The 1,100,792-nt window shown below is 37.6% G+C and overlaps 3 protein-coding genes, 1 long non-coding RNA gene, 1 other non-coding gene and 1 pseudogene across 7 annotated transcripts; 2 read left to right on the top strand and 4 right to left on the bottom strand.

Annotated features, from left to right (window-relative positions):
- The first annotated feature begins 31,497 nt into the window (after positions 1–31,497).
- Positions 31,498–50,586, top strand: Slc35b4 (solute carrier family 35 member B4). The gene is made up of 10 exons (XM_005331084.5): positions 31,498–31,825; positions 37,773–37,886; positions 40,420–40,522; positions 42,160–42,209; positions 43,276–43,357; positions 43,583–43,643; positions 45,215–45,324; positions 46,543–46,618; positions 47,848–47,923; positions 48,781–50,586. The coding sequence occupies exons 1-10, from the start codon at positions 31,749–31,751 to the stop codon at positions 49,025–49,027; spliced, it is 996 nt and encodes a 331-aa protein (XP_005331141.1). The 5' UTR covers positions 31,498–31,748; the 3' UTR covers positions 49,028–50,586.
- Positions 50,587–68,907: 18,321 nt separating this feature from the next.
- On the bottom strand, positions 68,908–172,262 carry Lrguk (leucine rich repeats and guanylate kinase domain containing). Of its 2 annotated transcripts, XM_005331129.4 has the most exons (20): positions 171,640–172,242; positions 165,786–165,893; positions 163,511–163,592; positions 160,205–160,305; positions 156,796–156,877; positions 147,426–147,550; positions 142,692–142,835; positions 133,287–133,367; positions 131,474–131,560; positions 130,053–130,159; positions 125,325–125,444; positions 118,318–118,414; positions 114,258–114,371; positions 112,067–112,268; positions 110,338–110,433; positions 90,005–90,144; positions 75,206–75,294; positions 73,522–73,665; positions 71,387–71,532; positions 68,908–69,694 (listed from the first exon to the last, which is right to left on the bottom strand). In XM_005331129.4, the coding sequence occupies exons 1-20, from the start codon at positions 171,943–171,945 to the stop codon at positions 69,564–69,566; spliced, it is 2,502 nt and encodes an 833-aa protein (XP_005331186.1). In that variant the 5' UTR covers positions 171,946–172,242; the 3' UTR covers positions 68,908–69,563. The 2 variants fall into 2 exon arrangements, with proteins under 2 accessions (XP_005331186.1, XP_040147343.2); XM_040291409.2 differs by lacking the exons at positions 68,908–69,694; positions 71,387–71,532; positions 73,522–73,665; positions 75,206–75,294; positions 90,005–90,144 and adding an exon at positions 98,359–103,735 and having other exon boundaries at positions 171,640–172,262.
- On the bottom strand, positions 123,259–123,418 carry LOC120892064 (U1 spliceosomal RNA). The gene has a single exon (XR_005736735.1). It is a non-coding gene; the product is annotated as a U1 spliceosomal RNA (small nuclear RNA).
- A 15,869-nt stretch (positions 172,263–188,131) lies between the features above and the next one.
- On the bottom strand, positions 188,132–193,476 carry LOC144370333 (uncharacterized). Its single transcript, XR_013430316.1, has 3 exons — positions 192,089–193,476; positions 190,747–191,591; positions 188,132–188,402 (listed from the first exon to the last, which is right to left on the bottom strand). It is a non-coding gene; the product is annotated as an uncharacterized LOC144370333 (long non-coding RNA).
- Positions 193,477–219,432: 25,956 nt separating this feature from the next.
- On the bottom strand, positions 219,433–1,002,090 carry Exoc4 (exocyst complex component 4). Of its 2 annotated transcripts, none has more exons than XM_078040565.1 (18): positions 1,001,933–1,002,090; positions 981,775–981,964; positions 970,670–970,864; positions 937,665–937,849; positions 927,014–927,123; positions 901,908–902,151; positions 883,298–883,472; positions 784,997–785,142; positions 774,324–774,412; positions 645,379–645,475; positions 455,835–456,054; positions 391,836–391,972; positions 371,372–371,527; positions 340,840–341,018; positions 286,068–286,209; positions 277,266–277,444; positions 275,179–275,338; positions 219,433–220,847 (listed from the first exon to the last, which is right to left on the bottom strand). In XM_078040565.1, exons 1-18 carry the CDS (start codon positions 1,002,016–1,002,018, stop codon positions 220,610–220,612), a joined length of 2,928 nt encoding a protein of 975 aa, XP_077896691.1. In that variant the 5' UTR covers positions 1,002,019–1,002,090; the 3' UTR covers positions 219,433–220,609. The 2 variants fall into 2 exon arrangements, with proteins under 2 accessions (XP_077896691.1, XP_077896692.1); XM_078040566.1 differs by lacking the exon at positions 1,001,933–1,002,090 and adding an exon at positions 985,407–985,526.
- Positions 402,988–404,428, top strand: LOC101960113 (origin recognition complex subunit 2 pseudogene; annotated as a pseudogene).
- Positions 1,002,091–1,100,792: the final 98,702 nt, after the last annotated feature.

Below are 1,100,792 nucleotides of genomic sequence, written 5' to 3'. Positions count from 1 at the left end.
CATTCCTTCCATTTTATCTTGCATCCTAATTAGTTGCTTATATAGATGCCTCCTTCACTAGACCTCTTTGAGGAGAGATGTTTTCACTTATTTTTATAACCACCTTCCTCCTCCATCCCTGACTCCACGCACAGCACTTTGTGCCCATTAGATTTGCAATGGTTGAAGGAAAAGGTAAAAAAAAAAAAAAAAAAAAAAAAGAACAAGGAAAACTAGACCAATAGTAGGGACTTGGGTTATAGGAAAATACTTTGGCAGCTGTGCAAACACCAGAGCTTGGAACAAGTGTCCAAAGGAGCCGTGGTCACCCAGTTAGGCAAGTCCCTTTAACACCAACTTTACTTACCAGAGGGCTGAAATGTGTCTGCAGGTCTGCAGATGGTGCTGCCACCAGATATTTGAAACAAGAAGAACCTGCTCAGCTTGTCTACTGAGTTCTTATTGTCCAGAAAGGTTCTGGATCACCTGGCATTGTCCAGTCTGTGGTCCTGGCAGAGGATGGAAGGGTGAGGTGGGGGAGAACATGTTGTCCCCAAACGTCCACATGGTTTCCCAACTCTGACTCTCAGGTTGGGGAATGTGCTTGAGCCTCCAAGTATCTGAGACTAGAGGGAACTCAGGGCTGATTTCCAATGAAGCATCTTCCGTTAGCCTATCTACCTGCCAATATACCCCATCTTTCAATGGCCTCCAAGTTTTCTAGGTGTTGAGGCTCAGAAAAATGATATCCTGAAATGAAGATCTCAGTAGCAGCCTCAGAAGAAAGGTTTTTCTCTGCCCTTCTCCTGCTTCCCTGTCTCTCACCCCTCAGAATCCCTAAAACACTTCATAGAAACCAGAACCCCCTTTCCCCAAAGCCGGCCATAAAACCTAAAAATACTACTCCACCTTTCCCCCAAATTTTATGCATAAAAATTACCCATAAACAAATTATCTGACCTGCCTTGTTTGAGTGTATGCCATAAGACCCTCCATTCCAGAGAGGGTCCTGCCCCATACCCAAGGGGAAGAGAAACCCACAACTAAGGGGTGGGAAGAATCTGAACACACAGGACTTGCTGGGCTCCCCCAGCCCTCAGTTTATTTCCTTTAGATGAAACCCTTCCTGTGTGATCATGTTTCTGTGCAGCTTTATTAAACCTGAGCATAAAAATATGTGGTTCACGCTGAGTTTTTGGATCTTCAATCTGAGGCTCTGTGTCATGTTAAATGATGATCAAATAAATTGTTCTGCTTTTCTCTTTTTAACTTTTGTTATATGTGTGTAAGCTTTAACCCTTTATGATGGGCAGGAAAGGGGTGACCCTTTTCCATAAAAATAATTACATTACTCTTCTTAAAAATGAGTACATCTAAATTCCAAGCCATGTTTTCCCCACTATTATAAATATCTATATCAATATCTATAGAGATATTACTATATCTCTCTATATATATGAATAGATATACTTTATTACAATGTGTTATTCTAGAAAATAACATTCCAGACATCTTTTAATATGCACTTGGTTAATATTGTCTTATTTTAGAAAAGATATACTTTTTACTTACTAATGCATCTTAAATGCTAGTCTCCCCTAGCAACTGTCCTTGTCAATAGATGCACATTGCCACCATTTTTAATGCTTGAAGTTAGTTCTATCCTATTAGTGTAGCATAGTTGGCTTAGCAAGCTTTGTTGTTGACATTTAAACCATTTCCAATTTTTCACTGTTTTGTTCAGCCACTGCTGAAAACCATGGCTACCAAAAGAAAAGTAAAGTCTCTTCATGGCTCATAGTTTACATCCACCTTAACATAGCTCACATCATATCCTTCTAAACACCCAGTGTGGTAGATGTTTTTAGGATAGGGAGATTTAGAAATGTTACAACATGCCCAGGCTGGGTAGGGAAATTGTGTCTCTAATTTCAAGATTTCTAACTCCCAACTCGTGCAGACAATATGGGTACAAAACATAATTTGACTGAAAATTATCTTGCTTGTTGGTGGTTTTATCAGATTGTAGGATTATTTCATGAACTTTTCCAGTTTTAGGGAATGCTGTCAATTTCAGAGTTCTTCCACATTTTCACTCTTTACTTATGATTTATTCCCTATGATTTCCAAATTGTCTTATTTGTACTTGGAAAATGTTGTAACAAACAAAATGCCCAACCCCAGAGGATGTGTCGGATCCACTTCACCACCGTGGTCTCCCTGATAGAGTGGCTGTTCACTCCCTGAACATTCTGGAAGGTGAGTTCCCACGTTGCCCTCAGTCTTCAGCCTCTCATCCAGGCTGGGCAGAGTCCACGGGCCACATGACATGGAGTGACCAACCCTCTGCTGTGAACTGCTCCTCCTCAGGGACCCATGGGGTAGCAGCCACTTGGTAGCATGTGTCACTCACACCAAATCCTGAGGGCCACATGATGTGCTAATAATAAAATTATAAAATAACAAAAGCATCCATCGCCTTCCCATTCCTAACTTCAGATGTAGACCAAGGTGATCTTCTTTATTCTAAGCCTGAATGTGATTCAATGGATCTTTCCTTCTCTCCTCTCCTATCCCTGCCCTATTTTATGTATGCGTTGCATGAACGCACATGTGATCTCTTTCTCTGCCTCTCTCTTACACACACACACACATACACACACACACATACACCACACACACACACACTACACACACACACACACCACACACACACACACACACACACACACTACACACACACACACACACACACACACACACTACACACACACTTCTGAGATCCGATCTTCACATAGTCAAATGGATTTAAAATGAAAAAAAGATGGGGATGGAAAGAAGAAAAAGAAACAAGCTGGCTGGATGGATGTACCTCTAAATCTCAGAGGTAATGGCGGGTGTTAGTGTAGCTTGGAGACTGCTTAGTCATTTAATGAAACAGAGAAGAGAGAGAAGCTTTTGCTATTCTAAAAAAACCACAAGTCAGTGAATGCAAATGTGCCCTATTCAGAAAACCAAATTAAAGGAACTTCTGGGAATTCTCTGCATAGTAAGCAGAACCCCCCTCCCTCCACCTTTAAGGCCATGTTTACCCTTCAGAAATCACAGGCCCTTAAGCTTGAAGCCTACAAATACATCATTTCCAGGAGGGATGTGTTGCATTAGCTGGGACCTGTCCTTCAGATGAAGAAGAGCAAAATCCATCATTGCTCTAGACAGTTACTGTCACGGTGTTGCAGCCGCAAAGAGAAAACGGGATCCAGGGCTTACAGCTCACTGCAGCGAGGTGGCAGGTGTCTGGAGCAGTCAGAGCCTAGACCTTGCTCTAGCCCACAGGGTACTCCAGCATGAAGGCAGCTCAAGAGATGGTAGACTGGGGAAAATCCTTACAAAGCCAAGGAGAGGTAACAGGTAAACGATCATCACAGGAAGCCTGCAGGGTCTGGTTCCTAAATTTGTCAATGGGTCAAATGCAAGCAGTTATTCAGGATGTATATAGCCTTGGCTTGAATTGCTGAAGAAAATCCTTCCCCTTGTTCTACCTGCAACGAGGCCCTTGGTTCTACCGCCAGCAGGGCCATATTGGTTTCAGGTTATAGAAATGAAACTGCCTTTTCCAAACTAAAAAAGGGATTTGTATGAGAAATCTGAGACCTCATAAGGAGGAAAAAAAAATGAGAGTGGGCAAGGAAGGCCAGGTCTGCTCCTCGGGCTCTTGTCCCTGTGCCCTCCTCTTCCTCTCCAGCTCTGGCTTGTGTCTCTCCAGTGTGGGTTTCTCCTCTTGCCTTCTCCATTCTCTGCTCTGGCAGGAGACCCCAGAGCTCTGGGTGGGACTTGTCTTCAATACAGCCTCAATCAGCAGAGACCGACTCATCCCGATTCTCAGTTCCTGATTCCAAGACAATAGAAACTTGTCAACCAAAGAACACACCTTCTGCCTTTATGGAATGATAATTGAGTGTAGAGAAAAGGACACGACCACAAATAGACACATAAGTAGGAAAATCACAAAATGAGGGCTGGTTCCAAGAGGCCCAACGAGACTGCTGAATAACAGTGTGTGTGGAGGGGCCAAGGAAATGTAGATTGGGGGTGCCAGGGAGTGCCATCCATAGGGAGTGGCACTTTTAGGTGAACCCTGACCCAAGGAGTAGGACTTAGCCATTCAGAGGGAGGGAGAAGAACATTCCAGACTGGACACCCTATGAACATAGCCCCAGGGAGGGAAAGAGCTGAGCTCATCTGAGACTTTCTGTACCAGCGTGGCCGAGTGTGTGAAGGAGGCAGAGGGTGAACTGGGTTGAGTTGGAAAGACTGTCAGGAGCCAGACCTTGCTGGATCTTGTAGACAGGTTAGGGGTTTGTGGTTTTATTGGGCTCGTATTGGGAAGCTAGGAAAGAATTTTGAGCAAGTCCATCATTTTTTGTTTGTTTGCTTTAAAAAGTCATTCTGTTCCTAGAGTGAACTGGTGTAATGATCATCACAGGAAAACTGGGAAACAATGATGGACATAGGGAGGTCAGTTGGAGCCCATTTGAAGGATGCAGAGGAGAACCCACACTGGCTTCTTTGTCCATGGTTACATGTCACAGTAGTGGGGAATGAAAAAAAAAAAAGAAGAAGGATTCAAGATAAATTTGGGAACTAGAAATGACCAGTGTTGGGGATGGATTCTGTGGATGTGTGTGGACATGGGTGGTGGCTGCAGGTGCCAGCCAGGCAGGGGAGGCCCTGGAGCAGAAGCAGATGCGGCAGAGGGGGAAACTGCTCTCTTTGGGACATATTACGCTTCAACCACCTCGGAGACATCAAAGCAGAATTCAAGAGCTGGTAATTGTACAGAAGATTTTAGCTCTCAGCAGAGAGGTCTGGCCAAGAATAATAAATCTGAGAGCCACAGGATAGAGTTTTTAAATCATGGGGATGGATGAGATCACCCATGAGAGAGTGCAGGGTGAAATGAAGGGAGCCTAGGATTGAGCCTGCACAACTTCAACATTTAGATCTCACACAGAGGAAAATCAGCTTGGAAGTCTTAGAGGGAACGGCTGGAGAGAAATAAGGGGAACAGGACACGTAAGACAGGTAGCTGGAACAAAAGCTGCTGGGAGGCTTTGTTGTTGTTGTTTAATTCAAGTCAAGGCTCACTCCTTGAGGAGTGGGGCTGGGCTTTGCCCAGGAACGTGTCTGTAATGGTTTGGGTCTTGAAAGTTCCCCAAAGGCCATGTGCAGAAGGCTTGGTAGCTAACCTTCAGCACTATTGGGAGAAACAAAAATGGAGCCAAGTGACCACGGACCAAAACCTCGGAAACTGTGAGCCAGAAGAAATATTCCTTCTCTAAGTTGATTCATTGTAGTGTATTTTGTCATAGCACTGGAAAGCCATCTAACACAGTGTCGACTAGGCATAGTTAATGATGGCCACTGTCCCTGTTTTCCTTCCATTTCCCTTATGCTTTATAACTAGTTCTGGTGATCTTTTTTTACTCCACACTCTAATTCTAAACTCAAACATAGATCCATCCATCCATCCATCCATCCATCCATCCATCCATCCATCCATCCAGGTCCCAGACTTCCCACTGAGGTGCAGGGCACACAAACATACACAAGAGGGAGCCCTCACCCCTTTCCTTTCCCTTTCCTTTCCCTTCCCTGCTGGTTTTGTTTTCTAGGTGTGAGGAAATTGTGCAAGATTTGCTTCACGCGCACAGAATGATATCCACTCTGGAATTTGGTCTTGTAAAGCGCCTCAGATCCCAGTTTAATTATGTTGAGTTAGTAGTAGTAATGATAGCAATAATAGCAAGACCATGATTGGAACAATCTTCCTTTTAATGAAGAGAAGGAATATTTCCAGCTTCCAAATCACCTGCACTGTTTTCACAGTCTAGAAGGCCTCTAACTCATTTAAGTCTACTTCTGCTCAGTTAATTTGGTTTCTTTCAACATTTGCATTCTTTTCCAGGCTGCCAGCATGAAAAACTCTTATGTAGCAATGCCTTAAAGGTCAGGGTAATGCCATCACAAAGACTGATGAGACCATTTTCTCAAAAGACAAGCCTGTTGTGTGATACTTGATAGCGAACCTCATTCTCCTCCTGCAGCTGACGCCCCACCCTGCTTACCCAGCCTTCCTGCCTCCTGCCACGGCTAGAAGCACGTGTTCTTCTTTCTCTGAGAGTTCCCTTTTTCGTGCTACTATTGGGACTTACCTTTTATATACCACTGATCCATCCAGCTTTGGAAAGACAGTCATTCCATTGGAGCCTCCCTACATAGATTTACGTATTACTGATTAACCCTCGCAGCCCGGGTCATAAACCAAGATGTTACCATCCTTCCTCAAATCTTCTGCTGGGTCTCCACCTTTTTCCCCTTTCTCTCCCTAATTGGTTTCAAAGTGACTTGCTAGCAGTTCCTTGGCTGTGCTGGAGCTGCAGCCTCTGGGCCTCTCTCCTCTCTGTTCCTTGCTCTGTTCCCACTGTCTTCAGCCCCGCCCAGCTTTCCACACACCTCCACCCGATCCCAGGTCACCTTTGATCTTTTTTCAGGGTGGAACATCACACTGCACACTGCTTTTTTATATATATTCTCTTTTTCCTAAACTCAAGCCAACTGTATCAGCGGATTGCCTCACAACCATTGTGGAGATAAGTAGGAGCATAAATCCTCAGTAAACAGAGACAGTCAGCTCGTGTTTGCTGTGACAGGTGATGAATTAGGGGGATGCAACTTCTAGCCGGTGAGAGCGGTTAACCCTGCACTGCTCTACCAAAAGATGGCTTGTGGAATGTCTTTCCCTGGGGATCCTTTAAAATAAGACGAACCTGCTCTGATGATGGAGGGAGACAGGTGAGATGACTCCTTCCAGTGCTGAGTCTCTCCTATTCCTATCTCCCTGACTTGGCCCTCTGATTTCAGGAAAAATTGTGTCGCGATGGGCCATACCCACCTTTTCCACCTGGTGGACCTGGTTTTATTGATGGGGTAAGGTGGGCTTCTTATAAATCTATCAGAAGTGATCTGAAATAGTCTTTGGAGTACATATTCAGTCTAGGAACTTGACAGTCTTTTGTTTCTGCCCCTGAATAACAATTGTGACTGTGTCTTGGGTTTGACGATTTTCTTGGCTTGTGTTCGTTCATCTTTCCAAGTTTTGAGTTCATGGGCACTTGCTTCTCAGAGTTATTGAAAGTATCCAGAGAAATAACTAGGCTGTGAACTTCTTCATTGGAGAGGGCAACTGTGAACCCAGAAGCCTATTCTTGTGAAGCCTCCTGAATTTTTTTTTAATATTTAATTTTCAGTTGTAGTCGGACACAATACCTTTATTTATTTATTTTTATATGGTGCTGAGGATCGAACCCAGGGCCTTGCATATGCTAGGTGAGCGCTCTACCACTGAGCCACAACCCCAGCCCCAGCCTCCTGAATTTAAAAGCAAAGAGGATGGACCTTGCCCTCTTGCTTGGCATAGGCATAGGGGCATGGTATGCATTAGGGAGGTGCTTGCTACTCAAGCCACTTACCTGCTCCACAAAGCTCCCACTATGTGCTAAATCCCCTAGTGGAGAGACTCCCAAGGCCATTGCACAGTATTGGTGGCATAGTGGTAAGTATGTCTGCCTTCCATAGGCACAGCACACTCCTCAACAGAGGAGGGAGAGGTCCAGAAAGGAGAGTGAGATCTGGGCTTCTGGACTCAGGCAGACCTGGGCTTCTACTCAACCCCAGCACCACTGCCTCACACTGTGTGACCTCACACGCTACTGCCCCTCTCCCCAGCTTTGCTTTCCTCCCCTGGGAAATGGTGTTACAAGTAAGACTGTTACAAGGGCTGAGTGAATGAACATGACGCTTTCAACCAGTGTCCAGAGCATGTTAAACAGGTATCAACTACTCCCCTGGATTTAGCTGGGCAGTTTTGTTTAAGGCACGTCTCAGGACATGGCTGTGTTCAAAAGAAGCACAATTTCTCCCACAGAAAGCTTTAAAACAAATACCTTGTCTGAAAGTGTCATAAAGAGGTGGAGAAGACATTGCATGACAGTAGTACCCCTTATCTGTGGTTTCAATTTCTGCAGCTTCAGTCAACCATGGTTCAAAAACATAAAATGGAAAATTCTGGAAATAAGCAATTCATAAGTCTGAAATTGAGTGCAATTCTGAGTAGCATGATGAAATCTTGAGCCATCCTGCTCCTATTCACCATTGATGTGAGTCAACCTTTGTCCAAAGTATCCATGCTGTATATACTACTTGCCCTTTCATCACTTAGACACACTGATTTAGCCTTACTTCATAGCTATATCTGTTATCAGATTGACTGTTGAGGTATCACAGTGCTTGTGTTCAAGTAGCTTTATTTTACTTAATGATAGTCCCAAAGTGTAAGAGTAGTGATGTTGGCAAAGTGAAAGAGTAATGATGCTGGAAATTTAGATATGCCAAGAGAGGCCGTAAAGTGCTTCTTTCAAGTGAAAAGATTGAAGTATGTTAAGACATTTTGGGGGAACAGACCCAGAGAGAAAACATTTGCATAACTTCTATTATAGTATATTATTATGTCTTAATTTAATATCAGATTACTGTTATTAATCTCTTACTGTGATTAATTTATAAATCAAACTGTATCAGAGAAACGGAAAGTCTAGGAAAAAACATAATACATAGAAAAGTCAGCGTCAGGCATCCACTGAAGGTAATGGAATGAATCCATTTATAACGGGGACTATTAGATACAATTGAGAGAAAGTGAGCTCCCCACCGTTCTCTTTACTCCTCTCCCTACTCCAAAATCCACTCCTCATGCAATGATCCCACCTTTCTTATCCTAAATCCTTCCCAATCTTTATCTTTGGGCCTCATTCCCAAACCACCACCAACAGACTTCATCCCACTTTCCCATAACCAAGAAGCCTCCCATAGGAGGATGTTCTGGTTGTTTATAAGCCATGCAAGGCATTTGTTAGCATCTCTAAGGATTGTGGAAGCCGTTAGTTGATAGAAATGATTTTCCCCACTTGTATTAAAAAAAAAAAAAAAAGCTGAAGTTCAAGGAGAAAATCTGAAAGAATGGAGGAGGAAGCAGAAGAAAGTGAAAGTGAATATAACTTTCAGTATATTCACCATGGAAGGAAGGAAGGAAGGGAGGGGGGAGGAGGGAGGGAAGAATGTTAATGGCATGCATTTCAGTTATCAAGAGTCTATGGTTCTTCTCCCCATTAAATCTGTGAGATCAGGGCTTTCTACAGAAGTTCTAAAAATGCAGTGAAGCAGCCTGACCCTCCCTCCACCACAAAACTCAGAAGGGTCATATCCCTTACACAGCCAGCAAATGCAAAAGAGCCCTATGTAGAGTGCTGTGGTTGCTCATCCTGCCTCTGTAATCTCAGGACTGGCTCACTTCCTCTAAGTCACATGACATCTCCAAAGAGGGACAAAGCAATCAAGGACCTGAATTCAAATTGAAGTTGAGAAGAACCAAGTAGAAAAAAAGCTTTTCAGCTCATGGTGGGGGTCAGGAAGCTGAGGGAGATGGTATGTGAAGTGATGGATATGTTAATTAGCTTGATTTAATCAGTCTACAGTGTAAACACATAGGGAAACATCACACTGTACCCTAAATACATACAATTATAGTTTTTCAATTAAAACTAATATTAAATTTAAAAATCATTTTTGTAGAAAAAAAGTCACGTACCCACTTAATTAAAATAATCAATCAACACACTGCTCAAAAAAGTTCACACATCAGGCCATTTTCAATCTCTGGTTTTATTTATTTCCTGGGCTTGTTTGTGACATCTGACATACAAATGAGGTAGATATATATTCTTGCAAACAGAGGAGGAAGTTGTCATTGAGATCATCATGGTCCAGTTTCACTTCTGCCCAGGCCCAGAACAGTTAAGGTAGCAGCAATGCCCAAGTTCTGCTGAACAATTATGCATTCAAATGCTGTCATTCACCATTTGTGCAGCCAAAATAAATAAATCCACTTGTATAAACTTTGTTTACAAAGTGTAGGATCTGCTAAATGCAATTTGCACAAGGCCACTATTTTGGACTAGCCTCTGGTACTGGGCCCTAGAAGGCCAGCCCAAACCAGAATAGAGTCACTCATGCCAGGCACCACTTAGTCAAGCTGAAAGCTGAAATAGGCCAGATTTAAAAAGCAAACAAAACAGGAGACTCACAGCAGCCAATTAAAAGGGGTCTAGTTGGCCTGATAAAGAAGTCCCCTATATTTAAAGCTTAGAAGGAAAATAATGTTGAAGCAACCAGTTCACTTTCTGTTCTATTTCTGCCTTCCTCAGTCCTTCCCTGTCTATAATCAACCTCCTCTGCTCAATTCATGAGAACGCTCTAAGTGTTGCCTGATTCTCAACTTGCAAATAAAAGCCAATTAATACCTTTAAACCAAATTTGTTGTGATATAGTGTTTTGACAAGTCATAGCAAATGAACCTATTTCCCTCCACTCTAAAACACTTTGCCCAAATGTGCTCCCTTCATTCAGTGAGTTAATGACTTTCTCTTTGGCCCTTCACTGCCAAGTGAAGGGCCAAAGAGAAAGAGAAAATTCTTTGATTAACAAGAAAGAAGAGGGGCCAGCCACTTCATTGTGATCCACCTGTCGGGAAACCCTGTTCAGTGGCCACGGTGGGCTATCTTAATGCTTTTTTTCCAGAAGGACATTTCTTAACTGGCATCTATCTTTTGTTCTTACGTTTCTAATTTGGGCATTTGGGTCTCTGAGGAGATGGAGGTGGGGTGGGGGAGTGACTCAAAGAGAGGGGATCAATGCAAATAGAGGGAAGCCCATGGGCTCCAGCATCATTGGTTTTTTGACCATTTCTTCTGCAGCTCTCAGCTATAAGGAGGACTGAGAGGGCTGACCTCCTTGCTGAGCTGTGGGATGGAATAAAGCTGTCTGCAAAAAAAAAAAAAAAAAATTAGGCAAAACATCAACTCCAAACTTGCAATGTGCCATGCAGGCCTCATGGTGTCCCTGGTCCATCCTGCATTACCCTTGGCCAAATGGTCAACCCTGAACTTCCCACCAATGAATCAAGTGCCCCCCCACACACAGAGAGAGAGACTAGCACCTCAGGACAACAACAGTGGTTGCATGTTGTTCAGCTTCTCTCACCTCCTGTGAAAATTCTCTTATGCCAAGGCCTCTGACCAAGGCCTGTATCTGCCTCCTCCTAGTCCCCATATTGCTCTCTGGCATATAGTTGGCTCTGTATGAATGACTAAAATTTAAATTATGCTAATACCAGCCAATAAGGGAGCTAGAGATGTAGGGGGGTGGGAATCTCTGGATCCTCTTGATGTGTCTGTAAATTGTAAGTTGAAGACAGTCAGTGAAAACTTTGGTTGGAAAACACATTACCAACCATGTATGTGGCCATTAAGGATCTTAACCAGATGGAAGGCAGAAAAAGCCCAGCAGTAAAGCCCCTCCTCTGCTCTCCCAGCTACTTGGAACAGCAAAGCTCACAACCAATCCGAGTCTATATTGTGCAAACAACCTGTGCCAGAGGCGTCAGGTATCTGTAATTAGTGGCCTAGGGGAGTTGGCCCAGATTTATAGATTTTCCTATAATGAGATCATTACTTTCTACACTTATCCAATTCTGCATGAATAGTTTCTTTACAGTCTCTTTATGACTTTCTACAAGTTTGTGCAGAGCAAGGAACGTATAGATATAAAATCTGGTAAGTGATGCCCAAGGACCAAAGAAAGCTCTGAGAACTCTGGAGCTCTGGATGTGATCTGGCGCCTGCTGGGTCTGTTTTTCTCAAGTTGTAGTTCTGTGCCTCACTTTTCCTCTGTTAACTGGCAAGAGAGCACTAGTGTATACCATAGAAGTGTTGAAAGTGCAAGAATGTTGAGATTAAAAACCACACTACAGACAAAAGGCACAGGTGCAATTCATAAGGTCTTTTTTATATGAGAAGCCCAAGGTACAACAGGTAAGTTCACATTGTTAATATTTACTGAGCATGCTCTATAGGGGGCCAGGAAGTGAGGTAGGACTGGTGATGTAGCAGTGAACGTGCTATGGTTTTGTTGTGAGGTGTCCCCCAAAAGCTCACCTGTGAGACAGTGCAAGAAGATTCAGAGGAGAAATGATTGGGTTGTGAGAGTCTTAACCCAATCAGTGAATTAATCCCCTGATAGAGATTAACTGAGAGGTAACTGAAAGCCAGTAGGGTGTTGCTGGAGGAGGTGGCATTGGGGACGTGGCATTAGGGAATACATTTGTTATCTGGCGAGTGGAGTCTCTCTCTGCTTCCTGATCACCATGTGAGCCACTTCTCTCCGCTGCACTCTTCTACCATGATGTTCAGCCTCATGTGAAGCCCTGAGGAATGGAGCCAGCCTTCTATGGACTGAGACCTCTGAAACTGTGAGCTCCCGAGTAAACATTTCCTCCTCTGAAATCATTCTGCTCAGATATTTTAGTCACAGCAGCAAAAAAGCTGACTAAAACGGAACAGAACCAACAGAGTCCCTGTCCTTCAGGTGCATGCTTCAAGTCAGAGAAGAAACATTAATATAATAAACATGTAATAATTTCAGGTAATGGGAAGAACACCTTAACAACAACAACAAAAAGGAGTAAGGGTCTTGAGAGTGGTGGACGTAGGAGGGTGCTGCTGCTTTAAGCAGAGGGGCCAGGTATAGTCCCTCTCGTGACTTGGGCTGGGGATGTAGCTCAGTGGTTGAGCCCTTGCCTAGCACACAGTGGGCTCTGGGTTCTGGGTGCTGGGTTCCCCAGCACTGCAAAAACAAAACAACAACAGAAAAAAAAAAAACAAGTTGTCATTTGAGCAGATCTGAATGAAGAAGTGAGAGATGTGGCTGAGGAAGGAACATTCCAAGCAGAGGGAAGAGCAAAAGCAGACCCACCCATCCTTAGTCTCATAATCAGAAAAGGGACAAAGATTTGCTTCCTCAAGCAGAGGCTGACAAAGGATGACCGTGGCAAATCCAGTTTCACAACCTGCACAGCACAGGAGCAGGGTGAAGACATGGGAGGTCTGGCTGCAGTCCCCCTACTCCATCAGTGCAATGGCCTTAATGTCTGTGTACCCCCCACCCTGCTCATATGGTCTTAGAAGGTGTGGTCTTTGGAAGATGGGGCCATGGGGACTGAGTCCTTGTAGTTGGATTAGTGTCCTTAGGAAAGAGTTTGGAGAGAGTGCCTTTGCCCCTTCTACCCTGTGAGGACTCATGAGAAGATGTCATCTATGAGAAAGCTTGCCCTTGCAAGACACCAAATCTGCTAGTGCCTTGGTCTTGGGTTTCCAGCCTCCAGAACTGTGAGCAGCATGAGTCTGCTGTCTATAACCTGCCTAGTTATGGTATATTTTTATAGCAGCACAAATCACCTAAGTCTGACAGCTGAAAACCCAAGACTGGGTTAAGAGCTAAGCTATGGCAGCCTTTGCTGTTTTCTTTGACCTGTGTTTTCCCTGAATTTAAACATCGTTTTGCTTTTTTTCTATAAGATGGAGGTTGAATTGTGTGTGCCTCAGAAAACTTCAAAAGAGGTATATTTATACAAAACAACTTCACCACACCGTGCCTGAGAGTGGGGCAGTAGACAAAACAAAACCCTTTCCCTGTTCTTTACACAAAGTGCCATTTACCCCTCACTAAATATTATTATTTTTCAAAGGCATAAGTGAAATTACAAGCCACTTTACAGTCTGAATACACCCTGTTGTAGCGTGTATATTATACTTAGTCATAAAATGTTTTGAGGTTGCTGGGGTTGGGAATAGGTACAAAATTACAGTCCATTATCATCATAAATTTCTTTTCATTACTCTTTGTTATATTTCTTAGCTCTCACCAAAATAATTCTTACTCTGCTGACTGTTTACAGTCTTCAGATAGAAGGAGATGGTCCCCGAGTTCCTCCACATCATCATTTACTGAGCTCCACCTATTCAGCTCTTCTAATCTTTCTTCACAAATCAAGTCGTCCTTTCCATCACTCTGGTCACTTTTCCCCAAACACTCAGCCCATTTGTCTGTACCTGGCTGGTAATTAGGTGCCCTGAGCCTTCCAGGTGGGTCTCAGCAGAGTCATCTGTTGCTCCAAGTATTACTGAGCAGATCCATTTCCACTTCCTCCTGGGCCCCACATTTCACTCTAGACAGAAGCAAGCCACAACACAAAGGAGAAGAACAGATTACGCAGACCCAGCAAGCAGCGCCTAGGAGGAAGACAAAGCCAGAATGTGTCCTAAGAAGAGCCCGGAGGCAGTCAAAGGAAAACATGGCATGGAGAGGGCAGGGATTCACTTTCTCCTCCATCTTCAGTAACCTTGAGAGAACAGCTCTGATGCCACGGTAGAGACATTTTGTCTTAAATATCAGGAAAACCTGCATAGATGGAGCCTTTTAGAATCTCTATCCTTCTGGAAGTCACTAGAAGCCTCCTCAACAATGAGTGGACAAACTAGGGCCTCTCATCCCACAAGCATGCTGAGGTCACAGACCAGCAACTGCTCCTTCTTGCCCACGTTTCCTCACCGCCAGGCATGCATCTCTTCCCCAAGTCACAAAAAGGGGCTCCTTCCTAGCTAGGCACCCACAGGGAGCAGGAATTGATTCCTTTTCTCACTAGCAGGTCTATTGTAGGGGAGAAAACCATAAGAAGATAGCTTGAATGGGTTCATGTGGACCTGTAGCACTACTGGCAATTTGTCAGCTTAGGTTTTGCTCTTTTTGGATGCCCTTTTCAGCCTCTTACACATTTGTCATGGAGTAGGCATCTGATAGACACTTGGAAGATGTCCCAAAACAGTGAGTTACCGTTTCTAAACCATCTTGTTCCTGGAACCAAAAGAATTGGATGGCTTTGAAGCTTATTGCCTTGTTCTCCTATCAGCTGTGTGATTTGGAGCAGGTTACCCAACCATGGTAGGCCTCCTTTTCCTCATACAGGAGACATCTCATTGTCACACACAGGCAAGAGGGTATCAGCAAAGCTCTGATGTGTAACAGACCTTTATACAATGTAGCATTTTTCCCCAAGGGGAGAACCCATAATGGCAGCTGGCTCTGGTAGACCTCACAAGCTCTGGTGCTTACAAAATTTCTGCAATCATCTCTATGATAGGATAGTTAGTGTTTGGAGGAAAAAAATTCAAAGAATGCAGTTAGTCTAATCCATTAGCAAGACGTCATAGAAGTTCATAACCTAGCTTTGATCTGCAATTTGGAGGAAAAAGTTTCCAAATACTTGAGGGAGCATTTCTCCCCCTTGATGTGATGTTGGAATTTAACTCCCATTAACCATAACAGGCATAATGAGTCGGCAGCTGGGGGAAACATACCCTCTAGTGCTTAATGAACACAAAATAAAACATTTCCTTTTATCTTCAACATCTACCAGGGTAATTTGAATAATGATATTCATATTCATGACGCATAAGACCCTTCCATCGGCTCAGTATTGTCACTAAGGCTCCTACAGAATGCCAATAAGTATGTAGGGAATTTTTGATGATGTTGTGGCATGGAAGACGCTCCTACAGATGAAGCATGGGATCCCAGATCCATGAGGTGCAGATTAAGTAAAGGACTTTCCACAGTAGCTGCATCTTGTCCCTCGAACCAAAAGAATTGGATGGCTTTGAAGCGATAACTTCCAAATAGAACACATGTCAACAAAGTAGGGACACTACTATGTGATTGGACAACAATGGGGTGAAGACAAAAATGAAGGCCATTCCCCTTAATGTAAGTTTCTGCAGTTTTCCCAGCTGGGTCTAGAAGGGATAGTCTCGGGAGTTTGAAAAGGAATGGGCAGGGTGGAGGGGGGCAGTCATAAGGGTTTGAGCTTCACTATTATCCCAAGTTAAACACTAAAAAATCTCAGGAGTGGTTCCATCTCTCTCCTCCATCATATCTGTGGGTTCCTTGAGGCAAAAGACTATGTCTTATGAGTCTTTCCCTTCCCACCTCTTGGTGTAGGACTTGACACATAGAGGGCTCAGATGTGAACAGATTACTCTGTGCCAGGACTTGGGTGAAGCATTTTATTTACATCATCTATTCTTATCATATTCATTCCCCACTACAAGCCTATGAAGACAGAGAGATGGTATTATTTGTTTTTTGTTTATTGTTTGTTAATGGAGTAAGAAGGATTTTGGTTCAGAGAATTCTAAAACCTTGTCCAAGGCCTCTCAGTGTCAGAGCTGAGATTTGAACTCAAGTCTGTCTTTCCCTATAGCCTATAATTTGATGCTCAATAAAATGTTTGCTTGATGGCACTGGCCTCTGAGACAGGGTCGGTACAGTCAAAAGTTGTGTGACTACACACATCTGTGGGAACAAAAGCAATACAGTCAGGGAGTAAGTCTAGAGGAGGTTCATGTGGTTCTACCACAGGGTTTGGCAAACTGTTCTGAAAAGCATCAAATGGTAAATATTTTAGTCTTTGTCATGATGACTCTGCCGCTTTTGTGTAAAGTCATCGTAGATAATCTGTGCAGAAATGGACAAGGATGAGGACCAATAAAACTTTATTTACAAAACAGGCATGGGCAGATGTGTGTCGTACCCACCCTCCATATTGTTCCAACCCATGCTGTACAGTGTGGACCCTAGAAAAGACAGTATAGAATTCAACCCTGTGTCAGTCCGAGTATCAAAACAGATGATACACTCAAAAAAGTTAATTGAAGAGATTTTTATGAAGGGACTCTCTACAGAAATGTGTCCAGAATTTAGAGAACCAACCAAGGGCAGTGAAAGATCCAGTGTCTGATAATGACAGGAAATGGTTCAAACCCTAGGCCTGAAGGGACAGTAGGGAGGGAACGTTATGATTGATGTGAGTTATATAAATGGGAGAAAAGCCTTCTTCAGCTATTATGGTCCAGGGGAGAAGCAGCCGTCACCAGAACTGATCATTCAAGAGGGTCCATGGTTCAAGGAGCAGGGGAACAAAGACCCGAGCTCTCTCTCTGCCCCTCTGACCTCTGACCTTCTGACTGGTGCCTCTGTTTACCAATCTCAGCCGGAAGCCAGAAACCAAGGGCGCCTGGGTGGTGTGTTCCATGGAGGTGGGATTCTCAGGGATCAATGGAGGACAGACAAAGGTGACAATGGCTCTGGAGGGAAAATGAAGAGTGAACTGTTCAGTTTTCTGTGACAAGATGAAGAGTTGCTCTTCCACTGCGCTGCTGACTAGTTTTTATGAGTCAATGTTCTTTTAAATCTTCTACCTTTTGGGGGCCCAAGAAACTAAAGAAGAGCCATTTCCTGAACAAACTAGTAGTCCTACAGAGAGTCAGAGGGTGGCCTTGCAGTTAGTTCTTTGTCAGTTTTGTTGCAAAGAGCACCTGTTCACAGCTCCCCAGCTGCCCTGTTCCTGTCTGCTGAGTACAACTTTCAGCTATGTCATGAATACCGGAGAAGGGTTCATAATGCTACCCAAAGTCAAGATGCTGGAGAACTACCATCCCTCAATGATGGGAGGACAGGTGATTTTTAGGTTTTTTCCTTGATACTTTTGTGTATTTTCATTTTATTCTGTGTTTAACAGGAGAAAGCACCCCAACAGTAAAGTTAAAAAAGAAAGAAAGAAAAAGAAGGAGAGACATAGGTCCTAATAACACACTTTATGGTTCAGGTGGATGTCAAAGTTTGCAGCTCCAAGCACTCCTAAGGATGTGTCGCCACTAGCCCACACAGTCACTGGTTCATTCAATCAGCAAGTTTTTTTTTTTTTAAATTTAATGTTTGTTTTTTGTCTTGTATATATTTTTTCTTTTTCAATCAGAAAGTTTTATTGAGCGTCTGCTATGAGTCAATTATTTTGCTAGGATCAATAAGGTTCAGAGTCCTTGTCCTAGAAGTCTCCCTAGTTCAGATACTGAGCATTCAAGAGGGCAATTGCTGTGGGGGAGAAAGGCAGGGGAGGCTGTGAGAACCCAAGGGTGCCTCGCCTGGTCTGGCTTCAGGGAAGGGCTCTGAGAAGAGGCAATGCCTGAACTCACCCCAGAGAACCTAACAGCTCCTCAGGACAGGAAGAAAGGAAAGGGCAGTCCAGGCAGAGGGAACAAAGAGGTAGCAAAGGCACAGAGGCATAAGCAGTTCCAGTCTTTTAACATGTCAGAAGGGAGGAGGTGGTGTAGATGCCTCTAGAGTAGCGCTGCCCAATAGGACTTTCTGCAAAGAGGGAAATGCTTCATAAGTGCGCATTGTCAAAGCAGCAGATCTATAAGATGAACAAGTCTGGGGGCCCGAGGGACAACATGAGAACAGCAGATGATCAGATTGTACTGTACACGGAGCTCTTGCTACATGGGAGATTTTAGGTGCTCTTGCCATAAACAAAAATAAAATGGGCAACTGAGATGATAGATATGTTAATTAGCTTCACTATAGAAACCTTTTTGCTATCTACTGTATCCCATTACATCCTGCTGTAATATACAAATTAATTTTTTTAAAAACAGCACTACTGGGCTGGGGATGTGGCTCAAGCGGTAGCACGCTTGCCTGGCATGTGTGCTGCCCGGGTTCGATCCTCAGCACCACATACCAACAAAAGATGTTGTGTCCGCCGAGAACTAAAAAATAAATATTAAAAAAAAAAAACAGCACTACCATGGAAATCACTAGACTTAGGTGAGTAGTGAGTACTTGAATTGTGGCTCCCATGACTACTGAATTTTTTTCATTTTATTAGCTTTCAATGCTTTAAACAGCCACGTGGGGCCAGTGGCTACCAAATTGGACAATGCAGTTCCAGAAGTAAAGTTTGGGGGAGGGCTCTACAGCAAGAGGACCAGGTGTTGGATGCCACAGTTCCATTCAGACTTTGCACCTTGATTCTGTGCACCATAGGAAGCCACTGAAGAGTGTGTCTGGAAATCACAGTCAGGTTGAGTTTGTGGTGAGTGGAGATGCATGAAGCACAGAAGCCACTTAAGATACAGCTACAACTTGGGGTGGGCCTGAGGGGACATCTCACCCTACCTGAGCAGAATTTGAAAAAATGAGCAGACGCTTCCTACATGGTCCTAAAGGGAAGGCATCAGAGATGTAATCAAGAACAGATGCAAAGCCCCAGGACAGAATGACAGGGCCATATGCAGGGAGGCCCCCGCAGCTCTGCACAGCCAAGTCCAGGAAACGGAAGGAAGTTAGTTTTTACTTCCCATAAAGATAACAAAGATCAATAAAGGCTTTTAAGTAAGTGAATCTTAAGTGTCTGACCTTGGGTTAATCGTGCTTCTCCTCCATGTTGGGGGAAACTGAGGATTGTAGATAATGACACTCCCCTCCTGGGTCTGTGTGAGGCCCTCTGTATTTCCTGCTGCTGGTTAATTGCATGGTGAATGTGGGTTCCCTGGGGTCCTCCCAGCTGCCTCATCAAGACTTGGCCCCTTGTGAGCATGAGGAGAGTTCCCCTCTCTTCAGCTGTCACCACCACTCATGCTGTCTTCCCAGCCACCCACCCTCTTCCTCCGTAACCATCCCCATCTCTTTCATGTTTGGGGCATGAGGGGGAAAGCCTGCGCAGACTCCATAGCAACAGCAAAGCATTTGTTAATTTAGAAAATTACCAAGACTTCTTTTACTTTTAGTTATTACAACTATGTATACTTTTTAATTTGTAATTGACAAATAGTTGTGTGAATGGATGAAGTACAATGTGATGCTTTGATCTATGTGTGCATTCTAGTACTCTCACTTCTCCAACTTGTCATTTTGTCTATTTTTAATTGAGATAACTATTGTGCATATTTATGTGACACAACATAATGATCATGTAATTGGTATATCCATCACCTCAATCATTTTTTAAATTAGAATGTTAAAAATTTACTTAAGCAATTTGGAAATATATATTTGTTACTAACTGTGGGCACCATGCAGTGCAACAGGTACACTAAAACTTACTCCTCCAATCTAACCAACGTTTGTTTGCTTGGGTCAACATCTTCCTATTCCTTCCCCTTCCCCTCCAGCCTCTGCAAAACTTTCAGAATAAAAATGCAGATCACCACATTGATGCTTCATTGAAAACAGAGAAACTATTAATTCTGAGTTGTTTCCTTTGGCAGGAAAGAATGCTTTCCTTCTGTCCTTCCTTTCAAAACAAGCTAAAGTGAACCAGGTGAGTTTGTCCAAGTACCTTCCAGGTTCCCCATTCTGAGGATGCTGATCCTGCAAAAGAGCTCAGCCACTCTGGCCACTCTTGGAGCACATGATGTAACTCTAGCCATCAGAGCAGCTTAGGGAAAAAGGACTGCAAACACTGCACTTGGAAAAAAAAAAAAAAACCTGTTGACACATCATTGGAAACTTTGGAAAACTTTCTGCATAGGAAGAAGCTGTCCTGTGCCAGTGAGGTAGGCTGAACATAAAATCTTCCCTACCTCCATGTTCCCCACTCTCCCTGTTAATACTAACAAAGTTTTTTTTTGTTCCTGTAAACCATCTGTCATGGTTGGAGAAAAGTAGGGGATTAGAAAGATCCCAAATAAAATCTGATCCTGGATAGTTGGACTGTGCTCCATATCCTGACCTATATCATGCTGTGGGAGCTAGGCTGCAGCTTGAAACCCCAGAATCCAGTTTTCTTCTCTGCCTATTAGAACTTATTGATACACCTTCAATAAGAGATGATGGAAACGACTTGCCATATGAAACTTTGGATATATACACTGCAGCTCTGCTTGAAAAATAAATACAAGCAGAGTGAATTCCCAGTACATAATTCATAGCAAGAAAACCCATGGACTGTATCAGACTATGGTCCAGATCCCTGCTCAGCTACTAACTGTCCAGAGCATGTTATTCAAGCTCTCTGAACTCGATTTCCTTATCTAGGTTTGTAAAATTAAAATAAAATAATATACCTTTCTCTTAGGAGCATAGCAAAGTAATATATGAGCTACCATAATGTAAAACATCTGGCCAAATGCCCAGCACAGAACTGCTGTTCAATACATGTCAGTTATCTTAAAGAACACTGACATATAAGAAATGTATTTGTTCATGTGACAGGTATGTATTGAGTACTACTGTGTGCCGGGCACTGTTCTAGACACCAGGGGCACACACAAAGTCCCTAGCTTCCTGTAGTTTAACTATTGAGTGGAAGAGGCAGTAATAAAAACTAAATATAAAGATGATAATTGATATTCTGTTAGGTAATGGTAAAATATGAAAGATAAAGAAGGGTAAGATCAGATTTAATGGCAGGGGGTGCTATTTTAGATAAGGTGATCAGGAAAGGTTTCTCTGAGGAAGTAACATGTAAGCACAGAACTGACTGAAAGGAAAAAGGAAGCCATGGATTCTCCTGGGGGAAGAGTATTTGAGGCAGAGGCAAAAGCCAGTGCAAAGGTCCTGGGTCAGGAAGAAGTTCAATATGCTTCCACAACAGAAAGAAGCCGAGTGTGGCTGGGGAGCAGGTTGCATAAGAAGAGTGGGAGATGAGCAGATAGGTACCAGGGACCAGGCCACAGGCTGGCATACTTTGAGAAGGCCTGGTGATTTCACATGTTTATCTTGCCTCTTTGATCAAACTTAAAGACTTCTGGGTCTGTGGAGTAGAGCAGTTATGACTGCAGACCCTAGAATCAAAAAAGATCTGGGTGTTATGTTCTCAACCTCATATCACCTTAATCTCTAGAAGCCTCAATTTCCTGATCTATAAAAAAGGAGGTAATGGTGGTGCCTAACTCACTGGATTTTTATGAAGATTAAGTGAGATAATTTAGTTCGGTGCCTGGCATTGCATTAGGCTATTATTATTGAAGGCAACAGAAATAAGCTCTTTTGCCTATCAATAAATACACATTAGGCTCTTAACATGTGCAAGTATTGTGGTGTACAGTTCCACACTTCCCAGCATTGTGTCAGATGAATAACCAGACTCTTAATGAATTTTTGCAGATTTACAAAACAGCAGAGACTTTTAAACCCAGTGATCAGCGGATTGACGACTCAATTCAGAACACAAGAGCCATGAGGGAAACAAAATATGTCTTTGAACTCCCAAGCTACCTTTCAGCAAGATTACACACTAAAGCTATAAACTTGAGTTATGGAGCAGCCTCCATTTCTTACTCAGGTTTAAGTTCAATCTTCTATGCTTAGTCCATCAGGTTGCTCAGCCACAGAGGGCCAGAAGGAGCCAAAGGTCAACATGCTGAAGATAAAAACAGCAACAGTGTGAAAGAAGAAAAACCAAACAAAAAGGCAAGGAAAACTCCATGAAAGAATGAATATGGGATGCTCTCCATTCTCTCCTTCCAATATCTGTGGGTGGCCATTGCATAATGGTTACTATGTCATAATTCAGCTACAGCTGACCATTATTAGGAGCTGAATATACGAAAGTGACAAGAACATCGTCTTTGACCTCACAGAACTTACGACAGGTTGGGGGTGAGAGGCAAGAGAAAGATTTCAGTCATGTTGATGGACCAGAAGTGAGTGGCAGGCACTAGAGGGCGCTGGAGGAGCACCGATCAGCTTTCAGCCACCAGAGAGGTTTCCTGAAGGAAGCGGGGCCAGTGTCAGGGCTTGTGGACCCTGGTTCAGTGGCTGAGTAAGAATCAGCACAATTAGGATAGACGCTCAAACCACAATGTGGAGTACAGGAGACGAGGACAGTCAATGGTCAGTGTACTGTATTTGATAAAGCAGGGGATTGCGTGAAAATTCCCATTCAAAATTATTTCAGTACAACAAAGTTAAGTTCTAAAATGCATTTGCTATCTGGAAATTCTTGCACACTTAGAATTAGGAATTTTCTAGTGATCATGAGTAATTATTGTTAGGCTATAGTTTTTAGATAATACATGAAATATATAATATTAATATTTTGTACATATGTATTAAAGTACTTGCTTTTTTTTTTTTTCTTTTTAGCATCTGGTCATAGAAAGAAGATTTAGAAAGAACTATCCTTGGCTACAGGAGTCCTTTGAAAGCTAGTACTATAATAATATTTATAAATATAAAAACATAAATCAGAAAAAAATCTAATTCTTTAATAAAAAAAAAACAAGTCAGTAAACTTGATTGTCTCATAACTAAATAATGGCTTGTTGCCCTTCTATTTTTAGTTTATTCAAAAACCCAAGCCACATGTATGAACATATCACAATGAATCCCATTATTATGTAAATTTATAATGCATCAATAAAAAATATTTTTTTAACAAAAACCACACGCCAGTGTTATCTAATGTGGTGCTGTTTATTTCAGCAACAGATTAGAAACAAACTAAACATCCACAACAAAGGACTAGTGAAATAAAAAATGCCACATCCATAAGTGGAATACTACACAATCATTAGACAGAAAAACACAGGGCTAATATATAACATTTTTTAAGATCTATTCAGGAGAAAACATTGCGTGAGGAAAAAAAAAAAAAAACCCTAATAGGACAATGCACAAATCTAGCAACAATGGTAGCCTCCAAGTTGGGGTTACTGGGGTTGAGGAGAGAGAAGGAAAATTATTTCACCCTGGTATCCTTTTTGCCTTTTGAATCTGTAGCACTGGTATGCATTAAAATTTAAAATCAAACCTTGGATAAAATTTTTTAATGAAAACAAAAGTGACATGAATCGCAAAGGGAATATATTGGTCATACAATGGTGGAGCAAGTTGAGCAGATGTCAGAGGAGGGGTGTCCCAAGGCTGCTGTCTCCTTTTCTGGCTCTGTTGCCTAGAGTATGATCAGGAGTCAGACTACAGAAGGAATCTGGCTCAAAGATTATTGTACACCATGCTTTATAGATGTGAATTTGAAGAACTTGAGTAGAAAGAAGACCTACACGTGGCCAATAAGCTCCTGAGAAGATGATTAACATCACTGATCATTAGGGAGATGAAAATCAAAACCAGAATAAGATACCATACTCATCACAAAGACCATAAAGAATAATAAGAAAGAAAATAGTACGTGTTGGCAAGGGTTGAGTATTGGCAAGAATGTGGATAAACTGGAACCCTTGTCACTGTTAATGGAAATATAAAAGGGTACAGCAGCTGTGGAAAACACGATGGAGGTTTCTCAAAAAATTAAACAGAATTACAATATGATTTAAGAATTCCACTTCTAGGTATCCCTCCAACACAAACTGGAAGCAATCTTGAAGTGATATTTGGATAGCCATGTTCATAACATTATTCCACAATCACCAAATGATAGAAGTAACTGAACTGCCCACTGATTGGTTGTATTATTCCATTTGCTATTGCTTTAACAAGATACCTGAGGCTGGGTACTTGGTAAATTAAAGAGGTTTTTCTGTTCTAATGCCTGGAGGATCAAAACAGCATGGTACCAGGATCCTAGTGAAGCCCCACCTGGCTGTGTCACTACATGGCAGAGAAACAATATGAACCAACAGCTCACAGCAGGTGCCAAATGCTTGGGGTAGCCTCGCTTTATAACAATCCCTCTTGCACTTCTCCCACAAGAATGAGAACGCTCTCCCTCAAGAGAAACAGTAGTCCCACTTAAAGGTATAATCACCTCCCGTCAAGCACCACTTCTGAAAGATTCTACTTCTCAACACCACCACACTGGGGACCAAGCACACAAACTTTTGGGGGACACATTTAAATTCTCTAAACCAGAGCAATGGGTGAATGGATCAACACACAAAGTATACATAAAGTGGAATATCATTCAGTCTTACAAAGGAAGGAGATTCTGAAACATGCTACAACATGGATGCACCTTAAGAATTATAGTAAGGGAAACTAGCCGGTCAAAAAGGGCACCTAGAGTAATCAAGTTCATTGAGGCAGAAAGTAGAATGGAGTTTGCCAGGAACTAATAGGACAAAGTCCTTGAAGTTTTCCTTCTTAGCCCAAACTGCATGTTCCTTAACTACAGTGATCTGAAAAAGACCATCCATCTTTGAATCATGCCCTTGAAGAAGTTAAAGTACATAAATCTACCAATACATCGGAGCTTTGTTTGACTGGGACCATGAAACAAGCAACAAGATTATTTTGACTTTATAAATAATACCTTAAGTATATTTATAGTGTGCCTCTCCTGTGCACAGCTCCAAGCATCTCAGGATTTATGTGATGGAGAGATGAGAAAATCATCCTCATGTGATAGACATGGAAAATAGGCTTTAAAAAAAATCAAATGACAGATCTCCGTAGGATTCTCAACTTGAGACTTATCAAGCAGTGTCCCACAGGAGTCATCTTACTTAATTTTTTGTCAACAACTTGCTTAAGTGGATTTTATAAATGATTCAAAATCTGTCTGAGTGACTGGAACTAGAAGTAAAAGTGGCTTTTAGAACAACCTTGTCAGTTTATCCCTTGGAGAACACCAGGGCAAGGATGCCTAATGTTCCCAAGTGAAAGGTCCCTCTTCACAGGTTAAGAGGACTGTCCAGAGGTTTGAACACAGGGAGCCCTATTGCTATCTGAGAAGCTGCTATTCATTCAAAGATGTTAGAATTTTGAATTTGTGGGGAAAAGGTCAGAGAGAGAAAGTCATAACTACACTTTATAACTCTGATTTTATAATGTTTCAATGAAAATGGTGGAGTTGACATGACTCCTAAGAAATCTCCTGAATGTTCCAGTTGTCAGCTTGCAGCCCATTAGTTCCAGATTCACCCTTCACAGTCCTGCCTGAGATGCTGGAGCTGGACCTTTGGGCATTTCTCTCCCACCAAGTGGTACAATGTGGGGCTTTGTCATGGAAGATCCTGCAGGGACACTGGAAGATGAGGTTGTTTCTCTTCCAGTTTCTGGTGTTCTCTCCTCTTTTCTTGTGCCTGAAGTGCTCACTCAGCATGTAGGACACCCTGAGACAGTCACCCTAGTGAGTGCAGTGGTATCCTTACAGGTGGTTTCCAGAAGGTTCTGCCAGGGGCCCAGTCAGCCTTCTAGCAGGTACATCACTCTCACCAGCTTTCCAGTAAGACTGGTCAGTGGCCCAGAGGACCCAGAAGGCAGCTCCTAGCAAGTCAGTATTTCACTGAATTTCTCTGTTGGCCCAAGGGCTACAAATACACCCTCTTCAAATAAGGCATGAATATTAATTTAGGGATGTGGGAAGAATGTCTGTTTCCAAATTCATTCCTGCCTCAGGTAGTCTTCCTGGACTTAGGAAATAACTTCTCCCAGTGTCTGCTATTCCTATATCTTGAGAATTTTCTTAGCAATTATGGTAGCTGATACTCTGATACTAGTTGATAATTCTTTATATTAAAATTTCTCTGTCCAAATTATTGTGTGATCCCTGTATCCTGACTGAATCTAGGTTGATATACAAATGACCAACAGAAATGAGTTCATGAGCAGATACACAACCTCATTCCTAATGTCATCATCAGGAGAACAAATGAATGAATTGTGGTATATTCACACAAGAAAATGCTATACAGCAATAATAATAAATAAACCACCAATTCGCACAATAACCTAGATGGACAAACACACAATGTTGAATGAATGAAGCAGAAACAAAAGAAAATGTACTGTATGATTCCATTTATATAAAGTTTAAAAACAAGAAAAAAATATCTGATGCTAGAAAGTCAAAACAGAGGTTCAACTAGGAGCAGGTGAGTAACTGGAAGGGGATACGAGGAGCTCCTGGAATCCTAGCAATGCTCTGTTTCCTGACACGAGTGTTAGTTATGTATCATTGTTTGTGCAAATTCATTCAGCAGTACATTTTTGATGTTTACAAGGAAAACACTATCACCACATATTTATGAGGTATGAATTATTTGTCTGAGTCAATTCATTCATTCATTCATGCAGTCAACACAAGATACATGCACATATTATGTGTCAGTCACCATGTAAGATGCTGAAGATCTACAGATAAATTTGTTTCTCATGACTCCTGTCCATGAGGTCAAAGTCCAGAAAGGGAGATGAACAGGAAAACTACAATGCAACGTGATTAACGGGTTGGTGGATTAATTAACGTGATTAATGGTTTTGGAGGGAGCTGTGGATGTACAGAGAAGAGAGACATGAGTGGTACACTGAAAAGCTACACACAGAAAGTGACATGTGACCTTGGAACTCCCCCATCCCATGGAATGCAGAGATATTTACCCACTCCACTGTCCTCGATTGTCATAAAAATATAGCCAAAGAGAAAAGGGAATTCCAAGCAGATAGGACAATATATGTACAGGCACAGATTTTGAAAGCCATTTTAAACTCAGAGAAAAGAGAGTGTTTGCTGTGGCTGGACTCCAGGTAGCACTGAGAAGAATGACAGAAGATGAAACTAGAGAGGCCAACTAAGGTTTGATTGTGATGTTTGTATGCCTTCTACTCTGTGTGGATTCTATACCACGAAGAGCCAAAGAACATTGTCTAGCTGAAGATCTACAAGGAAGCCCTCTCACACACGCACACATACCAATGCCTTTGTTAGTCTCCTCCCACAATGAATCTGGTTTAGTCCTTTGAAATCAGAATGTGGCTAAGATGGCACAGTGTGACTTCTGAGGTCACCATAGTGTCTGCTTTGACAACTTATGAGGCTTGTTCCAAGAAAGCCAGTTGCCATTTAAGAAGTACAACTATCTTGAGTCTGCCATGTTGTGAGGAAGGGCAGCATTGAGAGAGACCATGTGCAGACAGCTGTTCCAGACATCCTGAGCGTCAACCCAGTTGAACCTTCAGATGATTCCAGCACCCTCTAATATTTGACTGCAACTGCATGAGAAACTCCAATAGAGAGTGGGCTAGGCTGAGCAAGGTCAACATATAGGACTATAAAAGAGAAAAAAAGGTGGGGTTTTAAAATTGTTATTTGTTTTCTTTTTGTTTTGCTTTGAACTGGTACATTTTGAGGTACTTCATTACATGGTACTAGATAAATTGGAACAGACATCTTGGAATAGCAGTGGGACACAAAGAATTTGGGTTTGTTTTGGGGAACAAAGTCTGGAGGCATCATAGAGAATGGTTTGAAAAAGGCAGAGGCTAAAGGTACTGAGATGGGAGGAGATCTTTATAGGAAGATAAGCAGATATCGATGGAAGTAGGAAAGACGGACTGGAATCTATAGATATTTCTGAGGTAGAATTGACAGAATGTAAAGAATAAATAAATGTGTGGTGGCAAGAAAAGAAAGACCGAAAGTCAGATTTTTTTTTCCCAAAAGGAAGAGGTGGTGGGTCATGCCCTCAATAGAAAGAAAGGCCTATAAATTAGGGTACATAATTAAATGTGTATAGAGGGTGAGGGATTTACAAAGAAATATCAGTAAAGATGACAAAAAAGTTGGAAAGTTTGAGCTAGGACACAGGGAGATTAGGTCAACATACTTGTATATTACATATACACATAGTTAACATGTATGATGGTAGAGATCTCAGAAATGATCTCACTAATACAAAGTGTGCAGGATAAGAGGAGGGGACAAATGGTAGAATTCAGAAAAGAGAACTCAGTGGTCAGGAAAGTTTTCAGTTTGTGCAAAGGCAACTGAAAAGAGTAATAGAAAAAGAAAGAGAAGACTCTTAGAAACAGAGGGACAATAGAAGGTTAGGAAGTATAAGGCTTTCATTGTCAGAAGCTATTGTGAGTTCAAGTAAGATGAGACTGTGGTTCTGACAATTAAAAAGTCATTAAGACTCTCTATGAGACTACTTTTAATAATATGGCTTTGATCAGAGTAGTTTAAGAAGCTGATTGGAGGCTTAAAAAGCAGACTATACATATAAATTACTCTTCAGAGATATTTGGGGTTAAGATAAAGGATGAAGAAAAGTTTGTTTCTCTGAGCATGAAGGTAGGTTAAGGGGGAGCATAAGGGCAGGCTTGCTAGCATGAGTTCTCTGAATCAATGACAGGAGAAGATACAGAGGTCTCTAGAGCAAACTAGTTTATAGGCTTCTGCTTTTCTAAGTGTGGTCACAGAATAGCAGCTTAGGGAATCTACTTAAAAATTCAGAATCTCAGGCCACACCTCAGTGGTAATGAATCAGAATCCATATTTTTAACAAGATCCCAGGTAACTAATATGCACATTAAATTAATATGCTCTGGGGTAGGTCAAAACAGAAATATGGAGGAAGGAAGAAAGACACAGAATATATGCAGACATTATGGCATTTTGGCCATTTTTTTGTTCAATCACTTAGAAATATTTTGATTTTTTTCTGAGATTTAATAAGAGACATTTAGAACAACTTTTTGGTGCTCTCAAATTTGGGGAGTATACAAAAAATTAAGTTTTGTGCTACGAGAAATCATCTCTAGTGAAATTAGAGGAAAAAGTTCTCTCTGTTCAGCTTTCCTCTAGGTAGGATTACCTACAGTGGGGTTGGGGATATTGTCACTGCTTGAGCCTTACTCTCAAATATTCTGCTTTATTTATTAAAAAGTTTTTTAAAGCTCCTTATGTGACTATTATGCAGCCAGGATTGATGATTATTAAAGTAAGGTAACCTTGACTGTATATTAGAATTGCCTGGGAGAGTTTGAAAGCTATCAGATACCTGAGTTCCACCCCAAATGATTTTGATTCAATCAGACTGAGATGAGCCTTAAAAATGACCTATTGATGTTGTCCCTAATCCCAGCCTTTTAAGGCATTCATTTCCTTTACTTTAACAGTTCTCAGCCTTAGCTGCACAGATTATCTAGGGAACTTCAAGAACGACCAATTTCCAGGCACTTCTGTCAAAAAGCCAGATGAAAGGAGGTTCATTTCCCTCTTTTTCCAACTAAACTCTCATAGCATTTACAATCTGAGCTTTCCAATAGGTGCAGGACAGGCTGAACTAAGTTGTCTGCAGGGCAGGCTGAACAAACGTTAGCTGCAGGATAACCTACACACCCCAACCCCCCCACTGTCTGGTTCTTTATCACCTGTTTGCGTCAAGGCTGAACACTCAACCCCACTCAAGGCTGAACACTCGACCCCCACCGGTACGGTGCAACAGAAACCCACATCTGACCCCTGCCCCATCTGCCTGAAGGCAGAAGATGATACCCTTAGCAACTACTGTGTGATCCAATCATTGTACTCCAACAAGGCAACTTGCAGACCCAGAGATTCCATTAGATTTTGGCTATAAAAACTCCCTCCTGCAGGGCCCCTCTCTCTTGCTCTATCTCCCTCTCTTGCTCTTGCTCTGTCTCCCTCTCTTGCTTTTGCTCTCCCTTGCTCTCTCTTTCTTCTTTCTTTCTCTCTTTTTCTCCTCTTTTGCACTGCTTCAATAAAGATCTCTTGGTGGCTCTAAGTGTTCTGATCACTTTTCTTTCATCCAACATAGCACTTATTCAGTCATCAACAACAGCAACCAATAGTGTTTGTTGAGCACTGACTAAGTACACAGGATAGTGCCACACTATTCTTTATTTGTAAAATGTGTATATAGCTCCTCATCCTCCCAGCAAGACAGTCTTTTTGATAGAAGCCATATATTTATACTTGCTTTTTGTTCCCAGTTCCTAGTATAAAATGTTAGTCCTACTCTTTAGTATTTTATCACATCATATATTTAGGTTATAATTAAATAAAAGAGCAATAGCAAAGTCAAAGTATCTGGTTGGGAATAAGTAGGATTTTGGAATGTAATAATGTTTTTATTTCTTGGGAAACACGAAAGTCTGAAGTCTTCCTCAAGATCCACAACATATTTTAAAATGCCCCTCCCCCAGCATTTTGTGGCCTGGAAACCACAAGAGAATCATCTGGTTATTAGTGCAGATTACTGGGTTCCATTTTAGACCTAATATATCAGAATCCCTGTGCATGGGTTCTAGAAATCTATATTTTAAATAACTATCCCACACAATACTAATTGCAGTGTAAAATCTGCACACAGCTGATGAGTAGAGACAAGAATTAATGTGAATAGACTGCTTACTACAAGTTCAATATTTGATGAGCACACACCTTGAGCTGGCACAACGTGGGCACCTGACCACACTGAACTGGAGGAAGACCTTACCCTAGAAGGGTCAACAGGGTCAATTAGCGTACTGGGTGTCTCGCCAATAATCATAATGTAAAGCAATAAACTTAACGAGCTAGGCTTTTCATAGTGCACATCTTTTACCTCTCACATCAACCAGGCAGGACAGGCGTAAGTTACTGTCCCATCTTTACCAAGGGTGAGGGTGAGGCTCTGAGAGTTTGCTTGGGATAGCACCACTGATGAGCCAAGATTCCAACCCCAGAACTAATGCTTTTCTAGAGACCAATTTCTACTTTCATCCTGTTTTGGAGAATTGTTTCAGATGCTCGAACACCTCTAATGAGCAGTCACAGGTCTGTGGTTTTAGTGCAGCGGCTGCGAGTTTTTGTGACAGTGGTGAATCCCCTTTTGAGTTCTTGGGTCTCCCAGGAAGCATCGACGGCGTGGAGACTTCACTTCCCGGCAGGCCCCGAGGCCGCTGATCTCGCGAGGCTTTCGTGGCACTTTCCCTTTGCTCCTCTCTGGCGGAACGACCCGTCCCGCCCCGCGTAAGGGCGCGCGGGATGCTGGGATATGTAGTCTGGCCGGGACTTGGACGCCCCCTCGGATGAATGGGGCCTGGGCTGACTGAGAACTACAGCTCCTCGGCTGGCAGCGTGGGTGGCGGCCTCAGGGGAAGGGGGAACCGCCTCGGCCCCGGGCAAGAGCCGCGCTCCCGGACCGCGGGCATGTCCACTGCCGCCTTCCTGGGGTAGCAGCATAGGCGGGCTCCTCCTCCGCGCTCGCTCCCCTGCCCCCGCACCGGCCATGCGCCCGGCCTTCGCGGTGGGCCTGGTATTCGCAGGCTGCTGCAGTAACGTGATCTTCCTAGAGCTGCTGGCCCGGTGAGTGACCTCTCGGGCCGCACCCGGGCTCCCGGGCTGGTCGGAGGAGAGGCGTCTCTGCGCGCCGCCTGGGGCCGCATCTCTGCCCACTCCCCACCCCGCCTTGAGCGGTGCCGGGGCGGGAATGCATGAGCCCGGTCCCGCGTGGGCAGCCTGGGACCCCTTTGGACCCACTACTCTGTTTCTGGTCCTGCACACTGCCGGCTATCCCGCCTAATAAAGTCTGACAGCATCCCGGTGAGGGGACGGACTGAGGGTGTTGGAGTCGTCACCCAGTTTCCGCACCCTGGGGGTTGGAAGCCTGCGGAGTTTTTTAAGTGACTGGTCCAAGATGGGCAGGGAGCAGATTCCTTCGTCCAGCCACTCTCTCCCCTACTTCCCCTTCAGCTCCAGCTCATTTCTTCGCCCAGTCAGTGGCATATCCCAAGTTGAGCAAAGCGTTCTGACTTACAAAGCGTTCTGGTTTTGTACACACCGCACAGTTTCATCTTTATTATTGGCCCCAGAGTTGCCTGTGACTATTTTGCCCAAACATACATCTCAATGATGTAGAACAGGTAATTATTTATGTGGAAGATCAGTCCAAGTGACCTGAGAGAGCATTTCCAGCTTTATATTATCATAGGTTTTAAATTGGGAAACATGCATTTTGAAAATATAAAATGAGAAAGGCTATGACACTTTCCCAAAGGTTACTAGACTAGCTTTATTGAGGTAGCTAGCAAATAGCGTTGAGAAACAGTGTGCAAAGTTCAGTGGACAGAACTGTTGCTGAAGAGACAACAGGTGGAATGGAAAAGGCTCTGGATTAAAAAGCTCAAAGTTATGAATTTCAGTCTTGACTTTGCCATCCCCTGACTGTGTGCCCTTTTCAAGTCACTTAGCCTCTCTGGGCCTCCTTTCCCCTGTTGTAAAATAATATCTGTGGTGCCATCTAGTTTCCTGTTTCTAAATTCTCCATTTATCTTCCAACTAATCCTGTTGTCAAGAATTCACCGTTTTGCTGACAGTGAATAGGTGGTCTTTCACTACTTGTAAGTGGCAGAGCAAGATCTGTAGTCCAAGATGTCTAAATTCCTAATTTAATACCCTTTTTCACCTTCCAGTTAATTTTGAACTTGAGCAGCAGATAGATCTTGGTCATCCAATTCTTCATGTGATGCCTGCAAGAGATGTATTTTATTTGAAACCATTGATTAAATCATTCTGAAGCAACCAGTTAAGTTAAACTTTATGAAGAGTTCATTTTTGCTCTTACGGAGCTTAACATTTTATTATACAGCAAGTGCTGATAAAGATCTGTTATTTGTCTTGGGAGTAGGTGGTGAAGGATATGAAAATGAAAAAAAAAAAAACCAACACCTGTATCCGGCTATAATCTGATACACTTCAAAGGAAGGCCACTTTGGAAATTGACATATAGTTTATATCTATATTTTTTTAAAATAAAAAAGTGATGTAATTAGGTAGTCCATGGAAGCGAAGGTCAGAAAATAATAGTGCAATATTTATATTATATATGCTGTTAAATTAAATCTTGCCAAAAGGCTGTATGATGCCAGAATATGCTAGCTACTGAAGCCTCTTTTTACTAGTTTGTGAGTCCTTGGCCAAATAACTTGATTCCAAATGACTTGATACCTGCCAAAGAGGGTAATGGTTCCATCAGGCTCACAAGTTTTAAAGGATTAAATGAGATGCATGTAGAAAACTTGAAGCACACTGGTGGTTGACTTCCATTACTCTTAAAATTTTATTTCAATTGTTTTATGAGATGTTCAGAAAAGTTATGGACAAATCTAACTTTATAAAATATTTCCATAGGAGCTTCTATTTAGAATACTTGACTAATTTATAAACAAGTCATCCCTCCTTCTTTTTCTTTTTCTTTTCTTTTTTTGAATATCTGCATTTTTGCATACAACAGTGGGTTTTCATTAAGTGGTGAGAAAGTATATTTGTTAAAATAATCAGTGATATGTGATGTACCAGACCAAATAGCTGCCTTTTCCTAACTTGGTTGGGTAAGTCACAATTTTTGTGACAAATCAGTAAAATAGAACCTACTTAGGCCACATAGTCATTGAGGTCCATTCTAGATATGATCTTGGAATTCACTGCTTTATCTGGGAACATCTCAGTGGAAAGCTCATGAATTTTTTTTAGAGCAGGAGCTGCACTTTTTCATGACTTCTTTATATAACATTTAGGCATCATAGCAAATGGCAAATTTACTCTTAAATGTAAACACTAAAGTTGACCTTTTGGGAAAAAAAGAATTTTTTAAACCGTTTTTCCCAAATTGGGAAATAAATTCAGTTTGTTCTTTCTGATTTGTGTACCTATATTTGGGACCAGTAGTAAAATATAAACATATTGCACTGAGCGGATCCGTAGTAATGAATAAGTACCTGCTTCCCCTCCTTTAAGAAGCTCCTTCCTACCTAGGAAACAAAATATTCAAGTATCAACTAACAAGTTGATAGGCAAGGTATTGTATGTCTTACATTAGGAAAACAATCTGAAACATTTTCTTTTTCCCATTGAATTTTTCAATTAAAGGCCTAATGTTGAATTAAATAAGGAAGTTTTCTGTATCTAGAAAAAGAAAAAATATGAACTATCTGATCAATTCATTCTCTTCAAAGTTGCTTTTTTTAAAAAATAAAAATTTGGATTCTTGCCAAAGAGAATTCAAAGTAAGAGAAGTTGTTGGCAGTTAATGATTATAATTCTTGGGGAGTAAATTTCAAAAGAACAAAAGATTTAGGGAAAGAATTAAGTTTTTACTCAGAAGTTTTTAAGATGAATTACTCCAGTTAAATATATAGAATTCCACTGAGAGATATACAATAATATGTGTTCCTAAAAAGCCAAGTAGATTTAGAAAGAAACTTGAGTTATATGAGTACATTAGGGAGATTTAAAAATTATATGGAAATAGAGACCACAAAAGTAGATTATGAGTTGTCAAAGGACCTGGGGTAAAGAAGAGAGGGCGAGGAGTCACTCATATGCATACAGGATTTCCTCTGGGGAATGTCCTAAAATTAGCTAATGGCAAGGTTGCAAGACTAAAAAGCCACTGTTAAGAAGAAGAATAAGGATATATGCAAACCCTGTTACTTTGCCTTGAGGCCCTGAGAAACTTATTCAGCTCAGCTGTGTGGCCCTCAGTGTCTTGGGCAATAAAATGGGCATGCTACTACTTTAACTCAATAAAATAAAGGTAAAATGAAAACATGATGGCCTTTAAAAAATCATAAGGGGTCTTAGTGATAGAGCCTTTGTGAGGCCCTGGGTGTGAGGGCCTAGGTTTGGCTCCTCAGCCCTTTAACAACAACAAGATATTTTAAAAAATCACCTGGAGAATACACTTGTAAAGTGAATCTTTTTTTAAAAAAAAATAAACTACCTTTTAAAAAATCTTTTGTACATATGCTAATATTCTAGATCACTCTTGTTAAAGTGAGCCATTCCTACATTCATTGGCTTATTTGAGTGAAGGCTGTGATTGGGGCTCAAAGATGGGTGGGATACGTCTATCCTCCAACATTCCCACTGTGGCACTGGGTTCTCACTGTCCATACTTCCTCTTTGGCTCCCTAAGCTGCTGTTGTCTTCCAGAGGGCAAGGATCAGTTGTCATTCATATTGGGAACTCCCTCTAAGCTAGCACCTAAATGTGCATAATTGGTTTTTGATAATGTTCATTAACTGACTTGAGCTTTCCATAGAGAGAAGATAGACAGGAAAGCAAGTTTTGAGCTTTTGGGCTCAGTCTTGTGCTTGGCACTTCATTTGTATTTTCTCATTGAATTATCAATATACTAACAATACATCATTTTCATTGAAGACCTTTCAATATGCAAGACCCTAAGCACTGGTCATCACTGGTGGTTCTGTTTGCCTTTGTCACTCTGGCAGGCACTGTGTTAAGTACTTTTTAGGGAGAGGCTCATTTACTCCCAAGATGAGCAACTAATAGGTTCCCATTTTAAAGATGAGAAAACAGGATTTAGATGGTATGTGATGAAAGTGAATCTTGCATGTTAGTCTATACTTTTAACCACTATGGAGCATAGTAGTCTCCAATCCCATGTAAGGGGTCAAGCGTCTTACACATGCATGGCCATATGCACATTCATGCACACTTCAACTCTGGCTGCACATTAGGATCAAGGAAAAATATTTTTTTTAGTACTGGGGATTTAACTCAGGGGCATTTAACCACTGAGTCACATCCCCAGCCCTTTTTATTTTTGAGACAGGATCTTACTAAGTTGCTTAGAGCCTGGTTGCATTGCTGAGGCTGGTTTTGAACTTGCCATCTTCCTGCTGCAGCCTCCCAAGCCACTGGGATTGTAGGTATGCACCACTATGCCCAGCCAAGGAAAACTTTTGAAAGTAGATTCTTAGGGTCCAATCCTAGACCAATGGAATCAGAAGTAGGAGAGTGAGCCTCTTAAGGCACATGGATTTATAAACAGTGGTGGGCTGGAGGGAGTTTGGAAGCACTGTACCATTGACCATCTAGGTTAGAATTCCTTCTTGGGGCTCTCATATATAAGATAGTGGTTTTAATTAGCTTCTTGAATGAGATAATGATCTTACATACTCATTTATGGATTCCTGCCATGCAATGTTTGGCCTTGTCCTTTGCTATGAAAAATGCTGAAAGAGACATTGTTGAATGGCATCTAAAACTGGAGATTTCAAGGAAGCCTTCTTAGGCAGTCCAGCTTAGAGCAGTGACAGGTCTCTTCAGATGGTAAGCCTGACTTGCTGTAAGAATGGCTTATGCCTTAGCTTGTCTATTTTTGTGCCTGATGGATATCTTTAAGAGTTTGTATATCTTGTTTAATATTATGCTACCAATAGAAAATGGAGTTTTGATAAATAGCAATGTATTAATATGTAACAATACAGTTAAATCCTATTCACTGGCTTTAGGTAAATATCTTTAATCAGGATGAAGAGAAGAATATGAAGTGGTGATTAATGGTAGTTAGGGAAATCTAGATGCTATTTACTTGGTACTTTTTCCAGTGATCAAGCAGAGCTGAATAGACAAGCTCAAGAAAAACATTAGCATAGCACGTTACTAGTTTTCAGAATGCCTCCAGCTGGCTGTTAGAAGGAATTTTTCTACTTTGTAAATCTGTTCCCAATGGTCACTGTGGAAGATTCCCCAACTGTTACATAGATCACTGAAGAGGATCAATTGAATTCCACAGACATTTCTTGATGCCTAATAGGTTTGAAATGCTGTGTAAGGATTGTGGTGAAAGGAACTACAATAGTCTTTCGCAGTTTTATTGTCTCGGACACTAGAACCCTTTTTAGACATTTTTTCTAAATCACCCCTTCATAGATATACTATATTCTGGTTTATGCACAGGTGTGTTTTACTGTGCCTTATACTTAAAAGGGGTAAGATCCCTCCCCCTTTCCAAGAACTAGTTTTTACCCCCTTGGAGACATATCTAAAATAATGTCCTTATCATCACCTGATCCGATGATTCCCAGTCAGGAGGGTATATAAACATTCCAGGAGAAAATTCAGCCCCTTTCTGTCCTTGGGTTTTGCTACCTGTACTGACTCAGCTCCTGGCGACAGGCCTTTTGGATCTCCACCAGAACATATAACCAGTCTCCTGCCAAGTACCAGGAAAGCTGTGTCACAGTTCTGGCAATGAGTAGGGCAGAGCAAATCTCACTCATGGCCTGCTACACCTGGGGATGAATAAATAAGAAAATTTTACACTTTCTGTGAGGTATAATGCTAAAGGTGTGTGATCCATGGCCTCTGAGAGCCAAGGTAAGGAAAGACAGTGGATAATAGGAATCTATCCTTCCTGCTGTTTTGGAATTATAAATATAAGACTTTAGTGCTCTTTATCTCGGTCTTTGTGCCTTATTTTTCCTTTCTGTTACTCATCACCCAGGAAGCATCCAGGATGTGGGAACATCGTGACATTTGCACAGTTCTTATTTATTGCTGTGGAAGGCTTCCTCTTTGAAGCTGACTTGGGAAGGAAGCCTCCAGCTATCCCAATAAGGTATGACACATAAAAGTCTCTTTGTTTTGGGTCTTTTTAAAAAGTTAGAGAGATGGAACCCATAGAAAAGGAGTATAAGACATTCTTTTCTGAGATATATATCAAAGATATCAGTAGAATAATTCATTTTTTGGGTTTAACACATTGCAAAACTCTGGGGAGTCTATTTTTAGGATAAAATTCCTGCCACAACACTTTACATAACTGTGAGGAAGACAGTAGTGTGTGCACTTATGTTTGTGTGTGACTGTCCCTTTCTAAAACTGATTAACTTTGGGGACTATATAGAGGTATACACAATTTTGTAAGTGTACTAAATTCCCCTGAATTGTTCACTTTAAAATGGTCAATATTATGTTACATGAATTTCACCTGAAAATGAATAGCAAGCGAAGTCAGAATTGTTGATGCCAGACCTTTGTCCACTATTCCACACTTGCATAACTGTACTCCTGAGGCCAGGTAGAACCCAGGGCAGTTCTTACAATAAACAGTGTGTTGAAGACTCAGCCTTCTTGATGAGAGACTTGAGTGTTATCCATCCAGTTTTGAGTGTTAGAAGAACGGTGTCACTTAACCCATGGAGAGCAACATTCCCATGTGACTATATCCAGGTACTCAGGTTCACCCTTGTTGCTGTTGTTTTGCAGCATTCCTGAACAGTGCACACAGAAAAACTGGCTGAATTGTGTTATATTAAATATCATACCTTTAAATTTCTTGGTGTGGGATGCTGTTTTAGTCAGCTTTTTTACTGCTGTGACTGAAAGATAGACAAGAACAAATTTAGAGGAGGAAGAATTTATTTGGGGGCTCATAGTTTCAGAGGTCTCAGTCCCTAGACAGCAGGCCCCATTCCTTGGAGCATGAGGTGAGGCAGAACATCATGGTGAAAGAATGTGGTGGAGGAAAGCGGCACAGTGTGCCGATCAGGAAGCAGAGAGAGAGTTCCCTTACCAGGGCGAAATATATACCCAAAAGGCATGACCCACCTCCCCCAGCCACACCCTACTGTTATCCACAGTTAATCCTTACCAAGGAATTAATCACTGGGTGAAGGCTCTCAGAACTCAATCATCTCACCTCAACTTTCTTACCTTGTCTTACACATGAGCTTTGGAGGGACACCCCATATCTAAACCATAACAGATGGTAAATATTCGGAATATATTTCTTTTTTTTTTGCGTTGGCTTTAATATCTTCATAACGCTTCTGTTCCTGCAGGCCAGCATTTACCCTGCACTAGGAGCCCCAGTGACTTTTTACTTCTTTGGCCTTTCCTGCCTCCTCCCACTGTCTCTTCCCATCACCTCAGCCATTTGCGTGGATTAGGAGCGTATTCCGTGTCACCATAACTTTTAAGTATCCAGCTGACTGATCTCCCTTCCGCCCACTTTTGTTTATTCCTGTTTTACTTGTACCATTTCATTGTGGCACTTCTTGCTCAGTGGTTGTCATGATGTTCAGAATGAATTTCAACCTCCCCAGCCTGTCCTTGAGACTCCCATGATCTTCCCCCAACAACCACACTCCCATGTGTGTCCTGTTGGTGATAGCTATTTTATTTTCGGTTGTGAAACCATAATCAAAGTTTTACTCATGTAATTCATCCTCATAAGTGATTTCTAGGCAGTGCTAGGTCAGCAGCCATGTGGAATAATTGAGTTAATTATCCTGAAACACCTTGATGAACTCTTCTTGCCTCCCAAAGGCATCTCTTTAAGACAAGACTGAGAAAATTGTACAAGAAGCCTTGCAAAATCACTAATATATTATATATATAGTATTAAAAGGTTGTGAAGAAACAATGGCTAGTGATTTTGTGTGTATGTGACAGTGTGCTCTACATTCATTGTTAAGCTCCTCAAACTTTCCAGGCTATGTTAATTTAGCCTTGGACTTTACTGCCTATTGTGATGTATAAAGAGCTCCATATCTAACCAGCAATACATAATAGGTTCTTGTCAGAGAAGATAACTTGGAACAACTCTCTGTTGTTATATCTCCACATGTGCAGAGGTAGAAATGGACAACATTTCATGAAGAACATGGAATCACTTATTTACCTTTGCCATGCATTCTTTAGTCAATGATTTTAAATATTTCTCTTATTGAAATTGCTGATGTTCAACCCTTTTTGAATTACAAAAAAAACCATGGCAATTTAATATGGTTTAACCTAATATATATATGAAAGTTATATACAGTGAACCAATACAGTAATATTTATCTATTCACTTCGAAAAAACCTATTGATATCTATTAACATTTTAAAAGTTTAGTTTTAAATGGCCATGTATACTTGAAAAAATAATTTCTTTAAACATATTCAGTAATTCAAACTTTTCCCATGTTAGTCTGACTTTGTATTTTTATATATACATAATATTTGACTTCAGATGATAATAGTGATAGTCTTTTAATGCAAAGGAAACAAATAAAATTCTTTTTAGACTAAAATATAGATTTCCTTCTGTACTTGATTTCTGGAAATAACAGATTCTGTGATTTGCTGTTCTTTCTGTATTTCAGGTACTATGCCGTGATGGTAACCATGTTCTTTACTGTCAGCGTGGTGAACAACTATGCCCTGAATCTCAACATTGCCATGCCCTTGCACATGATATTTAGATCTGTAAGTGCTGCCATGTGCATGTTCCTCTGAAAAGCATAAAAAAGTAGCAGACTGACTATGTAGCAAAAGTAGAAAGGTCTTGTAATAAGTCTTTGGTCTTGGGTATAAGAGAGTAGGTTTGTGAATGTGTGAGCAAGGATGGCTTTCACCAGAGAAGGAAGGCAAAAAGAAAGAAATGTGAAAGTGGACAGTTAACTTATTTATTTGAAGTCTAATGGGTGATTATTTAAAAAAAAATTAAAATTTCCCTGGGAATCAGATTTTACCTTCAATTTTCTTCATCTGGTTGATTTTATATTCAAACTTACTATTAATGTTATTTAACTTATTTCTTTTTTATCACTTAGTTTTTTTTTCTTTTTCTTTTTTTTAAATATATATTTATTTTTAGTTGTAGTTGGACGCCATACCTTTATTTTTTACTTATTTTTATGTGATGCTGAGTATCAAACCCAAGGCCTCGAACATGCTAGGCAAATGCTCCACTGCTGAGCCACAACTCCAGCCTTAGTGGTTTTTTTTTTTTTCCCATTAAAAAAAATTACATTTACTTCTGTTACATGAAACAGATACAGATTGAGTATACCTTACCCAAAATGCTTGTGACCACTAGTGTTTCCAGGTTTGCAATATTTGCATATACCTAAAGAGATATTGTAGGTTGTGGAACTCAAGTCTAACCACATAATTTACTTATGTTTCATATGTACCTTATACACATAGTCTAAAGGAAATTTTATACAATACATTTAATGATTTTGTACATGAAACAAGGTTTGGGGCATGGGATTATCTACTTGTGGCATCATGTCAGCACTTAAAAAGTTTTGGATTTTAGAACAGTTCAGATTTTCAGATCAGGAATGCTCAAATTGTACTTCTTTTCTAATTTTTTTTTTCATCAAAAACTTGAGCTAATAAAGGAAAATTTTTGACAAATGGAATTTTTCCCAAAGTAGTACAAGTTTTCTTCTTTTCCTATGTATGGTGGGAGATCCATGTGTGGTTTGTATATAGATAAGAACAGAGTATGCCCAGAAGAGAAGGGAAGACTTCAAGGGTCATGTAGGTAGGATTGCAAAAGAATGCAGGATGGGTGGTGATAACTGGAAGGATAGCATTTCTGGGTGGCCTGAGATTTTTGTGACACTGAATGTGCTATTCCTGAATGTAATTATTAATTATAGTTATTAAGATGAACTTTAACACATAGTAGACTTTAATAAACACTTGCTGATTGATTGACATCTTTCCAGAGAGGGAGAGAGAGATCCTTGTTTGACTTCTTTCATTAAAACTGCAGGTGAGGAGAAGCTTATTAAAAGTCTTAGAAATTAGATGGAAAATTGGACAAAAAGAAGTCTATTAAATCATTTATTCCTATTAGTCATAACTTCTGAGACCAGTTATTGAGAATTGATCATTTTTGTTCTCATTATTAGCTGGTTACTGTTTAACATGAGAGATCGTTGTGCTCTATACTTTTTGCTGCCATAGAACATCTGGACCTTATTCATGTTTATCCATCCTCCTTCATTCCATGTTTCCCATCTTGTACACATTCATATTCATTTTGAGTTGTTTTCTTTCCCTGGTGTTCTAAGACTCTTTTTGTTATTCTTGTTTCCTTTTTATAGGGGTCCCTAATTGCCAACATGATTCTGGGAATTATCATTTTAAAGAAAAGGTAAACAACACACTTTCGTATTTTATGTATAGAAGTGATATGCTAAGCCACCATCCCTGGGCTTATCATCTGGATTCTTTTTCCCTTTGTGGATGTAAGTTTGCTTTTGGCCATCTACCTTTTTTCTTAGTTCTTTTTCTAAAAATGGTGCACAATGATATAGTTTCCTGAGGCAGTTGGCCAGGTGAGTGGGCTTATCTGTGATTTTGGAGTAGTATCTTCTCTGAGTTGATTAACTCTTGTCATGACTAAATCTATGGTACCATATGTACCTATTAAACCAATAGAGCTTCACTGTGTAGTATGGTTACCAGTAGTCATCTGTGACTATTTACACTTAACATCTAAATTTAATTTTTATTTATTACACTTATTTTATTTATTACATTTCATTTTAATTTTTTTTAATCCTTCCCTGAAGCTTTTTGCTCGATCACCAAAAATCTGAAAGGGATAATAATGATGCTATTTTAGTTAATGTGAAATGTCGCTATTACTATCGCTCATTGTTCTATAAATTGAAAATTCTCTTTGTCCAAGTATGCCAACATTCAAAAGCAACATTTAAGTTATTCAGAAAATTTAAAAATAATACCATCCTCAGAGAATTTAATTTAATCATTTTAATTAATCAATTTAATCATTTTCTGAGCATTGAATGCTGCTACTGGTACCTGATGGTCTGTTCTTCCTCTTTGGTGGTGTGTGTCTTAGGACTCAGGTTTGAGTTCTGTAAAGACAGGGAAAGCCACCGAACCCAGTTAAGACTGGCCAGGCTCCCTATGGACTCTCAAGAGCAGAATGCAGTGTCATGCCTGGTCTGTGTCTGTTTCTATTTTTGTTTCCTGATGCAGCAATCTGTTTATCAACAAACTGTTGGAAACAAATTATTTTAACCACCCCAGGGAAAATGTTTAGAAACCAGTCAGTACCCTGATTCCTTCATGTACCTGCCTGTGTGGACTCTGCTGGAAGGTCACATTTTAGTGATTTGTACTTACATACCCCATTGACTATAAATGTCATTTGGAAATGTGTTTTCCTATGTTTTGTTTTTATTTTGCAGATACAGTATTTTCAAGTATACCTCCATTGCCCTGGTGTCTGCAGGGATTTTTCTTTGCACTTTCATGTCAGCAAAGCAGGTGGTAAGAATCAGCTCACAAATCATTTATATTCACTACTTGCCATTGGGGCCTGGTTACCAGACACTCATTAATAATAAAACAAATTAAAACTTTTGTAATGTAAGGATTTGAGTCTCTGCAAGAGAGGAATGGAGGGAAATGGATAGCATAAATACTTCCCTTGTCTCTCTTGCATGTTGCATGTGATTCTGGTCTCTGTATCTAGTGTATTTTCTTATTTCCTAGACTTCCCAGTCCAGTGTGGGTGAAAATGATGGATTCCAGGCCTTTGCATGGTGGTTACTAGGCAAGTACAGTAATTACAATAAAGCTAATTGCCTCTGAAGTTATGTTTGCTTAGTTTTCTCCTAAGGGAAGTGTTTCTTGGCAAGAAGCTTCAGCTAAAAAAATTATGCCCTGGAAGAGAGGGGATCCTGCATCTCTAAACCTTAGCATTCAAGAAATGAAAAAAAAAAGTCCATATTTGTGGCAGAGTGCTGGACAACATGGATCTATATGTTTCTTGGTTGCCACTGGCCTTGAAAGAAAAGTGTGTCTACTTGCCTGCCTAGCATGCTCTGAGAGCAGCGCGTGGGCTGTCATCCATTTTTTCATGATCCATCTGCTGAGTAAAAGCATCTGCAAAAGAAGGGCACATTAACCAGTTGACTCTTCAAATTTCCAAGGGACCCATTTCTAAATCTTAGATTTATATTCTTCATAGGTTAGCTGTTCCAGATGGCAGTGTTCCCGAATCTAACTGATCATCATAATCTCCTGGGAATTTTTTTTTTCTTAAATACAAGTATCTCTTTGTAGAATTAATTAGAGAACTCCTAGAGAGCCTTGTTCTCACACTGTCTGATTTGGAGGGAAATTCTTTCCAGGTACTTTCAGTAATAACAAGAACAGATTGAGACTGACATCGTGGAAGGGAAGTAGCAATAAAAGACTGTGGTTCTCTTTTCTTTGAATTTTATCCCTTTAGGTTGCTATTCTTAACATAGAAAGATCTGTATGAACTATGAGAAAAATACTTCACCTAATGAGAAAAGTTTGCAAAGGACATGAGTATACAATTCATGGGGAAAATTAATAAATGATAATTTTATGTTAAGCTTCACTAGTTCGTTCATCAAAGAAATGAAAATTAAAACTAAAATACAATACCTTTTTACTTTGTCCTGTCATATTGGCAAAATGATAAATGATTATTTTCATTGCTGCGAGGGTATAGAATGACAAAACCATTTTCATATAAATGATTAGTTTAAATTGACACAGCCTTTCTGGAAAAATATTGTATATTAAGTTTTTAAAATGTCTTCAACCTTTGATTCGGTAATTCCATTTATAAGTTTATTCTAAGGAAATAATCAAAATGTTTAAAGGTTTGTGTACAATGATACATATTGATTTCAGTGATGAGGTAATTGGAAATAATCTAACCATTCTCCCTGAAAGACATTTAAGGGAGAATGGTTAGATTATTTCTAATTAGATTAGATGGTTAGATTATATCCAACCATGTGGTAGAATAATATACAGTCATTAAATCACAATTTTGAAAAAAATTAATGAAGGACTTGAAGAAAAATGTGAGAAAACATCCCAAGAAAAGCAAGATATAAAATCGTGCATGCAATCTCATCCCATCTTAGTATAAAAATATATGCATTAGATATAGAGAGATGTAGAAAATAAAAGGTTAGACGGTGATATTGTGGTTGATTTTTACCTATTTTTAAAATGTTGTACATGTTCTACATTTAGTTTATAATATCCGTAGAACTGTAAACAAGCAATAAATGTTCTTTGAGGAAACACCTGAAAATGAACAAATGCAGGCCGTCTTGTAACCCAGTGTTTGTGTCTTAGGCATCGGGGCACTGACTTTTGCTCTTCTAATGTCAGCAAGGATGGGTATATTCCAAGAGACTCTCTACAAACAATTTGGGAAGCACTCCAAGGAGGCCTTATTTTATAACGTAAGCAACTTCTTATAGGTGGGGAAGGTAGAAATTCCTGCATTATAGTGTGTTATTTCAAGTGAAAGGTGCCATCCTTCTGATGTCATTAAAAAGCCTTGAGACCCAGAGACTGAAGTGCTTTTGTGAGGGAGCTAGTGCACATTCTGAGCCACAGTTGCCTACCTAAGACAATCCTTATCAGCCAATGTGAATGAAACATCTGTTAGGCAGGAGCAACCTCCAGGGACAAAGCACCCTAACCTGCAACATTCTTGTAGATGAAATCAAGTTAAAAGCAGTATGGAAATCCTGAAAAGGAAAACCAAGTTCCAAGAGCAACAGGCAAGGGAATTTGTGCAGGCAGACATCTGTGGTGTAGTTTGGGGAGGATGGGGTAGAGAGGCATAAGCCCCCCAGGTGGGTTTTATTCACTTAATAGTTTAATTATTATATGTGCTTTGTTTTGAACTGTCACTTCCTCTAACTTTCCTCCTCTTCTTCCCTCTTCACTATTGAGATACCCTCAGAGCACAGCCAGTCCCTTAAGCTGAGGGTGAGGCAGTTGCCCTCATGCAGGTAGCCAGGGATTCTTTCACGGCTGACTTTTTGTACTGAAGTTGCAACCAAACATTTTGAGATATTTAATTGGAGCCAGGGTACATGGCTGGGAATTTTAAAACTTAAACATTGTGTTTGGTTCATATCTCCAATGCCAGGCATATGGTAACTGCTCAGTGAGTGTTAGGTGTGACTCGTCATTAATGCTGGGCAGAGTGGGGGCTGTTGTCGAGCACCTTTGTCATTGTTGGCCTATCATATCCTTTTCTCTCTTCAGCCCCTTCTTATTTTTACCTTCATTTATTTTCCCCTGATTTTGGATTGTCCGCAAATCTCTTTCCTACTAGCTTTCTGAATTCCCTGAAATCTGCCTCTGTATTCTTTATAATTCTTAGATCCATCGTTTGCTTAACTTTCTCAAAAAATAAATAAATAAATGTGTCAAATCCTTTTGGACTGTTTTAAAGTTTCCCCCTTCCCTTTTGTTGAGGAAAGGATGCTGGCTCCTTTGCTTTGCTCTGTGCATGATGCCAGATAATGTCAAGTGGAGGCACTGAAACATTTAACTTAGTCTAACTTGCTTTTCTTTATATTACTTATCAAACAATTTGTACAACTTTCAATTACTGTTTTGTATGTTCTTGCACTTAACTTTATATGACCCATTTCTTCCCACAGCACGCCCTTCCACTTCCTGGTTTCATCTTCTTGGCCTCTGATATTTATGACCATGCAGTTCTATTCAATAAGTCTGGTGAGTTTAGGATTATATGATAGAATTACATACCAGTTTCTGAGGCAGAGTCTCAGTTTTGCTTTTGATTTGACCATAATTTTTTTCATTATTATTTAAATCATCCGTCCCTTCCAAAACTATCTTCCTCCAACCTTTCAGGAATATAAATGGTACTATTAATTACTAGTTGTAGCAGCAATAGCTTTCTGTAGGCACTTCTCCATTTTTTGCAAATTAAGTAAGAAAATATCTTCACGTTTCTATTTTGCTTTGGAATTTGTGTGTTTGCCTTTGAATCGAGAGGTTTTGGGAATACAAACAACTAGTAGCCACACAGAATAGAGATCTGCACCCTGCAGAGTTGGGCAGCAGTCCAGCTCTCTCTGGTGCTGCTCATCCTTTTCTACTATGAATGGCAGAGCTGCTCATGGATGCAGGCTGCCTTGGTGCCATGCAAGATGGGCGTAGGATGGTGGCAGGGCTTGTTTCCTAGTGACCAGTTAGATAGGCAACAAGAATAAGCAAATTAGTTTCAAGTGTCTACAGTATGAATGTAAAGTGGCCATTTGATTAATTAGCTATAAATTGTCAGTCAACTTAAAGGAAACTACTGTATGATCTGATTATCTGCTAGTGATATCATCTTACAGACAAATGAGCACACAGGGAACAAACGGCATTTAAAATCAGGCTTTATGTTGCATATACCTCGAATGGTAAGTGCATTCTATAGCCTGGCCTTAGGGTCTCATCAGAGCATGAGTTCTAAAATTAGGTCTGCTCTCTGCATGACAGTGTTATAACTGTGTTATCTCTCTCATTTGGCCAAATATATATAAGATATAGGTAATATATATATATATATGATAAAGGTAATAGTATATAAGAAAGTTGGAAAGTTTCTGAATAAGAGAACCACTTCCGATTATTAACAACATAGTTTTGAAGACCTCTGAGAGTCACCTCAGAGCAATAACTCTTGTGGCTGTTATTAACCATTAGAATCAAGGTAGGTAAATTGATGGGAGGTCCAAACCTATTGGCAAGTGAAATAATGCTGCTATTTCTATAATCATTTATTTATATTGCCTTTTTGAAAGATGAAAAGTTTAGCTATCAAAAAGTGATCTTGGGGTTAGGTGTGTAGCCTAGCTAGCATGCCCAAAGCCCTGGGTTTCCAGTACCACAAAAAAAAAAAAAAAAGAAAAAGAAAAACTAGTGTGACCATATCCTCTCAATCTTTGCAGAACTCTATCAAGTTCCAGTTGTCGGTGTGACAGTGCCCATCATGTGGTTCTACCTCCTCATGAATGTTATTACTCAGTATCCTTTTGATTTCCTGTATATATATATATATGGTTTCTTCATGTTATTTTGGCATAGAATGTTTATTCTTCTCTTCTAACAGGTGTGGACACATGAGTTTGGTTTTTTCCCTTGATTTCTTCCTGTAGGGAACGGGAAGCAGAGAGACATAGTCAGGGAGTTTCTTTGCAAAGGGCAAAGGGACAGTGGTGCAATGGATCATTAAGTCTCAGGGAGCAGGGAGGAATGCGCTGGTGGAATGAAGGAGCCTGCTGGATAAACACTAGTCTATGGCATGGACAGTTTGTGATTTTTTGCCCGGGCTTTTCTAGTATTCCAAGATATTTCCAATTATCACAAGTACCACGAGCTTTGAAAGAAATTTCAAATTAGTCAAGACTCAGTTTTTTTAAGTAGTCATTTTTAATGACCTTAAGTTCCTTTTAAAATCTGTTAACTCTTTGAAGTAGTGAAACAGTTTGATTTGACCTCAATCCTCTGAAATCCTAAAGTTCCTTTTTGGAGGAGGGTGCACAGAAGCTGAGGACAAGACAAAATAAAGGGAGATGGGATCAACCTTACTGAGAACTTTGCCCTTTTGTTATCTCAGAGGCAACCTTGGTTGTAAACCACAGGAAACATCCAGAATAATAATGGGAGATCTTGAGGTAGTTTCCAACTGAGATCTATAAATGGAATGGCAGAACAGGAACTCTGCAGGATGTTCTGCCGAGGAGGGGGAGGGGCCGTAGAGTGCTGTGGTAGACCCTCCTATTTTCTTAGAAGGTGAAAATTTAAGCCAAGAGCCATGCAGAAGTTCCCCCCACTGGCCTCCCAAGTGCAGTTTACAGAAAATGACCTTAACTCCATTTCAGGTATGTGTGCATCCGGGGCGTGTTCATCCTCACAACAGAGTGTGCCTCCCTCACCGTCACGCTTGTTGTGACTCTACGCAAGTTCGTGAGCCTCATCTTTTCCATCCTGTACTTCCAGAACCCTTTCACTCTGTGGCACTGGCTGGGCACCTTGTTTGTCTTCATTGGGACCTTAATGTACACAGAAGTGTGGAACAATCTAGGAACCACAAAAAGTCAGCAGCAGAAGGCCGACAAGAAGAACTGATGTCTGCCTGGAAGATGACCAGTGTTGTGTGCAGGAGGCCTCTGCCCTTTTGCTTGGGTTAACACTGAATCACCCCCAGGAAGGAACCAGTCATACCCCAGGGATTACTGAGAAGGAGGGGACCGTTTTCCGTTTCTCATGGCTATCCAAACAAAGTGTGTAGACTCTGAATAGACATCCCTTAACCCTAAAATTAGGAAAAAGAGTAGTTCTGTATTATCACACAGATCATTCGTTATTTGTTTTTGTTTACCAGGATATTCAGAACTGTGCTTGTTTGTTAAATTCCAAGTCCCTAGAGCTGTGAGTCTTATATCTGTCATCTCAGACAGGATCATGCCTTTGTTACTGTTCTGACATTCTCTGCCATAATAATCATTTGTTATCCCATCCCCTTTTTCTCCTGCCACCCCCTCCCCTATTCTTCAGCAGCACTTTGCAGTTTGTTAGGTACTCCAGGCACCATCTTCCACTGACCAACTGAGTGGCCCAGCAAACTCTGAGCCCTGGTGACACTGGAGCATACTGGAAGACCCCCTTTACTACATTTTGCTTTTTTTCCCCATACGTAAACACCTGTTGCAGCCCGACAGCGTCTCATGTCTATTTCTCTCAGTGCAAATACCTCTGCTGGTCTTATTATTATAGGATATTTACGGACAGATACCAGGTCAGAGCACAACAAAATGAGTGCTCAGAAAGCTGAAGGCCTGCGTTGTGTGAGCTGGGTTTTCTCTCTGGCGGTTGGATATAAGGAAATAGATAAAACAGCTACCAGTTAATACTATTTAAAAATAATTTATTACCCTTAGTTAACTGATTTTTCAATCCAGGTTGAAACTTTTTTTCAACCTTTATTAAAAGGGCGAATAAACCATTTTATAGAACATTAGACTCATTTAACAGGAGGAGACATCTCTTAAATGCCTTTCTCATTGTCTGTCAGGACTATATAATTTGTGCTTCAGAGAAACATAGTTTGTTTATAAAAATAATTTAGTGTTTAAGATATTCATAACTCTACCCCAAAGCACAAATCAGATGGCAAAGGACACTAGCCAGACCGTGTAAGGTGTGGCGCCTGCGTGCTCCTATAGCAGCTTGCCTGGTATAATAGATGAGTAATAGGAGACGTGGTCTTGGGATTATACTAATACCTGCATATCCTTTACCAAGACTCTGTTACATTATAAATGCTGTCTTTTTTTATTGTTTTTGTAATTTATTTTTTATCCTTGGATCAAACCCAGGCCTTGTCCATATTTTTTACTTTATTTTTCATCCAACTAAACCATGAATACACTTGATGAGTTTATGTCTGTTCTAATGTGTTCAGACACAATCCCAGCAGTCAATGCTTTCTTGTTTTTGTTTTTGTTTTCCCTTTCCCTTCTTCCTACCCAGTTGACTAAAATGAAATGCTGCAGCACTTTAATTTGGTCAGTGCTAGAAGTGAGGAAAGCAAGGACAGCTGAGCTGATCCATGCCACCTGTAAGCCACCTCTTGTAGGAAGATGATGTGGTATTTTTACAGGATTCTAATAAATGTCTTGTGGTCATTTGCTGAGCACGTTCTTCTCATTTTTTTTTTCATTCACTTTCTACTTTCCAGTTTCTTCACTGAAGCCCCTTTCACATGTGTTTTCTACTGAGCAATACTTATAACTGCATATCTATTTATGCCTCTGCCTCTATTTTGGGAGGCCTCTGAGTGTTTTTGTAGATTTTTACAGGGTATTTCTACCTGGGTAGCGTGTATTTTGTTATGCATTCTTATTTTTTTAAGGAAAGGCATCTGTACAGGTGAGAAGCTGGCAAGATATATGATTGTAGATAAGTACAAACTTGAAGGTTAGTGTGGAAATGTTTGCATGCTCAGAGTGGGGCTGAGATCTTGACCAGCAGACAGAGGCTATCTTTGGAAAACAATAGTTTTATTTGGCTCCTTTTACCCTAAACTTTGGCTGGCCTCACTCAACAGGATCAGAATTGTGGAGAGGAGAAGTGAAAACTATTTGACTAGGAATAACCCTCAACCAGTGAATTGGCTTTGGATGTGGGTCTGTTCGCCAGTGGTCCAGTTGGCATTGACCTGAACAAATACACAAATGCACATGGAGAAGAACCACATTATGGACATCCAAAAGCAAGATCCTGAATTTGTTGTAGTTTGTGTGTCTTTGGCCTGGAGCGAATAGAATTATGAGAATTTTGCCATTATTAGATAATCAAAGCATTTTGGTCTCAGTGGCTTTCTGCTAAAAAATGTGACTGACTCTTACTGAAGGCATTTCACTGTTAGATTGAGAGAACTGTCAGTATAGATAAAATGCATTCTGTATTACTCTTGATTGGAGTGATATTTGAAAATGAATATAAGCAGTATTTGTAACCACAGGAACTATTCATAAGCCTTAGAATATGTTAGATATGTCCTTAGAATATGTTGGATGTGTCCAGAGCTGGGACAGGAGCGTGGCCTTCTCAGCCTTGTTGTGTGTTCTTTCTTTCCAGCATCTTCCTCACTGAAGATATTCCAGGGCTGGGAGAGGCCTGTGATCTGATTCACTCCTGTATTGCCAGCCCCTGGCATAGGGTCTGACTTGTATGATATTCATTCATTCAATGAAGGCTTGTTGAGATCTCTTCCTCAAGTTTTGAGAAACAGTTCCTGATGCTTGCTCCACTCTTCAGCTCGTTGGGAAGTAAGACTGTAAGGGAAAACATTCCAGAGGTTTGAGCAGAGAAAGGAAGGAGGGATATTGGGAGATTATATAGCACGTAGCCTGCTACCCAGCCTTTTGCTCTCTTGAATGCCTGGTGGTAAGAGGGAGAGCAATATATATCTAGCACCTTACATATCTGGTGCTCAGGAAGAAAGTAAGAAGATACCTAGCAGAGCAGTAAAGGTTGCTGAGGTTTTGAGTGGTTGCCTTGGGTAATCAGCCCCGCCTCACGTCACCTCCCCTGGTGCAGTGTGTATTGGCTGCCACTAGTAGAGCATCTTTATCTGTCTATTCTTGGTGTCATGCTGAGACTTTTCCTGCTTAAACCACTATCCAAAGGCAGGCTGCAAGGGAACCAAGTACAGGAGCAAAAAGAAAGTTTGACCTGCCTTAAAAGAAACAAGGCCCAGAATTAAGAGTCATAATGATTCCTTTGACACACAGAATTATTTATATATTTTAAGATGTAGTGAAGATCCTGTGAACCAAAGAGGGTGGCAGCAGTTATTCCCCTGCATCCTAAAAAAAAAAAAAAAAAAATCTTTGTCACATTCACAAGTCATTTCATTGCTGTGCTAGTTGCTTTCCTTCCGGAGGATGGCCTCATCCTCCAAAGAGGATGATTAGACCTACACTCTTCCTTATGAACTACAGGGTGGGGAGGGCCAGCAAAGATTTTCTGTGATCAGCCTCTGAGCCCTTCATCGATGTTACATCTTCAGAACAAAGATCAGGGTGGGGGTGGCAGCTGAGTTTGTACAGCAGCCAAAAGACATTAGTGCGTATTCAGACTTGGAGCTGTGTAAATAGCAAACGTCGCTCCCAGCCTTGCCAGCTATTTGAACAGAGAGCTACGGAGGAAAGGGAAAGTTTGTGAATAAAATGTTTTGCCAAACTGAATGAGTCTTTTTACCATCAATTATTGTAAAGGGCCTTTTTTTTTTTTAACCTTCTGAAACAACTCATCAGACATTTGGTTTTTATCTTGGATTGTATGAGCATTGTTTCTTAATAAAAGTGCTACATTTCCTGCAGGTGTTTCCAATCACGATTACTTTTCAAGGGCCCACAGACGCTTTCAAGGACTCTCCAGATTTTACCTTGTAAGGTGGTGGCAGAATTTTTACTGTGAGCCATTGTCAACAGCCTGTCTTCCTAAGGCATTGTGGCACAGCTGGATTGATAAGAGGTCACTTCTCCAGCTACACTTCTGTTTCTGCTTCAGAAATTTCAAGTAGATCAGCCTACTTTTTTGGATTTCTAGAGGTTCACAGTAGTAAGTTTCTTGTAGCCGGTCTCTCCAAACTGCTTTGAGTAGGCCTGTAGGTTGATTTTTATAGTGCAACAGTGGCCAGCTCTATTTTAATATGCCACTATTGCACACAAAAGCCACTCTTAAAGCAGTTTTCCACACCATTTATTTTTAATTATGGTTTACTATAGCCTCCATGTACAGAACAGGAAGAGAGAAAAATAAATGAAACATCTTGCACTAGCTGTAGCAAAATTAAAATTCATCTCTTTAAGAATTGCAACACACTTATCAGAAGGACAGGGCTGGATCCTAAGCAGCACTGAGCCTGCAATTGCAAGGTGGAATGGTCTCCAATTCTTGAGTCAGGCCTGTTGGGCTTTAAAATGTTACGGATTGCAAGCCTGAAGAAAGGTGAGAGGCCAAGTTATGGCTGAGTTCAACTCTTTAGCAAATTGTGTAATCTCATCAGTGGAGCAGTGATCTGGTATCTGCAACAAAATACTATTGCAGATAATGCAACAATATCTCCACCCAAGATACCTTTCTTTAATAAAAGCTATAAAATGTTGGTGAGTATCAGCAAAGATCCGATTTCTTTGTACTCTTCAAGCACCCATCAAAAATGAGTACAGATCAGTAACTTGAATATGTGTGCATGTCAAAATTTTTCTTTTAAAAAGGAAAAACAAACATCTGGCTATGCAAATATTTGTTAATAATCAAAGCTTTTCAGTGATGTTCTTTATCTTAAAATTAATAAAATCGTCTCATTAAAATTAAGTTATTTTAATGTCTAGTTGTTTCTTAATCAGCACTTCAAGGATCTGGCATATGGCTCCATTATTACATATGACTCCATGATGCACAAATGCATTCTGAAGCTAAATAAGCTTATGATTATAATCACTGGAATTTATTATTTCCTGTAATAGCTCTGAATGAAGCTTACAGCATGAACACACTCCTTTCATGAAGGCCGTACATCTGTATTCGTTTCCCAGAATCTTTACCATTGTTAAAATAATCTGGTTCATTCCAGAATTGAATGAAATGATACAGTAATAATAGTAAATATACATTTACTGTGTGCAAGGCGTTTCACTTAATATTAACTTATTTCACCCTTCAAATTCTTGATGTAAGGGAATTATCCTGTTTTATAGATGAGACTGAACACAGAGGAGATACCTAACTTGCTCAGTGGCTCATAAATTCTAGCGCTGGGATTTGAACCTTCAAAGATGATTCCAGAATTTGTAATCACTGTGTGATGCTACCCCTAAAATCTCCTTAATGACACTATGCCATCTTCCTTTCCTTTTCCCTGTGTGGTGTAGGTGTATGTCGAATGTCATTATGAAGTCTTGGATGTATCTTCTTACCATATTGTTTCCAAAGAGCTAGTGAAGAAAAGAAACCCCAGAAAATTGATAGCAAAACGACTCAGAACCAGTTGTGGCTCTTAGATGTTCACATCAGAATGTGAACATTACGCCTGGTAACTGGAGCATGGCTTTCAGGTTAATCAACAATATCAAATGTATAGTATGGAAAGAAATAATTACATCCCAAAGCCTTTATCAATGATTTGCTTAAGTAGCTGTAATTTACAGCATGTTTAAAGTATGTCTTTACTGTTCTTGTAGTGTCTCCAAGTTCTGTCCCAGAAAACATTTAAATTCTGTTCTCTTATCTACTTGGATAAATGCCATCTCTAAATTATACTTTGATAATAAACCTTCAATGTTATGCAAGGATAAATCCTTGCGGTGATTCAGTATCTTTGGCACAAATGGGGTTTAATGCATTATCCATTATTCACTAGATTGCCTAATATCCTCCATTCAAACAAGAGTCAATGTTATAGTTCTGCTCAAATTTTAGTTCTAGAATGTCTCTGCAGATGTGTTTGCATATGTAATCTTGTCACAAAATGAAAACTGTTGACCCTTTTATACAAATTTTATTGGGATTATGTTGAACTGCATGTAGTGGAAACCCAAGCTTAGTCACTTAACCTAATAGTTTATTTTTCACAGGAGGAAGGCAGATTGGGGCTGTTCAGCCACTCAAGGAAGTTGTCAAGGAAAACAAGTGGAAGCTAAAATGGCACATCTGCAAAAGGCCACATGTGTGTGCCCGCTAGTGCCAGGGGAGCAGTCAGATGGCTTCTGCTTCATTTCTGCCTTCCAAATCTCACAAGTACCTGCCATTAGAGGAATCTATCCAAGAACTCTGCTGGTAAAGATTATGGGCAATGTGGATTCCATTTCCAGACCTCTGGTATAGGGAAGATGGGGAAAGAGGTCTGAACCACCAACAGGCTTGCCCCTGTGGCTGGGCTATTGGACAATAATATTTAACTTCCAAGCAAAAAGCTAAAGTTAAAAGCAGCAGGCTTCTACCTAATAGGATACTATAATTTGAGTGGGTCCCCCCAAAGGTTAATCAGTCCCTGGTGTAGCAATGTTGAGGTGGTGGAACCTTTAAAATGTGGGGCCTTTTGGGAGGTGCTTAGGTCATTGAGGGTGCCACACTCAGAAGGGATTAGTGACGTTTTCACTAATTAGTTTCCCAGTTTCTAACCTCTAAAAGTAGAAAAAAAAAGAGCAAGCCTGGCGTTTGAATCTTTCTGGCTTCCTGTCTCACCATATGATCCCTTCTGCATGTGGCCAGTTCCATTTGTTTCTCCTCCATATTATGACACAGCCACGAGAGCCTTGCCAGGACACTGGCACCTTACTCTTGAACCTCCAGAATTATGAGCCACATAAACCTCTTTCCCTTACAAAGTACCAATTTTCAGGTATTTGTTGTAGCAACAGAAAACAGACTAATACATATGATTTGACTATTCCTTTGACTAATGAAAGTGCTATTGTTCTTTCCCTAGAGACCCAATGTCCCTTAGGTCACTATATCCAGCTCTAATTCAGTTGCAACCCCTTTGATTTCCTAAAACCTAAAGCCAAAAGTTTAAAAAGTTAAGCACACTTCTTATATAAAATAGAAAGGGGGATTTGTTGCTGATAATAAAGTCAATTTGCTAATGTTAAAGTACTAATAAATTCATAACACAAGGAATAAATATACATAGTCATTATAGTCCTCATTTCAGCAACTGTTCTTGAGGCCATTGTTAGTATTTATAATGCTCTCACTCCACTTCTCATTCTGTGTTCCCTTATCCTGCCACTCCAGGTGGGCATGGGTCTTGACCTTGTGGAATGACCCAAACCTTCATGCCTGGTGAGTCTAATCTTCTTCCTCTTCCTAGTGGTATTGTCTTCATTGACTTTTGCCTCTAGATATGTAAGTACTGAGAAAGGTACCTGGGGTAGCCTCAATCAAACAGTACTTATCCTCAGAACGTAGCAGGAATCCTATTTTCCCTTGAGAGCCAGGATCGATTCCCCAGCAGTGACCATAATTTTTCTCTTTTCCTGTTGTGTCAGTGGCATAGAAGGCAGATGAGACCAGATGATAGTCTCAATTCCCTTCTCAAATGAACCCTCACTGCATTCCTGGGTGATGGATGGTGTTCCTCCCTTGAGAACTGAAGTTTCTAGACAATCAGCAATTCAAGCTGTGGACACGAGAAATAATAGTTTTTCACCTGAGTTATTGGGGGCAGCAGCAAGAAGCCACTTGACTCCTACCTCCTAATTCTTGGACCCCGTTTTCTCTATAGGGTGGAAAGTTCCTATCTTTCTGCTGCCATTGTAGCCATATTTTGTAAGGCAGCAAATTTTCATTGACCTTAAGGTTCACCCACATTCAGAAAGAACCTGGCAAACCAGGATACATCAACTTTTGTCAACTTACCAGCATCTTTTTTTTTTTCCTGACTGCTACATGAACAAGGCCTCAGGTGTTTGTTACTGGTTTAATACAACCTGAACGGCATAATAAGATCTAGCTTAGCTTAATCCTTCTATAATGTCTTCTTTAAACACTGCTTTCATACATGCAAATGGAACACACATACATTAGCAGTGTTTCTGCTGCAAATCCTGAAAGCTATATTTTTTCTCTTGCTTGCTTTCTTTTGTGGGCCCATCTTACGTGTGTTAAATCTTGGAAAAGATGTTAGTGAAAGGAGAAAACCAGGTGGGGAAGAAAGAGATGAAAACACTCTCTGACAGTTCACTCCTGTCTTGCAGCTGTGAGAGCTGCGGGTTGGAATGTGTTACTGCTCTCACCAGGCTAATTAATTCTCTCTTTTTAAAAGAGCCACGTCTCCTTCCTTCAATCAGTGTCAACAGCCAATTACAATCTTTCATCACCCAAAGTGTAATAATGCAAATGTTATCAAGAAAGAAAACAGTTGGACTGACAAGATTAGCAATTCGCTCCTTCTTTCTTAATCTTGTAATCGCATGGTACGCAGCAGTTCACAATAATACACGCCCAAGTTTGCTGGTAAATTACTCTAGAAAGGCCTAGTGTAAATTCCCCATCATGTCATGGCTACGCTTGGTGCAGAAGCGCATGTCTTCTTGTAGGAGACACGGGATGAATTAAGATCACCTCCTCAGAGAGTTTTCTCCTCCTCCATTATCCACTGCAGACGGTTATTAATTATGTAAAGCGAGGCATACTTGGAGAATACATAACCGTGGCTTGCTTTTCAGGGCTACCGAAATCCGAGACAGCTGACAGTGACAGAAGGTATTTCGCCAATGCTAAGATTAACACTTTGCTGTCATCTGCTGCAAGACAAAAAGCTTCTTGCCTTATGGGGGTCAAGTATTTGTTGATATCACTTGGAATTTGTCCCTAAAGTCTTCTGGAAGCCCAACTTTGTTATCAGTAGTCAAGAATCACACTCCCCACCCAACCACCACCCCTGAGGGTGTGAGTGTTTGAGTCTGCCTTGCAGACCACAAACTGGATTGTGATGGAAATGACACATATAATTGATATTGATATAGAGAAATTGATTTAAAAACTGCTTCTCAGCCCATGTTCTGCCAGGCTAGTGGAGCTCTCAAGCTCCATCTTGGCACAGCCCCTTTATCTCCCTGGGCTGGAACAAAAACCCAGGAGGCTTGTGTGATTTTTAGAAAATGAATGAGGGGTTCTGAATTTCTGCCTGTTCTTAGTTACTGGGCCCCAAAGCCTGGAGACCCTGCAGCTCCAGTGCCTGTCCCTGAAACACTGCCTTGACTTCCCCCTGGGTTCAAACCCTGCAGACAAAAGCACCAGATTGACCAGAGTGGGGCAGTCAAAGCCAGGCAAAGAGCTTTGAGGGAAGAAAAAGGATGGGAAGGAAGGCAGGGACCTTGTTCTCCTGCCGTGGGCAGGAAAGGAGCTGGAGCCTGGTTCAGAGCTCTCTGTCCACCTGGTGTTACTGTCCTAGTTTCCAAGAGGAGTTACCACCACCACCACCACCTCCTCTGTGAAGGAGATGGTGCTGCGTGTGCCCCATGTGACCTGTGGGCTCCCCTGCCTCTGCTGCTGCACCTGCACCCATTCCTTGACTTGAGACCCTAAAGGAGAATTTCTTCTCCGTGAGTGGCCTCAGACTTTCAGTCAATCTTGAAGTTCTTATCAGAGAGCAAGCACATTTCTGTCAGAACCTTCCATCAAGGAACACATCCCCAGTTTCCTACAGTCCCTTTCGTCATTTCTGCCAGGGCATCTCTAGGAAGCCACTCAAGGTGGAAACTGCTACAAGTCCTCCCATTGGGTGCACCTGCACCCATTCCTTGACTCATGACCCTGTAAGGAAATACCACAGAGAAGCAGGATCATCGGGCTCTGCAGTAGCCTCCACTGGAGTTGCACATGGTCAACACAGGAACAGACCTTGGCAGACAGTAGCTCATGTGGCAAAATCAGAATATTTCTTAATGAAAAAGTGTCCCCAAATCCCCAAATCATCCTTAAGTAGCCTAAATGTACTCATGGCAGGTACTTTATGAGAGATATTACTGAGCTCATTAAGCTTCCTGCTGTGTGTTTGACAATCTCCTGCCAAGGCAGAATGAAACAAAACCAAACCACACATGCTGGGATGAGGACCCTGCAGTCCAAACCACACGGCTAAGGTGTCCAGGGCACACACGCATCATCATAATAGTCTACAGGTGTCCAAAGTGCCTGTGAAAGCACATTATGAACCTCTCTCATTTCCAGTATCCAGAATGCCCTCAGGGGATGAAGCTAACTTCGTTTTGCAAAAAAGAAAATATGATGACAAATTGTGATTTAGAATTTATGAATAATGACAGGTTATTGATAATGAGCTATGAAGAATTCAGGATTCTTCTTAGTTTTTAAATGTGCTATTCTGCTTAACTGTGGCATACCACCGTTCACAGACATCTCTAAGATATAGAAATACCAAGCTGAAAAATTGGGTGCTAATTTCAAGGCACTTGTAATCAATGTAATAATTACACTTATCAGTGATTCCTGTTACCCAGGAACAACTACTGAGAAATATTGATTTATTTATTTCAAACTTTTGCTAGGCCAAAACTAGGATACAGGGGCTGGGAATGTGGCTCAAGCAGTAGCGTACTTGCCTGGCATGCATGGGGCGCTGGGTTCGATCCTCAGCACCACATAAAAATAAAATAAAGATGTTGTGTCCACCGAAAACTAAAAAAATAAATATTAAAAAAATTCTCTCTCTCTCTCTCTCAAAAAAAAAACACTAGGATACAAATATGCACTTTTGCACTATTTAGTTCATTATTTAAGGTTGCTTTATATGCACTTTTTATATTCTTTGAAAATGTAAGTTGACTTCGTGACAATTTATTATGTGACTATTCCATGGTTGCTTAAATAGATTCATTATTGTTGAACATTTAGCACTTTGTGTTCAAACTTTATTATAAAGAAGGTTCCCATGAACATCTTTTTGCATAAATCTGTCTGCATTTATCAAACTTATCTCTTAGAATAAATGTAAATGTATTGGCCTACCACATATGAAGATTTTAAAATTCTTAAAAATATATGGTCAATGGGGCTGGGGCTGTAGCTAAGTGGTAGAGCACTTGCCTAGCATAGGTGAGGCACTGGGTTTGATCCTCAGCACCGCATAAAAAAAATAAAAGTTATAAAAAAAAATTTTAGAAAAATATATGGCCAAAATTTTGTAGAGCTATACTTTACATAATTAACTAGTCCAGTATTTATTGAGCAAGCTACTATGAATCAGATAAGGTACTAGGAAGGTGCTGGAGGCCAAATCAATGGGGTCCCTATTCTCACAGAACTTATCAAGAACATCAATTAAAAACAAGAATCTTTGTATATTTAAAGTTAAATTTCATGCCAAATTAAAAATTTTGGTTAAGGAAAAGGAATGAAAAGAAAGCTTTGACTCTCAGAACACCATTTATGCAAATAATTCCAACAAACAAATGGTATTAAAATTTGCTAAGCAACATAGCAGCTGTCAAATTGCCCATAAATTATGCATTGTGTTCAGTTAGTTAAAGTTATGAAGGAATATTAGAAATTGGTTTAAATACAAATGGTACTACAAGGGAGAAATAAAAAATAATTATTTTACTTCCTAATTTAAAAACAAAAATGAATAATTCATATACCAAAGGGATTATCCATTTATTTTTTCAGTTATCTTGGAAAAACTGCCCAAAATTCTAGGAATGGGAAAACTTATGGGGAAGGAAGAGACTATTAGAAATTTCTATATATGTGATTGGTTGAGCTGACATGAATAGCTCCCCTTTTGTTCCAAATCCACACACTGCCGAAAAGTGTACTGAGGAAGGAAGGGAGGAAGAAAAGGCGGAAGGAGGAAAACCAGGCACAAGCTAAGAGAGCAGATTATATCTGTAGAACTGGTAAGGCTGGATACTCAGCCTCTATTTAAAAACTCTTAAAAGCAATAAGGAAATGACAACCAAATTAAAAAACAGGCAAAAAAAAAAAAACAAAAAACATGGATTGTGTCTCACAAAAATAGCTATTTCACAGAATTGAAGGGAAAAAAAAAAACAAACCTCATTGATCACCAAACATAAGAGAATACTCAATCTCACAGGTAAATAGGCAGATGCAGCCTGTATCCAGAGTGATATAACATATCACATCATGGCCCAAGCCAAAAAGTTACCAAGTGTTAAGGACTGTATCAACAAGAGCTTTGTATACACTATGGTGGAGTGCAAATTGGTAATCCTGACTTGGAAAATAATTTGATATTATCCCTAGAGGCTGAAGATGCAACTAACCTGTGGACAAAATTCCTCTTCTGGCTCTGTCAAGAATCTTGCCTGTGCGCCCAACCAGGCACATCACATTCAAGAATATTCATAACAGAACTGCTTTTTTTTTGAAAAACAAAACAAAACAAACAAACCTGAAAAGACCAAAATTGCCATTGACAAGAGCATGAAAAAAGGGGAAATGAATGAATGAACTACAGCTTCACTCATAAGCAAAAATGACTCTCAAAAATCAAAGTTGGATGTGAAAATCCATTCTCAGAAGACCATAGACAGAATGGTAGTGTTTTCATAAAGCTCAAAAAAATAGCAACTTTAAACACTATGTCCTGTTAAGAAAACTGAAGGTAACAGCCATCTGGAAACTCAGGACTGTGGTTATGTCTACCTTCCTGGGCTTACATTTTAAGAGAGGAACACAGTAAACATGCTAAATAATTAAATGGCAGAGAGTCCCAGTGCTCTGAGACAAATGAGGCAGGGGAAGGGTACAGGTGGCATCGAGGTGGGATCTGTAGAGAGATTTTAAACAGGATGATTAGGAAGGACCTGAGACAATGATGTGAGCCCAGATCTGACAAGGAGAGGTGGGGAGCCCTGTGGTTTTGTGGGCCAAGCGTGCTGGGGAGAGTTACAGGAAGTGTGTGCTCTCTATTCGCAGCTTAATTACATCCGGAAAGGTCAGCTGTCAGCGCTGGTGCAAAAGAAGCCTCCAGTATCCTTCACCTTACATTACCTTGCCGTTCCTGTTTCTTTTCCCTCCTTCATCTGGCTTTCTGAATCACATACAGTATTGATTGGGTCTTTAAGGACCTGCCCCAAGAACAAGCATGTGTAGTTATTCTTTAGGTAAACTTATTGGCGCAAGCAAAATCATTATTTTGAATTCAGTTATATCAGGAATTTTGCTACAATTTTAGGGAAAATAGATTAGATCACTACACCTAAGCTCAATAATCCAGTCAATGTAAAATTTAAATATTCCACAGTGGCAAAATGAGAATATTTTCGATTTACAATTGGTAGAAAGTACTGTTTCTTATAAGAGTTAGAGCATTAGAGACATGCATTAGGATAATAGAATTTTCAAGAGAACCTTATAAACTAGGGTGAAAATTAGATTTGGGGCTTTAGTGGCTAGGATTCTAATTTAACATGCTGTGGAATTCACCTCATCAAATTGCTAAACTAATCTCTCATGCCAACAACAGCCTGGGTTAATAAAAAAAAAAAAAAACCTGAAGCTTTTTGTATGTTAATAAATAAAAGAAAATATAAAACGGCAGAACTTTCTCCTTCTTAAATGCAAGCAAATTGTATGTGACCTTGGTGGTGCCACTTTGATTTGATGGAGGCCTTCTAATTAGTGGATCAAATTGCTTTCATTTTTCATAGTTCTTGTTCAACAAAACTTGCTGCATATGCTTTTTAAAACTGTGATACCATAGATTTTGTCTGGTGCTAGGCTGATTATTGTACTGAGTAACTGTTCTTCATGTGTTGATTTCATCATCTTTTTAAACAGCACCCTCTACTATCAACAGGGTTTGGGATGGGACTGTTTTCACTAATTAAACGTTTTGTGGAAGAGTTTTCACAGATGACCACTATTCAAAAAAGGATGAACACAACAGTGCTTATGCATTCAGAAATCTAAGCAGCACATATGCAAATATGCACACAGTATCTCATCAACACTGTTTTGAAAAGTCTTTGTATTTTGTTTATTTTTTTGTTGTTGTTTTGTTTTGAGAGGAGATCTTGCTGAGTGGCTTCAGGTCTCACTTAGCTAGAGCTAAGTCTAGCCTTGAATTTGTAATCCTCCTGCCTCAGCCTTGGGTCATGCTTCTTCTGAATGCCTGGGATTACAGGCCTGCACCACCACCACACCCAGCTGAAAAGTCTTCAAGTGGCTTGATGTGGTTTAGGAGAAGAGGTAATTCTCCCTGAGCCCTCTCACTTTTTCTCCTGCAGAGGCAGTGCTTGGGCCTGGCACTGAGAGACCATCTCACCACAGAATTCTAAGAGCTGTTGTTACTCACAGACTTACAGCTAAGGTCTATTTTTCCCATTTTTCTTTCTAGTTTATTATGCATATATCGATATACGATAAATGTAAATATATATGTATGTTATACAGATGTATGTATTATTTTAATGAGTTTTTCCTCATTTTTATTCTTTTGTTTTCAACTTATATTCATTCATAAATTTAACTATTCAATCTCTTTATTTTGTCCTTTAAGATTTGTTATTATATGTCTTTATTTAACTATTTAATACTAATTTTGAACTTTGAGAAATTCATGTTTTATTTAATAAGTCTACTATGGAACTTTTTTACACTATGGTATGCCTTTTTTAACTTGGATTTTTATTCTTGATTTCTTGTTTTTAAGCTTTTAAGTATCTTGACTAGTTCAATTTTTCTATTCCATAAATTATTTGCTTTCTTACATGCATGAATATAAACAGAAAGATTGACTCCATATGACCTACCCATGGAATGACGAATTATTATGTATGCTATAATGCTTCTGAGAGTGAAAGAGAGCCTTGTTAATAATTTTGCTGGGACAAGAGGCATAAACTGGGACAGCCCCAAGCACACCAGGGTGCAGGATCACTCAACCCACAAGGGAATTTTTAGGTCCTCCCCTGCCCCAGCGTTCCCAAGCATCATGAAATGGAGTAGCATTTCTCATTCCCCTAATAGATCTTTCACATTTTCCCAGTCTGTCTCGCCAGACACACTTATAAAAATAGCCAATGACCATTTATCATTTTCATAAGGGCTTTACGTGGACAATTCTGGGAGGAATGGGGCATAAACTTCCCTTGAATATAAATGTGACCTTTTCCCAAACTATGGGATGGGGTAGCTCTTCATAGTGGGGCCCCTGCGCTATTATGAGTTTCTGTGTGTTCAGAATCCAGTGGTCTCTGCTATCCTTCTCAGTGGACTTGGGACCAAGTCCCAACAAGGTGCCATCACTCAGGAGGGAATAGAAAGGAATTATTGGCAATGGTCTCTCGGGGATCCTGGATGACTTGGTGAAAAAAATACACATCCATAGGGAAATGGCACTGAGGGGACCTTGGCAGGCTGCTTTCCGCTTCCTTCTAAAATGCACACTCTGACATTTTTACGTGTATTTGGGGCTTTGACTTTTCTCCCTAGACAACAGGGGTTTCCTGGTCTATGCAGTTTTCTCTTCTTTCTATCATTATGGGGACCTAAGAAAAGTGGCTAAGGCTAGAGTTAGTTGTAGTTTCTTTTTAAAATGGGAGAGCCATGCTTCTACTGAATGCCTTCTTGTCCAACAGAACCCTCAGAGATTGCCAGAACTTTAAAGGGATCCATACGATCTCCTCAAAGAGACCTTGGCTGCCTCTGAGGAGCAGCAGTTCCCTTGTAATCATTATTGCTACCATGTTTTGTTGAATTGAGAATGTTATAACATATAGCATCATTTTATATTCCACCAAGAAAGAAAAACAATGCTGCCAATTCAACTGTGGCATGCCATCAATTTAAAAATGTGCCCTGATTTTTACAGATATTAAAGTGTGAAAAATGTGTTTCATAGAATCAATAGAATAATTTTTTTTCCTTCCCTTTTCCACCACTTGATTATTAATTTCTCTTCCAAGACCCAGCCACAAGGGGTTGGACAACTGAAGCTAGAGACCTGCCTCCTGTTCTTCAGCCTGATTCATTACGTGACTCCACCAGTCCCTTAGCCCCTACACTTCAGTGAAATGACAGCAGTCCCTCCATGATTGAGTGCTGACCAAATTAATTAAAATAAGACTCCTGGCAAATGACTGAACCAGGATTTGAACTCAGGGATTCTCATGCAGGTGACTTATATTCTAGTGTCTCCCTACTTGTTTAGAGCTTCTCCAATAATTGTTTTGGTGGGCAGGGATGGGGAGAATTGTGAATTTTGTATTATGTAGTCTATATTGGAAGACATTACAACAAAAGGCCTCCTTAAATCAAGATGGTATTTGATGGTTATAAGCTATTGAGAATGGGGTCCCCACATTCATAGAGCACCCCCTTTGGGACAACTGGAAAAGAAATGTCTCTGAAGTCTTGTCATCAAGAATAGCAGTGCTGCTACTGAGCAACTATTATTCAACTTTAAGGTTATCATGAATCTTGAAACGGTGGAAGGTATCATGCTTCCTTCTTTGGTGGGGCAATTAGGACTTGTTTTTCTCATCCACCTCTAGCAACAAGGGCTTGCATTTGATACATTAAACATCATCTTTTTGTTGTTGTTGTTTTATTTTTTTCCTCTTTGCCCAATATCTTTCCCTTTTCATGTTACTAATGGAATTGAATTTACTACTGTAAGTATCCTCAAACCTTTTTGGAATGAGATGGTATGCCAGTATGTACACACACACACACATACATACATCTTTATGAACTTTTGAAATCTTAATGCTTCCCAGAATTTGAAGTTTTAGGTTAATATGGCAGCATATTAGCAACTACCTAACTTAACTTTCCATTCAATGAGTGATGAAATGAATTAGTGGTGTTTCTACTGAGCATAACATCCTGGATATAACGTAAAGAAAATATATCCTGAGAATAGAATAAATGTTAAAAACGAACAAATAAAAACCCCAGTTACCTGTTCCGTTTCATCTTTCAAGGTGGAATAGAGAAATCAAGTGGACTTCTCCTTACTGTAGAACTATTCAGATATGCTCTGCTTTCTTCACTTCCCCTTCTGGCTTTAACATTGGACAATGAGAAAGGTATCATAAAATAATTGATAGTAAACACTGAAACTGCTAAAAATGTAGAGAGCGGCAAAATAATACAAATATTGTACTTAAGCCAAAACAGCCCTTAAAGATTTATTTTGTAAAAAAAAAAATGGTGAAGTTCTATAAACTAAGTCTATAATTTTTAATTAAATTTATAGTTGTGGGAATGGGAAAGACAGGAGAAATAAAAATAATTTAAATTATAGATATACATATATTATAGATATACATTTGTAAGATATATATATCTTACAAATTAGTACAAAGGAAAAGAGCAAAATATATAGCAAGAGACATAAACCAATCAGTGAAATGGCAAAAAAAGTCTCAAATTCATCAGAAAATATAAACAAAGTGATAGAAATAGGACTCAGTAAACTCAGGCATTATTAGAGTTATTAATACTAAATAAAAATAGTTTTGCTCCTTAAATGAAGTACAAGGCAGATTCAGATGGGGTTAAAGAAGAACAATGAGACCAAAATTAAATTACATAGAAAGAATAAGATTAAAAGGATAGGTGTATCAGGCAAATAAAAATAATCACAGGTGGCACCAATATTATCAAAGAGAAGTTCAAAGCAAAACAATTTAATAGAACAATGAACAAAAGGACTCTTTTATATTGAAACAAGATGAAATCTATAATTATGATAATAGCCCTCAGTATTTATGAGCTGATTAACATAACATCAAAATTTATATAGCAAAAAACTATTTGATATATAAGAAGAAAGATACAAAAACATAATTATAGTGTGATATTAAAATGCAATATCATCTATTCCAGAACAAGTTGGCAAAAATAAGAAGCTGTCTCTAGGTAGTTTAAATAGCACAATTGGTAAAACTTAATTGGTAGATGTAGCAAAAAATTTTTAAAGTTTTTTTTATTTCTTCTTTTTAGACATACATGACAGTAGAGTGTATTTTGACATATTATACATACATGGAGTTTAACTTATTCTGCTTCAGCAGGCCTTCTCTTACACAATGCTAGTGGAGGAAGAAGAAAGTAAATCATTATTGTTGGGGCCAGGTAGAAGTCTAAGTTCTGCATTTGACCTTTGTAGACATTCAGGGTGGAAAGGAGAAGAGGGTATATCACTAAAGCTGGGTGGGAGTGGAAATTTAGGGTGCCTAATTGGTGTACAATGGTACCAACAGTTAAGGTTGGGATGTGAGGTGTTCCCCAAAAGCTCATGTTGGAGACAATGCAATAAAGTTTGGAGGAGAAATGATTGTGTTATAGCCTTAATCTAATCGGTGAATTAATCCCCTGATAGGGATTAACTGAGGGGTAAATAAAGTGGTCGGGTGTGGCTAGAGGAGGTGGGAACTGGGGCGTAGCTTTGGGGTATATATTATATCTGGCAAGTGGAGATACACTTGCTGTCTGATCACCATGTGAGCTGCTTCCCTCTGCCACACTCTTCCTCCATGATGTCCTGCCTCACCTGGAGCTTGAAGAAATGAAGCAGGCCTTCAATGGACTAAGGCCTCTGAAACTGTGAGCCCCCAAATAAACACTTCCTCCTCTACAATTGTTCTGGTCAGGTCCTTTAGTCACAGCAGTGAAAAGGCTGACTAAAACACTACCCTAGAAGAGATGGGGAGGGGTACTTCATTACTGCAAAGAGGAGGGTCAGTGGGGGAAGTCCTGGCTCTCCACGAGATCTTCTCTCACTCTCCAGTGGGAAGGAAGAGAAGTATTCATTACTACCCATAGTTTAATAAAGATCAGCTCCCCAAGTGACCTTCGATGAAAGATTATTGTGAATATTGGGCAGTGGCCAAAGTCCTGGCTATCCACAAGACCTTCTCTGACATTACCGTAGCAGAGAGGAGGAACACTGGTAACAACCAGAAGGCAAAAGCCTTTGTGCCAGGTGTGGGAAGGGAGGGTGGGCCATGGTATTTTCCCGGGGTGCCCCTTTCCTATTCTTGTGACTAGAGAGAACAAGCTTTAGTTTGGGATTTGTACACATTCGTGTTTGGGGATTATAGTTTACTTAGCACTCAGTTCAGGATATATGAGGCACAAAGGAAACCAGAAGTTCATGAGATGCTTGGCTTCTCCGCCTTCTTTCCACCCCTCAGGGTCTTTTTATGCTTGTTTTATATATGATTTCCAAAGTATGAGCTGTATTTAGAGGGAGAAATAGGAAAAAAATAAATCTTCACGTTGTCTGAAATTGGAACTATTATTTTTATATCTTCAAGTATATCTAAAATATCTCATAATAATTTTGAAAAGGTTAGATGATGTCTGTGAACGTCAAATTATTTCTTATAGATGCTTGGGACACTGTGGCCCACCCTCTGCCTCCCCACTTCTCCAGAAAAGATCGACTCTCTTTCTCCTGCTTGCTCTTGTTCTCTCCTCCAAGTCCCCGGACCCCTTCTTCTCAACTTAAGGAAAAAAACTTTAACCAGCTCCTACTTGAGAAGGGGACTATGTGGAAGAAATAAGTCAGTAGCAATCACGTCATACCCAAGTATAAGTTACCGAGAAGAGTGTTGTTAAAGAGGGGCTAATATTTTAAAAGGGAAAGTCAAGGGCTGGGAGGCAGCTTAGTGGTAGGGCACTTGCAGAGGATGTACATGCGCAGGTTTTGAGCCCAAGTACTATAGAAATGAATAAAGAAAAGAAAAGGGGGAGTTGCTAGAAGATTCTAATAATTGAAATATTTAAGAATTAGTGTAGTATGATATGGACACTCTATTCCCACTAGTCATCATGCATGGAGGACGCAGAGAAGACACCACTTAATAGTCCACAAGGATGTGCTTCTGTGTTTTAGCAATGGAGATAAGTTTACTGGCACATATTTACTCAATGATATTTTTTTTTTCCTGCAAAAGGCAGGGAGTGAAATAACAAGATGGTGAAAGTTGTTTTAAAATATTTTTAATGACAAAGCAGTACATAATCAGAGTCTGGAAAAGGTGAAATAAAAAAATTACCTGATACTCTTTAGTCCCTCATATTGCTAAAGGAAGTTAAGAACTCACCAAAATTACATTAATTAATTCCCTTCGAGAGGTACAGTTGACATGTTGGCCACAAATTAAATGGAACTCTACGGTTCTTTCATAATTAAAACAAAATAATTCAATTCTCTAGCCTACCCACTTAAGTTATAAATGGATACATTAAAATCTTCATCGGATGATCCCCATTGGATATATCCAAAAATCACTACACACATAGCAATGCAGAAACCTTGGGAGATTTTGACATCTGATATTTCAGAGCAGGAAGCAGCTGGAAAAATCATTTATAGCTATGGGAAAAACTGAAAAGGCATTTTTAAAAGCTAAGAATAACATTTTAAAACAAGAAAAATAATAAAAGATAAAATAAATAAAAAACGCAATTCAGAGAATCATAACAGAAATTGATTGAGGAAATTAAGGCAGGTGGAACATTCTTTAGTAGGTTGGTGGTTGAGGGAGAAACGGCTGAGAGCCATGGCCTGGTAAGACACAGGGATTGGACATTTTCAAAGCCAGTTTTCCAGGTTAAAGATCAGATGTCAAGTGCTCGTCTATTTGTAGCCCTGAGGAATTGGAGGGAGGACAGGTTTGGTGTTGGAACCTGGGCGAACTGTAACTGTACCAGAGTGTCTTTTGGGTTGGAAAGTCCTTTTATCAAATGAAGATGACTGTTTATGCAGTGCTGGAAAACATTAAAGAGAAAAGATCCAGTAATACAGTTAATCCTTTGGTACACTAAACAAAGAAAATAAGCATTGTATGTTGTAAGCAAGCATTAGAATGAGTTTTAGGATTTATTTATGACAAACTATATTGAATAAATTACATTGAAAAAGAAAAAATAGGTGAAGAGGTCAGATATATCATGTGGAAAATTGGACAAGCTTTACATTGTGTAGACTTGCCCAGGGACCAGAAGGCTTTTCAGGCAGCAATTTCTCAGCTCCTCTTCCACCTTACTTACACCCTCTGTAACAATGTCCCATGTCATATTCTTTCATGACCAAGTACATGCAGCCAAGAGAATGCTCAATCAGTAAAAAGCCATATTTACAATGGAGGGAAATTCTATGTTGTTTCATTCACCCTTACCTAACTACCTCCCTAGCACACCATAGTGTGGTCAGGGGAAATGCCGTCATGTCCTAGTACTTTTCTGTGAACCAGAGAGAGTAGAGCATACCTATTTTATAATGTTCTAACCTGTCTGGAGGCTGTCTGATTGGTCTCTGTGTCACCTAATGAAAAAATTCATATATTCCAAAGAGGCACAACTGGGATCTTAAACTATGGAAAGTCACAGGAAACAGTAGGAATGGCTCATGGAAACCACACGAGAAATCAAGGAATATAATTATAGAGCTAACGTCCAAAGAAGAAGCAGAAATACAACCCTTAGGAAAATAAGACTTTTAAAAGCAGCTCTGTATACTGGGGAATTGGGGAAAAGCCAATAAATAGGCACCAGGGGAAATGCATACCCAGAAAAGTCCTAAAAGTTAAGCTTTCATGCATTTTGGACACATTCTGATAATTGATGAAGGTGTTGCCCTGCACTCAGCCAGTGTGCAAGATGGCTGGTTTTTCAAATGCCCAATTTTCAACAAAAGATTATAAGGTATACAAAGAAACAGGAAAACATGGCTCATTCCAAGAAACATGCAAACACACTTACACACACACACACACACACACACACACACATACACACACACCCCACATCTACAAACCATCTCTGAAAAAAACTAGCAAAATCTTCTGCTACATGTATAAAAATTTCTAATTACGATAAATAACAAGTATCTAGTATTTTACTTCTTTCTTCTTATACCATATCTCATCTAGCCCTATGTTATATATATTACACTATACTATACATACGTATAATAATATGTAAGACCATAGTATAGAATAGATATTATTATTCACAAAGTTCAATTATTAACTTATTTGCCCAACATTATGAAACTAGAACTCAGGTCTTGTGATTCCTAATCTAATGCTCTTTCTACTGTACCATACCATAGAAAACAGCCCCACTTTGCTTTGGCCATACTGTTTAAAAAGCTGTGTGTTCTCTGAGTATATGTGATACTCCAAGTATCCTATTTAAAGAACAGTGAGAGAAAATGAGGTGGGGAAGATCTGGGAACACCGTCCTTTGGAAAGCCAGAATCTTGATGTACGTGCTTTGTCCAGGCTTCTGGGTCCCCTCAGGCCCTAGAGTAGCAGGTCACAGCTTTTAAGAAGTGAGAACATTTCTCACTTTCCTTTAAGAGGACTAAAAGTCTATTCATTGACTTCATTTAAAACAATCAGGACCAGTCAGAAAGATGGCAAAAAACATATGAATATAACATACTCATACATATACCTTTTAAGGCCTGATCCATTTCACCGTCACTTGTTCCTGATCCTGGGCGTGAGGAAATACTGCCCTCTGGGGGCTGAAAAGACCATTCTTTTGACCACAGATAAGAGTGAAGTGCAGAATACTTCTTGGAGTAAGTAGTCTTGCCACTGGGGGGAAAAAAAAATGAACACTCTTTTTGAGATGCAAAATTACTGATGGTCATATGATCTATCCTAACGACTTCACTGGGTAACCTTTGTTAAGTCATGACGGTAGTTTATAATATGTCTCTATTAGGCTTGTCTTAAATGGTATCTGCAGCAAGCGCTGTATAGCAGCTGACATGGCTGATGGTAGTAGGTACTAGACACATAGCACAAACTCCTCTTCTATCATACAAAACACAACTTAGCACTTACTATGAACTTGGTATTGCAATAGGTGCTGGAGTGTAAAACAAGATTAGTAAGGTACAAACCCTAATCTCTGGGACTTCAGAATCAAGTGTTAATTTATAAATGGCAGTACTTTCAAGGATAGAGCAAATTAAATGTTAAGTGACTTGATCTGGACCCAACATTGGGTATATCAAATGCTTGTTTGGGGGGCACTATCCTTTTGCTCCCTTTTTTAAAGATGAGGTTGTATGATCTGGTGCCTAAATTCTGTTTGTGAGCCAATGCACAGTCCTACTGCCTGGTTCCTCTCCTATGGGATTCACCAGTTTCCTGGTTTCCTTCACCATTCTACCTATGTTGACCATCTGTAAAATATTGTAAAGTAGCTGAGCTTTGTTCTCAGTCCTTGGGTCTCATAGTTTTGGATTCTTCACTCCTACAATTGTGCCTCATTTCTACTAAGTTTGCTGTCATTAAAGAATCAAATTGATCACTTGAAATTGGCCCATACTTAAACCATTACTTTTTGGAAAAATCTTGCCTTTTAACTCAGGCCAGAGTCTTGGGGGAATAAAGGAGAATAACTCTCATGGCAGTTGTTTAGGCACAATCAGAGGGTGGAGAACATTTACTCAGTGAATTTTCCTCACTAAATATCAATGTCATGCATGAAAAGTCCCTGATTCACTAAAGGGAACAGCTTTGATCCTGCCTGACTGATAGACACACCATTCTCTTCTCCTTGACCCATGCACCCCACCCCCTAATGTAATACTCTGAAATTTGCTTAAGCTCATGACCTTTTCCTGTTATTCATTTATCAAGGCATTCATATGCCAGCACTGAGAACTTCAGGGGATCCACCATGAATGAGAGACTTGGACCTGTCCTCATACAGCTTAGCAATTTACTAGCCTATGGAATCACACACACATCATTAAAATTGTGTAAGTGACACGAAGGGGAACATAGGATACTAGAAGATCATACACTAGTAATTCCAGGACAGATCTCCATGAAGTAGTGACATTTAAGACCTGAGGGATTTATTAGCCAGTCAGAGTGGGAAAGTGGGGTGGAGGTTGGAACTGGGGGTCAGGGCGGGGGAGAATGTTCTTAGCCGAGCTTTGTGTCTCATGGTCCTAGCTGGGGGCCAAGTTTCCCTTCTGCAACTTAATGTTCTGGTTTGCTTATGGGACAAGGTAAAATATATGCATATGTATGATATCAGTTAATAAACATTTTGAAATAGAGCATTGTGCTAATCAGAGATATTGGGTGCAAATTTCAATCATCAACTCTAGCTAATCTGAATATTAAAAAGGGAGTTACTGGAAAGCTATTGATTAGTGTATAGAATTAATAAAAATCAGGAACCAGGTTCTGGACAGGAACCAAGGTAAGCTAGGTGTCAAAATATATAGGAATAGATGAGCAGAACATAGCTTGTATTATCACAATGGATGCCTGAACCGTTCCTCTGGATTCTTGTTTCTTCTTCTACTGGTGACCTGAATGTCTCTAACTGCCTCTAGCTGTTTGTGTTCCTCCCTCAAGATTCAAAGTCCCAGATTTATGAACCTACATTGTATAACTGTGCCCTCTTTAAAGGGGCAGGGTCTACTTTCTTCAAATTCCCTAGTGGAGAGGGGCCCTGCTTCTCAGTTTTAGAGTTTCTCTGAAGGCTAGGGATGAAGATCATGATTTTTAACTAACCAGCAGAAAACAAACAATTCCATTCAACAAAACTCAGCTCACCTCTTTTCAGCATATGGTCCAAAAGGAAATTTAAAATAATCTTCAGAAAGCTCAAAACTTTTATGTAGGTCCTCTAAAGCTGTAAAATATTGTAGGCCATTGAAATATTGTAGACCATTGATCGCAGGTGCTGGTACTGAACCCCTAAAATTAGAATTTTTTTTAAAACAAAGGATTTTATGGTGTTTATTAAGCATACACACACACACAATACCCAAATATTGACCATTATATCTCACAAAAATGTAAATGCCAATAAAATCTATTCGGGATAATGTAGCATACCCACTCAGAGCTTATCTTAGACATTGGCATCATTACATCCTAATCTGAAGATTTTGTACATCTGTACTATTGCGGATATTCCTTGTCCATTAGGTCATTAATACAGGCATATTATCTTTCCGTGATTTGCATATACTCTGTTATAAGCCCTAGTCCATTTGTCATAAAAAGCCTAGCAATATACCAACTGCTACAAAAATTGAAATAGATATTTTCCACTTTTGTTTATAATCTAATGCTTTAAGATGGCACTCCAGTGAAATGTTTCTGAAAATTTTAATAATATACTCTGAACGAAGCTCTAGTATAAAATATTCATTTTTCATCTGTTTATGTATATGGAATGCATATGCCTGTTCCCTCAGAGTGACTGCAGAGAAAAAGAATTGTTAACCATTTTCAGTGAATAAACTCTGCTGCAATTCAGCTCCGACTTGCTGCTGTTGCTATGTGCAAAGCAGTCCAATTGCATGTAAGTGCATGCAAATTCAAAGCATCTATCTGCCGAGTGATGATCCATTTGAAGCTCATATTTAAAACTGCTTAGTTTTTCTGTCCACAGTGTTTGAGTAGGCACGACACCCTGGTGGGCACACAATCCCCAACTTTAGCTGCTCTGGGAATACAGTCTACTTCCTGATCCCCACCCTCCCAATGTCCCAGTAGAATTTTGCATTTACACATAGCCTGCATTTTTTAATAAGACTATCCAAAGAAAGCCTACTAACATTAATGAGAAATAACATGCAAATGTTACATAATCATCCTAGGATGATTATGTTTGCATATTATTCATTTTCAGGGAAACTTAAAACCTAAAGTCTTACCTCATCATGTATAATTATTAACAGAACAATAATTATTGTAGCTACTAATATCTGTGAAGCCTTCACTATGTGGCAGGTCCTAGTAAAACATTTCATACCAAGGACTAAGAATTCATGAATTAATAAAGATATAACAGCCCTTATCCCCGTGGAATTTCCAGTCTAATATGGAAAGGAGACACTTAACAAATGACCCCACACACAATTACCATCGTTTTGAGAGTCTGACAGACAAGAACAGGGAAATCAACAGGATATAATTAACCCTCAGTCGTGAACAGTCTTGGTGAAGCCTGGTACTTAGATTCCAACACCACTGGAAACATTATTCTTTGCAGTCAGCAAAATACCATCAGTTTCTAGAAGCTATGAGCATATTGTACCTTTTAAAACAATATATAAATGACAAGGAGATACAGCTTCTAGAACTGGGTTTGCCACTAAATCATAAGGTCCATTTTAGTGCAGAGGTCTCTGTTTCTGTTGATGATTTAGGATGCATTTGGTATAAATGGACACCAGCAAATCAATCTAAGATGGCTGGGCTATCAATAAATGTGATAAACTTCTACCTTTGAAATAGGAGTGTATGACCAGGAGGCGTCTTTCCCATCAGCGCCTGCCGGGCTGCCTCGTGCTGTCTGTGCACAGAATCTCTTTCCTAAGCAAGACATGTGATCAGAAAATTATATCAATGTTAAAAATATGCCAGATGATCAAAATAGCTATAATAATTCTCTTCTTACTAGAAGTTGCCAAATATGTGGAAAGAAAAAGGAGGGGGAAACAGGCATTAAAATAAAACAATTGATATCACTCAGTGGAAAGATGATAAGCTTTATAAATAAACCCCAAATATTTTATAAAGACTTCAATTTAACATATACATTTTGTTTAATATCCAAATGATAATGTGACAGTTTTCATTAACATTTTATGTTTGTTTTTTAATCTAATGAGACTATGGACATCTCAAGGGTACAGACTATTAATGTTTTCTTAGTCTGCCTGAAACATAGCACACAGAATGGCTAACAGAGTGAATGGACATATCCAAGCATGATCCCAAAAGAAAAAACCAGAAGGACTTCTTCCATATTAAACCCTCGTCACCACCACTATGGTTACTTGTTAAGAACTCAGTAGTCCAGAGGATTTTGCACTCAGGAAATAAGAAAAAAAAAACTTTTGCATTCGAAAGGTTTATAATCTGGTGAGAAAGGGGGACAGAATAAAGGAACAAAACAATTTAGCATGTGTTGCTTTGTGAAGAATACAAACGTTGGTACTCAGATGATGACAAAGACATGTTTAGCAACTGGCCATGTGCTGGATTTCCCCACTTGAAGCAAACCTAATATATAAAATTCTTAACTTCCAAAAAAGATAAATTAGCAAGTGCTCATTTGTTTTTCATAAAAGACTCCATCATTTACAGAGATGTATAACATTGATTTAAACAGCAAGTACATTTAAAACACACTAATCTTTGCTTGCAGTCACAATGTGAAACAAGCCTGGCTGTTTTGATTTTTATGTCATTAGAAGCAGGCTCCATTATGAGTTGGCATTTGCTTAAAATTGCATAGAAAATAACAATAAACAAGCCCTCTAGGAAAAGGAGACATGCTATACTTAGTGGCATTAAGCCACAACTCCAGGCTCACCACCTGCTTAGCCTTGGGGACTAGCATTATTTCAAGTGTTTGCATGTCTTTAGGGGAAATATTTTAAGAAAAAATTTTTGAGAATTAAGTTGATGTGATTCTAAAAATATTTTTGCTTTACAAAAACTTATCTGCAGGAGTGACTGCTTAATAACGATGCCAAGACTAGCACACCGAGCATCTCTGGAAAATGAGTCCTGACCCTGAACAGAAGTCCCTTGGGTCTCTGCTGCATCCCCTGTACATAGCATATGCACCTTGGCATAAAGCAGGAGCTTGGCAAGTCCTTTAATGTACAACAGTATAGATTTGGGGGGATAACATAAAGAATAAATAATATTTGCCACTCTTTATAACCTGCACTAAAACTTGCTATCAACTGTTCCTAGCTTGAAAAAGTCTAGGTCAAGTTTTAAAATTGTTTCTTGGAAATCATGACACATGAGAGCTAATGTGGACTCATTGAACAGAGACTCTCAGGTGGATATTCCATTACGGAGACCATTCTACCATTTCTACCCTTTCCCTGTGATTCTCTGCCAGCAGGAGGGAGAGAAAATATGTGTTGAGAGGTCAGGGAAGGCTGTAATGAGATGAGAAAGGAACAACCCATTTAAATTTTGCCATTTAAAACCCATATATTTAAGCAACTCCATAAATATAATCTAAATAGCTTTACTTTACTATAAAATAACCACATATGAACCAAACCTGCTGTGAACTTATTATTTTGTTTGTGTTTTTTATTCATTCTCATGCAAGCTCTCTATTATTTTACAACATTTACTACTGTGATTTCATTTATATCATCCTTATTTTTTTCTCAATTGATGCTTGATTTAAATTATATCACAACTGGGAAGATGACAGTGGTGGTGGACAGTGGTGGTAGCTGAATAGTTTTTGGTTCTTTCAGAATCTCGTCCGCAAAATAGAGCAACCAAATAGCAAAAATGAAACTCATATTGAAATGTTTACAACAAAACTAGGTGACAAAATATCCCCTCAAAGCCCAACATACAGGTGAGACTAACAGCTGCAGCTCCTGCATGGTATCCATGTCTATGCAGGAGGAAGCCAAAGGAACCAAGTGGTGCCTGGGAGATATGAGGACGAGAATGTGAAGACACTCAAAATAGTCACAGGAAAGCACTGGGAACCACAGCTGAACACAGGACAGGTGTTCCAGCTCCATCAATGGGGGAGCACAGAGGTCCACATACGTTCTAGGAGAAGTGAAGTCATGTAAGTGAACCGCTCGCTGGGCCTCCCTCCTAGGACAGGTGACACTAAGAGAAACCAATGAGAGTAGAATAAAAATTTATTAAGAGACAAAGGAAAGATAAGGTTTCGACCAAAGGAGGAAGGGGACAAGGGACAGGAAATCTCAGGAAGGCACCACCATGGTCCCTTCTAAAAGTGTGAGAAAATTAATATCACATAAAAACGAGTAATAGTATCCAATCACATTTTATACCTACTTGTGATAAGAAAAAAGAGAAAAAGGAACAAACAACACCCCCATCATGAAAACTTGCATGTAAAACGGGTAAAATCTGTAATCTACTATTTCAAAATAAACAAAGACATTAAGACAATGACACAGAGGCTGCAGGTAGAACTCAGTGGTAGAGGGCCAGCCTTGCAGGTACAAGGCCCTGGTTTCTATCCCTAGCACCACAAGATAAAAAGAAAAAAGGAAGAACAAGAAAAAAAGAAAATGACACAAAACATTAAGGAACAAATACTATGTTGTTTGTTGTTTTTTTTTTAAATTCATAAATGAGGCAGCAGAACTCAGGAAAGAATAAGAAATATAAGGAAAAATCAATACAGAAATGAAAACTAGACAAGCAATACAACAACAAATAAATGTAAGAAATAATGGCATGAAAAACAGAAAGTGAGTCAAGGAAAAAATTTTTAAAACCAAAAAGAAATAAAGAAAGGTTAAAAATAGATTCATGAGAAAATGATAAATATTTAAGATAAAGAAGATACAACATACAAACAATAAAAGTACTTGATAAGATAAACAAAACAAGCAAATTGACAAATAATAAAAAAGTACAATTCAGGTATAAATTTTAACACTACAACAGATTGTTATCAACACACAAGAACTCAGGAAATATTGTTCCTTTGCCTTTTCAATTTCTAGTAGAGAATAAATTTAGACAACAAAACAACAAGACCCATATTGATGTAGGGTCTAATGATGAGTATTAAGTATGTACATATTTGAGAACTAAAACAAAAAAAGAGTTAAAAGAAGAAAGTATATAAGGATACTATGCTCTGATAGTATAGTTATAACCATGAATAATGGAGGAAGATCATTTGTTTAAAATTGGTAACTGTTTTTGGTTTTCCTAACAAGATCTGATAGTATTGTTATTCTGAGTCATTGAATGGGACTTTGTAATTCCATCATGTCCTATGTCTTTGAAAAGCAGGATTTTCTGTGCATTTGAATAGGAAATATTCATTTGAACTCAAGAAATATTTTATCTTTCCACAGAAAAGTTCTAGAAACAATGAACACCTGATAGCTCTGAGCATCTCAAATGCAATGTGTTCCTGTGCCACCATTTCCCACTTAAAGAAACCCAGAATTCTCAGAGAAGAGACTAATTCAAGGTCTGAGTCAGGTAGACTACACGATAGTATGAAATGTCTTGTCACATCAGATTGCAAGATGGCTATCAAAAACTACATGGGCCAAGTTAAAAGGACATGAGAGCCAACTTGGAAGAGACTCCACTAGCCAAAGGTAGGATAATTTGTGTTTCAATAAAGATTAAAAACGTAGTGGATAAATGGCCTTCAAAGATGCATAAATTCAAATTATAATGATTACCAATGATACTTTAAAATTAATTGATCACCTCCAGAGAATAAGAGGAAACCAATCTATTATCTTAAACAAATTAAAAAAATTAAAAAAAAAAAGCTTTGAGACTGCTGATCCTATGTCAACTGTACCATTTTCCCAAGTGGCAGATGAGAGAAGCCTCTCTTGCTGGTATTATTCCATCTAATAAATGAAAATGAAATCATGGAATTCTAAAATCGTCATTTTTCAATTCCCCAGGATTTTAAAAAAATCCTAGATATTGAGCAACAATAACTATTAACATCACAAAAAGAGAATACCAGGTAGCATGAGCCCTTTAATGAAAGAATAGAGAACCTCTTATTGCCTTGCTAAAGAAACGGGCCTTGAGTTGGACAAACTTCTGGATCCAGCTGTCAATTTGCAGGAAATCTAGGGGCAGGAGACCATGATGAATGGTACCATAAGAAGCCAACCAGCAAACCCCAAAGTGTGGAAAACCTTACGGATCAGACGGAGTTCTTTAACAGATAATTGTCAAGAAAACAAAGGAATGGGTGGAGAACCTGTCATTAAAAGATATTAATATTCATTTGAAAACAGAAAAGACCAAACTGTTGGCATAATTACAGCCATCTTCCTCTCCCCACCCTCACTTTATGAATACTCCATAAATTTAATCTAAATAGCTTTACATTACTATAAAATAACTACATATGAACCACACCTGCTATGAACTTATTATTTTGTGTTTTTTATTCATTCTCATGAAAAATGGCTATTATTTTACCCTGCATCACTCTGAGCTAGTACAAAACACAACATTCACTATTGTGATTTCGTTTATATCATCCTGATTTTTTTCCTCAATCGATGCTTGATTTAAATTATATCACAACTGGAAAGAAAACAGGGGCAGTGGCAGTTCTTATTCTGTTCTTACTCTCAAGAAATAGAAACTAGCCCAAGAAAAAAACTTACTGGCCTGGAGACGTGCTGGTTTCTCTGTTCTCTCTTTGGGAGAGAAAAGATCTGCCGGTCTCTGTTCGCAAGGGACAGAAACTTGCCTTCTGCAAAATCAGGAGATGCTTGCTATACCAGTCACAAAGGTTCAACCCACCCCCAACAGGCAGCTATGATTCTGACCTGTAAAAAATGCTCAAGGTGGGGGGGTTACTGCTGCTCTCCCTCTTGCTGCTCTCTCTGCACAAGACAGCCTGTATAGTTGGTGCGCCTGTGGTCAGTTCTGCTCCACTTTTCTTTCACAAAGTAGAATCCAAGAAGAAATATAAGGAGTTGGTATGGTCAAAGTCAGGGTGGTAATGACGTTTGGAGGGAGCAGGAGTAGGATGGGGTGGAGGAGGGACTTCTGGAGTGACTGGCAAAGTTCCATGTCTCAGCCTGGGCCGTCTCAACACAATGGAGTTTGCCTTAGAATAATCCTTACATTTGCTTTGTGTTTTTTTAATCGTATAATAAAAGAGGTTACACAAATGCACTGTACCATGATAACAGGAGTTGAATAAGATGTGGGCAGAATATTGGAATGTGAGGAAAAACAAGAATGTCACTGTTGTTCTTACCTGGTAAAATCTTATGATTGAGAAAATATGTGGTGTCTTCCTGTGCTCATAATATTTACTCTAGCACTGCCTTGCTCTAGTGGTTAAAATATAATAATAACACAGAGCACTTTTGAAGTGTCAGGAAATTTATATCCATTAACTCTTCTAATCATTTTAACAACCTAGCTCTTTATCACCATTATCTCTGTGGATAAGAAAACTAAGCATCAGAAAAGATGTATGATTTGCCCAAGGGGCAGTGTTCTAAATTATACTACCTCCTATCCATTCATCCATTGAGTATAAACTGAGCACCTACCATGTGCCTGGCTATGTACTACTACTACTAGGTACTAAATAATCAGAATACAAGAACAAACATAATTAGAAAGCAAATAATATAATATGTTAGAGGGTAGTATGGAGGTTTTTGGTGTTTTTTTTTTGTTTGTTTGTTTGTTTTAAGTATTACAGGAAAAGGGGATTAGGGAGACCCAGGAAGGGGACAGAGTGTGGGTTGCAGGTTGCGGTACTAATTATTTTGTCAGGGCAGGAGTGTTGGTGAGTTAGAGAAATAAGACAGCAGTGTGCGTGGGGCTGAGGTGGGGAGAGGAGGAGGAGGAATGGGATCAAAGACACCCAGAGGACCAGGCCATGCAGAGCCTTGCAGGAAACCAAAGACAAGGTAGGCGGCTTCGGGTATCTGATCAGAGGGCACTCGCGGCCTGACTTAGGTTTGTAACCGACCACTGTGTTCTGTGTTCTGTGTTTGTGAACAGCAAAGGCCAACATGGAGAGACCACCTGGGAGGTGACCACAGTGATCAGTAGATACAGGATGGCAGAGCACACCAGGGCAGCAGCTGTATAGCTGGGAAGAAGAGTCTAGATTCCAGATACAATCCGAAAGTAGAGTCCATGGGACTTCCTGGGATAATAGACTGGATACCAGGTAGGAGAGGAAGGACCACAAAGTTTCTGTCCTGATACCTGAAAATAAGAAGTTACCATCAATTAGGGTGGGGAAGGTTATAGATGACTTAGGGAAAAGGTCAGGGTTTCAGTTTTGGAGGAAGTGAGAGTAGATAAGGAAAAGAAGGGAAGAGAAAGGGGCAGAGGAATCCTGAGGTGCACTAGTATTAAGTTGGGGAGGAAAAAAATAGACAAGGAGACTGAGAGAGGACAGCCAGGAAGGTAGGAGGAAAGCCAAGATTGAATCAAGTGGCTCAGATAAGAAATCTGTCCCTATAAAAACAAATTGATCATGAGAAGGAATATGGTATGGATTTTGGGAAGAACAGAGAGTAGATATAGTCTCCCACTCAGCGAATAATGGGGAATGAGGAGTCAAAACAAAACTCGGGGTGGGGGGAGGATTCTAGTGTGTCACCTCACTCATCCCTCCTTCCTTTGTCCACTCATTGGTTCAGCAAATATTTATCAACACCCTGTAGAGGTCAAACAACCACACCAGGAACTGGGACTCCATCTAGAACCAAGATGCCTATCTCAACTCAAGTCAGCGCATGAGATGGCCGAGAGGCTGGGAACTGGGGTGCGCTGTGGTAAGGGCTAAGTAGGGGGTGATGTAATAATTAGAAAAGGGGGACACACTGAGAACAGGCCCCACGGAGGGCTGGGGAACACCTGAGATGGTAATTCAGCATACCCTGTGGAGCCAAATAAGTCTTTTTCATGACAAAAGAAAAGTTGAAAGTGAAATAGTGAACAGTCATGAGGATCCTGAGTTCAAATGGAACATCTTCATGGAACAGGGAAAACTCTGGGGACGAACTTTATTCTCCCAGGATTCACACTGGTTTGTCCACACTGAGAAATGCACCTAAATAAAAGAAAGAATATTTTGGGGGGATCAAAATAGGATTTCTGAAGCTTTGTAATCTTGGGCAAGCAGCCTTCCTTCCTGAGCTGAGTGGCTGCAGAGCTCTGAAAGGAAGGGGTGTTTGGAGGAGGGAGGTGCCCAGAGCTCTGTCCCTGCAGAGTCACGTTCTCACTGGCCTCAGACAGATAGGTACCTTATAGGACTGAACTGGCCTTATATGCTCTACACACACATTTGCCCTCAAACCACTGTTCACTTGCTATTTTCCCCCTGGAGAAGTGGCTTTGGTGACTTGGCCTACCATGGGAGTAGATGTCCCCTACAGAGTTTGGAGGAGCTGAAGAGACTGAAGTACAGAAAGTCATTCTGCTTCTTCTAGAAGGCAAAGGCTTGGTCATAACAATTCTGGAGGGAAAAAAATATTGTCTAAGTCAGCACAGCTTCTGTACTTTCCAGAGAGCTGACCTTGCAAAAGGGGGCTGGGTACTACCAGGGAGGGGGCTGAAACAACCTCACTGGGTAGCATTTGTAAGACACCTTTTTCAGCCTTAAGAAAAAAAGCTGTGAATTTGTTTAAAAAATAAAATCTAAAGAGAAAAATTGTGTTTAAGAAGTAAGGTTGATTAAAATTATATTTACAGTTCTCCAAGAATCTTTTAGAGATGTTCAAATTAACGTGCTTTGGGAATCATTCTGAAAAGTAAATACCATTTAAGATAGAGAGGGAGGAAAAATAAAGCAATAAAGGATTGTAAGAGCAAGGAATGAGAAAATTGAATATCTTATTTATTAAATTATCTAAATTTAATAATATCTTTGATTCATTTTCAGTTTGGAACAATAAGCAATAATTTTCCTTCATTGGGTGTGGTGAGGCATGTCTGAAATTCCAGCTACTGAGAAGACTGAGACAGGAGGATTTTAAGTTTGAGGCCAGCTTGAACAACTTAATGAAACCAGGTCTCAAAATAAAAAGGGATAGGGATATAGCTCAGAGGTAGAACACTCCCAAGTTCAATCACCAGTACCACACACACATACACAAGGTAGAATCCTACCCATTCTACTGCTGATGGACATTTGAATTTTCAGTTTAGGACTACTGTGAACAATGCTATTATAAAAATCTTTGTACCTATCTTTTGATGTACATGTCTCTTTTTCTGATATATAGATATATATCTCTAAATACTCAGGAATATCATGGTTGTTGCATAATGTATGTATGTGAATGTGTGTGTGTTATTCAATTTCAGTAAGAAAGGCCCAATTATTTTCTAAAGCATACCAATTAACCTCCCATAAATTGGCTTATAAAAATTATAATTGTCCCATGTTAAGTCTGTCCGTATAGTTTTAGTATCTTTTCATGTGTGCATAGGTTTGTTTCTGGACTCTTACTCAGTCTATTAGTTTATTTTATGATACCAGTATTTCCATGTAAATATTAAGATGATATGAATTTCCAAAAAGAATTTATAGGGATTTTTTTTACTGGATTGCATTGAATTTATAGTTTTATTTGGAGAGAGCTGACATTTGTATGTTATTGATTCTTGCAGTTTATGAACATGATCTTCCCTACAATTATTTAGTTTTTCAAATTTCCTAAATAATATGTTTGATATCTTTCTGTGTGAAAGCATTACTTATCCTTTATTAGATTTATCCTTAAATATTTGATTTTTGAACACTGTTGAAAGTATGTTTAAATTTTTAAAAATACCTTTAAAATCATTGCAATTTTATTGAAGTTCAATAAATAATACTAATATTATATATCATAGCTTTGTCAAGTGCATTTATTAACTGTTACAAACTTTACACTATTTATTACTTATTCATGCTTTATCACTCTGGCTACTGTTGCTGACACAAGGTTGAATTATTTATTTTTCTACTTCTGCCCCCAGTTAAGATTAAAAATCGTACATTTATTAATCTTTTAGGATATCATAGAGGTTAAAATGTATTCTTGACACATCTCGGTGTAACAGACTGATATTAATTATTATATTTACCTTCCTAAACTTCAGATGCCAGGATTCTAGGGCATTTCATCTCCTCTTATAATGTTCTTGACTTTTGTAATTGTTGTATGTTTTCATTTTTATATTTTAATGTCATATATTCTAATTCTATTTATAACCAACGACATATATAGTCAACATCTCTTTTGACTCACTAACATATTTTCATTTTCTCTTGCTCTTTATTCTTTCCTGTGTCTCTAAATTTTAGATCATTTTCATGCTGCCTAAAGAAAATTCCCTATAGTCTCCTTTTTTGTAGGTTTTCTGTGACAAATTCTCTGTTCCTTTGTCTAGAAATATCTTTGATTCATTTTCAGTTTGGAACAATAAGCAATAATTTTTCCTTCATCACTTTTTTCTCTGTCTTCTAACTTGCATGATTTCTTTTGGAAAATCACCTGTCAGCCTAATATTACTCCTTGAAAAGCAGTCTCCCCCCAACCCCCACCAATTGTTTTTTAGATGATTTTCTTTTAGTTCAATATGATTTCACAACAAATGTGTACTAAATTGAGTTTTAAAGATTTCTTCAATCTGATTAATGACTTTCATCAGGATTATAACATTTCATCACTTGCCTCTGAAATCTGGCTTCTGTTCCATTTTTTCTCTTCTTTCTTTTTAGGGTTCAATAACACGTTAGACCTTCTTGTTTACTTTGTGAATCTTCCCCTTTTCACAGTATTGTTTATCATCTAAGATTTATTTTTCCTACTAATTTTCCTGTCCACTAATTCGAAGGTGTGTCTAATTGGGTTTTAATCTTAGTTATTGTTTCCCCCTTCTCATAGGCTTTATAATTCCATATAGTTGTTTTTTTTAATCATCTCTAATTTTTGATTAAATTTCCAGTATAATCCTGTACCTTGGATATTTAAGTACAAACATATTAAAAATTGGGTTTAAGAATCAATACTTGGAAATTTCAAAATGTGTGTTTGATTCCACCAATATCTAGAAGATCTGTAGGCCTATTTCCATTACCTGTTAATTGTTATTTTTAGTTCATGTTTTCTCGTCTCCTTGTATGTTTTGTTATTTTTTATTGTGAACTAGACATAATATTGTCAAAATTGCTTATGAAAATCTTTCTCTGTTGGATATCTGGAAACATCTTGTTGGAGACAAACAAATGGAATTTCAGGAATTAGAGTACTTAAACTGTTGTTCCCATGAAGCCCCAAATACTTCTTGTTCACCCCCACTTGCAAGGTTGCAGCCCTTCACTCACCAACCCAAAGCAAGCACACCTGATTTTTGTATTTCCACAAGATGTCAGAAGTGTTACTTCAGCTTCAATCCCGCCTATCTCTGGTACCAGGCTCATCTCTCAGGATCATTTTCCCTGAATTCCTGGTCAGATAATTTTCTACTTGTCTCTTTGCTCTCTGATCAATCTTCCAGTAGATTTTTTTTATCTTGTTTTTTTAGTAGTCTTCAGAGGGGATTGGTCCAAAGTGCTAAATCTGCCATTGGTAGAAGTCCAATGAGCCACTTTTCATGGATTTGAAGGTTCTTGGTGATACTGAGATATGATGAGCCCCCAAAGTAGAGCTGCTATTCTTGAACATAAAAAGTACAGCGAAAGGTCTGAACTCTTCCCCACTTCCTGCCAATCATCACCATCACCATCACTATAGCAACAACTAACATTTATTTTAAAATCAATAATTTACAAAAGAGTTTAATACAAAGATATTGTCAAGTAGATATCTCTATTTTGCAGAAGGAAATGGTACTGCATAGCAGAAAAGTGACTTTTTTAAGATTACCCAGTACAAGAATACCACAGAGTGCATTTTTCCTCCTGAGTCAAAGAGCCAATAGTCAAATGGAGATAGAAACAAGCATAGACAAAAAACACGTAACAAACATATTCTCAATCATTTAGTTATAACATGTGCTATGTGTCTACCAAGGACTAAGACTGGATTCTAAAAGTCATACAATATCTTTGAGCTGGCCTCATTATTCTGTAATTACACCTTGACACACTGTGGCCAAGGAAGAAGCAGAATATTAGATGAGAGGCGTTGTGCTCCAAAACCTCATTACATGGTGAGTTTTGAGGTGGGATTGAGGAGCAGAGAGAGAATGCAATCTTAAGTGGGATGTATGTTCCGGAGAAACAGAACCTCAGGGAAGATATTACAGATGGGAATTTCTGCTTTTTACATCACTTACTTAATAATTCTCAAAGGAAAATAGGAACACATTAAATCTACAGATAAGATACCAAAAAAGAAAAAAAAGTCTACATTTTTCCCTTTTAGACAACTTATCACTTGTTTATTTTGGCAGAGAAAGTTGTAATTCCTTTATCAATTCCACTAGAACACTACAAAGTGGAACAAGGAAAATAGCATCTCCTTAGAACTGCAGTGAGGAATACATAAATAATCAAGTGAAAGCCCTATCTAAATTATAAATGCTGTATACAGGCAATTATGTTCCCTTAACATAACACTGTAACGTTTCACTGAACCTTCTGTTGCAATCATTAAAAAGTATGTTGCTTATTTTGTGGTATTATCCCTGCAGTGCAAAGACTAATCATCTGGGAGATCTCCTACATTTTGATAAATATTTGCAAATTTCAAAATAGAATTGAATTCATAATTTTTATGAATAATTTTTTGAAGTTTTCATTTTTTTCCATATTTTTTGGTACACTATAGTTGCATGTAATGGTGAAATTTGTTGAAATTCATAATCTTTAAAAGAAAAGTGAGGCATCCAAAATCAGATAAATGTACCCATATATAGGACAACAATTCAGTATGACATTTAGACTGATTTCTCAAGTAAATTGTCAATTCTTGGAGAATCTGATTGGCTTTTCTGTAAAATCACCCTGTTACATTGTAACTCCATCTATACTACCAGCCTGACAGGCAAAGGCACCCAACCTCTTGGGCATTGTTATCAGTATGGATCAGTATCCGCCAATCCTGACACCTGTCACAACAGACATTTCAGTTCAATACGGAGCTCTGGATGACCTGGATTACAGATGCTAAACAGCTTCTCAGTGAGAGCATTGCAGGTACAGAGTAATCTGGCATGTGAAAAGTTCGTGAGACTTTTTGACCCCGGGTGATCTATGTCACCTGCTTCTTCTCCCCCATCTATCACCATCTAGGTAGCCCCTTCTACTTTCATGTTTCTTATCACACCCTCTCACTCTTTGGGTTTCTCCATACTGTTTGCTAATCTTATATTAAAATTTTAAGAGATGAATCACAGTTAAGAGCAGAGTGTGGGTTTTGCCATTTGTGCTTCCCAGTCCCCAACTCCAGGTATCTTAGTGCCCTTGACCAGAGAAAAACTGTCTTTAATGAGGCCTGCAAGTTTTCTCACAGATAAATAAAGCATGGCATACCCATTTGCAGAAGGGTGCCACCAAACAATGATACGTGCTTCTGCCTGTCTATGTGGTAGGACAACCTAACTGGGAAAGAACTGGATCTGGTTGTCAGGCACAGGCTTATCAGGAAGGAGTAAAGGTGGTCAGGATTTTGTGGTCTGGAGATCTGAACTCTGGACACCCATGTTCCAGATGGAGATTCAAGAACTTGTATTCGAAAGGCTAAGCTCTTTGAAGCGTCAAGCCATACCATCTAAGGAGGCCAGGGCTGATGAGGAGACTTAGACTAACCTGGGAAGACCTGAATTTCCCAGCCCTGCAATTGACAGAGGGTAATGGGTTCTCCAAGTGCAAGAGGGTTTACCTGTTCACCTCTGTTGGCTTCCCAGAGTTTCACAAGATTGAAGGGGCAGAGTAGAAAAAAACTACTACAAGTAGAGAAGATACAAAAAATGCCAGAGTCACTGGCTTAAAATAGAAAATTTAGAATATTACACAAGGAACAACCCCAAGATAACTGTGGTGGCTGGGAGACCACAGGCCCTTCTGTAATTTTCCAGAATATTGTTAAGTCTTAGAATTCTTAATTTAAAATGATTATGGGGAGGGATCCCCATTTCTAATGACTAATATTTGATCTCCCACAAATCCTGGTAGATGCAAATAATTCTAGACTTCATTCATTTTGGACAAATAAGCATGCATTTCCCACACTCAAAATGTTTACAGTGTACCCACCCACTGTGCTTCCAAGACCCAGCATCCTCCAAGGAGGCCTTGCTCTTGCCCTGCCACAGGGGTCTGTACAAGTGTTCTAATAGGACCTGTGTGGCGTGGCTTGAAAAGTGGGACGAGTGAATTATCCTGTTTTCAGCAATATGAATTAAAGAGACAGAGGAAGTTGCTGCAAGTGTGGGCACAGAACCAAGAGGTCGTAGAGAGTCGGCTGGACCATGATGAGAGAGCACGTATGTGGAAGGAAGGCTGGGAGTGGAAGGTGGAGGAGGCCCGCCAGCCGAGAGGAGATCAAGAATACACAGGACATAAACGCAGAGACACTGCTTCCTGCCCCCAGAACGCCCGACAACTAGTATGGCTTAGAATAGAATGCATAGCTCTGTCTGTGTGTGGCATAGCCTGAGCCTTTCTGTTGGAAGAGACCAGTAATCAGTCTGGTGCTTTGGGCCACTGCCTGTGGCTCTGACTCTGGAAGATGCTGTAATTATCTGAACAGACCGGGCTTAAGGAAACACAAGCACAGAGTTGACAATGAAAACAAAAGTTCTGCCACGGCTGCAACTGCAACTTTTTAAGTCTCTCTGCATTCCCAGATCACCACAGAAAAACAATTACAAAAGAAAAATGAGCAACCTAATCTGCATATAGGGCCCATTTTATATTTGACACTCTCGCGCATGCTGATTTCTTAAGTTCCCAGAGAATTGAGTTAGAACCAAGTTACGTGACTGATTTACATAGTACTATGTGATAAAAATGGAAGTGAGATCAGTAGGAGTAGAGGAAAGGGACCAGGGGAAGAAGGGGAGGTGGAGGGGACATATTGGGGAGTGATACTGGTCAAATTATATGGTGTATTAGTCATTACGTGTATGTGCAAATGTATATTAGCAAATTCCACTATTATGTACAACTATAATGGTCCTCTAGAAATATGGAAGAAAAAAACAGTACTGTCATAGAACACAGATTCTTTGAATGGACTCCCTTTTCAGGCTCAGCTCCACAATATTCAAAATTATATCCCAGTGAGAGAGCAAGTTTTCTCTTGAAATACATATTTTTCTGCATCAATTTTATTGTAGTGTTTTTCTATTCTCACAAAATAGAAGAACTGAGTGTCAGAGTTTGGATATTCTGTTTTTTAGAATCAGTATCTACTCTTAAAGATGTACAAAGAGCAGGAAAAAGTCCTGTCTTTGGCTCACACGGGTAAGAAAATAATTTGGGGGGAATTCATTCATCCCCAAATATCAAATCCTCTTTCTGCCTGACACCACATAGGGCTCAGTTGCCACTTCACCCCTTCAGTCCCTCCCTTACCACTGGTGTTTTTCTGGCTGAAAGTTTGGCCCATAATTTAGCAAAGTAGTTTCTGTCTGTGGGATCCCGGAAGTCAAATATATTCGAAGCAGTAGACTTCCTGGGAGCGTCTTCAGATTCCAGGTGGGATGTCTGAACATCTGGCAGGAAAAAAGTAAGATTTAAAATAAAAGGCACAAAATAGGATAAGAGAACTTTCTGAAGCAACAGAAATGTTTACATTTGTATTTGCCCAAACACAAGATATTATATAAAGTTCAACTAGAAAATAAAGTTAAAATGTATATTTATAATAAAGCAATAATTAATAAAATTAATAATAAAGTCTGTTGGTAACATGTAGGAGTCATATCCTGGGAGTACACCTAATACTCAATCAATGTAGGTTTATGAATGGAATTTAGGACATAGAACATGTCAAAAACACTGGCTTCTAGATACTTAATGGAAAAGTCACCCATATAATTACTTTCTTTTTTTTTCTAAAAAAAGTAACATTTTAATGAGCATCAAAATTAAAAACATAGTAAGATCAAGTTCTGGCAGCAAAGATGCAGCAATAGAAATATGTTAATGAGTTTAGTTTACTCTGTATATGGAGGAGGTCAGTGAAGAATGATCTCAGATATATTGTAATTCACAATTTAAGAAGTTCTTTTATAGAATATAAAAGAATAATCTGTCAAGACTCTCCAAATAGAAAATTTAAAATGTCCCATAAAACATCTTACTTTTCCTCATATCTTTGTTGAGCTATAATTTCTTTTTTTTTCTTTTTTAATTTTGTTTTAATTAGTAACACATGACAGTACAATGATCTTGACATATCACACATTTGAATCAGATGGGGTATAATTTCTCATTTTTCTGAGTGTACAGGTTGCAGAATTACATTGGCCATGCAGTCACGTATACACCCACAGCAATAATAATGTCTATTTTATTCTGCTGTCCTTCCATTCCCCCCTCCCCTCCCCTCCCATCACTTCTCTCTACCCAATCTAATATGACATACTTTTTTTTCTTTTTCCTCACTTCATCATACATGTATTCTGTATAACCATGAGGGTCTCTTTCCATCTTCCGTGCAATTCCCCTTCTCCCTCCTTTTCCCTCCCACTTCTCTTCCTTATTTAGTGATAATCTTCTTCTCATGCTCTTCCTCCCTACCCCATTTTAAGTCACCCCCCTTATATCAGAGAAGACATTCGGCATTTGTTTTTAGGGATTGGCTAACTTCACTTAGCTTAATCTGCTCTAATGCCATCCATTTCCCTGCAAATGCCATGATCTTGTTATTTTTTAGTGCTAAGTAATACTCCATTGTGTATATATGCCACATATTTTTAATCCATTCATCCATTGAAGGGCATCTAGGTTGGTTCCACATTCTAGCTATTGTGAATTGTGCTGCTATAAACAGTGATGTGGCTGTTTCCCTGTAGTATGCTGTTTTTAGGTCTTTGGGGTATAGTCCAAGAAGAGGAATAGCTGGGCCAAATGGTAGTTCCATTCCCAGCTTTCCAAGGAATCTCCATACTGCTTTCCAAATTGGCTGCACCAATTTGCAGTCCCACCAGCAATGTATGAGTGTACATTTTTCCCCCGAATCCTCGCCAGCACTTATTGTTGTTTGACTTCATAATGGCTGCCATTCTTACTGGAATGGGATGGTATCTTAGAGTAGTTTTAATTTGCATTTCTCTGATTGCTAGAGATGGAGAGCATTTTTTCGTGTATTTGTTGATTGATTGTATATCCTTTTCTGAGAAGTGTCTGTTCAGGTCCTTGGCCCATTTGTTGTTTGGGTTATTGTTTTTTTTTGTTGTTGTTGTTGTTGTTGTTGTTGTTGAGTTCTTTATATACCCTAGAGATTAGAGCTCTATTTGATGTGTGAGGGGTAAAAATTTGTTCCCAGGATGTAGGCTCCCTATACACCTCACATATTATCTCTCTTGCTGAGAAAATACTTTTTAGTTTGAATTTGCCCCATTTGTTGATTCTTAGTTTTAACTCTTGTGTTATAGGTGTCTTATTAAGGAATTTGGGGCCTGACCCCATGTGATGGAGATTAGGGCTAACTTTTTCTTCTTTTTCTTCTAACTTTTTCTTCTAATCAAACGCAGAGTCTCTGGTTTGATTCCTAGATCCTTGATCCATTTTGAGTTAACTTTTGTGCATGGTGAAAGAGAGGAATTCAATTTCATTTTGTTGCATATGGATTTCCAGTTTTCCCAGCACCATTTGTTGAAGATGCTATCCTTTCTCCATTGCATGCTTTTAGCACCTTTGTCTAGTATAAGGTAGTTGCAATTTTGGGTTGGTCTCTGGGTCCTCTATTCTGTACCACTGCTCTACCAGCCTGTTTTGGTGCCATAATTACTTTTCATTTAACAAAATTATTCCCAAGGGCTTAAAGGAAAACAAACCATGCAATGCTAAGAAGAAACTTTGAGATCAAATAGAATGGATGGTGAGGTGGCTGTTTAACATGACATATTTATAAATAATATATAACATTCCCTTTAAAAACATTAGAATGTCTAAAGACCTAGAATGCAAGAATATTAATTTAGTATTGCTCATCTATAGAAGGCCAGGAATAAATACCTATAGCTATTTAGGAACATCAATCCTTTCAGGAATGTTGCTTTAAAAATGCTAAAATAAATAATTTACATGTATACCTTAGTCAATATAATTAAGCAGATGTAGGAAGTTACCCCCATCCAAAGAAAAAAAGTATTACTAATCTGTAACAGAAATTTAGTTTATTTTAATATAATAGAGATCCAGGCTGAAATCAAGACAGATAACCTTCCACCTGTGACAAGTGAAGTGAAGGCTCTAAGTCAGAAGAGTGGGGACTGAGGTTGACAGGTCAGAGGTATCAGGGCTGAGGCTTGAAAACCTGTCCTGAATAGGCAGGCCCCTGTCCCTGTCCCTGTGTGCCTTGCTGTCAAGACTCAAGTGCTTTGATAAGGTGAAAAGTTGGAAAGGAGGAGTCTGAATCTCAGCCCACAGATGCAAGGACTTATCTGAGCAGAGTCTCAGGTAGCCTGAGGCCAGGAATCCTTATAGGAGATCGAATCCCTGTTCTGTGCAGTTTGCTGCTCTGTAATCTGAATTTAAACTCCGACAACAATCCCAAACCAATAATAGAAGGTGAAAGCTGTTGCAGATAAGTAAAAGGATTTAATTAAGGCAGGAAAGTCTAGAGCTCCACAACCTAGCACCTGACTTGAGACAGAGCAGAGAGATTTGACACAGGCAACACACGGTCAAGTCCTACGTCCAAGGAGCTCTGAGTAACAGAGGAACCTGAAAAGGAACAATGGAGTAAACGAGTTTATCACAACCAACGGGATGAAAGGAGACAACTGACTGCAGGACCATTCTTCATTAAATCTCCAGAGAAAGAGGTCATTTCACCCGTATTAATTGATCACCTACCCTGTGCTGACTTCTGGATGACCGGCATGTAGCAATGAGCTGAAAGTCCTGAGAGGAAGACCTTCTTACGTTAGAGATAGACCAATAACACATTTTAAAAATATCAGTGAAGCCAGGTAAGGGAACAGAGTGAGAGATGGCATGGCAGTCAACAGAAGTCCTCTGGAAGGTGGTGATATCTGAACAGAAACTTTAAAACAAAGAAATATCGGGGCAGGGGGCATTCAAATATCTGGGGAGAATAAATATCAGGCAGTGAAAGTGGTTTGTATAAGGAGCCAAATACACGCTTAACCTGACTATTACCACTGTTAAGAATTCTGTGTAGCTAATACAGAAAAACAGGAACAGTGGGTGTGCAGTGGGGAGAGAGAGAAGATGGAAGGGCTAGACCCTGTGTTCATTAGTTCTTAAGAAAACACTTGTTTTAACAGAGCATCATGAAAAAGACCAGAAATCTGAACAGACTGCAATAAGATAAAAATTAACGAAGATTTTTCATTGATATAATTTTCATAGAAAGATCCTATGCCTGTTAAAATGTATTTGAGATACAATTTTTGGGGTCAGAGTTTCTTTTTCTAACCTAAAATATAAGCCATCTGAACTACGGCGAAAATAAGTCAGGTTCCATCTGATGATACAAGGCAGCCATAATTCCAGCAATTTAATGTCTTAATGGTTTCTCAGCAACAAAACATTTTGGGTAAAAGATAATGTGTTCAGATTACTATTAAACCACATTTTAATGCCACCACTTTAATGACTTGAACTCCAATAATAAAGAGTTTCAAACAGTTCCTAATTTATTTTCTAATGTCTTGATACATTGATAGGCAAAAGATCTTACTTTCCAGTTTAAAAAAAAAAAAGCAATTATCAATGTTATTATACCCTGCCACAAAGTTTCTTAATGCGATCTTATTCAAAGTATCTAAATTAAAGTCAACTAGAGACAACATTTTAAAATTACACACACACACACAACTTTATAATCCACAAAAGAAGCAAATTCTTTAGTATATAGGCCAGTTAAATTTATTTAAACCCCTACAATGAAGCATAAAAGAATTTAATGATGCATGGCAGACTTTAAAGTCATTTTATGGATTGGTATCATTACCAAATGCAGGAAGCTATAAATGAAGTATCTGGCACAACTGGTACTGCATCTCAAAAACAATTCTAAATGGCTCAGACATTTATTTTGGCTTACATCCCTTTGAAGTCAAATGAGTTAAATGCTACTTGAAGAAATATTTTAAAAGAATAATCATAGACTCCAACCTAGATAACAAATGCAGGAGATATAATTACATAAGTATAAAGCATTTGCATATATATTTGATATCATCACACAGGCTAAATAGGGCCTTTTACTGCGTAAAAGTGAAAATAAAAGATATTGATGATCTGTTATTATACACATACATTCAAGTTAATAATTTGTAAAAAAAAAATGCCATTTGTGGGTCAGGTTGAAAATATTTTGAAAAACAAAAATTCCTATTTTAATGACCAGTGTTTCCACGTCCATCAGATTACTTGTATAGCAAACCAATTTAGTTGTTCTCCTGTCCAAAAACATGACACTAATCACTTTCCAATATGAACTTTTAAAAACATTTAAATAAAACCTTGCAAAAATAAATGTATCCACACTCGAGTTTATTTTCTTTGGAAGCATTTGGAAATGAATGACTTGAATAAGACTTTCATTTTCAGACAAAATTCTTCAGATGCCCAAATGACTTTGAAATCATTCATTTTTTTCTCCACTGAAAGGAGGGTTTAAAAAACATGTGATAAGGGATGGGTGTGTGTGTGTGTGTGTGTGTGTGTGTGTGTGTGTGTTTACAACTAATAAGAGTAACTTATAGCTACCATGATTAAATGCATATACATATATAAAATGTAAATACCTATAAAATCCTAAAAAAGAGTCTCTATACTGAAATATGTCGCCATGAAAAGGGTTTTAAACAAATTAAAACACAGCAATCTTCTTTAGAATTTAAGATATTTATTTCTAATAGAATAGTCACATAATTTATATTGAAAAATTAAAGAAAATATTTAGTTCATCAAGAACTGCTATTACAAAACCAAAGGTACATAAAAGAAGCTGTTCTTCCAGGACAGATTATATCTTAAAAGCTTTGCTATTTGTGCTTCTAAGAAAGGAATGATAGAAATTAGAAAAATAATAATTTCACATAGTATCCATGATAACTTTTCATAGCAAAATAAACTACTGCAGTAGAAATTCACCATGTAAGTCCATGGAAATAGTAATAATGTTCATGGTTCTATGATAAAGTGAATATATTTATTAAACTATTATAACTGTAAAGTGCTATAGTCTTCAGTCCAGTCAAAGGAATAATCAGTTACTTAATCAGAAGCTATTTCTATACCAAGAAAAAGGAAAGTTCATGAAAACACATTCACATACAGAGAAAATGAGTTACAAAAACATTTATTTCTACTAAGCTTCATAATTTGTAATGTCTTCTGTAGCATTGAATTAACATGACAACATTTGAGCACGGCATCCAGAATGGTTCAATTAAAACATAATACTACAGGACTTGGGATATAGCTAAGTTGGTAGAGTGCTTGCCTTGCATGCACAAGGCCCAGGGTTCAACCCCCCACACCACAAAAAACAATTGAACAAAAAAATAGTACTACTATCCAGGATTTTTAAAAATGAATGAGTTTATCACAAAATAACTAGTCAACACTTTGAAGAAGATAAAACATAGAGCAGGCAAATTTCAAGAGAGGAAACTTGCTATCTAAGATCTGTATTATATAGGAAAAATTGGAAAAGGGGAAGACATTGTTATAGGTATTTTTCAATATATTAACTCAATTAATCCTCACAGCAATCCTAGTATTGCCTCCATTTAATACATGAAAACTTTCTAACTTGCCAAGTTCACAGGGTGACATTGTAGTGGAACTGGAATTTCCAAGGATTACTTTGACTCTTGAAGTCATTCACAGTCATGTATTTCTAAGGTTACAATCTTTAATAAAAAAAAAAAAAGCTTTATCTTTTGCTATGCAGGATTGCCCTTTTATAATCACCTTTAAGATTAGAGGTTTAGTCTTCTAATGTTTATTTATCTATCTTCAACACAAATAAAAGGGTAGACTCTTCTCTGAATGCCTGATCAACACGTAAAAGTGATTTCTAGAATTGCATCTTTCAAATTGAACTAAGCAATTGAATTCATTTATGGACATACTGTGCTAGTTACTATATCAATAGTGAGGATCTTTTATGGTAACAAGATTATTTTCAGGGTTGTCACAGAACAAAAATCAGAGGAGTCAGTTAAGAACTTAGTAGAGGAAACACTATTGATGGAGATCATGTGCTGTGTTTATCAAGAAGTATTTTTTAAGCTTTACATAAAGAACTTATAATTATGCATACGAATTTTGGATATATCTTCTCCTGAGCTCCAACATTGACAAAGGTCATATCTTCCACTACACAGGTCATTTCAGAGAATTCAGCATAAATGAGGGGGTGACATTCAACCTCACCTGATGGCAGCCAGACAGGCAGATGACCCCGTAAATGAGCCTCCAAAGATGGCACCCAAGCAAAGCCTAGAGGGTTCAGTGCAGGGCTTTTAAACTGCATGTTGCAAATCAAATTGTGAAATCAATGCAGCAGGCTATAGGCTACATTTAGAAAGCTAAAATTCAGCACACAGAAAACATCAGAGTTGTATCACTATAGTAATGGAGCTTTATGACGCTTTGCTTCCCATGTAAAATGTATTTCAAGTTATGAATCTTGGTCAAAAATGTTGAAAAGCCAGTGATCTAGTGAATACTAAGTGTGCTCTGTTCTACTACTAAGCACGATATTTAATAAAACAGACAGCTGGATTCCTCAGGGCCAAGAAGTAGAGCTAGTCATAACAAATGGATCATAGATCATTAAAGGATATTTAAATTTCATCTACTCCAACAAATCACCCAACAGATGGAGACTTTTTGTGAGATTTCCACAAAGGAGCATCTAACTTCTGGAGAAGTCTGTTTGTTTCTCTGCAAATCACCTCTAACTCTTAGAAAGTTCTTTATTATGCCAAATTGAAATAGACCATAAGGCTGTTGCTTTCACATGACAAGCTCTTCAATGTATGTTTGTGACAGAGAATTTAATTCTATTTACTTTTTTGAATAAACATAAATTGCAGAAAATTTAGAAAATACTAAAAAACATAAATAAGAAAAATTATTCATAACTTTTTTACTGCTGTTATTGATTATCTTAATATATAAAGAAAATTTTTAATTTTTAAATAGAGACTATAAATATTTAACATTGTCATTATCCAATCTACATTTAGAAGCCAAGTTCGTATCACTTCCATTTGATGTTTCTCAGCAAGGTGATCTTTAGAGGGGAAAACAATCCAGACATAACAACTGAAGCCATGCTAGCTATGTCTTCCTAAACTTTATCTTTAATATATAGTGAATATCCTCTAAGTAAATACTCTACAATATGATTATAATTACAACATAGCAATCTAGCATATGGCTGCATCATAACTTATTTTTTAAAATCCCTTTAGAGGACTAAATTATTTCTAGCTATTATAAAAAATTGATATGAATATCCATGCACATAAATGATTTTCTCCTGATAACTCTTGGATTTAAATTATTAGACTAAAGGTTAGGTCTTTGACAGATATTAGAAAATTGTCCCCCAGAAAATGTGTGTCAGTTTACTTTCTTGCTGTGACACAAAGATCTCCCCCAAATAAGCATTAACCTGTTTTTTTCATCTTTGCTAACTTGATATTTTTTAACATATAATGAAACTAAATATTTTTGACATATTTATTGGACATTTTTACTTCCTCTTTTGTGAAATTTTAATCATGTGCTTCCTTCCTTCCTTCCCTCCCTCCCTCCTTCCTTCCTTCCTTGAACCCAGGGCCTTGTGCATTTGAGGCAAGTACTCTACCAACTGAGCTAAGACCCCAGCCCTTCAATCATGCCTTTCTCCAATTAACTTTTGAGGTTTTGAAAATAATTGATTAGTTCTTAAATATCTGAAGAAGATTCTCAAGTCTAGTGAAACTACTATCTTTGTTAATTTGAATGCTGGGTACCAGACTTTAAGAAGCCAAAGACATTACTAATTATTGTGACTTTAAGTCTCCAATGTTTTTTTCCCCATCCAAAAATCACTTTGCTGAGAAACATATCAAATGAAAATAATATAAACTTGGCTTCTAAATGTAGACTGGAAAATGACAATGTTGAATATATATAGTCTCCATTTAAAAACCTAAACTTTCCCTTACATCAAGACAATAACAGCAGTAAAAACCTGTGATGAGTTGACAATCTATTCTACTGCTTTGCTTCAACCACAAATTGTCATCCACAAAATAAGAATCCAGCATTGAATCTGAGACATTAAAAACTCACAGTACACCAAAGCAAAACAATCAAAAACTTCTATTACCATTAAGAATTTCAAGGAAGGGAAGCTGGAGCTTCCCCCAAGTCAGGTGGAAAGTGTGCTTTAGCTACCCATTGAACACTAACACAACTCAGAAACAGGGGCAGAGGGCACCGTAGGTACCTTTCTGAAGTTCTTCGCCTAGGTGAGGCATGAGCACCTCTAAAGTGCCCCATGCACAACTCATGGAAAACCTTTATTTTCTTCTTTCTTCATAATCTACCTGACCCTACACCCAGTATAATGCTGACTGGATCTGACCATTCCTGCCGCCACTGCCTTACCAGGCCCTCGCTGTTGTCCCAACCTTTGCCATCACGTGCCAGCCATTCCTCCTGCCTCTTGCATTACCCTTCTGAAGTTTATCCTCCATTTCACCTCCAGAAAGATACCTCTAAGGTACAAAATTGACCATCCACCGTGCCCCTATTTTGTTACAAGATCAAGATTCCAGGTTCCTCAGCACAGCACAAAAGGCCCTTTGGGCTCTACACAGATCTAAGCTCTCCTGGCATCCGGGTACACAGAAGATGCTAACTGCTCACGCCTCTGGGTGAAGCACATGCTGTACATGCACATGCATCAGCCTACTAGCTAATTCTGCAACCCTGAATACTCAGCAGAAGGATGACCTTCTCTTGGAAGTGTTTCCTGATCCCATTTTCCTACAGGCTGAATTCAATGTCCTTCCTTGGTGTTCTTAGGAGAGTCTGGAAAAGTAAATAAACGGGTTTTCTGTTTGTGGGATGCCAAATACAGCTGAGCATGCTACAGGGCCCCTAGCTACCCTAAGTACCTAGTGTTGAAATTAACCCTCTTGTCTGTCTTCCTTGATGACAGAGAGTGCTCTTGAAGGGTCCTTATCGTCCCACTATATCTAGCAACTATCAGAGTATCTGGCACACAGGAAACGCTCAACAAATGCTTATTGGATGAATGACTTAATAAGTATAAAATTATGATATGTTTTTAAAGTTACCCTATAACTTTTATCTTGAACAAACCAGATAAGTCAGAAGAAAATTACCAACATTATATACTTACAAGAGGATTCTTAGCTTATAAGAGGATTCCAAATCCTGGATTTTTTAAAATATCAATTTCCTCTACTGCTCTTGAAATAACATTTGCTACTCATACTGTTTTATGGACACATATCTTTTGTATAAGACATACCGGCATTTGGTCATCAGTTACATTTTTTAAATACAGAATGCCAGACATTGCTTAGCACATTGCATATGCATACAGTAATTACATAACAAATATCCTGTAAGTGTTCAACAGTGAGATCTTGGGTTTGCTGCCTGGATCACAATTATTCTCTCTTCTTGGGGGGAATTCAGTTTCCATACACAGGGATGGTTTATGTCAAAGGTAACAGAGATTGGTTCAAAAATGAAATGCCTGATTGGAGATGGATTGTTTTTAATCTTAAAATTGAGGAAACATTCAATTCAAGTTAATCCTTTTATAGTAGCAAGAACTACCAGAGGTAAAACCAGATATAAACTTGACGGCTGTTGATAGCCATGTTCCCTGCCATGTGCAGAAATGGACACACAGTCATTTGTAGTCCAGAGAATGAAGCCAACATGGAGAAAGAGACAGATATGAGATGATGTGAGTCCCAAATAAGAGTCCAGAAGATGACAAGAGTCCTGGTGATGCTCAGTAACTGGTCCCCTATCTCTTTGAGAACCTATTGCACCTCTGCCCTTCCCATAGTTGTGTGATAAACTCCACTTCCTTCTAAACACATTCACTTGGGCTGGCCCTGGTTGGACTTACATCATTTACAGCAGTAGAAGAGAATAGACATAAATAGATAAATGAAAAACGGATTCACCTGATTTTCTTTCCCACTAATTCTTTTAACTAATTCTACCAGATGGTTTGGCATAATGATAGCATGGGCTAATTTACATGAGATTCCTATTCCGAGAGAGAAGGAAGGTATTCGTTTTAAAATACATTTCAAATAAAAGTTCCAAGCAACATATGCCAAAGCAAATCTGAGGTGCCTGATCATAGCTACATGTGTGAAAAGATGTGTCCTCTCCCCTACAGAAGATTCCCACAAATCAACTCTAGGTAGAGTTTTCCAGAAACAACAAGATTTCCTTTTTCAGAGTTCTTTATGCTTTGGGTTCCCTGGATAATGCAACAGGTATGAGAGAATTTTCTAGAAGTGAATTTTCCTAATTCAGAGAGCAAAATTTAATGGCTCTCAGGCACTGACTGCTTCGGCCAAGTTGGAGTCCACGTTGGAATCCGCTGGAATCCGTGTCTGGACACAGATTGTCCATCCCTGGCAGCAACTGACCCAGCTGTCTTTCCTGCTGCTCTCTCCCTCTGCAATGGCTGCTCTTCCCACCAAGAAATGGTGAGCCAGGTAAGGGGCACAGAAGTTACAAAGACTGACCACCTTCTGGGCCCCCAGGGCAGGCCAGCATGGGGTGGCCCCTCCACCTGTGCTGACCTGTGGTGGCAGAAGGAAGCCTGTGTGTGACTCGTGGTGCCCTGGCCTTGGCTTTCCATTCTGAGTCAGTGCAGCTTGATGAGGTTTAGTGATCTGGTGGCTTGAGGGAGCACTTAAACCTTGGTGCTCTGACTGCCCCTGGCACGCAGTCTTCCTGTCCGGCTGGCCTTCTCCTCAGAGGACACCTGATTTGGGGGAGCAGCAGGGCTTTTGTCCTGTGTTGCACCCACATTTTTTCGGGTTTGTCTCTCTTTGGTTTGCTGCTTGGAAGCAAGAGCATTGTCCCTTTGGATGGGGATCTCTGTGATCTGACGGGTGCCTTTAGGGGCTAGTGTCTCTCCGACAGGCTGCTGGGCAAGGGCCACGCCCTCATGCTCTGGGGGGTCCAACACACTCTCTCTCTTCTGAGGTCTTTCCTTTTTCTGAGCCTGCTCCCTTCTCTCTGGGTCCTGGATTGGCTCTGCAGGGACCTTTGCATTTCCAAGGGGTCTGCTGGGTGGGGGCCGCACTTCTTGGGTTGGCTGGTCACCCCTGAGGGCAGTATCATTTTCTTGAGATAATCCTTCAGAAATCGGTGCTTTCAAAGAGGGTCTCTTTTTGGATACACCGACCTCTGGGACCAGGTAACGTGGGGGAAGGTTGGTCGGGGCCTTTTTTCTGGAATGACGCACATTCCCTCTTTTCTCTTCCTGTGATTTGGGATCTCTCGGTGATGGTTCAGAAATTCCTGGGGTGTGGACTGGCTCCCTCTGGTTCCCCTGGGGGCTGGGGGGAGGGATGGGGTCAGGATGGTGGGGCACCTCTGCGGGTCCTGGCTCACTCTGGGATCCCAGCCGCGAGTCTCTCTGGGCGCTTCTGGGAGGTGCCTTTCTCGGAGGCGCTGTCTTTCCTTGGATAGGGAGTTTTTTTTTCCTAGCTCCCTTCTGCGGCAGGGAATCTGGGCCTTGGCCGTGGGGCGGGGCCTGCACATCTGGAACCTTCCTGCTGGAGGAAGGGGCTGCTTGGGGAGCTCTCCTTTCCTTTGCAGGCTTTGCCTCAGGTCGAGGGCCTGTGCCCTGAGGCAGCTGAGGTTCTGTGACAGGAGAAGGAATGTGCGGGAGCCTGACGGTGGGCGCCTCCTCCTCCAGGGAGGCACTGGGGCTGCGCTGCTGCGAGGCCTGCTCCTGGAAGGGGGGGCTGATAGGAGGGAGCCTCACCTCGCTGGCTTTCCCTTCCTGGCCTTGCTGGGCACTGTGGGCTGCCTGGGGGCTCAGATTTGGGGGCGGTTTGGAACTGGGAGGGCTGATGGGAGGAAGCTTACTAGGGTCCCCTTCCTGAGTGGGTACAGGCCTGGGAGAGGGGGTCACGTTTTGATGTGAGCTTGTCCCCGCAGCCTCTTCCCTGCTGGGTGACAGGAGCTTGGGTGTGGGCCTCCTGCTCTGCAGGGGAGCCAGTGTCTGAGGCTGGGGCAGCCTCGTGGGAGCCAGACGACTCCTAGGGAGCCAAGTCACTGGGTGTTCCCTGTCCTGGGTCTGTTTTGTGTTTGTCCTTGAGTCTTGGGGAGGTGGCAGTTCTGGGTAGGGGGTACTGGCCCGGACAACTTCTGATTTGGGGGTTTCCCCCTTTAGGGGAGGTGGGTCAGGGTGGGTGGGCTCTTCTGGAAGATTATGCCGGGAACCTTGGGCCAGAGGTTTGGCTGACTCAGCTTCTTGGATTTCCCGAGGGCTGGGAGCAGATGGGCCAGGTCCCTGAGGTGGTTCAGACAGCGGAGGGCTGCTGGGGGCCACCCTGGCCTCCCCGGATTCCTCATCCTGGTCTGGCTGAGGGCCGTGGGGTGGAGAAGGGCTGGAGTGTTGGGGTGGTGCTTGAGAAGCAGTGGTGTGGGACTGCCCCACTTCACCGGCTTTCATCTCAGACGGCCCGGCGTCATTTTTAGGGACATCTGGCTGAGTGGTTGTTCTTTTTGGAGAAAGATCTGACTGTTGAACATCCCCTTCCACCGGGTTTGGAGATTTGTCTGGGGTCTGCTGAGGAGCCCCAGGTGCTGATGAGTCGAGCTGCTGAGGAGGCTCTGAATTGCGGAGGCTGGTGGAAGAAGGCTCCTTCTTATGGGTTTCTCCCTCCTGAGTCAGCTCTTGATGCTGGGAGGGAACTGGGTTCTGATTGTCAGGAACCTTTCCATGAATCTGCACTCCGGAGAGATGCTCTGGTACCTGGCCATCTGCTTGCAGTCTCGCCAGGCGCCTGGGGGAAGGAACCAGGTGTGCTGGCACCCCAGAGACAGTCTTCCTGCTAGAGGGAGCTCCTGCTTCAATACAAAAACAAGTTAGCTCAAAATGGTCTTGACCGCCTAGAAATCAATGACAAAAACTTCTCCCTCTTTTGTGATGCACACAGATCCTCAAAAAGAATAGAATCACATAGAGGAGAACTCAATCTTCCTTCTCCTCCCAGACACTAAGTTTCTACAATTTTCTTATTTAGTAGAACTTAGGACAATTTTAATCGACTGAACACATGAACTCTAACGAGTAAACATAAAGAGGATAGCTCAGGAGCCCAGTTTGGGTCTTTGGGTGGTGAAGAAATTTTCCACATGAATGAGATCTGAAATTTTGACCTTAGCAATCAAGGCTGTTTTTGACTAGAGAAACTAGAGGATGGACATCAAGTCAGATGACCTTGCACTTATCTGTTCCTTTGTTTAACGGTGGTCCCCTTAAATACACTGTGTGAGCCCTGTGAAGAGTCCTGTCTGTTTACCAACACCTGTTTACCAATACCAGTACCAATACCTGACCATCTGCACCATGGTCAGCAGAAACTCAGTAAATAAGTGATGAATGAAACAAGGGAGTGAAGAAAGTGTCCACTGAAATCCCCAGGCACCAAGGCTCAGAGAAGCTGCTCCTGAGAATCTGCACTCTGAGCTGCTCCCACAGGCCCACCCTCATCCCCCGATCTCCTCTTTTCCCACCAAGTCTACCCTGGCTTCACAATAGCTCTCAGAGGCCACCAACGATGTTGGACATTGACATTGTAGAAAAGAACTCCTCCATCACGTGGGCCCTGTACCTAGTGCAGTGGGCAGAAGTGGAGCATCAGTCTGGAACTGGAGGAAACTTGTCTCTGTTCACTTCGGGAGAGACCTGATCCTCAGAGATTCCAAATCCCAAAAGACCTCTAAGGTATCCCAGAGGGACAGACCTGTCCCCCACAGCAAACCACACTCCCAGCCACCATTCCCAGCAGAGGGCTTGAGCTGCTCTGGGTTACACTGAGCCTCCTACACGGGAAGCCCCTTGCATCTGGTCAAACCAGATGTCTCTTGGGAGGGAGAGGGAACAAGTAGAAACGAGGACAAGCTTACTTCCTGGGAGGATGCCCTGTCCATCATTTTTATGGTCCTAGTATATAACAATATAAACTAAAATACTACCTTACGCAAGAAACAAGGTTAAATTAAAATAGAAAACAATGAAAATATCTAAAATAGGCAAATTCACAGAGAACAGAAAGTAGATTAGAGATTACCAAGGATTAGGAGGAGTTATTGTTTAGTGGGTATAGAGTTTCTGTTTTGGGTAATGGAAAATTTAGCAATATCTAGAAACAGGAAGTGGTGACGGCCATGCAACATTAGGAATGCTATTAAGGCTGATTAATTTAACAGTTAAGTAACTCTACATATATAAATACATATATATATATACATACATGTAATATGTACATAATAAAACATATATGGTTTATACACATATGTGTGTATATAGATGTATTAAATTAAAAAGGTAATTTAAAGGGAGAAAAATATAAGAACAGTAAAACCTGGTGCTAAAGGTTTTTTTCCCTCCTTAATCCTCTTGGTTTCCTACAGTCAGACATACAGAATTTCTTTTCCTACTTTTACAACTTAGGAATTCACATAATTTGGCAAATGACTCCATGCCCTTCATTAATGATAAGGGCACCACTTTGCAGGCCAGTAAATTGCTCAGTTTTCCTCTGTTTGACTCATCATTACCATCATCATTTTCTTCTGCCATTAGTCAGAATTCTTCATAATGATTTGCAAATAGAATTTCATTTCGTGATCTTTTTAGCAAAAACTCGGGATGATAGTTGGTTCGGCTTTCTAAAAGCTTTATTGGAAGCACCAACTACCTAGAAATAGGCTGTCTCTAGACAAATGGAGGGCAAGACATCCCTCACCCTGAGTTGAGAATATAGTATTTCTTGATTTTATAGAAAAGGTAGTGTTTAATCAACTTTTTTAGGTCTTTGTGCTTTAGAGACAAATATTTTTGTCTTATTATGAGGAAAAAAACCAAGATAATTCTATACACAAACTGCAATACTGTATATTAATTAGACACCTAAATATTTCAAGGGTTTATCATCTGGACCTAAAGCTACTATTTCACACATGCATTAAATAAAAATTAAACTAAACTATCCACTGGTGAAGGTTCACATTTCTAGGTCTAGGCTGACAGATGCTGTACTCAGAAATGACAGCCCCTGGCTTACTTTTCATCTCTTTGTTTCACTCCCATTTTTAAAAGCAGACATTATAATTGCATTCTCAGTTACAAATTAGCAGCATGCAATCACTAAAGATAAAGCTATGTAACTTCAAATATTTGGGAATTATCTTTAGTTTGCATTGACACAGGATTACCTCTTTTAGAAAGACAATGCTGTTTGACTATAAGATTTCTGTTTGTACTGAAGCCTAAATACATAGATGGTCTAATTCAACTGGGGAAAACCTCAGCTTGGGAAGGCCAGATTCTAATAATGGCCATAAAATTATACACAGTTTTCTTAAGAAAATAATTATTTTCAAAATAATTTCTTAAATCAAATTAATGATGACTGGATAAATCTAGAATAAAAATGTGAGACTTCTTATTTTCAGTACAGTTTTCTAATGGTTCAGACCAGTATTTCACAGAATCTTAAATTTTTTTATTTCAATTTCTTTCCTTGGACAACTCCATTAACCAAAAAATAATTCCATTCCATTATTATTATCATTATTATTTGTTATTATTATTATTTCTAGGAATCTCATTTAGATAAGTAATGTGTTTGGGTAAATGTACCTAAACTGTAGAACTTTAATTTAGAGTACCTAGTTTAGTGCAGAGGCAAAGATGTGAGTACCAACCAGGCCCAGGACAGTGGCTTACTGGGTCAAGACCCTTTCTCAGGCATTTTTGACCATTTGTTTAGGGAATTATAGTTGAAAACTGTTTTCTTACACTGAGTTTCATTCTTATCTGGCCCTTTTCCCTTGGTGTAGACTTCACAGTCCTTAACTGAGCCACTGGTCCTAATTCTTGGGCCACTGGAGATGCCATCAAAGCTTATTAATAAGGATTGTGGCTGTTAGGATTTTTTAAATACTCCATTGAATAATGTCTGGTCTCTACAGTTTCACTTTATGTGCAAGTTTATCCTTAAAATTAATGTCAACTAAAAAAACATAGCTCATAGGAAAGTTAGCAGAATACAACAATTACTAATTGGGCATTATGTAAAATTGTGGATGTATTCTGCAATCTGCATTTGGGGTAAAATTGGGAGTTCATAACCCACTTCAATCTAATGTATGAAATATGATATGTCAAGAGCTTTGTAATGTTGTGAACAACCAATAAAAAAATAAAAAATTAAAAAAAAATGTAAAAAAAAAATAAATAAAAAAACATAGCTCCCTCCACAAATTAACTATATAAATAAGGAAATACAATCTCAGCTTAAGAAAATACAATCTTTTCCAAAATATTAAACCTGCCAGAAAAGCAAAGTTCTATTGAAGCTAGGAATGTTATATATTAATTGCAATCTCTCCCTGTCTACTTCTTCAAGCTAGAATTCTGTTAGTCAATAACTGGATGGCTGGGTTTCAGTTATTAAATGTATCTGAGAGTGGTAACATTTTTACAAATTCTGTAATTCATACCTTTCATTAAATCAGACAGGCCTAACCTAATTAGTCCAAACAAATACAATTTAATTATACCCTTTAAAAAGGGAGTCCATTTTCCTATGAACACATTATCTGGTCTATTAATTTGCCAAATGGCAAATGCACCCAATAATCAGTGTTCCTTATCATTGTAGAATAAGGAAAATACAAAATACAGAGGGAATCCTGCCAGATGTGGAAGCTGCTTTGCTCATACGCCTCTGTTCAGAGGCACGGATACAGAAATGCACATTTCTCAGTTACGCAGAACTGGTCAGCCTCAGGGGACTGACTTGTGTTTTTAAAATCACAAGAGACTAACATGAAAGCCAGCATACCAATTTATTAATTTACAGTGGGAGATGGACCCAGCTTGGGGATCAGGGGAGGGTACGCTAACGTAAGGCATAGTCCCCACAGGAACAGTCTACTCTGGGGACCAAATTAAAGATCACAGGTTGCTGGGATAGCCCAGAACCAAAGCAACAGGATCCAGATTTCCTCAAGAGAAAGTTCTGTGGCCTATGGAAGCCTCATTAGGTACCCTAAAGGCCGTGGCTTTGTAAAGAACTAGTGCTTGATGTGGAGAATCGATCAGGGTTGGATAGATATGCCGACATGCTCCTGATTTAATATCCCCACCTCCCACTTTGTAGATGGAACCCAGCCTTCCAGTTCTCCATTACTGCCTCCGTTAATTTTTAGACAGGTCAAACTTTCTTCATATACTTCTCGGGCAGCAGGTCATGCTTTGGTCACTTTATCTCCTACACATATGTAGAAGAAAATTCTCATCTGTTTTCTGTTGATTTTTACCAGTTTCACAGTGACCTCATTCCAAAATACTAGGGGCACGTGACCTGGGGAAAGCAGGCAAAGTGCACAATGGCACAGTTGGTTTGAACTCTGGCAAAATCATGACCTGGCCTCCCTCAGCCTGCCAGAATGCAATCAGTCAAACAAAATCATGTTTGGGCAAGAGTCACGGAGTTGTAACCACAAAGCTGCACAGCATCTACAAAGTGGCAAGAGCCTCAGTTTAACATTTTGCAAAACGTGACCTATGAATAAAGTTCAGTCCATTGAAGGGCCTTTTTTTTTTTTTTTTAATGTTCTGGGGGCATGGAACCCAGGGGTAGTTAACCACTGAGCCACATCCCCAGCCCTTTTTATATTTTATCTCGAGACAGAGTCTTGCTAAGTTGCTTAGGGCCTCACTAAGTTGCTGAGGCTAGCTTTGAACTTGCGATCCTCCTGCCTCAGCTTCCCAAGCCACTAGGTTTACAGGCATGCACCACTGCACCCCACAAGGGACATTTTAAAAACTAAATACTGATTGTAGTAAAACACACATAAAATTTAGCATTTTAACCAGTTTTTGGCCTACGGCTCAGTGGCACTAAGTACATTCACATTGTTGTTAAACCAACACCATCCTCTTTCTCTCTTCATCTCCCCAGTGGAAACTCTGGACATGTTAAATAATAACACTCCTTTCTCCCCTTCCCTCAGCCCCTGCCAACCACCCTTCTTTGTATCCCTATGAATCTGACTACCCTAAGTACCTCACATTAGTAGAATCATATAGTATTTGCTTTTTCCTGACTGGCTTATTTACTTAGCATATCTTCAAAGTTCATTCATATTGTAGCATGTATCAGAATTTCTTTCCTTTGGAAGACTGAATAATATTCCACTGTAGGTATACAGCACATTTTGTTTATCCATTCATCTGTCCATGGGCACTTCATTTGCTTCCATCTTTTGGCTAAAGTAAATGCTTCTATAAACAAGGAGGTGTAACTATCTCTTCATGTTCTTGCTTTCAATTGTTTGGAGTATATATCTGCAAGTGGAATTGCTGGATCATATGGTAGTCTATTTCTTTTTCTGGGTACCGGGCATTGAACTCAGGGGTGCTAGACCACTGAGCCATATCTGCAGCCCTTTTTTGTATTTTATTTAGAGACAGGGTCTCACTGAGTTGCTTAGTACTTTGCTGTTGCTGAAGCTGGCTTTGAACACGTGATCCTTCTGCCTCAACCACTAGGATTGCAGATGTGTGCCCTGTGCCTGGCCTGGTAGTTCTATTTTTAATTTTTATGGGGAACCACCATGCTATCTCCAAAACAGCTGTACCATTTTACATTCCCACCAACAGTGCACATCCTCACCAACACTTGCTGTTTCCTATTTTTTGGTTGTTGTTGTTTTGTTTTATTCTGTTGCTAGAGTAGCTATCCTAATTTGGAGGAGAATTTGGGAAAATCTTTTAAATACATCTCAAAATACTTATGCACCAAAATTCTAAGAGAGGGCTTTCAAATTCCTAAATTCCAAGGAGATGCCCTCTTATATGTCTTACATCATTTGCTGCTGCTGATGGAGCAGGAATGAGGGGAACAAGAAATCCATTTAGCAAGAGAGTAAACCTAAACTCAGAACATCAAAGAAGCTTGCCCAGGGGAGTAGAGAGCCAGGATGAGGGCCACCTGGCTAGGGCCCTGCCCCTGTATTCTGCAGTACAACACTTGAAGTCTGGGGCCATCTGAAGGGGAAAGAAAACTCTTGGACTGAAACTCTTGGGCTACATGTCAACCTGGTGAGTAGAACAACACCTCAGCCCACCAGGGAAAACAATTCTGGAAGGTTGAGATCTGAACCATGAGGCTAACCCTTATCTGCTGTCCACTCTCCCGAAGGTGAGTGCCTGAGTTCTACTGTGGTCTTGGAGACAAGAGGAGTCATAGATCCAGGGTGCTAATCCTTAAAGCTCCTTTGTGGGAACAATTACCGCAGGAGAACTAGAGGCATTAAAGAGTTAGAACCAGCTACACCCTGGTTGATGGGTACCCACACAATAACTCAAAGACTTGCTTTCTTTTCCATAACAATAATTTTAAAATGGGCGCACAAGAGAGAGAGGATGGTACCTGCAGTCGGAGCCAAGCTCGTGGCAGGTTCCGCAGTCAATCCCAGGTATTCTCTAATGAGCTCACTCAGCCTTTGGTAGGCAACTTCCAGATCATCTACGGTCAATGAGATAAGAACTTTAAAGCAACAGCATCAGGTTAAAATACAGTTAGTGCTCGACTGCTGGCGGTACTGATTTGGGTACTATGTTTCGTTTTATATATTGTGGTATCAAAGTTTTAAGATGGCTCTGATGATACTTCGCCCTTGTATGGTCTCCTCCCCTTAAGTGTGGGCAGAACCTACTGTGGTAACATCATTCCCAGGGTTATATTATGTTATATGGCAAACAGGGTTTTTTGCAGATGTAAACTCATGAGTCTGAGCCCATCAAAACGGAGGTTATCCACATGGTTCCATGCAGTCACAGAAGGTCTACAAAAGGAGAGTGAATTCTCTGGCTGGTGGCAGAAGAGAAAACTGGAGACTGGAAGCACAGGTAGGATTTCATGTTCTGTTGCTGGCTAGTAGATGGTGGACACCACGTGCATAGGACCTGGGAGCAAGCTCTAGGGAATGAGGACAGCCCCTGGCAGACAGCCAACAAGAAAACAGGGTCCTTAACCCCAAGAGACCGCACTGGGCCAACAAGTAAGAACTTTGGAGCGGGTTTTCCCCCAGAGCCTTTAGATGAAATCTCAGCCCAGCTGACACCTTTGCCTCAGCCTCCTGATACCCCTGATACCCCAGGCAGAGAACACAGTCATGCCGTACCCGACTCCTACTGAACCTGAGCCTATAAACAGGCATGGTTTTAAGCTGTAAGTGTGATTATTCTTATTCAACAAAAGAAGTCCAATATGCATAGGAAATTCATTAACAGGTTGCAGAGAGCTAAACTATTAAGTGAAACCGTATCAAATTATTGTTCTCATAGGTTGAAATAGGTGAATTGGCAATTTCATATAGTTAAATTTAATGTCCCCGCTATCCAGTTTCCCTCTGAAAAGATATCAATGTTATTAATTTCTTGAGGATTCTTCCATATACTTTTATGTAGTACAAGAAAAATACAAAATATATAGAAAAAAATAGAAAATACAACTATATAATGCTTTTTATTTCTTTTTTTAAACATAAATGATGGCATACTATATGTAAGGTTATGAACCTGGCCTTTTAAAAATAACAATATGGATTAAAGATATTTCTTTAGCTACATACAGAGTGTTTTCTCATTCTCTTTTATAGCTATATAAAAACATATAGAAATATAAAAAACATATAAAAACATATAGAAATATCTATATTTTGAGAAATTCTCTTACTTCAAATAAATAGCCATGTCTAAAGGAATACTTGAAAATGTTTCCCACGGATATTTAATGGTTATGATATTTATAGTAGTTGGGTTTTTAACCGGAGGTAGATTATAATAAAATTGAGTATCATTTGCCTTCCTAAAAATTTAAATGTGTATTTCAAATGATGTATCATCTAACTTAGTTCTCACAATGTCCCCGAGGAAGGAACCTATTTTAGGGTCCATTTCACACCCAATCTTATTAGTTAAGACCTGAAGGATTAATAAAAATAATAAACACTCTGATTAAAAGAATAGAAGGTTAAAGCTCATGGATTCCTACCCCTTTCAACAGCTCTTTGCAATTTAGAAGTTTATTTCCATAAAACAGACTCTAACCTAGTGACCTCATACTTCAAAAGTAACACTCTGCTGAGAGTACTGACCTGCATTGATTACTGCATCAAAATACCCTGGAAAGTTCTGATTAATTTTAATATAAAGGTCCACTCTGGAGACAGCAAATTCAATTTCTGCACGGCTGAATAATCCTTTTCTCCGCAAATGTCCCTCATATTTTTCCTTGTTCATGGGCACCACCAAGATATAGCGAGGCTCAAAATAGGAGTATTTCAAACTTCTTACACCCTAGGCGTTTAAAGAAAAGATAATAAGGTGGAAACATAGGCATGATTTAGAGATCATTTTGGAGACATCTGACAATAGAGTGTATAATAAGTAGTATTATATTGAAGAATTTATCTGTAGAATTAGCCACTATTTTCCCACAAATATTTCAAGATTCAATGACTTTTCTCTCTTCATCAAATATTAAATTGTCATTAGAAATATTAGATAGAATTCATTCCACCTGGTTTTTCTCTAATTAATCATTTTAATGAATATGACTGCTAAAAAGGAAAATGGCTGGATATAAAATAGGTAATTCACTTTATTACTGTAAAGTAATTTCAATTCTGTCTTTAAAAACGCATCCATATAGCACCAGAAGAGAGCCCTTACGAAGAGAAAGCTCCTTTTTCACCCTTGTCAATACATTGTGGGACCTTTCCTGCCAGCAGCCTGTGTGGGCCAGTTCCAGTGACATCCTACAGGCTCTGTCCAGAGCCCAGAAGGCTGAGCTCAGGGTAAGCTGCTCATCACAGCACAAGGCAGCCTCAGTACAGTTTGTGAACCCAGCGAGCTTGGCTGTGACCACAGCTCCCACAAAGCCCCCAGCTCCCTACACATTATTCCCAAAGGATCTTAAAGTCCCTTTCGTCTCAATTCTATCAACATCAGTTGAACTCAAGTTCAAAATCTTTGTTTTAAAATTTTGGTAGGAAGGAATCCAAGCTCTTTTTAAATAATTTCTGGAAGAGTCAATGACAACCATAGTTTGGAAAAATACATCAGTTGGAGAGAACCAAGGGAATAAAACATGGTTTATAGACTCAACCTTCTGGAAATGAGTAGGAGTAAGCTCTCAGGGAGGAAAAAGTAAATCAGGAGCCATCACTCAGATAACTGTTCAAGTGGAAAAAGGTAGACACAAAGAGGATGGAGTATTTCTGCACTCAAAAACACATTCGTTTTTGTTTCTGCCTTGTCCAAAGAAGAAAATGTTTTTTAGAACTGGTCTTTTTTAAAAAAATAATTAGCATAGGAACAAAAAATAACCCTCTTTAAGATACAAAACCAGTCAACTGCAGAAAGATAAGAATGCAAGGATTGTGCAGAAAGTTAAGAGGTGGAAGAAACGGGAGTGATTTTGCTGAAGCTAGGGAACACTTAAACCCATACAAGGGGCTGAAAGGGAGTTGCAGTCTCTTGTCTGTGGTGTTACAGAAGGAAACACAGAAAGGATTCAGAGTCTACAGAAAATACTAGACTTTCCTACGCTTTGTTTTCTGGAAGTTTGGTCTACTTGAGCCATTTTTTGCCCCCTGATTACAAAAGTGTTATACTGCTCAATGGAAGTAACTTGAGAAAAATTACTATCTTTGAAGTAATTTTTATATAATGAAGTTATATATTTTTTAAACTCTGGATCTTAATTTTATAAAAAAACTCTGGATACTCCAATTTGAGAAGATAGCTGGGGAAAGATGGCATATGGAGGCAGAGAGAAAAGTCAAACTTGCAAAGCCTAAATTGCTGGAAGTATAAAAATACTGCACCCGGTGAACATGTGGAGCCACAAGATGCATAGCCCAACTGTCTGCAGAGACTCAAGGAACAAGGGATACCACTCAGGGCTGCCATTGTCCTGAGGGGGCGAGGAGCCAGGACCACACTTGGCAGTAACTGGACTTTATCTAACATGTCTTTGTATAAACAGACCAAGTTGTAAAAAGAAAAATAATAATAATATAGGGAGGAAATAAAAGAAAATAAATTTTGAGTGGTAGTTTTCCTCCTACTATATGTACAATTTCTTGTATTTTAATCAAAATGCTGTCTCTTTGCACCTGCTTCCTTATTAACTACAAATGGAACACCTCACGCTTTGGCATGCATTTCTCTTGGGCCTGGCAGCATGCTATCTGCCCCACACTGTAGACCCGACCTCAAACACACACACACACACACACACACACACACACACACACAATTGATTGAATAAACAACACTTACTTCTATTTCCATATGAATACAGCTTGCTAATCCATCTCTTGCGATACCTTCTACGGTGTCCCTATTTAATCCATAATTGTGATTACCATAATTAAATGTTAGAATGAATTTCCCCTGGAATTTGAGAAGCACAAAGATTTTGTGTGTATAAGTAACCATAATAGAATTTAACATATGTAAAATAATTTGATGTCTTAGTTTTATATAATTCTATAAAACTTCCAAATATGAGAAAATATGTAAGAGTGACAAATTAACAATGAGTTTATGAAGCTTAATATCAAACTTTGTGATAGAGAAATTTATTCAGAATTCTTAGCTGACCCAAAAATAGGTTTTTGGAAATAATCCATAGAGAGAAGGATCAAGGACTGGAGTTTATGGTAGGACAGACCATTTTGCCTACTTACCTACTTCCTGCCAAATCCACACCACAAACCTTCACTATTGAGAGCAAAACTAATAGCTTGCCCTTTCCTGCCGCCATTTCAGCTTCGCCAGCATTCAAGGGAATCCAAAATACACTCCCATTTCCCAAAACCTTGCATTCCAAGATAAGCCATGAGTTATGGATAATTCCTAATGGCCATGAATTACAGTGACATCCCAAAAGCTTTGAAAAATAGGCCCATCCTGCTTTTCCTCATAAAGATAGCATTTTATTGAAACTACCCCAAATCGCTGCCTGCCCTAGAGTCATTTGAACTATAAATACTGCCCTCTCTCTGCATTCTGGAAAATTGGTTTCTCTGACAGCTGTATTCCTTTCCAAAAAATACAAGTGAAGTAAAAAAAAAAAAAATACAATTTTGAGAGCAAAACTGTGACTTTTTCTGGACAATATTCATCTAAACTGGGAGGCTGGTAACAACAGAAGGAATAAAAATGTGGGTAATCTTGGGATGTGTGACATCTCACACACATGACTTTAAAATAAATAATGAAGCAAGAGCTTCCAGGGCTGCGCTGAATCCCATCGAATGGCAGCACCATTAAGAACAGCAAGCAGTTAAGAGCCCACTGCTCCCCTCCTGGCCCCAGGTGTTCTAGAGATATGGGTGGAAGGGGAAAGGGCTGTCTCAGGGGACAGGACTAGGCAGGAGACACAGGGTGCCTCTAGGGCTTGGGTGAGTCTCTGGAGGATGTGTCTGCTGCAGATGATGAGGAAAATCTGTCTCCCCCACAATCAAAAGAAGGTTCTGTGATGGATTCTAAAGTTAAAAAGTCAACAATAAATATCCTTAAAATTTTACTCCTTCAATGTCATACTCTCTGTTCTTTGAAAAAAAAAAATTCTTTATAGATAGATAGGTAGGTATCCGGCTCTCCTTTTAGGCATATACTCGATCCTGTTTACTGTGTGTGATGGTTAATTTTGTGTGTCAACTTGCAGAATGTTGGGGAGGAGATTAACATTTTAATTGTTGCGTTTGGAGGAAGGGGATTCCCCTCCATAATGTGGGTGGGTCTCTCTGAATTAGCTGAAGGCCTGCACAGAAAATAAAGGTCAGTCTTTGCACATCATCTACACCTCTGACTCTCCTGGGTCTCCAGGCTGCTGACCCACATTACAGGTTTGGCTTTGCCAATCTCAATAACCATGTGAGCCCATTTCTTATACTAAATCTCTTTCTACACACATACACACAACTACTGGTTCTGTTTCTCTGAAGAACCCTGACTAATACCCTGTTACCCCGTTTTCAAAATGTGTACATATTTGGATTATTTTCAGATATATAAGTTCATTCATTTGTGTGTACAAGGACCTTCCTCTGCAGATCCCAAAAAACGTTTTCTGGAAGGATGCAGGGTTGGGGGAAATCTTGCGTTGTGGATACATATAAAAGATATTGCATTGGACTGATTTGTTAGTAATTGAGTTGTAGTCCCCACGCCCCATAGTTTGGGTTGGTGATACTCCTCTCATTTCTTTCTGCATGTGGATTACCTAATAAGTAGCAATCATTTTATTTCCAAATACTCCAGGTCTGTGGTTTTGATTCCACAAGAGAGGGGCAGTGTCTGTGGGTAAGTGACTGTGTGTGCTCCTGTTAAAGGGTTCATGTGTCAACGGGCACGTGTAGGAATGACGTATGGGTTGGGCAGGTGTTTGTTGGGGGAGGCATGTAAATGTAGGAGGGTGCACAGGCCCTTGTGTTGTACCTGTCACGGCAAATAGATGTGACTGCTCATATAGGTGCATGGGGATGGGGTATGCCAGGGTGTCTGTCAAAGGGGACCAGGGTAGGTGTTATGTGGAAAAGGGGTCTATGTACACAGGGCAGAGTATGGGGGCCTGGTTGGCAAATCTGACAATGTGTCATGAATTTATTATCTCTAGGTTTCTCTCTCTTCATTAGACAGTCTCCCATGTTAAAGAAAAGGAGATCAGAGGCAAAATTCAGGTGGAAGAAAATTACATTATATTGAAGTAATGCAGATAGCAAAAACAGTAAAAAGGAGTAATTCTCAAACACAGAGGATTTTTGTAGAGGCAGTAAACTATAAGGCTAAATATAGCAGAGGAGTTTCTTAGGCTAGGAATGGAACCAGACCAACTTGATCATAAACCTATAACGTGTGGAACCTCAGGAGAGCATTGGAGTACTGAGCGCAGGTGAACTGCACTAAGGCAAAAATGCCTCCAACAGGAGACATTAGCATTAATTTAGGGAACTAGCTGTCTTTCACCCTAGAGTCCTAGGAGAACGCTTCTTACTAAAACTCCTCTATTAAAGCTCTGAGAAATATGAAATTCCAGAATTCTCTTAATAAATCAAATGATACTGCCAAAATACAGGCTAGGAGAGAAAATCATAATGTCCATGATATTTATTTTATTTTTATTTTTTTAGTTGTAGCTGGACACAATACCTTTATTTTATTTATTGGTGCTGAGGATCGAACCCAGGGCCTTGAATGTGCTAGGCGAGCGCTGTACCACTGAGCCACAACCCCAGCCCTGGCCAAGCTATTTCTGTGACAAGGTTGGAGGGAAAGCTGCCCTTGCAGTATAGATAGGACTTTCTCACATGTTTCTCTGAGTGTAAGAGAAGTCCTGAAAACACATGCCATTCAAATTAAACTAATGGAAACTGTGTGATTCTATCTATACACTGCAGATGTGAGCCAGGTCTATTATTTGGGGGTGAAGTCAGAGGAAAGAGTGGGGGAAAGGAGGTGGGAGGGCTGTAGCTGTAGCAGTAGTGCTGGTTGGGAGGTGATTTTATTTTAATTTTATTTTTTTAATTGGAGCATTATAATTTACATACCAGTGGAATTATTGTGCCATATTTGTACATGTGTATAACATAACTTGATCATTATCCATCCCCTTTTTCCTCCCCTCCTGGTCTGCCTGCTCTGTTCTACTCATCTCCCTTCTGTTATTGTAAGTATTACTTTAACTAATGCATTATAATTATATATAAGCAGGATTCAATGTGGCCTATCTGTACATGATCGTAGCATCCTTTGGTAGATTTCCCTCCAGTACTAGCCCTGCCCTCTGCTCCTCCCTCCCCTTCCTCTGCTCTCCTAGGCTCCTGGAAGGTGATTTTTCATAGGCAAAAACATTCAGTTTTTCAGTAGACTTTAGAAGAAATAAGAAGTGGTGTAGGAGTCACTGGCCAAGGAAAGAATGATAATATAAACAAAAATAAGAAAAACATAGATTTACATATTCATTCGTTGTAATGAGGATACATCACACTCTCAGTTTAACTGAAGCCCCCGGTGGCTGTGGAGTATGAAAGTATTTACTTTCAAAAATAAAACACAGTAGGGTTGTGAGGATTCCCTTTGCATGGGAAGGCCAAGAGGGAAGGAGTACATTCTTTTTAAGACAATGAATTAAAACACAACAGTGTCATGCTCTACCACCAGTGACTAGAGTAGCAGGTTTTTTTGGTCCAAACAAAAACAGAAAGATACAAATTGAACCAGATTTAAAACAAGCACAAAATTAAATTTTTCTCTTCTTTCAAATCACTATTTCCTATTATTTCCAACGGAGAACAGACGTTATACAATTAAAAACAAAGGAAACCAGTCTTACCATGTTCAGCATTTCATCAAAAACTTCTTGAGAAATAAAATGATAGTCAACTCGATCCCCTTCTCCAAAGTAAGGTGGTCTTGTTGTGTGGCAGGCCCTGAAATCATAAAATAAGTAACCTAGTCTATTTCTATTAACTTTGAATTCAAAATGAGTAAGATCTCAGTATAAAGAATGTTTTTGAAAATAAAATTGATCCATAAATCAGAAAGCAATAGAATTGTGGAAACACCATGGTTCTGAAGTGCTAGGTTACTTTCAATCACCAGAGTCTTCAAGGATCACACGAATCTTGGATTATCAGGATCAACTTTTTGCACACTGCTATTGGTCACTTACTGGATCATCCCCTCTGAAGATGATATTTTTACTCTCCCACGTGCTTTCCCGTTCTCTCTGCTCTAGTAGCCTGTTCTGCAGGCCCCTCTCCTGTCCCTCCACGTGCCTGGCCACTTGTTTTCAGGACTGGGTTTAAGCATCACTCCCCCACCCCCGCCAGTGTTCTTCCCCACCTCCCAGGGCTGCATTATGCACCTCTTTATTCTCTCATAGACTCAGCCTATGCCAATTGCATTCCAGTACTTTGGGGGGCTCCCCCAGACCCCACCCTGACTTGAAGACAGAGTCATCTCGTCCACCCTGTGCTGCACTGATTCTAGTGCTGAATGGAATCCTTAACTCAACCTTTTCTATCCCCTGCCAGAAAGGGCCCCCCACCCACCACACCCCAATTACTCTCTATGACCAGAACTGCCTCTTTCACACAGTGAGCTGATTTTTCCTCTCTTCCCCAGCAGAACATATAAATCACGAGGGGAGGAATTTGTCTGGCTCAGCATATTCACCACTGCATTCCAAACGCCTGGCTCACAGCAGGTATCCCCTAATTGTTTGTAAAATGGATTAAAATTTACATGTGTGAAGTACATAAGAAGAGCTCCATTGTAAGGATGATTATAAAAGTGACTTGTCCTAGGTCACACTGCAGGCGGGTATCAGAACTAGACTATGATGGTCCCAATTACCCAAGACTCTAGATTACCTATCACCCCACCTTCCCCATGTTAAGCTTGGGGATGCAAATGGATTTTTGGATTAGCCTGTAATTTTAAAACACGAGATGTGAACAGCTAGACGCTTGACATTGATCCCTCACAAAACCTATCAGGCAGGTATTCCTATTTTTATTCTATAGATGGTGAAACTGAGTCACAGTTACTATGGACCTTGCTAAGCAGCAATGCCAGGATGCCTCCAAATCAATTCTTTAAAAAAAAAATATACATATATATATACATATATATATATATATATATATTTACTTGTAGTTGGTCACAGTACCTTTCTTTCTTTCTTTCTTTCTTTCTTTCTTTCTTTCTTTCTTTCTTTCTTTCTTTCTTTATTTTTATGTGGTACTGAGGATTGAAGCCAGGGCCTCTCACGTGCTGGGTAAGCGCGCTACTGCTGAGCCACATCCCCAATCCCAAATCAATTCTTTTTAAGATCACAGTAATGAAGAGGGTAAAGTCGAAACCACAAGAGTCTCTCCATTTCAAAGGCAAAGATAAAAAAAATCCAAGCACTGCTCCTCTTCTATTTTAATGAAGAACAAACTATACCAGGAAGTTTTCAGGTCCTAATAATATTTCCCATTGTACACTAGGGAGAGACTGTGCATTCTTGGAGGAGACTGTCAAAACACCTTGGCGTTTGTTCTGTTGTTCGAATGCGCTGGTGTTTCTTCCCATGCTTGGCAGGGACCTGAGACCCTCCGTCTACTGGTGTCCCTGACAGAGAAGATAAACCTGTGGCCCTGCACCCTGTGCCACAAACCCTCAGCATAGTCTTCAAAGGCTACGCGGGATTTACATTTCCCAACAGAGAAATTGAGCGGCACAGATTTTTTTCAGAGTTTCTAAAAGGAAGACAAAACAAAGAAGCGTTTGAAGCATCAGACAGGTAAAGAGCCGGCTGCTGTGATGTGGAGGATGCTCACCACAGGTTTGTGGCGGAACTTTCTTTGGAGGAGCACTTGATGACCTGCGGTGCTTGTGTCTGTCACCCAATTTTTACACACAGAAGCGTTCACTGTAGAGCATGCAGCCCAAATGTGAACATCTTACAAGGAAAACACTTCACAGGGAAAGCCATGTTTCCCAAACTTACTTTGAAAAAATGATGCCAGATTTTAGACAAACAAATCCGCTTGGACCATCGCTTTCAATATCCCTCCTCTCCTCCACCTAAATATGTCCATGGGTTTGTTATTTACTGATTAATTTACCGGCTAAGTCATGGTCCATAACAGGAGCTACACTCTTGTTAGTTCCACTTAACAGAGGAAAGGATTGAGGTGGGACTGACCCCAGACAGTGTCTCCGGCGGTAAAAGCCCAAGGTTGAGCTTAGCCATTCTAAGGACAGACATGGAGACCACAGAAAGCAGGGGACAGGAAGGAAAAGAATCATCTGGATGGCCAGGCCAAATTAGTGGAAAAGAAAGTATCCAGGGAAATTTAATGGGAAGAACAGATGTCTGAGAAGAGCTAGCAGGTGGATAAGGAAGTAGACTTCTTTTTTTTTTTTTTTTTTTTTTTCAGTGTGATTCAGAAGCCTGCAGATTTAGAATCTAATTCTGGACCAGATTGCCTCAGGAAATAATGACTTCTTGCTGCTCCCAGTGTTTAGGCAGAGGCTTGGCTGGGAGCACATCTGAATTCAAGCACATTAGAACATGCTGTGTAGAGCTGGTGAGTGGGCACTTCCAATGTACGCCCTCAAATGCCCAGGTGTCCAGCCAAATCCATCAGGTAGGTAAGTTACGCTGGTCCTCACATCCAATGCAAATATTCGTCATCGAATGTGGGACACACTCTAGGGATCATGAGCGCAGGGATTCCAGCACACACTGTGTCTGAGGGTCAGATTCCACAAAAGCCACGACTCTGTCATGTTCCAGTAGCTGTTCATCACCTTAGAATGCCTGCCATCGTCATATTCTAGCTGGTCTTCTTGGGTCCAGCCTTCCTTTCCTGAGCCCTGTCCCAAATTTCCCACAGGGTATGCTTTCCAAAACACAACTGGGAACTGTTTAGAAACCCTTGGTGATCAGACCTCCGTCAGTCTGTCCCGTCTTGTCTTCTGTCACTGTCCTTCACAGCTCAGGCTTAGCCATGCCACAACCTGTACTCTCAGTTAATGCACCACGCCTGCTGTTCTCAGCGGTGCAGCTCAACGCCAGCCCAGCACCCGCTCTCTCTTCCACTTCTATTAGAGGCTCTTTACTTCCTCAGAATAGTACCCATCAAACCATCCTGTAAGAGAATTTCCCATTTAAACCCCATACTAGACTGAACGGAAACTGCCAGGAGGACAAGACTCATGTCTGTTCGTTTCAGCTTTATCACCAACACATGACACACGGATGGCACTCAATGAATACTGAGCGAATGAATAAATGAGCCGTTTTACAAGTTTGCCACATTTGTAGAAATGGACACATTAGATTAGAAACCGCATCTACGTTGCTATACCTCAGACCATCTCATGCAATGAAAGAGCTGTGGTCTTTTACTTTATTATAATGGTAAAAATAAAATAGATTTAGTAGTCAACACCATGAGAAGGTTATAATGGTTATGAAAATAGAGATTGCTATAAAATAGAGATGTAAAGGAGAATAAAGTTTTTCTTCCCAGACTATTCAGATCACTAAAGTGGTCTTAAATCTAGAAGATAAACAGGCTTGCTGGTGTTGTTCTGTGGTACCTTCATGATTTGGCACTCTTCCAGGAAGTCAGTGATTTGTGCGGCAATATAGAGCCAGAAATAAATAGACAGACTTTGAAGGCAACCAGCGAATATCTCCAGGCCCCTTATAACTAAAACAGGTAAAGAAAAGACATCCAACTTATTTCTAAAACCAAGAACAAATAGTAAAATCAAACATCAAAACCTAAGACCAGAGCAGACTCTTCATCCACACCATTTGTTATAGGACTGAATTGTTTTTTTTATTTGTTTATCTGGACATGCAACTTAGCTTGTGAAAACTTTGCTGAACACCTTGATCTTGAGTGAATGTGATTTGAAAAGAAAGTAAAATACAGGAGAAAATGGAATACATAACAGGGAGAGAAAAGATTCAAGCCAAATGGCAGGGAAAGTGCCTTTGCAAATGCTTTCAAGTTTCACAGAGAGACTGTATTCATGCCTGCTTTCGTTTAATTAAAAACCAATAAAACTTATGTTGGATAAAGAATAAAAGAAAAGAAAATCTAAACAAGAGAAAGGACTTGCCCTGAAGATGTGCTTTGGTTTTATCTCCTTTTAATTAGAAAGTTGCTGTGTATAATAGTGGAGCTATCTTACTTTCTCAATGGAGGAAATGGCTAGCCATATAATATCCTCTTTTATCCAATAACATGGTCTTTGATCTGGGCATTGATGAAATTCTCAGGACGATTTGCCACTGAACAAGCCCTGGTCTCTGCCTCCAGGAGGATGACAATGAGCCTGTGAGGGAGGCGAGTGAGTGAGTTGGTGGGGGCAGTGAGGAGTCTCTCCACTCACCACTAATTCCATTGAGAGGAGAACAATCACAGTGGCAGCAATACAGGACATGAAATTTATTTTAGAATTTTGTTTTGCCATCTTGTGCTGCCACACAAATTTTATATCATACCAATTATCTGAGTTCCCCACCAGACTACAAATTTCCTGGAGACTTGGACCTCCTCAGTCTGATTAACACTCCATCTTCAGGGGCTATCATATGGGAGAAACTCAAAAATACCTACTGATTGAATGAACTCATCCATTTCTCCATATCTATTAGGAAATCATCTATGCTTTTATCATAGTCATTTCCACTAAATATTAGGTACATTACTATGAATCAAGCCTTCCATTCACTCACCCAGTCATTTCTTTTTTTTTTTTTTGAGAGTGTGAATGCAGTCCCCCCACTACCACAAATTATGCAGTAGAGGTTCCTGCATTTGGGGAAATCACGGGGTCAGCACATCCGGAGTGCAATGGATAAGCCTCACCCTGGGAAAACCACCTTCATGATCAAGGTATCTCCCCTGCCAGGTAAGTATCGCCCAGTCATTTAACACTCAGTGCCAGGCCATATGCTGAGCACTGAGAACTCAGCAGTGAACAAAGCTGACATGGCCCCTACCCACATTGGGCTTGCAGACAAGCAGAGAAAACAAACATTAAATAAATCAATTGAAATGTGGAGGATAAGCATTCTAACAAGGGAAATACAAGATTTGGGGGAATTGAGTCATTGGGGGTGCTAAGCCAGCTAAGAATGTGGGGGTGACAGGACCAGAGTCTTGATGGTAGTCAACAAACACTCCAGGCACACAGGGACCAGCATGCTTCAGCAACAGCACATCACAAATGCAAAGCTCTGGGCAACACAATTGGTATAGAGACGTGAAAGGAACCAGAGAAAGCCTGGCTCCCTAGGTCGCTTTGGTTTGCTAAAAGGTTCCAAACTTACACATTAGCACAACAGTTCAGCATATGCCCTTTGTCCCAGTTTGACTTCGCATTCACTGTGTTCAACTTATCTTTTAGGACAGGTTCAGTACCTTCATAATGACACTTTCTGCTTTTTATTCTAATATTAGCTTTTAATTTATTTTGTTACTTTAGAATATTAAAATATATTAATCAAATCATTCTGTAGCATGTATGTCTTAAAGTTGTTGAGATGCAGATTGCAATTTAAAATATTTAAATAAGTTGACCTGTTTAAAATAGTATTTACATTATTTGAACTTGTGTAGCTTAAGGGGAAGGAATTTTTTTGTAAGAGCCTAAGTTTGCATTTATTTTTTCTTGCTGTCCTATATATCTTTGTAGTCACATCCTCAGCTCATCAACACACACCACTAATCTAAAAGTAATTTCTTTACTATAATAAAAAATAAAGAGGAAAACTGCTGAAGAGACCACAGCAGCAATTCTAAATCGCATTCACAGGAACCTTTAAAACATCGTAAACCCAGCTGGATGGTTTTCTTGGATGGTTCTAGTTTTTCGAGATATATCTTCTATTTTAACTGGGCCATTAGGGAATCAGTCACCAAATATTTGCTCCAGAAGAGAGTCTATCGAGTGCTAACCTAAAGGGAAGGACAGGAGATGTTTTTGCTGCCTCTTTTCTGTCCTTGTTGCTGCTGAAAGGTGCCCCAGAAGAGGAAGACCAAGCTCACGAGCTGCCAGCACATGTCCCAAGCAAGCAAGCTGGGGCCGCTGAGCCCTGGAGCACAGCCCACCCAACACTGTGATTCACGGCTGCACCTCGAGGCAACGGGAGGAGCCTGCCTTCAAGCGCCATCCTGATCAGTTATAAAGAAGAGCACTCTCAAGCTCTGGAGAGTGATTTGGGCTGGCATTGAATCAAGTTAAACATCTGGAGGATTAAAATTTTAAAAGTACATGTATACTACAGTACAATAAATGGCAGAGAAGCCAGTGGACCTTTCATGGAAGAGGCATCTAATGGCCTGGATGTACCACTGATTGATTGCTTCAGGGAGTGATCACAGCTATGTGCTTACTGTCTGTTTCACAAAAGACCAAATCTTCTTGCTACTTGTTAAGTTCCATAACTAGGAAGTATGCTTTAACAATCATCTCGACCACGTCTACTAGCATGGCATAAGAATCAAGATTCCTAGTCTTTCCAAAATCAGTTAACAACACTGATTCAATTTTATTTTTTAAAAAAAATTACTTTCAAAAACTTACACTCTCAGGGTACTCTGTCCTTCCCAAGAGTTCATGTCTGTGGAACATTGAGTTTACTTACCACTTCTAGCTTTGCTGTAAATATAACATGAAAAAGGTGATTATGCACTTTTATGAAGGCGCTTAAAATTAATAGCCAAAATCAGCCATATCTGAGATCTGAGTAGAAAGGAACGACTGATACTTGCATCAACTTGGAAGAATTTCCAAGTCTTATAAGCCAATAAACACACTTACCCATATCTGAAGTAAGTACTAAACTGTCTGCAGAGGCGGTGAGCAAGTTCTCGTTTCCCGCAAGCTTGAGGACCAGCAAGTATCAACATGGGATAAGGAGCGTCCAGACTGGGAAGAGTGCTGCGACACAGGACCAGAGCAAATTACTGTCCTACACCCATTAGAGATGCAGCATATTAACTACATCCATTAGGAAAAACCCCCATGTCATCATTACAATAATGAGCACTTATATACATAGACACTATAAACATAAACAGAAGGATGGTCCAGAAACAAGTTGAAATATAATATCCAAAGCATAGATTATTAACCAGGTAAAATACAAATTTATGTAAATTTACTAAGCTTTTTTAAAGGAAAAATATGGTAAGATACAGTAGTTATTAATTGCTCAGATATTCCCTCCAGAACTTGTCAATGAAAGAAATGACTGCCCTCTGAGACTGAGTTGTAACACAGGTAGGCAAAGCAGACTTTATAGAAATGACAGAAATTGACCTGAGCAATGTCTCTGTGCTGGGCACTATTCTAGGAGTTTCTAGGTGGTGATTCTAGCATAGCACCTCATTGGATCATCACAAGAAGCTAAGGAAGATGTTACTGTCATCATTCCCCTCTAACACATGAAGAAACTGAAGTGCAGAAAGGTTAATAAACTCGCTCAAAGGAAAGAGGAGTTGATAAATGACTCTAGGTTTGGCTTCTGGACATGAAGACTGGACTAAAGGCTGAATTTATCGATGAAATCTCCTGCGACATGCACAGCAGTGTGGATTCATGAAACAAATCGTAGAAGTACAGAACAAAATAAAATGTTGGAAATACACAGCTGAAGTATGGGTTCAACGAAAATTCTGTGAAGGCGATGAAGCAGCATCCTGTTCTAATCTCTTTGAATGGCCACATCAGACAAGTGTAAGAGCAAAGGCTCATGGAAAACCCGTGTAACAAAACAAACACACACCCACAAAAGCTGTAGCGTGCTGGAGTCTGTGCAGGAGGGAGGAAGAAGTAATGGGCACAGCTGGGGAGATCTGAGGACAGGGAACCCCACAGCCACCAGGCTGCAGCTGTCGCACTCGTGCAAAAGGCTGATCATTATGTACACAGCGACTTTATTAGTAGTGGCCAGAAGCCGGAATTAGTCCACATTTCCTCCAACAGGTAAACTGTGTGATACTCTGTACTGTGGAACACCACTCAGCACTAAAAAAGAGGAATTATTGACACATACAACAACTTGGATGAATTTCTAAGGCACTGTACTGGGGGGGGGGATCCCTGAAAGTTATGCTGTATGACTGCACTGACATAACATTCTTGAAGTGACATTACAGAGATGGGGAAAGATTAGTGATTGCTAGGGGAGAGCGAGGGAGGTACTGTGGCTGTGGAAGTCCTTGTGATGAAACTGCTCTGTACTTGCTGCAGTGGTGCTCAGATGAATCTACAGGTGATAGAATTGCATCAAACTAAATAGTTAAGACACACATGAGGACAGGCCCAGCTGCTGAAATCCAATTTCCGGGCCAATTTCCGGGCCAATTTCCTGGGTTTGATGCCCTACCAAAGCTATGTGAGATATCACAATTGGGGGAAATTGGGGGAAATGTATACAGATTTTCTTGCTATTGTTTCTTATAATTACATGTGAATATATAATTACCTCAAAATACATTTCTTTTAGAAAAGTGTCTAAAGAGAAAAAATGTATTTGAGACGGATTGACAAATGCTGAAAATAGACAAAGAAGATCTTCCTGAAGAAGCAACGAAAACAAAGGAATAGGAAACATAGTAAAGACTTTGAATTCAAGAAAATTTTCCTGACATTACAAAACAAAACAGATAACTACACACTTTATACCTATAAATAGCCAGAACAACCAGTACCGAGATACAATAGAGTAAAATTACTGGGCTTTAAAGAAAAAGGGAAAACATAGTTAAACTAGAAAAAGAGAGCACATGACTTATAAAGGAAAACAGTAGATTTGGGCAGCAATGTTTTATGCCAAAACGAAGTGGAGTAACATCTTCCATGTATTCAAGGGGAAAACTGTGAGCAACCAATTTTATATTTAGCAGAAATGACCTTCAAGTGTGAAGGGCACAACTGTTACCAACATGCCAGAACTCAAAGGACAATGATCCCACAGTCCTTCCTAAGGAATCTACTAGAAAACAAGCCTCATACAACCCAAATGACTCAAGAGACACCAGTAAAAGGACTGGTAGTGAGCAATAAATATGTAGTTGCTCAAGACTAATGAGAACTAAGACTAAAAGCGCATAAATGAGAACAAAGAAGGAGAAAGTACTATATGTGGCAACTGTATGTTCTAACCAGAAATATGCAGTATGCTACTTTAAAAATGGGGTTGTTGATACTTCTAGGAAATATATGGAGTAGGCAAGTTCATGGAGACAGAAAGAAGGTGAGCGATTTCTAGGGACTGGAGAAGGGGAGAATGAGGAGTTACTGCTCAGTGGGTATAGAGTTTCTGTTTGGGGTGATGAAGATATTTTGAGAATAGATGGGAGTGAAGGCTATACAACATGGTGAGTATTTAGGTCCCTGCACTGTCTGCTTAAAAATGGTTCAAGTAGCTGGGAATATATCTCAGTTGGGAGAGTGCTTGCCTTGCATGCACAAGGCCCTGGGTTTAATCCTCAGCACCAACCACACACACACACACACACACACACACACACACACACACACACACACATGCAAAAATGGTTAAAGTAGGAATTTTATGCTGTAGATATTTTACCACAAGAAAAAATGGGGCAAAGTTAAATGGGTGCAGCATAGGCAAAAAAAAAAATGCTTTCAATGTCTTTCAGGACTCATTGGCCATAGCATTTTACAATTTTAAAAATGAGTAATCACGAGATTTTGTCATTCTGCGCTCTTCTCTGTCCTTGAGAATCAGGATTATGGGTGGGGGAGAAAAGTAAATGCAGATGTAATGGAAAGGAGAAGAAATGAACACTTAACTGTAGTCTTGAAATTTAATTTTAAGTATCGCTCTGAATTGACAAGTTACTTAACCCATGGATCTGGAGGTACATGCAGATAGAGCCGTCTATAGAGAGACACAGTCGGATTGAATGGATGTAGATGGACACGCGCAGATAAAGATGGATGGATGGATGGAAAGAAAGCTGTTACCAGCTCTTTCCACTAAAAAACCTAGAAACAATGACCAACCCAGAAGCTATGAGTATCTCTAGCACCATTTTAGGACAGAGAAGTACCATTTCTCACCAACACTGGGGCTTCATGGAAAAATGACTAATTCCAGATTTGGGACAAGCATGCACAAGACTGGGGAAGTTTGTCATTTCAAATAAGAAAGCTACCAATGACTACCAGGCCAGAGTCAATGTTTGGCCGTGTCATTTGAATACGGTATCCTCTCCTTGGTCATGCCAGGAGAGGGGGACAAGGATTCTCCGATAATGCAACATTCATTTCCCAGGGCCAAGAGTCAGGGCTCCCCTCCTGGGCCTGACTTCTGGTGCTGGCGCCCAGCGGAAAGGGCAAAGGCGGGCCAGTACACCAGCTGCTGAGCTAGCACCAGGAACACTGCTTCATCCTGGACATCCGGCCTGCTGGGCCTTGGCTCTTATTTTCCTGACAGTCAGAAATGATCAAGAAATACATGTTTATCAAACATGCTGCAAATTTTTGATACATGTTTTTATATAAATGTCCCCTAAAGCATGAAATAAGTAGCAATATTATAAACTGGAAAAAAAATACAATGAGGACATAAATGCCCACCTTTTAAATCAAATGTGCTTTTCCAGATGTGTACAAATAACGATAGATCATTTCACCTAGAGGGCTCCCATACACACAGACACTGTCAATGCCCACATTATTAAATTCCACGTAAAAATCATGTCCTGGGTTGCAAAATAAAACATTTTGCTCTCTGTGGGAAACCAGCCATGTGAAATACAGAAGCAAATATCACAAGAAAGGCCATTTATACCCAAGAGTTTTACAAGTATTTTTAAAATGCCTTTGGGTATTGATAGGATTTCTGCATTATACTTACAGCATAAATGGCCATCTGCTCCAACAGATTGTTTAAAAAGAAATGGAGAAACCGTGGTAAATCTGTCTTGGAATTTAGAGGTGAGAGACTCTATTCATGCGCCCAACCAAGCTGGGCGACTCCTCCCTGCTGGGTAGATTGCAACTCAGGAAAGATATTTCAGGTCTCCCTTAGGCTAGCTGTGCTTCCTTCTAGGGACTCCCTAATAATCTGAATTCACAGAAGGCTCTGTGGCAGGAGTATTTAGTATTAATTCACAGCAAAGGAAAGATTTACAATGGATATAAATGATCACAATTTTCCATTAATGAGACTAGGGACTAGGTTCTGATCCTTAGGCAGAAGAATTGACAACCCTTTTTTATTTTTTTATTTCGGTGTCATATGGCTCAGGCTAGCCGACATACAAGGAGTCTGATGAAAGAGTAAAGATGAACCAGTGAGTCCCCCTGCTTGAGAGCAGCAGGCTGAAGTATGATAGGCCATAACTGAGACAGTACGGTCTATTAGAAAACACTTGCCCCTTCCCTCAGAGAAAGTCACATGTCTAGGAAATGAACTGGTCGCAAAATAGAGGGCTGGGGAAAATGATGAGCTTGTCGTCTGCTTGCCCATCCTGAGTTCTACCCTGGAGAGTCCACATAAATAAATACCTGTCAAAGATCCTCTGTGGCTGCAGGACGCTGTTGACAACGTGAGTCAGGTGATCTTGGGCTGCGACCACTTCAGGGGGAGGGTCATATTTATTCACTGCTGAAACCTTTTCCAGAATTAGAGAAGTAAAAGGGAAAATGTTTGGTTTCTAAAATGAAGACAAGGCTTGGAGTTTCTTTAATGAATTATTCTAGACATGCAACCAGGTATGCAAACTAATCTAACCCATGCCCGTGATTAGTTTTCATGTCAACTCTTACGTTCCTAAAATCTAAATAATGATAATTATTTTTAAATGTTGAGTAGAATCCTTTGATCTCGTACTTTTTATATCCCTGGGTTTGGGAGGGGCAGAAGGAAAAAAAAAAAAAAAACAAGACCTCTGAAGTCTATGCTTGCTTTTACTATGGCAAAGATTGCAATTTTTAGTACAAGAAGAATAATAAAATTTGTAGTTCTAGATTACAGCAGTAGATGCTGGGGAATTTTTTTCTAATGCCATGTCACCCAGAATTATTTCACACTCTCACGTTCTACCCAAACTTCCTCCTTTAGTAGAGCTTTCTCCATTGAAAAATATGGTCTTTTCTTCCTAATGAGCTGCTCCCTATCTCATCTTTACCATCTTCCAAACAGTCTCGTCTGCCATACTTTTAGTTAATCATGATTTTAAATTTTATTCCTTTTGCAAAATAGTAAAGGAAAAGAGAAATCTACTAAGTGCCTTTCAGCATGAGAATAATAATAGGGACCATCTATAACTATTTTTAGACAAGATTACAGAAGGGCACATCTGAGATGGAATATGTGCCTCTCCACCCATTTACACCTGTCTTCAGTCCTGTCTCAAATTCACATCCAATGTGGGAAAGGCCTCACTAGTAGAGATCTCTACTCTGGTGATGGTAGGGAGGGAGGCAGGTGTTAGCATTCAAGACTGGCTGCTCTGGAATTGTATGACCAGATAAATCATTCTTTTAAAGAGCAGAATTAAAGGATTAAAAATATCAGAGAAGCTATTTATTTGAATACCTTTTGATTATATAGTAGGATGACATTATAGTACATTTTATTATTAAATTAATATTTAAAGTAACCTAGATAGGATGGTATCCTCTCCGAACAGGATAGTTTTCAAACTGCTAATCTGCCACAATGTGGCCTAGATAAGAAGAGTGTCTTTTCTGCTTCTCATAGCTAAGCTTTCCACCGGACCAATGGAAGCCTGCATTTGATGATGCCAAGCTCTGCAGAGGGTTTGACTGACAGATCCTGGGACAGGGAAACAGTCCCTAAGTAAAGAATTAATTTACGTATTAGTCTGCATCTCAAAGATTGATTATACTGGTCCTACAGCAGACAGTGAAAGCTTTTGAACACATTAACCCATAAACACATGAAATGATAATGATTTACATACCTTTTCTTCTACTTTAATCTTCTTCTGATCTAATTCTGTGAGTCGAAGTAGCATAAATATTACAAATAACCAGTAATCTGGGTTTTCCTATGTAAAATATCAAGAGGACCATTCAATTGCTTTCCTTTCCCCAAGTCGGCAAGCACCGCAGTCTTCTCATGAGCTCAGGCCTTTGGCCTGCCACCCCTGCCATCCCCAGACCCCCTCCTAAGACTCCCCAGGCCCCATGTATTAACAATCAGATGCAGGCTGCGCCTTGTCATTTTTAAAGCTCTTCAAATGTGCAGATCTTATTAATCTCCATGTGAGATAAGCAGGGTAGGCAGGATTATCCTCATTTCTAAAGAAAAAAACAACTAAGCCTCAGAGAGGGAAAACATCTCATCTAAGATTCCAAGGCCAGTAGCTCAAACCTTGTTTTCCAATGTCAAAGAGTTTCATTACTGCAAAGAATTAAATTTTGCGATTTATTATTATTTTATTGTCTATTTGCATTTTTGTATTGATTTGTATCATTTGTTATTAATTTCTCGTAACAATAATAATTTAATATTCACTTATAAAACAAATTCTTTATTACCCCCTACCATCTGTTCTATTAGGATTATCTGCTTTTTAAAATGTCATTTTGTCTTTTGTATAAAGAAGCTACATCGCTTTGAAAGGCAAGATAATAGTGGATGGTACCTTTTATAGAAGAGAATTCACGTGACTAAATATACAAAGGTATCTTTGACTGAGCTTCCCAACACAAAGGAATGAGGAGATGAAAATGCTAATTACCCTGATTTAATCATTGTATACATGTACTGAATATCACACCATATCCCATAAATAAGTACATATGTCAATTAGAAATGTTAAGCTTTCTTTGATGTATACCACGTGTGAACGTTGTGGAGAGGGTGTGCACCCAGCATTCTCACCAGGGCATGTGGTGTTTCTTTATGGACATGTGTAAATGCAGTTTAAGGATCTGCAACTGGGACATGCCGGCCACTTGAAGTCCCACTCCTCACTTTCCCAGAGATGCTTTTAAACTCTCTCTCACTAGTCCCTCAACAAGGGAAATCTTCCTTATTTATTTTTCTATTTTGCAGTTCACTTGCCCAGGCATATTCATCTACTACATACAAGAAGAAAGGCACCTGGGGATGCACACAGGCAAGAGTCTATGGAAGCTAATGTGAAGGATGAGGTATAAAACTGGATGAAGGACAAGTGGACAGGAGGGAAGGAGGGAGGCCAGGAGAATGGATCTATCAATGGAGAAAAAAAAGAAACCCAAAAACCTGAGCTTTGCATCTCAGAGGTTAAGAAACCCTAGGAGATAACTCCATACATATATACATATAGTTTTATAATAATTCTTATAACCACACCAATTTCATGGCTATATCCAAGCAAATCACTTCAGGTATTTAATCTCACAGTTTCTCCAACTCTTTTACAAAATAGGAACCATGTTCTGTCTATACTTGCGGGGTCTTGTGTTCTCTGATGTGAAAGAACACTGCTCTCCAGTATCACTTGTTCTCCTACAATCCTAGTGCCACCCTAGGGCCACAAATGACCCTGCAAGGCAAGTGAATGACATTCAGTTCTGGACTTGACTTTTACTGATAGTGTTGCTGTGCAAACAGCTTTTAGTCACAAAAATCTAATTTCTAGAAAAGCAGGTCATTTTAGGTGCCACGTTACTTATCCCCACTAATTTTTTTCACATTCCCGATGTTCTTTATCAGAAGTACTTCCTGAAGAGGAAAAATTTTAAGGTCCTCCTCCACCTCCCCTCATATAAATGAGCTCTCACCTGAATTGGATTTCTTAGAAGATTGAGAATTCGGAGAATAGGAAGATTTTCAATGTATTCTATTTCATTCAGCTCAGCAATCTGTTTAATCAAAGCAAAAATATTAATAGACAATGCACAAAGGCAATAGGAAAAACAATATAATGGAGTCCAGTTTGGATTCTTAAATTTATTTTTTAATATTGCCCTGTTTGAATATCCAGCTTTTTAACAAGAATTTCACAAAACTACACAGACATGGGAATTACCTCTTCAATAAATGTGAACACACAACCACCTTTTCTTCTTTTTCTCAAGTTAGAGAACCGTTGGCTTCCTTCTCTCATCCATGTTTATTTTAAATGGAAATAAAAGAGTACAAAAATAACAGTACAAAAACTGCACACAAGGCTGGCCTGACTCCCCACCTGTCCCCACACCTACTGAGCCCTCCAGCCCCTCAGCCTCCCTCCCTAGCCCTGCTCCTTGTGACTGGCTAAGCCCTCTTACTCCGTATGAACTATTTTAGGAAAGGTAAAAACTGAATAGGCATGACATATTTCTTGATGAGTATCCACTCTTTGCCTTAATTTTTTTTTTTGCTAATATACTGTACATTTATTTTTCACACATTTCACAACTTTAAAAAGTAAAGGGAAAAAGATTACCTGGCAGATCCTTAATTTAACCAACTTGGGTTGAAACAGGCCTGAATCCTCCACTAAAGACAAATACTTTACATTTTCTACAATTAGACAAATTACAACTTTATTGGTATAGATATTGGAGTTTTCAATAATCATTTTTTCATTTCTATTTTTTCCAAAATATTTCTGCACATGCTGCAAAAGCATTCCAATAGCAGGGTCTCAGTAACCCTGAGTTCTGCAACCACAAAATGCACTAAAATGTAAATTAGTCCCAAAGCTAAGTTAGGAGATGAACATATGCATCATGTTCAAAGGGTGCCATTTTCAAAAATGTAATATGAAAGGCAAACTCTAAAGTTGCAATATACAACCTGCACACATCAATCTGGCTAGAGCAATGTTTGGCTACTATACACATGTTTTTCCATAGGATACTAGGCAGTCCATCATTAGATGGATCATCTACAAGAAAAAAAAGAGATGAATTTTTTAATATTGTGTCATTCAAGAAGATAGAATATAAACTTGGTTCATACTGCTCCACAGAACTTTTGAGTGGTGGATAACTCCCCTCTAGCATGGAATTCTTGTCCTTGAACCTAAAACAAATATTAAGAGGAAATGTGTTCCTGCACTCACCACATCTCACCAATAAGTCTTAGCCACATGCACTTGTAGAATAGAAATGTGTATATTCTTTCTCTAGGGGAATCTGATGTATTGCATATGTGTTTAAGCTATGAATGAGCTATCCTACTTCAAGAGGTTTCTGATGGAGATCATTAGACAGGCAAAATTAGATATAAGAACATTTAGTCTAATGTTATTAGTAAAAGTAAAAAGTTTCTAATTTCTCAAGAACTCTATTATTATATCATTATGTCATTGAGTCATAATACAGTCCCATAGTAGGAACACTATGTATTCATTTTAGACAATCATGATGTCTACAGTGATTGACATGGAAAGATCTTTTTTTAATTTTTATTCTTTTTTTTAGCTGTCGATGGACCTTTGTTTTATTTATTTTATGTGGTGCTGAGAGTCAAACCCAGTGCCTCACACATGCTAAGCAAGCACTCTGCCACTTAGTCACAGTCCCAGGCCCAGAAAAATCTTGATATGTTGCAAACACTATGAATAGAATGATCATGGACTGTATGAAATTATATCACCAGTAAAATATCAGCTGGGATCAGTGAATCTTTGAGAGTCAAATGCAAGGGATACAACTTTCCTCCCAGTCCTTCCAAGGGTCTGATGTGGTTGGGAAGAAGGAAGCAACCATGGGGTAGCCTGGCTTCAAGTCTCCACTTCTGCTAAATTAGCAAATGTCACAGATACCCATTACTCTGCATGTGTCCCTGTCTCCTGCACAGCCTCACTCAGCAGCCGACACCACCACCCTCCATCTTTTCTCCAAAAGGCCACAGACCCAAGGCTATGCATATACCAAGCTTTTACAGGAGTGTAGAAGGCTCAACAGCATCCCAAATGACTGAAAGTAAAAACTGTCAGAGAGGTTAGACTCTTATGAGCTATCTGCTGGCAAGAATGTCCTGCCAGCCCCTTCTCTAACCTACTTGACCCTTGGTGACCACTGCCCAATCCAGAAGTACACCAACTTCTTTTTTATGCCATTTCCTTCCTGGTCATGCTCTCCAAGCACCATCATCCAGCACTAAAGGGATCTATTAAAGCCTTTTCTTTAAAAATATCTTAATATATATATTATATTCTCTCTCTCCCCCTCCCCCCTCTCTCTCTTTCACACACACACACACACACACACACACACACACACACACACACACACACCTCCTTAGGAGACCATTAGGTGCAATGATTAAATTTTTTCCACTGCTATGTATACATCCATCTGTGCAGAAAAGCAGTGTTTTTCAAACTACAGACTCTATCAATTAGATGATGGTGGTGGTGATGATGATGATGATGGTGATAAATACATTACTGCATTAAAAGTCAACAGATGGACCAATGGAATAGAATATTTTAAAAAGTGGACCACAGATCAGTGAGAAAATTATTCAGAAAAGGTACTGGTTAAATGTATTAATGAATGAGAATTATTGAGCATAATATTGGGCATACAGTGAGCACTCCATAAATGATAGCTGTTATCATCATATTCCTATTAGATATTGGGGAAAAAGAGAAAATTTAAATTTTTGTTTCAATTATACCACAAAATAAACTATAGATTAAAAGTTGAAGAAAAATAGACGAAAAAGCTTTGGTGAACGTGTACCAGATTTAGAATGAAAAAAGACTTCACAAAAATTATAAAAAGAATAAAGGGAAGCAAAGGAATATATTGATTATACTTCATAAATTACTTTATCTTTAAAATTTTTTTAGTTATACAGATGGACACAATACCTTTTTTTTTTTTAAATGTGGTGCTGAGGATAGAGCCCAAGGATCTGTTGAGTCATAACACTCCTATAGTAGGAACACTGTATATTGGAATCCAATCCTGATGTGCTTCATCACTTTGGCAAATACTTTTTTGAGCTTTCAGATCAAGGCCAACCACCTCCTCTCTGCCTGTGGCCTCACACTTAGTGCATACCTCATGGTAATGAGTTTGGCTCCAAGTATGTGCCTCCCACATTCGAGGTAAATGCTCTATCACTGAGCTACAACCCCAGCCCCTTCATAAATTATTTTAATATGTATATCAAAAGCACCTTAAGCACAATGAAAAGCAAAAGAAAAACTGTCATAAAATAATTAGTAATTATAATAATCATAAAATAATTATTGTTTTAGAAAAGATAATTTCTAAAACAGAAATCAAAAGGTTAACAAACACACAAAAATATTTAACCTCAAAGATATTCCTAACAAAGAGAATACAAAACACCATTTTCCTCTACCAGACTGACATAATTTTAAAATGACATTTTTAAATGACATATACTACGGCAGAGGTCTTTTTTTTTGTCACTATAATTTGGTAACTTATATTTATTTATTTATTTTTTAAATATCAGAAATTTATTAGTTGCTCAAAACATTACATTGATCTTGATTTTTTTTTTGGTCACTATAATTTGGTAACTTTATTTATTTATTTATTTTAAACATCAGAAATTTATTAGTTGCTCAAACAGCAGAGGGTCTTAATTAGTATGAACCTTCAGAAAATATATCAATCGTATTTTATTTATTTAGTTAGTTGTTGATGGACACAATACCTTTATTTATTTATTTGTTTGTATGTTTGTTTGTTTGTTTGTTTTTATGTGGTGCTGAGGATTGAACTCAGAGCCTCATACATGCCAGAAAAATGTGGTACTACTGAGCCACAACCCCAGCCCATTAATAGTATTTTAAATGCCCATACCCAGGAATTCCAGGAATCTAGCCTCATAATAAAACATGCACATAAGGAATACACACTACAACACTATGTTTAATAGCAAATTACAGACATAACAAATTTCAGTGAGTGAATGACTTGGTAAATCCTGATGTATCATATCCATTCGGTAAAATATCTTTACTATGAAATCAGATTTTTGAAATGCCTCTTTTTTTTTTTATCCACAATCACTCTAGAATCTCATCACGTGCACCTTAAACGCCAACCAAGCACTTGCGAGGCGAGAGGCAAATCTGAGCGCTCTTGAGGGCTCCTGAGAGCCCTGCATTCAGTCAACAAATACTCTTCAGTGCCAACTACGAACCAGACAGTGCACAAAGTGAACAAGATAAAATCCCTGAGCTCATGAAGCTAACAGTATAGTGGGAAAGACAAAACTCTTCAAGATGTAACGACAGAATACATGACACACTAGAATCTCAGACAGAAATAAGTGCTAGTGAGAAATAAAGCAGGGTAGAGACACAGAGAAAACAGAGCTGGAGAGGCCTGAGGTGGTCAGAGAATGTTTCTGAGGGCTTGACAGAAGCCAACATTAACAAACATGTAAACGGTTTTGAAATTTGGGGGAAAACTCCTAGTGGAGATGCCAGGTAGGCAAAGCCCCTGAGGTGGAAGTGAGCTTGGTTTGCATGAAGATCGGAAGGAAACACCAGCAACTTGGAATTCTCACCCTCTTCTGCAAGAGCGTCTCACTCCACACGCTGCCCCTGGGATGCTCTCTCCACGCCCAGTGATGCGAAAAGGCCACGACAGGCCTCAGTCCTGAACTGCTGGCTACAGCAAGCTGACTCCAACTCCATGGAGCCAAACTCAGCACCATGAGGTATGCACTAGGTATATGGGGCCATGGGCAGAGAGGGAAGGGGTTGGCCTTGATCTGAAAGCTCAGAAAGGTATTTGCCAAAGTGATGAAGCACATCAGGATTGGAATCCAAGTGTGTGCCTCTCAGGGCTTTATGCCACAGCTACCAGTAGAGAGAGACACCGGGACAGTTTCTATTGTCTTGGAAGTATATGGAAGCTCAGGTTACCTAGGCTTGGCCAACCCTCCTGAATACAAAGAGGCCAAAGGCCTCCGAAGCAGGCCTCCTTCCTGTTTGCATCCCGAGGCAGGAGTACCTTGGCCAGGTGGAATGGGAACTGAATTTAGCAGCAGATCTGATCATGCCTGCATCTCCTATACCCAGCTCAGGTGACTGCAGCAATGTTGTCAGTCCCTGAAGGCCCCAAGGACCCCAAGGAGTCCAACCCCTCTCTTCTCAGGTCTAACAAATGTGAATCACAGGAGAGACCAAGTTGACTTAGGAGCCAGACTGTCTTCAATCCCCCAAACTCCTTTTGTCCACAGACATAAACAGAAACATGAGCCAGGAACCAATGAAGATTTGAGCATTGCTTGCCTGAGACAAATGGTATGCATCTCTGAACAACAAGAAGCAAGAAATCTTCCATGAAGAACTTCTAATCTGTTTGAGGTGTCACAAAAATAAAAGGTAAAAATGTGGTCTTCAGCTGTCTCCCTGAGCACTCTGGGAGAAAGGCCAGGACACTCAAACAACAAAGACTAAGAGCTTCGGGGAGCACCACTGTCACTCAGGATCGCAGTTCTTTCCTTGCTTGTATTGCTTTATGAGAATTATCTTGTTAATCCTTACAAAGACTCAGAAGAAAAAATATTTGGGATAAACCATGTGAAATGGCCCCACTAAGACTTAGGGAAGTACCCCAGCATTCTCTAAGTCACTCCCGAGAAACATCCCACTGCTGGAAGAAAGGTCAGGGGCTACCTAATAGAGAGAACAGATTTGATCAGGTTTTAAATGCTAGACATGGTTTAAAATCTAACAAGGTCTGCAGCATGGATGGTGACAGAGGTCCCCATGTCACCAGCAGACAGTAAACATGTGTCAAGGACAGTAATTCAAATGAAGCTGGGTAGGAGCTACCATGTTTCAACGGCCAAACAAGGAAAAAATCTTGATGCAAGTCCTTCCCAACAAAACTGTGCTCCTAACCCCAAATTCATCAGATGAGAAGCAGAGACTCTGCTGTGTTTCTTTTACATGATAAATTTTCCATCCCTGATACACAGAATTCTCAGTTGTCCTGGAGAAATCTCTGAGGAACTCTTCAGATGGCTCCACGAATGTTTCAAAGTACCATCTGTTGCTCCCCAACCTACCCAGCGGGGAGCCAGGGAATCCTGTTATTGTCAAGGACCCAGTTGTTACCAAAGGAGCTCCTTTGGGGACATGTAGCCACTTTTCTTTTTAATAGAATCTCTTTAACACTTGAAAATTATAAACTCCTGTCTTCGCTTGAGGATAGCTCTTTTTTCTTTAAACTATTCTGAATGTAATGTGAAAAGTCTCTTGAAATGGAAGAGAACTACATACTGCTTGAGAGGTGTCTGCAGACTTGCATTCCCCAATATGGTAGTCACCAGCCACATGTAGTTACTTAGCACTTGCACTACTGCCAGAGTGAACAGAGATGTCATCTAAGCATAGAACATATATCCAATGTCAAAACTCAGTATGAGACAACAGAAGGCAAAATAGCTGATAATTTTATATGTAGATTATGTGCTAAAAATATCATATTTTAGCTATATTAAGTAAAATATATCATTAAAGTTGATTTCACTTGTTTCTTTTTTCCATTTATTGTGACTACTAGAGAATTTTAAATGATACCCGTGACTCATTTCTGTGGCTCACATTGTATTTCTAGAAAAAAATCACTGTTCTCTGGCATTACACCACACCTAGTTCTCAAAGTGGTGGTGGGGGGGAGGCATTGGCATTTCATTTACTGTGTTATCTTGCAGAGGGTAAGCACATTGACTCAGGAGGCAAAGCATTCTCTACTTGAGTCCTGATTCTGCTTTTTGCTATATAGAACTTTGGGAAAATTACTTAATTTTTCTGTGCCCTAGTTTCTTCATCTACAAAACAGCAATAATAACAGGGTTGTAATAAGGATTAAATGAGATATGTAAAGTGCTTAGACTAGTGCCTGGTGTATAAGTACTCAGCAGATATGTCTAGATAATTTTATGACTGTAATTTTTACTATCATTACCATTGCTCCTTTTCCTAAATCATGAGATGCCCCGAGTTGACATATAATGAGCTTATTCCAACTTTTCAAAACCCCCGGCTATATGTGAGAACCATTTTAAGCAGGAATTTAAAAAAAAAAACAGTCTTCAATGGTAATTGTGTAAAAAGGAAAAAATAACATGAAATAGAGATCATGCTGACGTCCTAAGAAACACAGTGCAATGAACAAAGTTCATCCACTAGAACTGAGAAGTGATCAAAACAACTTGATATACAAATCAAGTAAGATGCAGATGAACAGTTTTTCTATGCTTAAAAATTCACTTATTCCCAGACTTTAATAACTAACTTTGACTTTTAGCAACTTAACAGATGATATAAATTTGTCAGAGAAAGGGTCAGACCTAACTGATAAGCAGCATCCCAGCAAGACAGAGCAAGTCTCCACAGCATCACACATTACTCCACTGAGCATAGACTGTCTCAAGCTTTGACCAACTTTTCATCCTCAAGAAGAAATAAACAAGTTGGGCATGGTGGCACATGCCTGTAATCCAAGTGGCTCAGGAGGCTGAGGTAGAAGGATTGAGAGTTCAAAGCCAGCCGCAGCAATTTAGTGAGACCCTAAGCAGCTCAGTGAGACCCTGTCTCTAAATCAAATATTTAAAAAAGGGGATGGGGATGTGGCTCAGTCATTAAGCACCCCTGAGTTCAATTCCTGGTACAAAAAACAAAAGAGAGACAGAGAGAGAGAGAGAGAGAGAGAGAGAGAGAGAGAGAGAGAGAGAGAGAGAGAGAGAGAGAGAGAGGGGAAGAAGAAATAAATGAAGTACTCAATATGAATAAAATCACTTTATAGAGATCTCATTGCTTATGAAGTTGGCTACAGGTGCCAACTTAATAGATCACGACTAGGAGCGCAAATGCTTTATTAAAAATAAAATGCAATTAAGAGTGAAAATCAGTTTATATAATTTTTGCAATATATATTAAACCAGATTTCAAATTTTGAATATGCCCAATTCTCAACCCATTATACAGATTAGGGTCATACCCTATTGTTGCCAACAGGATATAAGAAGTCACTTTCCATGCCTCTTCTCTGCATTTATTTTTTTCACCCCTTTCCTGGGGTGTTCACATTTTTAAAGTTTTTTTATAAAATTATATGTATCCATCATGTGTAACATGATGTTTTGAAATATATATAAATTGTCAAAGGGCTAAATCTAGCTGATTAACATATGTATTACCTCACCAAGTTATTGTTTTATGGTAGAAAACATTTAAAATCTACCATCTTGGCATTTTTCAAAAATATGATATATTATTATTAATTTTAGTAACTATGCTGTGCAATAGATCTTTTGAATTTATTCCTCCTATCAAACCAGAATGTTATATGCTTTGGCCAATGTTTTGGTCAGCCTTTTCAAAAACTGCTGCAACTGAAAGACCCGACCAGATCTACTGTAGAGGAAGAAAGAGTTATTTAAGGGCTCACAGTTTCAGAGGTCCCAGTCCACAGACAGCGGGCTCCATTTCTCAGAGCTCAAGATGAGGCAGGCATCATGGTGGAAGAGTGTGGCAAAGGGAAGCATCTCACATGACGTTCCAGAAGCAGAGAGAGAGAGAGAGACTCCACTCTCCAGATGCAAATTATATAGGGACATCTCCAATTCCCACCTCCTTTAGCCACACAAAACCTCTTCAGTTACCACTCACTTAATCTCTATCAGAGGATTAATTCACTGATTGGGTTAAGACTCTCACAACCCAATCATTTCTCCTCTGAACTTTCTTGCACAGTCTCACACGTGAGCTTTTGTGGGACAACTCACATCCAAACCATAACAGCCAACATCTCCCAAGTCCCTCCTCTGACATAATACTGGCACAGTCTTCTCTTTGAATGCAGGCAAGAGTAATACCAGCCTGAGGCTAGTCTCATACTCCACTCCCCTTGATCTGACAGTTCAGATATTTCTAATGCCATCTTTCTACACAAAATGTTGCATGAGCACATTTACTCCAGAAAATTATACACACATGATTGCAGTTTAAACCTTTAAAACAGTGCAATTAGTAAGCATCAACTTTTCAAAACTCATGAACTGTAAATATTTATTTTAAAAAACAGTGCTTCTGGAACTACTGCTCTAATAAATTTGCTAGAATAACATTTCCAAACTGGCATTTCATGTGACAGGTATTGAAAAGCCAATAAAGGGTGTCTGTGTTAACTCTCTAATGTGTCTTCTTAGGTAGATGCAGACACCAAGACTTGGGAGCATCTTACCTTATTATCCTCCAGGTTGATCACTTCCAGGAGGTCATGATTCTCTAGGCCTTGGAGGCTGCATATCTGATTATGGGACAGATCTAGGTTCTGCAGGGCTTTCAGATTCTCTAAACCCGTGATGGTCTCAATGCAGTTATTGCTCTAAAATGAACAAAATATATGTAATATTTTAAATTCTTCTCATAAGAAAAGTTGTAATAGCAAATTTTTATTTTGGGTACTTCCCCAAATCTTCTTTAAAAAAAAAAAAGAAAAGAAAAGAAAGAAAGAAAAACAGGAAGTCATTCTTCGCACCCCACATACCTATTTTCATCATTTACTCTTTGAAACACCCCAGAGAGTAATCCTAGTTTTTCAACTGAAAGATTGGAATATATCATCTTCATTTTAAAGATGAGTATTCAATCAATAGGAAAGACAAAAGGTAGGTAATATGAGCTTGTAACTGCACAGCTTAAGCCTAATGGCAGTATAACTCCATCCAGATCTCGAGAAATACAAACTAAATACAATTCTTTCAACCTATCACAATAAACCTCTAGAATATTATAAGTCCCACGTATACTTTGTTTTCAGAAATACTCTAAATATAATAACATTATATTTAATGTGATAGTGTGCTGTGTGCTGTGTGGCAGTGGTAGTGTGCTGCTTTGGTATCCTCCAATGAATCTTGTCCCTAGTAATTCATACTGTGTACAATTCCCTTTTCTTAAATATAGGCTAGCCTATAACTTCCCATAGCCAAAAGAGTACGACAAAAATGTGCCAGTTTCAAGCTTAAGACTTAGAAGGCTGGAAAGCTTTGCTTTGGGTTTGGGGGAGCCCTGAGATATCATGTAAAAATTCCAGCTACTCTATTGCAGATAACTTGAAGACAGGCCACCTAGAGAAAAGGAAATCACATGGCAGAGTTCCTGGGACTAAAAAGAAAGAAAACTTAGCCATCCCAGCATCCCAGCTAAGTCAAGTCCCAACCAATATGCCAGATGGATGCAGCAAGCCCAGCAGAAGAACCACCCTGCAGAACCCAGCTCAGACTAGGGAACTGTCAGCTAATCAAAGTTATTTCTCCAAGTCATTACAATTGAGGTGGCCTGTTATGCAATGACAGGTAGCAAACTAAGTTCTTCAATAATTCACACATGAGTATCTTCTCAGTCAGACTATAACAAAGATTTCAGACTCAAATATTTTCTTTCCCAACCTCCATGTACTCATAATAACAAGAGGGATAAAAATAATTCTATTTTCTTGCTGGGTTCAGTGGCACACACCTGTCTGTAATCCCAGAGGCTTGGGAGGCTGAGACAGGAGGATCATGAATTCAAAGCAAACCTCAGCAAAAAGTGAGGTGCTAAGCAACTCAGTGAGACCTTGTCTCTAAATAAAATACTAAATAGGGTTGGGGTGTGACTCAGTGATCTAGTGCCCCTGAGTTCATTCCCTGGTACTCCTCCCCCCAATTAATAATAATTATTTTTCTTGTATGTTTTCCAACACATTCTTTGTTTCTTGATTTCCTTAGCCTTTAGGTATAAGAAATAGTATAATGAAGTAAAATTAAAATTTTAGTTTGAGTTGAAAATTATAATAAAGAGTAATTTTGAGGTTCAGTGAATGACCTACTCTACCCATCCTTAAACTTTCAAAACTTTTAATGAGCATTTAAAAAATGAAATTCTGGTGGTTCTTCTGCTGGGCTTGCTGCATTCATCTGGCATATTGGTTGGGACTTGACTCAGTTGGGATGCTGGGATGGTTAGGTTTTCTTTCTTTTTTAGTCCCAGGGACTCTGCCATGTGATTTCCTTTTCTCTAGGTGGCTTCTCTACAAGTTCTCTGCATTTTTTTCCACCTACAATATTTTCACTAATATGGGTTTCCTGGTACATTTAATAGCAAAAGCTCATTGTCATCCTATTTTTCATAAAACTTCACTTCAATAATGAGTTGGATTTGTGTTCATTAATGTAATTCTATGACTCCTTAAAACATGTTAATAGGATGTTAATAATCTATAAAGCTGTTAAAGTGCATGAGGGCTTATTGTACTATTCTTTTTATTTTTATGTTTTAAAAATGCAATAATGGAAAGGAAAAAATATTCATAATCCCATTTGCCAAAATGAAATCAAATTTCCTTCTGTTCACACTTCAAAAAAGTTATAAAAAGCATAATAGAAAAAGGAAAGAAAAAAACTAAGCTTAGTATCACATCCATATAAATTTAATGTATTGAAATAAGACCTCAATATCCTATTCAAAAAATGCCCACACATCAAATTTATATACAATGCATTTTCCCCCAAAGAACTTTGAAGAGCTTTCGATATGTTAGATAGACAGTAATTCTTCTTCCCAGTGTCTCTGATGGCTTTCAAAGTGGTAGATGATATGAGCAGAGTGATGCATAGAAAAATTTAATTAGATAGCCTGTGGTCATAAAAGAAACCAGAACTGAGAAAATTTCAGAATTGCAAAATTTCTGAAGTGAGCGTCAGCTAGTCAAAGCCTTTACCCACCGCTGAAAAACTGACCTTCCCACTAGAAAGGGACAGCAGCTTCTGCACGGATGGTTCTTCCTGATTGTTTTGTGATGATTAGCAAAGATAACACTTTTAGAGAAAAATAAGTAAAAAACATTCTTAGTCTTATCGATTTGGGAGGGAAAAACCAAGTGGCTCTTAAGTGTGGAATGTGCTGTCATTACTTGCTAAGAAAAGCTGGGTGACAGAACAGCCCATTAGCGAACCACATTTTCCACTTTTCAACTTTTACATTTATCATAAAAGTCGAAGGTTGAGAATTAGCTCTAAACTATAAAATGAATTCTTTTCAATAGTAACAAAAGCAACTGGTTTTCTGGTTCCATGAATTAAAAACAAAAGCATTAAAAATGGTAGAAGTAAATATGTGTCATTTTATGGTATAAATCTATTTTTAAATATTTATTTTTTAGTTGCAGTTGGATACAATACTTCTATTTTATTTATTTTTATGTGGTGTTGAGGATTGAACCCAGGGCTTTGCACGGCTAGGTGAACGCTCTACCACTGAGCCACAACCCCAGCCCCATACAGTATAAAACTTTTTAAAAATAGAAAAAGTAAACCTTCTTATTCTCAAAATTTTTAAGGACAATAAAAGATAGCATGTTGTATATTTTGTAGCTCATTTTGGGTGATGGGAGCTGGAGTTGGATTGATCTCTTTGCAAAAAATATAAATACTTCATGCTTTTTCTAAAAACTGGTTGAGACAGACCTGTAAACATGGATTATTTATGTAGTTAATGAAACAAACTCTGAGGATGAAAGTGTTGTGTGTCATTCTCAATAATGGATTCGATTCTCATTTCCTTCCATATCTCTTTCCACTTAAAGTTCCACTTAAAAATAGTGGGAATGTTAATGCAGATGAAATATGCATAGAAAAGGAAAAGATTCTAAGAATCTAGGAAATGAGTAGTACAATATTGCTAATAATCCTTCAGATGATCATAACTTTGAAACATGACTTTCTTTTTGAATTTAAAATTTTCAATACCATTTATCAAATTCATTTTCATATGCTTTGTGAACAAACCCTAGTAGGCAGAAAACACGAAGTCCCAGGTAAATTATTAAACCTTTTGTCTGGTTCTGGAATGTTAGTATTTACCCTCACCTAACTCACTGTAGAGATGCTCTAAGCTCAGGGCAAGGGAAGTTTTCACAAAGGCAACCTTCAGTGATCTGTGGTTAATAAGACAGGAATAGTATATCTCATATGTCAGAAATCTGCAGATAGCCCAAGATGTCATTTCAGACAACAGTTCAACATCCTCCTGTGGGACAGTTCACATACAAAATTGATAAGCTACAAGCTCCAGGGCTGGAAGCGCTTCCTGCCCACCCTGTGACACATGTAACAAAGAACAGCAAAGCCATCTAAGGGTAGGAGGGAGGAGGAAAGGAAGCAAAAGAAATCTGGATATGCCAACAAACAGAATTATGGGCACCCCACATTCGTGAGCTATAGTGTTATTTTTAAGATATCGTGTATATCTCTGGGACTACCATGATCCTGCCGATGTTTTTGGTAAATGAACTCTATTTTCACTGAATCATAGTCACACTGCATGTCATATGGCTTAAAAAGGATGCTCTCCATGGGAAAAACCAATCAAATTGAACACTCTGGTTGGAATTGTTCTGTTATTGTCAGCATGATTTCTGATTTTCTAGAATGAGAGACTAGAATGTACCAATATAAAAGAACAACCAAAGTTCAATGCCTAGAAACATCGTACAGTTCATTTGAAGGCGATAAAGTGTGAACCACAATAACTACTATGCTTAAATAAGGTTTAATATTATTTTCCCAAATAAAATACTGTTAAATACTTTTCATAACTGATAAAAGACATCTTTCTTTCCCAGTATATAAAGTAAACCTTTTTAAAAAGTTGGTTAACAAATTAGAAAATCATTTTACATTTTCACGGATTACCAATATTGCATGCATGTGCACATATACACTCACACACATACACACACACACACACACATACACACACACACACACACACACACACACACAGAGCCCAGATATGGAATGAAGCAAACAAGGAGAAGACAATGACATTTCATGAAGGAACTTGCTCTTTATCTACTTGAAAAATTCTAAGTAGTCATAATTCATAGATTTATTAAGCATTAATTGCTACTTCTACAAAGAATGACACTTACCAGACAAAGTATTTTGATGGGTAATGAGTTTAGGCCACTAATTGTCATGATCCTGTTGTTGGACAAACTAAGGTGGGTGAGGCTACTGCACATATCTAGTCCTCTAATTTCCTCTATCTCATTGTCTGTATATCACAAAGGTTTAAGGAAAATGTCATTGAAAGCATTTTGAAGATAAAAAGAATTAGTGTTAAATCATCACTAGAAAAATCAGACAACAGTTGAAATAAAGATTATATGCCCAATATAAGATGAACACTAGATCCTGAGATATATTTTTCATATGGCATTCTATATGAAATTAAAAGTTTAAAAAATGCTCAGTAGTATTTGCATTCACATGTGACTCATTCCAATGGTATAAAAGAACTCCCAGTTTCAGAGCTGCCTCCTTGGCAACGTCTTCCCTTGGTTGGTTAATGATCTATGAAGCTATGTGCTTCCCCCTGGCTAGGACTTCTGAATGTGGGGTGGCCCTGAAGAGGGCACAGGTGCCACGGTTTTTCATCTCTGTAACTAGAGTGACAGCCTGGGACATGCCCTCTGTAGCAAATGGGTGGCCCAAAGACTAGCACCTGGCACAGAGAGGGACATCCCTTTCTGCTTGTATTGGTTTCTCCCTTTAAAATAAAAGAGGCGTAAACTCGGCTTTCTTCTGTCAATTAAATTTATTACATTTATGGCTAAAATGTCAACATTTTATCTTGTGTCCCCTCCTTGTAGTCCCCTAAAGCTGCAATCGCAAAGTCACCAGCTCAGTCTCTCTGATCAGTTCCAGGATTTAATGTCATTGCCTCACCCAAGCTCAGTGTTCCCTTTCAAGTACCCTTGACATCACCAGTTCTCAGCTATTCATAATCGGCATGACATCCCATTAATCACTAAGACCTGGCATTTTTGCCTTAAAATGTCTCTTTCATCATTCCCTGCCTTTTTATTCACTCCTCTGCCAACTGAACCCACCTTCAGCACTCACCTCCAACACTACTGCTATATTCATCATTCCTGCCTTTAAGTCCCCTACACACTGTAGGCAGAGGTTAATTTTTTCAAAATGTTGATTGGATATCTTATTTCAATTTAAAAATTCTCTTAGGATGAATTTCAAAGTGCTCACTGACATTTAAGACCCTTCACAAAACCTACTTATCCTATTTCATCTCCATTATAACCCATTGAGGGTTCTCCATTTCTCCCATGTTCTCCAATTCTCTCAATTGTTCTGGAATGGACCAGGAGCTTTCTTACTTGGCAGAGTATTTTTTAAAATCCATTTTGCTTTCCTATTACTTTCTAAACCCTATTCTTTTTTAATATATTTTTTTAGTTGTAGTTGGACAAAATACCTTTATTTTATTTATTAATTTTACGTGGTGCTGAGGATCGAACCCAGGGCCTTGCACGTGCGAGGCAAGCGCTCTACTGCTGAGCCAGCCCTAAACCCTATTCTTTAGGATATAACTCCATATTCCATAGTTTTTTCTCTTTCTTTCTCTTAAACATTCACATTACACTGATATCTCAAGTTTTATTTTTGATAATCCTCATTTTCTTATTTCTTTTTTATTACTTTTTAATTATACAAGCAAGTAGAAAGGATAGCCTAGGGGGGCAAATTCACACTACGTGTAATAGATAAAAGACTACTACCTAGGACACATAAAATATTACAACAAATCTAGGGGGGAGGACAAACCAACTCAATATAATATGGACAAAGAATATGATCAAGCAATTTCCAGAAAATAATACCCAAGTGACTAATAAACATTTAAAAGATGTTCTACTTCACCTGAAGTCAGGAGAATGCAAACCAAGATGCCATTCTTCACCATCCAATTAGCAAATATCATAAAATAAAAGGTTTTGAGGAGCATAGATTTTTACATTACTGGATGAGTGGGTCTGTTATGATAGAGCCACTCTGCAGGCAAGCTGGTAATGCCCATCATACTTGCAAATACGTTATAGCACATCCACTTCTTGGTATCCATTCTAGAGGAGCCATATCTTTCTCAAGGCCTTTTCTGGTCAACTTCTAACCCCTTGCTATCCTCTTCCATCCATTGGAAAACAGAGAACTTTGTAGATAGGAAGGAAGGGATCATAAATATCATAAAGACATGTTTTGCCTCAGAATGACTTGGAATTATCCTAACTCTAGGATTTACTGGTTTTGTGAATTCACTGCGCTCTGCTCAGATTTTTCATTTGTAAAATGGGGACATCAAGTTGCCATTAGGCCAAATGTTAGGATGTCAATGAGCCATACCTCAGACTTATAAGGCACTGATCTCATTTACTAAATTACAATCACATGAGGCCAAGGAATCTTGTCCTGCACCTCTTGGCCAATAGCATGGAAATGGGAGATTCAAGGATGGGATTAAATCAAAAAAGAGCTAGGCCAGAAAAAAAAGGTCAATAAGGAAACTAGATATGAATATGTTGCTAAATATACAGAAATTCCTAGGTTTTCCTCACTGGCTTCAGATCCAATCTTTGGGCTGAAATCCAGCTCTGTAAGGTCAATATGTATTTTCAGATTGACTTCCAAGAAGCTCCCGCTAGAACATTCTCACACACAGATATTTGTGCTCACAAACACTATCTTTTCTGCTTCTGATTTCTTTGTGCTGTTCAAATAATTATTCTAAAACTAGAATAAAGACCAGATCTTTGAAAATATGAATTATAACAAAAGATGGATATAAAATGTAGGAAAGAGGAAATTAAACTATCTCACACAGCTACGGATGAAATAAAATACTCTTTAAAGAGGTAATCTTTGACAACAAAAACTAGGCTATGAAACTTCAAGTGGCCACCTTCTTTAGCTATTTCAGGAGCACTAGTATCCTGGTAGCTCTTTTATAACCAAGATGAAGATGCTTTCTGAATCATGGCAGAGCAATACAGGTGCTTGTGAGTAGCTGGGTAGGGTCCCATGGGAAACAGGCAAGGATCAGAAAACTAGAAGACAGGAATCCTGATATTAGGAACTGAAAGTTTGTTTATTGGGTCCACAGTCATTTTCCCAGACATTCGAGGATACCACAGCCCCCTTGGTACACCCAGCTCCCTATCAAGTTCTCCAGTAAGTCCTGTAAGGATAGAAAGAAAGCAGAACGCAGATGTCTTACTTCAATCCAGCATGGCTCCTGCAGGTCTCACCACCATCTCTCACAGTCCTGGGAGAAAGAGTAAGGCACTGACTAAACATCTCTGCTCAGAAATATGCTCATCTCAGAAAAACTATCTCCTCCAGTTTCCCAATTCTTCACTCCAGGCACTGGAAATTAGTCAGGTTGTTGGGTAAGAGCACAGCTGGCCCACCAAACACACAGGGTCCACGTCCTCATATTCCACCAGCCAAGGGTTGAAAATATTGTATAAAAACAAAATTACATTGTAAGTATAGACTTCCTTCATTGCTTTGTTCTCAACAATACAGAACAACTATTGAGTATTATAAGTATTCTAGGGATGAATTAAAATTACAGGTGCATGTGCCTAGACTATAGGCAAACGCTAGGCCACTGTACATAAGGGATTCGAGCATCTATCAATTTTGGCGTCTGAGGGGGGGTTCTGAAACCAATGCCCCATGGATACTTTAGTGTGACTGTACTTATAGCAGTGGTATTCCAGGGCCCCTCTAATTATTCTAACAGTCACATCACACCTGGCTCCCAGCAACAGTAACAGTCGACATGCCAGACTAGGCCTGAGAGAGCTCTTGGTTGGCAGTTTGCTTTCAGGAGCACCTTTATCTCTTCAATCTCCTGCTTTCTTATTTTAAGAACCTTCACAGAATGTAACTTGCCCTTCTTCCTAACATTATTCTTTCATGTTCTTTCTTAGGTCTTAGGAGTTTCTGATAAGAAAAGGAATAATCTGATAAATCACTAAACTATTACAATGAATTAGCTTACTGGGCTAATCCTCTTAGGTATATTATAATTTTAAAAGATGGTATCAGGTAAGAGAGACTCCAGGAACTCAAAATCATCATACTGCATTCCAGCGCTAAAGTTTTGCCATTCTGTGAATAAATCTCTTGCAGGGGAATTTTAGATCCTTGTGGAAACCGAGTGGAGAACCCTGTAGCACTTTAGCATAACTTTACAAGGAGGGAAAAATCCCAACAATATATTTTTACATTTTGGCAGTGCTGTCAGTACTTCTCAAATGCTTGACATGAATTATTCACTAGTTCAGTATTTGCTCTTATTCATTTGTCTACAATCATAAAATATGGTTCAGGTGTACAGAAAACAGTTACTGAGAAATACGTAGGAAATCCATCACAATTCTCTTAGTGGAGAAGACCACAATGATGGCTTTAATCAAAACTAATCCTGAAAGATCTACATCACCTTACCAGTGAAAAATGAGCTTTATGATAGGAGTGAATCTAAGAAAAGAAACATGCGTATGAGGTAAATAGCTATGGAATAAAAGTAATAATTACTCAGCAGATTGCAACATGGGAAAAACAACTGAATTCTGAAGACTCATCTCAGTTCAAGCATTTACCAGATGATTCTGGGCAAGTTCTTGACCCTCAATGAGTCTCAGACTCCTTTTTCATTAAATATATAAATAAAATAATGGTAAGCACTAGATGGTCTCTAAAATCCTATCTAGATTTAAATCTTTATGAATCATTTTTTTTAATTCCATGATCCATAATCCTAAAATGCAGCCTAATCAATAACCACTCAATGCTTACAGGTAAAAAAATATAAACTGTAACCTTGTATAATAATAAGTACATCTACTTTACCTTAGCAAAATTTCTTATCTTGCAATTTAGGGTGATTATCAATTAATCATCAGTTATCCATCAGTTAAAAGTTAGGACAAAATAGCCTAAAATAAGTTAAATTTTAAAATTGAGCCTTTAGAGTTTACAATTCACTCTGAGTTATTGATATAATCTACTATAATCACATTGTCAGTATCAATAGCTTGTTTAACTGATGTTTTAGATCATTATTCTCAACTAAATTAATTCAGATATTTGGGATTCTTAAATTTTTATTTAGAATTAAGCTAATTAAGTTAATCTTAATACTTGATTTATTAGTGGCCATGGATGGCCTTTTATATTCTTCCAAAAATAATAGGGGGTAGGATGTAGCTCAGTTGTAGAGCACCTCCTAGCAGGCTTGAGGCCCTGGGTTCAACCTGAAGCCACACACACACACATAAAATGAACATTCATGAAACTACTCTCATCCCAGCCCAAGAGTAGAATACCAGCAACAACTTAAACCTGCCTCTGCACACTGTTCCTGTTGAATCCTGTATCTGAGATCTGGCAGAGATCATCATTATGCTGGATTGTCTCTTTCCTCTTCCCTTTCCTCCTCCCTGTAGTTTCATACCTAAATTATATTTGTTTTTATCAAGATTCATCTTTATTGCTTCACGGAGGTATATTTTACTCATTGTAACTACTGTATGATACGTTATTGTGAGAATACAGTATAATTTGTGCTTTCCATTATCAATGAACATTTGGATTGTTCCAATTTTTGCTATGATGAGCAATATCAGTATGGACATTCTTACACACGTCTCCAGGTGCATGTTAAACTTTGCACATGAGGAATGAAAGTGTTAGGTCATAGTGAATTTGGATGTTCAACTTTATGAGATAATACGAAGTTATTTTTCAGAGATGTCATACCTACTAACAAGGTAAAAAAGAAATCCTCTTGCTCCCCATGTTCTGTACAACATAGCCTGTATTTGAACAGATGCCCAGACAATTTGAGTGGACACTAAACCCTAAGAAGCATTGGTCTAGAAATCAGTTTCCTTCCTAATCCCCTGCTTTCCAGAAGGGCCTCAGCATCCAGAGCCCCTTCCCAGCCTTCAGAGTACTCAGACATGACAGTGTGGAGTTTGATATAGAGAGCGCTGTTCTCCAACATTTGCTTGGTATTTTTAGATTTCTTAAATTTTGCCAATGAAATGGATATAATACAATGTCAAGTAGTTTTCAGTTTCATTCCTTTGAAAGAAAATAAGGCTTATCTAATTTGTTTTCTATAAGATTCATTTTACATCTTTGCACATCTTCTTATCCAGGGTCATGGGATATATTTCTCTATAAATCTTCAATACCCTTCAAGAAAGTTTTATTATGAACCCCCCCACACACTTATTTATCCTTAATAAGATTCATGTTTTTGCTCTTATAAGTGGTGTCTCTTTGTGTTTTCCAATTCCTTGCTTCTGATAAAGAGAAATGTGATTGTTTTCTGGTTATTGAAGTCATATCTAGCCACCTCGCTGAACTCTCAAAACTATTATTTCAAGTGCAAGCTCTTGTTTATATTCTCTGTAGCTATACATGTCATTTGCAAAGAATGACTTATTTTTTTTTCAGTCTCAATTTTATACATCTAATTTCTTTCCCTTGGTTTAGGGTATTGGATAAGACCTCCAAAACAACAAGGGGAAAAGTTGCAATGGTGGGTATCCTTGCCTTGTTCCCGATTTTAAAGAAGAATGCATAGGATCCCCAATCGCCCAACTAGGATAAAGTTTGAAACAATTTTGTAGACATTTTGTAACAAGAAAAGCCCCTGTTACTAGTTTACTGGGAGTTCTATTGTGAATAAGTGCTGTGTTTTATTAAATTTAACTTATCTATTCAGCTTCTTTAAGGACTATAAGGCTTATTTTCCTTAATCTGTTAATATACTTAGTTAATTTATAGATTTTCTAATATTAAACTACTCTTACATTCCTAAGATAAACTCATGTTCACAGCTTATCATCATTTTTAATACTTTATCAAATTCAGGTGCTACTAATTTGTTTAGGATTTCTACATTTATATCACAGTTGAAATAAAGCTGTCCTTATTCTTTCTCTTGTAATTCCTCGTCTGGAGTGGCGATCAACGTACCTCATCAGAATGAATTGTGAATACGTTTTCTATTTTTAATGTTTGAAAGAAATTATTCATTATTGGAAGGTCTATTCTTAAAATTATGGGTAAAGTGAAATGTTTTTGTAGGAAGATTTTTAATCTAATTAATTTTAATTTGTAAGAACTATGTTTTTAATGAATTACTTTTATAGCTATAGGACTACTTGGGGTTTCTAATTCCAAATGAATGTTTTGACTTAAAATAATTTCTGGGCATTTGTCCATTTCATCTAAGTTTTCAAATGTACTACCATAAAACAAAATTATCTTTTTAATCTCAAAGTAGTTTAGTCATTTAAGAAATAATCTAATCCGGTTCATTTCTCCTCCAAATAGATTAATCTATAATCTTACCAAATGCATATTTTAGTTTCAACTTCCAAGCCCCACCAGCTGCACCATGTGCAATATGATTATTGAAAGAACAAGAGGCATAAAATCGAGTACTGTTTAGAAAACAGCCTACTAGCTTTTCAAAACTGTAAGATATTTAAGTTTATTTCATTAGTAGTCCATGAAGAGTAGTTTGTTTTGACTACTTTGCATTTTTTTTTTCAAACCAGGTGACTCATGGTACCATGCTATGCTTTAATCAGATGCCCATATTCTGGATTTTGATTGGTTCTGATATAATAAATATAGTTGATGCCTTTCAGTGATAAAACTCGATTGCTACTTCTGATGTAAAGTTAAACAAAAACAACAACAACAACAACAAAAAATAACTCCTTTCTTTATGAAAGTTGACATTTGCAGAGTCATAACACTTTAATTTTATTACATGGAAATCTAAATGGAAATTTAAGATTCTCATGCTTTAATATGTGTTCCCCATTTTGACTCCAGAATAATAGGAAGTTATTTTCTCTGACAATTCCAGACTGCGTAAAAAGAATGATTTGGGGGGAAACAGTGCTTTCCATATCAAACCCCACACTGTCATGTCTGGGTACGCTGAAGGCTGGGAAGGGGCTCTGGATGCTCAGGCCCTTCTGGAAGGCAGGAGTTTAGGAAGGAAGCTGATTTCTAGACCAGTGCCTCTCAGGCTTTAGTGTCCACTCAAATTGTCTGGGCATCTGTTCAAATACAGGCTGTTTGTATAATTCTGGGGTGGAGCCCAAGAACCTGCTAAGACATTGCAGGTGATGCTGACTCTAGTCTCCCTGGGAAGCATGCTTCCATATGGCCTGAGATGACTGGATTTCTTAGCCACACGGCTTCTAAGCTGTCAGACTCATTTTCTTTGAGAATTTTATACATATGATACTCAAGCATTAAATGAAGGTTTTATGGAGACATGCTGCTAATGGGTATTTCTAATTTGTCAATGGCACATTCCATTTGGATCACTATTTGATTTCTCTATTAGGCTACAATCAGGAGAGCATGCTCACGTCAAGAGCACATCTCAGCGTCCATTTATTGCTTGTTGTCACATACAAGTTCTAAAGGGATGGGACTACGCTCTAGCCTTCCATGATATATGAATAAAAGGTTTCTTTACAAAATATGTTTTCAAAAAAATATACCTTCTGTAATCTCAGCCTTAATACAAACAAGCTGCTGCCATATCCCTGGAATGAGGTACCCAGGGGCAATCAACTCATGCTCCATTCTGTCCTGAAGAACCTCAGGTGGGTAGAAAGATACCTGGAGAGAAGTCACTGCTCCTTATTACCCAGAGAACATCGGTCTCTGGTGTAAGGAGGAAGCTCAAGCTCATTAAACTCACGGATCTCCAATTAACTAACCTGTTAGGTCCCAGAAGTTGCTTTAGAACTTTAGGAGTTCTGTCTGCATGGGAGCCTGGTTCATGCAAGAGGTATGCTCCCAAAGTTGGTTGTAAATCAAAAGGTTTTTTTGTTTTGTTTTTGTTTTTGGTGAAAGCATATTTAAATATACTAGAGGGGTTGGGGGCATAGCTCAAAGGTAGAGCCCCTGCCTAGCATACTCAAGGCCAGGTTTGATCCTCAACCCTGCAAACAAACTAGAAGGATTTGCTTTACTTAAAGGAAATCTAATTTGAATTCTCTTGTAAAATAAATAACACTCATTTTCCTTATGAAAATATCTGGATTTTCAAATGCTGAATTTATATAAAACTGGGCACGAATTTAAGAAAATTTGAAGAAATTCATTCACTCTGGCTCTGGAATTAAGAATAAGCCTACAATCCTCAGAAGGACTACCTTACTTCTCAAGAGCATGCTCTTGGAAAGCTCTAACTTGCAGTTTTATTCCTTAGTAAATAAAATATCTTTACTCATTTTGTGCATATCAAGTTTGAATCATTGAAACGAGTCACATCTCTAGTAAATTACACATCTGCTATTATTCCATCTAATCTGCTACACATTCTTTGATGGAGCTAGTAGTAGCTATTAACCAAATTTTCCCCTTTACTCATTCAAAGGATACTATCCAAAATCAGTTTAGTGAGAGCATGGTATGCCGACAAATTACACATTTCAGAGATTTGATTGCTGGAAAAATCCACCATCTGGAGAGAAAAAGAGAACATGTTACCCATCATTTTTCATTCGTATTCATCACAGTAATTAATTGCATGAGAAGGTATTTCTGTCATTTCTGCACAGCTCTAGTTAGAATATGTTACTGAAAGAACACCAAGGCTAAAGCATTCAGGTGTCTCCAATTAAGTTTCCTCAACGTGCCCTCTTCTGTTGACTTTGAGGGACAGGAGGTGGGAGAGACCTTCTGTCATGGCCACCTCCCCACAACCCACAGGTTTTACGTCTGCAGCTGCGCTCTTCTGTCCAGCGTTGGTTTCAAACTTCCTCGGTCTCCTGCAGGCTTCCCTCAGCTGCACCCTGACACCGTGACTTTGGTCTTCTCCAACACCCAGTGAACCATATCCACTTCATTTATGTGTCGTCCTGTTTCCCTTCCCCTCGCCTCTTCCTTTCCTATGACAGCATATTCTCCCATGTCACCTCCTAATTGCCAAAATAGTCTTTTCTCTTCATCCCTCAGGCCGCCCTTTCAACTCTACAACCTTTTTCAAAATTGACAATTTTAGGTAAGCATTTTCAGCAACATCTGTTGTTCCTGGTCAAAAATATGAGCCTAGGGGCTGGGGGTGCAGCTCAGTGGCAGACATTTGACTCCCATGAGAGGTTCTGTGTTCCAACCCCAGGACCCCCCCTCCCCCAACTCAAAAAGACAAAAGTAGGAGACTAAAAATGACATTTACTTTGTTTAATTATTCACCTACCATCAAAGACTATATATATTTTTTAATAAACTCCAAATTCTTTTAAACATTGCTTTGATAAGTTGCTGGGCAGACTAAAATCATTTTCTGAAAAACTATCAAGCAATTTATGTAATGAGTACTATCCTTAAGTTCTTATGCCCTTTAAAGCCATGATGCCACCCCCAATTTCACTAATATTTTTTTAGCAATGCACTGAATACTAAATATTTTCCATACTCAAATTTTTTATACTAAACACTAGAAAAATTAGTACTCAAATACAAGAGTAGAAAACTGATTAAATCAATTACCAGATAATGATAGGATTATAGTCAATAAAACACAAGTGTGTAGGCCGTGTGAAAAAATAGAAATGTGCAAATAAAACATTAAATTAAAATTCTGACCACAAATTTGTACCTAGAGGAATGGCGGATACATAAAAGGCATACTATGAAGCAAGTCAGCTTCGCATGATGTAAATGGAGTTCAATGTGCACTTTTTTCTTCTATATAATAATCTCTATAATAATTCTTCTATAATAATTTCTTCTATTTAATAATAATATAATTATTGGAAGTAAACATCATTGTCTGGGCTTACCTGCATTTGACACTTTCACTTTTGTGCTGTAGCACGCCATCTAACCACATCTCTGTCAGGACTGTCTGCCAACACTATGCCCTCTATGCACCTGTGATGTTAGGTTTGTTGAGAGACTTTGAAGGGGTCATGATAGGGCTCTGACTCTCATTGGAAACTAGAACTTACAGGAAGTACCCATCAAATCAAATTAATGGTTTTTTCCACCTACTAAAAGCAAAATCATTCTATAAATACAAAAAGAGTACATGCTCTTTATAAAGGAAATGTATGCTTTCTATTTGGCACACAAAGCTCATAGAAATGAAATGAAAAAGAAGTAATCCTCTCAAGAGGGGGGAACATAGTTCTACCCAAGCCTGATTTTCAGGGGAAAAAAATGGGCTGTGGAATCTCAGGCACTGAGCTCAATCTCAGTTCCCTACTTCCCAGTAATGGCTGATACTTAACCTTTCTGAACTTGAGTGTCCAAATCTATAAAATGAGACAGAATCAGCTGGCTCACAGCTTCATTGGGAGGGTCAAATAAGAAGATGCATTGATAACACTGGAAGGTCCTCAACCATTCCTTCCCAGGTCTGCACAGAGCTCACACAGGGTTGATAGCCCTGGTCAGGGCACTCTGGCACTTGGCAAACATGTCTCTGAAGTCACCAATATGTTTGCTCTTAATGCTCAAGGAAGTTGGAAGCTTAAAGATGGGGCATATGGTTTGTTTTTGTTGGTTTGTGGAGTCTTTTGTAGGGGGTGGGGGCAAGGTAGGACGTGAATGGAGGAACAGCCTGGTGCTGCCATGATTGATTTTCCTGGGCTCACAGCAAGGTGAGTGGGGCAGCTGAGGAGAACCAAAGCAGTTCTGCAAACACACTTCTCGATGACCTCAAGACCCGCGTTCTCAGTACTGAGTACTAAAACGCACCTAACGTGGCTTATCTGGACAAAGGAATGGCTCCCTAGGAATAACTACAATTTCAAAGCAGGAAAATGTACTACTGACAAAAACGGAGTGATATGAAGCAAAGACGAAAATCAAGGAGTCTCACTGACAAGGACAACGTCAGATTATTCATTTAGAACATTTTCCTGTTTGTGCATGCCTCAGAACACTTGAGATCTAATTGAATTTGTAAATAAAATGGCATGAACAGATTTAAAAAGGCAATAGCTGATGTCCATTTTTTAAGATTTTTTTTCATTAAATACTAAAGTTCAATAGAAGAAAATTAATCACAAGTTCTGTGGCAGTGACTCCCAAATTTGTCAGCACAGTCTCTGGCAGGGGACACAGGCTTTGGTAGTTCTTAAAACTCCCCTAGGTGACTCTAATGGGCAGAAAAGTTCGGGAACCACCACTCTGACAGTATCTAAGTAGGGTCCGTGGATCAGCAGTGCCTGAAAGGGGGCTAGAAATCACAGTCGCAGGTCCCACTCCCCAACTGCCAGGTCAGAATCTCATCTTCACAAGAACCACAGGAGACTTGGGTACACATGCAAGCAGGAAACACGCCCTTCTACGGCAGAGCAAACTGTCCCCAGACCACAGAGAGTTCATTTCTGCTTTAGAAGTACAAGAGCAAGTCCAGAGAACAAGAAGGAAGGTCTGAAAGCATTCTTTTTCAAAAAAAGTGAATGTTGGATAAATAAATAGGGAAATGTTGGAGCCCCAAGGAAATTTGTAAAGATACAAAATTTTTCATATTAAAAAAATTACTTGCTATAATGAAATGCAATGACAATTATCTAAAAAAGGGCAAGAGGAAAACAGAAGTAAGTTAGTCCTTTGAACACTAGGTTTTAGCAAAGCTTCCTTAAAAAACTCTCTTTTTGATAGTCCATCCCCCTTTTGCAAAATAAATGATTCACAAATATTTCATTTTTATATCAATTCAGACATACTACTTCTACATCATATTATTTTCAAATGCTCTATTTTAGTGCTATTTTGCTTATTTAATGTATTTTGCAAACCATGCAACATATGTAATTAGTGTATTGATAAAGGGTACCTTGAGGTTTTTGGGTGGCTTGAAATTGAAGAATGAAGTCAGTTTATTTTGAGAAGCATTAAGTTCTAGAAGATAAGGCATGCAACTCACACAAGACAAATCTGGGGGAAATAGATACAGAATAGGTAAGCCAACAGAATAAGGAGAAAAAGTCATTAAAAACAGTGATGTTACTTGAGAATATTTTTTAATTATGCTCATCGTAAGCACATCTTAAATACTACAGATGAATGAAATGGGTAAAACCAGGAGTGTGTGAAATTTTTTTTAAAAAAGTGTGGAAATTCTATGCAGCAACAATTTAACCTTTTTTTCCCAGGGCTGGTCTACCTCTTCCATTCTCCCTGCTTCCAGGATCACCAATGGCCAAGGCCTCAAGCATGTTCCTGCTCATTCTCCCACAATCTGCTTATGCCTACGTGCTTCAAAAAATTTCCAGCCTTTGAGGAAACAATGAGAAACTAAAGCCTTAGATAATCCTCTTGATAATTAGCCCCCAAATAACTGAATTAGGTCTTTTCAGAAGATTGGAAATGCCACAATTAGGAAACTCTCTTTGTTGTAAATTCAATTTTGTTTTAGTGGGACTTAATCCTAAATCTCATTAATTATTTGAAGTTATTTAAAAGCATTATTGCTATTATTTTTTTATTCTGGATTGTTTCAAAATTACATCTAAATTTTGCATTTTTTCCCAAGCTAATATCCTCAAACTTAAATACAGAGTAAAGGACTCTATGTGGATAGAGACTTTAATGGAAATTAGATATAAAACATACTGGTTGTTTTGCCGTTCGCTGCCATTTTGTGACAGATGCACTCAGGGTAGCAGAATGAATTAGAGAAGGAAGAGCTCTAGAAGAATCCCAATAAGGGTTATGGGCTTGTGGACACCAGTAATTCATTTCTCCACATGAAAATGGTACCAAGAACAGCGACTCCTGTCCCTCTCCTTCAGAAGTACAGAAGGCGCTGTTACAACCCTCAGAGCATGGCTCCCAGTGGGAGAATGGAACCTCTACACCAAAGCCACATGAAGTGCTTCTGCCCTTCACCAGGTGGCACAGACACAGGCAGAGACAGGGACTGGGTAGAACAATGGGGCAGCGGGCCTTTCCCAGAAGCATATGGGCAGCAGTGTGAGAGGGCCTCCTGCCATCTTTCCTTCTCAAGAGGCACTGAAACGAGAAAATATCCACCAATTTCTACTTCATTTCTCTGGACTAAACCATCCCCCAAATGTAAATGGTTCTAAGAGAGATGGTACACTAGGACATAAACACTTGGTTAGAAATTTATCAATCAACCAGGGAAGGCTGCCTGTGAGAGGAAACCTAAGGAGTAACTAACTGCTCTGTGATATGCATCTACCTGTCCGTTCTGAGCCCAGATGCATGTCAGGAATGGTCTCACCTCTATGAACTTCTACGGGGCCCCAGACTCCTGTTGGAGCAGATCTTTTTGTGGGCAAGTAAATGCTACCAGTGAGATATGTCTTAAAGCAGAATCAGCATCAAGTACTTAAATATACACAAAGAGATGATGAGGACATTTCCTACTCTGGAGAGAGTCAATGTTTCAAAATCATTGTGGCAGAAATAATGCCTGGTCAGGAGCAGGCTGAGAGGTCCCTACTCGGTGCAGTGACCTCCTTGTCCACCAGATGGCAGGAGCACCTCATGTCTACATCAGTGGTTCTCAAAGTCTGATCTAGGACCAGCAGGTCTGGTCTCACAGGGGAGCTTAGTCCAAATGCGGATTCTCAGATCCCACCCCAAATCTACTATATCTGAGGGTAGGGCCCAGTAATCTGTATTTTAACAGACCCCCCTCTCCCAGATGATTCTGATAAAAGCTGAAATTTAATAAACATCATCATAGAAAAATATACTATAGGTTGACACATAGTGGGATCTCAAACAATGGATGAATGTCAAATGGTCACATGGGAATAATGAAGGGGCTGTACAGGATCAAAGAAGACTGGTCTAGATGAAGAGGAAGGTCTCAACTGTGGACTTCTGCTCAAATGGCTAGGATACGAAGCCAAGTCTCTTCCCTTGCTGAAAAGCCAAGTACGTTCCTATGGCCAAAGCCTCCCCCTACTCTGTGATTTCTTATCTAGAAAATGAAATCAATCTTGGAAATATGGGGTAGGTGGAGCACTCCTGTCCATAACACAAAAAGTCCTTCTGATGATATGATTAATCATCATCTGGGATTTACTTTAACATAACCCTGGGAAGGGGGACAGGGAGGTATAGATGAAACAAGATTGGCCATGGGCTGATAACTACTGAACCTCAATACTCAATCCAATGTTCTATTTATGCACCTGTTTGTAATTTTCCACAATAGTTTTATAAAGACTGAAGAAGAATATTGAAAAGTCTTCTTAAAACAATAGCATTTTAAAAATTAAAAGAGGCTGGAATATTTCTTAGCCCTTGAAAGGGGTGGATTTTAATTATTAGAATCACACGTGGGGTTAACAAAGAAAGAACATGAAACAGAGAAGACCACATCAGGAACATTCTAATTGTCATTTTTAAAAAAGAAGGCAAGAGAAGCAAGTACAAAGAAAATCAGTGGAGAAAGCAGGTCAGAAATAATGATTTGCTTACTTCTCTAGGAGTTTAAAGGAAAAAGCGCACACTGTTAACATCAAATAAGATCAGAAAATCAGAAAGGAGGATCAAGCGTTGAAAATATATGACAACTGTAGTACTAATTTCATTAAATGTGAACAAGGTATCATAACAAATATATAGAACTACAAATGATGGAGTTGAAAGAATCAATAAACACAGAGAGACAGCCAAAAGAGAGAGAAAATACATTTATGAATCCCCAGGGCTCAAATAATAACAAAAGTAGCTAGCCAGGATTAAAATATCAATGCAAAAAGCAAAGTAAAGAAAATAATGTATTAGAGGGAAGAAAATATGAATTCATGGGTACTAAATTACTAAGAGAAGTAAAGAACAGAGAATCATCAAGCATACAGGAAGTATTGAAGAGGTAATGATCAACCTCTTACAAGGATAAAAGTGAACATTCCACTTCATTCTCTAAAGCATCACTGAGTGCATCTCAACCCTATCTTAATATTGCAGATTTTAGCCTTTTTCTTCATTCTCAGTCATTGATGCCTGGGGTGGGGGACGTGGAAAGCAAAGGATCAACATGTCAACTGAGCTACAATTTACTATATCAAGCTTAGTGTTATTAAACTATATTGCATACTGCAACATTTACATTTTCAAATAATTTAGTAATCAATCTACAAGAATGACAATCACATACCTCCAATTTTATTCGCTGAAATATCCAACTTCTGTAGGTGAACGTAGCCACATAGAATACTAATGTCGATTAAATCACAGCCCTGAGGAAATCAAAGGTAAAAAAGACTTTAATAGGTTAGTTCTTGGCCTTCCAAATTTCTTTCAAAAGTATGGAAGAAATGTGCAATCAAAATCTGAGGTCTACTATTAATAGGATCTTAAAAAAGACAACAGACCCTATTTAAAAAAAATAAGACTACATTCCTCTGAAAAAAATAATAGCTTAGGAAAACAGTGGTATTAGCAAGAACGAATACAACATGAAAAGGCAAATTAAAGCAGTGTTCGTGGAGACCTTTAGCACAGAGTTTTATATTTAAAAAAATAGCAATAAAGACAAAGCTTTTATCTAGTAGAAGAAAAAGCAATGCCTAGAATTAAAATTAAGTTTTAAAGAGAGTTCACGTCTAATCGGAAGATCATTAATAACAATACTACCTACATTTTCACAGGTTCATTTTCAAAGCTCTTTCCCAATAATCTCAAGGATGAAACACATCTCTGAGATCTGAAGGGCAGATTACTGTCAATTTAGAGATGAGGAATAAAAGGTACAAAGAGGTATGCAAGTAACCTGAAATTACAAAGCAAGGCAGAAAGAAGCAGCATTCCAGTTTTCTGAGTCCTGGCACAAAATTGGATCTAGGAAACTGGTGTTTCTAGGGAACTCCAAGTGAGATTAGGGAATTTGATCCTGTGGAACAATGATTTACACTTTTGGTTTATGTCATATCATCAATCAGAAAAAAAAAAAAAAACAAGCAATGAAGTCATTGTAAGCAAATTCTCATGTAGAATAATAATTGTTTAAGGAAGGCTGCTCCACAAGTAATAAATAAATACTGAATGGTTACTATGTGTAAGACATCATTGTGGGGAACTGGCATGATGAGAAATGGAATAGAGCTACATTGGGCCCTGAAGAAATGTATGATTTGGGCAGGAGAGAAGATATGTACACAAGTAACAGGAGAAAGCGAAAAATAATGTGTGACCTAAGTGAGACTTGGGGGTGGTGAAGAATCACTGAACCAGAAAGTGTATTCAGCAAGACAGGTTATTAAGGCCAAGTAATTCACATGCAATATCTCAAATGTAAGGAGGTCAGTGGCAAAATAAGTTAAACTTCAGTCCCTTCAGTTGAAATAAGATTTAAAGGATTGCCTTTTTTTTTTTCTTGGTAGATCAATTTAAGGCATGGCACTACATACATAAGGAGAATATTGATTGAAAGGGACCCGTGGGGGGAGGTAATGGCTGCTGGAACCATGCCATTGCAGTGCCTAACAATGCGAGAAGCCTAGGGTGCTCCCCATATGTTATTGCCTGGCTGGCTGAGTCTTACATAAATGTTATAAAGTGACAAGAGTAAAAGATTACAGCCTTAATAGGCTGACCTCGAAGGACACGCCATGAAATGAGCACAGGTGAAAACAGCTTAACAGTCTTTAGTTTTACTAATTCAAATCCAAGACAGAGCGGCCTTGCAATGAGTGAGCCGGCCAGGGCGCTGAAGTCAACTGTCAAGGTGCTGTCTTCACCTACCATCTGTATTTACTCTGCGGATCTCCAAGGAATAGCTAATGCTTTATCACATAAGGAAGCAAAAAGAGCGAGATTCCTAGGATTGTGGCAAAAGGATGAGAAAAGAGGCTGAACTCTGAGCAGTCTGCTCCCACAGCCCCTCTTAGGATGAATCTGGAGCCAAGACTCTGGGCCACTCTATGAGTACGGTTGAAATCTTGAAAAGTGATGAATAAGAATAGATTTTTTTTTCTTCAATGATAGGTATTTTGGGAGAAGTAAAATATAGCTCAAAGCTACTTATTTCTTGACATGCTTAGGAGGGGAAGTCAATATCAAAATCCTTGGTTCCTGTGGATTCAGATATAAATTTTAATGCTTCTTTCACTGATCAGAGAGAAAATTCTTAAAGATTCTGGTTTTACAGAATCAAATTCAACTTCTTGGAAAGAAATCATTGATTACTATAACACAGGCTACTTAAGATGAAAGAAATAGAGAGTGAAGAGATTGGAAATGAAGGAATTGGGGAGCTAATGCCTGACCTGACCAGTACTCTTTGAAGTCTAATATTTACATAATTATCTCATCATTCATCTTCATCAAATGCTAAGCCCTGAGATTTTCTGTCACCATCACATCTATGAGCACCAAAGAAAATGGACCTGGTCTCGGCAGTGTCATGCCAGTGACCATCCCATCACACTCACTGATAAAGTCAGGTTGAGGTAGACCTGCTCGGTCCCCGGGCCTGAGCGCCCCAATTCATGGAGGGCCTTGGCCACAGCCTCCTCTCTCAGGACCCCATCAAATTCCTCCTGCAAAATGACAAAGAGGCAGACAAAGAAAGGATTCTCATTAGAAAAGAAACAATTTGTCTTGCCATAGCTAAAATTTATTTAGCATATTATATAGCCAGTCCTGTGCCCTCTATAACCTACCACCCCCAAAGAAAATTCTATGTTGAACCCATACACATACTAGGTATAATTAAATACATATCTACCAGATTAATATTTTTATTGCCACTGATTTTTCAGGTGTTCTCTTGTACTAGGCATTCAAAGTTGAGTGAAAACACAGTGGGCTGTAGAAGCACCACCATCAGTAGTAATGGCAGCCACTGAGAGAGTGGTCCCCAATGCAGGCACTGTGTGTGAGTTCAGTCACCCTTCCATTAATCCTCAGGCAGGTATTCTTACCTCCATCTAACAGATGAAGAAACTGAGGTTCAGAGGTTACCTTGCATGAAACTGTAGACAGTATGCAACAGAGCTGAAATGACCTAAATCTGTCTGACCCCAGGCAATTCTATACTTAACTACCTAAGTATAGAATTAGGTAGTTAATTTGATGTAACCATTCTTTGGGGTGTGGGTTACATCACAAAGAATGGTTACATCAAATGAAGTAAAGTATTTCTCTAAATTTGGTATTCTTACTGTAGAAAGCAGGTCCTCAGTTCACTTCCCACTGGCCAATTTTGCTAGATTAATATAATTTGCAAGATATATTAAAAGGTATATTAAAGGATGACAATCCTTTTCATAAGGAGGTTGATCCTTGATCCATACACATCTCATGGACCAAATGGTAGCCAGAAATGCCTTTACCCCAATAATGACAACAGAAGAGCTAACATGTAGGTCAGAGTCATGTTTGTGCTGACTTCAATTCCATAATGACCAATGCATTAACATTGAGCAAAGCACAACAGAAAATACAGTAACCATGTAAGTCACACTGATGTACCTATGAGTAGCATATTAACCACAATAGCAAAATATCCTTTTTCTGGGTCTTCCATTTAATTCAGGAGCCCACAGTGCAGCTGAGGCTGGGAATACTGAGGACAAGAGAATAGGTCCATGCACATATTGCCCATGTGAAGACAGCACACGAGCTTTGTAACTGGGCAGGTGTGGCCAAACCACAGTACTGCCATTTTGGATATGTGACTTTGGGGAGGTCAAGTTTTCGCAGAGTTTTATGTCTTCATTTATTAGTAGGAAGTGTTATTTTCTTTGAAGGAGTTCTGGACATGCCACTCCAAAGTATGCTGCTTTGGTATATGGATTGTTTGGAGCTAAAGGTGCTTGAAAAACAGCACAGGCAAGGAGGGGCGCTCTCCAAATTCCTTTTATCTACTAAAGACAGATCCTCCCGAAGGAACTCAATTGTCATGAATCCCTCCCTGGGAGTTGCACCAACCAGAGAAGACTGACCCTTCTCACAGGAGAGAAGAAGAGAGCTGACACCACACTTTGTCACAGCTAGCTTACCTCCTGGGTTCTGCGAGAGCCCCTGCAGCTTTCTGGAAAAGCATTCACTCTCCTCTAAGTGGCCTACAGCCTCCCTCCCCTTCCCCTGTAAACACGGCATTTAAACTCTCAAATCTCACTGTTTGGGGGAGGGTATTCCCTTTGGTTAGTTCCTATGATGCCTCCACACATGTAATATTAAAATTGATAAATCTATATGCTGATTTCCAGTTCATCTACCTGTTGTCAGCTTATCTCATAGGCCCTGCTATCAAACCTGGAAGGTAGGAGGGAAAGCTTTTCCTCTCCTGTGTCTAGTGTTTGGGGGAGAATGAAAAAAGAACATATAAAACATTCTTAGTGTAGTGCCTGGAACCCAGCAAGTGTCCCCATTAAATGACAGCTGCTGTATTTGGTTGATGTCAGAAATTCCACATCTTAATATTTCACTCATCCATACCAACCAACCTGTTCACAGAAAGAAGCTATTTCTTTCTAAATAAAGTGGCAATGTCTTCTGTAAGGCCCAGGAAGGAATGGAGACAGGAGAATGTTAACTCCTGTCCCAAACTTTCTACCTGGATGCTTAAGTTCACCTGTCCCATCATACCCCCATTCCCTGAAAATGGGATGCCACTCCATCCTTCCTACAGTAGGTAGATGCCTGTCTTTTGAAGTCACTGTGACAGGGAGATGGGCCACTCTGTAGGCATTTCCCCAGATTCCCCAGGCAAGACTGCCCAGCAACCTCCTCGCATGTCCTTTGAGGTTCCCATAATTTGGCCCTACCATGCTTTCCTCAGATAAGCAAAGAGAATGAGAACTCTGCCGGTCTCTTCCCACATAATCCATCAGTGGCAGAACCTACGTCCACGTTCCTGAGACTCCTCCTTGCCTTGGTTCCCCATTATACAGCTCTTCTTTCTTCTCCTACTTCTCTGACCAGCCTTTTCCACTTTCACTCCTTGATTCTTCTTCCTCTGCCTGTCACTAAAATTACTATAGCCCTAAGATTCTGTTCCTGGTCATTCCTTCCCTTCCCTTGTCTTCCCTGATGACCTCTTAGGCTTCCATGTAAAATGTCCCCAAGTCATCTACTCTGAGACCACTCCCCTGATTTTCAGTCATTTGGCTCCTAGATCTACCTCCTTAATGCACAGCTCCACCTGTCCCTGATTCCTATGGTGATGGTGACCCGTAGGCCCAGCACTCATCCCAGACCACTGACATTCAATTAGTAACTATCCCAGCTTAAATATCTTACAACCTTTCATCTTTATCTTCCTTTGCATTCCCACTGCCATTGCCTTAATCCAGACTCTTCTAGACACTGCTAGAATCTTCTTATCGTCTTACCAACCTCTCATCTAACTCCAACTGGCCATCAGAGCAGTTCCCCACTGCTTAGAGTATCAAGTCTGTGCAACAGCAGAGAGCCCTCCACACTGGCCCTGCCACAGCTGCTGCATCTGCTCTCACCTGGAACTCCTCAATAGGAAGCTGCTCCGCGCACACCTTTCACCAAACAGGAGATATGGTGTGTGATCCAACAGAGGCTGAGTGCTAGGATTCACTCACATGCTCACCTCACTTCCAGAGCAGAGATCATGTATGTCCTCCATCATTTTCTCACCTTCCTCTACCATTACTGTTGCTATTATTTACTGCATCTTTTAATTTCTTGAGATCCTATGCTATATACTTTATTGTTTATATTTATTATATTTTGTTATAGTTAATTATGTTGTATCATATTTAATAGAGTCTCTCATTAAATTTGGTGTTCATAACTATCCCATGAGTAGGCATTGTTACCCACATTCAGTTACAGACAAAGTGTGGTTTTCATGCATCAGATTTGGGGACCTGACATTTCTGCTTTACACAGTCAGAGGGCTTCTTATATAGCAATCATCTCATTGATGTTTGTTCGATGAAGTCAAACTCATTAAAACCTTGGGCTGGGGATACAGCTTAGTTGGTAGAGTGCTTATGTCACATGCACAAGGCCCTGGGTTCAATCCCCAGCACCACACACACAACCTCTTAATAGACTCTACTAAGTAGATAAAAACATGTAAAACTTTATTCTATTTACAAAGTATAAGTGATACATTAGGTTAAGCATTTTACAGATAGCATCTCACTTAATTCTCACAATTCCCTTAATATAATCCTCATGTTATGCATGAGTCAGAAACAGGTTAAGTAACTTGGTCAAGATCTCACACTAACAAAACACTAAACCAAACCTCAAACACAAATCTGTCATTCCAAAAGCACTGCTTTGAGCAGCTGGACTGCACTGCTTCCCTTAAATTCATAAGGACTTCTGAAATTTGAGGCTAATTGCAATGATAGGCACTCAATAGTCATTGTGACCATGTTAGCATTACAACTCAATCAGGCTAAGACATGGAAAATAAATCACAGAGAATGAATGGCCAAATGTTTCTTTTTAAAACTTTTTAGTTCATTCAGCACATTAAAATTTAAACAATACTATGAAAAGTCAAAATAGAATGTGAGGACCCAAAATAAATATTAATGCTTCGAACATAAATGGGAGAAATAATGAACTTTTTCTAAACACATTCTACAAGCCCAAAAGAAATAACTAGTTCAAGTCAACTCCTTCTATGGCTTGTTAATGGCATACTGAAGACAGATTAACATTGGTACTAATGAACCCCATAGCTGAAGAGCATGTGTTAATTAGAATAATAAAGTATACTGGTGGTTCATTTGTGAATTCCTCTGGGATGGAAGCTGGTGGAAACCATACAAACATTTCAAAGTTGCAAAAACACTGCTATAGTTTTGCAACAGTTATTGTTAAAGGTGGCAAACAAAGTAAATCAACAAAATATGAACAAAGTAATAACTTTCTACAATCAATTTATTTAAGCAAGAGTAAAGTGCTAACTAGCATAAGTAGAAGGAAGTAGAAGAAGAAAAATAAAACGGGGGATTAAAGTTGGAAAACACTGCCAATTGTTCAAAGTGAATAGAAAAAGGACATTACTAAAGAAGAGGAACCCAAGTGAAGGAAGAATATGAACAGTTAATAGTAGAATCAGTAATATGCAGGCTAGAGAGGGGAGAATGAGAAGAAATAAGACAAAGGAAGGAGTTTGTGAAAGGGAACAGTCATTAACAGAGAAACACGTTTAGCTCCAAGGAAGAACAGTGACTAGGGAAAGATACAAAGATGCTAAGAGGGAAAGCAAGAAGAATACACAGAATGGAGATATTGGAAACATTCTATTTCCAATTATTATGTGTACTTCTAAAAAGAATCTGAAGCACTTTATATTATGAAGAAAGAGGAAAAGGGAAAGAAAATTATTGAAATTAGGAAAAATATTGATTCTGGGTCTCCTGGTAGCCAAAACCAAAAGGGGAAACCTAACTGTGTATTGAAAAGAAAACAAATCCATTTGTTTTCGAAAAAAAAAAGTAAAGAATTTATTAGAAGCCAAGAGAAGAAAATGATCTGATGAGAAATGAAAAGGAACAAGAAGGCTAAGAGGGGAACAGGAAGCTAGTGGAAGAAAGAAACTGGGAGATGGACAAAAGAAGACTTGTAGAGAAGGGAATTTGTATTGATGTGAAAGGTGAAGCCACCGCTCCAAGTAATACAGGTGAAAATGTTGGGAAGGCTCTGCACATTGGTGAAATACGCCCCAGTAAGCTGGATGTTTGAACATTCTACACTTTTCACCTCTCTCCCCCCACCCCCGCCTCATTCACTCACATAAGGCATATGTCCCTGGCAGTAATACATGAAAGTTTTAAGTCGTTTAAAGTCACTTAGTGTTTGAGGGAGCACTTAGATTACTTCAAGAGAGTAACCCCACAACCCGGGGGAAAGTGCGAGCGTACTTCACACAGTCCCGGGAAACAGGTCAGCTGCTGGGGAAGCCAGAGATGAATTCTGCCTGTTCACAATAAGGCAATCATTTTGTCCAGGTGTGATTTTGAAAACGTTAAAGCCCTAACCCTCATTCAAATGCATACTTCTTTTCCTAACGATGCTATATGTAACTTGACTCCTAAGAAATCAAATACGTCAACGAAAAAGAAAGATGTTTGGTGATAGTTCACGCAGCGGGTGGAGAAACGGGTAACAGAAATGAGAAGCGAAGAGCGGGACTCTGCGCGGTCCTGAAGGGGCGCTGGAGCCCGGGAGCACGGCCGAGCCCGGGGCTGGTGAGGGGTGCGCGGGGAGCCGCCGAGGCAGCGGCGGGGCCTGACGGCTGGAGAGGGAGGCAGGGAGGGAGGGGCAGGGGAGAAGGCACACCTCCAAATTCAGCATTTCGGACTCGGAGGACTCCTCGGATTCCCCTTCTCCCTCGGGCTCGCCCTGGTAGTCTTCTCCTTCCGCCTCCGACTCCTGGTAGCGGTGAATGAGCTGCTGGAGAAGGTAGGAGGAGTCTTTGCTGAAAGTGCTTTTCTGTTTCTGCCCCATGGGGAAAGAAGACCAACAAGGATAGCGCTCTTTTTCTGAGTGCAGCATCACCGACGGGGATCCAGTTCGTAAACTGTTGAAGGCTCTCTGGAGAGAAGGCGCTCTCGGTCCCTGGGGACCTCCCTCGGAGGCCGCCATCTTGTTTGGCGGAGTTGCCTAGGAGACTAACGCCGGGGGCGCGGCGCCGCAAGGGATCCTGGGGGCTGTAGTCCCCGCGCTACCGCGCGTGCTCGCCTTCCTCCCGCGCGGCTGCTCGCCTTGCTTTTGATTGAGTTCTTTTTATCTGCATTTTTCTATTATTCTTCTCTTTTTAGCCCGTTCAGTTCAGTCACTGGCTTTGTTTCTTTTTGTGTGTCTCCTCTTTTCGCCACCCTCCTCCTTTTGTCTCCACCTGTCTCTCTTCCCTCCTAGAAGCCCCTTCAGAGCTTTTTTTCACATCTCACATTTGATCACACGTGGGCCTCTTGTCCCGCTTGGTTCACAAAGGGCCCTTTCTTCAGGATCTTACTTTAGAAGGCTTTGATGTCCCTATATCACTAAAATTTAACCGTGTGCACAGTGTGGGGCGAGGAGATGAGGGTGTGCATTAGTGGAATCGAAGGCATGACTCCTGTTCGTATGGTTTAATTGTGGATAATAAAGAGAAACTACCAGCAGACTTCTGAGAACTAACTTGCAATTAATTTAATCTCCCCAACCTCAAATGATAAGCTCTGTCTGTCCTTGGGGAGAAAAACTGGTAGTGGTCTGGCAATCCAAACAGAGAGAGGAAAAAGAATGGCTGTCAAATTGAGGCTGAATCTGAGAGCCTCCGAAAAGCTATTAGCATCCCATAAATAATTGTATTAGTCAAGTGACCTGCATTGGTAATTATTTGATTCTTGTTGCATAGTATCCCTTTGCAGTTTTATAAAATACTCTTGCAAGATTACAAAGCATGCTTCTGTGCTAGCGTGATTTTATGTGACCCAAATCCCATAGCCTTAAGCTCCACAAAGTAGACACTCCATAGAAAAGCAGGATGAAAATTATAGTAACCATTATTGCCATAGTGATGACAATAGAGATCCTTGCAGGGAAGTTGCCCTCATCCTCCTGGCCTTACAGGGCCTTTTCTCCACGCTTCAGTGACAGCAGTTGCAAATACAAAATGATCCTGTCAATGGCTGTCAGGGGAGAAGGAGAAAAAATCCTTATGGACACCATCCATTGACTATTATCTTTCTCAGTGCTTGAGGGACCGTTAAAACTGACATAAAGCTTTCAGAATTACCTTCCTTCATTATCTTGCTAGTCATAAATGTAAAGGCCACAGTGAAAGTATCTCTACTAGGCTCATCTTGCTTCTTGCTTATTTTTTCTTTCTGGTAGTAAAGATTCCTCCAAGGGATTTCTCTCTACCCTCTCCCCCAAACTGACACAGGGAAAAGGGGAGCAGAAAGTATAAAAATACAAACCTTTTGTTGTTGTTGTTGTTGTTGTTTTCTGCAACAATCAGCATTTCTAGCAAACCAGCTTTGCAGTTTCCATCTATCAGGAAAGGTGTCTTAAGGTAGAGCTAGTTATGTCGTGTCAAAGAATAATTTCAAAAAGTAAAAAAAAAAAACGATTCTCATATAAAAGATAGAATAAAACACATATGAAAGATTCTGTATAACTCATTAAATAATGAGGGAATGAGATGGTAATGGTACTCAGAATCCACCAGGAAAGACATTCTGAAATGATCTGGCTAAGTTACAAAATTTGTTAATGCCCTACAGCACCAGAAAACAGCATTTGCGTAATATATTTCTAGGTGTTTGATTTCTTTTCAGCTTCATATCTTCCTCGTTTTTTTTTTTTTTCCCATTTTGATAGATGAAGTCGTAAAGGCTCAGGGAGTTAAATTACTGACCCAAAACCACATGATGGTGCTGAAATCCAGAGCTAGAGTGACAAACTCCACAAACTTTGTAGGTGGAAAAAAAAATGTGAGGCAAGATAGAGCTAGTGGTCTCAGAAGAAAACGAAAAAAAAACAGTCAAGGTTCTTAAGAACAAATAAAATAATTTACTTCACACTTTTTTTTTTTTAGTACAGAGGATTGAACAACTGAGGGGCACTTGTCCACTGAGCCACATCCCCAGCCCTATTTTGTATTTTATTTAGTGACAGAGTATCACTGAAATGCTTAGCTGAGGCTGGCTTTGAACTCGCGATCCTCCTGTCTCAGCCTCCAGAGCCCCTGGGATTAGAGGCATGTGCCGTTGCACCCAGTGCAGAATCACTTTTTCGTATAGATTAGATCATGTAAGAATCGAAAGGAATCTATAAGTCCATCTTAAAACCAAGTCTTTCTTTTACAGAAGAAATTGATGGCCCTTGAGGGACAATGACGTGCCCCAAATTGCCTGACTTGTTAGCCACAGAGTACTATTAGAGTCTAGACTGTTTGCCTTCTGTCTTCATTCTTGGTAGTTCACCAATATGTTCCAGAGGTTGGAATGTTTCTATAAGAATTCTGACTTTGGAATATTGTACATGAAAATAGAAGGCTTATGTCTCTATAAAGCAACTTATTTTACCAGGTAGAGAAGAAAAATAGGCAGAGGGAAAGAAGGTGAGCAGAGAGCGAGTGTTAGTGTAAAACATCAATCATCTTTTTCATTTATTCATTGCTTACTTAGCCTTGCTAAGTGCTGTGTACATGTCTCATTTAATTATTCCAACTATCCTATGAAATAAGAATTGATATACCCTCTTTTAAAGAATGAGGCTTAAAGATGTTACATGAGTTAACCAGGCATAGTGGTGCATGCCTGTAATCACAGTGGCTCAGGAGGCTGAGGCAGGAGGATAGTGAATTCAAAGTCAGCCTTAGCAATGGCAAGACATTAAGCAACTCAGTGAGACCCTGTCTCTAAATAAAATACAAAAAGAGGGCTGGGGATGTGGCTCAGTGGTCAAGTGCCCCTGAGTTCAATCCTTAGTATCAAAAAAAAATGTTACATGAGTTGCCTAGTCACACAACATGTGTCTACACTGAAATTCCAACTCAGATCTTACTGGATCCCAAACCCCTGATATTAAACATAATGGTTTACTTTCTCCAAGAACATTAATTAGTGTCTCAGGAATTTATTGTGAGAGACAGACACCTGGTCCTGCTGTGTGTGTGTGTGTGTGTGTGTGTGTGTGTGTGTGTGTGTCCAGGCAGGAAGATCCCAGGTTTCAGGGCCAGGGAGGTGGAATAGGGAAGGCAGTCACTGGGCTGTGATCACCCAGCAGAGCAGGGTCTTCTGTGATGGCTCTGGGTCCTTAGCACCTTAGGTGGAAGAAAGGAGAAAGTGGAGGAATGGCACTGTGACACTTAGTAGTGTTCCTTAGAGGGCATCCAGAACAGTAGCTGGCAGAAGAGGATCAAGGAGTGTAATGATTTGGATGTGAGGGGTCCTCCAAAAGCTCACGTATATGACAATGCAAGAAAGTTCAGAGGAGAATTGATTGGGTTATGAGAGTCTTCACTCAATCTGTGAATTGACCCCTGATGGGATTAACTGAGTAGTAACTGAGTGGGCTGGGTGTGCCTGGAGGAGGAGGGTCCCTAGGGGTGTGCCTTTGGGGCTTATATTTTGTATCTGGCCAGTGGAGTCTCCCTCTGCTTCCCGATCATTGATGAACCCAGCCTAATTCCACTTTAAGATTGGGAACCATCTCATCACAAAGTCATGAAAAGTTAATTTCTCTTTTACTCTAAATTTACTGAGGTTTCTACACTTGTCTGGAATTCCTGCCCATGCTCAGAACTCACCCATGCCTGGCTCTCCTTGACTAGATAACAACCCTCCCTAAAAACTCAGGGGCACCTCATAAATTCTGATATTGGAATCTCAATTTACTCCCTACCTTGAAATGTTAAGCCTGTAGATTATTAACCTGCTTCTGCCTTTGTATTATGCTTGCCAGAATCCTGTTAGCTGTAAGTTTCAGAGACACCCCCCCTCTGTAACTCTTTGTGCCATAAAACCTTTTACCTGGAGAGCTGGGCTGCTACTCTCTAGCCCAGCTTTGGGAGAGACAGTCGCTGGCCAGCTTTTGTGTTCACAGTATAAGTTTGCTTTAATTTGATTTAAAATTGGAGTCAGTGGTCTTCTCTTTGCGTTGTGGATCAACAGTCATCACTAAGCTGCTTCCTTCCACCACACTTTTCTGCCCTAACATTCTGTCTCACGTCGAGCCCCGAGGAATGGAGCAGGCTGTCCATGGACTGAGACCTCTGAAGATGTGAGCCCTCAAAATAAATTTTCCTCCTTAAAATTGTTCTTTTCAGGGCTCTTAGTCACAGTGGCCAAAAAGCTGACTAAAACAAGAAGACAAAAAGCTGAAGTTGGGGAGGGTAGTGACCACCAGCTTCAGGTACTTTTCCTCAGTGCTATCCTTGACTTTTCGTCTTCACTTTTTTATGTACAACTAAGTCTTCTGCTAGTCTGGAACCTCACCCTGATGTAAGACCTTTCCTCACTGAAAATGGAAGAAAAAGGCAGAAGAAAAAGGGGGTTCGATCCCCAGCACCGCATAAAAATAAATAAAATAAAGGTATTGTGTCCATCTACAACTAAAAAAAAATATTTTAAAAAAAGAAAAAAAAATTCACAACCATTCTTGGTGCAGTAGCACATGCTTGTAATCCCAGTGGCTCAGGAGGCTGAGGCAGGAGGATCGTGAGTTCAAAACCAGTCTTAGCAACTCAGTGAGGTCCCCAGCAACTTAGTGAGACACTGTCTCTAAATAAAATGTTTTTTAAAAGGCTATGGATATTTCTCAGTGATTAAGCACCCTTGGGGTTCAATCCATGGTATTTAAAAAACAAAACAAAATTCGATCACAACTAATGTTATGAGTAACAACTACATTCCAGGCAACGTTCTGAATGCTTCACGTACACTAATTCATTTAATTGTATAGGAACCCTGCAAGGTAAAGATTCATATGAGTCTACTCAGGATATTGAGCTAAGTTTGAGATCAGTATGGGCAACTTAGTGACAGCCTGTCTCAAAATAAAAAATAATAATTAAAAAAAGAATTGGGGATGAAGCTCAGTGCTTGTAGAGTGCTTCCTGGCTCTGACCTGAGGCCTGAATTTGATTCCCCAGTAGTGAAAAAAAAAAAAAAAATCACATTACTATTTCCTTGTATTAACTATTTAACTCACTGAACCCACTTTGTCAATCAAGACCCATCCTACACCTTTGATCAAAACACTGCTTTTCTCGGGCTGGGGTTGTGGCTCAGCAGTGGAGCACTCACCTAGCACATATGAGGCCCTGGGTTGATCCTCAGCACCACATAAAAATAAATTTAAAAAATAAAGGTATTGTGTCCATCTACAACTAAAAAATAAATATTAAAAAAAACACACTACTTCTCAACTGCTTTAGTAAAACTTCATGGAAGAAAACTCTATATTTGAGATAACTATTATCCTTTTGTGTTTTAATATACCTTTATATGAAGAAGGGATGATTCTTCACAAGAAAGCTTTTTTTTTTTAAAGAGAGAGTGAGAGAGGAGAGAGAGAATTTTTAATATTTATTTTTTAGTTCTCGGTGGACACAGCATCTTTTGTTGGTATGTGGTGCTGAGGATCGAACCTGGGCCGCACGCATGCCAGGCGAGCGCGCTACCGCTTGAGCCATATCCCCAGCCCCACAAGAAAGCTTTTTATCTAATAGATATCTGGTGGGTCCATAAACATTAAACAATTATATACACAAATAATCATTTTGTTTTAATTGTCCCAGGGCTAAAAAGGAAGCATATAGGAGCTGTGAGAATATCACTTGGGACGTTGATCCAATATGGCAGGGAGGGGTCCTTCAAAATGTCACACAGCCACTTACACCTCATAATGCTTATCAAGGAAGTTGGAAAGACAATAAGGCAAATGAGGACTATTTTTATTGTCCTTGCAGAACTCGACTATATTCAGTTTCTTACTGTCATAATTAATTGTGCTAATAGGACTTTGAGTCAAATTATATTTGTTTTAGAAGATATCAAAGGCACAGGGGGAGGCGTCCCCACTCATAGAAAATGTGGATGAGACAATTTTAAGATCAAAGATAAAAATTGAAGTCTAGGAAAAGTTCATCTTGAGAGCTCAAAGACTAAAGCAGAAAAGTCAAGCCCAGTGAAGAATTCTGCAAAGGAATTGCCAAGTGTCAAGTCTGAATGAAATCTGAGCCAAGGACTAAAGGGGATTCCTGGGAATTTCTAGCTCAGATTACTTTAGCCCACAGAAATATTTCTCTCTCACACATACATGGATTTCATCAGGGAAGTCATCAAGACTTAAGGTCAAAATGACTAGAAATATTTGGGATGAAGACTTGAGGTGGTGCACGCCTATAAACCCAGTGGTTCAGTGGCTGAGGCAGGAGAATCACAAGTTCATAGCCAGCCACAGCAACTTAGTGAGGCCCTAAGCAACTCAAGGAAACCCTGTCTCTAAATAAACTATATTAAAAAGGCTGGGATGTGGCTTAGTGGCAAAGCACCCCCAGGATCAAACCCTGGTTACACACCACACACATACACACACACACACACACACACACACGGACTTGAGGATGTCATGCTAGGACATTCAGAAGATTTCAAAAGAAAATATTACAGGAGGTGGTAGGAAATAGAGCTTGAGACACACCAGGTTGCATAACCAAAGCATCAATGACACTGAATATTAAAAACAGAAGGAAGAGCAAACAGAAGACAGGAAAATGAAATGGGCAAGAAATTCCATCAAAGCCCATCCACTTTGGAAATAGCGATGTACTGCATCTGGTTAAGAGCAAATGTGAAACGGTGGTGCTCTGTGGAAGAGCAAGTCAGACAGCCTTAGTATGAAGCATGGGGACACACCCACATCACCATTATCACATCACCACCTGGTGACAACTAGGAAAGCCCTACTTATATAGAGCAGCTTGTTTTTGTACCTGTGGATACAAAAACCATTAAAGCCTGGGTCTAAAGAGACCAGGGGATTTGCATTATCCAAGGGATTTGCATCATGGTTGGGCCACAGGATACAGACTTCAAAACATAAATTTAAAAAATACTCAAGATGAGATAAGTTCCCCTTGGTTGGTCTGCAGTTCTGTTAAGGCTCTCAGGGAGGGACTGACTTGGGGACAGCCTGTAAGCCACCACTCCCCTCTGTAAAGAAACTTGGGCCTACTGGCTGATAAGAGGCCCAGTCAATTCAAAGAACCATGGGCTAAGCATAGGGTCATTTAAAGCCACTGAGTTCTGGCAAGGGTCAAAATGCAGCAGCAATCAACTTACACATATGGAACACCTGCATGCCCCGCCACCCCAAGCTGTTTACTAACAGCCTGAGGTTAGAATCTTTATTTTCTGATTCTATCTGAAGGGAGGGTTTGCAGATTAGCCTTTAATAACTGTAGGTACTATTTTCCTTGATAAACATACCTGTGCTGCTATTGAGGCTTCAGATCTTTCCCAAAATGTAAATGTGTTAGTAGTCAGGGTTCTCCAGAAAAATAGAAGCAGTAGTGTGTGCATGTGTGTGTGTATGTGTGTGCACGCGCTCACACATGTGAGCATGTGTGCCTATGAGTGAGAGATAAACATATACATCATAGATATTTAGATATTATCTAGCTCTGCAGTTCTGAAGGCTAAGAAGTTCATAACCTGCAGTTGGCAAGCTGCAGATCCAGGAAAGCAGGTGGGGCACTTCAGGTACAAATCTTGCAGGCCTAAGAATCAGGAGAGCTGATGATGTCAGTTCTAGGCCAAGGGCAGGGAAAAATCAAATTCCCAGCTCAAGCGGTCAGCTGAAGTTCTCTCTTACTCCGCCTTTTTGTTTTATTGAAGTCTTCAATGATTGGATGAAGCTCCGCACTCAGGAGGGTTATCTGCTTCCCTCTGTCCACCAATTCATATTTTCATCTCATCCCCAAACACCCTCACAGACACACCCAGAATGACATTTTTTCATTTTTTTCATTTTTCCAGTTGTCATATAAAATTCACTATCTCAGCAAGTAACACTTAATGGGAAGTCACCAAGTAAGTGACAGAAAGAAAGCCTGTGGAGTCTATGAAGTTCTTTGGAATTGATGACAGAGAAAAAAAAAACCATCTTTTTCATGCACCATTGTCTGGGTAGCACTCCTGCCTTCCCTAAGGTCTGTGACATTGCAAATCTAAGAGTATTAAAAAGTCTTGGTTGCACACCCAAATAATAATAATGATGATGATGATGGGAGCCACACTTACATGAAAAAAGTACAAGTAGACCAGAAGCAGCTTTGAAATTCTTTTCCTTCAAATCAAACATTAGAATTTCAAAGATAAAAGTGGATGGTCAGGAGAGAAATCACCCCCAGAGTCATGTCACGGGGCCTTTAGGTGAGTGAGGACATTACAATGGCAACATATATTTTTGTAGAACAAAAATCCGTGACCATCAGAAGAATCAGATGGAACTTGGCCTTTGCCCCTCACTGCCCTGTGATCCCAGGTGAGCAAATTTGTATTTGAATTATTTATCTGATTTATAAAAGTCTTGCACATACAAAAAGCTTTATGTATGCATGTTTTCATTAAAAATAGCTAGAAGCTTAGGGCATTTTTCGAAGTTCATTAATTATTGAGGTCCTCTTAAGCGGCTCTCTTTGTTTTGATTTTTGTTCTTGACCCAATCAAGCTACTCAAAAGTCCATCTTGACTATGAGTCCATCCAGAAAGTGGTTTATGGCTTTGGAAAAATTCTTTTGAATGCAAATTATTTAGGGGAAAATTGATTTTACCTTTTTAGATATCGAGTTGCTTTTAAAAAATTATAAAACACACATAATGTATCATGTACCGTAAAACAATGGTTAAGTGCACAGTTGAGTGGCAGGAGGGACATCACGCTGCTGCACAGCTATGTCACCAGCCATCTCCTGAACCTTTTCATCTTGCAAAACTGAAATTCTGTATCCGTTAAGAAATACCCTTCCATCTTCCTCCTTCTCCTTTCTTCCTCTATCAATTTGACTAGGTACTTCATATAAGTGGAATCATACAATATTTGTCTTTTTGTGACTGGCTTATTTCAATCAGCATAATAGTCTGTAAGGTTCAACCATGTTGCCCTATGTGTCCCAATTCTCTTCCTTTCCAAGGCTGAATACTATTCCATTGCATGTCTGTACTATTTTGCCTATCCACTCGCCTACCAATGGACACTGGAATTGCTTCTATCTTTTTGGTTGTGAGTAACAGAGCTATGAACATGGGTGTGCAAATATCTCTTCAAGATCTTGCTTTTAGGGATGGAGTTGTAGATCAGTGATAGATCACTTGCCTAGCATGTGTGAGGCACTGGGTTCGATCCTCAGCACCACATAAAAATAAATAAATAAAGATATTGTGTCATGTACAACTAAAAAATGTTTTTTTAAAAAAAGATCTTGCTTTTAACTTTGGGGATTAGGAGGTTATATATCCAGAAGCAGAATTGCTAGATCATATGGTAATTCTATATTTATTTATAGTTTCTTTTAGAAATCACCAATTTTTCCATAGTGGCCGCACCATTTTATATTCCCACCAACTCTGCCCAAAGTTCCATTTTCTCTACATCCTCATCAGTCCTTGTTATTCTGCTTTTTGATAGTAACCATCCCAGTGGCATAAGGTTTGATCTCATTGTAGTTTCGGTTTGCATTTCCCTAGTGATTACTGATAACGAGCATCTTTTCATATGCTTATTGCACATTTGTATACCTTCTTTGGAAAAATATCTATCCAAGTCCTTACCTATTTTTAAATTGACCTGTTTATTTTTTCTTTTACATTGTAGGAATTCTTTGTGTATTTTATATATTAACCTCTTATCAGATCTATGGTTTGCAAGCACTTTCTCTTATTCCAAATCCTTTAACCATTCTTATCCCAGAGTTTTTGTTCTCTTGATTGTGACCTTTGAGACTCAGAAGTTTTTAATTTTGATGTACTACAACTTATCTCTTTTTAATCTGTTGCCTGTACTTTTACTATCATATCCACAAAATCAGTGCAAATCCAAGGCCATGAAGCTTTCACCCTGTTTTTTTTCCAGCTTTACTCCAGTATAATAGGTGTAAATTATGTCTAGTTCAGTATAAAACTTGATGTTTTGATAGAAGTATACATTGTGAATTGATCATCATAATCAATCTTATTAACATATCTGCCGCTTCAGTTTGAAAACCATTTTCCTTCTTTTTTTGGTTTGGATGTGGGTATTTGTGTGCTGAGAATCTTGGCAAATTTAAATACACAACACAATATTGTTAACTATGTCATTATGCTATATATTAAACCTCTAGAATTTATTCATTTGGCCTAAAAATTTGTAACCTTTGACCAATATCTTGATTCCATTTATCCCTCCCCAAAGCCTCTGAATCCTACCATTCTAATCAGTTACTATGAGTTTAACTTTTTACAAGATTCTCCATATGAGATCACATGAGATCTATATGAGATCATATTTGTCTTTCAGTGTTTGGATTATTTCCTTTAGTATAATGTTCAGGTTCATTCACTGCATTGTAAATAGCAGGATTTTCCTTCTTTTAAAAAACCGAATAAGGGGCTGGGATTGTGGCTCAGTGGCAGAGTGCTCACCTAGCACATGTGAGGTGCTGGGTTCAATCCTCAGCACCACATTCAAGATAAATAAATAAATAACTAAATAAATAAATAAATAAATAAATAAAAAGGTATTGTGCCAAACTACTAAATTTTTTTTAAAAACTGAATAATATTCATGTACACTCACATATAATAGTCATATATACCTATATAAGTATACATATATATGAATTTCTGTTTTTAAATACAGATGCTTATTTTATTTAAAAAATATGTTTAAACATATTTTAAATGTTTGTTTATTTAAAAATAGAAATCCATGTATCTATGTATACACATATTCATACATGCATATATATCACATTTTTCTTTATCCATTCAACTATTATTGTGCATTTATGTTTTTTCTCTACCTTTGGTTATTGTAATAGTGCTGCAATGAGCATGGCACTATCCTGATCTCATTTCCTTTGGATATGCATTCAGAAGTGGGATTGCCTAAGTAAACATCATACTGTTGTCCATACTGTTAGCCATACCAGGGTCCTGCAAGGAATCAAACCCGTGCTCAGACAGTAGCTCCGCCAGGCCAACTTCACTTCTGCAGAAGGGTGTGCTACCGAACAGAGCCTGGCATGCAAGCACACCAGGGCAGGCAGCCCGCCTGTTCTTATCCCTGATGCGGCACAGCCCCTTGCTCTGATAGGAGGAGCTTAGGGTCACAATCTACGTGACTGGCTAATTTTAAAATTGGGAGGGCAAATGGAAGGGCTATGGGATCTTACATCCCAATTAAAGCTAAATACTATATTCTGAAACTGGACTTTTTATTTCTTATAATGATGACTGTACCGATTTACTCCCCAACAGTATACAAGGACTCCTTTTCTCCCATCTTTGCCAACACTTGTTTTCCTGATGGCTGGTGATGTCAAACACCTTTCCATGTATCTGTTGGCCATTTGTAGGTCTTCTTTGGAAAAATACCTAATTCAGATTCTTGGTCCATTGTTTAATTAAATTGGTTTTTGTTGTTGCTCTTTTGTTTGTTTTTGCTACTGAGTTGTCTGAATTCCTTATATATTTTGGATATTACCCCATTGTTGGCTAAATAGTCTGCACATGTTTTCTTCCCTTTGCTCTGTTGATTGTTTCCCTTTCGGTGCAGAAGCGTTTTAGTTTGATACAATGCCACTTGTCTGTCTTTGCTTTTGTTGCCTGCTCTCTTGGTCCATCTGAAAAATTATGCCAAGACCAATGTCAAGAACATTATCTCCGAGGTTTTCTTCTAGCGGTTTTACAGTATTTGGCCTTAGGTTTAAGTCTCAACCCATTTTGTGTTGATTTTTATACACAGCGTGAGATCAGGGTCCCATTTCATTCTTCTTCATGTAGATGTTGCCATCATTGTGTGCTGAAAAGACACCACTGCCTTTTAAAAAATACTGTCTGCTCCCCTTGATCCTTCCTCTTCCCACAGCGGCTAGGCCCTGGATACCTCAACATCCTTTGTTAGTTCCTCCAACCCTGACCATACCTCTGAAAGTGTCCCTTAGTTAAATCTCTACAGAATTCTGAGTGGGCTCAAGTTTCCTCCAGGGCCCCTGCTGACAGCAATGGTAGATGGATACAGACACAACCATTTGAAAGGAGCCGTGAAACTAATTAGTCCAGAGAGATACTTGCCTCAGGGCCTAACTTCCCCTGTGGTAGCTGCAGGTTGAGGGAGAGAGACCCAGAAGTCACCTCTTTTGCCTTTTTTCTTTCAGATTTTTTTTCTTGGTATGGAGGAGGGAGAAGCTTGGGAAGAGGGATTTTACATTGTCAGCACCTTAAAGTAACCAAAAGGGGTTTTAAAGACTCCCCAAACCCAGTCAAGAAGTTAAGCACTGGCCTGGGAGTGTGGCTCAGTGGTAGAATGCTTTCCTAGCATACACAAGGCCCTGGGTTTAACGCCCAGCATGGCCAAAAAAAAAAAAAAAAAAACCCAAGCATCGTTTATGTACTACTCAGCCACAGAAATATGTTCATAATTCAGGAATAAAAAACAGATCCAGGACTGAATTACATTAAGCAAAAAATTTATCATTCTGGAAGTTAATGGCATCAATTTGGGACTGCCAAGTACTCTATTTCTTTTAATCTTATTCTTTTAGGCCTCTCTCACAGGGATTATATCTTCTCCTGGCTAATTTCTCTTCTATACATTTGAACCTATTCATTGGGAAAACCCCATTCACACTCAGCCCTGCCTCGATTATGTACCAATCTGAGTCTAGAAGATCCCTCTGCTATCTAACAAAACTTGTATTAAGTAATTATTGATAATACTCAGGCTGGGCGCAGTGGTACATGCCTGTAATCCCAGTGGTTCAGGAGGCTGAGGCAGGAAAATCAAGAGTTCAAAGCCAGTCTCAGCAAAAGTGAGGCACTAAGTAATTCAGTGAGGCCCTGTCTCTAAATAAAATACAAAATAGGGCTGGGGATGTGGCTCAGTGGTCGAGTGCCCCTGAGTTCAATCTCCGGTGCTACTACTACTACTACTACTACTACTACTACTAATAATAATAATAATAATAATAATAATAATAAAATACTCAGAATCTTATACCCTAGAGGTGAAGCCTGAGCACACATGAGGTCAGAGTCACTGCACTTCCCTAGCCCTGGGGCAACCCCCATTGCTGATTCAATCATAACATGCTGCTTCTTCCCTTATAAACATGCCCACTACTGAAGGGGCACCCCCTTTCTCCACAGAAAAGCCCTCTTCACCATGGCTGATTTTAGGACTGTCAGCAAAAGAGTCCAAGTAGATAAACTTCCTATTTTCGTGTCACCCTGTTTACTTGGCCACTGGCCGAGAAGATACCAGCACTCCAGGTGCTGGACACCCCCTTACTAGTTTTCACTAACGTATCCAGTATAGTACTTTGAAGAAATGTGCAAACAAGGCCTCTGGCCTTGAGCTGGGCTTCACAGAGATGTCTACATTTTTAAGATAAGTTACAAATGGGCTCCACGGTAACAGCTGGAGGGGGAGGAAATAAAGGGGAGAAGCAGCTCTCCCCTTCTCAGGTGTTGTCCTTGAAGAGTTGCCCAAAACAGTGAAAGAAAAAGCTGCTTTATGTGAACTTCTGCAGACTGTGAACGTCTGAGCTCCTCCCCTTACATGCTGGGTATAAAACTCTGAAACTCCCTGAACTCGGGGTTCAGGGCATTGATTACAACAAAGGCTGTGCCCTCTGGACCTGGCTGCAGCCAAATAAAACTGTTTCCTGCTGTCTTTGGTGCCTTGCCTCGTTTGTCCCTACAACACTACCACCCAACTTCAGCTATCAGGATTATAGATAGGGGTAGATTTAAGCCTCAGATGGAAACACTCTGTATGGGGGATTTTGTAAACCCAACTTGGCCCAAGGCCAACAACCATCATGATGGTGTTATGGTTTGGAACTAAAAGGTCCCCAAAGAATCATGGATTAATTCCTTGATGAACTCATGAATTAACAGGATATTAGCAGGTGGAAGAAACTTTAGGAGATGTGGCCTCGTTGCAGGAATTAGGCCATTGGGGGTGTATCTTTGAAAGGTATATTTTATCCCTGGCCCTTTCCTCTCTCCCTCCCTGAGCCTTCTGATCACTATGAGGTGAGCGGCTTTGCTCCACCACATCCTCCCTCCCATGATGTTCTGCCTCACCACAGACGCAGAAGCAATGAAACCAAGTGACCATGGACTGAACCTTCTGAATCTGTGAACCAAAATAAACCTTTCATCCTTTTGTTTATCTCAGGTATTTTGTCATGGCAACAGAAAGCTGACTAACACACACCACTCATTCCTAACCTTTTGACACCTCAAGAATTACTCTTCATGCTAATTTTGTTTTAAATGGATATGAATCACATTTTAAAATATAGATAGTAGAGCTGAACACAGTGGTGCACCCTATAATCCCACTGGCTCAGGAGGCTGAGGTAGGAGAGTCACAAGTTCAAAGCTAACTTCAGCAACTTAGTGAAGCCCTAAGCCCTGTCTCAAAATAAAAAAATAAAAAGAACTGGGGATATGGTTCAGTGGTTAAGTGCCCTGGGTTCAATCCCTGGTACCAAAAAATACATAGAGAGATCCTCTCCCTAATCAATCAGCTCCTATTTATTTAAAATAATGACTTAAGCAAGGAGAGAAGACTTTCAAATTGATTCATATCTCCCCATTCAACCATTTCTCAAAGAAACCGCCACATCTTCTTAAGATAAATCCTAAACAATATTTTATATTTTCATTATGCTTGTTTTTAAAAATGAAAGTAAAAAGAGAAAGTATTTCTCACCCTGGCAATAAACCTGCACAGGCAGAGAATTAGATGTCAGAATCTTTAGTAGCAGCCACATTATTTAGCTGATGAATTAATAGGAATTCGTGGAAGAGGAGGTAGGATTTAAAGTTGAAGCTGAATAACAATTAGGTTTTAGTGTCATTAAAATTCCACTTTCAGCTGCTTCTAATTTTCTTTTGACCACAAAAGACATTCGTTTTTCTGAGTAAAGAGGAAAGAGATCTACATTGTTTTACAACAGTATCCAGAAAAAAAAAAAAAAAGGCAGCACTGTAGTAGAGGTTATCATTTGAATTGGCGACAGGAATAGATGAATGGGAGGGGAAAGATGGGAAAGATAAGAATGTGCTGTGGGGTTGGGTTAGAATCTGGAATGCATCAGCAAACTCAGCTATACTGTTTCCAGTGGTAAGAAAACAGATAAGGGAGAGTAATAGAAAGGCAGAGGCTAGAAGTTGGATCAGGGAGCAGAGAGCACTGGACCTGATGGGGGGGGCAGGGGTCAGATATTATCAAGAAAAGGATAGGATGTTTTGGAAGGGAAGGTTGTGGGTGGCATGCAAGACCAAAGAAAAGTCTCCTCAACTCCAAGTGACAGTGAGGCAATAGCTTTAAACCATCACTGAGCCATTGGTTTGTTTTGAGAACTTCCTTGGGGATGAAGGGTTTTAGGACATAATACCCCAAAATCTGACAACTTGGTATACTGCATATTTTAAGATGAAGAGATTTGAGAAAACTATTGAACCAGGAAGGTGATCAGATGATCTCTCCCTACCTCTCCCCCACCCAGGAAGGATTCTCTGGTCTTCCCTGAAGCAGGTTCTAAGACCCTCATTGGAGAGGTGCTCTCCCTGTATTAGGAGGAAATGAACTTCAGAGAAGAGGCCAAGAAGTATCTGCACAGACCTTGCTGCTCCCAGGGCAGACCCTGTTCACCTTGTCACTTTCTACTTTTAATCAAGTCTAGCATTAAAAAAACAAACACAAAAACAAAAACAAAAACAAAAAAACCAAAATACTAAAATTGATCCACTTCTTTGAGTCTTCATTTCCTTATGAAGACTCTTGTGTCACATAAAACATTAAATCCATGTGCATGTTTTCTCTTCTTAACCTGTCTTTCGGGAACCCTGGCTAACGAACTTACAGGTAGAAGGGAAAGATACCTTCCCCCTCTTCTAGGGCACAGGACATGGGTTTGCCACGCAATTATGTTTTACCACCCAGCCCTCCCTCCCCTCCCCTTCCCCAAATAAATGCTGGGCATCTGTTAGTGTCACCAGGGTCATCAACCCACCTAATTCCTGATTGCAGATACTACAGACAGCAACTGAAAACATTTCATTGTTAAGCAGACCCATGATGTATTAATTAGACCAAAAGAATATGAGCATTTTAATTGCAGGACAAGCTGTAGAATCTGAGCTCTAGACCATCGAAGCTACAATTCTGAGCTCAGCCATTTAAAAACCGAAGCATCAAAAAGGAGGAAATATCACAGCATGAGGAATGTGTGGAAATCCCAAATAAAACCGGGCCACCAGGGCTAAAACTCAAGGCCATTATTAGAAAACGAGTTCTTCTGAAAGCCAGTCTGGTAAACGCAGCTCCTGGAGAAAAGCACAAATTGAAGAAAGCCGAGTCAATAAAATTTGAGCCACTCTACTAGAATAGAGGAGCAAGAACTCCCTCTCAAAGAACAAGATAAAAAGAGATCTGCCAAGAGAGGCTGAGATAAAAAAGCAATGACTCAGCAACAAGATGGCGGTCCCCTTAAAAAAAATGAAATGTGGGTCAGAGGCTCAGCCCTCCCCTGCCTTCCTAATGGCTCCTCCAATGGTAACTCTGTTAACTTTGCAGCCATCCCTTAAAGACATGAGGAAATGGGCACCTGTGACCTCATCACAGAACTAAAAGGGGTCAGAATTAGTTGGAAAATGGCAGTCTCTCTTTGTAATTTACATACTAAACAGAAGCTTCTAGATTCCTGGCATTTCCCTTAGGAAGACAGAATAAAAAAGAATCTGTACTTAGGCCAACTCATGATCTAGTAGGAGAAGCTGCACTAAGTCCAGATGATTCTTAAGACTGGTGGGTGCTCGAATACTCGATGAATGCTAAAAAAAAGTCTATGGAACGAGTGCTTGAAAAACCAGCCTCTACCTCAGAGCAAAGCCTGTCCAAGGAAGGGACATCACCTTTGTCCTTGGAAAGACCCACAGAGCACTCCTAGGCACATTCTCACCCTGCTGAGTTGTTTGTCTACAAATACCAGGAGAGATCTGCTGCACCAGGTGTCCCTGACTCAGGATAGGTGAGGACCCATAGCAACCCCCTAGCAGCCACCAATCAGCATGAGACAGGGAAATACCTGGGATGCCAGATAACCCTCCCAGTGGTTTATGGTGGTTGATAACTAGTTGGGAAACCATGTAGTTCAGCACGAACACCCCTCTTGGCTTAAACCAATCAGTTCAAATAAATCCCCCTCTTGTAGTAACCAATCACCCCTACCCACCTTGTTCCCACCAGTGAATGGGCTAATCATGTTTTAGTTGTTATTCAATTTTCCCACGGTGTGTGATGATTTGCTAAGAGATGCTATGATGTATGTGAGGGTCCCTGCCTTCCCCAAAGAATGTATAAAACTAATGCAAACCCTGGGCTCGGGGCCTCTCAGCGTCACCAGTTGCTGTGTGTGTGCGCACAGAGGACCGAGCTAGCTTGCAATAAATACCTCTTTGCTGTTTACATCGATCTTGGTCTCGGGTGGTCTTTTGGGGGTCCTGAATTTGAGCATAACATGCTTAGGGAAAACAAGATGGTGGGACTAGAGAACCAAGTTCTTCTGGACTCAACAACTCTTGCCATGGGCTGGGGATGTGGCTCAAGCGGTAGCGCGCTCGCCTGGCATGCGTGCGGCCCGGGTTCGATCCTCAGCACCACATACCAACAATGATGTTGTGTCCGCCGAGAACTAAAAAATAAATGTTGGAAATTCTCTCTCTCTCTCTCTCTCTCTCTCCTCTCTCCTCTCACTCTCTCTTTAAAAAAAAAAAAAAAAAAAACTCTTGCCATACAGCCCAGTGAACAAGTGGAGTTCTACTCCTGGAGATGAGAAAATGAGCAGCCCACTGTTTGAATCCACTGATTTGCTAGACTGGTTACACACACATCCACCCTCAGAATTTATGAGAAATATCTCATTCTACACCAGTTTTCTCTGTGGATTCTACAGAATGGTAAATTATTTAAAGTGTTCCCTCTGAAAACAAATCTGAGACGTCAACCTACTAGCAAATTAATAAACAACTAGTGCCACAGTCTGGCTGGGCACAAGATCACGAGCCACTCACAGCTTTGTAGATTCAAACAGCAATTCTTTATTCCCGAACTCACACTGGCCCTCTACAAACACGTTCTGGGGAAATCCAAGTTCTGTCGCTCAATTCACGTACTCCACCAGGCTTTTTATCCTATTCCCAGGAATAACCTTAAACCTGGAACTGCCCTAAACCCAGATTGTCTTAAATTGGGAACGCCCTAAACCCAAGGAACGGGATACTTCCTAAAACCTGCAGGATACACCCTAAACCTGGATCCACCCTGGTCCTTGAGCAGGGTCACCTTTCTCAAACACACATGCAATGTCACAGCGAATGTCCAAGGCAAGTCCATTTCCACGAGTCCTTCCTCTAAGCAACATGGGGTACGCTGGCAAGGAAATTTCGATGCGTTATTCCTACTTGGCAAAGGCCCTCAGCAAACTAGCCCATAGGGTACTGCCACTGTTTCAAATATAGGTGGAATAAAGGGACTGAATGGACACCTGTTGTATTCCAGACCCTGTGCTGAGTTCTTTACATACTTTCTGTTTCTTGATGCTCACAGGTGGTAATTATTATCTCCATTTTGCAATAGAGAAAACAGGATTTAGGAGGTTAGACGACTTACCTACAAGCACATATGCTACTTGGCACAGTAAAAAATCTGAATCCAGTTACTCTCCATCCATCCCAAAGTCCATGTTCTCTCTACCAGATTTAGGGCATCCCACAAAACACTGAAATACAATCAAGTACACTGAAATTTCTTAAAGCAAAAAAAAAAAAAGCTGAGATATCATTAGTTTAACAAATGGAATTAAATATTGAGTTATGAGAAACTCAAGCTGGAGCATAGCCAATATTTGATAACCTAATTTCTATGTTCCCCACCTCTTCCCAGCAAAAAAGCTCAGTTCCCTTCAGGAATGGGGACTTCCAGAGGCTCCCCCCCAAGCCACAGCCCCTTGACTGATTATCAGCCAATCAGAGTGTTGTTCTTTGCTAGTGATGGGCTTAGGATGGTCACATGGAACTTGTCTGGCCACTGAAGTCTATGCTGGTGAGGTTTCTGGGAATGATTTCCCTTCACTTTTTAAAAGAAAGGTCCCCAGGGAAGCCAGAATTAAAAACAGGCAGTGTTGGGACCTTTTACCTCCCTTGGGACCGCGGTCATTATTGGGTGTTGGCTGAGGTGGCCTCATGGGTTCTTCCATAGCATTTCCCTGTGGTTGGCTCATCTCCCGACTTGGTGTGATTCTGGGCCAGGTTGGGTGGTGGGCCAGGTTGCGACACTTACCCTCTCGCTCAGCCCCGGAGACACTAGCTAGTCTAGTGCACTTCACTACCTCTGTTGGAGGGTGGTTCCAACAGCTGGTGCCTCGGAGTGGACAGGCTGATCCTGCCTGTCTCCCACCTACCCTTGTCCCAGGGAGCGACAAGGCAGTCAACACAGATAGGTGGTCCCCGTCAGATCTGGAGAAGGAAGACCAGTTTGGAGACCACATGAGGAATTGAACTGTTAATGCCTCCAGAGCCCTTCCTCCACCCTTATTCAGACAACCTGCCCCTGTTCCAACCTGTTGCTGAGGCAACCTTCCCCAGGACTGTCCCTCCCTACAGGGAGTTATAAAAGGGCACCCTTCCCACCTGATCACTCCACCTTGGCCCCCTCCAACCCATCTCCTTCTCACCTTTTGACCATCCCTCAGGAGCATCTCCTGGGCTGGATCACATTCACAAGAAATAGAGAGAGAAGTAGGAGGAGAGGAGGAGAACTTAGAATATCTAGGATGTACAAAAGTGGCAGAACACCCTCACTTCTTGGGATACCGGGATACCAGCTATGCCCCCTTCTCCTTCCCAGGAAAAGTCTGTATTATCCCTTTTTAAATAAATCCTGCTTTATATGCTTGCCCCTGCATGCTTCTCTAATGTCATTCTTCAACATGTCAGGGAGCAGGACTCCTCACCAATTTCCAGCGGTATCATCAGGAAAAAAATCTTGAATCTTGAATAGATTGGTGACACTTCCACATAGGGCTCTTGGGACTGTGCCAGCTTCTTTGAGGTTCCAAGTTAGGCTGGCATGTCAGGATGACGTGGTGGCCCAAAACAACATACCCAAACCTGTGTATTTGGACATACGCTGAGCTTGTGCGTTCCAGCCCTGGGGCTGGGATTGTGGGACTTTGTGTTATAAACATGAATCCTCTCCTTCGCTGGTAGAGCTGTTGGACATTAGAGCCTTGCCATCTGTTTGCTGTGGCCCTGTACTTTGTTCTCTTTTCCTGAAAAGGGGGTTGATACCTGCTCTCCAGCCGTCTATGCTCTGCGGGTCAAAGGGCTTTGAGATTACCAAGGAAACTCAGGAGAAATTACCAATCAACTTGAAAATGGTGAGGCTCCCTTCCTAGAGGGGTTTTTCAAAGGCAGGTTGGAGCCTGAAGGCTCTGGTTCAGAAATGTGGATTTTCAGCTTCTGAAAATCACCAGCCTTCTTAGTCAGCAGGATGTCACCGGGGTCTGTGGGAGGGGACCTGGTGTTCTGAAAATGGCTGCCTTCTGCCCAGATCAAGATCCAGCTTGGGTCTTTCATTATTTTCATTGTTTTCCTTGATGTGTCCAATGGTTAAATGGTTACTTGAGATCTTTTGCCCCCCCTTCCATTTTTGTAAAATCTGGGGCAGTTAATCACTTCACATTCACTTCCCATTTGTCTTTTAGAGAGTTCTCTCTGTGAAATGCAGAGCAATTTCACAGGAAGCGGCAGGAAACTTCTCTCCCTGTGTTCCTTCCTAACATCAAACAGGTATCTGTCAACAAAGGGCAGTCCTCCTGTGCTGCAGCTCTTTAATGTGATAATGAGATAATGTTGGTCTAGGATTTCTCCTGGACTCTTCAAGGGTCTCAAGCTGCACCCTGCCTACACCTCTTCTCCCAATTCATCCCCTGAGGGCGTTCTCCTCCACTCTTGTCTCTCAATACCAATGATTTTCTCAAAGTCTGTGTTCTTTGCCCCCTCAGCTCCTTTACTTCACAACCTTGAGTTCACAGGACATGCCAGATTTTTGTCATTTAATTCACTAAGTGGAGTGTCTACTATGTGCAAAGCACAGCGATAAGTGTGTACAAGAATATACCAGAAAGAAAGTCACGTGCCCACCCTCGGTTAACTTGGACTCTAGTAAGAGAAATGAGGCAGAGTAAAGTAGGGGAAGCGGAGATTACAAATCAGGGTTCCATTTTTGACTGTCAGAGGCAGAAAGGGCAGGTGAGACTGAGGGAGGGAGGGGCAGAAAGGGTGAATCAGCTCCTGCCACCCCCTTGACTGGTCGGCAGATCAGCTGCAGGCCCAGTCCCATGCCCCCCACCAGATTTTCTACTGCTCCCTTTTCTTGACCTCTCTTCTTAACCAGTCAGTCCATTATCCCTTTTTGTTGCCCTGCTGCCTGGGCTCTCCAATAAGTGGCTCTCTTCAACCACTTTTATAAATTTATCGTTAACTGCTGTTGCCTGCTGCCTCCTTTTCCTCCCTTAAGCTGTGCATTTCCTGGGATCTTCTAAGACTGAGCATGAAGAAGGGCTCACTCCAAGAGGCTGATTTGTTGTAGGGACAGAGGAGGCAAGGCACCGAAGACAGCAGGAAACAGTTTTACTTGGCTGCAGCCAGGTTCAGAGGGCACAGCTTTTGCTGTAATCAATTAATCCTCTGAACCCCGAGTTCAGGGAGTTTCAGAGTTTTATACCCAGCGTGGAAGGGGAGGGGCTCAGAAGTTCACAGTCTGCAGAAGTTCACATAAAAGCAGCTTTTTCTTTCACTGTTCTGGGCAAGTTAACGCTTCAAGGACAACACCTGAGAAGGGGAGAGCTTCTTCTCCCCTTTATTTCCTCCCCCTGCCAGCTGTTACCATGGAGCCCAATTGTAACTTATCTTAAAAATGTAGACATCTCTGTGAAGCCCAGCTCAAGGCCACAGGCCTTGTTTGCACATTTCTACAAACTACTATACTGGATGTTTGTGAAAAACTAATAAGGGGTGTCCAGCACCTGGAGTGCTGGTGTCTTCTCTGCCAGTGGCCAAGTAAAACAGGGTGACATGAAAATAGGAAGTTTATCTACATTGGACTCTTTTGCAGACACTCTTTTGCTGACAGTCCTAAAATCAGCCATGGGTGAAGATTTCTGGAGAGCCCAGTTAAGACTTTTCAGTGGAGAAAGGGGGTGCCACTTCAGATCAAGCCAGCTCTCATCCTTCAGCCCATGAGACAAGAATTTAATAGTAGAGGAGGGACTAGGATTTGTCAGGACGGGGTTGGGCAGCCAGCTTAGCCTCAGTCTCAGTCGAACATTCCCTGTTTGTCCTTCTACTAGAATTGTAGGGCAGAGGTCCCAACACACACAGTTTGGGGACCCATTCCAAAATACCAGCGAAAGAGATGAATCAAAGAGGAACTATAAAGGGCAGGAAAGGAGATTTAATAAGCGTGGCAATGCCAAGAAGGACAGATTTCAGTGACCTAAGATCTGTCTTCAAGGGTCTGACAAGAACTTTGAGATTTTATAGAAAAGGGGAACAAAAGCAGGGGTTGGGGGCATGGCATGACTGGGGGTGGGGCTTGGCATGGCTGGCAGAGCTGGGAATCTTGGTCAGGCCATTTTCTGGTTGATTATTATCTCAGGACTGGTTCTGTGCAGTTCTTAGAAAGTTGTCCTTGCTCAAGGGGGTGATTTGGTTGCCAGGATGAGATGACTGCTCCTGCTTATGGGGCAACCTTGGTTCCATGGTTCCCATGATGGGGTAACTGCATCCCCTAGCAGGGCAGTCTCATCATGGGGTGATTTGTTATAATAGGCTCATTGTTGCTTGGAGATAGTTTTTTGTATCTTCCATAAAGGTGTTTACCAACCAGACTTATTGTTTCCTGGAATCTAAGAGAAGAGAGTGCTCAGAAGGGGGGTAAAGTCTGAAGAGGCAAATGCGGAAAAAAATGGAGGAAAATAAATGGAGTTGCTTAGGTCAACGACTGGGACCTAACCAACTCCATTTAGTCCCTCCTTCCTCCCCCTATCAGGAGATCTTGGTGGCTTCAGTCCCTCCTTCCTCCCCCTATCAGGAGATCTTGGTGGCTTCAGTGTGTGCTGGGCAGGGTCTGCATGGTGCTACATGTGTTAACGTGAGGGGAGGTGGATGGGATGGGTCCAACGTCCACCTGCCTTAATAAGAATGTGTGACAGTTTGGATGGCCACATAACCTGCCTTCGTGCTCACTCAATGCAAGAGAAAAGGAAAACCATCAAGGACCTTGGCTAGTAGACCATTACTTAGAACTAAAAGGACCATTAATATTGAACATTAGACCTTTGAACGGTGACACTTACCAGCTGTTGTTGCAACATGTACTTGGACAAGATATTTAGACAATTTTATATTCAGTTTTCTCATCTGAATAGAAAACAATTGTAAATGTTAGTGTTCTTTCTCCCCAATGCCTTTCCATAAAAACTTGAGATTCTAGTTTGCTTTTGCACTGTAGGGTAGGAAAAATATCTTCCCCTCAACCACAGCTAGGCTCCCTATAACAAAAGACAGATTGATAAGAGAAAAGCACACACATTTGTTTAATGGAAATTTTAGTGACATGGGAGCCTTCATAAGGAAATGAAGATCCAAAGAAGAAATGAAATTACTATATTTTTAATCCTAAATTTGATGAAGAACAGACAATCATAGAGCAATATAAGGACAAAAGGGGGATGGTCTAATGATAATAAACCAGGGTAGGGGGTGGATCCTAGGAGGGCCTATTGGCTCAGACTCCTCTGTGTGTCCTTGTGTTTTCAAAGATGAGGATGTTCCTTCCCTCCAGGTGAAGGGAAGGCACTTCAATGAAGGCCTCATGACCTTCTTCAAGGAAGGTCACAAAATCCTCTCTAAGTTTTATGACCTGTTTCAGGGAGCAAAGACAGAAGGCTAGTGAGTAACACTTCTGCTTCTCTGGTTTTCTCAAGTTCCTTTAGCCTAAAATAGTCAATATGCTAATGTTCCATATTTTTTGATGGGGTGGTAATTAGGCTAGAGTGTCTTTAAGTTTCTGCAGAAGCAAAGCAAAGCCCAATGTAAACAGTAAAACAAAATTAGAGATTCCACCAGTCAGAAACCATCACCTAACCTCTAACTAGGACCTTTCCACTCTAACTGGTTAAATAGATTCTTTTTGACTATTTCTGCTTATAAAAGCTCATTGCCCAGGCTGCAGCAGCAATGGGCCTCTCTGAACCTCTTTGGTTCTGAGTGCTGCCTGATTCATGAATTGTTCTTTGCACAAATAAACTCTGTTGAATTTATTTTTTTAAAGCCTTTCTCTTTATCAGAAGTAAAAAAATAAAAATGAAAAAGCAAGTCAGACATAAGTGGTGCATGCCTGTAGTCCCAGAGGCTCTTGAGGCTGAGGCAGGAGGATTGCAAATTCAAAGCCAGCCTCGGCAACTTAGTGAGACCCTGTCTCCAAATAAAAAGGGGTGGGGATGTGATTCAGTGGTTAAGCACTTCTGGATTCAATTCCTTGTACAATAAGTAAATAAACATAAAAACAAGAGGTTAAAAATTTTGAAAATGAGGCAGAAAGCCTTAACTAGAGAACTGATATGTACGAATAACTTAGCAAGAGAGGAAATCTGTTCAGAGGAAAGAATGCTTTCCACTAAGGTGATCGTCATTAAGGAGGCTATTGAACACTTGAAATGTGGCTTGTTGGTTGAGAAATGCTTTAAATATAAAATATACTCTGAATTTTGAAGACTTTATACTGTTACAGAGCTAGGGTTCTCCAAGAAACTGAGGCCATTTGAAGACCCACCCTTCAAACCCTGATTCTTGTTATCAGGTCAGACAGATTTCAGACACGTTGCTCAGAGTATCAGGCATGAGTTTATGGAAGGGATAGGAAAAGGGAAAGGGGACATTCTCAAGGGAGAGAGTGGGTCCTCTCAGAGAGGAGAGGGACAGCTGCCTCTCCTGCTCTCCGGTTTGTTTGTTTGTTTTAATATTTTTAGTTGTAGATGGACAACACCTTTATTTATTCATCTTTATGTGGGGCTGAGGATCAAACCCAGTGCCTCACCGGTGCCAGGTGAGTGCTTTACTACTGAGCCACAACCTAGCCCTGCACTCCAGTTTTATTGGGGATCTCAGAGAAGTTTCCAGAGAGTCCTGCCCAGGTCCACCTCTTGACTTTTGACTGACAGCAAATGACACCAGACTTTCAAGTCTCCACTGCCGTGACAACACTGTGTCACCCTGGCCTATGCTAATTGGTTCTAGTTGGATTTTTAACCATGCATTTTTAACCATGACTGCTTGCCTGTCATTTGGCTAAGGGGCATTTGAGTTCATCTTACCATGCATGGATTTTTAACCATGCATGGTAAGAGGAGGAATTATTCTTTTATTATTATTATTATTATTATTATTATTATTATTTTGTACCAGAGATTGAACTCAGGGGCACTCCACTGAGCCACATCCCCAGCCCTATTTTGTAGTTTATTTAGAGACAGGTCTCAACTGAGTTGCTTAGTGCCTGGCAGTTGCTGAGTCTGGCTTTGAACTCGCAATTTTCCTGTCTCAGCCTCCTAAACTGCTGGGATTACAGGCATGCGCCACTGTGCCAGGCTAGGAGGAATTATTTTAATCTTCCAAAATCTGGTCTGTGAAAAGGGTCACAAAAGTGTCTCCCTTCCAAATAACCTGAGTTCCTCTAATCCCTGTCATTTCCTTACAGATAACAGGTAGTTTGCTGAAGAATGTGACATATCCTGTCCACTTAGGCTGGGCAGGGCTGCAGGTAAATTGCTTTTCTGCAAAGAAAACATGTGGGAGTCAGCACAATGGGCCCATTTTATAGAATTATGAATTATTCCCTTAGCCTCGAATTCCTACCATCCTCTTCTGTCCCCTAACAATACAAGGAAACAAAGAAAAAGTGAACTATGGTTGTGTATTGAATGTATTAGGTTAAGTGAGATCATAGTTAAAATTAATTTTACCGGTTACCTGTTCCTTTTTGCCTTTTAATGTGGTTATTTTAGAAATTTCTAAGTTACATGTGGCTCACATTCTAGTTTATTGGACAACACTGAGGCAGTGAGTGGTTTTGGTGACAAGTCATTCTGTGTGATCTTATTCACTGTTATTTGGCTTAACAGGCTTTGGTGACAAGAGGCCACGGGAGATAATATTCACTTGTACCTGGCTTAATAAATACTTCAGAACAGAAGGAGTGGTGCTGGGTATCAGTATGCTTTGGGCTCTTCACTGTTTAACTTAACCTAGGCTCTTTTTACTCCACTATAGAGAAAGGAATCTTATTGTGGTGCTAAAAGCATCCAAGGTCTTCCCAAGGCTGCTTCTTTTGTCCCTTTCTGCAGATGCGTCAATTAAGGATGCTTTGATAACCTGAGCTTTCTCGGACAGAGAGCTCCTTGCTCACTTGCTAATTAACTCTCCAAAGAAAGCACAGGAGGGGCCTCATCTCAGAGGATTCCACTTCTGCTTCCTGTGCCTCCAGACTGCAGGGCTCCAGGCTCACAGACCAGCTGGAGTTCAAGCTTTTGTTTTTCAGGCAGGAGAGACTTTCCCTGACAAACTAGAGCATTCTCTGCAGGATGTCATTCCTCCTAAAAGCAGTGCCTAGACCTCTTCTTTGCCAACAGTACTTGAATACCAACAGCACACATTCCAATAGACAGACAACCTTTAAATGGATTAAGAGAGTGAGTCTTCCTGCCCCACTTCACTTCATTTCCTGTGGAGTGGAACAGGTTTTTCAGCTGGTGACAAAATGTCACTTCTTGAGATGAATGATACTCACCCACTTGGAGGCTCCAGGGACACCTCAGAGTCAGTGCGTGCACAACCAACTCAAGGGCACCACCCCAGGACCCTCTCTGTTCCTCACTAAATCTGCTCATGGCACTATAGTCCCCCAGTCACCAGACTCAAGAGGTTGAGTGCCCCTTTCTCCCACGTTCCTCACTCCAAGTTTTGCCAGGTCAATCCATCATCTTACCTCTAGTCCTTGACCCCTTCTTCTCTGATTGGCCACCATTTTCCCTGTTTAGATTTTCCTTGCTTCTTCTTTAGATGAAGGCCATGGCTTCTTACCTCGACTGCTTGCCTGTCATTTGGCTAAGGGGCATTTGAGTTCATCTTCCTGTGGAGGCTCTGATCAAGTCACTTCCTAGCACCCAACCTGGTTCCCTGTGGCCTTGCTAAGGCCAGCTACCTCCAAAACATTTTGGGGGGCCAAATTGGACCACTCTGGATTTTGAAGACTTCATATCAAAAAAAAAAAAAAAAAAAGGAAATATTGTGTATTGAAGGGGTAGTATTTTTGGATTTTTAGGTTAAATGAATTATAGGTAAAAATCAATTTTTACCTGCTCCTTTTTATCTTTTAATGTGGCTATTAGAACGTTTTACATACACATGGCTCACATTCTAGTTTATTGGCCAGCACTGAGGCAGTGGGTAGTCTTGGTGACAAGACATCCTGTGTGACTGTTATTTGGCAAATAAGCAAACTCCATAAAATTAAAAGGTAAGTGTTTCCCCAGTGTTGGAAGCCATCTATGGCTTGGTTAAAACACTCTTCCCACAATGCCTCTTCAACTTGTGATTCTAGTGGAACCCCCTGTCGCTATGTAGGGACATCTTTTCAACCTACTCACCTTATGCTCATCCCTATACCCGAGGCTCTTTATAAATATAGACCCTACCAATGTGAATTCATTCGCTATGGCTGCTATTTTAAGCCACAAACTGGTGGCTTGAAACAAGAGAAATGTTCTGCCTCATAGCTCCGGAGGCCAGAAGTCTGAAATCAGGATGGCACCCTACTGAGCTCCTCCAGAGGTGCCAGAGGCGGCTTGGTTCCAGCCCTCTCTTCTAGCTGCTGCTAGTCCTGAGGCTGTGGCAGCATGGCTCCAGTCCTCACATAGCATCTCCCTTTGTGTGTATGTCTCCAAGTGTCCTCTCGTAGGGGAGAAAAGTAATGTCTTCCTCATCCTGGCACAGATCATGGCTGAGACTCCTATAGCCAAAGAGATTAACAATAGAGGAGTACACACATTGATTCAACATCAGTTTTATGTGACGCAAGAACCTTCATAAATAAATATCCAAAGGGGACATCTACGCATTTGTATGGACTGTGTGCAGAGGTAAGATTGGAGGACAAAAGGGTTTTGGGGGACTTGGCAAGCTTGCTTGTTCTGACACTTCGAAGCGCCCCTGTGTGACATTCCTTCCCTCCAGTATAGGTGAGAACACTTGTCCCAAGGTCTTCAGAGGTGAATGGGGACAGAAGGCAGAGAGTAACCTTCCTACGTTTTAGGAATAAAAACTTCCCCTGCTTTGGGAATAAAGGATGAGGGGAACAGGAGAGTGGCCTTCCTGCTTCCACTATTTTCTCAATGGCAAGGTGCCACACAGGGGGTAGCATGTTCTGAATCCCATCTTTTGTATAAGGACAGCACTTTCATAGGATTAGAGACCACCTTACTCCAGTATGGCATCATCCTACCTATTTACATCCATAGGATCCTGTTTCTATATAATCATTTCTGAGTTACTAGGGTTTATGACTTCATTATACAAAATTTAGGAGGACACAATTCCACCCATCCATGACACCATCTTAAGCCAAGCCCAAATGCTCTCTAGTTCTGAAAACAACCCTTTCCTCATTTCCCTATCACCAGCCTGACATAATCTCTACCCCTCCCGACACCTCAGGCCCGCAGCTTTATGGCACACAGCACTGGCTTTGCATCTGATTCAGATATTCAAGTTGGCTCCTGGCTACTTTCTGAAGGGAATGTTGACCCTGGGCCTGCAGGGTCTCAAAATCTCACTCCAGTGTCTCCTCTCTTGGGGACAGAGAACAGGAAGCGTAGCTGCTTCAATAAGAGTGCTCCTTGTCCCTGGCACCTCCTGGGTACAACAAGGTGTGTCCTCGTGGGAGTTCTCTGCCACACCAGTTGTTCCCAGAACAGCAATGCAGTTCTGAAGACATTCCTAAGGACTTTCTCACCTCAGCCACTGAAGGCTGCATCTCCAATGGCTACCTCTGAAGAGCAGGCTGTTCTGAACCATCCCCACCCCAGTCAGCAACTTTCCTGTCCAGAGCAGTTCATCTGCTGTTTAAGATGCAGATCTCGATTTCTTTCCACAGCCGGCTCAGCCACGTTTTGTGGTTTTGATTAGGAGATAGCGCCCTGTGCGCAAGAATTGGGTCAGGTCACACCATTTAATAAAGCTATCATGACTGATGTGAGCGGTACACACAAAAGGGAACAGGAGTCGCACAGCTGTACTCTTTGTGGCATGAAATCGTGCAGCTTGCACTTGGGTAGGGACCCTTTTGATGTCACAGGGCGAGGGATTAAGTCATAATTATGTAGATCTAAATTACCTTCCAGCAAACCCACTGGCTGTTCTTCATTAACATCACAGCAGGCTGCGATTCCAGCCTAAGACTGATCATCCTTCAGCTGCCTGACATCCAGCCTGTCGAATATGTTGGGAATTAAGCAGGGACCTTCCTCGAAAAGAACATCAGGTGCTGTTTCTCTCCTTTTGTCTCAGACTTTATGTTGATGGATACGTGGGAGCCCTCCTTCCCCTGGATTGCCTGAGACATGTGTGCTGGTTTCTGTAACAGTGGTCCACTTTATGCTTTGAATATAACCCTTACTGCTCTGCCACTGTGACTTATTTTTGAAATGGACATATTTCTTTCTCATCTCCTCTCCCAGCTTCTCCCCCATCTCTCCCCATCCCTAATCTCAAGGGAAACAGAATCACCTTTCTTCCCCATTTTAGGCACAGTTATCTCCTTGAGCACATATCCATCATGGAACAGAAGTAATTCAGAGTTTGGGGATTGCACCAGAAGATCTCAGAAATGACTAGCTCTCAAATTAACAAGTGAATCACAGCTCTGGACAGAGCACACGTGGAAGGTAGCCTTTGAATCCCTTCTTTACAAACCCCCTGTTCCCCTTGATGGGCAGAATCACACCCTCTGGGATAAGAGTCCCCTGTGCTTCTCCTTTGCTAGCAAAGCAATGAACTTTTTTCCTTTTTTTCTCAAAACCGTGTCCTCATTATTGGATTGGTATTGGGGACAAGGACTGAGATTTCAGTATCAGTAACATCTTCATGTCTCTCCCTAGGAGGGCTCAGATGACCAGTTTATGGACAAAAAGGAACCTCTGGTGGCTTGGGTGCTTGAATGCCACATCAGGTTATGGAGATAGATCCCCGGTCAAGGGGGACAGGAAACCTTGTTTTGCCTTCACCCAGACCTTTGTCTTATAAGGATCGTCTATGAGCCAAAATTAAGTCTTCCACCTTCCATTTGGGTAAACTGAAGAGACTGCTCCCCAAATTACACAGAACAAAACAGCCTTACTTCAGGGCATGGCAGGCATCCCCTGGGAACAACAGAGTCCATTAAGGAGGGAGCTAGAACCTTCTCACGCCTGCTTTCTGGGATCCTCTGTCCATGGGTTTATTTTCTATTCAAAACAAGGAATATTCAACTTACTTTACATGGAGTAGTGCTTAGATCCTCACAAATGCACAAAGGAGATGATAAGTTTGGAGGGATAGTCAGAGTCAGCAGAATTAGTGAGGGGGCTTAAAAGAAAATATATTACCTGGTTCCTCTCCAGGCTTAAGTGAATTAACATTTCCAGTGTTTAGGAGCTGGATTTCTTTCTTAAGTTTCCATGAGCCTTCATTTTAATTGTTGAAACTCTCTAATTCTTCTATGTGGTCTTTGATCTCTATTTTTCACTTTTTTTATTCTGAGCATTGTCTCACTCTGTTGCAGAGGGTGATCTCAAACTTCTGGGCTCAGTGATCTTCCTGCTTGTGCTTCCCAAATGCTAGGTCTACAGGTTTGGGCCACTACGCACAGCTCATTTTTACATTTCCTTATGAGTATGACTCATGATTCCAGACTACTTCAAATTCTTTCTGAAAAAAGATGGTGGTATGTCAAATTGCAAGGAAATTTGAAAACAGAGCTCATCTCTGTCGAAAAACTCCTCTAGACACCAGAGAAGAAAACCACGTTCATTCTCCATGAAAAGTGGCCACCTATCATTGGTTGAAATCTTGAAGTATCAAGTCACATACTACTTTACAATGAAACCTAGTCCAGCCCAGCGTGGTGGCACATACCTGTAATCCCAGCAGCTCAGGAGGCTGAGACAGGAGGATCACAAGTTCAAGGATGGCCTCAGAAACTTAGTGAGACCATGACTCAAAAAATAAAAAGGGCTGGGAGTGTGGCTCAGTGGCAGAGTGCCCCTGGGTTCAGCCCCAGTACCAGAAATATACAAATACATAAATAAAATGTGACCTATTCCCTGTGGGCTGCTCTCACTATGTAAAGTTCTTCCTGAATTAAAACAAAGTTAGCATGGTAACATTTCCCTATTTGTTTTAATTCTTTCCTTGATTAGAGAATTTTTCTTTTTAGCATGTACTAGTTACTGTTGCTGCATACCAAATTATTCTAAAATTTAGCAACTTAAACAACAAACATGGTTTGTGTGAGAGTCATAATTCTGAGGGTCAGGAAAAAGAGCAAATGACTTGGGTGGTCCAGCTCGTGGTCTCTCCTGAGGGCGAGATGCCGGTTGGCAGGGCTTGGCTACACTGAGGACCTGCTTCCCAGATGACCCACTCACCTGGTTGTTGGAAGAAGGCCTCTCAGTTCTTTGCTGGCTTCTGGCAGGAGGCCTCTGGTCCTTGCCATGTGGCTTTCTCCAAAGCCTGCTCGAGTGTCCCGCAGTTGGCCCCCGCAGAGGAGTGATCTGAGAAAGAAAGGAGAAGCCTCCATGTTGTTATGACTGATGTGGCCCCACACCATCACCCTGCCATATTCCACCCAAGAGAACTCAGTGGCTAACTGCAGTCCAGCTCAAGTGGGAAGGGAATTAAAAATCAATCTCTACTTCTTTTACTTATTTTTACAATAATTTCTCTCATTTATATTCTCTGTTTGGTGAGGATTATTCATATACTTTCTTTTAATTCCTTATACATGATCCTTTTGTTCTTTGTGTAAAGGTAAAATTTCTAAGCTGACTCTAAGCTGCAAGAGTCTGAGTTAAAGTGTAAAAGACCGGGCATTGTAAAGTTTCTAAATTGAAAGGCTTGGGCTAAAAAAAAAAAATAATAGGCCAGGTATTGTTAAAATTCCTCTGCTACCCCCAGAACCTGTAATCTCTGTAGTTGTTAGGACAATACCTGAACTGCCCAGTAAATATTTCCATTGATTCCCTGGTTGTTTATTAGCTAAGGGCTCCAAGTAGCTTGGCACGTAAGCTTCCAGGCTCCAAAACCAATCAGTTTAAATGTGTACCCCGCTTAGGAGTGACCAATCACCCCTGCCCAGACTGTTCCCGCCAATGAATGTACTAATCCTGTCTCAGAGTTGTTGTTCAATTTTCCCGTGCCTCATGATGATTTGTTCTGATGTATGCAAAGCCCCCGCCCTCTCCAAAAAGTGTACTTAAGCTCTGCTTGACCTCTGCTCTGGGCTGCTCTCTTTTCTTGAGTGGGCACAGAGCCCCAGCATGCTGGTTCAATAAAACTTCCCCCTGCTTATTGCATGAGGCTGGTCTCTTGTGGTCTCTTTCTCCGACGCTCTGCCGGACCCTTACATTTGGACATACATTATATTAGCTGGCTGAAAGTTTTGTATTATAAGCCCAACATCTGGGCTTCCTTGGAGACACTTTCTATTGACTTTCCTTTTCCTCTTGTGTATCAGCCATACTCTTCTATTTCTTTGTGCATCTCAATTTTTTTTTTTTGATACCAGGGATTGAACCCAGGGATGCTTAAACTAAGCCACATCCCCAGCCCTTTTTACTTTTATTTTTTTGAGACAAGTTCTCACTAAGTTGCTTAGGGCCTCATTAAGTTGTTGAGGCTGGCTTTGAATTTGTGATTCTCTTGCCTCAGCTTCCCATGTCACTGGGATTGCAGGCATGTACCACTGCACATGAGGGTCTTGATTTTTTATTGTTGAAAACTGGACACTTATTTCTTAAATATTTTTTGAGATATGTCACATACTTTAATATTCACACTTTTGGAAGTATACATACAATTCAACGGACTTCAGTATACTCACAGAGTGTACAAAAATCACCACTCTTGTATTTTTCTCACTCTAAAAAGAAAGCTTAAAAGAAACCTTGGAGCTCCGATGGCACAATTGGTTAGCATGTGGTACTTATAACAAGAAACCCCATACTTAGTACTTGAAAAGTAGAAATTTAGAATAATGTAATGTTGTTCCTCTGGAAACCAGATAGCTTCCTCTACCCAGGGTCTGTTGTTGCTGTTTTGTTGATGACATTGATCTTTGTTTAGTAACTTTTCTGGACAAATTTTGTAGTCTATTCCCTGTTATGACCAAAGCCTCTGCTCGGTTAACTTAGTGGTCAGCTAATGATGAAGCAGAGGATTTCCTTAAATGCCTTGAACCAGAAAGTCTCCAACCTTTGCTAGGAGATGCTGTTTGTTGCATGTTGGGGTGCACCGTCAGTGCTCCCACAGATTAAAGCTTCCTGCTTATAGAAGGCGCAGAGATCAGCCAGCAGGGAAAGGCTACCCTGTGGGTCTTTCCTGAGCAGGCAAGTCCTGCAGGGCGTATATAATGCACACACACACATGTGAGTGGCCTTCTAGATCTCCAGGGATGTGTTGGAGCTTTTCAAAGCCCACTAAGACCATCTTGTTTGCAAGATCTTTGCTTTAAATACTTGACCAGACTCACATTTGCCCCAACTGCTACTGTAGCCTTAGGCAACCAAATGTTGAAAATTTTCTATTGATTGTTTTTGACAAATGCCCTGGGGATGAGACCTTTCTCTTCCTCTCCTAACCCAGAAAGCTCTGAATGTAGTCATATGACATCATCCTGGGTGTGAGGCTTTTCCAGAGGCTGCAGGATAGCTTACACTAATGACAATTATATGGGATATGCAGTTTGAAAAGCTCTAGACCCAGTGTATCTTTCCAGAGGCCACAGCACTGCTTATTTGCACAGTTAACCATGATTACAGAGCTACTGTTTTTTTAAGGCCACCACAGAGTCAGGGTGAGAAGAATAGCATAAGTTAAAACACCTATTGCTATTATTATGCAGCAGTTTTTCTTGAATAAATAATCTATATGTTGTTGCGTGCTTGTGGTAAATTTTCAGAGTTTGGAAAAGTAGATTTTTCCTCTTTGGATCAGTATTCTTATTGCTTTTCTAAAGAAGCACACTTTCAAAAGATCTTTAGCTCACCATTCTAGAAGTCTCCAAGCTCCACTTTTTGAAGGGAGAAGCACCAAAGAATTTGTCAACATATTTTACAGCCCCCACACTCACCTGTACTGAGAACTGAAATTCAAGGTCTCACCTGAACCTGGCCACGAGCTGCCATTAGCAGTTACAGGATACAGCAGGTGAATTAAGCGGGTGGGGAGATTAGGTGAATGCTTTCTCTAAAGTCAAACTGGAAACTTTTGCAGAAGAGCTCATTCCCTCTTTGACCACTTGGAAAGTCTGTGTCCTCTATAAAACCACCTGCCAGCTTTGCAAGGTGGGGAGGGATTTACATTCAGAGAAAGCTGCCCCAGATCCTTCTGATAGCAAGATAATCCAAGGGGAGCTCAGATGTCAACCTGAGATAGGAGCATTTGCCAGCTTTTGAGGACCTTCTTTCCAATCAGCTTTCCTAGCCTGGCTCCCCAGTGCTTCTGGAGCTCTTCTTCTCTGGATGGTGCCAGCAATTGGTAGCCGCATTCTTACCGTTGATCACTCCAATGTATTCATGGTGTATTCATGGTGTGCTAATAGGAGATTGGATGCTTTCTGTAACACTGCAAGAGGCAAGTCTCTGCTGTTGAATAAATAAGGGAGTGCCCGGCTCAGTGGTGCACATTCCCAGAGGCTCAGGAAACAGAGGCGGCAGGATCATGAGTTCAAAGCCAGCTTTAGCAACTTAGCAAGGACCTAAGCAACTCAGTGAGACCCTGTCTCTAAATAAAATACCAAAAAGGACTGGTGATGTGACTCAGTAGTTAAGCGCCTCTGGGTTCAATCTCAGTACCAAAAAGAAAAAAAAAAAAAAAAAAAGAAGACATACTGTCAAGTTGTAGTCCAGAAAAGTGCTATCATTTTCTACTTCCTTCCAAAGGCTAAAGTGCTTGCTCTGTGCTCCCTCAAGAATACTGGCTGCTGTCAAGGGTGGTAGTACCAGTGACCTTACCAGTAATGCTGTGTATCTGCTTGACATCAGTTCACACATCTTTGTACCCACCATGCCTGACATAGTGTCTAGAACAACTAGAATAATCATAAACATTTTTTGAATCACAATAAATATTTTGCAAAATCTATTCCTCTAGTCCACTGCTCTCTCCTGTCTTGTCCTAGATATCCCACAGGTGACTCAAGTTTATTACACATCTCCTGCTTCAACTCCACCCTGCCCCTCTCCTTCTGCATGGTATTTCTCCATATCATGAATGGTAACCCTCACACCCTGTTAACCGAGCTAGAAACCTGGGACCTTCTTCCCTTGGTCCTTGATTTACCGCTTCATCTTGCCCCACCCCACCCAACCCATGATCATATCCTGTCAACTCCATTCATCCTCAACCTATCACTCCTCCATCCTCCACCCTCCCAATACCAGCTGATAATTTGAAGGTCAAAACCTGCTTCCCCTCTCTTGCTTGAAACCCCTTGGTGGTTACTCCACACTCCTCAAAGTAAAAAATGCAAGCTCATTAAATAATGTCTCCCACAAGCTCCTGAGTCCTTCTCCAACCGTGTCTCCTCCAAGTCCCCACTCAGGGCCACAGCTGTAAGCACAGAGCTGAATTCTAAGAACCTTCTTAAACTCCTTTCTTCTCATTCCATAAAGGAAACAAAGGAAGTTTGTTTTTGCTGTCAAAAAATTATTTTTAGTTTAATATATACTTTAGAGAAACTGGCTCCTTTTAAAAGAGCCATTCATTCAGAAAGGGTAGGTTTTATGACAGGACGAAACTTTCTAATCATGAAGGTAAGAGCTAATCATGCAGATGAGCGATGTTGGCAGCTTAACTAAGTCAGGAGCTGCAGCTATACATTATTAATAAGCCGAGGGCTGGTGGCGTGGCCCTGGCTATTGATAGCATGAGCTAGCTGGACCCAGTCTTGACATGATAAGAGTACAAAGCTGTGTACCTTCAGGGAGTACCTATCACATGGCAATGGGGGTTAGGTTTGGTGGGGTATTTGCACAGGTACCTCTCTGACTCAGACTTCCTGATTGAAGGTGCGTTAGGGTTCTCTAGAGGAACAGAGCCAATAGGAGGTATGACTATAAGAAGGGGATTCATTAGATTGGCTTATACAAGCAGAAGCTGGATAGTCCACAATGGCCGTCTGCAGGCTGGAGAGTTGGAGGCACCAGTAGCTGCACAGTCCAACAGGCTGAAGCCTCCGAACAAGAGGGATCAATGATGCTACTCCAGTCTGAGACCAAAGGCTTCTGGAAACTCCCTGGAGAATCACTGGCAGAGTCTGTTTTGGAAGAGTGGAGGAGCCTGAGTCTGATATCCTCAGGTGATTGTAGCAGCAATCAAGAACCCATTCAAGAAGAATGCAGCTAGCATCTGTGGCTGCTTCCCTGTTCTCCCAAGTGTTATTCCACTCAAGCCACCTTCCTATTGGATGGTGCTGCACTTCAGTTCGCTATCCCATATGCCAATCATTCCTAGACATACCCTCACCCCAGAAGCCTGTGAATCTTAGGTATCTCTTAATTTAATCAAGTTGGCTGTTCAATTGAGCTGTTACAGAAGGTGACTGTAGAGCACTGGGCCCCTGGGGTGACTGTCAGAGGAGCACTGGGCCAGGGGGGCCAAGCACAACCTTGTGTCTGGCAGAGCTTCACGCTCTGAGGCAGACGGGGGCTACACCCTGGATCTTGCCATGCCAATCTGAGTTATAATTCCTAAGGCTGTGTGGACAGCTCAGTACAAATTCATGCCCCAAACTAAGAAGGTGACAATTAGTAGATGTCCTATTGCAGATTAGAGGAACTGACACTGCATCTGAAGGTTGGGATGTTCATGAGGGACAGGACAGCCCATGCTGATAGCTCCCTGGTCGGGAACTAGAAAGAAATTCTCCTTCAAAGATTAGCCTGACAGCCCCCTGGGAGACATGCTGCCCTGAAGGCATCCTGCAGCTACCTATCTCCCTGGAACACCTTGCGGTTATCAGGATCATCAGACATCTTGCAGCTGGCAGTTTTACCCACCCACATCCAGCAATTGCGAAGAGCTTCCCCATCCCCAGCATATAAATACCCCTGTGTGAACAATAAAAGTTTGCAGCTTGATCAGAACTTTTGTCTTGCTGTCACCTTTCGTGTCTCTTGTCCCTTCATTCCTCCCCATCTAGGTTCGCCGCCCACGTTGATGTGTCCTGCCGGACGGGACACTCCCTGAGAAAGGTTGTCCTTAAAGACCACTCAGGGGCATTCTTCTAGAAACTGCTCTCCAGAGGTGGCCACAGAGATATCTCCAGGATTGCCATCTAAATTGGAGTAGTACCAGAAAGTTGGTTAATTAGCATTGTTATGCTCAAATTTGGGACCCCCAAAAGACCACTAGAGACCGATGTAAACATCAAAGAAGTGCTTGCTTATTGCGAGCTAGCTCGGTCCTCCGTGCGCGCACACAGCAACTGGTGATGCTGAGAGGTCCTGAGCCCAGGGTTTGCAGCAGTTTCATACATTCTTTGGAGAAGGCAGGGACTTCACATACATCATAGCATCTCTTAGCAAATCATCACACACCGTGGGAAAATCAAATAACAACTCTAAAACATGATTAGCACATTCACTGGCGGGAACAAGTTGGGTAGGGGTGATTGGTCAGTACAAAAGGGGTATTCATTTGAACTGATTGGTTTAAGCCAAGAGGGGTGTATGTGCTGAACTACAGGTTTCCCAACATGTTATCAACCACCATAAACCACTGGGAGGGTTATCTGGTATCCCAGGTATTTCCCTGTCTCATGCTGATTGGTGGCTGCTAGGGGGTTGCTATGGATCCCCACCTAGCCTGACTGAGTCAGGGACACCTGGTGCAGCAGATCTCTCCTGTTATTTGTAGATAAACAACTTAGCAGGGTGGGAATGTGCCTAGGAGTGCTCTGTGGGTCTTTCCAAGGATAAAGGTGATGTCCCTTCCTTGGACAGGCTTTGCTCTGAGGCAGAGGCTGGTTTTTCAGCATAAGAGGGCTGGAAATGAATGGTGAAATGTATTTAAGATGTGTGGTTGGCTGGTAACTTCTCTGGGCTTTTGTGAATATAGTTAAGAATAAAAAAACCCAGTACTTGACAGCCATGGAGCCACAATCCCAGACCCTGGTCTTCTATAATGAACTCTGTCTCCAGTTCTGTCTAGATGGTGGGTCTGATCCTGTTGGCAGAGTGTCTTGGTTTGCCCTGGAGTAAACATTCCAATAAAGTACTAGCCAGAAAGTGGGGACATCACCCAACTCACAGAGCATCTTGGAAGGTGACTTCCATACTTTCTTGCTAATAAGGTTAGGGCTGACTTTAAGCTTTAACAACAGCTAATTATTATAGAGAGCAGCTTTTTCTATTTTTATATTGGATTTCCATAGAAGGTTTCCTATGAATAGTCAGAAACACTGAACCTATGTATATAGACTCACAAACAATATTTGAGTTAAAATAAAGGAAGGAGACAGAGAAAGCAAAAGATGTAAACGAGCTGAGGGGACCCAAGGTCACACCTTGTGATGGTAAATTGTATGTGACCCCTTGACTGGGCTAGAGAATGCCCAGATAGCTGGCAAAACATAATTTCTGAGCCCCTCTGTGAAGATGTTTGTGGTAGAGACTAGCATTTGAATCAGTGAACTAAGTAAGGAGGATCTGCCTTCACCAATGTGGGAGGCCAACAGCCAATCTGTTGAGGGTCCCCAGAGGAAAAAAAGTCGGAGGAAAGATGAATTCTCTCTCTTCTCATGCCCTTTGAAATTGGAGCTCCTAGTTCTCAGGCCTTTGTACTTTAGGGCTCATATCCCTTGGTTGGAAGTTATACCCTCACTGGTCCCCTAATTCTCTGCCCTTCACACTGAGACTGAACTGTACCACCAGTTTTCCTGTTCTCCAATTTTCAGATGGCAGATCATGGGACTTCTTAGTCTCCAGAATCATATGAGCCAATTCTCAAAATGACTCTGTCTCTGATTCTCTGTCTCTGTCTCTGTCTCTGTCTCTCTCTCTCTCTCTCTCTCTCTCTGTCTCTCTCTCTCTCTCTCTCTCTGTCTCTGTCTCTCTCTCTCTATATATATATATATAATTTGTATGAGCCTTCATAATATGTGTTCTCTGTCTCTTCTTTTTTTCCCTTCTTCCTTCTACCATGTGATGACACAGCAGGAAGGCCCTCACCTGATTCCAGCACCTTGATCTTGGACTTTCCATTCTCCAGAAACTGTGAGAAATAAACTTCTGTTCTTTATAAATTTCCTAGTCTCAGGTATTCTATAATAGTGACACACACACACAAGTGGCAAGTTTTCATGAGTGTACCTGCTGATCCTTCTTATACTTGGATGGTTCTTTGATTCATTTTCATACTTTCTTTTTTTTTTAACTATGGAGTTTGTTAAAATGCCTCCCTTCATCTCAAGTCCCCCCACCAATGCCCTAGCTCTACATTTTCATTAAGACCATTGTCCAATATACCTCCTTCATTAAGTAACAATAGTTTACAGATTGTTATCCCCTTTTCTGAATTCCTCCAGTATCCCGGAATGATATTCCACTGGCAGGCTGGCTTAAAACACTCCATAGTTAATTCACGTGCACTGTCCTGTTCTTTCTATAAGGTGGTCATGCTTTTGCACTCGGGGCCGGGCCTTCTACCCCTCCACTTGGCAGCCTACAGTGTGAGACCCAGGCCTGGACTCTCTCAAATGCAGAGTCCCTGGAGTGTGCTGGTTTAGAGACCTGGATGCCAGTCCTGGCTGGGTCATTAACTGGATGTCTCTCCTGCCTTCTTTTGGACTTCCTCATTTTGCTGCTCTGAAAAGTTTGGTGGTTAGGATGAAAGCTCTCTAAAGTTCCACCCAGCTCTATGTAACCACCACAGGGTAATTTACTGCTAGAGCTTGGATCTGAAATGTCCTCCGAAACCCGTGTGTTAAAATTGTGGTCCTCAGCTGGCACAACTGGAAAACTGAAACCTGTAAGAAGTTAGGTCACGAGGGGGGGAGGCGGGGGAGGGGGGGAGGCGGGGGAGGGGGGTGGGGGGTGCGCGGGGAGGGCTTCCCTTGAAGCGGTGTTAGGCCTCTCCTCTCTGGCTCTCTGTTTTTTTGCTTCCTGGCTGTCATGAGGTGAACAGGCCTCCTCTGCCATGATTTATTGTGCCACCACAGGCCCAAAGCAACATGAGCCAAAATAAACCTTTCCTTCATGTAAAGTGGCTTATCTCAGGTGCATGTCACAGTTAGTCACATGATTAACAAAGTTACTGAAAAATTAGTTTATGTAAAAACCTTACCCTAGATTAGAATAAAAAAGAATATCCCCACCTCCTGGTCCCTTCATAGGGAAGGTTATCTCGGGTTTGCTCTTGTAGTCCAAGCTCCCTTTACCTCAAGGTTATGGTCCATAAACATCCTGTTTGTGGTTGATAAGCAACCTGTAATCCCAGTGCCTCCAGAGGAGGCCAAGGCAGGAGGATCCAGAGTTCAAAACCAGCCTCAGTAAATTAGCAAGGCCCCTAAGAAACTCAGTGAGACCCTATCTGTAAGTCAAATACAAAAAAGGGCTGGGGATGGGGCTCAGTGGTCAAGTGCCTCTGAGTTTAAACCTTGGTACCAACCAACCAGTATGTTTCAGGGGATTACAAAAAAGGAGGTAGAAGGAAGAGGAGAGGAGGGGGAGAGGAGAGGGGAGGGGAGGGAAGGGGAGGAGGGAGGGACATACCTTTATTTGAGGAATCCCTGCAGAAGGCTTTTGTTCTGGAAGGCTTAGGTTAACAGAGGGAGTCCTGATCTCTCAGTGCAGAAAGGAAAAGGGGTGTATGTACTGGGGACACTGAAGAGGATTCCACGGGAAGAGCAGCACAGCTTGGGGAGAGCAGGCATCTAGAGTCCTCACTGGTCACAGGAGGAGCAGGGTGACCAAGGGACCAGGATGCCCTGACAATATTGTCTTTACCCCATCTTCCTGCCCTGCTTCAGCAGTGATGTTGGCACAACTGGAAGGAAGGAAAGCATCCCTTTGGGGAGGAAGCCACAAAAAACGACCGAAGGTGGACCTCTGCTGAGAATGTTAAGTGGGAGCTCAGCTAGATTTGATTTAGGAAAATTAAAAAAAACAAAAGAATGTGACATTTTTTCACCTCAATTTCATACAGCATTTTGAGAAAACCTATTAGAAATCCATGCTCTGACGTCCTTCAGCACAGGTGGGAAGAGAACTGCAACCCAAGCCCCGGCAGAAGGCCAGGAAAGGGGGGAAGCCTGGCCCCTGAAGGGCACTGAGGCTCCTGAGTTAATGAGATGCGCATATAAAAACCCTGGCAGGCCCGGGAGAGGCAAAACGGGGCTCTAACAGATAGAAAGGAAGACCCAGGAGCCAGACATAGGGGGCAGTCATCTTGTGTGGGGCACCACAAGAGGCAGGGCTGAAACAATCACGTAACAAAATCAGAATGTCTGATTCTGGTTCTGTCCTAGATCCCTGGGGCATCCAAACACAGCAGGCAGAGCTGTCTGGGACCCTCCTGCCATAACCCAGGCTTGGGCAGGGTGGCTGTCCTCTGAAGCCACCTGCAAAGAGCAAGTTGTCTCAGAATTGGGTTAAAAGGTCCTCGAAGAAATGGGCAAACAATGATCTTATTACTGGTCACGTATGTTTATTACACGGCAGGCAGGGAACACTTCGCCTATTGAGAGAGCAGTGCTGTAGGGTGGAAGCTATTATTATCATCCCGTGTCACAGATGAGGAAACTGAGAAGTTGTGCATTTAATAACTTGTATAATATCAAGGCACCTGTAAAATGGGGTCGAGTTCAGTGCACACGACCCCCAAATCCCGCACCCTGGCATCCTGCCTGCTCAGAGCTGAAGGCTTCAGGAGGGTCTCTGCCCTTCCCCTCCTTGTCCCCCACAACAGGTCATAGAACCTTGGCAGGCATTTCTGGCCTTCCCCTAAAGCAGGTCTTGAGACCCCTAGGTGAAGTACCTCTCTCCACCTGAGGAAGGCACTCCTTTATCTCTGAAGATGAAGGTGTGCGACACGAAGCCCACAGAAGGCCCTGCCTGTTTCCCGGCCAGCTCATGCCCAGCGTCCTCTCATTTCCATGATCTACTCTTACCAAGTCTACAAAACACTGCTGAATTGCTTCGGTGGACCTTCTGGGACTCGGCCCTGCAGCTTCGGCGGCTTGTTTCCAGGGTTCCTGTAGATGCACCGCCACAGGGTGGGCTCAGGCAGCCGAGGCCAAGGAGGGTGGAGAGGGGCAGCTTCACATTTGGTCCAGGATGGCTCCTTCGAGGGGCCACAGGAGAGGACAGAGGAAACAGGGAGTCAGCTTTCAGAGAACATCAGCTGCAGCTCAGGGAGACACACAAGTTTGGCTCAGAACAGAGAACACAGAGAGGGACTCTGAGCTTGAACTCTGGTACTGGGCAGAACATGGCCGCTTACTGGATGTGGGGCGAGGTCCTTAACATGAGCCTTGGTTTCCTCGGATCTCCATCACAGGCTCATGGTGGGGAGGAAATGAAATGATGTGATAGATTTAGCACAGCATCTGACACTCAATTGTTCAAGAACTGGTGCTTAAAATAATATAATGGCAATTATAAAATAAAACCAATAACCAAACCTGGCTGCTAATGGTTTCCTGATCTCTCACAGTAAATAAATCCTGGGAAAGAGAACTCAGCCTGGCTTTTCTGTTCGGAGTCAGGTTTCTCCTAGAGTGTTGCTAAGTCAGCAGGAATCTCAGGCCACATTTCTAAATGGGATCATGTGTAATGGGAACTCCACTCACCTGAAAGCACCTTGACTTGTTATTTTTTTCAGTTGTGTGTACACACATGAGCTGTATATTCATTTAAAAAAAGCAGGGATTGGCTTTTACAGGTCATTACATTCTTGGGATCCCAGGAGCTCCTGCTGCAGGTGTGTGAATGTCCTGGCGATATTTTTAATCACAGACGCATCTTTGGCTCAGGTATGTTACAGCTCCCCATCCCCACCCGGCACGTCCTGTGCATTCCATCACAGTCTCGCCTGCCTCGCTCCCTTAGCAGAAAGTCTTTTCTGGTGTTTGCATCTTAGTTCACTTTTAAAGAAACTTCCAGCTCAGCTCCAATGGCTTTTGCGTCTCATTGCACTCTTGATAATTAGCTCTATCTCATTACACTCCAGCCCAGTTGGAATAGGATTAGCTGGTTCAGGTGTAAACCTGTGGCGTGCATCTTACTACATCTCTTCAAAATCCCAGGCAGGCCTTCTGCCGCAGCCAAATTAGGACAACTGCTTCCAGCTGTGTACAGTTCATTACCACTTCTATTTCAGGAAAAAAAAAAAAACCGCTGTATTTCACATCTGGTCATATGCTTATTAATTATGTACTTCTTATAACAACTGTGCCTAATTAGGACAGAGTTGAGACCTTTGCCGAGCCTAGTGATTCTTTATGTTTTCTTGTTCTCCGTACCTCATTACCCTCCCTCCAAATTATGCCCAATTTGTTTTACATCCCTGCCACATTAAGGCGATTGCTCTCAGGTGTGCATATTTCAACACTTTGCTTTTCAAGCAAGATTCTGTTGACCAGGACTCTCCTTGTGTTTATATCCTACTAGGACAGTCACCTTTTGGGGTCTTTTGATCACATTTACCCTAAATGGAGTAAATCTAGCTTGGGCTTGCTAGCCCTGGGGGTGGACTCTGTTCTCCTTCATTATTTCCTGGGAAATTTCTGTGTCCTGATCCTGGGGAGGCAGCAGTAGTTATGCCTCAGTGCAAGAATCTTGGATGCAGTGGCCTTGGTCCATTCATAGAGCCTATGAGGTGGAGATCCATTTGCTTTACCAAGGAATGGTAAAGGGTGAAATGCCAGGCTGTGCTAGCCTGCAAGGGCACATGAATAGTGACAGTCCCAAGCTTATAGAAAAGCAGAGCTCAGAAGAGAGCAGCAGGAGGTTAGGCTGAACATTTCAGTCAATCCTATGAAATATCTTGCTAAATGAAAGGGCAGTCTTTGAGAATATGAATTCTGTAAGAGGTGGCTTGAAGAAGCAGATGGAAGTATATAAGCTCCATGTCACAAGGCCTGTCTCATTGGCTTGCGACTGCATGAATCCCACACCACCTGAGCTGTAACAGGCAATTATATCTTCCTGACTTACTGAATGAATGCATCAGTGCTAAGAAATCTGTGCATATGACTTGACAGCAGGAGTCATTAGGGTTTGGTTGCCAATTCAGTTTGACTGTTGTTTTTCCTCCCAAACTGTTTGAAGCACGAGATTGTGACTGTGAGGTGCTGAAAACATTTAGTAAGAAGGCAGTCCTGGAGAGGGGCTGGGGCTTCTGTCAATTGGGTCACTCTGCTGAATGCAGTGACTCAGGATGAGGGTCCCACCACTCATTCTGTGAATGCCTGTCTCAAGAGCATGGGCTGTAGGAGCTCAGGCCTGGCCCTCGCCCTTAATCTGAGCTGATTTGGATCCACTCAGAAACAAACTTGTCTTTCAGGGCTTGGAAGCAGGAATTGTCTGCTTCAGGCAAGGGCAACTTGAGGAAGGTACACTTGTCCAATCAGCAGGGACATTAGCGTGAAGGGGAGAAAGTTCTAATTGGGAAATAAGATTTAAGATTTTGATGTAGCTGTAAAAATACTGCACAAGGATCAAAGCCCTGGAAGTATCTGTGTTCATAGGCCAGGTATTTTCAAGGAGTGCTCATGGGGTAAAGGGCACAATAGCACCAAAGCGTAATTTTGTTTATAAATTAAAAGGGGGTACTGACAGGTGATAATAAGACGGCTAAAAGTAACAAGAAAAAAAACCCCACAAAACCCTGCAGCAGCAACTACTACCTGCAGTTCCGAGAACACAATTTGCCAGTTAAGAACTGCATCTAATCTGTTAAATTGGTTTTTCTTTTTTTAAAGAAATTTATTCTAAAGGTAGCTAAGTTGAGAGAGAAGCTTCTAGTAGTTTCTGATCCCTTGGGTATGATAGAAAGGAAAGTATTATTTAGGTCACAGGTTTGTTGTGGGGACAAAATGAAAAACTTGTGAAGCACTGTAGAGTAGACAATAGTGACCAGAGAAGTTAGTTTTCTCAAACTACTGTTGTATCACCACCAGGCTGGGTGATACAACCAAAGCCTTCCTTCTTTCATGGTTATGTCTATGGCCATCTCAGGACCCTGCCTAGTCACGGGAGCCTTCTCCATGATCTGTGACTAGTGCTATAGACAGTGTTCCCCTTGTAGTAATCCCTTTATATCTGCAAGAGGTTGGTTCTAGGGCCCCTCTCTCTGGATGCCCAAATCTGAAGACATTCCAGTAAGTTGGTATGGAGTGGCTTTATTATCCTATAACCTACAAACATCCTCCCATAAACTTTAAACCATCTCCAGATTACTTGTATACCTAATGTGATGTGAATAACATGTAAACAGTGGTACGGTTTTGTTTAGGGAATAATGACGGGACAAGAAGTCTGTCCTGTTTGTACACATGTGTTTTTTTTCCCCCTGAGTATTTTCAGTCCACAGTTGTCTGAATCCCTAGATTTGGAACCTGAGCACTGTTTGGGCCAGCTGTATATTGTTCTACTTGTCCCTTCTGTGTAGGGAGAAAGTGGAGCTGGGTGTGGTGGTGACTGCCTGCAGTCCCAGCACTTGGGAGGTTGGGGGGGGTGGGGGGGGGAGAACACTCAAATCCAGGAGTTTGAGACCAGCCTGGGTGACACAGTGACACCTTTTCTCAATACATGCAGACATACATAAAAAGAAAAAGGAAAAAGAAAACCAGGAATGAGAATATGGTTTATTTTTGGTGCCCCTTTGGTGAGGACTATTTTGTTGATCTTTTTAGCTGCAACTGCACATCTAGAGGGTGGCCTTCCTGGGAGAATGTGACTCTTGTGGTTACATGTCAGTGTGTGTATATGTTGAGGCTTGTCCTTGGTGGACTCTGGCTCTCTGGAGCACTTTTCAGTCATAGCTGTGAACAGTGCAAAACCTGTCTCACAAATACCTCCGAAGCGGGGCCATAACATGATTAAACCTTCACTGTCCCTAGTGATGGCAGATTTAAGACACTCCTGCCATCTCCAGCTGTATCCATTCAACCAGCCCCTGAATGCATCACTGGGGATTCTTAACCTTTTGAAGAATAAAGACTGATGTTCCAACCTTCAAGAAATTTGTGTCTGGAATGTCTTGCACAAAGATCACCGAACTCCCTTTTCTGTTCAGAATTGACACGTTTCAATTGCATCATTATTGTAAGCACAGTAAGGGTTCCACTTCCCTAAATGCTGCCCTGAAGCAGCTCTGTGGCCGTTTTTCTGCTGGCTCTCAGTGTTTTTGGCATTCTACTCAATCGACCCAAACGTCTGTCTCTCCCCACATCCAGGGAGGCTCTCCTAGGCGCTCCCCAGTCCTCCCCTGGCTCTTCTGGCAACACTCAGGTTCTCCCCCTAGAGAGGACAGGAAAGAGAAGAGAAGGCATAGAGGGAGGCCACTACAAACAAAAGTGGCCCACTCCACTGGCCTCCTCCTTCCTGGGGACACCAATGCCAATGACCTTGTGGAGGACCCTGTTTTCCCACAGCTTTCTCCTACACAGATTCAACTTGTTTCCAGCCAGGCCTCTGAACTACAGAGCTCTGTCACATTCCTTCCCTGAGAAGCCTGTGGAAGGCCACCATGCAGTCTGCATCTGGGTCCCTGCAGAGCTGCTGCACTGGCAGGCCTTGTTTCTGGCTTAGTCTTGAGCAGAGGTTGGTGGGATCTGAGTGAGTGCAGCTCCTACACTCTGCCATAATAAGGATGTCCTCTTTATATATGTGCCCAGGGCCCGGTGGCTTGACACATACCTGGCCTTCAGGGAATGTTTGCTGAGTGAACAATATAAGAAAAGCAACACACAACATTTAAGCTTCTCAAACCATCTTTTAATTTTCTGTTTATTCCATCAAGACCAAAGTTGTTACAAACAGGCATAAAGCTCCCCACGCCAGGGCACAAGGTGAGAGACCCTGCACATTCAAGTCCTTCTGGCTCTTATGTGTTCAATATGCACCCAGTCAGTGACTGTGGCCTCTGGTGACACACGAGGCATGGGCAGGCAGAAGATTTGGGAGCCTGGGGACAATGGTAAGGTCTGGTCCAGTGGGCCAGGAACACAGGGAGTGCCCACCCATGCCACAGAACAGCAATTAGAAACAGGCTCAGGTGGCTGCACAGAGGAGAAAGGTCACAGCTGTCTCATGGTCCTGGCACTCAGCTGAGCAGACCTGGGCTGCTTTCTGAGGTGAGAAAGACTGAGGTGCTGGCAGGAGGACAAGTGAGGACCTCAGGATCACTATCCCCCAAATTTTGAGTGAGAAGGAACATTCTCTAACCCTTATTTTCTCTTGGAAATTAGAGGAGAAAACCAGGCAGAGGGTTGAATTGCCTTTCATTCTTCCAGATTTGTCACTAATTTTATGGTTTTTTTTTAATAAAATAAAAGAAAAAGGCAACAAACCAACCAATACCCCGTGTACAAGCTACAGCATACAAGTTTGCTCAGCCATGTGGATAAAGGGCATTTGTTTCTAACCCTGGAGAGTTCCTGTTTGGGTGGGGGAAATTTGTTGGAAGTCACAGCCAGCTGAGAAGCCACTTATTTAATTTTGGCAACAGAGTCAGAAAGCAGTGAGCATACACTTATTTCATCAGGCTCTAAAGGGGATAAAAATCTTTTTGTTCATGTCGGAGAACCCCATTAAGTGGTTGTAGAAAGGGACTAAAACTTAGGTGGCAGTCTACTTCCCAAGGTGGAAGTTTACATGCTGGTAATCAGACATTACTGAGTGTCACAAATTCATTCTTTTGTTTTTCAGCTTGTAACAGCTTGATGTGCCCTCCCCCTGTCCCTCCCCAGCCCCTGCAGAACAGAATGCGTTAAAATCCCTGTTACCTGGCGACATGGGTACTGCAAACTTCCTTTGGAGTTCCTGTGGAAAACCAAGACTAAAGAAAAAGCCCTCAGCCCGGCTTCTGCTAGCTCTCAGTGAGGACAAACTAAGCTGAAGGGGGCGCGGGTCTGGCGGAGGGAAGGGCCCCTACACCGTGGTTATTTTCTTGTCCTTGGTGGCCTGCTTGATGGCCGCCTGCTCGCAGATGATCTCCTTGAGCCGCTGCAGCCGCGTGTTCTGGGTGCTCTGGTCCCCGACGCCGGTCTGACTGCGGTGCAGCAGGGTGAGGGCGTGGATGTACTCGAGCTCCGTGTACTTGACGCCCTGGTCCACCACCAGGTTCAGGAGCTCGTCGGCCGTGTTGTAGAGCATCTCGTAGTACTGCCTGCGGGACAGGACGGGGTGGTGACATGAGACTGGAATGTGGGGGGTGTTAATGCTTATTATTCCGCAGCAGTGACTCGTCCCTGGCAGGCAGGTTTGGTCCCATTCAACCCCCCTTCGTTCACTTGCTCATTCATTCATTTCTGGACGCTCTAGGAACTACTTGTTTTTTCCTCCATACAGGGGTCTAATAGTAGTATCTACCTTTTAGGGTTATTGGAAGAATTAAATTAATGCATAGAATGGTGATACTTGATGAAGAGGAGCTCTTATTAGGAATGAAACAATGATGTGTCAATAGCTAGAAGTAATAGCCATGAGCAAGAAAGGGCCCCTTTCCTTAAGTAGCTCAGAGGAAAGGTAAAGAGAAGAGAAATAATGACATTGCTGTTGACTGAGTTCCTTCCTGTCCAACCCTTGATGCACCCAGGAAGCTGTAACTCCCATTTCTCAGAAAAGGAAACGGAGTCCAAGAGAAGTTAGCGGACTCGCTCAATATCACTAAGACAGTGAGTTCCTGCACCAGGATATGAACCCAGGATGCCGACTCCAAACCCATTAGTATTTCTTCACAGACACAGAAAACTCAAAAGAAGAATGTTCATGTGCCATGAGTGAGGTGTACACAGACTGAATTGACAGCAGAGGAAGGAAAAGTCACACTGTTGAGAGGAGGGTGTGGGACCAGGGGGACAACTCACAGGCCTAGGCTTTGGTCAGACACGGCTTCTGGGAGGAAATTCCAGATGGAGGAGAGAGCAGGAGCAAGGGGTCATTGGCTGGATGTTGGAGAAAGAGCAACCCTGCATTCAAGTGCCACACATCTTCTCCACCCCAAAGAGAGGGTGAAGGCGGGAGTGTGAGAAGGTGAAGAGAGTCGCCATTCCTAAAATGGACATTACCACCACTATACCCCAATGCATCTGGGGGACTCTAAGCATGGTCACTCCAAACTACCCAGGAGGAGCCATTTGGCACAGGCTCCGAGCCACCTCTGCCACCATAGCTTCTTAGCAAAGGACCTGAGAGCCTTCCCAGGTCTGGATCTCCTTCTCTCTTCCTGACACAAAGGGCTGGAGCTTTGCCAGGGTCATAGGGACAGACCAGGGAGCAGGCCCAAGGTAACTCCTGCCGGTAAAGGGGTCTCACAAATCTTATCAGGGTCACTGGCTTGGAAATCCTGTATTGTTGGAATAAGGACCTATGATTTGTTTCTTTTTCATCAAGAACATTTTGAAAAAATAATCTAGGTATATGTCTATATCCTAAGGAAAGATTAGGCCATCCTGGCTAGAGAATATATTCAAGGAGCTTTATAATTTCAAAAATTACACAATGGGATTGTAATCAAGAAGAGTTCTGGTGTCTTTTCATATGATGTTTTTTTCCTGCTTTCCTTACTCTACTTTTCTAACTAATGTACTATTTAAAAATGACAGCCTATAATCCCAGCAGTTTAGGAGGCTGAGGCTGGAGGATCTTGAGTTCAAAGCCATCCTCAGCAAAAGTGAGGGCTATTAAGCAACTCAATGAGACCCCGTCTGCTGAGGGCCATTGCCAAGTAGGATTGACGCATCGAAATTTCCTTGCCAGCGTACCCCATGTTGCTTAGAGGACATTCGCTGGGACATTGCATGTATGCTTTAGTAAGGTGACCTTGCTCAAGGACCAGGGCGGATCCGGGTTTAGAGCTGATCAGGTTTTAGGGAGTATCCCGTCCTTGGGCTTAAGGCATTCCAGGTTTAAGACAAGTTTAAGGCGTTCCCTGTTTAAGACTATATAGGTTTTAAGGAAGTTCCAGGTTTAAGTTTATTGCTGCTGGGAATAGGGCGTTCCTGCTGCTTGAGTTCTCCTTGAGTTCTCGTGAGATTCAAAAAGGATTTGGAAAAAAGCTTTTTTTTTTTTTTTTGTGGAGTAGGTGAATTGTGCGGGCAGAACTGAGATTTCCCCTGAACGTGTGTGGAGGCCGGTGTGAATTCGGGAATAAAGAATTGCTGTTTGAATCTACAAAGCTGTGAGTGGCTTATGATTCAGTGCCAAGCCGAGACATTGGCACCTGTCTCTAAATAAAATACAAAATAGGGCTGGGGATGTGGCTCAATGTTAAGTGCCCCTGAGTTCAATTCTGATTAAAAAAAAAAAAAAAAGAAAGAAAGAAAGAAAAAGAAGAAAAATTAGGAGAAGAGAAATAACACTTTTTTTTTTTTTGAGAAAGGGTCTTACCCAGGCTGGCCTTGAATTTGCCCCCCTCCTTCCGAGTAACTGGGATTATAGTGTGCACCACTGTGCCCTGCAAAATAATTCTCTTTTGTGAACATTCCTAAAATGTGGCAGGAATGAAAGTGCTCATTTTACTGAGTGTCTCCTGGGAGCAGACTGTTCAGCATTGCCTTCGTAGAGGGTCCTCTTCAGACTAATTTTCTGTAGTGGTTTCTAAAGTGTATTCATTTTAATCCCATGGAACCTGATGTGCAGGAACCCCTGGTCAAGGGTAACATTGAACGTGACAAAAGCATTTCTGGTAGAAGAGCAGAATGAACTAACCTCCAGGCCCGGGGTCTGGGAACCATATTAGCTACAGTTAGGACACCTTTTAAAGTTACATGTTTAGCATAATACCCATGTGAGCTTTGCACCCACTCCTCAGTACACCTCTTGTAATTTTAAAATATTTGACAATAACATTTACAAATAATATTTTAGAGAAAATCTTATGCTGTAGGAAGATGCACCATTTTTGTCCTGTCTTCACAGGTTCCCTGGCACACAATGGCCTCCTCCCTGACACTGGCTTTTGTTTTAAGAAATGAGAGCCTGTATCATTTAATGTGCTTTCCCGTAGCTATACCTGTGAGGAACAGAGCTGTCTGTTTAGGAAACTTCCTAAGAATAGGCATGCAAAAAATTGCCTGAGAATAACTTATGTACAAATCAAGGTTTACAAATAGAATGAGAATTTGGGGCTTATGATGCTTCTGAAGCTTGAAGGGACTTGAAATCTGCAGTTTCTAGACTAGCAGTTCTTGAATTTCAGAGGGCCTCACTAATAGTTACCTGGGGAGTTTCTTAAAGGTGCAGAGTGCAGAGACACTGACACAGATACTGTGACTGTCAAAGGTTCTGAGCCAGCCAGGACTCTTTGGTAGGGGAACAAATACAAAACCATCCCCATCTTCTCCTGCCAGCCATAAAAGCCTTAGGGAAGGCCACAGAAGCCTGCTGTTAAAGGGTTTGTGATGCTTTTCACTGAGACTAAACCAAAAGAATTGGAATTCTTTGCATTATAATGTTGATATTTTTCTCATTTATCTTAAGAAGTAACACTGAACCCATCAGCCTGGATGAAATTGGATTTCTTTTGAAAAGTCTGATGAATTGTTTCTAGGGATACTGGCTGGTTTTCTACAGAGACTGCTCTTTTCTGCTGGGAGCAAACAACAAGATAAAGATGCCTGGATTGCTAGTCCTGGATCTTCTGGGTGACAGTGACGAAGGGCATGCCACTTAAGTCCTTAATGTTTCAATATCCTCTGTGCAATGAAGACCTTTATAAATCCCAGATTGACACTTCGAAGTGGACTGAGAGACTGAGAGAGTTCTCAACAGCTTCAGATGAACAGTGTGCCAGAATTGCAAAGCCAAGTTATTAAACAAAATTGACAGGTAACTGATGGTGTATTTTTCTATAGTTAGGGAAAAAATTCCCCTATAACCATGATGATATATTAGATTATAAAGAAACATAAATATTTAAAGACAGAATGAAATTCATTTATCTTTCAGAAAGGTACCCAGTAGCAGAGACTAATAAATCGGCATAGCAACAGTTAGACGTGGAGGGGGGGAAAGGGTGCTGTGAGGTGCCCTAAAGAGAAAATAGGAAAACGCCCCAAACTATGCAATTAGAGTGAGCCTCCGTGATAAACACTGGCAGACTGAAATGAAATTATGTCACCCAACAGGGATAAATAATTGATCAGTATTTATTGAGGCCCCAGGAAAAGCAAAACTTGGTCTCCAACAGCAAGCAGCTGTTACAGGAGCAGCCACGGCTTCCCGGGCACCACATTTTACACTAGATGGCGCTTTACTGAGCTGCCTGGGCAGGGTCAGTGACATTTTGTAGCTCATGACCTGTAGAGCAAGTCTCTTCAGAGCCCATGATATTCAGGGGTCACTTACTAGATGTGGACCCAACACCCTAATCTAAAGACCCAAGAGTTCCGCATCAGCCTGGTGGACGGCAGTCTGTGAGAAGGGTGTGCCTTCCGGAGTGGCTTCTCTTATTCTTTGCTGTGCCTTTGGGCAGCAGTTCCCAAAGTATCACCAATGGGGGGGGGGGGGGCAAAGGGGGAGTGGTAGAGAAGCAGCGTGTGATGGCGTGATGTCACACAGTCTGGCCCTCGTGGGCACAGTCTATAACACACAGCATTGACATTTTGTTCTGGGGCAAACAGATCATTTTCTCTTATCTTCCTCAGGTTTGCTTTAGTGGTAGACTGTTCTGCCCCGGCCTTTTCTTTCCTTTCCATACATTTTTTTTTTTTTTTTGGTGCTGGGGACAGAACTCAGGGCCTCACACATTCCAGGTGAGCACTCTATCACTGAGCTGCACCCCAAGCCCCTGACTTTATCTAATGGCATTGCCCAGCAACGCTTCCCCTCAGAGATTCTGTCTGAAAACATTCAAACCATTTATAATGATATGAAGGCCATTTGATAGGGTGGGCATATCTTTTTAAAGTTTTGTAATGAATTTGTATCTCTCTGGAACTTAATACACATACCATATAGAATATATGGAACATACAGAAAAAGATTACTCATATAATTCCATCATAAAGAGATACCACAGTTTGGCATATTTTCTGGTAGCTCCTCCACCCACTACCATGTAGTGTTCCAATCAATTTCTTTCTTATAGTTGAAATATTTAGGTTGAAGCACAATTGGACACTTTGGTTGTTTCCAATTATACAAGACTTTCTCTCCTGAGGGTAGATTCTAAAAGCAGAATTAGTCCAAAGGTAAGCATATTGTTTCGAATACTAGGCAGTGCTGCTGGGTTGCTTTTTGATTTTCAATGTATATAAACAAACTGTTGATATCTGTTTTACTTTTGAGTATTCTGATCTTTCTTTAAGAGCTTTTCATGCGTTTTCATAGCTAAGACACCAGGATAGTTTTAGTCTCTCATCCCTTGCTCTATCTCCCACCTTGGCCAACTCGGCATAGAAGTTACTACTGCATCTCTGGAAGTTATTGCAAATATTACAAAAAAAATCCTTTTTTTTTTTTTTTGTAAATTGAGGGAACAAGGCACCACTAAAACACCTACTTCTACCCAGGGCAACTCTCCTTCTTGTACCTGTGGGCTTTGGGTGTAGGGGTGACAGGAAGGCCCTGACTACAGAACTGTCCAAAATCTCTAGATAAAGCTTTGCCATTTGCCTTAGTGAGATTCAGAGTCTAGATCCCTGAATGGAAACTGTGCTTTTAAATACAAGTTGTCCTTAAGTATCTGGGAGGGGCTGATTCCAGGATCCCCAGGCTCAAGTCCCATATATAAAATGGCATATAGTTTGCAGATAATCTATATACACCCTCCCATATTCTAAATCATTTCTAATTATCTGTACTACCTAATATAATGTAAATGCAATACAAATAGTTGTTATACTCTATTGTTTAGGGAATAACAAGAACAAAATCTGTACATTTAATATTTTTTCTTAATATTTTTGATTCTTGGGTGTTGGAATCCATGGACAGAGAGCCCATGAATAAGGCTGGCTGGCAGTGCAGCTATGTCTCATGCTGGTTTTTAGAATCTGTCTTTATTTTTATAACGTTAACAATAATGTTCAACTTTTAGATATATCAACAGAGTAAAAACTTTGAAACAGTTACAACTATCCACATTTTACAGATGAGCAAACTAAGATATAGAGTACAAATGATTTATCTAAGGCCTCAAAGTGAAGTACTTTGAGCTCTGTACTCATTCCAAAGCCACATAATATACATATCTGAAACTGTAAAAAGCAAATGTACTAATTTCAAAGAATATTTGTATAGCTAATTCAGTTTTAGCCCTGATTTTGGAAATATAAATTAAATAAAATTCCTGTACTAACTCTTTGGAATGAGCCAGTAAAGAAGAAAGTCAGAATTCATTTATACAAACTTTGTAGTTCAATTTAAAAACACTGGCTTAGACCTGGGAATTAAGTGATACAAACTTAAACAGTGCATAATTAAGGAGTTACAGAAAGAGTTTTGACTATTTCATTTTATTACCTTTCTTTATTCCTTCTTTGCTACTCAAAGCTAAAAGTTCATGGATGAGTAACTTTTTCCCCCTTTTTAAAGTTGACTGCTCTTCTGATTCATTACTTCTGAGTAATCAAAGCGTTTTCATTGTAAAGACTTTATCTGAAGGGAAACTCTTATACACTGTTGGTGGGAATATATATTAGCAGAAAACAGCATGAAGATTTCTTAAAAACCTAAAACAGCATGAAGATTTCTTAAAAACCTAAAGAGAACTACTGTATGATCCAAACGATCACTGTGTACATATTTAAAGGAAATAAAATCATTAAAAGAGAAACTGCCTTGTCATGTTTATGGCAGTACTATTCACAAGAGCCAAGATAAGAAAACAACTGCAGTATCTACAGATGCATAAAAAAGGAAAATGTGACACATATATATATATACACACATACACACAATGGAGTATTAATTGATCATAAAAATAGTGAAATCCTGTTATTTGCAGCCACATAGATGAAGCTGGATGAAGGGTCATTATGTTAAGTGAAATAAGCCAGAGGCACAGAAAGACAAATGCACATGTTTGCACACATTTATAAAAAGCAAAATGTTGATTTAGAGAAAAATGGAGTGGAATAGTGGTTACTAGCCACTGAAAGGAGCACAGGGAGGACACAAAAGAAGTCAGATAAGGGCACCAAAACACAGTTAAATAGGAGGAATTAGTTCTGGTTTTCTAGAGTGCATTAGGGTAACAACTGTTGGTGGAAGGAGATGGAAGTGCTTATTACCCTCATTTCACCATTACACACTACACACATGTATTCAATTATCATACCATAACCCAGAAATCCATGCAAATATTATGTCTCAATAAAAAAGAGGTTCTCTTTAATCCTTCCTGAGATAAAACTATATTGGTGTCAACAAGAGAATTAAGTGCTGATTTCTGAAATACAAGTTTAAGAGGGACCTGTATATACTTAGTAGCTCCCCAAATTACTTTTTAGCCAATACTTGCTGAATATTCTTTATCTGAAATGCTTGGGACTAGAACTGCTTTGGATTTCAGATATATATTTTTTTCACCAAATTTTAGAATATTTGCATATATATGAGATATCTTGGGGTTGAGAGCCAATCTAAATATGAAATTCATTTGCTTCATATATATACTGTGGTTTGAATGTGTTTTGAGCGTTCCTACAAAGGCACATGGGTTAGGAGGCTTGGTCCCCAAGGTAGCAGTATTAGGAGGTGGAGGGGCCTTTAAAAGGGGAGTCTGGTGGTGGGTTCTTGAGTTTTGGGGGATGCTACCCCTATCTTATGAGGGAAATACTACTTTCCTGGAGGAAGTTCTTTTGAGAACCAGTTGTTAGAAAATCCTGGAGCTGACCCCTGAGTTGTTCTCTGGTTTCCTGAATCAAGATGTGATCTCTCACTCCTCCAACACTCCCACTATTGCCATTTGCTATGATGTGATCCAGCCGAGGGCCCCTCATCAGAGCTGAGCAGATTCAGCTACCATGCCCTTGAACTTCCACAACTGTGAGCAAAATAACCTCCTGTGTTCATAAGTAGCTTGCCTCAGGTACTTTGTGATAGTAATGAAAAGCTGATTAACAACATCTTACATACATAACCTGAAAGTGCATTTATACAATATTTTTAGTGAGCTTGCATTTTGACTGCAACTAGTTGGGTGAGGAAGTTTCCACTTTCAGTATCATGTTGGTGGTTAAAAATTTTTTGGATTTTGGAGCATTTCAGATTTTAATTTTCAGATTAGGGATGCTCAACCTGTTACTGGAATATTTCAAGCATTTTAGTAAAACCTCAGGGGTAAAAGGGCCACTACATCAAGTGAAACATTGAAAACATCCCTGTTTTCTCTGCCTACCCAATGGTACATATGATAATAAGCAGGAAAATGGAAAGAAAGGAACTGAATAATCCATAAACTAGATAATCATCCCATAAATAATTGAGAGGTGGTTACAACAGAAAGACTTTGAGAGGTAATACTCAAGAGATCAACTAAACCCAGACTCTGGTTTTGTTGCTCATTCCCCCTGACTAGCTACATGACCTTGGGCAAACGATGTCAGCTCTTTGGACATCTGTTTTCCATGTGGAAACTGGAGAGGTTATAGGTGCAGCTTAAATACCGCTGGCCTTTTTGGATTTTACAACCTTTATGGCTTTCCCTGCTGGGTCCTTTAACATCATGGGGCTTCCATTGGAATCAGCTGATGCTGATTTTCACCAAGCAATGGTAAGCAAATGTATTAGCAATTGATTTGGAAATACTCGGAACAAGTGTAGTCTTAGCTCTGATGTATTTTCCAGACCAATAATAAAATGTATGGTAATACTATGTGTCATAACAATAAATTAGTTTATTAAAAAATAGAATATAATTGCTCTTATTTGTTTTCCCTTTCAAAGAGCTTAGAGTTTATTACAGACATGATTGAACATTCTAATTTGAAATGAATTGGTAGTTATTTCCATTTCAAGAATAAGAACACTAAAGTAGAGAAAAGCTGAGGAATTTTCAGGCAGTTAATGGCAGATTTAGATGAATAAAGGGGAAGAGAACCCGAAAGTGTATGGTTTTACCTACATTGTCTTTATATAAGGTGACACCCCATTTAAGTATGGCATTATATTTACAATGGCCATTGCCAGGCTGGGAATATAGCTCAGTGTTTAGCATGTGGAGGTGCTGGGTTTGACTTCCTGCACCACCAAAGGAAAAAAAATGACAATTACCTTTTGGCCCAGTTCTGATGAATGCCATGCTCTATCAGTACTGTGGGTGTTTCTCCTGGGAATGCTTTAAAAGTTAAAGTCAGTTGTGTCCATTCCTTTCAGGAACATAAGATCTTGTCATTTTTGACAGCAACAGCCAGAGCCTGGATTTATGTCTCTTCAGAAAATATAATTGCTCAAAACAAAGGAATCCCCCACGATGTCCCCATCACTGTTGAGATGGCACACTTCCCCAAGCTTGGTTAGTCACTGGAATGGGGAGAAAATGTCTTCTCGTTCCCTTAGCTAACAACTTTGCTCTCTTTCCACCTTTGGAATACATTCTAAGTTCATAAATATCTATGGTTAAATGTCCTCTTCAACACTTAAGGATTCATATGTCACTCTCTGCTACATCAGATAATTTTTTAAATTAAGTTTTCTACAGCAGGGCTGGAGGAAGATCTGCATTTTAAATTCGGTACAATTAAAACTGTGTCTCTTTGGTCTGGCGCTGCCTTTGGTCAAAGCCCATTTATATGAATAATTATTCAGTCCATTAAGAAGTCTGCTCAACTCCTTCTCCCATTTTGAAGGTTTTAATAAATATTGATCAGGCACATTTCTGTTTGCACTTGCCAAAGCAATTTTGATGGATTCATCTTCTGATGTTATCAAATAATGAAATATGAAAGAGTGAATAGAATTACCCTCTTGTTCTGTGATTTTTTATTTAGGTCCTTCATTTTACTTTCATAATTGTGTTTGTCTCATACTTCTGTAAATGCTCTTTTGATTATCAAAAGGTGAGCCCGGGTTAAGGAGAGCTATGCTGTGCTGAATATCACTTCAGAGTCTTTTCAATTAAAAAAAAATTGTTTATCGAATATCACTTTGGAGAGTCTTTTCAATTTTTAAAAATTATTTGTCTAATATCACTTTGGAGAGTCTTTTCAATTTTTAAAAATTATTTATCTAATATCACATGTTGATAAAAAAGGACCCAGAATATATGATGCATTTTGGTGGCCAGAAAGTACACAGTCTCCCCCTCTCTCTCTATACACACACACAAACACACACACACACACACACACACACACACACGTATGTATGTATTTCTTTTAATCGATCTGCATGGGCCTCTTATACTGTGTATTATCTATATTTCCCTGCTTAGAGATCTGGAAAAACCACTGCTGAGGTATGCTGACTAAAAACAATTCAGAGGCCCTATGGCTTTTTCGGTTTTTAGTAATGAAATGGAATTATTAACTTTTCAATAAATAATGCATAGTACTTCTTCAAAGGGAAACCTAATATTATTATTATTAATGCTTAGGAAGTTCCAATAACATTTTAAATGATAACATAACATAAAAATGTATACTCCTTAACTTTAAGAGGCTTATTTAATTTACTCTTTAAAAAAAAAAATCCAGTCCAGGCCCAGATCAAAGGTACTCAAGGCATAATGCAAATGTTTTAATTTAAAGTAAAACAAGGCTTTCCAGTCTGCCTGTGGTCCATTCTGCTCCATTTCTTGTTTTGTGAGATAGAATAAAAGTGTTGGAAGACCCTAGAAAGTGATGACTGGAGTTAGTAATGGGCTTTAGGCTTCTTCACTCATTCATTCATTTATTTATTTTCTGTGCTGTTGATCAAACCTTGGGTCTCACACAAGCTAGGTAAGTATTCTACTACACTACACACCCGCCCAGTTTCTGCATTTAAAATATAAACACTTCTACCTAGAAGTGTTTGGAGAGAATGATCAGTGGGAATAGGCGTGGATCGCATGGTTTTGATGGGAAAATACTCCCACCGGAGCATCATGCCAAAGAGGCCAAGGTCATGAATTGGTTCTAATAGGTGCCGGTAGTTCTAGTCTGTGGCCACTGACTGTGCCTCTAGCCAGTTGCCTCACAACTGTGTCCAGACAGGGGCCAAGTGAGGTCAAATGGATTCTTTACTGCACCCCATTGTGGCTGTTGGGCTGGAATGGAATTATAGATAATGGAAATATAGATAACACACAGTATAAGAGGCCCATGCAGATTGGTTAAAAGAAATACATACATATGAGTGTGTGTGTGTGTGTGTGTGTGTGTGTGTGTGTATATGTATTCTGGGTCTTTTTTTTAATCAACCTGTGGTATTAGATAAATTATTTTTAAAAATTGCAAAGAGTCTTTCAAAGTGATATTCAATGAACAATTTTTTTTTTTTTAATTGAAAAGCCTCTGAAGTGATATTCAGCACAGCATAGCTCTCCTTAACTAAAGCTCACTTATCATTTGCCCGAGTCCCTTAAACACTGACTGGACCTTGTGGATCTACTTAGTGATCCTGGGTACACTTCTCAAAATTGTTAGGGGATTTCTCATTTTGCTGAGAGAAAAGAATGCATCTTTTAGGACTGAAAGCCAGAAGGGAAAAAAGGTTTGGCAGAGGAACCAAAAAAAGTCAGTGGATCATTTGAAAGCGTGAGCATATGCAAATCAGCCAGTCCCAATAGTAGAGGCTTGAGGGTGTATTAACTAAAGCCTTAGGTTATTTATGAAAGAGAGAAAAACTAAATAAACCAAAGCTACAAAATGAGCCACCTGAGATTCAAGGACATGTGACTCAGAATGGATGTCAATTAGAAAAATAATGGACTAAATAGGAAGGAGCTAATGGAAATATGTACAGTATCCAGCAGGGTTTAATTAAGGGCCCAAAGACTCTGCCAAATGTGATGGATAGCTGTGGAGCAATGTGAATTTGGGGGATGAAAAGACCATTGTGGCTGATACATATTCGGATGTCAGTGAACCATTTGATACAGTGCTGCTAAAAAAATATAACTAGCAAAATGAATTTATTCTGAATGGCTACCCCTGATAGGACACAGGCTGAAAAACAAACAAAGGGAAATGATAAAAGCAAATCAACAATTTCAAAGGAGAAAGCATCTAGTGAATACTAAGGACCCTGGCTTTACCACTGATCTCACTTAATACCTTAATTATAGCTCAGGAAGATACAGAGTGGTAGAGAGGGTAAATGTTAGGAAGTGGGAAGGGCTGTGCACATTGACAAAGAAATAACATGAAGGACTCCAGAGAGCTTAGAACTATGGGAAGCAAATAATGAAAAGAATTTCATCATAGAAAAACCCATGTGAATATGTCTAGAAGAAATTCTAACTTCCTATATCAAATAGCCGAGAGAAACGTTAGAACTGTACTGGGTGAAATGGACCCGCTGTGTGTGTGCTGGGGGAGGAATGGAGGAACTAGGGCATTTTCTTACTTCCTGTAAACAAAAGGACTGGAGATAGGGCAAGGAAGTGGTGTAATCTCTGCCTTTGCTGTTCTTTACAATAATTTTTTTCCTTTATAACAGAAGACAATTGAAAGGATATTCCAAAAGAACATCAAATGGGATTAAAAGGATAAAGAGTTGGGAGAAAATACAAAATTCAGTCCAATTTGTTTAAATGGCAGGTTGTCAACCAGTGGGGTCTTCCCTATTATCTTATTAAAAGGATGCCTGCCCCATTCTCATCCAACTGTCCTTCTATAGAACTTTTCTTCCCAGTTTCACTTCCATCTAACAAGCTATATGCTTTCAAAATATATTTTAAGCTGTACATTTAAGTATAGGCATGTAGAGAGATGCAGCTTAGGACAGCAGTTAAGATCCTGGACCCAAGCAGCAGTGGCCCGGGTGCCAGTCTCCACTGTGCTTCTTATTATTTGTATGATTTTGAGTGATTCATTAATTTCTCTGTATCTTATTTTCTTCATCTGAGAAAAAGAAATAGTACTATGGGGTTGTTGCAAATCATAAATAAGAGCAGAGACTGGGTGGGTTAAAGTTAGAGAAGCATCAATAAATACCTGCCTCCTGCTCCTAGAATGTAGGCCCTCTGAGAACACAGCTGGACTCTGTATCCCTCCTTGCTCCCCCAGGGGCCTGTGAGGAGGGTGTCTCAGAGGGCTAAATAAGTGTACAGGAATAAATGAATATGAGCTATAATCATATTCATTGATACTGAGAGGGAAGATCTATGAATAGAAAACAGTTGAACTATGTAAAATGCAAAGGACTATTCTCTTGTAACACAGAGAGACATGGTTGGGTCAGCTGGTTGTCAATGGAAAGGGGAAAGATATGGTCAGAAGTGATATTTTTGGCTAATGATCTGTAATCCTCTCTATTCTTTAATTCTCTGGCAGAGAATTAGATGTGAATCCCTGTCTTTCATTAAGATGTATGACCTTGGAAATTTCTTAACCTACCTGAACTTCAGTTTCTTCAATTACAGAATGTGATAAGTAGTATGACATCACAGGTTAGATGTGAAGATTAAATCAAATAACATGTAAAAATAATGACTGACTTACTGAACACTACAGGTTGAGTCTCTACTACCTGAAATGCTGGGATCAGAAGTCTTTCCGATTGGGGGTTTTAGAATATTTGCATATACATAATGAGATATCTTGGAGACGGGACCCAAGTATAAATACAAAATTCATTCATGCTTCATACATTTATACTCAGGGCCTGCAATGAATTTTATACAGTATTTAAAATAATCTAGTTCTTAAAACAAGTGTGTATGATGAACTGTGTATGTGGTGTCATTTTGGAAGTGTGTGTGTCAGACTGTGTATGTGGTGTCATTTTGGAACTCAAAAAAGTTTTGCATTTTGGAACATATCAGATTTTCAAACTAGGGATGCTTAACCTGTAGGACATGGTTTTCACCTGCACTGTTCATGTGTAGATTATTTCTTTGGTTCTTCACTTTACCACAATTGTATAAGGGACTGTATCCTCCATACTGAAATGTCAGAGAGAATGCGGGTGCGTGCGCGCGTATGTGTGTATGCATGTGTGTGTGTGTGTGTGTGTGTGTGTGTGTGTGAGAGAGAGAGAGAGAGAGAGAGAGAGAGATCCCTCCCTCTTGATTCAGAAAGAGGAGTATCTTTTCTTCCTTTGTCCAGCATCAGCCCTGTGTTTTGGATCCCAGCCCCTCCCAATGCTTTCAGGACCTGCAGGGCATTGTTTTGAGTTAAACTCTTGTGTTTGGTATTTCCTGTTCCATTGGTTCTTTCATGTCTGCCTTCAAACATCCTATGTTTCTCTTATTTTGGAAAAACAACAAGAACAACAAACCCCACGGCCCATGTCCACTCCATTTCTACTCTGTGTCTTTTTTCCCTTTCACTGTTGAATTTCTTGAACAAGCAACTGTATTCATGGTCTTTCCAAAGCTTCCATTTTGTGTTTGAAAAGGGTCACCAGTGACATCTTGGTGAACAGACACAATGGCCCTTACTTACTCCTCTTTTCCTTGGTAGCCTTCCATCTTAAACTGACTCTGCTTGTGTCGTGTTTTTTTTAGGTGTTGCTCTTAGCTCCCTCTCAGGTCCTTCTCTGATGTAGTGGCTCTGACTCTGCCCACTGCAGGCATTCCTCCTCCCAGTCAGGTCCTTTCTCTGCTTCCCAAAGTCTTATCTGCGCTTGTGATGCTTGGGTCTCTTTTTCTCAAGATCTGGCCTCTCATTTTAATAATAATAATAATTAGTAGTAGTAGTATTTGTATGGTACTGAGAATTGAACCCAGGGATGGTCTATCACTAAGCCACACCCCTAGGCCCTTTATTTTTTATTTTGAGACAGGGTCTCACTAAGTTGCTGAAGCTGGCCTTGAACTTGCAATCCTCCTGACTCAGCCTCTGAGTTAGTGGGATTACAGGGTTTACTACTGTGCCTGACTTGGTCTCTCCATAGATCAAAGCTTCATTCTCACTGTTCTCCAACATTTCTACTAGAAACCCTTATCAGGTAACCTCCCTGACTCCTGAATTTTACTGACTCTTCACTCCTTCATTTCTTCTGCCTGATTAGCACCAGGTCTATCAATATAACATCTTTCATGTTCATTTCCTCTTTCCAATCTCATGATCACTGATCCTAGGCACTTCTCACTGTATTTTTATCTACGATTGCAGACAGGAGGAGCTGCATGTGTCTCAGAGCAGTCAGAAGGTTTATTGGAGGAAACAATAATGACCAGGCAAATATGAGGGGAGAAAATCCTCCAGTTCCACAGGAAATGGAACGTGTGAACTGGGTGGGAAAATAAGAAGAGTGTGGTATTTGGGGGAAACTGTGAGAGGTTTATTTCTCACTGAGTGCAATGGGGGGAAAGCAGGGAAAACACTAGCCAAGGTAAACTGGGGCCAGACTGTACCAGACCTGGGTCATGCTGAGGACTGAGGACTTTCATGGATGGTGGAAGGGGAGGAAGGGTAGGCTGCCTTAAGAGTTGTTAATATTTTACTTTGCCCAGGTTATTACAAGAAAACAATTACCATTTATTATTTCCAGGATTTAATAAAAGAAGGTATGTGAACACTCCTCAAGTAGAAAGAAAATAATGTCAAAACGAAAGGTTCCATGTTTTATTTTCTGAGAAACTTAACTCACTACTTGGTCATGATTTTTCTAATTCTCCTGTGTGTGAGGACTGCCCTGCTTTGGTACAAACCCCTGGCACCTGGGAACTGATGCTTTAGTAGATGGGGGGGGGGTGGGGAAGAAAACTGAAGACAGGCCATTTTGGGAAGAAGTCATACTGGATGGCCACTGTGCTTCAGAGAGATCTCTTCAGCTACAGCACAGAGTGGGTCTGAGGGTAGGAGAACTTCAGATCATTGGGCAATCCAGCTCTAGCCTGGGTTCCTTAACTTCTTTTCTCCAATCAGACTGTTAGGTAGGAGTTCAGGGACAACATGATGAAGAAGACAGGAGGACAAGACAGGGAAATGAGTCCTGTCCCTGTTACAATAAATCCCATTCCATGACGAGTCCTGCCAGCAAGGACTTCTCACCTTGACAATTCCTGCCATAGTTGGGTATTTTATATATATATATATATATATATATATATATATATATATATATATATATATATATATATATTTTGTTTTGTTTTGTTTTTTAGGTGGACATAATATCTTTATTTATTTTTATGTGGTGCTGAGGATCCAACCCAGTATCTTACACATGCCAGGCGAGCACACTACCACTTGAGCCACAACCCCAGCCCACAGTTGGGTATTTTTTTTTTTCTAGAAAGAGGAGAGAGAGAGAGAGAGAGAGAGAGAGAGAGAGAGAGAGAGAGAGAGAGAACGAGAACTTTCTTTTTGATATTTATTTTTCAGTTTTTGGAGGACACAACATCTTTGTTTGTATGTGGTGCTGAGGATCGAACCCGGGCCGCACGCATGCCAGGCGAGCGCGCTACCGATTGAGCCACATCTCCAGCCCATTGAGCCACATCTCCAGCCCCCACAGTTGGGTATTTTAAAATGACCAATGTGGGTAAAATGGGTAGTATTCTAATTAAGTTTTCTAAAGTAACCAATGGAGGGAAATTGGACAAAAATTAAAAACTGATATTCTAATCAGTTACCATAAGGAAACCACTGGGGGCCAAGGGGATAAGGTCTTCCATCAGGTCCATACAGGGAGGAGACTGCCCCACATCTCAGCATGTGAGACACTAAGTTCCAGAGACTGGGGCCTTGAGCTCCTCTCTCTTGCTCAGTCCACTCTGCTCCACCTAACAGAGTGCTACTTCACCTTCACCTTCAATAAGTCTGCACTTTGCCCGTTACTTTGTATGTCTTGTTCATTTTTTTGTTCGGGACACCAAGGACCTGGACCCCAATTGGAGTCCCTGATGATAACAAGACCATATCAGTCTCCTGAAAAACTGCCTTACAGTTCTACATTCCCAGGTTGGGAACTTGACAAAATCAATCTCAAAGAGACAGAAGAGTGCTGCCACCTGAGTAGAGGACGACAACAACAACAACCAGAAAAACTCCAGGTCTCTAATCTTTTACCTTTCGTTCAGGTCAGCACTGGGCTGGGACTTTCAGGATACAAACACCTGGACTGAGAAGAGGCAGGGGGCTGGGAGGAAAGGAGGGCTGGCAGGAAGAACACAACAGAAGAGATGCCTTTTACTCAAAAGGTCCTCTCACCCCTAGTCTCCAACTGGTCAGGCTGAAGTGTGTGGAGGGCAACTAAGATGCAGGGTATGCATTAGGAGTTACATAGCTATCTCATGTAATCACTGAAAATCTTATAACAAAGGTTTGATAACCACGACTTGGTAGGCAAATAAAGGGTCAGAAAGGTTCACAAAGTCTTCACATGAATTCAGTCCTTGGATGATCTGATCCCAAAGCTCAAGCTCCAAGGTTCTTCCGGGCGCTAATGGACACACTGGTAACTCCAAGCACCAATATCACACAGTGAGAACGTCCACTAGAATTTAGAATTGGGATTTGAGTCTGGGGAGGTTGTCTCAAGGGAAATGAGATATAGTTGGATAAAACTAACCATAGGAAATACATTCTGAGAGTCAGCAGAGAAAAATCAGGCATTAAGAAAGAGAATAGCAATTTTTTAAAAAATGGCCCTTCCCATGAAAAAAACAAACACTGAGACTGCTCTACAATACCACTCTCCTAAATCTACCTATAAAGAAAAGGGTCTTTGATGGGAAAAATTTATATAGCATTTGCAGTCTTCATTTAGAAAGAAAAAGTATCTGATTTGAAGAAAGCCCTCAGAAAGGGCAAGGTCTTTGAGTAAGTTTACTGCCTCTATTTAAATGCTAATGCTAACCTATGGCTCTGAACCACAGAAAAACTAAAGTTTTTCAAAGATGGTAAAGTGAATTTAAAGTGAAACTTAATTTCTTTAAGAAATGCTTTTTTATTTGTGAAGATCAAACTAGTCCATGGATTTTCATAAGAGGGATACCACTCTGATCTGTTAAGTGAGCCTGTGACAAGGCAGGGAGGTGGTGGCAGAGACTCGCCCCCCAGGTTTCCCCTCCACGGACTGGTCACACCCAGCAATTGATGGGGGATGGAGGTTGGTGTCCCTCCCATGCTCCAACCGTTTCTTGTGGTGACCAGTGCCCAGAGAGTGCTAGCATCTGGGAGGAAAGCTGGGGACAAAAGCAAGGAGGAGACACAAAGGCCCAAGAGTCACTTGGTTCAGAACAGCAGAAGGACAGGAGTGCACCTGGAGGGGCTCTGAGTGGCAACACACAGCTTTTATTTCTCCAGGGAACCAACATCAATGAATGCAGGCAGCTGAGGCTGGAGTGTTGGAAAGGGCTGCGTCTAGTCGGAACCCTGCAGCTAGGGCTCCGCAGGCTGCACAGGGTGTGGACGTGCAAACAAGGACATCACAGGCTGGGGCTGGGGCTCAGTGGCAGAGCACTTGCTTAGCACGTGTGAGGCATTGGGCTCGATCCTCAGCACCACATAAAAGTAAATGAATAAAATAAAGGTATTGTGCCATCTACCACTAAAAGCATTTAAGGAAAAAGGAGGTAATCACAATAAACCAGGAGATATCTGGGGGCAGGGGGATGACCGTGGGGAACAAAAGGAAGCTTTGGGGTGATTTTAAGATTCAAAATTTTTACCTTGGTGATATTTAACAAGAATGCATTCACTTTTTAAGAAGTAATCATGCTATATACTTAAGATTAATGCAGTTTACTGTATGTGTATTTCAATAAAACACACTACTCATCCCTCCATCAAAAAAAAAAAAAAAAGAAAAGAAAAAGAAAAAAGAAGGAGGAGGAGGAGGAGGAGGAGAAAGAAAGCAAGAAAGTGAGCAAGTGGTGGCCCAGGTGTTGGGGTAGTGACCTGAATATACCTTTTTAACTCGGTCTCATATCTTACCGTTAATAAATGTTAATTTCATGAATATTGAAATTTTTATGCTAACAGAAAGAAGCTAGTTACAAAAGACCACATACTGCATAATTCCATTTATGTGATCTGTCCAGAAGAGAGAGGGAGTAATTAGTGGCTGCCAGGGGGAGGGCTTGTGGAGGAACAGGGAGTGATTGCTAATGGACACGAGGTTTCTTTGAGGGGCAATGAAAATGTTCTAAAATTAGCTGGTGATGATGGCTCTACAACTCTGTGACTACACTAAAACCCAATGAACTGCACACTTTAAAAGGGTTAGTGTGTATGGTTTGCAAATTATAACTCTATAAAGCTATTATTAAGATGCAAATTTTATGAGCTAGAACCCTGGCTTAGGTTTACAGAGGACATCCAGCCACAGCCACACTCTTGTGAAGATTCATCTGTTAATCAGGACATTTGCTTCAGTTCAGTGTTCCCCGGTGATGATTGTGGAAAAGAATCTCTAAGCTGACAGGAAAACATTTTCACTAGGTGCCCCGAAAATGGACTAAAGCCATTTCTCAGGACTCCACACTTCTGCAGATTAGGTGACCCCCAGAATTTTGCTGTAAATGTTTCGAACTCACTCTATCCCTATATAGTATTCTCAAGAAAAATTTATGGCACCTAATAATGATTAATCCGAATTAGAAAAATAGGTTAGAATTGAAAATACTTCTAGGTATACAACTACAGAGTAACTGAGCCAAAGATTCACTAATATTGCATTGATGTTTATTATTAAGAAGGACAATAATTAAAGGGAACAATTATCATTTAACATATAATAGGTGCCTGGTGCTTCATGGGTATACCTGATTGAGTCCTTGTAACTAAGGCTCAAAAAGGCTGAACACTTGCCTACAGTCACATGTCATGATTGAATTATTTTTATTTTTAGGACTGGATTTTGACTACATAATGACACACTATATTGCCTTATCTCCCCTAGACCACTCCAGGAAAACAGCTGAGTTGGGCCATGAGAAGACAAACTAGAGCTTGGGTTTACTCATCAGGAGGCCCACTGAAATCATATTTGTGGCAGCCTTAGGGAAACCTTAAAGTACTCTGCGAGTATGCATCAGGCAGGAGCATATTAGTGGGTACTGGATGGGGAGATTGGACACCATGGTGCAGCTGACTGCTCAAAGTATAAGTGTGACGCCCACTTGTTAAGTTAAAGGGGGTGATGAGGCGTCTTGCAATCGCTGGCTCTCCTGCACAGTTGACCTCAGATTTTTATTTGAAGTCATGAATGACCATTCACAATTGAGTAGAAGAGAGAGAGAGGAAGGTGCAGACGGGATGGCCTAGGATCAGCAGATACAGATTTTAAAGAAAATATATGGTGATCCCTACTAGGAAAAGTAGAAGTCATCCAAAATGCAGCAGAAATACCCTGGAAGCCCAACCTAACATTTCTCAGATCCTGCAGAAGAGGGTGGCAGGCAGGATGGAGCCCAAAGGGCTTCTTCCATCCACTTCCTTCACTCTTAATACCTCCAGAATCAGACTCCCATAATATTCATGCTTTCAAAAGCCTACTGAATTTACATAGGTGCTTCACATGTTCCAGTGGGGAGGTGACTTTCTGCTCATTTCCCTGTGACCTGGAGGAAATGCCGCTCTCATGACTTCTGTGTTAGTGGAAAGAAACAACATGGGAGGAAGCAGGTGACAAACCACCTCAACCAGACATTGGTCAGGGGCCTTTGAGCCTCTTTGCCACTGGGCCTTGTCCTGTGCAGGCTGGATTACTTGAGGTTATCCATGGGTCAGAGGTAAAGTCAAGATTCAACCTGAACTTCAAGTTGCTCGTCTCATCCCTAGATCATGCTGTGTGCAGAGCAGGCCATGCTACTAAGCAAGATTCTTCTAAATCCCCTGCTTCAAATTAATGTTACTTACTATGTTGCAGCTGCAGAGGCCATGTTGTGAAGGAGGAGAAAAAGGAGGAATCAAGTTAGCCTCAGTCTGCGCCACTCTACGGTAGACTACTCGGCCTATGTCTTGCCTCCTCCCTTCACAGTTCCTACTCCATAAACACTCCAAATTCCCAGCCTGAGGAGAGGACTCACCTGCCACCTGCAAAACTCACCTGAAACCACAACACCACTCAATATATTTATTATAGTTTAAAGTCAAAGAATGTCAAAGAAGTCTAAGGTGATGCTGGGAGATGCCATCGTTCCTTAGTGACAGGACAACCACAAAAGTCGATGCATCAGCAATGTCGCATCATGCGTGCACGGTCACATGCAGTTCTGGAAGAACTGCTATGCTAGAAGTCCCTGGATGTCCCAAACCATGTTGCTGGGGATACCCCTTCCATTCCTTACTTATGCTGCTGCTGGAATCTGTTTTACTGACAAACATTTCTAATGTTTTCAAAGGGAAACATTTCAAATGTGGTGGTGAAACAAATACTAGTTTGTGACCCAAATGTTTCTGCAAATGTTTTCTCAGGCTGGGTGCGGGAGGATGGAAATGTTTACAAACCATTTGGGCAGGAAAACTGCAGTGATGTGTTTTAGTAATAGTTGCTTGGGGGGGAAATCCCAACGCTACCTAATGCAGCCAGAATGTCATTAAGAGAATGCCTTAATGCTTCTGAACTCACTCCATTCCTGCATAATGCACTGTTACATAGCATGTGACCGTGTAGGCGTGATGCGACATTGCTGATGCATCGACTCCTGTCGTTGTCCTGTCATTAGCTAACTAGTGATCATGGTCGTGCTTCTCAATCCTACTGTACCTCAGTTTCCATGTCTGGAAAACTAAATGGAAAAGGCTAGAACAGATGACATCTAAAAGCCATCCCAACCCACGTGGGAGCCCGGAGTCAAGGGAAGGGGCAGTATTATTAATATTACTTCCATTTTCCAGAAAATGCAATTTGGACTTGGAGAGATGGAGAGATTAGGCCCCAGGTCACACAGCTAATCAGCAGCAGAGCTTTGACTTAAATCTGCATCTCCTGAGCCCAAAGCCTGTAACCTTTCTATTATCCTACACAGGCTTTCGACAATTTATCTGGTTCCCTGGCTTCCTCCGGGCCTCTGTGCTAAACCACAGTGTACCCATTGATGGTCCACATTTGTTATTTGTCCTTTCACTTTCATTATTTTGCTAGCCTGCATTGTATCACTCCATCTGCACTAAAAAAAAAAAAAAAATGCTTTATGCTTTTCACAAGAGCATAGAGTGAGTGCACTGGGAAATGTGGTTGATGCAGCTTTATTTCAGTGTATATTCAATTGAATGTAATAGCAGCTTCATTGCAATAAAAAGCTTTATTGTGCTTTGTAATGAAGACACAAAGCACTTAGTTGAAATCACAGTCTTTTAAGCTAATCTGCTTTATACCCCATTGCAGAGATGTAGATACAGGGAATTCAAAAGCGGTTTCTACAAAGTGATTCACTCAAAGTAGGCAGATCTCTGAGTGGGCACCTCAGTTTTTCCTAGGGCTTCTTTGCTCAGGGTTGGATCAGGGTTTCTTATCTTTTTTCTGTTGATGTCAGATGCTCCCTGATCTTTCTCAACCTTTATTCTACTTGTGAGGACTGATGACTTCCCAGCAAACACCACTACATATTACTCCATCTCTGGGCGTTCTTCCTTCCCGTGCACACGCACACTCAGACATGCACACCACAACAGAAGAAAGCTAGCTCAAGGGAGGAGAGGGAAATGAGGAGTTTAAAGCCTTTAAATAAAGATCGTAACTGTTGTTAGACTCCACAAAGATACAAAGTAATTAAAAAGCTCTTCAAAGGATGGAATAAGACCATTAAATCCAGTTAAATAATTTTTCAGAAACACTGCAAGAGATACTTCTTGCTGTTTCGTTCTCTCACAATGAACCAAAGGAAGAATATCTCATTTTCCAAATGGAACTTTATGGAGTTTTCAATAAGACCCCTCAGCACTTATCTAAATCTTTAATTAGTTCTATAATATACTGATGATATCAAGCCTAATTAAATTTATATAGATAAGGCGCAATGAAATTCTAACCAAGTGAGCTGGAAAGCATATATTAAATAGTAAATTTAATGGTTCAAGCTGATAACTACAATTTTATATCAAAAAATTAAATTCAATTTACATGTTGTATTCAAATTGATTTTGAGTGTGCAAATTATTGGAAAAATCTCTTAAATATATCAGTAAAATTGCTAATCCAGCCTGTTTAAATATCAATTATTAATGTCTGCATTTGCAAATAAGCCACACACATTTGCATTTTTACTGCATATAGTAAAAAATTATCTAAACCTTATTGCTGTTTTATTAAGAATACTAAGTGATTTTTTTTTTTGGCTTCATGCATAAATTAGGGAGGAAAGAAATGACTATTGGATCTAAAGAAGAGTCAGCAATTCAATATAGAGCAAGACAAATATGATACATATATTTGCTGACTAAAGCAGTTTGTTCTTCTTTGGGAACAGTAATTACAATGGAAAAATTTGCCCTTATTTAGGACCAACTGGAACAGAAACCATCTATAAACATCTGATGCCATAGTCACAGGGAGATCTAGACATATGCAAATTCAGTGGTGTTTACTATCAGCTTAGGGAGGGAAGGGGAAATGCATAATTACATTTTACAGAGGTTAAAAGTAAACAGCTCACTACATTTCACCAGTCAACCAGGGAGTAGGTTGGGGAGACTACATTAAATAGTCACCTGATTAGTTAAAGAAAAGGCCCAATCACTGATACTATACTATTTGATCAATAATAACACCACGCTACAGGTGACAGACTGCCCTTCAGAAGCATTAGCCTTAAACATTCTTAAATCTTTTTCTTTGCTGACCTCAAAATTAGCTGCATATTGGTAAAAATCTGGCAGTGACTACTCTGCCATAATTATCACATGCTTTCCCCTAGACAAAACTTTATTACCCTTGGATTCCATTTATTGAAAAATAATCTTTGAAATGATCAAATATTTATTAATATCTATTATAATCTCTGCATTATGCAAATACAAATAATATGTTAAGGACCTTAGAAAATAGAAACATGAGGATCAACTGAAATTAGCCAATCATTCTAGAGAAGGGGTAGAGGTGCCATGAGTTTTGGATGGTGGGAATTTTAAGAATCAAGCAGCAGAATGGCAGAGCAAAGGCATGGGGGTTGGACCACAGGTCACATGTAAGGAGGACTGTGAGATCAGTGGGAACAGATGATTCCAGTATAAATAATGAGAGAACAAGCCAGCTAATTAAAAAAGGACAATTATTATCTGAGCATCTATTTTTTATTTGAGTATCAATAGTATGGGCTAGGTGGAATATATATAAAGATGTCACTCTAAAGACTGTGCAAAAAATTAGTTTAAGGGGAGCAGAATTGAAAATGATCAGGCCAACAATATCACAAAGGATGACTGAAGGGAAGAGAATGAAGAACATGAATATCAGCTGAGAGACTGCTGCTTCATTCCACATGTGATGTGGTAGTGAAGATGAGAAAAGTAAAACAGGAAGAAACTGAGAACCATTTAGAAAAGGAGATAATGAAACTGTGTGTTTAACTGGATGTAAGAGGGTGACAAGACAGACAGATAAACCACAGAGAGGTGTTAGCAATTGAAATGTGAAATCTAAGGCGAAGGGATGGGATGTGGAGCTAAGGTTCAGATTGGCAGATGGTGAGACGACCAATATATAGCTAATTCTGAGGTCACTGAAACTCAGTAATATTATAGAGAAACAAAACCAAGCGAATGAACATGTTTGTCAGCTATCAAATGCCCGAACACTAGGACCAAATACGTGTAAGGAAACAACATCAGGAGGCAGCCACTATGCGAGACTTCCCTCCGGAATGAGAATGCTGTCAAGGTTAGAAACTGGAACTTGTTTTGTGAGTGTTGCTGAGCTCTTTTTGATGTAAACTCTCCAGTGAAGTGAAAACCCTTGCATTGTACAACTGTATTCCACAGTGTTCACTCTTTTGGGGCAACTGAACAAAACTGGATAGCGTGATCAGTTGTGAATGGAGGACTATGGGAGACACAGAGGGAGATGATACTAGTGGGCCCAGCATGGTTACCTCTTGTCCAAGTGGAATGTCTGTTCTGATTCCCAGCTTTGTGTTCAGAATGCCAAGAACGAGAGCAAATACCAAGAGAAGGAACTTAGAATCTCATAGCACCTTTTGAAAATTTGGTAAAATCATGAATTACCCTGTCAGAGAAAATTTTCACATCTACATAAACAAAGCTTTTGATATAATTTTAAGGTGTTTTTGTACCTCTGAAGCTCCATCATGCACTCAGGATTACATGGTTTATACTTTACACTGCACATGTACACATGTGTACACACACGTTCATTTATCTAGAGACACTTCTTTACAACATAAACCATGCCTATGTGAGTGCTTATATAGTTATCATCCATCTTCCTACTGATCTATCTACTATTAAGGTCTCACACAGCACTTTCTCATGCGTTCCTATTTCCAATTAATCAGCAAAAGGAAGCAGAAGACAAAGCAATGTAAATGTGGGTGGATCTTTCTACATCACAGCAAGGCAAATGAAGGCAGAAACCTCAGTGTTTCTGGAAGTAGGACCACAGGTTATAGCATTTATTATGTAGAGACACATATGTATCTTTTCACATGTATTTTGAGTGCTTTGAGACTACAGTGTAAGCAAATGTACAATTATTTTGTTTCACAGCATCCTTACCTAGACCCAGTCAAGCCCTAGGACAATCTTGTCCTAGAGATCATCCAGATCATCCAAGAGATGATCCTAGAGATCATCGAGAGATCATCCAAGAGCCCCTAGATACTGTGGATGGAAACCAATGCAGATCTCAGCAGCTTGTGCTATGCCTTGCTTGGCTGGGCCTAGGCTCACACTGCTCTTTGGGAAGAACCTCTGGCATCAGGGCCAGGAGGAGAGCAAAAGAAAGTAAGGTAAGAAATCAGGGAAGAAGTAGCACAGAGATGAGAATGTGTTAGAAGGCAGAAACGGGACTGAGATGTGGAGCAAAAGGAAGCCATGGAGAATGGACAAGTGAATTCTCAAAAAAGATGAATTTGCCAACATAATTAAGCTCTGCACTCTACGACAATTTAAAGCATATGTAAAACAAATTAGAGAGGCCACCAACTCCAATACCTAACTCCATGGAGTGGTTCCCAGAGAGTATCAATGTAACTATAGATGCCCAGAGTATCAACGTAACACTTTTGGAAAATATTTTTATTCTATAATGCTTAACATATCCCCAAACTAATAAAGGATTTAAATCTTTTTATGTGTTTGCTAGATCTGCAGGGAGGTGTCAGGCTGCTACATCTTGGGCTGCATGTTAAGATCCTGCATCTGCCATGTGAAAGTTCAGCAGTGCAAATTTCCTGGTGCAGACTCCCCTCATCCAATGAGTTCAGACAGCCCCCATCTGCCAGATATGCTAATCCTTCCACAATCGATACTGCAACCCCTCAGCTGGTGCTACTCAGCCCTGCTGCAGAAAATGTGATGTCTGTTCTACTATGTGGGCCACGGGAGGCAAAGAAGGCCTAAAATGCACTGGATTTTGTTTCCATCTTGACCTTCTAAAGTTAGATGGTGGAAAGAAAAGCTACCTGTTTTGGTGTCTTGTTATTTATTTGTAGTTTACGAATTCTGAAAAGAACCCCCTAGGTTTAGAAGCAGAGAAAACCTGAGCTGGTATGTAGTGAGATGCTGAGGATTACTATTTTATAATTGGAATACTGGAAATAAAAACATGCTTTGTAAAGAACTCCTGAATTATCACTGGGGAATAAGAACTTGTGAAAAGTCACAGGAAGTCTTCAGTTTGTTTTCTTGCAGCACTCCATTCTGCAAATTGTTTGAACCTAGAGCGACTGTTCTAAGGGCATTCACAGAAGAAACTGGAAATATGATTCTCAGGACCAAGAAAGTCTCCCAGGAGGGATGGGGATAATCCACTTCTGAATCATGCCTGAAATGTTTGTTGCAAAGTTTATCAAGCCACAGATGAAAAAGTGTTCCAGTCTCATGGCCTTGGTGGGAACAGAAGAACAGAGGACCTAACCCCAGGCCCTCATCTCTACCGATGAATGCGTTGTGATTAACTGAGATGATACATTTGAACTTATTTGTGTCTCCCCACCAGGGACAAATGCTAGAGAATTTCAATGATTACTGAATCCTAATCCCATAACATATTTTACTCATCAATCATGCTTTCTGATCATCTGATTTCTTTTTATAATTCAAAGTGTTTCAGTGAAGAGATAAGGTTGCCCGGATCTCCTCCTGTGAGGGAACAGTTCCACTGAAACAGCTTCAGTGGGGCTCTGTAGGAGCCAGCTCGGGGCTAGGTGACAGCAGCTCGCAGACTTTGAGAGAACGTAGTTGAAATCACTGGAGTTTTCTCCCTTTGGTCTTTACCCTTGCTGCTTTTCATCTCTTTTCTTGTTGTTATAGTTATGAGAGCTAAATTCCCCTGCCTTGCCCCCTAATTTGACTCACTTTTCAATAATATCAACCTACTAGGAAAAATATGAAAACTGGCTCAAAAAATATAAAAACCAGGAATCCAAGAGCTAGACATCCTTTTTTGGGGGGAGGATGGGAGGACAGGGATTGAACCCAAGGATGCTTAACCACTGAGCCACATCCCCAGCCTATTTATTTATTTATCTTTGAGACAGACTTTTATGAAGTTGTTCAGGGACTGGCTAAGTTGCTGAGGCTGGCCTTCAACTTGCAATCCTCCTGCCTCACTCAGCCTCTAGAGCCGCTGAGATTACAGGCATATGTCACTGCACCTAGCTGGACAACCTCTTGCATGTTACAATCTTAAGAAAAAGAGTGAACAATTTCTGACGTCCCCCTTTTATTTGTAGCTGATACTTCTGATACTTTTAATCCTTACGGCCCTCTAAAATGTGAGTACACCATCTCCATTTTATAGGGAAGGTTAACTAAAGTATTAAAAGAACAAGGAAGTTTTGAGAAGAGACACAGAATCCTTCTGTCTTTATAGAATCTACATATTATGTAAAACTTAGAGATTACATAGAGATGAAGGATCTTTTAGCATCTTGAATTATATGAAGCTATTTAGTCAAAGAAAAAATTCACTTAACCGCTTTGAGGATCCTAACCTTTCATATTAGTTAGAAAGAAGGAAAGACCATTTGTATATCTCAAGACAGAATTTCTGAACAAGGGAAACAGTGACAGTGACCATGGCCTTTCTGAATGATGTCTGTAATGGATGTGAGTACAGGGATACTGCGGGTATCTTTTCTTAGTAGGTCTGTTGGTGTGAGCACATACTAATTAAGAGACGAGATGAAGAGATGATTTGCCTATGTCTTAGGCTCATGCTGAGACACAAATTACCCTTTCCAGGGACCTTCCTCTGAATTCAATGTGCTGAGGAGTGGCTGCAAGGTAGCAACTTTCCATTTTTGTTTCCAGTGACTGCTTTAGGTGTGTGGTGTGGGTGTGTGTGTGTGGTGTCATAAAATTTTGACCAATAAGACACAAGAGAAAGTAAGCTGAGAGACTGCAAAATGTTTCTGTGATGACAAGAATAAAGCACTGGATGAGGAAATGCTCCTCTGTGGAAATCCAGCAGCCATCCCTGGACCACAGAATGCTGTGGAGGATGAAGCCAGTTTACCTTGAGGAAGAAAGAGTAGAGATGGCAGTGCCTGGGCTCTTGGTGACTTCCAGAGGCCATAGAGTCAGCCACCTTATCTTGGGATTTCATATTATTTCAGAAAAAAAAATCTTAAAAAAATGTTTTAGTAGAGTGTGGTGGTGTGCACCTGTAGGCCCAGCTGCTTGGGAGGCTGAGGCAGGACCAGTTGTGTCCAGGAGTTCAAGGCCAGCTGTGAACCTACACAGTGATTCCCATCACAGAAAACCCCTCTCAAGTCAGGGTTTCTTTTTCCCTTCCCCTCCTTCCTCTCTCTCTTCTTTCCTTCCTTTCTTTCTACCTTCCCTCCCTCTCTCATTCTTTTTTTTCTTGATGCTGGGAATTGAACTTGGGGCCTCAAGAAAACTCAGGACTTTCTGTTACAGGTAGTCTGAAGTATCCTAATAGAGAGATCTCCTGATGTGAGAAACAAAGATATGGCTCACCTATAATACTGCTCTTCTTCTAATATTTTATAGGAAAATGCTGTTCTTTGTTATTTAAATTAACCACCCAAGCCACTATTTTTACTTCATCACATCTCTTGCCTGCTCCTTTGAATGACTTTTTAAAATCTTTCTTCCTACCTCTACCTGTGCCCACCTTCTATTCCTCTCAGGTACATTTTCATGTTGCTATGTGAAGGCAAACATTTACAAACTGTCCTGCAAACACATGGAGTCTTTCACACTTTGTCTGCAGGATGATTCACCAAACCAATAAAAAGGGTTCTTGCCACTGTGCCTATGTGTCCATAAACACTGGTCCATGCTCAGCCAGGATCCCTGCCTCCTTATGAGGCAGTCAGGATCTTCAGAAGGGATGCTTCTAGAAGTTTTTTTTTTAAAAAATAGATCTTTTATTTGATTAATTTATTTATTTATATGCAGTGCTGAGGATTGAACCCAGGGCCTCACATGCCAGGCATGTGCTCTACCACTGAGCCACAACCCTAGCCTTAAAAGTTTGTTTTGTATGAATTTCTTATGTAGTTTTTTCCCTGAACATTTTGAATTGACTTTCCTTTCTTCTGCGCTATTTGTATTTATTCTAAGTTTTTTCCAACCTGTCGATTATACTGCCTATTGTTTTTCTTTTTTTCCTGCCCTCATTATATTTATTTCCCCCCTGGCAAATCATTATTATTTATTTGTTCTAATTAGTTATGACAGTAGAGTGCATTTTGACACATCATACATAGATGGAGTATAACTTCTCATTCTTGTATATCATGTAGAATTACACTGGTACTGTAATCATCTACGCAATAGAGTAATAATGTCCTATTCATTCTACTATCATTTCTACCCCATTTTTTTTCCCCTGCTGGGAGGCCTCTCCCCAAGGGAACTCTATCTTATTGCTCCAATTTGGATGGATTCTTCTCTAAGCCTGCTTCATGGCTACCCTTTCCCTGTCCTTCCATGTAGAATCAAGTATTTTTTTTTTTTTTTGTATCAAGGATTGAACTCAGGGCCACTCAACTACTGAGTCACACCCTCAGCCTGATTTTCTATTTTATTTAGAGACAGGTTCTCACTGAGCTCCTAAGCACCTTGCTATTGCTGAGGCTGGCTTTGAACTCATGATCCTCCTATCTCAGCCTCTTGAGCTGCTGGGATTATAGGCGTGTACCACTGTGCCTGACTCAAGTGTTTTTGTTTTACACATTATGTTTTCTAATTTTTTTGTTTATTTCCTACTTTTGCTTGAATACATCTTCAATTAGTTCTCTAGAAAGAAGACAGGAGAAGTAAGCTGTCCTTATACATCTGGAAGGATCTATCTTGCCCTCAGAATTGGCTAATACATGGGCTGGGATTGCAGCTCAGTGGTTGAACGCTTGCTTTGCATATATGAGACACTGGGTTTGATCCTCAGCATCACATTAACAAATAAATAAATAAAACAAAGATATTGTATTCATCTACAACTAAAAAATGCATAAAAAAGGAGAAACTTTATTTTTGGCATTCTGAGAATTTGTGAAGCTGGGTTAGGTGTTGCGATTTTTTCATTCACTGCCCTGGGCACCAGTAAGCTCTTAATATGAAGACCTGTGTCCTTGTCAGGTTTAGGAAAGAATTTCTACTATTCTTCAGTAATTTCCTTCCCCTTCATTTTCTGTTCTCTTTTCTTGGGGCTCTGGTTGAATACAAGTTTTCTATGTATGGGCAGAATCCTGTTCCTAAAAACAGTGCAGTGCCTGGGTGACGTGGGGTGGTGCAGAAGGTGCCAACAGGTAGGTTTCTCTTTTGGGGGAGCAGATGGGATGCCAACTGTCAGATAGGGAACCTCTTCCTCCAATCTCAGAATTAAGAGGTTTCACTCCAACATTCCCACCAGAATTCTTGACTATCTTTAAGTATTTCCTAAAACGGCTCTTCTAAAAATAAATTCTCCAACATTTTAGAGGGGACAATGAAAGAGAGCTACATGATATATTTCTACGCATCCTTTTCTTCTGGTTTCTGTTGGCACTCCCAAGGACTGTTGATTATGAGTTTGGAACTTCTCCGAGGTGGTCACTACATACTCTAAGGATTCCTCCACTTATTTACCAGTGTCCCTTATTCTTCCTGTCTTCTAGAAATCTGTTGATATCTTTTGTTCATTGGTAAGTAACCTCCAATTTGTTCTCAGCTATGGATTCATTCTTTTTCATTTCTCTGTGAAAGTTCAGTAGTGGTCTGCCACATTGTGTCCTACCTATTATTTAAGCCTCATGGGATATGTTAAAAAGATTAAAGATGATGCAGGACACTGTCCGCTTTCAACGTTATTGGCATCAACCTCTCTCTACGCTGTGGTCATGGATGAACAGAGTACTGCCTACCTACGGTACCTGCACAGACACAAGGTGAGGAGGAGGCTGGTGAAGCTGAGCCCTGAGCCACAGAGAGCAGTTCCCAATTGCTTTCTTCTCCAGAAACCAATAAACACAAGACCTGATAGGGATTGCTTTGACAACCCCAGAATTTTTTGAGTTCCTAGGTCCCATCTCACTAAGGGCTCACCTGCTTCCATAGGTAGCAAGGCGGCCACTGCAGTCACTTCACCCGTGAGGCCTCCCGCTCAGCTGGGGTAGTCCCAGTTGGTGTATTGTTGGGAGGGTGATAATGAGCAGTGGCAGTCAAGGGTGTCAGATGGCTCTGAGCCTGGCAGGGTGACAGCATATGCACCTTGATATGGCATGGAGAGGTGCCAGTCAGTCCCATTAGCAGCAGGAAGATGGTGGCAGGGGCAACAGCTTGTGTGTGATGGTGATGACAGCAGCAACAGTGAGATCAGGCTGGCAGCTGCCACAGACACCAGAGGAGCAGCCACTGGACAGTGACAGCAGCTACAACTGCAGGAGAAGGTGTTGACAGACACAGGGCTACACACATCTAATACTTTAATATAATTGTTTCCAGAACATAGCATACTGATTTCTAGTTAATGTGGTTAAAAGAAAAGACTTCAGTATGTTTAAAGATGCTATGACAGGGGGTCTCTTTCTGATGCCAGGGTCAGAGGACCCTTTGTCATCATCTCTTATCAATGATTCCAAATTTCATCTACCAAGAAGTTAATTTATTTCTAGAAAGGCTAGTATTTCCAGGGGGGCTGTACTCTTTGTTGTCATCAGGTGGCAATAAAGAGTCATAATTTATACTCCCGGATGATTGGGGTTCCTGTGGAGATCAGACATGTAGTATTTTACATCATGACTTTCTAAATTCACTGTCTACTTATTATAATAATTACAACCAAAGGATTCAGCAACAAAACGTATGGAGCAAAAATTTTCATTGTAAATACAAAACAATTCTGTCATATTTCTTTAGCTGTTCTGAACTTAATGGATCTATAATAGAGTCCTCAAGTCATTTGCACAGAAGTTTCCTTCTCTGCTTGAGATGTATTCATCCTGACATTGGAATTGCTATATCTTCAGTAGCTTATTGCAGCACAAATCCTCTTCTAGGATAAGAAAGTCTTCCAGCTGGGTGGAGCTGTGCGTCAGATTTGGGACCAGTAATATGTGTCTGTTCCCCCCTAAGTACAATCTACCCTTTTTTTTCTAGCTGGTTCCTTAATACCAATTAGTTCCACAATCAATTCTTAATCATAGAAATAATAAAAATCACCAGGACTACTAAAAACATTCCCTTACTTCCAGAGGCGATGTTGCAAACTTTGTGTCTGTTTTTCATCAACCATAAAGGATTTTTTTTTCCCTTTTAGAGGAGCACACTGTGGGGAAGCTCCCTACCATTCTCAATTTTTGCTCTTATTGAATTTTTGTTTTTAAAAAACAACTTTCTTGAGATATAATTCACATACCGTACAACTCATTCATATAAAGTACACAATCAATGTCTTTTAATAATCATTTACAAATCTGGAAAACTATCATCACTGTGAATTTCAGACTATTTTCATTACTTCAAAAAAAAAAACTCCCAACAATACTATGTCCTTTAGCTACTATCATCCTGTCCCCTCTATTTCCCACCCACCCCAAATCAAAAAATAATTTTCCTCCCTCCCTTTCTTCCTTGGTTCCTCTGGGGATATAACCCAGGGGTGCTCTCATTCAATAATATTCCCAGCCTTTTTTATTATTATTAGTTTTTGAGACAGGGTTTTGCTAAATTGCTGAGGCTGGCTTGAACTTGGGATCCTCCTGCCTCGTAGCTGGGATTACAGGTAGGTACTATTGTGTCTGATTCTATTTTCTGTTTGGATTTTCTAATTCTATGTTGATATGAATAGACTCAGATAATGTGTAGTCTTTCTGATTGTCATCTTTTACTTAGCATAATGTTTTCATAGTTTCTCCATATGTATATAGCATGTTTCAGTTCTTTGATCTTATTAGAGTCAAATAATATTCCATTTTATGGATATGCCAAGCTTTCTTCATTCATTCAACAAGGTATATGGCTTGTTTTCACCTTTAGACCATTATCAATAATGCTGCTAAAAACAATTGTGTACAAATTTCTGTGTGAGCATATCTTTGCATTTCTCTTGGGTATATAGCTAGGAATGAATCTTGTGAGGTTTAATATCCTTTCTTATCTCAATCCTCTCTCTTAATTCTCATCACACTGCCTTGCTCATATTACTGAGCCTCCCATGACACACTACATGCAGGAACCACATATTTGTACCTATAGCTACAGGAATTATACTGATTATCTTTCACATATCTTTAATAGATAGTTGATATATGAATGAAATTACCGACCCCTCGACAATCTGTCACAACCACCTCAAGCAAGAAACTTCTTTTAGAAATGCTTCAGATATTGAAATGGTTTAAAATATATGCTTTATGCTTATACATGGCTATACTTAGTAAACAAATCTGTGGTAAGAAGCCACCATTCATAGATAGTTCCATAGATACTTCAAAAGGACCACGAATATCCTAAAACTGGGGATGAGGCTTAATGTACAGTCAATGAGAAAGAATCAATACATGTTGGAGAAAGAGGACACGTCACCCCTCAACATAAGAAGGCCAACTTACTGGGTGAACACCTTGGCCTAGCCACAAAGAGAAAATCAGTAGGTGCATGTCCTATGATCCCTCCTAACTCCTTAGAAAGACCACTGGATCTCTCACATCTATGTTAGACACACCAACATAACTGAGAAAATTCTTTCAAGACAGTCAGCAGACATCTAGACTAGACCGGGGGAACATAAGAATTTGAAGATCATGTGTGAGTGGCCTCAATACTATACCTCTGCTCTTCTCCAAACTGGTCAGGGGTTTAGATTCTCCCTTTCATCTGACATTTTAAGGGTACATTCCTACACTCTGATCACGAACTATGGGGCTCAGGAAAAGAAAGTGTGCACCCTGGAGAGAAATCTTCGCTGGAGGAAAGAGACAAGCAGCAGGTCAGCACTTGGCAAGGCAAATCATCACCCAAGCTGGAGCAGTGACCCTGTGCCCACTGGTGGCAAGAGATGAGCCTAGCCATCCTCCACACTGGGATGACCTAAGAACTCTGTGTTCTATAAAGATTTAACTTTCTGTTCCTTAGCATCAGAAAAGTCTCCTATGATCTCTCATTCTCTCTGTTTTGACTAACCGTTTAGGAGAATTTAGATAGTAATTGATTATGTTATAGTTTCTATTTTAATTTCCTTAATAAATTAATGTAGGTACAGCAGATATTTATAGTTGAGAGAATACAGCAATATCAATATCAAAAGCTAATAAAACTAATAATCTGTCTGCATTTGCTTAGTAATAAGGATGTGAGTAAGTGTACACAGTGAGTAGAAGTCATAATTATGGCCTTGTAGGAGTCTTTATAAGGAAGTGCCTGCAGCTATACTACCGTAGTAGTAGACAGCCGACAGTGGTTGGTGAGGGAACATGACACCCTTAGGACTGTATTATGGGTATAACACCCCTTCCCAGAGGATGTTAGCAACTCCTCCTCCTCAGGCTGCCTCTCACTGGTCCATGGTGTCACTGTTTGTGAGGAGAACGTGAACAGGGTGAGAGCTTCTGCCGTCAGTCTGCAGGAAGCGTTGGGACTTTCAGGAGGGAGCCCTAGATGAGGAGGCAGGAAAGCTAGGTTCCAGACCTGCCAGGATCATTACTGACAGCTATTCCATCTCTCAGAGCCAGCTTCCTGCCTGTGAAAAGAAGGGGCCAGATGGCGCCATCTCAAAGGCCCTGTCTAATGAAGTCCTTGTAGGTTTTGGGCCATATGACGTAAGTAATCCCAGGCACAGGAACTTTGCTTACCAGATCTACACTTTTCTCAGCCTTCCACTGCTTTCTCCTCACCCCCTGGAAGCTGTTAAGTCAGCTTAGCTGACTCAGTTTTTGTTCCTTTGCTCTTCATATTCTTGGTCCTTTTTTGCTACTTTTCTCAGAGAGACTGAAGTGGTTGGGAGAGAGAGAGATGGTGGTGGGGGGGAGCCAGTTCACTCTTTTTCTTAACTCATGAGAGTGCTACTAAATTAATCCACATTCACTGATGCCTTCAGCATCACAGGAGGATAGACACAGGTCACTATTATTTCTGGTAATTTCAGCATGTAATGGTAGTCAAAGTGGCAGAGGAGATTAATATACATTTTAGAAAGGGTTTTCTTTTCTTTAATACCAATGACCTTGAAAATGTTATTTTTGTATAAGCCCATAAACACTGAGACACCTACTAATCACATGTAGGGTTAAAATTTGTCTTAGAATCAATCAAATTTGAAACTATATAGTACAACATACCTAGAGTCAATAAAGTCTTGCTTTTCTTAGAGGTCTAGTTTCAGGAGAGAAGCAGCATTCTAAATTATATTTTGTAACCTTTTAAAGGTCATTTAAATAGCATTTGGTTTTTGAGAAGGTAACCTTTCCTCTTCATATGATGTCCTCCTTTCTTTTAAATCTTACCTCTTTCCAAGTACAGCTCAAAAACTGCTTCTTCAACATGTTCTCTAATTATGTCAACCCACTTTCAATAATGACCCAGCTGCATCTCTAACTCTACCCATAAAAATGTCTTTCCAGAAAATAATTGTTTTAAAATGTCTATCTTCTTTGACACATCACAAACTCAGGACGTCATTGTCTGCACCACTCATTTATTACTTAAACTGTTTTCCTGAAGCAAATTGCTATTGGGAGTAGTGGTTACCTCTTGTTTCTGTTTACCTGTCTCTCTCCTTTTGAGAACCAAGTTTTCCTCATCTCTGGAAAGTGTTCTATGAGGTCCTAATTAACCCTTCAGGACAGTTGGGGACAGGTGATTTGGGTTTAGTAGAATGCTCCATTCTTCTTGACCACAGCAGCTGGCTCAGAAATGGACAGACTCCAACAAGAGTCCTGCCATGAGACTTGTTCTATGCTTTTGGAAGAAAGAGTGTCTCTTCTTCCTTAAGATTTCCAGATGAGTATGATTTAAGTGTGTGCTCTCTTTTGCCACCATGTAGAGACAGGCTACGTAATAATAATAAAGTCTAAGTAGATGTAGGTAATGTAAAAGATGGAGGAAGAAAAGAAGTTCTGCTGATGTGGTTTGAATCTAAGTCTAGAGCCAGCTTTCTCTTGAAAGTCTTAGTCTCATGATTTCAAAAAATTTCTTATTTTGGCTTAAACTAGTTTGGATTAGGTTTCTGTTCCTTGAAACTGTAAGAGTCTTAAAAAATACATTGGCTGTCTACTGTATCACACACTGAATTAAATGCATCTAACCTAAAGCCTATCCAAAAGAAGACATCCCCTAATAAGCCATGACTCCCATTATTCAGGCCTTCATATAGTCCTCTCCTGTGCTAAATCTGACTAGCCTTGTGACTTGCTTAAAGGATGTGACACTGGTGATAATTGTGCCAGTCCTGAGTCTAAGTCTTAAAAGGGCGTAGTAGCTTCTACTTTCATGCTTTGGGGAGTCCTCAGTCACCATGTAAGAAGTGTGGCAACCCCGATGTCAAGGCCACATGGAAAGGCTACAGGGAGAAGGAAAAACTCTGAGAGTTCATAGAGAGGTGAGGACTCTAGCTACCTCTGCATCCCAGCTGAGCCCAGCCTTCCAGCTCTCTCTACTAGGGCACAGACGTGTGAGGTAAGTTGTGTTGGATGTTCCAGTCCCGGCTGTCAGCAGCTTACAGCTATGCGAGAGACCCCAAGCAGTCTAGAGAAGAGCCTTGCAGCTAATCCCAAGACATAGTGTTTTTTTTTTTTTATAAATTGATTAAAAAATTTTAAAAAGGAAAGAAAGCAAGAAGATATGTCTTTTTGTTCTATCAACAGAAAATCAAGTCCTTTCAAAAAAAACTAGTGACATATGACATATTTTGGCTACCTAGCTTCTAAATATATATGGGGGGCTCCCCATCACCTGGAATTGGAAGGAGGCAGTTCACCTTCCATCAAAAAACACAGAAGTCCAGGCCTGCTGACTGTGTGGAGGACAGCCTGGACCAATCAAATGCAGCCACTCCGAGCTCTCATCTGGGAGCTGGGGCCTTGGAATACAGAAAATGGAGAACCACGAGAGGCAGTGGCATGGCAGTGACAGCTTCCACTGACCTAAGGCTGTGGCAGCAACAGTTGTCATGGCATAGCCAACATCCAGTCCTGCTGGCAGCAGAGTGAGATGTGGTGATCTGTGTTTAGCAGCAGCGGTGGTGCTATCTTCATGAAAATATCATTGAGGAGTGATTCTGGAGTGCTTTGGCTGTGATCCCAGCTGCTGCCTAGCTTACTTCATTCTTGCTCACTTTCCAAATCTCATTCTCCTGGAACTAGGAGTTACCCAGTACTTTTTCAATAATTCCTTCTCTGCAAATTCAAACCCAGACTGCTGCATACATACATATAGACATGGATAGAAAATCTAGCATTTGTTATTTGCATGATTAAACTTTTGACCCACATCCTCTTTATCTTGGTCAATTATATAACATACTTAAATAACTATCAAGAATTGATTTTCTATTGATAAAACAAAAAGACATAACTTCTTTCTTTCTTCTCCTTTTTGAATGCTTTCACCAAGTTATACAAAAACACACTAGCTTTTAAAGACAACTTCATTGGTCATCATATTACAACCATCTGCACAAGTTCTAAATACTCTGGGATCACAGTGGCAGACCCCACTCTGTTCCAGTTTTATTCACTGATTTGCACACCCTTTAACTCTGCTGCCATGCCAAGTCTCTGTGATGCCCCACACCCCTTCATGCCTCGTTTGGGTCTGTCAATGATTGTGGTCACCCATGGACAGATCTTGGCTGCTGTGCTAAACTCCTTTCTCATAATCTTTTTGTTTTCTTTTGTTTATCCCTGCAGGTTTACTAAGCAACATGGCCTTTCAGTTTCTCTCAGGGATGATAAAAAAACTGTCATACATACCCTCTTCCTTTAAGCCCTTTCATCTAGGAACACCACATCACCGCTGTTTAATAGAGTCAATAAAAATAATGAGGCCATGGTATATCTTCTTGGAATATATATTGTCATAAACATTATACTGTCATAAACTGCACAGCAGGATGGCTAAACTGCAGATAGACCTGGCTTCGGAGCAAGTCCTCTCATTTACTTGTGTAGACCTTGGGTTACTTAAACTTTCAGAGACTCCATTTTCTCATTTGTAAAATAAAAATGCAAACACCTATACACACTAGGTTAGTGTGAGGATTAAGACAAAGAGTGTTTGTAAATTGCATTAGGATAATTCCTTGTACAAAGTAATACACAATATCATTAACATTAATAATATATTATATTAATAAAATATTAAATAATTATTTTAAGTAATTTCTTGTTACCACCTAGTCTTATAGAAAAAATGAAAGGATTATATGAAAATGATAGAATTATAGAGATAGAAAAGCTCCATAATGCCATATGGAAAGAAAACGAGGGGTCAGAGTTAATCAGACATTTTTGGTGATTCTGAGACATCATACTGAATCACCTTTTTAAAAGACCGAACACAGTGAAATTTATATAATGCTATAACCATCCTAAATGCAGCAGTATTCCGCATGACAGACGGGATCTTCCACACTCAGTGGCAAACATCACGAACCCCAAGTACAGAAGTCCTGGTCAGTATGATTTTCCATAGAGAAGAATTATTGGTAAAAATTCCCACTATTTTTATACCTGGTTCTGAATGTAAGCAATAGTCTAAAGGAAAAAATTAGTACTGGGAAGGGAAGAACAACTATTCCTTTAGGACAGGAACAGCTTGGTCTTGGAGATTAAGCAAACGTTTGAAGTTGGGATTTATAATCGCTCACTGATCAGGAATGGACAAGACAGATTAGACAGAATAGGAAAACATAGAATTAATATTAATTAGTTGAATTGAAAAGAAATATGAATATGTAAAGTTCATATTTTTAGAGGTGGGCCAGCCTCAGCTCAAGCAGCATTACCTTCGTGATAACGCGTCAAGCTGGCCCTTGCATATGCCTCGCTATGTATCCAGCTGGTGAGGCTCCCTCTTGAGAGTTGCCAGAAGGAGACTTCCCTGTCTTTGTTCAGGTAAGCAAACACAGAGGTCTGTATGACCCAAGCAGATCTGCACAGGTCCCATCGGAAGGAAGGAGCCCCGGGAAAGGAGCAGTAGCTGTTATGGGAAAACCGTACATTTGTTTTTGCTTTTGTTGTTTTAATTTTAAAAAGGGGAAAGGAGCTATTACAGACTATGGCTTGAGGGCCCATAATTTAAACATGCCTTTGGTGAGAAGGAGTCTCACAATGCCCGAGAGCCAATTCTCCCCTCTGTACAACACACAGTAAATATTTAAGGCTCATTAGAGGAACTGGCAAATCACTGATAGCCAATAGCTACGGAACTTAACTAAGGCAATCAGCTCCCTGGCAGACATATGCTTCTCTTGTTCAAATGTTGGTTATGTGTCATCATCATTTCAATACTTACATCCCTGGAGAACTACCAAGCCAGGAAATGAAAAAAGGCAAATTTCTGAAAACCGAAAAATACAAATCCTCCTATGCTCTATAATTAAGGTTAACAAAAGAATCAGACAGAAACACATACATGAAACCCAGAGAAGCCGAAGCTTCAAATGACTGATCTATCCCTGCAAGTAATTACTTCATGTTTTTCACAAACATTTGAAACCTATTATTACTTTCCCAGCAGCACACGTCAACAGAAGACTGTCACCTGAGGGAGAAACGGGGAACCGGGCTGTAATTAATTTCTGGTCAAATATATCATGAAGCCTTTAATGTTGTCAATAAATGGCTGTAGCCACTAAAAATTCCCGATCTCTCCCTCCCTCCTCTGTCCCTAGTACCACCAAAATGTTTAATCAGCGTCTTTGTGAAGCCGATTGCCTGAAGGAGAATGAGATGCAGTGCTAATGCCTGCTGGAAGGTTGGCGCCATTGATCTGCTCCTTCCCGGCCGTGCATATCGAGAGAGAGAAGTCAATCAAGAGCCAGACTCTCCTACCCCCACTTGGTTTTCTTTCTTGTTTGACTCCATCTACAACTGAGAAAAATAGAAGGTGCACAATGCTTTGGAAGAATTTAAACATGTAGATGCTGGGCAATGGAAATCATTATGGCAGCAACTGAAGCCTATATCTTTAAAGGTTAGAACATAAAGATTAAGAGTGCCTCCAGGAAAAAGTAAAATGGCTGATCTGAATACAACCTTTCCATCAACTGGAAAAGCATAGCACAGCAAAGGAGATGAAGAGCTACAGCAGATGTGACATTTATGTTTTTGAGTACCTACATGTTTATTTTTTGAATTACTATTCAGAGCCTTAGAAGACCTTTATAGGTCAGGCACAAGCAGTAGCCAGCTTCTATCTCTATCTGTCTGTCTTACTCTCCTGCACGTGCAGTGAGCAAATGCTATAAACACGATCTTGACTATGAAAAGAAATGAGCCCATGTCACTTCCTTCTTCATTCATCCATTCTCACACACACATTAGTTGTGTGGCCAATCAACAAATACTAAAGTGCATTCTTAGGTACTGTGTATTTCAGAAATCTTTACAGTATGGATTGTAGCTACTTTCCTTCCTTTTGAAAGCCTTTCCTGTGAGACTGTCTTTTGAATGGTAGAGGTGAGGTAGAGCACCAGTCCTCTCAACCCCATCTCTGGCACTACATCGTGGGACTCTGGGCAAGTCAAATTTGCAAAAAGCCTTATGGTTGATGTTCTATTCCAACTTATTCTATACATTTAAACTTGTTATATACTTTAGCCAAGAGAGCTAAAGTGATTTGCTCAAGTCCATGTAATGAATGAGGGTGGAGTTTGTGGCTCAGCCATCCACTAGGCAAATGAAATACAGATGCTCCTTGCCTTATAATGTTATGTCCTGATAAACCCATAGTAAACTGAAAATTATTGTAAGTTGAAAGTATTTAATACACCGAACCTATGGAACATTATAGCTTACATTAACATGTTCAGAATGCTTATATTAAGCTACAGTTAGACACAATCATCTCATACAAAGCCTATATAATACTGAAGTGTCAAATATCTCATATACTTTATTGAATACTTTCTTGAAAGTGAAAACCAGAATTGCTGAAAACATGAAGCTCTAGGTTCAATCCCTAGCATCAAAATGCCAAATCACACCAACCAACCAAAGGTAGAATTGTTGGTTGGGTATACTTCCTCACCATCATAAAGTTGAAATATGTCAGTCAAACCATTATAAGTCAAGGACTTTTACAGTATTTTGTTTGTTTACAGTGCTGGGGATCAAATCCAGGGCCTTGTGCCTGCTGGGTAAGTGCTCTACCACTGAGCTGGCTATCCAGCTGGGGATTTGTAGTTTGTTTTTTTTTTTTTTTTTTTTTAGTTATCAGCGGACACAACATCTTTGTTTGTATGTGGTGCTGAGGATCGAACCCGGGCCGCACGCATGCCAGGCGAGCGCGCTACCGCTTGAGCCACATCCCCAGCCCAAGGGGATTTGTAGTTTATACCAGACTTCCAAGAATACAAGTCGACTCTGCCAGAATTTCTACATATGTAAACTAAAAATAATAATGATGACTGATTTGCCCAGTAGTTTTAATGATGACTCAATCAATACAGAAAAGTTCTTTCGGGTTATTCTTTCGCTGGCTGTAGCAGGAGAGAAAGCAAGAGTGAGGTATCTGAAGGAGAACAAGAGGCTGGAAGCACAATGGCCTGGATACTGTGTAATCCCAAAGTCTGACAGTCAGGCCTGTATTTCTCCAAGAGTGTCCACTACCGACCAGCCATCAGGATCTCCTGGGCATCTGTCAAATTGCAGTGACCAGACCACACTTTCAACCTTGTAAATTAGAACTTTTAGGGATAGAGTCAGAGTTTCTGCTTAAATCAAGTTCCCCAGGAAATTATTATACCCTGGTTCCTTTGGGAACCACTTGGGTAAGCTGCTTATTGTCTTAAAAGCACAGGTATGTGCAGCTGGGCATGGTGGTGCATGCCTGTAATCCCAGTGGCTCAGGAGACTGAGATAAGAGAATCCTGAATTCAAAGCCAACCTCAGCAAAAGTGAGGTGCTAAGCAACTCAGTGAGACCCTGTCTCTAAATAAAATACAAAATAGGGCTGGAGATTTGACTTAGTGGTCATATGTCCCTGAGTTTAATCCATAGTACCAAAAAAAAAAAAAAAAAAAAAAAAAAAAAAAAGCACAGGTATGTGAATTTGGAGGGATGCTGAAATCTGCCAGTGATGGGGATGAGCAAGTGCTACCTCTAGTCGTGGCTCTAGTGGGTGGGAGGTAAATGCTACTACTCTACAACTGTTGTGTACAAGGTCAGCAAAGATCAACAAGCAGCACAGAGCACCTGATGGTTGTGCAAAACTAACCCCACAACACAGGCCAGGGTAGCAGGAATCTGTAGAGCCCTCTATATACTGCTAGGTTAGTTAAAACTCTGCCAGCCATCGGAGTGCAATGGAAATCAAGGAGGTAGACACATAACAACAAGAAAAACAAAGGGAAAAAATATTTAAGATCTAAGAGTCTAATTGAATAGTGAGATTATATCTGAGTTAAACAAAGCAAAATAAAGACCAAATATTTACCAAAATAATAGTCTTACTTCACATGGGTAAGAGCATGTATGACTTTGGGCTTCAAGTGACCTAACTTTGAATCCTGACTCTGCTATGATATAAATTGGGAATTTATTAAACTTCTCTCAACTATTGCTTTTTCAACCATACAATAAGAAAATTACAGCTGCAGATGACAGACTTTCAAGGAGGATTCAAGTGAACCAATGTAGATTGTAACTGAGCTCAATTATATAATAGTAATCACTTTTATATTATAATGATAATATATCATCATCAAAGAAAATACCAGTTTAGGCCTCTAGGATAATGTACATTAAGGTCACTTGTCTTCTAGGAATTGTCCTTATTTTAAAGAAAGCAGTTTAGAGTCCAAGTTTATAAGGCTAGGTACAAAAATGATTTCTTGGTAACCTATTTAACCTATTTGTATTGAGTTAAGGATGTTATCTGAAACACATGGAAATTTCTACATATCAACATACTTTGAAGCCCAAATTACACTCATAGTACTTTAGATTGTTATGAAAAAGAAAGCCTAGAAAACACCCAGAAACCAAAATGCAATCATAACTAGTCATAAGGGTTTATAATAAAGTGGGGAGGGAGGACATGCTAATAAAACTGAGAGCAATAAAAAGATGGGAACAAATGAAGAATGATTTAGCATATGATGAATGAGGTATTAATTTCAGAATATAGAAAAGTAGGAAAAAAGTGTAATAAAGAGAGAAACTCATGTGGGTAGACACACTGGGGAAGGGCTGGGGGAGTGGAAGGGACTGGGGCTGAGAGTGGCCCACTGTGTTCCAGTGGCCTTGTTCTCTGTAGAGGGCAAAGGCTGTTATGTGAAGCAGGAGGGAGGCCTAGAGGAGGACTCTTCTGTATTCTCTGGGCAAGACAAGGCAGGAGCCAGGTAGAAAGCCTGCTCTGCAAGGGTTGGCAGCTCTGCTTTACAACTGTCACAGCTGAGCCTATTTCCTACTTTTAAGCAGCCAAATTTCAACACTACATCTTTATTTAGGAAACTAGAAAGGGCAGATTCTAGCCTCAAATTTTTCAGTACAAATTTTAATAGAGTCAGTAAATGATGAGTCTTGGGCTTTAGTCACAGTACAAGTTTAATGTCTTTTCAGTACAATGCAATCCTTTCTTGGCAGAAAAAATGGCCTCACTGGGTAAGTTAATTTAATTTCCTAACTATGATGACTACAGAGGTATTGCAGGATATATAAATAGCACAACTTGAGGAAATTTTGGACAAGTCACTTCTGATTTCTGTTTCTCAGAATCTTTATTGGATAATAATAGCACCTGCCATCTATGCTAATCTCTAAATCATTCCAATTCCAGCAAATGTGCTACAAAGGAAAGACCGCCATGTCTGCCAGTGATCTTGAGAAACCCTAAATTATACATTGGTACTATATATGTACAAGGTATGGTGACATTAATTGAGTATAATCAAAAAAATCTTTCTTAATGAGATATGTTTATAAGAAATCAAACACCAATTACAGACATGCATTTTCCTGAGACACTTGTAAGTATTCATTATTCTAGGACTAGATATGTAGACTAGCAAGGCACACTCACCTGCATTTGAAAATCCCTAATTAAATAATTAATTAGAATCCAATTAATTGTTACAATGTATAGGATCTACTTTGAGTATACTAAAAATAGAAAAGGGATATGGAAGGATATCAGGTTGAAATGCCATAGCAAAGTCAAATTAGGGTTTAATCAGATGTAATATTATTGAAATTGGTTTACAAAAGGTCTTTAAGAAAATTCTATCAGATTTAGTCATACACATTTTAGTTTTATTACTAAATTTTATTAACTGGTATATTTCCATCTACCAGGGAGCAGAAGCTATGTGTCTCATCATATTTGCCAGTTTACTCTGGGCCCTATGAAAATTAGGGCTAGCTTTTTATCACCATTTATCAGATTTTCTAGGGGCATCATCATTAAAAGACTTTTTTTTTTTTTTTTTTTTGCATCAGGTGAATCTGTCCTATGAAACTAATCACAAATCCACATGGTTAATTAACTTGAGTCAGGAATCTGGAGTATTACAAGTCAGGCTTGGAAAAGGGACAGGTTATCCTAGAATGGAAAGGCAGGTAAGACCAACGGCAGAAATAAAGGCAGGAAAACAATAAACCGAGAAAAGGATATAGAAAATATTTTTGATTCTTTTCTCTGGAACAAAACCACTCTTCTGCAAGGCAGTCAAAGAAAATTACATCTGATGGGTGGGGGCATTTCATATTTTCTGCTAAGTCACCTTTGAAGTCTACTTCAGGGGCAGTACCCATCTTTGATTCAGACAAGATGGGGATTCAGACCACAGATACTCATCTGTCTGGATGTTGGTGGGTGTTCCAGTAGGTGGCAGCATGTCATTGCTAATCCCACTCTCAAGCTATGCCCTGGTCACTCCAAATAGGAAAACACATAACCTTTCCTGCAAATAACAAAAGTAATGCTCCTGTGCAATAGGTTTGTAGGAAAGAAGTGAACATGAACAGCTCCCCTGGGAGGAACTGGACACTCTCAGCCAGGCCAGAGATCATTCCTGGCCTTTGAGGAGACACAAGGTCAAGGATAAAGGCTGGCTTCACCACTCACTTTATCACCTAGAAGAAGGCATTTGGACAGCTGACCTCCAAAAGGAGTTAGAGAAGTTAAAATGAGAAAATGCTTTCATTTATTGGGAAGAAATTTGCTACAATAGTTTATGGGGTAAGTAGCACTTGGGCCCAGGCAGCAATGGGCCATACACTCTGGTCTTCAGACACTTCCCCTTCTGGGCCTTGTTCTAATAGTGCCTTTCCTCCTCAGGATTCCTCTTCCTTCTCATGCCCTTCAAGGTTGGGTCTGTTCTAGAGGATTCTTCTATGTCACTGTGTTCATCTTCCTTAATGGGTTTAAATTAGACTATGCTGATGATTGACAAGATCTTCTGTTGTATCCTGGCCTCTCCCTCAAGCTTCCAGCTTGTGTTTCCAGTTGCCTATTACACATCTCAGAAGTTCCCCAGGCATCTTGCACGCACACAGCCCTGATGATCAAACCTACTGCTCCTTTCTCCTGCGGCCTGTCTTCCTTGACATACTGTGGCCCAGGTCAGACACTGGAGAGTAAACCCATTCTGACTTCTCTTCCTCTACCCTCGCTGTTCAATCGCTCTTCAAATCCTACCAGATTGTAGCTTCTTCACAATTCTGAAATCTGTGTCCTACTTCTCTGCCAACATTGGCTTGATTCAGGTCCTATAAATCATTCTCTTAAGAACTACTTTCCAGTTGGGCCTCAGATCCATGCCCTCAATAGCTGCTGAAAATGACTCAGTTGGAATACAAACATGACTGTTTCACTCCCCTGCTTAAAAACCTTTGGTCACCTACAAAATCTAGTCTGAATAACTGCATCACTTCACCAGTGGTCACTGAATTCTACTACATGCTGGATGCTGGTCCAGGGCCCAGGACTCTCACAATGAACCAAAAGAAAAGAGCCTATGCCTGCAGGGCTCCCATTCTACAGTGGGTTTAGACAAATAAAGGAACAGATACATAAGTAAATATAAAATATATTAGATATGTGATAAGAATAAATAAACAAAGTAAGGAGAATAGGGAGTGCTGGTGGGGGAGGGCGGTGTGTCTTAAAATTGCAGGAGATGTAGCATTTGTGGCTGCCCTAAGCTAGCCCTGACTTCACCTCAGGCTCATGCTTACCAATTTCTTCCTTGAACATCTGTCCCAGTCCCTCTGAGTGGTTTTGGTTTGAAATGGCTCTTCTCCCACCCTTGATAATTCCATTTAGAATTAGTATTCAACATCACCTCCTTCTCCAAAAAATTCTTTCTTGGTTGCCTAACTCTCAGGATGGCTTAGGGAAATTAAAAAATGAGCTAGATATTTTCATTTTCTTTACAAATTCCCCACACCCCCTGCCCATTAATATCACTATAAAGCTTTGGCTACTCATTTGCGGACACATAATTTAGTTTGTTTTTTTTTTTAAGTTGTAGTTGGACACAATACCTTTGTTTTATTTATTTATTTCTATGTGGTGCTGAGGATTGAACCCAGCGCCTCCCAAGTGCTAGGTGAGTGCTCTACCACTAAGCCACAACCCCAGCCCCAAAATTTAGGATATTTAAGCTCAGCATTTTTTAGAACAAGTTATTGCAATATAATCCATACGTTTAAAGTATATAATTCAAGGTTGTAGTGTATTTATGGGTCATGTAACCATCAACAATCTTTTATAGAACATGTTCATCACCTCCCAAATAAATCCTGGATCCATTTCCCCATTTCTGTTCAAGCCCCCACTCTAAGAAACCACCAACCTATTGTCTATCTCTATAAATTCACCAATTTTGAGTATTTAATATAAATAGAAGCATGCAACATATAGTCTTTCTTGATTAGCTTCTTAAATATAATATAATGTTTCAAGGTTTGTCCACGTTGTGTTGTGTGACTTCATCTCTTTTTATGGTCAAATAATATTCATTGTTTGGTGTACACATTTTATTCCTCCATCGGTGATGGATACCTAGAATGTTTCTATTTTTTGGCTATCATCAATAATGCTGCTATGAGTATTTGCATGCAAATTTCTTATATATGTATGTTTTCATTTTCCTTGGGTCTAAAAGTGAGACTGCTGAATCATATAACTCTATGTTCAATGTTTTGAGAAACTGATAAACTGTTTTCCAAAGCAGCTATACCATTTACATTCCCACTAGCAACAAATGAAGACTCCAGTTGTTTGTTTTGATCATTGCAATCCTGGAGGCTGTAGAAAGACATCTATTGTGGTTTTGATTTTTATTTCCCTAATGACAAATGATATCAAGCGTCTTTTTAGGCTCAGTGTGAGTTACCAATCTGTATATCTTCCTTTTGGATAATGTCTATTCAAATCTCTTGCCTAATTTCTATTCATAGACTTTAATTTTTAGAATAGTTCAAGATTCACAAAAAATTGAAAAGAAAGTATGAAGATTCTACATATTTCACACTCACTTTCCTTGTTATTAACATTCTACATTAGTATGGTACATTGATCACAACTAATGGACCAATATTAACACGTTATTAATACCTAAAGTCCATGGTTTATTTGGCATCATTAGTTTTTACCTAATGCTCTTTTTCTGTTCCAGGACTCGAGCCTGGAGACCACATTACACTTGGTTGTCATGTCTCCTTGGCTTTTCTTGGCTGTGACAATTTCCTAAACTTCTTGATGACTTTGACAGTTTGGAAGATCCCTGATCAGGTATTTTATAGGATGTCTCTATCGGAATCTTTCTGAAGTCTCTCTCATGATTAAACTGGATTTTGGAAAAGATGGTCATAGAGGTAAAGTTCCATTTTTATCACGTATCAAGGGAACATACTCTCAAAATGGTTCCTGCATGCTGATGCTGACCTTGAAAAAAGAGCTGCCGCCAATATGGTCTTATACATTTCACACTACAAACACTCTAATCCCATTTTTGTTTGCTCTAATCACATCAGACCCTACTACTTAATTGAGGAGTGAGAGTCCTGCTTCTAAACATACCATTTGAAGCTTATTCCTGTTTTACATAAGTTGTGAAGGGAAGATGAAGGGATGCATTTCAAATGCTTGTCAGAGCTCATGAAGCCCAACACCAGACAGTTCTCTCTTTCTCTTTCTCTTTTTTGTTTTTAAATTTTTTACAACCAGTCAGCGCTCTCTCTCTCTCTCTCTCTCTCTCTCTCTCTCTCTCTCTCTTTTGTTTTTAAATATTTTTTTTAGTTGTTGACTGACCTGTATTTATTTATATGTGATGCTGAGAACTGAACCTCAGCCCCAGCCCACCAATTCTCTGTCTTGAACTAATTTAATCCAGCAGCAGCATTTGACACAGGAGAAGACCCTGGCCTCACCTCCTGCCCTCAGTGTTTCAAATCCTCCACTGGGCTTCCGGGTGTGACCCTCCCCCCTAATCTTCCCACTCACTGGCTATGTCCCCTCCAATCCCTAGGATGGTCCTTCCTCAGGGCTCCAGCATCTCAGCAGCAGGGCACGGAGACCCATCTCCTAGCTTCTCTTCTTCCTCTCCTTGTACTGTCACCTTTCCTCCTTTCTCATGGCTTGAAGTTTGCTTCCCAAACTCATATATCTCTAGCCAGACTTCTCTTCTGAACTCTATAGTTTTAGATCCAGTTCTCTCCCTTTTTAAAAAAATCTTTTTTGATGTCTAAAAAGCTTATCAGACTTAATGTAAACGGAAACTCTTCCATATCTCCTCCCTATCTGTCCCCCTGCCCTTCATACACTCAGCTGGCCTCACCCATGATCTGGCTCATTTCCATTTCAGTACATCAAAATCTCAAGCTTTGGGCTGGGGCTGGGGCTCAGTGGTAGAGCACTTGCCTAGCACGTGTGAGGCATTGGGTTTGATCCTCAGCACCATTTAAAACAAATAAATAAAATAAAGTTATTGTGTCCATCTACAACTAAAAATATTAAAAAAGAAAAACAGAAACAAAAAATAAACCCTAAGCTTTGAACTGCTCAGATAAAAAACCTTGGAGCCATTGGTTCACTTTGAATCTGTTAGCAAACCCTATCAGTTCTACTTTTAAAACATACCTATGCTGACCTGCTTCTAAAAACACCTCTTCTCCTCTCCACTGCTGTCATCTTGGTTTGATCACCACTATCTTTCACCTGGAAGATCACTGCCATAGTCTTCCAATGGATCCTTCTGTTTCTGTCCTTGCCTATAACCCTTCTTCTCCCAGGGGTCTGTTTATTCAGTGTAGCAGCCAAAGTGATTCAGATTAGGGTTTTCTTCTGCCTCAAACCCTCAGAATAGCTTACTATAGAGTAAAAGTCAATGTCAGTACAATGGTCTTCAAGATTTAACCCCTTGGATTAAGCATCTGACCTCATCTATCAGTCTTCTTTGCTTACTCATCTACATTAGCCTGCCTACTGCTTCAAAAGTCAAGGATTCTCCTCCCCCTGGGTCTTCACCCTTAGAGACTGTTTCCTGGTATGCTCCTCCCTAGATATCCTCACAACTCACTCCTACTCTTCCTGTTGTTTTTTCCTCCAATGTTACCATCTCATTAAGGATGTCCACAAACACTCCAAATTTCAGGTTATCTTGATTAGACCCTGGCACTCTCCAGTCTCCTTCCCATGCCTAGCTTTTCATTATTGCTTATATCATCATCTGACATATTTTACATTTTACTTATTAATCAGATTGCATACCCCAAATGATATTGAAGGAATGGAATAAAAGGATGAGGAAACTTTCTTGTGTGTTAGAACTTGTCTCCTGGGGCTGGGGATATAGCTCAGGATTCTAATCCCCAACACCATACACACACACACACACACACACACACACACACACACACACACACACAGAACTTGTCTCCTTACCACTCTCTGAAACTTAACCTTTCATTTCTTTATCTTTGTCAGATTTAAAAATGAGAGACAGCCGTCTAAAGAAGTACTAAATGAGGAGGGAAATTCAAGGAGCAATGAAACCTTAAAGAAGCAAGTCAGGAGGCAGAGCGACAGGATAGAGGAAGAATGCCTGGCAAATTAAAAGGGTCACAGATACAAAAGGGAGGATGGGGGAGAGAAGGAAGATGAGAAGAGAATTCTGGGGATGTTCCTTTTGAATAGGTAGTTGGTTCACTTCAATTACAAAGACTGCCAGATACACCTTGAGGCCTTAATACCCATCCAGACCTCTGTTGTTTCATATTCATCATTGCAAATCTTTGGGGCTTTTAGTGTTTCTTACATTTTGAAACACACATAAAAGCTCAAGATGATCTGTCTGGCACCGTGGTGCATGGTTGTAATCCTAGTAGCTCCGGGGGCTGAGGCAGGAGGATAGCAAGTTGAAAGTCAGTTTCAGCAGCTTAGTGAGGCCCTAAGCAACCTAGTGAGACCCTGTCTCTAAATAAAATACAAAAACAGAATAGGGATGTTGCTCAGTGGTTAAGCGTCCCTAGGTTCAATACCTGATTACAAAAAAAAAAAAAAAAAAAAAAAATCTGTGAAGGAAGGAACTGAAAATGAGGCACACTTATGTATAAAGCCCTTCCACTTTCTAGTTAATTTACAGCGATCTTCCTGGATAAAGGATATTTTTGAGTATGACCTGTACAATAACTGTGTGGTTGTACAGGTCAAAAATATAGCAGTGCTTAAGCAATCATTGCCATAAAGGATCGAAGTTCAGAAATTCTGGTAACAGTATAGACTGTCTTGATCCTTTGCGCAGCAAAGATTGTTGTCTATGAAAAACAGACAACAATGCCACAATCATAAGAGTCAACACAAAGGGAATCAATCACTCCAGCTCCCTCATTTCTTTTCTCTCCCTCCAGTCCCCCTTCTCTTCCTCCTTCTTGTTTTTCAGGGCTGAGGATTGAGCCCAGGGCCTTGAGCATGCTACACAAGTGCTCTACCACTGAGCTGCTCCCCCAGCTCCAGTCCTAGATCCCTCATTTCTTGAGTACAGAAAGGTATTATATCTCCCACTGGCCAGAAAGGCTATGGAAGTAAAAAACTACAATCACTGTGCAACTTCTTGTTAAATAAGTTTTCTGACACATGGCAACCAGTGATTAATTACTGTGTTAGAAGATAACATTTCTATAGAGATTTGCTGGAAATACAGATGCCGTCCATGCTTGATTAGACATTGCTTAAGGAATGCTGAGGCACACTGCTGCAGTCTATTATTTCTGGCTATTTTGGTACTGCTGTTAAATTTATTTTACATAGCTTCAAATTTGGTAGAATTGATGGAGCCCATTTCACAAAACCTGTCCCTACCAAAAGCAAGATGGGAAAAAAAGTAAGGCTATAAAGTGTGTCTCTATGAGAGTAAGAGAAAATGAGAGAAAGAGATGATGAATTATTACATTATTAGTTTTTGTAATGCTTTCTGCTCTAAAAGAAAGAAGTGTAAGGGGGGTGCTTTGTTTTTTATCAGCTTATAAGGAAACTGACCATATCAGCTGGTTAAAATAAAACCTTCAGAGTATTAAAGATAAACTAAGCTGTCATTATCCAAGCCCTGCATCAACAGCAAAACATACCTCCATGTGATATTTAGTCATTTAGTCAAGACACACAGTGATCACCTACCCTGGTCCAGGCATTGAAGAAACAGTATTGGCCTCCTGGACATAATCTGCAATGTGTTCATGCTAACCTACTTCTTTTACAATCCATTTAAGAATAAGGAGAAAGAGTAGAAGAAACTCTCCCAGGTGGTCACTTCAGCTTTTACCTACTTCCTTGGACATAATTCACAAGTCCAACTGTGAAAGACGTGAGTTGGGTGCCCTCTGATTATGTCCTGAACAGACGCTTCGTTGGAACACAGCCACTCATGCCAACCTTAATACTGCCCCGTCAGCACTGCATGATTCAGACAACAGTGTTTTCAGCACGCGTTTGGGCCCCACACTGTCTGCCAAGAACTGTGTTAATTTACTTATTTCAGCTAAATAAAAAAAATCATTTAAAAAAGGATGATTGAATTTAGGAATTATATTCCTCAGAGAATTAGTAATGGTTCTCTGTATCCCTCAGGCCTCCATGTTCTTAACTTCCCCTTGTCAATGTTATTATGAATAGACTAATTCAATAATGAGATCATTTCCCATAAGAGCAGCCAAATAAATGCAGCATTCAGTCACACCTGGTTTCCCTAATCTGAGCAAGGAAGGCTTTCCACCAAATTTACCTAGAACAGGGAGTTTAATACATACACACACACACACACACACACACACACACACACACACACTTACATACTCTCTTTCCTGGCAAATAAGAGGAAAAAGACAGGGAAGGAGGAGGAGAGAGAAGCATAGGAATGGATGGCAATGCAGTAAATGAAATAAAAGGAGTAATAAGGGCAGAAAGGTTAAAAATGAACATGTGTGGTTCATTTTCAAAACAAAGATAATAGAAAATATGTCTTCATAATTGTCAAAGTAACAAAATGTTTTATGATCCCCTTAAATAACTCAATAATTGTTTTAATTTATCCTGAATTTTTCAAGGAATCAAAAATCAAATGAAAAGAAACAGAAGTAATAGTCAGGAACATTCTGGACTATTAAAAATAAGTAACTTCTAACCATAATGGCTTTTGGAAAATGAAGGAGTTTATGGAATGATCCACCTAGGTATAAATAGCAACAGAGCGTGGGGGGTACCTTAATTATCATCCATCTGCTTCAATACTGCTTCAACTTTCATTAAAGTACCAAAGGTTTGATTGTTTAAGATACAGTGTTAAGACCAAATGAAAAGAAAATTAACTCTCAAATTTAAAAGTGTATCTTATAAGAAAAGTATCAAAAAAAAAAATTGAGATCAGCAAACCTGAAGAGAAAGGCCAGTGGTGAATAACTATTATTCTCTGGTGGAAACAAGAGGAGATGAGTTTCAGTTGCACCAAGACAGAAGAGATAAAGAAATAGGTTCTTATAAAGATACATTTGATAGTTGTAATTTACTATGAGAGAAAGGAGGTAAAAAATTCAAATGTCCAAATAATCGCACACTAATTAAAAAAGAAATCATGATTTTTTATACTATGAAATATTTGTTTAGGTATTATGTTTTCAAGAAGTATTAATGAATGTTGAAAAGATTATAGTATCAAAGAACATTATTGATATGGAAAAGTGCAAATAAATTAACATAAAATTATATTAACATAGCTCTGATTTTGCAAAAAGAGAAATAACATGCAGTTATGTGTGTGAAAAGTTGTATATGCATACAGCATGTGCAACAAAAGCCAAGAGGGGGTGCACCAAGGATTGTGGCCCCTGGATCAGAAATTTGTGACAAATGTTGATATTCTTCTTTGCATATTAGCTTATTTATTTTATGCAATGAGCATATGTGACTTTTATTTAAAAAAAATAAGTTGCTAAAGATTTATAGTAAGAACTTAGGTTAGACAGGAAAAATGATCTGTCCAAGGAATGTTAAACATTAAACAAAATTGTGGAATTGTTTTCTTGATCAGCTAAGAACATCTATCTTCCCTTCCCCATTTTTAACAAAACCATTTTACATATCGAGAATCCATTTAAAAGGTTATTTTCCAGGTAGTGAGCCTTGGCTTTGGTACAAGAAGTTGATTCCAATCTTCCCTCCTACCTTGCAAAATCCAGGTCTGCCTCCCGGGACATGGTGATATTGGTCAGATTCTGCTGAAGAACAAAAATGTTCCTGCACATTTTCTTGATGCCAGACTCACTGATACGCCTGAAGTACTGGGCTCCATTAATGAGAATGCAGGAAATGAGGTGTCCCAGGCCTGGGGGTCAGCAGGGCAGTGGGGAGAAAAGAGAAGACAGATTAGGGCATCTCTTCTAAATCTCCATAAATTGAAATGAACAAAGAAACACTTCTGATGGCTGTGCTGGCTCATCTTACAATCATGTCAGAACATTTCTACATTGTCCTAGTATGCTGTCAAGAAAACCTGGTTATATCTATAGTTCCTGCACTGCCACATTCACTTACAGCCACCATGTCAAGGCTTAAGGAATATGTCAGATGGTGACAAACTATTAATGAGCATTTATGTACAGATAGTAAATTCAAGTGATCTGTTTTGGTCTCTTTTTCCCCATAAAACAGGAAGGGGAACAATTTGGCTTAAAATTGACTGGGAACCTACATAAGTAAAAATATTCCAATACAAAATTGGGCATTGATAATATTGTGAAATAAACCTCAATATCAACAAGTAAGAAAATCAATCAATTAAAAAATGTGTTAGGGTTAAGGATGAAGCTCAGTGGTACAGCAATTGCCTAGCATGTACGACACTCTGGGTTTAATCCCCAGTACCTCAAAAAGGGGTTGGGGAGGTTTACTGGCAATAATGCTTATTAATACACCTCAGCATTGGCAATGGGTACATCTCTAAAGTAGTACTAGGAGTGATGTGATCAGAAACAAAGTACAAAGGAAAAGCAGATCATGAGCTAGCTGTTGAGTTCCCACAAGATGACTGTGAACATTTCTGGGGGCCCATAAGTGGGGGTTTGTTCTTAATTTTAAGTATTGTCTTATAGTCTATGAAATTTGGTCGAGGGCAGCCTAGGACATCAACAAACTAATAGGTCTCCTACAGGGAGATATAAGGGCAAATCTTGGTGCTCCCATGTGCTTCAGTTGAGGAATACCAGTTGAGAACAATGTGGGGCACATACAGATTACTGTATCTAAAAGTTAGATTTAATTATGCACACTTAGAACTAAGTAAATGTTTCTTCCTTCACTTTTTCTTGTTTTTGCAAAGATGGCCCCAAAAGCTCATGTGTTAAAGGCTCGGTTCCCAGCCTGGCACTATTAGGAGGTGTTGGAGTCTTAAGCAGGTGGGGCCTAGTGGGAGGTCCTTGAGTCAGTGGGGAGGAAATTGACCTCTCCTTCTTACTCTTTTGTTTCCTGGCCATGAGTTGAACCATTTGTTCTGCCGCTTACTCCCTGTCATTACCACCTAGGACCCCTACCAGAGGCCTAAGAGAAATGGGTCGATTCAGTCATGGGTGGGAACCTGTAAAGCTATGAACCAAAATAAACCTTTGATCTTCATAAGTTAAGTATCTTAGAGGTATTTTATTACAGTGACAGGGTTCTATGAGTGGAATTCAGCCTGAAAAAGTTTTTGGCTGGCACCATGTTTTTAAAAATTTTGAAGGTCAGTGTCTTTAGATGGTACTGCCTCTCATCCTTCTTCTGCCTGCTCCTTCAAATGCATGTATGCATGCTGTTTTCCTCATTATTGCTGCATTATAATCACGGGCTTCTGTTCTTTTCCTGCGATGATGCAACTGTGAGAGAAAACTTCTTCCTCCAATGATAATTTTAGCCAATAAAAGATTTTTTTAGGGTGCTCTCCTCATTGAGTTTTTCTTTTCTTTCTTCCTTGTTTTTTTTTTTTTTTTTAATGGGCTGCTCTCTAGTTAATTCATGGTCCAACCAAATCTCATGAGTGGTCTGTCAAGGTGGACAGCAGGCAGCCATCTGCATTACCTTGGATTAAATCTCCCTGTCAATCAGGAGCAGATGGCAGCCGTATTATTTACCTACTTGTACAGGGAATGGCTGGGTTCTGAAGCTCTCATCCAAGCAAACTAGCAAAATACCTGTTTCTACAATTTTTCACTTCAGTAATAAAGAATATCAGGAAAACCTTCACCCTTCCTTCCCCCCTAACTCCCAGAGAAAGAGACCTTCAAAGATATACTGGAACTTGTGCTGCTGAAGGCTGGCGCTCATGGCCTCTTCGATGGCACTTATGTCTTTGTTGAGCTTGACCACCAGAGGGTCATAATCCATACTCTCCACGTTGGCGACAATGGCATAGTTCCCCTCCTTTGCCAGAGGGATGAGATAGTGGAAACAGTGAACTCTGAAAAAGAGAAAGATGAGAGTAGCTAATAATAAATCTTTCCAGTGAAGACAATGATCTTGTGACAGAGTACCAAAATATTTGAAGCGACAGTGGCTTCATAAATTTTTATGTACTTCCCTGCCAACCTTTTTTTTTTTTGCCAGAAAGCAATTTTAGTTTTTCTGTAGAATAGCTGAATGATCTGGAGCAAAGTGGGCTTCTAAGGTCTTTACTGATCCATACAGTGTTGATAAGGAATAAAGGAGTTCTGCAAGTCTTTTCAATGCTAGGATTGCATGTGAAATGTGGAAAGCATTATATTTGTCAGTACAGGTTGAAATGGAAATGTCAGAGGTCACAGATCCCCAAGTGTAGGTTTTGTTGGGAAACTACTGGTTTTGATACCCAGTTCCAACATTTGCTGACTTTAGGCAAGTTACTTTATCTCCCTACGCCTCGGTTTCCTTATCTGTGAAATGGGGATGATAACCCCTACTTCACGGGGTACTACATATAAAGTATACAGCACAGTGCTGGGAATGAGGGAAACGCATAGTGAAGTCTTGGCTATCATCACTAGCTGTATGTTTATCATTGCTAATGTGTTATTTAAATACCTGCTTACTGGGCATCTATGAACTTGTTAGAAATTGAGCTAGGCCCCTGGGAACACAAAGCAGTTTGTGTCCTTAAACACACCACAGCCTACTGAGGCAGAAGAAGAAGAAAAAAATGCCTCATAGGGGACACATGTCATTGAAAGCCCATCAACCTGAGGTGCCACAGAAAGTGACCCTGGGGTACCAGGAAAGGGTCACAACAGGAAGAAATACCTGAGTCTCAAAATATGTCTGAGTGAGCCTGGGAAGAAGGGTATTTCTTGGCTGAGCTGGTCTGAGTCAGTTTGGACATGGATATCCTTAGCTTCTTTTGGCTGATGATAGTGACAGTTGGAGATATCTGAGGTGGGTGAGGACTGGCTCTGTCCCTTAGCCTACTTAAATTGTAATGAAAGCAAGTGCCATTGGATTCTGCCTCACACACAGGAATTTCTTTTGAATAAACTAAAACACCAAATCCAATCCGTCCCCCAAAACCCCCCAAATCAATGCCACGCATTGGCAGTATAGTTTAAACAGTCTGCTTCTGTAAATTCAGAAAGTCCTAACTCTCCACTGCATTAGGTGCTTTTTCTGATCCTTCATGATCTTGTTGGCTGGAAGTGACATGAGGTTAAACCAGAGTTAGGCTGCCATGACCCAGGGATTTGGCATCAGATATAAGAAGCATTCCTAATGAAATGGTGGCAAAAGCCCAGGAAATCATTCCCAAAGATACAACTGTAGGCTTTGCCTGTCATATTTCTTCTTTAAAAAAAATTTTTTTTAGTTGTAGAGGACATAATACCTTTATTTTATTTCTTCATTTTTGTGGTGCTGAGGACTGAACCCAGTGCCTCACACGTGTGAGGAAAACGCTCTACCACTGAGCCATAACTCCAACCCCATCTTTCTTTTTAAAGGTTTATTGAGAAATAATTTACAGTAAATTTCCCTTTCAGTGTACAGTTGTATGAGTTTTGACAAATGCATCTAGTAGCATAAGTACCACCATACAAATTCCCTCTGTCCCTTCGCATGTAATTCCTACTCAGACACCACTGCTCTATGTTCTGTACCTGTGGTTTTGTCTTCCTCAGAATGCAGTCAGGCAGCATGTAGCCTTTGAGTTCGGCTTCTTTCATTATGCACAGAGCATTTATTATGGTTTGGATGTGAGGTGTTCCTGAAAAGTTCACATGTGAGACAGTGTAAGAAGGTTCAGAGGAGAAATGATTGGGTTGGAAGAGTCTTTACCCTATCAGTGATTTAATCCCCTGACAGGGATGACTGAGTGGTAACTAAAGTGGTGGGGTGTGGCTGGAGGAGGTGGGAGCTGGGGCATAGACATAAATTTGTATCTGGAGAGTGGAGTCTCTCAGCTTTCTGATCGCCACATAAGCCTTTTCCCTCTGCCACACTTTCCGCCATGTTGTTCCTGTCTCACCTGGAGCCCTGAAGAATGGAGCCTGCTGTCTACAGATTGACACCTCTGAAACTGTGAGCCTCAGATAAATTCTTCCTCCTCTACACTTGTGCTGGTCGGGTCATTTAGTCACAGCTGCAACAAAGCTGACTGAAACAGCATTTGTGATTTATCTTGCTGTGTTCACTCATTGTCATTGCTGAGCAGTCTTGCACTGAATGGCAGGAGGTATATCCATTCACTAGGTGACACCGAGATTATTTCCAGCTTGGGACGGTCATAAATAAATCTACCTAATGTACAGGTTTTGTGTAAATATAAATTTTCATTTCTCTTGTTGCACAGCCAACACCAAAATGCAGTTCCAGCTGCTCTGCAACCTCGCCAGCACTCAGTGTGTCAGTTTTTAAACATTTTTTTTCAGTCATTCTAATAGATGCACTGTGGAATCTCTTTGTGGCATTTATTTGCATTATCCTAATGACTAATGATGTTGAGCACTTTTTATGTACTGATTTTTCATCCAATTATCTTTGGCAAATTACATATTCACATCCCTTGACCATTTTTTTTTTTTTAAGTTGGGCTGTTTGCTATTAAGTTTTGAGGCTTCTTTATATATTCTGGAAACAAATCTCTTATGAAGTGTGCATTTTGCAAATATTTTCTCCCAGTCTTTGGCTTGTCTTTTCATCTTAAAAATGTCTTTCAAGGAATGGTTCTTGGGCTGGGGATGTGGCTCAAGCGGTAGTGCACTCGCCTGCCCGAGTTCGATTCTCAGCACCATATACAAACAAAGATGTTGTGTCCACTGAGAACTAAAAAATAAATATTAAAATTCTCTTTCTCTCTCTCTCTCTCTCTCTTTCTCTTAAAAAAAAAGGAATGGTTATTAAATTTGATAAAGCTTGACTTACCATTTTTATTTTATATGTGGTTCTTCTGGTGTCATATTTGAGAAATCTTTGCCTAAACATGTTCACAAAACTTTTCTCCTATGTTTTCTTCTAGAAGTTTTAGGTTTTACATTCAGTTTAGACCCCTCCCCCTATTGAGGGGTGCTGGGGATCAAATCCAGGGCATTGTGCATATTAGGCACATGTTTTACCACTGAGCTCCACCCCCAGTCTCTAGAATTCATTTGAGGTAAGTTTTGTGTGACATTCTTATATCCTATTCAGGCAAGGGAATCTAAATATCCTGATAAACTACTGTTCATTTTCACTTACAGGTGCTCATCAAAACAACTGCTAATTAAGTAATGACTAGTTTCATCAATAAAAACTCATCCTGACATTCATGTGCTAATTGACAAAGAGTACAGTTCTGATAAAAATGCCAGTAATGGTACTGGTCAGAGCCCCCTCTCAAATGTGACCTTTCTTATACAATGAAAAGTGAACAACCCTGGGATTCATGATTAGGGCAACGGATCACTACTGCAGTAGAAACTTCAAGGAAGTAGGACTTAGTTGAAATCAAAGCATGTCTGCTAAGGTATTTTTAAATTAAATTACAGTTGGCATAAAGCCAGTCAACAGGAAGACTGTGTTAAGAAGGCATGAAACAGTAGGCAGAGGATGGTTCTGAGCAATGGTGAGTGGTTCTTTCTTGCTTCACTGAGATCATGACTGAGGCATGAGATAAATCGGGAGAAAAGGACAGGAGGTCATCACAGGGTTTGGAGACCAGCTAGAGAGTCTGACTTTATTAGAAGCCACAGGGAGCCTTAGGAGAATTTTAAGAGATAAAATGGTATTATCAGATATGAGCTTTGGTAAGGCAACTCATGCATAGTATAAGAATGTGTTGATGATAGAGAATGGAACCAATCAAAAGTAGAGATACTGGTCAGGGAAGAATTGGAGGTGAGAATTTATCAGATCCTAAAGTGGTGGCAGAGAGAGAGAACCATTGTTCAAGGTATACATTTCTTCTTCCCAAATGATTAGAGGTGAAGAAATTAAAATAGTCATCAGTCAAATTCAAATAAAGGTTTTTTTTTTTCCTTTAAATTCTGGCATGTTGTCGCTAACCTTAACATGACTTTGGCATTAGGTTTTCTGCAAACACTGCTGATTACACAGCAGGATGGTTGATTTTCAGAAAGTGCACACTTAGGGTGCCAACAGTGATGGGCAGTTGCTGCTGAACCCACTCAGAGCCCTCTGGATAGTGAGGGAAATCAGCTAGTAAAGGTGACATTCTTGGCATCTTGGGCTCAAATGACAACTTAATTTTCTTCTTCTAAACTTCAAATGGGAAACAAAATTTTAACATTTTTTAATGGCTGCACTACATCCTTCAACTCTGGGGGGTGTCATCTCCCTTATGCCTCAAACTGTGGAAAGGGGCTATTTGGTGCTTAAATGTGACCCACAGTAACACAGATAAAAGTTCGAATGCTCTTTGGATGGGTTCTTTCACACAGCACTTGCTGGATTTGAGAACGTTTTTTGGTTTGAATTTTAAAATACTAAAGAAAAATATGGGCTATAGATATAAAGATTTTGGGGAGAATAAGAATAATTTTTGGCATTTGAAGTTGTTCTATATTTTTTGATGGCATATCCCATCACTTTATTTTTTTTACATGAATCTTTTTTTTTTTTTTCCTTCCTTTCTATTCTTTCTGTGCTCTTTTATTACAGTGGCTTCTTGGCTAAAAGTGCCAGAGACAGAATCCAATGAGCCACTTCATCACACTAGCTCCTGGACAACAGGGCCAAGTGTTGATTCTCTTTCACAGGGTGATGGAAACAGCAAACATTAGCAGTACTGCACTCTCTTAAATACGAGCAAGGGACTTGCCAGTGGACAACTGTCTGAAAACAGAATCTATAAGTCAATTCATTTCCTTTAAAGAGCAGCAAATTTTGTTTGGGGAATTAGAACTTATTTTGTGTGGTTTCAAAACAGATAATTCTTAAAAATCATTCATACTTTTACTGAGCACCTAATATGCAAGAAGACTGATTCAGGTTCTGGGGCCGTCCACAATGGTGGATGAACTGATGGTCTCTCCCACAGCCTTGCACTCTGGGTCCCCAAGGAGCTTAGCAGATGCCTGTGTTCTGGCGTTATCACACAAGAGTGGTAGTGTAGGATTTGTCTTATTCATTTTGTATAACCAGTGTACAACCCCCCTCATTGCTAATGTGGTAGGATAAAGTGTGTTAACATTTACTGTCTGAGCCACACATGGAGTAATTTCCTAGCTTAATAAACCATAGTTTAAAAGGAACAAAGAAAAATGGAACAATAAAATAAAATAAAATAAATAATAAATAAAATAAAAATAAAATAAAAAATGGAAAAATAAAAACAATCTGAATGTTGAAATCATGTTATAAGAGGAAATGTGTAAATTTAATTTAGAAAAAATAAATATGTGTAGTGTTTGCAAAGTCAAGGAAAGACAATTCTGCATTCAGGATTCTAAAATCCAGTCTTTTTTGTTATTCAGCCTAAAATTGCGTTTCTCTGTTTTTAAACTAAAGTTGAAGGAGATACGGCAGAGTGTTATAGCACTATATGGTTTCTTGTAAAGTTAATAAATAATGGCTAACACATGTTCAGCATTATAGGAATAGTATTGCCAAGATGTACAGAAACAAAAAGGACAGAATAGAGGTTAAGGATTTAAAAGATTTCACTCAAACGTGTTGAAAATATCCCACTTGGAATTAACTACACTTCAAGTAAGAAATTCAGAATGTAGAACACGTCCCGCCACCACACAATCAATAGCATAAATTCCAGGAGTTGTGAGAATAATTAATTTGGTGTTCCCTTGTTTTTCTTTGTAACTCAGGTAACAGAGGCATCAGAACATTACTGGGTGTTTTTATCCCCCTTTGACTATTGCATTTATCTATTCATAGAAAATGCCTGACTTACTTCACTATCAGCATGAAAATAAATAGAAAACAAATCTAAAAATTATCATAAAATAAATCAAAAAACATATAGCAAGAGCTTTTATTTCTCAACAGGTTAAAGTAAAAAATAAAATCAGAAATAATGCTGGGTAAAATAGATCCCAAATCTGCAATGCTACTTCTTTTGTTCCACTCACAAGTTGCTTATAAACAATAAAGGAGTAAGTCATTGGCGAGATAATGAAGAATAAAAAAAGCAAGTGGCACAAAAAAGAAGTGATAGGAACACATCTGAAAGACACCCAAGGTATAATTTGAGTCTAAGCATATTCCAAAGATGTTACTATGAACCAAAGTCCTGTTTACATTTTTAAAACCTAAATCTAGTAAGACTTCAAATAAAAAGAAAATATTCTATTGATTTTAATAATGCTCCAAAGTAAACAGAAGAAAAAGTATCACCCTACAGTGTACTTTCTGGTCCTCTGAGGTTTTTGATCCTGAAGTTTCACAAGTATGCATCTGTCTACTTGACACTGTCACCTGTTTAATGAGCGTCTCAAACTGAGTATCTTGAGAAAGGAATTCTTGGTATCATCCCTCCCCCACCCTTTCTCCTTCTTTGGTCTTTCACTTCAGGTAATGGCTTTGGCATCCACAATATTGCCAGGCCCCACACTGGTGGTTTTCCGCGAAACCTTCCTTTCTCCTGCTGCTACCAGCAACTCAACCCAACCCAATCAATCGTCAATAAGTCTTTAGTATATGTTCCAAATCCAACACCTCTTACAACTCTACCTCTGCCACTTCAGTTCTCTTAACGGGTCCCAACTGGCCACCTTACTTCCATTCATATTTCTCCCTCTAATATCTTTTCCAAACAATAGCCAGAGTGATTTTCTGTTTGTTTTGGTACTGGATATGGAACCCAGGGTCTTGCACATGCTAGGCAAGCTTTCTATCTCTTTTAAACATGTTAATGAATTAACATCTCTCCCCTGCTTAAAACTCTCCTGTGGCTTTTTAGTACCCGCAGAATAAAATCTGAATAATTTACTTGGCCTATAAGCTGAGGGTGAGGTTCTGTGATCCCATAGGGTCAGGTTCCAGCCTGTCACTTGGACCTTATTCTTCATCATTCTACAAACATGTTGGGCTTCTCTCTGTTTCTCAAAATGGCCAAGCTTGATTTTGTCTCAGGACCTTTGTAAACGTTATTCTGTACTCTGTCTGAAATTTTCTTCCCCTAAGTTTTTGTTCGAATGGCTTTTTCTTGTCACTTTGTCACATTTCCTCTGACTACTTAATCTAAAGAAAAAAATTCTCTTTCTACTCAACCTTGTAATTTTGCAACATCCAGTCTGCTCTGGCCACATGTGATCACCGAGCACCTGAAATGTGACTAAAATTGTAATATGCTACAAATGCAAAGTATGCAGATTCCAAAGCCTTAGTACAAAAAATGCACAATAACTTATTAATCATTTTATGTTAATTACATGTCAAAATACATTGGATATAGTGGGTTAAATTAAATATATGATTATAATTAATTTTACCTATTTCTCTCTGTTATTTAAATGTGACTACACGTTGAGTATTTCTTATCTGAAATGCTTGGGACCAAAAGATTTTTGGGTTTTGGAATATTTGCATAGACTTTACCAGTTGAGCATTGCTAATTTGAAAATCCAGGATATGAAATGTTCCAAAATCAAAGGAGAATTTTGCATTCTGTATTTCTGCATTGAGGATGCTCAACTTCATTAGAAAATTTAAAATTATCTATGTAGCTCACATCTTAGTTCGTATCATCTTTTTGTTGAATAGTACTGATTTATCCCATTATGTTATTTTATGACTATAGTAGCACTTATTTGAAATTGTCTTTTTAATCTAATCTTGACTGTTTCCCCTGTCAGAATGTAGTTCTATGAGAAGGAACCTTGAGTTTTATCCATTGCTGTAACCAATTTTTAGAACACTGCTTGGCACAAAGAAAGCACTCAATAGATACCTGTTCAACAAATAAAAAACAACTGAAGACTTCTTAGTCCTCCTTCCTCCCACTTCTATATGCCTAAAAATAGAGGCTGCCAAAGTCAATCAGAGTATTCCTCACTTCAGGGGGAAGAACAGGGACAAGAATATACCATATTCGAAATAATATTCTTCAATTATTATTTAACTTAATCTCTGCATTTGGATTTTAAGTACCTTCAAGAAGTAGATCATAGTTCCTGATTCTGTAACTTCCTTCATGACTCTCCCCTTCAGGAAAAATATCAATGATAATATAGTCACCCTAAATGCAAAGCTACCACATTTGGAGCACTTCCTGTGTAGCAGGCATTCTGCTCAGTATGTATTATTTTGCTCAGAAAATCTCTCTAGATTAGGAATTACCATTTCCAGTTTTAGGAAGAGAAAACTGAGGGTTTGTAAAGTTAACTAGCTGACATGAGATCACCTACCCAGGTGGCACTGACATTCAAATCTGAATGTCAGATTTCTGACTATATGGGCCACGCCGATGTTGGAACATCATACAATACAGCATGTGGTCAGTTAACTTCAAAGTGACTGAATAACACTAAAAATCATATTCATCATCAAAAAAAGGACAACATCAACATAAGAACCACAAATTATGGTGATACCCCACCTGAAACACACAAGTGATTATAAATAATAATGTACTGCCACGGCAAAGTCCTACGTTTGGCTGGCCATACCTCACTTCCAGATGCAAGACTAGCAAGCAGCGGTCGGCCATATCCTGGAAGGACTTGGCGAGTTCACTTAGAGTCTGCATGATCTGCTCGGACACTGGGGGAAGGTCCATGTTCACGTGACTCTCTTGAGCAGGAGAAAGCACTGGAAGAAGAGGTGAGGACAAAACATTAATGGTCTCATTAGATGTCTACAGATGTTTCTGGAATATATCTTCCTTTGTTGTTCATATTCTTGTTTTTACTAATTTGGCGACTGTTAGTTTTGAGAGCAACAGAAGCCCAAGATATACTAGACTATTTCTGTACTTGGTTAAACATAGAAACTATTAAACACAGAAGCCACTGTCTCCTATCAGTTCATAGAATAATAGAAACAGGATCTCAGAGTTGGAAGTGGCCTTACTGGTTGTGTGGATGGACCCATGGTTTGTACTGTGTTTTCTGTACCTCTTCAAGTGGCTGACCAGCTTCTGGCTGCAGGCTCACACAAATGTTTGTGCAAAAAAACTCAATACTTTCTGTAGTAGCCTATTGCACCTCTGAAATATCTGATTATCTAACAACAAACCAAAATATGTCCTCATTAACTTTTCATCTTTGGCTCTGATTCCATCTTTTTACAATCCATGTCAGTGCTTCAAGTATTGAAAATCTCTCTTTTGACTTCTTGAAGTCTTCTTCCCTATTCTAGGTTAAATGTCCCCAGTTTTTCAGTCATTCGTCAAATGACCGAATCACATTATAATTCTCAAATTTTACTGACAAAAACTTTCTAGTAGATCTATATCTCCCTTGAAATGTGGGACTCAGGATCAAGCACGATAAATTCCATAGATGGGCATGACCTGCCTAGACAGAATTATCAATTCTCTTCTGAGATGCCTTGCCACTTGTACTGATGCCTAAAATCTGGGGAGGGAAACTCATATAGCTTATGGCCAACTAAGGTCTTCAAAAGATCTTTTTGGAAACATTGGTAGAGCTACCTTCTAGATCTTTCCACAATAATTTATGAAAATATTTAACCGCATTTGAACATTTTCTTCAGGAACATAAATCCAGAAGTGTGAAGTATATTTATTTCCAAAGTTCACTTGTATTTCCAGCTCCTCTCAATTTCTCAAAGATCACCAACAATAATCTGGCAATTATTCAAATTATCCTTTGCAAATTTCTCTTACTTCTCTGGAGCTTCAAAGGTTGGTTTTGAATCCTGTCTCTACTACTCTCTTTATATAACCAAAACATAATTACTTACATTCTCTCTGCCTTAGTTTCTTTTGTAAAATGGGGAAAATAGTACCTATGTTATAGGGTTAAATGGATTAATATAGGTAAAATATGTAATAGCATATAAAACTTACACCATATTGAAATAATTCAGAAAAATAAGCAATTATCATTCTCTATCCTGTTATTTCTCCAGATCATATTAAAATGAATTTTAGCTACAAATTCCTTACAAAATAATTCCATCTGTCTTGAAGTTCAATTCCCATCAAAATTTTTTGATTTTCTCTCTGAAAATCTTCTATATCAGAGGATGTGAAGTCCTTTGGAAGACGGGCTCCCTGGACCAAGGACACATGGGATCTGGTGAGCCATCACTGACTAATTGGACAGTAGCTTCACCTCACAGGGAAGGGAGCCACCCTCTGGCTATCACAGTGAGAACTGTCATGGCCCTTCAGTGCTGTCTCTATTCCTAGAATGGGCCAGGTCCAGACAAGGGCCTGGATAGATAATCCAGATGTATAACTTATAAAGCTAAATTATCTCCCATGGAACCAGACTCTAAATCTAAATAAATCAAAATTATATGGAAAACACAAAAAAGTGAACATTGTTCAAGGGAGCTGTAGGGAAGAAGGAATGTAGCAATGTGGATTTTAAATTATTCCCAGGCTTGGTTTCATCCTAGATATTCACTAACTCTACCCGCTGGAAACTGGATAGGAAAGACACTGCATCCCCCCTCTCTTAGGTCAACATTGTTCACGTCTGATTATAAGGCAGGATCACTGCCTTCACGATGTTTCATGTGGCAGGCAAGGCAAAAGCAACTGTAAATAACATTGTTGTAATATTTCAAGGCATGAGACAGCCTTTCAAACCCTGGATTCCTCTGTCATGTGACACTAAGATGTGACACTAACTGGGGCATGTAGAGTTAGTTACCTAAGTATCAGTAAGAAGAGGCAGAAATCAGACCCTGCAGTTTCACTTGTGGTCTGAGGTCCAAAGCTATACTAATTGATCAGACTCTATCAAAGATAACCTGAACAAAACCTAAGTAGAAACTAAAACATTTCCCTTTCCTACAACAGAAAGATGTAATTTCATCATGTGGCAATTGACTACTGCCAAACTACAAATATAAGAAAAATCCAAGTGGAGTAAGTCAACAGCATGTTTAGCTGCCAAGGTAATTAACTGATTTGCAATGAGCAAGGTAAGAGCAGTTTTGAATAGAGGCACTACATTTCATTTGACTGTAATCTACAGCAAAAATAAAACATTTTATTAAAGCAACACAAAAAATTATGCCCAGAGCTCTATTGAAAAGCTGGTTTATGAATTCCTGAGGGCTTACTGAAATTTACGAAGGGTTCTTAATAAGAAGGAATATACTGAGCAAAGAAATGCTGAGCATGGCAAATAAAGACAACACAAAATAATTAACTAGTTCTTAAATGTCAAATGGAAAGCTACAAAAAGGCAATGCTGACAGAATCTGGGAGATTACAGTCAAAAAATGAGATTAGTGGATATACACACACATCACATACACATACACACACACACACACACATAATTGCACATATCCTTTTAGCAGCTACATGATTCCATATTTATCTCAGGGATTGATCTTCACATCAGCATAGTCCATATATATTAAGTTATGAATATATTAGCACATGATTTTTTAAAAGACATGCACATAGAGTAACTTTTCTAATATTGGGGATGGGTGACATCAGATCATTCATATCATTAGTCTTTTTACAATCACTGAATTCAAGCTAGTTGTTCATGGCAAGGTACTATGGCTTCCTGTACTAAATTGATTGGTTTATACGAGGAGGCTGAACCTTGGTCTCTGAAGCAGACATTTCTTTTTGGGGGAAACAACAGGGCATTTCCAATTCCCTTCTCTCTTGCTCACTCTACTTTAGCCTCTGGCAAGTGTACTATTCCCATTGTCATCCCTGTTTGTAGAAGTTACAGAAAACTCTACTTAGATAACTAGCTAGACTGTGACATGTGGTCACTTCTAGCTAGTGATCTAAGTAGAGCTTTCTGTAACTTCTAGAAAGAGGACCCCCATCCTTGGGGCTGGGGATTAACCCCTCTACCACTATCACCACTTGAGTGTTCTACTACATTTCCAGCCTTTTAAAAATAATTTTTTAAGTTTTGAGACAGAGTCTCATTAAGTTGCTCAGGCTGGCCTTGACCTTGTGCTTCTACTGCCTCTGCCTCCTGAGTACTGGGATTACAAGCCTATGCCATGGCACCTGGCTAGGAAGGTTTTTGTTTTTCTTGATAAGAGGAGAGAACTGAGGCTGGTGCTACTCCTTTCTCTCCTGCTTTTCATTTTTCTGACTGAGAGGGAAAGACCGATAATCAGAAAGGTGCAGGTCTTATTGCTGAACCATTGGCCAAGCCTAGTCAACTGCTCACCTTCAGATTGCTTGTTCTATTAGGAAAACAAACACCTCTTAAAACTACTGCAAGTTCAAAAAGAAACAAAACAGTAATTTGCTGCCAAGTGAAATCTTGTTTTTGCCTCTGAAATTTTAAGTACTAGGATCATATTCTGAGATGAAAACCTCCTTTTCAAGCTCTCTCATACCTCGTTTCCACTATCTCTGCTGTTCAACTTGAACTCTGTAATCCCCCCATTTTCTCCTGGTAGATGAGGTCCCTCTGTGGGTCCTCATCATGGAGAGCTTGGCTGATCCTCTGTGCTGCTCTTTTATCAACTCCCCTGAATCCTCTCCTTTCACATAAATGCCCTAAAACTCCATTTAACCCTGGGTCAGTTCTACAACTAACTTCTGACAGGAAAACCAAAGTACAGAGTTTTGCCAATAAGATGTTTTGGGTTTCAATCTCGACAAAGGGTTTCCACATCACTTGCCAGTCCTCTCACCATTGCTTGGCCGCATCTCCCTTTCTCACTAATCTTTCTACATTCAGGCTGTTCTCCTCAGGCCCTCCCCTTCACTTCTCTCATGAGAACCTCAGACTCATAGTAAGACTTCAAAAGAATTGTCAGCACTGGCTTTCTCCACAGTCCGCCTTTCTATTAACTGCTCTGTGTGCCACATTATCTGATTTTGATCTCTACCTCTTTCTGAAAAAAAAAAAAAAAAAAAAAAACTACTGATAGTGCTTGTTAGGGTTTGGATCTGAAATGCCCCCCAAAGCTTATGTGGCTTGGTTCCCCAATACCCCAATGTCTAGAGGTGGTTTGGGGAAAGTGATTAGAAGTGATTAGATCTTAAGGGCTCTGACTTCATTGGTGGATTAATCCACTGATAGCTTAATGGTCGGCCGGGAAGTGGTGGAAACTATAGGCGGGTAGGGCACAGCTGCAGGAAGTAGGTCACTGGGGGCTTGTCTCTGGGGACTATACCTTGTCTCTGGCCCCTTCCCCTCTCTTTCTGTCTCTGCTTCCTGGCTGCCATGAGCTGAGCAGCTTCCCTCTGCTGCTCCCTTCCTTCGTGATATCTGGCCTAATCTTAGGCACAAAGCAAGGGAGCTGGCTGACCATGAACCGAATCCTGTGAAAGTGTGAGCCAAAGTTAAATGTTCCACCTTTAAGTTGTTATGTCAGGCATTTTGGTCATGTTAAAGAAAAACTGACTACCACAATAATCAAGGATGTTCTAATTGCAAAACGGGGTGTTTTCCAGTCCTAGTCTCTTAAAAGCTCTCTGCTACATGTGACATCACTGGCCATTTGCTTCTTGAAATTGTCTTATTTTGACTTATTTGGCTGTTCTTTGACTTCTCTGACATTTCCTTTATAGTCTCCTTCACTGAATGACCTTCCCTTTCATTTGCCCATAAATACTGGTGTTTAGGGGGAATTTCCCCCTATATGGGTCCTCCTTATTTCCCAATATGCTCTGGGTGAGCTCATCAATTTTCATCATTTGCACTATTATCTATGACAGGATGACTCCTAAGTCTCTGTTTGCAAAATTTCTGTACCTGTGCATCCCTTAGGCATCTCGAATGCAATGCGTTCAAAGCTAAACTCATTATCTTTCTTTGGCATCTGTTCTTTATCCTGAATTCCCCTTCTAATAGTGATATATCAGTCTAGGAATTTAAGCTGAATTTAAATGTGAGTAGGATCTTTGACTCATTTCCAGCAAAGGCTAATTTTATTTGCTAAACATTAAACATTATCTAAACCTTTTCTTAATATATGTTATCTCTTTTCTATACTACTTCCACTCTGTTGGTTTAGACCTTATCTTTTCCATGGACAACTGGAATCATCTCCCAACTGGTGTCTTTGCCTCTTTGCATGTAATTAAGTATGAGTTATCCAAAATATGTGTTATCCAAAACACAAATTTGACTATGTTAATTCCTTGTATAAACTGTATCAGTGTCTTCTACTCTCACATGATCAAGTCCAAGCTCCTTATCAAGGCTTTCCTGGCTTTCCTATTTCTCCCCAACCTTACAGCACTACATTTTTCACCAGTCTCCTTTCTAACTTATCCCTTCCCCAATACTGGCTCTCTGACCTATCACCCTTTTAAAGCAAATTTCCCAATTATTTCATGCTGTTTCATAATCTTACACATTTGCATGCTCTTGTAAAATTATTCACTCTTTCCAGGATAAGGTCAGTGGTGCTTCCAAGTGTTTTCAGCTGACACAATTCTAGCACGAAAATTGTCATATTCATTAACATTATCTGCTTATCAGCATGTCTCCCTTCTTGATCGCTAACTTTTTCAGGGTGCAGAAATATACATTTCATTTTCAAAACCAGCAGAATAACTCTGAGGCACTATGGGGGCTCAATCCACTCCTTGTTAACTAAAGTGAACTAATGATTTTAATTGACCAGTGTAATATGATGAAATATTCACATAACACATTGATAAAGATCAGAAAAAAAAGAAGGAACAGTTTGCCATTTACAACTGTAACTTTCTTCTTAGTTTTTTCTGGGATTGATCTAGGGAGAGAGTGAAGATGATTTCTTACCACTGATTTCCTGGGCTATTCAGGATGCTTACTGCATGCAATTCTGCTTAATCCCTACAGCCTGAGCACTTTCCTATAGATGGGGTTGCCTTTTGAAGACTCTTTAATTTCAGAGACTCAGTCCACCTTGCTGCATCAAGACTTGGAGTCTTTCTTCTCTATTGACAAAATCCTTGGCATGTCAAAGAACCAGCATCTCTCAAGGAAAACCAACATATTAACTGTCATGGAGAAGCAATCAGTTGAGGACATTAAGATGTCTCAAGTGGTTCCATATCCTAATATTAACCAGACTGAAATTTGTGTAGGCCTTAAAATTAGTCAAAATTGGATTCATTCAGACCCAGAAGAGCATCTGTTTTCAAGGATGCAGCTGCTACACTTTCAATGGCAACTTACTGTGACTTCTTTAATTGATTCATATGAGGATGTCCTTGTGCATCTGCAATATTCTCTAAAACTGTTACAATATTAGCTTAGCCTGCTATCAGCTGTCACGAAAGTGATAAATTGAAAAGGGAAAGATAGTTATTATGGCAGAAAAAGAAAGGTTAACCCTGTGAATTCGAACTTTTTGGAAGATAGAAAAAGACATTGAAGAATGATCTCATGAGACTTTCTTGCTGGAAACATTTTAGATCAAATTTGGGTGCAATAATTATTTCTGAATCCTCTATTCGTACAGAGGCCATAGACCCCAACATAATGATCTTTGCTCTAACCTGGGATGAAATTATTTAATTTCCAATCTTCCATATTCCTGTTTAGAAAACTGTGGTAACAGCATCTTCTTAGCTCCTATGGCAATGTGTTATTAGGTCTTGTAAAGGATTTTGAGATCCTTTGATGTTGTTACCAGGCTAAGCACCTTGTTTTAAAAAACTAAAAATAGAAATATGATGAGGTCTGTGACATTAAGAATCCATAGGACTCACAGAGTCATTGGGGACAGTGACAGCAGTCCCTCCACCTAGCTTCTTTTCTCTCCCTAAATGCCTACAGGATATGTGACTAGCAAGCTCAGCACTGAGGGAGGGTGTGAAAGTGTCAGACATTATAATACCACAGCTCCAAGCTGCAACTTTAGTGCCACCTAACTCTACCCTTAGTCTTCCTCATTTCTTTATACCACTAGCTTTACTTTTTATTCATTCGCTTGAATTATTTTCAAAGGTACAGCAGGCATCTTCTCCCACTCTGGTACACTGTAGGAAGTTAATAAATGCTTTTTAAATAAATTTTTTACCTATATGTGAAGCCGCCTACTGACTTCTGGAAAGGACAGGTGGTCTTCACTGAAGTATCTCCCGTCTTATTAACATCTAATTTGAGTTAGGATAGAGATGTCCTTTCCTCTTTAATTACTCTAAGCTAAATTTTCTTCCTAACTTTCCCCAGACACATTTTCCAATACTCCCAACAGATCTCAGCTTCTGTTACTATTATCAATTCATTTGTTTAATTGCTCTTTCTTACCTTCCAAACCATCTGTAATCTAGTTTTGAGGTTTTTGTTTGTTTCTACATGAGGATGGGATCTAAGAAATAAGTTTGTGAAGTCTCTTCATTTTACTTCCTATTTCAGAAGCAGTGGTTCTTCCATCCCCAGAGAATAACTACTGAACCAGCAATGTTAATTGATTTTGAAAACCAACATGCAGGTTCTTAACAAGGATTCTGATTTCTAAATGATGGGGAAACATTACCCATCACTCAGATTACACTCTATACACACATACACAAGTATATGACTGTTTCTGCAGAGAGAGCCTACTATGTGAGACACAACTCCCAACCTCTGATTTCTTCTGCATCAAAGAACTGTGCACAAGAACTACCAGCCTTGGCACTGCTGGGAGGGGAGCTCTTCTTTGTCCCCTCTGATAAGGAAGAGGGGCAAATGGAAGGTACTTTTTAAAAAGGAGAGTGGGAAAGAGTAGGAAAATTCATTACCAGGAAGAAAAAAAATAAATAAGTTTTGAGAACTGGAAGACCAGGGGAAGCTATATTATTTCTATTTGCTTTCCTACAGTTTAGTTGCTTAACTAATAATATATTTATGCTAAAAATAGGTGCAACCTAAGTATGAAGGGAACACTTCATACATGGGTATAGGAGGTAGAGATCAACTTGCTCTTCTGTGGTACTATCTGTTATTTAAATGACCGTGTATTACATCTCTCATCACTACTGGTTATAAGACTATGGGCAATATGGCTTCTAAGCATTCCATAGCTTGCCTCCTCTGAACTGTCACATATTACCCTTTGGGGAAGAAAGGATATGCCTGTCCCACTCACTGCCCAGCTTAATGTCTCAGATATTTAATAATATTTATCTAACCATGTATTACTATAATCCCCACCTTCCCTCCAAAAAGACCAAATACCAGGCTCTTATACAAAGTTGCATTGATTTAAAGGATACCACTTAGGAGTAATTTTCATCTCTAGGAAGCCATACTCCTTTGTGCTACTTCCCAGAAAATATAATGTATTCACTTTTTATTACCTCTAGAACAAAGTCCTTAACAATTCTAAGCCTCAGTTTCCCAATACACACAACTTATTGCGTGCACAAAAGTGGGAATGGGACACTTGGTGCTATGCCTGCTGCAGAGCCAAGGGCCACACTTGGACCTCTAGTAATGCTCTGCCTCTCTTCTGTCGACTTGGAACATTTTACTTTGTACTTTTTTTCCACCTATAGTATCTCTCACAGGCTATAAGACTCATGGCAACATATATAACTTGTTCTTCCTGGCCTCTGTCATACTATACAGCTCCTGCTTACACTCAGCAGACTGCCAATAATCTTTGCTGAATTTAACATTTAAGGACAAATCAAACTGTTTTTCTCCCCATTTTACAAATTATACCTCACAGTACTTTTACCCTAAGGTCTTCCAAATAGTTCACTAACCTAGAACAGAATTCCATTTCAGGGTAATAAACTGAAGCTCCAAAAAGGGTATGAGCATCTGAAACAGAAAAACTATTCCAAATATGAGCTACATAGAAAGAACAAAGGCAAATCATGTAAGGCCCATTCTGAAAAGCAAAACAGAAATAAGAGCCAAGTTACAGACAGATAGTTGTTCCCTTAGGCTACCACGGGATAAGAGACCAATTCTGAGCCAACAGAACACACTGCACTCTGCACAGCTCTGTAGAGAAACGATCTCATCCAGTCACTCATGAAATAGTGCTCGATGGTAACAGGTCTGGGCAAGCCCCAGGTCCTCCAAGAATTTAGCTTCAGGGTCCTATCTACATACAGTGCAAACCAGCCCCAACATGTGCTTTACGTGTCTTGTGATTGACAGGGCAGACCTCAGTCTCTTTTAGTCCCAGGGAGAAATAGTAAGATTGATTTTTTCCCCCTTTATTCCAAATAATCCTCCCGGAGGCTTGATAGAAACCTCATCATCTACTGAAAAGGACTGTGGTGTGGCCAATGCAGCTCTGACAGATGTGGAAAGGAGTGTGGGGGAGCTTAATGAGTGGTTCCTGTCCTGCTGAAGAGTGCTGCCCTGTCCATGGCTTTGTGAGCCCTTCATACCTCTGCAACACCCCATGTCGGGGATCGTCTTAGACTGTTAAACACACAATCAGACTTTAGTTGAATAAATGACATGGATTTTAGTTTTAAGATAATTTTTGAGGCAAAAATATTAAATAGCAGGAAGAAAACATTTATCTACATGTTCAAATGGGATGGTTTATTCGATGGGTAAATGAAAAACAGTAGGTTCATTTATGAATGGTAAAGTTGAACTATAATGGAGTCAAACAGCAATAAAGCATGTTTCCCAAGATGGCCAGCAAGGAAGTGTCACAATGGGGAAGCACTCCTCAGTGGCGGAACCAGAGTGAACTGAGAGTCCCGGCTGGGAGACTAACATTTCATTGTTTTCCAGTTGCCTTTTTCAGGGGTTTCCTTTTCAGGCAGCTGCATCACTCATAAATTTGGGCCTGGGTTGAGAAATGATCATTACCTTCTGGACTGACAGCAGACACAACCTCATTCTTATCTTTGATCTCCAGCATATAATGTTTCTGGAACCAGAAAGTACCAAGTACAGTGAATGAGAAAATGCTCTTCGGAGGTAGACAGACCCAAGTTCAAATTCTGATTTTCTCATATACTATTTTTATGAGCTTCTTTGTAACAGATTCTTCATTGCCAAAAAGGATTACTATACCTACTCACAGGATTCTGATGGTCAAATAAGAAAATATATAAAGAATTGAAAAAAGTGTACAATACACATAGAGTTTTACTACATGGAAACAGAATCCCAGATGCTTGGCTGCTCAGTACTATTGTTACATAGACAATGTAGAGACAACTGGTTTATCTGGAAGAATGAACTGTCCCTTTCACCAGGCACATGACTATGTATTTGGAAGGGCTCCTTTGAAGAATGTTGGAAGAAAGAAAATACACAGAGAATCAACTTACTGACACACAGTATAGAATCTTCAGGTATAAATCTTGCTAAGATAATTTTTCCTCAGTGAGGACAAATAAGGCCTTCTCCCATATGTGGGAAAGATAATGGATGAATGCTTCCCCTTTAATCTCTTGTGTAAGATATTTAACCTGTATAGGTTAAATTGATGTGCTGGTACCATACACATATTGACTAATGCCTTGTGAAGGTTAGTAATTCACGGCCATATTTCTGTCTTTATATCTTAGTAACACATGAACACTGTTCACACATTCAAGTTTTGCCATATAATCCCTCGAATAATTTTTTTTAAAAGAGAGAGTGAGAGAGGAGAGACAGAGAGAGAGAGAGAGAGAGAGAGAGAGAGAGAGAGAGAGAGAGAGAGAGTTTTTAATATTTATTTTTTTTTAGTTCTTGGCGGACACAACATCTTTGTTGGTATGTGGTGCTGAGAATTGAACCCGGGCAGCATGCATGCCAGGTGAGCGCGCTACCACCTTATGAGTGGTATAAGCCACATTCCCAGCCCTCCCTCGAATAATTAACAGCTCATATAGATGCTTCCAGAATCAACTTCCCTAAAAAGAAAAAATATTCCTAATCTGTGTTTATATCCCTCATAGAGAATTATCATTGTATCTATCAGCTGATTACACAATTTCAGGATATTGCCTCAAAATCTAAATAACTTTATCTACGTAAAAGGAAGTGAGTGTTCTCATATTAACTATGAACCGAATTCTTTCATCTACAACAAAAACATTTTCTTTTTTGATTGACTATTTTTATTTTTAGAATGGCCCAGAAAGCAGTGGTTATGTTCCACTTCAACCACTTACTAATTGAATAACCTTGGGAAAATTGTTCAGCTTGTGAATCAAATGACAATATTTTCAGCTTCTATTTCAGCTTAGATTCACTGAGCGCTTACTATGTGCTTAGTGTGTATTTTTAGCATGTATTTTTAATCAAATACACGCTAAGCACATAGTAAGCGCTCAGTGAATCTAAGCTAGTATGTGAATGTCCTGATGGGAACCTGGAAGAGTGAGGTTCCGAGATCGACTTCTTACTCACCAAAAACTCTCTGAAAAACCTGAGAGCTGTGGACTTAGTTGTTTACATGGTTGATGGTCAGAAAGAAAATGATATGTAGACACACTTAAGACATTTACACCGGGTAAAACCACGACTTTGAACTTAAAATAAGGAGTTACAGAAATACGAGACCAAGATAGAAGTCAAGCAATGTTGAAACCAGTAGACATGCAGGAAAAAATAGGAATTGGCCTAAAATTTATCTTTTCATCCATGAAAGGGAAGAGCAACTTTCTCTGGAGTTGCCAACTTAGGAGTAGAGATGGCATTTCACTCAGGCATGAGGTTAGTGGCAGTCTGGGGACAGAAAGGAATGACACTCAGAAGTGGCTCTGGAAGAAATAAAAAGGGTGTTCCTTACATTATTTTGAAGGTCATTCTCATTCCTTGGAAGGGTCAAGCTTGCCAAAGAAAGGATGTGTAGAGATTTCCTTTGTTTAGCAAACAGAAGTTAGGAGTTATTTTAGGAATTCAAAAGAATATTCAACAATGCTTTAAAACTCTTCACATGTTTGAGAGATCGGTCCATCTCACTCACATAGGACCTGAAAGGTTGAGCTTATATTTATTTTGAATCAGCATTTACATCATGACCACAGTTTACTTCTCTTCTACCAAAGGTGTGATGAGGAAAGAAGAAAAAGAATACACATGGGTGTGGTTCTGCATGGTACGATAAGGGGGTGATGATTATTAACCTAATAGCCATTATGGTCACATACACACTTTTGACATGAAATGACAGAAACTGAGTTATTTTTACCTGAAGAGACTAAAATTGGGTTATAAATTAGTTTAATATGCACATAAAGACACTGACAAATCAGGCCTTCTATTAAGGCTTAAAACAGCTGAATCAGGATTACTTGGGTAATGTGCTTATCTGTTTACTACACAGGTGTCTTGTTATGTTATTTGCTTTCTTGGAAATACGTTCCCCTTCATATTACCCTAGACTAAATCTACTGTAGGAAGTGAAGTGGGAATTACCTTTGTGTCCTTACCTGCCATCACCATGGTACCCTCCCCAGCTGCTCTGTTGGAAGCATGAGGACATTCTCCAACATTTGTCCAGCAGGATTTAGATCCTGCCACTGGGTGGTGCTCCCCAAAGATGTGAAAGGCAAAAAAATAAAAAAAGGAAGCATCATCTCCACTTGTAGTAGCAGAAAGATGTGCAGGCAGCTGGCAAATGAGAGGCTTGCTGCAGCTTCCCAAGAGCGCCTGCAAACAGCTGCTTTCTCACTGCAGGTAGGCGAAACCCAGGGTTGCACTTCCTGATTTTCCTGAAAGCCAGCAGCAACTTTCCTTGCTTTTTGCTTCCTTCCAACTGTTTTCTAAGCCCTTTCAGCAATTTTAAAGCATCTAATTCCCCGTATTCGATTTCTTCTTACCAGTTAAACATTTTAACTGGTTTCTGTGTTCTTGACTGAGCCTTGATGAGTGAATACAACCTTCCGCCCAGGAGAGAGTTCTGAACTATGGCATCTGGAGTCTCAGAGAACATTTGGAGAGGAGGAGTGGCATGAAGAGTCACCAACAACCACTCTTTAATGGAAGGTGGTAAACCCCAAGGCAAGGGTTTGCAGAAGGTGCTCAGAGTCCCTAACCTCCATTCTCTCAATCTTGCTCTTCCCCACCTTAATCAGGGATGCTCCATATTTATTTGTTACCTAATTAAAATTTGCCCATAAAATTCTGCTGAAAGAAAGGGTTTTGCTGCTGCTGTTTTTTCTTTTTCTAAAGGTCTTTACAAACCATTGCTGTTGAAAAGGAAGGATCTGGTTACAAACAAACACATTTCCACTGCATTCCAGCCAACTAGAATTGAAAGTCGAACATTTAAATTAGAGCACAACTCCTACAGGCCAAGGATGAGTTCCAGGAAAATCTATATAAATAATATTCATTAGGAATAAGTGACCAGCTTTCTCCTTTTTCTTTATTATTTAGTTATATGATCTCTAGTGTCTTATTTTTTGTATTTACTACAGAACAGATTACAAATTGCTGGTTTTTGATAACACATTCCAAGATTCCCTTTCAAAGCAGATTTGAGCTTTCCCTTCAGAAAATATTTTACAGAACAATTTTGCTTTCTAATTTTTCAGAAAATTGTGCCATGTTATAATATTTTCTAAATAAACCTTAACTGGGACCTAGGTCAATCCCATATCTTGGTTTTGTGAATAGTGCTGCAATAAACATGCACATGAAAATGTTGATTTCATTTCCTTTGAATATATACCCAGAAGTAAGATGGCTGTATCATGTGGAAGATCTGTTTCTAGTTTTTTGAGCAACTTCCATACTGGTTGAATAGATTTTTTAAAACAATTTGATATACATATATATACACAGTGGAATATTATTCAGCCATAGAGAAGGAAATTTTGTCATTTGTTGTAAAATGGATAAAACTGGAGGGCATTATATTAAGTGAAATAAGCCAGACAAGTGCCAAATGTTCTCTTTCAGTTTAGAAGGAATAAATTCTAGTGTTCTATACCACAGTGGGGTGACCATAGTTCTTAATAACCTCGTGTATATTTTATGAAGAGTTGGAAGAGAAGAGCTTGATGCTCCAAATATAAATAAATGACAAGGAGATGGAAATGCTAGTTATCTCAATTTGATCAGTACATGCTTTGTATATACACTTGCTGAAATGTCACACTGTGACTGTGCCCTATATGATTATTGCATGTTAATACATAAGAGACATAGACCTTACAAAACAGATTTCTTAGTAAGGTCACTCAATTTTGAGTTGCTTTCAATCATTCTATGAAAGCTCAGATTAATACTGACTGTACCTTCCAAACAGACACCTTGTTCATGAACACATTGTGTCACAGCTTCTGAGCTCCACAGTTTTAGACCATCTGTCTTTTTGCAGCTAATTTAAAGGCATAAATTAATCAAGAATCACTTATTGAGGAAGAAGAGCTTAGTTCTTGTTCTCAGGCCCATTGTGTAGAATCCTCACTTTGAAAGAATGAACATTGGTTGCATATCTCTTATCCAAAAGACTTGGTACCAGAAGTGTTTCAGATTTCGGATCTTTAATGGATTCTAGAATATTTGCATATACTTTACTAGTTGAGCATCCCTATTCTGAAAACCCCAAATCACATATATTCCAAAATCTGAAGCTGCATGAAATGTTACCTATCATTTGAGATTTTGGATTATTCGTTTAGGGAAGCTCAGCCTGGACTCTTAAATTTTTGCATCTTCCTCTGGTAGATTGACTAAGTAGATTTGGTTTGATAGGATGCAAATGTTAATTTAAAAACACATTAAAATATATTTGAATATTAAATATAAATATTTTAAATTCTTTACTGATTTTTTAAAAAATACACGACAGCAGAATGCATTACAATTCTTATTATACATATAGAGCACAATTTTTCATATCTCTAGTTGTATATAAAGTATGTTCACACCAATTTGTGTCTTCCACATACTTTGGATAGTGATGTCCATCACATTCCACCATCCTTGCTAACCCCCTGCCCTCTCCCTTCCCATCTCAACCCTCTGCCCTATCTAGAGTTCATCTATTCTTCCCATGCTCCCCCTCCCTATCCCACTATGAGTCAGGCTACTTATATAAGAGATAACATTCCGCATTTTTTTGGGGGTTGGATTGACTAACTTCACTTAGCATTATCTTCTTCAATGCCATCCATTTACCTGCAAATGCCATGATTTTATTCTCTTTTATTGCTGAGTAATATTCCATTGTATATATATGCCACATTTTTTTTTATCCATTCATCTACTGAAAGGCATCTAGGTTGGTTCCACAGTTTTAGCTATTGTAAATTGTGCTGCTATAAACATTGATGTGGCTATGTCACTGTAGTATGCTGTTTTTAAGTCCTTTGGGTATAGACTGAGGAGAGGGATAGCTGGGTCAAATGGTGGTTCCATTCCCACGTTTCCAAGGAATCTCCATACTGCTTTCCAAATTGGCTGCACCAATTTGCAGTCCCACCAGCAATGTATGAGTGTGCCCTTTGCCTCATATCCTCACCAACACTTATTGTTGTTTGTGTTCTTAATAACTGCCATTCTGACTGCAGTGAGATGAAATCTTAGAGTAGTTTTGATTTGCATTTCTCTAATTGCTAGAGATGATGAGCATTTTTTCATATATTTGTTGATTGATTATATATCATCTTCTGAGAAGTGTCTGTTCAGGTCCTTGGACCACTTATTAATTGGATTATTTGTTTTTTTGGTGTTTTGCTCTTTGAGTTCTTTAAATACTCTAGAGATTAGAGCTCTAACTGATGTGTGAGGGGTAAAAATTTGCTCCTAAGATGTAGGTTTCTCTGTTCACTTCACAGATTGTTTCTTTTGCTGAGAAGAAACTTTTTAGTTTGAATCCATCCCATTTATTGATTCTTGGTTTCAATTTTTGCACTATATTAGTCTCATTAAGGAAGTAGGGGCCTAATCCCACATGATTAAGATTAGGGCCTACTTTTTCTTCTATTAGAAGCAGAGTCTCTGGTCTAATTTCTAGGTCCTTGATCCATTTTGAGTTAAGTTTTGTGCCTAGTGAGAGATAGGGGTTTAATTTCATTTTATTGCATATGGATTTCCAGTTTTCTAAGCACCATTTGTTGAATAGGCTATCTTTTCTCCAATGCATGTTTTCGGCACCTTTGTCTAATATAAGATAATTGTAGTTTTATGGGTTAGTCTCTGTGTCATCTATTCTCTACCATTAGTCTACCAGTCTGTTATGGTGCCAATCCATTCTGTTTTTGTTAAACATAAATATTGAGAATGTGGCAAGTCTTGGTCTCTGATCACCAATGATAAAAATATATATGAATATATACATATATTTCACTAATCATAAGGATACACATTGTCTTTTTCAACTAATCTCTTTCTGTGGTCGTTGGCCTCTTTTGATACTTTCCCTCTGGTTAACCCCTATTATTGGCTCTTGACATTCATTCCATTCTTTTTTTTTTTTTTGTACTAGGGATTCAACCCAGGGGCATTCAACCACTGAGTCATGTCCCCATCCCTTTTTACATTTTTTATTTTGAGACTGAGACTTGCTACTTGCATGGGACCTTGCTAAATTTGCTGAGGCTGGCCTCGACCTTGCAATCTTCCTGCCTCAGCCCCCAGGTCACTGGGATTATAGGTATGCACCAACACACCAGGTTCCCTTGTTTTCTGTGTGCTAACAATCACAATGATTTTAGGGCTCATGGTCTAACTTGAGGCTGCATAGTCTGTAGTTTCTAGAATTTCTTCTTTTATTGTTTTGAGAATAGAAATATTTGCGATAATCTGGTGTTTAGTCATCTTTTACGAAATCCACAACTTTTCAACTTCACTAAATGTTCATAAGATCTTCAGTTTTGATCCATTTGAGCTCTACTTTAAAGAAGCCAGGTGCCATCTGGTACTTTCCTCACAACTGTTATATACCATGACTTGTCCTGTTCTTTTATCTGGAGAATAGTTTCCTTCCTAAAGAAGACAGAAACAAGCAGGAGAGAGTGGTTCGGCTTTCTACTAATGGCATACTCTCCACTTGACTCATTGGCAGATCTGTTCCACGTTGTTTCTGTGCCCAGCACTGCCACATTCTGCAGCAGCTGAGGACAACAAAATGACCACCAAGTCATTCTGTGCTTTAGTTTGCCTGATAGCGCACCAAAGGCTCACCTTCATGTCGTGTGCCAGCTCTGTGCTCATCTGTGATGGGTCCAAGAGTCCCCAAACAGACTGTGTGGGGAAATCCAACTTGCTGTGAACTACTGATAAAGGATTTGCAAAAGTATCCATCACCTTAGGACATGGAAATCGTGAGACTAGTGTATGGGCTCATCATCTAACGTGAGGGATGCTGAGAGAATGGAAAGTACAACATGTGAGGAAGAGAAGGGGAAGTAGGGTAAACTCTAAAAGGAGATGTAATAAAAATGAACGGCTCTCAGATCAGGATCCCAACTCTATCACTGGCTAAGTATAGATACCTTTCAGGCTTCAGGTTTTTCATGTGTAAAACGGGAATAAAGATGTTAGCTTCTCATGAGCTCAGAAAGTGGCTGTGAGGAACAGTCCACGGATGACTACAGCATAAGGTACAAATGGAAGGCCAGGAAGGTTCTGCATCTAGACCTTGACACCTTAGGAAGTCAAAGAGAAAGGGAACAAAATTTAAAAATGGACACAATAACCTCAAATTTTCCCGGGGCACCCTGGATTGTGGTTTCAAGGAGGAGAGCAGGAATGCCCACTGAAGCTCTGAAAGTGATGCAAACTCATTTGAGATGAGGCTGTGATAAGCAGGCTTGACCACAGTCCCATCGGCTCAGTAAACACAAAGGACAGAGACAGTGCAGACTGCCACCGGTGATAAAGAGCCAGCTAGACACTCAATTAGTTTTTCATTTTGTGAATTAATGTCCTTCATGGAGTGTGTACACTAACCACTAATGAATTGTCTCTTTCCAACTGCCTGGGGTACTCCATACTGACTCTGCAAGAAGGCATACATTTCACATGGAAATGAGCACTTTTAAGGAAGCAATCAGTCCTTTAAAAGTGGTTTGTTTTCCATTAGTTCTTGCAAACATCCTGCCTTAAGAAAATCTGCCTCTTTATAAATTATCTAATTTATTTGATAAAGATCAAAGATAGCAGGCAAAACAAATCTTCATAAAAATCCATCCATCCATCTGTCCATCCGTCCGATGTAAGGATTCAGATATAAGCTAAGAACATTTTTAAAAACCCAACAACTCTTAAGTCCTATTAGTTTTCCATGACAATATAGAGAAATCAATGTCTCCCTAGTTGAGTCTTAAACATTAACCCTGATGATTAAGTTTTTCTCCTTTTGCCAAGGTCCTAAGCCCTTCTCTCCTCCTGCAGAATTAAGCCAGTCATGCCTGGGCCTCAGACACTTCATTTCTCTGGGGTTAGGACCTCGGTGACTTACAAAGGACTGCAGTTAAGACTGAGGTTTTCTTCTCAGCTTCTCTGTGGGTTCTTCATTTGGAAGACATTTCTTAAAGTTGCAGAAGTAATCAGGGAATCATTTTAAGGTCTAAGGAGAACTTAGTAGAGGAAGAAAAGGAAGGTGGATCTGGAGAAGGTGGTTCAGAAATTGGAGTCTCCTGGTGGTAGTCATTTTCTCTACCAGACAGAAAACTATGTTTAAAAACCTGAGAGAAAAATATGGTTGGCCCTTCAACTTAGCTGGCTTTCCCATTTCTTTTTCTTTTCTTTTTTTAGTATAAAAAGGTATGGTATAAAGAACTAGATGAGGAGCCAGGAGGTCTGAATTCTATGACTGGTTCTTTTCCTCATTTTTCTAAGAGGGTTTGGGATTTATTTTTCTCCCCAAAGATTTATACGCTGCCTATTTTCCTAAGAACTTGAAGTTCTTTCTCATATATTACCTCTTATTAGTCTTTCAGATTTTAATTAAAAAGATTTCACAAGGGCATACATACATAATAAAAACATTCTCATAAAATATATAAGACAAGTTCCCACTTCTATACTTAACATTCTTAATATTCATCCTCTCAAGATAAACTACCCCTTTCTTCTTCATGCCACAACCTTCAGTATTTCCTAGGTAACTGTGTTAAAAATAAAACAAGAATTTCTGCATTGATTTAACTCATGTCTTATGTAGATAATGGCCCCTTAGGTGACAAGCCCCAAAGTGGCCAGGGCCATGTGTCTGTGGTTCACCCTGCAGTCCCCGAGCCTAACACTGTCCTTGGCATAGAGCAGGCTGAACAGGAAGAATGAAGGAGTACTATCCTTTCTTGCTCTGTGCCAATTTAATCTTCCTTGCTCCTGTCATGGGACTTCTCATCTCTTTCCTTTTTGACACTTTAATATCATGGATTACAGTGCACCAATTTAAATATAAAATCAGTCTTTTCCCCAAATGCTTGGCCCTGCAGTTGTCCCGTGGCTCTGGGGCCCTCCACCTCTAGTACTGTGTCACTTTCCTCTTAGTCCTGGCCTCACTTGTCAGAAGCACCCCTGTGGGCTGGCACTCCTTTTGCCCTGTGCTGTCTCCCATCTGTGGAGAAGTTCCTAAGAGTTCAGAATTCCTGTGTGCTACCAGGGAATGTATTTTCTAGTTTATATGACAATGGTACTTAAGTGAGGCTGCTGGTTGGGTTGCTGGTCAATTGGTGTTTATTAAGTACATGTAGACTCTACAATGCCCAAAAGCATTCATTTTTTAAAAAAATGTTTGAGTGGTTCAAAGTTATGAGCACTTTATATGGGTATCTCCTTTCTCCCAAGCTAAAACAGAAATAGGAGCCCCACAACCACCTTCTGTGGTATCTGATCTGGAGGACGAGAAGCAGCACCACTGCAGCAGGAATTTAGCTGAGGCCACTTGGCCAAATGAAGAGCCATGAAAGGGAGCCCCAGGCTGCAGTGTGCCCTCTGGGATTAACACTCTGTTTTCCTGATGCCTGCCACCCTCATATCTCAAAGGCATTTCTACATGTACAGCATGTGAAAACATATTGAAATCCTCTTCAGATCACAATACATCTGTTCTAAGAGGCTGAATGAGAGATGCCAGGGGAACATTAACTCAGAATTTCCTAACTTGAGTGCAATTAAAATCTCAGCCACAGTGTGGAATTAATGTAGCCCTTTGCATGTTAAATACATATTATAATTAAATGACACCCATCTGTAGAATATGAGACTGCATTTTTATTGAGGATTTCAAATGATATAATCTGTTCCTATGAAGCGTAAATGGCTTGGTTCATGTTTCCAAAAACCTCAAAAGAATTATACAGACCTGGCATACCCGCACGTGGTGACACTCAATTTTGCTTAAATTTAAATCTGTTTAACTTGCGTGATAAGTGATGTTTGTATGATATGATCGAGACTGTGTATGAGAGTGACAGAAAACAGGGGCACAGCCTTTTAAACGTCTTGGGTTGTGTCTCCACGGAGGATGTCAGAGGGAACCAGAGGGTCAAGGCAACACATCTCGCCCTGACTAGAGCCAAGTAGTGACAGCAATCCACTTTGAACAAATTTAACCTAAGGAGACTGTCATTTAAGGTAAAGGTATGTTAATGAGCCCAGCTAACAAAATACAGACACGACAGTCACTTGGGAGTTGCACAATTTCTTTTTATAGAAAGATTTCAGGTATGTACAAAATTCCTCGGGAAAACTGAACCACACTAACAAAAAGGAGAGAGCAAACGCATCATTTGGTATTTAGGGCTGTTATTTAGAATCTTTGCTCAACGTGGCATTTCCACGTTAACTATGTGCTTCAAGCAGATAAAACAGCAGTTTTAAATCCTGCCTTTGCCACTTTCAGCCTCAATTTCCTCCTCTGAGAAATGAAGGCCCTCACCTCCTGCTTCATAGGTTGCAGTAAGGACTACACAAGATGTCACACTAGAGGGCACAGACCAGAGCCTGCCTTCTGCTTTGTTAGTGTTCAATAAATGCCAGCTACTGTTGCAACTGAAAGAGTCTTGGCTGGGAGGCACGTGGTTCTAGGTTTCAGTTCTGGGGATTAGAGTGAGGGCATTTTTGGCCACCATTTTGCCTAATATGCTTACCCTGACAGAGTTGTGGAAATTAGAGAAGACATTGTAAAACCCTCTGTGTAGTGTCTTGGGCATAATAAATTCTCAGTAAGTAACAGTGCTCCTCATTGGAGCTGACTAGTGGCTAAGACCTATGAAACTTGGAAGATCTTGTCATTTTGTAGCTAAATGATTTGCTCATAATTTTATGTTTTCATCCAAAGGAGGTAGAGTCTAAGTCCTGACTGTGTAACTGTAACATTTGTCTATGAATAGACAGAATATTATAACAAAATTATATTTGGCTCTCTGGTTGATCTGTTGATAGTAATTTGAGGCAAGTTAAATCTCTTAACAGGATTATTACATCTCTGGGGAAACTGTTTTAAAAAACTCTATCAAATAATTTACATAAAATAGCCACACAATAGCAAATTGTGTATACTATTACTTATGTGGAGTATAATGATATGTCTCTAAATATTAAACATATTTGCATTTTTTCCCAATTTTTCACATGTGTATTTATACAGATAGGTTTAAAATCTTTTACTATACCTGAAAAAAAAAAAAAAAAAACCAAAGTCAAAATCTTAGGGTCCTCCCTCCCGTATGTCTTGGAAGTACTTAATGCTATTAGCAGGACCAGGTTCATCTATTCTGGTAGACATCCTACAGAATGGAAGAACATGCTATTGGTTTTAGTTATCTAACCAGTAAACATCTTGGCTAAGAGTGTGTGTCCATGACAAAGACAGAATATAGCAGAATCCATGTGGGGTCTACCAGACAGTAGCTTTTATCCTTTCACACAAATCCAAGCAAATAAATTATTCTGGTCAGATTTGGGTTTGGTGGTCAGTACTAGGAATGGGGTCTCATTATATAGTCACTCCTATTAAATTTCACAGGAAAAACTATGAAAGTCCATATTCTAACAGGTATTTGAAAGGTCTGTTTTTCTCTAGTTTTAGATCTCAGGAGGACTGACTGGAACTTTGTGGACAACAATCTCTTCCTTGATTGGGCCCATCGGTATATTTTCACGTAGTAGGTGTTAAAAGAATTGATCACAAACTTAAAAAGTGAAGATTAGAGAGGACTATTACACTAAAATAACTTTAAAAAAATATTTTTAGTTGGAGATGGACACAATGCCTTTATTTTATTTATTTATTTTTATGTGGTGCTGAGGATCAAACCCAGAGCCTCATATTTGCTAGGCAAGTGCTTTACCACTGAGCCACAACCCCAGCCTTTGAAATCACTTTTTAGTTCACTCTTTACTTTATTCAAATCTAGATACTCATATAAATTAGAATCAAGTAGATTTCATAAGTTTTTTGTTTTTTGCTAGAAAAGCACTTTCCAGTCGAATTCATTGGTTCTTCCCCTGCATAGAACTTGACTATCATAGTACTGTATGTTGTTGCCTTCCCACCATGAAGAATAAGGATTTCATTCCCCTTGACATACTGTGTCCATTACCCTCTCAGGACAGAGTCCTTCTAACTTTGGTTAAATCAACATCTTGTGTTTGTGTGGTTGTGGCTGGGTAAATGCCATCAACATCTAAAGAATATTGTGTCCAATAATTTTTCTCCTCACAACATGTCTGTTTTCTCTGGTGTTTCTAGCAGTCATATTAGTTGTTTGCTTAGTTTCCTAAGTACTGAGGGATCCTCCAACCTAGACTTCTTCCCAAGTTGAACAATTCTCCTTCCAATACATCTGAACAATCTGGATATTCTTTTCTTGGGGGGTGGTGGTGGGGAGATGCGGTGGGTAACGAGATTGAAGTCAGGGACCCTGGACCACTGAACCACATCCCAGCCTTATTTTGTACTTTATTTAGAGCAGGGTCTAACTGAACTGCTTAGTGCCTTGCTTTTGCTGAGGCTGGCTTTGAACCTGAGCTCTTATCCTCATTGTTTTCCTGAGCTCTCCTGAGACCTGAGGTCCTCCTTCTGGGCTAGTTCCTCTGTAAGCCTGTGGCAGAGCTGTTATCCTGGCATCTCCCATCCTCATCCCAGGGAGTTTTCTAGAATTCTCATTTCTTATAGCCTGTGTCTTCCTATCTTTATATGGTCTCCTTCAGTTTGGCAGATTGTGGGGAAGACTGTATAGAGAGTAAATTTGTTGAGATCTCAGATCTCAAAATGTGTGTATTCTCCTCTCACACTGAGTTAGTGGTATGTTTAGATATATAACCCAGGCTTGGAAGCAATTGTTCCTACAATCCTAAAGGATTTTCTATTGTTGGCTAGGTTTCTGTATTAGTTTTGACAAGTCACTTTATTTCTTTTTGGTCTTCTCTAGAAAAACTTACCTTTTTTTTTTAGTTAAAAAAAAAACAGTTGTAGAAATTTCTCTTTATCCTAAAGGATTATATTTTGTGATACCTATATTGGTGAGACTGTCCACTCAATTTGGAATATTTTGAATATCCTTTCAATTTAAAAATTCATGTTTTTCCTTTAGGAAGTTTTCTTACATTTTGAATGAACCTCGCTCCTTTATTTTCTCTTTGTGGTCCTATTACTCAGTTGTTCAACATCCTGGAGTGTTCCACAAGGCGCTTTTTTTTCTTCTTTTCCTCCTCCTCCCCCTTCCTCTCCTCCTCTTTCTTCTTCTTCTCCCTCTCCTTCTTCTTTTTTTCTTTTTAGATATTTCTTCAACTCTATCTTCTAACCTTACTTCTGAGATTTTATTTTGCTTTCTTTTTATTTCTCAGGTTTCTTGTATTCCGAGTGTGTTCCCTTCATACAGTAAGCTCTTCTTGTTTCATGGATACAATACCTTATTTATTCTAGGGATATTAATTACAATTTTTCTCAAAAAATTTTTTCTTTCTTGATAATCCCTATTTCCTGTAAGGCACATTTCCGTTTGCTGTGGTCTCTGTGCCTCATAGTAAGAGAGTTCTGTAAATATCTACTATCTTTGGCTGCCTGCTCATATTTAAGAGGGGCTGAGTAGTTTTGTGTCTGGGGAGGGGTGGATGGATTCTAGTCATCCTGGTAGATGATCTGACTGACCTCTTTTATTAGGGAACTACTGATGTTAAGGTCTTTGTTCCCCCTTCTCTGGGGGATGACCAGATTCTTCTAGTTTTTTGCCTGAACATGTATACCTAGATACTAGCCAATGGGGGAAAGAGGGGAGGTCTTAATAGTCGCACAAACATTGGTTAATTCTGGTATGGAAGGCCCCACACTCAGTCATGACTTATATCCTCCAGTCCAGGGAATCTCTCTCTTCCCAGCCAGTTGTTATGGTTTGGATATCAGGTTTGGATATCAGGTTTGGATATCAGGTGTCCCCCGGAGCTCCTTATTAATGCAGGTCTGCCTGGAGTGAAATGATTGGGGCATGAGAGCTGTACCCTGATCAGGTCAACTTGGTTTTCAATCTTTCAGGACTGGGTTACTGCAGGCAGTTGGGGTGTGGCTGAAAGAGTCAGGTCACTGGGAGTGTGCCCTGGAAAGTTTCATCTTTCCTACAGTCCCCTCTCGTTCCTTTCGCACTCTTTGCTTCCCAGATACCATGTCCTGACAGGTTTCTCAACCATGCCCTTCTGCCACCATGTGCTGCCTCACCTTGGGCCCAGAGCAAGGGATTCAGCCAACCAGGGATGGAACTTCTGAACAGTGAGCCCAAATAAACTTTCCCTCCTCTAAGTTGTTCTTCTTGGATACTCGGGTCATAGTGACGCAAAGCTAATAGGCCAGTTTTATTTATTTATTGTTCTATTTATTCATTTATGTTTTATTTGTTGTTTTTACATAATCATGACAGTAGGGTGTATTTTGACATATTATACATACAAAAAGAGTGGCACATTCCAATTTCATCCCATTCTTGTGGTTGTACATGATATGGAGTTACACTGGTTGTGTATTCATATATGAGCAGAGTAAAGTTATGTCCAATTCATTCTACTGACTTTCCTATTCCCATCCCCCTTCCTTCCCTTCAATCTCCTTTGTCTAATCCAATGAATTTATATTCCTTCACTCCCTAGCCTCTTTTGTTATGGGTTAGCATCCACATGTCAGGTAGAACTGTCTTATTTCACTTAGCATGATATTCTCCAGTTCCATCCATTTATTGGCAAATGCCATATTTCATTATGGCTGAGTAATATTCTATTGTGTATATATACCATATTTTCTTTATCATCTGTTGAAGTGTACCTAGGTTGGTTTCATAGCTTATCTATTGTGAAGTGAGCTTCTATAAATATTGATGTGGCTGCATCACTGTAGTATGCTTATTTTAGTCCTTTGGGTATAAGTGGAGGAGGGGGATAACTGGGTCAAATAGTGGATCCATTCCAAGTTTTCTAAGGAATCTCCATATTGCTTTCCAGAGTGGTTGTAACAATTTGCAGTCCCACAGCAATGCATGAGTAAACCTTTTCCCCACATCCTCAAGAGCATTTATTATTACTTGCATTCTTGATAATTGCTATTCTGACTAGGGTGAGATAGAATCTCAGTGTAGTTTTAATTTGCATTTCCCTAATTGCTATTGATATTGAACTTGTTTTTTCATATATTTTTTGGCCATTTATATTTCTTCTTCTGTGAAGTGTCTGTTCAGTTCCCTTTTCCATTTATTGATTGGGTTATTTATTTTTTGGTGTTAAATTTTTTGAGTTCTTTGTATATCCTGGAAATTAATGCTCTACCTGAGGTGTAGGCTGTAAAGATTTCCTCCCATCCTGTAGCCTCTCTGCTCACATACTTTATTGTTTCCTTTGCTGTGAAGAGGGTTCTTAGTTTGATGCCATCCTATTTATTGATTCTTGATTTTGTTTCTTCTGCTTTAGGAATCTTACTGAGAAAGTCCGTTCTTAAGCCAACATGATGGATAATTTGGCCTACTTTTTATTCTAGTAGGTGCAGGGCCTCTGGTCCAATAGACCAGTTTTAGATACTAAACATTTAGTACTCTATGATTTTGATAGAAACAGTGGCATCTGGGTAAAACGGGGGAGAAATTCTGAGGTTGCATATCCCCTAAACAGATTTACAACAAGTTTTTCTGTTTTTAGCTTCATCAGCACTTACTCTTTCTTTCAATGGTAATTAGCTATGCCAATTCCCTAACTTTTGGGTGAAAAAAGAACTTTAGGAACATAATATATATATTACTCAGTGAGTGAGTATTTGTGCCCAATAAGTACTAAAGGACAAATTTGTATAAAAAGAAAAGACAAGTCAAAGAAAGTCAGAACATTTTCAGTAAATAAAATGTAACTTTAGGAATGGATAAAATATGCATACAATTAAATATATTGCTTTAAATAAGGAATTAAATTACTCCCGTATTATGGAAATTCAAAGGTAATCATACCGTTTAAACCTAGGAGAAATTCATAACAGAGAAAAATGCATGACCAGAAAAGAACCTTCTTCCTGTACTACAATTGTTACTATTAGTTGGGAAATATGAGGAGGAAGAAAAGAAAGAATCATTGCTACAAAAGAAGAAAATAAGAAAAAGGGTTGGCCACATCAAAGTTTATAGCAGCACAATTCACAATAACTACACTGTGGAACCAACCTAGATGCCCTTCAGTAGATGATAGATAAAGAAAATGTGCTATATATACATATAATGGAATACTATTCAGCATTGAAAGAGAATAAAATCATGGCATCTGCACATAAACGGATGGAGCTGGAGAATATAATGCTAAGTGAAATTAGCCAATCCCCTCAAACCAAATGCCAAATGATTTCTCTGATTTAAGGATGCTGATTCATACATACTATGCTGCAGGCCTGGGGGAAGATGGGAGGATCAAATGAACTCTAGATAGAGCAAAGGGGAAAAGGGGAGGGAGGGGCAGGGAGGAAGCATGGGGTGGAATGCGATGGTCATCATTACCCTAAGTACATGTATGAAAACACAAAGGATGTGACTCTACTTTGTGTACAACCAGAAATATAAAAATTTGTGCTCTCTATATGTAATATGAATCGTAATGCATTCTGTTGTTATATAAAACAAATTAAAATTTAAAAAAAATTACAAAAAGGGTCGGTTCATTTAATTTAGCGGCCAGTTCTGAAAATGTGAGCAAGGTAGTAGATAACAGGCTCTCACTGGAAGCATTTTTTGTTAAGTTAGTTCAATTGAATAAAACATTTACTCAGTACCTGCTATGTTCAAGAAATTATACCACAAACAGAATTTATTATTGACACTGACAAAGCATATTGGCTCTGTTAACATCCAGATCAACAGGAATACTTCCTGCTGTACCACTGGGCCCCATGCAGCACATCAGGGTGTGGGTACTGTTGGTTTACAGTCTAAGTCAACATGAAGTACTAGTGAGGAAAAGGAATCTTAGTGCTAACTGATCTGACAGCAGCAGTGGGGTTGTCAAGTAATTCACGTGTCTACTTCTAGGAGGAAAGCAGAAAATTAAATAAATTGCAACATGGGTAATTGAGCCCTAATGAATTCAAGCTAAATGGCTATTTCACTATTCTTGTTTCCTAGCCTTTCGAGTATATTACTAGAATGCTAGAATGTACTTCTCAGCTATTCAGATGTTTCAAATAGTTCTGCTGAAGCTAATAAAAACCTCTGGCAGTACTGTCTCATGATGTAGGTAAAATCTTAAGGAATGATCCCTAGTAAAGGGCTGATATACACAGGAATTTTATATATTATGAATAATTTATTATCTAAATAGAGGACCCAGAAACTATCTCATTAACATTTTGAATTTTGATTTCCTAAAGGCCAAAGTGGCTTGAATTTCTTGGACACTTATAAGAAAAGTCCTAACTTTGTCTAATTTAAGCTTTTCCATCAGGAATTTATTAAAGACTAAAGACTCTACTTATTCAAAAGTTATGGTAGATTTTGAAAATAATGCATATTTATTTATTTATTCACTTACCTTTTATATATAAAATCAGTGCATATTTACTTTAAAAATTCAGTATATATAACATTATTGGCCTGTCAGTTCTTAGTATACCTTCCTAGGTCTATTAAGGGTCACTCATATGCTGAAAAGTATACAATTATTCTGTCTACCTAAAATAAAACTATTTATGAGAGGCCTAAATGAAAAAATCTCTATGAGCAATCCTTCTAATGAGACATGTTAATAAATTAATCTCTAATGAAGAAAGGAAGAAAAGATTTGACTTTAGGGAAATACACTTGCATTGAAAACTTAATTCAGTTAATTCTAAGCCATGAATATAAAGACCATTTTGAGTATGACATTGAGGAATACTAAAAAGACGTATCATTTTAATTGTGCATTTCAGTCTCTCTCTATAGTCTTTATACTAAGAAAATCAAGAGTACTGTGAGTTCAAAAATATAATAATTTTTTTAAATATAAGGAAATGCACAGAAAACATGTTTTTTGAATAGGCCCAACTGATTTATTAAAAATAAGTGATATCTTTTTCTGGTATTATTTCCTCAGAATTAAATATGGTAACATTTCTTGCTGTTTTCCCCTTAGGAAGTAGAGTCTTTTCTCTACCTCTTGAATCTCCACCGGCCTTCTGACTCACTTTGGCTCACAGGATGTGATTGAGGTCATGTTAGATAGGTTCCAGAACCTAGGATTGAGTATTACAGCACCTGCCTTTTTGGAACTGCCAGAGACTTCTGTGCATGGGAGAAGCCCAGGTTGAAAGACCTCATGAGGGGAGGGGCCCTGCTAACCCAGATGAGGCAGCTCTCAGCTGAGGTGCTAGCCTAGCCCAGCTGTTCAGGGAGCTCTGGCAAGGAAAGGTGTCCAGTCACATCACTGAATTGTGAGAAATACTTGGGTGGTTTGTTTTATAGTAACAGATAACTGAAAGACTAAGTTTCTGTACACTCCAGTAACACCTTCTTTTTTTTTTTTTTTTGACCATGACAGTTTCATTTTGCAATGACTGAAATAGAGCTGAGAGCTTCCATAAGGGAAAACTGTTGTTAATCTCTGTTTTTCCATCAAAATACCCTTTCCTATTTGAGTCACTTCTATCCTTTACCACTTACTTTATGTGGAAAAAAACCTGGAAGCTGCTAAAGTTCTAATTATGTCATATTTTCAGAGACAATTCACAGTGCTCATTTAATAAAAATAAAAACCAAAAGAATGCAAAGCAATAATGGTAATGCTGTCCCTGTGGCCCCATAACAGCTCCATCTGAAGACAATACTCTCTAGGTATTGATGATCTCCGAATTCCTTTGATTACAACAGCAAAACATTTTTGAGCCCAGACCATCAGTATATGTACATTTAGTTATTTATCAATTCTACAATTTTTTTTTACTATATATACACTTTACATAACCAGCAAAGAAATCAATAACAGATAAGCTAAGATGGAATAAACAATGTTCTTAAATGTCTTCTTTATCATGATTGCTTCAAACTGATGGCAGTGAATATCCTGAAGTACATACACACCTAGGGCAAGGTTTGTGTTCATGATTTCAGATATAAATCCATATTACAAATAATACTCTTGACAATTTCAACTTCTTTTTGCCAATTTCCAGTTATCTGATTAGACTGTAATTACTCCTCAGATATATTATAATGCAACTGATGAAAAGCCTTCCAGCAGAGTGATATCAGTTCTGCCATTTTCTTGTTGCTCACTCTTGTTTTTATCTTTAATGCTTGTTTTTTATTTTTTTAGTTTTTATTTTTTGCAGTACTAGAGGTTGAACCCAGGGCCTGGTGCATTGGTGCATGGTAGCAAACACTCTGCCATTGAGCTAATCCCCAGTCCCCTTGCTTATATATTTAATCCTTGGTTTCCCTTTTAAGCCATTAATCCATTTTGTGAAGGTGAGTTTAGTTAAAAACTAGAAAGTATAATCCATAAATCCATTTCACCAGTCACTCTGTACAAAATGTTGAAAATGAAAAAAATGGCAGAGATGTCAAAGTTAGCCTTCTTTGTTGTGTAATCTTTAGAATTCCCTTCCAGATGCCACCTACACAGTATCTGACATATAGCCCAAATGAGTGATTCCATGTCATTTCTTATAGTAAATAAACGTCAGTACATTGTTTATGATTTTTTTAGATTTCAAAATATAAATAGAAGATCTAATGTTCTCTTATGCTCCAATGTTTTACAGACTCCGGGGTGTGTGTGTGTGTGTGTGTGTGTGTGTGTGTGTGGGGTGGTGGTGCATATAGTCCCCATTGAAAGCAACCTATCTAAAGAACAGAACAGTAAGCTTAATTTTCAGTGGTAAATTTAAAATTCCCCAGAAATGAAAAGAAGGCGATATCTAGGGATTTTAGAATTTTTATTTTGTATTTTGAGAGTGTTTAGGAATAATGAAGGCAGCGGGGTTGTGATGGAAAGAGACATGAGCCCTGATTTACTCAAATGTGAGTGTGTATTAACTCTACCACTCACCAGCAGAACCATGAATTAATGGGTCACAGGCATAAAGTCTAGATGGAATAAGATATACAGCTTGGAATACATTAATATAATCATCATTATTATCATATCTGAAAAAATGCTGAATCTTTCTTCCAAAGACATCTTGAATATAAGCAATCAAGGGCTTAGTAAGTACTAAGTGGAAAAACAAATGAAGTTTATCTTGCCTCAAAATACTAATATTCACAATTCCATTCCAGGGTACATGCCCAAAAGAACTCAAACAGAAGGAGGAACTCAAACAGATACTTTTATACGCATGTTCACAGAAGCATTATTCAAAATGGGCAAAAGATGGAAGCAACCTCTCCATTCATTAATATATGAATACGAAAATAAAATGTGGTATATCCATATAATAGAATATTATGCAGCCTTAAAAGAAGACAGATATTTTGACACATGCTATGGCATAGAGGAACCTGAAGACATCATATAAATGAAATAAGGCAGTATGAAATGACATACATTGTATAATACCTATTTTATAAAGAGTTAACAAAAATAGTCAAATTCATAGACACAGCAAATAGAAGGGTGGCTGCCAGAGGCTGAAGGGAATGAGGAGTGAGGAACTATTGTTAATGATTACAGAATTTCAGTTTGGGAAGATAAAAAACATTCTGCAGATTCATGATGGTTATATAATAATGTGAGTGTACTTACTGCTGTGGAGCTGTCCATTTGAAGATGGTTAAAATGGTAGAGGGAAAAAAAGCTAATTTCCATTCTAGGTAATACTCCTAAAGTGTGAGCAAAATTGGGACCTCAGAACTCCCCTGAGTGTTTTATTATCGCAGAGGTGGCAGAGAAGGGGCAAGCAGCTAACCAGATCATATAGCTTGGGTATTATAATGGGAGCTATTTCATGAGCCTAGTTCAATGCAGACAGAATCCCTTGACATTAAAAGGCCCAAGAGCAGGGCTGGGGTTGTGGCTCAGTGGTAGAGCGCTTGCCTAGCACATGTGAGGCACTGGGTTTGAAACCTAGCACCACATAGAACTAAATAAATACATATTAACAACAACAACAAAAGCAGACCCAAGAGCTCCAGAGCTACTAGTGGCTCTGAAATTAGATGTCCACCATTTTGTTATAGTCTTCACTGAAGCCACAACCCAGCGGCGTCTTCAGTTCCATATCTCCTAATACAATAAAGTTCATGTTTACAGAGAAAGTCATTTCATGGGAGCTGGAGGTTTAACCTTAAGTTTCATTCATTTGGTCCTGAATAAATACAATCTTACCCTGCACCTCAGTTCCAAGGCCACATGGGATTATGGAAGGCTGTTAAATTTAAGAGTTCAAAATCTAATTTCAAATGCAATACATCAAAGATCCCTTGACAGTGAAATTAAAGTATTAAATAGAATGGCCCAGCTATCAACAGGAAGGATGGAGGACAGGAAAGTAAACAGAAGGCACCCCTAGGCATTTCACACTGCGTGTTACTGTACTCAACTACTGGCAGCAAATGGGAGAGTCAAAAATAAGATAGTCCCAGGATGGCTAAGAATGAGGCAAAGAACTTTAAAAAGCAGTAGGAGAAGAAACTATTATGGATCAAGTCCACCGCCAGGCACTGTATCAGGAGTTGTGTATACATCAGATCACTAGACCCACCAGGAAATCCTATGGGGGGTTTCTTACACAGGACACCTCCAGTGATGTTAAGTTCCTTTGTCCACTCCTCTGCTGAGTTATGTTGGTGCTGAGGAATAGCAAGAAGATAGGAGTGTAGTGTGACATTAGATGTTGAGTTGGCCTCAGTGCTCCAAGGGCAGGGTTGGGCCAAGAGAATGTGAACCTGGGCACAGTGTTAAAGGAATGCACCTCTCCCTGCTTGTTTTTCAGGAATGGGAGCTGGTGGGTGGAGTTTCTGGCCACAGGCAGTGCTAATGACAGCCATCTGTCTGTCAGTGACCCATGCTCTGCTTCTCAGAGAGAGGCAGATACAGCAGCATATGCAAACTCTTGTGGGGGTGTTTCTCTAGCACACTTCCAAGATTTCCGTGAAAAGCTAAAAGGCTGTTGGCTTGAACAAATGCGTTAATTGGCTTGTGGTACCTTTAAACAAATAATACGATGGCAGATTCTTAGTCATACTCCCTCTTTTAGAAGCACAAGTTCTAATCATCTCTCTCTGGGAAAAGTTTGAACAAATATTTTTCTTCATAAAGCCAATCCTAAAGGGCAACCCTTACTATTAGTGTTATAAGAAAGATTCCAGTTTTCTTCTATAGATACTCATAAATCTTAAAGTTAATATTTTAGTGGGATTATTCTCTCCAGCAAAATCTTTTTTCAGTATTTTGACATCACTACTGAAAAATTGTACCACAAGAGACCAAGATCTTGTCATCAAACTTTTTGAATGAAGTTCTATTATTTCCCTAAAAAAACGTGCCACTGTTTTAGATAGAATGGACAGATCCTCAGGAGGCCAAAGGACAGAGTTCCCAGTGAAACCAGAAATATGTCTCTTTTATTCTGTTCCTTTGTTCAGGCTGTCGCACCCAAATCTCCCAGGGATTCTCATTTTCTTTTCTTTCTTTTTTCTTTTTTTTTTATTGGTTGTTCAAAACATTACACAGTTCTTGATATATCATATTTCACACTTTGATTCAAGTGGGTTATGAACTCCCATTTTTACCCCGTATACAGATTGCAGAATCATATCAGTTACACTTCCATTGATTTACATATTGACATACTCATGTCTGTTGTATTCTGCTGCCTTTCCTATCCTCTGCTATCCCCCCTCCCCTCCCCTCCCCTCCCCGCTTCTCTCTCTACCCCCTCTACTGTAATTCATTTCTCCCCCTTGTATTATTTTTCCCTTTCCCCTCACTTCCTCTTGTATGTAATTTTGTATAACCCTGAGGGTCTCCTTCCATTTCCATGCAATTTCCCTTCTCTCTTGCTTTCCCTCCCACCTCTCATCCCTGTTTAATGTTAATCTTCTCATGCTCTTCTTCCCTACTCTGTTCTTAGTTACTCTCCTTATATCAAAGAAGACATTTGGCATTTGTTTTTTAGGGATTGGCTGGCTTCACTTAGCATAATCTGCTCTAATGCCATCCATTTCCCTCCAAATTCTATGATTTTGTCATTGTTTAATGCAGAGTAATACTCCATTGTGTATAAATGCCACATTTTTTTAATCCATTTGTCTATTGAAGGGCATCTAGGTTGCTTCCACAGTCTTGCTATTGTGAATTGTGCTGCTATGAACATCGATGTAGCAGTGCCCCTGTAGCATGCTCTTTTTAGGTCTTTAAGGAATAGACCCAGAAGGGGAATAGCTGGGTCAAATGGTGGTTCCATAGGGATTCTCATTTTAAAGAGACTGAGTTTTTTTTTTATTGGTTGTTCAAAACATTACAGAGCTCATGATATATCATCTTTCATACATTTGACTCAATTGGGTTATGAACTCCCATTTTTACCCCAAATACAAATTGCAGAATCACATCAGTTACACATTCACATTTTTACATAACGGCATATTAGTGACTACTGTATTCTGCTACCTTTCCTATCCACTACTATCCCCCTCCCCTCCCCACCCATCATCCCTCTCTACCTCATCTGCTCTTGTTCAATTCTCTCCCTTGTCCCCCCACCCTTTCCTCTCACATCCTCTTCTATGTAATTTTGTGTAACATTGAGGGTATCCTACCATTTCCATATGCTTTCCCTTCTCTCTCCCTTTCTCTCCCCCCACTCGTCTTTGTTTCATGTTAATCTTTTCCTCGTGCTCCTCCTCCCTGTTCTGTTCTTAGTTGCTCTCTTTATATCAAAGAAGACATTTGGCATTTGTTTTTTAAGGATTGGCTAGCTTCGCTTAGCATAATCTGCTCTAATGCCATCCATTTCCCTGCAAATTCTATGATTTTGTCATTTTTTATTGCTGCATAGTACTCCGTTGTGTATAGATGCCACATTTTTTTTTTTATCCATTCATCTATTGAAGGGCATTTAGGTTGGTTCCACAGTCTAGCTATTGTGAATTGTGCCGCTATGATCATTGATGTGGCAGTATCCCTATAGTACACTCTTTTAAGATCCTCAGGGAATAGTCTGAGGAGGGTGATAGCTGGGTCAAATGGTGGATCCATTCCCAGCTTTCCCAGGTATCTCCATACTGCTTTCCAAATTGGCCTTACTAATTTGAAGTCCCACCAGTAGTGTACAAGTGTACCCTTTTCCCCACATCCTCGCCAACACTTATTGTTGTTTGACTTCATAATGGCTGCCAATCTTACTGGAGTGAGATGGTATCTTAGGGTGGTTTTGATTTGCATTTCTCTGACTGATAGAGATGGTGAGCATTTTTTCATGTACTTGTTGATTGATTGTATGTCCTCCTCTGTGAAGTGTCTGTTCAGGTCCTTGGCCCATTTGTTGATTGGGTTATTTGTTATCTTATTGTTTAATTTTTTGAGTTCTTTGTATATTCTGGATATTAGGGCTCTATCTGAAGTGTGAGGGGTAAAAATTTGTTCCCAGGATGTAGGCTCTCTATTCACCTCTTTTATTGTTTCTCTTGCTGAGAAAAAACTTTTTAGTTTTAAGTAAGTCCCATTTATTTATTCTTGTTATTAACTCTTGGGCTATGGGCGTCCTATTAAGGAATTTGGAGCCCGACCCCACAGTATGTAGATCGGAGCCAACTTTTTCTTCTATCAGACGCAGAGTCTCTGATTTGATATCTAGCTCCTTGATCCACTTTGAGTTAACTTTTGTGCATGGCGAGAGAAGGGAATTCAGTTTCATTTTATTGCATATGGATTTCCAATTTCCCCAGCACCATTTGTTGAAGATGCTATCCTTCCTCCATTGCATGCTTTTAGCCCCTTTATCAAATATAAGAAAGTTGTAATTTTGTGGATTGGTCTCTGTGTCCTCTATTCTGTACCATTGGTCCACCCGCCTGTTTTGGTATCAGTACCATGCTGTTTTTGTTACTATTGCTTTGTAGTACAGTTTGAACTCTGGTATCGCTATACCTCCAGATTCACACTTCCTGCTTAGAATTGCTTTTGCTATTCTGGGTCTTTTGTTTTTCCATATGAATTTCATGATTGCTTTATCTAGATTTACAAGAAATGCTTTTGTGATTTTAATTGGCATCGCATTAAACCTGTAGAGAACTTTTGGTAATATCGCCATTTTGATGATGTTAGTTCTGCCTATCCATGAACAGGGTACATTTTTCCATCTTCTAAGATCTTTTTCTATCTCTCTCTTTAGGGTTCTGTAGTTTTCATTGTATAAATCTTTCACCTCTTTTGTTAGGTTGATTCCCAAGTATTTTATTTTCTTTGAGGATATTGTGAATGGAGTGGTTTTCCTCATTTCCATTTCAGAAGTTTTGTTGCTGATATACAGGAATGCCTTTGATTTATGCGTGTTGATCTTATATCCTGCCACTTTGCTGGATTCATTTATTAACTCTAGCAGTTTCTTTGTAGACCCTTTTGGGTCTGTTAAATATATTATCATGTCATCCGCAAATAGCAATAAATAATTTAAGTTCTTCTTTTCCTATTTTTATGCCTTTAATTTCTTTGTCTGTCTAATTGCTCTGACTAGTATTTCAAGAACTAAATTGAATAGAAGTGGTGATAGAGGGCATCCCTGTCTTGTTCCAGATTTTGGAGGGAATGCCTTCAGTTTTTCTCCATTTAGGATGATGCTAGCCTGAGGTTTAGCATATATAGCTTTTACAATATTGAGGTAAGTTCCTGTTATCCCTAGTTTTTCTAGTGTTTTGAACATAAAGGGATGCTGTACTTTGTCAAATGCTTTTTCTGCATCTATCGAGATGATCATATGGTTCTTGTCTTTAAGTCTATTGATATGGTGAATAGTATTTATTGATTTCAGTATATTGAACCAGCCTTGCATCCCAGGGATGAATCCTACTTGATCATAGTGTACAATTTTTTTGATATGCTTTTGTATTTGATTTGCCAGGATTTTATTGAGAATTTTTGCATCCAAGTTCATTAGAGATATTGGTCTTTCTTTGAAGTGTCTTTGTCTGGTTTCGGGATCAGGGTGATGTTGGCCTCATAGAATGAATTTGGAAGAGCTCCTTCTTTTTCTATTTCTTGAAATAGCTTGAAAAGTATTGGTATTATTTCTTCTTTGAAGGTTTTGTAAAACTCCACTGTATACCCATCCGGTCCAGGGCTTTTTTTGGTTGGTAGTCTTTTGATGGCTTCTTCAATTTCTTCCTTTGTTATTGGTCTGTTTAAATTGTGTGTGTCTTCCTGACTCAATCTGGGCAGATCATATGACTTAAGAAATTTATTGATATCTTCACTATCTTCTATTTTATTGGAATATAGGGTTTCAAAATACTTTCTAATTATCTTCTGTATTTCTGTAGTGTCTGTTGTGATATTGCCTTTTTCATCCCGTATGTTAGTAATTTGAGTTCTCTCTCTTCTCTTTGTTAGCATGGCTAAGGGCCTGTCGATCTTATTTATTTTTTCAAAGAACCAACTTTTAGTTTTTTCAATGTTTTTTTTTGTTTCAATTTCGTTGATTTCTGCTCTAATTTTAATTATTTCTTGTCTTCTACTACATTTGCTGTTGTTTTGCTCTTCCTTTTCTAGGTTTTTGAGGTGTAGTGTAAGTTCATTTATTTGTTGGTTTTTTTTCTTTTTTTGAGGAAAGAACTCCAAGAAATGAATTTCCCTCTTAAAACTGCTTTCATTGTGTCCCATAGATTCCTGTATGTTGTGTCTGTATTGTCATTTGTCTCTATGAATTTTTTTTATATCCTCCTTTATGTCTTCTGTAACTCTTTGATCATTCAGTAACATATTGTTTATTTTCCATGTGATGTAGAATTTTTCCTTCCTTCTTTTATCATTGATTTCCAGTTTCATTCCATTATGATCAGATATGGTGCATGGTATTATCTCCACGCCTTTATATTTACTAAGAGTTGCCCTATGGCATAATATATGGTCTATCTTTGAGTAGGATCCATGTGCTGCTGAGAAGAATGTGTATCCACTTGATGATGGTTGATATATTCTATATATGTCGATTAAGTCTAGGTTATTGATTGTGCTATTGAGTTCAATAGTTTCTTTATTCAGCTTTTGTCTAGAGGATCTGTCTAATGGTGAGAGCGGTGTGTTGAAGTCCCCCATAATTATTGTGTTGTAGTCTATTTGACTCTTGAACTTGAGGAGAGTTTGTTTTATGAATGTTGCAGCTCTATTGTTTGGTGCATACAAATTGATAATTGTTATGTCTTATTGGTGGATGGTTCCTTTTAACAGTATATAGTGTCCTTCTTCATCCCTTTTGATTAACTTAGGTTTGAAGTTGATTTTATTCGATATGAGTATGGCCATTCCTGCTTGCTTCTGAGGGCCATGTGAGTGATATGATTTTTCCCAACCTTTTACCTTCAGCCTGTGTATGTCTTTTCCTATCATATGGGTCTTCTGAAGACAGCATATTGTTGGATTTGTTTTTTTGATCCAGGTTACTAGCCTATGTCTCTTGATTTGTGAGTTTAGGCCATTAACATTTAAGGTTACAATTGAAATATGATTTGTACTTCCAGTCATGTTTATTTATTTATTTATTTTAGTTTGGCTAGTTTTTACTTTTTTGGTTATTTTCCTCCCCCTCTACTGAGATACCTCCTGCTGTTAGTTTTGGGCACTATTTTTCAATTCCTCTTCTTGTAGTATTTTGCTCAAAATACTTTGCAGTGCTGGTTTTCTGGCTGCAAATTCTTTTAGCTTTTGTTTATTGTGAAAGATTTTAATTTCATTGTCAAATCTGAAGCTTAATTTTGCTGGATACAGTATTCTTGGTTGGAAACCATTATTTTTCAGCGTTTGAAATACATTGTTCCAGGATCTTCTCGCTTTTAAAGTCTGTGATGAAAAATCAGTCGTTAACCTAATTGGTTTACCCCTGAATGTAATCTGCCTCCTTTCTCTCGCAGCTTTTAATATTCTCTCCTTGTTCTGTATGTTGGCTATCTTCATAATTATGTGTCTTGGAGTCGGTCTCTTACGGTTTTGAATGTTTGGGGTCCTGTAGGCTTCCAGGATTTGGCAATCCACTCCATCTTTCATCTCTGGGAAGTTTTCTAGAATTATTTCATTTAATAGGTTGTCCATTCCTTTGGTTTGATTCTCTACGCCTTCTTCTATCCCGATGACTCTCAAATTTGGTTTTTTATGACATCTCATATTTCTTGAATAGATTGCTTGCGGGATTTAAGCATCTTTTCTGTGTTGACTATATTCTTTTCAAGTTGATATACTTTGTCTTCATTATCTGATGTTCTGACTTCTACTTGATCTAGTCTATTTGTAATATTCTCGTTTGAGTTCTTAATTTGGTTTATAGTTTCCTGCATTTCTAGGATTACTATTTGTTTTTTTAAAGATCTCTATCTCCTGGTAAAGCTCGTTCTTTGCCATTTGAATTTGTTTGTTTAATTCATTTTCAAAATATACTTTTATTGCTTAAACTTGCTGTCTCATGTCTTCTCTAATATTCCTTTCCATCTGAGTTAGGTATGCCTTGAGTTCTTTCCCTATCCCTGTTTCTGATGCCTCTAGGTCCTCCTGAAGAATTAAGTTGTCCTGCATTGTTTGTAATCCTTTTTTCCCTTGTTTTTTCATGATGTTCACGCTACTTTCCAGCTCTATTTGATTGCTGTGTTTCTGCTCTCTTCTATAAATTTGTTTTGTTTTTTTATATCTCTGTTATCTCTCCTTTGTGTTGGTAGACTATGCCTGCTAAAGTGGATTCTGCTGGGAAGGAATTCCGAAGGCCGAGCTCCAGTGACGTCACCTCTCTGCTATGGTGGGCCCCAGGCTCCTTGCCGGGGTGTCTGAATGGGGGGGGTGGGACTGGACTGTCTCTGGTTGGTTTCAGCTCCTGGACGCTGGCAGCCAGGCAGTCTCCAGCCGCCCAGTCGTGCGGGCGATTGGTCGCCAGCAGGCGTGCAGTTTCCAGCTGCTCAGTCGCAGGGGCATTGGGCCAGCTGTTACTGGTGGGCAGGCGGTCTCCAGCTGCCCGGTCACGTGGGCAGCCGGCGGGCGATTGGTCACGTGGGCAGCCGGCGGGCGATTGGTCACCCTCGGGCGTGCGGTCTCCAGCCACCAAGTCACAGGGGCAATGGGCTGGCTGTCGCTGGTGGGCGGGCAATCTCTAGCTGCCCAGTCGTGCGGTCGGTTGCCACCGGGGGCAGACTCCAGTCGCGCGGGCGGTGGGTGGAGTTTCGATGGTGGGGGTGCGTTCTCCGGCCGCCCAGTCACGAGGGCCTGGCCTTTAGTCCCCTGGTTTCTCCTGCTAGTCCTGGTTTCTCCTGCTAGAACAGACTTCCCCTGAGTGATGCCTCTTGGCAGTTCAAACTGTACTCTGGGCCTGCCGTTTGTTGGGTGTGGAGGGTGGCTATTGAGAACCTCCCAGGCACTCTATTGTTTTGATTTTTTCTGCTTGCCCCTCCCCATGCGCTGGCAATACAGGTTTCCTTTTCCCCGGCTGATGGGAGGGGGAGTTGAAGGTCGGGTGTCTCTAGTTTTCCCCGCATCTTTATGCAGGCTTGCTGTGATAATCCGTCCCCCGGAGAGCCCAGGAGAGATTTTATGCGAATTCCCTGCTGTATGGGAGATGCGCTGAGTAACACGCACCTGTTTTATTGTTGCAATCTGTCAGAGAGTGGCGGTGGTTACTTCAGCTCTCCAAGATGGTGGCCGCTGGTTTCCTTGGTGGAGTTTCTTTCCCCGTCTGAAATCCCGTCTGAAATCCCGAACTCAGCCCGGGGCTCTGTGAATGCTCAGGCGGCAGGATTCCACAGAATCTCCCTGCTTGCCGGTCACTTCTCGGCGGCTCCCCGCCGTCTGTAGCTGCAGGGTGGGCCTCGCGGATCAGTCAGCCCGGATCTCTGGTCGCACCGAGACTGGGTTTTAACTAGAAAAGAGCCTTGTTCTAGGAGAGTGCTCAAGAAAAAAATCCAGAATAAAAGGTAAACACCTAAATGTATGTGTTCTGGGTCAGGTCCAAAGCTTAGGTAAGGTTTATAGATCTTTTCAAAGAATCCTTCCAGAACTACAGGTAGAACTTTTCAAAACAGTTCAAATTCTCAGTAATGACCTGTGGATAGAAAGAAATGTTGTTTGCATTGGGGCCTCCTTCTCCCACATTTCTAGCTAATGACTTTATCATTTTCCTTTCAGGACATTTCTCATATAAAGACAGTCTTTATTTATAGAGAGAGCCACTTACATCACTTATCATCACCTACTGAGGTTCTAGAATATAATAACTTTGATAATACCCTCCTCACCTTGCCTTTTAACCACATCAGGCTTCATAATATCTCATTTATGCCATATACTGTGTATTTTAGCAGAATGGCGTGGGCGGGGGGGTTTCGAAGACTTCTAAAATACGCATAAATTGGAAAATGAAAAGAATGAAAAAGGAGAGGGAAAAACCCCAACTGCAATTAAAATGCAATGGTCCTCCACTGCGTGTCCCAGTGCTAGTTAACACAGACATTTCCAATAACTTTAATCTTCAAGTGGTGATTGCTGAAAAAAGAAATCAAGTTTGCGTTTCTTAAAAGACAAGAGGGAAGAAAATGACTTGTCATATCTGACTGGTTTGGAAATATAAAATCCAATTCTGAAGGAGTCGAGATAAGAAAAGTGTGGTGGAAGTGCCATCAGCTTAGCAAACACTAAATAATGAACAATGCAGAGACTGTCCAGCCTGATAAAGCACTCTATTAGAGGGACTGTTTTTAAATGAGTGATAATTGTGGCACATCCACAGTGAAAGGTTATTGAATTTTTATCTATAGGAGAAGCTTTTGACAGACTTGCTAAAAAAGTCACCTATAAATAGTACTTCCTTTAGATGAATTTGACCAAAGGGGTTTCCCAGCATGTAACATCTTTCTGACATTTACAGGATTTTTGCTTCCTTAAGAATCAGATCAGATATTCTTGGTTTCTATAAAGACACTTAGGTTTTTTTCATCAGTCTTACAGAAAAGTCTCCATTTATTCTTCTTTTCATAAAAATTGGATTAAGTTGTTAGTTAAGAGCCTAGTCAAAACCACCTAGGATTCAACGACCAGAGCTCAAAGATGTTAGTGCACAGAATTAACCGCCATTAATAAGCAACCCAGTACCTTGAAGTCTGACATCTGATATACCTGTTCCTCATATGAAGAGGAGGTCTTTTACATTTTTATTCCATAACATATGATGTTTAAAATTAATTCCAGTATTGGATTTAAGATAATGAAATATAGAATTTTCCCCTGATACATGACTACCAGAGTTGGCTTCAAAATAGGTCCTTTGGGGGCTGGGGTTGTGGCTCCATGGTAGCGCGCTCACCTCGCATGTGAAAGGCACTGGGTTTGATCCTCAGCACCACATAAAAATAAAAAATAAAGGTATTGTACCCATCTACAACTAAGAAAATATTTTTTTAAAAAAAGGTCCTTTGGGGCCAGAGAGCTATAATGCTTCAGCTTCTCAAAGTGAAGAAAATATTTTTTTAAAAAAAGGTCCTTTGGGGCCAGAGAGCTATAATGCTTCAGCTTCTCAAAGTGGGTGAAATACTGTCAAGATCACCTTCCTTCACTGTTTTTAGTATATCCAGTGTTTTTCATGCAGTGACATGGCATGGCATTCATCTTGCCACTGTCTTTTGGCAAGATGAAAGAACAGCTATGTCTGTTTCTGTAGGGACCCAGTGGCATGCTGGCTTAATATTTGGAGGCAGCCTTATAACAGGTGAGTATATATTTTTTCCAGATGCTGTGGTGTACATTCTGAGAACAGTTATATTTCATCTAGATTTTGTCACTGACTCATTTTGACCTTGCCAAATGGTCAATCTTCTGTTTCGTGACCATGCTTTGTAAATCTAGGAGAATAAAGGCAGGCAACTGAAGCTTGAGGCAGGGAGAAGTAATTAAGAATTAATGATTGTAGAGGTCCTTGAAAGTATGAAATGTAATCTGTTGAGTGCAAATACCATCATCCTTTGGGACGGTTACATGCACACACAATCATTTATATATATATATATATATATATATATATATATATATCCCTCTGCTACACTTTCTTGATGTTGGCAGTGTAGAAAAAGTCTTTATGCACCATTGAGGAATAAGCACTGAAAAAGCATATCCAGTATACATTTAGAAAATTTTTTCTCAATTCAATCCCACCAAGGAAGAGATTTCTTCCATGAAACCTCAGCCAATCCTTCAGCCTCTTTCTGGTTTCTCTGTTAGGATTTGTCTCCCTTTACCCACTCACTACCTTTTGTAACATACCTAAACTTAGTTTTAAGGGTGATGAAATTAAAAGTGAGGAGTTTATTAATCATGATTTCATGTTGGTGCAGGGCTTATCTCAAGTTTTAAAGCATCTAACTGACTACTGGCTTTCCAGATGGTAGTGTAGATTTAATAGTACGTGGTGCCTTCAGGTACAATCTTTCACTACTTCTCATTGTAAGATGTCCCTCTATTTCCCAGCTAAATCAGTCTCCTCAGATTTCTTATTCAAGTCACGCTGCCACAGTAGCCATTCTTCCTCAATGCTATGCAGGGTGCCAGCTCAGGCCAGGCAACTCTGCATTTCCAACATCTTCTCTGTCTGGCTCTGCAATTTCAGCATGTCACTAAAGAGCTGCCTTTTGTTTTCCACCTTCTTCTGCCTCCTCTCTTTCCTTGAGATTTTAATTTACATTTATTCTTCCTGTAACCATTTTATAGTTTTGTTTACAGATACAGTCATTCATCTGGAAGCTCCCCCACCACACACTTGAACATCCATGATATGATCATATTTTAATAAAATATTTCCCTTATGAATACAGATGTTGGCACTTGTAAAGAAATAGTCACATGATTCTTTATGGGCAGATACTCAGAACTCCATCATTACACTGGAAAGCTCACAGCACAAGTCTTCTGCTCTTCAGTTAATAATCACCTTGCAGAGTGGGGGCTGTCCTGATCAGGACTTGGCAGAGGATAATGAACTCTACAGATGACCAGCTGATCAGAGGAAGGGAACTGGATTTGGCTCCGGCATGTTTTTGAATAATGGTTGGGCCTTCTCAGAATTTTGTAGAACAGAAAGGGGCCCTGGCTTCTCAGACAGTCACTTGTAGCCTCTCAGATGCAGATACACTCTCAAGACATATTCCTATGACCTCAGACACATTTGGAAACTGGTGATTTACTAGAATGATTCATAAGCACATATATTAACATGTTTTAAAAACCACCATACAATTTGAGATAACAGAGAAGCCTCTGAAGAGGTATGGAAGGTAAAAAACCCAGTACAATGAAAGAGAGATCTTCAGTGATAAGATTTCACAGTAGGAAGCGCAGGAATCTATTATTGCTCACTCACTGTGTGTCAGACACTGTTAAGAACTCCAAGTTCACATTTCATTTATTGGATACAGCAACATCATTATTTCTACTTAATCGGTGAGGAAACCTATTTGGCTTATAAAGGTAAATAATTTCCTCCTGTTAATATAATAATCTGGTTATTTGTTCTCAAGTGTGACTAACTTCAGAGTCAAGTATGCCCAATGTGCCTCCTCCACCAAGGAAGAAAAATGGGGAAGATTCTACAGATTAAAAGGACATAGACGTATGGAGAGAGACACAATCAACCATAATTAGGGAGCTATGAGAGGGTGCTCAATGAGAAAAGACAAAACAATAGAGAAGGAGTGCTTAAACAGGAGAGCTTCCATTGTGCACTAGCATTTATAATGTGCTCAAAGCAAATGAATTGGGGACCCCACTGGGGTTAGTCTGAAGCTTGGATGATAGTGGATATTCACCATGTGCAGCACATCACTGTGGAGGAGATAGGGGTCCAGGTGGTATTTCTTATGAAATGGAAATAGCCCAGACTCCATTCCTTGTAACAACCTAAGTTTCAGAAGAATCTAAGAACAACCAGGTGAATACCCAGAGCACAGCAGCTTCCACACAATCCTTTCCTTATTATGATAAATGTTAATGGGTTTATAAATATCAACAGAGTACAGTTAAGACTGAAAATGGACAAAAATGAAATCATCATAAAATGATTGTTGGTATTTCTACTCCTACAAAACCTGATTAACTGTGAAATTGGTATAATATGGAAATACATTTGGACATTATTTTAATAAGAGAGAAAGGCTCATACAGAAGTAGAGCAGTCTAAATTAGATAATACCAAAACAAATTCTGAGTTGGACCGCGGGTGGGAAGCTCCTAAGCAAAATATAATACCAATGGTAATTTAATTTTCTTAGTAAACAGCATGACTGTGAAATTAACCAACGCCAATGAATTTGAAAAGTTTCACCAGTAAAAGAAGAGGAATGATAGGAATGAGTCCGCTTAAGAAAATGACAGCCACTAAGAACAAAAACTGATGACGAGTATTTTAGTGAGCCTTTTCAATGCTGTGACAAAAAGACCTGACAAAACAATTTTAGAGGAAGAAAAGTTTATTTTGGTGCTCACGGTTTCATAGATCTCAGCGCACAGAAGATGGCTCCATGCCTCAGGGCTCAAGGGGAGGCAGAACATCATGGCAGAAAGATGTGGAGGAGGAAAGCAGCTGAGAACATGGCACCAGGAAGCTGAGACAGAGAAGTCCCCTCTGTAAGGACACAATACCAGGGACTCATCTCCAGCCACACCCTACCTGTCTGTAGTTCCCACCCAGCTAATTCTTATCAGGGGATTAATGCACTGATTAGCTTAAGGCTTTCCTAACCCAATTATTTAATTTCTGAATTTTCTTGCCCTGGGTCACATATGAGCTTTTAGGGGACACCTAATATCTAAACAGTGGGTGAGGAAGAGACAAGAAAAGCCTAAGCACAGAAAGATGATTAGAGAAATGAAATATGCAGCAGAAGGCTAAGCATGCTGAGGAGGAGCTGTCTGATAACAGTCTACAAATATTTGAAACTTGTAAATGCTGAAGCGGAAGAGGAATTACCATACAGAGCATCCTAATTAAAAAGAATCAGATGAAATTATGACAAGGAAAACTCTGGCTTAATAGTTTGACAAAAGCAAAGCTGAAACAGGACAGTGTCCCATGAGATCTTGGCTAGAGAAATTTTTATTCTCATTTTTGCCAAGGCAGAGATTCGCATTTTAGTTTTCTTTTACCATCAAGGCACAAAAAGTCCAAGATAGTAAATTCTAGCATAAGAGAATTCAAATTCCATCTTCAGAAAATGTAAAATCATAGTAGGCAACGCGTGCAAACATCCTAGCATGCCACACAGCCAGGTACTCAGAGATGGCTGGGCAGCCACCTGGACCTTGTCCACCTTTAGTTTTAATGATAAGCACATTTCCACATTCATCTCAAGGGTGGCAATTGTCTTTTGAGTCAAGCCCTGATTCTTTGTGTCCTTCTCATTTAGCTAGTTTGAAAGGATAAGAGGAATGTTTTATTTGTGGTTGGATTTGGGTGACAGATGGGCTATATATCTATTGGTAAGCAGAAGTGGGTTATTATGCTGATTCTGGCATAGACACAAAATATGGTATCTCAGTGCCCTTTTTTTTTGTTCATAAAATGGAAAATCATGTCAATCCTATGCATCTGAGAATAGAAGAACTGGCAAAACAACTGCAAAGCATTTCCAAAATATAAAGAACTATAGAAATTGAAGAAGAAATTTTTAGGGGTTCTTAACCCCTGGCTGTTTGTTGAAATCTCCTGAGGAGATTTCAGGGGTGTTATGATAAGAGTCAAAGTTGAGAATTACTCCTTTAGAACTGTTGTTCTCAGCCTGATTTGGCTGGTTTGGGTACAGCCTAAAGAGTGACCCCAGGTAAGAAAAAACTGTTTCCTCCACATGGAGTCTTTCTGACCCTTAGGATTATAAGCTATATTGATTGTATAATTATTTAAGGTGGATAACCACATTTTGCAAGTATTCAACTTGTCCATTTTGCAAGCATTCAAAGGCACACATCAGCCAAATATATTATGATATCCCAGATGAGCTCCTACTGAAAAGGGGCACTAGACAAAAACCAAGAAAATTTAAATAAAGTATAGGCTTTGGTTAATAATAATGTACAAATATTCGTTCATTAATTGTGACAAACCTACTGTACTAAAGTAAGATGTTAACAATAGAGAAAACTGGATGTGAGATACATGAGAATTCGCTGCAGTGTCTTTGCAACTTCATTCTAAATCTAAATGTATTGTGAAATCAATTTGATTTTAAAAAAGTCAATTCTGCAAGACTGTCAATAAATATACTAGCATTCCTCTGTGAACTGAGGTGTGATATTAGGATACTGCAGCTAGAATTTTTGAGAACTCTGAGAAAAATGCAGTCTGGAAAAGGGTCAGTATAGCAGCCAAGCTGGAAACAAACCAAAAGGGAACCATGGTCATTTTGTATTGGGTGACTTGAACATTTCTAAAAATAATTAAACAAATAAAATCATCAAATAACCAGATTTCAAGAGAAGTTATCTGATGTTGTGCAAATTTGTCAGCAATATGACATTAAGTTTTGGTAACAGTGGAACATCTGTGCCTTACAGTATTGGGAGAAATAAAAGACACAGAACAAATTATATAAATATAGCACTGGACTGTGTGGCTTAGAATCATATTAAGGGGAAAAAAGACCTGTGAGATGCTCTGAAACAAGAGAATTCTATTAAAAAATAAACCAAAGAAACACTGCTATAATTACCTGGGTGGGTGAGGAAGAGACAAGAAAATAATTTAAAAAACATAGGTTTAGGGTTTAGACTTATACTGAATATTCTTGTCCTAACTGTTTCTCAAGTCTATTTGATCACTGCACCTTTTCCCTTTAGCATCTATCAACATCAATATAAACAAAATTGGCTAATGCTCGGCTTAAAACATGTATCTATGTACAGGCATATGAGTGATTTGGAGGCTGGGCAGTTAAGGTAGTTATCCATGTTTTGACATAACTAGGTGGATGCTTGGAGTATGCTTCAAGGACTAAGTATGTAACTGGTAACCTTTTAAACCTTTACCAATGACCTATGTGGTAATCTATGGCAATGTAAAACAGAACATTCTGTGATAATGAAAGTCTCTATTTGTGTGCTACTACAGTAGCCACGGAACATTTAAAAAGTGGCTAATATAACAGAAAATCTGAAATTTTAATTTAAATAGACTCAAAGTAGTGGCTACTATTTATAGGATCATACAATATCTAGAATATATTGTATAGCATAATAAAACATTGTGAATAACTTACAAAACACTTCTATGTTTTAATTTTGTTTTAGCTATTATGGGTTGAACCCAGGGCACTTAACCACTGAGGCACATTCCCAGCCCTTTTTAGTTTTTAAAAATTCGCATAAAGGGTCTTGCTAAGTTGCTTAGGTCTTTGCTGGCTAAGTTCCTGAGGCTGACATTGAAGTTGCTTCCTGCCTCAGTCTCTAGAGCTGCTGGGATTATAGGCACATGCCACTATACCCAGCACAAAATACTTTTAACACAAAAATAGAGGGGGGGAATTTAGAGAAATGTTTTATTGTAAGTCAGATGAAATTTAAAAGAAATTTATGCAATAATTCCATCTACTTAGGGCATAAAAATTCTGACAAGGCAAAAGAAAATGATAATCAGAAGTGATCATGAGTAAACTGTAGGTATTGGAGTGTTTCAATTAAAATAAAATATGTCCACCCTGCTGAAATGGTTTAATAGGAATATGGTGTGAAACACCAGCTAGTGGTTCTAATGCTGGTATTCGTTAAGACAGTGAAGTGGCTGAAAGGAAATTAGACTGAGAATTTGAAGACTTGCTTTTGTCCCAGGTCAGCATAGTCACACAGAGTGTGACAATCCTGAAGCCTTAATTTCCTCATGTTTAAAACAACTGAGTTGTAGCAGATAATTTTTTATCCTTAACAATAATTCTATTTTAAGAAATAAGTACATAAATAACTTTATAATGAATACTGCAATTCCTGAAACAATCCCAGGAATCAATATTATGAGATTACCTGCCCTGGAGGTTAGAGGGAATTGTGATTGCTGAGACTGAAAAAGACTAGAGCATGATATTATTATTTTTTTATTACCCACATGTAAGGGCTCAGCAAGATCTTCAGCAATGGGAACTGAGTGAGAGGGCGGGAGATGAGTCTGGTGTCAAAGGAGTCTAAACAGCTCACAAAACCCAACAGCAAAATCACAGAGCAAGAACATGTATGTAAGTGAACTTGGGCCTGATATGGGCTTCAAATCCCACTAGGTTTTGGGCATCCTTGACTCAGACTGGGACCTCCAGGCTAAAAGTCTTTAAAATGGGCAGGTATGGGATGAGGAAAATGTTCTCAGAAACATTTCAAGAAAAAAATAATCAACATTTAATTTCTGAAACTACCATAACATATGAAAAATGTTTAGAATGAGGCAAAGGGGTTTTAATAATAATTTTTAAAAAGAAGATGACCTCACCAAGGATTGAACTCAGGGGCACTCAGCAACTGAGCCACATCCCATCCTTTTATATTTGTATCCTTGAATCTAAATGGTATCTCTGACAGTATATAGTTGTACCTCATTTTTTGTTTGCTTTGATTCAGTTGGTTAATCCATTCATGTTTAATGTTCTTTTGATATAAGCTGGATTTACGTGGCCATTTTAATGGTTGTTTCCTGTCTCATGTCTTTTTGGTCTTCTATTGTTCCTTTACTGTTTTCTCTAGTATTAAGTGAACATTTTGTAATGAAGCATTTAAATTCTTTGATTTTTTTGTCACTATTTGGTGGGTTTTTAAATGGTTTTTTTCTTCTTGAGGCTTCCTGTACACATCTTAACTAGTCAGATTCAATTTCACATTTATACTAACCATTCCAATAAGATACAGAAATGTCACTTCTATATATTCACCACACCCCTATCTCTTTTGGCTTTATTCTTATACATATTATGTCTCTTAATGTTACAAATGAAATAATACATTGCTATAATTGTTATTTTATCATCTATAGTCATTTATGTAGCTCAATAAATGTTGGTTGCAACCATCAAAAAAGAAAAAAAAAAGATGACCTCTTAAATAGTAAGGTTTAAAAGTAAAGGACAGTATAGACTGTAGAAAGTTGTGGATTGGAATCCTATAGATTTTAACAAACTTTAAGATAGAAAGGAGGGCCTCTTTGAGAGCAATGCAGGCAAAACCAGCCCTGGAACTTCCTTTCAGCTTTATGAAGCACGATTCTAAAAGCAACACATCTTGTGGTGAGTATAGAAATAAGCCCATGCATTTACAGCCAACTGATTTTCAACAAAGGTGCTAACACATGGTGGAGAAAGTACAGCCTTTTTTAATAAATTGGGCTGGGAAAATTGGATACCCACATGCAGAAGAATAAAAGGAGACCCTTATCTCTCACCAGTTGCAAAAATCAACTTTAAATGGATTGAAGACTTAAATGTGAGCTCTGAAACTGTTCAGAGAAAATAGATGGAATGCTTCAGGATATTAGAATGGGCAAGGATTTATTGAACAAGACCCCCAAAACACAAATAACAAGTGAGGTCATATTAAAGAAAAAGCTTCTGAATAGCAACAGAGACAATCAACAGAGTGAAGACACGATCTACAAACTAACCCTATAATGAGGAATTAATATCTAGATAGATATGAAACTAAAATAACTCAATAGCAAAAAAGCCAAATAACCCAATTAAAAATGGGCAATAGGCCTAAATACATATTTAACAAAAGATACAAATGACCAAAAGATACATAGAGAATATCAATAATGATCAATATCATTAATCATCAGGGAAATGCAAGTCAAAACAAGATATCACCTCATCCTAGTAAGAATGACTATTGTCACAAAGACAAAAGATAGCAAGTACTGGCTAGAAGGCAGAAATAAGAAAACCCTGCACACTATTGGTGGGAATATAAATTAATAGAGCCATATGGAAACCAGTGTGGACATTACTTGAAAAATCAGAACCAGAACCACCATATGTCCTAGCAGTCAATCCCACTCCTGGGTGTACATCCAAAGGAAATGGGACCTGAAGGTTGAAAAGACATCTGTACTCTCACATTCACTGCAGAGCCAAGAAAAAAAAATGGATCACCTGATGAGTGGATGAACAAAGGTACTACATATATAATATGAAATACTGTTCAGCCATAAAAAATAATGAAACCCTGTCATCGGCAACAATGTGGATAGAGCTATAGATCATTAAGTGAAATTAGCCAGGCACAGAAAGATCACTTGATCTCACTCTATATGGACTCTAAAAACATTGATTCCATAGGAGTTGAGAGTAGAATTGTGGTTACCAGAGGCTGGGGAGAAAGGGGAGGAGGGCGAGATGGGGAAAAGTTGATCAGTGGTACTAAGGTACAATAAGTTAGAATAAAGTTCTGGTGTGCTATTGCATGGTAGGCTGACTACAGAAAATTATAATATATTATGTTTTTGAAAAAGCTAGAAGAAATGATTTTGAAAGTTTTCACCAATGATAATTTTTAAGGAGATAGATATATATAACATGATCTAAACGTGACACACATGCATGTATTGAAACATCACATGGTACCCCATAAATGTTTTTTGTTTGATGTATTAGTTAAAAATGAAATAAAATAAATAAAAGCAACATATCCTTAAAACAAAAGGGTAAGTATAAAAGAAAGTAATTAATAGTAAATCGAAATATAATCCAGGAATTTTTATGTAGGTGGTAATCTACCCTCAGAACTTCCTTAATCAGAACAATTTCAAAGTCACTACTTAGAATTTTTACAAACAGCAGATATTTTGAAGAGCAGATACTATTTGGTACCTTCACTACATGGTTGAAATTGTGATAAATGGGGGAAAATATGTATAAACATAGATTATGATTACTCAATGCTGAATGTGATCCTGCTCAACTTCTTTGCACCAAAATCATGGGTATTAAAACAGATCCTGAAAATTAAGGTATTCTATGGATGGGAATGGCAGATAGACATTTAGTTAAGGTTGGGAAGAAAGTCAGAAAACAAGACAAATAAACCAACAAAGAAAATCTGCTACTGACATGCAATAGTTTCTTCAGCATGATATGTAATCCTTCAGGTGGGCGAGAATCCTGCTGTACTCTCTGAAGAGATATTCTGCCATGGAAACAATATTCTGCAAACTTTCTCTAATCTATTGTATTTATAGCTTCTTAAATTTAATAAAATATGATGTTTACTGTGTCAAATAGTTAACTGGATGTAAAACAACAAATAAATCCAAAATCTTTTTGACTTGACTTGATTTTTTCCCTTGTCCTTCTGAGAATCTGTGAGTACAGGATAAAAGGCCAGCATTTTCTTCATGCAATCTCTTCCCCAGATGTGGAAATGCTTAGCTGGAGTAATCATTGGGTTCACTTTTCAAAAGAATAATAAAGAGCTGCCCCTTATTCCCTCCATAGAGTCACACTGACATGGAGCAATCAAAGTAACCTATTATCAGAGAATCCCCTGCTTTGTTCAAATTATAAACATCAATGGGCATCTCTCCTGGGACCTCAGAGAGCATGCAAGTGTGGGTGAGGTAGGCTGGGTGTTAGCAGGATAAACTAAGTTTGCTTGACGCTTTGTTTTAGCAAAGACACCAGAAAGTGTTATTACGGTTCACTTGGGTTTTGCACTGATCATCAAAATGCTGACAGTCACTTAAATCACTCACTGGGTGGAATAATCATCCTGAAAGGAATTGAGAGGGTACAGCTTATATTATAAAATGGAATTGAGCACATGAGACAAGAGTATTAATGGGTGTGGCAGAAGAGATCTTTCTCAGAGTTACAGAGATGATTAAAGACGTGAATCAGACATCATCTCCACCAGGTACTCTTAGTGACATGAACACAACAGCTAAATTGCACAATTACAAAGTTAAGCATAACTCAGAGAGCATCTTTCTCTTTTTGAAGCAATTGATGCCAAGTTAGCCTGTTTGAATCACTCAGTGTTTTGCCTTAGAGATGGTGAGGGATCTTGCCTGTGCAGTCCTTTGAGACTGCATAGGATAGAAATCTGGAATGCTATGCCAATGGAAACAAGATCATATTACAATTAGACACTGCTGGCCACCACATGAGAGGATCCCTTGTAAACATCACTAAGAAACCTTCCCAAGCAGCCCTGCATTTGCAGGAGCCACAAGAAGTCAAGAGGCATGTGGTTCCTTTTATAGAGCTGTTCATTTTGATATCAGTAAACAGAAAATTAGCCCTTTATGACTGGGGGTGGGGAGAGTGGGCTTGTCTGGGAGATAAAATGGACAATTTCAACTACTGCTTGTGATAGAACTGCCTGCTATTATGAGGTTCTAAAGTTGGAGGACCTTTTAAGTATATCTCCTCACAGAGTCAGCTCAAATGCAATACTATATTTACTAGGCATATGCATTTTTTATTTTTATGGATTTCTGAGAATAAGTGTATAATTTTTCCATCAGATAAAATATTTTAAATTAAAGTATAAAAATTATGTTATAAAAATAAAAGTATTAAAGAATAATATTTTAAGAAGATTTCTAAAATAGATGACAAAATCTCCCTTAGAAGCCCACTCCCTCTGTCCCTTCTACCTGCCCTTGTTGGCCCTCAGAGTAGGGACGTAATCAGCATGAGACTGCAGGCAGAGTGAGCGTTCAAAGAAGGTCTCGGACTCAGCTATGGATCCTGTATTTCAGGGAATAATTTACAAATTCATCCACTCCTTTTCTATCTCCAGGCTGGAATCATGGTTAATCAAATAGGAACTCATCAAACGACAGTGATGGTAACTCAAGAGTCTACAGTCCAAACAACATCAGCATTTTCTAATAATCATCTGAGAGTTAACCCTAAAGTGAAATACAGAGCTGATTTTGCTGCTTTCTTCCTCCTGCTGCTATGTGCTTTTTGCTGTCTTGTTTTTGTTTCTCCATTCATACATCTAAACCTGCCTTTTACTTTATTCCTTCTTCACATCAGTTTTTCTTGGTCTCTATTTTAACTACATCTTACATACATACTCTTAAAGCAATGCTGTAGAAAAAGTATTTATTTTATCACCATTAAAAGTTTATGTGCCCTAAAGTTTTCAAATTATTTTTTTCTGAGTCATTGGTCCTCGAGAAAGTTTTCCCATTCTTATTTCACACTCTATTCTTTAATTTCCTTGAAATCTATAATTGTTATCTCTCAGCCATCTCTTTTCCAGAATAATTGCTGTCCTCATTACCTCTATTTTCTAGCACCTTAATTGCTTCTATTATTCTCTTTTTAGACAGTTTTTATTAGCTTTATATCAAGTTAAAATGAGAACGTAGCCATGCACTCAACCCTGAGCTCTGAGACAATTTCTGCCCTTGAGAAGCTATTATAAGGAGGACCACAGGTACTGCTTTCTGTTCCTGAGACACAGTGGTTCAGTCTGACATGATTTTATGTTTCTAGGGCTTAATATAAACCCTGTTAACATGAGCCTTTCCTGACTGTCCACACCCAACTCAGGGAAATTAGATTAGCTCCTTTCCAGAATTACAAAGTAGTGGAGATCAGTACAGATGGAATTCAGAGATCTAATAGGATCTTCTGACACTCTTTTCTTTTTGTTTGCTTGTTTGTTTCATTTTTTGAAGTGCTAGGAAATTACACCCTGGGCCTTGTGTGCGCCAGGCAGGTGCTCTACCATCCCCAGTCTCAGATCTTCTGACAATATGGCACACGCCCTGTCCCCATATTGTGACAGAAAGACACATTTCAAACAACAGCACTCAGACTAGTTTCTCCACAGTCCTCACAATCTTGTCCTACTAGAGACTTACTCTGGGATGTAGACAGATTGGAGAAAGCTGACTTTGTTCGGCCTGCCAACCATTCCAGGCTTTCATGCATGTTTGCCAAGGCTTTGAGGTCACTGACGTCACGCAGAATGTCTTGTGGAGGGATTAACTTATCACCCAGGTTCCCAATGAGAACTTCGGACTCCTTGCCAAAGGCGGCCCTGAAAAACAAATGAGGAACACATTTCACCCACAGCACAGCGAAGGCAGAGATGTGTGACGCTTTTGAAGGCGTACTGGTGCAGTCACTATTTCACTTTGTGCTGTGTCCTAGGCTTAACTTCGTGACAGAATGGTCATGTACTGGCTTATAATTATTTGTGGGAAAAAGAGTTCTTGGAAGAAGAAAGAGGTAACCCCACTGGTTGCAACTTTAGGAGGAACCAGTATGGGCCTTGTGACAGTGACAGCCCCCACGGATGGTTCTTGTGCTACTCTCTTGTGGGGTCTTTCCTTACTGCTTCTCCAGCTGTGGAAGAGGCACCTGGAGTTTTCTCTGAGTCCCCCAAATGAACAGCTTAGGGTGCCAAATATGATTAGTGTTTCATCGTAAACAAAACCAAACAAAAGACCAAGTTAATCCAGTGGCTAGAAAACACTTTAAAATGTTCAAAAGCAAAGAGGACCCGGCTCTTTGAGGGAGCAGGTTATATCTGAGAAGGATGACTGGTCTTATTCATTTACTTATTCTAAAATATCTGATGCAAATAAACTGTAAGCATCACTTGGAAAGAGAAACCTATAAAAACCAATGCCAAGTTCCTTTACTAACTGAAACGATATAATCAGGTAGGTTTCACACAGAGCCCAATATCTTCAAAATGTTTTCAGGGGTGGAAAAATCAAGTTACATAGGGTTACAGAGAATAGATCTGGAAGGGACCCTGGAGACCACATGTCATAACCACCGCAGAGATGAAGAAACGGGGACTGAGAAAGTGAACTGCTTTGTCTAGGTGACACATGAGCGGCAACGCTGGGCTCACGTTGCCTGGTTTCAATAGCTCTCTTTCTTTCCAATACAGAAAGGGCTAAAATAAGAAAAGATGACTGAGGATAGTGGAAAGAAAAACTATGTTTTTTCAGGAAAATTACACAGGGCAGGTAAGCAGAGTTGATGCTTGGGGAGGTAGGAAGAGGCATCAGGAGCTTTCTCTAAGTCCCACGGCTTTTAAAACACAGAACACCTTAAGTGAGAAGATGCAAGGGCTTTATTTAAGTAGAACAAGGTGAATTAAGTTTCAAGCAAGCAATGAGTAACAACAGGCAAACTATAGTCAGAAGGTGTTTAACTGACAAATAGATCCTAAGAGCCCAGCACTATAGCACTCAATGCTGAAACTACTACCATGATTAGATGTCTATTAAAAATGCTTATCTACCAAGCAGTGACTCATGATTAACCTTATTTCAACAGAGGACTGCCTTTTTAAATGGAAAAGTCATAGATGATTGACTGATTTGAGTAAGTCCTGGTTTTAGGGACAATAAAGTACCATGGACTGAGCACATGAAATTTGAGTGTACCAACAAATCTTATCTGGGATCTTATAAAAGGTCTTGTTGTGGGACCCCAAATGCTGAATTTCTAACTAGGTTCCAGGTGATTCCCAGGCTATTTAGTCTGAGAAGCAAAAGTTAAATTGCAGTCTTCCTTAAATTGCAGTTTGAATCCTGAGTCTGCTACTAGTTGTATTGTAGGATGCTGCTTAATGTCCCTGAGCATGAAGTAATGCAACAATCAGAAAAGGTGATTTTTTAAACTTTCTTCTTCTTTTTTTAATGGTACTGGAGACTGAATCCAGGGATGCTCTACCATTGAGCTTTGTTCCTAGTCCTTTTTATCTTTTGAGATAGGGTCTTGCTAAGTTGCTGAGGTGACCTCAAACTTGCAATCTTTCTGCCTCAGTTTCCTGAGTAGTTGGGATTCCAGGCATGTGCCAATACTGTACCCAGCAATTTTTGACTCTTTTTATTGGGAAAATTTTAATTTCAGAGAGAAGAGTATTACAAACCCCAAGTACCCATATTCCAGTTCAACTGTTAGAAACTCAACATGGAATTTACTGTCCTCACCTCCTCTCCCTCTTGGAATACGTCAACAAAAATCATTCAAGTGATGCTTTTAAGAGTGTATCACAGTGCTTAGAACTCGGTAAAGCTCGTCAGTTGAAGCTATTACTATTCTTAGGTCTGCTGAGATGGCTAGTTATTTAGAGTCAGCCCAAGGCATGTGATGATGAATAAATTAAACAGGTAAGAGTGAGCAACAGGAAATAAATTAGTTCTCATTTAACAAATGGAACCTCATGACACTATAGCATGTGTCCCTGTATCTCACAGAATCTTTAAGAGGTAAATTATTGTGACAGAAATCACTACCCTACCCAATACTCAATATCCCATGTCTTTCTGGTAAGAGAAGCCTGGTATTGTTAGCAATAAACCTCAATTAAACTGAAAATGAACCAAAACAAAAAGTCCACTAAATTTCCCTGTCCCTCTTGTGGATGTGATGACCTGTGACATGTAAACTGAAATCAGATGGGCTTCTAGAAAGCTCTTTCTCTGTTAATCTTAGTTGGCAGGGACCTCTTTTGCCTTCCCACTTTCTGGAATGCAGCCATAGCAACTGAGCTCTTCTCAAACATCAGGTGACCTTGAGTGTGGAAGTAAGTGCTGTGGTAATGGAGCAGAAAGATAAGAGGATGCAGGCACTGATGACATCATGGAGCTGCAAATCTCCCAGACAATATGCTTTTGGGCTTCATGTCATTGCAGAGCAATAGAAACCTTCTTTGTTTAAGTCACTGATATTTCAAGTTTCTGTTACTAGCTGCTAAATGTAATTTCTAACTGACACATCATCTGATTAGCATAAATGATGTCATCCTCAGAAAACTTACTCTGTATGTGTATATCCCTAAAATCCATTTATTGGGAAAGCAAAACCATGTCCCTTCTGTGACTGAGTCCAGAAGACATTTCTAATATCTTCCCCTTGGCTGTCACCCAGTCAAATTGTAAATATTTAGTTTTCTTAATCTGTTCTTATATATCAACTCTTCCAGCCCTTAATCATCTTTGATAGATATAACACAAAGAATGCCTGCAAGCTGGGTGGTTAAAAAGCAACAGGGGAGGCAAACAGCTTTGAAAGCCAGGCTTGAAGCCATTTTTATGCATGTAGGTATAACCCTGGGTGGAATGTGACAATCAAGACGAATGTTAAATTTATGTAGAAGGCTAATCTGTGAGAGGGCTCTGTGGGCCCCAGGCATGTCTGCTGTGCTTCCAGCGCTGGATGCCTGTCCCATTTCCCTTTGGCTCACCCAGATTTGCTTAACCTCTTTAGATGGGAGAGCAATAGACTGAGAAAAATACAAACTGCCTCATGTTGAATACATAGTAGACATCTCATTTGACAGGAATCCATAATCGCCCCCTAAGAACCTGGAATGAGCACAGAAGCCATGGCATGGAGGATAACTGATTGACAGCTGTAACCATCTCACACAAAAACCATTCCTTCGAGGATTTGTGGGTATGAGAGAGCTTGGTGGAAGGTTTTTATGTGTAACAATAACCTTAGAGGGCTGGCTTTAGCTGCCTGACTACAGATTTTTCCCTAAACCCTCTGATTTATTAAATTATAGTATATCTATGCTATGAAAACTTATGGAGTGATTAGAAATTACATAGTACAGAATACTTGATATCATAGGAAAATGTTTGGTATTACTTATTTCTAGCCATGATATGTAGTTGAGTAAATAAATTATTATTAAAATGTATACACTGTATAATAATACAAAATAATTATATATATAAACTGGAAAAAGGATTGGATATCTAGATACTGAAAGTATTAACTATGTGACTGAATCATGCTTTTTGCTCTTCTGTACTTTCCTTATTTCTTCAAGAAACATGTTATTTTTAATTAAAGGAAATACCGAGGGCTGGGGTTGTGGCTCAGTGGTAGACCACTTGCCTAGCATGTGTGAGGTGCTGGGTTTGATCCTCAGCTCCACATAATAATAAACGAGGCCTGCACTGCTACCGCCATTGCTGCTGCCTCTACTTCCACTGCTGTCAGCCTGAGGTCACCTGGAGGTCTTCTTTCTGGGTGCTGCTGCCACAGAAGAAACCACTGCCCTGGATGCAACTGAAGCTGACACTGCTGCTGACCTGCTGCCTGCTGTCAACAACCACCACTGCCACCCCAGCCTAGAGGACTGTTTCGGAGGAGACTCCAGGTTTGGTTGCACGTGGCTGCATATAGTTTGGGACACCAGCCAAAGCTTGAGGCCTGGGTGCCAGCAGGTTTACCACCACAAGAGCTTCTGACTAGGGATTCCAGCTAAGACCACAGGTCCAGTGTGGGGGTGCCTGCAGGTTTGGAGGAGCCTGGGTGGGGTCTTCCTGCTGAGAGTGCTGGTGGCCCTTGTCTTGCTGCCGCATCTCCTGGTTGCTCCTTTGCATGAGTGTATCCCTGGTGATCTCTCTGCAAGTAGGAGCAGCATTGAGATCTTGGGACTGCAGTGTAGCCAACCCTGAGGTATATGAAGCTCAGATTGGTGGGATAGGACTGGGTTTGAAAGGGCTAATCTGGGTTTGGTGGTCCCAAGAGACATTAGAGACAGGGCTGAGAAACTGTTGAACACTGACAGAGACAGTTCCACTTTCCAGCAAGATTTATTTTATTTTTTTGATTCACTAATCTCTCTACCATATTTGGAACAGGATGTTTTTATGCATCAGTTTGTGGAGGATCATGATATATGAATGGTGTTTTGCATTTTTGTTGTATTCTTATGTCTTTAATTGTTCTCTTTGTTCGTATTCTTTCTCTCTCTTGTCTATTTTGTTTCCAATTTTTTTCCAACCAACAACCAATCTATTTCAGCTCCTCTTCCACTCTTCCTGTGAATTTTTACTTCTAACTTCTCTCTTCCTCCTTTGTGAATACTGCATATTATACTATCTCTGTTCTCTCATCTACCATTTGAAATTGTAAATCATTTTTACAAATATTCTCTTTGTACTGTAGATAGCAAATATACTTTCTTCTCAGCAGCATTCTCATTTCAGAACTCATCATTTTGGTTCAATGTGAGAAAGCAGTAGACGCCTTAGTGGGAGCTATTAGGTTTAACGCTCTATATTGTGTACATTGGGTGCTGTTGATATTGGTCTCACCAGTAAAGGTGAAGCGCTGGAAACCTTCAGGGACATAATAGATCTACAGGGTAGAATTTATCCTGCCTTAGATCCATACTTTTAGATGGGAAAACACACTAACAACATGAAAAAACAAGGGAATAAAGTGCCCCAAACAAACCAAGATGTTTCAACAACAGAAGCCACTGACAACACAGTAGAAGAAATGTCCAAGAAAGAGTTCAGAATGTAAATAGTGAAATTGATATGTGACATAAAGGATAGTATAAGGAGTGAAATCAAAGAAAAAAATACAGGAAGTGAAAGACCACTTCAATAAAGAGTTAGAAATCATGGAAAAAAAACAAGCAGAAATCCTTGAAATGAAGGAATCAGTACACTAAAGTATAAATTAAATAGAAAGCATCACCAACAGACTAGACAACTTGGAAGACAGAACCTCAGACAATGAAGACAAAATACATAATCCTGAAAGGAGAGTGGAACATGCGCAGAAGATGGTAAGAATATATGAACAGAACATCCAAGAATTATGGGATAACATGAAAAGACCAAATTTAAGAATTATTGGAATAGATGAAGAAGCAGAGATACAAATCAAAGGAATACAAATCTTTTCAATGAAAAAATAGCATATAATTTCCCAAACCTAAAGAATGAAATGCAAAATCAAATACAAGAGGCTTACAGGACCCCAAATGTACAAAATTACAGTAGTCCCACACCAAGACACATTATAATGAGAATCACTAACACACAGAACAAAGATAAATTCTTAAAGACTGTGAGAGAAAAAAATCAAGTTATGCAAGGGGGAAACCAATTTGGATCTCAACTGATTTCTCAACCCAGACCCTCAAAGGTAGGAGGTCCTAGAATAATATATTTCGAGCTCTGAAAGAAAATCGATGACAACCAAGAATTTTATATACAGCAAAATTAAGTTTCAGATTTGAAGATGAATTAAAACATTCCACGATAAACAAAAATTAAAAGAATTCACAATTAGAAGAACAGAGCATTATTCTCAGCAAAATATTCCATGAGGATGAAGTGAAAAAAAAGAGTGAAAACAAGCAAAGGAAGGCTCTACATTAAAGGGACATTTAACCAAATGAGAAACTGAGACAAATCAAAATCCAAAAATAAATCAAAATGACAGGAAATACAAATCATATCTCAAAAATAACCTTGAATGTTAATGGCCTAAACTCATCAATCAAAAGACACAGACTGGCAGACTGAATTAAAAAGCAAGACCCAACAATATGCTGTCTTCAAGAGATGGGCAAAGCATCCAGAGGTTGAAGGTGAAAGGATGGGAAAAAATTTATCACTCATATGGATTGCATAAACAAGCAGGGGTTTCCATTCTCATTTCAGATAAAGTGGATTTCAAACCACAGGTAATCAGAAGAGACAAAAGCATTTCATATTTCTTAAGGTAAGTATATATAAACATAACAATTATGACTATTTATGCCCCAAACAATGGAGCATCTATGTATATCAAACAAACTCTTCTCAATTTTAAGATTCAAATAGACCACAATACAATAATACTGGGTGACTTTAACACACCTTTTTCACTACTGGACAGATCTTCCAAATAAAAACTAAAGAACTAAAGAATACAGTCAATGATTTAGACTTAATAGACATATTTAGAATCTTTCATCCATCAATGAGCAAATATACTTTCTTCTCAGCAGTACATGGCTCCTTCTCTAAAATAGACCATATCTTATACCACAAAGCAACTCTTAGTAAATACAAAAAAACAGAGATGAAAAAACATTCTTAGAGGTAAATGACAACACTGATACAACATATCAAAATCTCTGGGACACTATGAAGACAGTACTAAGAGGAAACATTACTGCATTGAGTGCATTCATCAAAAGAATAAAAAGTCAACAAATAAATGACCTAACACTATATCTCAAAGCCCTAGAAAAAGAAGAAAAAATCAACACCAAAAACAGGAGAAGACAGAATATAATTAAAATCAGGGATGAAATCAATGAAATCTAAACAAAAGAAACAACTGAAAAAGTTGACAAACAAAAAGTTGGCTCTTTGAAAAAATAAATAAAATAGAAAAACCCCTGGCCATGCTAATAAAGAAAAAAAGAGAAAAAACTCAAATTACTAAAATACAAGATGAAGAAGGAAATCTCACAACAGACACATCTGAAATAGAGAAGATAAGTAGAAACTATTTTGAAAATTTTTACTCTAAAAAATAGAAAATATTAAAGACACTGACAAAGTTCTAGAGACATATGACCTACCAAACTGAATAAGGACGTCATACATGATTTAAAAAGATCATTTCAAGTAATGAAATAGAAAATGCCATCAAAAGCCTACCAACCAAGAAAAGCCCAGGACCAGATGGATTCTCAGCCTAGTTCTACAAGTTTTTCAAAGAGGAATGAGCACCAATACTCCTCAAAGTATTCCATGAAATAGAAAAGGAGGGAACCCTTCCAAGCTCATTCTATGAGGCTAGCATCATGCTGATACCAAAATCAGACAAAGACACATCAAAGAAAGAAAACTTCAGACCAATATCCCTGATGAACACAGATGTAAAAATTCTCAATAAAATTCTGGAAAATCTCATACAAAAACATATTTAAAAGATAGTGCAACACAATCAAGTGGGATTTATCCCAGGGGTGCAGGGTTGGTTCAACATACAGAAATCAATAAATGTAACTCATCATATTAATAGACTTAAATATAAGAACCATAAGATCATCTCAATAGATGCAGAAAAAGTATTTGATAAGATACAGCATACCTTCATGTTCAAAACACTAGAAAAACTAGGGATACCAGGAACATACCTCAACATTGTAAAAGCTATATATGCTAAACCCAACACCAGCATCATTCTAAATGGAGAAAATTTGAAAGCATTCCTGCTAAAAACTGGAATGAGACAAGGATGTCCTCTTTCAGTACTTTTATTCAACATTATCCTTGAAACTCTAAGCAGAGCAACTAGACAAAAGAAAGAAATTAAAGGGATACGAATAGATAAAGAAGAACTCAAACTATCACTATTTGCTGATGACATGATTCTATATCTAGAAGATCCAAAAAATTCCAACAGAAAACTTCTAGAACTAATAAATGAATTCAGCAAAGTAGTAGGATATAAAATCAATACCCACAAATCAAATGCATTCCTATACACCAGTGATGAATCCACTGAAAGAGAAATTAGGAAAAATACTCCATTCACAATAGCCTCAAAAAAATAATTAAAAAAAAAAACAACCCTGGGAATCAACCTAACAAGAGAGGTGAAAGACCTCTACAATGAAAACTACAGAACACTAAAGAAAGAAGTTGAAGAAAACCTCAGAAGATGGAAAGACCTCCCATGCTCCTGGAGAGGCAGAATTAATATTATCAAAATGGCCATACTACCAAAAGTGTTATACAGATTTAATGCAATTCCTATTAAAATCCCAATGACATTCTTCATAGAAATAGAAATTTATTTGGAAAATTAAAAGAGACCCAAAACAGCTACAGCAATCCTTAGTAAGAAAAGTGAAGAAGGAGACATCACAATACAGCCTTTATACTACAGAACTATGGTAACAAAAATGGCAATACCAAAATACCAAAATAGACTTGTAGACCAATGGTACAGAATAGAGGACACAAAGACAACCCCCCCCCAAAAAAAATACTAGACAAGGGTGCCAAAAACATTCACTGAAGAAAAGAGAGCTTATTCAACAAATGGTGTTGGCAAAACTGGAAATCCATATGTAGCAAAATGAAATTAAACCTCTATCCTTCACCCTGCACAAAAAATCAACTCAAAGTGGATCAAAGACTTAGACACTAGAACAGATGAACCTAATAGAAGAAAAAGTAGGCACAACTCTCTCCAATATGTCAGCTTAAGAACTGAAATCTTCAACAAGACTCCTAAAGTAAAAGTAAAATCAAGAATCAATACAAGGGATGGATTCAAATTAAAAAGCTTCTTCTCAGCAAAGAAAACAATTGATAATATGAGGAGAGAGCCTACAAATTGGGAGAAAATCTTTACCATGTGTACCTCCAATAAAGCATTAATCTCTAGGATATATAAAGGTATGATAAATTGTGGTATAAAGGTGTATTAAGAATTGTATGCAAAAAAAGAGAGCTCATGTATAATGACATAATTTGGTGCAAACATACTTTATATACAGAGTTATGAAAAATTGTGCTGTGAATGGATAATTATGAATGTAATGCACAACATCTAGCTGATTGGCTCCTCTGCAGTGATGTTCATTGGGCTGTTTCCCTGCCCTTCAGACTGCCAGCTGATGACTGGCTCACAGCGGCCCCAGCAACATCTAGCTGATTGGCTCCTCCACGGAGCTGCTCATTGGGGGACTTCTTTGGCTCTGCCCACGAAACCCAGCCAATCAGCCTCAAGAGCAGGAGGATTGTGGGAGGTGGAGAAGCTTGTGTGGGTGAGAGGCTTGTGGAAGCCGGTGGTGGCAGTTGGGCTCTGAGGGTTTTTTCCTGAGGAGCTGTTTTGCTTGGCGTTTGTAGTTCTAAAAATAAAGTTAGTTTCTTTTGACAAGTGTCTCCTGAATTGTGCCCAGCCAGACTGCGGCATTTGGTGACCCGTACAGGGAATGAACCTGCGATCTTGGCGTTATCAGCACCAACGATTCGCTTGGTCATAAGCCAGTTGTTTTATTAATGGCATTGCTTGTTCTGTATTCCCAAAAATTTTGGTAGCTGTTTGAATAAGCCTATCTACAAATTCAGCATAAGGTTCATTAGCTCCTTGTATTACCTTAGATAATTGACCCTGTAAACCTCCATGTCCTTGTAAAGTCTTCCATGCCCTAATCGCCTCTGCAGCAATTTGTGCGTATACGCCAGGATCATATGCAATTTGTTGCTGCTGATCCTCATAAGGTCCCTTTCCTAACAACATATCTAGATTTCTCTGAGGATAACCAGCTTCTGCATTTCGCCTAGCCGTCTCCTTGCAAAATTCCTCATTGGCAACCTTCCATAACAGGTATTGACCTCCATTTAGCACAGCTTTACACATTTTAGCCCAATCTGCTGGCGTCATGTTCAAGTTGTTAATGGATTCGACCAAGCTCACAGTGAAGGGTTGTTACAGCCTCTTTTAGCTCCTTCACTGTTTTGAAAATTAAACCCTGGTAAATTTGCTGCCCTCCTACCTCAAATACAGGGCATACTTGAGATCCTGTCTCAGGATCCCAACTATCAACTGCGGGGGTTGGGAGCCTCCTAGCATATGGAGGTGGTGCTGTTGATTGGACACTTATGCTCTCTGGTGATAGAATGCTGTTAGTAGCAGTCTCCTGTAGAGGTGGTGCTGTTGGTTGGACACTTATGCCCTCTGATAGAAAGGTGTTATTAGCAGTCTCCTGTTGTAACTTTTCCCTTGATGGCTTTTTCTGCTCTAAACTTCCTTCCTCTGTCTCACTAGCTCGAAAGACCTTCTCTTTTACTTGAATCTTTTCCTCTTTCTGACTAACTTGAGAGACCTTCTCTTTTACTTGACTCAATATGTCTTCTCCTTCCTCTACCTTTGTCTGAACTGAAGGCTTTGGACTAAGCAAACCAGATACGTTCGTCCACAATGGCAATGTGCCAACTGGCAGAGTCCCTGGGTTGTTCTTTTCTATTCTTTTTAAATCTTCACCATGATGGTCCCACTGTGATATATTTAACAACTCCTCCTTAAAAATCCATGGGCTACATTTTTGTATTGTATCAACGTATGCCCTGATTGTTCTTGATTTTACTGAGATGCTTCCTTCCTCTAACAATTTACTTAACAGTCTTTCGGTTTGTTTTTTACTAATTGCTGATCCTGTATTTCTACTATAATACAACCCAACAAGATAACACCAAACAAAACCGAGACAGAATCCAATAAAAATGGAACAACAAAAATTCATTATAGCCTTTCTATCTTCCTGACATGTGCATCCGTCCTTTCTCCCTATCTGTTCCTCAGACTCAAATAGTTTTTCCTCAGATGTGAGCAGCTTTTCTCACTCATCTCCAGGGACAGGCAACTTAAAACAAAAATGAAGCAAAACAAAAGAGGAATCTTAAAATGGCTACCCATCCTCTCGCCCTGCCCTCAGGGGCGAGCAGTTTAGTTACCCTCAGTCGCTCCCCGTGCGAGCCACCAAATGCCGCAGTCTGGCTGGGCACAATTCAGGAGCCACTTGTCAAAAGAAACTAACTTTATTTTTAGAACTACAAACGCCACACAAAACAGCTCCTTAGGAAAAAACCCTCAGAGCCCAACTGCCACCACCGGTTTCCACAAGCCTCTTACCCACACAAGCCTCTCCACCACTCACAATCCTCCTGCTCTTGAGGCCGATTGGCTGGGTTTCGTGGGTGGAGCCAATCAACTAGATGTTGCTGGGGCCGCTGTGAGCCAATCATCAGCTGCCAGTCTGAAGGGCAGGGAAACAGCCCAATGAACATCACCGCAGAGGAGCCAATCAGCTAGATGTTGCTGGGGCCGCTGTGAGCCAATCATCAGCTGGCAGCTGGAAGTTTGCTGGCAGCTGGAAGTTTGCTGGGACCCCTTTGGCTGTGGCTCTCAACAGATAATTATGAATGTAATGCACTCCACTATTGTCATGTATGTAAGAAATAAAAAATAAAATAAAATAAAATAAATGAGTGTTACTAAAAGAAATTCAAAAACTTAACACAAAAACCCAAATAACCCAATCAATAAATGGCCTAACAAACTGAACAGATACTTCACAAAAGAAAAAATACAATCAATCAACAAATATTGAAAAAGCATTCAACATCTCTAGGAATTAGAAAAATGCAAATCAAAACAACACTAAGATTTCATCTCACTCCTGTGAGAATGGCAATCATCAAGAATAAAGTCAACAATAAATGTTGGCGAGAATGTGGTGAAAAAGGTACACTGGTACATTGCCCGTGGGACTGCAAATTGGTGCAACCACTATGGAAAGCATTGTGGAGATTCTGCAGAAAACTGGGAATGGAAACACCATTTGTCCCAGCTATCCCACACTTTGGTTTATACCCAAAGGACTTAAAAATCAGCATAATATAGTGACACAGCCACAATGTTTATAGCACCTCAATTCATATTAAGGTGTATTAAGTTAGACTATGGAACCAACCTAAGTGTCCCTCAATAGATGAATGGATAAAGAAAATGTGATATATATTTTTTTTCAATGAAATATTACTTAGATTTAAAGAAGAGTGAAATTATGGCATTTGCCAGTAAATGGTTGGAGTTGAGAATATCATGCTTGAGAATATCATGCTAAAAGAAATAAGCCAATCCCACAAAATCAAAGGCCGAATGTTTTCTCTAATATGTGGATGCTAATTCACTATAAGGCAGTGGGTAGGCACTAGGGAAGAACAGTGTTACCTTAGATTAGGTAGAGGGAAGTGATGGGAGGGGAGGGAAGGGTTGTGGGATAGGAAAGATAGTAGAATGAAACAGACATTATTACTATATGTATATATGTGATTATATGACCAACATGATTCTGTAACATGTACACTCAGAAAAATGAGAAATTATATCCCATCTATGCTTGATATATCAAAGCACATAAATGCATTCTACTATCTGACTTCTTAAAAGAAATAAAGATGGTAGAGTTTGATGATCGTTATTATCCAAAGCTACACGTATGAAGACAGGAATTGGTATGAACATACTTTGTATACAATTAGGAAAAAAAAAAACCCTAGAGAAAAAGATTTTGAAAGTTTTCACTGTAAAGAAGTGATACATATTTGAGATAAATGTGCTTAATCTGACTTAAACATTATACAATGTATACATATATTGAAGCATCATAATGTACTATATTAATATGTATGAATTTAATAGTTTTATGAATCACTTTAAATTAAAAATCATATAAGGTATTCTTTACTTTTCATTAAAATCTTTTTATAATTAAAAAAATAAATGAATAAAATAAAGATATTGTGTTCAACTACAACTAAAAAAAGAAAAAGAAAAAAAAAGAGAAAAAGTACTGAAAATCCTCATCAAAAATGAGAAAACAAATGGGCATGTCAAGGATCCCGGAATGGCAAACAGGAAGAAGTGGGTATAAAGGTATCAGAGCCAAACTTGGAGACAATGAGTGACTGGCCTGGGGCTGTTCTGTCCTTGTGCACCATCCCCAGCAGAATGTCTCAGTGCCACAGTGATCACCCAGCATCTGTAGCAGAACTATTTCCTCTTTCTAGATCTGAATTGTTACATAGTCTTCATCTTCTGCTTATTATGAAAATAGGCTACTTAATGAGGGCATTACATAATTTTGAGTGTTGTGGGCAAAAGAATAATCACTACGCTGAGAAGGCAAAGTAACAAACTCAGAAGAAACAGGCACTCATCACCATCCAGGGATCATCTGACATAGCCAGAAGAGAAGGCAGAACTCAGAATGTGCAGGTCTTAGGTAGTAAACTGCACAGGAAGAGTCCCCTTCACAATCAGCTGGCCAATGAGCTCACACAGTAGCTTATGAAACTGAAGAAGGGCATTAAACCTGTTAAAGCTTAATTTTAACCACACAATATTTTTTAATCTTTAAAGAGCCTGATCTGACAGGAATCCATTTAAAAGAATTTTGCCAAGAGTGCTAAACCTGTTTAACTTAATTTTACCACACAATTATAATCTTTAAAGAAGACTATCTGACAAGAATTCATTTAAGAGAATGTTACCAAAGATGCACAAAATTATCTCCATTTAGTCTTTAAATAATTCTGTTATTCACTGAAAGGAAGGCAAAAAATCTGCATTTTCAGCAGACTAAATGAAACCATGAAAAAAAATCATAAATGGCTTCAAAGTGATTGATTTGCATATATGTTGTTATATCTGATCAAGAGAAAATACACTTAGATCCAGCCCTCTCTCCCCAAGTCCCCATCCCAATTCTTATACCACTGCTTCCTACTGCTGAGCCCAGCCCTGACATGGCACAAGAGTCTCATACACAGGACAGTTGGGAAGGACGAAGAATGGTTCAAGTGGATGGACAGATTTCTCATATATCGAAGGGACAGTTTGGAATTGCCTTCCTTGCTTGAAAAAATTCTGCCAACACCATTGCTGAGAGATGTACTCAAAGTCATATTCACGATCATGGTATCCCATTCAATAATGCTGCTGACCAGAAACTTGTAGCAAAACAAGTGAGGTGGGGGCCCCAACTCCTGGAATTTTCCTCTCAAATTGTACACCCAATTGTTCAGATAGAGGTGGCCTGACACAGGGGTTGAAGTGGCTTAGGCAGAATTTAGCCATGGCACCAGGAAAAATACTTAAAAGGCAGGAGTGCTGGAATACTGTGATTCAGAGACCAGTGTATAAAAGCCCTCCCTCCACCGATCCAAGAACAAGAAAATGTTAACTTAGGAGTACAAATGATCCTCTGTTCAGCACTACTACACATGGTGTCATACTCTTTCCCCTGCAGCTTGGGGCCAAGTTAATCTATCGACGTTCAGGAAGGGATACTTCCATTGAAAATACAATGACTGCATTGAATTGGAGGGAGAAGTTGTCACCTGATTATTTGACACTTCTCACATTACTGAACCAGGCAGAGAATGTGTTGGACTCACTGGGTCCTCTCTTCCTTGTCCATAGTAGAAGTTATGGAAAAAACATGGTAGCCCAATAAAGGCAAGCCGACTAGGAAGTCAGGTCTTCAGGGAACAAAGGCTGCATTCAGCACAAACAGGTAAAGAACTCTGACCAGCTGCAGTGTTGGCCAAGGACAAGGGCAACATGGGATGCTGAAGTAAATATATCCCACTGCCTGTGACCAGTAATAGAAAGGACTGCAGCAGCCTTACATAGTTTGTATTGATTGATGCTTTCTGTTTTTCACTTCTCCATAAATTTTTCATTATATGAAAGTATATAAATGCATATGACATCATTACATATTAAGATGTTTTAAAGGTACAATTCATTGTCAACAAGCAGATCTTCAACATTGAGCAACCAACATTTTCCAGATCTATAACCCCCAATAGAAACTGTGTCCATTGAAAAGTAACTTTCCATTCCTTCCTCTCCCTGCTGCAGTCCCTAGTTACTATATTTTACTTTGTGTCTGTGAATTTGCCTATTTTAGATACCTCATATAAGTGGAGTCCTACAATACATGTTCTTTTGTATATGACTTATTTCACTTAGCATACTGCTTTTGAGATTTATCTCAGTTATACATCAGATTTCCTTCTTTTTCCAAGGCTGAATATTCTATCATATGTCCATTACCACATTTTATTTATCCATTCACCTTTGGTGGACAGCTGGATTGTTGATACCTTTTGGCTTCTCTAAATAATGCTCCTATGAACATTGGTGTACAAAATATCTATGCTGCTTAAAATTGTTTTGAGTATATACCTAGGAGTGGAATTGCTGGATCATATGGTAACTATTTTTTTGAGGAATAACCAAACTGTTTTCTAAAGTGACTGAAACTTTTATATTCCTGCAAACAGTGCATAAGAGCTAATTTCTCCATGTCCTTGACAACTGATTTGCTATTTTCTACTTTTTGTTTGATTTTTAAAACATAACAGCCATGGGCATGGGTATGAAGTGGTATTTCCTCTTCTATTTTACATGAGCAGCACTGGCAGTGATAAACTTTCCAATTAGTTCAGAGGTCACCCAATACGAGGATGCAGATCTGACCTGAAATGGAGGCCTGTCGAGGTCCTAGACTTGAAATGAATGGAATGACTGATGGAATTTGAGTCTATCTTGCTGAAAGAATACTTTTCTTTATATGTGATGAACAGGAACTGTGAATTAAGCAGAAATGCAAACCCCTAAGATAAGTCTAGGGTGAGAATGGATTCACAAACATCCCAGGCTGCTTTTCTCTAAGATTCACCATTCCCCACCTTTCCCCTGCTCTGATCTGTACTGAGGGGAGAGGGATCTGACTCTTTTTGATTGGCTTCCAAGCTCTCAGCTGAGTCCTGAAAATGGGAATCCCTGGTGGGAAACTGAAGGGCAAAAAGAGAAGAGAAGCCAGGACATTATGCCCCTTGCTCATATCTCTAGCAATGGCAGCATCTCCTCCATGGCTCTGGTTCCGACCACGCCCCAGCTTCCTTCTGTTGCTTTGTGCTCCGCTGACTTGCCTGTCTGGTTGGTATTACAGCTGGGGGGCAGTGGGGTCATGATGGTCATGGCAGGGATAATGGCTCCTTGCTCTTGCTATCATGTGGGTTATCTTAATATCCTCTGCTTGGGGCTCAGAACCTCATTAACCTATGTAAACAATTTCCTGTGTTAAATACTCTCTGAGGTAAATACCTGGAGTGACTTTGTTTTCATGGTAGACCTTGACTTATCATGATATTTCACTATTTTTAATACTAATCATGATATTTCACTATATTTAATACTATTTGGAATTGATTAAAGTTCTCAGCAAAGGGATCAGTAGTTCTGTCACTTAGATAGAGAACCTGAAACATGTTAAGGTGACCTATTAAAAATCACTCAGGCAGGGCTGGGTCAGTGTTTGCCTAGCATTCATGAGTCCCTGGGTTTGATCCCAGCACTGTGAAGAAAAAGGAATCACTTAAGAATTATCTGATAAAGCTGAGACTGATAAAGGTAATAAAAAAGTTGAGGTCACCTTCTTAGATTCCTAATAATGCTGACTGATTCTTATGAGATGTGACAATGACACTTCCATTTAATTCTTCTACTTTTCACAACTACTCAATTTTCAGCCCTTTCAAAACCTTCCTAATTTGTCCATGTCAAAAATAATGGGGGTACTACTATTCTGATGAGTTATTTAATCAGTTTTTCAAAAATTGTTTTTCTAAAATGATCTTTGCTAAACCCTCACAAATAGAAAGTAATAAAACTGTCTAGCTATCTTGATTAAAATTTAATTTTTCCTCCTAGGAATGCTCCTTCTCATCACTAAGTTGATCCTTCAGTGGTTTTCATGCATGTGCATGTCATTACACGCTGTCATCTGCATAGCTACTTTTTGTATTTAATAAGTAATTGCTCCTTCTTTAGTGATCATGTTCAAGGATTTTTCATTTGTTTTATCAACTTTTCTTCTACCATTTAAAAATCTGCAATGCATTTGATGAGATGTGGCCTTACAGTCCCACAGTGCACAGAGCCCATTGGGAAGAAGTGTGTTCTTTGTAATCAAGTTGCATAAGGAGAGAGATCAGCAACGTTTCTTCCCCTGCTTCCTGTTCAATACTCACAACAATGTTCATTTAATTTTTTTTCTAGTTGAAGGGAAATTAAGGCTTCTGGATTTCTGCTCACTTAGAAAATAGCCATAGAAATTCACCATGTCTGTAATTAAGGTGTGGGTAGGTGGGTGAGGGAATCAACTTGTCCCCTGTGCCTTTAAATCAGTTTATTCCCTGGGACAGGCACAGAACATTACACTTAGGGATTTAACTAAGCTCTGTCCTAGATCCTGTGGTGAATTCAAGGCACATGTTAGTAATAAGCATACTTAATGCTAAAATCTTAGTTTCTAAATAACATTCCCCAGTAAAGGAAACCAGGATTCTTAGGAGAAATGGCTGGCTTCAGATTTGGGAAGTAAAAATACAAGATGAACTTAGATCATTTTGTTGTACTAGAAGTGATCAAAGATGAAAGTGGTCATGCCAACAGAAAAAAGGATTATCCCTGGTTATATCTGGGACAATCTGAATCTCCTCAAACTAAAAGTAATAATGACTTCCATTTTCAGTCATGATAGAGGAACTGGTATTGAATCAGCTCTCCTACTATGGGCCAACCATAAAACTGGATAAATAATTAAATGTTCAGATGTTAAGCAACAGGCAGCATGAAACAGTAACCTCCTGGGAGAAGGAAAACAATGAAGTAAATTCCATCCCAGTTTGCCATATGGTGGCATTATTTGACTTCAATACAGACCATATCAATGTGTATATATGTAAATATATGTATGCAAAATATATATCTGCAGTATATACACATGCACTATGTATATGTGTGTATATATATATATCTTAATATAGCACTGAACTAGTAATAAGCATTTGTTTCTAATAATAAATAATAATTCATTACAATTATACCTGGAAGAGTAATCAAGTTAGATTATCTTCTTGGCCATTATACCATATTTTGGGCCCCACTTTTTTTACCTTTACTTTATTTATTTATGTATTTATTTATATGCAGTGCTGAGGATGGAACCCAGGGCCTCAAACATGTAAGGTGAGAGTTCTATCGATGAGCCACAACCCCAGCCCGAGCCCCATTATTATAACAAATACAGTAAATTTTATAATAATTATTATAAAATAAGTTTTAAAATAAATTTTACTTCTGTAACTTAAACGAACAAATTCCTTAAAGTTTAAATTTGAAAACAAATAGAAAAAGTAATAGAAAATGTAAACTGCTACATTAAAGAAATCAAAATAAGAAAAAGCTTCTAAAAAAGAAAAATACAGGTCCAGATTGCCTTGCTGTTGAATTCTATCAATTCTATCAAGCATTTAAGAAAGAAATAAAACCAGTCTTTCATGAACTTTTAGAGAAAATAAGAAAACAGAACAAAATGCTGTTAAGGATGTGAAGGAGTTTAGCAGTTTAGCAGTTTCATATGCCTAACCTATGGCACAGCAATTCTACTTCTATGCCATTGTCAAAAGAACAAAAGCATACAAAGACAGCCATTTAATAGTAATTAATGAACAACACAGCATCATTAACAGCAGTTTTATTTATCACAAATGAAACTGGACACAACCCAAATGCCCATTAACAGGACAACTGAAAAAAATGAATTGTAGCATATCCATACAGTGGAAACCGCTCAAGAATAAATAGAAAGTACTGATAAAGGGATGATATGGTATGATAATAGGGTTGAAGCTCAGACCGTTATTCTGAATAAAGGAAGTCAGACACAAAAGGGCATTACTGTATGATTCTGTTACTGTGGAATTCTAGAATAGGTAAAACTGTAGCAGAGATATCAGAGCAGTGGTTGCCTCCAGGTGGAGAGGCAAAAGAAATCTTTCTGGTGGTAGTGAGTGTGTTCTCTATACTGACTGGGGTGCAGATTATATGTGTGTATGAATCTGCCAAACTCAAGCAATTGATCACTGAGATCTGTTGTATTACATTGTAAGTAAATTATACCTCAATATTAAATATAAATGAAAAGATCGAGAGAGAAAGGAGAGGGAAATGTAGAAGGTAGAGAGTCAGAGGAAAAGCTCTTTATAAATAAAATAATGACAATGTTTCAGACAAGGGTTATCAATGGATGCTGAAACTATGTAAAGTTGTTAGAGGAGAGGAAAATCACATTGTATCAGAGTGCCACCCCACAGAGAATATTAATTAACCTCTTTTATTAATTAATAACAAAGGAAATAAACCTTGACCAAAAGGAGATCTGGCAGTACTACCTTGCCCAAATGGTCAGGCTTGGCTTTCCTCCATGCAGCATAGCCAGGCTTCACGAGAGGGCTGCAGGTAGAAAATATCACGTATCTGGTGTTCCTGACAGAAACAGTCAGGCTGAATATAATCACAAAGAAACTGGTAGATGAATTCAGACTTCTGCTTGACATCATCCTAGACTCCATCCAAAGATTCCAAGTTACAAATAAATCGAGGGAGTTGATGAGACTGTTGTACATTAGTGAAAACTGAGGTGATAAAACACAATATGTGAACCTTGAGTGAATCCTGGATTTAAAAAAAAATGTAAGTGACATTTTTGAGGGGCAACTGGGAAAATATGACTGTAGATATATGCTGGATAAAGTTTTGAAAGGTGTGGCATGGTAAGTAGAATCATGGCCCTGCAAAGAAGTTCTAATTGCAGGGACTGTGATTATGTTACTTCAGTAAAAAAGAACTTTACAGATGAGATTAAGGTTAAACACCACATTGAGATGGGGAGATTATCCTGGATTGTCTGGGTGTATTAAATCTAATTACATGGTCCTTAAAAACAGAGTACTTCAAGTGACTGGTCAGTGAGTGAGAAGTGATCATGGAAGAAAGGTCCGAGAGAGGCTGTGTTGCTCACTTGAAAGATGGAGGGAGATCACAGACCAAAGTGTGATGCTGGTCTCTAGAAGATAGAGAGGCAAGGAAATGGATTTTCCCCCAAACCTCCATAAAAGAAAGACAGCCCTGCAGAAACCTCTCTTTTATCTTGTTGAGACTTAGGTTGGAATTCTGACCTACAGAACTGTAAGGACAGATTTGTGTTTTAAGCCATTAATTTTTGAGTAATTTGTTAGGGCAGAAACATAAAACTAATACATACTGTAAGGAAGTAGATATTGAAGAGGGGGTCTTTGTTCTTGGGAGATGCATGCTGAAGTTCAAGGGAGAATGGTCACTGTGTTTGTAGCCTACTTTTGGAAGGCTTGGCAGGAAGGAAGTGTATGTGTATTTAGAGAGAAAGAAGAATGTACATGACAAATAGTAACAGCAAATCCAAGTCAGGGTACAGTATATATGTATTCATTGGATTATTATTTCACAGTTTTTGAGGGTTAAAAATTTTTCAATTTTTTAAAAAACAAAAAAGTCTAAGCTCAGGAGAAAACTAAGAAGTGAGAAACAGGGCAATGGTTGGGCTTTTCAAAATTAGTTTCTCCCTTATCTCTAAGTTTCTAACCAGTGTTGAGTTTCTAGAAATGAAGGTTTTATATAAGGTATAATATAACATGTGTGATAAGAAGGCAATGCAACAAATTAAAAACTTGAACAATATTATTAAAGCCATCAGAACTCTTGCAAACTCTTTTTGTTGTTCTCATTTCAGGTCCAGAGAGATAATATTTAGAATGACAGTCAGTTATGTTTTCACATGCTTAATTTATGAATGCATAAATGCATACTGTCTTATTTTTCTTTTCTTTCTTTTCTTATTGGGTGGTGCTGGGGATGCTAAGCACCTGTGCATGCTAAGCAGATGCTCTACCTACTAAGCTACATCTCCAACCCTGTCTTTTTCTTCTCTCGGCCTCCTTCTTCTTCTCCTCTTCCTCCTCCTCCTGCTCCTCCTTTTTGTCTTTATATAAGTATTTTTGAGCACTTTATATGTTATGTTCCTATTAGGGAGCACAGAAAAAATAATATGCACAACCAAGTCTTTTCTTGAAGAAAAAAGGGCTAGAGCTACCAAGGCTGTGGCAGGGCAAAGGTCTAGAAATTAAATTGCAGGCACCATTCTGCTAGGGGCAGCTTTGCCACCTCTTGGGGTCCTTATCTAAAAGAAAAGACACAAAAGCATCATTCTGACAGAGATTATCTGGTAGCAAAAGATTGGGGTTCAAAGAACTGGTCTCCAATTAGAGGCTAAGATTTTAATCACAGGTCAATGTAGGTAACTGTGTGATAAGTTCAAATGCATTATTATGGGAGATTCATTATAGTTAAAAAAAAACTTTTCCTACTTGAATCAGATCTGCATAATTTATATAAGAAGAAATTCTTTAACACTTCTCTATAATTTTATTTTTAATTTAAGCTGCTTTTCTAGCAGCATAACTTTGTCCCTTTGTCTGTATTATTAATGTATTCTATATATTATGTTAAACAGTTAACTTAAAAATCTCCAATTGCTAATGGAAAACTAGAGCTCAGATTTTAGGTAAATAGTATCCACACTCAAAGATTCAACACTATCCTTTTTCTTATTTAACTCCACTATTTGTATAACAAGGAGTACAAGAAGGCAGGCCTGTGTGCATTCAACAAGCATATATTGAGCAAGTACTGTGTGACTCATTCTGTTATTCAAACCAAAATTCTAGAGCAATGACTCACTCTAATCGTTTGCATTACACTTCTGATATCAGTGTTGAATCCTGAATTGATCTGGGAACTTGATGGTTTCAAAACCTATTACAAGCAGTCTCTGCTTTTGTGCAGTGTTTTGCTGAAAACTTCATTGGCCAGTAAACATCAGAGAATTAACCAAAGTTTCTTATAAAACAGCATTATAATTGAAGGTTGTTTTTCTGAGGCATCAAATAAATGATGAATGTTTGCAAATATATGCCATGAATGTAAACATACTAAAACCAGAACTCTAATTAATAACTAAAAATAGTAAAATTATATTCAAAGTTTGACAAAATGGGCAGAATGCACTAGGTGTACTCATTATACAAGGAGTTCCAATCTATTCCAGATTGTAAATCCAAAACATAAAAACACAACATAAATAAGACCTAATACGTCAGTTAAAATAAATACACGTGCGTGTATGCACACATACACACTCACACACACACACATTCAGGCTCACTATTTTTGAAAAATGACCAATAAATCTAGACTTACTGATTGTGGTTGGCAGATGACGAGATGGAGGTGCAGAGGAATGAGGAGACACATAGCAAATTAGAGGCAGAATGGGGCAGGAACTAAGGCTCAGTATCACGAGTTTCTCTACATTTTTAAAAATATCCCTTTTTGGAACAAGAGTTCACTGATATATTCGTGGGTAAAGAAAGTGAAAAATGCCATGAAAATTGATGCTGCTAACAATAAGCAAAGAGCTGATTGCAAAGCAGCATTTTAGAGACTGTAGCACCAGCCCAGAGTTATGTTGTGGAAACTAAACTAGGAATAAAGTTGCATTGACTTGCTTTGTTAGCTAAGAACAAGAACACATCTTTTTAAAGAAAAGCCAATAAAACAAGCTTGGCCACTAAGTTTCCTTCATAGATGTTGTTGAGCAACACTCGACATAAACAATTAAGCACAAGCTATTTCTTTAGCTGCTGGAACTTCCAGGGGGTGCAGGTTTTCTACAGCACTCACACAAATAGTAATAGTTTCCCATCAAGAACATGTTTTGAGCTGAGAGACGTTATCAGTGTATGATTAAAATAATCGACTACCACTTATAATTTGAACATAATATACTTTGGCTTTTCGACTACATAGAATGATGATGTTTAAAAGCTGAAATTTATATAGCATTGAATACTTCCTCCAAGTATTCTTCTAAATCTGTTCAAAGTAGAGACACTAAACAATTGATCTTAAGCCAGGGTACCCAAGCATCAGATCTTCAAGTGAGTCTCTTAGACTAGAGAGAAGAGATGAGAAACAGGATGTGGTCTTAGGAGAAAGATACACACACACACACACACACACACACACACACACACACACACACACACACATAAACACACACACACACATAGATGGGAACTTTGGTGGCAATGTATTCTCAGTACAGAAGAGTGAATGTTTTGTATAAAATTGGTGAAAAATAAAGATAAATGAAGACAAAGTTTTTTTTTTTTTTCAGGGATAAAATTGTTAGAATGACAGTGTATTTTGGAGAATTAGTGAACTAGAAGCAAATAGTGACAGGGTTTGATGATGTATGGAGTTTTTTTAAGCAAGTAAAAATTTTAAACCAAAGTAATAATTACCCATGGTTAAATGATGAGCACTGGCCCCCATCCCACTCCTCCCCAGCTTCTGACCTGTGCCCCAAGAAAAAAATGCAGAGGTTTTGAAAAATAGTTTCTTTCTCTCAGTTCTTCTAGTGATCATATTCATCTAGCTAAGTAATCTATTAAAACTGCTTCTTGTTGATGTGTTGATTTTAGAGATTTTATTCTGATCTCCTGCTTGATGGAGGAGACTTAGCTTAAGTAAAGACTTAGCTTACTTGGGTCCCCTCCTCTTGGCCCCAGTGACATCCCCCACTCCTTCCTAACATATAACGAGTTTTAGCTTTTACTAGTCTCTTCTTCATATGTTTACACATAGCTTTACCTTAAGGGGCAACAGATATCCCCCCCGAAAGTGTCTGCTCATTTGTATGACTCTCTCCAGACTGGGAGCTCCTAGCCCAATGCGAAGCCCTGTGGCTTGCAGGAGGGGAGAGGGCTGCTGGGAGAAGATGCTGGAGGAGTTGATCCCTGAGTTGAATCTTGAAGCCAAGCTGTGCAGGTATAAGAGGTACGGTGGGATGATCAGAGGGCATTCCAGGAAGGAGGAATGGGAATAGGAGATGATGAGGGGTGGAAAAGCAACGCAGACTGAAAACCGTAAAAATTTCAACAGGAAAAGGCAGATATGAGGAGGTGAGTGGCCCTTCATCATCTGGCAGGGACTTTCAGCCTTCATTGGAGACAGAGTTGGGGAAGCTAGCAGAAGGCACAGGCCTTGCAACAATGATTTTGCAAGTCTCACTGCCTGCCCTGTCCTGCTCACCTTCCAGGGCCCCATCCTGCACATCCTGTCCACCATTGTGATGGCAAGATGATCACTATCAGCCTCAAGGGCTAAGGTGGACTAAATTTGAAGGATGACAGTTTTTTCCTTTTTCTAAGACTGCAAATGAGAAAAAGAGAAATAGGATTAAATGCACACCTAATGAAAAATATTAAATAATTCCATGAACTGAAATTAAATAAAAAATGCAGAGAATATCAAATTAGTGGTTTTTTAATAATACTAACAGGATTGTACTTGCCAAATAATTGCCTAGAGAGACTAGCACTTATGCAACTTGTAGGGGAGATTTTAAGTTTGTTTTCTCCTCTCTCTGCCTCATTTACTACCAATCTTTTGACAACAAGAACTGGATCACTAAGAAAAAAAAAAGAACTTTGATGTAATAACAAAGCGCCTAATTCGATCATCTTGAATATTAATTAATATGTTTGTTGCAGTCTCTAGTTAATGGCCTGTCTTTTTTGTTTTATTTTGGGATGTAAGTCTGCTTTCTCATCCTGACTTACATCTATCCATGATGTTTGTCTGATTTAATGAAGGTAGGAAAAGGGAACATTTTAGCAAAACATTTTCTACTCTTGCACTTATTTGATATGGTCATGTTTTTAGATTCATTTTTCCTTTTATAAATATATTTTTTAAAGTCATATTAAGCACCCAGAGGTAGTGAAATCAATGTCAGCATCCACTGAACATTTTCTTCAAGGTAGCTAAAGTCTTTTTCTTGCATCTCTTTCATTTGCTTCCTAAAATTTATCTAAAGATTTTGAATAGTTGTAGTTAGCTAGTACGTGTTAATAGCCATTGCTTACGTTATACTAGGGACCTTTTAAATTTTTGAGTGGAACTTTTCAGAAAATTATTAATGCTCTACTTTATCCATGCAATTTCTATATCAAAATGTAATCCTACCTGTGCTAGATTTCTGCTTCTCTTAAAATTGTCTAATTTGAACTGGATAAAGAAACAGAACAGATATAAAGACCCACAAAGGAAAACAAAGCAAACTAGGTAGAGTCAATGCTGAGGACCAGATTCAGGCCCATGAAGCTTCCAAAGGGAAAATGTTTCTATGTGTGTAACTTTCAGGAGTCCACTCAAAGCACCATCTTATAGTTTAAAACATCCCTATTACTCACATTTTATGATTTTTAATTGAAGAATGGCCGACTTTTCCAGTTTTTAAAATTCATTTTATTCATTCAACATCTTAAAGGACCTAGGGATTCCACAGAAGTCAGGTAAAGGTGTTTTCTGCTTTTATTCAGACTCTTTTTTTCATTACTCACATAAATTATCATAATCAACCAGTTGATCATTGAAAACAATATTTTGTGATTATTTAATCATTTTAACTAATAATTTCATAAAACAACAAAAATGAGTCTTGATGAGCATCCACTCGTTTGATTCCCCAAGTTGTAAAAGATACCTTCTAAATAACTAAATAGCTACAAATGGCTTCTTTTCCATATTCAGGACTGCATCACCCTCTATTCCAAAACTACACACTTTAGTTTTATAATTTTATATTTCATTCCTTTTGTGTCCTCCTTCCCTTTTCAACAATGGTTATTTCTATTTTCTTTGCTTTGACTAGGGAAAGTTATGACACAGAGGAAAATAAAAGAAGCATTTTTAATGCACCTATAGACTTGGTTTCAATACATTATTCTCCCTATATATAGCTGGATATGTGCTGTTTTAAGTCTGTTTTTGGAAGGAATACATATATCAAATATAACAGTGAATGTCAAAATATCAAACAAATCTAGTCAAAGTGCCAATGTGATAAAGCTTTTGACCTTATCAGAAAATGATGACTATCAGTCAAGATTATGATGGTGAATGAAAATAAAGAAATGACTCAAAAGTTCAAAAATGTAAATTCCGGATCCATTTTTAGGCGGCTGACTCCAGTGTGGTGGCTCAGGGAGCCAGGTGACCTGGATTCACATTCTAGCTCTGTCACTTGATAGCTCTGTAAACTTGGGTAAGTTGCTAATTTCTCTGTGCCTCAGTCTCCTCATTTGTTGAATGGGAGTAACAATTCTTGGAAACTCATAACATCACTGTACGGTGGGTGCCAGGCTCTGTTAGCTCTTAGTATTTTGATCATTGTAATCGATTGTACAATCTGTCCTTAGACTTAATTTTTTATCATTCATCTCTCTACCTGCTATAGTTCAAGACTAGTTTTTCGGTTTTTATGTAATGTTTGTCTCTTATAACCTGAAAAATCCAGTCCTCATCCCACCAATCCCATTTAAGAATTTTCAAACCTGGTTCTAGAGGAATGATACCTATTCTTTGAAATTCAGGGACCCTGAATGGGGAGCTGGTTTGGGGGGACTTTTTCTAATACACCTGGCCTCCCCACCTCCTACACAGCCCTTCCCTACCTCCTTTACTCCTCCATACCCTCTTCCTTCTGTTAATTACACCTCCAGCAAGCAGGGCTGCCTTTTATCAGTGGATACTCCCTGATATCAAAAGGATAAATATATACATATACATGACAGGTGCAAAGACAATCGGGCTAAAGAACCTGCTTTCAGCTTCCTTGGGAATAGAAGGGTATTTGCTATTTTTCTTTTCTATTAAAGCCCTGGCTTGACCTAATTTTTTCCCCCTCTATTCAAAATTAAACCTGGAAATAATACATTTTATTTTTTAGTTAAAAAACAAGAATAGAAAAGGGCTTTGTTTAGTAATGAAGGGAATGTAACCTTTATTGGATGCAAAGGGCACTGGATTCTATATTCATCTGGGTGCCAAATACCCTTCTGAGCTTTAAAAACTAATTATAGGAGGAGAATGTGACTTTTCAGTCCTTTTGGCTCAAGCCATGTTCTCTGGCGCTCTAATGTGCTGCTTAAGGCTCTCCGTCAGCTCAACCACAATGAATAGCAATGAAGAGCATCCTTTCCTCCTGACTTGCTTTCAACTTCTAATCCAGAAGAGAATGTGACAGTTTAAAAGGAAAGAATCAATCAACATACAAAACAAAACAGATCGAAAAATGTAGTTCTCTTCTGTTAAAGGAAATATAATTTGTTTTCCAAGTCATGTCTACCAGCAAAAACATGAGCAAATCTTTGAGGCTTGTTCAGGAAAAACAAACACAAAAATAGAACCAGACACTATGATGAAATGTATGTAAAATTTAAAGACAGACAAAAGTAAGCTATGAATATAGAAATCAGAATAGTAGTTGCTTTGAGGGAAGGAAGGCTGTTTGAGAACAGTAAAAAATTCCATATTTTAATCTGGGAGGGGGTTACAAGGGTATAATCATATTTATGTATTTCAGTGTGTTATACAATTAAAACTATACTTTACTTCATGTCTTCATGTAGATCACACCAAGAAAGCTAAGAAATGTTAACATAATTTGTTTTTCCTCCAAGTTTAAGATGAAAAGTGATACAATTCTTTCATAAATTCAAGAGGAAAAAAAAGGGTCTTATTCGTAGCTTTTCTAAATCAAAAAAGTGAGGCATACACAGACGTTCATCTCTGGCTCAGCAGTCTCTTCTAAAATAGAGCTAGAAACTGTTTCCTTTAACTCTATGCTATTGAAGATAACTAACACACCTGATTAAAAACCATTTGCAAGTATAAAATCCAATTCAAAAACTATAGAACAATAAGCTGAGGAACAAGAAAAAGGCACATATTTACTTAAAGAATCCTGCAAAGTTGGGAGAAATTGCTTCAGAAATAGCTTCTTAAAAACTATTAATGCTAACGGATATGGTTATATGAATATACTTAAAGAAAAGGGTGAGAATATGTTTGCCCTAGACCTTTTAAGAATCTGGGAAGGCTAATATGAAGGTAATTCAGTGAAGGAGTGGACCCTGTGCCTGGTCTGGCTTCTGTCTTAGGGGCTCAAGTTGATCAATCTCTTAATCCTCCTCACCTCTCCTGACAGAAAAAAAAATCAGGAGGATACACTCTCCTACTAAAACCATGATAATGTGATCTAAATTAAGGGAAGTATAGAGTGCAAGAATACAAAATTAAAAATTTTAGAATTTTAATTGATTTCAGAAGCTGAGATTTGGATATATATTCAACACAATGGAAGTTTTAAAGGAAAACATCTATGTGACTTTTGTATAAGCAAAGGTTTCTTAGTAGGGTACAAATGGCATGTCCATAAAAGGATTAATAGACTAGACTTACTGAAACTTTTAAAAGTTTGTTTAGTAAAAGACATTGTTAGAATAACAAGGCAACATGTCAAGTGGGAGAAGACTGATCCATCCATAACAGAGTTTCACCTGATGTATGAATAACTCCCCAGAGTCTCTAGGGAGCAGACAGACAACCTATTTAGAAATTACTAGGAAATTATCTGAAACAACATATTATGAAAGAAATATCCAAATGGCCAAGAAATACATAAAAATAAATTGAAAGTTCATCTGTGAGAGAAATGCAAATTAAATAATAATGAGAGGTTTGGGATTGTGGCTTAGAGGTAGAGCACTTGCCTTTCACCTGTGAGGCACTAGTTTAATCCACAGCACCATATAAAAAATAAATTAATAAACAAAGATAATATGTGTCCATCTACAACTAAAAAATATTAATAATAAATAAATAAATAAATAACAATGAGATACTGCTACAAACCTACCCGAATGGATACAACTTAAAAGAATGAAAATGGCAAGTGTTAATGAAATGTGGAACAACTGGCACTTTCATATATCACTGGGAGAATGTAAATTCTTACGACCAATTTTCTTTGGAAAACTGTTTGACAGTACGAACTAAAACTCAACCAGCAATTCTTCTATTGGCATATACCCATGGTCACCAAAAGACACAGCAGAATATTTATAGCAAACTACTTGTTATTGCTCCAAAATGAAAGCTAAACAATGCTCACCAACTGTAGAATGAATAAATATACATATACATATTTCTGTACCTATGTGTATATACATACCACCACACACATATATAGTCATACATACACATAATAAAATATTTTCTAAAAAACCTGTAGTGCTTACTACAAACAGTGGTCTATTCAAAGTAAAGAGAACCTATACACAATATGGATAAATCTTGCCAACATAAGGTGGAACATAAGAAGCCTGTCATAAAAGAGTACATAACTGCATGATTCCATTTATATAAGGTCCAAAACCAGATTAAACTAGTCTATGTAGTTAGAAATCACATAAGAATAACTTGGAGTTCTCAAGTTGCTATGTTTCATCTCTTGTTGGTAATGTTGTGTTTCTTTTCTTCTTCTTCTTCTTTTTTTTTTTTTTTTTTGGTACCAGGGATTGAATCCACGGGTGCTCCACCACTGAGCAATGATGCCCTTTATAAAATTTATTTAAAAGTTTTGAGACAGACTCTTACTATGTTGCTTAGGGCCTTGCTAAGTTGCTGAGGTTGACTTTGAACTCAGCCTCCCGAGTTGCTGGGATTATAGATGTGTGCCTCTGCTCCTTCCTTAAGTTCTGTTTGATTTGGATATTAGTTACAAACACATTCTGTTTCATCACCATGTTCACTAAACTGGCTTTGATATATGTACATTTCTATACATTTATTATGCCTCATACTTTTGTGTGTACATGTATATATGTGTGTGGTATACATACTCACATACACACATGTATATGTGTGTGTGTATATATATATTTATATATATATATAGAGAGAGAGAGAGAGAGAGATACATATATACATTTATATTTTTCTCAGTATATTGTATTAAATAAAAAGTAAACCATAGGTATATAAGAAGAGATAACATACTAAGAAATGATCAAGAGGAAATATAAGAAATCAAAAACACCCTAACCAGACTCCACAGGGCCAAGGAAAGAATCATGACCTTGAGGAGCTAAACATGTGTACTTTCCTCCATATGTTTATATCACTTAGAAAATAGATCTTAAAAAAAAAGATCTTAAAAAAATAGATCTTTACCTTATGAAATCTTCTTCCTCTTCTCTCTTTGGCCTCAGCTGTTTGGGCTGAGCCATATTGATCCAGTTTGGTAGTGATTTCAAGAGTCTGCTGATATCATCATCTTTTGCCCAAGATGCACTGATGACAAGTTTTTCTTCTGACTGGACAATGCCCCTAAAAATAGCCCATAAAAAGGTGCTTTAGCACAATGCCTGGTATTCAGTTAGCTTTTTTTTTTTTTTTTCCGTTTACCTTAGCCGCAGAAAAAGATATCACATCCATCTCTCTTATTAACATAATCCATTATCTGAGTAGGAAGCAGAAGCATCCATTAATAGGTCACATTATTGGGAGACATCATTTCTAGATTTCATTCTTAGTTTTTGAATTGTTGAGTAATCATGAAAGCAGATCATACTAATTAGTACTTCTTATCATAGTTAATCCCTTAGGATAAATAAATTGTGTGGTAGGTTAGGGAGTATCTTTCAAGAATATGTTCAATAAATAAAATAGGGATGATTGTATTTTTAAAAAATGCTGCTAAATGACAACATGAGCAGTACCTGAAAGGTGACAGAAGTGTTACAAAACATTATTATCTGACTTCTTGGTTTAAACTATCTATTAGTTCTACTTTAAGATTTTTTTTTTTTAACTATAGACACTCCTTTATTCAAAACAAATCTACCAACATAGATCTTTCTGTTGGGAGACAGAAAGAGCCTTTGATTATTGCTATCTCCAGTGGGCTTTATCTAGTGACCCAGAGTTGACAGGTTTTTAATAAGCCCTTTAATAGGCCACTGGGTTCACTAGTAACACTGCTTTTACCAGAGTGTACCTGAAAATTCACCTTAAATATTCCATTTCAACTTAATTAAAAAGCTTCTTTTTCTGTCACTAAGACTGATTTCAATGGCCTAAAAATCCTTATCAGTAATACTAGTGTTAGAAATGACATTTATTTATGAAGGAAGTGCTAATTAGCTGGATGCCCCCTGGAAGATGACCAAGGTTCCAGGAGGTTTCCCCATCCCAGGCAGAGATATCTTTTGTTGTAAGTGTCAACCTGGGAACATTATGCATTTTCAAGTAAATATATATATAATGTATTTACATATGCTAAAACTTCCTTGACCCAATAAACAATTTAAGGTTTGAAGACAAGAGAAGTTGAAGCCTCCAAACCTTGACTTAATTACAGCTTGACTTAAGGTAATGCAATAGTGCCCTGATTCTCTTAAGATAAGCTAGGATAAATAAGAGAACTGTATGTGATTTCTAGAATTTTTCTAACTCACTATAATTGAATGGTTTCTATTAGTTACTGTGGCCAGAGATAAAAATTTTGAGTATAGAACCTTCTTCCCTCTATTCTCCCAAATTACTCTCTGGGTGTTACCTTTTATTCCCTCTTTTCTCTTGTTATTTTCTGGCATCTTTCTGCAACATTAAAGGATTAATTCAAAAATCTAACTTTAATGAATTTTATAATCATACTTGCATTGCTGGGTAAAGAATGGTACCACCGCAGATCTCTGATATCTCATTGCAGGTGGACCCTCATTCTTTTTATGTGTCTCTGTTCAGCTTCCTCTCTCCGTTTCTATAATGGATTTATAAACAGACAGCCATTTTGTTCTTTCTGAATCTCCACATTGCTTATTCTCCTTATCCTTCCTATCTGACAGAGAAGAGGGGACCTACTAAATATTGCTAAATATTCTGCCTCCCATCTCCAACAGATAATATGTTCAAATTTGTTCCTCATTTATTTCAAGTAATTTCTCTACTTAGGCTCTGAGGATCTATAATTATCCCCTTTCCCTCCTATATTTTCAGTATTTTTTCAATATTTTCTTAAAAAAAAAAAAGATTTTTTTCCCTTGATCCAACATTCTGCTCTACCAAAGCTCTTCTCTCTCCTTCAGATACTCATCAAATGGGCAGCCTGGGAACCCAGAGTTTTCCTGGTTCCATTCATGGTTAGAACAGTTCCACTGCATAACTCTCCACAAATAAAGCTCCCTCTCTCCCTGTCTTGGAAGTGTTAAAATGCCAGTCCCTGATTGACCTCCCTATATGATCTAATACCTTTGTGGCCTCTCAACTTCAACACTTGTTTCTATGGCCTCTAATCCCTCTTTTGTTCATGACATCTGGAGAATTCTTTCTTCCTTTTAAATTTGGTTAGAGTTGGTTAGCTATTTGAAACACTTCTAAAGTTACACATTTTTATCTACTTTACATATAAAAGGAGCAGGAAAAGGGCTTCCTAAAACTATTCACTCCAAATTTTGACAAGAAGTTAAAATTCAGTCTTAAACCAACTGTAAAAAGGGCTTTATAACCCAATTCCAGTGATGCTCCTTTACTAACCCACAGGCATGTTTTAATCTTCATACTCTTGACCATTCTGAAGCATCCAATATTTTTTTATCGTTCTTTTCCTAAAACATTATTCCTTTGCTTCCTATAATATCATTTCCTCCTGGTTGTATTCCTGCCATCCTAACCCCTTTCTTAGCTAAACTGATGACTCTTTTCCTGTATCTATACTTCAAATGTTGTGTTTTGCAGATTCTGCATTCCTCACTTGGGCAATCTCATCTTCCTGCCAGATGTGACCAAGCTGTATTCTGACAAATAAATTAATATCTCCAGGGCAGCCCTCTCTTCTAAGTCTGCATATCCAAAGGTTTACTGGAAAACTCTGCTTGGTAGTCCCACCAGCATTTCAAATTAAAATGAGTCAAAGGAACTCATTTGCTTTCTACTCCTTTCTCTCCCACTAAACACCTGGTATCCCCTATTCAAGCCATGCTGTTGTTCAAGCCAGAAACACAGAGGCATCCTAATCACCCACAGTGATTACATCCTGCCAATTCCACCTCCTTACTATCTCATAAATCTGTCATTTCCTGTCCAGGTTCACTGCCATTAACCTATATTTAAACCTTCATCATTTCTCACTTGGATTTGGCAATAACCTTGTAATTGGGCTTTTTGCCTGAAGTACAAGACCATCAGTCCAACTCACCACACAGGTTGGAAGAATCTTATGTCTAAACTACAAATATAATAATTGTATTCATCTTCTCAGAACTCTCCAGTGACTCCTAATTCCATGTAAGACCAAGACCACACTTAGCAAGCATGAACATCTATCTTTCTGGAGGTACCTGCTGCTACTGCTTTCCTCCTTTGTCTTTGTTTACTGCTCCAAGCTTCTGTGCACGTTGGGTGGACATGCTGTATATCATTTCCTGCTTCTCTGTATTATCACTGCCAGGGAGGCTTTTTCCTCAACCCCCTTCTTTGCCTCTGCTTATCAAGCACTACCTTGACTATGAGATAGGGATTCAGTAGAAAGATAGACAGAGCCTTAAAGGAAATACCTATAAGCCATCAAGATGCATCAAGATGCATATAAGTGCCCAGGAAGAATTGCAATTCCTGAGATACATGTCCTGGGCCCACACCCTTGACCCATGCCTGTGTAACATGAGCAAAACATGCACGCACAGGAAAAACTAGAGTGAAAATGTGTACCTCTACCCTGCTTCATCTTTATTCCAGCCCCTAGGACCAGCCCTCTATAAATATAAACACCCCACACCAATGGGGTGCTTTTCTCCCTCTGAAGTTAACCTGCAATCTCCCTTGAGTATTTATTGCTCTACCCCAAAGGCCCCTCTCTAGATTGCCTCCACTGTCCCTTGAATGTGTATCTACCTTCCTAAATAAACCTCTGTCTATGCCTTTGACTGGAGCGTTCTGAAATTCTTTTCCTTCACATATGCCAAGAAACCCTGCAGGCCCTAAGTCAAGTTCCCCCTCTGTCTAGGAACTCTATGGACCCTTCTTTGGAGACTGCTCTCCTGTGACAGTTCCTACCTTGCTACAGCTGAGTCCTCCCTTCTCTGTATGCCCCATCACTCTTACACCAGAGGTTTTCAACCTTGACTGCACCTAAGAACTACCTGGGGAAAACTTTCAAAAACTAGGCACCCAGGCCATACCAGACCAAGCAAATCATAATCTCTGGGGGCGGGGGCAACAAAAGGTTTTCATTTCCCAGTAGATCCAAATGTGCACCCAAGGGTGACAATCACCACCCTACACATTCTCTCACTGGCCCTGCTACACATTTTTACAAGTTTGGAGAGTTGATTTCTTATTAGTTTTTGTATCCTCGGTGCCCAAAACAATACCTGGTATTTGGAAGGTATATAAGAACTAAACTGGAGATAAAAATAAGCCATCCTCAATTTTAGGAGTCTAGATAACTTACTAAATTTAAACTATTTTAGTGGGTTCCCTTTGTTTCTTTGCAGTAAATGACTCAGATGAGCTACTAAGTCACTTGGTGTTCAACAGCAGATCATTCTGTGCCTCTTTGAATTTAATACAAATAAGAATAGCAGCCTAGATGCAATGAAAGAGAATGAAATCATGGCATTTACAGGTAAATAGATGAAGTTGGAGAATATAATGAATGAGTGAAATAAGCCAATCCCCAAACACCAAATGCCGAATGTTTTCTCTGATATAAGGAGGCTGATTCATAGTGGATTGGAAGGGGAAGCATGTGAAGATTAGACAAACCGTAGATAGGGCAAAGGGAAGAAAGGGAACAAGGGGGTAAAAAAGATGGTGGAAGGAGATGGACATCACTAAGTATAGGTATGAAGAAATGGTGTGAATATACTTTATATACAAGTAGAGAGATGAAAAATTGTGCTCTATATAGGTAATATGAATTGTAATGCATTTTGCTGTCATATATAACAAATTAGTATTAAAAAGAAAAAAATACAAATAAGAATAATAAATCAATATAGGTGTGTCTCTCTCTGAAAAAAATTAAATAGAAAAAATCCTGACTCACAAAAGAAGTGAACCAAGGATTGATGACAATCCTTTCTACTATTAAAAAACTTCCTCAAAAACTCACTTTTTCTGAATAATCTGTTGGTATGACAGCCTACAATGATCTCTCCTTTGGAAAGGAAACAAAACTCTATCACTTTACAATTGGTATTTTGTCCTACACAGTGGGTAGGCAGACTATGACCTGTGAATCTTGTCTATCCACCAGCTGACCTGTATTATGTCCTGTAAGCTAAAAAGAGTGTTGACATTTTTGAATGGTTTGTAAAAAAAAATTAAAATAATAATAATATTTTGTGCCATATATAAATTATGTGAAACTTAAATTTCAGTGTCAGAATTTTGGTTGGATGCTTCAATTCCTTTTAAAGCCACATTATAGGCTGAATTCTGCTCTGCAGTTAGAAGCCCAAAATCTGACCCAAAGCATTTAAATCTTTGGGTCAGAGATGGTTTTCTCCAACCCCACCCCTGCCCCCAAGCTTGGGATACAGTTTCAATAAGTGTGAGATGGTATTATACACATCGGGGGTTATAATTTTCCATTTTAGCATTTGATGGAATAAAACATTATCTTAGTGGGACACTATGTTAAAGGTACACATTTTTTACTTAGGTATTTTTTAAACACCGAATTAATTCAAAAATTCAATATTATGTTACTACCTAACATTCATGGATCCAATTTTACTAAAGGATAGTAATCTGAATGAATTAAAATACTACTACATCCTGCTCTTAACAATAAATATGTTAATTCATATTGGAATGAATACCAATCCCAAAAGCAATTCCAAATATTCTAATTTGAAATACTGGCATCAATTAGCATACAATTACCATAGAGGAAATTTTTTTTTCATTCAAGTGGCAAAGTTTCCACCCTGACCAATTGCCTTGATTAGTTTTTGGTTTTTCGACAAACAGGATCATGTGGGTTACAAAATTCCAGGACATATCCAAATAGCCTTAAAAAAGAACACTGCATTCCTAACAATTATTCTCTAAGAGAAGTAGGGTTAATCATCTCTACCAGAACCATCATCTACTAATTAATTCACAGCTCAGTGGGCCACAGACAGAGCCATCTGTGAAACTATTTGTACCCGTTCCCAGGAGGAAGAGAAGATAGGTATACCTCTGGAAACAGGTGATAAGGCTGCCACAAGAAGGGTCCACCCTCTAGACACGGTTGAGTGGGTTTCATTCAGAAAACATCTGCTGGTGTCAACTCGCTCTGATGTGCATTGCTTCTGCATTGGAGCAGTTGGGATGTGCAAGTGTGCATGGTCCCTGGACACAGCTGGGGCGCTGAGTCTTTCATTAGGTAAACAACCAGGGGCAGGTGGGGCTAATTGGATTCAACTGCTTGGTGACAACCAGGGCATGATGCTTACTTTACCAGACTGAATCTTTCAGACACTTCAAAAACTAGGAGCCAAGCTAGACAAATGAACCCTGGACAAAACTGCTCCAAATTAAACAGCTGTAGTCCAATTTAGACTGTGAATGACTGGGCCTGCAGCAGGTCAAACTGCAGAGCAGTGCCCAGAAACACAAATGATAATGACAATGAGAGATGCAAAGTAAGAGTCAGTATTATGCTACTGCTGAAGAAAATGCAACAAAACCAACAGGCAACCCAAACCAAGATCCCTCAAGATAAGATGGAACAGAATACATAAGAGGAGAGAAACATCAGATTATCTTTGATATCAATACCCCATGCTGGTCACACCCTATGGTGGTACATTTGTACCCAGAGGTTAGGAAACATTTGATAATTCTGGAGATGGTTCATGGGAAACAATTCAAGAGGACCCTAGGGAAGGAGGATTTGGAATCTGAGAGTTTATACAAGGTAACTCATAGAGATAATTTAATAGCGATCTTCAAATAGACAAGTTGTCATATGAAGAGTCATAATTGTTGGATATTTAAAAGCCCCAGAAAAAATAGAATTATATTGTAGCATAGACAGTGGACCAATGATTAATATAAAATCTGTCTCAACTGTCATTGATCAGACTTTTCTTGTGCTAAGCAAATTTAAACACATTCTGTGTTTGTATATCCTTAAGATCTTTATATAAACAGATGTTAGACCAGGTAGCTCTCTGTTTAAACCTTACATGTCTTCCTATTGCACTTAGAGTAAAATTTATATCCTCTGGTCTCAAGGTCCTTCATTAGTGATTCTTAAATCTGGCTGCATGTTAAACACCTGAGAAGTATTTTAAGAATATATCAATTTCACATGCTGAAGTGGGGCTCAGACCTGGTATTTTTAAAGCTCCCACATAATTCTCACAAGTAGCCTGAAAAATACCCAAATGATCTGACTTCTGCACCTGTCTAACCTCATTCAGTATTCAATCTTTGCTCACTCTATTCTGTTTAATTTACCTGAGTTCACATAAGCTGTGAGGTAGATCCTATACTCTGTCTGTTCCTTCCTTCTCCTCTCTGTGGCTCCTTCTCATCCTTCAGAATTGAGCTCAAACATCACATTCTCAGTGAGGCCTTTCTGGAAGCTGCCTCTCATTCAGAAACTCTTTTTTGTTGTTGTTATTTAAATCACACTATCCTCAATCCTGATAAATCTATTTTGTTCTTTCATTTGACAACTGATTATTATTCATCTCCCTCTATTAGAATGTAAAATCCAGGAAGGCAAGACCTTGCTAGCTGATTCAGTTTTCTACTCCAGCCCTCAATAAATAATTGTGTATTTATTTAAAAATTTTATTCTTAAATTGTAAATCAACAAATTATATCCAATATATATTTATGGGATACAAAGTAATGTTATGATTTATGACTATAATGTGAAAAATTAAATCAATCTAATGTGTCATTACAGATACTAGTTTTGTGTTGAGAAAGTTAGAAACTTATTGATTCTGAACATACATTATTATTTACTGTACTTACCACATTGCAATACACTAAAACAAAAAAAGTCTTCTTCCCCTGTCTAATAGCAGCTATGTACCTGTGCCTCCCATCTCTTCATCTCCTTTTCCCAACCATCTGGTAACCACCATTCTCCCCTCTGCTTCTTTGAGTTTGATTGTTTTAGATTGTACAGATAGGTGAGGACATGAAGTTTTTGTCTTCCTATGTCTGCTTTATTTCACTTAACATAATGTTTGTAAATTTCATGCATGTTTTCACAAAGGATGAATTTTCATTTTTAAAGCCGAAGCATATTCCATCATGTACATATAACATATTTCCTTTTTTATTGCTGTATTATAATTAGGCATAATAATGGAATTCATTGTTACATATTCATACATGCACAAAACAGTATAATTTGGTCAATTTCCCTGTATAACCACATTTTCTTTATCCATTCACCTACTGATGGAGGTTTATGGTTGACTTCATAATATGGCTACTGTGAACAGTGCCGCAGTGATCATGACACTTTTTGACATAATGATTTCATACAGAGTATGACATCTTTTTGACATACTGATTTCAGATGCTTTGGGTAAACATCCAAGAGTGAAACTGTTTTATTATGTAGTAATTCTATTTGTAATTTTTTTGAGGAACCCCAATCTTGAGTTTCCCATAATGGCTGTACTAATTTATATTCTCACAACACTGTACAGGAATCCCTTTTCTCTACATCCTTGACAACACTTATCTTCCATCTTTTTAGTAATAGTCACTGTGAAAGGTGTGAGGTAATATCCCTTTGTGATTTTAATTTGCAATTCCTTATGATTAGTGATGTTGAGTTTTTTTCTCCATAATCTGCTGGTCATTTGTATGTCCTCTTTTGAAAAATGTCTATTTAGGTCCTTGCATATTTCTTTTTTCATTTTGGTGCCGGGGATTGAACCCAGGTCCTCATGCATGCTAAGCATCATTCTATCACCGAGTTATATCCCAAGCCCCCACTGCCCATTTTTAATTGGAGTAATTGTTTTCTTTGTATAGAGTTGTTTGCGTTCCTTATATCTTTTGGATATTATCGACTTATCAGATGTGTGGGTTGTACATGTTTTCTCTCAATTTATAGGTTGTGTCTTCAGTCTTTTGTTTCCTTTCTTGTGAAGAACCTTTTTATTTTGATGTAATCTCATCTATTTTTGCTTTTGTTGTCTCCGTGTTGGTCAAATGTATATTTGCCTAGAGCAATGCCAAATTTTCTTCTTGTAGTTTTACAGTTTCAGATCTCACTTAAGTCTTTCATCCATTTTGAGTTGATTTTTGTACATGGTGTGAGATAAGAATCCAGTTTCATTTGTCTGCATATGAATATCCAGTTTTCCAAACAACACTGTTCAAAATATACTCCTTTCCTCAATGTTTATTCTTAGAAACTTTGTCAAAAACAGAGGGTTCATTTCTGGGCTCTCTATTGTATTCGTTGGTTGATGAATTTACTTCTATGCCAGTACTATACTGTTTTATACTGTAGTTTTGTAGTATGGCAGTGTGATGCCTCCTCCTTTGTTCTTTTAGTCCATGATTGCCTTGGCTATTCAGGGTCTTCTATGGTTCCCTAAGAATTTTAGGATTGTTTTCTATCACTATGAAAAACAAGAATTTGGGTAGGGATTGCACTGAATCTGTCTGTGGATCACTGTGGGAAGTATGAACATATTCATGGTATTTATTTCTTCTATCCATGAGCAGAGGTTAACTATCTACTTACTTGTGTCTTCTCCAGTCTCTTTCATTAATGTTTTAGTCTTCAGTGTGTAGGACTTTTATTGCCTTGGTTAAATTTATTCCTAAGTATTTTTAAAAGTAGTTACTATAAATGGGATTGTATTCTTGATTGCTTTTCCAGAACATGCATTATTAGTGTATAGAAATACTACTTGTTTTTATATGTAGATTTTGTACCCTGAAACTTCACCATATTGTTTCATCAGTTCAAATGTTTTTTGTTTTTGTTTTTGTTTTTGGTGGAATCTATAGAGTTTTCTGTCTGTATGATCATGTCATCAGCAAACAGCAACAGTTTTTCATTTTATTTCTTCCTTTTGCCTAATTTCCCAGAACTTCCAATATTATGTTAAATGGAAGCGACGAGAGTGGGCATCCTTGTCTTGATCTTCTAGATCTTCAAAGAAAGAGTTTCAATTGTTCACCACTGAGCATGAGATTAGCTGTGAGCATATCATGTCTGGCCTACACACCATTAAAGTATATTCCTTCTATACCTCATTCATTAGATTTTTTTTTTTGTCAAAAGTACTGTATTTTGTCAAATGCTTTTTCTGTACCTATTGAGATGATAAGATTTTTGTCCTTCACTCTGTGAATGTGATTAACAATATTCATTGATTTGTGTATGTTGAAGCATCTTTTCTTCCAAGGAATAAATCCCACTTGAACGAGGTGAATGATCCTTTTAATGTGTTGTAGAATTTGATGTGCTAGTTATTTTGCTGAGGATTCCTGAGTCTATGTTCATCAAGAATACTGGCCAGTAGGTTTCTTTTCTTGTGATTTCCTTGTCTTATTTTAGGATCAATGGTTGTTAAGTAATAGATGGAATGAGGGAATGACACAACTGAAGCACAAAACACCAGCAAAATAACAGAAGTCACAAGAATACTCTTCTTGTGACATCTTATTGGCAATTATCAACAATACTACCAATGAAACTACTTTCAAAGTATAAAACAATAAAAACACCACAAAGAGCAAGAGCAATAATAATACTTGCCAACACATTATTTACCACAAACTAGGTAGGGGTTCTTCTAAGCACATTATGTCTATTAACTCTTATGATCCTTACAACAATCTCTGCAGTAGACACTATCGTTATTCCTATTTGGTGGATGAAAGTCACAGGCACAGAGGTCAGGGAACTTTCCTATGGCCAACTGGATGGTGAGGTTGAGTTTGAAGTGGGCCCATAGCCATTATTCTGGAGTTTGTGCTTCTTACTATTATACTGTCTCTCTAAACCACTTGAAGCATTTTTCAGGTTTCTTTTTTCTTCTAGAATTCCATTGACTCTTCTTTGGACTTCATAGTAGACAGACTTAGCTTCTAACGCACGTACTATGACTTTCATACTCTATGACCTTTGCCACATTATTAACCTTTTTGAACCTCTGCTTTCTCATCTCTAAGGTAAGAAAAATCCAATTTAACAGAATGGTTGTGAACGACTAGATAAAGCTAATGACTAAAAAGTCCCTTGCACAGAGACCAAGTACATTACTGAGTGTTTATTTCCATTCTCATCCAGGTCCTCATTACTGCACATCAAGGTCAGTGCTGCAAGAGACTCCTATCTGATCTTGCCAGGCTGAGACATGAGGACTAGCTGCTTGCTATGAAATTCCTAAGACATGTTTTAGGGAGACACATTTGTATTGGGCCAGGAGAGCAGCCAGTGTGCACTGCCAAAGTCAAGTGAAGGTCACTTGATCAATAAACACACGTGGAAGCCCATATAGAGACACCATGCTACATAATGGAGGAAAAACTGTGTAAAACCTCATAATAAACTTCTCAGAGCTGAGATATGCCACAGTGATTTCTAACCAGAAAGAGAAGAGTCACTTTGGGGACATTTTAAAACCATACTTCCCCAGGTCTGTCAGTGGGCCTAATGTGGAAAAGCCAGTAAGTTATCTGATATTATAACTCACATCGTTATAACTCTGATGTGAACCAATGGTTGAAAAATAATGTTCTAGAGAGAGGAACACATAACTGATCAAATAATACATAAAAATTTAAATTTCAGTACAATGGAATAAATATCAGAATGGAGTTATACAAAATAAATTACAGAAGCACATAAAAGCTCACTTGCTGAATGCCCTCTATGAAAGAGATACTGTACATATTTTATAATGTTCATTTGTATCTAATCAATATTTAATAAAAGTGAATCTATATATATCAGTGGGAGTTGAGCTAAAAAGGTAGGGGAGAAAGTCGTAACAGGCAGATCAGAATTCAAGTTTCTGCGGAGCTTGCAGAAGGTTTCCCTGGCATTTGACCTCAGCTCTTCTGATGTTCAGAGTGAGTCAGGTGAGTAGAGCCTGCAAGGGAAGCTCAGCGGGCTCTCATTCCTGTACCTTCTGGTTACACAGGGAACCTGGAGGGCTTCACCAGAACTTCTGGCATCCAGTTCCTGCTCGTTAGCACAGTGGGACCAGAGAGATCTTCAAACTGTGTGGTAATTGATCACATTATCCTCCTGGTGAAACCTGTGACAGCATCCTTTTACCTTACAGGGGGAACTTTCAAAACTCCCCTTTCTGACCCGTTGCCACCCAACCGCACTAGTCATTCCAGTCACTTGGATTTCTCAGCCTTTTCCCATGTATCTTGTCCCTGGATACTGCTCTGCTGCTAGCTCACCCTGCTCAGTCTGGAAGCAAATTCCTATTTATTCAACAAGCAAATTAAGGGCCGACCAGCTGCCCAGTCCTGGTCCAGACATATCTCATTATCCTTATCTTTTTTTCAGGCTCCACCATGGGTTCTAGCTCTCCTAGAAGTGGTGAAAGGTGAGCTGTGAGGATGATGATATCATCCCTCCAAAATACCTGCCTGTGTCTTATATCAGTTGAACTTCTGAGAGTGCAGTTTTTATTTGTATTCTTTACTAGGTCCAGTTATTGGGTGGGATTCTCTCTCAGACCTGAAAAAAATTAATGAACTGATGCTAAGTCAGAACAGATAGAAACTTCAGAAAACTGTGATTCCAATCATGAAATTACTACTTTGGGACGACGCATAAGCTGCTGCTTGTGTCACAGGGCAAAGAGGACAAGCAAAGGGAGAGAAGTGTTCAACTTAGAAGCAGCAGAGTAATGGACCAACTTCCTGATTACTAATGCAGTGCAGAATTCACAGCTGAGTTTTCTTTTAAGCTCCAAGGGGTGTGACTAATTAAGAAAAAGACATTTAGTGCTCATTTCCCTCTTAGGGAAACTTCTTTATCCAAAGCCTGTGACATGACATCATTATAGAGTACAGTCCACCTCTCCGGAGTGAGGTGCTCTCAGGAAGGTAGATTTTTCTGACCTTCCTCGGATCTCTAAACTCCCAGTGGCTGCCAGGTTCTTGCAGCAAATGGAAAAGAAACCAAATCTCAGCAGAGGGCATTGTGAGCTTATGGATTTGATCACTTCTGTGAAAGATATCTGCTGAGAATCACGGGGGAGAAAATCAGATTGCAATGTTTCCTGCTCCCTTCCTCCTTCCCCAATGTTATATCATTTTGGATCATTTGAATTGTATATGGCTTTCTATTTAAATCAGTCATTTGCTGGCAGCAAAACTAGAACATTTCCTGTTTTTCCTCTCACTGTAATCAGAATTTGGCTGTCCAAATTAGGACTGCCCTAATTACTCCTCAGCAGGTGCCAATCCGGGGGAGAGCAATAAATGAAAAGAGAGGAAGTGAGGACACCTCGAATCTTCAGACCCATACAACAAGAAAACATTTTCTCTCTAGACCTGGAAAACCTGATTAAGAAACAAGCAATGTGCACCATGGGGCCGTGTGTTGTGTGTGCGTGTGTGTGTGACTGTGCACTGCTGTATAACAAGCATAGAGATGATTTTCTATTTATTCCCCTTCAACTCTTCACGGATTATTTTTCCAGACCCTGAGATAAATTCAACCTAGACCTGTAGTTCAGCAGCCATGGCATATCATCTCAGGCACCCCCCTATTTGTGGGGTACTCTGGGAATGAGTACTAAAAAGTGGACACCACTCCAGAAATTATGGCCTGGAAAGATGTTAACGGGGTCTAGTCTCTTGGAAAGAAATCAGGATAATCTAGAGAACCATGATATGCTAATAACCAAAAGAACTGTGTTCTAGCAGATAGTACAAAAGGCAGAAGCTTCATGCTTGAACAAAATGGTGAATAGAAATGAGAGAAGCAACTCAATTCCTATGGGCAGAATAGACCACAGTGAATAAAATTATTCTTGTTTTTGCCTAAAACCATCACTCCAATTGTGCATGAGATTCCATACTTGCTTACCCAGTGACAAGCACAGTTTCAGTAATTCTCCCTATTTTCCTACCACCAATTTTCTCTTTCCCCAATCATTTTCTTAACATATAGATATGCATTTACTTCTCCTATTTAAAATAACATTTCATATAACAACAACAACAATAAAACAAACAATCAAAAAAACAACCCTTTATGTGGGCTCACTTCTCCCACCACTACCCCATTTCTGTGTTTTCTTGGCAGCAAAACTCATAAAAGGTTTGCTTATATTTACAACTTCTCTACTTCCCCTTCCATCCTTCCATATCTATCTCTATGTCTCTCTCTCTCTCTCCTGAAATAGCTCTCATGATGGTCACTAATGGCCTCCATGCAGTCCATTCTCAGTTCTAATGATGACCTAATAGGAGTATTTGACCCAACTGATCACCTCCCTCTTCACTTGGTTTCTACAACACCAGATTCTCTTGACTTCTCTCCTATTCCCTTGTTGTTCTTCTTAGTGTCCTTTGTTGTTTCTTCATTCTACAACCTTCTGTTTTTTTTTTTCTGTGCCATATATATACTCACTCCTGTGGAGATTTCATCTAGTAACATGGCTTTAAATATCCCATATATAGTAGGTATATGTCGATGTCTGGCAAATATCTATCTTCAGGCCATAGCTCCCTCTATTTGATTCAACTCTCTACTCCATTTCTCCAAGTGGATATAACAGGCCCTCCAAATTTAAATCTTGGCCTACTTGATCCTAAACTTGCAGTGTCCTCCACTTTAATAGCTGGCAACTTATCGTTTCACAATGGAAATAGTCCTAAGAGTCATTTTGCCACCTTTCTTTCTCTCATACCCTATGTCCAATCTGGCAGGGAACTTTGTTCACTGTTACTTGATTTCTTATCTTGATCACCACAATCAACCAATTGGTCCCCTTGCTTCCAATCCTGTCTCCCTATAGTCCATTTTCAGTACTTATATTTTAAGTGTAAGTAAGAGCATGCTGCTCCTAGCACAATTCCTGCAATGGCACCCACTTCACTGAGTAAACTTCACATCACAACAGTGGGCTGGCCTTGTCCTCATGGCCGTCCTCTAATACCACTTCCTTACTGCCTCTGTGATTCTGGCTACCTTGCTGTTCTTGAAAAGGGTCATGCAGAGTTCTGCCTTAGGGCCTCGTCCTCTGCCAGGGTACTCGTTTTCCAGATACCTTGCCTAACTCTCCAGCCTTTCCTCAACTCGACTCTACAGGGCCTCCTTGGAATACTGACTAAACTTCTAACTACATTCTCCCACACTCCTGAGTTATGTACCTTATTCCACTTCTTTTCGCCACAGTACTTATTATCTTCTGAAATTCCTTATGTTTATGGATTATATTTACTTATTATTTACCTCCTCTCTCCCATCCCAACAGATGTAAGCCACATAAAGGCAGATGTTTAATCTGCTTTTTCACCACTGTATCTACAAACTCTCTTATGAGTACTCCATAAACATTTGTTGAATGAATGAAATCCAAGAAATGAAGTAAATAATTGTTTTAAGGATGAAATAATAAACTGTGTTAATAATTACTGAGATGAAAGAATATTCTGACAAATTTAGGCAATTTATCTTGGGATACTGAAATAATTAAACATGGAATCATAGAACTACTGGAGATATCTTGACAGAAATGGAGAAACACTGAGAACAAATCCCCGAGGTTCAAAAAAAGAAAAGGAAATTAAATTAAAGAAATGGAGTGAATTTGGAATCATGGACAAGATTCTGAAGAGATTATAAAAGGCAGTTTGTGAACAGTGAGAAAGTGGTCCTCTCCAGGAGCTAGGAAGATCTTTCAAAGAACAAGACACATGACTTTGTTCTTTTCCTGATTGACATGAAGAAATGACAAATTTGGCTTTTGGTTGTTTTGACTTTGTTCTCAAGATCTGACTGTGTTAGTTTGCCTTTCATCACTGTGACCAAAATAGACAAGAACGTCTTGGAGAAGGAAACATTTATTTGGGGCTCATGATTGTGTTGGTCTCCATCTGTAGATTGTCAACTCCATTGTTCTTGGCCCAGGTAAGGGCCTTCATGGGGGAAGGGCCCAGCAGAGGAATGCTGCTCATGGTGAGCAGTTCATGGTGAGACCAGAAAGAAGGGGCAGGGGCAGAAGGGGAGGGAGAAGGGCCACAGGAAAGATACATCCTTCCAGGGCATTTCCCCAATGACCCATCTGCTCCAGCCATGTCCCACTTCCCTACAGTTACCATCCAGTCACTCAAACTAGGATGGAGTGATAACGTCACAACTCCCATAATATAATCACTGTACCTCTGCACATTCTTACATTAACACAGGGGTTCTTTTTGGGGGGAAGGGCACCTCATATCCAACCCATAACACTGATATTTTCATCTCTGAACATTTCTGTATTGTCTAACATGAGACTTTTTGGGGACACCTCCTATCCAAACACAGCCTAAAATGAGAATTCCTAAGGAACATTTCAGTAGAGCAGGAGAAGTAGGTCCTGAAAGTGAAGGGTTGGGAAGATTCCTGAACAAATACTTGGAGTATTGTCCACAGCTGGCTTTTACATGCACATTTTAGGGAGACACGTAAGCGGGATACTGTTTGCCTTAAAAGTATTATAATTGGGAGATATAGGAAAGAAACCTGATACAATCTCTTGTAGGGCAGAAGATGAAAAATATCGGTGCCCCAGGTGGTAGTCAAGGCAGCCATCACCACCACACACTGCTATCAACAAAACAGGAGCTCATCTTTGTGTGAGGGGGGACATACTATTTTACTTAAAAACTATTTTTTTTTTAAAGTTAGTATTTTTTAAAAACCCCTTGAGAAAAGAAAAGAACTATCATTATCCCTTTTTGCAGATGAGGAAGTTAAGACAGAGAGACTAGTTCATATAACTAGTAGGCAGAAAGCTGGTATTCACACTTGGGCTGCAGGGCCTGCTCTTGACCTAAAGTACACCTTCTTAGTTACAAAACCAAAGGGGCTCCTGAAGTATTGAGTGATACATAGTTGTCTTAAGAAGTAGATTCCAAAATTCCTATTAGGGTTGAACTTCTTGTTTTTTTCTTTTCAGGACATTTATAAAGAAGCTAAAAGATTGCTTCTAAAATCAAGAATGACATGGAATTTGGAAGAATAGCTTAAGATTTTTTGATGACAGAATGAAGATTTAAAAATACCTTAAAAGACTTCAATAAGGAGTTAAAAATAACATTACATTTAATGGGTAAATGTAAGATCTTAGATTTATGTTTTAAAAAAAATCCATAGTGGAGCTGGGGTTGTGGCTCAGTGGTAGAGCACTCACCTAGTAAGTGCGAGGCAGTGGGTTCAATCCTCAGCACCACATATAAATAAATAAAATAAAAATATTGTGTCCAACAACAACTAAAAAAAAAAAAAAAAAAACACAGCAATAGAAAAGATAATGCTAATTTCAACCAGTGTTTCTTCCTAACGTTTCCTTACTCTCTGTAGCCAACTAATGGTCAAATCTAAAAATTTTACCTCTTTAATTCCTCTTGAGCTGTCTACTTCCCCTCCATTATCCCTCTCTTTCCCCCAATTCAGGGACTTAATCTCTCTCCCCTCTACTTGCCCACTCTCACTTTTCTAGTCCACCTTACAAAATACTCAGGAAATCTCCCTGAAGCACAGGCCTGTGCCTGGTGCTGTCTACCTACACCCAGTCCGTGGCTGTCCACTACCTAGTTTTAAAAGTCCCCGCTCCTGGAGCTTGGCATTCAAGATCCTGCAGTTTGACTGCAGCGTTCCTTTCAAAGCCTGCACATTCATTCACTTGTTCTTCCCGTCCCGACGAACCCCCAGTCCTTGACATTGCTCAGGTTCCTTTCTTCCCCTGCCTAAGACTCTCTAAATCCTCCTCTTTTTCCAGAAGCCTGGTTCATATCCTTCCCTCAGTGATTTCTTCCTCCTGGAACACGGCATCTTCCCTTACCTTACCATATTTCCTGTCATAAATTAGTGGTATGAAGATTACATATAAAATTATGATCATTTGTCTCATATTCCCCTTTCTATCCTTTATAATATAAGTTCATTAGAGGTAGAATCAGTCACCAGTTAAGTTCTTTCTTCCCACACACTTACACAGTGTCTTGGCACATGCTCAGTAAATAGCTAACAGATGCTTGAACACACTCTGTGCTATTTTGGCTGAGGTCCAAAGCCATGGGATCATCTGATTTTTGACTGAGCCATCCCGAATGGCGAACCAAAATAATCCTTTTCTCTATATAAGCTAATTGGCTCAAGCATTTTGTTATAGTATCATAAAGCAAACGAATACACATAGGTTCCAGTCATATCTCATGTTGAGAGGCAGGATCAAAAACTACGAAAAAAAGAGCACCTGTGATGAATAATGTTGCAAGAATTTTAAAATTTTCTGTCAAAATATTATGAATAACAATATTATAAAAATGACTACAAGAGGCATTTAGATTCTAGAGTCAACTTTACCTTATTATAGTCAGGTTATATAACTTCTTCATTATAATTAACATTCAACATTATTATTTGTGAGAAATTATTGGGTACTCATAATCAGATGTAAGAAAAAGAGGGCAGAACTTGCCTTTTAAAAAGTTTTAAATTTAATGGAAGTTCAACATAGTCATAAAAGTAAAATTAAAATGCAATGCTTTTAAAATGTCATTATTTAAAGACATTTTTACTATTTATGTTTTAATATTTAAAATATGCTATTAGATTCTCATTTGGTATGTGACACATTGGTACAACTTTTTAACTGCTTTGGAATTAGGTTTTGTGCAACTGAAAAAACAATATGTATGGCTCAGAAATTCCGATCTCAGACAGATATCCTAAGTTCGTGTCTTTCACAGGTGTTATTTGTAATTTTATGCCCTCCATTAAAATATAGATGGAAAAGGCTCTTTTTTAACAGTTGGATGTATTTTCTTTTCTTTTTGAATATTATTTCTATTTCACATCCTCAATGAATTTTATCCTAATGGGATATGTGGAATTTTCTGCAAAAAATATTTATACGAATTTGAATCTAAAAAATATAAATTTAAGATTTCTGTTAACACAACAATATACTTTTTAGCCCTTTTATCTGAATTACTACAGTAAATATTTTTTAAATAATCTATTATAAGTTATTCGTTATATGTATAATTTTAACCCAAAAATAACTTTTGATGAATTAATCATTGAATGAAAAAAATAAAATATTATTGGGAGTGCATCTCAGTAAAGTGGTTGGGTTTCTTTAACTGGTTCACGTAGGTGTGCACAAATATCACTTATGGCTGGAAAGAGGAAGGTTGAGCATTCATCTATACTGTATTACTCTGTCTGATTAATCTCCCCTAAACACTGCTTTTGGATTCACTTATTATTTACTGTACAATGTTTATATTTCCAAGCCTCATTTTTTAAAAAGACCATGTTGGTTGGTCTTACTCTTTCTATTCAACATTATCTCCTACTACCTTCCATTGAGAGCTCTATTCCAGTCAAACTTCCTCCACATAGGACCCTCCAAATGCAAGGCAACTATGCTAGTGCTTCCCCTCGGCCCCTGCTGAGCTGCACCTCCCCATATCCCTCCTTCTGCAAAGTCACTCCTGGCTGCCACCATCTTTTTCTAGTCTTGCTCATGTTTTGCTCTTTCTGCCCGAAGAGTACGTCTTATTCAGTTATCACCTTTGCAGTACAGTTACTATGTTCTGTACCTCTCTATCCTTAGTTATATATCACATACATGTTAGAATATTACCCCACACATTCCTATTTTGTGTGTGTGTATGAGTGTGTGTGTGAGTGTGTGTGTGGTGCTGGGGACTGAACTCCAGCCTTGTACACGTGAGTCAAGCACTCTATCAACTGCACCATGTCCCCAGCCCACATTCCTTTCTTTGATAATTGTCCTATGTCTTGCCAACCAGACCATCATTTGTTCCTAAATTTGTTTTCCGTGAGAAGGACTATGATCTCTTCCATAAGCCCAGAAAGGTTTTTCAACCCAAAGAAAATATATCAGAGGTATAAATAACCATTTTCAAGTTTGTAACATTAGTTTTTCATTTCTAGTGATGTTGAAAACATCACCACAAAACTGTCCTTTTGTGAAGGTAGGAAGCTTATAGATCAAACATCAGGGAGAATACATTTGTAAGGATGAAAAAGAAGTACTTTATAGATTATTAAGAGTTTCAAATTGCTCTACTTAAAGGATCTTTTCACTCACCAGATGGACTAATCAAGGTTTGAAATTTACTTGAGGATGGAAAACCTTACAATTCTAGAGTCTCATGAAAATCAAGGCTGATACCCTCAGCTGAGCCACTCCAGGGAAGTCTCATGTGTCTCTGATTCTTGGTCCGTTTCATTCCCTCAGTCAGGGTGACTATGGAAGAATCTAAGAGCCTATTTCTGTGAAACATGTTCTATCAGGCCCCCTGAAAAATTCAGGAGTGATCTTTTTTCTTAAGGTGGAAGTTAGGCAACAAAGATAGTATCACTAATCAGAGCCACCCCCGGGGTTCTAAAGTGACTTTGCTTAGGCCCTAGCAGAAGCTCTACCTGTAGGCTGCAGAGCAGGTGTCCTTGTACTCCTGGAGCTTCACACACACCATGTTGAGGAACTGATCTGAATATGCACTCAAGTCATGCATCAGGTTCATGAGGTCTTGCACTGTCTTCTCCACGATGATAGTGCTCTGGAAATGAATGAAAAAGAGGACACAGAAACTCATGAGATTTCCATGCTCAGGTAATGTGTAGGACAAGGAAGGACAAATGAAGGGATATAATAATTGAAGACACTTGAACTTTCCTGAAGGATGTGACATTTAAAAACATGGACTAAAATCAAGAACAAAATTAGTATCTTACATCCTACTGGGTCTTCCAAAGACCTGTGAAGGTATTTTCTCTGGAATGACATAGGATAAGGATTTGCAAACTGATTTTGAGGAGTTCTTGGCAGTCACAAGATATCTCTTTGTTTTTTAAGAAAGAAAATGCATATTCAGTTGGAGCCTGATTTACAACCTTCAGAGTTCTACTTTGAGAGGAGTGACCTATGATAAGCAGCATAAAGAAAAAGCCTTCCATGGTTTATTTTGAAAGTCTCAAAACTATCAATATATTAACAACAACATTTGTATTGTCTTAAAGCTTGTAGAACGTTTTCACATGCACAGCATGTTTTCTCACTCGAGACTCACATAATCATCATGACTATCATGAACATTTATGGGGTTCTTGCAAGTGCAGGGTACAGTGCTAAGCACTTTGCATACATCAGCTCATTTATTCCTCTCGACACCCCTTCCTATCACCTAAAATCACCCCTAGTCAAAAGAAGTGTAAAGAAACTTAGAAAGATGAAGCAAATAAAGCAGGGGCTCCAGGCTTTGCTCTCTTCACCAAACCATTTTGTCTCAGCGATAGTCCTGAGTTCTGCTCACAGCTCAAACATTTTCCCATGATCAGAGTATATTACTGTGTTAGTCAACTCTCCAGTATTGTAACAAATAACTCAGATAATCAATTTATAAAGAGAAAAGGTTTATTTTGGCTCATAGTTTGAAGGTTTCGGTCTGTGACTAACTGGCTTTGTGGTTTTGGGACTATGGCAAGGGCATCATGGCAGAAGTGCACAGCAGAGCAGAACTGCTCACCTAATGGCCAGCAGCAGGAGGAGGAGGAGGAAGGGCTGGGGTTCCAAAACCTCCTTCAAGGGCATGCCCCCAGTGGCCTGAAGACCTCCCAGTAGACCCTACTCTCTTGGGGGTTCTCTCCAACTTCCCAACAGCACCCCTCTGGGGAACAGGCCTTTAACATAACACCCGGGCCTCTGGTGACATTTCAAATCCAAACTGTAACAACATCATTGTCACCATTACAGGAACAGGATCCAAACAGACTCAGACATATTTTAAAACTGAATTAAAGAACTATCCAAAGGGAAAAATAATAAGCCCACTTTAAAGTCGGATAGATAGTACTGTGCAACAAATCAGTGTTATATCTGAAAAGAGGCATATTCAATAAGCTGTAAGTCTCTGATTAAGAAAAAGACTGAGTCTTTAAAACCATTAGTTCATGTCTCTTTCAAAAGGAGCAGAATTACATGGGAGTAAATATTAATCACATGCTTAGCAGCCTGGAATCCTTTGGTCAATAACAAGTGTGTTGAATATTTATTTGTGTAAAATCACATAGGCTATAGTAGACTTAGGCATAAAAGTAAACATTAAAAACATTTTTCTAGTGACCTATGAAGGAATAAAAGGCATTTTATTATGCTTAAATACAGGCTATAGGATACAGGGTTTTGACTATTTTTTTTTTAATAAAGAATGGATAAAAGTGTATAGCTTTTCTCAACACAAAGGAGGATTAGCTTGAATTATGACACATTTGCATGCTTATTCAAGATGATTTGGTTGTAGAGGTTTCTGTCTTTTTTCCCCTTCCCCTCCTCTTTCCATTCTCAGTAAAATAATTAGAAGGAGAGAAGAAAGGAACAGTTCTATTCTGTAAGGCAAACCTCTTAGGAAACCAAATTACAGTCTCTATAGAATCCCCACAAGTTCAACTTCCTTTTCTGTATTGATTTTAAGATTAAAGCACTGCAGCTTCACCCTGATCCATAATCCCATTCCTCTGTATTTGTGAGTGAGTGACAGGAATTGATTCTGCCTGGCTACATGTGCCCATGCGTAGAAACATCTAAAATTCTCATCTTGATTCAGAACACAGGGTATCCTAAGACATGTGGACAGCAATTAATAAAGGAGAGAGGAGTCTGCCATCCTAACGGAGCCCACTTAATATCTAAAGCATTGCAGGGAAAATGAGATTACTCATTATTATTAAGAGAAAGAGCCTGATTCTATTCCCAATCACAGTATTGGTAATCATGTCTGGGGTAGCTTGGGTAGCCCCTTCCTTTCTTCTGATTCAGTTTAGTACTCTAATAACCAAGGATAATTTGATCACTCTCATGACTCATGTATTCAATTTGCTCATCATTACATTACTTTGACATTGGCTGGATCACAGTGTAACAGTTCACAAGTCATCACAGGTACGTGTGGCCTTCCTGACTATACTGCGGAATTCTCAGGAGGATCTTTCTCCTTTCCTTTTTGTTCAGCTCCCATTATTCCTTTTCTCTCCTTGTTTATAGTTTATCAGGACCTTCGGGATTATACTACTAATAAAAGAATGTTAATGAACGTCTCTCTGAATGTCTATATGTGAGGGATGTTTGATACAGATGTCTCTGCATTTTGAAATCTCTTGCTGTGAAGTAGGTTTGTACTGTATTTACCACAGTGCATCTGGATGACAAGAACTGCACTGATGACATCTGTAGGGGCAGGGGTGACTGCAAGCATCTCTGCCCATTCCCTGGAGGTTCATGTTCGGGGGGTGAGAAGGATGGACAGCAGGGAATGATCAGAATGGCATGGCTTAATTCTAATGGCTGTGCTCAGCACACACCTAGGTGATGCTATATGATTACATACAATTTTCCAGCTATTTGGTTGGTTTACCTTGTCATGGCAGCACTCTGGATAATCAATCACTACATTCTCTTCAAGGAAAATGACACTGCAGTTTGCAAAATGATGGGGATTTTTACAGGAAAAACATGTTCCCATTTTTTGAGAATTTATAACAATTTCCAAATCAGTGGCTCTGACAGGTAAATATTGAAAATATTAAATTTTTAACAAAGTTAATTCTGTTTTTATTTATTTGATCTCTTTAGCATCATAATGACGATTAATTTTGAGGTTTGCCAATGCAGAATATGAAGACTTTATAATAAGTAAAATCCTAACTTTATTCATTATAATTTCTATTAAATACATTATAAATGATTGATATTTGTTTAGCAACAGCTCAATTCACATTTCTTGCAACTCAATAGAAGGTCATATGGTCTGAGCATGATATAAAAAATGAGGAGAAAAGGACAGGTGAGGCAATTAAAAAAAAAGTTGCTATGAAAAATAAACAGCCAAAGTTGATGACAAGGACACAAAGTGACCTAAGAAGTAAATCTATAAGAACCAGCTCTTTAGTCCTGCACATTGGAGAGGTATCACTGAGGATGGAGGGTGAAGCTTGATGGTGGAACACTTGAAGGGCATGTGCCATCCTCAGCTCCACCAACACAAACAAAACAGGAAATGAAGATGTTTGGACCATGGATTCTGTTTGTCAAAATGGGCCTCCACAGCATGACACTAATATAGAAAACTGACTCCAAGCTCGAAAAACTCGAAAAAAAATGGTGAGTTAAAACTAAAGTAGTTCCTTTACTAGAAGACTTTGAAAACCTTTAATATGCTCTCAATTGTGAATTTTGAAGAATATAGTATATATAGTATTCAATCTGCTCCTTAACTACTGAAATATTTTTTTTTTCTTGTGGCCCATCTTTTTATATCTACTAGAACAAAGTTCTAGAACATGGTTTGGAAATGTCTCTTTCCTGGTTGCTCTGTCGAGGACACTAAAGACCAATGACATGCTTGAGAGGTATTACTACCAGTGTTCTTCATAGTGAAGAAATCAGGTCTGTTTCTTCTTGGCCTACACTCTGTCCTACATACCAGCCTCTTAAGCTCTGACCCTGTCTACCTATCTAGCCTTCTTTCCATCTCTACTGAGCACCTGCTCTAACCACACTGAGTCACTAGCAGGTGCTTGCTTGCACCAGGATAATCCCTGCTTCTGTCCCTTTGTGCCTCCTGATCTCTATGCCTGGGATGGTCTTCCTTCCTCATGACTCTTATCCTGGAAGATTCACCAAAGGATTAGTTGGTCTAAAGTAAATGCCAGTCTTCTGTGCTACCAGAACTCCCTGACTAAATAATTTCAGCCTAGTCTTTAAATGGTCTATGGTATCCATTGGTTCATTTGGCTGTCTCTTCCACTATACTGTAAATTCTTTTTGACCAGTGACTCTATCCTAGCTATGTATCTGACACACTGCAGGTGCTCAATAATTGTTTATTAAATAAGTTGATGCACTGCACATTCAGAAGAGGGTGAAAAGATAAATTTGGAATACAATTATAATGCTCAGTAGTGGGTCAAAAACCTGACTGAGTAAAGTGGACCATAGCCTACTTGCTACTGTTATGACGGCATCTTGATTCCCAAGGACTTAACATTTATTGTAACTGAAGGTCTTAGATAGTTCTGCAAAACATTTAATTTCATCCAAATATCTTAGTTTCTATAACACATTGATACATAAACCAAAATATGCTAATTAGAGATTTAAAGATATATAAATAAATTCACAATTAGAAAAGCAAACAAAACCACTTTGGTTTGAAGGATGCTGTCTCTATGTGTGCTGTTCTAGTTCCTGTGCATCGATGGTTCAGAGATGATGAAAGAACCTAGGATTCTGGGAAACTGCTTTAGAAGAAATGGAAGGAAAATATGGTCATAAAAATCCACTCACTACCGCAGGTACACACGCTGCATCCCCATGACACATACAGGAAGCTGTGGAATGAGAGGGTCTCACAAATTCTTGATGATGACAATAATGGTGGTTAATTGAGGCATATTCAACTACAAGTTAGCGAAACACATCATACCACACTGTCCTTCCAGTTACTATCAGTAAGAAATAGTAATTGGCTACTAAACAATGACATTACCTACAAACACAACAGTGACAGAGGCCAAAAGGAAACCTGCCTTCTGTTTTTTGGTCCATGTTGTGATTTGTGTGACATTTCAACTGTTCTGAATGGGTCTGCTCCTTTACTGAACCAGCTGGTAAAAGGCCACAAGTTCAGAAATTGGTTCCTGAGGAACTGCCACTGCTATTCCACTAAATCATCTTTTAAAAAATTTTATCTCTCTCTGAAATGTGTGCTCCTATTCATCAAATGACAAGAGTACACACATTCATAACAATTGTATTTAAAATGGTCAGAAAGAAGAGCAAGCTTCAGATCTATTAATAGGTGTGGGCAAATAAATTGTGGTATATTCATTCAATGAATACTGCAGAGCAATGATAAAGGACAAATGTACACAATGACAGGGATGAGTCATACAGAACTTCTGCTTAGTTAAAAGTGATCAGACATAAGAAGTATAAGTGTAGGATTTTATTATTATTGTAGTTTAAAAACAGGCAAAAGAAATCTCTGGAGAAGTCAGAATACTGGCTTCCCGGGGAAGGGGCAAGACCTGAAGGGGAAGAAAGAACCTTCTTCAAGAAAGAACCTGCTGCCAGGCATGGTGGTGCATACTGTAATCCCAGTGGCTTGGGAGGCTGTGACAGAAGGATCGAGAGTTCAAAGCCAGCCTCAGCAAAAGCAAGGCACTAAGCAACTCAGTTGCTAAATAAAATACAAAATAGGGCTGGGGATGTGGCTCAGTGGTTGAGTGCCCCTGAGTTCAATCTGAGGTCCACCTACCCCTCCCCCAAAAAAAGGAAAAAAAAAAAAGGAACACTCAACTTCTAGCTCAGTGATACAGCACTTGCCTAAAATATTTGAGACCCTACGTTTGATCCCCAGTAGCAAAAAAAAAAAAAAAAAAAAAAAAGAACCTGGAAGTATCCTGACTGGGTAGCTGTTCCTTTAACTTCTTTGTTATAATATTTTGTGTACTTTTAATCGCCTCCCCACTGTTCCATAAGATTCCTTAAAAGAGGGAAAATTATATAGAACTAGGCACATAAAAGGCACTTTCTATGTAAAGATCATTGCATTACCTGTCAGCGGAAGGAGGAGAAAGAATAAAAAGCAGGTCACTGAAGATTGCTCTATAGTCTGGTTCCCAAAGAAAATCTCAAGGCTAAGCTAAAAACTGGAAATAACTCAAATGTCCATTGACAGTAGAACAGAAAGTAAAATTCTGAAACAGCCATATAATTAGATATTGCTGAGCAATGCAAAACAACAAACTAGTGGTGCACACAAGAATTCTCATGCATGAACATCACAGACATAATGCTGAAGCAGCCAGTAGTCACCAAAGAGTATGTATACCATTAGATTCCATTTATGTGAAGCTCAAAATAAGGCAAAGAGAGTTTATGGTGGCAGAAGTCAGAATAGAGTTATTTTTGCTGGAGCCAGGGGAGACTGGCTCCAGCAAAAATAATATTATAATACATACTATTATAATCCCAGTGGATACTGACTAGGAAGGGCATCTGGCTGGTGGCTGTGGGAGGGGCATTTAAACCTCAATTTTAAATAACTCATTGTACAAATAACCCATTGTACAAATAGGCACCCCTTCAGAAACTTTTCAGAACTCCATCTATATGTATCCTATCATAATGGTTTTTACTTAGGGAGTATTTAAAACTGTGACTATGTAGCAGTGTTGCTGGCCATAACCACCAGCTGAATACTAATCTAAAGAGGATCAGAAGAAAAATAACTGATTGAGAAGAAAATGATTTATTAAGTAAATATGGTCTCTGTGCCAAATATTAGACAAACTTTAGGAGATGCAAAGCCAAACAAGACATGGTTCCTGCCTTTCAACAATCTTAGATGAAAAGACAAATGGGTTCACAAATAAAGACAATAAAATATCGGTGCTATGATGGGAACTGTATATTATGCAGGAGAGGCACAGAAGAAAGAGTTAATGGGGCTGTGGTGGAAGGCTAGAGAAAATGGTGAGAAGGAAAATTTCACAATTGAACTGAGTTCTAAAATATAAATAGCGATTTGCAGGCTGAACAAAGATGAAAGAAAAGTACTTCAGGTTGATGCAATAGTGTGAACGTGACATAGCATGGGACTCAGAGAATTGCAAGTCGTTCTTTGTGGTTGGGTTGAAGGCTGTGTGTGTGTTTGTGTGTGTGTGTGTGTGTGTGTGTGTGTGTCTGTTTGTGTGTGAAGAAAGAGAAAGAAAGAAAGATCAACTTGGAGGGCAGGCTGAGAGGCTGTCAGAAGTCAAATAATGAAAGTCCTTTTATAATACGTACTATTATAATCCCAGTGGATATATCCCAGTGGAACATTTCGAATATCCTTATTTTTCAGCAAGAAATCCAAAAAATTAATCTAATCTGATGACTCTAGTCACTAAGTGACCCACTTCAAGTGCAGGAGGGTACTCTCGCAAAGTTCTACTGCTCAGAAAAGATGAATATACTTATATAGCAGACATGGAAAAATATTCTGAGGCTCTTTCATCAGGTTCAAGAGTAAGGGAGAATTTACAAATAGGCTCAAACAAAGAAAATATGAAGTCAAATTTTGGATATTTAGAAAAAAGTATATCCCTTTAGGATCCATGTTTCTTTTTTCTTTTTTGCTAGTACTGGGGATTGAATCCAGGATCTCATGCACACCAGCAAATACTCTACCATGAGCCACATCTCCAGCCTTAGAATTCATAAAAGTGATTATAAAGTTCATTTGCCAGTTAAAAACTTGGAAACATATGTGATATAAATTACTGATAATGTATTTTTAAGAATTTTGGGTAGATAATCACTTATGTTTGAATAAAATCTATGCCTAACATATCTTACAAGCACAGCCGTCTGAGTTTATTTGGGATTTGTGATTTCATCTTCAAAACAAAGCAAAACAAAATAGCAGGAAAGGGGAATGGAACAAAAAGCATCAACAGTATGCTCAATTAGACTGTGAGCTCCTAGGGGGCAACTTCCTTTCTCTGGATAATATTAGGTAATAAGAAATGTCTGTTGACTTCTATTTATATCAGTGTAATGCTATGGCTAAGTTATCAATTTCCTTGGATATATAATAAAATACAGAGAGTAGAAAGAGTAGAAAATATCCTCAACATATATTTTCTCTCTCTCTCTGTCTTTCAATAGTACCTTACAGTTGCTACTTAGCAAAATAGAAAGCACTATATGTTAGGAAACTTGTGGATTATGTAACATTAGTAGCTATTGTATTTCTTTTGTGTCAAGAAATATTCTTAGTTAAAAAATATAGATTCTTCTTTCTGAGGGTGATGCTAATCTAGTTAGGCTAACATCACTCAGAATAGAAAAAGGTGAAATTCCAATAGCAGATGAAAATATGTGCAAAAAGACAACTTAGGGAACAGAAGCAAAAAGTTAGGGGAGGCTGGTCTGGGATGTGGAGGATGGGTGAGTTGGATGCTTGGAGAGCTGAGGCAAGGGATTGCAGGCAAGAAAAGGGTGCAGGCAAAGGCTGGGGATAAGGGATGAGCTGGTCTTGTGTAGCAAACAGGAGAGAAATGTGACTGGAGGAAGGGATTCCCACAGAGAAATCAGGGGAGCTGGGGCTGATTGGAGAAGAGGAACCAGTTTGTGGAAAGCCTGATGATAGGCAGGCTGAGGGTCTCCTGCACCTCGAGAGCAGCAAGGCAGTGTACGAGATAGTGGAGCTTGGAGTCCTAATTCTAGAGCTGAAAGCAATCCTTGTTCTCCAGTTGAAAAATAAGAGTCATAATAAATACAAATCTTAGAGGATCTGGCAACATGCATAGATAGATAGCTCAGCTCATGATATTTCAAAAGCTAAAGTCCGAGTCTCTCAATTCCCTTTGGCCAAAGCTGATGATAAAAGCATCAAAAAAAGAAAAAAAATATTGAATTGGTTATGTTTACTGAAAAATACATGAAAAACAAAAGAAGAAATAAAATCAGAAAAAGACTTATTTGTCACAATTCGCGATGACAAATCAAATCTCCTTTGAAAAATGGGCAAAGAGAAAGTATTGAGCATTTGCTTGATCTTTTCAGTAGAAACTGTATTTTTGTATTACCAAATAGGGAAAAGACTACTTTAAGAATGCCAGCTAATACATGGAGATGTAACTGAATTAGAAAATCATTTTGTAGCCAAACAATGGGTTCAGGTAAAAGCTAGCCATTGGTACTGAAACAAACAAGAGACTGACCGAGAAATGAACATTCCTTGTACCAAAGTTAACACCACATGGATTACTTTATGATCAGACAAAGAAAACCACACATGGGCTAGAGGTCAGAGGGATATAGGCCTCATCCAGGCATCAACTCCAGCATCACTCTCATGAAAGGACCTAAACAGAACCTGGAAGACTGGCTGAGTCCAGGAGACAGAATTTGAAGTTGGGGGAGACCAAGGCGGCTAGAGTTTTGTGAGGAAAAATACTGGAGAAGAGGTAGCTGCACAAATAGAGGGAGAGACAAAGATGATGTGAGGAAGTGAAAGGGAGGGGCAGAGGGAAATGGCCAGGAGGAGGGGGAGGGAAAAAGGGAGGAAGAATGAGAGAGAGAGAGAGACAGACATGAGAGCAGGCATGAGAGAGTGCAGGCAATCCTGGAGCTCTTCAGGAGGGTCCCTTTAAACCTTCAGCTGAGTATTGATCTATGTCAAGGAAACCACTAGAGCCAGAGAGAAGTGTTTGAAAGAAGCAGGAAGAACAGTCTCCAGAGTTCACCCAGTTCAGGAATGGCCCATGGTCCCACTGGCTAGGGCGGAAGAACCTCCTAACAAATCGGTGTGGGCAAAACCTCAGAAAAGAAATGTGACAGTAAGGGGTTCAAACTGGTCTCAGACTAAAGACTGCTCTAGAAAAATCTGGCAAAGCTCAGAAGCATGGCATGATCAAAACAATCTCCCCCAATTTATATGTGTTCCCAGAGTTCATCAATATTCAAAGGGCTATAACAAAATTCAGCATTTAACAATGTAAAAATAAAACTACATGTCATGCATCTCTCAAAATTTACTTGGCATGGAAGAATATGGGAAAATACCCAAGAAGAAAGAAAATTAATCAAAAGAGATACAGTAGTGACACAAATAATAAAATCAGTAGAAAGAAGGTTGAAATAGCTATGATAAATGTGATTCTATGCTTCAAAATGTAAAGGATTATATGAACATGATAAGAAGAGAAATGAAAAACATAGCAAAAGAAACTATTCAAACTAAAACACACACAGAGAAATGGATGATAAAATAGAACAGCTAGTGAACTGTGGGACAATGTCAAGCAATCTAATACACACGCATCTTTAGTTTCCAAGGGAGGTAGGGGACAATGAGAAGGAAAGGAGATAGAATGGCTGCAAACTTTCCAATGGATGAAAAATACAAGCTCACGGATTCCAGAAGTTCAATAAACCTCAAGTAGAAGATAACAAAAACAATAGCAAGGTCCACTATAGCCAAATTGCTGAAAACTAGAGATAAACAGAAAATCAAAAACAGAGGTGGGTGGGAAAGGATGGAGGAAATAAGATTGGGAAAGAAAAAATAAGTCAGGCCTTCTGATTTCCAGGTCAGTGTTATCTTTACTAGCCCCTACTGTACCCCCTCCTGGGAAAAGGGTGTTAGACATAGATGAACCTGGCAGGCACACTGGGCATAGTCTAAAGAAGGGAGAGCCCTGGCAGGAGACTAGAATGGCTTGGACAGTCATGGCATGAGGTAAAGAAGATTAATAGAGAATAAAGAACAGAGCTATAGACAAAAAGAAGGAGGAAGAAGAGCAGAGGAGGAGAAGGAGAGGAAGGGGAGGAGAGAACAACCTTTGACAGAAGCGAAGGAAAAGGGCTTGGGCTTCCTGTCTCACCATGTGGTCTTTCTAGCTGGGCCTCATGCTCCTTCCCTACCCCCCCCCCCCACACACACTCCATCACCATGTGATGCAGCCTTGGGGCTCTTCATGGGAGCTAGCTGATGCTGGCACCATGCCCTAGAGCCTCCACCACTAATTTCTGAAAAATGGTTCTGCTACAAATGATGGGAATATTATTTTTTTCCTTTTAGAATAGAAAACACTTTGAGAAGAAGCCTATATTGACTTAAGAACCAGCAAACACACCAAGAAATAGTGTTCAATTCAATTTGAAGAATGATTTTGAAATCATGATAAATATTTTCCTCAAAGTAGCAAGGGCCATTCGGCTTCAAAGTTCAGCTGAAGAACAATGACAAAAGTGAATTTCTGTCAATGCTACCTTGTAGTCTAAGGAAAGATTAATAGTTCCAAGGTCTCATTCTGACAGTGAAAGTGAATATTTTGCTTTCAATTTAAAGGATGATGAAGAGCTTTCTCAGAATACGAAGATGAGACTAATGCAGTCATAGCCAAAAGATTCAAGCCTAAAATAGAGTTTCAGCTCTTGTTTGAAAAGAAACACCTTCAAAGAAAATTAAAAAAGATAAAACAAGCAACTTAGCAGAGTATTTTGAGACTCACAGCAGTTTAAAAGTTTTCACCTCTGATAGAACACTGCAGAAACCAAAGAGAGCTAACCTGGATCTGCCAACTCTGCATAATCTATTCCGTAAGGTTTCTCCTTCCTTTTCTAAGGAACTTGAACAATTCTATGAGGAACTTAGTCATATGAACAATGGTTTCATGAATGGATGCTGCAGTTACTCCTTGAGTTGTGCTTGATGGTTTGGGTTCTAAGATTTACTATAAAGGTTTTGAAGCACTGTGCTGCAGGACTTTACTCTGGGTTCTTTCCTGAAACCAATGTGAAATTAGTCCTTAATTTTATAACTGAAGAACTCCTTGATCATATTGGGACTTTATGACATTGCGGGGATCGACTAGACTAGATAACAAGCCAATGTAAAGTAGATTCATCTTTAGAACTATACTTCCCATCCACATTTGGATGTTGAGAGGAGATGACAGCCAGCAAATTATTGGACAGTAATCATCTTTGTGTAATATACACATTATAGCATCTACTGACTACCTCATTGCTTTTCTCAGTGGGATCATGTAAAAGAGAGTTGTTTTAACAGGCTCTGGTCTAAAGCAACTACATCTAATCCTTATACTAAAGAACATCCTATGGAAATTCTCTTATGGATAAACAGTCTGGATCTCTACCTCTTAGTTCCCTGACTCATATCTCACAAACTCTTATTCCTAATATAAGATGGATGTTCAGGCTACTAATAAAGTATCAGTGGATAACTAGATAACTTTTCCTACAATGGACTTTCTTTTCTAGATGTTTACTAGCAGTGTTGGGGGCATTCCTAGTCAGTAGTAATCTGACACTCCAAGATCAGTTAACTGAATTTAGCTATGATAAACTTATAAATACCCAGGAGGGAATTGATGGAGTGAAGTATTTATTGATTTCTTGGAAAAGGAAGAAGAGGAGACTTGAAGCTGTCCTTTATTCTTGAACTTTCCGTGAAAGGGTTGTTAAACCCCACCTGCCTTTCCTCCGGTCAAAAGTGCTGTGTTTACATCTAACATCAGATTATTTTCCCAACATATGACATTTAATATTGGTCAGAGGAGATGGCATCAATTAGAATCCCTGATTGGCCTAGCTGTTATATGATCTCTAGCTTAATGCAGTGGTATTCAACTTGGAAAAATGTGCCTTCCATTCGCTACCTCTGTGCACTTCTTGCTGGAACAGTGTGCGCAGGAGCTATTTGGAACTGGATGTTTTAAAATTCTTTTATACTAAAAATACTATTCTTAATTTCTGAGGGCCTTTTAGTACTTCTGGAGTTGATTGTTTGCAAGCATACACATTCCAGAGTATAGAAATACAGGTACAGCCATTACATAAATCTGCTTTATTTGCTGTTGTATATGTCAGGACCAGTGAGTGTGATGGAGAAGGCAGAGCATCTCTCGCTGTTTCTGAGACAACTTAACAAAAGGTGTAGATTGAAAAGTCAGTGCTGCTGTTTTCTTCTTTAGGCGAGTAGGTAGAGGTATTATACTACTCAATTGGGATAGTAAGAAAAGCACAGGAAGTACACAGGTATAGACCCAACACACCACATAAACAATAGGTCATGATATTTGGAACGATGAATATCTGTGCCTTGACTTTGACCTTCATGATACAAGTGAGAAATCAGTTTAGAGAAGTAAAATAAATTGATTTCTAAGTATTTTCAAGATAATAGAAAATAAAAACATTTAATTATTCTTATAAATTGATGTATTTTTCTTTTCCTGAGTGGTGAATGGTATATTATTGGCTGGCTATGAATCAATCTTGAGTTTTCTGTCAAGTAGACGTAAAACTCACTGTAAGACATCTCATTTTTTTTTTTAAGTGACAATTTCAAGGCTTCTAAGTATTTACACAAGCCTTCTTAACCAGGGAAAAAAATAGATAACCTTGGCTACTGTTATCAGTTTATAGTCTTTACATACTCCCTGAAATATTTCATACTTGGAAATGAAATTCTTCATTAAAGTATCAGTGTAATAAAATATGTACTGCATCAGCAGTTTTAACTTAAAAAAAAAAGGATGCAGGAAAAGGGATAGTGTAAGGGCATCTGACTTTTAAATAACAAAACCAACCACTCATGAAATCCCAGGGAAGAAAGAAGAAACTGGGAGGATTTATTCCATCTAATAGTGTTCCTGGGAATTTTACTTCCCTATTGTATATTTCTAAATGTTCTCTTTCTGCTTAAAGAGACCCAAATTATTCTATGTGTTAAAGGTTAGGTATACACATTTAAAAAAATACCTTCATTCTTTTCCTTAACAAAACCAATACAAGTTCTCTTAAAAAGGCAATTTACTTAAAAGAAGAAATTAAGAACAAGAAGTAGTATAAAAGTAAAAAGAATTAAAAGGATCAAAGATAAATGAGGTTACAAAGAATAGAAGGATATTTAAAGATAACTTTATTCTAACTCTTATTGATCTTGATTGAACAAAGTAAGATTCCCAAGGTTTCCTTTCTCAAGTTTTGGATATAAACATAAAGAGTTTACATTGTAATATAAATGTGAATGTTAAAATGAGCTGCCTACCTACCATTTATCCACCAATCCATCCAATTTTTACTGGAGTGGCATCCATTATGTGCCTGGCCCTGCCACTATGCTTTTCTTTGGGAACATAAGAGTACAACAGTACACACACACACACACACACACACACACACACACACACACACATTTTCTGCCTCCTGATGTTTATAGTTTAGATAAATAAACAAAACAGGAGATTGTAATAAAATGTGGCATAATAGGTCCAAGTACTTTATATGCATTATCTTATTTAACTCACTGTAAATCTTACTTAAATTTATTTAAAATAGTTCCTATTGTTACCCCTGTTTTACAGTTGAGAAAACAAAAGTACCAAGAGGTGAAAAAGTTGTCCATGATCACACAACTAGAAAGAAATAGTTACATAGAGAATCGGAACTTAAGCAGCCTGATCCCAGAGTCCATTTCCTAGTCAGTATTTTTGTTGCTTTTGGTAAATACACAAACACCGCGTAAGTGATGCGTTCTAGCTATCCAGGCAGTCTACAGTGTCTGGTGTAGCAAGGTCAAAATGAAAAAGGACTAACAGAGGAAGAAGCTTACTGCACCTTAAGACAACAGTTACAATGGTGGGGTTGTTAGACCAAAATCAGGTTTGTGGACAGCTTAGTATATGCGAGGGGAGAGAGACGGTCACCTGAGATGTGTCAGTGAAAGGGAGATGTGAGGAACTCAGCCAGTGGACAAGACAGAGGCAGTTCTGCTTGATCAGGCTTCTGGAGGCAGAGGCCACTCCAGGCCAGCAGCCCATGGTCTACTCCTGGGCAGTTTTGAGCCAGCATGGGCAACTCTTCTTGCTTTCCTGAAACCCTGGCCTCAAATCACACCAAACTGATACCTAAGACCAAAGGACAGACCAGAAGGATGCAGGACAACTGCACAGGCTCAGACTAGTAATCCAACCTGTCTTAAAACTTGTTTCTGAGATTGTGCCTTAGCATAATTTTTCATGTCCCGCTAACAACAGTGCCATAGCATTTTGTAATGCTCTTCTTCCTGTTCCCGAGAACTCAGAGTACTTTGCAAATATCTCAGTTAGTATCCTAACAGCTTGTGAGAAAGTGGAGCAGTCATTATCTCCCTATTTTATAGCAAGTCTAACACTTAGAGCAGCTTCCAGGAACAAGCATAACACTTAGAAAGAGGTTTTCAAAGAACATCAGAACATCAAGCTGCCACCAAAGGTGATCGGAAATGCTGTTACTTCTTTACATTCAAAAATTCTCATGCTCCTCGACAGATTTCTGTCATGTCACAAAGCACCTGCAGTACAGCAGCCCCTTTCTTGATGTGGCAACATTATTCCAGCATTTTATGTGATTATTTTGTCCTTTTAGAGATTACATGTTCTCAGCCACTCCCTTTAGAGCCAACAAACAAATGCAAAAATTCACAGAGCAGAACCTCTGCTATTCTTTTTGCTCATAGAAGCAGGTTACTCACCAGGAGGCTGCAATGACCAACAGTGGGGCAGGATTCATTAGGGAAGAGCTACAAATAATATAAATCAACATGTCAGAGGAGGAAGTCCAGTTGGACCCAGTGGGAGATACACACTACATACACATTTGTTCCGCTCTGTGCTGGCTCACCTGTCTTTGGTGGCTCACGCCATATAATAATCAATTATGCTGACAAGTTTCCCTACAAATTGTTTCAGCCTCAGTTACTCAGGCACCTCAGAGGTGAGATCTGGAGTCCTCTGAGGAGGAGAATGAGCAGGGAGCTTGGCTTCCAGTAAAACAGAACATATGGAACTGTTTGGGGGAGAGAGTGTGCGAGCAGCATGCAAGAATGCACAGGCAAGGGAGAATTTGTTCAAGGGTAGAGGTACAATTCGGATATGCCTCACACTGGGAGTCACGATAACATCTGAGAACTAATGACTTTTAAAAAATAGGTTTTTTTTTTAAAAAAACTGGCAGTTGTAAACCCAGCATTCTAGCTCATTCCAGGAATAAAGTTAACTGCTCTATATGTTCTTTCCATGCTGAGCAAAGCAGAATGCACTGCAGGTACAAAATCAAACAAGCCCACAAGAGAAGTGGGCTCTGAACATCATTTTAATACTCACTGACTTTGGGATGTTAAGCATCTATGTTGGCAAGGGGCGAGATAATCTTCGTGAACTATGGTGACATCTGTAGCCTGCCCACCATAAAGTAAACTTGGGCTTTAGCTCATCTTTCCAAGACATGAGTCATCCACACTTTTCTTTCCTAGATTTTAGTTATTGAGGCACATTATTTATGAGGAGATAGGCCAAGATGAGATTGGAAATCCCTATAATGCATTCTAATGAACTAAACTCCAGGGCATCGTGCCAAAGTTAGTGTGAAAGAACAGTAATAGAACCACCCACACGCTGCCCAGGGAGGCAGCTTTTCTCTCAAGTACAAAAATAGTTAGTGGTTAAAAATCAGAATATTGAAGCTTTGATGTATTTCCTTCTAAGACAATCTCTTCACACAGGAAACACCTACGCCCTTGGGAAGGATACAGCCAATACTTAGAATCTACAATTACTTCCAGACTTTAGGATTTCACCAACCAGAAGGAAAAGGAGACCAGCATAGATATGACCTTTAATCTTATTAAGATGCTTGAACCAAAACAAGAAGATCACCTATATTGTCACTGTTTTCACAAAATTGTGACTGCTTTAACATAAAAAAGGAAAGAAATAATATCAGAAAAAACAATGGCAGTCCCCCAAAGAAAGTAAACTTGAAATCTTCACACAGATCACACCTCCCATGCACATGCATACACTACCAGCTTTGGTGGAATACATGCTAGTGGTGGCCTAGCTTTGTGGGCCATCCTTCTACAAGGGGAAGTAACAAAATTCATGTTTTGCAGATCACTATGCCTACTGAGACCTAGGCCAGAGGACAAAGGTCAAATATTCTGATTGTCTTCAACCTTGAATAGTATGGGAGAGTGCTTGCTTTTAAGTGGGAAGCCATCATTATACCAAATGAGGGCTTCATATAGTCACTATAGATGAGAATAAAGACAGCCTCCACTGATTTAAAAAGGAGGAGAAATAAAATACACAAAGACTCAGCTGTCATGATTTTATCTCTGGGTTGTTAAGTATAAATTTTTTAAAATGCAAAATTAGCACAAAATTCAAAAGCATTAAATGAAATTGTTCAACAGCCTCTTACTGTGGGTAACTTAGGAGGCACTTTAAGAACATGCAGATATAATTTGGAAAGAAAACTCTAATGATTCATAAAATTACCACAGTTCCCATGTAACAGAAAACAATAGAGCCCACCACAAAATATAGAGAGAGCATTCAAATCATTTTAATGGTTTTTCATTTTTTTTTCTTTTAAACTCTATGCTCCTTTTATCACTAAGATTTTTTTTAAATGAAAAGTACAATGTCCCTGCTGCCCATTTTCTTCTTTTATTGTCTCCCTTTTGTTCTAAAAATGAGGGTAAAATTAAGTGCCTAGATCACTAGAGATTTCCAGATGGTCAAACAAACGAGTACTCTGGCTTCTGGGCCTGCATTTTTTTTATAGATATGGACACTCTTCTCACTCTGTCTCTGTGGCTCTTGTTCAATACATGTTTGATTTAGCTTAAGTACCTTAAATATATGACAACCAAATTTCTGTCTTGAATGAAGGCTGAAATTGATTTAATTGCTAAAATAAAAATGGAAATTTTCTATACAGTTAGAAAAATGTGCCTTTATTTTCCTGGTATTCTTGTTTAAAAGAAAATATTAAAAGTCTCTTTTATATATTTTGTAATTTTTGTAGGTTGTTCTGAAATATTACTGTTTTTACTTTCTCTTACCTCCCTCCCTGCTGGGACCCCTCCTCTGGTTTATTTCGCCCACCTTTCCCCTAGTTTCCTAGAGCTATCATTTTCAGGTGCATCTCCAGGCCATTTGGCCTCTTTTATCTTCATGTGTCCCTCTACTACTACTTGGTCTTGAACACTGCCACATAAGCCTGTAGGAGAGGACTAGGTAGTTGTTTTTTTGTAGCAGTGGCCAAGACACCTGACAAGAACAATCTAGAGGAGGAAGAGCTTATCAGGGGTTCGAGGTTTCAGTGCACAGATGGCCGACTGTGCTGCTCTGGGCCAAGGTGAGGCAGCACATTACAGAAGGGCACAGCAGAGGAAAGTCACTCCACTGATGGCAGCAAGGAAGCAGAGGGGGTGGGGGCGGGATGGGGGAAGGGGACCCCGGGGACCCCGGGGACCCCGGGAAGATATGCTCTTCCTGGATAAGCCCCTCTCGCTCCAATGACCAACCTCCTCCAGTCACGCCTCACAGGCCTACAGGTACCACACAGTTCACTCAAACTAGGATGGTGAAGTTCCAGTGCTCCAGTGCAGTCATTTCACATTCCTACATTAGCACAGGAATGTGTTAGGGGACACTCATTTGCAAACCATAACAGTCACAGGTGTTTGTTTTAATAAATAAACATGTGCCTATTGCTTACTATGTGCCAGGCAGTGTTCTAGGTGATTTAAAATCATTAATTCATTTAAGCCCCATAAAAATTGTGAGGTAAATACTATTATTATCTCCAACTCACACATAATAAACCCAAGGCAGAAAAAGTAACACCACCTGTTAATGGTGGATTCAGATTCTGAGCCATTCAGTCAGGTGGGCTTCAGAGGCCCTGCTCTTAATCACTGGTAGAGAAAGAATATGAAGGAGAAGGAAGGGGAAGGGAATTGAAGGTAGAAATAGAAGAAGGAAAGGATAAATGAATGACTGGTTCATTGGTGATAAACAGGAAGGAAGGAGGAGCAGGGTAGGAGTGCTCATGAATCCAGAGTAGAAATCTGTTCACTCAGGCTTTGGGGCAAAAGACAGGTTTGACTAGCTTAGTGGGAGAATTGGCCACCTTGAAGATAAACGGTAACTGTGGTGGCTCAAGGTCATTGGCAACTGGTAGTAGTAGAAGAAAAGAACATGACTGGCAGTTTGACAACTGGCTCTCCAGAGAGATGAAGAAGTTCAATTTGTAGTGTTTTCTGGTTACTTTAGTAACGTAAATAGTTCTACCATGGCCAATTTTAAACAGTAAATGTAATGCCATCAAACTCAGAGCTGGGAAGAGATGCACATAGCGATATATAGTATTGCTACAATGGATGGAAATTAACTCAAGGGCAGGGATAATAGTAAAATGTAGTAAAATAATTAAGAACTGATGAATTTGAGTATTTATTACCTTTGTTTTTAATATTATGGAATCTATTTTTATTAATGGTTGTGTTTATTAATCAGCTCACAAAATTCCTAAAAATATCAGACCATCTCTCAGGAACCTCAGGAGTATGACTACCCAAATACATCCATTCTCAAATATATGGATAATAATCTGGATGTTTGATCTAATAATTCACCACAACTAGAAAATAAGTTCAGGAAGAGAGTGACAAAAAAAGAATGATAGAGTTTATGAAAAACAGAATATGCACTGTAATCCAATGAGTAGAACAGAGGTCAAGTGTGAAAAAGGAAGTTTGAGAAGGTAAGTCCAGTGCATGGCTAAGTCTTCGTGCTCTACCATGCTATAGGCTACCATGCTCTCAACTCCTTAAGCAAGTTCTTGTATCTTCTTTCTGTGTCCTGCAGAAACTTTTAATTCATGGGAAATAATCACAGCTCAAGCCATAATGATAAAAAGAGAGTGCAACAGATGAATTTAATGAAGACAATCTATGCATAAAGATGGATCTGGCACTAATAAAAGTCTCATGGAAAGCTCTGATGCCATTAAATATCACAAGCAACTAGTAACCTTTGGAAAAAGATGGTCTGTTTCACTGACCAAGGTTTCCCCAGAGTTAAGCAGAGTCCACTACAATCATTTTTCAGGAATAATTTTCCACTAAATGGTTACACTAAATGGATTTCCATGATATCTCTTCCATAAAGTCTTTGAAACTCTTTTCACTTGAATACAAAGGGTGTGTATGAAAGAAAAAACATTTTTTTTAAAAATAGAGAACATTCTACATTTTTCATTATTGCTTAAGATTCTATTGGAAAATTCATGAGTTCACAAAGGAATGCACATTTAAATTTCTGACCTCCAGCTCTTTCTGTAATTTTTACTAGGTATGCACAATATAGAATTTTATGTACAAAGCACTTATCAAATGCTTGTCGAATTGAAAGATTAGGGCAAGATCCATCTCATTACTCCAAACTGCCAAATAATGGGCTGTTTTGCTAATTGACACCTGAACATATAATTATAACTGGCAACTCTACATAGCAGAGTGCCTTAGGTCAAAGAATCAGCTAGCTTCCAGATCCCAAGTGGCAAGCTGTGGACTGAATTGGAAGTTAGTTAACACAGTTCTCACTTTTATAATTGCAAACAGGAAGCACAGCTGTAAGCTTCAGGTTGACTCTGGTAAAGCCAATACCGAGACTGAGGCCTTTTCAGTTTTACTGAACACTGTTTCTGCTCCCCTGGTGCCCTAAGAATTTCCTGCCATAACATTCTATGGACATTAGTTGTGCCACAACTGATGTGACACAGCTTGGACAAAGTACAGTAACTATGTCTAATGAAGAATCTCTACTAAGCTCTTTTTTCCAGAAAAATCATTTACTGAATATTTCTTGAGCTCTACTATCAAGGAAGCACTGTGCCAAGGAGATAGAATTTGTATTCAACACCTCCTCTATGCCAGAGGTTACACTGAGCAGGGCCACAGGCTTCATGTCATGCAGTCCTCACATAGCTCATTTACAGATGAAGACAGAGAGCTACAGAAAGGTTAAGTTAAACGTCCATGAAAACATAGCTGGAAAGTGGTGGAGCCCAGATCAGCCCCCAGGCTGTCCTATTCAAGGCTGCTCTTTTCAATTGATCATATTGCCACTTCCATCACAAATTATCAGACAAGGCTCTAGCATGAAGAAAATGTAATTGAGTTTCAGTGTTCTGAAAGATGAAGGAAAAGATGAATATGCAAAAACTCAGACACACACATGACGTATATATGGATACTCTTCATTACAGCCTGGGATGCTTACAGTAGTTTCACAGACAAACCAAGAAATAAGCTGGGCCTTTATGGGGTGTAAGTGGAGAAACTGGACCTCAATAGCATGGGTAGGAAGAGAAGAAAGGGACATATTTCTCCTCAGATGCCTGTCATGAATGGCAGGCACAGCTCTGAGTAAAGACACAGGTATGAGGAATAGAGAGATGCAATGAGGAAAGAGTTTACTTCCAGGTAAAGAAAGCTGACTGAACATGCAGATGGATTCTCTGTCACACAAATCCCTCCTGAAATGACAGTAAAAGAGATTATTTCTTTTCTAAGACATAAACCTACATGGGTAAGGAGAACAAGAGGGAGAAAACAAAAACAAGCCAATTTTGGAAGCTGGAAAGTAGATTACAGTGGCAAGCGACTCTAAATTAGACTCCAGAAAACAGAATCCTATGGCAGTAGTGGGGAAAGTTGAAAAGCAACCCACTTCAAATTCCTATCAGCTCCAGGCCTATCTGATGCAGGAGCAAAAGGGCTAATAAAAGTGGCTAATAAAAGGATTGCTTATTGGTCTATTTCAGTACTCAGACCTCCAGATCTCCTCCCCAGCTGAACAACTGTCTCTCTTCCACTTTAACAAAAACCTGAAGGTTTATTCTCTGGAAAGAATAAAATAAAGGGTATCTGGACTAGGCGGTGGCATGAATAATTAAGGGTGAGAGAAAATCGTGGGCATTAGGTGAATTGACACATATTAGATGACAAGAATCACCAGCCCACTGCCACTTTGTTTGCATTTGGTTTCTTTGATGTTGGCAGCCAGGCTTTAGTCTCCAGAAAGCAGTTTAGAGAATCTTCCACTGTGGAATCTGCTCCAAAAGGAATGACCTAAAGATTTGAACACTGGAGATCTTCAAATAAATGGCCTAGTCAAATCTTCACAATTCTATGACCCCTATCCAAGCCATGAAGTTTGATCAGAAGGATAAAAAAAGCTAAAGAACCCTTCCTCTTAAAATAAAATAAAATTTGAAAAAAGGGAAGAATCTCTTTGAGTCATATTCCACATAAAACTCTTACTAAAGACAGTTTATAGTATTTTAACTTATAAAAGAAAATTCTTATTTTTCACCTTCTGTATTCTTGGTGATTATTTGATTACCAAATTGATGAAATAATGTCAAATGCATGCAGGGCTAAAAGAGAAGGCCATTAGCACACATGCTTTAAACAGTCCTTGGAAGCATACAGTAGTCAAGAGAACACACGGAGTGCAGTGCACAAGTTATAATCTTCCTTTAATTAAGTGAATCAATACACATTTGCTCAGGGTTCTGCAGAAAGACCTGGTCTTTTTACATATGCATGTCCACTTCTGAGGCATTGAAAAATTGGTCTTTGCAGGTTTAAGGAAGTGACGAGGGTATTCCACTGTTATTCTACGGGTCACCCTAAATGTCACTTATTTATTTATTTATTTGTTTGTTTGTTTGTTTGTTTGTTTATTTATTTATTTATTTATTTATTTTTATTGTTGGTCGTTCAAAACATTACACAGTTCTTAATACATCATCTTTCACAGTTTGATTCAAGTGGGTTATGAACTCCCAACTTTACCCCGTATACAGATTGCTGTATCACATCAGTTACCCTTCCATTGATTGACATATTGCTTTTCTAGTGTCTGATGTATTCTGCTGTCAGTCCTATTCTCTACTATCCCCCCTCCCCTCCCCTCCCCTCCCCTTTTCTCTCTCTACCCCTTCTACTGTAAATCATTTCTTCCATTTGTATTATCTTGTCTTACCCCTCTAAATGTCACTTTTAAGTGAATATGGCAGGGAAATTTGAGAGACTAATTCTGTTATAGCCAATAAAGAAATGGCTGGGGGAAACCCCCCAAATACATTTTTCTCCTTCCCTGACTGCATGTGAAAGAATAATCATCTTTTTTTTTTCCCCCAGGAAAAGTTTAACAGCTTGTAAGGAGACCTGACCTGCATTGGTCAGGCTGCTCAAAGAGAAGGTTGGGATATTGCCCTCCGTGGGAAGGGGCAGAAGGTTCTGTATGCTCTGAAAGGGTTGAGGTCAATGATGACAATGACAATACGGCATGTTAGCTGAGTGCTGATCACTACTTCAGAGAGCGTTCATAGGACACATATTAGAAATTTACAAACAGTTTACTTAGTCCTTTCAATAATCTTGTGAAGAAGGTGCTATTATTGCAAAGCAAAAAACTGAGGCAGAGGGGGTAGGAAATTTTCCCAAGGCTACCCAGGTAGTAAGTGGCAGAGCCACAACTTGAACCCAAGCAGTCTGGCTCCAGAGCCTACTGGCTTAATCACTTCTGGTGGATCCCTGGAGCCTGGCAATGCCTGGACTGAGTAGTAGCAGCTTCCATAAGTGGCAGAATCCTCTATTATAGTGCCCAAGGTCACTGATAGGTGGTGTGTGGCTGTCTGGGAGCCCAATACTACACTACAACCAGGCAAGTTCCAGGGGTTGAGTTTTGTTGGTTTGCATAGAGAGAATGCAGGGCAAAGGAGAGATAAATGTTTTCAAATCAACCAAAGGGACAAATGAGCCTTTCAATGAAAACTAGGATGGACTGAATCCATTTCAGCAAAGGGAGCATGCACACTTCTGTCTTTATTAGAAGCTATACAAGTCCTGCAAAGCTCTAAAACTCAAAGCTTCAAAGAGTGAGTATATGAAGCAATGCATGTACTAATTAGCTTGATTGTGGTAATCATTTCACAATGTATACATATATCAAATCATCAGTTCTACACCTTAACTATGTAGAAATTTTATTTGTAAATTATACTTCAACTTGGGATGGGGGAACCACCTCCAAGCTTCAGAGCACACAGGCTCTCAGATCCAGAGATGAATCAAAATGAGTTCTACTTTGTAACATAGATAAATAATTAAATAGGAGGGCAGATGTCAGAGTTTAGCAGGAAGAGGAAGCTGCAGTGCCTCAGATTAACCAAATCCCCGCTGCCCAGCCCGTGTGGCTGAGTACTCTCGCCAGTAACAGGACAGCAGCCTTACCAGCACGGTCTCTCCAGTTGGCCTCATCTCTTGCCTATTTCCTCTGGCACTGCTTGCACTGAAGAGCACACCTGCACCCCTCTTCTTTAGTCCCTGCCCCAAACCCAACTAAACCTTGAGACACACGGGGGCCTGCACACCCTGAGCAGCCATTCAGTGTCTGATACCCAGTAAGCCAGATGCTTGAGGGAAGATGTGTAGCAAGGAGAGCAAAGTGTGGGATTCACTGCTAACTCTATAGTAACTTGCTCTGTGACCCTGAGAAGTCACTTAGTTTCCCTTGATTTAAAGTATTCACTTCAGAGGATTATTGCAAAGATTAAATAAGATTATATTTACAAAAAGCACTTAGTGCAATAAATGGTGGTTTTATAGACCCCATTCATAAATGTTGACCAAATTAAGTTTAGTTCACCTGCAAAAATACTCAAGACATGAATATAAAGAAAAATATTCACAGCAAAATAGATGCCTTTGCATTCATTTGGTCATCAAAATGTATCTTGAGAAATCAATTAATTAAAAAACAAGTATCCCTACAGGAATGAATAAAAATAAACATGACAGTGCAACAATGGGATTATAATTAAATGTTCAGAATATCAGTATAATTTAGAGAAAACTTTTGGCATACACTGAATTTATGTCATTTGTAAGTAGATTATATGACTCCTAGAGGTTTTCATCACAAGCTACTTGTTTTCACCTGTTTCAATGCACTGCCAATGAATTTCTTAATTTTCATTTCTTTTGACACAAGGTTGCCATTTTTTAAGAGAATGGAAATAAGAAATTCAGTAAAAATAAAAATGCTAAAAATCACTTTAAATCTGATTGGGAAGATGAAATTAGTCAAAATAACAACTCTGTTACATGAAATTTGTTTAAGCAAATTAAAAACTATTAGATAACTGTAAATATCATTGAAATTACATGCATAATAGGGTGGGGTTATAGCTCAGTGGCAGAGTGCTTGCCTTGCAAGCATGAGGCACTGGGTTGATCCTCAGCACCACATAAAAAATAAATACATAAATAAATATATTTTAATATATTAAATGCATAATATATACATGCATAATAATCCTTTACTACTCACTTACCTTTTTAGAAAAAGACTTACCAAATAAAATCCCAATTCCTAATAAGTAGTTTACCTGTTTTAATATAATATTTAATAAATCAAACTTCCAGTATAAACAAACACTTTAATGATTTATATAATTTCTTACACTCCAGTCTTTGATGATTTTTCTAAAATATATTCATGCTGCCCTGCCTTTTGTAGTGAAATCCATAGATCTTAATGTAACCACATAATGACTCATTATGAATTAATGGTTTTTTGTTATCACAATTAACCTCTCTGTTCAGCAACAAAGCCATGCCCTCAAAAGGTACTGTGGCAGAGAAAGCAGTTTGTGTCCCACTTAAATAGTTGCAAATCAGCATGTAGTTTAATGATTTCATGGTTTTCCTTATAGAGACTGGCAGCTATTAAATCTTAATGCTTTGAATAAAAAAAATAGTAGTAGACCCTTACTATTTTCAGTTCCTGAAATACTAGTATGCTGCTTTTTAAAAATAATGTGAACCAGAGGCTGGAGATGTAGTTCAGCAGCAGAGCACTTGCTTAGCATGTGAGAGGTCCTGGGTTCAATCCCCAACACCAAAACTAATTAATAACAATGTTAGTCAGAAAATCAAATAGCTGAAATTTTCTAGAATAACTAGATTAGACTAAGGGTCTGTGGGTAAGTACACGAACTTTGGTATCTAGGTTAAGATCACTAGTTATGAACTCAGAAGCTTCCATTTTATTTATACTAATCTACTTTTACTGTTAATTTCTTAAAGCAATCAAGTACTTTAAGTGCAAGAGCATCACTATCATTTCCCAAGTCAGGTGTGCAAAAAGTACCATGAATACTTTGATGAGGAAGACAGAATTCATCATACAAATGTATTTTTCATATACCTAAGTTAAAATTTAAGTTTCCTGAAACAAAGCCTGGTCCTGATCCTTCTTGAATATCTCAGAGCACCTGAGTGAGTTTATGCCTGTGCAAAACTAGTGATCAATTATTTCCTAAAATCACCACGGGAATAAAAGGAAATAAACTTTGGTATTTCATGAAGTGTAGCAATTGCCTCCAATAAGAATGAAAACAATACCTATGGACACACCACCCCTTTGGAACACAGAATGGGGAAGGGGGCAGAGCAACAATAGGACTAGGCCAAGAAGGTGAGAAGGAACCCAGGCGCTGACCACCCAGGACTGGAGAAGATAAATACTCAGAAAGGACCTCTCCTTCCCCTTGTCCCCAGGCTATCAAATGTTCTCAGGGCTTCAGTTTCTGTTCTTAGGGCTCCTGGTCTAGGAAACTTGGTCTTCGGGACTCCTGTATTTTCACTTCTTATCATGTAAGACTACGAGGTCCAGATAGGCCATAGCAGGACAAAGTTTAGTTCCCACTTCTGATACACAAATTTACTCAGGAGTTCTACCTCTTATTCCATAATTATCCTTCATCATTCAATCCCTCTTCCTTTTGTAGTACAGTGAAAGTTTTAAAAACCAGAAGGAAATGATTTAAGAATTTACTACTAAGCAATATTCTCTAGATTGTTATTTGGTAAATTATTAAATATCAATAGTTATTGGAAAAGATTGGGAGCCAGCAAGATCATCTAATAATTCCTACCAACCTTTGTAAATTGAAGACCCCTTATGCCTTCCTAATTCAGGAAAGGAAGCAGAGTAAGAAGAACACAAAATTAGAAGAATTAAAGAGTGGATCCTGATCTCACACACTCTAATTGTGCTACAGTAACAGAGTTAGACAAGTTTCTTCTATGCAAAATAGAAGAAATAACCTCTTTCAAGATGGTTGTGCACATGATATACACAAAGGCAACAAATGAAATGCCATCCAAATTGCACTGATAGCACCCATTTCCACAAATAGATTAGTGGGTCTAGTCAAATCAAACTTCAGAACCTGTGAATAAATAACCACCGTGGGCACACGATGCTCTGCACTATTTCATTACAGTTGTTTATGTGAAGTAGCCATTAGCAGCAGAGACACAGCCAGCAATCATCAAAATATTAACTGATGATGGTGATGAGAATAAGTCTTAGGTGTGGAAAGAACACATTCCAGAATCAAGATATACTTATTATTGCTACTAATACCATCCTAAACAGATGCAAGAAAACAAATAACTCAAGGGCCACTTATTGCCTTTTATGAAATCTACTTTTATAACTATTTGGTCAGTAGATTCCAGTAGAATTGTTGAATGTCACAACTATCAGTCACTAGTGCAGAGTTGTAAAGTTGGGAGTTTTTCCAAACAAGAAAGCTGTTCCAAACTAGATGGCATCCTCTAACACAGTCTTTGTTTTCTTGGCAAAAACGTTTCAATGAAATACATTTACAGGCTACAAAACAATTACCTATATTGACAAATTATTCAGATTGATAGATCCTTGCAATAACACAGAGATCCTTGACCTGGTAACAGTTGCTTTATATGTTAATTTTTAAATGTTTTTCATTATATATCACCAAATGCAAGTATATGGGGAAAATGTTTTTCCTACATAATGCCCACCTCAGTTTTTTGTTTTGGGCAGTGCTAGGGTTTGAACCTAGGACCTCACTCATGCAAGACACGTGCTCTACCACCAAGTGTTGTCTCCAGACCTTCAGTTTTTAAACAAGAAACATCCCTCTCCTTGGTCTATACCCAAGGACTTAAAAACAGCATATTACAGGGACACAGCCACATCAATGTTTGTAGCAGCACAATTCACAATAGTTAAACTGTGGAACCAACTTAGATGCCCTTCAGTAGATGAGTGGATTAAAAAATGTGGCATATATACACAATGGAATATTACTCAGCAATAAAAGAGATGGCATTTGCAGGTAAATGTAAATGAAATAGTACAGAATTAGAAAAGATAATGCTAAGTGAAGTTAGCCAATCCCAAAAAACCAAATGCTGAATGTTTTTTTTTCTGATATCAGGAGGCTGATTCATAATGGGGTAGGGAGAAGGAGCATGGGAGGAATAGAGGAACTCTAGATAGGACAGAGGGGTGGGAGGGGAAGGGAGGGGGCATGGGGTAATTAATGATGGTGGAATGTGATGACCATTATAATCCAAAGTACATGTATGAAGACACAAATTGGTGTGAATATACTTTGTATACAACCAGAGATATGAAAAAATTGTGCTTTACATGTGCAATAAGAATTGTAATGCATTCTGCTGTAATATATAAATAAAAAAAAGAAATATATCTGGGTTGGGGGATGCAGCTCAGTGGTAGAATATTCCTCTAGAATATGTGAGGCCTTGGGTTCAATCCCTGTATTATTAAAAAAAAAAAGAAGAAGAAGAAGAAGAAAGAAGAAATATGAATGTATCTATCTTTGACTTAAAGAACATCCTTGACTTCCTGAAGATGTCCCTGGAAATCTTAGAAAGAGCCATACATGAGCTTCACAGCTGGAAGCAATGATTTAGTTTAACTAAGGTGATCCCTTCTATCCCTTCTGCTATAATTAGTACTTCTGTCAATCAATCAATCAATTGATCAACCAAAGAAATAAAATGCCCTGAAAATAAAGCTTTTTTTTTTTTTTAAAAAAAAAACTGAACTAAATAAAGAAAGATAAAAACAACTAAAGATCTGAAGCACTGGAGCCAGAATTGATGTATGCCTTAGCACTTTATTGGACTGTTTCTAAAGCTACATAATGTAACCACCTGCTGACCAAATACCTTGTCTCATGACTTTTAATTGTAATCACCATTCCGCTGTCATATATAAATAATAATAATAATAAAAAAACATTTACCCAAAGTTGCATTGCAGATATGGTGGGGTTTCTTCTTTTATTACATAGTTTCTTCTTCCCTCTCATAAACTGCCAAATAAACACATTTCTGGCATCACCAGAATTTAAAAAAAAATATTGCCAAATACATTTTAGGAATGAGGAATTGCTGGCTGTTTTACTTGGTTCCTCAGAACCTGTAGTTTGGTGATCGCTATCTCATGCTGTTGTTAACTGTAATATGCAGGAATGCTGAGGAAAAGGAGGCTTAAAAGTGGGAAGAGAGCTGTCCAATGCTAGCAGGTCTGTGTTCCCAAGATGTTCCCCAGCATAGAGACTCTGTCATTTTTCTGACACACAGTTAATACCTTAGGGTTGGGCTCCTGTCAAGGACAAACAGGCCTTGGCCTCTAGGCTTTGGGTGTTTTCAGAGAGGGAAACTCATACCTACAGTACTCTGTTGGCTTTTATAACTGTATCTAAAAAGCCCAAACTACATAGTTTGAACCTGCAAGAAATTGCCAAGATTTGACCTTACTGACCAACAAAAGTGTCAATTTCATAATCTAACAGAAACATTCTAGATGTGCCCTAAAAGTTTTGTAGTCTGCATCCTGGCTCTGCTTTTTTGGAAGATAAGAGTACTAGTTGTCACAAAATTTCCTGCATTTTAAAGAGCTTTAAGGATATAAAACGTTAGCAACATTGACTATTATACTTAAAAGTACTAGAGAAATTTCCATCCAGCATCTTATTTTATCTTTACAATCTTTGCATTGAAGAAACACAAAAAAATGCCATCCATTCTTTTCCCACTCTTAAAAGTCAGAGATGAACTTCTTATGTTAGGCTATTTGTTCTACTTCTACAAGGATTTTGTGAATCCATTCTCTAAAAGAAAATCCAACCAACCAACCAACCAAGCAACCAAGTTGTCCTAGCTGAACAAGGATGGCATAAAAGCAGCTCTCCAGACCTTGTCTTCAATATCATTTCCTTCCCATGCTAATGACTGTAAGCCACTATCCCGTGAATAAACCCATTTAGGTCTCCTAACTCCAGCTGCAAGTAGGAAATTAAAGCAAATGGAAAGCCAGGCGCTACAGCAGTTCCAGTGTGGGTACCAGGATCCAAGAGACACTCATCCATTAACCAAACAGCAGCACTTTCAAACCCAGCGGGAACCAGCGACTCCCTGCTGAGAAACAGAAATTAACTTTTCGAGGAGATAATTCGTCTTTAGATGGTTGTCATATTCAGAAAAGCTCTCTGGGTGAGATGGTAGGAACAGAGGGAGCAAAGCTCCTGACAACATAGCCATACATAAAACAAAAGCTTATCAGGGAGCCAGGTGGCGCTGAAGATTGATGCTCTGTCTCACTACCTTTGGGACATTGTGCTTGAAATGTAGCAGGAACTGTGGTGCCATTTGCCTCTAATGGACGCTTGGAAAAACTAAGACTGCACAAGCAATGGCTGTGGATTTAACTCAACTGAAAAGAAATGGTAAGAAAAGCAGAATCAGTTTTTTAAAAAATTAAATAGGTGCCACTGGGTGTGGTTTGGCAAAGTTTGAAGGGCAAGGTACCAAGAGGGTATCAACAAAAGAGACTTGAAAGAGTGCAACACTGTCACAAAATAAGTGACTGGAAGTTGAGATGCATTCTGGAATTAGGGAGCAAGCTGCAACAAGATGCCACTTGCTGTTCAAACCAAATGAAGCGTAAGAGGTGCCCAAGACTGTGACATATTTTGACTAACTTGAAAATAACTTAATACAGGTTTGGACTAACTGTCGTGGAGTAAAGGTATAAGAAAACTGTGATGTCTGCAAACTGAACAGAACACCAGTCTTAGAATCAACTGAGTATCTGCACAAAGCCACACGCAAGGAGTTTCTAAGACATTTGATTCCCAAAGGCATACAGAGTATCTTCCTCAGGGCCATTTGGCAGATAAAAGTATGTGTGTTTAGTCCCAGGTACTAAGGCAATCATCCAGGTAGAGCAGGTGGAGGTATTATTTTTAAAAATGTTTTAAGCCAAGTATGGTAGCACATGCCTATGATCTCAGTTACAAGGGAGGCTAAGGCAGGAAGATCACAAGTTCAAAGCCAGCCTGGGCAACTTGGTGAGAACTTATCTCAAAATATAATAACAATGATGACAATGTCAATAATAATAACAACAACTGCAATAGCAGCAGCAACAACAGAGAGCCAGTGATGTGGCTCAGTGGTAGAGCACCACTGGGTTCAATCTTCAGTACCTCAAGAAGAGTGTCCTATTTCTCTTTAGCACTCTGGTTTCAAATGAGATCCTATCAAGCAAGAAACTTGAATTGAAAGCCATCAATAAGCCTGAAGATGGACAGGAGCAATTTTGTAGATTGCACATCAACTGTATTAATTGGTCATTGTCCTACTAATTCCAATCTATTGCCACTTTTCAACTGTGAATGATATCTTATGAGAAACCATAGCATAAAAAGTATTGTAGATCATAAAAACCACACATTTCCTCATTCAACAGACTTTTCCTGAGATACTACACTGGGAGCTGCTCATGTAGTCTCCCTATACTCAAAAATAATCTAACGTGGGGTGGCAAAGAATTAAACAAGCAATTACAGAACAGGTGATGTCCCTCTGTGAGTAAACACCAGTGCCAGGAATCAGGCCTAGGGAGAGTGCTACATGTGCTTAACTGTTACAAAGCTCTCTCACAACTTAGTAAAGCATCCATATATTTTTTTATTTACAATTGCACCAATAACTTTATCTGTACAGGTCTTACATTCTTTTACATGCATTACAATTTATCCACATACTGGAGTATCAAGAGATGGGTTAGTATTATTTCTAACTTATAGGAAACTAGGGCTCAAGGAAGCTAGGCTTCCTATGAAAGTTCACACAGCCAGTAACAGCAGGTTGGAATCTGATTCCATATCTAATATCAAAGCCCATTCTTGTCTACTGATAAGGACCAGTTTCTTAAAATTAATATTCCTGTAGGATCTCACTTTACACAGTTACAGTTCTTCTATAGGTTCCAGATCATTCAATCTCCTGATAATGCTGTGGAGTAAATGCCTCAGATCACAGGCAAGAAAATTGAGGCTTGGAGCCTTGGTGTGTTGAGGGATGAGACCTGTTTACATGGCTAAAAGGGATAAGATTAAAGACTTACAGCCAGGGGCCAGATCTAAACCAGCTCTCCCCTTAAAGTCTATATACATAGACATAATAATTGTAGATAAGTCTTACAGTTATGTAATAATTGTTCACTAAATTTCTTGACTATAAAGGGGAATGCAGAGTTAACTACTTTGACTGGTAGACAGAACATAGGGAATGGATGTAAGAACCACTTTCCTACCCATAGTTGCTTCTACCCTCTCCCAAAAGAAATGGGACGTGCTATGCTTTTCAGAACCATTTATTATTCTATATTAAAAGTACTCTTACATCACAACTTGGGCATAGGGTAAGAAAGTGGATTTGAAGGTAAACTATGGACCCAAGGATCCTAGAATAAAAACCACATTATTTCCAAATACATTTGTGTTGGTATCTTGAGAACTGAGATAAAAGTCCTTAAAAAAAAATCCGGGGGCTTGGGCTGTGGCTGTGGCTCAGCGGTAGAGTGCTTGCCTAGTACATGCGAGGTGCTGGGTTCGATCCTTAGCACCACATAAAAATAAATAAAATAAAGGTATTGTGTCCAACTTTAACAACAAAAACTTTGAAAAAATATGACTGCCTGCTCAATAAATGGAAGAAATATGAACATGGCTATTTATATATTTTATTTTCATATCTTATTAGAAGAAATCTTGAAGGTACCTGCTATGGGTACCTACAGGTGGAACTAAATTGGTTTTCTGGTTTAGATCATTGGGTTCCAGGAAGGATGGTGGTTCAGTAGGGTTGAGAGAACTGTTTAAGGTAGAAGAGGTTCTCTTTACTAGATGCCTTGGATAAGCCATACATGAGGACTATATCCACTTCTCTAACTTGGCAGTGCCACATATGGAACTCTAACCAGCTGGAAGGCAGCACCTTGCTATCTACTGTAAATGGGAACAACAGGGCCATATTAAGAGGATATTATGCAGCACGAATCTCTACCTGGTGGTCTAGATCACAAAGCATCTTCCTTATTTAATTAATGCCAACAGACAAGTTCTTCCTCTCTCTTTTTTTAATTGGCTTCTAGGAAGCAAGGGAAAGAGGGGGTGAGGAGGATACACTAAGCAGAAGAAATGGATAAGAGGGACCATTTGAAGGTAGGGATGGGATGGGGAGTTAAGAGGGCTCAAAAGTTTAAAGTGCCTTAGGGTCCCATACAGCCTTTCAATTTTGCTGATGGCTGGCTGTGCTTATGTTTTAAAAATAAAATATCTGCTGAGTGGATTAAAGCAGTGAATTGAATTCCCGAGGCTCCGATTACCTTTCCCTTTGCCAGTTTTTATCAGCAACAATCAGTAAGACTGTCAGGTCTGATGTAAACTTCTTTCCTCTTGCACTGCTTTTAGCTTCACAGCATGTGAAATACAGGATTAGAACTCTGTGTGTGTGTGTGTGTGTGTGTGTGTGCGCACACACGCGCACGCACATGTCCTAACAGTTGAGCCCAGTTGAGAAGACTGCTAATGACAAATACCTACAAACCAAGAGATCATCAGAAGGGACAAGCAAGTGCGCAGGAACAGCATCTTCAGTTTTGAACAGCCGTGACCTCCCTCAGTCCCTGGAGGAGTCTGTGTGCAGAGTTCTACCTTAGTCTGGTGCTGAGAAACAGGAGGCTGGGTGGCCAGGGGAGAGGCAAATGTAAAATAACACTGCTGATGTGTCACTACAAACAGTCTGCCCACAGGCAAATGGGATGGACCATTTGACCCAGCCCTTCCAATGTGAGCACTGATTCTCTGATGAAGTGAAGGCTGCTTCTTCTGGGCACCACAGCTCCTTGAAGGTGAAATGCCCTAATTCTGGAAGACAAATGGAAACACAGTCCAACATCTTTGAATCAAGCAGGGCCTGTGAACTGCCAGAACTTTGTTCATGAGGAGCTCTATACCTACAAGACACACCAACAGAAGAATGCACCTGGAAAGAGGTGCTGCTCAGCTAACGTGAACAAAACTGCTGCTCAGCTTCGTGAACCAGCAGGTTCTTTGGGGGGCAGAAGAGGTGAGAAATGTCTCTAGAACAGAATCTCTGTGCTCCCACAGATGAATACAAATGCAAGTACATGCTAAAGGTTGCATATACAGCTGTTGAACTGTATCAAGCTGAATTAGGATGACTGGGGACTGGCAACACCTGTGAATAGTTTTTGGTTCCTCAGGGGTGCATAGGCTTCGTACTGAGCAACTCAGATAACGGAGCAAAGGAAGATTTTCTTTCCCTGTGAAACAGAGGTGGTGATGGTCAAAACGATGGAGGAAATCTCAACAGTAAGGCTATTAAGAGAGAGGTGAATGGTGTGAAAACCTAGCTAGCTACGTGAAGCAGGTGTTCTTGCTGGTAAATAAGTGCACAGTCACCCTTAGTGTCAAGCTAAAGAATGGCACTGTTCCAAAGAAGCCTAAGACAATCTTGATTGTCTACACACCATCAAATTGTACTTTAATGGGTACTTTTCTACCTGAGGCTAGAACCATTTACTGCATTCTGAACATTAGGAACAAAAAGACAGGTAATTGACTAAATCTAGCTTCCAGGGACTTAACCCATTTCAGATTCTGCCAGGCCTTCAAGGAATACTTAAGAGCAAAGATACTTATCTATTTGTTTATTATTTTGGTGTGTGTTTTTCACAAATCTTTGGTCCCTTTGTCACTTTTGGAGTACTCAATAAATTCACTATGCGTGCCCTCATACGGGCATGGATTTTAAGAGACAACAGATGTTGCCAGTATTCCTTTTCCTTAGAAAAAGTGCTTTTTTTTTTTTTTCCTAATTCCATAAGAGTTTTGTTTGCATTCAATCTCTGTCCCAGCCTGGAGTAAGGGAGATACTGTGCATATTTTTAAAAAGAGGAAAGGATGCAATTTAGAAACTATTGATTAAATTTCTATCATCTCTTATGTTATGAAAGTTTAGACAAAGAAGTTTTATCACCCAGGTACATTGATTTTTTCTTTTCTTACAGAACTTGTAGACAAAATTTTCTGTAAGTCTTAAAATATCTTGAGATAAAAATGTAGGATGGATGACAATTCATGGAGTAAAAAGTGTTAGCAGGTGGCTGAGATGCTACACTGAAGAGAATTTGCTCAGTGGAGTATTTTCAACTTAAAGGGTATCCCTCACAGACTACAGTGCTCAGACATGTCCTGCACAGAAAATGTATTGATAATTTTGAATAAAGACTTTTATTGTTTACTTATTAAACTTGATAAAACCAGAAAGCTGAGAATGCTCTAATACCACTAATGACGTGGTCAGGATTCAACATGATTCTGATAAGCATGAAACCAAATTTATGAAATTTAGGAGCAAGAAATGTTTTTTTACCTGGATTCCAAATTGCTGGCTTTGTCAACATCTTAAGAAGAAGAAGAATGACAACAATGACAAAAATATCTAGACATTTTAATTTGTTGAAAATCAATAAGAATTAGAAATTTGATCAGGTTCTTAGAAAAACAACAATAACAACCAAAAATCTTGGCCTGGATTCCCAGCAATATAATGTAGCAGGATGGCTCATGGGCAAATCAAACTGACTGATATTATTATCTTTTATAAGTTTGTGTCATTATGTTGCTTAAATCTTTCAATGGCCACTGACGATGTTTAAAACCTACACTTCCCTGAGCAGTGGTAACACAGCTGTCCCTCCTTAACTAGTCTGGCTGCTGCCTTCTTCTCTGAAGTCACCTCAAGTTATTCTCCTCTCCTTATTATACTTCCTGAAAGAGCTCTGTTTCTATTGACAAGACTTGTGTCCACCATTAAGCCTGCCCTTTCCCACTTCCTCTGCCCGGAATGCACTGCCTCAGAACCTCACACACTCTGAATCTCTCAGGAACAGTTCAAATGGCACCCTAAGAGGCCTTCCGTCACCACCAACCTAAAATAAGCCACCTCTCCGTAAACTCCCTCTATTGCATTATCCTCTTATTTTCTTCAAAACTCTTTTGACCATCTTGCTTATTTATGTTCCTTTATTTGCCTTTCCCATCACTAGACTGAGCTCCATGAAAGCTATGACATTGCCTATGCAGGAAACCAGAACATGCCATTCCCAAATATGCCAATTTGGTATACTGAGAATGTTGAGCTGAGGGCACTTGAGAAACAGCAGCTGTAGAAAGTACTATCTGATCTGCCCTTTTCTTCTGTAGCAAGCCATAAAAATTCTTATGGGAAAGATGCCTTCCCTGCACCAAGACAAACTAGATAACTCTCATAAGCTCAGAGACAGCATCAGAGGAAACTACAAACAAACCCAACTCTATTGATTTCTTCCCATATATTTACCTCCCCATAGTTTCCCACCTCTGGAAACCTAAAACTGCTTTCTTTTGTCTTGTCACTTTTGTAAAATTTATTATTCTTTTTTGAAGATGCTATGTAAGCCAGAGTTCTAAGCCACTGCTCTGAGTTACCTTTCATAGAGGTTTCTCCAGTGTGATGTGCACTCACATATTAATAAATGTGTTTTTTTCTTGTTAATCTGTCTTTTGTTACAGAGGTATGTCCCAGCTATGAATTTAAAAGGGTTGTGGAAAAATTACATTTCCTACTCAACACCTGTCTTATTGCCTGCAGTATTCCCTGCATCTAGAATAGTGCCCAAGATAGAATAGTGGCTCCAGAAGTATTTGTTGAATAAAATGTTAAACATTTGTGCATTGCAGATTGTAGCAGACTGTGTTTAATTCTAGATATCTCACTCAGAGAAACTGGACATTATCCAGAGGAAAGTAAGCAGGATGGTGAAATTCTAGAAACTTCCACTTTCGAGAAAGAGTTGAAGAAGCTAGGAATATTCAATTCAAAGAAGAGAAGGATAATAGAAAACATGACAGTCATAATGTAGAAAAGAAAGCAAGCTCGTTTTGCCCACAGTCCAAATGGCGAAACAAGAAGGAATGGTAAGTTACAGGGAAACAGATTTTTGGTTCAATTATGAGAAAGAACTATGTTTAAAAAAAGAACGGAGGTCAGTGATAGAGTAGATTGCTTTTTGGAGTAGTAAGTTTCCTGCTAAGGTTTGTATTCAGCAGAGGTCCAATGGCCATCTGTAGGGTGTGCTGTAAAGTGGATTCTGACATGGGTGGCTGTGCAGAGGGCGGGGAAATAACCTAGAATACCTTTGAGCTTCCTCGATTCTGAACATTATATGATTCCATAAGTCTGTTCACACATAAACGTAATATTTCCGTGATGTTCTTTTGAATTTGTGTTGTGTGCCTGTGTGTGTGTATGGGGGGGGGTTAATTGGGAAACAGTATATACTGTACCCTTTCTGTTATGTGTTACTGAAAGAAACCTAGTTTGTCCTTGCAACCAGTTCTAACACAGTACCTATTAAAAAACCTACACAGCTGGATCTAATGAAACACATTTTAGGAAAAGTTAGCCTACACTATGGAAAGAGGATTCTTCTTAGACTGACCTTTTTTTAATTTATTTTTTATTATTATTAGTTGTTCAAAACATTACAAAGCTCTTGACATATCATATTTCATACATTTGATTCAAGCAGATTATGAACTCCCATTTTGACCCCGTATACATAGGGGGGATAGTAGAGGATAGGAAGGGCAGCAGAATACAACAGATACTAGTATAGCAGTATGTAAAAAAGTGGATGTGTAACCGATGTGAATCTTAGACTGACTTTAACTGCAAAAATGCTAGAATTTCTATTTCTACATTTGGGTCAGCACCAAAGCTTTAGGTTGAGAACATGAAAGACGTACAGTACCCCAAAATTTAAAAAACAAAAACTTTCTGCAATTTCATAAAGACAAATTATACATTATAGGAATTGGCAGTGTCTTATTGATTTAAAAGAACACAACGAACTCAAAAGACATCAACATTCTGCTGAAAAATAGGTCCTGAACATATTTACATTAAGAGTTACTTCTTTGAACACTATACACATGAATAACTCACATATGCTTAGTTGCAAGATATTGAAAACATTAATATTTCATATGTTGGAATGCTTAGAGATGGACATTCATAGTATATGTTGGAGTTAAACCGAAAGAAGAAAATGTGATTTTCAGAAAAAAAGACCCTTTTCCTTTATTTTAGGTTTAATTTGAGAAGAATGAAAATACTACACTGATTCATTCAGTCAACAAATACTTGGGTATCTAGTATATGTTCATCATTAGAGATGTAATAAAGACATTACCCCTCTTTTCAGGAAGCTCATTATTTAGGAAAGAAGGCAGACAGTTAAAAAAGCTATTATAATAAACTGATAACAACAGTGATGTGCTGGGCCTGGCTCCTATCAGCTCCCAATGTTACATTGTTAAGACTTTTATAAGCCAGTTATTAACCATAAACATCATTAACATATTATGTAAGTTATAATTAAATACATTTTATTAAAAACAAGGATAATAAAACTTAATACTTCCCAGCTATTTTGCATTTGCCTCCTTGGTGCTCTGGAGACGGTTTATGGCTACTGAACCTGATGTGATGGAGACTCTACATAATGGTGTGATATAATGTGTGTGTCTTCCCAAGACTGATTCAGCACCCTCTTGGCTTTTAGAATTGACAATAGTATTTATAACATGGAAATTGTAAATACTACAAATCAGAGTTTTATTTATTAATTTTCCTCCTCAGTCTACTTCTCCCCCTTCCCCAGAAAGTTGGTTGCTAAAAGTTTACCAGAACACTGTTGGATAAGAACTGCCTTCAATTTCCAAGACTTCAGGTTAACATAGATGAGGCCTCCATTAAAAATAGAAACTACCAAAGACTGTTTTTATATTCTGGTATTCCTGGCTTCAGAAAGGTGTTTTTTTGTTGTTGTTTTTTTAAATTTTTATACTAGTGATTGAACCAAGAAATACTTTTACCACTGAGCTACATTCCCAGCCCCTTTTATTTTTTTTATTTTGAGACAGGGTTCCTGCCTTAGTCTCTCCAGTCACTGGGATTACAGCCATACTTCTATACCAAAAAAGTCTTTACTTTTGCTTAAACACATTTTTACCCAATCAGTAGTTATTAAAAAACCTATTATACCCAACACTCTGAGATGGATGCAGAATTAGATTAGAAAGAGTCTCAGATTTCAGAAAATTTACAATCTCATTGAGAAGAATGAAAAGATAAGAAATAATAAAATGAGCAATCTCTAACTTTTCATTGATGGTCCGGACAGCCAGTATTATTACAATACTGAGAACAATACTTCACATCCCAGAGAAGAAGTGAGGTATATTTGTAGACAGGATCTGACAGTTGAAGGAAAGTATAAAGACTGTTTAGGTAGAGGGCAGAGTTGTGCAAGAGTAAGGGGTCAAAGAATGCCATGCATGCTTTTGAGGACAGTGCCTGATCAATTAGAAGATCTTAGTTATATAAAATATACTGTTCTATATAAGATAGAATTATTTTCCATAGTTGCCCTTTATGGGACATGTTTGCAGATTGGCTTCATTAGTGTTAAAGACACACAAACTGGAAAATTTTAGCAGCAAAATGTGAGTATAACAAATCCTTGGCAAGCCTGAAATCTTCACAAGGGAAGACTCAGAAGGAAGAGGGATGAGCTGCAATACTTACCAGCCGCTGACTGCCACAGCTGATGTAAAAAACACCACTGGCTCTAGGGCATCCCTCTGCTCCTCTGTGTGCTTCCTGAAACTGTGTACTCAGGCAAAAGGGGCCATTTCTAATTTCTTCCCTAGCAGAGGGAGCACACGAGGGAATATGCTAGGTGCTATGCTACTGTGTTTCAAATCAGAATCAAGTTCACATGAACATTTCCAGGTGCAGTTTGCCTCCCAGTGTTCTGTTGCCACCCCTGAAACTACAAGTTCCAACATACTGTTATGGTTGTGGGGAATTAAAAATGAGTCCTAATCCTGCCTTTATTGCTGCTAATAATACTTATTAGGAAAAAAGACTATGTTTACACAGTACTTCACAGTGAAAAAATCCTAGTCACCTGAATTATCCCATTCAACTAAGGGAGTTGTAAGAAATGACATTGCTACAAACTTTACAAATAAATATAAAAGCAACAAGACTCACTTAAGACGAAATTGGGATGATTATAGGTCTCAAAACCCAGTTCAAAATCCAGGATTCTTGTAATTTTAGCAGGGGTCAGCAAGCTATCGTCTGTGTGCCAAATCTAATGGAACCCAGCTACATGGGTTCATTTATGTATTGTCCAAGCTATTTTCCTGCTACAAAGGCAGAGTTGAGTATAGATACTCTTCAACTTATGATGGGGTTACATCTTGAAGGACCATAATAAATTGAAAATACTGCAAGTGGAAAATGTATTTAATGTACCTAAACTACTGACCATCAGAGGTTAGCAACACAGCAAGAACAGGGTATCAGGTGCTCTCCTTCACGATCATGTGGCTGTCTGGAGCTTAGATTCATGCTCCTTCCCAAGTATATCAGAACCACCACTGGTAGGCTAGGAAAGGATAAAAATTAGAATTCAAAATAAGCTTTTCAGTATGGAGATTCCTCAGAAAACTTGGAATGGACCCACCATTTGACCCAGTTATCTTACTCTTTGATATATACCCAAAGGACTTAAAATCAGCATAGTACAGTGATGCAGTCACATCAATGTTCATAGCAGCTCAATTCAGAATAGCTAAGCTATCTAGGTGCCCTTCAATAGAAGAATGGATAAAGAAAATGAGGTATATATACACAGTGGAATATTACTCAGAAATAAAGAAGAATGAAATTATGGCATTTGTCAGTAAATGGACAAAAGTGAAGACTATATGTTAAGTGAAATAAGCCATTCCCCCAAACCAAAGGCTTTATATTCCCCTGATATGTGGATGCTAACACACAATAAGGGAAGCAGGGAGGAAAAAATAGAAGTTCACTGGATTAGACAAAGGAGAATGAAGGGAAGGGAGGAGGGACAGGGAAATAGGAAAGACAGCAGAATGAATTAGATATAACTTTCCTATGTTTGTATAGAATACATGACCAGTGAAATTCCACGTCATGTACAACCACAACAATGGGATCCTAATAAGAATAAGTTATACTCCATGGATTTATGTCAAAAAACATTCTACTATCACATATATCTAAAAAACAAATAAAACACAAAGTACAGCTTCTATTTAATGTGTATCACTTTCATACCATGATGTAGTAAAAAATTGGTATATGGAATCATCAAAGTTGGGATTTATCTGTAGTTATGTCGGTAGCGATATTGGTCACATAGCTGTAAACAAATTTGCTGACCCCTACAGTACTATACCATATTGCCCTAGTTGAATAGTTCTAAATTTCTGGGAACAAAATATGGACTCCTTCAGTTCAGCCTATAGTAGAGGTCCCGGAAAGGGAACCTCTAAGCCACAATGCCAAGACATGATAAACACCACCTACATATCAACCACAGACTCAACAAGCCAGAGTGCCAACTATGGGATGCCTGGCACCAACACACAACTCAGTTAAGGGCGGGGAAAGGGCTATGGTTACAAGGTACTAAGTAACTTCAGATTGGCCTATGGTTTTTATGTTAGCATTTTTTTAGGTTTCCAAGAAACTGAAGAAAAAGAATGAAGTAGAAAGATGGAACCAAAGATTTAAGAGATTAAATGAAAGCCTAAGGTAATGAAGCAAGCAGCTGACAGGCTAGAAATGGATTTTATGAAATTCCAGTCTCAGCTTGCTGCTTGCATTGCCTTTTCTCAAATTTCCTTTCACTTTATCCCCTATTTCTTTGCTTGATTGAAGACTAACTTCATAGATATAAAATAAATGTGACTTTCACTTTTGGGGGCTATAAATTAAAAATTTCCTGTGTGTGTGTATATGAATGCGCACATATGTGTATAGTAGAGTGGAAAGATGGCAGTTATCACAGAATTCATTGTAAAGTTTGCTGGTTTATTATAGTGAACAAATGCTTGCCTTTTATATTTGTTCATATCTTGCAAGACTGAAGAGTTTATCCAGTCAACCAGAGACACTTCATTTCCCCCCACAAAAGAGGAGTGCATTATCAGCACTGAGATGCCACCACCGAACCCAAAGTCCAGAATATTGTGTCTTTTGTTCATGACATGATTATAAAATAAACTGTAACCCATTAGAGTAAGCAAAGCTCCCTTTAACTCACTGCATGCAATGCAAAGTGTGGAGTTTGGTTTAAATCAAACTCTAAAATGATACCAAGAAAGATGCAATTTGCTAGGTGAGAGGGAGTCCTCAGGGATGAAATGCAAGGTAGGAGCTACAAGCTGGAGAGTGACATATGTAAAGTGCTTCTGTCAGGAAGGAAGCCCACCACGCCACACATCAATGTTTTTTGACTTTCTTAGAGAATCAGACAGCAGATGGTTTGGGAAGAGTTTAACCCACAGGTATTTTGAGTAAGGTCAAAGGGCAGAGGCTATATTCCTAACCTGGCTCTCCATCTTTGCTAGCTGGCCCACACGGGGAGCTCAGAACACTTCAACTGAATAGACCCTTCCCAGTGGGCCATTTGTTGTAGGAGGGACTAGGAACAGGATGTATGTGGAACATGCAAGTCCAGGTGCTATGCTAGGAAAACAACACAAAGCATACGACAACCTCGTTAGAGTAGGCCCCATATCATCTTTTTAAGTAGATAACAGGATTTATTCATTCTATTTCAAACAAAGGGAAAACAAAGCAATAAAAACCCAGCATAGAGGCCATTTATTCCCACACATTTCAATGTCAAGAGATAGGTTTGAATTTTAAGACTTTAGTTAATGAAAGGCCTTTCTAAATTAAAAAAAAATCCACATTTGATAGAAGGAAACCTATTACAAAGTAGAAAATCTAGTGTGGCCTTCAATAGATACAGACATTTTGGGGTAGTAGTTCATGGAGGGCCTAAATGATCTGTTTGGGGTAGGAATGGGGTTTTGAAGGGGATTTCAAGTTTGGTCATAAAAACTGAGTTGGATCTCAAGAAAAGGATGTAGTGATGTTGTTCTGCCTACGGAAGCAGATCAGGGAGGTCTGGGTAAGGGTGTGGAAAAGAGAGTGAGCAGTAAGGACTGTACCTGTCAAACTGAGACGAACAGAATGTTTGGTGCAGGGAAGGCTCATGGGAATTAAATGGGTTAGGTAAAAACGTGTGAGAGAACACCACTAGCTTGAAGGGATCGTGGGAGTTGTGTCTGCATCAACGGCCGAAGATGGCCAACTGAGCAGTTTTCTTGGCAGGTCTGAGGTGGAAGGGGTAAGTGACTATTCCAAACTGAAGAAGCAGGTATGAAAAGTAACCTTTCTGTGGAATAAGAATTGGTCTAAAAGGAAAGGAAAGCTGTGTCAGAAAAGTCCCTGCCCGTTGTGCAAACTTCTTTCCCTATCTCTGCAAAGGCCAGTTTCTAGTCACTAAGTTAAAAACCTGGGCATCATGGTGGACGTTGGTGTTCCACCCCCGGGGAAGCAGTGGCCATGTGGCTCTACCACCTGACCCCCTTTACAACCACAATGGATTGAAGGTTTAAGATAGCCCCCATTCATATGTTGAGATTCTAACCCTCACGGGCTTTGAGAGCTGACTAGGTCACAAGGACAGATGATCTATGACTGACTTCTCAATCTCCAAAAAACATTTCTGTTTTTTTCCTTAGCCACACAACACAGTTTGTGATATTTTGCTATAACATCCTGAAGAGACTAGGACAATTCCTCTTCTTCCATTTTCTACTAATTTACTTTAGATTTTTATCTTCTTAAAATAATTCTATTTAAACATTAACATACACACATGCGCACACACACATACACATGCACACTGCTATGGTTTGGATATGCTTTGTGTGTGTCCCCCAAGGTCTTCTGTGCTGGAAGGCAAGTCCCCAGTATGGCAATATTGACAGGTGATGGGACCATAAGGGGTGGGGGTCCTATGGGTGTTAGTGAGGTTACTGGGAGCATCACTCCTGGAAGGGATTAACAGAGTTGTTGCAGGACTCTGGTAATTCTCCCAAGAATCAGTTGTCATAAAAACTGCAAGTCTGACCCCCCAAATTTCTCATTTCCTGTTTCATCCTGTGATCTCTTCCATGTATATTACTGTATACTGTATACTGTATACATTACTGTATCATTGTAGGGCCACCCAATCTTTGATCTTCAGCCCCTGAAACTATGAACCAAATAAGCCTCTTTACTTTATAAAGTACCCAGTCTCAGGTATTTTGTCATAGCAGCAGAAAACTAACATGTGTATACAAAACCAGCTTATAGAATGAATTTACATCTCAAGCATCATATAAGAAACACCCAGTGGAACCAAAAATCTGGTAAAGGATCAAAACTTGCCAGTATCTTAAATGCTTCCCTGTTCTACTCAATACCTTCTCCCTCCTACCTGAGGTAAACTTTGTACCAATCCTTGGCTAATCTTTATGATTTTACCACTTAACATATGTATCCCTAAACTATATATATTAATTTGGCCTGTTACAAATGGAATCATATTTTACATATTCTTTTGTATGTTGCTTCTTTCCACAAAGCTTGTTAGGTTCACCCAGGCCATGTGCAATATGTAATTCATTCATTCATTTTCACTTCCTTGGAGGATTCCCTTATAGTGGTTGTGCTAGTCAGCTTTCTGGTGCTAAGACAAACTGAGACAAAAAATTTAAAAGGAGGAAAATATTGATTTTAATGAATGCCTTCAGTCCATGGTTTTTGGCTTGGTTGTTTCTGGACCTCTGGTGAGGGAGAACACCATGGCTGACTGTGTGTGGTGAAGCAAAGCTGCTCACCTCATGGAAGCCAAGAAGCGAAGGAAGGGACAGGGATAAAAATATCAGATTGTAGGGCACATCGCCTCCAAGGACCCACTCCCTCTAACTAGGCTCCTAAATTTCTACCATTTCCCAATAGTCCATTAATTTATGAATCTATCAATGGATTAATCCATTGATGTGGATTAATGATTGGATTCTTCATGATCCAACAGCCTTTCAAAGACCCCACCTATGGACACTGCTCCCTTGGGGACAAAGCCTTTAATGCATAAGTTTTGGGGGACCATTTCAGATTACAGCAGTTATAGGTATCTATGGTATGTGTCTTTTAACCTCACAGTTATGCCTCACTTGTTACACCTTTGCTAATGCTTTTTCCTGTACAAGGAACATTCTCCTACCTTTCTAGATTCAGCTTACATATAAACTCTCATATTAAAAAGTCTTTCTTGAATAATTTCAAAGTAGAAATGACCACTATCTCCCAAGCTCCCAATGCACCATGTACAGTTATAGATGATGGCAGATATAACCCTGATCTGTCAGTATGTATGGCTCTCTCTAATGAACAGCAAACTTGAGGGCAAGACTCTGATTTCTTCATCTCTGTTGTTCTAGTGTCTTCCACTGTGCTATGTATTGAGTATGCACACAAGATATGTGTTGGATACTGCTTAAAAGTTAGACAGTCTTCAAGCATAGCACTTAAAATATCAAAGAAACAAAGTACATGTGATTTACAATAACAGATAGATTAAAAAGGTGCATCTGGTATATAAGCCTGAGGTTCGTAAATCTGGATTTCAACATCCCATAAAGTACTTGCCACTATAGCATTTGGGTATTAGCACAAGTCCTCTATGGCTGATATCCTAAAGCTCAATAACCCTCTTAAATGAGTACTAGCTTTGGTCTTTGTTATTGACTGACAACTTGTATGACCACTTTCCTATTACTGGTAGACAGACAAATGCTAAATAAGCTTGCCAAGGAAAATACAGTGAAAATGAATTTATTAAGAGCTTACATTTTTCACCAGAGCACAATCTTCAAAGCAATATGCTGCACTGTCATTATCTCATTACAGTAATTTCAACACTTGCTCCTGTTAACTTATTAAAAAACATTTTAAATCATTTTCTTCATTGCAGGCACAACAAACTATCTCATTACCCAAATATGGATCACTGCCAAATGATATGGCAAGGGATGTTATAAAAGAAATGCACACACACAGGAAAAAGTCAGAGTTCAGAGAAAGGCATGCACAGAACAATATATAACCGTAAAACACTACTTGCCAGAAAGGGAGTGATTTTTCAAAATGTTGGCACTATTATTCCACAAGAGGGCTAAGACATTACTCATCTCACCAAGTCCTCTATGGGGAAGAAAAATCTTAAAAAGCTTAAAATTTGTCTTATATAATATCTAGGTAGAGCATAAATTAACCTCTCACATATTCTATATTTATACATACCACCTCAAAACAACCTTATGGAAACATTTGGATGGAGACCTTTAAGTCAAAACAACAATAATAAATGATTCCAAACACACTATCTAAAGCAGAGGTTTGGCAAACTACAACCTACAAGCCAAATTCAGCTGCATTATATGTTTGTAAATAAAGCAGGTTTATTTTTGTAAATAAAGTTTTATTAGAACACAGCCATGCTTAGTCATTTACTTATTGTCTCTCGTTGCCTTTAAACTATGAAGGCACAGTTATTCAAACAGAAATGAGTCACATGGCTAAAAATCTTACCACGTCTTTATAGAAGAAGGTACACAACCTTGCTCCTGGACTCCTGCACCAGCTGCATCAGCATTATCTGAGTGTTTTCTCAAAATGCAGAACAGCAGGACTTACTCAGACTAACTGGATCAGATTGCACCTATTAAAAGTCACCCCCCCATGATGAACATAAATATTAAAATTTTAGAAGCACTAGGCTAAAGAACATAGTCCTAAAGAGAAACAAAACTCCCCAAAAGGAATGGGCTTATTTCTAAATTCATAATATTTTATTACTAGACAAAAGAGGTGAAGGCTGCTCATAAATACTTTTATAATGATGAAGAAGGGCAAAAAAAAGAAGGTAGATGGCAAATTATGGAAAACATTGATATTGTACACAAAGAGGGAGAGATTTCTAGCACCAATTTATACCCTTAGAGAATATGGGACATGTGCAAATTATGTTAGCCCAGATGGCTACTTTTGTTTTGTTGTTGTTTTTCCATAAAAGAACTCTTAGTATTGTATTGAAGCTGGTTTAGGCCCCAGTATCACCTTCCCCAGTACAAAAACAAGAAGTAAGTAAGAAACAAATTTGCTGATTCCAACCGAGTACATTTAGTTGTCATATTCATTTCCTTTTTAAATACTCCATTTTCCCTGTGTAACAGGAAAATTGTTTTTCCAATAAGGCAAATGGGTTATGATTTGCTCTCTGAAAATAAACATGTTATAAAATCCACTCTAAATCTCTATTTTATCATGCGTTATTTGTGTTCCATTTGTAACAGGCTATCTACTGTCATTTTGAGTTTACTTTATCCAACACCATAAGGATCTGACAGAGATGAATAACATGACTTAAAGTTACAGAGCCTACTCTGCTATTTTTTATATTTAATATCTTTAAGTTTTCAAGTTGGCAAGTTTTACCCCATCCACATTCAATACCTCTAAAGAGAAAAGAACCATTTTATGATCTTTCTTCTAACCAATGGACAGAGAAAATTTTGATTTGTAAAAAATCATGTTAAAAATCACATGTGGGAATTGCTTGGAAAACAGCTTTGTGAGCTAGTAAAAATGATGTTATGTAAGAATTTGATAGAGGAGTTATCATTCCTTTAATAATAACTTTCTGTTGCTTAGACAATGTTTCCTCTGTCCCTAAACAGAATACTAAACTTAATAGGTAGAAAATATATTTTAAAAAGAAAAGAAAAAAAATCATTTGTCTAAGTGCTTTCAAATTGGACCTTGTTCAATTTCAAGATGACACGCTGACTTCTGTCATAGAAAATGCATACCTTTTACCATTCCTCACTCTCCCAGTTAAATATGACAAAGAAGGAATGTAGTTATTACTTTATGAACTTTTTTTGGAATGTCACCAAATGTTACAGGTAGGAGGAAATTCTGAAGAGGCCCAGCTGCCTCTGTGTGGAGATGAGGGGTTGAGGCCCAGAAGTTAAGTACACTGCTCAAAGTCATGTCACAGGTAGATGGAGGCTCCTGGAGGATAGTTTTTTTTTTCCCTTCATTCTTTTTAAATCTTTGTACTTCCTAATCCTTAGTCCTGTGCCTGGTACACAGCAGGCATTCAGAAATTATTTATTCAATGGACTATAGACCCCTGAATTCTAGCCTCCAGTTTTTCCCATTGTACCCTGCCTGTTCATATTTAACAATGGATTAATCTCTCTTTTATCTTCCAAAAGAATCAGAAGTCACATTTCAAATTATGCTTTTACACAGGTATAATTAAATCTTTAAAAGGTGGGATGGCAAAGAAATTAGAGGCTAGAGTATAACAGGCATTTTACAACCTGCAGATGCCAACAGCAGGCAGCTCCCGCCCCACTCCGCCCCCTCTTCCCCCACAGTATAACGGCAATTATATTCCAGGGTGAATAATATAATTATCTAAATGAAACCAGAAAGAAAAAAAAAGCATACAACATAAAAGGATTAGCTGCTCAAGGACTTGTGGTTGGGGGAGGCAGGAGGATGGATCCAGGCTGACAATTTCATAAAGTAGCCATCAATTATTTAAATGATTGTGACTTTTCAGACAGCATTCTGGACAGCAAGGGAAAAAAAAACACTATAAAAATTTGAAAACCATAAATTAGGAGAGAGACGCTTGTTATTTGGTTTTGGAGTGAAACGTGCTCTGCCTAGAGAAAGAAGCAAAAAGAAAGGCAAAGTCACCCTAAATAGGAGGTGATTTAAAATGTTACTTTTCCTAAAGTTCAGCAGAACAAAATATTTTTCTTATAGTACAGTGTTGTGCTGTTAAAATCCAGTACGAATGAAGCACTCAGCCCATGAGAGGAGCAGATTTTACACAGTACTACAAGTAGAACAGAAAGAGAATTGGGCCAGGAGAGGGACCTGGATTCTACCAGTGGAGCTGCCATTTAGCAGACCTTAGCAGAGCCTTGTCACCTTAGACAAGGCTTTTAACGTGCTGAGCCTGACCCCAGTGATGGACATGGACTACTTTCTAAAGTATATTTTAGCTTTGACAATTCTACTGAAGTCAAGTTTTCAGATCATAGACTACCAATATCAGCTGGGAAAAATTCATAACTCAGGTTTATACAAAAATCAGGCTTTTATTAAAAGAGCTATAATTTAGAAATAATATTTGCCCCATATGTATGAGTTTAGATACGACATTACCTATTGCTTTCTTATATTGCCACCATATAAATAAATCGGTCCGTGAGTATATGTTTGGGATTTAAAAGAAATAAGGAAATAGAATTAAATGAGCCTAAACTGTTTGCTATTACTTGAAGTATCTGTACCTGCTAAGCTAAATCTAAAGCAATCGATTATTTCTACCCAGGTAGAAGATCTGCAATTGGGTTAAATACACATGAGGTATCTGACCAGTAGTTTCATGAGCCAATTAGCTTGGTTTTCTCTGGATTTAACTAGTTAAGAGTAAAAATAGCTTTCAACTCAGTCACTTATGCTAATTTCTATAAAATGATTATATATTTTCCATAAAAAGCAGATATTATAAATATGTAACTAATCATATAAATATTTAACTCATGCATTTTAAACAAACATAGAGACTTTATATTCAGATGTCCAAGATTTAAAAAAAAAACAGTTACCTAGGGACTAATTAAAAACATTCACCCACTAAATAATAGCATTATAAATTACAATTTATTTTTTTTCACTCTAAGAAAAATCTTTATTTTTTTTCTTATTTATGTTTTATGCATCAAAAAGCTTTTGATCACTCTCTGCTTACGAATTTCTTGTCATGTTGACTGTTGAGAAAGTGCTTTCTGCACTCACACTTTGACCCCTCTGCCTATAGTCCCACATTATTAACTCTTCTCTAAATGATAGATACATGATACCATGCATTTGTCAAAACCCACAGAACTTCAAGACAAAGTGAATACTAATGTATGCAAATTTAAAAAGATCACTTAGGATGCCATGGGATCTCAGGATAGAATGTAGAATTAACAAAACCAATCATATTCCAAATGTATAAAATAACTTCTATGAAGGGAATGGGAAAAAAAGGTGCTGCCCAAATCATTTTGGAGATTAGTTTTAGACTCTGTAAGACCCGTGGCAAAAGAAAATGTACATAAGCATGGTATACTGGTTGCTAAGGATGCTTTTCACGAGGATATAGGTTAAAAAATCTGATATTGCTATACATGCATACTGGAATGTAATAGTTAAAAAATGGGGGGGAAAAAAGGAAAATGGACGGAGAGATGTGAGGGGAGCCAGGTTCCCACCATTAAGCAAGAGAGGAGGCTAGAATGATCCACGTGGTAATGAATGAGAGTTGGATACATCAGCAGTTACATACAGAAAGATTTTTAGATATAGATACAAATATATACAAGGGTTAGAATACATATATATACTTCTTCCTTATTTCAGCTGAGAGGGACTAGAAATAACATCCAAGTGGAACTAGAAATACCAGAAATAATGATAAACTCAAGCAGCAAGAAGCCTACCAAATCCCCAGATTTTGAATTCTAATACCATTCTCCAATAATCAAGCAAACATACATACTGGGTTTTTTTAAAAAAAATAGATGACTTTCAGATCAGGACAGGAACCTTAGAAGCCTGGAACATCTTTCAGTGCTAATAAGCAAGGAAGTGCTTCAAATACAGAAAACAACAAAACAGCCAAAACCAATGATGTGGACATAGGCGATATAAAAGTCAACTGAAAGAACTCCTGATGTTCAAAACAGGAACAATTAGAGCAACAAACTGAAGTAACACTTAATTATAACCCAAAATACGATTCATGAGTCCATGTTGGTATAAATAAATGATTGAATGAATACAAAGATGGAGAAGAAATGACAAATCTCTTAAGTAGAAGCATTCCAAATAATTTTTGCAGATACTCCACCTTCAAGAAGTGGGGCATACATACCTCCCTGCTCTCCGATGGGTAAACTGGCTTCCCTCTAAACAGTACAGTATGTAAAGGGAGGAAGAAAAAAAGAGTTACTTTATAGTGAAAAAAATCTGATAAGCATGGCCAAAGATAAGTGACCAAGGCACTCAGCCATCCCTATAGTCTACACCCCTAGGATGGTGTCCAAAAGCACATAATCCCAGTGAGACCATGAGAAAAACATCAGATAATCCCATACTGAGGACATACTACAAGATACTTAACCAGATTTCCTTAAAACTATCAAGTCATCAAAGAAGGAAAAGCAGAAAACTTTTACATCCAAGAGAATCTAAGGAGACATAAAAATTAAATGTCATGTGGTATTGTGGATGACAGTCTGGAATTTAAAAAGAATATTAGGTTAAAAATCAAAAGAAAACAATAAAAAAAACCAACAAGGCAGTATAAGTAAAGCATGGGCTTTAGTTAATAATAATGTATCAATATTGGTTCATTAATTGTAATAAATGAACCATAGATGTTAATAATAGGGAAACTGTATGTGGGGCATATGGGGACTCTGTATTATCTTTGCAACTTTTCTGTAAATCAAAACTTTTCCTAAATGGAAAGTTTAATTTTTTTTTTAAAAAAATTTGTAATGGTACTTTCCTTGCAAACAAAATAGGTTAATTTTTATATACTCTTATATACTTTTATATACTTATATACTCCTTAAATATGTAAACCAGAGAATACCCTTTGACATACTGTTGGTAATTTCCATTTTATTCATTCAACAAGGTATTCCTACTATGAGCCAAAAAAAATTTTTTTTCTATTGGCTCTAAAGACAAACTTTGAAAGGACTGAGGAAAAGGGTACTCTGGTTTGGGAGGTAAGAGATTTACTGCCAATCCAGCCCTGTCTGCTCAGGCAGGCTCCTCAGTCTGGTAAAGCTTTGGAAACCATGGGCAAACACAGCCAGCAAGGTCTCCAAAGCATGTATGCAAGCACCGGATAGGCAGCCTTGACCTTGGTATGACCAAGGGGACAACCAATTCAGAAATGCTTTGTGGAACAAAAAGGAGAAAGCAATTAAGCTCTTGTGGGTTGAAACAGGGCAAAAAGAAGTAGTGTGTGTCCAACGAGGGGAGGTAGAGAATGGCTCTCATTTAAGTGCAGTTATCTGAATTTGACTTTGTAGCTATTTGCAAGTGAATGCTCAGGGTATTCTGGCCTCCACAGATATGAGCATCCATCATGGGAATAGCTGTAACTATGGTAGGGAGAAGAGTAGATAAAAATGAGGAAGAAAAGGAAAGGGAAACCAGAAGCCTACATGATTTTTTTTCCCTCAAAAGACTATTTCTAATATGCACAATCCAAAAGGACATAATGATATAGATAACCTGCTAATAAGCGAGCTGCATGTTGCCTTTTCCCCACGGCAGGACTTTAACTGACAGAGCTTCTGTGTGTCTAGAAAGGTAATAAATGAGAAATGTACAGCTTAATCTTTAAACAAATATGAATGTGTTACAGCTAAATGGTGCTTCCTGCAGACACAGAGGTGATGACGAACTTCATCTAGATGATGATGGCCTTTGAGGCACAGGAAGAAAAACCTGATGGAGATTTATGAGTACAATATTTATTCCAGAAAGTCAGTCTATTGGGTTTGTTTGGTTGATTAGGATAATCAATCAAAAGAATGACTTCAAATGCTGAGCTCAGCAAAATCTGGGGCTTACCATATCGAGCAGCCTTGAGGTCATTACCCAAAGCTTCAGCCTAGAGTGAAACAAAATACTCATAGGAAACTCTCTCCTTCAGCCCTGGATCACTGAAGGCTGCCTTTGCTGCCTCTGTGAGCCCAGCTCTCTGTCCTCTACTGGGTCCGTCCATGGTAAGCCCACTCTTCCTTCAAAGCACATCCATGTGAGCAGGTCCATTCTCTTACACCTTTCATGACGATATATCTTCCCAATTAGTTGGTATGCTCAAAATCTCAGATATTTGCTATAGTTTTGTGTCCCTGATAACCTGAATTCTCACTCTCCATCCATTCCTTCACTCAGCTGGATCACTCTCCCTCTTTATGACAGCACGATGGCTAGTTCTACCTTCTTTGTCCCATGTTTGGACGCCTTCTCCATCTCTGCACATCCTATAACACCCAAGGATCCACTTCTTGCCTAAGGTCTGGTCTCTCTTGAATCCTCCAGCATTCAGTGTGCCCCTCCCCAACTTCTACAGTGTGAATCTTCTGAATCACCATATTCCGTGCTCAATTATAAACTGCCCAGTACTGTTTTTGGATTTTTAGGTGAGAGGAATTCTGATTTCCTAGTTGGCTGATTTCCTTCCAAACTGCTGAGAAGTGACAGTCCTGCTTTAAATTCATCTGGTATTTCTGTATAACATTGTCCAGTGATAGCACAAAGCAAATGTTTAATAAATAAATATTAATTATTTAGCTTTATTAGAATTTCAACCATTGAAATTACTGAACTATGCCATGTCACTCTTGTTCTAGGGCTTAAACCAAGCTATCTTAGATGCCTATACCAAGATTAGATGCACACAGGTTCTGAGTAGGACAGGATCCTTGAAAAGCATAAAGAAAAACAGCTGCTTTCCTTGAACAGTTCATCTGGCAGAGCCATTTAACTTTCAAGCTGAGACAGTCTTCTTTTTCTCTCTTCATTTTCTCACTAGAACATCTCTAAGCCAGAGCTGCAACATCCAGTCAGGGCAAAAAAGACTTAGGATAAGAACCTCAAAAATTCCCTAGGTACAGCAGTTCTCCGTCTCCACTCATCTGGCTCAGACCAGTAATCCTGCCAGATCAGCAATTCTGCTGCTCCCGAGAATGATGACTATCATTTGCCTGGGCTGTTGAGCCAGGCTTTTCTCTCTTCTGAGTATCTTTTGATGGGACACTCTTCCTCTTCTCTAACATTTAAGGAAAAGAAATAAATCTGAAGATGCCTTTGTTAGCAAGTAAAGTCAAATATATTTCAGGCAAAGGCAGCTCTCTAAAGATCTGAGTGACAGAGTGTTAATGTAGTTCGGTTCCTGTCAGCAGATCTGTCATAAGTCATTACCTTCTCTCCTGCTTATCCACCAAGGAGTGGGCTGAGGCAAGATCAAAATGGACAGCAGCCAATCAACGTCTCAAAATATTTATCTCAAATGAGTCCAGTTTCATAGAGCAGTCCAGGTGACAACTAAGCTGGCCATCAGTGGACCTACCTTTACTCATGATAGAAAGTAAATTCAGAGTCCTAGTTTAAAGGCAGAGCTTATCCCCATACTGATGTCATTCTCAAACAGGCTCGCGCTCAAACTAGTTTCTTAGAACCAAGCAAAGCTGGTAAACAAGTGTCACCAGCTGTAATTACTTTTCTGTTCAGCTGTCCCTTGTGACTAAAGCCTTCCAGCTTGTTCTTTTGAAGCTGACCCCTTAACCCAGATGTAGTAGATGGATTTTTGAAAAAATGCATCTAAATTAAAATCTGTTCCAAATACAGTGTTTGAGATGATGGATTGCTGAAGAAAACATTTTGGAACAATGATTGACCCCAAAAAACAAAAAAATTGAGATCATAAGGATCCTTACAAAATATACAAGGCTAGCAGCAGATGATTCTCTGCAGACAAAAGAAAAAAAAAAACAATGCTTATTTCTAGTCCCTTTGGTATTACTCCAAATGCCTAGCTAGCTATCGTCTATATAAGTTGGTTTAAATATAGTTAATTTTTCTCTCTCCTGGCTCGCATAAAGCTACTTATAAAAATCTTGTTATCCAGGAACTTCTCTAAGAAAACCAGACAGATGAGATCCTATTTCTTTTTCTTTCAGAGATAAGACTGTAAGTTAAAGACATTTATAAAAATTGAAGACAATTGTATAATGTGCCTGGACTGGCTATGTATAAAATCATTTCTCACCATCCCAGTTCACAACCTTCTTCATCAACAGTTAAGGGGACAAGTTCCTTTGTAATAAAATATTTATAAAGGCCTTATTTGTAGATGAATCATAAGCATGAGCTGGTCAATTTCCTGTTCTACCATACTATTTAAAGGAGACATCTGGATGAGTTCTTTTAGAAGTTGAACACATTCAACAAAGCAACTACTTTCTCATGTTCAAATTTTCTACGTAAGATATTAAAATCCTGTGAATAGCATCTTGATAAACTGCTTAGGGAGTGGTTGGAAATTCATTTCTGGGATAAAGGAATTAAGATGACCAGGTTCAGTTGTGGTATATGTATAATAAATATAGAAGAGTATCGATTGTAGAATCTGGGTGGTGACGATGTGGGTGTTCACTGGACATTTTTCCAGCTTTTATGTATGTGTGAAATATTTTCATGATAAAGTGTTCTTAAAATAATTTCATGATTGTCAGGTTCTTATGATGGTTTTCTAGTCATATGAAAAAAACTGTTGGTAAAGACTAGTGAAGCTTTTCATTTAAGAGAGAAATTTTTTATTTCTGCTGGTGTTTTAGCACCATTCTCTTTAATGCTAAAGGATTTTTCTGAACGGAGCAATTATGTGAGCATGTGGACCAATACCAGTAAATATCAGAGAATACCTCAATATCTAGAGCACCTCCCCAAGTCCTGCTGAATACCTTATCCCATTGTACTTCTCGCCCTAGTCTGATGAAGCAGTTTGGGTAAGTATCATTCTCATTTTAGAGATGAGGGATGGGAGTTCAGGGAAGGCAGCTGCCTGGCTTGTCTTTGGCTGCTACAGAGACCAGATTCATGCTTTAGTTGCTTTTCCCACCCCACCATGATGAAACTTAGCAGTAATTACTTTAAAAGATGGCTCTGGATCTTTTAAAGATCACAACAAAAATTCTACACAGTTAAAATGTATGAAATCAACAGGAGAGTTAACAACAGTAGCACAACTTGATGAAATGATCTGAACACAGATGAATGTCAAAAGATCCTGAAAGTCCCCTGGGTAATGAAAGATTTAATTTGTTTAGCTGTCATAGAAGTGAACAGGTGAGTGTTGAAAGCAATGGTGACAATCTAAACAAAGACAGGAACAAAGGGCCTCTTCTAGTACTCCACAAGTGGCTGCTATTTGTCATGAAGAGGCCACACAATACAGCTAATGAATAAATAAAATTATGGGTAAAACTCAAAATAAAACTGAGTGGTAAGTTGTGTTTCTTTAGGTATAGATCCAAGTGAAGAAAGAGATTAGATCCCAAGACACGCTGGTTCTTTGGCCTATTTTAGCACAGTGAGACCATCAGCACCATCTCTCTGAGCTTACAAGGGGGATAAATCAATTGATCAGCTCCCTTTTCGATTTAATGATTTTCGTGATGACTTCCAGGAGACCTAAATGGGACTAATCTAGTTACGCTAATAAAAGCTGAATCTATTCCATACCAGAAAGTGGAACGGCAACAACTGGCTGTGGTGCAAATGCCACTCAAAGGCAGCATTCCTCATATTAACATAATCTGATATGATGAAAACAATATGCTGTTACCGCTGGCCACACTCCTTGGGAAAACAGAAGAGGTTACTGGCAGTGCATAGGCTTAGCTGGGGAGATAATAGGTTTGGGAATTGGTGTAATTATCTCTAGCAAATTATTATACTGTAAGCAGCTGTGTCCACCAACCTTCAATATGGCTCAACTAGAGCTTCAGCAATTACTCAGCCTCCTCAGATTGTTCGTTCATTTTAAACTTAGTGTCTAGATTTTATACCATCCTGGGCATGTTACTTGAAAGCAATATTTCTACACTGTTTTCTGACAGACGGTCTTGAGGGAAAATGTTGCAAATTGAGTTTACTGTATTCTAAGTAACTTGCTTCTAGTTAATGACTGCAGTGAACTGGACAGTGTTGCTACCCAAGATTCTACATGGAACCTCAGATTGGAAAAATGAGAACAGAGTCTTTGTGGATGTAGCTAAGGTAAAAACTGGAATGAGACCATCAGTGTTAGGGTTAGGATGGATCCTAAATCCAATGCAAATGGCTTTATACTGGCCAGAAAAGGACAAATGAAGACACAGAAGAGACCATGTCGGGACTGAGGCAGAAACTGGAGTTATTCTGCCAGAGCTAACAAATACCAGAAGCCACCTGAAACTGGAAGAGGCAAGGAAGAGTCCTCCTCTAGAACTTTGGAAAGACTATGGCTTCAGAACTGTGATGGAATAAATTTCTGTTGTTTGAAGCCATCAAGTGTGTGGTAATTTGTTATGTCAGCCCAAGGAAACTAACCCACTAATCATCAATACTGTGTGCTGCTTCTGCTGCTATAAATGATCAGTAGACAAACTCCAGGAAAGGGAGAAAGGAGGTCAGAAAATACGATTTCTTGTGTCAGGCCAGAGTAGTGGGGGCCTGGAAAGAAAAGTGACTAGGTGGGTGCTAGAGTACAAAGAGCAAGCAGTGGGTAAACAGCAAGTCAGGATAAGGAGATGCAAAATGAAATCCAGGGAGATGGCAGGGTTTGGGTAGCCATCGGTAGAGGTCAGAGGTCAAAAGCCATAACAGTGAGATTAAGGAGCAGGCAGGTAACATAGGAGAGCAGCCAATGCTGAAATCCAAGCCCATGTGACATGGAATAGAAAGAAGAGGGCATGCTTTACAATTGCTCCAGTTCACCACTGGAGTCTTCTTATGATATTTTATTATTCCCATCTTTAGAGAAAGAATGAGGTACAGAGAGGTTAAGCAATTTGATCATGAAAAGATACTGAAATTTAAATCCATTTATGCCTGAATCCAAAACTTCTATACAAAGTCTGGTTCAATGTTATCCAACAGAGTACCCTGTTATATATTGGACTGAAGAAAGCCTCAACTATACTTTTTTATGTTCTCTTTCTCTGGGCAATAACAGATTCCGTGAAGTAGAAACTTTAGGCCAGTGGTACTAATTCTGCCTGCATGTTGGGATCTTCTGAGCATTCTACAAAACACTGATGCCAAGGCAGAACCCAGCAGGTCAACTGATTGGAAGTGGGCAGAGGTATTTACAGGAAGCTCCTGGGTGATTCTAATGGAGCTGAGAATCTGCCATGACGAGCCCGCAGGTGTAAGTGGGAAGTGTAGCTGGCTGAGGAGGAGGTGAGAGTGTGGTGTTTGCAGGCAGACTAGCTGTTTCACTTCTCAAAAGAGACTCTGACAAATACTAGGGCAGTGAGGAAAATGAAAATATGCTTTAAATGTTTCAAGACTGCTTAAAATTTTACTTGCACAGCTTATGTTTGTTCTTACAGGGATGTGGGAATTTGAGCCTGAGCATTAGGAAAGCTGCCTCTGTCTCGAATTGCCTTACAGGAGCCAGAAAATGTGGGTTCTTCCTGCCTTTGAAAAGAACTTAGCAAAATTCAGAAATGTGCTAGACTAGGAAGTGGCTTCTGCTGCCACGACAAATATTGTTTTTACAATGTCTGGGCCTGTGTGAAACAAAGCGGAAAACTTATTTTTAGTGACTACTGTTGTTCACCACAAGGTTAAGAGCTCAGAACACCAGATCCTATTTGTTAACCTCAGGCCAGGCATGATGCTGCTGTATTAAGGACATGAACCTACAACCTCAGAGTGTATCAAAATCACCTGGAAGGCTGGTTACTTCAAAGATTCAATGAGGTTCAGTAATCTGTAGTTCTCACAAGCTCCCAGAGATGCCAACACTACAGTCCACGGCCCGTGCTTTGTGTTGTCCTGATCTAAGGCAATGCTTCTCAAACATTAATGGGCAGATAAATCAGCTGGTGACACCAGACATGCGCAGACTCTGATTCAGAGGTCTGGTGCTCTTGTTCACAGATTGCCCTTTAAGTGCCACTGGAGGTAGGACAGGTAACTTGTCTAGGGCCATTGTTCACAAATAGTTGCCCATTCATCAGTTTGAAAGGTAAAGAATAAAAATATTAAGCATTAGTCCCTTGACTCTTTAAAAACAACAACATAGAGGTACCAAAGAAGAAATAATCCCCAAACCCATGATAAACTAAAGAAAAAAAGTGATTACTCCAATTTTTCCTCATGTCTTATGAACAATTTGTAGACTATGAGAGACATATAAGGTCTTCCTAAAGTGACTGTTCCCAAAATCCATTGTCTAGAATGCCAAACATGGAGTGCCCAAATCCCATGTCCAGAATATGACTCAGGGAAAATGAATTTCTCCTAAGAGGTGTCCTTGGTTTAATTTGAATCCTATGCTTTACTTTACAAGGATGGAAACCATTTTCCAGAAAAAGGGATGGGTATACAGGGCTCTCAGATGGTCAGCCCATGGCCAGAACTAGTCCTGACTTCATGCTATCAGCATGAGAAGCTTAAGAACTGTGCCATTTTAACTTAAGCAGTATTTAGAATCTTAAATTCAGTATCATAAACTTCATATCATGGAGGAAAATAGACACACACATCCTTGTACTAAGGAAGCAATCATTCATTCATCCATCACTCATTCATTAACTATTGAGTGCTTCCTCAATATTCAAGTTATTTTAAGAGTCTTCAAGGAACTGGAGAGAACCAACTATGGCAAATATCCAAGCTCTTCTGTGTGTTATAAAGTGCTTCAGATGCTGGGGAAAGAGATGGTTTGGTGCTTTACTTCTTTGTGAGTCAGTACAAAAAGAGTAAATGATTTAGAGCTGTGCTTTTCAACATGGTGAAAGTCTAGTTTGTTCCCTCAATATATTTCAGATAGGCACCTTTGTGAAATGCAATAAAAATAAATTACTAGAAAAGAAAAATTTAAAACTCACAAAAATGTACAAAACATTAAGTCCCTCTGTTTTTGTCTTGACAATGTCAAATTGCGTACACACACACACACACACACACACTTACCTTCAAATTCTCTGTGTCTGAGATACCTGTAACATATAACTTGCAGATAAACATGATCCTTACTACAATTTGAGTAGAACAGGCTTATAGCATAGATTCCAGGGTTATATTGCCTGGGTGTGAATTATAATTTCACTTTTGCTAGCTATATGATGATGGACTAATTATTTAATTTCTTAGTTTCTCACTTTTCTAACTATAATAAGATCCTCACAGAAGTTCCTGCCATACAATCAAAGCACTTATAAGTTAACAGACATAAAGCACTCAGCATAGTTCCAGCTCATGGAAAATGCTACTGAAGTGATATCTGCTAACATTACCAATTACCTACTATTAAGATTGCTGCCATTACTAGTATTACTTCTATTATTTCTACCAGTACTACTTTGCTGTATCATTTTGGGCCAATACTTGCATAGCTGTTTCAGTTATAAAATTATATTTGTATTCTCTTCCTTCCTCTTGACTTCCTTCCTTCCCTTCTGTGGGATCTGCGATGGCAGGTGAAATCATTGGTGGGAAAGCATGCTAGCACCCATGGAGATGCCCGCCCATAATATGAGTTCTGTAATGCCCAGAAGCCATCTCAGAGGCATAGGAACAGTGGTGCTCTCTTCACAGGGCACCCATGCACTGCATCTGCCTATCATTAAACAGATAAAACAGCATTAAGACATCTGTCCTTCCTCTTCCCTGAGGAATCGGGCTGGGCTGACGACAGATGACACTGGGTGCTTGCCTCAAGGAAAAGGCATGTCCTCCCTTCTATTCTTTGACCAAACATCCGTCTAGTAGAGGGCATAACTGTAAAGGACATTTTTATGCTTCATGTAATTGAATTCTTAACCCACCTGCATCTTTCACATAAGCATATATTTTCCCAATTCCCTTCTTAACTTTTGTTTTGGATTCTCAGTTCACATTTCTGAGAATTATTTCTTACTTTTTCTCCCAGACTAGTTACCTATGATTATTTGAGAATAAAAACATAAAGAGACACAGAAACAGTGAAACATGAGCATGGGAAATCATGATAGAAGACAATTTATAAGGCAAGAGAAGTTCTCAGCATGGGAAAGGAAAAATAAGCATCTCCTCATTTGCTTTTTAAATCTTGTAACTCTGAGAATATTAAACAAATGTATTATCTGCACCTCCAGCACCTTGCATTTTCATAAAATAAAATTTGGATTGAAAAAAGAGAGAGGGCAACAAAATAACTCAATAACAAAGCAGGTGTTTTTATCTCCAAAAACAAATTTAGAGGCTAATAGCTTGAATGGCCTTAGTCTCAAGATTTACTTACTTACATATAATTATATCCTGACAAGGTCAAAGACAGAACAGGTGAAATGGAGTTTTTCCCGAGTCTCTGAACAGAGTAATTGATTTAAAGGACAAGAGGCGCAGTTACACATACAAAATGGCTGGTGACGAGGTTGGGAGTGATCTGACAGGCACATCAGTGCACTGCCCAGAGATGACACTCAGATGGCAGCACATGGCCTGACACAGCCCAGATTGCAGTCAGCTAGTGATAAGTTTTAATGTGTCCTTGCTATTCAAGCTGAAAACAATCATGTTTAATAAACCAGAATCTCTAGTTCACAGATCCCCTGGTAGTGCCTTTTGCCTTTTTCCCCTCTCAATCTCAGTACACGAAGCATGTTCAAGTTGCTCTATGTGGCATATAGCACAACACTTCAGGGAAATAACTAACGAATGGGTTTCTCATGAAGGAGACTAACATGGCCAGACAAAGCAGGACAGTAAACATGTTTTTGCCATTATCTCTCATTTTCCCATTCTGACTCTGCAGGTATTTATGACTCTCAAAACTTACTTATTGTGTCCATCCATCTACCCATGCATGCATGAATGCATTCAAGAAATTATTTATTGAGCATTTTCCTGCTGTCTGATACTCTATTATGCTTTTGCAGCTTACCTTTTAGTGGGGGAAAAACCCAGAAATTAAACAAGTTAGCAAAATTAATAAATACAGTCATTATAAATGTTGAGGACAAAAACAAAAACAACCTATGTTGGGGTTGGGGATGTAGATCAGTGGTAGATACCTAGCCTAGGGTGTGCTGGGCCTTGAGTTCAATCCCCAGCACTGCATGCATAAATAAATAAATAAACAAACAAACAAACAAACAAATAAATAAATAAATAACCAAATACAATAAAAAACCCAAAGTGTTAAAACAGTGATCGAGGAGACTCCTTTGGGGTTCTGACACAAAGAGTATTTGATTCAGATGATTCAAATGAAGAGAGATTAATGAAGAGAGAACTCACAGAGGCATGGGCAGGGTGGAACAAAGCATCAAGGGACAGTGAGGCATTCGGAGACCAGTAACAGCAGAAAGCTGCAATCAAGGGACAAGGAAGAAATGGTGTCAAGAGACCAGTGAAAGCCAAGCTATGAAGGAAATGTCACCTGGTGGGACCTCGGGTTATGGAGGGATGCACCCACATCCAGGACCATGATCCAAAGTGGGGAGGAAAGGGAGAAGAACAGACTCAACCTTGTTCTCCTCATCCTCCACCTCAGCTGGGGTTTCTTATTGAAAGAACCTGATCACAGCCATGTGGCAAGTGACACAGACCATAGGGTTTAGCTGTAGTATTGAAAACACACGGGAGGTGAAGAATGGATGAAAATCAGGAAAGGGGAGCTACTTAGGTGGAGCAGTTAAGAAAGACCTCTCAGTGGAGGTGGCATGTCAAATAAGATGCAGAAGTTCCCCACTATGCAAAGAACCATTATAGAGTAATCCACAGATGGAGCAGTGAACACACTCCTTTGCCATTTCCCCTTCTCCACACCCAAGACACAGTCTAGGTCCTTCATCAGGAGCATATCGAACACAGGCCCAGATAATCCAAATGAGCATCTTCCTAAGTGTGAGGCCTCTGTTCAAAATTCTTTGTATCATAGAAAAGTTTGCATATAAAAAATGCTCATAACTAGGATAATTCCCTAAGATCCCACAGGTAATTGAAGCAAGTAAAACTCCCCTCCAGCTTCTCCTGAAGAACTTGAGTCTTCTGTACCTTGAATATCACCACATTGTGTAATTTCTGTAAACATGGGCTTTATGCCCATTGTTCCTTTAAATGAAGAAACCCTTTATAAAGTTACAAGGTAATAAAAGTCAAACTTCACCCATATTTTAAAATTGTTCTAATCTTCTATTAGTTTTATATTCATCTCCAAGTCACCAGCCAAAATGTGTATAATATATATATATTTCAAATTTATTAATCAAAAGTATCTATTTACAGATTGTTTAATTCCTACTGCTCCCACACCATTTTTTTATGAAGTCAAAGTAGAACTTTCAAAGTTAATGAGATCATTACTTGAATTAAATGGTCTCACTTGTAAAAGTCAGTTTACTGGTTCAAATTCACCATGAACTAGTCAAGTTATTTACAGCAAGTCTGCTGTCAAATGGTGCAGAGGGTTTCCGGCTGGTAATTGAGGTTAGGTAGGGTGACTGAATTCCTTCCTGTTAATCCTTCATACTCTGGGATGCATTTACAAATAGAAAGAGAAGGCCTTTCAAGGACAAATTCCAGCAGATAATGAAGGGCTGACTTTGTGTGAATGAGACTCAATATTTCCCACAAAGTTAACCAGTTTTTTTCTTAAAGATCTTAAGGAAATTCCAACTATGTTAGACCTAAATTTCCCTAGTGCCTGTTTAATTTATTTCCTCTTGTTTTGTCCCTGCTGAATATGGAAACAGATGGTAATCCTTCTTCTTTAATTCACAACTCTTGCCAAGCCAATAAAAATTGCTGATAAAAGCAGTAAATTCTGGAAGATTATTACCTGTAGGAGAGGCCGCTGCACCCCCAACACCTTCATGGTGTCTGCATTAGCGAGGATCTTCAAGGGGTCAGATGTTTTAGTGACTCCTTCAATCTCCTTGTTGATCTCAGCCAAGACCTGACTGAGGAAGATGTTTTTGATGTACATGGTGAGAAACTCTCGAAGAGGGCACTGTTTGGCTGGGCCAAGCCCCAGGGCATGCTCAATCTCCTGAATAAATCTGGAAGACAGAGTAAAAAGGTTGTTAAATATATCAGAAAAATATTTATATAAACATGACACCACAACACATGTCCATGGAGAGAGGTCAGCACTCTAGCATTCATCTAGGCATGATTTTCCTTAAAAAATATTTCACTTATTAAATAGAAATAGGATGAAATAGAAAAACATGACTTCTAAACTAGAGTAGAAAGAGGAGAGAACTAAGGCCACATGTGGCAAAGGAAGAGCATGATAAACAGAAATCAAACTGATGACACAAATCAAAGAGCACACCTACAAATAGTATATATTGCTCACTGAAGCCATCACAGGAACACCTATAAACATTAAGAGAGAGAGCAGGCAGGGTTAGGGGAGAGGATAAAGGATACTCTTGTGTGTGTGTGTGTGTGTGTGTGTGTGTGCGCGCGCCGCGCCCGTGCCCATTGCTGGAGATTGAACCCAGGGTCTTGTGCATACAAGGCAAGCACTCTACTAACTGACTATGTCCTCAGCTCAAAAGATACTCTTTAAATTCATGATGATAAATCAGTTTGGAGGTTGAGGAGGGGAATACGATGGGAATTGCAGGGCAAAGAATATAAAATTTATTTTTAATGTTTTATTTCCTTTATTAAAAACACTCGATGCATACACAACAAAATGTTAATAATGGTCAAGTCTCAGAGATGAGTATGCGGAGTTTTTTTACATTATTCTTATACTTTTTTAAATAGAGGCAGCCCTTGCATTGTGTGGTTTGATATGCACAAATTTAACTTACTATGGTTTCCTTAGATAGTATCATTGCCCTGACATGATTTAAATTCCATAGTATCACAGTATAGTTACCACAGTATATTAAGTCTGAGTAATTGCATAAAGTCAAAACTATGTTGCCAGCTCTTCTGAATTCTCTAAGTAATAGCCTTGCATCATGATCGGTGAACAATCACATGACTTTTTCCAAGTCTACTGGTAACTGGTCATGGCAAGACAGCCTCATGACACAGTGCATAGGGCTCCACTTGAGCATGGAAAATGCATTGGCTATTCTGTTCATGTGCAGGCAGCCAAGTGTGTAGTTGTCTCTTTGTCTCCCAGTGATAAGCCCATGTGACATTTTATAAAAATGGATAATTGAAAGAGGGAATTGGAGAACAAAGATAAAAGCACAGCAACAAAACTAAAAGTGATGGCATTTGAAGTGAAATCTGAACTGAATGTAAATAGAGCTATAGAAGACACAGATGATTGAGGGGATGTTGACACTGCTGCCATTGGAGGGACACATGTTGCCAGAACAAAGGGGAGTTTCTCAACATCAGTGAGGAAAGTGCTTGTGATGAAAGGACGGAAGAGGATGAAGAAGGATGGGATGCCAGAGGAAGGGACGCTGGCAAAAAGCTTCATATTAGAATTCGTGTGGATATTTCACAACAACAAAAAAGGATCAAATGCTGGCAGCTGATCCAAATGTAGACGGATATGACAGTTTTCCAAGACATGGAAAAGACTCTCACCCTGTCTCACTAAGTAATGAGATGAAGGTGGAAACCCTGTTCAAACTACTCTCGCTAAGGTTGTCAAGAAGAAATGAAACACTTTAATTCTCGTTTTGGTTTAGATCTGGAATGCCCCCAAAAGCTCAGGTGGCAAAGGCTTGGTCCTCAAGCTTCAGAGGTGGGGATCTGGGGAAGTGATTGCATACGAGGGCTCTGACTTCATCAATGAATTAATCCTTGAGGAATTCACAATTTGATGGCTTTATTGAGACATAAATGAAACTCTAGGAGGTACGGCCTAGTGGGAAGAAGTGGGTGACTAGGGGTGTGCACTGGAAGGGTTTATTTCTCTCTAGTCCCAACTCTTCTCTTTTTGTACTTTGCGATGTCCATGAGGTAATCAGTCTGCTCCACCATGTTAATACAATGGAGACAAAAAAATCATGGATGGAAGCCTCTGAAACCATGAGCCAAAACAAATCTTTCCTACTCTAAAAGTAGATTTTCAGGGATGAGGATGTGGCTCAAGTGGTAGCCTGCTCGCCTAGCATGCATGAGGCACTAGGTTTGATTCTCAGCACCACAAAAAAATAAAGATATTGTGTCAACCTAAAACTCTAAATAAATAAATATTAAAGAAATAAATAAATGAATAAAGGTAGATTTTCTCAAGTATTTGTTACAGTGATAAGAAGCTGTCTAACATAATTCTCAATGTTTCTAATGTTATAGTATACTAAATATATCTTAGTTTTCTTATTTTTCATTCCTCTATTCACTTATAAATATCAGTTTACGAGTCCTTAGTGTTTTGACCAAATTTTTTAAACTACTGTGATTTTTCTCATTGCTTCACATGGTTTTCACTGGCTTGGTCATTTTTAGCATTCTACAATGCTGTGTAAAGCAAGGGCTGCCTTTAAACTTTCCTTACAAAGGAGAAGGAGGAAAATGAAATGAAATAGAGACAGGTGTGGCAGCACACACCTGTAATCCCAGTGACTCAGGAGGCTGAGGCAGGAGAATTGCAAATTCAAGGCCCTTCTCAGAAACTTAGGGAGACCCTGCCTCAAAATGAAAAATAAACAGGGCTGGGAGTGCAGCTCAGTATAGTACAGCACTCTTTGGGTTCCATCCCTCATATTGAAAAAAAAGGACAAGATGAGTAACCAACTGGGAAGATGCATGTCCAACTCATATTATAGATGGTGGCTAGAAATCAAAATGAAAACCCTACACAACTTAGTAGAAAACTGAAGAAAGGACATGAAAATACCATTAATAATAAAAGAAATACAGTGGCCAGTAAACATAAAAAGATGCTTAGCCTCATTCATAACAAGAAAAATGCAAAGTAAGCCACACTGAGATACCAATTTTTACACCCATGCAATTGTCCAAATTCCAAAAATTTCAAAATATCCTTTATTGGTGCAAATGCAGAGGAAAAGGTATGCTTATGTAACATTGATGGGAGGGAAACATGGCATAGCACTAATACAGGGCAGTTGATACTACCATCTTTCAAAATTACAAATACATTTCCTTTTGACCCAGAAATACCACTTCTGGGAAATTCTTCGGACAGCTATATCTGAATAAGGACACTCAACATTTAACATTGTTTTTATGGCAAAAGACTAGAAACATCCCCAAAGTCCATCAATTAGGGGAAAATGAAACTATGGTGTACTACATAGTAATACAAAAGCTTTTGATGAACCATGTGAAAAGATCTCCAGGATATATTGTTAAGTGGGGGGGGGGGAAAGTAAGTGGAGATCAATAGCTATTTGGGAATGTTTACTATAATAACCTCTATATAAAAATTATATATCCTCATTTGTTTACTTTAGCATAAAGACACCCAGGGTCGTTTTACAAAACATGAAGGGGCAGGGGTGAAGTCTGGAGGAGGAGTGGGAATGAGACTTTCAATTATAACTTTTAAAAATCATTTAATTGTTAAAAGTTGTGAATGTATTAGTTGCTTGATTAAAAATTAAATTAGAAAGTTAAAAAATTACCTACACATATCAAAGACTATATTTCATAAATTGCTATGTAATTAGATCACATTTAAAGTTTGGTGTATAAATAATTCTTTAAGTTAGCTTTCAACCTAATAGTTTCTTCTACTTATTATATTAACAAATTACAGATAATCTTGCATACCATCAGTTAAATACTCTACTAGCCCTGGTGTGTGTGAGTGTGTGTGTGTGTGCGTGCATGTGTGTGAGCGTGCATGTGTGGAAAGGGGGTGGCATAGTATTTATTGGATCATCATAATTAAAATAATCAACCCAAAAATTCTGAAAAGAAAGTAGGAATTGAGAAGCAAGAGAAACAACAATAAGACTTCTTACTTGATGTTATCAACATGGAAAAGGAAGTAAAAAGCTTGACCTTGAACAAGAGCTCATGATTCTTTCAGAAAAGGGTGAATTGAAGAAGGCAGAGGAAAATGGAGAAATAAAAGTAGTTAACCAGGGCCATAATTTTAAGTTCTTCCAACCCCATATCCTGCAGGCTAACCCCTTCTGATCTCATCTAACTCCCAGAGAAATCCCTGCATCCAGGTCTCCTTGGTCGGCTTCCAAACGATAACTGCTCTTATTAATTTGCTAATGAGTAAATACATCAAAATTCCCTTTATTAATTCTAGAATTCCTATTTATTTTCTTCAAACAACTTAGAATGAGTTTTCTAAGCAGAAAGTACTGGTTATATTTTCAAAAAGTTCTTATACATTAGAATACATATTTTCCTAGTCAACCTGTTTCTAACAGACTAATGAAGTCTCTAAACTATCTACATTTTCTTTTTTTCTAGTGTCTATTTGTCTTTGGTGTCCCTACAATATGTGACTGCTCCAAGCGCCACAGACAAAGGGGCCCCATCACTTGCTGCTGAGTGATTTTTTTCAAATAAAAATCATTCATTTCCTAAAGCACACTCATCAGTCTCCAAAGACACTTCCAGGTTGATATTGTCATCTCTAACTGGAGGGGACCTATTCAACATGTTTCCAAATCTGCTTTCAGAACCCTGAGAGACCTCAAAGTGCAGAAAGCGTGAAACATGGGTGTGTGTGTGTGTGTGTGTGGCGGGGGTGGGGGGAGGTAGTGCGGAGAATGAAAGAAAAAAAATAGGGCTGTCTCACCGCCCCTTCTTTAGTCAGAGTGGGTAGAAGGATGGGTACTAGTGGCTGGGTCGGGGCAGGGTGTTGGTGGGGGTGTTGATCAAAGGAGACATTGTTTTAGTTAAGGAATAAATTGAAGAACTCTATTGTATAAAATAGTTAATAATAAAATATATTTGAAAATCACAGAGAATGTAGTTAAATTTTAAGTATTCTTCCTAAAAAATGGTAAATATATGAATGATGACTCTGTTAATTAGCTCAGTTTAGCCATTAGAAATGTATATTTGAAAACATTGTGCTACAAACTATATATAAAAAACTTTGTCAGTTTCATTATAATAAATAAAAATTACAATAATAAATTTTAAAAATGAGAAGCTATTTGGGCAAACTGCCCTTTCTTGGGCAGAAAAAACATGGAAAATGAGCTTTTATAGCCATCTGAGAGGCAAACCTCACTCACTGTACCCACTGTCACAGTAGCAAGGAACAATGTAGGGAAGCAGAATGTTAACAGCACAGAACTCAAAGTAGGTACTCCAGAGTCTGGATCTGGAAGAAACCATCTTGGGCAGATCACTTAGCATCTCTTAGCTTTACTTTTCTAGTCTGTAAAAAGGATATAACAATACTTATCCTATAAGATTGCTCTGATGATTCAATGAAGAAATAAAAATTAAGCATTCAGAATGGAGGATGACAACTGCTAAGTAAATGATGGCTGCTGCTATTTTTATAATTTCTATTATTACTATTATGTAGGACCCAATGAGACTAGATATTAATGTGTGACATTTGATGATTGTTTTCACCTTGATCCTTTACTTTTCCATATGAGCAGCCATAACCAGCAACTGACATGATTAGAGTGATACTTTAATATTTAAGTAATAGATGAAGGAATAACCAAGTCCCCAAGTGCACAGAGGCCAAGTGTAAACTGCTCCCTTTATCCTTAGTAATCAGTAAGTTCCAGAAAGTATTTGTTGAAAAAAAAATTGAATAAAATAAAGAATATATCTTTATACTTATAGTGATTTATATCCATAGTTTCTGAAACTAGGACATGACCTACCTGAAAACTAAATCCCTACTCCCAAGAATTTGGAGAAGTTCAAATAGAAGATATAAAAAGAAGGAAAAAAAATTATGACACATCTCCACCACTTCAATGTTAACTGGTATCTGTTTTGACAAGAGTATTATCTGGTCACTGTCTGCATTCCACATTGTTCTTAATCGTTTTGTGCAATATGTTTGTCCATACTACTTTTTTTTTTTTTTTTACTCTTTGAGAATATTTAAACTCATTCCATGGTGCTAACGAATATGACATTATTAAACCAAACATGTATTAGGCAACATCAATGCTGCCTCCAGATTTTTTAAAATAGATAAGCTCACAGTGAATATCTTCATTTTGCTGCTGTTGAATTATTTCCATAAGTTAAAATGTAGGCAGTTCCTCAACTTTTTTGATGAGCAAATCTACATTTTACTTTCCCCCAAATTCCCACAATAAACTGCCTGGGTTCTTTCACCTAGCAAGTACTTTTTAAATGATCTGTTGAGTGGGAGATAGGAGGGATGGGTAATTATGTAGAGGAGAATCATCAAAAAAGTCCAGTTTTTCCAACAAGGCTCTTAACTCTATGGAAGTAGGAAAGCATTGAATTTTTAACAGTGAAAAGAATCTCATTAGGAAAGAAAATACTTCACTTCAAAGTTAAGCTAGAACACAGATGGAACCCTGTCAAAAGGGTAAGAGCTCATCTCCAGCAGTGTTTTCACACTGGGGACTAGCCCTGCAAGTGGTGAATGGCAGACACCAAGGAAAGGTACATCTGTGCATATGGGAAAGAGACCATGGGAATTAAGAAAAGGATCTGTATAAGGCTGTATGTGGAACATCTAATTGCAGGATTTTTAAAGAACATTATCCAAATCAGCTTCCTAAACCTAAGGTTGTAAAGTAGGATAAACCACAAAATAAATAACCAACTTATGCAAGCTAATTCATCATATTTGATTTGAAAAGCATGGGTTTTATTTCCTCAATTCTAATATTGGTAGATGTAAATATTTAACCAGAAGTTTTCTTTTTAGATCATCAGTAGGGAATTTCTAAAAGCATATACATATGTAATACCTGCATTTTAAAATTGACTTTCTTATAGCAAGTTATGCACTTTGGGGAATGCACAAATGAGCATGCACTATCAACATTTCACCCAGTATTCTCAAAATTTTTATCTTGATATGATTTCTATCCAGGTAAGTTATAAATTAAATAAAATTTCACTCGAGTTTCCCAAGCCCCTTGCTTAGTTCAGCCTCCTTATCACAAATTATGTTTTAGCGTAAAGCTCCATTTTTTTTCCATTTCCTGTCAGCCAAGAATTGTGGCTGCTAACAGCTGTAAGTATCCTTGAACACAGAGGGCCTACACTGTATTGTAGAAGGTGTGATGGAAACAGGTTTAATTATTCATCTGAATAAAAAACAGCTCTTGATAGTGGACTGAGAATACAGTATATTCAAAATCCCTTCCATGTTTGATTTGTATGGGAAAAAAAATCCCTAGAAACCACAATAGACTCTACTGCCTGACATGAGCCCATTCTTATACAAAGGATGACCAGCTGGTTGTACTAAAGTTAAGTGTGATTTCAGAATCAAACCCAAGTAAGGTCATGCAAAAGAACAGAAATGGCTCAGCTGCAGAAAGAGGCAGCCTGGCAAATGTGGCTCCTTTTAAGACATGTTTCTTACTTCCTTGACTGCTTCCAGATATGACATTTAAGGCACAGAGCAAACTGGAAAACAACTTGGGCAGGGAGGAAAAGAAGATCAGAGGAATTGATTTGCAATATATTCAACTTACTTGTATTATCTGAGTCGAAAAAGATCGTTTAGGAATGATTTACAAGGGACTCATTCAGAAACAGCAGCAACAGGCATATTTAAGACCATAAATCAGTGGAACATGAAAACCAAAGAAAAATCCATAAAGGTTAATGCACTTTGGAGCACATTTGCCTCTTAATTCATGGGAGTAAGCCATTGGCACATCAGGAAGAGCCTCTCCCCCAACAGGCTGTAATTGTTCATGCTGAGTCTAACTACTGTCTGTGCTTTTGTAGAGAAAGATTTTCTGGGTAAAAGTGCAAAATAAGCTCATCATTGCAAAGTCCAATCATGTCCTCGGCCCACACCCCTAGGAGACAATTGCAGAAGTAATGAAATAAAAAGGAATTGGGCACTCTTATTTATAATGAGTGAAATTTATGTGTAAGACTATAGAAGAGAAGAGGTAAAAATCGTTAGGAAAAGGGAGAAAAGAATATTATCTACAAAATTTGGACTCTGCAGGCTTACAAACAAATTTAACTTTTAAAACTCTTACGATGGGTATATTGCAAGAGATTCGCAACTGCATTTAAGTGTTCCCTTCAGACTGAAAAGCACTTTAGGTAAAACGAAGTAAGGCTCTTTAAAATGACAGCTGTTAAGTTTTTTAAGCATGTAATTTGGAAATTGAAGTGACTTAAACTCTAACCCTTAATATCAAGAAATCTTTTTTTAAACACCTTAAAATGCACATGAATAAATAAATAAATAAATAAATAAGGCCTATGAATATAAAACTCAAAGGCAAAATTATCCTGTTTTTCTGGTAGGTTTGAAGTTCTATTTTTATCTTTTCAGTTTACTTTACTTACAGTAAAATAACCTCCCCTTTATATTTTTTTAAATAAAAGATAAAGCTGTCAAAAATTTTTCCAAGAAAAAAAAAGCAACTTATTACAAAATGACTATCATCACCTGGAAAGTTATGTGTGAAATTATACTCTACTCTAGGTGCTCCAGATCAGGCTGGGCTTCAGTTATTCTAATGCAAGACACAGGGGAATCTGGCAAGTCTTACCTGTTGCTGTGTCAGTAGAAGCTGTGTTAACAATTGCTCACACCTATGGAGCTCTTACCATGTCCTGATTTAAGAGCTTTATGTGGAGTATTTCATGTAACTTTGACAATTACTCCAGAGGACTGCACTATTCCTAGCTCCATTTTTCCTAGGATGAAACTGAGCAACTGAAAAAATAACAGTAGCATTAATAGCTGACAGTTATATTGTTCTTATTATATGCCAGAACTGTTTTAAGGCAATCATGCTCTGCTTCATCTACTCCTTACAACACTATGAAATAAGGTACTTCTGTAACTGCCATTTGCAAGAGGAAAGAAAGGCATAGAAATGTTACATCATCTTCCCAAGGTCATATAACTAGTAAGAGTTGGGAATAAAATTTATCTTGGACATTTTGGCCCCAGAGACCACGCAGGAGGCAAGTCTACTATCTCACATACACCTCTGACATCACTGCCTCTAGAATGTTCACCCCTAGGGTTAGGACTCTTGAGGTGGGCAGGCGAGTAGGGAACAGCCAACAGTCACAAGTCCATGCTGAAAACACCAGTGAGGTCCCTAACGGGATCTTGTGTGGGTGAAGAAGTCTAAGAATTGCTGAATACAAATACTTTAATATATGAAAGACCACAATATGGCGAATCATATCTAACACTTTTTGTTTGTGATCTGCAATTTCAATCACTTATTAGATAATTTCAATTGAATGTCCTCTTGATAATTCAAATTACGCCTAACACGGAACTCATCACCAATGCCCTCCAATTGTTATTTCAATTCTCTCTTTGCTCTCTATTTTTGTACCATCATCAAGCTTAAAAACCATTTTTTACTTTTTCCTCAGCTTTCTATTCATGTAAGAAGCTTCCAGACTTAGAGACATCAGTTTTATATAATCTCTTTTGTTAATGCTTATATTCATTAGTTCATGACTTCATTTATATAGGCAATGTTTATGGTGTGTCCACCTCATGCTCCATACTGCTGTAGGTGCTCAGGCATCCACAGTGAAAGAACAAGTAATGGTTCCAAGGGCTGTCATTCACACAGCAAATAATATGAATGGAACCAACTCAGGCAGATACTCCTGTGCCTCCAATTCTAACAGTCACTCCCTAATTCAGGTTCTTATTAAATGAGGTATGTAGATGGATGAACAGAACTTGTAAGCTTTCTCAGGCTTTCCTAAAACAATTTCCTAACTGGTTTTCCTATCTTCAGCCCCTGCTTCCTGCAATTTTTCGAAGAGACAGTTATATCATATTAATCTCAAAAAAGTACAGAATATATAACTACTGGAAATTTTGTACATGTATCCTGCCCTCCCTCGCCTCCGGGTCTTTACACATGCTGAAGCATTTACCTAGAATATTCCTGAATGGCATGTGTCTTACAGACACTAATTTAGGTGTCACTTAATCCTATATGTGTATGTTGAATGACCTTTTTCTATGTGACCGCATCATTCTACCTACAAAGATTACTCCTGTTGAGGGGTCTGTAGCCTAGTAGGTTTTAAGTTCCTTGAAAAGAGGAAATATGTCTTATTCATTGTAAATAGTGCGTGGGGCCATGAAGGAACATAAGCCATAAGTCTGACATTATTTCCACTTTTATGCATTAGCAAACTTCACTTAATGTGTACTCTGTGCACTGAAAGAAAAAGAATTCCATGCCTTTTCTCACAATGTCCATGTGGTCTACTTATGGTATACGCTACATTTTATAAATTGTGGCATATCAGAGTGGAGGTTTGAAAAATTATTATTTTCACTGAAGCTTTCCTTTAAGGACTAATTCAAAACTGACTTGCTCTTTAAACCTCATTAAACTGCTTTACTTTACTTATTTATTCGAATTTCTTTATTTCATTACATCATAGAATTAGTCATTTTTCTACCTATGTTTTTCTCTCTCATAACAGAATTAAACTCCTTCAGAGCAGCAGTTATATTTTGTACATCTCTGAATCATACTGAAGCACCTAACAGAACATTAAGTACACTGGACACAGCAAACAAGCATTTTAATAAATAATATTAAATTATTATTACAACTTACTTAGACTTGATGTTAAAGGCCAGGACTTTTTAAAGGTTAGAATACAATGCACAGATTATTTTAAGGCTATTTTAGGGAATAACTAGGGCTGGATAAAAATATGATAAAATAATTGAGATGGTGAAAGAAAATATAAAGAAGGTTATAAAATGAAATGATGCAGGCATTAAGTTAAATGTGTCAAAATGAGGCATTTTAAAGACAAATTATCAGCAAATTTAAACTTAGTCCTTTTCTGTAATGTAAACTTCAGTGAATCTTTCCTAAGTCAAACACTACTCAGGCTTTAGTAACAGAAGTCCATAGTGACATAGTCATACCAATGTTTATAGCAGCTGAATTCACAATAGCTAAACAGTGGAACTAAGCTAGATGCCCATCAATACATGAATGGATAAAGAAACTGTGGTATATATACACAATGGAATATTACTCAGCATTAAAAAAGAACAAAATTATGTCATTTGCAGGTAAATGGATGGAGTTGGAGAATATTATGCTAAGTAAAAAGCTAATCCCCCCAAAATAAAGGATGAATATTTTCTCTGATTAGTGGATGATGATCTATGGTGGAGGATGGGCATGGGAAGAATGGAGGGACTTTGGATTGAGCAAAGGGGAGGGTGGGAAGGGGTTAGTGGGGAAGGAAAGATGGTGGAAAGAGATGGATATCATTACCCTAGGTACATGTATGATTGCATGAATGGTGTCTACATTGTATACAACCAGAGAACTGAAGTGTTATGCTCCATTTGTTTACAATGAATTAAAATCCATTCTGCGGTCATGTACAACTAAGTAGGAAAAAAAAAAAAGACATGGCTTGTGAACCTATTGGGATAAAATTACAGTATCCTGTTGTGGAAGAGACAGGCAGGCTACTCAGTTCTCTCCTCCATGGTTGCTCAATGGGATGGATTTTGTTATGTTTAACAAATGAGCTTTGGAAACTCATCTTGAATGATCTCTAATGAGCCTATTTGTCAGCTGACCTTGCTCCTGAACTTAACTTATGATTATTTTGTACCACCCCACCCTTCTGTTTCTTGTCACTTGACTACCTGCCAACCCGAATGAAAAGTGCTCTGAGAAAAAAGTACCTATCAAGTAGTAAGTGATCCTCTAGTCAGCAAATAGGACACGAAGTACAGACAGACAATAACAATTATGATATGAGTCTTGACCCTTACACTTTTCTACTTACATATTCATTTATTTGCATACTTGATTATTTCAGTTAAAAAATAATAATTTCTTATCATTGCTGGTTTCATTCTCTGCTACTATAACCCCACTTTCCCAGGCCAATGTATAACACATATTATATCTAATTATCTTGCAACAATATTCCCAAAGTTATTATTATATAGTGGTTCAAAGTACTTCTCAAATTTACTTTCTACAGAGTCCATTCCTACTTGAAAAGAGTCTCACTTTTTAGATTCATTTTTGGCCATGTATTGACAAACTATACTCTCAGGGTTTCAACATGACAAATTGGGCTGGTGTAAAACCAGTTTAATATCAGAAGTGAACTAAGCTAAATATCCTGTGTTTGACTTACTAGACAGGAATTAAAGAATGATTATTCCTCTTGGGTAAAGGATACATGAGATCTCTCTATTATTTCTTATCACTACACTTAAATATATAATTATCTAAATATAAAAAGTTTAATTAAGAAAATATTCTATTTTGATCATTATGATATATACATGTATTAAAAGAGCACACTTTACCCCATAAATATATATGACTATTATGTGTCAATCAAAAACAAAATAAAACATCAGCCAATCTAAAAAAAAAGAATTATTATTTCTAAAGTTCCATTTTATTTGTTTTCATATTCTCTGTAAAGCTATACTAGAGTTAAAATTCTGCTCACAAATCTGAGATGTAGGAAAGTATAGATTATTACATTGTATACTGAATAAGACAGAAAAAGAATAGTCTCCTGTGTGGCTGGGAACTTCCAGGTGACTATGAATCAACTGTGAAGGCATTAAAATGACGGAACATACAGCATTTCTAAAGAAAAACTAGCCCCCATAAGAGAATCACAATATTATCAGTTTCTGCAGAACTGATATTCTTTTGGATTATGCTGATGACAAATACCTAAAAAAAACACAGCAGACAAAACAGCTGTCCAAGAGTGGACCTCTGCAATCAGGTGACTTTTTTCAATGTGTGACATTCTTGGGCTGATTGTTGCTCTTAACTACAGAAGAACATGCAGGAAACAGAATGGCCTATAGAAGTTGTTTGTATATGAAAATTTATTTTAAAAATTCCAGCCATCATATCGGCAGCCAGGTCCCTTTAACACCGTTTATTTTCAGTATGATAGTAAACATAAAATTGTTCATTTTTATGAGATCCACAATGAAAAATTATGGCCGCAGGCATGATAACTACAAGCTCAGGAGTTAGTTCTGCACTATTTATGCATTCAGGTTGTTACTACATCACATTCTTACTTATTAATATCTTTAAGTGTTTTTATGTCACTTTTCATAAGCATACTTTGTTTTGGAAGTGACATAAGCCCTTCTTGGACAGAAGGTATTCAATGTATTTTCTCTCTTTTCTAAAAAGAAAATCTGTTTATTTTTGACAAATTCTAAGCAATAATGCTTCACATAAGATCCCAGCAGCACCTGGGCATGGTGGCACAGGACTGTAATCCCAGCTACTCAGGTGGGGCTGAGGTAGAACTGCAATTTTGAGACCAGTCTGGGCAACTCAGCAAGACCCTGTCTCAAAATTAAAAAAAAAAAAAATTGAAGAGTGGTGGTGATGTACCTCAGTGCAAGAGTACCCCTAGGTTCAAATCCCGATGCCACCAACAAAACAAAACAAAACAAACAAACAAAAACCCAAAACCAAACAAAAATTTCAGCAACAATCTGAAACATCATATTAAACCTCCAAAACATAAAACTAGTATCTACTGACTATGAACAAGCTGTGCTCTAGGAGCTAGGGATGCCACATTATATAGTGCAAATGGATGCATGAGGACATCTCATACCTGTAGTGTGTGTCAATGCTTACAAAGGACTTTTTCATACTTGAACTTCATTCTGCTTTGGGGGCTATTTGGATATTGATAATTATTTCCGGTTTACATATGACAAAACTATAGTTCAGATAAGTAATTTGCTGAAGGTCACACTGCTATCAAGTTTTAAGACTGTCTAGAGCCCTGATCTGGCTGCTAATCAGTTCATTATTTTTCTTCCAAATCACATCCTAAAAATGGCTACCCCTATGCACACAAGGTTATAAGAATGTAAATTATATGGTTACAGATTCAATGATTCTAGGAAACTCCCCAATGAGTAGAAATATGGTAATGAAGATTTGCATAACTAAATTTTGGACATTTTGGTAGTTTGGAACTTTCTGTTACACTAACATATTCTAAACAGCTTTAAAACCTTGGTGAGTTCTGATGTGCATAATTTTTTTGGAAAAGTAAGGAGGTAAAATGCATATATAAAAAGGAGCAGTGTGACAGGATTTAATATTACTGTTGTGTTTATAGGAAAGGATCCCAGTATGTAGGACATAACACACATGCAGTTCACAGGAAGTGTGAGAACTGGGATTTTCCAACACTCGAGACTCTAGGCCAAAGCACAGAATCCCTGCATCTTTTGCCTCTTAGTTCAATGCTCTATTCTCCAATGACAAGAGTGGAAGCGTAATTAGACTATGTGGGTTCTCTTTAACCTGGTTGGCCATTTCCCCTAGCAGCACAATTACCCTGCTAATGAGATTAAATTTGGTTTAACTGAAGGATTATTTCACTGCAGAGCCCCTGCTGACTCTGACTCCCACAGGACCCATGGCTCTGTTGATGCACCCATCTAACATTCATTTGCCTTAATGAAAGCCAGACTTAGGAATCGGCCTGCACAGTGGTGAAAAACACAAGGGCTTTTGTTTATATTGAAAAAGAGCCTCATTTAGTCAATCTGATTCTTCCTAATACCCAGTGAAATATTTATTAATGAGCATCAGCACAGCAAGCCAGGAAGTCTTATTTGCATTAATTTAAACCATAAATAATTGAAGGTAGATTTCATTCCTTAAGTCATGGTTTCAGAAAAATCCTCAACAGCATGCTGAATAAAAGAGACCATTAGTGAGATGCAATGTGTTAAAAGTTGAGGGTGGTACATGTTTTCGCCTACCCTTACACTAAATGGATGGTTTCCCAATATTACAGAATTCATTATCCTTTTACATTCGCTTCAGTAGAGGTGACAGAAGGAAACACTGGCATTTTTTTCTTATTTCTCTAGGTCAGGATCATAGGGAACATATCTGTGCCATTCATCAGGTTTGACCAAAAATTGGTTGTAAGGAGATTTGGGTATCTATGAAAATTGAGTGTGCTTACCACACCTCAAGTATGACTGGATGATGAAAATTGGAAAATGAACACAATACAGAACCTGTGTCAGTATAGCTCAGGTAAAACCATGCTGAGTGCAAACCACACCTCATGCTATATTAATGTCATGAAACAAAGAGTTGCAGATAGTATGGTGGTGAGGGAAAAGGAGGGGGAGGAGAGAGGAAGACTGAACAGGATAGGAAATATTAGAGTGTATTACATTTATTAATAGTAAACCATGCATAATTTTTCTAAACATATATTTATTTTATTTTACACACATATAGGATGTACCACACTACAATTCTTAATGTGGGTTGAAAAACAAAACAAAACAACCCACTGATTCACAGAAGAAAAGAGTTTCAGAATTATACTTTAGACAGGCCAAGAGCACCAACTGTTAGGATCCACTCTTTGACTTGTTTACAGACCTTATAGCGCCCTAGGCTTTAGTTCCTTTGAGGGTAGGGTGTGGGTTAGATTTACCATTACCTTCCCCACAGTGCCAAGCATATCGCCCTGGCAGATGCTCAGTGCAAACATCCTGCATAAAGTGGGAAGTTAAGCCAGCTGTGAGAGTGGCCATGGAGCAAACCAGCTACCCGGGGCTATGTTTAGCTGAGCATATGTGAAAAAATATATATTCATTTGCTGTCGGCCAGTTTTTATGATCATTTTTATGCTTGTATCCCTCTCCCATGACAATTAGACCTAACTTCATTTGTGCTAGCTCTAATTAATTTATATTTCTGAGACTCTACTTCAGGAAGGATTCAGGAATTATAAACAATATTGCTGCTAGGACAAATTTGAGTGGAGGGGAGGAGGAGAGGAGTGGGCCTCCTGATTATTCATAAAGAGAAAACATAACATACTTGCCCAACAACAGAATATAAACTAGGGGAAAGCCAGTAAATAATGTTGAACTCACAGCCAACAAGAAGAAAATTCTTTTCCAGTGAAACTTTCCATGCTCTCCTCCCTTCACAGCCTTAGAAATGGGCAGGGGAGTAGAAGGCATCTCTAGGAGAGCAGTCAGGGCCGGAAGGGAGCTGCCTTCATGCTCTCTCATTACCCTGGTCCCTGTTGACACCAGGTTCCAGTATCTGGTAGCTGTCTGTCGTGCAGGTTGTAGCTCTTGGCCAGTTGCCATGTAACAATTCTTTTATTCAGTTAGGAAAGGATGGGCTTAATCAACTTCAATGGTAATACTGAGCCACTCTATTCCCCAAGATAATTTATGTAAGTAAAATGCTGGAAGGGAACAAAAGCATGAGATGATCTTAAAAATTTCATATCTTGCTCTCAGACTTGAGAAGTTATATTTGCTTGACACTTTTTAGTATTGTTATTAGAAAAGAGAAGACGCTTGCCTGCTAGGTTTCCCAATAGGAAAAGAAAATTATAATTAGATGTCAACACTGTCAGTTACTTCAGTCAACTAAACTCTGAAAGCAATGACCAGGGGATCACCATGAATATTTCCGTAAATGAACTTTTTTGGATGCCATTCGTAAGGTTATTTGGCCTTTTGTAACCCAAAGAAAGAAAACCTTATTATCAGAAGATCGAAAATACAGTGCTTAACATGACTGTCCTTAATACTGTCTAATGAGAACAAAAAAAGAAATCTTATTAAAACAGAAGAGGAAAATTGTTATTCTTAGAGTTCCAAATGTTTCATTAAGAGCATCATAGAGAAAACCAAAGTGATAATTCTAGGTCTTGATAGAAGAAAGAAAAAGTCTTCCTTTTTGATCAATTAGTTCTCTAGGAGATGCTGTCATAAAAATGCAATAGGAATCAGAATAGTTAGGAACTAGATCATTGAATGATACACAGTATGTATTTTGAAATATACAAGCAATATGTAATCTTTATTAAATATGATTTTAAGAGAATCCAAAAGGAATGACAACTAAACAATAAAATTAATCTTACCATTTCAAATATGTTTTCAGAATTGTTGAGTTATTTTCACATTCATCACCTAATTAACTGCCACCAACATCTTATGGTGCTATGCTGGGACTTTTATCTGGGGAAGGAATGTGTTTGTAACCAAATATTTAGAGAGGAAGGAAAGAAGATTGGATGGATGGGTGGATGAAAAAATACATTCTAAAAAGTTACAGCTAGCTGAGTCACCAAATTCTTGGGATTGAATAATAATGTGCATTATTATTTCCTTTAAACTGTTTTAATGAGATCAAGTAAGATGAAAAGAAAATAAAGTTATCTCCAAATAAGTTCCATCTCTATGGTTGGTCAATACTTCCTTTATACCACTTCTTTTCCTAGCTTATTATAATGCCTTTACACTGGTTTTTATCTGTTTCTATTTTACTACCTATCCTACATTTTTTCAGCAGATTAATCTGCAAAACATATCTATTCCACAGTGATATTCCATTTCTCAAAAACCTGCAATTATTTCTACTTCCAACATGTGACTCCTGAGCTGTCTCTGGTTTTCAAGGCTATCCTATGATCTGGCCCCATTGCTCTCCCATCTCTCTGCAGGACGCTCATTTGCATATTATCTCATCAGAATCCAAAATTATTTTCACCCTTGACTTTTGGCTACTGTTTTTCTTTTTTTCTCAAATAGAACATGTCCTATTTCAGTAAGGTTTCAGAATATTCATATTTAACTTATATACAATCAATAATGCAAGGGCTGAGAGAAAGGGCGCAACATAAATACAACAAGACATTTAGCCTGCCATCCCACTGAAGGAAATATACCCCAGGGTGAATAGGACAGGGAGACACAAATCCTCTATCAGGTGCAGCTCCTGGCTGCCTTTCATGTCAGTGTCCAGAAACTCTGAATACAACTGTGTCATCTAGTATTTTAAAATACGATTTTTAAAGTGTAATATAATGCCTATTATTTATAAGGTAAATACTTCTTTTGGAGCTTAACCAAAGCGGGGACAACTAGAGAAAAATCTAGCTGCACTGTATTTATTTATCATATTGAGAGACAGTAGTTCATCTCTAGCTGGCTAAGTAATTTTCACGGGTAATCATCATATTCGATTTTCACCCTAAGTACAGAAGTGGATTCCAACACCCCTATCTGATTGGAACTCTATGACCTGACCTACCTAATTTCTACCTGTCTTTCAAAAGCTCAGCTTCAGGCCTATTGTCTGCAGTCTACATTAATCTCCCTCTTTCATGGTCCTAGGAATGCAATTATGTGTTTATACCTCATCTTTCACTGTCCTCTGTTATTTCTCTTGTAATTATCTCCCCCCAACAGTATTTTCATTTCTCTGAACACAGGACTTTGGCTTTTCTTTTCCCCACATTTCCCATGGTTCCTAACATGTCTGCCACTCACCTAAGAACTTGGAGGGCCCATCTTTTGGGCAACATGGTACAAAGAAGAGAGTACAGGGTTTAGTGTCAGACAGGCATAGGATGGAATCTCAGCTCTCCTGGATTTAACAGGGGACCTTCCCTGACCACCCACGCACCTAATGTATGAAATGGAGAAATAATACATTCCCTGGAGGATTATAATAAAGTTGGTAGTTTCCCAATAATGCTATACAGCCCCTCAATATATATAAGTATAGTTCCTGAAATATGGTAGCATTCATTTTACGGTAGGTGATACTTCTAATAATTGATTTGTTTATTTATTTATTTGTAAATGTGCCAATCAAATTAATAATAGAATATTTGTGTCATAAATTTATGTCACCATAAATTCAGTGTATTTAGAAAGAAATTCCTTCAAAAATTTGTAATGGCTCAATTTACAATAATGGAGTTCTCTAGAGCTTACTAACACTATCATATAAAACTATCATATATTTATATATTATTTAGAGTTTATAGTTCCCTAATTCCAAAATTTCAGACTATCAAAGTTGGGGACTATTACAAAGCAAAGGAAGCTGGCTGTAACATGGAGAAAAAACATTTATAATAACTTTGGCTGAAAATGCTGCCTTTCTGTTGGATGCTGCTCTTTCTCAAGACAGTCACAGGACTCACTCTGTCATTGTAGTCTGCATAATGTCCCCTTCTGAAGATATTCAGGGAAGGCCTGACATTTAAAATACTGCCTTAAGCACTATCTCCTTCCATTGACTCTCCCCACCACCCCTAATACTGAAGATTAAACCAAGGACCCAGGGGGCACTCTGCCACTGGGTAGTGTCTTTTTTTTTTTTTTTTTTTTTAAATTGAGACAGGGTCTCACTAAGTTGCTAAGCCTGGACATGAGCTTGTGATCTTTCTGCCTCAGCCTCCCAAGTTGCTGTGATGACAGATGTGCACCAGTGTACCCAGTGTTTTATTTTGCTTTACAGAACTTGTCACAGTCAATAGAACATCTATGGATTTGCTTGCTTATTATGTTCCATCTGCCTCACTGGAACATAAGCCCCCTGAGGGCAAAGCCATTGGTTGATTCATAGCTGTATACCTAAGACCTAGGAAAGTGCCTTGCACACTACAGGTGCTCTTTAGATACTGTTGAATAAACATAAGCTTGATGGACTCCTGTCTCCTCTCTCCATGAGCTCCAAAGATAAGAAACTCCAGGAATTCCAATGAGCAGGGTTCTGGCTCTCACTGAACTGATTAGTGAAGGAAGGGGGACAATGTCTTTACTACCTCCTCCCCATCAGATCCAGCCAGCCACAACTGGCCAGTGAATAAAGCACCAAATCCAGTGCTGGTTCCAAACCCTCATTGTATCTTGTCCATCCCATACTCCCTGATCTCCAGTGGTACCCAGGAATAAAACTAAAACCTCAGAAAGCAAAAAGTGTGGGTAAATAACACTGCTCTAGACCTTGTCACCCTTTTCTAATGCCTAATCAAGATTGTTGTTTGACAATTACACCTGACAATGAAAAAGTACGAGTCTAATGACATCACTTGGGAAGAATAGCTTCATTTTTTAAAAAATTTAAATTATCACCAGTAGCACATTCTTGCATGTTCAAATCCTGCAGCTCTCAATCTGGACCCCTGTAAAAAGTAGCATATGCTCACAATAAATCTTTAAAATGGCTCTATTAATAGAGTGGCTGTGGTGACAGTTTTATAAATGGGCCCCATCTTTATGCAAACTGTGTTTTATTAGATTACATTATAATGATTTGTAATAAGAATACAGAGATGAATTCTGAGAAAAGGAACTCCAAATGCTCCTAAGCTGGTCAGGGGCTTCAAAGCCCGTATATTCTGTGTGGAGAACTATGCATTTTGGGAACAACAGACATCATCAGATTAGTTTTGCTACAGTTGTATGCTTCTCTGTCTGCTTTTTTTTCCCAATCAGATAATAACAGTCTAATAACTGGCTTTGTGTCTGTCAATCCAATTACTTCCTATTTGGGATATGCTGACACTCTATTAAATTGGCAGACAGATGGCAGGGTCTTTCATTACCCTCCGACTGAATAATTAGCTTTCTAGGCACATAACTGGGGAAGGAGCCCATCTATGAAGTCAGGTGTCTTCCAAATAAAACCAAAGACATAGATCACTAAAAATAATCTTGTTAACCCAATGTTATGTTAATGTCATGCCTGTAACAGACAAAGCCATCTACTCCACCCTCAGTCAACTGAGATACTTCCTCAGCAACGTTGATTGGGAACAGTGGCTCCCTGGCCATCTTTCGAATACAGCCCTTTCCCCCATATGTTTGATTGGTACCCAGCCCAGAAAAGATACAGCCTTAGTCTGGGATCCAAATGATGTCACCTTGGGCAACTAAAACAGTTCTTTCATCTGACCTAATCTCACTTAGAAATTTAAAGAGTAAAATGAACTTTGTATAGAGAAAGTTAAAGGGAATTTAACTGAAAAACTTTAAGATTAGATGAATTCAATTAGGAAAAAATAACTTAAAAAGGGAGGAGCACATGTTTTCCATATTCCCCAACCTGGGTAACCTAATGATTAGCATGTAACGGGTATTCTATAAACTCTGTTGATAAACTTAAGAATGTTTTATAAAGAAGTTATTAAAAATAAGAAGAATAATTTTAAGAGGAAAATATATGATATAGTTGGTAAAATTATTCCTCAAAATATAACTAGTGTTTACTTCAAAGAACCAACATAGTTATAGGAACGCTTTTCCACTCCATAGTCCTTGATAGTTGTCACAGATGTCACACCACCATGGCCAAATACTAGCTAGATATTTGGCATTTCATGTCTTCCCTGGTTTAGAACCTTAGGAAGGGAAAAGACAAATTAATATGGAGATAGCATGATGTCATGGAAAGAACAAGGCCTGGGAAATCAAAAGACCAGAATTCTGACATGGCTACACTATTTATAACTATGGAACTCTGGGTCTCAGTTTAATCACTGGATCCTTTCAATACAGCCTCATTCATTCTGTGGTTCAATATGGGATGCTGACATGATTTGGCCTTTTTCTTGGCTTTCCTAGTTGCTAGGAAGTCATTCCCTCAGGGCCCTAAAAGGGATCTGAGTCATTGTGGCTATCTCATTATGAATATTCATTCCCAAAGGCCACAAAGACTAATAAACTCCCAGCTGCAGGGAACAGAGGGTCAACACACTAAAAGAGCACTAAAAGCAAGGAGACATTAGCCGCTGAACTGCTAGGCTGACAACTTACAGTCCTTTAATGAGGATTATATTTTCTTGGTTGTGGTTTGAGGGAAAAGCAGATCCATTAACCATTGTTCTGTCCTTTTAAAGTATCTTCATTTCTTATTTATTAAGGATAATAGTTTATTCAACAATGGTGATATATGAACTTGCTTGGGTAATAATTTTTGTAAAAATAATGAATACGTAGCATCTTCAATTTAGCATTTTAAGAAAATATGCACAGCAAGTAACATTTAAGAAAATATGCAGAGTGATTAAACTGGGAGACGCTTCCTCAGTGAGGCCAAAGGGCACTCTCCTGAAGAGAAAGTGATCAGTGGTCATCATCTGTGATACATTCAGGCCATTAGCAGCAGCCAGGACAGCTTGCAAGGACCTAATATAAAGTTGGAAGGAACATCTGGGCTGAAAGAGTTGAAGGTAATATCTTTCAGGTGCTAAGTGAGAGATGGGATAGCCAAGGAAGTTCAAAATTGAGAAAAGGGTGATTTAATTTTGAGATTGCACAAACACTGACAAGAACACCAATGTAGAAGACACAGGCTCTGCTCCTGGGCTTGGCACGTAGGCCAGGTAGCATCCATGTCACCAGGAGGAGGAGCTAGGCTGCCAGAGGCTTTCTGAAGTAATTCACCTTGAAACTGGGAGAGGCACTTAGGCTATGACTTGATTTTGACAGCAAAGATGAAAAGATCACCTATTTACTCAAGTCTCCTGAGGGAGTACAGCTTTTAAAAAATATATATACATTTTTTAGTTGTTGGTGGACCTTTATTTATTTTTCTGTAGTGCCGAGAATTGAACACAGCGCCTCACACAGGCTAGGCAAGCGCTCTACCTCAGAGCCACAACCCCTGCCCCAACATGGTTTCTTGAAAAGTTATTTCTTCAGCTAGGAGACAAGAGCTTTTAAAAGCCTCAGAAAGGATTCAAAGTTGAAAACAGAAACTGGAAAAAGCCCACAAACCACACTGTAGCAAAATAACAACCGGAATATATGAAGAGAAATGGCTTAAATGGCTTCTCTATGCATGAGGTCCTCACATCCGTCTCTTCCATCAGTTTCTCGCTGTATCAGGGGGACTGATGGAGGAAAAGACCTTCTATAAATGCAAGGGAGGCCTCTTCATTGTTGTGAAAAGGGCAACATGTGGCCGAAGGTCCTCTTGTGGCTGTATATCTAAGACCCACAGTTCAAAAGTTACATGAGGCTCCTGATGAACAAAGTTGAGATTAACAGAGTATGATCACCTCTGGGAGAGCCTCTTCAAATCACTAGGATTAAAAGTCTTAATGAAGATGAGAAAATGAAGTTAAAAGGCTCCCAGCTAAAGCTGCTCTTTGCATATTTTTTAAATAAAGAATTTAACCTTCATTTTATTTATTTGTTTTTATGTGGTGCTGAGGATCAAACCCAGGGCCTCACCCATGCAAGGCAAGCACTCTACCATTAAGCTACAACCTGAGCCCTGTCTTTGCAGATTTTGAGACTCCGTTTTTATAAAATGTTTTCATTTGCTAATTAAAAACACTGAGCTTGCTTTCCCAATAATTGGCTTATTTTCATAGGGAAAGAAAAAGATGGTAAGGGAGAAAAATGCCTCAGCAAAGCCAAGGTGAGTGTCTACATTCACCTTCCTGTCTCACAATGGTCCTGCTGACGTTCCAAAGGAAGAACACCGGGAAAGAGGCCTCGCCACGTGGCCCTCTCTGTACTGATGAGCCTCCAGATCCATTCAGACAGCTGCAGCTGACTGCTCTCTTCCACGACCTGACACTCGAGGAACTACAAATGCATACTATTTTATATACTTTTCCCCGAATATTAGTCTGTTTTTACAGGTCCATTTTCATTTTGCGATAAAAATGCATAATTTACAATAGCTCCTCTATGGCTTCATCATGGTGTAGTGATTTAGATTTTTGCTCTTTGTGAACAATTTTCTTCTACAGCAGGTTTTATTTTTGATATTTTAAAAAATGAAAATGCCTGAGTTGTAAAGGAAGTAATCAGCTTCTAAGGACAAGTACATTCTGGGGCATTTAAAATAATGAAACAGTATGGGCTATTTAACTGATCAGAGTAGAAGCTCATCAATTCTTTTTTTTTTTTTTTTTTTTACAGTAGAATATACTTTGAAGTACAACTTGTTACAATTAGGATCCCATTATAGTGGTTGTACATGTTGTGGAGTGACATTGGCCATCTATTCATATATGCAGATAGGAAACATATGTCCAATCCATTCTTCTGTCTTTCCTGTTCATATCCCTCTTCCCTTCTCTTCATTCCCCTTGACTAGTCCAATGAACCCCTCCCTTGTTGTGGGTCAGTATCAGAGAAAGCACTTGACCTTTCTTTTGGGGGGACTGGCTTATTTCATGTAGTATGATAGTTTCCAGTTCCACCCATTTACTGGCAAATGCCATAATTTCATTTTCCTTTATGGCAGAGTAATATTCCATTGTATATATGTACCACATTTTCTTCATCCATTCTTCTATTGTAGGGTACCTAGGCTGGTTTCATAGCTTGGCTATTGTGAATTGAACTGCAATAAACATTGAAGTCACCATAGTATGCTGACTTTTAAACCCTTTGGTTATAAACCAAGAAATGGGATAATAGGGTCAAATCGTGTTTCTGTTTCAAGTTTTCCAAGGAACCTCCATATTGGGAAGTTCATCAGTTCTGAAAGGAACATCCCAAACCACAGGAGGAACATAGGAATGGTGGCAGGTTCCCTAAATCAGGATCCTTAACCTGGGGTCTATGAACTGCTTAATGCAAGAAGCACACAGGTGTTTCTTCAGAGCTGTCACCAGCTGTAATCCCCAACATGTCTCAAGACCACAAAGTTCCTTTAGATAGAGCCTGGTCTAGAGCCTGGTCTTCATATGAAAAACAGCATTAATTTTACACACTCACAAAATGTAAGAATAAAAGTGAGAAGAAACGGAAGAGATAAGCTGTACTTACGGCAGTGGATTTTGCATTTCTAAATCTTAGGAAAGGTATATTTAACTGAAGGAACCTGGAGTAGTTTGGGAATAAAGTTCTTAGCAGGAAGACTATGATATCTTCCCTTAATCTACTATTTCTAAATCTTAAATAGGGAGACAATCTAGCTCTAGTCATGGAGGGTGAATGATATGAAGGATTTGCCTAATCATTTATTTTTCAAATAGAATGGATATAGCCACCCCCAAAATACAAATCATATGAAATAGGACTAATGTGAACTTGCTTTTGCTATACATGTCTTGCTTGGAGTAACTTCTCTGTTGGTGAGTTTGCAGCCATTCTGAGAACACTCATACACAAGAACACATTGGGGAAAAAATCTCATCAACTTCACTGATTTCTAGGAATTGGGACCCCTGAGCAGGCTGCTGCTGAGACCAGCTGCCAGATTCCTTTTACTTCTACCACGTTAAGATTCCACCATTCCCAGTGGAGAAGATCCACAATTCAATACCAGTCCCTGATCTGCAGCCCTAATAAAAAGGATACTTCAATGATTAAAGCATTCCACATCCCCCCAATCTACATAAATGTCTTCTTTCACTAAAACCTAATTATGTCTACAACTAAAGTAGATATTTAAACTGATAATTCAATCCATGTAATGTACATCTCCCTCCATGCTTCAGAGAGTTGAGTTTAAATGCCTTTTTTGATTACTAATTATTTTCTAAGTGAGTTTAATGCTTGTGAAAGCTATTGAGACCACATGCCTGAGAATAAATGTTCTCTGTTTATTTGACAAGCAGGCTCCTCAAAGCCCCCACCGCACACAGCATGAAACTACCTGCAAATCCTGTCTGGACAGGCTTGTTTTTCCACCCTGATATCTTCCCTTAAGCTACTATTTCTAAATCTTAAATAGGGAGACAATCTAGCTCTCGTCATGGAGGGTGAATGACATGAAGGATTTGCCTAATCATTTATTTTTCAAATCGAATGGATATAGCCACCCCCAAAATACAAACCATATGAAATAGGACTAATGTGAACTTGTGACGGAGGCAAATAGCTTCCATGATTTTCTATCAATTGTCTAAGTTCCATCACTTTTGAGATTTGAGGTCTTACAGTAATCACCCCACAGTTCCAGAGGACTGAATCATGCTTCTGCATCATTTGTTTCAGCCTCCTCAGTGCTCAGCAATATGTGTGTGCTCCCAATGGGATGGGCAGAGACTCATTAGCAGCGTAAAGCGTTAGGACTATTAAGCAATCTCAGGTGAAGACATCTCTCAGACTTTTCCAGTGGAAATCAATTCATCAAATTCCTTTCCTGTCTACATTCCAGTGCATGCTCTATTGCTCCTTAGGAAAAAAAAAAAAAAAGCCTGTTTCTCCCCCAGCTGGGGAACTGCAGTTTACTCAGCAACCACTGACTCATTGACCATTCTGAGCACTGGGAAGGGGGCTGATGTTTATTTCTGCTGGGAAGATCAGGTTGTGTTAGTTATGTGCTCATTATTTACAAGGCTGGAGGCAGATTCTGACTCCCTCAGGAGCTGCCTAACACTAATGGTGTCAGGTTTGTTACATGAGAATATATATTTCATCTAATTATGTGGTCAATGGGCTGAAGATCTCACTATCCAGACAAAGTAGCAAGCCCTTGGACACTTTAAACAGGATGGTCAATATGTTGACTACATCTAAGATGGAGCATTAGAAACTAAGTCAGTACAAGATGGTCGTGGTGGTTCAATGCACAATTTACATGTTAAGTCTATCCACTACTTGTAACAATGGTATGTCTTTGAAACCTAAATGGAAAGGAGAAAGTCTCTTTTCACCATGCCTACAATTTCTCTTGAAATGGATGAATTAGATTGATTAGTAAACCTACAATTATTACAATGGTAACGAAATCTTATAACCAAAAACAGTCATTGAAGTATAGCTTTTCATAATTTGACAAAATATATAGCTAGCATCAGCAATGGGCCTAGAACTCAATCGTAGTGTCTTGATTATATACAAATTTTATTCAATTTCTCTTCCCTCTAAAAATGTACCTAAACTATGATATTTCATAATGGTTAGGAACACAAGCATAGGGAAGAAGTATCTAGGTCATACAGCTACTATATTGACCTTGAACAAGTTGTTTAACCTCTAGGAGTGCTATGGATTGAATTGTGTCCCTCTGACCCCAAATTCTGATGTTGAGGCCCTAACTTTAGCCCTCGGCCAGCACGGGCTTCATAGGTGAAGGTTGGGCTATGTGAGAAATCCAAAGGGAGTTTGAATTAAAGAGAGAGACAGACTCTAATTACCTTTAAACCAGCTCCAGGACAGCTTCTCGTACCCCCAGCCTCAAGCTACCTATTAGTGTAGGGAGGTTTACTGAAGAGGCGATCGAGAGAGAAGGAACACGCCAGGGAGTAAATTTTTATTGGGAAACAGAACATTCTGGGGAAAATGTCATCCAGTGAAGATTAAGGGGGGCAGTGTCCCAAGGTCAGGTGAGACAATTGGGTCTTCAGGGGCTGTGGTCAGGCATTCCTCCACATGGACAAGCCCTGGGACCCGAGAAGGGTAGGGAAAGCTCTGAACACAAAGATGTGTCTAAGCGCCTCTGGCCCAGCCAGGGAGGTGACTCAAATCACTAACCCTGTGCAAGGATGACCTCCCACACCTAACTCCCACTGTGATGGTATTAGCAGGTGGGGCGTTTGGGAGGTAATTAGGTTTAAATGGGGTCAGGAAGATGTAGACCTCAAAGTGGAATTCAATTTGTGTCCTCATAAGAAGAGACACTAGGGGGCTAGCTAGCTCTCTCCCATGACACCATGTGAAGACAACTAAGAAAGCAGCTGTCTGTCTGGCCAGGTGCAGTGGCACATGCCTATAATCCCAGGGGCTCAGAAGGCTGAGGCAGAAGGATTATAAGGGTAATGTCAATCTGGGCGACTTAATGAGACCCTATCAAAAATTAAAAAAAAAAAAAAGCAGATGTAGCTCAGTGGTAAAGCATCCCGGGTTTAATCCCAGTATCACAATAAAACAATAAAACAAAAAGAAAAAGAAAAGAGAAAGCAAGTGAGCACCTCTCTGTAAGCCAGAAAGAATGCTGACCAGAACAGTCAAATTGACTCTCTGATTTCAGACTTTAGCCTCCAGACTATGAGAAATAAATGTTTGAAATTTAAGCCACCCAGTGTATGGTATTTTGATTTAGCAGCTCAAGATGACTAAGACAATGACCCTGTCTCTTTGGAGGATTACAGGACTTAACCCATAAAAAGTGTTCAATATAGTACCTGACAAAAAATATTCAATAAATGTTACAACATTATCATTGTTATTCATGAATCCTTCCTCTTTTATGCCTAAAGCACTTACCATCTATAAACTGATCATTTGGAATTTATTTATAACCTCAAAGCATAATTTTAACTACTTCTGTATTATGTCTTACATTTCCAACTAAAGTATAAGAATCAGAAATGGTTTCAACTTCCTTATATTTTTAACAATTCTGGTTCAATAGTATAAACATAGTAGATACTGAACACTAATGTATTAGTGGAATAATACACTATGGCAGAGCAGAATAGAATCTGGGTCTTTCATTTTTTTTTACTTTATTCTCTAATTGCCTAGATGCTTAGGAGGGAACACATACTATGAGATTTATAAACCATAAGTTTTCTAATAGGCAGGATGATAAAGTCATCACCATTGAATCTTACATGGCCTCTTCTTGGATTGGAAAGAAATGGCAAATAATTGAATAAAGGTCATAAAAAATGCAAGCTGACATATGGAGAGTATAGACCTTCTAGGTGGCCTTGAGCCTGAGGGAATATCCTTTTCTGACCTATTGCTTCCTATTCCTGAGAAGGTACTGAAAGAACTCCTTGAACTTCTTACTTTTTGATGTTCTAAATTCTCCTATAAGCCCTTCCTTAACTCTGGTTACAACAACATGGATGCTTTTTGGATGACACTTTCTGGTACCTTCTCATTGAAGGATCTATAAACCCAGAAAGATAGATCCTTTGAGATTATATATATATATATATATATATATATATATATATATATATATATATTGTGTGTGTGTGTGTGTGTGTGTGTGTGTGTGTGTGTGTGTGTGTTTCCCTGCTGCATGGCCCTATTGTTGATCTATGTGCATTCCACAGTATCAAGAGGTAACTGGCCTAAGTGAGAGACCTGGGATTTAGGAGTTGATAACAAAAAGGGCCTGTGATGGTAGTCCAAAAGAGAGAAAAGCCATAGATTCATTTTGTTGAGGTCCCCTATGCTGCTTGGTTTCCATTCTTCCAAAGGGTTGGCCCCAATGAGATAGTATAGTATAGTGTCCTTCTAAAATATTATATTTTTTGCTTAAAATTTACTTTTTAAAAATTGGTTACTTTTATATACAATCAAAAAAAAACCCTTAATTGTATATATGACATATAAAAAAGGAGTTGGGATGTTAAGTAAGAAGACTCATCAATGTTTTAAAGGAAAACCAAGAAGTTAATACATGTGTTGATTTCTGTCTTCCATTCTTCCTTTAAACTCATTTTGGTGGCTGAAATAATGGCATTATCAAGTGGTGAAGAAGGAAGGAGCCAGGCAGTTTAGAGAAAGTATTTAGGGGAAGAATGAATATGGGCAGGTTTTGTTCAAGTCTTCCCTATAGTAAACAGTAATTAAAAAATAAAATTCTTAATTATGACAGTATACTAAATGTTTTTCATCATGATATAGTGTAACAAACCAGATATACATAGAAATAAAAAAATCAACTGAAAAAATCTCTCAATTGTATGGAAGAGTCAGAGAAAATAGTTTATGAAAAGTTATGACTTGATATAATGCCTATAGTTATTTTTATACTTAAAAAGAAGCATCATAGCTGATAATGTACAAGTAATTTCACTGATTCTAGAAATCAGTGAAATTACTTGTACATCTAAGTCAAATAGGCCTAGGAGACATAATTCTAACCTCTAAAAGAGGTTCTTTTTCCCAGGTCCCCTTTTGCTGTGAGGCAGGAATTGGGAAATGCCTAAATAGGGTTGGGGAATATGATATCTGGTGATTTAACTTAGTGAAGTTAGTTGACCTTATGAGAACTAAACTCATGGCCTTGTCCTTGCCTAACTGTGCTCTAATGACCACAGTATACTATTCTGCCCTCATGGAGCTACAGGTATCACCTGCAGGGCCTGGAATAGTACAGCTGTTAGTAGTAAAGCCAGCAGTTAAGTAGTTAACTGCATTTGGGAAAGCAAAAGACATTTTTTTAATGGTTTCTTTTTTTAAAAGTTAGCCTGAGTGCAGCTGCGATTCTTGAACAGCTTGTTCTGAGCCACATGGCCTTCCAGCCCCCCAATCTTTCCTCTCCATTCCATGCTCAACTGGCTTTCAACAGCTTTCCTGAAGCAACTCTTCAGCATACTAAACTTGGGATTCTTTAACACCGAGTAACACTTTTCTCTCTTTAATGGGATAATTTAGCCTTCTGACTTTCACAGCAGATGCATTTAAGACTCAGTGATGTCATTTAATTACAGACTCTGAAGAAATCTGAAAGCATCATTATAACTACCCTCTGCTGTCAGCTCCCTGATGGAGCCCACCAACAACGCCATGCATGAGAAGAATGGACTCCAGGGAGGAAGAAAGAAGAGAAAAAGACACAGGTCAAGGCCTGTGCTCCATTGCATGAATATTGATGTCCAGGGCTCTTCATATATCACCTAGTTAAGTGGAGATAAAATTCAGAAAGGCAGAGACTGAGGGTCCAAATTAGAAGGCAAATGAATGATCAGGTCAATATACCTACTGAATAATTATTAAGGTGTTTTTTTTCTCAATTAGAGTGATCAAATTAAGATATCAAAGGTGCATTTTTCCATCCTCTTAAATGGTCTCTTGAAGTCTTAACCACAAGAGTTCAATAACTGTTATGCACCATTATAAGCACTTCCACTTGACCTTTGCCTAGTGAGAGATGAAGAAGAAGAAAAAAAGGGGCAAAGAGAAGACTGTGTGTTAACCACACGAGAAAGTGCTTTAAGAAAAAAAAATTAAGTGGCATAATTATAATTTTTATTGACTTAAATTAACACAGTTAATAATATTAAGATTGAAAATGAAAGGATAGAAAAAAATGAGTGTTTTGTTGTTGTTTTGCAGTGCTGGGGATCAAGTCCAGGGCCTAATGCATGCTAGGCAAATGCTCCACCACTGAGCCCAGGCCCAATGTGGAAGTTTTTAAATTAATGGTTCCTATTCTTTAAGAGCATAAGGATGGGGGTGTGAATTACTTATCACATTTAAGTTGTCCAAAGAGAGCAAAACAAACTGCATCCAAAATAAACATGTACTTCATTTAAAGAATATAACTTTCTCTTTGTGCTGGCAACTAAGTGTCTGAGCAATTAAACTGTATAAAAGAATTTAGCAACGTTTGAAAGCCTCACATCCCCAAGTCTGTGCTAAATCCTGTGTTTTGAGAACACATACTTTTGCTGTATTGTAAGTGAAGATAAAAGAACTAAGCTAGCCAGTGTGGTAGCACTCACCTGTAATCTCAGAGACTTAGAGAGACTGAGGCAGGAAGATAGCAAGTTCAAGGTCAGCCTCAGCAATTTGGTGAGGCCTAAGAAACTTAGTAAGGCCCTGTCTCAAAGTAAAAAAAAAAAAAAAAAAAAAGAGGGGGGCTTGGAATATAGCTCAGTAGTTAAGGGTCCCTTGGTTTGGTCCCTGGTACCCAAACCAACCAACCAACCAAACAAAAACCCCAACAACTAAGTTATTTTTGTAAATTGTTAAAGTCTGAAAGTGTAAACCTTCCTGCTTTCCAAATCATTTACAACTTTTTGAAACTACCTACAAGCAATGATCCCATACACTAAATGCATGATCCCATCACTGCATGCATGTTTTATTATATGTCAGCATAACAGAGTTCAAGAGCATAAAGATGGATGAGCAATCTGGCATGGTGAATGAGATGAACATTCTGGCCCTCTGCCACTAGAGATCATATAAAATTCATTGTTCATAAAAGCAGTTATGTCCTAAGGGAACCACAACAGGACAATGGCCTGGGCCATGCCTTGATATGATGTCACATTATAGTGCTCATATGTAAGCATCAAAATTCACAGGAGTACATGACTATGATGCACTCTTCCCACAATCAAGCACAGCCGATCCTTGGTCTTGGTCTCTGAATATGTGCAGCTAGAGCTAGTTCTGACAACCTGAACAGCAATGAGACTTAAGGATGCTCTGTAGATGTGATGACCCTTAGGTTCCTTGGCTAAAAAGAATAAAGTTTTCAAGGAATGCAAAGGCTCAACTTCACACAATACAATCAGCCTTCGACATGACATCCCTCTCCCCACATGTGTAATATAATTATAAATATGTACCCAGGTCCTGGGAAAAGTTAATCAAAGGCAACAATCATTCTGGCATTAATTTAACCAGATATTTTTGTACTAAATAAAGTATTTCAGGAGCCCATTACAGTATGATTAGCCCCAGACTCCACTTCTACTATGGGTGATGCTTTGAAGAAGGGGATCATTTTTCTGCCCTTATTTGAAACTATTTTGACGGCTTTCAGCCTGCATGATCTAAGTCTCATCTGTTCAAGCAGATTATTGCAAAAGAGACTCCTTGCCTAGTGAAATCAACATGCAGGGAGCATCAGATAATTTCTAATTGAATTTTGCATCACTTTGACTAATGTTAATGCCCCCAAGACCCCAAGGATAGGTGCATTTGTGTGATTTGAAATAATCTAACATTTTTATAAAACCAAGGAAGGATATTTGCTTATTGTAAGCCTAGAGGCCCAAGTATCTAAGCAGTATGGATTCCAAAATGATTGCATGCCCTCAGAGGTTACATTTATTTTAGTAAAGCTGGATATGTATAAACATAACATTTCCTCTGTAGCATTTTGACAAATAACTGGGAAGGTCTGGATTGATGACTTCCTCTGAGCTAAGAAAGCTAACATGGCTTTAATGAAAGTTTCCAAGATACTACTGGTAGCAGACAATCCAGCAACCCAGGACATCATGTCACTCAGCAACCTTTTTATACTGACCCAACCTGTTTGTTTTCATCCCCCCAAACAAATTAGGTAGAAAAGTTCATATAACTGGTCATATATTGGTACCAATACCAAAATAGACATGTAGACCAAGAATACAAAATAGAAGACATGAGACAAATCCACATAAATATGGTTATCTCATACTAGACAAAGGTGCCATAAACATACAATGGAGCAAAGATAGCCTATTCAACAAATGGTGCTGGGAAAACTGGAAATCCATATGTAGCAAAATGAAATTAAACCTCTATCTCTCACCCTACACAAAAATCAACTCAAAGTGGATCAAAGACTTAGATACTAGAATAGAGACCCTGCATCTAATAGAAGAAAAAGTAGGCCCAAATCATCTTTATCCTGCTGGCTTAGGACCTGACTTCCTGAACAAGACCCCTAAAGAAGTAAAATCAAGAATCAATAAATGGGATAAATTCAAACTAAAAAGCTTCTTCTCAGCAAAGAAAACAATTAGTAATGTGATGAGAGAGCCTACAGAATGGGGAAAAATCTTTATCCACACGAACCTCAGATAGAGCCCTAATCACCAGAATATATATAAAGAACTCAAAAAACTTTACATCAAGAAAACAAATAACCCAATCAATAAATGGGCTAAGGAACTGAACAGACACTTCACAGAATACAATCAATCAACAAACACATGAAAAAATTTTGTTCAACATCTCTAGCAATTAGACAAATGCAAATCAAAACTAAGATGTCATCTTACTCTAGTCATAATGGCAATTATCAATAATACAGGCAATAATAAGCATTGGCAAGGATATCAGGGGGAAAGGTACATTCATACATTGCTGGGAGACTGCAAATTGGTGCAACCACCATGGAAAGCAGTATGGAGATACTTCAGAAAACTTGAAATAGATCCACCATTTGATCCAACTATCCCAGTCCTTGGTTTATACCCAAAGGGCTTAAAATCAGCACATTATAGTGACTCAGCCACATCAATGTTTATAGCAGCTCAGTTCCCAATAGTTAAATTATGGAACCAACCTAGATTCCCTTCAACAGATGAATGGATAAAGAAATATTCCATTGTATATATGATACATATATACAATGGAATATTATTCAGCCTTAGAGAAGAATGAAAGCATGGCATTTTCGGGTAAATGGATGGAACTAGAAAATATCATGCTAAGTGAAATAAGCCAATCTCCAGGATGGAACTAGAAAACATCATGCTAAGTGAAATAAGCCAATCTCCAAAAAGCCAAAAGCTGAATGTTTTCTCTGATAAGCAGATGCTGATCCATAGTAGGGCAGGGGATAGGAAAGAATGAGTGAACTTTGTGTAGAGGGGAGTGGGTGGGGCTGTGGGGATGGGAAAGATGGTGGAATGAGACAGACATTATTACTCTATAGACATGTATAACTACACTAGTGGAGTGACTCTGCAGCATGTACAGACAGAGGAATGAGAAGTTGTGCTCCATTTGCATACAATGTCAAAATGCATTCTACTGTAAAATAAATTAATTATAAAAAAAGAAAAGCTCATATAAGCTAGAACTGAAAAGGAATTTTTTTTTTAATTAGAAGGCACAAAGTAATGATTAAAATGCAAAGTGGTCAGTTTTCACAGAACAAAAGCTTTTCTATGTTATCCCTCATTGATAACACACTCAATGGAAGAAAGCATTATTTGTATTTTGCAGCTGGTGAAACTAAAGATACGTTAGACAAGTTGCCAAAATGCACAAGAGCTATGAGTAAGCCAAGAACACAATTGGGAAATGAGGCTCTGAGCCCCACTCTCCACTGACCAGGAGGAGTCAATGCTGCATCCCATATGGAAAACTTACGGAAATGAAGATGGCCCAACATCAGGCAGAGTCTGGAGACATATCAATCTCTGCCACAAGCTCCAGTTTGTGGGTGGCTGGGTATCCAGGGCCACAGTTACCTGGATTTAACCCAGACACTTACAGAGTCACTGGTTTTTAGAAATGGAAAGGATAGCTTCATTCACTGATATTCCAGATGTTGCCATCCATAGACAAAGAAAACCTACAAAGAATAAGTGATAAACCCTCAAGGGAAGGCACCCAGTAGGTGGCAGAGCCAGATCTCAAACTCAGGTTTACCAGTTGCTAACCCATTGTTTCATTACCATCCTTTGAATTTAGAATCTACAGAAAGCTGGTTTATTTTCAGAGTGAATCTAGAAATACCAAGAAGTCTGGTCTGATCTTGAGTTGAATGGCCACCCTAGGAGAAAAACAAAAGAACCAGACAACTTAGAAAAGCCCTTAAAAGTTTTCAGCTGTCAACAGCCTTCTTCACACACTGTTTTGAATACTATACAAGTTACTTCTTTCTTGATCCTGTGTATTTCCCTTATATGGAAAAACAGCCTATCCACAAGTTGGCTTTATCCCCTCCCTCCAAGAATCAAAGTACTGGAGAGAATCTAGGCCATATTAGGCCTCTTGCTATGGGGGCTGCTGACTCACTAATCAGGGCATCAGGCTTCCAAAGAGTAATTAAAGGTCATCTGTCCACTTTTGTGATGAGTCACCATGAAGCGCAGCATGTAATAAGAGCTATCTTTAGTAGAACCAATACTCACTACATTTGAGGAGGGACAAATGCACAGTTCTTCATTTAAAAGCCACCACCATACTACCAGGAGTTGTGATAGCCATGGAGGTGTCCCTCTTGGATCTCTGGTCCACATAATCTGCTTCGGGGACCAAGCTGATTGCTTATTAGTGCACATCTTTGGATTCTACAGTCTTGTTTCAGTTTGTCCCTAGTCAATGATTGCATGTGGTAAGCATACTTGAAGTCCACTCTGGCCCAATGTGTGATTCTCTGTATTTTAATTGTGGTACCTAGGGATAGAACCCAAGACCTGAGGCATGCTAAGCAGGTTCTTTTTATGTTTATTTTTAGACAGGATCATACTAAGCTCCCTAGGTCTCAAACTTCCTCAGGCCTCAAACTTGGGATCCTCTTGCCTCAGCCTCTCTGCTCACTGGGATTACAGATGTGAATCACCACACCCAGCTCCAGGGTAGGTTTCTTTATGAAACTACCATACTGCCAACACAAAAAGAAACATTGCTCTCAGGAATTATTTGTACAAAAAATAATTTTGGTAGACTCAAGGTGAGTCTAGTAGAGTTGTTAAGTCAATCAAGAGCCTGTCTCTATTAATATAAAAGACAATTAAGAGCCTATATATGTGTGTGTGCAAGAAGAAGCCGAGTTAATGACAAGCTCTTAACAGTATGCTTTGAGCTCCTGGTCTAACACGTCGCTGAGGCTGCTAACAGCATTGATGCCTCCCTTTCCAGATTTAGAAAAACAAAACAAAACAAAACAAAATGCTTTTATTGACTTGGCAATACTGTCAAATAAAATGCTAAAAGTGTGATTTTTAAAAGATTCTTAGAAAGCAATTATAGGAAGAAAAAAGTATTTCAAATATAAAGAGACGTTTTTAAAAATGCTTATTAACTATGGATCTAAAGCATTTAGGACATTTGCTTGATGAATATAAATGAAAATACAGCTACTTGTCAAAAACTGTTAGTGGCCATTAGTTTTATGGTAATATTACTTGCTAAGTAAACTCCATCCCTCCGGCCTCTAATTCCTGCTCTTCTAACCACCCAGAACACACAGCCCAGCTCTCCAACAAATCATCAGGATATGTCCTCTGACCTAAGCATCAAGAAATCAATAACTGGAATTTCCCAAATGATCCAAAGGCCTAGCTGAGTTCTGAAAAGTTTCAAGGAGCACAGTTTCTAAGACAGTTGAATTGTTCTTTCTCTCTTTCTCTTTTCTACTCTTTGCATTTTATAGTATCATAAATTCACACTTTTCACCTAGCACTGCAGCAAAAATAAGAGTTAGTAGTATTGAGAAAGCCATTAAAAAGAAAAAACCCTCACTTTTATAGACAAGGGCATTAAATGCATAGTATTTAAACCTCTTACTTATACAATGCAGATGGCAAGTAGATATAAATTTTACGGTATCTCAAAGCAAAACCCTGTGGCCTACCCAAACAAAATTACCTTTCCAATATGACTCTACAAGGGAAATTTAAATTCCAAAGGTAATTTTGCATCTAAGATGCTCACTGATGGATGAATTATGCTCACAGAAATGAATCAATAGAATCTGTTTGATTGCTTTATCATCCCTCCATTATATCAAATCTTCTTAAGGCGGCAGGAGAGATCAGAGGATGTTTGAGGATTGCTTATTTGAAGATACAGAGGAGGCCAAATCCTACCATATCTATTAAGGAATGGAGCCTGACCATGAAATTTTAATTAACACTGTAATAATTTACTTAAAAATCTCTGATGCAGCCCATGTGAGTCTAAATCAGAAGGGAAATGTTGTTAGCATTTTGGTAGAATTAAATTAAAAGAGAAAACAACATGACAGAGGTCATATTATAGACTAATAAGGGATTAGATTAAGTAATTATTGCCTGGGTATTGTTTCTGCTATGTGATAGAAAGAAGGGGAAAAGAGTTCTGAAAGTTTGGTTAGACTCTGCTAACTTCTGAATGAGGAATGGTAGGAACACAGTGGCCATTGCCTGCTGATTCTGTCAGCACCCTGCAAACAGTGGGGTCTAAGACGAGAGTGTCTTAGATCAAGTCCCACTTGACAGTTAACAAGAGATTCAGGAAGAACTTGGTTTACATTTTGTCCTCATTAATTGCCCCCCTGGGATCAGAATCTAGAGATGCAGCAGAATAGATAGCAACTTTTAATCCTTTGGACATTTCATTTGTCTCAATTATGGCAGTGTCCTGGTTAACATGTAAATATTCTTGGGAGAACGCCTTCAAGTCTCATCAATTGAGTAGACTTTCATAAACCTTTCAGAGATACTCTTTAAAAAAAGAGAGAGCGGAAATGTTAGTAGGCACCTAGGCTGAAAATAGCACAGGAACACAGAGAGAATAGAATATTAGCAGGGAAGGCATGGTACCAAGACAAACTTCATACTGGCTCATAAGAATAGGCCAGACATTATATACATGCCATATATGCTAGCTATATACCAGAGACTTGTAAGAATTAACAAGCTTGATCCTCATAAAAGTTCTCACCATCACTTTCATCTCTGTGTACTAGATGACATAACTGAAGCACAGGTGGGTTTAGCAACTTTCTGAAGTTTATACATTTAGTAAGTGATTGGGCTGCAATTTGAATCTAGAAAGTCTGCTTTTAAAGCCTGCATTCCCAAGTATATACTACTATATATCATCTATTTTATTTAACCACTCCCTGCTACAATTACAAACCAGGACATTTCTGATTCCACAAATAATCATAATATGCCTTTTTCTACAGAAATGCATGAAGAATGTGACAACACTTCTCAGCTCTAGAAGAAAAACTTCTTATATGACCTTCTACAGGAAGTATTTCTACCATGAATTGTGAATTGTGATCCAAAATTTGACTGTTAGACTGTATTAATCAGACCTGGTATAGAACAAGGTTTTATGATAATTCCTTCGGCAAATGTAGCTAATGAAATAGAATTTAATTGATATACAAACACATTCTTTCTCTCTCTCTCTCAGGTGTGCGCATACACACACACACACACACACACACACACATACACACACAGGCTGAGAAGAAAGAATAAAGTGTATACCGTTTTCAATCTCAATAGAAATTCTGATAAGGACCATGGTTAAAGAATTCACCTTCACAGTGAATAAGAATCATTAAAGATCATGGTAAAGTTTACTTTACCATGTAATCTTAGTAGTCTAATTAAGTATCTACAACAAAATGTATTTACGAAATAATGTCTGAAAATATAAATTAAATAATTTGTTGGCCCTCAGGCTACCCCATATTTTGTTTTCACTTCAGTTACTTCCAGAAGGCTAAAAGGGTCTCTCATTCCAGGGCAGCTTTGTTTAGTGTCTTAAGCATGGAAGTAAACTATAGATAAGTATCTTAGATACAAGGACTTAGGAGTTTATCTGTAAAGCAGGTGACAAATTCAAGGCCCATAACCTGCAATAAAGAAATACAGAACATCACATTTTGTTAAGAACATTCACTTGAAGACCCAAATCAATATGTTTCTGAACTTAATCCAAATTATTTGGCATATGAATAGGCTTACTCTGGGCCAAATGTTAGCTCTTGAACATTCGATAACTCTTAAAAAATAATGTTGATGATTTAAGAGGACACAAATCAAACACGAATTGAATTTTTCATAAATTACACATGAACTTAAAAATTACAGAAGAATAAATAAATCATGTCCACATTCACAAAGGACCTCAATTCATCATTCACATTTTGAAATCCTTCATTCACAAAAAGGTCAATTAGCTTTCTTTGGCATTCCCTTTTTCCATATAAAGGAATTGAGCTTGGGACAACACCTGCCAAATGTCTGGAACAAGAGACAAGATGTTCAATTAACGATTGAAAGATGATTGAATAGAAATTAAGATAGAAGTGAAGTTAAGGTCCAAATCGTTGTGATTGCCTTTAACAGGCATCAGAATGGGGGAGGAAAGGTAGCCTTTGAGGAAGATACTGTGCTGGAGTTTTATTGAATAACAATACAGAGATAACATCATTGGTATTCTTATAAATAAAGGGTGGAGTTACAAAATAGATTCATGACAGTCAAGAGACAGGGTAAAAGGCAACGGGAAAACTCAGTTTCCTCAAGGAGCTAACTTAGACTTTAAAACCAAATACTTGTAGCTTGAAGTTCCCATCTCCTTTAAGCACTCTAATCCAACTAGAAAAATATAAATACTTCATTTTACCTCTTTTTAAATTTAAGAGTACTATTTTTCTATAGAATAGCCAGGATTTTCCACAGGAATTAAGTCCATTAAGACTGTAAGCAAAAAGAAGGTGGATGCAATTCCTTGTAGAGAATTGATGATGTGGTTTTTTTCTAGCACCAAGCCTAATTACACATTTCCCATCCTTTTCTGAAGCCTCAAGAACATCATGTTTCAATGCTTATTTGCAGATACCAGAACATCACAAAGGGTCACAGCTATGATTTATCTGTATTAAAGGTGCCAGTCATATCAGTCTCACTAGCTCCTATGTTTTTGTGCAATTAGGACACACAACTGAAGAGTGAATGGAAAGGTTTGTGAGATTTATGGATACCTTGCAGAAGATGTGGACAAGGAAAAGGATTTCACATACATTCCTAGTCATTTTGATGTCTTATCCATGTACTTTGGTTTGAATAATGCTCCCCCAAAAGTCCGTGTAGTAAAGGCTTGGTCCTCAGGGTGGTGCTACTGGGAGATACTGTGGACCTTCAGGAAGTGAGATCTTGTGGGAGGCCTTGAGGTCACTGGAGTCATGCTGTTAAAGAAGATGGTGAGACCACTGTCTCTTCCTCCTTCTCTAAGCTTCTTGGTTCATGATGTAAGTCTGTGTTCTATTACATGCTCCCAACCATGAGGTCCAGGGCTGCTTGGTCTTAGACTAGAACTTCCAAAACCAAGAGTCAAAATATTAACTTCTTCACTTTATAAGTTAAATGCTTTAGGTATTTCATTGTAGTGACAGCTAACTAGTATGCTATGTTACAGTCCTCTGTATTATTCTAAATCTCTGTGAAAACTGTACGGAGAGTATATCCCAGATAGCATCAGTGTAGCTGTGTACGGTCTTCTGGATAAGCCTGCTACAATTCATTTAACCCCCTGTCTACCTCATTAAAGACAACAAACTACAAAACAGGTTATGAGGACAATGCTACCTTGTGTACTCAGATGAGAACACTAGGTTTCTGCACATCGCCTTGTGGGATTGTCAAATTGATGACTTTACTGAATGGCCTAACAGGTGGCTTGAAGTCATTTTTCCATGACACAAGCTGTGAATGATCAATGGACACTCTTTAATTGATATGAAAGCCTAACACACGGAGGCTGTGCATTTCATCCATGTTGATTTCTGCTCTTTTTCCCTGAAGGATAGGCATAATGCAGATTAAAGCCATTAAGAAAATTTGGCATGTGACATTACACAGTAAAGAATTTAGGAGGAAAAATACAATTCTTCACTTCTGACAAGACAAACTAAGAAAAAAAACATGCAAAATATTGTCTACCTTTTTGAAAAATTGCCACAATTATGGCTCCATAGGGAGTTAAATCCATTTAAAAGCCCTAGACTTGGAGCCCCAGGGGTAAAGGCAGGCTCCATTCTACTGCCATATATCTGGGTCACTGCTAGAGGCAACAGACTTTAGTCAGGTTAACCATGTTTTCCTCCTTATTTATTCAACTAATAAAGTGGTGTGGGGGCGAGTTGAGTGGAAGATTAGAGTCCTTAGGGAAAAATAATCATAAACTTTGAATTGACATTGTGAATTATCCATAAGCCAGGGATGAGTTGCATACAGCCCATTTAATTCACCTCAAAACATCTAATTCACTAAACCCAATGGAAATATAAACTCAGAGCTAATGTCCATAAGTTAAGGACCATATACTATAACACACACAAAAAGAGTAAGAACGTAGGCTTGAATGAAGTAGATTAAAAAAAAATATCAAGTTAAATGCCTTCAGCTTTCTATGCTTAATATCCATGGTCAATATGCCACTGAGTATCAGCAATAACTTCAGTTAAAAAGTGATGGCATTAGAGTAATAGTAATGACCTCAAGTAGAGCCACCATGTATTAAAAGCTTATTATGTGCCAGGTTCTGCTAAACTTTCACATATATTATCTTATTATCCTTGACTACCTTGTTTTTCCAATATCTTTATTCAATGTCATCCTTCTTCTTTACTGGAGCATCTTTAAACCTTTATAAATAATAAGGGTCTACAGCTGGTAAGGAGGTTGCATTCATTAGAAAGCAAGTAAACCATGACAGCTTCACATATGGAATTGGCTGTGTATACACTGCTCATGCTTGAATGTAATTTAAGACATCAGCCTGGATCTTCAGAGACATTAAAGGCCTACAATCCTGCACCTTCCCAAATCTGCCCTGGTTGGTTAGTTTATTGGGCAGAGAATCACACAATGTAGTCAAGGCTAGGGCTTAATCCAATACCAATTTCTTTTGCATAGAGAATAATTATTCAAGGCCATATACTTTATCCTTGATCTCAGCTATATGTTTTGAAAATATGTGTTTTTGATCATGAGAGAATCACATATAAGAGACAGTGACTTAATACAAGCCCAGCTCACTTATTAGGGTGGTGGGTTTGAAGTTAAAAGTATCACCATAAAACAAAACAAATCTCAGATGTGTTTTGAATTGGTAGTGGATAGCAGGCTTATCTTCAGAGACATCAGCTCTCTACTATATAATCCAGGTAGGTCAGAAGGGTTGTGCATGGTGCTGATAGAGGAGGTGGGAGCTTTGCATATACCTGACTATGTAAGGGCAAAGAAAGAAATGTGAGTTTTTTTTTGAATTTATATTATCAGTCTACTGTTGTGAATTCAAACTCTAAAATGTTTAATCAGAATCCAAAAAAAAGTATCCAGATCGAGAGGTTTGAGCAGCTGTGGAAGGTGCTGTATTATGGAATATGGTCTGCTCTGGGAAGCATCAACTCCTAGGCAGTTACTCTAAAATCTGACTGCACTCCACAATTATACAGGGACAAAAAATAAACAAACAAACAAACAAATAAATAAATAAATAAAAATAAAAACAAATAGAACAAAGCCTAGCAAACATACAGATTAATAGGACCTCCTTCAAATCAGCTGTATTAGAGATTTTTTTTTTCTAAGAGAAATTGGTAAGAGTGCATATGTTGGATGCTTGGAATATATACTAAACACTCTCCAGGACTGGGGGTGTAGCACAGTGGTAGAGAACTTGTCTAGCATGTGCAGGGCCCTTTGCTTGATCTCTGGCCTGGCAATAATAAATAAATAAACAAAATAAAAAACAAAACAAAACACTCTTTGGGTAATTTTCACTCGGTCATGCTTGGAAACCACTGCCCTAGAGAGACATCAGCTATGATAACTTGGTTGGAAAAGCTGGTATTTCTGCACATAACTAGAGTGAATATGTAGCTGAACCAGAAAGCAGAATTATTATAGTGGACAACCTGTCAAAGAGGATGTTTTCAACCAGAAAGGGACTAAGAGCCTTTGTATGTCCCTTTGAGCTCTAGGCATGCCCTGGGAAATGATGACATACTGGTAAAAGCAACCAGAGGACAACACAATTGCTTGGAGTCCTATAGAAGACTGAAGAGTGGCTCTACGGCAACTCTATGAAATACGTCCTATTCCTATACCTATTTTACAGATCAGGACATTTGAGCCTAAGGAGAAAGAATGGTTTTCCAAGGGCTCAGGAAGTAAAGGAAGTAGACTAGGAAAATTTCCACAAACCTTTAAATTTTTGACAATCTATGATTTTATACTGACATAAGCAGGGATTCTACCTCAAGGGTGTTTCTTTAAAATTATTCTTTATGGTCATGTTATAATGATGTTTGACAAAGGGGGGGCATGAAAAATCTAGGTTAAGTACTACCATAAGAGTTATCCAAATGTAAGGATTTTATAAACACACAAAAAGAAATAACTTTAATTAATGCATTGTAAGTTCTGTTTTAGTAAAGAGGGGGGCCTAGTGGATTGAATTTGACAGTGTGAAAGATGCTTTGTGTTCCAATGCACAAGTTGCAATGACAAGTGGCATCTTCCATGAGACCAGGTGTTAGAGGCTGCTGTGTGAGATGTTCCTAAATATTACCAAGGCTGCAGTAACATCTCTGTCTGCAAATGCATGCCCAGCATAGCCTGGAATGCAGAGCACATACTAAATAGAAGACGTAAATGTGCTGAACGACTGTATAATTGTTGAACTCGTGCCTCATATATTCATAGTTAAATTTGGCAACCGATTTTAGTTACGGGAAGGGGTAAGATGGGGAGGGGTGACTTCTCCTGTCCTTCAACTTCCCAGAAATGTATTAGAAATGACAGCCTATGATTGCTGCAGACAGTATCTAATTAACTGTCATTATAAAACACATGTCAGAGCCTGGGGCCTACGAGGGATCTGATGTCTAATTTCTTTCCAGAATAATAAAAGTCTCCTTTGAAACAAGCTGGTGAATGAATTTTGTTGTCTTATTAATCAAGTGATTTCAAGCTGACCCCTTATTTCCCTCCTGTACCTCATTCTTTCCTGCTACATCCTCCTCCCCTAACTATTTTGGAACTCATATTTTAGACAAGTGATGAATTTAAAACAACTTCTTGTCATCTTCTGCCTAGGCAATCTCAATAAAGAGTGACTGCAGAAATATGATATGGAAATGGAAGCTGTTTGTAAAAACTATTAACTCAATAATGAAACAATTATTCCTAAACAACCATGAAAATTACTTACAAGCCTTATTTTCTCTCATTTTGCCATACCATGGGATTGCAATTCTATTTTCATTCCTATTAATTAGAACAAAGAATTTAATCCTTTTCTCTGTCTATTATGCAAAAACAAGCATGGTTATTAGGGAGCTATCTAGTTTCCAATTAATTTTATTTAGGAATGAGTTGCAGAGACAGAATCATTACTGATGTCCTCTAACTAGGGGGTTAAGATGAAATGGGGCCTGAATCAACATAGAAGTAAGTAATTTCCCTCAGTTCATTTTTCCATTCACAAGATTACTCATCAGCTTCTCCAAATGGATTCATGACATTCTGCAACTAAGCAAGGAACATTAGCAAATGAGGCTGAATGGAATACGACAGAATACTGGCAGTGGATAGAAGTTGTGTAAGATCCTTCAAATAATGCATATAGGGAACTCCTACCCACCCCACTCTAAGATTGAGGCAGTGCACATCTGCAATCATTTATGAATTTCTGTGAGTGGAAGGAAAGTTCTATATCTGATCAATTTTCTGTTATTAATAATGACCAAACCAGTGTTTTCCAAAAATGGGTCAGCATGAAATGGAATGCAACAGACAGAATAGAAAAATTGGAGCCTGCTGTAGGTAGTGAAATATGTGCATATTGTTGGTTATGGCCCCAAGTTTGGAAATTTCCTGGACTAAAGCAATTGGTCAACAAATATTCACTAAATAAATAAATGGCCCCATAGCAAATTGAACAAGTATAAGCCTGCCAGGTACTTAATTTCAGTCTTTTCATTAGATATGTCTGCTCCCATCTTCCATCCACAGGGGTAAATAGATAAGACTGAATAATTCTAGTGGCAAAGGTGTATTTTTAAAATCTTAATTATTTAATTAATTAGTTTTTTTGAGGTACTGGTTATTGAACCTGGGGTGCTCCACCACTGAGAAGCATTATCCATACTTTTTTTTTTTTTTTGAGAAATGCTAAATTGCTGAGGCTGGCCTCAAACTTGTGATCCTCCTGTCACAGCCTCCCATGTTGCTGGGATGACAGACATGTGTCACCATTTTAGACCTTGTTGACTAGTACAAACTCCTCACTGCAGCAAGAGAAGATTCTCAGAATAGACCACCATTTGACCCTGTTATCTCACTCCTTAGTATACCTCAAGGACTTAAAATCAGTAAACTACAGAGTGAGGCAGTCACATCAATGTTTATAGTAGCTTAATTCAGAATAGCTAAGCTATGGAAGCAAACAGATGAATGGATAAAGAAAATATGGTATCTATACACAATGAAATATTACTCAGCCATAAAAAGAAAGATTTTATGTCAATTTTCTGGTAAATGGATGGACCTGAAAACTATTATGCTAATCAAAATAGGCCAATCCCCAAAAGTCAAAGGTGGAACATTCTTTCTGATGTATAGATGCTCACACAACAAGGCACGGGAGGAAAAGAACAGAATTTCAATAGGTTAGATAACAGGGGATGAAGGGAAGGGAGGGTCACAGAAAATAGGAAAGACAGTAAAACGAATTGACTTAACTTTCCTGTGTACATAGATTAAATACACCACACTGGATCTCCACATCACATACAGCCATGAGACTGGGATCTTAGTTAGAATAAAGTGTACTCCATGTTTGTATAAATATGTTAAAATATACTGTCATGTAAAACTGAAAAGAACAAAAAAAACCCCAATTATTTTGTATCTCTTCTTAGGATATATGTATATGTGTGTATGTACATATATAGAATATACACACACACGTATACACATGCATATATTCCAAATTAATTTATGTTCAAAATTAATATAATTATTCTTCCTTAAAAACATAAAAATTAGATGAGGTAACTCACCTTCTGAAGGCCTTCCCATTGTCCCTGGAACCTGGCCAGAGAAAAACAGTCCACAGACACCCTGTGGCACACAACACCCTACCTCTATAATTTGGTGCCACGTGGCCTTTCCAGTCCCGTCTCCCACACAGACACAGACCCTTGCCGTATTCGTTAATGGTCCTATGTCTTTGCCTGGGCTTCAGTTCTGCCTAGATGGTCATCTCCCTTCAGGAAATTCTATTTGCACTGCCTAAGGTCTCTCTTTGGGAATGAGAAACTCAATCAGGGGAAGCACAGCATTCTTCTCACAGGTCGACCACGCCTCTGCTCACTGCAGGAGCCCACATTCCCTTTTGCTAAATCCTGAGGATCAGATAGACTTCAGAATTCAGAAGTTCCAATCTTAGAAAAGTTATGCTATACATTATATAACAACTCCAGCAGAATTTGGGGCAGCACCTTAAAATCCAATACTCGTATGAAAATTATACCAAGAGGTAGAAACAAAGGTCATAAGCAGTCTGCTATCAGGTCAGAGCATGCTAGAGTTTCACACATTAAAAACTCCTTTCTCATGGTATTTTGGAATAGGGAATATTGGATAAAGGATTTCACATGATTTTTTTTTTTTAATTTGGGGGGTAAGTTTTCATGAGATGTGACTTCCTCAAGACGAAAGGATATTTTTTGTTTGTCTTAACCTTGATAATGACTGGCTTATTATTAGCAACAACATACTTGCAGGATAAATAGCTTAGTCTGCACTCTTAATAGCTTAATATCAATGTTTAAAAACAAAAGTATCAATAAGCCAATAAGCATATTGTAAGAGATCACATTATGGTGTAGAGTAGGAGCTGTCATAGGGAAAGTATACTTTGGAACATCACAGAAGGATTAAAGAGATGCAGGACAGCCTGGTGTTCCAGAACAGGGGCTCTGGAATCAGATGGCCTGGGTGTGGAACCCAGCCCTGATGGATAATAGCAACTTTTTGATTTCTTCGGCCTTACTTTCTGCATAGATAAAATGATGTCCCTCTGGGATCTACTGAAAGGACTTTCATAAAGATAAATAGAATAACACATGCTAAGTGGTTAACATGTGTTAAATGAGGAAAAAATTAACTAATATTATAATTATAAAATGATTATGAGAATACTTGTGATGTGGCTGAAACAGCTACAGAAGGATCAAGGTGGCATTTTATTGGTATGGTAGGCTATACATGTTGATTTCACCAAGATTACTGAAGATCTATTCTCTCCTAAAATATAATTTGGTTACTTTCCTGACATCTCATGTCAGGCAAAAGTGAACATATTTAAAATACAAAAGATGAGGCTGGCGAAACAAAGGCACTTGCGATAACTACATGGAAAATGATTCTCTTCTGGAAAAAAAAATGGCAAATATAATCGAAGTGGGAGGCTCCCTGTGGTGATTGCTAATAGTCCTTCAAACCTGGAAGCTAATTCTGAACAAAATCTGCTCCTTTGGATATTAAACATTCATGATAAAGGGAATAAGGGAAAAGTTCAAAACTGTCTCAGGTTTGCTTTGTTATCTAGGAAAGAATATTGATGTATTGTATTTACAGATTTTTTTCCTCATTAGAAAATAACTAAAAGTTCTCTCAAGTAAGCTTTTTCTTTCTTAAACAAATGTTAACTATTCCCGGTAGTTGTTAATAAAGGGATTCATAAGAAGCAATCATTTGTCCTTCTCTGCGCTACATGGCTCAAGGCACAATGTGTGCAGACAGACCTTAAAATTGGAATAAAAACCAGACACAACCCCAGGACAGAAAGATTTGATGGATCAAAAAGATGTCTGTTCAAAGTCTCTGAGAAAAATGCTGTATTAACTGGGAGGGAAACTTTCTATCTTAGTAGCCTAACTAATGCGTGGGTACTTGGCAGGTTTAGCTGCTATCAAACACCAGAACTTGGCAGCCTTGACAAAGACAGCCCAACCGTGAACATTCAAAATGAAACCAACCTATTATTGAACAACCAATAAACTAGGCCTCAATTAGCCTCTTCACATCTATTCTCACTTAATTCTCGAAGCATTTTGTGGCAAACACTAAATGCAGATGAGGAAAGTAATGCTCCGAGAGGTTAAAAATGGCTAATATATGGTTATATCACTCTGTGTGGCCAACCTAGGCTCTGGTGTATCAGATGTCCATTCCAACAGAAAGCACATAGAACATCTATCTTATTCAGCTTTCTCACCCCCGTGACCAAAAGACCTGACAAGAACAATGTAGAGGAGAAAAAGCGTATTTGGCACCTGTGGTTTCAGTCCATAGGTAGCCAAACCTGTTGCTGTAGGCCCAAGGTGAGGCAGAAAACATGGCGGAAGGGCATGGCAGAGGGAAAGCAACTTAGGACATGACACCAGGAAGCAGCAAGACAGCTTCATTCACCAGGGACAAAACATGAACTCCACCAAAGGCACATCCCTAGTGACCAGTCTCCTCAAGCCACATCCTACCCACCTTTAGTTACCGCCCAGTAATCTATTCAAGTGGATTAATACAATAAGTTAAGGCTTTCATAATACAATCATTTTGCCTCTAAACTTTCTTGCATTGTTCAAAATATGAGCTTTTGTGGGACATCTCATATCTAAACTGTAACAATGTCCTTCCCTACATCTTCTTCTGCCTAATTCCTAATTTATTCTCAAACTTCCAGCTTAAATGTCATGGCCTCTGATGGGACATCCTCTTTTTTTCTGTGTTCAAATAAGCTTCTCTTCATATTTCTTCTATAGCAGGTACCACAACATCTTGAAATTGCCTGTTTACTTTTCTGACCCCAGTACTGGATGGTGGGCTCCCTGACAGCAGGGTTCATGCCATTTTCATCTTGTACCCAGAAGAGTACCTAATATATGGAAATCAACCAAAGAATATCTGTTGACTTGAACTGAATACCTGTTCTAAATTCAGCATCAAATTTTAGAGAATTCATTGAAGTGTTATAACATAGCTAGTAGAGAATAATTTCCTATGGGCCAGGTACAAATTTCATAATATGGAGAATTACTCTAAAAAACGCTGTAGTATTTGCATTTTGCTAATTAAATTTTATTCTCTAATCTTGGGGACATCTGTACTTGAAAAGCAGTTTTGACTATCTTCAGGTTCCTAGAGGGCACCATTGCTGCTGCAGATAGAGTAGATTATCCACAGTGTTTTATGACCCAGGGATGCTCTCAACGCTGCTGATTGCCTGTTTTCAAAGGACACGGGCAGGGTGTGTATGGGGCGGGGAGAGGAGTAGATGACAAAAAAACTCCAGATGAACAATAATATTCTTTCTGAATAGCATTTTTTTCTTGATTAAAAAAGAATCTAGAGTGCTCCATACTGACCATTAACCAAGTTGTTTTTAAATCGTCTGACAACTGGTGCCAATTTTTCCTTCTATCTCATTTCTAACTTCTTAGTTCTGCCTTTCCCATTTGACAAGATCAGTGCACTGAGCACTATATTTGTTTTCTATCCAGAAATTGTAAGCCTTCTTCCTTAGTCTTTGATAGGTCCAGAGGTTTTCATTTATACAGCGATTCCTTTCTACCTCTGGCAGTAAAGTGTGAAGTTTTTGCAAATCATCTCTGGAGGAAATCTTCTGAGATGAGTCTATGGATAAACACAACTCTGTTTCCTTTAGATAATTAAATATCATATTTAGCCACGTACATTGTTCTATAACTATTGACATCTTTATCTGAATCTAGAATTTCTGAACCAGAGTTGGAAGAAGCTATCTACCAGACTGTGAATTCTTTGAGGGGAAGGGTATGTCTTAATTTATCTTCATCTCTAGCACCATGCCTAGCATACAGCGGGCACTCATTAATGTGAGTGAATTCAAAATCATGGTTCAGTAGCTTTTTAAATTATGGACACAGACCACATAATTTTACAAGGCGTGACTTGGAAAAGCACAAAAGGATCTTGTGTTTCATGGAGAATGGATATGCCATTCTCTTTCACAAAAGTCTCATATGGTTTCATGCAAGGTTTCAGTTGAAAAGATTTTTCCACTGCTCAAAAGAAAATCACTGATTTTAGTAGATCTTGTGTCATTTGTAAATGTGTTTGTCTCTTGAAACAGACTGGGAGAATATGAGAACAGGGGTTCAGCTGTGTGTACATAGTAAGTTGAAATATCACATACACATCATATATAATATGCACACAACATGCCACTTCACTGAAGTGTTATGAACTAGATACTTTACATATGTTATGTCATGGACCTGCTCCCAGCTGCATATGGCAGTTATCTCTGATAACCCATCTTACAAACAAGAATTCAGGCTCAGAAAATTAGCAATCGAGGCACATTTGAAACTCATTTCTGCTTGGACCAAAGATCAAGCTCTTAAAACAGAAAAAATGTTTTTGATCTGAATTAGGGAGAATAGATTGTAAAATTTTAAAACTGGCATTTTATAAGGAAAAAGTAGCTTTAAACTAAATGAAGGGAAAGCACAGGTAAGAGGCAAGCCTGCTAAATAGATGCAAGTACTCATAGAAGAAATGGGAAGTTATGTGGATAGGAGTTCCACCTCCTCACTACGAGAAGAGGGAAATTGTTTTAATCTGTCTAGTATCTGACAACAGGTGGAGGGAAGGTGACACTTATAGAGGCAGAAGAATTTTGAAACAGGGAGGATGAAGAGAATAAAATGGAAAAGATCCACCTCCACTGGGAATCCGATTTTTTTATTTTTATAGTACTGGAGAATGAATTCAGTACCTTACCATGCTAGACAAGCACTCTACCACTAAGCAAGATTCCCAGCCCTTTTTATTTTATTTTGAGAGAGGGCCTTACTAAGTTTCCCAGGCTGGCTTTGAACTTGCCATCCTTCTACCTCAGCCTCCTGAGTAGCTAGATTACAGGTATGAGCCATTGTCCCTGGCCAGAAATCTGATTTTAACTTTAATGAAAGATTTGTAACCTTGAGAAAGTGTATAAATATACTCAGCCTCTGGGTGAGTGACCTTGACCAAGTGACTTGGGCAATCTGACCTCAAACAAATGCTTCAGAGACTGGATCAGAAGGAGAACTGCACTTTGTTGGGTCTGAGAATCACTGTCAACTATTTCCCTCCCTCTCTCTTCTGAAATATGTGATGGGGAGGTTTGGAGGGCAGGGAGGTTCTCTTTAAAGGGTGGAAGTCCTTCCGTAGAGGAAGTATGTGTAGCAGCAGCTGAGGGCTTGGTGATGTTAACCATTTTACTCTAAAACTTTAAGATCCCTATGATGACTTGATATTAAAACAACTCTGTTAAATTTTAGACAGTCCAGATTCCATTGAGGTAGATAAATATTTTTAACTGCTATTTTAATGAAATGTCACTACTACTATTTTAGGAAGCATATTAAATTGGAATTTAATTTAAATAAAAAGCGAGTTGCTTTCCTTTAAAGAATTACGCTATTGCCTGTGTTAAGCAAATAATAATTAACACAAGTACATACAGTTATAATTAGCAGGGAATTTAATTAAACAAATATGCCAACATAACCAGATGCATGACAAAGTAATTGTAATATGCCTTGCCAATGTATTCTTTCCCACTTCATAGTTCTTACATAGTAATTATAAAGCTCTCTCTCTCTCTCTCTCTCTCATTTTATAAGCATAGAAGTTTCTAAATACAAGCCTCCTAAAAGTCATCTTCAAGGAAAAGAAAGCAAAGCAAAGAAACCTACTGAAGGGAGAGCACTGGAGAATGCAATCGAGTATCACTGCTAAAAGTTGAGTTGATTTTGATTTTTAAGCCCCATCCATACATTGCCAGATTTCATTTCACTTCAGTTTTATGGGGCCATATCACTAAGCTGGAAAGACAAAGCCATATTTTAAAAAGATTGATTTTACATAATTCCCTAGTAAGACCTTTGTCCTTACAAAAGAAAAGCAATCACCTAGAAGTTGTATGTCATTCTGAGTCCAGGTAAATTACCAAAGGAGAGAAGTATAACTACAGGTAATGTTTAAGATATGTATTGTTATTTAACACCGAGCAAAGAAAAATGATGGGATAATTAATTAGGTAATTTCTAAAATAAGTTGAAGTAGAAATTTTAGCCTAGCAATCTATTCTGTACAAAGATTTTAAAACACCATATTCTCTATACCCATAGAAAATATATTCTTTTATTTTTTTTATATTCAAGTGGGTTATGAACTCCCATTTTTACCACGTGTACAGATTGCAGAATCACATTGGTTACACATCCACATTTATTAATACAACAGACACTAGTACAGCAGTATGTATAAATGTGGAAAATATGTTCTTTTCAAGAAACAAAGTAACAAAGTAATCTGGAAACAGATAACTTCTGCTTCCAGAGTCTACCATCCTTAGAAGTATTCCATTAACCTCTGGTTTTCAAAATGAGAATAGGCTATTTGAAAATCTGATCTATTCTACATTAGAAGAACTATCTAGATGATGATGATGATGATTATGATTGTTATTAAAAACAGTATGCTGTGCACACAAGGCAAGAACTCTACCACTGAGCTACATCCCCAACCATCAGTTTTTAAAATTTTTGTATGATATAAGTTACATCTAAACCAGTCTGAACCAGTCAAAAGACAGGTAGGTAATGATCATGTGTTAGGGGTTACTTTAATTTAAATGGAAGTTCTGAAGTCAAGGGGAACACTCATCAAAATCAAAGTGTAAACTCTCCCAGAGCAACAAGATTTTCTTGTTTTACAAAAAAGAAAACTTATTTTTACAAGTAATATAACAAAGAGAGCAGCAGTAGCCTACTTCCACCTTGGAGTGGAAGCCCCACCTACTTTCTTAGGTTATAAAAAATGTCTCCCATTTTACTTGGCTGATAGTCACAACTGTAGTTACCTAGTGAGTTATATCTATTTTATAACACAGTAATTGCAATTTAGAACAGTCAACTTTCCTGTTTGAGATCACCTAGCAAGTAAGTAGCACATCCTGAGCTTCAAATCAGGCCTTTGGATTTTAAATTTTCTGTTTTCCCCGATACCTTCCATATGTCACACAATGAACAAAGGTCTGTATGAATGTACACTAGATATCACCACTCTCCAGATTAGCAAAAACTTCAGCAGTATGAAGCAATTCCAAGATAGGTCAACAAATGGCAAAACAACTCATCTGGAAAAGTTACTTAGTGTGCTTGAAACTAACAACTTTCTCATATTTTCAAATATTACCTAAAAAGAAATTAAAAGGCAACTGTGCATACATGAAGTATACGGTCTGTTTCTTAACTCTTCCATAGGAAATCAGCTTTTCTGGATGAATACCTTTTTAAACTGAAAGGCTCAAATAAAACAATATCCAATGGCACATCTGCCTCTGAAAAACAGTTACTTCTCCAGGCACACAGTTGGAGCCCCCCTAGCAAGGGTCACTGACATCTTCCCTAACACCAAGATGCCATAATGAAACAGACACAGAACCTTCTTCTACTGTAAGAGAGAGAAGGGCTTCATATATTGAGAGGGAGGATTAGAGTTGTTATTTTCTTGCTTTTCCTTTGGGACTTGGGATTGAAATCAGGGTGTCCCACATCTAGGCAAGTCCCCAACCACTGAGCCACACACATTCTCAGCCCTTGGATGGATTCCCTTCTTAGAGTCTATCTTCTCTTTTTTAATGGCAAGGGCATCAAGATTATTATTTTACTTTGTGAAATATTAGGGTAGTTTATGACAATGTTTACCAATCCTAGCAGAAATACTACCTTGATTTCTGTCCAATATTTGAAAACTTATCTAGAAATGTGGGACCCAGAAGGATGAGCAGAAGGTAAAACAAGGAGGGAAAATAGAGTGATTTAACATTTATTAGGTTGAATTGGCTGTGTGCCTGGGACATTGCTAATTAATTTCCATATAATTCCCTATAGATTTTTTACAACTGACCCATAAAGGAGTCGGTATTGTCGCCATTCACATCAGAGACAAAGGCCAGAAGTGACAAGGTGAAGAAATTCTTCAGGAGGCTGAGGCAGGGATTGGGTTTGAAGCCAGCCTGGGCAACTTTGCCAACCCTGTGCCAAAGCAAAAATTAAGAAAAGAAAGAAAGACATTCTATCCAGGCTCAAAGATTTTTATTTTTTATGTCTACAAAAAAATAAAAATGACTGCAAAGTTTTCAAGTACTTTTGAGAGGTACCCTAGTTGGTAAATCCTGGGAATGTGAGGGTTACTAAAAGTAAAAATATACAATAGAAACCTGTTATACTGCTTTTAAATAACTCTATTGGTTCTACAGTCCTTTCCTTAAGTTTCCCTGGTTATTAAAAGAATCATAATTTCCCTCTCTTGAAAGGTTTGCTTGTGTATTTTGTTGCTGGGTACTCAAATAAATTTTCTGTTTTGAAAAACATTAAAAAGCAGGTAATCCTGTATGAAAGTAACAACAGCTGTGAATATTATAAAGTTCTATTTTCAAACTAGTGTCTTAACTATTTACCCCAAATAATTTTACAGAATAGCAGCAGGGACACCAAGAGGGTAAGTAATCTGTCCAACGTTATATCATAGGAAGTTAATGGGACCAGGATTCTAATTCATTTTTTATGATTTGAAAACTACATTTTTCACCACTTCATGCATCCAATAAACTAACCAACAGAACTGAACATTTTTTATATGTCATGTACTGTTAGGTGGAGGGGAGACAGAAAGGAAAGGCACAATTCTGGGTCCTCAGGGTACACACACATAGGATAGTGAACAAACTATACCCCTAACTCTCACTGTTGGAGCCTAGTGACTTAGAGAGACAGCCTTGGCACTCCACCCTGTTTTAACTAAACCTAGGCATCATTCATAAGAGTTTCTGTTCCAATAAGCAGAAGCCTCTCTGGGCTGCTGAGGTTGTGGTGAGGACAGCAGCCGTGGATATGTGAGGATACTAGGAACATGTTTATTCCATGGGGACATCCCTGTCTACATTAGTAATCACTGTCTACATTAGTAATTCTCAGCTTGGCCTCAGACTCACAGCAGCAACACTCCTTGGGAACCTAGAGATGCAGGTGTCCATGTTTTTGTGTGAACATGCTAACTTTTGTCCAGGTTGCTATACTTGACCTTGAGTAAATATGTATCTAATCAACAATTACTTGAATGTTCTTCCACATTATAAATAATAAACATTTATTCTTATTAATATATACTAACAATATAATCAATATGCTTATGTATGCTAATTGCATAATAAATGAAAAGTGCAAAGATTTTTTTTTGTCAAAAGTTAAGACACTGTCCATGTTTTGGTATATTTTTTTCCTTTGACTATAAACTGCCTTTTTAACATAATTATGATCATAATATATATACTATCTGAAATAATTCATTTTTTATTCTAGACATTTTTCAGTGTCATTAAAAACATTTGGTAAGAATCATTTTAATTACTACATAACACTACATAAAATGGATGTATCGTGATTAACTTGTCATTCCCCTATTATTAGATATTTAGTTTGTTTTCAATTTTCTGTTGTTATAAACAAACTGTGATGAACATATTTGCATAGAAATATTTATTCACATATCAGTGTACTATCTTGTATAAATATCTAAAAGTGAAAAAACACTGAGCTTAAATATTTCCATTTCCATTACTGATTGGTTGCATTAATCAATGTTCCCACCAGCAGAGTATAAGACTATGTGTTGGCTTATTATTCAACAAAAGTAAGGAAATGGTTCCTTATTTACTTTGTTTTCTAGCAGTGTTGAACTTCTTGAATTATATTTATCAGCTATTATGATATTTTAACACATATATGATGTATTATTTGATTTTTTACTTTTTGGATTAGTTTTTTTTTTTTTTTAGGCACTGGGAAGTGATCCCAGGGCCTTATGCATGCTAGGCAAGCACTCTACTACTGAGCTACAGTCACTGTCTTTTTTATCTTATTTCAAGACAGGGTCTTGCTAAGTTGCTGAGACTGGCCTCAAACTTGCAATCCTCCTGCCTCAGCCTCATTAGTAGCTGAGATTATAGGCCTGACTAGTAATATTTCTGTAGATAAACTATGTTAAAAATCAGCAATTTCATATTGTTCAAACCTAACAGCTTATCCTCCAGAACTCTGTAATTATATCACTTATACATGAAATTTTAAAGTTGTGTCACCCTTGTAGTGGTGGAATTTTCAGTTTATCTGAGATGCTACAAGTATATACATGAAAACAGAAAAAAAATACATATCACTACTCAGGTACTACAACTCTCAATTACTCCAACAACCAAGTAACCACTAGGATTATAATATTTAAAATATGTAATAGATAAGATTGAGCACAAGACAGCTGAGCTCATAGAGGCAGTGAGGTCTGTCTGCACATCTCTTCACGTGCCTATTTCTCATTCTTTCTTGGCAAGTCACTTCAGTGAAATCTCACAAGAAGGGAGAGGAACTCTTTACTAAGGAAAAGCCAGCCCAAATTGTCTATTTAGTAAGGGTAGGCCCAAATCACTGGGTTAAAGTGAAAGTAATGCTTGGAATTACTATTGCTAGTGAACTGCCCAGGGACATAGTTAGAAATGAACAACATCATATAGAGAAGTCACTTATCTGCTACGAGCTCAATCAACAAAGTTGACTGCGCAGTGAAAAGCAAATCAAACACAAGCCAGGTAGTATGAGGGATAAAAGAGCTCTGAACTTCCCTTTATCTTTCAGGCAGTCTGGATTCCAGCCCTAGACCTGTCGCCTAAGCTAGCTGTGGGACCTTCACTGAGTGAATAGCCAACGTATGAATTGGTTCACTCCTTTATAAGAAGAGACAGATTAGAAGAGCTCTATGGTATCTTTCCAGTTCTCAATTATATGAAGACGCTGACAATTGTATAATACTATAAACGGCCTCTTTTCCTTATAATTCTGGCAACAGTACATTTTTACCAATGGAGATTCAGCAAATCTTTCAAAGTAGGCCCTTAAGCACCTGTATAATTCACATGTGCTAGAAAATACAAGGCTTTTTTATGAGTTTCATGAGTCGGCTTCAGATGCTTTAGAAGAATAGTATTATCCAACTTAATTAAATCATTTCATCTGTGTGACTCAATGTAATTGTGGGATTTGCTGAAAATGTTCCTTAGGGTATCTTTTGCTTACACTGTTTTGTTCAAAATTTCAGAGGTAAACATCAACAGAGTATGCTAATCTCCCTTTAAGACTTCTTAATTAGGGAAGGTTGAAGCCCCAGTAGATGTAGTGTTAATACTAAATTCTTAATTTACTGTTTTGCTTATTACTTATTATCAATAGGTTGAATGTATGACAGTTTTGGTGCAGGGTTGTGAATCTGCCATCCTGCTTTTGCCACCAGATTGTATAGCTGAGTATTTTAGACCAAATAAAGATGAAAGGAAATCCAGAAGATGATATGTATGTTTATTCTGTTAGAATTTTGTTGTACCAGATATTGCTCGTTGCAAATATTTTTGATACACAGAACATTTTGTTCTTGAGACAAAAAAGCCCCTTTTAAACAGCCTGAAAGGACATTAAACAGGTTATGATGCATTTAAACACTACTATGTATTATTTGTGAGACAGTGGGGGCCTTGGTCCTGGCTTTGCTGCCAATGCCTTTCCAAAATGAGGTAGAGAATGGTGAAGGGTCAAACAAGATGGGCAGAAGCAAGTCCTCACCAGAAAGGAGAGCAAAGCCCAGGTGCCAGGCACTTGAGTAGACACAGATGAATGGTGGAGGTGAGCCCCCATAACTACTTTGAGTTATCTGAGTTGGGAGGAGAGGGACAGCTTTTCCACCCTCTTTGCCGCCTTCTTATTCTAGGAATGAACTGTCTGTTAGGGGAAATATCATGATGGGGCATATCCTTCCATATCCCACCCCATGAACTAAGAAAAGAGTTTGAAAAGGGTGGGTATTCATTAAGAGCTTTACATATTATAATAAAATTAAATCACTGCACAAAAGCACAACAAGAAAAATCCTATTTTCTTCATGAAAAGGACTAAGCAAACATATCAGGGTCTTCGGAGTGCATCTGATTTACAAATTTGCTTTGACTTTACACAATTTGCAGTGTCTGTGTCGGGAGGGGAGTGTTGCCATGGGTCCTCTGAAGATGGTGTCTTCATTACACAGAAGTGGATATCACAACAGTCCCCCTCAGTACAGACTTCACCACCTTTGACTTTAGTCATAACAGATCTGATTTGTTCTGACATGTCCACATTGTTCAGTGTGATGTTGCCTTGGAAAAACAAAATTCCAATCTGCATTCTGTTTCTTTGTGTTTTGTTAATTTTAAAACATCCCTTGTGCTAGAGACATTAAAAAGCAGGTGAATCCCCCCCACGTACACACTTTACTCCTACTGACCACACTCATATGCCTCCCTAACATGTGAGGACTGAGCCCTTTCTCCCTGCCCTCAACTTCCATCTGAACTTTAACTCACCAGGCCCCTTCTCTTAGTTTGCTATACTAGAGAGAAAGTCAGTTACTAAGTGATTCTAGGCTATAAGTATCTCTGTCATTAACTAGTTGTTTAATCATGAAAAAGCTGTGGAATTCAGTCAAGACAAAAATCTCTTCATCTGTAAACCAAGGAAGTTCATAGGTGTATAGCATTTAAATGAGCTAATACACGCAGAACCACTCTAGATCTGTATCTAAGACATAGAAGACATCCAGTTATGGATTCGTGCTATTTTACATCATCATTAATGTTATCATTACCACCATCATCATCACATATTGGCCTCTCTCAGTTCCACTTGAGTTTTATAGGAAGATTGATTAGAGAACTAATACCTTAATCCTATATTCCATGAAAAAATAAGGATCCTACAAGCACATAAATTCCTGAAGTGGTCCATGCCTGTAATCCCAGTGACTTGAGAGGTGGAGGCAGAAAGATTATAAATTCAAGGCCAGCCTTTGCAATTTAGCAGACCCTGTCTCAAAATATAAAATTAAAAGAGTAGGGTTGTACTTAATGGTAAGGCACTCCTGGGTTCATTCCCCACTATTAAATTAATTAAGTTGTGAAGGGCTGGGCTAATTAGAACTGAATGGATTTTTTTTCCCCTCTTACAAGGGCACTTCTTAGCAATTGTCAAGAATCAGATTAGTTGTGGTATTTTCTAAATTTATTCTCTTATTTGCTTATGAAACTCTTTCTTTTGCCTAGAACATGTTTTAACATTTTGCAAAATAATAGAACTCTACAGAACATAATTTGGGGCAAAGTGAGTTAATGTGTAAGATATTACTGGTGGGATTTTAGGGAATGATGGAGGGAGAGAATTTTTGGCATTGAAAATAGTCCTTCAAATCCAAAAAAAATTCATCATATTTCAAACTGCCTACCTTAGCAATATCCACTGGCCTCTCTTCCTATTCTCCCTACTCTCCAGAAATACCTCCAAAGTTCAACACTTATTCCTTAAGCACTTGAAACTGCCAAAGACCTTTAATTCTTGATTTTCCCTTATGAATCACATAATCTTTATCCTCTTTATGGTCTACAGACTGAAAAGGCAAAATATATCCCAGAAGGGGGAAAAGAGAGATATATTTTAGTGAGGTTATTAAACTTCAAAGATTAATAAAGAATCAAGTGGGCATCAGGCAAGAAAAATTAATTAAGCTTTATACACACACTTTTAGTGTATAACTGTGTAACACTGCATACCATTAGAATTAAAATACCACGTATCCACTTTTTTTATAGTAACGGAATTAAATACATTCATGAAATATGAATGAGGGGAAAAACAGTTATTAGTCAGCTTTTCATCATTGACAAAACACCTGAGATAACTCATAAAGCTCAAAGTTTCAGCGGCTTCCTGCTATTTTGGGCCAATGGCAAAGGTGAGCATTGTGGCAGGGACTGCCTCACAGAAGATGCTGGTCACCTCATGACAGCCATGAAACAGAGAGAGAGAGAGAGAGAGAGAGAGAGAGAGAGAGAGAGAGAGAGAGAGACAGAGAGAGACAGAGAGAGACAGAGAGAGACAGAGAGAAACAGAGAGACAGACAGACACGGGGGAAGGGGCTGAGGTCCTAACATCCTCTTCAAGGGCACACCCCTGATGATCTTTCCCTCTACTAGGTCCCATCCTCACAGGTACCAGCAACTCCCAATAAAGCCATCAACGGGGGACCAAGCCTTTAACACACAAAGCTTTGGGAGACACTTAAGATCTAAACCATAAAGACACATTCATCCCCAGTGATCTCTCTGCATTTGTATACATTACCCTGAGTATACCTATGGTTTCTATGTCTGAATCAAAAATTTTCCACAGATAATGAAAGATATCCAATTATGGCATTATTGCTAATTTTTAACTATAATTTAATCCAAGATGAGATCTCATGGCATTTAATTATATATTCTTAAAAATAATCTTCTTTTAAGAATATTTCAGTTGTAAATGTACTTTATCTTGGTTATTTATATGTGGTGCAGGGAATCAAACCCAGTGCCTCACACATACTACGCAAGCACTCTCCCACTGTGCCACATCCTCAGCCGGAGATTTCGTGGCATTTAAAAGTCTCTCTTAGAAGAATCCACCAAAGAGTTTTGACACAAAAAACCCTCTGGAAAAGGGCTGACAGTCTTCTCTTACCTCAGCCTGGGCATTTCTATAGCTAAAGCATCCTCAGGACACTCCTTTAAACATCTAAATTGCAATGCAAATCCAGTCTACAGCTTTAAAAAAAATGAGATGCTGCTTAATTTTCCCCCAAATACCCTCTTTTTTAAATTTTTTAATTCAACAGAAAAAATCCAAACCATTCAACTAGAGGCATAAAATGCAACTCATTTGTAATGGCTTACATTCAACATTACATCATTTCCCCACTGTAATTGCACTTGAAAGCAGGATCTACTATCTTCAAGGATAAAAAGAGGGTCCTTTCTAGAAAGAAAGGAAGGCATCATCAGTCTTAAGGCAGAATGCCAGCATCTGCCTGCTTACACAGGGGAAGCAAAATACCCAACAGCCAATTCCACAAATAGGTTTTTAAGTAATGTACGGTAAATCCAGGGAGCATATTTAGTCTTTTAATACATATTTTAAAGAAGCAGCCAGACAATTGGGATCATGCCCATTTCCCCCTTCCCATGCATACTCTAAGCATCACTGTCTTTACTACAGTGATTCTCTTACATGAAATAACCAGATCAAAATCAAACATTTTAAACTAATTGAGTCAATATTTTATATAACTTTTCAGTATGTTTTATATACACTTTTCAGAATTTCTTCTCATTTTCTATTTTCTTGGTTGTGCAATATCAGAATAAAAGGAGCCACATCATTCCTACCACCTCTCAGATATGAAATGCTTTCTGACTTCTATGTCATTTCCATAATTTTTCTTTCCTATGCTTAGGGCAGGATTCTTAGTCCCCAGATGGTACTGCATGAGACATTTCATGTATTTATGCATAGGGACAGTTTTAAATGGAGAGGCTCAAAGCTTTCACCACATTCTTAATGGGGTGTATGGCACAAAAAGGTGAAGAACTATCAATACTTTAGAGGTTTATTACATTCAAAGAGTCAAAGTCATAGACTGGTTAGAGCTTAAAAGGACTTTAGAGAAAATCTCAAGAGATAATCATTTTACAGGTCGCATAATAGAAGTTCAGAAGTCTAAATGAATTTGAAAGAATTTTTATGAAAAAATGACTTTATCAAAATAAAAAGTGGCAATCTATTTTTCCTTAGGTATTTAAATATTTCCACTCTTTAACCTAAATTGTAACAAAAGTGCTCAGAGAAAATAAGTAGTAGTGTCATCATGCTAGTGTGTTTTATTTTCTGTAATGCAGTAATATTTTTTGATGAAAATGATTATGATGAAAATTATACAGAAATGTGAAAACACATGCAAGAAATAGTAGAATACAAAATAGTACTTTTAGAAAAATAAGCATACATATGCATGAGGAAAAGAACTGGAAGGTATATAACTAAAAGAAGTTGCTATGTTAGGATAGAATGATGAGTTTTTTCACCCAAATATTTCACTGTTATCCCAGTATTTTTCCATGATTTAACTGTGAAGGAAGCCACCACACAGACTCTGGTGATAAAAGCTAATTCATGAAAGATGAAGAGGCATCTCAGAGAAGGCAGGGCAAGCTATACAGAGTGAATATTCCACCTGGAGTCAAGACGTGAAAAATTAAAACGAGAACATCCAGAAAATGGTATGAGCAGCTCAGAGTAGTTGAGTACACAGTTGTGAGGCTAAGAGAGGAGGCACATACTGCGCCTGTTTGCACAGAACCTGGAGAACAGGTGTTCAGCAAATGGAATTAGATGCTGCTCTTATTTCTTCCATTGCACCTTTAAACATTCTCAACAAATGGCTTACCGATTATATCAGATGGCTTTCCATAGCATAGAATTTGTGTAGAATCAAGTAGGTCTTATGGAGATAAGCTGGTGAATGGAGGCTGTGTTACCATTTATTTTCTGTGGTTCTTACATAGTCTGATTCTCAGCATTTATATCCTATTTTAAATAAACTATGCTGATAGAAAAAGATAAGCGGGAGAAATGCAGGGTCAAACTTGATGCCATGATTTTCTTTCTCAATAGGAAAAAGATCATCCTCAATAGATATTTTACTGACCAGCAACTGTAATACTGTGTTTACTAATCTATGGAAAAATGGAGACTATCCATCTTTGTTAAGATAGAAATTGTGTATGTAAAAGCAAAATATTAATTCAGTGACTTTGAATAACTTTAGGCATGGATTTCAGAAATAATATTTAGTAGCCCTTCTAAACTGAAATTATTAATTAACTATGTGGTGATAATACTATTTGTTAGCATTAAATTTAAAGTCAAGATGGATTTTTAAATGGTGCATAAATGTATCAGAATGCCTTATATAATCAATCAATATGGAACATTTATGATGCTAATCATTTTATCACAGTTAAGAATTTTAACATTTATAATAGAAGTATCTTCACCTTAAGCCTCATTCCTCTAACCACTCCATAAATATCTATGCTCAGCCAATTCTTTTCTTCACTCCCTACTTCATTTCAACTACTCTTCTGGTTTTAACTAGCACTCAAATACCTATCATTCCTTTACACACATCTCCTATAGCTACCCTTATGAGCTAGAGACAGATGCTTCTAACTAACTAAGGCACTCCTTCCAGCTATTTCTTGAGAACCTCAAATGCTACAAATTCAAACCTAAATGTCACATATTTCTCCAGAAATCTGCTCCTGAACTCACATCTTTATTTCAGAGAAAGGGTCTGTCAAGTTTCCAGATGTACAGGGCAGAACTGGGCCTCCTCCCTCTCCTTCATCTCCAACAACCTGTCCAAGACCTGTCAATTTCATTGACAAGACTCTTTACTTCAGACTTACTGAAAAATCCTACTTCAAGACCTCACCATTTCTCAACCAGACTATACTCATTGCCTTTGGTTTTTCCCTCTTCAAAATATCCTCTATACTATGCATTCATTACTGTGAGCATAGAAGACATAAAGATTAAATGAGTAATTGTTGAGAGCCACAGCCGAAGGGGCCCCAGCAAACTTTCAGACTGCCAGCTAATGATTGGCTCACAGCGGCCCCAGCAACTTCTAGCTGATTGGCTCCTCTGCGGTGATGCTCATTGGGCTGTTTCCCTGCCCTTTCAGACCATGGAGCTGCTCATTGGGGGACTTTTTTGGCTCCACCCACACGACCCAGCCAATCGGCCTCAAGAGCAGGAGGATTGTGGGAGGTGGAGAGGCTTGTGGTTGTGAGAGAGGCTTGTGGGAAGCCAGTGGTGGCAATTGGGCTCTGAGGGTTTTTCCTGAGGAGCTGTTTTTTTTGGCGTGTGTGGTTCTAAAAATAAAGTTCGTTTCTTTTGACAAGTGGCTCCTGAATTGTGCCCAGCCAGACTGCGGCAAGTAATATAGAGAGAAGATAGGTTTTTGTCTGGCATGTTTTAAGAATTATTTTCTCTCTTCCTCTCTTTCATCTACCCTCTTCAAGTTCAAGTCAGATTAAATCATTCTGACTTTAACCCCTTCAATTCTTTACAACACATGAAGTCTAGCTTATGAATCCTCTGTAACTACAAACAGGCCTTGAGGATCCAGCCTTGGCGCCCCCTTCTCCAGCCTTATGTTCATGCTTCTAAATATACTAGGTGCAGTGAGCAATTTGTTCTTATGCAAATGTGTGAGATTCTTTCCTACTTTCTACATATTGAAGCTTCAGTTTAGAATGATCTTCTTTCCTAATTCACCTGAAGAAATCCTTAGCATCCTTTAGAATTTAAGATATACGATATTAATGTTCACTAGGCCTTTCTGGACCTCCCTAGGTAGAGACCATTTAATCCTCGCCAGGTATCTATGTAGCATTAATTGTATATTGTTGTACCTAAAATATTTACTTATTTCATTTCTAAGGCATTTGATTGCTGTTTATATGTAACAAGCTTAATTGTATTTTTAGTACATTCTTTTAGTTAAATACCATCTTATCAAATATCTACCATGTAACATTCTAAGTATTCTTGGATGTGCTAGGGATACAAAGGTGAATAAGTCCAAGTCCCAATATGAGCAAGACCACAGTAAAGTAGTAGATTCAAAAAATAAATTGGCAGTTAAAATAAGAAGTATATTGTTTTAGAAAAGAATTGTTATTTCACCTTCTTGGTCCCAATAGATGAAAGTGTTTTATATGTATACTGAAGTGGCATTTATTTACCTTGTAAAAAAAGCCCAATATAAAGAGACTGAGTTCTTTGATCTTTGACAGAGGTGGTCAATATGGCAGAGAAAAGAGTATTTCACAACACAGGGGTAAAAAGAATAGTGTCAGAGAAGCAGAGGTGACAAGATCCCAGAGGAGGGAAGACAAACTGACTGGCTCTACCTGAGTAGAATGCAAGTGGCACATGTGGGATAATGTCTGATAGAGCCAGTTGAGCTGTCAAAGGCTGAGAAGTAATGGGAAACTGAGGCACTGGTAAAACATTTGCAGGATTTGTGAATGGCAGAAACGCATGCCCCCCACCCACTCAGCCTTTATGAAATCATACATGAAATCACTGTTTATTTGGTGGGCAAAGCTACTCATGACTAGTCTCAGCACCCCCAACCTGCTAAAATAGAAATAGGTTGATAGTTTTTGCTTGCTGCTCCCCTGCTTTGCTTCTAGGGCATCCTGTTTTGGGCTTTGCTTTTAAGCAGTGGTCATGCTTGTAACCTACTTGTTTAATGTTCACATTCCCTAATAGATGGCAGGTTTTGTGAGAGCACAGACTATCTTGGCACCCCAGCATCAGCAGAGGGTTTGACACAGAGTAACTGCTCAAAACATGTCCTAAATGAATGAATGAAAGAAAGATGAGCAAATGAAGAAAATAAAGAACATCCCAGTAGGATGGGTACAATTAGTCCCATTTCATGATGAGATCATCGTCCGTCTCTGAAGTTAGCAGCAGGGGCAACAATAAGCCAAACTGTTAAGGCTACCATCCATGTTCTTTCCTTTTGATAACACAGCTTCCCTTATGAAGCAACTGAAAAAATTAAATTCATAAGTGCTGAAGGAACCTTAATGAGTCTCTAGGAAAGGAAGACTTACAGGAGAAGGATTTTAGATGTTGGTTTTAAAATAAATTGGAAAATCCAGAGATGTAATAGAGGAGTCATTCCAAGTAAAAGGAGCTGCTTCTGAAAGGATAGTTGCAAGGGCTCTTGAAACAAGCTAAAATAAAAAGTTGGACATAAGAATTTGCAGTTTTGTTTTAAGGCAAAGTGTAAAAGCCCACATGACAAAAAGAGCTGTAAAGGAAACTGTGATTTTGATGGAAACAAAGAACAACAAAGAACTCACAAACACCCGAATCGAGATGCTGCTCTAAATGGAATCATTTGCTCACTTACATCATCGATCTAACTTTTGCTTTCCTGATTTAATTCAGTCCATGAAAACCAATTAAACTTGAATGAAAAGGAAACCAAGCAGTTTCTTAGAAGATGCAACACCCTCTTACATGCTTACAAATCAAATTCGGGTGGAGGCAATGTAGCAAGGAAATTTCAAACTATTTTGGGCTATGTGTTTTCTCAGGTCTTTCCCTTGCTAACCCTTCCCTCCCCAGATATTTCACTAATTGAAACTCTAGATTTCCAGCAGAAGTCTCAAGCTGTAATTTGGTACAGCTGCTTAGAAATGTGACTAGAATCTCAAATGATTTAATTGTAACATTTTGGATAGTGAACATTAGTGCAATTACAAATAACTACCAGAGAAATACTAATAAATGTCACTGTTGGGAAAGGAGAAAGATAAGCTCCAACTTCATGCAAGCAATTAAAGGTGTGTTTGTGATGATAAAATCAGTTAGCTTTCCAAATATTTTAATAGTTCTTGATGAAGAAAGTAACTTGAAAGAGTTAGTAAACCAACTCAGGGAGAAAAGTACTTTCTGCCAAGACAGTCCTCTCCTACATGATGATACACAAACGTGGGAAGGAAACACAAACAACTTCTATGCAAGTGTTTTGACCCTTGTGTTTTAGGAAACCTTCTCTTCTCCAGAAATGGATCTCCTTAAGTTTTGCCATTGAAAAAGTTTAAATCAAGTCCATAATCCCTCACACATCAGCTACTCATCTTTTAAGTTCCAGGCTATCTTGATCATAATTGAAAGCTGGGTTCCCCACAACATTCAGCACCATGGATATTTGTTTTACATATGTAGATAGATCATCCCTAATTCCAATTTAGAAATTCTCTAAAATCCAAACCCTTGTGAGTGCCAATATGATGCCACAAGTAAAAAATTTCCACATCACATGCTAGGTTTAGATGTTGGGTGTCCATCCAAAGGAGCATGTGAGTCCTCAGGTAGCTGTGCTAAGATAGATAGTGTGAACCTTTAAGAGACAGGGATTAGCAGGAGGACCTTATGACTTTGGGGACATGTCCTTGAAAGGAATTAAGATGATTCTTGTGTGACTTCTCCTAGAGGGTGGATATAAAAGGAAGCAAGCTTGGACCCATCCCTCCCTTACTTCTTGTTTGTGATGTCAAACCCTACTCCCAAATGCACAGCCACTATTGAAATCTGTCACGGTATAACATAACCAAGAGGGTCCTCACCATGTGTGAGCAGATGCAGGCAACATGTCCTTGAACCTCCAGAACTGTGAACAAAATGAATCTCTTTATAAAGTTATCTACCTAAATACTTCATTATTGTGACAATAGCCAACTAATACATCATCAAACTTTGTTTCATGCCCAAAATTATTTAAATATTGGATAAGTTTACCTTCAGGTTATGTATATAAGGTATACACACAACATATACAAATTTTGTGCAGAATTAGATGCCATCTCTAAGATATCTCAGTACGTATATGCAAATGCTTAAAAAAAAAAAAACTTAAACCCAAGCCACTTCTGATCCCAAACAGTTTAGGTAAGAGATGCTCAAACTGTACGTTCATTTTAGAAGAAATCATTAAGCTACCAGTGGTTCTGGGTCTCCATCCAGCAAAGACTGAATGAAACCAAAATACCTAAGATCAGTGGAGTTCAATGGAAACTCTGGAAAATATGTTTTAGGCCAACAATTCTTAAATATACTGGGGTCTAAAGATGTTTGAAATATAAAATATTATTAATAATGGATCACTATGAAGAGCAAATGGAATCCAAAATCTTGGAGGTAGGGGACAATTGGAATCAAACATCATAGAGAAATAGGAAACATGTAACTTGCATTCCAGGTAATTCTAACATATACCACAACCCGCCTCTGCTAAGACTAAGAAAGTCACAACATTAGGTTGTGTAGCTTTCCTTTATGTTAGATAAATTTCCAGGAATACAACTTTGTCTCAGAGGGTTATCTGTTTAGTATTCATGACATAAAAATCCACTGGTAAAGAAAAAGCCAACCACCTTCATAAGGCCAATAAGGAAGGGCAAAAATAATTTTAAAAAGCAGGTTCTTAAGTCATCTACTGAATCTCAAGGTAACTATAAAAGGAGAAACAATTTAACTTGGAAAAATAATTGAATATTAGTTTGGTGTCAAAATACTAGTTCATACTTGACTTTGCTCAGTGCTTGAACTAGGGAATTTTGGACATAATATTATTCCTTTGAAGTTTGAAAAGATTAGATTTACCAGTGATACAGGTCAAACCAGTCTCAAAACAACTGTCACAAATTTAGAGTTCTTCAGTCTAATAACACACACAGCTTTTAAATAGAAGCCACAATCCACCACGACCCGAAAACATGGATAAAGCTGTAAGGAGCCCATCGGGAGGAGTCTCTCTTCTTTCGATCACCGCTCTGGGCTCCACTGGAGTCTATTTGGACAGCAGTGATTCGCAAAGAAAAGAAAAGTAATGGCACCAGAATCTCCTAAACTCAATTTCCAAGTAAATGGAGTTCCCTTCAGTTACTGCCACAGTGAGCCCTCTTCACTGCTGCGAGGGTGGGAGTGTGAGAACAGAAGCCTCATGGAAAGCCAGCTCCCTGGCTCCTCAGCCTGTTCTGCCCTGTTGTGTTTCAGCTGTCCAGTGAGTTCCCGAGGCTGATATGCTTATAAGGTACAAGACAGGGTTAGTCTAGCAAGCCTGAGGCCGAAATCTTTGGAAAGGCCAATTTGCAAGGTTGGCCATCAACTGGGATTTGCAAACTTGGGTTTTGGAAGTGACCTCATCTTCTCCTAATTGGTAAGGGTAGTTCACTGTGCTGTTTGGCTTTCCTTATGGGAATCTAGAGTTTTGGTAAATGTTAGTCAGACGTTATCTCCATGACCCAGTCCCTCACCTCAGCACCGAATGTCTCCAACACATCACTGTACTTTTGTCCCTGGGAAATGAGTGTTGTCTGTGTGAGCCTCTCATGGAGGGGGAGCACAAGGAAGGCTGCACATGAATTCCTCTAGAGCTTCCTTGCCCATGCCTTTCCCCCTTATCATTCAGCATATGACCGTGCTGCATCACTGTAATAAACTCTAGACTCAGACTCTGTTACAAAAGTCCTTCTAGTGAGTCTCCAAACACGGGAGTAATTCTAGGCACCCCTAATACAACTCTCAAATACCCCCCCCCCCCAATCTGGGGCTTCATGTGGTTCTTCTCATCAATGGGGCTCACTCGTTGGTAGGCTTCACTTGTCCCATTTGAAGCCTGTCCTAGTTTTTACCTTTGTAGACTGAGCATATTAGTATATGAGTATAAAGTATATTAGTGAAAAGTGTCATTATATATTTATAGGGTCTGAGATCTTCCTTCAAAACCGTACCATTTTTAGTAAGCAGAGTTTTGAAAACACATTACTTCAGGTTCATTAAATAATTAAATAAATTCTGAATTTATTTAATTAAATAAATTCATTAAATAAAGTATGAACTCTGGTAGTAGAAATTCTAAGGCCAAGAAGAAAGACTGAATAACTGGTCAGTGAAATAAGTATCTGGAGGGAATACAGGCTTTGCAGGGTCTCAGGTCATACTAAACCAACTGGCCCTAGATCTGCAAACAGGGCTTGTCTAGCACAAAGGGAAGGCTGAAGGCACATTCCCAGAGGAAGAGAAAATCTACCAGTCTCCTACTCTTTTTGACTATACAGATTTTCTTTTTCAGTGTGAGAACAAGAAGCAAAAAGTTAATGAGACATTCTAAATCTGAAAGATGAAATTTTCAATCAGGATGTAGATATTGCAATTATGTGGTGGTGCCTGATAGGCAAGAAAATAATTAATATATTCCTTAACTGTTGATTTTTCTTGCTGAATCATACAGATTTTAAACTCTGCCTCAGAACAGGAATAGTTATGTTTGGGCTAGGGATGGGGAATCATGTAGTGATAGAGAAGCTAAGAAGTCAGGTTATGCGCTCAATGTGATCCATGAGGGGCAAAACAGCTCAAATGACCCTTATTTTTGACTGGAATAATTACATACATGAGGATCAGAAAGGCACAGAATAATCACCATCATCTTACCAACATTACAATGTATGTAAATTTCAAAGTCAATTCACAAACCATTTCATTTGACTTTCACAGCATACCAATTTCTGTGATTATTTCTGGTGTGATTTTAAATAAATGATGTTATTCCATAGAGGTTTAGTTATTTTTTCTGAACACTAATCATGCTGAATGTATTTCCTATAAGAAAAATAAAATAATAACAGTGATATCAATCACTGCTACAATCACTACTGCCACTACAACCTGGCATCCACCATTTACTAATACTAAGTATACAGTTTTCTTTACTCTTGAGTTCATTACTTTCAATGGTAACTGCTTTTAAGTGTGCTCACTGCAATGCATTCCAACATTATGTAAAATAAATAATAGTTGTTAATACGAAGTGATAACAGTATTTCAGAAAATAGTCAGTAGCAAATTGGAGTTAATCTGACTTAAGGGCTCAAAGAAGAGAAATCTCAAACTAGGTGTGGTGGTACACACCTGTAATCCCAGAAGCTTGGGAGGCTGAGAATGGAGGATAGCGAGTTTGAAGACAGTTTGAGCAACTTGGTGAGACCCTAAGCAACTTAGTGAGACCCTGTCTCCAAATAAATTATTTTTAAAAAGGGCAGACAATGTGACTCAGTGATTAAGCACCCCTGTGTTCAATCCCTGACACACAAGGAAAAAAGAAGGAGAAATCAGACCTTCAGACCTTCAACAATGGAAGACTTATTACCCACAGATATAATCTCTTCTACCACAGCTGTAGAGAGCTCACGCTTTTCTCAGCGCTGCCTGGACCATCTTTCGTCTTGACATACCTGAATCTTAGCACTTCCTGCATATACTTGTACCCGGTACTGCCCTTCTTCTGAGTCACAGACTCTCACACCTTTACTTATTTCTTATTTCTCTCATCTCCTTTGCTTTTGCTTTTTCCAAAGTACTTCACTGAGACCCTCTTCAGAAAAGAGAAAACTCTGCCTTGACTTATAAGAACCATAATAAAATTTCTTGCTGTCAGTCTGGCAGTTGAATGAAGAATCATGGGAAATATGAGCTGCATCTCTGGGACTTTGAAAATTTCTAGCACAGATGAAAAGGTTTCTGCATTCTGTTTGAATTCACTGTGTGAACCTGCATGTTTCATTACAATCCCGCTTCACTAAGGCTTCCACTTAAAAAATGAGCACTGAATTACAGAGTTACCAGAGAGCCTGTGTACTTCTACCGAATGCCAAGGCCAAATTTCACCGGAAAGTAAAGTCTCCGGCAGAGAAGCAAGTGTGTCCCCGTCCCTTCACTGTCATACTGCAGGTAGATAGAGATATGCCATGGCTCAGCTAGTCAAAAACGTACTAGGTAGGGACTCTGGGCTGGGCATGTTGACATGGAGCAAACCACTAAAGGAATCTGTGAGTTCATTAGCCAGGTTACACTTTTTTGGAATTAAGAACAGATATTATTTCTTCATCTACAATAATGCTTTAAAATAAAATTTAACCAGAAAATAACTGAAATTTCTGTTACTTGGAACTTGCAATTATAATTAACTAAATGAAAAAGAAGAGTCTTAGTATGTTTAAACCAAAATAGTAGGAAATTTATGACTGGAATTTTCATAAATTGACTAACAGTTAAAGACAAAAATATCAAAAAGTTAAAAATAAAATCTATGAGTTAGAATGGCCAATTCTAAAATCAACCAACCAACAGACAAAAAAACCCAAGTAAATAACATAAGAAACCGCGCCTTCATTTTTGACCACTCACTGTAAACTGCACTATAATAATTTGCGTTTAGGAGGGCTAGGATACTTTTAAATAGTCCCACCCCAGTGTAACATACTTTTCTTTTAACATCATTGGAAAACACAGAAAGGTAAGACGTAAACACATTCACTCAACAAACACTTATGAAGGGATCTCCTGTGCCAGACACTAGACCCCAAGACGCAGGATATACAATCCTGAAAGTCTGACACAAGTCAGTCTGACAAAAATTATATGCTGAAGGGGGCTGGGGTTGTGGCTCAATGGGAGAGCACTCACCTAGCATGTATGAGATTTAATCCTCAGCACCACATATAAATAAATAAATAAATAAATAAATAAATAAATAAATAAATAAATAAATAAATAATATGCTACAGGACGAGATAACTAAAAACCAAGTTAACACATCATTAAAATACTATGTGCTTTGAAAAGTACCTCAAGTTTTTTTTTTTGTAAAAGAGTAACAAGAAGAAATGTTTCTAAAATGAACCACAATATTTTATTCTACTTTATTCAAGTGGTTCTGTCACTTCACATCCCATTTCTTTCACATAAAGTTTTCCCCTGAACGTTTTCTATATCAGTATACAATCCTTATGGATGTCATTTTAATAATAGTTTTTGTTATTAAGTAGGATAATATTTACAGACCTCTGGTCTTAGCTAATTTAATCTCTGTAACAAGTCCATAACATAGGTACTACTATTGTCTTCATTTTACAGATTAAAAAATTGGACAGAAAGTTTAAGCAATTTACTGAAGATTACCTAGTTAATGAAAAGCATAGCTTTTGAAAAAAGTAGAAAAAGGAAGGAAGAAAGAGAATAAAGTACAGCTGAGATTGAAACTAGGCAGTTAGATTCAAGTCTAGCTCTTAGAACTATTCTGCCTCAATGGTTGCATAATATTCCATCACTCTTATTTGGTTAACAAATATTTCATAGTGTGAATGTGAAAACAATACAGAGAAAAAAATATGGTAAAAAGAGAAGTGATAAATACAGAGGGATGAGGTAAAGCAGTAGTAAGAGGCTTCTTTTGGAATTACTAAACATGTTAAGAGAGAAGAGGAAAAATAAGCTTTCAAAAACTTTTCCCTTGGCAAATTTCTACACAGTGCCAATGCAGAAGTGGTTACATATTAAAAATAACTTTTTTTTTTAAAGGAAAAGAACAAATGCTTATTATGTACTGTTTTCACTATGAACATGTTAGCTAGAACCTTCTGAACTTTTGGGATCATGGGTAAAACCCAACAAAGTATTCATCTGTCAGATATATCTAGGTTTAGTTGGTTTGTGATTCCCAGGCCTCAATGAAAGGGTACACAGAATCAGGAATCTTCTGAGAGCTTTGGCACCATCTTATGAAAATGACAGACCAAAATCACCAATCTGGACTGGCTTCCTGTGCTGGAAGTTCTACATCCAGCTGAGATTCACATATGCAAGCTCAATTAGTGGTAGAATAATATAAGACCATGTGCAATATTAAGAATAACAAAAATTCTTACCAAAACCCTAGTCAATAATCCTCCATTTCACTTTCCAAATCCATACCTTGGCATCTCTATCATAAGATTTTGGATTCAAAGAGTAAAGACAATGCTTCACACATTTCATCTTCCCCCAAAGAGCCTTAAAAACAACAACAACAAAAATTTCAAGTGAAAATTATAATGTAATAAAAGGTTTACAAGCCTGAACTTTGAAATCAGACTGTCCTGCATTCAAATATTGAATCTATCACTAACTTCTGATTAACAAACTTTGAAGGGAAGAAGGGAGATTTGATGGTGGAAATGAAAGTTTCCTGCATTATTTTCTTCAACTGGGGAGTCTCCTATAATGATTTGGGTATAACTGGTGCTAAATAAATACCTGCATAAAAGAGACCTCATATATTAATTTTCTTTGGACATTTAATAAGATCTAATTCTCTTCTACATTTTTTTTTTGCCTCCAGGAAATATACACCTGGCAGATGTTTAACAGCTACATATCAACAGAGAATGGAATGATGTCAGTATATAATTTGGTTGTAAAGTTTATAAAGTGCTTTGAGCTGACAGAAATAGTGCAAACGAACACTGTAAATGGACATAAAACATGAAATATCTCTCTCACTAAACTATCCTCTCTCCTTAGATTTATCTCTCCCAAACTAGGAATTCCTCTGTTTTGTTTTGTTTTTTCCTTCTTGAAGAGGCAGACACACCAACCTAACATGCAGTATATAAACAGGATGGCTCCTATTTATTTAGAAGACTTACAGCACCAGGGCACAAAAACACGAAAATGGTTCAAAACCAAGGATTAGACTCAGTCCCCTAATGTAGATGGCTTGTTCATTAAGACCCAATAAATGGACAGTGATTCCTTCACTTACATCCACAGAGAACAATGGCTGAAATATGGTGAGCAGTGGCAGCCAAGGGAGATTTACTTATTTCATTGTTTTGTAAAGCATATCATCTGGTTTCCAGAAAGATCCTGATGTTTCTGGGAGAAATTCATCCACTATCTTCCTCTGGAGGTTTAATACATGACATGTCACTGAGCTTTTGAGTGGGCTTCTGCCAGTGCTACAGAAACCAATGACAGGAAACAGGTACCAACGATGGCACAGCTGCTAATGGGCACTGAAATCAACGTCTATTCTTCCCATGCCATCATGCAAAGCCCCCTTCACTGTGCTAAAACAAATACAGCTTAATTTTATTTCCTGCCTGGCTTTGTATAATTTTGACATGTCCTCAGTCAAACACGACCCAGTCCTTCAATCAGGCCCTATTTTTCTGGAGATGGGAAAACAAGAAGAAGCTAAAGTAATTATTGAAAACTCATAAGCAGCAGCTTTAGCCTAATTACCTTGACTTTCCTTTTTAATTTTTTTATTGATTGTCTCTTGTTAATATACAAGTATTGACTGAGCTGGTAGAACCTGGTGCTACTGTGATAAGAACAGATGCCACTGGGAAGCACAATGTAATTAGGGGACCCGATATTCTGCCTTGCTTCCCACAGGCTCACGTGGATAGCAAAGACTCCGGTTTGAGACCCCTGTAAGGATCACCAGCAGCACCTGCACCTCAAGAATCTTTGTTCTGTGTCTTCGATGTGCATTGTGCCTTTGCCACCAGAGGGCAGCTGGGAAAAGGAAAATAACTCCTTTTTCTTTGTTCCTCTTTTGATGTTAAAATGATGTTTCTCCTATTTTCAGCACATAATCTATTAGAACTTCCAGGTCAACAACTCCAGGAGGATAAACAACTTAGGAATGAGGGACATCTTTTGAGTTCATGTTCCCTTTCAAATGCTGTTGTATTTAAAGTCTCAACTTAAAAAAAAAAAAAGAAAAGGAAAAAAAAAAGCAATATTGGGTGAGCTTCCCTGAATATTAATGTGCCATTGACAATTGCTTTTAACAGATCATGATTTCTTTGACTGGGAGAAATGTAAAGTTTTCTTGCTGTAGGGGATGAAACCTGCTTAAAAGACACTTCTAAGGTGCATTTAAACTTTTCAATTTTTCATAAATCTAAGTTTTTTGGAACATTAATAATACCTGTTGGTTGAGAGTCTTAAATTGCTACCGAGGTGTAGTTCTCTAGAAGCAAATATAATTTAGTAGAATTGTGTCCAAACCAGTTATCTAGAAGTCAAGATGACCTGGTAAACAAAAATAACTGATATATTCTGTTTTACTTTATATTTTTAGGTAATTCTGAGAAGAAATACATGAAGTATGAGCAGTTAATAATGGTTAAAATGATTAGAAATATCTAAAAGGGGGACTTCTCAAGGGCTAACAATAGCCATAAAACCTGTAATCCTTGAAAACCCAGAACATGGGGGAAGTGGTGGAAAGAAGGAAAGAATACAATGGAGGCAAAGGAAAAAATGAAATGCAAGAACCCTCAAAGAGCAACAACAACTAGAGGAGGGCTAAGGCCTGGTCCATAGCAGACAGGGCGCACTGAGCAGTAGGAGCAGCAGAAGGAGTTCACCCCTATACAGCATGTTATCATACCAACAAAGGCACATAAACTATGAAGTGACAATTCTAAGAACTTCCAGGAGATTTAGTGAATGGGCAAATGGATTTCTATTATAATAGCTTCATCAGTCCCTGAGGAAATCATTGTAATCAGCTGGTCACAGGCATCAGTATATCACAAATCTAGATCAGCAAATGACAAACAATTCATTGGAAGGTATTGAGAAAGTCATACACAATCTATGCCACAATACAGAACGGCCACAGATAATGTCGTAGGTAATCATCTATGATTTAGGTTTCAAACATACTTTAGTTGAATATTGGTTCAGGTGCATTATATAATACTCAGTTCAGAAATGAAAGTTGAAAAACATCCTTAAGATCTTGAATTACTTATTCTGAAGATTAATACTATGCTATGCTCAAAACTTGATTTGAGCACTTGATGGTTTTTCTGTAGTTCAGGAAACACTTTTGAGAATCCACTGTGTCCCAGACAGTGGAGTACAAAGGCTTACTTTCTAAAATGGTCACTGTCTAGTGGTGATAAACACTCAAAGTCAAGCATAATGGCACATGACCACAATCCCAGTTACTGGGGAAGCTGAGGCACGAGGATCATAAATTCAAGGTCAACCCTGGCAACATTAGTGAGACCCTGTCTCAAAATAAAACAACAAAAAAGGGGATTAGGGGATACACATCAGTAGTACAGCACTTGCTTCACATATTTGAGGCCCTGTATTGAAAAAAAAGAAAGAAATAAAGAAAAAGAAAAAAAAAGGAACTAGTTGTTCATTTGGCTAAAGATAGAAAAGTTTATTTTGGCTTACAGTTTGAGAGGCTCAGTCCATACAGGGCTAACTCCACAGCTCTAGGCTTAAGGTGAGGCAGAACATCATGGCAGCAGGGCATGGTGGAATAAAGCAGCTCAGGACACAGCAAGCAGGAAGCAGAGAGAGAGCTGCCCTCACCAGGAACAAAATAAAATTTCCAAAACCCACAGTAACCTTCCTCCAGCCATACCCTACCTAGGCCAACAGTTACCACCCAGTCCAAATCAATGGATTAATCCACCATCATGTTAAATCTCTGTAATCTAATCATTTTACCTCTGAAAACTTTTGCATTACCTCACATATGAGCTTTGGGGGCACACCCCTTATCTAAACCATAGCAGTAGGAGCAGATATGTTTGGAAAGACAAGGAAGGTATAAGAGACAGAGAAGCCTGTGAGGAGGTTACTTTAGGAGACAGGGATGGGTAAAGAAAAATGAAACAATAAAGCGAATATCATCTTATGGACTTCCTAGGCATGATGTCATGGTGTCAAGTTTGAACTTGTAGTCCAGGTGAGCTGGATTTAAGTCCTAACTCCATTCTTTCATATGTATGTAACTGTTTTAGCTACAAATGTCAGAAAACTGAGTAGAAGTGGTTAATAGGGTTTCATTGTAAGCAACCGAAAACACTCCAGTTATTTCAAGCACGAGGAGGAATTTAATACAAGAAATTTGGTGCTTGCAATATCATAAAAAGGCTTGATGGAGCTGGATCCAAGCTCAGTTTCCAGGAATTATTCCAAAATAACACTGAAAAAATGACCCCCTGTCACTATTAGAAAGCTGAGGAATTAGGAGACTGCCAAGACCACAACTGCCTCTTGAGAACAAAGAAGCCAGAGAGTGACCAGCAGCACTGTTGGAAACACAGCAATTTCTCTAGACTTGTCCAAGAAACAAACAAGCCACAAAAAACAATCTTTCTCCAAATCTCTTCCAAGTTCCCCCTTCCAAATATCACATGAATGCATCTACCTAGAGGAATCTAAGTCATCCCCTAAATTCTGCTGTAATGAAGGTCAAAAAAATATCACCAAAAAGACACACTAGGAGGAGCTTGGGATGTTTCCTTAGTACCAATCACCATACCCACCACACGCAGATTAAACACTAAGGACAACTCTACCATTCATGACAAGAATTCTAAAGATAGGACACAGTTTCAGAATTAATCCATTATTAAGGACTCAGTTTTTCCATTTCTATTCTCTACCATCAGTTTGTCCCTACATGATTGAAAAATGGCTGCCACCATTCTATTTAATATATGTACAAGTGATAATGTTGCCAGGAACAAATAAGACTATTTCTTTGTATTATCTTTTAATCGGAGAAAATCTTTCCTCAAAGGCCTCAATAGATGTTTTCTCACATTCACTGATCAGAACCATATTATTTATCTACGTCCCAGATCACCATGGCTTGAGATACACTGTTATCATGACCAGTCTTCCTTTAGCACATCACCGTGCAGAAAGTGCAACCTGAACAAAGTGAGGAATGACTTCTAGGAGAAGGGGCATGAGCAGTCAACCAACAGGGTGAGCTAGGTTGCTCGCCTCCAATCCTGTGTCTAACACCTCCATTCTAAGCAACAGTGTAATATCTGCCTGCTCCTCTAACAAGCACATCATTCGCATGGTAAGTAATGCCTCTGATCTAACAGGTCAATTAGTCCTGGAGGATCCCATGAAGTGACACAAGTAAAACCTCTGTAAACAATGTGACATACTATGGGGAGTCAGAGAGGAGACTTTTGTTTTCAGAAAGAACCATCCTCTCTGATGAGTTTAATTAGAAGAGCAAATAATTGTCGGGGAAAAGCAACTTGCTGAGATGTGTGTTTCTGAAACATCTTATATAGTCATCCTGGGAAAAGGAAGTTAAATTCAATCTGATGAAAGGCAAGCAAACCATGAAACTGCCAACAGTGTGGGGAGTGTTGCCACAGATTGTCAGGTTTTGTTTTGTTTCATTTTTCATGAAGACTCTTGTAAGCAGTACCACTATATTAGATGAAGGTGTGAAGGTGAACTGTATTTGGGAAGTATGTTAACTGCTATCCAAGCAGATATTAATGGATCAAGACATGTGAAGTTTAAGGGACAGGGCTTGGTATTAATGCACATGCTAATATCCAAGCAGGTTCGTCTATGTAAAATGTGTAGATAATGAAAATTTCATGGGCCTAGAGTTTTCAAAAGTCACATGCTTGCTTGGTGGCTACAGTGTACAAGCTAATGCATATGAATCCTGTCAAGTTCTAACATTTTTTTACACTCAGTAGTATTTCATTTCATAAAATCATGAGGATATCAAGGATTACGGCCTAATATGCTTATAGTACCATTCTGCTTACCAAAGTTAGTTAATAAATCAAACTACATTATAATATGTACTATCCGAGAATTGATGCCATCAATTTATGATGAAACTCTTAAAAGAGATTTCCCTAATACCTTCATTTATTTACTCTTAATTTTGCTATATTATAATAGCTTACCATTAAATATAATGGGCCAAACTCTAGGACTCTCAGCTCCATAGCAGCATTAATGATGTGATTATATATACAGGTTATGCCTGGAATTTTGTCATTCAGCTATTATGAGAAGGCTGGAGAAGCTATGACCTGTAGAATATTAGCCTTTTGAATAAAGCAGTTATAGAGAGAGCTAATTTGTTATCATAGTAAATTATAACATGGAACTGTTATAGACTGAATTGCTTTTCCCAAAATCCCCTTCTCCATGTGTTTAGGGTTGGCGGGGGCTACCAGATACTTTTGTTGGGATATGAAGAATGGCGGTGAAGCAGAAGCTGCTTTGTTTTATATACCAGCAGCTGTGTTCTCAATGTTGTTGCTTAATTGCTGGCTCAACTCCTTGGTTTTGGGCAGTTGCCCAGCCTACACATGCTCCAACTTCTCAGCTTTGTGGACTTCTGAGCCAGTTGTGCCTCTAGCTCCATGATGGGGTTCTTGCTCCTTGGGGATACTTACACCATCAGAGTCGGAGATAGTAAGAACAAAAATTCTAGAACATTCTCATGGGTTCCATCTTGTCCTTGCTTTCCCCAACTTTATATCCCTCTCACTTTCCTGATGATCTGTTCTACAGATTTCAAGCTCCAGCATGAACCATAAATAAAGAACCTCACAGAGACTGTTTATCCTGATCCCACAATTGCCTAAGTTGAGTGAAGTTCCTGTGACAAATCCCTTATTATATACATGCTTCTGTAGGGCAGGAAGATGCCCTGAAACTTAATGTTGTCCTTTCACAAAATGTGCTTGCTGCCCTGTAAGAAAAAGTAAAGTCTTTATTTATGGCAGAAGAAGTAAGAGTTTCTCCTCTCAGACCACCCCAAATAATTTGCACTTATATTACACTAGATAGTTCAAGTTGCACTTTTGGATCTCAGGTTTGTTTCAGTCTCCATTGGACCAATTAGTTTTGCTCTCTTCCACAGCTATAAGCCATCAAAACAATCCATCTATTTTATAAATATCTTCTCTAGATAAAAAGGAAGAATCATCTAGAGCATATTCATTTCAGTTACTGGAAAACCATTCAAGTGGAATGCAAGTAACAGTATACCAGGGCATTTGAAGGGAACTTATAGGCACATAATGTCTGCAGCATCCCTAATATGACAGTAACATCAGTTTCAGATTAGAAGATAATAATTTAGAGAATTTCTAATAAATACTACTATATGAGATTTTAAATCATGTTCCCTGAAAGTGATAATCTCAAAACTCCAAAAATACACGCCTAAAATTACCTATGCAAAATAGGTCACCGTGATTAGAACAACTGAGATTCTTTATGTTTGTAGAATCTGATAGTTAATTCCAAGGAATACCTCATAGAAGGCAGCCCAAATAGCAAGAGGTGAGCAGTTTGTCATTCTATTATCTACACCCTCAACCATAAGGCTCATTGTCCTGGAGGAATTCTTCTCATCTTTTAAAATGTTGCACTAAGCACTGTGCCATTTCCAGCAATGCTAACCACAAAGGTAATGATGCTGTACATTTAATTTTTCCAGCCTTCATGTGTCTGCTGGCATTATAAATGAGTCATTAACAGTTTCAAATAGATTGACACTGTTATTTGCTACTGCTGAGAAATTTCATTTCTTTTAAGATAGCAGGAGGACAATTTGGATTTAATAATCGAGGGACATGGACAGCATGCAAAGTTAAAAGAATAGAAAATTAAATGGGCCCAACTTTCTAGGATATTTATTTTGTCAATAAACTTGAGAATTGAACAGCAAAAGGTCCAGACTGGAAAGATAGACTCTGGCCTACAAAAACATGGGAGCTGCCTCTACAACAAGCAAACAGTAACTACCCCCAAACTAAGAAACATCATCTTGACCTTTAATAGTTTCTTTTTTCTATTTTTATTTTTTATTATATTTTTATGGGTGCATTATAAATAATAATGAGATTTATTGTTATATATACCCACATGCACACAATATAACAATATGATTTGGTCTATATTGTTTCCCAATATTTCTCCTTTCCCTCTCCTCCCCTGATCCCCTGGTCTCTTTGCCACTATTCTACTGGTCTCCTTAACCTTCAACAGTTTCAAGGAAAGATCCAATTGCTACACAAAGTCCCAGGATGTCACATGCTTTTCAATCAGCCACAAACCATTTTCAAGTATATAAAGACATCCTATTTAAATGAGATCCAAGCAACCAGAAACCTCAAGGTACTAGCTCTTGTGTTGTATCTAGAAATCAAGCAACAGGAGAAGGATCTACATTGCCTGGGACATTTATGGCAAAAATCCTTCTGACTAAGAGAATCAGAAATAATAATAATCTTCATAAGATAGAAAAGTTTTAAGGCTGGGAAACAACAGCAAGCAGCAGCCCAGTTTAGCTGAAAATGGAGTTTGAGGCACAGTGACAGGGATGGACAAAAAATGCAGGCAGGTGCCTGTTATCAAGTGCCCCAAATTTCATGCTAATTGTTTTTATTCAATTATAGTCAATAAGGAGCTTTAGAAGGTTTTAAAAGATAGTGAAAAGATTGGAGCTCTCCCTGAAGAGTAATATGACAGCACTGTATAGGACACAGCAAAGGCCAACCACAAGGTTATTGAAGTTGTCCACACACAGCCAGAATAAGATTAATGACTGGGGAAATATTAAAAGAATAGCAAATTAAGGAGTAATTTCTAGGATGGAATCTAAAAGATTTAGATAATAACTGGGAGCCACAGAAAAGAAGATAAAATCGAAGACAAGTATGGTTTTTATGACATAAGTGACTGAGAAAAACAGAAGCTAGAGAGAACAAAAAAATTCTGTCAGTGAGATAAGCTCTTGTTTGGACATGAATGCCATCGGTATATGCAAAGGAAGGTGTCTGGATGGCAGTTCACAATGAGGTCTGTGGGTTTTGGGACAGAGAGTGAGATCTATTATACAAATATAAGGTATAGCAAGGAAATAATATCATTAATCTACATTATATAGACTAAGTTAATAATTCACCTAAGTAAATAATTATGGCATGGACTAGAGATGGAGGTCAGTAGTGGAGCTCATGCCTAACATATATAAAGCCCTAGGTTCAGTCCCCAGTATAATCATAACAACAATGACAAAAACAATAGCAGCAGCAATAATAATAAAAAGAAGAATCAGGCAAAAGCAGTAATTTGGGAACAGAAATGCGGAAAGGAGTTAAAAGAGAAAAGAGAAAACGAACAGTCAGAAAGGTGGGAGAACAAATACAGTGCACAGTTTAACCATGAACATTCATACATAAGGAGGAGGTTTTCACTTATTTCACAAGAACTAAGAAGCCAAGAAGGATAAATCCTGGGCAGAAAATCCACTGGATTTAAAAATTAGGAAGTTGTTACAGTGATCAGTTAGATCAGTGGCTCTTTGACCCAGGATGTACATCAGAATTTTCTGGGAAGATTTCTAAAATGATCAATGGGGAAGCTTATCACTCATCAATTTAAATCAGAAATTGTCAATGTGGTGCTCAAGCATTAGTTCCTTCTAAAAGCTACTCAGATTCTGGCTGATTCAACCATGATTGAAAAGCGCAGTTCTACACAGAATGATGAAGTGAGGACATTCCAAAGAGAAAGATGAAGACTCAGCGGGTGGTAAAAGAGAGAAAAGGGAAACAATTCTACTCTCTGGATAAACCTGGTGCAGAAAGAAAGTAATATCTCAAGAGGAACTCAGGTTCAGGGAGGATGTCTTTGGAATAAGAAGGGAACCCACATACCCTTTGGTAGAGAGAGAGACTGAACACAGAGAAAGTAAGCATCTTATGAGAAAGCAGAGAGGGTTGGACAATGGAGCAAGGCATAAATGGGGAATTTAACTTAGCTTGATATGGCAGAAGAGGACTTATTCTTCAGAAAAGGAAATAAAGGGAGAGAAGAGGAAGATAAATGGACATTTTTGAGTTAAGTAGACTATGAGCATACTAGGAGATGGCCCTTTAGATGGCAAATGGGTAAGTTGGTACAAAGTAGAAGAAGACTACAAATCTCAAAAGAACTAAAGATCCCATTTAACTGGGGCAGGAAAACAATCTCCTGATGTAAGTAATTATATTTCTTTAAGTGAAAATATCAGGAAGTATTTTGGAAAGCATATAGAGGACTCAGGTAAACTTGTGAGTCATCTGGTAAAGGTTATAAATAATATGGCTCAAAGTCAGATACCCACTCCTTTACAAAAAGGAAATGAACTGCTTGAACTGCAGTTTCAACTACCACATACATTAAGTCTGAAGAAAGTTAAAGATCTGATTAAATATTGAGTTAGGAATGGCTTGTAAGCAGTTGGCGAACACTGAACTTAAATGTTTAAGAAATACTGTCTGAAGTGTGAATCATGGTTTGCTAAATCCCTAAAAATTCAAAAAGTTGCATGAAATCAATGCAGGAAAATTAGAATATTAAGGAATCCCTAGGTTTCTCGAAAACACTCAAAAAATGAAAAGAGGCTGGCAAGATCCTCCAAATATAATTTTTCCAATAAATGGAGACAGAAATAATCAGATCATCTAAAGTTTCAACCTAATAACCATGTTTTAAAAAAAGGGAAGAATTATCATGAAATAAGTGAACTTAAACAATTCCATTTATATTCTGCCAGGTCCTGTTTAAATAAAATGGAAAACCAATTTATGACCCATCATCATTTCCCTGCTTAATGTGATAATGACTGCAGAGGCTTAAAACGTTTAATTCTTTATAGTACTTGGGATGTTCTCATCAATAATTTGAATTTTTAAGTGTCACCAACTCTCAACCTGGTCTGCTAAAAGACAATGTCCCAGTGATACAATGAGGCTCTCCTGCAGATAACAAACAACTTACCTGTACAAATTTGATCTGTCAAAGGCGCTATTGTCTACTGCTTGGTAAATGGTTTGTATAAAAATCTATATATTGAGTTGAGCAGAAATGAAATAAAGTCTGAGCAGTGACAGAATGTCAATTATGGAGTTAGTAAAACAGCCCATTTAAAAAGTTGTTACGTTTGGCACTTCTTTGATTCAAAGAATTTTATTTAAATATCACTACAAGGAAATGCAATAAAAACACCCAGGTACATGACATAAATGACATGTATACTAACAGTTGAAATGCTACTTCAGAATATTTTGACACAATTAACTCCTGGGTCTTATACATCATCCCTTTGAGGTAGGAAAAAACAACCTCTTAATATACCCATTCTAAAACTGAAGCTATAGAGGCACAGAGAGGCTAAGAAACTTGCTAAGAAGCAGCTATCCAGGGTATGTGCAGAAGGCAGAATTCAAATTGAGGTTTATGCCCAAATTCCATGCCAGTCAGTCAGTTTTATATGGCTAGACATATTGCTTTTTGTTTTGTTTTGTTTTAAATCTCTTTTTCTTCGTTCTCTGCTGTTTTGGAAGTTATATAGTTGTGGAAGTCAGTTTGATATCTTTTTCTAGTTTTAAAAATTTTTATTATTTTATTTTTGACAGTGCTTGGGTTTGAACCCAGAGCCTCATGTATGCAGGCAACTCTTTATCATGAGCTACAGCCCAACCCTAAGTATGATATTTTTCTCATTGTATTCCAGTAATAAATAGTCTTCAGTTAGCACAATTAGTTTACAAACAGCCAAGGATACTAGACATTCTTTTATTTAGGTGCCAAATAAATTAAATACAAGTCATAAAAAGGGGTGGGGACTTATTGCTTAATGAGTTCACAGTTTGCATTTAGGGAGATGAGAAGGTTCTGGAGATAGATGGTAGGATGGTTACCTAATAATGTGAATATGTTTAAGATCACTGAACTACACAGATAAATGGTTAAATAGTATATTTGATGTTATGTACATTATCACAATAACAAAAATAAAACTTTTCTAAAACATATCATGTCATGCTTTGATTGACTTATTACTATGCAAATCATAAATTATTTCCGGGTGAAATCTACTTTCTTTAAGGATCTATGTAAAATATGCTGTTCTTCATTTTAAATATGACACATATTTAAAGTAAAATATAAAAGAAAAAACTTAAATTATACTTTCCTTCAGAATCACTAGATTCTCCTTGTAATGATTTAAAGACTTAAGTGAGTCTCATGCTGTCAAAGGGAAATCTAATTGCAGAAGGTAAGATATTTATATCTTCTACAGGATTCACATGAAATGAGTAAAACTCACCATACTAGTGTTTATCTACCAATGAGCTACTCCTTACAAAGCTTAGGACAACCAACTTAGGAAAACCAACAAAACAATAATTCTAAAAAGCTTAATACTCAGTAATGGTATTTTAATATAATTCTTTCAAAATGCTTTGGATTATAAGCTCCATGAAGATAGGACCTTGTCTTTTTCTTTGCTGTGAGCCCAGACTTAAGCAAATAACAGAAGAAGGATACCAGGAAAGAGAAGAAAGAGATGGAAGATTAATAACTTTATAAACACATCCAAACAGGCACTCAGGGAAAAAAAAAGCTGTGATTTGCTAAATTTAAAACAGATGGTTGCTCATTGAGTTGACTTTGCTTATATCAAAAAGCTACTGTTTTAGAGCCTTGCTCAGCAGATATGTCAGCACTATTAATATCATCTTATCTATCCATCTATCATCTATTTGAAAGGAATAAGGCCAAATTAGAATATCTCAGCAAAGTATCAATACAATTAATTCTAAGACTCCATGCTTGGGGATTCTGTCTGCTGGCTTATAGGATTCTTCCTGAAAGGCCACAGTCCAAGTTAAGAATATAATTTTAAACCCATTCATCAATATTCCCATATTGTCACTATCAACTATTAGTCTGTTTCCCAGCATCTCTTTTGTACTATGTAGGGCAGAAAGGAGGTCACCAAGACACTGCTTCTGGGTGCTAGAAAGTGTTTTTGGTTGTGGTGGTTTTGTTTCATGTTTGGTTATTAGACATAGTGCCAATATTAGAATAACAGAAAATAAAAGCATCGTTATTATTTGGTCAAAAACCTACATTTTTATTTCCTTTACCCAGATCTAAGAATCTCAGCAGCCAATGATTATTCATTTGAATGCTATAACATTTAATTTCTAAAGGTCAGTTACTTTATATCTTGCTCTGGAAGGTTTCCAGATTAAGATTTAATTAATCTTAGTCTTTTGACCAAGAGGAAAGGCTATTTTGACCAGAAAAAGAAAGTTTTCTTAGTCTTTTGTAGTGAGGGAGAATTCTATCTCCTACACTGAAGGAAGCATTTATAAAAAGAGAATCACAGTGTTGACTCTGACTATCCCATTTCTTTAAAAAATATTATCATAAAAATATGCATATAAGATTAGAAAAAGAAGACACATTTAAAAAATGTTGAACAAAATTCTATAGCTAACTAAAAAGAAGAAAATCTTGAGGAATCCAGAAGCTATTCTGTAAGTTAGCACTCCCTTCTGCCATGCCTAGGAAGCGCAAGGAGGCCTCTACATTGCTCCCTAATGCATAGGGAACTTACTGGCCTGCCTCCTCCTGGCTAAATAAGAATTTTTCTGGAAGTCTCTTTCATGTATTTCTACCTTTCTTCAGTCTCTCAAATAGCAGTTTGCAAGATTTGCATATTAGGCCAATATGATGCATCCAAATCCATTGATTAGTGACAAATAAGCAAATAGTATTGCTTTAACAATTATTCAATACACTAATGCAATTACTGTCTTCTCAAAATGTCAGATTTTTAAATGAAATGGCATAATTATATATTTACTCAATAGAGTAACCAAGTCAGCTGTCACTCATTCCACATTTCTCCTTACAGCCTGTCCCAAGTTTCTAGTTTGCAATTGAATTTATTTTTGTATTTGTTCTTTTTAGCTCTGTCTGAAACTAATTCTAAGTAAAAAATAAAGGAGAAAAAAACTCATCAAAACCCAACACTATCTGAAAATCAAAAGAATTTATACAATAGAATTATTTTCTTGTCATTCAAATATTTGAAGGACTGTTGGGTGGAAGATAGATTAGATTATTTCCATAAGAACCCAAAGGCTAGACCTGGACTAGACAGGTAAGAGTTGGAGGAGACAAAATATTTTTGCAATACAAGACCTTTCACATGGCAATTTTACTGAAAGGCGAAATAGGTTTCCTCAAAAGGTGGAGAGTTTTGTGAAACTATAAACCTACTAATTATTAGAATGGACAAAATTCAAGATAGGGAGAGTAGAGAGAAGATCATATTTTGGAGGGTGGTTGGAATAGAAGACTTTAAAGGTCTTAGAACAATGACTTGCACATAGAAATGATTCTTTTCAACTAATAAAGAAATGGGAAGGGCTCCAAAGGAGTTTGTGAAATACAATTTAATATTATGTTACAGTAGAACATAATATAAATTACAAATAACGAAGGCAATGAAGTAAGGAAAGTTTGCACTAAATATCAAAACAAATTACCAACTAATACAATCATTTTCCAAGTCAAGGATAGAAAATCTAACAGAAACCTAACAAAGAAAGGTACTCTTTGATTGATTCAATATGTTCAAAAAGGTCTGAGACAGTTTATAACACTCAATGTTATCTACGGTTCTGAAATAAAAAGCTGTCACCAGTAAAAACTATGTGACAACATCAATGGAAAGTATCAATAAAAATTTTCCCAGTACACACTGTCTCAGAAATAATCCTTTCAAGACAACTTCCTAGCAGGTACTTTACAGAAAGAGAAACTACTCTTCTTGCTGCCCAGGGTTCACAAAGCCATTAACCATAGGTTTAGCTTCCATGTAACTTTCCCTTTCTCCACCTGATGCACTGCCATAAATTTCTCACATAACGTTTTAAGGTCTAATGAAAAAGTTATAAATATTGACTTTGGCTGCTACTCCTTTTCACTCACTGATGCTCTGTTGATCTATAAGCAAAGTGGCATGTGGGGGTAAAGAAAGAAACAGATGTTCATATGCTGTTATCAAGTTAATAAACTGCCAAGTAGAAATGATTTAAAAGAACTTCAGCAAGGAATATAAAATGAAAAAAGAGGAATTGAACTGTAATTAATGTAAGGCATAAAACTCAGTGCTTAATCCTTTCAATGTCAATGATTTAAGAATAAGTATGCTCGAAGGAAAGTGGCAAACAGTGGAAGAGATTAAAAAACATGGATAACAATAATCTTAATGACTTTTCTTCGTACACACTTGTTTGTTAAATCATTTACATTGACAAAAAAAATTTAGTTTTAACCTGACATACAGTAAATGCAATAAAGGAATAAGCAATATGACTGTCTCATCTAATTCCCATGAAACTTTATTTATCTTAATTTACAGGTGAAGAAATGAAGCTTCCAAGAATTTAAGTACTTTTGCAAAGTCACGAGCTAGTAAATAAAAGAGCTGGTATTTAAAAACAAGTCTGTTTTATATCTTCCCCCATGCTCAAAATCAGTAGAGTGTCACTCACCTGCTCCTACAGGGTCCAAGTCATGGTGAAGTAAACAACTGGAATCAAGTGTACAGTGAAATGCACATCCATGGAGCCATGGCAAAGGTTTAAGGTTGAGTTAGAAGAAACAAAAGTAAGGAGGTGTAAGTATTCCTGAAGGAAAGACATTTGAATTGGCCCCCAATACATGGCTACAATTTCAATAGGTAATGGAATACAAAATGGTATTCCAGATATAAAGGAATCTATAAAGACTGAAGATTCTACACAGGGAAGTACAAAATTGCTGGACCTTTTGGACACTTATAAAGAGGTGCTTCAATGTGGCTTACAGCCATATTAAAATATAAACTCTTGGTCAGTAAATGAGCAATGGGCATCCATTAAAAATTTCTGAATAGGAGGAGACTGCATATTACAACTCAACAGAAGTGCAGAGAAGTGTGTGTCCAATGCCACTCCGACTCAACATGTATACATGTGCTTATTATGTCCAGGCAGATCTGATAGTTGTAGATGAATGCCTCCTTGACATACTTTAATTTGGCTTCTAGGATATCATTTATGGTTTCTTTCACCATTGCTTGAAGTCTTCTTTACTGCATTCTCCTTCTCTGTTCTATTTTATGCTCAAGAATGGTTCAGTCCTAACTCCCCTTCTCCTCTTTGTCAAGCTCTCACTCTATCTACATCCTATTCGTGACCATGGTTATAATACATTATTTTTCATAACTGTCAAATTTATATTTGCATACCAGATATCTCTTCCAAACTCCAATCTCCTTTTGGATGCCTAATAGACATCTTAAACACAACAAAGCCAAATTCAACTCTATTTCTCCTCCCAAATCGACTCCTGATTTGCATTTTAGTATACAGCAACTCCATTTTACCAAGAATGGGAGTCAACATCTTTAAGATATTTAGTCCTCTTTCACACTACCTGTGCAATCTACCAACAAATCCTGCCAATTCTCTTTGAAGAATAGCCTGGTTATCATCACCTCCCAATCTCATTAGGGGACAGAAAACTATAGCCCTGGGGGCAAATCTGACCCAATAATGTTTTAAATAATAATTACTGTTTTATTGAAACATAATCATGCCAGTTCATTTACATATTGTTAAAAGCACAATTGAGTAGAGATCATATGTTAAGAGACCATTTAACATCCATGTGTTAGCTTTTTATGGCTATGATCAAAATACCTAACACAAATAAGTTGGAAAAGGAAAGGTTTATTTGGGCTTACAATTTCAGAAGTTTCACTTCTCTTCCCTCACTGTTCTAATCATCTCAGTTCCCCTACAGTTCCTCAAAATGCCAGGAATGTGCTTCTTTAAGGCCTTTGTATTTGTTCCATGCTTCCAGAGCATTTGTCTCCAAATATATGCTTGAATCATGTCCACATTTCCTTTGGCCTCTATTAAAAAGTCACCTTCAAAGATCCTTTTCTTAATAAGACCTTTAGGTACTTTACCTTGATGATATTTTTTGCCATCTGGTCATTATCTATATTTTATGATTCATTAATAAAATAATAGATATGATGTTATTCATATCTGCATTTCCTCATAGAGTGTAAATCTCCCAAAAGTAGGAATTGTGTCTGTCTTATTATTGATATATTTCAGAGCCCAGAACAATACATACACATAGGAATTACTCCACAAAAATTAGACGAATGCGTGAATGGACAAAAAAATTAGGATGTGAGTTCTTCTGCTTTGAAACATGCTTTGCTGACCTATTTTCTTGACATGGATTTCAAATTTTGTCTTCTACTTCCACCAAAGCTTGGTTTAACTGACATCATTCAGTTGACTTTGGAGTCACTGAAAAAGTAAGTAAAAGATTTTTTACAGCTCAAATTGAATTCTACCTCAAGCTATTCTACAAGAGTGTAAGATGTGAAATATCAGCCTAAGAAAAACGAGAAGTGATCAAGTAACCCAAGGCCTTGTACTAAATTTACCATTCCAAAGACAAAACTTAGCATTGCTAAATCTACTAGCCTATGTTCAATTATTGACCTATAACTAATAATCTTTAATCAATAATTAAAATTATAAATTTGAGTTATTTGTATCACATAAGTTTGACTAGCATGAGCAGCAATTATATGTAAGTTAGTATTTTTGTTGGTTTGTTTTGTTTTTACAACTAAGGACTTCATTTCCAATTTTGAGAAAGTCATTATGGAAAGAATCTATATTTGTTTAGTAAAGCAAGATAATACTCCCTGGTGGGTATAAGAGGTAGTCATATATTTGCTCTCTGTCAGGGAGATGCTATATCTCATGTTTCAAATAGTGTTGTCCTATTTGTCCACTGTAACCAATCCCAGCTAAGACTGAAGGAGAGATAACAGTATAGAAGGTAGAAGGGTGAACAAAGGATTCAAGGTCTAGCTGAAATGGAGCCAAGGCCACTTGATGTGAGCTGTAGTACTGCAGACTTTGATATGAACTCTTGACCCTTCTCTTTTTTTTGCCCTTCACAACACTTTATTGTTGCCAGAACCCCAACCATGTACTTTAATGAGAAACAGACAGTAGCACAAATATATTCACTCATCTGACAGTTTTGATCTGGTAAATTTGTAACATATCAATTTCAAAGCAGGTAAATAATTTAAGGTTACTAATATGGAGAAGAAACTTATAAATAGTACTCATGAACAAAGGAATTTTTATTTTCTGAGCATATCAATAAAAACAAATCTGCAAGAGGATCACTGACCTAGGAAAAAGGTTAAGAGCACTTTAAATAATAAATGCAATTCAGACTGACACAAATTTATTTTTCCTTCTACTGCATTAATATGGCAGTAATCTAACCTGAGAAGTTGAATGTCTGTGGTAAGGGACCCAAACTCTGCTTATTTGAAAATTCAACAACTTAGGGTAGTTTGGAGTTGTGATGTTATATAACACTTGCATTTTGAATGGTGGTGAAATTTTGCATTGATTTTCCACAAGACACTTAAATGAATACTCTAGTAACAATTTAATGGACTATTTTTCCTTTTCCAATGACCTTCAAAATGCCTAAAAATTCTAGCTGGGTAGGGTGGTGCACACCTGTAATCCCAGCAGCTCAAGAGGCTGAAGTAGAGGATTGCAAGTTGAAAGCCAGCCCCAGGTACTTAGTAAAACCCTGTCTCAAAATACAAATAAAACAGGATGGGGATGTGACTCAGTGATTAAGTGTCCCTGGGTTCTATCTCTGGTACCAAAAAAAAAAAAAAAAAAAAAAAAGCCTAGAATTCGAGCTTTCATCCCTAACAGTTATCAACTCCACTGACTGCACCTGTTATATTATACCGAAGATGGAAGGTTTTGATATTGTTTTCAATCTGACTACTGATAGAGACACATGACTGCCCAAATCAACATTTAACAACAGCCAGTTTCTCTTTTACTGTGGAAAGAATACTTTGCTTCTTTAATGTTCCTCAGTCTGCTGAATCTTGATTTTTCCTAAAGAGACAGAAATGAATTCTTTTCTCCATTTAAAGAGCCTCTGATTTCCCTCCTGAAATCTAGATAAATGCAAAAGCAACAAGAATTTAATAAACTCAGATAAAGTAGTTGAATATGTGTGGCCAAAGAAACCAGTTTACCCAAATTTTATGTCTGAAACTCTCAAAAATCAAAGTTCACTATCAATGAATTTCCAATATTTCATTGCAATGAAATATGGTTTTAAGGTATTCAAGTTCCAAATGAGATAAGGGTAAGACCTATTTAGTAAGAAATCACAAAGCCACATTTTATATCTTTAGTTCTTCTCTGTATGCCAGACATACATGAGGTTGCAAACTGCATCAGGTGCAGAACTTCATCTCTGTGCCTTATTTTAAAATGACTATGTTCAAATTCAACTGTATTGGAATTGTGAAGAATCTGAGATCTTACCCTACCTGCACGCTAAGAAGCTAACCTGCTACAGTCTCATGGATGCTGGCAGAATTGAAATTAAAAAAAAAAATCTTCTGGATCAGGGACAAAGGACATTTTATTACAGCAACAATAGCAGCCAGTTCTCATCATTTCCTTATACTGATCCTCCCACAGAACCATATGATGAGGTCAGCGTGTGCACATACTCCGTTGCATTATAAGAGAAGAAGCTGGGGTTAGAAAAGTCCAAGACTCTATAATGGGCTTCAAAACCTGTCCAACCTTTGCCCTGAGGGAGATTTATTTTTATGACTGCAGATAGTACACAATCACTTTCTTCCAAGGCTACTCATTATGTGCCCGTCATTGAGAAAAGAGTCCACAAGAAAAAAATATTCTTGAGACAGGAAGAAACACAAAAGAACTGTGCAAAATTGTTTCCCGACAAATTTCTCACCCTGGAAACCTGCCCAGTGTTTACATATAAAAGAGATACATGATGTAGTAGGAGGTCATGGAAATTTCTGGTACTTTCGGTTGACTACAAAAGTTCCAAAACTTACTCTGTCTTGGAAGTATCATATTACGTCTATATATTTCTTTCACTAAATCTTACAATGGCCTGTGTCAAATGAGATACAATCTGGCCTGTGACATAGGTAATAGCAATATTAGGAATAGGAACAAGACCTCTGGACTTCAAAACATACTATTTTTACTGCCGTCCCACACTGTGTGGATATTAAAAGGGGTTCTCTATCTTATTAATGGTTCCAATTATCAGTTTTGATTTCTGGTTCCTTCACTAAAGATGTTATATGAATTCTAAATAGGCAACACTCAAAAAGTATGTTTGAAGATATTTCAAGGTATTTTTCTTTATAATAAGATCCTATGAGTATGGAAAACAGTAAATTGCAATATGATGTCATTGCTGATAAATGTGCAAAATACAGATATTTTTTCTTAATCTTAATGAAAAAAATGGAAATGAAACTCCATATTTTCCCATCTTCACTGAAAACTGAAGCCAGCCCATTAATGTAGTGAAAGGCAGAAGGAGTTCTATGAATTTCAAGTTCTCCATTTTCCCCTTAATTGGATACAGACAGTAAATGCAAGAGCAAGTCCACCAAACGCAGAAAAAATAGAGCCCATTTTTAACAGCAAACACTACCTACTTACATATTTGCTCAAGAAAAACTGAAGTCTCCTATTAATACTAAGAAGTTCCTATTCTAGCCCCAAAGATTTTATTTTTAAAATTATCAGATTACATTTAAGCCCTGCATAACAATCCATTCTTTTTGTGGGGGCCTGCTGAGAATGGCAGTCAGAACCACCTCAAGCTATCTATTTCTTTTCTGGGTGTCCATTTTGTATTTCCCCAAGTGGTCTGCATACTGTTCATCTGGGATGGGAATATTATTATTTGCAAAACAAAACAGTGAGCTGCTACAAGTATCATTAACAGAGTAAGCAAAATATTGTCCTACCCTTAAAAGTTTAATTTTTCCTCCCTCAGATATTTTAAGAAAAAACAACTGGGGCAGGAGTAAAAGATCCAATAATTGTCAGAAATTTTCAGTTTATAAGTTTAGAAATCCCCAAAGTAACTATATTTCTTTTCTTTAAACTGCTTAAGAAAACAAAATATCTCCAAAATAAGACTATAATGTTGACTGTATTGTAAATCATGGTTTGTATACAGTGCTGTCTCTTATATGTAGCTGTGTCTTGAAATCTCATATCATGCCTTAAAAGCAACATTCTTGAAGCAAGTTCCCCCATTAGTTGCATAAATAGACTGGATTATTATAACTCTGAAGTATTCTGCATCATTTTTAATATTACTATTATTATATTGCTATTACAGTAATGGGGACTGAACTTAGGAGTGATCTACCACTGAATTATATCCCTGACCCTTTGTCCTTTTTATTTTAAGACAAGGTCTTACTTAGTGGCCTTGAACTTACAATCCTCTGCCTTAAACTCCCCAATAGCTGAGATTTATAGGCACGCACCATTGCACCTGGAGTATACATTATATTTTAACCTGTTACTGGCAAAATGGATGCTATCCACACTTTTACAGATAAGGAAACCAAGATTTACAGATCTTAATTGAGTGACTCAAGGCTCAAGGCCAGAACACATTCCCTTCGTGGTGATGCACTATCTTAAAAGGCCATAGTTAACCTCACAATGGGGTAAATTCACTCACTCACTTAGGAGAGATTATTCTAGGCACTGAGGTAGGAATTGGGGATACAATGAAAAAAAGAGAGCCGGTCCTTGCCCAAGAAGTCCATGGTCCACTGCAGTGACAGTTGGGGACATATCAGATAACCACACATGATCAGTTACAATCCAGTGGGACAGCATCCAGCAATGTCTTAGCAAACTGTCAATGCATCTCCATCCTTCTATTATTTCTTGAGAAGAACTCAGTTTCTAGAAAGTGCTATGTTAGGCAGGGTTGGAAAACCAAATTTTAAAACAAACATTGCTAACTTTTCTAGAACTCTGTCTTGCAACTTTAAAAACAATTATTATTTCTTAAATAGGGATGCATTGTTTCTGAGTTTCTGCCAGTTCAACTTAATGAGAAATCACCAAATGCACTTCAGAGAAATGCTATTATATATAAATGTTATTTATATTTGTTACTATATCTTATTTAAAATAATTTGTATTAATTTTTAACTTCTTGTTTTTACAATGCTTAACTTCAAACCATGGCCACAATAAAGAACAATGGCAGATGGAGCAAGGTCTGACATATATTGTAACTAAGGCTGTAACTAAAGGGATGAAGGCTGATGGCAGACTGAGTGGAGTCAAAGTTCAAACAACTCAAACCTACAATTTCCTGGAAAATAAATTGCTTTCAGCCTAAAAGGTCTTCCTGCTTTTAGTTTCTTTACCTTTTAATCTACATGGAATGCCTAACACTACATTATTCTTCCTAAAAATTCAACTATACATCATGGTTTGATGTGAAAATCTTCAGGAGCTTCAAATGGACTGGAAGATAACTCTACAGTCCTTCACTAAGGGTCTATCCACAAATCTTGTCCTCTGCTCCCCAGAATGAGCACTTTCCCCCACGAGTCTGATCAATATTCCATTTCTTAGAGGATATTTCCTTTTCAGCTAAAAATCACGGAACATTAACTATATGTGATATGCTTATTTATTTTTATAAATTTTTAGTTATAGATGGACAAAATGCCTTTATTTATTTATTCATTTTTATGTGGTACTGAGGATCAAACTCAGTGCTTTACTTGTGTTAGGTAAGCACTCTACCACTGAGCCAACCCCAGCCCTACATGCTTATTTAATTCTCATTACCATCTATGAAAAATAAACTACTATCCCAATTTCACATTTCAGAATATTGAGACTCAGACAAGTTAAAGGTCTAAGATCACACAGCCAATAAGTGGGAAGCTGGAATACAAACTGAGGTCTCTACTTCTGGGGTCCAAACTCAGCCAACATAGTGCAAGAGGCAGGTTTATCTTATGGTAACCCCAGATCTCAGTCAGTGTAACCTGAACAACAAGCTGGCAGGGGCAGGTAAGCACCTGACTTCCAGGTCAACTATCCCAGCACTGGTGACTTCCTCCTCTCAGAAGAGGAAACTGCAACTTCCATTGCCTGAAGGTACCAAGGTACCAGGCAGCTGATGTTCTCAGACAGCTTCTATAGGCTGCAGGGACCCCAAATAGAACTGCTTGGACTAAGCAGGCTAGACATCCTCCCAATGACAAGGAGGCTTCCATTCCTGCTCTAAGGGAAGGCAGAGTAACAGGGAACTCATACCCCCCCCCCCCCAGAGCAGATGCAGCACAGTCCCAAAGCAGTCTGCCTCTCTGTGGGATGAAGGGAGAATTGGGGACACCAATTCTTTCCTTGCCCAGTTAGCCTTGCAAGTTTGCCTTTAGCCATTGAAACCTATTCCTTACTCCTGCTGGGAGAGATTTTAAGGTCAGTTTTGACCTCTGGTACACTATGGAGAACTGGATTGAGCTGCTGAACACAACAATCCCCATCTATATTTTCCTACCCACACTTATAAAACTGAATTAAAGTCCCTTTCTTTCTGGAAAGAAGGACCTCGTTCTTCTTAGGAAAGGGGGTCCTTTGGGCTCCACACAAAGTAAACCTTTGATACATTACACACCAGTGAAGGCACCTTTTCCCCAAATATGCATTTTGATTTCAGTGAAATTTTATTTTTCAAGGGTAGGGCAAGGTAGGGGATGGGCCCTTCATTTAGAAACTTTCAAGAGTCTCAGATGGAATCATGTATAAGCATTTAATATATATTTCCTAGTTGATTGTTTTATAGCATATAAGTATACCTGTTCTTCAAACGGGCACCGTTTATCTGCTCATTAGAAATACACAGACATCTAGCATATCAGGAACTGTGTTAGGCACTGGGCTCACAAGATACCACTATTTCAGCAAAAGAAGCTTCCAAGCTAGCAGGAAGACAAACAAGCAATGTATTATAATAAAATTAATCAGAAACACAGGGTAGTATGGGCAGGACATGTAGGACCTCACAGGTAGGTGGAGGCAGATACACAAGTGGAGCACCACAATGTATATGGCATGATGAGCCACACTAAAGGGAGGACAAAGCTTACACAGGACAAGAGAAACACACCAGTTAGTTATTTAGTAATTTAACACTAACATATAAGGAAATAATTCCTATCATTTATAAAACTATAAAGTTCACTTAATGATCAAAAATTATCCTATCAGTTATTAATCATGAATTACATGGAAAGGGTAATTTTATTGATTTTATTCTTTGGAAATAGCCACCCAAAAGGATAAGACAGAGCAATGACCTTTCAAAAGTTCAAACAATTCATCTTTGTCTGAGATTTGTGTGTGTATGTTTTGTTTTTAGTTATTTATTTAGGTATTGGGGATTGAAACCAGGTGTCCTATACCACTGAATTTCACCCCAGCCTTTTAATTTTTTTGAGACAGGGTATCTCTAAGTTGCTCAGGATGGCCTTGAACTTGTTATCCTCCAGCCCGGCCTCCCCAGTAGTTGAGATTATAGGGTGTGACACCATGCCTGGCCCAATTTGTTTTATTTTTATTTTAATAGCCAAATCTGATTCTATGGGAATTATCAAAATGAAATTACCTTGTAATAAATAGTTTTTAATTAATAATGAAAAAAACAGAGTTATTGTTTCTTTGTATATATCTGAGTTCAAGGAACACAGAGCTGGTCTGAGTCATGGTCAATTGAAGAGACATATGTTTTAAGAAACAGGTATACTTATATGCTATAAACACAAACAAATACATTCTGTAATTACAAGAACACTGTTGATGAAAGTGCCTCTTTTTTGGATATTTCCATTTCTGCATTTCAAAATAGAAGACCAGATCTATAATAAAAATCCTTTTAAGTCTTTAATTCCAATGAGACAAGATATGAAATGTATGTACTTATTCTATGGATAGAGAATTTCCTCTCCTAGATCCTTCTAAAGTAGTGTTCTTTACTCCCCAATTTTTCTAACTATGTGTATATGGGTTATTTTTGTCTAAGACTTTCTCCCACTCAGTTCTTTAACAAGCCCTTAAATTTAATTATTCAATTTGTTTTCTCCACCATTATTGAAAGCCGCTTAAATGCAGAGTCTCCTGTCTACATTTTTCACTTGGAAGTGCACTGCACATAAGAAGAACTCAGTGAAACATTTGCTGAATGAATCACTAAATCATGAAATGCATCTAGAAAAAGTATATTTTAACAATTATCATGCTAGAATAAGTGTCTTTGTAGGCAAGCATGGTGGCCCAGGCCTGTACTCCCAAATCCAGAGGCTGAGGCATGAGGGTTACAAGTTCAAGCCAGCCTGGGTGACTTAGGGAGATACTGTTTCAAGATTAAAAATAAAAAGGTCTAGAGGTGTAGCTCAATGGAAAAGTATTTCTGGGTTTAATCCCCAGTATAACACACACACACACAGACACAGACACAGACACAGACACACACACACACACACACACACACACACTCTCACACCTCTTTGAAGGTAATATTATATCATATAGACTTTGAGAATTTGATTTTAATTTTTTTTTAATACTAGGGATTGAATCCAGGGATGCTCTACCACTGACCTATACCCCTGGCCTTTTTAATTTTTTTGAGAGAGGGTCTCTCTATATTGCCCAGGCTGGTCTCAAACATACGATTCTCCTACTTCAGTCGCCTGAGTTGCAGGGATTACAGGTGTGCACCACCACATCCAGCTGACTTTAATATTTTTAATAAATAAGAAAAAAATTTCTTAACCAGAATACAATGTGCTAGCTACATCTTCAAGGCAAAGCTAATTGCTTTAATGATTCTGTATCACCTTCAAGCAGTTATCACTTGAAGAATAATAACATGGATAGTTCACAGCAACATTGTGATGAAGAAATATGCTTTGTGGAGTAAGAGTTAATATGAGAAGTAAATGCCTGGTCCCATGAATCTATACTACAAATACCAATACCCTTCTCTCTAAATAACAGACCCCTGATACCCTCTCTCTTCTCTTCCTCTTTCTGAATGTCTCTAATAGTGTAAAAAACACAAATAAATAAGCCATGTCTAGCAAAACAACAGAAAATGCAGAAGTGGTAGGAAGTAGTAACCTTTGACATTAACCAAATTTTTCAGACACAAAGTCTAGAGGCCTTGACATTAAGAGAAAAGTATAAGAGCTGAGCAGAGCTAAGGCAAAGAAAACAATAACAACAAAACCAAAAAAAACCTTCCTATATTCAAAATAATAAGGGCCTACATGCTGTAAGACTGAATTACCATAACTGTGTGTGTTTTACTTGGGATCGAACCCAGGACTTTGCACAGGCTAAGGGAGCTCATGACCACTGAGCTCCATCCCAGCCCTTTTTATTTTGAGACAGGGTCTTTCTAAGTTGCACAGTCTGGTCTGAGTAGCTTCCCAGTAGCTGTGATTACAGACATGTCCCACCATGCCCAACTCAATTACTATTACTCTTATGACCTTTAACTTGGATCTCTCCCACTGGTTGTATTCCCAGGATCTCCCCCTTCTTAAAAAAAAAATCATTAGAAGAGGGAAATTGAATAGTTCCTTCAAGGACAGCAGAGAAGGCGGCAAGAGACTAAATTCACTTTTACAGTCTACAGGTTAAGAAACACCTTTTCTAGCAGAGTTGTTTAGTGTTGGCAGCAGGAAATGAGGGGACAGTTAGGGCACTGAAGTCTCCACATAACTGGGCTGGGATGCCAGCGCCCAGAACACTCAGTGTGAGATTATTCACAGGTTTCACTCTCTGCCTTGCAGCCACCTCTATTTATACAACCCTGGAAGGCACTGCTGATCTTTTGCGATGATGATGATGGTTGGGGGGGGGGGAATAAAAAGACATAAAAAAGAAATGTTAATGGTCTCAGGAGGTTTTAGAACTATCAGAAATAGTGTAATATATGTACCCCAATCATTACTCTGAAGGGATTTATGAGGCCCAGAGATTCGATGTCTTTCTCATGGTCATACAGTGGCAGAGTAGAGGCTAAAGTCCAAATGTATTTACTCCTTTGTAGTTCAGTATTATTTTTATTATATTATGACAGTGATTGTGATCTGAATGGAAAAGAGCTAGATCAGCGTTTAAAGATCAGAACGTGACTCCTGGCTGAGCCCTGGGCAAGTCACCCTAGAGCCTTTCATTTCTACTCTGGTAAAGTGGGGCAACTTGCCAGCTTGCACAACTGTTTCCTGAAATAAGACTGACTGTACGTTTGAGTATACAATACAGAGTGCAGGTAAAACCCCAAGGCGCTCTGTTCATCAGTGTGCTTCCAGCAGCCAGGGAAGGCGGCAGTAAGACAATCTATCTTTTTACTTAATAGCTGCTGGGAAGGAGGGGAGGGCTTGGGGATGGTAAAATCAGGCTGTGGCTCCAGTTGTCTGCGACTCACTTCTTCCTCCACAGTCTGTCCTCAGGTTTTTCTGCCTTTAAACTGCACTATAGAAAAAACTTCTCTCTCCTAACTACGGAGAGTTAGGAGACAGAAGTTTTTTTACACATCTTTCCTTTCAGTCTGACTGGGCCAAGTGAAGTTTTGAGCCTACCCTGTACTGGGATATTCCTTAGGGGAATCCCACTGGAGTGTAATCCCTGCAAAGGGATTGTTTTAGAATTGGATTTGATGAACTCTGCATAACCTCTAGAACTTGGAAAGTTAGACTCCCCCAGGTCCCATGGGCTGCTTTAGGGAGGAATGGATACCATTCAGAAGGATGGAGAGGAGGTGGATTCTGGGCAGGTAAGCACCATCATCCAATATAGGTAATGATGTCACCCTGAAAAACATCAGACCACACAAATCATATTTGATGAAAGGGCGCAGTCTCAGTGGAAAACACAAGAATGCTCAAGGCTAAGGTTGAATTCTAGATCAGTAATAAAGATGTAGTTATTCCTAAGGCCCCATACCATGATTAAAACTTTTTCTTCAATTCCAGACAAAAAATTGGAGTGAAGTCCTTGTGTTTTCCCAGAATCCCAATGTATGTTCTGACCCTATCACCTCTTGTCACTCTGATACCTGTCTAATTGCTTTCACTCTGCCTTTCCTTCTGCAGCCATGATTGATATTGTCAATAAACAAACCCAGGAAAGACCCATCTTTAAAACTGATGCACATACAGATTATATGCATGCTTTCCTGGCTGCTCATGAAGCTATTGAGGAAAACCAACAATTGTACATTTTCTGACTTTGCTTTCATTATCAACAGGGCAAAGAGGGAAGAGATGAGAATCAACAGTTAGATCAAGGCTAAGTATAAAAAAGTGATTGGACAGAAATCAGAAAAGAGTGCATCATGATGGAACTCTAGAAGTTGGATATCAGACAACGAGACCAAATTGGGAACACTGGAGTCAAAAGCTAGAGAAAAGGTCAAAGCAGAAAATGCATCAATAATCCTGGTATCACACCTGTAAACAAGTAGCAAAGCAAGGTAGTATTCAAAATAACACAAAAGGTGCTCAGACCAGTTATTAGAAGAAGGCATCTGGTTAAAAACTAGTGTAAGCAGTAAGGGAACAACATGGGGATATGTAGAAACAATGTTGGCAGCAAAGCCTTGGGAAATGGAGGCAGCAAGCACAGATACTGGCAGCAATATTAAGGAACCCATCTACTTCAACCCCAAAGACTTTTTGTGGGGTGCTGAGGATAGAAATCAGGGACTTGTACAAGAGAATCACATGATCAGCCCCTAGAAAACTTCTGAGTAGAAAGTTTCTAACCAGCACTGGCAGTTATTGTGGGTGTGGAGGTGGTCATCCCCATGTCCAAGACCCTGTGTATCATATATCCTATCGAGTGGAACAGAACAGGTGTCTTTCCATATTTTTATGTCTCAGCTTCTGGTTAGTTTCATTCTAGTCCTGATAGTGTTCTATGGTCCTCTTAACTGCGTCACTGTGCCTGGCTATCTTTAACTTTTTAAGGAAATGTGCAAACTTTCATTGCTGAACCATTCTGCATTCTTACCAGCAATGCAGAAATATTCCGATTTTCAACATCCTTGCCAACACTTGTTATTTTCTATTCTTTTGATGTAGCCATCCTAGCAGCATCAAGGGATACCTTTCTGTGGTACTTGAATCTTTTTTACTGCTCTAATTTCATATTTTCTTTTTCTGCTGGGTACTTCTGAATACTGTTGAGGTCTGTCATATCCATTTTACATTATAAAGCTCAAATTTAGGGTACATGGGGAATTTTTAGAAGCATATTGATTTTAAGCATGAAGAATGACAAATTGCAAATAAGAATAAATCAATAAAATAACAGGGAGGTAGTAAAAACTATGGTCAAAAAAGTCAGGAAATAATAAAAATGAGTAATACCCAGATGGAAGGAATCCTCTATTCCTAGCCAGAAAATCTCCCAAATGATTGGGGTTAGGAGACGGCTAATACGAGGATATGGTCAGAAAATAATTTTGAATTTCTCCTGTTCTTTGCTAGCTCAGTTCACTGAGGAACATCCAAATAAACACAGTTTTACATGTATTCAAGGCTAGTACCATGGCCCTGACTACAGGCAGATACACCCAGGCTGTCACGATCTGAGTTCCTCTAAATGTAGGGGGTCTTATCAGTATCCAGCCAAGTCTATTTTCCCTATAAACATCCACGAATTGCTTAATACCATGTACTTTTATGAGACACTCAAAAGTGATTGTGTGTATCTTATCAGTGGGTTTCAGTTTGTGCTTCCTTCTACGAAAATCCATGAAACTCTTTCTATTTTGAGTTTCACTAAATCTATTTCTCTCTCATTTCAGTCTGAGCATTGCAATCCAACTCTACAGGTAGCAAATTGAAATGTTTAGTGGCCCATTGCAGACAGATTGAATCTGAAAAGAATACGGCAATAAGAAAGAAGCAAGGCATCAATATCATACAGTAAAGCTCTCACCAATGACAGCGCTGATGTAGGGTGAATGATTGAGCATTTGTTAAACTTTACCATTGTGCAAGTAACCTATTATTTTCCTGGTTGTGTGCTGAAATACCTCAATCACTGGCAGAACAAGTCAGTAAAAAATGATATAGTTCATTTTCTATTGCTGTTGTTCCATGGGGACAGTGTGGCATACAGTCCCCTTCACCCCTTGAACTCCACTTTACCAATAGTGTGCTTAATTTATCCCTCCCTTCATTCATTTTGTAAAATGTCTGAAACTGGTGATGGGTGATGACACCTTTTCCTTCCTCTCTCTCTCTCTCTCTCTTTTTCTCATTGTTAAAATTAAGCCTGATAATATGACATGGTTTCTTGATTTAGGATTACTCTATGACAAAGAGAAAAATTTTAAAAAATGACAATTGTGTGAAAGCAAAATGAAGGAAAGAGAAATTAGTAGAAGCTGTCCCAGAATATGCTTCTTTGTCACTGACTGCTCAATAAAAATGGTTGAGACTGCTGGACAGGACTTACACAGCAGCAGTTCATATTTGCTGTTACCAAATACATATATTTTTTTAGTCATAGATGGACACAATACCTTTATTTTATTTATTTATTTTTATGTTGTGTTGAGGATCACACGTGCTAGGCAAGTGCTCTACCACTGAGCAACAGAACCAGACCTGTTACCAGGGCTGTGAGCAAAAGGGAAAATACAGGAAGATGACTAAAGATCATCTGCAGAGGAGATGGAAATCCCCAAGGCCTGTCCCACCATGCCATGGAAGCTCACACTTTGATCTGTGTCATTGTGCTCCACTTCTTCTATCCTAAAAGCTCAGCTACTACTGCATGCAATATTTTATAAAACTCACAAGTTCTTTTATGGCTAATAAAAATCTGACAACAATTCATGGGTAAAGTACTAAGATTCTAAAAGTAAATTTGCCAGTTGATGTTAAGAGGATAATGGTGACCAATTTAAGCATGACATGATAACACTTCTATAATAACAATAATAGCAATAACGACAACAATCATAATAATAGCAGCCTAGTTAATGTATATTACATCTACATGTGCCAGGCACTCCTCTGAGTACTTTGCTCATAAAAATCATGTCAGGCTGGGGGTGTTGTTTAGTGGTAGAGGGCTTGCCTAGAGTGCCAGAGACCATAGGTGTGACCCCCAGCATCATCAAAAAAGAAAAAGATGCCAGGCACTGGTGGTGCATGCCTGTAATTCCAGCAACTCAGGTGGCTGAGGCAGGAGGATTCCAAGTTCCAGGCCAGCCTCGGCAATTTGGTAAGACCCTAAGTAACCAGTCTCAAAAAAAAAAAAAGGTGGGTGATGGCTGGAGATGGATGTAGCACCCCTGAGATAAATCCCCAGTATGAGAGAGAGAGAGAGAGAGAGAGAGAGAGAGAGAGAGAGAGAGAGAGAAACAAAAATTCCCACAGAGTGATTTCTATTGCTATTCTCATTTTACAGAAGAGCAAACTGAGACAATGAGATACTGAGTTATTTGTCTGAGGTTTCACAGGTACTTAGAGGTGGGTGCCAGGGCGATCTACCTACAGCTCCACAGGGTTTTCACTACTACGCTAAAACTCCTCACCACTGTAAAGGGAAATAGAAAACAGATTATGATAGTGATGAGTCTATTAAAGGAAATCTGAAAATAGTGCTAAACTCACTCAATGAGCAGACATGCTCCCCTAGCTAAATGTGAGGTTGACACCCTCTCATTAAACATGGTCCCTTTTCTGTTGGACCAGATGTAATCAAAACCTTAACCTAATAATCGAGATATCTAAACATGGCTGGGGAATCTGAGACAGGAGGATCTCAAGTTCAAAGCCAGACTCAGCAATTTAGTGAGGTCCCTAAGCAACTTAGTGAGACCCTGTTCTAAAAACAATATAAAAAGAGCTGGGATGTGATGCTCAGTGGTTAAATACCTTTGGGTTCAATCCCTAGTACCAAAAAAAAAAAAAAAAAAAAAGATATCTAAACAATTTGGCAGGTAACAACACTAACTTACTAGGGCAGAGTGTGTTAACAGGCCACTGGTGACAGTACAATGTATTAATGTTTTACTATATCTGATCTGTAATACATGCAACTATCTTACTTCTTTTTATCATTTTTTTCCTTGATGCATCTCCTGCAGTCTATTCCCCTCCCTCCCTCCCTCCCACCTCTCTCCTTAACCCTTCCTTTCTTTTATAAAGAGTGAATATTATATATTTATTTTGTGATGTTGGGATCAACCTAGGGTCTTGAGCATATAGGCAAGCACTCTACAACTGAGCCGTACCCCAAGCCACAATCTATATATTTCTGTAGCAACTTTGCCAATGTCAATCTTGACAGAAAATGCCTTATTATAATTGGCTGTTCTTTGCTATTTCACAGACTACACTATTAAAGAGGCTTATCAGAGCCACCCTTTTAATGACAGCACCCATTAGGAATCTTCTAGTGCCACAGTTTTGTGGAAGAAAAAAGTAACACTCTCCTGCCATTATTGAGGGGAAGAAGCAGTTTGTGCTATCAGATCAGATTAAGCATATCAGATCTGATTTCTTGTGAAGACATAACCAAGCTTGATAACAAAAAAAAAAAAGCAAAAGAATGATAAGCACACTTACATTTTCTAATATTATTAAATACTGACTTTCAACAAGGTCGCCTCATAAAGTATGTGACCATGGGAGATGTATATCTATGGGACTATGTATGGAGTCAGACAAATCGAGACTTTATTTTACTTTGTATTTTATTTATTTATTTGCAATACTGGGGATTGAACACCAGGGCCTTTTTACTACAGCTATATTTTTGCCCTTTTTACTTTTTGAAACAGGGTCTCACCAAGTTGTAGAAGCTGGCCTTGAAACTGCAATCCTCCTACTTTAGCCTCCCAAATAGCTGAGATTATTTTGAATTTATTAAAGCCACTAATTTAGCCAGGTATGTGGCTATAATCCCAGGGGCTTGGGAGGATGAGGCAGGAAGATTTTGAGCTCAAAGCCGGCCTTAGAAATTTAGCAAGTCTCTAAGAAACTCAGCAAATTCTGTCTTTAATAAAATATAAAAAAAGGGCTAGGGATATGACTTGGTGGTTAAGTGCCCCTGGGTTCAATCCCTGGTACCAAAAACAAAACAAAACAAAACAAAACAAACAAAAAACTATTCCACTTAATTGACATAACAAAAGCTGTTAATATATATATATATATTAACAGCTAAGTATATACCACCTACCTTTCTTGCTAATTAACTGGTTGTATAATCTTGAGAAATTTACTACTAAAACTCAGTGTCTTTTTTTTTTTTTTTGGATGAGGTGCTCTCACTAGTCCAGGTTAGCATTGAACTCCTGGGTTTAAGTGATCCTTCTTTCTATCCCAAGCTAGGCACAAGCCACCACATCTCCTGTCTTCATCTTTTCTTTTTGATCCTACAGGTTGGACTCAAGGCTTGGTGACTGCCAGGTAAGCACAGGCAACTGTGGCAGGAGGATCACAAGTTTGAAGCTAGCCTAGCAACATAGCAAGACCCTCAGCAACTGAGTGGCATACTACCTCAAAAAATAAGAAGGACTGGAACAAAACTAAGTAGTAAAGCACCTGCCCATGGGTTCCATCCCTAGTACCAAAATAAACAATAAATAAGTAAAATAAAATAAAGCCTGGCATAGTATTGCAATGAGACAGAGACCCTCCAGGACAGCAAGGATTCTTGCCTATTCTCCAGCATATGATGTTTAAAACACATGTATTGAATGAATAAATGAATAAATATTCTGTGTGCCCTTTTCCAATCCATTGTCCATTAATGACTATTCCGTTTTCAGTGATGTGGAAATTCTTTTATTAGGACTAAGTGACTTATGGAATCCTTGTAAATCAATATGCCACTGTCTTAGTCCATTTTGTGTTGCTACAACAGTATGCACGGACCAGGAGATTTACAAAGAATAGAAATTTATTTCTCAGTTCTAGAGGCTAAGAAATCCAAGATCAAGGTTCAAACATGCAGCCTTCTTGCTGCATCATAACACAGCAGGAGTACAAGTTAGCACTCATCAGACATTGAAGAAGGGGGCACTTGACCTCTGTGAGGAGCCCACTCCCACAACAGATAAACTGCTCTCCTTGGAAAAACACAAATCCATTCATGATTCTTTTTTGTGCTCTGATCAAAACCAAGGCCTCCACTGCTCTATACCCCCAGGCTAAAGTTCAAGATGAATTTTAGAGAGGACATTCAAGCCACAGAAGTCCCCATCTGGTGAATTAAATGTTTGATCTTTCCTGAACTTAGTACTTTAAACTCAAACAAGAGTTTATGATGATAAAAGCCTCAAACTCTTCATTTATTTCAGTTTACCAAATTGCTTATGAAGAGTTCCTTTATTTTCCCAGGTTTTTTTCTTTTCTTTTCTTTTTTTTTTTTTGTGATGCTTGGAATTTGCACTACAGGCAGGTGCTTTATCACTGAGCCCCATCCTCAATCCTTTTCCGGTTTCTTTAATATTGACCATATCCCCTCCTCCTCTTCTTTTTCTTTTCTTTTTTTCTTTTCTCCTCCTCCTCTTCTTATTCTTGTTCTTATTCTTTTTTTAAAATTAAGTTCCATATTGAGGCTTTCCAAAAAGCTCATTATAAATATTATAAACCGCAAAGCACCATAAAGTTTTCAGGTTTTTTATTATTCAGTTATCTAGTTAATTGTTCATTGTCACATACTACAACCAGAATTGCAGAATTTTAAATTTCCAGGGCCTCAAATCTAACAGAAGCAAAAAAGATAGTGAATATATTTTAAAAATAAGCATTTTGAGGTAGGAGGTACAGCTCAGAGATGGTGCACTTGCCTAGCATCATAAGTGGGCCTTGGGTTTGATGCCAGCACCACAAAGAAAAAAGGAAAAAGAAGCATCTGGGATATGAGAGAAACTGAGGAGTAGTCCCAAAATCCACTTTGAAGTGGAAAAGTATTAATCTAAATGGTATTTTGTGAGTCACCTTATTTTTCTTTGTTTCCCTTTAACAATGGCTTTTCTGTCATTTTCTTAACTAATTGCAGGTACGAACTAAATGCTATACTTTTGCCAGTGAAAGCTTCAATGCAAAGTTTCCTAAGCACCTGACAATTAATAATATACTTCATTAATATCTAGGCTTCCATTCTGTATTGATTTTCAAAGAAGAGAACACGTAGAAAAAGGCTGTTTTACATAAACACATAAAAACATTCTAAGAATTCTGGTATACTGGGATATAGTGAAAGCCAGAGGCATGAAAGCAGTCCCCTGTGCTATGGTTAAATGTTTGTACCCTCCACTCATTCCTAGGTTGAAGTCCTAATCCTGAGTGAAATGGTGTTAGGAGGTAGGGCCTTCTGGAGGTGATTAGGTTCAGATGGGGTCTCAAAGGTGAAGGTCCCAGGTTGAGATTGGTATTCTTGTAATGAAAGCTAGACAAGAACTAGTGTGTGTTTTCCCCTCTTCCTTTTCTCCCCCTTTTCCTTTCTCTTTCTTTCCCCCTACACCTATCTTTGAGCACATACCAAGAAGGCAGAGATCTGCAAGCCAGGAATCTGACCATGCAGGCAACACTGATCTTTCATTTTCAGCTTCCATTACTTTGAGCAATAAATACCTGCTCTTCAAGCCACCCAATCTATGAAGTTTTGTAATGGCAGCCCGAGCTGACTGAGATACCCCTTCATGCTGGGTCTTCATATGTGCAGTTATTGTGAAGGTTACTCAAAGGATTCTGAAACTTCCTTCAGAACAGATTCAGTTCCAAGACCCCCCTTTCTACATGTTAATGGAAAACTTGCTGGATAAAGCAGGCTTCCACTCCTGCATGTCTCCTGCAATCCTGAGAGAAGGCCTGAGGAGGAATCAGTAAGGACTGGAAATGTCTGTGACTCTTACACTTATTTTGAATCTGAAAAATGTTGCTTTTGTCAGCAAGCTAGAAAAAATAATTGAGTCAATTCTTTGGGTAAATACTCTTTGTGTCCACTTATGTTTAGAAAGCTATCTTATTTTCCCATTTTCTGTTTCATTTTTACCTACTATAGCAAAGAATCTGTGATTAGTGGGTAAGCTCTCAAATGAGCTATGATTTAATACTAAGTTTATTATTCTCATAATTCCAATCCTTCTCACATCTTCAAGCTGATAATCATCTACCCTGTGATGCCCAATAATGGTAACCATGAGCCACCATGACTATTCAGCACTTCAAAGGTGGCTGATCCAAATTCAAAAGTATTCTAAAATATACACTTAATTTCTAAGACATTATAAAAAAGCTAAAATACATTAATAATTTTTATATTGATTACAAGTAAATGATAATACTTTGGATATTATAAATCAAATTAAAATGTTATTTATTTAATCAGTTTATACTTGTCCAATGTTGGTTCATATTATATTTCTATTAATAAAATTGCATTTGTGGCTTGGGTTATATTTATATTGAAAATAAAGTCACATTTGTAGGTCATGTTATATTTTATATTGCAGAGCGCTAATTTGTACATTTTATATTGCAGAGCGCTAATTTGTACATTTGTCAACCCAAAGCCAAGTCTAATGTTGACTTAGGGGTTCATGTGTCTATAAAGGATATACAAGGACAAGTACCAACATATTTCTTTTGTAATTGATAAATCTAGTTTGCAAATTCCTATAAAGTAGAAGAAAGGTAGTAAGCTGAAAACAGCTAACCAATTGTTTTCACTAAAATATTTAATTGTATTGATGCTACTGAAGCTAATAATACCATATATTATTTTTTAAAATTAATTATACATATTTTATACATACAGACACAGACCTATATACATACAGACACAGACCTGCATACATAGAACTAAAACAGGGTAGTTCTAATGACATGAATTCACTTGGAAGGAAAGTTTATTCATAAACTCCGAGAAAGGCCAGGTAAATACTTTAGTTTTTATCTTAAAAAAATTAAATTTGATTATTTCTGAAGATATAAATACACTGGAACTGCTAACTAAATGCTGTCTAGTACAAACTATAACTTCACAAACAAATAAAAATAATGTAAAATTGGCAGAGCAAAGCCCCAATGGGAGCAAACTCTTTAACAAAGTGCCTAAGAACAGTTTGATTAAACAAACATTTCCCTTTTGATCTTGTTGATCTTGCCTAATCACGTTAATATTCTCCTTCATTAAAATCTTGAAAGTAATACACTTCAACTCAGCTCCAATTCAGATTATCCTACCACAGATGTGGAATTATGTAATTTATTGCGCTGCACAGATCTTCTGGGACATGTAACAGCTATTTAGATAATGGAAAATTTCTAAAGTCTTGGATTATAGTGTAGTTTTAATTACTCAGGGAGAAATGCTACTTTGAAATTACAACTTTCTAGGTATTTTTAACCTTTTAGTAGAATACCACCTACAAGTTTAAGTAATATTTATATTAATTAATGTACTGCTCTGCATTTTGAGTCCCAAAGTTCCTATTTGATCTTTTCAATTTATTTTATCAGGTAAGAACATGTTAAAATATAATTGCTATTTTTAAAACATACAAATACATAATGAATATTTAAATAAGAGTCTCCCAAAACAATGGCGTATGGATGTTAAATGTTTATCTCAGAGCTGCTGCCTCAATCGAAATATTCAAGAATTCTACTTAAGTAACTGTCTTAGAAAAAAAATCAGCAGGGATACACTTTTGTTGACTACATATATTTTTTTTTAAGTATGGGGGATTGAATCCAGAGCCTTGTACATGCTACACAAGTACTCTACCACTGAGTTATATCTCATACGTCCTTATTTTGATTTTGATACAGAGTCTCTCTAAGTTCCCCAGGCTGGTTCGGAACCTGAAGTTCTCCTGCCTCAGCCCTACTAATGGCTGGGATTATAGGCATGTGCCACAGTGCCAAGCTAAGAATTTCTTTGACTATTTAAAATCATTCAGGGGCTGGGGTTGGGGCTCTGTGGTAGAGTGCTCACCTAGCATGCATGAGGCACTGGGTTCGATCCTCAGCACCACATAAACATAAAATAAAGATATTAAAAAAAATAAAATAAAATCATTCAAACCTCAATTAGATGAAGTCAGAAAATTGGATACTATGATTTTATGTTTATATATATACATATATATATATACACTCACACACACACACATATTTTTATATATACACATACACAAATATACATATGAAATAAATATAGATATATGCAAAATGTATAAGGCAACTGCACTTGATTATTAGAACCTTAATTTTGCTCCAAGATAACTGCAAAGGAAAATTTTTAAAAATGTTTGAAAAAAAGAGCACCATAATTATTGAAAAAAATATACATTCCTAAATAAATATTTTTATGGGTAAAATTCAATTAGTTGATCAAATCTAGATTATTTACTAAAAAACAAAATCCCTCTAATGAACATGCCTTTAACATGTCATCTCAAATATTAATGTTAAAGACATTTCCTCTATTTCCTCTTCCATTCCTCTCTCTGAGTTGTGGTCTGATGAAGCCTGAACTTTCATTTTTTCCAAGTACATGAAGAGGAGAGCAGCTGTTCTATGTCACAAATCTTATGGGCCTGAGTCTCAGCCCAGTAATACTCCCACACTGATTCATACCTACAACATTCCCTCTCTTCAAATTCAGGTAGATCCAGAGCTTTAACTTAAATCACCAATATTTGTTTTGTGTGGATGATTTCTCCTGGAATACATTTAGGCAAGTTTGAAACGTCTTCTCTTGGGGAAAGTATAAAAGCTCAGTGCCTTTCCTACAATTATTGATTGCACACAGTGATGGCAAGAATACTCCCTTGCATTGATGATCCTGGACTTCCAAAGTCTACAATCTCTATCAGCTTTCTGAGGTTTATATCTTAAAGTATAATATAACTATATCTAAATGCACTCTTGTAATTAAACTTTAATTCATAGTTATCCTTAGATTTGAATTTGATCAAGTTAAAATTTCTTACAACAGATACTAAGTTAATATTTAATAGCAGAGAAAGGTTTTTTTTTCTTTTTATAAGACAAAGGATAAGTGGCCACAGAGAGAAATTTCTGCAATATTTCTTGAACCACATTTAATGCCTAAGTCTCCATATAAAAAACAATTACCAAGTCAACTGCTTCAGGCAATAAAAACATAAATTCAACAAAATAAATGAATGTCAATTGTCAATTGTTGCTCTTATAATATGATCTGACATATACATCTTGCTCAGGCCCATTAGCAAAACAATGGCTATAGGCTCAAAGTCACAAATCCCAAGGTTGGGTATTTGACCATGACTCTCTCCAGATATTCCCCTTACTAATAAAAAGTAGAAACAATTTCCTGAAATGTTGGGATTTGTCAAAATTTACAGAATAAATCAGAGACAAATTCAGGAAAAGAGACCATAACCAATATCCTTTCATTTTTGTTGTTGTTGTTGTTATTAACATACAAAGTCAAGATGACTTTGACATTAAAGAACTTGCACCAACATCATATAAAATACATTAGTCCACCTTCTTCAAATTGTATAGTTAAAAAAAAAATTCAGGCTTTCCAGACAGACAAGAATATTATTTTAAAAAGAGTTCTAATATTTAACCAAGTTTCTATCCCTCACGTTCCACCAAATTCATCTTCCTCTTTAGTGGCCATGAGTTCATTTACATTTCTTAGGGGCAATAGTGGAAAATAATTTTGCAAATGTTGTTTATTGAAAAGTGTACAGATTTAAGAAAAATGAACACAGTGTCAGACTAAATCTAAGAAAAATCTGTATGGCTTTAGCAAACCATAACTCCCCCATACCTCAGCTTTTCTAAAAATAAGCATCACGATATGTTGCACAACCATATCATGTGAAATCAATTTTCTGGTATAGTTTCCATTTGAAGGGCAAATAAAATACATTTTATTCATCAAATAAACATCAAATATGTAGTGAATGTGCAATTTTTGTTTTGTTTTGGTACCAGGGATTTAACTCAGGGGCACTTGACTCCTGAGCCACATCCCCAGCCCTATTTTGTATTTTATTAGAGACAGGGTCTCACTGAGTTGCTTAGCACCTCCCTTTTGCGGAAGCTGGCTTTGACTCATGATCAGCCTGCCTCAGCTTCCCAAGCCAGTGGGATTACAGGCACGTAGCACTGCACCAGCTCAATGTGTACTGTTTCAGAGATGGTCTTCGCCATATCTGGGAGCATCCAGGTCTGGTATTCACACAAAGCAGCTGACAATCAAATACTCACACTTAAAGTAATCAATTACAGGCAGCTTCCAGAGGAACAAACTCAGCACTTTTCACAGTTTGTTACCAGAGGTCAACTGTGGTCCAAAAATATCAAATGGAAAGTCTAGAAACAAATGATTTGCAAGTTTTTAAATTGTGCACTACACTGAGCAGTGTGATAGAATCTTGTACTGTTATGTTCCATCTATGTGGGACATGACTCATCCCTGCATCCAGCAGAGCCTTGCTATATATGTTGTCCACCCACTGGCCCCCTAGTTGCTATATTCGTTATTACTTGGACCATCTTGGTAACATAGTTTACCTTGAGAATTTCTATGCCAAAGAGAAGCCATAAAGTTGTTAGTCTAAGTGAAAAGGTTAAAAAAAAAAATTCAGTACTAGGGATTGAACGTCAAAACATTCTACCTCTGAGCTATATCCCCAGCCCTTTTTATTTTGCAACAGGGTCTCTCCAAGTCTTGGCTGGCCTTGAACTTGTGATCCTGTCTCAGCCTTCTGAGATTTTGGAATTACACGTATGCATCACCACACCCAGTTAGTTTTTTTCTTCAAAACTGGTTGTATCAAGGGGAAAAACATGAGCTCTAAAGTTATACAGTTCTGTGTTCCCGAATTTGGATGGTCCCTTGGTTGTATGCCTTAAGTAAGCTTTTACAACTATTTTTCAATGCTTCACGAAGAAAAAAAAAAAAAAGAAGGAAGAATAATCTTAACTTCACAGACATATTGAAAGATAATATTGTTATAATATTATTCTAAAATAATAAAACAAAATAATAAGAAAGTTTATGTTAAAGTTCTTGCTTTTTATTTAAACTTTTGTTTCTATGAATGAGAATAAACATAAAAAGAAAAGAAACAAAGATAAAAGGTAAGGAAAAAGAAGATATTCTCCATCTTGGGAAAGAACCACCTTTTTCTCTGTCAACTCTGAGAGAACATTAGCATTACCATAGGAATTTTTTAAAAAGTACCTTCCCAGGTCCCAAGACGTACCCTATATATTAGAATTACCAGGAAAGGGCCCTGGACCTGGAATTATTTTTGAAGTTCACTAGGTAATTCTCTTTCAGTCAATTCCAGACCTGTTCTTAGATGAAATTTCCTAAGGCAGATATAAACCCATAACATAAAGGTTATCTTTAGTAAATATTTATTAAATGAGTATTTTGCATATAATGATTGATTGAGCCATTTGTAATATATTCAAAAAAGAAAACACTAGAACTATACTAATAATGTCTCAGGAGAAACACCAACAAATAAGATATTGTGCCGTCACAATTTAATAATGGAGTCTGACAGTCAAGTATAGTGAAACAAAATAAAATTGTGATAAATGCAACAAAACAAACATAGCAAAAAGTAGAGTGGGATTAATGTGCTACTCTAAAGCAGCTATATGAATTCAATAGATTGTATTGTTCCAATGTCAACAACAAAATTCCTCAAAACATTATATAGAAAAAATAACCCCAAATTTAAATGGAAATATCAATGCTTTGCATTTATAGTGCCCATGTTTTAGATGTCCCTTAATTAGGACTCTATGTCCCCTCCCACACCACATTACCTGTTTTGAAGTGCTGGAAATTGAACCCAGGTCCTTAAACATGCTAGATCATTGTTCTACCAGTTATTTTATAATTCTTAATGACTAAGAAGCAGTATGAATAATCTTTGAAACACAGTATTCCTGACCCATATTTATATAAATTTTCATAACAAAACTATACTTTTTATATAATATCTCATGCAGCCATATTTCAGCATAATCAATGAATTTGGATGTCCCTTGGTTTTTACTGTTATAGGACTTGAACCAGGCAACATAATTGTTAGTATAAACATAATTCCAATGCCTGTACAATTGCATTTCAAACTTTTAAAATGCTGTTCTTAGATGAAATTTCATAGGGCAGATATCAACTCCACATAATGGATATCATTGGTAATAAAGACTAGAAAAGTTACTACCATGATCATTATAACAATTACCAACACAGACTTATTTAAACTACTAATGGCTTGGTTTTGTCAACTCATTGGCAAATAACTCATTATTTAATTATGATATCTTATCATTAAACAATATCAAGTTTCTCAAGACAGGCAAATTGGAAGGGATTTAGCTTTTAAGCAAAGGACTGAAGAGTGACAGTAAAATGTTGAATCACTAGACGCAAAGTCTACTATCTTATTTAAAAATAAATGAAGGGCTGGCTGGCAATGTAGCTCAGTGGTAGAGTGTTTATCTAGTATATGCAAAGAACTGGGTTAAATCTTCGGCATTTTCAATAGACAAATAAATAAATATAAATAAATTAAAAAGTGAGTGCATCTTCAACTGTTTCCTTTACTTTTAGGCTAGGGGAATAATCCAGGTGCGGTAAACAAAGAACTTTGGGTTGCCAGGGAGAGTAATGAAAATAATATTCTAATTTTTAAAATGTCAAGATTTCTTTTCTTTTTTTTTTTAAGCTGCATGTACATCTTTATAAGAAATTAACCATTACCACTAGTTACCACAGAAGGAAATTAACAATCTTACAATTCTAGAGATAAACTTCACAATAAGGGAGTCTTAAATTTCCGACTTGTGTGTGTGTGCGTGTGTGTGTGTTATTTAGGACAGTGTTTCTCAAAATTTGGCTCCTTTCAGACATACTCTTGGGATTTCTTGGGACAAATTTGGGATATAAGTTTTCTATGCTAATGTTTTACATCTTATATTTTAATTTTGCTGGAATCTAAATCCAATGATACATAGCTGTTCAGGGTGATCTGGAACCATCTTACCTAAGTATTGCTACATGTTTGCCTCTTGCCCTGCTGCCTCTATCCACATGACCCTGGTGAAGACCAACCCTGTGCTCAAATTTTTCTCACAGGTTCTCAAATTGGGTGCTCATGCCCTTTCAGAATTGTGGAATGTTTCCAATGAGATTTGTGAGATGGCAAGGTGAGAACAATGGCTCTAAGCAGTGACCCTCAAGGTTAGATGGGGTGGGGTAGGTTTGAAAACACACACTCAAAATATCCAGGGATTTCATGATACAAATTGCATAAAGTCATGTTCAGCAAAATAATTTCAGCTGATGGGAAATGGCAGGAAACCATCTGGAGCATCTGGATAAATATGGTTGAGAAACACTGGCTTGGAGGTAGAGGCATGCTGGCACACACAGAATGGTTAATAAGAAACACAAGCTAAGGAGAAAATATATATATCTTTTGGATAAGTGAATACTAAACCAGAACTTGTCATGGTTTTCTGGAACCCAAAGGACCAATCTAGAAGAAAACTGCGATGATCCATCAACCTTCTTGGCCCTGTGGTTAGGTTCTTTTTTTTTTTTTTTTTTTTTGGCTTTTGGAGTATTTGCATTTGCACTGGTACACAAATTTGAATACACTTAGAATTATCTAAAAAGGCTTTTTTAAAAATGCCATTTTGGGGGCTGGGGTGAGATCTCAGGTAGAACACTTGCCTTGCAACTGATAGGCACTGGGTTTGTTCCTAAGCACCATATAAAAATAAATAAAATAAATAAAGTAAAGATATTGTGTCCATTTTTGGGGTGCGCATCTTCCATGTTTCTGATTCCACCAGTCTAGGTGAGGGTGATGATTTGCATTTCTAATAAAATGCCAGAGAAGGCTGGTCCAGGGGTCACCACCCTGTGAAGTACCTGGCAAGCAGCTCTTCAGCCTTGACCAACTAACTACACAAATTTGCTACATCCACTGAAGCTTACCTCAAGCACAATCCTATTTCTAGCCCTGGAGACTCCAACTGTATCCTCCTAAACTCATTTGCTTTCCTCTTATAGAAAAATCTGTTCTTTACAGTCCTTCCATGTCGGGGGAAAGACTGAGATGAAGTCCACATAGCTACTTTTCTTTTTAGTGGTATTGGGCTTTTAGCACGCCAGGGCAACCTTCTGATACCACTGAGCCACATCCCTATCCCTATGTGGTTTCTTTTCTATCTTTAGTGCTTAGAACACAAGACAGTGTTTTACAAGTTTTTTTATTGATTTACATGCATGTTATGATTGAGGAAATGAGTGGGCTCTAGAAACAGACCACCTGGGTTTGAATCTGGCTATGTGACTTTCTGTGTAGTTAGGGGTATGCAATTTAAATTCCCCAGGCCTTAGTTTTCCTATCTAAAACACCTAGGTTTATCAACAGGGCTGATAGCAAGGGGCTTTAGTACAAACTGAATTACATAATACATGTCAAGTGGCTAGCACAGTCCTGACATTTGGCAGAGGCCCAAGTAATCATTAATATTTCTTTGACTATATTATTAAAAAATATTCTAAGGAGGAAAGCAATGCTAAGATGCTGCTGGAAAATTCCTGAAGAAAGGGTACATGAGCATACACTGATTTTCACACATTGATAATATTCAATGTTTTTGAATAGGATTGATTACTACATTTAGAATTGACAAAACTTTTTTTTTTTTTTTTTTTTTAACCTAGGGGTGCTTTATCACTGAGCTACATCACCAGTTCTTTTAAATTTTGTATTTTGGGACAGGGTCTCACTAAGTGGCCCATGCTGGCTTCAGACTGTTGATTCTCCTTCCTCCTTCCTGATCCTGAGTCACTGGGATTGCAGATATGAGCCACAATGCCTGATTTGCTTTTTAAGTAATTTTTTCTCTATTTCTCATACAGGACTGAAATGACAGCCATGAGATTGTGAGGGACATGGAGAAGGTGGTCAAATGTAGCTTTTCTTCTACATGAACATTTTTTATGATTTGAAGAATAGCTCTGTTCTAACCACACTGCTTGCTTTCCAATTTCTCAAATGTGCCAAGCTCTTCCTCATTACAAAACTTTCAATTCTTGTGCATACATCTATAAGTAATCTCAGCTACTGATAGGTTGAGGTAGAAGGATCAGAATTTTGAAGCTACCCTCACCCATTTAGCAAGACCCTGTCTCAGAATAAAATAATAAGAGCTGGGGATGTAGCTCTGTGGTAGAGTGCTTGCCTAGCATGGGTGAGGCCATAGTTTGAATCCCCAGTACTGCAACAACAAATAAACAAACAAGAACAACAACAACAACAATTACAAAACCCTTTCAATCTTCAACTTCAATGCCATCTCTCCATGAAGACTGCTCAATAATACTCTTGAAGTGGCCACACATTTTTACCTTCCTACTACTCCCCTCATGATTGCATTCATGTCATTTACTGCATTTTCTAATTCTCTGATCTTTTTGCTCTTGTATATTTGTTTATTATCTCTCTCCCCATTGTATTTATAAACCTGTGAAGACAGAAGTCACCTCTACACATCCAGCACACTTAACATGTTTCTACCACCATATAGAAGATATATAAGTTAAGTACTTTTTAATGATATTCTGTTTATTATGTTGCATTCCATTTATGGAGTGTTGAAGATGTTACTGTTCACATTACATAGTATTATCTCCAAGATCTGTAAAAGCTACTCTTGTTTTCAGCAACAGAAGTTCTTTTAAGCAAATGGTTTAGTTTATATTACAGATAAAAGGAATTAAATGAGATATGCGCGCACACACATACATATACATACACATATATACATAATGATACTGCAAAGCTCAAAGACACACCTGCGGATCACCTATGGCCAGAACACTAATATCATAGCTATCTGAATTTTGTGTGTGTGTTCTGGTGATTAACCTCAGGACCTCTTGCATCAAAGCATTTGTGCTACCACTGAGCTGCAGGGCCAGCCCTCTATGTGACCTTTTGAGCTATAATGTCCTTAATTTTACATTTATCAAAAGATTTTAGGTTATTTAGTTGCATCTTTACAAGTCATCTTAGATCTTTTGAGAATGAAGAGGATATGGATATTCTACCCCAAAACATGCCATTTTAGCACTAAGATTATTTTACACTTAAGAAAGCAGAGAATCAAAACACGTAGGAAGAAATTTTTATTCCCTTCAGCACTTAGAAGAGGGACTAAATTTCCCTTTGAGAAAGGGGGATAATTTTCCCATTAAAAAGTATTGTCTCAGGCTGGGGTTGTGGCTCAGTGGTAGAACACTTGCCTAGCATGTGCAAGGCACTGAGTTTAATCCTCAGCACCATATAAAAAATAAAATTATCTCCCATTAGTTTCCCCATTTTCCTAGTCATTTCACCCAAACTAACTGACCCATGAAGCTCAACTGCTTTCACTTTGTTAACTGGTATATAAGACCCTAGGTCTAGTCACTATTTAATTTTTTTTTTTAACTCACATGCATTGAATACTAAGAAGACACTGAATCTTAGAGAGTAGAGGAAAAGTTTTTCTTCCTCCTGCATGGGAAAAGAGAGAATATAAACAAACACACCTGTTTCTTGACATGAAGCACTGTATTACAGAACCAAATGGGAGCCACCTGTCAGGAAAAGGCCCAGAGTGGGATAGAGAATACCAGTAGGGGAGGAAGGAGGCAAAGGCTACTGAGACAGACCCATAGTGATCTGGGGCCTGTGAACACATTAGTGGCACTTCCTGTGACTGTTAACTTTGGGTTGAGGAAGAGATATCAAAAACCGCTTTGCAGTGAGATGAATTTTATTTTAATAATTCATTAATTAATTTTGGCAGTGTTGGGGGATCAAACCCAGGGCCTCATGTATACACCCCTAGCCCAGGATGAATTTCTAAAGATGACTTTTTCCTTCTTCAAGAAACTCAGAAGTAAATATCTCCTTTATTCTGACAAAGACTCCCGACTTGGACCAAACTTGAGCCAGTCTCCTCTTTCTGCCTAGGCCACTAAATTTGGGCTCTGTCCTTGGCCCCTTTTGTCGAGTTTTAGCAATAATGCTCCTGGGTCAGTTTAGGCAACTGACCTTCATATCTGATCAAATATCTCTCCTAGTGCCCCACACTTGATATATGGCCATCCTTAATATCTGGTATCAACTTTGATCATCCCCAAGCCTCAATATTGCATTGTCTTGACCTGTCTTCAGCAATAATCCAGTTAAGTTGGTATATCCAGATTCCTCTACTCCTGGTTGTTTCTTCTTAGCAGTTTTCCATCCATCAAACCCTACAGACCTTTGGTTTATAATACGTCTGGTGTTGAGTACAATGTTTTCCTCTACTACAAAACACTGATATAGCAGCCCCACTTAAATAGAGTCTTCATACTTTTTTTTTTTTTCCCCAGTACTGGGGATTGAGTCTTGTACATCCTCGACAAGCAATCTACCACAAAGCTATTCCAGCCCTTTTAAATTTTATTTTGAAACAAGGTGTCCCTAAGTTGCTCAGCCTGGCCTGAAATTTACAATCCTGCTGCCTTAGCCTCCTGAGTAGCTAGGATTACAGGTATGCTTTACTGCTCCTGGCTTCCTACTATCTTTAACAAGTGTTATGAATGTTGTTTTTTCCTTTAGAAATTCCTTTACAGTTGTAACTCTTAGCCTGATGTATAGTAGATCAGGCCATGAGTGCTAGCTTTCTGCATTTATGTTTGCTAGAATAGGGAGAAAGAGAAGGTGCTGGTTATGACTAAAGCAAAAGGACTAAAATGTTCCAACAAAATCCTTCTACATGGTCCTGAACAATCTCCCCTATTAGGAAAGCTATTTATGAAGAAATTGCTTGGAGAGAAAAACAAAAATTCAAAACTGTTTATTTTTCAAACTATTTGATCTATAGCAGTAACTTTGGGGAGGGGTTAAGAGAGAATGAGAAGCACTGGGTTGCAAATGGAAGAAGCCAAACAGAAAAATAGTAATATAACAAAACACATCTAAGGCAAGAAGACATCAGCACAACATTAGCACAATTTTAGTGTGCACACAGAATGCTTGACTGATAGATGAGAAACCATTGGTTAATTCCAAAGGAACTGGAATCCTTTGTTTTTTCAAGTATTCAGAATGTAATATAAATGTCAAAACTTTCACATACGAACAAATTGAGCATCTCTTGACAAAGAAAAATGGGCCTAGACTATGAAACTATGTTTTCTGAAATATTTAAATGATAGACAAGATAAATTACATATGAGGGTTTTATTTTTCTAAGGCAGAAAAGTACATTTTCACCAATACTGAGAGATAATTTACTTGCCATATTCTACTTCCAGAGCTTACTTCCCATACTACTTATAACAGAGAATGCTAATAACTAATATAATAGGGCACCATTTCTTTTCTTATCAGTCCTCAGGGAGCAATAATCATCACTATACTATCATTTATACTATAAAGTAAAATTGCTAATCCACTGGGACCCAGAGTAAAAAGCTGCCAGGTATTGTTTTACTGCTGCCACTTTCTTCAGTGCATACTTTCATTTTGTAGAAGATCTCATTCTATTTAATTAAACATACACATTGATCAAAGGAAAAACACAAGTAGAATGCACATAACGAAATGCCTGGTTCCTCTAGTGTGTGCCTTCCGAGTTCCATTTTCAACCCACTTCATAAAGGCCAGCCTTCTCAGAGTTAATCACGTTATAAAACTTACTGCCTTCTCTTTCCTGGCTCTGTTTCCTGGTGAAGTTCTCCATAAAATTACATAATGACCTCAGGACATTTCTATTTACATTACAGTGTGTCTCCATCATGATTTTAACCCCAAGTTCAATGACATTTAAATTGATGCTAAAGAGTTCCACTCTAGACCAACTATTTTAAGAGTTTCGAGGCAAACATAAATGCCCTCTAATCCTATTTTTTAAAATAAATTTTTACATATTCCTGTACATATAAAACACAGTTTGCTAAACTCACAAACTAGTATTTTAAGATTTGATATAAGTATTTATCTTAAATACTTTTAGCCAACAGAATTATTTCTTTCAGTCATATTTCATGGCATCTGATTACTAGCTAGGTAAGCTAAAATAATGATCAATGGCTTAAATTAATTTTTAAGAACAGACTGAATAATTTAGTTTAAACAAAGGTTAATACTTGTATTAATAGTCAAGTCATGAAGTATGGAAAACATTGATGTTAAGAAGCCACATGGACAGGAGCCAATGTAAAAACTTCAAATCCAAAATAATATGGGAAAATTTATAAGGATATTAGAGCAAGCCAATCTTTAAAGTTAGTAACATTCCAAAGCATGTCTATTCTTCTCCTATAGATCTATCAAAACTGTAGAAGTGAGCTGAGTGCAGTGGTACAGGCCTGAGATTCCAGCTACTCGGGAGGCTAAGGCAGGAAGATCCCTTGATCCCAGGAGTTTAAGGCCAGCCTGGGCAACAGAGCAAGAAACTAAACAACACAACAAAACAAAGCTATAGGAGCCCAGTCAAGTCTCAGCTGGTGTTAGCTGAAGAAACAGAAAACACTCTGTCGACTACTCATCCCTGGATATACTAGATCAAGTTCACCACCATCACCATCACCATCATAATCACCATAATCTACTTCACACTGTCTCTGTTAATGAATGGGTCAGGCCAGGAGACTCTGTTCTACAGCAGGATTCTACAGCATCAAACTACAGAATTCAATGGCAGCCAAGTCAAAGGATAACTAGAACCCAAGATCTTATTCTTCCTATTACAAAGCTGAAATTGAAGTGAAGTAGTAAACATTAAAACAACAACAAATAAAACTCCAAAGGATCATGGTATAGAGTAAGGATGGAAATGACATATATATTGATTTTTTACAGGAAAACTCAATTAAGAAAAAAAGAAATGCTAACAAACGGAAAAGCAAGCAAGATAGCCAAATTGTTATGGAAAACGAATCTTGTGGGCCGGCTGTCATTTAAATCCTGTGTTCTTTCACCCAGTTTTATAAACTTTACTACCATTGTTATGTTTCCCTTACATTTTTTAATAGCCCCTAACTATGTCACACATTTGCCCTAACACTTGCAATATTCTGAATGAGTCGCTGTTCTTTGCACAGAAAATATCCAGTAATGGAGCACATCTGTAATCTCAGCAACTTGGGAGGCTAAGACAGGAGAATCCAAGTATAAGGTCAGCCTGGGCAATTTAGCAAGACACTGTCTCAAAATAAAAATGTTAAGAAAGGGTTGGAGGTAGAGCTTAACCTAGGTAGAACACCCCTAGGTTAAATCTCCAGTAGGGAGAAGGGGTGGGGATCCAATGGAAGATTGGGTAGAAGCTTTACCAATGGAATTTATTTACTTTGTTTGGATATTGTTTGTTTTGCAGTACTGGAGATAAAACATAGGGGTGTTCTGTTAGTGAATTACACCCACAGCCCTATTATTTTGAGACATGGTCCATCTAAATTGAGGCTGGTCTCAAACTTGTGATTTTTCTGTCTTGGTTATCCCAGTCATGAGGGTTACAGCTGTGCACCATTGTACCTGACTAGATTTTAAAACCTAGTAAAATTTCCAAGTAAGTTGCTATCTTTATAACTAATTCTTCTTCAACAAATTCTCACTGGAGAGAAGAATATAGATGGCAGTAATGGTCTTGCAACTATCATTCTTAGCAATTTTATAATTACTGTTCCTTCACTTCCCACCTGTCTTTACCTAGTCTCTATGCATCACCTCACACATCTCTCTCTATTCCATTTTTAATCACCTAACAAGGACTTCATTTATTATTGACAAATTAGTGATTTATAGACATTGGAGAAATTAATAAAATGCTCTTTACCAAAATACCAAAATCTGATTATTCATTATTATAGATACTAAGACAATTAAAAGATTTTAAGACCATAAAGATTTTTCTATGGTATCTAACTTATTATGAAGCAACATATCCATTTACAACAATTTCTAGACTTCAATCATAAGGTCTCATATTGGGCTGGGGATGTAGCTCAAGCAATAAAGTGCTTGCTGAGCATGTGAGAGGATCTGGATTCAGTCCCCAGCACTGAAAACACAATAACAAAAGAAAAGTAAGTTTCCATATCTCGTAGTTCATGTTCTCCCCTTCTCTACTCCATGTACTCCACAATTCAAAATCTCCCAAATAGAACTGATCCCACAACTGATGTTATTTTTCACTTGTACATTATATTGTAAAGGGTAAAATTTCTAAGCTGATTCTAAACTGCAAAGCCTGAGTTAAAGTGTAAAAGACTGGGCATTGTAAAGTTTCTAAACTGCAAGGCCTGGGTTAAAAAGTGAAAGACTAGGTATTGTTAAAATTCCTCTGCTACCCCCAAAACCTGTAATCCCTGTAGCTGTTAGGACAAACCCCGAACTGCCTAGTAAATATTTCCACTGTTTCCACTGGTTGTTTAATAACCTGGGATTCTGTGTAGTATGTCACGTCGTCCTTTAGGCCCTAAAACCAATCAGTTTGAATGTGTACCCCGCTTAGAAGTGACCAATCACCCTTGTCCAGCCTGTTCCCGCCAATGAATGTACTAATCATGTCTCAGAGTTGTTGTTCAATTTTCCTGTGCCTCATGATGATTTGTTCTGATGTATGCAAAGCCCCCCGCCCTCCCCCAAAAGTGTACTTAAGCTCGGCTTGACCTCTGCTCTGGGCTCTGGGCTGCTCTATCTTCCTGAGTGAGCCTGGAACTTCAGCATGCTGAATCAATAAATCCCCTTTGCCAATTGCATGAAGCCAGTCTCTTTCTCCGATACTTCGCCGGACCCTTAGAATATTACTTACCTAAACCAAAGTATAAATAAGATTCACTTAATCTCTAACTTCCAAATCCCTTACAAATTAAGTACTTATTTCCTTCAAGGAATAAGTTTTATCCTACCAGACTACATTCCTTTTCCTTTTCCACTACCTTGTTAACCAAGGGTAATTGGTTCCAGGATCCTCTGCAGATAATCAGATCTGTGAGTGCTCACATTCTTTATGTAAAAATGGCATAGTATTTGTATATAATCCAGGCACACCATTCTATTAATTAAATCATCTCTAGATTACTTATAAATTACCTACTACAATGTAAATGCTAAATAAATAGTTGTTACTTTATACAGTTTAGGGAATAATGACAGGAAAAATGTCTGTATGTGTAAAATATAGATATTATTCTTTTTCTGGTGATTGTAGATATGAAGTTGCTGAATCCATACAAGCAGAATGCACAGACATGGAGACTTCACCTTCTGAAAGGATTATGGTCCTTAGTTGTACTCCTTTTCTTTCCCTACTCTTCTAACTTTAATGTTTATCATTCATAATTTGATTTTACATGTACGGATTGCTAAAGCATGCAAAGTATTATTTCTCAACTTTTTAACCTTTATATAAATGCTTTCGATGTGATGTTTACCAAGCACTACATTTGGAAGGCTGATTCTTCATGTTGATACACATAGTCTCCCTTCCAATCAATTTTACTGCTGGGTGGAATAGATATCCTTTTATTATAACATTATGTGTTTCTTTTATGTGATAAATACATTAATATGTTTTATTACAGCATTTTTATTAATCCTTCTATTCATGAATAGTTAGGATATTTCCAGTACTTTACTTATACCAACTAATATAGGGTGTTACTTTATTGGTAAGGAGTTTATCTTTTCTGTCTGCCTTTATTCATTTATTTAGCAGTACTGAGGCTCAAACCTGGGGGGTAGATACTTTACCACTGAGCTATATCCCAAGTCCTTTTTTATTCGCATTTTGCTAAATTGCCCAGACTGGCCTTGAACTTGTGATCCTCCTACCTCTGCCTTCTGTCTAGCTGGGATTATAGTTTTGTGCCACCATATTCAGCTCCCTCTGTCTGCTTTTAATGCTGCTTAATCTTTGACTTTGCTGTTCTACAGTTTTATATGGATGCATTGCGGTATGTGTTTATTCTGTTTTCCTTGCTTGGGATTCATCATACTTCTGAGATCCAAGGGTCTTAGCTACTTAACAATTCTGGAAATTTCTCATTTTCTATCTTTTAAAATATTGCTTCTTTCTGATTTTTTAATTGTCTTCTTTTGTAACTTCATTTATGTGAGGTTTTGTATTTGTTTGTCCTAGGAACTGAACACAGGGGTGTTTTTAATTACTGAGCTACATCCCCAGAACTTCTCTTTTTCTTTTTTCCTTTCTTCCTTCCTTTCTGCTTTCTTTCTTTCTTTTCCTTTCAATTTCAAGACAGGGTCTCAATTGCCTAGGGGGCCTCAAATGGATGATCCTCCTGCCTCAGCTTCCCTATTAGCTGGGATAGTAGGCATGTGCCACCACATCCTATCCCATGGATTCTATCTGGAAATTGGATAGTGTTAAAAGAACTTGTGGTCCTTTTTAAAACTGCTACAGAATTCTACTATTTTGTTTTGGTGTTTTGTGGTGGGAACTGAACCGGGATCTTCAACACATGCTAAGCATATGCTCTGTCACTAAGCTGCACCTGCTGCAGAATCTTAGAAATTTTAATATCTCTTTTGTACTTTCGTTATTTTTTCAAATCTTTCATCTTTATATGTGTTACATTTCAAGTACTTTTGTCAAATGTATATTATTGCTTACTAATTATCTCTTGAATGTGTATATTCTGTTGTTTAACCTTAAGCAAGTGTGTTGGGAGGTAGGGGTACTGGGAATTGAACCCAAGTGTGTTGTACTACTGAGCTACTTCTTCATTGTTTAATTTTGTTGTTGTTGAGACAGTGGCTCACTAAGTTGCAAACGCTGGTCTTGAACTTGTAATTCTCCTTCCTCAGACCCCTGAGTAACTTGGATTATAGGCATGAATCACCACATCTAGCATTTAGCCCATAAACTTTAAAAGCAAAGATGAGAATTTTCATTCCTCGAAGTCTATTTGGTTCTTTTCAAGTCTGCCTAGTCTTTTTTGAAGCATCTTTTTCCTTTTCTCATATTTTCATCAAAATTTGTTTTTTTAATCTTATCATTATTAATATTTTGTTTTTCATGTCCTGGGGATTGAACCCAATCATACTCTGCTACTGACTATATCCCTTGCCCTTTTTATTCTTATTTTTGAGAAAGCATTGACTAAATTGCTTAGTCTGGCCTCAAACTTGTGAACCTCCTGTCTCCCACCCTCCTGAGAAGCTGGGATCACAGACATGCATCGCTATTCCCAGCAAAATTTTATTTTAAAGTATCTGAATCATAACTATTTGATATTCTTCAATCGGCAATTCTATTTCTAAAATTATTGAGAACTAACTGCACTGCTTACCATTTCGAATGGCTCTAGCTACTTATAGCTTCATTCCTTGTGTATTTCTGTGATTTGGGGGTATGAACTCGTGTTTTAGAAGATTTTTTTTTCCCATGGAAAGAACCTGAACCCAAGGCATGTACCTTAAGAAGAAGGGTTCTCTTGCCACGGCAAATTTCCTCCTCATCTTTCTTTGCTGATGAGTTTTTTTCTTTCCAATTTTTTTTGGGAAGGGCAGTGCTGGGGATCTGGAATTCTTTTATTCTACTTTTTTACTGAAGGTGTAACACTTAGTAATTCCTATGCTTCCAATGGAGGTTTTGATTCTAAATCCCTCTTGACCAGGCCCCAGTCCCTGTGTCCAGGAGTGAAGCAGCTGCTAAAACTCAAACCTCTAGGTAACTGAGACTGACAAATGCCCCCAAGGCAGCTGCAATATCCATGTCAGCTCATGGGCCTGGTTTTTAGTTTCCTCTTCATTTTCATCCCAGGAGACCTCTTATTCGCTAACAAGGTCAGCAATACATTTAAAAGGAAATTTATTACATTTTAACCAGCATTTCTAACTGCTTTGTATCAGGAAAATTTCCAGACTTTTTAGTTTTGGACTTTGCCAGAAACCAAAGCCCTTTCAACTTTTTTTATAGGGCCATTTCTAATATTTTCTGTTTCCCCATTTCTTTGAACCCACAAATTTGTCAAATATCACAGAAACGCCTCTTACTTCAGCAAACTACACTTAAAAAGTAAAAGTATTTTTGTTTCTATAAATTACTAATCCTTAAAATGGGAAATTAAATAAGATGGTAAATTTTTTATAGTATTCTCTTAGTTCTTAGAAGCATATGTAATTTATGTACAGTGTTATCATTAAACTATCATTTTCTCATCCTTTGCAAAGTTACAAGAGTACATTAAAACTGAAACAATAAAGGTTTTTATCATTTTAAATGCATTTTTTCTAATCTTCAGGGATGAATGTTTTATCTTTCATTTATAGAATAGTAATGGTACAACATCCAGACATATGTGTTCTGAGCTGTGACCAGTCCTCATTAAAGTTCCTCCTATGTGGGCTAAGAAGTACCATCCAAAGTTTGTTAAAGCAAAGGTGCCTCAATTCATTGGGTAAACAAGTGACAACTATTTTGACAAAATTAGCAAAGTTACTTTTCTTGGTTCAAAAATGTTTCAAATTTCATGTAAGTATACCAAAATTGGAGTACAAAAGAAATTGTGCTACTATGCAGGAGACCATAAAACTATCCTAGGGATAGGGATTCTAAATGAAGACTTACTAGAAAATATTTCCATGAATTTTAACATATATGTACATATGTACATATGTGTGTGTGTGTGTGTGTGTGTGTGTGCATAAAACTGGTGAAAGAATAATCACCTCAATACAGTTTCATTCAATTCAAAAGCTATATCTATTAGTTATAATGATTCAGATAATCAAATAATAAGACATTTATTCTTTTGTTGCCAGCCTCTTGACAGTTTAGCATATATGTTAGATCCAAGCCCCAAGATATGAATTAACGCTGCATATGAAATCAGTACACAGTGAGTTAAATTAAGAACCCAGATGCAGAATAAACTGCAAACTTGATATTGATCAATTATGCCCCAAGCAGAGCAATCAAGGAGTGCTATCTTTGAAACTAAGCTTGCTGACCTGGAAGAATGAGAAACAACACTGGCAGTGATTTCACTCCTTCTAATCTGTCTGATAACACTAACAATATGTGTCAGCTGGAATGAGCCTTGTAATATAAACATACAGGGAAGAAGAAGCCAGGCCCCAGGAAGAAAGAAAGGAATAGAAGAGAAGAGAGATGACATTCAGAAGAGTCATGGTGCTCAGAAAAATCAAGATGGAAAGGAAGGTCTTTCCAATGGGACTTCACACCTCTCTCCCCTTTTCACAGGATGACAAAGTCTCTGGAAGATCAGAACACTAGCTTGTTTAGAGGAAGGAACTTCATGGTATTCAGTGTAAGAGGAAAATCCATGAGTCCCTTTGCTGTATTTGGAGCAACTTCTTTCCCTCAGAAGCATGCACTTGTGCTTGAAAAAAATAGCCATGTGCTCTTAGACCCAGCGGGGGCAGCTTTTGAATCATTTTGACTGAGAGCCTCAAACCCTATGTGGTGGAAAAGGGTCTGATCTTACATCTGGTACACAAGAGGTAGGCAATAAAATTATAATGCGTGCATGAGAAAGGTGGTTCATGAAACTGCTCAGGGATGGCCCTCTCCCACACATACCACACAGTCATATGAGTGTTACTTCAGTGAGTGCAATGGCATCAACTGGGTAAAGGGAATTCTCAGAAATAGGGGAAAATTATTGACTTGTCTATTGTATGAATTTGAGCTTTTTTGCCTGTGTATCAAATACATCATCTATAAAGCAAGTACTACAACAATGCCTACCTGATAAGCTATAAATAGTTATAAGAATTAAATAAATCCATGTATGTATAATGCTTAAAGCAATGCTAGACTGATACCACTCTATAATTGTAAACTTATCTAATAGCACTATTGCTGTCATGCTTAAGGTACTTATTGGATTTTCTGACTTCTATATTATCATTTAGCAAACTTATAAATTTTTACAGTTTTTATAAGTTCCCATCTCAACCATTTTAATGGAACATTCTTCCTCCATACTAAATGGAAGAGTGTTACATGTGCATATTTAAAAAGGAACATGAAGCTAAAGTCAAAGTATAACAGTAGATCTGCCAGAAGAAAAAATCCAAGAAAATATGTAATAGAATAATTGCTCAAAACCGGTAACAAAGGAAATTGAAATTGAACCAAAATTTAACAAGTTAGCAAATTTCAAAAGATTAATGAGATTTTTCTTTCCTTATTCATTTTTTTGTGTATGGAAATGACTGTAGGCCTACCTGCAGATGAAGCCTGTGTTCTATCATTGAGCTATACCCTCATACTTCAGATTTTAATTATACATTATATATCATATACATATATAACAATAGTTTTGCAAAAGAAGTGTTATAACAATAACATACAGGGAAGGAGAAGCCAGGCCCCAGGAAGAAAGAAAGGAATAGAAGAGAATATAATACAATTGAATATAACACATAGCACAACACTTCTTTTGCAAAACTATTGTTATATATGTATATGATTATTCCTAGAAATGTTTTTTTAAGTGTTATTTTGAAAGCTGTTAAGCCCTCCACTTGAGCGCCCCAAAGATGAACATCTGAGACAGAAAACATCTTCTCTATCTTCTCCAATGCTAGCTTTGAATAAACATTTTTGTACACCAAAAATAAATGAACAAATATATTGTTTTAGAGTACCTGTACACATACAGAAGGGTTGCAAAGATAGCACAGAAAGCTCTTGGACAACTCTCCCCCCTTCCCCTTATTTAATCATGGCACAATGATGAAAACCAAGGAGTTAACATGGATCTGTTATTACTACTGAACTATAGCCTTCCTTCTGATTTCTCTGGCATTTCCACTAACGTTTTCTTTTTGATTCAGGGTCCAATGCTTGAGGCCACATTGAATTCAGTTGTCGTGTCTCCTTAGACTCCTATTAGCTCCATAGTACCTTCTTTATCTTTAATGGTTTGGAAACTTTTGAAGAGTATCAGTCAATTATTTTGATGCTCTGATGTATTCCTAAGATTAGATGGTAGTTATAGATTTTTGGAAAGAATGCCACATGGGTGAAGTGCTCTTTTCATCTTCACATGGGGAAATACACAATATCAATATGTCTTACTACTGGTGATGTAAACCTGGAGCACCTGCAAGGGGGTACCTATTATGTTTCTTCCTTGTAAGATTATCTTTTTCCCTTTTCATGCATGACACTTGGATAGAGGAAAGTCACTATGCAGTAGGGGAGAAAAGATTTATTTTTCTCATCCATCACTAGGTTCATGGTTAATATGTCTACAATAAAATATAGACTAACAACAGAAAAACATACAAATGTATGTAATGTAAGTTTGATGAGACATGAACTCTTCAGAAATGAAGTCAAGAAAAACAGACACTTCTGTACTTTTATGCTCTTTGATGAAGAAGTGGATCAGTGTTGAGAAGTTCAACTTGAGAAAGGAGTATGATATAACAAGTAACAACCTGGGAAATGTTGCAAGATTTGTTGGTTCAGGTTCTTCTTGGTGTTGCTGTGTCTTTGGAGATAAGGGTGCCCTTTTCCTCTTACCTGAGAATCTTAGGATTTTCAGGTAAGGTCAGTGTTATGGTTTGGATATGAGATGTCCCCCAAAAGCTCATATGTGAGGCAATGCAAGAAGGTTCAGAGGAGAAATGATTGGGTTGTAAGAGTCTTAACCCAATCAGTGATTCAATCCCCAGATAGGGATTAACTGAGTGGTAGCAGAAGTGGTAGGGTGTGGCTGCAGGAGGTGGGAATTATGGTGTGGATTTGAGTATACATTTGTATCCAGTGAGTGGACTCTTTTTGCTTCCTGAAATCAACTACCTAGTAAATAGTAGAGTGAGGAGTTGAAACTAGATAGAACTAGATTTAGGCTATACATATGCATTTGCCTAAACTTATAGGTACTCACTCTTTTATTTATATCTGAATTTGATCATACTAAGCTGTATGAGATTACTTCTCTCAGACAGAATGCCTTCTTAAATTGTCTAGCAACTTTTGACACTTGTTTCAGCTAATAAAATACATACTCCTTGGACAAAAATAAATAGAAAAACAGAAAGGAGAAAATAATAAGAAATGCCCACATTTATTATTTGTTATATTATTTCCTAGTTATGTTCTATATAGCTGAAGTCATAGTGTATGCATTATCTCATATTCACTTGGAACATATTCTCTTTGCTAATAAACCTCTTCAGGGACAGAATTTTAAGAAACTACTAATAAAGGGGAAGGAAAGGTGAGGTATTAGGGAATGAAATTGACCAAATTATGCTATAGGTATGTACGATTATATAACAGTGAATCCCACTGTTATGTATAACTTTAATGAACCAATTTAAAACTTCAAAGAAAGTAATCAGGCAAAAAAAAAAGAGGTACTACTACTAATAATTACAAAAATTTATGTGAAGCTTACTTGAAGTATTGAAGTGTTTCATATAGATGGACAATTAATTTTCACCTCAGCCCAATGAGGCAAGTACTATTATGCCTATTTCACAGAAAAAGATACCCGAGTTAATGACTAGATAAATTGTACACTGTCTGAAAATACCATAATGTACTCAGTCTTTCCATATTGCCCTTCTTTCTCCTTTCCTCCCTCCCTTCCTTCCTTTTTAAAATTTAAGATATTGGCTCACTATCATGTCTAGGCTGGCCTTGAATTCCTGGCCTCCAGTGACCTTCCTGCTTAGCCTCTTGAGAAGCTGTGATGATAAAGGTGCACTAGCATGACAGGCTCCACTATTTCTTGATGTTTAGATTATTTGTAATTTATAAAACTGTAATGCACAAAGCTAATGTTGAAGTCGGAATCTGCATGTATTATAAACTTACGCTGATTTGGCTGAAACTGGATTAAGCAAGTGGACTGAGAAGTGAAACATAGCATTTATGAGACATTGCTGTGTAAGTGGTACCGAAAAAAAAAAAAAGGTAATAAAAAAGGAAGGCTGCGTTTATATTTTCAATTATCTTGGACTGCCTGTATCACTAACTGTTTCGTCTTATGACCATGGCCAGGAACCCACCTAATCAAATTTTTTGCCTGAAGAATAGTCATTTTATGTTGATGTCACCTTCACTCCATGGCCATAATATTCAGTGGTTTGATTTAGGTAATGGAAATATGGAGAAGCAAACTCACTGAAGTATGATGAGTCAATAAACAGCCAGCTGACACTCAGCAAAGTTCCTGAGCTAACCATTCAGGTCTGGCAGATCACACTGCCTTTCAGTTTTAGCATTATCAAGAGTTTTCAAGTTCTTCCACATGTTTCTTTCCAGGACAGTAGAAGACCAAAGTGCACATCTAACAATAATGAATGGAAGCAGAGACTCAGGGAATGTGGAAATTTACTTTGTTACTGCCAGTATGCAAATAAATATCTGTGTTGTCATACATACAGGCCTTTTTCATTATAGCTACAGAGAAAGAGCATTGATGTTTAAATAAAAAAAAAATTTTCCCCTTGAAGCAAGTTTCCATCATTCAAAAAGCTATCTGGTGCTGCATTGCCCTTTACCTGCTCTATTTACATGAGAAACACGACAGAAAGAGACTTAAGACTCTCCACCACCTAATTTCTCTAAGCTACAGCCATTGATTCTTTGTAAGTTTATTTATTCAAAACAACAGCACAAACAATTCTTTTTTCTTGGGTCAGCAGCTTACTGAATTAACATCAATCATCAAAGGAGACGGGGCTGAAAGGAAGATGGAAGCCCATTTTCTCAAAGATTGATTTTTTTTTTTTAAGCCAAAACACACTGGCATAAGCAGGAGACTATTTACCATCAGAAAGGTTCAACTTGAAAGTCAGAGCCCCAAAGTGGGCACTCACAGTACTGCCCAGATTCCTTGAAATCTAAATAAAGTATTGTTGTTGTTTTAAACAGTTACATTTCTTTTTTAATAACCTCTGAGAGTTTGACTACTCTGCTATATAAATCCCACCTAAATAGCTGAAGACAAGGAAAGGGGAGGTTCCAGAGGAAAGGGAAGTAGATCAATGTCGCTGTTTATTATAATGATTTTCTAATGGCTTTTTCTACTCTTTTTCCTTCCTTTGATGTATTTAAAGTAGGAAAAGTTCATCAAAGACCCCTGTGATTAGGGGCTTAAATGTATTTAAATAACTACCTTTGGCGTGTTTGAAAGGTGATTTGCTTGTAGGTCCTAGCAAAATTATTCTTTGAACACCTTGATTTACTTCTTGCTAGGAATTCAGCTCAATTATTTCTCCATGCAAGATGTGGGTGGAGAGTTCTTGCTTGGAAATGAAGTCAGAGGGTCAGTATTCCAGAGACTGCTCTAAGAGCTGCAAAAAGTAATTGGTTTACATCCATTTTACATCCTGTCCTGTCAGGGGCATGTGTTTCCCTCCCATAGCTTTTCTTGAGATTTAATAAAGGTGGGGAATGCATTAGACCAAACATGTAAGTCCTGGCTACTTATTTTTGTAGAATGTGATATATTTTTTAATTTAGGTACTTTAAAATGATAACCATATTGTTAAAACAACTTAGAAGAAAATGTGAGATCTTTCAAATTCGGGTAGAAATAAATAAAGAACAAAAAATAAAAAGCAGTATTCCTAAGTTAGTTGGCAGAGAGGACCTGTGTTATCACTGTTTTCTCTCAAATTGAGACAAAATTTATTTCAGTTCAGAATTTGATATCAAAGCCATCAATCACTCTCTTGTCTAGAATGACACGGGAACATCCATTTGTTCTCCAGATATAAAACAAAGAGTTTTAGCCTCTAATTTACAGGGATTATGCTAAGGAATAAAGGTTACTCCTTGGAAGGGAGAATATACACAAATTTATCAAATAATATCAAAGCAAAAAGGGATAAAAAGGCTTTGTAAAAGTCTGAAAATAAAATTTCTTGAAGCTTTCGAAATGACTCATTTATTTTTTGACATGACGATTTTTCCTGAAATATTTATCAATAATATCAAAAACATAAAGGATTTTGAAGTAATTTAAAGAACTGAAAAAAATTATTTTATATTGAGATAGTATAATTTGTAACCAGCCTAAAGTTTCATTTCTACTTATGCTTAGATCATAGACAAACGAAACTTTGCACTGCGTGTATTATCATCTACTGCCATTTTTGAGTAATCTTTTATCTTTAGATAGTTGTGCAGTGAGAAAATGGAAAATCTAGGAGAACAAAGGCTTGCTTCAAATAATGACTGGCAATATCAACTGATGATGAGTGTTACAGTGAATGTAACGTCTGTATCAGGCCATAAGAGGACGGTGGGACTCAGTGAAGCTGAAGACACTGCCCAGGCCAGCACTGGGGCACAACAAAGCAGCAGCAGTAGGCACTCCTGGAAGACCAGGCCAGGGGTCTGCTTCTGTGCTCTGTGGTGGACATCCACAATCAACAGGAATCTCTGAGGTCTCCACAGCACTGACAGCATGGAGGAGGAAACAACTGACCACAATCAGTTATGACAGGGAGGTCTTCAAGACACAGCTATTAATTAAAGTGCTTTGGGAGAAAGTTTTAAAAAGCATGATTTGAACAAAGATGGCAAAAAAAAAAATTGAAATAAAAAGGCTTTGCAAAAGTCCCCAAATAAAATCTCCTAAAGTTTTTGAAATGACTCAATTATTTTTCGACATGATGATTCTTTCCTGAAAGAACACCTTATAGTAGAGAAGAATCATACTTACAGGTACAGGAGGTAAAAACTTGTTCTGCTTTTCCTAGGCCAGGAGATGAAGACAAAGCTCCAAGGCAAGGGCCAAAGTTATTAATGTGTAACAGGCCTTCAGAACTTTAATGAGACAGAAGTTCACACTGGATTGAATAATAGAAAAATATAAAAATAACTGTCTAAATGAAAGACATTTATAAGATCAGCTGTGTAGGAAAAAATGGTTGGAGTCATCAAGAACTGGGTCAGTTTCAAATTTCAAAGGGGAACAATACAAACAGAGAGTGCTGGCTGTGGTGGCACAGGTCTGTAATCCCAGCTACTCAGGACACTGAGGCAAGAGGATCTCAGGTTCAAGCCCAACTGGGGAACTTAGTGAGACCCTATCTCAAAATAAAAAATAAAATGGTCTGAGGATGTGGGTCAGTGTTAGAGAGCCCTGGGTTCAATCTCCAGAGAAAGAAAAGAAAAGATGCCAGTATCACTAAATTTATGACCTTCAAGAAAATAATTTCAAAGTAAACCAAACCTTGAGAAATGAGTTACTTTAATAACAGGGTCAGCATGAGGGAAACAGTTGGGAGTAAATTGCATTAAATTATTTCCCTGTGAGTGAACACACAGTGTAATAAGCTGTGAAGAGGGTAATTCCATACTTACACTGTGTTTTGCAAGCAAAGTGGGAAATTGGGAATTACTGAACCTTGCTTTAAGTTCTTATCCAAATGAGTGTCTCAATTAGTTAACTAAGATTTTTCCATGTTTTGGAACTGAGGTTAGTATGTGGAATAAAGCAGTTGATCTGTGGTGAAGCAAAATGGTCCAATAAATTTGTTATAGATGGGATTAAATCTAACTAAAGAAGGCTATTTGTGTTTCTAACATACAATAATATTATTTAAGATCTTTCTGGTTTATTTCATATATAGAGATATAGATATAATCTGTATAGCTATGCTGAGATACAATTTATATACCATAAAGTTCAGCTGTATTTAAAGCTATAATTAATTTCAACAAATACAGAAGAGAAAGGGGACTTATTAAATATAATGGAATAAAGCTGCCAGGCTCGAGGGTGGGGGGCATGTCTGAAATCCCAGCCACTTGGAAGGCTGAGGCAGGAGGATCTCAAGTTCAAAGCCAACCTGGGCAACTTAGCAAGACTTTGACTCAATAGGAAATAGGGATGAGGATATAACTGAGTTTTTGACACAGCTCTTGCCTAGCAAGCATTATGCCCTGGGTTCATCCCCCAGTACTACACAAAAAAACCAAACCAAAAATCAAACAAAAAAACCACCTAAATAAATAAGAGCATAATTATAATAACACCTTTTAATCGACTACACTGCTTAATACATTTTAGGTCATTCAGTAAACAGCCTAATTAACTACATTCTCTGAAATATAACTGTCAACCAGTGAAAGGAACTTAAATGAGATCCTTCAATTAAAACAATAAAAGCAAAGTATTCCCTTCTGATGCTATTTATAGAAAGGAAAACACTAAAGATTAATTGATGGTTGGGTAGTCTTGGGTGAAAGAAGGAAGAAATGTACATGTGCTTATTTTTGTAACTATCAAGGTGCTTGGAGTAGTTTTGGCATGTAGTGGGCATGTAAGAAGTGTTTAGAATAATTTTTGCAGTAGTGGGCATTAAATGCTAAAGAATGAAGAAGCTGAGATTCATGAAGAAAGCAAAAAACAAAGTAAAACCAAACAAAAGCAAAGCAACCTTTGAAACCACAAGCCTGTAATTCCAAACTGAGGCTATGCAATTTTATTTTGGGAGCTGATAACTTGGATGGCAATCTTTTCTTCTTCTTGCTGTATGCAATATGTTGACATATGAAAAATTCTACTACACATCTCCTATGGTGAGGTCAGTATGGCCTTGACAAAGATGGAAGTGTGGAAACATGAAATCATGAAACAAATCAAGCACAGTAAATCACCTGGATAAGGCACTTTGACCCATGGATTTGGTAGATGCCTTGTGGACTAGAAAAGACAGGGATGTGTCAGTTCTTCCCTGGGATGGCAATCCATCTTAACCACAACAAAGACATTAATAGGAATCTTTTAATTCTTTTCCTAAAACAAAAAATTAGAGACAAGAGAGATACTAAAAGTTCACAAAACAGTTTTCTTTTTTCATGTATAAGAAACAAGGAGTTCAAATAAAACAGAATTTTATGAGGAAAAGACAGATATCTGTATAAATAAGAATGACTGCCAGAATAAGGTGGCAAAAAATCCTCAGCCTTGGAGACGATCACTTTGATCTCATTAACACACACACACACACACACACACACACACACACACACAGCATTTTTGGACCCCAAATAATAATTTTATATGAGTTCTTGAAAATCTTTCTCTAACATATACATGATATTAACCTCCTACTGCAAATAAGATGCCTTAATCACATTCTTTTTACTAATAAAAATGACCAGGAAAATAAGAAAAATTAGCTGGAGAGTAGACATACTTAGATACCACATACATAAGCCTGTTAGTTGATTTACTTAATGAAAAAGAGAAAAATAAGACTGCCTTGGGAAAAAATGAAGGGGGTTTTAGTTAATAAAATACCTTGTGCAAAATTAATAAATCCCACAAAATATACCACCATCCCTACCACTCTGCATATGCAGATCCTCTCACAAACATTGTGTTCTGTCTGGAAGTTTGGAAAGATGAAATGTCTGGGTACCAACACCTGAAGGCCTATAATAATCAACTAGAGACCAGATCTACAAGAAGAAAGGCAACCAAATTGTTTAGAAGAACTACTGTTTTTTAGCCTGGACATAAGACAATGGGGTTAAAACTCTTAATAACTGTCACAAAGTGATCAGACCTACTCTATGTTGTTTTCCAAAATAGGTATAACCACCAACCCCTCCAAACCTAGGGACTGAACTGAGTGATTACGCACACTAGGCAAACATATGCAATGGAGCTACATCACAGCCCCTGTCTTTTTTAAAAAAAATTTATTATTATTATTATTATTTTTAGATGGGGTCTTCTTATTAAGTTGCCCAGGCTGGCTTTGAACTTGCAATCCTCCTTCAACCTACCAAGTTGCCAGGATAACAGGCATGCGTGACTACACCTGGCTTAAATATTTTTTGAATGACAACTCTCACCCACTAATTTTGTGACCATTTGCTAAACTGAGCTGTATCTGGTGCTTTGCCCAACCACAGTACTGCTCTGGTTGCAGGCTTATGGAGTAGGCAACCTTGCTAAAAAGAGAGGACACATTCCTTACTCGTGGTATAAGCATAAATAATACACATGGCAGAAGGTAACAATTACCAGAGAAGAAGACAAAGAATTACTATGGGGAATCCAGAGGTTGAATAAATTAGAAGTAAAAATGACAAGAAAGCAGAGTTTATTTCAACTTAATAAGTGAAGTTGTCTAATACAGGAACAATTACTGGGCTCCCAGCTACACAAGTCAAAATCTGTCTCTTGAAACTGCTCTTCAGAGGGACTCTTCATATTGTTACCACCAGTCTACCCTGTTATCTGGAGATGTAGTGTGGGCCCAGTTCAACCTACTAGGGCCATCAGGAGTGCATTCTGTTCTAAATCAAACAGTCTACAAAGCAGATGATTTGCCCACATTGGAGGTAGATCAAACCTCAGAAATCTTTCAGAATAAACTCTTCCCTGATTTAGAAATACAGATTTCTAGAGTTTCCTAAATGATTTAATACACCCTTAAATAAAACAATAAAGACAATAGTCTTCATAAACTGATCCCCTTTTAAAATACATACTTTTAAATATAGACATTATTCTCTAGTTAATAAAAACAAATTGTATATAGAGAAAACAATTTGTATATAGAGAAAAAATTGTATATAGAAAAAACACTGGATTGCAGAGAACTATCAATACAATATCTCCTCAATATTATACAATAAATTTTAAAGATACATTTTTAACAAATATCTTTAAATAAAATGAGAAAAATCTTTGACGTGTATTTGACATGTATTTCTGATTATCATTTACTAATAACAAAACACAATCAAATCAGTTGTCTATGACTATTATTATTAAAGAAAAATCTCAGCATTTCCCTCTATTCTCCATATCTATTTATACATTAAAATGAAATTTAAAGACATTGATTTTTAAAGACTGATATATATATATATAAATGACATATCAAAGAAACAGCATATGTATATAATTATATATATGTTTGTATATACATGTATATGTGTGTATGCCTCTACTTTTTCTAACACTCAACTTTGTTTAGCAATTTCCTTTTAAAGATTTTAAAAGAATATTGTAGTTAGTAATTATAAAATGGTCAATGATGAATCAAAACCGGAGTGCTGAGATATCTGTATGAAATTACATATTTAATTTTTAAGAAATTAGTTTATGATTGAATATATGAGGATTTCACATGAAAATTAAAGGTATATGCCTTTTTTGTTTTCATGTTTTAATTTTGAAGATTTGGGACAATAGGGCCTATATTCTGGATGACAGTTAGCTGGACCTGAACAGGGGGCTAGATCCTTTAGATAGATGAAACATGAATACATCCAATTGGCATTAAGGCTTAATTCATGCTTAAGTCACTCACTTTGGTCATAAATCAGGCTCAGACTCCTATAGGCATTTAAATTTGTAACCCTTTATTTCAAGGAACAAATAATCTAATGAAGCAACTAATATCAAATGAAAGCAAAGAAAACACAAAAAATCACCTGAATAACCTTGGGATATAATCAGGCACACATTCATGTATATAGATTTTTGAACCCTTATAAACTGACTACCTCCACATCAGAGATGGTGATCCACTGCCAATGACCATGTTCAAGTTCTGGCTTGTAGGTATTTCATGCATAGATGGCTTACAGGATCACCTTAAAAACTCCAAATAGAAATGATGATGAAGGGATTTTGAAAAAATGTTCTCCCCAAACAAAACAAAAATAGGCCAAAGATTTTCCTTTTAATGAAGAAGGTGAAAGACACTACCACTTAGTTCACATAAGAAATTAGGTTTTGGCTGGGTTATGGCTCAGTGGTGGAGTGCTTGCTTAGCATGTGTGAGACACTGGGTTCGATTCTCAGCACCATATATAAATAAATAAAGGTCCACCAAAAACTAATAAAATATTTAAAAGAAAAACATTAGGTTGTATATATTTTAAGAACACTTTCTTATTTGAATTGCCAATTTGTAGTTGATATAATCTTCTAAAATGTGGCTAATATGACTGAGTCTTTTCTGTCTCTGAGCCTCATTACATTCAGATGCCAGTTCTAAGCATAATGTTAGGCATTGTAATTCTGCCTTTATTAGATTCAGGTATATAAATGGCATCCCAGTGAGCATGGTGAATTTTGATCATTATTTCTCCACTCAAGTTGTGTTCATCTTCCCGCTGAGAGGATGATCACCAAGTTTTACCATAAGCCCAAGGGACCCATTATTTATTATATTACATTTTATGGTGTGGAGTAAATAAATAGCATTAAAGTGCTAAATTCATTCACAGGGATGAACTGTATTCATAAACTGGAGAAGTTCTTTAAATCAAGCCTATGCTGCTAATAGGCTCTTCATAAAAATGCAGAAAACATTTGTTGTAATATGGCAATAATAAAGGCAGGCAGCTGGGTTAACACAGAAACATTAAAAGGCAAACATTTTAGGCAAGAAACACAAACGGCACAGAAGTAAGTGATGAGGTTAAATACACAAAAGTCATCTAGTAATCTGTCATTTTCATGTAACTGGGTTGCAAAAATTTGTACCTTAAGAATAATATAATTATCCTTACAGGAGAATTCAGAATAAACTAAGTATATGAATGCACGAAGAATCCAGCAACCCTGACCCTTCGTAAAATGTGCCTTAATTATTGTGCATTTTGGCTTAATCGGCTTGTCTTATATTGAAAGTCCATTGGGCAGGGAATGTGTGTACATTTGTCTTTTGTATTATATATAATCCATTCTCATTCCCACTGTTGGTTTCTAGAGTTTCAAGCAATTGCTTTTGGTACAGCTTTTGACTATAAAAGATTTTCTAGCCACCAATCCTTTGGGATTTTCTTTCTGCATTCCTCGTGTGACTTTTAATCATTCAAGGCAAGCTACAGCTTTGCATTTTTTCCTTGGCAGATTTAAACTCTGGAGAGCTTGAGAGTGACACCAATTCCTTGCCTCCCTTGCACTTCGCTCCACAAAGTCATTGTGGGTCTTCAGGGTCAGGCTCCATACTACCCTACCATCTGCTCCTCCTCCCTGGTTCTGCACAACACTACCCACTCATATGACTATGGGCACTTTTAACAATAGGAATGAGACTGCATTCTCTGGGTCAACCATACTGTTTGTTTTGCATTATGGGATAGTACAACCTAGACATAAAAAACAAGGAAAATGAGCACCAACCAAAGGTAGTAATTATTTAAAATCATTCTACAAAGAATTACCATAGGAACTATAATTGATATGGTTAAAAAATAATCAGGGAAAAAAAGCATGACTGTTGTTTCCTTGGTTTTGAGATTTTTCTTCAAACTACTGTAATAACTCAGAGATCAGCAGAAACGGTATGTCACATATAGAATGGAAGCTGAGGTAGAGGCAGGTGCACATAACCAAGTCAGAGGCCTGGACACATGGGGAAAATTCCTAATGAAGGCATTTCAGAGCATCACAGGATAAAACAAGGATGTATGTTCAGACAAAGTATGAATCTGAGACAAGGCATTCACAGGTAAAATAGCAGAATTTCTCAAAAATAGAGAATAAAGGGAGAAAAGAACAAGGGCAAAATATACACAAAACAAAGGGAGGAGATTACATTATTGGGTGTTAAAACTCAAAGCCCCAAAGAATAATTAAAAGGAAGTAGGGGAAAATCAAGTTCAGTTATCAGAGGGTTGGGGTAAAATTGGCTTCTTAGTCATACAAAATAACTTCATTTGACTCTAAACGCTGACAGAGGCCAAGTGTACATACAGCTTCCCACATCCATATCTAGGATACCCCTTTAACAGAACTCTTTAAATGAATCAATAGCAGAAAAGCAAAGTATAAGAGAAAAGGAAAGCCTAGGGTGAGGCAGATGTTTGGTTCTTTCATCTCAGCTGCTAAGAGGTCTGGATGGTGTCTGCACATCTGCTCCACTAAAATAAGCACTGGCAGGACAGAGGAGGGTGGGACGGTGGTGGGGACCAATGGGTAAGAGGTAAGGATCACTGCTGGGGATTTCAGCAGGTAGCTGTTCTAAGATGTCAGTGCATCAACCCTATGTTAGGAAGCATATTTCCTGAAAATAAGTTTTTAAAGACCCAGTAAACTATTCCTTTGTTCTAAGTCTTCATTGGAGAAATAATTATATAGCAACAATTATTTGCTAGGAGCCAAAACAAGGGGAGGCGATAAAGAAATAAAGCCTTAAGTGACTCACTGTAAGATGAGGTTGATGGACAGCTCAGCAGCATGTACACATTCTCTTTAAATCATGGCTCCTTAGAAACCACTTGCTTCCAATCTTTGCTTCCTCACCATCTGCTCCTTTTTAAAATCCTTTGCTAGTAGCCCTGTATCTTGGAGGGTCTCAGTCTTCACATACTCTTTCTTCTATACCTATTCTTCCTCCCAAATGTATTTATCCCATCTCACAGCCTTAAACAGCATAGGAATGTTGGTGGTTTAAAGTTAATATCTATGGTCTTCTATACTGAGCAGTATAGAAGAAATCAGAAATCACTAAACATAAGTGATTCTTTTAAGTTTTATTTAAATAAATTAAAATTAAATAAGCTCAGCTCCTGAGCTGAACTAGCCACATGTTAGGTGCTCTGTAGCCATACACATGGATAGTGGCTATCCTATTGGACAGTAAAAATTAAAAGCATTTCTATCATGGCAGAAAGTTCTATTGGACAGTGCTAGTCCATTTCACACTTCCAAACTTTAGAGTTATATGCTAACGTAATTAGTCAGCATATACCTTTCTCTATGTAATAGTCATCTCAAATGTAGATGTCCCCAAACAGAACTCATGATCTCATTACCCAATTAGCTCTTCCTGTAGTCTTCATCTCTTGAATTTATGATGTAAGATGAGGTTGATAGACCCATTCTTCTTTTTGTTAGGTGAATATCTTTTCAGATTTTCTTTTTTTCTAACATTCATATTCAACTAATTGACAATTCTTCATAATATTTTCACTATTACCAACCTAGTCCAGGTCATTAGCTCCTACCATTAATTACTGGGATGGCTTTTTACTCTGTTACTACTTGTGTTAGCCAGCTTTACATTCCTCTAACCAAAATACCCAACAAGACCAACATAGAGGAGAAAAAGTTTATTTGGAGTTCAGAGTTTCAGATATTCAGTCCATGGTTGGCTGACTCCATTGCATAGAGATAAGACATACTGCCAGAGACCTATTTCCTCCAGGCATGTGCTACCTAACCACCTGCCTACAATTACCACCTAGTACATTAGGCCTTTCAAATTATCGATCCACCAAATGGATTACCTCTAAACATGCCTGCATTATCTATCATATGAACTTATTGGGGGACAACTCATATCCAAATCGTAACATTATTTTGCTTCTCTATGGCATATTTGTCAAATAGCAACCAAGGCAATCCTTTTTAAATAATGAAACCCAATTATGATATTCTGCTAGTCAAAACTTTAATAAGCCAGATGTGATGGCATACCCCCTAAAATTCCAGCTACTTAGGAGGCTGAGGCAGGAGGATCACAAGTTCAAGGCCTGGGCAACTTTGCAAGATCCTGTCATAAAATAAAGTAAAATAAGATAAAAGGGCTGGGGATTAAAGCTCCGCGATAGCCTCTAGGTTCAAATCCCCAATACCATGCAAAGCAAACAAAAAGAAACTTCATTAACAGCTTTTCTCCTCAGGATAAAATCCAAAGTCCTCATCACCACTTAAAAGATTTAAATCTTCTTGTCCGTAGCATCTCTCAGACACCATCTCTTGGTTGCTTGTGAATTCAGGTATATTTCTATTTCCTGTGTCAAGAATGCTCATTCCCACATATACCATCATTCATTACCTAATTTCATTCAAGTCTTTGCTTGAACATGTGCCTTGAGCCCCCTGAATAAGACAACATCCTCCCCAACTCTTCCTTCCCTTACTTTATTTCTCTTCATCATACAGAACAAAAAACCTGAGGCAACTGACATTTGCTTATTGTCTGCTTCTCTCATCAAAAATACTCATCATTAGAGAGCAGATTTGTTTTTCATTGATTGGCACATAATAGAAGCTATATAAATATTTGTTGAACATAAACAAAGATTATATCATTGTAGCAAATTGAGGTATATATAAGAATGTTCCTTAGATCTGTTATCCAGTCTACCAGATGGGATTATCTTGATGAGGCAAATCCTACCCACAAACATAGAGATAAAAGCACAAAGAAACATTCAGGAGAGTTTGCCAGTTATACAAGGCACACAGTGAGGGAAAAGAGATGGAATTCTGAAATCTAGGATGCAAATTCTGGAGGCTTGCACCCTGACACAGAGGCAAAGCAGTTTTTGCAGGCCGTCCTCCATGGTTCTGCAGTGTCACAAACACCCTCCAGCCAGACTGCAGCTGTGGTTTCTGCTTGCAACAGGCCAAGAGCATAGTCACAAAGGAATTAAACTAACACAAACCAGACACTGGCTGGGCAGCTAGTAAATGCCAGGACCTTGCACATGTATTGTTAAGATTTAACACTTAGAACAACACTTCCAGCTGGGTAATATTTGCCCCATCAGACAGGCAAGGAAAGAAATTGAGATTATTAAAGAATTGCCTTGCATCAGAAAGCTGGCAAAGCTAGAATTTCAACCTAAACAGGGCTCTAAAGACTCTGCAAGCTGAGAAAAGACAACACAACTGCTGACACTAGCAGGTACTTTAGTGACGCAGGCACCATTCTGAGCCACTTTTAATTCATAAACACCCACTTCATCAGGTATTGGCAACATCATGCTCATGACTAAATCAATTGGGAATTTGTACTACCCCAGATTGAAGTAACTAATTTCTAGAAAACTCACCAAAATTTCATCAGAAACTTTAGTCTTAAGAAAATGAACTTCCTACTCACCCCTCAAAACACATAGCTACAATGATAAATTAGGTAAAGAAATAACTATGAATATCTATGTAATGTTAAGGTAAAAAAATGGAATGAGAGGGTCAATGTTTTTTAGGGTCCTTTTAAGAGTTCCTTAGCAATGAGAATGTTCTCTCCCAATGTCCTTCAAGAAGCTCTCTCTCAGTGAATGGAAGGGATAATGATACCTTCTTCACAGAGGGCTCTGAAGGATTTTCCTCCATGTTTCATGCCGTCCATTCTGTTTTCGATCAGCCTCTCTCACCTCAGCAAACACAAATACACTTTACTGCTAATTTCTATCTTTCAACTATAAATATCTATAAGATTCAGGGTAAAAGAACATAACTTCTTGTGTATTAAACACAGTCATTTAATGAACATGGCTTCTTCCGTGTGGTGTTTGAATATTATTTGTTTTCTCAAGTCCAATCTCCCATTTAATTTTCCAGGATTTGTCACCAAATCACATCTTCTGACTCATCAGGAGAAAAGAGTTTCCCTGCTACCCTCCTCACATGCAGGCAGGCTCCCCAGCTTGGCCATTGGGTTAGTGCTGTGTTCTCCCCATGTCGGCAGTGGCTTCAGCAGGCACTGTAATGTGCAGGTCTAGTCCTACATTCACAAGGCCTCATCCCCTGCACACCCAGGCTGGATTCCATAGGAGCTCCTTCCTTCCTCACTGACAGAACACCCTGTTCCTCTGGCTGTCACCACTGCAGACTCTGCAGCCACTGGAGACCATGGAGTTCTGCTCCTCTAGGGGCTTCTGTTTTGGTGTGCTGGTGGCGGCAATGGGGAAGACAAAGATGAATTCCCTTTGCCACAAGAAAGGGAGCTCAGGACCTGGCTTAGAAGGTAGTGGGGAATTAGATGGAGTAGGGTATAAAATGTGAGGCAAAGAAGGAAGAGCAACTCTGCCACGCGGAAGGAGGGCCCTGCACATCCACTCCTGTCCTCAGACACCCTCAGCACCTCCCCTTTCCATACCTCACCACAGAGACAGGCCTGACCTGTCTATCAGTGACTGCTAGAGACTCTGCCCCTCACTGTCTGTCCCTATCTAGAAAGGAATCCCCGTCTCACGCATTGGTAACACGAATGAGGGTTATATTCTTATTCTCAAAAATAAGAAGGTTGGACGAGATAATGTTTAAGGTCCCCTATGTTTCACTCCATGAACTTTGACCCCACTTTCAGGCTTCAGTAGGAAGAAATGTGCTCCTAGAATCTCAACTCAAACTCTAAATCCATTCTCAGGACACATTTGTTACATTTCAGAAAGTCACAGTGAGTGACATTAGAGATACATTTTGGATAAAACTGTTTTGTGGAAGTTTGCAACAAATAACACAATATCAGATTATTTCTAAGAGAAAATGCATTTGGAGTTCCAAACAACTGACTTACAAATGATCCAGATGTATGGAGTATAATCTTTTCACAAGTATGAAACTATATTGTTATGATAGGACAGGGTATTGTATTTTAGAAAAGCTTCAGAAAAGAGGCTATTTGGTAAATGACCATGAACATGACCTAAAGATGCCCACAGAATATTCTACAAAATGAGTACAGATTTTTTTGTTGACTTACATGCTTTCTTAGAACAGATTTATAGGGAAAAAACAGGTCTTATAAAATATTTTCCATCCATACATTTAACAGGCATAAATCCATCCACAGGCCTATATTTATTGCACTTCCCCTGACATTAAAAAAAAAAACTTTCAAAATATAACCTACAGAGAACTTCTGTAGGGCATCAGATTTTAACTCTGAGTCAATCAACACATGTCAGGGAGCATGGAGTAAGCGGACCCACCAGGACCTCATATACAATAAGACTATTGAAGACACACACCCTAAAACTTATGATAGGACAGAACAGCTGAGAAAGCTGCAAAGAAGGAAAAGAACAGCAGACAGATTCAGGTATCATAGGAAAACAGCAAAAAGTATTTGACTGGAGAGGTTATTTTTGGTCTGTTTGACTGTAAAGGTTATTTATGATTTTGAATCCAATGCACTAGCTATTTCAACAAAAAGCAAACTTATGATTAGGCATCATTTGAGACACTTAATAACTTGAATTTACTCTTTTTGGTATAGAATGGAAGGGGCAAAAGATTTGTTTTTGTTTTGTTTTTAGTTTCTGCTTCTAACTAGCTCTGTTATCCTAAGTAAATCATAAAGCCTCTTCTGTGTATGTTATGGCTTCTGTGTATGTTCAAGTTGAACATGAGGGACAGAACGGATGACTACTGATCATTGAAGAGTTTCACACATAAAATATCTTTGTAGATTAAGCATCAATGTGAGCAGTGGGGAGGGGGCCTATTTCTCTTTTGTAAGCTGCTATTGGATTTGAAGGGACAACAGGTTCAAAGACTGACTAGATTAAATTCTCAACAGCTGTTCTGAGCAAGTTGGATTGTCTGCTCCTGGTCTCTTCTAGCACTGTTTGGCAAGTGAATGGTGAAAAATGGCTATGTTGTCTGTTCTTTGAAGTATGTTCTGAAGAAGAGCAACCCCAAGAGTGTATACTCTTGAATAAAGTGTTTATTATTCACATAAGCTCAGAAAATGTGGCACATGCTCTTTGCCTCCCTCCACACATTCATTCACAATGTACCTTGTGTATGAAAGGTTTTTAAAAGTTCAGTGATAAGGAAAGCTGCTTGTTTTATAGATGAACAAAAAATAATTTTTTTGGTAGATAGTTGTTATTAAAAAGGACATTCTAGAATAATTTCTTGTATATAAGAACCATTTCCTAATTCACCATTCTGGTCATGGGATGGTATTTGACATTTGATAGGACTGCCTTTTTTTTTTTTAATAACTGAGTAACTAGAACTGGAAATGTGGCCATTGTTCTTATTCTTATGTCTTGTACAGCAAAGGTTAAAAAGTAAAATGTATGAGGAAAATGCAAATGTAAAAATGAAATGTTCAACAATAATGCAATGACTTTCCATGCAAACAAAAGAGTAAATTCAAGTTATTAAGTCACAGAATACTCTCCTCAAACATAAGGTGGAAAGCTAGAAACAAAACATATTTCACAGGGCTCATGAGAGTATCATGCTCCACACAGGCTCAATAAACATTAGCTGACATTTCCCAGCATTGTCCATAACTTATTTATCCACTTATGATCTCAATGCCTCAATTTCCCTGTCTATAAAATAAACAAATATTTACTGTAAAATAAAACAGCAATCTATACTCACTGAGGAGTTGGGAGGCTTAATTTAAATTTCAAAAGCATTTGGAAAAAGGCAGATGATGGATGGAAGTGTCAATCATCATCACTGTTCAGGACTGCTGGGGCAGGAAGCAGGTTAGCAAAGCAGCATGCCAGCTCTCCTTGGCTCCTGTGTTTTCTGTCATGGGAGAAGTGTCCCTTTTAAAGAACCATAAACTTTTCTATTTTTTAGGGTAGGGAATGAAAGATGAGAATTGCTAAGGCATTAAAATTGGACATAGCTACATTGCATTGACTTGCATTAATAAAGATTTCCTGTATTAATCTACAAATATGCCTACAAAGATTATTCCTAGGAAGTACAAAGGCAGAATGGTTTAAAGATATAAGGAGAAATAAATAAGAAAGAAGGAAAGCAAGCTAGTAAACACATCTGAAGTTTGAACACAATTGAGGGAGAAAAAAAAATCCTTGCTTAGGATCTTGACTGTATACCACTGATTTCCAATACATAAGTTTCCAAGTTACTTGAGAGCAGGGATTGTGGCAATCACTCTTATGTCCCTAGTGACTGGCATAGCCTCTGGAATGCATTAGGCACTGAAAGAAGACCAAGTGAATAAATACCAATGTCTCAATATTTATCAAGTAATAACCGAAACTAGTAAAGGCTGACAAAACATTGATGGCTCCAGTTGTTTGTAAAACACTTAAAAGAAAAATTTTAAATGTTCCCATCCCCATTAGTCTTATCCTTAAAGGAAAGAGAGGAGGTACATGGGGGTCAGCAAGGGAGAAGCCAGCATCTGTACACACCACAAAATGTCTACCAGCTTAATATACAGCACAGCTATCAATCTGTGCACTAGTCACCCCAATCCATTCCAGGGGAAAAATCATTGCTTCCAACATAATACACTAAAACAAATTTATAAATGTTAATAAAATTTTTAAAAGGTCAGGTCACTACTTCCTGTAACATATGTCAGGGGAACCTAATACATCTCAGTATCAGGTCATTGGTAGGACAGCTATGACATTAAAAGATGGAGAAAATGGGATTTTTTTTCTCTTTTAAAATTAGTTAACCAGTACATCCGTCTGTTTCCCCTTTGGCTGCCTGGTATGGAGCAAGCACTGTACAGGGGAAATTTATTGAAACATACCATTAAATCAATATGGCAGAGCACTCTACTTTATACGGGGCTATAAAAGTCATGCATGTGGGAAAGCTGAAAGAAACAAATTGTTACTGAAAATAAGAACAAAAATGTTTTAAAAAATAAATGGATTCCTAGAATTTATAAATTTAGTAGACTAGGCAACAAAATGAGGGTCTTAAATTATCCTTGTAACCCCTTATTCTTAGGCTGAAATAAGAGCCTTCTTATTCAAGAATCTAGCTTGAAAATGATAAACAAAACTGAGGGTTTGGGTTGGATTATCAGAAATTACTTTGGGCTCAGGTAATAAAACTAGATTTATAGGAAAGCATCATATTAGGGCTTTATATAGTCACAAATGGAGATGCTCTATTTTTGTAGATCATCCAGAGAGATTCAGAGGGCAGGAAGGAAATGTGTTGTTAAGTAATTCTGCTGTAGAGTAAAATGTGTCCTGAATATCTGAGAAGCAAACACTGAAAATACATCATGTGTAGGTCATACTGGATTTCTGAACAGATTAAAAAAATCCCAAGTTACTTCAGATTATTTAATATTTCCCAGTTAAGTCTCAGAAGTATCTGGTTTTATACAGACATACATTTAGACATTAATTACCTAAATTTATAGAATCTACTAGAAAGATTACTTTTTGAAGTCTTCAAATAATTCAGGTCTGTAAGTGAAAGAAGTCTTAGAGATCAACTGGTTTAATATTCACATTAGCATTGCTAATTTAAATGTTAAGAGTAGTTCATAAAGTGCAGTTATATGTATGTGTTTGATTCTCTTAACAACACACAATAGAAAAAGGTAACTAATTACCCCAAGATTACCCAGTTAACCATGTGACTGTCAAAGGGGAAGAGGGGCATGCATGCATGCATAAATAAATAAATAAGTTCTCACTTAAGAATGGGAGAAATGAACGGAAAATGACATAAATCCATATGGATCACTATTCTGACTGTAAGTGTCTATAAGTAAGAACAAACAACTAGAAAACTCAATTTAACAACCTGCATGATGAGCCATATGCCATGGAGAAAGAAACAAATGAACTTGCTATTAAGTAAAGAGGGTTGTCTCTACTGGTCCCACCATTTACAGTAGTGTGTGTACTGTGTACCTTTTTCAGCCAGCATGTACTTTCCAAAGTGAAAAGGAAAAACAAAGAGCATGAGAACTCATGTTTAACTTGGACTACAGGTTGTTTCTTTGCATTCCTGGAAGTGGCTTTGTCTTTAATAATGATAATGGAAAAAAGTAAAAAGAGGGAAAATCTCCACCTTGCATGGCAGCTCAGTCTATAGAGGCCCATTTTGTCACAGGCCATTAGTGTTCATCATTACACAGCTTAATGCAGTTGTCTGATCCCTTTAGTGAACTCTGCATAGATTTATCTTCAGCTAATGCAACAGAGGCAAAGGGATCTACAAAGGTCCCTAGATTTCTCTGCCTTTATGGGACAGGATTTTGAAGCCATTCTGGGCCAAAGGGACTCTATGGAATTGAAGATGGTGATATGTGCTTCTCTCATCTGGCCCTAATAGGTAAAGCTTATTCACAGAGCTAAAGATGTGGGTATACAGAGGTACCTTTGTTAGAGGTAGACAAGTGCTATCTTAGGACTGTAGCTTAGCAGGTGAAAGAATTTTTTTTTTTCCCACAAACAGGTACAGTACTTACATACCCTGACTCAATACCTCTAGTCTTGGAAATTTCATTTATTCATTAACAAACTGTAAGTCAGGGCCTACTTGTTCCCTGCTACTTAGAATCAACAACAACAACAACAACAAAAAAGCCCTGCATTTGTGGAACATATATTGAAGTAGAGGCAGACAATAAGATAGATAAAAATAACATATGCAGATGATAATACAGGTGATGGGGATAAAAATAGCAGAGCATCTTGGAGGGTAATGTCACAAATTTTAATAGGATAAGGGAAAGAGGTTGGCTTCGCTAGGAAGGTAATGTTACGGTTTGAGAAAAGTAATAAAGATGTTAAGGGGATAAGACACAGGGCTGTATGGTGAAAAAAAGGGTAATGTAAATGTGGGGAAATTTCAGGGAGCATCTAGAAGACCAACTGGCTAGAGGTGAGTGAGCTAGAGAGAGGGTTGTAGAAAAGGCATTCAGTACCAACTGGCAAGGCCACATTATTTAGGATTTGTACGTGTTAAAAAAAGAAAAAGAAAATATTTGATTTTCACCCTGTATGATGTGAAGAGTTTGCCAAAAGTTCACTCGATGTGACCAGCATTTCAGCAGCATCATTATAGCTAAGAGAACAGAGGAAGAAATAAAGCAAGAGACAGTATGGAGCTTAATTTAATAATCCAGATAAGTAAAGATGGTGTAGCTTAAATATGCATAGTAGTTTTGAAATGGTAAGCAATGCTTAGATTCTGTTCTTATGCTTTTTATTTTTTGGTTTTTGGTACTGGGGACCAAACTTGAGCTTAGAACATACCAGACAAGAATTGTACCTCTGAGCCACATCCCCACCCCTTTTTACTTTTCCATTTTGATAAAAGATCTCACTAATTTTAGGAGGCTGGTCTTGAACTTGTGATACTCCTGCCCAAGCTTCTAAAGTAGTTGAGATTACAGGTATGCTCCACCACACCTAGCTACAGATTCCAGGGATTTTTTTTTTAAAAGACAATAGGACATGTTGTTGGATTGTGTCTGGGATATGTGCATATGAGATAATGTCTAGGATTTGGTCTGAGCAACTAGAAGGAAAGTACTGCCATTTATTGAAATGGGACAGGTAGCAATTGTTGAAAATATGATGTAAATCTCACTTTGGGGTATGTTAAGCCTGAGACTCCTATATGACAAAGAAATGGAAATGTCAAATATGCTGAAAGATATATAAGGCTGGAGTTCAGTGAAGTTGTCCAGTTTGGAAATATAAATTTGGAAGTTATCAGCTTGAGAGGATACTTTTAAAGTCCTATAAAATGGGATGAGATGATAAGAAGGTGACCTGGGTACCACAGGCTAAGAGATTAGTAGATGAGAGCCAATGTGGACAGAGGAAAACTAGAGGAATATATGACCCTGGAACCAGGTGAAGAGTCTTCAAGGAGTCTCAGAAAAAAGGCCTATGAAATACTCCAGATGGGTTTTGTAACATTTGTAACATCTGTAAGTGGTTGGTCACAATGATGGTCACTTTGTTTTGACTAGCAGGAAAAGTACAGAACAGGGGAGAATGCACAGAAAAGTAAAACTGCGGGTCCTATTTTCTCCATACCATACAATTCCTGTCTCTGTTTATGTTTGAGCAATGGGAAAACAAAGTAAATTAACAGTCTATCTTTCATACATGTCATATTTCATTTACAAAAACTGAACAAGTATATGAAATGTCTGAGTACCTTATGAAAAGCGTAGGAAATCCTGCTTTCAAGAGCTCACTGTTATATTTACCACATCATCTATTGCTATCTTCTGTCTACTTTCTCTTAGCAATTTTTTTCTAGGAAAAATATACAAAAATATCTGGTATCTCACAGCTATTTTCAATAAGGCAGACAACATGGCACATTCTTTTTTTTGTTTTACACATGTACTTTATTTATTTGAGGTAGGGGGTAGAATAAAGATATAAAGTAAGTGCTACATAGGTTTCAATTTGCTAAGAAAATGTTCAGATGTATTATCCTAGACAAAATTATGATCTTGAATTAGCCTTAAGTGATATTCAAGGATAATCATTGAGTAAACTAATCCAAATGTTCAAAATGAATGGCATATTGAGCTATGATTAAATGTTCTATTTAAAATTGCTCTTTTCAAAGTCTCCAAAAAACACAATCTTGCAATCCAATGATTCCTTTCTCATTCCTTAACTTTTCTGCAGCTTTTAATACCTCTCTATTCTACAAATTCCTGTATGGTTTTCTTAATTGGCTTTTTTTAAGATGCCCTTTGCTGTCTCATCACTTGCTTTCTCAATATTTCTCTCACCCCCTTTATATAGGCATGTTCTAAGATTAAATCGGGCCTAGTTTCCAATTATGTATATTCAAGTCTTAAAAATAACCTTGTAGCAGACAAATTTACATAGATACAGTCATCTGATCCTTGACAAAGGCACCAAAAACATATGTTGGAGAAAAGACAGTATTTCTAACAACTATGCTAGAAATACTGGATAACCATATGTAGAAGAATGAAATTAGATCCCTATCTCTTACCCTGCACAAAAGTCAACTCAAAATAGGCCAATGACCTAGGAATTAACCCAGAAACAAGGTGGCTGCTAGGAGAAAACAGAGGGTCAACGCTCCTAAAGCTCAGGAAATAAAACCAAGAATTAATAAATGGGATGACATAGAAATAAAGTGCTTCTGCACAGGAAAAGAAAAAATTTGGAATGTGAAGATAGAAACTAAAGAATGGGAGAAAATCTCTGCCAACTACTCTTCTGCCACAGAACTAATACCTAGAGTATACAAAGAACTAAAACAACAACAACAACAACAAAAAAAAAACCACTTTCCGTAAAAAATACAACAAAACAATGATAAATGGGCAAATGAATTGAACAGACCACTTCTCCAAAGAAGAAATACAAATGGCCAACAAATGTATGAAAAAGTTTCAACATCTTTAGCAATTTGGGAAATGCAAATTAAAAACTACAGTGATATTTCATCTCACTCTAATTATAATGGCAAACAACAAGAACATAAAGAATATAAATGCTGGTAAGGATGTGGGGGGGGGCGCTTTTACAGTATTGAGGAATTATAAATTAGTACAACCACTATGGAAATCAGTATGATGTTTCCTCAAAGACTAGGAATAGAATCACCATATGAAACAGCTATACTATTACTCAGTGTTAGTTTTAAAGAATTAAAATAAGCCTACTATACCAATCACAGGCATACCCATGATTATAGCAGTACAATAATAAACAAAAGCCAAATTACAGAACCAGACTAGGTGTGTAAATGAATAAAGAAAACGTGGGGTGTGTGTGTGTGTGTGTGTGTGTGTGTATACACACGCGTGTGCATATGTGTGCATATGTATATACATACATACAATGGAGTTTTATTCAGTAACAAAGAAGAATGAAACAAAGTCATTTTCAGAAAAATGAATGGAACTTGACAACAATAAGCCAAATATAGAAATAAGCCAAACTACAGAGAAGAAAATGAAGAGGGGGGAAGTGGTTTGTAAGGGTTCTCATGAAAATAGAAGGGAGACCCTTAGAATAGAGAAAAGCAACCAGAGGAAGAGAGGAGAGGTGGGAAAGAGGAAATACTGGGAAACAGTATTATTATATCATGTGCATGTATGAAAATGTAATGATGAATATGATTATTATGTAATTATAATGTGCCAATAAAAATACACAAAAATTACCTGTAACAGAATACCACAGGAATGAAGAGCTTAGACTTAAACATCACAAAGATTCATACTCTGTTACTGGTTTTGTGACTGGACATATTATAAAGACCTATTCAGTGCCAGTTTCCTCACCTGTAAAATGTGGATGTTAATACTACCTGTTTCATGGAATGTTTGTGAAGGTAAAATGAGAAAATTCCTGAAAAAGACTCAAGGCACATACTAGCATATTATACATTCAAAACATGATGACTATTATTGTGACTCTCAAAAATAAATTCCCAGCTCTAGCGTTTATTTCAAGTTTTGGTATCAGGGGCTGAACTCAGGGTGCTTTCCCACTGAGCCACATCCCCCAGCCCTTTTTAAAATTTTTTTTTTGTTTTTAGACAAGGTTTCACTAAGTTGTCTAGGGCCTCGATAAATTTCTCAGACCAGCTTTGAACTCATGATCCTCCTGCCTCAGCCTCCAGAATTACTGGGATTACAGGTGTGCACCACTGAACTGGATACTCAATGTAACTTCTAAGTATTAAGGAGTCTGACAATATACTTTCTAAAGTGTGTTAGACATGTTGGACACTAAACTCATGCTGGACAAAGAGGTCACTACTTACTTTTAACTGGATATTTTGTATTTGTTGTAAAAATCTAAGTCAGCCAATAATCTATTTTAAAATAATCTATCACTACCAACGAAATTATTTTTATTTCACAAATATACAGCCCCTAATTGAAAGAAGTTAATGAAATATATCCACAGAGCCACTTAAATGTGTATTTTGCCATTTCTTTTCTTTTTTTATGATTTTTTTCTAATTAAAAAAAATTGGAGTGCTGGGGATGGAACCTAGGACCTTGCACATGCCAGGCAAATGTTTTACCACTGAGCAACATCCCCAGCCCCAGTGATGTGATCTTTTCTTCTGTTTTTGTTTGTTTGTTTGGTTGGTTAGTTGGTTTTCAGACAGGCTCTCTCTTATGTTGCCCAGACTGCCTTCACACTTTCCATCCTCCTACCTCAGCCTCCCAAGAAGTTGGCATTAATACAGTCACTATTACTGGCATATGCCATCACACCTCCAATTTTATCATTTCCTTGTGAGCTTTTCACACCTCGTGGCTATAAAGTTCAGATACTTCTGTCCAGAAGAAAAGGGCAGAATATTACAATAGCTCAGGTATCAGAGGTGGTTATTCAAGTGTGTAAAGCTCCTCCTGGATTGCTCAACGACTGCTATAGTTTGGATCTGAAATTCCTGCCCCCTCCCAAGAAGCTATGTATTAAAGGATTGGTGCTTAGATTGGTGCTCTTTGGAGATGAGTGAGCCTTTAAGAGGTGGATCCTTGTGGGAAGAAATTAGTCACTGAGGGATGTGCCCTAAAAGGGGGCCCTACCCCTCTTCTTCCCTGTCCTTAATTTCTGGCTATCAGGAGGTGAGCAGCTTCTTTCACCTTAGGGTCCCAGCAGGGTGTGCTGCCTTGTCACAGGCCAAAAAACAAGCAACCATGGACTGAAATCTCCCAAACAGTGAACCAAATAAACCTTTCCTATTTTTCAAGTTGGTTATCTCAGGTATTTTTTCTATAGTGACAGAAAGCTAACAGAATGATCCAACACCATAAGATGAGTATAGGACTCATCATGAATCAGTATTTCTCTCCATTCAAGGATAGCTCTTAAAGTGGGAATTCTTAAAACCTCACTCTTCAGAATCATAGTTAGCATCTGTTAGCATGTGGCTTATGAGCAGCACACAGGTAAAGTGGGCTCACTCCTAGTCAACTGTGGAACAATGCTATGCCTCACTGTTACATCAATCATCTCAAGTGTCTCAGGCTGACTTGAGTCCGGTGCCAGAAAGCAAATGAAACTTAAAGTAAGACAAATATGAATTCAAATCCATCAGAAGTTACTATCTTCTATGACTTCCAGAAAAAAATCACTTTAGCTCTTTCTCAGATTCTTGTTTTTCTAAAAATGTTTTAAACACTACTTTATAGTCATACATAATAGTGGGGCTGAGTCTGGCATAATCACACATGTATGGGATTTAATTTGCTTCATGTCAGTCCCTACTCTCTCCTCTTTCTCTTCACTCCTATCTACCTCCATTCCCCTTCCCCCACTCTACTAGTCTTCTTTCTGTTATTGTTTTTTTAGGTGAAATTCACTGTGATGTAGTCATATATGTACATGATGTAATTTGGTCACTTTTATTTGACAGTTCCTCCTTTTTCCTGTCCCTCTTCCTTATCCTCTATCCCCTTCTTCTACTTTACTGATCTCCATTCTATTTTCACAGGGGTCCTCCCTCTCCTTTTTCTTTTATTTTGTTCTACTTCCACAAATCAGGGAAAACATTTGGTACTTGGCTTTCTGAGTCTGTATTCTGGTTTTTAAAAATCAAATGATTATCACAAAAATTCGAATAAGACATGAAAAGCAGTTGGTATATAGTAAGCCTTACTAAATGAATAAATGGCAGTTCTCTGACTCTGGCTTTGTGTGAACTTCTGCATCTGGCAGCATATTCCTGCCCTACCTTCCCATTATATTCTGCACTCAACTTTATTGAGGAATTTTTTTTTATCCCCATAAACATAAAACTAACATTGAGTTTTTCCATAAAGTAATCTGAGGGGGATAAAAAAAAGAGTTAAAAAAGAAAAGGAAAATACTAAACTGTACTCAAAGGTTAGTATTAGATGATTTTAAAATATGCATAATTGCTCTGGGCCCATTCAGTGGTTAATATATTGTTTATGGCTTACACAGACCACCACAAAACCAACGATACATTAAAGAGCTACTCTGCCATCATCAAGAAATCTTTCAGGTAATGTGGCAGAAATAACATCATAGCAGGTGAGCATTTTCACCATTTTGCTCCCCTCCTCTTTATTCCTCTACACACTCATGGTAGCCAACACAGGAAGACAGCTGCCCACCTATGCTTAACATCTCTCTTTACCCTACTCACTGTTGCTTGGAAGATACCTGGAAAAGAAATGAGTGGAAACAAATGAGTGATTCTTCAGTCTATAGATTAAGCTGCACTAAATCAGAGTTATACTGGGTGTAGTTTGGGAGAAAGGAAACAATCAATTTAAGGATGTAAAAAATTTAATGAAAACACATACAGAATTTCAGCCCTTTTTTTCCTTGTTATTAATATCCAGGCTATGGATGCTGAACATATTACCCCAAGGTAATAAACACTATGATGGAGAAAAGAAAAGTGCTTTATTAACTACATTATACCAAGCTTGAGGGCAAAGAGGGATTGGCCTCTCCTTGAGTTTTAGATAAATGGATGCTAGAAATGGCAGATTTATCTAGAAAGAGTTAGATAACATCTTACTTTTCTCTGGGAAAATCTATGTACATGAAGGCTACTAAAGAAATAAATCGCTGCCCTGCATAGTGACCACACCTGTAATCCCAGGACTGAAAAGGCTGAGGCAGGAGGATTGCAAATTTAAGACCAACCTCAGCAACATAGTAAGGGCCCAAGGACTTAGCTAAATCTTGCCTCAAAATTAAAAAAATAAAATAAAATGAAAAAAGAACAAAAAATGGGCTGGGGATGCAGTTCAGTGGTTAGGTGGTCTGGGTTCAATACCCTGGTACCAAAAAGAAATGAAAAAAATTAAAAAGAAAAAATAGAATTAAATAATTTCATTTCTCTAAAATAAAATAAAACAGAGTCTTCAGGATTCAAAGTTGTAGAAAACATATATAATAGAAAGAAGTGGGAACATGGGAGGAGGATTTGATGAACTCTAGATAGGGCAAAGGGGTGGGAGGGGAAAGGAAGGGGGCAAGAGGGTAGGAAAGATGGTGGAATGAGATGGACATCATTACCCTAAGGACATGTATAAAGACACAAATGGTGTGACTCTACTTTGTGTACAACCAGAGATATGAAAAATTGTGCTATATATGTGTAATATGAATTATAATGTATACTGTCATACATAACAAATTACAATTTTTTTAAAAAAGAAACAAGTAGGAAGTTGCTGCCAGTCTTTCCTTCCTATAGCAGCAAGTGAGAGGCTAGAAAGACCATGTAGATTCAAGGTTATAAGCTTCACTGTGTACAGGAATTCCCTGAGAGCCTATTTAAATGCTGATTCCCACACTTTGTCCTCAGGCTGTGATTCAATAAATCCAATGTAAGGACACGGAATCCTTGTTGTTGTTTTTGTACCAGGAATTGAACCCAGGGCTACTTATTTAACTACTGTCCTCTGAAATTATCATTACTTAACCACGTCACCACATCACCAGCCCATTGTTTTTTCGTTTTTGGAGGCAGGTCCTGCTAAGTTGCCCAGGCTGGCCTAGGACTTGTGATCCTCCTTTCTAAGCTTCCCAAGTGGCTGGGATTATAGGTGTGCACCACTGTCATCTACTTTTGGAGCTTGAGCAACATGACTTACAAAGCAGCATGGTAATACAGAGGACATTCAATAAAGATGGTCACAAAAGGAGATCAGAACCTACTAACCGGTTGGCACAGGGAAGATATAAATTTTAACCTAAATTAAAAATTCTAGGATTCTGAAAAGTCCTAGAAATATACTGGCAAAGAGGTCATGTGGTCTACAATAACTTGTTCACATTTCAAACCACAGAGGAGAAACACCAAGAGCTAATGGCCAAATGTGTTCATGATGGCACAATCTGGTGGACCTTAAGACTCATAAAGCCCTCACAGATGCTTATGGACTTCCATCCTCCACTCTCCTTGCTCTTTTATCCTGGTTCACTCTTCCTTTCTCATTACCTGAGCACATTCTATACTCTCTGAAAGTTCTTCCCTCATTCCTAAGTCCCAGATGTCATCTGCATCTCAGGTTACACACTTCCTGATTTAGGCAAAGTTTGGCCCTCAAAGTCAGAATTAGATTACCCTACTATATTCTCCCATTCTTTGTAGTGCTTAACTACTTTCTTCATGATTGTTCATCTCCCCAGAGAGTTGGGATGTGTTACTCAGGTCTACTTTACTCCTATTGGCTAGCTTAGGGCCTAGCTCATGACAAGTGCTCAGTAAATAGTTGCCCTGTAAACCAATGAATAAATAAATAAACAAGCAAACTAAACCCTACCGAGGTCCAAGCTCCAACAGTAGGTTCAGAGTGGAGCCAATTCCGCATAATTGATTTCATGTCTGTCTCCCTACAGCAGTAGAAACTAAGAGCAAAAACTGACTTGATTTCTCTGAAGTCCTAACCCATCCAGAGTATTAAAATACAACAAAGAGAACCCCAATTTCCAATTTTTTCCAGAAAGCCTCAGTAATTGACTTGATGATCTCCTAATATTGATTTCATTTTCAACTAAGTCAGGATCCACAATAATTCCTAATATAATAGTGCAATTCTAGTTAGAAAAGAAAAATCTCAAAACACCTGCTCAAAATGCTGTCCTTGGGAAATCAAATATCATTTCTGTTCATAATTACAATTTATACTGAACATATAATGATCTCCTTTAGTAAAATATCACAAAATTCAATTGGGACTGTCAATGGTTGGGATAAATGAATTAATATAGAATATCCAATAGTATTTAATGTCCATGATGAAAAAAATAATCTGAAATAAAATTTTGTTACTCAAGATTTTATTTTCCTATGTTCAAGTGACAAAATTCTAAGGAATAGTAGCTGTGAATGGCAGTTTCTTCTTGGGCTGAATATTAATTACAAGTGAAAAGAAATTGATGCTCAGGACTCTCATTTGCTGGGCTTAATTCATTATCATTAAGTTAATAAGAAACCAGGAAACCAGAAGGGATCAGTAACTATCATAAGCCACTTAGGATAACTTTCTTTTTCTAAACCATGCCTCAGTTCCTAGAAGAAATGTCATTTTACTTTACCAGACTAAGAGCAAAAAGATAGGTAATAGTATCTGCTACTTCTGAAGCTTTGCCTGGTTGTATATATCTCTTCACAGCAGGTGTTAAATTAGATGAATGAAGTCCCCCTCAGAATGCCTTTTGTTATCTGAAATGCTCTTATGAATTCTTATTTCTAATCATGACTTAATTTCTGAAATTGGCTATTAAAAGTAAAATTCAAACAAGTATAAAAACAACAAACAAAAAAACTATATTATTTTACAATATTCTGTGTTCACTTACTTGCATAAATCGTATATATCAGTTCAACTATCATCTTTAGGAATATTTTCTGCATAAAACCAAAATATTTTAAAAAAGGTGGCTGCCTATTTTTTTTATTCAGTAAGGGTTCACCCTAGTGCTCACATAAAATTAATTTGCTTATTGTAAATGAATCTTTAATGTGTAATTTCATCAGTATTCTGTCGTCATGTCATTTGCACTATTATTTTAATTAACGAGGATCATTCATCATTTTACTAGAGCTTATTCTGTATTTGAGGTGGTTACTATTACCTACTTAGCATATTAAAAACTCAAAAATAATTCTTGCTATTCTGATTGTATACTCTAGATATTTTACAAGATGAGATTCATTTTCAATTTCTCCCAATAGCCAATTTTGCTAATTTCTTTTCAAAGGAAGGAAAGTAGCACAGTCTATGATTATGAAAACCCCCAAAACCAGAAGTATGCCATTAATAATCAGTCCTTAACAATTTACTTGCAAGCAATTTTTTATTCACATACTATAAAACAAATACTGTGTAAGAGCAACATATCCTATTACTTTACTATGAATGAGAACTGATCAATAAGAAAAGGAAAGAAAAAGTTGCTGGGCCCACTACTGAGATTAGAAGAAAGGGTCAAATATTTTCTCTCTTCCCTCAATTTGCTCTATCCATATCCAATAGCCACTAAATCTAAGGCCTGCAAATCATATAAAAATGCTAATTCATTTTAACTATCCATTTTCAGTTTCTATAACAACCACTTCTACTAATATTACTTCTGGAAACCTTATTGTGTTTCAAGTATAATCCTAATTTACTTAGGTAATATTGGCTCATCTTCTCTGAATAATCCCATAAAGCTAATGTATTATTCCTCCTCATCTCACTTGGAGCTGGGGATTGACTTGGGGGCATCCTACCACTGAGCTATATCCCCAACCCTTTTTATTTTGAGGTAGGGTCTTGCTAAATTGCTGAGGCTGGCCTCCAACTTTGCAATACTCCTGCCTTAGCCTCCTGAGTCACTGGGATTACAGGCATGAGCCACAGCACCCTGCTACAATATTATTCCTATTGTATAGAAGAAAAAACTGAGGCTTAATGAAGTTCAGTGACTAAAATGGAAATTGAAATTAGATTAGTTTGACTCCAAAACCTGAATCTCCACAGTATTTCTGCCTTCAGGGCTAAACAGCTTTACTCACAGCTTGTAGAATACTAATGAATTGAAGGCCCTCCTTTAAATTCCTACTAACACTTATTCTTTCATGCAGTATCGATTTTTACAAACCCTTATTCACAAATGTCTAGAAGAAGTGCTTTAATGACAGAGATCATCCGGTGCACTAGTTGATTTCTTATTAAGAAAAAAACTCATATATATTAGAAACCCTATTTTATGAGACCCAAAGGACAGGGGGAAATACATGACATCTAGGGGAAACTCGATTCTTCCATGACTGCCCCTGTGTTTCCCAATAAGCTTCTTAATTATAGTTAGGCTTTCTTAAGACTACTTATTGTATACTAACAGAACTTGAATTGCTCCAGCCCTGAATACTTGCTGTCATTCTCCTGTCATGTAAGTATAAAGACAAATAGCTATGGACAAATAGCACACAATTCTCAAATATTTCTATTTTGTTCACTTCAAATTCTGCTGTGCAGTTCAGAACAGGAAGTTGTTTGAGAAGTGACAGGACAGAGAAAGGTTTAGAAATCCCAGCTCACTTTTTTTATCTGTCAAAAAGGAGGCAAATCCAGCTATACAGAAAAGAATATTCAGCTACACAGGGGGAGGTATTTGCTGAGCTTTGGAGAGTTTACAAGGAGTGAGGGGTGTCTGCAACGCTGAAGACCCAAAGAAAAAAAAAGATTAGAAATGGCATTTACCCATTTGAACCTGCCGGAGAGAACTGGAAGTTCTAAAAGACAAAAATTACTGCTGTTTTGTATGCAAATGCAAAATATTGCAAAAATTGCAATAATTCTTGTACCAATAATTCTGTACCAAGAGTTCTCATATATGCTTCAAAAATTATTTTGGAGCACAATTTTCCAAATAAAGAGGTGTTTTAGTACAGTGGGTATTGTTATCTGTGATAGGCACAATATGTAGATAACTATTTTATCATAGTAACTGGTCTTTAGGGGAAAAGGCACTGACAGCTAAGTTATGGTTTTAGATTTCTGAAGAATTCAAAGTAACAAAGAACCTTAAAATATAATATCTGCTTAAAAATATAAGTATTGCTATTAATAATGACCCTCTCCTCTCTAAAGTTTCATTAGTAGATACCCTTAGGCCCATCATGTATTAAGTACATAGAAAAATACTACATAAAGGGGCTGGGGATGTGGCTCAAGCGGTAGTGCACTCGCCTGGCATGCGTGCGGCCCGGGTTCAATCCTCAGCACCACATACCAACAAAGATGTTGTGTCCGCCGAGAACTAAAAAGTAAATACTAAAAATTTTAAAAAAATACTACATAAAGCATTAAAGCTATTTTCATTTTTATATTTCTAAGTAAAAATGAATATTATGATGGGAGTCTGGAGAATCAGGAGGAACAGTTGAAATTTCATAAAAACACAAAATAGTCAATTGCAGATCAGGGAGGGCACTAAAGGCTGCGTGTCCTGGGGACCCCTCTCACTCCCCAGCTGCCAAGCATTGCCATTTCTCTCTTCCAAGGTCTCCTCTGGGAACCATGACTCATCCTCCCCCATTCTTTGGGCCCCTATTCTTTGGGCCCTTGTCTCTCTCCTTGTTCTGCCTTATATGATTTCCTTTCTCTCCCACTCTCTCCTTTCCATCCCTTTCCTTCGTTCCCTCTGCTAAGAGGGCTTACAAGGAATTGAGGTCTTATTTTTAAACAATTGTTATATTTAGTAAATAAAGGACTATATTTCTATTTTATGTTAAAGACAAATTAAATAGCTTCTATTTCTCTAAGAATGGCAACAATAACAACAAAAGAAAAATCCACTTTATCAGTATTTAGCACATAATTTATTTTTGGGCAATCCAGAGGGGAGAAAAAAAATTCTCCTTCATCTCTCATTTGTCTGTAAAAAGATACTGTACTTCTGGCTATGTGAGAAAATAATCACAATTGCATAGGTTTTTGCATGTAAATGTTTTCAAAAACACATCTTTTATCAAAAGTACGAATGCTGGTAGCTTTTCATCTACTGAGAATATTTACTATGGATGCCATAAGGAGAAAGGTAGGCTTTAAAATATCAGCATTATAGCTGAATATCTGGGCAAGGAAATTAAGCAGCTTTTCTGTTTATCTTTAAGCTAATAAAGATAATCAATCTACCAAGTAGTATGTGGCTTCTACAGTTACTGTGTAACAAGGTGTGGTACCTGTGGGCAATTCAGATAAATGTTTTCAGTGTAATTTTTAAAATCATCCTATGCAGTGAACAAACACTCTGTATCTTTAAATCATGGAATAATTCTATGAACTTACTTCAAGCTATAAGCAATCCAACCATAACTCCATTAAGCAATCTTTTTCTTGATAATGTAATAATTTTTCAGACTAATGAAACATGATATTTTTTTTCTAAAAGTGTTCAATTCAAAACCAATAGAGAATCTGTGGTGCTAAGAAACTAGGTGTTGATTTTCTTTCCTCATTTTGTTTTGATGTTTAATTTTCTGAAGACACCTCATCCTTTTCCTCTAGATTTATTCAAGCTTGAATAAAAAGTTCCTGCTTCAGTTTTGAGTTTTGATCTCAGCTATGATGTCTTCCTTGGCCTTGGCCCTAATGAGACTAAGTCAGTACACATGCTGTCAATCATCTACATGAAATGCTGAGAATGAGTAGAAAGTGACATTTTACTACATAACATCGATGTCCGCTTTGGAGAGAAATGGGCAAGGGAGAAAATGTGGCCTGTGCTTTCTTTCAATTTGTCTTCTTTCTTACATGGACGGTACATTGGACACATTCAAAGAACCTTCCATGGTCATAATAATTAAATTAGCAAAGAAATGGCCTGCTTCCCACTTCCTTCATTCTTTGAAGAAATACAATAATGCCCATTCTAGAAATGAAATGGGCCAATCTCAGTACTAAGAAAGCTTTACTTATAAGCTCAAATGAATAGCTTTGCTCTATTGTAAGATAAAATAGCTTAGAAAATGGGAATATCTCCTAGTTTTTTTTCCTCTTAAATTTGTATCACTGAAGTTATTTCATCAATTAGATTATTATTGATTACATCTTATAATAGGAATACTATTCCCTATGTGAATTTCAATACAGGATGAGAAGTCAGCCTGGATTTTTAGTGTCAAGTCATGTAAGTTTCACTTCCCCATCCTAAGGGCTTACTGCAATTACTAGGGACCTCCATTAGTCTTAAGTGGTGCTGATTAGGGTTTGGAATTTAGATACTAAGTAACACACAGACAAAAACATATCATGTAAACCTTGACTCTTTTCATAAGAAAACATCAACTTAAAAATTAAAAAGAAATAAGACTAAATATTCTTAACAGGGTTCAATTTTCATTTTATGAAAGAAAGAAGAAATTTAGAGTTGCTACCAGTGGGAGGAACAATTGAGTTGAAAGCATCATTTCACAAATAAATTTCTGGCTATATTTTACATCAAGACTTTTCTTTTTCTTCAAAGTGCCAGAAATACATTCCAGAGCTGATGTTCTCAAGTAAAAACATACAGTATTTAGACAAGCCGGAATTTGCAGTTATGTTTCCACATAATCAGTTCACACATCATGACTAATCATGCCACGTGAGGGAAATCTCTAAATTAGGGAACATATATATGGTTATAGGATTATCAAACTGAGAGATGAAGGAAAAATGGCCAAAGAAAAGAGATTTAGAATTTTAATACAAGTTGCTTTAGATAATTTTGGATACTTACAAAAAGGTAGAAACCTGGAAAATAACTAAAATCCTAGAAATATAAACTCTTTCTCTTAGTTTTGAAATTTTTATCAGAAATTATTTTTTTCTCAAAGCAGTGACATAACATCAAATAGATTCCCACAGTCATGTTTCATCACAATTTCTAAGGACTAAGCTCTTAAAATTATTTATTGAGACCCATTAATTTAAAAATGTGTACTGAAGTACACTCCCAACAAAACACACTCTCCCTCTTACAGCTTCTCAAGCCACTAAGGGGAAGCCATTGAGGTAACTGGGAAAAACTAATCAGAACTCCCCAGAGCATATTTTTGCTGAAAAGAGATGTAACATTCAGATCTCCATTTTTTTGTCTCCTTTTTCGTAAAAAGAGTGACAGAGGGTGGTAAATGAAAGAATTAGTAAGGTTTACAGGAGAAACACCAAGAGAACCACTTTGAACAGACACACACCACTCCTTCCTATCTTCAGAAACGAAAAAGAGAGTGGAAGAGTTGTAAATGATCCTTGGTGGTACGAAGTAGTCATGTTTCCCACTTGGCAGGGCCTGGCAGAGGATGCTACAGAGCCAGGTGTGAAATGCTTCCTGATCATATTCATTCCAGTTGGCTGGACTGTGAACCCTGCCACAGATATTGAGAACTAGATGAAACAACACTAAATGTAAAGATAAAAAGCAAGGAAAGAGGTGCTCGAAAAGTAATCATGAGCCTCAGCTTGTTTAATGATTTTGTTAATACCTGGAGAAGAGAAATTTCACAGAACCAGAAGAAACCTGAAGGAATTTGGCAAATGTTAGAAAAAGATTATTACAGAATTTGCAATATGGTACTTTGAAAAAGGGGAGAGCATATTATTTCAAAATAATAAGCTCCAGAAAATATCCGACTACATTTAAAAGCTTCAAATGATTTTTACTTATGAACTGAGACTTTGCTTTTACAAAGAAAAAAAAAGCCTACTTCATTCTCATAACAATCTACCAAAGGTAATAATCACTTCATTTCTCTCTCCCCAATATTAAGGCACTAAATGGGAATACATAGGTAGAGTAAGAGAAATGAGTAAGAAAAATTAAACAGGTCCACTGCTTTTCTTTTAATAAGTCATTTCTGGAATTGTTTTACTTTAGCTTTTAAGTGTTCCTCAAACAAAATATTTAATCAGCTGTCACACAGTCATTTTAGAAAAGCAGAAATGTGAAGTGAACAAGTAAGTGAATTATAAGAATTAATGAAATTCAGAGTCCAAAGTGCTAAACTTTTACTCAAACGTTTCCAAGAAAATATATGGATGTGTCTATTCTTCCTCGATGGTTAAAGTTTGGCAAGATGACGTCAACAAAATAGCCCAGGAAAGTCAGAATTGTCTTCCTTCCCCTTATGGATCCCACTGTATTTTCCTACTATAAAATAAGGAGTAAGGAATATGTTATACATTGGCAGATATATGTGTTTAAAGTCAATTCATAAAAAAGACTAAAACATTTACAATACCATATTTTTCATACTTCACAGCAAAAGTAAAGAAGGACTTACAAAGTCAGACATCATTTGAGAAATCATATAATGTCAGAAAAAGAGAAAGTGCACTCCCCAGAAGATAATGACAATGAGAATGTTCATGAAGAAAATAGTCCTTCAGTCACTGCAGGGGATGCTTGAAAGTTTTCATTTCACTCCATACTAAGAACCAAACCTAATAGGAAAATTGCAACGTTCTATTCTAAAAATAGTAGGTGTACCTTTCCTGCAACAGAGACATCCTTAATCTGTGCAGACAATGTTCTTTTAAGTAAATTTTATTTTAAATAGGTTTAAAAATTTGCCTTGGTAAATTTATATAATAAAAGACTTTAAGTTATGCAAATAATTATACCCAAATTAATATATATACACACACACATATATAAATACATATATATATTTAAATATTTAGTTTTTAGTTGTAATTGGACACAACACCTTTATTTCACTTGTTTATTATTTTTATGTGGTGCTGAGGATCCAACCCAGGGTCTAGTACGTGCAAGGCGAGCGCTCTACCACTGAGCCAAAATCCAAGCCCCTGGATCATATATTTTTAAGAGGACACAGTGATTGATAAGACCTAACCTATAATGTCTTTGAGAATCAAAGCTGGTCATATTATATCTTTTCATTTTATTTTTTTAAACTAAAAATAGTTTCTTGTGACCTACCAGAATTATATTTATAATATATTCCCAAAGTTTCCTGTTAAGATGATATTATAAAGTTAAACAGTCCAATCAAAGTCATCATGTAAGAATCCTAGAACCTGGGAAAACTGGGAATATAAGAGTTTTGAATGAAGGAGCATACTTGCAATATGAAGTAGAAAGTAAGTGCTAGAATTCCTAGTTCCTTCTGGCGAGGGTTAATCCTAGCCCCTTCATTTACAATAGTGTAATCTTAGTCAAGCTACTTTCTCTCTAAACCTTTTTACAATGGGGTTGATATGGTATGTCCACATAGAACTGCTGGAAAGACAAAATTAGATAATACATGCAAAGCATTTATATTTGGGCACCTAATTTGGGCTTAATCATTTTAGCTATTCTTATTATTTATTTGAGTTGATTGAGAGCTGAAACACAAAGCAGATTACAAAAGTAACATTCACAAAGACTTGGATTTGATCCTCAGGAGTAAAAAAGAAAAAAAGAAACCTAGAATGAATATTTAGACCATTAATTCCATGGCATATTACACTAACATTCCTAGAAACCATAATATTTGAAAACTATTATTTATTTTGTATATGTAATACAAAATTCAAATTATTATTTATTTTCTTATATATAATTCAACAAGCACTCAATATCCATGCTCATTAGCATTTTTAGGTCCAAGTAGGAAACAATATTAATGTTCTAGAAATTCCATGTTTGCATGGTGTCAAACATTTGGTGGTAAATTAGATGTGAGCAATGCAAGCAAAATCACTAGGACTGCATCAATAATCTGATTCCTTATGGCTTTGGTGATGCTCTTCCTGGAGTTTGCTGTGATAATGAGTATAGACAGTGTTGATCCATTAAGGACCATGCCTGCTATCTTAATGTGTTCCCTCAAGTAATTCAGCCATGTTTGTTGGGGAGAGTCTTTGAACTATCTTAGAGACATTCAAATACCAGGGTTTCTTAGAATATGCTAATACATTTAAGTTATAGAGGGGTTTCCTGATTGCATTCCCCTTCTCTCTGCAGAGGGCACACCACTCAACTGGCTTTGTCACAACCAAATGCAAACTTCTTCAGGGCTGGGGTTCCTAATTATATTTCGAAGTGCAACTGGTTTCTTTCCTGGTGGTTATTCATTAGCAACCAAATACAATTATATCTGAAAGATGAATAGTACACACACATACATTTCATCCAATGCTCAAGTGCATAATTTCTAGGAGTAGGGTTAGTAGAAAAAGGTCAGAAGACTGAAAAGAAATTTAAAAAGAATATATTTTATAAATACCAAGACTATTTAGAAAAGCTTACACTTTGCTTTTCAGAGAAAGGAGGTTGAAAAAAAAAACTAGAGCATAAGACATAGCTAATATTTTGAAGAAAAATACGTAGTCTCTAGTAGTGCAATAAACTATAAAATTCTCATATTCAAATAAAGTTCTCTTGCTGGGAAGATTTCAAAAGTGTCAGCCATGATTCCTTCCTCTGCCCAGTTCAAACTGCATAAAACTTCTTGCAGAAGCTCCAAAGTCTGTAACAAAATACCTCTAACATTTACATCTGTAATGTTTTTTCTTCAAGAAAGAAGAGAAAATATAGGGAAATGAAATTTTTGACAGTCTTTGTGATGTTCAGTAAGGTGGAAGTGTGTTTGCAAACTCCAAACCTGACTGACTTGCTGCAGTACCTTCTCTGACAGGCAACGTTAAACAAATGTCTCAGTCAGAAGGTTTTTGTGATACATGTGCTGGGCGTGGGGAGGGAGGGTAGGATAAGCTTCACGTGCTGTCACGGGAAATTAACAGTCTACCTTAAGGAGTTTACAGACTATCATCTCAAATCAAACACTGGTGGCCTGTCAGCAAACACAAAGCACTGAAGACAGCACCTGAAGCAACTCTCTCTGCTTCCTCCTCCTCTTTCCAATGACCTAAATGAGAATCAGTCCTCCTCAAATAACTTTACCACAAAACACACTGGAAGATGTATGTTTGTAATTTACCTATTTGGGCCTCAAAAGCAACAACTAGGAGAACAAAATGTAAATCCATTTTAGGATTCAAGGATCCCAAGGCAAACACTGGGAGCTTGAAACCTGAAGCATGAACTATGTATGGTCACCTGACACCCAGTTGCCTGGTCGCATCAAGCTTTTGACAGTGAGAACCATTCAGCATTGCTCATTGTGGAAAAATTCACACGACTTATTCACTCACCAAATATTTACTGAAAACATACAGCAAGCTTGACATTAATGAAGTTGTAGGTATAATGCAAAGCCAATAAAAAATGGTCCCAGCATCTTCTTCATGATGGAGGAATGGGTGAGAACACACATCTAGATAATAATTCCACGCCGCCAGGTCTTACTAGAGCACAGAGGAAAGGGGAAAGGACACTGGGAATAAAGGGGGAGTAAAAGAAATGTTGGAAAGTTTTTCCAATAAGATGCTGCTGACAGACAGGTAGGTGGAAGTTCACCAGGCAAAGGAGGAGGAAAAAGGCATAAAGTAGACAGAAAATACATTCACAAAGGGATGGGTATGACAGAGCGCTGTGGTTTACAGAACTTCAAGCTATTTACAAGGGCTATGTAGACTACAGGAAGAAAACAGAGAAATAAAGGAAAGGAGCCTGCCTTCTTGTTCCCTTAAAAAGACTCTGAGAGCCGAGACGTGAGAGGAGCCACAAGGTGGTGGCCTGGTTCCTGCATCACTTTACAGTACCTTCCATGGAGTCCCGAAGATAGTCCAGCTTCAGGCCAGGCTCCAAATTCAGCACACTGCAGAAAACCCTGTATCTAGAAGCGGATCTTCGGGACTAAGACCAACACTGTAGTCCTTCAAAGAAGAAACTGAACATTCACGTGTATCCATGAAATTAGGGACAATAGTACAACTCCTTAAAACTACTTGTAAGAGTTGTTATGAGGATCAAGTAAGACTTGGAAGTATTTTACAAATTGCTATTTACATGTTAAGTATTCTTTGTTACTATACATTTAATACATTTAAGAAAGTATCATGATCTTATTAATACAATCCTTATTTTTTGTATTTTGGTAGATCTTCCTCTCACAGGCTGGCCCCTCTTTTTGACTCTTTTTTTTTAACCATAAAATAAATATATCATTCTTATCATGAATCCACAAATATAGATAGTATAACAAATAATGTTATATTCATGTAATATAATTTGTACAATCAATCTCCTTTAGATAGACAGCCCTATAAAATATAGATCTCAGTTCTAACATCCCCTGTGATTCATCCATTTCAGAATCTTTAACTTTCTTCTTAGCCATCCTCTTCCCATCCTCTTACCCACTCATCCTTTTGCTTTGTTTTATTGCCAGAATCCCTGTGGTCAAGCTTAAGGGATTTCAGAAGGCCCTCCATTCCACCATCATCCAATGCAATATTTGATTGTTCCCCTTAAATGAGTATCATCAGCTCATCTGGCTTACATCATTTATCTAGAAGTTCCACTCTCCTTTACAGTCACTCCTTTTCCATCTCCCAACTCCACTTTCCAAACAAAAATATTGAGTTTGAATACATTCCAACACTTTTTTCATCCCTATTCTTCTAACTTCTTCCCAAGTATCACTAGTAATTACAGAGGCTACCATTTTCTCCTGATTAGGAGGTTATTTTCTTAATATTTTCACTTGGGGTAGATATATTCCTTTCAAAATAAGACCTATGTTCTATCTTGAATCATTTCAAGATAATGTGTTAAATGGTATAAAATATGTCTAACTCACAATGATTTTTAAAAGGAGACAATAAGCAACCCACATTTATTCTAAATATAGATCATAAAGGTGTGTGGGAGTCATTCACAAAGTAGAAGGGGTGATGTACGAGCTGATTCTTAAAGGATAAAATGTCATATAATAAAAAAGTGCAGAAGAGGGCTGGGATTGTGGCTCAGTGGTAGAGCACTTGCCTTGCATATGTGAGGCACTGGGTTTGATCCTCAGCACCAAATAAAAATAAATAAAATAAAGGTCCATTGACAACTAAATATATATATTTTTAAATGGCAGAAGACTGATATCAGTGTGTAGATTTCTGGTAGAAAAAGAAAAATATGTATAAGAACATGACTGTTCTAAGAAAAGAAAGGGATCTTAGGTCAAGGATGTACAAGAGGGACCTGACAGCACTGTTCATAGATCAGGGTTAGGCCTTTTATTCCACAATAAGGAATTCAGACCCCATGAATAGGGAATAAGAAATTGCAATGAAGCAGGGAAGTAGCATGATCCCTCCGGCAGAGGGACAGAAGATGAAGTAGATAAGTCCACATTTAGCACAATGCAAAGAAATCAGGAAGATGAGGAGACTTAAAACAATGCCAACAGGTATAGAAAGAAGGTTATGAATTTGAGACATTTATTAAGTCAAAGAAACTGGTGATCCTGGATGTATGGGGTGTTAGGAACAAGAGTATTCTAGTTGGACTCCAAGATTTTTATTTGGCCTGGATTCCAAATGGGATGAAAGAAAGTAGAATTAAGACTAAAGATAGGATTAATCTGAAAAAATAAAAGGCCATAAAAAGAGAGGTATCTCTACAACAAATAACATTCCAAAGTAAAAAAGAAAATGGAGGAAATGCAGCACTCAGAATAACGGACTTCCTTGTCATGACATGTATTTTTATAATCAAATGACCACATCCTAATTAGAAACATAAGCTCCACAAAGGCGTGGCAAGGATCGGCAAGGATCTGATATATATCAAGTTCATGATGAATATTTGGTTGGGGGAAAGAGAATGGAACAATGAAAAACAAAACAGCAGAAAAAATAGGACCAAATTAAAGAAACCCCCCCACCCCCATTCAGTTTACTTAAAGTACAGTCAACTTCCATTGGATGTCAGTGTTGCATCTCGAAAATCAACATGTCAATCAAGAACACGTTGAAAGAGAATGTAAAGAGTTAAGGCTTATACAGCAGATGGACCTCCACCTTCCAGAGGATGATATTGGGTCCTTTTTATTTTTTACTGATATCCTCATTTCAATTTTCTTAAAAGCTTCAAAATAAGAAAGAAGTATAGATTCAATGAGAGGCATTTCTGAGCATCGATGCACCTCTCTAAGCATTTCTAATTTCATTCTAAAGAATAGATTTAGGGCCTGCTTTTTTTTTTTTTCAGACAATTTTCTTTGCTACTCTTATATCCACTCTTTTTAAACATTTTCCCACCATACTTCACATGGATGTAAAAAGCAAAAGCAAAATATGCAAATAAGATATGGAAGGTTTCACTGATGCTAGCACTCTGAATACACAGGACAGAGTGACAGTCCTTCATATGGCTGGCTTGTAATCCTACTGGCTACCAGGAGAGCCCACAGATGTACTGAAACTCCAAAAATAAAGTGCTTATGACAAATATGACTACAGGACATATTTCACTGTAATAGCCATTAAGCTAGAGTGAAGGTGATGAATAAATGGACCTAGGACACTAAAAGAGATTAAAAACACATATTTTATAATTGGCAAGAATTAAAATGCAAGATTACAAAGACATACTGAAAGAGTACTCAATATATGTCAAGTTCACCTTGCACTTTTAAAATTGATCCACTACCTACCTGTGAGTCATTTGTTCATTTACAGAAAATGGTTTGTGTGTTTGTGTGTGTGTGTGTGTATGTGTGTGTGGGTGTTTTGTTTGTTGTTTATTGAACTGCTATGATGGACCAACCAGACCATTTTATTGACTAAAACATAGTCAAGAAAAGTGATTTTTTTTTCTCACTATGAATTGTCAAATGGGCCCATGCCTTCTCATTGCTTCCTACAATATTCTTCCAGCTAACTGGCTTTCAGCTAATCCTTCTTCTCAAGCGTCTCACCTCCATTTTGGACTGAATTCTTTCCCCAAAGTAGTTTGTACATTAATGTTTGCTTAAGAATGTTGATTTAAAGTTGCCTACCTTCTCTCTTTGAAAAGCTATTTAATGCTGAAATAGTATCACTTTTTTTGGTGTCGAAATTCTTTTTCTTTAAATAAACTGGCAAATTATGCTACTTGTTAATTATTTTCTCATTGGTTGATGCATAAATCCCAAAGTCTAGGATATAAAGACTCATTTAATTTTAACTTCCCTGACTTTAAAATTTTTTTTAACATTTATTTTTTAGTTATAACTGGGCACAGAATCTTCATTTCATCTATCCATTTTTAAGTGGTGCTGAGGATCCAACCCAAAGCCTTGCACACGCTAGGCGAGCGCTCAACCACTGAGCCACAATCCCAGCCCCTTCCCTGACTTTTACAACCAGGCTTATGACACTATGTAATGCACAGAATCTGACTCAGGATCCCTGGCCCATTGCCCAACAGGCACTGTCCCAACAACCAAGGTCTCTTACTAGCCTGAGAGGATCTTTGGCCAGGCATGATAGGAAATGAAAAAAATTTCTATGAAGTTATTTTGAAGAAGTTTAGATTGCATGCAGTTTTTAGTACCATAAAATGCTAAATATTCTCATATATTTCAAAATGATGATTGAGAATTTTGTTTTTACAACTGTAAATTTCAGTAATGTACTCACACAATGACAAATTAACTACTGCTAACATTTCTAATAATATAGACAACACAGACATCATGTTGCACAAAGAAGACACATCATACTAATGTAAAAATTCATAAAATATACAAATATATATGTAAAACATTTGATGTATATCATCTCAATAAAAATGAAAAATTATTTTAGCTTTAAAAATTTCTAGAATCTGATATGTATAAAAATGATGTACAAATAAAAACGTAACAGAAAAATTTATGACACTGCACTCTGAGTCTAATAGAGTATATTTCCATGTTCCTTCTCTAAAAAGTGGTATACTAGAAAATTACTAGCACTGTATAATTTTAAAATATTATTGAATACTTGCTTACCTATTTACACTGTGGTGTCTTATAGGAATAGGCTTTAAAGAATTCTCATTGAATTTAAAAAAACAGTAATAGTCAAATAATTACTAATGAAAACTACTTTGGGAAATCAAAAACTTCAGTATTTATTTCAACTGCAAAACAAAAGAGAGAACACTCAGAGTTTCTAAGTTCAAAACCACTTGGAACCACTCTTACCAGAAAATGAGATGGAGGTAATTAAAAACTAAACTAAAAATATATCTATTCTTCTATATAAGTAACTGCTTTCTCATCTCTTGCTTGAATCAAAGAACTTTTCATTCTTTCTTGTTAAATAAAATCTGAAAGTCCCTTTTCTTCACATATTACCCATTCTCAGACATTTTGTTATGACAATGGAGAACAAGCTATTATACACATTAAAAAATAGTAGGCAATATTAATGATTAAATGTTCAAAGGGTTAATCAAGGTCAAAAACTTCAAAACAATCAAGGAAGAGTCTTGACAGTATACAGAAGCCATAGTAATAAAGTCTAAGACATATTAATAAAGTCTACAAGGCAGAAATAAGAGAACAAAATAAACAGGAATGTGTGTGTGTCTGAGCTCTGAGGAGCAAGGGGAATGGTAAAATAATTTTACAAACTGTACGGAGATATAATGCATATCCAATATCCAAAGGAGTATAAGTTATTAAAGGGAGAAACTATATATTTTCCTCTGGGTATGCCTATATTATTTTTGATACCAAATTACATTATCAATTTAGATTTCAAAATCAGATGTAAATGGGCCTGTGGCTGGACATAAATATATTTCATTGAATGCTGCATAAGCATATTTTGGTTACTGCAGTCCAAAAGATAAATACATGTTCAGAATACATAAAGAGCAGTAACCAACCATGTAAGCATTTTTGTACTGAAAATAATCTTTTCTACTGTCTCTTATATGTAAATCTCCAATAATGTTAATTGATAGTGATGAAATTTAATTGAAAAAGTTAAGAAAACCTCTATCTAAAATATCTGCTAAAATCTAGGTCAAAGTCACAGCAGTAAAATCATGATGATTTTAGGTTTATTTAAAGTACACTTTGGGCCCATTTTTAGATTTTACAGCAAAAGAAAGGCAGATTTCTTTTTGCCTTTGAGGGTCACTGAAAAAGTTAAGTTATATGAACTAGTTACTGGCACAGGAGAAGAATACAAAACAGGAGTAGAGAGGGCAAAAAGAAAGAGAACGGAGTTACGTGGTGGTGGAGGTGGAGTTTCTCTAATAAGTGCTCCAGATTGAGTCATGGCATGAGTTTCCTTCTTGGTACACATCAGGAAGAAGAAAGTGTAAAACAAAAGCAGTCCAAACAGGCAACTATAATTTCTTGTTGCTGCCAAGGATAATCACCAGTATTAACATGAAACCAAAAAAGTAACCTGAGAAAATAAGACTTAAAGAAATAGATCTATCTATAGCTTTGAAGTTGCACAGTCATAGCATGAAAGAATGTAGACCTGACAGCTCAGCATCCAGCTAACTGCAACCTGAACTCAGCTTCTGGTTAATTAAGCATCTCAGGAAGAGTACTGCCATCCAAGGAAAGCTATCCTATTTCTGTTGCCATATTCATTAGAAAATTATCATTATTTAGCACATAGTCTCATTATGTAGAATCACATTTCTTTAACATTCAATTAGTTCTAATCCAGGTTTATGAAGCAACAAAGGGAAAAAAAAACCTGTTTTATCTCATTTAAATAAGAGCTTTTATATTTTGGAAATAGACACCAAATCGTCAAAGCTTCACTAACATTTCCAATTTTCTTATCATTTCTCATAAGAAATGACCTATACTCTTCTGCTAACCAGGCAGACATGTCTTAACTTCTTTTGAGATTGTTGAAATGTGCATATATAAGTGGGTTAGAGCCTTGACTGTCTTTCAACTTCCCTCAAGAATATGTTAGTCACAAACAATGTTTAGCTATATCTTAAAACACTTTTTGATAATCCAATGTGAAAAAAGGACTAGAATAAAACACTTATGTAATCTCCAAAAGTTAGTTTGAAGAATAAGAGCATCTAACATTGGTAATATAAATTTGAAAGCAGTTACATAAATGTGAACTTTGGAATCTAAATATACCACCAATCAAAGCTTCACAGGCCTTGTAGGTCAGACTGTCTGAAAAACATAGCAATATTTGTCATAATTCTGAGAACAGGAAAAAAATAAAGGTTGTGTTTCATAAAAATTCAACAAGGTGGCCACATTTCCTTCCATGCATGAATAATGTATGATCCACAATGTTATTTGCTAGACTATCTAATCACCAACATCTTTCAAAATGTCTATATAAGCTTTAGCTCATTAAGAACAAACATGTACCTGTATAAAAATATCACCTACCTGTGAATACTAAGGAAAACATTCTAATACATCAATGCACACATCAAACTGACATAGGAAGGAGAACTCCTCTGTATTTCTCAAAGAAATAAATTACTAATAAAAATACTAAGAAAGGAACTAAGAAAGACTTATTTCAAATTTTGATATTTAAGTTTAATGTAAGTATTCAAACTAAATCTTTCTTTCAAAGACACACACACAAAATATCAAGGAATGATCCAAGGGCTACTATCTACTGTCTAAATAAAAGTGAAAAAAATTCAACAGAAATGAAGTAAAAGGCTAAGAACTATTTCAAAGCAGGGTTTCTTCTATCACAAAGGTTTTATAACATTGGAAGACTCTTCCGTGATTCATGAAAGAACAAGGCAAAAGATACTTCATTCAACCACTGGCTTTCAAATGCAGTAGTAATAAGAGAGAGAAAAATGTAAAAGGAAAAAAGTATCTTAGTTTCTAACAAATCAGTACAAAAGAAATTATTCTAAGTTACAAAGAGTAGTAATTTAGGATCAAAGCTGTAAAATAGTAAATTTCTAAAAACATACTTATAATTCTATATTTTATCCTATGACATACTTCTTAGTTATTTACAATAAAGGAAAAAAAGATATAAAAGGACTCTAGAGTAGTTCCTCTTATCTGTAGTTTCCATTTCAATGGATTCAGTTACCCACAGTCAACAGTATTCCAAAAATAAATGGTAAATTTCATTTAATGGTAAATAATTCATAGGTTCTACATACTTTTATTACATTATACTGAAGTAGTTACTCCATTTTATTAGCAGTTGTTGTCAATCATTGCTCCACATAGCTTATAAATTAAACCTTATCATAGATGTGTATCATAGGAAAAATAGTATATTTAGGGTTGAGTACTATTTGTGGTTTCAGGCATCCACTGAGTGTCTTGAACGTGTCTCTTGTGAATGAAGGGGAACTACTGTACTATCTTTAGGTCTGAAAGACAGACTAATCTATTTTAATGTCATTGCTAAAGACAAATTATTTTTCTTCATATTTTATGCATATCATATAACAAAATATTTAGTAAGCACTCCTACAACATACTGCTTAAGAACTAGTGGGTATCCCAGTCACATTGAACTTACACCTGAACCTCTGTTCTATCTCTTCACTAAACAGTGTTAAAAAAGGATTGGAAAAGGAAACATCAAAAAGGGCAGAAACCTAGAATGTTAAGGAATACAGATTCGGAGTTTTGAAGACCTAAAACAATCTTTCCAAATTCCTGCATCAAGTTAAGACTGCCAAAAAAAAAAAAATGTTGATAAAACATTTTGTGCTAGATCAGGTTTAGACTAACACATTTGATAAATTTGTTGCAAAGCTTATTACAAAAATCAAAAACAAACCAGGATTTCTGCAATGCAGCCTGCCATACCATACCTTTTCGAGGAGAAAACAATAACTTATACTCATATATTTGAAAACTCATATATTTGAAATACCATAAAGGATTACTCCTTAATAACACTTTGTTAGCTAGTTTACAATAGCTAGGTATGGAACCAACCTAGGTACCCTCCAACACATGAATGGATATAGAAAATGTGATATACATACACAATGGAATATTACTCAGCCATAAAGATAAATGAAGTTATGCCATTTGCCAGTAAATGAATGGAACTGGAGACTATCATATTAAATGAAATAAGTCAATCTCCAAAAAACAAACAAAAGGCTGAATGTTCTCTCTGATATGCAGATGCTGTCTCACAATAAGTGGGGTCCAGGGAGGGAGGAGTGAAAGTACACTAGATTGGAGGGGGGAGGGATGGTGTATGGAAATGGGAATGACAGTAGAATGAATCAGACATATCATTTCTATGTTTATATATGAAGACACAACCAGTGTTAACTCCATATCATTAACTCCACATCATGTACAATCACAAAAATGGGAAGTTATACTCTAAGTTTGTACATGTCAAAATACATTTTACTGTCATGTATAACTAAAAAGAACAAATAAAATTTTTTTAAAACACCACTCTGCTAGTCTAATCTCATATTTGCCCAATATCATTGACTAATAATGCCAAAGTGTTTTCTATCAAATTATATATTCTATTTTGGGATACAGAGTTCTTGAGAGGATGGGGCATTTTCACTATAATAAAAAGAGTAGTGACAATGACTTCACCATGAAAAACAGAGATTCCTGCATATCTCAAATCCAGCAAGATAAAGTCTTATGAAATAATTTCTCCCGACAGCCAGTATTATCAGGCTTTCTCTATGCCATCACAATCTTTGGGAATTTGAGAAGCAGTGCCAAAATTTCTTGTAACTCCAAATATCTTCCTTGTTTAAGAAAAGAGAGGACCATTTTCATCTAGACCACCCTGAGTACAGTTCTACCCATGTCCTTCCACATGAGCCCTTCTAGACCACACCCCTATTCACATCAGTCTTTTCACTGTTCTTTGAAAATGTGTGTCTTCTTCCTTTATACTTACCATTTCCTATGGCCAAGTCATTCTGCCCCATTTACTCATACGGCTTCCTCTCTCACTTCATTTTCAGGTCTAACCAAATGCTGTATTTTAGAACATCCTAGTTCATCCTAAAATAGTGTCCCTACCCCCAACACCAGTCCATATAGTCACTATCAAATTCCTTTCTCTGTTGTTCTTCATAAAACTATCACTACTCCATACCTTCTCCACGTGTACTAGTTTATTTCTTCATTGTGTGATTTTTCCACTAGACTAAATTCTATGAGGCAGAGACTTGGTAATCACTAGCTGAAGATTAGCTACAAAATTCTCAATAGATTTTGTTACTGGGTGAGTGAGTGAATTTTTCTTTTACTTAATTATAATTTAAACTTCCTGTCCTCCTAATTTCTACTCTCTCCTAACCATCACAGGCATTCTTTTTTTTTCTTTCTACAATTAACTTTTAATAAATGTTTTTATTAGAACATTATAAAAATACGGTATAAACATACACGTTCATTGTGGCATATACATATGTGCTTATAACACAATTTGTGTTCCATTTCATTCCCCCATCCCTCCCTTATACCTTCCCTATCCTCTTCCTTTACTCCATTGGTCTCCCTTCTATTTAGTTATTTTTCAATTTCAAAGCTATTTCATAAAAGGGCCATAGTTTTTGAAATGGTTCCTTGTACCATTGCCAACTGGTAGCTACTCTATCCGATACGAAGTTCTTCTTCTCTATACACCAGACAATACAATAACAACTACTTCTTGCCTTTACTGTTGCTTGATTTAAGAAAGTACACAGCCAACCAGAAGATACACTGTCCATCAATAAAAATCTAAGTGAAGAAAATTTCATCTTTTCACTGACCTAGATGCCAGTGCACTCCTCACTGACCAGTAAGTACTTCACTTTTGTTCTCCCCAGAAGACATTAATTATTACTTGACGTTAATGAATTGTGGCTGATGATAACAGAGAAAATGCTCAAGGTCAGGTATTCAATATTCAATGTGCATCTAATACAGTGTGCATCAGTAACATTTTCACAACTTTGAAATCCCTCATCATCCCTAAGTCTCCAGCTTGTGGTCTCTGAAAATACGCCCAACAAAAAATGCAAACAATTTTTTGTCAGCTGTCTCATAGGAAGCATATTTCATACAAGAAAGTCCTCATTACTGTGAAGAGTAAAATATTCATAAAAGCTGGTTGAAGCAAAAAGCGAAAGAAACACACATGGTAGAATCCATTTGTCACTTGATCTTTTGAAATGTAAGGGTTTTAGAATCCCTAAATATTATAAAAGCATTTCCTAGTCACGGAATCATAAAAATTGAAAGGTAGAAAGCAATGTGCAGGCCAATCAACTCCTTGCTGTACATACAAGGAAAATGAAGAATCACAAGTGATTTGGCCAACATCAAAGATTAGAATGTGTTGACTCCCATCCATCCCACAAGACACTTTCATTGACTACATTAATTTTCTGAATTGGTTCTAAATGTAAAAACTAACATATGTGAAGAAAGTAATGTTTATGTAGAAAAGAATTAAGGTCAACTGAGATCAGAAGGCTGGACCTGATCTAACAGGGTTCATGTGCCCATGAGAAGAGGAAAAGATATCAGGGAGCTCTCTTCCTCCCAGACACAGATAAGGGACCAAGTGAGGACTCCTTGGACTCTGTGTCGTCCTACGTGACTCAGGTCCAAGCTAATTAGGACTTGGAATTCTGTTTCTAAAGCCCTGATGGACTACATTAAATGCCTGCACCTTTTTTTTTTTTTTTTAAATGATTCCCCTTATGAGGGAGTAGGTGTGACAGAGTCAAGGATAGGATTTTTCCCCCCTGGTACAGGGGTTTGAAGACAGGGGCACTTAACCACTGAAGTACAACACAAGACTTTTATGTTTTTCAGAAGGCAGCTTGCTGAGTTGCTAAGGCTGCCCTTGAACTTGAGACCCTCCTGCCCCAGCCTCCTAGTCACTGGGATTATAAGTGTGCACTACTGACCTCATATGTAACTGCAGCCAGATAGAACTTTGTTTTCATTTAGAAACACTGTTACCAGTGTACCTTATTTGCTCATTAAAGAAAAAAAAAAGCATATTTTAGTTCAATGCTATAAGCATTTAATTTATGAAGGAAACGTTTTTGCTCTCACCATGTTTTACTATATGAAGAAACTGTAATATCAAATCTAAGGCACAATATGTTTTATCTCATTTTAGGTTTTCAGAGAATAATGAAAAATGAATGAAAAAATAAATAAAAAATTAAATTCTGCCCATTCAACTCCAAAATTCCACAAGGAATCATTATCCTGAAATGATCACTTTTGCTAATTTAAAAGTGTCATTGTGATAAACTATGGTTGATATATCAATAAAAGGAACTTCATTGCCAAATGTTCATTTATATCTAGATTATGGTGAATAATTACCACAATGTTATTATTAAGAAATAGTAGTTTTCTAAAAACATCTAAATATAAGTTGGACCTACACAAAATAACGGAAATATACTATTCAAATTTTAACATTATCTTCTTTCAGGCTCAAAAACATTAAATTTCAACATTATCTTCCTTCAGGCTCATAAAATAAATTCCACTTATCAAAATCAATCTACTCATTTCTCTTGAAAGTTTCCACAGAAAGCTGAAAAACGTGGTGGGCAAAAAAGGCATTAGTCATCATATCTATGCCAAAATATTTTAGAAATTACCTAGGTATGGCTAGAAATGTATCTGTTTCAATATAGTTCTTTTCATTTGGACCTAAAGGAAGAAAAATTGATTAGATGACCACTGTCATCATAAGCATTCATTAGGGTTTATTTGCACACACTCTCTTAGTAGGCGAACAGTACAGCAAGAAAAAAAAATACTACATTCCATCCTTCTAAGAACCAAGACTGGCCAGAAAGAAAATAGCAAGAAAAACATGAAATAAACAAGTAAAAGAAGCAGCCGACTTAAAGAGGAAAGAAGAAATTGGAAGTGAGTTCATTTGCCTCCAATATCCTATGAAATCGTGTAATGATGAGACTGCAGGAGGTTATGAGGGCATAACAAAAATAAGCTACAAAATTACCAGGATTGAGGACATTGTAGTATGACATTAAGAGAAGGGATCATGCAGGACTGCTGGGAATCTACAAAAGAGTGTAATGGGAACTGCTGTGTAGTGTTCGCAGCAGGATGGTTCAGAGGGTTTGATACAGAAAATACTCCAGGCTTCAAAGACTGCACTGCCAGCAGAATGAAAATTATGAAAAGAGCTTTCTTAATGAATGATGTTTAGAAAGCCATATGCACAATGTTAGGAAGACAGAGTGCCAAAGAGGCTAGACAAGGAGAAAGACTAGAAAAGGAAATGTCTCTTCTTTCCAGCGAAAACTAGTTGACTTCACTCAAATATTCCAAGGAGGTAATGACGTAAATTTAAATAAACAGGTGTTAACTTGTGATAAAAGCAAATTCATAAAAAGTTCCTTCTGAACTACTGAATTATGATGTAAATTCTAAGTAAAAAATAATTTGTTAAGATCAATTAGAAGAAGCTGGTTGGGATGGGAAAATAAAATGAATCAATTGATACAAGCAGAAACACATTGAAGAATAGCATTAGGAGTGAGGTAGTAGTAAGGGAAACAGGATATGTCATTTCACATATGGCAAAACTCTTTTGGGAAAGGCTGTAGTGATTCATGATCTCTCACAGGCATAAGATTTCCCATTAATTCGTGTCCCTTCCAATATCTGGTGTTTCAAGCTTCTTAATTTTTGCCACTTATGCAAACTACCAAGTGAGTACTTTGTAGAGAAGAATATCATTTTACGATTTGTTTCTAGGACCTCTCGTTTGAATCAGAGTCCAGTTTGAAAAAAAAAAAAAAAAACACTAAGTAAAACAGAAGTGAAGTCGCCTCCATTTGAACCCAGATACGTTGTTGTGGTTTTCATTTTTAATTTCAGGTCTTCTTCTTCCCCCACACACTTTTCCATTCTTCTGCATTGCCCTCCTACTATGCCAGATTTTCTGTTGAACAACAGAATGCTAAATCACATTTACCTTCAACTAGCATGGGAAAAAAACAATGAGAATTCCAAAATATAACAGCACAATTTTATTTAAATAATTGCACAAAAATAAGAATAACTGTTCTCAGTTGGGAGTCCACAACTAATTTGGAGAAGGGAAAACATACAGTATAAGTTATCAATAAACATTTGTGCTAATGAGTAAAAGAATGACAAAAGAAAAAATGAGAAAACTTTTAAATGATAAAAGCAATAATGAAATACATTATGATAATAATGCACATTGATTCTTCTAATTACAAAAATTTAAATTCTAGACTTAAGAAGTGATAAATCGAAATAAAGCAAAGGCTGAAGTATATAAACTAAAGTTAAAAAGTACAAGAATACTAAAAGCCTTATGGTTTGAAATTCCACAAGCCCAGTATTCTATAATGAAATTCTTTAATTGGTTTGAGAAGTAAGTTGAAGTAAGTTGAAATTTGTGTTAAGGCGATAGCAAGATTGTGGAACCAACCTAGATGCCCTTCAACAGATGAATGGATTAAAAAAAATGTGGCATTTATACACAATGGAGTATTACTCTGCATTAAAAAATGACAAAATCATACAATTTGGAGGGAAATGGATGGCATTAGAGCAGATTATGCTAAGTGAAGCTAGACAATCTTTAAAAAACAAATGCCAAATGACTCCTTTGATATAAGGGGAGTAACCAAGGACAGGTTAGGGACGAAGAGCTTGAGAAGAAGATTAACATTAAACAGGGATGAGAGGTGGGAGGGAAAGGGAGTGAGAAGGGAAATCACATGAAAATGGAAGGTGATCCTCAGGGTTATACAAAATTACATATAAGAGGAAAGGAGGGGTAAAACAAGATAATACAAATGGAAGAAATGACTTACAGTAGAGGGGGTAGAGAGAGAAAAGGGGAGGAGAGGGAAGGGGAGGGGAGGGGGGATAGTAGAGAATAGGATAGACAGCAGAATACATCAGTCACTAGAACTGGCAATATGTAAATCAGTGGAAGTGTAACTGATGTGATACAGCAATCTGTATACGGGGTAAAATTGGGAGTTCATAACCACTTGAATCAAACTGTGAAATATGATATATTAAGAACTATGTAATGTTTTGAACGACCAACAATAAAAAAAAGGAAAAAAAAAGAAATTTGTGTTAAGGGCTAATTTAAAGTCTATAATCATCATCTACTGATCAAAGAATTAACTTACCTTACAGGCCACATGATATACCTATCAATTCCATCAAGAGATATATAAAGAAAGAATGAATGATATACTAGATATACTATTTTTATCATGCAACAAATCTCCTCTAGTTATTATCAATAATAAATTAAAATTCTGAATGAAAGTAGAAACCAAATAAGTAGACCAGTGGGAGTACTATCAAGTCTTGAAACAACTCTCTACCAAAGTAACATAAATATTACACTAAAAAAGACTGTCAAGAACTATAATACATTAAACTCTACCAGTCTTCTTTCAAATGTGAAAAGCAGTATAACATATTTTTCACTTACTTTATGTTAAAAACGTTCTATAAGAAAAAGCTCTTGAAAAACAGTTACTGGCAACACCATTAAATAGCCTCCATAGGGTTACTTTTATACATGAAACAGATGTAAGAATAAGGATTCCATTTATTCAAATTATAGCAGTAAATTATGGCATTAAGTTTAGAAGATGCCTACAATGATAAAAGTGTTTTCTCATTTTCCTAACAATTAAAAACATTAAGTAGAAATCAATTGTAATTGCAGAAAAGAGTGAATACTAACTACCAAAGTCAGTTAATATACATGAACAGCACCATCTAAGGGAAATTTTGCATGTTCTAATATATCTATTATAAATATGTGTGTGTGTGTGTGTGTATACACACTCTATTAACTAAACCAATGGAGAAAGTCATAATTGTCTTAATCCTGTAATTTTAAATAAACTTACTTGCTATAATGTTTGTTACAATAGATTTCTCAAATATCATTAAATTTTTCATTGTATGAGAGTGGTATTTCTTATTTTAATTTATACATTTATGTTTTTATATTCAAAACTAACAAGGGAAGGTAATCTTGTGGAAAACAATGGTTACCTAAATAAGAGATTTGAATTTAAATACTCATAAGGGTATCAATTCACTATCTTGTTTAATGAGAAAGTAGAAAGTTCCAGTACTAAACTGCTTAATTCAGTAGCTTTCATTTAACTATTATTCCAAATGCCTTAAATGTTACAGGAGTTATCTTAGAAGGTTAATGTGGTATTATGAAATATACTCAACTTTTAGTGAACCCACAAGTTCCTATTCTTTTATATGAAAATAAAGCAAAGTATATAATGGTTCTTTACAGAGAAAACATACAAATAAAATTATATTAGTTATCTACATCCAAAAATTCCATTTCTAAATTGTGATCACAAACATGTAACAGTAAAGTTACCACCTTAATATTTTTAAGTGTACAGTAGTGTTAACTACTATATTTACATTGTTGGGAAAGTCATTAGTACTCTTATAGAGAACAGTACTGAGAATCATCAAAAAATTAAAATTAGAAGTGTCATATGGTCCAAGAATCCCACTATTAGAATTTCTAAAGAAATTAAATCAGTATGTTGTAGAGACATCTACATTCCCAAATTCATTGCAGCACTATACACAATATCAAGAAATGGATACAGCCCATGTATTCATCAACTAATGAATGGATAAAGAAAGTATGGAACGTATACACAATGGAACACTATTTGGCAATACAAAGGATGAAATCCTATCATTTGTGAGAATATGGATGGAAATGGAGGTAACTGTATTAATGGAAAAGAGCTATGCCCAGAAAGACAAATACTGCATAATGTTACTCATGTGGAGTAAAACAATGTCAATCTTGTAGAAGCTCAGAGTAGAGTGGTGGATACCAAGGGCTGGGAAGAATACCATAGAGGAAAGGATGGGAGAGGTTGATCAATGGTGGAAAGTAAATTACAGAGGAGAAGGAAGTTCTGGTGTGCTACTGCCGGCGACATGTCTATAGAGTAGAATTACATATCATACATTTCAAAAACGTAGAAGGATTTTGAGAAATAATAACTGAGGAGACAGACATGTTTAACCTGATTTTGACATTACACAATGTATTCATGTATCGAAATGTCTCATTACAGTTTTTATATTTTCATGTAGCAGGTAAAAGTTTAATTTAAAAAACATTTTAAATTTACCATCTTCTTCAAGTATACAGTAAAGTACTGTTGACTACTGCATACATACTGTTATCTAACACATCAATAAAAACTTTTCAAAACAAAACAAATTTTGTATCCATTGAACAACTGCCCATGCCACCCACTATCACACTGAAAAGTACCTTTTTAAAGATGTTTTGGGCTTAGAAATTTTCTTAATGGAAGCATCATGAATTGTTGTTTTTGATGTTTTCCTATAATCATAGCATTATACTTAACTAAGACTTACAATAGTTTCATGTAAGTCACAAAATTATCTTTTTGTCTTTCTTTTATTCCCTTCCACTCTGGGGATTAAACCCAGGGTGCTCTATCACTGAGCTACAAAGTCCTCTCTGAATTTCATTTTGAGATAGAATTCGATTAGATTGCTGAGGCTGACTTCAAACTTGTGATCCTACTGTCCCAAACAATATGTCTGGGGGTGTAGCTGAAGCAGCTGGAATTATAGGCATGAACCACCATACCCTGCTCAAAATCATGTATCTAACTGCTATAATATCTTTCAGTTTTTGAAATTATATTCATTCAGAGACCTGCCGATTCTCAAAAGACAAAGAATCATTAATGTAAATAAGAAAGACTGATTATGGGTCAGCAATTGTTTTCCCGTAAAGAACCAGAGAGTGAATATTTTAGGCTTTGTGGGCCACATGGATTATGTTGCAATATAGCTCTACAAATGTAGCTTAAAAGAAGCAAGGAGCAATACACGAACAGATGAGCAGGAATGTGTATCAATAAAAATGCTTTTATAAAAACAGGTGGCAGGAGGAATGTCTGCAGAGGGCCATGGTATGCCAACCCCTGAGACAGACCAGACAGTGAGAAAAAGGGAGCAAAGAAAGAAAATCAAAATAAATATTTAAAAATAGCTAGTCCCAAGAATAAGTGACTACTTCTAGAATCAATGTTTTCTGTTTTATTGACTAACTTTGATTGGGAGGGCCAAACAAATGGAATATTTTTAAATGACTTTTTTCAACACTGAACTATTGGCATTCAGTACATCAGCATAAATAATGGAAATGCTGATCTGCAGCAAGTCCTCATTGGACTTCACTTACCTTAGTAATGGGTGGAATATGACAGTAATGTTTCTGGCTCCAGGTTTGCAGACAAATTTTGTTCCTCCACCTTCAATTAAGTTGTCATCAGGACCCCCTTTCAGAAAAAAGAAAACAGAGATATTTAGTGTGCTGAAACTTTTATAAATAAATAAGCCAAGTCTGTATACCTGAATATTACAATGTCCTAAAGACCATCTTTGAAAACTTTTATCTCCATATCTGCAAAATTATCTTAAGTAATTTGACCCAGTCTTCTCACTTGAATAAACTGTGAATTAGGATTTTGGAAAAAAAAAAAACAGAACCTAGTAAGAATAAATGCAATAATTAAATCAATACCACAAGGTTATAATTATTTTCTGAAGGACAATGGCCAGTTAAGGTTAAAATTTAGGTCTCTGGTCAACTATGCCTATCTTAGGTGAGCACATGAAACTTCATGGGGAAGGAAGTAGTTCCATTCAAAATTGTCCCAGGTTGTAGGGACTGAAGCAGAGGTTTGTATAAACCTACCTGGTCATATTTCATCAGATCTAAGACCCCAATGATTATAGATACATTGTTATTTTATGTACTACTAGAAAAAAAAATTCTAAGAAAACTATATACAGCTTCCTTAAAAATCTTTATTTTTTTTTCTTATGAAAAGCTTCTTTGGCTTTTAAAATAAATATATGTTTGCCATTACTCTCTTGTGCACATTCAATAAGCAAATGTCAGAAAAACAAACCTTTGAGACAGTTTTTGGAAATTGAATCCAGGGCACACATTATCAGTAAGCTACATTCCCAGCATTTTTTTTTTTTTTAAGCTCTTTATTTTATTTTGAGACAGGGTCTTGCTAAGTTGCCATGCTAGTATCAAACTTGTGATATTCCTTCCTTACCTTCTTGAGTACCCATAATTATAGGTATGCACCATTGCTAGGCTGGTTAAAGCATTCTCAAAATTATATAATGTTCAAAGGCTTGTTCTTGGGGCTAGGGTTGTAGCTCAGTGGTAGAGCACTTGCCTACTATGTGCAAGGCACTGTCAATCCACATAAAAATAAATTTAAAAAATAGGTTTTGGGCTCATTACAGCTACTAAAAAAAAAAAAAAAGACTCGTTCTTCCAAATAAATATGTCTCAGAGTTGTCAATGTCCTTGTGTTCTAAACAGTGTCATTCTTGTCACCAAGAGTGTGGGTTTCTTAAAGAAATATGCCATGTTGCATTTTCTAGTATTTTGTTCCAAGCAGATGATGAGCATTCTAAAAGTTTAAAGTTGATTCTTTCTTGGTGCTATTAGAAGATTTAAATAGAAGCTTTTCCTATACAAACCATAATTCATATTACTTTATCAAATCATTCTTAATTGGTTAATTAACTGAAACATTGAAGCATTGCACCATTGCAACACATTCTGTGGCATCATAATTATTTTCTGAAGGACAATGGCCAGTTAGATGCCACAGGTTTAGGGTATGTCCTAATTTCAGAGAGTTTAGAAGGTAAAAACGATGTTTATAACTTTGAATATTAGGAGAAATGCTTCCACCACTCCTCCTGTTTCTTTCCATTTAAAAATGAAATTCAATTAATATAATCCCTGACTTCTCTCTACTTGTATCCACTCTAGGGGCAGCGAAGTAATTCCCCTTTGATTGGTAAATATTGAGAAGGAAATGCTGGGCATGCATGGCTTAGCAAGGCTCTTACTCTGGAAACTGAATGCCCATAGATATTAAGTGTTGTCTGGTTTGGTGTAGCTATAAGGCTGGGTAGGTAGATCAGTGGGAGAGCACATGCTTAGCATGTGCAAGACCCCAGGTACAATCCTCAGCACTGCAAAAGGTAAAAGAAGAAAGAAAAAAGTAAAAAAAGAAAGGCAAAGTAAATTTATAAAGGCCCTGTTTTTGGAAGTGGTCTAACACATTCTATAAATGAGTAAATACATCTAAACTTCAAATTTCATTACCACTCCCATTTGACCACAAACTAAGTTATGTCTATATCACTATTATTAATATAAAAGTGGTATTTCACTTTCTACTACCTTTTGTTATTTCTTAATAGTTTCAGAATTCTGGCAAGAAAAATAGATGTTATTTAGTGGGTTTCTTCAAAACTCTACCATTCTACATTTAAATATTTTATTTCTTCTAAATTAAACATCTGCTTTCTGACTATACTTCTTTGAATGATATCCAACACAAACAAATCTAAATTGATCTATTATCTACCTAATGGTCTCTTGAGGCATCTTGGAAATTGATAAACTTTAGAAATCCATACCCTGGATCAAGACTTCCCAGAGACATTAGAGACTGGATAAGTACATTTAGACCAGCTGTTTCCAGCAACCAATCAGAATATAGTTTTGCTGGCACATACAGTTCTTAATTCAAAATCATGACCTATTTATTCTTATTTGAAGAGGTGCTGGTGATCAGCGCAGGACCTTGTGTATACCAGACAAGTGCTCTGCAACTGCACCACAACACCAGCCTGGAAAAAACCCAGCTTCTAATATCACATCTGCATCAGAGATATTAATATTAGGCTAATATTTGCAGGTAAAAGGAAAGCAAAATAAACATGTTGAGAATAACACTGAATCTGGGTCTGTAGCTTAGTGGTAGAGCATGTGCTTCAGGAATGAGTATGGCCCGAGGGTTCAAACCCCAGCACCAAAAAAAAAGACTAACAGAAACACTACTCCTTTAATAAAGATCCTCTTCAAAATGTCACATGGTAGGGTTTCAAACAGAATAAAGAAATAGAATAAATATATCATCTTCATCAACAGTTTTCCTTCTATGATAATAAAATCTAATCAAAATTAAATCACTATGGAGACATGTATAAAAGAAACCAGGTGATATTCTGCACTCCATGAACCATAAGCATAACTTCCTATGCAATAAATACAAAAAACAATTCATTATTCAACCCAATATGAACATATCTTTAAATTATACATATGAATTCAAAGAGATGATTTCCAATGTTTTATAAATATTGTGAAGTGCTATGATTTTTGGTACTCAAAAATTAAATTCAGACCTGATTAACCTAACTCCAGTTAAGCAAGTCCCTTCTTGCAACATAATGAATGCATGATGTTCCTGCCCACCTGTATGCATTGGCCACAATGGGCTGCCCACTGGAGGGCTTTCTCTCCTCCTGCCATTACTTTAGGTCCCTGTCTGGCCCCAAACTGTCAAATGCCTTCCCAAAGTCTACAATTGCATTAACAGGAACTGTATAAGTAACCCATATGAACCTTAACATAGGACACTTCCAAGATCCTTAGTGCTTTTTAATGCTTATGTAAATCTTTTTTAAATGGAGGGTCAGAGACCTATCTAGGCAGAATGTTATTAGAATTAGATGATAAAATATATGAAATTTCTTTGCAAACTTTCAAAACCCTAACAAATGTAAGGAATACTCTCTAGTGACAATAATGTGAGGAATAAAGACAAAAAATGAAATATAAAGCATAGAAGTCACATGAGTGATTTAAAGATTTGACTGTGAAGTTAATGAAAGAATATGAGGCTAGAGACTAAATAATCATTTGACTTGGTCTAAATCCCGGCTAGCTATAGAATGGCAAGCTCTGATTCACTAAGTGGGATAAAGCTGAATCAAATGTGAAGTTTGGGCAAAAACTTTAACCCCAATACTGAGCCTCAACCCACGGCTGAAATTCCATCTACAGAATGCTGGTATTCTCTTATAGTTCCATCAAGTGTCAGCTATACTACACTTGATGTGATTTCCTCTTTACAAACCAGATATCCAAATCTTATAAATGGGTTCCCCCCAAAAGCATAATTTGGAAACTTAGTCTCCAATTTAATAGTGTTGGAAGATAACATCTTTACCATGAGGGCTGTCATGAATGGATTAAAGCCATTATCTCAGGAGTAAACTGGTTATAAATTCCTGTTGGGACTTCTTTCTCTCACTCTCTCTTTGCTCTTCTACCAAGATCAATGAGGTGGCAAGAAGTTTCTCCAGCTCCATGATCTTGGTCTTCCCAGCCTCCAGAACCATAAGTCAATAGGGTTCTGTTCATTATAGACTACTAAGTCTGCAGTGTCCTGTTACAGCAAGAAATAGACTAAGACACTAAAGTGCCAATGAACAGCACCTATCCAGTGAAACTATTCTTGACAACAAAGCTGTCAGACAAAGTAAAGGCCAACGCCAGAGATTACAAGGTCTGTGAGTCTCTACCCTCTGAAATCTAATCTAGCATTTCAGTATTCTGGTTGAGAAATAAAACTCACCTCTCCTCATAGGCCTTCCCATAATCAAGTCATCTGGGAGCTACTGTCAGGATTTAAGAAGCATGCTGCTCAATGCTGAGAAGAGCATCCAACATGCCAGGACATCTCTCTCTTGCATTTATTGTGCTTAAAGTCTAATCTCAGCAGTGGAGGCCATGTGATCAGCACCAGAAAAAAATATTAATTACGATGGATGGTTGGGATGAAAGGGAATCTGAGAACAGTATTCCAAGTAGAACAGCACAGTGCAAAAGGAGGGAAGCAGTGCTCCAGTCGTACTTCCTGCTTTGGGTGAGGATGAGAACGGTCTGACAGACTCTCCTGAGTGACTGGTAACCAGCACCAAGGCCATATGAACACTGAGTATGACAGCATCTTAGTGCTCCCAGGCTAGTTCCTTCCTTCAGAATTCATTTACTTCTCAGAAATTACCTTCAAAATTAATTTACTCTTTGATTCTCCCCAACTAGGATTTGCTGTCATTGATAATGAATATAGCCATCTCAATCAAACAAAAATAGAAAACCAAGGGCTCAGATAGAAATGGAAATAAATATTCTCCTTGAAGGAACCATGATATACTGGGAAAAACCAATAAGTACTTGTGTAAGATCCCAGATTTGTGGTGGTGCTTCAATGAGATAATACATACAAGGGCACATACTACAGCATGTGACATCCACTCTCTCTCAAGTAATGGTTGTTTACTCTTCTTTTATAAATTTTCAAACTGTTAGGGATCTAAGTGAACTATCTCTCTCTCTCTCTCTCTCTCTCTCTCTCTCTCTCTCTCTCTCTCTCTCTCTCTCTCTCACACACACACACACACACACACACACACTCATTACTGGATATAAACTAGAAAATCAAAGGTCCAAATTAACAGAAGTGGTATTCTTTTTTTTTTTTTTTCAAAGAGAGAGTGAGAGAGGAGGGAGAGGAGAGATAGAGAATTTTTAATATTTATTTTTTAGTTCTCGGCGGACACAACATCTTTGTTGGTATGTGGTGCTGAGGTTCGAACCCGGGCCGCACGCATGCCAGGCGAGCGCGCTACCGCTTGAGCCACATCCCCAGCCCAGAAGTGGTATTCTTGATACATTAGGCAACAAAGAACAACAAAGACAATATCATTAATGAGACCAACTTTACCACAAATGAAAAAAAAAACAACTTGTGTTATTTTGGGACAAAACACTGCAGTGACAGGCTTAGAAAATTGATGGGAAATTTACAGCATGATGGAATGAAAAAAAGTCTTTTTCTATTCTTAATTTTTCAATTAAAGGTAATCAGTATCAAACATGTAGGTGTTAATGTTATGAATAGCTTGTATCAAGTACTTAAATAAAAAAATAGTAATCAGGCTGGGGTTGTGGCTTAACGGGTAGAACACTCTCCTAGCATGGGCAAAGTCCTGGGTTCAATCCTCGGCACCACATAAAAATAAATAAATTAATTAAACATATTTTAAAAAATAGAAATAGAATTTGATAGTGACATTTATTAAGCCACAGAAGGCAGCAGGCCCCATCTGATATTTTTAATGTTTTCTAGATTTGACAAACCACAGGGAAGGTGAATTCTTTCATAGTAAATATTTGCTCCATAAATACACAAAATGTATATAGAACCATAAACATGGACTTCCTGATCACATCAGTAAATAGGTCATTAGCTGGAGAGTGAGTCACCTGAGTTTCCTGATGCACAGCTGTCCGCTTCCTAGGTGGGCTCTTTTAGATCAGGTTTTTTCACATGTGCCTATTCTTGAGGCATCAATTATCATTATGACTTCCCATTTTTGCCACTAAACTTGTAGTGGGTCTGTCAATAAAAGACCCTGGGGTTTGGTGTCAAGAAGAAAATGAATATAAAATCCTTATCCTTTCCCTCAAATCGTTTACTATTGCACTAAAGTCAAACAAATCAGGATTGGTGATGTTATTGTTTTGCTCAATGATGACTTGTTTTGGAGCCTGGGAAGAAAAGCCGGGCAGAAGTCCCTCAAGAAAGAATCATCTTCAGGACTAAACTCATAATAGGGTATAACTGTTAACAACAAGACTGTTTTCTTCATGAATGGATCTCTTGTGCCTAGAACAATTTCTGGCACATAATGACTACTCAATAAATATTTTTTGAATGAATACATGAATATAAGTGGATGAACAATAAATATGCATTTTTCTAGACCAAGTGATTCAACCACAAACGACCTTAAAAAAATAGCATCTGTTCTTACAAGAAATATGTTCAGCAAGAAATCCAAGTTTTAATAAAGGGCTCAAAGGTATATTGGTTATTTGTAGAAGAAAATTTTCCAAATAATAATGTTAGTTATTCTCATCATAAAAGAGTAACTTCTCAAATAAATGCCTTGCTAAGATTTCATTATTCAATTATATTTTATTCTTGGTTAGCACTAACTTTGGTCTATATAAATAAGACCGGTGCTAAGTATTATCCTTGGACGAGTTGAAAGAGCTAAGAGGGGTGAAAGAAATTCATATTTATCAAGAAAATAACTAAGAAAGTGGTACTGTGCTGCATCCTTTACATAAAATATTTAATTTGATCCTAAGGATATCCTTGCAATATTATTATCTAACATAGAGATGAAGGAAGGGAGGCTTGTAGTGGGGAAGGGGAGATAAAACATCTCACTCAAGATCACACACATTCAAACTTCAGGCTGCCCTCCCCAAGAAATTTTTTTCAACCATGTTAGTTCCTATTATTTGTTTAATATGTTATATTCCAAGAAACTCAACTCAGAAGTTAAATAAGGGGATAGAGATAAGGGTGATACAAGAAACCAAAATAGAGAGCAGTCAATCCTGATTTTGTGGTATTATCACACAAAATGTATCCCCCAGAGACAACACTGAAGACAGCAGTAGGTTATTCAAGCCAATATTAAAAAAGGCTCTCAGATTACAAGTGTAGCCGAGAGCAACTACGCTGTCTAGCTGTATAAACTAGTTCAGTAGAACAGGAACTTCTTGGGGGAAAGTGAGGCCAGAGAGAACACCTCTCCTCTAATATAGTCCAGCAGCAAGAATAGAACCCCATTTCCCCAGGTCTCCTGATTTCCAGCAGTAGATATGCTTCATGCTGCAGGAGAAGCTCTGCTTGTAGGAACATGAAGGCAGAAAGAGAGGAAAGGGCTGGGACCTTCAGAGAGGGAATTTTGGACAGTTTATCTGTCTCAATCCCTAAAACAGTAACAGAATCTCAATTATTTTCTGTTACTGCTTAAACAAAAGTCTTCCCTGGCTTTTTATGGTCCCCACAGGTCATTCCCACTTTTCTACCCCTATACAATATCTTACAGTTTCCTCATGCCACACACATACACAAAGCATGGAGTCCTAGAGAAATCATCTCAGAGTTTTTAATTTTAACAACAAAGGAAAAAAGGATAATGTGGAAAAAATAAAGTTCAATATGTGTCAAAAGTTCCATAATAAAAGGAGCAGTCCTAGTATGTAAATGAGATAAACTTTCCTCCCCCCTTTCCCTTCCTTCTTAAAACTTGTCTCTATTTATTCTGTGACTTTAGAGTCACAAGCATGAATCTTGTTTTAATAGTCATGAAACACTTCAGCCCGCCCCCAAACACCCACAACTTAATATGCAGGTGTGAGCACTGGGAGAAAAACAAGCAATGGGGTGGGTTCTTTTCGAGTTCAAAACCATAATAAAGTAAGGTGACAGACATCATTCTGGATGTCCTTCTGGCCTCTCACAAGCACTGGTGGTGCTCACTAATTGAATCAGAATCCTTTCTGTGCTCTAAGCAGCTACAATGGAAACTACTGGAAAGTGAAAATCCATCATTCCAGTTATTTTTTTTTTAATCTCTCTTGCTCCATGTTCTTCCTTTATTAGGATTTGTTTTATACAAAACAAATAAATAAAAACAACAAAGCTTTCTTGAATTTTTTTTCAGGGTAATTTTCTCATACAAAATGGGGGTGGGATGAAACAGGAAATTCATGCTTAATTTCCTCAGTAGTTTGAAGCTTAAGGTAAACTGAACTGAACTTTGAAAGGAATAAAATTAAAAATATTAAGGATTTCTTGATAATTTTTTTGATACCAATAGCCCAGGTGAGATAAAATATCTGGAATTTACAGTATCATTGTACAATTATAGAACATTTTAGAGTAGAAGTAATAGTGGAAATGACTCGGGCAGAGTTAGGGATCTATGAGACAGATATGGTAGAAAAACTAGAGGAAAAAAAAAAAACACCTGAAAGTTCTGATGGGATGGAAATTCAAACTATTAACTATAGATGGAAAAGAAATAAGGCTAAAAAGGACTTGACCCCCCCAAATGGAGGCAGCTGATACTTGGGGATCTCTGTAAGGTCACAGTATTTATGACTGATGTCAGAATGAGAGAAGTTTCAAACTGGGTATTCTGGAGTATGCCTGTAATCCCAGAAACCTGGGAGGCTGATGGAAGAGTAAGACCCTGTCTCAAAATAAAAATGGCTGGAGATGTAGCTCAGTGGTATACCTATCATGATGATACTGCCCGTTACTGGTGACAAGTTCTGTTCCCTCAAATGTCGAAGTCTGAACATTAGGGAAGCATATCAAGGAAGCACATAAAGCAGGGTTTATTTTAAAAGGGGTAACATAGTCGCTGGTATCCTGTATCCACAGATGCAAGGTGTTATGCCCTTCTTTGGCTTCCCTTGTCCTCCTACCATCTTTCCCTTATCTTTCTCCTTCTGTGTTCAGGACTGGGCCCAGGAATGCTGGGTGGGATGGGAAACAGGTGTGCTGAAGGGGGAAGGGCAGGATGCTGCAACCCAGGACACCTTAACAACCTTAGAGCTCCCTTTAGGGAGGGCAACTCCTGGGACAGGTTACCTTAGCAACAGATAGGAGTAGGGGCAGGTTCTAGATAAGGGTGTTGGAAAGGCTCTGAAGGAATTAACATTTCAATTCCTCTAGAAGCAGTCTCTAGCTGTCACTCAGAATTGGCTCCTGGATCTGACCTGACTTGATTTACCCATCTATTCTGACTGCCTGTCTAACTCTGGCTTCAATGACAGAGACTATGGGCTCAAGCCCTATAACCCCCGCCACCCCTCCCGCTCCAATAAAAGAACTATGGGCATTTATTTGAAAGGAAAGGGAGATTGAAGTTAGATGGCTGAAATTATATCCTGCCTCACTTTCCCTGTGAGGAGCCATAAGAGCCTCTCCTCTGAATTAGAAATGTAGAAGGGGAGGAATAAATCTGATGTTTCCAGGTTTGCATAAGCAAAATTTGGGGACAATGCTAAGACACAGAAATGAAGGAAATTCCAAGGGTCTCAGCAAAGAGGAAAAAAGGGAAGATCCTTTTCTCTTCCTGGCATCTTGTATCTGCTGGAAATTTCCCTATGAGCAGACTGCTAGACAGTGGGTGACTCATCCAAATTTGGCTTCACTCCTATATTTTGGTTAGAGACCATGAAATAATTCTTATAAAGAGCACTGGGATATAGGTCAAGGATAAAGTGCCTGCTTCCTATGCATGAGGCCCTGGGCTCAATGCTTGCACTCACTCTCTCTCTCTCTCTCTCTCTCTCTCTCTCTCTCTCTCTCTCTCTCCCCCCCCCGCCCCTTCTTCCCCACAACCCCACCCCACACACAAAGATGATATCCTTTTGAAGCTCAAGAACTGAGAATACATGCTAATAAGTGAATTTATAATGACTTGTTACTTATTGGGAGGTAGTCTCTTGATTAAAAAAAATAAAACCAAAAGGAAAAACACACATGGTGCCTATTATCTTCTCAACAAATATTAAAACAAGTTTGGGAGGACAGGATGACATTAGAACCAAAATGAAGCAATGTCAGTAAGAGTATCAGGTCAGTCAGAGCTCATCCTGAGCCATCAGTTGACTGTGTTCATTGGGACCTCCTCTGTAAGCACAAGTCAAAGAAGGATCCAGTAGCAGCAGTCGGAATTCTTCTGGAATGGAGTCTAAAATGGCATGCCCCATGAAGAGGGACCATGTAGGACATGAGCCAATTACCAATGGACCCACAGTCCCTGAATGCATATTTTTAAATGGTTGATCAATAAGGCACAAGGGAACTTTAATTGACCATTTTTGAGAAGCATTCCTGTCTTAGTGACATTATCCTCCAACTAGCTTTATTTTAATGCTACATCAGGAGATTGTATTGATCCTTTCTTTTCCTTCCACTCTAACTAGTTTTAATTATCTTGAATCTATTAAATACATTTTAGTTGTCTAATAGGGTATATCTAGCTCAGAATGCTGACTGTATAAGCTGGAGTCCCTTACCTTACTTATCTCATGTTTGATTTCTTTCACTTAGCATATTTTTATGTTGTAGCATATATTAGTACTCCATTTCTTTTTATGACTAAATAATATTCCAATTTGTGCACATAACATTTAGTTTATTCAACTTTTCATCAGCTAATAAATGGATATACAAACTTTTAGGTTATTATGAATAATCCTGCTACAAACATTTTGTATGAAAGTATGTTTTCAATTTTCTTGATTATATAAATCTGTTTAGCCTTTTAAGAAACTGCTAAATCATTTTCAAAAGAGACTGTCCCAACACTAGTTTTTTTTTTTTTTTTTGTCTTTTATTAAAGCTTGATGGTTCTACATTGTAGTTGGGTTTGTCCTGACAAACTCATACATGCATGGAAATACATTTTAGTTTATTAATTACTAGTTTTTCAACAGAAAATTGAAGGACTTTCGGGTAGTGATAAAAAAAAAATAGGCACTACGAGTACTTTGTTCTGCAGAAGAAACCTTTCCCACTATACCAGCTCTCTGTAGGGAGTGCTCAAAGGACCACTGAGGAAGATGCAGCAGATGCTGGCCAAACAGAAGCACATGGAACAGGCACCACTGGGAAGCGCTATGCTAGCTGCACTGCTTCCTCCTGACCCAAACACACACGGAGCTTTCTCTCCTTCATCAACTTCAGATTGCAGAAGAATAAACCCTTTGCTCAATAGTTGCTGGTAAGTAAGCAAGAGAGACATAAAAGACACCAGAACACAATGAAGTTCCCTAATCCCATGAGACTACCTTAGTGCTCATCACGGGTTACCTGCAGGTACTTTTGGCTAGTTGGAGACTTCCCATGGTGGCTTGGCAGTTGGGTGGTAGATTTATCATGCAGAGAAGTCTCAAACTGAGGACAGATTGAGCCCATAGGCCTTATTCTGCCTATGAAATTGTCTAAAAGGGAGCTCACTGGGAATGTTTAATGTATAAATATACGAGTTCATATTGAAGAAATGGTGTTCTTAAATGCTTTTATTGTCTTTGCACACAGAGATGTGCTTAAATCTAAGTACTCCCAAAGTTGGGAAATAATTATTTTGAAGGAATCAATGTGACAGATATGAAGTATAATAACCCAAAATGACTAAGGGAAGTAGGAGAGATGATGGGCTCCTTAAACACAAATTTAGAGTCAAAATATAAGTTGCAAAACACAGTGGCATTTAGCTTACTGACAACGATAATCAGTGCTGGCATCCAAACAGGACTAGCATTATTCCACGGCTCATTGAAAGCATCTGGATTACTGAGGCACAGGTGGCTTTAAATAACTTTACCGGCAAACTCACAGTTACTGTTTAGGTTTAATTAGCAACAGTCAACTTTCCACAGCAATTCTTACAATACTCTTACAATATTCTAATAAAATCAAAATCAGCCTTCCAAGCCAGCTGAACATGATCCATGACATAGTCAATAAAATTATAGGTGATAGAGGGGCATTTGTTTTACTGCCTACGTGTAGACAATAACATAGGATTGTACATACCTAATGTCCAGCAAATAATTGATGAAAATAATCCGTTTTACAATCTATCCAGACTGCCTATCCTGAAGCTCTCTGATGTCAGTACTCTTTTACCCGCAGTGGAGTTTTTTATATATAACAACAGGAAACACAGTCCCCTCCTATTTTTCTACAATTGAAATAGTGACAATAACAATAGAGAAAAAGTTTTCTGTATTCAAAGTCTTTACTTCTGTCCTTCACTAATTACAATAAGACCAAAGACAGAAATACAGTAATTTTTCCAATCTTATTTGCTCCACATTTATCTGGCACACTTTTATTTTATATTTATTTTCAAATTTTTAACTTTTATTTGAATAGACAGGACTGTTGTAAAGCACATACTTACAGCTTTAACATTTGACATTTTATTTATTTGATCCTAAAATTCCGATTCTAGGAATTTACTCTTACCCTCCATAAAAAGTAATAATATAAAAGAACTAAAGAATTAGCAAAAAAAAAAAAAAAAAAAAAAGATGTTCATCCCAGGATAGTATATTAAGCTAAAAAAAAGAAACACTTAAATGAAAAACATAATTGGCTAAATAAATCTAAGTATATAAGTATCTAACTATATGCATATGTACATATACATACTTGAAATATTATATAACCACTAAAAGTACATAAATTGCAATAAGGCAAGAAAAATATAAAACCATTAAACAAAAGGTCAAAGATTAAAATCATAGTGTGAGATGAGCCTATATTATAAGTCCCATAATTGCACTATTGGAAATATTTGCTGATCTGGTGCTTTTTTCTTTCAAGTCTGCTAAATCTTGACTTCTTTTTTCCTGTTTGTACAGTGTGTGTGTGTGTGTGTGTGTGTGTGTGTGTGTGTGTGTGTGTGTGTGTGTTATAGGTTCATATCCCATAGAAATTTATCTGTAGAAATTATTTAAGGAAACGTATGAAGATCATTTCCCTCAGAAAGCATTTGTAGGAACTTCTGCTACTCTACCAAAGGGAACTATCACCATGAAACTCACTCTGAATCAATTAGCATTTTGAAATTTCCTTACACCACCAGAGGATGTATATTTAGACAACAAATCTAGTTTTCAGTTCTCTAGGAATTTTTCCTCCTTTCAGCCTACTACAACATGGTAAATGTTTTTTACGGTCTCTGAGAAGAGGTAAGAAGATAATAGGATAGGGCTGATATTTTTAGAATATCCATATACTAGTTTCCCCAGGCTGGGTGGGTCCTGTGCTTTGCTTCTATTCTCCTAGGCTTCACAAGTTGAAAACTGGCTTTGGCAGTACTTGCTCTAAAATCTTTTCCCAGGCTTTGTTTTGTTTGGTTTCCCAAAAGTGCTGTCTTGCCAGATCTTCAAAGAAACTTAATGCATTTTTCAAAGTTTTATGCAGCATTTTTAGTTTTTTTCATGGAAAGAGTAATGAAGGTACCAGTCATGCTAGAAAGAGAGGTCCATTTGCAATCTATTCTTTTTACAAAGGTCTACAAATAACTTTCCCCTCAGAATTCATTTTTCTCAGGTGCAAGTAACTTTGAATTATATCATATATAACTATGACATTTTTTGGTTTTTGTCAATTCTCATAGTCCAACTAAGGTAACTATTTTACTGAATTCAAGAAAAATATATCATAAAGCAAAAATTAGCACTTGCCTGAAATATTATCAGTTAAGATGACAAAGAAATATAACAATATGTAATGAAAAAACATGGATTATAAAATCAGATATTAGGGACATAAATTTCACTTTCTTACTTTGATATCAAGTAATTTTATAGCATCAAGTAAGCTGCTTATTCTGCGTCTTCTATTTCTTATCAATAAAATGAGAGAAATGAAGCATAGTTTGTTCTCAAGAAACCCTTCCATCTATGAATTTTGATTTCCTAAATTATAAAATTTCCTTTATAATAAATTTATTTTACCCCTTGGTTTTATTTACACTCTTTCTGATACTGCATAAAATGATAGAGTGGTACTGTTATCATAAAAATTTATTCCAATTATAATCATTGAAATATCACATGCAGTAATTTTATTGAGATTTTAAATGAGAATGAACTGTATTTTTTTGCTTTGGGATATTAGTTATTCTTCAGAAAAAACTAATTGGTGTCATTTTGGGCTGACACTTTTACAGACCTAATATGACTATTTTATGCTCTCATTCTTTCATGAGAACCATTTCAGATTCAACCATGACTGCCACAAGAATTTTCCAATGCAGAGAAATAAAAGAGGCAAAAGCCATAGCAAGTCTCTGAAATTTATCTAAAATATTTCTCATTTACTCCCAAACTAGCATCCGAATTTTAAAAAGTCACTATAACCAATGATTCTAAAAAAGCAATCTGCAGGAAACATATGCAACAGGAAAAACAATGTCATTGTATTCAATACTCTATAATGAGTGACTCAGCATCTTTGTGCCTAGGAATGGGTTGGTGGTAAAATAAGCATGAGTGATAGACATAAATAATGGTCACAAGAAGCTCATGTTATGATTAGGATTTTTAAGACACAGCAAAAAATATAAAGCCCTTATAAAATATAGCAAAATTTTAAAAAATCTTCAAAAAGAGAACAACTGCTCTTGAGTTTGGGGACCAATTTATGTAAGCATAATAAAAATCCAAGGGAGAAATGTGAAGTAACATTTGTTTAGTGGAGGAAATGTGGCACTGTTCCTCTACAAAATAGCCTTATGTTAATAATACAAGAAAATAGATTGGCAATGATAACACATAATATAGAATTCTTAATATTGGTATTCAATAAACACTCCATTTGGCTGATCAAAACTAGTGACACAATCACAGAACAAAGGAGCTAATTATTAACATTTTCTAAGTACATCATGGAAAATTACTGCTATGACCTCCTCCTGGAAAAGTATTTTTCCTTTGTATTTCTTTAAAGATTGGCTATTCTGCTTTTTCAATGTTGTTTTTCAAAAGTTTAAAATACAGACAGGAAAAAAATAAATAAAATACAAAGTTTTATTAAAATAGAATGCACAAAAGAATCACTTGTCAGTTTAGCTTAGGAGGGAGCAGGGACAGGCAGAGGTCACTAACAAAGAGGCTGTGGAGATACCGAAGTAACCTAGCCTCGAGATTAATGGCCTTGGAAAAGAGCTACAGTGAGGCATTCTTCATCTCGCAACACAGAACTAAGGGAAATTTAGAGGAAAAGACCAGAGGCAGATTAAATTCAAATACAGTGACAAGTATTTATTAAGAACCATTCTGGCAATGAAACGAACACCAGCCTCTGTTCCCTCATGCAAAACCTAAGTGTCCCCCACCCCTGTCAAGCTTTCACGCACTCCTCATCCAACCCACCACAGTCCTGTCAATTGTATTTCAAAACAAAAAGAGTCCCAGTACTTCTCACCCTACTCACCACTGCCACCTTCCAGGCCACCACCTTTCCCTTCCTGGATTACTGGCCTCCTAACTGGTCTCCCTACTTCTGTCCTTGCCCTTTCTCCACATGAATGCCAGAGTAATACTGCCAGAGAGTCTGATCCAACCAGGGTCCTCTCTAGGACGCTGCAAGGCATGCCCTTCCCATTTGGAGTAGAGGTCAAACTCCTACAAAAACCTCTAAGACTCTACACCCCTGCTGCCCTGGGTTTCTGAGTTCATCTCCTACTGATCCTTTCTTGTCTCTGCTCAACTCAGGAGAACTTCTTGCTCTTTCGCAAATGCACCATGAATGCCTCAGGATCTCTGCTCATCCTGTTCCCTCTGCCCGTGGACATTCTTTCCCAGTACTGTATGGTTCCCTCTCTCACCTCTTTCAGGTCATTACTCAACAATCTCTTTCTCAGTCAACTCTTCCCTGGCATATGTCATAAGTGAAAAAAAAATACAAATGAATTCATTTGAATATTCAATTTAATCAGTACAAAGCATGTATTTCTATATATCAACAATTAAATCTCCTAGAATTAAGTTCAAGAATTCTGTCATAATGATATAATTTTATGAAAGAGGTAACACATGGGAGACCCACCCCAATGAAACATCTGCAAAGCTCACAGCTCAAACAGTCACATAAAAAACTGAAGCCACACATATCTACGTGTCTGCATCAGCTTTTCTTCTCCTAACAACATAGTTTTCTCATGTCATTAAATATTTTTTTTTTTATGAAAATAGGTATGAGTACAGACCTAGTAGGAAACTGCCCAACATTTACCATTCAACAACTATTATTAGAAAGACTGCTGTGTGCCAGGCACTATACTTGGTGCTGGAAAATAAGAAGGATCAAAAAAGATATAGCCCTTGCCCTCATGGAGAAGACCAGACTGTAAATGAGATTATTCCCAAGGGCTAATGAAATTTGGAACCATATAAATAAAAATGTAACCATGAACTGTCTTCCATGATATGAAAGACAGACCAAAGTGGCAGGAATGACCCTGAGTCCCCTACCACATAGATGGATAATCTCTATAATAATACTGGGGTCTAGTTTACTTCAAGAACCAGAGAAAGCCTCCCCTTTCAGGAATTTTTATTTACATAGAGACCTAAAAGATGAGTAGCAGTTGATCTCTGGAGTTTCAGGCAGTGGAGGAGCGCATTCGAAGGCACTGGGCACCTTCAGGGCACTGTAAACGGCTGGGTGTGGAAGCAGACCATGGACTGGGCAAGCAGACAGAGCCCAATCACACAGGACCTGCGGGTCTTATGAAGTGAAATAGATTTTCTTAAAATCATAAATGCAGTGAGAGGCTATAAAAGGTATGTTATAGTAGGGAAGTGATATGACTTAATGGAACTATAAGAAGACCCTGTCTTCAAAAACTTAAAGGTACTCTCCAGCACAAAGCCCTCCTTAATTCATATCCCAATAAGTCTTGCTTTGAAATGCCTCTCCTATCTGCTCCAAAGCAAAGTCTACCACATAGCATGTGGAATCTTCAGCTTATGGAACAACCAACCATCATAGGATGACAAAATCTCCGGTAACTGTAGGTAAAAGCCAGAACACCTCTGGTTCCTGTTAGGGTCTGTAAACAAGTCAAGATGGCGCCTGGCATTTTTCCAGAGGGAGGGGTTTGTGAAGTAACTCCAGCGAGCCATTAAGTGTGGAGATTCCTTATTGGTTGACTGCTGTATCAAATTTATGTTTGCTGCAGCCGCACTGTGGCAGGTTCCTATTTCATCAGCTAATTTCCATGGGTGGTAACTATCTACCCATTACCCCAGTTGATATTCTCAACTTCCTTGCTCCTGATTCAGATCCCCTTTTCTAGTTTCCAAAACTCCTCACAATTATCTCCTGGTTTTCTCCTATGAGCACTATTTCTCCAAGGGCCTCTAAGTGTTGTTATTTACTCTCACACAGGCAGGAGCACTGGCTCTCTAGACTGAGTGGTATCCCAAAATATGTTTCAGACCACTGCATCTCCAGCATTTGGATAATAACTTTGTAACAATCTTATTACTTTAGGGTCTGTCCCTTTATTCTGTACCATCACATCTTCATTTGCTACCATTTACTAACTTTTGCTCTGATTCACTATATTATTCCCCTAAATTTGTCCAATATTTAGGCAGATTATGTCAGTATTAATGCTCACGGCCCTCAAAACACATGGGCCTCTAAGGGCTTTGACGTTCTCCTCTCCAAGGACCTCCTCCATTTACTTTAGCCACTGTGGTAGACACAGGGACGCACCATCCAGAATTTCTTTTAAGGAAGGGATTGCTTCTGCTGCAACAAGTGCTGTCACCTTCAGTCCCCAGCTTTCAGCCACTTGGTAATCAGCCTTCTGCAGACTATGAAGACCTTCTCTGTGGAGGCCATGCCCTTCACAGGCAGGCCCACATCCAGTGATGACATAAATAAGAGGCCATTTCAGCCAAGCAGAGGGAAGTTCTGATGGGCAAAATCTACTCCACTGATTCCTGCTCCGTTCACCTAGGCTCCAAAGGGCCTGACTACTATTTGAAATTTTTCTGCCAAACTAGCTTTCATAGTTGGTAACCACCAGTGGATCATTCACCTTCACCTCTTTCAGTCTCTGCCTCTAGAGAATCCAACCTGCCTCAACATCCCCTCCTGTCTCAACCCATATATTATCACCATCTATTATTGCTCCAAATACAAATTTCCCACTTTCCTCTTGCCATCTTCTTTGGCAATGTCACTTACAACCTACCAGGACCTTCCTCACCTTTCCCCATTTCATCACCTTTTCTGTTTTCACTTTCCTCTTTGTTCAAGCTCTCTTGCCAACATCACTTCCTTGTCATCAGACTACTCTGGGGAAAGCCAACCCTAGAGAAGCCCCATTACCTGCCTTCACTCTGTCTATACACTGCACATTGGCCAACTAAAAAAGATTTTCAACTCTACTCTGAACACCCACCTCATTTTTGTGGGTAATTTCCTCTTCCACTGTCGGCAACAACTACATCAGCCCTTCTCTATTCTCAAACCCCAGTCTCCACTACTTTCTCCCTCACTCTTCCTACTTTATACAGATGTCAACAACCTGGACCTCCTGTGCTTTCCCATTTGCAGAAACATCAATATTCCCATATCTACGCCCACGGTAGTTCTCTTCTCAAAGCTTTGAATAGAGCTCACCCAACCTAAAGCTAGTACCTAAGAAGAATGTCTTAGAATAATTTTAAACTTCCTATAATTGAAAATTCAGCCTCTCTCAAAATGACCAAAGAGATAAATTCATAGCACACATTAAACTCTGACAGAAATATGATATTATTCAATGAGGTGCAAATATAAAGTATGAAGATGAGTTCCATAATTCAGATTTACTTTGGCTAAATTTGTTTCTTATTACTTATAAAACCAACAATAAATTATTTGGAAATTATAATATGAAAAGAATGGAAAACATAATGAAATATATAACAGAAAGAATACATTTTCTCTTTCTTTCTGTCTTCTTATTGGATGTAAACAATGAAGAATGTTCATTACATATTCAATTCATATGTTACAGCCAGGAGATTCAACCTAGAGAAAGGCATATCTGTGTCTTTATAAGCAAGGAAACACTGAAGTCAAATCTTTTATTTAATAAAGAGTCTGCCTCTAAATCAGTCTTTGATGGTTAATCCGTAAGAGAGGCAGGCAATATGTCCACAGCTCTTAACCTTAGTGGGGTCATCAAAGTTTCTCAGAATCTTATCTAAACTACAGATTCCTTACTTAGAAAAATACAGGTACAAAAGAAGACATCATTTTACAAACAGTTCTAGGTGGTTCATAGACAGTCTTAAAAGCCTAACTTTCAGGTATAATAAAATTAGTAGAGTTTCTAGAATTACAAACAAATCCAAATGTTGAAGTCAAATTCAAACCCCACTATATCTTCTGTTCTTGTCTGATGTATGGGTCCTTGGTCCAAATATTTAAACATTTCCAACCTTATTTAGTTATCTATAAACAGTCATAATACCTTCCTTGCTGTTATGGATTTTAAAAAAATATTTATTTTTTTAGGTGTAGATGGACACAACACAATGCCTTTATTTTTATGTGGTGCTAAATATCGAACCTGGGTCCTGCCCATGCTAGGCAAACGCTCTATTGCTGAGCCACAATCCCAGCCCCAACTGTATGGATTTTTATATAAAACAAAAAATGTGTGTGAACCTCTCTATGACTTTTTAATAAAATTATTAGTACAAATACTAGTTATTACAACATGGAAACAGTGTGATATAAAAATTTTGCTAATTTGCCCTATGAAAAAGCTATTAAGAGCCAAATCCTTATAGAAAAGCAGGATAAATTTTCATAGTTTTACTCTAGAATTTTAAAAAATGTAGAAGAAATGGGAACAAGTAAGCTAGAAGAATGGAGGTATAGGAAGGAATATGATGATGATCTTCAGATCTGTCATCTATGGTCCCAGAGGAGAGAATGAAGACAAACAGGTTTGACCTTTCAGTTAGAGAGGAGGAATTAGTTAGTCAACAACAATTTGTAACGTATTATGAAAGATCTAGAAGAGTCCAAAGGTTCCCAACACATAGAAATGATAAATGTTTAAGCATATGGAAATGCTAGTTAGCCTGATTTGATCATTACTCATTATACAGTGAACACATGTATCAAATTATCATACTACAACCCAAAATATTGCACAAGTATTATCTGCCAATTAAAAATAAAAGTAAAAAATTCAAAAGGGCAGATTTGGCTTTATAAAAGTAAAAACTTGCTAAATATTAGAAGGGCATGCAAAATTAATGATTTAGAAGATAGTTTCTTCCTTATAAGTCGTTTGTTTTTCCAAAGTGAAACAGGAGACAATTTGTCATGGTATCATAAAGGAGATTTAAAGCACTGATTGAAAAGTAAGAATCCATTACAATAGTGAGATTCTGGGATTTCATTAAAATGTCTTGGGATTGAAACCATAAATACTAGTAAGTCACAGACCATCACCAAGGGTCAATAGTCAAGAGTTGACAGGAGGTAACTACTCTAAAGAATTACCATTATATTCTGTCATAGTCACATAGGATCATAAAAAGGGAATTAAATATATAACATGTCCAATCATATCTAGTGTACGAAGAGCAAAAAGGAATATTGCACACATAAAAAAGCAGATGATCATAAAAAATGGAACAGTTTTTTTTTTTTAAGAAAAAACTAAAAGTATAGGAAAAAATGAAGCGGTGTTCATACCTCTCACTACATAGGTAAAAAGTTTTTCATGCATTATAACCACTGGAGTATTGGTTAATATCTGATAATGAGTTTTCTGAGAAAAGCAGGAACCTTGATTTATAGCATTTTTTATTTCTGTGGTGCAAATACTCCCAATCAAGGTCAATTTCAAGCTACCAACATGATGTGATTGAATGCAAAAATGTGACAATCAGCTCTAGTGAGCCATTTTGAGCCTGCTCTGTTACACTAATGATTTTATAACTATTCTCATGATTTTTTATGATATAACTTTATCATCACTCCCCCCAAAACTTATCATACTTATAATACTAGTTTTGTATTTTCATACTGGTTCTCACACAACAAAAAATTATTTCTTTTCTACTGAATCCTTTTAATTAGAAAATTCTTAATGAAGGCAAATTGTATAATGAGAGTTCATAACACTTCTATGAACTAAATACAATATAAAACAGTTGTTGAAATTGATGGTACTTTAGAAAGTATGCTTATGTTGTAAAGATACATATTTAGGCATGTAGGAGTAAAATGTCATGATATCTTAGAATTGTATTAAGATGCTTCAACAAGAATAAAAAGGAAAATAAGATGAGAAATGAAGCAAATACAGTAAAATGTAGAAAATTCTGTAGTTATTAAATGTGCATAATGTGAAAGTTATATGCGTCCTATTTACCAACATTTGTGCTTGTTTTGAAATTCTTCAAAAATAAGTAAGTAAATAAAACTTCCAGAAAGAGAGCAGTAATAGTTACCATAGATAACAATCACTTATTAGTTTGCTCTGGACCCATTAGCATCTTTAGTAAGAAATCCCCCTAAACCCTGCTGTAGCATGTTTGAATAATATATTTATTTATTTTTTTTATTATTCAACAAGTGAAGAATAGTTCATAAAATTTCACTACTCAGGTCCAACTTACAGATGGCCCCCTCCAATGAAGAGTGCTTTGAAGACGCCACTGGCACTCCCAGGGCTCTGTTTTGACTGCTTAGATGACTGTCACTATGTTTACATATTAATTTCTCTCCTATTAAAGTAACTCCCTCAAGGTAAACACCTGTCTTCAGACATTTTGGATTTCTTTTGCTTAGTGCAATGCTGGCAAGCAGCGCATACCTGGGAAGCCAAAAGCAGGCAAAGCAGAAGATTTGCTAGCATGACACTCAGTGCACCTCATCAGAAGCATTCAGTGTGACAAGTGGCTTAGGGGTGGCAGGCAGTGGTCTCCAAGGAGCCAGTCTAAAAGATTCACTTGACATATGCTTATAGCACCTCTCCAAATTCACAGCAGGTTGAAGACAAAACCTCACAACTTGGGTACAAGTTGGTTACAAGTTTATAACTGAAGAAAACTTTAAATTCTATGCCCAGAACAAATTACTGCTTTGCCTAACTAGGTTCATGCAGCTCATGTTAATATTTCATTTCATCTTCATTTTCAGAGCTTTTTTGAAACTCTTAAAATGTGTTGCCCTCTCCTTGCCCAGGGACAGTGACCATCTTGAAGGAAAAGTCTTTTTATCCCATATTTCAGCAGAATGCCTAACCTTCTGATTGTCTTCACAATTCGGTGAATATAATAAATACAAAATCATACTAAGAAGTTAGAAAAATTAACATAAATTCAATGAAGAAATCTAACAAATTACCTGGTTACAGTACCTTTAAGGAATATGAGAAGATATTCACTAGACTCTATGGAAAATGTACTTCCATAACTATTTTTTATTTATCTAACAAAAGTAGGACTCAAACTCAGATTAAAGCAGTTTATATGAAGCCAAAACCTAAGAATCTACCTTAAGAGAAACTTCTAAGAAAATGCCACTACAAACTCCCAGGAAAATTCTACTATCAAATTGTGAACATCTTCAATTTGAGGCATATTCTACTAACAACCTTTTAAGGCCTTATTTTAAAAAAATATTTCCTAACTCCATTTACAAGTTTACAAAGCCAATAAAGGATGACTTAAAATTACTTAATGATATGAATTCTTGTTTGCTCCACTCCCCACATCTTTTGGCAAATATTAAATACAATTTTTAAGCCATGACTGTTTTCCTTTTCTCCCCCCACTCCCTCTTTTTTTTTTTTAAGAGAGAGAGAGACAGAGAGAGAATTTTTTTTTTAATATTTATTTTTTAGTTTTCGGCAGACACAACATCTTTGTTGGTATGTGGTGCTGAGGATCGAACCCGGGCCGCACGCATGCCAGGCGAGCGCGCTACCACTTGAGCCACATCCCCAGCCTCCCCACTCTCTTTCTCTTTCCCTCCCTCTCTCTTTTCCTTTCTTCCTTTCTTCCTTCCTTCCTTCCTTCCTTCCTTCCTTCCTTCCTTCCTTCCTTTGGGGGGGGGTACCAGAATTGAACTCAGGGGCTCTTAACCATAGAGACACATCCCCAGCCCTTTTTGGGTTTTTGTTTTGAGACAGGGTTTCCCTGAGTTGCTGAGGCTGGCTTGTGATCCTCCTGCCTCAGCCTCATGAGCTGCTGGGATTATAGACCTACACTATAGTGCTCAAAGTCTGTTTGATTTTATATAATCTATTTTTACACTTAATTTGTATGCAATGGTCCATTTTATATCACTCTGTGAACAAAAGAGACAACTACATGGCATGGAGCAAGCACTGATGCAAATTTGCTCATTACAGTAATCTGAATTTGTACTGTTAATGCTTATTATGCCAAGTTTATAAAATGATTACAAGTCTTCTGATCTTCTTAAAGCACAATAGAGAAGAATATATTCAAATAATAACAGAATGCTGGTAGTAGTACAATTTCACTCTGATCTCTCTTATGTATAACTCCAGAGAGACCTCCAAGGCTCCTCCTAGTGTACTATAATTACTGATTTACTAAACTTCTGAGCCTGATGCCACAAAATGAATCCAAATATTGTTATGCAGATGATGCCTAGGTACAATGTCCTCCTGATGCTGCCTAATCTATTTTTACTCCCCAAACTATCTTGTCTAAGATTCAACACCATATGCATTGAAGTAAGTCGTTCTTCAGTGTTTCAAAACCTGATTTATTAGTTGTTCACATTCCATCTGTCTCAGAAAACTGCAATATGCTTTTACTTTCACTGACTGCCCAAAAGGTTGAGGCCTGGTTTTCTTTTACTTTATGATTTGATCAGCTTATCAGACACATGTGTTGAGTTCTCCTTTCAACTACATCAACCACTTAAAATTCATGCATTGTTTTCAGAGCAGGCCTGTACAGCAGGATCTCGAAGAATGCATTTGTCATTTTCCAAATTTACTAATGTCTCAAAAAAATTGGTCTCAAAAAACTGTCCTTGCTTTTGTAAACCACACTGAAGCCAGGTTACAATAATGATGCTTGCCGAAAGTAAGAAAAAAATTTATTATTAGTGAATACACACTGTAGGATCTACAGCTAAAAAAAAGGTAGAACAGTCCTAGGGTCTATAAATAATTACAACAAAGGAATAATAACTGAATGAATAATCTTAGTGCATAGATTTTTTTTAGGAAAAAGAGAAAGAAAATGTTCTGGAAGAAGCCAGAGCAAGCAAGCCACCTATCACATCTCTTATGGGTCAGAGATGACCCATCATTTAAAATAGCAGAAAGGGGGCAAGTTCTCAGGGATGACATGGGGTTGAGTTCTAATTGCTCTAAGAAGGTTAAAACCACATTCAGTGAAGGTGTTTGGAATGTAAGGGATTTGCAATGATGAGGCAGGCAAGTTCACCACTGAAAGATGAGGAAATGGAGATATTATAGCATTGCTGGAGATAAAGGACTTGGAAAGTTGATTAACTGCTACTCTAATTTGGATACTCATTTGTTTTCTTCTTTTGTGCTGTTTGGAAACAAACCAAGGCCTTCCACATGCTAAGCAAGTGCTCTACCACTGAGCTAAACCTCTAGCCCTATATTTTGGATGCTGAATGTCCTTCAAAGGCCTATGTGTCCCACATGGGCTTGGGCCTCAGAGTGGGTATACTTGGAAGTGTGTGGAACGTTTCCATGGTGAAGCCTAGTGGGAAGTACTTAGGTTACTGGTGTCACACCCTTTGAAGGGATCTTGGGAGTCTGATTTCTTCTTTTTCTTTTGTTTCCTAGCTATGAGGTGAAAAATTTGTTCTACCTCATAATCTCCACCGTTGCCCTAAGCAACTCTACCAGAGACCTAAAAGCAATAGGTTCCCTCACACAATCATGGACTGGAATCTTTAGTAGATTAAACCAAAACAAAACCTTTTTCTTAGTATGCTAATGATCTCAGGTATTTTGTTATAGAAATAGAAATGTACCACATATGATGGGGAGCTCTGGGCTCTTTATGGTAACTCACACAAGTAAAATAGTGAATATGATTAGATGCAGAGAGTATAGATGTGATGTTGTTATGAGAGATTAAGGACCATGAGAATTGCCAGATACATTTACAACACTGAAGGTTTCACCTTTTTTCTTGAAGTTGGTGATGTGGAAACTAACTTCATAGAATGCTCTTGTACAATGAATTCTTCTCTTCTCAAGCAGCGTCATAAGTCACAATTAACCATCCTCTTTTGAAATACTTTCTTTACTTAGCTTCCAGGACTATGCTTTTTGACTCTATTCCTAAGACAAACCTTCTGGGATTTTCTTGTTAGTTCCTTCTTGTTTTTATAAATATTTGATGCATTTAGGGTTCCAGGCTCAACTCCTGAATCCTTTCTCTGCTGTATTTATGTTCCAAAGAAGACTTCATTTAACCAAGGTGGCTTTAAATATCATCTATATGATAATGACTTTTCAAATGTTGCCTCCAGCTCAGATGTCTCTCCTGTACTCCAGGTCTGCATGCCAAAGTGCTTACTCCACATCTCCACTAAAATTCTAGTAGGCACAAGTCTAATTTAACATGGTTCAAAATATCCTTCCATCTCCTACTTATTCCTTCAATAATTATCCTTACCTCAGAAAAATGGAGTACTGATTCATGCTAAAACATGGATGAACCTTAAAAACATTATGCTAAGTTAAGAAGCCAGACATAAAGGCTACATTATTATTATTAGATGGCTCCATTTATACTTAATGTCCAGATTAAGCAAATACATAGAGACAGAAAGTAGGTTGGTTGTTGCCAATGGCTGAAGGAAGGAAGGATGGAGAGTGACTACTAATGGATAAAGGTTTCTTTGAGGGGTGGCAAAAGTGTTTTAGAATTAGATAATGGTGATGATCACACAATTCTGTAAGATGGTAAATATTTTGACATATGAATCTTATTCTCAATAAAAAATATCAAAATAAAATAAAATAGAAACTGCAAGAACTTCAGTTTGCTCTTACATCTCAAGTATCTGTTGAATAATTGACAAGTTCATATATATGTGCACACCTACTATTTTACTGTTCTCTTTTCTTGATATGGCAACTCTTACGCTAACGCAGCAGTAAAATCAGAAGGCTATTGTTCTATCTTAAAGTCAGCCTCCCAAATTAAGTACATACATAACCACAGCTGAATGAAAAATACTAAGTGTATCAGTCTTTAAGTTCAGAACTCTCTGAAGTTAGCATAAATTTAATTATTTAGGTATTTGTATGAATTTCAGTTGAGTTTAAAAATTATTTTTGTAGAGAACAAAGGGAAATGTCTAAGTCAGGGCAGACAGGCATTAAAAAACTATTCACTGTATTTCATAGTAAGAGAAAACAAAGTCTAAGACATGGTATCCTACCCTCAAAGACTTACCAACCCATTTAAATAGAAATAAATAGCCCCTAAAATTTCCAAAGAGAACATAAAATTATGTAGAAATTTGATACTAATCAAAAATTACACATTCAATATATACTTGAATTCCAAAATCTAGTTCTATTTTTTGTCCCACTGTGGAAAAGAATATGATTAACCGGGAAAGTACTGCATATACAGTAATTTTTTTTTAAACAACCATAACCCACAACATATTGTAAAACTCAGGGAGCGATTTGCCCACAGCCCACACCTTCAGTATACATACATACATATTTTTTTTTTTGTACGTAGAAAACAATGGTTCTCAATTTCTATTTCATATTAGTAACAAAGATCCTTCCTAACAGCAGGGCGTTCCCAGGTATGCTGCTGCCTGGTCTGCTCAGGCCTGGCACAGAACACACATATCAGGAAGAAAGGCCCAGCAGAAGCCAAAGTATCTGATTCCCTAGACCTCGCCCTGCCATACTGAATTCCTCAACCTGTTCATTCATAATCTCTTTTAGATGGGTTTCTCTCCCTTCTCATCATGGCAGCTTTGTTTAGTCTGAAATTCAATCACAGATAAATTAGGCTTTAGGAAACATTCCCATTTGAGCTCTGTAGTCACATCAGAAACCCAAGACCCCTTGTTAATTTTGTTATGGATTTTAGTTCTCGAATTTCAATGCAAAATCACTTCCCCCCAGGGAATGCCACTGATATTGGCAAGAAAGCACAAGGGGCTGCCACACAACTCAATCACCAATAACAACCAGGGAAACTCAAGCCTCAGCAGACATTAGTAATCACGGGAAAACAGCCAGAACTTTAATCACAATTCCTTCAATAACAGCCAGGGATTTCAAAATGCTATTATTCTAGGATATGACCCTAACACAGTGCTTAATCAAAGCCATTGCCAGTACAAGATCAACCTGCAGACTTTAATGAAAACCAATTTTGTGAGAGTCAGTGTGTCAGCATCATGCTGGACCCAATTTAGCAAAGCTCTGAAAATTGTACATATATACACATTCTAGAGATACAAATTTGTTTATGAGTCCTTACACACCTCTCTATTTGTTTACTTATACACACACAGAGACACATGCACATCCACACACATACACATTGCTATTTAGGCATGCATTCACATAACCACAAAGAATAGAAGTGTGAACCTATAAAACTGGTGACCAGCTGGGTGGGCAGGTGCAGGATCTGGATTGAATGGTCCCCATGCCCCAGAGATCTATGGAGGTTTTCTTCAAAACAGAAATTAGGAACAGAGCCTTTTCATTGCCAAGCCTCTGCTGGCAATGGACACAAGTCCCAGATGTTTAGAAAGCCCTTCAGCTTGACTGAACCAGCTCAATTTTTAGCCAGCGTCGTGGTGAAACAACAAAAGCCATGATCACACCTTAAGATACAGCACCTGCCACATCTGCTTCTACAGCTGGAGCTGTTATCTGTCATCATCTTCACATCCAGAGAAGGAAAGAGAAGAAGAGCAGAAAACTGCTAGTCCATCTTGTCTATTCTTCATCTATTCTAGAGACTTCTCTTCTCCCAACAGGGAGAGAATTAGGGAGTGGAAGTAGGTAGAGGTAGAAGACAGAAAGAGTAGACCAAAATATTTTGTTCATGTTTAAAGATACCCACCAGAGATTGTGAACAGAATGGTGGGCTAGATATAACAATTTAGAATGATTTACTGAAGAGGATGAGTTATCTCTTAATGTTAAATAGTATGCATACCTGAAAAAAAGTAAATATATATGCAAATATATGTGCATGCATGTGTATATATATTTGCCTGTGTGTGTGTATATACACACACACACATATATATCTCCATGTGCATCCATGGAGATATATATGTATATAATATATAATGTATAAATACATACACATATGTATGGATATGTATACATACATGTATATATACATACATATGTGTGTGTGTGTGTGTGTACATACACACATATAAATTTCCACAGAGTGTTTCCTTTCCCTAGATATCTCCACCATCCCTACCAGATCTTTCTACTAAGGAAAGAGGAGAAATTCCTTCAAATAGAAATAGCATATCTATCAGTTAAGTGTCACAGTGATATCAATGAACACTAAAACCCAGCATTTGAATCAATTAAAAAATGAACTGGAGAATTTTGCCCCTGAAGAAAACACTTTGGTCACAAAGAGGTTTGTAGAAAAAAATTGAAAAGAATATGCCAAATTCTTTTTTTTTTTTTTAAAGTAGCATGTAAAAGAGGAGAGGCTGGGTGATAAATTTATGCATGTTGGATTTCCATGGACTCCAGCCAGGACAGTCTTCAGGGGATTATTCCCAGGAGTGGTGATTCACAGAAAACCTCCTTTCAAATGTATTCTGATGATATTTAATTATGTACTTTTGTCATAATTTGTATACAGTTGATGCTTCTATAAAAGCAAAGAAAAGGCTTCTTCATAAATATCTGTTCCTATCTCCCAAAAGCACTGAAATGCTGGAAGAAGAAGAAAGAAGAAGAAAGAAGAAGAAAGAAGAAGAAAGAAGAAGAAAGAAGAAGAAAGAAGAAGAAGAAGAAGAAGAAGAAGAAGAAGAAGAAGAAGAAGAAGAAGAAGAAGAAGAAGAAGAAGAAGAAGAAGAAGAAGAAGACAGCAGTGATTTAAGCTAGAACTTTGCACTGGTTAGAGAAAAACACACATTTCTAACAATAAGTCTGTGGGTTAAAAATAATGTAAAGTTTCTTCTTCTCAATCAGACTTAATTTTTTTTTTTAGTTTTTGTTTCTCAAATTATTAATTCTTAGAACATAAAAGAGATCCATGTAATTGCTGGTAGATATTCTAAATGGTTTTCTAAGTTATTTGCTTTTTTGGAAAATCTGTAACACTGATTCTTCCTATTTATGAAAATAAGAGGATGCTCTGCACCTAGGTGGTTGGGCAAGTAGGAAACTAACCACTCCCATTTCAATGAGGAAGAAAATAGGCCTACACAAATAATACAATGACATTGATAATAAGCATCCAAATTGCCTTTGCAGTCACACTCTAACCTGGGCCTTGCAGTCATGTGAGGTAAAGCAAGTGCTATTGAGGCAGTTGATGAGAAAATTAAGATACCAAAAGGTGAAGCACCTTGCCTTAAGATCCCTATAGTTGGTTAGTGATTTAAAACAACTACAGGGCTGGGGATATGGCTCAAGCAGTAACGCACTCGCCTGGCATGCGTGGAACGCTGGGTTCCATCCTCAGCACCACATAAAAAATAAAAAATAAAAAAAAAGAAGATGTTGTGTTCACCAAAAACTGAAAAATAAATAGTAAAATTCATTCTCTCTCTCTCTCTCTCTCAAAAATAAAATAAAATAAAACAACTATAAAGAAAATGCTAGGCAATCCAAGGAACACAGGAAGACTTCAAAATTATAAATCTGGTTGTTTCCAATATTTACCCTATGATTTACTTGTAGTGTGACATTTAGGTCAATAATGTCAACATGGAAATGAATGTTCACTTTGTAAACTAAGTCATCTTATCACAGATACCAAATTGAGACAATAAAAAGTATGCTTTGAACACAATACACTTCATATAATTTCAAGAAAAGGATGAGGACTCTGCTCAATCCATTTCAGAAACAACCAAAATCCAGAAATAACCTATGGTAGATGTGGAAGTAAATGTCAGAAAGGCTAATTTGGTATTTGCCATCAAAGACACAAGGATACACCATATGGATGAAGTATGTCACATGAATAATACACAATATGGTCATCTTCTTTTAAACAGTAATTAGTCAGCAAGTTTTATGTGAGGTGGGGACAGGGCTAAGGAGAAGCCTCAGGAAAGGATCAAAAGAAGCAGAGAGAAACAGCAACATAAAGAGAATTCATTAGCACCTGGAAAGGACAATGTGGCAAAAAGATAAAGCCTGGCTTTACTCATATTGAAATTTTCTGCTTCCCCAAAACAAAAAGATATCAAGAAGCTTCTTGTCTGTACATGAAGGCAAGTCCTCTATTAAAAAATGAAGTTTTACAACAATGCTGACCAATGGGAATACTGTCATGTATAATTTTGAATTTTCCATTAGCGGTATAAAAATGCAAAATGAAATAGGTGAAATTAATTTGTATTTACTCCAAAACAACGAAAATGTTATCATTTACACATGTAATTGCATCTTTAAAAAACTGAAATCCTTTACACTTTTCCCATACTTAGTATTTTAATATGTTTTGTACTTTATACTTGGAGCCCAGCTAAGTTCAGACATTCTGGACATGTTCATCAGAAATACTAGACCTGCATTTGGATTTCATAAGATTTACAGTTGAAAAATTAAAGTCACACTCCAAGTTGATCCAGACACAACCAAAAGATACCAATAATCAAATCAATTTTTAAATTTAATCTAAATTAAATTAGCAATTCTGCTTCTCTGATACATTAGTCACATCTGAAGAACTCGACAGCTTCATATGACTTGTGTCTACTGTGAAGATAGAACAGACACACACATTAAGTTCTGCAGTTTCTAGACACTGGACATCAGTCTACTGATACAGGCATGACTTCCCCCTCCCCCGCTTTTGCAGTACTGGGGATTTAATGCAGGGTTGCTCTACCACTGAGATACACCCCTAACCCATTTTTATTTTTAAGACAGGATCTCACTAAGTTGCTGAGGCTGGACTTAAACTTGCAATTCTCTCGCCATAGCCTTACAAGTCTCTGAATTAAAGGTGTGCACCACCACAGCAAGCAATAGCACAGCTTTCTAAAGGACAAATGGAAGTAAACAAAGTTCATATATTAAGTAGTTGATCATCTGTTCACTAACAAAACTATTCATGTGATGAGACTGGAAGGTTAGGCAAACACTGTTAGATGTAGCAATACATTCTCCTCGGATTTTTTTGGATGAGCGAATAGGAAATCAGAATAAATTTATTCTCATTTTAATATTTATAAAAATAAAATAAAATTGGTTTATTTTTGTTTGCTTAATAAGCTACTTTTGTGTGTCGATTTTTAAAACTTGTTGTACATTTTACAATATCTGCTCAAATTATGATTCCTTATCTAATTTAAACTCACTCTTAAGAATGTTGGAAAAGTTTGAGGTGTGAAAAATGGAGAATACTGTCTTTTAAATCCTTTTGATTTGTGGGAAATACGTATGGTATTGCAGAGAAATCTAGAATCAGGAAGGATTTCTATCCTTCAAGAACTTTGACCATAAAGACCCAGTATGATAATTTGCCACACAGATCTGACAACTGTACTTCCTCAGCTATTACTCAGTTTAGTTTCCCAAAGACAAACCGATTCCCACTTTGTAATTACATGCATGGTAGTGATTCAGGGAGCAAGATGGCCTATGGCTTATAGATTCCCAGCTGGATTATCTCAGGCTCTGAAGGTTATGCCTGCTGGGTAAGGATTACCAGAGTTAATTTCAGATAGTGAACTGAAGATACTGAGACATAATGTCGAAATGTCAGAGTCCACAACCAGAACAATAAAGCAGCCTTGACGAATGTCTCCTTGCCTATATGTGATTCATTCTCCTGTTTCACTTGTAAAAATGAAACAGAACAACCCCATAGTGCTTCCTGCAGTACAGAAATGATGGCTGCTTATAGCATTTTTTCTCTCCGAGGTTTCACAACAAATGAAGATTGAAAAGAACTTGTGAAACCAAAAGGCTTTCCAGATTTTTGGAACGTTTAAGCCTTGACAACATCTGTCACTTAAGTGGCAAGATGGATCTTTCAAAGCCTTTCCTGATGATACAAGGTATAGACATTCCTGGGCATACTAGAGTTGATGAAAAGAAATGCTTACAACTAGCCTGCAAAGAGTTCAAGTCCAGATCTTGCCATACTTGTCTTCCACCCAGGAATAATCCCAGGAAGGGAATTTTAGAGACCAGATGGGAAAATATTAAAACTACTTTGTCCTCAAGCCTGAAATTGCCCTCTCAGGATCATAATAGACACACTGCCCTATGTCTGTCTATTTGTATCGGCCGGCCTTGTAGCCACAGTGTAGGCCAATAAAAGGTCATGGGCCAACTCTCACCTATACTTACTCTCACCTTTCATAGTCCAGTGGGCTGCCCTTTAGTCCTTTAAGTGGGGTCCTGAGACAATTCACTTCTGCAAAGACCCTGCAAGACGGTGTCCTAAGCAATTTCCATTGGTATTTTACTTCCAGACATGTATTTTTTACACAAATGTACAAGATTAAAAATGAAGGGAAAGAGGCAGTGTTGCTAGGAAATATAATGACTGTGTGTATGTGCATTAATTATAAGTAAAAATGGAATCGCATCAAAATAGTTGAAAAGGATATATTTTTTTAAAGGTATTACTGTAGCAGGGCAGGGGACACTTTCATGTAACAGGAGTACACTTCATACTGTAAATACAGATCTTGCTGCTTAACCACTGGAGGCTTACTTTAAAACTGACTCCCCGCCCCCCTCTCCTTTTTCTCCCTCTTCTCCTCCCCAAACCCAGGGGAAGCAAGATTAACATTCTTCCTGCCCTGGGCCAAGTTGTCTGCCCTTCCACTCACTGTGCACAAGAATAAAGAAATTCTGGACCTGGAAACTGGAACAACAGCTCTTTCAAGGATATAAACATTAATTAGATCTGCTGATAATGATAATTGGAAAAAAGTCCTTGCAGCCCCCTTTTAAAGCCCTCACTTCCCCCTGGCAGTCAGACTGTCAGCCTCTATGACCTGAAAACATTGCCTTTCTCATTTGCTGGCAAAGCAATAAAACTTCTCTTTCCTTTCTCTCAAAGCCTTGTCCTCATTATGGGATTGGCACAGGGACAAGGACCTAACTTTTGGTATTACTCAGTCTTCATTTCCCTGTTATTTGGACATCTCATTTTATACAGATAAATTTTTTTAAAAATGGCAAAAACATGATCTCTTAAAACTTTACTAGTAGCTAGTAAATTATCATACCTTAAACAGAAAATTACAAATAAACAAACTATAAATAGTGAAACAAATGGCATTTTATATTTTGATAGTTTGTTTTTAGAATGTCATTTAATATTTTTAAAGGGTAGAATAGGGTAGACTAAGAAAGTAAAGGGGAAAAAAAGGTAAATTGTTCATTTTGTGCATTTAATTTTGTTTTTGAAATGAACTGAGGATCTGGGTCTCATGATTCTAAACACTGCCACATGGCCCAGTTCCTAATGATTGGTCTATTACACTATACTGGATTTATTTGAACAATTAAATGGTTTGTCCAAAACAGAAGGAATTCCTGCCTTGCAGTAGATAAAATACACAATTTCCCTTAGGGGATGAATATAGGGCAAGCACACAAAGAAGTGTGTCTAACAATGGTAAAAATGTCAAGAAACAGAAAATGTCAAATCCCCAAGAGAAAAACAAACTCAAACTTTGGTTAGAGTTCGGGCACCACTTTTTTGTGTGTGATAAAATTATAGTCTGTAGTCTCCCCTAAGGGGAAGAAACAAAAACAAAAACTGCTAGAACTAATCAAAGAGAGGTATTTGGTGGATTTTTTTTTTTTCAAAGTCGAAAACAAAAGCAATGGCAGATGCACAGCTTTCGTGGCATTGTTGGCAGAAAATTTACCTCTTCTCAGGATAACTTTTCTTTGGAAAAAACTGAACCACAAATGACAGCTTCACATCCTGAGTTTCTTTTTCAGATTTCAATTTCCTGCCTGGTATGCTGAAGCTAAAGAAATCTGGAGGACAAATTTAACTGTTAATTACATATTCAAAAACCATCTGATTTTTTTTGATGGGTTCAAACAATGATGCTAAAACGTGGGCATTTTACTTGATGGAGTCTGACATGTAAACACCTTGTAAAACAGACAAGTGAAGTGAATAAAACTGGCTGCTGACTCTCTCTCTCAAGGTCAGTCTCCTTCAGCTTTGGTCTGAATACTGAAGCCTCAGTTGGTCAGGGTTCAGGTCATTTCCCCCACCCCACCCCACCCCACCCCTGTACAGATCAGTTTTCTCTCCCATCCTCATTTGAAAACTCCAAAGAACAACACCTGATACTGGAAACTAATTTTTATTATTCTGGTTTTCATTTTGAAATCCTATGTCTAGATTTTTAAAAATTAGATGAAACAAATACTAAATATTTAACTTTCACAGAACTCCACCAATTTTCCATCAGATATGCAAGCCTTGCCTTTTCCATTATCTCCAGTTACATATTTTCATATTGTATCAATTTCTCATCAGTATGATATATTTCCACTGTGGTAAAAATGGGGTGAGGAATACAAAGGGCTAATAAAAACTGTCCCTCAGCTCAAAGAGCCCATAATGGAGCTGAGGGCAAAGCTGATGAGATGCACATGTCTAGACAAACAACAGAAGGTCACAGGGTGAGTACTAAGAGCATCTCAAGTGTTTCTAGATTACTGAAGACAGAATATCTCAGAGAGGCCTTCCCTTTTCAATCAGTCTAAAATTTCCACCTTCCCACTCGATAATTCATGTCTGTCTTTCCTCCTTTAATTTTCACCTTAGTACTTATTTTGAAAATAGTATATATTTCTTAGCTTGTTTATAATATTTCTCTTCTTTAGAAACTAAGTTCCATGGTGGCAGTGATTTTTTTCCATTTTGTTCCACTGCTCAAAGTAGTGCCAAAGCAAATATTTGTTGAATGAATAAATAAATAAATGAAGGAGGAGATGTGAAGGAACAGCAATCAGAAAAATTAATTAATGTAGTACATACTATATCCTTTTATTAATTTAACCCATACAAAGGCCTATTTAGAAAGTAAAGTTCACAGTAGTTTTTCTCATAAGTTACCTAACACTACACAGATGATAAGTCACTGCACAAAGATCTGCACAATATCCACTGCCTCCTCTTCAAATAGAAAATGAGTTGTAAAGAATTGAGTTTGACATTTGAATGACTGAGAAGAGTGAACAAGGTGATGAAAACAGCCTAAGAAAAGGCAGACATGAAAATTCAAGAGAATTAAATATTACAGAATGGCAGGAACCTCAAATGTATGCAGAGGTTTATATTCAAAAAGTGCAGTGGCGCATGCCTGTTATCCAGTAACTCAGGAGGCTAAGGCAGGAGGATCACAAGTTCAAGGCCAGCCTCAGCAACTTAGTGAGGCCCTTAACAATCCAGTGAAACCCTGTCTCTAAATAAAATATAAAAAGGCTGGGATGTGGCTCAGTGGCTAAACCACCCCTGGGTTCAATTTCTGCTACCCAAAAAGGTAAAAGGTGAGAAAAAATTCTGGAGACAAAAAGATACATTAGAAAATGACTTCAATAGATTTAAACAAATACCTGAAAAAAGGTGATACAACTGGGAAAAATAAGGAAGAGCAGATTTGAAAGGTACTGTGAGGTAAAAAGCAAAAAACTTGGTGACAGATAATTGTCAGAGAGAATTCCAATTTCTGATTCCAACACATTAAAAATGCTGCCATTTTGAGAGGACAGGGAAATCTGGGGAGACGCGTTTTGAGGAGATAATGAGGAATACAACCAGATGCGTATGGTCTCCTCTACCTTCAATGTCCCTTTCTTGCACAGGTTCTCCAGTTCATTATAGGAATCATCAATACATCATTAGGGCATCAACCACCACATGAATGCTAGTGAGACACACATCCATGCGTGGCCCAGACTGCTCTCCCTAACTCCAGACTTCATCCGTATAGCTCACACACTTCAAATCCAACAAGTCCAAGTCTGAGATCGTCTTCTCTGTATCTAGCCCGAGCTCTTCACCCAAGGTTTGACCCTCTACACACAGGCCGGAGTCATTCAACAATCCTCTCCTCATCTCCAATCCTTTCCCATCAAACAATCTCTTTTTTCCTAGTCATAGTGAAACCTGAGTTTTACAATGAAACTCCATTCACTGCCTTCTGCTGGCACATGGGATCTGCACAGCCTGCAAGCCCCTGCAGCCTGAGGCTTAATGGTGGCCCTACCCACCAGTGTTGCAGCAAACCCCAGAAGCTCACCAATGATTTCTTATTTCTGGGCTCTTCTCTCATGAATTTGAAGAATGAAGTCCAGAGACTAGAATGAGTAAGCTTAAGAGTAGAATTTACTCAAGTGTGCAAACAAACAGAACTCCCATAGTGCAAGGGGGCACTCCACAGGGGTTGCCACCTGCTATTCGAGGGGTTTATATAGCACTTGGGTCAATGCTAGAGGTCCAAATATATGCTAATTAGGGTTTGGAAAAGGACTACCACTATTAGTTAGTCCTGAATCACATTCAGGTTTGCCTTGCTTCCATTTTCTCCATTTTCAGGAAGCCTGAGGTTGAAGTCCTTGAATTGTACATGCTCAGTGTGGGGGTCTAGAGCTGAAGCTCTGTGTGGAACGCACTTCTGCAGAGAGCATCCACACACTGTACAGGCCAGCTGCCCTGGGATAACACATCAGCTTTCTCTGGTCCACTTCTCCACTGCCCCCCTCCCTTTACTCCCCCTCTAACTCAGGGCTGCAGCACCTCAGGCCCAAGCCAACAAGGTGGGCTCCTCAGGCAGCCCAGTACTCACTGCCTGTGAAGCAGCTAGACCTGCTGCCACTCTGCAGCTTCAGTGCTTCCCTGCTGCTTCCCGGCAGGGACCAGTGGGCTGGCTGCACAGTTTGGTGGCCAGGGAGCCATGCCAATAGGCACTCTGCAATTTGGCCTCAGTTGGTCACCTTTAATAGGAGCAACTACAATAATGTCATTAATTGGATATCTATCTCCAGTCCATGGCTTACCAAATTTACCCTCAAAACTTCTGCAAAAAGCTGTTCATACCAGTCCTCTGTTTAAACCCTTCATCAGCTTAATCATTTTGTCCTCTTATTAAAATCTTCAAAGTCTACCACTGGCTTCAGGATAAAGGTGATAGTCCTTGGCATGATGTCAGAGTCCTTTCAAAATGGGGCCTTTTCCCCAATCTCTTCCTCCAGCCAGAGTGCTCACCACTGAAAGAACGACTTGTCCTCCTCTGAATGCTGCAGGTTCTCTCGTATCTTTCAAACTCTAGATCTGGGAATCCCCTTGCCTGGCACTCTCTACCATGCTAACTCCTGCTCAATATTTGGGTTTCAGCTCAAGACTCCCTTTTTCTGTGACATCTTCCCTGCATTGATCTCAAGTGGCCTTCCTCTGTCTTCCTATATCATCCAGAACTTTATATTCATTGGAGCATGGCAGCTCCTGGATTTTTACATTACAGGATTACAAGTTCATCTTCCAAGCTAAGCCAACAGTCTAGTGCTTAGCAGAGAAAAAGATCTCAATAAACACTGAATAAAAGATTAAAATAGCTACATGAGGGATATGTGAGTGAGAAAAAAGTTACAAATATATGGCCTTGTGTAAATGTGCCTAATATTAGAGTTAAACTTGATTAGAATGTTATTCTTATTCTACTGTCATGCATAACTCATTAGAATAAATTTTAAACATTTATTTTAAAAAGTTCAGGACAAAAGAGGCAGATAAGATCTCAAGAAAACCAAGTAAATTAAGAACAATACAGTCTTGGGAAGAATGTAAATAACAGCACAAAAACTGGCATAAAAGAAAAAGTATATTCTAAAATTATACAGTTGTGATGGCTATACAATTCAGTGAGTTAAAAAACAAAACACTGAACTGTACACTTTAAGTAAGCAACTTATATGTATGTTGAACTATGTCACAATGAACCTGATAAAAAAACCTAAAGAATGGGAAATTATATTCCATGTATATATAATATGTCAAACAAAATACATTCTACTGTCTTTACTGTCATGTATCTAAAGAGAGTAAATAAAATTTTTTTAAAGAATAAATTCTATCTCCTAATATCTACATATACTGTTATTTCTTAAACGATGCAACTGATCTACAAAGAATGATGCTTTTAAAAACCTATGAACTCTTTTGTACTTTTAATAAACTCCACTTCTTTTTTCAGTTAATGTATAATTAACATTTGGAAATTTTTCTGATTACCTTGAGAAATAGGTCAATTCTGATCTTGTGATTTGGTTTCACTGCCATTTAAAATGCACTTTCCTGCATTTTTAATCATCAGCCTTCTAAATATTTATTCATATTCACATTAACATGGTACGGTATCTAATCATTTTTATACCTGTAAATAATACTAAGGAAAAACCTCTATGTTTTCATCCTTTATTTAGAATAAAAAGTACAGCAATTCTGATTGCACAAAGATAATTAAGATGTAATTAGATTAATTCTATTTGATAAAATATGTTTGACAAATCTGGCTTAAACATCATAATATAGTCTCTCTTATTTTGTCTTAGATGTAGAGGCTTCTGTGATTCTATAACACAGGACCCTTTAATAAATACACTAAAAAAAAAAAGAGTGCTGTTTAAAACTTATGTCCTTCACATAAAGAAATCTTTGAATATGTCAGTCTCATCTGCAAAGTTAGTCTTCAGGTTACTATTTGATACCTTCAATTCAACTTAAAACTTCCATAATTCTAAGCTCCACTAAGCAACTCAGAATACTTGGTGGGTCTCAACATTTTCTGATCCTACATCAAAAGCAGCATTAAATAGTCAGGCATTCTCACAGGCTTCGGAGGAGACACAGGATGGCAGTGTATGCCACCCAGTGTACCCCCAGAAGAGGCCGCCAATAGAGAACCTAGATGGAAAGGCCCTGCATCAGCGCCCTTGCATCCTTCCCATACCACACCTGTATTCATCCATGACACCTGTCTTGAACAATTAAGACATGCTAAGCACTGTGATGCAGGTGCTGCTGGTGCCACAAACATGAAAAGCATGGTTAACACAAGCCTGGCAGAAATCAACTTCACATTCTCTTAGGTGGCAGTTATTTCACCAAGAATCTCCTTAAAAGAGAAGCTCAAAGGAAGGAGGGAGGGGGTTGTGAAAATGCTGTCCTGGAGAAGGTTGTCAGAGGAACTGGAAACCTCATTTGGGACCTAATCCAATCACTCTTAATCAGTGTTTTAGGAGTCAAAAGGGGTATTGATAGGTAACAGACTTGAGTGGTGGGAACATGATATTAAGGGGCTAATTCTATAAACTGAGTCTACTGTGCTGATCCCCAAATGCTTCCTTTTCAAAATCAATTTACCTGTGACCCTGTCTTGGCCACACTACTCAGCAAACAACCTGTCATCTGTGGGAGAAACCCAGGCCCAAAAGGTTTCTCCCTGTCAATAAGAACACAAGTTACCTTAAAGCGGGGTACTTTTGTGAACTTTATACCCACAAGATTCCAGGACTCAGGGAGACAGGAAAATTAAAAGCAAAGCCCCCAACCATAACATTGGTAAAATAAGTTCCAAGTAGAACTGATCAGCATGACCCAAGTGACCCAGGGTTGCTTTGGATTCTTAACATGTCATTATTATAGTGAAATCTTCCATTTATGGGTAAGGCCATTCGAAGTGGGAACTTGAAATTCTGATGCAATCCTGGGTCAGTCAAAAGTCAAGAGGTGGACCAGGACAAGATTCTCTAGAAATGTCCTTTGAACCACTAATAAAACTGAAGGGCAGGAGGGGCACACCAGTCCCTTTCCTCTCTGTGAGAAGTTACTCTTTCCCTTTCTCCCTTCAGACTGTTCCCTTATGCACTTTCCAATCTTGTCTAACAAATTCCTGCCTACTACTATGTGTGACACATCTGAAATCCTTCTCGCATGGTTGCAATAATTGGTGACCAAGAACATCCTTGGTCACTTCAGCTCCAAGGATTGCCTTGCTCTACTGCAGTATAAAGAAGGATCTTTAGTTTTAGTTCATACTTTCCATATTGTCTGAATCTCTACAATAAGTACATGCAACTCCTATGGCTTAAAAATCAATCTATTATATAGAAAATAAGTTCTGAAGAGGATGTGAAGAAATTGGAACCCAAGTGTATCATTGGTGGGAAAGTAAAATGGTACAGATGTGTGGAAAACAGTATGGAGATGCCTCAAAGAATTATAATTAGTATCATCATTTGACCCAGCAGTTACACTTGAGGGTATTTATTCAAATAGATTGAAAGCAATGTCTCAAGAAGCAAAGTTTTATATGCCTGTGTTCATACCAGCATTATTCTCAATATCCACAAGTTGGAAGCAACCCAAATATCAATCAACAAACAAATGGAAAAATTAACTGTAATATATACAAATGATAGAATATTATGCAGGCTTAAAAGGAAGGAATTCTACACATACTACAATATGTCTGAGTCCTGATAACATTATGTTAAGAGAATAAGCCAGTTGGAAAAAACAGAAATACTGTATGATTTTCCTTATATGAGTAGTCAAATTCTCACAAACAAAAGAAGAATGGTGATTGAGAGGGGCTAGAGGGAGAAGTAAAAGGGAATTACTGCTAAATGGATACTGAGTCTGAGTTTTGCAAGATGTAATGAGTTCTGCAGATGGATGAAGGTGATAGTTGCACAAAAATGTAAATTGAATTAATAAAATTATCCTATGCACTTAAAAATGAAAAAGACACTAAACTTTATGTTTTAAGTATTTTACCACAATTAGAAAAATTAGGACTGGCATGTGTCTAAGTGGTAGAGCCTTTACCTGGCATGCATGAGGCCATGGGTTGAATCCTCAATACCATGAAAAAAATATGTAAAATAAATAAATGGAAAAGAAATAAAACAGTCAAAGTGACTAAATAATGAAAATCAAACTAAATAAGAAAGATGAAGACTAGTCCTTTAAAAAAAACAAATACTTCAATATGAAAAGATATTCAGACTATGTGCATGCCTTGCTATATACTCAAAAAGAATAGTCTTTTTATCCAAAGAAATGATGCATTGCACGAATAAGCAAATTATTTACACATCAGGTACAACATTTTCATTTCAGAGACAAAAAGCAATATATTATACTCTATGCCGAAATGTCCCTTCACTGTTAATCAAGTTTAAATGAAACTCTTTATGGATGACTAGAGACCTAAAACTGAAGTATCAGTACACCATTAATATTTTAATTGAACCATGAATATTCATAGTCATTTATTTCTTTAAAGAATAAGATACAGAAATTATTCTAATATGCAAATTCAGTCCTGACATGACATCTTACCTTCATCTACATAACAAAACCAATGCATTTTTGGATCCATTCATTATTTATGTGATCTTAGAGTTTTTAGGTTAACAAGAACTACTGAACACAAGCAGCATTTTCTCAGATGGGAGCAAAGCAATTGTGGTATTGCAAAGTGATTTTGTCCTCTCCATCTTAAAGAGCTGAATTTTATTTTTTCATGGTTCCAATCTAATTTCAACAACACCCTAACACCTGTTCTTCACTGCAAACCCAAGAGAACAACCAAAATGCAATGCTATTAAAGATTTGTTTCTTTGCTTATTCTTCCAATGTCTTGGGAAATTTGAGCTCTAATACCACAAAGAATTCTAAAAGGTTTGACAGCTCTTCCAATATTTTATAAAAGTAACAATGCATTACTTTAATTTTCAATCATAAGCACATTTATGCAAATTAGTTGATAGTTCCCCAAAGTGATTCAACTCTTTTTTATGCCATGGTTCAAATAACTTGAGAATTCAAGGAGCTATCAAAAGTATATCATCATCTCAGAGTTACATATTTTTAAAATCAAATTATTATTTCAAATTAGTCATGGGGATAAGAATAAAAATGGCAAAAAGTATTTGGCAAGAAATTCTATTTTTTGCTGATTTTGAGATGTAAAAATATCTTAAGATCAAAACCATGAATGCGACCAGATAACAAGAGACTATACTTGTAGTTGCAAAATAATCAGCAATCTGGGAACTATATGCATGGTTCTATGGCATAAAACAAAGTGAAAAAAATCCTTTTTATATACTGAGAATAGCAAGATAAATCACGAAAATCTCACTGAGTATATTTTGAAGGTGAATTGAGAGAAAAGAAAGAGATCTGGTCAAAAGGAGAATACTAAACCATTAACTTCCTTTCATTGAATTTATATAACAAACCTATTATAAAAGATAAGTATTACAATTCCAATAAATTAAGCCAATAACGTAAAAACAGCAATTTCAATTTCAAATGCATACTGAGGTGGAAGAATACATGTACCTACCTATTAAGGGACGGAGTTAAGAAAGGAATACCTAACCTATTATGAAAATCTATAATCTCTGCCATGTTGATTTTTCACCAGTTATAAACACTGACTTACATAATGTGATTGTGTTGATATTTTATTATATAATAATGTCCTTTCAAATCAGCATATGGATCCATCTTGGTTTTTCTGATTTAAACTTCCTTTTGGAAGTCATAAAAATTGCATATGCCAAACAAAATTACCAGTTTCATTCATTGAGTTAGTAAATATGTATTGAACATTTTTACATATATGACTTATAAAAAATAATAAATTTGAACTCAACAGGTCTATGAAAACATGGAAGAAAATATTGATAGCAATTGCAGAATTAGACTTACAATTACACACTCTTGGCTTTTTGTAGACAATTCATCCAGACTGAGAATGTGATAGAAGCTTGATTAGAGCAAGAGTACTGAATAGAAATGAGAGGATCTAGATTCTTCTCCAGGTCTGACTTAACTACACAAACTTAAATCCCTTAACTTCCTGGGGTTTCAGTTATTGCTTCTATAAAGTGAATTTGATTCAGAAAGTCATTCCAATTTTATAATAATTATTGGAATAATTTGAACAAACAGTTGCCTTATTAGGAGAAGACAATGGTGAGTAGAGAAATTACAAAGTGGCGTTTTTATAGTTCATACTATTTTCATAAAGCAAAATATTATTAAAATAAAGGAAAACACAGACAGGCAATTTGTACCTTCATCATATATTTGCTAACTTCTTAAAAGTCTGATGAAAGCAATAAGTAAATATTTCAAAGCAAATAGGCAGCACATTTTTCCTTTTCTGATCTACAGTATTATCCAAACTTTAACAAAGGTCTGTCCCACTTACAGCATTTGTGTAATTTGTTGTTTTCAATTAGTTTTGCCACAAAGTATATTATGAAATACATTGTCAAGTTTAGGCTTTTGAACATAAGGTTGGGAGCCTCTTCTTCCATGTATTAAGAAATGAAAATGCTGGCTGGGGTTGTGGCTCAGTGGTAGAGCTCTTGCCTCACATGTGTGAGGCACTGGGTTCGATTCTCAGCACCACATATAAATAAATGAATAAAATAGAGGTCCATAAACAAATAAAAAATATTTTTTTTAAAAAAGAAAGAAATGAAAATACATATCTGGTCCTCCTGGGAATATTATTTTAGACACACACACACACACACACACACATACACACACACACACTCACACACATTCTCACTAAATAACAGACCTGCAAGCAAATAATTAAATTCATTTACCCTTAGCATCTTTTTTTTTTGTAAGCAGAAATAAATGTCCATTATCAGTATAACAAAAATTAAGTGTTACAGTCAGTCATAGTGATGCACACCTATAAACCCAGTGACTTGAAGGCTGAGTCAGGAGGACCACAAGTTCAAAGCCAGCCTCTACAAGTTTAGAGAGGCACTTAGCAACTTAGTAAGACCCTGTCTTGAAATAAAAAAATAAATAAAATGGGGATGTGGCTCAGTGATAAAGCACCCTTAGGTTTAATCCATGGTGCCCCCCCCAAAAGAAGAAAAAGTTAGTGTTACAAAAAGAATGCTTTGAAATGCTGATATTTACACAAATGCTGATTTAATACTTATCAGAATTATGGAAATTTCACAGGCTTATTTGTTTTCAATAAAATGAAAACAAATGTAAGGATTTTCCTTAAACCTCAAAGTGTCCTATAAAGGTTTGCTACCCATGCAGGGCCTGCCTGGATAGAAAGGCCTACCATTTCCCTCAACATCACACTGTGCTCCAACATCCTCTTTCTCCATGTGGGCAATGAGCCTGCACCGAGGTGGTTTCAAGGTCCCATTACACACTTCTGATGTCTTTGATGTCAACTGATGAGATTACCTTCAGTATTACCTGGGTAGTGATTTCCCCTTAAGAAAGATGCTTTATAAATCTGTGATTATTGGGATCCCCCATCTTTGCTCATTTTATTTTGCTGGCTGTAACTAAATTGGCCACTTTAAATAATTCAAACTTTAAATGAGAACACTTTAAATAATTCAAACTCAACTAACAGTTGCCCCCCATAAATGGGTTAAATGACTTTTTAAAAATTACAGTGATATACTACACAATGGCAATTTGACTGTGATAGAGACAGCAAATTTAAATGAAATAGACAAGCCAACCAATCACTTTTCTTAAGGTGTGATCTGCCAATTATCTCAACCAACACAGATCCTAATATTATCATTCTGGGCCATATGTGTAATTCTCAGTCAAAAAATAAATCTTTTAACAAGTCTGTAAGAACTGTTGGCACCCATTCATGCCAGCCTGCACTAACATCTTGAGAATTTTCTTTATTCCAAGAAGTATTTAACAAGCGGGGAGTAGAAGAGGTGGGAGAAAACCTAGCCATAAACGTGAGTTAGCAATAGGTCCAAAAAAGATGTTAAGATGCAAGCGGCTCTTTTTAAATTTGTTAATAGATAATAAGAAAAATGCTGGCAGTGCTCCCCACTCATGAGCTAGCTGAAGGAGGATGCGGAGGTCCAGGACACTTTCAGTATTCTCTGCGCCCATCTGTCAGCAATGTAGTCGCCAAACAGAACGAGCAATTACCAGAGCCCCTTTCAGATATAATCTGTCAACCACATCTAGTCCTCTTGCCAAAGAAAATCAGAACTGAGGAATGCAAAAACAGACTGGCCTTATGGGAACAAGGGGAGGATCATTTAAGATGTACCTGGAGTTAGAGAAAGGGAAAAAACAGAAGACTGTTACAAGCACTCACCAGAATGTTTCTTAATTGTACACCACTAAGGATCAAGGAAGCACAGGAGGAGAGAGGCAGCACAAGGATTCATGCAGGCTGTGCTGTACTAGACTTGCTGTAATGTTAATTTCAAAAAGTGATCTACTCATCCCAGAATTGGTCATCTTTGCACAAGGAACATACTGGAGTTACTCTTCTCTAGTTATCCATTTATTATATCCTATCACCAAAACAAAATTTTTAAATCAAGGAAACTGCTAAATTCAGCAAATATTTGTTAAATGCTTTCAACATCCAAATTAGTACTATATATGTGATGAGTCCTCGATTATTGTTAATATAAAGAGGACTTTGTTTTTTAAAATGAGTGCTCAGAAGATTCCAAGCAAATACATCTCTGGTCTACCTCACAGTAGAGAACTAAGATCTTATGGCCATGAGGTAGATACTAAACAGACTGGGCCAGAATTAGGGGAAACAAGTAGAGGGTGTATATCAACTAGGGTCTGAGGTAATGAAGATGTGAGTAAGGTGGAGGCAGTGAAATCAGGCACCTACACCAGGCAAATCTGAAGAGGAAACAAGAAGAAGAAATGACTGACTTTCTTCAGGGTAGAAATCACTTTAAAACTTCCACAGCTGGAAACTGAGCACATCTCTTTTCTGTTCAACAATTATGCACATTCATAAATATAATTATTTAATCCTGTAGAGCTCTTCATTGATACAGAAAATAGAAAGACACATAAAACAATCAGGTCATGAATTTTATAAGTAGTATTTTATTGCAACATCCCTTCCAACTTATTCTAGACCTCTCATCCCCACTGAAGGTAAAAGATAAATTTTAATTCTTCCAACATTTCCAATCTTCACCAACTCACATCTCTTGTAGGTGACCATTTTACAGATGCATTTAGGTGTAAAGGGCAAAGACAAAATTATAATGAGAAAAAGATAAAGAGAAGAAAGAAGAGCAGGCAGCATGAAGTACAATATTAACAAGAGAACATTTACTTTGCTGAAATGCAATGGTTATGCTGACCAGAAGTTTCATCTTTCAGGCATGCAAAGAACTGACATTTCAGGATGAAGGCAGATATCAGGGGTGGCAGGTCAGTAGCCCTCTAGACAAATGGACTGACTACTTACACACAAAGCACCCTGATTTTAATTATCCCCTAGAGAGAAATACTCATCTTCCCAAAGACCAAAATCAGAGCAATCAACAAATATTTTTATTTAGTGTGTATTGAATATGAAGAACAAAGGGGTTATTAAAAATGCCTGCTCTCAAGAAGCATATAGTCTGGCAAAGAAACTTATAATCTAGATTCAGTCTAATTCTCTAAAAATCTAAATCTACATACAAGTAGGTGCATATTATCAAATGTGTGAATAAAGACTTAAACAAATGTATATAGAGTTTCACATATATAGGGAGCATACTATTCTATGCAACTAAATGATTATGCATGTGTATACTCCAACCACATGTACAGATATTCACAAATGCACACATAAGTGCACATACACGTACTGCTTCAAGAGTCACAGCTGCTACTTACATATCACACTTTCTACTTATTCATATCAGATACTAGTTATAAACAATAATATATATGCATTATATTATGTTATATATAACAATAAAATATATATTATAAGTAACAATGTATATAATCATACAAACTCTTAATAAGAACAACTTATCAAAACTCTTATAACATTAAGAAGCACTTTGAAAATGCAAAATGTTTTAAATTGTTAAATAATAACTAGGAAAATTATAACATGGAACTGAAAGTGTTCTAAGGTTTTTATAGGCTTGAAGACTATCTCTTCATAATAAAAATATATGTAGTCCCAACATCATTAATTTGTGCTTAACACAGGAGCATACAGGCCTAACAGTTATGTATCAATTCCCAGGGTGACAGTTAAAGATCTGGCCCTAGGTCCACCAAGTTCTGCAGGACTATGTTGTTGGGGTGCAATGCCACAGTCTCTTGATCCCTAATTTCTGTTACTGGAGCTGCCTCTAGTGAGGCTTCCTGGGTAGGCTCAAGCAGAGAGCAAGAGCTACCAAAATCGGAGCAATCAACAAATATTTTTATTTAGTGTCTATTGAATATGAAGAACAAAGGGGTTACTAAAAATGCCTGCTCTCAAGAAGCACCAGCATATAGTGACTTACCAGAGAGGGCAATTAGGGGACTGAATAGGAATCCAATCTGTTACTGTCTGGCACTAAAAGTCTTCTGGATAACCCTAGAGTTTAGCTAAACTGATGCCCATATAATTTGAGTTCCTGTTTCTCTATCAATAACTAGGAAATCCCCCTCTACAGATAAGTTTTTAAACTGTGGGAAAACGGGGTTCCTTCCATATATCAAATTATAAATTGCAGTTTGAGTATCATGAATATCATAGATTATTATTTTTTGGATTTAGTTATTGTATTCATCAGAAGACTTCAAAGTCAACATATTAACTACACTTAATATCTATTCATTTATTACCACAACTGAATATGACCATGAACTTTTGATTGTTTTAGAATGATCTTGTTTCAACTTACCTACACAACTAAGAGCTTTATCAGATACTGACATCCTTAAATGTTATCTTAGAATCTAGCTAGTGCTACCTGATGAGTGGAAGGTATCCAATTCAAAAATTCAAAAATAATAGATTTTTCCCAAAACAATGCCCACTTTCACTATGGAAGTTTGAGGTTATTAAATTGTAAAATGTCTTGTAGTTGTTAGTTGGAGATACAGTACTAAATCATCTTAAATCACTATAGATTAAGTTCAGATATCATATTCTTGGACTGGTTACTAATTAGCAATCAAAGTCTTGCTATTCCTAGTGGAATGGCATTTAAAGATGTCCCAAACCTGCCCATAAGGAATTTTTTTATATAATTTTTGTTTGTACTTCCTGTATTCTATCATAGCTTTTCAAATACTAAAAATCTTTCATATATGTTCACAGAAATGATCAATTTTTGTTTCCACTGTTCAAAGTAAAATGATTATTCAAACAACTCAAATGTTCATTAGTCTTGATTTATTGATATTTTTATATTGAACAAACTTTTACAAGTTTTTTTCCTAAGCTTATTGATCTTCAGTTCTAGTCTTCTTTTGCAGGCAAGTTCATGTTTTGGCCTATTCAATTGTTCACTGTTATAATTAAGACACATTGTTTGCATTGCTGCAAATTTGGAGAAGAAATTTTGAGAGCATTCCCAATGAAAATTTGAGTTATTTAATTAGTTATAGTGCTGGAGAAAAACATAAGAAAGTAGGCTATGGTGTTGCAATAAACTACTTTCAATCACAAACGTGATCATTAAAACAGTCATCTACTTTCCTTGATACCAATGACACTTAAAATCTTCATTCTCAAACAGTACTGCCTTTTCTATCAGATGTTCTCCATGATTTCTTATTTTTGCATAAACAAAGTATTCTCCAAGTCTATTTTTCCAGTGAATTAATTATTTATTAACCCTCTCTAAGGTTTTAATGCATTCCCTCCAAAATTCAGGTGTTGCCAATAAGATGGTGTTGAGAGGTAATGCCTTTAAAAGGTGATTAGGCAACAAAGGTTCCTCCCTCCTGAATGGGCACCTTTCTACCTTCCACCAAGTGAGAGCACTGCATTCCTCCCCTCTAGAGAAGGCAGACTTTACCAGACAACTTCAATGGCTGGTATCTTATCTTCAACTTCCCAGCCTCCAGAACTGTGAGAAAATGAATTTCTGTCTGGGGTAAAAAAGGACTATGACACCTTCTTATATAGGTATTTGGTTTTTATTAGTGATTTCCACACTCTGTGGCTTCCTTCTGTCAGATAACATTTTTCTATATAAACCATTAAAAGGGCTTATTCGGTCACTACTCTGAGACTTGTCTCTTCTTCTCTGAATCATCACGTGACCTGGAACCATACAAGGGATCATTTAATGGTCACTTTTACAGCATCCTTTAAAAAAAAATTTTTTTTAAATATATTTAAGTTGTGTCTTTCATAAGACTGCAAGTTATTTAAAGGTAGAGTTCAAAACAATTCTAAATTCTACCATCTGGGAAGGAGTGGTCACCCACTACAGGAAGGAACATCAGGAAATATGGACATACCAATCTATAAATTAGCATCTGTAATCAACTGAAAGTTAAATTGCTTTTAAAACTTTAGTTATCATAGTCTTCTTTTGAATACCTATTTACAGGTGAATCATGCTGGGCAATTTTATTTTGGTTATTAACAAATATACATACCCCACATCACAAGAGGCATTGTGCTGATTTTAGATACTACTTAAAATTCTAGGTAGAATTAGTCACTTAACATTTTAGAACATGAAAACTACAGATCAAAAATATATTGAGGATAATAATGACATTATTATCCAAAATACATGTATGAAGATACGAATTGGTGTGAATATACTTTGCATACACCCAGAGATATGAAAAATTGTGCTCTACATGTATAATAAGAATTATAATGCATTCCACTATCATATATTAATAAAAAATTAAAAAATATAGAGGAGTGAATAAGAGATTGGTTTTCCTGCTTCCTATATGTGTGACTGTGGATATATGCCTCCTATGTACTGAAATTTAATATGAGATGTTCCATCCTTCTTAAAGAGTGGCACAAGAATCATCTCCAATTGAGTAGGTACTTATATGAACATGCAGATTCTTGGGGTCTTGTTCCCAAAACCGTTTTGATCAAAATCTCTGAGACTGGATATCAGAAATCTGCATTTTGTCAACAATCACATGTAATGCATTGAAAATTGAAAACCATAATGATGAAGGAGGACTGTGTAATTGAAAAAAAAAGGCAACAAAGAAAACTAGAAAAACCTGATTTTTAATTTCTGCCACCAAAATTTGCCTTGAAAAATAAGCACTTTAGACTGCACTTTCCTCAGCTATAAAATAATGTGACTGACCTAGATGAGCATTAACTGCTGAAGCATTTTCAATCTTCAAACTGAAGAGACCTGGTGGCCCTTAACTCCCCTCAATCTTAAAAGTCTACAGAGGTTCCACATACATGCAGGAGGTTCTAGACATTCATACTGTGCCTTCTATTCCACATTAAGTATTGACACTACTAGCTTGACTTATATATACCAAGTTGAACTGTCAAATATTCCAAGATAAACCACAGAGGCCCTTTCTGCCAGCTCACAATTCAATTTCACCAACACTGCCATCTTAGTACAGAAGCAATAAGGTAACAATTTGATATTTTGTTGCATTTTGCCACAGTAATATAAAAATAAGTGGTGGACAGAAAACATGTGTGCACACTGGTGATAATTACCCATCTCAAAAACATATTCTGGTTGAAACAAAGATGTAAAGTACCAGATGTGCAAAAGCACAGCATCTCCAGTAACAGCCACTCATTCCCTGGAAGAGGACTAGAAACCTGAGGCAAATGCAAAGAAAAAAATATAAATCTTCATGCAAGAAAGGCTGAAGACTATGTACAAAATTTGAATAATAATTAAATATTTTACACCTCTATTGTCTTTCTGGAAACAGATCCTATTGCCCCATCAGTGTGTGTGTGTGAGAGAGAGAGAGACAGACAGAAAGACAGACATATAATATACATACATATATATATGAAATAAGGTCTGCACATACTTTGGGGGATTTTTTTCAATATTCTGTCTTCCTCATTCTTTATTTTCTTAAGAACATTAAGTTAACGCACATTTAACCACAGTATATAGTATATATTCTCAGCTTTGAAAATAATTTGATATCTTTACAAAGTGAAAATAACTGCCTACTGGTACTTCCATTGAAATGTCATTCTATGCTTTCCTGAAAGTTATGTAAACTTACAAATTTCATCTGGTTTTCAAAACTGAAGCTACTATCATGTGAGTTATGTGTTCTGGGTACACCTAATATCTTTACTGTCCCCTGCATTTAAATTCTATACAATTACTAAAAATTTTGCTTACCTTGATTAAATGTACCAAGTGTTATTCATTCCCCCATGCAATTAAGCTTCTATATATCATCTTAGAATTCCTTCTGTCACCATTATAGTTATCTGAGGTATTAATGTTTTATTATTCTTTGCCTTTTAAAAGATATTTAAATTATTCTGGGTCGTTTCTCAAAAGAAGTTCCCAAAATCATAAAGTTGGAAAGTAATTTCTAATATCCTAGAAATGGGCTCTTTCAATTAGTTTTCTCAATCCCTTTCATTTATTACTTTATCTAGCTAAAAAAAAAATATCAGCAGGGAGCCATCAGTCTTATAATTGTGATTTATGTCATCAGTTAATCCATTCACTCCATACACTAAACTCTCAACTCAGACTGCACCCGTTCTTCTAAATCAACCCTTTGATTAGTATTCATAAAACTAAATTGTTTTAAGACATTCCACTTCAAAAAGCAGTATGATCAAAATATTTCCTTATACCTCTCTTTTTACACAGAATTAGCCATTCCTCCTATGGGTTCCTAGACATTCCCAAGCATCTGGGATCATACTTAAGCTTCTTCATATTATTTGCTTTGGAAATCCAACCCATCCTACCAAGGGTCTTGGTAAGTAATGAAGGTCCACCTGCAACTTGTAATCCTCCTGTCTTAGCCTCCCAAGTCAGTGGGATTATATGCCTGTGCAACTGCATACAGCAATAACTATTTAAAGTTCACGAAAAAAACACTCATTACCAGGGATCTAGAAGGTTCTTTGCACACAAATGATAATAAATAAAAACTAGTTGAATTAGTGGAATCATAAATAAAGCAAACTCATGAAATAAAATGATTTCCTCACATGTAACACCTAGATAATTTACAAATGAATTAAAATCTTAAATGTAAAAAATAAAACTGTAAAATTAATGAAAGAAATCAAGATAAAATCCCTTATACTATAACTTCAAATGGTAGAAGTCTTTTATAACTGTGTTAACAATGTAAGTCATAAAAGAAAACTTTGTAATATTTAATAAAATAAAAATTAAGTATTTCTGCACAGCTAAAGTGATGATAAGGAAAGTCAAAGTTTAAATGAGAAAAAAATGGAAACTCATATCTCAAAGTGCTAAATTCCCTGATAAAGAATTTCAACAAATCAATAAGGGGAAAAAAGAGGCAATTAAAAATTATCTGAAATAATAAGAACAGACAGGTCACAAAAAAGGAACTATAAAAAGTACTCAGATAAAAGATAAACGTTCAATTTCATCATTAAGAGAAATACAAATACAAGCTAATATAAAGCAGGTTTTTACACATTAGAATTGACTGAAATGACTCAGGAGTCTGCTAACATGATGTGTTGATAGGAATGGAAAGACTGAATAGCACTGCATGTTAAAGTCTAAACTGGCTACAGGGTCAGCACGAAACTGTCCGCCAAAATAACAAGTGACCCACAAATACAACTTCCAAGAATTTACTTTACAAATATACTTACACATGAGTGATGGGACATTTATATTTTAGATTTCTTGAGAGAGCAAAGAATAGGGGTCTAGTTAAACAATGGTACATAAACACATGAAATATTCTCTAGCCATAAGGAAAATAAAAAAACAAAATTTCATGATGTATTACATGAAGATAACTGATATTCAGAATAGTTTTTATAATGGGTTACTATTTATATATAAAAAGAGCAAAGATAATATGCAAAACATTCTGAAAATAATAAACAAGAAATCTGTGTTATCAATTGCCCACACAAAAGATTAGGGTGTCTGACACAGGAGTTACAGAGAGATAGTTACTATATGTATTTTTATATTTTTTAATTATAAAGCATATGAGCCTATTGCTTATTTGAATTGGCTTTTAAAAATAATAAGTTTGGGGTGCAGGTATACCTCAGAGGTAGAGAGCTTGATTAGCATGGCATGAGGTCCTGGATTCAATACCCAGCACTATAAAAATAACAAGAACAATAATAAAGATATTTTTAAGGCAATATATTATGCCAATAAGTTAAAAAGAAAGAGAGTGAAAACAAGCAAAGAGACTTTATTCCCATAGAGAATTAATGAATGCATAAACGTGAAACCCTTTGCATTTTTATTAATACTCTATGATTCTATACATATGCTCACTTTTGTTATTTGAGAAATTCTAAACTTTAGTCAAATGTTATATCAACAGCATAATAATCTTTCAACATAACAAGTTTGCCTACATATTACTATACTATCTTTAAACACAGTTTATTGAAAGTATTTATCAATGGCAGTCATCTTTCACTCCACAAATATTTTGTGAGCATCTTTATGTGAAAGGCATTGTTTTGGGTATTAAGGATGGAAGAACAAAACAAGAATAGTCCCTGTTATCAAGGAGCTAATATTCTAGTGGAGAGTACACCAAGTAACCAAGTTTAATTATGCATCTTCCTTCCCCACCAAGACTCAGCAATGCATCTCCATCACAAACAAAACTTCACTAACAGATTTGTTACCACTGGCTTAAGAACTTCCCCACTGAATGGAGGATCTGAGTTTTATTGACTCTAATCCTACTTTAGCCTCCACTTAAGAGTTTACTACATGTTCTATGTGCACTCTTGTACATCAAGCTTGCAACAATCCTATGAGATTAATTGTTACTATTATTATTTCCACTGTATAGATGAGAAAAACGAAAACTGGGGCTTGAATGGATTAAATAACGTTCAAGCTATGTGTATTTGTGTGTGCATGTGTGTTACTGAAGGTCAAATTTAGGGGCACTCTAACACTGAGCTACAGTACCAGTGCTATTTATTTTCAGACAGCGTCTTGGTAAGTAATGGAGGTCTACCTGCAATTTGTAATCCTCCTGTCTCAGCCTCCCAAGTCAGTGGGATTATATGCCTATGCATCCAGCAATAACTATTTAAAGTTCATGAAAAAACCACACTCTATTTTATATGATTAATTTCTGGCCTTTGAATTAAAAGGAAAATAAACACAGATGAATTTAAGGTTTGACTCTGGGTCTTCTCACTCAAACCTAAAATATAGCTCCTGTCATCTTTAAAAGCTGTAAATCAGAGATTCATGGAAGGAGATGTGCCTAAACTGAAATCATGCTAAAGACGAAATGTAAATCTACTTCATTTAGGCCAATGCATTTATTTACATACCTTTGAAAAGGATATCAACCTTATGATCCTTATTCTTAAAAATTATATCACATGTCTATAACACCCACTAAAGTATGGCTACATAAATATTAACATTATTGCATTGTATCATGTATATTTTAAACTCCCAAGGAACTACCCAACTGTGTGACAGGTATGTTTTTAATGACTGTCAACATACTCCTAAGTTCTACCTATCTGGAAGTAGTTTCTGTACTTTGGGGACTGAAGTGGGGAGATTACTCAAGTCTATGAGTTTAGGTCCGGCCTAGACAACATTATGAGATCCTATCTCAAAAAAAAAAAAAGAAAGAAAGAAAGAGAGAAAGAGCAAAAGAGAAAGAAAGAGAGAGAGAGAGAGAGAGAGAGAGAGAGAGAGAGAGAGAGAGAGAGAGAAAGAAAGAAAAAAAGAAAGAAAGAAAAAAAGAAAGAAAGAAAAAAAGAAAGAAAGAAAAAAAGAAAGAAAGAAAAAAAGAAAGAAAGAAAGAAAGAAAGAAAAATGTGTGATTCTGAATCTATAAGCATTACTCTTGAGGGAACTTGTTTGACACAAATTCAAACATGCCATACTGCAAGCTAAGTTTTCCAGATCTAACATATAAAACAAACATATGAAAACCCAAAATGCCCAGTTAAATTCAAATTTAAGTTATACAATGATCTTTAAAATTTTTATTAATATAAGCTTATTGCACATTTTGCATGGGACAGTCTGGAAAAAAATCAACCCACAGAGAGTTTGAGACTCACTAGCTTGGACCTCACTCCTTCCTGAGCCATCTCTAACCTAGCCTGGCCTCTAAGTAAAAATCCTGTGGTTAGTATCTATAATTGTCAACCTATTTATTGAACACTCACTACATCTCAGGCCTTGTTGTAGGATTCCCTATGAGACTTTCTCTCTCAAGGATCATAGACAACTCTGTGAGGTAACTACAGCTATGGACTACTGCTAACTGTCAGAGGAGAAAATAAAGATTGAAGGAAATTAAGCCCAGAATCCAGAACAGTTCAGAAAGGTCAGCAGCCTTTCGACCTTCACTATCAACCTCACCAGGCATGTCCCCCTATTGGGAATAAGCTTCTCCCTTAGCTCCTCAAACTAGGTGATAGTTCCTTGGAACCCTAATTCATTTTGGTTGTGGTTCTGAAAATGGGAAAACTTTTTTCTGAGGGCAACTAAATTTGAATTCTATTTCAAACTAAATCTGGCATCCCAATACTACTGCTCACCAAACTGAAGATTTCCTTTGCCATCTGCAGTCACCACATTAGATCCCTAGATATCCTACACTATGCTACATGAAGCATGTGTTTATACAACAGTTGGGCCACTTCAATTCAGACTGCTAGTACTAACCTTAGCCACTTAACTCATAGCTCTCATGTCAAAGTCCCAGAAAACTATTATAAGGTCCAAGTTAGGACATACTTTCATTCAATGAGAATGAACATTGTTTCTCAATTGCACTTCCAAAACCTTACATGATAAAAATCTTTAAAAATATTGATAGTGAAAATCTTAGCCTGTCTCCTACTGGTCAGTCACCAAAAAGTAAGCATTTTGACTGGACCTTACCTTCCACACTGATCACCAGATATACTTAAGTTGAAGCTATTATTAAATTGGTATGTTTAAAAGCATGTCAAAATGCATCTGAAGTATATTTATTATGTCTAATTTAATTTCCTATTAAAAGTGGAGATAGAGAGCAAAAAGAGAAAAGTTCAACTTTGACCTGCAACTTGGTAGGCAAAATAAAAGAATTTCATTGAATCAACTGTTCTTTTCATGAAGTTCAATTTGAATCAGACTTTTTATGTCAACAAAAATAAAGCATTCTCAGTACTTACAATTTTCTCTAGAGTAACTCACATCTATAGTATCATGCCCAAAAGAGTAATTTAGCAGGAAAATTCAGATGGACAAAGTGGTTGATGTCAAAAGACAGTGCTCTTAATGTGCAATTTAACTCCTGGCAATTTTGTAAAAGCAAATTTCTTATCTTCACACAATTTGTAATTCATGTCAAAAGTATAAGGAAGACTATCTGAATTTTTCTACATGAGCAGTCACATTTGACTTTTAAGGCACCATTTTACAAAGAATTTCTATAATCTAGGATTCATCTAGATTTTTCAAACTCACATGCCATCTACTTTTACCAAACCCATTTTAACAAAACCCTTCAAAAGATAGATAGTATATGAGACCTCTCCCACTGAAGCCACACATAACTAGGCTCTGGCTAGTACATAATCAATTCCACTGCTAGCACATGGTTGATGGAAAATTTTTTAGTAGATAAGCACACTGTCTTTAGGTTTGTAAAAGTAACTAGAACATCTTAAATTTTCTACATGAGCAGTCACATTTGACCTAGGCAACAGAAAGAAAAGAGGAAATATGTGACATGAAAAGAGGAGAAATAGAGAAAAAAAAAAACTACAAGTCTCAGAGCCAATAGCAGTTATAGGGGAATAAAATTCAATGCTTTACAGATGTTCATATGTACATGAGAGAAAACCCAATTTTGAGTCACCTTTAAAAATATATATATATATATATATATATATTAATATATATATATTAACTCTTAGACTATGGGCGTCCTATTAAGGAATTTGGAGTCCGACCCCACAGTATGTAGATCGGAGCCAAGTTTTTCTTCTATCAGACGCAGAGTCTCTGATTTGATATCAAGCTCCTTAATCCATTTTGAGTTAACTTTCTTGCATGGCGAGAGGAGGGGATTCAGTTTCATTTTGTTGCATACGGATTTCCAATTTTCCCAGCACCATTTGTTGAAAAGGCTATCCTTCCTCCATTGCATGCTTTTAGCCCCTTTATCAAATATAAGAAAGTTGTAATTTTGTGGATTGGTTTCTGTGTCCTCTACTCTGTACCATTGGTCCACCTGCCTGTTTTGGTACCAGTACCATGCTGTTTTTGTTACTATTGCTCTGTAATCTACTTTGAAATCTGGTATCGCTATGATTCACACTTCCTGCTTAGAATTGTTTTTGCTATTCTGGGTCTTTTGTTTTTCCATATGAATTTCATGATTGCTTTATCTATTTCTACAAGAAGTGCCCTTGGTATTTTGATTGGCATTGCATGAATTTGCAGGGAAATGGATGGCACTAGAGCAGATTATGCTAAGTGAAGCTAGCCAATCCCTAAAAAACAAATGCCAAATGTCTTCTTTGATATAATGAGAGCAACTAAGAACAGAGCAGGGAGGAAGAGCAGGAGGAAAAGATTAACATTAAACAGAGACATGAGATGGGAGGGAAAGGGAGAGAAAAGGGAAATTGCATGGAAATGGAAGGAGACTCTCATTATTATACAAAATTACATATAAGAGGTTGTGAGGGGAATGGGAAAATAAACAAGGAGAGAAATGAAGTACAGTAGATGGGGTAGAGAGAGAAGATGGGAGGGGAGGGGAGGGGGGATAGTAGAGGATAGGAAAGGTAGCAGAATACAACAGTTACTAATATGGCATTATGTAAAAATGTGGATGTGTAACTGATGTGATTTTGCAATCTGTATTTGGGGTAAAAATGGGAGTTCATAACCCAATTGAATCTAATGTATGAAATATGATATGTCAAGAGCTTTGTAATGTTTTGAACAACCAATAAAATATATATATATATATATATATATATATATATATATATATAGACAAACACACACACACACACACACACATACACACACGGGTTTTTTTTATCCCCCCTTTAAAATTTGTTTTTATGTGTCTCTTTAGATATACACGAAAATAGAATGTGTTTTGACACACATACACAGATTATAACTCATTCTAATTAGGATCCCATTCTTATGGCTGTATGTGATAAGGAGTTTCACTGTTGGTAAACATACACTACTTGAGAATTAATTTTTTTTCATTCAGAATACTTTAATAAATATAAAACATTGTTTTCCTTCCTTCCAATTCATCAATCTTCTTCAATTTCATATGCCATTAAAAATGGCCATTTAAAATGACCACTGATACCAGAGTATGAAAACATACCAATAAAAATCAGACACATAAAATAGAACACATCAAAGTACAATATTCAGCCTCCCAAATGCTGATCACAAACAGTCCTCCTTGGCCTCAAATGGCCATTTAAAAAAAAAAAAGTGGCACTGAAATACCCCAAAATACTTCATTCTCCATTCACAAGTTCATGCATCACCACAGTCTATTCCAGACTTATCCTAATAGGTCTTCATATTATTAAAATTAATTATTAAAGTATATGGTTTGGCTACAGGAAGGCTAGCAATACAAAAATGTGATCACTCAGGGACAAAACATTAAAGCTCTTAATAAGAGGCACGAGGATTAGTAAGGATACATTAAAATCCGTTTATTTTGGACGTTATAAGTAATAAGGTCCCAGTATGATACATGAACCCCCTAAAGCATCAGCTGTATCTTTAAAAACTACAATGACTCAATGCCCTCAATCTTTTTTTCAATTTGTTGTCTTACTACAAAACAAGAATATTTCAGCTGTGCTTATCTGAAACTAATTGCAATTTTCCAGTTCTTCACACACTTGTGAAAACAGCCACAGCTAAAATAAAGCTAATATTTTTCCTAGGTAAGAAAAGAACTCTGTCAGGGGTATGGCGTAACTGCTGAAGCAATGAGTCCTAATAAAAAAGATACGTCTAGAAGTGCCAGATGAATGAGATTTAAAGAATCATCTTACAAGACTGGGCAGCGATGTCAGGAAAGTGGAAGAACCTAGAAGTGCAGAACCCAGGGATCAGAGAAGCATCCAGACAATCTGATTTCCAGGGCAGGCTATGGCCCAGATAGACATGTGGTGAGCAGAACCAAGCCCTGGGCATGGGTAGCCTGGAGCAGGACAGAGGTGACCATGACGGCAACTGTATCCATCATAGCACTTTGAGTATTTCTTCAATATAAAAAGCCAATAAACAGAAACATGATCAGCATTCAGCTCAGTGAGGAATGACCAAGACAACCCAGTCATAATCAGTCAAGGGATGGCATTTTAAAATTATGGAGAACCAGGCATAGTGGTGCACACCTATAATCACAGCTACTTGGGAAGCTGATACAGGAGGACTGTAAGTTCAAGGCCAGCATAGGCAATTTCATGAGACCCTGTCTAAAAAATAAAAAAGGAAAAATAAGTAAATAATGACAGAAACAAAATATAAATAATTTTTAGGGTTTCCAGGACCATTTCCTGCACTGTACAAGTATCAGGCAATAATAATTGCTTCTTAGAAATTCTTTGGAGAAAAAAATGAAAAAATTAATTAAGTCACATAGAGAAACACCAGGTGAAGAACATACAGAAGAACATCTCTATGAAACAAAACTCTGATTGTACAATTTACAAGATTTTCAAAGGTGATCATGGTCTCATTTGCAAAAGCAGATGGTGTTGACTAGATACTAAAAGGCCACTCCAGACCACTTTCCACAGTTGACACTAAAAAACCAGGATGCTTGCTCCTCCATCTTACCTGTCTGGCTCCTCCATCTTACCTGTATGGAAAGGTGCTCATGTAACTAGACGTAAAGACAGGTGACCGAAAAATGCTTTCATTTTTATGAGAAGAAGGCGACAAACTGACATGTGCCATCCCTACCTTCTTGCCTCAAACATGAACATGACTATCCTAACAACAAAAAAGGCACAAAGAATTTTATAGAAACAGCTCTGATTTCATTCAGCCACTGAACCAAAATCTTCAGATCTTGTCGATTATAAGTAATAATAGATTTTACTGTTACTGGGTTTCCTGTTTCTTACAAGTGAACACAGTCCTGATAGAAATACTAGTTTGTAGCTGGGTATGGTGGTGGACACCTATAATCCCAGCAGCTTGAGAGGCTGTGGCAGGAGGATCATGAATTCAAAGCCAGCTTCAGCAATTTAGTGAGGCCATAAGCAACTCAGCAAGACCCTATCTCTAAATAAAATATAATAAAGGGCTGAGGGTGTGGCTCTGTGAATAAGTGCCCCTGGTACAAAAAAAAAAAAAAAAAAAAAAAAAAACAGCGAAATGCCAGTTTGCTGACTCCTAAACTTTCAACTCTGTAGAAGATACAGCACCACATGCCTAAATGTAAATGGTTAACCCTGAATGGCAGGCAGGATTATGGGAAATCTTTTTTTTCTTTCTTCTTTCACTCACCTGTGTTTCCTAAATTATTATTCTATGAAGGTTTTTTTGATGTGGTAGAAATGAGTAATAAGAATTTAGCTGACACTAATATAGCTATGTCAGTCTACATTAGCATAAAAGAACGTTTTTTAAATGGAGAGGCATACCATGATTCTGGAAAATAAGTGGCAAAAATGAAAGCCCATTTCCTACCTATAAAACTATAAATTCAATGTATACCCATCAAATAAATGTGGACCATGTAATGGGACTTGACATACTGGTTCTGAATTTCTTGTCAAGATTAAATACCCACCAATGGTATTTTTAAAAACTGAAAAATAAACCAAGATAGAGTACTTGTGTTACAGTTTTATAAGCTCAACAGAAAATATAGCATTTGACAGCACTGAACTGGGTTAGGGGTGGATTAATTATAAATTCTGGAGAGCCCAGAAGGAGATCCACATACAAAAGTCCCAATGGGCATTGCAGGAAGCATGAGCCTTTCATCCTCGTCTGGCCAGGGCTGGCTATGCTCTTTCATATCTTCATTTCTAGAAAACAATGAAATGGGTAGGTGGCCCAACCACAAGATTGTTGAACTGAGAACAAAAGTCAGTCTCTAAGTAGATGAATGGCTTAGCAATCGATTAGAAAAAGATAGACTATGTTGAGAAAGAAGAATGAAACAAATAGAGGAAAGAGAGGAGCTGAGAAAAGGAGATAAAGAGAATGAAACCTGATGGTATTTCAGTCCCAGGTCATAGCTGTACCAGAAGCCTGCCCATAGTCCTTTTTGGTGGTTCTGGGGGGAAAAAAATCCACTCTCTGTAATAACTGCCCCATATTGCTCAGTAGGCTGATTCATTCTCACCTGAAATCAAGAAATCCTGAGTGTGCTTTGGAAATACATGTTCATATTTCAACTCACTGAAAAATGGCAGAGTTATCAAAAATGAGGGGCTGGGACACTGATTTGACAACAGGAAAAAAAAATTAAGTTCAAGCTCTACCTCACATATTACATCAAAATAAACTCCAAATGGATTAAAAACCAATATTTACTACAGAACAACAGAACTATGGAGTACAGGGGGAAAACTATGTACTTTTAATATTAGACGAGAGAAGGCTGATCTAAACAAAATTTGAAGACCAGGAAGCTATAAAGAAAAAGGAAAACTAATGACATGGAACATTACATTATTGCATAATGACAGATACTATATAAAGTTTAAAAGATAAGCAAAAAGTGTGAGAAAATAATTTTTACATATAGAAGAAAGGGTATATATATTATATATAGATATATACAAATCAAAAAGAAGTATAGAAAATAACAAAGAAATAAGAAAAGAACCAGAAGTATAAATAGGCATCAAGTGCAAACCAAAGTACAAGACCAAAGTTTGAAGTAATTAGGTTTAATGCTTAAAATCATAGGCACAAAGAACAATTTATGTAACTACTGTAACTTATGATTCATATCGTTCTTCTCCAATGCCCTTTTTTAGCCTTAAAATAGGAAGATAATGGGGCTGGCCACAGAGAACCCCTGGAGGAGAGCTGGGCACAGAGTGTCCTTCCAAGGGCCTTAAAGCTTTTCTTGGATTCAGTTATAGGTAGCTTCCCCTCTCTGAGCCAACAAAAGTTTACTATGTGATTTGGAAGTGTTAACTCTCAGATATCTTAAGTGATCAGCATTCCTTTAAATGCAATTTATATCCTAACCCCTTCAGTGAGAAACATTCAAAAAAACTCAAAAATTTATATTAATGGCTTGCATTGAAAAAAAGAAAAGAATGAAAAAGAGATTAAAAGAATATATATGAAATTTGTTTATGATATTCAAATTTATTTTTCTACATTAAGGGAAGAGAGTTCAAAAACATTTTTGCCCTTTAAATTAGTGAATGTTTCACACATCCTTCTCCCTAGTGCCTCAGGAATTTCATGAATTCAAAAAGTACAGTTTATGCATTTAATGTCAAATTGATTATGATAATTTTATGCCTAGAAATTAAATGAAAAACATAATATATAGTGGCTCTTTTAATTTCAAGTTAGAGTGGAACTCCTAAAAGCCTCAATTCTCACACTTTAATATTGGATTTCCCTTTACATATTTCCTAGGATTTACATTTATATCAGAATTCAAGGCCAAAATGTTTTTAGTCAAAAAGGAAAGAACCAAAATGCGAAGTAACATTTCCTTGCAGGAAGCATTCCCAAGGTGCCTAGAGCTCCTCTTACTTCTATATCACACTGTGCACTCCCCCAAACAGTCATGATTCTGTTTTCATCAAGCAAGAAAGAACAGATGAATTCACAAACTCAGGACACAGGTAAAAAAAAAAAAAAAAAAAAAACAAGGAGAAAGGAGAAATCACAATAATTCCCCATGCTTGTGTTGTTTTAAGTGCCATGGAGAACAGACTATGGTATTTGGGAAGTTGATATTAGTTAGACTTTCTTTCCTAATCAGAACTCCACAAAAAGTACAGGTTTTATTCACCACACACCTTTATCTCAACATCCTGATAAGTCCTAAAAGTATGAGTCAATTAACTCTATTTTTTCAAAACAAAATTGTACCTTTTTAGATCATAAAATCTAGAAAATTTTATTTCCAAATCAGATCACTAACTCTGGGCCCATAAATCCTGAGACCATTAACAGAATGCACAGGGCATGTACCAATTAATTGGCAAGAGAGTCAATATGCAATCTAAAGTTGCTCTGTTTGGGGTAGGAGTAAGAGGTGAGAAAGAGGAGACTAGGTAGCCTTTAAAGATGACTAACCCACTGTGAAAAAGTCAAGTTGAATAAAATATAAGTTAAAGGACTGGGTGCCTGTCTCCTTTCAAACATTCTAAGTAAGCTGCTCATTTTGGAAAACTGCAGTGATCACCATGAGGCTGAGATGAGGGGGACTGGGAAATTCTAAAGGAGGCCCATCCTTTACTTATCCACAACATTTCCTCTCTTTCTCTCTCTCTCTCTTTGACTTTCATTCATTAAATAGAGAAGAGCATAAAGTGTTTTGGTTTTGGTTTTTCTTTATATTGGGGATTGAACTCAGGGGTGCTTTACCACTGAGCTACATCTCCAATTCTTCAGATTTTTTATTTTGAGAGAGGGTCTCATGAAGTTGCTTATGGCCTAAGTTGCAGAGGATGGCTTCAAACTTGCAATCCTCCTGCCTCAGTCTCCCAAATTGCTGGGATTACAGGCATTGCCACCAGGCCTCACAACACATAAAGGATTTAAGAAAGGGAGCCTAACTCAGTCCATGAGGTAGAAGGGCTTGCTGGTGCTGGAGAGTCTGTAAGGTGACCCACGCCTGCAATCCCAGCACTCTGGAGGCTGAGCACCCTGGGGTGCAATGCCAGTACTGCAAAAGCAAATTACAAACAAACAGAAAGTCTTGCTGGTTTGCTTACAGCTCCTTTTGCTTCTATATCACACTGTGCACTCCCCAAAACAAAAAGTCCTTTGTCCTATTACTCTTGTCTTTTCATACATCATTTTTCCACTAACACCCACAGAAAAATACTCCATTAGTGACTTCTATCCCTCATGTTCAGTCCCATAATTCTTCTCCTGGTGGTTAATTCCTTATCATAACATTCTCTTTGTAAGTCTCCAGCATCCAAGCAGAAATATTGTATCTTATTCACTGAAACTAGCTTGCATCCTTACTGGGGAAATTTATTGCTGTTTCTTTAAAAATGTGACATAGTATGTTCCATTAAATGTAAAGTTGACACTTGACTTTTTCTTTCTGGACCTTGTTGGGGTTACTAATTTGGTATTAGTATAGAGATTGAAGATATAGGTATATAACAAGGAAGTGGACACTAAAATCAAACCCATCTTAAAATGGGATGGGAAAAGTAGGGCAACAAATCTCCTTTCAAAATAAGAATTAATGCTAGATATATATGGAAATTCCATTTAGGATAAGAATCAGCGAAAGGAAACAGCCAGAAGGGACTATTTGTACTGAAATACAAGCCATTAACTTGAGCCAAGCTAACAGCAAATGACTGCAGTGGCAACTGCTGGCTGCAGATAATTAGTTTAGAACCTATTTTAACATGAATATTTTATCATGCAGCACAAAACTCGTTATGGAGAAGAATTAGAGAGCCAGGACGTCCAAAGGCTCTGGAGAGGTGATCTGTCAGGTCCCAATAAAGAGTCTTCGAGGAGAAAGCAGGTTTAGTGATTCAGCAAGACTGGATTTCATTAAAGTTATAACAATCCATTAAGAACATATCTAGTGACAAGTTAAAGAGTACAGGTACCATGCTGCCCTGCAACAACTTAACTGTGAGCAACAACTGGCAGGAGAAACAAAGTTAATGAAAAAGCCTGCAATCCTACAATCCCCACTACGCTGGGAAGGTAATGTTCTCAATGACACATCCTCCTTCTGTAAGAAATAACCTGGCCATTTACCTTTCAAAAAGTATAACTACATGCTTACTCAAAAATGCTGAGAAATTCAAACTTTTTAAAAATTAAATATTGCATTTTGCATGCTATATGGGGATGTCAAATTGGAATTTTTATTTTAAAAATTCCTGTATATTGAGTGCATGTTAAAAACATGAACAATCATGGATAAGAGTCTTATGTGCATTATCTCATTTAATCCTCATTATTAATCTATGAGGTAGGTACTACTATTATCTTCATTGTGTAGATGACAAAATAGCATAAAGTAAACATTTCTGAAATCATAGAACAAGTAGCAAAGCCAAAATCTAAAGCTATGCAATCTGATTCTAAAGTCTACAGTATCTCTCTGTGTTCCAAAGGACTATATGGCTTCCGAGTAGAAGCCTAGATCCTTAGAGGAACCAAGATGGTGTCTTTCAATTTTATTAAACAATTTAAAAACAAGAGGTTTATAGGCAATACTCAAAAGATTACTAACCTAAGGAAAAATATAGTTTAAAAAGAATTATTAAGTATAGGTTGTCTTCTGAGACATGAAATGTCTTCCTTAGAAAAAAGTTAAGACTAATGTACTACCATCTTCTTAACTACTGACACTCAGTGTCGAGTCAAGAGAAAGGACATTTTAATTATTGCTAGTTTGGTTATTTAATTATGCCTCAGTCTATGAAAGGCATCTTCATCTCTAGCACAGTCCCTTAGGCTGATGGGTACTCAATAAATACTTGTTCATTGTTATTTAGATAAATAACTTGCCCAGCATTCTGTATTGTAAGAATTAATCCAGATCCCAGGGGGAATTACAGGGTAGATTCAATTTTTCCAATAATTTTTAATCCACTGCTATTCCAAATATTTTCTATCCATAATCGTCTTGGAGGTTTCTCTAGACTTAATGGCATGCTGCTATACCTAAGGGACACTAGAAGATGAGAACTCTTATTATTGTTAACCCATCTTTTGATTTCAGCAACATTTACTATATGGAATGTGCAAAGTACAGGGTTATACATAATAAGATACAGATCTTATGCCTATAACGATGCCACAATATAACTGGGTAGAGAAATGTATAAGTAAAAATTTATAATACAAAGTGATGAATACTAATATATATGGAGCTACTGGAATAGGAAAGAAAACATTAAATTTTGAGAGCTCAGGTGGGGCACTATTGATCAAAAATGACATACAGGCTGCTACAGAATGCCCACAGTTGCAAGTTGAGCCAAAGAACAGGGTCTAGTACAGTAAAGAGAAGAAAATGATGACTGTCAAAAAACCAAAACTAAAGTGAACCCTGTGGTTGGTATTCAAATTCATAGTGATTCTGCTACAGAAAAATAATCAATTTAGTTGCATAAATCTCAGAACAGGGAAGTAAGTACACATACTACCCTAGCACTGGATCTAAGCTGGAGAGTACAAATGTTACTACCAGATTATCAAGTTATTTTGCAATTTACCAAAAAATTTTTAAAAAGTGTGTGTGTGTGTGTGTGTGTGTGTGTGTGTGTGAGAGAGAGAGAGAGAGAGACATATGACAAAGACATATGACAATAATTCTATTTTAAGAATTATTTTAGAGAGGTAGAGAGCTCAGAAACTCAGTTTTTAAACATATAAAATTGCTCTGTTGACATTGACAAGATGCTTACAACTCAAATCATATAAACAAGAAAATAATTCCCTTATATTAATATTTCCACTAACATGAAATAAAGTATGACAAGGTTTTTAAAAAGCTAATATACAGAAAGCTACATTTACATAATAAAATATGAAGTTTTTCATATAAAAATTGAAATCTTCACTTTCAAGGTACTTCACCTCTCCATTACTCTAACTAGTATATTTCCTAAGGAATTTACATAAAATTTATTTTAAAAGATTTTTATCTATATGTAATGAAATAGATATATAGACCTTTATTAAATCCACTTATCTAGTAAAATACAAGTTTAAGCATAACAGAACAGATATGAATGAAGGAATTGGTGACATGCTACACGAGAAATACAAACCTAATGAAATTTTAAATTCTCCAACAGAAAAAAAAAAAACCAAGGATCACCTCAAACTGTAATGGTAAAAATAAAAAATCAAATTAGATTATACCGTTTCTCCTCTGGCCACCATCCCCCAATCCTAGCTGCCATTATCTATTCCTATAAAAGAAAAATTGGAGTTGGGTGTGGTGGTGCGCACCTGTAATCCCAGCAGCTGGGAAGGCTGAAGCAGGAGGATTTGAGTTCAAAAGCTAGCTTCAGCAACAAAGAGGCAGTAAGCAACTCAATAATACCCTGTCTCTAAATAAAATACAAAATATTTTGCAATGTGGCTCAGTGGTCTAGTGACCCTGAGCTCAATCCTCAGTACCAAACAAAAGGAAAGAAAGAAAAGAAAAATTGGGTCTGGAAAATGGGTAAATAAATAAATAAAAGGAAAGAAAAATTAATGGACAAAGTCATATTTGAGGGCATTTGGAGACATATAAGATTTTATTGAGAAGAAACACAGTGAGAGAATATAAGGGAGAAAGGATTCTAAGTAAAACTAACAGAATGTGCAAAGGCACGGTACATGGCAAGTGTGAAGAGAAGGAGAAACAGCAAGTAGTCCAGCGAGTGAACTGGGAGAAAGCTGTGCAAAGAAAATGTGAGGCTGGAAAGTAGACAGGTGGCAGAGTAAGAAAGTCTGTAGAAGGAATGAAACATATTTAGAACATTATTTCAAGATTACTTAACATGTTACATATAAGCAAGTGATAAAGAATTCATTTAGTAAAAGACAGGCATCATTCAATTGTGAGAAAGAAAAAGGTTCAGATCAATTGGGCAGTAAGAATAAAACTATGTATATAAACCACAGACACAATGTGATATAATACCTATCACACATACATTGCATGCTAGAAAATATTTTATACCCATTATCTTACATGATGCTCATAATAATCCTATAAAGTAAGCAGGACATATAATTTCTGCCCCTATATTACCACTTATTCAATGTCACAGACCTAATAGTATATGGCAAGTAGTACTAGAGCTCAGCACATGTTGAAACCCAAGAATCTTTCAACTCTTCAAAAAGCAAATGGGACAGAAAAGAAAAGCAGGTTTTGGTCTCTGCTTTACTTTTTAATTTACCAGAACATTTTGTTAAAGATTTAATAAAATATTTTGAAGTAAATAGTAAAACACTAGTAGTAAGACATAACTAGATTGCTCACACAGTTAAATGTGAAAAATATGATTTCTTACAATCAAGAAATTACAGTGTTCAGTATTTTACAGCAGACACTGTGCTGTTGCTGTGCACACAGTGGCAGATCCGTGTACGTAAGGGGATTGGACTGACTCTCCTCATAACGCCTACTTCCAACACTGTTGGGGAATCAATCCCTCCTGCTACCTCATTCTCTTTTTCATAAGTAATACATAAAAACTGTACCTATTTATGGGCCACAGTGTGCTGTTTCAATCAGTACACATGTACACTGTGTGATGTTCAAATCAGAGAAAAACATCTCCTCCTTTCTTCTCATTTTTTAAATATATACAGTACATTATCATTATTCCTAGGAACTCTTCTGTGCAATAGAATACCAGAGCTTCTTTCTCCTATTTAACTATGTAATTCAATACCCATTAACCAACCTTTCCCCATCCCTCTGCGACCTTTGTCCTAAGTCACTCTGAGTCTCAGCAAGAAAGGGCCTGCAGTAAAGATCCAAAGTGCCATTCTTTCTTAGGGTGGCAACTGAAAATAAGGTTAATGTCCAAAATGTCTGGCCTTTAAGGAATTTCAAACATCTGTAATTATGACTCAATGTCGTCAAAATGTTAGTTACTAATAAAACACCGTCAGTTAAGTTTCTCAAATGCATGCTAGACTGTAAGCAAGAAGCACCTTTTTGTTTGTACAAGACAACAATAGCACAAAGAGATCTTCAATGATTTTTGCCCTTTGTGTTAAAACAGCTGCTTTAAAGAGAGGCTAAAACGTTTAAGATGCAATGTGAAACAATGCTAGCTGACACATAAACCAATAACTCCGCCTGGAGCTTAAAGAAGCATTTTTATGAGGTCTGAAAACCATGGTTCAATAGAGACATGTTTTTGTTTTTTTTTTTTCTTTTCTTTTCTGATTCTGAAATCAAAGTTTCTTAATGATATAAAACAACTTCAATATCATGCAGTCAGAATACAACCAGTTTTATTACTTTTTATATTCAATCAAAATGCCAAATGCCATTCACAATACCATTACTCCCGAACCATGAAAACATATTTAAATTCATTACTATTATTACCCTTAAAAATGTCCAAAATGATCTAACTCCATCTTCTCATGAAAACTCAATAAAATAAAAAATAATAATTTTCCTCTCCACTCCACAAGTCAGAAATGGATATGCGGCTCCCCGCTGTTAATGAGGTGATAGAAACACTGCTGCTATGTTACTAATGCACTCCTTTAATGAATTATTTTTCCTCAGTAATTACTGTAATAACAGTAACTCATCCCAAACTTTAGCATTTTAACACAGGCATATTATTTTCACATCCAGGTTTAGTTTGCTTACCTCTTGGACAAATTCAAATGAATGAAAATCAGCTAGATTACAGGTGGTATAAACCCCAAAAGAAACACCATATGGCAATCCATATGCTTTGGCACTATATCAGCATGTGACAGAATCCTGGAATACAACTTCAGAGCAATTGGCATTCCCTTTGGATCAACTCTCTGTACTCTAGAACACATTAAACCTGTGCTAAAATATCATACACCTAGCTCCCAAATGCAATAAATGAAAATGCACAGCAGCTAATTTTCTTTCTGAAAATAAACAGAGCAATTTTAAAACAACTAAATTTACCCAAACATTATTTGCCTATATGTTTGAATGGAACAATAACACGAAGAAACTCTCCTTACGAAAGAAAACCTGGAAGTTACAACAACAAAAGAATCAAATGATAAATCAATGAGTAAATCACAGGTCAGTTTACAGCAGCAGCACAATAGAAAGGTAGGTAAAGCACAGACATGTTCCATTAGGCAGGGGTCCTGTGTGCAGGTAACAGAGGAATAGATAAATTAGGAATCAAGCTTTGCACCACACTATTCCTCATAAAATCATCAGGATCTAATAGGTCAGTCAGGGTCCTGCCTGAGAAGCAGGACAAGTGGGAAATATATATTAAGAAATGTAGTGCAAGGACCTGGCTGAGTGTGTGTGGGAGCTATCTAGGCAAGCTCAAAATCCACAGGGCAGGCAGACAGGGAGGAAGGCTCTGTGAGAGAAGAAGTTACTGTCCACAGAGGGAATTTCTCCTTCAGGCAGCTACCACTCTGCTTAGAAGGCCTTCCACCATCTGGACCAGTCCAGCCACTGATGATGATGATGATGACAGAGAACTATCACCACTCTTGAAGGCAACTGACTGTGGACTTTAAACATGTATACAAAATACTTTCACAGTGATATATAAATAACCATGTCACTGAATAACTGAAGACTATAGTCTAGAAAAGTAGACACATCAAAATGACCTTCACAAGTATTACTGTAGAAGTCAGCACTTTGCCCACAATTGGGGGGTTATGGCCCTATACATGGCACTTTGCAATTGCATCTCAGTTAACTTGGACTGCTTATGTTTGTCTTTAATTCATAAAAGTCAATAAAAAAGGAAAGTATAAAAACTCTATACTAATAGTACTATTAGTGGGAATAAAAAATACTCTTGAGCAAAAACTAGATGTTATTAAATGCTAGATGTGCTCAGAAATAGAGATTTTATAGTCTCAGACTATAGTTATATTTTCCTCAAAAAATAAACTTTTATTAAATTTCTGCAGCAATAACAACTTTGTTTTTGTAAGCAATGGCCATAAATGTATAATAAAATAAGCCTAAAAAGGGCCTGGTACTTAGTATGAGTAAGTACAGTGCATTTTACTATGAAGAGATTAGAGATTCTTATGTAGGAAGCAGCCATTATGTGCCTGACATCCTGCTTGATCCTGGGGGCACAGCAGTACACAAAGGAGACATGGTGCCTAACCTCAGAGAATTTATTTAGTGAATGTAAATAATCTACTAGGAAACATCCTCTGACAGTGTGGGGTAGACCTGATTCCTTGTGAAAGTGTTTTGTAACAAATAGCATGGTTTCAATGCAAATACACAATGTATTCTATATTATCAAAGTTTTGAGACACAAGAAATAGTCAAATGAGAATCAGAATATATTGATTTTGAACTATTTATAGTTAATGGAAAGTACCACATGCATATATTTCAAAATTTTAAATGTCAAAGAACAGAAATTACAAAGAAAAATGTGGTTTCATCAGTTGGTCATATGATAATTTCTATGTCATGCTAATAGGCAAAAAAAGTGCTAGACTAGTATAAAACAGAAATCTAGTTCTAAAATTGTGTTCTAGACTTTAACAAGGCATCTGCCAAGATTTCTCAGGCTGTCCTTGGTTAAAAATGTATGCCTAAGTATAAACAGAATGATAATGCAGTTAGGTAAATTAAAGTACAACACCCAAAGAGAATGATTAGTGAACAAATGTCATCATAGAAAATGTTCTCTAGTGTCAAAGGATGATGCCCTTTGTTCATCATGTCTTTAGTTAGTATTATCTACCATAACATGGAAGAATAATATAACAAAAAACTTGCCAAATTTATGCATTTCATGATTTCATGGAGGCCCATTTAAAATCAGAAATACCAGCTTATTTTTTTCTTCTCCATTTTCTGCTACCCTGTGTGTTAAGTCATTTTCTCCATTCTAGCTTCCTACCATCTATCATCTTATGCTGAAACTGTCCCCCAAACCCAGGTTACCAACAAAATTCAGAAAACCAGGACTATAATATGTCCCTCAGCTAACAGAGCCTGGCTGACCTACATATGTATATTTCCTGGCTTTTGTTTTCTACACATGGCAAACTTTCTATAGGATAGTGAAAGCAGATTAGCTGTCTTCCCTGTTAAGGTCAAACTGTGATTAAATTCACTTTTTCTTTTATGTATTGGTTTTTCTTATTTCTGATGCAGCAGGCAACCAAATCCAGTTAGTCTGGATCCTAGCAGCCTCTGGCATGGGCCTTAGTAACAAGAGACATGCATAATGTCAGACCAGGATCAGGGTCCAAAAACATCATGATGATCTAGAGCTCTGCATCCAAGCTAAGATGAAGAAAACTTAAAAAGAATAAAGATGAAGTGTTAACACCATAACAGGAAAATCAGCCGTGTACGAATAGAATGGTAGTAACAAAATGCAAAATTACAAGGACAGAAATCAGATTGCCCAAGGCTGCTGGTAGGAAAAGAAACAGATTGACTGCAGAGGGGCACTAGGAAACTGCATTAATGAAGGAAACACTCTACCTCATTTTTAGGTTAGCATAAACTCATCAAATTGTCAACTTAAAGAGCGTATATTTTACAATATATAAATAATTTTCTCAATAAACCTGATCACAAAAATGTCTATAAAAATGAACAGATATAGCTTAAAAACAGAACCAATAAAGAACCTTTAGAAGTTATGATGAATCAACACATTGGCTATAAAACACATGTATAGCAATATCAGATTACATTAATGTAAAACAAGCATCTAGACTAGAAGAAATAATCACCCAACTCTCCTGGTTAAATTGCATCTGGAATAGAGAATCTGTTTTTGTTTTTTTTTTAAACAATTTAAACTAAAACTGTCAAGAATATCAATCAGAATGTCAGAATGTCAAGAGCACTGGAAACTCACAAATATAAACTGGGAAAGGAGTTTTCATCTGGAAAGAGAGGCTCACAGGAACATGCCGGCCAGTCTCATTTATTAGAAAGGAGGCCACGTGAGACAGATATTAGACATTCTCTGTGACTTTGACACAGGGTGAAAGTACACCCAGTACATTTAAGCAACACAGAGACTGAAAAATGACTTTAAGAAATAGTGTATATAGAATTCAAGTCAAATTACTTTCATGACCCTTAAATGTTGAAAATGGTTCATGTGAATAAAGAAGAGAATCTAAGTTGGGAAACCTGTAGTGAACACAGAAGGGTTCAAATAAAAAATATTAGAATGTAAAAATCTAAGTGTTTTTCTGACTGAGAATGTGAAGAATTAAGAAAGTTCAATCAAGTTACAGTATTAATAGGAAAAAGGAAAAATCTAATACTTATGAGATACTTCATTTCTTAATAATACCAACAAATGAGGCATTCCTAGGATTTTATCTCTATGACGCACATCTTGAACCTAAAGAGACAGAGGGAAGATGCTGTCATTTATGAATATTTGACAGAGGTATTTCTCTAGCTAACCTATATACCTGCTGTAAATTTTCAAATACCAAGATGCACGTGTGTGTGCATGCGTATATATATTGCTCTTGACTTTTAAAGACCTGAAGTAAAATAAAAATGTAAAACAAAAGGTAAAGAGCTATACTTCTACTCATTCAAGCCTTCTCCCCATTTTATTTCATGTAAAAAATACAAAGAGTCCTGAAGCATGCTGACCAGGAAACAGAAGGAGGGAATCTACAAATAGATGACAATAAGGTATTTTCACAATTAACCCAGCACATCAAAGTGCTACAGCTTAGAAACAGAACTTAGAAGATACTAACACTTTAAATGTCCTTGATTTAGTGCAACTTCACATTTGACACAACATGATCCAACAAAATATTTGCAAAATTGATTTCAAATGTATATTGTTCAATTCACCTGGAGGAATAAAGTTTGGTTGCAAGTATACGTGATGAGAAATCTTTTGTTCTGTTCAGGAAATGTAAGCTGAGTTCTAAACACTTTGATTTTCCCAGAGCACCATTATTTGGTTTGATAAAAGCCAGACAAAAAATATCTGTATATAATAATAATCAAAATGTAGCCCCTAGCCTTTTTTATTTAACTTCATTCGGAAAGGTATAATTCAAAATTTTCTAAGTAATGTTATTTCTTGGAGAAATAAGATAAACTTAATTTCATTTACAGGCTAACTAAAGACTTAGGGTCCATTTATCATTTTTAAAATGCTAGCCAGCAGATAAGATTAGTTTCTGTCACTCACAGCACTGTCAAGATGACTCAATATGATTGCAAAGTCAATTTTTATGGCCATATACTGAACAAATAATAAATGTTCCCATGGAGGCTTCAGTTTGAGAATCTCAAAGAATTTGACTGATACAGAAGATAAATGACAAGCATATTTCTAGTAAGAAGTACATGTTACAATCTCATACTATTCTTTTCCAAAATCTAGAAGAAGTCATTAAAATCATTAAGGCCTAGATAAAGTCATATAAAAATAAAGCCCCCAAATAAGGGGGGGGTAAAGTCAGTGAATATTTTGAAAATGATAGCAAGTTGAGTGGAACACAGAAAGGGAATTGAGGAAACTGAAGGAGGTATGGGAATGAAGAGGAACAGCAGAAGGAAGTTGACCAAAGTATGTGGTGTGCATATGCCAAAGTACCATGACAAATTCTGCCTTTATGCGTGCCTATAAAGAACCGATTTATAAAAATCAAATAGATAGGAAGGGCCAGTGAGGAGAACAGGGGGAAAGGGAGGGAGGAGAAAGGAAGGGAGAGAAGTGCTAGGGACTGAATGGAACAAATTACATTCAGTGTATGTGTGATTATGTCAAAATTAACCCACTACTATGTACAGCTTTAATTCACTAATACAAACATTTTAAAAAATAAAGCCTAAAGGAACTGAGATTACTGTGGCCAAAGAAATGACAGCATAAGAAACCAAATAACAGTTACCAAAAACATACATGAGAGTTCATTGTCTGAAGGATAAGAGTAGCTCTTCAAGGAACCACTCACGCGGAAATGAAATTAAAGAATCAGGTGAAAGGAGGGATTTGCCTTCAGTATAACCACTAGACATTGAAAGTATAAAAATCCTCCCTCTGAAATTCAATATTAGAGAATATCAACTGATAAAAGCTTGTGTGAAATCTGCAGAATTAAGTAATTTTACTTGGATACATGAGAGAATAAGATTTTTTAAAAAATAGAATTAAAAAAAATAGAATAGAAAATATTAGGCTATTCAGATTATGTCCAGTACATACAAACTGAATTTTGGAAAAATTATTTTCTTAAAAAGCTCTGATCATGTTTTAAAATCAATACAAGAATATAAATCCTTTAACATGTCATTCAGAAAACAAATTGCAAAGCCAACCAAGAGTTCAAAGTCAAACCCAAAAGGCTTACATTTCCAATTTTTCAAGGTGTTATGTTTGTGGTATAAATGAAAAGAAGCAAAACATTTCCAGAGCTGTGGTCATCTTCTGATGAAAATTAGCACATTTATAGTCTAAACACACTTAACCTCATTAATATTTATATCATGTAAGTTTTAATTCTGAATCCATCAAGGATCTTGAAAAGAGCAATTCAAAGTTTTCTTAATTCATAGAAGAAATATAAAGCTCGTACTGAAAATCAAATATAGTTTTTAATATCATCCATTAAATCAGGTTCAATAATTTCAGATTGTATGGTTTGGATGTGAGGTGTCCCCCAAAAGCTCATGTGTGAGAAAATGCAAAAAGATTCAGAGGTGAAATGGTTGGATTATAAGAACCTTGACTAATTAAATGAATTGATCCCTAGTAGGGATTAACTGAGTGGTAACAGAAGGCAGGTAGGGAGTAGCTGAAGGTGGGTCATACTTTGTACTTGGTGAGTGGAGTCTTTCTCTCTTTCTGCTTCCTGATCATCACTTTCTTCCACCATACTCTTCCCACCATGATGTTCAGCCTCACCTGGAGTCCCAAGGAATGGAACCTGCTCTCCATGGACTGAGACCTCTAAAGAGTGAGCCCCAAAATAAACTTGTTCTCCTCTGAAATTGTTCTTGCCAAAAAGCCAAAAACACAGATCATTTTGTGAAAACATTTAAATGGGTATTCCCCAAATGACATTTCAAAATAATTTCTAAATAATTTGAAAAATACATTTACGCTACAAAAGCTTAAGTTTTTAGAATACATATATCCTGTGTACTACAAAAAAGGTTGATACTAAGAGATCTGGAACTTTAGGTCTTCCAGGGAGGAAAGTACATGACCACCCCCCAAAATACACTTGAGCCTCTGTCTTCCTCACTGATAACCCCTCCCTCAGATGATACAAAGGTATTGTCTTGGCAAAAGGTCTCTCCCAAGAATTACTCCCAAGACTACCCAGAAGTTTTTCCTCTTTCATATTGCTTATTCATTCACCTAATAGAGGGTCCAAAAATCTAGAGAGAAAAAGTGAAAAGAAAGTTGGGGACAGGATGTCTCGTAAAAATCAAAGGAAAATCAGTATAGTAGATGAAAAGGTACAGGGGAGAAGGAGAGGAAGGAAGGAAAAGCAGAAGAACAAGGGAAATATTGGCTAAATTATATTGTTATATTGTGTGTACGTCATAACACATTCCACCATTATGTACAATTATGATGCACCAATAAAAAACATGGAAAAAAACAGAGATATACACAGGTAAAAATTTTTCTTTAAAATGTAAATACACACACCTAAAACAAAGAATTTGGGGGAACTGTTTAATGTGGTCCCAAGCATCATTATTCCTAAATGTTAATGGCCAAAAGCTTTCAAAGGTATCAGAGTCTAATCAATAGAGCTACAGAATAGGCAGGTAACAGTGAAGGACGAAAACAGTGAAAAAGTAATCCAAGGGCCATTAAGGCTTAGGTTCTCAGAAATGGAAATCTAATCAGTATAGTGCACAAATTCTCAAATTGTTTGCAAAAATGGGGAGAAAAATTTCAAGTAAGAAAAAAAAGTAAATATTAGCTATAATTAACTTAATTAAGCCAAAGTACGTTCAATAAGAATGACTCAAAAACATATTTTGTCTCAAAAATTATTTCATGTAGACATAAATAATTCAGAAGATGGGCCATCATTTTTCCTGTTACCTATTTTAATGTGAGGCCTTTCATGTTCCTACAATTTAAAAATAAAATTGTTAACAAAGTGAGAAAAACAGAATTAGCCAGCAAGAAATGCTTTTATTCAATGTGTAAAAATATCTCACACATCTAGAGTCCAAATTTCAAAACAAAATATTGTCTAAAAGTTTCTTTTTTGAGAAGTAAATAGAGAATTAATAAATTTGTGTGGGTAGTTAAGTCTATCTCTATAATGAAAGCCATTAATTTTGCCAGTGAAATTGGCAAAGTCCATCAGATCAAAGTATTTGTTCTATAACATACACACTGATAACTGCTGTCAGGAATCTTTCAGAATAAGAGACAGAGAACTTTTAAATACGACAAAAAGACAGTTCACCAGAAAAAAAATGCCCATGTGTATATATATATATCAAAGAGTTGTGCATTAGTAAATGAAAGAACAAATTTGGAAATTATGTTTACAAATTTGAAAGTAAATAAAAAGGCAACTTACAAATTGGTTATAAAAAATGAAGTCATATGTGGAAAACTTATTAATGCTCTTTTACTAATTTTCTGAGATAATGAGAACCAGGAGAGGATTACCAGTTGGAATTATAATGATTTTTAATATTTTATTTTCATGGACATCTAGTAGCTTATGTTCCTAAGAAATTTCCATTAGGGATTCATTGACAAATGGGACAGAAACACTAATCTAAGGCTAGAGTTTCAAGGAAAAAGAAATCCATTGGTGACATTTAGATGTTATGTCGTTTACCAGATTACATAATGACAAAAAGTAGCCATCAGCAGAAAAATTGCAGCTCCGGTAAGCAATTGCATTAGTGAAACAGGTGCTACATCAATGATAACAAGTAATGGCAACAGTAATAACAAAAATATGCCTTATGTTTATCTAATGCCTTCCTTCTAAAGTGCTCAAAACTACCAACAGGAAATAGCTAACTGCTCCTCTCAGATTTTAGAGGTTGCTGGTGGGGTTTATATACTTACCTGAATTACAGAATTGTCAAAGAATCACAAAGCAAGAAGGGATTCTGTGTGATCACCTAAAGTGAGATCACCCATTACCTCCATAGCAGATCTTCCCTTAAGGAGTGCCTCCTTAGGAACTTCTGGGAACCATCCACAAATTCCCTTAGATAATGTTAAAAATTCCAAGAATTCATAAACATCACATAGCAAAGAACTTCTCACTAAACATCAACTAAAAATCCCAGCTAATTTATAATGGGACCTGGTTACAGTTTTCATGTTATAAAAGCATATTATAATTTCTTTTCCTACTTGAAAATTGGAATAACAAAGGAAGAAGAAAATAAAGAAAAATAATCCCTCCAAATAACAAAATCATCTAACTTACACTCATACTGTGGTTAGCTTTTAGAGAGAAACTACATCAGGAACAAATGGCTTTTTCAGGTCTTGATTATCAGATACTAACAGCCTATTTTTTACTTAAATCAGCAAAAAATAGAATACAAGGGAGATCTGGAACAATGTTAAGTTCATCTTGCCAATGAACATTAGTTCCTGAGTTCATAATTTGAGTTCACTTCAAAGTTCAGACAATATGCAAAATGGAAAAATATAGCACAGGAGATAAAGTTAAGGATAAATGAGGTACAGAAGAGGTGGCTATTTGTGTCAGACACAAGCTGAAACAGTAAAAAGGAAAAAGGAGGAGGGACCCAAATCTCATAATTAATCAAAGAATCAGAGTGCTAAAGTAGGACAGAATGAAGAATGATGCTCTCCCCAGTTCCAAGCAGGGCAGAACATTCTTCCATTGACTTCTGTCCTACTCTTTATAATCATATGATAAAGTGAATGTGTGTGTAAATATAAAATTGTCATTTCTATAGATGTAATGAAGTACAACAGAGTCTTCAACATACCTTATGTACAAGGTACATGGGGAAAAGATAAAGGAAAAACAAATAAGTATTCTAGAATAGAACATGACAGGTCAGTATTAGTTTACATTAAAAATATAGTGGTTAAAGAGCCATAAATGGAAAGGCAGACATTGCTAGGTGACCTCAAATCCTCTCCTTTCAAAGCACATGGATGGATGAAATAGACAAATTTTCTGAGTTTTCTATGCCTATGTATGCTCATGTAATAAAGTTCTATCTAATAAAATGTAACAGGAAGTCAGTGTGTACAATTTCCAAAGAGAAGGACATGTCCTATTTTGCCCATATATCCTGTTGTCTAATATTTGAGTATGATGACAAGAGTTCAAACGTCCACCTTGGATAAGGATGAGACCTTAGTATGAAGTTCACATATATGAAATAATAAGAGAGAAAGTGTCTGGGTTGTTGGAGATGTCAGGGATCAAAGCCACCATGCCAGCATTGACAACTAGATTTTAAGTGACATAAAATCCCATGTTGTTTACATGACTGTGACTGTTACATTGAGTCTCTGTTACACAAAACCAAATATACTCCTACAGCTGTGATAAAAATGTCCAGCAGGAAGCCAGTCAACTTGACATGGAGTGCTTTAAAATGAAGTGACAAAAAGCAACAGGTCCAGATAAAACAGGTAGCAAGGGAGGTAGCAGGAAGGACAGGAATAGTAGGATGAAAACTGTGAGTCCTGCTAAAGAAACAATAACAATAGTTGCTGAGGGCCATTGCCAAGTAGGAATGACGCATTGAAATTTCCTTGCCAGCTTACCCCATGTTAAATGGACTTGCCTTGGAATTTCACTGTTGACATTGCATGTGTCTTTGAGAAAGGTGACCCTGCTCAAGGACCAGGGTGGATCCAGGATTAGGGTGTATCCTGCAGGTTTTAGGAAGTATCCGGGTTTAAGACAATTTGGGTTTAGGGTGTTCCCGGTTTAAGATAATCCGGGTTTAGGGAAGTTGCAGGTTGAAGGTTATTCCTGCTGGGAGTAGGACTTGCCTGCTGCCTGAGTTCCAACTGAGTTCTTGTGGAGAGAAAGTTTTGGGACTTGAATTGTGCAGGAGAACTTGGATTTCTCCAGAACGTGTTTGTAGAGGCCAGTGTGAGTTCGGGAATAAAGAATTGCTGTTTGAATCTACAAGGTGTGTGGAGGCTCATGATCTTGTGCCCAGACAAGACATTGGCAAATAGTCCTGTTTGTCTAACACTAATGACCAAAGCATGATCCAGGCAAACTTCAAAGTCCTTAAGCAGATCTCATGAGATCACTAAGACTTTGGGGTGGGAACAGATAGAAGAGAAAGAAAGGAAAACAGAGGGAGTGAGGAAAATATCTAATAAAAAAGCATGAAAAACAGTTCTGCATAAAAGGGAGAATTATAATTTATTGAACATTTGCCCTGAGTTAGGAACTATGGCAGGCCTCTCTCTTAGGCTGCCACATGTAATCCTGACAATAACCTAACTAGCTCTTAGTATTATGGGCAGAATAGTGTGGATGAAAATAGTTTAGAAAACAAAAAAAAAAAAGTAAGGAGAGGTGCAAGAATCCACATTCAGGCATTTGTCTCAAAAGCTCACATTCTTTCCATTACCTGATGTTCTATTTCTGAACAAAACATACTTGATTCAGAATAGAAGCAAAGTAAAAAATCCAGATTGGTATAAAAGGGAAAGGAAACTTTGGTATAAAAGTTCTCTTCGGAACCACCAGAAGAGAGAAAGATGATGCAATAGTAATGGGAATCTTGGATGAAAACAAGTTATGTTTAGTCTGAGTTTATGACATCATTAAAAAGTATGCTGGAAACACTTGTCGCACGCGCGCACACACAAACAAACACACACACACACACACACACACAGCTGGTTTGGTGAGAAAGAAATGGACCACATTTGGAGGATAAACAAACATGATTCCAGGGTTGGAATTTTAAAAAGAAAATAAAAACCCATAAGGTTAAAAGAATTCTAATCATGTAAAATAATTGATATTATTTTTAAAAATTCATTAATTTCCTTAAAATGGTACTAGAGCTCCAATTCCCCATGCTGTCCTTGGTCTTACTACAAATTCTATAACTCTCTTGAAGAATCCTGGTGTAAACTTTGGTGTCACTCTTGCTTTCTAGAACATTTCCAATATTAGTGCTTATCTTTAGTGAAGTTAGGATTCACAAAGTCATGGTCATACAAATATGATGGTAAACATTCAAGTGTATGACATTTTTTGACAAATTCATATTATGGTTATTGTTATGATTTGGATATGAGATATCTCTCCAAAGCTCCTGTGTATTGCAATAATATGAAGAGGTGAAATTGTTGTACCAGGAGATCTGTAACCCAATCAGCCCATCTTAATTTAAATCAACTGACTGGGTGATAACTATAGGCAGTTGGGGCATGGCTAGACAGGGTAGGCCTCTGGGGGTGTACCCTGTAAGGGTTCATCTGTCTGTTGGCCCCTTCCCCTCTCTCTCTGTGCTCTTTTCTGCCACTGCCTTTTCCCCATGCTGTTCTGCCTTATCTTGGTCCCAGAGGTATGGGGTCAACCAACATTGGACTGAACATGTAAAAATGTGAGCCCAAATAAACTTTTCCTCCTCTAAATTGGTCTTGCTTGGTGCTACATAAACCTAACACAATTATCTATTATGTTACCCACATAAAGACAACAGCAACAGGGCGCAACAGCACATGCCCATAATCCCAGCAGATTGAGAGGCTAAGACAGGAGGATCACGAGTTCAAAGCCAACCTCAGCAAACCCAAGGCGCTAAGCAACCAGTGAAACTCTGTCTCTAAATAAAAATTCAAAATAGGGCTGGGAGTTTGAACTTTAGCACAAGGAAGGGATGAGAATTATTTATTACAGGATAAATTTGTAGACATCAGTAATTGACTTATTTAGCAGTAATTACTTATTAATAAGTAATAATAAATAGAAAATTTACTTTCAAGAAGGAATTTCAATAAAGGATAATTAGACAATTGTGCTAAAGTTCACACTCTACCCCCATACACACATAAAAAAAGAAGGCAATAGCTATGTGGGTGAAAGATTGAATTACTACCTGGAGTCAGAAAGACTTGTATTCAATGTCCAGCTTTTGCTTACAAGTGTTTTAACTTTAGACAAGTCACTTCGCTACTCAGAACTTCATCCATAAAATAAGAATACTGACAATTCTAAACATGAGCTACCACAAAAACAATATGTGATAAGTCAAATGCCACAGAGACATTAGGTTTTATAGTGTACACACAATATGTACCATTTAGGTGTGACAAATGAAAAAACTGTTTTCAAAAAATAAACTATAATTGTTTTCTGTGCTCAAGTGCAAATACTACATAATGTGTTCCACTATCCCATCTCCAAATAATGACTCTTCTGCCCTGTTAATAGTATATCTCATAGGCAGATCTGTTTATATATCTACACAAGTACCACTGAGAAATAAGCAACTAACACTACATGGGATACTGTCAGCTCTAAACATAACATTTATCCCATGTACCATATATTTTTTCAGTCCATATCCTCAAAGGTAGCAGATTACTAATCAAGCAGTTCTTGAGCTGGATATGAGTGACTCAATGATACCAAAGACAAATAGGCTGTTTGTTTACTGAATTAAAATAACAAAAGAAGCCATCTTCAAAGTCTACTTATTTTTTCCTTTTGTTTGATTTGGTCTGATTGACTTTGAACATGATGTAACATTGCTTCTGTGTGTGTATGTGCATGCAAGTGTATATACATGGTAATGTAATTCAATACTACTAGGTTAAACTGCAGAGAAAACATTTCTGAGCCCTTGATTAAGGCCTGCATTAAACCATCAGACCCCATCACAAGCCTTGCTGATGAGTAGCTATTTGGACACACACAGAGCCGTGATTTCCATCCACTTTACTAATCAGCAAGTTCAGATTTGCTGTTAATGTGACATTGATGAACAGGAATGATGCTAATGTGACAGTGATGAACAGGATTGACAGCTCAGGGTTGATTAAAATTAGCTGAGGTTTTTCAACCTAGGACAAAATGGAGGGGCTCTGAAAACAACTGCAGCCAGACATGGATCTGTGAAACAGAAAGGAAACACCAAAAACATACGTTTACTGATTAGACATAAATTTGAGCAAATATACATTTCAATGTGACATCGTTTAAAATGTATGCAGTCATTAATCAAATTCTGCACTAAATCAAAAATGGCAATAAAAACACGAATACACAGAACCAAAGTGCTGAGCAAAACAAAATGTCAAAAGGTAAAGCTACGGTTTGATTACAAAAATACAAGGCACACTAGAAACAAACCAAGTACTGATCAGAAATAAAATTCCCTGATTCCCTATGCGGATTAGGAAAGGCACTCTCAAATGCCACATGGACTTCTCTCATTCTGTTACTTACTAAGATTAGGAGTTACATACTTTATCCATAGCTTTCAGGACAATGATCTCCCATTCCTTTCCTTCCCTTTTCTTACCTCCTCCTCCCATACTATCAAGGCCCAATCAGCAGATTAAAACATAGGGGGAAACAGAAGAATCACTGAACTATCTCTATGAGAGTCAAAATGTCCTCTTGTCAAAGGAGTAATTTCTATTTTCCAACCTACTCAACAGAATCCATCCACCAATGTTTCTGGCAGCATAGCAGGTTCAATAAAACAAAAACAACAACAATAAAAATAAATAGCAAGTCCACACAGAGATAGCACAGCCAGTTGCAGATCTACTATAGCTTTTAAAAGATAAAACAGAAAACCTACAGCTAGAAGTTGACCATAAATAATCTGCACTGTAGAGGCTGTTCCCAGAGCTGGAGTAGAGTATAATACCACACCAATGTTCTTTTTAAAAAAAAAAAAAATACAGGTCCATTTATTCATTCTTCCTCTGTAGAGATCTAAATAAAGTGACCAGTATTGAATTTAGTTCTTAAAGACAGAAATACACAAAACATTGACCTGCACTGATGAGTCACTCAAAAAGAGATGGCATCTACAAACTGCAATCTCCTGCCACAGGCTATCACTCAAGGTTAAGAATTTTGACTCAAACATTCATATAGATGAAATTCTAGAAAGAAGAAATAAGAAAGTACATTATATGCTAAAAAGAAATCAGTCTCAGGATTTTAGTGAATTTTAATTCAGAGGGGTTTTGTTGTTGTTGTTATATTGATATTGACTGAAATATTCCCCTGGCAAACACTAAACAGAAATAGATAAGCAGTCTTCAAGGAATTCAAAACCTATAGATAAAGCAAACACATTTTACAAGCATTTCTGAAAAGAGGTAACAAAGGAGATAAAAGGACAAGAAATACTGTTCAATGCTTCTGAAATCAGATACTGGAAGTCAATCAACACAGGCAAATCTTCAATTACTCTATTCCCAGTGGCAATCATTGACAGGGCTGTTTCTGGGTCATGCTCCATCTATGTAATTTTTTACCCTGAAATCTCAGAGAAGAGACTATTTTCAGAGAGAATCTTTAGTTTAAGCTCTAGCCATCATTAGTAACCTTAATCTCTTTTTAGTAAATAGTCATTTCTCATGCATAATACAATTGTCTAATTATCCTTTATTGAAATTCCTTCTTGAAAGTAAATTTTCTAAAATTATTTGCATTACCTTATTACTGCTAAATAAGTCTATAATTGATGTTTACAAATTTATCCCGTAATAAATAATTCTCCTCCCTCCCTTGAGCTAAAGTTCAAACTCAAACATGGTTTTCAAGCATAATACCATGTGTGGCCAATTTTTGACCTGACCACTCCAAAATTCCATTCAATTCTAGAAGAAAGGTATATCACTAGCAAGCTTTCTCCCAGGGCAACGTTTTCATTTAGCTTTGCACTGTTTCCTGTCATTAACTTACTACCATATCACCACATATAAAAAGCATTCAGCACCCCAAAAAAGAAATTACCTATAAAAGTAAACACTACCTCTTAATTGCTCTGCTCCTATCTACAGTAGAAGAAGCCATCGACAATCATTTCATAAGAGGGTTTTTTCCACTGGAATAAATTATCCCAGATAGTGTTATTATAAGCCCATCCTCTTTTGGAGTATTCCTAACTAAAACTGTCATTCAAGGGTAATAAATGGTAATAAATAAGAATTTCTCAATAGCCTAAGGAACAATATCGTTTGGTCTCCAAAAGAGTAAAAGAGAAAGATCAGACTAATTATTAAAGAATAAATTTATAATATTTTTCAAAGAGAGTGGATTCCCCAAAACTTAAAATAACAAGTATTGGATATTTGCAGGTCTACCAAACCTCTGTTCTCAAAGTCAGTTTCTTTTTTTAATTATATTTTTTACTTATATATGATAGCAGAATGTAATACAATTCATATTATATAGAGAGAGCACAATTTTTCATATCTATGATTATATGCAAAGTATGTTCACACCAATTCGTGTCTTCATACATGTACTTTGGATAATGATGTCCATCACATTCCACCATCATTTATAACCCCATTCCCCCTCCCGTCCCCACCCACCCCTTCACCCTATCTAGAATTTGTCTATTCCTCCCATGCTCCCCCTGTCTACCCCACAATGAATCAGCCTCCTTGTATCAGAGAATACATTTGGCATTTTTCTAAAAGCAATTCAGTACTAAGCTTGTCAATGAAAAAGAAATAAAATAAAAAAATTTAAAACTATCATATTACTTAGATTCAGTTTCATTGCAAAGAAGCAAAGACATTAATGTTCAATCACTTCCCCAAGAAGAATTATTGTCCCTAAGGACTTTTTATATGAAGACATTTTTCCACATAACAAGGGCATTTTTTGCCTTTTTTTCCCTTCTTTTTCTTCTTAATTTTGCACCCCAAGTTTGGTCAATCTGCCCCCAACCCTTATATACATGAGACAAAAAAAAAAAAAAAAAGGTAGTGCAAGAGGCCCTGACTATACCCAAATCTGTCTTGGTTTTATTATAAAGTTCCTTTATTTGGCTTATAATTTTCACCTACTTGTTGGAATTTTTTTTAATTTATTTTTTAGATATAGTTTAACACAATACCTTTATTTTGATTATTTGTTTTTATGTGGTACTTAGGATGGAACCCAGGGCTTCTCACGCTGCTAGGTGAGTGCACTGTACCCCTGAGCCACAATCCCAGCCCTACTTGTTGGAATTTTAAAATAAACTACAAATTCAATCAGTAAGTCTGTAGTTAAAAGCCAAATACATATCCAAAATGCAAAATGTGAAATATTTATTATATCAAACCTAATTACAAAGCATGGATACTTTTCAACACAAATGGTTAGATTTTTCAAAGTACCAATGGTAGAATGTGATTCAGGAGTTGACTAAGGAAAGACCACAAAGGTACATTTATAGCCAATAAAAGAAAATTTATTTATTAATTGGAGATGAAAAATAATGGGTAATATACTACTATTTTCATTACAAAATTTCCCTCATTAAAAACTTAATTTTGTAATTTCCTACAATTTGGCTCTTTTCTACAGAAAATAAGTATACTAATAAATATCTGTATGTGTATGTACCAGAAGAAGTGCTTACTACTCCAACCACATAGTCAAGGATTTTTCTAAGAATCTTGCAATGATTGACAAATACCTTAGAGATGCTTTAACTAAGAGAAAAAGAGATAAGGGTAAAGCCATCCCCTATGCTCAAGGTCATGCAGTTAATGTAACAATGTACTGAAATCACTCCCTCTTTCCTCATAGATGCTTCAGTGTGCAAAATGAATTGAAATCCTTCATCTAACAAAGCTGGGTATGTGAAAACCTCTACCCTTTCTCTGCCACTGCTTTAATTTCCCTTTCTCATTCTTAAAATTCCCAGTTCCTTTCCATGGTACCCAACATGAGAAAGTAAGAAATCACATTACTAACTTTGATAAATAAGAATATAAAGTAAGTTTATATGAACTTTAATTTCTCTTTAGAAGATTAACATTTGAAAGTGAATAAAAGTATGTCCATTTTCTTAATGCTTCCATTTTGCTGATGGAAAAAGAAAATATCCAGGTGTTCAAATAATTTATCTCCTTTTCTAGGTTACTACGTCACAGTATCCCACTTCCAAATCAGATCCTAGATACTACAGCACTAGGACTCAGAACATGAATCATATAGCAGTATACTTGCAAACTAGGTGTCCTTGGACATGTTACCTAACTGTTCTGAACTGTATTTTCCTCTTCTATGCCAACACCTCCTAGAGAATTAAAGGAAAAACTACACACATGAGGCTAACACATTGTACACTCCTAATATATGTATGGAGGTTAATATTTTCTTCTGTTCAATTAGAAAGAAAGCTCCAGGTTGTTATCCCTGACTGTCCTTGACTATTTCATTTATAAAGACTTAATAATTCTCCAAATAGAAAAATGATGTCCTACATAGAAATCTAAATCTCCAGATAAAATCAATATTGTTAACATGATTCCTCTGGTTTTCTATTTTTGTTCTGAATGTATAATCATGCCACATAATCAATGATGCCATACAAAAAATGATCACAGACATTCAAATTTATATAACTTCACAAATGGTTGTATAAGATGTAGGGAAACATGAAAGAACTGGAAGGACACAGGTTTGAACCACTGTGCCACAATTTACTAATTGGGTTTTTGGATCTTTCTGACATTTAGTGACCAATCTACAAAATGGGATGACAAGATCATTTATGCCTTATTGGTTTATTGCTACAAACATATTAAGTAATATAAATAAAGCATCTGACATACAATAAAAAGTGAAATGTAAGCTCTCTCCCCCAAGAAGCATGAGGAACTTAAATTGCAACTTCTGTCCAACAAAGTTGCTCCTTGCCCCAGTGGAGGAGGGATATCTGAATAACAGGAATTTAGTGTAAGAAATCTACTTTAAATATTATTTTAGTTACATAAACAAATGATATTTACTAATTACACTGAGTTTTTTTTTAATAAAAGGCATAGCATATACCACAAACATAATAAAGGCCAAAGGAGAAGGAGAGGGGGGGGAAAGGGAACAGCTGGTATAAACTGCACAGATCCTTCAAAGAAGCAATGGGGCCAATAGAGTTTTTCAATAAAAGCAACAGAACACTAGGTGGTAATGAAATGGATACCTTAGATCTGGGGCAGCAAAACATATTCACTACTCTTGTGGATGCCATGGGAATCTCAGATAACATCTCCTGTCTTAATGAGCTATACTCCATTCCCAGCTGTTCAGAACAATGACTGAGTTCACTGCAGCAGAGAATCCATATCCAAAAACTCCATGGTCCCTAGAGCCAGAGGTGCAGGGCAAATGCTAAATCATAAATCTGTTGATGTTTGGATGTGTAAATGAACAGGGATTTAAGGGGGGAGAATTTTTTCTCTTGCACATACAGGATATTTCTCCTCCAGTAACTGTCAAACTTGTGTACATATTCTCATCCCTTCTCTTTCTGTTCAGATAAATATATTGCCTCTGAAAATATGTTTTTTAAATTAATTGAGTTTATTTTGTAGAGCAGGTTTAAGATTGCAGAAAATTAAGCCAATTCTACTATAAAGAGTTCACATACACTCTTTTACACTGAGCACGTTTCTGTGGCCCAGCTGACTTAAAATATGAAATGGTCACCTAGTATTTCAATGAATCAATATATTCTCTGCCAATCAATTTGGTGTTTCTTTTTAGGACAGTGAACAGCTGGTTTATTTCAAATCACTGATCCTACATCACAAAAAAATTCCTAGCCAGATATCACCTTGGATGAAGAAGGAGTAGTCAACATTTATAAATGACAATAACTTACATGAGTAAACAGGAGACAGAAAAAAATGGGGATTTCTGACAAATTAAATTATGCTTTGGTCTATACCATCTCAAAGAAATAAGAATTTCTCAACAGTCTGAGGAACAATATCGTATTGGTCTCCAAAGAAAAGAAAGAGTTAAATATTGGAGGAAAAGAAAATAGTGCAGCAGAATACACTAAACGTACTATAGGCCTCATCTGCTAATATTTAGTGAAGTCAGCTGATAACAGTCTCTCTTACTCTAGAACTCCAAATGGATCCAAACAACTACTGAGCAGACAAGCAAAAATCCCTTTAAAAAGAGGCTTCATAATCTAGGATACATGGATATAACAAGTATATGAGCGGAAAAATAAACATCTTTATTTGATTAATTCTCACTGAAATTTACCATTTCCTTCAATTCTTATTATGCACAAAACAACAATAGTATTAACATACTTGTATATGTGTCAACAACAGAAACAAATAATTTCATATCACACATACTATAATTATTGCAGATAACCTAAAATTACACTTACTTTGAAATGATAGTATTATTAGACTCACCAGTAGATCTTATTACTTACTATAAATGTTTTTCAACATAGTTGGTAACTTTTTTAATCCTAGGCAGTCTTTAAAACATTCTACAACATTATTAAGAGTCAAGAGGGCACTGTGACTCAAAAACAGTTAAGAACTCTGGAAAAAAAATAGGATGAGAGGGCTGGGGATGTGGCTCGAGCGGTGGCGCGCTCGCCTGGCATGCGTGCGGCTCGGGTTCGATCCTCAGCACCACATACCAACAAAGATGTTGTGTCCACCGAGAACTAAAAAAAATAAATAAATGTTAAAAATTCTCTCTCTCTCTCTCCTCTCTCACTCTCTCTTTAAAAAAAAAATAGGATGAGAAAAGTGAACACTGACCTAGTCCTAGAAAATTCAAAATAAACCCCATGATGAAAAGGAATTTTCCAAGAAACACAAATGCATATTGTTCTGAAATGAACAAACAAATTAGGAAAAAATACTAGCTTGTCATTCTCACTTGAAAACTAAAACAAAACCTAAAAAAGGTTAAGATGATGTATTTAGTCTCAATAATTTTCAACAATCAGTTTGACCTTAGAAATATTAATCTACCAGCTATGGCTGTTCTGGGACAGGAAAAGGCAGCTCAGCGATAATTCAGCAAACACATTATCAGGTGCCATATTTTCCTCAGCCCTAACTCCTACCTACAGGCCCCACTGAAGGAACATCAGGAGGCCCCACCATGAACTGCATCCCTTAAAGTATGAACACAGGAAGTAATAAATGACATGGGGCACACCATTCAGGTCAGCTAATTTCACACTTATAAGATGGAATAGGTCAAAAGCTCTTTGTCAGTATAGAAAGGATTTAAAATTACCTGACAGTTGAATAACTTTGCAAAAGACTGTCAGGATATTAATCACAACCATTATTTTTAAAATTCTCAGATATGTTTGGATTTCCAATCTACCATAAAAGATACTCTTGAAATAGTGCTTTGTAAGTCAGATGTTTTCAGAGTGTTAAGAAAGGGCTCATTATTGAAAGAAATCTTAACGTAACACTTGAAAAGCTGTTTGTACTTAAAACTATAGTTTTAAGCTTAGATCCTGTCTCTATAAATATAGGTGAAAATACTTTGGCTAAGCACAGCAATAAATGCTGGTTTCAATGTTAACATATATTTCCTCAAATTAACTCACACGAAACTATTACCAATAATACATTTAAATCCTAACTGAATTTAAAATGTAGAGTCTGTTTTAACAGACCAGCTAACTAATCTTCTGCCACCTATTTTATGAGGTTCTGAACTTTAAACCTTCCTTTCTGAACTTTTCATTTAAAATATCCTAGAAGCAGGTAACCTTGGCAACCAGTACATATAACACCATGGCACATTATACCCATTAGCTGGAACTTTAATTGAGAGTAAATAATCATCATTACATTGGAGCTTTAGGTATATTTCTTGCTGACATCAGGCAATAGCAAACAAAACGCAGGAATGCAGTTAAACATCAGTGGTCAACTTGACATGGCTCCAAAATGAAATACTGCCAAATCCCTTCAAATGGGCAGCTATCTGAAAATAATTAAAAACAAACTCATTGGCCATAGGCTTCATGTGGCCATTCTTGAGATCAAGGCAGGCAGGTTCCTACTGGATTCTAGTCACCATTTAAAAAAAAAAATTAAATTATGCATATGCAAAGATCTTAGAAAGGGATATTGCAGAGACAGATTTTATGCATTTAAAATGCTCTGCAGCCGGAAAAAAAAAAAAAAAAAAGACAACACACTATCCCTCTTTGAACAAAGAATTTTCTGTCTTCCACACTCCTCTCTGCGATATACCATCCAAAGTTTAAAAAAATCTGTGCATACCATTATGATTCACTAGGAAACAAAGATAGCACCACTATAATTGTGCCCAATGAGCCCAAAATATTAAACTTTTATTTTCAAGTATGGTTTTCATCATTCACTCCTCCAATGCAGTGTATATGATAATATATTATTTGTTATTCAGAAGAGGAAGAGTTCCATACAAAATAAATGACTTCAATTGCCTTATAAATAAAACATGGATAAATGTCTTGGTAAAATAAATTAAAGGAACATTTGTATTTGAACACTCCATCATATTACTGTCTTTATCTACAAGCAGAAGAAGCTGTTGTTGTGTACTTCCTGAAATTCATTATGTGTAAAGTCCATAATGGAGAAAAATCACTATGGCTAAAACTCAAATAACACATATTATGCTCCTCAGAGAAACTCAAAACACATTAAAGACATAAGAGAAAAGATAATGATGGCCCACACCTGGAGTTAGGGATTTGTTTGTATGTTTGCTTTGGAAGAACTTCAACTAGCTTGATGATTTTAAAAATTAAAGTATAAGACATGATTGAAGGTTGGTAATAAAGTGCATTTTCATTTCCTAAGATTTACTAAAATGGCTAAAAAGGACAAATATTACTCTTGATAAAATACCTTTGCTGACTTTGATTTAATCAATAGGAGTCATGAGATAAGCTACTTACATTCACTTTGAAGGAAAACTGAATTCACTCCATTATTACTGCATTGTTAAAGTTACAGATATATGTGAAACAGAATTGGAATAAAAATAAAAAATATAGTACATTACTCTGAAGATATAATTCTATTTTATTTTTCATTTTCTACATTGTTGTTGAAATGCACAGGGGACAGGACAAAGTTCAAAACCTATCAAAATAAGAAATATTAACAAATCAATTTTTAACAGATTCTATAATGGTCTTAGATAGGACTACTTTGTTTAAAAGATTCTTTTTAAAATAAAGATGACAAAAAATATTTTCAGTGAGAAAATCATAAATTAGAAATCTTTTTAAAATATTTGATATTGGGACTTGAACCCAGAGCCTTGGACATGTTAGGCAAGTGCTCTACCACTGAGTTACATCCCCAGTCCTTTTATTTTATTTTGAGTCTGGGTCTTACTAAGTTTGCCAATTTGGCCTCAACTTGTAGTCTTCCTACCTTAGCTTCCTGTGTATGCCATCAGGCCCACTTGAAAAATCTTTTTCTCATGTGCTACACGGAGAGAGACTTACAAACATAAAATCTTAATTATATAACATGAAATATTGGGGAAAAGAAAAATCAATTAATTTCTGAAGACTTCAAATTTTCAACTATTGTCTCTCATAGCAAAAGCAGCTCTGAAAGAACAGCATTAAAATATGATTATCAAGTGTATTCAATACAATAAGTGGAAGAATGATTCATTCAAATATTATTTTGAAAATGTATAAACATCATCATTTCCAGTAGTCAATATCAAACTGGCTCAGTTTACCATTCAGACCATGAAATGTGCACTTATAAGCCCTGAAGGGTCAACATTCCCACATAACATGCTTTCATTTATTTTATACCTCATCACCAACAGTAATCACCCTGCATTGCAGGCTGATTTCCCATTATAGTAGTGCTATCGGAAATAAACACTTGGTTGGTTTTTATGGTTAAACAGGGAAAGGCATAAATTAAATTCAAAAACTTTATATTCTTGCTGAGATTGTTGAGAGAACTGAATGAGAATAAAAGAAAGGAAAAGAGGAAGGGGGAATTGAAAAAAAGAGAGGGAAAGAGTAGAGGGGAGACAGGGAAGGAGGTAGAAAGAAAAAAAAAGAGGTGAAATACGACAGGAGGAGTGAAAGAAGGGCTGCAGCAACTGAAATGGAAAATTAAAAACTGTAGCAGAGCCAGACACAGTGGTGCATGACTGTAATCCCAGCAGCTCAGCAGGCTAGAGGCAAGAGGATCACAAGTTCAAAGCCAGGCTCAGCAACTAGTGAGGCCCTGTAAACTAATAATTGTTGTTATTTCCATTGTATAATGTGATGTCTATACCCGATGAATTTTTAATGGAATATATGTATTTCATCTTTTAAATGTTTTACATTTAAATGATTATGTATGCTATATTAGCAGGATAATGTAGCAATCCTTGCACAATAATGATGAAGCACATTATTCTACCATCCCCAAATCTGCTTCATCAATGGACAAAAACATTTGTAGAATTTCAGACCTTGGGAAAACAAGCCCCTCCCCCCCCCAAACTGACTTGTTCATATTCAGACCTTTGCTAAGTACCTTCAGCTAGACTATATTTGTTCAGGAAAAGGCCAAAAACATTAAAAAGTACACAGACAGGCAATTTCGTGCACACACACAAACACACACACACACACACACACACACACACAAACACATACACACACACACACACACCCTCCTACCACTGTAAGGGAAACAGGCCAAAAACTAGTTATCATAAAACAGTGCTGCAATCCACGAATCAGCTACTTGCACTGGTCTTATGAATCTTGCATCTGAAACAACTTTACACTTTCTGTTATATTTGTTGCAAAATTATTCCATTTAATTTGGGGGGATACTAATTTTACACATTTTGGATTATAACATTTACATTTATATGTAACAATATTAAGTTAACCTTCCAAAGTGTTTTCATTATATTTAAGCACTAAGTACTTTTATAAATGAACATTTAAAAATACTTGTACTTTGTAATTTTATGGTTTTGGTATATTTTACCTCTTTGAAATATCTGTAATTAATTTTGTCAAATATTATGAGGTAAATTGTGCAGATTCTTTACAAGTTGTTCTAACAGCATTTATTTACTACATGCATTGAACCAATTATCATATACAGAAAATGCTTACGAAATCTGAGATGTCGATTCATTTCCATTGATAAAGTATTCTGCTTTACACAAGAACTTAATTTGAAAACTGCTTCTTACTAGCAATGACTACTAGAACAGATTTCCTACAAATGCTCAACTTCTCTGAACTATAATTCTAATTTGGAGGCTAATTAAGTTGCAGTCAACTTCTATAAAACTCTTTATTGCTATGAAAAACTCCAATAGATTTTCTCTGGTTTGACTGTTTTTCTTCTCTCTGCTTATTTTTAGATAACTTTTTCTTATACTTTCAAAGACAATACACACCTGTTTTATGTAGTTTATTTATCTGTTTGAGTTGTATTATTTAAATACATGCCCTTTTATTTATGACACAACTTCATTTCATTAAATATTATCATAAAACATTTAAATGAATACCTCTTTCTAAACTTACATGAAATATTGACTTATCTGCAATTGCCCTACTCTTAAACAGTTGGGAAGTTGTCAACTTTTCATTAATGCAATAAGTATATTTTTTTAAAACAGTTGTAAAATATACAAAACATAAAATTTACATTTTAACCATTTTTAAATATACAGTTCAGACATGCATATTGTTGGGCAATCGTCACCACCATTCACTTCTAGAAATATTTTCATCTTCCCAAATGGAAACTCTACCCAATAAACACTAACTCCTTTTCCTTCCCTGCTGGCAACCATTCTAATTTCTGTTTCTATGAATTTGAATACTCTAGGTAACTTGTATATGGGAATCACACAATATTTGTCCTTTTGTGATTATTCTATTTCATTTACTCTAATGTTTCCCAGATTCATCCATACTGTAGCATGTGTCAGCATTTCCCTTCTTTTTAAGACTGAATAACATCCCATTGTGCATTTTAAAACACATTTTGCTCATGAATTTATCCAGGGATGGACACCTGAGTTGCTTCTAGCTTTCGGCTATTATGAATAATGCACTTATGAAGATGGGTATATTAATATCTGTTTAAGTTCCCTTTTTAATTCTTTGTGTTGTAATGAATGTTAGGTTTTCCTTCCATATAATTTCATTCAGATAAAAACCAAAACTCAACATGGTGGCAGGTGTGGAGAGATCAAGTCTCTGACCTCTTCAGCTGCAGGAGCATAGGGAGTCGTAAACCGTCTAAATGTTGTTTGCTCAGGATCACTAGGCAATGCTGAGCTGACGTGGATCTGGGGCAAACAGTCTGGGCCTGATATGTCAAGAGCTTTGTAATGTTTTGAACAACCAATAAAAAAAATAAAAAAAAAAACCACATTCTAGGAGAATGGGAAAAAAGTAGGAAGACACAGAGAAGAGAAGCAGGAAAGATATTGATCCCTAAAACTAGCAACAACCCTGGTTTCTCCTGTTGATTATTTTTATTTTTTTCTCTTTCTCTTCTACCCCTCTATCCTAAGGCCCTCACATCCCCAACATATGTGAAACCAAGAACTTTGTTTAGGATTTTGAAGACTGAGTCATCTGAATAATATAATATAGAGGTGTTGGATATGCCCTTTTTTTCTTTTCTTTTTTCTTCTTTCATTTTTCTTTCTCCCTCCAAATTTTACTGTTTTAACATCCTGTATTTCTCTAAATACATATGTCTGTTTGTTTTATGTACTCTATTGTCTTACCACGTACTTGTCTACTCTAATTTACTTCCTGTCTATTCTCTTGCTACTAACCCTCTTTATTAGATTTTTCCTTCACACTTCCTAAGATATATTAACTCTATATACACACATCCTACCTCCTCAGCATATGGTCCTATGCCATACACCCAGTTCACTGTCCACCATCAGAATCTGTAAAACTTTTTACAAAACTTATTTTAGATAATATTGAATCCGACATTGCTGTTCATTGCGACTAAACTGTAAATGTCTTAATAACAACAGATTGTTCACAGGTGGTATATTGTTGATATTGTGTTCTGTTAACATTGTCCTTCCACACAAAGGAGAGGTCTTGGAGCCTTATAAGAGCACTACAAACTTATAGGATAAAAACAATAACACCCCAGACTCAGAGCTGAAAAGGAAGACACATGAGAAACATGAAAAGACAAGGGAAGAAAGTGCCCCAAACAAATCAAGATACCAGTAGAATGATTGGCAGCCACAGCAAAAGAAACGACAGAGAAGGAGTTCAGGAGGTACATGGTTAAAATGTTCTGTGAACTCAAGGAAGATATAGGAGAGCAAATACAGGCAATGAAAGATCAGTTCGACAAGCAGCTATATAAACAAATACTGGCAGCAAAAGATCACCTCAATAGGGTGATAGAGATTCCTAAAAAAAAAAAAAAAAAAAAAAAAAAAAAAAAACAAAACACCAGAAATCATTGATATGAAAGAAACAATAAACCAAATTAAAACCTAAAATGAAACAAAGTAGACCACTTGGAAGATAGGACATCAGACATAAAGACAAAATACATAATCTTGAAAAGAACATAGATCACATAGTAATAATGGTAAGAAACCACGTGCAGAACATTCAATAAATATGGAATACCATAAAAAGACCAAATTTAAGAGTTATTGAGAAAGAGTAAGGCACAGAGGACCAAACCAAAGGAATGAACAATCTATTCAATGAAATAATATCAGAAAACTTTCCAAACATGAAGACTGAATTGGAAATCCCAATTCAAGAAGCCTACAGGACACCGAATGTACAAAATCACAACAGATACATACCAAGGCACATTATAATAAAAATGCTCAACATACAGAATAAGGAAATAATTTTAAAAGCCATGAGAGAAAGGAATCATATTACATATAGGGGAAAACCAATTAGGATAATGGCAGATTTTTCAACACAGACCTTGAAAGGTAGAGAATCCTGAAAGAACATATATCAACCTCTGAAAGAAAATGGGTTCCAAACAAGAATCTTGTATCAAGCAAAATTAACCTTTAGGTTTGAAGATGAAATAAAAGTCTTTCATGATAAACAAAATTAAAAGAATTTATAGCTAGAAAACCAGAACTACAAAACATCCTTGGAAAAATAATCCATGAAGAGGAAACAAAAACAACAAGGAAAATCAGCAGAGGGAGGGAGTACCCTAACGAAAAAACAAATCAAAGACGAAAATCAAGTCAAGGGCTGGGGATGTGGCTCAAGCGGTAGCGTGCCTGCCTGGCATGCGTGCGGCCTGGGTTCATTCCTCAGCACCACATACAAAGATGTCGTGTCCGCTGAAAACTAAAAAATAAATATTAAAAAAATTCTCTCTGGGGCTGGGGATATGGCTCAAGTGATAGCGTGCTTACCTGGGTTCAATCCTCAGCACCACATACAAACAAAGATGTTGTGTCCGCCGAAAACTAAAAAAAAAATAAATATTAAAAAATTCTCTCTCTCTGTCTGTCTAAAAAAAAAATTCTCTCTCTCTTTCTAAAAAAAAAAAAGAAAGAAAATCAAGTCAAGTTAAATAAAAAAAATAAACAAATATGGCTGGGAATACAAAACATGCTTCAATAATAACCTTGAATGTTAATGGCTTAAACTTACCAATCAAAAGACATAGGCTAGCAGATTGGATTAAAAAAAGAAAAGACACAACAATATGCTGCCTCTAGGAGACTCATCTGATAGGAAAAGACATACGAAGATTGAAGTTGGAAGGTTGGGAAAAATCATACCACTCACATGAACTGTGGAAGCAAGCAGAGGTTGCTATCCTTGAATCAAACAAAGTAGACTTCAAGGGAAAGTTAATCAAAAGGAATAAAGATGAACATTACATAGCGCTCAAGGGAACCATTCACCCACAAGACATAACAAACATAAATATATATGCCCCAAACAATGGTGCAGCTATGTTCAACAAATAAATTCTTCTCAAGTTCAAGAGTCATATGACCACAACACAATAATCCTGGATGACTTTAACACATTTCTTTCACCCCTGGATAGATCTTCTACACAAAAGTTGAATAAAGAAACTATAGAACTCAATAATACAATCAATAACTTAGACTTAACTGACATATATAGAATATTTCAACCTGCATCAAGCAGATACACTTCTCAGCAGCACATGGATCCTTCTCTAAAATAGACCACATAATATGCCACAAAGCAACTCTTACCAAATACAAAAAAGTAGAGATGCATTTTACTATGCATTTTATCAGATCATAATGAGATGAAATGGAAATCAATGACAAAATAAAAACTACTCCAACACCTGGAGACTAAACATATGCTACTGAATGAAAAATGGGTTGCAGAAAACAAAAGGAAGAGATTAAAAAATTTTAGAGGTAAATGAGAACATAGATACAACATATCGAAATCTCTGGGACACTTTGAAAGCAATACTAAGAGGAAAGTTCATTGCATGGAGTTCATTCCTTAAAAGAAGATAAAGTCAACAAATAAATGACCTCACATTAAATCTCAAAGCCCTAGAAAAAGAAAAACAAATCAAAAGCAGTAGAAAGCAAGAAATAATTAAAATTAGAAATGAAATAAAAAAGAAACAATTGAAACAATTGACAAAACAAAAAGTTGGTTCCTAGGTATATGATTCTATACCTAGAAGACCCAAAAAAGTCCACCAGAAAACTTCTAGAAGAGTAAATGAATTCAGTAAAGTAGCAAGATATAAAATCAACACCCAGAAAACAAAGGAATTTCTGTATATCAGTGATAAATCCTCTGAGAGAGAAGTAAGGAAAACTACCTCATTTATAATAGCTGCAAAAATAAAATAAAACACGATCAACTTAATGAAAGATGTTAAATATCTATGCAATGAAAACTACAGAACCCTAAAAAAAGAAATCAAAGAAGACCTTAGAAGATAGAAAGATCTACCTTGCTCTTCAATAGGCAAACTCAAAATTCATATGCAACAAAATGAAATTAAACCCCTCTCTCACCATGCACAAAACTCAACTCAAAGTGGATCACGGACCTAGGAATTAAACCAGAGACTGCAACTAACAGAAGAAAAAGTAGGCCCTAATCATCATGATGTGGGATTAGGCCCCAACTTCCTTAATAAGACACCTATAGTGCAAGAATTAAAACCAAGAATCAATAAATGGGATGGAATCAAACTAAAAAGTTTCTTCTCAGCAAAAGAAACAATCTATGAGGTGAATACAGAGCCTATATCTTGGGAGCAAATTTTTACCTCTCATACATCAGATAGAGCATAATCTCTAGGGTATATAAAGAACTCAAAAAGCTAAACACCAAAAAACCAAATAACCCAATCAATAAATGGGCAAGAACCTGAAAAGACACTTCTGAGAAGAGGATAAACAACCAATGAACAAACACATGAAAAAAATGTTCATCATCTCTAACAATTAGAGAAATACAAATCAAAAATATTCTAAGATATCATCTCACTCTAGTCAGAATGGCAACTATTATGAAGATAAACAACAATAAGTGTTGGCAAGAATGTGGGGGAAAGGCACACTCATACATTGCTGGTGGGACTGCAAATTGGTGCAGCCAATATGGAAAGCAGTATGGAGATTCCTTGGAGAACTGGGAATGGAACAACCATTTGACCCAGCTATCCTTCCCCTCATTCTATACTGAAATGACTTAAAAACAGCATACTATAGGGACACAGCCACATCAATGCTTATAGCACCACAATTCACAATAGTTAAACTGTGGAACCAACCTAGACACCCTTCAGTAAATGAATGCATTTTTAAAAATTGGCATATATACACAATGGAATACTCAGCAATAAAAGAGAATAAAATCATGGCATTTGCAGGTAAATGGATGGCTTTGGAGAAGATAGTGCTAATTAAAGTTAGCCAATCTCAAAAAAACAAACCTGAATGTTTTCTCTGATATAAGGAGACTGATTCATAGTGGGGTAGGGAGGGGGAGCATGAGAAGAATAGATGAACTCTAGATAGGGCAGAGGGGTTGGAAGGTAAGGGTGGGGGCAGGGGATTAGCAAGGATGGTGGAATGTGATGGACATCATTATCCAAAGTGTATGTATAAAGACATGAATCGGTATGAATATACTTTATATACAACCAGAGATATGAAAAATTGTGGTCTATATGTGTAATAAGAATTGTAATGCATTCCATATTACATCTCCTAATGTAACTTCCCCCTCAAGCTCTGACTAAGATCACAGAGAGCACTGAGATAGCTGTGACCTGCCAAGATGTTAATCAATCAGCTGACTACAAGACATCACAAAGCAAGACACTGCCCTTGAAACCTTAACCCTGCTTTTTCATGTATACCCTTAAATAAACCACCAGAGCCATTTTGCCTTTGTGTAGTTCAAGAACCCATGTAGTCTAGATCTATCAGGGGCTTCGCTTTTGCAAATATATTTCTGAGTGTTTGTGTTTTATTATTTGTTAATTGTTGTGAGATGTTAAAATTTAGGGTGTTTTAATTACTTGAGATAACAAGATTTAGTGTGGCTATGTAGGGTGGCTTGGATTCCTCTGGGCAGAACAACTCCCCAATGAGACACTGGCCGTCTTCCCCTGAAAAAATGCCACTTGAAAATTTCAGTGTCTTGTGCTCCTAATGTTGTAATTTCAAGGGCTAGAAGATAGAAAGGTTTTACAACTCATCTGATGAAAGTATATACCAGATCTCTTGCAATATACTGCTTCATGCATTAGTTGCAAAAAGAATTTGGAGCCAGATTTTTCCCCAATCTCAGTATAATAAGTAAAACCAAAAGTAAATTTGCCCAAAAGAAATAATATGCTCTAAATAACATATTCTTTTCAAAATAATATATTAAGAACTATAGTTTAGGACTGGGGTTGTGGCTCAGTGGTAAAGCACTTGCCTAGCATGCATGGGGCACTGGGTTCAATTCTTGGCACCACATATAAATAAGTAAATAAAATAAAGGTCTATCAAAATCTAATAAAAATATTTTTTAAAAAACAACTATAGTTTTAACAGTTGGTTTATCAATCTGAATTTCTCAATAATTGATAAAAACTAAACTGAGGACAGCAAATAAAAAGTTCAAATGTCCTTAGTCCAAATATCAGAAAAAAATGTCCTTACGTGCAGAAGGTATAATTTATCATAGTACAAAGGACATAGACTTTGGATCAAAGTATCCCCATTCTCCTGTAGCAAACTCTTTTTTTTTTCCCTCAGTATAATGCCTAATTCATAGAACCCCTAAGTCTAAGCCCTCAAGGTTTCACTGTAGTTCAATCAACTTAAAATATGTAACCCTGCTTTCCTGTATATTTTTATATTTTCATTAGACTCCTTTTAAGAACTTTGATGCTTCTTGCTATTCCTATGAAGAGTCTATAAACTGAGACTAGGGAATGTACCATCAATAATGTAGGTGCTGAGGGCTGAGGATGTAGCTCTGAGAAATAGGATGTGGAAGGGGGTCTCTAGTTTGTTGTCCAGCATCATCATTATAATAATGATGATGATGGTAGTGATGATGATGATGATAATAACAATAATTTCGCCAATAAAGAGGTATCTGATGCTATTTAGAAGAACATCTTTATCAAATTTTCTGGAACATTCATTCTAGAATATGCTGTTATAAGAAATTACATGGGAGAACAAAGTTACTTTTTGTTTTTAAACATAGAAATGTTCCTATGAGTTGAATATTAGGACTACATGAATTAATATATTATAAAACAGCAAAAACATACCATCAATACTAATTATATTATTTAATATAATTCAAATTATATTATTGTTCAACACCTTGAACAATATCTGGGTATGACAACCGATTAATAAGGGTTCGGTACCTACTGAGCCAGCCACCAACATACTAGAAAAACACATTCAATGGAACAACCAATTTTCTCCTCTGCCCCATTACTGTCTAGCAAATTGGAGAGCAGATACAGCTCACATATCCAGCAATTTCACGAATCCAGCCAGTAATCGAGAATTGGAAGTAAACAAAAATGGCCTCTCAGGGGACAAGATAGATGTTATAAATTTCACATGCCTTATTACTCACCACAAGTCTATTTACTTCTACTTTACACGGAACAATACATTCTCATATCCAATTTCTACATTTAAAAAAAAAAAGAAGGGGACAAAGATTACTAGAAGAATATAAGCCAGGAACAGAAAAAAAGCCTGACAATAAGGAAAGAAAGAAGGAAAAGAAAATAAAATTAAGTAAAAATTAGACCCCAGACAAGATGCTAGATCATTTGAATCAAAGACAAGCAGACTCAAACCTTAATATAGTATGCTGTTTGAAGTTCATAATGACTTCCTGAAGTTACCAATAAAAAGTTATACAATATGTAAAATATTCGTGTTCAAGAAGATAAAGAAGTGCATGTTGTACTTTAAGGAAGTTTAAGAAAATATATAAAACTGTTATTGATAAAAATAACATCAGTTATATGGCAAAAAATTCATTTATTTTATCTTCTATATTAACTGCTTTCCTGAAAAAGTCATGTAACTAATGAGACAATGTGTAGCCACATCACTGAATGATGTTCAGCCTAACTCTTCAAGTTCTTCCTCATTACACTAGCTCCTTAAGAAATTCTTATACGCCCTCCTTTTCTTCCTGATTCAATGCCTTCATCATTCTCTTCCTTGTGTAGGGAACAATCTACTTTGCCTCTGCCCCATCTCCCTTCAGAGATCCCCAGAGAAGAAATCTGATTCTACTGGCTCTGCTGTCTCTTGTACTGCTCATTTTCTAAGCACCCCACACCTTCCTTCCATAGCACTTATTACAACTTGATAGGATTATTTGTTTGAGGCAGAGATGAGGATTTCCTAAAAATAGGAATGAGGGATTACATAAACAAATAAAATGTTTTATTTTATATATACAAACAAGTTGACAAATGTGCTTTAAAACTGGATTGTGGTAATATTTATACAACTCAGTAAATTCACCAAAAATCACCAAATTATACACTTAAAATGGGGGAATTTTATGTTAATAAAACTTTTTAAATTATTAAAATTAAAACCTGTTCTTCAGACTACAAAAAAAACATACTATTTCACTAGGTGAAAAGTAGAAAAAAGAAAAGATGTAGAATGTCAGGAAGCTAGTCCTAATCATGGGATAATTTATAATGAATTCACAGGATCAATAGTAAAAGCACCTCATAGATTTAAAGATGTATTAATCTTTAAAACAAAAGAAAATGCCATCTTCAATATAAATAATAAGGTTTACATACAAATAACAGAAAATCCAAATAAATAGGTTAAAAAAGACAATTTGAAGGTACATAGTCAAGTAGTTCTCCTTGCTCTACCAACATTAGTCCCTGGCTTCCAATTTCAAGGTACCTCATAGTTCATAATGGCTACTGAATAAGCCATCACATTCAAATTGCAGGCAAAGAATAAAATATCCTGAGTTCAAAGCCAACCTCAGCAAAAGTGAGGCACTAAGCAACTCAGTAAACCCTGTCTCTGAATAAAATACAAAAAATAGGGCTGGAGATGTAGTTCAATGGTCGTGGTATTATACCCCCCCCAAAAAAAAAGAGTTCCTACTTCTCAACTGAATCAGCCCCCTTTTTAAGGAGTTTTCTCAGAAGTATACAACTACTTCTACTTATATCTCATTGGCTTCATCCAATTGCAAAGGACACAGAGAAATGTATCACTGAGAACATTACCACCCAGAACAAAGTCAGTAGCGGGTGGAGGCAAAGTAAAACAGACAATGACAAAGCAACTAACAGTGGCCACTAGATGACCTTTAAAATTGCTCGCGCGAATGTACAACTAAACAACCAGCATGAAGATAATATCTTCCTTGCAGTATTTTATTATATTCAAGAATGTGGTATGCCTTATAGGCACATGATTACTTATTTTCAATTCAAACTTAGTCTGAAATCTCTATTAGAATAAGAGACCTTGGAAACAAGTCCTTCACGTTCTTTCCCCAAATATTATCCTATCTCCAGGTTTGTAATTCATGCATAACACCCCAATGAAGGAGATTTGTACAAACACCCAATTACAGAGACTGATAATTGTTAATTTGTTACTATAGCTACAGGTTTTATGTCACTTGATGGGAATGTCTCTTTTCAAATTACTCTAGGCCCAGGGGAAAAGGTGTAAGGTTGATGATCTCCTAATGCATGTGCATAACTCTATTAGATTTGATATTCTCCAGGGGAAATAAGATAATTCCTAAATACTAGGGTGTTAAAGACGAAACAAATACTTGGTCAGAGTCAACAGGTCTATTCTGCTCAGCACCATCTTTTTGCACTTTTACTACAAGGTTTGGAATAGTAATTCTCCAAGCATATTTCCCTGGATGAGCAAAAGCAGCATCCTAGAAAAATTTTATAGAAATGCAAATTCTGAGTCTAAGTAAGGAACTCAAAAACAGATGTCTGTCTTTTAAACCCTCCAGATCTACCCTGAAGTTGGAGGACACTGTTCAAGACATACTTTATATTGTACTTCTGCAGTGAAGAGAGATAATTCTTATGGACATATGAGATAAGAAATACCATTACATATTCAATTAGGAAACTTTATAGTCATTGATAAATAAAAATAACTATATTTGTTCTTTATTTTTTTTAATATTAAGAGGAGAGGTGTTATAATGCTCCAATTTGCACTTAGTTTACACCATATCACTAACTGCTGGAGTTGGACGGGTGAGGGCAAAGATCAAGGAGTCCTGCTAGGCTTCTTCCAGCCATAATCAGCCATGGTCATCAGCCAGATGGAAACTCTTCATGGAAGCCTTGAGGAACACAACACAGGAATGATTCTCATGTCTCCTACAAGAAACACATGCTGGACCACATACTGAGCCATGTATTATTACTAGACAGGAGAGCTATGCCCCATTTGCATGGCATAGTCATTTTTATCTTGAGAGAATATCTTAACAGACTGGGATCTTAATTTCTAGTTCTGCTGTGGCATTACTGTCAGCAAATTGTTGAACATCTGTGCTTCCCTTCTGAAAAGTACAACCGATGCCCACTTGCAATCTATCTAGAGCGATATTGTAGAATATGCTCACAGTCCATAAAACAGACTAATTTTAAGAAGAAAAGGAGAATTAAGTTGCTGTTTTTAACTAAACATTTGAGATTAATTAAAAGTGACTAATAAAATCTTGAAATTTTATGCTGGGTAAAATTCTTGACTACTAAACTAGATAGATATTCAAACTAATATAAGATGTTAATTGTCACATTTAAATTTTTGAAAAGTTGAAAAACAGCTGGTAAGGACTGTGAGACACTAAAACAGATTACTCAAGGAAAACTATACCTATTTACTTTGCAGTTTTTAAAAATGTCTATTCATCTAAAAGAAGTAATCATATCAAAAATAAACTCATACCATACAATTACAGTTGTAGCTTTAAGATTGTTTTTAACAAAATCATCTTTTCCTCCAAATTACATTTTATCTAAGGATCAGACTGGGAGACAATATTTATAATACAATTACATCTAAGACATTTACAATCATTTAAAAAGAAGGTACCAGCCACTAAAATAGGAAAGAGGTTAGTTTTAGACTCCTAATAATCATTTTTTAAAAAAATATATATTTTTTTTTAGTTTTAGATGGACACAATACCTTTATTTTATTTATTTATTTTTATGTGGTGCTGAGGATTGAACCCAGTGCCTCGCATATGCTAGGCAAACGTTGTACCACTGAGCCACAAACCAGCCCTTCCTACTAATAATTTATTGGGAAAAAAATCATAATGCATAGTGGCACATGTCTATAATACCATTGACTTAGGAGGCCAAGACAGGAGGATCACAATTTCCAGGCACTCCTCAGCCATTAGGAAGACCCCATCTTAAAACAAAACATAAGCAACAAAGGAATGCCAATAGAGTTCAGTGGTAAAATGTCCAAATTCAATGCCCAGTATTAAAACACACACACACACACACACACACACACACACACACACACACACACACAAACATCAAATAAATGTACATAAATAAACATTGCTATCTATCAGGTACTTTGACTAGTCAGTAAAATTTGAAATCTTAAAAATTTACATTTTTAAAAATTGACAATATTAAATAATGTTAAGAATGAAAAGAAATGGACACTTTCATAGACTTTTGCAAAGAGTATAAACTGGTAAAACAAATTTTGGAATGTAATTCAGGAGTCTATCAAATTTTAAATAGGATTATCCTTTCTCTGTTCCTCAACATTAAAGGTGTATAAACAAGTGTTCATAGAAAGGTTCATTGTATCATTTTAAAAAATAGCAAAATTTGAAATATGTGAAAAATTCAAACATTTAAAAACAAAGAACTTGAGCTTCTCTGGATGAACCTTTCAAAAGAGGGCTGGGAATGCTGATTAGTGAGTTGTTGTAACTCTTTCCCTCTAAGGCAATACTTACGATTCTACCCAAATGGTATTTATGCCTCTCAGTGTCCTAGAGAATACATACAATTCATAGTCACTAGACTAGATAAACTCAGAAGATGCTTCCTAGTCCCAGAGGAGAATATGTTTTTAAGGGGTTCAATACCACTGAAGACCACCTAAACTTTAATTACGTACATGAATAATTTCAGATTACTAGACCACTACCATAGAGTTGCTCCTACAATTTAAATCTATCATACACCAATATCAAGAAATGTATTTCCTTAGTACATTTAGTTATTCTAAAACATAACCTGTAATCCAAATGCAAATATTACACAACTACCATTAGCCATCTGCTACCAAAGGAGTATACTTGATAATATTTCTTCATCATGGGTCCCATTTCCAACAAACTATATTTGGAGAAAGACATTTGAAAATATTTACATATTCCATTGAACTTAGGAAAAAGAGATTGTTCATCCTGTATGAAATGCTGCTGATGGACACTAGCTACCCAGTGGGTAAGTAGAAGACTTCAGCAGTGGTTAAACCAATGAGGTTAATACAACCACAAAATCACAGGAATTAAAACTCCCAGAGAGTAATGTTGGAAGCCATTCAAGCTACTAATCATTCATAACATTTTTTATATTATTTAAAGAAATCTACTACAGAACATCAAACTTTTGTGATTATGCTATCAAGCAATTAGAGAAAGGTATGAAAAAAAAAACTAAGATAATCTGCAGTAGTTGCAAATTATCATAAGATTCAGAATGAGAACAGGCTCTCATTCACTAACTTAAGAGGTCTTGCAATTAGTTGGGCCTCAGAGACAATTCATATAAGACAGAGAGTAATTCTTGGGACTACAATGGAAAATTCCGAATGGTTCCAGTTCAGTTCATGTTAGCAAAACAAAACATTTTCATTAAAGACTTGATGTCAACATTAAATAAAGATAATTTTTCACCAATAATTTTGATAATGACTACAGAAATCATAAAATTTTATCTCAGGAACTTGTAGCCTAAAACAGACTATTAAGCCATTATAATAAACCCACAAGTTTGAACATATTGGGCTGAGAGAGAAAGGTCTAGTTATCACAACTGACAGAAGGGCACTGAAAGCAAAAGCAAACATTTGGTTATGGTTCCTAGGAATCATTAAGACCTCATTTAGGTGATTTTTTTAAAAAAGCTGATAACATGACTTTCATTCAAGAAACCTTGCGTGTACACTTGCCTGTCTATCTGTAATTTATTCTAGACATTCCTAGAGTCTCAGGAGCTCTTCTTCTTCAACCAAGTAGCAGCCTTTTTCTTCTGCTTATTTCCTCTGATTGGTCAAGAGTTTTTCCTTCCACGTAATCCTAATTCAAAAGCTAAACAACTCCAGGGATTCCATCTACCACATAGAAGATTCATAAATTTCAATCCCTGACCTGAATCTCTCCCAATCCATTGTTTCTTTGGACCTTGAAGTTTCAACCCTTCATTTCATTGGCCTATCCTTCCCTTCATCCTCACAAAATAATCTACTTCCACAAATTAGACTGATCATGATTCTATGAAAATGGGTTTCTTTGCTTCTACACTATCTCTGCTAGACTTGATAGTGCTATCCAATCAAGTATTTCAATGGGAAGTGGCACTAAAGAGGGTTTCAGGTTCAATGGCAATGTAATCTAGTCCAACAAAAATTTCAATAGTATCTCTCTATATTTAATAGTTAAGTATCTGTGTCTATACAAATAGATTATATGTAATCATAAAGATACTCAAGTCTATCATTATTACATATTAAATATTTGATGCTAACATGTTAAAGTATTTTTTCCAAACATTGCCAGCATGTTTTCAAATAGTCTATTTCCACATCCGTCATCCACCACTATATACACTGAGCACAAGCAAATCGAACAAAAGTAGAAACATTGCCAGGAGAGCAGCTGACACCACCATTTCACTACAGGGAATCCCACAAGATAATATGTTTATTATCAATTGTGAGCCTCTTAAAGAAAAATCAAGTTCCTTAATTAATTGATAGAGCTATGTCCTACTACAATTCTAAAAAACTTCACATTATGAGAAGAAAAAAAGAAACAAGCTTAGGAAATCCTTATTTTCCACTCCACTAAATAATGAATTTTGCTTTCTTTTAAATGATTTATATTTAATTACTCTACCTCTGATTAAAATTTCTTCAATTATCATAAGTTCAATTATTTCCACCTACATTTTGTATTAATATTATTAACATTAAATGTTAATAAACATTTAAGTATATGTATATTTAGTTCACATTTATTACAAAAGGCTCTAACCTTATGTGTTTTTACTAAGATTATTTTTTTCCTATAGGTATTAAGACTCTTAAAGTTATGAACTATATTGTATATGAATTTGTAAATGTGTGTATTTATATACAAACACATAGAAATAGCATTTTACAAACCTAACAAACACTAGTCTTCTTCCCACTCTTCACAAATCTGCAAACACTGGTGGGTACCACAGACCGCCCAAAGGCTATATATATAAACCTTCCCCCAGCACAGATCACAAAGATTGAGAAACTCTGATTCTCAGCTCAGTCTATGTAATGGACCTGGAAACACAGAAATATTTCCCAATTAAAAAAAGGAAAAATCTATAAACATAACCCTATAAATTCTTTTAGCAAATATTTATCTGACACACAAAAGCATATAATCATCAACATTCCAAAAACACGAACATTAGCATTGAGACTGACAGCTACAAATCTAACAAGGTCAACCCTTTGGCCTCGGATTGGCAGTTTTTCTTCCTCCTTTCCCAAGATCAAACTGCAGCCAATTTTCATTCAGCCAGTGATAGATACTCTTCATCAACAAAGAAAGGCGGATTAAGCAAGATTGACATATAAAGCTGAGAATCTAGAGTGGGATTGCAAGAATGATAGAGTAGATCAATGAATCATGTTCCTAAATCAGAGATGCTTTCAGGAGAAAAAATGCAACACCAGAAATCTCTGATTATATAGATACCCTATAATCTCTTCCATTCATGGTTTTGAAGCTCTTTTTAGAGATTCTAACAAAACTCCAACCTTTAAATAGAGAAACCAAGGATGGGAGAACATCAGAGAAGTCATATTTACAAAGGCATACTAACCAATACCCAACCCCACACCCACCCAGGCCAAGTAAAAGGTTCATCAAGAGTTCTACTCCATAAATGATTGCCAAGGATGCCCATGCTATCAATAACTCATAAAGAACATATATTACTACTGCACTATGTAAATACAGTATTTATATATTATTTCTAGATAGGCAGAGCATTGTAAGTGCAAACATGAAAACAAGGCAGTGAAGAGATGATTGGGTAACTTGAAAATACTGATGAGGTCCATTCATTTAAGAATCTAGGGACCTAAAGAATAAAGAGACATATCTGAGTTTTAACAGCAGAATGAGCTAAGACAAAAGATATGTTGCTCCTCTATTTCTCAATGAAATTAGATGTCCAAATTAAGAGGCTAGAGGGTGAAAAAATATTTTCCAGAACAAATGAATTTCCATTATGGTGTATCTCCTTGGGGAACACCAATTACAATAATGACAGAGTATACTTTGTTTTATAGCAGGTCTGGGGCTGCCTTACTTCTTAGGCACCTACACTTTACAAAGGTCACTTATCAATAAGTGGTAATCTATGGCTTGATATGACTCACTATCTAAACTATATCTCAAGTGATTTAAAATAATTAAAAACACCAAGAAAAATGAAAAGATCTCCTAACTAGCAAACCACCATTTATAAAAGAAGCTTCCTCTTCTATTGAAAGAAATTTTGGCCTCCTTACAACACATACACATTTTAAATATTTGTTCAGGCACTGAATATCCAAAAGAAATTTTATGAGAGAAAGAGTGAATAATAAGTAATAATTAAGGAACAAAAAATATTGCTGTGCTTTTAACACATACTCTGAGTAACCATTTCCAACAGATATTCTGCATAGCAAATAGGTCACTAAAAAATCAGGTCTTTCTGGTTCTTGCATTTTAGATATTTTTGTTCTTCCCCTCCTCTGAATTTTCTATTTCCTGAATAGCAATCTCAGAATAAAAATCAAAAGACATTTTTTTAACATATAATTTCACACTCCCCCACTCCTGCTTTGCTGTCAAGTGTCTGACCCTGGTTTGATAATCTCATTTCCTGAGAATCAAAAAGCTGGAAATTTAAGCTTCCTAGAGTGTTAATTGCGGCCCTGCTCCATTGCTAATCAAAAAATTGGATGTTTTGCATGAAAATGCTTCTCTAATTAATTCTCAGTCATAAATCGCCCTGGTTTTAATAACCCCTCCTTGATTGGATAGCCTTTGAAGAGACAGTGCAGCTAATCCGCTAAACTAGAAAAAACACACGCAGAGGAAATAATAAGTGGGCTTACAAGGTATGAACTAGATGACTGCATTAATACTGTCAAACCAAAAAAGTGGGTTTCCTTTTCAGGGCTTTCATGCCTTACCCTGTACCCCAGGAAAATAAACCATGAAACTATGAATCATGAACAAAGGCCACTGTCAAAGAAGTCATGCATCAAAAGTCAAATCTTTTCCCTCTCCTTCCACAAAACAGCTATTCCCATCATTTTTTCAGAAGAGATTTCCCTTGACATTTTTTTTCTTAGAAACCAGAGATCCAACAATGTCCACTTGTCACTGTCTATTTTAATAAGACAAGGCTTGTGCATCTCCCTTCCCTCTGCTTCTGACTGACAATATATTATCATACATATCTCTAAGAGGTGCTGAACTGAATTTTCATTATCCAAAATGTCAAGATTCGTTTTTGTCATCAGAGAACACATCTGGTCTACACCAGTAGCCCTTTGATTAATTCAAATGGAACAAGTCACCTATACATAACTTCATTTTCCCTAGACTGGGCCTTGCATTCTGCAAGTTTTAATTTACAGCTTGTCAGTTTAAGATACCATTTGCTGCCATGGTGGCACTCAAAAAAAAAAAATTGAGTCTTAATTAGTAGCCCTTTGCATCAGTCCTGAGATTACTAATAAAGCAACAATTGGGAATTTTTAGCTTCAGAGCTCCCTCAGAACTCACCCACAAACTTTCAGAAAATATTAGAACTATACAGATATACAAAATGAGTATTTTATTGAATACTTTATTAATTTTAACATGAACATAAATATTATGTGGCTTTCCGGTTGACATGTCAAATACTTCATGTATTCTCTGTATTTAAAATGTTCGTGAATGTAGACATAAGTTTTTCCAACACAAATGACATAAAAAAGAGGAAAAAGGATTTAGGTTATTATTTAGATACAGAAATCCCAAATCCACAGCTCTGTAGGATCCTACATCTATAAGACGATACATTAAAAATGGACAAGCTACGGTAATGAGATACCATTATATACCCAGCTGAAGGTTCAAAATTGGAAAAAACTGACAATACCAAGTTTTGGTATACATGCTGGGGGCATATAAAATGATACAATTGATTAGGACTATATAGTTTCTATACTGACCATATGATCTAGCAAGCCCATTTCTATGTATTCCCAAGGAACTAAAAATGCATTCCCACATCAAAACATGCACACAAACAATCACAGCACATTATTCCCAATAACTAAAACCTGGAAACTCTCTGGGATAAATAGCCTGCAGTACATCCATACAACAGAGTAGTGTTCAGCTGAAAGAGGAAACAAACTACTGATAAGAAACAATATGGACAAATGTCAAAATCACTAGGTGGAGTGAAAGAAGCCATTCACAAAATTGTATGTTGGATAATTTCATTTATGTAAAAATTCTAGAAATTTCAGGCTAAACTATTGTGATGTAACGAATTTCAGCAGTTACCAAAGATTTGGAATAGAGGGAGAAACAGACTATATAAGAGCACAAGGAAGCTTATAGGTGATGAAAATGCTCTGCACCTTGATGGCGACATTATTAAACAGGTGTATACATCTCCTCAAAATAATTGATTTGTTCATTTTAAATAAGAGGGGTTTATCATATTTAAATTGTCCCAATAAAGTAGGAAATACACAGCCATTTTAAATGACTCTGCAAACTCTATATAATAAAACAATCAGAGAACAACATTGCCATTTACTGGTTCTGTGACTTTGGTAAAGTTGCTTAACCTCTATCAGCCATGGTTTTCTTAGCCATATAAAAAAAATTAATAAGGTTTACTGGACAAAATGATTGTGAGAATAAAATGATAATTATGTAAGTACTCTAAAAAAATGCCATCTTAATAACTTTACCTTTTTCCCCTCAAGTAATATCAGTTTCCCTTATCTTCCTCCTTAACAAAATTTAATCTGTGACTTATGTATATATTTCCCCAAGTATTATCAATATATTGGAAAAAGCTAATAATGGAGAGAAAAGACTTATGTTTCTGTTTAGTTCAACCATTTAGTTAATGAAACTTTTTATCTGTGAAAACTGTGAACATTTATTGGATGCTTACTAGGTTCTTGCTATGTACAGAAAACCCAACTGGCTCGGTTCCTGACTATGAAATTGAAAATGAATGATAAATACACATCTCAAACAAACAAAAACAAATAATTCAATAACTATATGTGTTACACACAAGGAAGATAATCTAATTTGAGGAGCTAAGGAAAAAAAAAAGTCCCCAAAGAAACATTGTGAAAGAGGATAGAAAAGATGTAGTAGAGCAAAATGGAAACTTTCCCACTTTAAGAGCTGTGAGGCTGTGGTTTTGCACCCTGAAACAAGCAGCTCTGCTTACTGACATTTAACTACAGGGGCCAAAATTGGCTAACATCTATAATAAGAAGACCTTAGTAGCAGAAGCAGGAAAAATGTGGCGGGGACAGAACCATCCCCCTTTAGGCTTAGTGCAATAAAAACCCCTAAGGTGGTATGAACTAAGAGCCTCTAGGCTGTTGACAGCATATAAGGAATGTGGAATGCACCATCAAATAGAATTGCCTTTATGTACCAAAACTTGCTTACATATAAAAGTAAAAGCCCTGCTGTGTTTAGGGTTCAGATTTGGGAAATGATCCCTGTGGGCCATGGTACCACTAATAAAGTGTTGCTTCTAGATCTAGTTTTCCTGACTCTATTTCCTTCTACAAAGATACTGTATGTGAAGTTTTTCAGGGTTCTGATGATACATGGTAAGTACTCAATAAGCACTATATAAAATTCTTATAACACAGCAGAGTACTGCCAAGAGATGACAGCTGTTGTCAAAAAGCTAGAAACAAGCCAATTCCAGGTACAGACAGAGACGTATAAGGAAGCCCCAAGGCCCGTGGTGATAAAATGGGGTCAGGAAAACACTACACGAGCCAGTGATCAAATTATTCAGAACCTTGCTACACACACAAACAACATGGGGCCTAGCACAAAAAGACAGAAGAAATCACTAAATCCTTTAAACCCTTTGGTTCTTATATAAAAACTGGTTTTGAGAAATTCAGGACAAAAACAATCAGAAGATAACGTTAGTTAGAACCTGAGTGAAAGCAAATAATATTTTAAAATGAAACAGTAGGTGGGCTTGTGAGGCACTAAGGAGGCAACATCAGCAGGTTCTGATGATCAGTTCTCTGATCATCAGAGGGCAAAGGAAGAGTCAAAGGAAGAGTCAAGGATGCCTTCCAGGTTTAGCAACTGGTAATTCAATGATTTCATTTAACAAAACTGGGTGCACAGAAAGAAGAACAAATTTGGGGTGGTGGGAGAGAAGGAGACAATGAGTTTAATTTAAAATATCGGGTGTCAGGTGCCCATGAAAAATCCCAGAGAACAATATCATCTGTGCTGTTTTCCTATAAGGTTATGTTGATATTTTATTATACATTTGAATTACTATAAATATTTTCAAAACTGTTATCTCATACAATAAAGCCCACAGAAACACAGATAACCTACAAAACTTTCAAGTTTTTCCAAAGTCCCTTTTAGCTTCCAAATAAATAAAAGTCACAATTAAAGGGGCAGGAAACAATTGAAAGATTGACAAATGGAGTAAATTTGGGGTAGGAAGAGGAAAAAAGTTGTTTTCATAGAAAAAGTCTATCAACTTCTATCCATTAGTCTAAGGGAATATTTGGAAATCAAGGAATATCAAGGCTAGGTGGTATACACATTTTGTACTGCTGTGTAACCACCACCAATTCAGCAGGTTAAAAATAACACAAACAATGCATGTAGGTAAGAAATCTAAGCTATTTGGGTTACTTGGGTCCTATAAGAGTGCCCCACTAGCCATAAATTAAGGTTTGGGGTCTTAATCTTATCTGAGATTTGCAGCCCTCTTCCCATCTCATTGTAGATATTGGAAGAATTCTGTTCCTTGTGGTTATAGAACTGAGGTCTATATTTTCTTTGCTGGTTGTTGAAATGGGGTCACTGTGGTCCCTGACTACACAGCTAATGTTTCTCTCAAAAATCATTACTCCACTGCTACCAGAGGAGCACAGTGAAAGAATGTCTCTTTTAAGGACTTGTCTGATAAGACCATATCAAACCAGAATAATCTCCCTTTTGATTAACTTCAAGTCAAATCATTAGGGACTGTATTTATATTTGCAAAATCCCTTCACTACCACCATATAATGTAGACTAATCATGGGAGAGACTGTCACAGATCCTGCCCACAAAAGGGGAGAAATTATAGGTCAGGTCATTGAGGTCATTACAGAAATCTGTTTAGTACCAGTGAGGATACCAATAAAATATATGTAATAAAGATAATTCAAGGGCTGGGGCTATAGCTCAGTGGGAGAGCGCTTGCCTAGCATGTGTGAGGCACTGGGTCTAATCCTTAGCACCACATAAAATTAAATAAAATAAAGGCATTCTGTCCATATACAACTTAGAGAGAGAGAGAGAGAGAGAGAGAGAGAGAGAGAGAGAGAATTAGTTCAAAATAGGAGGTCAGTGAGTTTTAAAAAAAAGGCAAAGAGAGGGGTACTTTAACTTCAACCTCTAGAATACTAAGAAATTAGTAGGTCTCTAGAAAGAAAGGCCACTTAAGACTTCTTGGTAGAAATTTTATATACACAATCAGGACTTCCTCTGGGAGAACACAGATAATTTTTAAGTATGAAAAGATATACTATAAGACAGTGAATTTGTATGTGACCTGTAAAGTAAATTATTAAGTCCAGAAACTCCTCTAAAAATGCAGGAGAAGAAGAATGAGAGAAAAAGAAATGCTTTAGTAACTGTTTGGAAAAAAATTTAATAAGGTAGTCTACACAACCACCAAAATGGTGGAGAATTAGGTTGATAAAATCATGTTAATGATAATGCAGAACAATTGGAGTTCTCATTCAATTTCTCAATTTCTACAATTTTAAAATACTTGTTAATATCTTTTAAAGTTAAACATAAGTATACCTAGCTCAGAACTCAGTGATTCCAACTTCTGAGTATATTCCCAAGATAAATGAATAAACATATATAAAACTGTTTATTGCAGAATTACTTACAATAGCCTAAACATGAAGCCAATAAAACTCTATAAAAAGGAGACTGAATAAACTGTTCTATGGTCTTGTAATGGTGTACTACATAATATACAACAAGAACAAACTAATCAACATAACAACATTAATATATATATATATATGTGTGTGTGTGTGTGTGTTATACACATACATGTATATTTGTGTATGTGTTCTTGTTATATACATATATCTATACACACACACACACACACACACACACACACACACACACACATGCTCATATGTCAATGTGTCTGCGTGTCTGTGTGTAAAGTTTGCTTCAGTCTATGATGGTTAATTTTAAAGTGTGAACTTGACTGGGCTTAAGGGATGTCCAGATAGCCTGAAGACCATTATTTCTAGGTGTCTGTGAAAGTTTTTCTGAAAGTGATTAGCATTGGAATCCCTTACTGTGTAAACCTCCACCTCCCTCATCAATGTATCATCCCACCCACTGAGGGCCTGAATTGAACTAAAAGAAGAGAGGTAAACTCCCTCTTGGTCCTTGAACTGAGACTTCCGTCTTCTGACCTTATATACTGGCTCTCCTGGTTTGTGAGCCTTCAAGTGCCAGAATAAATGAGACCTTAAGCTTCAGAGTGACATTTGCACAAGTGGCTCTGTTTCTCAGGCTTCAGGTTTAGACCAGAACTTTACCATCCTGGGTCTCCAGCTTACAGAGGACATATCACAAAACTTCTCTGTCCCCTTAATCCCATGAGCTAATTTCATATAACAAATCTCATTCTATATATCCATACATATTGCTTGTGTTTCTCTGAAGAACCTTAACAAACATGGAGTCACATATCTTTTGTTTTTTACAACTCACACTGTTTTCAAAAAATAATTTCCATTTATTTCATTATATGGTACTAGGTTGATATATCTGTAGCTCTAACACATTTAGGTTAAGAGATGTCAACAGATCATGAGTTGGAGTAAAACTTCTTTTTTTTTATTTTTGTTTTCATAAGTGGCAAGGAAGTGATTTCAACCGGAGGCAATAGGAATGCAAAACAACAGTGTACATAAAACACTGCCAAAATGTTTTGATGCAAGTCACTAAATTTATAAATAGAAGGGATGTCCTTTCCATTTTAACCTTTTTATTTTCCATATTCTAATTGTTCTGTTATTTGTGTAGTAAAATCAGTTAGAGACATTCAAGGTCAAAATGTTTTTCAGGAGAAATTTCTATGTTTGTTACAACTATGGATATTTACCTGAGGCAGGATACAATCCAGGAAGAGTAGTAGAACACTTAAAAAAAAATCACAGCATGGACCTCTTTTTGTTAGAGGTATATGTGACTCCCCCTTAGACTGCTCAGTCAATGTCTCTTCACACTATCAGGTTAGGATGATCACTGAGAAGAATACATTTTCTCAATACTCTGAAAGGATTTTTGTCAAAAATAAATTCAGAATGGGGGGTGGAGTGTTTCTAGAGACCATTCTGAAAGATATTATTTAAATTTACTTGTCATGAACATGCCTATTAATTCATGCACTTAAAAAGACACAGCTACTGATAATTCTCGAGTGTGGGTGGAATGAGGCTAGATGCTTGGGGGTGGGGTATCACATGCAAAGTAATAGTTACTGACATTTACTCAATATTAATATGTGCCAGGAACAGTTCTAAACATTTTACATGTGTTAACTCATTTCATCTTCATTAAGGCACTATGGTGTATTTTATTCACAGTTCATAGAAAATGAAGTGACACACAGCAGAGTTAATTTGCATAGTCACCCTGGTTGTATGCCTGACTCCAGAAACTACACTTTGAACCTCTAAATAGTCCTCAAGCTCCAATCTAAGGAACAGATAGAAAGCAAGTGGCTAAGTATCTAAGAATCTAAAGCTTTGGAGATGAATAAGCTTTACAGAAATAATTTAACTTCTTCTTTCACAACCCAGAAAACTAGTTAAGTGATATGCACAAAAAAAGAAAGATACATAGTAGCTTGATTTTAATACTAAAAATGCAGGATACATCTAGGAACAAAAATTAAAGAAATTTGTATTCTTCAGAGACTAAAGTGAGTGTTAACATTTACAGATTAACCAAAACTTAGAAGAAAATAATATTTATAACTTGAAAATAAAAGGAGGAAGAGGAGGGAAGAAAAACAAAACTCCAATATTGAGGACTTAGGAAGGGAGTCCTTATGGGTAATCACAAACTGCTAAGAGCCTCAAACATGTGGAAGGAGATAAGAAGATTAGAATAGTAAAAGCATATTAGGTTAGATTCGTTGAAATGTATAAACAAAACTGAACGAAATGAAATAAGTACTAAAAAAAGTTATCTTCATCCTTATCTAACCTTCCATAAAACTACTCCTCTTTGTGTTTCTTTCTTAATAAATAACACCATTATCACCATATTGGAAAATTGGTGATCAGCAAAACTGTGTATCTCTTGCTTAAATCCTACAGAGAATATCATGTCCAACTGACTCTGCCTCCAAATTAGCTTCTGGATCTCTTCCATGTGTTCTAAAAACCTTCCATAAGGTTTCACTTGAAATAACAGCACAACTTGCCTCTTTGTCAATGATCTCACTGCACTCAATTCATTCTCCATCAGAATTTTTTTTCTAAAATCCGAGTCTGACTATATTTGCATACTACTTTCCTACTTCGACTCTTCAGAGGTCTTCATTTTATCCATAAGAGAAAATCCAAACTTTCTTGCTATGTTATATCAAAACCTTTGAGATTTGCCTGCCTGTCTCCCTGTCCAGGTCCGTTTTTCCACCTACTCTTTATGTTTCAACACCAACAAAATGCCTACAATTCCATGAAACTCTCATCATCTTCTCCCACCTCAGTGAGTTCTCTCCCCTTGGTCAGCCGGTAAACTCCCCTTCCAGTTTACTGTAAGAAGGCTTCCTTTGTAACATCTTCTGTGACTTCTGGCAATGTTAAATAAGTGTCTTCTTCATGTTCCCAAAGTTCTTGACACATTCACTAGAACTTTAACTGTTTGCACATCTTCTCTTCCATAGCACCTAAGACCTCTCCTTCTGCAGGAAATGCTCCCGCAGCAGGACCTAGAATTGAGTTGACCTGGAAACTGATAAAGCAACTCAGAAGTGGGCAGGGTAACTATTGTTGACTCCATTATCTAGACTCTAAATCTAGAACTCTGAAAGGTAAACTGATGTGTCCAGTAAAAGTGGAATGAGAAATCATTGCTCCTTCCATTAAACTACAACACTCCTCAAGCTACTCAAAGCACAAACAGAGCCACACCAATATTTCATATATGAACATCACTAACTAACTGAACAGGGATATGTAAATTCGTTAACTGACGCAGAAATCAGACATTAATGTGCAAACAAACAGGGACTTATTTGAGCTAAGTGGGCATGAATATGCAAATGAACTGGCTGCGATTCAGTAGATGTCATCACAGTTCTAGGAATGAACACCCTATATTATGACTACTACAATATTCATGCAGCATTCGTACATACTATCATACATTACAGTAATATGGGCTTTTTGAGTTTAATTTGTGGGGAAGCCAAAAGTAACTTGATGCATATTTTCATCCACACCACAATCACAAGCTGGAAACCAGACGTGAGTACACAGAATTCTGCCATCTCCGTTCTGAACCAAGCTGCCATCACCACTTGCAATTCAAGTGGAACATTCTAGTTTTAAGCCGTGGTACTTTAGAAACAGGTTAGGCTAATCCTTCATGACCTGGCCCCTGCTAATATGTCCAGACTCATCTACCAGAAAGAGACTGACAAGATCCAGTAGTTGCACATAAAAACAAAGTTGTTTTGCTATAGAAATTTTAATAATGATGTTGCACAGCTATAACTCTTGAACGTCATTTAGAAAATGCAGTATATGATTATATTTAGTTTTTACTCGAGTAAATAATGGTCTTTATTTTCATGTCCTCACTAGTACACATTGATACTTATTGGTTCTTAATCTCTTAACTGTTAGGATAAACAATGGTGAATGTCATTCACAATAGCCTTGGTGTTATTTCTATCATCTCTGGTTCCTGGAAGTATAATCAGTAGTTGTCTACAAATATTAACTCAGTTCATTAACTAATAGAAAACATTATAACCAATTCATTTTCTGAAGCTGAAGTTATGAAAGAAAAGCCCACACTCCCACACTTTCATACATTATCCAGGGCCTGCAAAGCCTGCCAATTCTTTCTTTACCTAGAAAACTTCTCTTCATTCTTTATAACCAAGCTTAAGCCTTAAAAATGTCCAGAAGCCTCTCTGCCTTTGCCAAATCCCAGCTGTATTCACAGTGCAGTTATACACATATATGTATAACTCCATTGCAGTGTGTATCACAGTGCTTGAATTAATTAGGATTAAAGAAGGGCTGCATATCACAGAAAATCAAAAGGCAGAGTATAGACTTCTCTCACACAGAAGTCTATAATGGTATGGTGGCTGTAGTGTAGGAAGTAAATATATGCAATAAATGATTATGATCTTCCCTGTTTTAAAAAAATCTAAACTCAGCATTATATTCATTATGTAAACTATTAAGTTTGCTAAGAATATAATTTCTGTGGTACTAAAGGAAGTCTAAGGAAATGAGAAAAGCTGTTATTTTCACCTTATTAAAAAAACTAATGTTGCTCAGTGATAGAACACTTGCCTAGTAAGTGAGGCACTGGGTTCAAGCCTCAGTACCACATACAAATAATATATATTTTATTTATATATATATATATATATAAATAATGTTAGCCAAATGATGAAAAAATAACTCATAACATTCAAAGTTTTCTGTTGCATCATGTTAGAAGTTCTTTTTTCAGACTTATTTTTAAAACCTTATAACCAAAGTATAGTATAGGTATAGAGAAATGCATTTGGTGTCACCTTTAAAACTCAAAACATTATATTTTATAGCATTCCCTCTTTTCTCATAACTGTATGAATGAGTGAGTGAGTAAACAGAATGGAATTTTTCTAAATGAGATTACATGTCACCAACTGGTTTTGCATGACAACCAAAGATCATGTCTCAATAGTAAGTAAGCTATATGCCTTTGCTAGTAATGAGCTTTGTAATGGCTATGTTGTACCCTCGAGATCCATTTTTTTCATGAATTCTAGGTTCTTCCTAATGTTAGAATTAGCAGTGTTTTGTAGGTTACCATAAGAATTAAGAGTGTTTTAGAAAATAAATCTTTCGGGTTTCTGTTCTCGAGACTAAAAGGCTCAGAGGTCACTCCAGTTAAACTGGGCTAACTGGGCTTCATGAAATAACCACACAATACCTTTTTATTTGGGTTCGCTGTGATGGCTCCTCTGACCTTAAGGGTCCGAAGAAAGAGAGAGAGCGAGAGCATGCGCTGACCCCTTTTATTGAGGAGAAGCTATTCAAATGAGGCAAGGGGGCAGGTTTCAGGGGACTGAGTCTATCTTCATGATGTCCACTGTCAGCAGGTTGACTGACACCTGGGTAGGCCACACCCAAGGGCACAGTAAGAGAAGGGGACACACACAAGGCACTTCCATGGAAGATTCTATCCTAAACAGAGCAAGGGATTATAATACAAAGGAACAGGTGAGTTTCACCCACTGGGCTGTAGCAAGACACACCCATGCAAAAGATACCAACCCTTGCATTTATGAAGGGTGGGGAAAGCTCTGCCACATTTCTGCGACTGAGCGCCTCAGCACCCAGCCGGGGAGTGTAACCCAGGTTGGTCTCCCACATAAATCCTTTTTATATAAATTAAATCTACAATTAAAGAATATTTTTAATTAAAATAAATTTCTACACCACAGAGATTGAGGCTAACAAGTAGTATACTTAATAACAACCTTGACATAAAAATATTTTATTTCCTAAATGATTTCAAATAATGTATGATTCTGTTTATGACCTGAGGAAAGAATATTTATTACTTACTATTTCTTAGAACAGATGAAGAAATTAGCATTGACAATAGTTCTATTTATGTTCATAAGACAAATCTTACAAATAAATGGAGCAAGGTCATTCTTTTAAAAAGCAAGAATATAAATATACAATGAGAGAAGGACTGGATTTTTACCCACTATATTAGAGGCTAAAACAGAAAAGCTAACTGTGAAAGATAATTTTGAAATAATTACATGCAATTTTCAAAAGAAAAAACATATCTCTTCACACTTCCTGAATATTGTTAAATAATTATTAACAAAGTTATTAAGTAAAATTTAACAGGCTGCAAAGAATTTTCTAATCGAATTTCAGGATACAAAGCTCTTAAGTGTTTCTCATACTTCAGGCTGTGGAACAAATGTGGGATATGAGTATAAAACTACTGTACTACAGAGCATCCCTTCTTTTAACGAAAATGTCCCTGAAAATGTGTATGTAAGTGAAGTCTTGCCTTAAATGCTCCATAATAGAATATCCTGCTATCAAAGAGATTCCTATTATAAATCCTTTTGTAAGAAAGACAATCAATTCATGGTTAATAGATCTCAATATTTTTTTAACCTCAAGGCAAAGTATCTCCAAATAGATTAATTGCATACAATATCATTACATATTCACAACCCCAGGAACCAACAATCCATGAGAGGGAAGCTTGGAAAATTCAGATCAGGTCAGTAAAAGGGACAGTTTTCCCTGATGCCAGTACTTCCATACTTACCATGTAAAGCAAATCCTCTTAGCAAAGTCAGTTCTCAAGTGGCTAGAGCTTTACAGAATATATTAATGTCAGTGCTATAGAAATGTCACTCATTAAACTAACGGAGATAAAAATGGCACTGTAAGGGGAATATGACTGAATACAAACAGGAGTTAAGTAGTCCCAAGATACAAAAGAAACTGTAATCAAAACTGAGTACACCTTGACATTTGAATCAATGACCATTAATGAACTCTACCCATTCGTGAGTCTTACTATCCTTAAAAATTAGAGAAGACAAATTACAGACTCCAGATCTTTCTCTATTTATTAAATCTTCCCCTAGAGTTTCTCAAATAAGTAGGATTGTCCTCATATTGAAGAAAATAAAAGAGTCTCCTTCACCATATATATATGGTATATATTTATGTACATGCTAGGGATCAAACCCAGGGTCTCATACTCACGAATCACATGCTCTATCACTGAACTTCACCTCAAACCCCTGTTGTATATTATTTAAGAGCCTAATTCAATAATTCAAGCCAAGCATCCTAGAAGCTGGTGTGTACCAATGAGTACCACTTCAATTCTGGACAGAGGGAAGTGTAGAAAACATGTTAGCAAGTAAATAAAAAATAGACATATTAAGGGCTGGGGATGTGGCTCAAGCAGTAGCGCGCTCGCCTGACATGCGTGCAGCCCGGGTTCGATCCTCAGCACCACATACCAACAAAGATGTTGTGTCCGCCGAGAACTAAACAATAAAACATTAAAAATTCTCTCTCTCTCTCCTCTCTCACTCTCTCTTTAGAAAAAAAAATAGTTTAAAAAAATAGACATATTAAGAAAAGCATTATGAAAAAACTTCTAAAAAATGTTTTAATAAGCATAGAATGAAGGATTGGATAATGGAAAAAGTCAGGAAACAATAATGAGACTTAGGCAAGAGAAACACACATAGAGATCATCTGTACCTAGGTAGTAGATAAAGCTTGGTCTTAGCTGAGGTCATCAGGGGAAAGTTAACAGAATGAAACAAGAGAATCTTAAGAAGAAATATGAGGAGGGAAAAAGGGAAAGAACTGCTAAAAGATCAACTGAAAGAATGCAGAAAAGCAAAGAATATGCCATGATAGAAATCACTGCTGATCTTGAGAAGAGTCTACTTGGTGGACTGGGGTTGATAATTTCTTTAATTAAAATCAGCATAGTTATTCCAATTTTTAAACTTGTAACTGAACAATATCCCCCTAATGTAGTCAGGACTGATAAAGGCTCTATTTTTCATGGAGAAAATAGAGACACAATTGAATTGATTACCCTAAGAGCTTATTTTATTCATGAGTAGCAATATTTTGATTTCTTTTAAACTTCATGAGATACAGCATTCATCAATTATCTTACTCTCCTGAAGAATTAGACATTAAACCAGAGAAGCTTATGTTCAAGGTAAACATTCATTAAAACTAGTATCTTTCTTCACCTAGAACACTTCTATATAGCTAAGCAGCACAATGAAGCATTAGAGAGGCTCAAAACAACAGAAAGTCGATGATTAACGTAGACACATACACAAGCTAGATTTCCACCTGTTATTTCACACACTTGGAAGTCGCACCCCCACCTTCTTGGCCCAATTGCCAACGGCAGACTATATAATGAACCATCTGTACCATAGCAGTTAGAGCCAATTGAGATGGGTTGATAATACCAAAGAAATCTCATTTTTACATTCTTTTACCCCATGCGTATTATTAGACTGAGTAACATTTTAATTGCATGATAAATTGAAAGCATTGGCAGGAACTTAACTTTTCTAAAATCTGAGCTTTTTAATTCTACTTTGACAGTCTTTGTGGTGGATTTCTTTGCTGCTATCCTGCAACAGAAGGAAAGGTTGACCCCATAAACCAAACCACTGGGAAGCGAAACCTATAGCTGGGTGGTGGTAATAGAAAAGATAAAAATCTTTTGCCAGTCTCTTATGATTTAACTGAACTATCCAATTATGTTTTTTTTTTCCCAAGGGGAAACTGAAATGCAGATCTCACTGTAGTCCTGAACTAGTCAGATTAATGAAATAACTGAAAAGGGATGACAGTTTTTAATGGAAGATGGGTATGATTTCCTCTTTTTATTCCTGCTGAAATGTTAAAAGCATTTGTCAGAAAAACTTTTGCTGCTATATGAAACAGCATCAAACTTTCACAAAAACTAGTTGGCTGATCCATGTTCTCATCAAATGTTATAATGTATCACCTCTACTAAAGTAAGTTTTTTAAAATATTATTTTAGTTGTCAGTGGACTTTATTTATTTATATGGGATGCTGAGAATGGAACCTGGTGCCTCACACATGCTCTACCATTGAGCCACAACACCAGCTCCACTAAAGTACTTTTTAATGATTATCATGAACTTGATGTCTTTGCTAACTGTTTCTCTCATGTAACCAGAGATAGAGATACTCCTCCTGTCTTGCTGAATAATGTAAGTGCAATAGACTTGTGCTTGAGACACACATATTTCAATGAATTACCTACAGGATGGGAAGGTTAGATTACAGTGATTCTTTAACTACCTCAAAGAATAAAATTTCTCTGCAGCTAAACTGGATTATAAAATGTTTTTCAATTATATATAACAGTTTCCTCATGGGTCAGACAGTACAATGGCAACTCTTCTGCTTCATAAAACTTGTATACAATGAAACCGCAGAGAAAAAAAATATGCAGAGCCTTGACTTTCTTAGCCCATTAAGTCTCTCAAGTTTTCAATTCTGTAAACATAATAAATATTCAAATAATATTCCAAAGCCACAATAAGTAGTATAGATGTTGCTCAATTAAGTTTCCTTACATGTTCCATGTCTGGGACAATGGGACAAAATAACAAACTTGAAAGTGAATGGGAACCTATAAGGCTGATATTGACTATCAGTGTCCCACCTCCTTTTAGGGCCCTCCTCCCTCTCAATGGTGACCTCTCTATCCTACTTTACATTTCAACTGTCCTCTTCACTCTGTCACTAACTCAATTAGTCTCTATCAAAAAATTATTGCACTAGGCACTGTATGAACCACAGGAAATAAAATGTTGCAGAACTTCTGTTTTATGGCAACTTAAGCAAGTGAGCTTTGACTTTTAGTATCCAAATACTCAGAACAGTAAAAATGTGTCATGAACACATTTCAGGGCCACAACCCCACAATATGTGTGTGTTTGCAGAAGACTGAGGAGAGAAAGAGCCAGGAAGGAAACTAATGAGAATAAGTAATGACTAAATTTAACCTAAAAAGATAATCGTAAGTAGGATTCAGTCATAAAAGATAACACAAGGATAAACGAAATGTGTGTGAAAACTCTGAAATCACAGTACTAGAAATTAACACTGGAAGGAACATAAGAAGGCATAACATTCACTCTATGGTAGACACATTTTTAAACACACACTTTCACAACCACCTCATGGGATAGGTCCCATTACTTTTATCCCCTTTCAGAGAAAAGATAAGGAGGCATAGGGGCCATGATACTTGTTCAAGGATGTGAGGCTAGTAGTAGAGTTAGATTTTAAAATGTGAGTAGTCTGAGCTCAGAATCCCCTACTCTGCATTACCATGCCACACTCTCTGAAGAGATCATGGAAAGCTGAGGGCATCTGAAAATTGGGCCATGTGGCTACAGTACCGAGTGTTCACTACCCCTATTGTATAAGAAAAAGAAGAAAGTGTGAGGAAACAGCCATTTATCCTGGTAGCTAATAATCCTTGATCTGGGTGACTGACAGTTTCTACTGCTGACCCATTAATTATATGGTCTCTTTTCATCTCAAAGCACCACATGAAATGCTTCACTATGGTGTGGAATATGGATACAATAGGAGGTTACATGGGGTAGAGCAGGGGACATATAGGAACTCTGTATTTTCTAATGAATTTTGGTGTGAATTTAAAACTGCTATTAAAATATTTATTAATTTAAAAACAATAAAATCATCACGAGTCAAACTAAGGGGCAGGAGGAAGGGGTGAGGCTTTGTCACCATTAAAAGAATTTAATATAATAGAAGACAGGTAGAAAAAAACATTCTTTAACCACCACTGCAGAGAGACCAAAATCAGGACATTTTAAGGAAGATACATTAGCCCTAGATAACCTGCTATAACTCTAAGTGACATTTCAAGCACGATCCCAACTCCAACTAGAACATGTGTTGTTGCCATCATTTTATCCACACTTTGCCGCCCTCCCTACTCCCCTGGGAGGTGGCTGCCTGCTAGACCTGGGTTGTCCCCCTCTTTAACTGCTTGTCCAACCACAGAGCTGGTCATTCACAATTTTAACTATTCTCTCTGTACTCCTCCAAGAAACACACTGCATGCTTTCCAAAATGTATGCTAACATTTTAAAATTAAATAAAATATTGACAGGATAATCTCATTTTCCCAGGACCTTAGAACATATTTCAAGGCTTTCCCTTTGGGTTACCATATATATAAGCAGCAGAACAATTACTATGATATAAGTGAGTGAGCAAAGCTATGTGAAAAAAATTAGAGATTATTAGACTAATCAGTCTAATACATTATTATAAGCCCATGTGGAGGTGGGATGACAGAAGTCTTCAACCAGAAAAGGTGACTGGTTACTTCATAGTACTTTCATGTGGAACTATGATGAGTTTTAAAAACTAAATATTTAATTGTGCGGGCTAGTCACTGAACAATGCTTCAAAGTATCAAAAACTAAAGTGTCATACCTGCCCCTCATGAACAAAATCCAGAATTCTAAAATAATTACAATAATTACTCTCTTCTCTTAAGTCTTCTAACAATTCTATACATACAATCTACTTAGTTACTCCTATGTACTTCCTCACATTGTTGGTGAGGTGTCTGTGTCTCTGTGGGTGTATGTATAGATGTGTGAATACAGACATCTCTGTGAGTAATAAAATTGACTGTGGTCAAGTCTCTTTCATAAAATTGTATAGTATTTGTCTGTAACCTGTACATTTATTGTTATTACCTTAAATTATCTGTAGATTACTTATAATATCTAATATGATGAATAGGCTATATAAGTAGTTGTTATACTGCAGTGTTTAGGAAACAGTGGCAAAAAAAAAAAAACTCCTATAATTATTCAGTATAAATGCGACTATATGCAGAACCCACCATGGACTGTGGAGGACTGACCACAGACAAACAGACAGACAGACAGACAGACAGACACACACACACACACACACACACACACACACACACACCTTACTTTCACAACTGAATCTTAAGGTTTTATCTTTTATTTCTTTGTACCCAACTTCAGTTCTTTCTAAATCCTATGATGTCTTATACTTAGCAGGAACTCACGAATCTTTCTTAATTAATTAATTTATCATAATTACCATTTTTTGATCCTAAAAGGAAATGTTATTAGTTTGATTTTTATTTATTTATTTTATATTTCATTTCCAAACTATTTTCCTCTGCAGATGTGCAGTAAAACACTCTAGTAACCACATATGGGTAAGAAGAATCCCATGTATCCCAGTCATATCGATTAGACCATACTACATAGAGGCATCCTTCTTCCCTTTAAACAATGACAGAGATTGTATTTGCTCTTTTCCAAATCTCACTTATGCTTGCCATATTTTGAAAGTGTTAAAAAGAAAACAATAACAAAAGGAACAGTAACAGTGGCTACCACAGAAGACTGGCATTCTACTGGACGGTGATTGGACTTGTATGCTAGCTAAGCAAGAAGAGCCTAACCACTTCTCTGTCACTTAGAATCCCTGTTTGAATGGTAGCAGATCTGGAAGTCTTCTGACTGTACTAATAGTTTTATTTGCTTGGCAGGAGAGGCTGGGAAACGATAGAAAAAAAAGAATATCAAGTCTTTAAATGTATTGATCTAGAAAGAATCTTCTGAATGCAGATCATGAATTCTTATGCTATAAACACTTCAGATCTTCCTCCAGAAAATTAATATTTTCAGAGAAGGCCCATTACCTACCTTGAAGTTCTCCACTCCGACTATAGAGTTCCCTTCTCTGCTCCCGCAAATAGGCACTCATACTGATAGCATGAGAGGACGATTCAAACCTGCAGTGAAACACAGGAAATGAATGCTTAGTTAGGTGTGTCCAGTTCTGGATTTCCAAAAGTATTCTACTCTGGTCTGTGTGATGTTTGATCATCATGAAATTTTGGCTGTATGGAGACAAGGCCAGAGACAGCTGCTCAGAGACCCCGGTTTATGAATGATATTCCAGGATAATCTCCCCTATAACAGTATTTAGATTTTTTTGTTTATCCTCCATTTTAACAGATACAACTCTGATCTGCCTCAATTTACCTTTTCCTTCAGAAAATGATCAAGCTTTGCCTGGATTAGTACACATCCAGCAACAAGACCATCCTATAAAGTCATTCTAATTATGCTATTACCTAGCTCAAAACCCACCAGTAACTGCCAGTTGCCACCACAGGCTTATTTACCTCTCAGAGCAGAACTCATACCTTTCTCATTTCCTCAGGTGGAGGATTAGTACAACAGACTTCACTATAAATGATGCTGAATAATGAAATCAAATAAGTAAGGCAATTTTGGCATTTTGTTCTTAAATGCCTTAAAAAATAATGTCATCAAATAGCTATAAACTTTTTGATCTGCCACTTACCACTACATAATATACTCTCAAAACTACCATGCTACCAAGTGTTTCCAAAGGTTGAAAATATGAGAGACAGATTTACAATATAGAATGGGTCTATAAAGCTGAAATAAACAAAACAACAATGACAAACCAGTTTCAAAAAGAAATATACAAGTGAGGAACAGAAAACAACCTGTTAAACTCTGACTATATCAAACCGTAAATCCTTTAATATGCTAAGAGATTCCATTTTGAACCTGAGAGTTTCAAAGGCAGGATATTAGGCTGATAAAGAAGGTATCCTTCTAAGAATTACTGAGGTGTAAAAAACATGAAAGAGCAGAGTGATAATGGGATAGGTCTCTGGCAACATGAAAGGAGCAGTATCATTCCCTAATTAGGTCTCTATATCCATTCCTAACAAGGAAGAGGAATACCAAGACTGTAGTGTGTGAGGTAAATACTTGGGTAATTTGATTCTCTCTCTGCACCCTACCAAGAAGGAAGGAAGGCAAAGAGTTCTGCACATCAAAAGTGCCACCTGCCAATAAAGTGCAGAAGAGAAGCCACTGACCTCCAAAAAGCATGCTGACAGCTATTGATCAGAGATGGCAAGGGAAAAAAAATAAACTCTTGAGCAAAGAATACAGAGGCACACTTTCAATAGTAAGACAGAACTTAAATACACTTAATTAACCTTGGCTGGGGGCAATTAAAGAGGGTAATAAAGTCCTTCATAGATGTGATAAAAACAGATTACAGCTCTCCAAAATCTTAATCCTTTGTGACTGAATATATTTTTACTACTCAGGATTTCTTTTTATGTTTGCAACAAGTCATAGATTGATATAATTTTATAGTAAAAAAGGGAATAGAGGTTACTCAGTCTCACCTTCTTATTTTATAGCCAAAGGCACTGAGGCCTAAGACAGGAGACCTGCTCAGGCATGCACGGCTCATTAATGGTGGAACAAACACCAGAAACAGGCAAATCTGTAATAACTGTATAATTCTGTGCTAGTGCTGAGTTTTTATCACTGTCCAATAATAATACATGTATAACAATTACTTAATTTAATTTGATCATTTCCAATAATTTGTTTGTTTTCCCCCAATACCACAACCACAGAATAGTGGCTAAATGTTTGAAAATGTACACATGGTCTGAGGTTGAAAGTTAGAGGTGAGACCTAAGTGCTTGAAATCTAAAAACCCTGAAGATTATTTTCTGCAATAAACCTACATTCTAGAATGTAATAAAGGGGAAGAGAGGTGGAGGGGAGGAAAAAGTCTGGTTATGCTGCATCTCAGTCTTAGTTGCCACAATCAACCACTTCTTCCTTCCATTATATTTCTTACTTTATGCCATATCCCCAGTTCCATTTGGTGTTTTACTTTCTTACTCCCTCTTTATTTAGCTATGCACTCAAGAAAAGTGGCTCCCTCTCCAGTTGGAAACCTAGTCCCAGAGATGAATTTGCCTGGTTTAAGACAACTTCAACTTCCAAGAGATTGGTTTAGAACTGAGCCAAAGACCCAATTCTAGAAACTGAGGGGAAATAGCAGAGGGGATATACTACTGTTAGAAAAATATTAACAAGTGGATAATTAGTTATTACTAAAAACATTTGAAGATTTTAGACTATGTCTTACAAAGTTAGTTAGTCATAGCATGTAATCTGTCAATAATACTCCTAGATATTAACTCAAATAAGTACAAACCTGTACATGGGTATTTATATCAGGCTTTATTCATAACTGCCAGAAGTTGAAAGCAACCAAGATGCCCTTCAACAGCTAAATAGATATATCAGTGTTGGTACATCCACACAAGGAAATATGACTCATCAAATCTAACAAGCCATTAAAAGAAGTAGAACAATCAATTCATACTGCTAAACAAAAGAAACCAGTCTGAAAAGATTATGTAAAATATGGTTCCAACTACAGGACATGAGGGAGAGGTGGCAAAACTATGGAGACTATAGAAAGATCAGTAGTTGTCAAAAATTAGGGAAGAGGTATGGAAAAGTAGGTAGAGCACAGAAAATATTTAGAGCAGTACAACTGTTTTGTATGACACTGTAATGGTATACACATGATATTATACATTCCTCAAAACCCCTTAGAATTATACAACCCAAACAATGAACCTTGATGAAAACTAAACTATTAGTTAATAATGACATAACAACCATAATAGATATATCATACTAACACAAAATATTAATAGAGAAAACTGGGGGGAGAGGTAAGAGAACACTCTATATTTCTTTATTTACTTTTCTCTATAGCTAAATCTGCCCTAAAAAAATTAGTACATATATTAAAATGATTTTTAAAAGATGCACAGGAACTAATTCATGCTGTTTCCTTGGCATCACCCTCTTGATTGGAATGGAACTGATGCAAACACATTATAATCACAATAGAAAACACTACTGATTTCTCTGGTAAACGGAGGTAGAGACACAGAAAGGTCTGGGTGCTTTATGATATTGTAGCAATGAATAAGGAAATCTCCATATTTCTCTACATGGTATGAAATAACGACTTCCCTATAATTCCATCTGTTCCATTTAACATCTTATATTACTTGCAGCCCAGAGCATTTAAATGGATACTGCATCTATTCAAGGAGTAAAACTATTTAAAAAGAATTGCAGGGGGAATCTAAGATGGTGGGTCAGAGGAAAGCAGCATTCTGTGTCATCCCACGACCCAGGTCTCAACTAGTAGGAATACTGATTTGCTGAGAGTGATAGAGGACCCCTCCATAGCTGATCCTGGGCATGAGTCATGGCCACCATGCTGTGAAAGGTCCCAGGCCTCAACATTAGAAAAGGATTCCTGACAACTCGCCCACTTAGGTCTCATGGGTGACTTAATGGGACCACTTGCATCAGCACTTGCACAGAATTCCCAGACACCACTTCCACAAAGAACACTCATCCAATACCCACAAGCAGGAACTCTAGAAGCCACCCCCATGTGGACCCCCGTCTACCAACATGGGGCTCCTCTGGTCACCTCTATCTTGGGACTTGGCAATTACCACCATAGTCCACTACTCGTAGCAGTCTGCCCGCACCTGGGGACATCACAGGCTCTGAAGAAGCGGACAGCTGCAACACTGAACATCCCAGAGCTCATCTCTGAATGCATCTCCAACAGGCTCCCCCCACCCAACCTGATGCCTCATCCCTGAAAGCAGCTGCCTCCATCTTGGGCCACCTCCATCACCATATTTAGTTGGAGCAACTTCCAGTTTTGAACACCTAAGAGCCAGGTACCCATAGTTTTTAAACTCACCCCAATCCCAGCAGCCGCTAACTCAGTAGAGCAACTGTCCAATTCAAAACTGCCCTGGGTGACAGGTGGTCAGGCACCAGAGTGCAACACACAAGACCCCTCCCTCCTCCCAGAGAAAGGTTCCTGATTAGGAAGGAGAAGGGAGAGGGTGAGGGAGATAGCTTTAGAGACTAATTTAGAGGGCAAGAACTATGAGGTCCACAGGGAAGACGAAAGATAAGACCTGGAGCCCACATCGCAGAGCAGACCTCAAAGGAGATCCTTGAGGTGCAGTCTCCCAACAGGACCAGCGGGTGCCATAGCCCACTTGCAACTGCCCTGAGCCCAAGACCAACCAAACCTTACATCCTTGGAACCCCCACCATCGTGAGGGCAGAGATACCAACTAAGTACAGAAAATCCCACCTATTGGGTTGAGAAGGGAAGCAGAAAATACACTGATCTCAAACCAAAACAATCCTTGTTTCTTTCTTGGAGATGATTTTTTTCTTTCTTCTCCCTCATTATTCTACCGCCATCACATCCCCAACATATGTGAAACCAAGCACTGTGCATGAATTAGGATACAGAGCACTAAGACAACTGAATAGTATATTACAGTTGTGTGGTATATTCTTTCTTCTTTTGTTGTTGTTTTTTTCCGTTTTCTCTCCAATTTTTACTATTTTAACATTTTTTATTTTTCTTAATATATATGTATGTTTGTTTAATGTACTTTGTCTTCCCTCTTACTTGTCTGCCTAAAATTACTTCCTCTCTATTCTCCTGCTACTAACCTTCTTCTTTAGATTTCTCTTTCACACTTCCTGAGATATAATAACTCTATATCCTCACCTCATACCTCCTCAGCATATCTTCCTACACCTCATCCCCAGTTCTTTGCCCACCATCAGAAACTGTACACCCTTTTACAAACCTACTAATTATATTGTAGATAATAATTTAATTCACCATTTCTGTACATTGTGACCAATCGGTAAATGTCTTAATATCAACTCTTTGTTTTTAGGTGGTATTTTGTTTATATTGGGATCTGTTAACATTGTCTTCCCCTCAAAGGAGAGGTACTGAAACCCTTCAAGGGCACCATAAGCCTTCAGGGTAAAAACAGTAATGCCTCGGATCCACGGAGCTAGAAATAAAGACACACAAGCAATATGAAAAGACAAGGGAAAAAAAATGCCCCAAACAAATCAAGATATCACATTGTTAGAATTCATGGCCACACAGCAGATAAAAGGACAAGAGAAGGAGTTCAAGATGGACATAATTAAAATGTTCTGTGAATTAAAGGATGATATAAGAGAGTAAATACATCATTTCAGCAAAAAAAAAAGATCATTTCAGCAAAGAGCTACATAAGCAAATAAGGAAGCAAAAGTTTACTTCAATAGGGAGATAGAGATTCTTAAGAAGAACCAAACAAAAAAAATCCTTGAAATAGAAAAACAATGAACCAAATAAAAAATTCAGTTGAAAGCATGACTTATTGGAAGACAAGACTGCAGACAATAAATACAATATATATAAACTTGAAAAGAATGTAGACCAGAGTGAAAATGGTAAGAAACCTGATTAGTAGAACATTCAAGAAATATGGGATAGCATAAAAAGACCAAATTCAAGAGTTATTGGGATAGAGGAAGGCATAGAGTTCCAAACCAAAGGAATGAACAATCTATTTGACAAAACAATATCAGAAATTTTTCCAAACATAAAGAACAAATTGGTAAACTAAATTAAAGAGGCTTACAGGACACCAAATGAACAAAATCACAACAGACCCCCACCAAAGCACATTTTAATGAAAATGCCTAACATATAGAATAAGGAGAAAATATTAAAAGCCATGAGAGGAAGGAATCAAATTACATTTAGGGGGAACCAATTAGGATATGCACAAAGTTTTCAACCCAGACCCTGAAAGCTAGAAGATCCTAGAACAATATATATCAACCTCTGAAAAAAAATGGATGCCAACTAAGAATCTTATATCCAGAAAAATTAAGCTTTCAATTTGATGAAGAAATAAAAACCTTCCACGATAAAAGTTAAAAGAATTTACAGCTAGAAAACCTGCACTACATCCTTGGCAAAATATTCCATGAAGAGGAAATGAAAAACAATAATGAAAATCAGCAGAGGGAGGTATTACACTAAAGAAAAAGCTAATCAAAGGAGAAACCAAGTCAAGTTAAGTAACAAAAATCAGCAAAAATGGCTGGGAATACAAATCATGTCTCAATAATAACCCTGAATGTTAATGGCCTAACATTATAAATCAAAAGTCATAGGCTAGCTGATTGGATAAAAAATAAAAAGACCCAACAATATGCTGCCTCCATGAGAGCCATTTCATAGGAGAAGACATACACAGACGGAAGGTGAAAGATTGGGAAAAATCATACCACTAACATGGACTGTGGAAAGCAAGCTGGGGTTTCCATCCTCATATCAAATAAAGTAGACTTTAAACTGAAGTTAAACAAAGGGACAAAGAAGGATATTTCATACTTCTCAAGGGAACCATACACCAACAAGACAAAACTATTATAAATATATATGCCCCAAATAATGGAGCATCTATGTTTATCAAACAAATATTAGCACAATGGCCATATTAGCAAAAGCATTATGAAATTATGCAAAGATTTAATGTAATTCCAATCAAAATCCCAATGACATTTCTCATAGAAATGCGAAAAATAGTCAGGAAATTCATCTTGAAAAATAAGAGACCCAGAATAGCTAAAGGAATCCTTAGCAGGAAGAATGAAGCAGGTGGCATCACTATACCAGACCTTAACTATACTACAGAGCAATAGTAAGAAAAACAGCATGGAATTGGCTACAAAATAGACTGGTAGACCAACAGTACAGAATAGAGGACACAGAGACTATCCTACATAATTACAGTTATCTTATATTAGACAAAGATGCCAAAAACATACATTGGAGAAAAGATAGCCTCAATAAATGGTGCTGGGAAAACTGGAAATCCATATGCAACAAAATGAAATTAAACCCCTATCTCTCACCATGCACAAAACTCAACTCAAAGTGGATCAAGGATCTAGGAATTAAACCAGAGACACTGCGTCTATTAGAAGAAAAAGTAGGTCCAAATCTCCACCATCATGTCGATCAGGTCTCAACTTCATTAATAAGACTCCTATAGCATAAGAATTAAATTCACAAATAAATAAATGGGATGGATTCAAACTAAAAAGCTTCTTCTCCACCAAAGAAACCATCAGTGAGGTGAATAGAGAGCCTATATCTTGAGAGCAAATTTTTACCACTTGCACATCAGAGCACTAATCTCTATGGTATATAAAGAACTCAAAAAGCTAAACGCCAAAAAAACAAACAGCCCAATTAATAAATGGTCCAAGAAACTGAACAGACAATTCTCAGAAGATGATATACAATCAATCAACATGAAAAAAATGTTCAACATCTCTAGCAATTATAGAATTGCAAATCAAAACTACTCTAAGATTTCATCTTACTATAGTCAAAATGGCAGCTATTAAGAACACAAAGTGTTGGCGAGGATGTGGGGAAAAGGCACACACATACATTGCTGGTAGGACTGCAAATTGTGCAGCCAATCTGGAAAGCAGTATAGAGATTCTTTGGAAGACTGAGAGTGGAATCATCGTTTGATCCAGCTATTCTTGGTCTACACCCAAATAACTTAAAAACAGCATACCATAGGGACACAGCTACATCAATGTTTATAGCAGCACAAGTCATGCTAAACGGTGGAACCAACCTAGATGTCCCGCAGGAATGAATGGATAAAGAAAATGTGGTATATATACACAATGGAATATTATTCAGCAATAAAAGAGAATAAAATCATGGCATTTACAGATAAATAGATGGCATTGGAGAATATAATGCTAAGTGAGTGATCCATAAAACCAAATGCCAAATGTTTTCTCTGATATGAGGAAGCTGATTGATTATGGGGTTGGGAGGGGGAGCCTGGGAAGATTTGAACTCTAGATAAGGCAAAGGGATGGGAGGGGAAAGGAGGAGAAGTGGGGGTAAAAAAGATGATGGAATGAGATAGACATCATTACCCTAAATACATATATGAAGACACAAATGGTGTGAATATAATTTATATACAACCAGAGATATGAAAAATTGTGCTGTACATCTGTAATATGAATTTATAATGCATTCTGCAGTCATATATAACAAATTAGAATTTTTTAAAATGCAAAAAAAATTGAAGAGTAAATATAACCTTAAAAAAAAGAAAAAAGAATTGCATTCAGTAAATAGAATGGGTTTAATTCCAGGCAGGCATGCACTCTTCTCCATTAAATCACAATACAAGATAGGAAAGGTAGCAGAATACAACAGTTACTAATAGGGCATTATGTAAAATTGTGGATGTGTAACCGACGTGATTCTGCAATCTGCATTTGGGGTAAAAATTGGGAGTTCATAATCCACTTCAATCTAATGTATGAAATATGATATGTCAAGAGCTTTGTAATGTTGTGAACAACCAATAAAAAAAAAGAAAAAAAAATCACAATACAAACTAAGTGTTGATACTGAATTATTATAAACACTATCAATATAAAATAAAAGCAAATCTCAAAGGAAATCAATAAAATGTACTAGAGTTTCAGACATTTAAAAATAATTAGTGCAAAATACTGGGATGATACTTTGGCTTACATTTACAGATAAAATTTCTTAAAATATGTATTAAGCCCTCAAAAGGACACAAAGCTGTGGATTTAGACTGTTAAGAATTTAAAACCTATTTCTATTACTTGCTAGACATATGATCTTACATAATTTACTCAACCTCTCTTGTGTTGCAAATTTTTGTGTTCAAGGATTAAAAATGAAACGCTTGCCTGTACAGTTGTAGTAATGAGCAGATGAGACAATCCATGAAATTGGCTTAATGTCTCAGCTAGTACTTAGTAAGAACTCAGTAAATGTTAGCTACTATTGCTGCTGATGAAACTTGTTATAAGCCAAATTATTTTATGCTTAATTGATTAGTTTGGGAGACTCACCTGGTATAGAGTCTGGTACATAGGAAGCATTAAATCAATGGTAGCTATTAATACTATCAGTATTATTAATGTAATTAACTATTAGTTGCTACTAAGAGATAAACACTTTGGGTACAAGCCTGCTGGGTACACTAAGATAGTAACAACAACAAAATAAAAAACCAAGACTGGCAAAAAAACAAATGCCGAATGTTTTCTCTGATATAAGGAGGCTGATTCATAGTGGGGCAGGGAGGAGGAGCATGGGAGGAATAGACAAACTCTAGATAGGGCAGAGGGGTAGGAAGGGAAGGGAGGGAGCATGGAGTTAGAAATGATGGTAGAATGTGATGGACATTATTATCCAAAGTACAGGTATGGAGACACGAATTGGTGTGAATATACTTTGTATACAACCAGAGATATGAAAAATGGGCTTTGTATGTGTAATAAGAATCGAAATGCATTCTACTATCACATATTAATTGAAAAAAATAATTAATTAAAAGAAAAAGAGTAGAAGATAGAGATTAAAAAAAAAAATAATAAGGAATTCCAGTCCTGTCTTCATTAAGCTCAGTGGTTACCAGTAAATTACCCAATGAAAAATGGTACTGGTAGCCTTTTTTTGTTGTTCTCTATCCAGTTGTTTTTTTAAAGGCAATTTGTATGGTCATAGAATGAATAAATCTATGATACATGTTTCAGAAAAAAATAAAAAAATATATTTCATTTTGCACCATATACTTTGGTTTAAAAGGTATGTATATTCAGGTAATACCATTCAATCAAAATCTAAAACCAAATTTTGCTTATATGTGTATAAACTGTGTGACCAGAACCAAGCAATTTATCTTCATTGAACTTCATTCAGTTTTATTAATACTAAGTTAGGATATAAACTAGCATCTTTTGAGTTAAGCTTATAAAAGTTTTATAGATATTTTATTTATCCCTTAAATCATGTTATGTAATTAAGTATATTTACCATTTACATTTTTTTCAGTAAATTAAATTGATGCTTTAGAATGGATAAATATTTTGCTCAAATGTAACAAGTAAAAGGGGAAAATGAGAGATTTAAATTCAGGAAATAAAGATAAATCTTGATTATTTTGCAAAAAAAAAAAAACAAAAAAAAACAGGGTTGGGGTTGTGGCTCAGCAATACAGGGTTCACCTAGCATGTGTGAGGCACTATGTTTGATCCTCAGCACAACATGAAATATATTAATAAAATAATGGTATTGTGTCCAAGTATAACCAAAGATATTTTTTTACAAACCAAACTACTTTTCAGACTGTTCCTTCATTAAACATCTAACCTCATAATGTCCAACACTGCTTTGCTAGAGAGAGTTATAAAAGGCTATTTCTTGGCACATGGGGGCTTTTTCAAAGCTGGTATGTTTCATTTCCTTTAATTTCCCTTAATTTTATATAAACGCTCCAGAAACAAATTTAAGAAATTTTTATTAAGAGTTCTAAATAGTCCAGTGACTATAATCTGGAACAGCCACTTTCCCTTATAGAAAACAAAGGTTAAAAAAAAAATCAAATATTTGTTTCTTATAAAATACTTCAACTTCAGTTAGAGAAAGTAATGGTTGTCAGTAAAATAGCAAGTCATCTTACTTGGATAGAACTCTTCTAGAAACTTTGCTATCTTACTGGCATCATACTTACTTGAAAAGGGAATTTTTCGGTCTTTGAGGTTTCTTCTTGGCAAAAAAGGCTGCAAACTCTCGTCCAGAACTGGCATAGCTTAATTGAGCTGATGGTTCAGAGGCAGTGCGAGTATTCTTCATATCCAAGTACTCAGTCAACAGCATCTGTATAACCAGATAAAACAGTGTAATTTGTATACCTATAACTCATCCTTGACATTCAGAAGTATACTAAGGTGGCTATCCATTTTTCTAATTGGAGATCTGATGAAAGATTCATTAGCCAGAAAGTCATCTACTTGTTGCCTATTTACAGGTAACAAGGAAGGATGGGCATTTGCACATGGGGGTAAAGAGAACAATTTTATTTAGTGTCTACTATTCTTCAGGAACTGTGATGATTGAATCAGTCTTCTTTAATTGTAATTTAATCCTCATTATTCTGAACTACAGCAACCTTAGAAGCAATGTCTTAATATTTACTGAGAGCTTACAATGCTGTAGGCTAGGTGCTAATTCATTAATATTTACTTATTTCATTTATAGTAAATGAAATTACAAAATTTTATCAGGGAAGTTCACAGGGCATTGACAAAGAAAATAGACTAAGAAAGGTTCACGAGCTGCAAAGTGGTCTCTGATGTTTTAATTCCAGAGTCTGTGTTCTTGCCCCTCACTCTGTCAGCATCATACATAATCCTCCAAAAAACCTACCAAGGGGAGGTAGGAAGAGAGGCTAAAGGAAGCTAAGAGGTCTTAAACTCTTACTAGTCCAGAACTACTGCTCACTGGGAAGAAAAGCAACTAGGTTTTAGAGCAACTACTGCCAACAGTTCCTGTTTATCAAATCAACTTGCAGTAGGTTGGTGTATGGGCTAGAATCAGTTTTTATATAATATCTAAGACCAGATTCTAAAGAGTTCCCACTGTTGTGAAAGAACATAACAAATCCAGAAGAGAAAACACTGTTGTTCCTTAGAAGCTACCTTGGGCAGAAAACATGTAAACTCACTTTCATATCCTCTTAGCACACTTAAAACTTTAAGATACCCAAGTAAGACAGAGGTAGGCAAGCATGAGTTAAATAAAAGTTTGTCAGCGACTGAAGATGCCATCTAACTATTCATTTATTTATTTATGCAAGAAAGGTTTTAGGTCTACTTCAACCCTTGTTATCAAAGATTTATGAAGCATCCTATGTACAGGATAGTATAAGTTTTAAAGCAATTATATCCCTATCATAAACTTACATTCCCCAGAACTTAGCAAACATGAGAAATTTTTAAAACATTACCTCTAATTTGAACCTCAAATAAGTGAAATTAGAATTCTTATCAATATTTTGGAAATGAAGAAACAGAATTAGTGGTATGCAGAAATCAGTCTAATGTCTTATAATTATAGAATAATAGGCCAGACTTTCAGCCTGGTTAAATTGACTCCCAAGCCTATACTGTTAACTATGACACTCTATTTGTTCCAAGGTTATATGAACTATCGATAACATCAGTTTATATGTATTTCAGTCTCTGTATAATAAAATTTGCACTGGGAAAACACACGATATGTTAACAGGTCAATTTTTTAAAAAATTATTTATGAAGTCATTGAAGTATTATTCAACATACTGATGAAAAAATATCAAGACAAACACTATCCCTGTTAATATGTCACCCAAACTTTCAACAGTCAGGGAGAAGTGGAGTCTCTACTAACAATTCAACTGAAGGACACAATTATGTTGTAGATTTGGCCCTGATGTGCCACAGTTCAGATTTTCAGCACTGTGAACACAGGAAAACTAAAAAAAAATAAATAAATAAAACTATAAAATAACTTCAAATTGATATAGTCTAGAAAGATGCCCACAACTGTACTGTTTCATTCCAGTGTTTGTTTTAACATCCACATGGCAGAAAGATGTTTCTACTCAAGCATGAAAATACAATACCAAGTAATTCTTCTAACATACTTAACATCATAGAACACAAAAGATGACCTTGTACAATAAAACAGTTACTGACAAGAGCATAACTAACCAACATTCTCAAAACCCAGTTATTTTAAGATCACTTTTCTTCTCAGTTATTTTAAGATCACTTTTTAAAGATCTTATTCTCCATATCAATAAAGTCCCCTGAATTACTGCCTTGCAGTACTGTTGGTATATTTGTATCCACTGGCTTCTCTATCTAGAAACACAATTCCTACTTTTACCCTTATCCACTATCTGCAATTTTAACTCCCTGTTGAATTTTGGTCCCAAACTTTGAAGAGCAGTCTTCACAAATATTGTCTCCTTTACCTTATGTGACCTATTCCTGATTTGTCTCCCAAACTTCAATCCCACATTTGTAACTGCATGCTTGATATATTCATATATTCCACTGATAAAATCAACTTCCCTAAAATTTAAATCATTTTCCAGTACAACCAGGAATTCCTTCTGCCATCATTTTTAATCTATGTAGTTTCATTTTCTCACTTGTCTCTGAGTTTAAAACTTCAGAAACATCTTTTGATACATTCTCTTATCCTTTGAGCCCATTAAGGAGTTAGTCACTCAGTCTATTAATGACTCTCAACTATTCGTATGCAGCTTCAGGTCCATTCTGCCAACAGCTAATTTAGTTCAACTCAGGTAGTTTTCCTCATTTAAGTTTCTGACTCCCATCTCCTACAGCTCCACTCCTTCCCAAACACCATCAACAGATTGACAATCCTAACACATTGCTGCTGTCATCACACAAGGATATGCATTGCATCACTTCAATATATATCTCCAATTGTATCTTATTCTCCCCAAAATGAAGCCAAAACTCCAATCAAACTCACTTACATAATTATTCTCTGAATACATCTGGCATCTTAATTTCTGGAAAGCCTGGTCTAGATTATGCTCTCCCCTAAGTAAATCCCCTCCCCCACTCTACACTCCAAAAATTAAAAAAAAAAAAAAAAACACTCTCTAAGGACACCTTTAACATTTTCACTTCAACAAATTATTCATGGGCCATTCTAGGTCAGCTGTTCCCCTTTCTGAACTCCTAAACTACCACTATTTTACATTGTTCAAACAGTATCCATCAAAAACTGCCTAATGGTGTTAGTCTTAAACATTCCTTAAAACGCTATATTTCTTCATTTTCCCCAACACACCCATGTATCATACTAGTAAATCAAAAGGAAATAGTGAAATGCTGAATTTAAAAAAGGAAAAGAAACCTAATGTATATATAGTGGTACTCAAGTTGGAGTCTCCAAAGTAGAAAGAACCCCGCAAATTAGTCCTTGGTACAAAAATCTATAATACATATAAAAGTTACCATAGGTTAAATAGTTGCAATGTTTAGTTAGCCTCTTTTTCCTAATACCATTTACCACTAGCTGCTTTAAAAATGAGGTAATGTTTTGTTTTGATACCCATATTGGTAAAGGCATATATTAAAATATCTACAAGAATAAAAAAGCCCCTATTTCTAAACTGTTTGAAATTTGCCTAAATTAGACTATATCTTTCACTATGAAATTGTAACACAAGCATAATGACTCATTAAAATAAAACTAGAGGCTGGGAGAGTAGTTTTGTGGTAGTGTGTGTGCTTTGCATAATCAATGCCTGGGTTCAAACCCTAGTATAGATACACACACACACACACACATATATACATACATAGAAAGAATATAACTGTATAATTTTGTGGTGATTCTACAATAGGATAAATAATATACTATATCTTCCAAATTGGACAGAATATTTTAAGCATATATCCATGAGTCCATATTTCCATTTTTATAAAAGGAAACAAACTGTACAGATTGTCATTTGCCTGTGAAAAATTACTTATGACAAAGAGCATTACACATGACATAAAATACATCCTGTCAACAAAAAATCTACAGAAGATAATCCCACATTCCTACTGGCTCCAAATTGCTTCATTAATGCAGGCACTAATTTATTTTCTACTTGTAAGTACCTGAAATTATAATTTCTTGTTGGTCAAGGTTACGAAACAAAATCCAAAGTTCATGGGTGTTTTAAATTTAACTTTGAAGTCTTTAATTTGTGAAATTAAAGACAAGAAACACAATGACACAGGAAGTACTTGAGAAACTATATATTCCAGTGATATCATGATATTTCTTGAGAACCTACCTGATAGGTTAGATGGCTCTCTAGTCAAAGCAATGATATATAATGCTTTAAAACATAAAAATTGAAGTCATTAGGCACCTCTTCTATAATATATGATTAGCAGTTGCCACGATACTAGTCAGAAATCTCATGATATAAAAGTAGGGCCAAAATTCTGAGATACATAACTTAGTATAATATTGGCAAAACCATTCCGAAGGAATTCTCCATTCATCACCTAATCTTGTGGCTGCTTATGGTTATACATGTAGTTTCCTAAAGCTGAATATGGCATTTATAGGCTTAGCATTAACAAATCTCCTGCTCTCAGTCTCTCCATTTGTCCAAGTAACTCCTCATTTAAACACTCAAGACATTCCTTGGTACTTAATGTGGCAGATTCCTTTCAAGAAACTTCCCAGTTTACGAAACCCTCTCTTTATGTAAGAACTGGTGGTCCCAACCATATGGTAGACTCCAGTAGTCATACTTATACCCTGTGATACCACCCTCTCAGTCACAGTAAAGATATCCACCAGGGAGACAGCCAACTTCAATGACTTAACCAGATTCTTTTTCTCAGGGTTGTGTTAGGGGAATACAGACTTTGCTGTTTAACGTAAGGGAGAACATGTAAATTCTTTGGGACAACCAACTTTCACCATGAGGATAGAAAATCAAAGAAAGCCAATCTGAAGATAAGTAAAGAATGAAGAAAATAACAAATAGAAAGACGGCCAGAGAGTTGAGGAAAGGGAACAGGGCCAGGGAGGAAAAGAGAAAGCATGGACTGAAATGGAGAAAACTACATTCCATGCATGTATGGTTGTGTCAAAACGAACCCCACAGTAACGTATAACTATAATGCACTAATAAAAACATTGGAGCCAGTGCAGCGGTGCACACCTGTAATCCCAGCAGTTTGGGAGATGGAAGCAGGAGCATCAGAACTTCAAAGTTAGCCTCAGCAACTCTGTAAGACCCTGTCTCAAAATTTAAAAAGGGTTGGGGATGTGACTCAATGGTCAAGCACCCCTGGGTTCAATCTCTATTACAAAAAAATAAAAACAATGAAATATATGGCCAGAAAAAAGAAAATCCATAGAGAGATTGAAAGGTTGCAACCTTCCCATGTTTTCCAAGGTGTTGTTTGGATGTGAAATGTCCCTCCAAAAGCTCCTGTGTTAATGCAGGGATATTCAAAGGTGATGATAGATTGTGAGAGCTGCGACCCAATCAGTCCATCCTAGTTTGAACAGACTGTGTGGTAACTGTGGGCAGGTGGGGCATGGTTGCAGGAGGTAGGACCCTAGGGGTGTGACTTGAGAGAGTTCAACTTTCCAGTTTTCCCGCCTGCCCTCCCTTCCCTCCTTCCCTCCTCCCTCCCTTCCCTTTTCTTTCTTTCTCTCTCCCTCTCTCTCCTTCTCCTTCTTCTCCTCCTCCTCTCTCCCCTCTTCTCTCCCCCGCCCTAAGCTTCCTACCCTTCATGAGGAGATCTGGGCTTCTCTACCTCACCCCTCTGCCATGATCTTCTTCCCCACCCTGAGCTCCGAGCAATGGAGTCAGCCTACCATGGACTAAACCTCTGAAATCATGAAATAAAATAAACTTCTCCCCTAAGTTATTCTTCCAGGTATTTTGGTCATAGCAATACAAATCTGACTAACACACATAGCTTTACAGGTATCAAATTCGGTTGCTGATAAGGTCTCACATTTTCTACCCTTTGATTCCAAAGAACCTCTCCAATACATTTTCCTCATGATAGTTTAAATAGGTTTTTGTTCCTTTACTAAGATATCTAAGGATAAATGAGTAATATTTATATATCACCATTTTTTCATAGAATTCTTGTATTTCAGAAAAGCAAAAATGATTTGCACAGATTTCAATCTGTACAACAATGAATGCAATTCTTCTGACTACTAACTTCACATATTCAATAATTTATAGCAAAACCATACTATAATTTTCCTCCTTGACAAATCTGAGAATTATAATGTTTCAATATTTCTTATGAGGGGAGTTAATAATAAGACAAAAAAAAACACCATGAGCTCTCAATATAAACTAAACCTCAATTACTCTTCAGCAGTCTCTTGAATGTGCCTATATGAAATATTACAAAACAATTTGCTGTTTCAAAATGCAGATGCCCAAGAGTATGTGATCCAGGCAAAGCACAGCATTTTCCACAGGATTAATTTTCATGAAGATAGTTTTTTTCTTTTTTTTCTTTTCTTTTCCTCCTTTGTTGGGGGTGCAGGGGGGAGTTGAAGGTCCTGAAGAGGAACCAAATTAGCCAGAAACTTGAAGCCTAGGATCCCTGGAAGAAGAAAAGAAGCAAACAAGTGGCTTCTCCCAAAAGGTACCTCCCACTTTTCAAGAAGCAAGGGAAGAGCCCAGGCAGGAAGTACAGTTTTATTGAGTGTATTGAAGGAAATGTCAGAGAAGGTGGGGAGGAGTAGAAGAAGAGTAATATACCTGTCAATCATCCTGATTCCTGAAAATATTACAAAATAAATAGTGAAATGATGTAACAAAATGAGGACCTCCATTTACAATTGCTAAAAACTATCGGGTTTTTCCCCCATAGGATTGCTACCGAATGGAATATTACCACATAAAAAACAGAAAAAATTATCTTTTCAGTATAGCAGCCATTATCTATTATATAAGGACTAAAATATTCTGCAGCAAGGAAACCAAAAGAAAAATAAACATTTTGAAAGTGGAATGGTTGCCTGCTTAATTATACTCATTTCAATAACAATTGTACTATTAAAAAACTATTAATATGACCTTGTGAATAGTTCATTATATCAATATGCAGAATTAAAGCTTAAAAAACTCCAATAGTACATGTTATTTTCTGGTTCTATATCAAACATCTGATCTGTAAAGTCTAGATCAGAGTTCAGGGTTTTATTTTTCTTTTCCCCACAGAAGATCTATTAAAAAAGAAAATCCATTTTTAACAGCTTCCAAAAGAGTATTTTCATTTATCTTAAACTAAATATATATTTATTTAACACATAAAATAATGCAAGAAAGTTTGCTGTATATAAAAACAAATCTTAAAAATACATCCTTGCCTCAGTGTGCATATCTAATAATAAAGATACATACAGGAATGACTACAAGAAAACAGTGATAAACCATCACAACAAAGAAAAGGCTAAGAGCTTTTATAAAAGCTCAAGATTGTCCCCAAATAGGACAAGAAGGTCTTCAAGATCATGGCACTATAGAAGGACAAAAACAGAATCTAAATTTTTTTTTTAAAAGAACCTAAACAGAATATAAGAAGAAACACTGCTGGGAAAAATTAGATCATGTTCAGAAAACAGAAAATATTTTAGATGACATAAAAACAACACAGGTGAGGACTTAATATTAATCTCATGTCTCAAAGTCAAATACAAATTTAGAGAGTTCTCAAGGTGGTAGAGCAGATCTAGGTAGCATGAGTTTTTTGAAGGTGAGAATTTGGGATTAAACTCAGGGGCACTCGACCACCTAGTCACAACCCTAGACCTATTCTGTATTTTATTTAGAGACAGGCTGTCACTGAGATTGCTTAGTACCTCACTTTTGCTGAGGCTGGCTTTGAACTCCAGATCCTGCTGTCTCAGCCTCCCAAGTTGCTAAGATTATGGCGGGTGTCACCATGCCGGGCTTATGCAGCAATCCTTGACTCCTTCACAGCCCAGGCAGAAGCAGTGAAAGAACAGATAACCAGAGAAGTGGGTGACAGAGTAAAAAATCCAAACTTCAAATCATGGACAGCTTGAGACTTGGAAGGACTGGGAATCTGGTTACTGGAGTACAAAATAAGGAAAAAATCCCTTAAGCCCAACCAGAATGAGGCCATGAGGAAGGGGCGACAAAATGCAGGAAAAGCTTACAAGCTTACTTCCTAAATGACAGTTGGAGAGGAAGGCAGAGCAAGATAGAGCCAGACAAGTGTAGAAAGACAAGGAAGGAGATCATACAATTCAGCCCAAATTGTGGGCAGAAAGCTGTGCCAGGCAGGGCAGCAACTTTATAGGGCCCGCAGCTAGCCAGCCTGCCTAGAAGAAATTAAACCAATACAGATTCTCCCTGCCTACAGCTAGTAGAAAATAAAATTATAGGAAATGTTTCTGAAATAGGCTGTCTTAGTAATCTCTCTACAAGAAACTGCTAGCTGAAGGTCACCTAAACCCCCCACCCGTAGCAAAGGAAATAGAGTGGAACTTCCAAGAACAAATCACTCCCATAGAATGCTATCCCCAGCTCAGGAGGGTCCCCATAGCCTCTGCAGAATACTCAATAAAACAGAGATAACATTAAGAGACTAAATCTAATAATCACTGGTACGGGGGGGGAGGATACAAACTAAAGAATGCACAACCTTTTCATTGAAATAATACCAGAAAATTTTCCAAACCTTAGGAGTTAGAAATCCAAATACAAGAGGCATTTAGAATCCCAAATAGACAATATCAAAAAAGATCCTCTCAAAAAAACATTACAATTTAAATATCTAATACATAAAACAAGGATAGAATTTTAGAAGCTGCAGTAGAAATATAAAAGGTAAAATTTAGAAGTAAGCCAAATAGACTTTCTTCTGATCTCTCAGCCTAGTCTCTGAAAGTCAGTAGGGTTTGGAGTAATGTGTACCAAGCCCTTAAACATTATTGAGACAGCCATGATTGTTATATCCAGCACAGCTAACCATCAGAGTTGAAGATGAAATAAAAACCTTCCAAGATAAACAGAAAATAAAAGAATTTATAACGACTAAGCCAGGACTATAAAACATACTCATGAAATATTTCATGCAGAAAAAAATGAAAAAGAAGTATCAGAGCCAGCATATGGATGAATCTAACAGAAGAGTCCAATTAAATCAAAATTGGCAGGTACAGTAGCACATGCCTGTAAATTCCAGAGTCTTGAAGAGGCTGAGGAAGGAGGATCTAAAGTTCAAAACCAGTCTCAGTAAAAGTGAGGCACTAAGCAAATCAGTGAGACCCTGTCTCTAAATAAAATACAAAATAGGGCTTAGGATGTGGCTCAGTGGTCAAGTGCCCCTGAGTTTAATCCTCAACACCAGAAAATAGGTGAGGGGGGGTGATAAATCAAAATGGTATAAAATAAAAATTCTCTCTATATAATAATATTGAATGTAAATGGTCTAAACTCACCAGGCAAAAGACAAATATTGACATAGTGGGTTAAAAAAACAAGAATCAACCAGATGTTGTTTTTAAGGGCCTCCTCTTATAGACAAACACATACAAAAGCTGAAAGTAAAAGTATAAAAAAAGATGTGCCATTCAAATGGAGACTGAAACCAAGCAGACTAGCTACTCTCGTATGTGACAAAGTAGACTTCAAGTAAAAATTAATTAAAATAGATGTGTAAGGTTGCTTCATACTTATTAGAGGAATTATTTTAAAATAAGTTATGATTATAAATATTTATGCACCAAATGCTGGTACACCTATGCATATAAAACAAACTCTACTCAATAAAAAGAATCAAATAGACCCCAATATAATAATACTGGATGATTTCAACACTCATCTTTCACCAACAGGTAGGTTATCCAGATATAAACTAAGCAGATATTCTTCAGAACTAGAAAACACCATTAACCAAATGAACCTAAAAGACATCATACTTCCTCCAGTTTTCCAGAATTAAGGGCCTCTGTGAGAGATGGGGCCAAGGCAGTTTCTGAACATTTTTTAAAAAAGGGGAAAAAAAAGCATAAAGATGGAGTCTATAGAATAGGAGAAAATCTTTGCTAGCTACTCATCCAATGGGGGATTAATATCCAGTGCACATATAGAACTCAAAAAACTTAACATTAAAATAATAATAATGACCCAATTAATAAATGGGCTAAAAAAACAGATATTTCTCAAAAGAAGAAATACAAATGGCCAACAAATATATGGGGAAATGCTCAAATCCTTAGCTATCAGAGAAAAGCAAATCAAAACTACGATGAGATTTCATCTCACTCCAACTGGAATGGCAATCGTCAAGATATAAATAATAATAAATGCTATTGAAGATTGGGGGGAATAGCTAAACTCAGAAATTGTTGGTAGAACTGTAAATTAATACAGCCACTTTGGAAAGCAGTATGGAGATTCCTCAAAAGACCAGGAATGAAAACACCATAATGACCCAGCTTTATAACTTCTTAGTGTTTACTGAAGAGAACTAAAATCAGCACAATAGTGATACAGGCTACACCAATGTTTACAGCAGGGCAATTCACAATGCTCGTGTTATGGAACCTGCCTAGATACCCATCACCAGATGAATGGATAAAGAAAATGTGATATATATATATATATATATATATATATATATATATAATGGAGTTTTAATCGGCCATAAAGAAAAATGAAATTGTGGCATATGCTGAAAATGGATAGAACTAAAGAACATCACACTAAGTGAAATAAACCAAACTTATAAATTAAAGGGTCAAATGTTTTCTCTCATATGCAGAAGGTAGAGATAAAAGATGAGGGGAAAATGGGTTCATGGGAGGAATCTAATGAAAATAGAAGGAAAAGCAGTGGAGGAGAGAGAGTGGATTTAAGGGGAAGGAAAAGGAAGGGGAAAGGAAAAAACTGAAGAAAGGAATTGACCAAATTATACTATGTAAATATGTAAATATACCACAGTGAATTCCACCTTTATGTGGAACCAATAGTGTGTTTATAGATATACACATATATACACATATACTTATAGGTGTATATCTATAAAGCACCAGTTAAAAATAAATAAATAGAAGGAACCCTTGTAGAGTGAAGGAAGGAAAACAAGGAGAGGAAGCAGAGGGCAGAAGAGGAAATACTAGGGATTGAAATGAAGCAAAATATATTCTGTATATGTATAAATATGTCAAAATGAACCCCAATGTATGGATAACTATAAAGCATTAATAACAACATTTAAACGTATAAATTGAGTAGATAAAAAAGATGTTAAATAGGTGAATAAGATGGTGATAAATACACATGAACACATAATAGGAAATCATAATAAATACAGTATGAAATAAATACAAAATAATAGATTAGCGGGCAATGGAACTAAGAGTACAAACAAATGATGCAGAAAACAAAACAAAGAGAGAAGAGCAAGAAGAAATAACCTATCCAGAGCATTTAATGATAATAACAGCAATAATAATAATGTTTTAAGCCAAAGGGCTAATAATATTATACATTTAGGGATAAATCTGTGAGTCAGTGTAGAGGGATAAAATGGACGAAATTTAACTAGTTATTATACAAAGGAAAAAAGAGAAAAAATAAAAAACAATGGCTGAAAATTATGTTACTGAAGGACAGACAACATCATGCCATGAAAAATAATCAGGAACACAGAAGAATGAGTTTAGTAGGCGCAATAAATTTACTCTGGAATACACTTCCTTATAAAGTATATGAATATTGATATTTGTGAATATCCTGACATATTTGACATTAGTACTGATGAGATTTTCAAGATTTATAAATTAACTTTCATTAGGACTGCTAAGTGTATATCTCTAAGGCCACAAAAGATCATCAGCATTCTGAAGAATGTGTAACTTTAATTCTATTCCATAATAGCTTTAAAACAGCTTTGAGAAGATATAACTTATGTACCACAAAATTCACACAGTATAATGAACAGCTCAATGTTTCAAGTAAATATATCTAGTGTTTCCTTATATTGGCTACAGGTTTTTCATCAAAGGCTTTTATAACATTGAGAAGTTCCTAATTTTTTGTGTGGGGGGAGGTCATTAATGGGGATCAAATGCTTTTCTGAACCTACTCAGATGATTATGTGAGTTTAGCCCATTATTCTATTAATATGGCATATTAAGTGGTTTTTAATAAAATCCTAATTAGTCATGGTATTTAATGTATTTGACATGATGATAAATTCACTTTGCTACTAGTTATTATTGAGAATTGTTTTATTTATGTTCATGAGAGATGGTGCTCTATAATTGGCTTTGCTATTAAGGTCTAAATTTTGGCCTAACAGGAATTTTTGGAAAGTGTTACTCCATTTCTGAAAGAGTCTGAAAAAATATTGGTATAATTTCATCTTAAAGTGTTTGAACTTTTATGTGGCTTACAAACATACAGAAAAAAATTAATTACTAATTAAACTTGTTATAAGACAATTCAGATTTTCTATTTCTTCTTGAATCAGTTTTGATACTTGGTCTCCTCTTTTTTTCCTTTCCCCAGCTTGACTTTTTTCAAATTTGTCTTCTATTTTCTAATGGTGAAATATAGAAATAACAAACCATCAAAACACTATGGAATCCAAATTACATGGAGGAAAAACTGATCAAATTGAAAGCAATAAATTTCTCAACTTCATCTGAGTTGTCAAGTTGATTGAAATAACATTGTCAATAATATGACCTTATACGCCTTTTACTTTCTGTAGGATCTACAGTGACATTTCCTTTATTATTTCTGATTTTTTTTCAATGATTTCTTTTTTTAATTATTAATTAGTCACTCTAAATATTTATCAATTTTTTAATCCTTTGCAAGTACCAACTTTTGATTTCAATAGTTTTTTCTGGTGTTCTGATTTTTATTTCACTGATTTTTAGGTTTTGTCATTTCCTGTTTTCAGCTTGCTTTGAACTTGCAGTTTTTCATCTTTTTCTAGCTCTTGGGGTGGGAAGAAAGATTGCTGATATTAGGTCTTTCTTCTTTCACCTATGATGTATGCCAAAGCTTGTTTTCTTTCCAAATACTAACAGAGTTTCGATTTTTCCTCCTATCTTTGGTTTAATTCTGTTGTGGTGAGAGAATATATTTTGTGTGATTTATACTTTGAGTGATTTCAATCCTTTATAATGTATTGAGATTCCCTGATGACCTATACGGTCTCTCATGGAAAATATTCTATGTGACTTTGAGATAATCGGTATTCTGAGATGTTGGATAGAGTGTCAATATACTCAGTGAAATGAAGGTGTCTTTGGGGTTTGCTGTCTAGTTGTTTTATTAATTGTTAGAAGAGAGTATTGAAATCTCCAATTGTCATTATTATATTTTTCTGCTTTTCCTTTCAATTTGGTCAGATTTTCTTCCACATAATTTGAATTCCATAGTATTTTGATGGTGTTTCATTCCAATTTTTACCATTAGAAAATAAAAGATAAATTTTAAAAGGCCATGCTGAGTTAGATAAAAATATACTCTCCTTCCTAACTGAAACTGATATATATTCTCTGCCTACTTCATTCAAATATATTTTAAAGATCATTCTACTTATTCACTTAATTTTCCCTTCTTTATCTCATCAGCATTGCCCACCCAAGCTCAAAAGAGTTTTTATTAACACCATCATGAAAACTTTAGCTACTGTTACTTAATTCTATAATTAATACAATTTTACTCTATATTAAGATTTGAGTGTTTCAGTGCTGCATAATAATGACTCATTCCATCATCAGTCTTTCTCTGTCTCAATTTCAATGACCTCCACTCCATTATTCTATCACATTTATCACCCTTGGAAATACTCCATCTCCAAGGTCGGAAACTGAATTTTCTCTGACCATGATGTTTTATATCTTCCCAACAAATATAGATCTCTTCTCAGCTTGTGCTAAATTTCTGGGTAGACTGATCTACTTTAAAGTAGATTTGATTTAAAGTGGATTAGATATTCATGTGCCATACCTTCAAACTATAAAATGAGAGGGCAATATGGAAATGTATAAAGTCTAGGCTTGAAATCAGCTCTACTACTTCTCAATAATGTGACCTTAGCCAAGATACTTGATCTCTCTAAGCTTTATTTCCCTTGTGTGTGAAACAAAGTTAGAGAATTCAAAGAAATAACATATAAAATGCTTAGCATGTAACAGACTATTATTATCTTTATGGATGAAGCTCAGGAGTCTGTTTACCTTTCTGATGCATTTCAGAAACTAAATATATATTACCTCTACGTTATAACCTCAGTTTTCTCATCTGTAAACAGAAGTAATAATATTATCTACTCCACATATTATCAAGATTAAATGAGTTAATACTGTAAATTCCACAGAACACTGCCTAAAATATTGCAACCACATTATAAGTGTTATTAAACAAAATTTTTCCACAGCTTAATCATCACTTTATGACTATCCTTCTTCTTCCCTTGTCCCCTTTGCTCTACAATAGAAGCCTTGATCATTAAATCCAGGTTTTACCAATACTCTTTCACAAAACTTGCTTAATGTGTTCTTTTACTTAAATAAATTTTACTACCATATTTTCCATACTAGCCACTTAAATATTCTTGCTCTCTTCCACGTTTTCTTTTTTACATTTCAGATGATTCCCTAATCTCCCTCTTACTCCCAAGCTCAGGAGATGCACTATCATTGCCTGCAAGAACTACTGCATTCACATTTTTATCACAGGAGGGTTAAAACTGCACAGCAAATTTTTTCGGTAGTGCTGAAGCATGGATCCAACAAACAGCCTAACCAAGCAAAAGCTTTCCTACCACCTCTATTCAAAGGGAGCAGAGGAGGCAAGGAAGGAAGGGCTCTTTAGTTCCTCTGTTTTGAAATAATATCATTATCATTATTTTAGCTTTTGCAGGGAGTAGAGGGTAGAGGAGTGCTGGGGATTGAACATAGGACCTTGTGTATGCTAAGCATGTGCTCTATCACTGAGTCACACCTCTTGATCCCAGGATCAAAATCTGTACTTACAGCTGTAACTCTTTCTTAGCCTTCTCAAAACCAACTACCCAGTCCTACAGATACCATACATTTCATGTCCATTTCATTTCTAACTACTTTTATTCCCATATTCATTCTTTTAAATCACAACTTCATTATCCTTCATAAGATTATAACATCAGTTTGTCAAATGGCCACCTTGCTTCAAATTTATATCATTCTATGCCATATCTTATTACCAGATTAAGGATAGGATATGGCTCATGGTAGAGTGCTTGCCTAGCAGGCCCAAGCCTCCGAGTTCAATCTCCAGCACCACCAAAAACTGTTACCAGATTAACCTCAATATCATCATCCCCTGATCCAGTCCTTTGATGGCTTCTAAACAAACTCTGAAGGATTAGTTCCCATTAGTTACTTTTACATCACTATCAATGGATTAAACTAGATTATTTTCTGTTCCCAAACAAACTCTCAAAGCTTTTTATCATGTCTGAACTTATCCTTTTTCTCCATCTTTGGAGAAAAGCTTTTTATCATGTCTGAACTTATCCTTTTTCTCCATCTTTGCCCATTCTACCCATCAAGTATTGGCAAGGAGATCAAGAAAGTGACTCTAAGCAGAACAAACCTGAACAAACCTCTATTGCTCCAGGCAGATGTTACCCATCAGAGCCCTCATGCTTGGAGAAGATGTTGCGCTCTTGCATGAGGAAATAGAGGTAGGTGTTACAGCTTTCAAGTTTCAGCTTCCTGTGGAGGTGTTCTCTCTATCTTCTTTGGAAAGTTACTTTTGCAGTGTTTTTCTTTTTTTAATTGTCACTTTTCTTTATCTTACAATCACAACTAGCTGCCTCCATCTGCCCATTAGAAACGCTGGTGGATGGACTAAATCATTCTAACCCTCTTTTTTTAACTACCAGTCAATACCCCACCAGAAGGCTATCCCAAACTGAGGCTATCAATCAACAAGTGAGCATATCTCCAGAAGATGCTGCCTGGCTTGTTCTTCTGTGTTTGTTTGTTTGTTTGTTTGTTTTGGGGGGGGAGGGGTCATAGTTAATCTGGTCCTTGAAGGAAGACTAGGATTTAGGTATCTAGTTAGGAATAAAATGCATATACTCAGAATAAAGAGCATCTTACTAAATTCAGTTAAACCCAGAGCAGCCTTATTCTGATGAATTCAGTTGGAATCCTTAACACGGTCACTTTACATCAAATATCAGACTTCAGTAAGTCATATTCTTGTAGGAGGATATGGCACACATGTGAAAATTGTTTTAAAAAATGCTTCTGATTAATCTAGTCCAGAATTCCCATATATTTATACATACTTGTTCATATTTATACATATATTTGAATATATACATACAAACACAAATGAGAATATTGTGTAAATAAGTCATGATTCCTGCCTTCCTTCGTTACATTGACAATTACACAGCAGTTTGGTTTCCCAAGAATTTCCTCTTGTAGCTAATTGCCTTATCTGCTGCCTCTTAGTTCAGGCCATGCCTCCTCTTTATATCTCTGTCAACATGTAACACAGTATCTTAAACAAAGTAGGTGGTAAGTTACCTAAATTAAAAGTAAGATGGTCTAAAGGGCAGCTACTTACTGATGTTTCACATTCACAGATGAGCTCCTCAGAGTGTAACTACAAAACCCATGGTGAAACTTCAGGCTTTTTGAGGTTCATTAATTGACTCACATCACAGGAATACTGTTTATTAAATTTCTGCTCCAGTGAGGTAAGTGCTACCCTAATGACCTGAAAGAGTTAATACATCTTGGAAAAGACCCAAATTACTCTCTGGAGGCAGTTTATTCAATTAAGTGGTTAAGATTCAGCATTTTCAATTAGCAGTTCTTCCCAAAGACATTTTTATATTGGTTATCTGTAATATGTGAATATTACATAAAAATATTTACTTGTAATTCATTCAAAATGGTATCTTCAGAAATAATAAGAGCAGATACATATTCAATTAATATTTGCATGTACCTACCGAGTTCCATGAACTGTGTAAGATACCTTTCCAATGGGATTTGATGGGGACATTGTGAAGACTGGGATGTAACAGGGTTTGAAGGCACAAAGGATATAAAGCATCAAGATACAGAGATAAATAAAGTGGTTCCTTTCATAAGGAGTCTATAAGAAATCTCAGCTGAATTCATCAGAATCAGGCTGTTCTGGGTCTGACAAAATTTAGTAAATTTAGCTCTTTATTCTGAGTATATGCATGTTATCCCTAAATAGATGCCCAAGTCAAGGGCTAGATTAATTATGACTCATACACAAAACCTTCTCTGATCACCCTAACTAAAATCATCCTTTAAATAGTTACAGTACACACAGATGATTACCTAAAGTTGGAAATTAATCATATATGGCTAGATATTTAACTTGCCCTGTATAAGTTGAGCAATAATGTTAAACTTCCCAATGTAATATGATTAGAAGATACTTTGTCTAATATTCCTCTATATTACCACTATTTCATGTCAAACTGATTACTGTATTGAAATCCTTTATAAAAAGCATACCACTATTTCTGCAGTTTGTCAATTCTTGGTTCTAAAAGAAAGATTCTGTCTCTAAACAAATTCTGCTAGCTAAAAGTGATGATATGTATATATCCCTTGAATAAGATATTAAACTGATAAAAATACTTATCAACAACAAAAGAAATTCTACTTTATCAGTTTTGTTGTCAGAAAAGAAATGTCCATTCCACAGTAGATTCTGTAGTAATTATACGCTATTTTTGCCAAAGTGTTATGTGTTAAATCTACACATTGGATTAAACCATTTTATCTATCTACTATGCATGAGGTTAGATTACAATTTAAAAGTTTAATCAAATGAACTATATTGCTGATTTAAATAAGTTCATAGTAAATATAGAAACTAGAGTCCCAAAGTGGAGAACTACTCCATTGGTATTGACATAAAATATAACTCTTTTAGAGTAGTTTTCCTATTTCACTTTATATTTTCCAAATATTTCTTCCCTTTGAATATTCATTATGCTCATAAAAATTTCACAGTACAGAAACATGTAAAGATTCAAGTATTCTTTAAGAGATAGTTACACACAATGTACTTTACTGATTTGCCTCTGTTGATGCTTTGTTTCATTGTTTTTCTCTTGTCATCTCTCTAAATGCGAATTAAGCAAGGTCCTGCACACATATAGTACCTAAGGAATGCAATATATGTATCCATCAAATAGAGAGCTTAATTCTATCATTAAGTGGCAGCTTATGATCAATAAGATCCTTTCTGCTTTCCATTATCTGTCCCCCATTTCCCATACATCATCACACATCTCAACCTGCAAATTACATTATTACCAACTCCATGGGTTCTTGTGCTCTCTATCTGAAGAAACAGAAAACACATTGGCTGCATAGGAGCCAGACTATTCTTATGCTCAAGTCCAAAGGAAGCAGCACATTGGGCCAGAAATCACAGGGTGACTTAAAGGACAAAGGTGTACAGTTTTTATGGCATCTATGGAGTAGAATGGACCCACTCTGATGTCATGGCACATAGAGGTGGTGTTTTAGTTGTGTCTGTGCTCTTCTGTGTCATGCCTCTTCATGTAGTGTCTAATTGCCATCTAACGTCTCCACCACAGGAAGCGATTTTTACTATACTAGTGAATGTACCAATAGTCACTTCAGTGATTAGTCTATGCTTGTATTTGTTCCTAACCTCTTAGAATTTGTCCCTTGTCCTCTAACAGAGCCCCTAATATTATTTTCAGAGCCAGGCACACTATCATCCTGTCTCATTGGGGTTTGATTTTAGTGACCTTGTTTGTCTTTGGGCTCCTGGTATGCATGCTACCCACATAATCTCAGAAGACTCACCTGCCTTCACAACCTCCCACCTCTGGGTATGCTATCTCAATTCTATAGCCTGATCTACTCTTTAGCTCCTCATCTTTTGATACATCAGTTAGATCCAAAATACTGAAGCCTAGCTAATTTAGCTCTCAAGAATACATGTGTCTGCTCAACAGATGTAACTCTCCTCTTCTGCCCCCATGACCCAAGGTTGAAGAGCTGAATGCCTAAGAGTTTGGAAAACAGTTGTATACCTAATTATTTCTGTTTGCAATGACTACATCTTTCAATTTTAATTCTCAAAAAGACTACCACACCCTGTAGAGAGAGGGAATAAATTCGATGAAGTAGGATGATTAACCTGACTCCACATGATATAGAGTGAATGTTTGTAAACATGACTTGAGAACAGCAAGGGGGAGGAAAGAACTGTGTCGAACTCCTGTACTTATGAAAACTGCCAGAGCTCCACCTAATTATCCTTGGCACTATTCTACCACTCAGTAACAAGCTCATACCATAAAGCAAGTCATAGAAAAGAAAAAGACAGCATGCTATTTAAATACCAACCATGTTAATGCAGAAGCAATACAGTATAATTCATGTACCCCATGTTCTCTGCTAATTGCTTAAGACATCCTGCTATAGAGGAGACAGCAACAGTGGCCAGGCCCTAGTCGTCTTTAAATGCCAGTTCTTAATAACAAACTCCAAAAAGGTCTTAATTGCATTTACCAGGAGCTCATGAACTTTAAAAGTTGTTAATCAGATTTCCATGTAAACGGAATGACGATTAAAGGTTAAGTACAGGTTTCTGAAATTTCAAAAGTTGAGAATATATTGCCCTTCACGGGGGAAATAAAAAAAAAAAAACTATCAGCCTTGACAGGAACTAAACATCTTAATTAAGCATGCAGAAGTACCATGCTTATTTTTACGTGAAGTTCCATTTCCAAATGTCAAAGTTAATCATGCACTTGACTAAAAATGTGCAATATTTCCTCTGCCAGAGAAGAAATATCTCAGTGTTCTTTTCTGAGACGACATCTGCAGGCCTCCAAAATTCTCTCTGGTGTCCCCTCACACCTGATCCCTGCATTTGCAACAACAAAACCTGAGAATCACAGTGGAATGCCTTCTGCAAAAAGATCTTAATTGCTCTCCATCTGAGGAGTAATCTAAAGCCACACGTTTTCAATCAATTCGATTTCATATTTATGTGGCTCTGGAGAAACACAAGGTGCTTCCTCCATAAATTTGCTGCACCTGTGTCCCTGGAGTGACATGTTGACAAATGAACATGACATCTCCTCAAACTCCAATAAGAATTTATGATTCCTGGAAAGAATATATTTGATCAATTATAGTGTCATCAAGTTGAAAGCCAAACCATGTCTTTGGAGTGCACTTCACAAAATTTGTGTGGGCTTGTTTTTTGCAATAGAATAAATGACAACCTTAAACCCCAGAGTCAGGTCCCCGTCCCAGTTCTAACACTCAGATTCTCCAGCTTAAGAGGAGCTAGGTACAACCACCATGGAGTGCAAAAATGAACAAGATAAATACTTATGTCATGCTCTAGACAAAATAACTATAGAACTCAAAATCAGAAAATGACTGGTATCATCCAACCAATAAGAGTAATTATTCGGGGCTGGGGATGTGGCTCAAGCAGTAGAGTGCTCGGGTTCGATCCTCAGCACCACATACAAACAAAGATGTTGTGTCCATGAGAACTGAAAAATAAATATTAAAAAATTCTCTCTCTCTCAAAAAAGAGTAATTATTCTTTAACACAAGTACACATTTATCTTTTTAAAAGTCCTTCTGAAAGACTACTTTCTATCTCTGATTATACTTCTAATTCTCTCTTCTTTCTCAACGTCTGAATAAAATTCTGTGGTTACCCAATATACGGTACCTACAACACACTTTTCTAAAAAAAGAAAAAATGGATTCTCAGCATTACTATTCCATGTAAATGGAATTACTAGTGGAGATATAGCTACTACTACTATTAAGATTATTATTATCATTGCCATTAAATTTGGCCATAGAACAAACCAAAGCACTTGAATTCTAGAGAAATCCATAAGTGAAAAAGTAATATAAGAAGCTGGGTGTTGTGGCACACACCTGTTATTTCAGGAACTCAGGAAGCTGAGATAAGAGGACTGAAAGTTCAAGACCATCTTCCGAAATTTAGTGAGACCCTAAGAAATTTGGCAAGACCCTGTTTCAAACTCAAAAATACAAAGGACTGGTGATACAGCTCAGTGGTAAAGCACGCCTGGGTTCAATCTATGGTACCAAAAAAAAAAAAAAAGATGTAATATAGTAATTATCTAGTTTAGCTGGAAAAAAAACAGGAGGAATCAGAGGAGCAGAGAAGAATTATTAAATAATCATTTATTGAAAACGCCTCAGCTAAATTTTGAGGTTCTTTTAGGAGAAACAGTAAAGACCTCTCAAGAACATAGGATACGCCAACTTTAAAGGACAAGGGTTTCCTCTTCCGAAGAAGAGAATTAGGAAGCTTTACGTTTGATTCAATCCAACAATTATCAACAAGGGGTTGACAAGCAATCTGGATGAGAAAATGATCCCACTAAATACACAGAACTCTAAGCTGTAAGAAGATGGGTGTTCTGAGCTGCTAACCTGGCTTCTTGCTGGACCTTTTTGGGAATAACCGCAGAGTAAGGATACTGACCTGAAGTTAAGACAGGAGTCTATAAAACAGGATTTCTAGGAGAAAAGTATCACATTCTCCTTTTTATTCCCCAAAGCTTGCCCTAAGTGTGTCTGTCTCTTGTATGCGTTTTCTATTAATAATAACTGAATTAATGATGTTTACCCACAAGCCTGATCTCCTTTAGTATAATATTCTCCCAAAGATAGTGTATCCAATAAGGTATATAATCAGGACAGGGCTTCAATAAAAACAAAATTCCTAGGAAACGATCTTTAAAAACAACCTGTTTCCAACTATTACAACAATATCTACCTCAGGACTCTAATCAGACTGACTTCACCAGTGTCCCACAAAGTCAAATAAGCTCATTCCATCATCTGTGCCTTTATTCACAGTGACCTACTAATTTGGAGCGCTCTTTCATTTATCTCTGCTAAATCAAATTCAGTCACCTTTAGGGGCCCAATACAGATATCAACCTTTTGCAAAAGTTTCTGTTCATTCAGCAAGCATGCGCTGACTGCAAGGCACTGAGATGCTGTACATACACAGACGAATATGGAGCCCTCAGAATCTCCAGTCTCTCCTAGTACTGTCAACTACAATATTTAGCTTCTCTTCTGGCTATACAAATAGTCCTACATTAAAAACATTAATGTTAAAAATATAATAAGCACACAGAAAAGTCTACACTCAAAAATACCATCCAGCCAGCAGATTCCAGTCACTAACTTGGCTCTTATTTCTGTTCCCCATGTTCTGTGGCCCATTCCTCCTTGATTGATTTAAATAGTATTTGAGTATTTCTTATGAGCCAGACACTATCTTAAAGACTTTCATTTATCTCCTAGGTGCTAGGTGGAGTTGACTCAGTTGCCTAACCTAGCTATCATCCCTTCATCCTGGGCTCTGTGATACCTGATCCCACACTGGGAGCAGCAACAGACTTATCTCAAGTTCTGGGAAGTTGGGAAGGTTCCTATTAAGTTCAAGATGATTATCTGCGCCATTCAGCAGAGCTTATGGAGCTCAATTTACAATATGTTCTAAGTTTTCTCACACAACAGACAAGAATTCAATAGTATACAATCTGTTTACTATTTTCTGTTATTATCCAGCCTTTCTGAGTAGCTTCATCTGAAATTCATATCCCTAAGCATATTTGATTATATGATCATATGAATATTAATTATTATTGTCTGCTCCATAAAGGCAATTTTATTAGCCCTGCCAGAAACACACTTTCACACTCTGAAGATATAATAATTATTGCCTATTTTATTGGCCTTAGTGCAGCTATTCTTTATTCTGAACCTAAAACAATAACCCAAACATTTTTTAGCCACCTGTTGGCCCCTGTATAATCTGGTGACCCATATAATTAGAGTGATTCTATAATTCAATTGTAATAACATACAAGCAGGAATTACAATCACCAATGACAATGCATAAAATGGGAAGGAGTGGATTCATTCCTTTGAACTGATAAAAAATGTATTTATCTTTAAACAATAAATTACATGGATAAAGGCAGAATGTGCCAGATTGATTATAGAACGTAAGGTATCATCCAAAGACATTCTTGTTTAGCCCAAGATAAAAGGAAACACACTGCTTACATAATTTATTTCTGAGAATTTATATAAGCAGAAGTTAAATCTATTATAATCAATAATTCTCAAATTGATGAATAATGTAAGTTTATGATTGGGGATATGATAGACAAGGAAAGCGCTACATTGCTTGAGTTAGATAAAATTCTGCTACATTTAATGTTTAAAACATCACTGGGATCAAGGTAGATCATTTAATTTTTAACTCAAAAGCACCTTTAAACCATAAATCTATGGATTTCCAGTTATGTATATTATACAGGCAGTCTTAAAGCTGCAGTCAGCATTTGTCCATTCAGACAACCAAGAGTTCACTCTTGTTCAGTAATAGCAGTTTATTCCTATACCTATCACTTGAATTTTCAGATTTATCAACCCTGGAACAGCTTTCAATGAAGCCTAGAAGTCAGTATGATAATGTGTTTCTACAGGTAATAAATTTAAAAATAAAATTCTTTTTTCTCATGTGTCAGTCATGATACTTATAACCAAAAAGCATTCATAGGAATCTAGATGGTAGTATTCCTAAGCTTTGTCAGAAGAGGTGAAAGTTGATAATAAAATAATACTTAAATAATAATCTCAAATTTCTAACTTAGAAATATATTATTCCCTTAGCAGAGAAGAAATTTTATGCTTGTAACCTTCAGCTTAAAAACAAATCAAAGTAACTCCTCAAAAAAAATGATGATTGTTTTGCAGAAATAATTGAAAGCATGACACAAAATAAAATGTGCTTAAGTATGGAAGAAATTTCCTGTTAGAAATCAATTGAGGAAACAGTTCCTAATCTACTGGGAACTGAACATTTAGAATGTTCCTGGTTGGTATGTGTGAATAGGAGTAAAAATGTAATGGTAGCCTGTCTCCAGCTTTCTTTAAGAATGACATTTAAAAGTGGGCTGAATTACCGAATTTAAAACTTAATCATATATTGTCTTGAAATGCCAATGCTGTTCAAAACGATATTAGTTTGATCTCATCAAGGAAACAATCTAACAACAAGCACTGTGCCCTCCCTACACCTTTTCTGTATAACCTATTACCAACTATTAAAGTTATTTAGCTCCATAGCACTTTTTATAAAAAAGAAAGACGATCCTATTTGAAAATAAAATTATACACTTAACAGATAATATAACTCCTTAACTGTATAAGAGTTATTATACACAGGGCTGGGCTTATGGCTCAGTGGTAGAGCACTTGCCTAGCAATGGTGAGGCCCTGGATTTGATCCTCAGCACCACATAAAAATTAAGAATAATAATCAATTATAATAATAAAATAAATAAATAAATAAAATAGAAGTTTAAAAAAAAGAGTCATACACAAAACTTCTTCAGCAAGGAATGGCCTGTTGCTAAAACAGAAATCATTATTCAAGAGATAATACCTTTATTATAAAGAATATTCTCTTTATACATAGTTAAAAGTTTACTCACATCTGTTTATAATTAATTTTCCTTAGAAAATATTATTATATAATAACAGAAAAAGATGAGTAAATTATCTGCATACATTATAAGTTTCAAAAAAGTTAATATAAGAAAAATGACCTCTTCTCAAGTAAAATTACAATGTTTGAAATTTTTAATCCAGATTTTCATTCTTAAAGAATGAAAACTCTGTATGCTATTATCCAAACACAAATATAAACAGGAAAATATAAAGATTTCTGTTGGTTACATTAATATGAATATAAAGCAAATGTAATCTTTACTAGCCAGTATCAATTATGCATACCACCAATTATCTTCAAGAATTTTTATTGAAAACTCTACTGTAGTCCATGTGAAATCTGGTCAACCAATAATATTAAAATCATTCAGCCTTACTGTAGCAAGTAGAAATATATTTCTGCTTTCATATAAAATGATTTCTATGGCCTCACTGTATTATTTATAATTCACAGTGATTTTTATATTTTCAGTCTGCTACAGATTTTTCTTAGTGATTTATGTTAGGCTCTTTAGACCTCTTTCATATTTATGGCTTACTCTCCTTCCAGGAAAGGTAACAGTCCTTTCCATGTATATATGTCATGATAAACTTGAGATTGACAGAGGGTGGACACAGACAGCCTTTACATAATGGAAAGGAGATTGATGAACAACTGGTGATGCCATTATAAGGCACTTTACTCAGGGGAACAAAAACAAAATGGACCACCAAATTGAACAACTAACCTCACGTGACAGAATTTTAAACAGACATTTATTTAAAATGTCCACATACTGCTCATTTGCTCATAGTAAACACAAAGGTTAGTAGTTCACATATGTAACATTTTGTTGGCTAGTCTGTCATTATTACTAAGAACATGTTTCCACGGGGTACATTTGTTAGAATGTCAGTTGCTGTCAACAATCCATAATGGTAGGAAATCAAAACAACTTAGTTCAAAACAACTTTTATAGGAAAAAAGTTATTATCTAGAATCAATGAGCATTACTGATTCTGGACACAAGAGATGGGCAGAGAGTTGAAGGGTGGGTGGAGTATGAAAGTGGTAGAGGTAACTGAGGGCAGATGATGAGACCTTTCTAGAGGCCTGGGCTGTGGCGCTGTTCAACTTTGGTCACCAGCTTTCTCCTCAGACACTTTCACTGCTTCATTATCCACATGGAGACAGTTTCTCATATTTCTTAAGATTCTATGGTACAGATTTTCTCACATTTTAACATATCTTAAAAAAACAGTTATCCTAAGATAGCTGTGAACGTTGAAGGTGGTATTTCTTTTTCCTTTTTTCCTCCTCCGCATCCCCACCAATCTTATACTTCTTAGTGTATTAAAATCAAGAAAATGAGATATTGGCTAATACCACTGCTGCTGCTGAAGGACCATTTCTAACGTGAGCTTTATTCCTCTTCCCTCCTCTCTGCTTCCATCCTGTCTCGGGCTTTTGTGGCTTCATTTACACTTCTTTTAAGGAGAAGTTGGATTGTTCCAAAAACCACAGTTCATCAGCTCAGTTATCAGAGCCTGAACTCTCTTCAGTGAGTAAGACAAAAGGTAAGAGCCATAACAAAAAGACAACAGTATTGTGAATATAGTTAGCATTACTGTACACGTTAAGACAGCTAATGTGGTAAATTCTACGTTATGTCTTTAACCATAACTAAAATTTTTTTCTTTAAAAAAGGAGTAAGCAAGGCACAAGGTTTCTGTACTTAAGCTGACAAACAGCTGTCCTTCAACCAAAATCACTGGCCTCTATCTATCCCACAGTCAGATTGGGACTAAGAAGGTCTACCCTACCAACACACTGACAACTAGTATCATGCCTTAGACCTTATGTGAAAAAAAAAGTCAGAATTGAGGTCCAATCTACTTTATTCCAAGGACAGCAGTAGAGTTGATGGGCAGCCACCAACTTAATTTCCTAGATAAATCCCTGTAACTATTTTCACTCAGGTATTTAAATAATTCCTACAGATAAAGGATAGGGAAATATACAAATAGCAAGAAAAGCACCATTTTAACATACTATGAATATGTCAAATGCATGGAAGAAATCATTCATGAATATAAGAAAATACTCTTTTACTAAAAAAACTTATCAAATTATCTGAACTATTACTATTAATCCATATTAACCATATACATCTAAATTTAAAATTCCATTTAGAGCTAAGGAAAATACGATTAAAAGGAGATACTACCCTAACTTACAAGTCAACAAATAATCTAAAAGTAGAAATACAAAGAGTTAAAATGTTAAGAAACTATTTGGAGGGTAGTACCCCACACAACTTCTCCCACATATTTATTAAAATATCTATGAATGAAAAGGACAGAAACACAACTCCCAATGCCAAAAATCTGGGCCCACACACGGCTACTGCCAGACTCTTTAATAAATTCCAACTAAATGCAAGTTTGGTGGAATGAAGTTGAACCCATACTTCAAGGTTTAACTATGTTTTACCAAGGGAAAGAGAGTGACCTGCTTGATTATAACAAAAATGTCCAAAAACCTTTTTCCACCATCACAGGGTCTGTACTCTTCAGAGCAAACAAAACTGACCAACCCCCCACATTCCAGGGAGACTGACTTGGAGCTAGCCCTCCAGCTCACCACCTTAGCCAAAAGCTGCTTGTCCTACATCGTTTAGAAATTACACGGCAAACTAAGCAATTTATTAAAAAGTAGGAGAAGACTGACAATGGAGCTTTAACAAAATCATCTTTCATAACATACTGTAAATAAAGATAAAAATAATCTTGGAAATGGTTTGTTTAATATTTTATTTATTATTCTCTGTATACCAGGAAGTCAAGTAGTGATACAGGTTCAAGATTCCATCTCAAGCAAATAGATTTACATTATATGAAAACTAAGAACTGAGCTGGCAGACGTACACATGAAATTGATTTCTAGCAATAATACTCAGGAAATGACTTCATTAACACCCAAATGTTTGAATAATAGTCTAAGTGTCAGTCCTTACATTCTAGTAGTTAGCAAACAATAGGTCTAAATGAAGTTCCTGTCACTTAAGAATGTGCAAACTACAGGTAAATTTCCAGAAACTAGAAACAAGAAATTTTCAATAGATGCCAGCATCTCAATAGCATAGAAGATCATATGTCCTCTTGGAACCTTTAAAAGGAAAACTGGCTAAAAGGAAAACACAGCAGGAAAAGATTAAAAGTGAAAAGAACAACAGCAAGGAAAATTAAAATGCTATAAAAAACAAGAAAGGTGTAATAAAAGTACTATGTTAGGTAGAAAAAAACAAATTTGAACTATCAAATGTAGATACAATGAAAAACATTAACAAAGATTGCAAAAGCTGGGAACAGATGACAAATAGGAAAATTTGAGAACTGTGATTAAATCGAAGAATTACAGAAACTTTTTTTTAAATATATACATACAGAGAGAAAGAGAGAGACTTACTTGCTTTGGTGGGAAAATAGCATGAATAAAACAAGAGTTTACTTATTTCTGAAAATAAAGAAATAACCCTTATCTAGATGGAAATTATTTATAAGGCAACTCCTGCACCCCTGGGGACAGGGGTGGTGGTATGCAAAATAAAGAATTTATGGGAAAAAAATCAGGATAACCATATCGTTTTTTATATATAACTAAATGATAGAAAACTATGGAACTGTCTACAGATACTTAAAAGAAAAGAATGTGCTCAAAAAATATTATCCTCCATTAAGAAAGCTTAGATGAAAGGAGACCCTCATCATTACATAAAATACATGTATGAAGATGTGAATTTGGTATCAACGTACCTTATATATAATCAGTGATATGATAAATTATGGTATAATGGTGTATTAAGAATTGTAATGCAAAAATAAATATATAAATTTTTTTTAAAAAAGAAAGCTTAGAAAGCATCAGATGAGAGAGTTGAGAAAATAAGTAACCAGTATTTAGGGAAGTAGATTAGGTTTCTGGGACTGTGGTAACAAATGACCACACACACACACACAGGTTAGCTTAAAGCAGAAACTGAGTCTCTCATAGCTCTAGAAGGTGGAAATCTTAATTGAAGGTGTTGGCAGGTCTGTGGTCTCTGAAGGTTCTAGAAGAGTATCCTTCCTTGCCTCTTCCTAGGTTCTGCTGGCTGGCAGCAATCCTTGGTGCTCCTTGGCTTATAGAAGTGTTACTGTAATTTCTGCTTCCTACATGGCATTTTTCCTCTGTGTCTTGTGTCTCTGCAATTAAATTTCTAGGCTACCTTGGATGAGTAGAAATTAGAATTTAAAGAATACAGAGATCAGGATATGCAGGATCCATGAGTTGTCCCAAGCCCAGTTTCAGTAATCCAACTGAATTAAGTGTACTGAGGCACCCTGTGCAGCCATGGGCAAAGTGAAGCCCCTAACACTTCCAGGTACTGGGCCATTTCCTGGTCTGGCCTCACCTAGAGCCATGTGTATCGACCCATGCTGACGATATTTTCGTTGGACACTTAAGACAATTAGCACTGTTACTCTTTCTACCACTTTACTAAGAGTGGTTTAACTATTTAAACACATTTGGGACAATATCCAGAAGTACTTTATAAGAAGTGCATTTTTCTTTCTAAAAGGAAGAGCTACATAGAAGAACATAGTATGTATTTATTTATTTATTGCTTAAGAACTTGACTAATAATTTTTCATATCTTCCAAGCTCATACTGAATGACCTAAATCGTTAGCTTTTCATTGAGAGCTCTTTCACCTAGGTTCTGAGACAATGTCTTTATAGGTGTGCTTAAAAATAATTAGGATACGAATTCAGTTTTTAAAAAGTAAATGAATATGCAAGTGAAAGTTAAAACTTATTCCTGAGAAACAGGATTCCGAATGACTCTTAAAAGTTTCTACTTTATAAATTTTCTCTATTTTTTGAATATTTCTAAAATGTACATATAATTTATAAACAGAAAAATGACTTATTTAAATAAATGCATAGAGTTATGCATTCCCAATATGACAAGTCTATGATTTTTAATGAAGTAAAAATCTGGAGAAGGAAATGCACCAAAAATGTGAACAATGGTTATTGCTAGATACAGGGGATGTGGAAAGATTAACTTTCCTTTTTAAACTTTTCTGAATTTCCCCAATTTCTATCATGGTATGCCTCATTCTTACAATACTAGGGAGGTGAGTAGACTTGTTTCATGGCTCTGCAGGAAGAATACAGGGGAAGCAATGCTCTTTTCTCATCTGTAAGATCCATATATCCCAGTGGGCGGGGGAGGGAAGCAAGCAGAAGTCTTTGCCTAAAACAATGTGTAATAGAAAAGAATGACCATGAATGTTTTCATGCCTCAATATGCTTTTAAAAACATAATACATTTTCCAAAACACATTAGCACAAAATCCAAAATACATAAGAACATAGAAAATGATGAAATGATTAGTTGACTTGGCCAGAACCACTCAAAAATGGAAATAGAAGCTGCCAAAGCAAACTGAAAGCTATTATTCCTCTTAATCACTTAATATGTTGTTAAAGAACAACATTATACCTACCAAAATGTCCCTGTCTTCAAATGACTAAATAAACATACGTAAATGTAACTGCAGCCTATAGAGGGCAGGTGGCAAATAAAGTGTCAAAATATGTTTAGAAATGTAAACTGTAGATTGAGGCTCAGTTCTAGCCTGGTTGCTATTGCCAGAGCTTGAAATTTACCACTTGACAATGTGTTACTCTATAATCTTAAAATAGTCCCCCATCAGGGATATTATGATGCCATGAGTGAAAAAGTAAAGTGGTAAATAGTCCCTTCCATTCCTGCTGGGCTTAGAGATCTAGCCCATTCTGAAATGATCTGGGAGAATGAGTTAGTTTTTTATGTTTTTATAAAACATAAAAAAGTAAAGCTTTCTTAATAAGTCAAAGATGAACACAATCCAAGCTCCAATTTTATGTTTATTATTCAACAGACATAAAATTATGTTGCCCACTCACTAAGAGTTTCTAAAGGCTTAGTTTCAATTTCTTTATTTTCTCAAGATGTAGCAACTGTGAGCAGACTAGTATTACTCAGGGAACCATTCTCTGAGCAGATCTGAGTATTCCAATCCAGTTAGAAACTGGCTAACAGTATGCAAACCAGAGAAAAGTTCACCTACATTTTCCAGACAACTCTGCATTTAAAAGCTGCGAGTAACCATTCAAAAATGCTATAAAATCACCCAAGATAATTTTCCAGGGCAGCCTGTGGAGAGGAGGATATCTATGAATCCCAAAACCTGGACAAAACACGCTCTCAAGTAAGACAGTTTGATACACAGGTTTTGGTTTTAATAGCAGTGAATGTGGAGAAGAAGGGAGCTGGTCCAGCTTCAGTGCTCTCAGGGACAGGCAGAGAGTGCTGGTATCAGGGAAGAAATGTAGGATGCCTTCACACTACCAGAGAGGGAAACCAGCACAGGTAAGGGTTGAGGCTCTTTTTGAGACTTTTTCAGAAATACAAGATAAACCCCTGCTTTACAAGGCCATTAGAAAGGATCCTGAAAGGTTCAATAAATTCTTAGGAGTAGAAGTAACTTTGGATAAGGCAGCACGGTTCAAGGTGGAGTACTACAACTCACACTGGCATCAGAATTACCTAGAGAGGGTTTTAGGTTTTGTTTTGCTTTGTTTTCAAATATCATCTCCAGGACTCTGGTGTGGGGCCTGAGCATAGGTTGATTTGTTTCTTTGTTTTTTGCCTGACCTAAGTTTCTTTTTCTTTTTTAATTTTTTTAATTACATTATTTATTTATTCTAATTTGTTAAACATGATGGCAGAATGCAATTCATTCTATATTACACATATAGAGCACAATTTTTCAAGTCACTGATTTTACACAAAATATTTTCACACCATCCATGTCTTCATACATATATTTAGGGTAATGATGTCTAATCATTCTTTTTAAATTCTAAGATGTATCCAAAGTTGAGAACCACAAAGTAATACAAAGAGCCCTTCCATATAAACTAAAGCCTTGGGTTCTAAGATTGACCCTCATAATTTTTAGTTGTGCTGCACTATGTGAGCTATTTTGTATTCCAGACCCTTCCCCTACACAATTGTAAAGGAAAGAGTACAACATCTTCTTCCCTCACAGGGGTTTTGGAGCCTCATGTGTGTGTTAACTGTAAAGCACTTTACACATGTTCCAGCAATCCTTTTCAAATACAATATTTACTAAGAGAGAGATTTCAGGGACTCTTAATAAATCTGAAGATCAGAACCTATGACTGCATATTCACACTTGAGTAGATTCTATAATGAGTTTAGAAGATTTCAATTTGTCAGAATACAAGTTGAAAACTTTGAGAAATGCTGTCATTGAGCTATCAAGTACCTGGGAGAAAGACATTATCAATCAGTATACATATGGTCCGGGAAAAGGCATACATAAAATCTTATTCATGCCTGCTAAGTTCCACCTAATTAAAAAAAAGGAAAAAAAAACAACTTAAAATAAGTATTTTAGGGATGTGACTTGGTGGTAGGCTGCCTGCCTAGCACATATATATAAGGCCCTGCATTTAATTTCCAATACCAAAATAAATTTAAAAAATAGATAAGAGTTTTTATATGCAGCTAATCTCTAGGCAAATACACATGATTAAAAAGAATTCCCCAGAATATTCTGAGTATTAAGATCTTATCTAGTCCTGTGACTTCTGAAATGCAATTTGATAAGACTTCTCAATTTATCAGCAGAGACTTCTCTCCTAAGTACCTAGCTCAGTATCTCTTGTCTCACAGGCACCCCAAACTTAATATGAATGAAAGACAAACCCCAATTCTCTTTCCCTTCTCCCAACTGTAATGGGGACTCGCTCCTTGTCATCCTTCAGGACTCAACTCAAATGACATCTCTTCAAAGAGGGCTTGCTGGACACCCTAGCTTAAAAAGACACCTCCCAAACAAATCACAACCTAGGATGTTGTTCCCTAATTTTGTTTCTCACAGGAACTCAACGGGAAGGGAATTACCTTATGCATATAGAGCTCATTATCTCCAATTGTGCATAGGATGTAAGCTCCATTAAGAATGAAAGACTATCTTGTTCATTGCCACAGCACGGACACAGACATTGTCTGATAAAAAGTCACTCCTCAATAAATGTTATTCTCCAATCAGTCAAGTATGTGTCTGAATGAAGACATATGGAAGGAGGCAGAGTCAGGAAAACCTGGGAATCTCCCTTGCAAACCTTCTGCTTTGACACTTCCTTTTCTGGCTTCCTTGATCCATTTTACAGGGTCTCATCCAGGATCTCCCTTCTTTGGACTGAAAACTCTTTATCAGTCAGCCAGCCTGGTTTCATAATCTGGGTTCTCCTGAAGTAACGCCAGGACTGAGCCCATGACCATCCACTGCCAGTGAGAGGCTACAACAGCTCTCCTGGAGAAATCTTTGCTAGTGCCCACCTCATACCAACTCCCTAGAGATGTAACAGGCATGCAACTGAGTCTGTAGATTAGTATAAGCAAACCTTTTGTCAGAGCATCAACTAGATTCTACATACTGGTACTTGACCATAGAAATGTTCATGGAGGAGTTTTTGGTATCTGAGTTTCCACCACCAGAATGAAGTGATAATAGACACAGCAGAAACTATAATGCACTTCCCAGGCCTGATTTCTGATTCCATTCAAGACTGCCTTGTTTCTCTCTGGTGACGAAAGCAGAGATGAGCCTCCCACACTCTGCACGGTGCACAAAAGCTTCACCAATAGGATGGGTGTCACTGTTCATCTTCCCTCTAGCCTCTGCTGCCTAGGTCTCTGGATCCTTGGCTGAGAAGTACACTTTTGCTTCTAATCATGCTTTCATCCACCATGCCAGAAATAACCTCCACAACCACGCCCATGCCCATGCCTGGTCAAACACATGGCCTGTAGAAGAAGATGTGAGGACAAGACACTGGTAGACAGACAGGGAAATGAACAATCTTAAATCTCAGGCCACATCTCCTGTCACAGAAGCTGAGGCTTCTCACTTCACCCCTTTTGAATTCCAGGAGTCCAGCAGACTGGTACTCTCCATTGCAGATTACATGGTCATCACACTCCTCTCTGGTCAGTGGTGCCCACACCCATCTTTCGTGGGTTGACCGTATCAACCCTAAATATGAGCTTCATATTGGACCTCCATCATCTCCCACTCAAATACATTTAAAACAAATTCATGTTTTTTTATTACAAATGACGTCTCCTTCTTGTCAAAATCCATCTACTCCTGCCTCCTCCATACTTACATGCACCTTACTAATTATCCCCCCTCTCAGTTGGATCATAAATAAACCTCTCCTTTTCTACCAGGTTCTTTCTTTCAGCCTTCAAATAGGACCCAACATCACCTTTCTGTAGCTCTTCTCCATCCCATCCCCTTCCCCACCATTCTGAGGAGTTGCTTCCTGTTTCCAGGGCACTTCCATCCTGTTCCATCATTAAATGCTGAGTGTCCTCACTCTTTACATATTGCACTGCCCACTAGTGGGGGCTCTTTGAAGGAAAAAGCCAAGATTTTGAACTTTGAATCCCCACAGCATAATAAATTTCAGAACATATTTATTAAATGAATAAATTCTCTCCATACATCCTGTCTAATAACTATCCCTTTCTTTCACTGTCCTGAATTGGCCTTGAGATTATGTTTTGATTTTTACCTCCAATTCATCATGGAAACCATGCCTAATATGTCCTTTCTAAAAGAATAATTTCATAGTATCAATTCTTAGGATTAAAAAAAGATATTAAAACAAATACAGGTCCAAGTTGTATTTATAGGTTGGATTACAAGTGCACAACTATAATCCCAGTGGTTCAGGAGGCTGAGGCAGGAGGATCTTGAGTTCAAAGCCAGCCTCAGTAAAGGTGAGGCACTAAGCAACTCAGTGAGATCCTGTCTCTAAATAAAATACAAAACAGGGCTGGAGATGTGGCTCAGTGGTCAAGTGCCCCTGAGTTCAATCAGAACAACAATAACCAAAAAAAAACAAAAAGCCTTTAGTAGTTTCTCATTGCTATGATAAACCTTCTCAGTGGGTCAATCATTAGAAATCAATAGATCAGAAAGACCTTTTCATTTCTCAGCATTCTAGGATTATTCACTAGAGGAGAACTAGTCCAGCAGCTCTGCACTCTCCTCCTCTCTCCTCAACGACCCTCATCTTGGTGATATCCATCAGGAGGTATGCTGTGCTGGCATAGGCACACAATCATAGACACACAACGGCTCAGCACTGTTGTCAGAATTGGTCCCACTGCACCATTTGCAAGGCATAGCCCTCAAAAGATTCTTGGAACCTTAGAATTATTGATAAATGCCATATGAGATGTCAGAAACCCTTGCTCCATAAGACAAAATTGAAAATCCTTAAGTAGGATTTCCAGGTCCTCCACCACCCAGCACCAACCAGATCTTCTTTCACATAGATCTGCACAAGTCCACATCACATATTCCTTGCACTTTCCTATTTCTGTCTTCTTCTGTCAGCTCCCTAGATCTCATGGCTTACTCATCTGTAAATACTACTGCCACCTTGAAGCTTCTTTCAACGTCACAATGATCTCTCTTTTAACTCACTGGGCACTTACAGACCATACCATTTATTTGGCTTTTACCACGAGCTGTTGAAGTTACAACTTTGGAAATAGAAAATTTCAGCAAAAATCTCCCAGTAGTACCTCCAGTCACATCATGAACATTGATGTAGCATAAGAAGTTAATTCCAAGGCTAAAAGTGCTTGAAAGGAAGAGGGAATTGAGTAGGAACAGTGGGAAGAGTAACAGGGTGAGAGCACCATAGAGTACAAGGCTCTTTCTAGTACTTTCCTCTGGACTCCCTTAATATGTTATCCTCCCTTTTAGGACTAGTCAGACCCAGTGAGAACATGAAGAGAAATAAGAAAGCCCTTGAAGTTTTCGGAAATATGATTTTTCTGAAAATTCAAAAGGTAGGTAATGTTCCCTGTGCCAGGTCCTGGCTTGGGAATGGCTGGGGGAGTGGGGGTTGGTGAAAGGGCGTGCCCATAAATGATTATTAAATTTGATCATCAAGTATGTTTTCTGAAAGTCTTTTAAATGAATACATTTAATTAGAGTGAAAAACAGAAGGCTGGAATTCACAAGAAACACTGGGTTAACCTGAGTCTAGTTTCTTAAAGTTGCCAAAAATAATGGCAAATAAAAGAGTCACCCACTGAATTACAGTTTCCCAGGTGATGCTGGAGTCTTCACACACCCCACAATTCAACAGTGAGGCACGTCCAGGGGGATCATGTAAAGGGTGTTTGGGTTGAGAGAGTGATATGACACTGTCCTGGTAGATTTCCTCTAAATCTGATTGAAAGACCTTGAAGTTAGAAACCACAGATGATGTTCAAACAGTGATTCAAAGGAGCATAAGTAATCTAACCTAATCACCCTTCTTTTACAAGTCAAACATAGACAAAAGCAGGAGCAAAAGTAAAACCAAACTGAAATCAAAGCTCTCAATTGTCAGCAGTTATGTACTCTCAGGACCTTAGCAAAACGCTAATGAACTGACTCACTGTCACTGTCCAGGATGAGAAATCAAAGACTTTTTGAGTTGAGAATGGCATGAAGAAAAGCACTCAATATGCTTTCAAGTGTTGCAAGATCAGGAAATAAGTCCATTTCGCTCATTCTGATATTCTGAGGGCCCAAAATAGTGCTTGGCAGATAGCAAGCATTTTATAAATAATTTTATGAATCAATACTCTAAAATGAAAAACCTGGCTGTTGGATTTAAGGCAAAGGTTGGCAGTCTGGGACCCTCTGTTAACAGAAGGAAATTACACAGTAGACCATCTCATCCAAACCTGTTAGGATACTGTTAAAAACTGAGATATCAAGACTCTCAATTATAATTTCTGGAACTAGGTCTGAGAAAACTGGACTTTTAACCAGTATTCCAGGTGATCTCTTATTATTAAAGTTTGAGAACCAGAGTATGTGAGATAATAATGATGTGTACTGGAGACAATGAAAAGAAAGGAACAAAGGTCGCAAATAAAAATCTTGAAATTAAAGAACACAGGGCAATAGAGAAAGAAGAGACAAAACCCAAATGACCTGGCAAAGGAAAAAACAGGGGAAAGTTAGTTATAAAGAAACTTAGGAACCATTTAATATAAATGTGCAAACATTAAAGAATCAGGAACTCTGAAGAGCTCTGGGATGAAGGATTAATTCCATCAGTGTGCAAGAGGCCAGGAGTACCTTATGAGACATCATTAGGATAATTAAATAATTAACACACATAGGATTAAAATTCCTCTTGGGGAAAATGATAATGAACAAGAAACAACTAATGTAGTTTCACAAATGACTCTTCAAATATCTACAAAGACAGATCTGAACTAAATATGGAGAAAAGCAAAAAGTATCTTGTAACAGTCAGCTAAAACTTTAAGAAAAGAGGCAGAGATAGCAAATTAATTCATGCTACTCAAGTAAATCAGACATGAGGAGACGAGCTTTTAAAATTATCAAGGGGAGGGGAAAAGCCTAGAAAAAGAAAAATGCTGCTAAAAATGGAGTAGGTTATGGAATTAATGAAGACTAAACTGGCTCAGAAACTGAACTAATTCTTTTTAATTTGCCTTTGACAAGAAAAATGAAGAAGACATATTTGTATAATTAGAGAGAATGAAGACTTTGCAAAAATAGCGACTGACAAAAAGCAGATGTGAAACACTTGACAAAACTGAACTCACAGGAATCAGTAGGCCTGGATGATGGGAAGTGGAGCCTCTTAAGGGAATTCACTCACACACTGCAGAGTCATTTACAATCATTATGGAAATATCACAGAAAAATGGGGAAACATAAGATCTGAAGTAGAGGGGGGAAAATTAGATAATGAAATATCCTATCAATCTTAAAGTGGTTACAAAGGGAGATTCTGGAAAATTTTAGAGTTGGAATCGGGAACATTTTCCCCAACCCAGACTGTGAGCTCCATGAGGCCAAGGGGCATTCTTCTTCACTTTGCAACATTAGAATGGAGTTCAGTGCAAACAGTACAGGATCCCCAGACAGAACATGGACAGACAGGGAGCTAGAAACTGAAGGCTACCAAAAACTTCCCTCTCTTCTGTGCAGAAAGCTGTACCCCAAAGGAGTATATAGCCTTCTTGCTTTTTTCTTCTGACATAATGACAAAAGGCATAAGACTTCAACATCTAGTGGATAATTAAATCGTAAACCATAATGAGAATAATAACCTAAAGACTCTAGTAACACATAGTAGATTTGAGAAATTTTAAAATAAAGCAAAAAACAATGCCACATACTACTAGAAATTTGGGCAAATATTTCAGTACTTTCTTTAAAAAGAAGACCTTTTATGTATTTGGAGAACAAGCAAAGTGGCATTCTATTGTCATATATAACAAATTAAAAATTGGGCTGGAGTTGTGGATCACCTCACACATGCGAGACCCTGGGTTTGATCCTCAGCACCACATAAAAATTAAAAAGTAAAATAAATGTATTGTGTACAACTACAACTAAAAAAATAAATATTTCAAAAAATTTAAAATAAAAACTAAATAAATAAATTTTAAAATAGACAAACAGAAATTCTAAAAGCATTTTTAATACAATCATTATATAACTTAATGAATCTTTGCAGTTCCTAATATATACACATTCCAACAGAACCCAATCCAAGGTCAAACACTCAAATGTATTTTCATTAATTCATCCTCAGTATATAAACAGGGCAGGCAGGCAAATTCATATAGACACATGCTTCCAGGAGGGACACTAAGATAATGGGAAAGAACACAGGCATATCTCAAATAACATTAAACATAAGCCAAAAGTTTTTAAAAAGACTAAATGCTTCATTTTTTACATACTAAATTAAGAAGTGGGAATTGGAGGAGACTTCATGTTTTAATATCTTTTTGTGCAGAGCACAGTGTAGTCCACATGTTAATAATAGCACATTGATTAAACCAAATTGAAAGCTGATGACTCACATATGGAAAGGAATATGACACATCTAATATAATTTATATGAGTAATCATAACTCTGGCCTAAAAAACAACAAGATTCAAATTCAAAATCTTCTCATTCAGAAGGCAAAGCTCAGGAGGATAGATGCCACGTGTACACACACCAGCTAAAACAGTATTAAGGGGGACAAGGAAGGCACAAGCCAGTGTGGGTCTGACCCAGTTCACATCCATTCAGTTTGTATACCAAGAAAAAAATTAATCTTTCAAAAACAAGCAAACTAATACTAGAGCACCAATCTCATGAATCAACTGGCAAGAGTAAATCCTGTCTCCTAAAATAATAATAACCACCTAGATAATTCAAACATCCTTGTGTTATTCCTCCTTATACTACCATAAGAAATAAAAAAATCAAGAAGAACAAATTAAAAGGGAAAAACAACCAAATATTTAACTCAAAAGAAAAATAATCCCACTCGCTTCAGTATCAAAAGAAGCAAGATCATTCATTCAACACAAACCAAGTAGGATAAAAATGGTACAAACTATATACCTACCCTAGATACTTCTGGAAATTAACAACATAATGGAACATTTGCCACAGAAAAGTATGTCCATGGAGCACCCATTTCTGATACATCCATTAAATTATACAAACATGGAGGACAGGACTTCGAAAAAGAATTTTACAATAAAGGTGTTTTACTTGAGTGCCACTGTTAGCAGGATAATACATAATTTATCTTGCAGCCTGGACCACTCAAGAATAATACAAACTAAAGAATAGGAAAGAAAGAAGATATGGACATCTCCATGGGCAAAATTTACTTATGCTAAAAAATCCCCAATTAAGAAATTATGCATTTGATGCCAGAGAGCGTTCCTCTGGTTACTACTTGTACACAAATTTCTAACCATCCTGGTTCTCTGCCTTTGCACTTACTTACACCACAGCAGATGAGCCACTTAGAAAGCAAGAGGAGTTTGTTTGAGGCAGACACAATAAATAGCCAGATATGACATTCTACAACAAATAGCGAGGGGAAGACACAGATAGCATGGGAAGCAGACAAAGTGAAATAGAAAGAAATGGTAGTCAGCGATAGTCCAGCAAGGGGGAACATGGAACATGCCTTCATAAATGAAGGGCAACCATAACACATCACAGTGCACTCAAAAAAAGGGGTAGCTTGGAAAAGTTGAACCCAAGCGTCAGTTACCCAGGGCTGAAATAATTATTTCAATCATCAAGAAGAGTCCAAATGTGTCAGGTATATTACGATAAAAAGACCAAAATTAAGAGACATTATCTTACAAAATTTTTCATTAAAAATGTTAATATAGAACCTTTCGTGCTTAAAGGGGTGAGATTTGGTTTTGTGGAAAAATAAGCTACAATGAAAATCAGATTCTAAAACAGTGCTAAATAAACAGGGCATTGCTAGTTTTCTCTTTCAAACAAATATGACACAACAGGAGTTTGCTTGCAATAAAGCAGTCAGTCTCTATCAGAACAAAGATAGCCATTTAAGACAAAAAAAATAGTAAGGGGAAAGCTTTAATTGCAAAAACAAAGAGCCATATGGTTCCGTCTGTTATGACAGCACAATCCTGAGGTCTGTGAAAAGAGCACCTCATTTTAATCCTGGCACACAAGCTTAAAAATGGTTAACAAGCTCAAAGTATCTTTGAAGCAACATCAATGGCGTATTGGGTTTCCAATTTTTTTTCTGAACTGAATTAAAAGTTAATAAATGTTTCAGGCAGTTCCTCAGCATTCCCACCCCCACCATACACTCAAGGAAATAAAGCAGCCCCTACCCTCACTTTATAGTCTAGAAGGTTTGCAAAATGACTTGGTGGGGGAGCTTTGAAGTTAGTAATTACAGAAAGAGAAATATACCATGAATGCCAGAGGGGGGAGCTCAGAGCAAAGGGAAAGATCATGTGTATAATGGGCAAGAAAGGGAAATGCTGAGAACCTTCTGGGCTTTAATACAATAACTTTTTTTTTTTTTTTTTGGTAGCATTCTCTTTTGAAGGATGGGTTACAATACCTTTTGAAATAAACATCTTTTTTTTCCCTACCTTTTTCCTAGGAAGAAGGAAAAATAAATAAAAGTACTGCAGAGGATAGCCAGTTTAAACAATGGGCAGGTTTCTGAAATGTCTGCTTTAGGGACATCTCTGGCACACAGCCTCCCCTCACCAATCAGTTTTGTTTGCAAATGAACCTACACAGTAGGACTGGCATCTAATGATGCTAGAGGTACAGTGAAGGAATTAGTCCAGGACAATCATTATTTTAAAGAGGTGTTTGGCCTCCTCCAGATTCCTTTATATGTTTACTTCTAAAGACAAAATGGAATTTTAATAGGCTCTTTCCATAATTAAAGAGACTATCCGTGTGTATTCACTGCCCTTTTTACCACTGAGGATATACAACTAGTTTATCCAACAAGAAAGGAGCTTCTGGTCATTATCTTCTAGAAACAAATTCCAAGTACAAGCAGGTTTGCAGAGATAACCAGGGTCGATGAGAGCCTTTCTTCCTCCAGAAATCAACTGTTAACTTTCCTTTTAACTGAGCTTTCAATTCTGAACAGTTTTGTCAGTGACCAGTGACACAAAACTGGTATTAAACTATGTGGCATGAAATAAAGGTCTTGATTCTGCAAGGAAAACTAAAGCTCCCAAATCAGTGCCCAAAGAAAATCTTTAAAAGAAGTCAACATCCCTTTTATTTGCCAGCTACTGCCACAACACTACTGAGTAACAAAATGCCCTATAAATCAGCAGCATACAATTATAAGAACTGCTTTCTTGCTCACATCTACGTTGGTTCTGAGAGACTCAGTTGTAGGTTGGGTTTAGTACCAAGCTACAGATCAGGTCCAAAACTGTTGCTTCTCAGCTGCCTTGAATTAGCAGCTATTAGAAGCATGACAATAGAAAGAAGATGGACTTGGTACAAAACACCAAGTCCAACTGCACAAGCACATTTCAAGCCTTTGTTGCTGGTATGTCTGCTAATACATCACTGGTCATAATAAGTCAGTCATAGTGCAAAACCAATGGGGCACAGAAGCATGCTGCTCCCATAGAGGTGGGAAAGAGGAAAAGTGGGTGGGTTAGAGAATGGATATTTGCTGAATAATAATCCAATCTACCACATTCATAGAACTAGTGTTTTTTGTTTACTTGTTTACTCACACCAGGTATCCTCCTGCTAACGAAATATTTTATTGTCACTATATCATCCAGGCAAAAAGAACCAGTTCTAAGCTTGCCATTTATAGGACCTTTAGAAAATACAAAATAAATAGGAAAAAAAAACCAAACAGTAAAATTGGGACTATACTGGATTTCCAAGTATAAATGAATATGATTTAGAGCTTTACTAGTGCTTCAGCAATCTATTAACAAATAAAGGGTAACAAATTAGAGTTTCAAACTGATGTTTCAGTTCATGGACTTCCTGAACTATATTCCTTACCTCAGCACCAACAATAGTTTATGCAATATTCATTTAGCACAGGAATAACCTGCTTAGCAACAGAATGATGAAATGATGAGGAGTAGGAAAGACCATGCCAAGGTTTCAACTTGGATAATGCAACTAATAGTGGTGGCATTAGCAGAAACTGGAACAGAGCTGACACACATATTAATTGTAGATGTTAACAAATTTTTACAACAAACAATTTTAAAAGGTTCTTCTGACTAACCACATACATTTAAGAGTTAATTTCTCAACCACATAACCAGTTAACTATAATTGGAAACAAGATATGAGATGTAGATAGATTGAAGGATGAAGTTTATTTATACATAAATAATCCCCAGGTTCAGAGTTTATTAACAACTACTGAAGGCCTATTATATGTCAACTATATAGTATCTCAACAACAATGAATCTATGTCATGAGGTAGGAATCATTGTGACCCCTATTTTATAAACATGTAGAGTGAGCCTTGGTAAAGTTCTGTGATTTAAACAACATAACACATTAGACATAGAGCCAGAATTTGAACACAAACCTAAATAAAAGCCTGTGCAATCTTTTCCCTACTACCCCATACTAACTCACTAACAAAGCCTTTATTTCTTACCTTGAGAAAAAGGATTCCTTTATATTTTTCTACTTTCAACTCCTAAAACTACAAGGATGAAATACACCAGAAATACAATTATGATTTTAATAGACTCAAGGATCCTCCCTAGAATATGTACCACAGATTTGGACAAATATAACCAGAGTTTAGGAATCTTTAAAACCTGTTATTTTAATTGATACCAGGTATCAATTAGCTTGTCAAAAGTTATTTTAAAATAAGGAAATCTCACTATCTTCAAGTAATGTCTTAATATTCTATTTCCTGGAATGAGTTTTGACTAAGGTAATTAAAATGACTGTTTCCCATAAAACCTTATAAAATAAAACCTTTGTTAAAAGGAAGTGAAATATATGCCCTTTGCACTCACAGACTCTAGATTTCTACCTACAGCCTCCGGCTTTTGCTCAGTGAATCTCTACTTCATTAAGGGCCTAGTCTATAAACCTATCCTTCATGGCACACAACTCCACTTAACATGCAAATGTGGCTCCAAGAACACTGTCCCCGACACAGGGCCATCTATGCTTGCTTATGTTATGCTACATTTAATTTATTCATATATTACTCTGGAAGAGCTGTGTAAGGAGGAAAGACTGATAAAATGGATTCTTCCATCCACAAGGGTGATTAGGAATGAAGAGAATACTAGTAGCGAGTAAACTTGCATTAACTTGTCTCCGTTTCAGATAATTAGTTGTGAATTTTTTAAGGCATGTGACTCACAAGGGAGGCACAAATTTATTGTCTTCCACAATCTAATAATCTTAGTAGCTGTAAAAATTATCTATTTATTGATGGGCAACCGTAATTTATCTTCCTGAGGTAAAATGCAGTTATTTAAATGTTTTTCTCCTTTTATAAATGCTGGACTCAGCACTAAACATGTAAATAACTTCACAAGAACAAAAACACGAAGGAGGAAAGATGGCGGCGAAGGGAGTGCATCACCCCAGTGCGCTGCATCACTGAGCCAGTGAAAGAAGATATGAAACGGCTGAAGGATATCTTGTTGGGAATTTCCAGTGAAATTGAGGCGCTACAGAATCTAATAGACAGGTTTCCATTGTGCGAGGTTTGGCAGTGGGAGCTCCATTTCTCCGCACGGAGGGTCGCATAGCCTGATAGCTCCGCGGTGGGTTGTCTGCGGCGCGCGCTGGGAATCGGCAGGGAGCCGGAGCGGGAGAACAGCGAGGAGAGGGAGAACAGCGACACGGATTCGGAGGGCTCCTGCCAGCGATACATCGGCAGCGCTTGGTGCGGAGTTCCGGCTTGAGACAGAGGAGAGAAGCGGCGGTTCCAGTCACCGGTCTGACCACGGAGGACGGCGGCCTCCATCTTGGAGAGATGATGTAATCATCCCATTGTTCTGCTGATCTCAGCTCATTCAGCTACGGAACAGGTGAATTCAGGCTGGTATTTGCCTTCGTCTAGCAGACAGATTTCTTGCTCAGGATCGGGACTAGGGATCCTGTGGAGAATACTCTTGAAGGCTTGTGCCTGGCAAGGCGTGCTCCGGGCACTGAGCAGCGGGACTTGGGTTCCCGGGACTTGGGTTCCCAGGGCTAACCGGGCCCAGGTCTGAGGAATCTGCGGAGACTGCCTGTGAAGGCGAGCTCCGAGTGGAGCGTGCGCTGAGCTTGGGGCAACTGGGTTCTGACTCCCGAGACAGTTTTGGCCTGGGGCTGGGGAACCCCGGGGGTCACTCGCTGGGGCCAGCTCCCAGCGGAGAGAGTGTATCCGGATAGGAAAGGCGGGGTTCTTGCTACCTAAGCTGCTTTGGCCCAAGGCTAGGGAACCGGCGGTGACTGCTTCTCGGCCAGGGTCCTGCTGGGTGCTGTGGGGGCAGAGTGGAGCTTCCACCTGCGCCCAGAGCAGGCCAAGTGACCCGCCGGCGTGGTACCATGAAACCCCAAATGCAGCTGGTGCTGAAGAGAGAAGCCGCCCACGCTTAGAATAGGACCAGCGACCCACTGGCAAGACAGGCCAGGTAGCTTGCCAACGTGGTGGACACGTAACACTGAGGCAGTCGCGTCACACTGGTTGGAGTGGGGGTGGAGCAGGGTCGCCGCCTGGGTCCGGAGGGGGCTCAGCGACCCGTTGGAGAGGTAGTCAGGTACCCCCATTGGGAGTGGGGGCTGTGCAGAACTGCGACCCACCGGCCTAGAGGTCTGCCAGCGTGGTAGACACGTCACACCAATTGGAGTGGGGGCACAGCAGAGCCGCCACCCACATCCAGATCAGGACCAACGACCCCAGGGTGTGGTAGTTACGTTACCACAATTGGAGTGGGGTCAGAGCAGAACAGCCACCAGTGCCTGCAGTGGGGGCAGACCTGCGACCAATTAGCGTGGTAGACAGACCACCCTAATTAGGGGAGGAGCACAGCCACTACCCGCCCTGCAAGGGAGACTTCCCAACTATACAAGAGCAATATAAATAAATAGGAGGTAAATTTCAAAAACACAACAGTTGCACCAAGCAGGAAGAAACGCGAGCAGTATGAAAAGACAAGGAAAGAAAGGTCCACAAGCAATGCAGGTCAACTCAACTTTAGAAGAGGTAATAGCTGCAACAGACGGAATGTCAGATAAAGAGTACAGGATATATATGCTGCAGATGATCTGGAGTCTCAAGGAAGACATGAGACAGCAAAATCAGACAATGAAAGATCACATTGACAAACAAATCCAGGAAGTAAAAGATCAATTTCACAGGGAGATAGAGGTAATAAAAAACAAACAAATTGAAATCCTGGAAATGCAGGAATCATTAAACCAACTTAAAAACTCAATTGAGAATACTAACAGCAGATTAGATCACTTAGAAGAGAGAACATCAGACAATGAAGACAAAGTATTTCAACTGGAAAAGAACATAGACAGCTCAGCAAGTCTGCTAAGAAACCATGAGCAGAACATCCAAGAATTATGGGACAATATCAAAAGACCAAATTTAAGAGTCATTGGGATACAGGAAGGCACAGAGCTCCAAACTAAAGGAATAAGCAGACTATTCAGTGAGATTATACAAGAAAACTTCCCAGACTTGAAGAATGAGACAGAATCACAAATCCTAGAAGCCTACAGGACTCCGAATGTGCAAAATCATAAGAGATCCACACCTAGACACATTATAATGAAGATGTCCAACATACAGAATAAGGAGAGAATTTTAAAAGCTGCAAGAGAAAGAAAGCAGATTACATTTAGGGGCAAACCAATCAGGATAACAGCTGATCTCTCAACACAGACCCTGAAAGCTAGAAGATCCTGGAATAACATATTTCAAACACTGAAAGAAAATGGGTTCCAACCAAGAATCGTGTATCCGGCGAAATTAAGCTTCAGGATAGAAGATGAAATTAAAACCTTCCATGATAAACAAAAGTTAAAAGAATTCGCAGCTAGAAAACCATCTCTTCAAAAAATCCTTGGCAAAACATTACAGGAAGAGGAAATGGAAAATAACACTGAAAACCAACAATGGGAGATAGGACAGTAAAGGGGGAAAAATAGTCAAAGAGGATAACAAATCAGGTTTAGAAACATCAATAAACAAATATGGCTAGAAGAACAAATCATATCTCAATAATAACCCTAAATGTTAATGGCTTAAATTCACCAATTAAGAGACACAGGCTAGTAGAATGGATCACAAAAGAAGACCCAACAATATGCTGCCTACAGGAGACGCATCTGATAGAAAAAGATATTCATAGACTGAAGGTGAAAGGTTGGGAAAAATCATACCACTCATATGGAATGCGGAAACAAGCAGGAGTGTCCATACTCATATCTAATAAAATAGATTTCAAACCAAAGTTAATCAAAAGGGATAAAGAAGGACACTTCATACTGCTCAAGGGAACCATACACCAACAAGACATAACAATCATAAATATATATGCCCCAAATAATGGTGCGGCTGTGTTTATCAAGCAAACTCTCCTCAAGTTCAAGAGTCTAATAGACCACCATACAATAATCATGGGAGACTTCAACACACCTCTCTCACCACTGGACAGATCTTACAAACAAAAGTTAAATAAAGAAACTATAGAACTCAATAACACAATTAACAACCTAGACTTAATTGACATATATAGACTATACCACCCCAAATCAAGTAGTTACACTTTTTTCTCAGCAGCACATGGAACCTTCTCAAAAATAGACCATATATTATGTCACAGGGCAACTCTTAGACAATATAAAGGGGTAGAGATAATACCATGCATCTTATCTGATCATAATGGAATAAAACTGAAAATCAACGATAAAAGAATGAAGGAAAAATCAAGCATCACTTGGAGAATGAACAATAGGTTGCTGAATGATCAATGGGTTTTAGAAGACATCAAGGAGGAAATTAAAAAATTCCTAGAGTCAAATGAAAACACAGACACAACATATCGGAATCTATGGGACACATTGAAAGCAGTTCTAAGAGGAAAATTCATTGCTTGGAGTTCATTCCTCAAAAAAAGAAAAAACCAACAAATAAATGATCTCATACTTCATCTCAAAATCCTAGAAAAAGAAGAGCAAAACAACAGCAAAAGAAGTAGAAGGCAAGAAATAATTAAAATCAGAGCTGAAATAAATGAAATTGAAACAAAAGAAACAATTGAAAAAATTGACAGGACTAAAAGTTGGTTCTTTGAAAAAATAAATAAAATTGACAGACCCTTAGCCATGCTAACGAAGAGAAGAAGAGAGAGAACTCAAATTACTAACATACGGGATGAAAAAGGTAATATCACAACAGACACTTCAGAAATACAGAAGATAATCAGAAATTATTTTGAATCCTTATACTCCAATAAAATAGAAGATAGTGAAGGCATAGATAAATTCCTTAAGTCTTATGACCTGCCCAGATTGAGTCAGGAGGATATAGACAACCTAAACAGACCAATAACAATAGAGGAAATAGAAGAAACCATCAAAAGATTACCAACTAAGAAAAGCCCAGGACCGGATGGGTATACAGCAGAGTTTTACAAAACCTTTAAAGAGGAACTAACACCAATACTTTTCAAGCTATTTCAGGAAATAGAAAAAGAGGGAGAACTTCCAAATTCATTCTACGAGGCCAACATCACCCTGATTCCGAAACCAGACAAAGACACTTCAAAGAAAGAAAACTACAGACCAATATCTCTAATGAACCTTGATGCAAAAATCCTCAATAAAATTCTGGCGAATCGGATTCAAATACATATCAAAAAAATTATACATCATGATCAAGTAGGATTCATCCCTGGGATGCAAGGCTGGTTCAATATACGGAAATCAATAAATGTTATTCACCACATCAATAGACTTAAAAATAAGAACCATATGATCATCTCGATAGATGCAGAAAAAGCATTCGACAAAGTACAGCATCCCTTTATGTTCAAAACTCTAGAAAAATTAGGGATAACTGGAACATACCTCAACATTGTAAAAGCAATCTACGATAAGCCACAGGCCAGCATCATTCTGAATGGAGAAAAATTGAAGGCATTCCCTCTAAGATCTGGTACAAGACAGGGATGCCCTCTCTCACCACTTCTGTTCAACATAGTCCTCGAAACACTGGCCAGAGCAATTAGACAGACAAAAGAAATTAAAGGCATAAAAATAGGAAAAGAAGAACTTAAATTATCACTATTTGCAGATGATATGATCCTATACCTAGCAGACCCAAAAGGGTCTACAAAGAAGCTATTAGAGCTAATAAATGAATTCAGCAAAGTGGCAGGATATAAGATCAACACGCATAAATCAAAGGCATTCCTGTATATCAGTGACAAATCCTCTGAAACGGAAATGAGGACAACTACTCCATTCACAATATCCCCCCAAAAAATAAAATACTTGGGAATCAACCTAACAAAAGAGGTGAAAGATTTATATAATGAAAATTATAGAACCCTAAAGAAAGATATAGAAGAAGACCTTAGAAGATGGAAAAATATACCCTGCTCATGGATAGGTAGAACTAACATCATCAAAATGGCGATATTACCAAAAGTCCTCTATAAGTTCAATGCAATGCCAATCAAAATCCCAATGGAACTTCTTTTAGAAATAGATAAAAGAATCATGAAATTCATATGGAATAATAAAAGACCCAGAATAGCAAAAACAATGCTAAGCAGGAAGAGTGAATCAGGCGGTATAGCGATACCAGACTTCAAACTATACTACAGAGCAATAGTAACAAAAACAGCATGGTACTGGTACCAAAACAGGCGGGTGGACCAATGGTACAGAATAGAGGACACAGAAACCAATCCACAAAACTACAACTATCTTATATTTGATAAAGGGGCTAAAAGCATGCAATGGAGGAAGGATAGCATCTTCAACAAATGGTGCTGGGAAAACTGGAAATCCATTTGCATCAAAATGAATCTGAACCCCTATCTCTCGCCATGCACAAAAGTTAACTCAAAATGGATTAAGGAGCTTGATATTAAATCAGAGACATGGCATCTGATAGAAGAAAAAGTTGGTTATGATCTACATACTGTGGGATCGGGCCCCCAATTCCTCAATAGGACACCCATAGCGCAAGAGTTAATAACTAGAATCAACAAATGGGACTTACTCAAACTAAAAAGTTTTTTCTCAGCAAAAGAAACAATAAGAGAGATAAACAGGGAGCCTACATCCTGGGAACAAATCTTTAATCCACACACTTCAGATAGAGCCCTAATAACCAGAATATACAAAGAACTCAAAAAATTAGACAATAAGATAACAAATAACCCAATCAATAAATGGGCCAAGGACCTGAACAGACAGTTCTCAGAGGAGGACATACAATCAATCAATAAGTACATGAAAAAATGCTCACCATCGCTAGCAGTTAGAGAAATGCAAATCAAAACTACCCTAAGATACCACCTCACTCCAGTAAGATTGGCAGCCATTAGGAAGTCAAACAACAATAAGTGCTGGAGAGGATGCGGGGAAAAGGGCACTCTTGTTCATTGCTGGTGGGACTGCAAATTGGTGCAGCCAATTTGGAAAGCAGTATGGAGATTTCTTGGAAAGCTGGGAATGGAACCACCATTTGACCCAGCTATTCCCCTTCTCGGTCTATTCCCTAAAGACCTAATAAGAGCATGTTACAGAGACACTGCTACAACGATGTTCATAGCAGCACAATTCACTATAGCAAGATTATGGAATCAGCCTAGATGCCCTTCAATAGATGAATGGATAAAAAAAATGTGGCATTTATACACAATGGAGTATTACTCTGCATTAAGGAACGACAAAATCATAGAATTTGGAGGGAAATGGATGGCATTAGAGCAGATTATGCTAAGTGAAGCTAGTCAATCGTTAAAAAACAAATACCAAATGACCCCTTTGATATAAGGGGAGTAAACAAGGACAGGGTAAGGACGAAGAGCTTGAGAAGATTTACATTAAACAGGGATGAGAAAAGGGGAGGGGAGGGGAGGGGAGGGGAGGGGGGATAGTAGAGAATAGGACAGACAGCAGAATACATCAGACACTAGAAAGGCAATATGTCAATCAATGGAAGGGTAACTGATGTGAAACAGCAATCTGTATACGGGGTAAAGTTGGGAGTTCATAACCCACTTGAATCAAACTGTGAAAGATGATGTATTAAGAACTGTGTAATGTTTTGAACGACCAACAATAAAAAAAAAAAAAAAAAAAAAAAAAAAAAAAGAATACAAACAACAATAAGTGTTGCCAAGGATGTGGAGGAAAATGCACACTCATACATTGCTGGTGAGACTGCAAATTGGTGCAACCAATCTGGAAAGCAGTATGGAGATTCCTTAGAAAACTTGGAATGGAACCACCATTTGACCCAGGTATCCCACTCCTCAGTCTATACCCAAAGGACTTAAAATCAGCATACTGTAGTAAGGTAGCCACATCAATGTTTATAGCAGCTCAATTCACAATAGCTAAACTGTGGAATCAACCTAGATACTCTTCAATAGAGGAATGGATAAAAGAGTTGTGGTATATATAAAAATGGAATATTACTAAGCATTAAAAGAGAATAATGGCATTTGCAAGTAAATGGATGGAGTTGGAGAATATCATACTAAGAGAAGTAAGCTAATCGAAAAAAAAAAGGCTGAATGTTCTCTCTGATAAGTGGATGCTTATACTTAATTGGGGGGGGCATGGGGAAAATGGAGGAACTTTGGGCAAAGGGGAGTGAGGGGAGGGGAGGAGGCTTGGGAACAGGAAAGATGGTGGAATGAGATGGACATGATTACCCTGGGTACATGTATGACTGTACATATGGTGCAATGTTATATCATATACAGAGAAATGAAAGGTTGTGCAGCAAATGTGTACATCGAATCAAAATGCATTCTGCTGTTTTTTCCAATTAGAATTAATAAATTAATTAAAAAATAAAAAAAAAAAAAAAAGAACAAAAACACTCAGTAAATGCCAATAACCTTTAAAGCACAGCTATAAAACTAAGAAAATCCTGTAGCAGGCCAACAAACCACCAAGCTTAAGAATAGCAGGGAATTCAAGATAATAATTATAGGTAAGAGTTTGGCAAGGAAATTAAGACCACAGTTCTATCATTCTGCCATTAAGTCTCTGTGTGGCCTTAGAATGCCACCTGACTTCTCCGGACACTGTTTCTCATTATAAAACACAGGGGTTTGATTAGGTCCATTTATTCAGAAATATTTACCGAGTGCTTACTATTTACCATACTGATCTAAATACAGTGGAACTAATAGTGAACAAAATGGACAAGATATCTGACCTCAGGGACATTCCCTTCCAGTAGAAAGAAGGAATCTATTAGAACTACTCCAGCCCTAACACTGTATAACACTGCAAAGCTTCAGGCAACTATTCATTCCAGTAAGCAGTAAGCATCATGTCCAAAAAAGACAGGAGAGAAGGGCACACTATTTTTCAACAGCATGTCAGTTACACTGCAAATAAAATGCCCAATGTTGTGGGAGTGTAAAAATGGTACAACAGATTTCAATAAGTATGGCATTTCCTCAGAGAGTTAAGCACAAGCCAAGTACAGTGGTGCAAATCTGTAATCCCAGCTATTAGGGAGGCTGAAGTAGGAGGATCACAAATTTGAGATCAGTCTGGGAAACTTAGCCAGATCCTCTCTCAAAAGAGAATCTTTAAGAAGAACTATATAACCCACTGATGGATGTAGCTGAGTGGCAGAGTGCTTGCCTAGCAGGTGTGAGGCCCTGGGTTCAATCCGCATATGTCAAAAAAATTAAATAATAAAAAAGTTTAAAAAGTTACTATGTGGAACCAACAATTTCATTCCTGTGTATATTTAAATTATAGATATATATTCACAGAAAACTTGCATATAAATTTTCAGAGAAGTATTATTTATAACAATCAAAAAGTAGAAGCAACCCAGATGGCCACAAACTGATGAACAGATAAAATGGCTATAGAATGAAATATTATTAAGAAATAATGATAAATTAAGTACTGATACGTTACAGAAATGAAACTCAAAAGCATTCGGTTAAGTGAAAGAAGTCAATCACAAAGGCCACATATTGTATGACCCCATTTACATGAAGTATCCAGAACAGAGAAATCCATAGACAAAGTAAATTGGTGATTGCCAAAGGTTGAGGAGAAAGGAATGGGAATGACAGGTGATGGAGAATGACCACTAATGACTAATTCCCTTTCTGCAGTGGTGATAAACATGTTCTAGAATTAGACAGTGCTAATGGTCACACATACTTGTGAAGATACTAAAAACTACTAGTTGCATGCTTTAAAATGATGCATTTATTTGTGAATTATATCTCAATTTTTCATTTAAAAATTTAAAACTTACAGAAAAAAATATTGGCCCTAATATATAACAAAATCAATTAACTCAGCAAAAGAAAGACAATAACATTGAAATAGAAAGCAGGTGATATGCTAGAGAAATATTTAAAATAATGTTCAGATTATGATTTCAAAGTAGTCTTTTATTTGGTCCATTATCTTATCAAAATTGAAAGAATATGAAAAAGTTATGCATCTATCAATTCCTTTGCTAATATTCTCAGACTTCATGGTTTCAGTACTCTTGTACTAACTAAATCAACATCCTCCCAACTTCTCCTTCATCGCTGTACTTCTAACCCAAACTGCTAACCACCTCAATCCTGATTTTCATGTTGGGTCCCTCTTGGTTCATACTCTCCCTACCCCTCCAGCCTTTCCAAGACATCAATATTTCTCCAAATCCCCTTTAGTCAGATTTTGACTCATTATAAATTAGGGTTTTAGATATGCACATCTGTATAACATTCATAAGGAAACTTTCGATGGGGGAAAAAAAGGCAGGAAAGATAAAACACAAACAATTAAGAAGAGTAATGATATTCATTGCAAGCAATTTTATCAAACGTAATTTTAAGTCCTAGTATAACCTAAGTGAGAACTAAGCTTAAGGGAAAAAAAACAGCAAGTGGTAGTACAAGAAAACATAGTGCTGTCTAAAATAATTTTAAAAACCTGAAGATTATGTTAAACAAGTCTTCAAGGCCCAAACGGTTTCTGGATTTATACATTCTACAACAGCAAATTTCTGAACCTTGCGTTTGTACATAACTAAAGCTGTATAAGCCGGAGGGATCTTTTTAAGGAAACCCTATGAGGACCCATGTAGTAAACATAATAAAGTATTACATTACATAGTAATTAAATTCCAAGATTGCTTCTTCCTGATCACTCTAAGGCATAGGTGACAACTGGTGGTACATACCTATGGCTGCCTGAAAAACAAGTGGTATTTAAATGTATTAGAGAACAAGGTCAAGCGTGAAGAAAATGTTAGCAATTCTCTGGTTGAGAAGTCCAAGGGAGAATAAACTCCTTACAACTCAATGTAGTTGGCCTTGACCAGAAACTAAACTGTGGTTGAGAATTTATAATCTACCACATAAAAAACAGAGAGGATGGCTGCTCCTCACATCAGACCAAGTGAATAAAACTGGAAATTTTTAAATCAGGACATTCTCTATGCTGGGGTTTAATAATCCATAGACATACAAATCACTGTCAAGTGTGATCCAGCAATTCTGAGAGCTGCATTTTAAGCTTCCATTAGACTGGAGCACTTTTACTATGATCCTATCAGTCATAAGTTGAGAAGTTAAATACCTATTTCTCAAACTCTTGAAAGCATCATAGACTGAAAGCAAATAATTTGCAAACACAGGTAGTTGTGTCTCTCATCCATTTCTATAATAAGAAAATTGATTCTCTCCTCAAAATCTGCCAGTGGATTTTTCTCCTCCTTTTAATCAGGATTATTAAAAGGAAGTATAATTTCTTTCCCTGGGAGTTGCAACTGAAAGGAGAAACAATAAAATAGTGGATTCCCAAGGTGAATGTGTTCAGAACTCTCGACCCTACACCCTGGAAACACATTTTTTAAATATTTAGCCACCAACCTCCCAACCTCTAACCTCTACCATGGCAATCAATGAAGAAGATAAGCAAAGAGATTCCCCCCAAAGGCAAGATATTTACAGAGTTCAGTGGTTCAACCTTCTTATTCCACCCCTATTTTCCTGCATCCCAACACACATGTAACCACTAGGTGACAAAATGAGGTTGAAGAGTAGTTGGCGCAATTTAGTCCAAATTTTTTAAATGCTTTCTTTTTCACTAAATTTAATAAAACTCTAGCTCTAAAACTTACAGCAAAAGTCCATTTCCAATCTACTTTCTATTTTGTGAATAAGAAATATCAATCAAGGTGTCTGGTATTCCATAAGATAATAGTTACCAAATTATCATGTCAAAATGTCAAGGATGCTAATGAAAATGCACAGAGGTGAGTAAGTGCCAGAGAATTAGCATATCCAGAGCAAACAAAGAGTAACCTGGTAGAGGTGTGGGTCACCTGATTCAGGGAGGTAGACAGTGGAGAAGTCCAGCCTATAAAGCTGAACACAATAACAATTGCTTCTTCTGCCAACTAAAATGTTCCCTGGCCTTTGGGCATCTGATATATGATCCAAGCTAATGACTCACAAGAACTGATAGTTTTAGGGAGAAAAAGAGAGAGAGAGAGAGAACTCATCACGTTGATACACCTGCAGAAACATATACATACACACAGCAACACCCAGAGCATGCAGCAGGATGCTAAGGTTCCAATAGAGAATGTGGAGCACACCAGAGTTCTAAGGTATCCTTGCAAAGTAAACTCAATTACTCATTAGTGGAATTGCAGATGACACCGTGGATCACACTGTCAATATAAACTGTTCAATCCCTGTTTTGCCTTAAGAGAGGAGACATCTCAAGTTCACCAAGAAGCGGACATCAAAAGATGTTTATGGAAAAAGATCAACAGAAAGTAAATCTGGATGCGACTATTCAGTGCTAATATGCAATAAGAACCTCTCCTTACATAGTGATGCTGATGATGGCCACGTTTGTTTAAAGAAGGAAAAAAACCTAAATACAATTAACAGTTCTTTCTTCACCATGAATTCACAGATACAGTCTTTAAAATTACCCTTGGCAAAGCAAAGATACAAAGACAGGATAACAGTTTACATAATTTCATTAAAGTATTTAAGAAAGGAAGGAAAAGGAACCAATAGTTATCATTTTCCACAGGGAAATTAGCAGAAAATTATGCCATGTAAATAAACTTGCCATAAACATCTAAACAGATACTATTATTATCCCACACTTTATGAGCAACAGTTATTTGCATGTAATTAATTTGCTTATTTCTGGTGCCTCAGACAATGTAATATGCTTATCAGCTTGGTTTCTAAACAATAAGTGTTTAACTCTTCCTTTTATATTTATAAGAAAATATTTATCTTGCTCTTTCCTTGACAGATTCAGAGCCATCTGCAGGCATAGCACACAGAGCTTCATCTATGGCAATTACAGACATACCCCCCAACTGAGGCATGATGTCACCAACTCTAAAGTGAGCATGGAATTTGCAGAGGCTGGATTCAGTTAACACCTCTCCTATCTGGGCATGCATGTTTACCAGTGACCCACTTTGTATCAATTACACATTACCAGAGACAAGAGAAAGCATCCAGGAAAACAAGGTACCCACACCAACTCACACTTCTTGATTCTATCCTCCCTTGGAAAAGCAATTACCTTCCCACCTCCCCCATCCTCTGTAGCTTTCATGGGTACATTGCAGTCTTTGAAGTTTTTCTCCCCACATGCTCATAACTGCTCTCCACGGAGTACATGCCCTCCCCAAACAGTACCATGCTGCTCTCTCCCCCTCTCTTGAGCTCTGACTCTAAGAAAACACCATTGCTTCCTTAAGGAACTTGTTGCCATCGCTGAAGCCATGGAGACTTACTAGAAACTGTCCCCAGAGAACATTGGTACTCATCTACCAAGTCATGGGGTAAGGCTTGGAAATGTCCAACTTAGTGATTCCCTTCACTCTTCTTTTTTCAAGGTCTACTTCTCTCTGAGAGAATATAGGAAATATGAGTCAAACTGATAACAGTTTTATGAATTATTTGCTGACTACATTCATCGTGCTAAATTTCACCTCAAACATACAATATTCTAAGAGCCTGAAACTACTATTTCCTAAAAATATTTTCAGCATATCTTATTATAAGTAACGTTTGTAAGGGACAAAGTAATGGAAATAAGTAAGTGTTCACTCATTCATACCTTCAGTAATTACTGAGTACTCTTTAGGTCCAAGGACAGCACTATGTCCAAGGCATACAATCTAGTAGTAAAGAAACTGAGAAATGTCTGTATGTGTACGTGTATGCACTCACACCTACACTTTTACCAAATGAGCTAAGTGATGTGAAGGTGATAGAGTGCCAAGAGAAAACTACACATGGATTATCTAAGATGAGGAGGAGGGAAGGTAGGATAGAGTATCTCAGCCAGGATTAATTTTATCACTTTATGAAGTTTTTAGAATAATTTTAGAATTAATCACTGGCAGAATTCTCACAAAGAAAATTATTTAGCTTATCCTTAGGTTATTACATTATTTATTACCTTCTCTAATGATATTTTCCTAATGGGACTAATTGTTTCCTTTCCTCCTTTTATAAAATTTAAGCCTTTCCCATAATTTCTTTAGCAGGAAAAAACTTTTACATACTATTCTAAAATTCTAAGCACAGGTTTTGTTCTATTATTAAAAAGAATGAGATTCCCAGTTTTTGTTTTAATTGCTCCATAAATCCCCAAGGGATTTTCTACCAATGCCCATTTCAATCAGCTCTCTCCAAGTTGAATGTCATTCCAAACTGGGTCATTTGGAAGAGCTGCATGAGCCTGTAAAACATGTAACCTACATAATCTCCATGTTAAGAATACGTGGTTCTAAAATCAGCACTATGCAGTTTAACTATCATTTCACTAGTTTCTAATTTAAGCACACATTTTATTATGTAATGCAAGCTATAGAGAACACAGAACCCTTATATGAGGGAACGCTTCATATTAATAAAATGCAAGATACAGCAGTACTGTATTTACTACATAACCCAAGGTATATAAGTATGGATTTTATACTTGATGCAAGCTGGGGAACACAGAACCTCAAGACCAACCTTAAACATGGAAATGTTCAAATTGCCCATGGTGACTTAATCATCTTAAGGGGCCTTAGGAAGAAGTTTAAAATAATAAAAAATTAGATCTGAGCTTGTTTTGGTTCATTTTCAGCTTTGCTTATATCATTGTAATTCTCTGCACCTACTTTAATAAAGAAAGGCTCCTGTAGACAAACTGCCTGGCCTACTTTCAAAGCTTAGAAGCACAGATCAAAGTGATTGCTCCAAAAGTGTCAGAACCTTAGTATTGGTCAGGGACAAAGGGGCTCAACTCTTTGAAAAACTATATATATATAAAATATATAAAATAAGTATATATAATACAATAAATATATAAAATTTAATGACTTTAAGCAAGATTATTGAGCATAGATAAAAATCACTTCACATGAGTTGTGCACTTATTTTTTCCTTCTGCCTAATACAGCCAGTCATTTACATGTCCCTCTCTCTCAGCAAATAAAAAATATCTTGGATACAAAGACCATATTTCCTCATCTGAGTATCTCTAAAATACCCTGAACAAAAAAAAAAAAAAAAACTCAATTACTTTTCGATAAATGAAGGAATGTAACTGGCCGTTTAAAACAACTTAGTAGACATTAGGGGGGGAAATGAATGAGTAGTTAGAGTATTAAAAATATTAAGTACCATGCTTACTTACTGGCTTTCATTTTAACTCTCCAGTTAAAAGTAAAAGAAAGCAAAACAGCGTAAACTAAAAAGAGGGGAATTTATTATACAGAATTAGAGTTATATATTATACAACTCCAAAGCAAAAATGCAGCCAGAACCAGGAACAAGAAGCAGGAATTGGAAAGCAGACAGGCCCTCAAGAGCAAGTTGTCTGTCTGTGTTTTCCCTTTTCCCGCCAGACCCAAGAATCCCTGTGTGCTCTGCAGGAGCTTTCTGTTACTCATTCTGCATGGTAGAAGACAGCAGCACTACAGCTTACTTGGTTTCTGACCTCCTTACATTAGATCAGCAAGGACTGAACTGTCATTGTTTGATATCAAATGCAGACTCCCAAGAAAGAGAATCTGTGTGGCCCAGTTTGGGTTGGGCATTCATCCCTCTCTGAGGTATTGTGGTCATATGATCAAGGTACAGTTACCCACTTCTACAGGTGGCAAAGAGGTAACACTGTGAACTAGACAATGTCTACAAAAGGTATCTACTCCTACAACTTTATATAATGCTTTACACTTTACCAAGAACTTTCTCTTCTTTAACTCATTCAACATACAACAACCCTGTAAGGTAGGAAGAACAGAATTTACATAGGAGAGAACTGATGCAAAGGAGAGCCCAATGTCTTTCTCAAGGTTATTCTGCTATCAGGGCAGAGGAAAGAACCTCAAGTCCACTATTTCCCACCAATCTCCCACACCAACATGGAATAGTGCAAAGAAACAGAATTTCTTTTTCTTTTCTCAAAACACTTAAATTAGAAACTCAGACTCTCAGAGAGATGTCCAACAGCATCTCAGAAGTGAAAACCCTGCTGGGCCTGGTGGCACACTCCTGTAATCACAGCAGCTCAGGAAGCTGAGACAGGAGGATTGAGAGTTCAAAGTCAACCTCAAAACTTAGTGAGGCGCTAAGCAACTCAGTGAGACCCTGTCTCTAAATGAAACACAAAAGAGGACTGGGGATGTGGCTCAGTGGCCAAGTGCCCCTGGGTTCAATCCCTGGTATACCACCTCTGCCCCCTCCAAAAAAAGAGAAAGAAAAAAAAAGAAGTGAAAACACTATACTTAATGGACTGGGGGAACCAAAAGTCCCTGGTGTGAATAAGCCTTTATGGCACAAATTATTTTCTTCTTCATAAGACAATCCACCTGTCCAATCTATGACCAAAGAACCTTCTATTTCCTCCAAATCAAATTCCTTTGACATCTACCATCTATATTGCCACCTCTTAAAATGTAACCACCTGGGAAATACAGTTAAAATGTAGATTCCCTTTTAGTTCTGTTCTAGATTTATTTGCTCCCTTTAAATTTGCTTTACAGCAAAACAATAGTCAGGTGGTAAATTCCTTTACTATTGGTTCTTCAAAATTACTTTTGAATTATTTCAATGATGAATAGTAACTTGGAGAACTGGAGAATTTCAAACTTGTTCCTTCAGAGCATCTCCAAATAATCTCTCTTCATCTGTTGCATGCCACGAGCCTTCATTCTTTTTCGTCCTTGACATTGTTCCAGTCCTACTAACCACACATCAGGTCATAATCACCAAAACCTCTCAATAGGTGATTCATCAAATGCCCCTCAAGTTGAAACCACTTTGTTATTTTCTTGAAATTATTTCTCCATTTCTGCCATCTTTAATTCTGCCTACACACCCAGCTACTTGAAGAAAGGACACTTCCTATTTCCTCTGCTATACCACATGCCATGAATTCATTCACACACAATGAACTACTTTATGACTTCTAAGCACAGTCAAAGGTGACCATTTTCTCAACACTAAAGTTGTTATCGTTACAATATATTTCCACAAATCTCCATTTTTTTTTATTTTTAAAAGTTTACCATATGTAAAGTCTTTACCTAATCCTATATTCAATATTAGAGGTTGTTATAAAACTAACTGACCAAGTAGAATGACTTTCTATGCCCAATAATGTTCACCAGGATTGTGGTTCTCAGTTTATCTTATATTTCACAACATTTACAGTAATCCTAAAGACAGTCACAGGTAGTAACACAAAGCAAGATAAAGAATCCTGGGGATGGTGGCTCTAACACCTGAGGAAGAGAGTCATGAGCCTGTACAAACGTTGCAACCACAGATGCTGGCATAGTCCTTGAAGAATGTGGCCCCACCCCTATCCCAAGAGCTTCAGTGCAATGGTTCTTCTCTCTCCAGCATCTCACCAACCTATGTACATCTTAGACATCCTTCTTAGTTATCAGACATTATTTTCCATGAAGGCTATGCCGTTAATTCCATCGTGAAAGTAATTCTGAAACTGATTATTCAGTGTTCTACAAAACCAATGCATAAGCTCAGTAAGCAAAAAGAGCTTACTGGCCAACATTATGAACCAAATTCTATTTTCATTCCTTTCACATTTAGATGAAGTAAGAGAAACTGCAATAATCAATACTAAATTTCTGGGAACTAATGTACCACACACACAGACAAAAAAAAAAAAAAAAAGTTGAGCTGAGATCCTGGAAGACTGCAGTCCACAAACAAAATATGCTAAGCAATGACCAAAATGAAACCAAAACATACAGTTTCCCCTTGTCCAAAACTTCATGTCTGATGACATTCTCTTCATGAGTGAAGCTAATAAACAGTTCAGATATTTTTAATAAAGAAGAGGAGATAAAGGATAGAACAGAAACCAATTTATTTAGGGATTGTTGTTTAGTAAATATGGACAAAACAGCTGTTCCTAGTATGAATGGCCTTTACCCAACATCAAAAATTCATCTATAGATTGATCTGGAGGGAAGCGTGCAAAAATGGCAACTGTATAAAGAAATATAATGTTTTACATGCATGAACTACAAATAAATTTAGAATCCCATTTTTATTTCAAGCAAGTCAAATACAGTGATTCACCCTAAATTAAATTATAAATGAGAATGAAAACACAAGGAGCCCAAATATACTGGTGAAGTAAAGTATAAAGTAGTTAAGGATCGTAGCAACTAAGGGGAAATATGGCTGAGGAGATCTGTTCTTGACATCATGAGGAAAAAAAAGGTAATGAACTACAGCATAGTGGTTCCCCAATTTTCTTAGACCCTCATTTCATCTCCTTTCTGGCTACAAATACTATGTAACCTCAACTGCACTCTTGCTGTCACTACATTTATTCTGCTCTTAACTGCAAACTACATTTTCTTACCCCATCAATGTTGCGATTATAAAACCTTCCAACACTCTAAGTGCTGAAAGGGTTTATAGATAATGTGCAGTGAGACCTGCCTTCTTCACATCCTGGCCTCTCTTTGATTCCTTCAATCCACAAGAAGCTCCTTTTTCAAAACACAGTATTCTAATATTAGAAAGCTCTAATTAGTGGATTAGTAGTGAGTTATTTTCACTGGGCAGGAAATACTAACTTATTTCCACTCTTTAGCCTGAGTTCTGTCCTCTAATAAGACAGAATGTTTAAAAATGACTTATCCAAATTGGAATTGTTCAAATCATTTAAGGAAAACTACCAAGTCTCAACCAAGTCTTTCTCTGCAGCCTTGTGAATCCCTTCCCTTGTAAGACAGACCCTGGATGCTCTTCTTCAGGCCCAGCTTCTGAAGCATAAAAATCACATAATCACATGGAACTCATCATCAGTCATCCCATCTAAATTCAAGTGAACCCTCAATTTTGTGGACAATGCACTTCATCATCAGCCTTTTTTTTTCTTTTTTCTTTTTTTGTTCATCCAAAGAATCTCCACAGTCTTTCTTCCTTTTAATTCCCTATATTGTTACCTCCTTCCCCTCAACTCCCCACCACCCCCTCTTCCTCACTGCACTAGGGCATTGACCATGCATTCATTCGGTTCCGCCCTCCCGGCCAAAATCACCCTGTCCTCCTTCCCTGAAAGGGAAGAGTCATTTTTTCGTCTTTAAAAAAAAAAACCTTTCAGTCATCCTTTCCCTCCATTCCTTTCAGAGTCTACTGGAACTGTTTTCAATTACCTCATCTCAAATATCTGGTAGGGGAGGAAATGTGAGGGAACACTCAGGCTTATTAGTAAGTCAGGTGTTGTTGGGGGCACTTGGTACACAATGTTGCATTTGATCGTTTCATGTTTTTCCATGGCTTTCCCACATACAAAGCCTTGGCATGCTGAATAAAGTTCCCTTTTAAATTAAGTTCATTATTTGTGCATGTGCTATACACAAAGCATTGCAGTCGGCAGTGATACAAAGATGAATAATTAAGCTATCATTCCTTCACTCAAAGGATAGCACGAACTACAAAGGGAAAGAGCATGTATGCAAATTACATAATGTTTTTAACAAGGAGGGAAAAGAGAAATTATGAATAAAAAAGTAGCCACTCTAAGCTTCTAAATTCAAACTGTGCTGCTGTGGTGTCACTTTGAAATCCCAAATGATCCATATGGATAATGGGCATATACTGTACCAAGTCTGATACACACAGCAAAGTTCTTAGATTCATCTTTCATTCCAAGCTACAGCCCTATTTATCTCCCTCAATTCACTGACAACCTTAATGTGTTTTACACCATTCTCTTCTTTTTTCCACAGATTGTATATTTATTGCATCCCTCCTATAATTTGAATTTGCACCTCACTTCTAAATCAAAACTTAGATCTAATTATCAAATATAAAATTTTATTGTTTGTATCTAACCAAACCATATTATTTCTCTCTCTCTCAACATCTGACACTATTAACAGCCCTTATTTGGTATCTGTACTAGCAATTGATCTTCAATTTAAACTTTTTGACCAAACATTATTTCCTATAGGTTCTACTTCAACAAAATGTACATACAACAAAGCATGTCTGGACTTTCATGTTTTATTCTTTCTCAGAAAAAGTTTTCTACTCTCACCATATCAACTATTATTTTAGGGTACCCTGTATATGGGTATGTATATGTATATGTATTTATTTTAATACACACAAATAAAAAAAATAACATCTATATATTTAACATTATAACTTTAACAAATGGTGATACTTCTATTATTTGCTTCACATTTTTCTTTTTAAGAAATGAAAAGATACAAATACAGCTAAAGCCCCACTCTCCTGTCTTGCCCACTTTTTATACTTTTATTATACATATGTATACCCAGAAACAACACATACCAATGTTTATATACTTTAGAAATGTATATGCAGTCAATAACATATGGAAAAAATGATTTATATTATTACTCACCAAGAAAATGTGAATCAAAACCACAACTGAGATACTACTTACACCCAAGTGAATGTTTATAACAGGGAAAGACGGATAATAACAAGGATCAACAAGGATATAGAGAAACTGGAACCCTCATATGTTGCTGATGCAAAAGAAAAAGCATGCAGCCTCCTTAGAAAACAGCTCAGCAATTCTAACATATGATTACCAGTAACTGCACTCCTAGGTGTATACCAAAAAGAAATAAAAACTTTTGTGCACACAAAAACTTGTACATAAATGTAAAAAGCAGCTTTGTTAATAACAGCTAAAAAGTGAAAACAACTCACAAGTCCATCAATTGATGAGTGGGTGAATCAAAAGCAGTGGATCAATACAATGGAATATTATTTGCCAATAAGAAGAAGTGCTGGTACATGAATGAACCTCATAAACATCATCTAACTAAAAGAAGCCAGTCACAGAAGACCATGTGTTATACGATCTCACTCATATGAAATGTCTAGAATACACAAGTACGAGAGAAAGCGGAATAGTGGCTACTGCTAGAGGAAACAAGAGTTTGGGGAGGATGATTGAGGGGGCCAAGAAGAGTGGTTCTTTTGAGGGGTAATGAAAATGTTCTAAACTGATTATTGTGATAGATGCACAATTCTGTAAATATAGTAAAAGCTACTGGATTTTACACTTTAAATTGACAGACTGTATGGTATAAGAATTATATACCAACTAAATTTTATATGTATTATAAAATACATGTTATACTTATAATATTGCAGATATATAATTATACACACACTCTTCTATAGCTTACTGTACTCATCTAGTATCATGTTTCTGGGATTTATCCATGTGGAAACATGTACAACTAGTTATTTTAATTTTTCCAGTATATGGAAGAAAAATAAATACCACATTTATCAAATCTCCTGCTTTTTTTTTTCATTTGAGGTAGTGCTACAATGAACATCCTTGTACTTATCTCTGTTTTTCAAATATGACAATTCTCTAGGATGACACATGAAAGCAGAGAGCGTTAGTTGCAGAATATGCACATCTTCTACTTTATCAGATATTTCCAGAAGGCGTGACAGAAAGAATGTAGTAATTTATTCCCATAAGTGATATACAAGAGTTCCCATTCCTTCCTATCTTGCCGGCACTTGGTATTATCAAGCTTATTAGGTCTTGCCATCAATAGGTATAAAGTGGAACCTCACCAGTGTTCAACTTTTCATTTCTCTTTTGCGAGGTTGAACATCTTTCATAATTGGCATTCAATCTTCTTCTTAAGTGAATTGTCTAATCACATCCCTTAACACTTTCTCTCTTTTTTAATTAGTTCTTTTTAGTTATACATGTCAGTAGAATCCATTTTGACATAATTATACAAATATGGAATATATCTTGTTCTAATTCAGATCTCAGTGCTTCTCCTTCCTCTTCCTACTCCACACACCCTTCTCCATTCCCTATATTGATCTTTCTACCATTTACCCAAGGAATTTAATTAATTTATTGTGGATGTACATGATAGTAAGATTCACTGGTATATTCATATATGTACATAGGAAATTTTTGTCAGATTCTTTCCACTATCTTTCCTTTTCCCATCCCCCCTTCCTACACTTTATTCCTCTTTGTCTAACCCTCTGAACTTCTATTCTCTATCCCTCTCCAATTGTGATTTAGCTTCCACATATCACAGAAAACTCTTGGCCTTTGATTTTCTGGGACAAGCTTATTTCACTTAGCATGATAGTCTCCGGATCCATCCATTTGCCAGCAAATATCATAAAGTCATTCTTCTTCATGGCTTATAGTAATACTCCATTGTGATATATACCACATTTATTTTATCCATTCATCTGTTGAAGGGCACTTGATTGCTCCATAGGTTAGCTATTGTGAATTGGTGTGGCTGGATTACTGAAGAATGCTGATTTTAAATCCTATGAATATATACTAATGAGTCAAATAACTTCATCAAATGGTGATTCCATCTCTAGTTTTTTGAGAAATCACCATACAGCTTTCCAGAGTGGTTGCACCAATTTGCAGTTCCACCAACAATGTATGAGTGTACTCTTTTCCCCACATTCTCGCCAACATTTATTGTTACTTGTATTCTTGATAAGTGCCATTCTAGAGGGATGAAATACCAGTGTAGTTTTAATTTGCATTTCTCTAATAGCTAGAGAAGTTGAATATTTTTTCATATATTAGTTGATCCTTTGTATTTCTTCTTTTAAGAAGTGTCTGCTTATTCCTTTGCTCATTTATTTATTTATTTTTAGGTATTAAGTTTTTTGTGTTCTTTATATATCCTGGAAATTAATGCCCTATCTGAGGTGCAGTTGGCAAAGATTGTCTCCCATTTTGTAGGCTCTCTCTTCATGCTCTTGGTGGTTTCCTTTGCTATAAAGAAGTTTTTTAGTTTGTTGCCATCCTATTTATTGCTTCTTAATTTTACTTTTGTGCTTTTGGAGTCTTGTTAAGAGAAGTCAGTTCTTGAACCAACTTGTTGGAGTGTTGGGGCCAACATTTTCTTCTAGTAGGGCCAAGGTTTCTGGTCTAATTCCTAGGTCTTTGAAACACTTTGATTGAGTTTTGTACAGAGGGAGAGGGGTTAAATTTCATTCTACTACATGGATTTCCAGTTTTCCCAGCACCATTTGTTAAAGAGGCTATCTATACTCCAATGTATGTTTTTGGCACCTTTGTCTAGTATGCCAATAAAATGATCCTATATTTAGAGGACTCAAAAAACTCCACCAGGAAACTTCTGGAATTCATAAATAAATTCAGCAAAGTAGCAGGATACAAAAATCTACATCCATAAATCAAACATGTTCCTATTTATCAGTAATGAATCCACTGTATGAGAAATTAGAAAAACTACTCTATTCACAATAGCCTTAAAAAAAAAGAAAACTTGGGAATCAATTAACAAAAGAGGTGAAGGACCTCTACAATGAAAACTATGAAACAATACAGAAAGAATTCGAAGAAGACCTTAGAAGATAAAAAGACCCCCCATGTTCTCAGATAGGCACAATTAATATTGTCAAAACGGCCATATTACCAAAAGCACTGTACAGATTCAATCCAATTCTCATCAAAATTCCAATGACATTCTTCATAGAAATAGAAAGCAGTTATGAAATTTATTTGGAAAAATAAGAGGCCCAGTATAGCCACAGCAATCCTTAGCAAGAAAAGTGAAGCAGGAGGCATCACATTATCAGACCTTAAATTACACTACAGAGCTATAGTAGCAAAAACAGCATGAAGACCAGTGCAGTAAAATAAAAGACACAGAGACAAACCCACATAAATACAGTTATCCCTTATCATTTTCTATTGAGCAATTTGTCTTTTTCTTATTTTAAGACTCCTTTCAAAAAGAGCTGCAAATATATACTCCTAGTCTTTGGACTACCGTTGCATTTTGTTTTTAAAGTCATTTGTTATACTGAAGATTTTGTGTGATAAAAAATATTAGTTCGCAGAAGCTTGTGATTTCTCTATCTTTTTAAAATCATCCTTTTCTATCACAAATTCATGAAATACTGCCCTTCAGAGTACCAGATGGTCTGGCTTTTTTACCCCCTTACTGACCAGTCAGTGTGAGCCAACCCTAGAAGGGACATGCTCTTGGGAAACATGACTATCTGCAGCTCTGGCAGTCTCTGATAGGCCTGTCACCTTCAGTTCTGGTCAATAACATCTCTGGTCTGATCTATAATACATATAAATGATTCCCTATTTAAAACCCTTGAAAACCTCTACTGCCCTTCCAACTAAGTCCAAATTCATTAAGCATGACCCACAGGTTCCCTTGGGGGAAACTGAGGTTTATAAAAACTAAGTCCCTTGCATAATATCCCAGAGCCAGCCAAACTGGCAAAACTGAAAGTCAAGCCTAAATTCGACACCAAAGTGACATCACCAATAAAATACCAATGCAATTGTATGGAAGGCGATTCAAGTTAGGGCTGACCAAAGAAAGACCATCTACAGCAACATTTCCCTAAGAGTAGCTTACCATCTACATAGGTCCCAACAAAACATCACTATTAAATAAAGTGAATCAGAATGCTCCCTGGTAACTCCACTGAATTCAAGCACTAAGCAAAATGAGAAAGAATTTGGCTTTCAAATAATCAAATTACCACTTTAAACACAATCTCCATTGGATTTGAAATAATATAAATCAGAAGAAAATAAGTCAGAAGAAAATTCAATGAGCTGTGCAAAAGGAAAGTCACTACACTCAACAGAAGGAAGCAGTCTGAAATGGGTCCTCAGTAGATGGAGCTCTCCCCTCTGAATTGGTGCTGAACCACTGAGCAGGGAAATCTGAAGAGCAGGAAATTCAGTCATTGAAAGCTTCTGAACACTGGCTCTGATTAAAATGCCAATCACCCTCCTCCTAAGAGCACCAGCATTAACCTTGGTGTACTTGACCACATTTCAATCCTGAGTAACATTATTATTAAACATGAACTGAGCACCAACAATGAATTCACCACCCCTAAGAAACAGAGTCTTTGCCTAGTAGTAGTTTGCCATCAAATCACTGATTAGAGAAAGATAGCCCTTTTGGATTTTGTTTTCATAATAAAAACAAAACTTCAAAATTTATCATTCCCTTGAATTTAATAGATTCAAGAGTTCATTTATGAAAAAATATTTCTTATGATTTTTCTGATACTTGCTGTTGTCATATGAATCAGTCCTATGACCAGATCTGATATTACATTGTTGGCTTGAGGGTAACATAAAATCGTGAGGTTGTAGAATTGAGCTGTCCTTAGACAAATGCTTAAAAAAAAAAAAAAAAAAAAAAAAACTTTATGCCTAACTATGAAAAATTAAGTGAACATCAATTCAAATAAATATGTAAGTACTAAAATATCAAATTACATTCAAATAAAGTATATCTAATCCTCCCAAATGTTCCAACCCAAAAGATCATTTTTATTAGCTAACGCCAGCCCAGAAAATATTGACCAAAAAAAAAAAGCTGAAATCTGAAATACTCAGAAGTTATAAGTCAGAAATATTATGTAATCTAGAAGCTGTTTAAAGATTTAAGAGTAGATTGCTTTTTGTAGAGCAAGACTGACTTTGGTGGAGCAGTCAGGCAACAAGCCATCAAAAGTAACACACCTTAAAAACAAGCTCACCTATAGATGACTATTTGATGATTCAGATTATGGTTTAGGGTCCTATTGTTTCCTTTCAAAGGCTACAATTAGAAGTAAATTACACTATTAGAGAGGAGCAAAAACTTGCAATTCAAAAATCAAGGAAAAAAATGCCTTGATATGATGACTTTCTCCACGATTTTTACAAGGCAAAAGAAAGTACAGGAACAGATCTGTTCAAGGATTTCAGTATAAACAACACTGCATGAGTTTCCAATAATATAGCATGTTCCTTCTACTTGACTTTGTGACACAGCTTTTCCTAAAATCACCACACTTTGGTGTCCTTGAAGGTAAGTCTTTCATAATCCAATCAGTTTGTGCCTAGGGATGCCCTCTCTGGAGTATTCAATGGTGGGATTCTCACTCAAATGACTTTTTTGAGAATGTCAATATATGTTTATATGCAATGTAAAGACCAAAAATTGTTTAAAAAATACTTTCCTAATACTGAATCCTGAAAACATTACAGATACATAATCTGTAATAAGATCTAGTTAGAATTCTCCAAGTGTTAAGAACATGCTAAAATGTACTGGCAGAGGTCAGGAAATGCACAGAAATGGGAAATGGCTATATAATGATAAATGGCTAATAATATTTCTACTAATAAGAATTCTCTAGTTTGTTTCTGATGACATTACAAACCACTGTAGTACATAAAGTGATTTCAATGTGTATCATCTCCAGATTCCGCAAAGATGCTTCAATCTCCTTAAATTGGGTTAATATTTTATGAAATAATTAAGGCCATTTCCTTTGTCTGTGAAAATGACTTTATAAATGTAAGATTTTAGGATAATTGTATTTTTTAAAATATGGATATAAATTGATACTCATCTTTCTTCTGCTAAATTCCTTATGATAGAAAAGATGAATATCTTTAAGACGCCTGGCCGTAATTTTGGATATACTCTATGGTCAATAAACAAACCAAAGTTACCTAACCCAAAGATAGCTAACCCTCTGTAATTTCAGCCTCTTAAGATCAGAGGCCTATCCAATGTAACGCCTGTCCTAAACTTTAGTTAATTAAGGTCAGAGAGGTTGGCTTAGTACAGTTAAAATGGTCTGTATTTATTGATGCTAAAATAAAAATTTACAAACAAAAAATTTTGTTACCATTTTTGGTCACCTTGAATGCACTATCCAAACATAACACAATAAAGTGGTGGACAGATGCCCATATGCACACAAGGTGAATGTATGTATAGCTGCATGGAGAGAAAAAATTTGCATATACCCAGATATACATTCATTAATCTTAAAGTTAATTTGATAGCCTTTTGCAAAACTCTAATTTCCCTAACATAATGCCTTTTTTTCTAATATGATGTTTTCTTTGCACCTCCCCCCATATCCTTTAAGATTTAAGTCTTGATAAGAAGACTCTGAGTTACCTTGAAACACATGTCCAACACATTATTATGATTCCTGCAGGCTAACCGTGTGGAGCTCATAGACATAAAACCATTTCAAAAGTGCACTAACTGTATGGGCTCAGCAGGAAGGATGTCTGAAGATAGAGAGAAAATAAAAAGGTGATAAGCAGGCAGTCCAGGTAGACCATAATTTCATTTCTTAGCCGGGAAAAAAAGACCCCCTGCAAATCTATATGTTCAGTCTTTATTTCTTTCTTGTAAAATAAGGCTAATACTTTTGAATATTGTCTAAAGAACATCACACAGATAGGCTAATTAACAATAAAGAACCATGAAAATGCAAAATTCCTTTAAAATGCTAACTGACAACCAGCCTCCCTCTAAGTAAGATCCTGTCATTTCCAGTTCTTTAATTCAACTCTCCTTTCCAGCCTTGAAAGTCTAACTCACTTACAGAGAGTATTTCCAACACTTATGGAGCTGGCCAATAGGAACATTCTTCAGAGTACAGGATCCCTGGGGTAATTAAAATATATGGAAAAGAAAGAAGGAATTAATTGAATGACCACAGCCTGCCAAATGTCTGCGTAAGGCAAGTTGTTATATATGCTTCACAGTAAGAAATGTTGGGCAAAGGTCAGGATGGGGATAGCAGAAAGTCACACTTACTGTTCTGAGTTAGTGATCTCCAAAGGCACCGATGAAAACATTCAAGGAAAACAAAAGCAAATCAACTCCTTTGGTCATTTCTGGAGACATTCTGAACATAAACAAACTTAACCTCTAACACATTCTGCCTCTCACAGTGGGCACTATTCCTCAGGATCTCTTTGAGGAGATGGGGGTGGGGGGTCACTGTGCTTAGCAGCGGCATGTAGCACACAGGCATTTATATATACATCTCTTCTCTTGCTTGTGTAGCAGGAACATTGTGTCAGAGGAATGAATTAAAGTGAAAGAGCAAATCTAATGCAGCTAAAATTCTCTTAATTTTAGCAGACCATCAAAATGGTAGTTTTCTGGTAGGAAAACAAAGCCTCAATAATGTAGCAATAAAATTTGATCACTCTGTTATTGTATTTTAGCTAAACATAAATTTGTTCATTTATAGTTCAGTCCCTTATGAGCAATGCAGAGACATAGCCTATGAGTAAGAATGATCATTTATCTATACAGACTAACCTACTGGGAGGTTTATCTGATTTTGATTACATTTCTCTTTTTATGTAGTCAAGAGAAAATTGTTTATAGAAGACAGTCCTAACAAAGACTACCTATGGTGATTCAGAAAGATCTTTTGGTCTCATAAATAAAGTGCTGCATATTGACAAATGTAGAATTAAATGAAAAGAATCAAACTAAACTTTTAAAACTAGACATTCTATAACTAAATTAAAAATGCAATCCTGAGAAATACTAGAATTTGAAAAAGCAACACAGATTCAATAAATATCATAATAGATGCAAGTTAAGTTGTATTAGATACCAGTGCTCAGATATAACTGAGCATTTGAACATGTACCATAAATTTTTCTAAAAAAATATTTTCCAAACTCTGCTCTTGAAATCTTGATAGGGTTCCATAAGGTATTTCAAAGTAGTTTATGAAGGCAGTACAAAGTGATATAAGAAAATAGCACAGGATTTGGAATCAAAATCTACCCTGGGTTCAAGTTTATTTTCTCCACTAGGTAACCATGTGACTTTTTGCAAACTACTCCCAGACTCATCTTTTTCACTGGTGGTATAGAAATAAAAGAAGATAAGACACATGAAAGGGATCTACAAACAGTAAATCACTTCAAAAGTATTAATTATCTATGGAACACAAGAGTAGAATCACACTTAAGATATTTTTATAAAGTTAACAGATTATCTGTAAGATCACATTATATCTTATTTGTAATCCCAGAACCTAAGAGAGTATCTGGCTCATAATTGGCATTCAAACACTTGCTAATTAAGGTGGATGGACAAGTAGATAGTCCTAGCTGTAAATTATAAGCTAGATAACACCTTAGGATAGTACATTTGCTTCAAAAGGCATTCAAAATACAAAAATAATATTAATATTTGTTTGAAATATTTATATATTTTTTCCATAATCAGAAAAGAGAAACTACAAAAAGGAGAAATGATTTAATTTTTTATAATTTCCACAAGCTATTTTAATTCAAATATTTATTATTGGTCTTATAATTACTATTCCAGATATTTTTCCTCCTCCTTCACATTTAATATGGCTCATTGACTACATACCAACAACAAAAATACAAATTTTATTTTATTGACATTTGCTATATGTACATCATTAAAACTTGACTGCTAAATCAATGTTATATGATTTTAATATAAAGTTTCTATGTCCTCAAAAACATTGCAAATTCTACCTTAAACAAAATAAATAAAAGATTGAAGTCTTAACCTTTTCTTTCTCATTCTAGCCCTCATTCAGCCAATACACCTATGTGCCAGGCACTACGAATACAGCTGTGCACAGGACTCAGTCATGGCCCTAGTCAGGTCCCCAGTCAGGTCCCCAGTCAGGTCCCCCAGGAACAGGCAATGAGAATATAACATGAAAACCGCCAAGGAGGGGAAGCGCACAGACTTACCAAATCCTCCCAAGTGTTCAGGAACTGCCTTCCAGAAAGTCTGACATCAAAGCCAAGAAGAGCTGCCTAGTAGAAGAAGGGGTAAGAAAAGGTATCCTTGGCAGAGGATACAGAATGGGCAAAATCTTGGAGTCACAAGAGACTAGGGCCCCACTAAGGAACTAAAGTGAAATAAAAGTTGCCAAGGCCAGGTAGAGAAAGGCCGTGTACACCATGCCAAGAGGTTAGGACTTAACCTTCAGAGTTTGAATGTTAGGGAGGGATTTGTCATTTGGAAAGATGATGTGAGCTGTAATATGAAGAGAAATCAGAAAAGAGCCTGAAGCTCAGTGAACAGAATGATATAGTGGTGTGAGGAGAGAAAATGGTGCTATGGAGAGAAAATTAAGAGGATTTTTTGAGCTGCAAAGGGGCAGAATTATCAGACTTTCATGATTGATATGAGGTATTTTTGACATAGGGCATCTAGAATGGCAGTATTCAGGAGTTCCTAAGGATAAAGCTAATTTGGTCCTCAGCACTGAGTTAAGCAAACAGGCAGGACTCAACAAATAATATTGGCATCACTGTAGTGACCAATCACTGTGACAGGCTAAATTCATTTCTACTAGCATTGAAACCCACAGAGAAGTTCAGAACCTGAATTCTGGATCAAATATGTTATCCAGCTGACAGCCTTTCCTCAAGTGCACTGGCATCCCAGTAATCAGGGAAACAGATATCAAAAGGGTAGGAATCTTGACCATAGCCCTCTGAAGCCCCCAAACAGTTCCCAAGACTTCAAGATGTGTGCTTCCTATTATTTTTAAATTTAAAAATTAAAGATAAAAGGCTTCTCTTCTTATCCCAAGAAACATTAATTAGGGTCTTCCTATTCAAAGTTTGGTCCAAGCAACATCAACATTACCTACAAGCTTACTGGAAATATAAATTCTCTAGTCCCACCCAAGAAATGCTGAATGAAAATCTGCATTTGAAGGAGATCTCAGGTGATTCATGTGTTTGTTAAATATGTTTGAGAAGCACTGAATTAGGGAACATGTCCACAATTTATTCCCTATGGATAAAATAAAAACAGTATTGCTGACTTCATACCTAATTGAAGAAGTATGTCAGCAACAACCTTCAAATTATACAATTTACAAAGCAGTACACAGGGGCACTGATCAAAAAGTAATGCAGGATTTTCTGTATTTAGTAGGCCAGAATACTTAGGCAAATAGAACTAGGGTTTGTTCTTGTTGTAAGTACATTCCAGATGGAAAATTCATTATCATTACACATTTATTTAGTAAATGTATAATAGATAACTTATATATACTTTCAATTCATCCCCAGTTTTCTTGTTTCCTCAGAGCTTTGCAAAGACCTTAATTACATACTCATCTGGAACAATGATTTCATTAGCTAATTTTCTGCCCACCCCCTTTTGTCAGGTGAAAATGTGTTACCACGGTTCTTAGAGAAGGCACAATTAATGTGTTTTGGATAGTGAGTTGCCTTAAAAGGACTAATTAATATTTCAGTTCCAAAATTAATAGCACATCTATTAAAAATAATGCATTCCAGAGTAGATTAAAAGGTTCAAGAAGTTAAACTCAAAATTTAGACAAAAACAAAATCATACTAAAATCATTGCATGTACTACTTAATATCTTCAGTTATTTTTTTAAATCCTAAATGAAAAATATTCATATTGGTGATTTATCCTCTAATTACCAAAGAACATAAAACACACTGTCAATGTTAAGAAAGACCAAATCTTACGACAACTAAAATCACTGAGAAGTAAGTAAAATAACCGACAGGATAGGAGAGAGAAGACACACATACTTACCAAATTTGGATCAATATTAGTACTAAAGCCACTTAAAAAGGCTCAGTTCTCCAGATTGCCAAATAAAAAAATCATGTAGGTTCTGGCATCAAGAAACAAAATTGCATACTAATGGTGGTGGTAACTGTGATTCTGAGGTCCACTGTAGAGCACTATTAAAAACTATGGCAAATCTCATAATTGATTCAAAGAAAACTAGAGAGATATTTCAATAGTTTTGACTGTGTCCCACAAAACTTAGTTAAGAGTTTAGAAATCTGACTTTGACCAGTAATATCTGGCTATAAACAACTTCTCACACTACCACTCTTGAGATTGCATATCATTTTGTTTTCTCATTCCTATTTTCACCCTCTGTATGTTTTATTCTCTGCTTCCGTTTCTCTGTTTTCTGTCTTTTCTTATACAATTCATTTTCCAGTATACCCATTAAACTATTAGCCTACATACCTTGTTTATTTATAAATCTATCATGTCATTATCTAGTTTATTAACAGACCACCTAACAAAACAGAAGAATAAGACCTCTTGGTGGGTGATGAAAGGGAAGGAGAGCCAGAGACAAACTTAGGTAGTTGTTATGGCCAAAAGGGGCTAAAACTGGAAGAAAGATATCAAAAGCAACTCCCCCTAGAGTGTTGAGAGCCACAGCAGAAGGGGCCCTAGCAAACTTCCAGCTGCCAGCAAACTTCCAGCTGCCAGCTGATGATTGGCTCACAGCGGCCCCAGCAAACTTCTAGCTACCAACTGATTGGCTCCTCTTCGGTGATGCTCATTGGGCTGTTTCCCCACCCTTTCAGACCGCGGAGCTGCTCATTGGGGGACTTTTTTTGGCTCCGCCCATGCGACCCAGCCAATTGGCCTCAAGAGCAGGAGGAGTGGGGGGGTTGAGAGGCTTGTGGGAAGCCAGTGGTGGCAGTTGGGCTCTGAGGGAATTCCTGAAGAGCTCCTGTGGTCCATCCTGTGTTCTAAAAATAAAGTTTGTTTCTGTTTGATAAGTGGCTCGTGAATTGTGCCCAGCCAGACTGCGGCACTAGAGCTCTGGCTTTTAGTTCCAAAATGATGGAGTATATGGAAGGGAAAAAACAAAAGGGACAAACCATAAACTGACATGAGCACTTTGTTGTAAAAAAGACAAAAATTCCTCAGGAAAAAATGCAGGGGAGAGTAACACCACAATCCTCAATCAGATGACTCCCAAACTAACAGTCATCTGCAGATGCTAGAAAGTAACAATTGTTGCCCCCAAATCAACTAATGCCAAATGGGCAGAGGAGCAGAGTGAGCAGCCCATAAAGCCCAGACAGATAGACAGAGAGAGAGAGGGTCATTGGTAAGTATCTGTCCTATAGTTATTCATTATTACTGTGAACTCTTTATATATTAGACTACATATAGAATAACCTTGAAAGTGTGGCCTCTCTGGTCTTTAACTGAACACATCCTTTAAAATGACTAAGGTGTGAAGAAACTTAACTGTGAGCTGGGGCACAGTAAGATACACTTGGACTTTGTCTTAAGAGAACTGAATTTGTCACATTTATGTTGTAATGAGAAGTGTTATAATTAAAATGTTCCCATGGATTGAACTATATCAAGCTAATAAACTGACTTTGATGTCTCTGGGTTGCAGAGGCTGGCTTTAAAAAAAAAAAAAATAGAATAACCTTGAAAACCTAAAGTCTATCCTAGGGCCAGGTCTACAAATTTTAAATACAACCCTAATCAAAGGTTCATCACCCCACATCTAAACCACCATAATAGCCTTCTAATTGTTTTTCCTTGTCTCTAGTCTCTTCATTTTTCTCCAGGTTCCTCATGTCTTCAGTGTCACTAACCTCTGACCCTCTGTCCCAAATGTCCCAAATTTAAAAATCTCTGAGACTTGTGCCTAAAAGAGACATTACACAAATAAGTGTTAGTTCTCAGCCTCCTTAGCTGACACTCAAAATCCTTAAAAATGAAGCCCCAACTTACCCTTCCAATTTAAATGGTGATTATGCCCTTACATGAACCCTCTACTCCAAACAAACTGGGATAATCCACGTCATGTGTAAGGCATCTCTACCTGTTTGGACTATCTGCCACCCCTACCCATCTTTTTTCCTTCTAGTACCTCAAGCCCACTCTTCTGCCCAGGCTCTCTATCCCCAGAAAGCAGCATAGCACTAATTCCACCTGCAGCTAAAGTGTTGCAAAGAGGACCCATCTTCTTTCCAGCAATAGCCAATAGTATATTTTGTCTACACCACTCATGAGGCACATCTTATGTGCATCTCTTTCTATGAATATTCAGAGCCAGTAAAAAATATGGAAATAATATTTCTGGGATGTACACAAACAAGTTTCTTGACCAAAGCAATAGCTGAGCATAAAACTCATTATACCCATGATTCCAAATATACTGATCTTTGTATGTCTAATGTATAAGACAGAATCTTGCATTCACATAGACATTCAATGGACAAGTGGTGGGGGAGATGCTGACAGTGTGTTATTTCCTGTCCTAAGTGTTGATTATGTGGGTAAGTATAGCTGTGAAAACACATAAAAAATACACACTTATAATATGCACACATTTTGTGTGAATAAAAATACAAGCTAAACAGAAAAAAAGAGTGAATAAGGGGGAGAAAAATCTAATCATCTGTACAGGGAAAATATTCATTTTCCAATATCAGTATTTCTAGCACCCAGTTATATCTGCAAGAGTATTTAAGAATGTTTACCTATGTGGTTTTAAAGCTATTAATTGCTTTCACCCTTTTAACAAGGTGTAATACAGCTGAAATAAAAATAATAACTATCAACAGAAAATGGCAACATTTCATGGATAATACTGACATAATTTATAGGAATGCCAGGAGGACCAGCTAATTTACATGAATAAAGCACTTTGGAGATGTAAATGGTATACAAATTCTAAATGATGATGATAATGATGGTTGAGTTATCTATATTTTAACCTTTATATATGTAATTTAAAAATAATAAGCACTTAAACTCCATTTTATATTCTCTAATCAGTTTCAAGATAAGAATTAAACCATAGGGCATCCCCCCAAATACATGTAAATATTTCCATTTAGAGGAAATGTAAGTCAAGTCATCAAGTGAGGGTTACATTGAAAGGAACTAAAGCTTCCTTTGATCCTTGGAAATTCAGTTGACAATGTGGAATATACCAAAATGAACAAAAGAGAACCATACCAATTCAATTTCTAGTTCTGATTTTAGCTCCCCCACAAAGCTGATTTGAAGAAAGAATAGATTAGAGGAGAGTCTGGGAGCAGAATGCTATTAAAGTGAAGATCTGACCCCACTATGTGCTCTGGTGCACACTTACAAGTAAAAGTTCAGCCTGACTAAATTAGTCAAATACAAAGAGTAAACATGAAATTAAAAAAAAAAAAAAAAGATTTATGAACAAATGTACAAAGTCACCACGGCTGTAATCCCAGAGGCCTGGGAGGCTGAGACAGGAGAATTGCAAGTTCAAAGCCAGCCTCAGCAACTTCGAGGTGCTAAGCAACTCAGTGAGACCCTGTCTCTAAATAAAATACAAAACAGGGCTGGGGATGAGGCTCAGTGGTCGAGTGCCCCTGAGTTCAACCCTCAGTACCAAAAAAAAAAAAAAAAAATACACACACACACACACACACAAAGTCACCAGACCCTGCATTGAAGGACTAGGAATGTGGCCCCATGGTGGAACACTTGTCTAGCATGAGCAAGGCTCTGGGTTTGAAAGAAGAGAAAAGAGAAGAATAGAAACAAAAAGATCCCGGATTATAGGGAATTGTGTGATACAGCAGAAGGTAGTAACCAAATTGGGAAAATACTGATACAGTCCTATTTCCATTTCATCGCAGGGCCATACAAGCATCCTTGTCCTTACACTTACACAATTATTGAACATGACATTAAAGCTTAAGTATGAACATATTCACTAATTTTGTCATTGCTAGAGAAGGAGATTGTTTGGACCATGTGAAATGAATGTTAGCCAGGGGGCTGTAGCCCATCATTGCTCCTCATAACATCAGATCCCTCTAGCAGAATATCCCAGGACTCTACGTGTGGAACTTTTAGCTTGAAAGGCCTGCCTAGCAGTCTCTACAGTGTATTTTCCCAGATTACAACAATCAGATTAACACAATATATGAGTAAGATGCCACAATAAAGCAAAGGAGATAAGGCCAAAAAGATTCATATGAAATTTTGCAAACCATGGAGACAATACACCACAGTGGTTAACTATCTGAAACCAGACAATGCTGGGTTTGAATCTCAGCCTCATCACTTTACAGAAATTTACCTCTTTAAATTTCATTCCTGTCACCTACAAAGTAAGAATAATACTGGCATAATTAATTTGAGGACTAAATTATATAATGTGAATCTAAGCATAATGGTGAATGATAAATGCTCATTATACGTTATTTGTAATTTTTAATATTTTAATACCAATGGAGACAGTAAGTAAGGGCAAATACATATGCTTAGAGGAAACAGGAAAAATCATCAATACAGAAAGATAAATGAAGTAATACACCAAGGACAGACTGGAAGATACTAGGAAAGAACAGCAAGATAAGGAAAAGCCAAAATGTTCTTTATAAAATTATTTAACACCTGCTGTGAAATGACATCATATTAGTTTTATAAGCAAACAAACAAAAAAACCCAAGAACTCATACTCAATGTTCAAAGGCCAATAATTCAGCTAAGGAGACTCCAACTTCACATGACAGGTAAGAAAATAAAATGATAAATCAATGAAAATAAGAGCATATTTTCAAATTTTCATGCCTAGATGGAAAGCTAGATCAGGTCTGTTTGGAATAGTTCAAAGGCCATTCCAAATCAAGCCTTGACATGGATACAACCATGATTGTTGTGAACAAAGGAGAAAGTCAAAGAAATACTTTAGTTTTGTGAACAGTATATGCAAAATAAAATGCAGGGAAAACTGAACTTCAGAATCTTGGTTGGTTTGTATTTCTTTGCGCACTGAAACAGGATGGTAACAAAGTTGTGAACTTATCACACTAAAATAAACAGAAGCAAACTAGAGCTCTTCCACTCAAGGAGGAAAATGACCTTGAAAAAAACCACTTCACTATACTAATTTTTCCAGTTAGACATGGACTTACTGTAAAATGGCACCTTCACAGGGAAGTTACAGTCTTCTAAGGAATGAAGACTCCTAAGAAGCCTGTTCAGAGAGACATTAGGTGGACTAGATGAATCAGAGTAAGAAAAGGTAGAGCTAGGGCCGGAACTGAGTTCTCATTTTATGCTCTAGTTTGCTCTTGTCAAGTGACTTGCTGCTTACCTTCCAGGTGCCTTCCTAACCCAGGGCACACCTAGTTGTAAAACACAAAAATATTCACTTAAAAGCATTTTTCTTTAAATCTTTCTGTTCAGAAGTAGTAAAGAAAACAAACTTAGAAATCATACAGGATTGCTTCCCAGCCACATGGGCTTGGACATAGTCATCACCAAGCTGGGAAGGCTGACAAAAAACAATACATTTAAGCAAGGACCAAGTCACAATCATCAGCATGAGTCTGAGTGTTGAGGTTTCTTGACATAATAGTAGCAGTTTCTCATCATGGTCTGGGATCTGATTCAGTGGTCCTCGATAATGAGAAAGGCCCCTTAAACAAAACTGCAGAGCCCTAAAGGAAACCCCTAAAGAGAAGGTGGTTTTGGTGCCCCCCCACCCTTTTCTATATTGTTAATACAAGTTTATTCTGTACAAATCCCAAGTGATTCACTGTCAATTTAGATCCCCACAGAAATGGTGGATAGGATGAACACATAGCCTTTTCTTTCTAAACACTGTGTGTGAGTGTTTGTGTGCGCGCGCACATACATGCTTATTTTATACATATAGTTGTTTCATTTTTTAACTTACACAGTAAATCTCACTGCCTTTGGAGTCACATAGGCCTTAAATGTAAATCATCTCAATACACTCACCACCACTGTCCTGTGGTCCAAGTCACTTGCCCCTTTGATATTGTGATCTGCTTATGCCCTATTTACATCCTGCTGACTGAGGCTGAAGGAAATACAGTAGATACAAAATCAAGAGCATAATAGCTAGAAAAGGACAAGGATTTTCTCAACTCTTCTGTCTCCAGGCTTTTATTTCAGAGGAAAGGACACTGCCCTTCACTGCAAATACTTCTCTCTCTCTTTAACCTCTGATTAATGATCCCAGAAGATAAACAAGCGCTTTTCCCACATACTGTGACAGGGTTTACACATGGATGGGAGAAAATTGTAAGTAAGACTGTTTGGTACTAAAAACACAAACTTTTCTTGATGTAAATGCTTCAAATGTCCCTATTTCACTTCATTTACCCTTATAAACAGGTAAAATGGATTTTTCATCATCTTCAATTGCAACCAGGTAAGAAAAAAAGGCAAAAGTACTGCTGTTTGACCATCAGTAAAATAAGGACTGAGTGACCACAGCAAGATTATACTAATTACCAGAGACTAGCTGGTCCTCTTTAAATCAAGGCTCTCAGAAGTAATTTACTACCACAAACTGACCCAATTATAACAATTTTAATTTCACATTCCTAAGGCTTTTCTCTTCTTCTTCTTCTTTTTTTCTTTTTTTTTTTTTTCATTTTCCCTCTCTCAACATTGCTGATGTTGAAAAAGCACACTGTCAGACACTTTCAGTAGGGCCTTTTCTTAGTGCTAGATTATTTGTATCATTCACTTTAGCTTGAAATTAAAATTTCTTTCTCCTACCAATTTAGTCCCTTCCCATTTGGCAAACATCTTTTTTGATTCTTGCATCTCTAATGGAGCTGAAAATTAATATGACTTTTTTGTTTAATTCTTTGACTCTGCAAAAGAATCATCAATGATGTTAGCATGGTTCTGTATAGTAGGCCATGAGTTCTAATAAAACCCTTACATTTCTATAGCCCCTTGTCTCCCCCAAGTACCACAGAACACTTCATGAACTATACATAGAGGAGACTTCTCCTAAACACTCAATGAAAGTTGCCCCTCTGGTTAAATGCATGTCCTAATTAGCATCTACTGCAAAGAATTACAGAATAGAAGCCCCAATTGTGCTAAAGAAAAACATAACAATTAAAGAAAGTAAGGACACACCAAAGATACCACCAAAAGAAATGGATTTAGTTTATAGCAAGTGTACTTTAATTATAGAAAGATTTAGAGGAAACTGTTTCAGTAAGGACAAAAAAAATTATATCCAAATCTTAAACGTTATGTTAAAATTGTAAATGAAGAACAATCTCAGACAGTTTTATTTTACTTAACCTAATGTCAAATTTTTAGCTTTCTTCCCAATCTATATTGTCATATCCAAGATAAAAATGATGGCTGCTAGTGAGCAAACATCAGTGAGACGGCAGCAACACTGTAAGAGGCTCAGTTATTTATGGTTTCTCTTTCAACATTTTTTCATTCCTATCTACCTGGCCAATAGAATCACTTCATAAAGGGAGAATTTAACTATAAGACAATGTAAGAGAAAGTAGAATGAATTTGTCTCTTATGAACACAGCAAACATTCACAGTTCTATGATTTCTTTGCCACAGAATTTTTAAATCTATTCATCAGATTTACATGGCATTTAAAAATCAATCTTGTTATATGTTAGCATCATAAGTGTATTCCAAATACCACCAAAGAAGCTAATATTCTTCTTGTCTTCTTTTTTTAGAATTCAAATCCTTAATCAAATAAACTAATAATCCTTCATATGTGAATTAGTATCTTTTGCCATTGTTCCATTGACAGCATAGTGATTCTGGCATTGTGGGCAACAGCCATCTGTACCTGACTTCTTACTGAGAGGAATGGCATATGTTCAAGTGATGATCACCTAAACCAAGGGTATTAAAATTAATGAAAATTTGAAAAAGAAATCATTCATATTCCAGTTGGGCTATGATAACAAAATACCATAGACTGAATAGTTTGAAAACGAAAGGAATTTATTCTAAAGAATTCTGATGACTGAGCAATCCAAGATCAAGGTACCAGCAAAACAGATACTTGCTGAGAGCCAATTTCTTGGTTCATGCCAGCCATATTCTCACTGTAATCTCAATGGGCAAAGTAATCACAAAGGTCTCTGGAGCCTCTTTGATGGGGGCAGTAATTCCATTCATGAGAACTATGCTCTTATCACCTAATCTTCCAAAAGCCCCACCTCCAAATACGAACACATTGGGCATTCGACCTCAACCCATGAATTTAAAGAGGATATATTCCTTCTGTAGCAAATCTTAAATCAACCAATCAATAGATACATAATGAGTATCTACTGCTTATTCATTCAAGAAGTATTTATTAGGTACCTATTACTTGCAAGAACCTGTGCCAAACTCTGTGAGTAGAGAGGAGGGGATCCACACAATAAATACACTAAAATCTCCTCTCTCAAAAGGCTTACAGACTAGTTGAATAATGAATTGAAAAATTAAAGTGCAAAAACACTGTAAGAAATTTAAAGACATGTAAGAAATGGCACTCAAGAGGATCTTTAATCTGATTAAAAAGGAAAGATGTAGATTCTGTAACAGAAGAAAAATACAACCATTAGATATGTCAAAAGAGTACAGTGGTAAAAACAAAAGGCACAATGAGGTTTTGAAAGGACAAGATCAATGAATGCTTCACAGGTAACACAGAGCACGTCTGAGTGGATATTCAGGGATGAGGACAAAGAGAGTGGGAAAGATGTGCAGTTCACACGGGAGCACTGAATGAGAAAGGAGAGTCATATTGAGGGGGTAGGGAGAAAAACTGATTTTACTGGAACACAGCATTTCTTATATAAAGAGCAAAAGTAAGCCTGGAAAAGAAGGCTATGCAAAGGTTGGGGTCAGTAAAATGCCAAACTAGGAAAATGATGCTGTCCAACAGACTACTTTATTATAAGGAAACACAAATCATTTGTAATGGACGTAAAATTTAGTTAGCATTTTCAGTTTACTTCTTTAATTACACAGTGAGACTACTATAAACAGACTGGCACACATGTCACCACCAAACCCTTAAGGTCTGGTTTTCAGCAGACCATTCCCATCCAGGAATCTGACATTAACAAACCTCTACAGGAAAAGAAAGAGTCTGCGGTCACCTAGTCTGCTAAATATCCTTTTTCCTAAAAAGCAAAGTCCAGAGGAAAACAGACTACCATTCACTTCCACAGCTCTTCTGGCCCCAAAACATAGTGGCTAGCTATGAGGTATCTGAGAGGAAGAACTGACCCCACACACCAGCTCACTCCATCAAATTTATCCACCTTCAATAAAGGTTTCTAACATATGTCCCAAACAGAGGGGAGCCATCCTACAATATCAGGAGGGATGGCAGCAGGTCACTCCTGGGGCAATGAAGCTCCACTTTTGGCCTATGTCAATCAGCAAAGCTTCTCATCTTGTAGAAAAACAAGAGATAAAATTTCTTGCTGATCACAGCGGGTGAAGACATCATCAACAAGGACCCTGAATCAGAGGAAGGATAAATGAAAATGCCCAGAGGGATATCCGGCCTGTTTCCCTACTGATACACATTCAGTTCTGTCAGGATCAACTGTCCAATGAAATTTAACCCCATTTTTCTAGGATAAGGTCCAGTGTGCCAGTAGCTCTCACTGTAGAAATATACTCTGACATTCTGCTTACATTCTGTGTGTCTTAATTTTCTTCTGGTATACTTGCTTATACTACTGTAGAATCAATGATTCATTATTTAAATTTTTAAAGATTTTAAGTCTCACCCCCATTGTTTCCAAGATTAACATTTGCATTTGAATTTCCCATCCAAAGCACCAGACCTATATAATCTATTGTTATTTTGTATTCCTTTTTCCATTACAGCAAGCATTGCCAATGTCGATCCCTTGAGGGGAAAAAAAGACAGTTACCTATAAACAAATTTTGCAGAACAGTCCTTTCTGACAACCTGCTGTATGTGAAAGTGCTGGTGTGACCCCTCTGAGTGCACTGTGTTACACCAATGCCAACTGTGGAGGAGTTACAATTCTCTTCTTGGTGACCAACCTTACCCTGACAGTATTTCTTCACTACCTTCCTATCTCTGAAAAGGTTAACATTTCTTTACACTCCCATGCTCATTCCTAAATGTGCCACTTCCTCTCAAAAGCAGCAGAACTTGTCCCATCTGAAGTCTTTCATCACTGCAGATGCTCTGCTTGGGACTCCCACCCATTTGTCTATCTTCCCAACACACATGTGCCCAATACTCTGGACAGCCTCCCAGATGCTGCCTCCTGAGAACTGGATAGAAAGGGATGATCAGCCCAAATCGGTGATGAGATGCTGTTTTGTGCAGCACAGCCAAAAATAGTGCTGGCCTTTTGCATTGCCATATCACGCTGCTAACACATATCTAATGTGCTGTCGTTTATCACCCCCACGAGGCTGGCTCCTTCGTGCTGAGTTTTCATCATTTGCTGTAGTTCACTTGGCAGCAGCCCTGGTCTTCCTATGGAATCATATCCAAAGCAGTGGATTTTGTTGTTATTGTTCATTTTCTATTTTCAAAGGCCTTCAAAGTTTTTAGGTAGCTAATTTTAAAAAGTTCATGTCACTCACTTATGTGAACAATTCTTTAGCAATGACAACAAGTACTTCTGGGGAGCCCAGAATGACTTACAGGGAAATAAAAATCATCTACATCTTTAAGTACTATAAGACTTGCTATATAAGGATTAAAAAGCCAAAATGATTTTGAATTCATTCTTTTTTTCTTGTGTAAAGAAGAGCCCATCACCTACTTCAACACTTCATTGAACTATAAGTACAGATTTGATAGCAAAATTTATTTTAGCTTCCTACAACGAGGTAAAAGTATACACAAATCACAGAGGAGTAAATACAATACTGTTAAACAGATTAAAAGATATTTTCTTCAGATCCTTCCAGTTAGGAAGGACTTTTTTATGTTATACCCAATTTTTATAGTCGCCCATGAACAATACACTCTGTGTTCTGATTCCATTTATGAGAATTAGGCTCTTATCACCTAATCTCCAAAAGCCCCACCTCCAAATACGAACACATTGGGCACTAGACCTCAACACGTGAATTTAAAGAGGATATAAGAAGGATGGAACAGAGAAGACTCTTGTGCCCACCTCTACTAACCAGAGATCAGTCACAGTACAGGTCAGGTTGGCCAATACAGTGATTATAAGGGAAACAACGAAAAATAAGCTTGGTATAGTCAATCCTTTGACTCCAGGGCCTTTTCCTTATATTTGGCCTCATATATGTTGCATTTCTCATTTTGCTTTTTTTTTTTTTTGCATTATTCTCCATATACAATCCTATTTTTTATTTATTTTAATTATTTATACATGACAGCAGGATGCACTTTGATACGTCATATATAATGAAGTATAATTTCTCATTCTTCTGGTTATACATGATGTAGAATCACATTGGTCATATATGTACATAGGGTAATAATGTTCAATTCATTCTTCTTCCTACCCTCAGACCCCCTTCCCTCCCTTCACTTCCCTCTACCCAATCTAAAATAACTCCATTCTTCCCTAGCCAGCCCCCTCCTGCCGTTGTGAATTAATATCCACATATCAGAGAAAACATTCAGCTTTTGGTTTATTGAGACTGGCTTATTTCACTTAGCATGATATTCTCCAGCTCCATCCATTAAATGACATAATTTCATTCTTCTTTAAGGCTCAATAATATTCCATCGTGTGTGTGTGTGTGTGTGTGTGTGTGTGTGTATACACACACATGTACATACACACATATACACATCCCACATTTTTTAATCCATTCATCTCTTGAAGGGCACCTAGGTTGGTTCCGCAGTTTAGCTATTGTGAATTGAACTGCTATAAATATTGATGTGGCTGTGTCCCTGTAATATGCTGATTCAAATTTCTACTCTAGCCCCCCAAGCTCAATATAATTGCCTAAACATAATTCCTATTCTGCCAATACCCCAACTTTAACCCACATAAAGCACCACCTTCCTATCCTAATTCCCAATCACCCATTTTCAAAACTTTACCCTGACTTAAGGCTCTTCGTTTCTCAGAGTAAATATTAATGATTTGAGAATTCATTCTTTTTTTCTTTTCAGAATCTCTCTACTCTTTCTCCCCTTTCTTTTCTCTACCCTGCCTTCCCATCCAACACTGATTGAACTTTCCTTTTAATTGGTGTCTCTTCCATTTCCTTATCCGTCAATTCATTCTGTACCCTGTTGCCACAAAATGCATCTTAAAAATATGACTTTCAATATATTACTCCTCTATCAAAAAATTAAAAAATAAAAAGGATAACATCTACCATCATCTCACCTCACCTGTGAAATATTCATGCACCTACAAATCAATTTAAATCTGATCAAGTCTCTAGACTCAAGCAACACAACAAAAGTAAACAGTAAATGACACTAAGCATTTAACAACTGCTACACTGTAGGGAATTCTGCAAGACTGATGATCCGCTTCTTAAAAAATAAATTTTGAGGGGGAAAATAAAACGAGAGATGGAGGGGGAGCTTATAGATTAAAAGAGTCCTAAGAAACATCAAACTATAATATTTAAACGTTGTTTAGATCCTGGTTCAAACTGTGAAAAGCATAATTATCACATTTGAGACAACTGGAAACATGAACATTGACTGGATATTTGATGATAAATTTGTTTTTAGGTATAGTTTGATTTTTTCAAAGAATGTTCTTGTCTTTCAGAGACACATATTGAAATATAAACAAAATAATGTGATTTCTAGGGTGGTTTCAAAATAGGGAGAAGGAAGTAGTAGAGGGAGGGATAAAGCAATATTAGCCAGAAACTGATATTTGATAAAACCAGATGATGAGTGTAGAGGGATCCATTACACTATTTTATGACTGAACATATTCATACTTTTCCATAATGGAAAAGCAAATAAACAAATTATAAAGGCAACCTACTTTCTGAAAGCCCAAGTCCAAACGGCCCAATCTATTCTTCAAAGATCTCTCTACCACCCAAAACTAACCAAAAATAAGGTGTTGTTATTGTTGTTGTTGCTGTTTGTTTGTTTTGGGGTTTTGGTAATACTTTCCAAGAAGACCAACTAAAAACAAACAACAAAAAATAACCTCCCTGTTCCCCAGTTTTCTATAATACTAGTCTCATATATTTAGCCCTAACCATTTTTAAATGTGCCAAGTCCAACTATTCCATAAACTTCAAGTACTTTACCTCACTCTGACCTCGTCCTTCTGTGATCTACACTAACACTGCTTTAATACTGGTCATTTTTCTAGAGCACCATAATCTGCTCCATATTGTTATAGTTTTTGTCTTAACTTCCTGCAAAATTAAAATAATTTCTTAAATTCCTTTTACAAGAACATGTTTAAAAGGAAGAATATACAGAAAAATCATAGAAGAAATAAATGAGAATAGAAGGAGAGAACCAACCCAGAAAACCCCTTTCTTAATAACATAATAATTATCAACACTCTGTTGTCATTTTTTTCTAGACAAAAAAAGTTATTGGATGAAATACTGTATTTTTCAACATTCTCAACTATTTAGGTCACAAATAGGAATTACCGACATTTGCTGTCTATGGGCTGCTACACTCAAGTTGACCAATATCTGTAAATGGAGATCAACTCTGGCACAGGTGTTAGATCTTTCTTAACCCTGTAGAACGTGCATATATTAATGCCCTTTCCCATCTTCATGGAGTTTCTTCATCCTGTCACCATTTGGAACCCTCCCAAGTGTGCAACACTGAACATACCTTTAAAAGTTAAACTAAATCTAACTTTTATAAGCTTCTCCAACTCCTTAATACTATCTTTCATGATCTTGGTATTAATACAACCAAACAATAACTATCCCTAGTATTGAACCAGGTGTGTGCATTAGAATCAGTTATAATCCTACTAAGTAGGCTTTCCTGGTAGGGAGTCCACAGGAATTCTGACTATGCACCTTCTCGCATAATCACTGTTTTAAGACAGTAAATATGAAAACATCAAGACAGAGCATGACTAGTATAACAGAATCCAGAAGACCTCACTGACTAAATTATATTTATGTTTAAAGAAACCAAATAATGACATTCAGTATGTCACAGGTCACTGCACTGCTTCTTGCCACCTCTTAACCATAGCAAATGCTCACCATGGCAGAACTTCATGGAAAATCGCTTCTTTCAGTATCACTTTTTTTAGGAGACCTCATGAAGGCCTTATAGGTCAGGACTAGTTGAACTAATACAAGAGCTAGTTCTATATCACCCTTCACCTCAGAAGGTTTAAGACCAAGTACATAAAATATTAATATCCTACTTAAATTATTTAACTTCTATTCAATTTTTAAATTAAATTATATTTTAAATTAAAATTATGTGTGTGTGTTACTGTATTTTTTATACCTTCATTTTATTTACTTAACGATCAATATGCCAGGCAAGCATTCTACCATTGAGCTATAACTGGAACCCCCAATACTATTCTTTGCATAAACTCATGTTATAGGTATCAGTAATATCCCTCCTCTGTATATTCCAACTTTCATCCAAGAACAAGAATATAAGCAGTGGAACTAACAAGGTCAAGGACTGCTCCTCCACCAGTAGAATGCAGTCCTCACTGGAGGGACAAAGAAGCAAAAGATGCAAGGCAAAAAGACATCTCAAAGGAAAGACAACCACCAAAGCCTCTTTGTCCTCCCTGCTAACAAAACTGTACAACAGTAAGGTAGACAAGAGAAAATGGTTATCTTTAAAACAGGAAAGAAGAGAAAGAAAAACTAGGGGAGGAGGAAGGAACAGACACTGGAGAACGGACGAGCACCATGACTGGCAAAGCATTCAGAACATTCAGATCATTTAATGCAAAGCTACTGCCAAAAACATAACTAAAATAATCTTTAAAAAGCAAATATTGTTAGTTGTAGTTGGACATAATAACTTTATTTACTTTTTTATTTTTATGTGGTGCTGAGGATCAAACCCAGTGCCTCACACGTTCTAGGAAAGGGCTCTCCACGAAGCCACAACCCCAGCCCTAAAATATTCTTAATTTCCCTGACTATACAGGGCAAAGGCTCAAACCCATGTTATTGGGTTCATCAAACCTTTGGCATTTTAGAACAGGAAAAGCCAAATCTCTAAGCAGTGACTACTGCAATAGACACACACATACACACACACACACACACACACACTCTTATGGACACACAAATATAGACACACACATATAAACACACATAAAATTATGTGTGTGTGTTACTGTATTTTTTATACCTTCATTTTATTTACTTAACGATCAATATGCCAGGCAAGCATTCTACCATTGAGCTATAACTGGAACCCCCAATACTATTCTTTTAAACTCAAAATTCTGAATCTTTCCAATTTGAAATCAATACCTGTCTACAAGTACAGATATAAATACAATTTTATATCTACAAACTTGGTGAGACATATTTCTGAGGTCAAAGTCTTCATTTTTAAAATATATGCTCTAAGCCGGGCACGGTAGCGCACGCCCATAATCCTAGCAGCTTGGGAGGCTGTGATAGGAAGATAGCAAGTTCAAAGCCAGCCTTAGCAACAGCAAGGCACTAAGCAACTCAGTGAGACCCAGTCTTTAAATAAAATACAAAATAAGGCTGAGGATGTGGCTCTGTGGTCAAGTGCCCCTGAGTTTAATACTATATATATATGTATATATGTATATATACGTATATATACACACACACATACACACACATATACACACACATGTATATATCTATATATATACACACACATATATGTGTATATATGTATTATACATATAAATACACACACACACACTAAAATCATTTTAATCAAATGAATCAACTAAGAGAGTAACACAGATTCTCTTGAGTTACATGTTGAAATGTCAAAGTAGAAGCCAAAGTATGCTACTGAACCAATCGTTTAAAATTTCTGAAAAGACAGAGAAGGGCTGGGGTTGTGGCTCAGTGGAGAGTGCTTGCCTACCATGTTTGAGGCACTGGGTTTGATTCTCAGCACTGCATATAAATAAATAAAATAAATATCCATTGACAACTAAAAAAACTATTTAAAAAAAGAAAGGGATAATACATGAAAATGTATTACCTCAGTTTCTCCATCTCTAAAATGGGAGACAATAGGGCAAATGGTAACAAGGGAAAGATCAAAGGAATTAATAAGATGTAAGGAATCATTTCAGTGCCTGAGTATAAAGTGACAATTTGTTAAACAAAATGTCATTACTATAAGGATTTTCATAAACTTGAACAGTTTGTGAAAGACTTGTATTTACTAGTGTATCTTGAATAGTCTTTAATATGATCACACTGGTAAATCTGCTGACCCTTTACATCATTTAAATATTCTCTAATTAAAAGAAGTTGGAAAAATGTTGATCTTTTATCTTGTGGCAAAGATGCAAAAGCAATAATCTCATGCCAACGTCAAACTCTGGAGGATCTATAAAAGCAAATTTATAACCCCACGAAATTGGCATGGAATAAAGCTAGCTGTAAATTCTTCGCCGCTCCTCCCAATACATGGACTATATCTTCCCTCCACTTGAATCTAAACTGTCCTTTTGTCCAAAAGAATGTGATACCAGGCAATGCCCAAGGCTGAGTCTTATGAGCTCTCCAGCCTTCACTTTTTAGAAATTGGCTCCAAGTATGGTGGCTCATGCCTATAATCCCAGAGACTTGGGATGCTGAGGTAAGAGGATCACAAATTTGAGGCCAGCCTCAGCAATTTAGCAAGACCAAACAACTTAGTGAGACTCTTGTCTCAAGATAAAAAAATTGAGGACTGGAGTTGTAGTTCAGTGGTAGAGCACTTGCCTCGCAAGTGTGAAGCACTGGGTTCAATCCTAGTACCACATAAAAACAAAGACATTGACTCCATATACAACTAAAAAATTAATTAATTAATTAATTAATTAATTAAAAGGATTAGGGATATAGTTCCTAGGCTCAATCCCTAGTACTGCACCAAAAAAAAAAAAAAAAAAATTTAAAGTCAAACACATGGACTGCTTCCACAACCAGAGTAGATTTAAGAAAGACACATTTAAAATTTTTAAAAAAAAATACCAATTCGGAAAAATATAATTATTGTTTCTCTAAAATCTTTTCTGGTAGACCTGAGAAATGTCAGTGAAGTTCATAGCTTTTACTTCAATTTCATGAAACACATGATGATACTTTGTATATCATACTATTTCATCTACTACTATTAATCATCACCACTTTTTTATTTGTTTTAATTAGTAACACATCATACATTATCATACATTTGAATCAGATAGGATATAATTTCTCATTTTTCTGAGTGTACAGGTTGCAGAATTACATTGGTATGCAGTCACATATATACACACAGCATTAACAATGTCTATTTTATTCTACTGTCCTTCTATTCCCCCTTCCCCTCCCCTCCCCTCCCATCACTTCTCTCTACCCAATCTAATGTGACCCACTTCTTTTTTTTTTCCATCACATCGTCATACCTGAATTCGGTATAATGAAGGAGGTCTCCTTCCCTCTTCCTGGCAATTCCCCTTCTCCCTCCCTTTCCCTCCCACCTCTCTTCCCTATCTACAGGTAATTTTCTTCTCATGCTCTTCCTCCCTACCCCATTTTGAGTCACCTCCCTTATATCAGAGAAGACATTTGGCATTTGTTTTTTTGGGATTGGCTAACTTCACTTAGCATAATCTGCTCTAATGCCATCCATTTTCCTGCAAATGCCATGATCTCTTTATTTTTTAGTGCTGAGTAATATTCCATTGTGTAATCATCACCACTTACTATGGCTCCTTGTTTAGTCCCAAGTACACCAAAATGTGATAAAGGACACTTAAGGCAGTAGTAGTGACATGACTCTGCCAGGGCCCTTGGCTTTTAACTGCTCATATGCTAAAATCTCAGGAAAAAAAATAGATAAGGACTAAGCTTTGGAGGTGGTGGGTTGGAAGAAAGATTTGCCATTTTTACCTGGGGTCCTTTAAACTAAGGTAATTAGGCCAAGCAGATCATCTTTGGTATCTGAAGAATATAAGAAGAGCAGACTGGACCATCAGATATACCTATTCTGGGGTACGCCCTGCCAAGACACTATTTTCTGAAGTTTGGCTTGTTGTATTAAGCTGTCTGCATTTACATCAGGACTGAGCAGCAGACACCCCAGCACTTTGACTTGGGCATTTGCCACATCTGCACCAGGAGCAATCTCCTTGGCTACCCATCAATTCCCGCTTGAAGAATTAGTAGTGAACATGAAACAACACCGAAAAAGTCTCAGTACTGTAGAAGCTGATTCTAATTTAGAAGAAGGGTTTTAACTGAAGTTTTGAATATTAACTGAATTCTGGGCTGGGGCTGTGGCTCAGCAGTAGAAAACTTGTCTCATATGTGTGAAGCACTGAGTTCGATTCTCAGCACCATTATAAACAAATGAATAAAATAAAGGTCCATCTACAACTAAAATAAATATTTTTTTAAAAAAATTTTAACCGAATTCTCCTCAATGTGCAGCACGCAATCCTCTGGGAAGACAGAACAAACATTTTAGGAGCAAGCACCTTTCTGAGGACTCAATGGCATGGCTAACAGCATGGCTTTACTATGTCACCCAAAATGAGGCCATGAGAAGTTTTAAAGGCTGAAAATGAAGAGAAACTATTTCTGCAAGAATACTCTCTAGCCCAGAATTCTGAAAAGAGGCTAATTTTACTTTAAGGTAGGAAATCTTGAGCTAACCAAAATACAGAATGCAACTAAACTAAGAATAACCCAGTTTCAGGTCTGGATTCAAAACAGAAATTACATGTCCCCTTGAAAATCTCCTGCAGGTCATGGATAAGTAGCAATAATTTTTGTGGCTTTTCTTACCTGACAGCAAACTTTCAGTTCTCCCTGCATGAGGTTAATTCTGTCACTATTTAAACATTTATGTGGCAGTTAACAAAAGTAACATGATTTTACATTCTGTCTGTTACTCTCTAGAAAAAGAAATCAAGACACTAAAAAAGTGAAAGGATTTGTTCTGGGAGACACTGTTAGTGGTAAACCAGGTAAAGAGAACCCACTACTTCCATCTGTAAATACTGCTGAGCACACTAAGGGGTGTACGTTTTAACCAACAATGGCCAAGTAGACAGTTTTGTTTTGAAATGAGATATGAAAAAAAATAGATCTTTTTCACAATGATAATGCCAGGAGGATGAGTTGGTTCCAAGTAATCCTCTTATTTCCTTTTATGTAGAATTCCACAAGAAATGAAAATTTTGTTTCTGGTGTACCTCAGCCTTATATACAAGTGAAAACATGTAGCCAACAGTATGACAGGCATGTCATCAAGTAGGTGACATTTTGGAAGGTGCTGCTGCTGCTGCTCAGAAGGGCAAAAACATGTATTTCCATTATCACAGTTTCAAAAGAGTGAAAACCGAAAAAGGAGTGCAATGGTGTGTGGTCACAGGGCTGACACCAGGAGAAAACTGTGACACCTTGTTACTATGATAGCTCTAGCCTTGTCTCCTCGCTGTCTGTCTCCAGACACAAACATGCTGAGACAAATGAGCCATCCAACTAAAGGACAGTCCTGCCTGCCAGGGAGAGCCCAGGTTCTGGATGAGAAAAAATGCTCATCTCTAAAAGATCAAGAATAACTTTCTTTGCCTAAATTTAATCTACAAAAGAACACTTCAATTCTTTTCAGCAAGAAATATTTTTCATTTAAAGAAACACTGAGATTCAAACTCTAAACATTTCTAACTCCATTCATCATGTGATCTTATTCTTTTCATTCATGCTGCTATATGCTTAAAGCAGGCATCTACTATCCTGATTATTTTGTCCTCCAGGAATACTATGAAACCTCAAGATCAATCCTCTAATAAGTATATAAAACTAAATTAGTCCTACGCAGAAAACTATATGGAAACTTGAACCAAAACTCTCTGTCCCAAACCTGCATGTAGGAAAACACTAAATATTTCCTAGCCGAGGATTTCCTGTGCTGTTACTGTATAAAAGATCACTAATGATGAATCTAATAGAACAACACACACTACTGCAGGCTCTCCCTACTTCACTGAAGTAAGGTCTCTTTCTTTTGTTCATTTTATTCCCCAGTACTTGGCAGAGAGTTGCTCCAAATAATTTAACATTAAACCATCATTAAAATATCTGTCTTATTAGAAACCAAACTGACAACTATATCGTTTTACAGATTTTTTAGACACTCTCGAAAGGTTTAAAAATCTTATACTTTTCATCTATCTGTATCTTTAAAGTGTGTCTTTTAAACCCCAAATGAGAAATCTGTCTTAAAAGGAGAGAGCATATTTTTTCAAAACTGCCACCGTCAGAAAAGAAAAAGAAACTGAGTGTGGTGGCACTTGCCTGAAATCTCAGTAGCTCTGGAGGCTGAGACAGGAGGATCTCAAGTTCAAAGACAAAAGTGTGTCACTAAGCAACTCAGTGAGACCCTGTCTCTAAATAAAATACAAAATAGGGCTTGGATGTGGCTCAGTGGTCAAGTGCCCCTAAGTTCAATTTCTTCTTTTGAAGAAGAAGAAAGAAAAGAAAAAAAGAGAGTAGAAATATTCAAGTTGAAAGGAGACTAAATGTAATACCTGCTCCTATGTTGATTTCTCTACTAAAGGAGTAAAAAATCTGCTCTGTCAAACGTTATTTCACAAAACTAGAAATAGTAGTATAGATAACAGCTGTCAATTTTTCAAAGAAAAATGTGTGTATGCGCATGTACATATAGAGAAAACAATTGATCAAGTGTAAATTGCTAAAAATAGTTAAATCTAAATAAGGAGGTATATGGGTATTCTTTGTACTATTCTTACAGGTTTCCAAAAATTTCAAAATCGTTTAAAAAATTAAAAAGTAATAAAATGACATAAAACACAACTCTTGAAACTGCATGGCTGTGTCTTGCTTTTTATTTTGTTTTTAATCCTGGATGATCTCTGGTTTTTTGCAGTATCCAGTCATTTACATTTAATGTGATTTTTATATGTCTAAAATCTTGCTATTTGTGTTCTATCTTATCTATCTGTCCTTATCTCTTCTTTTTTCTTTGTTCTTTTTTCTTCCTTTCTTGCTTTCCTTTGGATTAACCAAATATTTATTCAAAATTAAATTCAATCCCCTCTAATGGCTTTTTAACAATATCTCCACTTTAATGCTTTAGCATGCCAGGAATCAAACTGTGCATCCTTAACCTATCCTAGTTTCTACCCTGACCATTTTCACCCCTTCACATATGATGTAAGACATTTACAACTCTACAATTTCATTTACTCTACTCTCCTGTCCTTTATGCAATTACTGCCACAGCTTTTAGTTCCAAATATATTTTAAAAACCACATATTACTATTGTTTTTACTTTAAAAATTCCATTAAGATAAAGAAATTAAGAAATGAGAATTTTTGCTCATATATTTATCTTTATGGCTCTCTTTAATTTTTCTTCTAGATTTGAGGTACCATCTGGTATAATTTTCCTTCAGTTTGAAAAACTTTCTACATTTCTTTAAGTGCAGGTACAGAGGCAACAAATTCTTTCAGCTTTAGTTCACTTGAAAATGTATTTATTTTTATCTTCATTTCAAAAGATATTTTCAGTTGAGAACAAAATTCTAGATTGACAATTTTTGGTATTTCAAACACTTTTAAGATGACATTCATTGATTTCTGGCTTGCGTTGTTTCTCATGAGAAGCCAGTGATAATTTTTATCACTGTTTCCCTATAGGCAATGTGTCCTTTTTTCCTTTGGATATTTCTAAAGACTTCTTTTCTTTGATTTTGAGCAAACTGATAATGATGTGTCTAGGCGTTGATTTTCTTTGTGTTAATCTTTCTCGGGATCTGATAAGTTTCTTGGATTTGTGTATGTATATTTTTCAACAAAATTTAAAATTTGGAAGCCATTATTTTTTCTGATATTTTTCTACCCTAATTTATCTGGCCCTTATTCTTCTATACCTGTAACAACACAATTGATAGGCTATACAATAATGTCCCAGAGCCTCTTATGACTTTGTTCATTTTTCTTTTTGGTCTATTTTCTCCCCATACTTTGGTTTGCAGTCTATACTGATCTAACTTCAAGTTCACTGATCCTTTCTTTTAGACTATGCAATTTGCTGTTAAATCCATCTGGCGAATTTTTTATTTGAGATACTAATTTTTGTCAACTTTTAAAATTTTGCTTATGAGTCACATTTTCTTGCTCTTTCACAAGTGTAATAATTATATGCTAGACATTGTAGATGCATCATTATTGAGAATCCAAATTATGTTGTCTTATTTTAGAGAGAGTTTTGGTCTACCAGGCAGTTAATTTACAGGTAGATCAGGCTGATCTCAAAGGAACATGTTTTGGGGATTTGTTATATAAATCTGCAGTAAACTTTCCTCAGTGGCTAGAATAGCCTTGGTCCTAAAGCATGATCTGTCTGAAGTCACAGCTGAAAACACAGGGCATTCTGCAGGTCCTCCCATACTAGATGGTCTGAATTACAACATTTCTGACCATTTTGCAGCTTCTTTTGAAATCTCTGTTCAGCTCAAATCCCACAGTAGCTGTTTTCTACTAAGCCAAATTGTGTTGCTTAGCTTCATAATAGGGTTCAATGGCACTCATTTATAAATTTTGAAGGGGCTCCTTCAAATTGAATGCAATTCTCTGCTCTCCAGGATCCCAACCCACAAATTCCAGCTGCCTCTAGATCCTTCAACTCCAATCTCTGCTAAGATAGTCTGCTGCTATCTGGACTTCACTTCCCTATGCCATAATTTGGAAAAGTACCCCCAGGAAGAAGCAGTGATAAATATGAAGCTCCCCTCATGTGTTTTCTCTCTGCTATCTGAATCTAACCAGTTTTATCTTTGCTTCCAGCAAGAGGAAACTTCATCAAGGCCAGAACCAGAAACTCCTAATGCTAATTATATTTTTAAAAAGCTTTAAAATCTATTATTTTATCCTGAAAATAAACTGCATAAAAAGCACATATTAATTCCACATGACAGATTATCAAGTCAAGATGTAAAATATTGAATCACCAGCCCATAAAGATATTTAATTCAATAAGTAAATATTCATCAAGCACCTACTATGGGTACAAGATAATTGACATATTGGTAAAAAATAACTCAGAAAATGTAATTTCAAACCATATTATTTCTACTGAACCATCATCAATAAAGCAAATGCACTATACAAAAAAAATCTAATGAATGAATAACCAAGAATCAATCATTCAATCCACCAAGAGCATGCCTATATTCTCAAAAATGACTACATTTTATATTCATGATTTATATTTTACTGCAAAGATTCCTATTTGCCATGCAAGTAATTTCATTCCTACATAGTTATATTTTTCAATTTCCTACATACTTAATTTTTTTCCTACTAGTAGGTACTACTTAACTGAGTCATTTCTATTTAGCTATTTCAAACTTGCTTCAGCTAACTCTTAATTGCATTTCTAATTTTCATCTGGCCAAATCAAGTATATTTTGCTGGAAAGAAAATACAGCACAGTTTCTAAATGCCATCTCAGCAGTATCATACCAAACAGTAATATAATTCCTCTGATCTTCAACAGATCAAAGTGATACATTTATATCTTACAGATATACTCTCTTCTATCAGAATAAGCTCTTAACATGTCATATAGCCCAAAATATGCAAAAGGTGACTGTTAGAAAATAGTCAATACAAATAAGTGCATATATTTTTATGAAATGGTGTTTAAGGGTGTTTTAATTTTTTACCTTATATATACCTAATTCCAGTAAAGAAAAATATAATACAACAGAAAGCATTATACTATACATCTTTGATTGATACAAATTAACAATCTGTTCTTATTTTTAAAGTTAGGCAAAAAGAAACTGTTAAATGGCCTTCTGAAGATGGTAAAAGTTAATTTTATCAGCAGTTTCCCTTTTAAATGGAAGCACTACTTTCTCACTGTTTATGAGTCTTAATGTAGTATTTTAGTTGACTGATTTATTACTATTGTTGTTCTAAACTGCTGTCCTAAATCAAGATGACACCCTTTGCAAAAATCCCGTACCTGTAGCACATCTTGGATCTTCACCCACACATCTGCCATATCATACAATTTGATTTCTTCCTGTTGAGTTGGTGGATTCCCGACAGAGTCCTGCAGGTATCCCAGGACCACAGAGTGTGCAGTGGCTACAGCATTAAATTTGTCAAACAGCAGCTCCAGCAGCTCTAGAAGTAATCTAGTTACAAAACAAACAAACAGATAAATAAATAACATTTACACAAACACACAAACATGCAAGCATACTGATGGATGGTTTATACTGGTCTATGAGAAAAACATCAGGTGTAGTAAAGTGAAATAACATACTTCAACATAAACAGCACAAATATCACACTTCAACAGATTTGATTTCAAACAGTGGCATATTCTATGCAACTTAAAAAAAAAAATACTTTTCTAAGCCTCAGTTACCTTTGCTACAAAACAAAAATAATTTAAGAATTTAAAAATCAATTATAAAGTCCCTAAAGTAGCAATAGAAGCTCAATGAATGTTTGTATTCTTTTTAATGTATTTCAGTGATTACAATTCTACCACTCTATATTCACCCAGGCAGCTTCTCCAAGGAATTCAGGCAATTTCTTCAGACAACAGCTCAGATGTTGCACAGAATATGCTATTCCCTAGCAATAAATTGGGTACTTTGGTAAGGATTCTAATCCTTTTAGTCATGGAAAGCCATGCTTACTACCATTCAAATATATGGCCTAAGGTGCCTGAAAAAAAAAATACACACCTGCCAAGCAATCTGACTTTCACTACAGGGAGCAGCTTAGGCATCCGCATTATCTCATTTATCATAGTGAGATATGCTGGACACATATTATTACATCGATTTTATATACTCAAGGACACAAAATGAGGTTGCAAGGCAGCTGGGCCTAGAACAAAAGTTGATTTCTGTGTCAGGGCATTTAGCCACCTACCTGTCACTACCATACTAGAATGCAGATTGTGTATTTAGAGATAGTACAGAGCTTTAGGTCAGGGTACAAAGCAATTCTTTTACCACCAAGACATATAGCTTCGCTGATCACCCAAGTCTAGAATCTCCATTTCCTCCTCTGAATTTGTGTAGTATTTTAATCCATTTTTATGGAACTTATCATATATGGCTCACGTATGTGGCTCAGTAATTGCGGGTCACATTTATTCATATACAAATATTTTACTGCCCTTTTCCATTATTAATCTTTCAGGGTAGGCACTGACTTACATGTCTCTGGTATATTCAGGAGCATTTAGTAGTGGTTAGCAATTATTTTTTTTAACTAATTTCCTGTGTATAGCGTGAGAAAGTATCAAAAAATCTTAGATTTTGAGCTTTATTATATATTATATGGCTCTCAGTTCAGAGCTCCTGAACAGACTGGTAAATCTACCAGTAAAGTACAAAGAAATAGCGAAAGAGCTTGACAGAATGCCAGTTAACAAGATGGTGTTACCATAAATAATAGAGGGTATCTACCATCTCATCAAAATGTATAGCATATCATCTATTACTATGGCTTCTTTACTGCCCAGTTATTGTAATTAGTATGCCAATATGTAGGCCCATAACTATCTTATGACAAAACCCTAATATCTATTGACATCATAATTTAGATGAGACAGAAACAGAATTTATGTAGTACTGCCACTCTAGGACACATACTTAATCTTGAAATTATACACCTTTTGACTGATAATTTAAAATATAATTTTTCATATTTATACTCATATTTCTAAGAAAATTACTCTTTCTCATCTGTGTTATTGGATAGCGACACAAATATCAGCAAAGGTACAAAGTACAGGAAGATATGACTAACCAGAACAGCTGAAATAGTTAATATGGTGCCTGGAAATAATTGTCATAATAATAAAAATAACAAAACTGGAGTTACACATAGTAAATACCCAGTTAAGAGAAGGTTCTACTTTTCAAATAAAGATTATGATAAGTATATAAGACTGTAGTTCCAAAATATAAATCTGCAGATCATATCTATTTTTCAGTGGTAGGCAGTAAAATAAGAAAAATAAAAACAATATATTGACTTTTTGCTAAGCTAAATTTATTTAATTTTATATTTGTAGCACTCTCCCAGCAGAGAAATCTCAGTTATTTTCTGTCATAATGGTATTATGTTGCCAAATGTCCTTACTTGACAAAATTAAAATTTAATGACCACATGTTATACTCAACACTTTTTGAAAGCACATTGATCCGTGACATTCAGAAGCCTGAAGCCTAGTAGTGTGCAACATCCCAGTGGCTTGAAGTTCTAGGTACTAGACTGTGACCTAGCAATAAAGTAGAAAACAATGGAACACCAGTGGCTCCTCTAAATGAAAGGGTGCTACTGTCCGGTTATCTCGGGGCCTAAGCTCCATGACTGCACACCTTAGCTGTCAGTTAAGGAGAAGAACAGCTTGACAATGCTCTAACAGAGCCGTGCTCCATTTAGAAAAGAGACCAGTGGACAAATGACGTGTAAGATGAGATTCATGGTATCCAGCAAAATCATGGAAATAGAGATCCTAGATAAAATGCAAACATAGTGCCAGCTTCAGCTACTGCTGGAGGCTCAAGGTCAAGACAGGCCTGTGTCTACAGAGGCCATCACAGCCTAGGAAACAGGGGAGGGACTGAAGAAGATACAGGCCAGGCATGGAGAGTATGCACTGGAGTTCTACCTATGTGAGACATTCACCCACGTTAATAGGAGGGAAGCTGGCTTCTGCTTCATCACAAAGCAATCATGTAATAGTAATAAAACTGTAGTTCTGACAGTAAAATTAAAAATATTACTACCCCAGAGGATACCATCAACAAAGTGAAAAGGCAATTCATGATATCAAAGTAGTGATTTTCAAATCACACAAGTCCTGATAAAAGACTGGTAATGAGAATACCTAAAAACTCCTAACTTGTAATAAAGACAACCAAATTTTAAAATGGACACAGGTTAGAATATACATTGCTGCAAAAAAGAAAAAAATAGCAACATATATATAAAAATGAATGACTAATAAGCAACAACAAGATGCTCAAAAACACTAGCCACCGGTAAAATGCTAATCAAATCAAAATGATATTGCACTTTGATATACCAGATAGCTATAATCAAAAGACAAAACGTGTTGGTAAGGTTGTTGAGAAATTAGAACTTTCATTCAAGGCTGGTAGGAATAGAAAATGTACTGCCACTGTGGAAAAAAAGTTTGGCAGTTCCCCAAAACATTAAACACAGAGTTACCATATGGACAAAGTGATTTCATTCGAAGGTATACATTCGAGAAAAGTGAAAACATATGTGCACACAAAAACTTGTACACAAATGTTCATAGCAGCATCACTCATATTAGCCAAAGGTGGAAAAAATCCAAAGGACTATCAACTAATGAATGAAAAAACAAAATGAATAGAGAATATTATTCAGCCACAAAAAGGAACAAAACACTGCGATATGGTACAACAGGAGAAAATCTTAAAAATATTATGCTAAGTGAAAAGATCCAAAAGACCACATATTGTATGATTCTATTTATATGAAATACCAAGAATCAAAAAAAAAATTAGAAACAAATAATACATTAGCGGTTACTTGAACTAGGGAGGACCTGACAGAGTACAAGGAACTGGGGGCGGGGAGGGGCACAAAAAATGTACTAGAACTAGATACGCTAACAGTTGCAAAATCCTGTGAACATACTAAAAGCACTGAGTTACATATTTTCAATAAGGTGAATTGTATAGTAGGCAAAGTGTATCTCAATATAGCTCTTTAAAAAAATTATTTCCAAGAGTAGCTGTGGCTCTGAGTAAGGACAGTGAGGGTCCAACATCTCTCTTGTGGTAAAGAGAAAACACAAAACAGTGGAAGCCTATGCCTTTGAATTCTTACTACTGGGAGGTCATTAACTGCTCCCTTGTGGTGCATTTGGTTTTTGCTTGTTTCTCCTTCTTATATGAATAACATATAAGAAAGTAAAGACTTCCGGGGCCTGGGGCTGGGGGCTCAGTGGTAGAGCACTTGCCTTGCACATGTGAGGCACTGGGTTCAATTCTCAGCACCACATAAAAATAAATAAACAAAATAAAGGTATTGTGCACATCTACAACTAATAATATATATAGTAATAATATATAATAATATATATTTTAAAAAGAAAATAGAAATTAAAGACTTCCATTCTTTCCCAGAACTGATGCTTCCTAGACCTTTAATTATGCGGGGCGGGGTGGAGCCTCAGCTTCTCCAGAAGTCTCCATCTGTAAGAGCAAAGAATCAGTACCTGTTCTAGGTGCCTCACAATACTGCCAGAAAGATATAATTTTAAAATGAACAGAACTAGTTGAGATAATGGTGTAATATTAGAGAAAGCAGCAGGTTCAGAATTTCTTTTTCTTTTCAGTGGCTTGAGCAACACTGAAGATGATGGTTACTTTTCCTAGGAGGGAGTGAAGGAGGGAATAATAATGTCAAGATAGAAATTTGGGTTTAACCCTGAGTATGTTAAGTTTAAGGTGTTTTGTCCTTAGGTACTTGGGTATGCAAGTCAGGAGCTCAAGAGAGAGATTGATAACTGGAAATTGTAGAAGTATAAATATTTGAGAGGATGAGATCACTCAGAGATAATATGCAGAGTAAGAAAAGCAGGCAAGCCAGGACAGAGGCGACACTGTAGGAGGAGACAGCAGTGAAGGATGGTTAGGAAGCAGCTAGGGAGGAAGAAGGAACCAAAGGAAATGTGAAGACAAGGGAAAAGAGAGTATCATCAGAGTCAAGAGTATGCAGAGGTCAGCTAAGGGAGAAAGAGAAATGTACAACTCACAGGTCCCCAGGGAACTGGGCAAGAAAGATTCCAGTAGAGCTTTGGAAGCTAAGGAGTGAATGACTAATAAGGAAAAGTAAACCAAGGTCAATCTCAAGCTTTGCAAAGGCACAATGTTCCTCACCAGCATGTGCACCTTAAAAAAAGAAAAAGTAAGAAGATGCTCCATTAATGCATCAAAGAATAAAAGAGATTAGGAATCACCCAAACAAACAGGACCAAGTCCACACTAGTATGGCCCAGTTTAAAGCCACCAGAAATAAACTGAAATATGTCATTAACATTCATATACACTCTCCATCTGCCCACACACAACATAAGACTGTGAAAACAAGTGTGTTTGCCTACAGCTGCAGAGACACCCAGGATTAACTAAATACAAAAAGCCCTACTAAAACTGTTCTCCACCCCACTCCCACTGCAAAATATTAAATAAAAGAAGAAATAAAACATTATATTGCAGTTAGCTCAGCTGCTTAAATCCAGTTTAGATCAAGGTTTTCACCACTGATCTAAAAGACAATAGAGCAGGCAAGATCATTAAATTACTTGACAATTCCTTAAGCTGAATTGAATTAGGAAAGGCCTCTTACAGGAATAGGCCTAAGAACCCTGAGAGCTCTGGATTTCAATTAACTGAAATTTCTACCCTTCAGAAAAAAATAACACATACACACACCCCTCTCATAGGTTATTTCTAGAGACATGAAACAGTATACAATAACATGCTATACAGCATCACAAAGGTAAATATTAACCCTGGGATGGCAAAATGGTAGCAAGAGATGGTATAAAGCACTGACGTAGAAACCTAGCCTTGAATACCAGCTCTCTGCAAATAACCCTATGACTTCCAATACATGTTGGGATTGAAATCTAAGGTTCCTTCCTCAATCACAATTCCCTACTCACAAATTGATTGTGAGGGCTGTATGCAAAAAACATATACAAATGTATACTTTTAAAGAAATCTAAAAGTAACAATAGATTTCAGAAACTTTAACAGCCACCATTCTAGAGGGCAAAGGGGGAGGTAAGCATTACCCTAGATGTTCCTAGGACCAACCGCATCTCTGTCCTTCCCATGGCTTAGTTAGTAAAGTCCTGCTTATACTTCATAACATAGTTATAAAAACCCCGCTTTAAGTTAGTAGAATTTGAGTCTCTGTGTTCCTATGAACTCCTTTCAAACTAAAACAGATCATTACAATGATTTTAGGGGAGTGGCAAAATATTGGTGTGCATAGTCCCCTAGACCAGAAGGTAAAGAGAGAGTACCAACTTCATGCTTCTTTGTTACCACACCTTTCTGCCAACACATGGCCCAATGTATAGAATGGAGAACACACTTAAATTCCATGGGCAACTGAGTTCATGGGTAAAAGAGTCAGCAAGGAAGGATAGAAGTATTAGGAGAGATCTGGGGTTCAAGATGCAATCTAGGGTCTTGCCTCTCATGGGGCAGACAGCTAAAGTTGTCACAATGCAGGGGACCCTAAGAAAGTAAAGCCAAAATGAGAGATCAGATAACAACAACGAAGATGACAACCATTACATATGAGGACAACAGCAATGACAAGTATACAAACAATAGTCACATTTTAGTACTAACTGCTCACAAATGCCAGGTTCTGTGTTAAGTGCTTGATTTGGATTACCTCATTTAATCCTCATGATCACCTTATGAGGAAGACATTACTTTCATCTCCATTTTATAGACAAGGAAACTAAAGCTCAGAGACAAGACGAGAACCAAGACACAATTTCAGAGAATGTCCCTTTTTAAGGCTATTATGAAATAAAGAATAAGAAATATTCAACACAAGTGGTCAGAGAGAGACTAGTACTCTGTAGTACTTGGGAGAGTAGAGAGAGTATCAACAAAACTGTCTAAACTGCCTCGTTCTTCTTACTACAAGCAGGTTATCACACCAGGTCTACAAATAAATTATCACTTGCAAAAGTCCCAAATAAATATTTGACTCAGGTATACCCTCTCTGGTCCCTTTTTGGTGCTGGGTATCCAATTCAGGGCCTTGTGCTTGCTGGGTGAGCACTCTACCTCTGAGCTCTATCCCCAGCCCACTTTGGTCTTTAATTGACAAGATGCAGGCCTCTGTCCTATGGCCTCTCCCTTCTTTGTCAAACACTGTCTTCCACAGGCCTCACAACCCAGACACTTTTGTTTTCTTCCCCCCTCCCTAATTGCTCCTTTTCAAGAACTTCACTCTCCACCAGTTCTTTATATACTAGGAATTCTTCTCCAGCCTCATATTTTCTTCAGGTGAGCTCATCCATCATTTCCATCTGCTACTGCCTCCAAATATGTCTCCCAGCACGATCATTCTCCTGGACTGTAGCCCTCAAACTTGACACGACTTCAGTGGAACCCATCATCTCCTTCCCTACTCCTCCCTGTTCACCACAGCAATGATTGGTTCACTTATCCCAGAAAACAATCCTCATCTTCCCTTCTCCCTCATATCCATCTGGGTCCCCTTCGTCTACCTCTTCTCTGTCTCTCAAGGGGCCTGCTTCTTCCCAGTGTCATTGTTATCCTCTACAGCTGACCTTGTCATCTCTTCCCAAAGCTCCTAAAGCAACCCTCAACCCAGTATCCTTTCCTCTAGTCCTTGACTCTTTCCCTCCAGACTGTCAACTCAGGGAGGATAACAACTGTCTGTATTCCAGATGCATCATAAGAGCCAGCACAGGACAGGCAGTAAATGAGTATTTGAATGAAGGAATCAAAAATGAACTTTAGAACAAGGGGACAGGCCCGATCACAGATGTACGTGCTGAAGAAATAAATGTTGATTAATAATCTCTCATAATAACAAAATATCTTACACAAAACTATACTCTCAAAAAGGTAACCTTACCAACATAAAGATGAGAACATAAAGAAGTATAGTTACAAGCTGAAAGACAAGCTTTCACAGCTGACTTTGATAATACCACAGTAAGATGTATTTTATGCAAAAAATAGAAACGTGTTAAGATGAAAAAAGCATTTGTTCTTTAAACACACATCCAATTACCTGGCAGGCTTTAAAAACAGCCATAAATAAAACATTATTTACTCTCCCAGAGCTTCTACCAATTTCCTACCCGCAGCCATCCTACCAATCTCAAGTGCCACCATGAAGAAAGGCAGAGGGCTAAGAATAGAAAGTTAAGAATGGTCACATGCCCAAGGCAAGAAGTGTGTATGGTATAACTTACATCATCAAGCTGTGAAAAATGTTCAATATTTAAGGTGAGATAAAGACTATCTGAATCTAAATTTAACATCAGGGAACCCTGAATTAGTCATTTGGCTGGAAAACCCATGTTTGCAGCCAAGGAGCTGCCTCGCTTGGTCACGAAGCAAAGACATACACAAGGTAGAAAAGCAGTTCTGTTCTACTATTTATCTGCTGAGACCTTAATGCCAGCATTTTACATTTTCCCATTGACAGACAAAGGTATAACACAGAATATTAATTTCCTTACTGCTATGCTCTAAAAGGTAAGAAAGTACAAAGCTCAGACTTTATATGTCATATGAAAAAATAAAAGAAATCAATGATATCAAAATGGTCTTCTTTTTCCTGCCTATACTTACAATCTGATTTTCAAAACAAGCTCAGCTGACCTAGCATCTTTCTTTTCAAACAGGACATAAACTCCAGTTATCTTCAAGGTTATCTAAAACCTACTTTTAAGGAACAGAGATAAGTTTTAGCACTTATTAATAACAAACTTCATGTAAAAAGAAGTTACTATTTGAAGAATGCTGACTAATTCTCCATCTGCAGTATGAAAAGAACAGGAAAAAAATTATTAGCAATTCAGAATGAAACACAGCAAAAATAACAGGAACACTGCACCGGGTCCTGGCTCCATCTCTCCTCTCCTGAGTCACTTCCCTCCTTGACAAGTTAGGCTTCTGAGTGCTGGAGAGATGACCTGGAATAAACTGCTTATTCTGATGTGTGGCAAATTAGTGACTAAAATTAGATAATAAATCGAGGCCTTCTTTCCTTGAGTTTAAATATCAGTGTCATCCTTTAAAAAAAAAGCCTTTCTCTCATTGTGAAAACAGTACTTCATCCGCGTGAAACATTTAAAAAATTATCTATAAATCTACTTTCCAGAGATAACCAAAGTTAAGATTTTCAGTGCATATTCTTATTACTTTGTTGCATATTACCCTTAGTATGAATGTCAAGGCCTCTAGAGGAATTGTTTCCATAACTAAGTTTGAGTCTCAAGTGAGCTAATTAGAATCCATTTATTGTGTGGCTGCTGATCCCACTTCTTAACATGTCCAGTTATCTCTGAAATGCCTGCCATTGATCACAATGGGAGGTATGGGCAGGAGAATGGATATGTCTATGTTGGTACAAACACTGCCTTTTCCTGAGGAAAAACAAAAACAGGTCCAGGAAATGAAACATCATCTTTGCACAAAGCAAACAGCAAACTTGTACACAGTGAAAAGAGACTCTTTTAATCTTAATTCTCCACCAACAAGCTTTGTGAACTATCATATTGTTCCAGCTTTTACATTTCTTTGGATAAATCTGGGATTAATAATAATGCCCCTGTCTGTGTTGAGCCCAGTGGTGAGATGCACTCGGGTGAGATGCCAGATGGCAGACTGCCTTGCAAAGCAGGAATGCTACAAAACTGACTGCAAAACTCTGTGATGTTCATGATGCTATAAAGAATGTTCTAAAACTTAAGCATGCATAAGAATCATCTAAAACAGAGAGTCCTGTGGGCCCTGTACCCAGAAATCCCAATTTAATCACAGCTCCCAGACCTATAGGGACAACTTGCATTTCTATCTCTTGAGTAACACTAGTGCTATGGATCCTTAGATGCCACTGTGAGTAGAATTGAGTCTTAAAGGAAAAAATAATCATAATTTAATTCTTCTAACTATATATCTTCTTCACATCTTTCTCAGAAACTCATTTGTTAAAATTCTTGAGCATTTACTATGTGCCTAGACCTAACTCTGGCTAAAAACACAAAGTTAACTCCCTTCTTACAAATTCACAGTCCAATCTAATTGGAGATTGTACTAAGAAGTATGGGCCAGGAGTAAAAGGAGCCCAGATAATATGAAGTACGAACAGAGACACATGAGAGGGCTTTAATCATGTCTGACACCACCCCCGACACCACCAAGTGAAGAAATTAATTTGACACAAGTTCATTTGTTTTTGTAATGAAAAGATCCAGTGTCCGCTTAAACTTGGATTACCTTTTGTATTATGTAACTAACAAGTGCGCAGAAAATAGCAAGAACAAAGGCAGATCCTACTATCTGCCAAAAAGATATGACCTGATGCAGCATGAAGGGTAACATCTACATAAAGTTATAACGACCCATGAAATAGACTTTATCTATTATCCCCTTAACTGGTCCCATCTCTAGTTTCAACCTGCTGTAGTATATAAAACAAAAGAATTTGAGAGCGGAATTTTTAAAAACTTGAATTTCAAGTATGAATCAAAGATTTAAGAAATGTCGTAGCTTTGGCCTATTCAAGATCCCTTTTTCTAGAGCTCACAAGCAAAGGACAATCTATAACTTCATGTTTACCAGATAACTATGAACATTATTTATGATACTAATTCACCTCATATGTTATGGTGCTATTATCAATTAGTTAAGTCTTACAAGAATGTACGTAGACTTGGGACTTCCATGGCAATGAATTGTGTATCTTAGTTAACAATTAGAGTAATAAGTCCCATATGTGAAAGAATTAATTCCTTTCATTTGTTTTAAAAATATTTCAGTGAAGCTGTGGGGGACGAGAGTAGTTAAGGAAGAGTGGGATTTCTTCTATATGTCCCTGGTTCATCCTATTCGTACCCTTCAATATTTAATGGTTGGGTGTATTTAAAGCATGTTCTCACTGATACGTGTAATCAAAAGTAGAGATTTAATCAAATGGAATCATAATCACTGAAGTTAAATTTACTTGCTTCCCGCCTGCTTTGATTCGAATTAACTACTCATCTAAATTACATCGAGGCCCTTCCTGATTCCAAGCATGTCCAGGTGCTACATGCAGAGCTTGGGAATGGCTACAAGGAGCCACAAGGACAAATGCCTGACCTTGCTTCAAAGCTGCTCTTAAATGACTTTTCTGTAAAATAAAATGACCAATTTCTACCAAGTCCTGCATTTCAGATACTTGGAGAAGAGTAACTAAATTAGAAAGATGAAAGGAAATGCCACTTATATGAAAAAGAAACACATGTCTGACTTTAGCCACAAGTCTAAAAGAAATACTGAGAAATATTCCATTTAGTTCTCTTTCCATAAACACTACACATATACCTGTGGACTGAGCCTTTAGACGTCCTCATGTATAAAACTGTTTAATGAGAATGCTCTGTTGCATCAGTATGTCCTTCTACTGACTTATAGACTTCAAATTTTAAAAATATTTTTAAAGTATATATATTTTTTTAATTTTAGAACAACAATTCAATGGATTTTTGAAAACCTACAACCTTCACAGGATGGAAAAACCCCAGGAAAATGTTTTAGGAAATGAGGCAAATATCAACCTTGAAAAGAACCATGACTCTAAAGTAAATGATTCAGTGTTACAATTATTCAGCAAGCCTGCAGCTGGCCCTGACAAGGAAGTACATGGCAGATACACTGGCGAGGAAGGAAAGGGATGTACAACCCAGTACAGTACAGTGTAGTAACTGGCATATCTATGAAAGAGTGTGCCCCTCCTTCACATCCCAGATGTTCCAAAGATATACAGTAGCCCCTCCCCTTCATCAGCAGTTTTGCTTTCTGTGGTTTCAGTTACCCGTTGTCAACTGTAGTCCTAAAGTACTAAATGGAAAATTCCAGAAAGGGACAATTCAAATGTTTAAAATCATGTGCCATTGAGATGATCACACCCACTCTGTACACATTAGCTACTCCGTAGCTATCTCAGTCATCAGACCAACTGCCATGGTATGCTCATGTCCAGGTAACCTCTGCAACAGGTCTAATGCCATGTCACACCCTATGTTTCTACCTCACTTTACCTCATCCTGTAAGCACTGTATCATCTAACGTTATCACTAGAAAGGTGAGCATACTACAATGAGGTATTTTGAGAGAGAATGACCACATTACCGTAAATTTTATCACTGTATATTGTTAAATTTTTTTCTATTTTATTAATTATTGTTCATCTCTTACAGTGCCTAATTTATAAATTAAACTTCATCATAAATATTTATATGAAGGAAAAAAACATAATATATGTTTGGTTTGTTACTCTTCATGGTTTCAGGCATCCACTGGGGGTCTTGGTATCCCCCCAGATAAGATGATATTACTGTAAATATAGAAGTTCCCCAGCTTATAATGGTTTAGAACCAATAGACAATGTTGCAAAAGTAATATGCATTCAGTGGAAACCATTCTTCAAATTTCAAATTTTGGTTTTTTCCTGTTCTACCTTTCAAAGATAGGACAATACTCTGTTTTGATGCTGGGCAGTGACAGTCAACCATAGCTCCCATCAGCCACCCAACCAGCAGGGTAACAACTGATACTCCACAGTGCATTACGTTACTAGGCTATATTGTTCAGTAGGTTAGGTGTATTAAGTGCATTTTTAAGATGATATTTTCAACTTACAATGGATTTACTGTGATACAACATCATAAGTCAAGGAACATCTGCATTAAGAATGAGGCTATTTACATACTAAAAGAAAGTCTGGAAATGTTTATTTATAATCTAAGAATAGAGAAGACCTAAGTTTAACACGTAATCCACAAGCTATAATTATAATAAAATAGAGCCTCATAAAAATAAAGCTAATATCAACATGGTCAGAAACATCACGAAGACAAAATGAACTATGGAAAAGTTGGGAAATAAATCCTAAAGAACTGATTTCCTAAATATATAAAGAGATTTTGCAATTAAATAAAAGACATAGTAGAAAATAGACAATTTATTGAAAAAGAAAGAAACATTACCTGAAGTTTATAAATTTTAAGACATCAAACATCAAAAAAAAATTAAAGGTAATGGAATAGTAAAGCATACTGTACCCATACTTTGCTTCATTATCATTTTCATGGCTGGTTTATCTATATCTTTACCTGCTCACAATCCCACTTATAATATATGTTTGGTTTGTTACTCTTCATGGTTTCAGGCATCCACTTGGGTTCTTGGCATCCCCCCAGTTGCCTTACTTTATTATAGATATAAACCAGATATTGCAACAAAATTTTTCTAAACAAATGAAAATTTAACTTACTCAGAAGAAAAATAAAATCTAAACCACACTGAAAATATCATTTTTTACCTTTCAGATTGGCAAAGATAAAAACATTTGATAATACAATATGTTATCAGAGGAATATAGGGGCACTTAAACATTACCCACGATGTGAAAAACCGCTATCATCTCTTAAAAAAAAAAAAGCATACTTGGCAGTACTCATCAAAATTTAATCAACCATAGAGGTCAGCAAACACTGTGAAAATGGCATATGGAAATGCTGGCCACTCTCCTCACATCTTACATGTCAATGCCATATTAACTGCCCAAGAAGAAGAATAAATGGTAGGTGCTATCAAACAAATGGTACCCGACAACTGCAACTATTATACAACAATAATAAAAAGTTGTCTTACTTTATTATCAAAATAATAAAAGCTACTTCCTAACACCCAACTACCCACATTAGATAGTATACCCAGAGTTATGTGTTTTCATGGCATGTGAAACACAGGCTATTTCCTAACACCCTCATACGCACACTAGATAGCAAACCCAGAGTTATATGCTTGTATGGCACACTTTGTGGTCTATAGCTCTTATCATAATTTGTAACATTTATCTGAACATTCTCTAAGTAATGCTTTTCTTTAAATTCCGTGAGGATAGGAACCATGTTTGATCTGTTTGGACTTTAGTCCAGTGTCTGGTCCCTGTCAGACACTTGCTATGTGCAAAATTCATTTTTTCATTCAACAAATACTGTTATAGGTCAGTGGACACTGTGTTAGGTTGTGCAGGTATGGGGCTGAACAAGGTAGACTAGCTCTCTTTTCCTTTCTAGGTTCAGTTGAAAAACTAACCACACACACATACACATACACACACACACACACACACATTAATTATTAAATAATAAAAAAACTTAAATGTCCAGTTGGCCTACAAATAGGTGTTAATTTTCCCATACTAAAATTTACTTTAATGGTGATTTAAACCCCCAGAGGCATTTTCATTTATAATGATTTCTTCTGATTAAAATACCTTGAATATAAATTTAATTTTTAAGTAATAAATGTATTTAAATATATTTTATTATATGAAATATATTTTACATAATAAAATATATTTCAGTATAACTTAATATATATTATAAAATAGGGGAAGGAATAAAACCTATAGCCTTGCTACCCAAACACAAGGATTAAAGTATTTCTTTCCTGTGTTTTCCATAAACTTTCTTCCATGCCACAGGAGCACAAAACAAGTAATTTCTCTGTTTTTCATAGCTGACATTCAATCTTCCTTCTTCATATAGAGGTCAATGGACATTGCAAAAAGATTTGTCTGGCAGCCATGGCTCCAACTCATTCAATTCTTTCCACCACCTTTAAGACCAACAGTTTTACCAAAGTGGAGTGTGCCTTCAGCATCTCCTCATGTAATAATTTGTGTCTGTGTGTTGCTGGAGATTGAACCCAGGGCTTTGCAAATGTTAGGCAAGCACTCTAGAATTGTGCTACATTCTCAGTCCTTTTTATTTTGAGACAGGTCTCACTAAATTGCCCAGACTGGCCTTGAACTTGAAATTCTTCAAAGGAGGTGGGATTACAGGTGCCCGCCACACCCAGCCTCTGCAGTGAAATTGTGCCTTCCCATGTTAAACAGAAAAATAGATGGAGTGGTTAGTTGCCTTACAGATGACAACCATTCTCTTTCCCATATTCTTCTCTCTTCCTATTCTTAACAAGATTTCACCACATCTTTGAGAAAGATTTTCATTCCATCTCTTCCTCGGGCTTTTCTTATTTGCTAAATATTAGTGAACTTCCAGCTTCTTTGCCACACAAAAAAAAAAGATATGAAAATATTCATGTTATAGATTTTTGGAAAGAATCAACAATTAAGCAATAGAAGTTGAAGAAACTGGTTCTGAACTGTTGAGGCTGCAGGCCACATTTGTCATCTCAAGCTGAAGACACCACCTTCCTTTCTGAGAAAACAATGGGTGGCAGATGACTCTGGTAGATTAGCAAAAGCATATATTACCCTAATGTTTACGGAACTACTGATACTAGTAGTTGAATACATTCCTTTAACAGTAGGTAGAGGCTTATAGATACCAACAAATTATGAATGAACAGAAAAGATATGTCTCCTATAAAGAGACAATAGATAGCTTAGGAGATAAAAATAAAGTAAAATCCTAAGTGAGTCATCAAAGTGATTTTTCAAAATATATTTTCAGTTGTAGATGAACACAATTTCTTACTTTAATTTATTTTTTTTTTGATGTGTTGATGAGAATGGAACCCAGTTCCTCATATATGCAATGCAAGCACTCTGCCCCTGAGCCACAATCCCAGCCCCACCAAAGTGATTTTTAAAACTGGCTGAGGAAGTATTCTGGCTCTGTAGGAATTAAAGCAAGACAGAATTCATTATCCTAGTTTTTTCCATATTTCTAGCAAAATAGCACACAACATTAATTCTCTCTACATAAAAACAAATGAAAACAGGCCTGCAATGCCTCACTACCAGAATATATTTAACAAGATGTGGAGGAACAATGAAATTTTTAGGGAAAGTTACAGTACTGGTATCCTCCTTCAGAGAAGCATTTACATACTAATGTTATGGAACAGGCCATTTGCGGGGTGGGAGGGTAAGGGAATATGCATGTTAGGGAGGTATCATGGTTTTTTTTTATGCTGTGCTCCAACTTTCTTTAAGAAAAACAGATTCTTATATCTTGAATAGTAAAACAATGATACAATGATAATACAATAATAATAATACCAAGTGCTGTGATTCTACTTTTCTCTGAAATAAATGCCTCCCTAATGAAGTTCTGCACACACAAAACATCATGCAAGCTTCAAGGGATAATTTGACAATATCCTTTCTAAAATTCCAATCCACTAGAAGCAACAATGCTAATCACTTTCGAATGATTGTGATTAATTCAAAGGAATTAATTCCTGAGGAGTTTTAAAGCATTTAATAGCACACAAGTACCAAAGACTAGCTCAAAATTATCAGTCATTTGGAATCCCAGCCCAAGAGTTTAATCTTTGATCTCCTAACAAAGTGATTCACCCCAAATATTTGCCTTTTCTGTAATTTTTATCTCATAACAAAAAGTTTAGGACTAAAATTTTTAAATGTGTATGTTTTATAAAATGGGATTATGTTACAGATAAGAAGCTGAGGAAAACAGCATGTTCACTTGTTAGTATCCCATATACCCTGCCCACAAAAGCCTTTTAAAATACTGTCAAAAAAAAAAAATGAAACTTAAAGAGAGAGGTGGAAAAAAAATCTTCTGCTGACTCATTCCTCACAGAGAAACATTTAGTATTTCCTGGGGCAGTGAGCTCAATTTCTACTTCTAGTGCTATAATTTCCACTCGTGAATTCTGGAAAGGACTGAGGCAATAGAAGAGGAAGAGGTCAAAACCCTTTGAAAGACAGGATGTTTTTAAGAGTACTGTAATGAGATCTGCAGAAAAGGTATTGATCTGTGCCCTTTTGCTTTATTTCCAGTATATATTATATTAATGATATTTCCCTATGAAAGTTCAGTATATTTGTCCAGGGACTTGCAGCAACAGGGTAAATAACAAACCAGAATTTTAGAGTATTCATTAGTAAGGAGTCAAAAGGTATTCATGGAAACCCAGGAACCAGGCAAAGAAAGAAGAAAAGTTCAATTTAGAATCATATCCTGACTTCTCTGAATCATGACATGAGTGATCAAAAACATGGAAACAAGAAGGCACCAGTCATGAACAAACAGGTGTGTCCACACACACAGGTGTGTAGGCAGTGTGCGTATGGTGCTATTACGCTAAACACCATCCAAATAACCTTGGCTACAGCTAGCAACCCTGTAACACAGATCACAAAGCCAGAATACAAAGTCAGATTTGCTTTCCAAAACCCATGCTCATCAATAATTTGCTGCAAAAAACATTGTATGACTGGAGAGGGTTAGACAATAGTTTTTTCCACCAATCACAGTACTTCTAAATGAAGTTCACAAGGGAATTATTTTTTGAAGAGTTGTAAAGTACAATTAAAATCGATGTTATGTAGATACACAAAAGAATATAAAAAATATAAATAGAGTATCAGTTTTTCCACAAAAGTAAAATGTCTATGGAAGTCTATACTAAATGAGCTATGATTGTTTCTCCTCAAATCTGCTTAACTTCTTTTTAAAATATTTAAAACTACTCAGTACAATGAGTAGAATTTCCCTCACAGCATGTCAATAAGATGATGACCCCTCTACACATTGCCACCTCTCAGGGGCTCACACCATTGAGCAAACAAGAAGACATCCTCTCCTCTGACTGCTATTCTCAGGTGACACTGTCATTTCCACTCACTTTTTCCCTCCATGCCAAGTGCCTGCCTGGTATATGTGGGAGTTTGGGGACAGAAGTAGGGGCAGAAGGTGCTGGGGTTATGGCTCAGTGGTAGAGCACTTGTTAGCATGTGTGAGGCAATGGATTTGATCCTCAGCAGCACATAAAAATAAGTAGAAGGATAGATAAAGTAGAGATGTTGTGTCCATCTACAACTAAAAGAAGGAAGGAAGGAAGGAAGGAAGGAAGGAAGGAAGGAAGGAAGGAAGGAAGGAAGGAAGGAAGGAAGGAAGGAAGGAAGGAAGGAAGGAAGGAAGGGAGGGAGGGAGGAAGGGAGGAAGGAACGAAGGAACGAACAGTAGGGGCAGAAATCCCTTTATAGTGAATCCTTGATTTTCCAGGAAAGCCCCAATTTCATGGATGACACTGGTCTAAAATCCGGTTTGACAAACATGATTGCACAGTGTATGATAGTCAAAGAGTTAAGATCAGAATATAATCGCCACATTTTCTTTAGGAAACAAAAGTTATGAAATCCAAATTCTACTTATTGTTTTACATAATTATAGGAATTCCTGAGACTTGATCTGCCTATTGGCCAATATCACCACATGTTAAAAAAGAAAGTCTGAGGCAACAGAAGACCAAGGACTTTAGAATCAAATGGACTTGTAACTGGACTCTACGACCAGCCTCTTGAGCTATAAACTTAGGCTAATTACTTAGTCTCTGAGACCCAGTTCTCCTAAGTATAAAATATGAATAGTAATAACTAGTTCACAGAATTACAGTGAGAATCAAATGAGATAACATGCGTAAATCACGTTGAAAACTGCTTAGTTCTAGTGCATGTTTAATACCAGCTATGTTCTTTCAATTTCTTTATTCACTCCATGTCTTTGAATATAAACTTTTGTTACATATGTCTGTAGCTTTCATTCAATGTATGTGAATAAGAACAATATGACTTAAAATTCCTCACAGTAAAAAACAGACAGCTAAAATATGTCTAGTCAAGCTGTTTCACCCATGTTTGTATGAGATATAGTATTCTAAGTTTCAGAAGATAACATCAAGATAAGTTACTTATGCTGAACCCTAGAAAATACATGATAAATAAGAGTTATCAAAAACACAAGCGACACCTGCATCTACCTTGGCTGGTTCTCCACAGTGAGGTTCTCTCCCCTCTGATAGCCACTGTCTGCCACCTGGGTGGTAGACCTCTTCACAATTTGCTTTAACTCCTGCTCTAAGCGCTCCTTGATAGCCTTCACCGTCTCTGGTATCTTCTTCAGTTTGGCCAGCCCCTTTATGAGGATACCCATAAAAAGGGTACTGTTCTCCTCTGGATCCAATTCCAAATCCTCCTTGAGATCCTGCAGGTTTATCTCCTTCACTGCAAAATAAACAATAATATTGATAATACTAGTAATAGTTTTACATTATAAAATCCCAAAACAGATGCATAATAAATGAGATTACTCCTTTGATTCCTTCCTTAAAGGAATCAAAGATTGTTGTTGTTGTTGTTGTTGTTGTTGTTGTTGTTGTTGGGGTCTTTTTGTTTGATTGGTTGTTTTTTGTTTGTCTATTTTGGGTACTGGGGATTGAACCCAGAGGCATCTTTTTTAACATATAAACATTTTAACATTTGTTGTTGTTACTTAACCACTGAGCTATATCCCCTACATCCCGAGCCCTTTTCATTTTCTATTTTGAGACAGGATCTCCTCACTTAGTTGCTAAGGGTGGTCTCAAACTTGCAATCCTCCTGTCTCAGCCTCCCAAGTCACTGGGATTACAGGTGTTATACCACCATACCCAGCTCAAAGATTTTTTACAATGAAATGAATTTACATAGTAATTATCCAAGAGTCACAAAATGATATTTATATTCCTCAAATCATACCCAGTAGTTAGTAGCAAGTGGTAGAAGCAACTAAAATTGAGTATGCAGATCTCCACAGGAAGTTGTTCTTAGGTAACTTCTGACATGCATCCATTGATATTGAATAGGCACTGGTTCTTTATAAAATGCCACGTATGCTGTTACAGGACAATTCTAAAAAGCCAGACCCCAACCTGAAGTTCATATTCATTGGTCAGAAGTGATAAGCAGCTGGAGTAAAATATATTACAAATCCATATAAGGGAGCATAAGTTAAGATTGTAACAAATGAAAAAGAAATCTGGAGAAACAAAAGCCAGAAAATATGTACAAGTGAGACAAGATTTCAAAGAAAAAAAAGTAATGAACACATATTGCATAAATACAAAAGAAGACCTCCTATTTTTTCTTTAAAGATTTGCCTGGAATAACATTATCTACTAAACACAGACACTGCTAATAATCCATAGTAATCTTTTGAGAAGTAATATTATAGGTTAAACACACACACACACACACACACACAACTTGACATATGAATTTTGGGGTTTCACACCTAGAAAAAAGAATCACAAGTTACAAATCTCTGGCTTAAAAGTAATTATTTTAATTTATTATGGCAAGAATGAAAGGAACAAAAGCCAAAGTGAGTACAAGTCCAAAGATGAAGGCTAACTGTTAAAAGTTTTCCCCATTAGTCATCCTTCAAAACAAATGGAAGGATTTTACAACAAGTTTACAACCTAAAGGGATGGATGCGCTCTTCTCAGTAGATAGATTCAAGTTCCAATGGACTATAAGCCACTATAAATTGTTCATCACCACTGGAATCTTACTGAAATCTAACCTGGGAAGATTGAAAATATCCCAGTATATGGAGTAAAGGCCACTATACAGAGCCTTTAAAACCTCTACTTTAAACAATATAAAATCCTCTGCCCTCTGTCCTGTCCCTTTTAGGGAACTCCCAATTCATAACATGTTCTTAAGGAGGATTCTAGAAAGACGGCAAAATAAGAAGCACCAAGAATCTCTCTCCTCACCTAGACAACAATTGTACTGACAGAGTCTATCTGATTTAACTACTGTCATATGTCACAAAATGAAGTTTCAGTCAATAACAGATCACATATATGGTAGTAGTTTCATAACACTGCATTGCCTAATGACATCATGGCCATACAGTCTATGATTTTTACCGAAGGACAAAAATCACCAAATGATGCATTTCTCAGAAAGTATCCCCATCCTTAAAAGACTCATGGAACTCTGGAGTCTACTGAAAGCTTGTTGTAACTTCTATGTGAATGCTTGGATGGATGGTAAACCGTAGTTAATGTCAGTCAATTTAAGTTCTTAATACAGTTACAGCTACCCATCCACCCCCACCTCAGATCCCTGGCAGGCAGCTGTTAACATATTTATGGGGCAACTCAGACAAAGCTGGCAGGACATAGGATGGGTCAAAAAGGATCTTATCCTACAAATATTTGGGAATCTATGTTGTTATTGCTGATTTCTTCCTCTGTTCACGGAGGTGCAGACAGAGATGAGCTGCCATTATTGTTGCCCTTCTCCAATTTTTCAAGCCCCTCTTGCTTTGGCTGAAGTGACTTCCAGGGAGTTTCAGGGCCAGAACCTTCCTTCCACTCCTTCATTTTTCTCTCTCTCCTCTTTTGGGTACAAGGCATTAAAGACTAAAATTTTCAAAAACAATTTCATGTACAAAATGTTTGTACATGGCCAAGAAAAGGTATGGGTAAACATTACATTTACTCCCAGGCACATACTTAGGACTGAGATAACCTATAACAACAACAGAGGCAGCAAACCCTAGAAAAGGAGGAGAATCTGATTTCCAGAGTCACCAAATTATCATGAAAAAATTCCCAATTTTAAACAAACAAAAAAAATGGCAAGACATACAAAGAAAGAGGAGAATATGAACCATTCAAAGGAAAAAAAACATATTTATTGAAACTGTCCTTTAAAAAGAACTAATGGGAGATCTACTCAACAAAGACTATAAAATATCTTAAAGATGCTCAAGAACATCCTGTATAAACAAAATGGCAATATCAACAAAGAGATAGGAACCAAATTAAATTCTTAAGCTGAAAAATACAATAATTGGGAAAAAATTCACTAGAGGAATCCAAAGGCAGATGAGAGCAGGCAGAAGAAAGAATCTATAAACTTTAATATAGGGCAATGGACATTATAAATTTTGAGAAATCAAAAAAAATGCAAGAAATGTAAAGAGGTTTTTTGTCTTTTGTCTTTTATTTTATAAATGCACATTTTCTATTAAATTAAGATGCTAATGTACTTAAAAGAATAATCAGTTTATGATTTGGGGCACACAACATAAAGATGTAATTTTATGACATCAAAAATCAAAAGCAGGGATGGGGCTGTAGCTTAGCAGCAGAATGCTTGCCTAGCATGCATGAGGCACTGGGTTTGATCCTCAGCACCACAAAAAAATAAAATAAAATAAAGGCATTCTGTCCATCTACAACTCCAAAAAAAATTTTTTTTAAATCAAAAGCAATTGACTCATAGTGGTTAATAGAGCTAAGATTTTGTACAACTTTTTATATGTTATTGAAGTTTATCTGACATAAATTCAAGTTAGTGATATAACCTCAGAATGTTTAAACACAATGGTAACCTCAAAGAAAATAGCTATAGAATGCACAGAAAGAAAAATGAAAAGGAATTTAAAAGTTTCACTATAAAAATATCAACTAAACACAAAAGAAGAGGGGCAAAAAGAAGCTGTAAGGCATAAAGAAAACAAATGTCAAATGACAACAATAAGTCTGTCCTTATCAGTAATTACTTTAAATGTAAATGGATTAAACTCTTCAACCCAAAGGCAGAGATTAGCAGAATGGATTTTAAAAACTCGTGATTCAACTATGAGCTGTTTACAAAGACACAAAGAAACTAAAAGCAAAGTAATAGAAAAAAGATATTCCATGGAAATAGTAACAAAAAGAGACCAAGACTGTAGTAAAAATATAAAACAAAATGGACTTGAAATTTTAAAAAGATTACAAGAGACAAAGAAGATAATATATTAACAAAAGGCTCACTATAGAAATAAAATATAACAATTATAAACATCATATGCCCAATGAAAGACTATGAAATGAAGACTACACATAAAGAAGAAATGAAAGAAGAAAGGAACTATATAATAATGGAGTTAAATACTCCATGCTCAATGGATAGAAAAACCAGACATATGTAAGGAAATAGAGGACTTTTAAATGACACAATAATCCACAAATTACTAGCAAACTGAAGCAGCAGCAGACTAATAAGGTTATGCACCAAAACCAGAAGGGATTTATTCCTGGAAAGCAAGGATGATTGAACATATGAATAATCAATGTAATACACCACATTCACAGAATTGGTAAGGGTGGAGAGACACTTGATAACCTAAGTTGATCCAGAAAAAGCATATGACATAATTCAACACATTTTCATGATTAAAACAATCAACAAACTAGTAACAAAAGGAAAGTAAATTTTAAAAAATAAAAGCTACATATGAGTAACACTGTGTGTGATCCTAGATGGACAAATTGTGAACACCTACCAAAACTAAATCATGAAGAAATAGAAAATCCAAATAGACTTATAACAAGTAAGGAGATTAAATTGAAGATCTCCTGACAAAAGCCCTGAATCTGATGCTTCATAATGAATTCTACCAAACATTAATAGAAGAACTGAAACCAATCCTTCTCATGCTTTTCAAAAAAAAAAAAAATGAACAGGAAGGAAAACTTCCTAATTCATTCAATGAAATCAGCATTATACTGATACCAAATCCAGTAAAAGATACTATAAGAAAACTACAAACTTACTTCCCTAATACAATTCTTAAATATATATTTGAACACCCATATTCATGGCAGCATTATTCAGTCACAATTGCCAAAATGTGGAAGTAAATTAAGTGCCCATCGACACACAAGACTAGGCTAACCAAAATGTGATACATTCAAACAATAGCATATTGGCTTTAAAAAGGAAGGGACCTAATACATTCTAACATGAATGAATCTTGAAAACACTATGCAAAGTGAAACAAGCCAGTCATAAAATATATAAAACATAAATACTGTATGATTTTACTTACAATGAATTAAGTACTAAGAGTAGACAAATTCTTAGAAACAGAAAGAAGAATGTTGGTTGCCAGAGGTAGCAAAGGGAGTAGCAAAGAGGAAGTTACTGCTTAACAGGTACAGAGTTCCAGTTTTACAAGATGAAAGAGTTATGTAGATGAATAGTGGCAATGGTTCACTATGAATGTAGTTAATATCATTAAGCACACACTTAAAATGGTTACAATGATTAGTTTTACATTGTGTGTATTTTACCATAACAAAAATCATATTTATATATGAGCCAAAGATATTTTAATTAATACAAAATAAAATTACTTGCACAAGTTCATTCTTATGTGAACAAATCCTCTATATTTATCTGTGTTTTATTAGACTCTCTAGATGTCCAAAATTCACAAAGAAAGAGAAGGACATAAAGAATAAGCAGATTCATGTGGCCTTCCTTGCAAGGCAGAGAGCATTTGATGATATGCTACTTAAGTATACTTTTCTAATATTAGTGAAATTAGCAGTAGTAGCAAAAAGCCGCAAACTTTAAGGATGACAATTCTGAAGGCAATTTTTTAAAAAAATTATCAATATTTCCAAATGTGACATTTCAAGAAGAGACATGTGATTTTATTTTACACATGAAGAAGCTAGACACCTTAGGCCACAGAAGTATACTTTCTGGACTAACCAGCAGCACAATGAGGAGAGGAAAGTACTTAGCAAAGGAGCCATTTAAATTCAGAAGCCTGGGGAATGAAACATCTGCTTGCTTCAGGAAGAAAGAAAAGCAATAGAAATTTAGCTGAGACAAAATGTTCTTCAAAATGGAACACATTTGAGTCACAAACATGACACATACAAAGAGCCACCTAAATATCAGCTACCTGCCACAAAGGTGATTGGTGATAAGGTAAATGTGGTTTAAATCAATAAAGCCTGAGATTACATGGCATATAGCTACTTATATGCACACTAATATGATAGATGGCCCATTAAAAAGCAACAAATAAGCAAGGTATGAATAATAAAATTCCACAGCCCCAACTGGTACATTTGTTTAGAATCTTATCTTTCTATTTGTCTCCTGAAATCTCCTAGAGCATAAACATTGAAAAGATCCAATATTAATTAATTTATATTATCTATTTCACTTACATCAGCTGGAAATTAAATGGCAATTTAAAGGGATAATATAATCAACCATGACTAGTCTAATATTCACTAACCCTGTGAGGTCAGATAGAATTACTGGAGCTTTAAAAAAAAAAAAAAAGGCTTTCTACAAAAATAAGTTAACTGAAATTCAACAAAGCCTCACACAATAATTAGAACAAAATGTACAGATTCAGTACAGACTACTGAATCCCAGATCATCCCTTAGTCTTTATTGCTATGGTTTGAAACACTTTAAAATAGAATTACTTCACTTTACTTCACTGTCTTTCCCAATTCTCTTCCTCTTTTTTTTTTTTTTTTTGAGCTGATTTTACCAGGTGGAAATTCCTCAAAGTTAGTTCTGAATCTTACCAAAAAGATAATGCTAAATTTAAAAAAAAAAAAAAAAAAAAAAACTTTGATGTCCTTTGACCAATTCTTTCCACAAAAATCCCACTGGCCACAAGGTTTCTTTTTACTCACACCCCTTTACTATATATTGATCTGATACACAGGTATATATGCCTAAGTGGATGTAAACCACGTTGGGGCTAAGCATGGAATCATGGAAATGGGATTTAACTAATATTCTCTGGGACTCATGATATGATTAACTGGATGATATCTAAGGTCATCTCAAGCACTAAAATTCCATAATTCCATTAATTTTAGTTTAAATCTGTTTACATGACTGATAGCAACTTACATGTATACTTATAGTTCAGAAAACACATTTTTAAAAAGTAAAAGAAATAATCCATTCATGTGGTCAAATATTTTATTTAAAAAGCTACCTTGCCTGACAGTGAGAAACAATCTACACCACTGGTTCATGGTTGCTTGCTTTCTTCAGTATGTCTGCTAAGCCAAGAACAGTAGTAACATGTGTCATGCCTTGTTCATGCATCTCACCAAAGTGCAGAATACAAGGGCCCCAGTAACACACTTGAGCTTTTTATTGAATATGCTATATATGTCATTTATCATTTGTATGTTAACCAAAGTATGAGACAATAGCAAAGCTTTAAGACTCGTAACAGATGTCATTTCTTATATTTCATGTGGTATACCAATTATGCAAAGTTCTTATATTCCTATGACTTCAATCTATATAATCTAAATTATATATTGTATTCAAAAATATTATCCCTATTAACATGATATCTGTCTGCTGGTATTGAACAGATTTCAAAGGAGTCTTTAAAAAATTATCCAGCCTAACTAGACCAAATGGGAAACCTGGCCTCAGAATGCTAACAGTACTCACATGTAGAAAATATCAAGAAGGTTACCACAAGAAAATAATTTGTTTGTGTCTGATCAAAATGGAACTACAAATTCACACTCTTGAGATATCCAATCAGCTTAAAATATACAAAAATATGTGATTAAGAAATTAAATAGTCTGACTCAAAATTGAGAGTAACATTTCTAAGGACAAGAAATACAATGAGAAGTGCTGAGGAGTATGGGTCCAATGGAGCTCTGGACACAGAAGCAGGCAGAGGAAGGCTGGATTTGGCCAGTAAAGGGCCTCTACCTTGCTCCACTGGCCAGGTGAGCCAACAAAAGCCACCATCAATGGCTGCAAGCTCCGACTTGGACTGCAACTCTACTGACCTCACCAAATCCTTATCCTCCATTCTTGTCTCAGTGGAAATTCTTGGTCAACTATATATCTTAAATACTATTTCCTTCACCAGTGAAAAATTACTTCTTACATCTTTTATTCTAATTAATGCACCCACTGGTGCAGATTGAGAGCAATATCTGATGCACTGGTTGCCTCTGGAGTATAGAATCTTGATTAGGGTCTTTCAAATGTTAACTAACTACCCCTGGAGTGTAGATTCCTGATTAAGGTACTTCAAAAATGTTAACTAAGCACCCCTAAGGTGCAGATTAAATTACTTTAAAGAAAACTACAGACAATATAACACCCCACTCCAGAAAAGAGGCTGTCAAAAGCTGTTGTCACCTGCTACTTGGAGCCATGGTTTCTTCAATGGAAGCATTTACAAGGCCTCAGGATAAGACCATGAAGTGACAGATAAAAGGGACAGTTTCAGTTTAGGGATGGAGAGAAACCCCACACTGTAGTGAATTTTGAAAGAACTTAAGAGTGTACACTGGTACTTCCATAGTGAAAGTAAGTTCTGTTAGATCCCAAGCAAACAAAGCCAGCTTATATCTACTGAATCATTTTCCTATTGACGGACGCTTAACTTTCATAACTCACTTAGAGCAAGGAACAGAGGTGTTCAAGGGTTGAGTAGAAGAGGTCTGCTTGAGAAGAGATGACTAAAATGGAATAGGGACACAGGAACAGGGAGAACAAGAATAGATAATAAACTGATTGTTATATTGATAATCACAAAAATGATTAAGCCATAGTCCTTTGTTATTTTTTTTAAGTTTAATAATGCAGGAAGACAGCATAATGTCATGGAAAGAACTAGAACTTGTCATCCTTCAGTTTTAGATATGATTGGCATCTCTACCACTTCCAAGTAGAGTGAGCTCACTCATATCATTTAATCTTGCAGATCTCAATTTTTTCATCTGCAAAGTGGAAATAATAAGACCTGCCTCACAAAGCAACACATATTAAATGAGATAATGTGACATCAAAACTCAAAGGCAAGAAAAATGCTCCCCAATAATGTACTCTGAAAACTTCCGGCTTTGGGAGCTCACAGACTAGGAATTCCCTTTGATGCTAAGGTCCCCATCTTGCAATATTTCCTCCAAAAACAATGTAAAACAGTAAGAAGAATCAACAAAACTACATAAAAACTATGTCACCAAGGTAATTTGAAAGCAGAAATTGCCCAAAATTCAAAATAACTGTAAATAAAAATAAGACAAAACACCTAAGCCCAACAAATGATCTCTCTCATTCTGGCACCGCCCCCTTCTTTGCCACAAGGCTCTGAAGCAGACAAAGTAGAGCATGGAAACCTATGATCAAAAGGATAAGTGATGTTAAGGTTGATCTAAAATCACCATACAATCATCATCATAAAAGACAAAGTCCACCCTGAGTTTCAAAGTACTATAAAAGGATCTAACCAGATCAGAGCACTGACCATAGAGAAAGGACTTAAAAGTAGAAACCATATGAAAAAGCAGGCTTTCTTCTGAAACAGAAATAAGACACAAAGGAAGAGATAAACGCCCTCCAGCTATAGGACAGCTGAGAGAAAGAAGCAACATGGAAAAAAATCAGGATTCTATTCAAAAGAGCCAAAATTCAGAGAACACACAACTTTCTCCCAACACCAAAAAGAACCACAAAAGTATCAAGACTTTGTGATATGGACAGAAGAGGGAGCCAATGAGCCAAAAATCCTGTAAAACACCTAATACCATAAAAATTAACAAAAAATAAAAAATAAATATTGATGAACAGATTCACACAGAGGTATTGTGAAAAGGTCAGAAAACCCAATACATATCAATTAAGGTAAAGTTCCTCCAAAAACTAACCATGAAGCACAGAAACACAGGAAGGCAACATTCCAGATGCAACTGATATATTCAAACAAGAATTTGGTGATATAAAAAAGCCACCTTGAGTCAGAAATTCAAAAGCTAACAACTGACCTGGATAAAAAAAAATAAGAAAAATGATTAAATTCAGAAAATAAATGGAAGAAAAGGACAAAGTTATTTCAGACATGAAGAAAAAGTTATAAAATGCCCAAGAAAACAGACTAACATATATAAAACATATATTTGTATGTATAGATTCCTTTTCTATAATTTTTCCTCATATCTATTGTTTCATATATATATGTGTATGTGTGTGTGTGTGTGTGTGTGTGTGTGTGTGTGTGTGTGTGTGTGTATTTCCTAAAAAGTATTGAGGAAATGTAAGGTAGCAATATAGAGAATAAAGTAGAAATTCAGTGATGAAAAAGATCAAAGAGAAAGTAGCAGAAGTAGAAAATAAAAGTAAAAATAACATTATTAGAGAAAGAAGAAAAACAGTGAGCCAGAAGACATAAAATTATAAATCAAGAAATTTTGCCATGAAAAAAAAATACACACACACAAAATGAAAAAGTCCACTGAGTATCTGGGAAAGGTAATCCAAATAATCAACACCGAAATATGTTAGGTAAAGCTATTATATTTCTAAGATTAAAAAAAAATCTTCACCCAAGCACAGTAGCATGTAACTGTACTCCTAGCTACTCAGATTCTTGAGAGACTGAGGCAGGAGAATGGCTTGAGCCCAAGATTTTGACTCTGCCAACCTGGGCAACATAGTGAAACCCTAGCTTTAATACACACACACACACACACACACACACACACACACACACACACACACCCCAAAAATAATAATAATAAATAACAACAAAACTTCATAGTCTATAGACAAAAAGTCACAATAAGGGAAAAAAACATTAGAATTATTAGAATTTTCATAAAAACATACAAAGGAAGATAACAATGAAGAGCATTTCTATACCAAATAAAAAAGAAAACTCAATGAATGAAAGTACAAGCCAAGGAATTAATACCACTGGAAGTTGTCCTTTAACTAACAAGACTACGGAAAATAACAGCTTTCAATTGAAATGATGAGCCCTTCTCAGTTGATGAGCTTCATCCAGCCAAGAACTGAGAGGGAAAACTTCAACAAAAGTGCTTGTCATGAGCATTTTAATATTTCAATATAGATTTAAGACAAACGCAAAAATGAAGATGAGGATAGAGGACAATAAAAGTAATAGGTTGTGAAAAACTAAAAATTATGCAAAAGATCAGAAGACAGAGAATGAGGCAGGTAAAATAAAGTTACTGTTTATCTAGGAAAATAGATGGGAATTAAAGGATACCAATAAAAATGAATACATCAAAAATTAAGTTAAATAGAAAAAAAGAAGATATTGAGAACATTTTTTTAAAGGTATTAATTTCAGGACAATCCCTAATACAAAAGCATCCTAGCATGTGTGAGACCTGGGTTTGATTCTCAGCACCACAAACAAATAAATAAAATAAAGGTCTATCAACAACTAAAAATATATGAATAAAAAAGAAATTTCTTAAAAAAGAAATATACAGGAAGGTCACTCTCACCTTCCCCACTGTTCTTCAGCACTGAAGCAGCCATAAATCCCAGGAAGGTCACTCTCTGACCTCCCTCAGTTCTCCCCTAAACGACCTCAAGCAACAAGTCATGTACACAGGAACACCAAAAAGAATATGAACTAATAAGCCTTGCTAAACTCCCCCTACACTATTATCTGAGATCATGCTGTTGTGTCCTCCAAACATGTTTTTGTATGGATGTCTACAAAAATGGAGATTTCTCCATTTCTTTGAGTCTTCATTTCTGAAAGCATCTGTGAAACAAAAGACTTACATTAAGTAAATTTGTTATGCTTTTCTCTTCTAAATCTCTTTTGCAATAGAAGCCTTAGCCATGAACCTTCTGCCCTACGACACCAAAAGATGTGCAAAATTAAAAAGTAAAAAATACAAACTCAAAGAGACATAACCAGTGTAATATAATACATATTTTTATAAAAGAGGATAGCAGTAGTTGACAAAATATATCATCATATTCCTACTTATCAAGGGATTCAATTCAATATTGAAAGAAAAAGGATTTTAATTTTGGCCCAAATGCAAAGTAAAACTATTTGCTGTACATATATCCCCCAAATTTAGAAAGGCTAGATTATAGCATGAACAAAGGTATGCCAATCAAAAGCATTAAACATGACCAAGAAGAATTTGAATACATAAGCAACAATGCACAATGAAGGTACACTTCTGACTACCTGCCAAATCACCTTTAAAAAGCAAAAACTACAGGAGACAAAAGAAAAATGAGGGAAAAAACTCACTATTAATAGGAAACTTCAGTCCATCACAAAAATTAGGAAAGGAGATAGAAGACCTGGGTGATGTCATTGAATGAGGAAGATCTGAAGGATACAGACCAAACCCTACACCTGAAAAATGTAAATCTACCTGCTGTCAAGTATCCATAGAAGATTTAATTTTTTTAAAAAAAAAAAAAAAGGATCTTACATTGTCACAAAGAAAGCTCTAACAAATTCCACAAAGTAGGAAGAAACACACACTATTCTTCAATTACACTCAAGTTAAACTAGAAGGTATTAAAGAAAACAAAGCAAACAAATACAAAATGCCATTCATTTTTTGTTGTTCTACCTGCTTCATTTCTTTGTTTAATTTGTGCATAATATTAATTATGCAGAACAGTGGCCTTCAATGTGGTATATTGGTACATGCGTGAAAACATATTTTGTTCAATTTCACTCCCCAATAGCTTCCCAACCTACCCTCCTCCCCCCCATCCCTTTCTTCTGCCTTACTCATCTCCCTTTTAATTTCATGGAGTCCCTGTTGTTGCCTTCTAGCTTCACATATGAAAAAAACATGATTTTTTTTCAGAGTCTGACTTATTTTGTTCAACATCATGGCCTTCAGTTCCATGTTTTCCTGAAAATTATATACTTTTGTTCTTGTTTATGGCTGAATAAAACTCCAGGGTGTATATGTATCACATTTTCTTTATCCCTTTATCTGCTGACAGACACCAAGGCTGATTCTGAAACTTGAAAATGATACTCATTTATATAAGTTTAAACTTTCTGTACTATAAACATTTGGATAAAAGGGGAAAGACAAATTGAATTAAGATAATTTTTAAATGATAATCAAAATCCTACATATTAATGTCTATGGACCATTTAAACCAGTGGTCAGACAAAATTTGCATCACATAACACTTTTCAGTAAAATGAAAGAATTAAATACCTGACTTAAATTTCTAGCTCATACAAAGTCAAAAAAAAAAAAGACTATATCACAAAATAAACCAAAAGAAATCACAAACAAGGAAATAATAAAGACAAGAGTAGAAATTAACAAGATAGAAAAAATAGAATAACAGTAAAATTAATCAATAAATTCTGTAGTATTTCTTGAAAAAAATATATAACGGACTGAGAGCAATTTTGATGAAGAAAAAAAGGAAGAATAACACAAACTTAAAATATAGGAAGTGGGAGAAAAAAATAAATAAATTTAAAAACCAGAAGAAAATATTCTGTAGACATATACATAAATAAAATGTTTAAAGTAGATGAGATGAATAGTTTCATAGGAAAAATACAGATTGTAAATAAGATCCCATTGGGATAAAATACTTTAAAAATTTTGTAAAGAAGATACAGACAAAATTGTAGGAAAAAAATTAAAATGTAAATCAGTACATTGTTTCATAACAGAATTTCTAAACCTTCAAATACCACATAGTTCCAAAGCTCCACAAATTATTCCAAAAACAATTTCAAACTTACAAATTTCTTCCATGAATCTAATTATGGTATTGAAATAAAAACCTAGTAAGGTTAAACTATACAATTTCACTCATATGAAAATATCCACTAAGGTTTAAATCATACAATATGCCTCACCTGATACCACACCTGAACATCAGTGGTGCAAAAATCCTGAATAAAATATTTGCAAACATTTACTCTTGAAAGTTACTGATTTATTAGACTGCTTCATAGATCAAAAGTACTGTCAGCACCCTCTCTCTGTGACAACAATAATACAGGCTGAATAGGAGAGGGTGACCACAGCTACCATATCGGTGCAGGGAGAGATAATGGGGAACAGATCTAAAGACCCAGGGATGATCTGAAGGTCCAACAGATAGTCACATGCCTCCTTCTTTTGAATCACAGCACAAAAGACAAGGAAAGGACAAACTGAAGTTCTTCATTTTTACCAGCCTCCTTTCTATCCCCCAGGGCTTGTAATAGAGACTAAACCCTTTGCTTTGCTTTCAGTTTGGTAGGTTACATCACACATGGAATCACAAAAAATTAAATAACAAAATAAAATTTAAAATTAGCAACCAAAAAATAGCAAACAATTAAATACTACAATGAGAGAATAATATACCATAATCAAGAGTGATTTATTCTAAGAATTCAAATTGGTTCACTATTTGGAAATACAGAAATACAGCATATTAAAGATTTAAAGATAAAGAATAGACATAATGGTAATTCACACACACACAAAAAAAAATACACACACACACACACTTTAAACATTGAGAAATGCAAATTAAACAACAACGTGATATCATTGCACCTATCGGATTAGGAAAACATCTAGAAGTATGGCAACAGTATTAAAGTACGGCAAGACTGTGGGGGAACAGGCATTGGCACACATTTAGTAATGGGGATACAACTAGCATTATTCTAGAGAAGAATTTGGCAAAACCTAATAAAAGCGCAGTTGGGTGGGGACCCTTACTTTATATCACACATAACCTAAACATAAGGTCTCCAACTATAAAACTCTTTTAAAAATATAAATAAAATCTCAGAAAATTGGATTTGAGAAACATTTCCAGGATATAACACTAAAATACAAAAGAAAAAAACAGACAAACTGAGCTACATCAAAATTTAAAACTTCTGTGCATCAACAGATACCATTAACAGAGTGAAAAGGCAACCTATGAAATGGGGAAAATAATTGAAAGTCAATCTAAATAGGAGATAATATTCAGGATAATGAACTTCTACAACCCAACAATAAAAAAACAATAACCCCCAATTTAAAAAAAAAAAAAAAAAAGGAAAAGGGTGTAAGTAGACATTCTCCAATGTCTCCAAATGGCCATAAGCACAGGAAAAGATGTTTGACTTCACTAGTCATTATGGAAAGAAAAACTAAAAACACATCAAACATAATGTCATTAGGATGACTACTATCAAAATAACAACAAAACAAAAAGTGAGAAGTGTGGAGAAAATGGAACCCTTGTACACTGTTGGTAATGATGTAAACATGGTATAGTTGCAATGAAAACATTACTGTCGTTCCTCAAAACTTAAAAATAAAATTACCATATGACCCAAAAATTCTTCTTCTAAGTGCGTATTCAAAAGAACCCAAAGCAGAATTTCAAGGAAATATTTGCACACCCATGTTCAAACCAGTACTATTACATTAGCCAAAAAGTAGAACCAATCCAAGTGTCCATCAAAAGATGAATAGACAAACAGAAGGTATATACATGAAATGGAATATAATACAGCCTTGAAAAGAAAATTCTGGTATGTGCTACAACATGAATCGATATTAAAAACTATATATAAGTGAAATTATTCACAAAAGATAAATAATATATGATTCCACTTAACAGTTATTGAGAGTTGCCAAAATAATAGAAACAGAAGGTACAATGTTAGTTGTCACGAGTACAGGATAGAAGGAAAGGAAGGGTTGTTTAATGAACATAGATTTTCAACTTTGCAAGATGAAAAAGTTCTGGAGATTAGCTGCACAACAATGTAAATGCACTTAACACTACTGAACTGTACTCTTAAAAATGGTTATGATAGCGCAGGGCACAGAGGGGCACACCTATGATCCCAGCTACTTGGGAGGCTAACGAGGGAGGATCGCAAGTTCAAGGACAACTTTGGTAATAGAGTGAGACCCCATCTCAAAGTAAAAAAGAAAAGGGGATGTTGCTCAGTGGGAGAGCACCCCAGGATTATATACCCAGTACCACCAAAAAAAAAAGGGAGGGGGAGAAAAAAGAAATGATCATGATGGTAAATTTTATGTTATGACTTTTTTATCACAAGAAAACCATTTTTTAAAGCTTAAAAAAAACCTACATATTGGCTTAACTTGTGAAATTTAAGTCTAACGATACACTTCCAACAATATGAAAACACATAATGAACTTTTTCATTGCATCATTGCTTAGTAGACTCGATATGGATAAAAGATAAGGATGAAGAAGGGATGCTTATCTGAACAGTTTTTGTATATGTGTGATGCTTAGGACATTATAATGTCTCATATGTCTCCCAAAATAAAATATTAAAATCAGCCAGGTTCTAGATGAACCCAAATGAAATAAAAAGCAGAAAAAACAAGCCTAAATAACTTGCAAGTCAATAATCACAAAGTGGTTTAGGGAAGCGAAACCTAACCTACGTAGTAGCTTTTGACCAATTTTGACAACATACCCAAAGCGTTATAGCACGCACATAGAACTGTACACAAATATTAGAATAAAGCAGGCTTTCACTGTTATTATTTTTCCTGGGTTAGCAATTCTTAAACTTACTTTATGTGTATACTAGGATTACTGAAATAAATAAAACAAAAATGAAGGCTAGGTTTCTCATTATTGGAGAAAAGAACTAGAATTAAGTTAAGAAAGAGTGCTAGAATTGCAGTGGGTTAATTAGAAACTGGAGTTGAACTCATGCTTTCTCTGCATGTAGGTATTTGTTTCTGTGTGTGTGTGTGTGTGTGTGTGTGTGTGTTATACACAAATTTACATACTTAAGTATAAGTGTGTGTGCGTATGTATTTATATATTCCCCACTAGCTCCGTCAGAGGCACTACAGCAACAGCATAGCAGTAGAAATGTGTACAACTCAAACACAGATCTTGGTTTCAAAATATCATTCTCCAATAGAAGGAATCAGAGTTGCTTAGAGAGATTTGATTTTAAGGCTAGGACAGGGAATGTACAGTGTGAGTCTAAAATGTCTTATGGCACTGGAATGTAAATGATCAAAAGATGATGAAGGAAATGTCGGAAGAACCTAGACACCAACCTGAAGTAGCTACCTACCAGCAGTCAGATTTGGGGCAATTTCAGTAAAAATGTAAATAATTAATGGTAATCAATTAGAACTCATAGCACAAAATATGTATCCATGAATTCATACTGATTTAAATAATGAATAATAAATGTAGAGGAGACATTTCTTCCTCATGATAGAATTCTAATTAGGACATTTTTCTATTATAAAAGAAAATCACAATTTGGCAAATACCTTATTACTGCTACAGGCAAGCAGTATTTTTGAATATGCACTGCATTTGAAATAATAAAAATAGATGGCTGATAACTTTAAAATATCTCTGTGGAACAGTAGGTGCTGAAACATCAAGGTTAAAATCTAAAAGAACAAAAACAGAATCTATACTTTCCCATTCCACAAAAGGGTAGATGGTTCATCAAAAACTAAAAGCAAATATCATATTTAATGGTGACATTTTAGAAGCATATTCATTAAAATCCCACTACTGCCTGTATCAAAGTATTATTGTACATTCCCAGCTACTCAAAAATATTAATAATCAAATATAAAAAGGGAAAAGGGGAAAATACCAGTTAAATTTTTAAGAAAAACAGATAAAACTACCCCTAATAGAAGACACTATCATTATTTACATATGAATCCAGGAAAATACACAAATATATTTTTCAAGTATACTATTAGAATTTTTAAATAATTCAGCAAAATTTCTAGGTACAAAGTCTACATGAAAAATCAAACTTCCTAGAAATATAACAAAAAACAAAAAGTTAAAAAGAATCACAGTAACCAGAAAAACTATAAAGAACTCAGGAATACATCTAATAAAAGGTGAGTAAAACATCATCTTTTTTGACAAAGTAAATAGTTGATGGTGATTCAATCTGATGGTAATTCAATGAGGTTATTTTAAGTTCATGAATGTGAATACTCAATAAGAAGACACAAATTCTTAATAAAACCTGACATTCTACTTCTAAAATGTATATGAGAGAGTAAAGGGCCAAGAACAGCTTAGCTGATTCTAAAAACAAGCAAGATAGGAACACTTCCTTGCCAGGCACCAAAATAAACAAGAAAGCCAAAGATACTTGAACAGTGTGGTATTAGGAGAGGGACAGTATAGTCCAGGGGAACACAAGACTATAAAAACTCATAGTTTATGGGAAAAGTATAGAAGTGGCATTAAAAATCAATGGGGCTCATTGTTCTTACTCTTTGCAATTTTATGACAGTTTATAAAACTATTCTAAAATAAAGTCATTTAAGAAAAATTTTTTATTAAAGGGGGAAAGGATGAGCTACCACTAACTGCTGGATTAACCGGCTACGTATAAGAAAACAAAATTTCAGTTCCTGAAAAAGTATATAAAACAAACTCCAAATAGCTTAAGAGAGTCAAGTTTAAAAGGCAAATTTGTAAAACATTTTAAAAACACATGCAAACATGTTTTATGATAGCAAAGTAGGAAAAGATTTTTAAGGCATAAGAAATACAAATTATAAAAGAAATACTGACAAGTCTAACTATAATAAAGTAAAATTAACTACAATAAAATATTAAATAAGACCAACTACACAAGGCTGGGGCTGTAGCTCAGTGGCAGAGCACCTGCCTAGTATAGGTGAAGCACTGGGTTCGATCCTTAGCACCACATAAAATAAACAAATAAAATAAAGGCATCCTATCCATCTATAACTACAAAAAAAATTTTTAAGAAGACCAACTACAGGGCTGGAGTTGTGGCTAAGCTGTAGCACGCTCACCTAGCACATGCAAGGCCCTGGGTTCAATTTTCAACACCACATAAAAATAAGTAAACAAAATAAAGGTATTGTATCCAACTATAACTGAAAAATAAATATATTTTTTTAAAAACTATACTGGAAGATATTTACAGAAAAGTGATAAGCATCCACTTAACTCTCTTATTTATTTATAGAGAAAACTGCACAATAACAACCAGGGAAAAAACGGACAATTCAGAAAAGAGACCAAAATGGTCCATATACATGGAAAGATGATTAACACCACTGGAAACCAGAGAAATGCAAATTAAAATAAACAAAGCTGAAATTTCAAAAGCCACACACAGCTTGTCTTGTCATATTTTCAAAAATTAAAGTCTAACAAAACCAACAGAAAGGACAAGTGGAGAAATAAAAGCTCATGCACTGCTCAGAGGCATCTGCATTGGTATGATCACTTCAAAAAGAAATGTGGTTAGCAGAAAGGATTTTCACCACAAAGAATGACAAATGTCTTGAGGCAATAGATATATTTAGCCTGAATTAAACATTACACGATGTATGCATATATGTTCACATCACATGGTATTCCACTAATATTGTATATTTTGTTCTTATATATGAGTTGAAAAATAATGTTTTCACAAAAACAACTTGGCAGGGGCTGGGATTGTGGCTCAGCAGTAGAGTGCTCGCCTAGCATGGGCAGGACCCGGGTTCGATCCTCAGCACCACATAAAAATAAAGGCATTGTGATGTGTCCATCTACACCTAAAAAATAAAATAATAAAAAAAAATAACTTGGCAAGCAGAGCTGAAAATACACAACGTTCCTATATGTCCATACAGACACATGCACCCTAACAGTAGAGCTTCTCCACTTTTTGAGAATCATGGAACATATGGAAAATAAAAGCACTTACATAAGTGTGTGAATGGAAGAGGCTGAATGTGGCTAGAGAGCACGTGCATAGGGATTCTGACTCAGACACATATATAACCCATTTCCAAGAAATTCATGGTTGGGAAACTGTCCTATAAAATATGCATACAAATAACCATTGCTATAAGGTTCATAAGAACAAAAACTGGAAACAACTTACACTTTATCTACGCATAGGGGAATGAATAGATTGTGATCTATTATGTAATGAAGTATTACATAATAATTACAAAATTAACAAATGCAAGAACACTTTAGGACCAGTTGATTTTAAATGCCAAGGGAGGCCTAAAGTAAGGACAGAAGAAACTCGAAAGACATCATATTATTTTGTAGAATCAAGATTTTCACTGTTTTATACATATGAGTCCTAAGAGAATTCATCTCATATTAGGATACATAGCTCCCAATGCATGTAGAGAGAATTCTTGAAATAACAGACCTCAAAATCTTAAATATTAGGTCTCAAACAAGATGTTATGAAATAAAACGCACATCAAGAAAACAGCAGCAAAAGGAAAAACATTTAATTTGTGTTCTCTTTAGGTTTTATTTCTTAACCTATGCTGGTACCAAAAAGAAAAGAAGTAAGAAGTCCAGTTTCATTACAGTCATAATCACAGCAATCCCAGCAGGAGCATGAATCAAATGAATAAAGAAGCCACAAATGAAATGCCTGTGTACCCTGGGAGTAATTGCTCAGTCAAAATGTTCCAAAGGCAGTTTGCCAAATGAAAGGACATACTGGGAGTCCAAAAGCTTAAACCAACATTTTTACTACAATTATTGGCTTTTCTCCACATTTTCCCATCCTTCTACCTGATGGCTGAATAACTACGTATAAATTAAACAATAGTTTCCCTGTAATTACAAAATACTGTGACTGATAAGAACAACAAGAGAAAGTCTTTCAAAATACATTCTTTACATATTTGAAGTGGAAACAGCATGAGGCCAGGCTCAAACAACAACTATCTTAGTTGACCCCAGACCAGTCCCTCAAATCTCCCTGGGAATCAGTTTCCATATCTATAAAATGATTTTTAAAATAATGTCTGAATAGTTAGAGTATGCACAATTTTTCTTACATTAGTTAGTAGGGGTTTTGTACAAAACAAAATGCACGTTCATAATTTTGTCTATTCTCTTCGCTTGTTTTACTAGTTTATAGATGTTCTTTATATATTCTGGATATTTAATCTCTATCAAATCAATGCCAACCTTTCCATGAGCATGAACTTTTCTGTTAACTGCCCATTACTTGCCCAGGTCTTTATTATGCCATTTCTTTTCTTCACTAACATGTAGTTGGTAAACAAAAAGGATGTTAATCATTTTTTGTTAATGTGTTATTTGCTTCTGCCAATCTATGCCTTGACTTTTCATTTTCTTTATTTTTTAATTAGATGATGCATACCCATACAAAATTCTATATCATTTTTATACCTTGAATATATGATCATATACTTAAAATTAATAGATAAGTATGAAAATAATAATAGTACTGACAACAGTACCTGCCCTGACTACTTCACAAAACTGTTGTGTGGATGATAAAATATATCTTGCAAACTATCACTTTTAAACTATGACAGAAAATGTCACAGAAAAGTCACTCGCAACTCTACCTTTAAATAAGACATCTGAGAGACGACTCATTCACAAGCAATCAAAACTCTCACTTAATTAATAATAACCTGAAAGTTCTCAGGAATCACCTCCAACCTTAATTTATGGCACCCCAATGGGAAATCCGTTTTACCCAGGGATTTCCTATTGCAACTTCTTCTATCAAAGTGTCAATTTTAATGGATTACATGCTCAATCCCACTGTTTCACAAGATGAGAGGGGAGCTTTAAGAGCCCATGTTAAACTCCCTGCTGAAAATGGCTGTTACTTTCTAGGCTGACTTGCAGAGCACTCCACAAGCAGACTCTTAGGACTTATTGTTCATGATTAAGAATAAGACAAAATTTCTTCCCTTTATTTATAGAAAACTTCTTCACTCCACTGATTTTTTAATGTCCTTAGTAACATTTGAAGCAATATCTACAAAATTTACATCTTCCTCATTTATACAATCCCCTTTAATAATGTGATACAAATTAATTGATAAAGTTCCAAAGACTAGAACTTCAATTACATGAAAAGATTTCATTACATAATTTAAAGAAAGTCAAGTTTTCCCACATTCACTTGTAAAAATAACTTGAGTCAGAAAATCAGCAGAATAGGGTGTGATTAAGTCAAATAACAGTTCCCCAAGGAGACTCATGTCCTAAACCCCAGAGCCTTTGAGCAGGTCATGGCAAAGGGTACTTCACAGGTGTGATCAGATTAAAGACCTTAAGTTGGAGAAATTCACCTGAACTACCCACATGTGCTCAATCTAATCCCAGAAATACTTAGAAGAGAAAGGAGGTAGCAAAAAAGTAGGTCAGAGAGATGCAGCGTGAGAAAGATGTCCACAACCACTGCTGATTTTGAACCTGGAGGAAGGGGGCCAGGAGCCAAGCTAATGGCAGCCTACAGTAGCTGGAAAGAGCAAGGAAAAAACTGCCCCTAGACCCTCCAGAAAGGAACACAGCCCTTCCCAACTACTTGATTTTAACACAAGAAGACTCATGCTAGATTTCTGATCAACAGAAATTTTATGTTTTAACTCACTACATCTGTGTGACTAGAAAACTGCTATACAGAGCCTGGTTTCTTTTCAGTAGAACAAACTACTTAGAAGAGTCTACTCTGAAACCTAGTTCCTGAGTTAATATCATAGCTCTGGTACTTGTCAGCTATGTATGTTTAAGCTAATTATAAACCTCCCTAGGCCTCAGTTTTCTCAGTTATAAAATGAGGCTCCTAATAATAGCCATTTCAGAAGATTGTTGAAGGACTAAATGTAAAGCACTTAAAATATCTTTTCATTTTTAGTAGACACCAAAGACATCTTAATCTGCTATTAGATTTTAGTCATCATTTTAACTACTTATTCATTCACCCACCAAAAAATCATGAGGTCAACAGTCTCCAAAAGGGTCAAAAGTAAATAATAAAACCGTCTAAAAGAAAAATTGCACATATCTCTAAAAGCAGTGTCCATAATGGCCCCAGCTTCAATACACTACCATGCAGTGCTTCAAGAGTTGTTCCGAATAATGCCAAAGTCCAAGTATCACCATGAACTCCACTAAGTGACAAAGGCTTACTCCAGAATCTGACAGAAAACGTGCCCATCAAAAAGTAAAGATTGGAAAGATGGTGGAATGGGATGGACATCATTACTCTAGGTCCATGTGTGATGGCACATATGGTGTGGTGCTACATGGTATACAACCAGACAAATGAAAAGTTGTGTTGCAATTGTGTACAATGAATCAAAATGTGTTGTGCTGTCATATATAACTAATTGGAATAAATAAATAAAATTTTTTAAAAAAGAGTAGAGCTGTCATATTAAAAATAACAGACGTGGCAAAATTAGTTTCTACTTGAATTTGCCATAATTGTCATTATTCAGCTTATTTGATATTTATAAAGCTCTTTTATTTGCAAAGCCTACACTTTCGTTTGTTCATAAACAATTAAATTTTTTATTTCACTTGGCCATTTACAGGGCAACATTTGCATACAGTAATAAAATCAGACTAGACAGTGAGATTCACATTTTAAAAATGCCAAGATGTAACAATTGGTAATTTCCACAAAAGGTAGAGGTGAAACACAAATTAAAAGTATAAATGTATCTTTATTTCATAATTCTACACTCAGTAACAGCTCAGGAGAGAATCAAAAATTCAGTGAAAAATAACACTACATCAAAAGGAGGAAAAAAATAAATAAGACATGCCTAACTCAACGAAAAGATTTGTGTTCTCTTTTAAACCATTATAATAAAAATCAGTGTTTGGGATACTTTAAAAATCGTAAGAAAACTGGCAGAAGAAAAATCTATTATAGACTAATTCCTATACTTTTCTACAGTAAAAGTAATAAACTTCAAAATTCCAAGTCTAAATAACCCTAAAATGATTTAATTAAATGGTATTTTAAAGGACAATGAAATATGCCACAGGAATAAAATATTGTTAAGCTCTCAAAAGAAATACTTTCAATTAGCTACACAAAATGTATTGGTCGATTACAAATTATTTTTTCTCTTTTCTAGTTTTACATTATTTCAAGCTCTACAGAACTATGGATCTAATAAGAACTATTACAACTAATTTTTATCTGAAAAGCCAGTAACAGACATTACTATTTTTAAAAAGACATGGAGGACTCTAGGTGCCAAACGAAGGCACTTGCAAAGCATCACACAACACACCCAATCTCTCTTTCACAATCCAAAACTGCAATAGCAGAGAAACTCTTTGTAGAGGCCCAAAAACTCTGATTCTAGCTTAGCCTAGCCCTTTGCTGAAGGGGCAAGTTTGAGCCACTACAGAAAATCCAACTAAATATTTATATCCAGAATCAAAGAGAGACCTCCAACCCCAAAGAAATACAAAGGATAATCAGACGCTAATTTGAAAATTTAAACTCTAATATACTAGAAAATCTTTAAGACATCAACAAATTCCTAAAGACATACAACCTACCCAAATTGAACCAGGAGAATATAGAAAATTTAAACAGATTAATTTCAAGTAATGAACTGAAGATGCCCTCAAAAGCCTACCAACAAAGAAAAGCCCAGGGCTGGATGGATTCTTAGCCAAGTTCTACCAGTTCTTTAAAGAAGAACTAACACTATTCCTCCTTAAATTATTCCATGAAATAGAAAAGGAGGAAATGCTTCCAAATTCATTCTAAGAAGCTAGTTTCACCCTGATACCAAAACCAGACAAAGATATCTCAAGGAAAGAAAAATTCAGACCAATATCCTTGATAAACATAGATACAAAAACTCTTAAAAACATAGTGGCAAATCTCATACCAAAAAAACACATTAAGGGGCTGGGACTGTGGCTCAGTGGTAGAGCACTTGTCTAGCACATGTGAGGCACTGGGTTCGATCCTCAGAACACATAACAATAAACAAAATAAAGGCATGCTGTCTATTTACAACTACAAAATTTTTTTTAAAAAAATACACATTAAAAAGATAGTGCTGCCCAATGTTTTCTCTGATATGAAGGGGGTGGTGACTCAAAGTGGGATATGGAGGGAGAGCAGGGAGGATTAGATTAATTCTAAATAGGAAAGAGGGGTGAAAAGGAGGGGAAAGGGAATTAGCAAGAATGGTAGAAATATGATGGTCATTATTATACAAAGTACATGTGTGAAGACTTGAATTGGTGTTAACATACCTTATATACAAACAGAGATATGAAAAATTGTGGCATATATGTGTATTAAGAATTGTAATGCAAAAAAAGAACATGTATAATGGCATAAATTGATATGAGCATACTTTATATAGAGAGATACGAAAATTGTGCTCTATATGTGTAATAAGGATTGTAATGCATTCCACTGTCATCGTGTATTTTAAAAACTAATAAAATCAATTAAAAAAAAAAAGATAGTGCATCATGATCAAGTGTGCTTCATCCCAAGGATGCAAGGTCGGTTCAACATGGAGAAATCAATAAATGATGGTTTTCTGTCTTATTTCCTGTGAGGGTCACAAAGGGCTCATTACAGGTACCAAAGCACTTACCTCAGACCCCACAGATACTCAGTAGGCATACTAAAACATTTTGTGGCTGAAGAATGAAAACTTACCACTTGAGCTTCCGGGAGTAGAGTATTGAGTAGCATCAAGGAATTTTCGTGGAGTAGGGAGGTTTGTAACATCGATCAGAGGACCAGGAGAAGCATCTTTCACGTGGGAGCTTTGGGGAAAATGAACAGTAGTTACCATTTTCGCTAAAACCAACTTAAGTCCTACTAGGAGCCTGGCCCTTGTCACTTTCCTTTTTGCTACAAGCCCTCTTCACACTGTGATTTCAAACATCTCACAAGCATATTTCCAATAAAGAGGTGACTGACACAGCCAGGAGCATAAAAATGTAGTCTAAAGACTCAAAGTATTTAAATGATATTTGGACCATCTGGATGACCATCTTATAATGAAATTGTGCCAAGCTATTGCAGTATTCTCCTTTATATTAAAGAATACCTTAGAAAGAAAATTCAAATGACATCATGACATGATATATAAACTAGTACAGAAACTTCATTTAAATTTGTATTATTCAAGTCAGATTTTTACATATTTTTTCAGAAGTTAACTACTCTTAGTTTTCTTTAAAAGAGGCCATAAATTTCAACAAGTTGGGAATCACTAAAATAAAGCTGATTTAAAGAATCTCAAACAGTCTGATTTAGTATTTAATTAGCTTTTTAAAAAAATCTTCTTTTAAAGCCTAATCCCTCCTGTTAATAATAAACTACAGTGTCTTAAAAAAAAACTGATCTTAAATGATACAAAGATCATAAAGAACACTTCAATTTTCAAGCTATGTTGTTAAATTTATGAACACCTGTTACCTATAAGAAAGTAAGCAATGCTAATGCAAATGAAACCTGGGCCCTGCCCTCAAGAAACTAAATGATCTAGCCACACAACAGTACCACAGAAGAGCTGCTCTAACATCAGTTCCAAGGGTATAGAGTCAAAGTCATAGTTCTCACTTCTTTCCCATTCCAAAAAAACACCATCAGTAGTAATGGCTACCCTTAAATTGATTGTCAAAGTAGGTCATAAAAGGACAATAGGCACAGGGGGAGAAAGGAAAAGACCATCTCCATCAGAAGGGTATCTCCAAGAAGGATGGATTGAGAGATGTGAGCAATTGTGAACGACACCTGCAATCACCCCATGGTCATGTGTCCCCATCTCCTTCCCACACTCTTTTGGAACCAAGGTGCTAGTTGTGTGAGTATTTTGGTTATTCATTCATTCATTCATTTAGTGGTTCTGGGGATGGAACCCACGCTAGGCAAGCACTTTACTATTGTGCTACACGCTATACCCAGGAATGTGTGCATTTTGAGCTTATTTTTAAAAAACGGTTCCTTCAGAAAAAATTTGAAAAATAAGCTTTGTTAAAGAGTAAAATTATCAGTTAAGGTATCACTGTTTTCATTGAGTCTTAATAATGTATGAGCCATTGTTTTAAGCCTTGAGGATGACTATGACAGTCATTAACTTTTCCCTTTTCACTTACCCAGAAAAGAAGGGAAATCATTACCCAAACAATTACTGAGCATCTGAGAGTGTTCACCACTGTTCTGTGTGCTGAAGATGCAACTGTGACTAGGATATGAGCTACACCAAACTGCAAAATTCTAATAGTTCACTCACAGGCTAATGTGAAGTTGAAAGTATAAGATATAAAAGCTATATTAGGAGGAATTGAACCACCAGCATAGTTCCGATGACTTTTCCACCAATATAAAACCATAAGCTCCTAATTGCCTCAACGATCTTTAAAAACTCCAAGTCTTCAAAAAACACAATATTTTGTAGTAAAAGTTTATGTATTTATAAAATCAGTTAGATCTGAGGTTTATCCTTCTTCCATCTTTTATGATTACTTTTGCATTCTCATTGTTTTATTTTTATCTACCTTATCACTTTTTATCTGTCTTTTTCTCATAATTAGAAAACTAGCTGTCCATATTTCCCTAGCACTCTAGCCCATGGACTCAGACTCTACTGAGGTTTATAATAATGCTACTGAGTGATTAATAAAAAGTCAATTTCAAATTTACAATGACAGGAAAATTATGTATTTCATAAATATTTAAATAACCAAGTGATTTTTAAAGGAGGATAAAGGTATCAATTAGCTGGAAAATCCAGGTAGATGTATAGCTATAATACTACCTGTCAAATCTAATAATAAATAAGTATAGTTAGTACATATGTATGTGCACACTGACATGTATATACACATGAGAATCTGTAACAGCACATACTTCTAAGAAAACAGAGCACACGATTCATCTTAAATTAAAACCTACATTATTTTCTCAGTTTTAACCTAAAAATATATTTCAGTTAAATATAGGGTGATAAATGGCTTGCATTTCAACTCTGAAGAACATAACCTCCCAACTTTATAATCAGAGCCAGAGGGCTCTCAAACTCCATCAATAAACTTGTAGAAAGTCAATTTACCGCAGAACTATTTTCATAGACTCATCTCTTTCTCTCTCTAAAAATTTCCCTTAGGCCTCAATTTTCTCCTTTGTGAACACTAACCCAAAGGCAAGTAACTCTGGAAATGATTTTTGGTTTTTTTCTTGTACTTTTATGGAAGGACTTGCTTTCAAAAGTTCCAGAGAAAAAAAGGATACACCCACTCATTTAGTAACTACAGACATGAAGTTTGGCAGACAGGTAGGTGTTATTATGGAATATCACATTTAATGTGTATGGACCTTAGTTTTCGTTTAAGAAGAGAAAAGAAGACCTCTTCTAACCATATCAGAGATAAAGGTGAAAAATTGTTAATTACTTCAAAGGGTTTTGAATCCCTCAATGTATTTTAGAAAATAAAAACAGACAGAAAAATAATTTTTTTGAAGTTTGTAATTAATATGAACCACTTTATTATGAGAGATATTGATATTTTTCTTTTTAAATACATATAACAACTTTTTTATTTTAAATCCATTCAGAATCATTCATGACTGAATTGAAAACAATAGCTGATATACACTAAATCCCTCCCAGCATAAGAGAGTCTTGCAAAATCACCAATTGTATACTGGGATTGCATGTGTTTTGCAATTCAATAACAACATGGTGGAGGACAGGAAAACTATAAAACAAATGAAGCCAAACCAAAAATAAACAACAACTACTGCCCCCATAACCCCAAGAAATTTCTGGTCATTAATCAACCATCCCAGCTAATTAGGATCTACTTCTAAATGTGTTTGATCTCAGAATTAAATCCATGAAAACTGTTCTTGTTTGTTTGTTTGTTTTTAAAGAAGGGCGAGAAGTACTAGGCTTACTGAATATTTGCTTTTTAATTAGAACATATTTCTATTCCTTTGCTTAGTAATCAATGATCCAACTATGTCCAAAATTTGTAGTTGCAAGTCATCTCCTGATCTTAATATCAAACCAAAGACTGACACAGGTAAGCTGAACTATAAGCTATAACTCTAGTTATAACCTCTATAACCAGACAGTTGGCACAGTACCTATCAAAGAGCAAATGTACATAAAAGTTTGTTAAGTCACACTGAGATGAGAAATATCTGTCATTTGATACTATGCATTTAGTAAATGTTTAAGTGAACCATGAAACAGGAATGACTGGCATAGTAAGTCTATATAGTTCTATGAACTGGCTGAACATACAGAAAGAACAATGAGTGATTTAGAAGACATAAAAGTAAAAAAGAGCATAGTTTCAAATGGTAGACCAAGGACAAAGATGTGGTAATAGAAAATACAGTGAAATGAAAACATTAAAAATCAAAGCAGCCAGGTGCAGTGATGCACACCTGTAATCCCAGTACCTTGGAAGTCTGAGGCAGGAGAATCCCAAGTTCCAGGCCAGCCTCTGCAACTTAATGAAACCCTGTCTCATTTAAATAAAAACTGAAAAACAGGGCTGGGAATATAGGTCAATGGTCAACAACCTTGGGTAAAGCCCCCAAGATCACATAAATAAATAAAGCAAACAAGCAAGCAAAGAGGGAGAAAAAAAAGAAAAGAAAATGAGATGTAAACAGAAAAAAATAAAAGATGAAACAGGGATCAAATAACATGATGGGATCCACAACAATCTCAACACATTTCAGAGACAAATACAGACACCAAACCCATGAGTTTGAAACGTTCTGCTCCATAAGCTAGGAGATATCTGAAGATGTCCAAAGAAGCAAGAGCAAGCCAAGTGCTAACCCAGGAGGCATGCAATAAACGAAAAAAAAGTGACTTTTTAATTATTTTATGTGGTTATAAAGGTGTTTTTTTGAAAATATAAAAACATAACAATAGGCCATTAACTTCATTTTGATGTAATACCTTTCAAAATGTTTTACCAAAAAAAAAAAGTCTATCCACCACAAAACTGGAATTTCAAATAGAATAAGATATACTCCATGTTTGTAAAAATATGTCCAAATATACTCTAATGTCACATGTATCTAAAAGGAATAAATTTTTTTAAAAAACTTTAAAAAGTTTAAGAAAGACACAGGCACAGTGGTACATGCCTGTGATCCCAGCAGCCCAGGAAGCTGAGGCAGAAGGGCCTCAAGTTCAAAGCCAACCTCAGCAACAGCGATGCACTAAGCAACTCAGTGAAATCTTGTGTCTAAATAAAATACAAAAAAAGGCGGGGGGCGGGGGCTGGGGATGTGACTCAGTCGTTAAGTGTGCCTGAGTTCAATCCCTGGTACCAAAAAAAGAGAAGTCTCTTCATACACACATACCCCAGAAAAGGCACATTTGATGTTTTCAGCATTTTTTTTTTTATCATCTTGCATACAGTTCCGAATTCTAGTTTTTCCCTTCAACAGTACAATCTAAACATTTTTCCATTTCATTAAAAAAAAATCTCTAAAATCATTGATAAATGTAGTATCTTACAAGTAATACATGCTCACAGTACACACAGGGAAGTCCTTTCCTATTCCTCACCTCCCAATTCTATTTCTCATAGGTAACTCTGATGAGAGCTTTGGTATTATCCTTCAAGGCATTTTCTATACATATACAAGTATTTACGTCTATATAAATATAAGTGATACATATTTAAATATCTACTCAATTCTTACACAATATGTTCATATAATATATATTGTTTTCAACTTGTTTTGGGAGGCCAACATATTTCAGAAATCTTACCAAATCAGCACATAGAGATCTTTCCCATTTGAAGGTCCAGCATTACATGGAATGGATGTATAATGCACTGAACCATATTTCACTTCATGAACATTACAGTCATGTGGGGATTTGTTGTTGTTGTTCTTACCTATAATGTTGCACTAAACATCCTATTATCGACATTTTTATGAACTAGTAGTACTTTTGTACTTCCATTCCTAGAAATGGACTCTCATACTCAAAGAATATGCAAATTTTTATTCTTAAAAAGGCATCTTGGCCAAGAAAAAACTATTTCTTCCCATCCTGCCAACAAAGTATGTTGTGGGCGTCTTTAACTTTGATTATCTGTTGATTAAAAAACTGCATTTGATTTCTTCAATCTGTATTTCTCATGATATTGAACAATCTTCCCATGTTTATTACCTATTTGCATTTAAATCTATGAATTACCTTTTGCCTTTTTACTATTATTCTGAAAACTATTTTAGTATTTTAGTTACTAAAGCTTTATATAATATAAATATTTTTCGGAGAGTCTGCGATTTATCTTTTGGCTCCATCTTGCTATGACACCTTTTCAGATTTTCAATATTTATATTATTTCATGTTCTTCTTTACATTTTCTGACATTCTTAGGAAAGCATCCTCTACTCTTAGTTCTTGTATTTTAATGTTAATGAAGTTTTATCATGTGATTATTAAATCTAGCTAGAATTTTTTGTATGTAAAAAACATAGGTATCTAAATTTATTTTCTTCAAATCACTGGCCAGTTGGCTCAACTCTTTACTAAACACCCATCACCACTACGACTCACCCACACACAGTACAATACTAAAGTGTCATGAATCCTGGGATTGGTTTCTGAATTCTATTTTATCCCAGCAATCTGGTTTTCTATCTGCATGCCTGTATTATTTTGACTAAAATAGCTTTATAATATATTTTGATATCACATAAGAAAAGCCTCCATCACAACTTCCCTTCTCAACTTTTTTAAAGCAAATCTTATATATTTCTTCATCCATGTGAACTTCAGGTTTCATGTGACAGTTTCAAAAACCTCAACTGGGACTTAACTGCAACTGACACCTTTATGAGTTAAGAACAAGGACAGTCTCGCCATTTGTTTTATTTCCTCCAAATATGATGTTTATTATTTTTTTCATGTAGTCATGAGTCTTCTTTTGTATCTACTTATCTATTTCCTACTCAAAAATCTCTGTTCTTTATATGTAGATGCCTTCATATGCTTTGCTTTGTTTTCTCCTGCTGTAGAAATTTGTTATTGGATTTTATTTGTTTTAGGAAACTAAGCATGTAAACAATCTTTTTATTTGGACAGAATCCCCATGGAGTCAAAGCAAAGAGATGGACCTACTGCCTACTATGGAAACTAAAGGAGGCAAGATAGGGCCCAGGATGCTCAGCAAACTGGACGGTTCTACCCAAGACTCGGACGTTGGAGGAGATGAAGGAGAGAAACAAGACATTTAAAGATCATTGACAGGAGTGTTTAAAATCCAGCCATGGTAAGCACAGTACCAGCAGTGGTAGCAACCCTCATGGGCCCTTCATGTGGTCTAAGACTGTGTGCTCAACTGCTTTGTTTGCCTTGGTTCCTTCCTAGTAGGTTTGAGAACATGATTATATAGAATGCTCACAAATTCTGTGAAATATCTGATAACTTCCCAGTTAACTCCATAGCTGTTTTAGTTCTCAGGATAGATTTCTACTGTTTACAATCAAGAATCTTAGCTAACACATCATCCTCTGAAATACCAAGTATGTTTTATTTGATTCTGTCTTCTCTAATAATTATTAAACAATACAGAAATCTCTAAACATACATATCAAGAGTCATAAAAACAAAATTAAATGTATTTTCTCTAATAGTTAAAGTCTAAAACAAACCAACTCTGACTCATCTTTAGCAAAAATTCAATTTTCCTTTTTTTTTTCTGCCTCTTCAAACTTCCCACTGACTACTAACTCAGTGTGGGAATATAAATCCTGCTTATTATTAGGGAAGCATTCCCTCACTATACAGACCTTCTTTTTCAACAGCAGTTCTCTGCTTGTAAACACACATTTATTAGTTACTCATATACAAATTTACATATTAAATGGTGTATGTTCTTCAAAAGTTGTTTCAAGCTATCTGTAACTGTATTGTTCTCAAGCTGTGATTTTTGAGTTATGCCAGAGTTTATCTGTGAGTAGTTTTCTAGGGGAAAAAAAAAAACACTAGCAATTTATTTCTTGTCTACCAATTCATATATGAGAACTCTCAGCTGCTTATGTATACCCATAGCCACTTGGCTGGGCCTAGAAATCTTTGGTCATCAGTGCATATTATACTATAGACTTGACTCCACTGTTGTCTCACATTTACTGGTCAGCAAATTCAGGTGAGCCTGACTTTTACTCCTTTTTGTATATCAAAACTAGAGTTTACAATATAAAATAGAAGTCATAGCTGGGCACAGTAGCACATGCAGGTAATCCCAGCTTTCAAGAGACTGAGACAGGAAGATCACAAGTTCAAAGCCAACTACGACTACTTGCGAGAATCTGTCTTAAAAAATAAAAAGGTACTCTACCTAGCTCAGTGGTAGAGTACCCCGGAACTCAATCAATACCCAGTATAGAAAGACGAATGAGCGAGGGAAGGAAGGAAAGAAGGGAGGGAGGAAGAAAGGAGCTAGGGAGGGAGGGCAGGCAAAACATAATAATTACCCAAATAATAGTGATCTGAGTAAACCAAAGGATTCTTTCCTCTAATACAAAAGAGGCAGCCCATCCAAGGCTCTAAAAGAGGTTGGACATCATCAGAGTTTAGGATGTGGCCTTCTATTCTTGAGAACATGTCGTGTCTAAAATAACTTCATGGCACCGTCACATGTCACAGATAAGAAGGAGATAAAGGCACGTGAAGGTTTAAAACAGTAAGCATGCCAATTTAGTTGGCATCTTTGAAAATTTTTCCCATGAGTTCTCATTCAACAGTTTGCAAGCAGAAGACCCACTAATCAGCTCTAGCTATATAGAAAAATAGAAAATAAAGCCTTTAAGCTGGGTCTCTGGCCACCAGGAACAAACAGGATTGCCATCAAAAGCAAAGGGGAGAATGGATACTGGTTAGGCAGATAACTGTCTCTATCAGAGCAGTAAAAGGAATTATTCTTCCTAGTGCTTATAGAATTTGTTTGTAACGAAAAAATTTCCAAGTCACATTTAAGGATTTTTTCATTTTGTTTTAATTTTACCTTGAATCCTTTTGATTTGCAGAGCAAGGTCTCTCTTTTTCTTCCTGCTAAAGCAGGCTTTTTAATTTACATTCCAATTATTGCTTCTGAGTATCTCTGCACTGATTTGCTCAGGTTGTCATAACAAAGTACCACAGACTGAGTGTCAACAATAGGAATATATTTTTTTGTAGTTCTGAAGGCCAGAAATCTGAAGTCGAGATGTGGGCAGAGTTAATTTCCTCTTACTCTTTTGCGTGTAGATGTGTGTCTTCTCCTCTACTGTCTTGTCTTCTCACTGTATCTCTCCTTGTCCAAATTCCTTCTTTTTACACGCACAACAATCTAATGAGTTAGTAACTACTATAATAACCTGTTTTTAATTTAGTTACCTCTTGAAAAACTTTATCTCCAAATATAGTCTAAGGTTCCAGGGATTTGGATTTCAATATGTGAATTTTAGGGGGTGTGGTTCATAATACAGTCCACAGCACTATCATTTTAGTGTAATCCTCACCTAAAATGATTGGATTGATCACTGTTTTCCATCTTTTATTTCATCATCTTTCTTTTATCATCTTGTCTTTTTCTTCTTCATGAGGAGGAAAGTTTTTCCTCCACATCGCTGATTCGTCTAACATTTTAAGACTTAAATTTCCTCGCTTTTGTTTTTCTCACATTTAACTCACACTGTAGTTCTCTTAGCATCTCTCCCTGTTCCACTCTCGCTGTTCCCTGTTATTGTTTCATAGAAGCGATACACTTGCTGCCTACAACCACAAACGCCCCATGATGTCAACAATAAGCATATATTCTGGTGCTAGCTGATCCACACTGGGGAGGTCTGCTGGTCTTGAGTTGGTTCTGTGGGTCTCTCTTCCTCTTCTGGGGGGAAAAAGCCAGCAGGGAATGGAGGAGGCACGAGAGGGCATACTCCCCATTTACCAGCACAAGAGTATTTGCAGTCTCTGTCTGTGTTACATGTCCTAATGACTCACAAAAGTAAAAGCCCAAAACTAGAGGGGAACAAATGTACTTCTCCCACTGAAGTGAAAGAGGAAAAGAGGTTATTTCAAACAATCATCTAATCTACTACATCAAGTTTCTTTTGAGAAAACTTGAGCTTCTGTTTCCCAAATTTTTTCTTGTTTGCTTTATAAATTCTTTTTTAAAATAAATGTTCTTCCTCTGATATCTCAACATAATACTTATTTTCCTATATGGCATAGAAACTGACAAGACTCATGGTAATTTTGTTTTATGGTTTTTTCTTGGAATGGGAAGAAATCCATTCAGATCTACTATTTACCACCAGACACTTGGCATTCCCACTCCCGCACATGCACTACTCTCTGCGGAATGGGTAACTCAGAGTTAACCCTATTCAGATCTTGTCTTGAAGTTTTGTCTCGGGTACACATTCCTACCTGGAATGGAATGTGCCTGGCAAAAGTTTATATTATGTCTATCTGCTGAAAAGGTACAAATTTCTCTTTTTCTTCAGGATCTCTGGCTAAACTAAAGCTTCACACACAAAGTTAGCACTTTTTGTTCAAAAAGGATAGGACTTGAAAGACTTCAGTGCCAGCATGCAGTGCTCTTCTGGTATACATGGATGAAAAAGCAAAAGCATATCTATTTCAGAATATGGTACTAAAATCCCCTCTGAAAAGATTTTATGGCTATTTAAAAGATTTTTGAAAGGACATGCACTTGCATAGCTGTCATATGTTAATAATCCAAACGTTTTACTATCTTAAGATCTAGGCCTACTCCCTATCTGGTCTATACTAAAGCAATGGATTTCTTAAGCTCACCCATACCCTTAAACACAGTGCTACACTACAACCAGCCAAGGAGTAAAAGGAAAGTGTTCTTTCTGAACCTCTTCTGAACAATTCCACAAGGAAGAATGCCTAAAGCTAAACATAACCCTAAGTAACAATAAATCTTATAATTTTAGTGCATATATCTATATTTCTTAACTTGGCTGACTTTAATGCCAAATTTAAAAAACAAAGAGCTTTTCATTTCCTTTTGAGATATAAAAGAGTGTCTCTCATCCAGTATACAAGAGGCCCACAGGAAATGTTTCTTAGGTATTCTTATGAAAGAGGTCCACAATAAGTGTACAATGAATGAATCAACAAACTTTGATGCCCACCTCTCAGAACAAGGAATAACTATTACAAAACCATCTTCAAGTCTCAGAGACAGTACATTAAAGGAAAAATAAAACAAACTAGAAGATTCTGAAAACAAAGAATATTTCTTCTGATAATTGCCACAAGACACTATGACAAAGAGGCACTTTAACCCACCTCATTTTCCCTTTTTCCTTGTTTCGCTGCACAACTCGGCTGGTGGACTTGATGTACAGGTGCCTGTGCAGCTCATCTATGAGAACCAAATGGAGGTTCATCTTCTTACTGTGAAGCTCCAGCCTGAGGTCACTCAGTCCTTCTACCTGAAGCAGGGGACCCTCCAAAGACTCTACTGCTGATACCTGAAAAGACACAAAAGGAGAGCCAATAATGGACAATTAAATAATAATCAGCAATACAATAAGTAAGAAAGACTATTTTTAAGGTACTATGAAAAGGCAGTTCAGAAAGCCTTGTGAGCATACATCAAACATGGCTGAGCATCAGGTAGATGTCTAGTCCTGCTCTTAAAGGACTGATCATCTAAGGTAAATAAAGAAAATTCTTGACCAAGATAAACATGAAGGCATGTAAAGCTCTATGCTATATGTACTATTTAATTCCACACATATCACTTACTGAAAGACACATAGAAGTGACCTCCCCAATTAAATGATTATATCATTCATATTCTCACAAGAATTCCAAATGATAACTATTTAAATCAGCTTTTAATCAAATTTAGCCTTTGAAGATTAAGACCAAATAAAGCCATACTATTCTCATGGTGCTCATGAGTCAGAGCTTGGCTAACTAAGTTACATGTATATCTACACAGATCAGTCTCACTCCCCACATACACACACAGAAGGAAGCACTTTTTTTTTTTACACAAATGCTTCAAGTGGGAAATAGCAAATCATTGACTCTCCTTATCCTGATCCAGTTTGAGAGAATAAATGTAATTTAGATGGTAATAGAAGATAAACTATAGAGAGGACAATATTCCTGGTGTAAAGTGGTTTGGGAGATTTTAAAGATAAAAATGATGGGGTTAATCAAACTGATATAGAAATGTCTAAATAAATAGAGAAGGTGAAGGATTCTGAGAACAAAAAGCAACTGACTCTGAAACTCAAAACAATAACTACAAAGGGAAAAAAGCACATCTGATATGATCCCATTTATTCATGTATATAAATAATGTGTGTCCATGTATATATAAATATTTTTTATATTTTAAAAGAAGAAAAAATAAAGTGAAAAATATACTTTCGGTACTATTCCTCAAGAGGGAAAAAAAAAAAAGGATGATGAGGGAGACATAAAGAATGTTAAAAAGAAGACTCGAAAAGAAATGACATGACGACAAGCTGGGCTTGGAGTGGGAAGAGCACACCAGCGCCTTGAAGGACTAAGATCTGTGACTATTCCCTGCTTAGGTTCTACTTCTTCATACTCTAATAGGTAGAGGAAATAAGGACCAACTACTCATTGCCCACTTCACAGGGAACCACTCAACATAATTATAAATACAAATATGCCTCCCAAATCAAACACTCATACAAAAGCAATAAACAATGAAAGCCCCAAAACATACTGATGATCAAAAAGGTTGATCACAGATGTACAGCAGTTTAAGGAGTCATCTTAGAGTTTGCAGACAGTGAATACAGAAAACTGCAAAGCTGCCAAATATAAACCATTCTGAAACGGTTAATGAAAAAAAAAAATCCAATGGCTTTCCCACAAACACATCACTTGTTTTGTGATGTGCTATAATCAAATGTCAGTAGTAAATAAGTTTGCTTAAGTTAAGCAAGAAAGAATCAAGGAATGGAAGAGTGACAAGCCCTGGGCCAGCTCTGCCCTCTGAAGCCCTGCCAGTTCATTTTCACGCTGACTTGCAACTGCCCCTGCTACAAGAGCCCCTGGGCCGTGTGCAAGCTGCCAGCAATTCCAAATGGAAAGGCAGCCTCACAAAATGACCAAAGTATCTCCAAGGAGGAAAAACAACAAATTCATTTACACTTATGCCCTAAAATGGATTTTAACTTAGGTCTCCAATGAAGAAAAGAGGATGCATTAACCTTCAGTGACATCAAGATCCAGAAAATGAAAAATAATTTGGTAAACCACTGGCCCATCGTGTAGCCTTATCCCTTAAGGTAATTAAATCCAGCTGAGATGTTTAAGCTTAAAAACCACCCACTGCACATCCACACTTGATTTATTTGTAGAAATTTGCATGAAGATTTTTAACCCAAACAGCTCACACTCCAAATACAAAACAACACGACAATATCAACTTTGAAAACAATCTAATCAGTTTTTTTTTTTTTTTTACAAAAAAATTCAGGTGAAACAATTAATGCAGTGCCTGGCATACAGTGTCATAGAAATTATTTTTAGCAATACCTATTTATTCTGTAGATAGAGAATCTCAGAGAGGATTTACCTGATGCTTCAACAGCATTTTCAGCAAGGGTTCTTTCCTTCATTGAACCACCAATCATTTATAGGACAAACTTTCTGAATGGTTCCTTGACCCAAAACACAATTAACATATGTAATCAAAGGGGATCTTAGAACTTCAAAGTTTGGAAACCTCACCACAAAAGAGAATTAAGAATAGTCTCTTATTCCTATTAGAAAATACAGTGCTTTATTTTCTGACCTTCACTTATTAAAAATCTATTTGTAGAGCTAAAATTCTGGGAACTAGGCAAAGTCATCAGTTGCCCCTCCCGGATCTTATTAGTGGTATCAAGCCATTTTGAAGAAATAGTTTATCAATGCAACATTTGATCTCTAGAACATCAATTTTAAAACTCAGCATTTTTTAGTGTGGTTTTCAGTAGCCTGCACCACAAGTTACACATGAAGGAAAACGTGGTGAGGCAGCACTCAGCCTAAGAGACCATCCTGTCACTCACCAGTGTGAGTGTACTGTTGTACTACAGAGTGTTCTGTTGTACTACAGAGTCTAGTTTCCAAGTATTGACTAAGTATTTCTGAGTATTTGGGATTTACTAAAAGAAAAATAATTAAGTAACCTTCTAGTTTTAGAAATGTGCATAACTGAGGCTGTAGTTTTTAAGTATATGAAAAATAGTCATAAGTTACTTCACTGGGATAGTCAGTTTTTCATAACTGGGACAAAACTCCTGAAATAAACAACTTATAAAGAGGAAGGTTTAATTCTGGATCATAGTTTTAGAGATTTAAGTCTACGGCATTTGGTCCTGTTGATTTGATCCTGGGGTGGCCTGAGGAACATGGCAGAAACATGTAGCATAGCGGGCTGGAAAGTGAAACAAAGGAAAGGGTCAGAGTCCCAATATCCCATTCAAGGCATGTCCCCAATGACCTAATTTCCTTCCACAAGGTTTCAACTTTTAAAGGTTCTACCACCTCCCTCCAAAAAGCACCACAGACTTACAACCAACTCTTCAACATATAGGCTTTTTGGGAAACATTCAAGATCCAAACCACAATATTGGGTTTTTCCAATTCGATGACTACAGAGCACTTTTAAAATGACACTGATGAAACATCAATAGAAATTGATCAAGATGAATTTGTATTCAACTAGGCAACAAAAAGAACTCAACAGGATAGGGGGCTTGGGATGTAGCTCAATGGTGGAGCTCTTGCCTAGCATGCATGAGACCCTGGGTTCATACCCAATACTAGAGGGAAAAAAATCAAAATCAACCTGACAGGAAATTTGAACAAAGTCACAAATATATAATAAAATTACAGGACAAGACAGAGCAGATGAAAGAAAAGTAGAGAGTACAGAGGACAGTGAATAAATTAATGCTGCCTATACATCTAGTCACAGAATAAACAATATGCATTCATGCCCTAAATGATATCTAATATAAACTCTTAGACTTCTCCACTATGCCACACCATTTCTTCAAGTTAGATTTCTATATCATGAGAAGAGTCACCTAAATATATTTGGAATTTTTCTTACACATTTTTTTTAAATAAACTTTTTAAGAAAAAAGATATTACTAGCAGGGAATTCTTTCACAGAATACTTACTACCATCTAACAGAATATCAGTGTTTTAGTCAACACAGTTGGAAACAGTTCATAAAGGTAACAGAAATCTGATTTAGAGTTGAAAATAAATATTTCTTTTAGGATTATGAAGATAAATATACATTCCCAAAATACTTTAACACACAATATTGAACAGGACAGCATGTTGTGGAACTAGAAACCTATCCATGTAAGAAAACAAATTTCAAAAAATGTTTCTGTAACATAAAAAATAGATCAAGTATACAGTTAAAATATACATAATCAAGAATTTTTTTGTCTTAAATTGAGATACTGGTCTACAACAAAGAAAAATCTTTCTGATTAAAAACCACCATATGCATAAATTCTATCCCAAATTCGATTTTTCAATCTTATTTCAGTATAAAGGACAGGAAATTACTATTTCATAGTTAAGTGCTTGTCTTCAGCTAATCTGACTCAAACTTCTAGCTAGAAATACCTAATTCTGTAGTCTGTATGTTTTAGAGGAACACTGAAGTTTGCCATGCTCAGTAGCTCCTTTGCTGAATAAATCCTATAAAAGAAACTACTGAACTTTTCATTTTTTAATTTGGGAAAGGTAAGTTACACAAAGGTAAATGATAATAGTAAAAGGTTTTTTAAAAATATCTAAATTCAATCTAAAAATATGGAAATTATAAGTGAACAAACTCTAATCTGAGCCAGGCTCAGTGGTACATGCTTGTAATCCCAGCAGCTTCTAAGACTGAGACAGGAGGGCAAATTCCAAGCTAGCCTCAGCAAAAGCAAGGCGCTAAGCAATTCAGTGAGAACTTGTCTCTAAATAAAATACAAGGGCTGGGGATGTGGCTCAAGCGGTAGCGCGCTCGCCTGGCATGCGTGCAGCCCGGGTTCGATCCTCAGCACCACACACAAACAAAGATGTTGTGTCCGCCAAAAACTTAAAAATAAATATTAAAAAAAATTCTCTCTCTCTCTCTCTCTCACTCACTCTCTCTTTTAAATAAATAAATAAATAAATAAATAAATAAATAAATAAATAAAATACAAAATAGAGCTGGGAATGTGGCTAAGTCATCAAGTACCAGTTCAATCCACCATATCAAAAATAAATAAATAAAACTAATCTGATAACTAAACCATCTGCTACCTTCAGAATTTGCTTATTTTGGCAACTATATAACCCAATAAAGCAAATGCATTGCTATTGTTGAGTCCAAAATAAATATTTCTTTCAGGACTTTGATAATTACACAGTTCCAAAATGTTTTGACACTTTTCAATAGGTCACTTTTCAAGAGTAAATCTCCCTTAGGGAGGCATTTTTCTAGTGAGACAAAGTAACTATTCTGAAAATGTGATTACCACCCAACTTACACACATAATAAAAAGATAGGGCTGGGGTTGTGGCTCAGCGATAGAGTACTTGCCTAGCATGCATGAGGCACTGGGTTCAATCCCCGGCACCACATAAATAAATAAATAAATAAATAAATAAATAAATAAATAAATAAATAAATAAATAAACAAATAAAATAAAGGTATAAAAAATAAATAAAAAGATAAAGTAGGCTACTACAGAGAATTAATACCTCATCTCTTCCTACAGGGATAAAATAAGACACAAGTTAAACAAACCTTTGAACAATCTCAACTAAATAAGAATACTAAAAAATCTTTGACTATGAAAAATAGAAAAACTGCCTTGGAAAGACAGATTGATTTGGTATCAACGTAATTACTGTTGGTACCCTACCTGTGAGTTACCAGAAGGTAACTAACTCTCAGTGACTTCAGACCTGGCTCCCTGGGTGGCCTTGACTTCCAAATGTTTACCTTCAAGCTCAGTGAGTTTCAGAGACTAAAAGAAACCTACAAGACTCCCTGTGAATGCAGAGTGATTCCAACTCACCTCTAAGCAAGAGGGAAGACCTTTACAAGAGTCCCCCCCCCATCCTTCTCATCAAGCATTACTACTTTGCCACACCTTATTTGCATAAATTTTGACCTTCATCAGATAGGAACTGGTAAAACATACTGAATGCTATTTGAGAAAAACAAAAAACCAATATGGCATCTTACCTGTATTAACTTGAACAAAATGTGTTTTTACAGGTCAAAATGATCAAATATTGGCTTTCATATGGTTCAACTTGTGAAACTTGTCAAAATCAAAATGAAGTTACTTATGCCAGACCCTAATAAAATGCAATCAGGATGCCATAAAGGAGGGGCACATCCCTAAGATTATAAACTAGCACCCGACTCTATGAAACCACAACCTTGCACATAGGCCACCACAACTTTAAACTAAGAATGCTTCTGCCAGGACACGTGCCCAGCCCTGTTTGTTTAAACTTGGACCAAAGTCCTTTTCTACAAAACAAATTATGTAAACTTCTTCATTTTACTTTAAAACCCTCTTTTTTCCTTTGCCTCCTTGGATGTGCCTATGATTCATCACAGCATGTGTTTCCTGGAATATAATCCCTTTTGTTCCTAAATAAATTCATTTCTTTGTACAGCCACTTTGCTGTTATTTTAGCTTGACAAACCTAACAATTTTAGGAGAAAGTCTAAAAGCTTTGGTATCTCTGGAACTTTACAACACACTTGTAGAAAATTCTGACCTTCATAGAATCCTGTATATGTAACTGATCCAGATAAATTAGGAACAATTTTACTAACAGAACATAATACCATATTATATGTATATGACATAAAAGTGCAAAGCAAATGAACCTATGTTCACAAAAATCCCAACTGTTAAATATAAACTCAATTATCTTCTACTTCACTTCTGCTTATAGTATGACACCAGCTAGCACAGGGAATGGACTGATCTTCAAGCAAAAATGGCAGGGTGGGGGGAGTAGGAGACCTGCTGGGGAGAATTAAGAGAAATCATTCAAGGGTCATGGCTATGGCAAAGTTTTGGGGGAACGTTGGAGAACTTAAAGGAAAAACTATGTTTGATCCTAGCTTCACTAGAGAAGACAGACAGATGATGTTTTTGGCTCCCTGTTGCTCAGCTTTGCCACTGTCTGAAGGCCTCAGGCTATTGACAGTCTGGTACTGAAGACAGACTTCCCAAGATAGCTGCATCACAGAGCAAGGACAAGTGCCTGGAGCAAAAACACCTTTTCCCCCCAACTCCTCAGCCCACATGCTAATCAACAGTGATCAAATCAGGCAATCAAAAATGCCCATTTTTAAATCAGTCTGATAACACAATATTGATCACAATGGTCAGGTACCCCAGCTCCCTCAGGAAACCAATTCCTATAATGCAGACTCAGCAGTGCTCTCAACATTAAAAACAGGATGCAGTCTACCTCCATTCTCCCTTCATTACTGCCAGGGTTATTGCATGTTTTTATTTAATAAACCTTCATCAGCTCAAATGAAGGGTTGTTATTAGTTCAGCTAACAGCCAAATGATAATGCTCCAGAGAGAGATCAGTGCTTGTTGGTGCATTAACCAAGAGAGGAGAAGGGCTGAGGTCAAGCATGTGTCAATGTAAATGAGGCGATATTAGGTACTAACAGCTTAATGCAATGGACTGCCTGGGAGATAATGGAATTTACAGGATAAGCAAATGAGACGAAGTTATTGATAAGTGAATGAAGAGGGAGGCTGTAAAATAAAGTGTTGTCAAAGAAAAGACCTTTTACCTGTAGATTTCTTCATTAAAGTACCATAGAATTTATCTTAGAAAACAAAACTCAAAAGAAATTAAATGGGACTTATAGTTTCATGAAAGGTCTCACCCTACTATTGCCATCAAAACTGACTTGTTTTAAAAGCATTCCATTTTATTAAGCTATTTTTAAGCTTACCTTGGACTACTCTCGCCCAACTTTGGCTTTTTAAATTCTTCTACTGAATAGGGTATTCTATCACAAATAATTCCTATTTTTTTATTAAGGTGAATATCTTATTTCATTTTTGTTACTGAAGTAGGGGCAGCTGGGTCTTCTATGATGTTTCATCAACCAGGCTTCACAGAATGACAGTATCTGGAGATGAAATTGAGGGAGATGTAGAGGGGCTTAGGTAGCCAGGGCACAATGAGTGAGGTCAGGGACAGAACAAAGAAGCATGGAGAGGGTCTTCTAATGAAGTCAACATTCTGCTTGATAAAAGTTCTCAGGACACAAGCTGGCAACCCAATCAGACAGACATTTCTATTCTCAAACTCCTAAGAAGGGGATCCAATAGAAAGCCTAAAATAGACACTTGGACACAGGGGACACCAATCAATGAGAGCATAGTCAGAGGAGGAGATAAAGAAAGGAAGAAATTCCAGAGATCATTAAAAAACAAGCCATAATTCTCCCACTGGACTTCTGGTTCCCTTCTGGGTCCCCTTCTCTTGGGAGAAGTCTGTCTTCTGAGGCTTTTGCAATAACCCTGTTGCTTGCTTGTTATCTGTGTCCTGTTCTTCAGTTCTTTGCTGAACAGAGATAAACCCAAGAGGATTCAAAGATAACAAAATGTAAGGTTTTTTGTTGTATGGTTGTGTTTTCTTTTGTTTTGTTTAGTATTTACACTACCAGAGACTGAAGCCAGGGGCACACTATATCCCCAGCCTTTTTTATTTTATTTTGAGACAGGGTTTTCCTAAATTCTCCAGGCTAGCCTCAAATTTGGGATGCTCGTGCCTCAGCCTCCCAAATACCTGGGATTACTATTGTGCCTGGTTAGAACTTTCTATTTGAGAGTTTAAAGCTTGATGAAACTGGACTTCCACACAATTATGGATTTAAAAAAAAAAAAAAAAGTGAGGTCCAGAAAGGCACTTTTTTCTTTAAACTTTATTTTTATTCTAAATTTCAAAGTTAACATATGCTCAATTGCAGTGAGTAAGATTTGCATTAATATAGACTGAACATATTTATATCTTTCCACAATATCAGAATTTAACAATAAATTCATAAGCTACTCCACTTTTATTTTAGGTTAAGCAAACATAAATTCTTTAATTCCACTCCAATCTTAATTCCTAATATCTCTAACACTCAAGTCATAGGTGATATATAGACACTTTAAACAGAGGTTTAAAAAGACTAAGAAAGGATTGAGGTGGCCACAAAGTGACAGGATGTTCTGCAAAGGCAGAGAGCAATAGAAATGCAAAGAGTCCCTGGAGGTGGTCAGATAAGGGTTTTAAAGAACCAGTTCCACAGAGTTGTCAAGGTAGAGTTCAGAGGGATGGCACTTTCAGAATGACAACTTAGAGTGTCAGCTTGAGGTATCAGCTTGTAGTGCCCTTGCACTGTCATCACTAGCAGAAGAAACCATGCTGAGCTGAAGCCCAAGGACAGGGAATCAAAGGTTTTTTGCTGTGGTGATTCTGCACAGTGAGGCTCATGCAAGAAACCAGTGCCACTGTGTCCCTTCTTGGGAGGCTCCTCCTTGGATGAGTCTTAGGTGAGGGGGTTACATTTGGTGAGGGTGATACACCCCTGTGTCTGGTGTTTCTGATATGATTTGGGATGCCCATGTGTCAGGTGCTCCTGATTTAGTTTGATAAGTTGACACAAATATGTTATATATCAATTTATGTCTTATGGTAGTGCTGGGCAATGGCGGTGGTTTATTTGCACAAACAAGGTGTGCAGCATCATTCTACCCTGGCACCTGTACTCAACAGGAATGATACATGGCAAATTTAATTCAGAGTTAGGCACAACCTAAAAACTACTGCTCTATTCATCATGAAGTAATTCAGAGTGTGCTCTTTACATCAACCAACTTGAAAGACAGAAACTCACTAAGGAAAAGATCACCCATAATCTTACTCATCGTAGGCAATAATATATTTTTTAATCTGATTCCTTCCAACCATTTTGCCATCCAAGTTTTACAAAAATGACTATTTTTAAAAATGCTTTTTATCATTTGGCAACACATTGGGAACATTAGCTTATCACTGGATCTCATATGATTTTTAGTATTTGTGGACTATATCACAAATGACTTAAAATTCCCTAGACTGAAGTCACTGTGATTTTTTTTAACTTCTGTAGATCTTTCATAAATATCCTAGTATGTACTTTTTGTGTGTGTGTGTGTGAACACTGGAATATATGTGTATATGTGTGTGTGTATGTATTTACATTTCAAAACACAAAATAATTAAAGTCTTAACTTTTTCCTCAACATAAAAGTATCCAAGTAGAAGTCCAAGTCCAAAGTTACACTCACATTTAGGTGTTCTAGAGGCATAACGCCAAATTAAGAAGGTTATTTATTCAAAAAAGCCTTATAACAGATCTGTCCACATTACTTTCCTGATGAAATTAATTATACCTAACACCTTATAAGGAAGACAAGAATTGCAAATTGCTTATAGAAAAGCTTCTGAGTAAAAAATCCTTCCTTATTCCAAATCTCATGGACCCTGCAATTCCTGGCTTTCATCAGTGCACTATAAAGAGAGCATCAAAACCTAGGTTTCTCCTCAAAATATAAGGACATTGTCTTTTACAAATATCCCAAAAGTCACTTAACCTATCATCTTATTTGTTATTTGGGGACATGAAAGATTACAGAATAGGACTCTTCTTAACAGTTGGCAAAGGAGGTCACTGAGAATCACTTCAAGGTCACACATAAATTAAGACAATTTCACTCATACTCCAAAAGAGCCCCAAAGCCCTTAGAAATGCTGGGCACTTACACAGCTCTTTACTAACTTGAACTCTTAAACTCCCACAAAATGTGAGAGGAATATAGCTTCTTTCATTTTAAGAGTGAGACAACCACAAGTAATTAGTATTGGAACGAATGTCAGAGAAAATAGACTTCTTTAATAAGCTTCTCCTATCGTGTCAAGCTAAGTGAAAGCTACTGATCTGCATTCTCAGACCATCATCAAGTTGAGACAGAAGTCTCCTATCAACAAGAGTTGTCACTGCTGTAATTTACACAAATATCTAGTTCCCATCTGGCCACAGACTGACCAATTGAAAACCTGCTTCAGTAAATCTGTATGTCAGGCTAAAAAAAGAAATACAATGGATGACAGCAAATGACTTGGGCATTGTCCTTGACCTAAATAATCCCTCCTACAGACCCTATAGACTTCTGTGTATCAACACACATGTGGTTTATCTGACTAAACAACATATGTACATTACTGAAGGCAACACCAGAATAGAAACACTGCTCAACATAAACAAGTCCAAGATTCTTGTCTTTTCTTCTTGACTAACACTGAGTAGTGGTTATCATGACCATAATGTTGACCACTATCATAAATTTGAATATTGCTTTGTATCTTACAAAATATTCTTCCCATAAAATTTTCATTCTCATAACCATCCAATAATATAGACATAATATTTGCATCTCCTCTCTATAGATATGATATTTAAAAAACAGAAAAAATGATATATTTGTCCAAGCTGCACAGCATTCCATGAGTAGTTGAATTAGGACTACAATCGTGAACTCCTTGCATTTAAATCCACTCTGCTTCCATGTTGCCACCCTGCACATAGCCACCACTTGTCGGTTAATAAATGAGTGCCCCAGTTCCAATTCATTAAAGCCCTGCAATCAGTAAAATAAAGCAAAGATGCATGAGAAATATCATTAAGAAGACATCTCTGAAAAGTACCAAGTCAGTCCAAACCTAAAGAATCATCTAATTTGACTATTAAACTAAACTTATTTGATCAAATAATCAGGCTATAAAAGCCACGTATGTACTCATGAGCTCTATCCTGAAACTGCAACAGAGGGTGGCAACAAAGCATCTTCAAAACAATAATATTTCTACATAAATGTGAAGATCACCATGTGATGTCTTTCGAACAAAAATACTTTATTTCTGACTACTTGGAGCTGGTGTTAAATGAAGAAAATGACAATGACTTTTTTTCCTATTCCATGGCACAAGGTAAACCCTATACCAATAGTTCAAAATTTGTCTGCACATCAGGATCACTGATGAGAACAGTAAAAATTATTGAAGCCAGTGGCCCACCCCCAGAGATTTTGATTTAATCATTCTGGGGTGTGGCCTGAGCTTCAGAACTCTTGGAAGAATTCCTAATGTGCAGTTTAGCAATCATTGCCTTACAGCCAAATGAGCCAAACGAAAACTGCTAAACCTTATAAGGTTTAATGCAATAAAATAAAGTTTCTATCAGCTTTAAAATAAAAGAGGCAAATGAATTGCAGACAGAAAGGCAAAATAAAAGAGAAGGAAAACACAATACCCAGTTACCTATCAAACAGTCTGTTTTCTAGAAATTACAGCTTTCAAAAACAAATATAAATAAAAAGGGCTTTGAATCACATGAAAAAGAGTTACCACAAAGTTCTGTACTTGTACTCTATAAGACAAAAATAAAGTTGGCACAAATCTGCTCAATTAATTTGGGACACAAAAACCAAGGTCACTCATTCAATAACTTTATTTTCAGCTTTTTCCTAACTCATCTTGGAGAATCAGAGGTAAGTGTCCAAGGGAATGAAGGGGGTTTGAAATGCTGCTAAAAGCAACAACAGCTGACCACCCTGTGTAACAGCAAACCACATGACCTCATCCTCAGGACTCATGGATGCCCTCTTACTGCACTTATCATGAGATGAGACGCTGTTGTATTTGTTCACCACCTGTTTCTCCCTGCTAGAATGTAAGCTCCTTTAAGGTTAAAGCTACCTTCACAGAAAACACATAACAAACAACAGAAATGATCAACAACTGCATCATCACATGTTAAAGACCCAATCGTTTCCCCATCTATTAAAATATATGTCATATCATTTCCTGATTAGTTATTATTAGAGAACATTAGCCTTAGTCTTTCAAACTGATATCCTATAGTAGGATCAGATGTGCATTAGGAAAGACTATTATATCATTTATCACTGATATAGAGATTCCCAGCTCCTGATATCCATAGTGCTTTCATCTCAATACCATTCCCAGAAAAATGAAAAAAATCAAGTCTGTGAGACCACAGAAAGTCTCAAGCCAGTAATATATATTGCCCTTTATCCTGTTACTTCTATATTAATCATTTAATAATTGATGAATGATCACCCCTTCCCTGCCTATAAAGAAGAGAAAGTAAGTTCAGCATATTGAGTAATGACACAGTTTTCCTGGCACAAATAGGACAACCTCACTGTTTCATTGCTATCTAAACACTCACAGAAAGAATAGATTAACATCAACCAACATTAAAATCAGTAGTTGTTTCTGGTTTTGTTTTAATATGGAGTCTTATTGTTATTGTCCAGACTAGCTTTGAACTTGTAATCGTCCTACCTCAGCTTCTCCTGAGGGGCTGGGATTACAGATGGGTACCACCATACCTGACTAAAATTCAACACTCTTAACAAGCATTTTCCAATAATTAACTGGTTTATACCAAATTATAACATTCAGTAGATTAACGCATTTACTTACCAAAGAGTAGATTGTACAGTAAGCTGACCTTGGGTACCAACATTGCTTAAAACCATATACTGAGTCTCCAATGAACACATACTTCATATAAGATGAACATGTCACTGATGACACAGAGAACCTGAAATTTGTCCATACCATATTCCAAAAATATGGCATAATGAGTCTATACTGCCCAACTGTGCATGTGTTAAAGCAGAACACAACTGCTTTCTGAAAAAAATCCAGTCTCTAGCTGTAGGAACTTCCATTTACTATAGAGAAGAACAGGTGGGCTTGTCACACCACTGCTGTAACTTGAGTGCATGTGTTCCAGCCTCCAGCTGCCATCTCCACCACTGAGTCTGACAACAAATTTTGAATGTACCCACTGTCACCCCCAGCTGGGGCTAACCGTTACTCATGGGCCTGCACCTAAGGTCTAAGGGCATATGCTCTAGGTCCCCAATGCCACTGGGGCTGCCAGAGCTAGAGGTCTAGCAGAGCTTAACCCAGCAGGGAGAGGGAAAAGAGATGGGTGCCAATTCCCCAAAGGTGGTGAAATCTAAAATTCAAGATCTATAAAGAAGAGCCTCCATTTTAAAACCCAAAAAAGAGAAATCTTAACTTTTTTATAATTGGCATTGTATTTGTTTTTGTTTGTTTTGTTGTTGCTGTTGTTTTTAGTTGTAGATGAACACAATACCTTTATTTTATTAATTTATTTTTACGTAGAGGATCGAATCCAGGGCCTCAAACATTCATGGCAAGCGCTCTGCCACTGAGCTACAACCCCAGCCCCTGTATTTGCTTTTTGGAAGTTATTCTTCTGTGTCTTTCCTCATTATTTGTTTTTCATTATTCTATCTCATTTTGTGTTTTTTCAAATGATGGGATTTTTTCTTGAGACCTCTTTTCTTCTTTCTTATTTTTATTCTCTTCCTTTTTCTCTTTCTTCCTCTCCACTTTTCTTCTCCTGTCTCTTTCCTCATCCACACTCTTTTGAATCTTAATAAGGATAAATTTTCATGTCTGCATGTTTATTATTCCATTAACTTTATTTGTAAGCTATTTTGTATTTTTCTCTCATTTATTTTTTTATATTTCTTTCTAAATTTATATATTTTTGCAAATATATTTCTTGATACATCCCTTCTTCATTCACATCTCTATTCCCTTTCATTCTTTCGTTCTGCTTTCCACAATTTTTTCTTCTCTCTTCCCCCTCCACAATTTACCTCCTTTCTTCATACATAACAAAATATTAAGCACACTATCATTAATGCTCAATTTTTCAATCTGTTCCATATTATTTCTCACCCTCTTTTCTCACTTGTTAGTGGTTATAGAGATCAGTATTAATAAATTTTTCATTACATGTTAGTATACAGTTTGCTCTTACATTTCTGCTGTTACTGGTAATTTAGTCTCTTCTCTCAAAGTGCTAGTGGCTGCACTTCGATTATATTGACGGGTTGCTTTGATGCATTATACCCTGAGCCCAGGGCACAGTGTAAACAGGTAACTGCTCACTAAAAACCAAGAAAGAGAAAGTCATCACGATATATATGCAAAAACACACACGCATACACACAAAAAAAAAACCAGAATCACTGGAAACAGGTCAATAAGACACTGCGCCAAAAGTTCATAACTCACCAACAACTGAACCATAAACACTGAAGTAGATGAATGCCAGACAAAGAATTCAAAAAGTTGATTGTTCAAATGATCAAAGAATTAAAAGAAGAACTAAGAAATGAATTAAGGGAGAAAATATGGAATATAAAACAGCATTTCAGCAGAGATTATGAAGAATAATCAAACAGAAATCTTGGAAATAAAAAAACCTCAACAATCAAATTAAAAATTCAGTGAAGAATCTCAACAACAGACTAGATCCAGCACAAGAAAGAATATCAGGGCTTGAGGAGAAGATGGATAAATAAGACTATTCAATCAGTACCAAAGGAAAAAAATAAGAACCAGATTATACAAGACCTCTGGTACAACTTAAGAAGCCAAAGTCAAGATTCATAGCTCTTGAGGAAGGAGGGGAGATAAAGACTAATAGCACTGAAAACGTATTTAGTTAAATAATAGTAAAAAAACAATGAATTTCAGAAATGTCATGGGCATGCAAGTACTGGAGGCATTTAAAATTCCAAATAGACAGGACCAGAAAAGAACCTCTATATAATATATTATGGTTAAAATGTGAAATAATCAGAAAAAAAAGAATCTTAAAAGTGGCAAAAGAGAAGCACCATGTCACTTATAAAGACAAACCTATCAGCATTCCAGATTTCTCAAGAGTGCACAGTATGATGAATTTAAAGTCCTTAAAGAAAAAAAACTGCAAACCAAGACCACTATATCCATCAAAGCTATCCTTCAGAATCAAAGCAGAAATAAAAGCTTTCCTATATAGGCATAAACATAAGAATCCATGACTACAAACCAGCATTGAAGAAGAGGCTAGAAAAAATCCACAGAAGAAGAAAATAAAAATAACCAAGAAAACTTGTGCAAGAATAAATCTCACCAGAAGATAAGCCAATATGAGTCAGAATTTATTCAAACATTACAAAAATTTTAAAGTGACAGAAAATAATATACATATCTCTATAACACTGAATGTAAGTTGTCTTAATTCTCCAATTAAAATGCATAGGCTGGAAAACTGGATTAAAAAAACAAGACCCAACTGTATGTTATCTCCAAGAAACATACTGCACAGGCAAAGATTTTTACAGACTGAAAGTAAAAGGATGAAAAATAATATTTCATACAAATGGAATCAAAAAGTAAGCAGGAGTAGTTACTCTCATACCCAACAAACTTCAAAACAAAATTAGAAGAAACAAAGAATATCACTACATATTGGTAAAGGGAGCAATTCAATAAGAAATAAAAAGATTGTAAATATTTCTGCCCCAAATGTTAATGTCACTTGGATAAAAATCAACATTATCTAATGTCATTAGATAAAAATCAACATTACCAACATAAAGGAATTGATAAGTCCTAAAACAACAGTAATGGGGGACTTCAATACATCACTCTCATTAATAGACAGGTCTTCCAGACAGAAAATCAACAGATATAACATATTTAAACTATATTATAGATCAAATGGACTTAATAAGCATCTACAAAACAAATCATCCAACAACAGCTGAACAGACTTTTAAGCCAGCCAGTTATTGAATTTTTTCCAAAATTGGTCATATATTAGACTACAAAGCATGTCTCAGCAAATACAGTTGAAATAACCTTTTATATCTTTTGAACCCCTAACAAGTCTAGAAATAAATAGCAAGAAAAACTACAGAAAATACACAAATATATGGAAATTAAACAACTCATTTTTGAATGAGTGGGTCATTGCAGAAACTGAGGGAATTAAAAATTGTTAAAATAAAAATAGAAACAAAACATATCAGAATCTGAGAATACATCACAAACAATTTTAAGAGGGAAATTTTAGACCTGAGTCTAAAACTGATATGGTACATAAAAATATTATAGGTAGTTGTAGTGCTACACACCTGTAATACCAGTAGCTCGGAGTCTGAGGTAGGAGTTCAAAGCCAGCCTTAGCAAAAGCAAGACACTAAGCAACTCAGTGAGAGCCTGTCTCTGAATAAAATACAAAATAGGGCTGGGGTTGTGGCTAGTGGTCAGGTGCCCCTTGAGTTCAATCCCTGGTACACCCACCGGGAAAAAAAAAAACAAATCATAGAACTGCTTGTGATGTATTCTCAGATTCTTATATGTGGTGTTTCTATTTTCATTTTATTTTAATTCCATCAAATAAATAATCTAATTATGCATTACCAGGTCTTAGAAAGACAAAAACCAATACCTAATCTAGTAGAAGAAAATAAACAATAAAAATTAGAGCTAACAATAACAAAATAGAGACTAAAAGAAAAACATAAAGAATCAATAAAACAATGAACTGGTCCTTTGAAAAGATCAACAAGATTGATAAACCCTTAGGTAAACTAATTTTAGTAGAGAAAGCTGCTAACTAATATAAGCAGAAATGAAAATGGAGATTTTTGAAAACACACAATGAAATCCAGAGATTCATTAGAGATCATTTGGAACACATGTATTCCAATAAATTAGAAAGTCTACAAGAAATTAATAAATTTCTACAACACATACAACCTACCAAAATTGAACCCTAAACAGACCAATGACAGGAAATGCGATTGAAGCAGTTATAAAAAGTCTACCAAAAAAGATAAGCTCAATAACAGGCAGTTTCATAGTCTAATATTCCCAGATATTTAAAGAACTAATACTAATACTCCACAAATTATTTCATGAAATACAAAGGAATGGAATGATTCCAAACTCATTCTACAAAGTCAGAATTTCCTTGATAGCAAAACCAGATAAGGACACATCAAGGAAAGAAAACTACAGACCAATATCTTTGATGAATATTGATATAAAATTCCCTAATACTAAAACCTGAATTCAACAACACATTAAAAAGATCATACATCATGATCAAGTTGGCTTCATTCCAGGGATGCTAAGATGGTTTATCATGTGAAAATCAATAAATGTAATATAACACACACAGAACCAAGGACAAAAATCACATGATCGTCTCAATACATGCAAAAAAAAAGGACTTTGCCAAAATTCCACACACCTTCATGAAGGAAAAAAAGGATAGAAAAAAACTTACCTCAACATACTAAAGGTTATATATGACAAAGCCAACATCAAACTTAGAGTAAAAACCTGAAAGCATGTCCTCTAAAATCAGGAACAAGAAAAGGATGTCCATCTCCCTATTCCTAATCAATTAGTGCTTAAAATGTGAGCCAGAGCAGTTAGGCAAGAGAAAGAAGTAAGAGGGATACAAACAGGTAAGTAAAAAGTTAAATTTTACAGTTTGTAAATGATATAATCCTATACTTAGAAGACACTAAAGCTTCCACAAGAAGATTTCCAGAGTTGATTTTTTAAAAAAGAAAAAGTTGACACTGTAACAGGACACAGTCAACATACAAATATCAATAGCTTTTCAATACACCAATATGAATCGACTGAGAAAAAAATCAGGACAATTCCATTCACTACAGCTTCAAAGAGCAAAAAATACCTAGAAATAGACCTAAAAAAAAAGAGAAAAGAAAGACCTCTTCAATGAATCACAGAACACCGAATAAAATGAAGACATCGGGGGTTGGAGTTGTAGCTCAGTGGTAGAGCGCTTGCCTAGCATGTGTGAGGCACTAGGTTTGATTCTCAGCACCACATTAAAATAAGTAAATAAAATAAAGGACCAACAACAATAATTCTCAGCACCACATAACAATAAGTAAATAAAATAAAGATCCATCAACATAGAAAAATAAGTAAATAAAATAAAAATCCATCAAAAACTAAAAGAAACAATTAAAAAAAAGGAAGACATCAAAAAATGGAAGAAATTTATATGTTCGAGATAGGCAGATTATTATTAAATGGCCATATTACCAAAAGTGATCTACTAGTTCAAAGTAATCTCCATCAAAATACCAAAGATATTCTTCACAGAACTAGAATAAACACTCCTAAAATTCACATGAAAAGACAAAAGGCCCAAAATAATCAAACTACCCTGAGCAAAAAAAAACAATGCTAGAGGCATCACAATACCCAATTTCAAATTCTACTACAGAGTCACAGTAACAAGAAAAGCACAGTACTTACATAAAACACACACACAGTCCAATGGGAAAGAACAAGACACAGAGAAACCTCCAATCATCTGATTCTTGACTAAAATACCAAAAACATATAATGGAACACCTTAAAAAAAAAAAAAAGATGCTGGGATATATGGACATCTCTATGCAGAAGAGAGTGATCCCTAATTCTCACACTGTACAAAAGTCAATACTAAATGGAGAAAAGACCAAAGTATAACACCAGAAACTTTGTAACTATTAGGAGAAAAAGTAGGGAAAACACTTTAACATATTATAACAGGAAACAACTTCCTGAACAAGACTCCTACAGCTCAGGAAATAATAGCAAGAATCAAACGTGGTGGCATCAAATGAGAAAACGCTGCACAGCTAAGGAAATAATTTAACAGAGTGAAGAGACAACCTAGAGAATGGGACAAAAACTACACTGAGATTCCATCTCACTCCAGTCAGAAGAGAATACAAATAAAAATAAAATACGGCAAAGATGCGGGGTGAAAGGAACTCTATACACTACTAGAAGAACTGTAAATTAAAGCACTCACTATGGAAATCTGTATAGAGGTTCCTCAAAAAACTAAAAACAGAACAAACATATGATCTAGCTATACCCTTCAGTGATATTTATCCAAAAAGAAGTCAGCATATTTTAAAGATACATACATACCCATGTATATCACTGCACAATTCATAATAGCTAGATAAGAAAATCGGTCTACATGTCCATTGACACATGAATGAATAAAGAAAATGTGACCTTATTCACACACACACACACACACACACACACACACACACACACACACATTTTATTCAGCCACAAAGAACAAAATCATGTCATTTGCAAGAAAATAGGTGGAATTGGAGGGCCTCATGTTACACAAAATAAGCCAAACTCAGAAAGATAAGAATGTCATGAAAATAGAAGGGAGACCATTAGGATAGAGGAAGAACCTGGAAGAGCAGGTTCACAAACAAAAACTACAAACGGATAAAATCTTATCAACACAAAAAACCACCACACCTCATAGATAAACCAGAAGAAAGGAAGACTGACATCAAAAGATATTCAAAACAGGGCTGGGGTTGTGGCTCAGTGGTAAAGTGCTTGCTCAGCACAAGGAAGGAAGGAAGGAAGGAAGGAAGGAAGGAAGGAAGGAAGGAAGGAAGGAAGGAAGGAAGGAAGGGAGGGAGGGAGGGAGGGAGGGAGGGAGGGAAGAAAGGAAGGAAGGAAGGAAGGAAGGAAGGAAGGAAGGAAGGAAGGAAGGAAGGAAGGAAGGAAGGAAGGAAGATATTCAAAACAAATAGAATTTTTTTTAAATGTCAGGTATAAGTCCTTACGTATCAACAATTTTGAAGGAATTAAAGATACAGAATAGATAAAAATCAAAATCCAATGATAAGCTACCACAAAAACTTTACAGGTAAAGACACATATAGATCAAAAGAAAAAAGATGGGAAAAGATATTCTATGCAAATGGAAACCAAAAACAAGCAAAACTAGCCATACTTAGACAAAATACACTTAAAGACAAAACCCATAAAAAGAAATAAGGAGGGTCACTAGATAATGATGAAGGGCTCAAGTCAAGAAGATATAATGATTACAACTACAGATGCCCCTAATGCCAGAGCACCTAAATACACAAAATTTTATAAGATGAACATTTTTAGATCTATAGAGAGAAATGGAATCCAATAAAATAATAGTCATAACTGACAATACCCTTTCATCAATGAACAGATTATCTAGCATCCCCCTCAAAAAAATCAGAATTAAACCATACTACAGACCAAATGAACCTAGCAAACATTTCACCTAGCTGCTACAAAGTACACACTTTTTTGATCAGCACATTTAACATTCCATAGAGTAGATGATCTATTATTATACCACAAAACCAGACTCAACAAATTAAAAATAAAAACTCAAAAACGTGTCATATCATGTATCTTTTCAGACCACAATGCAATAAAACAAGAAAGAAACAAAAACATCTTCATGGAGACTAACCCACATCCTATTAAATAATACACTGATAGTTAAAAGGGAATTTGAAAACTTTCTTGAAACAAATGAAAACAAAAACACAGCTTACTTAAACAAGGGATATAGTCAAAGCAATTCTATGAGGGATTATAGTAATTAACACCTACACTGCAAAAATAGAAAGATATAAAATTTTAAAAACTGCCAGTGTATCTTAAAAACCTAGAAAAGCAAGAATAAGCCAAACTCAAAATTAGTATAAAAGAAATAACAAAGACAAAAGCAGAAATGAGTGAACTAAAGACAGAAAAATAGAGCAATACAGAAAAGTTCAAAGAAATTGAAAAAAAAATTTAAGGATAAACAAAATGACCAAAACTTTAACTAGACTTTTCAAGGGAAAAAAAAGACCCAATAATAAAATTAGAAATGAGAAAGGAGACATCACAACTGTTACCACAAAAATATGAAGGATCATAAGGGACTGTTGTTATAAACAACTATGCACCAACAACTTGGAAAACCTACAAGAAATGGTTAAATTGCTGGACATATGTAACTTAAAAAAATAGAAACATGAAGACACAGAAACCCTAAACAGACCAATAACAAGTAATGATGATGAATAAAGCCTCCCAGAAAAGCAAAGTCCATGACCAGATGGCTTCACTGTGGAATTCTACTGAACTTTTAAGAAGAACTAATTCCAATTCTTCTCAAACTGTTCAAAACCAAAAAATAAAAGCAAGAGAATTCTAAACTCATTCTACAAAGCCAGCACTGTAGATACTGAAACTAGGACTCAACAAAAAAAAGAAAACTATGGACCAACATCTCCAAAGAACATAATGTAAAAATTCTCATCCACTTACTACCAAATTAAATCCAACATAACATCAAAAACATCATTCATATCCTGGTGCAATAGTGCACACCAATAATCTCAAAGGCATGGGAGGTGGAGGCAGGAGAATGGCAACCTACTGAGGTACTGAGCAACTCAGGGAGACCCTGTCTCTAGATAAAATATTTTTATAAAGTACTGGGGAGTGGTTCGTGGTTAAGCACCCTTGGATTCAATCCCTGGTACCCTAAACATTAACAAAAACAAAAAATATCATTCATCACGATCAAATAGGATTTATCCTAGAGAAGCAAGTATGATTCAATGATTTAACACACATGAATCAATAAATATGATATATCAACAAAATGAAAGACAAAAATCATATGATTATATCAATATATACATAAAAATACTTAATAAAACTCAATATCCTTTCATGAACAAAAAAAAAGGCTGAACATATTGGGTATACAAAGAATACAATTCAATATAATAAAGACTATTCACAAGAATCCCATGGCCAACCTTATACTGAATAAAGTCTCTGACATTGGGAAAAAGATAAAGATGTCTGCTCTCACAAGAAATCACAGCTAAAGTAATAAGACAAAAGAAGGAAATAAAAGGAATACATATAGGAAGGGAGAAGTCAAATGATCCCTATTTACAGATGACATGATTCTATATAGAGAGAAACCTCAAGTTTGTACCAAGAGAATATTAAAATTGATTTTAAAAAATCAGTTACCAAATTAAAACAACAACATATAAAAATCAGTAGCATTTTATATACCAATAATATATTTCTGAAAAAGAAATCATGAAAGCAATTCCATTCACAACAGCTACAGAAAAATAAAATACCAAGCAATAAATTTAACCAAGAAAGTAAAAGATATCTACAATGAGGGAACAAAACTAATGAAAGAAATGGTGACAAAAACAAATACTTCACACATTCATGGTATGAAAAAATTAATATTGTTACAATGTCCACACCACCCAAAGCAATTTACAGACTCAATACAATCCCCATCAAAATATCAATAACTAGAAAAAAAAATTCTAAAATTCGTATGGAAGCACGAAAGACCCAAAATAGTTAAAAACAAGCTTGGACAGAAAGAACAAAAGTAGTGACATCATAAGACTTGGCTTCAAAATATACTTCAAAGCTATAGTAACCAAAGCAGCATGATACTGGCATGAAAACAGACACATAGGCAAATGGAATAGAATAGGGTGCCCCAAAATAACCAATGCATTTACAACCAATTTATTCTAGACAAAAGCACCAAAAACATACACTGGAGAAAGGAAAGCATCTTAAATAAATACTAATGGGAAAAGTGGGTAATCACGTGTGGAATATTGAAAGTTGACCCCTATTTCTCATGCTCTATAAAAATCAATTCAAAATAGGTCAAAGACCAAAATGTAAAAACTGAAACTAAGAAACTACTAGAAGAAATACTTCAAGATATCAGTATAGGCAACAAAGTTTTGGAAAAATCACCAAAGCATAGGAAACAAAACCAAAAAATAGACAAGTGGGACAATAACAAACTAAGAAGCAAGCTTCCACACAGCAAAGGAAACAAAGAGACACATAAACATAAAAAAAAAAATTTTTTGGAGCTCTGCATTTAACAAACAATATCAAGAACATATAAGAAAACAAAGGGCTGGGGATATGGCTCAAGTGGTAGTGCGCTCGCCTGGCATGCGTGCGGCCCGGGTTCGATCCTCAGCACCACATACAAATAAAGATGTTGTGTCCATGGAAAAACTGAAAAATAAATATTGGGCTGGGGATGTGGCTCAAGCGGTAGGGCGTTCGCCTGGCATGTGTGCAGCCCAGGTTCGATCCCCAGCACCACATACAAAGATGTTGGATCCACCGAAAACTAAAAAATAAATATTAAAATTCTAAAAAAAAAAAAAACTCAGTAACAAAAGAGCAAATAACCTAATTTAAAAATAGGTAAGTGATCCATGAATATAGTTTTCTCAAAAGAAATTCATAAACATGGTATGTAACACAGTGGTGGAAAATGCACAAGGCTGTGGGTCCAATATTTAATACTAGGAGTTAAAAAGAAAAAAAAAAAGGAGAAAGAAAGAAATGATCATCATCATAATTAATACTTAGGGAAAACCAAGTCAAAACCATAAGCTATATCTCACCCCAGTTAGAATGACTATTTAGGGAAAAAAAAGTACACATACAATTATACACACACACACATATGCACAGACACATAATGTGCTAGCTAGGATGTGAACAACTCTCTTAAAAACCATTGGTGGAAACATAAATTAGTACCACCACTATGGAGAACACTATAAAGTTTTGTCAAAAAACATGTGAGCATGTGCTTACAATTCTAGATACTTGAAAGGTTAAACAGAAGGTTCTCTAGAAGCAAGGAACTCCAGGTCACCCTGAGCAACATAGCAACATACATTTTTTTAAATATTTTTTAAAATTTTAATTTGTTATATATGACAACAGAATGTCAATAGAGTACAATTTTTCATATCTCTGGTTGTACACAAAGTAGAGTCACATCCTTCATGTCTTCATACATGTACATGGGGTAATAAAGTCCATTGCATTCATTGTCTTTCTTACCCCTATACTCCCTTTTTTTCCCTCTCTCCTTTTCCCCTTTGCCCTATGTAAAGTTTATTTAATCCTCCCATCCCTCCCCCTGCCCCTGCAGCATATTATGAATCAGCATCCTTAAATCAGAGAAATCATTCAGCATTTGGTTTTTGGGGATTGGCTAATTTCACTTAGAATTATATTCTCCAATTCCATCCGTTTATCTGCAAATGCCATGATTCTACTCTCTTTTTATAATGAATAATAGTCCACTGTGTACGTATACCACATTTGCTTCATCTATTCATCTACTGAAGGGCATCTAGGTTGGTTCCACAGTTTAGTTATTGTGAATTGTGCTGCTATAAACACTGATGTGGTTGTGTCCCTGTGGTATGCTGTTTTTAAGTTCTTTGGGTATAGTCCAAGGAATGGGATAGCTGGGTCAAATGTTGGTTCCATTCCCAATTTTGCAAGGATTCTCCATACTGCTTTCTATATTGGCTGCACCAATTTGCAGTCCCACCAGCAATGTATGAGTGTGCCTTTTTCCCCACATCCTCAACAACACTTACTGTTGTTTGTATTCTTAATAGCTGCCAGTCTGACTGGAGTAAGATAAAATCTTAGAGTAGTTTTGATTTGCATTTCTCTAAATGCTACAGATGTTGAACAATTTTTCATACATTTTTTGATTGATTGTATATCTTCTCCTGAAAAATGCCTGTTCAATTCCTTGGCCCATTTATTGAGTTATTTGGGGTTTTTTTGGTGAAGATTTTTAGTTCTTTATATGTTCTAGAGATTAGTGCTCTATCTGACGTGTGTGTGGTAAGAATTTGTTCCCAATTAGTAGGTTACCTGTTCACCTCACTGATTGTTTCTTTTGCTGAGCAGAAACTTTTTACTTTGATGCCATCCCATTTATTGATTCTTGATATTAACTCTTGTGCTATAGGAATCTAATATTAAGGAAGTTGGGGCCTAATCCAACATGATGGAGATTTGGGCCTACTTTTTCTTCTAATAGATACAGTGTCTCTTGTTTAATTCCTAGGTCCTTGACCCACTTTGTGTTGAGTTTTGTGCATGGGGAGAGATAGGGGTTTAATTTCATTTTGTTGCATATGGATTTCCAGTTTTCCCAGCACCATTTATTGAAGAGGCTGTCTTTTCTCCAATGTATGTTTCTGGCACCTTTGTTAAATATAAGATAACTGTAATTATGTAAGTTAGTCTCTGCGTCCTCTATTCTGTACCACTGCTCTACAAGTCTATTTTGGTGCCAATACCATGCTGTTTTTGTTACTATTGCTCTGTAGTATAGTTTAAGGTCTGGTATAGTGATGCCACCTGCTTCACTCTTCTTGCTAAGGATTGGTTTAGCTATTCTGGGTCTCTTATTTTTCGAAATGAATTACATGACTGCTTTTCCTATTTCTATGAGGAATGTCATTGGAATTTTTATTGGAGTTGCATTAAATCTGTGTAATGCTTTGGCTAATATGGGCATTTCGACAATATTAATTCTGCCTATCCAAGAACAAGGTAGATCTTTCCATCTTCTAAAGTCTTCTTTTATTTCTTCTTTTAGCCTCCTGTAGTTTTTGTTGTAGAAGTCTTTCAACTATTTCGTTAAGTTGATTCCCAGCAAGAAACATTTCTAAAAAAACAAAATCTACTACATTATCCAGCTATCCCACTTCAGTGTATATACTCACAGGAAATGATGCCAACATATAAAAGCAATACCTTCATGCTTATGTTTATTACTGCACCATTCACAATAGCTAAGCTATGGAATTATGCAGGTCAGGAGACAAATGGATGAAGAAAATGTGATGTGTATACACAATGGAATCAGTCATAAATAAGAATGAAATTCTATCAATTTCAGTCAAATGAGTGGAATTGGAGACAATTATGGTTAGGGAAATAAGGCAGACACAGAAAGACGTAGATTCCATACTTTCTCCCATATGTTGATAGCCACAAGTTGATCTGGATATAAAACAGTGGCTACTAGAGGATGGGAAATGGGGAGGCAGAGAGAGGTTGGACAATAGTACCCAAATACCATCATATTGATAAATAAGACCTAGTGGCTCTGTAGCACTGTGGAATGACTAGAGCTCATGATAACCTATTATATATTTTACAAATAACTAAAAGACAAGGGCTCAATGGCTCCAAAAGCAAAGTAATGAAAAGGTGATAGAAATGCTACTTGCCATGATTTAATCATTACATATTGTATATAACACGTATTGAGTATCACACAGTAGCCCATAAATATGTACAAATTAAATAATAATCATTATAATAAAGAGTTGGACTGGTCTTTACTGCATTCAAGTAATGTGCATGTTGAGCCAAAAAGAAAAAATCAAGAATGCTTAACTAGCCCTAAAATATTTCACCTAGCCCTACTTCAACCATTTTACTAGCTCTATGTAAATCCACCTCCAGATCAGTTTTTGAGAATATAACATGGTAGCAATCACCATATTCTTTCCTACCAATAAAATAAACAAAAATTATAAATAACATTTGGAGAATTTACTATATATAATATGAATACTTTATGTATAGGTTTAATATCTCATTTAATCCTTCAACAACCTTTAATGGTATATATTATTTTTAACTTCACCTTTCAGCAAAGATAAATGGCCACAAGGGCCACAAGTCCACTAATCTGCAGAGTCAAAGTGGGGATTCAAGCAAAGGTCCACCTAACCCAAACTAAGACCCATGATGATAATCCACATTACCCAACAACCGCCAAGGATCTTATAAACTGAAAATACTATAAATACTCTTAATTTTATTATGGGGTTCTAGAATATGATTTAATTCATTATCCCAGACACAATCATCTTTTCAGTATGAGTGAAAGAAATCATTCCACCACACCATTCTTTCAGGAAAGTATTCTGGGATCCTCTGGGAAGAAGGCAGCTACATAAATATGTTATTATTATAATTATCATAATAATTCTTATCTGACTGTATAGCTATGGATTCCTATTTTGAAGACATATAAATAAAGGAAAATAATTAAAAGACATTCAAAAATCTCTATAATCTTAGGAAGGCTTAGAAATGAAAAATTTATTTTAGTCACAAGTCTTGTGACTGTCAGCTAAAGTGCTTCAAAACTACTCACACTGGCTTGGTTTCCACTGATTGAATGCAATTATGAATTGACTTCTATGGGCTGATAAATCAGAACTTGTGTAAGTGGTTTTCAAAGCTCTCTGCAATCTTGGTATGATACAGATTTCTAACGTACATTTTCTTTGAGAAAAAAAGTTTATAAAAATATTAACTATCACAAAATACCTTCCTGGCTAGCTTATACCACTGGGAAGAAGCCACTATTCTTATATTAATAATTCTTCCAGAATTAATCAGTCATTGTACATTAGAACCAGCAGCTGGAGTGTTTTGAGTGATAATGAAACCTGTAACAAGGCATCTTCAGCCGTCTTTTCAAGACAATAAGGGAATTAAAATTTCAATTTAAATGCAGAGGTTTGAAACACGCTTCACTGGCAAAATTACTTCAATTAATGTGAGTGGAATACAAAGGACAGACTGCAGAAATGTGATGCAGCAACCAGAAATTATGTCATTAATGTGCTTGCATCAACTTAGTACAATGACTGCAAAGGTCTAATTTAAACCGTACATATCACAAAGCTACAGGCTACAATATTAATCAAGTCTCTGATTTCAATGTGACGGATACAGGCTTCTTGTTGGATCACTTCTAGCTTTTCATAAACCAACAGTAGCTGTTTACCTTGAAGAAGGAAACAAAAGGCCAGACCTATTTGCAGACATTCCCTGTCATGACAATTTAATTATTTTATGCAATACTTGGGTTATCATATCAAAAGAAGAAATAAATATCCACCTAGAAGCCAAGCCTATAACTACTAGGCCAGTCCGATGGTGAAACGAGAACAGCAGGAGCTGGCAAGAGCCAGGGGTCACCACTGATTTATTTACTCCAGAATATTAACCCATACTGAGTAGGGATCAAATTACTACATATCTGCATCTGCACCTGCCTAAAATGAAAATGCAAAATCTCAGACAAACAAATCCAAGGAAATTAGAGGGTTTTAAAAGACTAGATTGTTTTGTCATTACTTTCCACAAAGGTCTTTTAGCAAAGATTTCCATTTGGACCCTTGAGATTCCTTAAGTAGATTTTACTTCGAATGGCACATAAACATGGGCAAAGAAAATGTGATCTTTTTTTATATGAAGTCCAGGGAAAGAGCATTATTAACCTTATTCTTCGCTCTTATATATAAAAGACTGCGTTGAAGAATACTTCCAACCTTTTAGGCACACTTTAAATCCTACCTCCATGAAATCTTTGTGATTGGGATATTCAAACAATTGCTTATTTGGAACATGCCAACAACCCCTCAGATCATGCAAACAAATACCACATCTGAAAAATGGCAATAATATTAGAGCCTTATTTCTTATAAGGTTATGGAGAGCATTAAATGAATTAACAAATTATAACATACATATTAGCTAAATATATATTAGATGTTATAATTGTTGTTATTCATTTAAACATTACTAAGAAGAATGGTCAGAAACAAGATGTTTATTTTTTAAAAAGAAAGAAAAAATCCACTAACCAGAGAAGCAAAAGCATACCAGAGCTCCTAGAAAAGAAACACCTTTCACTTCACTAGTGTTAAAGGTTTTCACATAGTTACTCATTTTGGCTAACAATTTGTGAACTCTGACCACGTGGACTGCACTATGCTAGGCACAGGGCAGACAAAAATAGATAAGAACCAGCCCTACCTTCAATGACCTATCACACAAACAAAATCAATTATATTATAATGAATAACACAATGGTTAAGGAAACATTAAAAAAAAAAAAAAAGCACCTAAGTGTTTGAAGCTTTCAGAGAGTCAATAAAATCTTAGAAAATATGTCACCATTTTCCAGGGAGACAGAATTGTGAATCATGTCAGGAAAAAACATGGTCAATTAAAAAAGAAACATCTATCCAATCCTTATATACCAGCAATGAATAACTAGAAACTATTATTAATAAAGAACTATTGTTTTTTAAAAGCCTCAAAAAATATGATACCCAGATTAAATCCATCAAAATACACACAATATTTCTAAAGACATAACTAAGCACTATTAAAGGATATTAAACAAAGTCTTTAATAAATGAGGCACATCCAATTAACGGACAAGAAGCCTCAATATTGCTAACAAGAGATTCTCTTAATTTTAATGAAAATCCTACCACACTTTTTGTGGAATTCAACAAATTGGCACTGAAATTGCTATGGAAGAGTAAAGGGTAAAGAATAGCACATACAGAAAGTGAATGTCTTCACTTCCTGTCAGGATGTATTATAAAGTTACAATAATTAAATCAGCGTGGTTTGGTGGAGGTATGAGACCAAATTGAATAAAATAAAGAACCTGGAATCACATCTAAGCATATGTGAAAATTTGGCATGTGACAAAGAGCATTATAAATCAGTACAAACATGATTCAATAAAGAGTCTGCGCCTATTGGCTATCCAGAAAAAAAATAAAATTAGATCCATAGATCATACCATATAGAAAATGGTCTTTGGAAAGATTAAAGAAGAGAACACACGAACTAAAAAGAATAAATTTTAAAAAGATTTTAAAAAAAAAGAGAACATAAGAGTTTATCTTTGAGACATTGGGATTAAAAACATTCTTAAAACAAAAGCACCTAATATAAATGAACAAGATTGAGAAACTTCATGGCATTAAAATTTGTTTAATTTTCTAACAAAAGACACCACAAACAAAGTATAAAGATGAATCACCAACTGGAAGAAAATATTTATAATCCACCTGCTGACAAAGGATTAGTATCCAGAATATATAAACAACTATAAATAGGAAGAAAAAGGAACAAAACTTCTGGGAAACATACCATATGCACTCACCCTGTTGTGAAGGCAACTATGGTTCCTTGCCATCCCAATTCCCACCACCCTAACAACATGATTTTGGTTAAACCCGATGACCATGGTACCCAAACTGGCTCAACCTAAATCTCAATTATTTAACTATGAAAAGATATTATTTTCTTCTGCAAAGCAATCTTTGCAATTTGATCCCATGTTTTTCAATTAGGAACAAAAGGTTATTTTCTTATGAAAAGCTGAAAAGATGTAGACTACAGCCTATATCACTTCTCCCCGCACACCCACACTCTTTCATACATGTGGAAGAAATCAGCCTAGAGTAGAACAAGAAAACATGCAGAGAGAACATACAGTGACATTTCATGTATATATTTTTAGCAGATTGGTTACATAAGCCAAGCAGTTCTTTGCACTTATGTTAGTGCCAGTTTGGATCTTCATGTTCTCCAAAGGCCATGTGTTGAAGGGTTGGTCCCCAGTCTGTAACCCTACAGGGAGATGGTGGAACCTTTAGGAGATGGGATCTAGTAGAAAGAAGTTAGGGCATCAGGGGTATGACCCTGTAGGGGATACTGGGAACCCAACCCCTTCCTCTTCCTTTGCTTCCCAGCTGCCATGAGGCGACAGATTCCTCTGCCACCTATTCCTGCAATTATATACTGCCTCTCCACAGGCAAAGGCAATGGGACCAAATCACCAAGGACTGAACCTTCGCAAACTGTGAGTCAAAATGAGCCTTTATATTCTTATGAGCTAATTTACCTCAGCTATTTCAAACAATAATTGTAAAGCTAACTAACACAGCTAGCTAGCATTGAATTTCTAACTTATGACCAATAATTTAATGAAGTTATATAATGAAGTCCTGAAGGAAAATATGTCAAAAAGGAGGAGGGGGGTATATCCATAATTCATTAGCCTTTAAGTAAATAAATTAGCCCTTGAGTAATAAGACCAAAAAACAAAAATTTGAAATCCTAAAATGAACATAACCCAGAAATATAGCAACTATTTCAATATATGGCACTTACATAAATGCAGGCCTACTTCCAAATAATCATGATGCAAATGGATGCATATATGCCTCGCAAATATGTATGAATTTATCTATTGCAATTGCTGTTTCTTAATAATTTAGCACAACTATGCATTAACCAACACTAAAACTGAAAAGTAATTTTTTTCTGTCAGACAACCTAGAGTCATTATTAAGATGTCACTTTAAATAAGATGCTGGAAACAAACAATTCTCTTGCCACTCCCCAGAGCAAACCACTATTAACCTTTTTCCCCTGTGGAAATTGACCAGGCAGTCCATTCAGAACCAGGTTTTAATATATGATAGCACTTCTCAAACTTTGGTTATGACAGTACCTTAAAAACTTATGAAACACTTTTAGCAAAACCCTTCTTGGGAGTCTAAATTAGTTGGAACCATTTAGAACATTGCCTTCAAATTCCCACCAATTTCCTTTAGGGATTTTTTTTTCCAGTGTAACAGTGAAAGTTATCTGATAAAACAAAAAAGAAAAAGGGTTTCACTTCATGAGGGAAAAAAAAAAAAGTAAATGCAGTCAATCTGCTGCTGAGAACTTCTGTAGTCCTCAGCCAACTTTGAGCAGTAAAAGTGGGTGTTTACACGTAGAATGGGCAGAAGATAGAGCAGCCCTCTGTAAGAGCCACAGGCCCTGGAAAATTAGATTACTTGGGAGCAAAATCTGCATTTCTATTTTTCATTCATCTGTTTGCCACTCACCAACAACCACTATCTCCTCAGAACTTTCATACAGTCAAAAAACAGCAAAACTTAGCCGGGCGCAGTGGTGCACGCCTATAATCCCAGAGGCTCCAGAGCCTGAAGTAGGAGGATCTCGAGTTCAAAGCCAGCCTCAGCAAAAGCAAGGCACTAAGTAACTCAGTGCAACCCTGTCCATTAAAAAAAAAAAAAAAAAAAAATGCAAAATAGGGCTGGGGATATGGCTCAGTAGTCGAGTGCTCCTGAATTCAATCCCTAGTACCCCCCACCAAAAAAAAAAAAAAAATAGCAGAACTTAATGGACTATGATAGAGGCTAAAAGCTAAGTTGTAAAGGGCTTCTGTTTAACAAGGTAACTTCTAGGAATCATCTCAAAAAAATTATTTTCTTTCTTATCAATTGAAAATTAAAAAAAAAAAAAGCCCTAATGTAAAAATTCCTTAAAGACTTTGTGGAGAACAGGGTTTATAAATCTTTGTAAGTTCTATGTCATACAGATTTTATTCCTTAAAATGAGATTCATTATCTTCCTCTAAAGCAAAAAGAACACCTCTCATTACCATTCCAACATGATTTAAATACTGGTTTCTTTCCATTATATTCTGGCTATTGTTCCAAAGGTAGAAAATACATAAATAACAATCATCTACCATTTCAAACACTGAAATTAGGAAAAGAACCAGCCGGGGTTCACGTGTGAGGGCTAGTGAATACTAAGAAGGCACTTTGTAATGTGCTGCATACATTACAGAATTCACAGGAAACAAAAAAGGGTACTTTTAAGATAATTTATCTTAGCAGAAATGACCCTCAGAACAGGTTGTTCTCTTACCAGCATGTCAGTGGCACTGAGATAGTGCTTGCTGGCCATGCACTGTTCCAGCTTTTGAGGTACTTGCTTGATGTTCTCGATTTCATCTAGCAGGTTCAGGACATGCTTGTGTTCAATTCCTTCAATCCACAGTTTCCGAAGTTCATCTCGTTTGCAGTGCAGTAACATCTTGCACGAAAGAAGATTCTCTTTTACCTACAATAAAACAGATCCAGTCTTGAGCCAGTCTAAACCCATAATCTAGTTAGCATTCCTCAGTGGTTCCACTATGCAAAACAGTTTCTAATTCCCACTCCCACTTATTTCCCTTGGTTGGTCTGCTTACAAAATTCCAATCCTGGTTTTGACACTGACTCACTTGGGTGCATCTCTACCTTTTTGAGCCTGTATTTTCTCTACCATGAAATGAGAAAACTACTCCTAACATACCTTTGAATGAATCTAGAAATAATTACTACAAATATAAAGCACTCTGAAAATATAAAGCACAACATAAATGTTAATATATATAAAAAGGGAATAGTCAATGTAAGTCCAAAGCCATTATTCCTTCTCCAATCCTCCTTGAAGATGTCTGATTTAGCTGATAGGTCACTTGGTCCATGCTTCTAACTCTACAACGTTAAGCAAATTTACAAGTAAGGAGCTGAGCACTCTTCTCAATTGCCTACAATAAAAATAACCCACTTCTAAAAAAGAGTAAGCATATCCAGATATAATCTTAAAATTAAAGAACATACCAAGGATTTTTTGCCTTTATAGTCTGAAAATCAGATATTAAATAAGACAATCTCCAGCATTCTGAAGGTCTGTCCAGTGTCCTGACTAGCATAGGCACAACACGACAAAATTAAAGGGCAAGGAGTGGAATGAGGGGGAGACTCACAATACACATGGTAAGAGTAAGGGTTTTTTAATTGATTTATTTATTTCAATTAGGCACATATGACAGCTGAATGCATTTTGATTCATTGTGCACAATTGCAACACAACTTTATATTTCTCTGGTTGTACACAATGTAGTGTCACACCATATGTGCAGTCATACATGTACCTAGGGTAATGATGAAGAGTAAGTCTTTATTTTGTGCCCTGATTTCTTACAACATGGAAAAAAAAATTTAATCATGACCTTTGACCATTCACAAAACTGCTTTCATATACTTTTAACAATCCTCATATATTTTATTTAAATTAAAATTCAGTATGTATTTATAGTTTTGTCTCTGGTTTGTTTGAGCTAAAATTTTTATGCCTGACTACATCTCAAGTGTACCATGAGATGAGTTTAGGCAAATGCATACGGTTATATAACCAAACCTTCATCAAGATGAGGCATTTTCATTACCCTGGAATATCTGCCATGTTTTTGACAACTAAAAAATCTGTATTCCTCTTCTGCAATATTTGGTGTGTGTTCATGTGCATATTCACTGACCCTCTAATTCTGTGGTTACAAACTAAATTTCCACATTTTTCTAATAAGCACAGAATATATGAAGAAAGAATGCTAAGATTAAAATGTTTCTTGAGGAAGATCCTAATCCATTTCTGTAACACCTAAATCATATTTATATGATACTCTCCCATGTTTAAAAACAAAGATTTCTTGAGTAAGAAAACTTTGTGATGTCCCAAGATAGGCTTGGTAGAATGGTAGGCATGGGGTGAGGGGTTACAGACCCCTTGAAAAATCTTACAGAAATGGCTCCCATTATCTTATTCCTTCCTGCAATCTCACCAAAGTAAAGGCAAAGAAATTCTTTCTTAAGCAAAGAACATCAAGAAAAGAGAAGAGAGGAAGTAACCTCAAATAAGAGATAGCAACAGAATTCTAGAAGATGGATGGTGTGGGCAACTGAATTAGCAAACCAGAGAAATCTGAACACCTCAGCCTGGACTGAGAGTTTGTACCAATGAAAAAAGGCACCAGGTATTCAGAAGGCAGAAGTTCAGCGTTACAACTTTCTGTAGGAGTACTTAGAGGGCCAAACTCCCATCAAGCTATCCAGACAGGTAATTCCTTTCCCTCACACTGGCCATTCTGGAGAGACTGAATTAGAAAGGATTTGAACCAGGCTGAGGGGAAGGCATGAATGCTGGATAGAGAGCCTATTGGACAGCATGCTCCTCAGCACCTCTGGACCCTCTACCTTCTTCAGGGATCTGGCTCTAATTAACAGGAGCAGCTCAACTTTCAACCCCAACACAGGAAAATTTATGATTTTCCCAGGAAAATGTCCCAGTCCAAGTAAAAAGTCCTGTCTAATAGTGACAACTAAGGTTTCACTGAAGAAACCACCAAGTACCTGCCCAATCATCGAGCACAAACCCCAGAATATGTTCTGTGCTTCTAACCAGCTCCCTCCCTCTTGCAGACAAATGGTCACCATTCAAGGAAAGCATGTAGAATGGACAGACAAGCATCTAAACAAGCAAAAAGAAAGAAGTACTGAAAGGAGTGGGAAATAGAAACTATGCAGGAAACAGAATTTAAAAAAAAAAAAAAGCTATAATTAACAGCCTGAAGAAAAATAAGAGACATTATTACATAAAACAGCAAAACAAGACAGGTGCTACAAAAATTTTTAGAAAATGAAAAACAACTCTTAGAAATTTAATTACAGAAATTTTTAAATTTAATAGAAAGGATGGAAGACATTCTTGAAGAACTCTGCAAACAGAAACATATATAAACATACACAAACAACAGGTAAGAGATAAAAGAAAATGAGAAGATTGGCCTAAAAGTCCAGGAGTTCCAGGAAGAGGAAAATGAGAATAGTGGAGAAAAGGCTAATAAAATTTCACTAAAAATTTTCCCAGAACAAAAAACATGAGTTCTCAAACTGAAAACGCACATCAAGTGCTCAGGGGAATGGAGTGAGAAAAGACCGCACCCAGGACACATCATCCTGAAGTCTAAGAACACCAGGGATAAAGAAACAATCTAAAAGCTTTCCAAAGGAAAAGGAGAAAGCAGGACCTACACAAAGGTGTGAAAATCAGAATGACATCAGACTGTTCTCAACTGCAAGACTAAAAGCTATAATACAAAGGAATATTATACCTTCAAAATTCTGAGAGAGGATTCTTTCCCAGAAAAACAATCAATCCAACATGAGGAAAGAATAAACACATTTTCAGACATGCAAGCTCTCGAAAAGTGAATATTACATGTACCAGGCCCCAGCACATTTCTAAACAATGTGCTCTCCCAATACAGGAGACAAACAGAAGAAAAGAAACATGGGATCCAGGAAAGGGTAAAACTATTATAGAACTCAGGCAACAGGAGTATCCATTCGATAATTCCAGAGAAAACAAAAACAGCAACAAAACTGCACAAGAGAAAATGTAATTACTGTGTGCAACTTGAAAGTAAATATTTATGTAGTTCTAACAAGGTAAGCACTGATAATTTAACCAAAACCAAGATACAACTTCTATATTTAGAGAGAATGAAGGAGGAAGATGTAATAGGCTGGGGAAAGGAGGAAGGACTAAGTCCTCATCCTCCATAGCTAAAAGTCAACATAGAAGATCCCAAAGAGAAAATGCAAGAAAAAATAATGTGAGCAAACTAATAAAAACAGAAAGACCTGTGGGGCCTGTGGATTAGAAGAGTGACTAGTCAATGCCTCTGAAGCACTGGAACTTGAAATGTGGTAGGATAAAGTAGGAGAATCCTGGCATCTATCACCATTTCTGGTTTTGACTTTTAAACATCTATCTCAAGGCCATTTCTGACTCTTGAAGTTATTGGTTGCTGGATTAAGAACTTCAGATATTAAACTCTTTTTAACTTAGTTAAAATCTTTTCACAAATGGACTTCTGATATTCTACTCATATCCTTGGTTCTCTTAGTCTCAGCTTTTTCTTCTGTGTGGTCACCATGGAAGTAGAAAAAATAAATTTTATGTCATACAACACTCAACTAGGCTCCTGATAAATTTTATGTCATACAACACTCAAATAGGCTCATGATAAATTAACAAACTATCAGTAAAATTTGGCAAACTCTTGTATGATTGGGAAAAGACCATTATGGCATTTCACACTAGCATATATACAATGTCATTCCCTCACTTTTTACTTCTTCACACTACCTGGAAGGAAAAGTGAAAGGCAGAACTTTTCAGGACAGGTGGGCAGAAGGCAACATAGGCATCAGACTGTGCAGAAAATGAACATCACCAAAATTATTCCCTAAACTGAGGTAACACGGGTGCAAACATAAGCCACAATAACTTTTATTACAAATTATCCAGAGTCTTCAGCTTTTATATTTGTACATCACAATTAAAAAGAACTATTATTTTAAAACTGGGAGCTAGTCAGCAATTAAAAAAAGAAGAAGAATCAAAAAGAATCTCAAAACTACATGATAAGCAAGACATGGGGGTGCATGTTTACAAACCCAGCAACTCAGAAAGCCAAGGCAGGAGGATCACAAGTTCAAGGCCAGCCTCAGCGATTGGAGAGCTCAAAGTCAAAGGACAGCATGCTCTTCAGCACCTCTAGACCTTCTACCTTCTTCTACTTATCTCAAAATAAAAAAACAAAAAGGGCTGGGGATGTAGCTCAGTGGTAGAGTGCCCTGGGTTTAATTCACAGTAGCAAAATAATAATAATAAGGAGGAGGAGGAGGAAGAGGAGGAGAAAAAGGAGGAGAAGAAGAAGATGATGATAAACCAGGGATAGTAGTAGATGCCTAAAATCCTAGTGACTGGGAGGCTGAGAAAATGGAATCACAAATTCCAGTCCAGCCTGGGCAATTTAACAAGAAACTCAGCAACTTAGCAAGACCCAGTCTCAAATAAATAATAATAATTTTTGTTAAAGAGTTGGGGTAGTTCAGTGGTAAAACAATGTAAGCATAAGAATCCAGATGCAAAAGAAGGTATAAAGTATAAAGTTCTAGAACAGGCAAAAACCGAATCCAATTTCAAATTCATAGTAGCTTGTAACAAGATATGGGAAAGAAGCGACTGCATAGAGGCAGTAGAGAACACTCTAGGGCAATGGTAACATGTTCAAGGATATACACACTTGCCAAATTCACTGAACTATACTCTCAAAATACATGCTTCTAGTATATCTAAATTAGATCTAGACAAAGATGGGGACTACAGCCATTATAAAAAAATAGTATGGCAGTTTCTCAAAAAATTAAAATACAACTAACTACCAGATGATACAGCAATCCCCCTAGCGTGTATACAGTCCCCAACTTATCATGCTTCAAATTCACAATAGTGTAAAAGTGACACACCCTCAGGAGAAGGTATACTTTGATTTTGATCATTTATCAGACTAGCCATATGCTATATGATCCTCTGGTGATTCCTGGAAGCAGCAGCAAGATGCAAGCCATGTGATCACAAGGATAAACAGCCAATACTCCACACTGCGCTATAACAAGCTCGAATGTTCAGTAGAAGGCATGTACTAAATGCATTTTTTATTTATGGTATTTTCAATTTACAATAGGTTTATCCGGATATAATCACATAAGCCAAGGAATATGTCAAATATGACATATGTTAAAATATGTCCCTTTAATCCTAATTCAGTACTTTTCTAATTCCATAATTTAAATGTTATAATCTTCCAGCATTTTCTCTGTGCCTGTATCCATCAGCCCCTCTTGAGTATAAAAGGGAGGGTGCACCTCTAAGTGTGCATATTATCTGCAATAAGGTGCACCAAATGAGCAAGGAACTCATCAAACCTGTAGACCACAAAGATCCTGAAAGTGCCCTATGAACAAGAGATGGTCATTGAAGATTAATATAAATCAATATTACTCTTAATTCTAAAAGTACAAAATACCATTTCCACCCCGCTTTGGCAGTGAAAGTAATTCTACATATAAGCACTTTTCTATGGGTATTCACCTGTTGAAAGTATCCAGCCCAACTTTTTCCATGAAATTTTATAGAAAGTGCCTAGAAAGACAAACTTCAGAAACACCACTCACTGTTCTGTTTAAAAGCCCTTTGGAACTATAGGTCATTTAAAAATTACACTTAGTTTTTTTCAGCTGACATTCTAATATCTTAAATTCTCTGAGAGGCTCACCACAACCCTATCCCAGGGCAATATCTCCTTTTGAGCGTCTGAATTTGGGTACAGTTGAACTTCATGCAAGGATTACCTCATGGTTCTTATTACTACACTAATGTACTGCGGACTACTGGTCTGTTTTTAAATTATAATATCTCATTACTGCCTACTATTTACCATCACTATTTCTAGAAAGCTGAAGGCTTTTTTCCTTTTTATACAAGCAGGTAGGAATTTCCATCTTATATTTGGGCTACAAAAACCATCTTGTTGCACTATGATACTCCTAGTTTTAATTAAGGCAATTCTTCATTCTAATTCCACCTCTCAAAGTATACTTTAATATAAAAGCCAAAGTTATTTTCTGTACATGTTAAGTAATGAGCATTGTATTACCGAATAATTAGGCCCTAACGACTTCACTTGATTATCACATATAGCTATTTCTAGTTACAGGCAGCAAAAACAGACTTTACATCTTGATCTAGTACTAAGAGGGCAGTCAAAAATGGGGTGAAAGCCAGGTGCAGTGGCGTATACCTGTAATCCTAGTGGCTCGGGAGGCCGAGACAGGAGGACTTCAAGTTCAAAGACAGCCTCAGCAATGGTGAGGCACTAAGCAACTCAGTGAGCCCCTGTCTCTAAATAAAATACAAAATAGGGCTGGGGATGTGGCTCAGTGGTCAAGAACCCCGTTCAATCCCCAGTACCAAAAAAAAAAAAAAAGGGGGGGGGTGGGGGCAGAGGTTAAGTGTACATCACAACAGAACTGGATCTCTGTGTTCTCCCTTCAGCCTACATTGCTCCTGTGATAAGCAACAGACTAACTCATCCTAAAGAAATCTGAGTTAGGGGTTGGAGTTGTGGCTCATGGTAGAGCACTCACCTAGCACGGGTGGGGAACTGGTTCAACTCTTAACACCACATAAAGATAAATAATTAAAGGTATTGTGTCCATTTACAACTAAAAAATATTTTTAAAATTTTTTTTTAAAAAAAAAAGAAATCTGAGTTATCTTACCACCAAGTACACTACAAAGAAATGCTCAGATTCAAATACCTACAAGTCTCCAAGTTGTATCAACTCATATTCATCTAGTTTTGTGTTACTTCTGCTATATTAGACAGTCATAATGAGACACTGGCAGAATTTCTGGATTCTGAAATTATCTAATGTAATAATATCTCATTTTGACCAGTTTTACAATGTATTCAAAGTAACAGAACTTCCCAAGTATTCTGCTTATTACTCGAATTATTTGGCCTTGTCAATCATACAGGGTATTTTATTTGTACAAGTTTTTAAATCTAGAAAACATTTCTATATAAATATTGAAAAATAAAAAATAAAGAAATAAAAGGGCTGGGAATGTGGCTTAATGGTAAAAGCACCTCTGGATTCAATTCCCAGTACAGAAAGAAAGAAGGAAGGAAGGAAAGAAAGAAAGAAAACTGTAAACAGTTGCATGGTCTCAAGTTTTAGAAGGTAGCAATGCATCATGAGTGGGGACTAAGACAGATGCAAAACATCTGCATCTGTCTTAGTCCCCACTAAAACCTAGTCCTAGACCAATAGCAGTTCTAAGAAAAATACGAGTCACATTATGTCATTCTTATGCTCAAAACTTTACAATGGTTTCCCACCCTATTGAAAGTTAAAAATCAGAATTCTTTTAACGACCTACAAGGTCCTGTAGGCCTTGGTCCTCTGTGCCACACCTCACCCACCCACTCTCTCATCTCTCTCCTGCTGCTTCCTGGACTCCTCCATTTGCTCCAGCCTCACTGGCCTCTTTGCTGCTCCTCCAAACTTCTAACCATGACTCTACTACAGTTCCCACCCTCTCTCTCACCCCTTTAGATGTTGGCTCAACTGTAACCTCAGTGAAGCTTCCCTGACTTATGCAATTAAAAGAGCAGTTTCCTACTTTCCCTTTCTTTTTTTTTTCCTTTTTTTGCACAGCATTTGTTACCATCTATTATTCCATCTGTTTACTTATTTATTAGTTTTCAGTCTCTCTCTCTTGATTACAATGTGGACTAGTATGTAAACTCCACAAGAACAAGAATTTGTGTCTGTTTTCATCACTTTAATACCCCAGAGCCTAGAAAAATGCTCTCAGTCCAAGACAGACACTGAAGATACAGAGATTAAATAAGTGTTGATAAATATAATCTATTTGCTTATTTCTTGCCTCCTCCCATTCACATGGAAGCTCCATGACATGGTCAGGAACTAGTGTTTTCCACTTGTATAGCCCCAGATCCTAGAACAGACTTAGAACAGATCCAGCACTCAACACATATGTTGAATGAATCCTCATTATATTTTGGTACAGAACAGAAAGAAAATCTCAACTCAGTCTATACTTCGCCACATCTTGCTTGGCTCTAAAATAAAGCACCCCACAGATGATTGAATCATTCACATTTTTAATTCAAAAAATGCATACCTATATTTTATATGCAATCCAAAATGCAATTAAAAACCAAAAATGACAAGGAAAGATAAGAAATATCACTGTTTCCTTGGTGATAAGAAATGGACAGACAAAAATTTCATGGTACAAAATTGTCAAATTATGCAATAAAAACATATTCACTCTCATTTTTCCCCAACATTTTTCTTCTACTATTAATCAATTATTAAAGGCTTTTTTTGCAAAGAGTTTTAGTTCCTTTTTTTCCTCTTCCCAATATTGAAGCTAATTCTGAAGACTGAGTTATATGACATTTACTGTCTGATACAAGAAAGGTTTCTTTTGTTTGTTTCCTTTTGCTCAGAACCACAGTATATCAAAAATGAGGAAGGTAAGAAGACTGTGGCTACTAAAACAAATGTGCAGTCCTCAAGATGAGGCCCTTTTCAGTACCAGGTGAACACTCTTTGTTTGCAGCAAAGATGCTATCGACTCAGAATGGTAGGGAGCAAAGCAGAAAGCAATGCTGGTGCTTCCCTTGAGATTAGGACAGAGTCCATTCAGTCAACCAAACTAATCAGAAAATACAAATACCAAAAGGTCCTTCACCCTTGCTGTGATTACCCGAGGCAAAGCCAGAAGGTCAGCAGCTCTATACATTCATTTTCTGACCCTTCTTGAGCTTAGTATATTGGGTCAAAGTGGACTACAGTTTATTTTAAATCTACAGCAACTGATCTATAGCTTTACCTAGTCTCACAGACAAATCCATAGAATGAACTCAACCACTTGTGAAGGCTAAGAATTATAGTATTCCTTTCCAAAATGCCCAGTTATTTTTATTTTTTTTAAAGAGAGAGTGAGAGAGAGAGAGAAAGAGAAGAGAGAGAATTTTAATATTTATTTTTAGTTTTTGGCGGACATAACATCTTTGTTTGTATGTGGTGCTGAGGATCGAACCCGGGCCACACGCACGCCAGGCGAGCACACTACCGCTTGAGCCACATCCCCAGCCCCCCCAGTTATTTTTAAAACGTAAAGAGGTCAGTACATTTATTCAAAAAAGGTTAAGAGCTAAATGATTCTGAAACTAGACTCTGAGAGGTTGCAAATCATATACCAATAATATTCTTGGAAGGATAATTTATGTATCTGCTTACAAAATCATAAGATAAGGTCTAAAGAACAGGAAATAAAGCATGTGAGAATACCCTAAACACAGCCATTCTGGGTAGATTCAAGTCGGGGAGTCCGCTACCAATCTCTAGCATAGGGCTGTGAATCTGAGACTGATCCCCCAGTGGTGCCTGAAGGGCAGTAGCCAAATGCTAAGGACACCACCAAGCATGATGCTCTGGATGGCTCACTCCAACTCCAAATAAGTAGAAAGCAGTGCCCCTTAATGTTTGCTATGCTTAATGTTTTGATATCTGCAAAATATCACTTGTTTTTTAATTTAAAAGGGATTTTAGTGCTTAAAAACTGCCTGAAAATCAGCAGCAAAACTTCATATTCAGGGAGACTATAGAGTTCAAATTCTAAATTTGACAAGAAAATAAACACAACCATTTATGACAAAGAATCAATGTTCAGTAAGGGTAGAAATTATTGTTACTCATCAAAATATAGTATAAAAAAGGTATTTAAGGAGTGATCTTAAAAACAGACAGCAAGAGGGGTTGAGGTATAATTCACTGGTAGAGCACTTGCCTGGCACATGTGAGGTCCTGGCTTTAATCCCCAGCACTGAAACACACACAAACACACACACACACACACACACACACACACACACACACAGCCAAGAACAATACAATTATAAAGTTACAATACACAACCCTTACTTTATCAGTTCATCCCTTGACAAACAAAAAAAATGCCCATTATGAACTCACTTTATCACTTAAGTACCTCAGGCAGATAACCAGGAACCAAGAGCTTTTCAAAGACTTATCATTAAAAAAGGGGGTGGGAAACAGAGATGAAAAAGAAACAGTTCCAAACAACAAAATTACAAAATAAAAGTTAATACCAGTTCATCACATCCAAGTGTGATATTCAAAAATTGTTTTTCATAAACATTTCATCCTGTTTAATTTGTATATTAGATTTCCTTTTCTTCACAAAAATACCAAGAATTCACACAACTGCAGATAAATCACAACTAACTTCCAATTATGTGACATACTCAAAGCCAAAATTTCATAAAACCAAAAAAATGTTTTCTAATTGCTATAGCAGCATACCCAAATGTGTAAAAAACAGGATATGAGCACATTAAATACACTGTGATGGAGCCTCTGATAGTAAGAAGCCCTGGAGTCTGAAAAGAGCTCTCCTCTGGTTCAGATTCTTTGCAGTCTTCCTCAAGTTGAGGCCACCTTCTTATGCCACTTCACACTGCAGAAACCAAGGAGACAAAGAGGATGGAAGGACAAGCCCAGGATATTCTCCGTGGTCTTAATCAGGCAGGCTTTCTAGACACCTGCAGAACCCTTGAAACTGTCATCATGAATCACTTGTTAAGGACCATTAGCCATTGCCATGGCACCTCTCCAAACACACACCTGTACTAAAAGTAAGTGGCACAGTCACCAGACAAGGAGGAGGCCTACCTGTTTTATTTTATTTCGGGAGTTGGTGATGCGCTCTGTGATGCTCTGGTATGTGCGAATGGCTGTCGTCAGTTCTGTGTAGTGTTGCACAATTAGTTCATCCAGGTCACGGTCACATTTCTCATAGGCCTCTTCAAGGCGACCCTTCTCATTTTCTCTGTCTTCAACATCATCACTGGTAGACAAAGTCCTGGTAAAGACAGAATATATCAAGCTGAATATAATTTTTGCAGAAAGTAAACGTCTCTGTCAATATGCTAGCACATGCATTTTATCACCTAGAAAAATGAAGTAATGGAAAATATGACATCTCCTTCATGGTAAATTCCAACAGGCCATCTACTTGGGTTTAGGGCTTATCTATCCAAGGAGCCCTTTCCTTCACTTGTTTCCTTAGCCTTAGAATTTATTTTAATCAGATAGCAGGTGGGCATGAACTCTGTGAGAGGCCAGGCAGCTCTTGATACGTTGAGCTAATCAGACTTCCTAATGATTCCATTTCTCTTATCAGGGACAAGCTTGGTCAATACAGAATTCATAGAAATCATTTTCTTGGAAGAAGGATAACAGAAACCCTAGGTATTGTTATAAAAAGCTGAGATGCTCAAACACCAGCCACCTTACAACCATGGAGGAGAAAGCCAAGAGAAATGCCAAGTTACCACAATTATGTCACCGGGCCATGGAAGCAGCCAGGCCTGAAGCCACCTTACCTCAAGACTTCTTCTTAAGGGATATAATAAATATCCATTGTTTAAGTCACTTTCAGTTGATCTTCTTTTATATGCAGCTGAAAGGGTACTGATAAAATTACATTGAGGAATCACCTTCTAAAGAGTTCATTCCAATGACCTGAATTTCACAGAGCCCTCAGCAGCCTGGAAATAAGGTTATATTAATTCTAAAATGCTACAACAGCAACAGTCTAAGCTATACAACAGGAGTCCCTGCAGTTACTCTTCTTCAAACAGCATTAACAAGATTGATATGAATCAACAATAACCAGAGAATGCGATAGTTACACTTATTAAAAATATTTCAATAACTTAGTTTGATACATGGGCCACAGATCTTTATTTCCTCTATTATCTTTCTTGGATAATTTTTTTTAATTTAGTATTATAATCAGTGACAAAAAAAAAACACCTTTTCCTCTTATCTGTTGGCTGTGGTAATTTAGAGTTTCATTAAATTCCCTCAGATTTGTCAGCTTCTATATTCAGCCTGGTTTATTTCATTTATCTTTTTTAATTTAGGGAGGGGGATATTTTAGGCTCTCAATGATGGATGCAATCAATTATAAGTCCATCATTAGAACTGCTTTCAGAGATGGTATGTCAGCAAATCAATCACAAATCTACTTCTAGATACTTGCAAGCAAAATACTGTACAACAGTCTTCTCCAAACTGTCATTCAGAGGAAGGATCTTAATTCATGAGCCACACAATATATAAAACTTCCTTTTCAATTTAGAGAATTCAGGAGACCAGCCTTTGACTACAATCCAAACCTCCAAAATGAAGTCTGTAAATGTGTCAGGCATGCCAAGAGACCAAGGACTGCATGAAACGGGCAGTGAAAGAAATGCGATGAACAAAAAGGCAAAAGCCACAAAGGAGAGTGTGAGATACTCGGGAAATCAACATCCAGGGAACTATAAGTTGAATGAAGGCCTTTACCTTTATTATACCAAATTCTGTTTCCTCATCTATAAACTGGTGATTCTATACCACACTACATCCAAGGTTATTTTAGGGGTAGAGAATAACACACAAGTTTTGACTACTAAAGTAAATCAAAGTGGAAAATTCGGGGGAAACAGTTTCAGAGACAGAAAGAACTGCCAAGATTACTTGTAATATTTGGTTACAGAGTAGCTGAGCATGTCTTCCAGTTGTTTCTATGATACATAACTTTGCTCTTTAAATCTGAAACCTTCTAGGCTATTAATCTAAAGTGAAGCACAATCAGAAAATGCCTTCAATTTATCAACTGTTCCAAAGGTAAGAGTTCTTAGATTTTTAACTCTATCCTTTCCCCTTGGAACAGCAGACAGCCACAGATTTTTAAGCTATACTGCATAAGTCTACCATCTTGACAATGCTTTTCATAATTCTTTCTCTCCACTACTATTTGAAAGAAACATGCCAAACATTTCACATTGTTTACCTTAACCAGTTAGAATTACCATGAAGGAAAATGTCAGGCCCAAAGAGGACACCTTCTCTGGCGTCAGCTGTCACAGCAACATATTACTGCATCATTAGGAGTTATTTAGGAAATAGAACAGGGTACTAAAATGAAGATTAGAGAGTAAATTGGGTCCAGAGGGGATTTTTGCTGCTATTTTCATTTTTATAGAAAATATTTGTATTAGAAATATCCAGGTATGTTGTGCCAGGTATGCTCAACATTTGAAATTCAGAGTCTTGATATAAACTAGGAAGAATAACATTTTGTCTTTAGTCAAAAAAAATTATGTTACAGAATCTGAGAGCATGAAAACACAAAAAGTTCTTTTTTAATTAGAGAAAAAGGCAGTAGGATAATAAAAATATTAATAGACTCTAATATTTAAACAGGCTCACTAGCTGCCAGGAAGCAGCTGTGTTGTGCATTTTATAGAATATATGTGGAATCCCTCTTGAGGGGGTCCTGTTATTACCTCCCCACCTCCCCCCTTACAGGGAAGCAGCTGAAATTTGAAGAGGTTAAATTAATTTACCCTACCTCACACAATGAGTATAAGGGTAGTACAGAGATTTAAAACCCAGGCTGGTCTGTTTGCAGATTATGTTCCAAACTGCCAGAGTCAAACTGCCTGGATAAGAATCCTGGCACTGCCACATTTATTTCCCATATGACTTCGATAATGGCATATCAATTTACTCATCCACAAAATGGAGACAATAAAGATACTTCCTTATAGGGTTATTAGTAAGAATTAAATTAGATGAAACTAAGCCTAGTATATAATTATCACTCAACAAATATTAGTTGTAGTTGTCAGGTATTATTTTTATAGTGAGACTAGTAGTAGCACGGATTGAGTATCCCTTTGTGGAGTTGAAATGCTTGGGATCAGAAGTTCTTTGGAGTTCATATTTTGTAATGTATGTATATGAATAACAAGATATCTTGGGAAGGGGATTCAGGTCTAAATATGAAATATGTGTTTTATATATACCTTATATTATATAGCCTAAAATTAAGATTATACATTAATAATTTTGTGTATGATCCATGGTGTGGAATATTCCATTTGTAGCATCATGTCAATGCTCAAAAAGTTTAGGATTTGGGAGTGCTTCAGATTTCAGATTTTCAAATTAGGTACACTCAACCTCTTAGAAGAAACAGCAAACACATCAGCATTTTTCCAGAATAAAATAGGAAGTACATCTCTAGAGACAAAGGTTCAAGTCCCACTACCCCAAATACTAGATCACTTAGCACTGGGTATGAGACTTCTCTGACTCCTACTTTTCCCTAATGTCAAGAATTATGAAGAGTCTGAGCCTTTATCCTATTTATAACCTAGCAAGTTTGCCTGCCAAAGTTCCATTGCTACTGACAGAAAATACAAACTTCCAGAGAAAACTTATCAGAGACTAAAGACTTTATTACTCACAGCATGGTAAGCAACATGAGAATCAGCAAATCTGTATCAGCTCCCCAAGGAGATTAGGCAGGCAGGACCACATGGATGCCTGCCCCACAAAGGGAGTTCTTGGAGAAGAATCCTGCAGAAAACTGAATCTTTTATAGTGGGCTGAAGACATGCCTACCCTTTATCTGGAGGGACAGGCTATTTCTGTCTTTCAAGGTTGTTTGTCAAACAAACATCCTTGACAAGATAATCTAAAACAAAGGGTGCTCAGTGCTTTGCTCACAAGAACTTCAGAAAAACAATGGATCCAAGGAGAACTGTCCTGAACAATAATGAAACCTAAGTCACCGAATTCCTTTAAGGATTGAATGACATCAAGGTAAGGATTAATTTCTTAGGTCTGTTTCCTTTTCTGCAAAATGAGACAATTTACAATGTCTCACACAGTAAACACATGGAAAATGAATGAATGATAGACCATAAACTCATGAAGCAGCAAGTTTCCAGAGAAAAAGCTCTCACTCATACCAGCAAAACCAGCAAATTTCAGTGTGGGTATCTTACTTTAAACTAGTCACTTAAACTGAACTGACAGTAGGGTAAAACAAATGTCTGCATTCTAGCTCATCCCACAAGCCAGGTTAGGAACCTCTCTTCATCTTCTAAGCCTTTGTGTGATGTGAAGCTCACTAGCTTACAAAGCAACTCATTGCAATTTTTAGGTCTATTTGTTATAAAGCCTTTTATCAAAATAAAATAAGCATCTTTAATATTCTACCCATTTATCCTAATTCTTTTTCAGCAACACAAAATAAGCCTATTCTCTCTTCCATAAAACATCCCCTCCAACATCTCCAACTGTTTCTTCCATACAGTTTCTTCCAAGTAGTCCAAAAACCTTGTTGCTATCCTCTGAAGTTCCCCCAAAATAGCTAACACTCTCATAGAACTTATTGTGGCCAGGCATTAATCTAAGTAATTTAAACATAATTCATATATTCTGGATAACAACTCTGTCAGGTAGGTACCATTATTATACCTCCTTTAAGAGATGATAGATGAGATTGAGTTGTTTGTTCAAGGCACAGAGCATTTAAGTAGCACAGTCAGACCTTGAACCTGGGCCACTGGCTGCACAGTCCAGCTCATAAGGGCTTTAACGATCCTGTTTTTCAAGATGTGTCCAGAACTGAACACAACTCCAAGAGCTTAGGGTATGAAATGTCCCCCAAAGAGCCAGGTACTGAAGGATCTCTAGCCTGTGGCATTATTGGAAGGTAGGTAAACCTTTAGGAGCCAGGACCTAATGGAATAAAGTTAGGTCACTGGGGGCATGCTCTAGAAGGAGACATTGGGGCTAGAGCCCCTCCTCTCTTTCTTTTCACTGACTACCCTGAGGCAAACAAGCTTCCTCTTCAACATGCTACTGCCATAAAGCTTTGTATCACCATAGGCCCAACTCAGCAACATCAGGTAACCAAGAATTGAAGTCTCTAAAACCATGAGCCAACAGAAATCTTTCCTCCTTTTATATCGATTATTTTGTCACCGTGACTGAAAGCTGCCTGACTTAACAACACACTTCCAAACTGAAAGTTTAGACTCTTTATTCCAAACAATCTAGCCTAAAACTACATTGCATTTTTAAAAATATAGAATCCAAAAATAATCTGACCCCTTTGACAGTAAACCCTGATGAGCCAGCTCTCATTCATGTTCTACTTGCAAAATTTTAAAATGAAATGCACAAGTTTATGTTCATCCCTATGTCCTACCTGTTGGAAAAAGAAGGTCCAAGTGAGGCACAAGTACAAATTATTGAGTGCCTATAATACAATAGGCAATGAACTGTTATTTTATATACATAATAAGACAATCTTCAAAATAGTGAGTTGGATAGTATCATCACCCTTCTCACAGCTGGGGAATCAGAGGCTCAGAGAAGTAATCTGCACACATACAGTTAATGATACCAGAGTGGAACTAAAATGTACCTATTCTTAACTCCAAAGCCCATGCTCTTTCTTCTATAGATGTTACAAAATCCTATCTTACCTGCCTTCAACTCCTAGGGTGCACACTGTACCCTAACTGTGCTATAATCAACACACATGCAAGGAAAAGAGTGGATAGCTAGAGATGGACACAGAGCACTAAGCAGCTTTTTAAGTAGTAACAGTCTTGAATCTGGAGGATTTAAAGCATGAGCTAAAAGACATGAGCTGGTCTAGGGGTGTTTCTTGTGGTAGAGCACTTGCCTAGCATGTGCAAGGCCCCAGGTTCCATTTAGGACTACAAAAAATAAAAAATAAAAATAATAAAAAACCTGAGTAAAGACAAAATGGTTTAAAGTTGCATTCCAAGATACTGAATCACTCCTTAAAATTTTTCCATTTCTATCTCAAAACAATTGATTTTCAATTTTTCCATTTCTATCTCAAAACAATTGATTTTCAATTTTTCCATTTCTATCTCAAAATAATTGATTTTCAATTTTTCCATTTCTATCTCAAAACAATTGATTTACAAACTATTGTCAAGTTCATGGAGTAACAGAATAAACCAGGTTGCAGTGACGCTAGACACAGAGACATTTCTGGATCACTAAGAATTTTTCACAAAGACAGCTCTGGTATTTTACATGATGAATTACATCTCTAACCATGACTAATTAATCCCCAGAAAGGAATTTATTTACCTAATGGGTTAAAAGGGCCACAGTACATTCAGCTACTGTTAACAAATCTAGTGGAACAACAATGTTATATGGTTCTAGTGGTTTCACAAGCCATCAGATCCAAGCAAATCCTATAAACAAATATTAAAATCCAGGGTAAATAACGAGATTGAAAACTGAATTTTCTGTTTCTTTTTCTTATACTAGCTTCTATATTTCAGTTAGCCGGTCAAATGTTTTGAAAAGAAAATAACTAGTCTCCATCACTGGTTCCTTCTATGGAGCAATTTTGCTTTCAGTTTGGACTTAATAGGGTAATGGAGTCCAGACAGGAGAAAGCACATAAAAGTCGATATTATTCTTTTAAAAGACAAAAGGAAAATCAAAAAGAAAAAACACACCTATGAAAATAAGGTTAGTCACCAAAAAGTGACCCATCACTCAAGGGGAACAATAGCTTTCAGTCAAAGACAGAATAAAAGGATATAAAAAGAAAAAAACAAATCTAGAAGGCTACCATTAGGAATACACCAAAAAACCTTCTTCTTCCCTCATCAAATGGGTCAAATGAGAGTAAACATCAAAAGGACACAAGTTCTGGAATGCACAAGTACAGATTCAAACAGGGCTCTGCAACTTTAAGCTATTCAACTTTGGGCAAGTTACTTAATCTCTCTGGGTCTGTTTTTTCTTTATAAAACAGGCAAGATAATAAAAATACCTGCCTCACCAGGATGTAATAGGGATTGAAGAGGTGTATAAATGTGCTGTGTAAAAATATATAGAAGTTTGGCTTTAAAAAAAAGGTTAGATGATATTAGAAATAATATTTAAAAATCTATGAGGGGGGTGGTGCGGTTGTGGCTCAGCGGTAAAGCACTCGCCTAGCACGTGTGAGGCCCTGGGTTTGATCCTCAGCACCACATAAAAATAAATAAATAAATAAATAAATAAATAAAGATATTGTGTCCAACTATAAAAATAAATATTAAAAAAAATAAAAATCTATGAATCACACTATTAGTCCAAATCATCTAAAGCCTCCCCAATTCTAAAGTTCTTGAGGATATTATTCAATGAACTGAGACCAAACCTTTTCTCTATATTATTACAGTGGCTGGTATATTAAATGCTTAGTAAAAGCTACAGATGCAGCAGCAAAATGCAGAATCTGGCAAGGTCATAAAGAGAACTCCCTGCCCTAAGAAATAATTGCAACTAAATTGCCTTACACAAAGAAATAACTGCTCAAAAATCTCTAGGCAAGGACAAACAATAGGTATGGTACCCCTATTTATTGCATTGAATCACTGAACAAATATTTATTAAGTACCTATTACTTACCAGACACAGTTCTGAAGAGCTAAAGATACAGCGGTAAATAATGCCAATCCCTCCCTCATGAAGCTTGCATTTCAGTGAGAGGAAGTCAGTAAAGCAGAGAAGCATAGATTGTAGCTAGGGAGGCCAGGAAGGACCTCTCAGATGAAGAACAGCATCTGACTAGAGTTTGCTAGGAAGTGAGGGAGAAAGTCAAGCACTATCTAGGGAAACTAATTCCTAGACAATAGAACAGAAGATGCATGTGGGCTCTGAAGGAGGACATGTTCAGCACGTTCAGAAAAGTGGGAATGGTGAGGAAGTTAATGTGGCTGTACAGATTCCAGGAGAGTGACAGTGATAGTAGAGGAAGTCAAGAAGGAAACTGGGAGCCAGACCAGGCACCGCTTTATAGGCTTTTATTCTGGGTGTTCTTTGAAGCCACTTAAGGGTTAGCACCCAGCCAAAGAGTTGTAACTTCACAACCAGCATTTAATTATAGCCCACCTCTTTTCAAACAAAAAAAAAAATCTGAGATCATTTGAGCAAGAATATAATTAATGAAATGAAAATTCACACGAGAAAGTGGGAGTACAGAGCATAAGCAAGTCATGTGGCCAAGCGTGGTTTATATGAAATGAGCCCCTAATGTAAATTTGAGTTTTCAGGTAGTCAAGGCAAAAAGGAATCAGTATTATAATTCTCAATCTCAAAAACACAGACTCTAGATCCTCTATGAAAACAAACTTTATACTAGTCTAAATTCTAAAAGAAATCTTAAAAACAAGGGAGACATTATCAAACATAGCAAATGATGTCCTCAACAACCCTCTGAAAACAAAGTAATAAATTTTACATCACCATTTCTTACAAGTTCCTTCAGGAATATAACATTAAAACCAACTTAGGCTAAAAGGTTTTGAAAGACTGAATATGGTACATGTGTGAAGTTTTTCAGTGATTCATTTTAATCTAAGGTTAGAATTTAGGGAATTTATAAAAACAAAATGGATCAAGTTGTGTTTTATTAAGTTCCCCTTCTCAGCAAAACTTCTACTAGTTCAAGCCAACTAGCTAGCAGTTCTTTGAAATAGTGCATGGTGTAAGTGTTGGTATGAGAGGGTTATTTGAAGACTATTAAATTCCATAAGCCAGAAATCATATAGGAAGGTTGACAACTGATGGTGATAAATTAAGACACAGACCAGGGATCTTACCTGGACCTCAAGATTATCAGCTGGTGATGGCAGAATATCACTCTGGAAGCAGTTTAAGGTATGTTGATCAATAAACAGTTTCCAGGGTATACCTGGTTATGTACTGAACCCCCCCACACGCACACAACACACACACACAAAATGTATGTTGAAACCTCAGCCCTCAATGTGACTGTATTTGGAGATAGAGCCTAAGAAGGAGATATAAAGATTGAGGTCAGGGAGGAGCCTAGACAAGAAAAGAGACAGCAGGGAGCCCTCTCTACAGGCTCAGAGTAAAAGGGATGTGGGGACACAGCAAAGTAGGAGGCCGTCTACAAGCCAGGCAGAGGTATCACCAGTCTCATTCTGAGACTATAGAAGTGTGACACAATACCATGGTTTATGCCACACAGGCTCTGGTATTTTTTGACAACCTGAGCAGAATAATACACCACATCATAAAACACTAGCAGTGTATTTTTCAGGGTTAAAATCTCAGGCAGATGTTATTAGTTGGCCTCCTTGGCCACAACAACACCGATTCTTGGCAAATCCTCAAGAAGAATCCGCTGGCTAATACAACTACAGACAACTAAACTAATTAACCTGCTATAAGTATTTAATGTAATATACCTGAATTTTGGAGACACCTGCAGAATGATTAGCATTAAATCATGCTTTCTGAAAACAGTTAATGGGCTTGATTGTCTACTAAGGGCATTCCTTGTTGGCATCCAGTGACCACTCTTCCAGAAATAAAAAGATTAACAAAACAATTAATGGAAATCCCTTCAAGCAACTCAGAAAAACTAATTACAAGTAAGGCTTCTCATATCCAAAAATCACTTATCAGAAAAACGACAGCTCTTTAGAGCACAATCTACAGTAAGAATCAAATCTCCTCAGTGACCCTCCATTCTAAAAAGTCCTCAAAACGGGCCTCTGAGGAAACCAACTAATGTCAGAGGCTCCTGTAATTTTTACTCATCAAACACCTGAGCACACCAGTTAGCGCTACCCTCCCTCTTTTTTTTTTTTTTTTTTTTTGCATAATGAAAGGAGCATGAAACAGGCAGTCACCTTTATTTGCAAAATATTCTAACATTTCCACAAGGCAGAAACTAAGTACAGTTTAACTCTCAAAAAATGCTCAAGTGTTAACTAGCTTCAGAACCTCATTCCAAGTAGGAAAAAAAATAATAAAAAGTATTATCTTACTGATCCATTCAGAACATAATATTCCTTTTTCTAATTGACTCCAACATACACACACACACACACACACACACACACACAAACATACAGCTAACACAACTCTACAAACTGTGAATCCTGTTTTCTTTCCCCAAGTTCTTTTAGCCAGAAGACCTTTGGATATACTATTAGGTCTATTTAGCTCAATCTCAAAGTCAGATTTTCTTTTCCTTTAAAATATGAAACAACCCATGTAAGAAGTATCTGACAGTAACATATGCCTTTTATGTCAGCAGAGAAATGAACACGCAGCTCCACATATGAGTGGAGTGAAAAAACCACAAACTGAAGAGGAGGAAAGGAGGACTACTCCGAATATAAACACTAAACAAGCTGGGGGAAGACCTGCAAACCTTTTATACTAAGAAGGACACTTTGTATATGATGAACAGCTTTGAAATGCTTCCAGTGAGTTATAAAAATAAGGAGCGTTCATCATAATTCCAAGTTTGCATAAAAAATTACATATTAAAGAAATCATTGATATTTATTATCACTATAATCACCTAAGATAGGGCTTCAAAGCACAAGCAAATCTACATTGCACTTTTAAATTGAATTTTGTTATATTGTATTATACATTGTGATTGCTTATTTCTTAACTATGTCTTATTAGAGCCCACAAAACACAAGATAATCTCATCCCAATGGTAGCAATTCAAAATAACAAGTTCCTCTCAAAAAGTTTTGATGCACAAGAAAAGCATCTCTTAACAGCACAGAGATTCATTTAATATCAAGTGACAGTAAACAATTTCTGCTCTAAAGTCAATTGAAAATTCACTAGTGTCTTATTTCAGACAGCACTTAGGGCTGACTACTACACACCACTGACACAGTTTTTCAATATTTCAATTAACTCAGATACACAGAATATTTCAGGGGACAAAAAGATAAAAAAGTGTTTCAGCCAACAAAGACCATTATGTGAAATTAAGTTAAATCACCCACTAGGAGAAAAAACTGACTCTAAAGGTGACAAAGTCTACTTAAAATGTGCCCCTACACTTCCTTACCCAAATCCTAGCTCTTTTCTTCCATTTTAAGTCTCTCATCCTTCTTTAAGGCACCCTCCATGGTAACCTTACTTCCTGGTGGGTTTCTGAGAAACAATGTTTTGCAAAATATTAATAGGTTCTATGTGGTCTAATACATTTTGGAAATTCTGGGTCACACAAATTGGAGGTTTCTGTAACTGAGAAATTCATAAGATTTTAATATGTCAAGGCACATGGTGGGAAGGTGATAGAATATATATATTTTTTAATTTTTATTATTTATTTTTGATAGAGTTTTATTTATTTGCCTATATGTGGTGCTGAGAATCAAACCCAGTACCTCATATACGTCAGGCAAGCTCTCTACCAGTGAGCCACAACCCCAGCCCAACAGAATATATTTTGTAGCATTTCTGTAATTTATGAATCTATAGGACCTGTTTTCTATTCCTTTACCCTTTACCATAGGTACACAAACACACACTTTTTCTTTTTCTCTTTTTTTAAATATATTTATTCTTAAGTTTTAGGTGGACACACAATATCTTTATTTTACATTTATGTGGTGCTGAGGATAGAATCCAGTGCCTCTTGCATGCTAGGTGAGCACTCTACTACTGAGTCACAACCCCAGCCCTTTTTTTTTTTTTTTTTTTATCTTTTGCAGTACTATGGATTAAACTCAGGGCCTCAGGCATGATAGCAAGCACTACAGAACTAGATTCCCAGTCCTAACACATACACTTTCAAGGAAATTTTCAACCATATACAAAAATTAACAGACTTGTCAAACAGCTATTAACACAGTCCAATCTTGCTTCTGACTCTTTAACACTCCTCTCCAATTACTTCACTAGTGTCTTATTTTAGACAGCGCTTAGACTACATGGTATTATTTTTATATCTCAATACATGTGTAAACATTTTAAGATAATCCTTTTTTAAACAACATAGCCATAATACCATTATTTCAGCTAAAAAATATTAACAATTCCAACTGATTTTTTTATTCTTTATTTCCCCAAATACATTATGTTCTAAGAGCAACTCAAACTTCACAGGCTTTCAAATCATCTGGAACTCTTACTTAAATGTATATTCAGATCAGGTGGGTGAGTCAAGGTGTTGCCTGAGTTCATACATTCCTAGGAAGCTCTCAAGTGACATTTTGAATATAAAATAATGTCTCCTATAATATTCAGCACAATGATAGGCACCTTTAAATGGAAAAAACATCTTTTACATTATATTCTACTTTACCTTTAGCAAGTATTTTACAAATACTTTTTCAAGAATAAATAAAAGACAAAAAGGTTTTTCCTATGAATCTTGAAATGTATCATTTTCTTACCAACAGTGCCAAATGTAGCAGAAGAATGTTCCCTTATTACTGTGTTAAATGATGAGTTCTCATATTTTTCAAGGCTAAGTCCCAGTACATAGAGAATTGGACACTAATATAAGAATCAAGTTCATAACTTATTTCATAGCTTGAAAACAGTTAACAAAAATCTAACTCTATAAAGCTGCAGAATATTATACTGTAATAGGGAACAGAGAGGAGTGAAACAAAATCAGCCATAAACTAAATGTTGTTCTGCTCCTAACTAGTAAAACTTAGAACAAGAGCTAAAAAGACTAAATTGTTTCCAACTCAACCACAGCCCAGGAAAAAAGCTCAAAAATTTTTATAGGAACACAAAAATATCCAAAACCAATATCCAACAAGGTAAAAATGCAACGTCTACCATGTAATCAAAAAGTACAAGACACATGAAGGGGGAAATAATCAATAGAAACTAATCTTGAAATGATACAAATTTTAAAGTTATTAATAATGAAACTGAGCCATAAAATACTTATATTTCCTATGCTAAAGATATACATTAAAGATGTACGCAGAGAAATGATACCTTCCAAAGACCCAAATAAAACTTCCAGAGATGAAAACCATAATTTAAGATAAAATTTATATTAGATGAGAGGCCCATGTTGTGGCTCCATTGTAGAGCACTTGCCTAGGATGTGTGAGGCACTGGGTTCAATCCTCAGCACCACATAAAAATAAAAGAATAAATTAAAAGTTATTTAAAAATCATATTAGGTGGAATTAACAATAGATTAGGAACAGGGGGAAAATAGTGAATTAAAAGGTTCAGCAATACAAACTATATAAAATAAAGTACTAAAACAAAAAAAAAAGAATTGGAAAAAATGAATATTAATCTTTAGGGATCAATAACTTGAAAAAGTAAATATGACCAAAAATGTAAAATTCCTACACACTTAAATCTATTTAAAAAAAAAAAGAAAAAAAGAAAAGAAAGAAAACATTTCGGAGAACTAAAGTCAAATTAAATGGAAAGATTCACACACCCCCTTTCATAGACCAGAAGACTCAATATTGTTAATTCCACTATATTAATCTCTACTTTTAATACAATTCCAACCAAAATCACATGTTTTATTGTAGAAACCAGCTCATTCTAAAATTCGCATGGAAATGCAAAGAAACTAGAATATCCAAAACAACTCTGAAAAAGTAGAATAAAGTTTAGTGGCTCACACTGTCTTCAAGACTTACAAAAGCAATAATCAAGATAGTGTGGTATGTCATCAAGATAGACATGAATGGACTACAGAGTCAAGAAATAGACCCACATATATAAGGTGACCTGATTTTTTACAAAAGTGCAAAGGATAACACAGGGAAGAAAGGACAGACTTCAACAAACGAATTGGAACAGCTGGATATTCTTCACACAAAGAAATGCATTGGAAAAAACTGAAAAGCAAAGAACATTCTAAGATGTTGGAAGTGTCCTATATCTTCATCGGTATGGGTGAAAATTCATCAACCACATACTTAAGATTTGTATGCTTTACTACTTATCTGCATATCTCAAAAAGGAGGGCAAATAAAGTCAATATGTAAAATAAGATTCCACATTTCATAAAATATTATTCCTATCTATCCAGCCAACATTTCATACACAGGCACACAGAAAAAGAGAAAAAGAAATCTAGAGTTAGATTCACCCATTTTCTATGATGATAAATGACAGAAAATAAAATTCGGAATAATTTCTTTTTGCATTCATCTTCAATTGTTATCATATTTATCATCTGAATTCTTTATCGTGAGTATAATAATTTTATAAAAGTGAAGTAATTTTTGTTTTAAACTGGAAGCAATCAGTGGTTAATTTTGTGTGGAGAGAATATAGGTATTTTCCATACTTAAAACTACAGTCTACTTATGTGACTAAAAAGGTTATACAGCAATATAAAAGTTTGTTATGTTAAACAATGTTATGCTTGTTATAATTACAACTATTAAACCTCTGTACGTTCATGGACAGAATCCATATGAAAATATAAAAAAGAAAATAGGCAGTGGCTCAGGAGGCTGAGACAGGAGGATCACAAGTTCAAAGCCTGCCTCAGCAACTAGATCCTGTCTCAAAATTAAAAATAAAAAGGATTGGGGGCACCAAAAACAAAACAAAACAACTAGGTAGTATTTTGGGAAATGACTTGTCAGTGCAACTCTTTTATGGTCTACTTGTTACAAATTTGTATAGTGTATTTTAACAAAGGACAACAAGGATATCTAGGCAAGGATACCCTTTCTTGTTTGTAAAATATTTTGAATTTAATCTAATGGTTTACGTTTTGTGTTTCTTTTTTGTATGTTTTATGCACAAACAAGTATAGACAAAGACATAGGTATTTAAATCTAGCTCCTTTAACTGAATCTCAAATAATCAAATAGCTGCCATCTTAATTCAGCTGTATAAGGTTTTCTAGTTACAGAGACAATATTCTAACATGAATTCAATCAAACATTCTTGTCAACCTGGCAAAGATATTTCTGGTGGAAAATTAACATTATATATTTGTTGTCATCTGGAAAATTTATTAAAATCAAGTTTTTAACCAAAGAAGCAACAGATCCCACAAATGAACATTTGACAAACTTTTCTGTGCTTTTATATACTCATATCTCATTTAAGGCTCCCCTATACCACAGTAGATTAAATTATCATTCCATTTTACAAATGAGAACTAAGCACAAGGATTTTACTTGGTTACATGGGTAATACAGTAAACATCTACCTAACCAAACAAAACCACTTACGTATGTCTTCAACTAACTAGAATAGCTTGAAAAAAAACTTGACCATATCACCAAATATTAAAACTAAAATAACTCAAAGACTTTAAGAAATTCCAGTGTTAACAATCACATGTGGGGTTAGAAAGTAAGACATGGATCCCCAAGATCTGCATGTTCAACCAGAGAAGGGTTTTACTTCCACATCTGTTGTTAAGTGTCCCAGAACTTCCTGAAAGTTTGTGAAGTGTTTGGTCTCCATGAATTCTAACAATAAATTGCAAGCAACACTGCATCACTAGTGCCAAGAATCTGCAAGGATACAAAAAGAAGCAGAAGCCTAGAGGTCATGATGAGATGGGCTCAAATGAAGAGATGGTGCTGGAGACAACACCTACCACAACTTCCAGGACTCAGTTGGGATCAGGGACCACATTCCTTTCCCACCACAAACTCTGTTGTGAACCTCAAAGCTATTTGTTCAAAGCCCTGATCAAAGCCTGGGCCCCTTCAACAAAGATGACTTTGAATTAACTGTGGGCTGACCAAAATACACTCTGAGGAGGAAGCAAATTTAACTGGTGTCTACAATAAAGGATATTGAAAGTTTTTGAAATTTCAACATCTGTGAAGGCATAAAAGTTGATGGAAATGTGAGCCTTTAGCTGCGTTCAATTCTCCTTGACATCTACAGAGTCTGTCTACAAAAGCTCTGCCCAGAGGTTTCCATAAGGTCTCCTTAAGTCACAACTAAATTTTGTTTCCCCAATTAAACTGGCTATTACAGGCCAACTTACAAAGAAAAGAGAGGCAACATTTAATTGGAAAGCAAATCACCTAACAGTAAGTGGTAGACACATTTCCCAATTAAAAATCTGACAGGAACTCACAAAAATAAGACAACGTCTTCAAAATGTCATCTTGCTTTCTTCCCGAAGTAGAAAGGCTGCCTCTTCCAACTCCACACCAAACAAAAAGGTTTGTTTGTGTGCCTGCACACACACATGCAAACTGTCCAAACTCTACATCAGCAGGTAATCAGGACTCTGCCCACCCAATTAGTTCCATTTTAAAGAGCCAGTAGCAAGACTTAAACCCCAAATGTACACAGTTAGCAGCAGCCTCCAATGGAATAAATCTCAAGCACCATCTTTCTCCTCACCAAACCCCCCATCCCCTCACTCCATAGTCTGAGAACCTCTTTTGTAAAGCCCTGGAAGTCTACTGTTTGAGACATCTGACTGTCCTGAAATATTTGTATCCAATATTTTTTGAATGATCAGAAATGTTTATTTATCAGTCTTGGGCACTTAAAAATACATACATCTATCAAATATAATACTTCTGTTATAATTATACTACATTTTAAATTATTTTGTCCTTTAAATGCTTTAAAGTGGTAGACTGTCATACTAGCAAAATAGAGTCATCATTTAATTATTTAGTACCACATCAGGAAATAGTGATGTGGTACTAAATAATTAAAATAGAGACTTAGATATTCCCCTTATCTACACCTACTCTGTCCTTACATAAACCTTATCTATTTTTTTAAAAAATCCAATATTAAAAAATGACTGCAATAATAAATGCTATTCCAACTGTTAGGGATAGCATTTTAAAAACAATATAAAGTATTGCAAGGAAATTACATTTTTTACCTACCTGAGCAAAAGGACTAAAGAAGAATTATGAACATTTAAAAAATAAAAATAACTGCTCGGTGACATAAAAAGATAAAGCTAATCTGATCAAATTTTTTAAAAATGAGTGGACTATATCATTAACAAGTAATTTATTTCATGAAAAAATGATCGGGGAAACATGAAAGAGAACTAGCATGTACTAGGTTCCTCTTCATAAACACAAGCCTAAAATGGGTTTTTCTTTGGAGGTTTGTTGCCAAAGCAACCACTACAGCTACAGTCTTTGAGAAGAATTTGAAAAAAGTTAGATAGGAGGAGTTTTTGTTTGAGAAATTAAGAATCATGAATACAATGTTGCAAGAAGGATAACAAATAGGATACAAAATGAACAAAAATACAAAGTAGCTACTTTAAAGCTACAACACAATTTACTAACAAAAATTATATTCCCCCTTCCATTCTTCCCTATGTGACCTTTCCCCTACCCCAAATCCTTAACACTGAAGGAATCCTGTCATCCTCCTCTCATTCACTGCCACTATTAATGGAATTTAACCAATTTCAAAAATACATCAGAAAGGAAACAACAAGTAGAGCAATATCCTTTCTTCAATCCTGAAGTTTCCTGTGACTCAAAGAAATGTTGAAACACAAACACAAACACTTCAGCACTAACAACATCCAGGCATCCGTTCACATGTAACTCTGAACCCCAATCTTTACTAAACTTGCCCAGAATGCTAGATCAGGCACCAACCAACCATACTTGCAATGGACATGATAATAGTGTTATTCAGGAGCTTTGAAGTGGTCAAGAGTAAAGAAGAAAAATGAAAAGCAGTTAATACACAACAGACTTAAAAGCAAAAAATGCCCAGGCCCAAATCACAATAATAAAGGTAACAAGTCCAATAGATAAGAGATGGATGAATAATCACAAAATCATATTGCAACCCATCTGGCATAGAGTCCACATTGAGTCCACCAAAGGCAATGTATATTTCTGAGTCAGTATCAGTAAAAAAAAAAAAAGCTTTTGATTTCCATGCAGTTTTCAAATATCAGACATGGAGGGTATATTTAACTGGCACTGAAGAAAACCAACATAAAGCATTAAAAAAAGGAACAATCTCCAGGATCAAAAATATATAAATGAGAATAGTACCTTTGTATATAGCTGCTACCTTCCCTGGGCCCTACTCCACTTTCTTTGGAAGTAACTACTCCTTCTATAACATTCCTGCATGTCCAAATTACTTCACCTCTCTCTTCTGTCTTATGTCATAGTTCTTACAAACATTTATACATTTATCCCCCAGATAGACCCTCAAAGGTAATAAAGCTGATTTGTCTTTGTAAAACTCAGGGGATCTGCTCAACAAAATTTGACTAAGTATATAATAAATGGCAGGCAGCATATTGAAAACTAGCATTAACTACTTATAAGTGAATGTTGACTGTAAAGCAGAAAAAATGAACAAATTTTTTAAAAATCCAAATTCATTTATTGTAATTTCAGAGAGAATTATGAAGATTCCAGTTGGAATTTTAGTATGAGACATATCCATACACCACATGTATAGCTAAAGCAAGAATGTGGGTCTTTAGAATCCAAAATAGCATTTCCAAATGCAAATGTGAATTTATTGACTCTGATAAGCACTTTACAACTATTTATAATAATTATATCAAGTTAAAGATAATTTAAGATAGTAATTGTATCAGTCTGATATTATAGTATGATATTCCAATCATGCACAAGTAGGAAGCAATGTTTATAGAATCATGATTATGTAAATATATTGTGAATATAGGTTTAATGTGAAGCATTAAACATTTAACAAATAATGCTTTACATACGACAAAGTAAACAATAAATAAGATAAAAATGTTAAAAAAATTTTTTAAAAAAGCATTTCCTGTTAGGCCTACCAAGTATATTAAGTATTTCCATACATAATTATTCTCCTAATTGTAAAAGAAATTGATAATGATTTAACAAGACATAATCTTAAACTTGAGTCTCCTAAGTAAGATCCAGAGAATGGATCTTTATTAGTCCTTGAGTGGTAAACTGTCCTGTAATAAATGCCAGGCATGGTGGCACATGCCTGTAATCCCAGCAACTGTGGAGGATGAGGCAGGTGGATCACAGGTCTGGGGAACTTAGACTGTCTCAAAACAAAATATTTTTAAAGTTAGGTTGGGGGAAGCAGAGATATAGTTTAGTGGTAAAGCATCCCTGGGTTCAATACGCCATATTGCAAAAAATAAAATAATTAAAGTTTGATATATTCATTCAAATTGCTTAGTACTTATCAGATACTCATGAGTCCTGAGTTTTAAAAAGATGATCAGACCAAATTATGCGGTGTGCATATAAGAATATGTAACAACAAATCTCACTAATATGTATAATTATAGTGCACTGATGAAATGTTTTCTAAATAAAAAGATGATCAGGACATTCCAGGAGCCCTCCAAGAACTCAAACAAAAGTTTAGCATAGGTCGGGGAAAGGAGCAGAAAGCGGTGTTTGTTTCATGGAAAATGACTGACTTGACATTTGAGTGCCAACAATGTAAAAACACGTCTCGTTACTTCTAATTTGGGTTGTTTATAGTTACTGCCTGTATCATCCTTAACGGTACTCAATTTATTTCACTTTTTTAAAAACACAGGTTCCTAAAAGATTCCCTTTCCCACTCTCATCCTAACGTGGCAGGGAAGAGGATGCGTGAAGGAGAATTTGAAACTTGCTTCGTTTTGTTGTTAAGGAATAGACGGATAGAAAGGCAGAAAAGGGCACAACATAAATGGAAAACAGATGTGTGCCTTCAAACCCCAGCCCTTCTACCAGCCCACTGCCGGCCCTTGTACGTGGGGCTGCGGCCGTTCACAAGTGGTGGAAAGTGACCAGAGTTGGACAATCTGCAACTCGTGACAGTAGTCTCCGGCCTTGCACCCAGAGTACAGGGAACAAGTCGTCTTCCTCTGAGAGCTCTGCTAAATCAAGGTTTGATCAATGGATGAACACACCTTCACCTGGCTCTCTCCACCAACCCAAACTGCGTGCTCTTAGGGCCCAGGGAACCTAGAGGGCTCAGCCCCTACTGACTGTGAAGCGGGGCTCCTCCCTCTAGGCCCAGCCCGGGAGAAAAGTGGGGTACTGCTGATGCTGAAAAGCGTGGAGCTGCTGGGGCCCTGGGAGGGGCTGGGGAGGCAGGGAGGAAAGGAAAAGGTCTGCAGGGTGGAACCCGGCGAACCCTTCTCCCTTCCACAGCGGAGATCGAGCCTCTGCCCCCGTCCCCTGACGCTGCCTCCTGCCTCCCTCACCTGATCACAGAGATGAGCAGCCCCGAAGGGTCTTTGCTTTTGCTGACTGTGCTTCTGTACTTGCCACCAGCTGCTTCTGCCGCCATCTTGGCACGGAGGGGAAGGCCGGTGGGCTTGACAGAACCAAGCCGGCCGAGCGTGAACTCCGTTGTTAACCCCGCTGAAGCCTCCACCAATGGGAGAAGGGAAGTCCAGAGGCGCGGAAGTGGGAAGTCCAATCAATGGGGCGAGGAGGCGGGACTCAGGCGGCAAGCCATGAAGCCGAGGCTTGCGTTTTCGCGCTTAGCATTGTGGGAATTGTAGTTCTCGTTCTGCGGCTCAGGAAAACTTAACCAGGGCAACTTTGAGTCTTGCAAGGAGCAGCTTCTTTTATATCTATTCAGGCCTTTGGCTTTTTTCAGTATTCTTGCTTTCAGAATTTTAATAGTCTTTGAATCAAATATATCTGATGGCATCAAAATATGTAAACATATGTGTTTAAATGAAAGGGATTCCATGATGTCTATGAGCAAAGTTTTTACTTCAAGCATAAACTGATTTTTTAAAAAAATTCAATCAATGTGAAAATTAATAGAAATGTTTTCCTTGGTGTTTTCTAAAACTAAATGTTACTACATTCGTTTTATGTATAAGTCCAATTCTTTACAGTGTTCCTATATTTCCAGATTATCTGAAAATTCATGCAGGAACGTGCAAATAAATATTGATAAAGAAAAGAGGAAAACTGAAAAAAAAAAAATGACCAAATTGCAGATTCCTTTTCTTTCCAAGCTAAATAAATACAGGTAGTAATAGAACAAGTTTGTGGGTTTTTAGTTGTTTTACCACTAAGTTTATTATGTTTTCTACATTAACTCTACTGGCCTAGTTATTCATTCAAACTCTAAATGAAAACAGAGCGAGAATTAGAATGTTTCTGGAAAGTGAGTAGAGTGAGGAACAAGAATAAATGTTGAGAGGGAATAAGGAGATAAGTTGCTACTAGCAGAAGATGGAAGAGCTTCAGAGATGAACAGAAAGATAACTTACTTACCTCCTTGGGTTGTAGAGCACTTGATTCCAATTGTGCTGTATATGGGTAATAAGAATTGTAATGCCACAATGGAATATTACTCAGCACTAAAAAATAAAAAGATCATGGCATTTGCAGGGAAATGGATGGCATTAGAGCAGATTATGCCAAGTGAAGTTAGCCAATCCCAAAAAAACAAATGCTGAATGTCTTCTCTGATATAAGGGAGGTGATTCAAAATAGGGTAGGGAGGAAGAGCATGAGAAGAAAATTACCTGTAGATAGGGAAGAGAGGTGGAAGGGAAAGGGAGGGAGAAGGGGAATTGCATGGAAGAGGGAAGGAGACCCCCTTTGTTATACAGAATTCAGGTATGACGATGTGAGGGGAAAAAAAAAGAAGAAGAAGTGTGTCACATTAGATTGGGTAGAGAGAAGTGATGGGAGGGGAGGGGAGGGGAAGTGGGGAATGGAAGGACAGCAGAATAAAATAGACATTATTATTGCTGTATGTATATACGTGACTGCATGATGTAATTCTGCAACCTGTACACTCAGAAAAATGAAAAATTATATCCCATCTGATTCAAATGTATATATGTCAAGATCATTGTACTGTCATGTGTAACTAATGAAAACAAATTTTAAAAAAGAATTGTAATGCATTCTGCTGTCATTTATTTTTTTAAAAATCAATTTAAAAAATAACAGGAAAGTTAAAAAAAGAAATGTAATTAACAGAAAAAATACTGAAGTTATTGAACCAACAATGTTTTTCAATAAATTATTATGGGAAAATAACATAGGCACTTGAAATCATGTTCTCGATTAAAATAATTTTGTGTTTATGTGCTAAATGTAGGATATAAAATTAAATAATTCATAAAGAAGGAGGCAATTGGGCCTATTGGCTAAGAATGCAGATTGTAGGAGAGGGGAAGAGCATACAATCATCTCAGTTTATGGAGAAAAATCTTTGTCAATATTCAGCATGCTATCATAATAAAAACACACAGAAAAGTAGAAATGTAAGGAAACTTCTTAAACATAATAAAGGGAGTTTTAAAAAATGAATTTCATACTCTTCGAAAAACTTAAGCTTTCCCACTAAGATCAGGAACAAAAGAAGGGTACCCATTTTTACTCCTTCTCTTCAACATAGTAACCAGGGAAATTGGGCAAGAAAAAAGGTATCTAAGTTGGAAAGAAGAAACAAAATAATCTCTATTTGTAGATGACAGGGTGTTATGTAGAGAATGTCGTAAACAGTACAAAGAGTACACACACACACACACAAAAAAAAAAAAACTATTAGAACTACTAAAGGAATCCAACAGCATTGTAGGATACAAAATCAGCAACAAAAAAGTCAGTGATTTTTCTATATATTAGCAATTTCCTAAGAGGCAATTAATGAAACAGTTCCATACTTAATAGCAGCAAAAAAGAATAAAATACTTGTAGATTTGTATGTGGAAAAACTACAATATTGCTGAAAGAAATTAAATACCTAAAATGGAAAGACATCCCAAACTGTGCGCGGTGGTACATGCCTATAATCCCAGCAACTTGGGAGGCTGAGGCAAGAGCATTGTGAATTCAAAGTCAACGTGGGCAACTTAGCCAAGTCCTAAGCAACTTAGAAATACCCTGTATGGAAATTAAAAAAAAAAATGTCAACTGGGGATGTGGCTCAGTGATTAAGCACTATTAGGTTCAATCCCTGGCACATACAAACAATAAACAACCAAAAAAAAAGACATCCCATAGCATTAGGTAGAAAGCTTAATAGTGTTACGGAGGCAAAGCTATCTAAAAATTCAATGCAATTTCTATCAAAATCCAATGGTCTTTTATTTAACAATGAAAAACTTGATTCTAAAATTCATATGGAAACAAAAATGGCTCCAAATAGCCAAAATAATCTTGAAAAAATAAAATCTGGAAGTCTCCCATTTTACAATTCCAAAACTTACAGAAAAGTTATGGCAATCAAAATAGGGTCATACTAGCATAAGGAAAAACACACAATTAAGTGTAATGCAATTGAGAATCCAGGAATAAACCTATATATCTATGATTAGGCACAGGGGTGCCAAGACCACTCAGTGGAGGAAAGAATAGTCTTTTTGACAAATGGTCTGGAAAATGAGATATCAAAATGAGAAAAAAAATGAAGTTGAACACCTACCTCATACTATATGCAAAATTAATTTTAAAATGGATCAAAGACCTAAATTTAGGAGCTAAAACTCAGAGGAGAAAATAAAGAGGTAAATATTCATGACCTTAGTTTTAGCAACTGATTCTCAGAAATGACACCAAAAACATGAGTAACCAAAAAAAAAAATTAGATGAATAGGAATTGCCAAATTTGAATTTTTTGTGCATCAAAGGATACTATTGGGTGCTGAGGCTGTAGCTTAGTGGTCGAGCGCCCACCTCACATGTGTGAGGCACTGTTTTCGATCCTCAGCACCACATAAAAATAAAGATTTTTTTTAAAGATACTATTGGGAAAGTAAAAAGACATCCCACATAATGACAGAAAACATAGACAAATCACATATCTGACCTGTCTTGTATACAGAATACACTTTCAAAAAAACTCTTAGAAATAAACATTAAAAGATTTCAAAAAGCAAAAACTAAGCAATGGATTTGAGTAGATATTAATCTAAAGGAGGTACACAAATTGTCGACAAACATTAAAAGATGCTGAACATTATTTTATCATTAGGGAAATGCAAATTCAAAGAATATAACCACATACCACTTCACACTCACTAAGATGGCTATAACTTTTAAAAATGAAAAATAAGTGTTGGCAAACATGTAGAGAAACTGAAACATTTGAATATTGCCCATGGGAATGTGAGATGATTTAGTCACTGTGAGAAATAGTTGGTGATTAAAACATAAAATTACACATATGCCCCAGAAATTCCACGCATAAGAATAGTCCCAAATGAATTAAATGTTCAAATTCCTAGCATTCCTCCTCAGAATAGACAAAAGGTGAAAATAACCAAATGTCTGTAAGTGAATAAATGCGGTGTAATATGTGGTATATGACTGTAGTATAGATAAATAACAATGGAATATTACTCATCCATTAAAAGGAATGAAAAACTGATATATGCTGCAACATTGATGAACCTTGAAATATTGGGTTAAGTGAAAAAAGTCAGATACAAAGACCGTCTAGTATTTAATTCAATTTCTATGAAATATCTAGAATGGATAAATTCATAGAGACAGAAGGGATATTATGATTGCTAAAATGGGAATGACTAGAAACGGATACAAGGGTGATAAAATGTGCTATAACTAGATGGTATTGATGGTTGCACAACTTGTGAATGTATTAAAGACACTGAATTACACATTTTTAAAGGTTTAAAAATGGTAAGTTTTATGTTACGCGTATTTTGCAACGGTTTTTTTAAAAGAATGTGTTTTGTACAGTAGACCAGCCTGGATTTTTCTCCCAGGTCTTTACCCACTGGCTAGCTTACCTTTGGAAAGTGACCCATTAAGGATTATGTGCCTCAGTTTCCATATCTTTTTAAGCAGGAGGGATTATTACTTCACTTAGAGAGTTACTGAGAGACTATGTGAGATATGCATCATCAGCACTGGGAAATACCAGCTATTATTACTGAAATGGGTACTAGGCATCTTAAAAAAATACATCTCTGTTGGTAATATGCAGTTGTTTTGAGGCACAATAATATGGGAAATTTTTCAATTTTTCATTATATTATTTTCATGGTTTCCAACATTTATAAACAATAATATACAAAACTACCTTTTTTTAAAAAAAGCAAGGATTACATAAATGTCAAAAATGATGGCCCAAAGAGAATAGAAGGGCAAAATATTCTAAAGTCTTTATGACTTAAATTGTTCTATACTTTTACATTATCTTGCAATCAATAATATAGGGATTTTATCTTTTATTGTCCTTAATGTAAAATGAACTGCTATAATTAGCTGCTATTATTGTCACTCTTCGGGTTCATAACAATTGTGGCAGGCACCCAAAGAGACAGGCCATGTCAAAGATCTTGACCTTGAACAAATCTCCTTTTTCCAAGTTTCCTAAAAAGGGGGTTGGTAGTAACAAGTGGTCTCAAGTCCAGGTCTGGTTGTACCCATGGGAGAGTAAATTCAAAAATCAGTGTGACAGGGGCAGGGGCTGTGGCTCAGTGGTAGCATGCTTGCTTGGCATGTGTGAGGAAACGGGTTAGATTCTCAGCACCACGTATAAATAAAAAGTCTATCAACAATTTTAAAAAAATTTTAAAAACAGTGTGCCATATGATTTTTCTATAACTTAACATATAACATGTCCAGAAAATGCACCCCTTTAAAGTATACAAATCAGTGTTTTTTAGAGTGTTCACAATATTGTGCAATTTACAGAATATTTTCATCACCCCCCCCCAAAGAAACCCTGTATTCATTTGTGACCACCCACATTGCCCTCTTCCTCCTGCACCAGGTGTCTACTAATCTACCTCCTGTCTGTGGTGGACATTTTATATAAGTGGAACTATACATCATGTGGACTTTTGGCTCGGCTTTTATTTATCTTGCTTAACTTAGCATACACATTGGAGCATGTATTGACAATTCCTTTTTGTGGACAAATATAGTAATCTGTGTGGATGATACCACATTTTTTAAAAATCTAGTCATAAAAAAAATGATGGGGCCTGGGGTTGTAGCTCAATGATGGAGCATTTGCCTAGCACGTGTGGGGCACTGGGTTTAATCCTCAACACCACTAAAAATAAATAAATAAAATAAAGGTATTGTGTCCATCTACAACTAAAAAAGATATTTTTAAAAAGTGATGGCCCACTTTTTTCACATACTGGAAATGCAATTAAGTGATTGTTGAATTAACACACCCAAATGAAATCTTCATTCAATAAACTTTTTGATTGTTCCCTTCCTTCGTATCCTACCTCAGGAAAACTTTGCCCAACATACCTTTCATCTGTGGATGATGAACTTATCCCTTAACACTTCTTCTATTCTAGAGTAACTCCAAACTTGTATCTGAGTAAACGATTGTTTAAATTTCTAGCCTAGAGCATCTTCCTGTAATCTCAGCTCCTGGAGAGACTGAAGCAGAAGGATCTCAAGTTCCAGACAACTTACTGAGTCCCTGTCTCAAAATAAAAAGCTTAAAAAGGGCTGGGGATGTAGTTCAGTGGTAGAGCACCCCAGGGTTCTGATCCTCAGTACCACCAAAAAAAATTTTTTCCCCTAGGAAAGGATTTGTATGTGTACACATTTATGACCTTCAATGGCCAATGCAGATTCCCAAAGCTCACCAGGTTACTTGGAACCAACTAATATTTATGAACATCTAAGAGACTAGATGTTCTGGGTGGAGATGCTGACATGCTATGCAGGGAAATAAAAGGAAATGTAGAAATTACTGTAAGCCACAGAATCTACTGAATGCCTAAATAATGACAGCATAAATGCTGCAGATATTTCAATGCAAACTAATCAACGAAGACTAGGATGACCAGAGTAGTCTCGAATGGAGGCTTAAACCCCTAAAGAGGCAGACAAGGACCTTCCAGACAGGGTATGAAGTGAAAACATGCATGATATAATCAAGGGGATAATTTGTCTAGAATGTTTGGTTCATGAAGAAGAAATGGCATCATGAGGTCAAGGGACACACAGAGATCTTCTCAGAAATAACCTTGAACCCCACAGTCAGTCACTGAATATATTTGTGTGTTGAGGGCAAGAAGCAGTATATGTGCAGGTCTTGTTTTATGTTGTCTATTATTTTGCAAACCAGGGCAGACTGTTTCTTTATTATTACATTTGTAAATATACCCAGAGGCTCTTAAAGCCATGGGAACATCCAATTAAATTGAAATGCTTTGACCTCTTTGGATGAGCAGCTCTCTATAAATCCAAGGTATTGATATTCTTATTATTGTGGATAAATGAAATGCGTGAGTGAGGCTTGCTCAGCAGCAGAATGGCTTCTCTGAGATTTGCAAAAATGCCCAGGCTTGGGTGTCTGCAGAACACCCAGTGCAGACACAGGAGATTTGGAAACAAGCATCCTGTACTCTCAGCCCTAGGGATGGGACTCTAGTAAAGGAACTATTCATGCCCCTGTCGACACTGCCTGCTTACAACACTCGGCTCAGCTAAAATATATATATAAAAAAAAATGCACTTTAGGTATGACCATGAAAGTCAAGGTATGGGCTTCAGGTTATAAACTCAAGGAAGTCAACTATTCTTTCGTCATGAAAAAAGTAACTGTTTTATTTTATTGGGGACAGATTTTGTATAGCTTTTTCAATTGTGTTTATTTAAATAAATCTTACATAAATGCACACTTGATTTCAGGTATACACATATATTTGTAGAGAATTTTTATACATAGATCACAATAGGCTGAATCTCTCTCACACCAGTTAATTTTGTTGTCCACATTCTTAATACCTGGATCAATCTATTTTGTCTCATGGGGAAATGGTGGTTTAATTTTCATGTTGCATTTGGGATTCTGAGTGCATTAGGAATTTGGTCAAGGATAGTATTTTCTTTTTTTTTTTTTATTCCTCCTCCTTATCCTCCTCCTCCTCCTCCTTTTTTCCCCTACTGGGTATTGAGCCCAGGGGCACTTTATCACTGAACTACATCCCCAGCCCTTTTTATTTTTTATTTTGAGACAGGGTCTTGCTAAATTGCCTCACTAAGTAGCTGAACCTGGTCTCCAACTTGTGATTCTCCTGTCTCAGCTTCCCAGTCACTGAGATTACAGGTGTGCATCACCATGCACAGAAGAATAGTATTTTCAATAATAAAGGATAATTTTGTTGAAAGGGGAGCATCCTTTGTTTCTGTGGGACACAAGCCTGTCTGCTAGTGAGCAAAGACACAACACTCTCCCAGCTTCTCTCCTGGATTCATCATCAACACTGAATGCATGGCATGTTCCAGACATACGTCTATCTAGCCAAATGCCTCTGGGCATCCTCTCCCCATACTTCAAACCAGACCTGCTTCTCCCTTGCTCTTACATGGCCACCAGCTTCTCCCTCTGTGTTTCCTATTTCAGTAAATGACTCTAAAATCTATTCAGTGAGGAGGCTGTCAGTGTAGCTCAGTGATAGAACACATGCTTAGTTAGCATTCACAAGGTCCTGTGTTTGATCCCCAGCCCTGCATTATTTTAATTATTTGTTTTGGTTTTGTTTTTCTTTTATGGTGCCAGGGATTAGAACCCAGGGCCTTGTGCATGCAAGACAGTATTCTACCAAATTAGCTGTATCCCCAGCCCACATTTATTTTAATTTTATTAAAAGTATTGAAAGAAAGAACAAACCCATTCAATGAATAGGCAACCCACAAAATGGGAAAAATATTTGCATAATATTTTAGTCTCCAGAAAATGTAAAGGATTTAAAACTCAGCATCAAAACAAGAAATCCTACATTTAAAATGAGCAAAAGAACTTTTCCCAAAGAAGATGTACAAATTGTCGGCTATCACATGAAAAGATGTTCAACATCATCAGTCATCAGATGAACACAAATCAAAACCATAATGAGGTATACCATTTTACACCTACTAGGTTAGCTCTAATATTTTTTAAAAGGGGAAATAAATTTGGGCTTATATGTGGAGAAAGAGAAACCTAGCACATTAGTTATGAGAATACAAAATAGTGTAGCTGCTATGGAAAATGGGTGGTTCCTGAAAAAGTTAGATAAAAAGTTGTCATATAATCCAGTAATTCCACTCCTCAGTATACCCAAAAGATTTTAAAATGTGTTCTAATAAAAACTTGCACATAAATGTCTATAGCAGCTCTGCTCACAAAGCCAAAAGGTGTAAACAATCTATTTATCAATTACTAGTTGGACTGAATCCATCCCATTTATTGATTCTTAGATTTTACTTCTTGCACTTTAGGAAGTCAGATCCTAAGCCAACATGATGAAGATTTGGGTCTACTTTTTCTTCTATTAGGTGCAGTGTCTCTGGTCTGCCACAGTCTGGCTGGGCACAATTCATGAGCCACTTGTCAAGCAGAAATGAACTTTATTTTTAGAACACACACGCTGCACCACTCTAGCTCTTCAGGAATTCCCTCAGAGCCCAACTGCCACCACCGGGTTCCAGCGAGCCTCTCAACCCCCACTCCTCCTGCTCTTGAGGCCGATTGGCTGGGTTGTGTGGGTGGAGCCAAAAGAGTCCCCCAATGAGCAGCTCCATGGTCTGAAAGGGCAGGGAAACAGCCCAATGAGCATCACCCCAGAGGAGCCAATCAGCTGGCAGCTGGAAGTTTGCTGGGGCCATGGTGAGCCAATCAGCTGGAAGTTTGCTGGGGCTTCTTCGGCTGTGGCTCTCAACACTGGTCTAGTGCCTAAGTCTTTGATCCACTTTGAGTTGAGTTTCATGTAGGGTGAGAGATAGGGGTTTAATTTCATTTTGTTAACATGTGTATTACTGGTGGGATGCAAACTGATGCAACCATTATGGAAAACCATATGGAGATAACTCAGAAAATTTGGAATGTAACCACCATTTGACCCAGCTATTCCACTTCTCAGTTTATACCCAAAGGATATAACATATTACAGTGATGTAGCCACATCAAAGTTTATAGCAGCTCAACTCATAATAGTTAAACTAAACCAAACTTGGTGCCCTTCAACAGATGAACAGATATAGAAAATCTGTTTTATATATATATGTTTATATATATATATATATATATATATATAATGAGTAATATATGATGGAATATTACTCATTACACACTCATATATATATATGATGGAATATTACTCATCCTTAAAAAAGAATGAAATTATGGCATTTGCTGGAAAATAAATGGAGCTGGAGAATATCATGCTAAGCAAAATAAGCCAATCCCCCCAAAACAAAAGTCAATTGTTTTCTCTGATATGTGGATGCTAATTCACGATGGGGTAGGGGCTAAGAAAGAATAGAATTACTTTAGGTAGAGGGGAATGAAGGGAGGGAGGGAGGATGGGAGTAGGAAGGATAGTAGAATGAATCAGACATTAGTACCCTAAGCTCATATGTAACTATATGATTGGTGTGATATCAAAGTGAATTCTACTGTCCTGTGTAACTACTTAAAACAAATTTTAAAAAAATTAAAAAGAAATAGTTGGATAAACAAAATGTGGCCTGTGAAATGAAATGAAATACCGATAGATCCTACAACAAAGATAAATCTCAAAAACAGGGAAAAGGAAAGAAGCTAGACACATGAGGGGAACTATTGTATGATTTCTATTATATGAAATATCCAGAAGACGTAAAGCCACAGCCAGCTGTAGACTAGTGGTTGTCAGGGTCTGAGGGCTGGGGTGGGGAGAGAGCGTAGGGGACTGCCTGGTGAGCGTGGAGTTTCCTTCCAAAACTAGATATTGTTTCGAGTTGCTTACTCTTGTGGGTGCACGAAATGCCCTCAGGTCCCACCCTTCCCAGTGGTTAATTTCATGTTACCTGAAAAATATGAGGATCATTAAGACACTTCTCAGTTGGTCACCAAGTTCTCCCAGTGTGACCTAAATCCACCCCTTCCCCACATTTTCATGCCCCTGGTCTTGATTGGACCCTCATCTTCTTTGAATTGCTTTCTGCTTGTCCTCCCTTTCCTTGCAAGGACCTACCTCTAATCTACTCACCATATTTCCTCCTGATTTATTCTGAGGGGGGAATATAATCCTTCTACTCCTACTTTTAAAAACTCCAAGTTCTCCACGGCCCACATCATTGGTTTTCCTACTGTTCACTAGAGAACCAGGCCCCAACTAATTGTCCAGCTTCTTTATTGATTACTCTTCTAGTGGCTCTCACTCTCTACTTAGGTCCTGAAAATGCCACGTGTTATTACACTTTCCTTCTTCCTGCATACTTTTGTCAACCTAAAATATCTCTAAGCCTCCAATTCTCTATCTGTTAAAATGTGGCTTCTTATCGCCAGGGTTATTGTAAGACATGATATGTATGTAGGACACTCAGCATTGGGTTCTTTTTAAAGCATTGAGTTTCTTTCAATTCCCCTGCTTAAAATTCTGCTGATTTTCAAGACCAAAGGCCAGTAGCTAACCCAACACTCACACATACACATGTACGACATGTTTACACATTATAGCTTTCTTAATCTTTTTTTTTTTAAAGAGAGAGGGAGAGAGAGAGAATTTTAATATTTATTTTTTAGTTATCGGCAGACACAACATTTTTGTTTGTATGTGGTGCTGAGGATGGAACCCGGGCCACACGCATGCCAGGCGAGTGTGCTACCACTTGAGCCATATCCCCAGCCCATAGCTTTCTTAATCTTGATTAGTACTAGTTATGACAAAGTGACATGATTGTTATAGAGGATGTGTTTGCACCCTGTAGCCTTGTTTATCTATAAACTTAAGTGCAAAATGTTGTGTTCATTTTAATCCCCCAATGCATTTCACAGACTAGGACTTTGAATAAGTACAGTATTTATTACATTGAAGCATCCTTTCTACTACTTTACTATATAATCAGGCTAAGACCAAACCTTTCAAAAATACTTGATTTTAAGGGAAATTACACCAGAGAGGCTGGTAAAAGTCACCACAGTCGTCAAACTAATGATAAGTGATTTAAACACAGTATTTCCTTTAGCAATTTTTAACAGATTTCACCATTTCAACAAATTAATTCAAATTTAAGTTGCCTTTGGGAACAATAACAAAAATAGAAATCATTTTTTATTGATTTATACACTGTAACTCATTTTAGTACATAAAATTAGGAGGAACATTAAAACATTCAGCAACCTAATTTCACATCTGAAACTTCTCATTCTGTCTATAGTAAAATCCTCTGTAACATTTAATTTTTTTTACATCTTATTTAAACTGTAGATAATACAAAAAACATGTCCTTGTCCTATAAGAATACTTATAGATTTTTATAGTACAATGAAATACATACTCAAAATACAAAAGTTTTGAATTTCTGTTTACTTATTTGATGTTTATTTTTGTCCTTAAAATGGCTCATTTGTGAAAGGAATGAAAAAAAAATCTATACCAAATAGAAGAATAGTAGAGTTGGAAATTCAATTGTCCTAAAATGGCAATTTCCTTTGCATTGATAATAGTTATAATAACATGAACACCATCTATCTTCAACTCTCCTGAGAGGATCTCAACCCACAGAGATCACTTTATATGTTATGCCAATGCTTCATGGATATGCAGAGGTTGGGAAGGTATCACAGGGAACCCAGTTCACAGGTGGGTTCACTGCTCCATACAGATGGATGAATTGAGTTCAGTCACCATGTCCATGATCTCTCTTCTAGCTCTGGGTGCCAAATAAATAAAGTCTGCTGGTGCCCTTAATATCCAAAATTGATACTAAGCAAATGGGAAGGGAGAGAGAGAACATGAGAAAATATTGAATAAAAATCAAGTGCAGTGCCACAAAGGAAGTAGAGAGAGTCAGACAGAGAAGGAGGATTGAAGGTAGTCATGGCAGTAAGAGCTTCTCCAGGCGCCCATCACTTTCCACGTCAACAGACCTATGTCTCCACTTTTTAAAATAATGCTTTCATATTATGAAAACTGTGTTTATTATGGAAGAAAATTTTTATAGAGCAACAACATGAGTAAAATAATCCTTAATAATATTACCACCTGCTACTCAGACAAAACTACCATTAACATTTTATTTGTATGTGTGATACACATTATCTTGTTCCATTAAACCATAAAAAGTCTTTATTTCATTGCATAATCTTAAATAGCTGAATAGCGTAGATTTGAACAGATACATAATTAACCCACCTCCTACTTTGGGACATTGGACTATTTTACCTTTGTTGTCGAGTACACAGTACTGGAGTTCAAGAATGAACATTCAGGGCTGGGGTTGTGGCTCAGGGGTAAAGCGCTCGACTGGCATGTGTGAGGCCCTGGGTTTGATTCTCAGCACCACAGAAAAATAAAATAGGGATATTGTGTCCACCTATAACTAAAAAATAAATATTAGAAAAAAGAACATTCATGGAACAGAGATTATAAAGATGAGTTGACTCAGTGAATACATGAAAAATAGTTACCTACATAGTGGAATTTGATTAGCTCCCACAAACCAAGTTGCCTCTATTAGTCCTGTTTGATTAAAAAAAAAACCTTATGAAAAAGCCATTGTATGTGGAGGGAGTAATAACATATGAAGACTTATTTATATTATCAATCTGTCCACCTTCCTACCTAGCTATAGATATATAGTTCTCTTCCCAACAGAGGTCTGTGTGTATTCTAGCAGCATTAGTCATAATATCCCCAAACTGGATTTTACGGGGAAAATGCCCAACAACAGTAAACATAAAAGTAGTACACAATCATGATGGAATACCCTGGAACAATTTAAAAAGGAGCCAACGTCCACTACCCACAACATGAATGAATCTCCAAAACATAAAATGGAATGAACAAAGATACAAAGTGATGTGTTTTGTCTAATTCCATCTGTATAAAAATTCAAGAAACAAGGAAAACAAACTTTACTGTTGTGAGTTAAGAATATGGCTACCTTCCAGGCAGAAGGAAAGGGTAACAATGATTAGGTAGTGGTCACAATGGACATTAACTTTGTTTTACATTTCATTTACTTTTGTGTTCTATGTATGATTTTGATAACTTTCCTGTAGATGACGACAACATGCTGCTCTTAAATATATGGTTCAATTATATGCATGTGAATGTGCACACTGGATATTTTTATCCAGACACAAAGGTGATACATATCCTTGTTAAAAAAAAAAGGGTATGCTAATAATAATTTCAGTTGCCAATTGAGAAGCAAGTGGTGACTAAAGGGTGGGGTGTATTTTTTAAATTTTGAAACATATAAAGGTATTATTTACCAAAAAAAATCATAATTTAAATAAGTTATTACCACAGTCATTCCCCAAGATAAGCACCCTCTTCACTGCATTCAACAAATGCAAAATAGTTGACATTTATTTCACTTTATAGATTTGGGAAATTTCTATGCTTAATTTCAAAAGTATGAAGTAAATAAATGCTCAGATATGCATGCAATTCTTAACAGTCACTACCACCTGCTATCTGTTCATTGCCAACATTTGTAAATTAATAAATGTGATTTTCACCTCAGCACTGGATGTCAGGAGCTTTGTGTGGAAAATGTGCTCTACCTTGGGGAAATTTCATATATACGTGTGTACACACATACACACACGTATAATGAATATTTATACACACACGGATATATACACATAGATATATGATAGATCAATGGGAGTCCAATGACAAGAAAATTGCAAAGGATTGTGGGGAAAAACAATAATTGCAGTAAGATGAGAAAACTGAAATAGACATAGAATTACATGGGATTTGTCTGTTGTAAGTTTTCATTCTTTTAATCCAAGGATGATGGAAAAGTTAAGAATGGTGTGACAGATACTGACCAATTAGAATAGACATCTCAGTCTTGGTCCTCGAGGTCATCTGCAGTGCCAGGAATCAAGGTTTTAGGTGCTGGAGTTTGCCTTTGGAAGTGTGAGGATGGGAGCACATTAGGGGTGCTTGAGGCAGTATTTTTAATATTAAATGACCACGGCAATTATATTGGCGCATATTGCCAGAATATCGGCCTTAATCTAATTCTAGTTCTTCCCACAATAGGTGTCTGATATAGATCAGGCTATGCTCCAAGTGCCCTTGTCGTGTTACCTTTAGTCCCTGTGCAAATTTTCTGGGTAGAAATAATGATCCAGATTCTACCAAGAATCATGGAACCAGAACAGTACACTTTGAACCGAAGAACTTTGAACTTCCACACTGGTTTAAAGTGACTTTGTGATATAAAAATAAGATGCAATTCACGAATCTTAATGAGATCCTCAATTCTAAAAAATAACTATTTATTTTTTAAAAAAAATATTTTTTAGTTGTAGTTGGACGCAATACCTTTATTTTATTTATTTTTATGTGGTGCTGAGGATTGAACCCAGGGCCTCACACATGCTAGGCGAGTGCTCTACTGCTGAGCCACAACCCCAGCCCAAAAAATAACAACTATTTAAAAGACAATTTTGAGATAATTAGGGAATTTTAAATATGGACAGCACATTGTTATTTTTTCCTGGGTATAATATAGTAGAGTTATTATATAGAAAAATGTCTTTTTTTAGGAAATGTGTTTTGAAGTAGTCACAGTTGAAACATTATGATTTCTGTAGCTTCTTTTCAAATGGCTTAGAAAAAATAAGGTTTGTATAAATAGAGTAAAAGTGGCCAAATATTAACAACTGGTAACTCCATGTGAAAATGCACAGATTTTCATTGTTCTTTCAATTTCTCTATAGGTTTGAACATTTTCAAAATGAGATGTCAAGAGAAAAAAAGGAAAGTGGCATATGTGGAAAAAGTATATTTATGAAGCAGTTAATACATATAAAATTCAACATTCAATCAGACATGGAGAAACATTAAGGAATTAGGAAAGTAGTGCCTGCCCTATTGAAACACACAAGTTGGGAACTACTAAGCATAGTACATGATTACAATTCAATATTGCCACCTAGTTTTAGAAATAAAATGTTAAGACAATAAGACCTAGAGTCACTAGCACAGAGAGAAGGGAGATGTTAAAGTTAGAGCTCAAAGCAGGATCAAGTTTTTTGTTTGTTTACTTGTTTTTGTTTTGGTACCAGGGGCACTTGACCACTGAGCCACAACCCCAGCCCTATTTTGTATTTTATTTAGAGACAGGGTCTCACTGAATTGCTTAGTGCCTTGTTTTTTGCTGAGACTGGCTTTGAACTTGCTATCCTCCTGCCTCAGCCTCCTGAGCTGCTGGGGATTACAGGTTCATGCCACCGCGCCGGGCAAAGCAGGATCTTTCAGCCTAGTTGCCAAGCAAGAATTACTGCCCATCAAAGTGGATTAAATGGCTCTGGGATCATCTCCATACAGAAAACACAGATTGTGTCAAGACAAAAACAGAGACCAAGGAGACCAAGGGTAGCCACCAACTCTGAGACTGAGAGGAATTCCTATTCTTACTATGTACCCACTTTTGTTAATAGTAGAGCAGACACCCAGCAAGTAATTGGTAGAACCCACAGCGGATAGGTAATCTTCCATAGAAAATAGGTGATGTTTAGTCCAGAGGTGATGCTTTGACAGATGAGGGCACCTGCATCTGCAGCAAGAATTACCTGGAACATGTGAAAGAGGGAAAACCGAGACAGAACCATTCTCTTCAGCATAGGAGTTAAAGGCTTTTACTAGGGCATTAGGACATATGCTTTAGAGTATGTTTCATTTAAATGCCTGGAAGAAAATAAAGATTTTCTTCATAGAGGTGCATTTCGTCTTTCTCAACGAGTCTTTGTGGCCATTTTCATAAAGATCTGAAGTAAGAGATTTTTTTGAGTTTTATTACATTGAGATACTTGGACCCAGTGAATTCCAAACCATTAAGTCCATCTTATCCTGAGGAGGAAAACCACTGATATTCAGCCCCTTTGCAGAACTGGGTCTGAACATCCTTATGTCTGTCTAGTATGCTATGTTACATTAGCATGAGGGATACCAGGAGAAATGGTTATAGGAGTCCAGAGACTTTAAAAGATGGGAAGCTGAGAATCAGTGCAGAAAAAACAAAATAGAATATTATGGTAAGCCCAGCAAAATGATCTGGGGTCCTATGGAAGGAAAGGATTTCTTGCCTGTAAGGGTTGTAAGTCACACATACACACACACAAACACACACTCACACACACACAGGTGCGCGTGCGCTCATGTTTTCACAAAAATCTCCCGGCCATGAAAATACTGTGCTCCTCCACAACACTGGAGCTATAACAGGAGCTGCTCCCTGGCTGACCTCTCCTCCACAGTCATCAACCCCACCCCTGTATCCTCCCATATCGCTAAAATAAGAAAACAGAAGCATAGGCCTGCAGCAAATTCTAAAAGGCCTTAGGCATATCACATTGGTTTTGCATCAAATTTATTGCTGAATTTCACTGGCTTCTCCTGATCTGCTTTATTGCTGATTTTAATCTTGTTTGTTTTAGGCTTCTGAGCCCCACTGCAAAATACCTAATAATACTCTTTGTAGCCAGAGACTGTAAATAAAATGCATCATATTCCTGTTGGAGTCACACTATATCATCCACATTATGCAGCACCCATAGGTGGCCTATATTTTTAATTATTTCCCTCTCAAACTCTAAATTAATACAATGAATTTAGAAACCCCTCCACCTCTCATCAGAGCAAGTAATTGAATACTCCATTATGATAATAAACCATTTTTGTTGTAAGTGCTTATTCCCAGAGGGCTTTGCTCTGTGCAATATGTCTACGGGCAATAGGTCTGAAAGGCAATGTGTGCTGTGTATGCAGATGATAACACTTTGTTATTTTGCCTTAGATCTTAAACCACTTTCACTCCAACAAACCACTTCCAGTATTCTGTGGCCAAAAAAAGGTATCAAGAGAGCTTCATTTTCCTGAGTAAAAAGCAGTTACAAAACAGGAGGCTGAGGCAGGAGGATTGCAAGTTCGAGGTCAGCTAGAGCTACTTAGTGAGACCCTGTCTCAAATTCAATTATTTAAAAAGACTGTGGATGTAACCAGTATAGAGACCTTGTCTAGCATGAGCAAGGCACTGGGTTCAATCTCCAGTAGTGCCCAAACAATCAAAACAAAACAAAGCAAGGGTACAGGAAAGCTGCAACTTATTTCACACCATCATGGATTGAAGATAGAGTAAGAGATAAAGCTCATAGCTAAGCATTGCTTGAGCTGAGTATTTCTGTTCTTAGTGATCTGTCCTGCTCCATCTTCTCCCCCAATGCCCCTGGATCCAGGTGAGGTGTAAGAAACTGCATGTCAGGGATAATGTCTTATACGTTTTAAATCCTCCCAGTGCTTTGTCTGTGATGGGCACTCAATTAGTGTCAAATAAATGGACAAGGAATGATGCAGGCTCCCCTACCTGCTTCACCTGAAGCACAGGTGAGGAACTGCAGAACACAGCCCTACCTCTGAGCAATTGCCCAGGGCCCAGATGATAAAAGGCAAGAAAAAAAAAAAAAACTTCATCCAAAATTTGTAATAGCAGCCTACAAATCCCAGGGACATGCAGAGAGATTGAACATTAAATGCAGCTTTGATGTAGGCAAGGTATTTTCAAATTAAGAATTAGTTTGTAATAGAATAAGTTCGGAATATGGGCCCTAAAGTCACACCCTCTTGCTGTGAATCTTGTTCTTGCCGCATATTGGCTGGCAGTAACTTCTGATAAGCTATTTGGTCTCTTTGTGCCTCAGTTTCTTCATTTGTAAAATTGATGTAAGGATAGACTGTCTTTTATGGTTGCTGTAAAGACTAAACAGATTGGAAACCCCTTGGAACAGGTCACATCGTAAATACTGCTAGCTATTATTATGGTTGACACAGATACCATGCAGATCAACGCGCGGAGACTTGCCAACTCCATGGTGAGGTAGAAGGGTTGATAAAGGGCCTCTGTGAACAGAGTAATCTCCCTGAAGAAGTCATAGGAGTGAAAAATCACTCGTCAGTCCTATGATTCATGTCAGAAGCCCCCTCTGAAAATAAAAGTAAAGGTATAGAAGAGGAGAGGATTGGCTTTGATCAGTCGGCCTCACAAATCTCCAGCAGTACCTGATTGCCAACAGCATATTTCTCTCCTCTGATTGGAAACCCTACTCTGTGGCCCCACACTGTTTTCCCCACCCAATCTCATAACTACTTTCCACATTGATCTTGGTTCTGGGCTGCTGCTATTAAATTCTAGTCCAGCTAGAAATAATTCTTCTCACCATGCATTTTCTAGGGGGCGCTATTTTTTGGCTTTAGCCCTGGGAGCCCTTAACAGTAAATGCTATTGAGGTTCATTGAGTTGCCTGGTTAGCTCTGCCAAGCCTCAGGTTTTTTCCCATAACAAAAAGACTAATTGCCTATACCTCTGTGGGAAATCCATATACAGATACCTAGCAGTTATCTTCAGCATAGATCCGGCTATAACTCTCTTCTTCCCCCAATGCTTTCATACTTAAGGACATTATGTGTTATCTGCTCAGCACAAAGGGAAGAATTTGTTCCTGAGGAAGCTTCTAAAGAGGTGCCAGAGAGAAGAAAAGCTTCTTTCTGAATCTTGTCCTCAGCACCAGGCAGCCACTGTCATTAAGGTAGACAAGTGATGAAGAAATAACTTATAGAACGTTTGGTGGGTAACTATCTACAGAAAATCATAGCGAGTCAGGATGTAAACATGATTATTTCACAGGAAAATGCAAATGGGCAAGAAGGCCCTTCTGCGATGCTACTCATGTTCTTCTTGGTAACTACATGGGTGTGTTTTGTGAAAGGCCTTGCAAACTGAGCAATTGTGTCTTTCTTTTTTCTTTTTTTTCTTTTTTTTTTTAGATTTTTTTAGAAATTTATCTTTAGTTGTAAATGGACACAATACCTTTAATTTATTTTATTTTTTACATGGTGCTGAGGTTTAAACCCGGTGCCTCACACATGCTAGGCAAGCACTCTACCACTGAGCTACATAGAGCCCCAGCCAGCAGGTATGTCTTTTCCCATGAGTTCTACACTTCAATTAAAAGTCTCAATAAAGTATTAAAGAAAACTGGATAGCTAAATCTACACGTATTATTTGAAATTTTAATGAACGATATTCATGGGCTAGGTACTAATCAGTCAGATATAATAAGATTTGTAAATTGAACTTAAAAATGTAGGAAAATATTATCCAGCCATAAAAAGAAGGAAGAAGCATTGATAGATGCTACAAGGTGCATGAGCCCTAAAACATCATGCTGCATGAAGAGCCAGACACGAAAGGCCACAAAGTACATGATTCCATGTACTTAAAATATGTGGAATAGGTAGGTTCAAAAGGACAGAAAGCCAAATAGTGATCATGCAGGGTGGAGGGGAGGCTAAGAGTGGGGATTGTGGCTAATGGGTAATGGAAATAGAGCCATGGAAATGCCTGGGGACTAGATAGAGGTAGTAGTGCCTTCACTGCATTGTCCACTTTAAATTGGCTGATTTTATGTGAACTTCATGTCAATTAAAAATCTAAAAATTAGACTCAATTTTAACAACTAAAATTTAATGGGGGGGGTGGATAGCTCAATTGCTAGAGTGCTTACCTAGCACATACAAAGCCCTGGGTTCAATCCCCAGCACCTCGAAAACAAACAAACAAACAACAACAAAAAGATCTAATATATCCAACAGCAATTTTTAAAACCTGTGGATGTTTTTTTTTCTATGCACCATCAAGGGCACACAAAACAATCGTGTGTGTGTGTGTGTGTGTGTGTGTGTGTGTGTTTTGGGAGGGGGTGGGTAATGCCATGGAGACTCTTAATAGGGTCAGGTTCACAGCTGGGTGGTAGGGATGGAGTACCCCTCAGCTCTCTCTGTATGAAATGACTCACCATCTTGGCAAGTCTAGTTTAACAGTTCTTCTAAGCAAAACAGAATTGGATAAAGGAAATAAAAATATAATTGATGTAGTCTGGGGTGTGGTCTCTTCTTTCCTCCTGACATGTGGTACTCTTGAATTCAATCCATTGAGATGGACCATCTATGAATTCAATCTATTTAGATAGACCAACTGACTCCCAGGAAAGAGATTCTACAAACTTTGTAACAGACCTTATACTCAAAGAGTAGAATTTACAGGAAAATTCCTGATGTTGATGACTAGGCGTAAGCTCCAAAGCCCACAAGGAGGTGGACATTGAGTTCATTTTGTGATTTAACTGGAGTTGTTTGCCAGTTGGGCAAAGCAAGTGATCTTGGTGATAGGGAAGAGATTGAACATCTCTGCAATTTGTAAAAAGGAGAGAACAAATCCCAAAACATACCTAGTTGAAAAATTTTCCCAGCATCTACAAAGTGGGAACCACACTTGAAATGTGAATCTTGAGTAACCATAGCTAGGATCTGAGAACCATTTGCAGCTAATGTACAGGTCTGAACACAGAAAACAACTGTTTCAATAGGTCAGTGGGAAACAGTAATGGTTTGTTCAGCTTCTGTCAGATTATATTCACTGTAGCAAGTTGATCTGAAGCTTAATTAGGTTAGAGTTAGCTGATTTAACAAATCAAAAGACAATACACCCAATTAAATTTAAATTTTACATAAAGAATAGTTTTTTTTTGGTGTGTCTTTCATATATCCATGGGGGTATACTTAGGTTAAAATAGATCATTTGTTTTTAATCTAAAACTGGATATCCTGTATTTTATCTGTCAAACTTAAATTGAGTGTGCTTTTGTCTTTAAGAGAGACAAACTAAGGCTCAGAGAATACTTGTGCTTCATTCAGTTTATACAGTTGACCATTGTGAACAGGGTCACTGTCCATTTTACCCTAAGATGCTATGAAAGGTGAAAGAAAGAGTGATCTGAGGCCCCGGGGTTTGCTTTATTCTTTTTTTTTTTTCTGATCCTCCTACACTGCCTCTATTTTCTTGGCTTTATAGCTACACAGATTTCTAGTTATCTTTGTCTGTCCCTATTTTGGCAATCATCCTTACGGTTTATGTCTGCCAATGAACCTGTCTCTTTCTCCCTGGTTTCTTATCCTGCCCCAGAGGTTTAATTTTGTTCCGAAGTGTTCTCCAAACAAGCAGAAAGAAAATGAGGACTGTCGACTTACCACAACCTGGACCAGGTATAGTGACAGAGGTAGTGAAAACATGAACCAAAGGCATGGGTGGGGGGGAATCTGTTTTACTTGTCTCTTTTTGTCATATATCACAGAATATGGGACCTGCTGTGTTTGCAATATTGACAGTGGAAACAAGCTTTGTATAAATTGGGCAAGCCACTTGACCTGGATTTTTTTTAACAGTAAATAAAAACCATCTCAACCTAGGACTGCAGATAGGTTCCAAAGAGAAAAGGATATGAAAGTACCTTATAAAATGTTGAGGGCTATGATTATGGCAATTATTTTTCCTCTGGCACTATCAAAACTAATACAGGCTTTGATCTCTTTAAAGAAACATTGTCAATCTATTCTTTTCACTATCACCCTGATCCTAGCCACTAGCCAAAAATGTTATAACGATGATAATGAAGCTTAATTAAGGTGGGCCAAGGGCCACCTACAGCATAAATCACTGATACCTTGCAGTTTCTCTGGGTTCCTCTCCTTGGGAGAGCAGATGATGGCTGGGGAGAAACAGAGGAATATTCTCTCATTGCATTCTTTTGCAGTCCTGGGGATCAAACCCAGGGCCTTGAACATGCTAGGCAAACACTCTGAAGCTGAGCATGTTGGAGTCTCTAGGAAATGACAGTGTTTCGGAGGCATAAAAAGAAACATTCTGGAACCAAACACCAGGAAACATCTATCAAAACACAAAAGAAGTGACAAACTACTTTATAATATGCAGAAAAATATGCATTTGAATGATCATCTTTAAAGACTTTTTGGGGGGAGAATAACACATTCATAGATGTCAGGCAGAAGGATGGGTGACTGCTTTATTCTTCTATTAAATCTTCCCAGAAAACGGAAACTTCGGGGTCTCAAGATCCTTTCGAACTTTCTTTCTTTATCTTACTTGCTTTTTTGAGTTTTGCTTTTAACAAAGCACCACAGCTCTGATGGTTACATCCATCACCATGTTGGGCCTCTGCTGCTATATATTGTTTTGTTTTTTTAAAAAAACATCCTTCTGTGGTCTCATCTTTGCAATTCCACAGAGAGAGCTGTGATTTCTAGTTGTTTGTGTTCTTATTTGATCTAGTTTTGTAAATCAGGTATAGAGATTCCCTAGTCTGACAAGAGGGAGTGTGCCTCTCAGGTGACCTTGTTGAAGATCCTCCCTGGCCATTGAACACCATTTGTCAGAATTAGTTGCCTACAAAGGGATTAAACCATAGGTATGGGTGTGAATAGGGGCTGATGTTCCAGGGATTGGGTAAAATGATCCACTGGTGTATGAGGAAACATAATAAAATATTTATTCATTATTCTCAAAAAACAAAAGGAGTTAAGCTTTAATAATCGGCATGTGGACTGACATCGACGCTGTTATTTGGTCCACTTATTTGCCACTGGTATATGCCAAATATCTTAGGAAGAGTGAAGATGCCACACTCAGTTGACATTGACTCCCATTCTCCTTCATTCTATTTCATTGAATTCTGCCATGTTGCAATTTGCATGCAATTTGCATATATGGTATTCAGATTGTGTTAGTTAGTTTTAAAAAGAAGAAGTAACTTTAAAATATTGCCCCAGAAAGATTGTGAATTGAGCTGAATGTTAATAACGTAAGCACAAGGAAATAAGAAATTAACAGGGCTGGTACTTTTTCTACTTATATGAACTGGTGAAGTTAGTGGTAATCTAAGAGAGGATACACATTTCTTTTGTTTAAAAAAAAAGTTTGTTTCCACTGATAAAATAAAGTTTCACATCACAAATCAGTTAAAGTATTAATTTTCCCTTAAAATTTGTATAACCATGTTAGTATCGTAGTGCAGGTACATAATATAAAACTAGCTACAGATATTTTGCAATTTTTAGCTCGGAGAATTATTGCTAATTGGTATATGCAACCACAAAAAATTGGCAATTACTGAATGAGAGTCAGTGGTTGGCTAGAACTGGCTCATGGGAGCTCAGGAGATCCAATTTGTTAAAATTTCAGAAATTTTTCAAGTTGTCTATTAAAAACACTACTATTAAAATTTTAATTACATAAATATAATTACATAAATTATGCTAGAAACAAAGGTAATAAATATTCAAAATTCAGCATTTTTAAATTATTTTACTGTTATTATTTTACGATTATCTATGCTTATGAGGCTATTAACATCTATTTTATCTGTATGGCGGTATTATCTATTGCTGCATAACAAATTAACCCCAAATCTAGCAGTTTAAAATAACAGATATTAATTAGCTCACATAGTTTCTAAGTCAGGATTCTGAGAGCAGCTTAGCTGGGTTGGCTCCTGGTTTCCCATGAGGCTGCAGTGGAATAACTAGAGCTGGAGATTTCACCTCCAAGAGTGTTAACTCTGTTGGCTGGAGACCTCAGCTTCTTGCTACATAGGCTTCTCCAACAGGCTACTCACAGCATGGCAGATAACTTCCTCCAAAGCGCGGGATCCAAGAGAGGGAGAGGTCAAGACAGAAGTTTCGGTGTCTTCTATGGTCTAACCTGGAATATTACCAACCACCAGCTCTGCCATTTTCTATTGGTTATAAAAACCAACCCTGGAACAATGTGGAAGGGAAACAAACATTGGATGTGAATACCAGAGGTGGCAGCTTAAAGGCTGGCCAGTACAGGTGGGAAAACTATAGAATGATAAGCCATTGTGCGTCTTCCCAACTCCACTTTCAATGACATCACATTGATTGCCTGAACTTGGCCATGATGGAAGTATTTACACCACAGAAATCAGAAAACATATACACACACAGAGTATATGTAAATAGAAATGTTCTAGGGTCCAGTAATCTGGTCCCAAACTATCACTATTGTCTAGACTGGATCTATTTTAGGTTCAGTCTTAAGAATCAAACCAAAGTACTGTGGGAGGAGGGTTGGGAAGGCAGATAGGTAGGTATGTAGGTCAGAAGGATAGAAAATATATACCTTGGCTCAGTGTTTGTCTTTGGTCCTTTGAGCTTTGCCAGAAGCCGTTCCCAAGACAAAGTATTCAAAGGCAAGTAACATATTCTGGAAGGATAGAAAGCTTCGATAAGATAGTGCAGAAGTGAGACAGAAAAGGAAAGCTGCCAGTAAAGCATGCGTTATCAGTTAACTACCACCTGGGTGGCTGAAAGCCTAATCCCATCAAGAAGCCCTGGTTCCTGGTACAGGGCACACACCTGGAACCATCCAGCTGTTTTTAGGACTATTCTTGGAGGTCAATTAAAAATAGCATAAAATGTAAGGCTGCATTTGAATTCACATGAGAAAAGTTGCAGAGGCTGAACCAGAACCTGCAGGGACTTGAAAACATGTTATTTTTGAAATCCCAAAATATGATTCAAGAATTTTACCCTCGAAACATTGGAAATCAGGGAAGTTTGGCATGGGAATGACACCTGGCTTATGCTTTTAGCTTTTAAAGACTGCTCTGGGTGCTGGGTGGAGAATAAAGTTGTGGGAAAGCAAGGGTTAAAACAGTAGAACGAAGTAGAAGGTAAGTTTAAATTTCATATTGGGACAAAAGATGATGGGAACTCAGGCTTGGGTGGTAACAGCAGAAATGGAGAGAAATGGTTTGATCTAAGTTATTTTTGAGGGACTGGCAGTGCTATTGCTAATTCTGGAAAGGCTGGGGAGGTACACTTTAGGGGTAAAAATCAAGAATTCTGTTTTGAACATTTTATGTTCCAGATGTCAGTTAGTCACACAAGTGAAGCTATTAAGTAGGCAGTAGCAGCTACAAATCTAGACTTTAAAGGAGAAGTCTGGCTTGAGATATAAAATTTAGGCCTTAATAACATCAATTTAGGTGTCAGATAAGAAATAACATTTAAATACAGGAGATCAAACTTCCAGTTTTAATTTGGTAGTCAAGGAGATTTACACCCCATTGCCAAATACCTTCTGTTTGGTACTCCAGAATCACTCTCCCCTTTCTACCTTTTTTTCTGTCTCAACAGAGCTGACTTATGGGTTTTTAAATTTTTAAATTTGTTTTAATTGGTTACACATAACAGTACAATGACTTTGACGTATCATACATTTGAATCACATGGGATACAATATCTCATTTTTCTGAGTATAAGGTTGCTGATATATGGTTTAGTCTGCTTGGTGTTTCTGTAACAAAATACCTGATGCTTGGTAATTTATAAAGTGAAGAAGTATATTTGGCTCACAATTCTGGTGACTGGAGGTCCAAACAACAAAGCACAGGCATCCTGGTGGTGATACACAACATGGTAGGGAAGCAGAAGGGAACGAGCCATATGCAGGTGTGCATGGCATAGCCCTGACATAACAATCTGCTCCTAAGAGATCTAACCCAGTGACTACCCAAGATCTAACCCACTCCAAGCAATGGGAATTCATCGCTTTCTAGGGTAGAACACTATGGTCTAATCATGTCCCATTGGGCCCCGTCTCCTGAAGTTTCTTCCACCTGAATATGGGCACATTGTAATCTGAGCTTCCAGTACACAAACCCTTGGGAGATAAACCACATCCAAACCATGGCGATCCATATGTACAGAGCCATCAGTGTTTCCTCTTGTCTTCTGGCTCCTGGCTGAGTTTCACTCATGGGGAACTCTGTCCTCACTCCCAGGAGAGGAGAGGGAGGAAGAATGAGGAGTGACGAGGTCACTTCCAGAGCCACACAATCAAAGGTCACAGATACTGTCTCGGGATGGCTTCCTCCCCTCAACTCTCTCCTGGATCTCAGTTCCCTTTCCCTCTTTTCCTTTTCAGGTTGACGGCTGAGTAATAGATCTGCTACAGACCCTGGCACTGAAATATCCCCTGTGGCTTCCCATATCCTTTATAAATACCCATGTATTGAACATTATGCAAATCACTGTAAATTTAACATGCCATGATTTTCCTCTTTGGGCCCTAAATAAAATACCCCCTTTCTCCTTTTGGGGAATCACCCAAAACAATAATGAGAATGATGAATGAAAATACGCATGCCGTCTCGTCATTTATAAACCCAAGCAAAACTACCTGAACATAGAAACACGGGGAGGAAAGATAGATGACTTCATGAAGCTTAGGAGAGCCCAAAATTAGAAGCACTGTGGGTTTTTTTTTTTTTTTTTTTTTTTTTTTTTTTGGAAGGGAGAAGGCAGAGCATACAATCAGGAGGATGGTTTGAAAGGTTCTATGGCCACACTCATCTCCCCACCTCTACTTTAAATCACTCTCACCCATTTGCATAGAAGAGGAGAGATTTATTTTCTGGAGAAATTGAGCAGAGAGGGTCCAGATTCAAACGGGAAGGTGCAGACTCCAAGAGGAATATTCTGGAAAATAAAAATTAGAATAAATTAATATCCTGACAAGTTTGACTATGTAGGAAAGTCTTTACATGAGCATTTTATATTTCTCTGTGATTGTATAGGATAGATGGGTTCAAAAACTACAGAGTAACTACTAAGAAATGCGGATATCATACATAACTCCAGGTAAAGCAAACATTTGAGAAAGAAAATAAATGTAATTATGACACCTCAGTTGGCTCAGCAGTAAACAGTATTTATATGTTCATAATCCTGAAAACAGACTTGACGTGTTACTTGATCTGGAAGAAAGCAGATTATCTACCACGAATGTATCCACTCAATGACCCAGAAATTCCACTTAAAATAGTAAGTTCTGTATTGGCTTGAAGCTCCAGTACAATGGTGAATAGCTCAGCAGTTGCTTGTCCTGATATCAGTGGGATGTTTCAGGTCCATTATGGAAGATATCCTTTGTCAGGTTAAGGGTGTTTCCTTCCTTTACTATTTTTGTATTGGTTTTTTTTATGTCAATTAGAAAAAGAAGTTGAATGTGAGCAGATTTCTACAGCATAGACCGATGTCAAGTCCTCATTTGTTAATGTACAAAATTATAAAAAATATTTTCTAACATTGCAATATTCATATATCCATGGGATGAAATCAAACTTGGCTATGGTGTGCAATTGCATGTTTATTTTATAATATATTAGACAGGATATTTATTTAAATTCATGGCCATGTAATTTTTCTTAGCCTAGACATGTCTGTGTAAAAAGTTAGAAAACTTTCCATCTTTTTCTATTTCTGAAATAATTTATATGAAGCACAAGTTATCTATTTCTTTAAAGTTTGGTAGGACTTGCCTATAAATTATCTGGGACTGAGCCTTTGAAAAGATAGATATTTGATTACCTATTAAATTACTTTTATAGGTATTGAATTATTCAGTTTTCTACTTCTTACATCTACTTACATAAATATGGAAAATTTATATTTTTATGGAAATCCATCCACTTAATCTATATTTTCAAACATAATGCTATAAAATTTACATAATCTCATGTAATTTTTAAAACCACTGCTAAAACTTTAGTTTGTTCAGTCTTTTCTCTAAGATTTGTTGTTTTCCTTTTTTCTCTTTTATTTGTTGTTTTCCTTTTTTCTCTTTTATCTTTATGAGTATTTCCAAAATTTTGTTTATTTTATTGTTCTTTAAAATAATTCATTTTTATTTTGATCCAAACTACTATATTTTCTGCTTCATCAGTTTCTACTATTGTTTTTATAATATTTCCCCCTTTTTCTTTTTGTTCTTTTCCAAGCTTCCTGTGATGAATGTCTAGTTCATTTGTTTTTATCTTTCTCATTTTCTAGTAAATTTTCCTTGGTTACACCTGAACAAGTTTTGACATAGAGGGCTATCGTTACCGTTCATTTCACATTAATTTGTAATTTTAGTATTGATTTCCATTTTAAGTCAATAATTATTATAAAGGTATTAAAATATCCAAGTGAAATTAGAAGGACTTGAATTTTCCTTTTAAAATAAGAATTATCTAAAGGCATAATCATATGAACATAGTTAACACTACTGAACCATACACTTAAAAATGGTTGAGATGGTTATTGTGATGTGTATTTTATTCATTGTAATTAAATTACAAAAAGGTAGGTATATTATTGGGGCGGGGGGTGGTGTTCAATGTAATCACAAGGGTTCTTAAAAGCAGAAGAGGGAGGCAGAAGAGAGAACCAGAGAGTTAACAGTGTCACAACTTGGCTGATATTGCCGATTGAGATGAAGAGAGGGACCTGAACATACACCACAGAGAAATTCCTACTGTAAGAAATCAAAAGCCTCTTGTTCTCTTGTGAGCCTTTTGCACAACCACAGTACAGACAGGACCACCCAATTTTTCCAGTGAGATCGTGCAGGTAGAGGCATGTTAAGCTCCTAGACCTCAGGATCAGTGATGGGTAAGGGACAGAACCTTCTAGATCAGGGCTATTTTCACCATCCAGAATCCACTTCATATATCCAGAATCAGATTGCAAAGCCCCTGGCACCCAGTCCCAGGGAGGTCCAGAGAGTCAGAGCTGGAGAAATATTAAACTGAAAATCTATCAAGACTTTTTATCTGCCCAGGGCTTAGAATGGCAGAAAGGAAACAAGCCAGGCAGTGATAGACAGGGCGCAGCACACCAGGCTCTTGACCTCTCCAGGGCTTAAGGGAATTCCACTCCTGGAAATGTGTACAGAGCCTTTGCCACTGTGTCTCAGATGTATTCCACCTGCTTATCCTTTGAACTTTAGATTGCATTATAAGAGCTAACATTTGCTTGTTTGGAAAGGAGGCTGAGCCTCTTCTTGACCCTTGTCCCTAGCCATTTGAAAAAGGTCTGGCAGTGAGAAGGATTCCTTTAATAAATGGAGACAGAGCTTCATCTTGTCAACCATATGTCCATCAATCCTTCATTTCATTAAAAAAAACAAAACAGAATTTGAAGATATTTTCAGATTTGGCACAATTCCTCTGACTTATGGTTCTGTAAATTCATAGATTAGTGTAGAACTTTCTGGGAAAACCCACTTTATGAACAGAGAGTGGGAGAATGATGGAGTCCAAGTTACTTCATTGTACTAAGGGGGATTTGGAAACCACACACGGCATAATGAGTTGGTTAGAAATAGCCAGAGAGTTTCAACTTGTTTCCCCACTCTTCCCCTCCATGGTTTCTAACTCAGAATAATTATTTTCTAAGATTCATCTGTAGTTCTTTCTCCAGTGCAGAAAGTAAAGGTGAAGGTGGATTTTACATGTTAAAAGCTGAACCACAACTCTCTCTCTCACTGTCCTCCTCCTTCAAATTATTCACCTAATCCAAATAATTACTACAGTCCTTGAATCCTGGAAAAATACTTTTAAAATTTCCTCTAAACATTTTTGAGGGGTGTTTAAATGCTGAGTTTTGTAGGTAAAATCACTGTTTGCAGCCAGTAATTTTTAAAAATATTTATTTTTTAGTTGTGGTTGGAAACAGTACCTTTACTTTACTTATTTATTTTTATGTGGTGCTGAGGATCGAACCCAGGGTCTTGCACGTCCAAGGCCAGCACTCTACCACTGAGCCACAGCCCCAGCCCCAGCCCCAGTCCCACAGCCAATAATTTTAATGAGGACTCTTTTACAATTTATAATCTTGACAAACTACTTTCTTATGTAATCTTCCTCAGAAAGCAGTTTACTTAAGAAGGCAGCTTATAAAAGTTGTAAGTTGCTGAGAAGTTACTAAAGAAAATCATTTATGTGCGAAATAAAATATTGATCAAACGGTTATAACTTAGAGTGAGCTCTCACATAAAAAAAAATAAAACACAAAGATGTAAAGGCATTCAAGTGAAGAGAAACCTAAGAATAGAATTAATTACCAAGAGGTTCTTTTGAAGGGCTGAAAAGCCTTACCTGGTCATACTCTTCTTTTCCTGCTGCAAGGGGAGAATTGATTGTAAGACCTGAAACTTCCAAGGAACTACCTCAGCGGCAGCAATGAAAAAGGAGAGTCATTGAAATGATAATATTTTTAAAAAATATTTTTTTAGTTGTAGATAGGCACAGTACCTTTATTTTATTTTATTTTTTATGTGGGGCCAGCCCAGAAATTATAATCTTTAAGTATAAGCAGTAGCCAAGATTTGATGGAAGCTATGAAGACAACTTTCATCCTCTGGAGCTATATCTGACATGTTAACTGACTTTAAAATAAGAATTAGAGACATCTTCAAATCAAGTGTTAAAATAATTAACTCTGCTATCAATGATAATGTTTAGAATCTGTAAGAAATGAACTGTGTTTTGCATTTACCAGAACGTCTTCCAACTATTGCCCATAAGTTAGGGCAGCTAAAGTAAAGGGAGCGAGAAACAGGGAATGTTAGTGCTGATCAGTAGCCAGGCCTCTTCTGCTGCATTGAGCATGACAAGAGGCCCCCTCCCTGACCCATAGGTGTGACTCCTTGGTTGAGTTCAGCTCTGGACACATTATGGTCCCTGCCATCATGGCCTGTAAAGTCTATCAAACATCTCACATACTATGAACTTTGCATTCTCAATCTTCCTTCATTTCTTAGGTGGAGATAGGTTTTTCCACGGGGACTCCAATTCTCTAGAAGATGAAATGTTAGCAGTTTGGGTTCTGGATCTCAGCAGAAGGCTATAAATTCATTTGGATTCAGAAATGAATCTTACATGTGTGTTAACCATATGAGGTTTGATGGTTACTCATTATGGCAGATAGGTGACCTTGGAAATATAATACTTATCAAATTGCAGGTACCTTGTTTCGTTCCCAGATATATCAAATCAGAAACTCTTGAAACAGGGCCCAAACATTTGAAATTTAAAGAAATTCTTCAAGCGATTCTGTCCACACTGAAGTTTGAGAAGCACCAATGAAAACTTCAATTTATTTCAAAGTCACTCCCTATATAAAATGAAATGAACCTTTTTGAAATGTGTTAAGTCAAACTGTTCTAAAGAGTTTTAAGTGTATTAACATAGAGTAATAAATTTGAAACATTAATGTGGCTTTCAAATTCACTCTCACAGTTTAAATCATGTTGAGCAGAGTATGCAATACTTATTTAGCACCCACTATGTGTCACTAGATGCTAGAAAGACAATGGTCAACAAGATAGATCTACTTCCTGCTTCCATAGAACCTTTTATGAATATGCATAATGATAATATTCTATGATACAGTAAAATATCTGTTCCTCTGGGAGCAAATATGAAAAAGATTTAACTCAGGTGTGATAGATTCAGGGAAGATATCTCAACTGAAGCATGAAGAAAGAGCAGAAATTAACCTGATGGAAGGGAAGCAGAAACAGAGGAAGAAAGAGAGAGAGAGAGAAAGAAAGAGAGAGAGAGAGAGAGAGGAGATATTGAATATGTAATTTTTTAAAAAATGTGGTCCAGAAGTACCAGTGATGGATAAAATGTAGAAGCTGAAGAAAGTAAAGTTCAAGATTCCAAGATGATGTTCTGGTTCCTGTCATGAATGAAGATACCACCATTCAATGAGATAAAGAACAAGAGTAGACTAAAAGAGATAATATGTTCCAATTTGTACTTATGCTATCTGATTCAACATTTATTACAAAAATGCTGTAATTAAGATAGTGTGGCATTGGCTAAAGATAGAAAAATAGATCAATTGAACAGAGTAGAGATTCCAGAAATAGATGCACACATACATGGTCCACTGGTTTTCCACTAAAGGTAAAAATCAATCCAATAGAGCAAGTATAGTCTTTTAACTAATGTTATAGAAACAATTGGACAATTATATGCAAAAATAAACCTTGCTTCATAATTTATATCATTTAAAAATAAACTCAAAATAGATTTTAGATATAAGTGTAAAACTTCTAGAAGAAAGCTTAGGAAAAAATATCTGTGACCTTAATTTTTGGATACAACATCAAAAATGAAAAATATGAATATATTAGTTTTCATCAAAATTTAAAACTTTGAAAGACACCATTAAAAGAATGAAAAATAAGCTAATAAGCTATCTACATACGTGATGATATATTTGAAAATCACATATCTAATCAAGAACTTAAATCCAGAAGATACAAAGAATTCTCAAAACTCAATGAAAAAACTCAAAAAATAAAAAAACCCACAATTACCTTTAAAAATATAAATATTTGAGAAACTACTTAACCATAGAATATATACAGATGGCAAATAACCACAGGAAAAATGTTCAACATCAATAGGAAAAGCAAGTTAAAATTATAATGAGACATGGCCACATAACTTACTAATGGCTAAAATGAAAAGACTGATTACACCAAGTGTCGGAAAGGTTGTGGAATAACTGGGATAAGCGTACTACACACACTTCTGGTGGGAATGTAAAATGATAGAACCCCATTGAAAAAAAATTTAGGAGTTTCTTAAATAGTTAAATATACAATATGACTCAACCATTGGCTCCTAGGAGTTTACTAAAGAAAAATGAAACTGTTTGTCTATACAAAGACATGAACATAAATGTATAATAGCATATTTGTTTTCAATAGTCCCAAGCTAGAAACAACCCAAATGTTCTTCAATGGCTGAATGATTAAATTGTAGTACATCTATCCAGTGGAATACTATTCAGCAACAAAAAGGAATTAACTATTGATACATGAAATAACAGATATCACGATTATTATACTAAGTGAAAAAAGTCATAAAAATAGTATATGCCGTATGACCTTATTATTTAAAATTGTAGGAAATTCAAACTAATCTATAGTGATAGAAAGCAGATTAGTACTTGCCTGGGAACTTGTGGGCTGGTACAAAGGGCTAGGGAGGGGTTACAAAAGGATGCCAAAAATTTTTGAGGGTATAGATGTTCCTTATCTTGACTATGTCTGTGGCTTCATAGGTATAGATATATCAAAGTTTTAAAATTATATATTTTAAATTTGTGTCATTTTTGTATATCAATTATCCCTCAATAAAACTATTACAATATCTTAAAAAGTAAAAAGTAAAGGTAGTATGCTTCTACTCATTAAAATACACTTTTTTAAGCCAAAAAAAAAAGTAGATTCAAACTTCTAGAAATGAAAACAGAACTTCTGGAAACTAAAACATAACTGAAATTTAAGACCCATTGGATAAGTTTAGCATTAAATTGGACACAGTTGAAGAGTGATTTTGTGAACCAGAAAATAGATCAAAGTACACACAAATTGGGTTTAGCAACAAAGTTGTTATAGTTGACCTCAATGCAAGCAATTTCAGTGGTGTCAAAGGAAGAAACCAGACTATGTTGGAATGAAGAGTGAATGAGAAATGAGTATGTAAAGATAATGCATTTGGATAATTTATCAAATTTTTGGGAAAAGGAGATAAAAAAATAGAATATACAGAGACATTTTCTTTCAAATATGTTCAAATCAACCGAAAAGTTGAAATGATGAATGCATCCAAATTCACCCACTTCGTCTCACTACCCATACAGAGAATCCAAAGGTGCCCTTCCCCTAACACTGCAAGTACATGTATTTCATGAACAAGAACATTCTGTTTCTGATCTAAGAAAATCAACATTAATTCAATAACTTCATCCAATATTCAACCTATACTCGTATTTCCTCAACCATCCTGAAAATGTCCTCTAACTGACTTTTTTCTTTGATCTAGGATCCAGACAAGATTCACGTGACACATTCGGCAATGATGTCTCTCTAGTTTCCACCAATGCTTGGCTCTGTGTCCATGTAATTAAATCCTTTAGTGTCTAGATTAACTGTCAATCAGAACATCCATGTACTGAATTTATCCGACCATATCCCTGTCATATAGTTAAGGTCATATATGTCTTATAAGAACACTGCAGAAGCCATCCCACTGACCTCCAATTATATTTCACCAGGAGCCACAGACCATCTTGACTATTGGGTGAAGATGACTACTGTTATATCTAAGATACAGTGTTTCCTTCCTCCCTCCCTCCCTCCCTCTCTTCCCTCCTTCCTTCCTTCCTTCCTTCCTTCCTTCCTTCCTTCCTTCCTTCCCTCCTTCCTTCCCTCCCTCCCTCCCTCCCTCCCTCTCTTCCCTCCTTCCTTCCTTCCTTCCTTCCTTCCTTCCTTCCTTCCTGTTGGGAGATGTTGTTAAGGATCATGTACAACAGGAGAGATTGATCCTGCCAAAAGAGCACACATAGTAAATGGAATGTGATCCCAACACAGGTGGAAGGAATGGATCCAGAACAAAGGAAGATTGTTAGCCTTTCACATAAGGAGAAGCATCTCTTCACTGGGTCAGAAGGGAAGGAAGCAAATCCAGTGCAGAGCAAGAGATGGATACCTTTCTGGTCTACCACCTATATTTTCTTTGTACAGTAGAGATAAGGTCATCTGTTGAATGTAGTGGGGAGAGTTGGAGACTTGAGGTTCTGGAGGTTTGATGGAGCTGCCGTAGAGAAGAAGAAAGGGGAGAGTGAGGATTGCTGGCAGTTGTTGAGATTTAGCAGCGATTGGAGGCCATCAGTGGTCCAGGCCGAAAATAAAGAATACATGCAGTGAATTAGCCAAGAAATGCTGCTGAGCCCAGTGGTTGGATAGGACAGAAAATGAGTCAGGAGAGTTGAGGAAAGAGAAAGCCATAAAGACAGGGGACAGGAGTTGCCAGATGTTGGGGAAATCAAAGGGAAATAGGTGGGTGTCCAAGTGGTCACCCGAGTGGAAGGAACAATGGGAGAATGAAAGCTGTCGGGGACAAGAATTTGTAATGAATGAAACTTTTCTGCAATGGAGGATTTCTGGATGGTGATAGTATCTGGGGATGGGGTCTTGGAAGTCGATGACTGTGAAGAAGGGGAGGCGATGCTTAGTGGCATCATGAGAATCAAGAAGCTGCCCAGTGTGGAGTTCTTCATGTGTAGTGAGTGGAGGGTTTGAAAGAATGTAGGCTTTTGTTCCAGCCAATACTGACGTCTCCTACTTGCAGGCTTCTCTATTGCAAATGATGCATTACCACTGGAGAAAATGATACTCCTAAACGCACAGAATGGTCACAGAAAAGATCATCCCTGACACATTTTGACTAGAAACCTGTGTTAGAGTTCTAGCTGGCTTGGGTCCCTTCTTAGTCCTTTTAAGGTGTTTTTAGCCCTGCAAGCTACAGGACTTTCAAAGAAAATCTTATTAGAAAAGTTCTCTTCCTGTGATTGATCTTCCCTAATCCCTCACCTGGCAGCTCTGCGTTAGCTCAGTAACTTGAGTTAGTTATGATTGGATGGTCTGGAGGAAATGAAGGCATTGGATTAGATCAGCAAGAGGTTCTGGACCTTTTTTTTTTTTTTATTGTTGACCTCTTGGGAAATTTGATGAAAATATGACTCCTTTTTCCAGGAGAATGAACATTTGCACATACCCACACAATATTGCATCCAATTTCAAGGTGTTTCACAGCCTGTCACTTAATATAACCTGAATTTGATTACTGTGGGTATCATTTCAATTCTATAATATTATGACTCTATTACAAAGTCAGTTGGCTTGTTAGATGAATTTTTTTTAACTTTATTGCAATATTTTCCTCCAAACTTATCTCCAAGATCCCTTTCTTGGTGAAGTCTAGAGCTGCCATCTGAATTCCCCTGTGATTGTGATTGGATTTTTCCCTACTAGTATGACCCTTCCCTGTCACAACACCCAGAGCTTTGTACTATTCACCCAAACAGATTTTATTTAAAAAGGATCAATCTCTTTGGCTGATACAGCTGAGCCTGACATCCAGTCTGTTGACTGGCAACAGTCCAACTCTGCAGCTGAAATCATCTAAGGGACACCAGGGCCATCCTGCCAATCCACTGTGGCCTGGGAATTGCAAGTCAGAGAGAGGGGTCTGGCCAGAGAAGGCAGTGCTGTGTCTAATGGACTGAACAGGGGGATCTCTACTGAGTACGTGTGTGCTCATGGTCTCTCAAGTGTCAGAAAAGAGCCGGGCATGATGGCACATGCCTGTAATCCCAGTGTCTTGGGAGGCTGAGGCAGGAGGATCATGATTTCAAAGCCAGCCTCATCAAAAATGAGGCACTAAGCAACTTGATGACACCCTGTCTCTAAATAAAATACAAAATAGGGCTGGGGATGTGGCTCAGTGGTCAAGGGCCCCTGAGTTCAATCCCTGGTACCACCCCCACACACACCAAAAAAAGTGTCAGAAATGACAAACCCAGGAAGAAAGCATTGAGTGAATGAAGAAAGATAAAAGAGAAAAATGCTTCCCCCTATAAGCAAACAAAACATGCTCCATTTAAAAACTGTGCATAGAGATAACCTTTATCATTTCTTCTTAAGTTAGTCAGTCACTAACATGGTCTTTCTTTCTGACAAAATGTTACTAACAGTTTGTCCACGCAACAGTTGGTGATCTGCTGCTTTCAGATGGGGTGCAAATCCTAATCCCCTTTGGTAAATAAGTGGGCTGCACAGAGCAGATTATTTCTTCCTGTTTTTCTTCCTAGCAAAATAGTTACCTCTACTCTTCCCCTCTTTGCCTGTGTTTTCTCCTTTTCTATAGCAGGACATTCTCTCTCTACCTGTAACTATATCATGTTACCAGGAGGCTGGTACAAAAATTATGTGTGGCTTATTTACTTAGTATTTTGATTTTATGTACTGTCCCAAAAGATTTTAAAAGATTTATAACAAAGAATAAAACACTGAAAGATAGAAAGAGAATAATAGCTAACCCCTAGGTGGTTTGCAATAATGTCATAAAAACTTAGGCCTAGCAAAATTATAGCAATTGATCCCAAAACATATCACCAAGCATTCTGGAAGCCAAGATAAAAAAGAGATATGATCACTGAGATAGTCTTCATTACCTGTGCAATTAATTATCCCAACTTAGAAGACATTTTTCCTATCATTATGTTCTAAAATGAATCTATGTGTCATGGAGATATTTGACAAATATGGTGGATTTATTATCTTTGATTTTATTTGAGATATAGGAACATTTTTATCCAGAACTTTCTCAAATACAAATGCCAATGGAAGAAAGTTAAGCAGATTTGTAGTGGTTTGTTAAAATTTCTTCATAGGTAGCTAATAGAAGTCTATCAAAAATGTATTATTTGCTAGTTTTTAAAAATTCTTTTTAAGTTGCTGATGGATCTATATTTCATTTATATGTGGTGCTGAGAATCAAACCCAGTGCCTCACATGCTAGGCAAGCAATTCTGCCACTGAGCCACAACCCCAGCCCCTATTTGCTAGCTTTTTGTTGATGGTGGTGTTTTGTTTTGTTTTTTACTTAGTATGAGAATAGAATTTAGTCTAGAAGAGAATTTAGACTAGGAAGAATACATCTTCAGCTATGCCTTGAATCTTCTTTTCAATGATCAGTTGTTTCGGGTAGGTAATTAAAGACAATGAAGAGAAGGTAAGTTGAACCTAAAACATATATATTCCACATTCTTGACAGAAGATTCATATGCTTCAGTATATTGTGCTAATGGCTAAGCTGAAGTTCTATAATGAAACTGAAGAACCTGATATATATTCTTGCTTAGATGATGGGTCTAAGCAAGACCCTGGGTGGTTTTCACCTAAAACCCTATGAGTTTTTCTCAGTGCCTCTCTTTTTTCAGGAAGCAACTTTGGATAAATAAAATATCTCCTGATGACTAATGAAATAAGAAAGTTGTTGAGCCTGGAAGTTGGAGCCCATCTGCCCACAGTGACCATTTTAAATTTAGCACAATTGATCTTAGGTTGATAACAGTTAACCAATGGGATTATTTGTTTTCTAAAATGATTACTATAGAGAGTAAAATCATGCCATCATCAGAGAAAATGATGCTCCAGCTGACAGCATGCAGCACATCTAAAAGTTGCATCAATGTCTAGTACGAGTTGCAGGGAATAGAAAAGTAGCTATAAAGACGCTACTGAGAGGGTAGGGGATCTCTCCTTCCCTCTCCTTAGGACCCACTTGAGGGTGCTGATGAAGTCAGAGTAGGATTAGATTGACATTATTCATTTCAGCAAGGACAAATGGCAGTGTGGTATAAGCTATGAGAAGTAAAAGACTGGTAATGTCAGCATGGTTGTTACAGCAAGAGGAAATTTGCATTCCAGTTTCTCATGTTATTAAAATAAAATCTTCTCCTTTAGATTCAAAGTCCACTCAAGTAACTTGTCATATTAATTAGTCTTTCAAAACAAGGAACTCCTTTGTTCTATATTCTGTTATTTCTCCTCTGGGAACTTGATTATCTTATAAATCAATAAATAGACAGAAAGGAGGTCCTAAGGAGAATACAGTCATAAGAGCACTTCTTTGAGTTTCAGGATTTGAAAAATAAATCCAACCAACATTGACAGTGGTTCATGGACAGAGGAATAACTAACTTGACCTGAAGTCCACCCAACAAAATATCTAGGTCTTGACTTGAGAGATGATTTTCAGAGCTGGGGCAGAGGACAAAAATTCCATTTACATAGATCAACATTTCCTGAAGTGTGCTTCCCCAGAGTAAGAATTCAATGTTACTTTATAGCAGTTCCATGTTCAGTCAGGAGAAAAAGGATTTTCCTCAGCCAAATAATTTTGGGAATCTGCACACTCCATCCTGATTCCTGATGTTCAACCCAGAGTTTCCTGAGCTTATATCACCAGGGCATTTTTGTGTTTCCGACCAAATGCAATTTGCTATACCCAGCAGTAGGTGAAATGGCTACTTTCTAAGCAGAGTATCATGCGACAGGCCTGTGTTTATGTTACCAGTAGAGGACATATGGAAGCAAAGGTTTATCCTTCATGAGTCTGCAATATTTCACTCAAGACAAACTTCTGATGAATAGAAATAAGTGCCAATCCTTTGGAGTTTTCTTATCAGCACAATTGGTCCCAGAAAGTCTGACTTCCTTTCTGCTATCTACCATCATCCATGTGGGTAACTAACCTTGAGATCCAAATGTTATGGACAGAAATCATCCAATAGGTACCTGGAATGAAAACTGTAAAAGTTAGTTGAAAGAATTGTAGATTTTTCTACTTTAATACAAATAAGACAAAGCTTCTGTAAGTGTGACATTTCCCTGTAATTGTTAACCTTTAAAATTGTTACTTACTCATTTGTGTATGGTGGTTGTTTATATAGACAAATGACAACATAGGAAAGGAACTGTCATTTATCACCAGTTCTAGTTTCCATTGCTGAATCCTCTACATAGGCTGTCAATTTTATATTCACAATAATTCTATCATGTGAGTGCTATTAATCTCTTTTTGAGATTTGAAAATTGAAACTTAGAGACATTTATAAACATCTGTAATTCAATTCCTGAAAATTTGAAGCTAGCTCCCTTAGACTCCAAAGCCCACAGTTTTTCTACTAGTCCATGGAAGTAGCACACTTGAAGTGGGTTTAGAAGACTGATTGGCCATTTTTTTTTTAGTACTTTTTTTAGTTGTAGACGGACACAATATGCCTTTATTTTGTTTATTTATTTATTTTTTTATATGGTGCTGAGGACTGAACCCAGTGCCTCACACTTGTGAGGCAAGAGCTCTACGGCTAAGCCATAACCCTAGCACCCCCTGGTTGGTCATTTACCAAATGCATGACCTTAATCCAGTGCTGTGAAAGAGAAATAGAAATATAGGCAATTGTGAATTGGTAAACTGGCCCTCTGGAAGGACTGTCACCACCATTGTCAACACTGTCCCCAGGAATTAAGCCTTTGGCATTCATTGACAGTTGAAGATATTAGGGTGGACCTCAAGAGAAAGTTCCTGGGCTTTCTGCCAACAGGTACATGGGAAAGTTTTGCTGTAGGGCAAATAATAATGAGAAAAAAAAAAGAACTGAACATATTTGCACCTTGAGTTGGTGGAGCAAATATGTTACTATTGATATAAATAGAAGCAAACAGCTCTGCAGGCAACTTGACTTTACCTAGTGACACTGATTTTGAACTTCTGATCTGCAGAACTATGAGATAATAAGGTCTAAATTCTTATTCTAAATTTTTGGTGTTGTTCTAAGCCACTAAATTGGGGGTAATTTGTTACAGCAGCAATATAAAACTAATACAATAAAATAGAATACAATAGAAATGTAATTTTTTTGCTGTTGCTTCTGTGGTGCTGGAGATGGAACTCAGGGCCTCACACATGCTAAGTAAGTGTTCTGCCACTGAGCCATACCTCCACCCTACATGTGCAATTTTCCATTTTCTAGCAATCACATTTTTAGGAAAACAGGTAAAAATAATGTAATTACATTTTTAATATAGCAAAATATTATCATTTCAATATGTAATTAATATTTTTAAAATTACTAAAGAGGTATTGTACAGTCTTCCTTTTGTAAAACATCATCAAAATCCATTGTAAGCCGGGCATGGTAGCACATGCCTGTAATCCCAGCATCTTGAGAGGCTGAGGCAGGAGGATTATGAGTTCAAAGTCAGTCTCAGCAACTTAGCAAGGCATTTAGCAACTCAACAAGACCCTGTCTCTAAATAAAACATAAAAGAGGACTGGGGATGTGGCTCAGTGGTTGAGCACCCCTGAGTTCAATCCTCAATTTCAAAATAAATAAATAAATAAATAAAATCCATTGTGAGTGCATTGGGTTAGGCGGTGCACACCTCAATCCTAGCAGCTCAGGAGGCTGAGGCAGGAGGATCATGAGTTCAAAACCAGCCTCAGCAAAAGGCACTAAGCAACTCAGTGATATTCTGTCTCTAAATAAAATGCAAAATAGGGTTCAGGATGTGGCTCAGTGGTCAAGTGCCCCTGAGTTTAATCCCCAGTACTCCCCCACCAAAAATAAAAAATCTGTTGTGGGAGTTTTATACTTACAGTATACTTCAGGTTGGACTTGTCACATTTTAAGTATTCAAGAGTCACAGGTGACCATGGCTATCATATTGGACAGTACAGTCTTTGCCTATATAATTTACTCTTTCATAAAATAGAAATGACAATAACCTGTTCTCAATGTTGTCTTAAGCATTACATGAAATAATTTAACTAAACAGTTTTTTTAAAAAAAAAATATAATGAGTTTGGTAGACTAAATAATGCCCTCTCCCAGGATATTCACATCCTAATCCCTGGAATTTGTGAACCTTGTATGTGAATATGTTCCCTTATATGTTACCTAATATGGCAAAAGCATCTTTGAAAATGTGATTAAGTACCCCGAGATAAGGAGATTATCCTGGATAATCTGCCTGATGTGATTGCAAGTGTCCTCATGAGAGCTCTGGTGGCAGGAGATCAGAGTGAGCTGTAGACGTGATGACAGGAGCAAGAGGTTGAAGTGATATGAGGAAGGGGTCATGAGCTAAAAGTGGGGACAGCCTCTAGATACTGAAAAAGATAGGCAGAAGATTCTTCCCTGAGAGCCTCCAGCAGCCTCCAGTTCTACAGGCATCTTGACTTTAGCTAGTGACACTGATTTTGAACTTCTGACCTGCAGAACTATAAGATAATAAGGTGTAAATTCTTGTTCTAAATTTTTGGTGTTGTTCTAAGCCATTAAATTGGGAGTAATTTGTTACAGCAGCAATATAAAACTAATACAAAGAGCAATGTGAATAAAAAGTACCACTGTGATCGTATGTGGATGTAAAAGACCATTTTAGCCTTGGTTTGGCAGGAATCATGGCTGGCTGGAGGGATTAGGTGTGGGTCTTTGCTATTGCCAGGTAGGTAGAAAGGTAATTTCCACCTCCATTCTTCATCTATTTGCGATCAGATATAAGAGGCCAAAGTGCCAATTGGGGAGAAAACATTACACCCTATCTGGGAATATCCTAAGAGTAAATGGCATGAAGATATGCATGACAGGTGAGTCCTACTTTACTAGGTAGGCTAGTCCTGCAGCCTAAAGGCAGATTGCAGAATAGGGTCCCTGAGTGGAGACCATTGTGAACGGGGACAAAATCTGGGCTGATGGCCTGGACTTAGCAGGAGCAGCTTGGCTGTCAGAGCTGGTTTGAGGTAGAACCCATGAGTTAAATTTAGCTTCTCACCTGTCCTTCCCAGCTCTGTGGGACCTCCATGATGAAAACGGCTGTAAACTCAGAGAGCGGGACCCCTCTGAGGCAGGCATTGTGGCTGCCGCCGCCTGACATTCCTCTTGGCCTGATGGCAAGGTGTCTGATGGGGACCCAAGAAGTCCTCTGCTGCCCACTGACTGGCTTTAGGGGCATCTGACTTGTCCTCTCCTGGCTGCTGGCAGTTGCAAGCAATGAGGAGGCCTCCCAGGAGAAACCCTGGGGACCTGGAGGAGATTTGGCAAGTGGGCTCCGTGGTGAAGTGATCTGGGGTGTTAAAAAAATGTGAGCATCTTGTTGTTCCTCATAACCCGTGGGTCTGCCCATCTGGGCTACTTTAGGGAGACTTTTCAGTCAACATTTGCTTCATGAACTAAGAAATGAGCATTAGGAAGTGATGTGCTGAGAACAGGGTGCCTAGCAAGGCAGAGAGAACACAGCGGCCATCCACAGTGGTGCTTAAAGTGACATCTTTCCTCGAGAGACTGTTCTTACTTAGACTCGCTGGAGCAGAACACGGGCAGACTGGAGAGGGGTGACCTGTGGCTAAGAGGCGGTGTGACGATGCCGCTCACCATCCATTGTCTTGGGATGAGGTCTCTGAGAAAAAGTGAACAAATTGACAGAGACACAAGGCAGCCCCGAACGGAAGACACAGAGGAAGGGTGTGGAGGGGGAACTCGGGGGAAGGCCTGGCCCTCACACAAAGGTCGGGGAAACCCCTTCGAGCTAGCTCCTAGGTGGTTGCGAACTGGTAAACCGTCCCTCTGGAAGGACTGTCACCACCATTGTCAACACTGTCCCCAGGAATTAAGCTTTTGGCATCCATTGACCGTTGAAGACATTAGGGTGGACCTCAAGAGAAAGTTCCTGGGCTCTCTGCCAACAGGTCCATGGGAAAGTTTTGCTGTAGGGCAAACACTAATGAGAAAAACAAAAGAACTGAACCTATTTGCGCCTCGAGTTGGTGGAGCAAATATGTCACTATTGATATAATCTACTCTACTTCCTGGAGTACTTAGCATTCAGTACAACATCTGGTCTCACTGTTTCCCTCCAGAGCAGACATTGCAAGGCCTTTTTACCTAAAGCCTCAAACAGGGTAGTCTTCGGAGAAAACATTGGGAAATAGTCTCGCAACCCTTTAGCTGTCATCCTTTTCGAACAGGACTCTACAAGCATCACTGGGTTTGTCTGACATTTGCCAGATTCCTACATAAATAACTATTACCTGAATCTCTAGCAGCTGGGAAATAAATACGATTTAATAGGTTCAGACAGAGAAGGTGGTCCAATCCGGCTGACTTTGTTTTGAGACGAGATGAGATACCCATCTAAGAGCTGTGAGAGTGTAAATATGTGCTAAACGTGGCACTGAAAGCCTGTTAGACACAGCTCTGGGCTTCCCAGAGGTGTGAGGGGAAAGAAATTTCCTTGATGCACAACTGTAGAACATTTTAACACCCTCTGCCTCTGCAGATGAAATCCTGTCATCCTGTTCATTCTGAAGCTTCTCTATGTTCTTTAATATTCAGTTTTATTCAGAGGAAATGATACACAGTCATTTAAGGAGAGAACCATAGCTAGAAGAGGTCAGGTTGGAAAAATTAACTGCTTAAGGCTGCTGAAGCTCTTATTAGGGAGACAAACTGTTCCGCGGATGAAGGCAAAGACAGGCTTCAAGATGGAGGGCAACGCTGAGAGCAGGTTGGTAAAGGGAACCTAAAAATCTTTTCTGACTGGAAAATGACCATTATGGGGCTCCCATGCTGCTGACCTGCCGGCAGGAGCGGGTCATAAATCTCTCCTACAGCGGCACTGAGTTCAGCTCCCGACTCTTGGGCAATTAGGGAAGTTCTGTATGCACTTATTTGCATGAAACGAAGTGACAGGAGGAAGAGGAAAGGGAGGAATCAGGAGATTGGTGTTGGGAAGTGGGTTTTCCACCGACTTGTTCTAAAATGTCTTTTGGCTGTTTGCTGATAGTCATGGTTAATGATTCAAAGCAGCTTCTGATCTCAACAGTCAAGTCAGTGGGCCTTAAGCTCTGCCACCTGTTCCCAGTTATCTGACCAGGTGGATGCTTTCCACCCACAGGAGAGTGACTTAACTCATAGCAGGGACCACAAGAGGCCCTGCTCTTAAAGTCCCTTGAGGATCATGGCTGGACTCATCCAAAATCTGCAGGATCATGGCTGGACTCATCCCTGACTGACCTGGGGTGGGAGCAGAGTCTAGGCCATGGAAATGCACCTCAACAGGACCATCCGTGGCTCAGGTGGTAATGTTTCAGGTCAAAGCCAAAAGTGTCAGCATTGAAATGGTCAGAAAGACACAAGATGCCACAGGCTGAGTAGTGAATTTGGACAAGTGACATTGACAAGTATGGAATGTAGAAGATGGATAGAAATAATTCCTTATTCAAGTGCGACATGATGTCACCCACCCCTTTGGATTTTAGCATGCTTAAAACCTAGATCCTGTTCCTCAGTAAGAGCTATATTTGGTTGGTTGATGGACTGAGACCCATCAATTTCAATATCCCAGGATTATGGCAAAATCATTTCAAAGCTCGCTCTGACTGATGGGCTATTCTTTCTCTCTTCCATCATCACAGCATGTCGACTATGTGCTTGCCATAATTAACTAACTTAAACTTTAATAGCAAACTTCAATGATGTATATCAGCCCTCAAACTTACTAAGATGGAGGAAAATGTTTAATTTTTTTTTCTTGCTTAACACACAATCCCCTGGGGAAATCAGAGACTAAGGAAATTTCTACAATGAAATTAAAAATGATTCCCTCAGTGAATCAAGTCAAATAATATGGGATAAGAGTGGCTGTAACTTAACTGTAAGGGACACTCAGTTTCATTCCAGAATTGGCAATGCTGGCACACAATAGGCCTTCAATACATGTTGAGAGAGAGAGAGGGAGGGAGGGACGGGAGTGGGGGTTGGGGGGGGGGACAAAAAGGGATATGCAAAAGAAAAACTGGGCTTACTAATTTTTTTTTTTTTTGGACCAGGGATTGAACCCAGTGGTGCTAAACCACTGAGTCACATCTCTAGTCCATTTTATTTTTTATTTAGAGACAGTGTCTCACTGAGTTTCTTCCGGCTTCACTAAATTGCTGAGACTGGCCTCCTGCCTTGTCCTCTGGAATTGCTGGGATTAGAGGCATGCGCCACCGTGCCCTGCATGTGTACACACACACACACACACACACACACACACACACACACACACGTATTCTGAAGAAGTATTTAACTGCTGCCAAACACTTGGACATGCTTGACATGTTAAACCCTGACATGTAACTAATAATTGAGGGTATTCTATAGATATTTTGTTTTAGTGGGAGGAGTCCCCTTGTTATAGTTAGATATGAGTATCCCCCAAAAGCTCATGTGTGAGTCAATGCAAGAAAGTTCAGAGTGAAGTGATCAGGTTATAAGAGTTTTAATCTAATCAGAGCATTAATCCCCTGCTGGGGATTAACTGAGTGGTAGCTGTAGGCAGATAGGGTATGGCTGGAGGAGGTGGGTCTCTGGGGGCGTGCCTTTGGGGTTTATATTTTGTCCTTGGTGAGAGAAGACTCCCTCCCTCCCTCTCTCTCCCTTGTTACTTCTGTCTCCCTCTTTGTCTCCTTCCTGATGTGATGTCCTGATCTGTTGACCTCCACCACACATTTCCACCAAGGAATGGAGCCAGCTGTCTATGGACTGAGACCTCTGAAACCATGAGCCCCTAAATAAATATTCTTCCTTAAAATTGTTCTTGTCAGGTCTTTTGGTCACAGCAATGAAAAAGCTGACTAAAACACCCCTAGTATTGCTTTCAGTTACGAGACTGAGCATCAGTTGAAATTAGAATATCTGAGTCAGTAACAATAAATCTTACTAGAAGGATTCTTCTGAAACTCTTGGGTTAAAATGAGGAAAAGGCGCCTCATATTCTAAACTTCTTCTTTTTTATTTAATTAAAAGATTCAGTTTTGCCAAATCAGAGTCTTTAAGAGACATCAGCATTCCCAATGTTCTTTTCAGCATAATTTACAACAGCCAAGATGTAGAAACAACCTGAATGTATGTTGGCAGTTAACTCAATAAAGAAAATATGCAAATTAGTGCAGCCAATTTGGAAAGCAATTTGGAGATTCTTTGGAAAGCTGGGAATGAAACCACCATTTGACCCAGCTATTCCTCTTCTCAGACTATACCCAAAGGACCTAAAAACAGCATTCTACAGGGACACAGCCACATCAATGTTTATAGCAGCACAATTCACAATAGCTAAACTGTGGAGCCAACCTAGATGCCCTTCAGTGGATGAATGGATAAAAAAAAATGTGGCATTTATACACAATGGAATATTACTCAGCACTAAGAAAGAATATGATCATGGAATTTGCAGGGAAATGGATGGTATTAGAGAAGATTATGCTAATTGAAGTTAGCAAATCCCAAAAAAACAAATGCTGAATGTTTTCTCTGATAAAAGGGGGAGTGACTCAAAGTTGGGTAGGGAGGGAGAGCATGGGAGGAAAATTACCTCTAGATAGGGAATAGGGGTGGGAGGGAAAGGGAGAGAGAAAGGGAATAGCTAGGATGGTAGAAGGAGAGGGTCATCATTATACAAAATACATGTATGAAGATGTAAATTTGGTGTCAACACACCTCATATACAAACAGAGATTTGATAAATCGTGGTATAAAGGTGTATTAAGAATTGTATGCAAAAAAGAGCTCATGTATAATTGCAAAAAGAAAATATGGCAGGGGCTGGGGTTGTGGCTCAGTGGTAGAGCACTTGCCTAGCATGTGTGAGGCACTGGGTTTGATTCTCAGCACCGCATATAAATAAATAAAGGTAAATTATAAATAAAGGTAAATTGACAACTAAAATTTAAAAAAAAATTTTAAAAAGAAAATATGGCATATACACACAATGGAATATCATCCAGCCATAAAAACAGGAGGAAATCTTGCCATGTGTGACAACATGGATTATGCTAAGTGAAATAATCCAGTCCAAAGACAAACACAGTGTGATGACACTTACATGAAGGATCTAAAACAGTCAAATTCATAGAGACAGAGAACAGAAGCCTGGTTTCCAGGGTTGGGGATGGTGGAATGGGGAGACGCTGTTCAATGGGTATAAAGATGAATAAGTTCTAACAGACTTACCAGACAACATAGTGCCTTTCATTAACATAGTGCCAGCTCCACACGGACAGACACGGTCCCTGCCACTCAGACATGCAAAGCTCTTGTATCTATAAAGAGAGAAGCCTCGGGGCCAGAGTCACTGGCCTTTCTCCCTGAATTGCTCTTTCCAGACGTATCTTCCATATCATACAGATTCTGCCCTGCACAGTGCAGGGCCTGAGCATCCACACTGGGCAGGGAGCATCCACCTTCCACACACTCAAGACGGTTCCAAGGCGACTTCTAGTTTTGTCAACGCAAGCTTTCTTTTGCCAGTTATGGGGTAGATGAAGTTAGGCACACTCTCCTTCTTTCATTCTGCACTAGCCAAGTCTCTCTTCCTGTCCCTTTCTTTTTCAAGCCTTAAAGATTTGTAGTCTCCCATGCCTTACCCTAATAGTGGTAGGTTACCATTTCAGCGTCACTGGGTGTGGAGGCAAGTGCATTTAATCCCAGTCACTTGAGGGGCTCAGATAGAGGATTGCTTGAGTCCAAGAGTTCAAAGCCAGCCTGGGCAACGTAGCAAGACCCTGCCTCTAACTACATGATGTGAAGATAAATAAGTAAATAAATTTGTTGTAAGTGACAGAAATCTAACTCCAACTGACTTTAGTGGAAGGGAAACTTACTGGTTCTCATCATGAAAAAGTCTGGAGTTTCAGGTATGGTTGGTCCAGGGACTAGAACCATGTGAAATCATTAGAAGTATGTTCTTCTTATCTCTCATCTGTATTAACATTAGGTCTAGAAGTTGTTTCCATGTGGGAGTTCCCAGTGCCTTCAAACTCTTATTAATAGCTAGAAAGAAATAATAATAATAAACAAAATCTCTAATATCCTTTTTTCTTTTTCTTTTTTTTTTTTTTTTTTGTGTGTGCTTGGGGATTTGAACCCAGGGCCTCAAGCAAGCCAGGCAAACACTTTACCACTGAGCCACATCCCCAGCCCCTCTATTATCCTTTTATTAGTAGGCAGAAATACCTGTAAGAGTGTATCTTTCCTAACGATTCCAGTAAAAGTTGCAGGATTGACGTGCGTTGTGTGGCTTGGGTTTTATACCCGTTGATGAGCAGATTAGTGTAGCCAGCAGAAATGAAATATGCTGGTTGGCTATGCCTGGACCCCATGACAAGTTTTGGAGCTATGGGGTGGGGTCAATTCTATCAAAGCCAAACTGACTGGGAGTAGCCTAATGACCAGGAAGGGGAAAGGTGTTCCAGGTATATAAAGGCAAGTAATGTCCACGTGTATCATTTCTCCTCTTTTTCTCTGCATCCCTGAAAACTCAAGAAGATCCTTTTCTCTGCCTTTCAGGAACAATTTCTACCTACAGTGCCAACTGGAAAACGAATTTCTCAGTTACTTGTCAACCTGAATGGAGTGCCCCCACCGCCCACCCTCCTTTCTCTTCCCAGAGCTTTTGACCTAAGTGAAAACATTCCCCTGGGCATTTGCTCTCTGCTTTCAAGACTATTCTAGATGCCTGGCCTCTGCTCAGTTAATTTTCTCGGACTCTGATTACTTCTGCTTTCCTCTGAATTGGATCACATCATTCTGCCCCCCTCTGCCACCTACTCCTGTGCCTCTGGATGCTTCCTTTTGCTCCATTCTATCAACATTCCTGGGCTCCCAGGCCTAAAGGGCTTCTCACTTGCTGAGCAATGCTGACCTTAACATATAGGAACACAAATTACTTGTGAAACTATTGCCCTGAAATAAATAGGCTTTTAAAAAAATCCACAGGAAGTTGGAGGTAGGAAATTTACTGCAATGGATGGTGGGAGGAATTATTGAACATAGGCAAATGTATAGATTTATTTTACTTTGAGTTCCAGGGGTTAGCAAATTAGTAGTATGCTAAGGGTCCTGGAATGTCATGGCAAAAATCCAGAATTTATGCTCTGGGTTTTCTTTCCTTCACAAAATTATATAATGCTGAGGTTGCAAATTTGATGTCTACAGAAATCTGGCATGTTGACCTAAATGAAAGCAGAACGGGATATCAGGCAGTAGGATTGAGGGGGACTGTGGTGAACTAGAGACATGTGGTCCTTGTACTGGTGATATGCTAAGGTTAAGAGCACAGACTCTGGAACCAGTCTGAGTCCAAGTTCTGCTTCTGTGGTTTCCTCCCTGTGCGATCACCATATATTGGATCTCTTGGTATCTTGGGTTTTTACTTGTGGAATTGGCATATCCCTAGGACTTACCTTGTAGGATCACTGTGAGCATTAAATGAATCAACGTATGTGAAGCATTTAGAATGGCTTCTGGCACATAGCAAGCTCTGTACAAATGTGGATGGTTATTTTTAAATCTAGCCAATTGTTTTCATTCAGGAATGTGTGCTATCTTGTGAGATCTTCTAATATTTTAGGACAAGCTAGAAATGCAGTTTTTCATATTAAGTTTACTGATTTTATGTGTTTTAACTAATTGAAAAATATTGTAAAACACCAAGAGGCCTTTATCATTTGGGAATTCATTCAGCTGTGAGCTTACAGTAGTTTAAACAAATATGGAAGTGGTTTTAGTTTTCACATTAAAAACAAAAAAAAAGACACAATCCTTGTGGAAAACTGTTTGTGAATGCATATCCTAGGACTCAGCAATCACACCCTTAGGTATATACCCAAGAGAAATATGTATGTGTTTACCATCAGACTGTCTAAGAATGTTCATTGGTAATAATCAAAAACTGAATAGTTGGGCTGGGTTGTGGCTCCGCGGTGGAGGGCTCACCTAGTACGTGTGTGGCCCTGGGTTCTGATCCTCAGCATCCCATAAAAATAAATAAATAAAATAAAGATATTATGTCCAATTACAACTAAAAAATGAATATTTAGAAAAAAACTGAATAATACACAAATGCTCATTAATGGAAAAATGGATAATATATTGTGATTCATATACATAAATGGCATATAATAGAAAACGAATGAATCAGATGGAAGAATCTCACAAATATGGAACAAATGAAACTAGACATAAAATAATACACACCACACAATTCCACTTATACAAACTAATTGATTTGTACTAATTGTACTAATTGATTAGTACAAACTAATCAGGCCAAACTAATCAATGATGTTAAAAGCAGGAAGGGTTATCCTCCTAGAGGTAAGACTGAACTAGGACACACCTGTGACATTAGGGTGCTGGTTATGTTGTTCTTTTATTCTGCGTTCTGCTTACCTGGGTGTGTGGTTCTATGATACTGCATTGATCTGTCCATTTGTGGTAGGTATATTTTCTGTGCTTATATTATGCTTCACTACAAATACTTGGAAGAAGAAGCCCAAAAGTACATGGTTTCTGGTATAGACTCAGGACCCATCTCTTAATGCATGTGTACTCAACATCCTTAAACCCATCATTCCATGTGACACTTACCATAGTACTCCAGGTCATGTTCATCTTCATAACATCTCCTTTTTTAAACAGGAGAGAAATTCTTTTCCAGAATTTTCCCTAACTATGGCCCACCAGTCTTTCACTTACATCTCAAAGGCCCAAAGACTGGATTGGGTTGCCTCTGTTAGTTGCAAGAAGGAGTCCTCCCCATTGTGGGAGGAGCCAAAGAAGAAGACCTTTGGAAAAGGCCTTTGTCAGTCACTCAAGTGTCTGTCATACAGATTAAAGAAGTTAGATTTACAAATCAGTTTGTGGCTGTTATTTTTTCCTCAATCACTATATAAGGAGTGTTTCCCATGGGTGGAACATATCTAAATCGAAGACACTTTTAAAATGAAATTTTACTGTAATTGTCATTATATTATTTCATTTATGATTAGTATGCCAACATATACAATCTATACATCTATATCACTTTATATGCAAGGTTAAATGCAAATATTTTGTTGGTTGGGCTGAATCCCACTTTTGGGAAGAAATTTTGCTTTAAAATAGGTGCAGCCTGAGCCTCTGGGTTTCAATTCTCAGACCCCAAAAGAAAAAAAAAAAAAAAGAACTGCAGTTGGGAAGCCTGTCAATCTGGCCTCATTCGTGCCTGAATTGGTCATCATCTACTGTCACTCAGAAAGAAACCTCTCTAGGTTCAGACTTAAGGGGTGTGGCCTGAAGCCCTGTCCAATCAGGAGCGCTTGGTGAGAACTAAGACATACTCTGGAGATTAACATGGCTGATTGCTAAACTGTTGGACTGGATGGATAAGGCTCATCCAAAGTGATAAATCAGAGACGAGTCATGGTCTTGAAGGTGGCCCAAATGATAGGATCCTCATTTCAGGAGTGTTATGGTTTGGATACTAGGTATCCTCCAAAAGCTCACGTGAGAGACAATGCAGGAAGGCTCAGGGGCAAAATGATTGGGTTATGAGCCTTAACCTGATCAGAGTGTTAATCCCTACTAGAGATTAACCGAGTGGAGACTGTAGACAGGCACAGTGTGGCTGGAGAAGGTTGGTGGACAGGGACTTGCCCTTGGGGTTTATATTTTGTCTGTGAGGGGAGCTTTTTTCTCATTCTCTCTGACTTCCTGGTGCCATAGTCCCAGCTTCTTTCCTCTGCCACACACTTCCACCATGATGATCCGCCTCATCTCAGGCCCAGAGAAAGAGAGCCGGCTGTCTATGAACCAGACCTCTGAAACCGTGAGCCTTAAAGTAAACTTTTCCTCCTCTAATTGTTCTTGTCAGGTCTTTTGGTCACAGCAGCGCAACAGCTGACTACAACCAGGAGATATGAGACTCTCTCTTCATTAAACAGTGAAACGCAAGGTTGTTTTTCTTACCAGCATCTAGTCAGATTTCTGACTACAAAATTTTGTACCTAGAGTAAAGGCAGGGCTTTCCTGGATTTGGACACTTCTGAATACACTCCTCCCCCAAATCCCAATGGGCCAAACATTTCACAGTAAAAACTAGTGAACCAGCAAGAGGAGTAACCTGCAGAAAGGCTGCAGTAGGGTGTCTCTGGTGGCTCTTGAGGAGTGACAGGAGAGGCTAAACCTTAGAAGTGGATTTGGGGATGGTAATTAAGGTTGTTGAACTGTAAATCCAAGTGGAAATAATCTTCTCCATTGGGCCTAGACTGTCCACCAAGGGGAACTTTTATTATTTAAGCCAATCCATAACAAATGGATTTTCCTTTTCATTCAATTCCCCTTTCCTCAGATGCTTTGATTTGCAAGCCTTGTTCACACTGCCTAGTTGCTTAAGTATTTTATGCACAGGTACTTGTCCCCCAACAGATTAAACAGTTATGGAGTTTGGGTTCTCTGTCTTCCTGTTCTTTTTTCTTCCTTCCCTCCCACCTGCCCACCTTCTTTCTCCTTCCTTCGTTTTCTCCTTTCTCTTTCTCCCTCTCCCCGCCACCCCGACCTTTTCAACATTGTGTATAGTGTTATACACCCAGGATCTGCTCAGTAAATATGACTGACTCTCTGGCCAGCTGGATGGATGGATAGATGAATGAATGATGGATGACTGATGAATAAAGCTGTCTTTCATGTCTTTGGAATGTTTGTATTCTAGCCGAGGAGATGACAGGAGCAGAGTATTTCAGAGTCTGCACAGCCCAACACTAGGCTTTGACAACGTGCAGAGATACTGTGGTTAAAGTCATGGACTCTGAGGTCTGTCTGAGGCCAGACACCTATGGGCATGTGGCCTCATATCCCAGTTCTGACACTCTGAAGCTGTGGGACTTAGACAAGTTCCTTACAAAACCTGAAACCTTCAAAGACTATTTCATTTTGGATGAGTTTGGCTGGTTAAGTGACAAAAAGAAATTTATTATCATGATACTGATTCACTTCAGTGAAATAATCCAATGGAGGGTCTAGGCAGCCTTGAGGAGCTAGTAGTAGAAAGATGTGTCTTCTTCCTTTTTTCCCACTCTTTCTTCTGTGGTAAAAAATACATATAAAATAAAATTTACCATTTTTTAATGTGGTGCTGAGAATCAAACCCAATGCCCCACGCATGCTAGGCAAGTGCTCTACCACTGAGCCACAACCCTAGCCCCTAAAATTTGCCATTTTAAAAATGTACAAATTTGCCATTTTAAAATGTGCATGGGTTACATTCACAATGTGTGTGATCATCATCACTATCTATTGCCAAAACATTTTTGTCACTCTAACCAGAAACTCAGTAAAACAATAAGTAATAATACTCTATACCCCCTTTCTCATAGACTCTGGTCATTCTAACCTACTTTCTATCTCTATGAATTTGCCTATAGTAGATATTTTAATTAATTAGAATTATTTTCTTTCACTTAGCATCATGTTTTTAAGGTTTATCAAAATTGTAGCATATATCAGAACTTGATTGCTTTTAACAGTTGAATAATATTCTATTATAAGAATATACCACAGTTTGTTTATCCATTCATCTGTTTATGAACATTTATGTTGTTTCTAACTTTTGGTAATTGTGAATAATATCACCATGAATATTAGTGTATTTGGGTCTCTGTTTTTAATTCTTTTTTAAAAAATAACTTTGTTTATTTATTTATTTATTTATTTATTTTGTGGTGCTGAGGATCAAACCCAGTGCCTCACATGTGTGAGGCAAGCGCTCTATCACTATCCCAGCCATGTTTTTAATTCTTTTGGATCTATACTTAGGAATGGAATAGAAGAGCTGTATGGTAGTTTTTTCAAGAACCATGAAATGGTGTTCTATAGTGGCCACACCATTTTAAGCTTCAACCAGCAATGTATAAAGGGTTCCAATTTCTCCAAAGATATGTTCTCCAACAGGATATCTGCATTATTGGGCACAGCTCCACCTCTGGGCAACTGTACTTCACATTTCATGTATCTGGGAAGAAAGAATGTAATTTACCCACCTTGGGTTCAGAAAGAGATTCCCCCCTCCCCCCTATGTGTTGACAACAGCAGGGAAGGGAAGGGATCAAGTGCATGGGGGAGGAATTGAGTGAGCTGAGTAATCAACCCAGGAGGTTTGTAAATATTCAGTTTCCTCTTTCCTGAATTGGGGATAATAATGCCCAACACAGTGTCCCTGTGAGGATTAAATATGATAATGTATGCAAAATTCTTGGTAAGTTTCTGCCACTCAATAAGCAAAGGGAGCCAGTAGTAGTGGCTGCCATTCTGAGAATGGCAACAGGATGCTTGGTAGGTGAGTGTTGCTATTCTCTGTCAAGTGTCAAGTGTACCTGGCTTTTGCATTCCAAAGGAGAATGCTGTAGTAGATTCATAAGTCTTGAATTTATCCAAAGCAATTTTTGAACCTATTTCTATTTTCAGCCTCTAGCATGTCGCCTTCAGGGGCAGCATGTTTCATTTCTCTTCTACCTGCTTCTCTGAGTAGTAATTTGTTGTATTTGTCCTAAAACCACCCGCTTCAAGCTCCTGAGACAGCTTCTTGGTTCTATCTCAGTAGCCTTGGAGACCTCCACCACAAGGACCTGTTCACGTTTCTGAATTTGAGTGAATGTGAACATTTGTACAGGCTCCGGGGTTTCTTCTGGGTTGCATTCCAAATCACATATTTCCCTTGCAAAGCTTCACAGACAGATTCATAGCCTTTTTGTCCTTATTAAAACCTCAGAGTAGGGGCTGGGATTGGGGTTCCTTGGTAGAGCACTTGCCTAGCATGCATGAGGCACTGGGTTCAAGCCCCAACACCACATTAAAAAAAACAAATAAAGATTGTGTCCATCTACAACTAAAAATATTTTTTAAAAAATTCACTTCATGTGTGTGGATGCTTATGCAGACAATACTGAGTAGCTGCTTGGTTACTGTCATCTCTAATGCCGGTTCCCATTACTTGTCACCCACCACAGTTAATTCAAACTCAAACTTAAATAAAATGACAGACTGCCTTACCTACCTTTGGAGTCACTCTGATCACAAGCAAAATACACAAATGGAAGAGTCTACTGATTCAGAATTGAGTTAACGTGCATTTTCTTAACCTCTTAATTCTTTTTATAGTCAAGGGTGTAATTAGGGACATTTGAAGAAAAATTTTTCTGTATATAAATCTACAGAGATCTGACTCATGCTCTTTCTCGGGCTCCAACAACTGAGTTAATTACATTAACCTGATCTCTGAGAAATGGTATTGTGATGTGATCCATATACAACAACTGTGTATCTTCCTCATATAGAGTCAACTCCCAATTATCTGCACAAATGCAGGGGTGCGGTGGTGCAGATAATTCAAAACAGCAAACAATCCAAATGCCATTTCTGCTTGGTTTGAGAATACATTATGCAAATTTTGGGCAGCAAATTTACCTTCTTTATTACATTTTGCTTGGATTCATATTAAAAAATTGTTTGCATTCTCTGTGAGTGTGTGTATCTGTGGGGGGAGGGCTAGGAACGGCATCCCTAGAGTTCAAGAGAACCATAGACCCTTAGCTGCAAAAGGAGCCTTAGCAATCGTAATGCAAATTCCTCCTTCATTTTTGAAGAAGAGGCATTCAAGGCCCAGAGAGGTTATGTGACTCTTTTGAGATCCCAGAGTGAACTGGTGGCAGAGCTGGGAGCAGACCCAGGTCTCTGACTCCATCATTCTAAAAGGAGAAACACACGCTGTTAATTAGAAGCCTGACTGAGTGTTCTGGCCTTGTCAGGACAATCTCGTTAGTGCTCCAAAGGGTGAAAACATCTGCATTCTGACTTCTGGAGGCACAGAGCTTCCTAACAAGGCTGGATCTGGAGGCTCCACCTCCCTGCGGACCAGACAACACCTGTTTCCCCAAGGCAGCCTGACAGCCCCGTGGGCTCTGAGCCTTCTTAGCATACGCTACTGGGATTTGAATTGCTTGGCATCAGCTGAGAGCTCCTGAGGACCTTCACCTGAGTTCTGTGTGAGTGGAGCATGGGGTGCTTTCGGGATTAGCGACTCTCAGGGAGTGTGGCAAGGAAGAGTACACGCAGGCACAATACTTCAAATCAGGACACCAGAGCATATGCCGATCTGATGGGTAACCTGGGGCCTGGCTGCTGGTGAGTTAAGTTGACCTTGAAATAACAGCTGAAGAGCAAACACGAAGCAGATAGGCAGCCCCTGCCTCTGGCTCCCTAAGAAGGACAGCTGTGAGGTTTGAAGAAAGACATTTACAAAATCAGCCAGCCAGCAATCATCAGTTTGGTGCCACTGGGGAGCTGGGCAGCTGGAGGGGACAGAATGCTCGGTTGCCACACTCTACATCAACTTCTAGTCTGGCTCCTGGTTGATCGAGGGTCATTAGCAGCTAATGGCTTTTTGTAGCTCAAACAGGGTTGGCAGTCGTTTCCTGAGGTTTCCTGTGTGGGCAGGTGTTCATGGTGCCTCGGGTCCTCTTAGAGCAATTCAGCAGAAGGCGCTGGAGCACCTGGAGGTGCTCAGAGGATGCCGTGGCATTGGGGCTGGAAATGGAACCCAAAGACTGGGGAAGGATACAGGCTCTGGGCAGGGATACAGGAAAGGTTTACTTCAAGCTTCCAGGTCTGATAACTTGTATCTATCAACCCCACTTCCCTGCCCTGCACACTCTTATTTCCTGCCAAGAATAAAGACAAATATTTACCTCTGAATGCAGAATAATGTCTGAAGCTACTTAACCGGTGAAAGGCCTTCCTTTTTTTAATCAGAGACTGATTTCATAAATGCTTGTTAATTCTGTCTGGGCAAAGCCTTTTTCTCAGCTGATAGCAACATCCACTCCAAACTGCTGGTGCCATCAATACTAGTGATGTTATGTCGATACAATTGGTTACTAATAGTCATACATAGCAATATAACTTTAGTTTATATGAAATGTTAACACTGATGAACTAGCTTGTGTGAAATTTCTATTTAATTCCCACAGTAGCCATGGAAAGCAGATGAGAGCATTTTATTATCTCTAGGACTTCAGGAGGTAAACTGACTTACCTAGGCATACGGTGGAGTAGAAATTTAAAACCAGTTCTTATCATTCTTTTGCAGGTTCTATGGCTCTCCCTCCAAATACCTAGGAGAAAAGAATAGATGGCTTATGACAAGTCAAAGTCAGAACTATGAGCTCAACCCCAGCATTTGGTAGGTGCTCAAGGAATGGAGGGCAGAGCAAGACCGCATTGAATGCGTGCCCCAGACACCTGGCATTTGGATTGAGTAACCTCTGTTACCAGCTCACAGAGGACATCAGTCAGGTAAGTGCCTATGTAGGAAAATTTGAGGATCACTAGAAATAATTCAGAATGCAAATTCTTAAGCTCTTCTATATTTAAGGAATCTGAAAAAAATGGTAGATACAACAATCTGTGTTTTCACAGGTACTTCAAGTAATTTTGATGCACACTAAAAAGTCTGCTGGCTTAGACCAGAGGGTCAGCAAACATTTTCTAGAAAGGACCAGATAGTAAATATCTTTAGGTTTTGAGGGCCACACAGACTATGTCAAGATTATTCAACCTGCCATTATAGCTTGAAAGTAGCAGTGAAGAATATGTAAATGAATGGTTAAGGCTTCATTTATACTCCTCAGGGCTCATCCAGTTAATGACATTAATGCACACCAGGGTGAGTATACAGAATAAATTCCTGTAAGTTAAATTGGTTTTTCAAAGTATAATATGCAGTTTGGTGAAACTTTAAGAGGTATTCTTTTTGTTTCAGGATGATTCATCTCTCATCTACATACCTAACTTTCAGTATTATAAAGCTACCTAAGTAAGCTGTTTTCCTTTTTTCACGGAATTATATATTTAATATTGTGTCAGATAGCTGCTGCATGCATAGTATCCCAAAACTTGGCAACTTGAAATAACAACCATTTATTATTGTTCCTGAATCTGGTCCACTGGATGACTTAGCTCATCTAGGCCACACTAGCTGATTGTGCCTGGGCTTGCTAATGGGTCAAGGGTCAGCTAGTGCATTAGCAATAGGAATACTGGTCCAGGGTGGCCTCATTCATATGTCTGGAAGTTGCCTAGAGTAATGATAGTGACTGGGTCACATTTCTGCCACGGGAATAAGCCTGGGCTTATTCACATGGTAGCTGAGCAGGGCTCTAAGAGAATGTGTGAAAGGCCACCAAGCCTTTGGAGGCCTACCCTCACGACTGGCACAGAGTTATGTCTGCCATATTCAGTCAGTAATGCAATCCTCAAGGCTAGGCCATGTTCAGGGTTGCAGAGAACTAGGATCTCCTCTTGAGGAAGGAGCTGCAAAGGCACATAGCAAGGTAATGTGGATACCGGAAGAGGAATCATCACTGTCATTTTTGCAAACAATCTACTGTAGGAATGCTTTTCATGTTTAAAATTTGGCTTTTAGAAAGTTCTGAGGAACACTGTGTTGATCATAGAGCTAATATAGACTCCTGCATGATGCTTTGGGTTTTTCTATCCCAACTGACACATCTGGGAGAGAAGGTCTTATGGGATATTAAAGATACACTCAGAAGACCAAGGAGGTGTGGTGTTTTTCTCTTTTGGTCTCCTTTGGCAATCTGTGAAGTTAAAACACTTGTGAAACCATTACCCTCCCTACCCCCAAGGTCTATGTACACAAAATGTAATACATCCTTTTAGTGTACAGTTCTTTGAGATTGACAAGTGTTTAATTGTTCAACCCCAGCACAGTTAAGTAGATCTATTCCATCACCTCAAAAAGATTCTCTTAGCTCCTGAGTCAGCTCCACATCCTCATTCCAGACCCCCTGCCACAGATTTATTTCCTATGTCTGTACTTTTGTCTTTTTAAATGTCATATAAATAGAATCCCATGTTATACAGTCTGTGGCTCTCTTGCTTCTTTCCCTTAATTCATTTAAGAGTCACCCTTGCTGAAGCATTTATCAGAAGTTACTGAGTAGTTATTCTGTTTGTATTCTATTAAATTAGTTCCAGATATTAACCTAGGCCAAATTCTAATCATACATTTTCTTTTCTAGTCCAAAATGGAATTAGAACAAGAGCAGGAAAAAACTAAACTAAAACTGTTCGTGCATATGAGTTACTTTTATAGTTAAAAAATAATAACACGCTAGTTACCTGTAACATGCTAGTTAGTTTTCATACTTTTCTCTTTCAAGTGATTTCTTTCCTTTGAAACTTTCAGTAAGTGCCTTTTAAAGCTAGGGGTAATTTTACAGATCTCTTAATCTTGTTATCACTTTTAAATAAGGGCTTATTTTTTTAAGATCAAATTACTGCAGGCAGATCATTTTAAAAAACTCAAATAGCACTAGGAGACTTATAATTAAAAACCAGAGTGTCTTGCCCAACCATTTCTTGATCCTCCTCATGCCAACCTCTCTACTGTTAACCCTTTTGTTTTTATTTTCCTGGTTTTTTGTTTTGCTTTGTTTTTAACTTCTGTATTTCTAAATCTATGAGCATACTGATAACATTTGGTGTAACTATTGTGGTGCTTTCTATTGCCCTTATTTTATGTTAGATGAAGATTTTGGTCTCTATGCACATCACTTTCCTCACCCCCAGACTGTTAATGTGGCTATATCACAATTCAAGGTTAAATTGATACCTTAATTAATGTACAACCTATGACTATGCAAACTTTGATCACTGTCAAGCCAAGTTAATGATTGCCTTACATTTTTCATTTTCTGTTTTCTTTGTGAACATCTCATTTTTCCTCCCAAAACCTCTCAATCCAATTTTCCATACTGACACACTTATTAGATAACCAATCAGTTCCTTCTTTTCTCTGGAACCTTCCATTTTCTTTCTCCAACTTGACCAGTTGGCTCTCTGGGTTACCCAGCTTTTACCATCATTCTAAGAATCCTTATTCTCATGTTGGGTTCCCACATTATTCAAGCTTTATGTGGAGTACATTCTCTAGTATCTTCCTGAGACTGATTAATGAAGGGCAAAATGTTTAGGTCTTTTATAACTGATGATGTCTCTATTTTTACCTTCACTATTGATATTTTGGCTAGATATAGGTAGAATATAATTTTCCTTCAGAATTTTAAAGACATTTTCTCATTATCTTTTGACTTCCAAAAATGTTGTTGAGAAGTCCAATGCCCTTCTGACCACTGATCTTTTATAAGTGATTTTTAAAAAAAATCTCTAAAATGCTTTAGAGTCTTTATTCTTGAGGTTTGAAATTTGACAGTGAGTCCTTTGGTGTGGGTCTTTTTCATTCTTGTTACTGACATTTGGGGCTCTTTGAATCTAGAGACTTGTGCCCTACACTTTTCTTGTATTATTTCTTTGATAATTTCCTCTCCATGACTTTCTTTGTTCTCTTTTTTTTTTTATACATTCATCAATCAGGTGTTGGATCTCAAGTTTGAACCTCTAATTTTCAAATAGTTTCTCCTATGTTTTATTTCCTTGTCTCTTTGTTATACTCTCTGAGGGATTTCCTAAACTCTTTCTTCTTCTACCTTCACTGAAAAAACATTCTAAAGTTTTTGCTTTGATGTTTTTGATTTTCAAGAGCTGTGTCTCTGATTATATTTTTAAAGTTCCCATTCTTTTTCCAATGAAATAATGTGGTCATTATTTCTAATGCTATCATTTATGTTTGATTTTGGGGGGGGGTAGTTTTTCACTACATTCATTGTCTGTTCATTTCACTACTATTTTCTTCTTAGGGTCATTTTTAATTTTCAGTTTTTGTTTCTGTGTCTTAGTGTCTTCAATATTGAAGGTTTTCCTGAAATGTCAAATGATTCCTGGTGGTCAGCTCATATTTTAAAAGAAGACATTAAGAAACTGATTGAAACTTCCATTTGTAAGGCTGAGCTTGTTGGCTTTATGGTAGGTTAGCAGATAGCATGTTACATGATTTTCGTTGGTGGAATTCATACCTATTTGTTTCTTGAGGTATTTTCTCTTCAATATTGCAGAGAAGAGTTGTATGATTTACTTTCTTTATGTAGAGAGTGATGGGAAAAGGAGGAGTTCGTGTTAAGAAGGCAGATTCCCGGGCTGGGGATGTGGCTCAAGCGGTAGTGCGCTTGCCTGGCATGCGTGTGGCCCGGGTTCGATCCTCAGCACCACATACCAACAAAGATGTTGTGTCTGCCGAGAACTAAAAAATAAATATTAAAAAAAATTCTCTCTCTCTCTCTCTCTCCTCTCTCACTCTCTCTTTAAAAAAAAAAAAAAAAGAAGGCAGATTCCCAGTATCCAGCAGCTGGGCAGACACTGGGGTGGGGAGGGGTCTCACTGTTCACTTAACACAGAATTTGTTTTTAACCTAGTCCCTGTCACATGCCTTCTTCTACTTAGCATCCTGAGTCTGAAGCTCCTCTGGATTAATTTCTTCTTGGTATGAATTATTTGAGGGGTAGTCACCTGCTGCTTAGGATGGAATGGTGTTATGAGAGGTCTTCTCATACAGACTTCTAATTTATTTCTCATTTATATCCCCTTCTCTAATCTCTTTTTCTGTGTTATTTTGATGTCTTAAAAATCCTATCATTAACCAAAAAACCACTCTGCTACATCATAAAACTCCTCTATTCATTTTTTAAAAAATATTTGTTTTTTAGGTTATTTTATTTTTTTAAAATAAAATATTTTTATTTTATTTTTTTTATTTTATTTTTTTAAGAGAGAGAGAATATCTTTTTTTGTAGATGAATATAACACAATGCCTTTTTATTTTTATGTGGTGCTGAGAATTGAACCCGGGTCCCACCCGTGCTAGGCTAGTGCTCTACCGCTGAGCCACAATCCCAGCCCTCCTCTATTCACTTTTATGTATTTTGATTATTTCCTAATATCATAGATTATGGACTTTGTGTTTTGTTTCTCTTTACCTTTGGATTGGATTGATTTCTGCAAGAAAATGAAGCAGAAAAATCTTGTCTCTGCCATCTTAAAATTGAAAATCTCTGATTGCACATTTAAATTTTGATAAATATTCTCAAATTGCCATCCATAGACTTTGTACCAATTTATATACAACAATATTAAAAAAGTGTCTATTCCCTATATCTTTACCATCTTAATATATTTGATTTTAAATCTTAATCAATCTTAATGAAAAGTAGAGATGCACAATCTTTATCTCTTATAGAGGGCACTAAAGACTCATTCACACTAAATTTAGTCATTCAGTAAATACATGTCCTTGCATGCAACCATTCCTAGATAAATTACTGCAAGCTTCTCTTTGGAAAATACCTCAAAGGGCTCACCTTTCTGACAGTGTCAGTAGCATTGTATTCATATGTGAGCTTCTCTGTGAGTAGGCTTGTTCATACACAATAAAGGGCCCAGTGAAGTGGAATCTTCAGAACTCTGGATCCTGTGCCATTCTTCCCCAGTTTGCTTTTATAGAATGTCCTCCCAGGAGGCAAGTAGAGGTGATGGAAAGAGGATGGGAGACTTATCCTGCATTATGCTTTCTTCTCAGGTTGCTGACTCCTTAGCTCTTAGATTTACACAGTATGTGTCCTCTAAGCTGTTCAAGGTGCTATATAATCTCTTTGACAGTGAACATTTCATAAACATCACAACATCCCAGCTGTCAGACACCATGCTAAAGGAAAAAATTTGGCACAGAAACTAATCCAAATCTCTGAGCTGCAGTCACTGAGGGTTGTGGAAAGAGATGCTTAAAAGAGAAAGATCTGATTAGGAAGTTATCTATCCTCATGTTTGAGAAATGTGAGGGGATCAGACTTTCCATTTAATGACTAGTTCGTCATTGAGAACCCTAGAAATTTAAAGTACCAAAGACACCTTAAAGGAAGGTACATAAAGAAGATTTTCCACATTTCAGCAAACTGAGTATATAAGTGATTTGCTAATGTGTGAGGAAACTGCTTCTTTCCCCTTTATTGACATTTCATGTTGACATTTGTGCCTAATTAATATCTGTGGCTAGCTTATATCTATGGCCAGATTGAGGAGATAATCTCAGTCCAGAGGAGAGGTAAAGGGAGGAAAAAAGGGTTTCTATTTAGTTTTGACAGTTTAGCTACACAAACATCATGGCACCAGATCTTACTATTTTTTTTTTTTTGAGACTTAATTATTCTATTTAGTCTTCTATGGGTTATTCTCCTTAAGGATTTAAATGGGTCTTTAATATTTTGAAAAAATTTAAAAAACAATAAGATTTGTTTCGTTTAAAGTTGATTTATGGTTCTGAATCTATTTTGATACTCCTTTTATCACTCTCATAAAAAGACAGATAGAAATAAACCTCTTTCCTCCTCGATACCAGAAGAACAAACACAATCATGTGATCTGCCAGACACTTAGATGGATAATAGACACGGATATCTGCTTTACATTTCAGTTTCTCAGCATGATTTTTAGTTTCCCTGGTGAATGCCCAACACCTGAGGGTCTCTGGTGCCATACTGTATTCCTACCATATTTAAGAGACATCCAGCAATTTCATCAATAAAGTTTTTCTGTTGTCACTTGACAAGGAATAATTCACTGACAGACTAAGTCCACAATAGCTTCTATCAATCAAGCACTTTGGGAAATCAGAAATGACAATGAAACCCACTGCATTAAATAACCCATGGTGCTGGGAATTAATCAGAAATCTGGTGTTGTTGAAAATAGATGAGTTTTTAATAAATTAGATCTGAGAATTACTTACAAGCTGTGGATTATGGGTCTGTGTGGAGGCGGCTTCCGATTCATTGGGAAATCCACAGGGGGAACTGCTGCTAAAGTAGACAGGAAAATATGCTTGTTTCTCATATAAGTTGTATGAGCCAACTTCTCCTCTCTTGCCCATTCCCACATTGGCCAGGCCACATCTTTGTTTGAAACTCTTACCTTCTCTGCATTGACTTTGAGATCCTCCAAAAATTTGTCCTACCTGCTCTCTTACACTCTTTCCCTGCTTATCCTCTTGGATTTAAATTGCCTGAAGTTTTAGAGTTAAATAATTATTTAAATGTGATAACACTCAATTTCATAATTAAATCAATCAACTTAGTTTGTTTTGGGAGACATTCAACGACTGATGTACAATAGGCAGCAAGACCTGGTCCACCAGACCCTAGAAATCAATTAGATTTAATTCTAAGGCAATATATCAACTATTTAAGGAGTGCCCACCACGTGTGAGATTCTGAATTGTGTATTAGAAATATAAAATTGCCAAAGCTCCCTCAAGGATCTTTGAATCTTATAGGGGAAGCTGGATCTGAATATAAAGCCAGATGTTCCAAGTATTCTGGTGAAGCAGAGGAGGATCAGAAAATTCTAGATTGAGGAATTGGGGAAGACTTCGAAGATAAGGGGAATGCTTGCTGGAGAACTAACTGAAATGCAATTGGAAATGGAGTGCTTCTCAGCACTCCAATTGATGGGACAGTCTGAACAACACTATGATGGAGACTCTACAGTATAGAACATGTTTGAAAATTGCATTCATTCATCCAACAAGCATTAAATACTGACTCCACTTTCACTGCTGTATAATATACTGAAAGTGCAATGTTGTGGCAGGGATATGGTATGAGATGAAGCAAGAGAAATGTTTGGGACTAGAGTTAGAAGGATTATGAATTCATTTGAAATGTATAATTCTATATTTTTATGGTTCAATAAATGGTATTATACAGAGACTGTTTTGCTTGATTTTTTTCACACAATATGTCTTAGGCATACTTCTATATCTGTATCTGTAAGACTGTCTCATTCTTTTTATTTCTGTATCATATGTAGAGATGAATCATAATTTATTTAACCATTTGCCCATTGATGAATATTTAGGATAAGGAAAACTATCTTAATAATTTTTTTTCATGAAAAAATGATGAGCTCAAATGCCATTTACTATGTTGCAGAACTTTTTAAAGGAAGATATATTAGGGCCAAGATTGGATAGTATTAATGAATAAGTCTATCAGTCAGTCAATCAATATTTGCAGAAGACCTTATCAAAGTCAAGTTGGAAAAGACATTGTGCATCCAAGCTAGGAAACTGAGAAGAGTTTAATAAAGTTTTAATTAATGAAGATAATAAAGGCATTATTTATAGAAGTATGGGCAGGGTTTATGGGATGGTGTCACAAACAGACTAACAATGACAGGGAGCTGTCATCACCCCTAGGCCAGATGGGCAAGTAGGGGGAATGGTTTGTACAACCTAAAGCAAGTTGCCACATGGAAAGAGGCACCAAGTCATCATGACCAGACAAAGGGACCCATGACAAATACACCTTGATCTCATTATCCTCTTAACCAATTTCTCCCGAATGTGCTTCCCATTGGCCAAGACATTTAGCATCTCACAGGCAGGATGACGCCATCCACAGAGTTCAGCCTCCTCGAGCACAAATTAGGTTGGAGGAGGATGAAGAGAGATTAGGGAAGTGTACCTAGACAATCTCTAGGAGAAGGACCCAATCAGAGTTGTCAACATTTTTATAATTCAAACATTATTCTAAGATGGGGAGTCTTAGAATGAGTACCTGTCAGGGAAGAAATTAATACTTTTGAGAGTCAAAAAAACGAAAACAAAAAGATTTCTGAATATTAAGGGTAAAATTCAAAAACCTTCTTGCTATACTGATGTTTTGACTTTTAACCAATAATTTTGCCTGTTTGCAGTCTCCCCAATTTAGATAAATAAGGAGACCCTCAAAAAACAAACAAACAAACAAACAAAAACCTCTGCAGTAGAGCTGATTGATACTCCAAAAACAGAACTCTAAAACTCCATCTTTATTTTGATTTTTCTCCTGAGTTTCAGACTCAGATTTTAATTGATGGCTGAGCATCCTTTCTATGTCAAGGTTAATATGTCAGATTCAGGCTTCTCTAAACCAGGCCAATGACAGATACCCTTACACCCCTGCCCCTGAATTTGTCTGTTTCTCTTACATCATTATATCAGCCTTTATTTATCTTTCTTCTTCAGCTAGACTGTTAGATCCTTGAACTCAGGACAAGGATGTGGCTCCTTTTGTAACCTTCTATAATATCCCGTGAAGAGCCTGTCTAACTCCATCTTGGGGAAAAACAGGAACTTTTTCCTCCAGAAGAGAATCTATGCCATGAGACCCACCCTTGTTTGCATCACTGTAGTCATTCCCAAGCTATCAGAACTTTTTGCCATTTCCTCATGGTAGCATAAGTTATTGGAGGGAGAGGGCCACGTCTGTTTCTCTTGATGCATCTAATGGTGTTCCATATCCTGAGGAAAGAATACTCAGTAGCAGTGCGGTGGCTACTGTTTATGTTTTTGCTCTCACTGTTGATTGCATCTGGAGAAAACCATATCTCAACCTGGGCACCTCCTAAGCTCACTCAACAAACCTTCACATAAGAACTAAGTTTGGAATGATCGTATTAAAGACGGATTTCTATTGTGTCGGGGTTCCCAGATGGGAAAATTGCTTTTAGTTCAGCCAGCATTTAACTACTTTTTCAACTGACATGCATATGCAAAGGGAAGAGAGGCCACTGACAGATCCTAGCCTGGCTTGGTGATTAGACGTTAGCAGACAATCAACTTGTAGACAGATTGAGTCTTCAAGTGCTGCAGGTAGCAAGGAAGGGCACTAAATCATTGATTTCGTTGAAATGGCTGTTAGACAAGACTGAAAAATACATGATTATAACTATCCCTTTGTGGGTCTTTTCCACATTCATTTGGAAGAAGTACGGCAGCTCATAAAAAAACAGCAACTTCCTTGGAAGCCAGAGGGCTTAATGAAGAATTAAGGATATGGCAACCTTGTAGCTGAAATAATAGAAAGAAAATTGAATTATTTTTCCCGTATTAAATGCATATATTCCTGAGTATTTCTGCCAAAATGACTTTGCTAACCCACGGAGTGAAATACACTTTGTTTTCACATGGGTGCACTAAACAAAGCTGTGGGCTCTACCACAACTACTTTGAAGGGAGCGAAAAACATCAGAATGAAAAAGCGCTCTCAATGTATGGTTATATCAGCTCTAAATTGTATCACAGCTGCTTCTGGCACCATTAGATGGAACACTGGGTAATTTATAGAAGTCATTTTTAACAATTTGATTGTTGGTATATATCTGCTGAATTGATTGGTTGCGGAGACAGATCTTTATTTTTATAATAGCAATAACATCCTTTACAGATTACTGCTCCATTTATTCCTGATGCTAACATTACCAATCAGCATCTATCAATTTATATTGAAAAAATATGTTCTTATTTCTTAATTATCTGTTTAATTGTAGGGAGACTAGCATCCCGTGATGCCTTGATTTGCCAACACTAGGGAGCTTGCCAGAGCCAGTGAGAGTCTCGTGGTTTGGCTTCTAGAGGGCTCTGTGCAACCTTGTGATGGTGACAGGGTTTGCCCCCCTGTGAAAGAAGACACTCTTGTCCTATGCAAGGCCAGAAGCACAGCTGGCTCTCCCACACCCCAAACAAAGCCTCTGTAAGCCTGTGACTGGCAGCTTCATGGACCTGCTTTCCTCCTGGTCTAATCTTGCCAACTCTCGTCATCAGTAATCCTGGTGATGACACCCTCCATCAGGCCTTCTTGGGCTTCCTGGGCCTTTCTGGAGAGTGATTGACGGGAAGGCAGAGTGGCCCACATTTTCTGACAGCTCCTTGAAATAAATTATAGACCCTATTTCTGAGCAATGGAGGGTTCAACTGACAAGATGGGAAGTTCTACACATTTGATCAGTTTCATCTTTGTCCCAGCCACCAAGTTATATCTGGTAATAGATGTGCATGAGAAGGTAACTGCTATGATGAAGTTTTATCATTCATATTTGACTACTCCTTTGGTGACATTTTCTGTATTGTTTTTATTGTTGTAAAATACGTATAACATAAAATTGACCTGTAAGCCACTCTTAAGTGTATACTTCAGTGGCTTTAAATACATTCACATTGTTATGATGTCCCCTTGTATGTATATACCTCATTTTGTTTTTCCATTGTCTGTTGACAGATTCTTTGGTTACTTTAACCTTTAGGCAATTGCGGATAATGTTGCTGTGAACTTAAGTGTACAAGTATCTGTTGGAGTCCCTGCTTTCAGCTCTTTTGGTCTTTGCCCTCTCTTTAGAAGAACCCCTCATTCTCTTGATGTGCAACTCCATCCCAGCTTTCACCTGTGACTCGCTGTCAAACCTGGATCCTACCTCTTCTTCTACTGCCCCCAACTATCATGCCCTCTTCTTCAGCAGATTCTAATTCATCTCTCAAGCTTTTTTTTTTTCTTTTTTGGTGAGTGTGTGTGTGTGTGTGTGTGTGTGTGTGTGTGTGTGTGTTGCTGGGGATTGGCCCCTGCCAGGCAACTGCTCTACCACTGAGCTACACCCCTAGTCCAAGCTTGCTGTTTATAGATTGCCTAGTGCTAAGGCAAATAGTAACTCAGGACTAGAAACTTCAAGGAGGTTATACCCACACTTTCTCAATGATACCCATAAACCTAAGTGAGCCCCATTTCCAAACATTCCTCACTGAAAATATTTCCTGATTTCTACCTAGTGGCCTATATGAATACTTGAGGCTCATCCCTGATTTTGAGATGGGCAGAAGACAAAAGTTGAACACATCACTGTGGTCCATGATCCAAACCAGATCTGTGGCCATGGCCTCCGTGGCTTTGAACTTCATGGACCCCCTATTAAGGAGTAATAGGATCAAGTAAAGAAAGTCCTCTCTCTAGCAGGTAAGTTGTTCACATAGGGCTGCTAACCCTCTCAGGGATTGCCATCATACCTTTTTTAAATTAACTTGCTTTTTGCTGCACAAGGACACATCATTATTGTAGTTGACTTCCATGTGTTGCATGCTTAAATATGAAGCACACTAGAAATGTACTTACTACTAAGCAGAACCGTCATTAGAGCCAGACAGCCAAGTACAGATCCGGGCTCATCTCTTATTAATGGCTTGCACCTCTCTGTCCCTCAGTTTCCTCATCAAAGAGGGAATAATAATTGCATGCATCTATAGTGATAAGAATTGAATGAGATAGAAGCACAGTCAGCATTTTACAAAGGTTAACTCTTACTATTTCTCCATCTTGAAGATCAGGAAACTAAGCCAGAGTAGGTTAAGAAACTCACCTAAGGTCACACATTCTAGGTCTGCTGATGCTAAGGTTGTAATATTTCTTAAGAAGTTAATAGATGCCTATTCTGTTGTCCATGAAAGAAATAGAATAAACCATATTTTAGCTTTTCATATATAATATAAACACAGATCCACCCCAAGAATATTTTGTGTTAACTAGTCTACCCCTACTTTAGATTGCAAAGACTAGATAACAGAGAGTTAAGTAAAATTTCTGCCTCTAATTTTTATTGACCTAAGGCAAGTGGGTATCTGAAAGGCTGATATATCGATAATATCTTCCATGTACAAACACATAGAAGGCGTGGAGATTTCTTATCTCAGCCTCGGCTATAGATCTGTTCTCAGCATTCCCAGTCACTGGGAAGCAGACTATTAATCCTTTTTGTATCTCACCACCCTCATCACTCTCCACAAATTGGTACATGAGAGATAATGAATGTCGATGGCAATTCACGGAGCCGGAAATGATCTCCACAGGTATTCCTGATGCAGAAACCTGCCCATTCCCCAAGAGGAAAGGCCCAGATGAGTCCTATCAACAGAGTAAAACTCTGAAAATATGGGCCATTTCAAAATGAACTCTAATAGATTACTCATTTCATTTTCTTGGGCTTTATTCAAATCAGAATCACTCTTTCCTTTTGAAGTTCCATGACAGGGCTGTGGTTGATATGATTGGTTATTTGCATCTGGCTGTGTGAAGGTAAGTCTCTGAAGGAAGCATCATGCTCCTCACCTGTGGATGCGCCTCTGGACATAGATGTGAGCTCATGAAAGCTACTTTATGCAATGTGGAAATTATGGGATGTATGTGAACTTCCCTTATTGGGAGGTGCTAAGGTTGGTGGGGCACATATCCAGATGTATTATTGAAAATGCTTTTTAGAAAAAGAAGGTGTTAGACTGGAAAATGAAGTGAAAAGTTGCTTTTAATATCCAGTTTTTCTGATTCCATAGCACAGATTGAGTGTGTGTGTTGTGGAGTAGGATTGGGAAACATTTTCTAGATGCACTCCTAGATGTACTCCTCATGTAAAGCAAATATTTTAAGTTGGGAGACCATAGGTTCTCTGTCACCAGTGCTCAACTCTGCCATGAGGCAGGAAAGCAGCCACAGATAACATATAAATGAACAAGCCGAGTGTAAGCCAACAAAAATTGATTTATAAAAATAGTTTGAGGGTTGGGTTTAGCTTTCAGGCCATAGTTTGTAGACCCTGTACTGAGTACTGTTTTGGCCATTTTACCTACATTGTGTCAATTTCTTGGAGCAATAAGCATCAAAACACAATCTAGTTAAGCTAGGTTAAATTATATACACAAGAATAAAGATTTTATTTGTTAATCTAGCCAGAAATGCTAAATAAGGCTGGCCCCAGACTTCTCCACACTAGCATTCAGTGCTAAAAGAAGAAAAAGAATATTATCAAAGTGGTAAGGGAAAGTGTGACTTGTAAACATGAAATTGTCCAATAAGCAAGCCTTCAAGTGAAAAGCCTCACACAACCCTTCTCAGCACACGAAATAAAGAATACAGGCCCTCAAGCACTTTGGAAAAACTGTAACACAATGCCACATTGAGATAAATCAAATATAAAGAACTCAGAAATGGAAATTCTATGATGAAAGGACTCGGTGAGCAAAAAATTCATTTGAATATAGCATCAAATGTAGAAGTAGAACCAGTTTCCAAGCGATCATGGGCATTATACCAAAAGCAAATGGGAAGTTATCAATGTGACCAATATAAAAACTTCAGTACAGCTAACACAAATCAAAAGGGGAAGGGAGGTTGGAAGAAATGTGAGAGGTGATGTTCAAAATAGAGAGATGATGACTCTAACCTCCTAATATTGTTCATATACTCCTTTTGGCTGTAGAGGAATCTTTTAGAAATTGTTTTTATTTTAGTGAGTTTATTAGAAGTTCAAAAATTCTTCTGTTTCACATCTATTAAAATAAAATGAAATGAAATTTCTTTTAATTTAAAAGAGTGTCTATCCTGTGAACCGAACCCATTTTTTTAAAAAAATATGTATTTATTTTTCCAGTTTCACATTTGCATTTTTAAAAGATGCTTTTTTAAGCAAAGAGTTTTAATTGTGATCTCCTTAAAAAAATTTCCAGATGGAGGAATTTGGGCTGTTATAAAATGTTTAATATTTTTACATTTCCACATTAATTAAAATATATCATAAGCAAGTAAAAACTTTTACAAAATGGTGAAGTGATTTTTTTTATAAAGAAAAGAATAGAAAATATAAAACTCATGTTTATATTTGTTTTAAATAATGGCAATGGCTTAAAAATGACAATTTAAAATGTTGCTTATAGTATAGTTTTGCCTGCTAAAGTCTCCACATTGTGTAACCTGCTTTATTTCTTTGGGCATAAAGCATTTTTGCTTAGTATTGTGATATTGCATATGTTTTGTCCCAGTTGTATAGTAATGTTTCAGTCCATCATCCAGCTTTGGCTGCTGAAATCATACAGCTGTGAAGATTTGCCTTTGTTTCTGTTAGACTGCTTTTCCGTATTGAATATCTTCAGTACTGTAGAAAAGATGTCACTTATTCCTTTAAGGCTGTTTTGTAATATATATATATAGAGAGAGAACCAAATGTAGAACTAGAACCAGTTTCCAAGACCCTGTATATATATATAGTCTCTCTCTCTCTCTCTCTCTCTCTCTCTCTCTCTCTCTCTCTCTATATATATATATATATATATATATATATATATATATATATATATATAACCTATGGTCTCCCAACTTAAAATATTTGCTTTACATGAGGAGTACATCTAGGAGTGCATCTAGAAAATGTTTCCCAATCCATATATATATATGGTCTGGAATTGTGTTTTTAAAGGAAAGCATTCCAGTATGATAATATACTATCTGTGTTTCCACCAAAGTGCTGTTTAGTAGTTTATACTTCAAACTATTTCATGCCATTTAATAAAGTGACCAAAATGAAAAAAAAAGAATAAAGGAGAATCAAATATATTAACAATGGTTAGTTTTTAGTGATGATACAAAAGATCGATGATTGCTTTTTGTTCATTTAATTAGTAAAATAACTTAAAAAAAACCATCATGGATTTGTAAAATCAGAATGCATTGATATAGAGGAAATATAAAGAGAATTTTCAAGAAGGCAAGAGTGATCAACAATGTCCATACTGAAAAGATGAATATGATCAGGACAATATATTAGCAACAGAGAAAGTTGACCTTAATGACAACAGAGAGAGTGAGTATAGGGTAAACGGAAAGGGAATGTCATGGTTTGACTATGAGGTGTCCCCAAAACGCCTGCATTAACACAGGAATGTTCAGAGGTGAAATGATTAGACCACGAGAACTGTAACCTATCAGTGTATTAATCCATTGGGTGAATTAATAATCTGAAGGACTACTGGAGTTGGTAACTGTGGGTAGGTGAGGTGTGGCTGGAGGAAGCAAGTCACTGGAGGTCTGTCCTTGGCATTGTATCTTGTGCCCTGCCTCCTCTTTTGCTCTCTGCTTCCTGGCCACCTCTGCCACATGTCTCACCTCAGGCCCAGAGCAATGGGTCAGCTGACCATGGACTAAGACCTCTGAAACAGTGAGCCCAAAATAACCTTTGTCTCTCTAAGTTGCTTTTGTTAGCTATTTTGTTCACTGTGATGAAAAGCTTATTAACAGAGTGATGAAGTAGACATTCTGAATGTAGCTGCTCCTTCCAAAATGAGTCATTATTTCTCAAAATCACCTTTTTAAATAATTCTGTTTCCATTATTTTTAAGGAGAAATTGAGGTTTATGTAGTTATCATTCATATGAGAGCCAGTATAATTACCAGAACCAGTATTTGAATCCAAGTCTGTCTGACTGCCAAGCCTATTCTCTCTCACTGTATGATCACTTGGGTGAAGTTGTGGTTGAAAGAGAAGTTGGAGGTTGTGCTTAGAGTGGAGAGAAATAGAAGTGAGAAGGATGCCTTTTGAGGTGCATATCCCACCCATAGTCCCCTTTCCAGAGAACATTCTATAGTCACAGGAATGGGTAAAGATAGCTATGTGGGTACAATTACTTGCTTTGGGGCTGGGGCTACAGCTCAGTGGTAGAGCACTTGCCTAGCTTGTGTGAGGCACTGGATTCAAACATCAGCACCACATTAAAATAAATAAATAAATAGATAAATAAATAAATAAAAGGTATTGTGTTAATCTACGACTAAATTTTTTTTTTAATTACTTGCTTTTGCTGTCCATTGAAGATCTCAGGGCATGCATGACCCATCCCACAGTGCATCAAAGGCACCATCCTCTTCCCTAAAACTTGAAATATTTTCATTTGTCAGATACTCTCTGTTAAGAATGCAGTGGTTGTGGAGTATTCCCATGGTGGACTGATAATTCAGTGTACTGCATGAATTTTGGCTCTCAGATGGAGTATGACACCAATGCTGTCCCTTGGCACATTTGATGCCCTCAGCCAGAAGTTCCTGTACATGAGATCCCATTCTCTGAATAACGAGCATCTAGTGTCCAAGCCAATGTGTGCGACTTGGCCGATGAAGATTTAAATGCTACGATGCATTACAAAGTGCTACATGTCACCCCAGGTTGTATTCACCTCCATCATGGTTTAGGCTGATGGGATGTAACATAACAGGATGTGGCAAGCTGGGAGATGTGTAATGCAACGTTACGTGTCCTGCCTGCAAAGCAGTGTGTTCTCAGTGGGAGCAGCACATCACAGCAGAATGTCCCGCTCTCAACCAATCCTGCATCTGTCAGTGGTCTGGAGAGAGCTGGCTCGTGTATGTAATGGGCTCTCTTAACACCTTAGAAACCACTGCATAGTTCTAGGCTGCATTCTATCAGCAAGGCTTTCAAAAACCTGATTCTATCAGCAATTGCCTTGAAAAAACAAAGCCCATTTAGCTTCAACCTAAAGCCACCTCAGGGAAGAGATGAGCCTGGAATTGCATGTCTGTGCTTGGAAATTAGGCATGCTTCAGATCTTGGTATTGGCCTTGACTTTTGAAGGTTCCTGTAAGGGCAATTTCCCACATAGCTTCTGCATATGTTTGCCACTTTTGTATTTCACTCTGAACATGATCAAGTTGATGATGCCAAAGAGCTTACACAGGGCTATTTTTAGCCTAGAAGTCACCTCTTTATGAATTAGAAAAGGGCATCACTTTTTCCTACCAAGTGCCTTTCGGTGGGGCGGGGGTGGGGGCCTGCATATTCTTATAATAGCTACTTGCTATAGAGAGGATCCCAGTTCCTGGCCACTTGAAAAGATACCTGAGCAATCTCTTCCCAAAAGACTTCCTTGGTCAGACTACCTGTTTCTTACACATTGGCACTGCTTCTTGAACATGTCCACCTCTGTGCAGGGTCCTCTTCAGAGAAAATTTACTCAGAAAAGGAAGGAGAAGTTCAAAATTCCATGTTCTCTAGAATACCCACTCCCTGAGGGCAGGACCAGAGCACACCAGTGAATGTCTTCAACAATGAAAAGGATGTGGGCCCTCACCAAATAGCAGGTACTCAGTCATTGTTACTAAACAATGTGTCAATGTTTATACATAATTGGCTTTCTTGATTATAAAAATAATGTTTATTAAAGAAAAATTGGAAAGTTATAAGAAAACTGAAATCATCTATAGCCCTACCACTCAGATATAGTTATTGTATTTTCTTCCAATTTTTTAAATAGGCACAAATGGGCCTTTAAAAAAAATTCTTGAGATTATATATATCTGTGATCTATGTATATATGACTTTGTGCCCTTCTTTTCTCAATTTAATATAATATTGTTGGCATTTCCCTGTGAATTACCTTGGATAAATTACTAGCACAGGAATTACAAGGTCAGAGGGGAATTTGTAAATCATATGATACATATGGTCAAATTACAAGGATATTGTCTTGCTCTGAAACCTTAGCAACCTCTCAGGCCAGTGCAGAACAATCCATCATCCCCTGAGAAGGACACAGGAACTAGCTCATGGTGACTGGAAGCCAAGTGTGACACTCCTGTCTTGTTCACCAAATCATTGAGATAGTAAATATTTCCATTTTCAAGTTTCAGTTCCATTTCTCTGAGATGAATTTGAAAATGACCACCTTCAGGATTCCTAACACCAAGAATGAGTTCCCAGGCAGGCTTCCTTACCTTTCACTGCTTTCCACAGAAGCAAGTTGTATTAGTTTATTTTCTACTACTGTAACAAAATACTTTAGGTTGAATACTTATTTTAAAGGTTTATTTAGCTCACAATTTTAGAGGCTGAAGGTCCAAAGAGCATACTTCTTGCCACTATTGAAGAAAGTTCAATGTACAGTGCTTACTTAAAACATTCCTTACATATAGCACAGCAATGTGTCTATCCCTGGGTTTCTGAAGCCTCTGCCAGAACTTGATCAGGGGAGAAATTTCTTGGACATCTCTTGTTTTCTTTTAAAGCTCATGTGACTTTTTCATTTACAGTGCATATATCTTTGTTTTAGGAAAAAATGATTTTAATACAGAACATTGAATATCACTGACAACCTGGGAAGGTGTTAGATGTATTCTATGGTTTTTCACATTGTTGCTGGAGGGACACAGGTTTCAAAGAACTGAGGCTGTCTCCATCAGTACTTCTTGCCTCTCCAACCAGTGAGGATGGGAAGGAATGAATTAGTGCTATTGGAATGGAGTGATTCATAATTAGGCCCTGAGAATGATAGATGAGCCAGCTTCTCCTAGAACCTCCACCTGCAACCAGTGAGACATTGTGAAGCACAGGAAACATTGGAGGTCATTTCAGAAGATCTTTGCCATTTTTTATCCATGCTGTGACAACCTGGCTGGATAAATAGACATGGATTGAATTTGTTAACCTGGTAAAAGGGTCCATATCCTACTGATCACTGAGGTTTTAGCATTCTCTTCTAGAATGTTGTTCTCAAGGAGATTTCTCCACGCTCAATGCTGGCATTTAGTGGCCTTCGACCAGGAATTTCCAAAAAATCACTTGAAGAATTTATTAAAAATAAAAAATTCACTGCTTTTAAACAAAAGCCCTTATCTTATATTGCATGTAGCCTCCAATTACTGATCATCTACTGTATATGAGCCCAGTAGTGAACACCAGAGGTATTTCTAGAATCCTAAGCTTGGAGGTGACCTCCCAGGATCTAGAACCCATCCTTAAGCCCTAAGAAGATTCAGTTATATTCTACAGACTGCTGCCACCTCTGATGTGTTACATTGGGTCTTTTGTTAATGATTTTCCTGTTTTCTCCAAAGTAGATTTTGTGTCTGACAAAGGCTACATAAGGATTTCCAACAAAAGATGTCCAGAGTAACACGTAGAAAATGAACATTATGGAGGTACCTCAAAAGACTAAAAATTAAACCACCATAGGCCCCAGTTATACCACTCCTCAATATTTATCCAAGAGAATTAAAGCCAGCATAGTGTAGCGATATATGCATACCTATATTTATAGCAGTGTAGTTCACATTAATCAAGTTATGGAACCAGACAAGATGTCCATCAACAGATAAATGGATAAAGAAAAGGTGGCACATACAGGCAGTGGAGTTTTATTCACTCCTAAAGAAGAATGAGATTATGTAATTAGTAGGAAAATGAATGGAACTTGAGAGCATTATGTTAAATGAAATAAGCCAGATTCAGAAAGTCAAGTATTGTATATTCTCTCTCCTATGTGGAAACTAGAGAGAAAAAGTAAATAAAAAGGGTGTGGGGTGAGGGAGGATCTCATGAAATTAGAAGGGAGACCAGTAGAGTAAATGAAGGGAACCCAGGAGGAAGGAGGTATTCAGAAATGAAATTGACCAAATTATGTTAAGTGCATATATGAATATGTCATAATGAAGCCAGAATTAAAGACAGGCAGATAGGCAAGGGTTAGATCCAGAGAACGGAGGCCAGTTTGGGTCTGGGAAGTTGGAGACCACCTGCTGAGGGATTGAAATATTAATACCTTCAGAGCCCTCCCTCTACCCTTATTAAGATAACCTGCACCGGGACTGGGTTATGGCGCAGTGGTAGGGTGCTTGCCTAGCATGTGTGAGGCCCTGGGTTCAATCCTCAGCACCACATGAAATAAATGAATAAAATAAAGCTATATAAAAAAAGAAAAATATAACCTGCCCCTGTTCCAACCTGTTTCTAAGGTAACCTGTCCCAGGGATTGTCCCTTCCTACAGGGAGCTATAAAAGTTGTTAATTAATGCACCCTGGGCCCCCTTCCTGCTCAGATCACTCCACCTTGGCTCCTCCTGTCCGTCTGCTTCTCACCTTTTGGCCATCCCACCGGAGCATCTCCTGGGCCTAGTCACTTATGCAGGAAGGAGAAAGATAAGGGGAAGAGAGCAGGAGAACCAAGGAAGCTAGCACTTATAAAAAAAAGGCAGAATGCTCTCACTTTTTGGGATACCGGGACACCAGCCCCCTTCTCCCTCCCAGGAGAAGCCTAGGTTACCCCCTTTTTAAATAAACTCTGCTTTATATGCTTCTCTAATGTTATACTTCAACGTGGGAGGAAGCAGGACTCATCACTGATAACTGGTGATATCAATAATGAATCTCAATATTATTTATAATTATAATGCACCAAATAATTAATTATAAAAATAAATAAACCCACCAAACATAAAAATGAAACTTATTAACAGAATATCAAGGGGGGTTGTGTTTGGATTTATAGCCCCTCTGCGATTCTAAAGTGTTAGAATTAGATCAAATATCTGTAGTCTCTTGTCTGAAAATTGAAAACAGCTGGGCGGCACTGTGACCCATGCCTATAATCTCAGTGGCTCTGGAGGCTGAGGCAGGAGGATCACAAGTTCAAAGCCAGCTTCAGCAATTTAGCAAGGCCCTGTCTCTAAAAAAAAAAAAAAAAAAAAGGCAAGGGCGGGGTTGTGGCTCAGTGGTAGAGCACTCGCCTAGCATGTGTGAGGGTTTGATCCTCAGCACCACACACACACACAAAATAAACAAAGGTATTGTGTCCATCTATAACTAAAAAGAAAAAAAAAAGGGATGCTGGAGATTTGGCTCAGATGTTCTATAATTGAGAGTTAATCCTTCTTTGTGTTCAGGAGAAATGGAAGTGGCTAATTTCTGTCCTTGGGGTGGGGGGAAAGAAAACTTCTCACTATTTTGACAGTCTTTATGGATGTACTATGCAGATTCACAGCCTAGGCTAAATAATTTCTTTTCTTTCACTTTCCTCTTAGGTGCTATTTTTCGATTCAAATCATTATTGCTAGTTTCTGGAACTTCTTCAGTTTGCCCCCATCCATTCTAAGCTAAATATGCTGGACAAAATAAATTCCTAACCAGTGCTACAGAGTTGGATGCAACTAAAACTGCACCAAGGCCATCCAATTTCAACAGGCCAATTGTTTTTTTCCTTTAACCTGGGGCCTAACACCTGTTTTTCTAAAATTTCCACCTCTGACCAGACTCCTCTATTAAGATTCTCTCAGAATTCAACTGTTACAAATATATCATCTATTGGAATTGGTATTGCAAATATTTGTTTCAATTAATTAGCAATGGCCTTATGATGAAGCCTGACTGCATTTTTCTATTGTAACCATGTGGTAGCTCTAGCCCCCGGGTGATGCACAGCCCAGCAACATTCCTTAACGATCCTCTTAATTACACAGTTGGGGTAACCATTCTGTCTAAAAAATCTGCTTCGTAATTACAAAATCACCAGCCCAGCCAGCCGTGTTGACCCATCCATCGCTTGCATTCCACTGTGTCCTTAAAATGTGTGCTGCCTTCTCTCCAAACGACAGGGAAGCTTTCGAAACTGGTGAGTGTGGGCTGCAGCTGGTTCTGAAATAAAAATGTCTCTGCTTCTTTCTACCCAGGGCTGCTCCACCACTGGGCCTTTTCCTTTACCTCCAGCCATCTTTTCCTCCACAGTAGCCTCAAAACACAGTAGCATTCATCCCCTCTTTCATATCCATCTGCAAAAAAAGCTCATTGCAGGAATTTAGCATAAGCCTGAAAAAGTAATTACAGCCCCTTGGGTTGACTGGCCCAGTTTCTTGGTTGAAATTGTCATTTAACTTCTTTTTTACTAACTAGGTTTATATATCAGCTCCAAAACCAATGTGTGTCCCTTGCTGGGGGACAAACATTGGATAGTGAAATTTGTAGGCATGTTGGTCTCCTGCTTGGTACTGGGAATTTAGGATGCTAGCACCTAGCACGGTGACTGGCCTATTGCACAGGCTCAGTGGATCTCTCTGGTGGTGAAGTGTTGGCAAATGAGCAAGCTGGCAAGTTTTTAATTTTTCTGCCATGCTATATATTTATACTTTGAAGACTCCTGCTGGTTAATTTGTCCTGACTGCTATGTATGTGAGGAAATCTTGGGACCCAGGTTGCAGATGGTCAGTTTGAATGTTAGTTAATGCAACACCTTTTCCATTACACAGAGCTACAATTTATGTAATGAGAATATCAAGTATTTCTAGTGTCCTCTAACTATTCTTCCCTCTTGTAAAATTATTGCAACTACAGGCGTCCTTTGTGAGCTAGTGTCCCCTAGCACTATAGTGGGTCGTAAGGACTGCTGCCTCTTCTTAAGGATAACTGCCTTCTGGAGCAAAGGAGGTTTTCTTCATGTTGCAAAATATGGTAGTTGAGTTAAAAGGGAAGGCTCAGGGCAACAGCAATCCTCATTCATTGCTGGAAGGAAATGCAAAATGGGACAGTCACTTTGAAAGACAGTTTGGCAGTTTCTTGCAAGGCTAAACATAGTCTTTCCATACAACCCAGGAATCATACTTCTGGGTATTTACCCAATTGATCCGAAAACTTATGTTCACACAGAAACCTGCACATAAATGTTTATAGCAGCTTTATTCATAATTGCCCAAAGCTGGAAACAGCCAAGATGTCCTTCAATAGGCAAGTGGGGGAATGAGCTGTGGTACATCTATACTCTGAAATATTATTCAGTGATAAAAAGAAATGAGCTATCACGCCACAGAAATGCATGAAATTTCTTTAGAGTTCCTAAGTGAAAAAAAGCCAGTTTACAAGGTTGCAGATGATGTGATTCCAATTGTATGACATTCTAGAAAAGACAAAACTACAGAGCTGGTAAAATGGTCAGTGGTTTCCAGGGGGCTAGGGAGAAGGAGGGCAAAACAGTGAAGCTCGGGGATTTTTAAGGCAGTGAAATTATTTCATGTAGTCCCGTAACAGACACATGACCTTGTACTTTGTCACAACTCATAGAACTTTCCAGTACAAAGAGTGAATCCTAACGGATGTAAATCTTAAAAATCATTTAGAAAGTTGAGGGGTCCCAGAAAGAAGAGCCAAGTGTGGAAGAAGCCAACTGTATGACAATTGTATGAGACAATGTCACTGAAGGGGACAGTGGAGAAGGCTCCAATTCAAGTCACTCTGGAAATTAGGGGAATCTGCAAGACTAAAGACAGAAGGAACTGCACCAAAGCACTGAATTCTAAATGATAAAGCGCTGTATCTATGCAAATTGGTATGTTGTTAATCGTGGGGTAGGAATGAACAGTTCTAATACTGCTTTACACACGTCCACCTGGGAGCCCAATTTATTTTTTATTTTTTATTTATATATGACAGCGGAATTCATTACAATTCTTATTACACATATAGAGCACAATTTTTCATATCTCTGGTTATATGCAAAGTATATTCATACCAATTTGTGTCTTCACACATGTACTTTGGATAATAATGACCATAACTTTATCTCTTTTAAAATGGAAATTTACAGATTAACACCAAGGGAAACCTAGAACAATTCATATGGTAAAGAATTCGAGTTGAAGACAGCCATAGAGCTCCTTAACTAGGTATAGATACAGATGATACATATAGAAATGTGTATGGATGTAGGTTACTGTAAGCAAATATAGATTTTTCTTTTGTTTTGTCAGCTAAGAAGGCCTAAAAGAAGCAACGCCCCAGTAACAACAAGTGCATCTAGTGTCTAGATCTTGGTTTGTAATATTATTTTTCAATAAAAGGAACCAGGGATCCTTGGAGAAATGACAGATTCCAGGACTAAGGCAAGAAAGACACTAGATAAGCTTGGAGCCTGGAGTAAGAAAAGGCAAACAAATAAACAAAAACTAAACCAAACCCAGGAAAACACATCAATAGGGGTATGTCAGAGGAACACAAGAGCCAACTGAAAAAGCTCCCTTTGGTCAAGGCTAGAACAATTTGGGCAAAAAGATATGTAAAGTAGTATCTGATTATAAATCAAAGTGTAAAGTAAATATCCAGGAGTTCATACTGATAAATAAATAATTGAATAAGTTAATGAATAGGAAAGAAGAGAGACACAAAGGAGAAATCTAAGCAGAAGAATTTATATAGATTCATCCCTTCCCCTGCAGGTAGTGACTTCCTTCCAAAGCGTACAATATTGAAAGTGGTGGTGGTGGTGGGAACCTTTACACCACACTCCCTCAGCCATGTGATCAACAGTCGTGGGTCATGTTGATATTATAGACCTTTGATGTGACAGGATGAAATGGTACTTTACCTCTATGGCTTGCCTCCCAATAACTCATAACCCTAGTTTTCCTAAGAAAAACATCAGACATTTTCCAGTAGAAGGGCACCCCATAAAAGACCTGAGTAATACTGCTCAGAAGTGACAAGGATGTCAAAACAAGACTGAGAAACTGCTCAAGCTAAAAATGAATGTAAAGACACAAGCTTGAATGTAAGGAGGTATCCTGAATGAGATTCAGGAACAGAAAAAAAAAAATACTGGAGAAAAAGTAAAGACATCTGAAAAAACTACGGATGTTAGTTAATAGCAGTGTGTCAGTATAAGCTCATTCATCCTAACAGACATTCCATAATAATGTAAGAAATTAATAAGAGGAAAAACTGGGTGCAAGTTATATGGGAAGTCTCTGTATTATTTTTGAAATTTTTGTAAGGCTCTAAAACTTTTCCAAAAATAGTCAATTGAAAGAAGGACAGACTCTAGGGTCATCAGGCCACCAGCCTGGTCCCCTTTCTCTCAGGCCTCGCATTCTGGGAGTCTTGCAGCTCTTACTCTGCCCTCCTCTTACCTTCAGCTAGGAGAGTGGGGTCCTGCTGCTATGCTTGGCCTCTTGATTCACTCATCACCCTCTGGATGCCTTAGAAGTTCACCACCTCGGATGTATCCAACGAGCCTTCCTTGTCCCCTGACTTCTGGTTGAGTTCTACAAATGAAGAGACCTGGCAGGAGATCAGAAAGTGGGAGGAAGAGAGTTTGAGGTGTTTAGTTTAGAGTGTGCCTGATACTCGGCAGTGGCTTGGTCACAGCTTTTGTGTGGAGCCAGAGCTCCATCTGAGAGGCTGCTGCTATTGCTCTCCCAAGGTTTCCCTGACTGCTCCTTTCTCTTGCTCCTTGGGCCTAGGCTGGTGACGATTGCTGCCCTGGATTTTTATTTTATTTGATTTATTGTGGTACTGGAGATTGAACTCAGCCCTTTTTAAATATTTTATTTTGAGGCAGTCTGGCTAAGTTGCTGACACTGGCCTTGAACTTGCAATCCTCCTGCCTCAGCTTCCTGAGGACTGCAGGCATGTACCACTGCACCACTGGCTGCTCTGGATATTTTACCATCACTTACTGGATTCTTTTAGTCCTTCCCACCCCTTTGTAAGAGTGCCTTCATTAAACCCATTCTGATTTCTCCACTTGGTGGGACCATCCGTTCGTTTCCTTCTGTGATTCTATTGATAGGCCCTCAGGGTCCCGATGATCACCAATACTCCCTCTTGTGCTTGTTCTAGTCCCTCATAGCCTACACGCCCACCAGCCTACAACACCATGATTCTCCAAGAAAAACAGAAACCCATTTCTTCCCACTGATACTCTTGAAGCCCATCCTAACTGCCCCAGTGTCTGCGGACCAGGCAGAAAGAGGAGAATGAGAAACATACTGAATCTCCCAGCATAAACTAATGGTAATGAGTGTTCTCAAGTACAGGGCCTTCATTTAAAAAATGGGGATATTGCCACAAGCCTGAGAATTGCTAGTCATTAGTAAACCTAAAGAAATATGCAGTAATGTCATTTTTATAATCCCTTCTCTTCATTATAAAAGTAATATAACTTCTACATTGTTGAATATTTTACAATATTCAACAATGAATATAAGCATATATTCATGTATTGTGTTTGTAATTAAAAGACTATAAAAGATGAAAATTAAAGTAATATATGTGTATTATTGAAACTTTGAAAAAATATTTTAAAAGTTTAAGGGAGAAAATAAAAATGACCCACAGTTCAGGAACAACAAAACTGCATGTTGAAAGGACTTCAGATACTAACTCCAGCACTTTTTGGCTATAACCATGCAGCAGCCCTTAGCTCCTCTGAGCCCCATTTGTCACAGCTTTGAAGAAGGGAACCAATACCTTTCTTGTTGTGTTGTTGCAAGAGTGAGAGGTAATGTCAGCAGGCTCTTTAGCACCCAGCCTCATGCTGGGAAGATGTGAATGAAGACAGATGTGAGTTTGAATCTCTGCCTTATCAGTTATAAGCTATTTGAGCCTGGGATGTTAGAAAACTTCTCCTAGTCAATACGACAGGGATATAAAAAACGAAAACTATGTCCTGGGGTTAAGCAGGATAATCCATGAAGAAAGATCTTAGCGCAGTGAATAGCACGTGGTCAGCACAGGCTTGGCAGCCATTGTCTTCATCCTTACTATCATTATCTTACCAACGAGGATCATCTTGGGAGGATACTCCCAGTGGGTGCTATGGTTTGGATCTGGAATGTCCTGTCCAGAAGTGGGGCTTTAGGGAAGTGACTGGATTTCGAGGGCTCTGACCTACCTCACTAATCAGTGGATTAATCCATTGATGGCTGAATGGACTACTGGGAGGCCAAAACTGGATGGAGGGGTAGGTCACGGAGAGCATGTCCTGGAAGGGTTTGCCTGCTTTCTGGCCCTTCCAATCTCCCTCTCTGCTCTCAACTTTTCTCTATCATGCCCTTCCACCATTAGGTTTTGTCAGGCCCAAAGCAATGGAGCCAGCTGACCATGGGCTGAAACCTCTGAAACCATGAGCCAAAATAAATCTTTCCTCCTCTAAGTTGTTCTTGTCAGGTGTCTTGATCATAGCAGTGAAAAGCCGACTGACCCAGGCCAAAGTGGGTCCATTCACTGCCCCCAAAGTTGTATCTGAGAGAGGCACTTGTTCAGTTCAAGCTACCTATCAAAATGCAGTAGAGTGACCCAGGAGCTGGTCAGTCACAGGGCTTCTAGAAGGTCTGCTCCAGAAGGGTAGAGGGGCCCATGCCTTCCCCCGAGACTGATAAAGCCCGGAAGATCAAACAGAGTGGTAGCCTTAAATGGGAAAAAAAGCAAAATCCAATTTGGTGGAAGTGAACCGGAGAAGGGAAAGGACAAAGGAGGGACTGTTAGAAGGGACTGTCTGCCCTCATTTCTCTCAGCAGTGGGGGAAGGTTTGCTAGTTTTGTGTTTATTTTATTTATGTTTGCTTGCTTGCTTTAAAAACTCATGCATTGTTTTCTATGAGCCAAGCGCAGTTCTAAGCACTTTACAAATAATAAATTTGTTACACAGATAGATTTGTAAGTACAATCATTTGGTTATGTGTAGGCCTAGGAGTCTCAAGCCTTTTTAAAAGCAATAAGTACATCTGTTCTTCTCTATTTCTTTCCTGTCTCTTTTTGGGGAGTCATGGGGACTATGTTTGTACCCTCCCCCACCCCCCCACACATATCACTCATTTCAAAGTTCTAGAAAAGACTTATTGAGAATCTATTAAGTCAAGGGGTAAGTATACACATTGGCCTTCTGGAGCTTATTTTCTAAGAGAAAGAGACGATGAACAATTAATTGTCATTTTTCTAGGGTAGAACATTGAGCATGAATAAGTTCCTCACATACTCTCTTTCAGTAAAAACCCAAGACCTGGTTTGGGAGTGACAGGCATATGGATACAGTCAATCAGAAGAAGACTCAAATAGGGACTGTTAATGGTTTGGATGAGAGGTGTTCCCCAAAAGCTCACCTGTCAGACAAAGCAAGAAGGTTTGGAGGAGAAATGATTGGGTTATAGCATTAACCTAATCAGTGGGTTAATCCCTGGTGGGATTAACTGAGCGGTCACTGGAGACAGATGGGGTGTGGCTGGAGGAAGTGGTTCATTGGGGGCATAGCTATGGGGTATATATTTTGTATCTGGAGAGTGGAGGCTTCTTTCTGCTTCCTGATCATCATGTGAGCTGCTTCCATCTGCCACACTCTTCTGCCATGATGTCCAGTCTCACCTTGAACCCTAAGGAATGGAGCCAGCTTCTATGAACTAAGACCTCTGAAACCATGAGCCCTTAAATAAACTTTTCCTCCTCTACAATTGTTCTCTGATGAGATAGATCCTTTGTAATCACAGCAGCAAAATAGCTGACTAAAACAGGGCCCTTGGACGCCTGGATGATTGCCTAGGGTCAGCTCAGGGTCTCTGCCTGAACTGCTGGAGCTTCGGGGTCTCTGGGTCAGCAGCCTCTTTCCAAACCCTCCATGCTTCTCTGGAAGCTCTTGGATATATGGTGTGTGCCCACAGTCACAAAGCTGTATCCGAGAATCAGCGCAATGCTGAGCCCAGAGGCCATGCTGTTTCAGAACTTTTCTATCTCTTTATCTCCAATGGGACTGTTTCAACAAACCAGAGGGGGTCTGGGATGATAAATTTTCTTAAGAAAATATATTAAAGTTCAATTTGTTAAATCAGTTCCCTGATCTTATCAATGGTGGGCAGTTGTTCGAGCAGCAGAACCAGGAGGTGATAAATCCTTCAGGCTGAGTCCACAGATGGTTATCCTAACAGTGTGGATGCAATCAAGGGGGAAGTCATCTAAGGGAATGTTCTCGGGGTTTATATAATACAGGCTGGTGATATTGCTTGATCAGATTGCGATCATTATTTCTCCCTCGTGTGTGTGTTTGTGTTATTTCAATAACAAAGCTCTCAACAAGGCTGGAATTTTCCTCTTCTACTGGCAAGAGCAGCAGAAGCACCTGTTACCTGTGCTCCTGTTCTCAACACCCAAATTCCAATGCATGCTGGACCAAAACACGGCCTGGAAGTTTCTGGAAACAAGGCTGGAAGAAGAGATTTTGTGCTGCTGGCTTCCAGGAACCCATTTATCTAAGTGCTTTCTCAGAGAGCCTTTGGTTCTGAGGAGAAGTCCCCAGCAGACGAGTTAGAATTAAGCTAGGAAGCTCTGTCTTCTAGGACACTTCCTGGGGGAAACAGGGCATGAGGTTCAGCCAGGTGCTTTGTAGGAAACGGCCAAGGGGCTAGCACACCCCATGTGTCAGGCACTGAGCTCAACAGAGAAAAGAAGCTCCTTGAAGAAGCTGTTCTTCTCTCCAGGAGCTTAGGATCTTAGGTGGGGTGGGCCATTTTGCCCAAAAGACTGACACTCTTTACAATTTTTTCATGTTGGGAGAGGGGTATATTTCATGACATCCAAACGTTATGAACTGCAGATTTCAGCATCCATTGGTGAAGTTTTACTGGAATGCAACCTGGCTCATGCATTAATGTGCCATCTACGGTGGCTTTTCCACTGTAATAGCACAGTTGAGTGGTTGCAGCAGAGACTGTACAGCCTGCAAAGCTATGATATTTATTGTCTGCCCTGTAGAGAAAAAGCTTGCAGCTATGGTCTAGGGCACAGAAAATAGGAAGGCACTTTGAAGTGCTAGACAGTAGTAAGTGCCGCCATAGCTCCCTGCATTTAGGACTCCAGACAGAGAGATACTGAATCACTCATTAGCAAATGTCATTGCTCTTACAAACAGTGCTGACTAAGCCACCAGGGATCTTTTGCCAGGCAGAGGAGGCTGGGCTGGCTGGTAGTGGTTAATCACACGATGCACGAGAAGACATCACGCCAGTGAGAGAAGCCGGGGAAGTGAATGAGAGGGGATTGACTTCCATTTGGGCTCCTTTGAAAGCAAAGCCTGAGACAAGAACTTGCAGATAGAGAATGTATTTGGGAGGTGGTCTCAGGAACCCGTAGTGTGAGGGTGGAGAGAGTGGAACAGGGAGGAAGAAAAACTGACAGTGGCAACATTGATCACTGGTTACTGCAGTGGGCGGCTATGGCTCGGTCCTTTTGGAGACACTCAGAGGAACAGTGTGGAACAAACCTCAGAATTGCTCCCCCTCCCCCACGGGACAGGTGAGCTGAATGTTGACTACCTGGCCATTTACACACTGGGTAAACTCTCTGCAATTAAAGGTTGCACCTGCAGGTGGCTGCTGAGCACCTTCTGGGGCTTCAGACAAAGCCCTGAGTCAACTAGGCAGATGTGAAGCAGGCAGGAGGATGGGGCAGTGTGCATGGCGCTGTCCACGACCGCTGTGCTGAAATCAAGTGGACCAAGGAGATGTGGCGCCCTGCATCATGGCCATCTGCTGCAGAGCTGTCCAAGCAGCTAAGTAGGAGCAGGATTAAACTCTGGCCCCAGGCAGAGGTGCAGTCTGCTGGATCCACACATCCTGCTGCTAGCTGCTAAGATCCTCAGACTAGGAGCTCCTGTGGGCTGGAAAGAATACAGTGTTGGGAATTGGAAGGCCTTGATTCCATCTGGATTACCCTGTCTTGGCCTCTGACTAACCCTAGTAAGCCATCCATTTACTCTGACTAGGAAAAAAACAACTGCCCTTTCTAATTCATACATTTGTGTTAAGGATTAAACGTTTCAAGAAGTGTCATATGCATATGATAGTATTGTTACTATTACTTCTGTTGGCCACCTGTCCCTTTTTATTTCTTCTAAAACAGAAGACTTTTTAGAGAGTGTTAGTCATACATCAGCAGCTGGCAAAGAGCCCCACTCTGTGTTCCTTTAGTGGCTCTTGGCAGGTGAAGTTTGCCTGTGTGTTCAGTGGGTTTGCTTGACCCTAGGATGTGTCTGTGAAAAACTGTAGAAAGGTTGCTGGTTTTGACAAAATCACATAAAATTCTGACCAGGATTTTTCTTTAAAAAATAAAAAAAAAGTGAAGAAGATATTGGACCTTTCTGAGCCTAGTGCCTCTCTGTTCCCAGGAAGAAGCAGAAAAAGAAGGGGAAGGAAAAGAAGAAGAAAAAAGAAAGAAAAAAGGGAATGTGTTGGGGTGACAGATGGTTTATATGCATCTCACTTTCTGGGGACCCTTACAAAGGCACTTTTCATATTTCCAAGCAGTTGACCTTTGATTGTGTTTGCTACTTGTGCACTACCTAGGGAGAAAAAAAATACCCTATTGCTTTTAAATATATGCCAAATATCTCTCCATGATAGAAGGCAGTTTTCATCAGAGGGAGAAATAAACAAGAAAAGGGAGAAAGAAAGGGGAAAAGTGGAAGAGACAGGGAGAGCAGTGATCCATCACAGGATGCCATCCACATCCTGGGTTGTCAATGACAAGGCAGGTGCAGAGAGAAATGATAGCAAGAGTGGATCATCAACATCTGGAACTCGCTGCTCATCGCTTTCTTAGTTCAATCTAGGTGAAAATGGTGTGGAAAGATCTATTTTGCTCAAACCCATTTTCACAACAGTGGAGGTAGACATCAGGTCTAACCAATTCCATTTAGAAGTGATTACCTAGCATTCTCTGGCGGGGACCCAGAGTGAAGATTCAGAGATGTCTATTTCTTGGGCCGCTATGATCTTGAAACAGTCTTTGTCTCTGCTCCTTCTTTGTCACTTCATCTCTCCACCTCCAATGGCGTTTCATTCCTCAAAGAAATTATGAGCATTCATGCTGAGGTTCTGCCATTTGGAGAAAGAACTTTTTTAAAAATTAAAACCCTTCAATGCAGGTGTTAATCCCTGAAGTTTCCGTCTTGTTTTAAACATTGGAGAGTAGAAACACTCACTATTCTTAAAGAAAAGCATAGATCAAAGGCAAGAGTTAAACCCACACTTACAGATCTGCCATTTAAAAGATTTTCCCACCATTGCTTTATTTGGAATTTGCAACAGGCAACATGTCTCATGTCAACTGCTTCATCTTTCCTTCCTGCTGCCTATTCCTGAGAACTAGACGATCTAACAAGCATCCTCCAATCACAGGAGCAGCTTGAGATCAGTATCTTTTCTTGATAGATAAAGGCCCTAAGAAGAGAAATGGCAAATGGCTTTTCTTTGTCTCTTATCAAAGTCTACAGAAGAGTCAGCATTCAGAGAAATAATTTTGCTGTCCCCTTTTTAGTTACTAATTGATACAGACAGATGTCTGGTCCTGGGCACAGATGATACAAACGTTTTAAACACCCTCAATTCTATCCTCCACTTCCCTCCAGAAAGACACTTGCTTTCCCTCTCTCTAACTTACACAATATTTTTTACCTTTAGTTAACTAATTAACTAATGAATTAATTTTTATGTGGTGCTGAGGGTTGAACTCAGTACCTCACATGTGCTAGGCAAGCACTCTGCCACTGAGCTACAACCCCAGTCCCTAACTTATACTGCTTTTGTTCAGGGCCAAGGAATGAGGAATATAGCTCAGCCACATCCTTGTTGAGAAATTTCAAGCTTCAGGAAACCAGAGGTTACAAGGGCCTTAACAAGTTGGTAACATCCATGAAGGTGCCTCCCCTCTCTCCTAGAACTTAGAATCTTGGCTGTATCAGCTATCCTTGAGTGTTAGCTGCCAAACTGACTTGACTTAGAAACAAAACAGAACAAAATCTTATCAGTTGAAACTTATATTAAATATAAACAATCTAGAATAACATGGTAAAAAAAAAGAGGGGTCACTGAACCTCACTTTATTAGTTTACCAGAGAGAAGCATGGCCTCGGATTTTCTATCCTCCCTGCTTCAGGCTTTCTGCCCTCTTCAAGAGGATTCTCAGATGACTCTGGAATTAGGGTAGAGACCCATTTAGCAGACCCAAGAACAGAGAAGAAACAATTGGATTGGGAAGGCCTCTAGTTTCAAGGTACATGTGATTATCTCTTTGACCAAACCTGGGCTCTTTGGAGTGAACCCTCACAGTGAGCAAGCAGCAAGTGGCTCATACAAGTAAGACTCACCTTCTTGACCCCCAGTTCCTCACTTTTAATTCTAATACTGGAATATGAGAATTGACTGGTTGAGCTCTGCAGGAAGCAGGATTTTACTAGGGAGATCTCTTGGGATTGACAGGTATGAAAAGGAAGGAACTTCTAGAAGCAGAATTGGGCAAAGGGAGTTGTTAATCTATAACGTAGGCTCAACTATGTTTTGAAATTACCTTACGGGTGGCCGTGAAGATGCGATTACCTTAGGAGCTGTCCCAGTGGGATAAGAAGGCCTGGCTTTTAAACTCCCTGTTGATGCAGACCTCCCTGGGAAGACAGCATGGCTTTGGGCAAGGTGACTCTCTTTAGCAAGTGCCAAAGGGGGCTGGCGAGCGGCCAACAGCTACCAGCCGCTGGGCAGCAATTTTTTCTTCTTGAAGGTGATCTGAGTGGTACATCATAGCATCCATCATAGGGGTACAAACACAGACAATGATAATTCCAGTAAAAAAAAAACATATATAAATCAAATGAGGAGAGAGAACCCAGAAGTCCCAGATTTCCTGGTGCCTCAAGCCCATTCAGACAGTCCTTTGACAGAAACCTTGTCACATGAATTCAGCAGGCTATGCAAGATGCAAGATAGAAGCTGAGGGATGGAAGGTCAAATCTATTGGTGGCTGCACAGAGCTGACTGTAATGCAAAGGGAATCTCCACTTGCAGCAGGGAGCCAGAGAGAGTTTCCAATGTTGGTTCTACAAGGGAAGGACATAACTCAGAGTGAGATGTTCTTATTGTTGCTAAGGAACCTGTGCTCGCAGAGTTCAGGTTGGCTTTATACCAAGTTGCTCTGGAATGTGATAAGCAGCAAAGGGCAGATTTGCCAGTTTTCAATTATATCATGAAAGCCAAGCTATGCTGGAGCATTGCTCCCCCAGTTACTCTTATCAAGATAAAGGTGACTCAGTGTTCTTGAGCCAGTGTGTCTGAAAGCCTTACATTCACAGCAACTAGAATCTGGATCCAGTTAACAGTGCAACAGGTGCTCATCAAATGGGGCTGACCTTAGAAATGACAAAAAGAACTATAGAGAGAAATTCTGATCAATCTTAGGAATGAATATCTCTTTCCAGTTCCCTGCTCCAGTATTTGAAACTTGATCTACATGAGGAGAACTGAGGACTGGAAACTCTGGTGCTACAGAGTTCCAGGGTAGGATGGGCTTATGGTTGAAGAAGGTCCAACTTAAGTCAGGTGTGGCAAACTGATCTGCTATGTTCGCTGATGATAATTTGAGCCAGGAATAATTGGGGGCTGGGTGCACTGTTGTAAGTAAGCCTGGTAACAGGTCTAATCTGTTCAGATGATCTTGATTTTAGGAGATTCGTTCCTATATCGTATCCCTGCTTGAAATCTTCCCATTAATTCTTTCAACAAACATTTTCGTGGACCTACTCTGAATGAGACATTGCATTAGAAATTGCATCTATGAATGGTTAATGAATGACTTTTCCCTGGAGGAAGTTACAGTAGGCTTTATTGTGTTGTTTCCTAGAATCACCATGTACTGTGATCCACTATCACTTGAACTGTGATATTGCCTGCCACCTTTCCATCTTGAGGTATTTCAACATCATAGAAACTTCTGCTGACCTGCTTCATGCAATGGGTTGGACTCCTACATCCTTATGCCACTGTGGCCTAAGGCTTAATTTCTTATAGCCCTTTGGACTTGATTCCTTCCTTTCTTCCTTCCTTTCATCCATTCATCCATCCATCATGTCTCACTGGGACTGACCACTGGCCACCCTTCCTTGAGGATTACTTAGATAGCCATGTGAATACCTCGGTCCCAGCTCTACTCACTGGTTGCTTTCCCCCTTCCATCCTGGCCTGTAACTGAAAGCCCAGCCTGACTTCAGGACAAGCCCCGTTATTATGACCTGGTTCAAATTAAGCCTCGACCTGAAGCCGTCTGTGCCATGCCCCTGCCCACGTGCTCCCATCATGGATCCCTGTGTTTGACTCGGGAAGAGAGCAGCCTGAATTCTTCTGCTGATGGCCACTGGATGGGACAGTGATGTCAAAGTCATGTGAAAGGTGGAGTCGAGTCCTCATGGGCAACCCTGAGGGCTTCCTTTTACTCTGTCCTCTAGATCATAATTTAGATCTGCTTTTCCAGAGGAGTTGAGCTGACGTCTTAGGGGCGGCAGACATGGTTTTAATGCCACCTTGGCCTTCTTTTATGATATCACACATTGTTACTTAGTTCTCTGAGCATCATTTTCACTACCTGTAAAATAGCAATATACTCCCCTCACCCAGAGAATTGTCAGAGTATTTAAATGAGATGGCATATCAAAGCTTGGGCTTAGTATTCACTAGGAGCTCAAATTATGGCAACTATTACCATTTTTAACCCTGGTGGCTTCTCCTTATTGAAATCTTGAAAGGACTCAATCCTAGATTTGCTGTGCTGATCTTGAGACACAATTTGGAATGGCCTTACAAGGTGAGCTGAAGAGCAGCTTGGGGGAGAAGCATTAGGGCCCAGCACCTGTTGTGGGACAAAATGGGCCTCTTTGCTTTTTAGTTCTCTTTCCTAGGGTCCTCTCTTTCTACTTTTCATTACGGATGCAAACATACAGAAAAACAGAGGGCTACACAATCCGCTTCCTGCATAGCCATCAACCAGCCCAAGTGATGATCAATACTTTGTCAACCATGTGGGTCTTGCTCAAAGTGCCTTAAATTCTGCCATATGTGGAAAGAATCACCAATGTCTGTTCTCCTGGCTCTAGGTGTGAGATCCTACTGTGCCCCCAACCCCCAAATATCCCCCAAGAAAGCCTTGCAACATGTCTCATTGTCTCAAGTACAAGAGATTTCTGACAACGTTGAAAATTTCCCATCAGGCATCCCCACCCCCAAACTTGCTCATAAATCTAAGACATAACCATATCCCACTTCTCTTTCCCCTACCTCCTGTCACATTATGCAGTATGAAACAATTTGAGATTAAAATGACAAATTAACTGTTAACTGCTAAATATTTAATGTCAAGAAAAAGCTGTTTAAAACCCATAAAAATTCAGGCAATAAATCTAAATAGTATAGTGGGGAACTGTTATATTAACTTAGATTTGCAGTACCTTAATATTGTCTTATAGCAGGCTTTTGCCAATTGGAGGATACACAGCACATTTACTGCATAAATTTATGGACATGTTCTGAGTAACCCCATCTATTTTCTCTGTATTGTTTTCACTTGGCATTTATAGGAACTTCAGTTTGTCACTGCACAAGGGTAAGTGTTTTTTAAATTTTTTCTTCCAGCTTTGGTCCTCGTTTAGTGGAGTGCCCTCATGGCCGCCTCAATTTTCTTCCACCGTCCTTGAAAAAAAAAATCGGGTTAGTTTTTTTTTTTTTTTAATTTAGGTGATAGAATCTAAGAAGGACTGGAGAGGAGTCAGAGCCCAGGGATGGGAAACCCTCTCTCTCCCACCTCTGCCAATAATTCACTCTCAGGATCCAGGTTGCTTCTTTCATTCTACTGAGATTGCTGTGAGGGTAATAATACTTCCCACAAACCAATTCCCCAGAGATAGAGGGAGTTAATGACGTAATAATGAGGTGAAAACGTCTATGAGTTTCAGAATGTCCCTTGGATTAAAGTGGTAATAAATGAGTGTGGATCAAACGAGGGCTTCTGGTCGCTGCTCATGTTGTCCTCGCTTCCTAGAATGCGTGGTCCCCTTCTTCTGTGTATAGAGCCGTGGGGATGTCACACACAGCTACACAGCGGGCCCTGCCCTGCTCCTGGGATCCATTCCCACAGACTCCAGGGTGGTGAGCTCTCCAGACCCTCCCGCTCCACCTCCGAGAGGCCTTCCCAGATCCCTCAGTCCTCAGGCCTTTCTCAGGAGACGCTCAAAGTTGCTACCAGAGGGGCCTCAACACCAATCTCCTGAAAAGAACCCCCAAAAGGTTCTCATCAGAGAAGACTAAAGACCCCCAGATGAGTTGCCAAGAGTGAACCAAGAAGGGGGTTTTAACCCCATAAGTAAAACCCAGTCCCCCCCCCCCCCGTGGTGTTGAGCTGCCTGCAGAGAAGACCCATCGAGATGGGCCCAGGAGGACTCCGCCTTGTCATAGGGAACTGAAAATGGGTGCTCACAGGAAGACAGATCAGCTGAGGGTCTAGCTCAAAGCCCTCAGGACGCTGCTGCCAGAATTCTCTACCTAAAACTGGGGCTGAAGCCTGACCCAGGCATTTTTCCAGCCCCAGACATTCTTGGGAGCCATCAGCAACTAGTTGTGCCGCGACTCACTCTCACTCTGCTTCGATCAAGAGACTGGAGCCTTTCTGTTAATACCAGCCAGGCCTCTAGGACGAGGCCTCCTGTAGACCATGACCGGTGCCTGTGGCCATCCTCTAAGTCCCACTGCTCCACCGCCAGTCACTGCTGCTGCCCACTATTGAGGCCCACTAGGCAGCCCGGGACAGAGCAGCTGCCCTATTCTACCATTTGTCACATGCTGCCTGTGATAACTGGGGTATGTAAAACTCCACCCCCTCAATCTGGAGAGCAGGGACAGGTTGTGTGGATCTTTCCATCCCCAGGGGTCAGCACAGGGATTGACACATGGCAGGAAGGCAGACAGCATTTGTTAATAGGGCCACATGTATGGAATGAGCAGTTTAAAGTTTCCCACAATAATAAACGGAGCACAGTCTAGTGCCATCTCCTTTTTATTACCTTGGGTTTGCATGCTCCTGATTAGTAACCTAAATCTATTTCCAAGGTGGACATGATAGGACTAGAGATTGTGAGTCTGTGGCTTTCTCTTCCTTTTGAAAAAGCGATGCAATTGCAAGAACACTGACTTTATCTCCCTGTGTAAACCATTTCTATGTATTATCTTATTGCCAACCTATTCCCATCAACGGACTTCTGGAGTTAGCTTCTCCTTCCACACAGTTGACTCTTCTGTGGAAAGTTCTTATAAACACTTCAGGAGGAGTGGGCAGAAATTTCAAAGTCAGAATGAGGAAAAGAGAAATTATATTTTTGTGGGGTTTTCTCCTGCCAGGATATACATGACTCCATTTAACCCTCAACCCCATTTTACAGATGGGAAAAATTAAAGTTCAGATAGGTAAGTAACTACCTAAATGACTTCCTAAGATAGGAAAGGTCCTTAAAAGTAGAATTTGATTCAAATCCAGATATATCTGGCTTCAGAGTCTACACTCCGGTCAGTACCTGTGCTTCAGAAGTCATGGTGGTAAGACAGCTCAACAATGAGACCAGGGAAGGTCAAGGAAGAAGGTGGGACACGTGGCACCCTATATAGAGCCAGTGGTGGTCGATCAAGAAAGACAAAGGGAGACAATGTTGTCCATGTAATATTGGCCTCAGTTTTATCCAATGGAAGGGCAGCTCTGTCCCCTTTACTATTGCCTCCCCAATGCCTCACTCCAAATTTGTCCTTAATTTGTCAAATGACTTTCTAGTTTCTGGTGTGAGAATTTCTTTTTCCCAATTAGTTCTCAGCAAGAACAATCAAAGGCACCTTTATTGATTTTTAGCTACCGTGCTCACAGATTGTTTTATAAATTTGTAATCAGTAAATCTGCTGTGGGAGAAAACTGAAAAAAGTGGTTTGAAACTGCAGTGTCCAATACAAGAGCCACTAGCCACACGTGACTATTTAAATTTTAACTGAATAAAGTGAAGGTTCAGTTCTTCTTGCACTAATCACATTTCCGATTTCAACAGTCAAAGGTAGCTAATGGCTTCCACAGTGGACAAAGTCAATAGCAAACACATCAATCATCACAGAAAGTTCTGTTGGACAGAACTCGCTTACAGCATGGGCTTTGGTGTTGGGACCATCTGGGACCAAATCCTGCTTCCACAACTCAGTAGTTATGTCACCATGGAGAAATAACAGTTGTACCCTGTCTTAGTCTAGGTTTCCCATAAAGCAGAGCCTGAGAGGCTAATGGGAAAATGTTTTATTGGCAGTGTCATTCCTAAGAACTGAAGTAAAGATTGGGACATGTTCTGGGTGTGGTGGTTCATGCCTGTATTCCCAGTGTCCTGGGAGGCTGAGGCTGGAGGATCATGAGTTCAAAGCCAGGCTCAGCAAAAGGAAGGCACTAAGCAATCAGTGAGACCCTGTCTCTAAATAAAATACAAAGTAGGGCTGGGCATGTGGCTCAGTGGTGGAGTGCCTAGAGTTCAATTTCTGGTAACCAACACCCCCTCACCACCACCAAAAAAAAAAAAAAAAGAATTGGACATGTGAAATAGGAAAGGAAGGAGAGCCAACACCCAGGTGTACATTGGAGCTGGCCTCAGCGGTGGTTAACTGACTGCTTGATCCTGCAAGACTATAAGAAAAGTTATTTATTTAATTTATTTCAGAATCAGTCATCTGGGGATTGACAGGGGAAAGGAAACATTTATTTCTCTGATCCTACCCTCTTTGCTTCCCTGGTGGAGGATGGTTCAGATATTCATTTCTAAATAGTCTAAGCTTTAGTTGCCTTGGCAGCAATGGTCTCTAAAATCCCACTTAGCACTTACCAAGGATGCTCCCATCGAATCCCTGGGTTCCAGACCTGTCTGGAAGTAGGGAGCTACTTACACTGGAAAGCAGTAGCCACTTGTGGTAATCAGTATCCTTGAGTAAAACGACACAACCAGCAGAGCATTGTCCAGGAGATGAGCCTTACTGGGGACGACCCCCCCCCCCAATAAAGCATTCTATTAGGCTGCTTGCTTCTAAATAATGGGGTACATGAGGTACCAAAGGTCATATGTCCATTGTTGTACCTCTCTGCCATAAAAATGGACCCTTTCTTCTAAGGCACTGTTCTTCTGTACTGTGCTAAGAGGCCAGGCATTCTGGAGACCGATCATGATGGCTCTGATGGAGACACTGTGGGCTGGAATGGCAAACATGGTCTCTGGAGTAAGTATAAATTCTAGTAAGGGCAAATTTCTTCTCCCTCCAGGGTGGGGGGGGTCTGCTATAATTGACCTGTCACCAAGTGTCTGGCTGGTATCCTTAAGGCATGGTGCCATCTCAAGGGCTCAGTGTCAACCTTAGCTCTGGGCAGGTTGGGCATTCACTAATGCCATTAGCCTTGGTGACAGGGAGCCCATGCTGTGGGACCTATGAATAGACTCTATCCCTGCTACCAGGGTCACCATGTTTATCAATTCACTGTGCCACTGGGGTGGCTTAGGAGAGAGACTGGCTGACATCCATAATGTGAGTGGTCCTGCTCACCACTTTGCTATTTAGATCCTCCTCTGCAAGGAACATTCTCTGTTGAGCATCAGTGTGAGACACAAAGATCTGCATGCTTTCTTCCCAAAAGTCTATCCACAGGCCTTTACCCCAAATTCTTTGTCCTATATATTACAGTCTTATTTCCTTGAAAGCCCGTGACCACCAGCCAAGGTATTCACCAATGCTCAGGAATCTACATTAATCCCTACCTTAGACCATTTTTCCTTCCACAAAACAAACAAAAAGGAATGATTCAGTGTATTAACTACTCCTTGCTTTTCCTGAAAAGAAAATATCCCTCTAATACCATAATTTATAAGATTATATATTTGGGTAGCACCAACATATAATGTAATTCATTTATGAAAAAAATCATTTCTTCCTCTATTAGTTGGATGTTAATACTCCCCCCACCCTGCCACGATCCCAATAAAGCCACTGGTGTAAACTGAGGGGGAGATGAGGTACAACTGGAGTAGGTGATTGGGGACAGGACCAGCTGATCCTATATTTTGCTTGGGCATTCTAGTCCTGCTCAGACGCGATCCTACT

The sequence above is a fragment of the Ictidomys tridecemlineatus genome, chromosome 2 (assembly GCF_052094955.1).
Source record: "Ictidomys tridecemlineatus isolate mIctTri1 chromosome 2, mIctTri1.hap1, whole genome shotgun sequence".
Lineage (NCBI taxonomy): Eukaryota > Metazoa > Chordata > Mammalia > Rodentia > Sciuridae > Ictidomys > Ictidomys tridecemlineatus.
Note: the sequence above shows the minus strand (reverse complement) of the source record. Positions and strands in the feature narration are given on the sequence as shown.

What these genes read in the sequence shown, in the direction of transcription:
- Slc35b4 (XM_005331084.5), top strand. Translation starts at nt 31,749, where the DNA reads ATGCGCCCGGCCTTCGCGGTGGGCCTGGTATTCGCAGGCTGCTGCAGT. An exon ending in TTCCTAGAGCTGCTGGCCCG is followed by an intron (nt 31,826 to 37,772) that starts GTGAGTGACCTC and finishes CTCATCACCCAG; the next exon opens with GAAGCATCCAGGATGTGGGA. An exon ending in CTTTGCATGGTGGTTACTAG is followed by an intron (nt 43,644 to 45,214) that starts GCAAGTACAGTA and finishes TTTGTGTCTTAG; the next exon opens with GCATCGGGGCACTGACTTTT.
- Lrguk (XM_040291409.2), bottom strand. Translation starts at nt 171,945, where the DNA reads ATGGCGGCCTCCGAGGGAGGTCCCCAGGGACCGAGAGCGCCTTCTCTC. An exon ending in AGATTAAAGTAGAAGAAAAG is followed by an intron (nt 130,160 to 131,473) that starts GTATGTAAATCA and finishes ATTCTGGAAAAG; the next exon opens with GTTTCAGCAGTGAATAAATA. An exon ending in TGATGCAGTAATCAATGCAG is followed by an intron (nt 110,434 to 112,066) that starts GTCAGTACTCTC and finishes CATTGACCGTAG; the next exon opens with ATGATCTGGAAGTTGCCTAC.
- Exoc4 (XM_078040565.1), bottom strand. Translation starts at nt 1,002,018, where the DNA reads ATGGCGGCAGAAGCAGCTGGTGGCAAGTACAGAAGCACAGTCAGCAAA. An exon ending in TCGGAGTGGAGAACTTCAAG is followed by an intron (nt 645,476 to 774,323) that starts GTAGGTAATGGG and finishes TTTTTCTGAAAG; the next exon opens with GGGGTCCTGATGACAACTTA. An exon ending in GTCTTGCATCTGGAAGTGAG is followed by an intron (nt 277,445 to 286,067) that starts GTATGGCCAGCC and finishes TCTCTTTTTCAG; the next exon opens with AGTTCACTGTTTCCACTATC.